At 42.5% G+C, this 934,653-nt stretch overlaps 8 protein-coding genes, 3 non-coding genes and 5 pseudogenes across 21 annotated transcripts; 7 read left to right on the top strand and 9 right to left on the bottom strand.

Annotated features, from left to right (window-relative positions):
- Positions 1-31,682: 31,682 nt before the first annotated feature.
- On the top strand, positions 31,683-60,849 carry FAM47E (family with sequence similarity 47 member E). Its single transcript, XM_065914628.1, has 8 exons — positions 31,683-31,802; positions 36,551-36,902; positions 38,750-38,889; positions 43,626-43,776; positions 47,223-47,423; positions 52,722-52,877; positions 58,144-58,221; positions 60,655-60,849. Exons 1-8 carry the CDS (start codon positions 31,729-31,731, stop codon positions 60,718-60,720), a joined length of 1,218 nt encoding a protein of 405 aa, XP_065770700.1. The 5' UTR covers positions 31,683-31,728; the 3' UTR covers positions 60,721-60,849.
- Positions 60,850-65,075: 4,226 nt separating this feature from the next.
- On the top strand, positions 65,076-65,677 carry LOC136152731 (small ribosomal subunit protein uS12-like; annotated as a pseudogene).
- Positions 65,678-79,648: 13,971 nt separating this feature from the next.
- Positions 79,649-84,371, top strand: STBD1 (starch binding domain 1). The gene is made up of 2 exons (XM_065914482.1): positions 79,649-79,996; positions 82,528-84,371. Exons 1-2 carry the CDS (start codon positions 79,801-79,803, stop codon positions 83,346-83,348), a joined length of 1,017 nt encoding a protein of 338 aa, XP_065770554.1. The 5' UTR covers positions 79,649-79,800; the 3' UTR covers positions 83,349-84,371.
- A 2,489-nt stretch (positions 84,372-86,860) lies between these two features.
- On the bottom strand, positions 86,861-162,566 carry CCDC158 (coiled-coil domain containing 158). 6 transcript variants are annotated; one of them, XM_065914162.1, is made up of 24 exons: positions 162,458-162,566; positions 156,978-157,020; positions 148,339-148,482; positions 144,252-144,469; positions 139,562-139,671; positions 139,120-139,447; positions 138,688-138,764; positions 137,651-137,761; positions 135,237-135,351; positions 129,222-129,341; positions 128,126-128,323; positions 126,599-127,081; positions 124,488-124,677; positions 122,500-122,652; positions 120,357-120,469; positions 117,212-117,370; positions 115,966-116,058; positions 115,074-115,199; positions 103,391-103,548; positions 100,238-100,297; positions 97,445-97,512; positions 92,729-92,887; positions 89,582-89,689; positions 86,861-87,115 (listed from the first exon to the last, which is right to left on the bottom strand). In XM_065914162.1, exons 3-24 carry the CDS (start codon positions 148,406-148,408, stop codon positions 87,039-87,041), a joined length of 3,294 nt encoding a protein of 1,097 aa, XP_065770234.1. In that variant the 5' UTR covers positions 148,409-148,482; positions 156,978-157,020; positions 162,458-162,566; the 3' UTR covers positions 86,861-87,038. The 6 variants fall into 6 exon arrangements, with proteins under 6 accessions (XP_065770234.1, XP_065770233.1, XP_065770235.1 ...); XM_065914161.1 differs by having other exon boundaries at positions 89,582-89,681; XM_065914163.1 differs by lacking the exons at positions 139,120-139,447; positions 139,562-139,671 and having other exon boundaries at positions 89,582-89,681.
- Positions 121,748-121,841, bottom strand: LOC136153124 (U6 spliceosomal RNA; annotated as a pseudogene).
- A 97,561-nt stretch (positions 162,567-260,127) lies between the features above and the next one.
- On the top strand, positions 260,128-705,656 carry SEPTIN11 (septin 11). 4 transcript variants are annotated; one of them, XM_065914206.1, is made up of 10 exons: positions 260,128-260,131; positions 658,531-658,645; positions 669,111-669,306; positions 677,320-677,506; positions 681,401-681,562; positions 684,032-684,128; positions 685,498-685,666; positions 693,898-694,030; positions 694,972-695,159; positions 698,708-702,688. In XM_065914206.1, exons 3-10 carry the CDS (start codon positions 669,140-669,142, stop codon positions 698,721-698,723), a joined length of 1,119 nt encoding a protein of 372 aa, XP_065770278.1. In that variant the 5' UTR covers positions 260,128-260,131; positions 658,531-658,645; positions 669,111-669,139; the 3' UTR covers positions 698,724-702,688. The 4 variants fall into 4 exon arrangements, with proteins under 4 accessions (XP_065770278.1, XP_065770277.1, XP_065770276.1 ...); XM_065914205.1 differs by lacking the exons at positions 260,128-260,131; positions 698,708-702,688 and adding exons at positions 611,744-611,933; positions 703,967-705,656; XM_065914204.1 differs by lacking the exons at positions 260,128-260,131; positions 698,708-702,688 and adding exons at positions 611,744-611,933; positions 703,327-703,960.
- On the top strand, positions 315,590-488,295 carry SHROOM3 (shroom family member 3). 3 transcript variants are annotated; one of them, XM_065914199.1, is made up of 10 exons: positions 315,590-315,803; positions 430,859-430,990; positions 448,366-448,497; positions 454,910-458,099; positions 464,945-465,018; positions 468,598-469,404; positions 470,657-471,163; positions 473,215-473,365; positions 483,086-483,358; positions 487,301-488,295. In XM_065914199.1, exons 3-10 carry the CDS (start codon positions 448,439-448,441, stop codon positions 487,667-487,669), a joined length of 5,430 nt encoding a protein of 1,809 aa, XP_065770271.1. In that variant the 5' UTR covers positions 315,590-315,803; positions 430,859-430,990; positions 448,366-448,438; the 3' UTR covers positions 487,670-488,295. The 3 variants fall into 3 exon arrangements, with proteins under 3 accessions (XP_065770271.1, XP_065770272.1, XP_065770273.1); XM_065914200.1 differs by lacking the exon at positions 315,590-315,803 and adding an exon at positions 412,921-413,327; XM_065914201.1 differs by lacking the exons at positions 315,590-315,803; positions 430,859-430,990 and adding an exon at positions 431,049-431,189.
- TRNAH-GUG (transfer RNA histidin (anticodon GUG)) lies at positions 338,707-338,779 on the bottom strand. The gene has a single exon. It is a non-coding gene; the product is annotated as a tRNA-His (tRNA).
- LOC136152794 (large ribosomal subunit protein eL37 pseudogene) lies at positions 386,647-386,938 on the bottom strand (annotated as a pseudogene).
- Positions 513,628-513,734, bottom strand: LOC136153101 (U6 spliceosomal RNA). The gene has a single exon (XR_010660341.1). It is a non-coding gene; the product is annotated as a U6 spliceosomal RNA (small nuclear RNA).
- On the top strand, positions 548,140-548,211 carry TRNAA-UGC (transfer RNA alanine (anticodon UGC)). The gene has a single exon. It is a non-coding gene; the product is annotated as a tRNA-Ala (tRNA).
- On the bottom strand, positions 569,517-574,151 carry SOWAHB (sosondowah ankyrin repeat domain family member B). The gene has a single exon (XM_065914202.1). It carries the CDS (start codon positions 573,974-573,976, stop codon positions 571,664-571,666), a length of 2,313 nt encoding a protein of 770 aa, XP_065770274.1. The 5' UTR covers positions 573,977-574,151; the 3' UTR covers positions 569,517-571,663.
- On the bottom strand, positions 678,366-680,525 carry LOC136153052 (small ribosomal subunit protein eS24 pseudogene; annotated as a pseudogene).
- A 4,651-nt stretch (positions 705,657-710,307) lies between the features above and the next one.
- Positions 710,308-746,874, bottom strand: CCNI (cyclin I). The gene is made up of 7 exons (XM_065914207.1): positions 746,337-746,874; positions 739,523-739,679; positions 723,031-723,159; positions 720,108-720,182; positions 719,806-719,946; positions 719,021-719,251; positions 710,308-711,862 (listed from the first exon to the last, which is right to left on the bottom strand). Exons 2-7 carry the CDS (start codon positions 739,634-739,636, stop codon positions 711,419-711,421), a joined length of 1,134 nt encoding a protein of 377 aa, XP_065770279.1. The 5' UTR covers positions 739,637-739,679; positions 746,337-746,874; the 3' UTR covers positions 710,308-711,418.
- Positions 746,875-814,375: 67,501 nt separating this feature from the next.
- CCNG2 (cyclin G2) lies at positions 814,376-823,515 on the top strand. Its single transcript, XM_065914468.1, has 8 exons — positions 814,376-814,514; positions 815,490-815,627; positions 816,407-816,544; positions 817,981-818,231; positions 818,365-818,443; positions 818,526-818,624; positions 820,520-820,725; positions 822,071-823,515. The coding sequence occupies exons 2-8, from the start codon at positions 815,490-815,492 to the stop codon at positions 822,192-822,194; spliced, it is 1,035 nt and encodes a 344-aa protein (XP_065770540.1). The 5' UTR covers positions 814,376-814,514; the 3' UTR covers positions 822,195-823,515.
- A 99,427-nt stretch (positions 823,516-922,942) lies between these two features.
- Positions 922,943-923,487, bottom strand: LOC136153051 (solute carrier family 25 member 16 pseudogene; annotated as a pseudogene).
- Positions 923,488-934,653: the final 11,166 nt, after the last annotated feature.

Raw genomic sequence — 934,653 nt, 5'->3', positions numbered from 1 at the left:
TAAAGCACAATGTAACTAGTGCTTTTACAAGGTGCATGAGATCTGTGCCAGCAAGCACCTCTACCCGGGTGATCTAGCACCCCACGACTAAACTGGTCGTGGGGGATGGGTAAGGGTTTGTCCTGTGAAGGGTGTGTACGAAGGAGGGGGGAAGCTTTTGGAGAAGAAAAGGCTGTGTTAAGATATTGGGGGTGGAAAAAGAATTGTATTGATCAACCATGCTAGAGGTCTCTCCATTATTTCTATAGAAAAAATTGTTTGTATAGACATAATTATTCTAGAGCCAGACATCCTGGAATGTGAAGTCAGGTGGGCCTTAGAAAGCATCACTAGGAACAAAGCTAGTGGAGGTGATGGAATTCCAGTTGAGCTATTTCAAATCCTGAAAGATGATGCTGTGAAAGTGCTTAACTCAATATACCATCAAATTTGGAAAACTCAGCAGTGGCCACAGGACTGGAAAAGGTCAGTTTTCATTCCAATCCCAAAGAAAGGCAATGTCAGAGAATGTTCAAACTACTGCACGATTGCACTCATCTCACACGCTAGTAAAGTAATGCTCAAAATTCTCCAAGCCAGGCTTCAGCAATACATGAACAGTGAACTTCCAGATGTTCAAGCTGGTTTTAGAAAAGGCAGAAGAACAAGAGATCAAATCGCCAACATCCGCTGGATCATCAAAAAAGCAAGAGAGTTCCAGAAAAACATTTATTTCTGCTTTATTGGCTATGCCAAAGCCTTTGAGTGTGTGGATCACAACAAACTGTGGAAAATTCTTCAAGAGCTGGGAATACTAGACCACCTGACCTGCCTCTTGAGAAACCTGTGTGCAGGTCAGGAAACAACAGTTAGAACTGGACACGGAACAACAGACTGGTTCCAAATAGGAAAAGGAGTACATCAAGCCTGTATATTGTCACCCTGCTTATTTAACTTATATGCAGAGTACTTCATGAGAAATGCTGGGCTGGAAGAAGCACAAGCTGGAATCAAGATTGCCGGGAGAAATATCAATAACCTCAGATATGCAGATGACACCACCCTTATGGCAGAAAGTGAAGAGGAACTAAAAACCCTCTTGAGGAGAGTGAAAAGTTTGGCTTAAAGCTCAACATTCAGAAAACTAAGATCATGGCATCTGGTCCCATCACCTCATGGGAAATAGATGGGGAAACAGTGGAAACAGGGACAGACTTTATTTTCTTTGGCTCCAAAATCACTGCAGATGGTGATTGCAGCCATGAAATTAAAAGACGCTTACTCCTTGGAAGGAAAGTTATGACCAAGCTAGATAGCATATTAAAAAGCAGAGGCATTACTTTGCCAACAAAGGTCCGTCTAGTCAAGGCTATTGTTTTTCCAGTGGTCATGTATGGATGTGAGAGTTGGACTGTGAGGAAAGCTGAGCACCAAAAAATTGATGCTTTTGAACTGTGATGTTGGAGAAGACTTTTGAGAGTCCCTTGGATGGCAAGGAGATCCAAGCAGGCCATCCTAAAGGAGATCAGTCCTGGGTGTTCATTGGAAGGACTGATGCTGAAGCTGAAACTCCAGTACTTTGGCCACCTCATGCGAAGAGTTGACTCATTGGAAAAGACCCTGATGCTGGGAGGGCTTTGGGGCAGGAGGAGAAGGGGACAACAGAGGATGAGATGACTGGATGGCATCACCGACTTGATGGACATGAGTTTGAGTAAACTCCAGGAGTTGGTGATGGACAGGGAGGCCTGGTGTGCTGCGATTCATGGAATCACAAAGAGTCAGACACAACTGAGCGACTGAACTGAACTGAACTGAACTGAATTATTCTATAGAATAATTAAGATTTTATAATTAAGAATAAGTTTTTAAAAACTTAAAAAAAAAAATATTGGGGGTGAAAAACCCAAGATTGCTGGAGGAAAGTTGTTTTTGACTCTAGGCACTGGTGTGCAGTGTGGGGTGGGGGTATGGAGGCCCCTTGGGGTCAGACTTTGAGGGACTCTTGTGTCCCGTAGGAGAGTTGGGACTTCATCTGTCCGCATTGGGGTCAGCAAGAAGCTTCAAGCAGGGGGCCCTCATGTTCTCATCTGCTTTGCTCACCAATGTGTTCCAGTCACCCCAGCTAAAGTCCTCACTCAGCAGAGACTCAATAAATATCAGCTGAATGAACATCAACCATACTGCAGGCCTTGACTAGGTGCTCACACACCTATTTAATACCTGCGGCAGCCTGGTGACTCTTTGGCCTGACCCTCCACCCCCACCCCAAGCATCTGGAGGGGAGCACTGCTGTAGAGATTTATGAGGGAACAGGGTCGGGGAGTTGAACCTGGAGTGCAGATGTGGCCTTTGTGAAGGAGAGAGGTGAGGAAGGAAGGTTGAGTTGAAGGAAGCATCTTATGCTACAGTGAAGCAATAAGAAAGTTCAGCAAGGCCTTGGGGGAGTCCTCAAGCCGAGCTGCCCTGTCCCAGGACCCCAGCACCTCCCAGGAATAGGCTTCCTGTATTTAGTCGTGGGCTGGGAGCAGCACTAGGAAATGGTCTCTCTGCACCAAGCTGGGGATGAGAACCAGATGACAGATTTTAGGGCTCGGCAGCTGGGGCCATTGGCCATTTGTGAACGATCTGAGAAGTACATTTTCTTGGCCGCTATGGTAGTATTAGCCCTCTTTTATACACAAGGAAACCACAAGGCTCTAACAAGCCCAACCGGTTGCTGGGTGGTAGAACGAGAATTCTGCCTGAACCAGAATGCAGGCCTGGTGACTTCCAAAGCCCTTCCCTTCTCTGTCCTGTGCATTGCTGCCTCCCAGCTGCCATCAGTGAGAATCTGGGACCTGGGGGTTCAGCTCGGAAACTGCTGACCACTTGGTGAGATGCTATAATGCATTAAAAATGGTGGTAAAAACTTTGATATTCCTTCTGTTGAGTATTCCTGCCTGGAGAATCCCATGGACAGAGGAGCCTAGCAGGCTACAATTGGGTTGGGTTGCAAAGAGTTGCACATGTCTGAAGCAACTTAGGGCAGCACACACAGCCCTATTGAGAGGAGGAGTCTATACCGCTTGCCTTGAACTTGGGCTGGATTTAGGGATGGAAAGCACTAAATCACCATGTCCTGGAACTTCTGAAGATAGATCATAAACACTTGCAGTTTCTGGAAATAGTAACTCTTGGTGCCTGGAGCCATCAGTAAGCCCAGCTACCCTGAGGCCTCCAAGCTGGAGTGAACAGGGGAAAGACCATGGGGTGATGCCCTGCCATCCTCTTGCTGCCCCCAGTCTCCTGCTATCCCCAGCCATTTGAGTCTTGGGCCCCAGGGATATGGAGCAGAGTGGTCCCTGCCTTGCCCTGCACTGCCTGAAATGCAAAATAAACCACTGTTGTTGTTTAAAGTCACCAGGTTTTGACATGTTCCTGGGTTTTAGATAACCGGAGCAGATTGTGAGGGCAGGTCTGAGCCTGGACTCTGGCAATGACAGTGGCCACCCCCGTTCCTAGGTCTACCCATCTATAGCTACCAAAGGTCAGCAGCAGCTGCCCTAGAGAACCAGGCCTGAGTGGGGTCTGGAATGATTCAGCTCCTCCAAAGCTCACGGCCAGGATGTCTGGGTGGTCCCCAGTCATCCTGACACCACCAGCAGCCTTCCCCTACCTCCAGTCCTGGCATGCTAGCGGCCTGTTCTTTCCTCATCTCTGCTTTGGATTCTAGCTATCCACCTGGGCTCTGTCCTATGCCCCAGTTTGCTTCAGGGGCTGTGCCAGCCTAGTAGCCCTCACTTATCCCTTTCCTCAGCAGCCTGAGCCTGTGTGCGTCCTCTCCTGCATTAACTAGAAAAAAGTTTCAGTAACCTGCTTGCTTGAGTATTCGGCACCCCGTGGTCCAAGTTCACGTTGAATCCCCCTCCCATCTTCAGACTAAGACCAGTTTTCTATTTGCAGGTTCCATTAACTAGGCAAATGCCATAGTCACCCACCTTCTCAGCCCTGGGCCACCAACCTCAGGGCACAGCTCCTTCTCATTGTTCACTGAGGTCCCTTCTTGCCTCTTGTCTGGGCCACTAGGGGAGTAACAGAGAGTGGGGATGGAGAGATGGCTCCAGATTTTATAAACACAGCGTCTGAACTAGGGTTTCCAACTCAGTTACTCTCGGTTCACCTTCCCTTTGAGGTGCTCTCACTGGACAAGAGCGTTCCACCTTGTCAGGCGGCCGCTAAGCCTCTTCCCCTTTAAAACTCTGGCCCAAATGGGACAAAAACCTCTTTCTTAGTTCCTCTAAGCACAGCTGACCAGACTAGCATTTTAAAAATGTACTAAACACTAAGAGAGAACAAAAAGGACCTAAATTACAGAAAATATATAAACAGCTTAAAAAAAAAAAACCCTCATATTCCCAGAATAGCCATCTGTGATCCCACAGCAATTTCTTTCCTGTTATAAAGAGCTGAGGACTTCTGAGCTCCTGGCCCGGCTGTCTTTCTGTTCAGTTTCCTCTTCTCCATCCCATGGTAACTACTGATGGAGACTTTGCCCACAGCCTCCCAAATTCTCATATAAGCTTCCAAAGACCCTTGGGAGATCTTCTTCATTTCTGATCTGTAGGATGGATCACCTTCTCTGTTCACTGGTCTCATTAGTTTTTTTTTTTTTCTTTTGAGCTGTTGAATCATCTTCCCCTCCAGATGAGCCGCTATCTCTGCTTACAAGGAGTGGGTGCTGCATGGTACGTACACAGACTATTAAGCTGCTCCCACACTCTGGAGGGTCAGACGGTGGAGGAGGGTTATTACTGCAACTGGTTGAGTAGGGAGACTGATGCTTTGTTAGGGAGATAGTCAGAAATTTTCCCAGAGACCCCTATATACCTAAAATCAGAAGAACAAGAACTTGAGAACAAGCACCCTTGTGAATGAATGATCATTGGTGCCTGCTGCAAATTACACAATCACTCAGGACTCAGAAGGAAAAAGAACTTCCTGCAAAGAGTGTAAGACAGGCTTCAGAACAACAGACTCTTAGTCAGGAAGCATTTAAGGCCCCACCTTAAATTTAAAATATTGTTATTATACTCAAAGAAGGTTAATTATATAGTCAACTGTATATGGCTATGTGAAAAGTGTTGATGTGTTAAATGTAAGCATTTAAATGCACCGCAGTTTTTACAACCTTGTGTGGAAGATAATCTCTAAATGTGACTGTCAGCAACTCTTCCTTTCTTTACAGTTTCCTGCAGCTCCTCCAGTTAAAAGTGGTGTTTATTGCCCTCCCCTTAAATCTGGGCTGGCTTTGCGCCCTGCTCTGACCAGTACAATGGGTGGTGGAACTGATGAGAGTGTCCCTTCCAGGTCTAGGTTGCTCCTTTCTTTACATTTTTGGGTCTGACTGCCATCTGTTTTCTGTTCGTTTTGTGTTTTAATTTATTTGGCTGCACTGGGTCTTAGTTGTCACACACATGGGAACTTCGATCTTTGTTGTGGCATGTGGGATCTTTAGTTGTAGCCTGAGCACTCTTAGCTGCAGCTCATGGGATCTAGTTACTGGACCAGGGATCAAACCAAGGCCCTCTGAATTGGGAGCTCAGAGTCTTAGCCATTGGACCACCAGGGACGTCCCCTAACTGTCATGTTAGAAAGCTCAGATTACACTGCTGGGTGATGAGAAGTCGCTGGTGATGGAGAGAGACTCTGGGGAAGGAGAGAGGATTCACAGTCCATCTAAGCTCCCAGATGCATCTACCACATGTGCCACATGGAACTGAGATGATACACTGTCCCTGTGAGCCCCACCCACATTGCAGAATTGGGATGTGGCCAAATGCATGGCTGTGTATTAAGCAACTACATTATGGGGTGGTTTGTTATGCCATAATGGATAACTGAAACACCCTGTTTTGTTATTTATTAATTATTCTAGGAGCTTGAAAAAGAATGGAAGTGGCCCTAGGCCTTGCTTACTCTGTGACTGGCCCAGCTCCAAGAGGTTTCTAAAACTCTTAGCTTTGTTACTGCAATCTGAAAGTGATCTAGAAAATGTACTGTCACACCCTAGTGATCTGATATTTTTATTTCTAAATGTTTGTGGAGCATCCTTAACCAAGAGCAATGTGGGATCCATAATTAAGAATTTCTGCCTCCTCTCTTTCCCCTCACCAGATCCCAAACTTCTCACATGTACACAACTTCTTTTGAGACAGGTTACAGGCTCGTGATTTAGAGCTTCTTTGTCATTTTTATGCTATCACACTCATAGCAAACCAGGGCAGGCGGAAGCCGGGACGTTGTCTGTGATCTGTTGGCTACCTCCTCCAGCCAAGAAACTGTATGGCTTCCCTGTTATCATCTTTGTGCCCCAAGTGAGGGGAATCTTTTCTAGTTTGTTTGGTTTGGGTTTTGGTTTTATTCTTTTGGGGTTTATGGGAAAATGAGATTCTCCCTCTTCAAATGTTTCTTTTTTCCATGTTTCTTTTCTTTGTTCCTCTAAAGCTGCAGAATATTTGAAACACAACTAGGAAAAGGAAACATTTTTGTCTTATTCCCTTCCCTCCCCTGAAGCCACAAGCAGATTCTCTTCTAACTGAGACTGGGGTGGGGGGTGGGCAGTAAGTGGAAGCAGAGGAGCAAAGGAGGTAAAAAGAAATACTGGGGATAAAATGGTTACCATGGGGCTTCTCTGGTGGCTCAGGGGTAAAGAATCCACCTGCCAACGTAGGAGACGTGGGTTTGATCCCTAATCCGGGATGATTCCCACATGCCGCTGAGCAACTCAGCCCACAGAGCAACTAAGCTCCCATGGGAAAACTATTGAGCCTGTGCTCTGGAGCCCAGAAGCCGCAACTAGAAAGTAGTCCCTGCTTGCCACAACTAGAGAAAAGCCTGTGCAACTATGAAGTCCCAGCACAGCCAAAAGTAAATAAATAACTTTTAAAAAAGAAAATTTATGGATTATTTGGGAAAAAATGATTAACATGTCAACAATTCTATCTGCTGCTTGGACATATACTGAGCACTGTGCTAGATCCTGGACCTATGTTATTTCATTTAATCCTCATAAAGTCCCATGAAGCAGATACTTTATCTCTTTTTTTGAGAATGTGGGAGCTTAGGCAGAGAGAGGTTGACAAAGTGGTCCAAAGTCACATGGCTTGTAAGAAGCAAACTAGTTTTGAAATCTGAATCTATCAGACACTTAAGCTCTTAGCCACATAACCGTGGCTTGGAACTTCTGGCTTCACATTTATTGAGAGCTAAATGGAAACAGTGAAAATTGGTGAAAAAGCTGTGGCAGTACCAACATTCTCAGTCACATGGGCAACCAGGACAGGAAGTGAGATCAGAATTAATTGTTTGAGAGACAGTCCTTCTGCTTGCCTGGACTTGATGGACTAGAATTGCAGGCCAGGAATGAGCTCCAGGTTCCCCTCAACTACAAGTTGGCTAAAAACACAATCCTCAATGCATGCTGTCATGTGAAAAGCATTCTAATCTGATGTCACGAGGTAGTCTGGAGGTAGTTTCCAGAAGCAAATGAGACTTGGGGTGTGTGTTTAGATAGTTCTTCAACTCTTGGTGTGGCAAAGCCAGAATATTGTGAAATATCAGGGCTGTCTGATTCCTGCACATTATGAAATCAGCACTAAGTAAACCACTGATGTGTTGACAGTTACTCCTTAATGATGTATTCCATGGTTAGAAGTTGTTTTAAATGAGAAAGTCAAGTGTACTCAGTATCTGTCTCTGGGTGGGAGTAGGACCGGCTAATGGGCAGTGAAGAGGGGGCTTCATGGGCATCAGGGAGGAAGCGTTTGGCTGGGTACAGATTGTGCTAAAGATAGGGGTGGGGGGGTAGCCTATAGAAAGGATAAGTATAAGAGCTGTTCTTCACCTCTAGCCTAGTGCCCGCAGGACTTCTGGCCACCACCGCACTGATCACATTTCCTGAGTCTCTGACATTATCACTCAGAAGCCTCCTATAAAGGTCCAACTTCAAAGAAGATTGTTAGCTATCAGTTTAGAAACATCTCCAATTCTCTGCGAAAACAGCAAACACTCTCTTTTTAGCCTCAGTGAAGAATGTTTCAGAATATTCATAAGGGATTGCTTCAACTGCATTACAAGCTATCTTGAGCAGCATTGTTTTTCTGCATTTCTAATTAAACCAGAGGAGACAGAGATCTCACCACCATTCTCCAAAAAGTTGAACATAGACCATATGTTGCAGAAACTCCATGCATAGCTATGTACCCAAAAGGATTGAAACTTGGTACTGAAACAAATCTTTGTATGCAAATGTTCATAGCAATACTATGCAGAATTGCCAAGGGTGGAAACAAGCCAAATGTCTATCAGCCAGTAAATGGATAAACAGAAATGTCGGAATGTGTACAATGGACCATCATTCAGGCAAAGCAAGGAATGAAGTGCTGACACATGCAACAACAAGGGTGAATCTTATAAACAGTATGCCAGGTAAAAGTTGACAGACACTAAAGGTCACATATTGTATGATTCCATCTATGTAAAATATCCAGAGTAAGTAAATCCTTAGAGACAGAGAATAGATCAGTGGTTGCCAGGGAAAGGGTAAGAGGGAATAAGGAATGACTGCTTAATGCATAACATGAGGTTTTCTTTGGGGCTGATAAAATGTTTTGGAGCTAGAGATGGTAGTTATACAACAAGGCAATTATACAACTGTCACTGAATTATGCACTTTGAAACGGTTAGTTTTATGGTATTTGGATTTCACTTTAATAAAAGTGCAAATCACAGGAGAATTTTATAAGGTGATGGCAGAGTACAAGCAGGAGATGTTTAGATATGAACTACTACTTCCAAGGACTTTTTTTTTCTTCCTCATATCCCATTTCTGATTTGAGTGATAATCACTCTTGGAATATGATCTTTTGAAAATTCAGTGATGGGTGGGAATTCTAGAAAGGTCTAGCATCTTTTTCTTCAGGGAGAAAACAAAAAGGAGCTCCCTCATTCTCTCAGCAGGGAGATGCACTCAACAGTCTACGTCCCATGGGACTGTGACTTGCTCCAAGCCTTCCTTTCTTCCTCATGGGACTGCATATCTGCATACCCCACAGGTATGTACATCCCAAAGTCCCCAGGTGCAGGATGGAGTTGAGCTCAGTTCAATCATGTCTGAATCTTTGTGACCCTATGGACTATAGCCTGCCAGGCTCCTCTGTCCATGGGGATTCTCTAGGCAAGAATACTGGAGTAGGTTGCCATACTGTCCTGCAGGGGATCTTCCCAATCCAGGGATCAAACCCAGGTCTCCCGCATTGCAAGCAGATTCTTTACCATCTGAGCCACCAGGGAAGCCCAAGAATACTGGAGCGGGTAGCCTATCCCTTCTCCAGGGGATCTTCCCAACCCAGGAATGAATTTGTGGTCTCCTGCATTGCAAGTGGATTCTTTACCGGCTGAGCTACCAGGGAAGCCTGCAGAATGACTGGCATTCCTAACCAATTTGAGTAGAGAACCTGTGCCCTAAACCCGGCCTGCCTGGCACTGAGCAATCCGTTTATTCCCTTACAGGGAATAAAGGTCGCTTTCTCACACTTGCCCTACTGGAAGGGAGATATCCATTGTGGGGAGGGGGTTATATGAGAGAGGGTGGTAGGGAGAAGCTACCCAGCAGCTTTGACCCTGGTGTTGTGAGTTTTCCTTTTCATCAACAAAGCCTACTCTTTAACCTGTGCTGGGTGATACTGTGGAATTAGTTCCAGACTCTTTAACAGTGGGCGACAGCCTGAAGGGATCTACCTGGCATGCTAATATCTATGTGTGAAACCATAAAAAGAAACTGCTCATTTAACAGTGAGACTCCTTGGGAATTCCCTGGAGGCCCAGTGATTAGGATTTGGGGCTTTCACTGCCAGGGCCCAGGTTCAATCCCTGATCAGGGAACTGAGATTCCATAAGCCACTGTGGTACAGGAACAATACCAAACCAAATCAATGAGGGTCCTCAAGACAAGGATGCACTCTCTCAAAACTTTTATTCAACACAGTACTGGAAATTGTAGCCACAGCAATCAGGCAAGGAAAAAAAATAAAAGTTCCCAAATTCTACTGTATATAGAAAACTCTGAAGATGCCACCCAAAAACTACTAAAACTTCACCATTAGTGCAAAGACATGCAACCGATTTTTGTATGTTAATCTTGTATCAGTTGCATGTCTTTACACTAATGGTGAAGTATCACAAAGGGAATGTAAAAAAAATAATACATTTTAAAATTCCATTAAAATACTTAGGAATAAACCTAACCAAGAAGGTAAAAAACTTAAATGCTGAGAACTATAAACCATTAATAAAGGAAATTGGAGATAATTCAAAGAAATGGAAAGATATCCCAAACTCTTAGATTGGAAGAATTAACATTGTTAAAATGGCCATATTATCCAAAGCAATATACAGATTTAATAAAATCCCTATCAAATTACCCATAGGTCTTACCTGTAGCTCAAACAGTAAAGAATCTGCCTGCAATTCAGGAGACCCAGGTTCAATCTCTGGGTCGGGAAGACCCTCTGGAGAAGGTAATGGCAATCCACTCCAGTATTCTTGCCTGGAGAATTCTATGGACAGAGGAGCCTGGTGATCTTACAGTCTGTGGGTTTGCAAAGAGTCAGACACGACTGAGTGACTAACACTACACTACTATCAAATTATCCATGACATTTTTCACCAAACTGGAACAAAATAATCTTAAAATTTATATGAAACCTTAAAGGACCCTGAATTACCAAAGCAATCCTGAGGGAAAAGAACAAAGGAGGAGGCATAATCATCCCAGACTTCAGACTATACTACAAAGCTACAGCAATCAAAACAGCATGGTATCGACACAAAACAGACATGTGGATCAATGGAACAGACTACAGAGCCCAGAAATAAACCCACACACCTGCAGTCAATTAATCTTGGCAAGAATATACAATGGGGAAAAGACAGTCTTTTCAGCAAGTGGTATTGGGAAAGCTGAACAGCTGCATGTAAATCAATGAAGTTAGAATACATCCTTACACCATACACAAACGTAAACTCAAAATGACTTAAAGACATAAATATAAGACATAACATCATAAAATTCCTAGGAGAGAACATAGGCAAAATGTTGTCTGACATAAATTGTACCAATGTTTTTTTTTTTAGGTAAGTCTCCCAAGGCAATAGAAATAAAACCAAAAAATAAAAACAAAAACAAATGGGACCTAATCAAACTCATAAGCTTTTGCACAGCGAAAGAAACCATAAACAAAACAAAAAGACAACCCTCTAAATGGAAGAAAATATTTGCAAATGATGTGAATGACAAGGACTTAATTTCCAAAATATATAAATAGCTAATACAACTCAAAAGCAAAATAAACAAAAAACCCAATCTACAAATGGACAGAAGACCTAAACAGACATTTCTCCAAAGAAGACATACAGATTGTTAAGAAGCACATGAAAAGATGCCTAATTATTAGAGCATCTAATCATTGCTAATTATTAGGGAAATGAAAATCAAAACTACAGTGAAGTACCACCTCACATTGGTTAAAATGGCCATCATCAAAAAGTCTACAAATAACAAGTGTTGGAGAGTATGTAGAGAAAAGGGATGCCTCCTACACTGTTGGTGGGAATGCAAACTGGTGCAGCCACTAAAGAAAACAGTATAGATATTACTCAAAATATTAAAAATAAAACTACTGTGTGATCCAAGATCCACACCTCTGGGTTATAAATGAAAGAACTGAAATCAGGCTCTCAAAGAGGTATCTGAACTCGCATGTCTACTGTAGCACTATTCACAATAGCCAAGACATGAAAACAAGCTAAGAGTCCATTGATGGCTGGATGGATAAGCAAATGTGGTATGCACATATTATTGTCTTTAAAAAGGGACATTTGAGACAACATGGATGAACCTGGAGGGTACTGGGCTACTTGAAATATGCCAGTCACGGAAAGACAAACACGATGTGATACTACTTGTATGAAGAATCTAATATTGTTAAACTTATACAACCAGAAAGTAGAATAGTGGTTACTAGGAGCTGTGGGATGGGAAATAGGGAGGTATTAACACAAGGGTACAAAGTTTCAGCTATGTAAGATAAATAAGTCCTAGATATTTACCATAGAACATAGAGCCTATAGTTAACATTGCTGTACTGTATACTTAAACATTTCTTAAGAGGACAGATATTATGTTATGATACACAGAAAATAAAATAATAAAGAGGGTGGGAGGAAACTTCTGGAGAAGATGGATATGTTTGTGGCACAGATCATACTAATTGTGGGTGTATATTTATCTCCATGCTCATCAAGTTGTATGCATTGAATATGTACAGCTTTTCATAGGTTGATGATACCTCAATAAAGTGGTTTTTAAAAGAGGAATGAGGGTCCTAACCAAATATAATGCCTTCAGGAGACTGAGAAGGCCTAATCCTTTACCTGAAATAAAATCTTAATATTAGATGGTCCAAAATACCACTTTTTAAATTGAGCCTCCAGTCCTTCCAAACAGCATCCAGCTTGTTGACATCAGGGGATATTTCTCTGATCATCTCCTTAGCTTTCCTCTTTCCCCCTGCCCTGCACCCCAGATTTGTCAAGGATGGGCCTCTCAAGTCCTGTGTAAGCACCAGAATCTCGAGGGGGTCAACAGCATAAACCCAGACTTTTCGTGCTAATGTTGAAGGCCTCTCAAATTCTCTATTTACTGTTTCACCAAAAGTTAAATATTACCTGCTATTACATCTATAACAATGCTGATAGCTAAAGCCCTTGCTAAGAAATGACATGTGTCCTGTTAATGGACCATAATTTCTGTAATAAAGGAGAAACAGCAGTGCCCAAAACCTAGATAACTGTTGTCGATGACATAACTATGCTGATGAACGACCTTACAATATCTGTTCCCCTCTAGACATTTCCCCAATTTATCTTAACTAAGAGCTTTATTACAATTGCCCCACTTGCGTGTGTGTAATAGTCATTCAGTTGTCTCTGACTCTTCGTGACCCCATAGACTATAGTCCACCAGGCTCCTCCATCCATGGGATTTCCCAGGCAAGAATAAATACTGGAGTGGTTGCCATTCCCTTATCCAGGGGATCTTCCTGACCCAGGGATCAAACCTGGGTCATTGCAGGTGGATTCTTTATTGCCTTAGCCAAGATTGCCCCCTTAATTAAACTTAAAAACCTTTGCACAGCAAAGGAAACAATAAACAAGATTAAAAGACAACCCTCAGAGTGGGAGAAAATAATTGCAAATGAAACAACTGACAAAGGATTAATCTCCAAAAACCCATGCAGCTCAACACCAGAAAAACAAAGAACCCCATCAAAAAATGAGTGGAAGACCTAAACAGACATTTCTCCAAAGAAGACATACAGATGGCCAACAAACACATGAAAAGATGCTCAACATCACTCATTTTTGTAGAAATGCAAGTCAAAACTACAATGAGGTATCACCTCACACCTGTCAGAATGGCGATCATGAAAAAGTCTACAAACAGTAAATGCTGGGAAGGATGTGGAGAAAAGGGAACATTCTTGCACTGTTGGTGGAAATGTAAATTGATACAGCCACCATGGAGAACAGTATGGAGATTCCTTTAAAAATTAGGAATAGAACTACCATTTGATCCCCAAATCCCACTACTGGGCATATACCCTGAGAAAACCTTAAGTTAAAGAGATGCATATACCCCAATGTTCATTGCAGCACTTTTTTCAATAGTAGGACATGAAAGCAACCTAGACGTTCATCGACAGATGAATGGATACAGATATCATGGTACATGTTTACAGTGGAATATCACTCAGCTATAAAAACGAATGCATTTGAGTCAGTCCTAATGAGGTGGATGAACGTAGAGTCTATTATACATAGTGAAAGTAAGTCAGAAAGAGAAAGACAAATATTGTATACTAGCATACATATGGAATCTAGAAAGATGGTGCTGATAAACCTGTTTGCAGGGCAGCAATGGACACATAGAGGATGGACTTATAGACACAGTGGGGGAAGGAGAAGGAGGGATGAATTTAGAGAATAGCATGGAAACATATACATTATCATATGTAAAAGAGATAGCAAGTGGGAATTGGCTGTGTGACACAGGGAGCTCAACTCAGTGATCTGTGACAACCTAGAGGCATGGGATGGGGTGGGAGGTGGGGGGGATCAGGAGGGCGGGGACATAGGTATACCTATGGCTGATTCATGCTGAGGTATAGCAGAAGCCAACACAATATTGTAAAGCAATTATCCGGAGAAGGAAATGGCAACGCACTCCAGTAGTCTTGCCTGGAGAATCCCATGGACGGAGGAGCCTAGAAGGCTAGGGGTCGCAAAGAGTCGGACACAACTGAGACTTCACTTCAAACCACCTCACCAAGAAAATAAATAAATAAATAAATAAATTATCCTTCAATTTAAAAAAAGAGAAAACCTTAAGAGAGCAATGATAAACTAAATTGAAAAAAAAAAAGATTGCCCCAAAGAATATTGTAAAAAATAATTTTTGTTTGTTTGTTTTAGTTTACCACCTACAGTAATATTAGAAGAGAAAGGAAAGGTTTTTTCTGGATCTTGAGGAAGTAAAAATGTGTAACAGTACCAGATATGATAGACCTCTGGGAATGAGATGGAGGTCTTTGCTGTATGTCCTGAAGTTTTCTCTCCTGGAAATGGAAAGCAAATGTTATGTGGAAGAGGAGATAGGACTCTTCATTGTGTTACACATGTGCCTTACTCTCAACATGGTATAAGAATGGAGAAACCGAGGCACAGAAAGTTTCAACCTTATGATTATTTCTGCAGTGCCCGGGAAAGTTCCTGGAACAAATAAGGTTCTTAGTGTTTGTTGAAAGTTGAATGTCAAACTTTTGACTAAGGTGGGAGGAATCTCGGGGTTCTAGTTTAGTGAAGATGAAAACTTCCTTTGTCTCAGTCATCTCTGTACTTGGTATTATTCATTATTCTAAAACACTCCCTCTGTAGTGGTCCTCATCCAATGTGTTTTCAATAATTAATTATCAATCCTATAGAGAGAGCTTTAGGATGGAATATACCCAAATCAGAACTCTATTTCTTTTCTTTCTTCAAAATACTTTTTAGCCACATCACATGGCATGTGAGATCCTAGCTCCCTGACCAGGGATCAAACCTGTACCTCTTGCATTGGGAGCACGGACCATCAGAGAAGTCCCCCTGGAACTCTGTTTCTGGGTGAACTCTATGAGAGCAAGATTTTATTTATTTCTGCACCCTAGAATGTAGTGAAAGTGAAAGAAACTGAAACCGCTCAGTCGTGTCCGACTCTTTCCGACACCGTGGACTGTAGCCCACCAGGCTCCTCTGTCCATGGGATTCTCCAGGCAAGGGTCCTGGAGTGGACTGGAGTGGGTTGCCATTTCCTTCTCCAGGGGATCTTCCCGACCCAGGGATCGAACCTGGGTGTCCCGCATTGCAGGCAGACATTTTAACCTCTGAGCCACCAGGGAAGAATGTAGTACAGTGGTACATAATGGATGCTAGTAAATACTGCTCAAGAATTTTACTAAAGCTTTCTATTGAGAACTTGTGCATTTGGGTGACATTTTGGAAGGGAGAAAATGGCAGGGGAGAGAAAGTGATTTGGGAAAAGGAGATCTGATTTCAAAACCTCAAATCTATTTATATTGTCTTTTAACAACAGCAGACAACTTGAGCAGTCTTTGTTTTCTATAAAGTAAGCTTACCTCCTATCTTCCCAGGGATCTGTCTTCTCTTCCTTTTGGTAAAGAATTCTGAATTGATTATGACAGGCTGGATGAAATGTGTGTGGGCCACTTTGCCAGAAAAAGTATTACCTACCTAACTGCAGTTGAGGACTCTCCAAACTGGATTTTATTTTCTTAGGTATTGGGGGTCTTGTCCTGAGTGGGTAGATTTGTGATGTGAAGACAAAACACACGGGAAAAGTAAAGATATCATCTTCTTTAGGCTATTGTAAGGGGGGAAATGCTCATTAAGGACAGATTAATGTCTCAAAAAAAAAAGAAGGTCTGGAGTTTTGTAGAGGCAGGTAACAAGAGAGTCCTGACGAAGGGTGATGATAAATCTTATTTCCCATCGGCAGAGTGGTATTTTGAGATTAGCTGGAATGCAGAAAGGCCAGGAGATATCTCAATTGCTTTTTTGGAGCACAGGGCTCAGATAAAGTTCAACAGGGTCAGTAGACACCGAAGGCCATTTATGTTTGAATTCTACTTTCATTACTTAAGGCTCCGTGACCTTAAGTAAATTACTGACCCTCTCTGTGTGCCATCTATAAAATGGAATAATATATAGTACTTACCTGATGGAGATGTTTTAAGAATTAAATGAGATGAAGTATATAAAGTTCCTGGTCCTATATAAGTGTTCAGTAAATGTTATATCACCATTCTGAAGTATTCTATACAGGATAGAAATTAGGTCTACAAAAAAAAAACAAAAAACACACAAATTAGGTTTACAAGGAGGGATAAAACTTGCTGATGCTCTCATCTGAAACTTTATAAAAGTCAAGAGGCTTCACTCAGATAAGACAAATTGTTTATCTGTTTGTTTTGTTTTGGTTTTTTGGGCCATGCCATGCAGTACTGTTGTTGAGTTGCTGAGTTATGTCCAGCTCTTTGTGACCTCAAGGACTGTAGCATGCCAGACTCCTGTGTCCTCCACTATCTGAGTTTGCTCAGATTCACATCTTCTGCCTCCTCTTTCTTCTTTTGCCTTCAGTCTTTCCCAGCATGAAGATCTTTTCCACTGAGTTGGCTCTTCTCATCAGGCAGCCAAGGTATTGGAGCTTTAGCAACAGTCCTTCCAATGAATATTCAGGACTGATTTCCTTTAAGATTGACAGGTTGGATCTCCTAGCAGTCCAAGGGACTCTCAGGAGTCTTCTCCAACTCCACAGTTCAAAAGCAACAATTCTTTGGCGCTCAGACTTCTTTATGGTCCAACTCTCACACCCATACATGATTACGGGAAAAAACATAGCTTTGACTGTACGGTCCTTTGTTGGCAAAGTGATATCTTCTGCTTTTTAATATGCTGTCTAGGTTTGTCATAGCGTTTCTTCTAAGGAGAAAGTGTCTTTTAATTTCATGGCTGCAGTCACGGTCCACTGTGGTTTTGGAGTCCGAGAAAATAAAATCTGTCATTGCTTCTGCTTTTTCCCCTTCTACTTGCCATGAAGTGATGGGATCAGATGCAATGATCACACAGCACACGGGATCCTAATTCGCCTACAGGGGAAGTGTGGAGTCTTAACCACTGGCCTATCAAGATGTCCCAGACAAATTGTTTTTATGCCGCCTTAAAAAGTTAACACACAGAAGTGCTGAATAGGTTACAAGTGAAATAACATAGAAACTTTCTTTTAAAACGTTTAATTATAAAGTCAATTAAACAATAGTCCAAATCTGTGTGTGTGTGTGTGTGTATCTGTGTAAATAGTTTTCACATGGTGAAAATTTCCACTGGAATTTGTTTAAATTGCTATTTAATTAATTATTATTTACAATTATTATTAACAATTACTAAATTATTATTTAAAACCACTGGAAATTGTTTAAGTGATTCCACATCATTGTTTCATTTGGCCTAATGTTAGTCTTTCTTTAGAGTTGTCTTGTGGCTGATTCAAACAGTAAAATTAAATGAAGAACAATTTCATTTTGGGGAAATAGTTTTAAAACATGATTTCAAGCTATTGATCCTTGATAAGCTTAAGGTGGGCATGAGGAGGAGTGAGGTCTCTGCTGTGTGCCAGGGACAGTGGGCGGCAGTCTCCGTAGTTTCCTTCTCTTTTCAGTACTCCTGTGAGGGAGCAAGTCTATCCCAATTTTAAATTTGAAAAAAGGCCAGGGGAATCTCAGATTAAAGAATCTGCCCAAGACTATGAAGCTAGTCACTGGGCACAGCTATGGATCCCCAATGAAGGGCTCAAGAGAGCCCGCCAGCCTCTTGACGGAAAAGAAAGCGGTTTTGATTTTCATGTCACCCTTTGTTACCACGTCCTACTGTTTAATAAGGCTGTCCTGGGGCTCTCCAGATTCACAGATCACTGCAACTCACTGGTTAGTTCTGTTTGAAGTCCCCGTTTCAGAAATCCTCTGAATTACAGCCCTAATATTCACTGGAAGCTTAATTACACGCTAGGCACTGTTTCAGGCAATTAAAAAATATTAATGAATTAAGTTTTGGCTGTGCTGGGTCCCCACTGCTGTGTGTGGGCTTCCCCTAGTTTGGGCGAGCCAGGCTGCTGCTCTCTGGTTGCGGGGCAGGGGCTGCTCCTGTTGCAGAACCGCGGGTCCAGAGCGTGGGCTCAGTCGCCACGTGGCATGTGGGGTCTTCCCGGGCCAGGGATCGAACTTGTGTTCCCCTGCACTGGCAGGTGGAGTTTAACCACTGCACCACCAGCAAAGTCCTCAGGCATTTTATACACAATAACGCCTTTAATCCTCGAAAACACCCAGGGCGGTCAGTGCTGGTACTAGTCTCCTTTTTACAGATGCCGACACTGAGGAATAGCGAGTTTAGGTAACTTTTCCTGAAAATGTACAGCTAGGAAACAGTAGAGGCTGGCACTCGTGTTCAAGCTCTCAGCACGCCTCTATATAAGCTCTGACACAAGACAAAGTGGAATAGTCAGTTTGAATTTTGTACACATATAAAGTGGCAAACGGACAGAAACCTGTCAGGCTGGTTATTCAGGTGAAGTCACTTTCTAGCTTTCACAAGGATTCTAAAGGAAAATAGTGACAGCAAACAGAACTTAGATGATTCACCCCAGTGTAAACACAATTATAAATATTCCTTATTGTCTGTAGCAATCAGATGTGTTGGGACCTTGACCTGACCAAGTCTGGACCTTTGCTCCATTATCTTTATTTCCTGTAATTAGATGATCAAAGGTGAAGTGAAAACATAGAAATTGCTACAGCCTGGTAGAGTCCACATTTAGTTAAAAGTTGGCTTGACCTAGTATGAAGAACATTGAAGGTGTGTATGACTCAGGGTTAACTTTCGTCCTTTAGATGCCTCTCTGGCTCAATCTTGTTTCATATACTGTCAGTATCACAGAAAGTAAAGTCCAGTCATTCTAAGGATAGAAATTACAAAGAGATAAGCAGCAAAGATTTACTATATATATAATGCAATCAATAATATTCAGTATCTTATAATAATCTACAATGGAAAATGATCTGAAAAAAAATATAACTGGACCACTTTGATACACATCTGAAACTAATACAATATTGTAAGTCAACTATAATTCTATAAAAAATTATAATGATAGATACCAATGAAGGTGTGAGAAAAGTCTTTTTTCCCCCCAGCCATTGAATTTACATCAAATACTGGATCAAGCTGAATCAGACCCGATGGAATGCCATGTGCTGATGGACTTGGGCTGGGTAGCCGTCCATATCTGAACCAGTCATAGGTCAAATTCAATTACAGTAGTTCCTAGCAATCTATCTTAATTAAAATTCAATTAAAATAGTTTCTAGCAACCTATCAATCATTAGAGCTGGGTGCAGTCATTCTCTGCAAATGAGTGACTGCTACATAACAGGGAAGGAGTAGTATGTGTGGTGTCCACTAAAAATGCTAAATGCTTGATACTCAATAGAAGGGAGTATCAAGGGAGCTCTATTGGAAGTAAAAGTGGGAAGGAAAGATTCTGTCTCTGGAAATATGTATGGTTAGAGCTGGGATTTCAAAGATAGTGGTAGAGACCAACTACTGAGGGACTTTTAGGTAAAGCGTACCATAAGAACAGGGGCTTCTCAAGTGGCACAGTTGGTAAAGAATTCTCCAGTCAATGCAGGAGACATGAGTTTGATCCCTGGGTCGGGAAGATCCTCTGGAGTAGGAAATGACAACCCACTCCAGTATTCTTGCCTGGAGAATTCCATGGACAGAGTAGCCTGGAGGGCTGCAGTCCATGGGGTCGAAAAAAGTCAGACATGATTGAGCAACTGAGCATGGACTCATGTGCAACATGAACAACATAAGAAAGAGAGAAGGTGGAAGGGAAAAACAGAAAGTAGAACAATGTAATTGGAGGGAGAAGCAGTGGGACGTAAGGGAATGGTGTGAGCAGGCTGGATTTGGAAGGTTTTGACTGTCAACCTGAGAAGCATGAAGGAAGATTATGGCATTATTAGTCTGTGCTTGCCAAGACTGAAGATTTTTCTGTATCCAGGTTGACCTAGCTCAGGCTGAGTGTCTCCAGGTCACCCTGGCTTAGACTGGTGTTTCCAAGCCTGACTCAGCCTTAAGGGACTAGGGACAGAGTTTCCTTTGCTGTCCCATTTTGATCTTGCCTGGGGAATCTGTTTCTACCATTCTACAAATATAAGTGCTATCTTTCTAAGACAGCTGAATACTGCCTTGTTAGCTTTCTAAGAGATCTGGCCAGGGCTGTGGGGAATCTGGCTCCTCATTCCACGTTTATCTTTGGGCTAGCCACTAGCAGAAAGGGAGGGTTCCTAGCTCAGCCTACTGATCACCAGGTGGTGAAGGCATTCAGCAGATGAGGGCAACAATGACGCCATGTGTTGAGTTGTTTCAATTGTGTCTGACTGTGTGTGATTCTATGGACTGTATCTTGCTAGGCTCCTCTATTGATGGAATTCTCCAGGCAAGAATAGTGGAGTGGATTGCCAGGCCCTCCTCTTTAAATGACACCACAAGTGGACATAAAAGAGGCATTTCAGATGAATTAATTGTAGCTTTGGGGGCTAGATTACCAAGACAGTCTAGGAGAAATGTAATGAGAAGGCTAAAAGGAAGGTGTTTACCCATGTCAGGTTCAAAGAAATAAATTTTATAACATAATTTTGACTCCAATAAACAAATAAATGGTAATAAAAGCACATTAAATATCTACCAGGCTGAATGCAGTTTGTTTAATAGGACAAAGTCCTGTGAAATCCTTTATGGAGGCTACACTCTTACTCATGGTTCTCAGGGAAAGTCCCTAATCTGAAAAAGTTAACAGAGCTAACCACCCTCTGCTCACGTCAGCAAGGGAGAAAAGGAAACATTCCCTGGAGTAAACAGTACAAGAATAACGGAAATGGAGGAAGTACATGATTTCAAGCTTAAGTGACTAAGAAATATTTTCCTATGCTTATAATAGAGTAAGGAATGCAACCAATCTGCGGATAAGCCTGGGGAATGTTTCTGAGTCAGTACTCTGAGTGCTGCCTCTGTACCAGGAACTTGGCTACATACTCAATATTTGTCTTAGGCTTCCCTGGTGGCTCAGACGGTAAAGAACCTGCCTGCAATGCAGGAGACCCGGATTCGATCCCTGGCTCGGGAAGATCCCCTAGAGAAGGGAATGACTACCCACTTCAGTATTCTTGCCTGGAGAATCCCCATGGACAGAGAAAACTGTAGGGCTATAGTCCATGGGATCACAAAGAGTAGGACATGACTGAGCGATTAACACAACTTTAATATTTGTCTTGCCCAATAGGATAGTCACCAGCCACATGTGGCTCCTGAGCAATTGAAATGTGGCTGGTTCAAACTGAGACATGCTTAAATTTCAAAGACAGTATGAAAAAAAGAATGTAAACTATCTCATTAGTATTTTTACACTGATTTCCTGTTAAAATAATATTTTGATACACTGGAATAAATAAGATGTGTTATTCAAGTTAATTTTATCTGTTTCTTTTTTTTTACTTTAAAATATGACTGCTAGAAAATTTAGTTACATAACTGGCTTACATTTGTGGCTTGCATTGTATTTCTATTGGAGAGCACAGCTTTAGATCATTTCCATTCTGCATCCCCACAACAGCCTTACAACATAGACTATTACTAGGTCTATTTATTGAAGAAGAAACTGCTGAGGCATAGAAACTGCAAGAGACTTGCCCAGCATGATTAAGTGGTGGAGTTGAGATTCAAACCCGGGTTGGTCTTAGTCAGTATATTAAATTGCCTCTTCAGCTTGCTTTATGAGTCAATAATTTTCTGGGTGTCTCAAGTGGAGAACTCTGGCTTAGGATGTGGTTGCCCCCACTAATTGCTTGCATGAGCTTGAGTGATTATCTTCATCTCTTCATGTCATTAGCCATGAGCCTAATAAATCTAATAAGTCCATAATGCATTATTGTTTTATCTGAATCACTTCTTTGGCTTCACAGTCTATGGAAACAAAGATTCAGTTCAGCTTAACAAACATCTTCTTAGCATGACTATGTGCAATTGTGTAAAAGCCCAAATAAACACCATCAAATATGTTAATTCCTGAGAGGGAGTTAATTATGTTTGGAGTAACACCAGAATGAAGGAGCAAAATACACTTTAACTTTTCCAGTTACTTATTTGCAAAGCAGAAACAAAGACCTAAAGAAAAAGTGTCTGGAGAACAAGAGGCCAAGGAGGCATGGTGGGATGATTTGGGAGATCGGGATTGACCCTACTGTAGAGCTCAGACGACTCTACTCAATGCTCTGTGGTGACCTCAATGGGGAGGAAATCCAGAACGGAGGGGACTGGTGCGTGCAAAATCGCTTTAGTTGCGGCTGACTCTTCGCGACCCCATGGACTGTGGTCCACCCGACTCCTCTGTCCGTGGGATTTCCCAGGCAAAAATACTGGAGTGGGTTGCCTTTTCCACCTCCAAGGAATCTTTCCTTGGAGATCAAACCCAGAGATCAAACCTGCATCTCTGGCATTAGCAGGCAGATTCTTTACCCTTGAGCCACCTGGGAAACCCCAGATTTTAATTATATTGGTGAGATTTCATGTCCTCTGTAAGACACTCCAAATGTTTCTTGTTTCCAATTTTTTAGTGCATATATTGACCATAACCTGAGCCCCATTTGAGAAAGCAGCTCACTCTTCAAGGCCATAGTTGATCCTTAAAAGCATGTCAGAGAGGGACTTCCTTGGTGGTCCAGTGGCTAAGACTCCATGCTCCCAATTCAGGGTGCCTGGGTTTGCTCCCTGGTCAGGGGACTAGATCCCACAAGTAAGTTACAAGTAAGGGTTCATATGCCACAACTAAAAGATCTGGTGTGCTGCGATGAAAATCTTGTGTGCCACAACTTAAGATAAATCACAGCCAAATGAATAAATAAAAAAATTTTAAAAACCAGGAAGGAGAAATTTTTGGTATCATTTATATTTAGCTGTGAGGCTCCAAGTCATAATCTCTGCTCATGCTTGAGTACAACTGACAAAAATTTCAGACCTAGAATTCTCTTCGAGCTGGGCGGAATTTTGACAGCGCCCCCACTTTTTCCAGTACTTGTCACTATCTCCTTGCTTCACCATCTGTCCTGTGTTGTTCTTATTACTGAAGCTGACTTGGCTTTGGAGCAGATTTTGTTTCAGCATTCCACAAGTCACAGTGTGTTCTTAGAAATTATGTCTCAGTGTCACCTAGTAACTATTTCTGGCAACTTCTTTTCAGCTTCAGGTACAGCACATTGGTTAATCTTTAATTCATGGTATTCTATTAGCAACTGGGTGTACAAGGCCCTCTCTTAATCATTCATTCATATACTCCTTTTCTTCTCCATTTTCCACTATTCCTCTGCCGTCTCCATAAGCAATCATTCTTGAGTATTTAAAGTATATCCTGAAAAAAAAAAATAAAGTATATCCTGCTCACTATGTGCGTTCTGTAAAATATCTACTTTGTTTTGTATGCATGCATTTTTTGTACTGACTCTAATTTTTAATTTTTATTTATTTTTAGTTGTACTGGTCTTCATTGCTCTCTCGGGCTTTCTCTAGTCGAGGTGAGCTGTGGCTGCTCTTTATTGCGGTTCACAGGCTTCTCACTGCAGAGGCTTCTCTTGTTGTGAGCACAGGCCCTAGGCACACGGGCTTCAGTCGTTGCAGCTCTCAGCTGATTAGTTGTGGCTCCTGGGCTCGCGTGCTCACGGGTTCAGTAGCTGTGGCACAGGGGCTTTAGCTGCCCTGTGGCATGTAGAATCCTCCCAGACCAGGGATCAAATCCGTGTCCTCTGCATTGGCAGGCAGGTTCTCATCCACTGTACCACCAGGGAGGTCCTGTATGCATACATTTTTAATTTATATAAATCATCTTGTAGTAAAAAAAAAATCTCTCTTTCTTTCTCTACCCAGTAATGCATTGTTTAGAAGTCTAACCATATAGTTGAGTAAAATCTACACTGTTGCATCTGGGACCTAGTTATCCATCCATTTTACCCATCCATATCACAGAAATGGACATGAGTGTTGCCCTCAACTCACTGATACTGCTAATTATGCTGTGACAAATGTCCTCATACATCTTCCCTTATGGGTGAGAATCTCTCTGGATCCCTACAGAATAGTAATACCTGGCTGCAGAAATGCTAGAGTGTAGATAATATATGTATCAGTCTGGGTCCGACCAGGAAAACAGAAGCTACTCTAAGCATGTAGAACCAAGGGACTTTAATGCGAAGAACATGTCACAGAGATGATGAGGTTACTGAGAAATTAGCAAAAGCAGGAAGGCTCCTGCCACATCCAAACTGCAGGAATTACTTGCATAGGAGCCTGAGTTTGAAGGAAGCTGGAATCACATCAGGGCTGCCCAATGGAAGCTGAAAAAGGAGGAAAAATATATATAGATACTGTAACCTCTTGAAGACAGAGGGAAAGAGAAATAGCCGAAATTTCCCCTTCCCCTGTCCCTATCAGCACTGTCTGCTGCATTCCCAAACCCATCCCGCAGCTGTCAGGGCAGAGCAGGGGCAGGTGAGGAACAAATATGCAGAGGGTTGTAAGCACACCATACATTTGATTGGACTAAGCTGTGCTAGACTGCTCTCCGTAATAACTAGTACCAGCTACATCCTCCAGCAGCATGTCCCCAGGTACCATCTGCCCTTTGTGGTCTGCTGCTGTTGATGTTTAGTCACTAAGTTGTGTCTGACTCCTTTGCGGCCCCGTGGACTCTAGCCCGCCAGACTCCTCTGTCCATGGGAATTCCCAGGCAAGAATACTGGAGTGTGTTACCATTTCCTTCTCCACACTCCAAAAAGTAGAGTAGACATCTCTTCCATCTTCCTTTGAATGTGTCTAGCCTATTGTAGATGCCTCAGATATCTCCTTAAATCTAGCATCCTCTTGAAGTTCGGGAGACCCATCCATCCATCCGGCCATGGCTTCTTTTTGACTTTATACTTGAGCCATAGCCTCTTGAGGGCAGCAACCTCAGCTGTTTTATTCGTAAGCTCCTGCTTGTCATTATACTCAATGCCACTGACCAAGTGATAAACATTACTTGTGGTTTAGTCATGCATGTTACTCCTTTTCATTATGATTTGGCTTGCAGACTCAATTGGCGGCAGTTTTCAAGAAACCACTTGTGAAATCGTGGAGGAAAATCTCTAGGGAGACCCTGTGGGTGAAGGAGAGAACCGACAATCAGCCAGCAAACGCAGATGAAGACAGCGATGGTTGTCAAGCGCTGAGTTGGTCGGTCAATGGTCTCTGCTCCGAGCCATGCCTAGTAACCGCTGTGCCCTGACTGCCTCAGCCACTTCCTCGGAGCCACCCCTCCATCCAAAATCAACAACTAAAGGGATATACATGCCCGGCCTGGCCAGGGACTCCAGAACCCTGCTGTTGCAACCTGGCTGCCACTTTCCCGATAGGTTCTTTTGTCTTTCTTTCTTTCCTTTTTTTTTTTTTTGATGTGGACCATTTTTAAAAAGTCTTTACTGAACTTGTCACAATTTTGCTTCTGTTTTACGTGTTGGTTTTTGGCCAGGAGGCATGTGGGATCTCAGCTCCCAGACCAGGGATTGAACCCATAGCCCCTGCCCTGGAAGGCAAAGTCTTAACTGCCAGGGAAGTCCCCTGGTTGGTTCTTGCATTTCCTTTGTGTATGTGTGCATGTGTGCACTGTTATGTCTCTGTGACCCCATGGACTGCAGCCTGCCAGGCTCCTCTGTCCATGGGGATTCTCCAGGCAAGAACACTGGAACGGGCTGCCATGCCCTCCTCCAGGGGATTTCCCGACCCAGGGATCAAACCCCCATCTCTTATGTCTCCTGCATTGGTAGGTGGGTTCTTTACCACAAGTGCCACCTGGGAAGCCTTACTGGTTGTTAAATATTTTAAATACCTTCCCCCCGAAGGAGTATCACAGAAGAAGTGCAGGGGAAAGTCTGCAGAACTGTGTGTTCTATGACTCCCAAGATCCTGGCTTCTATGCATGATGATGGCAGAGAGAATTCTCCAGGATTATATTCCTGATAGAAAACACTCCACCTTTTTTGCTTTTCTAGTCATTTACAGCATACACAATAAAGTGCACACAGCTGCAGTGTACAGCTCATTGAATTTTTAATGTGTGCACCCATGTATCTTCCACCAGATCAAGATACAGAACATTTTCAACCTCCCAGCGGGCTCCCTTCTGTCTCCTTTCCATCAATTACCCCAAATAACCACAATGCCAACATCTATCACTATAACTTAATTCTGCCTGTTATAAAACTTCCCGTAAATGGAAGCATAGAGTACATACTCTTTTGAGTCTGGTTCCTTTTTCTCATTGTGAAAAATGTACTACTTTTATATTTTATTTGGCTATTTCCCCAAATTGTTAAATTGGAGCCTTAGCTCACTAATTTCAACCTTTCTCTTCTTTTACCTGCATTTTTTAGAACAATTTTTTAAAATTGTGGCAAAATACATACAACATAAAATTTACCATTTTAACCATTTTAAACTGTATAATTCAGTGGCATTAATTACATTCATAATGTACAATCATCAAGATTATTTCCAAAATTTTTCCTCACTCCAGACAGAAATTTCATATTCGTTAAGGGATAACTCCCCATTCCTCTTCCCCTTGAGTTCTTGTAACCTCTAACTTAATTCCTGTCTCAGGGAATTTACTTATTCCAGATATTTCATATAAGTGGAGTTATACAATATGTGTCCTTTTGCACTTGGCTTATTTCACATAACATGATGCTTTCAAGGTTCATGCGTGTTGTAGCAGTATCAGAATTTCCTTCTTTTGGGGGCTTTATGGTATCCTAATGCATGTATATATCACATTTTATTTATTCACTTACTTGTTGATGGACACTTGAGATGTTTCTATCTTTCGGTTACTGTGATTAATGGTACTATAAACATTTTACAAATATCTGAGTCCCTGTTTTTAACTCTTTGGGGCATATACCCAGGTGTGGAGATGCTGGGTCATATGGTAAGTCGTGTGGGTGGTGCATGCTCAGTCACTCAGTTGTGTCCCGCTCTTTGTGACCCCATGGACTGTAGCCCATCAGGCTACGTTGTCCATGGAATTTTCTAGGCCAGAACAGTAGATTGCCATTTCCTCCTCCAGGATATTCCTGACCCAGGGATCAAACCAGCATCTCTTGAGCCTCAGGCATTGGCAGGTGGATTCTTTATCACTGCACCACCTGGGAAGCCCATGGTAAGTCTACGTTAGAACTGTCCAACTGTTTTCAAATTGGCTGCATCATTTTACATTCCTAGCTGTAATCAAAAATGTTCCAATTTCTCTACATCATTGCTAATCTATGTAATTTTCTATGCTTTTATAGCCATCCTAGTTGGCAGGAAGTTGTATCTCATTGTAGCTTTGATTTATATTTCACCAATGACTAATGATTTTGAGCATCTTTTAATGTACCTTCTGGCCATTTGTGTATCTTTGGGAAAATATCTATTCATGTCCTTTGCCTATTTTTTAATTTGTCTTTTTGTTATTGAGTGGTAGGAGTTTTTTTAAAAAAAATATTCTGGATGTTATACTCTTATCAGATATATAATTTGCAAATATTTTCTCCCATTCTGTGGATTGTTTTCTCTAATTACCTGCACATGCTGCAATGAAGATCTGGCGAAGCCAAATTAAAAAAAAAGTGAGGATGATGGTTCTTTTTTCTTGCCTTATTGGCAGATAGTGTGATCATTTTATTTCCAAATACCCATTTTTAACTATTTTTTAAAATTTCATTTATTTGTTTATATTTGTATGTATTGTAGTGGCACTGGGTCTTTGCTGCCGTTGCAACGAGTGGGGGCTATTCTCTAGTTGTGGTGCATGGACTTCTCATTGCCATGGCTTCTTGCTGCAGAGCCCAGGCTCTAGGCTTACAAGCCTCAGTAGTTGCAGTGGGCGTGGGGGCTCTCGAGTGTAGACTCAGTAGCTGTGGAGCATGAGCTAAGTTGTTCCACAGCATGTGGCACCTTCCTAAACCAGGGATGGAACCTGTGTCCCTTGCACTGGCAGGAAGATTCTTAACCACTGGACCACCAGGGAAGTCCAGGCAGGATCTTAAGTTGTGGCATGGGGATCTAGTTCTCTGACCAGGGATTGAACTTGGCCCTCCTGCACTGACACCAAGGAGTCCTGACCATTGGACCACCAGGGAAGTCCCCATCCTTTCTCTTAAAAAACATCTACTTGTTAGACTACTATATGTAACACATTTTCACACAATACTACAGACTAAGTAACAATATGACAAACACCAAGTCTGTTTTATTCCCCATTGCATCCCCAGTGCCTAGCATGGCCATAATAGGCAATATTTTTTGAATGATGACCTACCGTGTGCCATGCACAGTACAACAGGCAAGGTGGGCATGACCCTAATCCTCAGTCCTAGGGAGAAATCCTACTTCCTCAAAGTAATAAACATTTGAATATTAAAGGTATTATTAAAGATAAAAACAACTAAGAGGACCCCTTATCATGATTACATTTGTAGCTTTCTGCATTAACTCTTATAACAACCCTGTGAAATGGCTGGGCAAATATTATCATCCGCAGCTCACACCATCTGAGCCACCAGGGAAGCCCAGAGATAATAATCAGTTCAGTTCAGTTCAGTAGCTCAGTCGTGTCTGACTCTTTTCGACCCTATGGACTGCAGCACGCCAGGCTTCCCTGTCCATCACCAACTCCCAGAGCCTACTCAAACTCATGTCCATCGCATTGGTGATGCCATCCAACCATCTCATCCTCTGTTATATAACCCTTCTTCTCCTGCCTTCAATCTTTCCCAGTATCAGGGGCTTTTCCAATGAGTCGGTTCCTCGCATCAGGAGGCCAAAAGTATTGAAGCCTCAGCTTCAGGATCAGTCCTTTCAATAAATATTCAGGACTGATTTCCTTCAGGATGGACTGGTTGGATCTCCTTGCAGTCCAAGGGACTCTCAAGAGTCTTCTCCAACACCCCACTTCAAAAGCATCAGTTCTTTGGTGCTCAGCTTTCTTTATAGTCCAACTCTCACATCCATACATGATTACTGGAAAAACCATAGCTCTGACTAGATGGACCTTTGTTGGCAAAGTAATGTCTCTGCTTTTTAATATGCTGTCTAGGTTGGTCACAACTTTTCTTCCAAGGAGTAAGTGTCTTTTAATTTCATGGCTGCAGTGATTTTGGAGCCAAAGAAAATAAAGTCTGTCCCTGTTTCCACTGTTTCCCCATCTATTATTGATATTTCTCCCAGCAATCTTGATTCCAGCTTGTGCTTCATCCAGCATGGCATTTTGCATGATGTACTCTGCATATAAGTTAAATAAGCAGGGTGACAATATACAGCCTTGATGTACTCCTTTCCTGATTTGGAACCAGTCTGTTGTTCCATGAAGTTCTAACTGTTGCTTCTTGACCTGCATACAGATATCTCAAGAGGCAGGTAAGGTGGTCTGGTATTCCCATCTCGTGAAGAATTTTCCACAGTTTGTTGTGATCCACACACTCAAAGGCTTTGGCATAGTCAATAAAGTAGAAATAGATGCTTTTCTGGAGCTCTCTTGGTTTTTCTATGATCCAGTGGATGTTGGCAGTTTGATCTCTGGTTCCTTTGCCTTTTATAAATCCAGCTTGAACATCTGGAAGTTCACGGTTCATGTACTCTTGATGCCTGACTTTGAGAATTTTGAGCATTACTTTGCTAGCATGTGAGGTGAGTACATTTGTGCAGTAGTTTGAACATTCTCTGACATTGCCTTTCTTTGGGATTGGAATGAAAACTGACCTTTTTCAGTCCTGTGGACACTGCTGAGTTTTCCAGATTTGCTGGCATATTGAGTGCAGCACTTTCACAGCACCATCTTTTAGGATTTGTAATAGCTCAACTGGAATTCCATCACCTCCACTAGCTTTGTTCATAGTGAAGCTTCCTAAGGCCCACTTGACTTCGCATTCCAGGATGTCTGGCTCTAGGTGAGTGATCACACCATCGTGATTATCTGAGTCATGAAGATCTTTTTTGTATAGTTCTTCTGTGCGTTTTTGCCACCTCTTCTTAATATCCTCTGCTCAGTAATTCTCTAGGGATTCCTACTTGCCAGCACTGCATTAAATGCTTTACATTCATCATCTCATTGAATTACCCAAATAACCCTGTAAGTTATTACTTCTTATATCCTCTTATTTTCCCCATTTTCAGGCTAGAAAATCAATGAAGCTAAAACAAATATAAGTAACTGTGCCAGGGAGTGACTGGTGTACGTGTGTGCATAATTTTTTAAAGAACTCATTTAAAAATATTTATTTATTTGGCTGCTCTGGATCTTAGTTGAATCATGTGGGATCTAGTTCCCTGACCAGGGATGCAAACTGGGCCCCCGGTGTTGGATAATTATTAAGCAGCAGAGTCATGGGTTATCTCAAGTGGTGGGACTCCAAGGCATTCCACTGTGCCCAGAAAAGGCAGCTGAACACACATAGCAGGTGAAGAAGCTGAAATGAGAGACAGCCCAGGCACCTTTATTACCATCCAGATATTTAACAGGTGTCCAAACATGATGCTAATTTATTCCGGAGAGCTTGAAGAGAAGACTCACCTTTAAATGACCGCAAAAAGTATCCTACCATAACAGACACAATTTAACTATTGCAATAATTTTGGAAGAGAATGTTTTGCTATTTCCTCTAGAAGCAAGGCTTACTATTTAAATCAGGAACACTCAGAAGTAGCAAGAAAACTTAGCAAACCCAAAATACATCCTCATGCCATCCATTATTTACGAGGGCATCTGCCTACCAGGGCCAATTGGATGGCATTTTCACTGCTTTATGAGTCCAGGCAGAAGCAGCAAGTAACACAAGAGCTGGGAGGGACTCTGGGAACCAGCTGGTGACTAGTTAGTTACCAGTGCGCAGCCCCCGATTTACAGAGGCGGTGAGGCTCACGGATTTCCAGGACCTCCGGAAAAACATTCCGTGCTAAAAGGCCTTCCCACCATTACAAGTCAGTCTATTCCTTTCGCTCTCTTTCCATTCTTTCTTTTGTTCTCTCCCCAGCTGCTTTCTTCTTTTTCTTCAACACATTTTTTGAACCGGTGGTGTGCAAGGAAAGCATGAACACTGACCCCAACAGATTAAATCCCGATAGATTTAATCACAACAGATTTTAAAAAAAACAAACAATTAAACCAAGAGCCTGATTCTTCGCGCTTCCCCAGCCAATGTCCACGCCTCCAGGCGTTGGAGGAGGGGTTGGGGTGGGGGTGGGGGGCGCAGGGACGCCTCGGGGTCGCTCGTTCCCGGGTAGCAGCAGGGGGCGCCTGGGCTGCTCCGCGCCCCGGGCGAGTCTGGGCGGCGCGCAGCCCGGCGGGTCTCTTAGCGACCCGAGCGGCGGGGAACACACACCACCGGAGGCCGGGTGGGCAGCCGAGGCACCATGGCTGATCCCAGGCGGCTGTTCCCGCCGGCGCCGCGGGCCGGGATGCGGGTGGGCAGGAACTGCAGGCCCGGGTAAGCGCGCGCTCGAGCTAGGGCGCATCCCGTGGGTGCCGCGTGGGGGCGCCTGCGCTCCGTGCTTGCTGGGGTGGGGGCGGGGGGTGGCCGATGGCCGCCGAGGACCCGGCTTCCTTCCCTCCTTTAGGTCTCCCGCACCTAAATGATCTTAATAGAACATAACCAGCTCGTGCCACGCTCTTTACTGTCTCCTAGAGGCAGATTCCTAATCTGCAATGCAGGAGACACGGGTTCGATTCCGGGGTCAGGAAGATCCCCTGGAGAAGGAAATGGCAACCCACTCCAGCATTCTTGCCTGGAGAATCCCATGGACGGAGGAGCCTGGCAGGCTTCATCATTTCATGGGGTTGCAGAGAGTCGGACACGACTGAGCGACTAAACCACCACCAGAGGATGTAGATTAGGATACCCTTTCTAGATGGGAGGGCTTCCCTGCTGATTCAGCTAGTAAAGAATCCGCCTGCAATGTGGGAGACCTGGGTTCGATCCCTAGGTCTGGAAGATCCCCTGGAGAAAGGCATGGTAACCCATTCCAGTATTCTTACCTGGAGAATCCCATGGGCAGAGGAGCCTGGCGGGCTGCAGTCCTTGCAGTCGCAAAGAGTTGGGCAAAACTGAACGAGTAACACACCTCCAGATGGGAAACTACTGGCAGAAGAGTCCTCTGCGGAGAACGGTTTAGCCTGCAACCCACTCTTCCCGGGGTTAGCCGCCTGCATCCTACAGCCAGTGTGAGAGGTCTGGATGTTTGAGGGGTCGCACCAGAAGTCTTTCCCCGCCCAGCAGGTGACTGTGGCCAAGCCGAGCTGGTGTTTGGGGGGGTGCCTTAGACCCTGGGGTGGTCAGTTGCCATTGTAAATGGTTGGCAGGAACCCGAGGCTTTTTGCCTTGGCTGGTTCCTTGAGCTGTTGATGAGAACGGAATTCAGCGCTCTTGGAGGCAGCAGCCATGTGGTGGTTAAGTTTCCAAAGTCTACAATCAGCAAGGCTGGAGTTGAAGGCCAGTTTTCCTCTTGTTTGAGTGGTGACCTTAGACAATCAGTTGCTCTTTCTGGGTTCAGTTTTCTTAACTTTAAAATGGGAACAATAAAAGGAATGAGCTTTCTAGGATTGCTAAATGGCAACCCACTCCCGTGTTCTTGCCCAGAGAATGCCATGGGCAGAAGAGCCTCGTAGGCTCCAGTCCATGGGGTTGCAAAGAGTTGGACATGACTGAGCGACTAACACACTAAACTCTGTGAGGATTTAGTGACTTAGCACTTGTAAAACAGTTACTGCCACATTTATGCACTGTATACATGTTAGAGATTATGGACTCCTCTGAGAATCTCTCCCACTGCCAGTTTCAAACTTTTTGTTTTGAAATAACTATAGACTCACAAGAAGTTGCAGATATAATGCAGAGGTTCCATGTACCCTTCCTCCAGATGCTTCCAGTGGTACCATCTTGCATAACCATAGTACATTACCAAAGCAGGAAATCAGCACTGGTGTATGTATGAATTAGATGGTAGCCTTTACTTGAATTTCACCAGTGTTCACGTGTACTTGTGTGTGTGTGTGTGTGTAGTTCAGTAAAATATTGTCATATGTATATATCAAGATACAAAACTCTTTCCTTACCGCAAAGGAGCCACTTCATGCTATGCTTTAGTTTTCACTCATTTTACCACTCACACCACTTGGCAACCACTAATTTGGTCTCCATTTCTAGAATTCTGTTCTTTTGAGGATGTTAGATAAATAGAATAATACTTTTATAAAAGATACAAAACCTTTTGAGATTGGTTCCTTTTCATTAAGCAGAAGCCCTTGACACCCATCCCAGATGTTGTGTGCATCAATCGTTCATTTTTGCTGCTGAGTCATATTTCATGGCACAGATGTTTATACATCGTTTTTCCATTTCCCTGTTGAAGGACATTCAGTTTGTTTCTGGATTTAAGCTACTACGTATAAAGTTGTTATAAATGTTTGTGTACAGATTTTGTTGTGAAGATAAGTTTTCGTTTCTTTAGGATAAATGCCCAATACTCTTTTGCAGTTCTTAAAGATGGAAATATCCGAGTATCATATAGTGACTGTGAAAATAGTAAATGCTTAGAAAAATGTTCTTGCTTTATTTTCTGGGTTAAGCAAAATTTTTCTTGAACTTAACAGAATACAGAGAGGCAAGTTTATCAGCTATGATAGGCAAAGTGAGGTAAGTCCTCCAGCCAGACTGGTTCCTTTATTCACCTCTTTGGAACTTCATTTCCTCATTGAAAAGTGAGGAAGTTAGACTAGATTTCTTTCAAAGTTTGTGCCAGCTCTAATGTTCTATCAAACTTGAGCTAGCTGCCACACTTTCCCCATTTTGAGTTGTATGACTGTGCTTGAGTAAAAATATTGGTCATCGGATTTGATTTTATGATGCATTTGGATGTTTGAATTAGTTGTAAATGTGTGGAAAACAGGACTTCCCTGGTACCTCAGCTGGTAAAGGATCTGCCTGGAATGCAGGAGACCCCGGTTTGATTCCTGGGTCGGGAAGAACTTTGGTACTATAGGGGGTAACTTGCTAATGAGTCTTGCTGAGTGAGTCATCATATCTCAAGGTGAGATAGAATTTCAACATCCCCCATCACTTAGCTATTTAGGAGTGATTTATTACTTGCAAAGAGCAACTTGTAAACTCATATTTTTGTATCCTCTCATCTACATTTTCACAGCAGAGATGGGTTAAACCCTTAAAACACACACATGCATGCACAGCAAACAAGAAGTTTCCAGGACTCACAAGAAAAGAATAAGGATAAAGCTGGAATCTCGTAACATGTTTTGTGCCTATAAAGATGAGCGTGACAAGAAGTAGATTTACTGTAATGGGTCATTATAGATGAAAGGGGCCTGGAGGTGGAAGAGGCTTCAAGGAAAGACACCAATAATATAGAATATCTGACTAGCACCATGTGATGTATTAAGATAATGAGAGACCTGCCATTAAGCTGCTCGAATGCCAAGTCCTGATTTTGGCACTGGCTGGATATATTAGATTATCCAGATCTCATTTTTCTTCCTATTTGTCCATCGATCTCTTCCATCTTAGCTTCCTGCCCTAAAAACTCAGTGCAAATAACTGTCTAATGGGTAAAGAAACAGAGTGAAGCAGATTGCATATAAGGTCGTAGGGAACAGTGGAGACCGTGAATAAGAGACCACAGGACTTGTCTAAAGAAGGCAGCCACTATTCCAATAGGGGCTCCATGGAAAGCTGGACCTAGTGTTCCCGGAGCTCCCGATTTTTGTTCCACATTATTTGCATGAGCTTTCTCGTATATCAGAAGCTCTGATGTATAAACACCTTCCTTGCCTCTCTCCAGAGTCACCCTAACTCTATTAAAATCCCAACTCTCCCCTTTATTAACTGTGGGAACTTTGACAAGTGTTTGTTTTGTTTTTCAACTTCTTTGTGCTTCAGTTTCCCTACCTGGAGTAATGTTAGTACCTACTTCATAGGATTGTTATGAGATGAATTCGTGTAAAGCATTGAGCCCACCACGTGTTATATAGAAAGTTCTCCTTACATGTGAACTCTTATGATTCTTATTAAAGCACAAAGGGGATCAAATGATGGGTTTGTGCGCCTGATACAGCCCGTGAACGGTTAGTTTGCTGCCCTTGACCCCGCTGAGTTGAGAGGAGAAATCAAGGCCCACAATGATTAAATGAAGGGTGAAGTTCATTCAGCTAGTTGGGGGTGCTGTGCTATGCTTAGTCACTCAGTCCTATCTGACTCTTTGTGACCCCATGGACTGTAGCCTGCCAGGCACCTGTATCCTTGGGATTTCCCAGGCAAGAATACTGGAGTGGGTTGCCGTTTCCTCCTCCAGGGGACCTTCCCAACCCAGAAATCAAACCCAGGTCTCCCGCAATGCAGGCGGATTCTTTACCATCTCAGCCACCAGGGAAGCCTAGTTGGGGGTGAGTTGTCACCATTGTCCAGGTTCTTTCTACTGCTCTGTGTCCCTTTAAAGGATAAGACAGGGTCCAGGAGGGGTTATAACTTGTAAGTATCCTTCAGAAAGCGAGGGGAGAGCTGGTGACAGCAGGTGATAATAATGAATTACATTTACACAGAGGAACATGGATAGGCCTTCATGGTATCATGCTTTGTAAACAAGTGACAGAATAAGACCATTTATATACAGTAAGGATACATGGACACACAAAAAAACAATACAGGTCTTATAAGGATGTCTTCACACAGAAGTGAAAAGTGAAAGTGTGTCACTCAGTCATGTCTGATTCTTTGTGACCCCATGGACTATAATCCACCTGGCTCCTCCATGGAATTCTCCAGGCAAGAATACTGGAGTGGGTAGCCATTCCCTTCTCCAGGGGATCTTCCCCACCCAGGGATCGAACTCAGGTCTCTTGCATTGCAGGCAGAGTGTTGACTGTCTCAGCCACCGGAAAAGCCCCTGCAAACAGAAGGGTACATTCCATATCTGTTAGAGTGGTTGTGCCTGTGGAGACAGGGCCGTGAGGATGGAATATGGGAATAACGTCGAATAAAGAAAGAGGAGAGCGGGTCATACAAACCAGTGATGATGTGCCCTGAACCAGGAGTATGGTAACCCCGCCATCTCACGTGACCCTGCCTCCCTCCAGCTCTCCCCTAACCCAGGTAGAGGCCAGCCTCCTCGCGAACTCCTTCTCCCACCCTCACCCCTGTGGTCAGACCACTGCCCTGCTGCCTTGCAGGTACAGAGAGAATCCGCCTTCCAAGTGCTTCATGGAGCTCAAGGGCCGGCTGCCGGGTCCCACCTCCCTGGACAGCCGGCGGTGGAGATTCGTGAGGACGGGACAGGATGACTTCAGGAGAGGCTGCCCGCCTTGTGATGGTCTGACCGCTCTGGGCCCCAGGGAGGGCTTTCTCCCCCAAACTGATCACAGAGCTCCCCAACCTGCCCCTAAGAAGAGGCGCGCAGCCCCGTGTTCCAAGCTCTCACCGGCCCAGCAGGCACGGAAGGCATTCCTGGCAGACACTGAGGCCCAGCTGACCCTGCACCCCTTGGCTCTTTACCCGGACCTGGAAGAAGACATGCCCGCCGAGGTGACCTCCTGTCCCAGGGCTGTGGGTGGGCCTTCAGTGGGGCCTGCAGAATGTTGCTCCTTAGATGCCTGGGGAGTTCCCTCCAAGAGTGAGGGCGATGACTGTCTCCCTGGGGAGAGTTCTGGGGTGTGGAGCAGCCTTTCAGGAAATGCCGATGACAGCACCATACCGCCAAGAAGCCAGCCAACTCTGGCTCAGCAACCCAGAAATGTTTGACTTGTTTACCTCTGAAGCTCTACCAGTCAATTTTGTTTGTGACTCCTTTTGGGGGAGAAAACAGTGGAGGAATTGTTCAGTCTTGCTTCTGTCATTTTAGCCTGGTCTTGGGAGGTGTCCTTAAGAAGTTATTAATGGGTGGGCACCTGAAAAGTCACAGGGAAATTCACCAGATTGCCAGGACCAGCGCTGGGCAGCAGCTGCCGTGTGTCATCAATGTCCTAGGATTCTCTGACTTTCAGCTCCAATCAGCTCCTGTATACTTAGCGTGGGCTTCCCTGGTGGCTCAGTGGTAAAGAATCTGCCTGCAGTGCAGGAGACACAGGAGACACAGGTTCAATCCCTGGGTCAGGAAGATCCCCTGGGGAAGGAAGTGGCAACCCGCCCCGGTATTCTTGCCTGGAGAATCCCATGGACAGAGGAGTCTGGAGGCCTATGGTCTGTAGGGTCGCAAAGAGTCGGATACAACATAGTGACTGAGCATGCACGCATGCATAGTTGCTTTACAATGTTGTCAGTTTCTGCAACACAGCAAAGTGAATCAGCTATATGCCTACATATATCCCCTCTTTTTTGGATTTCCTTCCCATATAGGTCACCACATGGCCCTGAGTAGACTGCCCAGTGCTCTATAGTAGGTTCTCTTTACAACTGGAATTTCTAATCAGTGGTTTGCCCCCCTGGGCTTTCCTTCACTCCCCTCCCATGGACCAGAGCTTCTGAGTCTGTGACAAAGAGATCCTTTGCACGCATCCTTAGAGGGCACAGGGAACTGTGGTTTTTATTCTCATATCTGACCTCCTCAAATAGATGTATTGTCTTCTTCCTGAAGCAGGATCTCTTCTTGTGGTGCTGTGATTGCCACCAGCAACTCTAGATGTCAACTTTACTTTGGAAAACAATACATCTTTGCATAGGAAAATTTCATGACCTAATTTCCCTGGGTCTCATTGGGTCAGCCAGTCACCGTAGGCCTGATTGGCCAGGCCAGGCTGTGGTGTGGAGAGCTGTCAGGCCAGTCTCAGACCACAGGGACAGAGAATGGAGGGAGAGGTGATTTTCCAAAGAAAAGTCTGGATACTGTTACTCATGGGAGGATGAATGGGTGGTGAAAGTGAAAGTGTTAGTTGTTCAGTCCTGTCTGACTCTTTGAGACCCCACAGGCTATAGCCCATCGGGCTCCTCTGTCCATGGGATTTCCCAGGAGAGCATACTGGAGTGGATTGCATTTCCTTCTCCAGGGGATATTCCTGACCCAGGGATCAAACCTGGGTCTCCCGAATTGCAGGCAGATTCTTTGCTCTTTGAGCCACCAGGGAAGTCCTGAATAGATGGTAGGCAGTCATAAACCACAGACACCCTCTAGAGGTACTTTTCTCAGTGAGACACTGGGGTCCAGGTGGGCCCAGAGTCACTGTTCTATCTAGAGGAGATGGAAACTTCAGGAAAAAGGCTGCCCAGCTAATGCCCATGGCAGCACACAGCGCTATGTTTGCACTGGAACTGATGAATGGTATTGACCAACTAGAAAGGCAAAGCGAAGGGATGTGTTGGTCTGTTGTGTTTGAGAATCAGAGAGCCCCCCTTTGCAGTACATCTTTCTTTTCTCCTAAGTTGTTTTCCATTTGTAGCTCTTATTAAAGGTGCTGGAAGTTCTGGATCCTGACAAGAAGCTGGAAGACACATGGGCTTATTGTCAGGGCATCAGGAAAAGAATGAAAAAACCCACAAAACTTTTTAAAAAACATTCGACCCAAGTCTACTTGGGACTGTAAGTATGGTTCCTAGCCTCTTGCTCATTCCTGTCCCCTGATGAAACGTTCTAGTACAAGTCTTCCTCGACTTTAACAGTGGGATTGTCTTGATAAGCCCATAATAAATGAAAAATACCATCAGTCGAAAATGCATGTAATACATCTAACCTACCAAATATCACAGCTTAGCCTGGCCCACCTTAAATATGCTCAGAACACTTACATTAACCTACAATTGGGCAAAATCTAACACAAAGCCTATTATATAATAAAGTATTGACTATCTCACAAAATTTATAGACAGACTACAGTACTGAAGGTGAGGAAAATGTTGGTTGTGTGGGTACAAGGTGGTCGTAAGTGTTTGGGCTGTTGTCCCTCGTGATCAATGGCTGGTGGGGAACTATGGGTCACTGCTGCTGCCCAGCAACACCAGACAGGGTCATCACTGCATATCACCAGCCCAGGAAAAAAAAAAATCCAGATTCAAAGTACATTTTCTTCTGAACGAATATTGCTTTGCACTATCGTGAAGTGGAAAAATTCTAAGACGAACTATCTTTTAAGTCAGTGACTCTCTGTAGTTACTTTCTCAAAGTTTCTCATCTTTAGAATACTTTAGGACTAATTAAGAATCTTTACAATAATTAAGAGAAGGAGAAGTAATTAAGTTCCTGAGAGGGAGGGAAAGGATCCTGGGTCCTGCTCTGAGTAGTGTTTAGTCTGTTGTTGTTTAATTGCTCAGTTGTGTCAGACTCTTTTTGCGGCCCCATGGGCTGTAGCCCACCAGGCTCCTCTGTCCATGCAATTTCCGTGGTCTAGAATACTGGCGTGGGTTGCCGCTTCCTTCTCCAGGGGATCTTCCTGACCCAGGGATCAAACCCCTTCTCCTGCATTGGCAGGCAGATTCCTTGCTACTGAGCCACCAGGGAAGGCTTTATTTCATTGAAAGTGAAAGTGTTAGTTACTTAGTCATGTCCAGCTCTCTGCCACCCCATGGACTATAGCTTGCCAGGCTCCTCTGTCCTTGGAATTCTCCAGGCAAGAATACTGGAGTGGGTAGCCATTCCCTTCTCCAGGGGATCTTCCCAACCCAGGGATTGAACCCAGGTCTCCTGTGTTGCAGGCAGATTCTTTACCATCTGAGCCACCAGGGAAGCCCTTTATTTCGTTAAATGGATGCAAATTATCAGCAATGGAGGGAATTCGGCTGTGTCTACACTACTTTAGGAGAGCTATGGGAAAAGAAAACTGCCGAAAACCTGAATGGTTTTGATTAGCCCACAATGGCTTTTTAAATTATTTATGGTAGAAGCCCTTTTATTCATCGTGATTGAGACCAGTAGTTTGGTGAATAATCAACCAACCAAACAAAAAAAGGTTAAAACAAGAAGCTGTTTAACATTTTCCTTTGAACATATAACTGGAATCTGAGACTTGACAAGTCCAAGCTGAAATCTTAATTTCTTCCCCAAACCTACTCCCCCTTCTGTTTCCTCCAGATCAGTAAGTAGTAACTCCATTCTTTCAGTGACTTTTGAAACAGTGGTTGCAATCTGCCAAAAAAATCCTAATACCTGTGCCTTTGAAATATATCTGGAATCTTGTCTGTTTTTCTACAGTCAGTCTGTTCTGAGGTGCCATCATCTCTTTCCTGGATCATTGGAATGGCTTACTAACTAGTCTCATGGCCTACACCCAGCCACGAACCCATGCCCTGTTTTATTTGTTGCACAGTAGCTAAAGTGATTCTGTAAAACAAAAACCAAAAAACTTAAGTCGTGCAATATCAATCCTGTGCTCAAAATTTTCTAATTACTTACTTATTCAGAGTAAAATCCAAAGTCCTTATCCTTGCCTCCATTATGATCAGGTTCTGGTTATCTCTTAGCCCTCATCCTCTACTATTGTATCCTTTAATCACGCCTCTCCAGTCACAGTAGCCTTTTTGTATTTCTCATATATTCTCAGCTCTGACCTTGGGGCCTTTGCAATGCTGTTCTTATCAGCCTAGTAGCGGCATGTTTTTTATCTACATGGGTTGGTCCCTTTCTTCTTCTGGGACTGCTCAAATATTACTTTAGTAGAGAGGCCTTCTCTGTATAAAGAGCCCCCTGTCATCACTCTCCATCCCTCCTGCCCTGGTTTATTTTTCTTTACAATCACCTGGTACATATTTGTTTGGGGCTTCCCAGGTGGCGCTAGTGGTAAAGAACCCACTTGTCAATGCAGGAGACTTAAGAGACAAGGGATCAGTCCTTGGGTCTGGAAGATCCCCTGGCAACCCACTCCAGTATTCTTGCCTGGAGAATCCCATGGACAGAGGAACCTGGCAGGCTACAGTCCATAGTATTGCAGAGACACGACTGAGGCAATGCAGCGCACACCACGCACACTTACTTTTTTACCTCTTTGCTGTGTCTCCCTATCAATTGTAAGAGCTTCCCTGGTGGTTCAGCTGGTAAAGAATCGTCCTGCAATACGGGAGACCTGGGTTTGATCCCTGGGTTGGGAAGATCCCCTGGAGAAGGGAAAGGCTACCCACTCCAGGAATTCTGGCCTGGAGAATTCCATGGACTGTATAGCTTGTGGGGTCACAAAGAGTCGGACACAACTGAGGACAGGGTCTTAACTTTATTTATTTTTGAAAATATTTTTTCATATTTAACTTTATTTTTGGCTGCACTGGGTCTTCATTTCTTTGCACAGACTTTCTGTAGTTGCAGCAAGTAAGGGCTCCTCCGTGCAGAGCTTTGGTGTCTCTCACTGCAGAACATAGTCTCTGGGTGCTTGGGTCTCAGTAGTTGTGGCTCCTGGGCTCTGGAGCACAAGCTCAATAGTTACGGCACATGGACTTAGTTGTTGCCCAGCATGTGGGATCTTTATGGATTAGGGATCAAGCCCGTGTCCCCTGCACTGGCAGGCAGATTCTTAACCCCTGGACCACCAGGGAAGCCCCGGTTCTTAACTTTATTTACAGCTGAATCCTAATGCCTAGAATAGTACCTGGCACATGAAAGTGAAAGTGTTAGTTGCTCAGCCTGACTCTTTGTGACCCCACGGTCTGTAGCCTGCTAGGCTCCTCTGTCCATGGAATTCTCCAGTCAAGAATTCTGGAGTGTGTTGCCATTTCCTTCTCCAGGGGATCTTTCCAACCCAGGGATCAAACCCCAGTCTCCTGCATTGCAGGCAGATTCTTTACCATCTGAGCCAGCAAGGAAGCCATACTTGTTGCCTAATAAATATTTGTTGAGTGGATGAGTTAATATATGAGTGCTATGAATGAAAGGTACAGGATGCTTTGAATAAAGTATGGGTTCTGGGGACAGACTGTGCGACCTCTATGAGGAAGGGAAGACATGTTAAAACATAAGGGGGTTAGGGGTTGGAGAGAGCATTGCAGTCAGATAGAATAACATGTCCAAAGGCCCTGTGGCTGGCTGAAAGCATGGTGAATTTATGGATCTGAGGAGAGGCCACTATGGCTGGAGCTCAGAGAGTGTGGAAGGGTGGTAATTCCTCCACACTCAGAGAGTGTGGAAGGGTGGAAGAATCTAGAGAGATGGGCAAGGAGCAGGCCATGAAGAGTCTTGAAAGCTGAGTTAAGACTTAGATCTTTATTGGAGAAGTTTTAAAAGAAGCTATTGAACACAAAATCTTGTACCTGAATATCTATAGCAGCATTATTCATTATAGCCAAAAAGTAGTAACAAGTCAAATATCCATCAACCATCTGCTGATGGATAAACAAAAAATGTGGTCTATCTATTCAGTGGAATATTATTCAAGCGTAGAAAGGAATAAACTACTGATACATGCTATAGCATCTATGAAATGAAAACATTATGCTAAGTGAAAGAAGCCAGACAAAAATATTATATATGGTTCCATTCAGATGAAATATACAGAGTAGGCAAATCCACAGAGACAGAAAGTAAATTAGTGGTTTAAGAGCAAAGAGAATGGTAGAGAAGGGATGACAAATAGTGACTGTTAATGACTATGGGGCTTTTCTTTTGGGGTGATGAAGATGTTCCAAAATTAGTGGTGATGGTCATGCAACTTTGTAAATATACAAAAACAACTGCAACTGCATTGTATACATATACTTAGAAATGGTAAATATTATGATGTATGAATTATATCTCAGTTTTTAATAAGAAGCTATTGAAAAGACTTAATCCAGGATGAAATGTAGCTGCATTTGATAAGACTGAATTTATATATTGAAATGACAGTTTTGGCTACAGTGTAGAGAATGGATTAGGAATTGGCAGTTGGGCCTTAAGAAAGATGCAGAGATACAGTTTGTGACAGGCCAGAGAAGGGGACAGAATTAAAATCTAAAAGATTTACTAATAGACTGAATTTTAAGGCTGAAGGAGAGAGAAGCCAGGATGTCTCCAGTTTGTCAAAATTGTCTAAGACTTCAGAAGGTTCCAATCACTATAATTTGCATTTTTACCTGATATAGGTCTTAATAAATAGTACTCATAATTAAAAAAAAAATTAACTTGCAATGATAAAATTCTATATCAACTTTAATTGTTCTGAATAACATGGTATACTTGTCTTTATGATATTGATAATGATAATATGATCTTTGAAAATGTTAACACATAATTTGTATGAACTTGCAAGAGACTGTTAAAAATACATGCAATTATGAATTCCTCCCCAAGATACCATTTGAAATCCACTTGGACTCATGGCATCTTATATTATAATTCTTTGATGATTTCATTATCTTCAGTCCCAAGAAGACTCCTGTGGCACATCCATGCCAATGGCTTTATGAAAAAAGGAAGCCAAGTGAAACAGGTTTGCTCCAAAAGGATGGTCTGCTTCTTCACAAAAACATACGCCAAGGAGTTAGCGACTTCTGCAACTGGGCTGCTGCCTTTGTAAGTTACTGGTAATACTTTCAACCTACTATTTACAATCTGAACTCAAAGTTGCTTTTGTTAAAAAAAAAAAAGCAAAACTGTTTGTTAGTTGCTCAGCATTTTGATAAATCTAAGTCAAGTAGACAAAGTCATAAAGGCATCTTTTGACTCTCCCACCATGTGAAATAAAAATGTTTCTTGTAGGTGAAATTTCTGGAAAGTTTGCAAGCTTGCAGCTAATGTGTAAATGTTTATATGTCATATTGCTGTTGTTTCATGTATTATTTAAAGTGGCCCTTTGTTTTTCCTCAACTTTATTGAGATATAATTGACATATAATATTGTATAAGTTTAAGGTATACAGTGTGATGATTTTATACATGGGTATAGTGCAATGCTGGAGACCCATGTTCAAACCCTGTGTTGGAAAGATCCCCTGGAGAAGGGAATGGCTACCCACTCCAGTATTCTTGCCTGGAAAATCCCATGGACGAGGAGACTGGCAGGCGATAGTCCATGGGGTGGCAAAGAATCAGACACGACTGAGCGACTAACACTGTAACTATAAGAATGTACATACTTACATTCAAGTATGTAATCCAGTATTGTTGACTATAGTCATTATGCTTTACATTAGATTCCCCAGAACTTATTCATCATATAACTGGAGGTTTGTATCCTTCATTCCTTCTTCAACTCGTTTCTCTTGGTTATGTTGTTGTTCAGTTGCTTAGTCATGTCCTACTCTTTGCGACCACATGGCTTGCAGCGCGCCAGGCTTCCCTGTCCTTCACCATCTCCCGGAGCTTGCTCAAACTCATGTCCATTGAGTTGATGATGCCGTCCAACCATCTCATCCTCTGTCATCCCCTTCTCCTCCTGCCTTCAATCTTTTCCAGCATACTCGGGTTTCTCTTCAGATCATATAAATCTTTCTTGGTTATATTTATCTTTAAGTACTTTGGAAGCTATGTTTGACTACAGTCATTACAAAAAGTATTTGACATGAAGAGACTTTTGATTCAGTTATCAAGTTCTTTTCTTGCCTTCTTAGTACCTATTCCTGTCCTTGAGTCCCCTTAGATGTCTAGATTCCTGATGCTGTTTCCTGGATTTAAGACCTTCTAGAATTTTACATCCCCCACCCTCATTTTTTTGAGTGCATTAGTCAGTTTTAGTCAATGTATTACTTAGGACTACTTCTTTGACAAATGATATAATTCAGACTAGATTAAGGGAGAAAAGGGAATCATCCAGAAGTCTTAGGACCTTCAGGCGCAGCTGTATCTGGGTGTTAAAATGTTTTTAGGCCCTCTTCCCATCACTTGGCTGCTCCCCTCTATCTGACGACACTTTTCTGTAGTCTTTCCCTAAGACATGCCAAAGTAGTCACTAAATTTTCAAAACTTAAACCCCACCACTCTAACCTTTATCTCATAGGGGAAACTCCAGGGCTTACATTTACTGGATTAACCTGAGTCACACCTACGCATGAATTATCCACTATGAGTAAGGAGATGGAATATGATTATTGGCTAGTCCAGGTCACATGTCTTACCCTGAGGTCAAAAGATGGGCATGTCCAGCCTTTTGCAACAGATTGACTGAGAGTGGTAGAGGGAGGCTTCCCGGAGGGTGACTGGACTAGGGATGCTGGGCAGGAAAGCACGCTGCCCACTGATGCCCACTCTACCACTGCTTGTCTACAGTCAGGCTGGATGGGATTGCCTGATTTCCAGCTCTTCCACTTCTCCCATTCCTACTGCTGGAGACTATTCCTCTTTCAGCAGGAAATTTAAGGAACCCTAGGATAATAGTTTAGGTGCTCTGGTGACCAGCCTCATCTTCATTCCCTTATGACCAAGGTTGCATCTTTATCTGTCAAACTCCTTTGGTCCCTATCACATCACCTTGTGGTATTTTCTCCATAGCACTTGTTTATACTTTCCTTCCATGTTGTTTATTTTTTTTACCTGATTGATTCTGCTTGCTCTATTTCTGTTTCAATATTATTTCAGCCGAGTTTATACCCCTAACTCTATTTAATGATCCCTCTCTGCAAGTTTCACTTCAACATCAGCTTCAATTGCTAATGACCTCATCCTCTATGTTCCCCAACTTATATATTCCAAAGTGGGATTGTGTTGACTCTGTAGGGGAAGAAAGAATAATTTTCCGTTTACTCTTCTAAGTTCTCTCCCAGATTTCTACAACCAAAGACAGATTAACAACTAAAAAACAGACAGAAACTTATTAACAAGTATACCTCATGTATACATGGAAGATACCCAGGGGAAAATGAGTAACTCTCCTAGGTGGGCTAGAATTCAGGCTCAAACACCATCGTCAGCCAAAGACAAAAAGAGAAAAAAGTGTGGGGAGTCTAACTGGGGAGGTGACCAGGAAAAACAGGAGAACAGGATTATGATTTGTTGTGCAGATTTAAATGAATGCCTTCTCCGTTGATAATATGATTTAGAGTCTGCCTTTTCCTCCTAGAATGGAGATGGAGACACCCATACAAATAGAGATTTTTTTTAAAAAATTAATGTAAATTTCACTTGAAGGGTGACTTCTAACTCTGTTTCTAGATTGTTTCCTGTGTTGTCTGCTGTTGCAGCTCAAAATAACCCTTGGGCCAGAGGCATATTTTGGGATGCTATATTCTACTATCCTTCAAATGTAATCTGTCTTTTAGCCACATCATGATGATCAGCCTACAGATGTTTGCGTGCTGCATGAGTGCTCGATTGTGTCTGACTCTTTGCAACCCATGGGCTGTAGCCCACCAGGCTCCTCTGTCCATGCAATTTTCCAGGCAAGAATTCTGAAGTGAGTTGCCATTTCCTCCTTCAGGGGATCTTCCTGACCCAGGGATTGAACCCAAGTCTTCTGTGGGTCCTGCATTGGCAGGCGGGTTTTTTGTTTTTGTTTTTTTTCTTAATCACTGAGCCACCTAGGAAGCCCCTATGGATGGTTAGGCACTCTAAATGTGCCCATCTGTGCTCCTCCCAGTTTTGGCTGAGGGAAGAGAAGGAGGTTTGTTCTGTGCACAGAACGTGGCTTCAGTAGGAATCCCGAACAGGGCAGCTTTCCTTATAACCTTATAACATCTGTGGGCAGAAACGTTTATAGACGTGTCTGAAAAATACCTCTAGAGATGTCACTCTTATAATGTGTTAGAGATGTTTTTGATCAAACAGACTGAATTTTCCACAGCCCCATTATTTCCCTCAGGACTCCCTGCTTCTCATAGGTCCTAAGTTGTTTCAATGCACTCACAAATCTCTCCAGACCCCGAATCCTTCTTGTCTCCTACAAATGGTGACTGAGCCTTTTCCACCTCTTTTTTTAAACTACCTCTCTCCTCTCTAGTCATGGCCAAACACCTCCTTTAGATTAAAGAAAGAAGCAGGAACATTTCACCGTTTGTCCTTGACTCGTGTCCTGTGGCATTCTTCCAGGGGAGCCTGAACATTGATGAGGAGTTTCTCCTGAGACAGTTTGACATTAACTATCAGAGCAACCCTTGCCATAATGTACTCCACACAATGAGACCCAGCCAGGTTCCTCTGGAGCTAAAGAAAAGGAGTGGGCTAAATAAACTGCAGGAACCACAGTTCTTCCAGAAACTAGACTGTGAGCAGAGACTTCGGAAGCCACAGGTAATTGCAAAAAAGGGGGAAGACTGAGAGTCAAGTAAAATTAAATATTATCAAAATGTTAAATGTTCTTGAATTCTGGTACCTCAGAAGGCACTGACCTTTTTCAGTAAAATTCTTGAAAAATTCATTGACGTTTAATATTTGTTTAAAAATCTAATAAATAAACATTTGTTAAGTGAGTGAATATTTAATACATCTAACGAAGTCAGTTATACAAACAAGGCATGCCTTTTAGCATTATTGGTGATATCTGAAGAGTCATTAGTTCTTTTTATGTGTTTTATGTGTTGAAGCAATCGGTTTGTTTTGTATGTTGAAACTTATGCAGTTTACATGTTAAAATTCCAGTAGTCAGTAGAACTATACATGTATGTTTATACTTTCAAGAGTAAAATGCTGCAGTCAGTGATCGGGGACACTGTTCCAGTCCAAAGAATTCTTGAATTTTTATGGTGGTGTTTTTGACCACAAACCATCATTCTTGACCACATGCTTGCCTGATAATTAACAAATCGCTCAGTTTCCCAGCACCAGTTTCCTGTGAAGACAGAACAAGGAAACAGTAGAAAAAACAGGCTCTGTTCCAAAAGGAAGTACTATGAAACCCTAAAAACTTTTCTATACCATGTGTTAGTGCAGCTATATATATACAAGTCAAATTGTGCCAGTCCAACAACAGATTGCAGCGCCTATGTGGGAGTTGTGGGGTGAGGAGGTTATACAGTTTGTTTCTCTGAAAGTGAAGATAATTATCTCTGTGTTTTATACTAAGTTCAGTTGCTCAGTTATGTCCGACTCTTTGCAAACCTCATGGACTATAGCCCACCAGGCTCCTCTGTCCATGGAATTCTTTAGGCAAGAATACTGGAGTGGGTTGCTATTCCCTACTCCAGGTTTGATACTATTTTCCCAATATTTTTGACATAAAAACTTTGCCATTTAAAATTGGACATAATCAGCTGACCTAGTTTTACACTCATGATGTTTTCCACCCTTGACTCTGTTGCATAAAATTTATGAAAACTGTGCATTCTGTCACTAATATCAGTGCTTTAAATTTTCCATTTTCCACTCCTCTTTCTAAAGTGTAAAGTGTAAAATGATCCTGGACAGGCAAATCATATCCACATGGCTCAGGCACATGGGGCCTGGACCACTGCTGGTTCTGAATCTGGACTGAATGAAATTGCTCAAGTCCCTGGACTTACAAATAATTGCACAAATGCTGCTTTATAAAGCGTGGTGGTTATTGCCAAAATCGAACTTTTGACTGGTAGCTGGAGGATCACTGTGCAAAAGTTCAAATAGATTTCCACATGGTATCTTTTTCCTTCAGCCTGAGGGGCTTCCTTTAATACCTTCCTTTGATATCTCCTCTCTACCTGGGTTTCTCTGGTGCTCGGACAGTAAAGAATTTGCCTGCAATGCAGGGGACCCAGGTTCAATCCCTGCGTCAGGAAGATCCCCTGGAGAAGGGACTGGCATCCCACTCCAGTATTCTTGCCTGGAGAATCCCATGGACAGAGGAGCCTGGCAGGCTACAGTCATGGGGCTGCAAATAGTCACTACAAAGTGACTAACACTTTATACACATGTCACACTCTACCAGTGTAGATCTGCTGGCAACGAATTCTCACAGCTTTTCTAGGTCTGAAGCTATCCTTATTCTGCCTTCATTTTAAAAGGTATTTTTGTGGGTATAGAATTCTAGGTTCAAAAGTTTTTTGTTTGTTTTCAGTACTTTAAAGATGCCTCACTGTCTTCTTGATTGTGTTGTTTAAATCTTATGTCATTCTTATCTTTGTCACTGATTTTGAGTACTGTGATTATTATACACATTGGTATTTATTTCTTCATGTTTTTTATGCTTGGGGTTTACTAAGCCCCTTTGATCTATGAGTTTATAGTTTTCAACTATTGGGGGAAATTTTGGCCATTACATGGTCAAATGTTTTTTCCCTCAACCCCCTCCCAGGACTCCAATCACATGTAAATTAGGTTGCATGAAGTTGTCTCATAGATCACAGCTGCCCTGTTCAGTTTTTATTCTCTTTTCTCTCTGTGTTTCTATCGCTATGTCTTTAAATTCTCTAATTTTTTTCCTGCAAAAGATGGAGGGCAAGAGGAGAAAGGAGTGACAGAGGATTAGATGCTTGGATGGCATCACTGGCTCAACGGACATGAGTTTGAGCAAACTTGGGGAGATTGTGAAGAACAGGGAAGCCTGGTGTGCTGCAGTCCATGGGGTCACAAAGAGTCAGACAGGACGTAATGACTGAAGAGACATCTAGTGGGTAGAGACCAGGAATGCTGCTGAAGCTCTTGCAGTGCATAAGACAACACCCTGGGTCCATCAGTCACTTGTACTCCCTGCAACAGGAGATCCGAGCAACATATTTTCATAGGGTTGGGAGGTGAGAGAACGTGAAACCATCTGAGCATTCCCATATGGTCACAGTTCAGCATGTAGGGTCTCACTGTTTCCCATCAATACTCTGCCTTCACATAAAGAGACTTTGCAAAGCTGTGAATTCAAATGGTATTTAAAAAAATTTTTTTTAATTTGCTTTATGCAGATACAGTTTACCTATAATAAAAGTCATCTGTGTTAAGTGTATCATTCTTCTATACTTAACAATATATGAAATGTCAATAATGCCTAAGTTAAGAGACCTAATTTTAATCTGACAAATGTTTAATGAGCACCGATTGTGTCCTAAGTATTGTTTTAGATGCCAGTCTCAGATGCTTACATTTTAGAAGGTGGGAGGTGAGACAAGCAATCAAGAAAAATATTTAGGACTCGCCTGGTGGCCCAGTGGTTAAGAATCCACCTGCTAGTGCAGAGGACATGGGTTTGATCCTTGATCATGGACCATCCCACATACCGTGGGATAAATAAGGCCATGCATCAAAACTACTGACTCTACACTTTAGAGCTGCAATTACTGAACCCACAAACCTCAACTACTGAAGCCTGAGCATGCCCTAGAGCCTGTTCTCTGAACGAGAGATGCCACTGCAATGAGAAGCCTGCATACCTCTAGTAGAGAGTAAACCCTGCTCGCTGCAATTAGAGAAACCCCACTCAAAGCAACAAAGACCCAGCACAGCCACAAAGAAAACATTTAGCATATCAAGTGGTAATAACTGCTGTTAAGAAAAATGAGTCAGGGAAAGAAGACAAGCAGTATTGTGAGGGGGGTTACAGTTCTTGAACCGGGTGGTCAGGGAAGACACAACTGAATAGATGACCTGAAATAGGTAAGGGGTGAGCCATGTGGGTATCTTGGGGAAAAGCATTGTGGAGAGGGAACAGTGAATGCAAAGGCACTGGGGCAGCAGTGTGACAGGTGCTCTAGAAACAGCAAAGTGGTCAGGAGCCTTGGAATGGAGATCATAATGCTGAATCCAGCTCTGAGAAGGGATTTCCCGCCCGTGTATTTAGTCCCTTCCTGTCTTCTTCAGGCAGGTGTTTCTGGCTTGACTCTAGAATGGCCCACACATTCCACCTCATAGTTTATAGATATGAGTGACCCCAGAGACTCAGTCCATGGAATTCTCCAGGCAAGAATACTGGAGTGGGTACCCATTCCTTCCTCAGGGGATCTCCCTAACCCAGGGATTGAACCTGAGTCTCCTGCATTGCAGGCAGGTTCTTTACCATCTGAGCCATCAGGGAAGCCTGAGAAGGGGGAGGAGCAGGATCTTCGTGTTTCATATCTCTTAGTCCTGTGCAAACATTAGACCTCCTTTCCTGATGAGACAGTGAGTGGGTATTGCATCATAGCCCTGGGCTATGAACTAACAGATGAACTCCTGGTGTTGCCAAAATACTGGCCCTCTGTGCACCAATACCAAAAAGAAATATGGAGACAGGGTTTTGGAGGAAAGAGAGTAGCTTTATATCTTTGCCAAGCAAAGAGGGGACATGGGAGGCAAGTGCCTCAGAAGCCGTGCCCTCCTTCCTGGGGAATAGGGAGAGGTCTTAGAATCAGGACTTGTAGCCAGGGTATGTGATAAGGATGAAAACAGTGAAGGTCTCATATTTTTCTTTCTTCTGCAAAAATTTCAAAAGGGCCACAGCTGGCATCAGGAAACTCAGTAACTGGGTCTGTTCTCCTCCAGAATTATCGACTGGTGACCTTCTTCCTGAAATGAAGAATGCTACAGGGGAGTGTTACAGAGAGTGTGGGGGAGAAAATGCCAGATGCAGGATACAATTCACATAAAGGATACAGTTCACATCAAGTCAGAAAGTGATTAAGGAATTAACTTTGTGAAGGACAAATCTAGTTGCATATTCTACAGATTAGTAACAGTCAAAATTGCAATTGCTTAACTCTTATGGACTTGGTTTGCTGTTTCTATGGCTATTAACTCCTTCCTTTGTTTCTCTTGTTTGTTAGTAGGAAAGAAAAGATTCATTTCTTCTTTTTTTTTTTTTTAACAACATGAAGACTTTATTTCATAACTCTGAAATAGTCAACATTTTACATAACACATGTATTTTTGAGGTATTCACCCATTTTATTGCACAATTCAATGATTTTACATTTAAAGAGTTGTGCAGCTGTCACTGCAATCCTATGTTAGGACATTTCCATCAACCCACAGATCTTTCAAGCTCATTTCCAGGAAATCCTCTTTCCTACAGTCTGCTCCAGCAGATCTACTTTCTTTTCTTTGTATTTATCTGGAAAAGTTTCTCTTTTTGTTGTAACAGAGTCATGGGAGAAGGAAAGACATGACATCTCTTCTCCCACCTCTTTCTCTCTTTCAATTAAAGAGACAAGAGATTGGTGTTGGATAGCATTTGGATCAAAAGTAGTGTACCATTTACAAAACTGAGCACAGAGCTGGACTCATAGGTTAGTAACGTTATTGTTGAAGGTCATTACCCTTCATTGAAATATTTTATTTCTAGCTGTTTTACATAATTCTTTCATTTTTTTCTTCACAATAACCCTATGGGGCAGAAAACTATTATCTCTATTTTACAAATGAAGAATTTGAGTAACTTGTCCATGGACTCATAGCTACTAAGCTGGAGAGGGCGGGGTTTGAGCCCAGGTTTGTCTAAATCGAAGGCCATGCTTACCCTACCGCATTATTTTCTCAGTCGTAAACTTTTCATGTTTGTAAAATCAAAGCCTACTGACACTTCATAAAATGCCTTGGAAAGGAATAAGCATAAATTAAAAATAAATGCTACCACTTTCACAAGTTTAATTTTAGATTTATTGAAATGACAAACCAAACAAACTAATGAAATTGGGAATTATGTTATTTGTACAGAAACCTCATAAACCAAAGTGGGTGAAGATGAGATATGGAGCATGGTATCTGAACCCCAAGTTGTGGAAAAAGCAAAGAGCTGATGAACCTTTGGTTGACCCCAAGGTCTTATGTAAAGCTCAAGATGAGAATTTTGAAAAGGAGCTACAGAAGCAGGTATGTGTGTGTGCTGAGACTTGATCATCTGACCTAGTGCAACTGCCTCCTCATATTGAAGTCAGAGTCTCTGGAGTAATTCAGAGGCTGCTGAAAGTCTTATAACTTGCATATTGAATTTGACAATGAGAAAGCCAAGTCATTTTATAAGGAATATGTAATAAGTAAGACTAGCATCATGGTAGACACGATGTCTCTAACGATGGGGCAACCACTCCTTGTCCTCCTACTCTTCTTGAGTCCATGGATAAATTGGTTGTTCAAAGGGTGGTGTGACTTGGTAGGACCACCTCAGTTGAGAATGGATATAATGTCATGAGTTCTCTTTGAGTGAAAATGTGAGTTTTTTTTTTTTTTAATCAGCAATGAATGAATGTTAAAATTGTGATAAAAAAAACTACTTTTATGCCATGCAGCTGAGTTGCAGGATCTCTCTAAGAGAAAAGGGACAAAGGTTAAGCACTGTTTGATGTTACAAAGCAACAAACACATGCAACAAGGATATGTTCTGGTTTTACTGTAGATAAGCTTTGTGCCTGCCCATCTCTTGTGAGCAAGTACCTAATGGAAGCAGATGCTCCCTATAGTCCTGAAATTTTGGAAATTTTGATGCAATACTTATACAGGACTCTGCTGAGAATATTTGTGATCCTCTTCTCTGGATCAGCAGATTCAAAACTTCTCCCAGATAACATTGTGAAAACATATCAAAAAAGTAAAATGCTATAAAAGTTTGGCTACTCATTCACTCAAAAGTCACTCATCAATTGCCTCCTTTTGCTTGGAAAGCTGAGGCAGAAAGTATTTTATCTTTTCTAGAACTGGGTATGAAATTCTTATTTTCAAATGGGAAACATGACATGAATTTATGAGCCCAAGATGCTTATATATAAGTTTCAAAATAAATAATATTAGGCAGAGTTTCTCATCATACAGTTTTTGGGGCTGCCTATCTAAATTTATGTGGTTTAACACATGACACGCTAGCAAAGTAATGCTCAAAATTCTCCAAGCCAGGCTTTAACAGTTTGTGAACCGAGAACTTCCAGATGTGCAAGCTGATTTAGAAAAGGCAGAGGAACCAGAGATCAAATTGCCAACATCAGCTGGATCACAGAAAAAGCAAGAGATTTCCAGAAAAACATCTACTTCTGCTTTATTGACTACATCAAAGCCTTTGACTGTGTGGATCACAACAAACTGGAAAATTCTTCAAGAGATGGGAATACCAGACCACCTGGCCTTCCTCCTGAGAAATCTGTATGCAGGTCAAGAAGCAATAGTTAGAACTGTATATGGAATGACAGACTGGTTCCAAATCAGGAAAGGAGTAGGTCAGGACTGTATATTGTCATCCTTCTTATTTAACTTATATGCACAGTATATCATGCAAAATGCCAGGCTGGATGAAGCACAAGCTGGAATCAAGATTGCCGGGAGAAATATCAGTAACCTCAGATATGCAGATGACACCACCCTTATGGCAGAAAGCAAAGAAGAACTAAAGAGCCTCTTGATGAAAGTGAAAGAGGAGAGTGAAAAAGTTGACTTAAAGCCCAACATTCAGAAAACTAAGATCATGGCATCTGAGCCCATCACTTCATGGCAAATAGATGGGGAAACAATGGAAACAGTGACAGACTTTATTTTTTGGGCTCCAAAATCACTGCAGATGGTGACTGAAGCCATAAAATTAAAAGATACTTGCTCCTTGGAAGAAAAGCTATAACCAACATAGGCAGTGTTTTACAAAGCAGAGATATTACTTTGCTAACAAAGGTCCATCTAGTCAAAGCTATGGTTTTTCCAGTAGTCATGTACGGATGTGAGACTTGGACTAGAAAGAAAGCTGAGTGCTGAAGAACTGATGCTTTTGACCTGTGGTGTTGGAGAAGACTCTTGAGAGTCCCTTGGACGGCAAGGAGATCCAACCAGTCAATCCTAAAGGAAATCAGTCCTGAACATTCATTGGAAGGACTGATGCTGAAGCTGAAACTCCAATACTTTGGCCTCTTGATGCAAAGAACTGGCTCACTGGAAAAACCCCGATGCTGGGAAAGACTGAAGGCAGGAAGAGAAGGGAACAGCAGAGGGTGAGATGGTTGGATGACATCACTGACTTGATGGACATGAGTTTGAGCAAGTTTCATGAGTTGGTGATGGACAGGGAAGTCTGGCATGCTGCAGTCCATGGGGTTGCGAAGAGTTGGACACGACTGAGCGACTGAACTGACTGACTGAACATATGACATAAAACAGTTCCAGCTCACTTGCAAAAAATAACTGAACATCCTCAATGAGTTAAATATTTAAAAATAAAAAGTTATAAAACTTTTGGTCAAGGTGTCTAGAAGTTCTCTTTTAAGAAACATGTTCTTTTTTTTAAGATTTTTTTGATGTGGACCATTTTTAAAATCTTTATTGAATTTGTTACAATATTGCTTTTGTTTTATGTTTTGGTTTTTTGACCCCAAGGCATGTGGGATCTTAACTTCCTGGCTAGGGATTGAACCCTCACCCCCCTGCATTGAAAGGTGAAGTTTTAACCACTGGACCACCAGGGAAGTCCCAAGAAACATATTCTTAAAGACTTAAATAATTTTACCAAAAGATTTATCTTAATGGTGAAAGCCAGTAAAGACATTTGTCATAACAGTTACAGTCAGCTCATGAAAAAGAAATAATACTTAAATGTTGGGGCTGGTGCACTGGGAAGACCCAGAGGGATCAGGTGGAGAGGGAGGTGGAAGGAGGGATCGGGATGGGGAACACATGTAAATCCATGGCTGATTCATGTCAATGTATGGCAAAAACCACTACAATATTGTAAAGGAATTAGCCTCCAACTAATAAAAATAAATGGAAAAAAAAAAAAGGAAATGTGGTTTATAGAGCTATTACAGTAAAAGACTGCTTATCAGGCAGTTTAGACACAGGAAGGACTCAAAGCAATGGAATTGTTCTGTAATGATTTTTGTAAATCACACTTTTATAATACCTGAAGACTGAATATCTTGTGTACTTTAAGTGATGCCACTTGGCTATATACCTCAGTTCACAAGACACATATGCAGTTGTGTGCTGGTTAGGGGCAGTCACCATGAGGGCATGGCTGTCTTGCTGGAAACACAAGTTTTGACTATTCTTGATTGAATTTATTTGGAGAGTGAAATGGCCTTAAAGAACTGAATTACAATGATAGAAACTTCTACATCAAGATTTTAAATTCAAATAAATTGAACAAAAACCAAATGAATGCATGAATACCCTGAAGACATTGGGATTGCATCAATTTTTTTTTTTTTTTATCATGCCCTTTGGAGTTAATTCTAAAATTTGCAGATATATACTGAGTAGGAAAATACTCCCATTTCTTCCTCTACCACTCTCAATTCTGGTCGGCAAATGTGCTGAGGTTTTTTTTTCCCACACCAAGCAATTTTCTGATTCTCCAACAGCAGCTGGATGTCTTATGATTGTACTCAGTTCTGACACTGCCTACCTGGAGACAGTATCCAATCCCACAGTTTGAAGGCTCAGACCCCAAGACTGCCCCCACTGCAAATGCCAGCCTCAAGTCCAGGTTGTCACCCATGCTTCTGGCTGAGTGGCTATAAATCAAAGTTCCCATGACCCCCTCCTTGGGTTTGATCGTCTGCAAGAACAGCTCACAGAACTCAGGGAAACAGTTTACTTACAATCTAGTAAGATTACCAGTTTATTATAAAGTTCAGTTCAGTTCAGTTCAGTTGCTCAGTCATGTCCGACGTTTTGTGACCCCATGAATCGCAGCACGCCAGGCCTCCCTGTCCATCACCAACACCCGGAGTCTACCCAAACCCATGTCCATCGAGTTGGTGATGCCATCCAGCCATCTCATTCTCTGTCGTCCCCTTCTCCTCCTGCCCCCAATCCTTCCCAGCATTAGGGTCTTTTCCGATGAGTCAACTCTTCGCATGAGGTGGCCAAAGTATTGGAGTTTCAGCTTCAACATCAGTCCTTCCAATGAACACCCAGGACTGATCTCTTTTAGGATGGACTGGTTGAATCCTCTTAAAGAGGTACTTTCAAAAGCAGGCAAATGGAAGAGATGCACAGGGCAAGGTATGTGGGCAGGACTCAGAGCTCCCTTACCTTCCCCAGGTACCTTCACATCCTTACCAACCTGAAAGCTTGCAAATCCCCTTCTTTAGATTTGTACAGAGGCTTCATTATACTGGGCTTCCCTGGTGGCTCAGATGGTAAAGAATCTGCCTCCAATGCAGGAGAGCCAGGTTCAGTCAGCTGAGTTAGGAAGATCCCCTGGAGGAGGGCAAGGCAACCCACTCTAGTATTCTTGCCTGGAGAATTCCATGGACAGAGGAGCCTGTTGAGCTACAGTCCATGAGGTCACAAAGAGTCGAACATGACTGAGCGATTTTAATTGATTACATCACTGGCCGTTCCTGATTAATTCAACTCCAACTCTTCTCCCCTCCCAGGAGGTTGGGGTTGGAGCTGAAAGTGCCAACCCTTTAATCACATGGTTGGTTTCCCTGGCAACCCACCCTCATCTTGTAGCTATCTAGGGGGTTTCCAAAAAGACCTCATTAAGATAAACTCTGACGTGGCTGAAAGGTGCTTGTTAAGGAAAAACACCTCTGTGGCTTTTATTACTTAAGAAATTTCAAGGCTTTTAGGAGCTCTGTGCCAAGAATGGGAAGAAGACCAAATACATATTTCTTATTATAAATCATGGGCTTCCCCGGTGGCTCAGACAGTGAAGAATCCACCTGCAATGCAGAAGACCTGGGTTCAATCCCTGGGTTGGGAAGGTCTCCTGGAGGAGGGCATGGCAACGCACTCCAGTATTCTTGCCTGGAGAATCCTCATGGACAGAGGAGCCTGGTGGGCTACAGTCCATGAGGTCGCAAAGAGTTGGACATGACTGAGTGACTAAGCACAGATTAGCACATTATAAATCACAGCATCACAATTATTAATCTCAAATAGAGTCTAGACATCCTAGGTCAATAATTATCTAATTGATAAAATGTGTTGCTTATCCTTAATACAAGAGTAAGACCAGGGAAAGGAAAGTTGGGTATCTTTTGAAAACCTTTGTAGTCATCAACTTCTGAACATTATTTATACACATATTCCCACGTGAGAAGGAAGTAGCTTAAAATGAGGTGCTTGATAAAGGGCTCAGTGCTTTTAATTAGGACAAGGATGACATTAAGCTTCTGACAACTGACTCTTTTTTAACCTGTGGACCCTCTTTCAGGAGGAGTTACTTGCGGACCTTCATGGAACTGTTGCCTTTAAGGATTTTATTCTGAGCAGGGGCTCTAGGATGCCGAGTGTGAGTAAGGGGTCATTTTGGAGAGACCCGCTTAGGGGCTCACAGTTGCTAATGGGAAAGGGGTCAGTGCCCTGATGAAATTCTTCTTTTCCAGGTGCACAGCAGGGCTCAGCCCTGGAGAAAGGGTGTGCTTACCCCAGACAGGGGCCCACAGATGGCGTTTGTTGTTTTGCCCTTTTCATTCTGCCTGCTGCTTCCCGTTGACTCAGCTTCCTTGGGTTTGGCCTTAATGGGACCAAATGAAAGGGATCTGTGTGCAGGGCGAGAGGCTGCTGCTAAAACACTGAATCCTCCAGGATTCAGTGTGAAGTCTCCCTCACTTCCACTTCTAAGGTCAAGGAGCCGTGCTGGGGTCAGGACCAAGTGAAGCTGGGTATCACAGTAGTACTATCGTGCTATATGTTGGCAGGAGGAGAAGAGGGGGAGATGGTTGGATGGCATCATCGATGCAATGGACATGAGTTTGAGCAAGCTCCGGGAGATGGTGAAGGACAGGGAAGCCTGGTGTGCTGCAGTCCATGGGGCTGCAAAGAGTCAGACACGACTGAGCGACTGGACAACAGTGCAGGATGCAGGAGGATGCAGACTAGGCCAAAAGGTCTCTTCCCGGGCACCCCTGAGGGCCCTTCTGTCTTTTTCTCCCTTTGTGTTGCCCGCTCCGTGAGCCTGGGCAGCTGGCCCTGCTGCCTCCCTTGTGGAGACTCCCCTGGAAGATGACAAGAGTGGGGCAGGAGGCTGGCAGAGCAGACCGTTGAGCAGGAGGGCCGGCAGCCTGGAGCTCTGTCCCCAGGCCAGCCTGTCCCCACGGCAGGCAGCCAGGCCGACCTGGGGCCCGAGTCATGGCTGGTAAGTTCTGAGCGTGTCCAGCATCCTCCGTGTGCACTCGGCCCGAGGAGTCTTTAGGCGGCCGTGCAGCCAAGATGGCAGACTTTCCTGGAACTAGGACACTGGATTTCTTTTTTCCAAGAGTGGTAGAATGAACAAAATCTTACACTGTTTTTGTGGTGGAGAAGGAAATGGCAACCCACTCCAGTATTCTTGCCTGAGAAATGCCATGGACAGAGGAGCCTGGCGGGCTAGTCATGGGGTCGCAAAAGAGTCAGACACCTCTGAGCAACTAAACAACACCACACTGGCAAATAGGTATTTTGATCAAGCTCAGATACAGACTGATTCAGAGTTAAATCAGGCAGTGTGAGGGGAAAGTCTAGCGTGTGACATAGACCAATGGGCTAAAAGACTCTGTTATAGAACTAGGAATGAAATCTGTCCTTTAGCTCTGAGCATCAACTATAGGCCTATTAGATGTAGTAATGTACTCATACACATTTATATATTTATAATAATGGCCTCATTTTCATATGCAGCCTACATAAGTGTATTATATGTATAATATATAAAATATGCTTATATATTTTATGTGATTATATAATTGTATAGATGATTATATAATACATGCAAACTTATACTTAGCTTAAATATAATTATGTGTGTGTATATATATATGCAGATATATTAATATATATTCTTGCCAAGGAGATTGTGTGTTTGTGTGTGTGTATATACATATACATATATATATATTGTAACTGGGTATCTTGATATTATGATGACTCATAGTTTTTCTGAATATTCTTAGTGGCAAGAGATTTGTTTTTTCATTTTGCTTTGTCTCCTATTCATTTAATCCATTCTGTTGATGAACATTTAATTCAATTTTGTGCAAAAAGAAGCATGCCTGAATCACTGGCTACTCTTTTAGCTGCATCAACTGAAGAGAGATGATGCCCCTGGCTACAGTTGAGTCCCATGCGAACACCTGCAAGTCCAAACCCTGGAATATTTTCTCCCTTTCTTATATCTTATATCCTTGATTTTATCAATAACATTTCAACTAAAAGAGAGGAGGAACTCTATTATGGTAAATTATATATATATATATATATATATATATATTTATATATATAGTCCTTTAGTCATTACTTGTTTAACTTTATATGTGAGCTTTATTCTCTTTCACTCCCCTAGTTTCTATGTACACTGTGTATATATATATACACATTTATATATGTTACATGAGCATAGGTACTTACACATTCCAGTATCTGCTTCTGGATTAACTGCTCTGTGCATTACTGACAGCATCATTCCCTCAGCTACACAGAGGTCCAGGCCTTTAATAGCAGAGATGAGCAGTACAAGGCTGTGGTGAGCTGGGCTGAGCTGGATTTAGCCATAAAATGAGTGAATTAATCTAAGCATTTCTGAAGATATGCAACTAGCATGGTCTAGTCATCAACATCAGATGTTGAGTACTATGAGGATACACAGTAGAGTATGAGATTGTGAATTCAGGTATGGTAGTGGTTCTGACCAGACTGTACAATTTTCATTTGCCAATTTTACCTTCTCTGATCTTTTCTCTTTTTTCAGTTCCTTGAGAAGATGTATATGAAGAAGGAATGTAAACGTGAGTGTAACCAGAGTCCTACAAAATAACTCAAGCTTAGAAGAATCTTGGGAAGATGATTAGACAGCTTTCATTTACTTAGCTATTTCTCTCTTGTTAAACGTTAAACAAAATTTATGATGAATGTCCCCTCACAAATGTACAACTTTGACTTGGTTGGCAACATCCATAAAATTTGTAACTAATATTTGTAAACATTTCAGAATGGTCTTCTGCTTCAGATAATCAATATTTTACATATCTTATCAACTATGAGATCAATATTCATATTTGGTGTTCTAACACTTTTGTAGCATTGTCAATATAACATAGTTCTATCAGCTATTTGTAAAAATAAATAAATAAAACCTTTAAAAAGCTGAATTACTTTCTTGCATTTTTCCAGAGTACTATTTTCCCTGCTTTGAATGAATACCTCCTTTACTTTTTCTTTACAATATAATCTTTCATTTTGAATTCAGCTTACTGAGGATTTTTCCCCATTTTTTGGCATGTTAGTCTTGATGATAAATGTGTACCCATAACATAAGGTCATGGATCATAAAGTTTAATGGAAACTCAAGATAACATTTTAAAAATTAAATTTAAAAATTTTTTATTAAAAATGTTAATGCTTATGTTAGGAAAACTAGGAAATATAGACTAGCAAAAATAACATTAAAAAATACAAAGAATTTCTGTAGAGTCTGCAATAACCACTCTTTAGTCATTGGAATGCATCTTTCTAGATCTTTCTCTCTAGATAATTTAATCAAAAGGAGTTTATTAAAGGGATATTGGGGAGTTCCCTGGTGATCTAGTGGTGGTTGACTCCACACTTCCAATACAGGGGGCTTGAGTTCGATCCCTGGTTGGGGGTCTCCTGCAAGTCACGTGGTACAGTCAAAAAAATAAAGATGAAAAAAGATATTTGCAAGTTTTATCAGTTACTGTATGTGTCTTCAAATCCAGAATCTCTGGCTGATGGATGACCTTTCATCCTGTGGGACTGTCATGGTCCCATTTCAATAACCTGTAGCTGTGAATGAGTCTTTGTGTGTCTAGACATGTTACGGTGATGGAGTACATGAGAGAAGCAGTGAAGCCATAGTGTCAGCCCATTGCTGTGAAATGAGTTTCAGTGTCGACTGGGATACCACAGTGGTGAATAAGCATTCAGGAAGGCAGAAGTTTGTTAAGCAGGAAAGCAAGTCCAATTCCAGAATTAGTTGCTATTCTAGTAAGGCCATTTTCCGCAGACTCCCTTGATGTTTCAGCTCATCGTACATTCCCACATCGTAGCCCATGGGAGCCACGAAGGGAGAGCTGCTCAGCCTGCAAGCCCAGAGGAATTGTTGTACTAGGCAAGCTGGGGCAGGATTTGGGCTTTCAGTCCCATAATTCTGACTTTCAAGTGTTGAGTGGAGGAGGTGTTGGGGGTGGTCTGGAGAGAATTCACTTACTTCCCTGGACACATTGTTCTTGGCTTTGTTACATTCAAGCCTAATTTATATCAGGGACTCAAGTTTGGTTTTAATTGCCAGACAACTATTACACAGAAGCTGTAGCTAGATCAACCTTAGTGAATGGAATTCAAGATATTGCATGTGGAGCCTGCATTTCTGCCTCCATTCTTATGACATCTCTGGGCAACATTGGTGCTCCTGGAGAAAGAAGGGGGCTGGCATGCAGAGGCTAGGTTAAACTTTCCCTTAATTATTGAGTGCTTCCTCTATAGTGGAGTCCTTTGGGTACATATTCACAAAGAACCAAATCCCCTCATACTCTGGATCCATTCTGTGCAATCCCCTGTATGCCTCTTCTCCCAAACCTCCTTGTCACCAGCCCCGCATTCATGATCCTTCCAAGTCTCTGGCTTCGAAGCTAAGCCATCAGCTGCTGACCATTAATTGGTGACACATGCTCCTCAGGCCATTTCTCCTTTTAGACAAAGTGGTCAACAGGATGAAATGCTTGCATTTCTGTCTGCTCGAAAAGTCCTCTTCTCAGCTGTTCTTCAGGGCCACCCTTGAGTTGGGCTAGAGTGTCAAGGCAGTCCACTCGTGGCTGCTACCATCATATTGTGGAGGCTGTCTGTTTCGTTACCTGGACTTAAAGAACAACCCCAGGTGAGGCATATAGGCTGAGGAAGATGGCAGTGTGGTAGGAGTGGGCACACCGTGTCTTCAATTTCTGGTCAAACCCAGTCCTAAATAGAAAACTGTCACCTGATTACAAGAAGCAATATAACTTGATAATTAAATCTGTGGGCTTTGGAGCTGGAGAGCCTCGATTCAAACCCAGCTTGCTCCTTATTAACTGTATGACTATGGAGCAAATTGCTTATCCCCTCTCTGCTTCAGTGTTCTCATCTAACGTAGGGATGGTAGCAATAATAACAGTACCATCTCCCAGAATTGGGGTGGGGATTAAAAGGAATGTTAGCAGTAAAGTGCTTAGAGCGGAGCCTGGCACACCACGCGCACGCGCTGCATGTTAGCTGACTTTAAGGCTTAGGGGATCAGATGACCCCCAGTTGACGATGAGCACCAGTCGCTTGGTGACCTAAGGTCTCATGATCAGGCTGGTGTACGAGCCGGTGCCAAGCAACAAGCTGAGATTGGTTCTTCTGAAGGAGAGCGGTTCCATGCCACAGAGCTCACAGCTCAGTTGCAAAGCCCTGGGGCCCGAGCTCTGATTCGCCTTTCTGGCCGTGCCAAAGCTCCATTCAGCGGCTCTCTGTGCCACAGGTGCTTCAGGCATTCTGGCTTTGCTGGATCAGAGGGCAGAGATTTCTGGACCATCTGAAAGCCTGCTCTCACTTCAGGCCACCCTCCAAGCTGGCAGCCTCTCAGATTACTAAAGACATGAGCTGAAACAGCACATCTAAATCTGGCCTCCAAAATCCAAAGAGTAGTGCGTGTAGCACATCATTATATGTTATTTCCAACTCCCAAGTGTAATAGATGTAAATAACCTCAGGAGTTTAGATACTAACAAAGAAGGGGTCAATAGCCGGGAAGCGATGAATTTTTGAGTTTTATTCCATTTGGCTTTAATATAATTTATTTTAATTGTAAGTATATTTAAGCTTTTTAAATTTATTTGTTTTTGACTGTGTTGGGTCTTGGTTGCAGCATCTTTGTTGCATCATGCAGAACTTTCATCTTGGCCCATGAACTCCCTAGTTGTGGCCTCTGACCTTAGTCACTCTGCCCAATGTGGGAATCTTAGTTCCCTGACCAGGGATGGAACCCGAGTCCCTTGCACTGCAAGGTGGATTCTTAACCACTGGACCACCAGGGTAGTCCCCTTAAGTCTTAATAATGGCTGTGTTTAACAACCAGCTCACTAAATTCTTGAAAAGTTAATAATTGGCTTTTGTGAGCTGGGATAAACTGTCTCTAGCACGTTACTGATGGTAGGATTCAAGTCAGTGGCCAGGGGTGGGGGGAGGGTGTTAGGGGTGAAGAATAAAAAGAATTGTCTACCCCAACCTCCTTCTGGGTTATTTCCAAAAAACCATTTTAGGAGTCTTCATGAAACGTGGGAAAAACCTCATCACAGAGGGGAGTAGGGAGAAATTCTCTGACAAGGAAGGCTGCACTCGTTTGGGCCTTTATTGCTGTTCAGTCGTGTCCGACTCTTTGCAACCCCGTGGACTGCAGCACGCCAGGCTTCCCTGTCCTTCACCATCTCCCAGGGTTTGCTCAATGCCGTGTCCACTGGGTCTATCAAGGAGCAAATGACAAAATGGCGTTAGCCGTCTGAGAGATTTACTGGGGTTGGGAGTAGGAGAGCATAGGGAGAGTCTTTAGATTCTGATGCATGTGTGATTCCCCGTGGAAGGAAAGAGGGAAGGAAAAAGAAGACTTGAGTTGGAAGAATTTTGACTCCAGGACAATTCAAGTAAAGGTTTGGCCAGGCCAATGGGGAGACCTCAAGTCAAGGTTGACAAGGGGAGGCATCTCACATTTTGCTAAAACAGGCCTGCCTTGGTAGGTCTGCATGCTCAGTCATTGGCTGGGAGCAGCCCAAGAGAGTAGACCCTGGTGAGAGGGTAAAAGATCCTGAGGGGTAGCAGCTGGGTCCATCAGTCACTTGTACTCCCTGCAACAGGAGATCTGAACAACATATTTTCATAGGGTTGGGAGGTGAGGGAACATGAAGCCATCTGAGCATTCCCATATGGTCACTGTTCAGCATGTAGGGTCTCACTGTTTCCCATCAATACTCTGCCTTCACATAAGAGCAAAGCTGTGAATTTAAATGGTATTTAAAAAATTTTTTTAAATTTGCTTTATGCAGATACAGTTTACAAATAATAAAAGTCATCTGTTAAGTGTATAAATCTTCTATATTTAACAATATATGAAATCATGTGACTACCACCACCACCATCAAAATGCAGAGTATTTCTAACAACATTAAAGGTTCCCTCTCACCCCTTTCCTTCAACCCTGATCTCTGTCTTTCTCTGGCTATTAGTAATTTTTTATTACAAAATGATTTTAGCATCCCAGAATATATAGAGAAATGTGGCTCTTTCGCTCAGGCCCGTGGCACCGGCAGGACGGGCAAGTGTCGCCGTCTTCGTACTGCCAGGAAGCTCCGTAGCCACCAGCGAGACCAGAAGTGGCATAATAAACAGTACAAGGAAGCCCATTTGGGCACAGCCCTGGGGGCCAACTCTTTGGGTGGTGCTTCTCATGCCAAGGGCATTGTGCTGGAAAAAGTAGGAGTTGAAGCCAAACAGCCAAATTCTGCCATCAGGAAATGTATCAGGGTTGAGCTAATCAAGAAAGGCAAAAAAAAATCACTCCTTTGGTACCCGATGATGGTTGTTTGAATTTTATTGAGGGAAATGATGAAGTTCTGATTGCTGGATTTGATCGCAAAGGTCATGCTGTTGGTGGCATTCCTGGAGTCCACTTTAAGGTTGTCAAAGTGGCCAGTGTCTCTCTTTTGGCTTTATACAAAGGCAAGAAGGAAAGACCAAGATCATAAATTCTGATGAGGAAAGCACAACAGTAATCAAGTTTCATATACCAAAAAAAAAGAAATGTAAAAACTTGCTCATAAATCATTGCCTGGCTTCATCAGTCTTAGCAACAAATGACATTTTAATTCAGCAAATTAAAGGATCATTTCTTTTCTTTTTCTCAGTTCATCAGCTCTAAGACATGAGATTTCTAGAGAAAAATCCCAAGGACTCTCTGATTTAGGGGGATTGTGTCTGTTTCAAAAAAGATCCACAAGTTACTTGACACCCTCTCTTCAAAATGCATTGTCTAATTTCTTTTCCCTTGAGTATGGGCTGTACCTAGCCTTTATTTTAAGGACTAGAATGTGGGAGAAGTGATCAATTGTTGCTTCTGAGACTAAATCATAAAAGACACTGTGGCTTTCTTCTTGTTCTCCCTTGAGTCATTTGCTCTAGGAGAAACCAGCTACTATGTTGTGAGGAAAGGCCCACACAGCAAGGAAATGAAGCCTTTTGCAAATAGCCATCTTGGAAGAGGATCCTCCAGCCCCATTAAGCCTTTGGATGAGACTGCAACCCCTTCTGACATCCTGACTGCAACCATCTGAGAGATACTGAGCCAGAATCACCCAGTCAAGAGGTTTCTGAATTTATAACCCATAAAAATGACTCTAATTCATGTTGTTTTAAACCGTTAAACTTAGGGATTATTTGTCATGCAGCAATAGATAACTAGCAGATTTTTGTCCCTGGAAGTAGGATGCTACAACAAGAATGTAAAATGTGGAAGGGAGAAGAATTGAGAAATAGGTTGAAGCTAGAAGAATTTTGAAGAAACCGTTAGCAGAAGCCCCACAGACTTTGGGGAGGTTGTGGGTGAAGACTTACAGGAAAATGAGGCAAATATAACTGGAAATTGGGAGAACTGGTCTCCTTTATCTGCAATGGTGGTTTAATCACCAAGTTGTGTCTGACTCCTTGTGACCACATGGACTGTAGCCCACCAGGCTCCTCTGTCCAAGGGATTTCCCAGGCAAGAATACTGGAGTGGGTTGCCATTTCCTTCTCGAGAGGATCTTCCTGACCCAAGGATCAGACCTGTGTCTCCTGCTTGGCAGGTGGGTTCTCTACCACTGAGCCACCTGGGAAGCCCCTTGTAATGCAATAGCAGGAAGTTTATCCACACTGTCATCTGAAATAACATGAAAAGTAGAATAGCCCCTGATGAACTGGTGATGTAACTAAGGAAATTTTTATACAGAGTGTTGAAGGTATTGCTTGGTCTCTTGATGCTTATAGTAAAATGCAAGTTAAGCCAAAAGGACAGATAAAAACAATCAGGACTTCATGGTTTTGAAAACTCCTGGCCTCTCACATGACAACTGGTCTTTAAGAAGTGATTTGTAGCAAAGATTAAACCTAAAAGGACACATAAAGGACACAGCCAGGAAAACATGGTCTAAAGATAAATCCAAGGATGTTATTGTCAAATCCCTTGTTAAGACCTCATAAAGATCAAAGATGACACTTCAGAGGACATTTAGGCAGGCAAAACTCTACTTAAATTTTTAGCATGCCTCACAGTTTTAATCAAACAATGGAGCATCTAAGAAATTGGTGGGTGTTGTTCTTCAGCAGACTCTCAAGGTTGAGAATGGCTTTTTGTAAAGAGATTTGTGGGTTTGGCTTTTGAATAATGATGTGGATCCAATAAGATTCAAAGGAGACCTGCAAAGTTTTTTGAAGAACTGAATTGGAATAAACACTGCCAGCTTGGACTAAAAGGGGGTTGTGTCTGAAAGGGGATGAGTGTAATTTGCACATGAGAGCAACATACATAATTTGTATCTGAAGGACAGGCTATGCTGGTCTTAGATTCTGTCCACAAGTTATTTGATTTTCTTTCCTGCAAAGGAAATTTGGAGGAGTTTAGCTCTCTTCTTGAAGGTGGGCTGTACTAAGCCGCTTACTTTTGACTGTGTCATCTCAGTAGTTGCAGTATGTGGGCTCACTAGTTGTGGTTTGCAGGCTTAATTGTCTCTCGGCAGGTGGGATCTTAGTTCCCCAACCAGGGACGGAACCCGTGTTCCCTGCATTGGAAGGCGGGTTCTTAACCACCAGAGAAGTCCCTAGCTGCTGATGAATAAAATGTGTCAGAAGTGGCAAAGTGTGATTTCCAAGACGAGATTATAAAAGGCATTGTTCCTCCTCCCTGCCTTCTCTTGCATCACATGTCATAAGGCCGTTTTTCAACCTCAGCTCAACTGATGTTTTGGACATGATTATTTTTGTTGTGAGGGGCTGTTTTTGCATTATAGGATGTTTAGCAGCATCTCTGATCTCTACTTACTCAAAAGTCCCCTAAGTTGAATTGTTTGGTCAAAGTTTATATACATATGTACATACACATACACACACACACTCAGATTTCCTTATTTATTCTGGGTTTTTTTTTTTTTGGTAAGGCTTTGTAAACCCAAATTGCCCTTCAGAAAGTTTGTATCTTTTCCCACTTTCACAAGTTGAATCTGTAGACCTTTTTTTTTTTTTTATTTTAAAGTATTTTTTGCCAGTATTAGTTTTGTCTTTCAGAACTCTTTGCCAATATAATAATCAAAAATTGGTATCTTGTTTTAATTTTTTTTATTATTGGTGAATTTGACCATTTAAGAAACAATTTTGGTCTGTTGTATTTCTTTGTGACTTAGCCCTTTTTTTTTTCCCTGGTGCATGAGCAAAAACATAGGACTTACCTTCTTTTTTGAGCTTTTTATTTTACTGGTGTATAGTCAATTAGCAATGTTGTAATAGTTTCAGGTATACAACAGAGCAACTCCTCCATACATATATATGTATTCATCCTCCCAAACTCTCCTCCCATCAGGGCTGTCACATAACATTGAGCAGACTTCCTTGTGCTGTATCGTAGGAGAACCTGCTTCCTAGGGCAGGCGGTTCTGCATATTTTGATGAGGAGGGCTGGAGAAGCCCCCCTTCCCTCACTACCCCTCCTAGGCAGATGCCCAGTGTACACAATTCTCCCCTTAAAAATTTATTCCTTTATTTTGTTCTCCCTCTAGATTTTAAAATATCAAGCAGATCCACTGTCCGGTATTGGTGATACATTAACTTTCTTTTTGACACATTTTATCAGATACCAATACGTAAACAGTGCCACGGCTGGGTGAGACCAGGAGGCAGTCAAAGAATAATACTGAAAGGAGGAAGAAGGCAAGAAATGGGATAATGGTCACTTCAAACTTTGCCCTAATCATAGTTTTGCTTAGGTATATTTTTTTCTAGGGCTTCCCTGGTGGCCCAGATGGTAAAGAATCCGCCTACAAGGCAGGAGACCTGGGTTCAATCCCTGGGTTGGGAAGATCCCCTGGAGGAGGGCATGGCAACCCATTCCAGTATTTTTGCCTGGAGAATCCCCATGGACAGAGGAACCTGGCAGGTTACAGTCCATGGGATCGCAAAGAGTCAGACACGAGTGAGCAGCTCTCTCTCTCTCTCTCTCACACACACACACACACACATCCTTTTTTAATCTACCTCTCTCTCTCCCAAGAATATAACTGTTAATTCTTTAAAAGTATTTTTTCAGGACATTCATCTCATTTATTTTGGTAATACATTCTTGGTGTTTCAGTGTTCCTGATATTCATTCTTTCAATAAATGTATAGTTTGAGGCCTGACTGTGTAGGACTTTAGGTACTCTGTAGGACTCTTTAGGGAAAAACCTATATATTCCCTGCTCTCATGAGCCTATTCTCTAGTGTGGGAGACACACCATTAACAAGTAATCAAAGCAGATAACATGGCGAGTGATGGATAACAGTGATCAGTGAGATTCCAGAACTGAAAATAATCAACAGCAGTCCTGCTCGGCTGGTGGTGTAGGCATGGCTTGGGAGGGGGAGGCTGAGGAAGATTCTGATCTATATTTACTTTGTTAACAGTTGGCACCTGGTGGGACTGAGCATCTTCCATTCCTTACTACAATTATTTGAATTGTTCCCACTTGGGTGGAGGGTCGGCATGCGTGGCATGGCTTGACATGACTGATTAGAAGTAATAGAGAGTGCCTACTAGCTCTTCCTCTTTTTGTGTTCTGGACCCACTACCCTGCTTTGGGAGCCCCCAGTGAAAGTGAAAATGTTAGTAGCTCAGTGGTGTCTTTGCGAGCCTATGGACTGTAGCCTGCCAGGCTTCTCTTGGGATCCATCTCCTTCGCTAGGGGGTCTTCCCAACCTGGGATCAAACCTGGGTCTCCTGCAATTGTGGGCAGATTGTTTACCCTCTGAGCCGCCTGGGAAGTCCGGGTGCCCCCCCAACACCACACTTAATGGTTTCTGTTTTTCCCTTCCTGTTCGCCTCTCTTCCTCTTTAACCCTTCTGAATTAACCTTACTCCTTCGTCTCTTTGCTGCTTGAAGTGACGTCCACACACCCCAGCACCATTAGCAATTGACAGCTTGTTGCAAAGGCAGAATCCCAGACTTGCTGAATAGGAACCTGCACTTAGCAATACCGCCAGTGCTGTCTCCACTCACTTAGGTTTGAGAAATCCTCGTTCAGAGCTATGCTTCTCGATGGTCTGTGAAGGTCCTTCTCCGGTTATTTACTTATTTATTCCCCTTTATTCCAAAGCCCATTCCTATCCTTTCACCCAACAGAGACACTCCCTTTAATCTGTTTAAGAACTGGCCTTAACAGATGAACAACAAGGTCCTACTATAGCACAGGGAACTCTACTCAATAGCCTATGATAAACCATGGTGGAAAAGAATATGTATAACTGAATATTTTGCTGTACAACAGAAATTAACACAGCATTGTAAATCAACTACACTTCAATAAAATAAAAAAAAGAATTGGCCTTAAAACTACACCTTTAAACCTAAAGAGTGCTATTATAAAAAAAAAGAGTGCTATTATGAGAGCATATATGTATCTTCAATGTACATAAACGTTATTGTACTAGAAACATTATTGCTTCCTACATTTTAGTCACTAATATGTATTTAAGATTTAATTACATTGCCGTATAGATCAAGTTCATTGTCCTAATGACTTCATAGCATCTCATCAGCATCCGCCACATTTTACTTACTATTTGTCCATGATGGGCCGGAGAAGGCAATGGCACCCCGCTCCAGTACTCTTGCCTGGAAAATCCCATGGACAGAGGAGCCTGGTGGGCTGCAGTCCACGAGGTCGCTAAGAGTCGGACACGACTGAGCGACTTCACTTTCACTTTTCACTTTCATGCACTGGAGAAGGAAATGGCAACCCACTCCAGTGTTCTTGCCTGGAGAATCCCAGGGATGGGGGAGCCTGGTGGGCGGCCATCTATGGGGTCGCAAAGAGTCGGACTCGACTGAAGCGACTTAGCAGCAGCAGCAGCCCATGATGGGCAGCTAGGTGGCCTTGAACTTACCCCAAATAACACATGTGTTCCCTTACAGTCTTGTCCAAAGTTTCTCTGGGCCAAACATGCTCAGGAGTGGGATTGCTGGGTCCTGGGGTATACATATACGTAATTTCACAAAACTCTTCTAGATTGTTCTCCAGATTATTTGTCCCTGTTTACTGTAGCCACTGGGCTTCCCTGGTGGCTCAGCTGGTAAAGAATCCGCCTGCAATGTGGGAGAGCTAGGTTTGATCCCTGGGTTGGGAAGATCCCCTGGAGAAGGAAAAGTCTACCCACTCCAGTATTCTGGCCTGGAGAATTCCATGGACTCTATAGTCCATGGGGTCACAAAGAGTTGGACACAACTGAGCATCTTTCCCTTTCACTGTCCCATCAGTAGCATCACATCTCTAATATTTGCCTTTCTGGGGGATGTAAAATGGTATAACATCATTGCTTTAATTTGCATTTATCTGACTACTAATACATTTGAGCATTTTTGTGTCTTTTTGCTGATCATTCATTTATTCAACCAAAAATTACCCTGAGTGCCTATTATGTTCCTGGCACCAGGTAAAAGCATCCCTTGTTGATGTTATACTGGATCTCATGCCTTTTTTTTTTGGATCAGTTTGTATGAGTTCATCATATATATACATATTAATGCCTTGTCAGTTTTAATAACACAAAAACCTGCTCCCCACATGAATCTATCTGCTGTCTTTGTCATAGCATCCTCACTGACCAGATAGCCTTATTTTGATGAGGTCAAGAAATTTTTTGACCTGTTCTATTAAGATCCCCTGGGCTTCTCAGGTGGCACTAGTGGTAAAGAATCTGCCTGCCAATGTAGGAGATATAAGAACCTCAAGTTTGATTCCTGGGTCGGGAAGATCCCCTGGAGAAGAGAGCATGGCTACCCATTCAAGTATTCTTGCCTGGAGAGTCCATGGACAGAAGAGCCTGGAGGGCTACAATCCATTAGGGTTGCAAAAAATTGGACACGATTGAAGCGACTTAGCACTCAGGCACACACATTAAGATCTCCTGGAGAAAGGAAATGGCAATCCACTCCAGTATTCTTGCCTGGAAAATCCCATAGACAGAGGAACCTAGCAGGCTACATTCCATGGGGTTGCAAAAAGTCAGACACAACTGAGCAAGCACGCACACACATTATGCAATATTACAATGACAGTCTCTTGGATTTTGTTCTATTAGTAGTAGGTTTAGCATTTACATTTAGGACTTTATTCCATCTGGAGTATACCATTTTATGTGGTACAAAGTAGTAATCTAGTAGAGAATCCAGTAAAGAAAAACTTTATTTTTCTCTATGTAGTGAACTTGTTCTCCTGACACAGGTTTTCCTTTGCTCTCAGGGTTTCATCATTCAACCTAAGAGATCTCAGCCTTGAGTCTATTCTGGGAACCAAGATGAGTCAGAGGTTTGCAAACAGTTGCATTTAGAAAATGTCCCTGTGAAATCTGAAACTGGGCAACTCCAATGTTGACTGCTTTGCAGAAAGGTTTGACTTGTGGTTAATGTTATGTGGAGTAGCTGGAGCCAGAGGCTTGATTGCAACGGACAGGTGCTGCTGGTGATAATGTTTCTCCAACAAGGTGAGGGCTTGCAGAGAGGACTTACAAACCAAGAGCAAGGCTGAAATTTACCGTAAACGTTGGAATACTACCAGGGGGATTGTCGAGTATCACACATCCAAATTTGCACACTCCTAAAATGTAAGCTTTGAAATTTGGACATGATTTAAAAACATTAGGGGGCAATGGAACTAGAGTTTCAAGCATGAGTCCTGGGAGGTCAAGAACACTGGGTTCAAATCCTGGCTTGGTCGCTTACCAGCTGTTTGACCTTGGGCAGATTATTCCTCTCAGGGATTTAACATGAGATCATCCTTATAAAGCACTTAGCTCAGGGCCAATATGTATTAGGCATTCAATGAACAAAGACAACAGAAATGTCAATTCAGACTCTGCATTCTGGGGAACACAAAGAATAAACAAACTCTGACCCCCAAGTGGAGTATGATCTAACACAGGGATGAGATAAACTACAAAAATAATTATACCATATGAGAAAAGCTAGAAGTTTGCTCTAAGAGCATTACAATATGTAATCAGAGTTCAAAGAAAAGAACAGCATATAAATCTGGGGGCGGGTCTGCGACTAGGATTAGGGGCTGTGGCAAAGTTTCATGGAAGGACTTGGCTTTGGGGAAATGTCTAGACCAATGAGCTCCTGCAAGAGAGTGCCCATGGGGCTAGAGTATAGATTAACGGTAAGAGCAAGGCCTGTTGGGTTGGGTCATGGAGACCTTGAAGGCTGAAATGGGGTTGGATTTAACCTGGTAGACAGAGAAGATGCTCTGATCTGAGCTGTGCATTGAGGATTAAACAGGAGCAGATTGCAACCAGAGGGGAGGGAGGTGCGGGAGGATGGTACTGTCTGGACAGGTTAGGTGGGGTCTGAGTTGGGGAATGGGGACTGGGAGGGACAGGTAGGGAGCAATGCAACAGGCCTGTGATGGAAGAACCCACAGGACTCCCAAGGCAACATTTTCCCCAGCAGCCACTTCCTTCCTACCAGCTCTCCTTCCCTTAAAACTACACCTAGATTTCCTTTCTCTCATTTAGCTGATAGAGAACCTCACTTATGGCCCCCTTTGTATCTCAAAATGTTTCTTTTGTCCCTTCTTTTCTTTTTTCCTGCCTGTTTCCTCCCCTTCTTTCCTCCGAGGCCACCCCTTCTACTGGTGTTCTTGACCCTGCCTTTCCTCCTTCTCATGGAATCTCCGCCAAGGACTTCCTGTCCTTCATCCTCACATCTTCCTCCAGGTCTCCGCTGGCTCACTCCTGTTTACAAATGTGCCAGGTGTCTCTCAGGCTGGAAGAGCTTCCCTTGGGTCTGGTTCTCTTCTCAAGTGATACTTCAATTTCTCGCCTACCCTAAGCCTCCAGGTTTCTCCAGAGAGGGTTCCCTCCAAGTCAATCTTCAGAACCTTCACCACCTTCACCCCTCAGCCTTCCAAAGCAAGCCCCCACCTCCACAAACACTGCAGAGCCACCAAGGACCTCTTTGAGGCCGAATCCAATTGTTTTTTTCTCAGCCCTCTGTCCACGAGGCTCTGCTGAGTGATAACCCCCTTTTCCCCACACCACCTTCCCCCACTGTTCTCTGTACCTGACTTCGCAAACAAAACTCCTGAACCTCTCTTTTCCTAGCTTTCCCATCCCACCCTCTTTTATCCCTGCCCTGTAAATAAGGTACTGGGAGTGAGCCATCTTTTAAAGGAGAAAAAATTTATATAAATATGTATATGTTATCCACCATCTGGAGTCAGGCCCCAGGTAGGATCCTCCTGCTGCGTGCGCTATGGGCCCATAGAACAAGATTGAGAGCTCAGTTCAGAAGCAAAGGAAAATTGTATTCTCTGATCAGGCATGGGGAAGTAAGGGCTTCTGCTCCAGAGCACAGTTCTCCCTGTGGGCAAGGCAGTTTTGTAGGGTCCTGACACTGGGAGCGGAGGGGAGGGGAAGGGATAGAGTTCTCATTAGGCAGGCACAGTGGTGCTGTTTCAGATTGCAGGGCTCACTTGGTGTCTCTGCACCAGCCCTGCCACCATCACGCACAGTGGTTCTGGGCTGTGCATTCTCATCCTGTGTGTCAGATGCAAGCTCTTTGCCTGTGGCTTTCTATAGGTAAGTGAAGCTAGACTAAGCTAGCTCAAGTTAAAGAAGAGGTTAGACTGTATCACCTAGATTCCATCTTCTTTTTCTTAGGGACTCCAGTGGGGGTTTGCTGGTGACAAGTATATTTATTTTATATAAACTTAAATATGTATTTATATATATAAAGGATTCCCTGGTGGTTCAGATGGTAAAGAGTTTGCCTGTAAAGCGGGAGACCTGAGTTCAATCCCTGGGTCAGGAAGATCCCCTGGAGAAAGAAACAGCTATCCACTCCAGTATTCTTGCATGAAAAATCCCAAGGATGGAGGAGCCTGGTGGGGCTACAGTCCATAGGGTCACAAATAGTTGGACACAACTGAGTTAATATATAAATATATATATAAAGTTAAATATATAATATATATAAATAACTTTAAAATGTCCATCTATGTCTATTTATACTCCATGTAATAGGATAATAATCAGTTAGAAAATGGGCACTTCATTATGGCCCCTAAAATATAACATCAAGACATAATTGCAAATAAGTAGCAATATGGAGGCAGCCTTTCAATCTTTCTTGCAATTATGCTGAGGGCTGAAGTTAGGCTCCTTCTTTTGTTTTCCCTCTGGAATATTAATGTCTACCATGATTTAATTGCCACCTCCCTGTGAGGAATTTCCAAAATCTCCAGCTCTGACCCTCTTCTTAAACTATAGACCCCGAGTCCCAATGTTCTGACAGTACCTCAAACTGAGCCTGGCTCAACAGAACTCACCATCTTCCTCCCTCATCCTACTGAATCTGCCATCCTTTTTCCTTTCCATCTTCCTAGGCTTCAAGATCTGTGTAGAAGCAAAGAGCATTATTTTGAAATTGTGTAGTGATAGATACAGTACTGTTAGTGCTGTAAGAATGTTTTTAGAATATGTGGCTGTAGACTTTTAACAAATATGATAGAGAGTGGAATATTTTTTTTTAAAACAGCAACACAGAAATCGATGAGTCAACATTTAAGTTTAGGAAATCCAAATAAATAATATTCTCTAAAAATGCTGCAAGATAAACCTAATACAATTCTTTTTACAATGTAAATGGAATTCTGATAAGTTGGGGAGAATTATGTCTTTCTTCCTTATATTTTTAATAAATGAAATAGTAATTGATGACAACAATCAACCTTGACTAAGAGCCTTCTATGTATCAGAATTGAATAGCAGGCCTTGAAATCTAGGATTTTATAGATCTTCTGGAATTTCATTCATTAGCACATTGATAAAAAAAACTAAGTGATGAGGCAGTAGCTGAAGTTATCGGTGAGAAAAAAAAGAGAAGTATTCAGGGATTTTCATATTATTTGTAAAATCACTCTATTGGCTTGAGTTTATAAAATTTAAAAACAGCCTATGTATGACATGTTTCACTTTGACAAAAGGAGATAAAATAATCCTAAATTATTCTACAAAGTTCTATTAAAAATTTGATCTATAATAGTCTTATAAGAAGCAATTAGTAAGAGTCCACAAAGAGTTCAGTTCAGTTCATTTCAGTTGCTCAGTCGGGTCGGACTCTTTGCGACCCTATGGACTGCAGCACACCAGGCCTCCCTGTCCATCACCAACTCCCGGAGTTTACCCAAACTCATACCCATTGAGTCAATGATGTCATCCAACCATCTCATCTTCAGTCGTCCCCTTCTCCTCCTGCCTTCAATCTTTCCCAGAATCAGGGTCTTTTCCAATGAGTCAGCTCTTCGCATCAGGTGGCCAAAGTATTGGAGTTTCAACTTCAACATCGCTCCTTCCAATGAACACTCCGGACTGATCTCCTTTAGGATGGACTGGTTGGATCTCCTTGCAGTCCAAAGGACTCTCAAAAGTCTTCTCCAACACCACAGTTAGAAAGCATCAATTCTTCGGCACTCAGCTTTCTTTGTAATCCAACTCTCACATCCATACATGACTACTGGAAAAACCATAGCTTTGACTAGATGGACCTTTGTTGACATGTAATGTCTCTGCTTTTTAATATGGTGTCTAGGTTGGTCATAACTTTCCTTCCAAGGAGTGTCTTTTAATTTCATGGCTGCAATCACCATCTGCAGTGATTTTGGAGCCACCCCCAAAACAAAGTCAGCCACTCTTTCCACTGTTTCCCCATCTATTTGCCATGAAATGATGGGACCGGATGCCATGATCTTAGTTTTCTGAATGTTGAGCTTTAAGCCAATTTTTTCACTCTCTTCTTTCACTTTCATCAAGAGGCTCTTTAGTTCTTCTTCACTTTCTGCCATAAGGGTGGTGTCATCTGCATATCTGAGGTTATTGATATTTCTCCTGGCAATCTTGATTCCAGCTTGTGCTTCATCCAGCCCAGCATTTCTCATGATGTACTCTGCATATAAGTTAAATAAGCAGGGTGACAATATACAGCCTTGACGTACTCCTTTCCCGATTTGGAACCAGTCTGTTGTTCCATGTCCAATTCTAACTGTTGCTTCCTGACCTGCATACAGATTTCTCAGTTTTTTCCTGCAGTTTATTGTGATCCACACGGTCAAAGGCTTTGGCATAGTCAATGAAGCAGAAATAGATATTTTTCTGGAACTCTCTTGCCTTTTTGGTGATCCAGCAGATATTGGCAATTTGATCTCTGTTTCCTCTGCCTTTTCTAAAACCAGTTTGAACATCGGGAAGTTCGTGGTTCACGTATTGCTGAAGTTTGGCTTGGAGAATTTGGGGGGAGGGATGGGTGGCACTTACTTTGGAGAGAAGAATTTTGAAGGTATTTTGAAGAAAGAGTCAGACTTTGCTATTTCCTACTTTGAGAGGGGGTAAAAAGGAGAAATGTGGTTGCCATTTACCGAGATGAGGAAGTCAGAGCAAGTGGGTCTGGGGGTGTCAGATTTGAGTGAATTGGGTTTGAGATGTCTACTAGCATAGCATCCAGGGGACTCTCCAGATGGCCCTAGTGGTAAAGAACCCGTCTGCCAGTGCAGGAGGCATAAGAGACACGGGTTCGATCCTGGGTCGGGAATACCCCCTGGAGGAGGGCATGGCTACCCACTCCAGTATTCTTGCCTGGAAAATCCCATGGACAGAGGAGCCTGGTGGGCTACAGTCCATGGGGTGGCAAGGAGTAGGACACAACTGAACGACTTAGCATGCAGCACTAGCGAGGAGCACGGGTTGGTGCGGCCCCCTCCCCACCTTTCCTCTCCCCTCTCGGTTTTGATGGCAGGGGCTGGGAACTGCGAGCGCCAAGGCGCGAGCACCTATAACTACTAGCTGAGTCTTGCTGCCTGTCAGGGGCTGCTATCGGCTTGAGCCTGGGTCGCATTTGTGTGTGTGTGTGTGTGTGTGTGTTTCCATTTATTTTTATTAGTTGGAAGCTAATTACTTTACAATACTGTAGTGGTTTTTGTTATACATTGACATGAATCAGCCATGGATTTACATGTATTCCCCATCCCGATCCCCCCTCCCACCTCCCTCTCCACCTGATCCCTCTGGGTCTTCCCAGTGCACTAGCCTGGAGCACTTGTCTCATGCATCCAACCTGGGCTGGTGATCTGTTTCACCCTTGATAATATACATGTTTTGATGCTGTTCTCTCAAAACATCCCAACCTCGCCTTCTCCCACAGAGTCCAAAAGTCTGTTCTGTACATCTGTGTCTCTTTTTCTGTTTTGCAGATAGGGCCTGGGGCGCATTTGAATGATCTGTTTTATCAGAGCCACGTGTTAGTAATTATTCCAAGGCGGATGTCTGCCGGCTGTGGCTTTGGCAGTTGGGTGTGGACTTGTGCGAAAAGTGAAAGTCGCTCAGTCCTGTCCTGTTCGACTCTTTGCGACCCCACGGACTGTACAGTCTATGGAATTCTCCAGGCCAGAATACTGGAGTGGGTAGCTTTCCCTTCTTCAGGGGATCTTCCCAGCCCAGGCCTTTCGCGTTGCAGGCAGATTCTTTACCAGCTGAGCCGCACTTGTGTAGGCCGAGGAAAAGGCTCACTCTGCAGATACAGACATGGGAACCAATAGCTCGTAGTCAGTGTGTGAAGCCATCAGGTCAGCAGACGTGTGAATTTAGGAAGAAATGTGTATAGCTTAGTTCCGGGATCCGTGTTCTGCATGCATTTGCCTATGCATACATTAAACACCTGGGACACCGACAGCACTTAACAAAGATGGTTGCAATTTTTTTTTTTTTTTTTTAATTAATAAAGCCATCTGTAGAGGCTGGCCTCTGGGCAGCCTCCCGTCCGGCCAGGATAGCGCGCATTTTGTGACAACCACGCACCCTAAAAGAAATCGGGGAAGAAGAAATGACTGGATGCGGTAGAAGTGACGGGCATATATAGATGGGATGGTGTCAGTCCAACCCTTTCCTTTTACAGGTGGGGAGGCGGAGGCTCGGGGAGGTGAAGCGCAGCTAACTGGAGGCGGAATGAGGCTTCCACCGCGCCCGCTGTGCTCCGGGTCTTCCCCACCCCACCCGACCAAGCTGCCTCTCCCATCCTAGTCCCAGCCCGCCTGGTCCGCGACATAATGCAGCCTCTTCCGATTCTAAGTTCCTGGAATCGCCGGCCTCTATGCTGCCGCACTGCTACTGTTTGTGAGGAGATGCCCGGCTCATAGAGCCGGGCTTGACTGCCGCGGGAGCCGGAAGGGAAAGCGGCCGGGCAGGCGCGGGTTTGCGCGCTGCAGCCGCGCGCCCTTGGGTTCTTTGCGCACGCAGGGGGCACTTGGAACTCGGCGCCGGGTGCTCCCAGCCCCGGCAACTGGGGGGCCGAAAGGGAGGGAGAAGGAGGGCGCTCGCGGGTCCGCCGGGCCGGAGCCTGGGCTGCAGCCCCGGGGCGGGGAGCGGGGCGGGGCTGGGAAAGTTGAGTCTTAGCGGCGGAGGGCTGGGCTCCGCGCGGCAGCGCCCGCCACCGCGGGGACCGTAAAAGGTTGGAGCGGGCTGGGGAGGTGTGGCTCTTCCTGCCTGACCTGAGCCCCCGTCTCGGTCGCCGTCGTCTCCCGCAGCCGCGGCCTCTCAGTCATGGGCGCCGTCTGGTCCGCCCTGCTGGTCGGAGGGGGTCTGGCCGGAGCGCTTTTCGTTTGGCTGTTGCGGGACTCAGGAAAGGAGGGGAATGCGGAGCAGAGGAAGGACGCCCCCCCAAGGGAGGCTGAGGCTCCGGGAGGAGATCAGGGCGGTGGCGGCGGCGGACTGAGCCCCGGACCTTCTGCCAAACCAGGTATTCTTCCTCCCTGTGTCTCCTGGGCAGATCTGCCAGGGGGGCTTTGAAGTTCCTCGGGGGAGCGGGAGGGATCCACCTAGAGCTTTCCTAGCAGTCCGTTCCCGGGGACCAGCTCCCTCTAGCCGGAACGCGACCCTCGCCGCGATCGGCATGTCCCCCGGCTGCTGCGCACGCCCCGGGCGGTGTGCTCGCCCCCGCCGAGGCCCTGACGATGCCCAGACGGTTCGTCAAGGGGCGCGCCCCGCCGAGTCGCTGCCCTTGGCGCTTGCCCCTGCTCCTCGGGCGGGGATGGGCTCCTCTGCTCGCTGGCGCTTGGTGCAGTGCAGGCAGCTGCAGCGGCGGCGCCCCTTCCGGGCCTTCGGAAAGGGGTGCTTAGGTTAAGAGATCCTCCCACCCTCCCGCGTCTGTCCGAGCTGGGACACTGTCTCATCTCAGTCCCAATCCCATAGCCTCATATCCTCCTGTCCCTCACCCCAGGGAAGAGCTGCGTTTGGGAACACCGGAGCAATGACCACCCCCTGCTCTCTGGACGCCTCTGTCAGGGAGGCAAAGTTCAGGCTGGAGGCTGGCCATGAAGGCCTCGGCTAAAACCCTGGGGCGGCTCCCTGGCAGCCGATTTCGGAGCAGTCGGCCCTCCCCCATGCTCACCGGAGCAGGGCTCGGTTGTCTAAAACCCCAGGGAAGACGCACAGTTAGTAGCGGCCCCAACTCCGAGGAACAGAATTGACATCTAGGTTTAGACGTCTGCGCTTTAGACCCTGTGTGCTGGGCAAATAAGGGACTCGGCAGAAAAACTTACCTTCCAGCGCCCTCCCTTGGCAAGTTGCCCATCCCTGGATTCCTGCCTGGTGAAAATGACATCTGTAAACTTTATTTTTAGTGGAGTGGTGTTCATGTGTAGCCACTTGATAAATCTGCCTCTGTCTTTCCTGCAGAGAGCTCGTTGGTCCTCTTTTCCCTGAAAGCCAGCCTCCTGTTTCAGGTGGAGAGATTGGGAATCCAAAGTAATTTTTGTTTATGCCTCACTTCCAACCCCACCATTAAAAAGAGACAATTAAACAACATCACCCTCTTCCCACTCCCATCCCCCTCTCAATCCCCTTCTATACTGATTGAACGGCTCTGGAGATCTTGCAGGGAGCTATTTGGACTATCAGTGAGGTGGCCAAGAAGTAAGCTGAGTTTTCTGTTAAAGTGTTCGTCCCTCAGTCATGTCCGACTCTTTGTGACACTATGGACTGGAGCCAGCCAGGCTTCTCTGTCCATGGGATTTCCTAGGCAAGAATACTGGAGTGGGTTGCCATTGCCTTCTCCAGGGGATCTTCCCAACCCAAGGATTGAACCTGGGTCTACCACATTGCTGGAGAAGGCAATGGCACCCCACTCCAGTACCCTTGCCTGGAAAATCCCGTGGATGGAGGAGCCTGGTAGGCTGCAGTCCATGGGGTCTGGAAGAGTCGGACACGACTGAGCGCCTTCACTTTCACTTTTCACTTTGCTGCATTGGAGAAGGAAATGGCCACCCACTCCAGTGTTCTTGCCTGGAGAATCCCAGGGATGGGGGAGCCTGGTGGGCTGCCGTCTATAGGGTCGCACAGAGTCGGACACGACTGAAGTGACTTAGCAGCAGCAGCTACCACATTGCAGGCAGATTCTTCACCTTCTGAGCCACCAGGGAAGTTACTTTAACTAACTAAATAGCCTGTGTTTTGTTGAAGAGGCTCCCAATGCACATGGGGTTGGCAAGGAGATCCAGCCCTGTCCCCCCACCCCACCCCCCTGCCCAGGGATGCACTGCTGTCCTTCATATTCTACCCCACTGACAGCTTCTGCTGGCCTGTCCACACCGTGACCACCAATGCCTGACCCACACACAGTTCCTGGGAGGGAAGTTGCGCTCTTCTGGTTTGCAGGGTAACTGTGTAGCTTTTCGTCACACAGGCTGGACAGCATTTTTTACGATAGGAGCCAAACAACTTGACTTGATTGCATGCCAGGATGGCCTGCACTGTGGAGATCCAGGACCATGACAGGGTTACACATCCGCCTCTACAGCTTGCCATCTTGTTGACACTCTTGCTCTGGCGTCCTGGCGCTCCTGGATATGCCTGTTATTATTGGATGTGCTTTGCTTAGTTGCTCAGTCATGTCTGATTCTTTGTGACCCCAGTGGACTGTAGCCTGCCAGGTTCCTCTGTCCAAGGGATTCTCCAGGCAAGAATACTGGAGTGGGTTGCCATGCCCTCCTCCAGATCTTCCTCACCCAGGGATTGAACCTGGGTCTCCTGCTTTGCAGGCAGATTCTTTTATCTGAGCCACCAGGGAAGCCCCTTATTATTGGATATGTGTGTTCTTAGAGCACAGTGTTAGGAACGCACCAGGTAACTAAGTACTTGATTTTAATAGAGACAAATTTTGTGAACTGCAGATAGATTAGTAGTGGAGTCTTTAATAACTAAACCTATTTCCTCAACCTAACTTATTGAACTGCCCAAACACTATTACATTTTTCCTTTTGTTTTTTTAAGAGCATCTTCAAGAAAGCAATGGATGTTTGGTTTCTGAGACCAAAGGTCCCAGTGACCTGCCCGGAGCAGCATGGAGACAGCAGAGTCCTTCTGGAGAAGCTGGTAACCCTGATAGTTCAAGAGCACATGTTCCCTCTGGCCCGTTTCCAGGCACAGAATCTCTAACTACCTCTGAGACTGGTAACTCTAGAAGTTACTCTGACGTTTCAAGACACGAAAGCCTTGGATCTCCTATGGGAGAACGGGGATTGCAAAAAGGCCCAGAGACACCTTCCAAAGCAGTTCCATGTTTGGCAGAGAAGTTTCCCTCTAGCAACCTGCTCCTGGGCAGAGGGAAAGAAGTGAACCCTGCACAGCTGGACTGTCAGACCCGGGCTGACCACGAGGACTGGGAGATGGTGTCCCGGCACTCATCCTGGGGAGATGCTGGTTTGGGTGACGGTCTTGGGTCTCCAGTGTTAAGCGCTAAGCAGGGAAAGAATTGGGACAGAAGCATGCCGGTGGAAGCAAAAGGTCAGAAAGAGTGTCGTCAGGTTAGTGTCAGGTTCCAGGTCCATTATATCACAAGTGCTGGTGTGCAGTTCATCGCCGTAACGGGAGACCACGAGAGTCTTGGGAGATGGAATGCTTACATCCCGCTCCAGTGTAACAGGGATGGGTTCTGGTCTCGGTCTGTGTCCCTGCCGGCAGACACGGTGGTGGAGTGGAAGTTTGTGGTGGTAGAGAACGGAGAAGTTGCTCGTTGGGAAGAATGCAGCAATAGATTCTTAGAGACTGGTCATGAGGATAAAGTGGTTCACAGGTGGTGGGGGATTCACTGAATCGCTTTGACAAGCAGCCAAGAGGCTATGGGAGAGCATGCAAGGGGCTAAGGTCGTGGAGCACCTTTAAAATAAAGGAAGGGTAACTTCAAATCTAACTCCTCAGACTTGTTTCAAATTTGCTAGTGGCTTTTGTCTAATGTGTAGATAGCGCTTCCAGAGAGCATGGCATTTCCTGTGGCATTGCTGGATGGATTTATGCTGATCCATCATTACTTTAGGGCTTGGTCGCCTTGGGGAGTGGCTTGGCTAAGTGCGCAGTGGTCAGGGAGCACGGAAACCAACTAACTGCGCAGGGTTTAGACTTGAGCCTCTCAGTGATTCTTAGACCAGGGGAGTAAAACAAGCCTTATTCAAAAAGAGCAGATTTCCTACTGGTGCAGCTGGAGAAATGCTCTTACACATTTTATGTTTAAAAATCATTAGCACCATATGGAACTGTCATGAGAAAATATCTGGTCACTAGATGTGATTAGCCAGGATATGAAGTATCACGTTAAGACGTCCCAATTTTTTTTTTTTTTTTTTCGCTTGATTTTACTTGCCATGTATGGTTTGAAAGTAGCAAGTATGTTTTTGTCTTAATGATCAAAGGCCAGTGTAGAAGCACGGGCCTAATCAGAGTCTGTTGCTGGGAGCAGTCCAAGAGGAAAGAGAATAGGAAGGGAGTTATGGTGGATGCTGAGCAAGGTGGCCTGAGTGATACCTCTTAGAGGGCTGGGGGCTACGGCACAGCCCACTGGAGGGTGGGACACCCCATCATCTCCTGGAAGGGCCTTTGGAGGACCATCTTGCCCCACTACTGCTCGTCTCATAGCAGATTTGGACTCACAGATGGATGGTCCCACAGCAATCATTTCACTGTCTTCCCTCTTCATGTCAGTGACGATCTTGGGTAACTAAACTGTAACAGCAGAGTAATACAGAAATATATCTTTGCCCTGGGAAGAAACAACCTTTTAAACTTTGCCATTATAACTGCAAAAAAAAAAAATAAAACCTGAGTTTAGTATCTTTATTAAATGTCTGAATTATTTAAGTCTTAGTACCATAACCGCTTAGATGTAAAATAAAATACTAATATTTTTCTTCACTAATGACACAGAAAAAAAGGCAAACATCAAGAGGCATATAGACTGTTCTCTTCCCTTTAAAGTTTTATAATATTTCTTTTAAAACTTTGGCTTTGTTTGGGAGGATATTATGCATGCCTGTACTTGAAAATACTATGTTAAAACAACTTCTTATTAAGTGTAATATGTATTGGCAAAACAACATTTAATCCTGGATGGTCTTTGCTAAAAAGAGCATAAACTCAACTGAAAATAGTGTTAGAAAGTGCTTCAGTAACTTTTTTGGGGGGCTCAGAATACTTTTGCTTTAATTCACATATATAAATATATATTTTTTTCCTTTTTTTACAAACTTCATAATGGAATTTTATCTTCTTTCCAGTCAGGTCTTCAGAAGACACTGACTTTTACTACACAGAATACCCAAGCATTTCTATTAGGTCAAGTTAAAGGTAGAACAATTTATAGTAAAAACCTGTTGAGAGTTCTGTCACTAGCGATTTTATCATTATCTGATGAAGTAGAAATCTTTCAGTAAAGCCAGTTGATTTAAGGGATACATAGTAATACTAAAGTTTACACTTTTGAAACTCATGTAAAATCAGATGCGCTCAGAGGGAGAAGTGGGAGGACGTCTGTCCTACTCAGCTTGGCACCCCCACTTGCTGGGCGGAGCATCACCTGCGGTCACCGGCCCCACGGCGCCTGCGCCCCGCTCACTCAGCAGCAGTGGGCGCTCGGGGCTGCAGGGCCGCTTTCCCTGCAGATCGGCACCCAGGCCCTGTCCTCGGCTCCTCTGGCCCCAGGACCTCCCTCTCCTCTGGGCCAAGTCCGTGGAAAGGGAGATAAAAGACCCCACGAAAACTCGGGCCAGAAGGTGCCGCATGCGGCTGCGTGTCCCTGGCTTAGTGAGAGCCGGTCAGGTGGCCCCACGTGGACGGGAGCCGGGGGCGGGGGTTTGCTGGGAACAGAGCCGTCCGCAGGGCCGCCTGTACTGGGGAAGGGGGACGCGGGCGGGCTTCTGGGAACTGTCTGTTGTCTCTGACACAATGTAAACATTTCTGTGTCTGTTCTGGTCTCCTTTCATTGGGTTCCCATCGTGTAGTATAATAAATACATTTGGTCTTTGTTCCTGACCATTTCCCGAGAGATGGTGGTGTCTTCTGTCATTCACTCTGAGGCCCCTTGGACCATGCCTGAGTCTCCGCTGGTGAGGTGGCTTAGGTGGGGCCCCTAGACAGCCTCAGGTCAGGGCTGGCCACCAGCAAGACCGAGTGGGATGGCAGGCTTGCCACTCCCAGCCGCACACAGCAGTCTGCAGGCTGGGGACGGGGCTGGAGATGAGGCTCTGAAGACACTCTTGAATGAGGGCACTTAATGAGCTTCTGGGTGGGAGGATCCATCCAGGGGCTGGGAGCCCTGAGGGGCGCGGAGGTGCCTTGGTCTGGGCGCCTGTCGTTGGCCTGCTCCTGAGTTACACCCTTTATAATAAACCATAGTAGTTAAGTAAAGCACTTTCCTGACTTCTGTGATCAGTTCTAGCAAATTACTGAAACTTTAGAGGGGGATGTGGGAACTCCCCAATTTATAACCAGTCAAAAACTACAGGTGGCCCAGGACTTGCGATAAAGTGGGGGCCGTCTTGCGGGTTGTTGTTGGTTAGTCGCTGTGTTCAACTCTTTCGCAACCCCATGGACTGTAGCCCACCAGGGTCCTCTGTCCATGGAATTTCCCAGGCACAAATACTGGAGTGGGTTGCCACTTCTTTCTCCAGGGGATCTTCCTGACCCAGGAATCGAACTCACATTTCCTGCACTGGCAGGCGGATTCTTTATTGCTGGGCCACCTGGGAAGCCCTAGTCTTGAGGGACTGGGCTGTTAAGTCTGTAGAGCTGGACACTAACTCTAGGTAGTTAGTGTCAGAATTGAATTGACTCACAGATGCCCAGTTGGTGTCCACAGAGAACTGGGTATTGGTGTTGGAAAATATTTCACATACAAACCCCACTCATTTATGAAACACTACTTAGGGCAGACTGAATTCATTTGATCTACAGAAGCTACCCACTGGCTGAATAGCGAGCCTTTTTTCTCTTTCCTTCTAGTTATTAATATGCAAAAAGAGAAACTTCTCCAAAAGTTTTGATTACAGGCCCCAGTGTTCTGTTCTGTGATAACACTCACTGATATTGACAGAACACCGAGTTCACGGTCACAGAAGGAATCTGGCCAAGACCTTGGAGTTTGTCCTTCTGTCTGGGCATTATACCCCATCTTTTACTTTCATGTAAAAATAAATTTTTAAGCTAAAAAAAAAGACTATTGCCTTAGCACCTGTAAGATAACAATTAAAAAAAAACACGCAATTATTCTAACACACTGGTATTAGCATGAAATGATACCTGTAAGGTACGTTCACATCTAGCTAGTACTGCTTTAAGTTTTACTAAGAGAGCATTCAAGAATAGTTTATTTCAAAATAGAGCTTACAGGACAGGATAGGATATCTTTTATTAAATTTTCACATAGAAAGAAAAAAGTACACAGGGCATTAATTATAAGTAACACCACAATTAATTGGGCATCATCTCTCTGTAAAGAATAGGCAAGCAATGTATCACTTTAGTAACATTTTTTCCTGGTCTTTCACTTTCTGTATTCTCTTTTCTTGATTTCTGATCATTGAAGACATTGCTGAAAATGTTGATAAAACAAGGTTAGAAAAGCAACATATACTCAGGCTTTAAACACATTCTTCTATTATGTATTTCTTAAAAGGTCAGCTTGCTACCATAGAATAGATACATGCTGAGCTCACAAAGTTCTTAAAAAGTGCAAAGTAGCATATTTTTTAAAAAGACTTAAATTATGAAACAGAGCTGAGAGTAAATCTTTGCTCTTTTAGTTGTTTTCAATGAACATGATAGGGAATTCCCTGATGGTTCAGTGGTTAGGATGTGCGCTTTCACTGCCAAGGGTATGGGTTCAATTCCTGGTCAGGGAAGCAGCACTGTGTGGCCAAATAAATAATTAAATAACATGAAGTTATTGTTACAGAAGTAATACATACTGTTGCTGCTGCTGCGTCACTTCAGTCGTGTCCGACTCTGTGCGATCCCACAGATGGTAGCCCACCAGGCTCCCCCGTCCCTGGGATTCTCCAGGCAAGAACACTGGAGTGGGTTGCCATTTCCTTCTCCAATGCATGAAAGTGAAAGTGAAGTCACTCAGTCATGTCTGACTCTTAGCAACCCCATGGACTGCAGCCTACCAGGCTCCTCCATCCATGGGATTTTTCAGGCAAGAGTACTGGAGTGGTTTACCATTTCCATATCCAAGTAATACATACTAATTGCAGATAATTTGAACACCTCAGAAGGGTACACAGAGAGATAAAAATCATTCTTTGTTTTTATTCCTTCAGTGTATTGAACCTCCTCCTCCCTAGGACATCACTATAAACATTTCAGTGAATATCTTCACAAGTACATACACACACACACAGTTTTCTTCTTTACAAAAAGGAAATGTGGTATAAATCATTCTGCAGCTTGCTTTCATTCACTTAAAATGTCAATATCTTTCCAATTCAGCTCATGTTTTGTTATCACAGCACAGTATTACATCGTGTGGCTGTACCAACATGTTAATAAATAAACTTTTTAAAGTTGCTTCCTTATTTTTGTTTATAAACAATGCTATAGGAAATACTTCTGTAAATAGATTTTTATATGTGCAATTTTTCTTGCAGAATAAATTGCTAGAAGTGGAGTTTCTGAGTCAGAGAATACATGTACTTTAAATGTTGATAAATGTTCCCCACATTCTCTCCAAAATATCTGTTTCATAATTTCCAAGAGACATTTCATCCAGACAACGTACCCAATAAAAAGATTAAGAAAAAATTTTTTAAACAAATATGACATGTTTTCCAATTGGATTATTACATGGGAGGATTAGTCAGATAAAGTCAGAAATATAAGTCAAAATGTGAATAAAAATGGGGCCAATAAGATAATGAATCTTCCTCTAAAAAGTTATGATAAACTTAAATGTTTTTCTTTATGTTTATATACACAGACATCTGGAGTTATCAAAAAGAATTTGTTGATTTAGTAAAAATTTAACTTTTAATACATTAAAAATGTGGATTTTGGAGTCAGAAATTGCAGAGATCAATTCCCAGCTCCCCTACTCATTGTGTGACTGAGAACTTACTGACTGACTGTGATCTTCAGCTTCCTCATTACCAAATGACAAGATATCAGCACGCACCTCCCAGTGTTGTGAAGCTCACAAGCAAGACACTGCATACAGGGCCTGGCACACAGCTGATAATTGCTCAATAAATGCTAATAACAACTATTATTAATAATAAGTTTATATTTGTTTTTAAATGATTTATTTTTTGAAAGTTAATATCTTCCATCTGGCAAGATTATATTATCTTCTAGAGATGGAAAGATGAAATAAGAATAACATGTATACTCCAAAATTAATTTCTCTCTGACAAAGTCTCCTGAATTCATGGATTTATATCAGGAAATCATAAAACATGATAGCCTCCTGAATTCATGGGAACATCCACTTAGAATTCACATCCCCAAAGTTGTCTATCATCTGCAGAATACAACAATTTCTTGTTCAAATAGTTCTAGTTTATGTAGACATACATAAGTTCATGTTTAGACATAGTTTATCTTTTTATTTAGTGATTCATTGGGTGGCAGTATGCCCATAGTAATTTAAATCTTCTATAAGGCTAAATTCTATTGTTGTTTTCTGGCTATTAACTGCCACCTTATGCTGGCTACTGTCATACAAATGTTCATCTACAGACCTGAAAGGACAAGAAAGACAGTCTATGGGAAAGTGTCATGTGAACTCAGCCACTCAGAACATGTGTCCTGCCGAAGGCTGGTCAGCAATATTATCACCCCTATTAGATGAAAGAAGAAAGAGGGGTTAAAGCGACCTGCCCAAGGTCACACTGTTAATCCAGGCATTAGTCATGGTGAAGACTCTTATATTCTGACTGAGGTTTCTGAATTGCCTGTTGTGTATCCTTTTCAGTGGATCTACAGATAAGAGGCTTAACCTTCAAGGAAATCTGAGTGTTCTTTTGAGCTAGGATGATCTCTCCAAAAGTATGCACTGTACCTTGGTTCTTCATCTGTAAATCTTCTACCAGAGTTTGCAAGCTTTCCAGTCTTGTTTGGAGCTTCCTGCATGTCTTTCCGGTTGTTTCTATTGGCTGAGACTGTGAAGCTATTAGAAAATTGCTTAGATGTGATATTAAAAGTCTATTTGATATTTCATTTTAGAAATCTTCCACTTATGGATTAAACAACCTTTCTTTTAAAATAATGGAAGCTTTAAACCACTATTTTAAAATAAAGAAATATTGTATCCAAATATTGCAATACCAGCTTATATGATTTTGTTTCAAACCAATCTGATTTACTAGTTTGTAACCACACAGCATTAAGTGGGATGAGTGGGAAGAACACTTCAAGTTTAATGATACGTCCTACATTTTAAATGACAGCTTTTCATTCCAAACCTGTGTAGTTCCAGTAACTTAGTGTTTGGAAGACTGAGATTTAATACTGGCGCTGGAAACATTTTTGAATGTGTGAGGCCAAGTGCCCATTTCAGCTGTCACCTGAATGGGGACAGTATTATATTGCAAGAGCAGTATGGAGGCTGACACGGCCACAAGGAACCTAGAATAAATGTGGCAGCAGCAACTGAGGAGGTGCTAGAAGCCTGTGAATTATTCTCTCAAATAAGTACACTATGCTTTGTCAACCTCCAAAAAATACTGGCTGTCAATCACAAGATTGTAATTTCCAGCTTAGTCGCTGACTTGTTGTATAATCTTGAAAATATTTTGATACCTCATTTTCCTACCAAGAAAACACCCTTTTACTTTTTAAAGATGATTTTAAAGGCAACCATCTAGGAATTATTTTTGTTCAAGAGAATAAAAAATAATTTCTCATTGAGAGATTTTTAACGTAAATATAATGTAAAACATGTTTGACAAATATCTGACAACAGGGAACAAAAAAGAAAATGCCATGCTATTGAAAGTCAAAGTGAAAGTTGCTCAGTCGTGTCTGACTCTTTGCGAGCCCATGGACTATACAGTCCATGGAATTCTCTAGGCCAGAATACTGGAGTGGGTAGCCATTCCCTTCTTCAGGGAATCTTCCATTATGTAGCCACAAACTAATAATGAGGTGACCAGCAGCACTGTTCTACTCCTGCAATAATCACTGTTGTCATCACGATGTAAACGGGCTTCCCTGGTGGCTCAGAGGGTAAAGAATCCGCCTGTAATGCGAGAGACCTGGGTTCGACCCCTGGGTTGGGAAGATCCCCTGGAGGAGGGCATGGCTACTCACTCCAGTATTCTCGCCTGGAGAAACCCATGGACAGGGGAGCCTGGCGGGCTACAATCTGTGCTGTGTTGAGCTTACTCGCTCAGCTGCGTCCGACTCTTTGGGACCCCATGATGGACTGTAGCCCGCCAGGCTCCCCGGACCATGGGGTTCTCCAGGCAAGAATACTGGAGTGGGCTGCCATGCCCTTCTCCAGGTTGCAGTCTATGGGGTTGCAGACAGCTGGACAAGACTGACCAACTAAGCACAGCACATTTTTTTTTAAAAATTAAAGAACTTAGGAGTGTAAGAGACGAAGGAGGAGCCAAACGCAGAAAAAAATGACAAAAAAGAAAGTGCGCTAAAAGCTATGACTAAGTCCTGATTTTTTTTTTTTTTAGGATCTAAAAATATGTTAGGCATAGAATTTCAAAAGACCAGGAACTGACTTAACAATGATGCAACAACTTGGCTAATTTACCTCTTATCAAAGAGAATGATACCAGAGAGCACTGACGTCACATATGATGAAAAACATTTCAAGCGCAATCCAGCATTTATATATATTTAATGTCCACTTTCATTTTTTCAGGCTTATTCTAAAGCAAATCATTTTTTTTCACCTGTCTTTACTAATAATAAATGAACTCAAAATTTAAAAAATGAGGACATTTTGGTAAGTCTGTATAACAGATACTTGCACTTACAGAGACAGAAAACAGATATAATTTGAAGCACAAGCTGGAATCAAGATTGCCGGAAGAAATATCAATAACCTCAGATATGCAGACGACACCACCCTTATGGCAGAAAGTGAAGAAGAACTAAAGAGCCTCTTGATGAAAGTGAAAGAGGAGAGTGAAAAAGTTGGCTTAAAGCTCAACATTTAGAAAACTAAGATCATGGCATCCAGTCCCATCACTTCATGGCAAATAGATGGGGAAACAGTGGAAACAATGGCAGACTGTATTTTTCTGGGCTCCAAAATCACTGCAGATGGTGATTGCAGTTATGAAATTAAAAGACGCTTACTCCTTGGAAGGAAAGTTATGACCAACCTAGAAATCATATTAAAAAGCAGAGACATTACTTTGTCAACAAAGGTCCATCTATGGTTTTTCCAGTGGTCATGTATGGATGTGAGAGCTGGACTATAAAGAAAGCTGAGTGCTGAAGAATTGATGCTTTTGAACCATGGTGGAGAAGACTCATGAGAGTCCCTTGGACTGCAAGGAGATCCAACCAGTCCATCCTAAAGGAGATCAGTCCTGGGTGTTCATTGGAAGGACTGATGTTGAAGCTGAAACTCCAATACTTTGGCCACCTGATGCAAAGAGCTGACTCATTGGAAAAGACCCTGATGCTGGGAAAGATTGAGGGCAGGAGAAGAAGGGGACGACAGAGGATGAGATGGTTGGATGGCATCACCGATTTGATGGACATGAGTTTGGGTGAACTCCGGGAGTTGGTGATGGACAGGGAGGCCTGGTGTGCTGCAGTTCATGGGGTCACAAAGAGTCAGACATGACTGAGCAACTGAACTGAACTGAAATAAGAAAAGTCATTCATCTCAGCATTTACAAGAAGACCCAAAATCTTATAATAAAACAGAGAAAAAGATCATTATTTATGTCAGAGAAAGAGATAATATTTACCTATAATATCTATGTTTATATACTAAGGTGTGCATTAATAATTATTCTATTTAACTAAGACAAATAAATAAATAAATAAGACCCACTTAAACACACACCCACCACATAGCACCAATTGGAGTGTACGTATAAGAACACCATGTGAAACTTTATTAAATCCAATTATGAAAAAAAATTAAAAAATAAATCCAATTATGGAAAAGAACTTTTAAATCACCAGAGTAGGAAAACAATTAATCTCATCAGTGATATCAGGTCATTCTTACCTTTAACAGAATCAGGTGAATGAACAGGTTTGGTAGATCTATATTGTGGTGAGGAACCTATGGAATCCTCAACCGAACTAGTTAGGAGTGAGTGAACTGGAGGCTTCTTAGGAGAAGAATGCAATGAACGGGAAGCTGAATTTTTCACAGATGGACTTCCTAAAATTTTATAAGAACAAAAGTAAAAGGACAGAATTATTTAAAAATAGTATGCTACACCTCTCAAAAAATCAAACTCTCATGTGTTCTGGTAAAACCCAAGACTTTGAATTGGAACTGAAATGGGGTACATCCTAGGAATAAGGAACTGAGCCTGCCCTTGTGGGTCCTGAGGTCTATTTTCAAATTATCTTAATTCCTGATTGGATTAAATTGATCTGGGATTGCTGGTATGGTTGAGTACCAGAGGCAAGCATGAATTTTCTCTGGAAGAAGGCAATCTTATTCTAAGTCTGAAACAGTTTTTCGTATATGTTTGTATATGTTTGTCATACAATAAAAATAACCAAGCATATGAGAAGACCCCCTTCGTGGATCACAGCCTTGTTGTAGCAAAGGGGCTTGTCTAACTCAGTGAAGCTGTGAGCCAAGCCATGCAAGCCACCCAAGATGGATGGGTCATAGTGAGAGTTCTGACAAACATGGTCCACTGGAGGAGGAAATGGCAAACCACTCCAGTATTCTTGCCATGAGAACCTCGTGAACAGTATGAAAAGACAAAAAGATAAGACACCAGAAGATGAACCCCTCAGGTTTGAAGGTGTCCAATATGCTACTGGGGATGAGAAGAGGGCAATTACTAATAGCTCCAGAAAGAATGAAGTGGCTGGGCCAAAGTGGAAATGATGCTCAGTTGCAGATGTGTCTGGTGATGGAAGTATAGTCTGATGCTATAGAGAACAATATCTCAAAGGAACCTGGAGTGTCAGGTCCATGAATCAAGGTAAATTGAACATGGTGAAGCAGGGGATGTCAAGAGTGAACACTGACATTTTAGGAATCAGTGAACTAAAATGGACTGGAATGGGCAAATTTAACTCAGATGACCAATGTATCTACTACTGTGGGCAACAATCCCTTAGGAGAAATGGAGTAGCCCTCATAGTCAACAAAAGAGTCCGAAATGCAGTACTTGAGTGTAATCTTAAAAATGACAGAATGAGCTTGGATCGTCTCCAAGGCAAACCATTCAACGTCACAGTAATCCAAGTCTATACCCCAACCACTGATGCCGAAGAAGCTGAAGTTGACCAGTTTTATGAAGACTTACAAGACCTTCCAGAACTAACCCCCAAAAAAGATGTCCTTTTCATCATAGGAGATTAGAATGCAAAAGTGGGATGTCAAGAGATACCTGGAGTAACAGGCAAATTTGGCCTTGGAGTACAAAATGAAGCAGGGCAAAGGCTAACAGAGTTTGGACAAGAGAACACACTGCTCATAGCAAACACCTTCTTCCAACAACACAAGAGAAGACTCTACATATGGACATCACCAGATGGTCAATACCAAAATCAGATTGATTATATTCTTTGCAGACAAAGATGGAGAAGCTCTATATAGTCAGCAAAAACAAGACCTGGAGCTGACTGTGGTTCAGACCATGAGCTCCTTATTGCAAAATTCAGGCTTAAACTGAAGAAAATAGGGGCAACCACTTGTCTATTCAGGTATGACCTAAATCAAATCTCTTATGATTTTGTCCCTTACAGTGGACTTGATGAACAGACTCAAGGGATTAGATCTGGTAGACAGAGTGCCTGAAAAACGATGGACAGGGGTTTGTAATACTGTATAGGAGGCAGTGACCAAAATCATCCCCCCGAAAAGAAGAAATGCAAGAAGGCAAAGTAGTTGTCTGAGGAGGCTTTACAAAGAGCTGAGGAAAGAAGAGAAACAAAGAGCAAGGGAGAAAGGGAAAGATGTATCAACTGAATGCAGCATTCCAGAGAATAGCAAGGAGAGATAAGAAGGCCTTCCTCAGTGAACAATGCAAAGAAGTAGAAAAAAATAATAGAATGGGAAAGACTAGAGATCACGTCAAGAAAATCAGAGAGATCAGAGGAACATTTCATGCAAGGATGGGCACGATAAAGGACAGAAACATAAGAACTTAACAAAAGCAGAAGATATTAAGAAGAGGTGGAAAGAATACACAGAAGAACTATATAAAAAAGGTCTTAATGACCTGAATAATCACGATGGTGTTGTCACTCACCTAGAGCCAGACATCCTGGAGTGTGAAGTCAAGTGGGCCTTAGGAAGCATTACTGCAAACAATGATAGTGGAGGTGATAGAATTCCAACTGAGCTATTTCAAATCCTAAAAGATGATGCTGTAAAAGTGCTATACTCAATATGTCAGCAAGTTTGAAAAACTCAGCAGTGGCCACAGGACTGGAAAAGGTCAGTGTTTTCATTCCAATCCCAAAGAAGGGCAGTGTCAAAGAATATTCAAAGTATCATACAATTGCACTCACTCCGCATGCTAGTAAGGTTATGCTCAAAATCCTTCAAGCTAAGCTTCAGCAGTATGTGAACTGAGAACTTCTTGATGTACAAGCTGGGTTTAGAAAAGGCAGAAGAATCAGAGATCAAATTGTCAACATTTGTTCAATCACAGAAAAAACAAGAGAATTCCATAAAAACATTTACTTCTGCTTCACTGACTACACTAAAGCCTTTGACTGTGTGGATCATAATAAACTGTAGAAAATTCTTAAAGAGATGGGAATACCAGAACACCTTACCTTTCTCCTGAGAAACCTGTATGCAGGTAAAGAAGCAACAACAGTTAGAACTGGACATGGAACAACTTTCCTTAAAATTAGGAAAGGACTATGACAAGCTGTATGTTGCCAATGTGCTTATTTAACTTATATGCAGAGTACATAGTATGAAACACCACGCTGGATGAAGCACAAACTGGAATCAAAATATCTGGGAGAAATATCAACCACCTCAGCTACGCAGATGATACCACTCAAGTGGCAGAAAGAGAAAAGAAACTAAAGAGCCTCCTGATGAGGGTGAAAGAGGAGAGAGAAAAAGTTGGCTTAAAACTCAACATCCAGAAAACCAAGATCACAGCATTCAGTCCCAGCACTTCTTGGCAAATATAAGGGGGAAAAGTGGAAACAGTGACAGATTTTATTTTCTTGGGCTCCAAAATCACTGCAGATAGTGACTGCAGCCATGAAATTAAAAGACATTTACTCTTTGGAAGGAAAGCTATGATAAACCTAGTCAGCATATTAAAAAGCAGAGACATCACTTTGCCGACAAATGTCTGTATAGTCAAAGCTATGGTTTTTCCCCCAGTAGTCATGTACTGATGTAAGAGTTGGACCATAAAGAAGAATGAGTGCTGAATAATTGATGCTTTCAAATTGTGGTATAGGGAAGACTCTATAGAGTCCCTTGAACAGCAAGGAGATCAAACCAGTCAATCCCAAAGGAAATCAACTCTGATTCACTGGAAGGATTGATGCTGAAGTTGAAGCTCCAATACTTTGGCCACCTGATTCGAAGAGCTGACTCACTGGAAAAGACCCTGATGCTGGGAATGTTGAGGACAGGAGAAGTGAGCAGCAGGGGATGAGATGGCTGGATAGCATCACTGACTCTATTGACATGAATTTGAGCAAAGTCTGGTAGATGGTGAAGGACAGGCAAGCCTGGTGTGCTGCAGTCCATGAAGTTGCAAAGAGTCAGACACAAATTAGTGACTGAACAACAACAACATGAGGAGTCAAAATGACACGGCGGAAAACCAAGAGGAAAAAAAATACAGATAACAGGCACAGACCTGCAAGGTCTGGATGATGGAGGCACAGACTACCACAGATTCAACAGCATTTACTCCAAACCACAAATTCTTCTTATATAAAGAAAATCATACCAAGGTGTATCAGTTAAAAACTACCAGAAAATAAAACAAACCCAAACCCAAAGACAAAAAACAATCTTAAAGCTTCCAGGAGGGCAAAATGACAGGTTACATTGAAATGAGGGATAATTAAATTTAGAGCTAACTTCTTAGTGGAGACACTGGAAGCCAGAAAACATTTATAGTAAACTTTTGCTGAATAACCTTCATTTTCAGTTTTGTTCCTTTCTATTTGTTTTCTTCCATAGGAGGGCTGATTATGTGTCTGCTGGTTTGCCTTTGCCTTCCAAATGCAACCTATTCTTCACCACTATCTTCTACATTTCTTAAGTGTTAAAAATTCCTCTTCTGCAATTTTCTCTAGGGGTTTGAATCCCTGAGTATGATTTCAGCCCTTCCTATCCTAATTTTTATTTTTTTCCATTTCTAGTTTGAGTTGTGCCATTTTGCTTTTCAATAGATTCTGCTATCTTTCAGTTTCTTCCTTTATCTTGTTTTACAGGGCACATTTTGTCTTTGGAAAGTGTATGGAGAACAATCTGTCTCATATCTCTTTCAGCAATTATTTACTGAATATTTTTACTGAGTAATTTACTGAATTATTTACGGGCCTGCTATGTCCCAGGAAGATTCTGGGTACTGAGGTATATCCCAACCACTAAAGACATCTGCCCTTGTGCAGATCTGTCTAGCAGGAGGTGACACCCAATCAAAACATAATTAGTAAGTTACACAGTATACAAAATGAGGGGACTAGCAGTGAGTGAAAGGGAAGCCACTATAGGGTTTAAGCAGGCCCCATTTCTGGGCTTTCATGAAAAACTCACCTGCAGATGGGAACACAAAGCAACCAGGTGGATCTTCCAACTCTCCTACGTGTAATGTGACTGGCTCTCTGGAAACATAAGAATTGTCATGCAAAAACATTCCATTTCTAAACTCAGTGCTAAGATTCATCAACAAGCTGTATAGAATAGACTTCTGGACGCTATGGGATAAGGCGAGGGTGGGATGATCTGAGAGAACAGTACTGAAACATGTATATTACCAAGTGTGAAACAGATTGCCAGTCCGCGTTTGATGCATGAGACAAGTGCTCAGGGCTGGTGCACTGGGATGACCCAGAGGGATGGGATGGGGAGGGAGGTGGGTTCAGGGTGGGGAACACATACAAATCCATGGTGATTCATATCAATGTATGGCAAAAACCACTATAATACTGTAAAGTAATTAGCCTCCAACTAATATAAATAAATAAAAAAGATAATAATAAAAAAACAAGAACAAGCTGGTGAAGGCAACAGTCATGGCTTAATGTATAAATCCAAGATGGCAGCCATGACCCTAAACTGCAGAAGTCCTAAAGTACTCTATGAGGGAGAACCAGAGTTACGTCATCCTTATGTATTCAGAGCCCATGAACATTCTGCAGAATGAAAATATAATAACATATAATCTTAGATGCAAAATTCTTTTTTGTAATAATAGCTATAAAACCCAGTATTTCTCCCATGGATTCTAAGAGATGCACTCTTAATGATTCGTTTAAAATTTAAAAACCAAGGAAAAAAATAACCTCCCTTAGCAATAATAAGTGTCACTTTACAAAACTATCAGACCTATTTAAATCAGTAAGTTGAACTAAACCACATAGTTCTCTGTGGGTTGGATACCAGTCTGAAAATATTACGACAGCAGTTCTCAAAGTGGTGCCCTTGAAAAGGGGGTTTGTGTGGTCAACACTAATTTTATTAGAATACTAAGATATTATTTTCTTTTTAACTCTTAGTCTCTCATAGTATACAGTGGAGTTTCCCAGAGGCTCCATGATATCTGATATCATACCAGAAAAATGCAGAGGCAGGTATGAGAATACAGCTACCTTTTATTAAGCCATGCATTAACTGTAAAATGATGTCTTCTTAATGATTTGTTTGAAAAGTTATTTTTCATAATAAACTATTATAGTAACATGTAATATACTTACTTTGCTTAAGTATCAAAATGTTTTAATTTTTTAATGCTTAAAATTTATTTTCCAGTACTAAAAATAGAAATGACCTATGTAAACAAAAGCTCTTTGGAATCCTCAGTGATATCTGTGACTGCAAAGGGGTCCTGAGACCAAAAAGTTTGAGAATATTAGGAGGAAAGCCTTGGAAAAGGTCATGGCTGTGTTGTGTAGTCTTCAATATCATGGTAAGGAGTCTGTTCTTGCTGCAGTAGGCAATGAGGAGCCTTTGAAGGTTTGGGGGCTGAGAATATAGTCCGAGGTGTGCTTTAGGCAGAACAATTTGAAACTGATGCACAGAAGTGATTGGAACTTACAAGAGACTAGACATTTAAAACATCCACACTGAACACTGTAGAGACTACCACAAAGGTACATGAGTGGTAAAATGGCTTTAAAAGCAGTGTGGTGGGATGAATAATGACTGTCAAATATATCTGTCCAAATGCCAACAGCCTATGAATGTTACCTTACATGGCACTAGAGACTGCAGGTGTGATTACATCAAGGGTCTTGAGATGGGGAGACTGTCCTGGAGTAGGTGGAGATACACCTACATTATCTAAATGGCATCACAAATCTCTTTACAGGAGGAAGGCAGGGGGAGATTTCACACAGAAGAGAGAGGGTGATGTGACCATCCCAGCAGAAGACTTGAGGATGCCATGCCAGAGGCTATGAAGACAGAGAAAGGAGCCACAAGGCAAAGAGTGCAAAGAGTGAAGCGCTAGAAGCCCAGAAGCTCTAAAAGAGAAGGGGAGGGGAATGCATTAAACCCAAGGGCTTCTAAAAGGAGTGTAACCTTGCCAACATCCTGATTGTCCAGGTACCCAGAAGCAGAACACAGGAGTGGTTACAAGCCTGAGCTCAGAAGCAGGCTAGAACTGAGTTCAACTCTGGTTCCTTTACTTACAAGCTGTATGACCTTGGTAAATTGCTGGGCAAGCTGAGTCTTCATTTCTAACCTATATATGGGGATAATAATGCCTATATCATAGATTTGATTAGACAGACTAAATAAGTCAAAAACACCCAGATAATAGATGGCTGCAGATATTATTAATATGGATCAGTGAGTGTAATGTTACACACCCGGGTTAGAAGACAATCAAAACTTGTTTCTTTTAGGTTAAGAGAAAGCTGTATTTATAAAGTTTCAAGTTCACTGAATACTGACCAAACAGTAGGGACAGTAAGAAAGTATCTGCTTTAATTCATTCACGAACAAATATTTACTGAAAAGCGGGCAAAATGCTTGGTGCTAAAGATACAGTAATGAACAGGCCTTTCTTTGCCTAACTGGAATTTAAACACTAGAATTCATTTTCATATTCTATGATATAAAGAGGACTCTAATATCTCTATTCTTTCATAAGCAGTAAAAACAGAAAGATAAAAGTTTTTCCTGGCAGTCAGTAAATAGACCCTACAACTATAAGCAACTTGAGGACAGGGCCCATGTGTGTCTCACCCGCTGTTACATCCCATGGGCCTAGCACAGAACTTGGCACATCACAGGCAGTGAACGATATTCGAATGAATGAATGAATGAAAAATAGTAGTAAAGGGGACATTTGGAAAGTCAGGGGCTGGTCAGATGGTTTCTTACCTGCTAAAAGTTTCACTTGATTTGCTGCCTTCAGTGGATTCCCTTAATGAGTTGTTGCTTCTGTTGGCAGAGGGTGGGAGAAGTTAAAGACTATGTGATGTTATTTTAACTTAGTGATCAAACCAAATTGTTCCTCTGAATACTGCTTTTAGACAGATGCAGATTCAAAAGAGTGAGATTGGGGTGCTGGCTCTTCCCAGTGGAGAGAATGTATGCAGAGAAGCTTGAAGACAGAAGGACAGGGACCCTTCTGGGAATCAGGAGTAGTCCATCTTGGTCAGAGCTCAGGACAGGAGGAAAGCAGGCTGGCGACCAGCTATGGAGATGCTTCCGTGTCAGTCTGAGAACCATGTGTTGAATGCAGCAGATGCTGGGAGCTATGAAGACCTGCAGGCCATGCTTCTGTGACTGAGTAACAAACTAATATTAGCTTTTCTCCTTTTTGGCTAAAGACAGTTCTCAGAAGTTGTTTTTGTTTAGGGGTTATGGATGTAATCTCTCCTTTTAATGGTTTTTTAATGCTCTTTTTAATGGTTTCATTTAAACATTCAGCTATTAGATTATTGATAAAAATAGGACTGTTTTCAGTTAAGGTTCTTATAACCCTATACTGAGGCTGTTGCAACTTCCTTTGAGACCACCTTCTCCTCAAGTTGTGTAAGCTATTGTAACTGTAGGAAAAGTATTCCATTTTTGGAATGGCATACCACAGAAGTATCTTCATCTGGGTAAACAGCAGCCAAAAAAAAAAAAAAAAAAAGCCTATTAAGTTGACTTCTAGAAAGTAAGGTACTTTAGTATATTTCACTGAAATCCTTTTTTGTTTCAGTTAAACACTATTAAGGATTTCCATCAATTCCCATCTAAACTATCCAGACTTTCCAAATTATCCGGTCACATGACAATTCTTAGGCAATTAAAAAGATTCAGAATCTCAGATTCCTCTTACCTATGGCATATCTCTAATCTCAGGCTTGATTCAGTAATGCAATCTCTTACTCTATCATCTCTGTATAGATAAATGTAACTCTCAGTTAATTATACAAAGAATAATTTCCAGATTCCAGATTCTATTTTTAGAATAATCAACTGCTCATATGTATTTAACTCTTCTTTAATGCACAAGAGTAGATTTTAGTTCTCCAAGCAATTGCAAAGGGCTACCCATGGAGTTTGTCAACCTAGAAATGCTTTTGTTCCTGAACCTGTAAAAACTTTAGGCTGAGTTTAGGCTTTGGTGACAAGGTCATTTGTAAAATTATAGCAAATTAACATAAATTCTCTAAAGGCAGGGTCCAAATATATTCATGTTCAACAGAGTCCAATATAGTCAAGCACCTCAGTAGCGGTTGAAGTGATGGAATTTGATCAGGGAAGTCATGGTAATCTTGTACAATGATTAGTTTCGGAAGCCAGGGGCTCTAATGTTTACTTTGTTTACTTCCGAATTTGTCTCTTTGTCTCATAGGAGGCGGCAACTCAATCTACATCAATGTAATCATTGGTCAAATGAGCTTAATAAATACTGCCCTAGCTTAGAAAGCATATTACAGAGTTACGAGAAAAACCAAAGTGCTCTGTTATCCATAATAGCCAAGACATGGCAACAACTTAACTGTCCTTTGACAGGCAAATGGATAAAGAAGATGTGGTACATACATACAGTGGAATACTACTCAGCCATCAAAAGAACAAAATAATGCCATCTGCAGCAACATGGATGCGACCAGAGATGATGATACTAAGTGAAACAAGTCAGAAAGAGAAAGACAAATACCACATGATATCACCTGTATTTATAATCTAAACTATGACACAGATTAACCTATCTATGAAACAGAAACAGAATGACGGACACAGAGAACAGACCAAGGGAGGTTGCCAAGGGAGAAGGAGGGTGGAAAAGGGAAGGAGTGTGAGCTTGGGGTTAGTAGACGTATGTGTTTATATATAAAATACATAAACAATAAGGCCCTACTGTATAGCATAGAGAACTATATTCAATATCCCATGATAAACCATAATGGAAAAGAATAATTAAAAAGGAATGTACATGTATCTATAAGTGAATCACTTTGCTATACAGCAGAAATTAAAACAACATTGTAAATCAACTATACTTCAATTTAAAAATTGAAAAAAATAAGTAAAATGCATGAGAACATTTTTTGAAAAGTACTCTGCAGATATAAGTGTTCTTGGATGGAGTGACAAGGAGATGTTTCTGACGTGATTCAGAGAATGCAATGCTATGTTAGGTAACCTGACAATCACTAATATTTTACTACTACTATTAACAAGTATTATTAATAAAACAGACAAGTCCAATTAATATTTTGCTACCTCAGGTTAATAAACACTATCTGAATATCTTAAAGAAACTGGAGATTGTTTACATATAAGTATTATGTCAGAGAGTATGATTTTGAGATATCTGCTATATAACCAGAAAACAAATGTTACAAAAGTGGGTTGTTATAATACCAACAACATATTATTAATGCTGTAATGCTAATAATATATACAGTGTGCTAAAATGCTCTAAGTTAATTTAATAATAGCACACATTAAAATTTTAAAACACTATTTGATTTCTGTAAGTACATGAAGGCAGTGGCTGGTAGACTGGTTGAATCACTTTTTGGATCTGACTTTATATTAATTTAAGTCACTAGCACGGATGCCTAGAGAGCCAAAGTTTTCCAATTAGTTTATATTTGAAGAGTACGCAGTTCTCAGGGTTTGAGTTTTGGCTCCACCATATGTGGCTGTAGGTAAGTCAACCTTTTGGAACTTGTGTTTTTCTTATTTTCAAAATGGGATAAATAAATCCTGCTCTGTCTTGCCTCAAACAGTTGCTCTGATAATCAAGTAAGATGATGGATGTGAAATTTGCTGGGAACTATAAATTACTGTGTGAATGTAACTTTGGGCCACACTTTGCCCTGACTAATCTCTGAATAGAACAAATAATACTTTCTCTCGATATCAAGTAGTTGCACTTCTGCTAACTCCTCCACTTTCACATCATTTCTCCTGGCAGTGTCCAGATAGCCCTCAGAGTTAACGTGCCCTCAGCCTCCCATGAGGACACCGGGCCGGCCCACCACCGCCGAGGGAGACTGCCCCACCCCGAAGCGCACTCGGTCTTACACGGCCACGAAGGAGACCCCCAGCGACGGCGCCCTCCCGTCTTCCTCGCTCTTGCCCAGAGGCACGGCTGGCTCCTCGTTGATCACACTTCTCAACTCCTGGAGAAGCTGCTTCAAGTCCCTCGTTGGATCTTCCTTTGCGTTAGGTTTCATAGAGTGCTGAATCAAAACAATTTACAAGACAAGGACACTTCGTTTTTTTCAGATTTGAATGCCATTTCCTATTATAAAATTAATTCAACTGGTAAACAAATTATGGAGGAGAAAAAGAGGAAATGAAAAACCTGCAATCTTACTACTCAGAGATAAATCAGTAATATCCAATCAACACAGTGCTATATCTAATTCATAAATGCATATACCTATTTATGGGCTTCCCAGGTGGTGCTAGTGGTAAAGAACCTGCCTGCCAACGCAGGAGACTTGAGAGCTGCAGGTTCAATTCCTGAGTCAGGAAGATCCCCTGGAGGAGGGCACCGCAACCCACTTCAGTATTCTCGCCTGGAGAATCCCATGGACAGAGGAGCCTGGCAGGCTCATAGGGTCACAGAGAGTCAGGCATGACTGAAGTGACTTAGCATGCATGTGCATACCTATTTATACATACTTATACATAAACTAAACTATACAACATTAACTATACACACCTATTTAAAAGTCTTTTCTTTTACAATTAGCAGGGACATCTTACCAAGAAATTACCATAAATATTTTTCAACATAATTAAGATTTATATAATTTTCACACAACAGTAGAATACAAATTCTATTCAAGTTCCCATACACTATCAACTAGGAGACGCTAGAACATATCCAGGGGCATAAAACAAGGTGGAACAATTTCATGGTCTAAAGGTATTGAAACTATAGAGTCTGTTCTCTTATCACTGTGGAATTATGGTTAGAAATCAGTATCAAAAGGTATTTGAAAATAACCCACATATTTTCAAGTGCAATGTGACATTTACCAAGAGAGATCTTCGGTTTAGCCAAGAGAGACCTTTTGATTTAGATCTTTAATAAAGCCATTGATTGAGCCTTTATTACTCTCAATAAAGTTAGAGGGCTGAAAAAACACAGATGGTGATTACAGAGAAGAAAGCACTTGAAGGAGAAATTAATTTCAAAGATATTTTAAGAACCCTGTGCATGTGGAAATTAAATGTCCACTTTTAAATAATGGGTGTATCTAAGAAGCTGTAATAAGGAATATTAGAAAATATTTGTAACAGAAAAAAGATGAAAAGAGAATTTACCAGAATTTGTTGCATATAGCTGAAGCTACTCAATGCAACTCCTTTTTCTTTTTTACTAACATAGTGAAATCATTAAAAAAATTTTTTTAACTTTAACAATATGGTATGGAAATCTTACCATGCCATTAAATATTTATAACTATATCCAGGGTAAAATAATTTCAATAATTTGTTAAGGGATGAACTAATTTTATAAAACTATAGAATTGCAGAAGTAAGGAACCCTCTAGCAATGAGTGAATCTAGCCCCCGCCCCGCACCACTTTACTGATGAGGAAAGAGACATTCAGTATTTTCAAACTATGTTAGTTGGGGAATAATATTAAAATATTTTTCAGGTAGCTAGTGTTCCTCAATGAGTATTTATAATATAAAAAGAAGCACAGATGTTCTCAATAGGCACAAAAAGAGAGGAAACCTAATAATAATCACCTGCCAGACATACTGGTTGTTGACGGATAAACACTGCAAAATTTTTGTTCTTTAGGCTTTACTTTTCTAAGGTCCATGCCAATCAAGTGTTGATGCTACTGGTATAAACCTCACACTGTGCTTTCCTTCCTATTCCCACTGATAAACCACATAAAATATCCAGTTGAAGATGTCAAGAATTGTAACTAACTGAATGTGTGGTAAGTATGATTTTACCAGTATACTGATGGTCATCTTACCAAGAAATTACCATAAATACAGAGTTTCATAAATTAAGATTCCATTAAACTATTAAATTTTATTTCATTGATTTAAAATATACAAAGATGCGAACCATTTTTTTGTGTGTGAACCATTTTTAATAGCTTTTATTTTTTAAAAGAGAAGTTTTAGGTTCACAGCAAAAATGAGTAGACAGTACAGAGATTTCCCATATACCGCACGTGCTGATCTAGTTTCTTAATCATGAAAAAAAGCATTTGTTGCTAAGCAGATCCAGTTTCACCAAACACAAGCTTTGTTCTTGTCCTCGCCCTGGTGGACCTCATATCTGATGTGGAATAAAACTTCAGAAGACTTATCCTATTGCAATATTCAGTCACTTCAGTTCTAACCTTGAAATCTCAATATAACACCTGGACCTTTTTATCTTCTGCCCGCTAGGAAGTTTACTTAATAAGCTTTGTTATTAAAAAATTTTAAGCCCATGACACTTATAAATTATCAATGTAATAACCTACAAACAAATTCATAAAGTTTATTTCATTATAACAAGGGAAATACTTCTTTCAGTCTCCATTTCCTAATCTGTAAAAATGGGGAAAATAACTCTTACTTTATAAGGATAGCATAAGGAATGAGAAGTACTTAATGTATGCAAAGTAAGTATTTAAAAAAGGCTAGTTTCCACCTCCTTCTCCCCTTAGTAAAAACACATGAAGTACCTTATACGCTTCACAGTTACAGATTCAGAGTAACCAGAAAGGTTAATGTGACAATGTATATAGTGTGCTACTAGCAGGGCAGAATCATGAAGCTGTCATCAGAGTCAGCTGTGCAGTCTAGCTAGGAAGCTCCCCTTGATATACTGACAAACTGACTCTAAAGTGTATATGGGAAGGCAAAAACCTCAGAATAGGAAAGACAACAGTGAAGGTGAACAAAGTTGGGGAACTGACATATCCCAAGTTCAAGATTTACTGTAATAAGGCAGTGCAGTACTGGTAAAAGAATAGACAAATAGACTGATGGGACAGAATAAAATAAAGATCCCAGGAACAGTCCCATACAAATATAGTCAACTGGTTTTCAACAAAGGAGCAAAGGTATTTCAGTAGAGAAAAGGCAGTATTTTCAACAAATGGTACTGGAACAACTGGCCATTCACACGCATTAAAAAAATGAATCTAGATGCAGACTTTATATCTTTCACAAAAATTAACTCAAAGTGAATCATGGACCTAAATGTAAAATTCCAGACTATAAAATAGAGGATAATACAGGAGAAAATTTAGATGATTTTGGGATTCATGATGACTTTTTAGATACAAATCAGAAGTATGATCCCTGAAAGAAAAGCATCAGTTAAAAAAAAAAAAAAAAGAAAGAAAGAAAAGCATCAGTAAGTTGGACTTCTTAACCTTAAAAATTTTTCCTTGCAAAAGATAGTTAAAAAAAAAAGGAAACAAAAATCACAGACTGGCAGAAAATCTTTTCAAAACACGTAAGTGACAAAAGACTGGTAGCTAAAATATACCTCCAAAAAGAACCTCTTAAAAACTCAACAGTAAGAAAAAATTTTAAACACCCATTAAAAAACAGGCAAACGTTTGGAACAGGCATGTCACTATAAAAATATGTAGAAGGCAAATAAGCATAAAAAAATATGCTCAACATCATATTTCATTAAGGAATTTCAAATTAAAACTATAAGATATGATACTACACTCCAATTAGAATGGCTAAAATCCAAACACTGACACCACCAAATGTTGACAGGGATGGGGAGCAACAGGAACTCTCATTCACCGTTGGTAAGACTGCAAAACGGTATAGCCACTTTGAAAGACAGTTTGGTAGTTTCTTACAAAGTTAACATGCTCATACTATAAAATCCAGCAACCATGCTCTGTAGCATTAACCTAACAGAGTTGAAAACTTATGTCTATGCAAAACCTGCACACAGATGTTTATAACAGGTTTATTCATAACTTGCCAAAACTTGGAAGTAATCAAGATATCTTTCAATAAATGACTGGATAAACTGTGGTACATCCATACTATGAAATATTATTCAGTAAAAAAAAGAAATTTAACTATTAAAGGATGAAAAGATATGAAAAATCTTGCAAGCATATTGCTAAGTGAAAGCAGCAAATCTGAAGAGACTATAACTAGATGACTCTGGTTATATGACATTCTGGAAAAGATAAAAATACGAAGACAGAAAGATCACTAGTTGCCAGGGGTTCAGGGGAAGGGAGCAACAGATGAAAAGGTGAAGCACAGGGCATTTTTTGAGCAGTTAAACTATTCTGTATAGTAATGTAATGGTGGATATATATCATCATACATACATCAAAATGCACAAAATGTACAATATGAGGTGCACATGATGTTCAGTAGTGTCTGACTCTTTGTGCTCCTTTGCATAGCCTGCCAGGCTCCTCTGTCCATAGCATTTTTCAGGCAAGAATACTGGCGTGGATAGCCATTTCCTACTCCAGGGGATCTTCCCGACCCAGCAATCAAACTCAAGTCTCCTGTGTCACCTGCATTGCAGGCAGGTTCTTTACCCACTGAGCCCTCAGGGAAGCCCCACAGTATGAGTGATCCCCAGTGAGAATTACAGACTTTAGTTAATAACAATGTATTGATATTGATTTAACAATTATAACAAATGTACCACATGAATGCAACATGCTGGTAATAGAGGAAGCTGAGGGGAGAGAGGACAGCAAAGAGAATCTATGGGAGCTCTCTACATTTTCTGCTCAATTTTCTGTATGGCTAAAATCATTCTTAAAAAAAGTCTATTAATTTTAAAACAAAAAGAAATCGTGAACTTTGAAAGTAAAAATGACAACATAAAGTCATATCAATTTATATGTTTATCAGTAAAGTGTGATAGAAGAGTGGCCATTATACCATACCCTTCCCATCACCATTTGACCATTCTATACACAAAATTGCTTGTTTTAGCTTTAATATGTAATAATTATTAACTGATTATAAATGAGCTTGAACATTTTTCATGTTTATGGACCATGTGCATTTCTTATATGAATTTTATATACATGTCTTTTCTATACTTTACTTTTAGAATATATGTTAACTTTATCCAGGTATATAAAAACTCTTTATATTTTATATTAACCCTTTGTTTACTAGAAATATTTTTCTAGTTTGTGATTTCATTTTAGTTTATGATGGCTTCTGATTTAAGTTTAATTTACTCAAAATAGTCAATTATTCCTTTTCATGTCTGTAAACCTTATAATACTTTCACTTGTAATACTTTTCATTAAAAAGCTTATTTTTAACACTATTGTTTGATTCATATGGAACAAATTTTGATTTATAACATGAACAAAATACACTTAAAAATTAGAAAATAGCTAGGAGAGGAATGATTTAAAAACATTCTTTACATATGACTGGCTGGTTATGTATGGCTGGTTATGGCTATCTTGTCTGGCTGGTAAAGAAACAGCTACATACAAGTTCTTCATGAGGTTACTGGAACCCATCAAAGAATCTTGCTTTCCCTCACTTCAATCCTTTGACCCTTAGGATATACATTAAGGCTATTTCTAGGGGACATACATTTTCAGGTTAAAACTTATACAAGCTTTTTGACTTCAAGGGATGAATATGAGCTTATACTGTCATTGTTAAACTTAAGGTTTATTTTGTGATTTGGTTAGCCTCCTATTACATTTTGACTTTGAAATTGTCTTATGTCAGACTTGTTTCCAAAGTAACTTGCAAATTATATCTCAAATGCACTTCCATCTTCTCCAAATACTATTCTCTCCAATGGCCTTGAGCCCATTATAGGCAAACATGAGTTATAACTTAAGTAATGTCTAGGAGAGTGTGTGCTTCTCAACACCTTCTATCTCCACTCTCCAAAGATAGAAGATAAATGAAAAAGCTAAAAATAAAAGCTTGATCTCATTCAGTTTGAATTAGACTATTCTATTTTAAGAATGCCTGACCAAATCCAACTCCTATAATACTTATATTCCTGTCAGAAGATTGTAATAAAAATGGAATATGAATATACTATTTAGAATATAAATATATTATTTATATTGTATATTAAAAATGGGTGAATAGGAAACCAAAGTTATATAAAGTCTTACTGAAAATCTTGCTCACATCATGGATACTTCAGTGACAAAGATCAAGCGCAGGTAGCACAAACTACAGTGCATGTGTGTGGAATCTGATATAGAAATAAAATAAATGATATTATCCTAGAATTATTCTATTTTAAATGCTAAAATAATCTTTATCTACAACTTTAATCTAGAATGCTTCTGTGTCAGGCTACCAATTATGTGTGTGTATCTGTGTATGTATGTATATACATACGAATACACACACACATGTTCTTGGTTTCTGAGCTTAGATCAATCAGATAATAAAATGTTTCCAATTCTACCATTTTCTCTTCTATTATTAATAACACTAGGACAATCAATTGGATAATTTTTAATGTCTTTGGACCTCTGAAAGGGTATAATCTTCAGTCACAAGGACCTAATGAAATACACAATTAGTTCAGGTAGAGTATTTATTTATAGCATCATCTATTTATTTTTTTATAAATAGCATTCAACAGTGTGGTGTACATAATCAGTACAGCAAACTAATTAAGAAGACAAATTCTAGACTCAGGCCATCTTGGTTAAGTTTTGACACAGCTGTGTTTTTGGTGTGAACTCTGTATAACTCATTTAGCTTCTCCAAGCCTTAGTTTCTTTCTTTGAAAAATTGTTATAATAACAGCACTTACCTCATGTGGGTAGTTGTGAGGAATAAATTATATAATCTATAGAAAGAATATCATATACTGCCTGGTGTTCAATAAATAATGACTACTATTAGATTCATGGAACAGGAAGACTAAAATGAAATAAAGGGGCAATACAGAACAATTCATGAAGTGATATTCTACTTTTGTTCTACTTTTAAACATTAGACTTGGCATTTATTCCATTTATTTCAGTATCACTAAAATGACACTAAAGAAATTAACAAGGATAAAGAGGAAAAGAGATAATACTAGATGAGTAATGATGATAAAATTTGGGGAGATGAAAAGCAAATGGGTAATTCACAGCTAGTTTAGTGCAGCAAAGAAGCTAAAACATTAAGGACCTGCACAGAAGTAGCCAAGAAACAGTGACCTGCTCTGGATCAGAGTACACCAGCAAGAAAGATTCAAGCAATGGAGGCCTCATTCATTTCTGAAGGTCAGGGCAAGGCACAGGGCAGCAAAAATGGGAGCACTGGCTAAAAGCTTATGGCAGAAGCTGCGAGAATACCAGATGTTCTCCCCATGCTGGGTAATAATTCATTCTTTTCCTCTAAATAAAATTAGAGGCTTAATCACTGGGTGAGGCTGGACCAAAGGAGTTTAAACTCTAAGAGGACACTTGGCATGGCAGAAGTCAGGCTGCAGACTGAAAATATAAGCAAATAACGTCAGGTTGCATGGATACACACGGACCCCAGGCTCCCTGGCCCACTCCCCTCTTCAGAACACCAGCAGACAGATCTATATCAACAGGTCAGCAGTAAGAGATTCACTCTGTACTGGGATTGACAGGACCAAGAAAAAAGTAAGACAGTCTTTGGGGCCCTCAGTTAAAAAGTAGTGCCTAACCATCTGCTAGTTGACAAAGCCTGTGAACCTTACCAAGGGCTTTTAATTAGTTTTTTAGGGCCTCATCTTAAATGTGAGTGGATGGCTAGTGATGAGCAGACAGCGAAGGAAAAAGCTCCAACATGAAAGACAGACATCAAAACAAACAGAAAAAAATAAACTTGAAGAATCAGCAATAATTCAGGTAACAGAAGAGATTACTGAAAGACCGAAGTTAACAGCTTTAAATGGAAACGAAAAAGTACTGCTGCATCCACTAAAGCACATAAAACTATATAAAGAGCAGATTTAAAAAACAAAAAGTCTCCTGGAAATTAAAAAAAAATGATATTCAGAAAAAAAAATTCAATAGGTATTTGGAAGACGGAGTTAAGGAATCTTCCCAAAAGTTGGGAATAAAATACGAGGAGATAGAAATTGAAAGTCAAAATTAAAGAAGACTGGAGACTAAATCCAGGAGGCCTAATAGGTGACTTAACAGAAATTCCAGAAAGAACTGTAAAAATGGAGGGAGAAAAGTGATCAAATAAATAATACAAGAAAACTGCTGAGAGGAAAGAACGTAAGAATGCCTATACAGTGAAGGGAAAAAGATCCTCAGCAGATCACCCTGAAATGAATACTAGGGATAAAGAAACGGCTCCAAAGGCTTTGAGAAACAAACAGGTCACATACACAGGCCCTGGAATCAAAACAGCACAATAGCAGCCGCATTTTGTGTATCAATCAAATATAAATGAAGATCAAAGGTATTTTCAGACATGCAAGGTTTTAAAGCAACGAATGAAATGCACCCTTTCACAGGAAGCTACTGCATTATACAATCTCCGCCAAATGCTGGTGAGGCTGTGGAACAAGAAGAACTCTCACTTGCTGCTGGTGGGAGTGTAAAATGGTACAACCACCCTGGAAGACAGTTTGGTAATTTCTTACAAAACTAAACAGATTCTTACCATATGACCCAGCAGTCATGCTATCTACATTTGCCCAAGTAAGTGAGTAAGTGTTAGTCGCCCAGTTGTGCCCGACTCTTTGTGACCCCATGGACTGCAGCCCACTAGGCTCTTCTGTCCATGAGATTTCCCAGGCAAGAATACTGGAGTGGGTAGCCATTTCCTTCTCCAGAGGATCTTCCCGACCCAGGGATCGAACCCAGGTTTCCTGCACTGCAGGCAGATTCTTTACCGACCGAGCTACACACTAGTCTGTATTTGCCCAACGAAGTTTAAAACATATCTACACAAAAAACTGCACATGGATGTTGACAGCAGTTCTATTAATAATGATCAAACCTTGGAAGCAACCACAGTATCCTCCAGCAGATGAACACATAAACTGTGGTACAATGAATTACCATTCCATGCTAAAAATAAATGACTATCAAGCCATGAAGAGACATGGAGAAAGCTTAAATGCATATTGCTTAAGTTAAAGAAGCCAACATCTGAAAAGATAACATATGGTATGATTCCAACTCATAGGCATTCTGGAAATGGTAAAACTAGGAGATAATAAAAGATCAGTGGTTTCCAGGGGTGGAAGGAGGGTAAGGATCAATAGGCAGAGCATAGAGAATTTTAGGATAGGAAAGTGAAAATACTGTGTATGATTTAATAATAATGGATATGTATCAGTAATGACACATTTATAAACACTGGTACAAATCCATAGCATGTACCACACCAAGAACAAACCCTAAGGTAAGCCATGAACTTGGGGTGATTATGATGTGTCTATGTAGGTTCATCCTTGATAACACATGTATCATTACAGAGAGTGATGCTGATAAAGCGGAGGCTGTGCATGTGTGAGGGCAAGAGGTATACGGGCAATCTCTGTATCCTCCTTTCAAATTTGGTGTGAATCTAAAACTGCTCTAAAAAATAAAGTCTTGAAAAAAAGGAAGCAAAAAGACCAGACAAAAATATGGCTAGAAATCAAGAGAAACAATGGTTACAATTCCACAGGGGATTCAAACAATGGAGCTATAACACAGCAATTAAAAAAGTAACATTATCTAATAGTACAAGTTTCAGAAGGAAACAAGAGAACGGGGCAGAAAAACATAATCAAAAATATAAAAGATACAAATTTCCCCAAATCAATGAAAGATATCAATCCATACATCCAGGGAGATCAGTGACCCACAGGAGATATAAAGAATACAGGTAGGCATATCACAGTCAAACTGCTTAAACCAAAATCTTCACAGTGGTCAGAGAAAAAAATTACCTTCAAAAAAGCAACAGTAAGAGTAGAAACTGACTTGTCAGTAGAAACAATGAAAACCTGTACCCAATATTTTATCAGTACAATGAATTCATTCATCCATTAGACAAATATGTACTGAATGTCTACCACATGCTAGATACTTTTCTAGGTACTCAGAACACATCAGTGAACAGAACAAAAAATGTATATTACATTTAATATGTAATAACATTTTAAGGGAAGAAATTAATTGTATAAAACAGGCTTAACAACTTATTCAGAAAATATACTTCATTATTGCTGTTAGAATTAAACTCAAGTTTTTAATTTAATAGACTCATGACTACTACTTTTTCAGTGATGGATGAGATTCTTTATAATCAAGTATAGTCTATGTATTAAAGAGCCTAGCTTACTAGGCTGGCTTTTAGGTAATGAAAAGTCATGAAATTTTAGAGCTGATCTTCTAGAAAACCCTAGACACGATCCATAGTCCAGACTCCTCATTAGAGATGAAAAGGCACAGTATTATTTAACTCAATTTCCAAGGTCACACAAAGAAGTTAGAGACACATCTTAAGTCCCAGTGACTCCTGGTCAAATATGCTTTGTTGCTGTTCTTTCTTTGTTGTTTAGTTCATGGAGAGAAGGATTTAATTTAATTTTTATTAGTGTAACATGCATATAGCTTTAAAAGTAAAATGATTTATGACACTTAAACAGCAGCAATTTTATTCCCTTCCTCTGCCCACCTCCAATTTCCAGTCTCCAGAGAGAACCATGTTTAACTTCTAACATTAATAATACTGGGCTTCCCTTATAGCTCAGTTGGTAAAGAATCTGCTTGCAATGCAGGAGACCCAGGTTTGAATCCTGGGTTGGGAAGATCCCCTGGAAAAGGAAATGGCAACCCACTCCAGTACTCTTGCCTGGAGAGTCCTATGGACAGAGGAGCCTGGCGGGCTATAGTCCACGGGGTCACAAGAGGTGGACTCGACTTAGTGACTAAACCGCCAACCACCACCACCATTAATAATATTCTTTTGTTTGATAGAATGTTATTGTGTGACAGCTTATCAGTCATATACCTTGTGTATGTGAAAGGAGTCCATTTCAGCTTGTTCACTCTGAAGTGCATGTTTTATATTCAATGCCCAGGCAGAATAACTGGTAGGCTACCAGTGACCTTGTTGCTATACACACAATAGGACTATTAATTAATGAAACAGATTTTCATGAGTAATTTAGGAAATATGTCTCATTTCTTTAGAGTTGGAGTTGAATACTGGTTGCAAGGGATTAATGGTACAATAAATACATATAACTTCAGAGAAGAGAAAATCTGAATTTTATACTGCGCATATTTTTTCCTAAGCGTTAATAGTACAAACGGTTAAACTAAAAACTTTTGAAACTCTCTAATATTTTAACTAAAGAGAATAACAATTTTAACATTAATAAAATCTTTATGATTATAAATAAGTCCACATATAGGTCATGAAGAGACAATAAACAGCAAATTATTTTCACCTTAGTAGAGTACAATACAAATAATTTGCCTTTGACATTTGAAGTGATGCTTATTTTAGCCATCTCAACATTGGCTTTGTAGACTGAATACTTATAATAGAAAAAAATCACACACAGGTTACTACTTTAATAATTACTGTTTACATTAATATCACTGAGTATTTCATGTTTTGTTTTTTCCCAGAGAAAACATCAAACAAGAAAGAAAAATCTTTTTGTTCACCTGGTCTGTATACATTTAAATTCTAAAAACTGAAAATGTCACAATTATAGGTTTTTTTAAAAATGAAATTCTTCTCAACTTAAAATTGTTTACATATTATGCCATTTGCATCACAAACTATAAGGCAAGTGACTCACATGAGACAGGAAGCTGGCTGTAGACTGGGAAGACGGAGCATTGGAGTGAGCACGCGCAGCAGATGACGGCGGCAGAAGGCGCGGTTTCACAGCAGGATTTGAGGTGTATCCAGGGCCCTGCAGTTCCTGGAAGATGGTATACATGTGAGCAAAATAACTGTCAACCTACAGCTGGAATTGTGAAATCAAAATGTATTTTTGCAAATAAATTTCAGTCTTTCATGTTGAACCCCTACAAAGTTTGAAGCCAAAGTATTAAGTAAGATGCATGTTATTCTTTGGGGACTAATCTTGAGCTTCGCAAGAGGCCTTCACACTCGTGAATGATGTAAGCATTCCAGGTGGGAAATGGCATCTCCAATCAAGGTCTACTACAATTGGTTTAAACTCTGCCAAACACTCCACACCAGCTCTGACATACTACTGAGAAGGTTCCTCTCCAACTACGGGAAGGTATCCAGTATTGCGACCTTGAAGTATGTCTGCAATTTTAAAATATATTCAAAACACAAATATATTCCAGTGGAAAATGTATTATTTTTAAAGCACACCTGATTTGTCATGCAAATTACCTCATTTGTGCTATTCTCCAAACAAGCCAAAATGTCTGACCTCCTCCTGTATGCAAACCTCTGGCTCCCCAAGATAAGTACTTCTGTGTTTCCCTCACTCAATATAAACCTAACATAAAGCATGATGCTTCAACGTGTTACTATATAGGAAAAGGATAGGGAGAGTAGGTACAATGTAAAGATTTTATAATTGCTAATATCAGATAATGTTAAAAGTACACTTGAAAGCATCTAAGATACATGAAGAAAACTTAAAAGTATATCAAACCAAGGCTTAAGTTTTGCTTAAATTACTATTTAATGAAAACAAAAGACCTTACTTTTACATCCAACGTGTGTTGAAGTTTTAGGCGCACAGATTCTTGTTCCTGACGCTGTATTATATCTTGACATTCTGCAAACTGCAAAGATGCCTACAATCAAGCAACCACATGTGGTTTATCCTCCATTCTTTGTGCGATTTTATTTTATTAATGTATATGTGCAGAGTCGCCATCTCTTCAAGGAAACTTCCCCCCATTCCTAGCATAGTGTATTACATTTATCTATTTACTTATCTGTCTTATTCATAAAACTGAGAGTTATTGGAGGTCATGTCTTTGTAGCCCCAACATCTATATGGCGTTTAGTAGGTGAAAGTGAAAGTGAAGTTGCTCAGTCGTGTCCGACTCATTGCAACCCCATGGACCCTACCAGGCTTCTCTGTCCATGGGATTTTCCAGACAAGTGCGCTGGAGTGGGTTACCATTTCCTTCTCCAGGGGATCTTCCTGTCCCAGGGATCGAACCCAGGTCTCACACACTGTAGGCAGACACTTTACCCTCTGAGCCAGCAGGGAAGCCCGCAAAAGAATGAATGAACTAAGGATGAAATGAGCAAAAAGTTGTAGCAATGGTAAAAATATTTGCATAAAGATAACCACAACCGAAATTCGTTGAGCTCATATATCATGTTCTAAGACCTAAGTTTGCATAGGTGGGAACACAGACCATGCTCTGTCACCACGGAGGCTCTGATGTCTCAAGAAGCAAGGACTGAAAATACAAGAGTATTTTTAGATTTCCAGAGTTTTCAGGTGACACAAAGAGAGATTACTCCTCTACGATATATAGCAAGGACAAATGTAGTGTCATCACTGATCTTCTCAGTCATTTAGCTGCATTCTCTACCTGCACTTTCTGAACTCCACAAAGTGCCACACACTAGCATTACTTCGTCTTTTTATTGATATTATTAACAGACTGTATTCTACCAAGTATTGAAGTCCTTCTTTGAAGGTAAATTAGACTGTTAGTATTATAAATTATTCAGGCCACAAAGGATACCAGAAGCATCTCACATCTTGTATCTTACTGCTCTTATGTTCATATTAGCCAAAAAAAAGAGATAATTTTGTCAAAAGTATGCATCATGACTTGTTCTTAAAGCTCAGCCTTCTCTACAGGATATAATTCTTCCTTGTGTGAGGTGACTGGGACACAATCCAATTTGACAGATTTGGTGTCGATCCACATGGAGCTTTCCTTTTTAGCTGTTAATTACTATATATATTTAGTTAATAACCACCTTATCAAGAGCAACTTCCATATTAGCAACCTTTTCTTTCAATCGGCGCTCCTGAGATCGCAGGACTTCTAGTTCTCCGGCCATCTTGTTTTTCTCTGTTGCAACAGTACTCAATTCCTGGCTTAATTTTGTCTTCTCTTCTTTTAGAAAATGCTTTTCCTACAATTATACAGGAGCAAATATCAGAAGTGATACAGTGAGGTAGATGCTAAAGCACACACACATCATTTCTCTTATCCTAGATTTGTTCTTTTATTCTTCCATTATTTGCCTATTTAGAACTTAAGGCAAGAGTGGAGAAAAAAGTGGGAAAGAACAAAGACACAGGAAATAAGTTCATGTGATGAGTGTGCATGCGTTAAGTCATGTCTGACTCTTTGTGACCCCATGGACTGTAGCCCGCCAGGCTCCTCTGACCATGGAATTTTCCCAAGCAAGAATACTGGAGTGGGTTGCCATCTCCTTCTCCAGGATCTTCCTGACCCAGGGATCGAGTCCGCGTATCTGGTGTCTCCTACACTGCAGGCAAATTCTTTACCACTAAGCTACCAGGGAAGACCGGTGAGAGGTATAACAAATGTATGTGCATATTTGTCAGTATTTAGTCTCATTCTAAAAAAGCATTTCAGCATTTTGGGGAGGGGAAAGCAACTGCTTTAGCTGCCCTCATTGTCTACGTAGGCTGTTTACCTTCTCCTTGGCATTATGGTCAGTTCTATTGTAATTCTTCTTCTGAAAGTGCAAGTCTGTTCCAAAGTGGTTGATGTATCAGGGAATATTTGAGCACAACACAGATTTCACATTTACTAATGCATGGTTTCCTCTGTGAAAAATACTAGATCAGTGCAGAAAACAGCACCCAGCTAAGGAGAGTCGCAAACATACACACTCTTCAAACAATTAGCTCCCTCGGTTTACCTTGTATTATGAGCCACATCCTATGTCACAGAAAGACCTACCTTCTACCCCTTCTTAACAACTATCACACTGCAATTCTTCAATGCACACGTTCAGAAGCAAACTTCAGGTCATTTTTAAGATAAAGGGCCATTCTAATAGTAGTATTCATGTGTCTCTTAAACATTTAACGTGTAAAACTGTGCTACCATTTTCATCAGGTCCCTACTTTTCTTTTGTCACTGATGAAGTCCGCCAGTGTCGAGCTCCTACTCCCACCACTCCCACAAGTCCCGTGGTGGTTTCTGTTGCACAATTTTGCATAGAGTGATTTTAGGGACACAGTTGTCACATTAGAGTGGAACTGAATATGCTCTGCTTATAGTCACTCTGTCTCTACCACGAGTATCTTCTTGCAGTTAAAATACTAGCTCTTGGACTGCTACATGTAAGAAAATGAAATCAGAACACTTTAACAGCACACATGAAAATACACGCAGAATGGGTTAAGGAGCTAAATGTAAGACCGGACACTATAAAACATCCGAAGAACACTCCGACCTAAATTACCGCAATATCCTTTTCCATCTATCTCCCAGAGTAATGGAAATTAAAACAAATTAAAACTCCAAAGGAATTAAATGAATGGGACCTAATTAAACCCAAAAGTTTTTGCACAGCAAAGGAAATCATAAACAAAATGAAAAAACAACCCACAGAATGGAAGAAAATATTTGCAAATGATGCAATTGACAAAAGATTAGTCTCAAAAATTTACAAATAGGTCATGTGGCTTAATATCATAAAAACAAACAATCCAATCAAAAAAAGGGCAGAAGTCCTAAACAGACTTTTCCCCAGAGAGGACATATAGGTGGCAAGAGGGACATGAAAAGATGTTCAACATCGCTAATAGAGAAATGCAAATCAAAACTATGATGATGTAACACCTCACACCAGTCAGAATGACAATCATCCAAAAATCCACAAACAATGAATGCCTTAGAAGGTGTGGAAAAAGGGAACCCACCTACACTCTTGGTGGGAGTGTAAACTGGTAATTGCCACTATGGAAAACAATATGAAGGTTCCTTAAATAACTAAAATTAGAGCTATCACATGATTCAGCAATCCCACTCCTGGGCATATATGCAGAGAAAACCATGGTTTGAAAGGATACATGCAACTCAGTGTTCACTGCAGCACTGATTTACAATAGCCAAGATATGGAAGTAATCTAAACATCCATCAACAGATGGATGGATAAAGAAGATGTGATATATATATATATGTGATGGAATATTACTCAGCCATTAAAAAGAATGAAATAATGCCATTTGCAACAACATGGATGGACCTGGAGATAATCATACTAAGTGAAGTAAGTCAGAGAAAAACACATGTTGTATGATATCACCTATATGTGGATTATAAAAAAATAATACAAATGAAATTATTTACAAAACAAAAACAGACGCACAGACTTAGAGAACGAATTTATGGTTGCTGGTGGGAAGGGTTGGGGGGAGGGACAGATTGGAAATTTGAGATTGAATATACATACAACTTTCTTTTTTGTTTCTTTCTAAATTAATTTATTTTGGAGCAGAGTTGCTTGACAATGCTGTGTAGTCTCTGCTGTATGGCAAGGTGAATCAGCCGTATGTACACACATCCCCTCTTTCTCAGACTCCTTCCCATTCAGGCCGCCACAGAGCGCTGTCGAGTTCCCTGTGCTCTATAGTAGGTTCTCACTAGTTACCGATTTCACGCAGGGCATCAAAGTGCAGATACGTCAATCCCAACCTTCCAATTCTTCCCACCCCCACCCTCCCCCTTGGAATCCATATGTTCTCACTGATATAGTTAAAACAGACAACCAACCAAGACCTACTGTATAGCACAGTGAATGCTGCTCAGTATTATGTAATAATCTACATGGAAAAAGAATTTGAAAAAGAATAGATGCATGTAAAAAATAACAAAAGAAGACCAAGGGAGAAAATAATAAAAGAAAATAAAATTCATTCCAGAGTAGTTATTAAAAAACAAAACAGAAAACCAAAAAACTAGCTCTTTCAAGGCCCTGCTCAGATGTTCCTTCGGGAACCTGCTCCTCACTCTCTGTTAGGAAGAGCCGCCTGCCTTGTCCCCACTGAACTCTGCATCTCTGCGTGTCTTCCTCTGTGCTGTCGCTCACCAATGAGTGAACACACCGGCCTCCCCCTCTCCAAGGACAGGGGCTCACCTTGTTTGCATTTGTCATTGCCTCTTCCAAAAATTGTATCTTGCTCTGAAGGGCATCTATCTGACCTCTTTTAGCTGTAATTTGTTTTTGCATCCCCATTGCCACTTTCATAGCTGAAAAAAAACAAAAGGAACTAAACTGTGTCTTAGTTTTTAAAGTTCCTAAATTTTGAGAGGTGACTATAATTTGATGTTCAAACACTATGAAAAGGTGATAAGATTCCTCTAAGGCACCTGGACCGTTTCAAGAAACTGTTCACAAAAGATGTCTTCAGATTTCACAGTATTGGGATGTAACAATTTTCAGCAATTACTCAGAACTTTTGAGCTGAGAAACATATGTAAATGATGATGTTCTGTGATTCCTTGCTAGAATTAACGTCAATGGCTATCATAATTTGCCATATCTCCAATGGTAATAAATAGTACTGACCAAATGCATACTTACACATGTAGGAAATATATACACAATATATATACTATATATTATATAGTCATATAATGAAAAATGTAAATAGTATTTTTATTAAAGTAACTTTCTAGAAACTCATATATAAAACACCACACAAGACATCTACTATTATTGACCTTTTAAAAGATCACAGTGATAACACAAACCATTCCATTTCCATTGTCATGGGTACTGCCATGTACTCAGAAGTCACTATTGTTTCAAAAGTCAAACTGGCCATACAAGCATATATGTGATTATTTTACTGAAACCGGTGATAGGATGAGAATATTTTAGACAGGAGGCAAGGCACTGAATACTTAAGACATGGCAGGCCACTGGAAAGGTAAGTAAAGCTCACCATTGCTTGGAAATTCAAAGTCTGAGACCCTATGCTGTTTCTTCGAACCAGCTGAGAAAAGAGGTTTGAAAATGCTACTGCTTTTGAGTTAGGTCCAGCTTAGAAGTTAAAAAGAAAAAGAAAATGTGGCATTCTTTAAAAACAAATTATTAGAGGATGAAAGGTCCGACTTCTTGCTAACAAGATACAGTTCCTGTAGATAAACTGTCCAGACCAGGGTTAATACAGGCACAGTTGACTGGTTTGTTAATAGAGCAAAAGTCTGGTATCATTTGCTCACCACTCTAAAGAGTTCTGGTCTGATTAAGTGCATCATGCTTGGCCTTCAAAGGTAATTTTCTTAATAAATTCTTTATTTTAAGATGATCCTAATTCGAGAGTGAATACAGGGTTACCTAGTTAATTTAACAACTGTAATGGAACTGGCGGAGCTGTGGAGAGGCCTGGAGCACAGAGGCGGAGACTGTCTAGCGAATGGGGAGGAGGGAACAGACCCCAGATGGGCCTCTGGAGTGAGCTCTCCACGCCCACCATTTTCTTCATGCTTGCCAGCAAAGACAGAGCTGAATCTCTGAGGACCACAAAATGTGCACACTTCAGGAATTTGGGCAAGGGCCATGGTAATCTTTTCAGTATCATTCCAATTTTGGTACATGTGCTGTTGAAGTGAGCACAAACATAAATCTTTTGACATGAAAAAACATTGAGAAATAGAAAGTGTAGTCTTTAGTTAAAGCATTATTCTTATATTCAGCTGATACAGCCATACTAACAATGTAGGAATATGAAACAGCAACTAACCTTCCCTCTGAATTAATATGGGCAGCAAGGTGAAAAGGGAACAGATGTAAAGTGGCGAGAAGGGACGCCTCATCCTAGCAGTTCAATCCCCAGGGCTCCCTCCCATCTTCAACTCAGAGGAGGAGTCAGGAATGGACATATAGCCATAGGCACACAGTTTATGAACATAATGAACATGTGAAAAATAGGCTGATGAATGAAAATTATTGGTGATCTGTATTTATATCAACATTTCCTCAAAAACAATTAATTGGCACTTATGGACACTGAGGTTTGCTAGAAATTATTGAAATAGCTAAAGAAAAAGAAAGATTCAGATGCTTAAGGAATAAATTAAGCAAATGTCAATTTCCCTCAAAAACACTGGGAATTGTAACTGCTATATAACAACCATCAGTGATATCTACTGTTGTATGTCTCTCACACCATGCTTCATTGTGAAGAAGTGGAAGGCAATGAATCCAGTTTGTTTTTTATTAAATCTATACCAAGGGAATTAAAAACAAAAGGAAAAGATCTCCTGAAGCATACCATGACCATCAGATCCTTCCATTGACTTTAAAGTATTTCTTGTTTGCTCCAGCTCAGACTGTGCAGATTTTAATTGCATTTTCAGTTTATTTGTAGTAGTTTCCATTTCTTCACTTTTGTTTCGAAAGTTCCTTTTTAAGACTTCATAGTCCTCTGTACAATATGATAAGCAATAATAGTTGGTTAATTTTTTTCTACTCCATTGTTATAAAGCTTATTTTATTTATAATTAATGATCACAGAATTTTGGAGCTGAAAGAGACCCCACTTAGTTACATCATCAGTTGTTAGAGAAATGAGATGTACACACACGTTTTCAGGGATCTAACTCTTTTTAATCTGCTCGGGTGGGTTGTCCCCTTTTACTTTTATTATTCATTGATTTTCTTCCAGTCGGTGTAATTGGCTCACATCTATTCCCTCTTAAACCTTCTTGGATAATCATACCCACCACAACAGATTTAGCCACCATTTGGAGGCAGATGAATCTCCATGACTTGGTAAGTAACCTGATGCTGCCCTGTGTTTTACCTGATTTTTTTATCTCCAGCAACTATCAAAATGCCTGGCATTCATCATTCATACACAAGAATACACACACACACATTCAACTATCCATTTATTTACATTTGTCTATTTATATACGATAGATAGATTTACTTATAAAGGGAACAAGCAGAGCCAAGACCTCTCTGCTGAGATCTCACCCCATCTCTCCAGACACTTCCACGTGGATGCCCTGATGCCCCCAGACCAATGGTCTCACACTGACTGCCTCACCCTCCTGCCTGTAAGTTAACCCCTCTTGATTTCGTTCTCTCAGATGTTATCACTGTTCTCCCGATACTACAAATTTAAAACCAGAAGCACACACACAACCCCTCTGATCATTTACTGTTGATTCAATCTCTAAAAACTTCCGTAATTCTTCCCTATCCTCTCATTCTCATTATACTGCCTCAGTTCAAGTTCTCATCACCTTTCCCTGGAACGACTGCAAAATTCTCCTCAGCTGACTGGCCTCTGTTCCTTTAGGCGCGCCTTCCTCCTCTTACCTGCTGACTCTGTCCTTCTAAAATGTAAATTTGGCGAGAAGAATCTCTTACTCGGTACCTCTGCCGGCTCCACACTGTCTGGCTCTGCCTGCCCACTCTGCCTCATTTCTTAGCCCTTGTTCCTCTGTACTTCTACTCCCGGAAGTGTTTCTGAGGCCGCACTGTGTTACTTCATGCCTTCCTGCGTTTGCCCGTTATGTTCTCTCCGCCTGGATTGCCTTCTGCCTTCTTTTCACCTGCCAGATTCCTATTCTTCCATCGAACCCAGATGTCACCCGCGACAGGAGGCCGATTCCCCCCCTTTCCCGCATCTGTACCCACCACCCAGCCGCTGTGCTTCACCCACCGCACGTGACGCGGTCTACACGGGTCTGGCTTCCAACCAACGAGGAGCCTCACTGCTGTTCCCAGGGCCTGTCTCGGCATCTGGCGTAGTCAATGCTTGGGAATCACTGACATATTCACGTGCGTGTGTGTGTGTATGCGTGTGACATAGATAATGCCTGTACCGTACTAACAGTGAACTGAGGGTGTTTTCATCTTAAAATTTACAGCCTTGGATTTTTCCCTCCCAAGAAACTTGCATAAATCTGTTTACACGTGTGGCTTCATTATCACACCCCTCATCAAGCTATCCGACTCAGAGGACTCAAGGCTTCCACGTCTCTCACTCTCCCCTTGGAAACGCAGTACAGAACTTCATGGACACTGAGGGCTGACTGAAGTTAATGGTTAATGAGCGCACGCTCTGGGAGCACTTCATGGAGAAGGGTCAGGGTTTCAGGTGATGAGATGTGTGCACAGGGACAGAATAACTATCCATGTTTGTGGCACTGGATGAGGGTCCGTTCTATCACAACAGTCCGAGTATCCTCGTGGAACGCCACTGACAGCACTCCTGTTTTCGGCAGAGTCTGGACTGGAATAACGTACCTGTAAGGCTGTTTAACTCATTCCTACTAGCTTTCACCTCACTTAGTAAATGGTCTCTCTCTTGCTTGATGTCCTTCACTGCACGGAGCCGCTCAGAGCCTGCGTTCACCAGCTTCACCTTTTCCAATTCCAGGTCACTCACTCTGGCTTCAAGCTCCCGTATCTTTGCATCTTTTTTATCTTTCAGAATCTAAATGTAGGCATAAATACAAAGGACAGAGCAAGAAATAAAAAATAAAATATAAAGCAGCAATAAGAAGTGAAAACAAAAGGAGTATTTTACCTTTCTTTTAACCACAGATATCAACTCCCAGTATCACTGGCTATAGCCCTTCATTATTCCTATTCTATATATTCATTCATTCAAAACAAAAAAAAAACAACCCCGTACTGGGCACCTAACTGTGCCAGACTCCATGCACACGCTGGGGCCAGCGTGCCCGCAGTCCTGGGCGAGCGCCCACTGAAGCTTTACTCCCATGGCACCTCCCCCGGCAGGCGCCCCCTGCCCCAGGAGGAAACAGACCAGGTCCTTGTCCTCATGGGGCTTTGACGTTCTCGTGAGAGGAGACAGCAACAGACACTGAAGAGCCAGGTGACAATAATGTCAGAAAAAGGACTGAAAAGGTGAGAGGGTGGAGAATGAAGACAGGGAGGAGGCTGCCACTGGAGCTCAGGCGGTGTGGGGGAGAGAGCCTGACCGCTGCCCGGATGAAAGCTTCTAGTCCGGGTGGCTCTTGGATGTTCTGAAAACTTGGGTTTGGGGAGGGGTCCCACCAGTCTAACCGGCTCTGTCTAAAAACTGTTCTTCAAGGGAAACAATTTACGCTGAACCCTTGCTTTCCTTTCAGAAGGCTGTATTCCCCTCCCCGGTAAGGAGAGCCTACACGATCAACTCCCAGTATAAAGCCTGCCCGCTGAGCCTCGGATGGACTCCCTGGTTGCAGCATCTGACACGTGCTGTCACAGCTTATCTCTGGTGGGGTCAAGCAGGTCCTGCCTGCCTGCAGGAGAAGCAGCCTGTGCCTGGTTTCCTTTGGCTGAATTCTCCCCTTTGCTGACTTTTAGATCCTTTCTCTGTCATAAATCATCATAAGGGAGAAAACACTGTTTTTTTGTGTCTATGTGAGATGACAGATGTTAACTTATTGTGGCAATCATTGCACAATATGTGTAAATTAAGCCGTTATGCTGTAAACCTTAAATCCATACAGCATTGTATGTCTATTATATTTCAACAAAACTGAAAGAAAAAATAAATTATATGTGATTTGTTTCCTACTAGTTACTATGGCAGATAAAAGTAATATAAAGCTTGAGAAACTGAATTTTTAAAAATTCATTCAATAGTTTTAAATTCTGATAAATATTTACTGAGCACCTTCTGGGTACAGGGCACAAAGTCAGGGGCAGGGGTACAAAGATGAAGATGTGTGCCCTGCTTGAAGAAGTCGTCAGTCTTACAGGGAAGAGGAGAAATTGCTATTTACACACACACACACGCACGCACACGGGTGCAATATAGAATGTGACCCAGGCTGTAACAGGTGCAAATGTAGTACGATAAGGTTCAGGAGGAGAGTGGAATGGGGAAGGGAACTAATATTGTCTAAACGTCTTCCACAGACCAGGAACCAAGCTAAATCCTTGATATATACTTTCTCATTTAAGCCTCAAATAACCCAACAAGATTCGGGGTGCTTTGTTTTGCATTTTGGTTTACAGACATAGAAGCCAACATTCAGCAAACAGTCTAGTGTTTTACAGTTTACTGAGTGGTGAGATGGGGTTCAAATTTAGGTCTGTCTGAAGGGGGACAAAATGCTTTCTCAAACTACAGGATCAGGACAGACTTCATAAAAAAGCTGGATTTTCTGATGTTTCTCTTTTGTATGAGCACTTCTGAACCATTTGGGGACCACTCCTTGTGGAATTTAAGAAAAGTGTGGAAACTTTCTCACAAAAGCACACACACACACTGACAAAAACACTTGCAAACAATTTTGGAGTGTCATAACTATCTTTACAGAACCTACTTCTGATCAGTTAGGTCAGACTTACGGGAGAAAAGAGACATTTCAGAAGCAAAACCACCAAAACACGCTACAGACCTTAACTTCCTGTAGCTCCAGCCTCCGATCGTTGATCTCCTTCTCCAGCTGAGCTTTCTCCACTTGCATGGCGCCGGCCGTCCGCCCGTGCTGGCCCACCAGCTGTGTCATGTTCTCAATCTGCTGTCGCAGGATCTCGATCACCTTGTCCTTCTCTGCCATCTGCAGCCTGAGGGCCTCGCACTCCGTCTGCACGTTTCGGAGGTGATCCCCTTCATTCTTCAGGTGCTGCAGTTCCTGCAACTTCAAATCCACCCGGGAGCGCAGCTTCGTGATCTCCGCATTGGTGGCCTCGATGGCTCGCTCCTTCTCCTGGAGGGAAGCTGTCAGGTCCGACACGGTCCTCTCTGAGCTCTCCAGCGTCATCTTCTTGGCTGTCAACTCTTCTACCACTTTGCGGAGCATCTCTTTGGTGGATTCAAGCTGAGCAGTCAAGGAGGACACTTTTTCTAGACTTTCATTCTTTCCCTGAATGGCTGCCATCTGATTGTTAAAGAAGAATTTCATGGATTTAGGCAGACAGCGAGAGGTCTCAAGAGATCTGACAAATTAGCTCAAGAAGGTGAAATCATGAATATGACAGTACCTCCCGTTGTTCTGCTCTCAGAACTTCATACAGACAGTAGACTAACTTGTGTTAATTAGATCAAGGTGGAGAGGCTTAATAAAATAACAATTTTCATCCAGAATGGTGGTGTAGGGTGGGGATGAGCTTGGTTAGTGTCCTCTGAGGATGTTTTCCACACCAATTTATATTAAGATGACACTGGGAACAGTGGGAAGTGGGGTAACAGCGAAGTCAGCTATCCTTTCTGCTTCCCTCCTCCTTAATTCCACCTTTGAGGGGAAAGTGAATCATGGCTTTTATCCAATGTACATTCACATTCTCTGGTCCCTGTCTGGAATAGAGTAAGATTCTAACTGGGCTTCCCTGCTGGCTCAGACAGTACAGAATCTGCCTGCAACACAGTAGACCCTGGTTCGATTCCTGGGTTGGGAAGACCCCCTGGAAAATGGATAGGTGACCCACTCTAGTACTCTTTGGCTTCCCTGGTGGTTCAGATGGTAAAGAATCTGCCCACAATGCAGCAGACTGCATTAGTTGTTCAGTTGTGTCTGACTCTTTGCATCCCCACGAACTGTCGCCCACGAGGCTCCACTGTCCATGGGGATTTTCCAGGCAAGAATACTGGAGTGGGTAGCCTTTCCCTTCTCCAGGGGACCTTCCCAACCCAGGGATCGAACTCAGGTCGCCCACATTGCAGGCGGATTCTTTACCATCTGGGCCACCAAGGAAGCCCAGATCTCCCTATGGTCTGAAGCTTTTCTATTATTAGGAATTATTAGGTTGCCAATTTCTAGGTGAAATGAAAAGGCAACGGGATGGGAGTTTCATTACTCAACAATGGACAAAAGCGAGATGAAGTTGAACATCTGAAATTTAACGGGAGGTCAGAACCATAAACACCCGGTTCACGTCTCTTGCTCTCAGAGCCCACAGCTCTGCCCGGGGGCGCCCCGCCTCACCTGCCGCTCCATCTGGCCCTGGCACTCGCTCTTCATGGCCTTGAGCAAGGCCTCCAGGCGCTGCACCTCCATGTTCCTGTCGTCCAGCTCCCGCCGCAGGTGGTCGATGGTGATGCTGTTGCCCGTGTCCCGGTCCCACAGCCTCTTGTTCTGCTCCTTCTCCAGACTCAGCTCCTTCTCTCGCTTATGTAGGTCGGCCTGCAAGAAGGGACGTCAGCCTTGCCCCTCGTGTTGCCTATTTGTTTTCAAACTCTTTTTTTCCTTACATCATCTTTGGAGTTTCTATGTGATTTGACCACACTTTGATCTTGGAATTGGATTCTTTGTTAATGATTTTAGATAAAGAACAATGATTTCCCAGAAAACTAACATTTTGTTTACTTATAATTTCTAGCATTACAAGTAACTTCCAATGGACTAGACCCCAGATTAGATGTGAGGATGCTGGGAAACATGCAACAGGAGGGCGAGGAGTGAGGATTATCCCGCAGTTTAGTCAGCTCTCCCTTGAGCGTGTCAAGCCCCGGTTAGCCTGTGAAGGACAGTCCGGCAGCTGAGGGCCCTGCGGCCTGAGGTAAGGTGTGGCGGGGAGAGGATCCTGTTCTACAGGAACCCTAACAAACATCGCATGAGGGGTACCAAGATCGCCTCTCCTAAATTTCTCAGCCTGCAGTACCCCAATGGAGGGCAGAAGCTGCTTCACGACCATCGGAATCCTCTTCTCTTCCTAAAGAAAATTGTTTTTACCTAAATTTGCATTTAACTTTTCTTTATACATGATTTGTATGTGTTGTGAATGTTGTTTGGCTCTGAAATGAACACTCAACCCTACTTCAGTTTAGCAGAACACAGAACCTAACGGAGAGACTACGGCTGTTCAAAGATCACCTTCGCCCAGCGAGTGAGCCCTAACAGTTGTTCTTAACGTGTACAATGTTATATTTCACACGGAAAACCTGAGTAGTGTCCAGCGTGCTGTGCTGTGTGTAAATGTACAGATGTGCTGTAAAATTTGGAATTTGAAACTAGTTTTGTGAAATACTGTGGGAAAATGTCCCAGAATTAATCTCACTCATATTTCAGAGCACCTTCTTACCAAGAGCTTTTGAAGCTGGTCGTCCAGATTTCCAGATTCCTGACTGAACTGATCACGTTCCGTCCGTGCTTCCGTCAGCTCTGAGTTTGCAAGAACTAACTGCTTCTCCAGCTCTTCTATCTACAAGGAGAGCATAAATCAATCTGACTACGTCAATGAGTAATATAAAACAAATATAGTCTTTGGAAAACAAACAATATTATTTGGGGCAATGGTATCATTTGGGGGGCAAAAATAAGAGTTCATTTTGTGATATATTTTGCAAAGTTTTCTAAACTTAAAATCTATGTGGAATTCAGCCAGACAAATTGACCAAAATGAAATGCTTGGTACTGTGAGATTTAGCCATTGTCTGTGACATGTCACTCTCATTATCACACTATTAAAAATCTATCTTCTGTGAAAATGTGTTCTATAATTTTGTATTTAAGGAAGCTTTATGTGGCATAAACAACATTCTATAAAGCCCACGCAAATTAACTATATTATACTTAGAAGTGCTATTTTATTTCAAAACATCAGTTTCAAAAATAAAGGCATTGACTATAAAAGAATGAATGGTAATAAGTTTATAGTTATTGTCACTGTTAGTCACCCTATTCTGAAAGGATACACAAATTTATATAAATATATATAATACAATCCTCATTTTTTCTAACTATCAAATGGGATAAGAATACTAATTTTAAAGAACTGTATAGATGTAGTTCTCTCTTACAGACAGGCAGCTATCAGATCTGTGTGACCATGCATTTCTATGACATATGCCAGAAGGGCCATCGCTGTAAACAGCACCTCTACTGCTCTTAACCTGGGGCTGCAGGCTACAAGGTTAAGATCTCAGACAATGGAGATTCTGAGTTCATATTTGAGCACAGCTACATAAACTCATTACTTAGACACAGATAATAAAATAATGAAAAACTACTGATAGTGTTATATAGTGATACCTGATCTTTAATGTGATACCTACAGTAACATTTCATCACCACTTTCCAGTAATAACAAATCTTTCATGTCTGCATAAATGCTACATATTCCTTCTTACTTCTAAGGCATCTACTGAATAGGCTTCCAAATCCACAGTCAAGAACAAAACTTACTGACTGGTTTGGATGGAACTGTGATTAAATCTTCTTAGAGAACATACAAGCAAGTATGTATACAAGTATACATTTTGTGATACTCTTTTAAGTTGGCCTAAGTTCATTTAAGATCTTCATTTATTAATTCAGCACATATATATTAATTATATTACATATAAACATGTATATGCAACTATCTCTGACAAATGGTAAGGATGAATACATAGATGGGTATGTATACATATATATGTCTTTATTTACATACATACATATATGACCTAAGAGCATACTAATATAGGACTATCAAATAGCTTCACATTTACCAACAGAGTAGTATCAAAACCTACAGGAATTTGAATATAAATTTTAATATTTACATTGGATATATTTCAAAACTGACTTTGTAATTGATTCCATGTTTTATACAAAAAAGTATTTCACAGGAATTAGATAAAACATTAGGTGACTGATAGAAATGAGCTCATAGATTCTAACAATCCTATAAAAAAGTGCTTTCACTCTTGTGTTCCTTACAATTTATCCTCAGGGACACAAGCAGCTTCCTAAGACAAATGAGGACTATCAGCTGAAGCAATCTCTTCAGCTCTACTATTATTAGGAAAGACTAACTCAGCGCACATAGTAAAGACATTAAGAATACTGAGGGAAAAAAACATCAACTCTTACTTTGGTTAGACAAATGTGATCAGAAAGGCAATATGATCTGGCTGAGAGTCAAACAGCCTGGTTCTGAACCAGCTTCTGTCACATAAGCTCTCTGAGTCTGTAATCTTGAGTCTAAATTATACATGTATAATTTGAAAAAAGTATTCTAGATGATCTTTCAAATTCCTTTCACTTCTGCTTCTAATATTTTTTCACATAAGATCAGTATTAATAAAGCTGAAATTCTATATTTTCAAAGGAACCGTATTGGAGTTCTAAATTTAACAAGAATGCTTTCAATTTTAAAAGTTACTCATATGACTAAAACAAATATTTTAGACTCCTGGTCTGGTGTAAAACCATTTCTATCTTTGAGCAAAGTAATTGTGTGGTTTAACAGCTTAAATTAAGACTTGCTATTTTATGTCTGTTTTCACTTTTTAAGAAATTCTGGATAACCATTTAATGTTAAATTCTATGAGACCAAATTTTACAAAGAAAAAAATAAAAAAGAAAAAGAATCAACTTGTATCTTTCCATCTAAGTGTCACAGGGTTCCTCCAGACCCCTGCAGGAACGTTAGTTTTGTAGTTGTCAGTACTGACTCAACTGCTATAGCTCTGCTTTTACCTTTCACTTTTTAAAAGTAAAAATATTTATATTAATTAATCAATCAAAAAGATAAATGGAGAGTGAAAGGGAAAACCATTGAAGTAGCAGCTGAGCTGATACAAACAGCTGTAAAAAAACACTATGAAGAAAAGCCTTTTAAAATGTCCAGAATAAATACTGACATCTGAGATGTATTAGTTTTTTTCTTTTTTGTTTCTTTTTAAATAGCAGCACTGGTTTTCCCTTTCACCATCTATGAATCTACTTTTTGTTTTGGATCACTGGACAAATAAGTACTGGGATCTCATTATAATCGTACAGTGATTTCAGATATCACCAATTGTGCCAAATTGTTATCTTGTTTTCTGTGCTCAAAAATACACAGTTCTGCGATAATAAGAAATGCTGCCGGTCAGCATGGAGGTGCATTGGCAGAACTATGCAGAGATTTGCATAGAATCTCCCTGCACAGGGTACAGCTCCAGCCAGTGCTACTACAACTTTACTTTTTGAGTAAGAAATTCAGCCCCAAATACTTTCAAAGTAGGAAAAGTAAACTTAGAATCAAGATTGTGAGATATTTTTGTTATCAAAAAGCGAAAGTTAAGAGTAAAGCCAAATCTACAGAGCCAATAGTGACAGCTTCTACTGGTCCAAATTCGTAAAGGGGTATTCTGGAGGTTCTCCTAAAATGGAAAGAGAAGAATAGAAAAAATATTACAGTAAAACACTTTTGTATGTCTGAAAGCTATGTCTACAGTCTTCTTTGAAACATCACTTTTCATCAGTATGAAAACACTTTTGCTTATCTGAAGAGACACTTGTCTGGCTAAACAAGTTTTCTCTATACTTATGCATTCTAGTTGGGAAAGTTTTGTTCAGATCTGTCATGTAATCAATTTCTAAAAATAATAAATATTTTTTCTGAAGGAATCTAACCTTCAGGAGAAAATACTAATACTGCCTGCCTCTCATAAAATATGTTGATGTATAATATCAACATACTCTTAAATAATAATTATAAGTCTCTCTTCCCACAAATCTCACTTCTAATCATAGCTGTATTTTTTCCTTATTGTTATTTGGACAGTATATATTGTATATATTAAATGTGTACTGCAGTAGTGGAAAAATAAAATTTTAAGATTTTATTTATTCAATTTTAAGATTTTAAGGTTTTAGTAGGCTTTAGCAATGTCAAGGTAAATGAAAATAAAAGAAATTCAACAAAAGAATCCGTGTTTTTTTTAAGTTTTATATTCAATTTATCACAACAAAAACACTTCATAACAATAGAATTTTCATGAACACAAAATAAAATACTTTTGTTAATATGTTTCATCTTCTTTGCTTAGTTACACCATGTATTTTTTTTTTTACACCATGTATTTTTAATGCTTTTCAGATCAGAGTACATTAAAATCTGTATTTACATGGCAGGATAATCATCTCTCAGTGTTCCCCGACTAAAGGGAGTTACTATACAGGTCCTCGGTAACCATCAACTAGGTGCCAATTCGATTAGGCTCAATACACTTTACTAAAAAGTCTCAGTGATCTGGATTAAAATTAAACTAATATGTCCCCCTTTTTTCCAATAATGTTGACTGTTTAAGACTGTAAAAATTCTTCATGATCAATTGTTTACATTACAGCAAGGTAAGACAATGATTTTAGTATTACATTTCTATCTACGTGACCTCAAAACCCTCATATAAAAGGTTTTCGGTCATTTATCTGGGGCTAATGCTTCTACAGTGCTAAAGAGATAGGTGTTTATAAAAACAAAAACTATTTTTGTCCTGTCAAGATGTCAGTATTTGTTAAAATTTCCTACCATGCCCAAATTTAGGTTGATCAGCACGGTGTTATACATCGGACAACATGCAGATTAGCAAACAACTGCGTGACAGCCTACGAAGAGGCTGTCTCCAAGCAACATTACAAACGCAAAGCTATATTAATCTCAGATTATGTAAGACAGACAGGTGAGGCAAGTCTTAGTATCTAATATTTTGTGGCTTTTCAAAGGGTTTGTCAATAAACAATGAAAATCAAATCTTTTCAGAATGGGTTGAGTATGATGAATATCAGTCATTGTTTAGGCTTGATCTGCCCAGAATGGGGTGGATATTCCTGCTATCCATCTTCAGGGAAAAGTTCATCCTGAACTAGAACACAAAAGGCAGGCCTCAGAGAAGCAGGAAAGAACAAATATTTCTCTCTGGGCTTTTGTTTCTTGGGTTTAGCCTTTAAGAAGTCCGAGGCTACTAAAGGCTACTTCTAGGTGGCAGTGGCTAAAATGACCCTGACACAAGAATCAAGGCCACGAGCTGAGGAAGAGATTTTCGAGAGCAGTGCTGTTCACACTGCAACCCACCAGGAAAACATGAAATCAACTTAGTGGGCGTCAAATCAGTATCTGAAGAGCAGAAAAAGAGCCAGTGTCGTTAAGTATTATTTTGTGAAGCGTACTTCGATTGTATCTGTGTGTACTAAATCATACGGTAAACTAGATTTCTTGGTGTCGGTAGTGATCAAAAATGTTTGAAAGCCCCTGTAGAGGATGCAAATCTCAAAACTGAGATTATACAGTTTCATGTTACTCTTTATTGTTTAGACCTTTATAGTAAGATCATGTCTAAAATTTCTATCTTTCTTTTAGCTACGAAACAACTAACTAAAATCAAAGTCTTGAACTAGAGAACCGAGGAGAAAGAGCCCCCTCCTGTGACCAGCACAGGGGTGACAATGATAATGAAAGGAGGGGTTGCCCAAAGGCAGGAAATATCTGGAAGAATTAGTGCTGCAATTTTTCAACTGCCTCTTCCCATAAGGAGCTTTTTTCCTTGTACTATTACCCTGTAGAACTAGCTTATGTTATAAAGAAAATCTGTCAGCTTTCTTATACTCTATTTTTTCCCTATCAACTAAGGAGTAAAAAAATTGGCTACAAGTGGTTAGACCTGCAGGTTCTCTTATAGGTAGGTTGAGTATCTAAAGAATTTATCTTCCAAACTAGGGCATTTTGGAGATAAAAGGTGGTATTCACAAAACAGGATACTATTTTGTGTTCTTGAAATCAACAAAAACCTAAGCTCCAAAAGAATGGTTGATAATGAAAACAGTTTCTTTTTAGCTATGGAAACTGAGAGAATAGAATACTGTAGTAAATATTAATTAATGGCTAGTTTTAATAGGAACTGTGTGATAAGAGATGAAGATTTAGCTTGCTAATTATTTATTATTCAGACTAATCTTGAAGTGAATTCAGTTTGTAAGCCTCACAATGATTAATAAGGAGGAGTTGAAGTAAGACAGGAAATAGCCTCAAGTATTCAGTGGGAGGGGAAGATCAGCTCCAAGTACCTGCCAAGTACTTGCAAAAGCTACACCTACAATTTAAATGATGTTATCCTTTAACTTTTTAGAAACTTGCTTGAAGTATGCAGGAAATTTTTTTAAGAATGAATTGATTTGACCAAACACTGTTTATAATTTAACATGTAGATATTTAGCACCTATCTTATAAACTGCTTTTAATTTTAAATGATTGCTTTGATTCCTCATTTTCAAATAAACCATTAAAAATTATCTAACTGATTATGTGTATAATAGTCTCTGGAAGCAGAACAGCAAAATTTAAACTCACCTTGTCTTCATACATCCTTTTGGCTTCCCTTAATTCAGAACGTAGTTGAGAAACAGTAGATTCCAGGTCACTGAGTTGGCGCATATACATTGAATTTTGGTTTCTTGCTTGCTCTCTAAGAAGGGTTTAAAGAGGGAATAAGAGCAAATAAGATCTAAGGCAGAAGGAAAAGAGCATGACAGAGGATGAGATGGTTGGATGGCATCACTGATTCAATGAACATGAACGTGGGTAAACTCTGGGAGATGGTGAGGGACAGGGAGGCCTGGTGTGCTACAGTCCACAGCGTCACAAAGAATTGGACATGACTTGGCAACTGAACAGCAAGAAGGGCAAATAGCAAACGAAGAGTAAGTGTGATACCTAAGGGCGCTCTAGCTTTTAGGTACTTCCACTAATTATTTAATACAGCCACTAGCCTTTTATCTTTCAAATTGGTTACTAAAGGTTTAAGTTAAAAAATGTTAACTGGGGACCTAATGAAACTTAAAAGCTTTTGCACAACAAAGGAAACTATAAGTAAGGTGAAAAGACAGCCCTCAGATTGGGAGAAAATAATAGCAAACGAAGCAACAGACAAAGGATTAATCTCAAAAATATACAAGCAACTCCTGCAGCTCAATTCCAGAAAAATAAATGACCCAATCAAAAAATGGGCCAAAGAACTAAACAGACATTTCTCCAAAGAAGACATACAGATGGCTAACAAACACATGAAAAGATGCTCAACATCACTCATTATTAGAGAAATGCAAATCAAAACCACAATGAGGTACTATTACACCCCAGTCAGGATGGCTGCTATCCAAAAGTCTACAAGCAATAAATGCTGGAGAGGGTGTAGAGAAAAGGGAACCCTCTTACACTGTGGGTGGGAATGCAAACTAGTACAGCCACTATGGAAAACAGTGTGGAGATTTCTTAAAAAACTGGAAATAGAACTGTCATATGACCCAGTAATACCACTCTTGGGCATACACACTGAGGAAACCAGATCTGAAAGAGACACGTGAACCCCAATGTTCATCGCAGCACTGTTTATAATAGCCAGGACATGGAAGCAACCTAGATGCCCATCAGCAGACGAATGGATAAGGAAGCTGTGGTACATATACACCATGGACTATTGCTCAGCCATTAAAAAGAATTCATTTGAATCAGTTCTAATGAGATGGATGAAACTGGAGCCTGTTATACAGACTGAAGTAAGTCAGAAAGATAAAGATCATTACAGCATACTAACACATATATATGGAATTTAGAAAGATGGTAGTGATAACCCTATATGCAAAACAGAAAAAGAGACATAGATGTACAGAACAGACTTTTGGACTCTGTGGGAGAAGGCGAGGGTGGGATGTTTCGAGAGAACAGCATGTATATTATCTATGGTGAAACAGATCACTGGCCCAGGTGGGATGCATGAGACAGGTGCTCGGGCCAGGTGCACTGGGAGGACCCAGGGAAATCAGGTGCGGGGGGAGGTGGGAGGGGGGATCGGGATGGGGAATACATGTAACTCCATGGCTGATTCATGTCAATGTATGACAAAACCCACTGCAATGTTGCGAAGTAATTAGCCTCCAACTAATAAAAATAATTGAAAAAAAAATAATAAAATAGAACTGTATAAAAAAAACCAAAAAACAAAAATGTTAACTGTTAAACATAGATGATGCATACACAGGACTTCATTTTACCATTTTCTCTCTGTATGACTGAAAATATCCATATAAAAAGTTTCAACATGGGAATGCAAACTATAAAATTATTTGTATGTTGCTAGTCAGTCAGTGAGTCATGTCTGACTCCCTGCAAACCCACTGACCTATAATTTATATATATTTACACACATGTGCATGCTCAGTCACTCAGTCATGTCTGACTCTTTGTGACCCCATAGACTATAGCCCTCTGGGACCCTCTGTCCATGAGATTTTCCAGGCAAGAATACTGGAATGGCTTGCCATTTCCTCCTCCAGTGGTTCTTCCTGACCCAGGGATCGAACCCACGTTTCCTGTGCCTCCTGCATTGGCAGGTGGATTCTTTACTACTGAGCCACCTGGGAAGCCCATCTACTACTGAGCCACCTGGGAAGCCTATCTACACACACACACACACACACACACACACACACATAGTGTGTGTGTTGTTTTATCCAATCAGTTGAAATGTAGACAAAAATTAAAACATCCAAACCCAAAGAGGCCCAAATACTTGCCATAATACTTCTGATATGGTTATAAAGTATTATCCATATGTTAAATAATCTTTTCTGTTCACTTGAATGTTAAAAAGTTTCACTTTCTTGTGAACTATTAAGCATTTTAAAAAAAGATCTTGGAGCAAAAATCAATAAAAAATAAAATGAAGATAAATAGCTATCAACTTCAAACCACCAGGACACACATACTGAATGATTTCCAATTGACTCTGGATACTGTTGGCTTGGCTCCGAGCACTGCTAGCTTTCTCGGTGAGTCCTGTTATTTCAGCTTCATGTTCACTTATTAACTGTTCAATCCTATAGAAAGAATGTGATGATCGTTATTTGATACAGATTTTGCCTGATAATGAATTATTCTAAAAATTAATGGTTTTCAACTCTCTCACATTTGGTATTTTGTTTTAGCTTTGTCTATATTATTCTTTTTATGACAAGTATCTAGCTCTGGGAGTTGGTGATGGACAGGGAGGCCTCGTGTGCTGCAGTCCACGGTGTCGCAAGGAGTCAGACATGACTGAGCAACTGAACTGAACTGATGACAAGTGTTTAAGTTAGATACAGAATCCTTTATCCAAATCCTTTGGGAGCCAGTCAGGCTTTGGAATTCAGAATTTTAAAAAAATGTTATCATGGTAAGAAAGAATAGTACTAAGTATCATGTGACGTCCCCAGAGAGATCTATGGAAGCTCTGTCTCAGAAGCCAGACATCACTAATGAAACGGTAGGTTTTTAAATATTCACAGTAAATCATGAAGACTATAAAAAGCTTTACATTAGTTCAGATTAGGTTTTGTCAACAAAACTGACACAGTACCTAACCTTGACCAAACTGTAGTCAGGTACCTCTTGGCACTTAGAGGCCTAGGCTTAGTGAGAATTTTGCTAAGTCAGTTTAGTGAGACCCTCCCAGCCCACGCCTCCTCCTAGTAATTTTCCACCCACTGACCCCCTCACCCTGCTTCTTGGCTATGAGTCCCCATTTGCCCATGTTGGACTGGGAGTTGAACCTCACCACTAATTCAAACACCTTTTGCAACAGTCTTGAATGACACCTTCCCTACTTTTCAAATAAGTGTCAGAATAAATTTTTCATTAACATGAGTTTGTTACAAATCTATGGGAAAAAAAAAATCTGTGTTTTAGAGCTTTTTAGATATTGGAATTGCTGATGAGAGATTGTAGACTTGTGCTATGATCTTCTATACCTCAGCCAGAAACTTACCTATCTTGATGTTGCTGAAGAAGTAGTTCCATTTTATTCTGTGATTCAGATTTCAGTGCTTCAAGCTGATCCTCTACCTGGTTATAAAAAAGAAATATTGACTGAGGAACTGGTAAATCTAAAGCTTGGAAAATATAGAGATTTTCTAACTAAAGGAATGCTTTAGAAAGATGCAAATAGAAGCAATACTAAAATCAGATACACTCTATCACTGTACTTTATTAAATCTTTTACAATGGTTATACTCATGAAACTATACTGACAAGTTAGCTCCCTTTATTAGGAAAGATCACTGTGGAAGTAACTTCCGCTATTTTAAAGAACAAAAATGAGAACTTGGCTTACTTTGAAGAGTTTTAAAAAATTATATGCCTTATACTATTGTCTTAATGAATTTTAATATAAAATTGACATAGTGTTCTCACCACTTACTGGAAATATCCTCCCTTTAAGATAAGAAATCTCTGTGTCTAATTCTCTTAGGATTTTACTAATAGCTGAGGCCATGCTTCGGGAGTGGATGGTAGACATGCTGTCATGTTCAAATACTTTCTTGCCTGAGGCTTCTTCAAAGTCAACTAGGACTGATCGGATTTCTTGAAGCACTCCCTCATGACTAAGCATCATCTTTCTTAGCTGCTCTATCTGTGTGCTGCTATCTTTCAGCATATCGTCCTTAAGGCATTTGGCAGCTTCAAGTTCATGAACTGTATTTTGAAGCTGATTTCGTAAATCCTCCTGGGACTGACTCTCCCTTCGTCTATGAAATAAATGAAAGAAAAGAAATAATATTGATAAAACTCAGATTCACACAAGTGATTTTACTCTAGAAAAAGTAAAACTTTAAAATAATTTCAGGTAACGAAGCCCCAACCTGATGTCAGCCATGGCATCTCTCTCCATCTGCATCTCTTGAAGTTTTGTTTGCAAATCAATGACTGATTGTCTTAAGTAAAACTTCTGTTTCTCATGCAATTCATTGCTCTGGAAAAAAAAGTGTCCTACAAATTAGTCTTCATCAGAGGAACATATTTCCTTATAGCTAGTAATTTCCAAAAATCTATATACCAATCATTTACTTTTTAAAAAAAATTGTGTGTCTTTTTAAAGAAATTACTAATATTTATTTGGCTGCATTGAGTCTTAGTTGTGGCACATGGGCTCTTCACGGTGGTGCGTGAATTTCTCTCCAGAGCAGAGGCCTCAGTAGTTGCAGCTTGCCAGCTTAGTTGCCCCAAAGCATGTGGGATCTTAGTTCTCTGACCAAGGATCAAACCCACGTGCCCTGCACAAAAAGGCGGATTCCTAACCACTGGATCACCAGGAAGCCCCTCAATTGTTTGTTCTTATGTGTACGTCCTTCCCCCTTCACCACTGTCTGGGGCCTAATTAATCATTTCTAACACAGATTTTTGGAATACCTCTGTCAATCCACTTACTTGATAACCAAAACATCATTTCTAGAACAAATCTGACTTATAGCTCAAGAAAGAGATAGGAATAAACTCTATTCCTGAGGATAGAAGTGGTTGAAATTGCGTATACAGAAAAGTCAACCTCCACCTCCAACTGACTTAAAAAACTTGGCAGCAGACAAGTACCCATTCAAAAATCAAGGTGTTTACTACAGAGAAATTCACAAAGATCTCTAAAATCAGGCACTGAGAGGTCTCCCAGAGAAACAGTTGACACCCCACCTAATTATCCCAAAGTAAAGCCATCAAGTTCTGCCCATAGACAGATTGTCAGCAGTTTTTTTTTTTTCTCTACTGTTCATTCTTGAGTATGAACGAAAATCCAGAAACCACTGAACACTTGAAGGAAGATTACAAAATAAAAGAGAGTGTAAGATGAAACAAATGAGAAAATGCCCATAAAAAAAGATCCAAAGAAACAAAAAGTGATAATCCAACAGTGGAAGGACATTTCCAAAAACTTGTATTAGACAGAAATTTGAAAGACATTTTTGCTATAAAGTAAGAATAAGTGAAAGTGAAGTCGCTCAGTCGTGTCTGACTCTTTGCGACCCCGTGGACTTGTAACCCACCAGGCTCCTCCGTCCATGGGATTCTCCAGGCAAGAATACTGGAGTGGGTTGCCGTTTCCTTCTCCAGGGGATCTTCCCGACCCAGGGCTCGAACCCAGGTCTCCCGCGTTGCAGGCACACAGGCAGACACTTTAACCTCTGAGCCACCAGGGAAGATAGGACTATGTCAAATAAGTGATCAGAGGAGAAGAAACGGTTCCTGGAAATTAAAAATATGGCTGCAAACTAAAAGGTTGCAATAGAAATGTTGGAAGTCAAGAAACACCCCTTTAAGTAGAAAAAGTAGATAAAATTTTTGAAAGAAAAAGAGATTTAGAGGTTCAACCCAGACAACAGGAGCTTCAGAGAGAGAGAACTGAGAACAGAGAGAAAGAAACTGTCAAAGGAAAAAACAAACTGAATCCCTCAAAGCCAGGAAATTAAAGACGCGTGATCCTCGGGAGAGAAGCTACGACCAACACAGACAGCATGCTAAAAAGCAGAGACATTACTTTGCCAACAAAGGTCCATCTACTCAAGGCCATGGTTTTTCCAGTGGTCAAGTATGGATGTGAGAGTTGGACTGTAAAGAAGGCTGAGCGCCGAAGAATTGACGCTTTTGAACTGCGGTGTTGAAGAAGACTCTTGAGAGTCCCATGGACTGTGAGGAGATCCAACCAGTCCATCCTGAAGGAAGTCAGTCCTGGGTATTCATTGGAAGGACTGATGCTGAAGCTCAAACTCCAATACTTTGGCCACCTGATACAAAGAATTGGCTCTTGGAAAAGACCCTGATGCTGGGAAGAACTGAAGGCAGGAAGAGAAGGGGATGACAGAGGATGAGATGGTTGGATGGCATCACCAACTTGATGGACATGATTTTTTAGCAAGCTCTGGGAGTTGGTGATGGATAGGGAAGCCTGGTTGCTGCAGTCCATGGGGATGCAAACAGTTGGACATGACTGAGTGACTGAACTGAACTGAAAGGCACAAATCTACACACCAAAAGGGCCCACTGAGTCCCTTTTGGGACTAGCACAGTGAATTAAAAAAACAAAAATCCACACCTATTTACGTTGTAGTGGAATTTCATATATAAAGTTTCCAAAGTTTCCAAAGATGAACCTCAACTAAGTAAAAAATATCATCTACAAATGAACAACAATCAGAAAGACATCTTCTCAGTCTCTGCAAGGGCACACAATATTTTCAACGGATTGAAAGAAAATAACTTTCAACTATATCCAGCTTAAGTCATTTTTAGAATCAAAAAAATTCATACAATGTATGTCCCATAGACTTTTTCTTAAAGTTTCTAAAGATTTTGTGTTCTGACTAAATGAAGAAATAAATCAAGAAAGAAGAAAAAAGAAAATAATAAATCCTGGAAATCATGGCTCCAACCAGGAAAGCAGTGATAATAATCTCAAGAAAATATTTTTTTAACTTTTTTTATAGTTATACAACAGACCTAAGAAAAAAACTCATCTAGACTAGACAAAAGAACTAAAGAGTCCTGGGTTAAAGGAAGGTATGATAGAAAACCCATATGATAATTTTTTTAATAAGGATATGATAAAGGTAAATAGTATAAAGGAAAAAGAAAGGCAATTGGGAACCACAGGAAAAACAAAAACTACACAGCAGAGGAAATATAAAAGGTCACGACCTGATTCTGCAGTTCACAATGCTTATATAGTCACTATAAGGTGAGACCCTCTATCTTTTTCTCTAACAGTCCAGGTGAAAGGCTAGAGTAGTCTGAACTTTGGAATGAAACAGTGGAAATGAAAACATACTTGAGAAATAAATATGAGGTGCACTGGGCGGACTTGGGAGTGAAGTGCATGTCAGGGAAAACGCAGAGCTACCAAGAACGAATCAGGCTTTTGCCCTCCGCAGCTGCGTAAATGGAGCACCACCCACAGCTAGAAGAAGGGTTTGGGGAATCAGAGATGTCACTGGAGTGGTGAGCTTATGGAGCCTGAGAAACCTTTCGAGTAGAAATGTCCAGGAGGAACACAGGGACACTAACTGGGTGTGGCGACCAGTTAAGAGGTCTGACCAGATGTGCAAACTGAACAGGCACTGACATATACATGGCAACAGAAGCCATGGGAATCACTCTACATGGGAATCACTGTTACAATCTATGGGGGGTTTTGCTGGAATAAGAAAACTGAAAAAGAATGAGCTGGAGGGAAGTTAGCAGAGTGTGCTTCCAAGAGACCTAACAGAAAAGAGTGCTTCAAGGTGAAAAGAACTGTCATGTGCAGCAGATGTTGTAGAAGAGGCAAGTAAGATAAAGAATGTAAGGCACTGATTAGATTTAGCATCAGTGCTTACTCTACTGTGGCATATCTTGTTACTATCATTTTCTATTTTAAATACCTCAGTCATAAGACTGTAAACATGCACATAAAAAGGAGGACATCTTTTCCATCTCTATATATCCAGTACCTAGTATAATATCTGTTACATGGGAGGTTTGTGATAAATATTATGTCTCCAAATAACCCTGTTATTTACTTACTGATTCAACTATTAACAATTTACTGGGAGCCAGTCAAGTGTCACACACTCTGCCAGAGGACAGATGTGGAAAATTAATTAAGGCATTATTTGTATTCCTCATTGGTATTTCTGTGCTTCACCTATCTATCTATCATCAATCCATCTCTATTAGTGTACCTATCATAAAGTATTCTCATTGTTTGTTTATATGCCCCCTCCCTTCGAGACTATGAACTTATGAGTCCTATCTTATTCATCTTTGCATCCTCTGTACATAACACAGTGATACCTCTTTTTCAGCACTTAATAAACTTGCAGAGTTCTTAAGTGTTTACACAGTCTGATGAGATAGAACAATGCACTGGTGAATACAATAAAAAGCACTAACAGTACAACAGACATCTGCACAAGGAGCAGTAACTGTACAGAGGAGAACATGCCTACTGTGTCTAGAGGAAAGATTTCAGAGAAAAATGCTTGAGCTGAGTCTTAACTGAGAGTAAGAACTGCCAGGTAGACAGGTAGAGAAGGGGGAATGATCTGGGCAAAAGCATGAGGGTCTAGAATTGTATAATACATCTAGGGAAGAGCATGTAGCTTGATACTGCTAGAATGGAGAATATATATAAAGAGCAGGTAGCAGAAGAGGCTAAAATGCACAGGGAAAAGTTGGATTACAAAGGCGTCTGTGCAAGTTTGACTCTAAGCTATAGACTGCCCAGATCCAACATGCAGTTGTAAAGCTGACTAAATCCAGCTTGATTCTACATAAGGTCCACTTGAAGTTTTTATGGATTAATTTCTAAACACTATTTAGCTATCACGTATACACACACATCTAAAATCCGATCCTCTACCACTGCTTTGAAAAGAAAAACCTGCTTTCATGATAGCAGCCCAGCAGGCTTGAACCAATTATTAATTATAATTATAGCTGAATGTCATTAAGCATAACACATTGAGCTATTCAAGTTTCACTAAGATTACACCAAGAGCACAGCAAAAGAATCAATTTGCAACTCACTTCATTTAGTCTTCTCTGCAAATCTTTGACTTGATGTGAATATTCTTCCAAAACACGCTCAATGTGTTCCTTTCCAGGGTAAGGAATGACTTTTCTATGAGAATCAAGTTCCACTTCATATTTAGGGAAAAAAGGAATTTGTGTTATAGTCCCAGTTGAAGATGTGTTTTCAATTATTGTCCCACGAATAGATGACATAAAAAATGGACTTGAAGAACCTAAATATTAAAGAATTAACCAACCAGTTAATTAACTGAATAAATAATTTTGTGGTGAACAATTATCCCGGGTGATGTCCTTATTGAACCCTGAAGGAGCTCAAGGTCTCATGGGGAAAAGAGACAAGTGATAGTCGCTCTGAGAGAGGAGGGCGCAAGGTACAAAGGAGGAGGAAAGGAAGGAGGGGGCAGTTTTACTTGCTAGTGATCAAGTGATACTTGTGTTGAATGAGCCCTGAAACAGCCATGACTATGAAGTAACGAGCCTGTATTGTAACTCAGTATGTATGAAGTAACTAGTGTGTGTGGTAACTAGTCTGTAGAGTAACTCTTTGGTACTATATCTGAATTCGAGTTTTCAGTATGAACTTAAAAAAAAAAAATCTAATTCCAAGTTTTAAGACACTGAACACTCCCAAACACAGTGTCACTTCAGTAGCAATAGGCACATGAGATCCTGGTGTGTGATTACTATTTCCTACTAAAAGGAACCAGGGCTCCTTAGCAAATGGCTGATTCCAGGTCTGGTGGAACAGGAAAAGTACAGTGTGAGTTACAATTAAGAACCACTATCTTCAGCAGGCAGAAAAAAGTATTGTAGGAATAACAGAGTGAGAGTGCTAGAAGATAGCAGGCTGGATTCCAGAATCCCAAATGTTCTTGGCAATAAGATCCAAGATAGGAAAGTGAGTAGCTGTTAGCAGTTCAGTCACTCAATCATGACCAACTCTTTGAGACCACAAGAACTGCAGCACACCAGGCTTCCCTGTCCATCACCAGCTCCCGGAATTTGCTCAAAATCATGTCCATCAAGTCGATAACACCATTAACCTTCTCATCCTCTGTTGTCCCCTTCGCCTCCTGCCTTCAATCTTTCCCAGCATCAGGGTCTTTTCCAAGAAGTCAGTTCTTCCATTCAGGTGGCCAAAGTATTGGAGTTTCAGCTTCAGCATCACTCTTTCCAATGAATATTAAGGATTGATTTCCTTTAGGATGGACTGGGTGGATCTCCTTGCAGTCCAAGGGACTCTCAACAGTCTTCTCCAATACCACAGTTCAAAAGCATCAATTCTTTGGTGCTGAGTCTTATGGTCCAATTCTCACGTCCATACAGGACCACTGGAAAAACCATAGCCTTGACCAGACAGACATTTCTTGACAAAGTAATGTCTCTGCTTTGTAATATGCTGTCTAGGTTGGTCATAGCTTTTCTTCCAAGGAGCAAGCGTCTTTTAATTTTCATGGCTGCAGTCACCATTGGCAGTGATTTCAGAGCCCCCCAAAATAAAGTCTCTCACTGTTTCCATTGTTTCCCCATCTATTGGCCATGAAGTGATGGGACCAGATGCCATGATTTTAGTTTTTTGAATATTGAGTTTTAAGCCAGCCTTTTCACTCTCCTCTTTCACTTTCATCAAGAGGCTCTTAGTTCCTCTTTGCTTTCTGCCATAAGGGTTGTGTCATCTGCATATCTGAGGTTATTGATACTTCTCCCGGCAATCTTGACTCCAGCGTGTGCTTCATCCAGGCTGGCACTTTGCATGACGTACTCTGCACAAAAGCTAAATAAGCAAGGTGACAATATACAGCCTTGACATACCCCCTTCCCAATTTAGAACCAGTCCATTGTTCCATGTCTGGTTCTAACTGCTGCTTCTTGACCTGCATACAGATTTCTCAGGAGGCAGGTAAGGTGGTCTGGTATTCGCATCTCTTTAAGAACTTTCCACAGTTTTCTGTGATCCATACAGTCAATGGCTTTGGTATAGTTAATAAAGCAGAAATAGATGTTTTTCTGGAATTCTCTTGCTTTTTTGATGATCCAGCAGAAGTTGGCAATTTGATTTCTGGTTCCTCTGCCTTTTCTAAATCCAGTTTGAACATCTGGAAGTTCTTGGTTCCCATACTGTTGAAGCCTGGCTTGGAGAATTTTGAGCATTACTTTGCTACCATGTGAGATGAGTGCAATTGTATGGTAATTTGAGCATTCTTTGGCTTTGCCTTTCTTTGGGATTTCAATGAAAACTGACCTTTTTCAGTCTGTGGCCACTGCTGAATTTTCCAAACTTGCTGACATACTGAGCGCAGCACTTTCACAGCATCATCTTTTAGGATCTGAAATAGTTCAGCTGGAATTCCTTCACCTCCACTAGCTTTGTTGGTAGTGATGCTTCCTAAGGCCCACTTGACTTCTCATTCCAGGATGCCTGACTCTAGGTGAGTGATCACAGCATCGTGATTATCTGGGTCATTAAGATCTTTTTTTGTATAGTTCTTTTGTGTATTCTTGCCAACTCTACTTAATATCTTCTTCTTCTGTTAGGTCCACATCACTTCTGTCCTTTATCGTGCCCATCTTTGCATGAAATGTTCCCTTGGTATCTCTAAATTCCTGAAGAGATCTCTAGTCTTTTCCATTCTATTGTTTTCCTGTATTTCTTTGCATTGATCACTGAGGAAGGCTTTCTTATCTCTGGATGTCTTTGGAACTCAGCATTCAAATGGGTATACCTTTCCTTTTCTTCTTTGCCTTCTGCTGTACAGATCAGAATGATTGAGTAACTAGAGTACAGAGGCCATGCATCTGAGACCTTAGATGGATCATCCATGAGGACAATGATGCTGCAGGATGATGGTGTGCCTGGGGCAGGATGGCAGTCCATGAGCTAAGCCCCCATGCCCCCACTGGCTGAGGGATATCATGCGGGTGGGGAGGTGAGCAACGGGAATGAGCAGGGTGGATGGGTCTAGTACGATGGAGGTGCCAACAGCATGAGCATCCTAAGAAGCAGAATTTTTATGGAATAAGTGTGTGAAGACAAAAGTCTGTAAGCAGACGAGTGGAACAACAGACCTGTGATTCAGAATGAACTCTGGCTGCATTCTTTCAGATGAGAGAGACGAGAAGGGAAAGCAGGCAGGGTTGAGCAGTCACTGCCTGACCGCCACAGAGCCGCTTCCCTGCCGTGTGCTGGGGAGACCATCCTTCCAACGCCCCGTTCCCAGCGCGTTTCCTGGGAGGTTCACGATGGAAGGTGCTGGCGAAAGACCAGAAGGGCGAGGCGGGGAGAAACTGAGGGACTCTCCCCTCTCCTGCCTCAGACGGGCTTCTGGCAGTGAGTGGTGGGTCCGTCTCCAGCAGGCAGCCCCGTCCGTGGTCCCAGCTCCTGCTTCTACCCACGCCTTCTAACAGCTCCTACGCTCAGGGTCCTTCTGGCCCAGAGGCTGGTAGCAGCTTCCTGCTATGGTTGAGCTCTGTGTTCTCTCATCTCCCGAGAACCTTCTCGGCTCTTCCAACACCTGTCTTATAAATTCCCTGTGTTAAGTGCCACCTATTTATTCCACCAGTTTCTGTCTTCCTGTCTGCTATCTGCTGACTGACATAATTCTCATCAGAGTCGATGGGAGGCCTGAACTAGAACAGTAGCCGTGGGAATGGGGAGGTAAAATGCATTCCAAAGACATGTCTGAAACTACAGAAAGCAGGATGTTGTACTTGATTGGATGTGGTGGGGAGAGATGTAAGGGAAAAGCAGTCAAAATGATGCAGAATTGGGGCCTGGGGCAGACCAAGGAAGAGAAGGCATTTAGAGAAACGGCATGTGCGGAAGTGCCTCAACATGGAAACAGTCTTCAAACCAGAAAATAATGTAAACACGTGCTAAAATATAGACATGCTATTTTTAAAAGATTAAACAACTTCTTCCTTATAAAGCAGAATTATAAATAATCTGGTAAACATTCATGAACAAGGTCTGTGACCTGCACAGTTAAACTAAAACATACTAAAAAACAGTGGCTTGAATGAATATTATGAAGGCTGCTTAGTTCTAAGTTTCTCCCATTTTTGTTTCATAAAAAACACATACCTGCATTGGATGGGATGCCACTGCTTGACAAAAGATGTTCATTTTTGGGTTCACAAGGTTTTTGTTCCATGTTAAATATTTGCTACCTCTTCTTAGAGATCTTGAAATATGAATGCTTCCCTATTTAGTTCTTTTAGTTCTTATCTATAAAAGACAGGGATTTAGTCTTTATTAATAAGGTACTATGTGAAAAAAGTTCAGAGAGGAGGAAATGACTATATTCACATTTGAAATTTAATAACAGGTTTTCACCAGGAAAATATTTACACAAAAATATTTTATTATTACATCAAATTAATAAGTGAACAGAATCTTATTGTAAAACTTGCTGATTTTAATGGCCAAGTGGTTTATTAAAGATAACCCGAAAATAAGAAACACTTTTAATTACTATATTATTAGCACTCTAATCTGGGGCAGACTTTTTTCTCTTCTTATGTCTCTCTCATAAGTTACATTGTCAAATAATGAAAGAAGGCACTTTCTCAGAAAGAAGTCACAAATTATGAAGAAAATTCAAATTAGAAATCATTAATAAAAGGTAATGGAGGAGGGCATGGCAACCCACTCCAGTATTCTTTCCTGGAAAACCCCATGGACAGAGGAGCCTGGTGGGCTACAGTCCAGGGGGTCACAAACAGCTGGACACAACCGAGTGACTGAGCACAATAAATGGTAAAAACTTCCTGGATGTCAGACAGTGCTCATAATTTTAGATCAGGCCAAGAGGGGACTTTGGGGTTTGAAGAATACTGATAGAGGCCTGATTCCAAATCTCCTTATCCTCTGAATATCCATAAAATCAACAACAGAAAAAACCCAAATAGAAGCACATGGGCTCCAAGCCCTCAGCATTCCCAGAAGACAGAGAACGCCACAGCCTTCAAATTATCTGTTAGCAGAGGGAAATTTTTTTCCAAAAGTGCTCCCATACTCTACGGACCAGCACTATAGGCCTGTGGGTGCGGACAGCAGGAGAGGAGAGGAGAGGCTGAAAAGGAGCAGAGGGCCCAGAGGAAGCACAGGGCCGCCCCCAGAAGGCGAGCAGGAAGAGCCAGGTCACTGAAGGCTGGAACACGACAGTCTCCAGCTGCGCAGTTAGGGCTTGAAAGTGGGTGGGCACCAGGAGCATCTGCCTCAGAGAAGAGTGTTTCTGAGGGAGACTCAGGGTATTTCCGGGGGAGATCTGGTCTCCCCTGGAGACATCGCAGGAAAGGGAAGACGGAAATGAGGCAGGAAATGTTAGGAACCAGCAAAAGCAAAAAGAAGCAAGATACGCCAGTGCTCCTTCTACCCTTCCCACCTAATAATCCCCTACCATCCATACAAGAGAATGCCCGGAAGACAGCTCTCTCAGACCAACAGTCCTGTCCACGAAACAAACAGAAATAGTTAAAAATAGATCACATCCATAATCCATACAAAACCTCCACAAAATATCAGAAAATGTGGATAAAATCTTTTCTGCTCATAAAAAGTCCTCCAAACCCTCCCCAACAACAAACATGAACTCAAAGAAAGCTGTAACACAACACTCCAAACTGAACTAAATATTCTCAAACAAGCATTTGGGAATAATGAAAAGTCACCCTTGAGTAAGAATCATAAAATGTAAGAACATAAGAGGACAAGAAACAAAGAAAACAAGCAAGGCATCAGGAAGAAATGAAATGAGAGTTGCCTGAGGTAAGGAAAGAGAAGAAAAACAGAATTATATCAGAAATGAAGACCAAATTAGAAAGACCAGAGAATAAACTGCAATGTAAACTTAATAAAGGCACTGAAGGAAAACAGGAAAACAACCAAGAGGATGAGAATGGAGATAAAGAAGAAAAGGGGGTTGGAGAAGAAGTGAAAGAAATGGAAGACAGGCAAAGGAGGTTGAATATAATTGGTGTCCCTGAAGGAAAAAAGTCCCAAAAATGAAATAGAACTGTTATTTAAAACTGTAATCCAAGGAAGCTTCCTAGAAATAAACGAAGACCCAAATCTATACATTTTTCATACTAAGGAAAATCAGCCAAGAATGATTAACTTTGAAACACATCCTATTAAAACAACATTAAGATGTTAAAGATTATGAAAAAAATCCTTAGGGCCTTCAGGCAAAAAAGATGAAGTAATTTATAAAGGCAAAAAGATTAGAATGGCATCAGATTATTCAAAAACAACATACAGAGCAAGGCAACAGAAGAGAAGCATTTTCAAGGAATATAAGGAAAGAGAAAGTACAAACCAAGCCTATTATATCCAGCCAAGATCAAAAGACACAGAAGCATGGAACAGCAGTTTTGAATGTGCCAGAACACTGTAAGTAAGTGCCCCTTCTGAGGAATCTACCAGAGGGAGTGAAGCTTCATCCAACCAATAATGACCAGCAAACGTGGCAACATGCTAACAGCTGGTGTAAATCTTTGGTTTTTCCAGAGGTTTTAAATTTTTCAAAATAAAATTTGGGAAAAGGGAGGGCTATGTTTTAAAAAAAGATGACTGGGAACACTTTTTGTGAACATTTTAAATATTCAATTGTAGAGTTGAGACCAAAACATGAGAAGGTTAATGGCACTGAAAAATAATATATAAATATTATATGTGTGACAATAGAGAACAGATACAACTAAAGATGGGAAGAGAGAGTAAAAGGGAAATAGAGGGCCACTGGTTGTAAAAGATACCATTTAAAATTGACAAAAAGCAAAAGGTTAAATAAGAAAAAAAGTTGGAGGAGTTATGGGTGTAGTATAGAAAGCATTAAGGCAAAGGTAACAACTAGAATAAAAATAAAAATCTTAAATGCCAAAAGAATTTAAAAAAAAAAGAACACCAAATAAACACATTAATATAATACACACAGTAATTATACCACAAGTAATAATGTAATAACAATGAGACAGAATTTAGACCAACACAACAGTCATGTCAGTAAATCTGAAAGGACTTGACTATTCAAAGAAATTTCAAATTAGCTCTTAAAAAAATTCAACTCTGTGCTGTACATAAGAGGACACTAAAAAGCACTGACTTGAAAAAAAAAACAACAAAACATTTCACATAAAGTGACACCATGATCTGCTAGGCAAATGAATGCAATAAGAAAGCATGGGGGACCATGCTATCCAAAGCAATCTGCAGACTTAATGTGATCCCTATTAAAATTACCTGTGGCATTTTTCACAGAACTAGGACAAATAATTTCAAATGTATATAGAACCATAAAAGACCCAGAATTTCCAAAGCAATCCTGAGGAAAATAAAACAAAGCAGGAGGCATACCCCTCCCAGACTTCAGACAATATTACAAAGCTACAGTAGTCAAAACAGCATGGTATTGGCTGCCCACCCCCCACCCCACCCCCGCCACAGACATATGGATGAATGGGACAGAATAGAGAGCCCAGAAATAAGCCCACTCACCTATGGTCAATTAATCTTTGACAAAGAAGACAAGAATATAAAACTGGAAAAAGTCTCTTCAGCAAGTGGTGCTGAAAAAGTTGGACAACTGCATGTAAATCAATGAAGTTAGAACACATCCTCATACTATACACAAAAGTAAACTCAAAATGACTTAAAGACTTAAATATAAGACATGACACCATAAAACTCCTAGAAGAGAACATATACCAAATGTTTTCTAATAAAAGTCATATCAATGTTTTCTTAGGTTAATCTCCCAAAGCAACAGAAATAAAAGCAAAAATAAACAAATGGGCCCTAATCAAACTTATAAGCTTTTGCACAGCAAATGAAACTATAAACAGAATGAAAAGACAACCTACAGACTGGGAGAAAATATTTGAAAATGATGAGGCTGATATAGGATTAATTTTCAAAATATACAAAGAGCTCATACAACTCAATAACAAAAAAGCAAACAACCCAAAAGATGGGCAGAAGACCTAAATAGACATTTCTCCAAAGAAGACATACAGATGGCCAACAGCATATGAAAAGATGCTTATCACTAATTATTAGAGATTTACAAATAAAAACTACAACGAGGTACCACCACACACCCATCAGAATAGCCATCAATAAAAAGTCTACAAATAAGAAATGCTGGAGAGGATGCAAAGAAAAGGGAACCCTTTTACACTGTTGTTGGGAATATATATTGGTACAGCCATTATAAAAAGCAGTATGAAGGCTCCTCAAAAAATTAGAGTAGCCATATGATCCAGCAATCCCATTCCTGGGCATATATCCAGACAAAACTAATTCAAAAAGATGTGTGCACCCCTGTGTTCATAGCAGCATTATTTACAATAGCCAAGACATGGAAACCTAAATGTCCACTGAAGATGAATGGATAAAGAATGTGTGTGTGTGTGTGTGTGTGTGTGTGTGTGTGTGTGTGTGTATACACACACCACAATTTAATACCACTTGCAGCAACATGAATGGACCTAGAGATTATCACAGTAAGCAAAGGCAGTCAGAAAGAAAAAGACAAATACCATATGATATCACTTATATGTGGAATCTAAAATATGACACAAATGAGTCTGTATCAATGAAACAGAAACAGACTCACAGGAATAGAGAACAGACTCACGTTGGCCGGGGGAAGAGCACTGGGAGGGAAGGATTGGGAGTTTGGGGTTAGCAGATGCACGCTATTATATATTCAGTGGATAAACAATAAGGCCCTATTGTATAGCACAAGGAACTATACTCAATATCCTATATAAGCTATAATAGAAAGAATATGAATATATAGACGTATGATTTTGCTGCACAGCAGAAATTAACACAACACTGTGAATCAAACATACATCAGTAAATTTTTTTTAAAAAAAGCATGGGTTAAAATCCTGATAACCAGGCCAAACTGTCTTCAAGCCAAAGGGTATTAAATAAGACAAAGGGCACTTAAGTTAAAAGCTTCATTCCACAATAACAATATAATACCTCTGATTCTGCTGCTGCTGCTAAGTCACTTTAGTCGTGTCCGACTCTATGTGACCCCATAGACAGCAGCCCACCAGGCTCCTCCGTCCCTGGGATTCTCCAGGCAAGAACACTGGAGTGGGTTGCCACTGCCTTCTCCAATGCACGAAAGTGAAAAGTGAAAGTGAAATCGCTCAGTCCTGTCCGACTCTTAGCGACCCCATGGACTGCAGCCCATGAGGCTCCTCTGTCCAAGGAGTTCTTCAGGCAAAAGTACTGGAGTGGGGTGCCACTGCCTTCTCCGCCTCTGACTCTATATACCATTTAACACAGCAATCATTTAGATAAAACATAAATTACAGGAAATGGAATAAGAACTAGAAACAGTAATAATGAGAGGCTTTAACATGTCACTCAGCATGAGAGAGCTCAAGCAGCCAAAAATAAGTAAGGATATAAAAGATTTAGAAATAATCACTAAGGTAGACTTTGTAGATATACATTGAACACTATATTTTAATAACAGAGAATACACCTTCCTCTCAAGTACACATAGAACATTCACAAAACTCAATCATACTCTAGGACACAAATAATAGATTAGCAGCTTCCATAAACAGAAATGACAAACATCCTCCTCTGGTCACAATGCAACATGAGAAAGTAAAAGTAAAACCCCAAAAGCAAAAAAGCCTTTCCACTTAAAAATTAAAAGGCTTTGTATTAATAACTTTTGTGTGAAAAGAGAAATATAAACAGAAATTTTAAAATTTCTAAAACAATGACAATCAAAGCACTACATATCAGAATCTGAGATATATTAAAGCTATGCAAAAAAGAAAATTCCCAGCCTTAAACACCTATTTTAATTTTTTAAAAAAGCATGAAAATAAGTGAATTAGATTTGTAACACAAAAAGATTTCTAATACAAAAAGGGAGGGGGGAATATAACAAAAGCACACGGTAGGACATAATAAAGACAAAAGCTACTGCTGCTGCTAAGTCGCTTCAGTCATGTCCAACTCTGTGCGACCCCATAGATGGCAGCCCACCAGGCTCCCCGTCCCTGGGATTCTCCAGGCAAGAACACTGGAGTGGGTTGCCATTTCCTTTTCCAATGCATGAAAATGAAAAGTGAAAGTGAAGTCGCTCAGTCGTGTCCGACTCTTCGAAACCCCATGGACTGAAGCCTTACCAGGCTCCTCCGTCCATGGGATTTTCCAGACAAGAGTGGGTTGCCACTGCCTTCTCCGAAAGACAAAGGCAGAAATTAAGAAAACAGAAAAACAATAGATCACATTAATGAATCAGAATCCTAATTCTTTAAAAAATAGATGTAGGTAAGAACTATCAAAATGATGGAAAGAGGAATATTACACAGAACACACTGTTCATCATTTTTACAATGCAAGCATTGTATTAAAAGTTAGTTTTAAAAGCTTCTGAGCTAAAAAGAATTCTTGCTGTTGAACAGATTTCGTTTTTATTACACTCACAGTTTTGCCTTTTAGATTACTGAGGTGCCATCTGTCAAAACAATGATTAAATTCTACCTTAATATGTTTGTACTATCATTTTTAGGAAATAAGTGGCAGGTAGGGAAACATTCCATAAAGAATTATAACAAATGGAATGTTACTCAAGATTGCTAGGCAATTTAAATGTTCTAAATAGAAGAAATTGCTATTTGGGGGGGGGAGAAAAAACCCTCTCATTTAAACAAGTTTTATCATGAATATTTGCTGTTTAACTTAGCTTACACACTAAAATGATATATCTGGTGATTCTTCAGGATGGTAAAAGTAAGAAAATGTAAATTATTGAGTAATGTTATTATCATAAATTAGAGATAGATCCAAAGCATGAAGGAATGAGTAGGGCAGGTGGAATCAAAGCCCAGCATTAGGAGAACATACACTAATCCACTCTGCTTGAAAGCAGATGCTGGGCTATCAAGAAAGAAACAGAACCTACAAGCAAGATAAGCAGAACGGGTAAGTCTATTTGCCAGTGCTGCTAGTTATTTTATGTATATACTTGAGAGTAATGAAATGTCTTTTAAAACTTATTTGTAATCTAGATTTTCACTGTTTTAGACGGACCAAATCATTAAACTGGTCAAATCATTCAGTATTTATTTTCATTGCATTGTAAGAATTGTAACCTTATTCCTATTTTCAGGCATAAAACTTCTTAAATTACTAAGGATTTCTGGAAAAAGAAAAAAATTTTTTTGTCTCAGTAAGTCATGAAACTGTGAAAATGCTGTACTTTGTTGATTTGCGGATCAAAACATGAACTTACACGTGTTTGATTTAAACCTCTGAGAAAAGCACACAGATGAGATCTTGGCCTCTTCTAGTATGCCCAAGATTTATTGAGAACAATTCTGCCTGGTTTAAAATTATGAACAAGTTCACACTGAAAGATGACTAAATTTCTGACAAGTAATAGCTAGGTAAGGATTCTACTCTTGTTATTTAATTGGAATGTTGCAGAAAAGGCCTTAGAAACTACAGACCACAAAAAGTGGACTTTTGGAGGAAAATAAGGTTATAGGCTTTAGTTTTTGTTACACAGTTGAGCCAAGGGACTTAAAACTATCTCCTGGGTTTTCACCTCTTCTCCTTGGCTCCCCAAAGCTGTGGTGACTGTACACCTATGCCTTCCCTAATGTGACCGCGCTCACCTTGATTTCTTTCTGTATGGCTATGCTGGGTATCCTGTGACTATGATAGAATGTGACTGCCTCCACAGTAAGCTGATCCAGAATCCATGATCTATTTTGATCTGGAAAGATTACTTACAATGTGGGCTTCCCCGATGGCTCAGTTGGTAAAGAATCCACCTGCAATGCAGGAGACCCCGGTTTGATTCCTGGGTCGGGAAGATCCTCTGGAGAAGGGACAGGCTACTCACTCCAGTATTCTGGCCTGGAGAATTCCATGGACTGTATAGTCAGACTTACTATCCTGTTGCCTCAATCTATAGGAAACTAGCATGGGGGCTGCCGTCTATGGGGTCGCACAGAGTCGGACACGACTGACGCGACTTAGCAGCAGCGCTACATACTGGAATAGTAAACCAAGAATAACAATACTGTTTTTGAAATTTAAGCAGTATATACCAGCTCACTTTCCCATAATAAATGGCTATATCTTTCTGTTTATTTAGAAAGAAGGTATGTTTCATATATGTCCTCTAACAGAAAAGAAAGTGGGTTCAGGATACACTGAATAAACTCAGGGAACATTATAATGTAATACAGAATTAAGCTACGTAAGATTCTACATCACCAGTACATGAGACCATTTTGGAAGGAGGCAGCCCAGAAGAAAAACAGAACTTAGAATTGTAATTCTGCCCTTTGTCACCTTGAAAGCATAAGCAAATCTATTCACATCTCTGAGCCTCAATTTCCACCATTACTAAATGAGGTTACGGGTGTGTCTTCTAAATTTTTTTAAGGAGTGGAAGCCTTTCGTTGAATCTTCAGACACCCGACTACACACACCCTCCTCTCTGCCCTCCAAATACCTTTATGGAATACAGAAGGCTCTACTGATCAAAGTTTGAAAACCACAGAGATAAACCCATTATAACTTTATTATCTTAGATATTCTAGCCTAGGCATTGATCAAGTTTAAGACCTCAAGGTCTAAAATTAGTTGCAGATATAATAAATTAGTGTTATCAGTTTTATTTCGTCACAATTCTTAAGTATAACCCATAGTAAAACAAGAAATACCTTTAAATCTGGATATTCTTATTTTCACTTAACCTATCAACACCTGAAAAACAGAAAATATTTTAAAATCTGCTTATTAATATATACAGTACTTCATTATCTAAAATTTATTATTTTCAAAAAGTTCAACTTGCAAGTTCGTTTTCATCACTTAAGATCTTGACAACACTTAAAATATGTACATACAATAGCTACAACAAAAGTTCGAATTCTTCTTCCTTTGGGTTTATCTTGTACATGAAAGTATTGACATTTTAAATTTACACCACTTAAAATGGCACCTGCGGCCCTTATCTACACTAAGTTTACACACAGAACGTGGTCAACCATATGCTCCCTATTTTGCTGGACTCAGTTGCTCAGTCGTGTCCAACTCTTTCATCCCAGGGACTGTAGCCCGCCGGGCTCTGTCCATGGGATTCTCCGGGCAAGAGTACTGGAGTGGGTTGCCATGTCCTCTTCCAGGGGATCTTCCCACCCCAGGGATGGAACCCAGGTCTCCAGCATTGCAGGTGGATTCTTTACCATCTGAGCCATCAGGGAAGCCCATGCTCTCTATTAGTCCAACGCTAATCTTGTTGTATATATCAACATTCCAGACCCAACCTTTCTCCGGGTACCTCCAAACTAACTTAAATAGATCCCCTGAATGTCTTCTGACCATGTAAACTGCTTTTCACTGCTTGGAGATGCTTTGACCAGGTAACAGCTCTTGTGCTTGGTTAGAAAAGTTACTGAGTAGAGGAAATTCTATCTATAAATTAGCAATAGGTCTATAAATCTTAAGCAATGGAGCTGAGAAAAACAACTAGGAATTTTGGAATATCTCAGTGGCATCTAAGTGAGCAGCTGCCTTTCTGGAAAAATGAATGACAACACAAATATCAAATCATAATGTAATAACCAGTGTTATATATCATTTAACCTCAATTGAAAAAAACGATGGTGTTCCATGTGCAGAATGAGGACTAATGAACAGAAGTAAAGGGAGCTCAGAGTGGAGAGGGACATTCTAAAAACTGAAGCACCTTCAATATATACACAGTGGACCTCCTTGTGAGGTGTTCAAGCTGAAAGTGGGTGAGCATTTGTTGGGATGACAACTGCCACTAGCCTTCCTCTCGTGGCAGAGTGTTGAACTAAAAGAATTGTAAAATCTTCTCCAATCTGGACATTCTATGATTTCATATGGAGAAACTTCAGCAAAAAGATGACCCCAAATACAATGACTTCTCACAGGCGATTCCAGTCAGCAAAGCCAGACAGGGATAATTCCACTGCTTCCAGAAAATTTCATGCTTTGTTGTTAAAAAAAATTGAGGGGGCTCTAGATTCATCTTTATCCCAAATCTGGTCTCTTTGCATTCCTACCTAACCTATTTCCTAGGATGTTCTCAGATAGTGATACCATAAAGCCAGCTTTCCAAGTCAGACATTTCAGTGTCTTCATCCGTTATTCATTTATTCAGACTCCACCTTCTGTTGAGTAATACCTTTTAACTCAGTGAAGGAGACTTAAATGTGGTCATAAGTTATAAGGAAGGAATCCTGGCTTTGCAGCTTAGTTATTTTTAGTCCTACTGTATTCTTTCAAGCTTTAACCAACTCTTACTAGACCTGCTACAAAATCTCTCACAATGATCCTTCTAAGTTTCAGTTTCTTACAATCTTACTTTAACATCAGAGCTATTCTGCCACAACTTGCTCAAAAACGACAGCTTAAACTAAGACTAGCCCTCAAAGCCCTTTACGATCTGGCCTAACCAACCTCTCAGCCTCATCGCCTTCATCTTCACTCCCCTGACACACACACTGTGTCCATTCAAAGCTGTGTCCTGAGCATGTCCTGCTCTTTCAGGACCCTCCTTTATTTACACTCTTTTTTTCCTCCTTTCTTCCCTGAAAACCCGTCTCCAGTTTAGATTTCAGGGAAGTAGAGAAAGATTCAAAACCATGTAGCTGATAGCAATATACACTGATCCAGCCTTAAAATCAACGTTCTAATAATAAGGGAAAGAACACTACCCAATGCCTCTGAAAGATATAATTTGATGTGGGGAACTGTATTTGGAGGACATGCTTTCCTCACTCTTCCCACATCAAAAGTAGTAAAATTTAATTAAATCACCCATGCATATAAAACACTTAGCACAGGGCATGGTACACAGTAAGCCTCTGGTAATTATTAATTGCTGTTGGTAGCATTTTGATGGTTTACAGTGTATTGCCACTATGAATAGTGCCTCTGTAAATACTAGAGAGAGAGCTTTTGTAAGATCATGACCAATCAAGTTTCTGCCCTTGTGGATCTTATATTCTAACGGAGAAAGACATTAACAAAATGAATCAAAAATATAGTTTTGGAGAGTGGTCAAGTGCAATGATGAAAATAACATAGAGTAGTAACACAGAGTTGAGGAGTTGAGGCTCCTTAGTAGTCAGGGAAGGACTTCCTGAAATGACATGTGAGCTGAATGACAAAAAAGTCAGCTCTGCAGAGGACTGGGGAAGATCCTAAGAGGAAGTACCACACGAAAAGGTCTGGAGATAAGAAAGACTACGTGTTCACTGCCTGCCAGGGAGGAGGCTAGTGGAGCATGCACATAGCCTGGGGAGAAGGGGAGGTCTGCTTGTAGACAGCCGGCTGTGTACTGTGTCCAAAGAAACACTGTGCTTTTTAGGAGTTCCTTTCCTAAACTATCTTGAGAAGTTGCTGGTGAGGCTGGCTGGTTGTAGAATTCACGGGACCTTGAAAAAGCTACACTAAGGACTTGGAGGTTTATTCTAATTGCAAGGGAAAGCCATGGAGCATTTTAACCAGAGGTAGATAATCTTCCAGCGGCTGGGTGGGAAATAGGCTGAGTAGAAACAGCGGTCAGTTTTGAAGCCACTGGAGTAGTCCCTGCAGAGGAATTAAACCTTAACTCAAAAGTAGGCCGGTGATCAAAAGCAGATTGGTGCTGGGGCTGGGAATGGAGACTGACTACGAATGGGTACAAGTGATCTTTTTTGGGTGATAGAAATGTTCTAAAACTGAATCATGGTGACTTAATAAAAATCATTGGATTTTATACTTAACATTGATGAATTTTATGGTAAGCAAATTAAACCTCAAAAAAGCAGTTCAAAAATAAAGCAGACTGGCTACTCTTTGTACATTTCTGTAATGCTTTGTGGAGTAAGAACAGGGATGCAAATTAGCTGCTTGGGATCCAGAAGTCAATCAATTAAATCTGAACACTTTTTTTTCCCCTGCATCCTAATCCTAAATATTGCTAAGTGTCTTAATTTCAAGATAAATAGATATTGCTTTTAACTTCCTTATGGAAGCACTTTAGCATTGCCTCTTTTCTCCTGGATTGAACCCAGAACTCAATTTCCAGGTGTCTGCAACTCTCATTTGATATACGCATGATAGATATCCAACATCATCTTAACTAAGGACCAAACCTAAGTCATTTTGTACCTATATTCTCTTAACCAGAGCAAATGTAGTGATATATTAAAAGAAACACAAAGAAAGCTCAAAGAAAATTGCTTTAGTGCTAGACCATCTCTTCCTAACGCAACTTATTTTCCCTTCTCACCAAATTCTCTGTTTAAATCTTTTCCTTAGGATGTACAGGGTTCAGGAAATACTCAATGGTCTCCACTACAACACCTGCCACTGCCCCAGCTGGAAAGCTTTAAAATATTCATCAATACAGGCCTGATTCTATGTGACTTATAAGCATAACTGTATGTATTAGTTTCATATAATCACCATAACAAGTTACCAAAAGCTTGGTGGTTTAAAACCATAGCCATTTATTCTTTCACAGATATGGTGCCAGAAGTTCAAAAGCAGTCTCACAGGGCTGAAATCCCAATACTGGCAGGGCTATGCTCCCTTCAAAGGCTCAAAGAAAGAATCCATTTCTTGCCTCCACCAGCCTCTGGTAGTTGCTGGCATTCCTTGGCTTGTGGCCACATCACTCTAATCTGTGTTCACAATGCAGTCTCCTCTTCCCTGTCTAATCTCCTCTGCCTCTCTCAAGGATTCTATTGTTTGCATTTAGGATCCACTCAGATAACCTTTCTAGTTCAAGATCCTTGACTTAATTATATATGCAGGGACCTTCTTGGCTTATCACATTTATGGTTCCAGGGATTGGGACCTGATATTTTTGGGTGGCCCTTATTTAGACTACTATACCAAATCATCTGAGGGCTTCTAGTGTGGGAACAGGTGGTTTGCAGAGGCCCTATTTAGTGATGTGAATATGAATGTGAATGGCCCTAATATACTAAATAGACAACACTGAGTCCTCCTGTAAACCACAATGGTAAGGAGTCTGCATATACAAAATAAATTGTCAATGTCTGCCCTCAATTCAGGAGTATAAAAATGTCTCCAGGGCATAAAAACCATTTTACCCACAAGACAAATAAAGATAACTGTATAAATCTAAAAACAATAGAGGTGGGAGGACCAGGCATCTCCCTCACTCCGCCACCTCCACCCCATGACTTTACACAGAGAAACACTCCTGCCCCGCTGCGTTCCAGGACAGTGAAGGTGCTGAGCCTTCCTTTCCTGAATGGGCAGCTGCGGAGGAAGCAAGAAATGGATGCCAGTCAAAAGACCCTGAGAAATAGCCAACTTCACTTTTCTTCTACTTTCCCTTGCTCTTAAAGTACACCAAGATGCATGAACACCACAGGGCTCTTCAGGTCTATTATTATAGCCTTCTACTTTTCTGGCTATTCCATTCATTCTATTAATTTTTGAGAGCTTGATGCTGAAACTCCGACCAAAAATCGTAATTTATCCACTTAAAAATAATTATAATATACAGTGGAACTATATATTAATTTTGTTCTGTATTGTCCACATCTCCTGTAAATATGTAATCATACTTTCACAATTTAAAAAAGAAAAAAATAAAGATGTATGAACTCAACCTGGAACAACAGCCTCAGTGGGGACTGGGAGCAGAGTTTTGTGGGAAGGTGGACTCATCTGAGAACTCACTGTTTCTGATAGATAATGATAATGATACAGAACCAGACTCCCACTTAACAGACAGGGTTAGCGGAGAGGGCCCTTGAACAGCATTTAATACAATCTTATTTGGATTAGACTGTCCAAGGTTACACATTACTCATTATGTCTCTGTCTTCCCTATTCCTCCCCCTGTCTGCGAGAGAAGCTGGGTAGGAACAGGAGTTAGCAGTAATGTTGGAACAACAGGATCCTATTGTTTCCACCGAAAGGAGTACTATAGTCCTACAGTTCAGCCACCGTCCCCGGAAGTCTTGTGATTCCTGAAAACAACGGCAGTCCCTCCTGGTAAAGAAGCAATTTATTGGGCATCCATCATGTGCAAAACAAACGCAAAGATCTGGAAGGTTCCAGAAAGGAAGATGCGCAGCCTCGGGTCCTCTGGCGAACGACCCACCTCCTCACCCGGTCCCCCCGGTCGCGCCCGCCCTTGTACCTGCTACCAACGCCTCATCCTAAGAGACCGGCCCCATCCCCGCGGGGGCGCCGGCGGGCGCGGCGGCCGCACCTGCGTCGACTGGGCGGCGGCGGCGGCGGCGGCGGCGGCGCGGGACCGAGCCCCGCCCACCCGTGCGCCAGCTCCCAGTGCGCTCGGGCCCGCGCCCTGCCTGCTCCAAGCGAGCCTCGGGGGCAACCGTTGGGCACCTCGCCCGAGAGTGGGGCGAGGGCGCGGGGATGCTGAACTAACCATGTGGGGACCGCCTCCGGCCCCAGACTCCGCCCCTAGACGCCGTCGCCCGGGCAACCGAGCGCCATTTCCGCCCTCCCCTCCGCCCTCCCACCTCGCCCGCCCAGCGTCTCCATCCTAGGAGCCCTGACCGAGGGGGCTGCTTGGCATCAAATCCTGCCAGCCCTACTCCACAAGCGACCCCGATTGGGGCTTCCAGTTTATACTCTCTGCCACTCACGGCCATTCTCTTTATCTGCGGCCTCCTAACCGGTATCCACGTCCTGCTCTTGTCCTCCATCACCCGAACGCCCCAGGCTATTCTCCAAGTTGCTCCGCAGAGGATCTTCCCCAATTCTTTACCGACCCGCATAAATCCTGTCTGTATTCACAATCGAAGAATCTAGCCAACATTGGCGTTGCTAGTCAGGCCTCCCGGCCCGCCTTCTAACAGTGGCCCCTCCCACCCCACCCTACCTCTCAATTCCCCTTTGTCTATCTGCCTTGGCTTATCCTGATCCTCTGTCCGGAATGTTTTGCAAGGTTCAGAAGTGTCCTCGGAATAGCTGACCCTGTCGCCTCCGGAGAGTTTTCTTCCGCTGTGATTCAGTTGCTGTCTGTCGTCATCTCTGCAATATAGAACTTATCATATACTGTGATTACACACTTAGACCTCTCCGGACTGCCTAAATTAGTGCTCGGATGGAAGAAATCCAGAAAGGGCCTGAGTGTGATGGATGCCACCTGTCAGCGTTAATGCTATTAGCAGTGGCACTGTAAGGACACCTCCGGCGAATAACTTTTTATGTGTGAGTTGATTGGAGATATTAATAAATCCTACATTGCATAATGTAGTTTTAAATTTTCATAAAATTAGTATTAAATACCACTAAAGATCGCCTCTTATTGTACCTATAATACAAATTTATTGACCTGGACAATCTTGCCTATAGAATCAAGTATTTTAATAGGGAATGAGAGTATTAAATGGAAGGATGAGTGGTTTAAGTTTTGTGGCTAGACAGCAATGTTTAATTCTTTGGTTCTAAACTTTTATTCTGTTAAAGCACAACTGTGTTCTTAGGGCAAGAAAATGTTTAATTACCTAATATGTGATTTCCGTTGATGTCGCATGTCCCAAGAAATTTCCTTTTTTTATTCTTTTTGAAGTTGTTAACTGAAATATGTTAATTAGAACACTATAAAACTATTTAAACCCACGTATATGTGTGAACACTATAATTTTATTATAAAATTCTTTTCATTTGAAGTGTCTTGCAGTTTTACTTCATGGTATGTTTCTGATAATTTAAAAGAGATTCTTAGCTTTTAGAATAAAAAATGTAGAGATAAAGAAAGGGGTCTAGAGTTCCTGTACCATTCATCCAGTCATTTGAACATGTATTCATAGAGACCTGACATGCAACATGCAAAGGTGTTGAAAATACAGCCATGAACCAAAAAAACTCCTGTCCTCATGGAGTTTACACTCTTGTAGAAGATGAGCAATGAGCAGAGAGACAAGTTCAAATATCTCAGATGGGGGTAAGTGTAGATGAGGTAGGGTATGGAGGTTAGAGAGAGTAGGTACCATTTCATGTGTGGTCTGAGAAGGCCTCATTGATAAAGTTGGAGAAGGCAATGGCAACCCATTCCAGTACTCTTGCCTGGAAAATCCAATGGACGGAGGAGCCTGGTAGGCTACAGTCCATGGGGTCACGAAGAGTCGGACACGACTGAGTGACTTCACTTTCACTTTTCACTTTCATGCATTGGAGAAGGAAATGGCAACCCACTCCAGTGTTCTTGCCTGGAGAATCCCAGGGACGGGGGAGCCTGATGGGCTGCCGTCTATGGGATCACACAGAGTCGGACACGACGGAAGGGACTTAGCAGCAGCAGCAGCATTGATAAAGTGACGCTGAGCAGAGGTCTGGAGGACTGGAGGGAGGAGCCACGTTGTAGAACAGAGCTTCCCAAGGATGTGCTTGGTGTACTGAAGAATAAGACACAGCAGTGTATGTAAAACAAATATGTGCCAATAAAAAAATAATAACAATTGAAAAAAATTCAGCCAAAAGGCCAGATTGGCCTGAGCATATTGCCTTTTCTTCTCTGTGCTGTTTCTGTCATTGAGGTCAACCACCATTGTCCCTAATGTCTTTGAAGATGGCTCTGGTTTTTCCAAAATAAACTTATGAACTTTATCAAAACTATCTATTGTTTAAGATCTTAATACTGCGGGTTCTACTGAACTATATTCTTATTAAAATTCTTTACTTCTCATAAGTTTATGGATATATTTCTACCAGATTTAGAGTTATAACTTACCACAATAATTCCTATAACAGTTATAATTTTAGACCAGGTATCTAATGTTTAGTATATGTGATCAGGTATTATTATTTGGTTCTTTATGCATTTGACAATTTCTATGACATCCACCCACAACCATGCACAGCATGGTGAAGGGATGAACTGATCAATTGCAGCATCATATTGTACAACGTTTCTTTACCTGTTACAAGTACTTAAAAAAAAAAACTTTTTACTGTGGTAAAATACATTAACATAAAAGTTACCATTTTAACCCTTTTAAGTGTTTAGTTCAGTTAAATTCACATTGTTTATGTGACCATCTCTACCATTTATCTCTAGAACATTTCCCCAAACTGAACTCTGTACTCATTAAATTCTAATTCTCCATTCACCCTCCCTCCAGCCCCTGGCAACCACTATTCTACTTTCTGCCTCTACCAATTTGACTCTTCTAAGAACTCATATGAGTGGAATAATATAGCGTTTGTCCCACCGTGACTGGCTTATTTCACTTAGTATAATGTCCTCAAGTTTCATCCATGTATGTATCAAAATTGCCGTCCTTTTAAAGACTGAACTAATGTTCCACTATTATGTGAGATATATATATATATATAAAATACATAAAATAATAATAGTATAAAACCTCACATTTTGTTTATCCATTCATTCATTGGTGGGAATTCTTGTATTTTTAAAATTTTATTTTATCTTATTTATTATTTTTTTACAGTGCCAGGCAGAATGTGGGGTCTTAGTTTTCTAATCAGGGATTAAACCCATGCCCCCTGCTGTGGAATCTTAATCACCAGTGGACCACCAGGGAAGTCCCTTGAGTTTTTTTTTTTAAGCTGATCTTATTGAGGTATAATTTCTGTTCATTAAACTGCATTTATTTAAAGTGTACCATTTGATGTGGTTTCAAAGATACACATTCAACCCTTGAGCAATAAGGGTTTGATCTACTTGTATGCAAGTCTACTTACACTCAGATTTTTTTTTCAATAAATAAATTCTAAAGTACTACAAAGTCTGCAGTTGATTGACTCCTCGACACAAAATTGGGGGAACAGAGGGCTGACCATAAAGTCAAGTGTTTTGATTTTTGACTGCAAGGGTCAGGGGGAGGGGATTCTATGCCCCTAAATTTCATGTTATTCAAGGACCAGCTGTATACCTGTGAAACTACAGCTTTGATCAAGACATGGCATTTTCATCATTCCTGAAAGATGTGAACTGATTGTGCTCTGACACTTTTGTGACAGCCCTCAGGATGGTGAGTGAAGCTGATGCTGTAAACCACAAATTCAGCATCCATGGCCCCTCTCTCCTTTCTCAGGGAGCCCCACTTTTGAGTATTCACATTCTATAGAGCTAGGACACTGCTTCAGGGGCAGTTCTAGCAGGTGCATCTTGATGATTTTTAACTAATCTTCGGGCTTCCAGTCCTCTTCCAGTCCTCGTTTCAAGTGACTGTCTTCAGGTGAGGCTTCTTGGCATTTCAGGGTGAGGGAAGGTCGGCTTGGAAGTTTTCCTCACCCTTCAGAAAGAGGCACATGAAGAGAATTTTTTGGGTTTTTTTGCCTCTGAAAGGTTGCCTAGAGAGACTGTGCAAAGTTTAAAATAAGGTTGATTTTCGTCTATTTGGGATGGTTCTGAAACGTTCTAAGAAAATCTAAATAATCTTCCAAAGGTACAATTTAGCAACTGTGTACACTTCCTTTGATGACTATTGAGTAAGCCAGAAGAGCCACTAGATGTCACTCTGAGTTTTTTATTTTCAGAGACAACCCAGTGACTTTTCAACCTTTGAAATACTAAATTTAAAGGCATTCAAAACACCCAATAAGTTAAAAATCACATTTAAAATGCTAAAACAAAAGAGAAAGACACACAGGTTGCTATGAAAAAATCAAGGAGTGAATATTTTGAAAAGAACATATTTTTCCTGAAGTAATGCTAACAAATAGAGTGATGCATGATTTCTAAGAAATAGGAACGATGATTAGGCAAGTGACATTTAAAAGCACATTTGGAATAGGTGCTCCAGAAGGACAGGAGAGTCAACGTGATTGAACTGTTTTTTTCTCTGGGGCCATATTCACAGTAACAGCAAGATGAACAATTACAACATTGGGAATCTTTCATACAGAGATAAAAAGTTGTGAGGTATGTGGAATCTATTTATTACAAAGGAAGAACTTGATAAGAAAGCAAAAGTAATTCTACTTTAGAGGCACAAAGAAGGAGGGAAGAAGTAGAAAAAGAGAAAACAACATTCAAGGCTACCTCTGTGAGACAGCAGAGTGTGTGTGTGTGTCTGTGTGTGTGTTCAGTCGTGTCCAGCTCTTTGTGACCCATGGATTGTAACTAGCCAAGCTCCCCTGTCCATGGAACTTTCCAGGCAAGAATACTGTAGGGGGTTGTCATTTCCTACTCTAGAGGATCTTCCGCCCCAGGAATTGAACTCACAAATCTTGAGTCTCCTGCGTTGGCAGGAGGATTTTTACTGCTGCGCCACCTGGGAAGCCCCCCACGAGACAGCACTAAGCTTCCCTAAACCTTTTCCTAAACTAGGAAAAGCCATGAAGGGTTTCATTGTGTTTACTTGAAACTCTCAGTTGCAAGTAACAGAAACCCAACTCCAGCTATTTAAGGAAAAAGTACACATGTGTTTATAGGCTCACCAAACTGGTAAAAATGGGATAGCTTCAGGTATGGCTGTACCTGGTTGAGGCCAGCAATTCTCAAAATGTAGTCTGGGTATCCTGGGAAGTCTTGAGACCCTTTTGGGTCTGCAAGGTCAAAGACATTCTTATTCATGGTTCCTTCTACTGTCAGCACCTTGAGACAATAGGGTTGTTTTTCTCTGTCTAGAGAGGGGAGAGGGTCCAATTTCATTCTCGAATTAAAGTTTGGGTCCAAGTCACATGCCCTAACAGAAGTTATCCTTATGAATTAGCAGTGCTGGCCACATAAACAATTTTCCTTTAGCCATAAATTGTGCAAAAGACCTACCTTAAACTGAGAGTCCATTCCTAAGGGTCTGACGATTTAAATTTTATGCCCACTTATGCTTTCAAACTGTAGTGCTGGAGAGGACTCTTGAGAGTCCCTTGGACAGCAAAGAGATCAAACCAGTCAATCCTAAAGGAAATCAGTCCTGAATATTCATTAGAAGGACTGATGCTGAAGCTGAAACTCCAATACTTTGGCCACCTGATGTGAAGAGTAGACTTACTGGAAAAGACTCTGTTGCTGGGAAAGATTGAGGGCAGGAGGAAAAGGGGGTGACAGAGGATGAGATGGTTGGATGGCAACACTGACTCAACGGATGTGAGTTTGAGCAAACTCTGGGGTATAGTGAAGGGCAGGGAACTCTGTCCATGAGGTCACAAAGAGCCGGACATGACTTAGTGACTGAGCAACAAGAAGACTGCTTGCAGGATGACTCCAGTTGGATTATTTAGGCTTCTTATGGCCTCTATGTACTCACCTTTAAAACAAAGATACTTTCTTTGATTGTGAGCAAAGGAAGAAGGGGGAAAAAGTTTTTCTAATCCTGATCTGTCAGTTGCTACACTGTGTCCAACAATTTCTATATGGTTTATTTTTCAAATTATTTATTAATTTTCATTAAATATTTATGTCAAATACTTTTGGTGATTATATAAAATAGAGGTTTCATCTGTCCACAAGCCCTGAGTTCTTTCTTCACTGCTTAACGTGTTCTTACTTTCTTTCCATTTTGTTTTTGGTTTTATTACTTTTAATATTAAACATTGATTCTCTGAAATCCCATGTTTTACAAAATGAATCAGGAGCAAGATTGTAAATGCCACACACAAAAAAATACTTTTCAGAAAGAAACTTCATTTACCTTGGTTTTTATTTAAACATCCTCTCTCTGTATACATATATGTTTTAAAAATGGAGTGAAAGAAAAGCCAAGATTTCACCTTCTATTCTTTATTTATAAATTAAGTTGTAAAAGGAAGCCCCAATAAAAATTGCATAAATTACTCTTAAGAATCAAACAATGTTTACCATTTACTTTCATTTTGTACACCTTTTGTTTTCACTAAAATACTATCATTACGTTAAAATGAGATTTTACTTTATTTTGTCTTTGAGCCCTATAGGTGAAGTTACTACTGAAAAGCAAATAACATTTGTCATGTGTTGTTGTACGTTAAACATCATAGAGACTTCTTTGCATATTATATCTGCTTCTTTATTATATTAACTTTTCATTAGCTATAGGTACAAACACCAAAATTAAATTGATATCAAAACATCAGTGTCCAACAGAATTCACATCACATACTTTTAAACAAAAAAAATTTTTAGCAAAATATCCCTTAGAAATATTTCTAAGTTGTTCCAGCTTAATAGCTGGGGCTTCTGGCTAAAAGATACAGTTATCTTGCACTATTTAAGTTTTTAATATAAAGTTTTGATGTCAAATTTTATATAACATTATTACAAAATTCCATTGCCAGCCTGAAATCCGAACAACATTCTACCTTGCGTGCTTATTACTTGCCAGACACTAAGTATTTCTTTTCATTTAAAGAGTGGATAACAAAGAGCCTTGGAGTAGATAACGATTACAATATAGAAGAAAGCCTGCGACCTGTTTGTACTGAATCAAACAAGGAGAAATTTGATTGGAGAGTCCTATTTCAAGATGAGAGGCCAGTTATAAATTTTACTTGGCGTTTTCTTCTAATGAACAAAATAAAGCCCTTGTGCTACCACCTTGACACATACTTAAATGTTTACCAAAAAGTTCTGCAAACTTGGCCGCAGGGCAGAATTGCCCAGAGATTTTTTTTTTTTTTTTTTTTAATGTCAATGCCTGTGTCTCACTCCCAGGGATTCTGCTTTAATTCACCTTTATCAAGGTGGGATTAGTCCATCAACTATTTTACTACGTGCTAATTAACCATGAGTACCGTACTTTTAACTGTCTACGGTTTATCAAGAGAAAGACTGTTGTGATTGGTCTGGTCTTTGTGGGAGCTGAATTCCGCAGGGCAGCGCTTACAGTGCAGAAAGGTTGCGGTCGCTCTGTTTGCCTTAATCCATTTTCCTCTCACTTCCTTACTCTTTTCTCTTAGAAAAGGCAAGTACAGCCTTGGAGGCAGTGGTGGCTGCTCATCACTGAAAATACCAAAGAAAGGACTGAGCTGCCTCCTGGATATTTTTCCCAGGGAAGGTTAATTCACCGTGCTTTTTTCCATTTTTCTCTACATCCTGGAAAAACTTTTTTTTTTTCCCCCAAGAAACAGATTGAACTTATTGCTGAAAAACATAGACAAATACGTTTCAGCACAGCTCATCTGTTTGGAACAAGTTAGAAACTTCTGAAGCTAGCAGAAGCATAGTGAGTGCTTTCTTTCTTTTTAAAGCTACTTCTGGGAAGATGGGAGGCTATTGTAATGGTAAATTTCACTCAGAGTAAGAAAGGGTTGATAATCAATCAAAATTGAGGTATGCAGTTGACTTTTTGCAATTTTCTTACTATATTGTAAGACGACTTTAAGTTTCTCTGTATAATCTGCTGGAAAAATTTTGGCGTGGGTGTGTGTGAAATAGAGGCAGTCTGGAGAGTGACAGTGAAAGAAGCTGGTTTCTTTTTTTTTTAACGAAGTGGAGAGATATACACCCCTCCCGGGCTTTAGTGAGAACCGGGAATTCCAGGAGAAGAGTTGCATTCAGAAACGTTGAAGTGAAAATCCTCCTGGCTCAGCATCTTGGAGTTAAGCTCACAAGAACCTTTTACATCTGAAAGAATTAGTTTCTGAAAACATCTTTTTTTTGGCCAGTGTGGATTGCAAAGGATGGCATAATGCTAAACACCATTCTCCTGAAACTGCTTCAGGCGTTTAAAATTTAACTCGAGGCACCATGTGTTTGCCATGATGAGAACTACGGAGAACTTCGATGAGACCAGGGCCACACTAACCCCTAACAGGACCTCCAGGGGACGGTACGTTTATCTGGAAGCGTTCCTGCAGGGAGGAGCTCCCTGGGGTTTTACTTTGAAAGGTGGTTTGGAGCACGGAGAACCATTAATCATCTCTAAGGTATGTTGCTTTTCCAATATTTTTTTCTTTAATCAAACTGCTTTTGCAACTTTTGTCAGATCTCTCAAAAACACAGATAATGCTGAAGATTGTCTGTCAGTTGCTTAATTTGCTGTTTCATACCCTTCTGATTATATCTGGAAATATTTTGCATAGCTTGGTGTTTGAAAGAAAAATGTGTCTGGCGCCTTTATTCTGTGAAATTCCAGGGGAAAATGTGCTTGTCTAATGGGTAATCTCTTTTTGTGAATGAAATAGTGTAAAACCAGCTGCCACATGATCTTTTCTGTTGTGAATCAGATTAAAGGTTAACCCCCTAGTTAAGGTGGTGGCATGGTATATATTTATACATGTGCATCTTTATTTTACATGTAACAAAGCAAACTCCAGGAGACAGTGAAGGACAGGGAAGCCTGGCATGCTGCAGTCCATAGAGTCACAGAGTTGGATACAGCTGAGCAACTGGACAACAACAACGAATTGAACAATTTAACATATATCTCTACGGCTAGAGATATACCTGCTCTTTCTCCTTTCGAGTAAAAGTGTTGTATCTAGCATTCCAAAAGATTTTAGAATTTGTTTGAAATTCTGGATCGTTGATTGCATAAAAATTATTTTTCTTGCACACTTAGAATTATAGACTAAATCAGCTTCCAGGATAGCAATTCAAAGGCAAAACAGCATTTCTGCCTCTTCTATTTATTTATGATTTAAGCCCATTTTTAAACTTTAGTCATCCTGGAACAGGCCTCAATTCTTCATTTATGTTTGGTGTGGCAAGGTATACTCATTGAATGAATCCTTTTAATGCATTAGGTTTAGTGCTTCTGCTTTTCTCTACAACTGCAGAGATTAAGAAAGATTACAGAGGATGCTTTACAGAATTTTGTTGGTTTCTGCCAAACATTTCCTTCAATTAAAACATAAATGAAAAAAGAAAAATAACAGAAATTTATTTTACAATTTCAGAATATTAACAGTCTAAAACAGCAGAATATAAGTGCTTTACATATCAAAGCATTACTGAAGAAATATTTCCAATTGAGGGGAAATTTCTTTTTAGTTTAAGGGTGGAAAAGAGACAAATATGCATTTTGCCTGAACTCTGATACCTATTAAGGTTTGTTTTCCTATCTCAGCAAAATAGGTGTTTTGAGAGAGACTAAAATGATTTTTGCTTCCCTAGTTCCTCAGCGGTAAAGAATCTGGAGCCGTGGGTTTGATCCCTAGGTCGGGAAAAGGAGAAGGAAATGGCAACCCACTCCAGTATTCTTGCCTGGGAAATGCCATGGACAGAGGAGCCTGGCAGGCTGCAGTCCATGGGGTCACAAAAGTTGATCAGACACAACTGATCAACTAAACAACAGCAACAAAACAATTCTTACTGTGGGTGAGCCAGTGGAATTGGCTTCCGGCAGTCAGCCGAGAGTGTGCAAAATAGCACAGTAAGCTGTGTGACTTTTCCTTGTCTTTCCTAAGAAAACAAAAGATAGGTGTACATATATGTGTATCAGGAAGGCTTACAGCTATAAGTGGAAACCGGATTGATAGTGACCTAAATAAATTGTGATTAGTTTTTTTCATCTTATAATAAGTCTAGAGTTAGGTTGTCCAGACAAGGAGAAGCTCAATAATGTCATCAAGAACTTCACTTAGCTCTCCACTCTGCCTTCCTCAGTGTTGGCTTTTATCATTAAAGTTGCAAAATGGATGCCACACTTCCAGCATTGCATCTCCATTCTGGGCAGACTTGTGGCTTTTGGTTTGGAAAGGGTCACCCTCCCTATCAAACTTGTGGTTACATCTCATTGATCAGAACTGTGCCACTTTCCTGTCCTTAGACCAATTACTGGCCAAGGGGAATGAAACTACTATTACTAGTTTAGACCAATCAGAATTTCTCTCCTGAGTTCTGCAGTGGAAACCTACTCTTCCTGATGTCAAAGGATCTCCACCCACTAGTTGAACAAATCGAGGTTCTGTTTTCAGGAAGAGGGAGGTAACAGGTGCTGGGTAGACGGCTGAGAATGTCTGCCACGGACATAAATGTCATCTCTGCATTTCAAAACTCTGATTCACACTAAATTTTCCTGATCTTTAACGATAAGATATTATGTATGGGACTGCCCTCGTGGTCCAGTGGCTCAAACTCAACACTCGCAATGCAGGGCGCCAGGTTCAATCCCTGGTCAGGATACTAGATCCCACATGCCTCAAGGAAGTTTGAAGATCCTGTGTGCTATGACCTGGCTCAGCCAAACAAACAATCATATAAAAAGTGTTAAAGAAAGGGAATAAAGGTCAAGCTGATAGAAGCTGACTTGAACCTTAAAAAAGAAAAGATATTATTTATCTGTTCCCTAGAATATGGTTAGCTGTTAGGTCTAATCCTACCACTAACGAGCCACTTTGGTAAGGCTTCATTTCATCTGCAAAATGGGAATAAACAATTATCTCCCTTATCGCTATGTGCGGAGATTAAACGGGATGCAAGCACTTAGAACAGTTAGCATAGGGGTTCATACACAGGAAAATCTCAAAAAAACCTTAGCAAGATTATGACTATTGCTTTTCATTACTGTAAGAGACATTGTGTTAGGATACAAATTTATCTGCTGTATAAAGATCTGAAATAACAATAGCTTAAGCAATATAGAAATTGATGTCTCTTTCACATGACAATGTGAGCTTAAGCTAAACTGAAAGATGGTCCTTTCCACTGTCTTACTTCCATCCCTGGGGTGATGGCCCATCTGCTGGTCCAAGGTGACTTGCCACAGAATCTGCTTTCCAGTCAACAAGAAGTGGAAAAGGAGTAAAGAGAAGACAGTCTCCTTCCTTTTCAGGGGTAGAGTCTGGTGCAATCTACTCTGTCCAGCATGGTAGCCAAGAGCCACATGTGGCTTTTTCCAGTTTAATGAAAAGGAACTAAAATGAAATGGGGCTTCCCAGGTGGCTCAGTGGTAAAGGATCTGCCTGCCAGTGCAAGAGACACAGGAGATGTGGGTTAGATTGCTGGGTCATGAAGAATCTTTGGAGAAAGAAATGGCAACCCACTCCAGTATTTTAGACTGGGAAATCCCATAGACAGAAGAGTCTGGCAGGCTGCAGTCTATGGGGTAGCAAAGAATCGGACATGACTGAACACACATACCTAAAATGAAATGCAGTTTTAAATTCTGTTTCTCATATACACTAGCCAGATTTCAAGGGCCACATTGCTTCAAAGCTCTTGAATCTCTCTCTTTATCCTGTCTGTCTGGCAGACTCATATTCATCCAAACTTCATTTTTTCTTCTCTCTCAAGTTTTCCTGACTTCATTAAGCTGGGTTAGGTGGTCTCTCTTCTGTACTCCTGTACCATACATTTATTACAACAAATCATACTTTAAAAAAATTTATGTTGACTGTCTTCTCAGAAGTTTAAAAGCCTGTTGAGAGCCTTTTCCATCTCTACCACATCTAACTCAGAGCCTGGGTACACAAATATTTGCTGAGTAAATGAAAAGGCTATGTCTTATTCATCTTGCATTTCCAAGACGTGGCTGGCGCTGGCACAGAGTAGGTGTTCGAAAACTTTTACTGAATGACTAATCAAAAACAAAACAGCAAGGAGAAGGGTGAGCAGGGTGAGCAGGGAGGCAGAGTTCCATGTGGTGAGGATACTAGGCACATCTCTGGAGATGGAATGTCAGTTTCCCATTGTTGTTCAGCCACTCAGTTGTGTCCGATTCTTTGTGACCCTGTGAACTGTAGCCTGCCAGGCTCCTTTGTCCATGGAATTCTCCAGGCAAGAATACTGGAGTGGGCTGCCATGCCCTCCTCCAGGGGATCTTCCCAACATAGGGATTGAACTTGAGTCTCCTGCATTGGTAGGCGGATTCTTTACCACTGTACCACCCAAGGAAATCAAGGGAAGGGACAGTACACGTTAAGTCTTTGATATGAAAGACACGTATACTTATACGAAACAATTATAAGCTGCACCGTATGACAATATAATGAATGAAGTATCATTTTTCTTTAGGTACAAATGAGACGGAAGGATGAATGGGGGAAGAGGAGCTACAAAAGGGTGGCAATAAAAGAAATCATTTCCAAATTGCTTTCTTTGGGATTTAAGGTCCTTGAAAAGGAAAGGTGGAGTTGAGGAAAGAGCCTCTGTAATCTGCGAACTTCAAAAAGAAAGGGTAGCTTAAAAAAAAAAAGGACTGTATGTAGAAGCTCAGGTAATTCAATAGTTCAGGAAGTTGGCAGCTTGATTTTATTATGACTCACGCAGTATTGTGGCTGAGAATGGTTCCACCTGCTGTGGGGATGCACCTGCCCCTAGGATTCATCAATCAAGTAACAACTAGACAACAACAAACAACAACCAGTAACAATCACCAGTAAATGCTCGCACTTACTGGGTGCCCACTAGGTGCCAAGGTCTATTCCAAGAGATCCACATGTGTTAACTCATTTAATTTTCACAACTCCATGAGGAAGGTGATATTATGAAGCTAGTTTAATACATGAGGACTGAGACCCAGAATTTGAGCAGCTTTCTGAAGCTCTCATGACTGGTAGAAAGTGCTAGAGTTGGAATTTGAATCCAGACAACCTGATTCTCCAGGGTCCTCTGCTATTCAGTCACCATGGATACCAAATATTAATATTTGGCTCTGTAGATTCTAGAGCTATGATCTGGGTAAAATACAGGATTAATCTCTTTATTGTATATGTTTTTAAATTTATTAAAGGAAAACAAACTGAAAAAATCTTAGTCGTAGAGCTTCCCTGGTGGCTTAGTGTTAAAGAATCCACTTGCCAATGCAGGAGACACGGAGTCCATCCTGATCCGGGAAGGTCCCACATGCCATGGAGCCACTAAGCCCATGTGCCGCGACCTTTGGGACTGTGCTCTAGAACCAATATGTCACAACTACTGAAGCACATGTGCTTCTCAACAAGGGAAGCCCCTGCAATGAGTAGCCTCCACTCACCACAACTAGAGAAAAGTCCACAAAGCAATGAAGACCCAGTATAGCCAAAAATAAATAAATAAAATTTTATATATAATGTTAGTCATATAAAAGTCCCCTAAAAATAGGTATGGGCTTTCCTGGTAGCTCAGTTGGTAAAGAATCTGCCTGCAATGCAAGAAACCCTGACTCGATTCCTGGGTCAGGAAGTTCCCTTGGAGAAGGGATAGGCTACTCCGATATTCTTGGGCTTCCCTGGTGGCTCAGATGGTAAAGAATTTGCCTGCAATGCGGGAGACCCGGGTTCAATCCCTGGGTTGGGAAGATCCCCTAAAGGAGGGCATGGCAACCCACTCCAGTGTTCGTGCCTGGGGAATCCCCATGGACAGAGGAGCCTGGCGGGCTGCAGTCCATGGGATCACAAAGAGTCGGTCATGACTGAACAACTAAACACAAAATAGGTGTAGGAACTCCTGTAAGTAGTTTCAGACCCCTAAATGGAGGGGTCACTTGCCATTTCTTAGAAAGTATTGTTGGGGTGTCTTCACCTAGAGAGAGAGATTTTTTTGGGTGTGCACTGCTCCTGCTGCTGACAAGGGCTCAGTGGTTTCTGACTCTTTGCAACCCCCTGGACTGTACTACAAAGGATTAAAACCTCCAATGTACTTCATGTGCTTACATGGCCTAAGATTGTCTAAGAAGACGAAAACATATATGCCAACCAAAAGGAACTGTGAGCACACCAGTTCAGCCTTGGGGAAGAAAAGGAGGGGGAGGGAAGCTTATTTTAGTTTTGTGGGGAAATCCTAGAGAAAACACACCCTGACTTCAATGGATCCTTGAGTTCTCTGGAGGGCTGGGGACTGAAACGGATTGTGTGTGTGCTAAGTCACTGCAGTCGTGTCTGACTCTGTGTGACCCGCCAGACTGTAGCCCGCCAGGCTCCTCTGTCCACTGGATTCTCTAGGCAAGAATACTGGAGTGGGTTGCCACGCTCTGCTTCAGGGGTCCTTCCCAACCCAGTGATGGAAACTGGTCTCTCACATCTCCTGCATTGACAGTCAGGCTCTTTGCCACTAGCGCCACCTGGGAAGCCCCTGAAACAGATTATCCTGAAGGCAACTAGACTATCCTTCGACAAACACAGGAAAGCTGTCACCAGCAGAGAGCTCCTTGAAGCAGTCAAGCAGAGGTCCTCTCAGAAGAGCTTGTGGATAAATGAAGTGTTTCTGAATGGTCCTGTTGTGGGAAATGATTGCACTTGTTCAAAAAAATTGGATGCTTCAAAGGGCTGGGCTGGAGGACAGAGTATCTAAAGCTGCCACAGGCAGGAGTCTGGTGCTAAACACCTGTTATCTGGGTCCTCTGTTTTTAGCCTCTGATGTCACTTGTAGAAAACAAATAAAGGAAAGACATTTTTTTCGTGTGTGTTAAAAAAATCCTGGGCCTCAGGATTGAAGGTCGGCCATTGTCTCTTTTGTCACTGATACGAGGAGCAATCATTCCTGATTCCTACCCCTGAGAGGTGTCTTTGCTCTGACTGGACTCTCTTATGTGCCAGCCACAGGTAGACCTTCAAAAAATGGCCCTGTTACTCTACCAGGCCAGCAGCTGTCATGAGTGACAGAACTAGTGGATCCCATCAACATGTGCCCATTGCCAACCCCCTTTACTCTAAGTGTATCCCTTGATCAGAGGGGATGTGATGTAGGATCCTATTGAGGGGATCAAACACTTGTAAGCCCCCAAATATCAATGCTGACTGCAGGCTTATGGTTAGGAATATGTGTCCGTTCCAGTCCAGAGGAACAGCTGCCCCTTCCAGAGTAAAAAGGTCCAATGTCATCAACTAGCCGCCAAGTAGGTCATTGGTTTCTATGAGGGATGTTGAAACAGGTAAGTTCAGCACTTGTCTCTGTTGCTGGCCAGTTGAACCTCTGGCAGCACTGATAGCTAAATCAGCCTTGGTGAGGGTGGGGCCCCAGCTACTGGGTCCATACACAACCTCCATCCCTGCCACTTGCCCCCTGTGTTCACGAGCCCTGTGTGCCAATGCCAAGGTGGACTATGACACAGACTTCAACTGGCTGTTGGTTCCGTCTTCCACACCATTACCCCTCCCTCTCTGAAATTGCTTCTACCACCTGCACCGCCATCATTCTCTTCCTCTCAATCTAAGTCATAGCCTTCCCCTACCAAGGCTTGGCTCGCTATCCCAGCTCAGCCCCATCTTTCCATTCTTGATGTATAAGGGAGTGTGTTTGCTAGGTGACATCAGAGGTTAACCTCAAACACATGTCCCCTGGCTTCCTGGTGTCTGACACTACTCAGATATTAAAATGGATTCTTTCACTGGATTTTTCTAGCCTCAGTGATAAGAACTCATCCCTGAGTCCTCTTCATAATTCCTCCTCTGAAGACAATCATCTGAAACACCCTAATCAACCAGCCATTTTGAGATAAATGAACTGCCTCACTGCATTGTGAGAAGCCTTGGAAATAGAAACAGTCCATAGGCTGGGAAATGCTTCACTGGGAACATACTTAAATTGTCTGGAAGAACATGTTGAGATTTCCTCATTGCTGGTTTTTCTATATCCATCATTCCACACTGAGCACTCCACCACCTTCTAGCTTCCTTAGTGATCCTCAGTTTCAACACACCAACACCAGCCAGACAGTCTCTCTTGGTCCATTTCTTCTGCATTAAAATAAGAATTATCTTATGAGTTTATGAGCCCTGGTTTCTGAATTCAATGTGAAATTGTCTTCTAGGCAGTTTCCCCAGGACCTTGGGCTGGTTGATTTAGTTCATCCCAAAATCGCCTTTTCCATCTTTTTCCAAGAACCAAGCTTGATTAGCTTGTTAATGACCTTTTAAAATAGCCGGTGTTTTCTGAGTTTCCTTCCCTACTGTTCTTGCTCTTTCCTTTAACACCCTTTACCCTTCACAAGAGGGTAGCCTCATCTCTCTGCTGTCCTGAAACCAGCTTGTCTGGTCCCTCATTGTTCCATCCCCCTCTGTCCTGAATTTGTATCAAGTCTTCCTCTTATGTCCCCAGCACCTTTATTCATGCCATCTTCTAGTACAAGTTGTTTGCATTTGGCCAATAAATTGTAATCACTTTAAAGTCAAAAGAGTTTTACTCAGGCTGTACATCTTGTTTCTTCTAGTAAAATACTTCCCATTTCACATGCAACAATTGCTCTGTAAATGTTGAATGTCTTATAGGATGTTAGAGCTGTAAAGAATCTCAGCAATCACCTTATTCAACTTCCTTATTATACAGAGAGAAAACTGAGATGCAATAAAGTTAATCTATTTGCCAAGATGGTTTCTGCCATAGCAAACAAACTGTGTGTGTGTTTCTGGTTAGGCTGCTCACTTCTGGAAACTAAGGACATTTCTTTCCTTTTCTTTCCTCCTTCTTTCTTTCTCTAATCCACAGTGTTTAAACTATGCATAGCCATGATGAAAATGAAAATAATGAAGAAGATAAATGAATATTAAAAAGGATCTTCTTTAAAGTCTTTGTTGGAGGCGGGAGGGGGAATCGGGATGGGGAACACATGTAAATCCATGGCTGATTCATGTCAATGTATGGAAAAAACCACTACAATATTGTAAAGTAATTAACCTCCAATGAATAAAAATAAATGGAAAAATTAAAAAAAAAGAAACCAAAGGAATAAAAAACAAAGAATAATGACAACAAAATAAATAAATAAATAAAGTCTTTGTTAGAAAGATGTCAAGGGCAATGTGTAAACATGCTACTAGGAAATGCTGCTTTAAAGTATAAGATAAATTGGTTGAGTTTGACTTTCAATTTAATGATGTCTTGCACATATGTAATGTTTGGTTCAATGTCTGTTGAATTGACTGGGAGAAAAAGGGGAAATTTGTATTTTTGATTTAATCATTTATAAACCATCTAAACTGCTTAAGGTGTTATGTGTTGTTAGACAAAGACCAAATTTGTGATCCTATCAATGTTGTTGGAAATAACTTCTCTTCAAGTAGTACGCTGAAGTGGTGTGACAGATGGCTCTTGGCATCTATGAGAACTTTGCTTTCCTTTAAAACTATAACTTCCCAAGGCACTGCCTCCTATGCTAGGAACACAATTTAAGAAATACTTGTCTGTCTCAGTAAATCAACATTATGATTGGAAACACATAATGAGAGACTTTCTACCAGTCTTTGAAAAAGCAAAACCCCAAAGGACATTCTGGATCTTAGCTAACCCACGGACAGATTTTTCCACTTCTCTCTTGAGGTACTTCCAAACATCGAGCATCTTGACCTAAAGAGCTGCAGAGTCACTGTTCTCCCTCCCCGTTCCTCCCATCCATCTCCCATGCTCTGACATCCTGGGCCCTTAGCAACAAAAGGAAGTGAGGCAAAGACGCTCTGCTAAATCTGAGCGCTGTTTCTCCCCCCCTTCTAATGATTAGCCCCGCAAGAGAGAACTTGCGTATCTCCATCTGTAGAACGGAAGTGACAGTTCCTTCCTGCCTTCAGAGGAGGCTTTTCTAACTTCACAGACAAATGTGAAGAACTCTCTGTCCTGGGCATCTGAGCTTGAATTTCCTCTTACGTCATGTACTTTTTTTTCATTCCTCAGCCATTCATGCATTTATTCATTATATCCTTCTCGAACTTGAACTGCATTTTACCTTAGAGATTTATGAGCTCTAACTAAAGTCTTTATTTTTCAATGCTCTTTGATATATCTGTGTTACTTTAGGATTAAAACTTCTATGTTATCTTTTTTCTTTTCATTTTAATCAAGACTGTCCAGTATAGCAAAATACACATCCCAGACACTATAGGGCTTGGAGTGAACATAAGCAAATTTCATTTCATTTCATTCATAGTCTTAACTGGCTGTGTCACTGTGGCAAGTAACATAGTTTTCCTAAACCTGTGTCCTCATCTTTAAAAATGGAAATTCTCACCTAATGGAATTTTTATAAGAGTTCAAAAGATTAAACTATACAACAGTGCTTTGAAATGACAAAACACATCCAAAGTTTAGTTATGATGTGATATTATGGACTGGTGGGAGACTAGTAGATACCAAAGTTAGCAACTCATATAACAAAGATGATACTTGACTGACTTTCTGTGTCATGGCCTAAATGTATAATGGTTGATAGTTTCTACCTGAACAGATAATTCCCTGTCCCTGGGGAGCTTATAGTCTAGTAGAAATAGACTAGTGGGAAGCATGTTTATACATGATAATTTCAGAATTGGTAAGTGTTATTACAAAAAAAAAAAAGAGTTCCAGAATGGTAGTATCTGTTGGGTAGAGAGGTATGGGGAGAAAGGTTTACTTTAAATAAGGTAATTAGAGAAGTGTTTTCTGATAAGATGACTTCTGAGTTAAGACTGGTGGATGAGATACAAGAAATCAGATGTAAAAGAGGTTTGTAAGTTAGGTTGAGGAAGAAAAGTCTTGGAATGTTTCAGAAGCGTGAAGAAAGGCATTTGAGGAGTAGAATAGGTATCTTATTCTGTTTGGATTGTTATAACAGAATGTCATAGACTGGGTGACTTACAAACAGAAATTTATTTCTCACAGTTCTGGAGGCTGGGACGTCCAAGATCAAGGCACTGGCAGATTCAGCATCTGGGGAGGGCCCACTACCTCGTCCGTAGATGGCATCTTCCTACTGTGTCCTCATATGGTAGAAAGGGCAAGGGAACTCTCTGAGGTCTCCTTTATAATGGCACAAACTCCATTCATGAGGGCTCTACCCTCATGACCTAATCACCACCCAAAGGACCCACCTCTAAATACCATCACACTGGGGGACTAGGTTTCAACATATGAATTTTGGAAGGGACACAGATTCAGTATATAGTAGTAGGCAAGAGAGAGTAGTATGACATCAAAATGCAAAGGAGGCAAGGGTTAGATCATAGAGGACCTTGTAAGTTATAGAAAGGATCTTGGACAGAATTTAAATGTAAGGTGTGAAGGGAGGGTATATCACACCATGATTCTTTCTCTACTTATGGTGGGATGGGCCAATTGCATTTGATTAAACTCCAGGTGATTTTTTTGTGCCAACTCCTTTTTTCCCTTTCATTTGTTTATTTTTGGCTGCACTGGGTCTTGGTTGCTTTGCACAAGCTTTCTCTAGCTGTGGCAAGCTGGGGCTACTCTTTGTTGTGTTACTCCAGCTTCGCATCGTGGTAGCTTCTCCTGCTGTGGAGTCCAGGCTGTAGGTGAGAGGAGAGAGATGCAAGCAGAGGTCAGACTGATGGAGGGCACAAGCCAAGGAGTGCAGGTGACCTTGAGAAGCTGGAAAAAAGCAAGGAAGCAACTCTCCTCTGGAGCTTCTAAAAAGAACACAACTGCTGAACGCTTACTTTAGTCCAGTAAAACCCATTTGAGCTCGGGACCTCCTGTGCTATTAGATGATACATTTCTGTTGTTTGAAGCCACCAATTCTGGGGTACTTTGTTACAAGCAGCAATAAGAAACTAATACAATATGTCATCTAGCCCACTGTTCTTTTCAGAAATGTATAGGATAGAAACATCACACTGAAAGGGAGAGTGAGGGAAAAGAGGCCCCAAAGGGTGAAAACTGGTGGAGGAAAGATAACGGTTTGACTCCAGGCGTGTCGGTGAAAACACCTACATTTGAATCACGATCAGTTTTGGGTTTCAAACTGGTAGAGTGCTGATTTTCTGGGAGGTTTTAAGTTCATGCCACTGCAACTTGGTAAAGAGACCTGGTTATAAGATCAGCAGCACAACAGATGGTCTTTCATGGAGGAGTGTCCCCCAGGGGGCCTTAACCCTCACCTGTTCTTGGCTCCTGGAAACCTGGCTTAGACAGATCCTAAACTCTAAAGATCTCAACATTTTAAGAAGATCTCAAAACACAAGCTAGTTAAGTGAAATAAGCATTCTTCAGGTTAGTTGGACTAAGTGCCTAGCACTTCGGTTATTGAATTATATCCTGAGTTACATGTTTGCTGGAAGGTAAGAAGAAAGATTGAACTTCTACAACGAATGGACTTACTCTTTTCCTTTGAGAAGTTAAATTTTTTATGAAGAAAGTTGTACGGGTATAATTTAATTTTTTATCATCTTGTGTGCTGTCCTCTAAGAAGTTAACATTTTTCAGGGTTTGTTTCATGGAACTGGGAAATGAGCTATTGGAATTCAGACCTGGGATCTTACTAGATACTTGAAAGAAATATACATATTGAGTGTATAAAATCTTAAAAGAGTAGGAGAGTGAGTGAACTTTTGGGAATGAGAAAGCAGAAAATAACTGACACTTTCTTCTTACTCCTTGATTTTTTTTTTTTTCATGTTTTCACTTTGGAGTAATTACTGATGAGCAGCAGGTCAGAAAAAGGCAACCATTGACCTTAGTATAAGCAGCAGTCACGTTAAAAAGGGTTAGCCTCAATCTTCAAAACACATTCATCGTTCCATAGTGGTGGTCTTGGCTCAAAACTAGCAAGCATTGGTTCTCTCGAAAGAATTGCTATCACAGCTTCCCCTATATATGAAAGTCAATGAATTAGACATTTAGGAAGAAACCATTTGTATGGGCCAAAATACATTGCAGATTTCAAAACTCAAGCACTATCAAATGCTCCAGCTACCTTTCATTTCTGGGAGAGAAAAGCAAAGCAAAGGAGGGAGGGCCACCAAAAAAGGAAATGGAACTATAATAACAATATTTCTATTTACTTGGTTCCCGCTGTGGGTCAGGCTCTATGTTAGGTTCTGTCATTTATTATTGATAATAAAAGGAGATTTGTTTTTACATGTGAGGAAAGAGGTTTTCCACAGATGATGGTGCTAGGATTAAAGCCAAGTTATTATCATGTATTCACTAACACGGTATTTATTGAGTGCCTAAAATGTGACACGATCAAGGAAACCACAGCAAGCAAGGTCCCTGCTCCCCAAGAGGGAATGTGTTTTCTGGTTCCTTTCATGTCACTTGCAGCTGACCCAGGTGCCACCACTCACATTCCCTCAAGCCTTTCACTGCCCCGCACAAAGGCTGGACTTCCCTCTGTTGAAGCTACAAGGTGGCTCAGATGGTAAAGAATCTGTCTGCCATGTGGGAGACCTGGTTCAATCCCTGGGTCAGGAAGATCCCCTGGAGAAGGGAATGGCTGCCACTTCAGTATTTTTGCCTGGAGAATTCCATGAACAGAGGAGCCTGGCAGGCTACAGTCCACGGGGTTGCAATGAGTCGGACACGACCAAGCGACTAACACTTTCCTACTGTCAGCATCTTGATTTCTTTGCCTGTGGACTTTCTTTTGCCTCCTCCTTTGGTTAATGACTCTGGGAGCAACTCTCAACCCATGACTGAGTGAAGATGAACAGCTCAGCTTTTTCATCCCTTGAATGAGGTAAGAGGGAGGTGATGTTTCCACTGGAGTTGCCCCTGGTGATGGCTGGCTTGAAAATGGGACTGCTTTCCTTCTCTTATCTCTTTTGCCCACTTTCGCTCTGAGCTTTCTTTACTTCCCAGAGAAACTCTTTGCTTTTGAATTCTTTTTTTTTTTCCTTTTGAATTCTTTTGTTTTCAATTTTATTTTTTGTTTATTTTTGTTTCTTGGCCATGTCGCATGACATATAGGATCTTAGTTCCCCCACCAGGGATCGAACCTGTGCCCCCTGCATTGGAAGAATCTTAACCACTGGACCACTGGACCACCAGGGAAGCCCCTCATTTGAATTCTTGTCTCAGAGTCTGCTACTGGGGAAACCTAAACTAAAATAACCACTGTTTAGGGAATGCTTACTAATGTAAAAGCCAGAACTTAAAATCTAATGTAAATCTCTTTCCACTCTGCTCTGGAATTCAAGCAGGAGGAATCTCATACTTCCTTAGACCTAAGATTTTCTTGGGTGCTAAGGAAAGGAGAAATTCATTCCTAGATGGGTTGTTTTGCAAGTCTCCCTTTATCTTCTGCCCACTCCCTCATGGGCCTGCCTTTCTCATTTTTCTCCATTGAATGGGTTGGTGAGCCTCACTGTTTTCATCCTGGCTTCTATTTTCTGTATCAATCAAGCCGCAAGAGACTTTCCCCTCCCCTCTGAGAGGAGGATTCAGTCTGTCTTTTGTTCCATAGGTCCTTTTATTCTTCAGGTTCTATAGGTGAGTGGTTAAAGAAAACGTGGTTCCTTGAGCAGAACAGACAGAGAAAATTAGATCTGATTTTTGTCTCTGAGCATAGTTTCTTTTCTAGAATGTTAGTTATGTTGCTTCTTTTCTTTCTCAATTCATTCTATACACACAGCACAAGAAGCAGGTGAACAACATACTATTTTTCAGTCCAGAATATTTCACAGTATAATCTGTCAGTGGTATGAAGTTTGGCACCTAAACAAGCAATAAAATATAATTTCCAACCCACCCCAACCCCAAAATAACAGAATAACTTTTCAACACTGAAATGTCGTTTGCTGGTGTAACTTGTACCACTGCCAAATTCAGTACCAGAAGCTGCTTTTCTTTTGGAGCTGTTTCTCCACCATATGAATATTCTTTGACTCCCTAGGTTGTCCATTCCCAATTTCCTTGTTTTTTGCTTGAGTTCACTGGAGACTGACAAACAGTAGCTTCATGTGACAGCCATTAATCTGCCTTAAACCTCAACTTACTCTTGAATGGATAGAATAATGAATGCATTTTATGTCATATAATTCATGTTGTCAGCTATATGAAATTGGCAGCTCAAGATCAACTAAATATGCTTCCAGTCTTCTCTGTGTTCCTATTTGAATATAATAATGCAAAAGGCGTTGTTACTTCCTTCAGCTAAAGTACTTTTATAGTAGTCTGAACTCTGAGTAAGAGAGCAATAAATACATCGTCTATCAAAAAAGAGAGAGAGAGAGAAGGTAAGGAAGATAAAAATTTCCTTCTTTGTAGTCAAGGAAATTAACAAGCATTTTAAAAAGTTGTGTTTGTGTGTGCGTGCATGTGCATGTGTGCACACAGGGAGGGCCTTTTCATCATAATGAAGGAGGTCTTGGCAAGTCAGTGTTCATTTTAACCCCATGGCATTGATTGCTGAGCACATGCATGCCCACTCTAGCTCCAGGGAGACTGTGGAATAGAGAATAGATTTAGAAAGTAGTACAGAAGAAAATCAACTCCCAACCTTCCATCTCTCATGCAGGGGAAAAGATGCATTCTTCTTAGAATTCCTTGGTTTGTCCTGTTTACGCTGTCATTTCATAGAGGTTAAAAATATACCTTTTCATTTATTGCTGGTAGGAATGTAAAATGGTTCAGTCACTTTGGAAAAACAGATGGCAGGTTCTTAAAATGTTAAACATGGAGTTACTGTATCACCCAACAATTAGATGTCTAAGTATTGGGTTGGCCAAAAAGTTTGTTTGAGTTTTCCCGTAAGCTGTTATGGAAAAACCCAAACTTCTTGGCCAACCCAGTATATACCCAGGAGAAATGAAAACATAAGTCAGTACAAAGACATACTCAGGGACTTCCCATTCTACAGCTGAAAAGATTCCACATGTCGCAACTAAGACCTGGCATGCAAATAAATAAAAATAAAAAATATATTTTTGAAAAAAGACATACTCAGATGTTCATAGCTGCATTGTTTGCAACAGCTGTTAAGTGGAAAAAATCCAAATGCCCATGAATTGGATAAGCAAAATGTGGTATAGCTATATGATAAAATACTATTTAGCAGTAAAAAGGGACTGAATATTGATACATGCTACAATTGGATTAACCTCAGAAATATTAGGCTCAGTTAAAGAAGCCAGGCACAATAAAACACATACTATATAATTCCATTTATGTGAGATGTCCAGAAGAGGGAGATCTATAGAGACAGAAAGGAGATTAATGATTGCCTAAGCCTAGGGATGGAGATGGAGAGTAACTATAAATGGTATAAAGTTTCTTTTTGAGGTGATTAGCTGTTCTGAAAGTAGATGGCAGTGATGAGTGTACAACTTTGCATTAAAAATCATTGAATTGTAAAGAAAAAAAAACACTTCTATTCTGGTTATAGAAAGGAAAAGAAATAAAAAAGAGAAAGAGAATAAAGAAGAATCACAAAATAGACATTACCATGTTGAGCACTCAGTATTGATCTGATTAACAAATGAAGCTCTAATGAAAACACTGCATTGCCCAAATTATTTAGGGAGTCAGGACAATCTAAAAAGTTGTTCTTGAGACAGCTTAGTAAACGAGACCTAATGTGGCATGTTCAGAGAACCTAGGCCGTGGATTCTCGGATCTTCTCCAAAGGAAGAGTGCCCTTCTTTGTAGTCAGATATCAGGATCTTAAATCTCTAATTCATTGGTTCACCACGGAAAATAAAAATATATGTTTATAAAAAGGCTTGCACAGGAATGTCTGTAGCAGTTGTATTCATAATAGCTCCAAACTGTGACAATAGGAAATGGGTAAAGAAATATGGCACATCCACACAATGGGATTCCCTCAACGATAAAAAGCAATAAACTACGGGTATGTGCAACATAAATCAAGTACAGAAATATTGTGCTGAACGAAAGAAGGTAGAGAACAGGGGAGTGCATACTGAATTATTCCATGTTCAGGAATATTTAGAACAGGCAAAACTCAATGGTTGGGGGCTGACTGAAGCCCAAAGCACCTCTCTGGGTGATTGAAACATTTATATCTTAATAGTAGTATGGATTATTTGTAGGTATTTGCCAAAACTCATCAAATTGGATCCTGAAGATCTGTGCATTTTATTATCATATGAATTATACCTTAAAGTGAGATACATTGAAGTATGAGGCAGGAACAAAGTGACTGGGCGATGACACCATGGAACAAAATAGAAAATTCAGAAATGGGTTCACTACATAAAAAAAAGAATTAGCATATGATGAAAGAGAAACTTTAAATCAGCAGGAGCAAGAACAGAGGGAAGGATTATTTAATAATAATACTCTGACCAGGAAAGATAACTGGCGCCACTTCATTTGTAACACCAAAATAAAACCTGGTGAGTTAAAAATCTACATGCAAAGTAATGAAATAAGTTTCTCCACATCCTTGCCAAGACTTGCTACTTTTCTTCTTCTTCTTCTCTCCTCCTTTTAAAAAACAGCTCACCTAACTGATGTGAAGTTGTGTCTCATTGTGAATTTGATTGCCTTCCTTAATGATTTGTGATGTTGAATAGCTTTTCATGAGCTTGTTAGCCATCTATATATCTTCTTTGGAGGAATGTCTGTTCAACTTCTTTGCCCATTTTTAAATTAGGTTGTTTTGCTGTTGTTCTTCTATAGTTCTTTATGGACTATACAGTTCATGGAATTCTCCAGGCCAGAATACTGGAATGGGTAGCCTTTCCCTTCTCCAGGGGATCTTCCCAACCCAGGGATTGAACCCAGGTCTCCCACATTGCAGGCAGATTCTTTACCAGCTGAGTCATCAGGGAAGCCCAAGAATACTGAAGTGGGTAGCCTATCCTTCTCCAGCGAATCTTCCCAACCCAGGAATCGAACCAGGGTCTCCTGCATTGCAGGCGGATTCTTTACAAGCTGAGCTACCAGGGAAGACCTTATATATCTTTCTGAATACTAATCCCTTATCAGCTGTATGATTTGCAAATATTTTCTCCCATTCTGTGAATTGCCTTTTCACTAAGTTGATAGTGCCCTTTGATGAACAAAAGCTTTAAATTTTGATGAAGCACACAATTTTTTCTTTTGTTTTCTACACTTCAGGTGTTCTAAGAAATCACGACCAAAGTTAATGTCATGAAGCTTTTCCTTTGTATCTTCTTTTAAGAGTTTTATAGTTTTAGCTCTTATGTTTATTTGATTCATTTTGAGTTAACTTTCGCGTGTAGTGTAAAGGCCCAACATCATTATTTTGCATGTGAATATTCAGTTTTTCCAATACTATATCTTGAAAAGACTGTCTTTTGAATATTGAATGGTCTTAGACCCTTGCAAAAAATCATTTGACTATATTTGTAAGTCTATTTCTAGGCTGTTTATTCTATTCCACTGGTCTATATGTTTGTCTGTATGCCAGGACAACACTATTTTGATTACTATAGTTTTTTAATAAGTTTTGAAATCTAGAAATATGTGACCTATAATTTTGTTCTTTTTTTGAAAGAAAGAAAAAAAAAGATTTTTTGGCTATTTGGGATCCCCTGAGATTCCATATAAATTTTAAGTCAAACTTTTCTGCAAAAATTTCATTGGATTTTGATAGATTGATACATTGAATCATTGATACATTCAATCTCTTCAGGTAGTATTGACATTTTAACAAGACTAAGTCTTTCAATAGACAAACATGGGCTGTTTTTCTATTTATTTATGTCTTTGTTAATCTTTCAGTAATGTTTTACAGTTTTCAGTATAAAGTCTTTAGCCTCCTTGGTTAAGTTTATTCCTAAAGAAGTTTTCTTTTTGATGTTGTTGTAACTGGAATTGTTTTCTTAATTTCCTTTTTAGGTTGTTCATTGTTAGGTTTAGAAACACAGCTAATTTTTGTATGTTAATTTTGTATCTTGTAGTTTTGATGAATTTGTTTTTTAATTCTGTGTGTGTGAGATAGAGAGAGAGAGAGAAGGGTTTTCTACATCTAAGGTCAGGTCAAATAGAGCTAATTTTGTGTCTTTGTTTCCAGTTTGGATGTTTTTTATTCCTTTTCCTTGCCTACTTGCTCAGGCTAAAGCTTCCAATATTATGCTGAGCAGAGGCAGTGAAAATTGGCTTCTTTTTAAAAACTTTTTATTTATTTAGGGTGTGCTAGCTCTTTGTTGTGGTGTGTGGGCTTCTCGTGGTGGTGTCTCTTGTTGCAGAGCTTGGGCTCTAGGCATGCAGACTTCAGTAGTTGTGGCACATGGGCTTAGCTGCCCTGTGGCATGCGGGATCTTCCTGACCAGGGATGGAACCCATGTCCCCTGCGTTGGCAGGAGATTCTTAACCACCAGTCCACCAGGGAAGTCCCGAAAGTGGGTGTCTTTGTCTTATTCCTGATCTTAGTGAAAAAGCTTTCAGGCTTTTACTATTGAGTGTGACATTAGTTATGAGTTTTTCAAATATGGCCTTTATTATGTCATATTTTAAAATAAAATATAGATAAATATTTATATAATTTGGAGGAAGGAAAGCATGATAGAAAAGGCAAATACTATAAGGGGAAGAAAAGATAATGCATTTGATTTGAAAATATTTATATGGCAAAAGCTCCATAAACTAAAATGACATGATAAATGATATGATACGGGTAGGATTCTTAATATAAAAGAAATATTACATATAAATAAGGGAAAAAATCCATACAAAAGCTAAACTAGTAAGGGACATGAACATGCAATTCCTAAGAAAAGAACAACAGAGAGTTGTGGCATATTTAGGAAAGACATTTATTCTCCTTAGCATTTAAAAAAATAAAAATTTTAATGAGATAGAATTTTTGAAAATTGAAGTATAGTTGATTCACAATATTATATTAGTTTCAGGCATACAAAATAGTAATTCAGTATTTTTATAGATCATACAAAGTTATCATAATATGTTGACTATATTCTCTGTGCTACACATTACAAACTTATAATTTATTTTATACCTAGTAGTTTGCATAGACTGTCTTCACCATTTTGCTCCCTTCCCCCACCTTTCTGTTAACCACTAGTTTGTCCTCTGCATCTGTGAGTTTGTTTCTATTTTCTTGTATTTGTTAATTTGTTTTACTTTTTAGATTCCACATAAATGTGAAAGTATACAGTATGTGTCTTTTTCTGTCTGACTTATTTCACTAAGAACTTTTTTTTTTAACCTCTAATTCTGAAGAAAGATGAGAGAGAATGGTAATTTCACACATATCCATGGGAATACAAATTGGTTCAGACCATCTGAGACATGGGGGAAGCCCTTTCAGGAGAGCACCAAGGGCTAACTCTGAAAAATGTGCATCCTTAGCAGTTATATAACTCTGGGTTTATCCTAAAGACAAAATCATCCAAGATGTACATACAAGGATGTTCACTGATATATTATGTAAGAGAGCAAAAAAAGAGGACTAATCTAAATGTCTAACAACTGTGGGGCCACTAGAAATGATGATTCAGATGTAGTGTGTACACCCACCCACCCACACACGCAAATGGTCATCCCTCAGTATTTACGGAAGAACTGGTTCCAACATGTTTTCTTGGAATCTTTGGAAGTTCAAGTCCCTTATATTTACATATAACCTAAGCACACCCTCTTGTATACTTTAAATTATCTCTATATTAATCGTAATACCTAATACAATGTACGTGAGGTGTGAATAGTTATGTGTACTGTGTGTTAAGTTGCTTCAGTCGTGTCTGACTCTGTGCAACCCCATGGACTGTAGCCTGCCAAGCCTCTCTGTCCATGGGATTCTCCAGGCTAGACTACTGGAGCAGGTGGCCATGCCCTCCTCCAGGCGATCTTCCCGGTCCAGGGATCGAACCTGCGTCTCTGATGTCTCCTGCATTGGCAGGCGAGTTCTTTACCACCAGTGCCACCTGGGAAGCCCTGTGAATAGTTATAAGTACAATGTAAATGCGATTTGGATAGTTGCCAGCGTGCAGCAAATTCAAGTTTTGCTTTTTGGAACTTTCTGGAATCTGTTTTTCAAATATTCTTGATCCATGATTGGTTGAACCTGCATATATGAAAGGCTAACTCTACCTGTAACTCTACGGATCTAAACATGGAAAGATATATATATGTGCTGAGTGAGAAGCAATTGCTAAATAATACACCGAGTACTACCTGAGTTTTATTTATTTGTTTTTGACAAAATTTGGGAGGCTATTTATACAGAAGTATTAAAAATGGTTGTGTCTAGATAATAGTATTTTAAGTGATTTACATTTTCCTCTTTTTTCATTTCTCTAGATTTCTATGATAAACATGTAGTCTTGATGTAGTAATGGTTTTTGTTACTTAAAATGATGACTTTTTACTATGGTAAAATATGCAACACATAACATTTACCATTGTAACCATTTCTCAAGTGTATAATTCAGGGGCGTTAAGTGCATTCATATTGTTCTGCAACCATCACCATTGTCCATCCTCAGAACTTTTCATCTTCCCAAACTGAAATTATACTCATTAAGCAATAACTTCCCATTACCACCACCCTGTCAGTGCAGGAGCATTCTATATTCAATCATATTTATCTCTCTCTCCTCTTCCCAACTACACATATGCTTAAACACAAAAACAATTTTATGAAATAAATCTCCCATCACACACACTTCTGAAGTGCATTTTAGCCTCCCTTGTCTTTTTCATTTTTTAAAAATTGGGAACATTTTAACGATGCATGAAGGACAGTGTTGCAAGTGAATGCTCTTGAATTTCTTTGGAAGAAACTGTAGACGAAAAAAATATAAGTGAATTTTACCTGCCAGAACTCTGTGCTCTCTGTTTGGAAAGGGCCTCTGGGTACTTTCAAAAACTATTCAAACTGGTTTTAGGCCCAGCTCTCCTTGGAAAGCTGAGATAAACTCAAGAGCAGGAATCTATTAATAGGTCAACAGCAGGAGAAGGGGGGCATGGAGGAGTCTGGGGCAGCTGCGTCTCATTTGGGACTTTAAAATTGGCTTTTCTTTTATTCTTTTATAGAATCTAGGAAGATAAGGGATGTTTTCTCCTGCACATTTGATTATTATAACAGGGCAAGATCTCTTTGAACATAACCAGTAAAGAAAAGAAGCCTCCGAACTGGGTAAAATAGTAACATAATCTCTGGTTTGTAGTTTGAATCCTATTAATGTTAATGGTGTAGAACTGTACAGTGAGAATGCTCTGGGAGTTTTTAAAGCTCGATTTTTCAAAGGCTGCATTCCTCATTAGACCTTCCCCATTAAAGCATGCTTGAATGATGCTACACAGCCGAATAGTTGGGATTTTTTTCCACTCTTGTCATAGTCTGAAGACAAAGGATTCTTCCGCTTGCCCAAGTTCCTGCGAGCCTAGGTTGAGCGGCTGTGACAGTGGGCAGCAGGGAGCTTTTTATGCAGGCTTGGGATTGCCGTCAGGCCTCATTCACTGGGCGGGATCAAGCTGGAGCAGTGGATGGAAGAAAAAAATCAATGGGGGAAATCTCACGCAGCCAGATACGGCGCCATGATCCACTTTTCCCTTTCACTGCTGCTGAGTCATGCTGCCGTGAAGCCATGGCACAGAAAACTGTGAAATCTCCTCCTAACTGCATTGTGTCGAGACAGTTCAACAAATGCTAGCGTTAGGGTCTCAGCTTTCTTGGCTACTTCTCTGAGTGGCATTAAGAGCGGTGGAAAGGAGCTGGGGGCCCTGGAGCTGGTACCCACGGCTCCTCCTCATGGTCTCACAGCCTAGCTTGTCCTCAATGTCTCCTGGCCTCAATTTCCTTATCTGTACAGCATGGATAAAATACTTACTCCTTCTAATTCACAAGGTTTCTGTGAGGACCAAAGAGGATTAACTCCTACGTTTGTTATCATATGGAGGCATACTTCTTATTCATTACCACTGGAATTTTTATACTTGAGTTAGAAGTTGTGTGTATAACTCTTCCGGATTATGTGTACGTGAATTTCAGCCATTACCAAAAGTTTTTTAATATTACCCAAGGATAAGGGTTGTGTGTGTATCTGTGTGTGCTCAGTTGTGTCTGACTCTTTGTGACCCCATGGACCATGACCTGCCAGGCTCCTCTGTCCATGGAATTTTCCAGGCAAGAATACTGGAGTGGGTTGCCATTTCCTTCTCCAGGAGATTTTCCCAACTGAGGGACTGAAACCACATCTCTTGTGTCTACAGCATGGCAGACGGACTTTTTTTTACTATTAACACCACCTAGGAATCCCCAGGAAAGTGTTAAGGGCTATATAAATTTAAAAGTGACTTTAGGTATAAGATATAAAATGTAAATATCATTACTATTAACTAGTTAATTGGAATAGAGTTTGGGGGAAGGAAGGAGAAAGAGGGGGTCAAATAAAAACCCCTCCTTCACAACAAAACAAAACAAAGCAGAAATCATCAAAAGAAGGAAAGACAGTGGGGAGTAAGGAGTAAAAACACAGATGCCCTAAGGCACCAAATGAACACACAGGAAAGACACTGGTCACCCTTGTCTTGTGACCTTCTGTCTCTTACTATTGAAGGTTTTAAAAACCATATTACATCTTTACACCGTAAGCTGCATATTGGTTTGCTAGGGCTGCCATAACAAAATACCACACACAGACTGGATGGCTTGAACAACTGAGTTTTTTCTTCCAGTTCTGGAGGCAAGAAGCCTAATATCAAGGTGGTGGCAGGTTTGGATTCCTTTGAGGCCCCCCACCTTCCCTGGTTTGCAGATGGTGGTCTTCACACTGCGCCCTCGGGTGGTCTTCTATGTGTGTATGTGTGTGTGTGTGCATATCCCCAGAGTCTCTTTCTGTGTCCAAATTTCCTCTCCTTATAAGACATCAGTCATATTGTACTGGGGGCTTCCTCGGTGGCCCAATGGTAAAGAATCTGTCTGCAATGCAGGAGACACAAGTTTGATCCTTGGATTGGGAAAATCCCCTGAGGAGGACATGGCAACCCACTCCAATATTCTTACCTAGAGAATCTCATGGACAGAGGAGCCTGGTGGGCTATAGTCCATGGGGTCTTAAAGAGTCAGATATGACCGAAATGACTGAGCATGCACACACACAAGCATGCATATTGGATTAAGTGAAAGTGAAAGTGAAGTCGCTCAGTCGTGTCCTACTCTTTGCGACCCCTTGGAGTGTAGCCTACCAGGTTCCTCTGTCCATGGGATTTTCCAGGCAAGAATACTGGAGTGGGTTGCCATTCCCTTCTCCAATCCAATATTGGATTAGGACCCATTCTAACAACCTCGTTTTAACTTAATCACTTCTTTAAAGATTCTATGTCCAAATACGGTCATACTCTGAAGTACTAGGAGTTAAGAGCTTCACTATGAATGGGGATCAGTACAACTCAGCCCACAACATGCTTTTTGTGTCATAGACAATAAGAAATTAGTCAAAGGACCAGAATTTACTTCAGAATCATAGAAGGGGGCCAAAGGGAGTTGTGAAACCAGTGGCAAAATTTGTTTGAATATCTCTTGTAATACTTGTATCAATCATACGAAAGATATCTGACATTTATGGAGAAACTCAGACTTCTGTGGATAAATAATTGTTTGGTTTAAGCATTTGGTCCATAATTTTTGATTTGGGAAGTGGGATTTGGAGTTGTGTCAGATAGGAAAATAGAATCTACACTGGTTATGTCAGCAGAGGAAATTTAATAAAGCGAAAACCTTAAGAGATTTACTACTCTCTGCTCCTGAGAAGCAATTTAACATGGGATCACTCATGAGGGAGTCATATATGATGTTCACAGGATGTTCTGTGGGATGTCAAGATGGTCAAGACTTCTGGGGACCATGGCAGAGATGATGTGGCACAGAGCAGAAGGGTTGACATTGCCTTGAGGCAAGACAGTGAATGTACACTCTTGTCCCTCTTAGTAGAAAGCATTAGTAGAAAGCACGAGACTTGTGATCCTTGATAATTGTTTAAAGAGAAAAAATTAGATCAAGAACTGTGTACCAGATTGCCAGATACTTGTGTTAATTTGCTCAAGTGAAGTTACCATGTCAGGAACAGCAATGACAATCAGCATTACCTGATAGAGTTTAAAATAACCTATAAGCATTATCCAACGTGAGTATGTCTTCTGCATAAGCCAAACAGGAAAGTTAAATGGAAATGTTAGGAATTGCCACACCTGCTTCTTTTAAGTCTCTGGTGTTGGCATTAATCTTGGCAGTCCTCCTAGGAATGTGGTATTGCTTTTGGTTCACTGTCAGGAATGGTGTGGAAGGAATTCCTAGAGCTTCCACTTGGCCTTACTACAGCATTTCCCCACATTTCAGTGTGGAGACGAGATCAGTTTCCAAGTGTGTTTGCAGCAATTATACACTCAAGATCTAAGGAAATAACCATTTCCTTACAGGGAGGTCCCGCAAGGTAGACTTGAACTCAAACCTCAAGTACCACCTGACTACTTTAGGCCTTCTCTTTGAATACTGATCTCCAGTGGTGTTTTGGATCTTCAGGAATTAGCATCCATTCAGAACTAGTATCTAGACCATTTCAAAGATCTGTAGATTCTTTAATTTCCCTTGATAAAAGGTCAAGACTTTACTTAAATCTTATTAGCAGAGTTGATCCACGTCACTTGCTTATCCAAACTAGTATGTGTATATGTACTAGCTGATGCCCGTTGTTTGATGCCTGCTATGACAGTTGATCTCTGCTCTGGGGGCTCCCCATCAGACCTTCTCAGAACTGCACTGCAGGCTGAAGCTCCTCCTACTCAGCCACCTTCCCTCCCTATCTCCTTTCACAGGGGTCAGACCTGTACTGTGGTCAGAAGCCTCTCCCCTCCTACTCCTGATCCTTCTCCCCTTTATCTTCCATAGATGTTTCTCCCAATATGTGTCTATCACGCCTTGTTCCACTTTGACATCTGTTTCTCAGAGGATCTGAGCTGACACAGAAATCAACTAATCATGCAAAATAGCCTGAAGTCAATTGAATATTAGATTGCTGACAAGTATAAGACTCCTGGACTTCGGTGAGCATAATTCTAATTTTTCCTAATAACTGAAAAAATTTTTAAATAGTTAAATATGTCATATATTAAAAAGCCTGAATAGAGTTGGTTTCTTTCTTCTAGAAAAAAATCTATTCCTTAGGTGAGAAAATGTTGCTTTTGGAAATAAATTTTTAAGTGGATCCAGGGAAGAGATTGAATTCAGGGAAGAGATTGGGAGCAGAAACTGGAAATCTGGGTAGCATTTTCATTTCTGTCTGTCTCTGCTGTGTGTTATGCTTTCTATTTTATATCAAAAAGTGTTAACCTAAGATCTAACTTGTCAAAAATGAAAAATGTGGGATTCATGTGGTACTCTCAACAGGCTCCTTGAAAAACATTTTTTCCTTCTGCCAAAGATCAGCGAAAGTTGAATTGGGCATTGTTTGCCCTCTGTCACCCCCATATTCAGGTCAGACTCTTGTCTGACCTAAGTGAGGCGGTGATGGACAGGTCTGTAGAGGGTATTATCACAGCCTAATCAGATAAACTGAAAGCAAAATTGTTTTTCTCTTCTCCCGTGGCATCTGCTCCTTCATGCTCTTCCCCTTTCATGGTCTGGCCTAACTTGCTCTGTGAATTTTCAAGGCATGGTACAATTGATGGTTAGGAATGAGACAGAGATTTTGGTCACAGCAGCAGTTCTGGGAATCAACTGTCCTCCGCCTTGTAGATGGACTTCCTCAGCAACAGAGCAGCCTAAGCACCATGGAACCTGAAATATTTTTTCACCTAATGCATGAAAGCGGGCCCTGTTGTTTCCTGGATGCATCAGGCTTTCAGCTGATGAGAATGACACGTTTAATCTTGTGCTGTGCTAAGTCGCTTCAAATGTGTCTGACTCTGGGACCCCATGGACTGTAGCCTGCCAGGCTCCCCGTCCATGGGATTCTCCAGGCAAGAATGCCGGAGTGGGTTGCCATTCCCTCCTCTAGGGGATCGTCCCCACCCAGGGATCAACCCTGCGTCTCTTACGTCTCCTGCATTGGCAGGTGGGTTCTTTACCACTAGGGCCACCTGGGAAAGATCTAAAACATTGATTTTGTGATAGTAACAATAAGTCCAAGTCTAGAATCAGCAGAAGCCTTGAAAAAAATAATTAAACTTAATAAAATGAACAGCAGCAACCAAAACTAAGTCCTAAAGGCACTGAAAGAATCTCTTTTTGTTTGCTTGCTTGCTTAATTGTGTATTTTAATAATAATAATAATAATAATAGACAAGTAAGAAATGCCTGTGTTTGGGGCTGTAGAGGCAATGACAACATAGGCTTAAAGGAAAGTAAAATACTGTTAAAACAGTATTTTGCTTCTCTGCTGGGGAGTAATAGAAGGAAATAATTGTTTGTTGCAGTTGTACTTTGTGCCAACCTTTGTGCTAAATTGTACACACACACACACACACACACACACACACACTCAGTCACTCAGTTCTTTCCAACTCTTTGTGACCCTACAGTCTGTAGCCCACCAGGCTCCTCTGTCCATGGCATTCTCTAGGCAAGAATACTGGAGTGGGGTGCAGCTTCCTACTCCAGGGGATCTTCCTGACCCAGGGATTGAACCCTCATCTCTTGCATCTCCTGCATTGGCAGGTGAATTCTTAACCACTAGCACCACCTGGGAAACCCATATATATTTATTAATATTTTGGCCAGCTAAGATTATTTATTTATATTTTTTGATTGAAATATAGCTGCCATACAATATTATATGTTATAGGTGTATAGTATAGTGATTCACAATTTTAAAGGTTGCATTCCATGTATAGTTATTATAAAATAATGGCTAAATTCCCCATGTTGTACAATATATCTTTGTAGCTTATTTCATACTTACCAATTTGGAGGAGCCTGGCGGGCTATAGTCCATGGAGTCACAAAGAGCTGGACACAACGGAAGCGACTAAGAACACATGTATGCACAGTTTGTACATCTTATTTCCCTGCCCCTATATTGCCCCTCCCCTCCTCCCTCTCCCCACTAGTAACCATAGTTTGTTCTGTATATCTATGAGTCTGCTTCTTTTTTGTTGTATTCACTAGTTTGTTGTATTTTTTAGATTCCACATATAAATGATATCACACAGTATTTGTCTTTTTCTATCTGACTTATTTCACTTAACATAGTGCCTTCTAAGTCTATCTGTGCTCCTGCAAATGGCAAAATTTTTATTTTTTTATAGCAGAATAGTATTCCCTTGTGTATATAAACCAAATCTTCTTTATCCATCCATCTGTTGATGAACACTTAAGTTGCTTCCATATCTTGGCAATTTAATACTGATATGAATATTGATAAATAACTTAACCTTCTATCTGAAGGAACCAGACAAAGAAGAGCAACAGTTAGTAAAGAAATCATAAAAATCAGAGCAGAAATAGAGACTAAAAAAAGAATTTAAAAGATCAATGAAAATAAAAGCTGGTTCTTTGAGAAGATAAATAAAATTTATAAAAATTTAGCTGAACTCATCAAGAAAAAAGGGAAAGGGTCCAAATCAATAAAATAAAAAATGAAAAAGGAAACGTTATGACCAACATCACAGAAATACAAAGGATCATAAGAGATTACTATGAACAACTATATGCCAATAAAACAGACAACCTAGAGGAAGTGGATAAATTTTTAAAAAGAGGTACTCTCCCAAGAATCAGGAAGAAATAGAAAATATGAACAGACCAATTACCAGTAATGAAATTTTGAATCAGTAATTTTAAAAGTCCTAAGCCATTATAGGAGATGTAGATTCAATCCCTGGGTTGGGAAGATCCCTTGGAGAGGGAAATGGCAACTCATTCCAGGATTCTTGCCTGGGAAACCCCATGGACAGACGAGCCTGGAGGGCTACAGTCCAAGGGGGCACAAAAGAGTCAGACAAAACTTGGCGACTGAACAATGAACAAAACAATAAACAAATAAACAAACAATAAACAAAAGACAAAGACAAGATGGCTTTGTAGGTGACTTCTAGCAAACATTTAGTGAAGAGTTAACACCTATCCTTCTCAAACTATTTTTTTAAAAAAATCACAGAGGAAGGAACACTTCTCAGCTCATTCCGTGAGACCAACATCACCAGCTAAGTTTCATCTGGTAAAATTCTTAAAAGATCTTATTTAAACTTCACTCTTCATTGGCACACATAGATTTAAAAACAAAAATTATAACTTACTTGTAATTAGTATTTAATGTGAACCTAAACCTAATGCTCAGTATTAGCTCATCTTTACAACACATCTATGCAGTAGCTCCTATCATTAACCCCAGTTTCCAGTGGAGGAAAGAGATTTAGATTAAGTGATTTGACCCCAGACTCCAAGCTACCTATTGTACTGGGTATCTCTGTCTCCTTCATAGGGTTTCCATGAGAATCAAGTGAGTTTCTGTCTGTGAAAGCGCTTTGAAATCCACAAAGCACCAGATACTTAAAAGCCAGTTTTCAAGAAATAGAAAATCTTATTCTCTCTACGGAACAATCCTTTTAATACAATACTTAGAAAGCAAGTTACTGTCCAAACTAAAATAAAATTAACCATGGTTTAGAGGAACACTTTTGGATGGCAAAGTAAGTGTTAAGAAAAACACAAGGGTAAAAAGAAAAAATTGACATACAATCAAGATAAGTTGTAGTTTAAAAAGTGGCCTTTTGAAGAAGTGAGAATTTTTTTGCAGAGCTAAACAATGTGATTGTATTGCCACATTGTATAGAACAGTCTCTAACAGGTCTGACTGGGCCATAAGAAGTAACAGCATGGTCTAATATATTGCTCCCACCTTCAGCTGCTATTGAAGCTCTTAGAAAATGTATCCCTGCTTATCAAGCGTGGCTGAAAATGCCAAGAAGCCTTTTGCTAAAGGATGTGTTCTCTAGACCCCGACTGATTTCATTATTTTGTTAGAGCACTGCCGCCAAGCCACCCATGGGTAATTTAGCAAGCCACATTTCAAGCCAAATTTAATTCATCTAATAACATGTTCACTTTTGTGTGCCGAAAATGAGACAAATTTACCCTGTGATCAGGTGACCACCAATCAGGAATGCCATAAACAGAAAGTGGTGATGTTAATAGAGAGTTCTTCGGTCAAGTCTTGGTTGTCCACCTATGAAAAGCTGTTCTAAAAATTTGCCAAGGCTGTCAAGGTCCTATGTTGACAGGCAACATGTCTAAAAAGGCTGTGTCTGGGCCTTTTTAGGGGCTTCCCAGGTGGCACAGTGGTAAAGAATCAGCTTGCCAGTGCAAGAGATGCAAGAGATCTGGGTTCGATCCCTGGGTAAGGAAGATTCTCTGAAGCAGGAAATGGCAACCCACTCCCAGTATTCTTGCCTGGGAAATCCCTTGGACAGAGCAGCCTGGTGGGCTACAATCCATGGAGTTGCAAGGAAGAAGTGAAAGAGTGTGTGTGTGTGTGTGTGTGTGTGTGTGTGTGTGTGTCTGTGTCTGTGTCTGTGTGTGTGTGTGTGTGTGTGCTACTTTGTTATGGAACATCACTTATCTTTAAACCAAAAAAAGAATGGGTAAATATCTTGATCAAAAAAGCACGTCTGAATGACTCTTAATCTACTATGGGTATATTTTTTAAATCGCACAGCTCTCAAGTTGCCTTAAGATAGCTATCTCTTATAAGTACTAGCTCCTTCTCTCTTTATGGCCACATGCTTTCCCTTGAGTAGCAAATCTAAAAGCGGGGATTATTGGAATGTTATCCAAAGTTGGGGGCTTCCCTGGTGGCTCAGGTGGTAAAGCATTTGCCTGCAATGCAGGAGACCTGGGTTTGATCCTTGGGTAGGGAAGATCCCCAAGAGAAGGGAATGGCAACCCACTCCAGTATCCTTGCCTGGAGAATTCCATGGACAGAGGAGCCTGGTGGAGTACAGTCCATGTGGTCGCAAAGAGTCGGACATGACAGAGCAACGAACATTTTCACTTTTCACCCATAATGCCTGATATCCCAGTCACAAAGTGACATGTGAATGGGTCCAAGATCACAATAGGAAAGTGTGTTAAAATATACACCATTTATCAAACATTTCCTGTTCCAAGGAGCTGTAAATTGGAGAGAAAATCTGAGGAAGACATCAGGAATTCAGGGAGCATCTTTTTTCCTATCAGATTTAGGGCAATTCTCAGGTACCTTGGGAATCAGAATTACTTGGGAAGGATTGAGAGTTGTACCATGTAGGCTCTGAAGTCAGATTGCCTTGCTTTGCTTTCTTTCTCTGCTGTTTGATAGCTATGTGACCTGGGGCAGGTTACTTAGTCATTGTAAGACCTGGTGCTCCTGTGGGTAAAAATGAAAGAATGGGGAGTGAAAGATAGGAAGGGGCACAGGGAGAGAGAAGAATACACATCTCATTTAAGGGTGTTGCTTGGCATGGCTTCAGGCATATGGTAAGCCTACAATAATTATCTGTTGTTGTTCAGTCCCTTAGTCATGGCTGACTCTCTGCGACCCATTGACTGCAGCATGCCAGGCTTCCCTGTCCTTCACCATCTCCTAGAGTTTGCTCCAACTCATTTCCACTGAGTCAGTGATGCCATCCAACCCACTCATCCTCTGTCATCCCGGTCTCCTGCCTTCAGTCCTTCCCAGAATCAGTTTCTTTTCCAATGAGTCGACTCTTCGCATCAGGTGGCCAAAATATTGGAGCTTTACCTTCAGCATCAGTCCTTCCAATGAATATGCAGGGTTGATTTCCGTTAAAATCGACTGGTTTGATCCCCTTGCAGTCCAAAGGACTCTCAAGAGTCTTCTCCAACACCACAGTTGGAAAGCATCAATTCTTCCTTGCTCAGCCTTCTTTATGGTCCAATTCTTACATCCATACACAGCTACTGGAAAAACCATAGCTTTGACTGTACGAACCTTTGCTGGCAAAGTAATGTCTCTGCTTTTTCATACGCTGCGTAGAGGCTTAGTCTTCCCTAGTGACTCAGACGGTAAAGAGTCTGCCTGCAATTCGGGGGACCTGGGTTCAGTCCCCAGATTGGGAAGATCCCCTAGAGAAGGGAATGGCAACCAACTCCAGTATTCTTGCCTGGAAAATCCCATGCACGAGGGAGCCTGGAGGGCCCCAATCCATGGGATCGCAAAGGTTGGACACGACTGAGCAACTAACACACTCATGTTCATTAGGTTGGTCCTAACTTTCCTTCCATGGAGCAAGCATCTTTTAATTTCCTGGCTGCAGTCACCATCTGCAGTGATTTTGGAGCCTAAGAAAATAAAGTCTGTCACTGTTTCCATTGTTTCCCCATCTGTTTGCCATGAAGTGATGGGACCAGGTGCCATGATCTTAGTTTTTTTAATGTTGAGTTTTAAGCCAGCTTTTTCACTCTTCTCTTTCACTTTCATCAAGAGGCTCTTTAGTTTCTCTTCGCTTTCTACCATAAGGGTGGTGTCATCTTCATATCTGAGGTTATTGATATTTCTCCTGGCAATCTTGATTCCAGCTTGTGCTTCATCCAACCTGGCATTTCTCATGATGTACTCTGTATATATGTTAAATAAGCAGGGTGACAATATACAGCCTTGAGGTACTCTTTTCCTAATTTTGAACCAGCCCATTGTTCCACCTCTGGTTCTAACTGTTGCTTCTTGACCTGCATACAGGTTTTGAAGGAGGGAGGAGGTAAGGTGGTCTGGTATTCCCATCTCTTTAAGAATTTTCCACACCTGCTTGTGATCTACACAAAGGCTTTAGTTTAGTCAATGAAGCAGAAGTAAATGTTTTTCTGGAATTCTCTTGCTTTTTCTATGATCCAGCAGATGTTGGCAATTTGATTTCTGGTTCCTCTGCCTTTTCCAAATCTAGCTTGAACATTAACTATCTTATTTTATTATTTTGTATGTGCTGAGTCTTTGTTGTGGCACGTGGGCCTAGTTGCGGCAAGCAGGGGCTGCTCACTTGTGTTGTGAGGGCTTCTCTTGTTGCTGAGCGTGGGCTCCAGACTTTCAGCTGCCACACAAGGGCTCAGTAGTTGTGGCACTCAGGCTCTGTTGCCCCACAGCATGTGGGATCTTCCTGGACAAGGATCGAACCTGTGCCTCCTGAATTGGCAGGCAGATTCTCAACCACTGGATCACCGGGGAAGTCTCAGCCATTTTATATTTGATATTATTATTTTCCTTTCTCTACCTAGAGCCAGCCATTAATTGATCAAAATGTATCATGTACCTAAAATGAATTGGGGGCAAAACAAACAAAAGACAAAAAACAGATTGAGAAACAAAGCTTTGTGCAATAATTTAAATCTCTTCATTGATCAAAACTTTATAGGAGATGCTATTAGATAGTAAGTTAACTGACTTTCCATATTTTGCCAACTTACGCAACAACACTTGCTGTCAGGCACTATAATAAGTTCTGTTTGAAAGCAAAGATGAATCTGATTTGGGAGTTGCCTTCAAGAACCATAGTCTTGCCACAGTCTTAGCAGTGGGAAGCAGTGATGGGGCACTCGGAGGCCTTCTGGGGGCTGGCAGTATTCTGCTTCTTGACCTGGGGATGGTTCTATAATAATTAAACTACACATTTATGTTTAACTTTTTGGTGTACCTGTTAAATTCACAATAAAAAGGAATCCCTAAGAATGGTATGTAAATTGTATCGCAGTAGAAAAAGATTATGAGATATTCCTGACCTTGGATTAGAGGGTGCTGTCTTAGATGGGCACCCAAAGCACAAGTGAGCAAAAGGAAAACATAGATAAATTCATTTAACCAAAATTTAAAACTTTTGCTTTCACAAGAAAGTATCAAGAATCTGAAAAGACAACCCAAAGAGTGGGAGAAGTATTTTCAAATCATGCATCTGATAAGGGTCTAGTATCTAGAATATGTAGAAAACTATTATATCTGTCAAGTGTACCTCAATAAAGCTGAAATTAAAAGATGAAAGAAGAAAAAAAAAGAGCTATTAATTCCCAACAATGGGGGCTTCCCAGGTGGCCCAGTGGTTAAGAATCCATCTGTCAATGCAGGGGACACAGATTTGATCCCTGGTCTGGGAACTAAGATCCCACACACTGCAGGACATCTATGCCTGCGAGCCCAGTGTGCCACAATGAAGACCCAGTGCAACCAGGGGGTTAAAAAACAACCAACCAACCAAAACCTCAATAATGAAAAGGGACAAATAACCCCATTAAAATGGAGCAAAAATCTGGGCTTCCCTGGTGGCTCAATGGTAAAGAATCTGCCTGCCAGTGCAGAAGACATGAGCTTGATTCCTGGTCCAGGTAGATCCCACATGAGAAGCCTGCACACCAAAACTAAAGAAAAGCCCATGCAGCAACAAAGATCCAGCACAGCCAAAAATGACAAAATAGATATTTTTTTTAAAAAAATGAGCAAAATGTTTAAAGACATTTCTCCAAGAAAAATATATAAATGGACAGTAAGCATATGAAAAGATGCTTAACACCAATAATTATCAGATAAATGCGAATCAAATCCCCAAAGGTACCATTTCATACCCACCAGCACGGCCATAAAGAAAAAGGCAGACAATAACAAGTGCTGACAAGGATGTGAAGAAACTGAAACAGTCATACATTGTTGATGGGATTGTAAAATGATGTAGCTACTTTGGAAAATAATTGGGTATAGTGCCTCAAAAACAGAATTACCACATGACCCAAAGCTGGCTTAAAACATAACATTCAAAAAACTAAGATCAACTATCTGGTCCTACCACTTCATGGCAAATAGATGGGGAAACAATGAAAACAGTGACAGACTTTATTTTCTTGGGCTCCAAATATTGTGGACTGTGACTGCAGCCATGAAATTAAAAGATGCTTGCTCCTTGGAAAAAAAACTATGACAAACCTAGACATCATGTTAAAAAGAAGAGAAATTATTTTGCCGACAAAGATCTGTTTAGTCAAAACTCTAGGTTTTCCAGTGGTCATGTACAGATGTGAGAGTTGGACCATAGGTAAGGTTGAGTGCTGAAGAGTTGATGCTTTTGAACTGTGGTATTGGAGAAGACTCTTGAGAGTCCCTTGAACTGCAAGGATATGAAACTCCTAAGGGAAATCAACCCTGAATGTTCATTGGAAGGACTGATGCTGAAGCTGAAGCTTCAATACTTAGGCCACCTCATGCAAAGAGCTGACTCATTGGAAAAGATCCCAGATGCTGGGAAAGATTGAAGGCAGGAGGAGAAGGGGACAACAAAGAATGAGAAGGTTAAATAGCATCACTGACTCAATGGACTTGAGTCTGAGCAAACTCCGGGAGGTGGTTAAGGACAGGGAAGCCTGGTGTGCTGAAGTCCATGGGATCACAGAGTTGGACACAATGGAGCAACTGAACAGCAACAACAATAGGTATTTACACAAGAGGAATATAAACCTAAATCTACACAAGAACTTGTGCATGAAATTTTATAGCTGCATGTTCAAAATAGCCAAAAAGTAGGGGAAAAAACTCAACTGTTCAACTGATGGATAAACAGAATATGATATGTTTATATAATTATTATTCAATCATATAAAAGAATGAAGCACTGATATCAGCTACAACGTGGCTGAATGTTGAAAATATGAGGCTGAATGAATGAAACTGATCACAAAAGATCACACTTTGTATGATTTCATTTATATGGAAGGTCCAGGTTAGAGACAGAAAGCAGGTTAGTGGTTGCTGGGGATGAGGGAAGAAAGGGACTGAGGAGTGATTTCTGATGAGTACAGGATTTCTTTGGGGGATGATAAAAAATGTTATGAAATTAGTGGTAATAGTAACAATATAAAGCATTATTGATATATACATATATAAAATATAAAGCATGACTTTCTTCCCATAAGAAAGAAGTGATAAATAGAAGACGAAAGCAAGATTTTTGTCATGTTCTCTAATACACAGCCCTAATATGGAGAACAGGAAAGGGGAAATAGTCTATTAATCTGGGTCTCAGCATGACATTTGCTTTATGATAATTTAGTGAGAGTTGTTGAGAATTGTGAAAGATCCGAGAATTTACCCTACTAACAAGCTATCCTAATAGGTATGAGGCTTCCCTTGCAGCTTGTTGGTAAAGAATCTGCCTACAATGCAGGAGACCCCGATTCAATTCCTGGGTTGGGGAGATCCCCTGGAGAAGGAAATGGCAACCCACTCCAGTATTCCTGCCTGGAGAATCCCATGGACTGTAGCCTGCCAGGCTCCTCTGTCCATGAGGTTGCTAGAATTGGACTCGACTTAGCAACTAAACCACAAGGACATAAGACTCCTGGGTCAAAGACAAAGGACTTTTTTACTCTGCATTTTACCCTAGTCAATTGTGAAAGAGTTAACAATTTATAGAATTTTTAAAAATATAATCAAATTAGTGTTTGCAAACTCTAAGAAATGTATTGCAACATAAAATATTAAATGCAGAAGGTGTATAAAATCTGTTTACCGTATAACTTTTTGAGTATATGCTTACTGGATGTTTTAGAAGCTTATAAAGTAAATATTAGCTTTTCAGATTAAAAACCACAACCTGAAATAGAATGTGAAGGGATCCTCAGCAAATCACTTGAACTTATACATAGCACTTAACTTTCCCAATGAAGTTTTTCAGGACAGATTCAGTAAAGTATGTTAATTGCAAATTCATTGTTCACCCCAGACTTCTTTAATCTAACAATGCATGGTGGGGAAAAATTTATAATAAATGAGAAATCATTCAGTAGTGAATTTTCCTTGTGTTTTCTACAATATTCCCTGGGATCCATGTGGTTTAATCAACACAAAAAAGCACTGGTCTTTAAAAAAACAAAATCTTCATTCTACAAATCACGTGAAACAATCTTGCTTGTATTACAATTATATTTTGTTTCACTTAAACCTGTTGAACTGCATGGGCATACAAAACAATCTTAGAGCCCCTATGCTAGCAGAGTGAGGCAGTATGTTGAGCACCAGCATATGGAGGAAAATGAGACTTTGGTGGGGACTCTGGGATTTGAATCTGAAGGCAGCAGTTTCTTAGAGTATTTTGGAAAACTTGGTTTTGAAGGAGTCAGTTACCAATTAGGTTAGTAGTTACCTAATTAGATGTGTTTCATACACAAGGAGAGATGATCTCTTTAGTCTTGTCCTAGACTCCCAAAGCCATTTCCTTCAGTTACAGGACCTCCAACACGCATGGGAGGTCTGGTCTAGGATCTGTTTCCTATAGTTTTCTAAATGCTGATCCATCCATTATTAAAGAGACTTGCCTCTGAGCATCAGATTACTGCATTTCTTGTAAAACAGCTTAGTGGCAACAAAATCCATTTCATCTCTAGACATTAGGTTGTTTTTTTTTCCTTTTTAACTGAGCCCTTCTATTTTGTTTTGTTTCTGGGTTAAAGATGAGCTGCAAATAAGTCCATGGAACTTTTGGTTATCAACTTTACTAACTTTCAAAAGATCTAACTATATAATCCTTTGTCCTGTCTCAGATATTTGCTGTGTGTAATTTTTGTTTCGTTTTACTGAGATGTCTTTCTTTTTTTTAAGCAGAAATAGCAGAAGATTAAGAGTTAGGATAAGTAGCCTCATCTTTCATCTCTTAATCCCCCATGTATAACCTATTCCATCAAGGTAATGCTTCTGGGAACATGCTGTGAGTTTCTTTGGCGTGACTGCTGATGAGCTGGGGTAGATTTGACTATAGTTTCTGAGTCTGGAGTTCCTGTGTGTTTGGAAAAGTAAGGACAAAAGAGAATGTTCATAAAATATATCTTAACTAGTTTATGTGGCTGAAGAGACTGGGAGTGTCACCTCCTAAACTAAATAAGATTTGGTTTAACTTGGTATGTGGAAAGATGAAAGGACAGCTCCCTTAGGAAATTCAGACTTGATGCAAGACTGTGCATCACTTGACCTTTTTCTGCCTTTGCCTTGAATTGTCTGGAGGCTCAAAACTATTCTTAATGCTCACTTATAGTGACTGTATGAAGTTTTAAAATCATTGCCATGATCTTTTCTTTCAACTTTATCATATCTTCCTACTTTAACATGTATGTGTAAATAGTTGGTATAATTGATACATAAATGAGTGCTTGTGTAGTGTGCTATGTGTGATTAGTCGCTCAGTCGTGTCTCTTTGTGATCCCGTGCTCCTCCAGGCTCCTCTGTCCATGGAATTGTCCAGGCAAGAATACTGGAGTGGGTTGCCGTGCCCTCCTCCAGGGGATCTTCCCAACTCAGGGATCAAACCTGGGTCTCTCACATTGCAGGCAGATTCTTTACCATCTGAGCCACCAGGGAAGCCCGAGTGTGTGTGTGTGTGTGTGTGTGTGTGTGTGTATAAAACATATATATGCACACATACTTTTTTCTTTCTTATGAAGTCATCTATAGCTGTTTTTAGAAAGAAGTGAGAAATGAAAGCATGGCAAAGAATACATGAGGTGTGAGGGATGATTCTTTTTCTGTCCATGACCTTTAGTTAGCATGTTCTTTTACATCAAGGGAACACTGAACTCATTATGAACAGGGCACATAGAAAGATGAAACAAATGGAAAGCAAACAAACAAACCAACAAAAAAAGAAAAAAACAAACCCCAGCTCTTGGGAGAGTTGATTACGGTTGCACAGGAGCAAGCAGCCCTTCAACTTTCCTTTGTATTACCAAAGGTTTTACTCAATTTGCAAAAATGTGGTTGAGCTGTAGTGATCTGGAGACTCAGCATCTGTTAGCAGAAAGTAAGGGGGCCATGATTACAACTGAAGTTTCAGAGCCTGGGCGATGGGCCTGACATTTGAGAAAACAGGCAGGGCTAGTCCTTTGGTCTCCCTCCCTTACCACCCCCACCCCCATGTCCCCCACTAGGACCCAAGTTCTCATCTGCTCCACCAGGCCTGTCATGTCCAGAAAGTACTCAAATCCTTGATCCCTTCTCTATATTCTGGCTAAAATCTAACCATCCAGTGTCCTGTTCCCTCAGGTCTGTTAGGAGAGAGAATCTAATGTGATAAATGAATTCACAGTAAATATTGGATAACAGAAGAACTCTCAGATCACATAGGAAACCCACTGGGGTTGCCTTTCCATATTGTTTCAATGTCCTGTGTGTTCTCTGGATTTTGGAGTTATGTTGAACTAGCAGTCAACCATCTCTTGCTCCCCTGACCTTGTATCCTTCTCTTTTCCCTGCAAATATGGGGATTTTTTTTGTTTTTGTTTTTTCCATTGAAAAGTATGATTTAAGCTCTCTTTGAGAGACTGCCCTGGTGGTCCAGTGGCTGAGGTTCTGCACTCTGCAAACTCAGGGGGCCCGAGTTTGATCCCTGGCCATGACTATCACCTGGCAGGGCCAAATAAATAAATAAATATTTTAAAAAAAAACCTTCCTTTGACTTGAGTTGGTAAGATGGAATCGAAAGTAGATGAACTTCTAGATGAATATTTTGTTCCTAAAAATAAGTAGAAAAACTTATAGGCCATTTCTCTGAGAGTCATTATACGTTGGGAACATTTCATTTCATAAATGAATATTCAGAGATAGAACCACTCACTCATGGTGTTTTCATGGAGCTATCCATTATGAATGGGAAGGGATGTCCATTCATCTCTGTATAGAAGCTTTGGTATTTTAGCTTAAAAGAGAATATAGTAGTGAGCATTTGCGACATCCTGGCAGTGTGGATTCCAGGAAGTGGGATTAACTTTGGACAGGTAATCCCTTTGTATCAGACTCTTCAGGGCAGTATCTTTATTGAGTGTCAGCTTGGCTGTCACGCATGTTTTGCTCTGCAGTTCCTGAATTATGCATCACCTTTTTGTCCTTTCCCAACCATTTGAAAGTCAAGAGTGGAGATAATAATGTGGTCAGGGGCTCCATGTGCATTTATTGCTCATGTGGGGTAATAGTAAGCAATGGGATGCTTCACGATTCTTTATGCCTTATATGTCTGAGATGGATCATAATAATTTAATGACTGTAAAATCTAAATAGAATAGGGACTTCCCCGGGGGTCCAGTAGTTAAGACTCTGCTTCCACTGCAGGGGGGCATGTGTTTGATCCCTGATCAGGAAACTAAGATCACACATGCCTCGTGGTCAGAGAATAAAATAAAACAAACAAAAGAAACTAAATAGAACAAATGGTTTGGGGAAATTAGTCCTACATAGTCAAATGATTCATTTGCATAGGTTCTAACAGAGCAACAGTTGGGCCATATCCATTTTTTCTGCTTTCCTACCCCTTAAACAAACACAAGTGGAATTTTCTGGATGTGACTAGTTACTTCCCACACTCAGTGACTTACAGAAGAAAATATGTATGCACTGCCATTTGCTTAAAGGTCAGCAGCTTCCATCTCTGTGGGTTATGGTAGAAGTGAGCACACAGGTGTTTGCTCAGTAAGTGTAAGTATTTGCAATGCTAACTATATCTACTGCAGAAGCACATCAAGTTGCATATTTAATTGGAAATTCAAAAAAGCCAGAGCAGGCTGCAGCTAGTATATTTTGAAAAGGATATTTAAAATATGCAGAAAAAGATTATTTGCCTATAAATGAGATTGACAGTTCATAACCACATGTTGGGACCTCTCTCGTAAACATTTGAATGAGATGGGATCAAGATGGGGGTGGGGGGTGTCGGGGGTGGAGTCTGATCATGGAACTAAGATCCTCATGAGTGCTGGCGATGCCTGTTAAGAATAAACCATTATCGCCTGGCTGATCAACCACTATCTGTATCCCAATCTATTGGCACGTATTCAATAATTCTTGTAAAGTGGAAAAAGGAAAAAGAATTGCTTCTGTGGTGGTGCTGGGGTGGCAGGGGGAGATCCAGGGGAATAAAAGCACATGCTAGTGTCTTAGTGGTAGCTAGGACCACTGTATATGGCCATGCAGAGTTTGCTCTGCATGACTCCTGGGGTCACAATTCATGTAGATTCCAAAATGAATGACATCCCCCCCCAGCCTCTCCCTTTTGTAGTGCAATACCTCAGCCCTAGTGGTAATCATTCATTTGGCAATTTGGAAATATTTCCAGAATAGCGCTTGTGAAGGACAAAGGTCTACTGTGTATGCTATATACTGTGTATGTAGTTAATATATACTTCACTATTAACCCTGTCACTTGTATTTAGTAATAAATATCTATTTGGTTAAAAAAAAAAAAAGAAAAATGAGAGAAAAGCAGCTTTAAAAGAGCAGCCTTAAAAAAAAAAGGGTAGTGGCAAATGAATTTATTTATGGAACAGAAATAGAGTCACAGACAGAGAAAACAAACTTATAGTCATGAGAGGGGAAAAGCAAGCAGGGATAAGCTGGGAGATTGATATAACACTGCTATATATAAAATAGGTAAGTAACAAGGACCTAGGACTTCCCTGGTGGTCCAGCTGTTAAGAATCTGCCTCCCAGTTCAGGGGACAAGGGTTCCATCCCTGCTCCGGGAGGGTCCCCCGTGCTGCAGGACAGCTAAGCCTGTGTGCCTCAACTACTGAGCCTGTGCGCTAGAGGCCAGGAGCCACGACTGCTGAAGCCCATGCATCCTAGCGCCTGTGCACCACAACAAAAGGAGCCCCCAGAATGAGGGACCTGCACACGACAGCTAGAGAAAGACCACAAGCAGCAAAAAAAAAAAAAAAAAAAAAAGACCCTGCACAGCCATAAATAAATAGATAAAAGTCAACTGGGAAACTTGTTTTAATTTTTAAAAAGGACCTAATGTATAGCACATGGAACTCTACTCAATACTCTGTAATGACTTATATGGGAAAAGAATCTAAAAAAGAGTGGATATATTTATATGTAACTCTTATGGCAGAAATTGAAGAGGAATTAAAGAGCCTGTTGATGAAACTGAAAGAGGAGAGTGAAAAAGTTGGCTTAAAACTCAACATTCAGAAAACTAAGATCAAGGCATCAGGTCCCATCACTTCATGGCAAATAGATGGGGAAACAATGGAAACAGTGAAAGACTTTATTTTCTTGGGCTCCAAAATCACTGCAGATGGTGACTGCAGCCATGAAATTAAAAGACGCTCCTTGGAAAAAAAGCTATGACAAACCTAGACAGTATATTAAAAAGCAGAGACAAAAAAAAAAAAAAAGCAGAGACAATACTTTGCCAACAAAGGTCTGTTTAGTCAAAGCTATAGTTTTTCCAGTAGTCATGTATGGATGTGAAATTTGGACCATAAAAAAGGCTGAGCATCGAAGAACTGATGCTTTTGAACTGTGGTGTTGGAGAAGACTCTTGAGAGTCCCTTGGACTTCAAGGCGATCCAACCAGTCAATCCCAGAGGAAATCAGTCCTGAATATTCATTGGAAGGACTGATGCTGAAGCTGACGCTTCAGTACTTTGGCCACTTGATGCGAAGAGATGATTCATTAGAAAAGACCCTGATGCTGGGAAAGATTGAAGGCCGGAGGAGAAGGGGACAACAGAGGACAACGGATGGCTGGATAGCATCATCGACTCAATGGACATGAGTTTGAGCAAACTTCCAAGAAATGGTGAAGGACAGGGAAGCCTGGCACGCTGCAGTCCATGGGGTCGCAAAGAGTCAGACATGACTGAGCAACTGAAAAACTATTTACATATAAAACTGATTTAACTTGCTGTGCAGCTGAAACTAACACAACATTGTGAATCAGTTATACGTCAATAAACAAATTTTTTTAAATGAACAGATTTACTGAAATATAATTTTCATATCACAAAATTCACCCCTTTAATTTATTCATGCAGTAGTACAACCATCACCATAATCAATTTTAAAACATTTCATTAATCTCTCCCCCAAATCCTATACCCATGATCCGTTACTTCCTTTTCTGGAGTTCTGCTTATGACTTTCCCTGTTCCCTTCTTCTCCTAGCAACCACTAATCTACCTTCTATCCTTATAAATTTGCTTATTCTGTAAATTTCACTTAAAGAGAATCGTACATAGTTTGGCCTTTTGTGATTGGCTTCTTTCACTTAGCAAGATGTTTTCAAGGTTCATCCATGTTTTAGCATGTATGGCTACTTCATTTCTTTTTACTGTTAAATTATATTCTGTTGTATGGATATGCCACATTTCATTTATCCATTCATCAGTTCATGGATATCTAAGTTATCTCCACTTTTTGGCTATGTTTGTGTGGACATATATTTTCAGTTCTCTTGGATATGCACCCTAGGAGTAGAGTTGCTGGGGAGAAAGGTAGGTTTTTGTTTAGAAACCTCTCCATTATTAAGTGTTATATTAAAGCCATCGTATTAATTATATGTCTTTTTATTGAAGCATAGTTGATTTACAATGTGTTTCTTCCTGTTGTACAGCAAAGTAACTCAGTTATACTTATGTATTTTTTCCACTATGCTTTATTATAGGATATTGAATATAGTTCCCTGTACTATACATTAATACCTTCCAGTTTATTCATCCTATATATAGTAGCCTGTGGCTGTTTTTTTTTTTTTTTTTTTAATTTTTTATTTTTTTTTTAGCCTGTGGCTGTTAATCCCAAAGTCCCAATCCCTTGCCGGTCCCTTGCCCCCTTTTGCAATCACAAGTCTATTCTCTATGGCTGTGAGTCTATTTTTGTTTCCCAGGTAAGTTCATTTGGGTCATATTTTAGATTTCACATATAAGTGATATATTATATGGTAGTTGTCTTTCTCTTTTTGTCTCACTTCATTTAGTAAGATAATCCCTAGATCCATTCGTGCTGTTTGTGAATATGTGTGTACACATACGTGTAAGTATATACACACACATATATGTATGCATACACACACGGGCTTCCCAGGTGGCGCTAGTGGCGTGTGTCCACCACATCTTCTTGAACCATTCACCTCCCAGTGGGTTTAGGTTGTTTCCATGTCTTGGCTATTGTCGGTAGTGCTGCTATGAACACAGGGACAGGGTTGCATGTGCCTTTTGAATTATAATTTTGTTCAGATATGCCCAGGAGTAGATATATGTAATTTTGTTCAGATATATGCCCAGTTACCACATGCTGGATCAGGTGGTAACCCTGTTTAGTTTTTAGAGGAACCTCCATACTGTTTTCCATACTGGCCACACCAGTTTACACTCCCACCAACAGTGTAGGAGCATCAGTGGCAGTACTTCTTGGTCCCACATCAGCCTTCCAGTCCCCACACCCATACATGCTGTGAACCATAGAAAAGTGAATGCACTAAATGTTTGGTCTCTTCGAATAGGTCATACCTACATTGAATTCATTCTGATTTATTATTTTGCTACTGCACTTGGAACACAGAATGAATACTGATTCATTAAGAACTGGATCTATAGACTGGAAACAGAGGTTCCCTGTTTCCACTGGTCAACTCTCAAAGGATAGCTGGAGCTAATTTCAGATTATTCTAGGGTCTGCGCTTTCTTAGTTCTTTGCCATCCTTCTTTCTTTTGGTCTTTTTGCTTTTCATTAGTGCCGCTTACTAAACTAAGAGACCTGAGACACAGATAACTGAGCCAAAGTATTTTTATAGTCTTTAGGTGAAAAGAACTTTTAATAGGTTTGTCCTCATGTATTTTATGTGCCTTGTAAATTGCGTTCTTTATCCTGAAACTATGAAGACGTTACAGTCTGCTTCTTTCAACCTATTCTTAGTTTCTGGTATTGGGCTGTCAGACTTATTATTAAAGATGGTAAAAAGAACTTATAGTGAAGGAAGCAAATTGCTTAAGTGTATAAATGATAGTATTTACCTTTTAAGTGGTCACTAAGTGATAAAAAGTACCACTAGAATGACTTTTTAAAATAAATTATATTTTCATCATAATAGTAAATTTATACATAAGTGTTCCAGTTATGACTTTGATAAGTGAACATTACCTTAGGATTGAGATCTTTGGATTAATGAGAAGTCTGGTTTTTATTGAGCCAAAGCTATTTGAACTGTGCAGACTTGAATGGTTTTCTTAATGGCATGCATGTATATTTGAGTAGGAGGTTATAAAGAGTAGGCAGAGAGAGAAATGCTGCTTGACTCTTAAGGAGAACATTGTTTCATTGGAGAGAAAGAAAATATGGACTCCATTTAAGCAAAGCAGTTTGCATTTCTGTTGTCCAGCCTTCTGAAGAACCTGATAAACATTAGCCCCACTATATCCAGCATTCCCTATTTTTCTTCTGGGACTCTTTTCTACAGAATGAAATTGGTTGATTCATAGGCTGGCCTGAGGTTTTGAATAGAGTGCTTTGGGGGAATGTTTAGGAAGTGTTCCAGCAAGCCATCAAGACTGTTGACAGGTGGCCAAGCCAAGGGAAAGAGTAATAACAACAGCTCACACTTACGGAGCTCTTAATCATGTGTCAGGCAGTGCCCCAAGCACATTACATATATTAACTCACGTGATTCTCACAGCAATCCTATGAGCCCAGTTGGTTTTCATCCTCAGTGTAGATGAAGGACTCAGGCACAAATAAGTTAAAGAATTCCCCAAGGTCACGCAACCATGGTTTGAACCCAGGCAGTCTAGTTCCGGGGTCAGTGTCCTTAACCACTAAGTGTTCCTGCCTGGAGAAACAGAGAAACTCGCCTGCCTCTGGAGGCAAGACCAAAGGCAGGGACTCGGGTGCCTGCCGGCACGTTGCCACTAATGAGCTTAGTGAACGGAGCCATTCTCCTGGCCTTCCACTGCTTCCATCATTTCAGAGGGCAAAAGCAGCATTCATTGTGTGGAATTCTTTTAGTGGCCAGAATGTATCAGCAGGCCATAGGTCCAACTTATCTTTAAAGATATACCTTTAAAAAACAACAACAACAGGGAATGAGACTGCCATGTTGCTATTGTATGCAATATTGTCTTTTTTTATGGCTCTTAGGGCAAAAGAGGTCAAATTAAGAGGAGTTGAGGGGGATGGGATAAATTGGGAGATTGACGCTGTGTGTAAAATACATAACTAATGAGAACCTACTGTGTAGCTCAGGGAACTCGAGTTGATGCTCTGTGGGGACTTAGATGGGAAGGAAATCCAAAAAAGAGGGGAGGTATGTGTATGTATAGCTGATGCACTTTGCTGTCCAGTTGAAACAAATACAGCATAGTAAAGCAACTATACTCCAATAAAAATTTAAAAAACAAAAAGGGGACCTCCCGGGTGGCTCTGTGGTAAAGAGTCCACCTGTTAATGTAGGAGACATGGGTTCGATCCCTGGTCCGGGAAGATCCCACATGCTACAGAGCAACCAAGCCCACGCGCCACAACTATGGAGCCTGTGCTCTGGAGCCCTGGAATCACAACTACTGAGGGCAACGTGGAAACTACTGAAGCCCGCGTGCCCTGGAGCCCGGGATCTGCAGCAAGAGAAGCCACTACAGTGAGATGCCTGCAAACGGCAATGAAGACTCAGCACAGCCAAAAATAAACAAGCAAAGTTTTTTAAAAAATAAGTAAAAAACAGAAAAACAAAACAAAACAAAAGGAGTTGAAATGTAAAGATGAAAATACTAAGTCACGAGACCGTCACAAAGAGAAGAGTGTAATTTGTGTGTCCATTTAATCCCTGCTGTGACTTTTAATCTCTGATGCTTAAAATGCATGGAAACTAACTGTGGCCTAATAAAATAAAGATCCACTGTGTCTTTTCATTTCAGTTTTTCAAAGTTGCATACATATTGGATAAAGATAAATACATACTGTTAACAGCTTCTGGTGGAAGCAGAAACTGCTTGGAAAGAATAAATCAAGACATGAGCCAGGGTTTATGGCCTCAGAGCAAATGAAGTTTTTCTTGAGGACAAATTGAAGTTTAGGGATTTTATTTTATTTGGTGGTAGTTTAGTCACTAAGTCGTGTCTGACTCTTGCGACCCTTTGGACAGTAGCCCACCAGGCTCCTCTGTCTATGGGATTTTCCAGGCAAGAATACTGGAGTGGGTTGCCATTTCCTTCTCCAGGGAGAAGGAAATTATTTTTTAAATTTATTTACTTATTTGGCTGTATCAGGTCCTAGTTGTGGCACGTGGAATCTGGAGCTCAAGGGCTCAGTAGTTGTGGCCTTCAGGCCCGGTTGCTCCATATCATATGGGATTTTTGTTCCCCGACTAGGGATTGAACACACGTTCCCTGCTCTGCAATGTGGATTCTTAACCACTGGACCACCAGGGAAGTCCCAGTTTAGGGATCTTAGCAGAAGCTTTCTTGAAGAATGAGCTCAGCCCAGAATGGTGCTAACCTTGGTACTTTCCTTAGTCAAGTAGAGAAAGACAAAGAATCTGTTTATAAAATGACTGTTGAGTGGTGGATTAGAGGTACATCCAGCCAATGGAAGGGTTGGACTTTATTTCAGCAATTGAAATTGACTCATTGTGGGCAGCCACCGTGTATGTATTACCCGCCCATTCATCCTAACTCAGAGTAGAGTGCCTGCTACTCAGTAACAACAACAACAAAAAGAGCAAAAATAATAGCTACCATTGCTTGACACTTACCGTGTATGCTGTGTGTTATTATCACCTTCGTTTTATAAATGAAGAAACAGAAACTTAGAGAGCTGTCAATAGCCAAATCTCACACAAGTCATTTAACTGCAGAGTCAGTTTTCCTAACCACCGCAACTGATTGTGGCTGACCTTAATGATTAGGCTAAATGTTTTGGAATATCTTCTGTGGTTAATAGGGACTCCTTGAAAGTTTTCTGAACAAGGAACTTAGTTTTTTAAATGTGGTATGTAGGATGAGGGCAGAATAGTCTTGTAGCTTTTGCACTTTAGTCTTACTGGGAGAATCCCAGGGACAGAGGAGCCTGGTGGGCTGCCATCTATGGGGTCGCACAGAGTTGGACACGACTGAAGCGACTTAGCAGCAGCAGCTTGCTGTGAAGTGATAAGCGTCTGAGTCAATATGCTGTATTAGAACCAAAAGGAGGAAAGAGACACAAGACTCTGTGAAGGGATGGATGATCCTTAAGACATGGAGACTGATTGCTTGTGGGAATTAGGGAAAGGAAGGAACCCCAAAGAATCAGTGTTCTCCAGATCAGTGACAGAAAGATTGCTGGTGCCATGAATAAATATATAGAACTCAGGAGATGAAGCAGTTTGCAAAGACCTTTAGGACTATGGTGATGTTTTGGGCCGGCAGTGATGGCAGGACATGAGTGTGCAATGTATACCAGTTTTTCCTTGATGATGTCAGAGCCTTCATCTCCCTACCTAAAAGCTAAAAATTCTGGATTCTTGTTTTCCTAGACTCCCTTGCATGTGACCCAGCTTTGGTCACAGGACACAAGTGGATACCTGCTGGGGGTTTTGAAGAAAGATTTTTCTCTTTGATGATAAAAAAAAATCTAGTAAGGAAAATCTCTTTCTGTTTTGGATTTCAAACACGAGGCTATCTTCCAGGGAGCTGCTGCAGTCATCTTGTAGTCTTGAGGCACAGGTGGAGAAAATAGGTGGAAAGGTGACCCCGAGCCCCAACACTGGGGAGCTCCTGAAACAACACTAGGACCATCCATCTCTTGGCTTATCATGTGGGAAAAAACAAAAACATTGTTCAAGCCTCTTTTAAATGGGTGTTTTGTTATTGATAGCCAAGCATCTGAACTGATACAGACTTTATGCAGGTCCTGAATGACCTTGGGATCCAATCTTGGCTGTACTTTCTCTTTTGGACATTAATTTTCGGAAAACACCATATGGGGAGTGAACATCAGAATTGTCCACTGAAGCCTTTAAAACTATGGGTGTTTCTAAAAAGGAGAATGTACTTTAGATCTCATTTCTGAAAAATGAGGGCTTTTTAATGAAAAGGTCTCTAAAGATCAAACAGCCTGGCCTAGATCTTGGACCCAATTTGCTGCTAGGTGAGAATCCCTGTTAGGTTTCAGCATTAAAATGTGCTTCTTAAATGACAACAGGGCTCCTGAGTAAATAGAAGCATTCCCTCAGCCCCTAGATACACACTGGGCACAGGAAGCATTTTCTTCTTTCAGAGCTGCTGCTCTTTTCATTCGGTTCTCCCACCTTCCTTGCGCTGGCTGGTGTCTGCTGGCAGGCAGGCATGTTCAGCCCAGTGATGGATGTGCTGAAGAGACTCAGCCTGTTTTGTGGAGCTTTTGAATTGACCAAGTGTGCATTCGGAAGGTCTGGGTGGCGGACTGATTGAAAAGTAATTGATTGCAGACTTTCAAAGTAAGATTCAAAAGGTACATTATAAAGTTAGATTTCACAAAGGCCTAACCCTTTCTTTATTATGCTCTTCTTAATACTCATTTTATTTGTTTCAACTTTACAAAATTATTTTAGAATTTAGTATCCACTTCACCATTTAGCCCCTGAAGCTTTGTGTGTTATATATAAAGTTTATCAAAAGAAAATTCTTGTCAGAGAGGAAGGAGGGAGAAAAACAGGCCACATGGATTCTCTTCTTGATTCTGCCTCCCATGAGGGAATCTTGTTTAATGTTTCCAAGCTCCCATATTTGTCAATGAAAATATTGGGTTGGCCAAAAAGTTCGTTCGAGTTTTATGGTACGAACATTTTGGCCAACCCAGTATTTGATTAAATCTTGTATAAGATCCTGTCCACAGGAGCTTAGGGTCTCTACTATTTAGGTCACATTCTATGTAAGAATTTTGCTAAAAGTACTTCCCAGGTGGTGCTAGTGGTAAAGAATTCGCCTGCCAGTGCGGGAGACGTAAGAGATGCAAGTTTGATCCCTGGGCTGGGAAGATCCCCTGGAGAAGGAAATGGCAATCCACTCCAGTATTATTGCCTGGAAAACCCCATAGACAGAGGAACCTGGTGGGCTACAGTCCATAGGGTTGCAAAGAGTTGGACATACCTGAAGCAACTTAGCAAGCATAATATCAATAAAATTTGGTTCTGATGGTGGGATTCTGGGTGGCAATGCCAGATAAAATACAAGGCACTTAAATTTGAATTACAGGTAAACAAGAATTTTATTTCATTTTTTTAGTATAAGTACGTCCCAACTATTACTTGGGACATACTTCCGCTAAAAAATACATCGATTATCTTATTTGACATTCAAATTTAACTGGGAATCGTATTTGGATTGTCTAAATCTGGCAACCCGAACTCTGCAAAAGTCACTGATGGTAATGACATCAGCCTAAATTACTCAGGAGAGGATAAAGAAAGAGCTCCAGAAGAGTTTTGTAGGTTTGATAGATCTGCTGTCCTGGCCAGGGACTGAGTGAGTTCAGCCAAAGGGGAGGGGAGTGAAAAGACTGAGGCATATATGTCCTCCTTCTCCTGGTTCTTCATTTGACCTTGAACATCTCTGCAACCTTCTTTCTCTTTTTCACCTTTAATTGGTTTTCACGAAAATAAAACTATTAACTTTTTTGTTACAGGCTATAGTCATGTCATCCTTTTTATGGTCCTTGTTCTGAATTTTTGAAATGTGTGGGTGGACCTTGGTTTATTTTTCTCATTCTCTGTGCTCACTGCCCCCTCCCTAATTAAATTGATTTCTGCTGGTGTGTGGCCCGGATTGCTTTTTTTCCTCCCTTGTGGACTAGCTCTTTCTCAATAGAAAAATGATTGCCAAATTTCTCAAGCCCAGTTCTAAATTTTGAGGCCTTTTTGAATTTTATTCATATTCATCTTTCAGTTTTCTGTACACCCTTTACCCACATGACGTGTCTCTTAACAACAGATCGAGGAAGAGGATTGCAACTGGGGTGGTTTTTTTTTTTTGTTTGGTTTTGACAGATGGATGATCAGTCACTCTTTACTGAAACACAGCACCCTTGCCAGGGGAAGTCCAAGGACATCTCTGGAACAGGGGAAGACCCCACCCCCTCCCTACACATGTATACTCAGGCACATGTGAGACAGGGTCCCTCTGAGTGTCTGCAGCAGGCCTGCTGATCTACATAGGAACCTTCCAGGTACATCTCAGCGCAGTAACACGACTCCAGTCACGGTGGGGCCCGGGCCATAGGCAGCACTGCCCCTTTCCACACGTGGCTGTGCCTAGCCCCAGCTGAGGGCCTTCAGCCCCTCCTGAAGCGCAGCAGGGAGACTTGGATGGGAGACGTAAGCACTGCACTTGGGTTTTGATCCTGTGTGTGGCTGGCTGCCTGTAGAGCTGCGGAGGCATAATCACCATTGTACACTGCCAGTGTGTTCCCGTTTGTCAAGCAAGGTCACGTAACACCTCTGGGTCGGGTAACCATGCTTTCCCATGAAGGGAGAGGACCGCTGAGCTGGAGAAATGGAGGAGCCTTCTCCTAGATGGTAAGCATTTCAGGACCCTGATGTTAAAAGTAGCAAGAGAATGATTAGGGAAAAGAACATACTGAGACTGCCACACACGTGGTGTTAGAAGTGGCTGGGGTGGGAGTCTCACGACGAGGGGATGTCCGTCTCCATGGCACATGGGGAGCAGCCACAAACCCTGGCTTCTTGGTTATTTATCCCGAGGACAGATGCGGGAGGGGCCCTGAGGGGTGCCCTCTGTGTGGTGACCTCAGCGGTCCTCGAGTCCCAAAATGCCAGACAGGGAATTAGGCAAATGGAGGTCATGGGTCAAGTCCACTTTTTTCTTATTAACTTTTTGTCTTATTTTGGAATATAGCTGATGAATAATGTTGTGATAGTTTCAGGTGCATAACAAAGGGACTCAGTCATACATAAACGTGTATCCATTCTACCCCAAACTCTCCTCCCATCCAGGCTGCAGCAGAACATTGAACAGAATTCCCTGTGCTATACAGTAAGTCCTTGTTCATTACCCATTTTAAATAGAGCAAAGTGTACATGTCCGTCCCAAAGTTTGTAACTATCTGAAGAAGCTGCTGAAGTTTGTCATCTGTGCAATCTGATTGATGAAAGGCTCTTCTTTTAAAAAACAAAACAACAAACTCTTACCTACCTACCTGACTGAAATACCTATTATTAGAACCACCCTATACCCATAGGTTGTTCAGTCGTGTCCGACTCTTTGAGACCCCATGGACTGTAGCCCACCAGGCTCCTCCATCCATGGGATTCTCCAGGCAAGAATACTGGAGTGGGTTGCCATTTCCTTCTTCAGGGGATCTTTCCGACCCAGGGATCAAACTCAGGTCTCCTGCATTGCAGGCAGACGCTTTAACCTCTGAGCCACCAGGGAAGCCCCATTAGAACCACAAATGAGTCTAAAACCTTTGTTCAGGACAGCTTTCTTCTGTGTACTAGACACCAGGGATCCTGAGAAGAATGGATGGCCCCCACTGTCTGGGAGCTTATCGAATGAGTAAGCTGATGGTTAAGCTCGAGTTTGACCATGTAATGAGTGCTATGGTGACAATTCACCTGGGTTAGACCTGTGTTGAGGGGTGGGTGACACAGGAATTCAGCAACAAGAAGAAGACAGTAGATGTAGGTAAGGTGTGGGCTTGGATGCTGGAGGAGCTGTGGTGGGTCCTATGCCTAGGTCCCCTTGACTGGACTGGTGTTCCCCTACCCTGGGCTGCTGGGAGCCTCAGCTGTCAGGCTCCCTGCTGTAGTCTTCCAGGATAAATTGCCTTCTGCTGAAAGGAGCAGAAAATGCCCAGGAGTGGCATTTTCAGCCTGAAGAATCAGGCTGAGCATAGAGGTCAGAGTGAACCACATCTTAGCTTCTGTGCCATCCTGCCTCCCTCACTCCCCTACAGGTTTCTCCCCAAAACAAGTCTCAATAAGTCACTTGCACTTGAATTCATCTCTGGCTCTGTATCTAGGAAAAACCCATCTGCTGGGGGAGAAGCAGGAAGTTGATGTGGTTCTGGCATTGTGGGTTTTTCTTTTCTGAGATGTGGGAGACACAGTAGACAAGGTGGTTGAGAAGATTGGTGAATGTTGATGGTGGGCGTGTAGGGCTCACATGAGGAATAGGAGCAGCATTGATTGTCAGCTTAGGTGAGAGACCATATTTCTGCGGCACCATCTATATTGTGGTACCACTGTCTTCAGCACTCAGCAGCCGAGATACAAAACCAGAAGCCCATGGCGCACAGCTGTAGTGCTGATAGATGGAGACCACAGGAAGATAGTGAACCAGGGGTGATAAGAAAGGACTTGATAGCAGGAAGGAACTAGTAGTTTGGGAGAAAATGGAGGCGTCAATGGGCCAAAGATATTGTTAAGATTGAGGAATATGTGTGATGAGCAACATAGGGAACATGTGGCAAGAGTAGGAGGCAAGGAGGGTGTGTTCAGAGTTTGGAATGCAAGAATTTAAGGTTTAAGGGTTAGAGCATTTCAACGTAACAATAGGACAACAAGTCTAGATCTGCCATGGGCACAAGTGTCTGAATCATGTGGATTCCTGGTAAAGAGATCAAAGCACTGCGACGTTAGGGAGTTGGACGAGCCATCCTCAGGGATGTTGTCAGCAATGAGGTGTGGTAGAGACCCCAGAGATCCACAATGTTCTTACCTGCCCCATGGCCCAGAAATACCATCGCTTCTTGTACTTGAGCCTTTGTGTAGTAAGGGTCCTTAATAAAGGCACTGGACGAACACTGGCCAGTGAAGGGAACACTGGAGTGTTGGAGGCACAGGAATTCCTAGTGAGACCCTTTCTCTTGGTGGTTTATAACCCAAACCACTTGTCAACAGCTTGAATAATTCCCATCTTTCGGTGTTCATGGTGTCCCACCTCTTCTTGGACTAATTGGCCTTGCTGTTAAATCTCTCAGTTGGGAAAACTCCACTCTTACTTCATTTCTCTCTTTTTCTCTATGTATTTTCACTTGCTATTCTTATCTAATTATCTTGTTGACCCAGACATTCAAGAATAGAGAACACCACGATACCTGAGAAGAAGTTGTAGTGGAAAGGATTCACGCCTCATTCAGTGAATTTTCACTTGTCCTTTGGATATCTCTAAACTGTCTCTTTTTGTTCTTCCCAGACTGTTTCAGAATCCCTCGCCATGATAGACTCTCAGATTCACCTTATTCCCCTTCATGACTCTTATCACAGTTGTAGCTAAACAAACAAACAAAAAAAAATGAAGTAATTCATTGCTTAAGGTCTATGTCGCTTGATGGAATGTAACCTCTCTAAGGACAAGGGCCATCTCTGTGTCCCTAGCTCCTGGCACAGCACCATACATAAAGAATGTACTCAATAAGTGTTCATAGAGAAAATAAACAAATATATGATGAGGTGACTGTTAGAAAAGCTCCAATTCTTTTCTTAGATCTGTTCCTACTTACTCCATGATCTTTAACAAGTCATTTCAGCTTTCTGAGCAAAATATGTTTTGACTCATTTTAGCACTCTTTGATTTCTGATTTCACAGCCTACCAGTCAAAAACCTTAACAACTTTTAACCCCTTAACACTATGTTTGGGCTAACTAAAACTTCTCCTGGAACTTCTCAAAGTAGCTTACTTGTAGAGAAACTGTTTTTCTTTTGTGTTTCAGTAAGTTATTGCTAAGTAACAAATAAGTCCCACGTTCAGTGGCTTAAACAGTAATTTATTATTTCAAAATAAGTAGGAAGAAAGGTAAGAGTAAAGACCAGAGTTTAAAAAACACAAACAATGAAATAGACATAGAAAGACCAGGAGATAAGGCAGTGCATGATGCAGATGTTTGAGGAAAGAACATTCAAGGCAGAAATACTGTTAGTTCCAGGGTCCCCTAGTAGGACATGCCGGAAGATCAGGAAAGAGGCCCTGAGTAGGTGGTGCAGAGTAGGCAAGGAGGATGGAGGTGGACAGCCAGACCACGTTGGAACCCCTGGCCAACTCAAGGACTTGGACTTTGCCTCTGAGTGAGATGAGGAACCTCTCAGGGATTTTGAACAAAGTAGTATGATTTGCAGTCTTCAGTTTTCTCCTCTGGTTTGAATTCTACTTTGTTCTCTTGACTCTGGTCATGCAGATGTGTCCCTGGGTCATGAGACATAACAATCTAATTTTACATGATCAGAGATAGGCTGTTTCTTTGGGCAGGTTCTTATTTAACATTTGTACATTGAGTTAGTGGGCTTCCCTGGTGGCTAAGTAGTAAAGAATACACCTGCCAATGCAGCAGATGCAGGTTCAATCCCTGGGTCCAGAAGATCCCCTGGAGAAGAAAATAGCAATCCACTCTAGTATTCTTGCCTGGAGAATCCCATGGACAGAGGAGCCTGGCAGGCTACAGTCCATGGGGTCACAAAAGAGTCAGATACAACTTACCAACTAAACAACAACAGATTGTGTTTGCACTTTCAGTTCCCAGGGAGTTCACACAGATAGGGGTGACTACTTTGTACTAATGGCAATTTCCAGCTGTGTGCCTACATTGTTTTTTGATGTTGTTGAAGGTTCAGATGGATAGATAGCTCAAGGAATATGGATAGATATATGTGGAAATGGATGGATTGGTGAATGGAGGGATAGGTGGATGGATGGATAGACAGACAGATATATAGAAGAGAGGAAGAGGAAGAAGGAGAAAACTTCCTTGTTTAGACAGCACTCAAGGAGGACTGGTGAACTTTTTCTTTCTTTGTGAATTACAAACACCGAGTTCGGAAATTGCATGGTTGAATTATTGTTCCCTTAATTTCACCTCCTTAATAATCAAATATATTCTAATTTAGCCAAATAGTAATTAGATTTCTGCTTATCTCCTGGAAGCAGAGGGAACATTAGAGAGATTTGGTGCTGGGATGCAAGTGGATAAGAGGCATATTTGCTGAATTATGAGAGTAGCTAACAAAACTGAACTTTGCCCTTTCGGTATGGGAATGCTCAATAATGCCTGGATCTTTTCTTTTGTGTTCTGGTTTTATGCAAACACAAATTACACTCTTGTTGACTTCACTGTAACCCATGAAACTGAAGAAGGGGAAATCTGAGTCCCATAGAAAGCAGTTTCACCAAACCTACATCATGCATTTGTGCAATGGAAACTGAGAACACCTGTATTTACTAACCAATTTTATGAAGAAAGAAATGTCTCCAGCAGTAATCAGCACTGGCACATGATATGAACAGACAAAGCTACTTCTTTAAAATCATACATTTTAAGGACTTCTCTGACAGTCCAGTGGTTAAGACTCTACTTTTCCAATGCAGGGGGCACAGGTTCAATCCCTGGTCAGGGAACTAAGGTCCTGCAGGCTGCGAGTCATGGCCAAAATAAATAAATAAAATCGTACATTTTAGAACTGGAAGAAATCTGAGAAAGCATCCAAGCCTCCCTCTTTGTACAAATGAACAAAGTAAAGTCAAAAAATGCCTGCTCACCGCTGACATCAGTCTGTACTAATTGCAGGAAGCCACGTGGCATCATAGAAACAGCACAGTCGCTGCAGAGGTTTCTGCAGAAATCAGAGCTTGACCACTTACTAGCTGCTGTGGCCTTGGGCAAATTATCTTTGAGACTTTCTTCCCTCATCTATCCCTACTTCGTGGGCTGGTTATAAGAATTACATGACATAATATATAAAGCTCTGGCACAGAGTAGGTGCTCAGGAAATAGTAGTTATGATCTGCATATTTTGTAGGAATCAGTGTAGAGATCTTATACATATTTCATTAGATTTATTTCTAGGTGCTTGATTTGCTATAACAAATCATATTATTAAAAATTACTCTCTGTAGCTTATATATATGTATCTATATATTATACACATAATTGATTTTTGTATATTGACTCTTTAGCTAGTGATCTTGTAAATTCAACAAGGCATATGCTCTTTATAAGGGCTTCCCAGGGCCAGTGGTAAAGAACCCGCCTGCCAATGCAGGAGACTAAAAGATGAGGGTTCAAACCCTGGGTTGGGAAGATCCTCTGGAGGAGGGCATGGTAACCCACTCCAGTATTCTTGCCTGTAGAATCCCATGGACAGAGCAGCCTGGCAGGCTACAGTCCACATGGTCACAAAGAGTCGGACACAGCTGAGCAACAGAGCACACACATATTTATAGAAGAATTTTTGTACATATCTCGTATTAGTTTAAGGAAGTACCTTTCTATTTCTAATTTCCTGAAATTTTCTTCGAAACCAAGAGAGTGCTGACCTTTACCAAATGCTTTTTCTGCATCTCTGAAGACATTCACTTCTGTTCTGACTCAGCTTAGAACCCAGTACTAAAAGTCTGCTCCCTGGATTTGGCTCTATCCTACATTCAAAATAGAAACTGGTGAACAAGAACTTGTACCAGGAGAGTGGAAGTATATGCAGAAAGGAGGAGATGAACAAGAGGAATCTTGATGCTCTGTAACAAAATATTGTGTACAGTAGCAAACTGGTTTAAGTAAGATAGAGCACGACCTCAAATTTTTTAAAGGCAGAGGACAAATTTTATATATATACATAGATAGTTGTATTTATTTACTTTTGGCTGTGCTGGGTCTTCGTTGCGGCACGGGCTTTTCTCTGGTTGCGGCAAGCCAGGGGCTGCTCTCTAGTTGTGGTACTCAGGCTTCTCACTGTGGTGGTTTCTTTTTGTTGTAGAGCGCATGGGTTCTTCAGTAGTTGCAGCTCCCAAGCTCTAGAGCTCAGGTTCGGTAGTTGGGATTCACAGGCTTAGCTGCTCTCCAGCATGTGGGATCTTCTGGAATCAGTGATCAAACCCACTGATTTTGTCTTCACTTTTGGCAGGTGGGTTCTTTACAAGGGAAACCTTAGACCTCAACTTTCAAAATTCCTTTTGATAACATGAAAAAGAAACCTCACCTTTGTATTATAGAAACAATAGGCAATTTTCCAAGTATAAAGTTTGATTGACTGTATTTTTTTTTTCAAATTTTATACCCAATAATCCCCATACCCAGTCTGATCCATTCTCCCTTGAAGAGTACTCTTTCTCACCACTCTCTTCCTGTTGAAAATCATTAAAATAGCATTCATAATGCATCACTGCATAGGGGTGTGCCAGTCAGCTGATTATGCAGTCTATCCTCAGTATGTTCTGAGTGCCCTGGATGGTTGGGGTAGGGAGAACTGTATGAAGGCTCTATTAGCAATGAGATTTTATCACTGAAAGGTACAGAACTGGTCAATTCTACCCCAGGGTACCCTGTATAAGAGGGGTCCCCAACCTCTGGGATCTAATGCCTGATGATCTGAGGTGGAGCTGATGAATTAGCAGAATAAAGGGCACAATGAATGTAATGTGCTTGAATCATCCGGAAACCATCCTCTCACCTGGGTCGGTGGAAAAAATTGTCTTCCATGAACCGTCCCTGGTGCCAAAGAGGTTGGGGACCGCTGCTGTAGAATACACACTTATGGACTTCCGGTTTTACTAACACCCAAACAGTTTGATACTATAAAATGCTTTGTTCTTTGAGCACTGAAGTTGAGTTGAAATCAGCCCTAGTGCCCTCTTCTGGACATGAGAGTGTAATAGTCTTGTTCCATTAATCTAAGGTGACCCTGATGGTACAAAGACCTTTTAAGTTGTGAAGCAAGGCAATACGTCGCCATTTACAAGCTCTATGACCTTAAGATTCCTTAGTTGATAAATGGCAATGTAAATACTGCCACCTTATTAAGGTTATCGAGCACATTCAGTCAGTTCAGTTCAGTCACTGTTGTGTCCAACTCTTTGTGACCCCAAGGACTGCAGCACGCCAGGCTTCCCTGTCCATCACCAACTCCCGGAGCTTGTTCAAACTCATGTCCATCGAGTCGGTGATGTCATCCAACCATCTCACCTTCTGTCATCCCCTTCTCGTCCTGCCTTCAATCTTTCCCAGCATCAGGGTCTTTTCTAAGGTGTCAGTTCTTCTCATGAGGTGTTGAAAATATTGGAGCTTCAGCTTCAGCACCAGTCCTTCCAATAAATATTCAGGACTGACTTCCTTTAGGATTGACTGATTGGATCTCCTTGCAGTCCAAGGGACTCTCAAAAGTCTTCTCCAACACCACAGTTCGAAAGCATCAGTTCTTCAGCCCTCAGCCTTCTTTATGGTCAAACTCTTACATCCATATATGACTAATGGAAAAACCATAGCTTTGACTAGATGAACCTTTGTTGGCAAAGTAATGTCTCTGCTTTTTAATATGCTGTCTAGGTTGTTCATAGCTTTTCTTCCAAGGAGCAAGAGGGATCGAACCCACCTCCCATGTCTCCTGCGTTGGCAGGCAGGTTCCTTTCCTCTGCAGCCACCTTAGGGAATATGATGATTTAGTTTTCTCAAGGTACTGCCATACTATCCATTTTCTCTGTGTGCATATGGTACTCTTCTCCATTTATGATCCCATTTATGTAAAAATAATTCAATCACATATTTGTATATTTTGCCTTCTCCACAATAAACTAAAGGACAGACCTGAAACCATGAGGATACCCTGAGGGTGTGTTAATGCTCCCACTGGCAGGCCCAGCCTCTAGAGTTTCTGATTCAGTTGGGTAGGTGCTGCCTGAGAATTAGCATTTTTAACTTGTGTGTGAAGAATCTGCCTGCAGCGCAGGAGACTCGGGTTCAGTCCCTGGGTTGGGAAGATTACCTGGAGAAGGATTCTTGCCTGGAGATTCCCAAGGACAGAGGAGCCTGGTGGGCTGCAGTCCATGGGGTCGCAAAGAGTCAGACACAGCTGTGCAACTAACACATACACTCAACATGTGTGCGTGTGAGGGGGAAGCTGCTGATCTGGGGACCTCGGGATGGGAGAGCAAAAGGAAGACCATAGGATGCAGACAAGCAAAGGTCGTGAGTAAACAGGCCCTTAGGGGGGGAATCTCTCCTAGTCTGAACTTCTCTTGTGAAGTGAAGCTTGTGGGGTGACATCAAGGTGATGGATAATGATAAAGAGTTGAAAGCATACATTTTGTACTGTACAGATCTGAATTTGAATTTGCTCTCTGCCAGGTGTGGCTGTGTGACTGGGTGAGTTTCTTAACCACTGTAAGCCTCAGTTTCCTTAAGTGTAAGATGGGGATAAAATGGTTGTGGCTTCATAGGGTGACTGGAAGGCTTGAGATCATAGGCACAGGGCTTCACTCAGCTCCTGACCCACAGTGAGTGTCCTTTCAATGTTACCTCTTATTACGGCTTAGGTGGCCCTGTCACACGTGACTGCAGTCCCTTGGGGATGTTTTTATAGATGAGACATGCAGGTCTGGACACACTGGTTTTTGCAGCCATGTACACCGATGGTCTGAGTTGTTGAGGACTTGATCTGAATGCATATGCTCTGAGTGTAATCATTCAGAGATGTGGGGTGGCAAAAGGGAAGGAGCCAGGGGTTCTTGTTTCAATCTGAGTCTTACCTCAGACTGAATTTATCTCAGCTTCCTTATCTCTGAATTGAAGGGAGTCAGATTAGAAGATTTCTATGGGCTTCCCACGTGGCACTAGTGGTAGAGAACCGGCCTGCGGATGCAGGAGTCACGAGACACGTGGGTCTGATCCCTGGGTCGGGAAGGTCTCCTGGAGGAGGGCTTGGCAACCCACTCCAGTATTCCTGCCTGGAGAATCCCACGGACAGAGGAGCCTGGTGGGCTACATACGGCCCACAGGGTCACAAGGAGTTGGACACGACTGAAGCAGCTTAGCACTCATCCACACAAGGTCTCTTCTTGCTAGAAAACGCTGGTTTCTCATTGCCAAGGTGACTCCATGAAGATTAGACTTTCTTCTCTTAAACACCAGGTGGCAGCAGAAGACAAGAGTCTTGGCTGCTCTTTGCTACCCCAGGTAGGAAGTGCTAATATCCCTCAATTCACACCGTGTTACAAGATAAAGGAGGCAGACGGCTTACGACTACCCCTGCTTCTAGCGGTTTCTAAGAAGCCAAGGTTTAATATCCCTAGAATGATGCTTATGCCACTATAATCAGGATTTTCCTATTTTTCCAACATGTACACCAAAGGTACAAACTCACCCCTCAGCACTGGCCCCCTACCCACTATCCACATAGACACAGTTACGCACACACACACACACACACACACACACCCCACCCCTCCCCAGGGCTTTATCTATCATGGCTGCAGCTTCTCAGAGGAATACTTGCCAAGTTCTTGCCTGTGATAAGCTGAGGGCTTCACGGCAGAAAGGCAGCTGTGTGCTTTACAGAAACTTTTCTTCTGGGGTCTGAGAGGACTTGAGGTCTGGGGGGCCTGGCAGTGCTCACCTAGGAAAATACACTTCAAATAAAACATCTTTTATTATCATTCTGTACCAGTGGGTCCTATTTACGAACGGTGGAAGGAGAGACAGATCTGGAGCTTGGGATACTAATCCTTGGTTGGCTGCTGGCCTCCAGCCAGGCGGGCTGGGGAGGGGTGGGAAGGAGACAGGAGGTAGACCATGGAGTGAGATATGCAACCCAGTTGCAGAAGCAGGATAAGAGATCTGTCTTCAGAATCTAGATAAGGCTCCTCCCGGGACCCCTGGGGGCAGAGGCCAAGGACCTGCTTCAGGTGCAGGTTGGATGAACTTTAACAGAGGAATTTCACCCTTAGGCCTAGGGGGGTAGTGTGAGGTCTAAATAGGAAGATCAACGTTCTCTAAGGACCTGGAGGACGTCCCGACAGAGGCGGTCTAAGTGGGGCAGGTGGACATAGAATGAAGGGCTAAAAAGTTAGGGTCAAGGGACTTCCCTGGTGGTCCAGTGGCTAAGACTCCACTCCCAATGCAGTGGGGCCTGGGTTCAATCCCTGGTCAGGAAACTAGATCCCACATGCCACAACTAAAGATCCTGCATGCCACGACAAAGATCTAAGACCTTGTGTGTTGCTGCTAGGATCTGGCTCGGCCAAATAAATAAATTTAAAAAACAAAAATTAAAAAATAGAAAGATATGGTCAAGCTAAAGTGTTGGCACGTGGTACTAGAAAGAAGTGGACACGTAAATACCAGGGTGAAGCTGTTCAGTGGTTTAAGCATATGCCATATGCTTTGAGCAACTGGAAGCTGTGCTTACCCTCCCCTCTGGCATCCAGTTCGTTTCCTGAGATGCGCTCTACACGTCGGTGAGGAGTGACTGAAGTGGGGTTGGCCGTGAACTTGCACAGATGCTTGGGGTGCTCCAGCTCCTCCTGGGGAGGGCGTCTCCAGACGAGAGAAAGGAAGGCAGGCCTTGAACTGAGTTTTGATTTTTCAGAGAAAATCCTTTTCCTTCTTTCCTATGCTACCTGCTAAGTGGTAGGAACAGAATAAAGAAGGAAAACAGCAGCTTTTTGGAAACTGGTAGATTTGGAATGTGGGCTATTTTCTCAAAACTCCCTTGTTTTCCATCTTCACATGCTGGCTCTAATGGTCATTCCCTTTGCAGGGTGCTTGGGGATCAAGGGACAAAGAGGGAAAATGCTTAACCTTGGAATTTGGTGGCCCTTGGGGGAGCCTCTATCCAGATTACCTCTAAAATAAGTGGAAATGGGGACGGGAAAGAAACTCTACTGTGGCCTAATGGACTGGGTCCAGGGAGGCTGCCTTGAATGCTGGGTCTCATGTTTCTCTTACAAGTGGGTGAGGCATTTCAGGGAGGGAGAATTAGCAGAAAATTCAGTAAAGATCTATCACAGACCTGAATTGTTACTCACTGGGGAGAAATTTATGGAGGGGCTAGGGTGAGAAATAGTTGATATTTGGCTAAAATGGAGAGAAGAGAGAAGGGGTGTTGATCATGATTGACTTCACTGGCACTTCCTTAAAAGTATCCAAACAGTAACATCAGTGTGAACAAGTCCTATAAAATGTACTGATGCTTTGCAAAGTGTCACCTTCCCCAGTCCAGCCTGGTGCTAAGTTACCTTAACCATGCTGAGCCCCCAGCTGCCATCTGGGGAGCTGGAGCAGGTGGGTTGATTTGGTGTCAGAAGCTCATCCTGGACTTCCGTAGATCTCAGAGAACCCTCTGTGGGACTGTTGCACTGTTGGGTCTTTCATGATTCCTTACTAGATGTTTTCATGTGTGCTGTAGCCGTGAAAGGAGAGAACCCCAGCTAAACACAAGAGAAAGCTGTGCTGGAGGGCTGTGGGAGAAGGGGAAGCTGGTTGCTATTCCAATTCCAACATTTGAGGGACAGACAATATTTCTATTTCATTGATCACATTTACAGGTGGTTACTTCAAAAGGAACTAAAGAGCCTCTTGATGAGGGTGAAAGAGGAGAGTGAAAAAGCTGGCTTAAAACTCAACGTTCAAAAAACTAAGATAATGGCATCCAGTCCCATCACTTCATGGCAAATAGATGGGGAAAAAGTAGAAGCAGTAACAGATTCTCTTTTATTGGGCTCCAAAATCACTGCAGATGCTGACTGCATCTGTAAAATTAAAAGACGCTTGCTCCTTGGAAGGAAAACTATGACAAACCTAGACAGCATATTAAAAAGCAGAGACATCACTTTGCCAACAAAGGTCCATAGAGTCAAATCTATGATTTTTCCATGAGTCATGTACAGATATGATAACTGGACCATAAAGAAGGCTGAGCGCCAAAGAATTGATGCTTTCGAACTGTGGTGCTGGAAAAGATTCTTGAGAGTCCCCTGGACTGCAAGGAGATCCAACCAGTCAATCCTAAAGGAAGTCAACCCTGAATATTCATTGGAAGGACTGATGCTGAAGCTGAATCTCCAATACTTTAGCCACCTGATATGAAGTCAACTCATTGGAAAAGACCCTGATGCTGGGTAAGATTGAAGGCAAAAGAAGAGGGTGGCAGAGGATGAGACGGTTAGATAGCATCACCAACTCAATCAATGGGCATGAATTTGAGCAACTCCAGGAGACAGTGAAGGACAAGGAAACCTGGCATATCCATGGGATGGCAAAGAGTCAGACATGACTTAGCAACTGAACAACAGTAACTTCAGGGGGGAAAAGAGCTGGGTAATTGCTGAAGTAAAGCCTTTAAAAGAAAATGACTTCATTGTCTTTAGCAAACATCCAGAGACAAATCTCTGACCTTACCTGGTAGGCCCTGAAAAAGTGCTGAGGATTAGGGGGAAATTTTGGAAGACTTGGGGACTTTGCTTTTTCTTATCTGGGTCAGACATTGATCTTTGAAAAATGGTCCACTACTGTATGGTCATTAACTGATTATTTCCAAAGGTCTGCTGCTGCAGCTCCTGGAGCCAGAGAGAATCCTTGAGTGGACTGAGGACCAATGACCTACATTAAAAGTCAATCAAAAGCAAGAAGCAACTTAACTGACTTTTAAAAAAATTTCTGAAAGCTGTTCACTGACTAAGTATTTAAGGGGGAAATATAAAGCATAGTGGCTTTCCCAGGTGGTGCTAACAGTAAAGAACCCGCCTGCCAATGCAGAAGACATGAGACTCAGGTTTGATTCCTGAGTTGGGAAAATCCTCTGGAGAAGGAAATGACAACCCATTCCAGTATTCTTGCCTAGAGAATTCCATGGACAGAGGAGCCAGGAGGTTCAGGGTTGCAGTCCATAGGGTGGCAAAGAGTCAGGCACGGCTGAAGCAACTCAGCACACACACATGCATGAAGCATAATAGCATTTTGCAGCCACTGTGTGAAACTGTTTGGAAGTTCCTCAGAAAGTTAATAGAGTTACCCGGAGACTAGGAATTCCACTTTTGGAAATAATGCCTAAGAGAAATGAAGACATATATCTACACAAATGTTTGTATGAATGTTTATAGTAGCATTACTCATAATTCCCCAAAAGTGGGGAGGGAAATTCATTTGCCTCTTAGCTGTTGATGGATAACCTAAGGTTGCACGGACATACAATGGAATGTTAATCAGCCATAAAAAAGAATGAAGTATTGATACATGCCACAACACAGATGAACCTTAAATACATTATTCTAATTGAAAGAAGCCGAACACCCAAGGTCACATATTGTATGATTCCATTTATATAAAATGTTCAGTAGAGACAAATCCAAAGAGATAGAAAGATTAGTATTTGTCAAGGGGTGGGTGTATGGGGAGTGAACAATAGTGGATATTGGGTCTCTTTTGGGGGTGATGAAAATGTTCTGAAATTAGATAGTGATGATGATGGCATCCAATGAAAGTATACTGAATTGTGCAATTAAAAAGGGTGAATTTTTGGTACTTAAAATGTTATGGTATGTAAACTACATCACAATAAAATATGAAGCGTGAAATTTTATTCAGGAAACCTTTAATAAATAACCCAATTACAATTAAAATAAAGCATAAGAAAAGAAAGAAAAGAAAACACTAGGCAAAAGAAAGAAAATGAGAACCAATCTTTTCTCTCACTCATTCTCTCTTAATCTCTAGCCTGGTCAAATACAATAGCTTTGTAATAAATTTTCTAGTCTCGAATCGTGCTCCTCTAAAATCCATCCTTCCTTTAATGAAACTGCTATTTCTAAAGTCTACATCATGCTATGTCCTTGCCCAATTGCTTCCCTGTGTTGAGAGTAGATGAAGCTATAAGCCAAGATGTTTAGGGATGAAGGACTTTGCAAGGCCATCAGATTTTTGCTTTACCTGAGCCCAAACCTGGGCATTGGAAGAGATCTCTGAACTGAATGGCCTGGGCCAACTGACAGTATTGGGTAACAGTGCTTTGATCACTCTAGATGAAAAAAAAGGAGTATGATTTTTTAAAAAAGAAAACCTGAACCATCAGCTAATAGACAGGACTTTGAGCAAATTCCGGGAGATGGTGACGGACAGGGAAGTCTAGCGTCCTTAGGGTTGCAAAGAGTCGGACACGACTTAGCGACTGAACAACAGCAATAGACATTATGAAGTAAGCACATCACAGAAATAAAGAGCCCCACTGCACATTCCCAGTGGCAGTCCCTGGGGAAAGTCCGTTGATAAATGCATTTGAGTTTGATCTTTAGTCCTGGTTCTCTGAGTTTCCGGCCCTGGTCCTTTCATGAATTACATCTGCTATCTCCAATGCCAGTCCCAGCCCCACAAATGAAAGGGAAGTCTATGAAACAAAGTTTTCCAGGGAGGCTAGGAACGTCCTCTGAGCTTTTATTTCCGGCCAAACTGTCATCATATCCAGAATTCAATGATGGGTTATTGATGTTCTCACTGGAGGAAATTCTCTGCCCCCCACACCCTCATGAGACTTCTATTCATTTCATTATCATTGTAACTGTCCTCAGGGGAGGGATGAATTGGGAGGTTGAGATTGAGGTATATACACTATTGATACTATGTATAAATTAGATAACTAGTGACAACCTACTGTGTAGCACAGAGAACTCTTGTGTGCTGTGTGTGTGTTAGTCACTCAGTCATGTCTGACTCTTTGCGACCCTATGGATTATAGCCCGCCAGGTTCCTTTGTCCTTGGGATTCTTCAGGCAAGAAGACTGGAGTGGGTTGCCATGCCTTCCTTCAGAGGACCTTCCAGACCCAGGGATCAGACCTGCAATTCCTGCATTGCAGGTGGATTCTTTACCCCTGAGCCATTGGCGAAGCCCAGATATATCTATACGATAACTGATTCACTTTGCTGTAGAGTAGAAACCAAAACAACATTGTAATGCAACTAAACTCCAATAAGAATTAATTTTTAAAAATGCATACAACTGTCTTTAAACAGGTTTCCTGGTGAGTCCTCACCCCCAATCTTACAAAGGGATTAGATACTTCGTATCCAAAGGACCATTGCAACTGTATCAATAAGGTTTCTTCTAAGTGTCAACCAATGCTTCCCTGTTATGAAAGGAGTCTGAGCTTCCATGAGTGAAAAATTACCACAGGTGTAGGTAGAGAAGAGTTTGTGTGTTTGCCTATTCTGTACCACACCCTTATTGTCTAGGGACTGGCACATCACCCCAGTTTACTCACAGTGGGCATTGAACAGGTGTAGGCAAATTACCTGGACTATTAAAGACAGGATGTCCAGAGAGGACTCCTCCCTCCCCTCCCCCAGCTCCATCAGGAAAACTGCATCCCAAGTACAGAACATCCCTAACCCCCACATGCCTGGCTGACTGTTCCCAACTCTACTAGTCTAAGCCCTGACTGGGTGGCTTCTAGAACTCCTCTCTGGCTAAACTTGTCATTGTTTCAGATGATGCACTAGATAAGAAGATAAGACTTAGAACTCTGATTCATGCAAATGAAATTGAAAGCGTTTCTCTTGGTCGAGTTGCTTGATTTACTAGAGAATTTTTAGGGTTTATTTTTAGACATTACAGCTGCAACAGATCCCAGGATGTTGGAAATTTCTTCAACATTTTGGGATCTGTTCTGCTGATTCCCAGTTTCATGGAGGCTGATGTTTGCTAGCAGAGGGTGGGAATGATCAGGGGTTTTCAGAGTAGGACCCTGGGTCATCACTTGTCACCATGTGACCTTGAACCCCTGGTGGAACTAAGACCTCCTAGCCCAACCTGCCTATAAAAGGAATTGGCTTGAATGATCCACTGCACTATGTGTAGGAAGGGGGATGTGAAGGCCTTTTTCCTTCCAAAGTAAATGCTGTGAATTGTTGATAGTAAAGTTTTTTAATTCAGGTTTTCATTTCTGAGATCCAGAAGGACAACTTTGAAAATGATTTACTTAAGTTACAAGGAAATATCTACTTCAATAATTCTCAGAAATTGCAAGATGGCTATTTTGCTATTGTGTGTACACGTGTTCCTACTGAAGAGTGACAGCTAGACTCTTAGGAATCATATCAAATATCAAATTATCTCCATTTCTGATAGATAGGAGAAAAAGAATCAATGAACCTGTTAGAAGTAAATTTGCGAGAGGCTCAAACTCAAGAATCCTTTGGGTGCTGAGTCCCTTGAGGGCAGGGGCTGCGTGTATTCATGCAGATGGTCTCCTCCACCCCACATGAGCATCTACACAGAACAGGCACCCGGGAAACGTTTGCTGTTGTTAAATGAGAGCCTTTTTCTGAAGACTTTGAAAGACAGAGGCAAAGGCAGAGTGCATTTTCATTAACGCTCAGGGTGTCTTTCATTTTTCTCTTCCTGCTTTCCTTCCTTCTGTGGATTAAATAATCTAAATAATTTGAAAGGACTTGAAACAATGCTTCATATTTGGCAGGTCTCTAATGGATCCTGCCTGAAAGTGAACGTATTTCTGAACCTGTAGTGACAAGTATGAGACCAGGCATCCAAGCCTCTTTCTGCGGACTCTCTAGAGAACATTGAGATCAGTGCAGAGCAAGAAATCAAAATCCTGAGGGCTGTTTTGAAATACTTTAATTGAAAGTGATATAAACCCAATTAAGCAAAATGAAGATTTTATTGGGTCATCACAGGGAGGGCAGGGGCTTGGTTCAGTTCAGTTCAGTCACTCAGTCACGTCCGACTCTTTGTGGCCCCACGGACTGTAGTATGCCAGGCCTCCCTGTCCATCGCTATTTCCTGGAGCTTGTTCAAACTCATATCCATTGAGTCGGTGATGCCATCCAACCATCTCATCCTCTGTCGTCCCCTTCTCCTCCTGCCTTCAGTCCTTCCCAGCATCAGAGTCTTTTCTGATGAGTCAACTCTTCAGATCAGGTGGCCAAAGTATAGGAGTTTCAGCTTCAGCATCAGTTCCTTCAATGGATATCTAGGACTGATTTCCTTTAGGATGGACTTGTTGGATCTCCTTGCAGTCCAAGGAACTCTCAAGAATCTTCTCCAACACCAGTTCAAAAGAATCAATTCTTTGGTACTCAGCTTTCTTTATGATCCAACTCTCACATCCCTACATGACTATTGGAAAAACCATAGCTTTGACTATATGGACCTTTGTTGGCAAAGTAATGTCTCTGCTTTTTATGCTGTCTAGTTCATCATAACTTCTCTTCCAAGGAGCAAGAGTCTTTTAATTTCATGACTGAGGTCACCATTTGCACTGATTTTGGAGCCCAAGAAAATAAAATCTGTCACTGTTTCCCTGTCTATTTGTCATGAAGTGATGGGACCAGATGCCATGATCTTAGTTTTTTGAATGTTGAGTTTTAAGCCAGCTTTTTCACTTTCCTCTTTCACTTTCATCAAGAGGCTCTTCACTTCCTCTTCACTTTCTGCCATAAGGGTGGTTTCATCTGCATATTTGAGGTTACTGATATTTCTCCCAGCAATCTTGATTCCAGTTTGTTCTTCATCCAGTCCAGCATTTCACATGATGTATTCTGCATATAAGTTAAAGAAGCAGGGTGACAATATGCAGGGGCATGGTGGACTGGAACCAGCACAGGAATGGAGCCAGGAATGCTCTCTTCATCTCTCAACACTGCTTCTCTCTGCTTGTTTATCTTCCTAAAACCCATAGGCTGAGAACTCATCTCTGGTTCAGTTCAGTTCAGTTCAGTCACTCAGTCTGTTGTTCCATGTCCAGTTCTAACTGTTGCTTCCTGGCCTGCATACAGGTTTCTCAAGAGGCAGGTCAGGTGGTCTGGTATTCCCATCTCTTTCAGAATTTTCTGCAGTTTATTGTGATCCACACAGTCAAAGGCTTTGGCACAGTCTATAAAGCAGAAATAGATGTTTTTCTGTAACTCTCTTGCTTTTTTGATGATCCAGTGAGTGTTGGCAATTTGATCTCTGGTTCTTCTACCTTTTCTAAAACCAGCTTGAACATCTGGATGTTCTCGGTTCACGTATTGCTGAAGCCTGGCTTGGAGAATTTTGAGCATTACTTTACTAGTGTGTGAGATTATTGCAATTGCAGAAATCCCACGGCAGGCTTCTGACTGGACTGACTTAAATCATGTGCTGCTTGGGTGGCCAGGGAGGCACTGTGACTGGGGCACCCTAGAATCACTGACTGCAGTGGGGGAGGGGCGACACCCCTCAAAGCAGGGATGCCTTGGAACTTCTCTGGTGGTTCAGTGGCTAAGACTTCACACTCCCAGTGCAGGGGGCCAGGGTTCAATCCCTGGTCAGGGAACTAGATCCCACATGCCCCAACTAAGACCCAGCACAGTCAGGTAAATGAATAATTTTTTTTTTTTTTTTTTTTTTTTAGAAAGGGATGCCTTTCCTGGAAGAAAGGAGGGTGTTGGATAACAGTCAGGTTCGTTTCTAGGGGCCAGAGAGTAGATGGAAAGAGAATGACTGCTGACTAATAAGCCCTGGCTTGCTCTTAAATGTTCAGAGGAATGTGCTTACCTTTAGCAACTGCTGTGCACTTGGATGAGTAGAAAAAAGGCAAAGAAAAAAGGAGCAATATCAATGTTGCAACAAATTCAGCTTGACATTCCATTCACTGTTTATACATCCTAACGTGAGCGCGCGTGGGTGACATGAATCTCGTTGACCTCATCTCCCCACAGAACAGATATCTCTTCCCCCTAAGTGTACTGTTTAAGTACGTGTGTTTTTCATAGAACTTGGCACTTGAATTCAAGTCTTTTATTTAGTGCTTAGTCAGAAAAGCAGAGCCCACTTCCAGCACAGCTTACAAAGAGGCAGTTGCTCAGGTGGTGTATCCCTAGATTTCTCAGCACAATTGTGTCTGTATGTGACTTTTGCCACATATACAGACAGATTTTAGAAATTAAACTCCTATAAGATAGGGTACTTATGTTTTTGTAGGTGCATCTGAATGTATTATTCAGTTGAAATTTCTTTACTGAAACTCTTTCCCATTTGTATGAGTATCTGGTAGAAATGGGAAGAATGACTAGTTAATAGATTTGGGAGATGTCAGGTGTGACATTATTGCTACATAGGAAGTTTATTTTTAAATATTTACTTATTTATTTGACTGTGCTGGGTCTTAGTTGTGGCATGTGGGTTCTGGCTCTTGGACCAGGGATTGAACCCAGACCCCCTGCATTGAGAGCTCAGAGTCTTAGCCCCTGGACCACCAGGGAGGTCTCTGAGACAGTTTTTAATTTGTGTAGAGCTTCTTATATTTTACTCATTCTTTAAAATTCTGCTTGACGCTTTAATGGTATACTTAAGGATAGACCACAAGCCTAGGTTCTTTTGGATCATCTCATTCAGTCTTCCAGTTAATTCTTAAACCCTGAAGGACCATCTGGGGTAGGATTGAATACCCCAGTAACCTAGGATACCTCTCAGATAGAGCAAGCCTCTGATCTTCAGACAACTGTAACCAGTAAAACGATGTTCCCTGTGTATTGAGCCTGATTCTGAACTCCCGTAACTTAAACCCTTTGATGTAGTGTATGTGCTCCCAGAGCCATATGGAAATCATCTCATCCCTCTTCCTCTTGGCAGCATTTCAAGCCTTTGAAGAGACCAGTCTTGCCCCTACATGTCTCCTTTATATTGTCCCCTGCTTTCTTCTCACCAGTTGTTTCTGAAGATGATGGTGATAATAATGATGGCACTAGAAATAATAATCAACATTTTTTTGTTTATATATATTATATGCCAGATGTCATTTTAAGCAGCTTATATATATTAACTCATATAAATCTTATAACAACCCTATGAAGTGAGCAGTATCCCCACTTTATAGATGAGCCACTGAGAGGTTAAATAATGTGCCCAGAGTTTGCTAGTAAGTAACAAAGCCTGACTTTGAACCAGGTGGTTTGGCCGCTGAGACTCCCGGCCTGACACCATTGTGAGAGGAGACGCCTCTGACATGATCCAGGCTGGCCGCAGTCTCCGCTAGAAGGATGTCTAGTAGTGGATACAGTGCTACAGATGCTGTCTATGGACTGTCTCCTACTCAGTAAATTTCTATTAACGCCACCCAAGTGTCCATGAGCCATATGCGGTACCTTGTAAACAATGAAGCGCAGGGGAGTTCATCAACTCTTTTTACCGGTGTGGATATGCTGTGCCTCATCCAGTGTGTGATGTTGACTCAGGCTAAGCCAATTAGAAAAATTACTACAGATTTCCCTCTGGTATCTGGGCACCTGGAACTAGGAGCCACAAACAATAGGAGAGCGTTCTCATTGTATGTGAGGCTTGACCACTTCTGATAAAGCAGCCAGGGTCCATCACTCTGGGATCTGGGGTAGCTTCCTGTAGCTGCCGTTCAACTCAGATGAGTTGGCGTCACGTGGCTTCATTAGTATTTAGTTCTTTAACAAGAGCCTTTTATTTTTTAAATCGTTCCTGATCTAATCTCTGACATTCCCTTTAGGATTTGATTAAAGTTGAGAATCTTTGTAAAAATAGTGACTCATGATTAAATACAATGAACAGAAACTGACTTATAGCAGTAAGCCCTGGAAGTTTAAGCAAGGCTGAGTATGTATTGAAAGATAAACATACAATTTTTAGAGTTAAGATTGTATAATGTTGCTATGACAAACATATTAACTAACTCTGGAAACTGGCCTGAATTGCTGGGACCTACTTAAAATAACTTCGAAGTAAATAATGTTGCTCAAGTTGTAAGACATCATTTGCTTTATTTTTGAGTGTCTCATACAGCGTCCTGAGAGCTATGCTCCAAGGCTCCTAAGCTCACAGCTGAGCTCTAGATAAACCAATACCACTCCACCTGCACAACAGGTTGCATGTTCTTGTGTAGAGCACAACATTGTGGAAGTGGGGACGGCAAAGTCACTGCACCCTGGGGATGACCACAATTAATAAAAGGTGATACAGATGGTTGATAGGAAATTGTATATTTTGTTAAACCTTCAAATTTTTTAGTTTCAGTACAGACCACTGTAACTCACAAGTCTCATTCATTCCTTCAGTTAACAGCTAAGGGCTCACAGGCCTATTGATAACTTTCAGGAATCCAATAAGTCACAATCCTCCACTTTAACCAAGTGTCAGAGTGATAGTGGACATTGGTCACCAAATCAAATGTCACGATATACCTCCTGACGTGATGCGTGAGGAAGGACACAGTATTACCCTGTCAGTTCCTGTCAAACTTGTTTAACCTGAATCTAATCATGGGGAAATAGTCAGACAAATCCAGATACGCTGGTGATATATGAAACTGACCTGGACACTCTAAAAATATCAATATCAAGAAAAGAAGGAAGAAAAAACCAGGGAACTCTTGCAGGGTCAAGAGATTACAGAAATGTGATAATTAAATGCAATGACTGAAACCTGATTGAGTCCTGAATTTAAAAAAAAGCTTTAAATGTCATTGTTAGGAAGTTTGGGGAGTTTGAATATCTACTCTATGTCATATTATTACATATTATATTACATATACTCTATGGGCTTCCCAGGTGGCTCAATGGTAAAGAATCCTCCTACAATGCAGGAGATGCAGGTTTGACCCCTGAGATCGGAAGATTCCCTGGAGAAGAAAATGGCTACCCACTCCTGTATTCTTGCCTGGGAAATTTCATGGACAGAGTAGCCTGGCAGGTTACAGTCAATGGGGTTGGACTTTGCAAGTAAATAACAATGTACTCTATAATTTATTGTATTAATGTTACATTTTTGGAGTGGTGTTGGAGAAGACTCTTGAGAGTCCTTTGGACTGCAAGGAGATCCAACCAGTCCATCCTAAAGGAGATCAGTCCTGGGTGTTCATTGGAAGGACCGATGCTGAAGCTGAAACTCCAATACTTTGGCCACCTCATGCAAAGAGCTGGTTCATTTGAAAAGACCCTGATGCTGGGAGGGATTGGGGGCAGGAGGGGAAGGGGATGACAGAGGATGAGATGGCTGAATGGCATCACTGACTCGATGGACATGAGTTTGAGTAAACTCTGGGAGTTAGTGATGGACAGGGAGGCCTGGCGTGCTGCAATTCATGGGGTCACAAAGAGATGGACAAGACTGAGCGACTGAACTGAACTGAACTGAATGGTAATTTATATAAAAATGTCTTTTTTCTTAGGAGACACATAGTATTAAAGTTTTATTATTCAGTGGCTAAGGACTGCAGCATGTCTGGCTCCTCTGTCCTTCACTGTTTCCCAGAGTTTGCTCAAATTCATGTCCATTGAGTCAGTGATGCTATCTATTAAGAGACAAATGTCATGATGCCTAAAGCGTTGAAATGTTTCATTAAAAAGATTTTGTATGTCTGTTAATAGGTATGTTAATATCTATTTTATATTTTCTATTGTACATTGATTTTATATTTTATATTAATAGTTATATTAATAGCAATAGTATGTGTGTGTATATATACATATGGTTGTGCTAGTGGTAAAGAACCTACCTGCCAATGCAGGAGATGTGGGTTCGATTCACGGGTCAGGAAGGTCCCTTGGAGGAGGAAATGGCAACCCACACCAGTATTGCCTAGAAAATTCCATGGACAAAGGAGCCTGGCAGGCTACAGTCCATGGAGTCACAAAGAGTCAAACATGACTTTGCGACTAAACAACAAGGGAAGCAAAACCATACTGTCAGGAAACAGAGCGATGGTTGCCAGGAAGGAGGGGTTGATTACAAAGGGCACAGAGTAATTCTGGGGAGAGAGGAAACTGCTCTAAAACTTGCTTGTAATGCTAAGTATACAACTGCATGTGTTTGTCAAAACTTATAGAACTGTACACCGAGAAGGCTAAATTTACTGTGTGTGTAAACTACTCTCTTATTTAAAACAGACAACAAGCATAGAAATCTTGGAAAACAGACATTACCTCCAAATTTAGTAATAACAACAGCAATAACAGTGAAGTTGGTCAAGATAACTACACATGGTGCTGACTCAGCCGGGACACCTTGAAAAGGGTTTCCGTGGGAAGTGCCACCCAAGAGAACAGAGCTTGAAGGCCAGTGTAGGAGTCAGCCGCAGAGCTAAGGGTGCACTTGGGGAACCGCCAGTGGGTCAGAAGGGTTGGAGCAGGGGGCATGTGTGTGAAGATGGTGGGAGTGGAGCCAGGAGAGAGGCAGCAAGCCCAACCTCGAGAGAGCTGTTTTTCACCTGGAAGGCCAGGAGGAACCTAGGCAATTTTCAGCAAGTATAACCAGATCAAGGCTAGGAGTGTGGAGAAGCCTGGGTACAAACCAGCTGGGAGACTGGTGGAACGAGCCAGATAACAAACAAGGGGCGTCAGAGCAGGGGAGGGTGTTGGGGAAGCTATGAGAGCTAGAACCTGAATGGCCTGGCTGCTGAGCCGATGGAGGTTACAGAAAAGGAAGGAACGGGGAGGAAGAGGGAGCCCAGGGTGACTGGCTGGTTGGTGCCACTCTTCCCTGCAGGACATACAGGAGACAGAGAAGGAAGGACAGACAGAGGGTGGTGGAGAGGATAAAGCTCTGCTCAGTTTGGACGTGCTGAACTTGAAGGGCCAGAGGGAGGCCTTGTTGAAGCATCTGAAGCCCAGGAAACAGGCCTGGCCTGGTGACTCACGGGCATCCTGGTCTTAAGTGAAATCACAGATTTTGAGATTTCCCAGTTAGAGTGAAGAGACAAGTAGAAGGCAGAGTGCAGAACCTGAGAAGCAGGGCAAAAGAAAGCAGGAAGCCGGCCAAAGAAACCAAAGAGAAGGGGATGGAGAGGTGGGAGGAAGGCTGGGCGCCAGTCCCAGGGGAAGGTGTGTGTGCAGAGGAGTGACCGCGACGTGAGGCTGCACGCAGGGCCTAAGGGCAACGACGGACACGGGTCCCTTCCATCCTGCACCTGGGAAGGCCCAGCAGTCTCAGGAAGGCCCGGGTCAGAGGGCCAAGGACCAGGCGTGTAACTAAAGAGGAGGAAGCATAGAGCCAAATAGGGAAGAATATTGGAGCCTGTGTGTAAGTGGAGAAGAAGCCAGCAGAGAGGTCAGGCTGAAGACAGCAGAGAGCAGACGTCCCATGGACTCGAACCTGGGGCACAGGTGGCGGAAGCCACCATTTTCACTGAGACGGAGAGGTCGGAGGAGAGGCATGGGCCCCAGGAGCTCCTGGGCAGAGGAAGACGGAGGCCAGCCCCAATCAGAACCCCGGAGACCATGACTGGAGCAGACAAGAGGGAGGAGAGGGGGGGAGGTTACTGAACGGAGGTGAAAGCAGAGCTATACACCTCGGAATTTGGAGCCAAATGATGAGCAAATACAATATGAAAGTGAAAAGTCAAAGTGAAATGTGGTCTTGGAGCAGGAGATGACGGCCTCCATGTTATTAACTCAGGGATCAACGTTCTCCCTTAATTAATGAAACATGAGTTCTCCTCCCTTGTCCCTCAGGTACCCAGGTTGGGGGTTTAGGTGCCTGAGGTCTCAGCGTTATGGTTGCTTCAGTAGATTTGTGACCAGGATTTCCAGAGAACCATTTCCAGGAATTTCACTGATATGACAGAAACCCCTGAGAGTTTGTTTGTTTGCTTATGAAAGGGTGGAAGCGTTTCCCTCGCTATATCCCATTAATTGTGAGATATCCAGGTGTTAGGGTGAGCCGCAAAGAGCTGCCTGCTCTCAAATTTATGAGATGTGTTGACTCAGAAACGGAGCTGTCCAAAGGCAGACATGACTAGATGCAGGGCTCAAACAATTTCCTCAGAAATGGATTTCTTTCTCCATTTCTCACTGGCGTTTCCCTGGCTGCAGTGCCATCGACAGCCCCCTCATGATGTGGTTTCCAGACCTCCAACTTTCCAGATCTGAGTCCAGTGCAAAGAGCAACCATCTCCACCCCAGCGCCAGGATAAGTCCAGACTGGCCTGGCTCAGGGGAGCCCGCAGGCCCAGGTCACAAGTTTTCATGGGAACTTCCTGGGCTGGGAGTGGCCAAAAGGGAAATGTGGGCACGGTGAACAGGAGACCGTTGGTGAATGGATGTTGGGGAACCCAAACCACAGAATTCACAGCATCTGCCACATTTGCCACCAGAAATCGCAGTAGGGTTTTAAAAAATATATTTTAAAAAAATTGTAGATTCACAGGAAGTTACTGAAAATGGTACAAAGAGATCCATTGAACTCTTCCCCCAATTGCCCCAAACTACATAATTATAGCACGTTATCAAATCTGGGAATTTAACATTGGTACAAATGCATCAGTATAAATCCATCACATTTTACCACATATATAAAATCTGTAATCACCAGTGCAGTCAAGATACAGGGCTGTTTCATAACCACAAAGATCCCCCTCATTCTATCATATCACTCTTCTCACCCCAACCCCGGCAACCACTCACGTTTTCCATTGCTAATTCTGTCATCTTGAGAATGTTGTATACAAGTCATTCCCTTTTGTTGCTGAGTGGTATTTTATGGTATGGATTGTTGACCTAGCAGAAATAGACTGCCAGATATTTCTTCAGCAAAGATAGGCTTATTTGGTATAAGCAAAAAAATTGCATGTCCACGTCTGCAACCACGGTGAGCCCCATGCAAGTCTCCAGGCGAGGGGAGAACACTTTCACTGAAGAAGAGGAAGTTGGGAAGGCTACAGTAAACAGGGAGTGCCTGGCTTTTCACTGACAGAGTTTTTGCCAGGAAAGAAAGGAGTTTTCCTTCTTTCTTTTGGGCCCAGTTATTGTCCCAGGCATGAGAGCTCCCCCTTTTGGACTCTAATTGAGATTTCTGTTTCTGAAATTTTTTACAGGATGTACTTCTCAGGTGGTGCTAGTGGTAAAGAACCCACCTGTCAAGAGATGCGGGTTCGATCTCTGGGTGGGGAAGACCCCCTGAAGAAGGGCATGGCAAACAACTCTGGTATTCTTGCCTGGAGAATCCCATGGACAGATCAGCCTGGCAGGCTATGGTCCCTAGGGTCGCAAAGAGTCAAACATGACTGAAGTGACTTAGCGGGTAGCACCACAGTTTATATAACCCTCAGCTACTGAGGGGTATTTTGGCTGTTTCCAGTTATGGGCTATTTTTTTAAGTTTTTATTGCAGTATAATTAACTTACAAAATTGTGTTTAATCTTTGCTGTATAGAAAAGTGACTCAGCTATACCTATATATTCCTTTTCATACTCTTTCCCACTATGATTTATCATAGTATACTGAATATAATTCCCTGTGCTATAAGTAGTCCAGTTATGGGCTATTACAAATAAAACTGCCATGAACAACTGTGTGTACAGGTTATAATGTGGACATAGTTATCATTACCTTGGGATAGATGCCCAGGAGTGTAATTGCTGGGTCATGTGGTAAGTGCATGCTCAGTTTTAAAAGAAACTACCAGACTATTTTCCAGCATTGCTGAAGCATTTTAGATTCACCCCACTAGCAATGTGTGTATATTTCTCCATATCTTCACCTGCATTTGGCATTAATACTATTTTTTATTTTAGTTAGTTATATAACAGAGTCTCACTGTGGTCTCAATTTGCATTTCCCTAATGGCTAGCAATGTTGAACACCTTATCATGTACATATTTACCATCACATATCATCTTCTTCTGAGTGTCTCTTCACGTTTTTTGTTCATTTTCTAATTGGATCTTTTTTTTTTTTTAATGTAGGGTTTTGAGAGTTTTCTCAGTACACTTTTTCAAGGTTCTTAAATATCATTTTTCCAAGCACAGAGCCTATTCTAATTTAACTCTAACCAGCAGGGTGTTGACTCTAAACATCTTTCCTTCAACACAGATACTATGATCCAACCTTCTATTATTCAACAGGGGCATTTTCCCCAAAACACTTGTGAAAATACTCTCGAGCATCTGCTCTTTCTGCAGCTTTACTCCAGTGCTGCCTCCATAGCAAGCAGCCCTGGCTTTAGCCTCAGACATCCTCCTGACCTCATTGTCAGCTTTGTGATCTGAAACCAAGTCTGGACAACTGTACCTTTTTTCCAGGACCCACATGCCTCTTAGTTGTTGTTGTTCAGTTGTTCAGTTGTGTCTGACTCTTTGCAATCTCATAAACTCCAGCATGACAGGCTTCCCTGTTCTTCACCAACTCCTAGAGCTTGCTCAAACTCATGTCCATTGAATCGGTGATGCCATCTAACCATCTTATCCTCTGTCACCCCATTCTCCTCCTGCCTTTAATCTTTCCCAGCTTCAGGGTCTTTTCTAATGAGTCAGCTCTTTGCAGCAGGTAGTCAAAGTACCAGCATCAGTCCCTCCAATAAATATTCAGGACTGATTTCCTTTAGGATGGATCTCCTTGCAGTCCAAGGGACTCTCAACAGTCTTCCCCAGCACCACAGTTCCAAAGCATCAGTTCTTCAGTGCTCAGTCTTCTTTATGGTCCAGCTCTCACATCCATACTGGAAGAACCATAGCTTTGACTATACGGACATTTGTTGGCAATGCAATGTCTCTGCTTTTTAATATGCCGTCTAGGTTTGTCATAGCTTTTCTTCCAAGGAGCAAACATCTTTTAATATCATGGCTGCAGTCACTATCTACAGTGATTTGGTGACCTCTAGATGCAAAAATAAAGAAATGTTAGGAAATCAATCAATCAATAAATGCTGGTAGGTTCCTGTGCATTACTACTCTGTGCACTAGACAGTTTGGGATTTATCTGCTATCCCGAAAAGCAAAGAATAACAGTAAAGTGCAGAAACTTAAAAATCTGACATCCTAAAGACAGCAGCCCCCTTTGAAGATTGTCAGTTTGCAGCCACAGAAAGGAAATGGAAGAATGTATACTACTGTGTGAAACAAGCTGGAAAGAAAAAGACAAATATCGTAAGATGTCACTTATATGTGGAATCTAAAACATGACACAAATGAACTTACTTATAAAACTTTAAGAAACATATTACCAAACAGACTCACAGACATAGAAAACAAATTTTTGGCTACCAAAGGGGGAATGAGGGTACGGAAATTATTAGGAGTTTGGGATTAGAAAACTATATATAAATAATTGTATTACATATTGCATGCTATATTAAAAACAATATTACATACTGTATTATAAACAATGATAAACAAACAACAGGGTCTACTGTATGGCACAGGGAACTATATTCAATATCATGTAATAAACCATAGTGGGAAAGAATACGAGAAATAATATATATTATATATAATTGAATCATTTTGCTGTACACTTTAACACAGCATAGTAAATCAGATATATTTTCAATTTAAAAAAATCTGGGACTTTCCTGACAGTCCAGTGGTTAAGACCCCTGCCTTCCAATGCAGGGGGCACAGGTTCCATTCGTAGTTGGGAAACCAAGGTCCCACGTGCTGTGAGGTGCGGCCAGAATTTTTTTTTCAATAGAGAAGAAGAAGAATGTGGGAGAGAAGGCCTTGGGGAGGAAGTCTTGGGCATACCACACAGGACGATGGCCTCCCCTGACGTACTTGGGGCCTCTGGCAGGTTTTTTTTAACTGCCACCTTGTAAAGTCAATGTTTGCACTTTGATAAGCGTCCCGTCCAGTGGCTTGTTCTAAGCTCTGGCCTGGGAGGTGCCTGGAAGAGCCTAGGCGTGGTATGTGAGAGGGAAAGGGGTGAGTGAGATATAATAATCCTGTAGCCGCCAGCCCTGATATTCCTGAGGATCAAACAGCGCTCATTGTGCCCTGCTTGCATCACCTGGTCATGAGTTGGCGCTGGAATTTGTGGAATGGATTATTCTCTAGGAGTTACCCAATACCTCTGAACAATAGGTGCTCACATTCTTACTTTTACATAAGAGCTAATAAGGAACTTCCATGCACATGATCAGAAGCAGAAAGCTGGTGCCTGACTGTCAGCTGGCCTGCCCTCCTCCTCTCTCTTTGTTTCTCCTTCTTCTCCCCCTCCCCATTCTGCCTTCTCCACCCCTTACCCCACCCTTCTTCCTCTTCTCCTGTCTTTAAGAAAGAAAAGAAGAGGGAGGAAGGGTAAGTAAGACAGATCCACTGTGCAGAGGTTCCTGGGAGAATGATGCCACAGGTTGAAGGGAAGATGAATACGGGAAATCAAGGGATACCCTGGGGTTTTCAAGGGCTTCGCTGGTGTCTCAGACAGTAAAGAATCTGCTTGCAACGCAGGAGACCCAGGTTCTATCCCTGGGTCAGGAAGATCCCCTGGAGTAGGAAATGGCTACCCACTCCAGTACTCTTGCCTGGAGAATTCCATGGACAGAGGAGCCTGGTGGGCTACAGTTCATGGGGTCGCAAAGAGTCGGACAGGACAGAGCGGCTGATACAAATACACACACTCACAAACACACACACTGTGGTTTTCACTTCATAGAATTTGCGTGTATTCCTTTGTTGTTTTTTCTCATTGAATATGCTTCTAAACAAAAGACATGAAAGTATGAGGTAATTGTTGCGAGGCCCTGCTTTACTCACACGTTCAGATTTAGGAGCTGAGAAAGTCCCCCCTCCAACTGCCAACATTTCAGGGTTCTTTGGTTGCATGAGATCCAAAGCCCAACTCAAACCATGTCAAACAAAAAAACAGGTGATTGACTCAGCACTGGAAGGTCGGAAGCAATGGGCTCAGAGTTGATTTGATTTAGTAACTTGTCAGACAGCTTTTCCTTTTTAAAAAATAACTTTATGTATTTCTTTATTTTTGGCTGTGCTGGGTCTTCATTGCTCGCAGGCTTTTTTCTCTGGTTGCGGCACGGTGAGCAGGGACGACTGTCTAGTTCAGTACACAGGCTCCTCATTGCAGTGGCTTTTCTTGCTGTGGAGCGTGGGCTCTAGGGCCTGTGGGCTTTAGCAGTTGTGGCCTGTAGGCTCAGTAGCTGTGACTCCCATGCTCTAGATCAGGGGCTCAGTAGTTGTGGCTCAGGTGTTTGGTTACTCTGAAGCATGTGGGATCTGCCTGGATCAGGGATTGAACCCTGTGTCCTGCATCGGCAGGTGGATCCTTTAGCACTGAGCCACCAGAGAAGGCCCAGGCATCTTTTCTTTACCTGCTATGGTGTCAATTTCAAACAGCCAGCTCCCTGTTTCAATGTCCATCTGCAGAGAGAGGAGGCCAGTCCCCACCACTGGCTGATAGCCCGTAACCAACCCTCAGACTTGGGAAACATCAAGGGCTGGCTAGCTGGAGCTTGGCTTTCCTGACCCGGTCCCTGCATCGTGGAGGTGGCCTCATTCGGAAATGTTGTCACCATGGCTGCTTGAAGGAAGAACGAAGTGGATGCTGGGGTGGCCACTGTGATGCCCACCACTACATCTCCCGACACAGGTTCCTCTGATTCCTGTCCTGAGGATGAAAACTCCTTTAAGAGAACATTGAGGCTCTCAATCTGAAATTTGAGATAAAATCAAAATAGTAACAGTGAATTTACATTAAAACGTATCGAGAGAGAAAATTTTTACTAACACAAATGTCAGTGAGCTAAGAAGTCATTTTATTTCTCTATACTTGAATTAACTCATGAGCCCTAATTTCTACTTGGTAATAGAAATCAAAATTTTTTCTAATTAAAGATAATTCAATTATTTTTTACTTAAATCCTGATCCTTTTTTTAAAATTGTTATTTTCTGGAAAGTACAGGTTAGAATTTTTTTAATTTATTTATTTTTAATTGGAGGATAATTGCTTTACAATATTGTGTTAGTTTCTGCCATACATTAACATGAATCAGTCGTAGGTACACATATATCCCCTCCCTCTTAAACCTCCCTCCCACCTCCCAGCCCAGTTGCTTCAGCTTCAGCATCAGTCCCTCCAGATCCTATGAAGTGCAGCGCCCCAGGCTTCCCTGTCCTTCACCATCTCCCGGAGCTTGCTCAAACTCATTTCTATTGAGTCAGTAATACCATCCAACCATCTCATCCTCTGAGATGCCCCCTTCTCATCTGCCTTCAATTTTTCTCAGCATCAGGGTCTTTTCCAATGAGTCAGCTCTTCACATCAGGTGGCCAAAAGATTGGAGATTCAGCTTCAGCCTCCGTCCTTCCAATGAACATTCAGGGTTGATATCCTTTGGGATTGATTAATTTGATCTCCTTGCAATCCAAGGGATTCTCAAGAGTCTTCTTCAGCTGATGTCTGTGGTCTACCCCTGTCCTGAGGCTTCCCAGTCCATCCATCATGAGACTATAAGCCAGCCCACTGGGTTTTTCTCTGCCAAACTCTTGCCTCACCTCAGGGAAGGGAAAACAGAAACAACATGCTGCTCTGACGCTGCAGGAAATGTGGAGTGGGACATACAGAGTCTGTCTCAGAGGGTCTCTCTGGCTAGACCTGCCCTGTGCTCACTGACACTCTGGTGTACCCCTGCATGCCGGCACAGGACAGTCTGTGAGAAGGTTTCCTTTCAGGATTCTCCAAGGGGCATGGAGGGACAAGTCTTCCTGCTCCCGGATCCGCAGTTCTTCTGAGGGTTTCTTCCCCTTCTATCCCGAGGGTTGAACTTTGCATCAGCCATCCTGACCAATGACTTACTCTTTTGCTCTTTTTCTTGTTTTTCTTCCAGTCCAGCAAAAGCAAAACTTTTTTTTTTTTTTCAATCGCCTCTCTGTTGAGTTTGGACGAAGGGGGAAAGTTTACATAATTTTCATTCTTTTAAATCTCTTGGTTATGGCATAAACCTTACTATTCAGTAGTTTTGATCTAGGTCTGGACGTTGACTACCGTCATCTGATTTGTAACCATTTGCTCAACTTTAATATTGAAATAAAACTTTCTCACAAATGAAACAGGACGATATACTCAAATGAATTTCTTACTGATTTTGTTCTTGGAAACATGTTTGGCACAATTTCTCTCTTACTGGGGCTCCTGGTCCAATTCTTTTGAGTTGAGTGACGATATATTGAGATCAAAGATTCTCTTTTTTCTTCAGAGATTCACATTTCTTTTCTTTTTTATTATTTATTTATTTATTTTTCTTTTATTTGTTTTTGGCTGTGCTGGGTATTTCTTGCTGTGTTTGGGCTTTTCTCTAGTTGCAGTGAGTGAGGGCTACTTTCTAGTTGCGGTACACAGGCTTCTCGTTTCAGTGATTTCTCTTGCTGTGGAGCACAGGCTCTTGGGCACATGAGCTTCAGTAGCTGTGACTCTTGAACTCTATAACTTGAGTTTGGTAGTTGTAGCGCACAGATTTAGTTGCTCTATAGCATGTGGAATTCTCCTGGATCAGGGATCAAACCTATGTCCCCTATATTGGCAGACAGATTCTTAACCACTGGATGACCAGGGAAGTCCCCTTATTTTTAACATTGGAAAAAAAAAAAAAACAAAAGGTCTTGTCTGAAAAAGCTCCTGCTTACAAAACAAATGGGAAGGCATCTAGTAGTAAATGAGAATTGTTTCAGCTGCCAGTAATGGGCTGGTTTTCTAAGGCACAGATTAAAGAGGTGTTGGGTTCAGTTCAGTTCAGTTCAGTTCAGTCGCTCAGTCTTCAGTCGCTCAGTCGTGTCTGAGTGTTGGGTTAACACTGGGTAAAATAGTTTTAATAGGTAATATTGCAACTTTGTGTCCATTCCCCTTTTTTTCCCTGGGAAATCTGCTTCATAATAGTTCTAGGCTCCTGGAACAAACCCTGGATCAGCGGTGGTGATGGGCAGCTCACAGCCACAGCTTACTCTCCATCCTCCATGGTCTTATTAATAGATGTACACTTCTTGCTTCCATCATTGCCTAACTGAGTAATACCACTGAAATGGGAGGAGTTGTTGTGGGATTGAAACTTGTGTATTGTTCTGTTATCCTTAATATATTTGCTTTTCCTTGTTTCTCAGTTGACATTGAACCTGACATTCTAGGTGAATAAGCGATAAGCACCCACAAGATGAATCCTAGAAGCTGAAGAAAATACAATCTACTGGGATAACCCAATAAAGTGAGGGTGTGTCCAATGTTCCAGCACTGGCATTGTAGAGGAACTGAGCTATATTCACTCTTAAGATAAAGACAAATATAATTCATCTTTGGAGATACTTGTGAGAATTTGAAATACCGTACATATGTTATGATACAGTGCAGTATAAGATGGTGATTAGGAGCCCAGTTTTTGTTGTCACAGCTTGTGGTTTGAAACTCAGCTCAGTCACTTTCTTACCCTAGGCAAGATACTTAACTCTGTTCAACTCAAGCTCTCCTTCCAGTGCACCACGAATAGTGTACATGTGGGACTTCTCAGGTGGTCCAGTGGTTAAGAATCCACTGTGCAATGCAGAAGACGCGGGTTCAATCCCTGGTAAGGGAACTAAGATCCTACATGCCACAGAGCAACTAAGCCAGGTGCCTCAACTGAGCCTGCATGCTCGGAGCCCACTCACCACAATTAGAGAGCCTGAGCACGGCAAGGAAACATCCTGCATGACACAATGAAGATCCCATATGCTGCAACCGAGACCCAATGCAGCCAAATAAATAAACATTAAAAAAAATTAGTGTACATGTGTGCCAAGAGATTGGTCCTCTCAGCCCTGGAGGAGATGCTGTGATGCAAAAAAGCTTGGAAACACCACCATACTCTGAGCTTCCACATCTGTTCATCATAACCGTATTATCCTCATGGGGTCAGTTTAAGGATTAAATGTAGGTAATCTCCACCACCACCACCCCAAAGTGTTCAGTAGAGAACTCAGTAAGCGACCACCAAATGTCAGCATGCCCTAGCCACATGGTCCTCTCCAGCCATCCAATTTAGCCAGCATTTGAAAAACGTCTGAAAGGTAATTACTTCCCACTCCATTGCACAGAAAGAATCCTGAAAGCCATTTTCAAAGCTGTCAAAGAAATCATTCCTTTCTAGGAAGGTCAGTGTTGATGGCCACTGGAACCAAACACTGCTCTCTCTGCCAACTTGATCTTGAAGGCTTCCTTCTTTTACAGTAAGTAGCTAGAAAGTATAAACACTTCAACCTCCAGGTCCATTGGGAATAAAATAATTTCCTCAAATATGAGAGCCTCCTGCAGTTGATTTTCCATACACAGGAAGCATTAGGGCCCAACTTTATCTTTCTTCATATCACTGATCTTGATGGCTGTTTTATTTTGTTTTGTTGTTTTGTGTATGTGTTAGTCACTCTGTTGTGTCTGACTCTTTGCGACCCCATGGACTTTAGCTCACCGGGCTCTTCTGTCCATGGAATTCTCCAGGCCAGAATACTGGAGTAGGTAGCCATTCCCTTCTCCAGGGAATCTTCCCAACCCAGGGATCGAACCCTAGTCTCCTGCACTGCATGTGGATTCTTTACTATCTGAACCAGAATTTCTGACCTAGGTGGTGCTTTAGGGGTTATTACATCTCCTTCATTTTTCTTTACTTGTCTCTACTCTGACCCATTATGCATTGATTTTTACAGATTAAACACTCATAAAATATTTCTTGCATTTCCAAGCTGTTAGGGGTGGGGCACAACCCCCATCGGAGCTCTCAGGTTCAAATATATATGCTTACTCTGATCATAACACTTAGCATGTAGCAGATGAATTGTCAGTTTAGCTGTTTCCCCCCAACTGAGAATTCCATGCTGTATAGGGTGTCTCACTTTTGCAGCCCTGTCTTCCTGGGACCTGGCACAATGACTGATGCAAAGCAGACACTCGACAAGTCTTTATTGTTGTCATTGTCAATTGAAACACAAAGATGAAAAAAAAAACCACAAAGATGTAGCCCAAGCCAGGTGGATTTAGTCTTGTCTGGAGACACAGTAAGTTGGCCGAAGAATGGTGTCCTCACGGAGCCTAAACCGTGACAGGACACCCAAGGGCAACTTATCACCGTTACCCAGCAGTGCTGGGGTGGTCAGCATTTTCAACCTGCAGCTTCTCACCATGGTCACAAAAGAAAGGCAATCTCTGATGGGTGCTCTGCCCATTGCCCTCAGTCATCATGGCCCTAAGGCCAGTCCTGGTCCCTCCCCAAGGAGGCTGACCCCTGCGGGTTTCACGTCTCAGTCTCCTCAATCAGCTGGCTTGTAGGAGGGTGTGGACAATGGATGATACCAGTACACGTAGAAGGAAGTTAATATTTTCTTTGGATGTTGCCAGCCATAGGAAGGTGTGTTGCTAATCGATTTGGCCTTAAACTGAGTCTAAATTCCCCATAACTATTATTGGACTTTGTGGCAAAGTCCAAATATTTCACATTTGTCCTTTGTAAAATGGATGCAACACTCAATGACCTCTCAAGATTTTTATTTGCATTAAATTGATTATCTTAAGACTAATTAGCACCTGGAAAATGTTTCCAGCTGGAATTTATCATTATACTGATGGCAATTGATAAGACTTAGGGGACTGCTCCATAGTATCCTGACTGCCGTTTAATCTCTAAACTTCAACTGTAGGACGTAGAAACCAGAATGGATAAGACATTTTAAATTAGCCTTTCTATTGAGCTGATTTACTGTTTATAGGAAACCAGCCTACAAGAGAAACTAGCCTCTTGCTGCTGGTTCATGGTCATTTAATGAGTAACTCATCACTGTTAAATAAGGAGGGAGAGGTTGACCAGGAGGCTTGGTGCAAATAATTCTGTGCAAGTCTCTTAGTTGTCACTGCTCTCCCACATTCATCTCCCTCCTCACAGTGCAGGTTTTGAGTGATTGAAGTTAGTTTGAGCAAGGATTCCAGACAGGAAAAAGCAAATACTTAAGTCAGAGGTCAGGGGAGAAGAATAAGCCCAGGGGAGGAAGAAATGCCAAGCTGATAATTGAAAGATAATGAATGTGGGGGTGGGTTATGGCAGCATAACTACGGGGGAGCCAGACACCCCGAGCTTCCTCAGGCATCTGCAGGAGGCCCAGGGTTACCACTCATCTTCAAAGGCCTATGGAGCATGGATTTTTAAATATTTGGGCCACCCGGCATGGACTTTTAGAAATGGTGTTATTGAGTAAAGCCATTAGCAAATTACTTTCCTTCCATTTCCTTCATTGACAGGACCTTTTATTTATGCCTCCTTAGCAGCAACTGGAAGGAGTAAATTTGTGGCCAGAGTCCTCATGCAGTGAACCACTTGATGGAATTTTTATCATGCAAAAGTGATCCTAGACGATTAGCTGAGAAGTTGCCAGGAATCTCTGGAATCTAATTAACCCACAGTTGAGCACACAGAAGTTTCATTTTAGGGTAGAGTCAAGGTGAAGAATTTGTGAAAATAAGCCATATTGATTTCCTTACTATTGCAAATATTTGAATTCCATAATGGGCATCCATTCCCAACTTGTTCTCAACTAAATAGGAAGCTGGATATCTGTGATGTCGTGGGCCATGGAAAGGTTTTGAGGTTGGATTTTTGGTTGGATACCAAGTCCCATTATTGACCAGAGATTTGCGAGGGTTCTGACTTTATCCCTCTGTGTCTCTGTTAGTTCATCTGTAAAATGGATATGTAACCTTCTTCATCTTGCAGGTTGTAAATATTAAGTCAATTAATAACTAAGAAGACCTTGGCCTTTAGGAGAACTTCCTCAAAGTTTCAATATCCAGTTTCTGTTCTCTTCTCTTTCCTATTTCAACTTCTTGCTGCCCCAGAAATTTTCTGATTTGGATCAGCCTTTGCTAAGCTTCTGAAAAACACAGGAGACCTGAAGGAGGGGAGGGAGTAAATCGTATGGCTGCCTGGGGGAAGGTGTTCCAAACAAAAATCCATCAAGTGCAAAGACCATGTAGTAGATGTGTCCTTGGACAGTTCAGGGTATCTCAGCAGAGCCAGGGTGGCTGAAGTAGAGTAACCCCAAGGGAGAGTTACAGGAGAAAGGACAAGGAGATAGAGAGGGGCAGATTGTGTGATTGTGCAGGGCCTTGAAGGCCTTTAAGAGGACTTGAGCTTTTACTCTATGTGGGCTGAGAAGGCATTAAATGGTTCTAAGCCAAACAGTGATGTGTTTGACTTAGTTTTAAAGTGACCTCTCTGGCTGCTATGCTGAAAATAACATTATGGGACACCATATATTAAATTATTGCATTATGCACATTAAATTTACATATAAGTCAATAATACCTTCATAAAGCTGGGAAAAATTAAAATTAGGAAGAAAGAAAATACATTATGTCATAGGGATGTGGAATGAGTAGATGGGGCACAAAGGCAAAAGCAGGAGCACCAGTTAGGATTCCACTAAATATCCAGATAGGAGATGGTGAAATGTCAGAGCTGGTCAGGAGCAGAGTCACTGGCAAGAAGTGATGAAATTGGGAACATATTTTTGAGGTAGTAATTTAGGCTTTGCTGATAGAGGCAATGTGTAATGTGAGAGAGACTTCTTAAGGTTCTTGGTTTGAGAAATTGGAAGACAGTGCTGCTATTTGCCATAAAAGAGCTGGTTCAGGGGAACACCGAGAGTTTAATTTTAGATTTATAAAATTTGAGGTGCTAAATTAATATCTAACAGCAGGAAATTAAACATGTGATCCTGAAGTTCAAGCTATAGAGAGAAAAGTGAATATCCTACATCTTCCTCTAGAAATGCTGGAGGAAGATGTACGATTAGAAGGTTTGCTTTTTTTTTTAAGATGGGAGGAATAATAGAAACTTTTTCAATAATGAAAATAATCCAATTGAGTGGGAAAATGTGATCATGGCTGAGAGGGAACAGTTGCTGGAATAGAGTACATGAGTAGGTAATAAAGGATGAGATTTGGGGTACAAAAGGGCCTATCACTATCGCCAGTCCAGCCCTAGTAACAGAAACGATAATAAAGTAAATAGAGAAGTCCATGTGGTGGCAAAATTTGGGGGCATTGTCTTCTGATTGCATCTCTTTTCTTGGTGAAATAGGAAGCAAAGTCAGTGTGAAGATGGTGGCGCAGGGTTGAAGTTGCCAAAGCTACGAAATTAACGAGGGAAGAAGAGGAAAGGGTGACTTTGGCGATTGACAGGTGAATGGATTGAGCATTGCCAAGTAACATTAAGGGCTGACTTGAGGTTGAAGGTCATGGATTTAAAATGAGACCATCTTCTTGCATCGGTGCAAATTAAAGTGTGACATTGATAGAGAGCTTGATTCAACCAAGCCTGGGGTTTTGCTAGAGGAGTATGAGAACAAAAGAGAAGAGCAAAAAAGCTGAGAGTTTATATAAATAACTGACTATATAAATGGTCCATGGACATTAAGATGGATAAGAAAGGAAGTGAGCACTTCTTTGAAATGGGAGGGAGGCAGTGAAAGCACCATAGGAAAAATGAATGGGATTAAAAAAAGAAAATGTTGGAGTTAGAGTATTAGAACAAACAAGATAAAAAGAGAGAAGAGGGAATGCAAATCGAAATGACAATGAGGTATCGTTTCATACCCAACAGGAAGCCTGTAATAGCTGAGAGAGACACTAACAAGTATTGAGGCGGATTGTAGAGAAACTGGAATTCTCACTCACAGGTGATGGGATTTTAAAATGGTAGTAGACAATAGGCTGTCTGGTAGTTTCTCAAAATGTCAACATGTGATGTTACCAGGCTGTGCTGTGCTCAGCCGCTCCAGTCCTATCTGACTCTTTGTGACCTATGGACTGTAGCCTGCCAGGCCCCTCTGTCAATGGAATTTTCCAGGCAAGAATACTGGAGTGGGTTGCCATGCCCTCCTCCATATTTCCGGCATCTCCTGCATTGCAGGCAAGTTCTTTACCCACTGAGCCACCTGGGAATCCCTAAAGTTACCATGTGACCCAGCAATTCCACTCCTAGGCAGAGACCCAAGAGAAAGGAAAGCTTTCATCACATAAAAAGTTTATACCCAATGTCCATCAACTAATAAGTGGGTAAACACGAACATATCCGTATAATAAAGCATTATTTGGCAATAAAAGAGAATAAAATTCTGGTACTTCATTCTGCCACAATTTAGATAAAACTTGAAAACTCGCTAATGGAAAGAAACAAGGCACAAGAGGCCATGTATTATATGATATGAAATACTCAAAATAGTTAAATATTTACATGGAGATGCCTAGACTGGGAGCAATGGGAGAACTGAGGGGGCATGAAGGCTAATAGGTGTGGTTTATTTTGTGGGAGTAGTGATTAAAATATTCTAAAGTTGACGGTGGTAATGTTTGAACAACTCTATGAATACATTAAAACCATTGAACCGATCACTTGAAAAGGCTGAATCTTATAGTATATGAGTGATGTCTCAATAAAACTGTTCCAAAAAAAGAAAGAATTGAGGAGGTGGTCAGAGAGTGGGGTGCTTGGAATTGGGTTATGGAGGGTTTGCAGATAGGCAATGACACAGTTAGGGACTAAGCAAGTATCCACGATGGCTTGGAAGAGGGAGTAAGGAGACAAAGAATCATCTGAAGTTGCAAGCATCATGTGTGCTGGCAGGAGTGATGTTGGTGAGAGGCTGACAGTGAGCCAGGGGCTAAAGATCTAGGGGATGATGAGGAGGGACCTGAGGTTTGCAGATAACTGCAATAAGGCAGCATCCTAGCAGGTGGGAATCTGGTAGCAGGCAGTTCAAAGCTGGAGTTGGCTAGGGTAGGGTTAGAAAGGCTGTTCTGAAGTTTGAGTATTTTGTGAAAAACAAAATATCCTATTTTCTTTTTTTTTTTTTTAACATGTACATGCATAAACTTAGTTCTCCCAACCATCCTATGAAGGGTAGTATTAACCTTATCTCACAGACAGAGAGACAGGCCCAGAGAGGTCAAATAACTTGTTGCATCTTAGAGTGTGGCATGCGGGATCTTAGCTCCTGAACCAGGGACTGAACCCATGTCTCCTGCCCTAGAAGCACAGAGTCCTAATTGCTGGACCGCCAGGGAATTCTCTGTACTCATCTTTCATTCATTTCTTTCACTCAAGAAACAAAAATTTATATTTCTTCTGCACCATTATCCATTCATCTTTCCATCTCTGCGGATGCAGCCGAGCATAGTAGACTGACCCCTGGGAGGGCAGCAGTGTTCCAGCTGCTGTTCGGTGGTCCCCCTTCGAGGATTTTCCCTAGAGTCTGTTGTTCACTAGTCAAGTAGAGGGCTATAGTGATCAGCATGTCATGCTCCTTAATCACTGATGTCACATTGGCCTGCTCTGTTGTTTAGCTATAGGAACACAACAAGTGGCTTTATTTATTTTTTTTGAAAGGGTGGGAGTGCTGCCTGTTTTATAGTTGAGTGGGTGAATGTTTAATGGGTTTTGGCTTTGGGCAGATCTGGGTTTGAACTTGGGCTCTGCTATTTAAAACGTTGTGACCTTGGGCAGCTTATTTTAACTTCTGGGACTTAGTTTTGTGGTTAGCAAAATATCTACCTCATAAATATTGGTGAGCATTAAATATTATACAGGTCAAGTTCCTAACAGATAGTAGGCAGACCAAAGATGTTCTTTTCCTTCTTTCTGTTTTTCCTTCTTTTGCCTTTATGCTAATGCTGATGCTTCTGTTTTATTTCTAGCTTTTAGCAGTTCTGGTGTCTGGCTTCTAATCAGAAGCTTTCTTTTAGGGATGGTTAAAATTATTGCGCCAACTTCCAGATCAGCATAGAGTCACTCTAATAGTTCAGAGTACCGTGTCTCAGATGTTTTATAAACTTTTTCTGATCTTAACCTTTAAAATATGCCTGTGAGGCATATAAAAGAGGTATTTGTGTTCCTAGTATCTTGGAAGAGAATATAAGGTATGGAGAGAAACTAAGAATAACTGGGTATTTTCTAAATGGCGCTTTTCTAAATGGCATTTTTCTAAACATTTACTTAATCCTGACAACCATCCTGTGACGGGTATTATCAACATTATCTCGCAGACGGGGAGACAGGCACAGAGGTCAAATAACTTGTTGAAGGTCACATAGCTTCTAAGCATGGAGGCAGAATTTGAACCTGGGCAGTCTGGTTCCAGAGCTTAACCTCTATATGGCTCTGGTAGGAGATAAGTAAATTAGTCATTGTTCAGAACGCCTGGGTGAAGAAATCCTTTGGCTGGTTCCTGCTCAGGTATCTCTCTGCCCTCAGAATGTCATGCAGCTTGAAAATGTTTGTAACTCACAACAATGACTAGTAGAATATTATTATTATCAGTATCTTGTACTAGAGGTGAGCCTGTATGATTTTTATTACTCAGGGTCCTTCTAGATCAGCCACTCCTGAGAATTCTTTTACAGAGACAGAGAAGTCAATTCCTCTAAGATAACAGCAGTAAGAATAGCCACTCTGGTCATACTACATTTCTGCTTGTTGCAAGCTAAAGGTTTCTTAATATCATAAATCTAAAACCTAGGAGAAACTTTGAAAAACTTTGGGAAACAAAGTTCATGAGGTTAAATTAAAGGTTTTAAATACTTATTTAAATGTTTTAAATAGATTAAATACTGTTTTTTGATGCTGGGAAAGATTGAAGGCAAGAGGAGAAGGGGGCGATAGAGGATGAGATGGTTGGATGGCATCACCAACTCAATGGACATAAGTTAGAGCAAACTCGGGAGATAGTGAAGGACAGGGAAGCCTGACGGGCTTCAATTCATGGGGTTGCAAAGGGTCAGACATGACTTAGCGACTGAATAACAACTGTTTTTCTGGTTCAGGTGGATTCTTCTTTATATGTTTCTTTTTCTCTACATGTTTATTTCCATGTAATAAACATATATACATGGACATACACATGAAACATACAAGCTTTATCTGGATATCTGACCTAAGATTGAATCATGGAGCCTAAGATCCCCATGAAGCTCATCCTAAAACAGTAGAGCTAAGGCATTTTTACTAAGTGCTACAGGTTTGATAGCTATGGCATTTTTTAAGGCATGGATTCTCAAACATTCGAATCATCTAGACATTAGTCATTTTTCTTCTTGCTGCCACAGATTCTAGTTTTTTTTAAAAAATTAATATATTTATTTGGCTGTATGAGGTCTCGGTTGTGACACATGGGATATTTCGTTGCAGTGACTCAGTAGTTGTGGCTCTCGGGCTTAGCTACCCCACAGCATGTAGGATCTTAGTTCCCTGACCAAGGATTGAATGGGTGTCCTCTGCATTGGAAGATAGATCTTTTTTTTTTTTTTGGAAGGTGGATTCTTAACCACAGGACTACCAGGGAAGTCCTCTGATTCTAGTTTTTGATCACTAAAATTTCTCCCCGAGCCAGGAGTAGGGGAAAAAAGATGAAACTAAAGCTTGATCATTTTAGTATGTCAGAAAGTTTGATATAAACTTGACAAAGGAATAGTTGGAAATTGTTATCTAAAATGAGACAGGGGGTTTCTCTGGTGGTCTGGTGGTTAAGACTCCAAGTTTCCACTGTAGGGGGCGCCAGTTCAATCCCTGGTCAGGGAACTAAGAACCTACATGTCACATGGTGCCCCCTCCAAAACTAAATGGAAAAAGAAAAAAGAAAGCAAAAGTAAAATGAGATAAAGCTTGTATGCTTCATATGTATGTCCATGTATATACATTTATTGCTCTTTGATTCTTATTCCTGTCATATTGATGATAAGAAGTGATCTTACTCTGTATATTTGTGAAATATTAAGACATGAAATACACATGTGATTTGTAGATATTACTTATTTTCCAAAGATCCAAGCTCCTCATTGGTGTGGTTAATGTGAAAAGTTCTCCTCTCATTTGTAAAGTGGTTTATATAAACATTCTCTGTATATGTGCATTTTCATATATATTCTATACATGTGTGTATATTATATACAATATAGTATATTTCCATGAATAAATACAGCAGAATCAGTCTAATGAATGAAAACACTGTAGGTTGAAGAGAAACAAATGGGGCAATTTAAAAGAATCTTTCTTAGGGACATGGAATAACCATGCTAAGATTCCTGATACTATTTGAGAAATCAAGTAAAATATAAATAAATGCCTTGACGTTTAAGAAAGAACTTGCCCGAGTCTTTGATCTGAGTGGAGCAGAAACGGGGACTGAGGTCCAATTAGCCTTGGCCTCTTGTTCGCTGGACAGGCCCAGCGCCTCCGCTCTTGGAAGCTCCTTGGAGTTCACTGGGGTGTACATGACGCAGAACGACTGAAGGGGCTCAGAGGCTTCACTGAGGGGGAAACAGACCGAGTGCACTTTCTGAGAAGGCCCGGATTCACGCGTAGACACACAACCAGTCCCTTCAGGAACGAGTTTTGCTCTGGTTACAGCCCAGGGGTTCCCGGGGCTTCTCCATGCATTCAAGGGACTCTGAGAAAGCAGTGTGGGGCGAGAACTACCTCACAAGTCTCTTTCTAAGGCGTGAGAGCTAGCTTAGTTCAAACACCAGAAGCTCAAAGGACTCCGCTTGGAGGGCAGCAGTCCCTCGTCTATCGATTGTGATTGTGGTGCTTCCTTTTGTTTCACTGTCCTGAACCGGGGGAGGGCGAAGGAAGGACGGGGAGAGGCAGGAGGCCAGGCCTCTGTGACGTGGCTCATCCTACTGCACGCAATAAGCAGGGGAGGGCTGAGTGTGCATAACCCCTTGACCTACCTCCCCGTAAACGATGATGATGATGATAAAGGCTAACGTTTATGGATCCCTTTTCATTCATTATCATAATTTACTTTTGGTCTCTCAGTCGTTCCTAGGGGTAGGGGCTATCATCATTACCTTCCCTATCTTTCCAGAAAGTAAACTGATATTTAGAGGAAAGGAATAATTCGCCTGCCATCACACAGCTAGTTAGTGGTTCTGATAGGCAGAACAATGCCCCTTTCCAAAGCTGTCTACATCTTAAACCAGGGGATATGTTCCATGGCAAAGGGGGATTAAGATCACAGGTGGTGGGACTTTCCTGGTGATCCAGTGGTTAAGAATCCACCTGCCAAGGCAGGGCACACAGGTTCGATCCCTGGTGCAGGAGCATCCCACATGCCACAGAGCAGCTAAGCCCGTGAGCCACAGCTATTGAGCCTGTGCTCGAAGGCCAAGAACCCTGCAACTCCTAAAGCCTGTGCGCCTAGAGCCGCCGCAGTGAGAAGCCTGTGCACCACAGCTAGAGAGTAGCCCCGCTCATTGTAACTAGAGAAAGTCCAAGTGCAGCAACGAAGACCCAGCACAGACAAATAAAAAAAGAGTGCAAGTGGCCTTAAGGTTACTATTCAGCTGAACTTGAGTCTGGGGAGATTCTCCTAGGTTATCTGGGTGCGTGCATGCTTGCTAAGTCGCCTCAGTCGTGTCCGATTCTTTGCAACCGTATGGACTGCAGCCGACCAGGCTTCTCTGTCCATGGGATTCTCCAGGCAAGAATACCGGAGTGTGTTGCCATCTCCTCCCAGGTCTCCTGCATTGCAGGCGGATTCTTTACCGCTGAGCCACCTGGGAAGCCCCAGGTCATCTGGGTAGGCCCAGCGTATTCACAAGGGTTCTCATCAATGAAAGGGGGAGGCAGCAGAATCAGTGTCAGAGCGAGACAGCATGGGAAAGACTCAACTGGCTTTGGAAAATGGAGGGGAGGCCAAGAGCCACGAGGCAGCCTTTAGACGCTAGAAAAGGCAAGAAAATGATTTTCCCTAGAGGTCCCCACCCCTTGAAAGAACACAGTTATGACAACACCTTGGTGTTAGCGCAGTGAGACTCATTTTAGACTTCTGACCTCCACAATTGCAAGTTAATGATCCTTGAGTGGTTCAGGTGGCTTCAGTGAAGCTTGACTTCTACCCTAACTTAGAAATCAGTTCTTTCCGCCCAGTGAGCAGTAAATCAAGAGTTGTGGGCACATCTAAGGTTTCAGGGGCTGCATCTCATTCGGATGCTTCATAAGGTGTCACTGGGTAACTTCCTGCCCTAAGACCCTTCTCTGAAATAAAAGCTTCCCTCCAAAGAAAAGACTGTCTCCTATTTCACTTATAAATCAAGTTGACTCCTGTTCTTTGACTTTAAGTAAATAACTTCTCTCCTCCTCCCAGCAAATGTCTTCCCCTTGGTTTCTGCAGTTGTAATTATATTCTTGTGGTGGAAACAATCAGAAAAGTATTAAACTTATTAAATAGAACGTCAAAACCCTGTAATTTGGGAAGCACTTTTATGGAGCCCTTGCTGTGTGTAAGGACACTTCATTGTGTTAGTTCGTGTGATCCTCACACCAACTCTGTGTGGTTTGTCTTCTTGTTTCCATTTTGAGGCTAAAGAGATGATGCATATTTTGCCTAAGAATGTCCATTACCAGGAGGTAAGATTCTTACCCATGTGGTCTACCTCTCGAGCCCCCAGTTCTTACACACCCTGCTTCTACCTTCCTTCCATCCAAGCGATGAACCTTAGAAAATAAATGATATACCTTGTATTTAGGAAATAACAAAACACAGGGACTTCCCTGGTGGTCCAGAGGCCAAGATTCTGCACTCCCAATGCAAGGGGCCTGGGTTTGATCCCTGGTCAGGGAACTATATCCCACATGCTGCAACTAAAGGTCAAAGATCCCATATGCCATCACTAAGACCTGGAACAGCCAAATAAATTTTTTAAAAAAGAAACAGAAAATAACAGAAGAAAGTGATTATATAATTTTAAGTAGTAGCTGTTGTATCTGTGGGTGCTCCGTTGTGCCCGACTCTTTGAGACCTCATGAACTGTAGCCCTCTAGTCTTTTCCCTCCGTGGGATTTCCCAGGCAAGAATACTGGAGTGGGTTGCCCTTTCCCTCTCCATGGAATCTTCCCAACCCAGGGGTCAAACCTGCAGTTCCTGCACTGGCAGGCAGACTGTTTAACCACAAATCTACCTGGGAAGCTGTTGTATTCCAATTTAAAATAAAACTGGAATTTTCCTTATTGGTCATCTTTAAGTGGAAATAGATGACCAACAGGTCATGCTATGGACAAGAAGCTCATCCAGGGCCCCACAGATAAAAAAGGCCAGAGTCTGGATTAGGGCACAGGATTCCTGACTCTTGGGCTTCCCAATGGCGCAGTGGTAAAGAATCCACTTGCCAATGCAGGAGACACAAGAGACTCAGGATCAATCCCTAGGTCGGGAAGATTCCCGGGAGTGGGAAACGGGTACCCAGCTCCATTATTCTTGCCTGGGGAATCCCATGGACAGAGGAGCCTGGCGGGCTACAGTCCATAGGGTTACAAAAGAGTCTGACACAACTGAGTGAGCACATTCCTGACTCTTAACCCAGGGTTCTTTCTTCTACTACCATACATGTCATTTTATAACTGGAAAAATGAGTTTTCAGCAGTATAAACCTAATGATTTGGGGTTAGATGAGAAGCAGGTGATGAGAAAGGGAAGCATCATACCTGTACTCTCATGTCACTCAGGGCAACTCAGGGGGATGTTTCTCTGTTTTAAGTTCCGAGGTTAGTTCTGGGGTCCAAGAAGTGCTTGCTCATTTCATAGGAGCTCAGAGCCCCATACAGTTCCTGGGAGGAACTTTTAAAATTTCACTTTATCTGATTGTCCCTACTTTACGTACAATCTAAAACCGAGAATGCCCACTAAGTTGCAATGGTAATTCTAAGTGAATGAAAAGCAGTACCCCAACAGCTTTGTCTGAAAGATCCTTACAATATTTCTTTACTTATTTGTTAATCTTTCTGTAGTTTGTTCTTCCTTCGATACAATTTCTCCACTTATGGAGAGTTTATTGCTTCTCAAATCAATCTCACAAAACAGTAAACAATTGCATGTCTTACTGGATTGACTGAGTTATTGAAGTCCCCCGTTCTCCCCAAACACCTTCTTTGGCATCATCCAGGAATGAAAGTAGTCAGGAGAGGAAAAGAAATCACTCAAGAATTCAGATATTAGAATGCAGGTTAAATTCAATTGTGGTAGATATCTACTAGAAGAGTTCGATTTTAATTAAAACCCCAGATAGAATTGTAAATGGACACCATTACATATTCAGCTGCACTTGGCCAGGCCATCTCCCTGCATCAGGGCACTGCAATGCCAACTCTTTCTCCTGTGGAAGCTGTGAACCTGTGAACTCATATCATAGCTCCAGAGTTCTTAGCATCCTGTAAGAGAACAGTCAGGACACAGGAGTGTGGGGTGTCATTTTCTTGGGCACGTGAAGGATCAGGCAGACAAATGAAAGAGTGTTAGCTTGGGGATAGAGACCTGGGGGATTCTCCTGGCAGCAGGCTGGTGAGTATGGGCTCTGAACTTCAGCTCCAGCTCCACTGTGTAACTGATTCTGCAACCCTGAGCAGGTCATCTGACCCCTCTGAGTCTTTCCTTTTTGCATTTATCGCAAAAGGAGATCATAGTATCTTACAGAATCTTTGTGACTTTTTGGATGATGCAATAAAGTTACCGAAACACAGAAGACATAACAGTTGATAGCAATGCTCATATAATAAATACCATGCACCCCATGCAGTCCTGAGCACTGGGGACACGGCAGTGAACAAAACAGACCCAAGTCCCTGCCCCCATGCAGCCGACATGGGGGAGACAGATGATTAACAAGATACAGAAGTAAAAAGTATAGTGAGTTGGATCAGGACCGAAGTGCTTGAAGAAAAAAAACGAAAGATTGGAAGGAAGAGAAAAGGCTGAAATTCCTCCAGAAGCTGAATTAATGTAAAGTCCTGGAGAAGGTGAGAGGACGAGTGAGGGATGACTCGAGGGAAAAGCATTCCAGGCTGAGAGAACAATAGATACAAGGGCCTGCCTGAGCCAGAGCTTGCCCCACAAACCCCACCTGCCTCAGGGGGCTTCAGGCTGGAGTTGAGTAAGCAGGGAGGAGAACAGCAGGAGGTGGAGAGGCGAGGAGGCCAAACCCAGCAGGGGCCACGGTGCACTGAGAGAACTCTGGTTTCTGCTCCGAGTGTGGAGACCGAGGGTCTTACAGAGGAGAGTGACCTGATCTAATTGAAGTTGCAAGAGGATCACCAGGTGGCTGCCCATGATGTGCTTCTGATCCTAGTGATGCTGCAGCCGATGCTGCTGTGAAGACCTAAGACGGGGAACAGGACTGGGGGACGGAGCAGAGGGTCGAGGTATTTGAACACAGGAGCAATCCCCAGATGGCAGCCTCATGCTTGTGCATTTGGACTGGGCTGCAGGGGTTAGAGTCTTGGAGAGGGGAAAGGAAGGGCCGGACTTTTCTTTTTTAATTAATTCATTTTTGGCTGGGCTGGGTCTCCGTGGCTACATGGGCTTCTGTCTAGTGGTGGCAGGCAGGGGCTACTCTCTCATGTCAGTGCACAGGCTTCTTTCCCATCGCAGTGGCTTCTCTTGTGGAGCACGGGCTCTAGGGCCCATGGACTCGGTAGTTGTGGCATACGGGCTTAGTTGCTCCAGGGTGTGTGGGATTCCAGCTCCCTGACCAAGGATCAAACCTGCGTCTCCTACATTAGCAGGCTAATCCTTTTCATTACTATCTGTTTATTTTCTCTCTCTATTTTTTTCAACTGTGCTGAGCCTTCGTTGCCGAACAGGCTTTTTTCTAGTTGCAACAAGCAGGGGCTACTCTTTAGGTGTGGTGTGCTGGCTTCTCATTGCGGTGGCTTCTCTAGTTGAAGAGCACAGGCTCGAGGGTGTGAGGGCTTCAGTAGTTTCCGTTCCCTGGCTCTAGAGCACAGGCTCAGTAGTTGTGGCACGTGGGCCTAGATGCATGTGGGATCTTCTCGAATCAGGGATCAAACCCGTATCTCCTGCACTGGCAGGTGGATTCTTTACCACTACATCGCCAGGGAAGCCCTGGAAAGCGAATTCTTTACCACGGGAAGTCCCCAGGTCTGACTTCTTGCTCCTCTGCAACCCACATCCAGTTGCTGACACTGATACACAACTCTCCCCTTTACCTATATTTTGCCTGTATCATGCTTTGAACGTATGAATGTATCACCTGGTATTGCATTTATTTAAAATCAGCTTCTCCAGATGTGCTCAACAAAGGCTTATTAATCACTTACTATGGTTGGTGCTATGTGCCAAGTGTTAAGTTGCATCAGTCATATCCAACTCTTTGCAACCTGACGGACTGCAGCCCACCAGGCTCCTCTGTCCATGGGATTCTCTAGGCAAGAATACTGGAATGTGTTGCCATGCCGTCCTCCAGGAGGTCTTCTTGACCCAGGGATCAAACACAAGTCTCTTTTGTCTCTTGCATTGGCAGGCAGATTCTTTACCTCTAACGCCACCTGGGAAGCCCTGATTGGCACTATGTCAGGTGCTAAATGTATTGAAATATAAAAGACTATAAATGTTTAAAAAACCAACTCCTTATATGGTCACAGGAGGAAAATTAGTTTAATCCCAAAGGTGTGGATGCATTTAGAATTTGAGAAGGAAAGAAGCCTACTAATTTTCCAGATGTATAATCACCTTCTCTCCTTGTTAGCTTTGGGATTTCCCACCCAGTTGCACAAGGTACATTATCTGAAGTCATTTAACTTGTTGACCATCACATTCTTGGAATAAGTAAAGTCCCTGCAGGTGAAATTAAACAAACAACGCCAGTGACCTCTTTAGCTGCTCCAGTATTGGTCCAAGGGTTTAAAATAATAAGCTTCATTTTTCACTGAGTCTTGCTGACAGACAGTATCAGCAGGGCATGAGGTTAGAAGTATAATCCTCTTTGATGAATAGTTCAAGAGAATTATTGTTAAACCTTTTGAAAATATAACCTTTTTTTAAAAGTCATAATAATGATTTTAGATAAACAGTATGACAACAAGGTTCTACTGTATAGCACAGGGAACTATATTCAATATCCTGCAATAAACCATAATGGATAAGAATATAAAAAAAGAATGTATATATGTATGTAACTGAGTCATTTTGCTGTACTGCATAGATCGGCATTACATTCTTTAATAATATGTTATTAACCACTATACTTTAATAGTAATTAAAAAAAGAGGCCAGGCTGTCCACCAATGTCAGATGACAATGATCCTCCCTTGAACTAGTTGCCACATCCTGAAAAAAAATTATGGAGAGAAGTTTTGAATAGGACAGTTTTTAATTAAAATGCACAAAAAGTGATAAAATTGACTGACTTTTCCCAAAAGTTAGTATTTGACATAGAAATTGAACTCTATAAAAATAAGGTTTTGTTTTTTACATACCTGAAAAAAACTGTGAATAATTGATATAAATGTAAGATTTATGCATTTAGTCAGCATCAGTAGATGAGAAATCACTTATGCTGTTAGTGCATCAGAAAACACATCTCAGTATCTCAATTTCTCATTTGTGATAATAAATGGAGACAATCATATTGATTAAGGTAACTCACAGTCTTGTCTTAGCCATCAGGCTTACTACCTGAGTGACCAACAGGTAGAATATCCACTGACACAGATGCTACCAGATAGGAAGGTGGCAGAAGAACCAACAGCAGAGGAGGAAGAAGGGAACGTGGGGGTCCCAGGTAATCCACAAATTGATATGGCAGCCCTTAAAGTGGTTAGTCAAAGGTGTTAGATGTGGGGTCTACATTTGGTGCCCAGCTGGCTCACTTCCAGCCTCACTTGGACCGACTGGGACTTGATTTTTTTGGAAATAGAACCCCTGGGTGAATCCTTGCATCACGCAGAACTTCCTGAACTCCACTGACTCACTGCAAACTGCCTGACCTTCCAGGGAGAGTTGTGTACGTGGATGAATTGAAGCACCCAAAGAACAGAAAGAACTCAGCCTTGTTTGGATACATGCAGTTTGGATCACTGTATATTCTCTTAGGGGGCTTTTCTGGTGGTTCAGCAGTAAAGAATCTGCCTGCAATGCAGGAGGCCTGGGTTTGATGCCTGGGTCGGGAAGATCCCCTGGAGAAGCAAATGGCAACCCACTCCAGTATTCTTGCCTGGGAAATCCCCATGGACAGAGGAGCCTGGTGGGCTACAGCCCATGGGGTCACAAGACACGACTTAGTGACTAAACCACCACTACCATCATGTTCTTTGAACTGTCTCCGTGAAGATGTAAGGCTTTTAATGCAAATATATGAAATATATTAAAAACTGGATGGGCCTAGAGCTTGTCATATAGAGTGAAGTAAGTCAGAGAAAAACAGATATCATATATGAATGCATATAATGTGGAATATAGAAAAGTGGTACAGATAAAGCTATTTGCAGGACAGACATAGAGACACAGATGTAGAGATCAGACATGTGGACCTGGGGTGGGGGGAAGAGGAGGGTGGGAAGAATTGAGAGATTAGGACTGATATATGTACACCGCCATGTGTAAAATAGATAACGAGTGGGAACCTGCTCTATAGCACAGGGAACTCAGCCCAGTGCTCTGTGATGACCTAGAGGGTGGGAGGAGGGTGAGGTGGGAGGCAGGCTCAGGAGGGAGCGGGTGGACATATGTATACATATCGCTGATTCACTTCCTTGTACAGCAGAAACTAACACAATATTGTAAAGCAATTATACTTCGATTAACAAAAGAAAAGAATATGCTTAAAATGTAAACTCCAGGAAAGGAGAACATAAAGTATGCGTCTTTCCTTAACTTTTCCCCAGGTCTAGAACAGTGCCTGACACTTGGTACATGCTCAAAAAATATCTGTGAACAGAAGAGTTTCTGGCTTCCAGGAGTTTAAAACCCAGAAGAGGGGAGAGAGCATGGTCAGAATTACCTATGACAAAGGCAGTGCTGCGGCTTGGCTCCAGGCAGGCAGAAATGGTGTGGAGGAGAAAGAGAGAGATTCTATCTGGGTTGATAAGGCAGTTTCATGATGGAGGAGGGGTATTTGAAGGAAAAATGAGGAAGAGGAAAAAAGAAACTGAAAATATAGGGTAAAGGCTTAGGCAAAAGATTAGTGATAGAGGAAAGGTCTAAAAGTCATCTCCAGTGAGAAAATCTGAAGAGAGCATGAATCAATCAGAGAGTTTGGAGAGATTTGAGAATCAAAGCAGTTCTGTTCAGTTCAGTTCCGTCACTCAGTCGTGTCCGACTCTTTGCGACCCCATCAATTGCAGCATGCCAGGCCTCCCTGTCCATCACAAACTCCCGGAGTTTGCTCAAACTCATGCCCATCAAGTCGGTGATGCCATCCAGCCAACTAATCCTCTGTCGTCCCCTTCTCCTCCTGCCCCAAAGCCCTCCCAGCATCAGGGTCTTTTCCAAAGAGTCAACTCTTCGCATGAGGTGGCCGAAGTATTGGAGTTTCAGCTTCAACATCAGTCGTTCCAATGAACACTCAGGACTGATCTCCTTTAGGATGGACTGGTTGGATCTCCTTGCAGTCCAAGGGACTCTCAAGAGTCTTCTCCAACACCAGAGTTTGAAAGCATCAATTTTTTGGCGCTCAGCTTTCTTCACAGTCCAACTCTCACATCCATACGTGACCACTGGAAAAACCATAGCCTTGATCAGATGGACCTTTGTTGGCAAAGTAATGTCTCTGCTCTTAAGTATGCTATCTAGGTTGGTCATAACTTTCCTTCCAAGGAGTAAGCGTCTTGTAATTTCATGACTGCAGTCACCACCTGCAGTGATTTTGGAGCCCCCCAAAATAAAGTCTGACACTGTTTCCACTGTCTCCCCATCTATTTCCCATGAGGTGATGGGACCAGATGCCATGATCTTAGTTTCCTGAATGTTGAGCTTTAAGCCAACTTTTTCACTCTTATCTTTCACGTTCATCAAGAGGCTTTTTTAGTTCCTCTTCACTTTCTGCCATAAGGGTGGTGTCATCTGCATATCTGAGATTATTGATATTTCTCCTGGCAATCTTGATTCCAGCTTGTGCTTCTTCCAGTCCAGGGTTTCTCCTGATATACTCTGTATGTAAGTTAAATAAGCAGGGTGACAATATACAGCCTTGATGTACTCCTTTTCCTATTTGGAACCAGTCTGCTGTTCCATGTCCAGTTGTCACTGTTGCTTCCTGACCTGCATACAGGTTTCTTTCTTTTTTTTTTTTTAATTTTTTGTATTAGTTGGAGGCTAATTACTTCACAATATTTCAGTGGGTTTTGTCATACATTGACACGAATCAGCCATAGAGTTACACATATTCCCCATCCCGATCCCCCCTCCCACCTCCCTCTCCACCCGACTCCTCTGGGTCTTCCCAGTGCACCAGGCCCGAGCACTTGTCTCATGCATCCCACCTGGGCTGGTGATCTGTTTCACCATAGATAATATACATGCTGTTCTTTCGAAACATCCCACCCTCACGTTCTCCCACAGAGTTTAAAAGTCTGTTCAGTACTTCTGTGTCTCTTTTTCTATTTTGCATATAGGGTTATCGATACCATCTTTCTAAATTCCATATATATGTGTTAGTATGCTGTAATGTTCTTTATCTTTCTGGCTTACTTCACTCTGTATAATGGGCTCCAGTTTCATCCACCTCATTAGAACTGATTCAAATGAATTCTTTTTAATGGCTGAGTAATATTCTATGGTGTATATGTACCACAGCTTCCTTATCCATTCGTCTGCTGATGGGCATCTAGGTTGCTTCCATGTCCTGGCTATTATAAACAGTGCTGCGATGAACATTGGGGTGCACGTGTCTCTTTCAGATCTGGTTTCCTCAGTGCCATCCAGGTTTCTTAAGAGGCAGGTCAGGTGGTCTGGTCTTCCCATCTCTTTCAGAATTTTCCACAGTTTATTGTGATCCACACAGTCGAAGGCTTTGGCATAGTCAATAAAGCAGAAATAGATGTTTTTCTGGAACTCTCTTGCTTTTTTGATGATCCAGCAAATATTGGCAATTTGATCTCTGGTTCCTCTGCCTTTTCTAAAACCAGCTTGAACATCTGGATGTTCTCGGTTCATGCATTGATGAAGCCTGGCTTAGAGAATTTTGAGCATTACTTTACCAGCGTGTGAGAGGAGTGCAATTGTGCAGTAGTTTGAGCATTCTTTGGGATTGCCTTTCTTAGGGATTGGAATGAAAACTGACCTTTTCCAGTCCTGTGGCCACTTCTGAGTTTTCCAAATTTGCTGGCATACTGAGTGCAACAACTAATGGTTGGTAAATAAAGTGAAAGTGAAAGCGTTAATCCTTCAGTCACGTCCAACTCTTTGCAACCACTGTAGCCTGCCAGGCTCTTCTGTGCATGAGATTTCCCAGGCAAGAAAACTGGAGTGGGTTGCCTTTCCTTCTCTAGGGGATCTTCTCAAACCAGGCATTGAACTGGCGTCTCTTATGTCTTCTGTATTGCAGATGGATTCTGTTATCATTTGAGCCACCTGAGAAGCCATACCATTCCAAAAAATCATCCCCAGCTTTGTTCAGTTTTATACATAATTATCTTTACTGACTTTTTTAAAGTAAGCAAAATTCTATAAAGCAATTATCCTTCAATTAAAAAGCAAATTTTTTTTTTAAAAAGTAAGCACTTTAAGCCTCAAAGCTCTGTTCAAAGTCAAGAGATTATGAGAAACCCTGTAAATACAAAGGGTTGTAGAAATAGTTTATCAGAACAGTGAACAACAATGAAACTCTTTGGGTCATTCTTTCTGGTAATGTTTACTTTCACGTTAACTCAGTCATGAGAAAAACATGATATAAACTGTACAAACGAGCTTTTCTTGACTTCTTTTTTAATATAAGAAATTGGTTATTCATAGGCCTCATTCCATTGTCACCTTATTGAAAATATTGGCAAATAGTAGAGCAGCAGAGAAGGGATTAAATTCTACAAACTGGGGCTTAAATAGGACTGTTGTGTCTGTGGTGTTCATCATCGTCTCCTCAGCTTTTAGTTTCAAACCTGGCACACAGTGGATGCTCAGTGAATCTTGGCTGAATGAACGAACCAGCACGAGGTGGTCCTATGTGCAAACCTCTGGGGAGGCATCCTGGGCCAAGTAAAGATGGAGTCAGTTCCTCTCTTCAGAGTTCACAGCCCAAGCTGGGGATGGGGAGGGACTGTGGACAGGGAACAGGCACAGACTTAAATAGCTGTGCCGAGACAGTGTGATAACCACCAGCATTTGTTCAAGAAGTATAACAATAATAAACTATCTCTTTAGTAAATTATCTATCTAGTTTATTATTGCTGTAATGTCATTTCACAGTTTATGTAATATTTTATTCATTTGGTTCTCCCACAATGGGGCGGATGCTTCTTAAAGGACAGATTGTAGGTGCACGGGAGTGGGGGGATATTTATGAGAGATCAGAAAAGGCTTAGAGGAGATGGGGTTTGAACTTGGCCTCAAAGGATGGATAGTCAATAGACTTCAAATTTATTGAATACATACTCTGTGAACCCCTGGGTGGGGAAGATCCCCTGGAGCAGGGCATGGCAACCCACTCCAGTATTCTTGCCTGGCGAATTCCATGGACCCAAGAATCTGATGGGCTACCGACCATGGAGATGCAAAGAGTCAGACACGACCGAGAGACTAACACACACATGCTATGTGCCAAGCCCTTTTCTTGATGAACTCACTTGATCCTCATGACAGACTCTGTGGTAAATGCTATCATCTTACAGAAGAGGAAACAGAAGCTCCGTAAGGTTAAATAAGCTGCTCAAAGGCACGCAGCTGGGAAGCCTCAGAGCCAGACTACCAGGCTCCAGAGCCTCAGCTCTTCACCATGAGGGAATACTGCAGTTATTATAGGTGACCATGGTGCTGTGGGGAGTGGGGAGTGATCCAGGTAGAGGGTGACCGAGCCGCTGGGGTATGGCTTGAGGTTAGCGTGTGCCAAGAATGTTTGGGGGAAAGTGAATGTACAAGAGGCTGGCAGGGAAGTTTAGTGGGATGAAAAGCGTAGAAAGGCAGGGGGGAGGACCAACAAGAAAGGACGGCTAAATGAATTGTACCAAGATGTTACAGTAGAATCTGGTATAAAAGGAAGTAATTTCATGATATATATGACTCTTGAAAACAATGGCTACTACTTATAAAATCTTACCGTAATCCAGGAACTGGAACCGTGTTCACCAATTCAGGTGGCTTATCTCATTCATCCTTCCTGCAGTGCTGCTATTGCTGTCTCCTGTTTAAGATGGGAGTCTGAAGACTCGAGAGAATATATTACTTCCTCTTACCTAAGTTACCTGTTTGATGCCTCAAACTCTTAACCACCTGAGCTTAATGCCTCTCTGTTAAAAGCCAAAAGATGGCCAAGCATGATGTATATATAGCATGATGTCATTTTTGTGAAAAGAAGAAATATATATACACACACACATAAATGCATATATATATATATATACAGGTCTTCATTGACTTACCATGAGGTTACATCCCAATACCCTCATTGTAAGTTGACAATATTATTACGTCGAAAATACATTTGATACATCTAACCTACTGAACTTAGCTTAGCCCACTGTAAACATGCTCAGAACACTTAACATTAGCCTACAGTTGGGTAAATCATCTAAAATGAAGACTGTTTAATAATAGTGCTGAATATTTCATGTAATTTACTGACTGCTATACTGGAAAGTGAAAGCAGGATGGTAGTAAGGACACAGAATGGTTTTAAGTCTATCAGTCTTTATCCTAGTGACTGCTTAGCTGACTGCAAGCTGTGGCTGCTGCTACTGCCTAGCATCATGAGAGAGTATGCTGCTAGCCCAGGGAAAGCTCAAAATGGGAAGTACAGTTTCTACTGAATAAGTATCGCTTTCACACCACTGTAAAGTAGAAAAATTGTAAACTGAACCACGTTAAGTCAGGGGCCATCTGTATATGACATTCGTAAGCTAAACTATAAATAGTAGTTGCCTTTAATTTTTAAAAAATAATAAATATTTATTAATATATATTTGTACTTTTGGCTGTGCTGGGTCTTTGCTGCTCTGAGAGGGCTTTCTCTAGTTATGGTAAGCAGGAGCTAGTCTTCTTGGCCTGCTCGGGCTTCTCACTGCAGTAGCTTCTCTTGTTGCAGAGCAGAGGATCTAGGGTGCTCAGCTTGCTTTCGGTAGCTGCAGCACATGGCTGAGTAGTTGTGACTCACAGGCTCCAGAGCACAGCCTCATTCGTTTTGGCACAGGGCTTAGCTGCCTCTTGGCATGTGGAATCTTCCTGGACCAGGGATCGAACTGGTGTCTCTTGAATTGCAAGGCAGATTTTTAACCATTGGACCACCAGGGAAGCCCTGACAGTGGTTACCTTTAGAGAGTAAAATGGAATGAGCCAGGGTATGACTTACTTTTCCCTTTACATACTTTCTGTGTTATTTTTATCCTTCATAATAAATTAATGAATATAGTGATTTAATAATAAATTAATGAACACTATTAAAAATAAAGTATTAATTTTAGCATACATTATGCTAAAACAAAAGTTAGCAAGGATGCAATTTACAAAATTTTTATAGGAATTTGGATTATTTTATATATATTAAGGCCTACTGAAGGTTTTTGAACATGTGGGCAATTCTGGAGAGTAATCATTGAAAAAAGAATGCTATATGGGTCAGGCTTGTTTACTTGTTTTTATTTTATTTTTGTCCCTTTTAATTCCATTTTGTCATTACTGACATGCCATAGGATCAAGCATTATTTCTGCTCTGTTGGTTTCCAAAGCACTTTGTCAATTTTTTAAAAAAAGCTGCCTATCATTTATTTTATTTTTTAATTTGTGGCTGTGTGGGGTCTTTATTGCTGTGTGGGCTTTTCTCCAGTTGCAGGGATCAGGCCCTACTCTCTAGTTGTGGTCTGTGGGCTTCTCACTGGGGTGTCTTCTTCTGTTGTGGAGCACCAGCTCTAGGGTGTGTGGGCTTCACAGTGGCAACTCACAAGCTTAGCTGCTGTAAGGTATGTGGAATCTTCCTGGACCTGGGATCAAACCTGTGTCTTCATTGGCAGGCAGATTCTTAACCTCCGGACCACCAGGGAAGACCACTTCATCAACTTCTAACATCAGTTACTTGTTTATTCTGTTTAGTGTATGCTTTCTGCCTCTACCTTAAGCACCAGAAGAGAAAGAGTTTCTGTACGTTTTGCCCACTGTTATAGCCTTAGCTCCTGGAACAACTTCTGGCATAAAGCAAGTGTTGAATCACTTTGTTGAATGAATTAGGATTTTTAGTAGACTTTATTTATTTAATAAAAAATGCTTCCCTGGTGGCTTAGACGGTAAGGAGTCTCTATGCAATGCTGGGTTTGATCCTTGGATTGGGAAGATCCCCTGGAGAAGGGAATGGCAACCCACTCCAGTATTCTTGCTTGGAGAATTCCATGGATGGAGTAGCCTGGCAGGCTACAGTCTATGCGGTCTCAAAGAGAGTCAAACACGACTGATTGGCTAACACTACCCTTGTTAACTCAGTTGCTGCAGTGAGGTAGTTTTCTGTTTGGGCTTCCCTAGTGGCTCAGCTGGTAAAGAATCTGCCTGCAATGTGGGAGACCTGGGTTCCATCCCTGGGTTGGGAAGATCTCCTGGAGAAGGGAAGAGCTACCCACTCCTGTATTCTGGCCTGGAGAATTTCATCAGTTTTAAAATTCACAGCAAAGTTGAGCAGAAAGTAGAGAGAGCTTCCATGTACCCCCACTCCTTGATTGCTTGCATAGCCTCTCCCATTGCCAATCTCCTTGCCACAGTGGTGCATGTGTTATGACTGATGAACCTCCAATGACATATCCTTATCACCCAAAGTCCATAGCTGATGTTAGGGTATACTCTTGATGTTGTACAGTCTATGTTATAATGTCATGTATCCAACCTTATAGTATCACAGAATAATTTCACGGTTCTAAACATCCAATGTGCTCTGTCTATTCTGCCCATCTATCTAACTACTGATCTTTCTATTGTTTCCATAATTTTGTCTTTTCCAGAATGTCATAGAGTTGGAATCATCCCATATGTAACCTTTTAATATTGGCTTCTTTCACTTATTAACATGCATTGACAGTTCTTCCATGCCTTTTCATGACTGGTGAGTTCATTTCTTTTTAGTGCTAAATAATATTCCATTGTCTGGATGTACCACTGCTTATTTACCCAGTGAGTTACAATTTTGTGTGTGTGCACGAAGTCACTTCAGTCGTGTCCGACTCTTTGTGACCCCATGGACCGTAGCCCTCCAGGCTCCTCTGTTCATGGGATTCTCCAGGCAAGAATACTGGAGTGGGTTGCCACTTCCTCCTCCAGGGGATCTTCCCCGCCCAGGAGTTGAAACTGTGTCTCTTACATCTCTTGCATTGGCAGGCAGGTTCTTTACCACTAGCCCCACCTGGGAAGCCCCCAAATAGCAGAGGAGGACGTATAATTTTAGACAAAAAAAAAAAAAAAAAGAGGAATGAAGAAGGCAACTTCTAAAGCAATAAAACAGTTGCTCTGAGGTACTTGGAGGGGGTGCTGAAGATGGAGGTCGTTGAGTGACTTTTGGATGGAAATCGAGTTCTTTCAGCCATTCAGCCTCTGTTTCTGAGTGTCCTCTGTGGCTGGCTGGGTGCTGGGGGCTGGAAGGTGTGGAGATAAGAAATCATCCCTGCCTTGTGGATGCTGGGAGTGGGCGTGGCCGCAGGCAGTGGGCGGGCTCTGGGGAAACTGGCTGCTCACCTGTGGATCCTCCTCTCTTCGAGCAGATCAAAGAAGGGGGCAAAGCGGACCTGGTGAGCTCCAGACTGCGGGCCGGGGACGAGGTGGTGAACATCAACGAGGTGGCACTGAGCAGCTCCCGGAGGGAGGCCGTTTCCTTGGTGAAAGGATCCTACAAGACCCTGCGGCTGGTGGTGCGCAGGTAGGCAGGACGGGTGGGCGCCAGGTTCCTCCTGCGCCTCCCCCTCCCGTAAATAGCTTGTTCTTTAAACCTCGCCATGTGGATTTTATGGTACCCCACTCCCCACCCCCATCCCCACGTAACTTTCCTTGTTTCTTGCCCATCTTGTGGCCTGTGAAGACATTTTAAATATGCCTGTCTTGTGAAACCCTAGTTTTCCCAGCAGGTGTTGGCTTGGCAGAGTTCACTGTACTTTCCACATTTCTGGGCTTGATGGAAAGTGACCCTGATCCCCAATGTGGTCAGAGCTCTATGAGGTGTTTGCCTCCCTGTGGGACCAGAGACAGCCTCAGGCTTGGAGACTTGGAGCGCATTCCACTTACCTGACCTACCCCCGGGGTAGGGGATGTCAAAACAAGTGAATTCCTGCTATGGTTTGGGTTGTTTTGTTTCTCTGGTTGTGATAGTGATGTTTCCTTTGTTGGAAACGGTTTGCCTTGTGATTAGTTTATGATGCCTTAAAATTAGCTTCCTAGTTCCAGGAGAACACCTCTTGGTGGAGGGAATTACCTGTGGAAGGAAGTTAAAACATTTTTTGCAATCATTATGACAAACCAAGCATTGCTGGAGATGTTTTACATTAACATGTATAACTATGTTCATTTAGTCTGCGCAGAATCTGGTGAGATAGCTATCATTATCCTCATTGTATAGGCAAGATGGTTAAGCAGGTCCCTGAAGGTTGTGGAGCTGATAAGTGGATGAGCCACAGAGGAGTCTAGATGCTGCTGGTCCCACTTCACCAGGCCACTTGAGCCTTATTACCCTGACCTACTAAGTGCTGGGCTTACACATTTAGGTATTTCTTCATTTGGGTATTTCTTCATTAATCAGGTTTTGGCTACCTCACATGGCAACTAAATGTTATAATATTTGAGGATGTTTAAGTTGGCTGGAACTTCAGGAGTCATTAATCAAGCCATGCCACTTTTCAGATGTCTACAGTAAGCTGGTCTCATCAGGCCTCATATAGTCTCTTAAGTCAAAGGTCTACAGTCTCTGGGCTTCTGAACAGTCAGTAGAGGCATAAGACTAGAAAGAAAGTGAAAGTCGCTCAGTCGTGTCCGACCCGACCCTTTGCGACACCATGGACTATACAGTCCGTGGAATTCTCTAGGCCAGAATACTGGAGTGGGTAGCCTTTCCTTTCTCCAGGGGATCTTCCCAACCCAGGGATCAAACCCAGGTTTCCTGCAATGCAGGTGGATTCTCTACCTGCTGAGTCACAAGGGAAGCCCAAGAATACTGGAGTGGGTAGCCTACCCCTTCTCCAGCGGATCTTCCCGACCCAGGAATCAAACCAGGGTCTCCTGCATTGCAGGTGGATTCTTTACCAACTAAGCTATGAGGGAAGCCCAGATTAGAAATGAAGTGCACAGTAAATGTAATGCACTTGAATCATCCCCAAACCATTTCTCCATCCCTGGTCCATGGAAAAATTGTCTTTTACGAAATTCGTCCCTAGTGCCAGGAAGGTTGGGGACCACTGTCCTAGAGTTCCATTCACTCCTGCATTCATTTATTCCTTTAAGTTCACTGTCTGAGGCTGTGCTGAGGAGAAAAACTGCTCCTCCCAACCACAAAAAAATAACAGCTGTGGGTGTGGTCCCACCGTGTCCCCAGGCTCAAGTGCCTCTCCGCAGTGTGCCGGGCTGGGTCTGGTTTCTCTTCAGGACCTTCTAACTAGATCTTGCTTCTCTGGTGGCCAGTGATGCAGAGTGGCTCAAAGCATAGGCGCCAGAGTCAGATTGGGCCTGGGTTCAAATTCTAGGGCTGTCATCTTCTACCCATGTGATCTTGGGAAATTACTTAGCCTGACTGAAGATGCCAAAGAATGCCCAAGCTACCGCACAATTGCACTCATCTCACACGCTAGTAAAGTAATGCTCAAAATTCTCCAGGCCAGGCTTCAGCAATATGTGAAACGTGAACTTCTAGATGTTCAAGCTGGTTTTAGAAAAGGCAGAGGAACCAGAGATCAAATTGCCAACATCCACTGGATCATCGAAAAAGCAAGAGAGTTCCAGAAAAACATCTATTTCTGCTTTATCGACTATGCCAAAGCCTTCAACTGTGTGGATCACAGTAAACGTGTAAAATTCTGAAAGAGATGGGAATACCAGACCACCTGACCTGCCTCTTGAGAAACCTATATGCAGGTCAGGAAGCAACAGTTAGAACTGGACATGGAACAACAGACTGGTTCCAAATAGGAAAAGGAGCACATCAAGGCTGTATATTGTCACCCTGCTTATTTAACTTATATGCAGAGTACATCATGAGAAACGCTGGGCTGGAAGAAGCACAATCTGGAATCAAGATTGTCAGGAGAAATGTCAATAACCTCAGATATGCAGATGACACCACCCTTATGGCAGAAAGTGAAGAGGAACTAAAGAGCCTCTTGATGAAAGTGAAAGAGGAGAGTGAAAAGTTGGCTTAAAGCTCAACATTCAGGAAACTAAGATCATGGCATCTGGTCCCACTTCATGGGAAATAGATGGGGAAACAGTGGCTGACTATTTTTTGGACTCCAAAATCACTGCAGATGGTGATTGCAGCCATGAAATTAAAAGATGCTTACTCCTTGGAAGGAAAGTTATGACCAACCTAGACAGCATATTAAAAAGCAGAGACATTACTTTGTCCACAAAGGTCTGTCTAGTCAAGGCTATGGTTTTTCCAGTGACCATGTATGGATGTGAGAGTTGGACTATAAAGAAAGCTGAGCGCCGAAGAATTGATGCTTTTGAACTATGGTGTTGGAGAAGACTCTTGAGAGTCCCTTGGATTGCAAGGAGATTCAACCAGTCCATCCTAAAGGAGATCAGTCCTGGGTGTTCACTGGAAGGACTGATGCTGAAGCTGAAACTCCAGTACTTTGGCCATCTCATGTGAAGAGCTGACTCATGTGAAAAGACCCTGATGCTGGGAGGGATTGGGGGCAGGAGGAGAAGGGGACAGGAGAGGATGAGATGGTTGGATGGCATCACCGACTCGATGGACATGAGTTTGAGTAAACTCCGGGAGTTGGTGATGGACAGGGGGGCCTGGAGTGCTGCGATTCATGGAGTCGCAAAGAGTCGGACACGACTGAGCGACTGAGCTGAACTGAACTAATTGAAGATTCAGTTTCCTTATTTTTAAATCGGGATTAAAATACCTACTTTACAAGGTGATTAGAGCGACATAATGAAATACTCTACATGGTTACTCTTGGTAACAACAGATGTTGCTGCTATTATTTTTATTATTTTTGGCCAACTCTAGGCATTATTTGTGGGACAGTATTTGAGCAAAGCAAGCATTCATCCTGAACACGGTGACTGATTTCTCAAATAGATGGGTAAGGAAGGCTCAGGACCATTAGACCTATTCCATGTATCCTGAAGAATATTGAACGCTTTGAACTCACTTTGATATTGGAACCCAAAGCCAGGTTGAGAGCTCTAGCATGCATCTGTTGAGGATTGATGGCGGAATTCACACTCAGAATGTTTTGACGGGACTCTGGTTATCCATTAGCTTCTGAAGAGGGCTGCCTTGTTTCCCACTATGAACAGTGGTCATTCTGGCTTCCAGTTATGCCTTCTAGTTGATGGTGACATGAGGTTTGAATTATTTTGTCTAGCAGAACAGGCAACAGAGAGTCCTGGGATTGAAATCTGGCTTTGTTGTTTGTAAATTGTATGACCTCAGGTTCTCTTTTATAAAGCAATAATAGGAAATAATAATTCCTGCCTCACAAGGGAATTGTGAAGATTTAATGTAGAAAGTCTAAGTACATAGAAAATGTGCACTGTTTGCTCATTATTATTCTGAATTGGGTTAGAGGCAGACAGCAATATGGAGTATCGTCCTATTACCGAACATGCTGGTTGCCTGGTTATCAAGAAGCCCCCACCCTCACCCTCTCGTGGAATTTAGGAATGTTAATTCACATCATCAGAAGACATACACCAGAATGTCAACACATTAGCTTATTTTGAAGAAGGCAACTCTAAGTGGAATAACTATCCCAAGGTGACCGAGAATCAGTATACTTTATCCCCACAGGAAAACGAAATAGGAAGTCTGACCATAACTAGGTCAGGAGGTTTCGTGCTGATCTCAGAGTGAAGAGTGGGTCTGAGGTGCCAGAATTTGCTGGCCTCCCCGCTGTTGGTCAGGTGGCCCATCTTTCCACGAGGAATGCATCTGCCAGGCGGGCCAGATGCCCGTGCTGTTGAATCAGGGCCCTTTCCCCTCTGGACCGCAGGGAAGCATTCTGCCAAAGCGCTCCTCTCCCATCTCGTGACTTCTCTGCCCTCCTCTCCGAATCCCCTTTCTGATTGACACATTCTTTCTTTAGATATGTTAATGGGATCGATAAAGTTACTAAAGAGTCCCTGCACTCTGTGCTTTTGCTGTGGGAAACATTTTGTCTCTAAGATCCCCTTTGAATATGTCTTATCTCATCTATTATGTGTTGGTTTTTAAAGTTGAACTCTCCGAAAGAAGGTAGTCTTTACTCCTCATACATCTTTACCAACTGAGCTCCCAGGGAAGCACATATTTAGAGATGGGGATTTATGAATGTGCTCTGGTAGATGTGGATGGACATTCCGCCCCTACATTGCAGAGAACTGGGTAGACGCCTTATACTCCGGATTAATCTGGCTTTGTATAATAGTAGAGCTGTTGCTTTCTTGAGGTCTTACCTTTATATCTTGGCACATGTCATGTCCAGAAATGTCATTTCATTTCCTTTCACTTGATTCTGACAGAGAATCACTTGTGATATTTCATTTACTTGTGTCTGACTCTTTGTGGTCCCATGGACTGTAGCCTACCAGGCTCCTCTGTCCATGGAATTCTCCAGGCAAGAATACTGGAGTGGGTTGCTATTTCCTTCTCCAGGGGATCCTCCCAACCCAGGGATCAAATCCAGGCCTTTCACATTGCAGACAGATTCTTTACCATTTAAGCTACCCAGGAAGCCCATTTTATTGATTAGCTTTCCTTTTTTTCCTAAGTGATCTTTGTATTTTTGAAAAAAGATCTATGTGGCTTCCAGAAAACGTGATCAGGGAATCTGTTTCCTGGAGAAATCATTTGTGTAGTGAAAATGTATATATATCAGCATTTCCATCTGTACCTGCCTCCTTTTCTCTTAAAGTTAGTTTTGGGTGGACAAGGGCAACACCTCAGGTTGGCAGGCTTCCTCATCCATCATAAATATGTCAAGAATGCAGATCAGGGTAGTGGTGTTTATATAAGTTTTGAGAGTGTTTTACCCAGTGACTAAAAACAATCAAAAGTAAAACCACCTTCTTAAAAGGCTACAGTGACGAGAGAAATGCAGAGTTTCAAGTGAGTTGTGGGTCAGTGGCCTTAGGAGATCTGCTGACCCATAAAGAAGGCAGGGTTTAGTCCTCTGGGAGGAGGGAGGGAAGGGGTGACATGGATGGTCTAGGACAGAGAATGTGTCTGCTGCTGAATACAGAGGTCTGCAGCTAGTGGTGGATAAATGGAGAAGAAATGATGCAATGTGAAGTGAGCCAAAGAAAAGACCTTCAAAAAGGAAAACAAACATCTCCTAGTTGAAGGGAAACTGAAGAAGGAAGGACAGTACAAAGGATGTAAATTAGGAAAGCAGACAGGTACACAAATAAGAGTCAGTACTCAAGACCCTCTCTAAAATCATCGGAGACTTTATTTGGCAGATAGGTGTGAAGCATGTCCTATGGCCACTAACGTTTAGAATGAATGGAAGGCAAAGACAGAGGAAAGGGTCTTCTGGCTTCATTTAAACCCCTGGGGTGATTCAAGGTTCTTTCAGTACAGGGAGTACTCACTGCTGTTTGCAAATACCCTACATTTTAAAATAAAAAAATCAGAGGCTACATTTCCCTTTCAGGACAAACTGTTAGGGTTAACAGCTGGGGATGCATTTAATCTCATGTTTTCACCCTGAGTTGGAACTCTGATTCCTGTCCTGAATCAGATCCTCAGAAAGGCCTTGTAACCAGTGGATTTGTAACCTCAGTAGAATGTCCCCCAACCCCCATTTTTCTTGGTAAATCCAACCCCCCAAACTTCTGCATTAAGGTGCTAACTTTGCCAAATATTATCCTACTCCTAAATTTGGTATCCATGGTTGGTTTGGCAAAGAAAAGCTTTGGGGATATTTTTCCTGGCAAATGTTTTGTAATTTTTTTGCAAGGCTCATGTAAGCCATTGGGAAGTAGAATGTATCCTTTCTAGGAGAAAGGACATGTGAGATGGTGATGCGGGCTTGATGCTGCCTGGAAACCAAGTCATTTAATTTATTTGATTCTCACCTCAAAGAATTGTAGTGAGAATTAAGTGAGAAATATGTCCGTTCACTATATAGTGTAGGTGATCGAAGAACGAGCACTTGAAAAGAAATTGCGTATTTGTGAAATATATTGCCTCTTTTTTATATATTTTTTTGCTGCCTCCCAATGTCTTTTTAAAAATTATTATTAAACTTTTTATTTTGTATTGGAGTATGGCTGATTAGCAATGTGATGACAGTGCAGGTGGACAGCAGAGAGACTCAGCCTTACATATACATGTATCCATTCTCCTACAAGCTCCTCATCTATCCAGGCTGCCACATAACGTTGAGCAGAGTTCCCTGTGCTATACAGTAGGTCCTTGTTGGTTACCCATTTTAAATACAGCGGAGTGTACTGGTCCATCCCAAAGTCCCTAACTTTCCCCTCTCCCCGTTCTTCCCTCCTGGCAACCATAACTTCATCTTCTAGGTTTGCGAGTCTGTTTCTGTTTTGCAATTAACTGCCTGTTACAAGAAGCCCATTTTCCTGTCTAGAACATAGCACACAATTAGAGGTTCCATTGAATGGGAAGGATGTGTGGGGAAGTGACCTTTCTGGGCATAGGAGGCAGCATGTATGATTCGATACAGTAGACAGAGGGTGGAGAAAAGTGAGTCCCTTTTCAAATGAAATCTCACTCCTGAATCTTCCCGCTATCCTTGCAAATTTGGAATAGCTTCTCCCCTCCCCATTCACTTAGTCTATGAGCTTATATTACTTTACCAACAAAGGCCCATCTAGTCAAAGCTATGGTTTTTCCAGTAGTCATGTACGGATGTGAGAGTTGGACTATAAAGAAAGCTGAGCGCTGAAAAATTGATGCTTTTGGACTGTGGTGTCGGAGAAGACTCTTGAGAGTCTCTTGGACTGCAAAGAGATCCAACCAGTCCATCCTAAAGGAAATCAGTCCTGAATATTCATTGGAAGGACTGATGCTGAAGCTGAAACTCCAATACTCTGGCCACCTGATGCAAAGAGCTGACACCTTAGAAAAGACCTTGATGCTGGGAAAGATTGAAGGTGGGAGGAGAAGGGGCCGATAGAGGATGAGATGGTTGGATGGCATCACCGACTCAATGGACATGAGCTTGATTAAGCTCTGGGAGTTGGTGATGGACAGGGAAACCTGGAGTGCTGCAGTCCATGGGGTCGCCAAGAGTCAGACACGACTGAGTGACTGAAGTGAACTGAATTGATGAGCTTACATGTTAGAAGGGAACTTTTTTTTTTGGCTTCGCCATGTGGCCTGTGGGATCTCAGTTCCCTGACCAGGGATTGAACCTGGGCCAGGGAACTGCTGGGACTGTTGAGTTTTTATTTGACTGAATATATATGTTTGAGGAGAAGAAGGAGTAGTAAAAGAAGATCACATTTTACGGAAAAGTGAGATTGAGGAGAAAGGAGGGTGACTTTGTTACACAAACAATAGTCATTTGTCTAAAATACAAGGACTCCCAGGCTTCGTGACTTGCCCTGTGTTTGGACTCAGATTCCTGTCCTGAATTGAATCATCAGAATTAGCAGGGGCCAGAGTGAAAATCTGGGTCTTGTCCCTTTCAGCCCAGAGCGTTGCCTGGAGGTAGACATGATGGAATTGCATCCAAAGATGTGTAAGGACTTGCCCAGGCCACATGCAAGTAGCCTAAAGGAGCATGGAGGTCTCTGAGAAGTAGATTTTGGAAATTTTGGCATCTCAAGCAGTGAGCTAGTGCTTTTCACCCGGCTGCCTTTTCCCTTAGAAATATTTGTGATGCTTAAAAAATAGGCAGTGGGACTTCCCTGGTGGTCCAGTAGTTAAGGCTCCTCCTTGCCAATGCAAGGCCACAGGTTTGATCCCTGGTCAGGGCATTAAGATGCCATTTGGCACCACCAAAAGATAAAAAGTAAAATAAAAGCCTTTGAAGATTAAAAAAAAAAAGTTTCAAATTAAAAAAAAAAAAAGGCAAAAAAACAAACCCAGAAAAACCAAATAAACTGATTTTTAACTCATCTAGGAAAAACTAGATTCCCCACTGACCTTGAACTTCCTGGGGAGTTCAGAGGAAATGCATCTCACTGCCCTGTGCACCCTGCTGGTGGGAGGCTCTCCATTAACCTCTGGAAATAAAATTATTTGTTGCCTTACAGCTGCTGCCTCCATCTGAACAAAAATGGTGATGAGATTAAGTTCACCACCACCCTCGGCCCATGCTTCCCAGAGCAGACCATCCCACATTTCTGAGGGTTAGCAGCATAATTCTTTTTATAAACGGGCGGATGACTTAATCGGAATGGAATGGGATGGGTGGCTCCCACACCTGCTACCTCCGTGTCAGGTTTCCATGACCTTTTTATGTCTGGATTGAGCTGTGAGACTGTAACTCGCCAAGGATTTGCAAGTCAGTGATCTTGTAAGAAGAATCTGGTAATGAGCACCATGCTTTAAAGGTTCCAATAACTATTCATTAAAATTAGTTCCAATAACTATTCATTAAAAAAGGAATTTTTGCAAATCAGTTCCTTTTCCAACTCATGGTTACATTTTATTTAAAAAGAAAAAGAAACACTTTCTTCCATACTATCACTATCCCCTCCCCATGTTCTGCACACATTTTTGCCACCTACCTGCCCCCACGCCTGCCTTACTCTTTTCGCTTTAAAAAGTGGCTATATTCTTGAAGCATCTTAGTCTTACTTTGCTTAACCACCTAACATCTTTTTGAAATTAAACAATTTAAAGAAATTGTTCAAAAAAAAAAAAGAAATTGTTCATTACGAGCTTTGAAAAGCAAATTGAAAAGTAAATCCTTATTTTTTAAAGCAACAGTTTGAAGAGAGGGTGGAAAGTTTTCCAGAGCATGAAAAACATCTGTTGTGTGTTTTTCTTCTTATATATTAGCTGTCTTTAAACCAGCCTGTGCCACCTCAAGCTGCCAGTTCTCAGATATGAAATGACAAACAGCTTGGGAAGAGAAGTCCATGTCATGGGGATTCCAATCGCAGCTCTGCTGTATACTAGTCATGGTACCGTGAGCTCAGATCAATCCCTCTGAGATTAAGTTTCTTTCTTTTTTTAAATTAATTAATTAATTTATTTTTGGCTGCCCTGGCTTCTCATTGTGGTGGTTTCTCTTGTTGCAGAGCAGTCTCTAGGCACATGGGCTTCAGTAATTGTGGCTCCCAGGCTCTGAAGCACAGGCTCAGTAGTTATGGCAAACAGGCTTAGTTGGTCTGGGTAAGGCGGGGTCTTCCAGGGACGACCCACATCGGCAGGTGGATCCTCAACCAGTGGACCACCTCAGAAATCCCTGACTGCGTTTCCCTGTGTGTGTCAGTCGTTCAGTTGTGTCCAACTGTTTTCGACCCCGTGGACTGTAGCTCGCCAGGCTCCTCTGTCCATGGAATGCTCCAGGAGTGGGTTGCCATTCTCTTCTCCAGGGGATCTTCCCAAACCAGGGATCAAACCTGGGTCTCCTGCATTGCAGGCAGATTCTTTACTGTCTGAGCCATCAGGGAAGCCTTTTCTTGTGATTGTCCTATTTAATGCACTAATTTGGCTTGTTTGTGTAAATGAGGGCATAGGGATTTTAAGTTTCTGATTATACCCTTTTTGCTCAGAGGAAATGTAGTTTGAAAGACAGTACCAACTAGGCCCAAGTTCAGAGTGAGAATTCAAAGAAAAAGACCACATTCTCTGGAGAACTTGAGTAGGAGTCGTTCTGATTCTGAAACACATCAGAGCTCCTTGGTGGGAGGCTGAATACAGAAGAGGACCCTCAGACTGCAGAAGGGAGCTCTGAGACAAGTGTCTTTCATCTCCTGGTGTATGAAATTTAAAAATGGCTAGGTTATATGGACACATGTATGTAGCACAGGCTGAGTCATTTGAAAAGGTAGTGTTCTTGAGCATAAGATGTGGCCTTTGGGGAAAATCATGATGTCAAAAAGATAAATCTCAGGTGGACAGGCAGGTTTGAGGACAAATAGAAAAGGAACAATAATCCTTTTTTAAAAATTAATTGATTGACTTATTTATTTACTTATTTTTTTGGCCACAGTGGGTCTTCTTTGCTGTGAGCAGGCTTTCCCTAGTTGTGGCGAGCGGGACTATTCTCTAGTTGCGATGTGTGGGTTCCTCACTGTGGTGGCATCTCTTGTTTTGGCACACAGGCTTAGTTGCCCCAAGGCTTGTTGGATCTTCCCGGACCCAGGGATCAAACCTGTGTCCCCTGCCTTGGCAGGCAAATTCTTTACCAGCGGGCCACCAGGGATGTCCAGGAACAATACTCCTTTGATAGACAGTTGCAAAACTGTTCCTAAAGCTCCAGGCACTCGGTGACAGCAGATATGGCCTCTTATTCTCACCTGGACCCAGAAGCCACATGAGAAAGATTTTTGTCCCTTGTGCCTGTATTAGTTGCTCAGTCGTGTCCAGCTCTTTGCAACCCCATGAACGCCTCTGTCCATGGGATTTCCCAGGCGAGAATACTGGAGTGGGTTGCCGTTCCCTCCTCCCTTGTAAGTTCCAAGAATTGTCTCTCGGGGTATAAAAGGGGGCCCATGCTGTGCGCTGTGGCTGAGTCTTCTGTCGGGGTGGGGGATTGCAAGAACAAGTGTCCCCTAAGGACATCGCCGGGCAGTAGGGACAGCTCTGAGCTTCTTATATGCACCTCCAGCCTCCCTGCCTCTCCAACCCTTGCGATGACCCTCTCGCTCCGCTGCCCGCTCCCATACTTTGCTTATCCTTTTGCTCTTCTACTCTCTGCGCTTTTCACTCGGGCGAGGGCTGCAGATACCTGGGACAGGAGCACAAACCCCAAACTGCAGTAGGGTTTGCATCCCCTCAGAGGACCCAGGACTAGTCTTCCCCAGAGGGGGAGTCAGGAGAACTGAGAACTGTGGTAACTTACCCTCTAAGCATTTTTTCCACTTGAGCCAGTGGTTGAGAGGATGGGAAGGAGGCAGCTGCAGTGGCCTCCGACCCCCAGAAACTTTTCCAGGAGGCCTGGCATCATGGGAATTCGCTCAGTATGCTTTGAGGAGGTATTTCAATCCTGCTGGGACCAGACTCAGAGCAGTTTTTGGCTTGCCTGGAGTCTTAGGTTTGAATGTCACTGTCTAGAAGTCTAGTATTTGATTTCCTAAGCAGTTGTTCCTTCCCGTGGAAAATTCATGTAACACATTATTAGGTTTCCTAAGAGGTATGCAACAAGACTCCCTTACTGTAATAAGAAAAGGGACATTTTTCCTGTGGCACATAATGATAACTGCTATTTTTATTCATTGGGTTACATATGCTCACCGGCTATGCACTGAACACTAACCATGTACAAAGGAATGCAGTATTGTTTCCTATGAAGGAGGTTTGATGATAAAAGACCACGTTTCATTCCTGGGATAACATGGTCTTACTTCTGACAAATGTATTCCAAGCAGGAGTCACCGCTCCATGCCCAACCGATAACGACTGGCACTCAAATATCTGTCTGAGCCTTTGTAAAGGGTATGAAGTCTCAGGCTGAGATCACACAAAAGTTATGGCGGAAATCCTTTCTCCCAGTTCTAAATGTGGGCACATTAGTTAGCACAAATCAGTTTGGATGATGCTGGTTTAGAATATGAGCCAATTTGTAGTTCTGCATCCTTGCATCAGAATGGCTTAAAGTTGGGACTTCCCTGGTGGTCCAGTAGTTAAGAGTCTGTGCTTCTAATGGAGGGGGCATGAGTTCAACCCCTGGTCAGGGAAGTAAGATCCCATAGGATGGGAAGCATGACCTAAAAGCAAAACAAACAAAAAAATGGCTTAAATAGTCCATCTCACACTTGACTACTTATTAAAATTACCTAAGGAGTTAATAGCAAATGAACTGATGCCTGGCTCCCCCAAAGATTCCAATTTAATTGATAAGAGAGTGTAGCCTGGTGTTGGACATTTTCATAGCTGCCCTCGTGATTCTAAAGGGCAGTAAACTTTGAGAACCACTGGTTTAAGCTGTAAGTGAAAGTGATAAAGAGAAACAATGAGTAGCTAGAAACTGAGAGGGGGAAGAAAGATACGCAGATATGAGGGGGTCATGAGAATAGCAGCAGGAGGAGAATCAAGAAGGCAAATCAAGGGATTCTCTGGGGTCCAGTGGTTAAGAATCTGCCTTCCAGTGCAGGGGATTCAAGTTCAATCCCTGGTCAGGGAGTTAAGATTCCACATGCTTCACAGAGCAACTAAGCCCATGTGCTACAGCTAAAGAGAAGCCCACATGCCACAACTAAGACCCAGCACAGCCAAATAATAACGCTGGAGGTAAAACATAACAAGAGTGATTTCCAAAAAAAAAGGGGGGGGGAAAGGTAAATCAAGAAAGGCAACAAGTAGAGCAGAGCCTCGAGAATGGGGGCAGCAAAAGGGGGCGACAGAGGATGAGATGGTTGGATGGCATCAACGACTCAATGGATGGAAGTTGGAGCAAACTCCAGGGGATGGTGAAGGACAGGAAAGCCTGGTGTGCTGCAGTCCACGGGTCACAAAGAGTCGGACATGACTTAGCGACTGAATAACAACACGGTGCAAACACAGAGCCCCTGCTGAGGTCTCCGGACCTCCCGGGACCCAGAGAGGCCTGCGGGACACTGGCTGCTCCAGCAGTGGCTTTTGCCGTCCCATTTCTATGACATCTGTTTCTCATGACTGCTGTATGGAGTGCCACTTCTTAAAAAGCTCATCAAGTGACACGTGGGCCTGGGCAGGGGCACAACTGTCTGGCCCTCCTGGGAACACCTGTGACCCAAGCTGTTATCACGTGCCCTTGCCCCCGGAGCTCATCTTTACTGGCAGGTGTTGGGGCCGCTGTTTTGAGCGGGTGGTACCACAGCCATCACACTGCTGTTGCTGTGTTCACTCTACATGCCATTTCTGAATGGTGCCCCCGTGAAACCAACCGTGAAAGAAAGATGGCTTGATGCCATCGAACTTCCTCAATCTAATGAGATGTACAGTGTGAAGACAACATCTAGAGGTCCCTAGAGATGGTGCTCTGTGATGACCTGGAGGTGTGGGATGGAGGTGGGGTAGGAGGGAGGCTAAAGAGAGAATATATGTATACATATAGCTGATTTGTTTGCAAGAATACACAGAAGAACTGTACAAAACAGATCTTCACGACCCAGATAATCACAATGGTGTGATCACTCACCTAGAGCCAGACATCCTGGAATGTGAAGTCAACTGGGCCTTAGAAAGCATCACTATGAACAAAGCTAGTGGATGTGATGGAGTTCCAGTTGAGCTATTTCAAATCCTGAAAGATGATGCAGTGAAAGTGCTGCACTCAATATGCCAGGAAATTTGGAAAACTCAGAAATGGCCACAGGACTGGAAAAGTCAGTTTTCATTCCAATCCCTAAGAAAGGCAATCCCAAAGAATGCTCAAACTACCGCACAATTGCACTCATCTCACACGCTAGTAAGGTAATGCTCAAAATTCTCCAAGTCAGGCTTCAGCAATACGTGAACTGAGAACTTCCAGATGTCCAAGCTGGTTTTAGAAAAGGCAGAGGAACCAGAGATCAAATTGCCAATATCCACTGGATCATCGACAAAGCAAGAGAGTTCCAGAAAAACATCTATTTCTGCTTTATTGACTATGCCAAAGCCTTTGACCATGTGGATCACAATAAACTGTGGAAAATTCTGAAGGAGATGGGAATATCAGACCACCTGACCTGCCTCTTGAGAAACCTGTATGCAGGTCAGGAAGCAACAGTTAGAACTGGACATGGAACAACAGACTGGTTCCAAATAGGAAAAGAAGTATGTCAAGGCTGTATATTGTCACCCTGCTTATTTAACTTATATGCAGAGTACATCATGAGAAACGCTGGGCTGGATGAAGCACAAGCTGGAATCAAGATTGCTGGGAGAAATATCAATAACCTCAGATATGCAGATGACACCACCCTTATGGCAGAAAGTGAAGAGGAACTAAAAAGCCTCTTGATGAAAATGAAAGAGGAGAGTGAAAAAGTTGACTTAAAACTCAACATTCAGAAAACTAACATCATGGCATCTGATTCCATCACCTCATGGGAAATAGATGGGGAGACAGTGGAAACAGTGTCAGACTTTATTTTTGGGGGCTCCAAAATCACTGCAGATGGTGATTGCAGCCATGAAATTAAAAGACGCTTACTCCTTGGAAGGAAAGTTATGACCAACCTAGACAGCATATTAAAAAGCAGAGACATTGCTTTGCCAACAAAGGTCCATCTGGTCAAGGCTATGGTTTTTCCAGTGGTCATGTATGGATGTGAGAGTTGGACTGTGAAGAAAGCTGAGTGCTGAAAACTTGATGCTTTTGAACTGTAGTGTTGGAGAAGACTCTTGAGAGTCCCTTGGATTGCAAGGAGATCCAACCAGTCCATCCTAAAGGAGATCAGTCCTGAATATTCATTAGAAGCTGAAGCTGAAACTCCAATACTTTGGCCACCTCATGCGAAGAGTTGATTCATTGGAAAAGACCCTGATGCTGGGAGGGGTTGTGGGCAGGAGGAGAAGGGGACGACAGAGGATGAGATGGCTGGATGGCATCACCGCTCGATGGGCATGAGTTTGAGTAAACTCCAGGAGTTGGTGATGGACAGGGAGGCCTGGCCTGCTGCAATTCGTGGGGTCGCAAAGAGTCGGACACGACTGAGCGACTGAACTGAACTGAACTGAACTGAACGGCTGATTTGTTTAGTTGTACAGCAGAACTAACACAACATTGTAAAGCAATTATACTCCAATAATAAAATTTTTAAAAAAGAAAAGAAGCCCTCAGTGAAGCGAGCACTTGAGCTTGTTTTATTTATTTCATCCATCCCTGTTTTTAAAAATCACACTGGTCTTAGCACCAGTCCCCCATTTCTTGGGACCCAGGGATAGAGAAATGGTTTCTGGAAAGACTTGTTAAAAGCTAGTCATCACCACACATGTCCTTAATGGTACATCCGAGCTTTGAGGGTCCTGACAGTTTTGTCCTATTCGGGATAATTCCACTGTTAGAATATTGTTAGGTCCTGTGCATATGTGCTCAGTCGATTCGGTCATGTCCAACTCTGCGGACTGTAGCCCACCAGGCTCCGCTGTCCATGGGATTCTCCAGGCAAGAATATTGGAGTGGGTTGCCATGCCCTCCTCCAGTGGGTCTTCCCAACTCAGGGATCAAACCGACGTGTCTTATGTCCCCTGCATTGGCAGGCAAGTTCTTTACCACTCACGCCACCTGGGAAGCCCAAATGCTAGGGAATTAAATAATGTTATGCCTTATTTAATTCTAACTGCTTCAAGATCACATGTGGCCTAGTAAGGTCCTGGCAAGAGGTTTAAAGTATTGGTTTAGAAACACTAAAAACCCCACGCAGGTGCTTAGCTTTCGAACCCCTGGATCTGTCTGGCTAGACATGACCCCTAAGGTTCTTTCTTCTATAAGGCTTCCCTGGTGGCTCAGATGTTAAAGAACCTGCCTGCAATGCAAGAGACCCAGGTTCTATCCCTGGATCGGGAAGATCCCTTGGAGAAGGGAATGGCTACCCACTCCAATATTCTTGCCTGGAGAATCCCCATGGACAGAGGCTACAGTCCATAGGGTTGCAAAGAGTTGGACACGACTGAGCCACCTGTCATCTCACGGTTCTGTTAAACCTCTGGCATCCTAGCATGTGGCAGTTTTGAGGAGCCTAGTGTGTCCTTGGTAAAAGGCTGTCAGACCAGCCTCACTCTGCTTCTGCTTCTGTCACTAACATTTTTTGTTCTGTGGCCCACTGATCTAGAACCCACCATCACTCTATCCACTTGCTGCCAGATTGTCTGTATAGTTCATCCGTGCATTTGAAAGATGCCATTTCTCCACTCCCCCCTCATTCTGCTGTCAAACTCCTGTCTGATGCTGTGTTGGCTTAGCAAGCAGGATGTGTGAAATTATCCCTGGATGGTTGCTTGATCAGTGTATTTATGGTTTATAGGGGAGGGTTGCTACATTCTTTTTGTGAAGACTGTGACTCTGGCCTTTTAAAAAATAATTTATTTTTGATTGTAGGATAATTACCTTACAATATTGTGATGGTTTCTGCCATATATCAACATGAATCTGCCACAGGTATACATATGTCCCCTCCCTCTTCTACCCCCCTCCCACCTCCCTCACCTCCCACCCCCCTAGGTTGTCACAGAGCACCTGGGTTCCCTGCGTCATATACCAAACTCCCACTGGCCATCTATTTTGAAAGGATTTTTTCAATCTTTCCTTAAAGGTGTCTCTTGGGAATCAGCCTTTGGTATTTATTGATCATAAATGAACGAGGTTGACAAATCCTTTGACACGGAAAATCCTCTTTTGTGGAGCTGTCCCTGGAGTGAGATGTTTTTGTAACCTTCCGTTCTTCACACTCATGACTTTAAAGGAGCAAAAGATGAAAGAGAATCATTGTTTTTCACTAGCAGCTGAGTATTATTTACATTAAAAAAAATAAGTTAAAAAAAATTTTTTTTAATCAATTTTACCCTTTGACTTATTCCCTTGCTTCCTTCAGGTATTTGCTCAAATGTCAAGCTTGGCCCTGTATAGTCAGTTAAAAAATTGCAGCAGCAGCCCCCAAAATTATATTAAATTATTAAAAAAGGGGACTTACCTGGTATTCCAGTGGTTAAGGCTGGCACTTCTACTGCAGCAGGTATGGGTTCAATCCCTGGTCGGGGAACTAAGATCCTGCATGCTGCATAGCACAGCCAAAAAAAGCCCAAAACCAAACTGCAGCTTTCTTCCTACATGCCTACAACCCTTTTTATTTTCACTTATGAGACATAGACTCCTAAAGTTATTCATTCCGTTTCCTCTCATTGGATGCTAAACTCCTCAATGGCAGAGATTTTGTTCCGTGTGGCGTCCCCGGTGCCTGGAATGGTCCTTGGCACATGATACATGCTCTGTGAATGTTTCTGGAGGAAAATATACCCAATGAAAGCAAAAATGTTCCCAGCAGCAGCTGTGCGGCCCAGGGGATGTGAGCACAGCCTCTGAGCCAGGTTGCCAGACTTTGAATCCCAGCTTTAGCATTTGCTGGTCGAGCGCCTTAACCTCTGACACAGTTTTATTATCAGTAAAGTGGATGTAACAGCAGTCTCTCCCTCACTGGTGTCGTAAGCTGCTATATAAAGATTGACTGTCTTGGATCTTGTCACTGGAGAGGGTGTGCACTCTCTCGCAACTGAGGGTTTCTTTTTTTCTTTTTTCGAAGCATGCTGGATCTTAGTTCCCAGACCAGGGATCAAACCTGTGCCCACTGCAATGGAAGGGCAGAGCCTTAATCCCTGGACTGCCAGGGGAACCCCCAGCGGAGGTTTTTAAAGCTGGTTAGCTGCAAGCTTGCCAGCCGCGAACCACCTTTACCGTCACATGGTGACTCCCTATCTGGGTGTCAGGGTGACTCAGAGGGAGCCCGAAACAAGGGTGCAGATGGATTCCTCATGACTCTGTTTGAGCCTCGGATTCAGACCGATCCAGTCAGCTGCTGCTGTTGCTCTTCAGTCGCTTCAGTCGTGTCTGACTCTGCAACCCCACGGACTGTACCCGCCAGGCTCCTCTGTCCATAGCATTTTCCAGGCAAGGATACTGGAGTGGTTGCCATTTCCCTGTCCAGGGGATCTTCCCCTCCCAGAGACTGAACTGGCGTCTCCTGCTTGGCAGGTGGATTCTTTACCACTGAGCCACCTGGGAAGCCCTGATCCAGTCAGATCCTAGTCTTATTCGGTTGTGTGACCCAATAAACGTCTATGCTTAAAGAAGGGGCTTCCCAGATGGCACTAGTAAAGAACTCTGCCAATGCAGGAGACATAAGAGATGCCGCTTCGATCCCTGGGTCAGGAAGCTCCTCTGGAAAAGGGCCTGGCAACCCACTCCAGTATTCTTGCTTTGAGAATCTCATGGACAGAGGAGCCTGGTGGGCTATGGTCCATAGCGTCACAAAGAGTTGGACACAACTGAATCAACTTAGCACGTACACATGCATGCTTAAATCGAGAAAAAAGAAAAGAAAAGAGTTCACTGCAGTGGGCAGGCTGAGCTCCTTCTTGCTGCCATCCCTGTTCCCTTATGGTCAAGAGTCTCATCACCAAACTGACCACACCTTTCACCAAAGAAGGATCCTGTTTGAAGGCTTTCTCCCCTCTGTAAAATGAGATTGAGTGCACCCCCGACTCCGTGCTTCTCTGGGTGAGGTAGCTCTCCAGCCCTCCCGTGGGGGTTAGGTCCTGGGAGCCCGGCTTTGGGGATGCTTCCTATGGCAGGGCTCGCCTGTTACTATGTCCCCAGTGAAGCCTCAACAGAGTCAGGGGCTCTGCTGTCACTTGTCACTCCGAGGCGGGGACTCCTTTTTCAGTCCCCTCTTCCACGGCAGTGCTATGCAATTGTTATGGGCACTGGCTTCCAATTGAACAGGACTTGGTCAGCAGCCTGCCCCTTACTGGGAGGGCTGGGCCCATTGCCTTCACCTCCCGATTTCCTTTTGTTTCCTCTGGGAAGTGACAATGATCATCGTTGCTTTGTATGAAGGCTGGGATGATAAAGACCACACGTGTGACAAAAAACCTGGGCGCTGGGCTGGCCACGCCTCCCTTCATTCAGGTGTGAGCTGGCGGGCCAGTGGTTGAGAGGAGGTATTTGCATCCTTCACTAAGAGAAGTGCTTTCTTCCTAACCCAGTTTCCCTGTCCCAGAATCCAGAAAATGTGGCGAGAGAGCATGATTCAGGGAGCAGGGATGGGCTTATGTTTCCAGGCAGTGAAAGTCAAACCCAAACTGGACTTAAATCAGATTTGTCAGAAGAAAGCAAGGGGAAAAGGTGACCTGTTGCTGACTGTAGATGGAAGAGAATTTTACGATGGTGGGGATCAGAGGTCACTGACAAAGCCCCTCTCCTGACCACCCCCCCGAGGGATCTTTCTGGAGAAACTGCTGCCTGCTTTATGGAACTTGAGGCACCCAGAAATGGAAGTGAGTGTGAAAATCACTCAGTTGTGTCTGACTCTTTACAACCCCATGGTCCATCCCAGGAATTCTCCAGGCAAGAATACTGGCGTGGGTTGCCATTCCCTTCTCCAGGGGATCTTCCTGACCCAGGGATTGAACCAGGGTCTCCTGTATTGCAGGTGGATTCTTTACCACCTAAATCCCAGGACTAGAGACACAGAATTAGAAAGAGAAGCCAAGCTTCCTGACACAAGTCAGCCGTGTCAAGGCCCCTGTGCCAACTCCAAGGCCAGGCTCTTCTTTTCCTTCATCTTATGGCTTTTCCTTCCTCAGCGCCAGGAACTGATAATCTGGTGTGTTCCTGTTTTATGTGATGATTCTCTCCTCTCACTCTTCATCATCTTTCATGTGTCATGTCATCTTCCTGTAACAGTTCCTCAATGTGTGAAACACATTTAAACAACTTGCATCAAAATCAGCTGTGGTTCCTATTTAACATGCAAATGCCCGTACCCCCCAGATCAGATTGTCTGGGGCAGGGGGAGAGCCTGTTTTTGTAGCAGACTGGCCAAGTGATCCTATCCTCCACTGAAGCATGCAGCCTGCACTGCTAGGAGACGCACCGCAGCCTTCCTCTGGCTGTGAAGTCATTCCTGTGGCTCTTTTTTTGTCTCTTTGGCCCACATTGAACCTCAGATGATGGGATCAGTGTCAATTTGAGCGATTCCATGGTTATTCCTCAAGATGAAAGACTAGCTCCATGCCTCTTCTTGGCCATGGTATGTAACTGAAATTCAGAATTCAGATTTTCAACCTTACGTAGAGACTGGAGATGATTTTTGTCTTCTCGGAGCTCTTTCACAAACATTTTTGAACTGAATCCCAGCGCACAGTAATGTTCAAAAATAGCAATAGTGTTCGGTCTGCGTTCTGTCCAAGGGCATGATGGCTTGCAGCAGTTTCTAAAAATAGGTCTTCCTGGTCCAGGTCACTAAGCAGGAATGGCCTCTGCGTCACTCTGTTTACACAATTTCCCATGTGACTCCTTCATAACAACAATGCGGACTGGATGAGGCCTGGGGGCCCTCGGGGGTCTGTGGGAACTCTGGGTGACTGCACCATCCCCATGAGTGTGTTTGGATTCGGGGCCCTTTCAACCTTTGCTTCGTTACTCCTCATCCCCTTTCCATCACTGTCTCAAAGTCAGGGGCAGAGGTCAGAAACTCCAAGTCATTCCACAAGATCCTAACAAACAGAAAAGTAAGCTCATGTTCAGGAATGTAAGACCCACAGTGTTTTCCTTTGTTTAATCTGTCTTTCATTTTTCCTCTCTGCACACTTGTGAGTTTACAAGACATCATAGAGTTGCAAATGAAACTTCCAGATCTTTCAGTAGAGTGTTCAGAAAAGGCTTGTCTTTGATTTTCTTTTGGAACAGTCTTGCAATAGTGAGAGGTCTGCTTTTTTTGTGTAATAGTTCCTGGCACCCCTATCCTTTCCCCTAAATGCAGATGACATGAGTGGTGTTAGAATGAAAATTTCTTGGAGTTAACATTTTAAAATTAAGGACATGGGTTAAAAGTATGGGGACATTGAATATACATGAGGTGACTGAACTGGCCCACGGAGCCTTCACATTTGTAAGATTCTTAGTAAGTTCTGAAGAAGTGGGTTAATTTGTGTCAAATGCAAAATGTTATCTCTAGGAATCAATTATGATTTACTAGTTAGCCTGCCATCTCTAAAGAAATAATTCTTACAAGTTCTCACCTGTTAGCTTTGGATGTTCTAAGCCAGGGGTCCCCAACCTCCAGGATCTAATGCCTGATGATCTGAGGTGGAGCTGGTGTAATAATAATAGAAATGAAATGCACAATAAACGTAATGTGCTTGAAATAGGTATTCACTTCAGCTCAGTTCAGTTGCTCAGTAGTGTCCAACTCTTTGCGACCCCACAAACTGCAGCACACTAGGCCTCCCTGTCCATCACCAACTCCCAGAGTTTATCCAAACTCATGTCCTTTGAGTCAGTGATGCCATCTAAACCATCTCATCCTCTGTCATCCCCTTCTCCTCCTGCCTTCAATCTTTCCCAGCATCAGGGTCTTTTCAAATGAGTCAGCTCTTCGCATCAGGTGGCCAAATATTGGAGTTTCAGCTTCAGCATCAGTCCTTCTAATAAATATTCAGGACTGATTTCCTTTAGGATGGACTGGTTGGATCTCCTTGCAGTCCAAGGGACTTTCAAGAGTCTTCTCCAATACCACAGTTCAAAAACATCAATTCTTTGGTTCTCAGCTTTCTTTATGGTCCAACTCTCACATCCATACATGACTACTGGAAAAACCATAGCTTTGACTAGACGGACCTTTGTCAGCAAAGTAATATGTCTGCTTTTTAATATGCTGTCTAGGTTGGTCATAGCTTTTCTTCCAAGGAGCAAGTGTCTTTTGATTTCATGGCTGCAGTCACCATTTGAAGGGATTTTGAAGCCCAAGAAAATAAAATCTGTCACTGTTTCCATTGTTTGCCCATCTATTTGAAATGAAATGATGGGACTGGATGCCATGATCTTAGTTTTTCAAATTTTTAAGCCAGCCTTTTCACTCTTCTCTTCCACTTTCATCAAGAGACTCTTTAGTTCCTCTTTGCTTTCTGCCATAAGGGTGGTGTCATCTTCGTATCTGAGATTATTGATATTCTCTTGGCAATCTTGATTCCAGCTTGTGCTTCATCCACCCAGCATTTCTCATGATGTACTCTGCATATAAGTTAAATAAGCAGGGTGACAATATACAGCCTTGACGTACTCCTTTCCCAATTTGGAACCAGAAGCACAAGCTGGAATTAAGATTTCCGGGAGAAATATCAATAACCTCAGATATGCAGATGACACCACCCTTATGGTAGAAAGTGAAGAAGAATTAAAGAGCCTCTTGATGAAAGTGAAAGAGGAGAGTGAAAAAGTTGGCTTAAAGCTCAACATTCAGAAAACTAAGATCATGGCATCCAGTCCCATCACTTCATGGGAAATAGATGGGGAAACAGTGGAAACAGTGGCTGGCTTTATTTCTTTGGGCTCCAAAATCACTGTAGATGGTGATTGCAGCCATGAAATTAAAAGACGCTTACTCCTTGGAAGGAAAGTTATGACCAACCTAGACAGCATATTGAAAAGCAGAGACATTACTTTGTCCACAAAGGTCTGTCTAGTCAAGGCTATGGTTTTTCCAGTGATCATGTATGGATGTGAGAGTTGGACTATAAAGAAAGCTGAGTGCCGAAGAATTGATGTTTTTGAACTATGGTGTTGGAGAAGACTCTTGAGAGTCCCTTGGACTGCAAGGAGATCTAACCAGTCCATCCTAAAGGAAATCAGTCCTGAATATTTATTAGAAGGACTGATGCTGAAGCTGAAACTCCAATATTTTGGCCACCTGATGCGAAGAGCTGACTCATTTGAAAAGACCCTGATGCTGGAAAAGATTGAGGGCAGGAGGAAAAAGGGACAACAGAGGATGAGCTGGTTGGATGGCATCACCGACTCAAAGGACATGGGTTTGAGTAAACTCCGGCAGTTGGTGATGGACAGGGAGACCTGGCGTGCTGTGGTTCATGGGGTCTCAAAGAGTCGGACACGACTGAGTGACTTAACTGAACTGAACTGTTTTCCATAGTAGCTGCACCAATTTACATTTCTACCAACAGTGTACAAGGGTTGCCTTTTATTCTGACAAAACTGAATCTGATGTTCCTCACAATCTCACACTTGCTGGTCAGCAAGGAAACAAAACAGTAAATTTTAGTCCTAGTCAAGTTAAAAGTTGTCCTGATCCAATCATTTGAATAGTCAGTCCATTGAGGTACTGTGCAGGCTTTAACATAAAATGCTCCTTCTCTTAGATGTCATCCTCTGTCTTCACTGCCCAACTGTTTCACCGAAATACTGTCTAGGGCTTTGGCAGTGGCAAGTACGGATCTTTGGACACACCGTCGCCTGGCCGCTAGGCTCTGTCTGCAGTCTCCCCTGTCACTACTGAATTTCACGGCAGAATTCTGCAGCTGGTGGATCCACGGTCCGTGTTGGCCTGGGCAATGCCCCTGGAGAGCCCTGGCAACCTCCCACTGGCATAGTCAGTCTTACTTCCATTAGCTTCAAACACCTTGGCATCTGCCAAGTCCTCCATCACAACATCCCCTAGCCCAGGGGTCCACCCCGGCTTCATCTCACTCACTTCACCCATCATAGCTGCCTCATTCCAAGTCTTCTGGAATGGCATCCAACATCCATCTAAATTGAGCTGAGCCAGGCCCTCTTTACAGTGACCTTCTCCTGGAGTCTCTAGTGGAGCAACAGAGCCAAGATTCCTTCACACCCTGGACATTCCCCTCTCATTCTTCGCATGAATGCCCGGTTCTCCTTGAGACCAGAGACATGAAACCTGAACTTGGTTCTGATGGTATGACTTATCTCTCCCACATTCCCACAATGCCCTAGAATGGCAAGTGTGGACTTTCTTGCTATTTCTTACTCTGCTCTATGCTTCCTTTCTTCTGTAACTCCAAGTCTCCTGTCTAAGGCAGGAAAATGCTTATTCAAAAAGATACATGTACCCAATTTTGTAGCAACACTGTTTATAGTAGCCATGACATGGAGGCAGCCCAGTGCCCGTCAGCAGATGAATGGATTAAGGTAATGTGACACTATGCTTTGTACTATGGGAAGTCTTTGGTGACTGGAATCCTTCAGGCTCAACCCTGGGTGGATTACTGTGGTTCTCAAAAGTGTGGTCACTAGCCAGGACCTGCAATGAAATGCAAAATCTGGGGCCCTCCTCCAAAATGCTGGGGTTTTAACCTAGTAACTGATAGTTTATCAAGCTTTCCAGGTGGTTCGATGTACCCTAAAGAACCACAGCTTCAAGATTTCAGCAAATTATCTCATTCCCTCTCTTACAGTTTCCAAACCTAAAGGCCTATTCAACAGACCAAATGTACACACACGTGTGTGCTATGTCGCTTCATTTGTGTCCGACTCTTTGCGACCCTATGGACTGTGGAATGAAATTCGGACATACTACAACACTGAGGAATCTTGAGCATGTTGCACTAGGTGAAATAAGCCAGTCACAAAAAGACAGATACTGTGTGATCCCATGTGTGTGAGGTACCTGGAGTAGTCCAGTTCAGAGATACGAAAAGTAGAATGGTGGTTGCCGGGGCCTGGGGGAGGGAGAGGGGGAGTTATTGTTTTATGGGTACAGAGTTTCGGTTTTGTAAGGTAAGAGGAGTTCTGGACACCGGTGCCGGTGACGGTTGCATAGCAACATGATTGCACTTAAAACCACTGAACTGTACAGAGTTAAAAATGGCTTAAGTTCTTAAGTAACAGGTACTGATGCCTAACTCAACTGGTTATCCGTGGAACGTAATCCTCGATGTTAGAGTTCAGATCTCAATCTGGAAACAGATGTTCCTTGTAAATTTGGGTATTTTTACCAGATGTTAGTGGAGTTTCTGAACCACCTGAAGTAGATGAAGAGACTGATCCAATCAATCTGACTCTGGAGTTTAAATAGGATAGTCAGTCTCACTGTGGCTATTGAGGTAAAAGATTATATATATATTATTTATATATATTATTATATATATTATAATAATTATATATATATATATGTAGTGTTGGGAATTTTTGCAAATAATATTCTATATGAGAAGTACTGATAAGCCATCAGCTTTTCCCCATTTGCTGAGAAGATGAGCCACTGGGAGAGCTTTGTCTAGAGGTTTGAATCGATAGCCTCCTAACTCCCTTTATTGTTGCTACTCTTCCAGTCATTTGGCACCAGGTGAATGAACCCATCCTCTCTAGAGGTGGCAACTCGAGGGTGGTATTGGCAGACAGTGGAGCTTTAATCCCCCTTTCCACCTCCCAATAATATGCGTCAATTGTCCACCCAATAAAGTAATATTCCTTGCTACAAACAATTGATGTTTTCTCAATCTTGTTAATGGAGAAGGCAATGGCAACCCACTCCAGTACTCTTGCCTGGAAAACCCCATGGACAGAGGAGCCTGGTAGGCTGCAGTCCATGAGGTCACTAACAGTTGGACACGACTGAGCGACTTCACTTTCACTTTTCACTTTCATGCGCTGGAGAAGGAAATGGCAATCCACTCCAGTGTTCTTGCCTGGAGAATCCCAGGGACGGGGGAGCCTGGTAGGCTGCCATCTATGGGGTCGCACAGAGTCGGACATGACTGAAGTGACTTAGCAGCAGCAGCAATCTTGTTAAGGATGTATGAAAGGATCTTTAGAAAATGGCTCTGGTGTAAGTGAAAACATCGAATTTACTATGCAGAACGCAGCTTCAAGACAAGTTCCCTGAAACCTCTACACAATCCGTTTGCCACCAGGGAGCCCCCCCCTGTAGCAAATTCTGTAGCTTCAACTGTTCTAATCCCATTTCCACGCTGCACAAATTTCTAAGGAGAGAGAAGAAATCCAAATCCAAACATCCAAATATCCCTCCTGTCTCAGAACTATATTCATACATGACAGTGTTCTCATAAGCCCAGGAAATTAGTTTAGGTAAATAAAGATAGATAAAGTGAAAGTGAAGTCGCTCAGTCATGTCCAACTCTTTGCTACCCCATGGACTGTAGCCTGCCAGGTTCCTCTGTCCATGGGATTCTCCAGGCAAGAATACTGGAGCGGGTTGTCATGCCCTCCTCCAGGGGATCTTTCTGCTACAGGAATCAAGCCCATATCTCCTGTGGCTCCTGCCTTGCAGGCAGATTCTTTTAACATTAAATTGTTTTAAAAATCAAAGAACCTAGATACTTAATGTCAGCCTTCAAAGCACTACCACCAGTCCATATAATGCGAAGCATGAACTCCTAGTCAGATACTAAATTCAGTAAGTTTCATTTTGCTCCTGATTAAGAACTGAAATTTATCACATTCTTGTGGAAGAATTAAGAAGTCTTCCCTGGTGACTCAGTGGTAAAGAATCTGCTTGCTGATGCAGGAGACTTGGGTTTGATCTCAGGGCTGGGAAGATCCTCTGGAGAACAAAATGGCATCCCATTCCAGTATTCTTGCCTGGAGAATTTCATGGACAGAGGAGCCTGGTGGGCTACAGTCCATGGGACCGAAAGGGTTGGACATGACTTAGCGATTAAACAACAAGAAAGCACGTTGCTTGCTAATTTTTATGAGGAGGCCATGTGGTCCAGTGGAAAGGTACCCAAGTAGACCGCACACTGTGCTGACTGCCTGCCTGCATGTCTCCTGTCACATTTTGTTTTTCTTTTTTCCAGGAGGGTGGGTTTGCCAGCCCCAGTGCGATTCAAACTGCCTCTTGAGACTGTAGGCAAGATGGAGGGTTAGGAAAGAGAAAGGAAGAATGTTCCCTACACTGTCTGTTTAAATTATGATTTGAAGCAGGTTTTATTATACCAAATTATCATCAGGCTAATTGCTTGACAGCCTCTCTCATTACTGCTGGCTGGCGCCATTCAACTGATATACTCGGCTGATATGTGGCTGGGGGCAGTATGGCATAGTCTCCCTAGGGAGGGATCTGGCAGCTGGAAAAATACCCCAAACTCCTCGACATTTTGCGTGCCATCCACATCCCACTTCTAAGTCACAACAGATCTAGTGTAGACAGTAGTGTTTAAGAGAATGTTCCTTGAAATCAGGCTGCCCAGGTTCAAACCTTGTTATTACTTCTTGCTTGTTTTGTGATCCTGGGCAAGTTTTTAATCTCTTGGTGCCTCAGATTCTTCACCTATGAAGTGGATATAAAAATAGTACCTCCCTAGTAGGGTTGTTGGAAGAGGTAAAATATGTCAAGTACCTAGTATTCTCCCTGATATAAAGTAAGCACCCTGCTAAGAAACTGTTGATAAATATGTATATGTCTGTATTGTTGCCTGTTACTCATTGTTTTTATTTTAGCTGTGTAATTTTCCTAGAGATTTAAATGAGTCATTATGCATGCGGGCTCAGTTGTGTCTGATTCTTGGCGACCCCGTAGACTGCCAGGGTCCTCTGTCCATGGGATTTCCCAGGCAAGAATACGGAAGTGGGTTGCCATTTGCTTCTCCAGGGGATCTTCCCAACCCAGGGATCAAACCTGTGTCTCCTGCACTGGCAGGCGGATTCTTTACCACTGAGCCACCTGGGAAGCCCATAGTGAGTCTTTAAGGATACCATAATTTGGATTTAGAGGATGAACTTATGGTTACCTCGGGGAAAGGATGCAAGGAAGGGATAGTCAGGGAGTTTGGGATGGGCATGTACACACTGATATATTTAAAATGGAAAACCAACAAGGACTTACTATATAGTAAAGGGAACTCTGCTCAATATTATATGCCAGTCTGGATGGGAGGGGAATTTGGGGGAGCATGGATCCATGTATACATATGGCTGAGTTCCTTTACTGTTCGTGTGAAGCTATTGTTAATTGGCTATACCCCAATATAAAATAAAAAGTAAAAAAAAATAAAAAGAAAGAATACTGTAATTTGTGTTCAGCATGCTCTTTCTCCAGAATTTTCTTTTTATCCTCGAGGATAAAATGTGAACTCAAATGTAATTCCTCTGCCTGTTATTCTTAGCACTAAATGGTAGCTTGGGAGTCCCCATTGAGGATATTGGAACTTTGAAGGGATGACCAAACCCAATACCTTTATTTACTACCTTCTGATCACGAACAGTCTTGTGATGAAATAACTTGGTTTCCCCCAAAGAATTAGAGAATGTGAAGAGAGGGGAAAGACTAAGAGTGCTAGGGTAACTTCAGGCCTGTTGGTCTCTGTGATCAGAGGCAGCACAATAGGAAGGAGAGAGATTTAAATGCAAGAAAGGTGACTCTCATCAGTCATGTTAGCAATGAGAAAATATCATGCTTTCTGATTTCTGTATCATAGATGATTTGTGTCCTGCAATTATTGCACAGGAAAGATATTTCGTTATAACACTTTGGACTTAACTGACATCTTTTATGACACTCAGGGGCCTATGGGCATTACTCATCAACCTTGATGTCAACATTGGGGTTGAAAAATGTTCACTTAAACACAAAGTGAGCATGGCTCAGCTGCTCTGTGTCCACTTCCCTCTGCGTGTCCTTCAGGATCTGACTCCTTTAGACACACTTGGAGTTTTCTCCACCAAATACAATTTCCCGTGAAATTGAAGGAAAATGGACTAGAAGAAAGAAGTTGAGCTTATTAAGTTTCTCCCTAGGCTCACTGCCCAGTTTCCTTTCAGCTTGGAATCTCTATGTGGGAATTTGCAGAATTGGACTAAACTATTTCTGAACCCACATGTTTGTTCACTTTTCTCGCCTTAGCTGTGATATATTGTATAATGCCTGTTCTTTCTGATGACACAGTGTGATTTCTAAAAGTGAGATGTATAGGGTACAATTTAACCTGAATCACTTACATGATTTTACAAAGTTTATTTATTTAGCAACTAATACATGACCAGTCATTGTTCTAGGTGCTTGGGACTCAGCCATGGTCAGACATACCTCTGTCCTCTGGAGTTGACATCCTTGTGAGCAGAGAAAAGGAATAGTGAACATTGCTGCTGCTGCTAAGTCACTTCAGGCGTGTCTGACTCAGTGCGACCTCATAGATGGCAGCCCAACGGGCTCCGCCGTCCCTAGGATTCTTCAGGCAAGAACACTGGAGTGGGTTGCCATTTCCTTCTCCAATGCGTGAAAGTGAAAAGTGAAAGTGAAGTTGCTCAGTCATGTCCGACTCTTAGTGACCTCATGGACTGCAGCCTACCAGGCTCCTCCGTCCATGGGGTTTTCCAGGCAAGAGTACTGGAGTGGGTTGCCATTGTCTTCTCCGATAGTGAACATTATACATATGTAGATTATGCAGTATGTTAGGTGGTGAGTGCTCTGTGGAAAGAAAACAGACCAGGGGACAAGGGGCTGTTTCCATTTCTTCCATTCATAAAATTCTTTCAATTCCTTCTGGGAATATTGAGGATAAATTTTGCGGCGGTGGGGGGTAGATTATGGAAAATGCCTTTATTATTTATTTCATATTATCTTTCATTGAAGTATAGTTCATTTACAATGTTGTGTTACTTTCTGCCGTATAGCATAATAATTCCATTATACATTTGTATACATTCTTTTTCATTATGGTTTATCACAGGCTATTGAGGACAAACATTCAATTTTAAAAATCATACTCTGTGAAAGAACTTTGAGCCTCTGGGCTGTGCCATAAAAGTATAGGCAACTAAGTGCCCTACAGGCATCAGGTCTGACCTAGCAGATGAGTCTACCTTGCAACTGCTGGGGAACAGTGTAACTGTTATGCACAGATGCAGACACAAAGAAACTGAAAATAAGAAAACTACATTTTCTTCATTATTTAGTGAGGCTTTCTCTTCATAGACCCCCCATCTCTAACCACGAACAAGTACGCTACAAGGACATGTGCAAATCATTAGGGACAAATACCGTGGCAGTCTGGTGTTCTGAAATCAAGGCCATCTATTAAATATCTCGGTCTGCAGTTTATCAACAGAGTGACAGAAAACCCTCCTGCCTGTGGGTGTTTAAAAGGTAATCAGCAGGATGTACCTGAGGAGATGAGCTATTAGCTCTTAGAGAAAAGGAGAAAGAAAAACCCATATTTCTTCAAAAACTCATCTACTATATTCCTTTCTTCCTCCTCACCACAGATATTAGTACTGGGAAGAAACTTAGCGATGTTCTGGGTTAGTGAAGACTAGAGCCCAGAGATGATAAATGACTTGTTCAGAGTCACTTAGCAGGTCAGTGGCAGAGTCAAAAGAAAGCCAAGCTCCCCCGCCTCCCGGTTCAGTACTGTGGGTTCTATAGCTCCGCCTTCAGGTTGGATCATCAATACTTCTTCAGTATGGATTGCCTAGCCCTCCCTCTACCGCTGATTGCTAAAGAAGATAGGAGGGGACAAATGAGAAGTCTAAGGTGTCGGTATTAAAAGTCATTTACTCCTTGGAAGGAAAGTTATGACCAACCTAGATAGCATGTTAAAAAGCAGAGACATTACTTTGCCAACAATGGTCCGTCTAGTCAAGGCTATAGTTTTTCCAGAGGTCATGTATGGATGTGAGAGTTGGACTAAAAAGAAAGCTGAGCACTGAAGAATTGATGCTTTTGAACTGTGGTGTTGGAGAAGACTCTTGAGAGTCCCTTGGACTGCAAGGAGATCCAACCAGTTCATCCTAAAGGAGATCAGTCCGGGGTGTTCGTTGGAAGGACTGATGTTGAAGCTGAAACTCCAGTACTTTGGCAACCTGATGCGAAGAGCTGACTCATTGGAAAAGACCCTGATGCTGGGAGGGATTGGGGACAGGAGGAAAAGGGGACGACAGAGGATGAGATGGCTGGGTGGCATCACTGACTCAATGGGCATGAATTTGGGTAAACTCCGGGAGTAGGTGATGGACAGGGAGGCCTGGCATGCTGCAGTCTATGGGGTCGCAAAGAGTCAGACACGACTGTGGGGCTGGACTGAACTGAACTGAACTGAAGTTTGATGAAAGTGTTTCAGATTCCCTAGTAATCTGAAGTAGAGGGAGCAGGAAATAGAAGATGGGACTGAGAGTAAGAGCTGGGGGAGCAGCATGGCATGGAAAGTCTCTCTTCCAAACTGGGGTGGTGGGGGGCTGCTGCACATTCCAGCGTGAAGGACTTCCTCTTTGCCTTGAATCCCCACTCCAGTGCTTGTTGTGAGGTGTTCAATGCATTACTTAGCCTCCCTTGCCTCATCTGTAAAACTGTAACAATAATCATAGTGTTACATTATAGAATTGCAGTGATTAGAGAATACAACATAGCACCTATTGCCCCATAATTAACTACTAGTTATATAGTATTTGACTACAGTTCAGCTACAGGTTGAATCACATGAAATTGCTGTCATAGTCTACCAAAAATTGTCAAATACTAACAGTTTTGTATGGTTCAGTCTAATACTACATAGGTATTCATTCTCTGTAAATATAACAATGGTTCCCTTATCCATCTCATAATTTGTGAACGGACAGTTGATTTGATTGCTTGAGTACGATCTTTCCTCTTTACTTGCCTGCTGTTTTTAGTTTCTGTAAAGAACTACGTAAAGATATCGTCTCTCCTAATGTAACGTATCACCCAAGAGGACATATGCAATGATGTAGTTCCTGGAGCCACTAATCTGTTGAGTATATTGTCACAGGCAGCTTGAATGGGAGTAGATTTGAAGTGAGCTTAGGTTGTGTAGAACTAGACTAAAAAATGACTGGTGAAATGAAGAGGGGGTGGACCCCTGGCTCCTTTAAGCCAGTGGGAATGTTCCACTGGTGGAGGGAATGGCATTCCCACACTCGATGGTTGGTTGTGATAAACACGTGTCGGGCAGAACCATTTGTCTTGTGCACTGGAAAGACCAGCGCCTGGCTGGTAGTAGCCAGGTTGTTACATTGGACACATTCAAAATGAATTTTGTGGCCTGGCTGCCCTTGAACTCTGGTTTGGTGAGAGTAGCTGTGATAGGAGGACACACAGCTTAGTTGTGGTGTCTGGGGAGGCTGTGGGGTCGAGGAGGAAAACATGAACCTGGGATAAGGATTTTGCCTTCCTGGGGAGGAGGGGAAGTGTGGAAGGAAGTGACAGTTAGAGAGTTTGGGATGGACATGTACACCCTGCTATATTTAAGATGGATAGCCAACAAAGACCTACTGTCCAGCACAGGGAACTCTGCTCCCTGTGATGTGGCAGCCTGTTATGTGAGAGGTGAGTCTGAGGGAGAATGGATACATGCATATGTATGGCTGAGTCCCTTTGCTGTCCGCCTGAGACTATCACAACACTGTTAATCGGCTATAGTCCAAAATAAAATTAAAGTTTTTAAAGAAAATAAAAAGAATTTTGCCTTCTGCAAAGGAAAGAAGGCTACTTTTAAAGGGATGCATCCAGGGTGCAAGATCTAGAGGAGCTTTCTCTCCTGAAAGAGGGTTCTCTGTCCCACTCCCACCTCTGTTCCCATCTCACACCGGCCTCAATCCTGTTTCCTTAGATTTCATATAGTAGGAGTAGAAATAGCTCTGGAATTCAAGTGAAGCATTCTGGAGGGACAGTCCTGCTAATTAATACAGAACAATCTCTAAATAAAGTTAGTCTCACCTTCGAAATCTACTGACATCCTCAAGGATGCTTCAGACTTTCTTGGTGTCTGGAGTGGAGATGACTACTGTATTTATAATGCCCCTGTGATGTCAGAATGGTGTGCGTGTGCGTGTGCATGTGCATGTGTGCTCCCTTTCCTTCTTTATTTCCACATCTAAAAAAATGATCTGTAAGTCTTCCATTTTATTTATTTATTTTTTATATAATTTATTTGGCTGCTCTGGGTCTTAGTTGCAGTATGTGGGATCTAGTTCCCTGGCCAGGGATCAAACCTGGGCCCCCTGCATTGGGAGCACAGAGACCCAGCCTCGGGACCACCAGAGAAGTCCCTGGAAGTCTTTTAAAGTTTCTGGAACAAGGAGGTTTACGGATTACACGTGGATCCATGGTTTTGTTTTTTCCCACCACGGCGGCCCTAAACTAATGAAAATGCATCTGCATAACCAGGAAAGCAGACACACTTGGAGTCGTTCTCTTTCTGCGTGCCCTATCCCTTCTCTCTCTCTTTGTGTCTATGGCTACTGTGAAGCTGACCCCTACAGTCTGGGGCAAATACCGAAACTTGAATCAAGCACTGATTCTCCATACAGCTGCAAAGGCCTGCTGCTCCAGAGGCTCAGATGACCTGTTTAAGTGAAATTCTTTTTGCCAAGATTGCAAAGGTGAGCCACCTGGCGCTCCAGTGTACTGCATTTACTGTTGTTGTTTTGTTTTTTTATGAGAACGGCCTTTTGTAAATTTTTGTGTCTGCTAGGGTTGAACAGTATTGAACGTGATCCTCCGAAACAATGACGATAGAAAGACAGTCCTTTCTGTTGAGTCTCCTTCCGCTCCTCCTAGTTTCTGTGAGAAACTGTTGCTTGCAAAAACCATAGCTAATTAAAAATTGAACTTATTCAGCTGCACAGAAACCCGAGTGGGGGCCGGCAAGGGGCGGGAGGAAGAGCAGACAGGGGCGCCCTGTGAGTGACGCCCCCAGCGTCATTCATTCCATCGTCCTTCGCTTCCATTTACCGTCTTCACATCGTGGTTTTGTGAGACCCTAGAGCGGCCTTTGGGGACCCGCAGGAGAGGGCTTACCGTTGCCACGAGCTCTGCTTGCAACAGCGAGCCAGCTTCTGCAGAGCGCGGGGCCCCGGAGTGCGCGGGGCCGGCGTGCCCGCGGCCACTGCAGAAACCGGTTCTGGTCTCCGGCCGCGTGTCCTTCCCCTTGCATCAGGGTGCCCGCCGCTGTCAGGCAGGCCGGCCGGCGATTGGCTGGGAGGAGGGCAGTAATCCGAACTGCCTTTTGTACTTGGCTAATCAGGGCAGCCGCCTGATTGCAGGTTCCCAGCGGAGGTGCCTGGGTGGTGTCTGACACCTGTGTCTTAGCTCTCGCCTTCCCGGGGCTGCTTCCCCGGGATTTTTTCCGGGCCGGATTCCTGTCTCTGTGTCACCTCCCCCCGGCCCCTGAGCCCCGTCGGGCCGCCAGCTTGGCCCCTTGTCATGCTGGACGAAGATGTCCAACAGATAATCAAGGACAGTGGAAATGCCGGCTTAGACTTCCTTACGGTAAGTCCCTTTTAAACCAGGTATTTCTCGGCCGAATTTCTCCGTATAGTTCGACAGAAATGCTTGTATCAGGCAGGTAAACTAAAGAAGGTCTGGGGAGTTGTTTTAGTTTAGGCTTTTATGATGAAACTTGTAAGTAACTGGAGTGTCAGATGTGCTGGCAAAATGATACCAAGGCAGAAATAAAGATGTACATGGTGGGGGGCAGGTACTGGACAAACCATTGTCATCCTTGCAGGCAGCTGGCACCTCACTGCGCACCTCTTCCTATTTGATGAGGAGCTCCAGTGATGATAGAATAAAGGAACTTTTCATCAAGGCCAACAAATGTATATGTTTGTGCCATAGGCTCCTCCCAACTGTGCAACCCAGGAGCTACCATCTAATTCTCATTCCCACTTCTTTTTAAAGTTGTCTTTAACTTTTCCCCTCTTGTGATAGGAAAGCAGTTTTTCTTTTTAAGGCTTGCTCAGCACAGAGGAGTTAGTGACTTTCACTCCAGCATGGGGTTTAATTGGACTGCTTGGCTCACTTCCCCTCACCTTTATTTTCCAGAGAAAGTCAGATTCTAGACGGAAGTCACAGTGAGATGCTTTGGAATATTAAGCCATGATTCTGATTAAGCTTAAGCTCTTCTATGACTTCATTTTATGTACTTTTAAGTTGATCGACAGATACTTCGGGGCCATCCTGTCTTCCTCTTGGATTGGTGTCAGCATACTTTTATTGTAGGGTTTAGTAATCCAAGGTTGGTAAAATGACTAGTGGTGTGGGCAAATGCTTACACTCTTGCCTGCTTGTTGTGATAAAGAAGAAAATTTTTATTTTTTTGAAATGAAAACTTTCTGTATATGGGTAAAGATCCATTTATAAATCCAAAGAGGTTCTGAGGAAGATGTTCCCCATTTCTAAATGATTCCATTTAACCAGTAAGCAGGAATAGAACAGACAGAGGTGGTGAAAAGCAGGCAATAAACATTCAGAAACCATATACTCAAGATCTATGTTAATCATCCTGAAATATGTTTTTTTCTTTCATTATTTATAGGCAGTCGGAAGTCTCCATCTTTCTCAGCTGTTAGCTAACTATTCTTTATAAAGACATTTTCCTGTAATAAGATCAACGTATTTTAATACTAAATATAAATACTAAAAATGCCTGCTCTGATGAATAGAAGCATCAGAAATGACATTGCCCATGGGCTGAAATGTGATCATCATGCACGTCTACAGAAATCATTTAAAATATAATGTATGTGCCCCATAGTGCAGATGGTTGATGATGATTGAAAAATTAGATCAGTTGGTAGGTAGATATTAAGTGAATTATAAATATTGAGGGAATTAAAGGACAAGTAAATGTTGGAAAGCTAAATAAATACTGAATATTTAGCATTGAGTTCAAGTTCAAAATGTTACCTTCACCTATGAATTACAGTCTAGAGAATGTATAAATCAAAGTTGGTTTCCTGGTTTAAGGATAAGTCATTGCCGTATAGGGAGGGATAAATGCCATCTCAACCCTAATCACTATCTTAAAAAAAAAAATTTTCACTGTCCTTAATAACCTCAGAATCCTAAAAGAGACCGAAAGGAAGAGAGAGCTAGTTTCAAAACCTCTATCTAATTAAAAAGGAAGTAAGTTTACAAAAACCGCACATTTCATATTGAGTGTAGAAAACCCTGTACCTATCTACAGAGTATAAGGGAACCCCTGAATGTGCAATTTAACACAATGGTTAATAGCTAATACACACACACACACACACACACACACACACACACACATTTCATCCCAAGAACAGCATTGTTAACGTTAGATCGGGACAGGGGATTAAGTATCTTATATTTATCTTTTATCCCCAGTGTCTCCTTTCTGGAGGGGTGGAATGACTGCCAGGCTCCCTCGTCCACGGGGGCCGTGGGGATGGACCCCTCTAGTGTTCTGGAGAACACACAATGAGGCACAATAGTGTTGCCCGCCAGACACACTGCGTGTTCCCCTGTGGCTCTGCTCAAGAATGGGTCAGCTATGCAAATGAAGCCGTCCACGTCAGACCCTGCCCTCCCCTCCCCTCCCTCTCCTCCTCTCCTCCCCCAAAAGAGTCCCAGATTCCAGCCTTTGCCCCAGACTTTTCTGACTGGGGGGTGAGGATGAAGGGCGCTGTGAGCTCAGAAGCTGAACAACTGGGCCAGACTTCCCTTTGCCGGATGGGCTTCCACAGCCCTAGACAAATGGGAAAAGTCCTCATCTCCACCCCACTATAGATGGCTTCATGAACACGTCCCTGGTTAATAGGAAAGAGGTGCACTTCCTGTTAGGCTGAGCTTCTAAAAGGCATGTTTTGTTTTGCGTTTTTAAATTTCTCCCAGCAATCCTAACATTCACAATTTGGAGATGAGAGGGAAGCTTTAAGTCAGAACAGATGGGTGATTTTAGAAGATGGGAACATAAGCAGTCTCAAGTCGTTTCTCTCCTAGTTGCACAGGTTGGATTTAAAAATGAATGTCAGATGATGGTGGCGGTGCGGTGTTTGTGGCCTGTGATCTGATATCATGGGGAGAATCGCTCTTTTTTTTTTTTTTTTTTTTTTGAGAATCGCTCTTAACGAACGTCTGTGAACTGAAACTGGTAGGATGGCTCTGATGTCCCGTCAGGTGATCCAGTGACCCTGGCGTCAGACACTTCGGTTGGACTCTGCTTGTACACTCCAGACCTGGTTTTGTGGCGATAACTCAGGAGATGGAATTTAAATGAGCCCCACCCTGAAAAGCTGTGACTGTTGAGAATCACTTGTTTTTTTCCAAGTCCCAAAGCTCCTGAGTGACCCATGCAGGTACTGGCAGACCTTTTCCACCAAAACCTGTGGTCAGTAATCCAGACCAGCCCTCCAGGTGGGGGCGGCCCCTGCGATTAGACCCCGAAGTGCTGTCTCTAAGTTCCTTCCTTATCTTCTTCCCTGGCAGCACTGGAGGTTGGTCCTATGATATTTATTCACTGATATTTATGCAGTGATTTCACAGTTGTTTATTAATTGGGTTCATCAGTTCCTCTCTCTGATGCATGTAGGTCAATATTATTATCCCAGTTTGGAAGAACGAGAAAAGTGATGACGTGGAATGGTTTGTCCAGTAGCACCGAGAAGTGTGAACATAAAATCTGCCCCACCTTGCTTTTCTCCCTTCCTTTCTGTCGAAGGAGAAATCAGGAATGCTTAAGCCTCTTCCTCAGCAACTCTGGGTACTAAGAAGGCTTCAGTTCAAAACTCTGCTGCTCTCAACTGGACCACTGTAATGGGGAGGGATCAGAGGCTTCCCAACAATGAACTGAATTGGATGTGGGAGTGAGGTGCGTGTGCATGTGTGTGTGTGTGCGTGCACATATGTTTGAATGTCTGCATACCCATGTGCGCCCACCTGCTTACCTGAAGGACTCAAAACCCCCAGGGGTGTATTAGTAAAGTTTGTCCGAAGCCTCCGCTGACGGCAATGTCTGTACTCTGGCCTTTTCCTAGAGAGGCCTGATCATTCATTATTTATAACAAATCTCAGCCCAGGCCCAGTGGCCAGGGAGGTCGGCCCAGGAGCTGCGGGTGAGCTAGTCTGAAGGCGGCTGGCCTGCATTTGCCTCCGAAAGTATTTCAGGAATGTTAATGGTATGCCTGAGTGGAGGGCTTCAGAGCCCGGAGCTGGGGCTGAGAACTGCTCTGTGGCCATCTGTTGAGGCCCAGAAGTCTCATAGCAACAGCTTCTCAAGAATGGTGCCCCCCCTTTTCCTTTTAATTAAAATTAACTAACACAAAACCCCAAAACCAGCTCCACTGCTCAGAAAGACAGTCTGAATTCTTTCTACAGAGTGATGAGCTTTTAAGGAAGAAAAACCCCCACATTCTTAATTCCTGTTCTTTAAATGAGCAATTTGTACTTGGTTTGAGGTCTTAATTTTTTTCTCTCCCCTGGGGTGGAATTCTCTTTTGGAAAAGGGTAGAGGTGAAAACAAGCTTTCAAAGTTGTGGCGAAATCATTGGCAAAACTCTGGTTAAGGAAAAAAAAAAAGTGGTCAGACTTTTGAGATTTTCCTGGTATTTGTTGCTCTTAGTGATCCTGTCAGCAGCTGCATTTTTTTCCCTCTGTAATAATGTAAGCTTTATAAAACTGGATGTTTAGTGAGTGAAATGAACTTTAGACAAAGACCCTACTTTTACTGTGAAGATATAGGGGCTTCACTATGAGTGTCTAAAATCTGTGTAAGAGTAGACTTTGGAAAAAGAGAGAGAGGAAAGTAATATATATAGCTTTTCGTTTTCCAGTCGGTGGGCTCTCAGTTAGCCATTTATAGTCACTGAGTTCCTTCCTCAGGATAGAAGCGCCTGTAAAATGTGAAATACCTGAAGCCTAACCAGCAGCTGTGAGTGCAGGGGTGGGCGTTCTAGATGGAGACGAAAGAATTCTATTCCATTCTAAATTCCCCCCTGTACTGGGCTATTTTAGGAAGGTGCACAACCTGTTACAGCATAGTTCCTCATCTGCAAATTGGATTTCTGCATTATTAGGAAGGTTAAATATAATCACATGAAAGGAACTCGGGAAATGATCCCCGAATGAATGGCATCTATAATAGGCTGCCATTCTTGCTATTGGACAACTCCGGGAAAATGGTTTCGTGAGGATGACTATATATATATACATTTTCAAATCTTTGTATATTTAAGCATTTACAGTTTCTTTTCCTGATTTTTATGGGAGCATACTTGCTTTACAATATTCTGTTAGTCTCTGCTGTACAGCAAAGTGAATCAGCTATATGTATACATGTGTCCCATCTTTTTGAATTTCTTTCCCACTGAGGTCACTACAGAGCACTGAGCATTCTATGTGCTCTACAGTAGGTTCTCATTCATTATCTGTTGTATCCATACTATCAGTAGCGTACGTATGTCAATCCCATTCTCCCAATTCATTCCACCCTATCCCTTTTCCCTTTGGTGGCCGTATTTTCTTGACATCTGTGTCTCTATTTCTGCTTTGCAAATAAGATCATCTGTATCATTTTTCTATATTCCACATATATGTCTTAAGTATTTATATTTTCATTTAAAAACCTGAAGAGGATATGAATATATATATCCTCAAATCTTGTCCAATAAAATGTTTCTGTAGAGTCAAAAAGTATTCTGACAAGTGATTTTTCCTACACATATATAGAATCATGAATATAGTACATATGTGGAATACTTCTTTACATTTTTGAATGCTAGTATTGTTTGTGAGTATTATGCAGATCTAACATATTGCCCCTGATGGTCAAAAATAGTGTGACCAGCTCTTGGGGAAAGGATGTATACTCTGAGTTTAACTTGGTCTTTCTATGAAAAGCATGACCCCTTACCCTTTCTGTATTGTATAAAATTTAACCAGTAAGTATTTATGCAGTGTCTACCGCGTGCCAGCCGTGTTCCACATGCTGGGGGTTTAGGGTTGTGAACAAAAGTAGACAAAAATCCTTGCATACATTCTGGTCTAAATAGACAAACCCCTAAATAACTAGGTTATAAAATAACTGCCATGGAAAAACCTAAAGCAGGGAACATAAGCAGAGGAGATATCGTCATTTTCTGAAGGGTGGTGATAGAAGGCCTACCCTTCTCTGTGATGAAGTGAAGTGATGAAGTGATGAAGGAAGTGATGAAGGAAGATGAAGTAAGACATGAAGGAGGTGAGAACCTAGGCCTTGGGAAGGAAGTGATGAAGGAAGACGAAGTAAGACATGAAGGAGGTGAGAACCTAAGCCTTGGGATGAGCTGGGGAAGAAGATAGAACCCGAGAGAACAGCAAGTGCAAAGGCCCGGGGGCAGTATAAATGGCTTGTAAAAGGAACAACCAGATGAGTGCAGTGGGGGCAAAGGTCAGGGCCCTCTGTACCACCACAAGGCATTTGACTTTTTCTCTGAGTGAACCCTAAGAGGACTTACTTCACAGAGCTGTCGCAGGGTTTAAATGAAATAATTTGTTTGAAGCCTTAAGTCCCTACCATGTAAAAATTCTTCTATAATTGTTAGCCATTGTTTCTTTGTTTATTATTACCACCACCTAGGATTTAAAGATAGGATCATGTGAGCATACAGAAGAGAGTGTTGTTCTGATTAAAGCTGATCGTCATTATGAGAATTAAATTCCCACACTCAGCCGCTTAGCTGTTCAATTTTATCACCTAAGGGGGTCCCAATTCTATATTTTCAAACATATGAGGGCTTACTTTTTAAAAACTAGCCTGTTTAAACTATAGCAATGTCTCTCTTAGGAAAGCACTGAGTTCATCCTCCCTAGGGACTGGTGTCTTTGGATCCATTTGGTTTAAGTTTCAGCCACAAAAATCCTGTTGAATCCCACTAAATTCACATGCTGTCTCAATGTACTCATGTTTGAGTTTTGATATGGATCCCTCCTTCAGGCCACAGGATCCCACGTGGGGAGGAACTTAGTGCAGGTGTAATTAAAACAAGGAATCCATGTCTTTTCCTTCTCCCCTGAGCCCAGAAGCAAGACTGGTTTTCCTGGCTGCTTTGAGAACCCTCTTTCAAAATTATCTTCTTGGACACACCTCTGTGTCTCCTCCTTTGAACTTTTGAAGAATTTTGGTAGGAACTCAGGTCAAGGAGTGCCTCGCTCAGAAACTAGAAGAGAGGGAATCTTCTTCTCCAAGCATTTGAAGGCCATCATTTAGAATCAGGGTTATCTTATCCTCGCTCCAGAATCAGGAAAAGTGGTTTTGGGGACAATAAAAGGAAATTCTTGATGGTAACTAGAGATGACGGGTAAAGAAAGAGGCTAAAAATGTATACTCTCCGTGGTGGGAACACTCCAGTGGAGGCTCGGTAACCACGGGGCAGAGGGGTTCTCAAGCATTTGGAGGGCAGCTTGGTTTCTTAAGTTCTCTTCCAAATTTGTGATTCTGCTTTCTTTCAAGATATGCTTATTGAAAACAATTCTGCAGGGAGAGTCACTGTAAATTTTCTTTAACTGAATTCTTAAATTAAGGATTCTGAGAGCAAGAAACAGATGATTGTGGAACGTCTGTTCGACTTAGGGGTCAGATGGGTCATCCTCCTGCAGTGGTGACCCTGGTCCTGCAGTGGTGACGTTGGTCCGAGTGCCTGAAGCCCCTATTCTCCCAACATGGACAGTCCTGTGCTCCCGTTTTACAGATTCTAATATCAGGGTGTTGTCATATCACTGCTGCTTGATGCAGAGTTGCTTAGTCATGATCAGTGGGTAGGAGAGACTATAGCTCGCTTTTCCTTTTGAACAAATGCTTTTATGAATTTATGTTTTAAATAACTGATAAACATGCACTCCTAAAAAGCCTACGGACAAAGCTACAGTTTAATCCCTATTTATCAAGTTATTAAATAATTGTGATACCAGTTCAGGAACTATTCAAGGTCATATGGTGAGAGAGCAGTTGAGAGAGAGAGTTTGAACCCAGGCAGTCGGCCAGCAGGATCTGTGCCCTTAAATCCTATTTGAATGTGCCCCAAAACTGCTTTATCTAGTCCTATGAACCTTTTTCATTTGTGGTTGCACTCCTGTTGATTTAGAGGGAAAAAAATGATCTGGCATATCATTACACTTTATTGCCCTCTATGAGGGCAGAGAACAAAAACTATTGATACCTGTGCCTAGAATAGTGCCCGGGGCATGGCGGATACTCAAATATTTGTTGAATAAGTGAGGGAGTGAGGGTGTGACTTGAATAAATAGTAGTAGGGCCATAGAAATGCCTTCTTAATCTCACAGAGGCACAGAGATGTATGTGAATGCAAAATGCCACTTAATGCAAAAACTTTGAAAAGTTACAAACCAGATAAAATTAGAGGTGAGGATATAATGAGGCAGTGTCGACAGCTTCATCTTTTGTTAAGTCTCATTAATATTTTAATTAATAAGTCCTATCACACTAGAAACAGTGCCCCTAAAAGACCTCAAACTAATATTGGCCACATAACAATTAGGGAAGGAGCAAACCAGAAAACCGTGAACCCCACCAAGTCAGGATTTTTAGAGTGGGGATTTGGACACTGAATATCTTACACTTAACCCTTAGGGGGCTTCCCTGCTGGCTCAGTCTGTAAAGAACCTTCCTGCCAATGCAGGAGATGTGGGTTCAGTCCATGAGTTGGGAAGATACCCTGGAGAAAGAAGTAGCAACCCACTCCAGGATTCTTGCCTGGGAAATCCCATGGACAGAGGAGCCTGGCAAGCTAAAGTCCATGGTGTCTCAAGACTCGGACACAGCTTAGGAACTAAACCACCACCACCATTTAACATATAACAGTGCATTTAACAAATGGACCCTGAGACTCTCAGAGTTAGTAAGGGCCAGAGAAAAGAAGCCCCAGTTTGGCCAATGCTGGTCCCTGGGGGAATAGTTGGGTGCAGTGAAGGTAAACCCACTCAGACCAGCTCAAATAAAAAGATGTTTTTTTGGAAAGGTAGCAGTGAAGCTTGAGGAATCCAATTGCAGCAAACCAAGAGCACTTCCAAGTTTAATGTGATGATTAAGTCTGGAGGAGTCGAAAGTGTCAGTGATTTTCCCACCTTGGCATTGCTGGGTTTGTGATGTTGGACAAATTCCTCAATGTTTCTGGCCCTTGTTTACCTCTCTGGAAAGTAGAGAATAATTAAAGTATCTATTGATATTTTGTTGGGTTGTTGCATAGATTGAATGAAGTAATACATATAAAGCACTTACAACACTGCCTGACACATGGTAAGATGTGAGACCACCAGCCTTTATTATGATTCAGCAAGTAGGCAGCTTTTTGACTCGGTGGACATGAGTTTAAGTAAACTCTAGGAGTTGGTGATGGACAGGGAGGCCTGGTGTGCTCCACTCCATGGGGTTGCAGAGTTGGACATGCTGAGTGGCTGAACTGATATGGGATGAAGTAAAACTGAAGTTCTCTGCTCCATGCTTACTTTCTGCATCCATATTCACCCTCCTAGCACACACACACAAACACACTGACACACGCAGATGCAAACACACTGAAGAAGAGTCCTATTTAGTGTAGAGGAAAGTATATATATGAAAAAGGGAAAGAGAAAAACATTGAAATGGAGACAGACAGACAGATAGACACACACAGAGATATACACATATCCAAAATAGATGAACATGAGGGAGAACCTGAAAATATTTACAATCCCTGGGACTGTCTCCCTCCTTGACCTGCCCGAGAAATTCCCATTTTCGCTTAAATTTATCTGTAGGTTCAGTGTCACTTGTATCATTTGCAGTGACAACCACCAAGTCCAGCAAGCATTTCCCCCAACTTCTGGCTGTCTGTCCTCCCGTATCCGCTCATGTGTGGTGCTCGCTCACCACGCAGCCGGGGATCCTCCACCCGTGTCCTCCAGCTCTCGAGTTTTCATCACCTTCCTAACTCAGGCCCTGGGCCCTGACTCCATCTTCCACGGCCAACCACGTTGAATGGCTATGGCAACCCACTCCAGTATTCTTGCCTGGAAAATCCCATGGATGGAGAAGCCTGGTAGGCTACAGTCCATGGGGTGCAAAGACTCGGACACAACTGAGTGACTTCACTTTCATGGGCAAGGAAGAGCGGGTCCGGCCTCACACCTGCAGCAGAGACTTGATCAGGGCCGTGCTCCCCTAGAGGAGTTGTGAGCAGGAAAATAATAACACCTCGGAGTAAAACTGTGTGGTATCTGCCCAGTCCTTCTTAAAATGGCTCGCACCCTATTGAAAAGTACGTTTTCCACATATAGCTAGATTTCAGGTATACAAGGGAGGGCTTTTTTGACAGACATTTTAAGTCTCCAGGCTCTGATTCCTGTGGCCTGGCTTGAATAGAGAAGAGAATTCTGGACTTGTGTCAGGAAGGGATACGTGAGGGGTTTGAGGAGGGTGTGAGCAGGAGAACTGAGCGGAGTCATGCATGAAGTCAGCGTGGCCATGAGGGACAGGCCAAAGGGGAGCGCCATACAGGACCCATGGAGAAGATCCCAAGAAAGGCGGAAATACAAGAATCTGAGCCTGTGGTTCAGTGAGCATGGCTATTTTTTGGCCATATCATGTGGCACGTGGGATTCCTTTGTTTTTTGGGTGTTTTTTTTTGCCCCCACCCCCCGCCGTCACATGGGATTCTAATTCCCTGACCAAGGATAGAACCTACACCGCCTGCAGTGGAAACTCGGAGTCCCAACTGCTGGACTACCAGGGAAGTCCCTCCTTATTTAATTTTTAGTATTTCTTTTCACTCATTTTTATTACAAAAACATCCAAACACTAGAGAAAGTAGAAGGTACCACAAATTCCAATTCCCCTACCCTCCGGCACACCCACCCACCATCCAGCTGGTTGGCTCTTGTTAAGTCTGGGAGTGAAGTGGAGGGAAAATTGCTCCGTCGTGCCCGACTTTTTGTGACCCTATGGACTGTAGCCCTCCAGGCTCCTCTGTCCTTGGGGTTTTCCAGGCAAGAATATTGAAGTGGGTTGCTGTTCCCTTATCCAGGGGATCTTCCCAACCCAGGAATTGAACCCAGGTCTCTTGCATTGCTGGCAGATTCTTTACCATCTGAGCCACCAGAGGAGCCCAAAGTCGGGGAAGTGGATATGATAATGATGGTGGAGAATTCAGTAAAAGACACAATAGTGAAAGACAGATGTATTAGTTTACTCCACAGAGGGGACAGGAAGTTGAAATCTAAGATTCTTCTTAATCATGGGGTTAATGAAATGATTGCTAAATGAGTTCTGGCTTCTGGTTATTTGAGTAGGGATTATGTAATTTGAGGAAGCAGGACCCCCCTATAGCCTAATCTCCAAATTGCTGAGGGTCTTACTTGGTGACAAGACTAAGAAAACAAGAGGCATTGTTCATTTGACATTTGGCAGCTCTTGGTCTGCAGTCTCCCAGGCACTGTGCTAGGCTTTCTAGGCACCGAAATCTGAAAGATAGGGTCCTGGCTTCACAGAATGCAGCGTCTACGGGAGGATATGGATAGGAAAGTCTATCACAGGCACACTAGGATAAAGTTATCCTGGTAGCATAGGATAGGTGAATGCTTCTTGGAAAAGGATAATTGTCTTGATTATCAGAATGGCAAACAGGAGGTAGGTAGAGAGATTTAGTAGGTAAAGGTGTTCTAAACAAAGGAAACCAAGAGGTGTTTGAAGAGACCCTTATGTCAAGGCTGCACTTGTGACCCATGAAAGGGATGGGCAGAGATGGGGTGGGAGCAAGGCTGAAATCCCACCTGGGCTTTGCTCCCTGACAAAGCTGCACCCCCTGGAGTTGGCAGGGACTTTGTCTAATTCACACAAGGTGCCTCGTGGGTTGTCTGGATGTATTTGCTGTCTTTTGACTGAAGGACATACGCGAGAATCCTCATAAGTTTTAACAGGACCCTGAAGGTGATGGGAAGCTAATGAGGAATTTAAAAGGCAGATCAGAAAAAATAAAAATAAAAAAATAAATAAAAGGCAGATCAGGGGAAATGAAACAATGTCATTTGCAGCAACATGGATGGACCTAGAGATGATCATAGTGAAGTTAGCAGAAAGATAAATATCGTGTGATGTCACTTATGTGTGGAATCTAAGACAATGATGCAAATGAACTTATATACAAAACGGAAACAGACTGGCAGACCTAAAAAGCAAATTGATGCTTACCGAAGGAAATAAGGCAGGGGGAGGGAATTTGGGATTAGCAGATACAAACTGCTATATATAAAATAGATAAACAACAAGGACTGACTATATAGTACAGGGAACTATATTCAATATCTTGTAATAATCCACATTGGAAAAGAATATGAAAAAGAATATATATATGTGTGTATATAACTGAAAATAAGTATCATTTTTCTATATACCTGAAATATTGTAAGTCAACTATGTTTTAATTTTTAAAAAATGGTAGATTGGGGCAAAATCAGATTTGTGTTTGGGAGGGACCATTCTGGCTACATTTTGGAGAGTAGTTTTGAAGATGGCAAGTCTAGAGGAGTAGAAATTAGTGGGTGAGGACTGGTCCAGATGAGAAATAGTGAAGGTCTGCACCAAGGCTATGGCAAGTAGAGGGGAGGAAGTGGCGGGATGGGCATCTAGAAGGTAGAACAGGTAGGTCTGGTGGCAGGCTGGCTCTCTGGATGACGGAGGAGGAGATGGTCAGAATCACTCCTATCTTTTTAACTTCAACAGCTCAGCGGAAGTTTCCGGCTTCCCAGCAAAGACTGATAAACTCAAGAACTTTGACACAGTGTGTAGTAAGGTGTTAACTGTTGAGTAACCATAAAAAGTTCCTTATAGGAGCCTATAGTTAAAGATTAAAAAGAGGGCTTTAAGAGTTGCTTTTGTGATTGAGGGAGAACATACTGGTCTTGAGCTGGGTCCCTTCAGAGAATGATCAGCTGGTATCAGAGGAAATGGTTCCTTCCATTTCAAGTACAACACAGCCTCCTGCAGTGGATGTTCAGTCTTTACAAGATAACAATGCCCAGCTGCAGACAGCTAGTTCATCACTTTTATTCTTTCGAGGGGCTTCCCTGGTGGCTCAGATGGAGAAGAATCTGCCTGCAGTGCAGGAGACCTGAGCTCAATCCCTGGGTTGGGAGGATGTCCTGGAGAAGGGAATGGCTACCCACTCCAGTATTCTTGCCTGGAGAATCCCATGGACAGAGGAGCCTGGTGGGCTACAGACCATGGGGTCGCAAAGAGTCGAACATGACTAAGCACACACACATTCTTTCTAAAGTAAATGATATAAACCTAGAGTATCTCGAACCCTTTCCCCATTCTTTTTATTTTTTTGTTTGTTTTTTAATATTTGTTTATTTATTTGGCTGCCCAGGTCTTAGTTATAGCATGTGGGATCTTTAGTTGTGTCATGCAAACACTTAATGATGGCATAGGACCTAGTGTCTTGACCAGGGATTGAACCCAGACCCCATGCATTGGGAACCAAGAGTCTTAGCCACCCCCTAGATCACCAGGCAAGTCCCTCCCCGTTCTTTTGGAGGAAGTATTTTTTGTTCTGTTCCTAAGAGTGGATGGGCAAGCAGGGGTCTTTCTGTCTCCCTGGGTTTGTCACCATGGGATAATAGCTCAGGCTTTGGAGTTGAATGGTCCTAAGTTTGAATACCAAGTCAATATTTTCTATCACACTGGGCAGGATACTTACCTTTATGAATCTCATCTGTAAAATGGGGAAAATATGACTCAACTCATAGAGCTGTTGTGAGGGTTAAGTGGTAATGAACATAAAGCCTGGCAGGCAGCATGCTGGTCACCAGTGGTGGTAGAAGTGGCCGTTGTTGCTGCTGTCATCCTTGTTGTTAATGCCAGGGTTCAGACATTAAGAAAAGATACGATTTGCTTTTACAGACTTTGATTATTCCTTGGGCTGGCATTTGTTAGGTGGTGAATATATGCAACATTGCCTTCCTGATATTGGCCGAAGGAGAGGAAGGTGCGTGCTACGTGAATCAGAAGGAATGGTCCCAGACACCCCTGCTGCTTCCTGAGGTGTCTTGGGAGATGAGGGTGACCACGCTGGGGATAGAGAAGCATACCATTAGTCTATAGGAACCACTGGAAAGAAGGCCAAACACTGTGGTACTCTTGGTTTTCACATGACTGAGATGTTTTTCTAGGATACAATCAACCAGTGAAGCTACCTTTGATATTTTACATTTATTAAATCAATGAAGAATATTTCCTACTAAGCATGTGGTTTTCTCATCCAGTTGCACCCAAAGAAGGTATGCTTCATTTTCCTTATCAAGAAACGGTCTTGATAAGATAGTGATTGTAACTCTGGTCATTGCTCGGGAATGTTTCTGATGGTTGTGCCAGTTTTCATTGCCCATAGGTGTGATATTTTTATAAATGCCTGTATGCTATGCTTTCACAAGTTAAAAATGTTTTATGCTGCCCTGTAACTGAAAACAAACAGCTAGTGTGCATCTATCTCTCATCTGTAAAAAGGGGAGTGGTGAGAATTCAGGAGTTAACATTGTTACCGTGCCTGGGATGAAAAATACACATTTAGGTGTGAGCTCTTATTGGGCTTCCCTTGTGGCTCAGCTGGTTAAGAATCCACCTGCAATGCAGGAGACCTGGATTCAATCCATGGGTTGGGAAGATCTCCTGGAGAAGGGAAAGGCTACCCACTCCAGTATTCTGGCCTCGGAATTCCATGGACTGTATAGTCCATGGGGTCACAAAGAGTCGGACATGACTGAGCGACTTTCACTTCACTTCACTTATTGTTCTTGGGCCTTTCCTGGTGGCGCTAGTGGTAAAGAACCCGGCTGCCAATGCAGGAGACTAAAAGATGCCGCTTCAATCCCTGGGTGGGGAAGATCCCCTGGAGGAGGGCATGGCAACCCACTCCAGTATTCTTGCCTGGAGAATCCCACAGACAGAGGAGCCTGGCGGGCTACAGTCCTTGGGGTCACAAAGAGTCGGACACGACTTAGGCAACTTAACACACCCACACATTATTCTCCTTGATTGTCACTGAATCCCTGTGAAGTAACCATGAGAATCAGAGACTAGGAAAAGTGGAAAGTCTGTCTTTTGTACTTCTCTGAAATCTATTATGCCTTTGAAAAAGAAAGGAAAAAGCTTTTTTAAAAACTACTTTTGTTTATTACTTTATTTATTAAATTTATTCCTTCTCTTTTTGGCCACGCAGCATGTGGGACTCTAGTTCCCTGGCCAGGGATTAAACCCACACCCCCTGAAGTGGAAGTGCAGAGTCTTAACCACTGGACCTCCGGGGAAGTCCAAGAGAAGTTTTTAAAATGTTTAAAATGAACCGTCCATAATTTGTTTGCTATGACAGAGAAGGAAGAGAATTCAGTGATAGTCACAAATTTAGCAGTTCTCACCTGGAGGCGGTTGCATGCCCGCCCCACCAACCCCACCCCCAGCAGCACCCAATCTGGACCTTTAACAAAGTCTGGAGGTAGTTTTGGTTGTCACGGTGGGGAGGCTGTGCTGCTGGCTCTGGTGGAGACAGGTCAGGTCCTACAGTGCCCAGAACAGCCCACAACACAGAACTGTCTGGCCTACATGACACAAGTTGAGAAATCCTGAGTTAAATAATGCTGTTAGGAATATCAGGTGGTTATTATCTAATACTGGACTGTCTCTTTCAGCGAGAAATTTGCCTTCCATTTGCTTTCTGAGAACTGAAATTGTTTTCCTCTGCCTATATAGGGAAACAACCCCTAATCCTTTTAATAGGTTTAGTCTGGGCTGTCTTTTTTCTGCACAACTCTCAAATCATCAGGCACCTCGGTCCAAAAAATCATCAGGCTAGTGGCTTGGAAGATTGTGGGTGGAAAAAAAGCAACAACTGGATTTGACTATGTGTTCATTTTTCAACTAGTGAGGTTTAACCCTCTGTGGACACACAGCTGTTCTGTGGTGATAAAGGAAGGAGTCAAAGAGGGAGGCTGGGTGAAAAAGTGCCGTTACGTTTCAACACTCTTCTTCAAGGAGAGGGAAGGTTGGCATCTCCAACTCTTGCCAAGTGTGGAGCCACCCAGGCGTAATCATAGAGCTGTCCTTTAGTTCCTTCTTTTTCTTTTTTTTTTTTTTTGCTTTTGTTCCTTCTTGTCTGTTTTCTTTGATTATCTTAATTTCACAAACTATTTTATCTATTTCGTGATAGTTTTGTTTCTTTTCGGTTGAGCTCAGTCTTTGCTGCCCTGTGGGCTTTTTTCTAGTAGCAGCAAGTGGGGGCTACTCTCTAGTTGCTATATCCAGGCTTCTCGTTGCAGTGGCTTGAGAGGGCTCTAGGGCGCCCTGAACCCCAGGGCTCAAAGGTGAGAGGGCTTCAGTAGTTGCAGCTTCCGGGCTCTAGAACACTGACTCAGTAGCTGTGGCTCACGGGCTTAGTTGCTCCTCGACACATGCGATCTTCCCAGATCAAGGATCGAACCTGTGTTTCCTGAATTGGCAGGTAAATTCCTTACCACTGAACCACCAGGGAAGCCCATTATTTCACACACTATTGATTGAGTACTTTCCAACTCAACTCCTAAGTGCTGCTCATGATACAAAAAGTCCTCAGTGAGTCTAAGAGTAACTCAAAGAAAATTAAAAAGTGCTCTAGGAATCATATCCTCTCAAAAAGAAAAGGTTGGACAAAGGGCTTTCCCTGCCATATTTTATTCATTTCTAAATTGCAAGATATAAAGTTAATCCACATTTTGCTATGCATTTAACTATGTTTATTGAAGGCTATAAAATTATATAAATTCATGATAAATGACTGCCACAGCCCTGTGTCAGCTTTCCTGCTTTTGTTCTCTGTCAAAAATTTTTGCTTTGTCTTTGAAAGATTACCTACTAGTATGTAGGCTTCCTAGTGGCAGTAAATTGGTAAATAGTAAGCAGAAGTAAATTTAATTATAATAAATAAGCTCAACCAATGATACAAAATGGTTTTTAAGTTGAATCCCTCTTGGTCAGGCTGCAGGAAAGCAAATTACTTTTCATGGTGATGAATGTTAGCACATTTTCAGTTATGTCAGTGGAACTCATTGTGCAAGTGTGATATGCGTTTGGAGAGAAGACTCTTAGAAAAGATTTTTATTTATTTACTTATTTGACTGGGTATTAGTCGTGGCATGTGGGATCTAATTCCCCAAGCAGGGGTCCAACCCAGGCTCCCTGCATTGGGAGCTCTGAGTCTTTACCCACTGGACCACCAGGGGTGTCCCTGGAGAGGACTCTTGAGCCAGACTGGCTGGATTCAGATCCTGGCTCTGTCACTGGCTCTGTGTGATTCTCCAACTTTGGACAGATCACTTCTCTTCCAGCACCTCAGTTTCCTTATCTTCACAATGAGGATGATAGTTTTTTCCTCAGAGGGTGATTGTGAGGATTAAATGTGCCAATGCATGTCACTAGCACAAAGTAAGTGCTTGATAAATGGTAGGGTGGTTTTTTTTTTCTGACCTTTTTGTATTGGCATGTAGCCGATTGAGACTAATGGATTGGAGCCACTGCAGCGTGCGTAAATCTAATGTGGTGGGCAAGTGCCTAATCTTGATCACCTCATGTTCCTTGAGACAGTCATCTTTTAAAGACACATATTTTGTAATTATCAGGACAGAGCTTTACTGATGTATCACCGAATCCTCTGGCTTTCTATGCAGTATGACCATGTAATGCTGGAATAAGATCAGCAAATTGGATTCCCAGGCCTCTGATGCATCCTGATCTTCAGGCAACATGGGACACATATTAGAATTTGAGTTTCCAGTTGCCTTGAAAGAGGATGCTTTCAACAATTTTAGCTGGTGTAATACTTGCAGATGGCAGTGCTCTAAGGGGTGTTGATATCAAATATATTCTGGCTCTATTTGTGCCAAGTTCCTGACATGTTATATTTATTGTCCCTAAAGCAGGATAGGATCAAAATGCTGTACATAAACAGGTGAAGATGAGTTCACAGTTTTGGTGGATCTTTTTTTTTTTTTTTTTGCTTCATAAATTTTATTACCAGTGTGCGACAGATTCCTTCCCTCCCCAAAATGAATCATGTGCTTCCTCGGAGAGATCTGGGAGAGTCTCCCACCATCCCCAGGAAAGAAGTGAGAAAGGCAGGTGCTGGGGACAGGGAAGGCTCCATAGTTCCTCAGCCTACTTTTCCTTTCCTTCTCAACAGAGGACTTTGGTTTTTCCATTTATTGCCTAGAAACATATCTCATTTGCCCTCCTATGTAAAGGCACATGATTGCCTTAGAGCCTGACTATGTCATTTTGGTACATACTTCCTTATTAGTGAAATATCTACATTGCCTGTGAGCTATTCCAGTGAACAGAGGCACTTGATCAAAATGACCTCTCAAAAGTCTAAATTTTCTTCTTAAAATGTTAAAATAAGAATGATTCATCTAAGGAATGCCTTGGACATATTAGTAGTCATTATTTTTCAAGGATTAATGTTAGTAATTGTTGGACAGTCTCTGAAACATTAAATCATAACTACCTAAAAGTAATAGTGGGAAGGGAGATGAATAGAATGTAGAAACACTAAAATTGTAAGTTTTATAAGACAGAAGTGATATTATATTCAAAATAAAAGATCTGAGAATTCTGTTCTATTTGCTCTAGATTGAATTTCAAATTAATGACTAAACACTTGAAGCTGTAAAGATATGGATTTACTCATCTATAAATTAAAAATATGAACTAGTTGACGTCTCAGGTACATTTTGTCTCTAAAAATGTCAAAATCAATGTAATGTGGCTTTGGAGTTGAATTCCCCAAGCGCAAAGTATATACACATTTGATTCAGTGTTCAACAAAGCTTTGCCAATAAACATTAAACTGATTTTGATTTAAGTACCCTCTTCTGCAACTGAAACATGGGCTGTAAAAGTCATGTCCCCATGGTGATAAGAGCATCAGTATGAGGGAATGTGTGAAAGGATTGCTGTAGGAAGCTGGCATGGCTCTGTTTCATGCTGATTTCAGTAGTGTGGGTGCTGCCGTGGAGGTGATGGTCTGTGTGGCATTATCAGAGTAAACCTTAATTAAAAGCATGAATGGAGCAATGGAGAGCCGAGATTTACCCAGAAAGCAACAATGTGTCAGTGACATTCAGCTCAGAAAAGGGGTTTTTGAAGCCCCATTTTATTGCCTGATGGTGGGAGAGAATAATTCTCCTTATCCAGTATTCTTGGGCTTCCTTTGTGACTCAGCTGTTAAAGAATCCGCCTGCAATGCAGGAAACCTGGGTTCATTCCCTGGGTTAGGAAGATCCCCTGGAGAAGGGAAAGGCTGCCCACTTCAGTATTCTGGCCTGGAGGATACTATCCATGGAGTTGCAAAGAGTTGGACACGACCGAGCGACTTTCACTTTATAGAAATTCTAAGAAGACTTTGAAAAATAATGAACACCATAAATTAGATTTGAATTTGATCAGAATCATAGCCTCAAATTCTGTATCTCATTAACTATGAGGCTACCCTGGCGACTCAGCGGTAAAGAATCCACCTGCCAATGCAGGAGACCTGGGTTCGATTCCCTGGGTTGGGAAGATCCCCTGGAGGAGAAAAGGTCAACCCACGCTAGTATTCTTGCCGGGAAAATTCCCTGGGCAGAGGAGCCTGCTGGGCTGCAGTCCATGGGGTCTCAAAAAGTCAGACACGCCTGAGCAAATGAGTAGAGCATCCCATTAAACTATTAGTTTACGTTGACAGAAAGCAAGTACGTGTAACCCATCTCTCTAACTTGGTTAAGCAGAAATGATAACAATCTGATTTAAGATATAAGTAGCAAAAGGAAGAAATAATCAGGAAATGGTCAAACAGAACTGCCCATGTGGCTGAGGCATTGTGCAACTCAGCCAAGTAACACCAGTGAAAAAGTCTAATGGAATTACTGAAGAAGGGAACAATGTATTTTTAGTGGCATAAATCCCAGAGCATAGAAAAAATAAGGAAAGCAGGTAGGCTTTTAAATAAATGGGAAATCCTTGTTTTCTGAAGAGTATCTTTAAAGTCTTTGCTGTGCTTAGTCACATAGTTGTGTCCAACTCTTTGCCACCCCATGGACTGTAGCCCGCTAAGCTCCTTTGCCCTTGGAATTCTCCTGGCAAGAGTACTGGAGTGGGTTGCCATTTCCTCTTCCAGGGGATCTTCCTGACCCAGTGATGGAACCTCAGTCTCCCACATTGCAGGCAGATTCTTTACCATCTGAGCCACCAGGGAAGCCCGTCTTTAAAGACATTCAGTGGAAATTCTAATAGCTCCAGTTAAATTTCTTTCTAATAAATAACAGTTTAGATGCAGACTCATTCTTTATCATTTCAGGCTTCCAAGAATTTGTCAAAAGGACGATACTATATATTTTAAATAAGCAAGTAATTTAAAAATTAAATTTATTCATTTTGGCCTGTGCTGGGTCTTTGTTGCTACACCCAGGCTTTCTCCAGTTGCAGTGATCAGGGGCTACTCTCTAGTTGCAGTGAGAGGATTTCTCATTGTGGCAGCTTCTCTTGTTTTGGAGCACAGGCTCTTGGACTCGAGGACTTCAATAGTTGTGGTGCATGGACTTAGTTGCTCTGCATGTGGAATCTTCCTGGACCAGGGATCAAACCCATGTCACCTGCAGGCAGATTGGCAGGCGGAGTCTTAACCACTGGACCACCAAGGAAGTCCCAAATATTTTTAAGCATCATGCTTTCTACTGACTGCTGCTTACCAGTGTGGTGCAAGATAACTGCTCTGAATCTTCTTATCTGTAAAATGGGGGTAAAAACTTTGCCTGCAGAGTTACCCACATTATTAATTAAATATGTATGCATTAAATTAAATACATAGTATTGGACTGGGTAGCTGGCAAGAGTCTGATAAATCCAGGAAGTGGTTTTGGAATGTTAATCTCTACCCAGAGTCTGACAGACTCTGACACAGTGTGAGTATATTTTACCAAATCAGTTTATTGAGTCTCAATATCAGAAACTGCAAGAATTGGGGAAACACTCTTTGTGTATGTGCGTTTTGAAATCTACTCATAAATATAAAAATATCTTGGGGGAAACAAAGGACACCACTCAGATATAAATAATTTCTCTTCATTTCCTCCAAGTTTTCTTGACTAAAAAACATCAGTTGCAACATCTCATCATAATCTTATCCATTTCTGTCTTACGGAATTAAAACTTGATATAAGACATGTTTTGTAGTTTCTCTGAGTCTAGGAGATGAACAGGCTAAACTGGAAATAAACAAAGCCGGGAATCTTGAGCAAGAAAGCAGAGACCTATTCACTCCCACTGCCTGAAGAATTTATGACCTGTAAGTTGTCCTCTAATGAGCGCAGAATGAGAGCATTGCATCTTCTCTTAATTAGTTTGACAGATATTCATTTAAATTTGAAAAGATTCTCAGGCTTGGGATAGCAAAGGAAGGTTCTGAATTCCTTTTGCATCTTAATTCTGTTTTTGTTGCGGTGGCTCTGGGGAATGTCAACATCTGAAGACGAATAAGGCCCCCATCTTCATCTGAGGATCCCCACATTTTCCCTTTAGAAATGCCTGCGAACCACCACACTTTTGCTTTGCAGCTGTGGAGTCTAACACAAAGCACCAAGTTTTGCAAGAATTTGTTGGGCTTGGTGTCTATGAGGGGTGGATTTTTTTTTTCTCTCATGCTTAATAAGGGATAGAATCTCAAGGCTGGCCTTAAATAACCAGCTTTACATCAGAATAGGTCACTGGTCTGGGTGTAAGTAATGACATGAAGTACACACCAAAGTTGATTAATTCACTAAACTATGAATTGTTTTTACTCTCAATACGTACAGTTGTCATGGATATAAGGTTGCCACCAACCCTTGGTTATCCATGGAAGTGAGTAATCAGGAGTCCATATATTCCCTCTCTCTATCTATTATTTATTAATATAGATATTTCCTTTTATATATATGAATAAATACACATATTATACATGTATATACTCCCTTTTGGGCCTCCCTGATGGCTCAGATGGTAAAGAATCCTCCTGCAATGCAGGAGACCAGGGTTCAATCCCTAAGTCGGGAAGATCCCCTGGAGAAGGGAAGGGCAACACACTCCAGTATTCTTGCCTGGAGAACCCCATGGACAGAGGAGACTGGTGGGCTACATACAATCCGTGGGGTTGCTAAAAGTTGGACATGACTGAGTGAATAACCCTTAAACTTATATGGCCTTTTAAGCAATAGTAATGTGAACCTTTATCAGAGGTGTCTCTCTTTATCACACTTTATCTCTGGCTGCTCAGTAAGTAGTGTCCAGTCAAAGAGGTCTCGGGGACAGAAACCCACCACCCTAGCAGACCTGGCCAGGCACTCGGGTGCCTCTTCCTCCTACACACAAAGAAAGGCCCCTCTGGGCTAGTGGTGATCCTGGCTGAAGGCTGCAATCAGGGAACTGTCTAAACACAGACAGCTTTGGGAGGAAGGCACAACACTTGCCTAATCTACCAAAGCCAAACATCTGGCTCTTGAGCGAGTTCATTCATCAGGTCTGTCTGGTCTAGCCATACTAGACCCCCGTGTCCCACCCCCATCTCCCACCGCTACCATTTTCCTCCTGGCTGTAAAACAGATTCCTTTTGCTTTATCAATTCATCTTAATGAAACCTGAACATAACATCCAAGGAAAGGTGTCCAGAAATTTAGTCCTGACTTAAGCAAAGAGAGAGAGAGCTTGCAAAGCATCACCTGTCCCCCCAAGTCCATTGTCCTGGTCATTAGCGTGTATTCTCTGGTGAACCTGATTTGACTTACTGTGGCAGAGATGGGTGCAGCATGATGCTAGGTCGGGAGGACTGGGTGATGGCTCCTGTTTTCCCACTTGTTAGAATAACCCTGAGCAAGTTTTACCTCTTTGAGTATCCATTTCATCTTCTGTAAAACAAAAATGATGATGTGATATTTAGGTAAGGTTGTGAAGTGCTTAACAATATTGCCTTGGAGCAGTAACTCCCAAAGTGTAGGCCCCTGGATTGTCAGTGTTACCGGGGAACTTGTTAGAGATGCAGGTTCTCAGATCTCAAATAAAAACTCAGGGATGTGAGAGAAAATATTTATAAATTATGTATCTGATAAGGGGTTAATATCCAGAATATATCATATATGGATATACCTCATATATATATATGATATATGAATATACATCATATGGACATATGTGGCTATTAACCAGAATATATATATATATATATATAAAACTCCCAGAACTCAACAGCATGTCTGACTCTTTGCGACCCTATGGACTCTAGCCCACCAGGCTCCTCTGTCCGTGGGATTCTCCAGGCAAGAATACTGGAGTGGGTTGCCATTTCCCTCTCAAGGGGATCTTCCTGACCCAGGGATCGAACCTGGGTTTCCTGCATCACAGGCAGATGCTTTACCCTCTGAGCCACCAGGGAAGCCATATATGTTATATGGATATACATCATATGGACATATGTGGATATTAACCAGAATACACACACACACACACACACACACACACACACACACACACATGTATATATATAAAACTCCCAGAGCTCAACAACAAAAGAATATGATTTTTTTTAAAGAACAAAAGACTTGAAAAAACTTCTCCAAAGATGAAATCCAAATGGTCAGTAAACACATGAAAATATGCTCAACATCACTAATTTGTTGCTGCTGCTGCTAAGTCGCTTCAGTCGTGTTGGACTCTGTGCGACCCCAGGGAAATGCAAATCAAAGCCACAATGAGATACCACCTCACACCCATTAGGATGGCTGCTATCAAAAAAAGCAAAACAAGAGGACCCTGTGCACTGTTGGTGAAACTGTAAAATGGTACAGCTGCTAAGGAAAACAGTATGGCAGCTCCTTTAAAAAGTAAATACAGGATTATCACGTTGCTGTTGTTCAGTCGCTGAGTTGTGTCCTGCTCTTTGTGACCTGGTGGACTGAGGCATGCACGCCAGGTTTTGCACATATTTTAAAAAAAAAGGTAGGACTGTGATCCTGGGGACACTAATGGACAGAACCAAATTCTAGAAACGGTGTATATGGGCTTGTAAGGCCCTGAGAGCCTGGGGAAATGATTCCTTGGCTCACTAAGGCTGAGCACGCCCACCAGAAATGAAATGACTGTCCTCCATCCAGCACTCAGAAAACTAACAACACATCAAGCTTTTGTTTTTTTATATGTGCAAAGCCAGATAGTGTTGTAAACTCTTCCTTTCCTTGCAAGTATCCTCATCAGGATTGGAATAAATGGCAGGAACAGTGTTAGCAGGCAAGTGAGTCTTTATGTCCATCTATGACTTTCTAACGCTTAACTAAATAGGCTGAGTCTAGAATGTTCATATACCTACACCATTCAAGAGTCTGACGTTAACAACAAAAGAGACAGCATTAATTCTTTTTTTTTTTTCAGTGGTTTGTACTGAGCTGTGAACATCTTACTAGCCTTGAGTTTAGATTCTCAAACTTGTTTCAGGCAACTTTTGCCACCTGGTACCCATTTGGCTTTATTTTTATTTATCTTTTAGAGGGCAGAGGGCAAAGGGCTTTGAAGAATCCCCCAGAGAAGGAAGGAGAAGGATTTTCTGCAAGGAAAATTGATGGTGCGTTGTTTTCTTTCACACAGGGCACTGAGGGTATAATCTCAATGCTACACTTGACCATCATCTGTCAAACCAAAGCAAATAAGCCAGTGCAGTCTTTCGTTATTGTAAAATGGGGACAGAAAATAGCTGCCATATGGTGGTTGTCTAGCCAAAGAAAACCACCCTCACTTCAGACAATGTTTATTTTTCTGCTCTCATTGAGTAATGGACCATCAAGGTATGAGTTAGGTTACAGCGTTTTGTGGAAAGGTTGTTTTTGTGTAGCAATTCCTCAGGTATTTACTTTCGGTAATTTTGGCTTTCTGAAGAGGTGACAGTGAGTTCTGAGGGTTTTTCTGCTTTGAAGATGAGGAAATTGAAGTATCAAAAAACAGAGAATGAGACTGGTTAGTATTATATGTATTAATGTGAAATTTGGAGATTAAACATCCTTATTTGCAGAAATAACTGCACCCCCTATTTTCATATATTTCTCAAATAGCCATATATCTTGATACACTCTAACAGTGACTCTTGTTTTGTACATGTGTTTTTTTCCAGAGGGATCCACCCCCACTCCAACCCATCTTTGATGTTACCATGTTATCCTCTGTAACCTGGGGTTTTATTTTAAAATGCTCTTGGTAGGGACTTCCCTGGTGGTCCAGTGACTAAGACTCAGCACAACCAAATAAATTAATTAACTTTTAATTAATTTAATTAACCCCTATTAGGGTTCCCCTGGTGGCTCAGATGGTAAAGAGTCTGCCTGCAATGCTGGAGACCTGGGTTTAATCCCTGGGTCAGGAAGATCCCCTGGAGAAGGAAATGTCAATCCACTCGGTATTCTTGCCTGGAAAATTCCATATATTAAAAAATAAAATGCTCTTGGGGTCCCTGCAGAGGGATCCAGGTCTACTCCTCTCCAAGCCACATCTCAAGATGACCTCCCTCTTTGTTGACTGAGAGAGCCAGGTTGTACGGTGAGTTAGGGAGGCTGTGAGCCACTTCTCATGAGCAGACAAGCCTACTCCAAACCTAGCTGAGGTGGGGCTAAAATTCTGTTGACTGGTGATGTGAGGTGTTGCTCCCCACCAGGTTCAGTAGCTGTTGTTCAGATCAAACAGGTAGCTCTTGCTAAGAGGTTTCACCACCTCAACCAGTTTGTCCTCCACCATGGATGGAGATGGGAGAAGGACTTGCCTGAGGGTGAGTTTTTCCCCATTAAAAAAATCATGGTTGGGACTTCCCAGATGGTCCAGTGGTTAAGAATCGTGCTCCCAATTCAGAGAGCTCAGGTTCCATCTTTACGCTGGGAATTAAGATCCCACCTGCTGGACAGCCAAAAAAAAAAAAAAAAAAAGCCTTAACCCAAAGAAGACAGAACATAGTAATAAAGATAAAAATAAAACAAAAATGTGAAAAAGAAATCATGGTAAAGTATCCTGACATAGACTGAATATGTGCCCCTCCAAAATTAATATTTTGAAATCTAATCCTCAATGTGATGGTATTAGGAGGTGGGGCCTTTGGAGGTGAGAAGGTCATGAGAGTGAAGCCCTCAAGAATGGGATTAGTGCCCTTATAAAAGAAACCCCAGAGAGTTCTCTCAGCCCTTCTGCCGTGTGAGATTACAGCCATCTGTGATACAGGAAGTGAGTTCCCATCAGACACAGAATCCACTGGTGCCTTCATCTTGGACTTCCTGACCTCCAGGCTGTGAGAAATAAATTTCTCTTGTTTATAAACCATCAAATCTATGGTATTTGGTTATAGCAGTCCAAACAGGCTGAGATATATAGAGAACATAAAATTGGTCATTTGAACCATTTTTAAGAGAACAATTTATTGTTGCTAAGCATGTTTACATTGCTGTGCAGCCACTGCTATCTGTATCCAGAAATTCAAGGTGATTTTTGAAGTCCTTCCTGGCCTCAACTCCCTAATTCCAATTAACTTTGTTGCCTCTCTCTCTCTCTCTCTGAGTCTGTTTCTGTCCTGATTATTTTACTTGGAGAGTGGGAAGGATTTATTTTTTAACACTACATGATGAATTGGTTTCAGAGGAATTCAAACGATCTTGTTGTTTGGATTATTTCTTATCGGGAATGCTAGTTTTTTTCCTAAGAATGATGGCAGAGGTGAAGGGGCAAAAGGGAAGGACCTCTTCTGTGAGTCAATTTAGCAAAAGAGAGAAGAAGTGAGGTAACATTAAATCATCCCTGGAAATATATTGTGAGCGCTAAAAGGGCATGTTGGCCTTTCCAAAGGACCGAGACCCCCAGTTTTTGCCTAGGAGACCTGGCTCTGCGTAGGGCAACCTGCTTCGTGTTTTTCTGTTTGCTTTCCATTGATAAGCACTGCTTAAGGTCATAATGCCCTTCGGTTCCCATTAAGCTGGGTGGAGAGCAGTTCTTTAATGTTTACTTAGCGGGCACGGCATACCAGGAACTCTACAGCAGATATACAAACGTGCCCGGCCTCTTGCTCCACCTGAAGAAGGAGGATTTCCTTCCAGTGTCTCTGCTGCTCCCACCTTCTGGAGTTTCAAGAGAATACCCGAAGGAATGATTACTTTCTTTACCCAGTGTCTATAGATACTCGGCCGTGAAAATGTGTTTGTACAATACAGGCTGAACCAGACACATGTTAAATAAGATACATCCTCTTCCTGGAATATTTTTGGAACAATTTAATTGCATTTTGCCCAAGAGCAACTTCTGTGTGTGTGTTGTATACTCAGTTGCTCAGTCGTGTCCAACTGTTTGCTACCCCATGGACTGTAGTCCACCAGGCTCCTCCGTCCACGGGATTCTCCAGGCAAGAATACTGGAGTGGGTTGCCATTTCCTTCTCCAGGGGATCTTCCCGACCCAGGAATCAAACCCAGGTCTCCTGCATTGCAGCCAGATGCAGGCAGACGCTTTAACTTCTGAGCCACCAGGGAAGCCATGGACTATATTATAGCCCACCAGGCTCTGCTGTCCATGGGATTTCTCGGGCAAGAATACTGGAGTGGGTTGCCATTTCCTTCTCCAGGGGATCTTCCCAACCCAGGGATCAAATCTGCCTCTAGCATCTCTTGCACTGGCATGCAGATTCTCTGCCGTGCACCACCTGGGAATAGCCTCTAACGGGTTTGGAGTCAGGCTTTAAAATGTCTTCTTTTTGCTTTAGTGGGCTTCACATTTTATACCAGTTGCTGTTATTATTAAATTTTCTATACTGAAAAATAATTCAGTGTGGTAAGGTCATTTATTTCATGCAAGATTTAGTCCCTTGTCACAAAGACTCTGAAAAGTACAAAGTTATAAATTTAGGTTCTTCTTAAAACAAACATTGTTGGATAACTGACCAAGTTTGAGCCTATTGCATGTAATATCAATCATCCTAGCATCTAGTGAGGTGTGTAAACTAAGTCAGTGGGCTTCTAAGTTGTAGGAAAGAAAAAGGAAAAACACACACCCAGAGGGAAAACTGCCAGCATGTGGGGTTGGAGGGGACTCCCACACACTACCCCAGCCCCCACCCCACCACGGCATACAATGCAAGACATTCCTACAGGACAGAGGCTTATCCAGCCTCTCGTTGCATAGTTTAAGGGTCAGGGAAGTCAGTACTTGACAAGTCAACTCATTCCTTCTTGTGTGGCTCTCATTGTGAGAAAGTTGAATCTCCAAGTCCTCAACTTTCTAGCCTGAATAACCACTGACCATCCTCTTTGCCAAGGAAAGGAGTTATTTAATGCTGTTTTATGCTTTATGAACACTTGTGCATATCTCACATAAAGCGTTTACCACCAGCTGTTATTATTTCAGCTGTTATTATTTCATAATTATTATTATTATTTCAGTGACCTTGCAAGTTCTCATGCAGCAATAATACATGAGAAATGTTTTCTCTGTTTCACTAATGTCTCCTTCTAAAAAGCCCTTAGAAGGTCCAGGGAACATACTGCAGATGGGCAAGCTGGCATGGAAGTTAGAATAATCAGCTAGGACTTGGATGGAAGTCACCATTCAAACCTGAACTTCATCTTCAACTTCCTCTTGTTATGATGGCGAGGAAGAGAGGGCCACACCGAGGTTCAGGGAAAGGCCATATCTGAGAGAAGTGCTGGAGGAGATGGTCATTCAGTCACAGCTGTCATTGGTCATGCTGTGTCCTACTCCATACATTGAGGAAGTGGGATCAAGAACAACATGATAGTACTTTTGCTCAGCAAGCCACTGAATTATATAATCTTGGAGGTGGAAGGCCAACCTCAGTATTTTACTGATAGGAAAGCAGGTTTGATAGTCTTTGACAGAATATCTACCAGGCTTGCAAACTTAAATGGCTCTAGAACCAAACAGGGAAGAAACACAAATGAATGAAGTGGGCCAGTACAAAATGTAAAGTGCCCTTTTCCTGAGAACACAGTGGGAAATGGTGAGGATCAGGGCAAGTATGCACTCTCTAGGGGGAGTAGTGGGTGCTCAACTCTGACGGCTTATTATTATGAAGGAATGCAGACCCAGTGTTGCCAGAAATCTGGATTTTTATGTGAAAGATCCCAAATGATGATTAAGTGTTCAAACTGAAAGCACCGTGTATACTAACACAGTGGAGGCCAACTGAAACTTGCCGCAAGCCAAGTTCTGTTTGCAGATGCTGGTCCGGGGTTTAGGAAGCTCATGGGTGGGTTGTGTCCTGAGCTGGGGGCCTTCAGAAGTGGGGTTGTGAGTGGATCCAGATGGTTTTTCTGCAGTTGACCCCTGCCAATCCCTCCCCTTCTCCAGAAAAGATTGAGTTCATCTCTGTGTCATCCCTAGAGGGATGCCTGTTGGCCCTGAGATGAACTGACCTCATCAGGGTGCTCAAGAGAAAACTGGCTGAGAAAGGGAACAAAGTGGGGAATGAGCGTTCCATTAAGGGAGAAAAGATCGAGACCACAGGAAGGTCAAGCACATTTGAAGACATGTCTAAACTCTTCTGTTTCCTAAAAAAATTTCCTTTACTTAGTGCATATTGCAAGTACAACTTTCAACCAAAAGTGTAGTTAATGAATTTAAAATCTATGCTGTCCAGTCTTCTAGGACACAGGTATAGGTCAGTTACCTGTAATTTCAACTGATATGTGCTCTTCAGGGCTTCAGATGAGAAAGGTAATCAACAGGAATGCTGGGGAAGTTCAGTCCTGCTTTGAAACAAATGATTTATGCCAAGTGATGCTGAAACGCAGTGTGTTTTCATTTAAGAGGACCCACTAGAGGAATGCGGCTTTGGGGCCTCTCCTCGTTTATCATGGTGTTTACAAATCCTGCTTGAAGTTGAAAATAAATCATCATCCTGCTGCTTCGAGGCTGTTTTACAGCTAAGAATTTTAGAGGGGATTGAGCACGAACCCATTGGTGGCGCCATGTGAAGGAGCGAAGGGAAGGGACCACGGGGAGGCACCCTGGCATGGAGGATCCTTGACCAAGGAAAGGTGTTCATGGTCAAACCTTCTTCTTCCAATCATTATGCAGTCAATTGAAAGATATTGGATAGATATAGCCTGAACTAAGTTGAATCCGTAAAATGCAGGATTTGCTGGGATTTGAAGTTTTGATCAGGCAGTAGATTCAAAGAACTGTCTGGTCCCTCAGTCTCAAATATCTGTGAGATGTGAGTAGTGAGAATTCCCTGGCGATCCAGTGGTTAGGACTCAGGACTTTCACTGCTGGGACCTGGTTTCCATTCCCTGGTTGGGGAACTGAGATCCCATGAGCCACATGATGTGGCTTGGAATAAAAACTAGTAGAAGATAATAAAATGTGAATGGTTGCATCAAGTGAGAAAGATAAAGCCTTCACTTTGTGAACCTCATGCTAATCTAACGCTCCAACTTCATCACAGCTGGGCATATTTATCTTAAAATAGACAAAACTCAAAGGGGTGGTTCCTCCCTTTAATACATCAAGGATTACTGTGCAAAAGCAGGATTAGACTTCAGAGGGCAGAATAAGGACCCATGGACAGGAGCTACAGGGAGGTGGATATCAGGTTTGACCTTAAGAAGACTTTTCCAATAATTAGAGTTGTTTGAAAATAGAAGAGGCCTTGAGTCAGGGTTAAACAGCGGCTTGGTGGCTTGTTCTAAAAGGAACCTGGGCATCCCATGGGGCTGTGAGAGTTTATGAGTCTAATATTCTGGCTTGGAATTCTGAAAGGATCAACCCTCCTGCATTTCCTGCTTCCTGGATCATAAATCCTGTTTTAAAAAACAATCATCTGCTTTCTTTGCCTACCAATTCAGTTCAGTTCGGTTCAGTAACCCAGTCATGTCCAGCTCTTTGCAACCCTATGGACTGCAGCACTCCAGGTATCCCTGTCCATCACCAACTCCCAGAGCTTGCTCAAACTCATGTCCATCTAGTTGGTATGCCATCCAACCATTTCATTCTCTGTTGTCCCCTTCTCCTCCCACCTTCAATTTTTCCCAGCATCAGGGTCTTTTCCAACGAGTCAGTTCTTCGCATCAGGTGGCCAAAGTATAGAGCTTCAGCTTCAGCATCAGTCCTTCCAATGAATATTCAGGACTGATTTTCTTTAGGATGGACTGGTTGGATCTCCTTGCAGTCCAAAGGGCTCTCAAAAGTCTTCTCCAACACCACAGTTCAAAAGCATCAATTCTTTGGTGCTCAGCTTTCTTTATAGTCCAACTCTCACATTCATACATGACTACTGGAAAAACCACAGCTTTGACTAGACAGACCTTTGTTGGCAAAGTAATGTTTTTGCTTTTTAATATGCTGTCTAGGTTCATCATAGCTTTTCTTCCAAGGAGTAAGTGTCTTTTAATTTCTTGGCTGCCGTCACCATCTGTAGTCACCAATTGCCTACCAACTGGATTTCCCTAATGCAGAAATTGGGGCTTCCCAGGTGGTGCTAGTGGTAAAGAACCCACCTGCCAATGCAAGAGATATAAGAGACATAAGAGGCTCAATCTCTGGATCAGGAAGATCCCCTAGAGGATGGCAAGGCAACCCACTCCAGTATTCTTGCCTGGAGAATCCCATGGACATAGGAGTCTGGTGGGCTAGAGCCCATAGGATCATAAAGAGTCAGACACGACTGAGGTGACTTTGCATGCACGCAATGCAGAAATTAACCTACAACCCATAGTAAAGTTAAATAGGTAATAGAAACAATATGAACTGGTAGGAAATCTCAGGAAGTAAAAGCTAGGTGAATGTGTTTTTAAAAATCACCTTCACAGTTGAATCAGAGCAGTTTTTGTTTTATCTAAATAAATACAACTAGTGGGTAAGGGCACAGATGCTGCAGCCAGTTGACGGTGTTTGAGACCTAGCTCTGCTTTGTACTAGACCTTGACCAAAATGCCTCAGTGTCATCATCTGTGAAGGGAAGGGAAGGCTAGTGCCCACCTCATAGAATTTATGGAATGAGTAAGAGGGCATACGAGACATCGAGAACTGAGCAGAACACAGTGTGAGGTTCACAATGGATGAGCTGGTTTACAGAGCTGACCTAGTGGAGCGAATTTTACTATTTTTCCCTAAATAATTTGTTTGCTTCAAATAATAGCCCATGTTGGTGTTTTTATGATATTTAACTATTTTAACTGAATGTTTTTCTGTCCAAGTTGGTGACATTGCGAGGATGCTTTGTCAGAATAATACATTGATAAAAGGATTAAAGAAAATTCTTGCTATCTAAGGAAATTTACCTTTGACCATAGTCAGATTTTTCAGACTTCATCCTTACAGACCTGTGCTAATATGTTTGACTACCTCACTGCATTACAGAAATGGAATTTAACCATCTGGGGTCTTTTGTTTGCTTTATCAAAGAGTTTAGTTCTCTAAGGTATAATAGCTGGAAAAGGGAAAGGTTACCCACTCCAGTATTCCAGCCTGGAGAATTCTGTGAACTGTATAGTCCATGGGGTCACAAAGAGCTAGACATGACTGAGCAACTAATAGGCTACTCAGGAGGGGGATCTGGGGCTTTTTCATTTGGATATAGATGATGACTTTGCTCTTGAGCTGGTGTAAGGCTCTACTTGTGAAAATGTCCAGTAAGCAATTGGGACAAAGCCGGAGAAAGAGTCTGAAGCAATGTATATAGATTTGGGAATTATCTACAGAAAGGTGATCATTACAGATGAGAATGATGAGATCCTACAGAAGGGAGCAGAAGCAGTGGAGAGAGGAGAGCCGTGTACCTTGGGATTTGGAGGCCACAAGGAGAAGTAATGAGAACAAGCTGTTTTGGAAGGCAAGGGAGAAAGTTGAAGGGGCGGAAGTGGTTAGCAGTGCCCACATTTGAAGGCGGTGGGGGACTCTGAGGAGAGGCAGCTGGGTTTGTCACTTGACAGAGAGCAGTTTGAGCAACATGAACTCCAAAGCCTGCCTGCAGGGGGTTAATAGATGCAAGCGGAGAAGGAGGCAGGACTGAAAGGACAGAAGACTCTTTGGAGATGCTCAGCATCAGAAGCAGTGAGAAGGTGGGAGTGTGGGGTCACCAGGCTAAGGAACCACATAACTCTCTGTCCTTCATCATAACCTGGAGGCACGTCCCCATCTTTAATGAATCTTTGAAATCATTCAGCAGTTACTTCTGTCCCACAACAGATGATTAAATGAAGGATCACTCTTCCCTGGGTCAATCCTCAGCCCTCTTAGCTAAGATTCTGCCAGCACATAACACCTTATCTGCACCATTATGTGGTGTGAAGGGATTAGGGTGACCCCAAGGAGAATCCTTAAGCATTCAGCCCTTGAAAGGGAATGCAAATTACCAGGTAGTCTCTTTTGATGGAGAAAGCCCAGAAAAGTAAAGGTGATGTCAGTGGGATTTTGGTGACTTTCTCCTTTGGTTTTTGGGCTTCCCTGGTGGCTCAGCGGTAAAGAATTCACCTGCTAGTCCAGGAGATGCATGTTCAATCCCCGGGTCGGGAAAACCCAGCAGGAAATGGCAACCCACTCCAGTATGGACAGAGAAGCGTGGCAGGCTAGAGTCTATGGGGTCACAAAAACAGTCAGCGACTAAACAATTCAATTTTGCATCTCCAAGAGCCTCCTATTGCCATGCTTGTTTGTTTTAAGCCTCCTGTCAATCAAGGGCAGGGTCTTAGCACCCCGGGAGAGCCTCACACTTGGCCTACATCTGTCACCAGTAAGTTAGGAGCTGCAGATGCCAGTTCACGTGAGCTGTTGCAGGCAAGATACCTGAGGATGTCTGACTGATGCTCCCGAAATCTCAGTTCAGAGTTCAACTTACTTATACTGAATGAGACAAACCACCAACAATAGAAAGAAGGATCTCTAATAAGAAGCATTTTGCACACTTTCCTAATCCCCCAAACTACCACCTTTGCGCCAAAGCTGACGGGATGTTGAGTCTTGGGGGTTGTTTATTTATTTGTAGGGTCGTTTGAGTGAAACTTTATTTTCTTCCCCCTGTTATTTCTTTTTCCTTCCACCCTAGATGGGATACAGGTTTCAGATGCCTAAAGAATATAGTTTCAGTATTTTGTTTAGATCTAATTTAGATCTTCTTACATTCTTTGTATCCTATTTGGTTAGGGACATTTAGATGAGTAGACTAATGAGTTTTCATGGGGGTACTCCGGTACTTAATGTCAAAATTATCCATGGTTTTTCCTGGACCTTTCTTCTTTAGGAATTTGTCATTTAAAGGGTAGTTACATCACTATGAACTCAGCTAGTACAATAACGCTTTGCAAGACTGTTGTTCCTGTACTCACTCCCACCCTCTTTTCCTGAAGTTGATTCTTACTTGAATGCCAACAAAATGGCAGGCTCTCAGCAAGGGAACATTCTTGATTCCTGAGACGAGGAATGAAGCCAAGCACTTGTACATTTGTTTTCAGATGAACTGGTTCTTATGTTGTAAATATTTAACCATTCACCGTAGTCCTCCTACCAAAGTTTCCGTTAGGTGTTCAGCTAATTCCCTTTCCCACAAGCAGATAAAGCTTCTCTAGCTCTCCAGAACCCTAAGCAAATAGAAATTATATTCCAGAGTGTTTGCAAAGGAACCAAAAGATGGGACCTGGAAGGCATATTTTTCCCTTGGTGGAGGCAAGGAAGCTGTGGAGAATTGAGTCTGCCAGCAAAGAATGCATGTGCTGGTGAATCTTATTGATGGCTCTGAATATTTTTATAATTCCCTGTGCTGTCTTTGGTCTTCCTAGGTGGTGCAGTGGTAAAGATTACGCCTGCCAATGCAGGAGACGCAAGAGACTGGGGTTCAATCCATGGGTCAGGAAGATCCCCTGGAGGAGGAAATGGCAACCCACTCCAGTATCCTTGCCTGGGAAATCCCATGGACAGAGGAGCCTGGCAGGCCACGGTCCATGGGGTCCCCGAGTGAGATATGACTTAGCAACTGAGCAAATGCTATCTTTGCTTAAATTGTGGGTAATGATGGCTAAAAGCAGAGGAGTTTTCCCTTCTTAGTTTATGGTTTTGAGAATCAGAGTCAGATGGAGGGCCTTCAGCTATTAAAGCTACTGAAGAGGGCCAGGTGATCTTATCTCTCTAATGAAAATGACTCACCTCTGTGGTGTCTGGGTTCCTGAATACCCGTTTCTCACTGGCATTTGCTGTCTGAAAGAAACCTGGGGAATGCATTAGGCAGAGGGTTTTGATTTACAGTTTGCCTTTGTTTACTCTCTTAGTGCTCTATTTGTTTATTTTAGCAGAAAGTGCCATATAAGATGTATTTTCTGCTTTTAACTTCTTTAATGACTCAAGTTTGTGATACTTGGTCTTCAAGAAATATATTTTGGTTACTTCTCTACTTTCTCTTTCCTCTTCCTTCCTTCCTTTTCTACAGCACGTATCTCCAGCTTTCCCACGTTTGCAGACAGCAAGGCAAGAAGTCAACCCGAGTCTGAATGTCTAAGCTTATCACTGAGTACACCATCCTTCAGAATGTCTGATGGTACTTGGACCACAAATGACTGTTAAGGTCAAAGACCATAAGCATGAGTCAAACTGGAAACATTACCTTGCAGAGCCAGTCTGTCTGTCTGGTCACTTAGCAGTTTATAAAGCTTAACTCCTCGCTACAGAGCTTATTGGGGAGGGAGGGGGAAGGAAAGCGTTGGGGTCCTTCCTGCTTAGAATTCCTCATATACGATGTAGTCCAAATGATGACCTGGACCTTTTCAAGGACTTAGCAAGAACATTTTACATTTTCTCATCCAACGGACACAAATGTTTCTTTTAAGAACGGTGATATTTAAAAAATTATCCAGTTGAACATTTTAAAAATAAAGACCTTTTTTTTCCTGTAACTGACAAACAAGACACAGAACTGTGGTCTTTTAAATTATGCTTTAAAATCTTTTTTTTTTCTCTTTTTTTGCATTCTTTCCTATCTCGCTTCAGATTTGCATGAAACAGAAAGTGTTTTTCGGCCCTGTGAGCTGGGAGTGTGAAACTGAGAGAACACCCCTGGAATTTGAAATAAGAGAACTTTGGGGGTGGGGATGGGCGGGAAGGGAGCATATAATTTCCCTGGATGCTCAGATGTACTTTCTCTAAAGAGTCTGCATTTTCTTTCTAGGGTGGAGAAAGCTTAGGTCCAGTTCTGAGAGGAACTCTTATTTAGTTTTGTTTTGCTTTTCATTCCCAGACTGCTAATATTTGTAATTCATGTACATGGAGTTCCAAGGTAGCTAATTTCTGTTTTCCCTAATCAAATATTTTAAAAATACACATTTATGTAGGAGGGAAATGGATATTCTAAAAGAGTTACCTGGTAGTTTTAATACATAAATAAAAGTATTATAAAACCTTCACTTATCCCTTTCACGTCTCATGAGACTGCCAGAAGGATAAGCCATTGCAGACAGTGCTCTGCATTCGAGGTCTCAGCGGGCTTCTGCCCTCTCGTCCAGGCCCGCCCATCTGTGATGTGTTTCCGAGGGTCCCCGAGAGAGGCTTTCTTCTGGATGCTGTGCCAGCCCTTGGTCTTGTGGCTTTGACACTGAAGCGCTGTTGTCTGCAAAAGAAAGGATATTACAGCCCCAGGGTTCACTCGGCTGCCCGCTTTGTTGCCATAACTTCATTCTTGGGAAGTTTCTGGGTTTCCCAGGAGATTAAGCATGAGCCACGTTCGCTCCAGCCTGAGTAACTTCGGGAAAGCCTTGAGTCTGTTTTGTTGTTCAGGTTTCCAAGAGTGGATGTGGGGCATGAGAATTCCCAGCAGGGGCCATTACCACTCCCTGTTAAAATGTGGTGTCCTGGGTCCCTTCTCTGGCACATTTTTCTAGAGGGTGTTTCTTAAGTTGGCCTGGGCTTGAAGAAGCTAGACAGAAATGTGAACCAAGTGTTTGACATGAATCAGTGTGTTAAAAAGCACATCTGAACTAATATGGAATAAAGTATATTTGTTGCATGTCTCAGAACTGCCTCACATCCTTTCTGGATTTAATAATAATATTGAATGTTGGAAAGATTGTTTAAATTAAAGCCAGGTAAGAGTTGGTATATTTGCAAAAAAAAAAAAAATGTTGAACTAGTCTGTAAGGGATTTGTTTTCTGAGTTAAAAGCAATAATAGTATAGGATTATAATTTCTCCCATTATAATATTGTCTCCACATTAGCCTCGGTACAGTGATATTACATAACTCATCATTGTTGGAAGTGGAAAGGTTCTCTTGACCAAAGCTGATATGGAAACCTTGCTCAATAATTCAGGCATTCTTGCATTGTGTAGGGAGAGCAGAAATATTTTCATGTCACCTTTCTAGTTCATTCAGTGACTCTGGGATACAGTTCCTGTATTAAATGAGATGATAAGCCAAATCCTTGCCTTCCCAGGAAGCCACAATAATTTGCAGACTCTAGTGGTGGTAAGGTTACAGGTTCAGTAAGTTCACCCCACAGTAAGTTCTCATTTGTTGTTGTTGTTCAATCACCCAGTCATGTCCTAGTCTTTGCGACCCCATAGACTGCAGCACACCTGGCCTCCTGGAGTTTGCCCTAGTTCATGTTCATTGCAGTGGCGATGCCGTCCAGTCATCTCATCCTCTTTTCCTTTGGTCCTCCATCTTTCCCAGCATCAAGGACTTTTCCAATGAGTCATCTGTTCACCTCAGATGACCAAAATACTGAAGCTTCAGCTTCAGTGAATATTCAGGGTTGATCTCCCTTAAGATTGACTGGTTTGATCTCTTTGCTGTCCAAGGGACTTTCAGGAGTCTTCTCCAGCACCGTAGTTTGAAGGCATCAGTTTTTTGGCATTCTGCCTTTTTATGGTCCAGCTCTCACAAGTGCTATCAAACATATGGTTTAAAATTTCCATGAAAAACTGTAGGCCTTAAATTATTTGTTTTCTTTTTTTTTTTTTTTTTAGGTGTTACTCAATACCTGAAGAAATTATTTGTTTTCAAAAAAACAAAGCCCAAATAACCTTCGATAGCTTGCCACTTGGTTATTCAGCCATGCCAAAATGAAATACATGAGAGTATTCTTCTTTGGGGGACCTGAGACAGATCTTCCCATTATCAACAATGATAACCTCTCTCCCTTTCCTTCTGGGTATCCCTCTCTTGAATAACTTATTCCACATTGCCTTTGGGATAAAAGTCAAGATTTACACACGGTATGCAAGGCTTTCTTCTCCAGCCTTGTACCTGACCAGCTGCTTCTTTCCAGCTTCACATCCCAATCCACTTCCAGTGTGTGAGCATACATGCTTCCTCTCTCCTCCTACATTGGCACAGGTTACTTCTCTAGAGGGTTTGTGCTTCCCTTTCTAAAGTGGGTGAGAATCCTCATCCTTGTTTAACCTACAACCAACCACATGATATTGTAAACTTAGGCCTGCTGCAGTCCATGGTGTTATGAAGAATCAGACATGACTTAGCAGCTGAACAGCAGCAAAAAGACTTTAAGCAAATTGGGAGCAAGGACTGTGTTCGTTTTGTTCACCTTTTCCCCTCAGAGCCTAGCACAGTGCTTGGACAGAGTTCAGTTCAGTTCAGTTCAGTTGCTCAGTCGTGTCCAACTCTTTGCAACCCCATGAATCACAGCACACCAGGCCTCCCTGTCCATCACCAACTCCCGGAGTTTACTCAAACTCATGCCCATTGAGTCGGTGATGCCATCCAGCCATCATCCTCTGTCGTCCCCTTCTCCTCCTGCCCCCAATCCCTCCCAGCATCAGGGTCTTTTCCAAAGAGTCAACTCTTCGCATGAGCTAGCCAAAGTACTGGAGTTTCAGCTTCGGTATCAGTCCTTCCAGTGAACACCCAGGACTGATCTCCTTTGGGATGGACTGGGTGGATCTCCTTGCGGTCCAAGGGACTCTCAAGAGTCTTCTCCAACACCACAGTTCAAAAGCATCAATTTTTTGGTGCTCAGCTTTCTTCACAGTCCAACTCTCACATCCATACATGACCACTGGACAGAGTAGGTGTCACTAAATCTTTGTTGAAGGCTCAATTGAGTCTGGGTGTCACTCAGATTGCTTTACCTGCAGAAAAATCCCTTGATCTTTCATTGTACTAAGTTTACTTGTTTGGCTACATTGGGTCATAGGTGCAGTGGGTAGGCCCTCTAGTGGGTAGGCACATGGGTTCAGTTGCTCCGAGGCATGTGGAATCTTCCCAGACTGGGGATCGAACCCACGTCCCCTGTCTTGCAAGGTGGGTTGTTAACCACTGGGCCACCAGGGAAGTCCAGCCTTCCATTTTGTTCATGAAGGAGGTGGAGCAGAGGGGCAGAGTGTACTCAGGGGTGTTTCATAACTGTGCAGGAGTCAACTTCTTATAGTTTGAGGGCAGGGAAGGCATTATGTAGATTTCAGACTAAAGCATAAGAGAGTTGTGATGAGGAAGTAGTAGGGCCAACAGTAGCCCCCAGTAGGGCTAATCCTCAGTCAGGTAACCCACAACACTAGGAAATCCAAAGAAAGAAAAATCACTCCCTCCAAGTGAACAGTGCTTCCAGTGGTAAAAATGATCATGGGATTTTCCATCTCTAGGTTGAGATTGTTTTAAATTTGCCTCTTTAGTGACTGGATCATCTGTTCCCTTAAAAGTAATCCAACTTGTCTGAACACTAATTGTTGGTATTGAAGTTTGAGTTCCACACATGTTCCTTGTTGCTTCATTTCCACTAAAAAGGTGACTATAAACTGTTCTTCCTTAAACTAGTCCTTCTTAAATGTACATACCCACTGCCTGTTTTAAACACTGCAAGATACCCTGGAGAAGGAAATGGCAATCCACTCCAGTACTCTTGCCTAGAAAATTCCATGGCTGGAGGAGCCTGGTGGGTCACAGTCCATGGGGTCTCAAAGAGTCAGACCCGACTGAGCAACTTCACTTTTACTCACCTCCAAGTTGCACTTGGAGACATAAAAATATCTGATAACAGTGTTTGCAGTTAAGAAATGGCAATTAAGAAATTGTTGGAAAAAAAGAAAAAGAAACTGTTGGAATTTAGAGATATAACTTCAGTTTAAGTTAGGTAGAATTATAACATAACTTCCACTTATGCTGAGTTGATGTCAGACTCTGCTTCATCTCTGATCATCTCAGCAACTGTGATAGGGAGATAGTACTGGTCCCTCTTTACAGATGAAGGGGGTGAAACACCTAGATTCCAAGATTACATGGTACATGACAGGTCTGAGGTTTGAAATTTGGTTGGTCTGCGCCAAAGCCCCTGTTCTCACTATATACTTTTCCTTTATAATAAGAACTTCATTTTTTTCCCAGGCATTGTAAGCTTGCCCTTATCATTGCAGAATACTATCTTTTGTATGTGCTGTGGCCACCATCAGCCTAGTCTCATCATTTCTTGAATTCGTAATCACAGTCTGCACAGAACTTTGGGATTTTAATTCAGACTGTTGGGAGTCTGTCTAAAAAGCTCAAATGATGAGTTATTTCCAAGCTGATGAGTCTGTGATTGTGTTTCTCAGAACTCTATAGACCTCTCACAGTCATAGTCCATGTCTGCCCGTGTTATACTGTTTGTTATTGTTAGGCTCACATCATTTTGGGAATTGCTGGCTTGGCTTTTTCTTTAGCGTTTTTCTCAGACTTCTTCTGGCTTCCTGACCAGTCCCAGGAGGTAAATCAAGAGCTCCTGCAGAGCAGCCTGCGGAGGAGGGGTTTATGTAAAGCTTAAAAACAGTCTAAAACCTGGGGCCTGAGTCAGACCCTCCAGAATAAGAATCAACACAATAGCCATGTCTTCAGGGACTTGTAGATGAATTAGTTAGTTCTAATATGTTAAGAAACCTAAGTTTTAGGTCTTAAAGTCATGCCAATGAGATGTCCTCTGGGCAGAGGTTCCTTCCAGTGTAGGGTTCTCTATTGTTTGTATTCTGTAGATGATGGTGGTAGTAACAAGGATTTAGGATGAATACCTAAATTATTTGGATTGGTTGTTGAATTCCAGCGGGTCATTATATAGAATTTGCAAAGTGCTTTTACACTTAGAGATCATTCATTCATTTAACAGATATTTATAGAGTACCCACCGGCACTCTATAGTGAAAGGGAAAGGCAGGCGTTTCCCTCTGTATGGGAAATAAGATAGGTAAGGTATTTGTTTTCATAGACCTTACATTCTCATGGGATCACGTAGATAATTGACAAGTTAACAAATAAGTGGAGAAGATAATTCCAGAGAGTAATTTGTGCTGTGAAAAAAATAGAGCAGGGTCATGCGATAGAGATTGGTGGGCTCCGTGAGGTACGAGGGTCAGAGAAGGTCAGGTGAATTTTGAACTAAACCCTAAATAAGATGAAGGAACCTGCCATGTGGAGGTGTGGGGCATTCCAGGCAGGGGGAGAATTCAAGAGCAAGGGCTGTGATGCTGCGGCTGCTGCTAAGTCGCTTCATCGTGTCTGACTCTGTGCGACCCCATAGACGGCAGCCCACCAGGCTCCCCATCCCTGGGATTCTCCAGGCAAGAACACTGGAGTGGGTTGCCATTTCCTTCTCCAATGCATGAAAGTGAAAAGTGAAAGTGAAGTTTCTCAGTCTCATCTGACTCTTAGCGACACCATGGACTGCAGCCCACCAGGCTCCTCCGCCCATGGGGTTTTCCAGGCAAGAGTACTGGAGTGGGGTGCCAGTGCCTTCTCCAAAGGGCCGTGAGATGGGAACAATCTTAGATTGTTGAAGGAATGAAAGGCCAGCATGGCTGAAGCATCGTGAACAATGTAGGCTAGGGCCACATGGTGAAGGGCCTCCTAGGGTCCAGGAAGGAATTGAATTGTGGTGCAAGTGTAGCAGGAGGCCGTTGGAGGATTTTATGCAGGGCAACAATATTATCAAATTGATTTCTTTGAGAGACTTCCCTGGAGGCCAGTGGATGAGACTCCACCTGCCAGCGCAGGGGACGTGGGTTCTATCCCTGGTCTGGGAAGATTCCACAGGCCTTGGAGCCACTGAGCCCATGTGCCACAACTAAAGCATTGCCCCCACTAACTGCTTTTACATTCAGGAATCATTCATTCATTCTACAGATATTTATAGAGTACCCCCCACCAGCCAGGCATTTCCTCTGTGTGGGAAATGCAGTGGTAAATAAGATAGGTAAGGTATTTCTAGAGAAAACCCACATGTAGCAACGAAGACTCAGCACAGTCAAAAATAAACAAATAAATAAATATAGCAGTGTATTAGGGCTTTCTTAGTGGCTTGGATGGTACAGAATCTACCTGCAATGAGGGAGATGGAGATTCAGTCCCTGGGTCAGGAAGGTGCCCTGGAGAAGGGCATGGCAACCCACTCCATTATTCTCGCCTGGAGAGTCAGTGGAGCCTGGTGGGCTACAGTCCCTGGGGTCACAGAGTCAGACACGACTAACGCGACTTAGCATGCACGCATGCATGCAGCAGTTTGGTGTTGTTTAGTTGCCCAGTCATGTCTGACTTTCTGCAATCCCATGAGCTGTAGCCCACCAGGCTCCTCTGTCCATGGGATTTCCCAGGCAAGAATACTGGAGTGGGTTGCCATTTCCTTCTCAAGGGGTTCTTCCCGACCCAGAGATCAAACTGCATCTTCTACATTGGCAGGAAGAGTCTTTACTGCTGAGTCCCCAGAGAAGCCCATAGCAGTGTGTACATGTCAGGAAACATTTTTTAATTGATTCCTTTCAAATAACACTGAGATTCCTTTCTGAGGATTAGACTGTGTAAGGGCACGTGTAGGCACAGGGAGACCAATGAGGACGCTGTTATACTAATCTAAGGATGTGGTAGTAGCTTGCTCTAGGAGGGTAGCCATGGAGATGGCTGAAGTGTTGAGTTTGGAGACAGATTTCTGAGATAGCATCACCTAACCTGCGGAGGGGCTTCCCTGGTGGCTCAGCGGTAAAAGAATCTGCCTGCAATGCAGGAGCCACAGGAGATGCAAGTTCAATCCCAGGGTCGGGAAGATCCCCTGGAGGAGGGCATGGCAACCCACTCCAGTATTCTTGCCTGGAGAATCCCATGGACAGAGGAGTTTGGTAAGCTACAAGAGTTGGACACAACTGAAGTGACTTAGCATGCACACACACACGCAACCTACTGAGAGACTGAATGAAAGGTTAAAAGAAGGAATTAAGATGGAGAAAAGTGGAAAGCAGCAGGTTTGGAGGATAGGGGTGGGGTGCCAGGGAATAGCAGAAGCAAGAGTTCTATTTCAAACATATTTTTAAACATATTTATTTATTTGGCTGTCCGGGGTCTTAGTTGTGGCACTCAAGGTGTTTTAGTTGTGGCATGTGAACTCTTAGTTGCAACATATGGGATCTAGTTCCCTGACCAGGTATTGAACCTGGGCCTCCTGCATTGGGAGTGTGGAGTCTTAGCCACTGGACCCCCAGGGAAGTCCTCTCAAACATAGAGTTTTTGATAAGCCAATCAGATATCTGGGTAGATAGTAGTCTATAAGAACTTGGAGTCCAGGGGAGAGGTCAGAGCTGGGAAGAGAAAGTTGAGAGTCATCCACATATAAAAAGTATTTATGTAAAGTCACAGGACCTGATTCACTCATCAGAGAAATTGTAACTAGAGAAAAGATGTGAAGACCAAACCCCGAGGCACAGCAAGCTTGAGAGGAGGAAGGCTCAGAAACGGCAAGTGAGAAGCAACTGTCAGTGAGTTGGAGGGAGGCAAAACTCAGTAGGGTGTGGTGGTGTGGAAGTCGAGAAAGGACAATCATGTGTGTTGAATGCTGCTTGCAAGGGATCTCATGAGAAGATCACAAAGCACTGACCTCGGCAAACAGAGAATGATGTGACCGTGACAAGAGCAGTGGCAAAGGAGTGCTGAGGATGAAAGCTGGACCGCAGTGGGCTGTAGAGAGAACAGGAGATGATACAGCGATAAGTGTATTCACATGGATGGTTTCTTTATTTTTTTTGGAACTTCTATCCCTGAGTTGGGAAGATCACCCAGAGAAAGGCATTGCAACCCACTCCAGTATTTTTGCCTGGAGAATCCAGTGGACAGAGGAGTCTGGAGGGTTATGGTCCATAGGGTCGCCAAGAGTTGGACATGACTGAAGCGACTTAGCACACACGCACACAACATTTATTGAAAATTTGCCACATTTTAATAAAGCTTTTATTTTATAATAAAGCTTTTAACTGGTTTATAGCCAGTTAACAATGTTGTGATAGTTTCAGGTGAACTCTGAAGGGACTCAGCCATATATACACATGTATCCATTCTCCCTCAAACTCCCTTTCCATCTCGGCTGCCACATAACATTGAGCAGAGTTCCCTGTGTTATATATACAGTAGGTCCTTGTTGGTTATCCATTTTAAATACAGCAGTGTGTACATGTCCATCCAAAGCTTTCTAACTATCCCTTCCCTCTGTCCTTCCCTCCGGCAACCATAAATTTGATCTCTGTGTCTTTCTGTTTTGAAAGTAAGTTCATTTTGCATCATTTGGTTTTAGATTCTACATATAACAGACGTCATATGATATTTCTCCTTCTCTGTCTGACTTACTTCACTCAGTATAACATGGATGGTTTCTATGACCATTTTAGCTGGGGATTTTGGCATGAGGCAGGACCATTACTAAGATTGCTAGAAAGTCTCCCAGTCTCAGGTTTAAGAATGGTGAATCAAAACTAATATACATTCCTAGGAAGTTTGACCTGCAATGTCTACTTGGGGGGATTAAGCTTTCATGGAGTCACCCTGATATTATCCGTGCTACTCCTAATTATCTTCGGGCTTTCCTGGTGGCTCAGCTGGTAAAGAATCCACCTGCATTGTGGGAGACGTGGGTTCGATCCCTGGGTTGGGAAGATCCCCCGGAGAGGGGAAAGGCTACCCACTCCAGTATTCTGGCCTGGAGGATTCCATCGACTATACAGCCCATGGGGTTGCAAAGAGTTGGACACAACTGAGCAACTTTCCCTTTCACTAGTTTCTTGGCTCTGTTTCCTGTAGCAGAACCAAGTAGAACATGAGGCAATAATAATGAAAAACCAGCATTTACAGAGCATTTAGTGTGCTGCTTGAGTTTCTCAGGTGGGACATTGGTTAAGAATTCACCTGCAATACAGGAGATGCAGGAGATCCAGGTTGGATCCCTGGGTCAGGAAGATCCCCTGGAAGAGGAAATGACAACCCACCCCAGTATTCTTGCCTGGAAAAGTCCAAGGACAGAGAAGCCTGGCAGGCTATAGTCCATGGGGTCTCTTAAGAGTTGGACACAACTGAGTGACTGAACACACACACACACACACACACACACACACACACACGGAACACATGGAATGTGGTTTTAGAGCTGTAATATAACAACTCACTGAATCCTTACCTCACAAATTAGGGACTATCATAACCGCTTTCAATAAGGTCACACTGCATTCTTTAAAATCCAGATAACTAACTTATCATTGAAATCTTGCAACACAGTTTGTACTTAAGTTGGGAAATGCTTGTATTTCAGCAGAATTTCAAATTTTATAGCTCTCTTTTTCACCCAAATAACAAAAATTATATTTACATGGTAGTTTGGGTTTGGAACTCAGGCAGTCTGAAAGCTCCAGAAACCAGCTCTTCAACATCCTTTATCACAAGGCATGTGGAAAGGAGATTCCAGAAAAGAAAAGCAGATGACATTTGATAAAACCAGTGCTGGTACAAAAGTGCACAGAAGTTATAATGCATAAAACGTGGGCAAGAAATAAAAGAGTATGCTACTGCTCAAGTTAATGAATAGTCAAGGGTTTGAAAATGTCACAAAAAGAATCTTAAAGGAAGCATGAGCTATCCACTCTACTTTGGTTTTAGCGTGTGCATGTATGTGTGTGTTAACATAGTTTAGTAGATCTCTATCAAATTTACATCAACATCATTATTTCCTGCTTATATAATAACACACAGTTGTGGGTATTTTTAACTCAGAAAATAATAAAGTTGGCTTTTGATGAACAAGTGAACACTTATATATATGAAATATGGTTGGAGGTTATCTTTAATCATTTTGGAATTTGAGATTGCTTTCTCTTTTTGAAACACTGCAGAGGAGGAGCTTAGAATTTAATAAATTATAAACCTAATGAAGCTTCTAACTCCTCTAGCCAGTCATTAGCTGCCAGGAAATGATCGTTGTTACTTAATTATAAGATGAAACTAAACATTGAGAAATATTGAAAGTGATCTGATTGGCTTATAGTCCAAGAACTAATTCCACAGGTATGCCTTCTACATATCAATTAAAGCTGCATCACCCATGATAAAATGCTGCGTGCCTGTTGGCTGTGTTCTATGTTGTCATTTTCAGATTAAAACAACAACAATTCCAGTCTTGGGCACTTCCAATGACTGCTAGGCTGTTCTAATTTAGAGGATAAGGACTACTCCTGTGAGCTTATTACTCCTCATATTTTCACTTTGACCACACCTAAAATAAGAGTCTGTCTGGAAGGTAATAAAAGCAACCAATCCATCAATCATCGCATTTACTAGCTGTCAGGTCAAAAAATACCAAAAGCTTTCCAAAAGGAAAGTGTAGATGTACAACGTTTAATTTTGACTCTGAAGGGCAAGTTCATTTGTTGTTTAAAAAATACTCTGACCATTAGGAACCCAAGGGGAATCAAGTTAGTAAGTATTTAATGGACATCCTGTGTAGTTATTTTCACAGAAAGTCTAGGTAGAGACTCAAAAGCAGGCTTTTATTTCATCCCTGAAATTACTGCTAATTTAAAGTCACTTTTCCTAATCTGCCTAGCAATCCCATTTACCTATAATTTCCCTAGAATTATAGTGTTTGTATTCACTCCTGAATGGGAAAAAAGATAGTTCTATATAATATACAGTTTTATTTAAGTAACCAGTAGTTTTCACAAGAAAGAAGATAGAACAGTGCTTTTCTGAATGGGCTTCCCTTGTGGCTCAGCTGGTAAAGAATCTGCCTGCAATGCGGGAGACCTGGGTTTGATCCCTGGGTTGGGAAGGTCCCCTGGAGAAGGGAAAGGCTACCCACTCCTGTGTTCTGGCCTGGAGAATTCCATGGACTGAAGAGTCCATGGGGTCGCAAAGAGTCAGACATGACTGAGCAACTTTCACTTCATCCTGTGTCATGGAAAAATGTCCCTGGAAGGGTTGAACCCTGCACTTGCACATGCACATGATAAAGAAGGCCTCGCTGTTTTGCATGTTTGTCTAAGTCTATTGAAAACATTAAGTTTGAGGTCTCGGCCTCACCATGGTAATGTAATCAGGAATGGGACCTTGGTAGCAAAAATGAGGACAACAGAAGTATCATTATGTTTAGGGGAAGGAAACATCTGAAGAAAGAGAGACTGCTCTGAAGAACTCAGGCTCCTTCTCTCTCTCTTTTTAAAAATAATTCTTTTTTTTTATTTTTTAAATTTTGGTTTTGGGCCTTTCGTTCTCTAGTGGTGAGGAGTAGGAGCTCCTCTCTAGTTGCAGTGCATGGACTTTGCATTGCTGTGGCTTCTCTTGTTGTGGAGCATAGGCTCCAGGTGCACGGGCTTCAGTAGTTGTGGTGCATGGGCTTAGTTACCCCGAGGCATATGGACTCTATCTGGACCAGGGATCGAACTTGTGTACCCTGTGTTGGCAGGCAGATTCTTATCCTCTGGGCCACCAGGAAAGTCCTCCTTCTCTCTTTTTCTTGTGGTAAATTCAGTGTTTCCTTTCTCCTTGTGGCCTCTACAGAGGTTGATGTTAGTTTAAGAAGAAGCATAGGGCTTTAGAAGCTGATGTAACCTCACAGTCACTCACTCCACTGGCCAATGAGAGATTTGATAAAGGAGAAACAACTATGAAGGTAGAAAGTCTGCCCCAAATGATGAACCTGTGTTTTCCAGGATGATTCCAAACTTTAGAGGTTGTGGGAAGTTCTTGATTAGAAGTGAGACAAAACCCTTTCAATTGTGCCAGGGAGACACCCTCATTACGGAGCCTGGAGATCATGAATCAAAGCCAGGGACCGGAGGAACCTTGCTAAATCAGTGTGTGTTGTTGAGCCTTGAAAGGAGTATGCAAGGTTCTGGGTTCAGTGCCTCTTCTAATGCCTTTCCCCTCCCAGGTCTCCAGGTCAGGTCTGGCAGGATTTAATGACTCTGAATCTCTGCAATGAGTGGCATCTGGATAGCCCAGGGGAGCTAGGCAACACCCCCAGACCGCACTGGGATTGGAGGTTGGGTGGAGTGACTGGGACCTGGACACCTAAGAGGTTGTCTTCCTGGGAACGTCAGAGAAAGCTTTTGCCAAGCCTGTTAGGTGAGTCAACGAGAGACTTCAAGCTCTACTTTTCTCGATCCTAGTTTTTTTTTTTTTAAGACCTAGTTTTGTTTTTTTTTTTAAATAGTACTGAGTGTATAGAAACTTCAGAAATGAATTGTCTGATATCGCATGTTCTATTTACTCCTAAAAAGAGAGATTGGTTGGATGGCTGGGCCACTAGTTATATTTAGTGCTTGGATTGCTTTTATACTGTGGGCAAAAGTGTTAAAGAAATTAAAAATCCTTTTAGTCAAAATATTCTTTCAAGGGATCAAGTTAAAGGTTAATTGTCTATCATGCAATGGGACCAGGGCAGGTAGGTTCAATACTTTAAATACCATGAGTCATCCATGAAGACCATCCTATTTCATTTTCTTGAGTCTTCATCTGCAAAAGTTCAAAATTACCTTGAGGAAATAAGGTTACATGACTGAAATTTTTTTTTTAAGGAAATTTAAAAAGGTAGAAATGAAATGATCCCTGCAAATCTTCTTCCCTGCAGTCTGATTGTAGGAATGAGTCCCCATGAATCAGATCAAGACAGATGATGTATTTACTACTTCTGAAGACTTTACAGCTTTTGCCAATCCCCAAAGTGACCTAACCTCTTGAGGAGGGAGGGGTATTAGGTCATGAGTAACACAGACAACCCAGAACTCTATGAACTTAGGAACGCTTGTCTCGGTAGAAACTGGAATGGGGTTTAGGGGAAGAGAGTGAATAAGAATAAGGCAGTACCCTTGAAGCAGGGCTTCCCAGGTGGCTCAGTGGTAAAGTATCCGCCTACCAATGCAGGAGATGTGGGTTCAATCCTTGATCCGAGAAGATCACCTGGAGAAGGAAATGGCAACCCACTCCAGTATTCTTGCCTGAAAAACCCCCATGCACAGAGGAGCCTGGTGGGTTACAGTCTTTGGGAATTCAAAGAGTTGGGACACAACAGCTAAACAACAACAACCCTTGAAGCAGCCAGAAGCCAGATTTTTGAGGGAGGGGGTCTCAGAAACGTCCTTAACTTGGGTCTCAAAGAACTGCTCCCACCTTTGGCAGGAGGTTCTGGTTGTAGGGAGACATTCTAAGTAGAAGCCCATAGCCCTGTACTGAGTACCTGATCAATCCACATATAACTTCCCGGTCCCGGCTCTGGAGGGGTTTACATTTTGTTGAAAAGCCCCTGGAATCACCACGCCCCCCGAGGAAATGAATATTTCTTTTAGATGTGCTTGGGGTCTCTGGTTTGTTTCCCACCTGTTGGCCATCTCCCCTCGTCCAGATCTCCTCCTTTCTTGCCCGCAGCACAGCCTGTTACTGCAAATGGGAGCCGAGGCAAGGCGGAGGGGAGGTGCTTCTGCGTGGGGGAGTGCTGTTGTTTTTAGAACCAGTGCCAGCTGAGTGGATGGTGAGTAAGAGCCTCTTCCTCTTCCCTCTGGGCTGTCCTCCTCTCCCATCCCAATCTTGTTGCTGGCCTGTTTCGGATATGGTGCTAAGCAAGGGCGGCTGCCTGGCTCTGATGTTCCCCAGGCTTGGGACCCAAAACTCGAGAAGGCGGCAAAATCCGTAAGTGAGAGCAGTCCTCGGCCTCTGTTTCCTGTTAGCCAACTTTCCTCCATGAGGGCTTCTGGGAGAGGTGGCGAATATGAAGGCAGTAATACAACAGAAAGTACTCTTACTTCTTCCATTAGGTAAATCAAAAGTATTGCGTGGCACACAAAACCAACATGGATGTTGAATGCATCTTCCAGCAATGTGGGGGATGATTTTAGGTTAAATGGCCTTTCCTCTGGAAGAATTCTGTTTCTGAAAATTTTCTTTTCTTTTTTTTTAAATAGAAATAGCTGCTTGTTCCTTCTTATGCTTAAACATTGCAATAGAGGAACAACTACGGTTATCCATACTCTACGGGACATTGATTTTTGCCAATTGTTATTCCACTTATGAGAGCAGTATTTGTTTTAAATTTTAGCTGCTCTTTTGTGTACATCACTAACATATTTGTCTGCTGCCAGATTATTACAATCAGATAGAAAAGGGAGTTTTCTTTTAGAGGGACTTCCACATTTCATGATCAAAGAATTTGTTTTGTATACTCTGCAGGGGAAACAAAATAATTCATTGGTGTCTTTGTATGTGTGTGTGTGGTTTTTGTCTTTCTTTTTGTGGTAGCTGTAATCTGCCCAGATTCTGCATCTTTAAGCATCATGGGGGATTTCTCATTTTGTAACATGAGTTCTTTTCAAACTTGTAGTTTAATTGAATCCAGCTCTGAGTGACACTTTAGAAAATGTTCTCCCACCTCAGAAGTGCTTCTCCAGACCAGGTGCTGTTCTTGTTCACCTACTGGTGGTGTTTGATTAGCAGCCAGCTAACCCGGGTGTTCCGATTTGTGCCAAGTCCATTCTATATATGGGAGTCTGTGCTTGAGAAGACGAGTTATGCTTGTTATCCGGACGTCTTCCTTAGAAGTCACGTGCCAAAAATCACAGAAGCAGAAAAGCCAGAAACAATGTGAGACTTGGTATTGATGAACCATAAAATCAGAATTTCACCTCATGATATTGCTTTGTTCTTGGGTACATCATCCCTTCCAGCTATGAGCTCACCAACCCTTGCTAGATCCCTGGGCCAGTTGGCCTCATCACCATTCTACAGGCGGAGAATGGGAGATGCAGCCAGACAAGCCAGACTGCCCTCAAGCCAGGTGATCTAGCTAGAATCAGGAGCTAACTCCCTTGACTTCTCTCCAGCCCCCTGCTGTCTGAGACAATCGGGCTTAGAAGGGAGAGCTAGAGGCGAAGTTGAAACCACCAGTGTAGCCTGAAAGCAATCAGTATTTGAATTATCATTCAGAAGCCTGGAGAAAGAGACAGTGGAATCATAAATGGAGATTAGGAGAAGACAGTAGGGAAGAACATTAAAAATGAGGCAATTTGGGATCTAAATTCAAGAATGTAGGGGATATGCTGGAAGATCCTTTTTATGCTGGCTATGATGCCTCTGTTAACTGTGGGCTGATAACATGCTGCATACAGAAAGTACAGAATGTTCTCCAGTAGGAAATGGTAATCAAAGTAAAGCTTATGCATATTCTTAAATCATTAATTCCATAAATATTTCTTGAGTATCTTCCTTGAACCAGGAGGACTTATGTTATTCATCCTTATAGCTTCACCGCCAATCCCTTGGTAGATAAGAAGAATGAATGGATTGATGGTTAGGCAGACACACATTGTCAAGGAAATTCTATTCTGAGGATTTCCTGTCTTCTTCATTCTCTTCCTCCCTTGGGACTGCCCAGATAATCCAACAGAGGCTCTTGCCTTGCCCCTCCCAGAACCACCCACTCACAGGAAAGAGAATTCCCTTAATGAAGGCAAGTAAACATTGGTCTGAGTGCTCATAGGGAGTAAGGCCTTGATGTACTTTTACCCGGATTGAATCTGGGCAAATCATGTCAGGAAGAAGGTCACACCCTAACCGACTCAGTAGAATAATATTTGCATGTGTAGGTTTCACTTCAGCAAACCCCACAGGTGTATAATCTCTGGCTTAGACAGTCGAACAAATTTGCCTTCATGGCCTCCAGACTTCTACCACCCTTCATCCACCATCTCTCTTGAGCTTGCCGCCTAGGATCCCAGCGCGTCTCAGACCTACATAGCCAGGATCTAGAAAAGGCATACCAAGCACCATTATTTATTGAATGCCCTCAATGCATTGCCCTCAGACCAAATGCAGAATTAGATTACTGTACTTGACCAGTTGGTTCACATTTTAAAGAAACAAATAGGCAGACAGAGGTCAACTGAGTAGCAGGGAAGATGGAAATATACTCCAGGGAGAGGCTGGTACCAGAGAGGAGAAACCAGTCAGAGCCTGTCATTTTGGGACCTTAAGTAGGACAGGATCTTCATGCATTTCAGATCCAGCTCTGCGCTTTTGATCAGAGGAAGGACAAATTTGGTTGGGAGAGAGAAAGAGAAGCCACACACTGCAAGCCCTTAATGTTGATTCATTCTTTGGTGGTCGTCTCTGGCTTTGGGAATGGCGACCCATTCCAGTATTCTTTCCTGGAAAATTCCATGGACAGAGAAGCTTGGTGGGCTGCAGCCCACGGGGTTGCAGAGAGTCGGACATGACGGAGCAGCTAACACTACTACTCCAGTCTTTGGGCCCCCATTGTACCTTGCATGTGCCTCTGACAAAGCACGTGGCCTCTCATGGCCAAGTGATCATTTGTTTACTTTTTATCTTCCCTAACAGAACATGGGCTCAGTGAGGACAGGGACTTTTTGTTCTTCATCTCTCAGTTCCCAAAGTCTGATCCATAAACGCTTGTTGAATTTACATATGATACCTGCCTCATTGACTGTAATTGAGTTTCCAGTGAGAACGTGGACCAGGATGTCAGATGCCTAGGACTTCAAGATAGAGGTAACCGTGGATGTGAGAGGCCAGCTTTCTTGAATCTAGTATTATTGGCTGGAATCTTGAGCTGAGGTGGTTAAGAGGTGAAGGAGTGAACAATGGCCTGTGGCAAAGGCTCAGAATCAGGGGTGCTCTTATGGTTCTCTGGGAACAGTGTGGCTGAAGCAGAGGGTTTGTGTTAGAATGCTGTGTCACAGATAAGAAAGGTACGATGTGAGGTGGAGAGATAAATTAGGAATTTGGAATTAACACTTGGAATTTGGATACACACTAACATCTACAAAATAGGTAAACAGCAAGGATCAACTGTATAACACAGGAAATTATACCCATATCTTATAATGACCTATAATGTAAAAGAATCTGAAAAAGAAAAGAAATAAATATATATGTGTAAGGTAGGATGAAGCCAGTGTATGAAGGAACAGATGAAGGTGTTTGACATTTAAGCTTTTAACAGTGGGAAGCTACTGAAGCCATTTAAGCCAAACCGTAAGAGATAGCAGGAAAGCTCAAAAGAGCTGAATCCATCTGTTCCAGGAAAGACATGTTGGGGTAAGAAGCCTACATAGGAAGATAACAGCAAGATTCTATGAATTAAGTGATAAAATCCCAGTCTTACAGAGGCACCACTGGGGATGAGTATCAGGATTCTGGGAGGTTTGCTCTTCTGCTCGAGATAAAGGTATCATTGTAATCCATAATTTTCTCTAAATGAGGAAGAAAATAATGACAGCCAAACTCTTTATTTAGTGCTTCCTAGCGCATCTCAATTCATACCTACAGTACCGCATTGAGATACTACAGTTGGCCCATTTCACAGGTCAAGTTACTGAGGCACAGTGATTAAGGAACTTGCCCAAGGTCATATGCTTACTAAGAAGAGAGCCAGGATTCAAACGAGGATAGAAGGCAGCACAGCTCACAGTGTTAACCACAAATACCTACTTAACAGGCTCAGGGGTGGACTCATGGTATGATGAAAGGTTCTAAAATGCATGTGTGTTGTCATTTTGAAAGAATAGAGAAGCATTTCCTGTACTTGTTTATCTCATTATAATTACCTGTTCCAGTGTAAGGTGATCAGTGTACTGTACAATATAAAATCTGTAATAGGATAGTATGCCTTTTCTTTTTAAACATTGATTTTCCTAATTTAAAAATACATAATGTTCTTTATAAACAGATATAGCAGATAACAGATAAAGAGTGAATGTCCCATGTAATCCTGAATTGCTCCCCAAATCATCATCCATTGTTGGGTGGAAATTCCTCCAGTTCTTCTCTTGTATAGAAGCTGATGAGTTACCATTATGTATGTTAATACTAATCCTTTTTTCCAATAGATGATCACACTGTTTTCTAACATGCATTTTCATTTAATAATTTTGGACACCTCTCCATGTCAGAAAATACAGTTTCATCTTATTTTCCTTTAAAAGTTGTATAGGATTCACTTTCCCTCTCAGCATGCCCCAGTCTGGGTTCATGTTATTTTCCAATCAGCAGAGCCACAGGTCTGATGTGACCTAGATTCTTAGCTCAATGCCGCTATTGTTCTTTGTGTCTTGGACAGGACTCAAGGAGAGGCAAGTTCAGGAGGGACTCAGTTTTCTGTTTCTGTGAACGTAACAGGAGCTATCATTTATCTAGGACTCAGGGAGAGTGAGCCACTATTCCTAGTCCCATTTTATAGATGAGGAAGCTGAGGCCTGGAGAGGCTAAGCAATTTACTTGCTCAAGATTAGAAACCAGAAAGTCAGAACTTGAACCCTGGCTCTTTAAGTGTATTTTAGCAACACACCATCTCTTTATCTCTTTTACAGGTCTTTTACCTAAATGGATTAATATGAAGTGGCCTCTGTAGCCTCATGTGGAGGTCTATTGTGGAGTAAGAGTTAGTTTATGATGCACTTCACAAATACCTGTGAGGTGGTGGCTCAGATGGTAAAGCATGTACCTGCAATACAGAAGGCCTGGGTTTGATCCCTGGGTTGGGAATATCCCCTGGAGATGGGAAATGACTACCCCACTCCAGTATTCTTGCCTGGAGAATCCCATGGACAGAGGAGCCTGGCAGGCCACAGCCCATGGGGTTGCAGAAGGTGGGACACGACTGAATGACTAACACTTCACAAATGCCAGCACGAAGAGGGAGTTGTTGAAGAAACACCTCCCTCCCTGCTGTTTCTCTCTTCATCCCCTCCCTGTAGGTCACTAGGTGGTCTGGGTTTGACCCACTGCCTCTCAACAGTCAGATGATGCTTCTCAGGGCTCAAGCCTCATTTAGTTGCTGATGGAGGCCCCGAGGGAAGAGCTGCTGAATGCTCTTCCGAGGAGTGGAGGAACCTTCTCCACATCCCAGCTGAGTGACATGATGGCTGCATAAAGCCTGCATCCCTCTTCCCAACAGAACCCACCCAGACATTTCAGAAGAGCCAATTGAAGTAGATGAGTGTAGATAAACAGTCTCGGTGGAGCATCCTTAAGAGGACTTTGTTGATTTGCTTTGTCTTGTCTAAGTCAAGTACGGGCTTCCCAGGTTGCGCTAGTGATAAAGAACCCACCTACCAATGCAGGAGACATAAGAGATGGGAGTTCAGTCCCTGGGTAGGGAAGATCCCCTGGAGTAGGACATGGCAACCCACTCCAGTATTCTTGCCTGGAGATTCCAAGGGACAGAGGAGCCTGGTGGGCTATGATCCATAGAGTTGCACAGAGTCGGACTTGACTGAAGCAACTTAGCACCCACGCACATATCAAGTAGACTGGTTTAACAGACAATCTATTTTAATGGAATAAAATAACTCTTCAGCTTTGTGGTAGGAAAGACTACACAGGATAAATCCTACATCCTGGATCCCTGAAACCGTTAGTATTTGAATTATTTGGCTGTACCTAATTTTGTTGCATCAAGTAATCTTCCCCAAGGCAGGCGTTTTCATAGCACTTGAGGGTTAGAAGGAAACTGAAAATTCAGGTGGTTCAGTTTCTTGTCTCATGCATTTTACAACAGCTCACTAGAGTGGTATGCCAGCCTCTACTTGAACACCATCTGGGAAAGTGAACCCCTAAGTACCAAAGCACATGATTTTATTTTTGGGCCACTTCAAATTACAGTGGTATTCTTCTTTATATGAATTCTATCATAACTTCAGTCCTTTCATCCTTCTTGAACCAAATAGAAGATATTGAATGGTTTTTCCATTTCACCATCTTCTGACCTTTTGAGGACAGTTAATATTTTTCTGCCAAATCTTTTCTAGGTTAGTTAGTTTTTAATTCCTTCCCCTGTTACTTCCATGTCATGATCTAGAGATCTGGGCTCTTAAGGTCTCTCTTCCTCAATTGCGTTCCAAAATGTCCATGTCAGTCTCTTTTGTGGGTGAATGTAACAGAACACAGTGCTTCCGCGAAAACTAGATGAAGACGGTTTTTTATCTTGTTCTTGATGGTCTCCTTCTATTAGGTTCATTCAACTTAGAATTTCACCCAACTCTTCAAAAGAAGGGGAAACTAAGGAACTTTATCCTGAAAAGTTTGTTTTAAAAAAAATCACTTTTTCAATTTATTTTTTTTAATAATATAGAAAAAAGAAACCTGTGGACCTAGATTTTTAGATGTATTGTAGGTATATTGTGTATTGTATCATCCTTCTAATGTACTACTTTTCCATAATATGTACCAATGATCCTTCTGTAAGGTAGAAATTGTGTGGAAATAATAATGCTTAACTTTTCATAAGTGTCTGAGTAATGACTCCTGAGGTACCAAATATTGAGGCTTCTTAAGAGTGTCTTGATAGTTAAAGAGATGAAATATTGTAGGGTATTTCTTTACGTCGGTGAGTCTTTGAAGTGGAAGCCTAGCCCCTTAAAGACTAGGATTTTTTTCAGCAGCTCTCCCCCTCCCTTCCTTACTTCTGCCCTGATGGAGTCAAGTTTCTGAATTCTTTCAGATCCTTGAAAGGTTTACTGCCTCCTCCTCCACTGCAGGATTTAGGTACCCACTCTAGATCCAGATTAGCTTTTGTAACACTAGAAGAAAGTAAAGTAATCAGGGAGGCTTCCCTCAAAAACTTTCTTTGATGGTAAACTGTGTCCATGTATATGTAAGGTTTGATTACACTTTAGACTTTGGAGAAATTACTGCTAGAATATACAAGACAACATGTGGTAGGGAGTCCCTGAAGGTGGAGAGTACATCAGATGCCCTTTTATTAGGAGAATATATCAGGCGTCCTTGTATCATTTTCTAAAAAGTGTATGATTGGAGTGTCTGTATAGGGGAGTGTCACTGAAAGTTATTACATATAAGGAAACCACTGTCCAAATTAACACTGCCCCTTCGCCACTGGCTAAACTAAAAAAGGAGAACAAAATCTTAAAGACAAATGAATTTTAAATGAAGGCAAAAAAATAAATAAATAAATAAAGGCCAATTAATTGTAGCAGGGAATGTGCTGAAATGAGAGTGGGTATATGTAATTATGTGGAAGATTACATTGAAAATGTTTAGGAGGTAATCACATGCCACCTAGACATTTGCTGGAGGGTGAATCCACCCTCTGCAACCATCCCTTTCTGATCTCAGAGACCCTCATTGACTCTGTAAAATGTATGATATGGCTTCCTTTCCTTGAAACGGTGACCTTTTCCAGGCCAATTAAAAGGTGCTGCTTTGAGGACATTGGAATCCAAGCTCAAAGGGATAAAAGGAAATTGAAACTTCTATTAAGATGAGCTAATGATGCCTGGAGCAGTTGGGATTAAAAAAGAACAAAGTCAATTTTAAAAAGATCCCCAAATCAAAGAGCTGCTTCTCTCATCAAATACCAAGAGAAAGCAAAATTATTTTTAATGAAAACTAGGGCAATGGAAATCAGCCTTTTGCCCAGATCCTGGGGCTTCAATCAAAACCAGTGAGAAGTTTTGAGAAAAATCCTTTGAACTTCTTGGGAAAAATGTATTACATAAATATAAGATAATATCATGAAAGATAAACTAACTTTTCTTGCAAATTAGATAAAATGATCCATAAATATATTAAAAAAAAAAAAAGTAGTGTACATATAAGATTAATTGACAATTGATTCCTCATCTGACATAAAATAAATCCTGAGTTAAAAGTGAGCATTTTAAAAAATTTAAATATAATAGACATATAACACTATATTAGTTTTAGGTGTACAACATAATGATTTGATATATGTATATTTTATGAAATGATCACAATAAGTTTAGCTGACATTCATCACCACACATTGATATAATTCTTTTCTTGTGATGAGAACTTTTAAGTTTAATTTTTCTCTTAGCAACTTTCCAATACACAATACAGTATTGTTAACTATGTCACTATGCAGCATATCACATCTCCAGCACTTAATTATTTTATATTTTAAATTTTGTACCTTTTGACTACTTTCACCCATTTTGCTCATCCCAGATCCCCTATTCCCTGTGTATAGCAATCACCAATTTGTTCTCTGTATCTATGAGGTTTCTTTTTTTAAGATTTCACATATACATGAGATTATATAATTATATAGTATTTGTTTTTCTCTGTCTTACTTCTTTCGTTTGGCATAATTCCCTCAAAGTTCATCCATGTTGTCACAAAAGGCAGGTTTTCCTTCTTTTTTTCTGGCTGAGTGATATTCCATTGTGTGTATGTGCACAACTTCTTAATCCATTCATCCTAGATTGTTTTCCTCCTTTTACTCTTGTAAATAATGCTACAATGAACATGGAAATGCAGGTATCTTTTCAAATTGGTGCCTTCATCTCTTTCAGATAAACACCTAGAATTGCTGCATCCTATGGTAGCTCTATTTAAAATTTTTAAGGGACCCCCACACTGTTACTCTAACAGGTGTGAAGAGATCTCACTGTGGTTCTGATTTGTACTTTCCTGATAATTAGTGATACTGAGCACTGCTTCATGTACCATTGGCAATCTGTATGTCTTTAGAAAAATGTCTGTTCAGTTTCTCTGCCCATGTTAAAAAAAATATTTATTTATGTATTTGGCTGGGCTGGGTCTTAGTTGCTACATGCAGGATCCTCCATCTTCACTGTGGCATGTGGGATCTTTAGCTGTGGCATGTGGGAACTTCTACGCTGACCAGAGATCAAACCTGGGCCCCCTACATTGGAAGCATGGAAACTTAGCCACTGGACAACCAGGGAAGACCCTCTGCCCATTTTTTAACTGGATTGTTTGGGACTTTTACTATTGAGTTGTATGATTTCTTCATATATTTTGGATATTAACCACTTATCCGATATCTGATTTGCAAATATTTTCTCCCATTTCATAGGCTGTCATTTAATTTTGTTGGTGGCTTCCTTTGCTGCATAGATTTTTAGTGTGATGTAGTTCTGCTTGTTTTTTTCTGCTTTGGGTGTCAAATCTAAAAATCATTGCCAAGACTGATGTGAAGGAGCTTACCCCTATGTTTTCTTCTCAGAGTTTTATGATTTCAGGTCTTATGTTCAAGTCTTTAGTCCATTTTGAGTTGATTTTTGTGTACCGTGTAAGATAACTGGCCCAGTTTTATTCTTTTGCATGTGCCTGTCCAGTTTTCTCAATATCATTTATGGAAGAGATTTTCCTTTTGCATTGTATATTCATGGCTCTTTGTCACAAATTAATTGACCATATATGTGTGGGTTTATTTCTGAGCTTTCTATTTTGTTCCTTTGTGTGTCTGTTTTTATGGCAATATCATGCTGTTTTGATTATAGTTTATGCTATGGTAATAGCTTTGTAGTATAGTTTAAAATCATGAAGTGTGATGCCTCCAGCTTGTCCTTCTCAAGATTGCTTTGTCTATTTGGGATCTTTTGTGGTTCCATACAATTTTAGGATTATTTGTTCTATTTCTATGAAAAATACCAATTGAATTTTGATAGGGATTGCATTGAATCTATCAGTGGCTTTAGGTAATATGGACATTTTACAATGTTAATTTTATTAATTTTTCTAGTACATGAGTACAGAATATCTTACAATTTATTTATGTCTTCTATAATTTCTTTCATCAGTGACTATACAGTTTTCAGTGTATGTGTCTTTCACCTCCTTGGTTAAATTTATTGCTAGATACTTTATTCTTCTTGATGCAACTGTAAGTGGGATTATTTTCTTAATTTCTAAAATCTAGTATTTTGATGACTTCTGATGTACACAATAATAGTCATTAGGTGATTGCTGTGGATGGTAATTATTGCAACCCTGGTAGGTTGTTCACTTCTTAATACAGTTCATAATAACCATCTGTATTAGTCTGCTCAGTCTGCCGTAACAGAATACCATAGCCTGCATGGCTTGAACAATAGAATCTTATTTTCTCACAGTTATGGAAGCTGAAAAGTCCAAGATCAAGATCAAGGTTTCAGCAAGTCTTGGCTTCTTGTGAGAGCTTTCTTCCTGGTTTGTAGATGGCCACCTTCTGTATCTCCACGTGGCCTTTCCTGGGTACATGCAAAAGTGTAGCAGAAAGAGAAAGGAGAAATGAGCTCTTTGGTTCTCTTGTTATTTTTGTTGTTGTTATTCAGTGACTAAGTCACATCCGACTCTTTGTGACCCCATGGACTGCAGTGCGACAGATTTCCCTGTGTCTTCCCTCGGTGTCTCTTATAAGGACACTAATCCTTTTAAATTAGGGCCTCAGCCTTATGACCTTGTTTAACCTTACTTTCTCAGAGACTGTTATCTCCAAGTACAACCATATTGGGGTTAGGGTTTCAACATGAATTTGGCAAGGGACACAAACATTCAGTCTTTGACATCACATAATAAGTAAGGAAATGGCAACCCACTCCAGTATTCGTGCCTGGAGAATCCCATGGACAGAGGAGCCTGGCAGGCTACAGTCTGTGGGGTCGCAAGAGTCATGTGTGACTTAGTGATGAAACTACTATTACTAATAAGTAAGCGGTTAGGGAACTGTTGAGCTGGAAAAGGCTTCCCACCACACTTGCACATCAGTGGGTAATACCTTTGCCACTTTGAGGATAGTTGGATGGGTAGCTCACAAGCCATCCAGAAACCTATCAGCAGGCTGGTGCTGCATTTTCTGTTTAAATTTTAAATGAGCTAATTGTCCAAGCTAAGGAATACCACATCCTCAGCTTAACCAACAGAAGCCTCTTCATTGCACATTTACTTGAACTCCCTTAAGGTAATGTTTAATGGTACTGTAGCCAAGGGGAAATTTTCCACCACACCACATCATTTTAGGATGTTGGTTATCTATCCAGCAAATCAGGTCCTTGGCAAGGGAAACTTTGCAGAGTCCAGATTCACCTCCCCTGAACTTGTACCGGGGTATGATTTTAATGGTGGAGAAAACCATCATTTCAGAATTTAAAGGGTTTTCAAGAATAAAGCGAGCCATTCCTGCTTATATTAGGACTCAAAGCTACTTTATTGGAAGTTAGGGTTTCACCATGTGATTTGTGTTGGCAGAAGGGGATGCCTCATCTCAGCTTGGAAATTCTAGGCTGAGTTGAGTGTTAAATTTAATTACCAAAAAGATGGACCCCGTTGCTTCTATGCCAGTGTGTATTAAGGCAAACATATCCAGCATTGGGAGTCAGTTTTAGCAGTTTAATAATTTGAATAGATAAAGAAAAAAGGGGAGTTGGTAAGACAAGAAAAATGGCTCGTCTCAAAAGCAAAAAGACATCTGGACTGATAAGAGGACAGCTGAAAGAGGAGCTGAAGATAACCATGAGAAACTGGTCATAAATTTACCTCAGGGTTCGGACAGGGGGTCATGCAGCTGAATTGTAAGCAGGGGTCACTCTGGTGAATTGAGAACTTACATCCTGGTTTTGCTACCTCTAGGCAGCCTCCTTCAACGTGCACCTCATCTCCAAACTCTCAGTAGTGAAATGCACGTGGATGAAAAGAATTGCCCAAGATGAATAAGTAATTCTAGTATATGTGTCATTGATGGGATGCCGTACCCTGAGAAGTGGGTCATCCTGTGTCCCATGTCACAGGCTACTGCCTCACCTGTGCTGTGTCAGATGGCTAATAAAAAAACTCACCCGACAGCTTAAAGTTTTCATTGTTGCAGTTCCCTTGCAATCCCAGGGAGGCCAGGCCTTATTGGAGAGCATGTTCAAGTTATGAGTTCATGCAAGATGTGAAATACTTTTGAGTGTGTGTGTATTTCAACAACACCATAGCTGGTGAACTAACAGATTTACCCACATGGTCCAGGCATTCTAGCTGGTTGTTCAGGGTTGCAGGCCTGGAGCAGGTGGGTTGTGTATGTGTGTGTTAGGAGAGAGAGGGCCTTGTGTCATATTCCACTGGACTTTGCCTTATGTAAAGTGTGTTTGTAAAAGTAGAGTGGAACTCCCTCAGGTCTGATGCTGTGAAGTGAGTGAATATCACGCAGAACTGCTCAATAAACTAAAAATGGCATACTGTCCAATTATATGATGCATGTATGTCATGATTATCATTCCTGCCACTTGTGCCTGCATCAGGAATCCTGTATTGAGATCTTCCACGTTCCAGATCCTGTTCTAGATCAGGATTTTTCGATTTTGGCTCTTATCAATATTAACAATTGGGGCTGGATAATTCTCCATTGTGGGTTGTGTGGTAGGGCTGTCCTAGGCACTGTTAGGCAGCATCCGTGGCCTCTATCCACTGGATGCTAGAAGCACATTCCCTCTCCCCGCCACCCCCTGCCCCCCGCCCCCATCCTTGTGATAGCCTGAAGGTTTCCAGGCACTGAAAAATGTCCCCCTGGGAGCAAAATTACCCCTAGTTGAGACCCAGTGTCTCAGACATAGGGCATATTTGAGATGGGGCATGGTGTACACAAAAAGCATGACCTGGCGTCACGCTGTTGTTTTCACTCCTGCATTCACTTTGTTTCCTGAGCCCTGGCTGTGTGCCAGGAACAGTGCCAGGTGATGGGGATAGAAGGGCGAAGAAGACATGCTTTTTGTCCTTATGGAGAAGAGTCTAGTAAGGGAGAAATACTAATAAATAAATAAATTGCCAAACAGATGCAGTGAAATAGACACGTACAGGAGCTGCAAACACGTGATAATGGTCAGGGGAAAGAGCCCCTGATCCAGCTTGGGAGGTATGCTAAGAAAGCAGAAGCATCAGAGAAGGCTTTCCTGAGTTGCCTAAACTGAGCTGAGTCTTAAAAGAGGAACAGAGGTGTAATTCAGTGTTGCAACACTGAAGCATAAACAAGATACAGAGATGAAAAGCAGCCTAGAGAGTGTGTGTGTATTGGGCAGGGGATGCTAAATCCGGGGTAGACAGACAGGAAACCTTGTTTGCCAGTCTAAGAGCTTCTGCTTTTTGCTGGGCCTTCCTGGTGGCTCAGATGCTAACGAGTCTGCTTGCAATGCAGGAAACCCAGGTTTGATCCTTGGGTCAGGAAGATCCCTTGAGGAAGGGAATGGCAACTTACTCCAGTATTCTTGCCTGGAAAATTTCATGGTCAGAAAGGTGGAGAGCCATTGATGGGCTGTTAGTGAGGCAGTAGCATGCTTTTGTTTAAACTGATTGCTGTGGTCAATATGCAGAGAATGGATTTAAGGGGCACACGAGTGAAAGCAGGGAGACCAATTTAGAACACCAAGGGATAATGAGGGCTGGAACTAGGGCCATGGAAGGAGGGGATGGGTCTGATAAATCTTCCAGAGATAAGATCGCATGACTTGGTGACTCTTCAGGTGTGAGAGTAGAGAAAGAGGGAGCAAGTCGGGATGACTGCCAGTCACATTTGTTCTAAGGTGCCACTCTCAGGGTCTAGCGTGTAGAAAATAACCGAGTGAAGGTAACCATTGTCATATGCTATCGTATCAACAGCTTCTTATCTCCATTTTGCAGATGAGAAAATTGAAACCCAGAGGAGGAAAGTGGTTAACCCCAAGTCACACAGCTCGTGACCTGAGCTCTGTTTGGCTGTCTTAACTTCTGCCTTGTCCTGCTGTGTGGCTTTGGCTAAGTGTGGGTTAAACTGGTGAAAATGGCTTTAGTCAGAAAGAAGTGAACTCTGTTACCATTGGTTTTTATGCTTAGTGGGTGCTTAAGTGAAGTCGCTCAGTCGTGTCTGACTCTTTGCAACCCCATGAACTGTAGCCTAATAGGCTTCTCTGTCCATGGGATTTTCCAGGCAAGAATACTGGAGTGGGTTGCCATTTCCTTCTCCAGGTAGTGGGTGCTTAGTACTAACTAAATAGAGGAGTGACTGATGTCATTGAAAATTAAACCAATGTCTGTGTATCACTTTCGTGCTTTCCAAATTGTTTAAGGGAAAAAGAAACAGCCTACTGGGTATTACATGCAAGTGGCACCCACCTAAGTGCAGCTTTAATCTCAGATTCCTGGCACCTACAAGTGAAGTCTTGGGGCCCATAGTCCATTGTCAGTCTCTTCAGACTCATGGCCAGGGACATGAGTATAACTCATACTTGTTAAATGATTTGATAGTTTATATATATAATAAATTTATAATTATAAATGTGTAATCATTAAATATATAAATTAAATCACTAAATACACTTGATCTTAGCCAAAAGACCGAGAAGCGATAAATCACTAAATATATAATAGTATAATATAGTGTGTGTATACACACACACACACACACACACATATATATATATATATATTCTGGGTCAATAAGAGGATCTCCCATCATTTCTATCTGAAAATATTAAATGTGCCCAAGACCAAGAATGACTATTGGCCAGGAAATGGGGGTGATTGTTACTGGGCTAAATATTGAGTGGTATGTCTTTAAGATAAACACAAAGAAATTCCCGTGTCACTTCTCTCCAGGATTGCTCCCTTAACCTTTCCTTCTCCAAATCTAGACTTCAAGACTCCTAGAAGAACCAAGACACAAGTATAGGATTAGTTGCCCAATTTACTTATATTTTAAGAAAGTGTCCCTAAAGGCCAGTTAAGCCTGTCTGACAGCAGTGACAGGTCTCATCATCAGAAAACCCAAGAATGATTATAGCCTATGACCTGTGACAGCTCTAAAGACATTAAGAACTGCCAGGAAATGCCACTGGGATTTCTGTCTCGGGTCATTGGAAAACAAGGGGCTTTCATTATACGGGTTGAGGATTCCTTCCAAAATATTTATGCCAGGCCATTGATATGATGAGATGTCTCACTCTAAGTATCAGCATATGTATTTTAAAAATAATTTTGCGCATTGTTTAATTGTGAAAGGCAGTCATGTGGAATGGAAGAAACCCAATATTTGAAGTCCAAGGACTTGGTTTGATTCATTTTTTCAGCTTTTCCCCTGATAGGTAGATGACAGATACATTCATCCAAAGGCCCTACTCTGTTCAAAGCTATTTGCCTTAACTTGAATGTTTCGCCTTAACCCAAATGTACCTGCTCATTGCTAGCTCTAAAAATTAAAAGTGGAATAATAATTACCATCTCTTTTGGCATTCTGACCCCAATTTCTGTATGTGCGTGTGTGTGTGGTAGGGATTTCTCCACCCCAAGAAGCAATTCCTTGTCACCAGCAGGAAGTCTGAGAATTCAACTCAGTTCTGACACTACACAGAGATGGCATCAGATTTTGTAGGTTAAGGGTTCATTCCCACACAAACACACACACTTCAGAACTAGATGCAGCCCAGGTTGTTACCTGTGCTTCTGACCTATACACTACAAATTGGAGGTTGTAGTGATGGCTTCCCACTCAGAATGACAGTCACAAGTCCAGGCTGTTACCTGTGTGTTAGCCTCTCAGACATGTTCGACTCTGCGACCCCAAGGACTGTAGCCTGCCAGGCTCCTCTGTCCCTGGGATTTTCCAGCAAGAATACTGGAAAGGGTTGCCATTCCCTTCCCCAGGGGATCTTCCCAACCCAGGAGTTCAACCGGGGTCTCCTGCATTGCCCCCAGACCCCTCTTTGGGTTCAGTGAATTTGCTAGAGTGGCTCACAGAACTCAGAAAAACATTTCACTTGTTAGATTACTGGTTTATTGTCAAAGACTGTAACTCAGGACAGCCGGATGGAAGAAACACACAGGGCGAGCTACAGGGAGAGGGTTTGTGCTTCCATCCTCTCTCCAGGCGCTCCACCCTCCCCAAGGCCCATGTGTTCCCCAGCCTGGAAACTCTCTGAAACCTCCCCGCCCCCCACCCCCCCCACACACATACACACGTATCCTTTTTTATGGAAGCTTTATTGCATAGGCCCAATTGACTAAACCACTGGCCATTGGTGATTGAAGTCAACCTCCAGGCCCTCTGGGTCTAGGCGTGGGACTGAAAGTTACAACCCGCTCATCACAAGGTTGTCTGCATTGGCAACCAGACCTCGTTAACCTAATAAGAGACACCTGTAAGCTCCTATCACTTAGGAAATTCCAAGAGTTTAGGAGCTGTGAGCCAGGAACTGCAAGTGAAGATCTGAATGATCGAATATATGTATAAATCACAACATCTGACCATCCACTTAAAGTACTTTCCCTTTGGTTCAAGGTGCTCTCTGCTCTGTTAAAGTAACCAAGCAGTGAGTGCACTGCTGTTTGCTGTCCCTCGTCCCATCAGGGTTGAGATTCTGTTTCCATGGTGCAACAGTGACATCCATTGGCCTATTGCACTAATTATAGAGGAAGCCTGTTTCTCAGCTCTGTAACTATTGGGTTTCCTGATACACGCAAACACAGAGAACAGACTGTCGCCAAGCCTGACCAGTAAGTCAAGACAGAGTCACACCTGGTCCCCTGCAGACTGTACTGGTTTCAGGACCCTTTCCAAGGACTTGTGGTCACATGGGGCAGTCCTGGAATTGGTCCTATTTTTGTAGAGTTCAGTACATTCGTGGGGTTGTTGGGAAACCATTGGTTTGCGATTCAGATATCTCCCTTCACCTCTGAACCTTTTCTACATGAAGTGAAGCTGATAACCTGTTTTGCAGTGACCAAGGGCTTTTCCGCACTCTTGATAATCTATCCCCACAGTCACACAGCAGTTGTAAAAATTAGGAGAGTGCACATTACATGTGCTTGGCACTCACCAGACTGTGAAGGAGGGGAGCTGGCCACCCAAATGCCAGGTGTTCAAACCCCAAGCGTTGGTGATTTGTGTTCCCTGCCCTAATTGGAATTCACCAGGTTTTTCAGAAACTCTTGCCTCATTTCTGAAAGAACATTGGGTGGGGGGAGGGTCTAAAGATAGAAAAGCCAAGGAAAGGTTATGTGGCTGGATTTGAGATTGAGCCATGAATGTGTGTCTTCATGTAGAAAAAGAAAAACCGGGGCTGTTTTTTCATCTCCATAGAGAATATAACAGGAAATAGCAAGACTAAAAATACTTCCATCAACTATGTGTCAGATACTCTGTTAGGTATTAAGAATAAAGGATAAAGAAGACAAACCACTGCATTCACCCAAAGACCTCATTTTCAAGTGAGGGACACAAGCTGGGAACAATGAATTCTAACTGTGTGGTAAGAGTTTAGTAAGCGTTCCTGCAGCAACCCCTTCTAAACCGTGTGTGTGTGTGTGTGTGTGTGTGTGTGTGTGTGCACGCACGCGTGTGTGCACACATACATGCACACATAAATGGTAGGATCCAAGTAATGGCCAATGTTGGCACCTTTGGATGGAAAAATGAGTGAATATTCTCAGCTCCACTCAAAGCCAAAATATCAAATACTGTTTAGTATCAAAATCAATCAGGTTGCAAAACTGATGAGTCAGATACCTAACACTTACATAAAAGAACAAAACCTGTGGATTCAGCGTCACTTTGCATCATTTCCTGGTAAAACTTTTTTAAGAAATAATTAGGGCATTGTAACAGTGTGTGCATTCTCAGTCGCTTTAGTCATTTTTTACTCTTTGCGACCCTCTGGGCTGTAGCCCACCAGGCTCCTCTGTCCATGGAATTCCCCAGGCAAGAATACTGGAGTGGGTTGCCATGCCCTCCTCCAGGGGATTTTCCTGACCCCAGGATTGAACCCATACCTCTTGGGTCTCCTGCATTGGCAGGCAGATTCTTTACCAGTAACGCCACCTGGGAAGTCCTGGTAGCCAAACCCATTATTGACTCACCAGTAAAGTTTTTCCAAATCATTGTTATGATTAAACAAACGAAAGACTCACCTAAGAAAGAATATCATCGAGATTCCATTCTTCCTTCTCTAGTTGACTACCTGAACGTTTGATTCCAGTGCCTGCTCTTACTAACTGGTCTCATTTTAACTCTCGTTGTAAATTCTCAAGGCCCATCCTTTAGCTCACCTCTCCTCTCCCTAGCACAGCTTCCCCATGTGACCTTATTGACTTCCCCTCTGGAGAGGGCTGAGTACCAATCACTTCCCACATACCCATGGAACTTGTTAAGGACAGAGTCCAACAGATCGAAGACACCTTGGCAATCAAGTGGCTCTACTACTTTACACTCCCTCCTCCACACACACACACACACACACACATATGCATACACACACACCACTGTATAACCATTAGAGCCCCTTAGAAAAAATGCAGCCCACATTTTAAAACACAGTTTCTCATGTTGATCATTTTGGTTTAAACCCATGTCAGTCAAACTGAGAAAATTTTAGCCTACAATTGTTGGCTCTGTTTAAAGTCCCTTCCCAAGTACCAAAGTGTAAGCCTGCAGAATCCAGTGACATTTCTATGAGCTTTGAGAAGCCTCTCCACCAACTTAGAAAAGATGAGTTTACACGGATACAGAGAACAAACTAGCAGTTACCGGTGAGGACGGGGGAGGGAGGAAGGGCCGTATAGAAGTAGGGGATTAAGAAGTAGAAACAATTAAGTATAAAATAAGCTGTATGGATATATTGTACAACATGGGGAATATAGCCAATATTTTATAATAACTATAAGAGGATGGCCTTTAAACCTTGTTCCCTTGTTACTTATACAGTATTATATTGATACATCAACTCCACTTCAATAAAAAGAAGGCCTGTAGCAGCCCATCACAATGTATTGTGTGTTCCCCAGTGTGTTAACACTAAAGAGACCAGGAATGCAGGTGTGCATCTATATCCCCGGAGGCCTTTGAGGTCAGTGTGCTGGGTGTCACATGGAGGCCACCCCTGTGGGTTGCTGACCCGTGACTGTCAGATCTGAGAGCCTGAAGCTCCATCTCCCTCTTACGGGAGTCTCAGGGCTCTTCCCACTTGTCCCTTAGCCCTCAGCTCCCTTCAAAGGCCTTCCTGCTTGGGTCACTGCAGCCCCATTGGCATCTTTGCTGTTCGTGTATGTTTAGTCGCTCAGTCGTGTCCAGCTCTTTGCAACCCCTACAGACTGCAGCCCGCCAGGCTCCTCTGGTCCATGCAGATTCTCCAGGCAAGAATACTGGGGTGTGTTGCCATGTTGTCCTCCAGGGGATCTTCCCAACCAGGGATTGAACCAACGTCTCCTGCATTGCGAGTGGATTCTTTACCATCTGAGCGACCAGGGAAGCCCATTTTAGCATTTTGGACCTGGGCATAAAATAAACTTATAGTAGGTTTTTACAGGACAATTTGAGTCTCTGGAGTGGTTTCAGGTCCTCAGGAGACCTGGTGTGCTGTGGTCTGTGGGGTCACAAAGAGTTGGACACGATTGAGCAACTGAACTGAACTGAACTGAAGATAGTCCTCACTGCCCAACAGTTTTTCATCCAGCTGCTCAGAGGGCCATATGCCCTCACCTCTGGATTAATTCTTCCCCCCTGTGCTTTTAAATGGATACACCTAGTGTTAGTTGCTCAGTCATGTCCAACTCTTTGCTACCCCATGGACTGTAGCCCTCCAGGTTCCTCTGTTCATGGGATTCTCCAGGCAAGAATGCTGGAGCCGGTAGCCATTCCCTCCTCCAGCGGAACCTGGGTCTCAGGCATTACAGGCAGATTCTTTACCATCTGATCCACCAATTAACACCTTAGTAATAACCAGTCTGTAACACTACAGGTTTGAATTTTTTAAAATTTATTTTTCAATATATTTTTATTGAGATATCATTTACAAGCTGAAAGGTATGCTTCAGTGTTACAGTTCCATTTTCAGAGTCCTGATAAATGTATATACCTATGTAGTCTACGCCTCTGTTAAGACAGACCATTTTCATCACCCCCATAAACTCCAGGCCCCATCCCAGTCCATCCCCCACCCCCAAGCATCCAGTATTCTGATTTATTTCACCAGAGATTAGATTTGCCTCTTCTAAAGCTTACACATGAAATAACACAGTATGTACTCTTCTGTACGGTATTTTTTTTGCTCAACATAATGTTTTTAAACTTCATCCATGGTGTTGTCTGTGTTCATTGTTTATCCATCCTCCTGTTGATGGACATTTGGGCTGTATCCAGTGTGGGGTTATTATGAATAAAGCTACTGTGGATACTAGTGTTCAAGCCCTTTTGTAGCCATATGTTCTCATCCTCTTAGATGAGATGCTGGATCATAGGGTAGATGTATGTTTGCCTAATAAGAAACTTTCATACTATTTTCCAAAGTCGTGGCATCATCCTACAATACAGTTCCAGTAGCTTCACAACCTTCTTGACATTTGTTGCTGGCAACACATGTGTTAGTTTTCTATTGCTGTGTAATAAATTACTGCAAACATGGCGTCTTAGAGCAGCACGAATATATTGCCTCATAGTTCTACAGGTCAGGAGTCCTGTATGACTCAGTTGAGTTCTATGCTGATGGTCTTAAGGTTGAAATGAAGTATCACCCCGGCTGGGTTCTTATCTGGAGGCTCTTGGAAAAATCCACTTTCAGACTCATTCAGATGGTTGGTTCAATTCAGTTCCTGGGTTTCCTCCCTGGCTGTCATTTAGAGCAGTTCTCTGCTCCTAGGGTGTGCCTGCTCAGTCGCTCAGCTGGGTCTGACTTTTTACAACTCCATGGACTGTAGCTTTCCAGTCTCCTCTGTCCAATGAATCATCCAGGCAAGAATACTGGAGTAGGTTGCCATTTCCTACTCTAGGAGATCTTCCTGACCCAGGGATCGAACTCATATCTCCTTCATCTCCTACATTGGCAGGCAGATTCTTCACCACGGAGCCAGCTGGGTAACCCATCTGCACCTAGGGGCAGCCTATATCTTTTTCTCACATGGGCCCCTTCTATCTTCAAGCTTGCAAAACACATCGATTTCTCACTCCCTTCCCTACCCTTCCATGCCCCTTGTTTAAATCTCTCTGTCTTCCTTACTGCTTTAAGAAGACTCATCTGATTGGGTCAGACTCTCCTGAATAATCTCTGTATCTTAAAGTCATTCAACTTGGAAACATAATTGCATCTGCATACTCTCTTCCCAGTACTATCTAAATTAATGCTTGATCGAGTAACCAGGAAGCAGAAATCTTGGGACCATCTTTAGAATTCTGCCTATCACAGCAGTCCATGATGAAATTTTAAAACCAGCATCACTTTTAATTATCCAGTTGCTTTTAGAAGAAAAAAAACAAAAACAGAACATCTATTGCCGGACTAATCGTGGAAATCCTTTAAGATGAACTAAATGCTGTAACAGCCGCTAGCTTGGGTTTAGGTGTTGTTCCTTCACAGAATCCATGCCTGAATCTGCGGTATACAATTTTTAGGTGCCTCATTCAACCAGTCCCTGTGGTATTTCACCCTTTAGCTTTAGCACTCCACTTATACTTTCTCTTTTGCTCGGCAGGGTGGCCACACTTGCCACAGGTTGACTTCTTAAGGTGGTAGGCTTTAGAGCCACAGCGGCGGCAGTGTGTGCATGTTATTCTGATGCTTTCCAAGCAATGATGTTCCATTTGTCATCTTGCTTCTGCCTCTGAGAACAAAGAGCTATCCAGTTGCTTTTAAAGCCAGAGATTTCAAAAATATTTTCCTGTTAATGAATTGTATTTACTGTGGCTTCAAGAATTGTCCCTTGCCACTTGTGTTCTATGCATTTATAAAACTCCCTGCATTTGAAAACATCTAAGTGCTTCTACATTGAGTTCTGATACCCATCCAACATGATAAAGTTCTGTAGCTGGCAACAATAAGACTGGAATACTTAGACACAGGTTAAAGTGATTTAACCAAGTTGATTTTTGTCATTTCCTAGGGCCTCATAGCTGGTTGCAGAATTGAGAATTAATAGTTTAATTTTGGTAACTAGAATAATGGATCTTAGGGATGAAAAGTCCCAAGAACTTTATAGTCAAACTGAAGATCAGAGAAATTGATTCAGAGAGTTGTTTATTTAGAAATGAGCCCAGAGCTATGTCCCTAGGTTCCTGGGTAGAACTCTGTTAACTGTCCTGCAGTGGATAGTTACCCTTGCTTCTCGAGGGGTATTTTCTCCTGAAAAAGGACTTTGAGGTTTGTTGATTTAGTTCAGTTCAGTTCAGTCGCTCAGTCGTGTCCGACTATTTGTGACCCCATGAACTGCAGCACGCCAGGCCTCCCTGTCCATCACCAAATCCCGGAGTCTACCCAAACTCATGTCCATTGAGTCAGTGATGCCATCTAACCATTTCATCCTCTGTCGCCCCCTTCTCCTCCTGCCTTCAATCTTTCCCAACATCAGGGTCTTTTCAAATGAGTCAGCTCTTCACAGCAGGTGGCCAATTTAAGTCACTGTATAAATCTCTGACGGGCTTCCCAGGTGGCGCCCGTGGGAAAAGAACCCAGGCGGGTAAGAACCCGCCTGCCAATGCAGGAGACATAAAAGATTCAGGTTTGATCCCTGGGTGGGGAAGATCCCTGGAGGAGGGCATGGCAACTCACTTCAGTATTCTCCAGTATAGGGCTGCAGAGAATCAGACATGACTGAAGCGACTTAACACGCACACACGCATCAATCTCTGAAATTCTAGAAAGTATTTATTGAAATAATGCATTATTTCAATAAATTTGCATTGCATGCATGTGTGCTCAGTTGTGTCTGACTCTTTGCAACTTCATGGACTGTAGCCTGCCAGGTTTCTCTGTCCATGGGATTCTCCAGGCAAGAATACTGGAGTGGGTTGCTATACCCTTCTCCAGGGGATCTTCCTGACCCAGGGATTGAACACAGGTCTCCTTCATTGTATGCAGATTCTTTATTGTCTGAGTCACTGGGGAAGCCCTAAATTTGCATTAGCATATTAATATATAGTATTAGTTCCAAATCAAAACTTTTCAACTAGCTAAATCCATTCCAGGAAAGGTTATCTTCAGTTGGCTTGAAACTAATTGAAAGAGCGAACAGGCCAGTGAAATTGGCCTGTTCAGATGCTTCTGTTCAGATGCTAGGATCTTAGGAGTTCTTGAGTCTGTGCTTGAAATCTTTTTGGACTTGGGGACTCTGGCATTTCTTCCAACAGAGAATGAAAGAGTTGTGTACCTGACTTCCATGACACTCTCATAAGACATCTCACAATTTTCAAGGTGAATTCCAGATGAACTGATGGCAGAGTCACATGGCTTCCAAGTCAAGACTAGAACCTGGTCACCCTATGGCTTTACACCAAAAGCAAAGCAGCCCAGACTCTCCTGAAGCTATGTTTTATTTGGCCCACAGAATGGTGATGTTTTTTTACTTGAATTCATTTTCAATGTTGAAAACTGGAAATTTTCATGTGAAAAATCCAGATGTCCTTTATTTTTTTTAGATTGGAGCTCAAGGAACAGTGAGCCCACTTTCTGCAAGGCCCTTGAGACAGGGCATGAGCCTTCTAGGCACTCCAATCCCCCAGGTTCAGTTTAGTCCATTTGCCTTCTTGGTTCTGTTGGAACCAGAGTCATGACACCTGTTTCACCCAAGCTGCCATTTTAAGACACCTTGTCAGACTGTTCAAACAATTTCTTACCTGGGTTACACGTACCAAATATGTCTAGCACTTGTTTCCTAGCAGTTGAAAATAATGAACCAGATTTTGAAATAGGTGAGCTACTTCCTGGCATTAATTCTGGCCATTTAAAAGTGTTTTCTCTGTAAGCCCTTCGTTACCATGTGGGATGCTCAGCATACACATAATTTCAAAAATTACTCTTTTCCTAATGGGTTTGCTTAGTCATCAGGAAATTTTGACTTCTTAAGTAAATGAAACATTTGGTATTTGTGAAGTCAAAGAATTTATTTAGGATAGCCACCTTGTCATCTGAAGAACTTATGTTATGGACTGAATTGTGGCTCCATCCTCCTACCCCCCAAATTCATATATTGAAGTCCCAACCCCCAGTATCTCAGAATGTGACTATATTTGGCAATAGGGCCTTTAAATATATACTTAAGTTAAAATGAGACCGTTAAGGTGAGTCTCAATCCAACCTGACTCCTGTCCTTATAAGAAGAAATTTGGACATGCAAAGAAGCACCAAGAGATATACACAGAGGAAAGACCACGCGAGGAAGCAATGAAAAGGTGGCCTCCTGCAAGCTAAGGAGAGAGGCCTCAGGAGAAAATAAACCTGTTGACATCTTATTCTTGAACCTCTAGCGCCCAGAACTGAGAATATTCATTTCTGTTGCTTAAGACAAGTATTTTGTTACAGCAACCCTAGCTAACTAATAGAGCTTCCTAAGTTGTATTTCTTGAAAGGGACCTCTGTTTCACCTTATGAAATGTATGCAATACATTGTTGATTGATAATTCCTCTTGAGTTTATGTAGCTAGAAGCCCAAGTTGACTAATGACTGTGATTCCTTAGCTGCACATAAGAATCATCTGTGGAGCTTTTAAAATTAGCTATGGGAAATGTCAACTCACTCCAGTACTCTTGCCTGGAAAATCCCATGGATGGAAGAGCCTGGTAGGCTACAGTCCGTGGGGTCACAAAGAGTCGGTCATGACTGAACGACTTCACCTTACCTTACCTTATGGGATCATCGCCCCAAATTCTGACTTGTTGGTTTGGGGTTGGTCCTGGCCCTCTGGTTTTATAAGCCTCCCAAGAGTTTTGCAGGTACAGCCTAGAGTGAGAATTAACTGATTGAGGGGGAATGATCCCCCTCCTAAAGAAAGGCTTGGGTTTCTGCAGTTCTCCCTTGGGAGTCCGTCCCTGACCATGTCATCCAGAGGTAGGCAGGAGAGATTTACTGCCTGTATAACAGGACCTCTGAGGGCTTTGAGTGAAAATGAGCCTCTGCCCACGGGCCTCATATTAGAGTTGTTGTTGCTTAGTCATGTCCGACTCTTTGAGACCCCATGGACTGCAGCATGCCATGCTGCTCTGACCTTCATCATCTCCTGGTGCTTGCTTAAACTCATGTCCATTGAGTTGGTGATGCCATCCAACCATCTCATCCTCTGCCACCCCCCTTTTACCTTCAGTCTTTTCCAGGATCAGGGTCTTTTTCAGTGAGCTGACTCTTCACATCAGAACCCCCAAATCTGCAAGTGGCCACAGCTCTGCCTATGAGGCACTTAATCCACGTGTGTGGCCTGGCTAGAGTACAGGTTTTGGTGGTGTTTTTTTTTTTTAATCTCTTATCTCCCTGCCACTGATACCCTGTGTTTAATTTCTTGTCCCACCTCCCATTCCAGTGGAGGGTGGGGCATTCTGGAAGGTGTTCCAGGAAGTTGTGGCTTTCCCTCTGTACCCTGGGTGTAGAGCTTGGAATCAGAAGGAACAGCCATTGCAGGGAGCATGTTCCCAAGGCCTAGGCCCACGTAGTTTTCCTTCCAGCAATGGTGAGATTGACTCCTTTCCTGGCATGCTGGACTGTTCTGTGGATTTTGCTGCTTTTTGCCACATCTCTTAAATTAGAATGGTGTTTTCTGACGTTCGTGGCTGTCTAAGTGTGCTGATTTTAATAACTTACTTCCTAGCAATTCTCAGCGCTCTCTCACGAGCTAGGTAGAATGAAAACATTGCCCCATTCTGTAATTTTCCAAGAGCTGCATGCTCTGTTTGTGTGCGGAGAACAGTGGTGTTTCTAAGAGTAAAATACAAGTTAGTGCAACTAGTACTGTGTTTACCCTTTCCTTCAAAACCTCTCCCTGCAGTTTGCTGGTGTGTGTCTAATCTCTCTCTCTGCCATCAGGTGTGACATCCTGACCCCATGTCACAACTTCATTCCCTGATAAGTGCTATCTTGGTAAATTGAACTGTCTCATTGCAGACCGGTCTGACTTGATGAACCACAGAAAACTAAGCACATTATGAAGTGCCCAGTGAACTTATCACAAAAGCAAAGACAACTGGGTCACTCTCAGGACCCCAACATTTCCCAAGTGACTCAGTGGTAAAGAATTCACCTGCCAATGCAGGAGACGCAGGAGGACATGGGTTTGATCCCTGGGTTGGGAGGATCCCCTGGAGAAGGAAATGGCAACCTGCTCCAGTATTCTTGCCTGAGAAATCCCATGGACAGAAGAGCCTGGTGGGCTACAGTCCATGGGGTCACGAAGAGTCAGACACAACTGAGCCCCAGATCCCATATATTATCGGAAAAATTTTATAAGGAACTTGAGCCTCAAGTTTTGATTGATTCAAGGTGGTATCATCAAAATCTCAAAAAAGGAAAAATGAACAGCTTGCTGAGTTGTAGGTCTAGAGTTTAAGAAGAGTCCAGTGAAACTCAGTATCTCTTAAAGTTTTGGCCTCACCCAGTGCAAGTGGTATTTGTAATTATGATCTTAACCTGATCACATGAGCACCTATGATTCAAGTGATGATGCACTGTTACAGCTTTCCTGAGTTAAAGTATTGAAAAGGGACTTGAACTCAGAATGGGACTTGAACTCAGAATGGGAATTGAACCCTCTGTCTTTTAACTGAGATCACAAACCTGGTCTCAGGGCTTAATAAATCTCAGGTTCTTGATGTCTCATTGAAGAAAGAATACAGTGAGAGGGAGACAAGGGGATCGATAAAAAGTGGATTAATTTAGAAACACTCCAGACAGAGGGTGGGTCATCTTAGAAGGTAAGAGTGGCACCAGGGTATGGGGTTTTCAGTTTTTATAGGAGTGGGTCATTTCACAGGCTAATGAGTGGGAGGAGTATTCCAGCTCTTTGGGGGAGGGGGTGGAGATTTCCAGGAATTGGGCCACTTCTCACTTGTTCACTTTACTGTTGGCCTTGGAACTGTCATGGCGCCTGGGGGTGTTGATGTGTTACAATGAGCTCATACTGAGGCTCAAGGTCTAGCGGGAGTCAACTCATCTGCCGTCTTGGACCTAGCTGATTCTAACCAGTTTGTGTTGTTTTTCCTCAGTCTATGTCATTCTTTTTTGCTTGTTTGTTTGGCTGTGATGAGTCTTCATTGATGCACACAGGCTTTCTCTAGCTGTGGTGGGCAGGGTCTACTCTCTAGTTGAGGTATGCAGGCTGCAGGCTTCTCATTGCAGTGACTTCTCTCATTTCAGAGCATGGGCTCTAGAGCACTCCGGCTTCAGTAGTTACAGCTCTTGGGCCCTAGAGCACAGGCTCAGTAATTGTGGGTTTAGTTGCTCCTCGGCATGTGGGATCTTTCCAGAGTGGGGATCAAACCCATGTCTCCTGCAATGGCAGACAGATTTCTTACCACTGAACCACCACGAAAGCCAGGGCTATGTTATTCTTTTGAAGGCTATGCCCTGCCCACTTCCCGCCTGATTCAGTATGGCAAAGATTTTCCAACTCTTATATCTTGGAATTTTTTGAAAGTAAATGCCAAGCAAGCAGGGACTGGAAGAGATACGTATACACCCACATTTGTAGGGCTATTATTTACAGTAGCCAAAGGTAGAAGCCACTCAAGCAAGTGTCTATCAACAGATGAATGGGTAAGTTAAATGTGGTATGTATGCATAACTTAACATTATGCTTGGTGAAGTAAGTCAGACACAAATAGAACAAATACTTTATGATTCTACTTCCATGGGATCACAAAGAGTTGGACACAACTGAACGAATAACACTTTGACTTTTCACTTTCCATTTATATGCAGTACCAAGGTACCTTCCCCATTTCAGTGAATTATGTCATCATCCAACTAGTTGCTTAAGCTTGAAATCAGGGCATCTTCCTTGAGCTCTTGATTTTTCTTACCACCTGCTACATTTAATCCAAACTAACAGAGCCTCTGTCTGTCCACTCAAAGACTCGTATACAGATGCTCATAGCAGAACTTCAGACACATTATGGTAAGAGAAAGAAACCAGGCATAAGAATTTACATACTGTATGATTCTATTTATTTGAAATATTTAGAAAAGGGCAAATCTATAGAGACAAACAACAGATCAGGAGTTGCCTGACGTTGGGGGTGAGAGCAGGCATTAGGCATAAGGGAACTTTCTGAGATGATGAAGATACCCTAAAACTGGATTATGGCAATGGTTGCAAGAATCTGTGGATTCTCTAAAAATCCCTGATTTATACACTTTTCAAAAAGTTAGCCAGGAAAACCTGACTGGCTACAGTCCATGGGATCACAAAGAGCTGGACACGTCTTAACAACTGAACAACAACAACAATAAAGTTAGCATCTTATTTGGAAAGTAACTTAGATATTTTGTATTGAGTCAAATAGATTTATTATGGGCAGGATGCAAAGAAACATGGCTGCTTATATGAGGAAAGAGATTTTAAAGAAGGGTCCACACAAAATTAACAAGGCCCATCCACTCCACTTCCTAACTGTTCCCCCCACTGACCCTTCTCTTTAATCCTCTCAGGCATTACATCTTAAATGTTTTGATCAGACTCTTCTTACTGTAAATCATTCTGTTACTTCAAGTTAGGAACAAAAAAAGGAAAAGAAAATGTCCTGTTTATCCCCTTCCCCAGCCTGTATTGATAGGAACAGCAAGCTCAAACTGTGTGGGAAATTTCCTGCCTTAAGATTTATTTACTCGCTAAAGAAAAGCTACTTTTATTTCATTATTTTTTTAAGCATACATGGGTTTTAATTTGGTGAGAAAATATCCTTGCCATTAAGAAGATTCTGCCTCATTACCTCTTATAAAAAAGCCCTCCTCCCCAAATTTGCAGAACTAAAGGAAGCATAAATTAAAACAACATTGTTGTTTGTCGCTTTGATCAACAAACACCCATCTCCAAAAGAAAAAAACTGCAAACCAAGCCAGATTCAAAAACAGTCCGTTCCCAAAGTCAAAGCAGTCAATATAAACAGCTTAGTCTCCCAACTGGATAAGAAAGAGGAAAAAAATGGGGGAGGGGGGATGGTGCTGGGGGATAGGAATAAGAATTGAGAAGGGAAGAAATTTTGATTCCTTACTTTTCCTATTGGCCTGTCTGTCCTTAATTGTTAGCTCTATGAGTTTCCATCAGACTTTTGTCCAGAAATTGAGTAGTAAGGACTTGATTCTAAAACAAAGTCTGATGGAGACTGGGCTTCCCAGGTGGTGCTAGTGATAAAGAACCCCCCTGCCAATGCAAGAGACATAAGAGATGTAGGTTTGATCCCTGGGTCAGGAAGATCCCGTGGAGTGGGAAATGGCAACCAACTCCAGTATCCTTGCCTGGAAAATCCCATGGACAGAGGAGCCTGGTGGGCTACAGTCCATGGAGTAGCAAAGAAACATGACTGAAGCAACTTAGCATGTTGAGTAAAGACTTAATGTCATCTGTTCTTTGGAACTCAAAAGCTTCTTTGCCATCCCCTATTACACATAATGTAATTTTTAAACTATCCTATTGACCAGTGGTTCAAAAAGAGATATTCTCCAAAGACAGAGGAAGATCTCTGTTTCTGCAAATGCCTGTGTATTTCTCTTCCCCCTCCCGCTTTTATCCACATAAAGAGAAAGAATATTTGTGTATAACCATGAGGCTTCCCTGATAGCTCAGTTGGTAAAGAATCCACCTGCAATGCAGGAGACCTGGCTTCGCTCCCTGGGTTGGGAAGATCCCCTGGAGAATGGAAAGACTACTCACTCCAGTATTCTGACCTGGAGAATTCCATGGGGTCCATGGTGTCACAAAGACATGAGTGAGCAACTTTCACTCACCAGGCAACTTGCTAAGAGAAAAAAAGGGGGATAAGACAGCCAAAGGAGCTGTAATTTATTTTCCTCTTTGCGATATATTTGGTTGTCTTCTTTTTCCTTTTTGTTCTTTTTTTTTTTTTTTAAGGTTTCAAAGATTTTTAATTGTGGTTAAAAAAAAATGACATCAAATTTACCATCTTGGGACTTCCCTGGTGGTCCAGTGACTGACTCTTCACGCCTAGTGCAGGGGGCCTGGGTTCGATCCCTGGTTGGGGAACTAGATCCCACATGCGGCAACTAAGAGTTTGCATGCTGCAACTAAGACCTGGTATAGCCAAATAAGTGAATAAATAAAAATAAATATTTTAAAAAAAATGTATCACCTTAGCCATTATGTACAGTTCAGTAGTTACATATATTCATATTATTGTGCAGCAATTCTCCAGAATATCATCTTGCAAAACTGGAACTCTGTACCCATGAAGGGACAACTCCCATCTCTCCCTTTTACTATTGTTTTTCCTGCTTCCCTGGTTCCTCAGTGGTAAAGAATCCGCCTGTAATGCAGGAGATGTGAGTTTGATCCCCAAGTCAGGAAGATCCCCTAGAGAAGGAAATGGTGAAGCACTCCAGTATTCTTGCCTGGAGAATTCCATGGACAGAGGAGCCTGGCAGGCTACGGTACATGTGGTCCCAAGAGTTAGACACAATTTAGCGACTAAACCACCACCACCACCACTGTTATTTTTAAATTGGAATTGAAAAGATGGAGCCTTCTGGTTCTGTACAATGTCTGCATTACCTGGTATGTTGGGAAGTCAAAATTTTCAAGTGTTTCTTGGGTAATGTGAAAGATAGCTGTTTTCCGTGAACAGTCATCCCTTGTTTACACTTCTCTAGGTTGCTCATCTTTTCTTCTCTCCTACACATTCTGAGACAGGTGGCTGATTGTTAGTCTCTCAGGCAGGTTGCCATTTCCTTTTCCAGGGGATCTTCCTGACCCAAGGATCGAAACTGCGTCTCTTGCATCTCCTGCACTGGCAGCAGATTCTGTATCAACTGGGCCACCAGGGAAGCCCTGGTGAGGGAGAAAGCAAATCCTGTTCTTGAACCCTTAGCAGGCTGGCCTTTCTGACTCTCCCCCTAACATGGGGATCAAGGGTGCGAGTTGTCCTCTAATCACGAAGAACCTTCCTCCTTATCAGGAGCACCCGTAAATTTCCAGAAGCCATGTCCTCCTGCCCTTCCCATCCTCCCCTTTCCCTCCACTCTCTAGCAACTGTGACTCGCTGGTTTCTGGTCTCACGCTTCATGCCAGCTGCCAGGGTCCCCATTTGGGTTGGCTCCAGTTTTCTGAAGCCTGGCAGTTAGTTAATAAGAAAGCCAGGATGTAAATCACGGCTCGGACAGTTTCCTGTGGGGGAGCTTTTAAGTTCCCATCAGATCTTTTCATTCATTCCAGCTCATGAAGAGGAGACCGATGTTCTCTTCAGACACAAATGTGAATATAGACCAGAGATAAACAAGGCGGGGTGCTGGCAGGGAGCTGGAGGGAAGCTTAAAGACAAGATGCTTAGCACTGGCTTTCATTCTTTTGCCTAAAACTCATCCATTTAATGAACTGATAGAGGGAGTGTTCTCACTTGATAATTAGTAATATGAAATTTCCACTGGTATTTTTTAAAAAACAAGTTTTAAAGCACTGTTTGTTTTGTCAGTTCGCTAGAGTTCCAAAACTCTGATGGAACATTTATTGAGGATTTATTCTCTACATGAGGCTTCCCTGGTTGCTCAGTGTAAAGAAGCTACCTGTAATGCAGGAGATGCAGGAAACTCCAGTTTGAGCCCTGCATTGGGAAGATCCCGGAGGGGAGCAATGGTTACCCCCTCCAGTGTTCTTGCCTGAAGAATCCCGTGGACAGAGGAGCCTGGTGGGCTACAGTCATAGAGTTGCAAAGAGTCACACAAGACTGGACTGAAGTGATTGAGCATACACACATGCATTCTCTACCATGCCCTGCAACAGACATGAGTAAGAAGGCTGTGGTCCCTGCCTTCTAGAATCTTACTGTCCATCTAATTGTCAAAACCCTGGAGTATATTACACTAGAGAAGGCTGTTACAGGCTAAAAAACAGAGTCAGGCAACCCTTGAGTTCTGTCGGGGATGTGATAAGGTAAGTGAAGCACTCAGCAGAGAGACCATAGTGTTTGTTAAGTGAAAAAGATTATTAATATCAATAATAGCATCATCCAGATAGATACTAGCTCCAGGAGTAGATATAATACAGAGCATACACGTATTAAAACAAATAATGCTTCCAAGCTGTGCATAAGTTCCAAAATTTTAGTCCATAAATTCCAAGAGTTGGGGGGAAGGCTAAACAGTTTGGGGAAAGGTTTTAAGAGACTAGGACTTAACATAAACAAAGAGAACATAAACAACATGGACTCATAAAACAAGGTGATGGGCATGGGTGTAATGACTTGGAAGCATTAATTCACCCAATACCAGCATGTGCCATGCACCTTGGGCATCTGAGATGAAGGAGTTATAATCCCTTTCCTAACACACCTAATCTAGGGGGGAGATTTTTATTTAATGGCACCCGTGGCTCTGTTCAAGGTAAAATGTGATAAGAGCTATAGAAGATGATTCAATGCTGTATTTTTGAACATTCAGAGGAGGGAGAAATTGCTTTTGGTTAAGAATAAGAGAAGTTTCATTGAGTAAAGAATATATTTTGCAGGTCCTGAGAGGTTGGCAAGAATTTCCTTAATAGAAATTGGGGTTGAAGAAGGAATCTCCACCCAGACAATGAAAAATGTGAGTCAAGTGCTAAGGAGGGAAACCAAGGCATGCTTGCAAGATGGTAATTACTGGACTCATTGACAAAAAAGTCTGTGAGTCAGTATGGATGGAATCAAGCAAAGTGAAATGTCCTTCATTTGGGAAAAAGCACAATTTTTAAGGGGAAAATATAGTAATTTTCCATTTACCCAAGAGGAAGAAGAACATTCTGGAGTGATCTGAGGTTTTCCTCATATTCCACTAGACATATAGGCAAAAAGTATTTTTAAGTAGCTTTCTTTATCTTGGTGCTCTGAATGGAACTAAAGTCTCTACCTACAGAGGATAAATGTGCCCATTTTCCTTCATCCTCTACGATAGTGGTCCCCAGCCCTTTTGGCACCAGGGACTGGTTTTGCGGAAGACAGTTTTTCCATAGATGGGATGGGAGTGGAGGGAATGGTTTCGGGATGATTCAAGTGCACTACATTTATTATGTACTTTATTTCGATCATTATGACATCAGCTCCACCTCAGATCATCAGGTATTAGATCCCAGAGGTTGGTGACCCCTGCTCTAGGAAATAGCAAAATCTCGTCTTCTGATGAAAGTGGCTTAGCCTGCATTCTCTTGGTCATGCAGGATGGTGTGAAAACAAGGCCTAGGTTTCAGAGTCAGGCAACTGTTTCAACTCTTCATTTCTGCCCCTTCTACACTTTGACCTTAGCAAGTTACGTAAAATCTGAGCTTCCTTTTCTCTTCTGTAAAACAGGACTAGAAAGAGCTACCCTGAGGTATCATTGTAAAAGTTAGAAATAAGGTATATAAATCCCGAGGTAGGAGTAAAACTAATCCTGGGCACAAAATAGATGGTGACTGTTGCTATTACTCATAGGCTACGCTCAGCTCTTTCTGGTCTACCACGAAGAAATGGCAGCCAGGAGCCTGCAAGGACCTGCCCAGGACTCTGCTATCTTATTGCCTTTGGTCAATCAACCACCCTCTGGACACCTCCCACAGCTGCTGATTACAAGAACTTTAAAAATAAATTTTCTCCCCCATCTTATCTTCGGGTTCCTAGGCAGGAGTACTAAAGTATGCTGAATAATGCTGACATCCGGCTTGGAGTAGAACAGTTTCCTGAACACCTGCTGGGAGAAAGTTGTGCTTAAAAGCAAATGAAAGCAGAGAAAATTCTTCCTCTTGCTGGAATCTACATGTGAAAGTATAAAATAAAACTGTGTGACTTGAGGCAAATGAAAAAGAGCCTAGAAAATGAACTATTAATCGTGGTGCTTGGTGACTAGAATCTTTTTTTAAAAGCACATTGTTTGTAGCTTTTTTGAAAAATAAGGGGAGACAAATTGGCTTCAGTCAACAGTTAAGATGAAACTGCCAAAAAGTAAACAGAAGCTACATTTCTTTGTTTTTATTTGGAGAGCTAGAGACCCTAATACTTCAAGAACAATGAAGCTGCCAACTAGCTAGTGGAAAACTTTTGTTTTCAAAAATAATTTTACAAATGAAGATAAGGTAATTAAAAAAAAAAAAACCTAAGGGATTTAACTCCCTTTAAAAAAATATGTAGACATTAAATACCATGCTGCCTAAATTTTATTAACAGTAAATCATCAAAGAACGTCACTTACATTTTAAAAATTCCAGTTGGTTTTACCCTAACAGCCTTTCTTATTTTTATCTCTTGAAGTTATATTTCTGTAGCACCTTGGGTTGTTCTTAAAGCAGTGTCTGGCAATGTTGATATCATTTAAATATTTAAAATACTTATGTATATTTAGGGCTTTCCTTGTGGCTCAGCTGGTAAAGAATCTGCCTGCAATGTGGGAGACCTGGGTTCGAGCCCTGGGTGGGAAGATCCCCTGGAGAAGGGAAAGGCTACCCACTCCAGCATTCTGGCCTGGAGAATTCCATGGACTGTGTAGTCCACGGGGTCGCAAAGAGTTGGACACGACTGAGCAACCTCCACTTTCACGACTTCCTATAATACAAACTTAGGAAGGAAACCTAGTCAGTAGAATAGATGTCTTGATGCTAATGAATAAGATATCCTTTTTGAGAGGCCTAAAATTCTGATATGATAGAAAGACCAAATCAATTAAAAGAGTAAGTAATTTGGTTTTGTTGATGTTTTGTATCATCATGAAGAAATAATTGTTGGTGTCTTTGATGAATTCTCTTGGTCAGGGGAGGAGTTTTTTTACAATAAATAGGTCAGAGTTTGTAAGCAGTGGAATATCATGGTGCCTTTAGACATTAAGACACATTTCCTTGGGGGGAGAGGTGGGAGGGGGGTTCAGGATGGGGAACACATGTAAATCCATGGCTGATTCATGTCAATGTACGGCAAAAACCACTACAATACTGTAAAGTAATTAGCCTCCAACTAATAAAAATAATTGGGGTGAAAAAGAAAGACATATTTCTTTTTTTTTTTTTTAAGATTTATTTGTCTTATTTGATGGGGGAGGCTGTGCTGGGTCTTCATTGCTACAAGCAGGCTTTCTCTAGTTGCGGTGAGCAGGGGCTACTGTTCGTTGCATGCTCCGGCTTCTCATTGCAGTGAATTCCCTTGTTGCGGAGCACAGGCTGTAGGCCCACAGGCTTCAGCAATTGCAGTGCAGGGGCTCAGTAGTCATGACTTGAGGTCTCTAGAGCACTGGCCCAGTAGTTGCGGCTCACGGGCTTAGTTGTGCTGAGGCACGTGGGATCTTCCTGGACTAGGGATCGAACCAGGTGGCCTCTGCCATTGCAAGGCAGATTCTTGACCACTGGACCACCAGGGAAGCTCCAAGTCACATTTCTAGAAACCATTTGTTCAATATGTATGCCGGTTTATCACAGCATCACCTATCTTTGTTTCCCATTGTGCTTTGTACTTGTATATTACATATGATTAGATTCAGATACTCAACTAGACCATAAAACGCCCCTCCTATGGCCCCCTAGGCATGCAGCTGTTTTCATCCCAAGTCTACTCTGCCCAGTCTTTCTTCCTTTTCCTCTCTCATCTCCTGCACTGTCTCAGTGGCAATTTCCCCCACCCAACCACCATGCAGGCACTCAGACAAGAAAGCAGTTCTTGTTAAAATATAAGGTGCAGACCAATGGCAGAAATTGCACTGCATTCCATCCCTAAATTGATTACGCCTCCCTTTCTTCATACCTTTCCCCAGTCCTTATTTATCGTCATCTATATCTTCATTAACTTATCAATATTTTTCTAGAAAGAAAAAAAAATGGTTTACAGCTTTCATCAAAACATTTTGGGTTACGTCCCAGAAAAGATTTCAATCCTCAGTTCTTAGGCTTCTTAGGCACCATCAGTGCAGACACTCAGCTCCTTTGATAGAAAACAATGTTCACGCTTGTGCACAGGCCCAGGTTAAGCTGAGAATGCTGGCTGGCTCAGCCCTGATTGCCCTTGTCCACTTCACCTCCCCAGTGTCCTGGTGACAAGGACGTGCTGGTATTTGAAAGTACTCCAGCTGAACCCATGCTCTTAAGGACCCATCACTTCTGGAGTTTTAACTTTCAGGGTTCTGGGCTGACAGTTCTCATTGTCACCTAGATCACATGTCTTTTTTTTTTTTTTGCCCTTCACATTCCAAGCACACTTCACTTTCTTCCGGAAGGTTGCTGCCGCTGATAGGAGGTGGCAGCTGTTCACAGTTCACGTCAATCCTGGTCAGAGCTTTGGGACTTAAAAGGGAAAACCCTTTTGCCAGCACGACTATAGTCACTTTTAAGCTAGTGAGATTTCATTGTTTGAATTGTGCTTGACCTGCACGTTTTACAAGTGAATTTACAAAGTGGCTTTTCTCCCATGAAATGTGGACCAAAATTGAAATGAATATCCAGAGTTGAAGATTTTACCATCATTCTCTGATATGGTCATCATTATCCTCTATGCAATTAACTGTGATTATAAGTACAGCCTAACATTGAATATTCATTGGAAAGGCTGATGCTGAAGCTGAAGCTGTAACACTTTGGCCACCTGATGCAAAGAGCCAACTCAGTGGAAAAGACCCTGTGCTGGGAAAGATTGAAGGCAGGAGGAGAAGGGGACAAGAGAAGATGAGATGGTTGGATACCATCACCCATGCAATGGACCTGAGTTGGAGCAAATTCCAGGAGATGGTGAAAGACAGGGAAGCCTGGCGTGCTGCAGTGCATGGGGTCACAAAGAGTTGGGCATGACTTAGCGACTGAACTGAACTGACTGAACATTGAATAGGCACGTACTTTATGCCAGGCATTGTTCTAAGTGTATCATATACAGTTTTACATCTAAAAGTCCAGCAAACCTATGATGCAGGTTCAGTTTTTAGCTCTCATTTTACAGAAGAGAACATTGCTTCAGTGGAGCTGGTAATGATCAGCCTGAGGTCACATAGTAGGTGCTATGGCCAGGATTCAAATCTGAGTTCTCCTCCCAGAAACTGCACTATTAACCATGACGCAACACTGGACCCACAGGAGTGGGAGTCCACCCTAGTGGTAAAAATCAATGAGCCCATCACCTCCCATTGAGTTCATCCTTCACATGCCACCAGCATGACTTCTTGAAGGTGCAGATCCAGTCATGACACTAGTGGAAAGTGTTTCTCACTGCCTACAAGGTAAAGTCTAAATCCTGAAAGAGATCCAAAAGCCTTCCCTGCTACCATCTGCCTCTGTAGCTACGCTGTTTGCCACTTGCCCATTCCTGCCATGTTTCTTCCGGTTCCCCAATTGGTCTGTGCTATTTGATACTTCGGGACCTTCAAACGTGTTCCATCCTGACCTTTTCCTCCTCTCTTCCTACCCACGTGAGCTCGTGCACATCCTACAGAACCTGTCTCAAACAGCTTCTCTACATCCTTCCCGTACATAAATCTCCTCTCCTCTGTTTGCTGCCAGCACAATCATCTATTTAGTGAGATAAAAAGAGCTACCACTTTTGAGCTCTTGTGTGCTAGGCAAGAGGACAGGGCTGAGCATTTTGCATGGTTAGTGGTTACAAATCTTGAGCCAAAAACACAATTATGGGAGAAATGTATCTGTTTCTTTAAAAAAAAGAAAAAGACTATAATTTCTGTTTTGAGACCTCATTCAGCAAGGAGACACAGGTAATGTCAGTCAATCCATCTTTTCCAGCTCCTAAGGTTGTAGCTGACTTGTGAGGTGCTTAGGCAAAGTCCAGGTGTGTGTGTGTGTGTGTGTGTGTGTGTGTGTTGTAGGGAAGTCGGATGAAGTTGTCCCTTTGGTCTGCATGTCACCATCTCCCCATGCTGGTATAGTTGGGGTAGTGGTGTCTACAGCCTCTTCAGATCCATCAGGCACGTTTACCAGAAACCTTCTGCCTCTCCTGGACCACTCTGGGTTGGGAGGATTGGTGAAAGCCTGAGCCTCTCTCCTGCCCAGCTGTACTGCACAGACATTTCTTTGATTCCTCCTCTGTGCTGAGTTCCCAGCAACTCTTGGACTGAGCCAATTCTCCAGGTTCTTGCTTGGGATCGGAACCCCCATAGTTTCTGTTCTCAAATCATTTAGCCTATCTGGAGTTTCCATCTTGCGTCATGTAGGATTTAGACTGGCTCCAGCTTCTAGTTCTCCTTCACTTTTCTTCTGACTCTCCTTGCCCTTCTATTCATTCTAGAAAGCTGTAATGTCTTTTGGAGAAAGTATTCTTTCTGAGTATTCTTTCAGATCTTAAGCCTGGATTCTTTTATGATAAAAAAATTCTGCTGAGTCATCCCTTCCTTGGTCAGTAAGTGACACTAACTGGGAGGAAACAGGACTATGAGGAAATCCATTGGAGGGAATAAGAACCATTAATATCTCATGGTTACTCCTGCCTCCCAGAGACACACACTGAATGATTAGTTCATATAATCTTTGCAAAAACCAATGGGAGGTGTAATTATTCTTACTTTAGAGAGGAAAAACTAAGGCTTAGTGAGATCAACTAACCTTGTACACTGCTAGCAAGCTCTTGAATCCAATTCATGCTCTTGACCATAAGACCTAAGTATCCTTACCATGTGGTACTGAAATAATTTCTTTAGATATCTGAGTTTCCCAGTACATTGAACTCCTTGAAGTCAGGGCTAGGACCTCATCCATCCTGATACGCTCATACCCTGCAGTTAGCAGGTGCACTTAGTAAGTGGTATTTGAACTGGAATGGATGAAGGAGAGAGAAGGAAAGGGCAGAGGAGGAGAGGAAAAGGTAAATGGGAAAATTCCCTTATCTAAGCTCTTCTGTGAGTTTAGAAAGTTCTGAGAATCCCACACAACTTTTAAAGGAAACAAAATGAAACTGTATTTTCTGACATGGAGTTATTGTTTGTTCAGTTGCTCAGTCATGTCCAACCCATGGACTGCAGCATGTCAGGCCTCCCTGTCCTTCACCATCTCCCAGAGTTTCCTCAAGTCATGTCCATTGAGTCGGTGATGCCATCCACCCATCTCATCCTCTGTCGTCCCCTTCTCCTCCTACCCTCAGTCTTTCCCAGCATCAGGGTCTTTTCTAACAAGTCGGTTCTTTGCATCAGGTGGCCAAAGTATTGGAGTGTCAGTTTCAGCATCAGTCCTTCCAGTGAATATTTAGGGTTGATCTCCTTTAGGATTAACTGGTTTGATCTCCTTGCAGTCCAAGGGGCTCTCAAGAGTCTTCTCCAACACCACAGTTCAAAAGCATCAATTCTTTGGCACTCAGCTTTCTTTATAGTCCAACTGTCACATCCATACATGACTACTGAAAAACCATGGCTTTGACTATATGGACCTTTGTTGGCAAAGTAATGTCTCTGCTTTTTAATATGCTGTCTAGATTGGTCATAGTTTTTTTTCCAAGGAGCAAGCGTCTTTTAATTTCATGACTACAGTCACCATCTGCAGTGATTTTGGAGCCCAAGAAAATAAAGTCTGTCTCTGTTCCCATTGTTTCCCCATCTATTTACCATGAAGTGATGGGACTGGAAGTCATGATCTTAGTTTTTTGAATGTTGAGTTTTAAGTCAACTTTTTCACTCTCCTCTTTCACCTTCATTATGAGAGGTGTCTGAAATTATTAAATGAAAATGCATGTTAGAAAACAGTGTGATCATCTATTGGAAAAAATATGTTAATACTAACATACATAATGATAACATGTCACCATCCATAAAAGAGAAGAGCTGGAGGAATTTCCACCCAACAGTGGATAATGATTTGGGGAGCAATTTAGGATTACATGGGACATTCACTCTGTTATTTCTGTAATACTTGAATGTTTATAAAGAATATTATCCATTTTTTAAATTAGGAAAATCAATGTTTAAAAAGAAAAAGCATGTTATCCTATTAACAGATTTTTTTTTTTTAATATTATTTTATTAGTTGGAGGCCAATCACTTCACAACATTTCAGTGGGTTTTGTCATACATTGACATGAATCAGCCATATAGTTACACGTATTCCCCATCCCGATCCCCCCTCCTACCTCCCTCTCCACCCGACTCCTCAGGGTCCTCCCAGTGCACCAGGCCCGAGCACTTGACTCATGCATCCCACCTGGGCTGGTGGTCTGTTTCACCATAGATAATATACATGCTGTTCTTTCAAAACATCCCACCCTCACGTTCTCCCCCAGAGTTCAAAAGTCTGTTCTGTACTTCTGTGTCTCTTTTTCTGTTTTGTATATAGGGTTATCGCTACCATCTATCTAAATTCCGTATATATGTGTTAGTATACTGTAATGTTCTTTATCTTTCTGGCTTACTTCACTCTGTATAATGGGCTCCAGTTTCATCCATCTCATTAGAACTGATTCAAATGAATTCTTTTTAATGGCTGAATAATATTCCATGGTGTATATGTACCACAGCTTCCTTATCCATTCATCTGCTGATGGGCATCTGGGTTGCTTCCATGTCCTGGCTATTATAAACAGTGCTGCGATGAACATTGGCGTGCACGTGTCTCTTTCAGATCTGGATTCCTCAGTGTGTATGCCCAGAAGTGGTATTGCTGGGTCATATGTTCTATTTCCAGTTTTTTAAGAAATCTCCACACTGTTTTCCATAGTGGCTGTACTAGTTTGCATTCCCACCAACAGTGTAAGAGGGTTCCCTTTTCTCCACACCCTCTCCAGCATTTATTGCTTCTAGACTTTTGGATAGCAGCCATCCTGACTGGCGTGTAATGGTACCTCATTGTGGTTTTGATTTGCATTTCTCTGATAATGAGTGATGTGGAGCATCTTTTCATGTGTTTGTTAGCCATCTGTATGTCTTCTTTGGAGAAATGTCTGTTTAGTTCTTTGGCCCATTTTTTGATTGGGTCGTTTATTTTTCTGGAATTGAGCTTCAGGAGTTGCTTGTATATTTTTGAGATTAATCCTTTGTCTGTTTCCTCATTTGTTATTATTTTCTCCCAATCTGAGGGCTGTCTTTTCACCTTACTTATAGTTTCCTTTGTTGTGCAAAAGCTTTTAAGTTTCATTAGGTCCCATTTGTTTATTTTTGCTTTTATTTCCAATATTCTGGGAGGTGGGTCATAGAAGATCTTGCTGTGATTTATGTCGGAGAGTGTTTTGCCTATGTTCTCCTCTAGGAGTTTTATAGTTTCTGGTCTTACATTTAGATCTTTAATCCATTTTGAGTTTATTTTTGTGTATGGTGTTAGGAAGTGTTCTAGTTTCATTCTTTTACAAGTGGTTGACCAGTTTTCCCAGCACCACTTGTTAAAGAGATTGTCTTTTTTCCATTGTATATCCTTGCCTCCTTTGTCAAAGATGAGGTGTCCATAGGTTCGTGGATTTATCTCTGGGCTTTCTATTCTGTTCCATTGATCTATATTTCTGTCTTTGTGCCAGTACCATACTGTCTTGATGACTGTGGCTTTGTAGTAGAGTCTGAAGTCAGGCAGGTTGATTCCTCCAGTTCCATTCTTCTTTCTCAAGATTACTTTGGCTATTCGAGGTTTTTTGTATTTCCATACAAATTGTGAAATTATTTGTTCCAGTTCTGTGAAAAATACCGTTGGTAGCTTGATAGGGATTGCATTGAATCTATAGATTGCTTTGGGTAGAATAGCCATTTTGACAATATTGATTCTTCCAATCCATGAACACGGTATGTTTCTCCATCTGTTTGTGTCCTCTTTGATTTCTTTCATCAGTGTTTTATAGTTTTCTATGTATAGGTCTTTTGTTTCTTTAGGTAGATATACTCCTAAGTATTTTATTCTTTTTGTTGCAATGGTGACTATTAACAGATTTTACATTGTACTCTATACTGATCACCTTACACTGGAGCAGGTAATTATAATGAAATAAACAAATACAGGAAATGCTTGTCTATTCTTTCAAAATGACAATACACATCTTGCATCAGGCCGTGAATCCACCCATGAGCCTGTTAAGTAGGTATTTGTGGTTAACACTTCGAGTTGAGCTGTCTTCCATCTTGGTTTGAATCCTAGCTCTCTGTCTTAGTACCCACACGACCCTGGGCAAGTTCCTTAATCACTGTGCCTTTTCTGTGTCACTCCATATAGGTCTACCTCTTTCCTTTTAAATGCTGCACGATATGCTTCACAATTAATTTAACCACTTTCTACACGTACATTTAGGTTGCTTCCCGTCTCCAGGATGTGTTTCTAATCTTTCAACCTAGACTTTCCAGAAAGAATGCTGTCAATCCTTGTCTCCAGTGTCACTTGCGGCTGCTGACCTGTTGCTTAATCAGTGAACCAACCTCCCCTGGTAACATTGAAAATGGCCTTTATCTCTTATTTTTCCATGAGACAAAAACTCGCTGTCTTCCTTCACCGACAAAAACTGTCCTTCTGCTAGTTCTGTTCTTCATTTTGCTTCTGTTTAGACCTACACATATTTGATAGTGGATGCTAGATAGACCTAGATTTGATAGTGGATCCCACATCTGACCCACAAAACCATGCATACTGCTGGTGAGTGCTGAATGTATGCTTAGTTGCTCAGTCCAGTCCAACTCTCTGCAACCCCATGGTCTGCAGCCTGCCAGGCTCTTCTGTCCATGGGATTTTCCAGGCAAGAGTACTGGAGTGGGTTGCCATTTCCTTCTCCAGGGGCTCTTCCCGACCCAGAGATTGAACCCATGTCTCCTGCATTGCAGGTGGATTCTTTACCGTCTGAGCTACCAGGGATGCTGTGCGGACATGCATTTGCAGTGTTGCAGATAGTAACTGAACTTTGGCCTACCTAGTCCTTCCCTATTTTCCTCGGGTTCTGACCTTTGCAAGATTCTAAATAGCTTTCTTGGTAATAACTAGGTTGCATAAAGGTCTTTACTTGGGGTCTTGGTCCTGAGGCTACAAAGAACAGCAGGAAACACAGAGGTGCCCTTGTCAGTATGAATCAGCTGCTAGCAGCAGAAGATGCCTTCAACAAAGAAAGAGAGTGAGGAGATTGTCAGCTCTGAGAACTTCCAGGCTTACTGGGCTATTTATGAGAAAGGTCTCTGTGATAGAGGGTAACTAACTCTGAGAAGATGAAAGCATATAGGGTTTCCCCCTTTCCTGTTCCAATCATCACTTCATGAAATAAAGTCTTTCCCAGGTTTAAAACAGTCTTAAATGTATTTCCTTACTTTCAATATCCATTTTAACATTTTATTCAGTAGGATGGTTGTTTACTTGTTTTTCACATTTTTCTGTGAGTGGTTCAAAAAAATAAAAATATTTGTCAAAGTGAATATTACATTAGAAGTTATGAAAAATTCACCTTAAACCCAAATAAATAGCCATTTGAGAAGGGAGTACCTATATGTACTTCCTAATATTTTCTCTCTGAATCAATCAAGAGTATTCTTTCTTGATTGTGTTTATACTGACCATTAAACAATCCCTAGAACTGATTTTCAATATTCAACAGATTTTGACAGTAGTTCTAAGTTGTCAACATCCAAAAGAAGAGCACAGATGAATCAGGGAATTTATTGTATAGCTATGCAAGAGCTTGTAGTTGCTGTTACTACTATTATTTAGCAAAGATTCTTATGTTTCAAATACTTATATTCTTCATATGAAAACTTTATTGACTTGGAATAATGGAAAAAGGCCAAACTGAATTGTTAAGAAGTAATGGTTGGCTCAGGTGGTAAAGAATCTGCCGACAATGTGGGACACCTGGATTCAGTTCCTGGGTTGGGAAAATCCCCTAAGGAAGGACATGGCAACCCACTCCAGTATCTTTGCCTGGGAAATCCCATGGATAGAGGAGCCTGGCGGGTTATAGTCCATGGGATCACAGAGTTGGACATGACTGAGTGACTAACCCCACCGCCATCTGAATAGTTGACTATTTCTAAGTGACATTTAATAAAGTGCAATATATATTAAAAACTTATTATCGTAATATTGAAAAGAAGCTAAATTTGTGAAATAAGTTCAAAATCCAAATCACATATAAGATTTCTATACGTCGTTTCTTTAAAGATATAACTAAATGTATTAGGCTAATTAAAATTTAAAAATTCAAAGCATAACTGCTGAGATTGGAATTTAGAGACATATGGCAGTAATCCTAACTAAGACAGTTAGGATTAAGCTTTTTGTTTGAAAAAGACACTCATTCTCACAGGTTTCTCCTTAGTAACAAGACCTGATAATCGTAGTGGAAAAACAAACTTTTAAATGTGTATACAGAATGAATCAGACCATTCGAATTATGTCAGGTCCTTAATCAGTATAGATTAATATAATGTGATTTTAAATATTTTTAGGTTATCATCTGCTAAGTCACTTAAGTCATGTCCGACTCTGTGCAACCCCATAGACGGCAGCCCACCAGGTCCCCCTGTCCCTGAGATTCTCCAGGCAAGAACACTGGAGTGGGTTGCCATTTCCTTCTCCAATGCTTAATCGTGTCCGACTCTTAGCGACCCCATGGATCGCAGCCTACAGGCTCCTCCATCCATGGAATTTTCCAGGCAAGAGTACTGGAGTGGGGTGCTATAGGTTATCATATTTAACTCAAATTGAAATTTGGGTTTGCAGGTTAAACTAATTAAGAGAAGTGGGAAGGGACTTCCCTGGTGATCCATTGGTTAAGATTTTGCTTTCTAATGCAGGGGATGAGGGGTCAATCCCTGGTTGGGGAGCTAAGATCCCACATACTTCTGGCCAAAAAACCAAAACATAAAACAGAAGAAATATTGGAACAAATTCAATAAAGACTTTAAAAATGGTCCACATCAAATATATATAGATAGATAGATAGATACATTTTTTTTTTTTTTTTTAAAGAGAGAGTTGGGAAGAAAAGGAATTGGTGAAGGCTTGGGGAGGAAAGGGCAAAAATGTGCCTCTTACCAAGTGTAAATCATATGGTACATAAATTATGTCATAATGTGTGTGTGTGTGTATGCTGAGTCGCTCAGTCGTGTCTGACTCTTTGCAGCCCCATGGACTGTAGCCTGCAAGGTTCCTCTGCCCATGCAGTTTTCCAGGCAAGAATACTGGAGTAGAATTTCTTACTCCAGGGGATCTTCTTGACCCAGGGATTGAACCCTCATCTCTTGCGTCTCGCCTCCTGCATTGGCAGGCAGATTCTTTACCACTAGCACCACCTGGGAAGTCTTATATCATAATAAAGATGTTTAAAAGAATCATAAGTTTAAACAAAAGAAAAACTATGCAAACAGCAGGTTGCTGATTGGCCAAGCAAACCCTTTCTCTAAGATTAGGTTGTGTATTTTTCGTATTTGTTACCCCCTCATAAAACATTTTAGCATTTTTAAAGCTTTATTTCTTGATCAGTATATCTTTTCACTAGAAGAAATAAAATGCTCTAGATTCTAGTGTGATGTACTATTTCTGGGAGTGATCTTGATGTAGGAACGAAAAGGCAGCATGACTTGACAGAAACCATCTTGGCATTTATCCAAATATACACCTGATATGTGTAACTATTTCACGGTCATTTATCATTTATGCTTTGGGAGGCAGGGGGGGCCATTTTGAAGGGGAACTGAAGGACCAGGTGAGGGAACTTACTCCTAGCTCATACAGAGAGCAGTCTGCCTAATTTTCTATTGCTGTGTAAATTTTTTCATTTCCAATCTCACCTTTGATCCCAGGAGACAATTTGTTTTCCTTTTATCTACAAGTATCTGGCAATACATCTAAATTATAGGTAGAAGTTAAAAAGTGTTTTTCCAGAATCTGTGGTACAGCGGAAGCCCAGGACTTCCTGTCATAGTGATGGATTTCACTGGTGTCATGCAGTCTACGTGGGAGGTAAAAGCTGGATCTAAAGTGTTTCTAAAACATTTTCTTTAAATTGCAGTCCAGGTGATTTACAATGTTGTGTTAGTTTCCAGTGTGCAACCAAAGTGATTCAAATATGTATACAGCCTTTCCATTATAGGTTATTACAAGATATTGAATATAGTTCCCTATGCTTTTCAGCAGGACCTTGTTGTTTATTTTATATATAGTAGTTTGTATCTGCTAATCCCGAACTCCTAACTTATCCCTTCCCCACTTCCCCCTTTGGTAACCATGCGTTTATTTTCAGTGGCCAAAGTGTGTTTTGAATCACCAATTTAAAGTGATGTTTCACACAGGAGTAGAGGAATCTGGTCCAGCCTTACAAGATTTCACCTGACCCTGAGCACTTAGAAAAGAAGGCAGAGGAGCAGCAGGGGAGGAGGGCTTATCTCTTCTGCCTACAGAGCTCCTGGCTGTGTTTCCTCAGCTAATAGGTCTTACTTCCTCGACATGGCATGGCGGCAGCAGCAAAGTGCTTTCTGAGCAGTAAGGACTGACCACCTTGTTTAAAGCTTAAGTTCTGAGCATCATCTGCTTCTACCTAAGAGTAGATCCCCACAGAACATTAGGACACAGAACAGGCAACATTAGCATCCCTGCTTCTAACACCTAGCAACAGTGTGGGTGGGTACCCCTCGGGCTGTGGGGCAGGTGTATATATATTTGTACATGCCTGTGATATCATGATGCAAACAAAATGCAACTTCAAGGGGGGGGTAATACCTTGGGGGAGGGGGAAGCCTGTCCATGAAGATATCGATAAAGAGGTTTATTTAGTAGTTTTTGTAGCCCCTAACGCTTCTGTATTGTGCCAGGATATTATAAAAAGCACAGCCAAGTAAAGGCAAATAATATTAACTCTATGGGAACTGAGGTTTCTAGTTCCTACCTAATTAGACATTCTCTTTTCTGTGTCTATATGTGTATTTATCATCCTAAATATAGAACCTGATATATATAAAATAATATATAAAAACTACTATATAAATAAAAACTACTACATATAAAATAAAATTTTAACAGGCATGCTGCTTGAGTGAGAAAAAGCCAATTTCAAACCTTACTGTTAATCTCTGGAGATGCATGCGAAAGCCATTAGGAAACATACTTTTTACAGAAAAAAAAATTTTTTTTCCACCTCTATTGAAAGAGTCTGGAGGAGCCTTTAAAGAAAGATGAAACTGAAAATAGCACCATACCCTCCTTAAGAATAGTGAAGGAGTACCTCTATCTCAATGCAAAATAAATGCAGGTGTGTATACTGCCTAAGACCACAAAGGTTGCAAAGCTGAATCCAGAATTTCCTTTCAGATTACAGTCATAACCTGTTAATAATCACCTGCTCCTCATCTAGAGATGATGCTCAGGAAACAAAAGAACTGGGAAGGGAGGTTTGAACAGCATTAACGATCAGAAACAACTTGAATCTCTCCAGTTGATTTATACTGGAAAAGGACCCACGGAGGAAAAGGATGGCTATTTTCCTTGTAATGCGAGCTTTGTGTTTTTTTTTTTAAAGAAGTGAACTTTTTACCTTGTTCATTCATGCTTCATTTGATCAATTACTAACTTATATAGCCCCTGAAAAGCGAGCGCGGGCTTTTTGAAGTGGATATTTTGTTCTGGGATTCCCCCCTTCATTTCAAAATGGGGCGGGGAGGTGGAGTTAAGACACCTTTCTGACTGTGAACCGATCAAGCAGCGCCCGAGTGTGTGAGTCGGCCCCCTGAATACCACGAGGACCCGAGGACGCGGACTGCGGGCGGACGGCGAGCGGAGCCCGGCTCTTGCAGCCGGGAATCCTTTTTCAAACCTTCGGGAGCCAGCGCTGCCATTGAAATGCAAATCCCGTCCTGAGCGGCCGGGCCAATCGGCGAGGCTTCCTGTGCGATTACCTGGTGGCGAGCGCGCAGCGAGCGCGGCCCCTCCGGCTCGGCCCCGGCGGCCCGGTAGGCGTGGTGGTCGGGCGCCCCCGCACCCTCCGGGCCCGGCGCCCCGCTTCACCCGCAGCAGCCCCGCGCCCCGGGCTCGCCGCTGTAGCCGGGGCGCAGGGCGCGGCCGAGCCTCCCATTGTTAAGCGCGGCCCGGCCCCGCCGGCGATGCCCCGCGCCGCCTCCTCCGAGCGGCGGCGAGGTTTGAACTTGGCGTCGGCCCCGAGCCCCGCGCGGCCCCGGGGAGCGACCGCGGCCCGGCAAGCGGCGATGGTGAGTGTGGGGCTCGGGTCCGCTTTCCCCGGGCGGGGCGGAGGGAGGGCGGGTACCCCGCCGTCTGCTCTCTAAAGGGTGTCTATTTCGGTCCCCGCCGCGACTCTGGAGAACCCTCCCTGCACGGATGAGTCCTCGGGCGGGCTTTCTCTGCCGGCGGCCGGGCTGATGTGGGGTAGGTGGCGCCCTTCGAGGGTCCTCCTGACACTCCTGGACCTTGGCCTTTTTTTTTTTTTTAAATAATTTTATTAGGGAGGCAGAAACTGCTACTCCGAGAGGAAAAGAATTGCAGATTATTGACAGCATGAAAACTTTTCAGGAGAAATGATCTGTGAAACATTTTAATTTTGATAAATTGCTTCTTACGAGGGCTCCTGCTGAGTTTAGAACGACTGGCCTTTCTTGGTTTTACTGGATTTGCTTCTGTAGGAAAGATCCCAAGAGTGCTTTTGAGGCGCATGCCTGCCCCTCCCCCCTTCCACTTGTTCCAGCTCTTAACGCAGTTTCTTTTTAAAGGTGTGTTCCACTGTCAAGGTGCAGGAATTAAATCATAAAAATGAAATGATACCTGACACACGCTTTGCTGTGAGCTGCCAGAGAGAGAAAAGGGCTTTGCTGAGGGGTGGGGGAGAGGTAATGAAATTTCAATACATCCAGCATCCGGTGGGGGAGGTGTGACCGGCTTTTTCTTCTCTCTGATGTATTTTGGCATTACTTTTTTTTTTTTAATCGTGTTATTGTTGTGGTGCACTTTTGTGCATGGAGGCTTTTGGAGAGGAAGGGAATAGAAGCCCACGTGTATATAATCTCCATGTGAGATTGCTCTGAGATGTCAGGGTGAGGCAAGAAATCTTAGCACAGGGGCTTCTAATAGTTCTGTGCGTCTCCTATTTCTAACTACTTAATATTTTAAGGCTAGTTATATTATCATTTCCAGCTAAAAGCACATTGGTCAGACATATGCCTAATCTTGCCTCAAATAATCTCACCGGAAGTTGGTTTACATTTTAATTAATTTCGATGGTTAATTTTTGTCTTTAAAAAATTGTTGTGTTAATTACAAAAGTGTTTGATGATCATGGCAGAAAAGGTGGCATATACAGAAGTAAACTGTCCTTAACAATAACATTTACGTTCTATTGGTCAGGGCCTAGTTTTTTCATGGAAGCCTAGTTATTTGAAAACTTTGCAGCTGTATTGGGGTTTTTAAAATTGCTAACAAACCTGGTTTAGGAATTTAGGAATTGACAAGGAAATAAATTTATACTTTAAAATCTGTTATAACCAACAATAACTTATTCACATGGTTCATGGGATGGAATTTATTGTGGCAGTTTCTCTTGAATCAACTTCCCACATCTGCTCCAGACAAATGGTTTCTGTTTGTATAGCCTGTTTTGTAAATACATCTCTACCATGAAGGCAAAGTGCCCAAACACATACGCCTTTCCAGTGGTGGTAACTAGGTTCATAGAGTTAATATTTTTATTGGTTTCTGCATCAGAACTTCCTTGCTGTACTCTTGATAAAACCCTGGAGAAGGTTACCAAGGGATGTTGTAGAGAATTTACTTCCCTGGAGATTTTAAGAATAGGATAAACATCCATCTGCCTAGGATGGCTTTGGTGCAATACTGTTTGGATAAAGACAGGCGAGGTCACTTCTCAGAGCCCCCAAATTGAGAAATTCTAAACAAATTTCAGTCCTCAGCAACCTGAAATCAAGGGAAATAAAGATTGCCTCAGAAGCACCTGAGCCCAGGATGTGGCAAAGCCCTGTTTTGATTTATGTTAAAAAAAAAAAAAAAAGATTCTCCTTTGGTTAACAGGATTTTAAATTTACCCCCAGGACTTGCCAGTCCTTTTCTGTTGATGGATAGAAAATCAACAATGATTTATTTATTTTCTAAGACGTTCTAGGTTGACTATAGCACAAGTTCCGTAATTTCAAGTAAATGAGCAGATTCATGGAAATTAAAAGTTCTGCCTCCCGAGACTTAGAAGGTAAATAATCTGTGTGCAGTGCAGAAGACCTGGGTTGGGAAGATCCCCTGGAGAAGGGAATGGCTACCCACTCCAGTACTCTTGCCTGGAGCATCCCATGGACAGAGGAGCCTGGTGAGCTATATATAGTACATGGGGTCACAAAGAGTTGGACACAACTGAGCAACTGACCCTTTCACATCTTATGTGTTAAGTCTGGTTACATTTTTACATCAGCGTTTTACTTTCTCCCCCAAATGTTTTCTTGACTTTCCATTTCCAATGTAGAAACCGTGTGGTACTTTCCCCAAAACCAAGTATTCCTATGTGTAACTTGTGTTGGAGGCCGTCCTCCTGAGGGCCTGCTCTGCCAGTAGAATCCTCCGCCCTCCGGTTTGACAGAAGTATCCTGTAATCCTAACCACCATGTGACCTCAATTGCAGTGACACCTGCCTCCGTTTCCATGGGCACTTGATCAGGAATAGCCATCCCTCGCCCTCCCTGCAGGATCACTGGGAGGGATTTACTTTCTAGGAAAGGTCATGTCAAAAAAAAAAAGTGGGGGGCAAGTCAGGAGTCTCCTGGCTGGCTGGTTTTTTACCCCCACCTCACAACCCTTCGGCTTGTCCTACTTCTCCCTGCACGCCAAGCATGTTTTCTTACGCTTTGGTAACACCCAGAGAAGGAATAGGAGTATGAACAATGATCGTTCATTTGTTCGACAAACATTTGCTATGCGGGAGGCCCAGCAACTGCAGATTGGTCCTCTGTCCTCAAGGAATTTGTCATATAAGAGAAGAAATCAAACATGTCAATAAGCTAGTGCCATTCTGAGGGAATAGAGTCCAGGGGTTAAGAACTTGTTTGTTATAAAGTTAAACATACATCAGCCTTATGACTCAGCGTATCCACGCCCAGCTATTTACCCAAACTGATGAAAACAGATGCCCACAGAGAGGCTTGTACTGGGTGGCTATGGCGACATCATTCATAATGGCCAACAACTGAGAACAACCCTGTGTCCACCAACCAGAAAACAGATAAAGTGTGGTACAGCCACACCAAGGGAATACCACTCAGCAATCAAAGGGGGTGAACTTGTGATAAACACAAGAACCAGGGTGAATCTCAACCATTATGTTAAACTGAAAGGAGGCTGACACAAAAGGATAAGCAGTTCTATTTATGACGTTCTAGAACAGGCAAAACTAATCTATGACCATGGATGTTAGTGGTTACTTGTGGGTGGGGATCGAGAGAGTTTGACTGGGAAGAGGTGACTTTTGGAGCCATGGAAATGTTGTATGTCTTGATTTGAATGATTGTTACACAGTTATCAAACTCCATTGATCTGAGCATTTGAGACATGTATTTTATTGTATTTGAAGCATTAGCTCAATTAGAGGCAGGGCTTAGTTCCTGGAGATAGACAAGAGTATATATCTCATCTCTGCCTCTAGGTGTATGTTACTTTGGGCAAGTTATTAAATGCATCTGAACCCGGAAGCATTGGACAGTAATAAAATACCTCCTTCATAAGGTTGTTTTAAGAATTGTTAGATAATCAAAGTATTTAGCTTAGTTAAGAACTCAGTAAGTGTCCCCTCATAATTTGTTTGGGAAAGACAATGTAAATTTTGCCAAGTCCAACAGAAGCATTTTGTTGTTAGAATGATTTAATTCATTCACTAAGCATTTACCAAACATTTACTGAGAACATATTAACCCCTGGGAATTCAGTGATGAATAATAAAACATTTTACACCCAAAGGTTCATAGCTGCCCTGATTGTGTGAATGTGTGCCCATTTCTCATGGACTTTTTTTTCTTTTTTTTTTTTCAGAGCAGAGGCACTCTCTAGGGTGGTTTTGTTAGTTTAAAAAAAAGTTCGGGGACTTCCCTGCTGGTCCCGTGGCTAAGACTCTGCACTCCCAATGCTGGGGGCCTGGGTTCAATCCCTGGTCAGGGAACTAGATCCCACAGGCTGCAATTAAGACCCAGTGTAACCAAATAAATAATTAAAAAAAAATTTTTTTTTAACTAGTTTAAAAAAGTCTCTTGCTTAAGGTGGAGATTTAAAATTCTGTGGTTTTTTTTTTTTTTTTTTTTAATGCTGTTTTCTTAGACACCAGAACTTCTTCTTATCCTTACTACAAATCACAACAAAATGGTCTTCTGTAAAGGCAGTATAGAATTGTGGAAGGGTCTTAGGCTATGAAAACAGAGCAGCCTGGGTTTGAATCTGAGCTCTGGCGCATGCGTGCTCACTTGCTTCAGTCGTGTCCGTATCTTTGTGACACTGTGGACTGCAGCCCTCCAGGCTCCTCTGTCCGTGGACTTCTCCAGGCGAGATTACTGGAGTGGAGTGGGTGGCCGTGCCCTCCTCGAGGGGATCTTCCCAACCCAGGGATCAAACCCGCATCTCTTAAGCCTACCTGCGTTGGCAGGCAGATTCTCACCACTAGTGTCACCTGGAAGCCCACATCTGAGCTTTACTGCCTAGTAATTTAGGGTAAGTCCTTAAATTCTTTAAGCCTGAGTTTCCATATCTGCAAAATGGTGATAAAAGAAGTGTTAATATATATTATCAGATTAGGCTGTTTTAAGGATTAAAATACAAAAATAACTATCCTGGCACCTAGTGGGTATTAATATCTAATGTGTATCGAGTCCTTATATCTTCTTCATACTTGTATGAGGTGTAGGCACTCTTATTGAGCCCTTTAAAGGTGAGAAAACTCCAAAACCACAGGAGAGATGAACTAGCTTGCTGAGGGCATGGAGGTGCCAGGGTTGGAACCCCACAGATCTTGCCTCTCGACTGCGGAGGTTGTTAATAGATGTCAATTACTTTTCCCTTCTTGTTGTTGCTGTTGTTCAGTTGCTAAGTCATGTCCATCTCTTTGCAACCGCATGGGCTATAGCACGCCAGGCTTCTCTGTCCTTCACTATCTCCCAGAATTTGCCTTTCCCTTTTAGGTGAAATTATTTTTAAGATTGAATTACTGCAGGTAGAAAGTGACACCAATAAGTGGTGCTTAGGCTACAATGTTGGGCGGTGGGCAGGTGAGCACCGGTGATGGAGTGTGGGTGTATCTTAAATACTTGATGTGTCTACTTTCTACCTTGTGGAGGGGGACTCGCAGGAGACACGCTTGTGAATATGGTCAGGGTCTTTCCCCAGCCCCTCAAAAGTGTTCCTGTCAGCGGCCCTCTCTGACTTGTAAACAAAGAATGTGGATTTGGTTGAGATTTTGTAGAGCCCTAGTAGGAGCTGACATAGATGCAGTATCATCTTGGTCTCTACCAGCAAGGCAAGGTGAGAAATGTACATCCTTGTTGTAATCTATTATGTATATATATATATATATATATATATACTAGTGTGTATCTGTTAGAATATTGTTGTTCGACCCCGTAGACTGCAGCACGCCAGGCTTCCCTGTCCTTCACTATCTCCCAGAGCTTGCTCAAACTCATGTCCTTTGAGTCAGTGATGCCATCCAACCATCTCATCCTCTGTTGCCCCCATCTCCTCCTGTCCTCAATCCTTCCCAACATCAGGGTCTTTTCCAGTGAGTTGGTTCTTTGCATCAGGTGGCTAAAGCATTGGAGCTTTAGCTCCAATATATATGTTAGAATATGTATGTGACTGAATCTCTTTGATGTACACCTAAATTTAATACATTATAAGTCAGCTATATTTTTTAAAAATTAAGAGGAACATTAAACTGTTGCCCCAGGATATTTTATATTCCCCATTTTCGTGGCATTTCCTCAACTGCCAGATTCTGGAGAACTCTGAGCTAGAAGTTTATAAAAGAAAAAATCCCAAGTGGTAGATTGAGAACCCTACTGAGTTAATGAAGACATATGAAGTCACATTGGCCAATTAAAATAATATGTGGGTGCCTTGAGGGGAAGGTAGTCAAACAAGTATACGGACATGATTCCCTACGTAGATATGAGCCTTTTTCACGGAATTCCCAGCCCCGCCCCCCGCACCAGAGTACAGGTTTTTATGCAAGATGCTCTCTTAACGTTCTCAGCATCCATGGCTGTCTTCTGTAGTGTAGCTTGTCAGCCAACCTCTGGACCAGTTTCTCATCCACCCAGGTCTGTGTAAAACCCACCAGGGAAGCCCCTCAGCAAGCAGAGTGGGTGCTGCTGGGGCCACAGGCTGAAGCCAGGGGGCATGGAGGAGCCCCTTTACCAAGCGCTGCTTGTATTTAAAGGAACGTCACCGTGTACCAGTTTTGTCCACCCAAGTGAGCCATGTTATCTCAGGGCAAAAGTCCTGGTGGATGAAACTTTGGGGGCATCACTCTGAAGGGAAGAAATCTGGAGGGAAGCCCTGCAGCTCTCTGGTTGTCTCCGAGCCCTGGAGGCTGCTTGGCTCTATTCAGGTTCCACTAGTCTCTTACTCTGATCCACAGTAACTGTGCTGGGCTAAAGCTAGGAGACTTGCAGGACCGTCACTCGAAGGTCCCCCTCTGCTGCTTCCCCATCGCCTCCAGCCTCTTTCACTCAACTTAAGCCCTTTGTGTTGGTTCCCATGGTTACCTCTTCACCACCAGCAGCTGGAATTCAGTAGTGAGAGGAGGCCGCCTCCCCACTGAGCCAGGTCTGGCTGGGGCGGAGGCCGCTGATCCGCCCCTGGTTCGTGGCACGGGGTCACAGTCCAGTACCTTCTCTTTGTCGTGGATTCTGTACTTTTCCCAGGCTTGGCGTGCTGGCATTCTAGTGGGAGGGGAGACGAGGGGTGATGTGCGGCTCACAGGTTATTTCCTGCTCTCAGCTGGCCCGGGGTGGACCTGCCAAGCCCCTGCCCGCTGCCACCACCTTCTGTGTGCTGGTGCCCAGGCGAGGGGGTCGGACCTACTGTGCTCATTTGGAAGATGGCCACTCACTTTCCCACCTGCTTTTGTTTTAGCTTTTGTGCCCGGCACCATCTGTTTATGCCTGGTGGATGTTAACAAGACCAGGCTCTGGTCTGGAAGGAATTGGCGTCCACAGCAGGTTTTCCTCCAGCTTGGAGGACCAGCCAGGCTCAGGAAACCTGGGGATCATGGGCAGCCCCAAGGTTCAAGAGGCGAGCACAGCCAGCTCAGAGTTTGTCTTGAAGCTTCAAATCAGGTGCTGTTGGAGGCCTAGATTCCTACTCAGAGTTCCATTGGCCCCAGAAACAGGAACTGTAACTGCAGGTGGAAATTAAGCAGCCCTGATGGTGAAGGTGAGAAGTTACCTATAGAAGCCACCACAGACCGTGGCTCCTGAGGATGCCAGTACTGGAAGAATAGTCATGCTTTTCCTGGAATCAGGCAGCTCTATTCTAGAGTCCGCTCCACCTACAGGTATCTGAGCCCCTAGGTGATGTTCAGATCAAGGTTAAGGGCATGCTTCCGAGCCCTATAATGTGTGGAGTCTTGGCTTTACCACTGTCTTTGTGATCTTGCTGTTGCTGCTGCTAAGTCGCTTCAGTCGTGTCCGACTCTGTGCGACCCCACAGACGGCAGCCCACCAGGCTCCCCTATCCCTGAGATTCTCCAGGCAAGAACACTGGAGTAGGTTGCCATTTCCTTCTCCAATGAGTGAAAGTGAAAGTGAAGTCGCTCAGTCGTGTCCGACTCTTTGCGACCCCATGGGCCACAGCCTACCAGGCTCATCTGTCCATGGGATTTTCCAGGCAAGAGTACTGGAGTGGGGTGCCATTCTCCGTGTGATCTTGAGCAGTTTACTTAAATTACCCATTCCTCAGTTTCCCTTTTCTATGAAAGAGGGAGAATAATAATAGACTTATTATGAGGATTGACTTTGTTGTGCAAAGTACTTTGTAAAGCCCCACACAGGTGCTGGGCTTCCCCGGTGGCACCGTGGTACAGAACCCATCTGCCAGTGCCAGAGCACATGAGACGTGGGTTTGATCCCTGGGTTGGGAAGGTCCCCTGGAATCGGAAATGGCAACCAGCTCCAATATTCGCACCTGGAAAATTCCATGGACAGAGGGCCACAGTCCATGGGGTCACAAAGGGTCGGACACAACTGAAGCTTAGCACACATGCACACAGAGTTGCCAATTTATAATATTTTTAAATGATGTTCTGAGAGTGCCATGCTAAGTTGAAGACAGATTATTGTCAGTCTTTAGTTTACATGTGTCTGTGGGTCCAGAATTACCTGGAGACGATAGGGTAGTGTTGGGGTGAGTGGGGACACCCAGGATTATAAAAAAGAAAAAGAGAACCCTGGATTGTATTACTTTAACCCTATAGTAACCAAGGGCTTCCCAGGTGGCACTAGTGGTAAAGAACCAGCTTTCTAGTATAGGAGACATAAGAGGCACAGGTTTGATCCCTGGGTCAGGAAAATCCCCTGAAGAAGGGCATGGCAACCCACTCCAGTATTCTTGCCTGGAGAATTCCACGGATAGAGGAACCTAGAGGGCTACAGTGCATAGGATTTCAAAGAGTCAGACAGACTGAAGCAACTTAGCACATTTCACATAGTTACCGAAGGAAAGGAAAAATGATGGGGACAAGTAGAAACTTAGCCAGTGGAAACATAGTTACAAACACCTTGAAAAGATATATTATAAACCACAGACCATTACTTTTCCACAAGTTGACTGCAGTTTGGGTACCTTGCCTTCCATTTAAAATGTACTTCCAAAGAATATAAAGCAACAGCTGGGGCAAAGCTTGGGAGACAGAATCCCACTTTGGGTGAGGTTGGAAACATTTAGGTTTGAGATTTGGAGGGATGTAAATAGCATGGAATGTCTGTTATCTACCCCAAAAAGCAGAACGAATCTTGGATATTGTGGTCACAAATGCAGTTAGCATGAGCTTAAAAAAAGTGCATGTGAGCTTCTTTCTAAGACCCGGTAATCCTCTTGGGCAAAGTAAGGATTAGGCCTCCCCAACAAACAAGGGGGTGAGTTCCATTTTGCTAAGATCCTTCAGCTGTTACCAAATTTAGCCAGGGACCTATTTTCTTGCCATGAATGACCACCTCCATTTACATTTTGCATGACCATCCCTCTTCTCCAGGCAGGTCTAGGATAGGAGCAACTTATTTGCATGTAGATGGAAGAGAGAAGGGCTTCCTTGATGGTTCAGTGGTAAAGAATCTGCCTGCTAATGCAGAAGACCTGGGTTCGATCCCTGGGTCAGGAAGATCCCCTGGAGGAAGAAATGGCAACCCACTCCAGTTGCCTGGAGAATCCCATGGACAGAGGAGCCTAGTGGGCTACAGTCCATGGGGTCACAGAATTGGACATGACTGAGCGACTGCGCCTGCATGGGAGAAGGAAACCCCACCTCCCACAGACTGCAGTCCCTTCCCTTCCAGAGCCAGGGTCTGTCACCCACTCCCACTTGCAGGAGGATAGGGGGTCTCACTCCCTAGAGCCTGAGGTGAGAGGACTCCAGAGGCTAAAAAGACCTGGACCCAACCTCATCGTGTTTTGAAAATAGCCATGCAGACACATTCACTGAGTCCCATCCCTGCTCAGTGCCTGAAGCTCCCTCTGCTGAAATGAGGCTTGTAGAAGAATCCTCAGGCTGATGCTGTCAGCCTTGATGCTCCAGAAACCATTTCTTTCACACTGGTTGCTGGGCCTTCTGCCCCAGTCTGTTCCTAAGTAGCCCAGGTAATGCCTTTCATTTCCTGTTCTTATATGCGAGAACTGTGACTTTAAACATTTATATCTCTCACCAAATGCTTTGGACATTTGCAGTTGCCCTCTTTAAGGAATGAAAGAGCCAATCGTTACACCCGCATCCTATCACACACCTCTTGGGTACCTTCCTACTCATCTCTCTCATGTAGGCCACTTGGATCATATGATAATAGCTCCCTTCTTGTGGTGGTTATCACGTGCCAGGCTTACCAGATCCCACAGCTGTGTCACCGGGCAGATAATACTCTCCCCTTTTTACAATGAGGTCCTAGGGCTCAGATGGAATAGTGGCATGAAGTCTTTCCTTTGCCCAAACTTGCTCCTAGGGTAGTACATCAACTGTCATTTCCTGACAAAGATTTTCCTTTAAAAATATAGAGAAATTAGACTGAGATTCATTCTAGTGAGGAAAAAAAATTAAGGCTGACTTTACTTTTTCTGATAACTATAATCATAAATGCTAATTGTAAGCAATCTGCAAGATACAGAAAAAGAGAAGAAAAATATCACCCTTAATTCTATCACCCAGTAGTAACATTTTGGTACTTTTTCTGATCTTTTGTCTTCATTCATAGCTTTCTATCATATATGAATGGCAAAAGGGTCATGTGGCAGAAATGGTCATGTGGATTGGCATGTGGCTGATGCCTAAGAAAAAAGCATGCACAGTGTTGAGACCCTCAGGCATTGCATGAGGAGTGGTGTGGTCTCCGGCCAGACTACTTTGTACTTGTCTCATTTCTTTTTGCTTTCTTTATCTATATGAGGATCATTGCTGTCTCAAATGATAAGATTAATAACCTAATAAAGCACAGTATCTGGTACACACCATGTGTCCAAGAAATGTAAATCTCCTTTCCATTGGTAGGAAGGAAACACTGCCAGACACCATTCTAAGAGTGTGTTACACATATTCATTCAAGCCTCACAACTACCCTCTGATATGGGTATTACAATATTTATAGGGGAGGAAACTTGAGGCGCAAGAGGCTGAGTGACCTGCCCAAAGTCAGACACCTGCTAGGTGACAGCCAGAATAGGAACCCAAGCAGCTGGCTGCAGAATCCACTTTGTTCATATAGGTTATGCAGCCTGCCACTTACTGTGTTGATTTAAGGTCACACTCTTGAGTGTTTGTGGCTGGGGCAATATGCTCCAGTGGTAAAGATGTCACCAGTTTAATATAAGCGAGGGCCCTTGGTTTCCTTATGCACTTGCCCTGAACTGGTCATAGGGCCCTGGAGGTGGTAGCATTGCAGTCCAAAGTAAATATGGAGCAGATTAAGTATTTAATAGGTAGGTTAAAAGATGTGGCTAATCATTTGGCTTTTTCCCCTACCCACCCTTTTCCAGTCTTCGTGCAAGTTTGGCATTGAGGGTCACTGGCTTAAGATCTGGAGATAGTTAGGCTTATGGTTTCAGAAAGGGTCAGAAATATGCTGAATGTTGGTGTTGTAAGTTGTACACTTGTTCCATTTGGGAGGTTTCAGGGGAAATCAAGTGAGAAAAAGCATCAACAGGAGGTACAGGTAGACACAGGGCCGAGACCTACAAAATACCTCTATGCTCGGCTGAAGGGTTATGCGTGGCCTCCTGTATTAACCACACTGCCAAACCAAGGTGGGTGAACAGAAAGGAGAGGTTTCTTTGAGGACAAGTAAGGGGCATGCCTGGAGCGTCCCTGGTAGCTCAGCTGGTAAAGAATCCACCTGCAGTGCAGGAGAGCCCAGTTCAATTCCTGGGTCAGGAAGATGCCCTGGAGAAGGGATAGGCTACCCACTCCAGTATTCTTGGGCTTCCTGGTGGCTCAGATGGCAGAGAATCTGCCTACAACGCAGGAGACCCAGGTTCAGTCCCTGGATGAAGAAGATGCCCTGGAGGAAAGCATGGCAACCCACTCCAGTATTCTGGCCTGGGGAATCCCACGGACAGAGGAGCCTGGTGGGCTACACGGGGTGGCAAAGAGTCAGACATGGCTGGGTGACTAAGCAGAGCACAGCAAAGGGCCGCTTACAGTGGAACTCATTGAATAGGATGCAGGCCTGAGGGAGGACAGAGTGGGCTTCTTAGATGGTAAGTGATAATTTAAAAAGCAAGTGAAGTGGAAGTCTCTCAGTCGTGTCTGACTCTGCGACCCCATGGACTGGGCAGTCCATGGAATTCTCCAGGCCAGAATACTGGAGTGGGTAGCCTTTCCCTTCTCCAGGAGATCTTCCCAACCCAGGGATTGAACCCAGGTCTCCAGCACTGCATGCGGATTCTTTACCACCTGAGCCACAAGGGAAGCCCCAAGAAGGGGAAAAATGAAGGGACAGTGACCCAAAGGTTCCATCTAAATACATAGGAACCAAAAGATCAGTAATAGGAACAAGGGGCTTTTCAAGAGAGGGCAGTTCATTGAGAACATCTGTGACACCTTTGATAGATGCCCAGTCATCAACCAACAAAGAACAGCTGCGTTAGGCCAAGAGCAGAAATCTGAGTCAGCGGGCATGGGTTCTTAACATCTTTCTCCACACACTGAAGGGGCGGAGAATCCAGACCCTCTCTGCCTCCCAGAGACTGAAGGGAAGCAAGGGGCTGGGGAACCTGAGGTTCTGATACGAGGAGAGGCCTGGAAACAGGATGCAGAGAGAATGACATGCAGCTTCCTGCATGATGGACCTGGAGCAGCAGAAAGAGAACATAGAGACCCAGGCCCCCACAAATGCAACTTCACAGAGCAAATTATGAAAATGAATACATGCAAGCACCCCGCCTAAATCTAAAGGAATTTCTCCAGGGAACTCTGAGGACAACTTAGCCCTGTATAAATGCACTTCTGTCTAATCTCAAAAAGCATTCTGACGGCTTCGAAACATAAGGCAGCAAGATGGTGCTGAGCTGTGCCAACTGTTGGGCGAAGGGCGTGGTCAGTGATCCCCCAGTACTGTTCCTGTCTACTCCATGAAAGCCAGCTGCTGTGACAGGGTCCAACAGTTAGAGACAAATTCTACTTTATAAAGGAATCAACTCACAACCTTACATGCTGTTGTTGTTTAGCAGCTCAGATGAGTCTGACTCTTTGTGACCCCATGGGCTGTAGCCCGCCATGCTCCTCTGTCCATGGCAATCTCCAGGCAAGAATACTGGAGTGGGTTGCATGCCCTCCTCCAGGGGAATCTTCCCGTCCCAGGGATCGAACCCACATGTCCTGCATTGGGAGGCGAATTCTTTACTACTGAGCCACCAGGGAGGCCCTCACCACTTTATATAGAAAGTGGCCAAAAGAGGTCCCCACCTTTCCCAAAATGTCTAAACAATTTAATGCCTTTAAAAGTTGAAGGGCATAGAGCTCCATTTTGGATGCATCACACAATTCTTCCTTTTACAGTCAACTGTGATTGCTTCTATAAATCTGCATTGTCTGCCTATCATGAGCCACTCACTGAGGCCCTGGGTATGTAGTGGTTTAAAAGCACAAAACTGAAGAAAAGCCAGCCGTGGACCCTGAATTGGCTGCACTTTCTGTCCAGTGCAATCCGTGTGCAAATAAACATTTACCTGCGGCCCCAGGTGCAATGACGGGAAAGACCAGGTGCTGGGCAGAGACTGCATGAGGCAGATCGGTCTCTGAGGCCGTGTGCTCCCTGGACCAAAAGGCTGAGGACGAGCTGGCCAAGCAGAGAATCAGGAGGACGACTATTCCAGGCGAAGAGAACCGCATGTGTGGAGTGGAGAGCTTGGCAGGCTCGGGGCGCTCAGGACAGGCCAGCGAGGACTGGGCAAGCGAGAGGGGAGATGTTAAAGAGCAGGCAGGAACCAGGTCACTCAGGCCTCACAGTCAAGCTAAGGAACTTGGATTTTCTCCAGAGTGCATGCGGAAGCTACACAAGTTTTATTATTAGAGATGACATAATCCACTTAATTTTCTTCTTAAAGGTGGCACTGGCCCCTGGGTTGGAGGGGGACTGGAGTGGAGGTGGCTGGCGAGGAAGCTTCCCCAGGCAAAACAAGCAAAAGAACAAAACTGCTGATTGTCAGACCTGAGCTCTTCCTAAGGCTGTAACAGCCCACACGGAGGAGATTGGAGCCCCCTCTGCCCATCCTCATGGAAATGTAGAAATCAGGAGCTAAAGGGATCTGGAGAGACCCTCCCCAGACACCTCCCCTTGGTGTTCAAGAGAGCTACAGGAACAGGGCAATCTGGAACTGCTTCTTCAGTATTGGCTGAAGCTCAGTTCAGAAAGCAGCTAAGGACTCTATTAAAATACCAAATAGTAGAGCAGTTAGTGCATATTCATACATTATGAACTGTGTTGTTTTTCAGTAGCTAAGTCATGTTTGACTCTTTGTGACCCCATTGACTGCATCACAGCAGGCTTCCTTGTCCTTCATCATCTCCCATAGTTCACTCAAACTCTTTGAGTCCACTGAGTCGGTGATGCCATCCAACCATCTCATCCTCTGTCGTCCCCTTCTCCTCCTGCCCTCAGTCTTTCCCAGCATCAGGGTCTTGTCTCATGAGTAGGCTTTTCTCATCAGGTGGCAAAGTATTGGAGCTTCAGCTTCAGTCCTTCTTCAGAGTTGATTTCCTTTAGGACTGACTAGTTTGATCTCCTTGCTGTCCAGGGAACTCTCAAGAGTCTCCTCCAGCACTGCAGTTTGGAAGCATCAATTCTTTGGCACTCAGCCTTCTTTATGATCCAAGTCTCACATTCATGCATGAACAGTGGGGGCTGGGAATATGAATGTACTTATCATAGGAAGTAGAAATACGTAGGTGGTTGGCCTGGATTTCTTGCTTCTTATCTGGCAGAGAAAGATGACACTGGACTAGTGCATCACAATCATTTTGTTTTAGCCCCTGATAAATCTTTCAAGTCAGCTCTGATTTCTGTTTCCTTGTTCATAGTTTGTGGTACTCAGACCGGACAGTAGTAAGAAACATTAAAAACAACCCTCAAAAACATCTCACCAGTTTGGCCAGCAAGATTCACTATGGAATTTCTTTTCACTAGAGCATGTGAGTTTAAAAGTTGTTTATTTGTTGCCCCGATTATTCCAGAAAGAGTTTAAGGCAGAGAAGGTGTGTTCTGGGTGCTGGTCATCCTTCCTGCCTTCCTTTCAGCCTTGCTTCCTCCTTGGTGTCGAGCATCCAGGCGGCCCACATGGGAGCCTCGTAGCCGGCCCACCCAGGGTGGGGGGAGGTGAAGATTGGCAGGGAGGCTGTGCTGTGACTTAGCCTGGGTGCCACCGTCAGCAACATGCAACCCAGGTTTTCCAGCCCTCACACCTGGTTATTAACCTCAGCCTGGTCCCCCAGAGGTCATTGCTGGGGTGCTGATCTCTGCTAGGGGTGAAAAGAATCCTGCGTGAAAAATCCTTAAAAGAATGAAACAGCCTCCTATTCTTGCTTCCATCTCTTTCCTGTTTGCCTCCTCTTCCTTCCAGCCCTTCACTCCAGACAGCCTGCACCTTGGACCTTCCATCCCTTGGTGCTTCCCAGGGAGGGGTTGGGGCTAAGGAGAGAGAAAAGGGCTCAGCCATTGTGCAGAGAGGGGCAGAGCCAGCAACTGTGGTTTCGGCCCAAAAATGAGGAAGTTATTCAATGCCACAAAGGTTTTGTGAAAGCTTAGGCCTGGTGTTCCTTGTTTTCTCCCACGGACAGCAGCAGGGTCTAGAGGAGAGCCGGAAAGGCAAGCTTGCTGTCCAAATGGATTCTACCAATGGGTGACTGTGGATGTGCTGTGTTATCTTTACGTTCATGGATTTGATAAGATGCCTTTGAGTCTACTTTCCACCTCAGCTTAAACCAGATGGCCACTGGGGCAGAAGGAGCCTTGTCTGGAGTTAGCACGTCAGAGCTTTTTCTTGTGGCTTAGGGCTGTAGGAGAAATCCTAATTAGAGACCACATGATGAATTCTGCAAAAGGCTCTGACGTGCTAACTCCGGACAAGGCTCTTTTTGCTGTTACTTCCAGCATAAATTAGGTCTTTTAGTTGTGTCTATTTTACATAAAGATCTTGGCTGAAAGGAGCTCTAAAATGAAGGTTGAAGAGAATAATGAAAATGATTCATTAATTAAGCAGATACCCCATGTGTAGGCAGTATGCTGGACAGTTAACAGACATTACCTAGGAGCTTGATAGCAACTCCGCAGGATATATATAATTATAGGCGCTGATTTGCTGAGTGCTGAATAAGTGAAAGTTGAGTTGCTCAGTCGTGTCCGACTCTTTGCAACCCCATGGGCTGTAGCCTACCACGCTCCTCCGTCCATGGGACTTTCCAGTGCTGAGTAGGTGCAGACATTATTCTCTGTGCTTTACCTGAATTGGGCTTCCCTGGTGGCTCAGATGGTAAAGAATCTGCCTGCAATGTGGGAGACCCAGGTTTGATCCTGGGTCGGGAAGATTCCCCGGAGAAGGGCATGGCAGCCCACTCCAGGATTCTTGTCTGGAGAATTCCATGGATGGAGGCTGCAGCCCATGGGGTTGCAAAGAGTCCGACACGACTGAGCAACTAACACAGCACTTCTCAACGACGCTATGAAAGCCTTTGTTCCTTTGCACCTGTTTCAGAGATGCAAGAACAGAGGCAAGAGGGGACACGGTCACAGAGTTTGCTCAGTGGCTGGGGCCAGGACTTGACTCAGAATCCAGGGCCAGGCTCCTCCTGCACTGTGGGTTCTGCCTTATTCTCAGGTCCCCCATGAGGAGCCCGAGGCTCACCATTTACTTGCCCGACGTCATTCGGCTCACAAGTGACAGAACCTCAACCAGGGCTTCAGACTTCCAGTCTAGGGGAATATTGAATGTATTCCAAGTCAGGCGTCCTCAAATCGTTGAGAAAAGTAAGGTAACAAAGGAGGCGATTACACTTAGATAAAACTAAAGACAAAAGCTTAGAAGTGGAAGCTCCCTGCTGACTGCCTGATCATCTCCCTCCCTGCCCTGAAATACAAAGAAATCAATACCATGCCTAATCCCACCACTTCTCACCCAAGGCCTGTGTAGAAGAGAAACCGCAGGTATTTTCACCTTCTTCAGATTCCTGCTTATAGGAAGTGGTGTGGGGCTCTCAAAGAGACATGAAAGCATATCACTGGTACCCAGCGTGGCAAACCTGCCTCAGAGCCTGATGCAGGGAACAGACTCTGATCAAGAGGAGACCTTGAAGGTGCAGTCAGGGTGTTTGGAAATTAAGAAGCCAAGACTCTCCACAGGAGAGGAAGTGCATCTGTTCCCATGGGGAACGCACTGGCCACTCGGGGCTTAACATTTTTCTCTGGCTCCCTGGGTGTGTGGAGGAAAAGCGTTAGGGAGATGGTGTTAGGGACTGGGGGCGGGAGGGTGGATTTAAATGGACACACAAAAGGCTTGCCTTCAGCGCAGTGGAATCTAAACCATCTGAAATAGCTCGGGCTCCAGCGTTGGCTTGTGCAAACTGAGCCAGGGCTGGTGCTCTGGGAGTTGCTCTCCTTCCAGCTACCCTGAGTCGGGAGGCAGCAGAAACTTGTCTCAGGAAACCACCTCCTTTAGTGAGTTCAAGTTTTTCACTTATTCCCTAACAGATCCTAAATTATAGGTGGGTTCTTCTTCATAATGGTCAATGCTCTTTCTCCCCGCTTGGTTGGAAAAATCTAGAATTCTGAGATGGGAAATACACCTTATTGCTTATTATAGAAACACAGATAGGAGAGGGTGACAACCCCCACCAGTACAGAGCGCCTGGGTGGGTGCAGGCTTAGACTTCTGGGCTCAGCTGCGCTGCTCTAAGCCAGCTCCACGGTGAATTCTCATATCTTATCCATGTTGGATTCATTCATCCACCCTGCCTGTGAACACCACCACACTCAACTTCTTGTTTTCCTCTTTTCGCCAGAGATGCATGTGCAGACCCAGGCCCTGCAGACACTGGCACCTGTGACTCCTTCGGCCCAGAGCACCTCACCTCTGACCCCCAGCACAGGAAAGTGGCATGGTCAGGAGGGGTTAAACCTCGGCTGAAGCATAGGTAAGAGGCACAGAGGACGTTGTTGAGTGGTCTGCAAGAGGGACTTGGCTGCAGAAAGGGGATGAGAGCCGAGGCTGGTCACGAATACAGACGAGCGAGAGAGGTGAGGAGGTCAGGCGGAAGCTCGGAATTCAGAAGGATAGCCATCCTGATGACAGTTTCCAAACTAGGTTCTGAAGAAGCATCGGGTTCCTGGCAGGTAATCTGAGGGGTCCCTCAAATCATTTGATCCAAATATCTTTTTAAAAAATACATTCACAGCCATTTTTAAAACTGTAATTAAAAACACTCAAAGAGATGTACCAATGTCCTACACTTTGGAAATGACTCGTGTGTTACACTGTACAACAAGATGGATTCGTCTTTGAGCTGATACTCATTGAAAATTTCTCATCTCTAGTTGAGAAATGTCCTGAGATTACAAAGTTGGCCTAATGAAAGCTTACAACTACTTATCTGAGCCTCCTGTGTGCTAGGGCTTTGCGTACCTCATTAGAGTCTCACTCCAGTGCTGTGAGGTTTGCACTAGTGTAAAGGCATCTAGTTAGGAGGTGGTGGGTTCAAATTCAGACAGTTTGAGCTCACAGTCACTCCACTCAGCAATCAGCATAACAGCCTACTTCATAGGACAGTTGTGGGGATTCAATGAGATGAGGTATTCAAAGCACTTAGCACAGAGCCTGCTCATGGGGAATGAGATATAAATGTTAGGAAGTAAATATTAGGTGCTGGTATATTGATGATGTGGTTCTCATTCGTATCATCCTTTTCATCACTGTCATGTAAGTCTGTGTGCCAGCATGAAAGGCAGTATAATATAGTAAGATGGGGTCCATGGAATCAGTCTACCTAGAATTCACATCTTAATTCTGCCATTTAGTATATAATGCAGGGGCAAGAAGGATGGGGTGGGATGGATTGGGAGATTGGGCTTCCCAGGTGTGGTGCCTAGGGGTAAAGAACCTGCCTGTCAATGAAGGAGACATAAGAGACGTGGGTTCAGTACCTGGGTTGGGAAGATCCCCTGGAGGAGGGCATGGCAACCCACTCCAGTATTCTTGCCTGGAGAATCCCCATTGACAGAGGAGCCTGGTAGGCTACAGTCCATAGGGTCACAAAGAATCAGACACAACTGAAGTGACTTTGCACGCACGCACACATGTATAAAATAGATAACTATTGGGAACCTACATGAGGAACTATAGTCAGTGCTCTCTGGTGACCTAAATGGGAAGGAAATCCGAAAAAGAGGGGATATACATATGTATCTAGCTGACAGACGATGAGATGGCTGGATGGCATCACCGACTCGATGGACATGGGTTTGGGTAGACTCCGGGAGTTGGTGATGGACAGGGGGGCCTGGCGTGCTGCGATTCATGGGGTCGCAAAGAGTCAGACAGGACTGAGCAACTGAACTGAACAATGATTCACTTTGCTGTACAACAGAAACTAACAATTATAAAGCAACCATAAGCAATAAAAAAATACATCTGTATATAATATAACTGCAGACAAGTTCTTTAAGCTCTGTGTCCAATATGTAAAGTGTGTTTAATAACTCATCTTTGCCATTCAGTTGCTGAGAGGATTGAAAGCACATAGAACATTTAGAGTGGTACCCAGCCCATCATAAGCTCTCAGTATGTCAGTGATCATTGTTGTCAGTTATCCTGATTTCAGTTTGGGGGTGGTTCTTTCATGTAGACATGTGAGCTTGGATTATAGATAAACATAAATTTAGATTTATTCAGTGACCCATTTTATGAATATGCAACTATACATAAAATATATTTTATGTAATCAAACAACATTTGTGTCTGATGTCTACATTAGGATTCTTTGTAAGGTTTCACTTGAAAGAAAGATTCAAAAGCAGTTGGAACATACCAGATGAGGACAGGCTGAGATGTGCAGAGGCCTCCATCTATGAGAGAAGCTGCTGGTGTAAGGTTACCCCAGGGACAGCCCAAAGAAACAGCAGCCCCGAGGTTCTCTGTCTTCCCTTCAGCCTCCTAGGATCTTCAGAATGTAGAGGATCAGAGCCTTTTATTTCACGAGACTCCACGAGCTGTGTAGGTTAATGTAGCATCAGTGCCAAAGGGCTTCAGGCCAGAAAGTCGTAGTTAGGAAGTTAGTGTAGTGGCCTGAGCAGATGATGATCAAGATTTGAACTTAGCAAGAGGTGATGGGACAGGAGATGAGACAGATTTGAGATGAATTTAGGAGACCTATCAAGAACAGGTGAGGGTGGGAGAAGATATTAGAGTGTGACTCCTAAGTTTCTGCCACAAGGCACTTGCGGGTAATTGTGGGGCCCATTCACCAGGTAGATGAAGGCAGGTAGAAGTGAGATTAACTGGGGGCTGAGCAGGTGAACAGTGGAATCATACAGACCTGGGTTTGAGTTTGAAACAGTTGAAGTGTTTCATAAAACAATGAAAAATTTTATGAAAAAATTTTTCATAAAAAAATCCCCTTAACAGCTGGATAAAACAGACAAACCTAAATGTATATCTAGATGGTATCCTAACCATGCAGAGATTGTGCTTATAACCATGAAGGGATAGCTTTGAAATAAGCTGGGGTTGCCTTCATCATGTTCATGGTTAAAACTGGCTCATGATGCTGGGTTTCTATGAAGGGAGATTGTAAGGGAGCAGCTAGACTTTTTCCTTTTGAAAAAGCCATGCCTGCTTATATCCTATTGGCCGGAATTTTTATTCTACTGTCCTCTAAGGATTTTACATGTGTGTATCTTATCTCCACAGGTATATCGTAAGCCCCTACAATAGTCCACCCATAATTCTTTCCTATGCTCTTAGATTTCTGCAGCCCAGGTTTTACTGATGTAGGACTGAACTTGAAAATTGGTCTGGTTCTCATCCAGTTTATTCAGATCTCAAATCCTGCCTGTTTTGCTTCTTACTTTTTATTTTGAAATAATTTTAGACTCTCAGAAAAGCTGTGAAACTAGTACAGAGGTTTTCTATCCATCCATTACCCAGCTTTCTGTAATGTTAATATCTTTTAAAACCACAGTGTAAATATCAAAACTAAGGACTTAGTGTTGGTGTAGTACTTCTAACTACAGACTATAACCCTTGATAGACTTTAGTCAGATACCACCCCTCTACCGGTACCCCCAATATCCTTTTTCCATTCCAGGATCCTGCACTGTGTTTAATTGTCATGCTCCCTTTCTTCTCTAGTCCATCATACTTCCTCAGTCTTTCCTCATCTTTTATGACCGTGACACTTTTTGAAGAGTATGGGCCAGTTATTTTGTCCAATATTTCGGTTTGTCTGGTATCATCTCATGGTTGGATAGAGGTTAAGCATTTTTGGCAAGAATACCACAGAAACGATGTGTCCTTTTTAGTGGGTCATTTCCAGTGTTATGTGGTATCAATATGTGTTATTACTGGTGATGTTAATCTTGATTACCTGGTTAAAGGTGAGGTCTCCAGGTTTCTTCACTGTAAAGTTATTGTTAGTCTCCTTGCAATTGACACACATCTTGGGTAGGGGAGAGGTAGTTTTGAGGCTCTGCAAAACATCATTTCTCCTCAGACTGTCTCCCACTGATTTTTAGCATCTGTAGATGGATATTGCCTGTGACAATTATTACTGTAATGTTCTAAAGATGAGTCTGTTTCCCTCATTTCTTCTGCATTTATTAATTAGATGTCTTCTGTAAGAAAGAGCTCTCTCTTTCCTCTGTTTATTTATTCAACTATCTGTATAAGTAAGAACTCCTTCATATTACTTTATTCTGTGGGTTATTTATTTTATTGGTCAAATTGTTCCAGCTTCGGCCATTAAGAGTTCTTTCAAGTTGGCTGTGGTCTGTTGTTCAGTCACTCCGTTGTGTCTGACTCTTTGTGACCCCGGGGACTGCAGCACGCCGGGCTTCCCTGTCCTTCACTATCTCCCAGAGTTTGCTCAAATTCATGTCCATTGAGTCAGTGATGCTATCTAACCATCTCACCCTCTGCCACCCGCTTCTCTTCCTGCCCTCAATCTTTCCCAGCATCAGGGCCTTTTCCAGTGAGTTGGCTCTTCACATCAAGTGGCCAGAGTATTGGAGCTTCAGCTTCAGCATCAGTCCTTCCAATGAATATTCAGGGTTGATTCCTTTTAGGATGGACTGGTTTGATCTCCTTGCTAAGTCCTGTTTTGAAACAGGGGAAGGGTGAAATGCTGATGTCTTTAGAGAGAGCAGAAATGATGTGTTTATTATCTTAGGAGTCTACAGGTTTTGAGGTGGAAGGTTAGTAGTGGGCAGTGAGCAAGTCTAATTCATGACAGGCCGTGGAAGCCTACACCAATTTGGAAATTGAAGAGGGCTGGGATCATGTCATGAGCCAGTTCCAAGTTCAGGGGGTCATGGATATATATAGCTCCTTTTTCATGGAGAAAATAGAAAGGATTTTCTTGCTTATTTATAAGAAAAAGAACAAAAAGAAAAACTCCCTCCTCCCAGGTATGTATAGGGACCCGCTAAATCATCAAGTTAAAAAAGAGGTGAAGCTCTTAGTGGTCCAGGGCTTAATATTCTCACAGATCCAGTCCTATTCTTTTCCTGGTTGGATCCTGAATTCTCTTGTCCAACCTGTCAATAGGAATCCTATGATCTAACTTATCTTGGCAGAACTTCTACCTAAATTCTATCAAGCCTCAGGCTAGAGTTAGTCCAGTGAGTTAGTTCAAAAGACAAAATGTTCCAGCTTAAAACTCAAGATTTTCCAAGCCAGTGCTTTCTCCATAAACGTCTTGTCCCCTCCTCACCCTCCACCACCAGTCACCATCATCATTGTAATGACCGTCTCATCTAATTAGTAAGCGCTTACCAGACATGGTGATATGTGCTCTGTTGAGATGAATGGGCCATAGAAACTCAGGCTTTGACTCTCTATTCCGTCTCATTTGGGCAGCAAGTTTAGCTCAGCTGGTAGTTTACACTTCCATTGGCAGTGAGTTCTGTCCCCAACAGGGTGTCTCAGGAAACCTCAGTGGATGTTTGGTATAGGACCTCCTTCAGTAGTCTCCCAAACTGTGGGAAGCTTAAAGCCATTAACACGCATTTGTGCAGACAGTGGCATTTTTGGATGTGGAGGAGGGCTCGGGTTCAGCAAAGAAGATCAATTAAAAAGGAAACTTCTGAGTACAGTGTGATGCATTTTATCAGCAAATGGTTTTCCTTCCTCCTCTCCTCCTCCTGCCCACAGGATAGAATTCTGGCATTCCTGACCTGTGTGCTGCTGTCTGAGATGCTGGTTCTTCTCAGAAGTTACTAAGGGTCAGTTTCTCTTCTTCCCTCTTAGAGAGCAGGAATTGAGTTTTAATTGGCAATTTACAGAGGTGGCTGGAAATGAGTCCCTCCCACTTGCATGAAGCTTAGTGAGTTCTAGGTGGTTCAGGCTGTCTGATGGGAGATGCTGGTATCATTGAGGAGCCTTGGCAGCCCCAGAAGAAGCAGAAAGAGCAGTAGCAGAGTGCAATGGCTTTTTATCCCACTCCTGAGTATGATGTCCAGTTGGCCAGAGGGTTGTTATCTAGGATGTTTCTCTTTGCCACAAGGTAAGCCCACGGTTATGTTAGAGTGAGATTTAGAATCTTGCATTGCAGGATTCTCAGCTGACAAGCCTTTCACGGGTGTCTATTTGATGTTGCTATATTGTATTAAGTTTAAGCCCATTTCTCTAAATTGTCGTGTAAGTTCTCATTACTTGAGCACCTCTGATTATTCTGTGTACTATCAATAGTCCTGTGTGGGAATTTTCAGTCATTCTCTCTCCGACATGTACAGTCAACTGTATTTCTTATGGTGTATGCATTTAGAGTGACTTTTATCTTTTTCAAGTTAGCAATTGCTTTGTGTTGTGTAACTTCGTGGTTTTGCTTCCCCATTTCCCCAGGGAATTTCAGAGTAGTAATTTCTGTTTCTCACAAGGAATGGCTACTTATCTATGTACTTGTAACAAGTTCTCTATTCTCTTTGCCAACATTTGTATAAAGAAAAGGAACCTGCAACTGTAGTCTCAGTTTTAAAGGAAAGGTGTAGTCTTCTCTGAGTTTGCATGAAAGAAGTGTTTATTGAGATTGCTGAGTGTACCTTATTGACGTCCATCACAATGGAAGGCTTAAATATTTGACTATCTTTTCCTTTACTCACAATAATTCAAATTCAGCTTGTGTCCTTATACAATCTTTGATTTGAAAATTTTATTCAGAGCTGTGCCAGGGCTTGCCTCAGGGATGCCTCTACTTAAAATATGATATGGCAAAGAACAGGTGGCTGCACCAGTTGTGGTCTTGTGGTGGATCTCAGTGTGACTTGAATATTTATTTATTTTTATCATTGTACCATGTAAAAGGTAAAAAGGAAAATGAACTGCTTAGATTATAAAGCACGTATATCGAGAGAAGGATCCAGGGCTGGTTTTTCTAGTTTTATTTGGCATTCTTTCACTTAAAGGTGAATAAGAGAGAGCATTCTTCCAAGTTTTATTATTTTCTCCCCAGAGTGTCAGGTTATGTGTGAATGGTGGTAGCAATTAAATTCCTCCTTGCTGTAAAATTTATCATGGAAATGTTAGCAAGTAGGAACTGAGGGGCTGGAGCAAGTGTTCATAAAGTTTTCAGCCTCTTTGCCTTAAAACTTTCATTATTCTTTTCATTCTAGTTTCAATAATATTTGAAAATTTTAATGAACATTCTTTTCTGGTATGATTTTTAAAATATAGATCCTTCTTTTGATCATTGATTAAGGTTCTTATCTAAAATTAATGCTTTCTACCCTTTTGTTTGTTTTATTGTTGCCTTTAATTCCTCATTTGTGTCCTCTTCCTCTAAAGAAAGAGAAACTGGCATAGAGAAGAGAAAAACAATACAATGCATAATACTTACTCCAAAAGAGAATCATGTCTTTAGTGTTGGAGATTTGCAGAGCATTTATTTCTTTTATTTTTTTAATTGAATGGTGTTTAGAAAAAATCACTACCAAAAGATAAGGCTTCTACCTCACACCAAAAACCCTTTCTTTCCTTGTTTTGGCAAATGAAATTTAATTCATACTTTAGCACTGTATAAAAATTAACTAGCTTGCTTTTGAAATATCTTGGTTGGTATTTGATGTAAAGGTTACCCTTTCTACATACTCTGGCACAAAGAAGTAATAGGGAAGAAAAAATTTAACTTGTAGTGTCTGATATCTGAAGAAATCAGTAAAAACCAGTCCCTCCTTCCTTCCTCCAGCAAAAAAATGTCTAATTCCAAATTGAGAGTTGAGAAGAAGGAACTGTTGTTAATTAGAGCTTATGCTTATCTATTTACTCTATGCTCTTATATTGTAGTTGAATTTGAAAGTCAAAGAAAAACAAAGACGAATGCTATTACAGAACAAAGATCCTGTTGGTGTCAACCTCTGCCATCACTTATAGGCAGACTGTGAAGTGTGGGAAGGAGAGTTGACTGTTCTGATTTCTCTGTAGATGTCAGAGTTGAGGGGAGGAAAAAAGAAAGAGGGCATAGTGAGAAAAGACATTTCAGCATTATCACCCATTGGTGACTAAGTGAAAAACACCCACCCACCCCTGTGGCTAGTCCCTCTTTTTTATGGTAATAGTTTTGTGTGGTCATCAATAAAATTTAAGCTTAAAAATGTTTCAAAATGAAGGGTGAGGAGGAAATAAACTAGTAGTGAAAGGATGTTGGAACAGGTGTGGAAGAATGGGGTAAAGCTTCTTACAAGAAAAGATTTGGCTTTTACTTTTTATGCCAATTTTAGATGTTAGACTTCACTCTTACTTGTGATTCAGTTGCCAAAGCCAAAAGTCCCCAGGGCATATTATCAGGATGTGACATTTAAAAAGAACTTCTCTTTCCAGAAAGGACTGTGTGTTGCTATGGGGTTATATTACCTAACGCATACCTTTCTACCCACTGAGCCACTTTTTAAAGACACAAAGGTTAGGCAATTATGAAAGCCTTGGAAATGTTTGCTTGTTAGATTTTTCTGTGAATCCAAAAAATCTGAGGAGCCCAGTAGTCACAGAAACTAGAGGTGAGGGATGCTGAAAAGGGCTAAAGGATATCTCAAAAGCAATGCCTTTGCCAAAGAACAGTTACCACCTTTTTCTTCTTCTTCTTTTTTTTTTTTTTTTTTTTTAACATTTTGGAAGATGATGGGTTTTGTGTTTGAGGTACATCATTTTCCCATAAACTGGAAATGCCTGAAAAGGCATTTTTGTTCAAATACAAATAATCTATTCTTCTATACTAAAGAAGATATAATCTCCTCTAAGAATCACTTGCACAGTGACATTTAATTATTCATGTTGTTTGTCTTCATGTTGTTTTCTGCTTTAAAGCAGAAAAGGGGCAATTTAGCAATAACTACCCGATTGCAGTGGCTCAGTGGTAAAGACTCCACGTGCCAATGCAGGAGCTGCAGGAGACACAGGTTCAATCCCTGGGGCCGAAAGATCCACTGACGTAGGAAATGTCAGCCCACCCCAGTATTCTTGCCTGGAGAATCCCATGGGCAGAGGGGTCTGGTGGGCTACAGCCTATAGGGTCACAAAGAGTCAGCATGACTGAGCAACGAAAAAGCCGCAGCAGCAGAACACCACATAACTTCCCTATTGTGAAGGGAGTGAAAGAGATCTGTTTCTATTTGTTTGTATTTGCATAACAAATCACAGGAAAAGACAGATAAGAAATTAACCATAGAGATTAGCTGGAGAGAGGAGAGAAATGGGTGGAGAGGGCTTGGAGGAAGAGTAAGCCTTCACAGGTATCCTACATCATAGAGTACAAAGGTTAGGTGAGAAAATATGACAAATACCCAGAATGATACTTGGCACTCAGTAGGCACTGAAGTATTTTTTGAGTGGATGAGTAATACTCTGATGCTGTTTAATATTTTTTCTCCCATTCAAGGCTCCGCCTCCAATAGGATTATAAACTCCTTGAGGCCATCTGTGACCTCCCTGAGGTACAGTTGTCCTACATCAAGCTGGTGGTGGTGTTCAGTTGCTCAGTCATGTCCAACTCTTTGCGACCCCAAAGAAGGGTCTGCAGCACGCCAGGCTTCCCTGTCCTTCATTGTCTCCCAGAGTTTGCTCAAATTCATGTCCACTGAGTTGGCGATGCCATCCAACCATCTCATCTTCTGTCGCCCTCTTCGCCTGTCCTCAATCTCTCCCAGCATCAGGGTTATTTTCCAGTGAGTCAGCTCTTCACATCAGGTGGCCAAAGTTTTGGAGCTTCAGCATCAGTCCTTGCAATGAATATTCAGGGTTCCTTTCCTTTAGGATTGACTGGTTTGGTCTCCTCGCAGTCCAAGGGACTCTCAAGAGTCTTCCCTAGCACCACAGTTTGAAAGCATCATTCTTTGGCACTCAGCCTTCTTTATGGTCCAGTTCTTACATCCGTACATGACTACTGGAAAAACCATAGCTTTGACTAGACAGACCTTTGTCAGCAAAGTGATGTCTCTGCTTTTGAATACACTGTCTAGGTTGGTCATAACTTTTCTCCCAAGGAACAATCGTCTTTTAATCTCATGGCTGTAGTCGCATCTGCAGTGATTTTGGAGCCCAAGAAAATAAAATATGCCACTGTATCCATTGTTTCCCCATCTATTTGCCATGAAGTGATGGGACCAGATTCCATGATCTTAGTTTTTTGAATGTTAAGTTTCAAGCCACCTTTTTCACTCTCCTCTTTCACCTAGATCAGGAGACTCTTTAGTTCCTCTTTACTTTCTGCCATCTGTGTATCTGAGGTTATTGATATTTCTCCCAGCGATCTTGATTCCAGCTTGTGCTTCATCCAGGCTGGCATTTTGCCTGATGTACTCTACATATAAGTTAAATAAGCAGAAGTAGGGTGACAGTATACAGCCTTGATGTACTCCTTTCCCAGTTTGGAACCAGTCTATTGTTTTATGTCTGGTTCTAACTATTGCTTCTTGACCAGCATACAGGTTTCTCTGGAGGCAGGTTAGGTGGTCTGGTATTCCCATCTCTTTAACAATTTTTGAGTTTGTTGTGATCCACACAGTCAAAGACTTTAGTACAGTCAGTGAAGCAGAAGTAGATGTTTTTTCTGGAATTCTCTTTGCTTTTTCTATGGTTCAGTGGATGTTGGCAATTTGATCTTTGGTTCTTCTGCTTTTTCTAAATCCAGCTTGTACATCTGGAAGTTCTCGGTTCACATACTGTTGAAGCCTGACTTGAAGGATTTTGAGCATTACCTCGCTAGCATATGAAATGAGGGAAACTGTGCAGTAGTTAGAACATTCTTTGGCATTGCCCTTCTTCAGGATTTTAATGAAAACTGACCTTTTCCAGTCCTGTGGCCACTGCTGAGTTTTTTAAATTTGCTGGCATATAGAGTGCAGCACTTTAACAGCATCATCTTTTAGGATTTGAATAGCTCAGCTGGAATTCCATAATCTCAACTAGCTTTGTTCATAGTAATGCTTCCTAAGGCCCACTTGACTTCACACTCCAGAATGACCACACCATCATCGTAATCTGGGTCATTAAACCCTTTTTTTGAGTAGTTCTTCTATGTATCCTTGCCACCTCTTCTTAATCTCTTCTGCTTCTGTTACATCATTGCTGTTTCTGTCCTTTATTGTGCCCATCTTTGCATGAAATGTTCTGTTGGTATCTCTTATTTTCTTGAAGAGATCTCTAGTCTTTCCCATTCTGTTGTTTTCTTCTATTTCTTTGCATTGTTCACTTAAGAAGGCTTTCTTATCTCTCCTTGCTGTTCTTTGGAATTCTGCATTCAGTTGGGTATTTCTTTCCTTTTCTCCTTTGCCTTTCACTTCTTCTTTTCTCAGCTATTGTAAGCCCTCCTCAGACAACCTCTTTGCCTTCTTGCATTTCTTTTTCTTTGGGATAGTTTTGGTCACTGCCTCCTGTATAGTGTTACAAATCTCCATCCATAGTTCTTCAGGCACTCTATCAGATCTAATCCTTTGAATCTGTTTGTCACTTCCACTGTATAATCGTAAGGGATTTGATTTAGGTCATACCTGAATGGCCTAGTGGTTTCCCTACTTTCTTCAATTTAAGTCTGAATTAAATTGAACGAAAACCACAATCACAGCAAGGTAGAAGGCACATGGTAGGAGATGAGTGAATACCGCTCAAAAGACATGAACTAATTTATTGTAAATTTCTCCAGAACATGCTTTGCATTCAAATCTCTCTGTGTGTTAGGACAAAATCATCTAAGAAGGACATAATGTCACTTGCCTGGTTCCAGTTTCATCAGCCTACCCATCCCACGCAATGAAGCTTCCTTGTTTGTGGTTAGGAATGCAACACAAGGGCTTTGTTTGAATTACACCCACACACAAAACAGTTTGCTCAATTTTAAAATTAAATGGTCCTCTGACTCTTATTGATATGCTCATGACGTAATGTGCTTTAGGAAAATATTTCCTTATCTTCTTTAAGATCAAAGTGATCCTAAAAGGTAAAGCATGCTGTGCTCTTTAGGAATGCTTATTAAATTACTTGCATCATTGAAAAGGTCAATAAACAGCTGTTTGACTTTTTTGGTTATCTCCAGGTACAGCGAATTTTATTTTAAGAAATGAGTTTTTAATACTTGGCTTTTTAATAGGCTACACATGTACATGGTATACAATTCAAAAGTTACAAAAGGAAATACCTGAAAAATAAATGTCTCTCCCCAGAAGCAGTCATTGATTGGTTCTAGTTTCTCAAGAATTCGTCCAGAAATATTCTTTACATTAATAAACAGAAGTATGCTTCCCGCATGTTCAGCAGCATACTGTATGCATAGTTTTGTGTCTTAATTTTGTCCTTTTACCATACATTTTGGAGATAATTTCCAAGTCAACATGTATAGAACTGCTCACTTCTTTTCATGGCTACATGCATATTCCATTGTTTGGAGGTACCACACTGACCTAACTGGTCTGCTGTTGATGAGCATTTAGGTTGTGTTTCAGTCTTTTGATGAATGTGTTAATTAAAAATCATCTTGCTGAATGTTACCAAATTGCTCTTTATTCAGACTCTGAATGTTGGTGGGCTGTATTTGGTCATCTTTTTCATTGTTCTCTTTCCTCATGTCATCTCTAAATTGCATATTTTGGAAGACTACTGTAAAACAAAGATCTCTCTCTGAAACCTCCAAACATGTGTTCTGCATCCAAATGAAAGGGCTGTGTTTTTCAGGACTTATTGATTTGTTTGTTTCACAAGCATCCTGTTCTTAATGTGTTACAACTGTGATGAAATCTATGCACCCTCCCCCCACACACTTCCACCCCTGAAAGGGAAGGTCGCTCAGTCCTGTCCCAACTCTTTGTGACCTCAGGGACTATACAGTCCATGGCGTTCTCCAGGCAAGAATACTAGAATGGGTAGCCTTCCCCTTCTCCAGGGGATCTTCACTACCCAGGGATTGAATCCAGGTCTCTTGCACTGCAGGTGGGTTCTTTACCAGCTGAGCCTCAAGGGAAACTCCCACCCCTAATCCAAGGCAAACAGTCAACCTCTGCAGTCTACTCTGGAGAAGCACCTTCCCAAGTTGAGTGTCCTGTCTTGGCATTGCAGGTCTTGGGCACTTTATCTTTGCTGTAAGAATTATTTCTTTATAGTTTATTCTTTATAAGAGAAATACTTCATTTCGTCCCCCCACCAGAATGTAAGCTTAAGAGCAGAGAACATATCTTAGTTATTCAATCTTTTCAATGTAGTTAGTTTCAACACTTCAGTCCTCACCTGTCATGCCTCTTGATCCCCACCCACCACATCGAGCCTCTCACTGGTCCCTCTAGAGGACAATAGGTGTAACGTTAAGTCCTTTCAGCTGTCCTCCCACCCTCTTTCATATGAGCACCTCCACCTTACCTCCTCCTTTCTCGTCCCAGTGGATCTGCCTTCTCTTCCACATGAAGTCATGCCTTTCATGTGCTCTGGAATGCTGTCCTTTCCTATTTCCTCATGAGTCTTAAGGAGTGGCAGCCTCACTTCAGCTGCACATGCATCCATTCCCTGTCTCATATAGACTTGCTCCTACTTCTCATCATTTAAAATAAAACAGCAAGAACAAATCCTTTTCACTCCCCAGCCCCCTCTAGCCTTCTAAGCTGTTCTCTTCAGTGGCATCTGACCCTTTGTAACTCATGGACTGTAGCCTGCCAGGGTCCTCTATCCATGGGATTCTCCAGGCAAGAATCCTGGAGTAAGTAGCCATTCCCTTCTCCGGGGGATCTTCCCGACCATGGATCGAACCCATGTCTCTTGCAATGACCCTGAGCCACTAAGGAAGCCCCAGCCTTCTAGCTACCACTCTCTTTATCTCCTTTAGAGCCAAGTTCTTGAAAGAATTATCTCCCCTTGCTATCTCCATTTTCTCTCTCACTCACCTGTTCAGTTCAGTTCAGTCACTCAGTCATGTCTGACTCTGCGACCCCATGAATTGCAGCACGCCAGGCCTCCCTGTCCACCACCAACTCCCGGAGTTTACTCAAACTCATGTCCATCAAGTTGGTGATGCCATCCAGCCATCTCATCCTCTGTCAGCCCCTTCTCCTGCCCCCAGTCCCTCCCAGCATCAGGGTCTTTTCCAATGAGTCAGCTCTTCGCATGAGGTGGCCACAGTATTGGAGTTTCAGCTTCAGCATTAGTCCTTCCAGTGAACACCCAGGACTGATCTCCTTTAGGATGGACTGGTTGAATCTCCTTGCAGTCCAAGGGACTCTCAAGAGTCTTCTCCAACACCATGGTTCAAAAGCACCAATTCTTCAGCACTCAGCTTTCTTCACAGTCCAACTCTCACATCCATACGTGACCACTGGAAAAACCATACCCTTGACTAGACAGACCTTTGTTGGCAAAGTAAATGTCTCTGCTTTTTAATATGCTATCTAGGTTGGTCATAACTTTCCTTCCAAGGAGTAAGCGTCTTGTAATTTCATGGCTGCAATCACCATCTGCACTGATTTTGGAGCCCCAAAAAATAAAGTCAGCCACTGTTTCCACTGTCTCCCCATCTATTTCCCATGAGGTGATGGAATCAGATGCCATGATCTTAGTTTTCTGAATGTTGAGCTTTAAGCCAACTTTTTCACTCTCCTCTTTCACTTTCATCAAGAGGCTCTTTAGTTCCTCTTCACTTTCTGCCATAAGGGTGGGTGGTGTCATCTGCATATCTGAGGTTATTGATATTTCTCCCAGCAATCTTGATTCCAGCTTGTGCTTCTTCCAGCCCAGCGTTTCTCATGATGTACTCTGCACATAAGTTAAATAAGCAGGGTGACAATATACAGGCTTGATGAACTCCTTTTCCTATTTGGAACCAGTCTGTTGTTCCATGTCCAGTTCTCAATGTTGCTTCCTGACCTGCATACAGGTTTCTCAAGAGGCAGGTCAGGTGGTCTGGTATCCCCATCTCTTTCAGAATTTTCCACAGTTTATTGTGATCCACACAGTCAAAGGCTTTGGCATAATCAATAGAGCAGAAATATATGTTTTTCTGGAACTCCCTTGCTTTTTTGATGATCCAACGGATGTTGGCAATTTGATCTGTGGTTCCTCTGCCTTTTCTGAAACCACCTTGAACATCTGGAAGTTCACGGGGCTTCCCTGGTGGCTCAGAGCATAAAGCATCTGCCTGCAATGCAGGAGACCCGGGTTTGATCTTTGGGTCAGGAAGATCTGCAGAAGGAAATGGTAGCTCACTCCAGTACTCTTCCCTGGAAAATCCCGTGGATGAAGAAGCCTGATAGGCTACAGTTCATGGTGTCGCAAAGAGTTGGACACGACTGAGCAACTTCACTTTCACTCACCTCTTACCTGATCCTGATCAGGCCTCTTCCCTGTCATTCCATCGCAGAGACTTATCAGCCATCAAATCAAGTGCATGTGCAGGTGCGGCATCAGACTAACCTCTCTGTAGCAGCTGGAATGGTTGGCAGTTCCTTGTCCTTGTTTTCTCCCTACCCTCTCCCTGGAGGATTCTGTGAAACTCCCATGCCCTCCTGGTTTTCCTCCTGCTCCTCTGGAAGCCTTTTGATAGCCCCCTCCAGCCCCCTTCCACTCCAAAATTGGGGCAGTTCTCGGAGGCCTGTCTTTAAAGGACTTCCTTTCAGTCTCCTAGGCGCTCTGCCCAAGCACCTTATCTTTTCTCAAAGGCCATGTGTTTCGTGACTCCTCAATTTCTACCTTTAGCCCAGACACCAGTCCTGTAGCTGCCACTGCCTCGTGTCCCCCACTGCAGCCCCACTGTGTCTCCCTCCTTCCTCACTCTGCTCCCACCCCTCACCGCACAGTTCTTTACATAGGTGAGTAATATTACCATTCTAGATCAGGCTGCAAACATAAAGGCCATCCTTCCTCCTGGACTACTCTCTTCTGTGCCAGCCACATCCAAGTACTCACTAGGCTGGGCGTTAGATCTGTTGTCTGTTTAAGTTCACCGCTCCCGCCTTAGTGCTGGGTCTTTGTTCTTACCTTGGCCAGTCCAGCAGCCTCCAGTCTTTTCTCTCTCTCAGATTTGTTTTCGTTATTGGCAGTATCATCCTGAAACTCAAATTTGAACATGGCCCTCTTTGGCCCAGGTTCTTCAGTGGCCTCCAATTCCATAGGATACTGTCTGTTGCCTTCAGTGAGGCTGGTTAAGATCTGGATCCTCCTACATCTTCATCTGCTGCCTTCCCCTCACTCATCATCTCGTCTCCACTTACGTAAGCTGTTTATACCACGTTCTTCTGTATTTTCATGCATCTATGCTGTTTCTTCTACCTGGATGTGCTTCCCTTCCGTTTCCCATCCCCTTCCATCTGGAGAAATCTTTCATGACTTAGTTAAATGTGAAACCCCCAGTGACTCCCTCTTTGGAGTTTACCGAGCACCTTACACACATCTCTACTATGGACCCCATCTCGGTGTTTTACAGTGGTCTGCTTGGCCCTCTCTTCTACCACTGTGAACTATTTGGGTCTAATGATACTTTGTATCCCAAGTGCCAGCATAATGGCTGCCATGTAGAAAGTGTCTATGGATGCCCCTTGAATAAAAGCGAAGGAAATTGAAAAGACGTCTGGACAGCTTACATTGAAAACAGCAGCCCCCAACCTTTTTGGCACCAGGGACCAGTTTTGTGGAAGACAGTTTTTCCCCAAATAACTGGGGCTAGGGGATGGTTTCAGGATGGTTCCAGCATATTACATTTATTGTGTGCTTTATTTCTGTGACTATCCCATTGTGATTTATAGTGAAATAATTACACAGCTCACCATAATGCAGAATCAGGCTGTAATGCAAGCAGTGGGGAGCCGCTGTAAACACGGGTGAAGCTTTGCTTGTTCACACGCCACTCACCACTTGCCATGTGGCCTGGCTCCTAACAGGTCACGAACCAGTAACCAGTCCATGGCTCAGGGGCTTGGGACCCCTGATTTAAGAGAGCCTTACTGTTGTCTTTAAAAGCATAAAGAGAAATTTTTTTTTTCACTTAATCTAGATGAGGCCGCTCCATTGATCTTCATTGTTCTCTGCACAGCCTCCTTTCCTGCTTCAGAATCTGATTCAGAACTTTCAGCAAGGTGTCTGCTCCTTCCTGAAGGAGGTGTACCAGCTGATATTAAGCCTGGGCAGCTCCATGCTACTTCAGGGCACCTCCTCTCTTCTCTCCATTGAGATTTCAGTCTAGAAATTCCTGAAGTCAGTGGTAAACATTATCTCACTTTTTTTGCCAAAAATAAAGTTCAGCTACTCTCTGACTCAGAACTTGTACAATAGTGTAATCCTCCCTACCAAATTCAACCTTCAGCCTTGCAGTCTGAAGAACACCCACTTTTTCCCTTCAGCTTTGTCAGTTCTGTGTGTATTTAGGGCATATTTTGGCTATTGTGAGTAATGCTGCTATGAACATGGGAGTACAGATACCCCTTTAAAATCCTGATTTCTGTTTCTTTGGATAAATACCCAGTCGTGGGATTGCTGGATCCTATCATAGCTCTATTTCAAATTTTTTTAAGGAAACGCCATACCGTTTTCCATAGCGGCTGCACCAGTTTGCACTCTTAACAGTGCACGAGGGTTTATGCAGGAATTAAAGCTTTAAGTTTGCCATATTTGTATGTAACTGAAATCATGTCAAAATGAAAAGGAAAATAAAATAATAAAGCAGAAAACAAAACAATGGTTAGTAAGAGAAATGAACAGTAAGATCTGTTTTCCAGTATTTACCCGACTGTGTTCCATCTCTGAGATACAGCAGTCTCTGCTTCCACGTCCATAAATCTCGCTGGTGCAGAGATCAGCGGAGACTGCTCCTAACGCAGGGGTCCCCATGCTGTGTCTCCCCAGACGCACTGAACCTGCAGGCCGGCCCCACTCTTGGCACTCGACCAAACTTGGGGAGAACCAACCCGATGCCAGCATGATGCAGATATCTCAGGGTGCGATTGGCACGCCTTGGCCCCAGAGCTACCATTCCAGGTAAGTGAGCACAGCTGAGACCTGGGGGCTGGGGGTGGGGGTTGCTTTCAAATGCGCTGTTCCCAGAAAGGATTGTTTTCTTTCACTCACCCCAAGTATTAAGTCTCTCTACCCACTATCCGCATCCTCTTAAAAGCCCTGACGCGCATATGAGTCATCACTTCCTGGGCTAGACTGGCGTGGAGGGAGGCCAGGGTTATTTTGGACACTGACTAGCCATTTGAGATATTTATGGGGTTTATTGATCCTCAGTCAGACATTTCTCAATTACACACTATAGCAGAAAATTTGACGGCTCCTTCCCTTGATGCTTCACATCCTTTCTTTTAGTCAAATGTGTATCTATTTTTTATCTGAATGGTTTTATTCAGTATTTGAACTTCCCACTTGGTTTTCCTCTCTCTGTTAAAGCCAGTTATCCAACTTAGTTCCAGTCAAAGCAGTTAACATACTGAGGACTGCTCACTGTGTTCATCATCTCATGCGGTCCTTCGTATGCACCCTTGAAACAGACACAGTCTTCCTGACTCCATTTGATAGAACAGGACATCGAAGCCGGAGAGATGGGTTTGTCCAGGCTCAAACATCTGCTCAGTACCTGAGTCATGAATCAGATCCAAGCCAGGTTTCACAAAGCCATTGCCTGTAACCTCCTATACTTCCTCTATACTAGCTATACGAGTCATCTTTCCTCTTATCACTCCAACAGTCAAGGTCCAGTCAGGAAAAAGCGGAGCCATCACGAGGGATGCAGGAGAAGGGATTTATTACAGTAATCAGACCAGACACAATTGAAGGGGACTGAGGAGAAGGGAACCAAGCTCGACCCACCCCCCACCCCCCAAGACATATTAAAGAATGAAGTCAGGACACCCTGCATTTACTACAGACTTGGAGCCATGCAAATTGGAGTCCATCTCCTGATGCCAGGGAGGCAGGCCCAGTTGCTTACCACCTTTTGGAAGTACTTGGACATAGGTTATAGTAGGGAGGCAGGAGGGCTTCCCAGGTGGTGTCAGTGGTAAAGAATCCGCCTGCCAATGCAAGACACACAGGACACGCGGATTCAGTTCCTGGGTCGGGAAGATGCCCTGCAGAAGGAAATGGCAACCCACTCCAGTATTCTTGCCTGGGAATTCCATGGACAGGGAGTTCGGCAGGCTGCAGTCCATGGGGTCATAAAGAGTCAGACACAGCTGAGAGGCCAGGTACACAGTGCTGGTCAGTCTCAGGGAGGGGAGGATGTTGCTGGAAGGATCACTTAACAAACAGATGGTGGCCACGCTTTTGGCGAGGCCAAGACTCAGAACCCCCACGACCCACGTCTGCTCAGATCAAGGGCCAAATAAATCCTGGAGCTCGGACTGGTGGACATGGCCTGTTAGGATACTTTTTGGTCACCCTCCTTGTTACAGACACTCCTTTCCCTTGCCCACAGCCCTCCTTGTAACCCTGAAAAAATTTCACCATCTGAGCCGTGCAGGCACAGTGCTTTGGCTCTGTGGGCATGGCCGTGTTACAGGCTTTTAGAAGGTTAGATGTGGGGGCCCAACAGTGTGAAGGGACACCAGATGGTGAGGTACTTGGGCTTATAAATCAGACCTCGGTTTCAATCTCAATTTCATTACCTACTGCATAAGCTTGAGCAAAGCACTTAACCTCTTTGGTCTTGGTTTCTTTGTCTGTAAAATGAAATTAATAATATATATCTCATTGGATCATAGTGAGGATTAAACAAAGTAACATATGTAAGACACTTAGCGTAGTTCCTGGAACATAGTGAGCACTCAGTAATTATGAAAAGTAATTATAATAATTAAGACTGAAAACTTGTCAGAGACACAGTGAAACATAATAATGAACTAGGTTAATGGCATGAACCAGTACACATTTATAAAATGCAGGAGTGTATTAACAGGGTACCCCTCCTAACCACTAACCTTTGTTGATGTTCAGTTGCTAAGTTCTGTCCCACTGTTTGCGACTGCATGTCAGACCGCATATCGGAGTCTGCCAAGCTCCTCTGTCCATGGAATTCTCCAGGCAAGCATTCTGGAGTGAGTAGCCATTCCCTTCTCCAAGGGATCTTCCCAACCCAAGGATCAAACCCAGGTCTCCTGCATTGCAGGCGATTATTTACCACTGAGCCAGCAGGGAAGCCCATTAACCTTAGCAGGCCCTTAAATCTGAAGTCATACTGTGACCTAAATACACGCTGGGCTGAAGGCAGAAATAAGACAACTGCGATTGGCGCCTAGAATCACTGCCCACAGTAACTATGCTGAGCTCCCAGAGGCCCCAGGAGAGTGGCAGTGTTGACATCAGAGGTGCAATATTCTACAGGCTCTGCTTTTCCACCTGCTGTTTCTTCCTCATCCCAACCTCCAGAGGGGTTTAGGCAGGTAGAGCTTGCACTGTACCTGCCACTCTGCCCTCTAACGCAACCTGCGGAGCAGCCTCCCCTGACACAATGACTATCAACACAAAAGATCTGGGTGGGGTACAGGAGGAGAAAGGAAAGCTTGGGTTACCCCAAAATGACACATACATTTGGGTTTTCTTCTCCCCCAGCTCACAGCATCCTGTGGTCTGTTCATTCCATGCCTCGGGTCTGCAGCTCTGAGTTCTGCTTATAGGGGCTGCCCTTTGGCAGGTGTAGGTGGAGAAGCTCTGCTGGTACATTTCTGAGGGGCACAGTGGCATCTAGCGGTCTGGTGGGCAGCGTCCCTGTGCCACCCTTCACGCAGCCTCAGTCCTCAATATGTGGATCTGTTTCTCATTAAGAAGCAGGAAAAGGAGAGGAAGCTCAAGGGATGGGGAGGGGCAGGACTGAGGAGAGAGGGAGAGAGACGTTCAGAGAGACAGAAGATACGTAATTTTCACTGCCTGCAAACTGGCTCAGATCTGGAATTTCACTGAACCTGTGTTCCAGCTGCTTTCTCTCAGATCCTTGTCACTGTCTTTCTGCTGTCCTACAGAAATCTCACCATGGTCCTAAAGTATTAGAACTTATGAAGTACATAAGAAACCTCCAAAACATTCTGTAGTCTAGTCCCCTCTCAAGAGGCTGAAATAACACCATCAGAATACTAAAGAACCAGTACATGCTCATTGATTCATTCCTCTAATAAATATTTATGGAATACCTACTGTGTCTCAGATAATTTTTAGTTATTGAGAGTAGAAGACTGACCAAGACATCAAAAAGTAGTATTTATTGTTTCCCCAGGTGTGTTCCATGGAATAATAATCCATTAGATGCTCCTTGGGGAAAACTTTCTAGGGTCATGTAAGTTTAGAAATCACTGCTTGGGACTTCCCTGGTGGTCCAGGGGTAAAGACTTCACCTGCCAGTGTGGGAGTGTGGGTTTAACCCCTGGTCAGAGAACTAATATCCCACATGCCTTGTGGCCAAAAAATCAAACTACAAAACAGAAACAGTACTGTAACAAATTCAATAAAGACTTTAAAAGTGGTTCACGTTTTTTAAAAAAATTTAAAAAAGCACTGCTTAGTATGTTTGCCTTGAAGAATATCACATGAACAAATTTATTAAGGACTCAGAAGTCTTAAATTACAATTATTTGCCTTATCTAGCCCAGTATTTTCCAGACATATTTTATCGTCTGAGAAATTATTAATGTTCTGGGAGTACACTTTAGGAAACGTTTTCATATATTTGTTTTGTGCTCTTTGTTGTGTTTTAAGTATTTGGAAAATACTTCTAAGCAGAAGTGATGTAATGTCAGGTAAGTGCTATGAAGATAATAAAGCAGAGTAGCAAGAAATAAGGAGAGAAGAGGTACTTTTAAGATAGTGAGTGACAAGAAGTCTTCTCTGATGCAGTCATGAATAAAGGAAGGGAGTGAGCCAGGTGAAGACCTTTCCTTACGGTGGGAACAGTGAGTACAGAGGCCATGAGACCCTGATGTGGGAACATATCTCATGGGTTTGAGATGCCATCAGCGGCCACTATGCCACAGTGCAGTGAGCAAGGGGGAGAGCGATGGAAAATGAGGGTAGAGAAGTCGTCAGACCACAGTGAGAACTCTGACATGCTCGACGCCCTCATCTTGAGAGTAAGGATGTCTCTCTGTGGGCTGGAACTGCTGCGGGATTGAATACCTGCATGTCAGGTTCTTGTCGGCCATCTGCAAGAGTGCCGTCTTGGAAGCAGGAATGGCAGGGGTAATCAGAATGACTGCTTTTAGAATGTGGTAGAAGAACTTGTTCCTAGAGGGTGATGTCAGGGCACTCCATGGCATGACATTGGTCACTGGGTCTTAGTCCCCAGTCAGCTCGGAAGTGAGAATTTGGGGAGACAGAGCTACTCCCTGAGTAGCAGTGAAGAGTAAGAATGGTCCTCATGGGATGCATTCCCTCTGAGGATTAGTGGGTTAAGTGTCCTTTGGCTGCAAGACGGAACCCACTCTACCCTGGCTCTGCTTGGCTCGAGATATGTTTACCAGTGAGTTGATATTTCTAGATCCATCTGTATTTTGCAACGGCATTTCCTCCCATTCATTAGTGTTTCAGTTAACCCATCAGTTTATTCACTTTGATTTTTTTTTTCACATGTTCCTACGTTAGATCTGGATTATCCTTTTAATGAAAGACGGCTAAAATTCTTAGCAGCGGGGAGGAGGGTTAAGTAGTGTCTACCACCTGCATGGAGTTGGTGAGCAAAAACAGCCCTTGTGGGATCGACTGCTTCCGTGTCCCCTCGAAGTATTAACTCTGAGTCTTCTGTTAGAGGAGATAAACGGGAGCATAAGTGGGTCATAGGGGATTATCCTCAGTCACGTCATGTGCATTTCCAGCACATCCTCTTCATTTGGGGGTGGGGGAGTAAATGCTGGCAGTGACATATGCCATGACATGGAGTGCCAGGACTGGCTTCCCTAATCAACCCTTCCTTCCTCCTTGAATTTATACCTGTCCCTGCCAAAGCAAAATGTTCCATTCAGTAAGTTTACTTGCCCTGATAGAGAAATATTATTCTGGGGCGGGGGGATTGCTGAAAATGTAGTCTTCTTTTCCTTGAATTCTGCTCCAGTTTTGACTCAGAATATGATCCTTCTAGTCTCTTCCCGTATACTCTGGAGACAGTCCAGCAAAGCATTATCACCTATTCAGCCATACACCATATTTACTTACACGAGATCTAGAAATATAATAATAGGCTCCATGGGTTTTAATAGTGTTTAAATGCCTATTCATTTAAAAATGAAAAGCCTCAGGCAAGAACTCTTCTTTCTTCTTTATTCTTTTTGTGACCCTGTGGACTCTAGTCCACCACGCTTCTCTGTCCATGGGATTTTCCAGGCAAGAATCCTGGAGTGGGTTGCCATTTCCTCCTCCAGGGAATCTTCCTGACCCAAGGATCGAACCTGTGTCTCCTGCATTGCAGGCAGATTCTTTACCGCTGAGCCATCAGGGAAGCCCTCTTTAGAGAATAGTGAATCACAAATGTTTGAACTAATGAGACTGCTGTTTGATTTTTGAGCTACTTATTCCTTCCTATATTTCTATTCTCTCTGGCCCACCATGCTGGGTGAAGTATATTTGGGGGTTATAATTAAAGTTAGCTATGAGTAATTCTGTTTTATGGCAACTCTTTGGAGGAGCTAGTGAAGGAGAAAGTCTTCCTGTCCAGTATGAGGCTTTGCCCAGACTCTGGGAAGTCCTCCAAGGGTGATGGTCTCCCAGCACCTGAGCATCTCCCGTGATTAAGACTTCTTATCCAGCCTGCCTCTCCTCTCTCATCCGCTTTTTCTAGCTCTCAATTTCTCTCAGTATTTCTCATTCAGTCTTGTGTTTGGCTTTCTTACCACAAACAAATTGTCTCTTGTACAGTGGAAATTCCAGGAAGATTGCCAGGGAGTAGCCCTTCAACTCCATAAAAAGGAAAGATTAACTAAAACCATGGACATGTGCACAGCCCCGCTCACCCATCCGCGTGCCTGGTCTCTTACTAAGCTTTCCCCTTCTTCCCACAGACGCTCCAAGAGATACAAAAGTCAGTCTCTGTCCCTCTAACTCATCTCGCCCAGGCTTTCCTCGCCCACCTCTCTCATTTTTGGGGCACGTGCAGAATGTCACTTCCAGCACGGAGCACAGCGCATCATCGTGTTGCCTGAGCCCTAAGGCCCACATGGCGTCCTCCTGCTCCCCACTTCTCCCCTGGCGAGCCTGGGTGATTAATTAGAGACACATAGGTTACGGTGTTGGGCAGTTAGTCCTAGTGACGACACATAGGGAGGCCGAGCAAGGCCCAAATATGGCCCTTTCACCCACCCTTCCAGAAACCAAACATCTTGCACAACAGTCCATTTATAAGCTAGTCCTGTGCCTGGAAGCCTCCTGAACAATCAGGGCTCACCGCTGACTGCCCTGCCTCCCTTTCTTCCAGCTCCTCCACCAGTGACCTCTCTGGCTATGACCACGCGTGTCTGAGGCAGAGCCCGGACCGGTGCAGCTCCCAGGGGAGCATGGAGAGCCTGGAGCCCGGCAGGGGATACCCACCCTGCCACCTTCTCTCCCCGGCCAAGTCCACCAGCAGCATTGACCAGCTCAGCCACCTCCACAGCAAGAGAGACTCGGCTTACAGCTCCTTCTCCACCAGTTCCAGCATCCTCGAGTATCCACCCCCTGGCGTCTCTGGCCGGGAGCATTCGGGCTCCATGGACACCACTTCTGCTCGAGGTGGCCTCCTAGAAGGGATGAGGCAGGCAGATATTCGCTATGTTAAGACGGTCTATGACCCCCGGAGGGGGGTCTCCGCAGAGTATGAGGTGAACTCTTCAGGCCTGCTTCTCCAAGGTAGGGAGACTCGAGCCTCGGCTGATGGTCAGGGCTACGATAAATTCCATAATGTTCCTCGAGGCAAAGGCGCGCCCCCCTCTTCCTGGAGCCAGCAGTGCTCCGGTTCCTTAGACACCGCTGTGGACAACTTGCCTCCTAGAGTGGGTGCGCCCCTGCCCCCAGCTCGAAGTGACAGTTATGCAGCCTTCCGGCAGCGAGAGCGGCCCAGCTCCTGGTCTAGCCTAGATCAGAAACGGTTCTGCCGGCCTCCGGCAAACTCGGCAGGCACCCTGAAATCTCCCTTCATGGAGGAACAGCTGCATACTGTGCTAGAGAAGAGCCCAGAAAGCAGCCCTCCAGTGAAGCCCAAGCACAGTTACACCCAGAAGGCCCAGCCCGGCCAACCTCTGCTGCCAACTGGCATCTACCCGGTACCTTCCCTGGAGCCACACTTCGCCCAGGTGCCCCGGCCTTCTGTGAGTGGAAATGGTACCCTCTACCCTGCCCTGGCCAAGGAGGGTGGGTACACACCTCCTCAGGGAGCGTGCGACAGAATGGTTGCCCTTGATGAGAATGGGAACCAGAACGGATCTAGCAGGCCTGGCTTCGCCTTCTGCCAGCCCCTAGAACGGGAGTCAGTGTCCCTAGTAGAGAGGAAACCTGAAACTTCAGCCAAATGTGTCGCCTATAAAGTCCATTTTCCCTCAGTGCCTGAGAATGAGGAGGAGACCTCCCAGAAGAGACTTCTGGAAGGCCACAGCCCACATCCTAGTGAGAGAAAGAGCACCCAGGGCAACAAATATTCTAATTACCACAGCCTCCAATCCCCTCAGGTTCAGGCATGGCAAGTGGGTGAAGACAAGAGATCCTTCCTGCCCTCAGAGCCTTGGGAGGGGGATTCCCATGAAGACCACAATGCCAACCTCTGGGGGAGGTTCCACAGAGGCAGCCTGGGCCAGAGTGTGCCAGGCAGCTTCAGCAAGACTGCAGCTGCCTTCTCCTCCCTCCAGAACATTCCTGAGAGTCTAAGAAGGCAAAGCAGCCTGGATCTCGGAGGGGCAGCCCAGGAAGTCTATCTGGAAGGCTCATCCGCCTGCGCAATCGATACCAAGGGAGAAGAGTCTGGAAGGACTCCTGTTGCTGATCACAAGAGCCAGTTGGACAGGTCGGTGTCCTATCCAAGGCCCGAGGGGAGAACCTTGGCCTCTTTGCACAGTTCAGACGCAACGTATGAAGAGCCGCCCTCCCCATCCCCACAGGAGACCTCCAGTCTGGGCCGGAGGAGGCTGAGTTCCAGCAGCACCTCGGCTCTGCAGGGCTTTCAGTACGGGAAGCCGCACTGCTCCGTGCTGGAGAAGGTTTCCAAGATCGAGCAGCGAGAGCAGGCTGGCCAGCGGCCCCCGAGTGCCGGCGGCTCTACCTACGGCTATAACTACAGGCCCCACAGGACACTCCCAGCCTCCAGTACTTTGGGGAATGACTCGGAGGAGACTAAAGGCCGTATACATTTTTCCGAACCCACTGAACCCCTAGGCAATGGAGAGCAGCACTTCAAAAACGGGGAGCCAAAGTCAGAAGAGGTTTCCTGGCAGCCGTGTGGTCAACAGCCGAGGCGGGCTGCGGAGGGTGGCCGGGGTGCCCCACTCCGGGGCGGGGAGCCCCCGAGGCGGGACGCCCGTCTGCTCCGCAGCCAGAGCACCTTCCAGCTCTTCAGCGAGGCCGAGAAGGAGGCCATGTGGTCGGACGACAGGCCCCGCACACCCGAGTCGCCCGCGCAGGACGCCCCCTTCAGCCGCGCCTACCGCAACAGCATCAAGGACGCGCAGTCCCGCGTCCTGGGGGCCACGTCCTTCCGACGCCGGGACCTCGAGCCCGGGACGCCCGTGGTCTCCAGGCCCTGGCGCCTGCGACCCGCCTCGGCCCACGTGGGGCTGCGCAGCCCGGAGGCGCCGATTTCCGCCTCCCCGCACACCCCGCGCGAGCGTCACAGCGTGACCCCGGCCGAGGGGGACCCGGCCCGGCTCGCGCCCCCCGCCGCCCGGAGGGGCCCGCGCCGGCATCTGACCCCCGAGCAGAAGAAGCGCTCATACTCGGAGCCCGAGAAGATGCACGAGGTGGGGGTCTCGGAGGAACCCGAACCCGAGCCCCCTGGGCCGCCGAGGAAGGGGCCGCATTTTGTGGAGGGCTCGGTGACCGACCGGCGCCGCATCTTCGAGCGAGACGGCAGAGCCTGCTCGACCCTCAGCCTGTCGGGGCCCGAGCTGAAGCAGTTCCAGCAGAGCGCGCTGGCCGACTACATTCAGCGCAAGACGGGCAAGCGGCCCGCGGGCGCCGGCTGCGGCCTGCAGGAGCCGGGGCGGCTACTGGAGCGCGCCCAGAGCACCTACCTCCTGCCCGAGGGCCCGGGCCTCGCCGCGGCTTCCAGCCTCTGCTCGCTCCGGGAGCCCAGCCTGCCGCCCCGCAGGGAGACCGCCCTTCTGCCAGCCACTGCGGTGGGGAGTGCTGGGGAGACCCAGCGGGCCTCCCGAGATCGCAGCAGCTCCTTTGCGGGCGGCCGCCACCTTGGGGAAAGGCACCGCGGGGACCCAGCGCCGAGGGAACTGCCGGGTGGAGCTAACAGTGGATCAGAGGGCCCCCAGAGACTGAACGGGGCCCCAGGGGAGCCCTCCCCGTGGGGGGCCACGGCTGGGAGGGCCGCAAAGTCCATGTCGGCCGAGGACCTGCTGGAGCGCTCGGATGTCCAGACGGCCCCTGTCCACATGAGGTCACGGTCATCTCCCACCGCAGACAAGCGCCAGGTACGTGCAGCCCGCGGATCCTAGCACTACCGCTTCCTTCCGCCAGGCCTTAGTGCGACTCCTCTAACCCCTCCTTCCCCCTTTGTTCTCCTTTAGCATGCAAGAGAGTAGCATTTGTTTTCATAAGGGGATGTCTTTCCCAGTGCCCCTATCTGATCTGGGGTCCTTACAGAAATAGAGATATTCATAGGTATCTATATAGTGTCTTAGGTAGAAACATATCTATCAATATAGATATCTATATATGTGTGTCTATAGATATATATACACACACACATAGTAGGCCTCATTTCTGATTTTGTACTGGAATGGAAAATATTCGGGAAAATTCCAGAAAGTTCCAAAAAGGAACACTTGAATTTGCCAACACACCAGCAACTACTTGCATAGTATTTGCATTATAAGTAGGTTATATGCAAATATTATGCCATTTTACATAGCATCAGGCAGATTTTGGTATCCGTCCCAGGGGATCCTGTAGCCGCAGGGAGTCAAAGGTGACAGCACAGCACTGAAAGACAACTGTATATAATATATATTCACACATATGTTTATATAGGATGTGCATGTTATGTTTGTTCAGTTGCTCAATTGTGTCCGACTCTTTGTGACCCCATGGACTACAGTATGTATGTGTAAAAATTACATTTTAGTGTCATCCTCTTCTCAGTGTAAGAATTAGATTAGGAAAAGTTGGGGATTATCTTTTTATCTTTCATGTTTTTTGTTTTGCTTTTTTTTTTTTCTTTTAAGTTCGTGTGATAGAAGCTGTGTCTTAGCATTTTAAAGAGTTTTATTTTCGTACCCTCTTTGTTTCTGTCGGACTTTTGCGTTAGCAAAATAGGTATTATTATTGACTTTGATCATGGTTATTGAGTTCCAGGCCCTCAACTAAGAATGCTTTTACATTTAGGTGTGGATACATGCACAGTCTTGTCCGACTCTTTGCAACCCCATGAACTGTAGCCCACCAGGGTCCTCAGTCCATGGGATTTTCCAGACAAAAATACTGGAGTGGGTTGCCATTTCTTTCTCCAGGGTGTCTTCCCGACCCAGGAATTGAACTCACATCTCTGGCACCTCCTGCACTGGCAGGCAGATTCTTCACCACTAGCACCACTTGGGAAGCCCCACTTTAACATTTATTATCTCATTAATCCTCAAAATAATCCTGTATAGTAGAATATATTATCCATGTGCTGTGCTGTGCTTACTTGCTCAGCCATGTCCAACTCTCTGCAACCCTATGGACTGTAGCTCACCAGGCTCCTCTGTTCGTGGGACTTCTCCAGGCAAGAACACTGCAGTGGGTTGTCATGCCCTCCTCCAGGGGATCTCCCCAGCCCAGGGATCAAACCCATTGTAGGAGGATTCTTTACCGTCTGAGCCACCAGGGAAGCCCATATTATCCATATCAAATTTGTATCTCTGTCTCTTTCTTTATACTATCTTAGCGAGATAGGAGAATGTCAGACTTTCAGGTTCTCACATTAAAGGATTTTTCTCATAAAGGCTCCAAACTGTGGATAGATCATGAGGAACTTTCCCCTGGAAATTTTAGGAGAGCTGGGGATAAAGTCCAAGCACTCTGACGCCCAGGACTCTATTAGTTGCCCTAGTTCATACCCTGTCTTCAAGCTCTGCTGGCATGGCAGCTCATTGGCCTACCTCGTGATTCCCTTCCTAGATCAGAAGATACGAGGAAGTCACATGTATGTTAGCACACGGGGAGAACACCCCTCCACTGACCCTTCAGAGAGCCTCTCTTCTCCAGCAGAGAGTGCAGTGAATCAGCAAGCATTTGTAGAGCCTGTGTTTTATGAACAGGACTGCATTATAGGTTTGAAGGAAACATAAAGAAAATAAAGGTCATGCCTTTCTGGGGTTTACAATTGAGCAAAGACTATGTACTTATATACAGAAAACACAAATGGTGAGTGCTTTGGGGAGTGATCATAAATAACATGCTATGGGAGGGACACCGATTAGTTCTAATTGAGGGGATCGGAGAGAGCATCTCCTGAAAGAGAAGGGATTTGAACCAGGCGGTAAAGAACGGGCAAGGTGTTGACAAAGGGTTGCAGGTTGTGTGCAGAGGCATTATAGGTTGGAGGAAACAGCTTCACAGTTAGCCATCGCTGCCTGAGAGATCTGTTTGCTGCACTGCTTCTGAAACACACATACACACAGACTTCTGAGGGAAAATACCACTCCCGTCCAGACACTCTCTCTTGAGAAATATTTTCTCCCCAATATAAACCACCACCCCCCCCACACACAGAATCTATAGAAGCAATCCTCCATAAGCCTCCAATAGCTGTTTTTCTCCCCTTGGAATGTTGAGCAGAGCTAATTTCCAGTGCTTATCCCACCTCTAAAAACACATTAACAATCCATATATGTGGGTCCTCTCTGCTGGTCCAGTGAGTGGTTAAGACTCCATGCTTCCGCTGCAGGGGGCACGGTTTTGATCCCTGGTCCGGGAACTAAGAAAAAAACATAGTCCATTTATGTAGCATGCCATTTCAGCTAGTTTGATGGGCTTCAGAGGCTCACTACATAGCAGAGCAAGCATTTTCATTTCTCTCCCCATGTTCTAAAGGAAATAGAAATGTTTAGCTGAAAACCAGATCATCTTCTAGTGTTTATTCCCCACTATATGTCATCATTCTCTCCTGGGAAAGTGGTTGGATGGTTCCAAATGTTATTTTGCCTTCCCTTCCAAATATTTCTCAAACCTGATAAACTGGGAAATAGAGCTCAAACATAGGCCATATAGAAAAATGATCCCAATTAAATCCCAATTCTTGGGTATTATTTGAAAAGCTTTCTAGAAAGACAGCATAAATACATGACATTATTTATGTTCTCTTAAATATAGTGACTGCTGTGTTTAGAAAGTGAGGGAATGAAATATTTCAATGTGAAATACGGCTGCTTTGCTCCTACAGATTCTGAACATAGTTTATCACCCCCCAGATGGCAGCTACGCCAAGACTTTGTTCTCAGCTTCCTCCTGCATTCCCTTGCTCAGCAGCCTCACCGTGCCTGCCCTGAGACCTGTTCCCTGGCAAGATCTGCCCCTTACATCTTCATATATCCATTGTCTGCCTTGGTTGCAGAACTAATTAAAAACAAAACTAGTCTCCACATAATTATTGTGGTTATTATTTCAAGATACTATTATTTATTTGAATAAAGTCCAGGAACTTTTACCATTATCATTAAGCTTTGGTGAAGGTGTTAAATAAGGATTTTTCTCATCTCAGCTTTAGAGAACTCTGAGAATTTAAATGACCCTGTAGAAAGTAAACCATCTATCTGCCTGAGTTAAACCAAAAATATGGAGTCTATTTCTGGTGCCAGCTCAGTCAATGGCCTCCCAAACAACCACTGCTTGCTCCTGCCAGCCAGATGCTAATAGCACAGGGTTTTGCAAGCTTTGGACCAGGATTCAGCTCCATTTCAAAGGTCTATTAGTTTCTGCTTCCAAAACAAGGTCAGCACAGAAATTGATTTCTCTGTTTATAAAACTTGGTCATTCTTGGGTCTGAAATGATGGCTGCAGAAGGCTGCCACCACTTGTAGCCCAAGACCGGCTCAGACACTCAGCCTTCCCTTAGCCAGCAGTGGTTGTCTCTGAACAAACCGCCTCTTGTTCCTTCTCCTTTAATACCTCTTAATTTGAAAAGTATAATTGCAGAACAAGTGAATATTAGTGATGGAGCTGAAGTACCCATCAAATTCTTGGCTGCTTTCTGTTTTCTAAGACACTTTAGAAAACTTAACTGATTTAAATTAGGTAGGCCCTGCAAAGCAGCTGGAAAAAATTCAAACATTTTTGCCTTGAAGATGGAAATTTATACCCATTCAATGCATAGATCTAAAATATAGTGGAAGCTATAAAAAGAAATCTTTTGGAGAAATGAGATTTCTGGTGGGGTATTTTTTTTTTCTCCCAGATGTTGAGGTAGAGTCTTCTCTGGTTCTCACTGTGTTTTCAAAGATCTTCATTTCTCGTATGTGGCACATTGACCATGTGAATATGTGACAAACATTTCATTGCTGAGGAAATTTGCATGGAACCCCAAAATGTCGGATTATAGTCTCGATTCTGTAGGATACAGCTTGCCAACCATTTTTAGTACTTCTCAACAAGCACCCATTCAAGCTTGGGGATTAATAACAATCACTTTCCACAGAATGTAAAGTTGCAAATAGCTACTATTAATTAAATATACACTGTGTGCTAGTCACTGTGTTTTATAAGCATAAAATTAATCCTACATCTATGCAAAGGAGGAGATACTATTGTTATTTCCATATTACAGATGAGGAAACGAAGGCATAGAAAAACTGAGAAATTTGCCCTACCTGGTAGAAGTGAGGTTTTGACTCCAGAGATTTTAAGTCACTATACTGTGCTGTCTCCTGGTATAAAAAAACACTGAGAGATGAGAGTTAACGCCTTATATCTGAAAACTCTAGTCAGTGAATTGATTTCATTTTAACATTTATCAGTTACTGCTACTTAAACAATATTTTTTAAAATTTCTAATTCATTTTGGTAGATACTTGAAGTTGAATGAGTGTTGGTATTACTCAGTATTTCCCCCATAGCCACTGCTTTTTCCTAAATTGTCACAGTAGTTTATACTGCTTACCAGTTTACAGAAAATCAAGTCATCTTTGACAGTGCATACATGCCCAATCACAGCAAATATGTGCAGCAGGAATGAATCCTCCTTGGGTTTTCTGCTGGGTTGGGAAGGGAATTTCCCTTCAGTCCAAATGGTGTTTCCTTTGACAGGAGATGTAGAAATTTCTCTCAGTGGTCTATTACTGGCTCTCAGTTCCTTTATTTTATGCATATCCTCATAAATATCAAGCACATACTGTAATTTAAAGGAAGTAATAGAATGGAAGTATATATTTGAACATTACTAGCTTTGAGGGGACCTAGAGGCTTTTCCACTTAACAATTGGTGAAGCTGAATATTCTTGTCAGCGAGGGAGTGGAGTGGAGAAAGACTTTATTTTTTTTATTTTTTTGAGAAAGACTTTAAAAGAGACCATAAGGGTTTTGTTTTGTTTTCTTTCATTGAACAATGTGTACATGTTTTTTTCTATACTGGAGTATAGTTGATTAACAATGTTGTGTTGATTTCACATGTGTAGCAAGGTGATTTGTCTTAGACCTATTCTTTTTCAAGTTCTCTTTCTATTTATTTCCCTGGATTTCCCTGATAGCTCAGCTGCTAAAGAATCCACCTACAATGCAGGAGACCTGGGTTCGATCCCTGGGTTGGGAAGATCCCCCAGAGAAGAGAACAACTACCCACTCCAGTATTCTTGCCTGCAGAATTCTGTGGACAGAGAAGTCTGTCAGGCTACAGTCCGTGAGGTCGAGAAGAGTCAGACACGACTGAGCAGCTTTCACTTCACTTCCCATTTAGGTTATTACAGAATATTGAGCAGAATTTCCTGTGCTTTGCAGTAGGTCCTTGCTTGTTATATGGCCTGTAAGGTTTTGTGAAGAGTAGGAATTCCCATTCCCTCTAGTGATACTTGAGCAAATCAGAGACACATGGAATTCTTTTTTCTCAAAGCATTGATGTCTTATTGCATCCAACTCAGCCACCACTCAACTTAATTCTAAAGATCACCCTGAGGCTTTGAGGAAATCAAGGTTAGAATCCCAGCTCCTTACTTAATTGTCGGTACTACACTCACCCTCTCTGAGCTGCAGTTTCTGCCCCGCTCCCCATTGTTATAGATTAAATTACAGAAGAAATGTCAGGTGCCTGACATGACTCCAGGCACGTCACTTGAGGATCATAAGGAACTTGGCAGAGTGTCCAGCACATAGTAAATGCCCGGTAAGGGGAAGCTGTGGTTATTAATAATATTCAGGCTTGTTTCTTCTTTGGGCCTGTTCCCACCCAGCTCTGGCTCTTCTTGCTTATTATTACCTCTACCACTGATTGGGGGAAGGGGCAGGAAAGAAAGAGAAAGGGGATGAAAAGCAATTAGCCCTTTGGACAGAATAAAGGGGGAAATGCTGAAATTAAATTTATTTAATTATTAATTTATTACCTGTGGATTTAATTTTCTTGTTTTCTATCTGACTCCTGTTATAAATAATTGAGAGTTTTATGAAGAGCAACATCATGGTCTTCATCAGGAACCTGTACATAGGAACTGATTTTACACTATCAAAAACTGACCTATAACCCACCAGAAACCAGTATATACCCGTATTAAAAACAGAAACAAATAAGGACTACCTTTGAAGTGTCCCCAGAGTTACTGATATGACGTGTGGATGAGATGTTTTTCCCAGAAAGAATGTATATCAACCTGATTACAAGTCAGATTCCTATCTGATTCTTGGGATTTTGCTAAATTTAAGAAACTCTCCTTTTCTTGTCATCTCCCATATTTCCCTGTTGCTATTTTGAAAGCTTTGCCCTTTGAATTAATTTTCATCTTTATACTTCAAGTATAGCAGTTGTTTCTGAACTCTGAAGGTAATTGTCATCAGACTTCTCTTGTTTAGAAAATGTCTTGGTTAAGAGAGGCACCCAATGAGACAGACTGAGGTTCTACCGCTTGTGACCTTGGAAAAGTTAACGTCTTGGGCCTATGTCCTCATCAGTGCAGTGGGGTTCACAGTACCTCCTGAGGCTTTGAGGATAAACTGGGTTAGTATGTAACAATGCTGCCATGAGCCTGACAATAAAGAGTGGACCACCAATAAATGTTCCATCTCCTTTATACCTCCGCCCCCTTGGTAAATTGTAACACCCGTTTGTTGGTAATAACCTGTGCCTCTCTGTTTTAAGGATGTGCTTTTGGGGGAAAAGAGTGACTTTGGTCTCATGAAGGATCCGTGTTACTTGGCTGGCCCAGGTTCCAGGTATGTGTCTATAGTTATGATGCTCTCTGCCTCATGAATGCTGCTGGAGTTAAATGCTTCTGTTCGTCTCTGCTAGAAATTGAATTAAGATGTTATGATGTTTCATGGTATCTCATGCCGCCTTTTCGGTTTGTCTAGGCTATGGGAATCTTCTTTATCTACAGATGACTTTGTCTAAGAATGGTACTATTCAGAATAGGTTTTGAACATGTGCTGTTGAGGCAGTGGGTGACTTCTCGTATGTTCACATCAGAATGGTTGATGGTTGTGCTCTTCTCCAGCATATCCTCTGACTTTCTCAAGTGGGTCCTCTCTGGTGTGGCTGATCTCTTCTGGCTGTGAGCCTCAGGATCAGGTCTCTGAATAAAGCACCAGGGGAAGCATGACCATTCATGAACAGCTTCACATAACAAGACAAATCATTATTGTAGGCACTTAGAAGACAGCAAGAAAGTCTTTTTTTTTTTTAATTGCCTTCAAAATCATTTCCCCTTGAAAAAATATAGTGGGTAATTTTTAGAAGTAGGATCTTTGAACTATTCACTTGGAGCTTAATGAGTAGGAATTTCCAAAGAGTTTCCTCTGAAGCAGGTGTCTGTATATAATTTTAATGCAGTATTGTAGGACTATCTGCTGTAATCTGTTATAACTAATGGTAATATATTTAATCTCTCATGGTTTTTTTAGGCCAGTTCTTTAATATTTATTTTGCTTCACTCAGTCGTTGCTTCTCTTTTTCTGTATTCATCTTCTCAATAATTCAGCCTAGTGACTGCAGCATGGTCAGGAAGTGGGTATTAAGTTACCTCCTTCACTGCCAAGGGCAGCCTTGTATAGTTGCTTTTGCTCCTGTAGCTCTTTCCAAAGTGAAGCAAGGAGTCAAGGTGAGGCTAAGGGCGTTAGTTAGTTTGGGTGCATTGATTCAACGCTAGAAAGAAGAGGTTAACTAGAACTAGAGCTCTGCCAAAAGAACACTGTTCTGAAATCTAAGGTGAAACTAAAGTCAACCACAAAAAAATCAAATTGCCTGATTACACAAAGGACTTGAGTAGACATTCCTCCAAATAACCAACAGGCACATGGAAAGCTACTGCACATCACTAATCCACAGAGAAATGCAAGTCGAAAGCACACTCATTAGGATGGCTACAATAAAAAAAAACAAAAGAACAGGTGTTGGTGAGGATGTGGAGGCCTTGGAACCCCTGTGCACTGTTGGTAGGATTATAAAATGATGTAACTGCTGCAGGAAACAGTATGGAGGTTCCTCAAAAAATTAAAAATCTATCGTGACCAAGCAATCCCACCTCTGAGTATAAATCCAAAGAATTGAAAGCAGTGTTTTGAAGGGAGATTTTTATACCCATGTTGTAGCAACACTATTCATGATAGCAAAGAGGGGGAAGCAACTCAGTTGTCCACAGGTGGTTGAGTGGATAAACAAAATGAGGTGTGTGCATACACTGAGATATTGTTCAGCCTTTAAAAGGAAGGAAATGCTGTCACAGACTGCAACATGGATGAACTTTGACGACGTTATGCTAAGCCAGTTAAACCAGTCAGAAATACTTGATGGTTCCATTTGTATGAGGTATCTAAAGTAGTCAAATTTGTAGAAAAATAGAATGGCAGTTACAAGGGCTGGAGGAGTGGGGAAAAGAGTTGTTGCTTACTAGTTACCTAGCTTCAGATTCGCAAGATGAAAATGTTCTAGAGCTGTTTTGCAACAATATAGATATACCTAACTGAACATTTTTAAATGAATTTAAAGTAGTAAATTTTATGTTATAGGATTTTTTTAACCATATTTTTTTAAATGCTATGAGGAAGAAAATCAGACTAATCAAACTTCACTCATGAATACTATGATTCCTGAATACATATCAGTAGATGCTTGTCTCACACTCGATTATAAAAGAGACTGAAACAAAATCTTTATGACACTAGTCTTTATTCTTGGAAAACAATCACCAGGAAGACATATTCTCAATCAAACTAAGCATTTAACTAAACTACTATCTTCAAAAATATACAGTATAAGTGTAGTTTCTATAAACTAAGAAGATTAAGCATAAACTAAAAACATTATATCAAAGTTTATTTCGGCTGAATCTTTAAAAGATACACATTATTTTATTGTGTGTTTTAGTAATGTCTCCCCTTTTTTAAAAGGCAATATGTATTTACAACATGAATTAGTCCTTAAAACATCAGATTCCAGTTATTCCATGTCCTATTAGAGGATGCTAAGTTCAAAAATAATCCATGGCCTACGATCTAAATAGCAGCGGGCAAAAGAGACATTGTTTGTTCAACAGACATTTATTGAGAGGGTACTTTGTGCCAAGATTGTGGGGGGAGGGTCCCAAAATGAATAAGACATGGGAGTAGAGAACACCCTCAGCCAATCTCCCACCCCTGGGTTTCTGGTGTACCCATTTGGGAACCCGCCAAGGACGACAGAATGGCCACTCTTGGATATTGAGAGGTTCCTGATAAAGAAGCTGCCTATAAATGAAAAGATCTGTAGTGGGAGGGAGACTTTGCGTCTGAGTGGAAGATGGATACCTTACTACGTTTTATATTAAAGAGAAATTAACGGCAGGAGAAGAGCTAGTTGGGTTCTTTGCAGTCTTTTCCTTCTTTATGCTGCTTTAACCCTCACCTGGCCTTAGACGATTTTGTGGCCAGGACTGTGCTGACTGCCTGAGCCCGAGCCACAGCCCCCTCAGGACGCGGGTCTGTGGAATGAAGAGTGCCATCTGCTCTCCAGATTCACTTGCACACTAGGCGGCGGGCTACAGATGTGGGATTTACGAGCTATGGATGTTTGCTGGAGACTTTTCAATCCTCACATTAACTCTTGCATGGCAGGCAGGCAGCGCTGCAGACGTGTTTTCTTTGTTTTGTTTTCCTTTTCTTCCTTTCAAACACAATAACAAAAGTACTGGGAATTGTTGGGTTTTTCCTTGGAGCCCAGAAGACAGCTGTTTATACCACCGTGCACGCTGTTTGCTCATTACGGTCTGTCTCTTTCTCCAGAGGAAACTGCTTATTAGCTCCTTAGGTGAGACACTCCTTTTCTTTCTTTCTTTCCATTTGGAGAAATGAGAACACTGGGAATCCAAGAGAAAGTTGTTTCAGCAGCCCATGCAAATACTTTCCAAACAGACCACCCCTGTGGGGGCTCAGTGGCAAGAGAATGAGGGAGTATTCTTTCCCTGAGAAGTCAGGACCTGGTTCCCAAACTTGGTCTAAAAGGAGCAGAAGAAATGTCCTGAAGCCTGTCCTCAAATGCTGCCTTGCATGGAGGAAGGGGGATGAGAGAGAATTAATAAAAAGAAATGCCCTGTGACCCCAGGCTTGCCCTGTGACATTTTCCTGCAGGAGTTTATGGCTGTCCCGCCGTTGCATTTAAACTTTTAGGTTCTTTGTCTGAGCAGCCAGGGGGAAGCAGTGTGCAGTTTCTCCAGGGTCCTTCTCCCCATCAGAGGCTTTTCCCATCTGTGGAATGCACCTTGGGCTCAGCGTTTGCCCCTTTTCATCAGCGCTAACCCACATTACTGTATCCTGCTCTAGGCCATTCAGCTGTTCCAGCCGTGAAGAGATGCCAGTGCTCAGACACCATCCCAGCCCTCACTGGGGGGATTCGGGCTGCAAAGCAGGTAGTGGTGGTACCTCTGTGCCCAACGGGGGTCCAGGGCCGCTGGACCCTCCGAGACAGGCCAGCAGAACGCCTTGCCCTCCGCCACTGTCCTCGGAAGCTCACCGGCATCTTCCAGACACCAGGGCTGCACCTCTGAGCTCGGTCCTGCCTGCCCCTGGCCCTTCGAGCTATTGCTCACAGGCCGCAGCCCAGCCCTCCACACCAGCCGGGACCCCCAGAAGCGGCGGCGGCCACAGCCCGGCCCAGCCTCCCAGCCCTGAGCGTGGGATGGAAGAGCGCGCAGGGATGCGGGCCTCCCCGCCCTGGATGAAGTGGGCCTCTACGGTCAGAGAGGAGAGCCTCCCCGAGGACCCCCCGAAGCACTATCCCAAGCCACGGGATGCCCCCAGCTCGAGCAGCACTTCCGACCCGGATACGCCTCTTGGGGCCCCAGGCATGCCGGGCAGGCTTTCCCTCCGGATCTCTGAGTCGGCCTTGCTGGCTTCCCCGCCACCTCGCGAGGACTGCGAGGACGACGAGGTGTTTGTGAGGGACCCACGCCCCACCACCACTTCCAGCCCCCGCTTCGATGACCTGCTGCCGCCCCCACCGCCGCCGCCCCCGCCGCTAACAACCAGCCAGGCGTCCCCGGCCCAGGGCCTGGACCACTTCCCTCCGCCTCCCCCCGAAGCTGTGTGCCCGGCCCAGTGGGAGGAGGGCTACCTGGAGCCCTGTGCCAGGTGAGATCGCAGCCCTCTGCCAGGGGAGAAGGGTCTGCCACCCTGCTAAGATTTCCATGCTGCCAGCTGCCCTGAGCTGCCTCTGCTGGCCCCTGGAGAGCCATGTCAGTTTCACGAGATGACAGAGCTGTTTCATCTGTTGACCTTGGTAGTCCTTATGCAGGGCTTCCGCAATGGCCCTGCGGTGAGGAATCCACCCACAGTGCAGGAGATACAGGAGATGCGGGTTCCATCCCTGGGTGGGGAAGATTCCCTGGAGGAGGAAACGGCAACCCACTCCAGTATTCTTGCCTGAAAAATTCCATGGACAGAGGAGCCTGGCGGGCTACAGCCCACAGGGTTGCAGAGTCGGACATAACAAAGCGCAGCAACAAGTCATTATGCTAGCAGTCCTTCAGCGCTGAGGAGTGAGACTAGTGGAAATGGAAGCCAGAACCCTAGAGGCCAGGTTTACTTCTGTGGGCGTGGCAGGCTCAGAGAGTCCAAACAAACAGCATCCCTCTTCCCTGCTGAGAGTTCTGAATCAGTTAAGAAATAAGACAGAAGGAAAAGGCATACAGGAGACAAAAATAATCACTCTTATTACTGAGAGAGCTGATCCTGGAGAGTATGGCTTCTGTCTGAGTATAAGTGAGGCTCCTGACACTGAACCTCAAATTAAAAAGGGTTGCCCACCTAGTCCCAGGCTGTGCTAGACGCACATACACGCAGTGAGCATGCCAGAGCGAGTCTAGCGGCAGCCTTACTCTAAAAAAGGAGGCTGTGGATGGGCTGTGGGCAGCTTCTCTTTGCAGAGTCACTCTGTACCCATAGGGAGGAATGAAGAAGAAGGCTGAGGGTCAGTAATGTTTAGGGAAAACCTCTTCTTGGACGCCAGAAGAATGGGGAAGGAGCATTTCCCAACACATAACTCCCTAGGACAACACTGAAATACATCATCACCCTTGTGTTAACTTCCTCTAAACACCACTATAATCCTCTGTTCACTTTTCATAAAGCTCTGGAATCTGAGAGCAGCATTTACCGAAACTGAACTGTTCAATCAGTTAATAAGTCACATCCCCCTTAAAAGGCACACATCCCCCTTAAAAGCCTCTCTGTGGCCCTTTTGAGCCCTGCTGTTTGTGGGGATGACAGCCTCAGAGTCTCCTGACTCTGTGGGAAGCTGCACCCCTGTGCCAATCTCTCTCTGTCTTCTTTCACCCTCTGCTGACTCTTCCCTCACCCCCTCTCTTTTTAATATCCCTGGCAGCTCCAGCAAATTTGCCAAGGTGATAGTTGCCAAGGAAAGGTCCATGCCTGGTGCAGCCCTTCTGGTTGATAATCAGCTGCTGGGTTCCAAATCGCAAACTTCAGGCAAGAGTTTCGAGGCCAAGGAGACCAACCCACCCTCCACCACGGGTGCTCTGCCCCAGCCTGCGGGGTCCCTAAGCAAGCAGCCAAGCCCAGACCAGACACCTCCCACACAGACCCACAGCCTCACCCACGAGCCAGCCAGTGCGACTGCAGGTTTAGAAAAGCATGTCAGTTCTGGTCCTCAGAAGACCTCAGAAGACATCAGAACAGAGACGCTGGCCAAGGAAATTATCCACCAAGACAAATCTCTGGCAGACATTTTGGACCCAGACTCCAGAATGAAGACAACTATGGACCTGATGGAAGGTTTGTTTCCTCGAGATGTCAGTTTGCTGAAGGAGAACAGCATAAAGAGGAAGGCCGTGCAGAAAACCCTCAGCTTCCCAGGATGTGAGGCCAAGAGGTAGGTCCTTGGCCATGTCCCCAGATAGACTTCAAATTAAAGTGCTTCCGTGGGGGCGATGATCCGGTGAGGGGGCCGTGAGCAGTTTGTCTTCTTCCTTCTTTTGATTTCTCCTGGGTTCCTGCAGTATTTTCTTTCATGTTTGATTTCCTTGAAGCTACTATGGGAGAGATTTAGAGTGTTGTTGTTTTTTTTTTTATTACAAGTTTCCAATGAAAACTATATGAATCAACAGGCTGGAACTCCACAGTTGGTGGCTTCAAGACCACCAACAAATCAGAGGGCATTTCATCTAAATTTGGGCTTGCATTTTAGAAATTTCCAACTGATCCTAACGAAGTTACAGGAACACTGTGTTTTGAGTTGTGGGGGAGGGGAGAAAGGGAAGAACTATGTGGTGTTTCCAGGCTGTCCAATTTGTTATCGGAGGCTCTGATCGCCTTATCCAAGCCCTCAAAAGAAACCTTGTCCAGCCTCTCCTCTTTCAGTCTCTTACAGAGACTAACAGGAGGTAAGTTATCCAGGGCCATGTGCTTATTAGCAAACACTCCTTAAGCACCCACAATGTGCAGGGCAGTCCACTGGGTCCCCCGTGGACCCACAGATGAATTTTTATGGATGTGCCAGTCGGTTCACCATGGGTGGTTATCTTCCAACCACTCGCGATAGGAAGACCAGAGTAGTCGACACATACATTCTTAGAAAAGCATTTCCTGGCATTATCCCTGAGAACGAAAATTGAGAAGTGAAATCCTCACGTGGCTCTGGCAGCATGGAGAGCTTCCTCGGAGATTTCAGGAGGATGACTTGCACCATCTTCTGGTTAGAGTGAGCATCGTCCTGTCATGTGTGAGACCAGATAGCCACTGGGGGCCTCGGGTGATTGGATAAGACGCTCAAGAAGCCCATTTGTAAGGCAGTGAATATGTGGGGAGGCAGGGCATATCAGAAGACCTTTTTACCATGTTTTTTTTTTTTCCCACCTCCCCACTAACTGGAATGATGTAACTATATTTTTTAGAGGAATAACCTCACCAATTGGGAAATCAGTGAAAACAGCCTTCTAGTGGTTCTGAATTCCATAGTAAAATGATGGTTTAGATGTTAAATGGTGTCACAGGATTATGTCCTAGAAAACTACATCATGCCCACAGAGTCCTTTATTCAGTGAGTAGGGTCTTAGCTACTGACTCCCTGGAAAAGACCCTGATGCTGGGAAAGATTGAAGGTGGGAGGAGAAGGGGACAACAGACAATAAGATGGTTGGATGGCATATGAGTTTGAGCAAGCTCCAGGAGTTGGTGATGGACAGGGAAGCCTGGCATGCTGCAGTCCATGGGGTTGCAAAGAGTCAAACACGACTGAGCGACTGAACTGAACTGAGCATCTTGCCTATAGAGTGTGAGGGAGAGCTTGATTGTAGTAAAACGAAGACCATAGTTATCAGGTCCACAGCTTCTAGATTATCCTCCATCCTTGAAAACCCCCCTGCTGTTTTAACCAGTGAGTAGGTTTTACATTTTGTATGCGTTCATTGTTGACCAGCAAGCTCCAGGTTTTTCAGGCTTACCTGGAGCCTCAAGTGTTCATGAAAAAGGAAAACTGGTAAATGTCCAAGCAACAATTGTAGTAGGCATCAGAAACACTATGGAAACTAAAGAGGAGTAGGAAATAATTAACCTGAAAACTGAGGTTGGTGCAGCACCTTGAAAACACTGTCACATTGACCAAGCCTTGGCTCCCCATTGTCTGTCTGTGAAACAGGAAGTCAGTGTCATTCTGATATTTATCACAAGAGGAGAACCATGCAGAAAGGTTAAATGTCCACAGTCCACTCCCCATCGTAATACTGCCCTTGGTGGTTTTCCATCCCAAACACTCTGGCTTCAAGAGCCCCACACATAGTAATCAGTCAATCATAAATATTTATTAGGTCATCTTAACCCCTGGGAAGATATTACATAGAATTTTTTTTACACGTTTCAAAATGGACAGACGTATGGTGAAAGGAAGCTGCATGTGGCTGTACCCTTTTGTTCTCTCTGACCCAGGAGTGATGACAAGGAAGCGGTGGGCATGTTGGTCAACTGTCCTGCCTACTACAGCGTGTCTGCTCCCAAGGCCGAGCTTCTAAACAAAATCAAGGCTATGCCAGAAGAGGTGAATGAGGAAGAGGAGCAGGCAGACATCAACGAAAAGAAGGTAAAGAAAGAATGGGGGCCTTTGCTCTGCTCCCCCAGAAAGAGAGTTCTTGCAGGCTTACTGGTGCCTTATAGCAGCGGCGGGTGGGGGCCGGGGGAAGGCCTGTAACATCACCAACCTCCCTGAGCCATCAGAGATTCTCCACTTGCAAGGCCCTTGGAGCTGTTGCCTCACAGCTGTCCTGTCTTTGTCCGTTTTACAAATGGCAAAAGTGAAGGGTTAGAGGGATTAAGGTGGATTTCCTACAAGTCACAGAGCTGGGACTAGAACCCAGGTCGCGTGCTTCCTGGTTCAACACAGGGACCCTGAAACTCAGCAGTTGACCAACCAATGCCAATGGTCTGTGTCATTTTCTTTTCGTGTTTCATGGTCAAAAGGAAAACTAGGAAGTCTAGAAACTTTTAAGGAAAAAGAGACTGATTGTCAAAAGATACTTCAAGAAAAGGAAGTGTTGCTCTTTAGATCCACTCCCCTGTACCGCAGGGAAAAGCTTGAAAGCACAGTGTTGGAATTGAGTTGTTAGCATCTGCTGCTCCTACAGAAATTTTAAATGTAAAGCCCTTTCAGAATGACCGTGATACTGCTGTCTTCCCACACGCCCTGGAGATCTCAGCCCAGCTGTGCCCGGCAGCTTTGCCCACAGCCCCAGAGGGGCTGCCTACCTCTGTGCTTATAGCTCTTCATACATCTCAGGCCGGTCCGCTGAAAAGGGCTCTCTGTTAAAAAACCTCACCTCGTGCTGAGCCAGGAATGTAAGTGCTTCTCAATGGTGCCGGTTCCAGGAAACCTCACGTGATTCTGTCTCATTTATTCCATAGTATGTGTCCTAAGCCCTCTTGTTTATGTGTTGGAACGAGACCAGAGGATATAGACCGTGGGAGCAAGGAGCAATGGGGCAGGAGGATTTAGGGGTTTTAGAAACACCTCGGCCAGTGACATCCTCTCTTCTGCAGACTCGCAGCGCATGGCTAACGTGCTGACATGAGGCAGCTGCTGTGGTAACAGAGGTTCTCCCAGCCCAAGGCCTCCCACGTCCACGCCTGCTTCATAGCATGTCTCCTGGCCCCCATTCAATGGGATTGGAGGGAGAAACCACCTTGCTATAGTCTGTCTATATTTATCCCAAAGAGGGGGCTATGTAAACACCCTTATAAATACTAAGTTGCCATAACATCTTTAACCGAATACCTTACAGTTGTTTTGTTTTTTGTGTGTAGACATACCCTGCCTTTTGTTGCTTTTTCCTCTCCATCTTATTTTTTTCACTGCTTTTTCATCACTTTATCATCACCCTCTCTAAGGATTATGTGACAAGAAGTATTTTTAGACTGAGAACTGAAGGAATAGGGGATTAATCCTCACAGGAAATGACGTTAGGTACTATTTGTCGAGCAAGTCTGAGTCCCAGATGAGGGCTGTGGTTTTTTTACTTAGTGCTTTATTACCTTTATTTACACAAAACTGCTCTGATACCTGTATTGTCGCATTTTAGGCTGAATTAATCAGAGTCAGTCAGGAGAGGAAGAGAAAGGGGCATTCCAGACAAAGGGTATATATAGCCTAGGAGAAGAGGCGGAGGTGTGAAAAGCATTGGGAGCGAGTGTGTATTGAAGGGCGATACTTCAAGTATCAAGGAGGCTTGATATTGGGGATGTAAAATAGTCTTGTGATTAAATCAGAATTTACCAAATTTAGAGGATAACAAAGAAAGGCCGTGAATGGCAGGAAGGAGGTGAAACGGGGATGATTCATGGGGGCAGGAGGTCATGGAGGTCACATGGGGCTTTGTCTGAAATGCTAAAGTTTGGATTTTATCATGCGGCAGTGGAGAACCTTATGAGATTGTTTTAATGAACTACAGGTTTATTAATGTGTGATAGAATGTCTGTGTCACTCGCATTTATATATCTGGTCTGGAAACAGGAAATATGTAGGCTTTAATAGATGTTGTTGAAGGCATTTATTAATAGATGCAGCATGAAGTTGAAATACAGTTCTCTTCCTGATACAATAACAAGCTTTTCTAAGGATGGTTTTAAAAACATGATGCTTGGTCAAGATGGTTTCAAGGCCAAGTATAGCCTTCCACCAACTTCTGCAAAGCAATAATGTTTAAAGTCAGTAATAACTGAAGATGTATTTCTCGGCATGGAACTCACTAAGAGTCGATGGAAACTAAGGTCCTGATTTATTAATATTTTTAAAACTTAAAATTAGCATTTCCAATCCATTCTCCTTTAACATACTTTTATTTATATAGCCTAGATGATGAATTATAATATTGCTCAGACAGTAAAGAATCTGCCTGCAGTGCAGGAGACCTGGGTTCGATTCCTGGGTCGGGAAGATCCCTTGGAGAAAGAACTGGCAACCCACTCCGGTATTCTTGTCTGGGAAATCCCATGGACAGAGGAGCCCAGCAGGCTACAGTTCATGGGGTCAGACAGAACTTGGAGACTAACACGCTTTATATAAGTATTACTTAAAATATAAAACACTCACTGTAAACTTCTGACAGACATAAAATCTAAAGACAGTTTAATACTTTCAGCTGTTTGGCTAAACTCTGCCGTATCTATTAGACAAAGATCTGCTTAACCAGATCCCATGATTCTCTGTTCTGAAGGCTAGAAGACTTTGGCTTAGAGACTTGGTGGAATATTTCAAAAAGAATCTATTGTTCCTTAGAACTGGCTTTCCCCAGGAGACCACTAGTGACCCAGATGACTCTCAACTGCCTGTTTCTGTTGCTCTTGCTTCATTCTTGAAGTTCCAAGCTTCCTTCTGGTCTATCTGCCTTTCAGCCTGAAAAACTTCCTTTGGTGTTTCTGTTTTTAGGCATTTTTCTGCTGATGACAAATTCTTTTAGTTTTCCTTCATCTAGGAATGTCCACATTCTACTGTCATTTCTAAAGAATTTTTACTGGATATGGAATTCTGGGTTGATTATTCTTTTCTTTTAGCCCAAAATGTTGTCCCATTTCTTCTTGCTTCCCTTGTTTCTGAAGAGAAATGCACAGCCATTGAATACTTGTTCCTTCTATATGCAACGTTGTGTTGTTTTTGTCTGTTTTCAAGTTTTTCTTTCTTTGATTTTTCAGCAGTTTGGTTATCATGTGCCTGGGCCTGATTTTTTTTCATTTATCCTGTTGGGGTTTACTAAGCTTCTTAATTCTATAAATTTATGTCTGTCACTAAATTCAGGATGTTATTAGCCAGTATGTCTTCATTTTTTTTTTTTTTTAATGTGCTAATCTTTTCCTTTTCTCCTTTTGGGACTCCAGTGACTCAAATATTAGACCTTTTGATATGGCCCTGCAAGTCTGAAACTATTTGTTCATGTTTTTAATGTTTTCTGTCAGTTTGTTCAAATTGGATTATTTCTATTGATCTGTCTTCAGTTTCACTGACTTTCCTGCATTCTGCCAGTGATTTTTTTTTTTAATTTCAAATATTACAACTTTTTAAAAAAATTTTTTTATTATAGCTTTCAGTTGTAAAATTTCTGTTCAGTTACTGTCTTGTAGTGTCTGGCTGTTCATTTCAGGAGTGTTTATTTCTACCACGGAGTATAGTTACAAAAGTTATTTTAAAGGCTTCAATAGTCCCAACCTTTGTTTATGTCAGGGTTAGCACCTGTTGGTGGTCTTCCCCTGAGAGCTGCTCACATTTTACTGGTTCTTTTCATATGGGGTAATATGGTATCTGAACATTTTGAGTATTATGAGACTGGGTTCTATGAAAATGCTCTGGAGAATGTGGATTCTTTGTTTTGTTTTAGCAAGCAGTCAGCCGAGTGAGGTTCAGGCTGCAAGTTCCGTCCCACCCTGGGTATCGTCCCAGACTCAGTCTGGTTTTCAGGACCTCTGCTGTCTCCTGCATGTCTGTCCCCCACGGGCACCTTTCAGGGCCGAGCTGGCTGCTCGGGTGAGTTCTACTGTCACACTTCAGTCCTGAAAGCCTCCACCGTGCTGCTTTGGGTCTGCCCTACACATGCAGCTTCTGGGTGAGCCAGGACCCAGGCAGTTCAGACACGGAGGTGTGGGGGTCTCCCTTCCCTGCTCTCTCCTGCCCAGTATCCCCACGCCTCCTCCCACCCCCTCCAGCCTCTGGCTCCAAGAGCCCCTTTACCTGGACCTCTGCTAGAAATAGACAAGTTCTCGTGATGTCACAGCAGCCTGCATGGCCGTACTGTCTGCATGGGACTCCCCTCAATGAGAGAAAGAAATAGTGGGGAGACCCCCTCACCGTTTCGGTCCATGGGTCATTTTCCCAGTTCTTTAGACAGAAAGAAGGGTTTTTCTCTTGCAGTTTTAAGTGCTCACGCCATGTGACTGTACAAGGAGAGTCAGCTCAGGGAACAGGGCTGGGAAAGGGGGGAGAAAATGAGAAGGAAGGGGAAGAACAGGATTTCTGCCACAAGCTTTATCCCACAGAAGGCGGGGCTTCTTTCAGCATTCTTGCTCCCCTACCATCTTTGCAGTTGAGTGTTGAGGCTATTCCCAGGGCAGAGCTAGAACATAAAAAGGGGGAGAAACGGGAAGCTCACCCCGACCTGGGTCATCCTCCAGGCTTGCTCCCTCCCCAGCGAGCTGCCAGGGAACCTTGCAGAGCGCTCTGCGGGGTCAGGGTGGTAGCTGTTAGAATGGAGGAGGGGGCCTGACATGGGCTTCTGACATCTGCCACCATCAGCCCCCTCCCGGGGTTTATCATCAGGGAGAGAGATGCGGCGGATTTGCATCCAGGAAAGTCTCTCTCGCAGCTACGTGCGGACTCAGAGAGTAGGAAGAAAGGGTAGTTGAAGGGTTACAGCCGCCCAGGAACGTGATGATACGGGTCAGAGAGGGAGGTGCAGTAGGAGCAGTGAGAGAAGCCGATGGATTTTAGTTTTCAAAAGAGGAAGTAAAAGGGACAGCCTGGTAGCAGATTACACATGGAGCATGGACGAGAGGAAAGAGGGCTGACTCCGGAGTTCCTGGCTGAGGTGACTTGTAACAGAAATGGGAAAACGGGAGGGAGGAAGAAGAACTGCGTTGAATTTTGAGGAATTTAATCATGTTTCTTCTTGTATGTCAGGGATTCCTGTTACCTCAGAACCAAGAGATCAAACTAGGTAAATGTGAGAGCTTTCTGGTCACAAGCCTTCCTGAGAGAAAACGAGAACCACTCTTGACAGAGAACGTGCTCGAGAATATCTGCCTTGGCAGTGGGTCCCCCGACCTTTCCGCTTTGTCAGGCCACACAACATGGGATGGAGGCTTGCTCAGCAGAAACTGCCCCCGACTTCTCTCTCGAGTGAAATGCAGCTAAAGAGAACAGCCTGTGCTGCTGCTTGGATCCTCGAGTTGAATGTCTTTAGTCCCACTTTTTACCAGCAGGAGCCTGAATTTCTCTCTGTCCTCAAACCCTGGCCATGAGGCTGTATTAGTCGCTCAGTCATGTCCGACTCTCTGCTATCCCAAGAACTGTAGCGCTCCAGGCTCCTCTGTCCATGGACTTCTCCAGGCGGGGATACTAGAGTGGGTAGCCATGCCCTCCTCCAGGGGATCTTCTCAACTGAGGGATCGAACCCAGGTCTCCCACATGGGCAGATGGATTCTTACCACTGAACCACCTGGGAAGCCCTAAGGGTCCTGAATTACTCTGTTTAGATGAAGACAGGCCATTGGTCGAGGCTGACTGTATGTGGTGACATTACTGGCAACCCTGTCAGCACAAGTCTGCTGAGCAGAAGGCAAAACAGTCTTGGAGGTGGGGAGTGGTTGGCTATATTCCCCTAGGGTCATCTACCCAAGTGACTGACTGGTACGTGTTCTTCAAGGGGCTGCCTAATCTTAACCATAGCACAAAAGAGGAACAACTTGAATGTGTAACATATTTTCCAAAGTGCTTGCTTCATCTTACCTGAGCCTCACAACTTTCCTCTGAGCTGTTTTAACGTAGCAACAAAAAGCCAGAATCCTGCAGCTGGGTGACCTGGGTCTAAGTCCAGAGCTGCCTCTTTCTGTCTGCCTGAACTTGGGCAAATGACCTAACCGCTATCCACCTCACTTTCCTCATCAGTAAAAGGGGGATAACAGCACCCATCTCACTGGGTTGTTGTGAGTAGTGGTTGAAAATAGGAAAACGCCTAAATGGTGTCTGGCATAGAGAAAGAGCTCTGTAATGAAACAGAATGATTATTTTCAGGCAGACGTCAGGATGCCCGTGCTGTGGATGAGAAAAACAGATACAAAAAGTCGAGTGACTGGCCTGAGAATGAATTTCTGTCATAGCCAGATCTCCTGACTCCTGGTCCAGTGTCTGAGTTGGCGCTGGAACCGTGAGGAGATGGACAGGGCCCAGCAGGATTTCAGCCTGCAGATGGCAAGGTGGGAGGGAGGGACTGTTAAACTGTGTTTCCAGCGAGAACCCTTATAAATAGCAGCTCAGGTGGGTGAGTTAACAGTTTATGCCAGATGAGAAGTGGTTAAATGTCGATGACTTTGCAAATTAATTAGCTCCTGAGAGACTAGTAAGTTATTTTTAAAAAATCAAAACACCTCTCCCCTCTCTACCCATTGAATTCCACGGGTATAAGTTGGTAGGTTTTTTTGAAAAGATCTGCCTGGCAGAGAAATGGCTATTGATTGCAGCCAACTTTCCCTTGCTACCTTCAGTTATTCAGATTCCTCTTTAACTACATTTTAAAATCTAAATCTTTGCATGTTAAGGGCTTGGTAAAATGAAAAATTCAAATACCATCCAAATGTGCAACCTTTGGGTCAGGAGTGATTGGTGTGACTGCTCAGTGATGCTGGTATTAGCTGATCTGGCTGGGCTCTGACGGATCACATTACAGCCCCACCAATAGTTTTCAGAAACCAAAATGCAAAATGTAAATGGTTCTTCCTGCAGAAGCCTCCCTGCATCGCTTCTAGGCATTTTCTTCTCGTTCTGTCCATCCTTATCTCATGAAGCCCAGAGTTCATGTCAGCTCCTGTACAGGCAGACCTATGATTCTTCTGCCAGCGTTGATGTCTTTGAAGAACAAAACAGCAAGCGCCAAGCACTGCCCCTGCGGTCCGAAGAGTGTGCAGACAACAGCTGCCTGCCTAAGCCCTGCGAGCAGGCGCCAAGCATTGCCCCCACCGTCCCAGGAGTGTGCACGGGCCATGCATCTGCACAGCGCATATCGAGGGGACAGTGGCCGGCACATGCTGGGAAAAGAGCCAGCCAGCGCCCAAACTAAAAGCAGCCCCTTGGTTCTGGGAAAGATGGCAGGGTAGAAGGACCTGAGCTCTCCTCCTCTCACGAAAACACCAAAATCACAACTAACTGCTGAGCAACCAATGACCAAAAAGACTGGAATCCACCAGAAAAGATATTTTACATTCAAAGACAGAGAAGAAGCCTTAGTAAGACAGAAGCAGGGGACACTTTCACGACATAATCAAACCCCATACCTGCCAGGTGGGCGACCCACAAACTGGAAAATAGTGATATCATAGACATTCTCCTGCAAGAGCAAGAGTCCTGAGCCCCACATCAGGCTGTCCAGCCTGAGGGTCTGGTATCCAGAGGAAGAACCCCCAGTGGGGCTTGAGTTCAGGAGTTCCACAGGGCTGGGGGAAACAGAGATTCCACTCTTGGAGGGCACGCACAAGGTTTCATGCACAACTGGGACACACCATGAAGAAGTAATGCCATAGGAGCCTGAACTGGACCTACCTACGAGTCCTGGAATGTCTCCTGGAGAAGCAGGGGTCAGCTGTGGTTCACTGGGGAGCAAGGATACTGGTGGCAGAGGCCCCAGAGACTATTGATCAGTGTGAACTCTCCTGGACGTCTGCCATTGTGGTATCATGACCTGGTCCCACCCAGCAGCCTCCAGACTAGTGCTGGAACACTCAGGCCCAACAACCCACAGGAACACAGCCCCACCCATCAGCAGACAGGCTGAGCTCACAGCAACCTCTGGACACACCCCTTGATATAGCCCTGCCCACCAGAGGGGCAGGGCCCAGCTCCATCTACCAGTGGGCAGACACCAGTCCCTCCCACCAAGAAGCCTGCACAAGTCCCAGGACCAGCCTCACCCACCAGGGAGCAAACACTAGCAGCAAGAGGAGCTATGATCCTGCAGCCTGAGAAGTGGAGACCACAAACACAGAAAGTTAGACAAAATGAGACAACAGAGAAATATGTTCCAGATGAAGGAACAAGATAAAAGCCCACAACTAAATGAAGTAGAGAGAAGCAGCCTATCTGGAAAAGAATTTAGAGTACTGATAGCAAAGATAATCCAAGATCTCTCAAAAAAGAATAGAGGCGCAGATCAAGAGGATACCAGAGAATGTTTAACAGAGTAGAAGATTTAAAGAACAAATAAACAGAGATGAACAATACAGCAACTGGAATGAAAAGTATGCTTGAAGGAGTCAGTTATTCTGTTGTCAAAGCAGAAGAATGGATATAAGTGAGCTGGAAGACAAAATGGTAGAAATTGCTGCCATGAAACAGAATAAAGAGAACAGAAATGAGGACAGAAGCTGACAGATATGGAAAACAAATGTATGGTTACCAAAGGGGAAACGTGGGGGGGGAGGATAAATCAGGAACTTGGGATTAACATATACACACTACTAAAAAGTAGGTATCTAACAAGGATTTACTGTATAGCATAGGGAACACTACTCACTATTCTGTGAAAACCTATATGAGAAAAGAATCTAAAAAATGAATATGTTTAGCTGAAACACTTTGCCGTACACCTGAAACATAACATTGTAAATCAACTATACTGCAATAAAATTAAAGCTAAGAAACCAAAGGCAGGGTCTGCAGAGGAAAGACTGAGTGGGCTCTATACTGACCCTGGTGGCTATTCAGCCTTCTTTGACCCATCCTTGCCCACTGAACCCCGCTCACTTAGTGACTGCCCTTTAGTATTGCTGACCTTTTACCTTTCATTCAAGCCAGAACTTGGACATTTCAAGGACATTGTGAACCCTACTTAAATTGAAGGAGCCTGAGAAAATTAGGGAGCCAAGCTCAGTAGCATCTCAGAAGAAGAGTTCTCCCTTCTCTTCACCACTCACCCCCAACATCTGAGGACAGACTTAATGGTTAATGCTCATTTGCCGATTAAAACTCAGCACACTCCATTGTCCCAATTTCCTCACCTAGTGCGCCGCATAGATGAGGGAGTATCTCCTACAAGACCGCTGGGAAGGCTCAGTGAGATAATCTGTAGACTTCCTCACCATGTCTGGCTCATAGTAATTGCTCTGCAAGTGGTATCTGTGATTAATACTCAACTCAGCTCTGTAATCTTAGGCAAATCCCTAGTTCCTTTGAGTCTCGGCTACTCTATTTGTTGAAGAAGAACATATACCTTGCCTGCCTGAGGTATTGTTGTGAGGGTCAAATGAGAACATGTCTTGGAAAGACTTTTAAAAGTGAGCCATGATCAAACCAGTTGGGAAGGCATTGTTGCGCACAGCACGACGTGACTGGACAACATTCCAAGGCGACGTGTGATCGTGCGTAGCCTGTGAGGACTGAATAGGTTCTGAGACAGGAAAGGAGACTGTGGTCTAAGGTTGGGGGCAGTTCATACAGACCAGGGGAGGGCCTTCAGCTGAGCGTCAAAAAAAAAAGACAGGGAGGATGTGACTCGAAGTGAATCTTATCACCTCTGACCACTCGGCTGGCTAACTTTCTCCTCTCTCATGACAGGCGGAGCTGATTGGAAGCCTCACCCACAAGCTCGAGACCCTCCAGGAAGCCAAGGGGAGCCTGCTGATGGACATCAAGCTCAATAACGCCCTGGGGGAGGAGGTGGAGGCCTGGATCAGTGAGCTCTGCAAGCCCAACGAGATCGACAAGTACAAGATGTTCATCGGGGACTTGGACAAGGTGGTGAACCTGCTCCTGTCACTCTCAGGGCGCCTGGCCCGCGTGGAGAACGTGCTCAGCGGCCTCGGTGAAGACGCCAGCAACGAGGAAAGGGTAGGCGGCCTAGCAGTTCCCTTCAAGTCTCCTTCCTACCTCCCCCGAGTCCCATGTACACAGAGAAGTACGGTGAGACAGGAGCCCTTCTAGAGAAGACCACCATCTCTCGGGGGCAGGGAGGGGGGTCTGGCTTACAGATGAGCAGGGCACAGAGGGGAAGGCAGCTTCCACGCCACGATGTCATGTCATGACACCTCAGCCTCAGGGATACTTACTAGGAAGTACAAACGTGGGTGCCAGAGTTTCCTTCCTCCCTTTGTGTCCCAGAAGAAGGCAAAAGGCAGAATGAGGATGGACATTAAAAACAGAGAGGAATGACAGAGCTGTTGGGGACGAGGAGAGGGCCCAGGAACGTGAGCCCGGGCTCCAGGGAAGCTGCAGGTGAGGGGCCAGGGACACCGAGGGAGGACGTACCCGCTGTCATCACCACACCCCTCCCTGGAAGAACGGGACCACAGCGGTGCTGACGTGACACAGAATCCCAGGGCGCCCTCTGGGTCGGGCACTGTGGGCTTAGACGCTGTAGACACAGCCTCTGAGTTCTCCCTGGAGGCCAGTAAGCGACGCAGCCAGGAAAGGAGTCCTGCTGTGGTCCGCAGCTGTTATCCACCTCCTTGAACTTCACTGCAGAGCTACAGAGCACTCTTCCCCTGCTCATCGGTACAGCAGATATTTCCTGTGTGTCTGGCGTGGGCCACCTTCTGGTGGAGGCACTTGGGATACTCTGAATAAAGCAATCAGATCCCTGCCTGCATGGGAGTCACTTACCAAGGAGGTCAGACAGAGCTGCAACATCACGTCAACACCGGCTGACCAGCACTCCAGCCAGTAAGAGGCAGCTCTCTTGCTTCCTGGCTCCTGGAAATTAGGGATTTCCCAATCGTTTCTCTAAATGTACTGCCTTAAAAGGAAAGGTATGTCTTGGCAGATAGATTTTTGAAAGATTAGGAGAGATCTAGATGGTAAGCATTTAGGAATAGGACTCTGAGCACCCAGGACCCCCATCCCCCACCCCGACCAATGCCCTCCTGTGTATATGTGCCGGGCCTTTGTTCCCTCCAGACAGTTTCCATAGAAATTAACTGTCCTTGCCTCAAAAGTGTCCCTCCTGCCTTCCTTTCATCCAGCTAGCAGTGAACAAGAACCTGTCAACTACCAGCTGCTCTGGTGCTGGGGCTGACACTGGCTAAAAGCAGGCCCCCCCTGAAGGCACTCAGCAGACACTGGGGGGACCAGTGTAGAGGCAGCGATTGTGTCTAGTATGCGGCTGCACAGGGGTAAACTCAGGGCCACGAGAGCACTGCTCGTGTGGTTCTGGGGTCAGGGGGGACTTCACACGAGTGCCGCTCGAGTGGCGTCCAGAGGGCTTTCTTAACGCCAGGCGGACTGATGGGAAAAGCTCCACCATTTAGAAGGAATGTCATAGACAGAGCCCAGGCAGACCATGGCGTGTTTAGGAACTGAGTTACATGTGGTTGGTGTGTCTAGAGCATAGGGTGAGTGATTCCTTGACTACTTGTTTTTAAGGGAGACCAAGAAGGGCTTCCCAGGTGGCGCTAGTGGTAAAGAACCTGCCTGCCAACTCAAGAGACATAAGATACATGGGTTCAGTCCCTGGGTCAGGAAGATCCCCTGGAGGAGGGCACAGCAACCCACTCCAGTATTCTTGCCTGGGGAATTCCAGGGACAGAGGAGCCTGGTAGGCTCACGGTCCATAGGGTCGCAAGAGTCGGACACGACCTAGCACACAGGCAAGAAGGGATAATGAAGCTGCTCTGTCCCCATGGGGCTAGCATCAGTGGGGAAGCCATTACCACCTCTGGACCCAGAGCAGCAGAAGGAAGGGGCCCTTATCAGAACTGCAGCCATAGCTCTGGAAGACAGGTTGCAGCCGCCGCCACCTGAAAGGAGAGAGCCAGGAATACAGGCCTCCGTGTCTGCTTTCTCCCACCTCCCAGGCTCCGGCCGTGGCTGCCCCTGGCCGAACCCAGCACCCAGCAGGGTTCAGCTTCACTAGACATTGAGTCAGGCTGGGGAGAGTGGGTCTGGAGGGGTAGTAGAATCCAGTGCAGAAAATCACCACCAAGACCTATGGGTCAGTACTGTAGAGTTTACCCTAGAGAGCCCTGAACTCATTTCATTACATGATCGGCCTAGGGAGTGGGTAGAAGAATGCTACCATGGGGAGACTTCTAGAAAGATGGGTTTAGGCTGTTAATTTAGACCATTGTCTTGGGGATAAAGAACAGGGAGTGAGTTAGAGCGTAAGTTTGAATCAGCAAGGCGTGTTAGATGAGGGGAAGGACAGAGCAGAAGGTAATTCCAAGTTTCCTCTTTGGTCACCTGGCTGGATGCCACAGGTCTGTGAGATATGGACACTGGAGATACCTAGAGGAAGATGAGCTGTTCCAGAACTGAGCTCAACTTAACACTTAATGCCGTCTATACTCTTAAGTACACATAAGTGCTTGCTCACTTGCAGAATACATCAGGATTAGTTATTGTTGTTCAGTCACTAAGTCAGGTCTGACTATGCAACCCCAGGGACTGCAGCGTGCTAGGCTCCTCTGTCCACTGTCTCCCAGAGTTTGCTCGAATTCACGTCTGTTGAGTTGATGATGCTATCTAACCATCTCATCCTCTGTTGCCTTCTCCTTTTGCGTTCAGTCCTTCCCAGCATCAGGGTCTTTTCTAGTGAGTCAGCTCTTTGAATCAGGTGGCCAAAGTATTATAGCTTCAGCATCAGTCCTTCCAATGAATATTCAGGACTGATTTCCTTTAGGATTGACTGGCTTGATCTCCTTGCAGTCCAAGGGACTCTCAAGAGTCTTCTACAACACCACGTTCAAAAGCATCAATTCTTCAGCACTCAGCCTTTTTTATGGTTCAGCACTCATACCCAAACAATACTACTGGAAAAACCATAACTTTGACTTCTTTGATAATTGGCATTTCTTCCCCCTTCAGTTTTTTAATTATGGTAAACTACATAAAGGACTTCCCAGGTGACGCAGTGCTTAAAAAAAAAAAATCCACCTGTCAATGCAAGAGACACGAGAGACACGAGTTCGATCCCTGGGTTGGGACGATCCCAACCTGGATTCCTGGAGAAGGAAATGGCAGTCCACTCCAGTATTCTTGCCTGGAAAATTCCATGGACAGGGGACCCTGGGGGGCTTCAGTCCACGGGGTCACAAAGAGTCAGACACAACTGAACCCACAGTACATAGGTTTCCCTGGTGGCTCAGTGGGAAAGAATCCACCAGCCAATGCAGGGGAGGAGGGTTCAGCCCCTGGGATGAGAAGATCCCCTGTAGGAGGAAGTAGCAACCCACTCCAATAGTCCTGCCTGGAGAATCCGTGGACAGAGGAGCCTGGGTTGCTACCTCCCCACGGGCTCGCAAGAGTTGGACACGACTTAGCAACTAAACCATCACCACATGTAAAATTTGCTGTCTTAACCATTTTTAGCTGTACAGTTCAGTAGTGTTAGTGTATTTACACTGCGGTGCAACAGATCTCCAGAACTTTTTTCATCTCGCAAAACTCTGTACCCATTGAAACAAGTCCTCCACTCTCCCCTCCCACCAGGCTCTGGCGATCACCATCCTACTTCGCGTGCCGTTAGGACTTTGACTACTCTAAGGACCCCCTACAAGTGCAATCCTGATTGTCCTTTTAAGACTAGGAGCCTAAAGTAAAGCCATTACCCCCACCAGTTGAATGCAATGCCTCTTGGGTTAAAGCTGGACCATACATAAGCACCGTAAGGGTAATAAGCTGATTTTCAAAACACTTGCGCCTCCCTACTTTAGAGTGACAGTTGAAATAGCATCTTAGATATTGTCCCGTCCTATAAAAAAATATCTCTGCAGGCACTTGGCTCTCTTTCCCCCCCCACACTGGCCCTCTGCTGACCCACTCATCTCGCCCTGGCAGAGCTCACTCAATGAGAAGAGGAAGGTCCTGTCTGCTCAGCACGAGGACGCCCGGGAGCTCAAGGAGAACGTGGATCGGAGGGAGCGTGTGGTGCTGGATATCCTGGCCAATTACCTCTCTGAGGAGCAGCTCCAGGATTACCGGCATTTCGTGAAAATGAAGTCGACACTCCTCATCGAGCAGCGGGAGCTGGACGACAAGATCAAGCTGGGCCAGGAGCAGGTCAGGTGCCTGCTGGAGAGCCTGCCCTCGGACTTCGTGCCCAAGGCGGGGGCCCTGGCTCTGCCCCCAGGCCTCACCGGCGATGTGACTGCCGTGGGGGGCTGGACTGGCCGCGGTGGTTTCCCAGCGGTGACCTCCCCACTTTAACCTCCTCTCCAGCACCCACCCCAAAGACTACCCCTTCTCTCAACACTATTTAATCTGAAAAATGTTTCAGTACAAGCCGCCCGTTAAGCTCTGTGGGTTATTGGGTTGTTTTTTTTTTTTTTTTTTCTGGATAAAAGCAAAAATTCCATCCAGGAAAAAGCCTGTACTTCTCCTTCTCGCCCTTCATGATTGATCTCCCGAGGGCTTGAATGCCACTGGGAGGTGACCCCCTTTCTATCGTTACTTCGTAGTAGAAAGAAAATTAATGGAACTGTGAGCACAGATCGGAGGGTGTCTGATTGATCGTCTAGTTTTTCACAGGCCGAGGCAACACGGATCCGTGGGAGTCACCCTCAGGACCGCATCCACAGTGGCCTTCCCAGCCTGTGGGCAGTGCTTCCTGATGACAAGTACGCGTACTTATCAGTGAAGGGCCTGCGACGTACCACCTTAAAGAGAAACACACACGGGAGGAAACTGTCCAACCTTGAACACTGTTATTTATATTTTTTAAAATGAAAAAGATCATTGTGTGCTAACCACTTACTTGATTCTGTTCTGTGGTGGATATAGACAGTTATGTTTGAGCTTTGTATTTTGTGAGAACCTTAATGAAATGAAGAATTCCAAAGACAGTCACCTTGAATGTGGAGACTTTTTTTCTTAAACTCCTGACATGTGAATTGAGCTTCAGCGCTTGTTTTAAATTGAGTATGGGGAAGGCCCAGCCATCACTGCTGCCAGCTCACCACTTTACCCCTGCAACAAGCAGAACACCACACTCCTTACTCCTTCCCAGGAAGGCTTTATGCACCATGGTCATCACGTCCTTTCCTAGTGCTTCTTGTCATTATCACTGGGGCAGAGAGAAAGCTAAATCCCAGTGATGAGGACAACTCTCCAACCTGTTAACAAGGAGATTAGAACCCAAGTCAATTCAAAACTGAGTTCATGCTGTCCTGCTATGAGATTTGAGCTAAATCCAGCTTATTTAGTGAGAGATATTAGCAGGCTGTCTTAATCATGCTTTTCACAAAAGTTTCTTCTCCTGAAATGTCAAACTCATCAACCACACTTATGAAAACTCCCCTCCTCAACCTCTGAAGACTGATTTTGCACTGTTCTGCTTCAATAGCAACATCTGAGAGGACACTCGAGAGCCCAAGCTGTAAGTTTCTTAAGATAGACTGGATGGGGGACAGGGGTGATGGACCAGTGACCAGGTTGTGTCTTCAGCTGCTGCAGATGGCAACAGCCATCCCCAGATGAGCTTTCATGGTGAATCCTCAGCGGGGCCACCTGTGCTGATCTGGGCTACAGGTATGATAGTAGCCAGTCTGAGAGAACTGGGAGGATAAAATTCATAGAATATCTTGGTACAGTTTAATTATTGAAAGTTTTCTGGTTAAGCATTTCAAAATTGTTTAGTTTCGGTCCCTGATACAGATGTATTTTGATGAACTTAAGATCAATGGGCCACCCACAGATTTCTTGTGAACCATGACAAAATCACTGCTACATTCTTTGGGGGTTTTACACTGTCAGACTGCATTACAAGACTGTTCCTTGGTTTCCCGGGAATGTTTTCAAAAGCTTCTCTTGCATCTCAAGGCTCCAGACTCCCAGGAAATTAGTAGAACCGGGGACAGCATGCAACAGCCACACTGTGTGGTCATTTTGAAGTAAAAAACAGTGCCTCTTACGGACCTTTCACCAGAATTAGGCCAACACAGGAGCCTGAGAGCAACTCCAGCTGGTAGTTAACCAAGCAGTGTGCCTCGCTGACCCTTGGTGGTGTCTTGAGGTCAAAACAGGTTAAAGGTAACCAGCAAATGTCTCCGGCAGCTACTAGTGAAATTCCCCAGGGGATTCGGGGCGGGGGAGGGGGGGGTCCCAACTCCCATCACTTTTTTAAATTCCCGAGTTCATTATTTATTATTTTTGGTTGTGCTAGGTCCTCACCGCTGGCACAGGCTTTTCTCTAGTTTCAGCAATCCGGGGCCACTCCCCAGTTGCAGCATGCAGCCTTCTCGCAGCGGCGGCTTCTCGTTGTGGAGCACGGGTCCTAGGGCGTGAGGGCTTCAGTAGTTGTGGGTCTAGGGCTCTAGAGCACAGGCTCAGTAGTTGGGGTACACAGGCCCGGCTGCACTTTGGCATGCGAGATCCTCCGGGACCAGTGATCAAACCTATGTCTCCCCCACGCGCAGGTGGCTTCCCTATCACTGAGCCACCAGGGAAGTCCCCGACACTCTTCTAAATTCTCCTTAAGCATTTGGGAACATCGTACACATTCAGTCTTTTTCATCACTTCTCTAACTGATACATGTCAAAGGAAGTGACCCCCCCAAGAAGAGCAGCAGGTGATGCTTCAAGGCGCGCCAAGCACCCGAAAGTGATGACACTCTGTGGTATCCCTTCTTTTGCTCCACTGAAATGTTCTGTGATGTGACAGGAGTGAGGAACCGAGTGTGACTATGAAATTAACTTGCAAGTGGATGTGATATTTTTAACAGGACTTGACCTCTGTGTTCTGATGAGAAGGAATCTCTAACACAGGCTTCATTATTAACTTTAACTAGAAAATCAGCCTATTCTTTATCCCTTTCCTACTTCACATTCTTTCCCCACTATTAAAAAACAATCCTCTACAGTAGAAGCCACATTTTCCCTCCAAAGAGTATCCTCAGCCAAAATCATGAGCACAGCAACCATGAGCAAGTTGCTGGTCAAGATCTCAGGGCACAAATGACATCATCAGGAATGTTTGTTCAGTCAATAATTGTCCCTGTGGATGCAGTCCTTTCAGAGAGAGCAAATCTCATGAGAATCAAGAATCAGTAAGGATGGCCTTGCTGCTTATAACTCAAGAAGCCTTCAAAGTTCCAAGGAAGGACAACACTGGGAGGCCTCCGATGTCCTGGGCCCTTGGAGAAGTGCCTGGGCTTGTTGCTACATGTCATCTGACTCAGCCTTTTCTCATGCTGTTTTGCTTCTTGTGGCTGCTTAACCCCAAAGAATGCAGGGAGGGTCCGTAGTGAAAGTGTCTGGAGTTCCTCCCAGAGGCACTGTCGAAACCAAATATTTTTTTTTCTTTTGCTCCAGGGGATCATTTTAGGTTTTGTTTTGCGCAACTGGTTTTCAGGCTTGAACACTAGCCAGTTTGGGTCAGCTCCCAAGAGTCTATTCACGTGAGGAATGAGGGCTTAACTGAGGTTCGTTGGGGCATATAAAGCAGAAACCAGTCTGGGACATCCCAGTCTTCCTATTACTCCATTATTACTGTCTGATCCAGAGTCACTTCTGAGTTTAAAAGGTAGATCACAGTCATTCCTAATATGAGTTCTACCTTATTTGGGATTTTCCCTGGTGGCTCAGTGGTGAGGAATCTGCCTGTAATGCAGGAGCTGCAGGAGACGCGGGTTCGATCCTTGGGTTGGAAAGATTCCCTGGAGGAGGGCATGACAACCCATTCAAGTATTCTTGCCTGGAGAATCCCATGGACAGAGGAACCTGGCAGGCTACAGTCTATGGGGTCTCAGAGAGTCAGACATGACTGAAGCGACTTAGCACACATACAGCTTATTCAGGCATGTTTTATTAAGATATTGGGCTGTTTTTCTGGAGACCTTGAAAAATGCTGGCTTTTAATTTTTCACTCAAGTGTTAGTCATTCAGTTCAGTCGCTCAGTCATGTCCAACTCTGCGACCCTGTGAACTGCAACACGCCAGGCCTCCCTGTCTATCACCAACTCCCGGAGTTTACACAAACCCATGTCCATTGAGTCAGTGATGCCATCCAACCTTCTCATCCTCTGTCATCCCCTTCTACTCCCACCATCAATCTTTCCCAGCATCAGAGTCTTTTCAAAGGAGTCAGCTCTTCGCATCAGGTGGCCAAAGTACTGGAGTTTCAGCTTCAACATCAGTCCTTCCAATGAACACCCAGGACTGATCTCCTTTAGGATGGACTGGTTGGATCTCCTTGCAGTCCAAGGGACTCTCAAGAGTCTTCTCCAGCACCACATTCAGTCATGTCCAACACTTTGTGACCCCATGGAATATAGCCTGCCAGGCTCCTGTCCATGGAATTCTCCAGTCAAGAATACTGGAGTAGGTTGCCACGCCCTTCTCCAGGGGACCTTCCTGACCCAGGGATCGAACCTGGGTCACCTAAGTGACAGGCAGATTCTTTACCATCTGAGCCACCAGGGAAGCTTTTTATTCTTTTTTTATTTTTATTTTTTTTAGCTTTATTCTTAACATGATTCCAAACTTTTCCCTTTAACTTTCCATGATATTATTGGCTTTAATCTGTTGGATTGGAATTATTTTCCTTTCTTGAAACAAATGAGTTTTATTCACCTTACTGCTGGGAGGAAAAAGGAAGAACTTCAGCCATAAATAACTTTTCCATCTCCAGCCAGACATGGCCAGGCGAATCAAACATGAAGGGGCCTTTCTACACAGAAACAGGTTATTGGGGACGGGGTATTCTTACTGCCTGAACTCTGGGACGAAGCATAGAGTAAAACGATAAAGGCCATTTTAGTGTCAGGGACACACGAACTGTGTTCCAGTTTATTCTTATTTCTAAATTAAACTTCACTTTTCTTAAGGGAGCTCACTCAGGCACTAAGTCACGGTTTCTCAAAGTACAGTCAGCATCTTCATCAGAATAAGGGGTACTTGATAAAAAGGCCAGTTACTGGGACACAGTAGTAGTCTGGGAACCTGCCCCTGAACAAGTTCCCCAGTTTATTCTAAGGTATTCTAACATCCAAGAGCCTCTTACACCTGTCATTTAGGATCACAATTAGACTGGCATAAATACGTGTCATAAAAATCCCAGAAATTCTATGGCTGATTCATATCAATGTATGACAAAACCCACTGAAAAATAAAAAAATAAATTAAAAAAAAAAAAAAAATCCCAGAAATTCAAAGCCCTGTCACATTTACTCTCATGAATTACATTATTATGAGTTAATATTGTCCCCATGATTATATCATCCTCAGGATTGTGATGTAGGGTTTTTTTTCCCCCTACTCACTCTCCCCTCGATTTGTTTTAAACAGTCTAAGAGCTTCCTAAGTGGTTCAGTGGTAAAGAATCCGTCTGCCAATGCAGGAGATGCTGGTTTGATCCCAGGGTCAGAAAGATCCCCTGGAGTAGGAAATGGCAACCCACTCCAGTTTTCTTGTGCAGGGAAATCCCGTGCACAGAGGAGCCTGGCGGGCTACAGTCCATGGGGTCACAAAGAGTCGGACACGGCTAAGCACACACACACATGCAAGCTCTTTATTCAGGCTTAAGTGCACGAATTATTTTTCCGCTGAAGGAATCAGCGTATCACACGACGTCACTAATCTGAAGTACTGCCATGATACCTGTGCATGCATGCTCAGTCACTTCAGCCATGTCTCTCTGCAACAATGGACTACAGTCCGCCAGGCTCCTCTGTCTGTGGGATTTTCCAGGCAAGGATACTGGAGTGGGTTGCCATGCCCTCCTCCCAGGGATCATGCTGACCCAAGGATTGAACCCAGGCCTCCTGCATTGCAGGCAGATTGTACCATCTGAGCCATCGTCCCAAGCACATACATGATACCTATACTAACCTGAAATTATGACTGCCATTTCAATGGGGACCACACTCAGATTTCTATTGCTTTACCACTAGTTTCATGCTATCTATGAGTTAGAATTTCTCTTGACTTGAATCTGACAGTCAAGCTAATGAAACAAAACCATGTTCATGACTTCCCTGGTGGTTCAGATGGTAAAGCGTCTGCCTACAATGCAGGAGACCTGGGTTCAATCCCTGGGTTGGGAAGATCTCCTGAAGAAGGAAATGGCAACCCACTCCAGTACTCTTACCTGGAAAATCCCATGGATGGAGGAACCTGATGGGCTACAGTCCATGGTGTTGCAAAGAGTCAGACACGACTGAGCGATTTCACTTTCACTTTCATGTTCATTTCCTTTGAGAAGTAAAAGATGCCATCACCTGATTTCAAAAGCCTAAAATCAAAAGTAGGTAAGAAAAAGTTGTGAATGAAGAAACCAGTTCCCTTATCCCTATGTCATTCTAAAAATTATTCTCAAATCTTCTGCACGTAGAAAAGTAGCCGCATTTCTTGCTAAAACCTCAGTATTGCTATTGCTTTACCTGTGGAAGTTTAAGAAATTACTGAATTCTGATAAACAAGTGTCTATTGAATGTAACAAAATTCTGTAAAATACCCTTGAGCTAAGGAGGAGTACCCAAGGAAAGATAAACTTGGAAAGCCCCGCCACCTCCCTCACAAAGGCCGGGATTCAGAGCTCCTTGGAGAGCTCAGTCCACTGATAATCAGAGAAGTCCGCTGGTTTTCCCAGAACAGAGGCCGGTCTGCAGTCCCTGGGCAGGCAGGAGGCAGCCCGCAGCTTAGCTACGCACCAGGGAGTGGGTGTCTACAGAGGGGATGGCCGCTCAGCGGCCTGCGAGTCAGGTTACCTGCACAGGGTCTGGGGGTGGGTGCTGGCAGAATGCCTCTGGGACATGGACGCAAGCAGAAATCCTTCAGGGGGTGTAGTTTCTAGTCTACAGTGCTGAGACTGAGGCGACCCATGGATGGGGCAGAACTCCATCAAATATCCACACACCCACGCCTGCACCAGGCAGCCCGGACGGCAGGGTAGTCCTCTCCTGCCCTCCAGCGCCCTCTACTGAGAAAGCCCAGCATCACACTCACCGTGAAGGTGATTAAAGTGACCGCCCACTGTCTGAGAGCAAAGGGTGACAGTGAGGCTAAGAGGCAATAAACTGATAACTGGTAAGTGGTACAGATTTATTCTTCTAGGTTATTCCCCTAACATTATCTTCTGGTATCATATAAATTTTGTAGTTGTTGTTTCTGTAAGAACTATTCTTCTGATGATAAAAAAACATCAATGGACCATTTCTATCTTTTGAAGAAAGTATCAAAAGGAAAGCAGTTTATCGTTTACTTTCTTTAAATGTGTGACACATTCATATTCTTCAGAACACCTAAAGTGATAGAATGAGGCCTGTTTAAGAGCATGTGGAAGTTCTGTCATGAAGAACGCCCTGTGGATTAAGTTTAGAAGATCTCCCAAATCCTCACATTGCACAGAGACTGTGGTGTGCATGTCTTGTTTCTTGGAGAACTAGTTTATGTTTTGGGCACCTCCCCAGTGGCTCAGCTGGTAAAGAACCCACCTGCTAACGCAGAAGACACGAGACGTGGGTTCGATTTCAGGGTTGGAAGATCCCCTGGAGGAGGAAATGGCAACCCACTCCAGTATGCTTGGCTGGAGAATTCCATGGACAGAGGAGCCTGGCGGGCTACAGTCCATGGGGTCATAAAGAGTCAGACACGACTGAACATGCATGCACAGAAGTTCTGTCACTGCCTCTGCACACCTCTGTGGGTCTCTCCATCTGCTGACGTGTCTCCACATGGATACCTTTCTTTCTCTCTGTATTTGTCCACCTCACTCTACAGTTGTCATCTCTCTGCTCTTTCATTTCCCAAGTGATTCCAATTTTCTTTTTTTTGGAGGGGGGGGGTGGGTAACTTAGGATAGTGTGAATGAGTTAAGAGCTAGAAGGGAAGATGACCTAAGTGTAAAGCTAAGGATGAGTTTATTTCTTCCAGTTTAGGAAAAAATTTTCACTGCATTCAAGCTCATACAAAAAAGAGAGACAGGTACAGGATGACTTTACATGACTGTAATATGTATAAGAGTGAAATGAGAGCTGTTTCCCTCCTCTCATGAGAACAGAATATAGGAATTGGCTTTATTTTTCAGTAGTAGGCACTGAGGGGATAGGAAGGAACAACCCAACAAAGAGGACTCATAGGCACTGGACTGAGAAAAGAACATTCATCTTCTTCCCTGACAATTAAAAAAATAAAATATAGGTCTACCTGGTATGAAATGATTTGGAAGCAGGTTTATTAAAAGGCAAGAAGATCCTCCTACTAATAAAATAAAATTAAAAAAAAAAAAGGCAAGAAGATGGTCTGACATCCCTTCCAGGGTTAGGATTCTGTGCAGGTAGGTGGGCAGAAAGTAAATTTCAGCTTAGGATGTCAGTAGACGTTCCCCAAATTTACTCAAAAGCTTAATGATGACTTTAATAATCAACTCAGATTATTAGGCTGGTGCAGAAGTAATTGGGGTTTTGCATTGTTGAAATTTGCCATTTGACATTGGAATACATTCTTAAATAAGTGTGATTATGTTATACATCATTTTAATGTACATTTCTCACTCTACTTTTTTTAATTAATGACTTACTATTTGCTGTTTATTTTATATATATTTTAGACTATGGAAATGTATGGATGTGAGAGTACTCATGTACAGATGTGAGAGCTGGACCATAAAGAAGGTTGACCTCTGAAGAACTGATGCTTTTGAACTATGGTGTTAGAGAAGACTCTTGAGAGTCCCTTGGTCTACAAGGAGATCAAATCAGTCAATCCTAAAGGAAAAACCCTGAATATTCATTGAAAGCACTGATGCTGAAGCTCCAATACTCTGGCCATCTGATGTGAAGAGCTGAGTCACTGGAAAAGACCTTGATGCCGGGAAAGATTGAGGGCAGGAGGAGAAGTGAGTGACAGAGGATGAGGTGGTTGGATGGCATCACCAACTCAATGGACATGAGTTTGAGCAAACTCCAGGAGATGGTGAAAGACAGGGAAACCTGGCGTGCTGCAGTGCATGGGGTCACAAAGAGTCGGACACAACTGAGGGAACAACAATGGAAATGTTAGACAAAAAGGAAATTCAAGCCATTTTCTTATTCAGGTCCAAAATGGGTCTTAAAGCAGTGGAAACCACTTGCAACATCAACAAAGCGTTTGGCCCAAGAACTGTTAACAAATGTACAGTGCAGTAAGAAGTTTTGCAGAGGAAACGAGAGCCTTGAAAACGAGGAGCACAGAGGCTGGCCATCTGAAGTTGTTAATGACCAGCTGAGAGCCATCATCAAAGCTGATCCTCTTACAGTTATAAAAGAAACTGCCCAAGAACTCAGTGTCAACCATTCTGTGGTCGTTCGGCATTTGAAGCACATTGGAAAGGTGAAAAAGCTTGATAAGTGGGTGTCTCATGAGCTGACTGCAAATAAAAAAAAAATCGTGATTTTGAACTGTCACCTTCTCTTATTCTATGCAACAACAATGAACTATTTCTCAATAGGATTGTGATGTGTGACAAAAAAATGGATTTCATACCACAGCCGGTGATGACCAGCTCAGTGGTTGCACTGAGAAGAAGCTTAAAGCCCTTTCCAAAGCTAAACTTGCACCAAAAAAGATCATGGTCACTGTTTGGTGGTCTGCTGCCAGTCTGATCCACTACAGGTTTCTGAATCCCAATGAAACCATTACATCTGGGAAGTATACTCAGCAAATTGATGAGATGCACCAAAAACTGCAGTACCTGCAGCCAGCATTGGTCAATAGAAGAGACTCGATTATTCTCCATGACAGCGCTTGACTGCACATCATACAACCAAAGCTTCAAAAGTTGAACGAATTGGGCTACAAAGTTTGGCCTCATCAGCCATATTCACCTGATCGCTTGCCAACCAACCATCACTTCTTCAAGCATCTCGACAACTTTTTGCAGGGAAAACACTTCCACAACCAGCAGGAAGCTGAAAATGCTTTCCAAGAGTTCATCAAATCCCGAAGCACAGATTTTTATGCTATAGGAATAAACCAACTTATTTCTCATTGGAAAAAATGTGTGATTGTAATAGTTCCTATTTTGCTTAATAAAGATGTGTGTGAGCCTAATTATAATGCTTTAAAATTCATGGCCTGAATTTGTACCAACATAATAATACTATATCACTAGACATGTTTTGATATTATTGTTTAATATTCTGAGGAAACTTTCCTCAAATTAAGGAATAATGACTTTAACCCATGTTTGAAACCCTGAATAGAAACATTCTTTACAGTAAGGATGCAGATCCTTCACATCTTCCATTTTTTCCCGGACCTGTTCTACAAATCTTACCAAAGACTTCTTGGTTTTGAACAGTAAAACTTGAAGGTGATATATTAACAGAGTTGAGCAACAAATTGTAAGGCCTCCTTGCAAATGTCAGTTAAAAGCTAACTAAAGAATAATGTGCTTAGGAATAAGTAACTAAGGAAATAATTTCAAGATGTGGTTAAATGATGTGCCTCCACAGGTAGCTAAGAGAAAAGCATCTTTGAGAAGCATAGCAGGAAGTGTGCATGTGGGCCATTATTCTGGAAACATGCTTTGGCATGGCAGAGAAGGTACATCACGTGCCTGCTAACAAAGGCAGAACCACAGCTCTTCAGATCGAATTGATCAGAAATCAGTGGGAGGGGAACTTCCCTGGTGGCCCAGTGGCTAAGATTTCCTGCTCCCAGTGCAGGGCGCCCAGGTTCGATCCCTGGTTAGAGAACTAGATCCCACATGCCGCAACTAAAGATCCTGCATGCTGCAGCAAAGATCCAAGATCCCCCCCAACTAAGACCTGGCATGGCAAAATCAATACATATTTTTTAAAAAATCATTGGGAGGTGGCTAACGAAAGGACTTCTGTCCATCATGCGCAAATACAAATATGCATAACACATGAAAATCAATCAGCAATAAAAAGATGACTCAGTTTAAAGAGCTTGGCAAAGGTTAGCTTGGGGGAGAATGGATACATGGATACATATGGCTGAGTCCCTTTGCTACCTACCTGAAACCATCACAACATTGTTAATCGGCTATACCCCAATATAAAGTAAAAAGTTTGGCAGTGTTTCCCTGGTGGCTCGGTGGTAAAGAATCCGCCTGCTGTTGCAGGAGACACAGGTTAGATCCCTGGTCCAGGAGTATCCCATATGCCAGAGTAACTAAGCCTACGCACCACCACTACTGAGCTAGCACTCCAGAGCCCAGGAGCCACAACCACTCAAGCCCACATGCCCTGGAGCCTGCTCCACAATGAGAGAGGCCACCTCAGTGAGAAGCCCACACACCGCAACTAGAGAAAGCCTGAGTGCCGCAATGAAGACCCAGAATAGCAAAAATAACTAAATAAAAGAAATCTCCAAAAAAAAGTTTGGCAAAAGAAGTAATGAGACATTTCAAAAAAGAAGATATATGAATGGCCAATAAGCACCCAGAAAGGTGATGGACATCTTCAAATTCTCAGAGAAACAGACATTTAAAACACAATGAGATTCCATTGCCCACTTACTAAAATGACTAAGATCAGGTCAGTGTGTGGGGTAAATGGCATTCTTACACATTCTTTTCCCACTTTAGAGAACCGTTTGGTAGTTCTTTACAAAAAAAAAAAAATATATATATATATATATATATGCATTTACCCCATGATCTAGCAGTTCCACTTTTAGGTAGTTACTCTAGAGAAATTAAAGTATATCTCCACAAAAAAGATGTTTATAGCAGCTTGAATCACAATAGTCAAAAAACTGAAAACAATTCAAACCTCTATCAACAGGTAAACAGATAACCAAACTGCAGTATATTAATACAATGGAATACTACCAATCCATTTCTTTAAAAAAAAAAAAATGGTACATGTAACCATGTGGATGAAAAACATTAAGCAAAAGAAATTATACAGGAAGTATATACTGTTTGATTCCATTCATATCAAACTCAGGCAAAACTACCAAGAACAGGCATAACTAACATGTAATGGTAGAAATGATGAAGTGATTGCCTGGGGATGAAGAGAAGTTGATGTATTTAAACTGAACAAAGAGATTGAAGATGACAGATACATTCTGTATACTGCTTGAGTTGTGGTTATATTGGTATATGAAATTGTCAAAACTCATCCAACTAAACATTTAAGATTTATGCATAATACTGATTGTTAATTATACCTCAGTTTAAAAAACAGTGATGAGAAAAAGTGAGAAACTATGACAAATCAGTTATTTGATACTGACTAAATAGGTAACTGAGCTTCCCTGGGTGGCTCGGTGGTAAAGAATCCTCCTGCCAATGCAGCAGATGTGGGTTCCATCCGGGTCCAGGAAGATCCCCTGGAGGAGGAAATGGCAAACCACTTCAGTATTCTTGCCTGGGAAATCCCTTGGACAGAGGAGCCTGGCAGGCTATATAGTCCATGGGGTCACAAAGAGTCTGACACAACAGCGAATGAGAACAAAATAGGTAGCTGGTTTTTATCCTTCATACAATTACTGGAGATCATAATGATAGAAACTCCCAGGGATTATTTTTTATTATGGCAAGGGTGTAGCTCAAGCTGCTGTAACAAAATAGATTTTTAAAAATTGAGTCTAGTTCAAAACAGCAACATAGGAGTCTCCTGAATTTACCTCCTCCCTCTGAATCTACAGCTACACATAGAACAATTCCCTCTGGAAAAAAATTAAAAAAAAAAAAAACTAGTTGAGCAACTCTTAGACACACACACGTTGAAAGAGGCTAGAGAGGTTGAAACACAATCTCACCAAACCCCACCCTGGGTGTAGTTGACAACAGCTGGGGGTGGGGGACTCCTAACTCCTAACTTCTCTATGAAGAGTAAAGGGTTAGGATTACACACTTTCTGCCCCAACTTTTATGGCCCCTCAAGGTATCTACCTCTGAAAGTCAACAGGGCTTCCTGTCCCTAAGACTCATCGGGCTATCGTGAAGGAAGAACAGTGTTTAAGGCGCTTGTACAGACTTACTAGCTATCTTACCCAGGGCACAGCACAGAGACAGCAGACAGAAAAGCCCCGTCTTTCTATGAAAGAGGCCTATTTGCAGATCTTAAAAGCTATAGCTTGAGGGTCAGGCTTCTAATCCAACACATGTGGGGGCTACCGCCATCCTCTCCAGAGACCAGGGAGGCCAGTGGGAACCATTCCATGCTCTTCATCTACCCTGCCCCCGGCTGCCAGTGTCTCCATGAAAAGGATGTTGTCCACACACCTGGCATCCTGCCTTTCATGGCAGCTGCCCAGAGGACACATCCCACGGTGGCTCTGGTGCCCAGCAGGGTGTCTGTTCCTGGATTCAATAGGATAGTCGTAAACAAGGAACACGTCTTAACGGCTACCACCCTAGGGCTCAGTGCAAAGGGAAGAGGCAGAAATGTCCATCTCCTAGTCTTCCCCCAAAAGAGGGACTTTTGCATACCTTAAAACAAGATGAAAAGACAACCCTCAGAATGGGAGAAAATAATTGCAAACAAAAAAACTGACAAAGGATTAACATCCAAAATATATAAGTAGCTCATACAGCACGATATCAAAAAAACAAATAGCTCTATTAAAAAAATAGGCAGAAGACCTAAACAGACGTTTCTCCAAAGACACACAGATGGCCAATAAACACATGAAAAGATGCTCAACATCACTAATTACTAGAGAAATGCAAATCAGAACTACAGTGAGGTATCACCTCACATCAGTCATCAAAAAATCCACAAGCAATAAATGTTGGAGAGGGTGTGGAGAAAAGGGAACCCTCCTACACTATTGATGTGAATGTAAACCGATACTGACATTATGGAGAACAGTTACGGAGAGTCCTTAAAAAACTAGGAATAAATCTACCATATGACCCAGCACTCCCACCACTGGGCATATACTCTGAGAAAGCCACAATTCTAAAAGACACATGTACCTTGATGTTCATTGCAGCACTATTTACAATAGCCAGGACATGGAAGCAACCTAGATGTCCATTTACAGATGAATGGATGAAAATGATGTGGTATACACACACACACATATAATGGAATAATCATCAGTCATAAAAAAGAACAAATTTGAAACAGTTCTAGTGAGGCGAATGAACCTAGAGACTGTCATACAGAGTGAAGTCAGAAAGAGGAAAACATATATCATATATTAAGGCATTTATACGGACTCGAGAAAAATGGTATTGATGAACCTATTTGCAGGGAAGGAATGGAGACAGATGTAGAGAACGGACTTGTGGACACAGTGGGGGAGGGAGAGGATGGGACTAATGCAGGAAGTAGCATCGACATATATACACAATCACGTGTAAAATGGATAGCCGGTGAGAGGTTACCATGTACCACAGAGAGCCCAGCCCGACACTCGGTGATGAGGGTGGGATGGGGGGAGGGGAGGGAGGCTCAAGAGGGAGGAGATTATGACTGATTGGAGTTGTTGTATGGCAGAAACTAACACAACATGATGAAGCAATCCTCCAATTAAAACCAGGATATAGGGATCTTACACATTCTCTTTTACTCTCTTTTTTTATCATAGTGATACTGCTTATCAGAAGAAGCATGTCATTTCTAAAAATGTGGGGTCAAGGAAACACAGTCTTCTGTGGTGTGACCAGAATGAAATAAGAACTGTAGAATGTCAAACAAAAATATTTAATGAGGTAGATTAATGGATTTAGGGAAACAGATAAATGGACAGAGTATGATAAAGCAAGTATATATTAATATTAATGGTAAAATCTAGTTGATGAGTAAGGGATCATTATAAAAGTCTTTCAACTTTGCTGTGTATTTGGAAAACCTCTATAATAAATGTTTGGAGGCAACTCAGTGAATATACTCTTAAGACTGGTGCATTTTATTGTATTCAAATTTTACATCAAAAGAAAAAGCAAATACTGAATTCTGGTTGATAATAAGTATGTTGAAGGATATAGGGGATGTCTGCAATTTTCTTTGAAACTGTCAAAAACTAAAATAGACAAATGGATGGGTGGAGAGAGAGATAGCATGGATAGATTAGTGATAAAACAAGAAGAGTAAAATGTTAGTGGTAGAATCCAGGTAGTGGGTCTATGTGTGTTCATTGTACAATTCTTTTTGTTTTATGTCTAAAGTGTTCTGAAATAAATTGTCACAGAGGAGGGGTGGGGAAGTCAGTGAGGGCAAAGGCCCTGTATTACTAAAACTTAAATTAAAAATGGATACTGGAGACAGTTAACAGCGTTCTTCAGTGGTTAATGTTTACTTGCTAACTGAGGTGGCCTATTCCCTTCCATCCCACCTTTCCTGGGAGTTATATGCCACTCTAGAGAGTCACTCCTTTGACTGAAATTCGACCCTTCTTGAAATTCAAATAGCTTGATTGTTCCTTTCTGTCTCCTTTGACTTTGTTTCCTTCACTCCCCCTACCCCTAAGTTGTGTCCACCTCTTTGCAACCCCATGGACTGTACCCACCAGACTCCTCTGTTCATGGAATTCTCTAGAATAGTGGAGTGGGTAGCCATTCCCCTCTCCAGGAGATCTTCCTGAGCCAGGGATCGAACTCGGGTCTCCCACACTGCAGGCAGATTCTTTACTATCTGAGCCACCAGGGAAGCCCCCCTACCCCTAAAGCTCAGTGTTATTCTGTTTTTTCCTAAATGATTGAATTTATTCCATGGCACCCACTACCACCATATAATTGGCTCCCAAACCCAACACTGACCTCAGCCTTAAAGCTCCATCTGCACTTGCTCAGCTGATTCACATTTAGATACTGGGCTTATACCACTGCCCCCTCAAAGCAAAACTATCTTTCAAACCAAAACTATCTTCCTTCCTAAACCCATTTCACTTCCTGTCTCTGTTTTCTATTATTAGCACTACCTTTCTTCCCAGGGCACAGATTTACCTCATTCACTCACTCATTCATTCATTTATTCAGCAAATAGTTTTTAAAGTTGACTTTGAAATGCTTTTGCTAGAAGGTGTTGAACAAGACAGACATGATCCCTGCTCTTATGAGACTTGTTTATTACCATCTAGCTAGTTGTCCCTTCTCTCTTCTTCCCCTTCCAAGTTTAATGAATAGATGAGTAATATTCATTTTTATCTTGATGACTTCTAGGCCCATTCCCCTCTCCCAGCATCACTTTGAGCTGTGCCAGGGTTCCAGGGAATTTAAGCAAAGGCCATAGAGGGAGGGGAGAACACCATCAATGAATTGCTACCCAGGATAACACTGGGACTCCATGCATCACTCTTGTTTGCAGGGCCCCTTCAGGTCTAGTGGTTTGATGCCCCCATACCCTGCTTAGGGTATTCAGTTCTTTCCTGAGGCAGCCTCTGTTCCCAGTTTATACATCCCAGTTTACCTGGGCCAGGTCAGTTTTGATTCATGCTTATTGTGAAAGTGAAAAGTTGCTCAGTCATGTCTGATTCTTTGCAACTGTAGCCCTCCAGGCACCTCTGTCCATGGGAATCTGCAGGCAAGAATACTGGAGTATGGCTTCTCCCTTCTCAAGGGGATGTTCCCAACCCAAGGATCAAACCTGGGTCTTCGGCATTGCAGGCAGATTCTTTACAGTCTGAACCACCAGGGAGGCCTTATGCTTATCACCCTGGTACCCCCATCACTGTCAAATGTGTCCTAATTGGATCAATAAGTTAGAAGCAGGTGATTACTTTCTCCTAAACCAGACACAGTCATTTCTCATCTGAGTACTTACCTACTTCTTAGCGTGAACCAGCAGGCCAGCAGAGTCACTCTGTTTCTTGAATCTCTATAAATAATCCAAGGGATTAGGAAGTAATACTCCCTCTCTGCTCTTTTAGGGGTGGCTTTCTGTTCTAGGGCATTTCCTGCTCCTAAGAGTCTGAACTTTTTGACATAAAAGCCAAAACAAGGAACTTTCCTGGTGGTCCAGTGATTACGAATCTGCCTGCCAATGCTGTGGGATATAGCTTCCATTCCTGGTCTGGGAACTAAGATCCCACATGCCCTGGAGGAACTAAGCCCGAGCCACAACTGCGGAGCCTGTGAGCCTTGAGCCCATGCTCCAGACTCCACAACAAGAGAAGCCCCTGCAGAGAGAAACCTGAACACCGCAACTAGAGAGCAGCCCCCCACGTGCCACAATTAGAGAAAGCAGCAACAAAAACCCAGCACAACCAAAAATAAGTTAAAAGAAAAATTTTAAAGCCAAAAAGAGTTACCGCCTCCTCCAACTTTCCCCAATCAGCCGTATACACTGCCTTGGATGGAGGCAGGCAGGGAGGGAGAACATAGAGAAAGGTAAAAAACTTGACTTCTGATCTCAAAATATCTTAGCGTTAGAGCTCAGCTTTTTGTGTATATGTGCTTTATCTCCTCTGTGCTTCCCTGGTGGCTCAGATGGTAAAAAATCTGCCTGTAATACAGGAGACTGGGATTCGATCCCTGGGTTGGGAATATCCCCTGGAGAAGGGAATGGCTACCCACTCCAGTATTCTTGCCTGGGAAATCCCACAGACACAGGAATCTGGAAGGCTACAGTCCATAGGGTCACAAAGAATCTGACACAACTGAGTGATTAACAATTTATCTTCTCTAGTGACTAAAAGCTTGTCGGAGACAAAGATCTGTCTTATTTCTTTCCTTACCAGTACTTCTTCCTCCCCATTCCCATATAGTTGTCAAGGCCTTGAAATTTTTCGAACAATCAACAAAAAATAAAGAATTTTGCAGTGAAAACAATATGCTCCCTACCAGGATTCTACTAACATTTTACTATTCTTGTTCTATCACTAATCTACCCATTCCATCTATCCACGTATCTATCTTGCAGGGCAGACTCATTAAATGCTTGTTGAAAATTAAATGCTATTTGCACCTTAGTATGAATGAATTGAGGAGGACATGGCAACCCACTCCAGTATTCTTGCCTGGAGAATCCCATAAACAGAAGAGCCTAGCGGGCTACAATTCATAGGGTCACAAAGGGTCAGACATGACTGAAGAGACTTAGCACACACACATGCATGAATGAGTTACAGTTCTGCTTTCACGTACAGTTCAGTCTCTCAGTCATGTCCAACTCTCAGTCATGCGACCACATGGACTGCAGCACGCCAGGCTTCCCTTCTATCACCAGCTCCCGGAGCTTGCTCACACTCATGTCCATGGAGTCAGTGATGCCATCCAACCATCTCATCCTCCGCCATTCCCTTCTACAGATCTAGACAAAGAGGAAGAAAGCAGTTCGGTATCTAAGAGATTAGAAAAGTCTATTGGGGAAATGTAAACAACTGTGGGCAAAAACAAACTCCATTCAGTTCTTATTTGTCCAGCTGAATTTGGCCTCACCTCTTTGTTTCACCCAGAATATCATTCTGTACAAAGATCCTAGAACTTAGTTTTCCCCTTTTTATTCACTGGCTGCTTCTCTGTTCTATAAACAAGAGTCCCTTGGTTAATAAGGATCCAACTTTCAATGCTGGGGATGCCTAATTGATCCATGGTGGGGGAACAAAGATCCCCTATGCCTTGTAGCAATTAAGTCCACGTGCTACAACTAGAGAGAAGCCCAAGAAACTAAAACCCAATGCAGCCAAAAATAAAATAAATAAATATATATTTTTAAAGGGTACCTGAGCCACCTGCTTCAGAATTCAGTCAGGCAGGCAACTGGCCCAACTCTCCTGGAGCCAGGAATGCAAAACATAAGGGAGAATTTTAGGGGTCCTACTCTCAACTGCTGGAAGAGCAGAAATGTGAGCATAAAAGCAAAGATCCTTCATCCTAAGAAAAACTCAAGCACTCCCCAATCTCTGAAGGCTTTCCACTTTCCCTAGTAAATCAATCTCTCATTTCAAAATTTATTTCTCATCTATTTACAGAACTAGACTTAACACACAGGTTTTGTAGCCAGACAACCTATATTCAAACCCAGGTTAACTACGTGCCCTTGTGCAAGCTACTCTATCACTCCATGCCTTAGTTTGATCATCTGTAAAATGGGGCTAACATGCAATTATGCTGAGGGTCAGATGACTTCATATATATGTGAATATATATGAACATATATATATAAGGTATATACACACACTTATATATACACACGTTACATATATACCGTACATATGTACATTATATATCTCATAGGCACTTAGTCAGTGGACGCTCCCATTCTAGTTCCCAGCAGTTATTCTAGATGGCAGTAAGAGAGCAATGAGAAAAACATAGCTGTCCCCCTGCCCTCCTTCAGGTGCCTGGCCTTCCTAAATAATCATCTTTAGACAAATGACCGTGGCAACACTGATTTACACTCCTGTGCGCTAACCGCCCTCTGTGACAAGGTCTAAAAGATCTCCCCCTACTCCTGGCGTAATTCTCTTCCCACCGCCCATCTCCTCCCAGGCCCGCGGGCCCTGGGATGCCGAGACCCCACGTTCTTACCTTTGGGTCCCGGGGCCGTAGCGCGGCGTTGGCAGCGGGCAGCCCCCGGGCCCTCGGGACAGTCTCCGGGACCGGGACCGCAGGAGCGAGGCTGGGGGGCGACCCTGGCCTCCCCTCCGCGGGCCGCAGTCTCCCGGCGGCGTCCGCTCCAGTAGCCCGTGGTCCGCTCCCGCCCGGACCCCTTCCCCTCTCTCCTCGGCTGCTCTCCCGCATCCGAAAGATGAAAAGCCGCTCCTCAAGGTCCCCAACCTCGTTTTCTTCTTCTAACTAGCCCGCATTTCCTCCGGGCTGCTTGGACGCGGTCGCCAGCGCCGGCTCCATCTAACCCCCCTGTGACCTCCCCACCCCAGGCTGGGCAGCTCTCCGGGCGTGGGCATTATCTCAAAGGGGAAACAGCCGTGTTTCCTTTTAACAAGGGCCGTCTGAGGTTAGTGGGGCGGCTGTCCTTCGAGGAGGAGGGAATAGAATGAGGAAACCCCGCAACGGCCTGCGTGCGGGGTCGCGGGGCGCGGGGAGGATGGAGCCTGGCGGGGACCAGCCACCTCGGCGCTGAACCCACAGACTCCCCTGGCGACTCCGGAGAAGGCTGTGAAACAGAGGGCGAAAAATCTTCCTGGAGACCAAGGGTGCGCCTACGACGGAGACTCCGTCATCTTTCCCTTGGCTTCTAAGTGGGGACGACCACGTCAGGCGAATTTCGACCCCCCACCCTGGTTCATCCGGGATAGTACTGTGCGCAGGAACGATCACTCTCTGCTTCTGTGCGTTAGATGAATGCAGGGCACTAAAGTCTTCTCAGAGGGTGAAAGAGGCCTAAATTACTTCAGTGCGTGCTCTGAACCTATTTTTGAAATGAAGACATGCCAAAACAGTTACAAGAATTTGAATGGTGGTGTATTTTAAAGATCCTTTAATAAACCAATGCTCTTGACATGCATGCACAAATACAATGACCCCATGTGGGTACTCATCTGGAGATGAGGCCCAAAGGCCCTATGTGAGGCCCTTGATGTCCAGGAGGCCAGCAACAAATGGTGTTTCTGCTCCTTGCCCACCCCAAGATGGGCTCTGTGCTTGCAAAAGCCCAGGAATGGGAGAGGAAGTAGCCTGCGGGGGTGGGTGAGGGGGATTAAACCTGTGCCAGGCGTGAAGTGCCCGTGCTGAGTCATTTTCCGCTCTGCAACCCCATGGACTGTAACCCACCAGGCTCGTCTGTCCATGGAATCTTCCAGACAAGAATACTGAAGTGAGTTGCCATTTGCTTCTCCAGGAGATTTTCCCAGCCCAGGGATGGAACTCATGTTTCCTGTGTCTCCTGCGTTGGCAGGTGGATTCTTTACCCAAGGGCTAAAGAAACTTTCCTTGAAACCATGTTCCTTTGGGGACCCACACTGAGTACTTCACCTTCTTCATGCCTCATCACCCATCTGTAAGCTGAAAAGTGTTGAAAAAGGCTGTAAAGAGAACAAAGATAAAAAGACTTCTAAAGAAGAAAGTCACCAGTGAGTGGGAGTGGAAAGCAGGAACCACATTACAAGATGCCCCCCTGAAGAGGCTTCCTTACTGCCCCGCTCTCTCTCTCCCTTCCTTCCAGCCTTCCTGAGCTGGAATCAAAAGGCAAAGAACAGCATTCATCCCAAACAAGTAGTTTAGGTTTTCATGTTTGGTATTTATTGACAGCTTGGAATGCCATGCCTCATCCACGTTTCCATGTGGCCTCTCGTAATGCATAAACGGAAAAAAAAAAAAAAAAAAAAGGATGCTGCTGGTCGAATATACTTGTCAGGGAGCAAATCCCAGCGTTCTGCTTTCTGCCTATATTGGGGGGGTGGGTGGGGGAACACCCTCAAGACCATATGTCCATTCACTAACAAGAGCCTTGTCAGCTTATAATCAATGAAATTAGTCAGGTGGTGCAAGTCAGAAACTGTTTTGAAATATTAAGTCTGTGACGCTTTATTTTTAGATTTCTGATTGCCACTGCTCAGCCTCTCCACACCTGCTACTAGAAAAGAAAGAAAAAGAGGCATTCTCTCTGCACGTCTATTCTCCCGCCCTCCCCACTGTGAATCACGTGTGGAAGAAACCATCACGGTTACGGTTACACATTGTTTGGCTCTCTAACCTTCAGCTGTGTCGCCGGGCGACCCAGTTGCCGGTCATTTAACCTGCCTGGATGGATGAGCTCGTTAGCGGGCCGCCCCAGGGGCTTTTTCTATTGGCGGGTCTCCCAGACGCCAGTCCTCTTCCTCCGTCCAGCAGCCTTCACCGGCCGAGATTAACAGGCCCTCGGTGTCCCGCGGAGCGAGTCCTCCAGTTGTACATCCTTCCCTCTGCTGAAGGAGAACTCGAATGGGCGGTGGGAGCAGTCATTCCGAGCATCCTGCTGACCTAGCGCTTTTCACAAAGGCCACCCTTTCTCCCAAACACCACCAGCTCTCCAGAACCCTCCCCCGTTCTGGGGAGGGAGGGTGAAACTCCCTGCAATTCTTGTTCCTTGCTTTGCCAAGGGGCTGCTTCCCCTCGCGGATCAAGGCACCTACCAGGAATCCCTGAATTCTTCTCCTAGTTCCCCTGACCGCGAAGCTGGGTATCGCTTCCAGGGATCTCAGAGCTACCAGAGCTGCCTGCCTGGGGTGAGGGGAGAAGGAAGCGACAGGGCTCTTCTCCTAAAACAAGGCAACTCAGGCTCCCCCTGGGCATCCCTCTAGGGCAGGCACCCTGGGAGGTCCTTTCAAGTGAAAAAAATAAAATAAAATAATTAATAAGCCCCTGGGTTTTTCTCTGCCCTGGTCTCCTTTCTAAGAAAGGCACACACACATATACACACGCAAATTTGAATTAAAGTCCAGATTTCCTGTTGTGGACCCAGAGACCATGGAACTCCTCCTGTTTCTCCTAGGTCTGATCTTAGTATGTCCACCCCATCTCTCACTTTATTTTTTTCCGTATTGTTTCCCCAAGCAAATGTCTTCTGCCTCTTTACCCAAAGGCTTCTTGGTCTTTTTTTCTTTCTTTCTTTCTTTCTTTTTTTTTTTTTTGGTCACTCCTGGACCTAATTCTAACTTTGGCACTATCTCCACCAGCTTCAGACAGGAGCCGCCTGTAAAGAAACCGCCCCCCCCCCCCCCCAGGGTCAACACTGAATAAAATAGAGCAACATTTTCTGAATTCTTCTAACCACTAGAGTCTTGCAGGGATCAAGAGCACCCCAGGAGAAAAACACCAATACAGTATTCTAACGCATATATGTGGAATTTAGAAAGATGGTAACGATAACCCTATATGCAAGACAGAAGAAGAGACACAGATGTATAGAACAGACTTTTGGACTCTATGAGAGAAGGCGAGGGTGGGATGATCTGAGAGAACAGCATCGAAACATGTATATTATCAAGTGTGAAACAGATCGCCAGTCCAGTGGGATGCATGAGACAATTGCTCTGGGCTGGTGCACTGGGAAGACCCAAAGGGATGGGATGGGGAGGGAGGTGGGAGGGGGTCCAGGATGGGGAACACATGTAAATCCATGGCTGATTCATGTCAATGTATGGCAAAAACCACTACAATATTGTAAAGTAATTAGCTCCAACTAATAAAAATAATTGGGAAAAAAAATAAAATAAAAAATAAAAAAGCACCCCAGAACTCTATTTGTTGAAACTCCCAGAATATTTTTTTAAAATTGATAAATGCCAAATAGCTACAAATTGTAGAATATTTTTAATGTTTACATTAAATTACAGACTCACAAAACAATATAATTGAGTTGCTTTCAGAAGCCATCCTCAAAAAAAAAAAAAAAAAAAAAAAGAAGCCATCCTCAGAAGTCTAAATGTAAGACTCATTGTGAATTTGTCAAAATCCAGTCCAAACCTTTGATATCCATTTCCCTTCAGAGAAACTTCTGGCCCAATTATCATCACTCTTCTTATCTAGCTTTCAACCAGCCACTAATGAGGTGGAGCAGAAGAGTCAAGGGTATTTGATTCCCTCCAGCTATCAAGCCCAGCCCCCAGGCCAGGGCAGTCTGAGACAGCTCCCGACCACCACCCCCCACACACACACACACACACTTCACTCCTCCCCAAAAGATGCTTAGAGTGGGAAACTGTTGATTCTTGCCTATAGGTGATCACCACTGATGACTAGGGCTTCCCTGCTGGCTCAGAAGGTAAAGTGTCTGCCTACAAAGTGGGGAGACCTGGGTTCGATCCCTGGGACAGAAAGATCCCCTGGAGAAGAAAATGGCAACTCACTCCAGTACGCTTGCCTGGAAAATCCCATGGACGGAGAAGCCTGGTAGTCTACAGTCCATGGGGTCTCAAAGAGTCGAACACGACAGCAACTTCACTTTCACTGATGACTAGATAATAGCTGCTAAGGACATTCTTTTCAAACCAAGGAAGGTTTTCCAATATCACACACTAGGGTATTCCTTAATCAACCTAATTGCTTTTAGCCCTTTTTTAATGAATTAATGAAAGTGTTTTAAAATAGGCATCATTTGAAAAAACAGCAGAATATTGGTAATTATTGAATGATCGACAATCAGTTTGCCAGTCTCTAGTTTTGTGTATGTATGATTTTCTATAACAAAAATAAAATAAAAACATGTAACTCTTCTTGAATCTATATTTACTCTCAATATTAGCATTTAGAACAAATTATTTTGAATTTTTTTTTATAAGTTGAGAAACAACTTTTTACTCCATCCTATTTCCTGTCTTTTATTTAAGTGTCTTTCGGCTGTGTGTTTTTGTTTGCTTTTTTGGTCTGAAATATAAGGTCTAATTTATTATTAATTTATGATTTTTACATTAGAACTATTATTGTTTTAAAGCATTTGACCTTACTGAAAAACTTTTATTAAAACTTATTAAGGTACAAACTTTTGGTTATAAAACAAGTGATGGGAAGCGATGTACAGTATGGGGACTACAGTTAATAATATCGTATTGCATATTTAAAAGTTGCTAAGAGAGTATATCTTAAAAGTCCTTATCACAAGAAAAAAATTATTTTGTAACTGTGTGGAGACAGATGTTACCTAGACTTATTGTGATCATTTCACGATGAATACAAGTGTCAAATTATCATGTTGTACTCGCGTGTGTGCTCAGTTTTGCCTGACTCTGTGACCCCAAGCCTGCCAGGCTCTTCTGTTCCTAGGGTTTCCCTGGCAAGAATACTGGAGTGGGTTGCCATTTCCTCCTCCGTGGGATCTTCCGGACCCAGGGATCAAGTTTGCTTCTCTTACATCTGCATTGCAGGCAGATTCTTTTATCATTGAGTCAAAACAAAAACAAAACAAAAACCTATAGAATGGGAGAAAATATTTTCAAACGATGCCACCAAAAAACGATTAAGTTCCAAAATATACAAAAGTTCACACAGCTCGATATCAAAAAAACAAAAACCCAATAAAAAATTGGGCAGAAACTTTAAATACACATTTCTCCAAAGAAGACATACAGATGGCCAACAGTCACACGAAAAGATGCTCAACATCGTTAATTATTAGAGAAGTGCAAATCAAAACTACAGTGAGGCATCACCTTATACTTGTCAGAATGGCCATCATCAAAAACTCCACAAACAAATGCTGGAGAGAGTGGAGAAAAGGAACCCTCCTTCTCTGTTGGTAGGAATGTAAATTGGTGCAGCTACTATGGAGAACACTATGGAAGTTCCTTAAAAAACTGAAAATACAACTACCGTATGATCCAGCAACCTCACTCTTGGATATATATCTGGAGAAAACTGTAATTTGAAAAGACATATGCAGCCCAATGTTCATAGCATCTCTATTTACAATACCCAAGACATGGAAGCAACCTAAATGTCCATCTACAGTTAAATGGATAAAGAAGATATATATGTGTGTGTGTATGAATAATACTCAGCTATAAAAAATGAAATAATACCATTTGCAGCAACATGGATGAACCTGGAGATTTCATGCTGCTGCTACTGCTGCTGCTGCTAAGTCGCTTCAGTCGTGTCCGACTCTGTGCGACCCCATAGACGGCAGCCCACCAGGCTCCCCCATCCCTGGGATTCTCCAGGCAAGAACACTGGAGTGGGTTGCTATTTCCTTCTCCAACGCATGAAAGTGAAAAGTGAAAGTGAAGTCACTCAGTCATGTCCGACTCCTAGTGACCCCATGGACTGCAGCCCACCAGGCTCCTCCATCCATGGGATTTTCCAGGCAACAGAACTGGAGTGGGGTGCCTTTGCCTTTTCCAAGATTTCATACTAGGTGAAGTAAATCAGACGAGAAAGATACATACCATATGATATCACTCATATGAATATAAAAAAATGGCACAAATACATTTATTTACAAAGCAGAAATAGACTCAGACATAGAAAACAAAGTTATGATTACTAAAGGGGGTGGGGGGAGGGATAAATTAGGAATTTGGGATTAATATGTACACACTACTATGTATAAAATGGGGCTTCCCTAGTGGCTAGAGAAGAATAAAATCAACAAGGACCTCCTGTATAGCACAGGAAACTATAGTCAATATCTTGTAATAATCTATAATGGAAAAGAATCTAAAAAAGAATATATGTATATCTATAAAAGAATATATACATATATATTCAACTGAATCACTCTGCTGTACGTACACCTGACACTAACACAACATTGTAAATCAAATATCTTTCAAGGAAAATTTTTTTAGTTAAAAAAAAGTTCAAGCTTTAGTAAGTCCAGGATGGGGCGCAAGATTCTGCATTTTTTAAATTTTTTTTTTGCCACAAGGTGTGTTTTATTTTAAAAAATATGGAATGCTTCATGAATTTGCGTGTCATCCTTGCGCAGGGGCCATGCTAATCTTCTCTATATCGTTCCAATTTTTGTATATGTGCTGCCGAAGCGAGCACAAGATTCTGCATTTTAACAGGAACCTTAGATAATTTTGATGGAGGTGGTCCAAAGAGCTCACTATAAGAAATACTATTCAGAGGATGCCCAATATACTTTGGAGGCAAACATACCTGAGTTTCAGTTTTACTCTGCCTTGTACTAGTTGGCAAATTTGCGGCAGGCTACATAATATGTCTGGAGAAGGAAATGGCAACCCATTCCGGTATTCTTGCCTGGGAAATCCCATGGACAGAGGAGCCTGGCAATTGCAGAGAGTCAGACACGACTTAGAGAGTGAAGGGCAACGAGAAACAGTAACATAGGGTCTACATATATACTCCCTAACGTCCCCAGTGAGGTCTTTGGTCTTCACACACATATTAATAATATACATGATTACAGGAATCTGCCTGCAACGCAGGAGACCTGGTTTTGATTCCTGGATCAGGAAGAACCCCTGGAGAAGGAAACGGCAACCCACTCCAGTATTCTTGTTTGGAGAATCCCATGGACAGAGGAGTCTGGCAGACTACAGTCCATGGGGTTGCAAGAGTTGGACATGACTTAGCAACTAAACCATCACCACCACATAATATGTCTAAATGCCAACTTTCTCACCTATAAAATGGGAATAATAAAGATGCTTGCTTCCTAAAGTAGCTGTGAGTATTAAATGAGATACTTAGCACAGTGTCTGGAATATTAGAAAATATATTAGCTCAAAATATGTTAGTTGCTATTGTTATTTTGCTTAAAAAGTTAACCCTGGCAGCTCTGTAGTAGGCAAAAGGAATTTGGAGAAGTGACGGAAGACAAATATTCCTAAAATGTCAGGCATACTGTTAGGTGTGAAGCACCAATGACACATAAAACTTGAACATAACCCTCAAATACAATCAAAGTGTGCTAATAAGATTTATTAGGGCCACTCGGTATAGTTGTACAGGTTGTGCACTGCACCATGATGCCACACCTAAAGGGGTACTATGTCCATTTTAGATATCACACATTTACATATTTACTACAATGATTTTTTTTTAAAGCAGATAACAGTGAAGTGTCTTGTTCCAATAAAATGAATATACTATAACAATTTTCCAACAGATGGAAATAAAGTGTCTTGAGAAACTGAATGGTAGCTTGTTACAGTAACAGCTCCAGTGAATCATGTTTACTGGTATCTTCAGTCTTGTGTGGTTCTCTGAGCTTGGCTTTAGCCACTGGGATATCAACAAATGTGACATGAGCAAAGCTTGCAGAACTCCCAGTTATCAGAGCCAGCATCTCTGGTTTTCTAGGACTTTTTCTATTTAAAATATATATAGCTTGTGGCATGTGGGATCTTCATTCTTCATTGTAGCACACAGGATCTTTAGTTGCCATATTCAAACTCTTGGTTGTGACACATGGGACCTAGTTCCCTGAGTAGGGCTAGAACCTGAGCCCCATGCATTGGGAGCATGGAGTCTCAGTCACCCGATCATGAGGGAAGTCCCTAGGACTTTTCCTCATCATCAAAATATGGTTGCAGATCCATAACAGCTATAGGAATCACATCTTCATTCAAAGCAGGAAGGAGCGGTATAGACAATGCCAACTAGAGCTTCTTTTATTAGAAAAGAAAAAAAAAAAAAACTTTTCCAACAACGTTTGGGCAGACTTTCCTTTGTAGCTCATTGACCAGGTCTGTGTCATGTGGCCATCCTGAGCTGCAAGGGAGTCTGGAGAGTGAAATACTTAGCTTTTCCAGGCTCTGTAGTAGCATATGGCAAGCAGACAGGAGTCTGGGAGAGGTGGTTGGGTTGGCTAAACAGCAAAGCCTGCTATAGAACTTAATCATAGATCCCATTTCCCTATTAATATCACAGAGACATGCAACGTGGAGACATGAAGACATTAATTAACTTCCAAGTATACATGAAAATTGCTAAAGTTGGTTATTCATTTTTGAGGCCAGGATCAATTCACTTCTATCAAACATTCATAGCAGTGCCTCTCCAAAGAGGTAAGAAAGCTTCTTGTAAATCAAAGTTACCCCTGTTAGGAAAATAAAAGCCTGAGTTATGTACAACCAACTCCTGAGCCAGTGAATGTCAAAGTTTATGGACTCAGACTCATTAGTAAGAATTTTACTTTATATCATAATCCGGAATACATGTATCCACATAGATTTCATAAGACAAATCCTTATTATATATTTTCTATTATATTTCTTGTTGTTCAGTTGCTCAGTTGTGTCTGACTCTTTGTGACCCCATGGACTGCAGCACACCAGGCCTCCTTGTCCCTCACCGTCTCCCAGAATTTGCTCAAACTCATGTCCATTGAGTCAGTGATGTCATCCAACCATCTCATCCTTTGTCATCCCCTTCTCCTCTTGCCTTCAATCTTTCCCAGCATCAGGGTCTTTTCTAAGGAGTCAGCTTTTCGAATCAGGTGGCCAAAATATTGGAGCTTCAGCTTCAGCATGAATTCTTCCAATGAATATTCAGGATTGATTTCCTGAATAGGAAAGAGGATGGACTAGTTTGATCCCTTGTGCAGTCCAAGGTACTCTCAAGAGTCTTCTCTACACCACAGTTCAAAAGAATCAATTCATCAGCATTCAGCCTTCTTTATGGTCCAACTTTCACATCCATACCTGACTACTGGAAAAATCATAGCTTTTGGATCTTTGGATGGATGGATCTTTAGATGCATCTTTGTTGGCAAAGTAATGTCTCTGCTTTTTAATATGCTTTCTAGGTTGGTCATGGGGCTTCCCTGATAGTTCAGTTGGTAAAGGATCTACCTATAATGCAGGAGACCTCGATTTGATCCCTGGAGAAGGGAAAGGCTGCCCACTCCAGTATTCTGTCCTAGAGAATTCCATGGACCGTATAGTCCATGGGGTTGCAAGAGTCTGACATGACTGAGTGACTTTCACTTTCACTTTCAGGTTGGTCATAGCTTTTCTTCCAAGGAGCAAGCATCTTTTAATAGTAGTTTAAAAAGTACTATCAGAAACAGAGGCCAGGGACATTTTTCTAGGTAAAGGGAATAGAGATACAAAAGCCCTGAGTTTGGAGCTCTCAGAACCTAGGAAGGCCAGCAGGGCTGGAGCCCGTTGGGTGGGAAATGAGGTGTCAAAGATCAGCAGGGACCTGTCATGAAGCCTGCAGGCCAAGGCAGGAGCTTTGGGATTTACTTTTATTCTGATGGAAGATCCAGTGGTTTCAAGCAGGGAAGTGACATGACATAATCTATTTTCAAAAATAGTTTCTCCTGACCTCATGTACAGACCAAGGATGATTCCAGGATGACCTAATTTTCTCTAAATTTAAAACAAGCTTGGAATGACTTTAAGATCCTCCAGAGGATCTTTCTCACCCCAGATTCATTCCAGCAAACTCCTTCCATGGTTCTTTCCCTTATGCACCAGCTTCTACCCTCTGCTGGGCTCCTCTGGAGACCAGAGTCTTGCAGAAAAGACTGAAGGTTTAGACTTCACCTTCTATCGAGATCAGTACCTTTATTGTCCTCCCATCCCTAAATACCCACATGTTTGCTCACCACACTGCCTTGGTGACTGGAGTCCTGCCCATCCAGGGATTTGTTTAATTTTCTGATTTGCAGTGTTGACACTTGGAAGGTCGTCTCTCCCTTTTGGCAAGGAGCTCCTTGCAGCCTGGAAGCACGTCTCCTCTCCCGGCGGGGGTCTCCACATCTGCCGGGACAGCGGGAGCACCTTCTGTTGGGAGCCGCCACCACTGGGCTAAGTCCTGTGTCACACAGGCTGCAGAGGAGGCTGGGAGGGGGTTGTGTAACAGGAGACAGGAGACAGGCAGATTTCCCAGGGTCTGGGCCTCCTTCTTGGCCAGTCCCCAGGAGATGAGTTCCAGCTGCTTTTCTTTCCTTAATCTTCCTCCTCTCCCCATCCCCCTTTCCGGCTGGGTTCCCAAGCCCTCCCACCTCTGGCCAGCCCCCAAGTCATACAAGATTTGGGGTAGAAAGCCTGCAAGTCAAAAGGGAGGCATCCAGGGAGTGGGCAGCTGAAAGGCAGAGGAGGATCCACTTCTCTTCTCGAGACCTGGTCCACTGCTCTGGCGTCTCTTGTCCGGATAAAGACCACAGGATGCCGCAAACATAGCAAATGTGCTTTCCATTTGTCCATTAACCCCCTCACCTCCCTCTGGCCCCAAGTCGGTGAAGAACATCCAAGCAGGTTTCTTTTATGTACTTGTGGTTTCCAAAATAGGAGTTTCCAAGGCCTGGAAGTAAAGTTACTTTTAGGAAAGAGATAGAGGGAGGCAGAGGAAGAAGAAGGAAAGAAGAGTTTGCTTTGAAAAGTGGAGAGCTGAGTGAGTCGGTAAATGGTAACAATTAAGAGCAGAAGTCCAGGTTCACATCCAACCTGGTTGACAATCCTGTCTTTGCCACGTGTTCATTGTGTGAAACAGGGTTGGCTATTTTCACCTTGCTGAGCCTCTGTTTCCTTATCTGCAAAATGGACATGTTAGTACCTACTTTCAAGACTGAGAACTAAATGGGGATTCTATTATTTAATATTTATGTATTTGGCTATGCCGGGCCTTAGTTGCAATATGTGTAATCTTTAGTTGTGGCAGGCTGGATCTGCAGCATGTGGGATCTAGTTCTCTGATCAGGGATTGAACCTGGGCCCCCTGCATTGGGAATGAGGAGTCTTAGCCACTGGACCACCAGGAAAGTCCCTAAACAGGGATTCTTAATGCAATTATTATCTACCCTGGTAGGAACTTGATGAGTGGCAGGTTTACTATAGCTAATATTAAAAAGAGCATTGGAATAGGAGCTGCCAGTTACTTTTGCTGGAAAGACCAGGAGAATAACTGTTGAGGAGTTTCAGAAACATGAGCTGTAAATTTAATATTGTATATATTTTAAAATCATGTTTGGTATCTTCCCATGGACTCTGTATCTCATCAGTCATGATCTTTACAGGTGTTCTGATAAGCAGATATGTTTATCCCCATTTCACAGATGAAGAAACTGAGGCCCAGGAGGTGATGATGCAATAACGAATGTAAAAGTACCTTGGGTTTCCCAGGTGGCACCAGTGGTAAAGAATCTGCCTGCCAATGCAGGAGACGCAAGAGGCGCGGTTTTGATCTCGGGGTCAGGAGGATTCCTGGGTCAGGAGTAGGAAATGGCAACCCAGTCCAGTATTCTTGCCTGGAAAATTCCACGGACAGAAGAGCCTGGCAGGCTACAATCCATGGAGTCACAGAGTTGGACAGGACTGAGCCATTGAACACACACAAAAGTACCTGGTATATTGCAACATAGGACACAAAAGCAAGATTGTTTCTTGTCACACAGACTGACTAGCAGTGAGACAGTATCCAAAACCCAAATGTTCTATCTTCAGCAATATCTATACTGGGTCTCAAAAGAGGAAGGACAGCTGGCCTAACGTGTGAAGAGAAACTGAGCCAAGTTTAGGCAGATGGAGGAAGGTCTCAGGTATGAGCTTGATGATTTATATGGTTGAATCTTCAAGCCTGCAAGGACCTTGAGAAAGCAGGGCCAGGCTGGGAAGATCAAGGCCAATCACTGTTCCCAGAAGTAATGTCAGGAGTTTGCAGCCACAGTGATAATAGATGTAAAATGGGAGGTACGCATAATCTAAAAACAAAGCAAATTAAATAATAGAAATACCTCCCCAATGAAAATCCTTTTGAAGGCTAGTCAAGCTTAGAACAAAGAAACCATTCACAATGAGATAAAATTAGGGGGTTGCGTTTTATAATGTGGAAAAACTAAAGGGTCTTATTTTTGCTTTTAAGCCCTGAAAATCACGGCTTGGCTTTCAATCAGCAAGCCCACAGAACTAGTGCTGGATCCCAATCAGTGATTTTGTTAATGAGAACCAAGAGAAGCAAACTGAGTGTGGGTTACTTGCTGAAAATAAACATAAATCAGAAATCAGACTTGTACTGGAAGATGCCAAAAGTATTCAAGCTGCACATCTGGTCCTATATTCTCTTTGGAAGACTTCTGAACATTACTTTTTTTCCTCTCTCTCTCTTTTCTTTTTTTTTAATCTCAATCTGTTCTTCTAATGGATCCTTCTGAGTCTTCTTTGTATAAAATTAAAACTGCTATTTCCTTTAGGATAACTGGCTCCTTGGATATCTTGCAAGCCTCTTAAACTAGGCATGTCCAAAAACAGAAAACAGACGTCTTTGTTTCCCCTAAGACATTCGACCCACTGTAACCACCTCTCAGCAGCAGCCTTCTCATCCACCGTGTCACCCAAACCAGAAACCTGGTGTCTGCCTCGAGTGCTCTTTCTCCGAATGCTGCTCTTCCGGTCGGCGACCACTAAGCTCTTGCAAATCTCTTCCCTCCATCTCTCAACCCCACATCTGATGCAGGCTCCCATCTTCTCCCACCTGCATTGCTAAGTGACAGCCGTAAAGGTTTCAAGCCTCAGCCCCTATGCCTAGACTCTTTGCCTAGGTCCCAGTACAGACCTCAGCAACCCACACACTGGCTGCAGGGTCCCTACAGCACTGAGCAGTAACCAGCTACCCTACCAGGCTAACCCCCCTAGCAGTCCCCAGAGGCCACCGCTGAGGGCCGAGGAAAAGGAAAGCTTCCAGACTAGCCAGGGAAAAGGAGCTGAAGAGACAAAGATATCAGTGGACTCAGTAGATGAGCAGATGGAGTTGCTAGAGTCATGTGGCCTACTTGCAACGTTGTCGCTGTTTAGCTGCTCAGTCATTGTTCCAGCTCTTTGGGACCCTATGGACTGTAGCCTGCCATGGAATTCTCCAGGCAAGAATACTAGAGTGGGTAGCCATTTCCTTCTCCGGGGGATCTTCCCAACCCACGGGTCGAACCACGTCTCCTGCGTAGTCAAGTAGGTTCATTACCGCTGTGCCTTCTTAGCTATTACAGCTATTTTTTAAGGGTACTATTTCTAGTAGGTGGCTCAGATGGTAAAGTGTCTGCTTACAATGCAGGAGACCCGGGTTCAATCCCTGGGTCAGGAAGACCTCCTGGAGAAGAAAATGGCAACCCACTCCAGTATTCTTCCCTGGAAAATCCCATGGATGGAGGAGCCTCGTGGGCTACAATCCATGGCATCGCAAAGAGTCGGACACAACTGAGTGACTTCACGTTAAGGGTGCAGTTCAGCGGCCTTAATGCAGTCACATACCTGTGCACCAGCACCACCGTCCATCCCCAGAACATTTCAATCTTCCCAAACTGAAACCACATGCCTGTTAAGCATTAGTTCCCCATTCTCTCTCCCCCAGCCCCTAGCAACCAATTCTACTCTGTCTCTATGAATCTGAATACTCTTATGTACCTCACAGAAGTGGAATCTTGTGTGTCCTCTTCTTCTGACCTCATTTCACCAAGAATAATGCCTTCCAGATTCATCCATGTATCAGAATGTCCTCCCTTTTTAAGGTTGAATAGTATTTCATTGTATTTATATACCACATTTTATTTGTTTTTATTTATTTGGCTGCTTTGGGTCTTAGTTGTAGCATGTGGCATCTTTCCTTGCAGTGCAAGGGCTCTAGTTGCAGAGCTCGGGCTTAGTTGTTCCTTGGCTTGTGGGACTTAGCTCCCCAACCAGGGATGGAACCTGTGCGCCCTGCATTGCAAGGTGGATTCTTAACCACCAGATGACCAGCAAAGTCCCTGTGTATACCACATTTTGTGTATCCATTCATCCATCAGTGGACACTTGGGTTGTTTATACACTTTGGCTATTGTGAGTAATGCTGCTATGAATGTGGGTGTACAGATTACCTGTTCAAGTCTGTGCTTTCAATTCTTTTGGGGTATATACTCAGAAATACAATTGCTGACTCACGAGGTTTAATTGTCTTTTAACTTATCTCCCCACAAAGACTGTCAACTCTTAAGAGACAAAGACTGGTTCTTGATACAAATATTTGTTGAATAACTGATCATTAACCCAAGTGAAAAGGATTTTGTAAGAGACCAAAGTTACAAAGGATGGGAAGGGCAGGAGGGGTTGGGACCTTCAAAAGGTTCAGATCCTGGTGAAATTTACAAACCTTTGACCAAGATCTTAAACAGATTAGAAGATGGGTGGGAGCTGCCTGGGAGGCCTTATCACTTGTGGCTAAGCTCCATAAGCAGGTCTTGGAGCCAGACCACCAGCCCCTTGCTCTACACCCAGAGGGAGAAAAGAGCATAGACACAGTTTCCAAAAGTGTTTCTTGGCCTGGTGTATCTTTCATCATCTTCTTTTAGACATAGGTTGGAAGCCACAGGACTAACAACGTTATTAGTCTGTATACTAGCAGAAAAATAAATAAATAAATAAATAAAAATTAAAAAACATTGTTTCCCAGGCACCTTTTAGGAAAGAAGCTAACTATATAAACTGAATCATTCTAGCTCCGTTGAGTAAACAGTGATATGAATAAAATATTATTCCTAAAACTCAAAAGAAATGTTAATAAATGAGTGCAATTCTTTTAGCTTTCCTCTATACCTGATTTTCCCCTGGGAAAATAAATGTAATTTTTTTTTTTTTTTTTGCGAGCCTATTGTTAAAGGCCACCCTGTAACTATTTGTTTGCTAATGTATTCATTATTTATTCAGAAAATGTAATTACTCATGCTTTCATTCAACAACTCTTGTCAGTATTTCAGTAGTCATTCATTCTTTCAACAGCCCTTGTTAATATTTCAATAGTTATTCTTTCATTCAGCAACTCTTGTTAGTATTAAGAAAAAGTTAAAAAAAGAAAACCAAAAACACTTACTCCTTTGCGCATCATGCTAGACACTTGAGGAATAAAAATGCAGCAAGCTCAGCCCCTGACAGTCCAGAGGAAGGTTTGTTGAGAAGGGGAAAATAATAAACAAGAAGGAACCAGAGCTTATCATGCACAGGCGGCTGAGACTTTCTGGCCAAGAACAGCTCAAATACGGGGCAGAGTTTACATATGTAAATGTAAAGTCTCCATTAAAATACACTAAGTAGCTGCAAATGGGGAGGAAAAAAGGAGGGCCAGTGGGCTGGGCTAGAGGAACAGGCCTCCTCAAACTCACCTTCAAAATGCCCATCTCATTTGTGAAAATTCTCCGCATTTTAACATCTCTGTCTTCCAGGGTCTCCCCTCCAGGACGCCTGCTTCTACCTCCTCCTCCACAATACTAAACCACTTAGTATTTTGATCCTATAGCATAAAGTTAGGTGTGCAGGGGAAGGGTTGATTAAATAACTTCGAAAATCCCCAAAAGTTTAATGATCTAAAATTCACAAGAGGGAATTCCCTGGCAGTCCAGTGGCTGGGACCCTGTGCTTTTGATGCGGGGGCCCAGGTTCAATCCCTGATCAAGAAACTAAGTTCTGGCAGCATAGCCGAAAGTAAATAAATAAATAAAATTCACAAGAATAATTATCATTTATCTGAGCACTTACTAACATGCCAGGTATTTTACATTCATTGTCTCATTTGACTCTTACAATGACTGTAAGAGATACATACTTTTTTAACGTCCATTATATAAAGAAATGGAGCTGTGGGGACTTTCCTGGTGGTCCAGTGGCTAAGACTCTGAGCTCCCAGTGCAAAGGGCTTGAGTTCAATCCCTGGTCAGAGAACTAGATCCTACATGCCACAGGTAAGACCCAGCACAGCCAAATAAATCAATACCTTAAAAAAAAAAAAAAAATGGACCCATGGAGAGTTCAATATCATGGCCGAGTTTACAAAGAAATGGCAAAACCCAGGACAGTCAGACTATAAAGCCCATATTCTAGGTGCTTAAGAGTTAAGTAAGATCTCCGGTGGCCTTGGCCTCCAAAGGCTTGGAACGGGGCTTGCGTTCCCAGCCAGAGATTGAGGCCAAGTCACAGCGGTGAGAGCACCAGATGCTAGCCCCTAGATGCTAGATGCTAGCATTGACCAGTGGTCAGTGGTCCTTTGGTTTTGCAGAAGAGAATTCCCACAAAGACGGAAAGAAGTGAAGCTAGTGAAATATTTATTAGAAGGGAAAAGAGTACAGTCCGTGTGGACAGACACACGGGCAGACTCAGGGAGAGAAAGAGCCACTGAGTCGCGCCCTCATGGCTGTTTGAATCACTTTTATGGGGTATTTCTTCTGGGTTTCCTTTGGCCAATCACTGTGATTTGCCTGGTTCACAGTCCACAGTTGATAGATCTCAAGATCCTCCTGTGTGTGCTCACACATCTCTTAGCCAAGATGGATTTTACTGAAAAGGCATCTGGGTAGAAAATCCCTTGACAATACTCCCCTTTGGCCTGCAAGGAGCCTTTTCTGGTTATGTGTGGTCAGAGAAGTCTCCAGGCTTCAGGGAGAATAGGTGGTCTGGGCATGGCCCAGTCTCCTCCCTTAATTGTCCTGTTTTGTCTTGACAGTTCATGAATCTGTAATTGCTTTACCCTGTCGGGGGTGGCATCTGCCTCCTGTCTCAAGTACAGATGGGACTCCGTCTCCCTGTCTTCCACCTCTGTCTCATAGCATTGGCAGCCCCTATGCCACATTTATCTGTCCTCCTTGTTATATAGCCATTTATATAAATATCTTTTCAAATTATGAGTTCCTTAGGAGTGGGAACATGACCATCTTTGTAACACTCTCTTCTCAGAACACGGGAACTGGCACACAGGTGCTCAGATGATATCAGTCACCAGAAACTTTACAACGGTAAGAACACTTCATTCTCACCAAGTATGCATGAAGATCTTGTACCTTTCTCCTGCCCTGTTGTATTGTTATTGGAGACTATGTCTCTGAACATAGCATTAGCTCTTTTTCATATTTACTGAGCATTTCTTGAAAGCCAAATACTCTGCTACATCCTTTAGAGGATACTGTCCTTCTGGAACCTATAGGTTATAAGACAAGACAGACACATAAGCAACTGTTAGTTAATCACTCAGTTGTGTCTGACTATGCGATCCCATGGACTATAGTCCACCAGTCTCCTCTGTCCATGGAATTCTCCAGGTAAGAATACTGGAGTGGGTTGCCATTCCCTTCTTCGGGGGATCTTCCTGACCCAGGGATTGAAACTGGGTCTCCTGCTTTACAGGCAGATTTTTTACCCTCTGAGCCCCCAGGGAAGCTCATAAACAAGTGAGATCACTGTAAAGCAGATTGTGATAGGCAGTAAGCCAGAGATATAAAACATTTCATTGAATTTGATGCCCTTGATTAGAAGGTGCATACTTATTTTAGATATTACTAAGAGAGAAAGATTGCTGCTAATTACCCTACACACAGCCTTGATGTGAAGACGAACCCTTATTTCAGAGATGTTAGAATGTCTTTGAAATATGCCTCTTGGGTGAAGTAGTGCTGATACAAGTGACAATGTGGATGAATCTTGAAAACACTATTCTAATTAAAAGAAGTCAGTTCCAAAACACCACATGCAGTATGATTCTATTTATATTAAATGTCCTGATAGGCAACTCTATAGAGACAGAAAGTAGACCATGGTTGCTTAGGGCTGGAGAAGATTTGGGAAGGGTTTAGGGAGTGGATTGGTGAGTGACAGTTAAAGTGTGAAATGGAGGTGGGTGATGAAAATACTCAAGAATTGATGGTGGAGTTGGTGGCACAATTCTGTGACTATGCTAAAAACAATTGAACTGTATGCTTTAAGTGGATGGTATGTGAATTATATCTCAATAGCTGTATCAAGAAAGCTATAGCTCAAAATAACACAATAGAAGGGCAGAGGTTTTGGGGAGAGAATAAGTCAGATGGGAAGGGACCAAGGAAAACTTTTAGGCATGGGCATTAATTAACTTAGAATATAGTCAAGGAACTTTCCTGGTGGTCCAGTGGCTAAGAGTCCAAACTCCAAATGCAGGGGACCAGGGTTCGATCCCTGGGCAGGGAACTAAATCCCCCATGCTCCAACTAAAACCTGGTGCAACTACATAAATAGATATTTTTTTAAAAAGAAAAGAAAATAATAGAAATTGTGCCATGCAGAAATAGAAGATGGAGTGGGGGAAGGTGATCCAGGCAGAGGTAAGAGCTTAAGCAAAGTCCAGGAAGCCAGGGTCCTGGATAAAAGTTCAAGTATTAGCTGAAGGAAGGGAGGGTGGACTGGAGGAAAGGCTTGCAGGCAGACTGGCCCTCATGTGGGAAGGCATCAAACGTTGGGCTACAGGCTGTGGTTTTTTGTTCAGTTTGTAAGGAGACGTCTTAAAATTTTCCCAAGTGCCAGTCTTTAAGATTTTGGCAACCCCGTATCTAAGGAAGATGTACTATTAAGGCTTTTCTTCCAGCCACAGGGCATGGTTTCTGACCTGACAGGCAGTAAAATCCCCTTTGGAATTTGGAGCCATATGACAAAAAGGTTAGAAAGGCAAAGGGCATTGCCACCGGAAGCGTGGTGTTTAAACAGATGCTGGGAAGAAGGGAGGTCTGTGGCAGGGAGCCATGAAATTCCAAAGGTCACTGCAGCAGAGCCAGGAAACTGAAAGTAAGAAGCCATCCGTGTACTAGGCGTCGCACAAGAGGAATTAGAATCGCACTTCTCTTCCAAAGAGAGTGAAAACTGAGAACTGAATGAAATGAGGAGGAGGAAGTGTGCAGAGTTACCGGAAAGAAAACAGTGAGCATCTCAAGTCCAGGAGACAGTGCATTGAGGCAGGGGCTCCTGGGCTCAAATATTGTTGTCGGGGAGCCAAGCCTGAATTTGCCTTCCCTGAGCTAAGTGGCAAGAACCTGGGGCCAGGGAGGACACCGGGGTATAGAGGAAGCCCAGGCCAGAGTTTGAAAGGCACTCTCGTCGGGTGATTCCCCTGCAGGTAGGAAGCAGTCCTGGGTGCCCCCTTCCTGCCCCTCTTCCTGGGAAGGGGACTCCAGGCAGCTCTCCTAATTTAGCCCAACTCTGAAGAGGAAGGAAAAGGAGTGAGGAGAGGAGTGTGCAGAGGTGGGAGGACTGCAGAAGGTGGAGCAGCAGGGAAACCACGTGGGAAAGCATTATTTTGCACTAATAGGCAGAGAAAAAAATGGAGAGGCTCACGGGGGTTTGTCTGCCCTTTAGCTCCATCTCTTCCGCTTCCGGGAGAGCTTTGGAAGGGAGCTAGTCACTCAATTTAAATAATATAAACAGCACAGTCCAAAATTTTTTTTTTTTTTTCTGGCCACACTGGGCAGCTTGTGGGATCTTAGTTTGCTGACCAGTGATCCAACCCAGCCAGTGAACATGCCAAATGCTAACCACTGGATTGCCAGGGAATTCCCCACCGTCCGCTCTTATTCTAACCCCAAATGCTGACACAGTTCCCGAGATGGACAGAAGGGGAGCAGGAACTCAGAAAAGCTGCTATAGAGGGCCACGGGTGTGCCCAGACCTCCTTCTTCAGGGGAAACAGCCTTTGATTTAGGACAATCATGCTCAAGCTAACCAGTGCAGAGTGGGGTGGCAGGCAAAAATAATAGCTAAGGGCAAAGTGTGCTAAATAGAAGTGTGTTTTTTACCTGGAATGTAAACCTACCTACTACTAGGAGGCCGTGGAATTGCAGCTTGTGCCTGTTGGGACTCTCTGCCTGCAGAGGTTAAGTGCTGACAGAGGTCGCGCAGTCCGGGTTTTTTCAAGCAAAATCTGAAATCCTTTCCTCTTGGTCTGTACCCACACCCCCAGGAAGAACCACTTGGCCAGTCCTGTAGATCAGATAAGGCTCTTGTTTTCTTCCTTAAGGTCGAGAGAGGCCTGTACCCTGCCCTCTTCCTGGATCCAACTCAGCTGCCCTCTTCAGCCCAGAGGTTGTGACACCCGAGCTCTGGTTCCAGCCAAAGCCATAAATGTGGGGCAGGGCAGGGCAGAGAAATCAGTCTGGGAGGGCTGTAGACTTTTTGTTTGCTTGTTTTGGCTTTACCTGGCCTTGGTTGCAGCACAAAGGCTTTCTCTAGTTGTGGTGCTTGGGCTTAGTTGCACTAAGGCATGTGGGATCTTAGTTCCCCAACCAGGCATAGAACCCAAGTCCCCTGCGTCAGAGGTGGATTCTTAATGACTGCATCATCAGGGAAGTCCCAGGGCTACGGGCTTTAAACTGTAACTGGAAGTGGATATTTCTGTCAAAACCGTGTTAATCACTCAGTCGGGTCCAACTCTTTGCGACCCTATGGACTGTGGCCCGCCAGGCTCCTCTGTCCATGGAATTCTCTAGGAAAGAAAACTGGAGTGGGTTGCCATTTCCTTCTCCAGGGGATCTTCCCGATTCAGGCATCAAAATGGTAGGTACGGCTGAACGTGGGCTTGGAGGATGTCCTGAAATTCACATGAGCTCAGCCCCAGATATAAAACATCCCAACCTGCTCCCTCAGAGACTTCAAGTACTTCCGGCAGATCTACACCTGTTGTGGATGAGGCAATCACAGCCTCTAGTTCAAATTGCAATATTCAACAAGTAACTTTGGGATGATAACTTCCCCGTGAAATAGTGCCCAGGGGGAAAATGCATTTATCCCATCAAAATTAAAGCTGCACAATGATTTGAGATCTCACTGCAAGCAAATACATTGCCTTTCTGGTTTTATACATCAGGCTCCCTAAGCATGATTAATTTGAGCTTTCCTCTTGTGCTTCGAGGACAAAAATTTCTGGCTCAGGAAACTGATGGTCAGTTCTCAAAGGATGTTGAGATCATCCTGTGAGTCCTCTTTGCCCCAGGTGTTCTAGCGTCTGTAATTTATTCTAAAGCATTTAAGTGTTTACAGGGCTTCCCAAGTGGCCCTAGTGGTTAAAACCAAAAAAACCCAAAAACCCACCTGCCAATGCAGGAGATGTGGATTTGATCCCTGGGTCAGGAAGATCACCTGGAGGAGGGCATGCCAACCCACTCCAGTGTTCTTGCCTGGGGAATTCCCAAGGACAGAGGGGCCTCTTGAGCTACAGTCCATAAGTCTGCAGAGTCGGACACGATGAAAGTGACTTAGCACCCATGCAAGCATTTACAACGTGATATTACATGTGTGTTTCTTAAGCCAAAATCCTTGGACTAACCAAGAAAGTGCAGTGAAGCGGCAGGCAGCTGGCATTTCATCAAAGTGCCCTTCTCTAGAGCCAGTCTCTGCGTTATCGTACTTCAATCAACAACCAATTTTCCAAAAGTTATACTCAGTGTCAGAAATGGATTTTTATTAGGAAGGTAGTGACTTTCTTTTTTTTTTTTTTTTTTGGCCATACCATGTGGCATGCAGGATCTTAGTTCCCCAATCAGGGATGGAACGTGTGTACCCTGCAGTGGAAGCATGGAGTCTTAACCATTGGGCCATCAGGAAAGTCCCAGTAATGATATTTTAATGCACATAACTGATGTTAGAAATGGTTTTTCAGTAGTGAAATTAAAGGAATTCTAAGTAGATAGAGTGGCTAGAAAATAATAAAAGTAATCCCTATCCTTCCACGAATAAAGTATAGAAATCTGGCGAGGCCTGCGCCCAGATCTTTACTGAGGGTATCTGAGGCTAACCATTTCCATGATGAGCCACTGATTTGTGAGAATTTCTGATTGTCTGATGCCCATTAGAAGCCATGGATGCCTTCCTGGAACAAACCTTTCACGTGCAACTAGTGGAAACACCAAGGGCTGAGATCTTGGACTTAAACTCCGAGAACGTTTAGATGAACTGTTGTGTGTGTTGACTAGCAAATATTTATCTAATTATGTCAGTGTATGTGGCAGGACTTGGTCTGAAACTTGCTTTCATTATAACCTTGTAGTGAAATACGGGTAAGTAGCCAATCTTTAAAAAAAATTTTTTATTTATTTGGTTGTACCTGGTCTTAGTTGCGGCAGGCAGGATCTTTAGTTATAGCAGGAGAACTCTTAGTTGCAGCATATGGGATCTAGCTCCCTAATCAAGGATGGAACCTGGGCCCCAGGAATTAGGAGTGTGGCATCCTAACCACTGGATCGCCAGGGAAGTCCCAGAAGTAGCCAGCTTTTACCCTCCTCAAAACTTCTTTGGGGGCTACCACTCTCTCTCAACAAGAACAAGTTTGCTGACCAAAGTGTCTCATTTCAGATCTCGCCACCATGCTCCAATTCCCACTCCATACCCTGACAGAAACACCCCAGGCCTTTCATATTGCAAGTTAATGGCTGAGGCCTAGAAAGTCCCTTAGCAAACACTGGTTAACACATTTGATGGGTAAATAAATGACTAGATGATTTAAGTGAATGAATGGATAGAATTGGAAAGCTGTAGAATGGTCATTTCGGTTACTGAGGCCCTACTCTCCAGTTTCCTTCCTAAAACTTTCCCCTCCTAATCGACTTCCCACCATTATAAACTAGTGAATATGACCCTTTGTGTTAGATCATCTTAAATCTCCTAGGATATAAATTCTTTCAAGGCAGAATTACATATTTCTATGTTATGTAGAAGACCCGACATGCATTTTAATATTCTATTGGAGAATATTTCTGAATATTTCTGTAATATTATATACAGTTGTCCCTGATATGAATAATTGCTTCCAGGGCTTCCTTAGATACCAAAATCTACAGATGCTTAAGTTTCTGATATAAAATAGTGTAGTATTTGCATGTAACACATATCCTCCTGTGTACTTTAGATCATCCCTAGATTATTTATAATACCTAATACAATGTGAATGTTATATAAATAGTTGTAAATACAATGTAAATATTATGTGAATAGTTTCCAACTCACAGAAATTTAAGTTTCAGTTTTTGGAACTTTCTGGAACTTTTTTTCAAGTTGTTCTCCCACCCCAACTCCCCAAACCATGTGGCATGCAGGATCTTAGCTCCCTGACCAGAAATCAAACTTGTGTCTCCTGCAGTAGAAGCACAGAGTTTTAACCACTGGACCTCCAGCGAGGTCCCTTTTCCAAGTATTTTTGATCTGCTATGAGTTTTGAAGAAGACTGACTATATCAGTATATTTCTATAGTATTCTGTAAAAATGGGGAAACAGTGGTAACAGTGTCAAACTTTATTTTGGGGGGCTCCAAAATCATTGCAGATGGTGACTGAAGCCATGAAATTAAAAGATGCTTACTCCTTGGAAGGAAAGTTATGACCAACCTAGACAGCATATTAAAAAGCAGAGACATTATTTTGTCAACAAAGGTCCGTCTAGTCAAGGGTATGGTTTTCCCAGTGGTCATGTATGAATGTGAGAGTTGGACTGTGAAGAAAGCTGAGTGCCGAAGAATTGATGCTTTTGAACTATGGTGTTGGAGAAGACTCTTGAGAGTCCCTTGGACAACAAGGAGATCCAACCAGTCCATCCTAAAGGAAATCAGTCCTGGGTGTTCATTGGAAGAACTGATGTTATAGCTGAAACTCCGATACTTTGGCCACCTCATGCGAAGAGCTGACTCATTGGGAAAGACCCTGATGCTGGGAAAGATTGAGGGCAGAAGGAAAAGGGGACGACAGAGGATGAGATGGTTGGATGGCATCACCGACTCAATGGACATGGGTTTGGGGGGACTCCGGGAGTTGGTGATGAACAGGGAGGCCTGGCGTGCAGTGGTTCATGGGGTCACAAAGAGTCAGACACGACTGAGCGACTGAAGTTTTAAGTTTAGTCGCTCAGTTGTGTCCGACTCTTTGTGACCCCATGGACTCTAGCCTACCAAGCTCCTCCATTCACGGGATTTTCCAGGCAAGAATACTGGAGCGGGTTGCCATTTCCTTCTCCAGAGGATCTTCCTGACCCAGGGATCGAACCCGGATCTCCCACATTGTAGGCAGACGCTTTACTGTCTGAGCCACCAGGAAAATCCTAAACTGAACTGTAAAAATGAAGGTGCCAAACAGGATGTGTTTCATGAGGATTAACTGTTGATGATGTAAACCTAATAATGATAATAATAAAAATAGCTGATAATACTAAGTATCTACTCAACACCAGGCTATCTAAATGCTTTGTTAAGTGCCAGGTCATTATTTCACACAATATCCCCATAAATTAGCATTATTATTTCCGTTTGACCATTAAAAATTCCTTAAAGTTATATTACTTGCCCAAGGTCACATGGCTCGTAAATTCCAGGGCCTGTGTAACCCCACGCCAGTGCCCTGGTCATTATGACTGTGGAATCTCTGGCCATGGGATGTTCACGAGGTCAGCAGGTTCAGACTCTAGACTGACTGCTATACTCTGCCTTAAGGAGTTAGTCCCTGCCCCAGTTCTCTGAGGATTTAAAGTGCCTGCCTATTTCTCTCCCTTCCCTGGAAAAGTTCAGCAGGCTTCTCATGAAGAGCGACATTCACAGACCCGCAAGGACAACTGTCTGCGTGATCCCTTTGTTTTTTTAAAAGTCGCTCGGTCATGTCCGACTCTGCGACCCCATAGACTGTATAGTCCATGGAATTCTCCAGGTCAGAATACTGGAGTGGGTAGCCTTTCCCTTCTCCAGGGGATCTTCCCAACCCAGGGATTGAACCCAGGTCACCCACATTGCAGGCGGATTCTTTACCAGCTGAGCCATCAACAATTTGGGGATCCCTCAGGACCCCAAGGATCAAAGAGAAGTCCTGTTATCTTCTCGGAGAAGACCCAGCCTTACTGCAAAGACTAAGGTCTTTTATTTTTTCCCTCCTGGATTGCCGGGAACTGATTTGGAAAGCCAACAATGCCATGCTTTCTGAAGGGCGTTACATAGGAAACAGATGTTGAAATTCAGCTTGGGTTCATGCTCCTTTGCAGCGGATAATTCCTTGGCTCACCTCTCTGCCTGAGGCACTGCCACCAGCTGATGGCTGGTGGAGACTGAGTCCCCACAGAGCAAAGGAGGGGGGCCACAGCCTGCTGAGCAGGGCAGCGAGGAGACCACCTCAGGCAGCAGGCAGAGGCTCTCAGGAGCAGCCGGCCTCGGCCATCGGCGTGTCGTTGGCTGCCAGTCCTGCTGGCGGACAGCCCCGGGCCTCTCGCCAGGGCTTCCAGCATGATGGATGGGGGCAGGCTGGCAGGCCCACTGCACAGCCGTGACCTGAGATTGTGCACGGCCTGGCTCAGACTCTGGGGCTCATCGGAAGCAGGAAATTGGATGGGCAAAACGTTTCCAGTATTTCAGAACTGGGATGAGAAGCTCTCTTCCTAATTGATTGGAAACTGTAGAAGATAAGCTGTATTTCCTTCCATCTGCCAGCTGACCCAGGAAGCCCTCCAGTTTCCAACAGCCACTTTTAGCTGCACTTTGACTGCTGAACACACATCTCTTTCCCCACACAGCATAAGGTCAACGCTTTCGCTTTTAAGAATTATGTGGGGAAGGGAGTGATGTCAGGGGCTAGGGGGATCATGGCAAAGGGGACTATGTTATATCAGGATTTGTTTCTTTGCTTTTCTTTTTCTTTTTGAAGTTGATTGATTTCCTATGTTGAGCTTAGACTGCCAATAGACTTTTGAACTCCATATATGAATTTTCTAGCTGTATTCATTAACAGTCCATTTTATTGACCAAAAAAAGCTCTAGCACTACCCCCAAATCTCCAATTCTCACTCAAACCATCAGAACCAGTTATAAGTCTCAGTCCAGAAAAGCCATTTAAGATTTAAGAAACGATCACAGCTAATACTTACATAGTGCTATGCACAGAACTTTACAAAATAACTCATTTAACCTTTACAAAAAACTTATTATCCTGATTTTACAGAGGAAGAAACCGAGGCAAAGAAAAATTAAGGGATTTGCCCAAATTCACGCAGCTGATAAGTGGAAGAGTAGAGTTGCGAATCCTTGTAATCAGACTCTAAAATATCCCATTTCTTGTTATGTTTCAGTTTTTTGCATTTTATTTTATTTTTAGTCTCACTGGGGTATAGTTGTTTTACAACGTTGTTAGTTTCTGATTTACAACGAACGGAATCAGCTATCTATACCTATATCCCCTCTTTATTGGATTTCCTTTCCATTTAGGTCACCACAGAGCATTGAGGAAAGTTCCCTGTGCTACACAGTAGGTTCTCATTATCTGTTTTATACATAGAAATGTGTATATATCAATCCCAATCTTCAAATTCATCCCACTCCACTTCTCCCCCTTGGTGTCCATGTTTGTTCTCTACGCCTGTGTCTCTATGCTTTGTGAATAGTTTCATCTGTACCATATTTCTAGATTCCATATATAGGCATTAATATATATGATATTTGTTTTTCTCTTTCTGACTTACTTCACTCTGTATAGCAGTCTCTATATTTATATTTTAAAGAACTTCTCAATTTCATCTTAATTGTCAAATGTGCTGGCCTAAGTGCTCTAAGTCTGAAGTGAAATCCCCTCCTCCATTTTTGATACTGGTAACTTGTGTTCTCTCCTTAGTCCAGCTAGAGGTTTATCAACTGTATTGATCCTTAAAAGAAACCAACATTTGTCTCACTTGATTTTTCTATTTTTGCCCAATTTTCATTTCCTTGATCTCTGCTCTTTTTATTTCCTATCTTCTAACTTAACTTTGAGTTTAATTTGATCTTCTTTGTTGCTTTCTTAAGTGGAATTCTTAGATATTGATTTTAGAATTTTTCTTTGGCTCTAATATAAGCATTTAACAGTATGAGTTTTCTTCTAAGCACTGCTTTAAATGAATCCCACAAATTCTAATATTTTGTACTTTCATCATCATTCAACTCGAGATATTTCCTAGCTTCTTTTATAATTTCTTCTTTGGCCCATGGGTTGCTTAGAAATGTATTCTTTAATTTCCAAATATTTGGAAATTTTACAAGTATACTTTTCTCATTTAATTACATTACCATTAAAAATATACTCATTTTTAAATTACTGAGACATTTTACAACCTAGCATATGGTCTCAGTGAGTATTCTATGTGTACTTAAAAAGAATATGTATTCTGCCACCATTGGGTATAGCATTTCATCTATGCCAATTAAGTCATCTTGATAGTGTTTTCAAATCAATTATATATGCTTACCCATTGTTTATCTACTTATTTTATCAATTGTATCGAGAGGAGTATTAGAATCTCTAAATAGAGTTGTGGATTTGTCTGTTTCTTCTTTGAATCCTATCAGTTTTCACCTCACGCATTTTTTTTTTTTTTTCTTTCTTTTTGGCCTGGGCAGTGTGTCATGCAGGATCTTAGTTCCCCTACCAGGAATGGAACCCAGGCCCCTGATTTGGGAGCGTGAAGTCTTACCCACTGGACTACCACTGCTATGTGCCAAGTCGCTTCATTCCTGTCCGAATCTTTGCGACCCTACGGTCTATAGCCTGCCAGGATCCTCTGTCCATGGGATTGCCCAGGCAAGAAAACTGGAATGGGTTCCCGTGCCCTCCTCCGGGTGATCCTCCCAACCCAGGGATCGAACCCAAGTCTCTTATGTCTCCTGCATTAGCAGGCGGGTTCTTCACCACTAGCACCGCCTGGGAACCCCAGGACTATCAGGTAAGTCCCTAATTCACGTATTTTGAAGCTCTTATTGCTAAGTGAATAAACATTTAGAACTGTTATGTCTTTGTAATGAAATCACCATTTCATCATTATAAAATGTCCCTCTGTCATTGATAAGGGTCCCTGTCCTAAAGTTCAAATATAGCCCTTAATATAGCCTTATTTTGATTAATATTTTGCAAGATATATTTTACTTCATTCTTTTATTTTGAAACTCTGTCCTTATATTTAGAGGGTGTTTCTTTTAGACAACCTATGTGAATCTTGTCCCCTTCCAGTATAACAATTTCTGCTTTTAGTTGATATATATGATTAATATATATGTTATATATATATATATATATAGTTTTTTTTTTAAAAATACTCTTTAAAAAAAACCATACTCTTATTTATTTATTTTTGGCTGTATTGGGTCTTTGTTGCTACAAGGGCTTTTCTCTGCCTGTGGTGAGTGGGGCTACTTCATAGTTGTGGTGTGAGGACTTCTCATTCTGATGGTTCTCTAGGGCACGTGGGCTTCAGTGGTTGTGGCTCCCAGGCTCTAGAACACAGGCTCAATAGTTGTGGTGCATGGGCTTATTTGCTCAGCAAGATGTGGGATCTTCCCAGGTCAGGGATTGAACCTGTGTCTCCTACATAAGCAGGCAGATTCTTTACCACTGAGCAAACAGAGAAGCCCCTTAGTCCATTTGTATTTAATGCAAATGTTGATGATGTTGCATTTTTTAAAAGAACTATCTTGCTATTTGTTTTCTGATAGTCCCATCTCTTCTTTGTTCTTTTTTATTCATGTTTCCTGCCTTCTTTTATTTTTTATTTTTTTTCCTGCCTTCTTTTAAACTGAGTGTTTTTAATATGTCCTTTAATCTTCTCTTTTAGTTTGTACACCTTTTAAAAATTTTATAATGGTTGCTGTAGTGTTTGCAGTCTGCATCTTTACCTTATCGCAGTTTACCATCAAATAAAATTGAACTGCTGCATAAAGTTATTGATCCCAAATATATTGATATTACTTTTGCTTTAAATACTCAATTATTTTTAAAGAAAAATTTAATGAAAAAATTTACCCACATATTTACGATTTTCAGTGACCGTCATTCCTTTGTGCAGAGCTGGTATTTTTTCCTTATACACTAAAGAACTTCCTTTTCTATCTCTTGTATTATAGGTAATAATTATTTTCTAATAATTAGCTTTTTATTTTAATCATTAGCTATTATAATGCAAGCAAGAATTACTATTAATTAGTTTTTATTTGTCTAGAAACATCTTTGTTTCATCTGCATTTTTAAAAGTTATGTTCATTGCATACTAGAGTTCTCAGATAATTTTTTCTCTTTTTCTATGCCTCTCTGTGTCTTTTGGCTTACATTATTTTTGATATAAAGTCAGTGGAAAATCTTATCTTTGTTCCCCTGAATGTAATGTGTCTTTCTTTCTCTGGCTGCTTTTAATACAGGTACTTTACCATTGGTTTTCAGAATATTGATTAAAATATATCAAGATATGGTTCTTTGTACCTATTTATTCTGTTTGGAGTTTGCGGACCTTATTGTGTCTCTTGGCAAGTATATATTTTTACAATCAAATCTGGAATTCCAGTTATTATTTCTTTAAATATCTCTCCCATACTCAATTTACACATGTTAGATTGCTTGATGTTGATCCACAGGTCACTGGAGTTCTGTTTCTGTATGTATGTTAGTATGCACATATGTATTTTCTTTCTCCTTTTCTTTCTGAGTTTTAGTTTGAACTTTTTGGGGAGCCTATATCTTCAAGTCCTTTTTGTTCTTCTGTCCTGTGCAATCATCTGCTAAGCCCATCTAGTGAGTTACGCATCTCTGATTTTTAGGTCTAGAAGTTACATTTGTTTCTTTCATTATAATTTTCCATGTTTCTCATTGTGTTTCTCAAGCTTCCTAGGTGGCTCAGTGGTAAAGAATCCGCCTGCCAATGCAGGAGATGCAAATTTGATCCCTGGATGGGGAAGATTCCCTGGAGAAGAGAATGGTAACCACGCCAGTATTTTTGCCTGGAAAATTCCACGGGGTCGCAAAGAGTCAGACATGACTAAACACTCAGACACACTCACTCATTGTGTTCGTTGAGCTTTTCTTTAGATCCTTAAACATATTTACAATAGCTGTCTTTAAGTCCTTGTCTGCTAATTTCATCATTTCTGTCATTTATGTATCTGTTTCGACTGACTTGTTTTTCCTGGCGAAGGATCATATTTTCATGTTTTCCCACATATCTGGTAATCTTTTTACCAGATTCTGGATTTTGTGTCATGTTGTTGAGTGTCTGATTTTTGCTGCTTTCCCTTAGAAAGTGCTGAGCTTTATTCTTGGAGGCAGTTAATTTTGTTGGGGATCAGCTTGGTCTTTTTGAGGTTTATCTTCAAGCTCTTCTTAGGAGGATCTAAAGTCCCCTTCGTTTTAGGACCACTCTAGCCTTGCTCCTAAGGTGTGGCATATCTGGAGTCTACTGAGTTCCAACCAATTGGAATTAGAATGTCTCTCAATGCTCTTCAAGCTTCAGTTATTGCTTATTTTGCAAGTTCTTGGTAATTTTTATTTCTCTGGTAGTTATTCTATGTGCCCAGCTTATGGAGTCTCACCTTACACGTGTACAGCCTAATATTTGGGCAAAGGCTTAAGGGGATCCTATGAATACTTATGGGCTTCTCTGGTGGTTCAGCAATAAAGAATCCACCTGCCAATGCAGGAGACTCGAGTTCCATCCCTGAGTCAGGAAGATCCCTTGGAAGAGGGCATAGCAACCCACTCCAGTGTTCTTGGCTGGAGAATCCCATGGACAGAGGAGGATGGCAGGCTACAGTCCACAGGGTCACAAAGAGTTGGACATGACTTAGGAACTAAACGAGAACAACAAATGAATATACTTAAAAATTCCTTTTTTTCTAAAGCTTTTTTTGCTCTGCGAACTTGCCCTCCAAATTCCTGTTGCCTCAACCTGCACAACTCTGATCTGTTTATATATCTGTCTCCTCATCTCAGTGAGGCTGCTATGTTCTGCTTGCAACTTTTCTCTCTGTACTATTGTCCAGAAAGCCTGGGAAATAAGAGGGCTCACCAAATGTGTTTTATTTTTCTCAGGAATCAGAGTTCTGAGTGCCTATTGTTCAATGTCTGCGGACAGTTGTTTTACACATTTTGTCCAGTTTTCTAGTTATTTACTGCAGGGAGGCTAACCAATACCAGTTATGCTATCATGACCACAGCAGAAGTCAAACAGGTTTTATTAAAATAACATTTACCAAGCCTCACTTTATTAGATATCACATAAAAGCTTTATCTGCATTGTTTTATATAATCTTCATATAAACCCCGTAAAGTAGGCAACTTTTTTCCTTATTACAGACAGAAAACTGAGGCTTAGGAAGTCAAAGAAACTTGCCCCAGTTTATGTAGCCAGTAAGTTATGAAACAGCACTCAGAAACCTGTCGGACTCTCTGCTCCTCTTCTTTTAAAAGGCTCTCCTCCCTTCTAATATTTTTTTTTTGTATAAAAAAGTATTACATGCTTTTTAAATAGATGTTTCAAAATCTAAAGAAATGTGAGAGAAAAAAATCTGCAGGTCCTGTATTTGCACCATCCATTGACAGTCACTGTTAACATTATATATATATATTTACAATATGTAAAATGAACAGAAAGGTTAATTTGTTTTACAAAACTAAAATCCTATCAATCCTACTATATCTCAATACATGCTGCTTGATAATTTGTCTTTTCCATTCAATAATACCTTATAAGCATTTTCTATTAGATGTAAGGGTTTCCCAGGTGTCACTAGTGGTAAAGAATCTGCCTGCCAATGCAGGAGATATAAGAGATGCAGGTTTGATCCCTGGGTTGGGAAGATCCCCTGGAGGAGGAAATTAGATGTAAACATTCTTTGAGAGCAAGAATTCTTAGTTTCTATTATCACAAATTTCCATCATACCCCCAAGGAATACAGAATACCATAGTTAATCCTCCTGTACACATAACTCTCACTTAATTTTAAAATGAACATTTTTCAACCTTTGAATATAATTTTTAATGGCTCATATTCTAATACATTAGATTAGCATTTTTAATTTAACCGATTCTGTTGTTGAACCTTGTGTTGTTTCTCACTATTGTAAATAACACTGTAAAGATCTTTCTGAGTAAGTCTTGGCACAAATATAAGATTATTTCCTCAGGATAAATTCCTGAAAATAAAATTACTTGATTAAAGAGGATAAATATTTTAAGGCTTTTGAAACATGTTCGCAAAATGCATATTAGAAAGTTTGTGTTAATTTACCTTACTTCCTCCCAATAACAGTTTCTGAGTTATAACAGTTCAGAACACCACGTTCTCAAGTAACTAAGCATTAATCTTTATACAAGGGGCTCCCCAGGTGGCACAGTGGTAAAGAACCCACCTGCCAAGGCAGGAGACACGGGTTCGATCCCTGGGTCGGGAAGACCCCCTGGAAAAGGAAATGGCAACCCACTCCAGTATTCTTGGCTGGAGAATCCCATGGACAGAGGAACCTGGCGGGTTACAGTCCATGGGGTCACAAATAGATACAACTGAGCAACTGAGCATGCACACATGAATTTTAAACATGCATTTGCCTACTGGAAGGTTGATTGACACACAGCCATTCTCTCTGTACAGTCACCATCCCCCACCCTTCAGTTAGCTACAGAGCGACTGGCTCTCATCAGATTTACTTGGAGCTGAACATCAAAATAAGACTAGAGAACAGCACCATTCTTTGTTCTACATATTTCTCCTAAAGAAAGTACACCCTACTTATCCCACACCTGTGGTCCTGCTGCCTAGAACTTGTACCCACTTAGAAAGGCAAGAATCCCTTATTTTGGCAGCAATGGAGGACAGCTGATGAGACACAGATCCTGGCAAAAGTGGCACCAGCCGCCTGTCTGATACTAGACCAAAGCTAACACTGTGCCCAGATTTGCATGTGCCTTCCTGTTCTCTCGGCTTGTATCCAGACTACAAAAAAGGTCTCCACAAGCTGACTCCAACACAGCTTACAAGCATGCTTCAGTGGGCAAAGAGAAGCTCAGGACACAAGGGTGGCTTATGAGAGAGAAACTTTCTGCGTGAACCGAGAGCTCTTCAAATCATTTCACCCTCTCCTCTCTGTCCTTGGCAGTCAAGCAGAAGACCTGAAAAGATGCCAGGATAGTCCCAGCACTAGAAACTGGCTTTGGACAATAAAGAGACATGAAAAGCTACAGAAACTAGTCTAAAACCTGTAGCTAGAGCACGTGGATTTCAACACAGAAACTTACATTCTCATTAGAGAGTAAGCTTCCCAAGGACTGAATGTTGTCTTTTTGGTTCACAGATTTATCCCAGAGGTAAGAAAAAATGTTTGACACAATGTAGGCACTCAATAATTATTTGTTGAATGGATTCATTAAATGAGAAGAAAGTATTGGGGAAACTATATTTAACAATCATGTATTAAGGACTTAATAGATGTGCTTAATATATATTGACACAGGAAGAAGGCTGGGCATAACCTTTAAAAGAATGACAGCCATTGAGGGCATGACATAAACTGGTTAGAACTAACTAGGTCCAAGATGGCAGACAAGCCAACTTCCACTAGACCGCGAGCCTCAGTATGAGCTCATCGTAACATATTAGCTAAATCATACCCTCAGGTGCCTTCACAGTTCAGAGGTTGATGATTAAAGGTCAAAAAAGGGACAGAGACCCAATTCCAGGAAATCTCCGCCCCTTCCCCAAATTCAGGGCTCTCCTGGTGGCTCACAGGGTAAAGTGTCTGCCTGCAATGAGGGAGGCCTGGGTTTGATCCCTGGGTCAGGAAGATCCTCTGAGAAGGAAATGGCAACCCACTCCAGTATTCTTGCCTGGAAAATCCCATGGACAGAGGAGCCTGGTAGGCTACAGTCCATGGGGTTGCAAAGAGTCATACACAACTGAGCGACTTCACTTTCACGCCCCCAAATAGTTGGAATAAACCTCCTACTCATTAGCTTGTGAAATTGCCCAGTCCACAAAAACAAACCAGCCCATATTTCGGGCTTCCCAGGTATGCTGGTGGTAAAGAACCCGCCTGCCACTGCAGGTTAAACATAAGACACGCCAGTTCTTTCCCTGGGTCGGGAAGATCCCCTGGAGAAGGGAATGGCAATCCACTCCAGTATTCTTGCCTGGAGAATCCCGTGGACACAGGAGCCTGGAGGGCTACAGTCCACAGGGTCTCACAGAGTTGGACACGACTGAGGTGACTGAGCCCGACAAGGCAGTATTTCAGGTCCACTCTCACTTTCTGAGACGGTGCACACCTCTGTCTGTGGAGCGTGTATCTCCTCGAATAAACACATGCTTTCACTCTGCGTCGGCTCGCTGTGGAATTCCTTCCTGCATGAAGCCAAGGACCCTCACTTGGCAGCCATCCCAGGAACTCACCTGAGACCTGGGCCGTGACCGTTCTCTTGCTGTCTACTTTTCCTGCAACATCACTGAGTTAGGAGATAACCAGAGAGACTCAAGGAAGGGTTAAAACCAAACTTGCCCTCTGAAGAAGCTGACACACACGCAATAAAACCCTGGGTCCTCAGGAATGGTGCAGACAGCAAGGATTCTTGGGGTTCGGAGGAGGGAGAAATACTTATATCTTAAGTGACAAGGGAAGGCCATAGGACGGAGGTCAATTTGGGGCCAGGTCTTGAAGGCTAGTATATTAGTTCTTTAGGGCTGCTGTAACAAAGTGCCACAAGCTGGGAGACGTGAAAGAACAGAAATTTCTCTCACTGTTCTGGAGTCTGGAAGTCTGAAGGAGAATCCTTCCATGCCCCTGCCTAGTACTGGTGGCTCCACGGCAGTGGCAGCCAACTCTCATCTCTGTCCCCGTCTTTGCATGTCCTTCTTTTCTTTCCTGTGTTCTGTGCTAAGTAGATTTAGTCGTGTCCAACTCTTTTGTGACCCCATGAACCATAGCCCACCAGGCTCTTCAGTCCATGGGATTCTCCAGGCAAGAAGACTGGAGTGGGTGGCCTTGCCCTCCTCCTGGGGATCTTCCCAACCTAGGGATTGAACTGGCATCTCTTACGTCTCCTGCATTAGCAGGCAGGTCCTTTACCATTAGAGCCACTGGGGAAACTCTCTTCCCTATGTTCAGTTCAGGTCAGTCACTCAGTTGTGTCTGACTCTGTGTCCCCATGGACTGCAGCACACCAGGCTTCCCTGTTCATCAGCAACTCCCAGAGCTTGCTCAAACTCACGTCCATTGAGTTGGTGATGCCATCCAACCATCTCATCCTCTGTCGTCCCCTTCTCCTTCTGTCTTCAATCTTTCCCAGCATCAGGGTCTTTTCTCATGAATCAGTTCTTCACATCAGGTGGTGAAATTATTGGAGCTTCAGCATCAGTCCTTCCAAAGAATATTCAGGACTGATTTCTTTTAGGATTGACTGGTTTGATCTCCTCACTGTCCAAGGAACTCTCAAGAGACTTTTCCAATATGACAGTTCAAAAACATCAATTCTTCAGTGCTCAACTTTCTTTTTGGTCTAACTCTCACATCCACACATGACTACTACTATAGCTTTGACTAGATGGACCTTCCCAGCATTATTGTGTCCTTTTCTGTCTTTTCTAAGGACTTTGGATTTAGGGCCCACCCTAATCCAGTATGTTACCATTTTAAGCCTTATCTCAATTACATCTGCAAAAGACCCCATTTCCAAATAAGGTCACGTCCCAACCTGCATTTTTGAGTGATACTATCCAACCCACTACAAATGAGTAGAATGCTAGTAACAAGGACTTCCCTGGCAGTCCAGTGGTTAAGGCTCTGTGTTTCCAATGCAGGGAGTATGGGTTCAATCCCTGGTCAGGGAACCAGGTTCCTGCAAGCTTCATGGTGAAACCATGTACCTCAGATTGGGGACTCAAACCCAGCCAAAACCCTACTTGGGATTTGAACCCACGTGTCTGGGATGCAAACCCAGTCAAAATGCACGGTACCTGATTTCAGGACCTAACGAAGCTCAGATTCTTGATGTCTCATCACAGAAAGAATTCAGTGAGAGACAAAGTGATAGGTATGAAGTAGATTTATTCAGATTCAGAGAGAAGCACACTCCATAGACAGAGTGTGGGCCATCACGGAGGGCGAGTGTGCCATGAAATGTGGTGCAGTTAGTTTTTATAGGCTGGGTAATTTCATATCCTCAGTGATCAATGCAAAGAAATAGAGAAAAACAATAGAATGGGAAAGACTAGAGATTTCTTCAAGAAAATCAGAGATACCAAGGAAATTTTCATGTAAAGATGGGCACAATCAAGGACATAAATGGTATGGACCTAACAAAAGCAGAAAATATTAAGAAGAGGTGGCAAGAATACACAGAAGAACTATACAAAAAAGATCTTCATGACCCAGATAACCATGATGATGTGATCATTCACCTAGAGCCAGACATCCTGGAGTGTGAAGTCAAGTGGGCCTTAGGAAGCATCACTACAAACAAAGCTAGTGGAGGTGATTGAATTCCAGTTGAGCTATTTCAAATCCTAAAAGATGATGCTGAGAAAGTATTGCACTCAATATGCCAGAAAATTTGGAAAACTCAGCAGTGGCCACAGGCCTGGAAAAGGTCAGTTTTCACTCCAATCCCTAAGAAAGGCAATGCCAAGGAATGTTCAAACTACCACACAATTGCACTCATCTCACACACTAGCAAAGTAATGCTCAAAATTCTCCAAGCCAGACTTCAACAGTATGTGAACTGTGAACTTCCAGATGTTCAAGCTGGATTTAGAAAATGTAGAGGAACCAGAGATCAAATTGCCAACATCCGTTAGATCATCAATAAAGCAAGAGAGTTCCTGAAAAACATCTATTTCTGCTTTATTGACTATACCAAATCCTTTGGCTCCGTGGATCACAGCAAACTGTAGGAAGTTCTTCAAGAGATGGGAATACCAGACCACCTTTCCTGCCTCCTGAGAAACCTGTATGCAGGTCAAGAAGCAACAGTTAGAACTGGACATGGAACCATAGACTGGTTCCAAATCAGGAAAGTAGTACGTCAAGGCTGTATATTGTCACCCTACTTATTTAACTTCTATGCAGGGTACATTGTGAGAAACGCTGGGCTGGATGAAGCACGAGCTGAAATCAAGATTGCTGGGAGAAATACAAATAACCTCAGATATGCAGATGACACCACCCTTATGGCAGAAAGCAAAGAGGAATTGAAGAGCCTCTTGATGAAAGTGAAAAAGGAGAGTGGAAAAGCTGGCTTGAAACTTAACATTCAAAAAACTAGGATCATGGCATCTGGTCCCATCACTTCATATCAAATAGATGGAGAAACAATGGAAACAGTGAGAAACTTTATTTTGGGGGGCTCCAAAATCACTGCAGATGGTTGACTGCAGTCATGAAATTTAAAAGATGCTTGCTCCTTGGATGAAAAGCTATGACCAACCTAGACAGCATATTAAAAAGCAGAGATATTACTTTGCCAATAAAGGTTCATCTAGTCAAAGCTATGGTTTTTCTAGTAGACATGTAAGGATGTGAGAATTGCACTATAAAGAAAACTGAACACTGAAGAATTGATGATTTTGAACTGTGGTGTTGGAGAAGATTCTTGAAAGTCCCTTGGACTGTGAGAAGATCCAACTAGTCCATCCTAAGGGAAATCAGTTCTGAATATTCACTGGAAGTACTGATGTTGGAGCCGAAATTCCAATTCTCTGGCCTCCCAATGCAAAGAACTGACTCATTTGAAAAAGACCCTGATGCTGGGAAAGAGTGAAGGCAGGAAGAGAAGGAGATGACAGAGGATGAGATGGTTGGATGGCATCGTCGATTCAATGGACATGAGCTTGACTAAGCAAAGAGTCAGACACAACTGAGCAACTGAACTGAACTGAGCTGAATTTCATACGCTAATGAGTGAGAGGATTCGGTTCAGTTCAGTTGCTCAGTCGTGTCTGACTCTGTGACCCCATAGACTGCAGCACAACAGGCTTCCCTGTCCATCACCAACTCCTGGCGCTTACTCAAACTCATGTCCATTGAATCGGTGATGCCATCCAACCATCTCATCCTGTCATCCCCTTCTCCTCCTGCCTTCAATCATTCCCAGCATCAGGGTCTTTTCAAATGAGTCAGCTCTTCACATCAGGTGGCCAGAGGATTGTAGTTTCAACTTCAGGATCTGTGGGAGGATTATTCCAACTATTTTTGGAAAGGGGTGGAGATTTCCAGGTTTTGGGCCACCACCCACTCCTTGAACTTTTGACTGTCCCTTGGAACTGTCATGGCACCTCTGGTTGTGTCATTTCACTTGCTGATTGAGGATCAAGGTCTAGTCTTGTCTGCCATCTTTGTCCCACTTGATTCTAACTGGTTTATGCTGTGTCCTTGGGCTATGTCATTCTTTCAAAAGCTGTGCCTTGCCCCTTTCCCTCCTGTTACAATGGTGTGGCCAGAAACAAAAAGTATTGACGAAACTATTCCTCCCAAATGCAAAGTGAGTTTAAGAACAGGTTTCCCCAAAACCAATATTTAGCCAAAGACTGAAAACTTTCTGAAGTTAGATTATAGAGCAACCCTGATGAGTACACAGGAAAACAGAAAACTTCAAATTGAAGGATTCCCAATAGACATGTAATCTCCTGCGCTGAACTTCTGAAAACTTAAAACAATTTAAAATGCACATGGAATGCATAAAATTGTAATTGAGCAAGATTCTATGGAGTCTTCCTGAAACAGACTCTCCCAACCTCCTTGTCCTCTGCCTGCCCTGTAGAAAAACTGTAGCCTTGTAGGCCTTCCCTGAGTTCCACAAAGTGAGTTTAATCAGAGGAAAGAGAAAACGCAGCAAGGGAAACAGTCAAGCAAGACAAAATAATAACAGTTCAGCCATTAAACAAAGTCAAGGAACTTCAGTTCCTCCTCGAGGGCTATACATGATATTCTGAGTCACATCCTTTGAGCTGTTTTGCAAATACTGAAACCCCAACCAGATGGAAGAAGTTAACTGTCTGCTGCCCACAAGGACGAAGACCCCAGACTGGTTGGAACCAGAAGGTTGATGATGTTGACTCCCACAATTACCTCACCGCCAGTCAGAAGCATGTCCTTGAGCTGACACTACCCTCCTCCCTTATCTAGTTTTTTAAAACCTTTCCCTGCAAGCCTTGGGGAGTTCAGAGTCTTTTAAGCACTAACCGTCCTTGACTCCTTGCTTCAAAGTGAAAGTGTTAGTCACTCCGCTGTGTCCAACTCTTCGTGACCCCATGAACTTGTAGGCTACTCTGTCCATGGAATTTTCCAGGCAAGAATACCAGAGCAGGTTTCCATTTGCTGTTCCAGGGTATCTTCCCGACCCAGGGATCAAACCCAGGTCTCCTGCATTGCAGGCAGATTCTTTACCATCTGAGCCACCAGGGAAGCCAGGACTCCTTGCTTGGTGCCCTGCAATAAATGCTTCACTTTCCTTCACGACAGGGGCTTCCCTGGGTTAGATTCCTGATTTCTTAACTTACTTGATCTGTAATTCAGAGACTGTTGCTGCCTTTCTCCAGGGCTGTTTTCCCCCATCAGTAATTTAGGGACAATAATTATCCCTAGGATAAAACTGTCTTCTGGGATTGTGCAAAAAAAAAAAAAAAACCCTCAATTTTCCTCCTGTGTGTCTCGCTTACTCTCACACTATTGCCACGCTCAGAACATTTTTTTAAGAAATATGTCTTTCCTTTAACTCACAATAATCTATTTTGCTTTTAATTGATTAATTTTTGGTTGCGCTGGGTCTTGCTGTGAGCAGGCTTTCTCTAGCTTCAGTGAGCTATTCTTTGAGGAGCTTGGGCTTCTCATTGCAGTGGCTTCTCTTTTTGTGGAGCACAGGCTCTAGACTCACGGGCTTCAGGAGTTGTGCACAGATTTTAGTTGCTGCCTCCACCCCCACCCCCACTGGCCCTGGGATGTGGAATCTTCCCGAACCAGGGATGGAACCTGTGTCCCCTGCACTGGAAGGCAGATTCTTATCCACTCTACCAATGGGGAAGTCCCTCAAAACTTCTGATACCAAAAAAAAAAAAAAAAACTTCTGATACCAGATGAGTGGCTGTTTTTTCCCGCACCAAATAATTCTCTGTGACACCAGCTCCATGTCTTACAACCTAACTCAGTTCTGATACTCTGCCTGGAGATACTATCAGCTCCTAGGTGAAGGGCTCAGTCCTACAAGACTGTCCAACCCCACTTCAGATGATAATCACAAGTCCAGGTTGTTTCCTGTGCTTCTGACCGATGAGCTATACACGACTCCCTCCCCACTCAGGATCAGTTCATTTGCTACAGCAGCTCAGAGAACTCAAGAAAACAGTTCACTCCCTGTTGACCAGTGGATTGTAAAAAGATATGGTAAAGGCTAAGCAGATGAACATCCAGATGGAAGGAATGTGTAGGGCCAGATATGTGGGGGCTTCCCTGCCCTCTCTGGGAGTGCCCTCCCCCGGTACCACCATGTATTCACCAACGTAGAAGTTTCTCAGAACCCGGTCCTTTGGGGATTTTTGTGGCGGTTTCATCACGTAGGCATGATTGGTCATCAACCCATTTCCAGCCCTCTTCCTTCTCTAGAGAATGGGGGATGTGGCTGAAAATTCCAAGCTTCTGATCCAGTCTTGATCTTTCTGGTGACCAGGCCCCAAGCAGGAGCCCACCCAGGGGCACCTGACTAGAACAAAAGACAGGCCTGTTACCCAGGAAATTCCAAGGGATTTAGGGACCAGGTTTAAACAAAAGATGCTCCTCCCAGTGCTCTTATCACTTAGCAAATGTCAGTGGTTTTAGGCGCTCTGAGCCAGGAACCACAGAGACCAAATATACATGTTTTCTAACATCTCACAGGTTGAAATAAAGATGAAAAGAAACAATGAATGTAGAGTGCTCTGTTTAGGACCTGGCATGTAGATGGTGGGGGATGTAGCTCAGTGGCAGAGCACGTGCTTTGCATGTACGAGGCCCCAGGTTCAATCCCCGGCATCTCCACATTTTGGGACTTCCCTCGTTACTCAGCTGGTAAAGAATCTACCTGCAGTGCAGGATACCTGGGTTCGATCCCTGGGTTGGGAAGATCCCCTGGAGAAGGGAAAGGCTGCCCACTCTAGTTTTCTGGGCTGGAATATTCCACAGTCCATGGGGATGCAAAGAGTTGGACACTTCTGAGCATCTTTCACTTCAAAGCTTCCTTTGTAGCTTAGTCGGTAAAGCATCTGCATGCAATGCGGGAGACTTGAGTTCAGTTCCTGGGCCAGGAAGCTCCCCTGGAGAAGGAAATGGCAACCCACTCCAGTATTCTTGGCAGGAGAATTCCATGTACAGAAGAGCCTACCACAGGCTATAGTTCATGGATCCGCAAGAGTTGGACATGACTATCTTTCTTTCTTTCTGGCATGTAAAAACTGCTCTATAAATGTCAACTCATTACTTTAAGATGCTGTTAGCAGTGGAGAATGAATTTGGTGAGGGGATGGAAAGAGTTATGAAGCTAAAGGCTAAGGTTAAGAATCAAGGAAGAAACTTTATGTTTAAGAAGGAAAAATAATTAATGCTTTTCCAAGGCCTGGCCTGTATTCACTGCAATAGTTACAGCAGCAATTCATAGAATATAGTCGGGACATCTGAATCCCCCAAACCTTTTGAGGGAGTCATTGCGGCCTTTAATCACTCTTATTTGTCACTCGCATTCCTTGGCATTTCCTAGAGGCTTACACACATATGATGTCACACCTGACGAACACAGAAGCAGATATGAGAAATCCAGCTGTCTTTTATTAAGCCAGACATTAACAATACTCGCCAAAAATGTAAAACAATGACAGTTCTATTGCTTAATTTTTTTGAAAAATATTTATGTCAACACTGTTGTTGTTAAGTCGTTAAGTCATGTCCGACTCTTTGAGACCCCAAGGACTATAGCACAAAAGGCTTCCCTGTCCTTCACTATGTCCAGGAGTTTGCTCAAAGTCGTTTCCATTGAGTGGATGATGCTTTCTAATTATCTCGCCCTCTGCCGCCCCTCTATCCTGTTGCCTTCAATCTTTGCCACTGTCAGGGTCTTTTCCAATGAGTCAGCTCTTTGCCAAAGTATTGGAGCTTCAGCTCCAGCATCAGTCCTTGCAATGAATATTCAGGGTTCATTTCCTTTAGGATTGACTGATTTGTCCTCCTTGCAGTCCAAGGGACTCTCAAGAGTCTTCTCCAGCCCCACATTTTGAAAGCATCAATTCTTCGGCACTCAACATACACATTAATTACTGTTAATTTAAAATGAATAAATAAATTAAAATGTTAAAGATTTCTGCTTTAATTTCAGGTACAGTAAATATCAATAAATATAACCCACAAAAAACTCTTAAATTCTCATTTTTTAATAGTGTGAAGGGTCCTAAAACCAAAAGGTTGGTCTAGAGGAGCACATGACATGTCATGGGGCCAAATAGTTGGGCATTGTAGCAGGTAATCACTGGATTGAAGTGGCCTCTACTTTTATATTCAGAGCTTATTTCATCATTGGCAAGACTTTTAGGAATTTTATGGGGATAGCTGCATGGAACCAGAGTTTCCATAATGTATCCATTTCCTTTGCTTCTGAGCAACTCTTCCCATTAGGGCAGAGTTCCATTAGTTGTAAAAGTCATGGATCCACTCAGGACAGTGCAAGCAAAAGGAACATGAAGTCCACCACTGAGAATTCAGCCTGCGATCTCTACTTGTGCTCTCAGTTTCCAGCATAAACTCCCCTTATTCCACATCCTTTCTTACTTCCTTCATCTTAGAATTGCCAATTTCATTTGCAATAAACTGAAAACCCCTCAAACCTTTGCTTAGATTACACCTTTGCTCTTTTCTTTTCTTAAATATTTATATATTTACCCAACTCCACTGGGTCTTAGTTGCAACATGAGAGACCTTTAGTTGAGGCATGCGGGATCTAATTCCCTGACCAGGGATTGAACCCCACCCCACTGCATTTGGTGTCTTAGCCACTGGACCACCAGGTAAGTCCTACTTTTGCTCTTTGTTGTCCTTGTTATGTTCCAGAACTCCTGAGGTTTCTTTCCAAGGTATAAATGGTCATATTTTATACCATGTGACCCCATCCTAACTGGCCACAGCAGACTGAACTGGAATAGGATATTTAATCCAAAGGTAGCCATTCATGGCTTATCTGTGATGTGTGTTCTCTGCTAGTCTGATGATAGCTTCCCTGTCCTTTTTTTTTTTAAATCATCTAGGAACTTGCTCAAATTTTTTCTTAAAAAAAAAAAAAAAATACAAGGAGCTGATTTAAAAGACCAATTCCCAGGCCTCTCTGTCTTGGAGATATTTGAATGGGGCTTGTAAATGAGTCTGTATAATAAGTTTCCAGGTGTGTCTTCTCAGTGAAAAGTGAATGTGTTAATCACTCAGTCACATCTGTCTCTGTGACCCTATGGACGGTAGCCCACCAGGGTCCTCTGTCCATACTATTCTCCAGGCAGGAATATGGAGTGGACTGCCATTCCCTTCTCTAGGGGATCTTCCCTACCCAGGGACTGAACCCCGGTCTCCAGTATCGCAGGCATATTCTTTACCGCTGATCCACCAGAGCAGTGTAGAAAGTGGATGCCTGTTTTACAAAGCCATTGGAACATCCGAGATATGGAAAAAGACAGAGATTTCCCATCTTCATGACCACACCAGCTCCTTGGATCCACCTTGGATCTGGTCTGGAGCCCAGGAATCACGATTTTATGCCCCCTAGGTGTCTGATGTGAACACTCAACTTTGAGAGCAGCCAAGAATGAGATAGTTTCAGCAGATTATTTTGGTTCTGCAATTCCCTACCATGAAAGACCGAATTTTTAAGTTTTATTTTAATTATTTATTTTTGGCTGTGCTAGGTCTTTGTTGCTTCGAGGGCTTTCTCTCACCGCAGCAAGCAGGGGCTACTCTCTGTTGGCGGTGCTCCGGCTTCTCGTGGTGGCGTCTCTTGCTGTGGCTCCCCAGCTCTAGAGCACAGGTTTAGAAGTTGTGGCATATAGGCTTGGTTGCTCCACTGCAAGTAGGACCTTCCCTGACCAGGAATCAAACCCTGTCTCTTCCATTGGTAGGTGGGTTTTTTACCACTGAACCACCAGGGAAGCCCTGCATTTTATTTTATTTTTAATGAAAGGTCATATTGGAGTGGATACAGTTTTGGAACAGACCACTGTCTCTGCTATGGGGGAAGGTCGAGCAAGATGAGGGGTCCAGGGAAACCTAAGGATGGCTCTGCGATATTTAGGGCCTGAGGCTGGAGTAGGGGCGGGGCAGGAGGGGCCTAGACAGAGAAGCTCCATTCCTTCCTTTCCTCCGGCCAGTTGCTCTGTCCAAACTCCACCAAACACCAGCCCCGAACCTGACACTGATCATGTGCCTGACAATTAGAACCGGTTGGAACAGTTATGCAACGTTGTAAATGCTTTTGTAAACTGCAGCACAGACTACCTTGGTGAAGACAGCAAATTACACCCTGGATCTTCCCATCCCTGGAATCTGAAGAGTAGCAGCGCACAGGCCACCCAGAGGGAAATCAGGAAGTCAGCTCTCAGAGAGGTACTTATCTTTACTATCAGACGATCCTATCAGTTATTTTCCAAGAAGGTCCAATTACACTTCTTCTTTCTGGAAAGAACTTAATCACTTGTACCAGCTTGATTTGGGCACAGGTATTCTGTTTCTCCTACTAGAAAAGTGTTCTCTGGTCACCTCTCAAAATTCACAATGAACCTCTCTCTACCTCAGGCTCCTAAAGGCAAGCTTTATTTTTCTCAGTAGGAATCTATCCCCATCTATCAAACTACTGTTGTTTAGTCACTAAGTCATGTCTGACTCTTTGCATAACCCCAGGCTCCTCTCTCCGTGGGATTTCCCAGGCAAGAATACCGGAGTGGGTTGCCATTTCCTTATATATTGGCTTATTTACATTATTTTCTGCTTTCCTTCACGAGAGTTTAGGTTCTACATGAGGGCATAGTTTTGGTCTGTTTTGTTCTGGCCTAAAACAGTACCTGGTTCTCAGTAGACTTTTATTAAGTATTTGTTGGGGGGATGAATACTAGGGTTTTGTTCCTCTCCAGGTTGGGGATGGGAGGATAGGATGGCTGAAGCTTTGCTGAACCAATGGACAGGAGGGAGTGGTGGCTTCTAGGGTCCAGGATTATGCAAGGAATTTATTTAAGAGCTATCTGGCAAAGACACAGTCAGAATGGGAGTTTAATGTAGAGGAGATTCAAGGTCCTCGACCTGGGCAAACACAAAACCCTAAGACCAAAGGGGCTGGCGGACAGGAGCTAAGGATGGGACCACAGAGCCCAGAGGTAGGACATAAGGTCCATGGGTGAGCAGAGGGAAACAGGGAGACAGGTGCCTCAGCAGGGGTACACCTGAACAAATTCTGCTTCCTGCCAATTTCCCCTCGTAAGTGAAAGTCTATCAGTTGTGGTCTGACTCTTTGTGACCCATGGACTGTAGCCCACCAGGCTCCTCTGTCCATGGGATTCTCCAGGCAAGAATACTGGAGTGGGTTGCCATTTCCTCTCCAGGGGATCTTACCAACCCAGGGATCAAACCCAGGTCTCCCGCATTGCAGGCGGATTCTTTACCGTCTGAGCCACCAAGGAAACCCCTTGTAAGAGTAGGGCTTTAAAAATGGAATTTGGGTTGCTTTTTTTTTATTGGCTGTGGCGGGTATTTGACGCTGCACATTGGCTTTCTCTGGTTGTGGTGAGCGCGGACTACACTCTAGTTGCAGGCTGCGGGCTTCTCACTGCGGTGCTCTGTCTTGTTGCAGAGTGCAGGCTCTAGGTGTGAAGTCTCAGTACTTGTGGCACACAGGGCTTACTTGCACCAAGGCCTGTGGGATCTTCCCAGACTAGGGATCGAACTGGTGTTCCTTGCATTGCAAAGCAGATTCTAAACCACTGCACCACCAGGGAAGCCACCAGATTTTTGCTTTTATGTTGAGGAGTAGCAATTTATTATTGGCATTATATCAATTAGTAGAGAAACTTCTTTTTTTTTTTTTTTTTTTTTTTAGTAGAGAAACTTCTAAGTAAGGGTAAACTGCTAACAGTGTATCATATGTTTCCGCTAACGATCCCTGACAAATTCACAAGTGTTGTGAGACCAAGTTTCAATCTGAGTAATTTTTAAAATATATTTCACTTTTTATTTTGAAACAATTTCAAACTTACAGAGAAGTTGCAAATAAAAGAATTTCTGTATATCAGATTCCCCAAATGCTAACATTTACCATGTTTGCTTTACCGTTCTTTCCTACACTTGTTCCTTAACCATTTGCAATTGAGTTGTAGGTATAATGTTCCTTTGACTCTAAAGATTTCTGTATATACTTCCTAAAAACAAGGACATTTGGGGACTTCCCTGGTGGTCCATGAGTTAAGAATCTATATTCCCATGCAGGGGACTGGGTTCAATCCCTATCTAGAGAACTAAAGTCCCACAAACCATGTGGTGCAACCAAAATATTAAAAATAAAAATAAGAACTTTTTAAAAATATATATATAACCACAGGACAATGATTAAAATCAAGTAATTAACTTTGATTCATTGTTGTTCAGCCTCATGTCCAACTCCTTGTGACCCCATGGACTGTAGCACATCAGGCTCCCCTGTCCTTCACTATCTCCCAGAGTTTGCTCAGATTCATGTCCACTGAGTGTGTGATGCTATCTAACTGTATCATCCTCTGCCACTCCCTTCTCCTTTTGCCTTCAGTCTTTTCCAGCATCACAGTCTTCCAATGAGTCAGTTCTTCGCATCAGGTGGCCAAAGGACAAACCATGCTATATTCTAATCTACAGACCTTGTTCAATTGTTGCCCATCCCCTAATGTCCTTTTGACAAGCATCTTGCAGAAATGGACCTGCACTGTAACCTGCTCAACACAAACACCACCCAGGAATCCAGAAAGACTGGCAGTGAATTCTCCTTCCATACCAAGGGGTCTGCATGGTGGACTTCTGTGGCTGCCAAAGGTAGTCTTCCTGTGACCAGACAAGAAAGCAAGAGTGTCCCAGAGGTCCAACCTGAACAAGGCTGGACTATGGACCACTTTGTCAGTAACCCTACCTCTAGACCTCGTGCTGGGCCAGAAACATAAACCCCTATACATCTAAGCCATCGTAAGCCCCATCAAGAGTTTTGTTATTTATGGCCACAACATTCCTAACTGACGTAATCCTCTAAAAGTGGAAACACCAGATTTTTATACCTATGCATGCACACACAGAAACACATTCAAACTGCTCTTAAAAGAAATGTAATGAATGAATTATGTCATTTGTGAGTGCACCTGTTTCCCCTCGGCATTTCTAATATATTTTATCACTTCAGTTTAGTTGGATGACTGTAATAGGCATAACATCTTTCTTTACAACAAATCTCACAGGATCACAGGATTTTAGTTAGAGGAACCCTGATTATCCCATCTAAACCCCTTCACAGTATGTAAAATTTTAAGAAATGTGTTTATAAGTAACAGAAGTTGTCACAAAAGGGTGATGTAACAGCAAGGAGAATAAGCAGGTCAACTCGGGTAAAAAGGATTTCAGTTATATTGGGACTTCCCTGACATTCCAGTGGATAAGGCTCCATTCTTCCAATGCAAGGGCGCAGGTTTGATCCCACGTCTAGAAACTGAAGATCCCACATGCTGTGCAGTGAGGACAAAGATTCTTTTAAAAAAAGTGTTTAAAAATATATTTACATTGATAAAGTTTTATTATGCATTATATTAGTATACTGTGGTGGAGAGAATCAGATTCTTCGATAGCAGACTCAACCAATTTTATTGCCAGCTCTGCTGCTTGCTAAGGCTATAACTCTGAGCTAACAATTTGTCCTTTCTTTGTCTTAATGTCTTCAACCATAAAGTGGGAATGATATAAGAGCAATTGGCAGCAAGATCCTCTATGAGCCACCTCCCAGAATATTGGAAATAAAAGCAAAAATAAACAAACGGGACCTAATTAAACTTAAAAGCTTTTGCACAACAAAGGAAACTATAAGCAAGGTGAAAAGACAGCCCTCAGACTGGGAGAAAAAAATAGCAAATGAAGAAACAGACAAATGGTTAATCTCAAAAATATACAAGCAATTCCTGCAGCTCAATTCCAGAAAAATAAATGACCCAATCAAAAAATGGGCCAAAGATCTAAACAGACATTTCTCCAAGGAAGACATACAGATGGCTAACAAACACATGAAAAGATGCTCAACATCACTCATTATCAGAGAAATGCAAATCAAAACCACAATGAGGTACCATTACACGCCAGTCAGGATGGCTGCTATCCAAAAGTCTACAAGCAATAAATGCTGGAGAGGGTGTGGAGAAAAGGGAACCCTCTTACACTGTAGGTGGGAATGCAAACTAGTACAGCCACTATGGAGAACAGTGTGGAGATTCCTTAAAAAACTGGAAATAGAACTGCCATATGACCCAGCAATCCCACTCCTGGGCATACACACCGAGGAAACCAGATCTGAAAGAGACACACGCACCCCAATGTTCATCGCAGCACTGTTTATAATAGCCAGGACATGGAAGCAACCTAGATGCCCATCAGCAGACGAATGGATAAGGAAGCTGTGGTACATATACACCATGGAATATTACTCAGCCATTAAAAAGAATTCATTTGAATTAGTTCTAATGAGATGGATGAAACTGGAGCCCATTATACAGAGTGAAGTAAGCCAGAAAGATAAACACCAATACAGTATACTAATGCATATATATGGAATTTAGAAAGATGGTAACGATAACCCTATATGCAAGACAGAAAAAGAGACACAGATGTATAGAACAGACTTTTGGACTCTATGGGAGAAGGCGAGGGTGGGATGATCTGAGAGAACAGCATTGAAACATGTATATTATCAAGTGTGAGACAGATCGCCAGTCCAGGTTGGATGCATGAGACAAGTGCTCAGGGCTGGTGCACTGGGAAGACCCAGAAGGATGGGATGGGGAGGGAGGTGGGAGAGGGGTTCAGGATGGGGAACACATGTAAATCCATGGCTGGTTCATGTCAATGTATGGCAAAACCCACTACAATATTGTAAAGTAATTGTAAAGTAATAAAAATAATTGGGGGAAAAAAAAAAAAAAGAGCGATTGGTAGCCTCCTAAAGTTGTCATGAGAATTAAATGAATTAAGATGTGTATACATTTAGAACATGCTAGCTATTATTTTTTATTGTTATTAGTGTGATATGCTAAGCCATATGCATTGCTTAGGTCATAGAAATGAATATTAATTGTTATCCTGGCATTTATTGGCCTTGCTTGGAGGATCCACTGCAAGAGCTAATGAACTTTGGGTTCTGTCTTCCACTGGGTCTGAGGAGGCCTCAACCTCCCTACCTTTCCATTGTTGGGAGGAGACTAGACCTCAGATCTTTGTATATGAGAACTGTTGAACCTGCAACTACTACAAAGGGAAGGCAGTTTATTTGGGGATGTTTTACTCCTGTTACCATGGAAATTGAATACTGTTCCAACCTTCGTCCACATCCTCCAGTCTGAGTCACTACTGCTTAACAGACTTTTAAAGACATCAATAAATACCCTCAGAAGCATTTAAAAGTCTTAAACCAGGGCTCGAGGCTTTCTGCATCATCCCTCTTGTAATCTACACAGATTTTTCCTCTAGGACTTGTGAAATGTTGCAGCTCTACATTAATAAACAGAATGTCTATGCCTTTATCCACACCTTGAAAGGGAAGGGCCTGTGATCCAACCACCAGTGTCCAGCTGAGGTGTTCATATCAGAAGCCAACAGAAATGCATTCTCAGTTATTCAAGGGCCCAGAAGATCTACCACCTTTATATCATTTCTGTAAAAACTACTCTAAGGCACATTCAGCAAACAGAGGAATAAAGTAAACTTAATAATGAAAAAATTGTGGCATAAAAAGCACCAGAGATGAACATTGGGACCAGTGAATTAAGGCCAAACAAGTGTCACACGAGGTCAAAAAGTAACTGTGCAATTATTATCTGGGCTATTTGGGCAATGATGCACACTTTATGGATTGAAAGGAAGAAAGTAATAGTGATACGTAGTAACTTAGTAGCTATAGACTTCCAGGAAAATTTCCTAATCCACTTTGTAAATCTCATCAGCAATTGACAATAAACTAAGTAGTCAAGAATCGTTTGTTTTTGGTTGTGCCGTGTGGTATGTGGGACCTTAGTCTCTGATCAGGGATCGAGCCCACATCACCTTCATTGGAAGTATGGAGTCTTAGCAATTGGACCACCAGGAAAGTCCCAGTAATCAAGAATTTAAAGAAGTCAAATCAGTTTCTTACTTACATTTACTAAGCTGAAACTAATAGTCCTTCAATTGTAAATAAAATGTTACTTCTATCTTAATGACTTTGGGTCAGATTGCCCATCTTTCCCCACTGTTTCTAAAAATAACACATATGATGGAGAATAAATTGTATCAAAAGAACTCTGTCAATCCTACTCCCTAACCTTTGGGGATACCAAATGACATAGTGGAAATAGCAGGTCATTCAGGCCAGGTAATCAGTACTGAGTCTACAAGTTGTTAGATGTGTGCATGCTAAGTCGTTACAGTCTTGTCCAACTCTTTTCAACCCTATGGACTGTAACCTGTCGGGCTCCTCTGTCCATGGAATTCTCCAGGCAAGAATACTGGAGTGGGTTGCCATGCCTTCCTCAGACAAATCACTTTGCTTCTCTTTGCTTCAGCAATTCTTGACTTATTCTTCATTCTTCCCAGGTGGCACTAGTGGTAAAGAATCTCTCTGCCAATGCAGGAGACACAAGAGATGCAGTTTCAATCCCTGGGTCGGGAAGATCCCCTGAGAAGGAAATGGCAACCCACTCCAATATTCTTGCCTGGGAAATCCTATGGCCAGAGGAGGCTGGCGGGCTACTACACATGCACATTCCTCATTCTGCTGCACATTCTACTACACATTCCTCATTCTGCTGCAAAGGGAGACAAAGGAGCTTTCCTGATTCCTTATAGTCTAGACTCTAAAGTGAGAGAGACAACTCTCAATAATCAATACTATCTAAGGCGATACATTGTTTGAACAATCAAAAACAATGAGAGGACTCACACACCAGGAAAGGTTGAAGAAGTGGGATTGACATGGGATAGGATGTAGAGAACTTGAATCCTCGCTAACAAGGGACACAGCAATTACACTCATGTGTTTGTGGTTTTCTGTAGCTTCGTCAGTGGACTGATGTGTATGTGTATAATTTGATCTTTATGATATTCTGGGGAATTATTTCCTTCATCTTTTTCCAAATGGAGAAATAGAGGTTCAGAGAAATTAAGTGATTTCCTCAAAAATAAATGGCAAGTTAGAAGTGGAGAGGCAGTGACAATAGGGGGGATGGTGGGGGGAAGGACCTCTGAAAAGTTGCTCTCCCATAAAAGGAGCACGAACACCGGCAATTACAGAATTCTGGAACCTGGCCAAAGGGGAGTATGTATTCATAAAAAAATGGCTGAATGTCAGTAAACACAGTGAACTTTGTGGAATTTTAACTTGCCTCGTTCCTTCCCCTTTTCCCCAGCTCTACGATAGCCTTGAAAACAAATGGCACCACATTCACAGTGAAAACCAGCATCTTGGCAGCCACTGGAAAAGGGAGGAAGGGGGTTGGAACGCCCCAGAAAACCTTTCCCGGGGAATTGTCGTTATTTGACATGTCAGGCAGTTCCCTGGAACACTCTAAGGACTTGTCTTTATTTGATCTGACTCAGAACAGCTTTTTCCACAGGAACACTTGTCAACAACAGTCAACAGCAGCTATTTAACATCACAGCTGCCTCAGGTAGTGACAACAGTTGAGACAAACAAGAAATTGACCCCCAAAATTAGAAAGAAAAGCTAGGGAATGAGATATCCACGGGAAGCTTTGAAAAGGTCCAACATATTTCTAGAAACCTAGAAGGATTCAAATGATAGGGTTGGGCTTGTGCTTCAGGAAAAGACCTAAATAAATTGAAAGACATCTTATGTTCATAGATTGGAAATTTTAATATTATTAAGATGGCAATATTCTCCAAATCGATCGATAATGCAATCCTATTGAAATCCCAAGTGCCTTTTTTTTTTTTTTCCTTTTTTTTTTTTTAAGGTTTTATTTTTTTGCTTTTATTTTCTTTTTGGCTTTGAAGAATCTTTAAAGGTGCGAGTGGGCTTTCTCTAGTCACAGCGAGTGGCAGCTACTCTCCAGTTTCGGTGCTTGGGCTTCTCATTCCGGGGGTTTCTCTTTGTCGTGGAGCACTAGGCTGCAAGTTGCGTGGGCTTCAGTAGTTGCAGCTCATGGACTCTGGAGCACTGGATCTGTAGTTGTCCACAGGCTTGGGCGCCTTGTTGATTGTACGATCTTCCCGGAGCATGGATTGGACCCTTGTCTCCTGCACTGGCAGGTGGATTCTTAACCACTGGACCACCAGGGAAGTCCCCCCACCCCACGTGCCTTTTGTTTTCTTTGCAGAAATTTACAAACTTCCTAAAATTCATATGGAAATTCCAGGGACCCAGAATAGCCAAAACATTCTTGCAAAAGAACAAAGTTAGAATCACACTGTCTAATTTTGGAAGTTATTGTAACGCTCTAGTAATCTATTCAGTGAGGTATTAGTGTAAAGATAGATGTATAGATCAGTGGAACGGAAGCTCGAATCTAGAAATCAATTATTACATTTCTGGTCAGCTGATTTCCACAAGGGCGCCAACACAATTCAGTGGAGAAAAGAATAGTCTTTTACATAAACGGTACGGGGACAACTGAATATTCGTGTGCAAAAGAATGAAGTTGGAACCCTGTTTACGTTAGTCAGGATTCTTCAGAGAAAAAGAACCAATAGGATATACGCAGATGTATAGAAAGAGATTCATTATGAAGGACTGGTTCACAAGATTATGGAGGCCAAGCTGGAGGATAGCTGGAGGCCTAGGGAAGCCAGTGCTGCAGTTCTAGTCCAAACCTAAAGGACTAAAAACCAGGAAAGCTAATGTTGTAAGAATCCAAAGATCTGAGAGCTGCAGTGGCTGATAGTATAAGTCCAATCTGACTTCAAAGGTCCAAGAACTAAGAGTGCCAATGTCCAAGGGCATGAAAATACGGACATGCCTGCTTGAACAGAAGAGTAAATTTGCCCTTCCCTTTTTTTGTGGTTTTATTCAGGGCCTCGGTGGATTGAAACATGCTCATCTGCTTTGGTGAGGGAGATCTTCTTTCCTCAGTGTATCGATTGAAATATTAATCTCTTCTGGATAAACCCTGATATTTCCACCCAGATAGGTTGTACTAGCCATCTAGGCATCCCTTAGCCCAGTCAAGTTGACACATAAAATTCACCATCATGTCATATACAAAAGTTAACTCAATATCAGTCAAAGAACCTAAATGTAAGATCTCAACTATAAAACTCTTAGAAGAAAACATAGGAGTAAACCTTCATGAGCAATGGCTTCTTTTTTCTCCTGGCCATGCCATGAGGCTTGTGGGACATTAATTCCCTGACAAGGGATTGAACCCAGGTCCCCAGTAATGGAAGGGTGGAGTTCTAATCACTGGACTTCCAGAGAATTCCTAGCAATGGTTTCTTAAATACAATATTAAAAGTTTAGCAACCAAAGAAAAAATAAATTGCACTTTGTCTAAACTTAGAATATTTTTGTTTCAGATGATATTATTAAGAAATGAAAGATAACAACAGAATGGGAAAAAATATTTGGAACTTATATATCTGATAAGAAACTACTACCTAGAATATACCCTATAGACTGTAGCCTGCCAGGTTCCTCTGTCCATGGGATTCTTCAGGCAAGAATACTGGTGTGGGTTGCCATGTCCTCCTCCAAGATATCTTCCCAGCCCAGGGATCGAACCCAAGTCTCTTGTGTCTGCCTGCATTAGCAGGCAGGTTCTTTATAATTCTCCACACTTCTAATTATCATACAGTGCCTGAGGAATGTAAAGCAAAGTTCTTCAAACTTCAGTGAGCATAGTAATCACCAGAGCTTTTGGGTTGAGAGAGATTTCCCAGACCAGGCCCCAAAGATTGGCCTTTGTTAAATCTGGTGTGGAGTTCAGGCATCCATCATTTTTATCTAACAAGCAAAGTAATGATGCAGATGAGCCACAGACCACGTGTGAGAAGACCTGCTTTCCATCATCTTCCAAGGTCTTGACCTATTTCTAATTCAGATGTGGCCAGCTGTAATGAGCTCTACTATGAGAGATGGATTCTGCAAAATTCACCAAACTGTAATTTGGGGACATCAATGACCCCAAACTGGATGGTTATTTTTTTAAATTAATTAATTTTTTTATTTTTGACTGAGTTGGGTCTTCATTCAGCACTGGGCATTCATGACTTCGTTATGTCATGCAGGACACTTCATTGTGGCCAAGGGGCCTTCTCTAACTGTGGCACAAGGGCTTCCGGAGGGAGTGCATGGTCTCAGTAGTTGCAATGGGCAGACTTTGTTGCCCTGCAGCATGTGGAATCCTAGTTGATCAAGGTTAATCAATGATATAACCCTCATCCCCTGCATTGGAAGCACGGAGTTTTAGTCACTGGACCACCAGGAACGTGTCCAAATTGGAAGTTTTACAGAGCATGTCACCTTAGTCTGCTGTCCCTTGGACTGCAAGGAGATCCAACCAGTCCATCCTAAAAGAAATCAGTCCTGAATATTCAATGGAAGGACTGATGGTGAAGCTGAAACTCCAATACTTTGGCCACCTGATGTGAAGAACCGACTCACTGGAAAAGATCCTGATGCTGGGAAAGATTGAAGGCAGGAGGAGAAGGGGATGACAGAGGATGAGATGGTTGCACGGCATCACTGACTCAATGAACATGAGTTTGGGTGGCCTCGGGGAGTTGGTGATGGACAGTAAGGCCTGGCGTTCTGCAGTCCATGGGGTCTCAAAGAGTCGGACACGACTGAGCTACTGAACTGAACTTAATTGAGGGAAAAACAGAGAAAATGCCTATGTTTTCAATTCAGACAAATGTCTTGTATCTTGTCATCTTGTGATAATGATACAATAGGTGAGCAGTTACTTATCATTTCTAAACTGGCTCCTTTGATAAATTTAACATTAAAAAAAAAAAACAAGCTAAAGAACTACTTTAAACCCTCTTTCCTAATTCTGAGAAACTTTGCTATTCAGTCACTGTTTAGAGTTAGACTTTGGATAAACAATGATAACATCTCATCCCCACTTCAGTGTAATTTTATCATCTTAAAACTTGGACAGTGCAGTGAGATTCTGGCTGTCTGGCAGGGACTCCTCTCTCCCAGAGATGCCCTAGAGGTGAGAAAGAGGGACATCCAAATATTCCATGTGATCACAATCCCAGCCCTGGCCAAGTACATGTCTGACTGCTTAGAGTCGGTGATGAAAGGAAAAGGAAATCTGTGCTGGAAGCTCTCACCTAATTCTAAAGGGAATTTCACTGCATTTGTAGCCAGCCCGGAGTTCTACTTCTCCAGCAGACGTGTAATTCAAGTGCAATGATTGGTCAAGTGTTAGACCCACAAAAAAGAGCTTGTAAGGGAAAAAAAAGGCTTCAACAAAATCTGTTTACTGCAGTTAACTGTTAAATCTCTTAACTGCTCTTTGTTGCTTTTTTTTTTTTTTTTTTTGGCTGCACTGGGTCTTAATTGTGGGATCTTTTTAAAATTTTTATTTGAGGTATGTGGGATCTTTAGTTGCAGCATGTGGAATCTAGTTCCTTGACAAGGATGGAACCCAGGCCCCCTGCATTGGGGGCATGGAGTCTTAGCTACTGGACCACTGGTGAAAGTCTCATCTTTTTTGCTGTTCTTGATACTTTTTTTTTTAACCACAAGCTAAAGTATTGGTCCGTGCATGCAGGTCCACCTCTTCCCAGTCCCAGACAGTACCTCTACAAAGTTGGTAGTGTAGGGGGTTGTTAGGGAGGAGGTGGTGGGCAACAAACTATAGGGAATGCCAGGTCCTTTGAAAACTGATACCAGAGGGGACAGAGGCTCAAGATACCTTTTTAAAACTCAAATGGCTTCTGGGATATACCTGTTGGATGGCACTTGCACCTTTATTTATCTGGCCAGGAGACAGTCAGCCTCTGGCTATCCTTGGTCAGATCTGTCCCCTTCCCAGTTGTGGAGAACCCAGATTCCGCCTAGTAACAGGCCATTTGAGATTCCCATTGGTGGGGACCAATTTTATTTAATAAAAATAATAACAACACCCCCCCCCCCCCATTACACTGCAAGATTAACTAGTGGTGAACATCTAGGATAGATGTGGTTCCAAAGAAGGGATAATCAGTTATATTTTTAAATTTATGGTTTGAAATAAATTAAACAGAGAAAAGCTGCAAGAACTGTATAAAGAACTGTTTACCCTTTACTCCTGTTCCATGTTAAGGTTTTACCATCTTTGCTCTGTACTTTCTTTTCTTTTTTTATTGATTAATAAGCTTTTTAAGAATAGCTTTAGATTTATAGGAAAATTCAGCAGATAGCACATAGAGTTAAAATATCCCCCAACATAGTTTTCCATATTACATAGGTATAGTACATTTATTACAATTAATGAACCAACATTGATTTATTATCTGCAGTCTATAGTTTATTCAGATTTCCTTAGCTTTTACTTCCTTGCTCATGTCACTTTAATTTGACTCAATCCCTTTGAAGTACAAAGTGGTAAATGTAAATGTAAGCTATTAAATTGCACCTGGGAAAATAGCCAAGAAATGAAAGGACCTCACAATTATTTTCAAAAAGATATATCAGTACTATTATAGTGAGAAATGATCCGCATGTCAAAAAGTAGAGAAATAGCTAAGCAAACTGTTATATATTAACGTGATATACCTCCTGGTCATTAAAAATGTAAGCTAGGGAAATTGCTTTAATATATGGAGTATGCTGTTAATGAGGACAGTGGAAGATAAAATATGCATGCTAGTTAGCATTAGTCAGTTAAAAGTAAATTAAAAGTAATTGATGGGATTGAAAATGATTAGAATTTACTACTCCCTAAAGTATATCTTTTGTAACTATGTTTGAATTTTTTTTTATTATTATTAATAGAAAATAAAACTAGGAGCAAATTTCATCTTCAGGAAATTCTTTAAGTAAAAGATGCATACAATCAGGAAAAAAAAGCTTTTTGGATAACTATATTCCCTTCCCCATTCTTATGTTGAATGATAAAGTCATTCTAAAATATTCTCCCTAGTTATCAAAACAAACAAAAAACCCAGACCAGTGATACTGGTAGATCTCGCCCACTTTAGGTAATGATCAAGCATAGTATTGATAAATGTTCTTCAGTCATATCTGGCTCACACCTGTCTTATGTCCCCACCACCCCACAAGCAAACAGAACAATCACAGGTTTCAGATGGGTGGTAACAGGAGTACCCTCTTGTTTTCCTGCCATGAACAGGAGCAGGCAACCAGTTTCCTGGAGAGGGGACCTCCTGCCTGAAAAACAAAACCATTGCTTCAAGTCAAATGAATGCAAAGAATGATTTTTAAAATAATTAAAAACCTAATACTTTGAGTATCTAGTCCTATATGGAAAAGGAAATGACTGAAGCAAAATCTGTTCTACAGATGAATTCTGAACTGTCCCAGTTTCAGTCATTTAAAGAGCTAAACTTTGACCTTGAACTCAGTATAAAATACCCAATTCAAATGGAAAAATAATAACATATTAAGCAATAAAATAGGCTGGAAGTTGTTATGCACAGTATAGCTTCATTTTTGTTATATATTCTGGAAGAATACACACCAAAATATCACCAGTGATTATCCTAAGGTAGTAAAATTAGGTAAGTTTTGGTTTTCTTGTTCTCTTTATCTGTGTTATCTGATTTTTTTTTACAATAAACATGTATCATTTATATGATTTTAAAATTTTTTAATCTATTTTTGAAATAGATGTAAAATTTATCAAACTCAACCTTTCATCAACTGACTTTAGTTCTGTATATTTAAATGCAAAGATAATTGATATTTATAGTAATAATCACAAAGCATTATGGATCTTGTATGGCTTTTTGAAACCATAAATTACTTTGTGTTCGGTTTTAGTGTTGAGTGTATTTAATTGTAGTTCAATTTCCTTAAACTATTAATTATGTGAAGTACATGTGAGAAATTCTTATGAAATAGAATAATTTATTATTCAAAGCAATCCATTTCCCATACCTACCAGATAATGGGAGTATTGTGGTACCTTGCCACATCACAAAATGTAACAATGTTTATGTAAACTTCCTATTGTGGTTTAGTTTTGTTTTTCAAGGAACACCAAACAGTTCATTACTGCAAATCCAATTTCCATCATAAGCCAGTATCTGGATGCTGTGGCTTTAAATTTATAAAGGATAGGATTTTCTCTTCTTAACTCATAGAAAATAAAGACATAAGGAATTTTGAACCTGAGGAAGTATCTCCAAAGTGGAATTTGAGTCAGATGCTTACCACAATAAAGAGAAAACGTTAACTCTGGTAGAATAAAAACAGTCCAGTGCCCATGATCCGAGATTGCCAGGTGATACTAGCCCACCTGTCCTTTCACTCTGCTTTTCCAAGTGGTCTTAAAGAAGCTTTTAGCAGGAAAACACCTGGACCCAAGAGACCACAGAACGTGTAAGGTGACACACACATAAGGGACATAGAGCTATGGTGAGGTGGCACCTAATACATCGTCGGTTTGTGTCCTGTGTTTAGAGAACTAATCCTTTTCTCAAAGGGTCACAGATCGCTCCTAGGATTAGTTTTCATGGTCACTTGGTCAGCTGCTTCATGCAGATGCCTTCCTTTATTAAGAATCTTGGATATATCTCAAACAAAAACAATAAATCTTATGGTGTGAGAATATAAACTGAATTGGTTTTATTTAAATAAATAAAGTTCTGTAAGAGTAACAGTTATGGCTTCAGAAAGTGTGATGGCATTAAAATACCTATTAATAGCTGCTAGATTTGGGAATATTCACTCTTCCCTGGTAGCTCAGGGTAAAAACTCCACCTGCAGTGCAGGAGATCCCGGTTCGATTCCTGGGATGGGAAGATCTTCTGGAAAAGGGACAGACTACCCACTCCAGTATTCTGGCCTGGAGAATTTCATGGACTGTATAGAGTGTTGCAAAGAATGAGACAGTGAGTGACTTTCATTGTCTCTTCATTCTTTTCAAAAGGAGAAATAGAATACAGGGAAGAATTAGACCCTCTAAAAACAGAATTCTGGCTTTGATGCCAACATGTAACTTCAAAAATATCTTTCTCCTTATTTGTCCTATCATTTTCTTGTTTGAGGCATAATTTACATACAGTAATGCCTTAAAAAAAAGTCTTAAAAGTAGAAAAGAGGAGGCCAACTTGGGAGCTAGGAATCAAGAAGTGCTAAAGAGGAAGAATATTTCAATACGTCAATAATTTTTAATTCAAATCAGTGAGACTTCATCTTGACCAAGTTAGTGGAATTTTGGTAAAGTTTACTGCATGGTTGTATTTAGATATTTCAGATTTCTTGAGTGATGGTAGCTTTACATAAACACACACTTGACTCCCCATAAGCCTCACCCCTTCAGACCTCTGCCTGGGTTTCTATTCCAGACTAAACCAGAGCTGCTAATTTGACTGGTGCTAATAATAGTTTACATGACTTCAATTAAAACCTAATTTTGTTTAATGACATACCATAATAGCTCATGATTGTTACACACAAGAGATAGTTGGATGGTCTTTTTCATTTGAAATGAGACATAAAAGCTCTTTTTGTATCTGAAACAAGGAAAAGTGTTTGATTTTATCAGTAAATCTTATTCTTGTAGCACCTTTTTAATCAACTAGAGAATTCTTTGTCTTTAGCATAGATGGAAAATTTAAGTGAACTGTATATTTTGAATGGTGTTTAAAATAATAATAGCTAACATTTATTGAGGATTTACCATGTACCAGACATTTTCTAAAGACTTTGTGTTCATTCACTTGATCTTTAAATAATTAAAGAATCTTATAAATGAGAAAACCAAGAAGTTGAAGGTTGTCCAAGCCAGAACAGGAACCCAGGCACCCTAGCTCATTGCTACGACCCTAAATACTACACAATCTACCCTTCCATCACACATTTTTAATTGTTTGTTTGATGTCAGCAAACACAAGCACACACACTAATACTTCGGTGCTCTAACAGCCTATACAGAGACTGAATTTATGCTCTTCGGTCAGTGCCAACTTGAACCTAGACCATCATCACGGTAATGAAGAGGTCTAACCACTGAACTAGGGCACTGAGATGAGAGGAAATGGAGAGATCCTTTTGGAGCCTACCTAATTTTTTCTGATTTTAATCAACTAAGGCAGCCCCTCCAACTAAAATTTTCTTTCCTCATCTTAGCCATTCAAACTCATTCACCTCATCCAGCTGATGGAGTCAACAATCCTGTTTCCAATATGGAACTAAGACACGACAATAGCTTAACTGATCTCTGCTTCTAGTTTGTCTCCCCGGCTGCAGCAAGAGGAATCTTTTTTTTTTTTAACCCCAGTCTATACGTGTCTGCATTAAACTGTCAGTGGCTCCTCATTCCCTGGGTCAGTAGTTCTGAAACACATATAGGAATTTATTGTGGTAATTGTTGTACAACTCTGTGAACATACTCAGAACCACTGAACTGTGTACTTTAATTAGGTGAATTGTATGGTATGTGAACTATTAAATATAGATCAAAGTTGTTACTTTAAAAATGTATTAAGAAAATCAAATCCTCTGGAAGTCATGGCATGCTGTGTGGAACATCCTGAAATGTTGAACCAAAAGCAGTTTTGCTAGCAGAAGATAACAGTATAGTAGATATTACACATAAAATTCACCACTTGACAATTTTATCTACAGAAAAGCAGTGGCTGAGCTAAGATTATCACCAGTTTCTAATGTTTGCCTCTAATAATAAATTTTTATTTGCTAAATTATTTTATTGCCTACCCCTATTTGCCAGCAAAGCGGCGTTAACATCAAAGGCAAGGAAAATCTGAAAGGGAAACTTCAAAATTGAGTATATTCTATACAGTACTTCAATTTATGTCTCTACTTATTTGCTTTCAAATTAAGACATAGGAAAGTGTCCATACTTGGAATTACACTAAGGTTTTTTGGAGATTGGACAATCCTTGGCTTTCTGGAAAATGCCTATTTTTCTTTTTCTCTTTAATAGGTTTTTTTTATTTTTAAAGAGTTATTTACTTATTTGGCTGCTCCAGGTCTTAGTTGTGGCATGTGGGATCTCTAGTTGTGGCATGTGGAGTCTAGTTCCCAACCAGGGATCTAACCTGGGCCCCCTGCATTGGGAACATGGGAGTCTCAGCCGCTGAACTACCAGGGAATTCCCTAAAATGACTATTTGTCTTGACATATAAAATCGGGGAAGCCTGATGGCTCAGTGAATAAAGAATCTGCCTGCAATGCAGGAGACCTGGGTTCAATCCCTGGGTTGGGAAAATCCCCTGGAGGAGGAAATGGCAACCCACCCTAGTATTCATGCCTCAAAAAATTCCATGGACAGAGATGAGTCTGGTGGGCTGCAGTCCAAAGGGTCACAGGCTGGGACACGACTGAGCAACTAAATGCACATACACACACATCATAAAAGATCTTTTTCATCTTGACCTTAAATTCCCTTTCCATCCTCACCTCAGTCCACAGCAGCTCAGGCTGCCACACAGCAGATGCCACATACCTCCCCAGTCATGAGCAGCTAAGGGTCCCCCAAATACATCCCTAAGCATTGCCTTCACGGAGGCGTCGACCTCTGAGCTGTCCTCTGAAACACACAATGTCTCCAGGAAAGGAGCAAAAGAAATTCTAAGCTGAACGAATTCAGCACCAGGACAGAAACTTTGAGGGTAAGGGCATTCGCACTCCGATAGCTGTGGTGAGGCGTCAGTGTGGGGTGGTGGAAGGGAGAGGCTGGCAGGAGATTGGCCCGGGCAGTCCTCCTAGTCTGTGCTTTAAGACATGAGCAAAACAGTGACTCCATCAGGTTTGTGCTTTACTCTGCTCTCAAAACCCTCTCTGCCCCACCCTCTCCCCAAATACATGTTAACCATGTCAGAAAGTTGATCAGAGTCAGAGGTGTGATATGTGGACAGAGGGACCTGATGGATCCTCACAAGAATGAACCTGGAAAAAAAAAAAGAATGAACCTGGGACTGTGTTCTAACCATTGAGCAATCAGTCAATGCTGTGCTATGAAATCACACGTGGCAGCCAGTCAAGAATGTGGTAGAACCAACACAGCTGGTTTCTGTGGAAAGCCAAGATCATTCACCTAAAGATGCCTGGCCTTCCAGCAGCCCGCTCTGATTTTCTTAGCCCAAAGGACTCCCTCCTCAGAAATTCTCTGGAGCACTTAATTTTGTACCTACGAAACTTTGAAAAAAAAATTTCTTCTTGCATTGCAGTGGTTTTGTCCTCATTGCTGGTAGCATCTTATTGTTTTTCCCTTTGTCTCATTTCAAAAGCTTATACCTAATATAATGCAACTTTAAAAGATACTTTGGGAGAAAAGTATGGTATTAATCAATCAGCAAATATTCTTGTTAGATTTTTAAGTTCAAGAGGGGAGAAGTCCTGTCCCATTCATCTTTATAAATCCCACAGCACTAAGGAAAACATGCTTGCTGAATAAATTGACATTGTAATAACAACATGGTAAAATAAAAACATTTCCTTGACTTTTAAAAGAAGTTGACATTTTTGTGATTTTTCTGCCCTTGGAGATCACCAGGTATTCACATAAATGTTTATCTTTTATTTTTTAAAATTTCATTTCCCCTAACCATACACCTACCATCTGCGCCTATAGCTTTCTTGATTTGATTTGCTAAAGTTTCATCCCTAGTATAGGCCTTTTTGGAGAAAAGCAATCCTTAGATTTATTTATTCTGCCTGTTTTTGTTTGTTTTCTAATAGAGCAGAAAGATATTTATTTCAGCAAAATTATAAAGTAAAACTGCAAAGAAACAAAAATATTTGACATTCACTGAGACACAATTTTGTAAAGAAGAAAGTTAACAGTAATCAGCGTAAGAACAATAAACTACAAATATCTGTTGACATTTTAATGGGGGGGGCCAGAAGAAACAAAAAAATACGTTAAAAATACAACAACATTGCCACAGCACATAAAAATATCTCCATAAAAAATTAACTATTTCGATTTGGACACTTAATCTTGCAGCACTCTTTGAATTGACATTCTGAAATCTTGATGTCCTACTGCAGTTTATTAACTAGCCATTCTCTTATTCCATGGATTCACAGAGATCAGTCTCATCACAAATAAAAAGAGCACTTTCCATTAGAGACACAGCAGTAACTCAAGGCTAATATTTAATCTTAATTGGCAACGAGTTTAGTACAAATAAAATTATATTTAGCAGCTTAGAGAATTCCTGGTGGGGATGCCTTCACCTCACAACCCTTATTGCATCCCCAGAACAAAATCATTTCTCTTTTCATGAGTATGAATATTGGCCATTCAGACCCACTAAAAACTAATGCTAATTCTGCCATTTGTCACAGAAGGAATTTCCATAAAAGATGGTTTCAGTCACTATGCAAATGAGCCATACAGTTTTTACATTTGGAAAGTTCCCCTTAGCTTTGATTTTTTTTTTTAAAGCAGGGCCTGAATGTCAGTCCCAAATGGATCTTACGCAGCTGCTTCTCTGAAAAGATTAATGAATCTTTTCTTGCACTGGCCACCAAAGGTTGCATTCAAAGGAAAACCTGAGGATGGGGTAGATGAATCTCTTAGTGCAATTTCTACTTTCCAGTAGTAATTTTACTGCACCAATCTAAATGCAAAAAAAAAAAAAAAGAGAGAGAGAGGAAAAAAGATGAGCCATCTGATTTCAAACCTGGTGCTTTTCCTCAGCCAAGATTTATTCTCCAAATGAATGGAAGCCAGAGAGCTCCTAGCCAGAGAGAGGATTTTGTTTGAGCCTTCTCAGTTCCTTGAATTGCCTCTCTTCTTGTTAGACATCTGTTCCCTCTCTAGTCAAGGCCTGGGGTAGCTGCTTGGGAGAATGGCGTGGCCACCTGTGCTCAGGTGGCAAAGGAAGGGAAAGAACGCCCAGGTTTAGGCACCTGACTCTTGTCTACATTCACCGTTAGAAAGCTTGGATGACCTCGAAGGCCCAGGATGCGCTGACACAGAATCCACGGAGGTAAACAAGCAGGCCATCTCACTTGACCTCTCAACCAGCTCCTTGGCAATTTCCCCTCTCTCCCTGGATTCTCTCACTGACTAGCTCAAGGATGGGGGTGTGGAGGCCATGCTGGAGACAGGGGCTCCCCTCAGTCACTGTCCTCTTCTCTTTCCCTCAGATTGGGGCATTTCTCATACTGGTTGGCCAGCTTCCACTTGGCGTGCTGACTTTTGAGGAGTGCAGCTAAGGAAGTCTTTCGGGTGACATGTCGAGATACTTCCCGGCTCTTGGCCTTCCTGGTGGGGGAAGAGCTAGGAACCAACGAATAGGCGGGGAAAATGGGCTTGCCCCGCGGGGCTTCCAGTAGCTGCCATATTTCCCCAGAGGTATTACCGGTCAGATACTGCCAAGGCTTCTTCCCACTGCTGTCTCGGACGTTTACACGAGATGCCAGCCTTTGCACAAGCAATTTGATGATCCCCTGGTGGCCGTGAATGGCCGCAAGGTGCAGCGGGGTGTACCCACAGCTGGACTTCACATTCACATCAAGAGCAACCCCTGCTTTCTGTGCGCCTGAGACCAAGTCCTGAAGGGCCCCGAGGGCACCGTGCTTGGCTATCCAGTGCAGGGCAGTGTACCCGGTCAAGAAGTCTTTGTGCAAAGCCAGCTGGGGGTCCTCCCAGAACAAACTCAACACCCGAATCCAAGAGCCACTGGCCAGCTTCACGATCCATTCATGCTCCCTGGCATCGAGGGGGACGAGGGATGACTTGTGCTCGGAAGATCTGTGGGGGACCAAGGCTGTGGGCCTGTCTCCTCCAGGGGCCCACCAGCTGCGTGGATGATCCCGCTCGGAGGTGGCAGCCTTAACGTTTGCACGTGCTAGTGTCAGTGCGGCATCCACCCTTGGGCTGGACATGCCTCCCACTCTGGAGGGTTTCCTGGACCGCGGTGGGCGGCGGCTCCTTTTCAGCAAGTCCTCCTCAAGGCACTCTTCATCAGAGGAGGACAATTTGGCTCTCCCCGCCCTAGAGCTTCTCCTTAGGGATCTCCTTAGTTTGGGAGCTGGCCAGGATAAAGGTTGGGGGTCGCCTGCAGGACCATCAGCTCCTGTGGAGATCGGCTGAGAGATGTGAGCATCTCCATTCCTGAGGCCTTGGGGGCTCCTGGTGGGCCTGGCCCCCTTTGGAGAAGGGGCCCCAGCTGAATTCCTGAGCCTTCTCCCATCTGGGGCTCCCAGGGCCAGACGCAGCCCGTCTTCGGAACCTCCAGGGGACTCTTTGGGGCCGCTGCTGCTCTCCTCACTGCCGTGGCTCTCCTGTTCCACGAAGTCCTCCAAATCCTGGAGGGACAGCTGACATCGAATGCTACGAAAGACTGCCAGCGGAGAATCCCCGGACCAGGCTTCCGAAACAGTGGGAGCGACAAGAGGAGGGGGGTCCAGGGGCGCTGACTCAGATTCCTGGCCCCAGGAGCCCTGCTCCGAGGGCAGCCGAGCGAAGTCGTCTGGCAGCACCGACCAGGCTCGGACGGGGCCGTGGTCCCGGGCCTCGGGTACCTGGGGGTGTCTGGCTACCCACTCGCGAGTGCGCTGCTGCTGCTGCTGCAGAGTGGAGTAGAGCACGGGGCCCGGGGTCACCGGCGCGGGCGGATCTCCTGGGGGACTGGGGCTGGACAAGACAGCGGGCGCTGCAGCAGCCTCGACGGTGGCAGGAGGCGAGCGGGACGCGGCAGGCCCTGGCGGGGGCTCCGCGGACGCACCTTCCCGCTGCGGCCTGGGAGCCCCGCGGTCGTCCTGGGCCGGCTTCTCCGCGGCGCTGGCGCTGGCGGGGTCGGGGAGCCCCCCCAGGCCGTTCTGGAGGCATTCCCAGCAGCAGCGGCCCTGCGTCTCCGCCGCCGCGCACCTGGCTCGGTCCTGAGCAGCCGCCGCCACCGCGGCCGCGGGCACTGGCGCCCGATGTCCGGAGCGGCCCCTCGGCCTGCCGCCTCCCCGCGCCGCCTCCCGGGCGCCGCCCGCGGGGAGTCCATTGCAACCTGCGTCGGCGACCGGGGCTGCGGCACCTGCTGGCGCCTCTTCGCGCCGGATCCGCCTCCCCGGCTGCGGTTGCGGCGGCTGCTCCCCTCGGCGCGCGGGGAGCGGGGAGCGGGGCGCAGCTCCCCCTGCAGGGGCGGCGGCCGCGGCCGGGTCGCGGGGTCGCCGCAGCCCCTCCTCCTCCCCGACAAGGTCCCGGTACCTCCTCTTGAGCACCACGAACTTGGTGCCGTCGGGGTCCTGGCGCACTGCGGCGACCGAGTTGACGAAACCCTTGAAAAGCTCGCGGCGGCGCTGCTGCTGGCCGGGGGGCGCGTCGGGGTCGCGGAGGAAGCTCTTGAAGTGGCTCAGCAAGGCGGCGTTGGTCACCCGGCCCCCGGCCTGGCACAGGAAGTCCAGGAGCGCTTCCTGGCTCAGCTCCCGGGCCATTGCGGCCCCGCCGTCCCCCGGCCCCGAGGTGTCTGCGTCTCGCCCTCCCGGCGCTCTCCCGCGCCGGCGGAAACCCCGGCCTGGCGTGTGTCACCTGCGCCCAGAGTGGCGCCACCCGCCTCCATCAGCCGCGGCCTGCGGGCAGACCCCGAACGTGCCGAGAGGCTGGCGGGCTGCCCCCGGCCACAGGCCCCGCGCGCCGCCCAGGTGGGAGAAGGCGGCTCCCCGGATCGGCCCTGCGCGCCGCGACTCCCCGCGGCGAAAGTTCCCGGGATCGGCCGGAGCCGGCTTCACCTGCGCCCTGGCAACGCCTCCTCCCCGGCTCTGGGGGAAGGGCCCGGCCCGCCTCCTCCTGTCCCTCCGCCCTGTGAGGTCTCTCCCACCCCTGCCACCCATCCCCGATGAGTCAGGCGGGTCCGAACCGGGAAGAAAGCGCCATAGGTGAGGTGGCCGGAGAGCCGGCGCCGGCCACGAAGCGCGCGGCCGGTCGCGCAGCCGCTCCCGGCCCGGGGCATGGAAGGCAGGTAGGCGACCCGCCGCTCCTCTGGGTTTCGGCCACGTAGGAAACGAAAACAATAGGAGAGCTGTTCTCGCCCGCTCCTTTCTCAGCGTAAGTCCCGGCTGAAGTCGCTGGGTGGGGAAAAAGGTGCAAATTAACCAGCGTCTTGCGGTCTCTTCAAACACACCTTACTTAATGCCGTAGGCTGGTAATTTCAGATACCCGAAGGCAGCATCATCGAGGTGCGGGGGGTGGGGTGCGGGACAAATTTCGCATCCAAAGCAAGCCCATCTGGATCTCGGGATAACCCCCGGGGCGACTCCTCCGGACGCTGGTTCCTAGGGGTCCCAATACGCCCAGGTCTGTAGTGAAAAGAGAAATCACTCTGAAGGTTACAGGTTGGTTACAGGAAGAAGGCCTATTTCCTTCCTAGTAATCTCACGCAAAGCTGCTGAAAAAATCAAATTTGATGTGTGAATTTGCTCTTATTTACTCCAAAATTTATGAACAGAAGAGATTTGTACATTCTCTTTTGTGTTGGCTTAAGTGGTGAAGTTGGTTCCCTCCAAATGTCACATTTCCTCCGGGCATTCAGAATGCGAAAGCAGTACAGGCTGGCTGGATTCGACCAAGTTGTTCCCAGCTTTCAGCTTGACTGTCATTCTCCACTGAGGGGCTGTAAACTGCCTAATTCCACATGCACTTGTAGACTGCCTGTGTGCCTTTGTGGTGGTTAAATCGTGTCCAACTCTTTGCGACCCATGGACTGTAGCCGGCCAGGCTCCTCTGTCCATGGGATTCTCCAGGCAAGAATACTGGAGTGGGTAGCCATTCCCTTCTCCAGGGGATCTTCCCAACCCAGGCATCAAACCCAGGTCTACCACATTGCAGGCAGATTCTTTACCAGCTGAGCCACAAGGGAATCCCAAGTATACTGGAGAGGGTAGCCTATCCCTCTCCAGCGGATCTTCCCAACTCAGGAATCGAAGTGGGGTCTCCTGCATTGCAGGCGGATTCTTTACCAACTAAGCTATCAGGGAAGCCCAGATATTCAAGCCTTTAGAATAGTTATTAGAAAAAAGGTTTTGTTTTAAACTTTAGCTTCTTTTCTTTTTTTTTTTTCCTGATGGAGTTGATGGACCTGCCAGGTGTATCCACACCTGGGACAGGAGGGAAGCCAAACGGAAAAGTCAGATGGGCACTGAAGAGTGGCAAGTGGAAAGAATCCCCCTTTAGTACTTTTTGAAACTGGATAGGGTACTTGTGGCAAGAGAGGGTGATGACATAGAGACTTGAACTTGAAGCACTTAGGCTAGAAAGAAAGGAAGGGGTCATCAAAGTCATGGTTGTTGAAATCAGATTATCTTTAGTTGAGGGTGGAATTAGGTCTGGAGGAGTAGAAAATGGGGGAAAGGAAGAAAAACCCCATTATTTAGCTTTCTGGGTGCCCAGGCGGTTTAGTGTCCAGACTTTCTCTCCTCGCTCTTTTCTTTTTTAAAATACTTACTTATTTATTTGGCTGTGCCAGTTCTTAGTCGTGGCACACAAACTCTTGGTTGGGGCATGTGGGATCTAGTCCCCTTACCAGGGATGGAACCCAGGCGCTCTGCATTGGGAGCACGGAGTCCTAGCCCCTGGACCACCAGGGAAGTCCTCCTTCTCTCCTTTTTCTCTCTTGTCCCAGGTTAAGGTGATAGTCTGTAAGAATGCTCTTCACCACATCTCAGGGAACATTTTTATGCTTCCCTCATATACAGTTCGTTATTTCCAGAAATATTTATGGGGCGTTATGTTGGGCTTCCCTAGTGGCTCAGAGGCCTTCTCTGGAGGCTCACACTGTAAAGAATCTGCCTGCAAAACAGAAGACCCAGGTTCGATCTCTGGGTCAGGAAGATCCCCCGGAGAAGGGCGTGGCGACCCACTCCAGTATTCTTGCCTGGAGAATCCCTTAGACAGAGGAGCCTGGCGTGGTCAGTCCATGGGGTCGCACAGACTGGACACAGACGAGCAACTAACACTTTATGTTGCCCTGGCACTGCTGGAAATGAGTATAAAGAAGAACATGTACTTGAGAGCTAATGATTTATGGAAGCAACAGTAAGAGAAGAGGCTTAAACCTGTGTGTTAAGTAACTTAACAAAGACATGCATCTGATGCTGGAGAAACTGAGAGTACGTAAAGAAAGAACCCAGGCTTAGCTTGCAGGGGATTGGGGACAGTTTTCCAACAAGAGGCAACTTGGAGTAGAAGAGGTGAGGAAGAGGCAGAGGAAACACGGGCGCAAAAGCACCAAGATCTGGCTCAGCAGAGTCTATTTGGGGAACTAACTGCAAATAGATATACTTTTAAGGAAGAGGATGTGTGAAGATGTGCTGGAAACAAAACTTGCAAAAGTAGGAGAGAGTCAGATGATGAGGGGCCTAGGAAGTGGAGGTGGGGTGAGGAGGGGAAACTTTGAAGAATTTGGGGGAGGGTAGTGACCCAACCAGATTTGATGTTTAGAAAGATCGTCCTGGAGATAAGTGCTGGTTTGGAATACTGACCCATATTAATGAGTAAAAATGGCACATTGCAGAGCAATAATGTATTTAATCAAATCTCAGACACCATTGACTATATGGTACAGTTTGATTTCAGAGATGTTAAAATATAAGGGGAAAAAATGTGCCTCTTAAAGTAGAAGAGGGACTTCCCTGGTGGCCCACTGGTTAAGAATCTGCACCTCCACTGCAGGGGACGTGGATTTGATCCCTGCTTGGGGAACTAAGATCCCACATGCTGCACAGTATAGCCAAAAATAGAAAGAAAAACCTATAAAAGCTTTAGATAAAAAAGAAAAAAGTTGAAGTAGAAGAAATGCAAGTGTATTTGATTTGAGGACTAGATCAGGGTAACTTTAACCTTTTCTTTACAGCCTTATAAGCGGTTGGCTATTTTACAATAAGAGTATACTCCTTTTTAGTTTGAAAAAGACACTGAAGGAAAAAAAGACAAACGAATAACAATGACAAAGGGGAAAAAGTAATATCAAATCTTTAGGCTGGAGGAGGGAGATGGAGGCCAGCAGGAAGAACAGTCTGAAAATGACTGAGATAATCCAGAAAAGGGAGCCAAAAGGTCTACGTTCAACAGTGTCAGAGAAAGAGACAAATGGATGGATTGGAGAGATGGGACCAAGTCAATAGGATCTGGAGCCAGAGGAGTCAGAGGTGAGGAACAAGCTGGCTTCTTTCACGTATCTGGTCAACTCGATGGATGGATGTGTTAAGCATATACACAAACAGTAAATGTAGAACAAAAAGTCAGTTTTGGAAACAAGAAAGATGCTTGAGACTTCAACTTGAGACTTACTAAGTTTGAAATGGCTACGGGCCTTAAAAACAGGAATGTCTAAAAGGCAGTTGGCCATATAGATTGAAGGCTCCAAGAATGTAAGTCATTAGTGTATATAAGCCATCACTTAAGCCACAGGTGATGATAAAATTGCTTAGAAAGAGATATGCCAGCAGTGGGATGGGAAGGGGTGAGGGTGAAAAAGGGAAATAAACCTGTTGGGGGACTTAGAAGGAGCAGTTAAAGGGGGCGGGGAACACCACTGAGTGGTATCAAGGAAGCACAGAACTAGAAGGGGGAGCAGGCTTCTAGAGTTGATGCCAAGTTAGATAAGAGGTGAAATGTGACCATAGCCTGTTAGGTCACTGGGGCCAGGTCTGGAGCAGTTTCAGGAGAATGGTGAGGACAGACCTCAGGTTATGGAGGGGTGTGGAGTGATTAGGGGGGAGAAAGATTTGACCCTGAAAAAGGGAGGAGAAAGAGAATTCTAGATATGGAGGCTATCAGATCTTGTAACCTAAGATTTGTTTTTGGTAGTTGTTAGAAGAGATATGATCGTGTCTCCATGCTGAGGGAAAAAAGCCAAGAAAGGATAAGTTGAAAGACCTAGAGGAGAGGGTAAATAATTGATGAAACAGGATGTGGGGGTGGGGCTGGAGTCCAGAGTTCAGATGGAGAGATTCCCTGGGAGAGGATAGGGAGCCACTCTTCTCCACTGAGAACAGAAAGGAGAAAAATGGCTATTGCATCAATTAGGGGGCTAAGAGATTGGGAGGAGGTATTTGAGGACATCTTGGTGGGGGTGAAAAGTAGGCACAAGGCAGTAAGTGTATATGGAGCTAGAAGTTTAGGTTACTGTAAGTAGGACATCAAATATTCTTAGGTCTTGAGGCTTAAGGCTTTCAAATTAAAATGATTTAGACGTGATGACAAGATTAAGAGCCTGACCATATGTAGTGGAAGTGAGAGGCTTTGGAGGAGATCCATCACAGCACTGTGACTTGGGGTGTTGAATGAGGATAGTGAAGTCATCTAGGAGCGAGAGAATGCCATGGAATCACTTACGTAAATCTTTAGTACTACAGTATGAGTAACACAAATGGCATTTTGCCAGGAGCAATCGCTCTGCTAACAGCGTAGTATAGTGACTCACGAACACGTGTCACATTCCAGATTATTCTCCTTTATTTGATCCTCAGAACAAGTATGGGAAGTGTGTAGGACAGAGATCATTGTCTTGCAGGAAGTAGCTCTCCTTGCTATTAATATATATGTATGTTTTGCAGGATGTATACTGATGGGCTTGTTCTTTGCCTTCTGTCCAAAGTTCTACTGTGGCTATAGAGTGGAAATCTCCACCCAGGAGGGTAGAACTGCCCAGTGTCAACTCTCCAGGTAGGCGGACAGCTCACCAGGTAAAACTGGAGCTAAGGTGCACCACAAAAGGCAGGAGAGACAGCCAGGGTGCTAGCCCACCCTCCCCCTTTCTCTCTCTCCTCCTTCTCCCCGTCCTGCTTCTCCTCTCTCTTCTCCTCCCCACCGCCCCCACCCTTTCTCCTCCTTCTCCTCTGTCTCACTCAGATTTGGACTTCCACAAAGCCTGGGTACTCCCCAGGGTGCTCTGAAATAGCCAGGGGAAAGCATTTTTATGCCGGACGACAAGCTGAGGTCAAGGGCACTAACTTACAAGTCAGATGATCTAATGATACAGGGCTCGCTGCATTTGTTTCCCTTCTCCTGTCCTGAGCCTTTAGTCATTAATTTATTTGTCAGTATTTATCAAGGGCCCACCATGTGTGCACATTTCTGGGGCTGAAATGTGATGATAAACCAGACAGACAGGTTCTCTTTTAGGAAACCTAGATCCAGTAGGGAAAAGACAGAAGATAAACATAAAAATAAGTAAGAAAATGTCAGTGATCAGGTACAAGAGCCAAGTGAGAAGATATTGACTGGAGAGCTATTCTGGCCAGGATGGACAAGGAAGGTTTCTCTTTGAAGATATCAATCAATGGAGACCTCAGTGATGAGGAGACAGGTGAAGGTGGAGGAGAGGGGAGCAGGACGGGAAAGCATTTCAGACAGAGGGACTAACTAATATTATGTCAGAAATGAGTGTGATGTGGGACTTCCCAGATGGCCCAGTGGTTAAGAGTTCGCTTCCAAAGCAGGGGATGTGGATTCGATCTCTAATCAGAGGCCTAAGATCCCACATGCTGCTGAGTGTGACCAAAAGATTTTAAAAATCAAACAAGAACTGAATGTGATATTATAGAAAGCTAGCAAAATGCCTTGAATTCCATATAAATTAGCATGATGTATTTATAAATTAATTGCACAATAAACTTCTATGACAACTTTTTCTATTTAGTATATACTCTTGATCGGTCCTGGGTGTTCATTGGAGGGACTGATGTTGAAGCTGAAACTCCAATACTTTGGCCACCTGATGCGGAGAGCTGACTCATTTGAAAAGACCCTGATGCTGGGAAAGATTGAGGGCAGGAGGAGACGGGGACGACAGAGGATGAGATGGTTAGATGGCATCACCAACTCAATGGACTTGGATTTGGGTGGACTCTGGGAGTTGGTGATGGACAGAGAGGCCTGGCGTGCTGCGGTTCATGGGGTCTCAAAGAGTCGGACACGACTGAGCAACTGAACTGAACTGAACTGATACACTCTTGATCATCTTATCAGAATTTTCAGAATGAAAAGATAATTCTTTTTCTTTTCTTATTTACTCTTTATGATTGATAGTTTGGATGCTTGAAGCATATCACTTCACACACAAAAATGCTGGTTGTTTGTAGAACTGCTATAAATTTTTGTCATATGAGCACAAGAATTCTGTGAGCACATTCATCTCACAAAGCTCTTCTTTGAAATTTATTTTATTGATGTATAGTTGATTTATAATGTGTTAATTTCTGCAGTACAAGCAAGTGACAGTTATATACATATATATATTCTTTTTCATATTCTTTTCCATTATGGTTTATCACAGGATATTGAATATATAGTTTCCTGTGCTGTACAATAGGACCTTGTTGTTTATCCATTCTATATATAATAGTTTGCATTTGCTAATCCCAAATTCCCCATCCATCCCTTCCCCACCATCCCCCCAGCAACCACAAGTCTCTTCTCTGTGTCTTATTTCACAAAATTCTTATCAAAAAAGAAAAAAAAAGTGTTTATAATTGTTTATTCTTTATTATCAAGTACATTCCTAACCAGGAAATGTTTTTTTTTTTTTTTTTAAATTGGGGAGAGTTGCCCAAGCATACACTGTTTTAAAAAATATTTATCTGTTTGGCTGTGTTGGGATCTTCGTTGCATCATGCAGGATCTTTTGTTGCAGCATGCGGATTCCCTAGTTGTGGTGTGCAGGCTCCAGAGTGCTCGGGCTCAGTTGTTCTGTGGCATGTGGGATCTTAGTTCTCAGACCAGGGATCAAACCCACATCCCCTGCACTGAAAGCAGATTCTTAACCACTGGTCCAACAGAAAAATCCCACCAAGCATTCAGTATATTCCCCAAGCTTTATTGAGGTATAACTGACAAATTAAAAATTACATATATATTTTAAATTAAAAGATGCTTGCTCCTTGGAAGAAAAGCTATGAAAAACCTAGACAGCATATTAAAAAGCAGAGACATTACTTTGCCAACAAAGGTCCGAATAGTCAAAGCTATGGTTTTTCTAGTAATCTTGTATGAATGTGAGAGTTGGGCCATAAAGAAGGCTGAGCACCAAAGAATTGATGCTTTCCAACTGTGGTGCTGGAGAAGACTCTTGAGAGTCCCTTGGACCGCAAGGAGATCAAACCAGTCAATCCTAAAGGAAATTGGTCCTAAATATTCATTGGAAGGACTGATACTGAAGATGAAGCTCCAGTACTTTGACCACCTGATGTGAAGAGCTGACTCACTGGAAAAGACCCTGATGTTGGGAAAGATTGAAGGCGGGAGGAGAAGGGTACGACAGAGGATGAGAGGGTTGGATGGCATCACCGACTCAATGGACATGAGTTTGAGCAAGCTCCAGGAGAAGGTAAAGGACAGGAAAGCCTCGTGTACTTCAGTCCATGGAGTCTCAAAGAGTTGGACACGACTGAGCAACTGAACAACAACAAATTTGAGGAACAGAGAGAAAACCAGAGGCTAAGCTAGAGCACAGTGAGAGAGCAAAGTGTGAGATGAGAAGTCTTAGCCATGAGCAGGGTCTGGGTCTTGCAGGGCCTAGTGGGTTTGGGGTTTTAGTTTAAGTGTGATGGGAGACTCTTGGGGGTTTATAATCAAGAGAGCTGCATGTAATTTATGTGTAATAAAACATCTGGCTGCTGTGTTAAGGGTAAATTATCGGGGATGCAAAGTAGAAACAGAAAATTGGGAGACAGTTGCAGAGGGCCAGGCAAGAGATGGTGGTATCTTGGAATGGCAAGGTATTGGGTGCAGAGAAGGATTGAGATATGGAAAATATTCTGGAGATAGAGCCTAGAGAATGTGCTGGTGGGTTGAATATAAATTCACCAAGATTGGGACTATCAGGGTAAAATCTGATTTGGGGACAGGAAGTCAAGCATTCCCTTTTGGAAAGGTTAAGTTTGGGATGAACATTAGCCACCTAAGGAATGATCTACAATAGGCAGTTATTCAAGGATGGGGTCAGAGCTGGAGATATAAATTTAAGAGTCTTGGGCATTGAAATGGTGTTTAAAAGTTATGGGATTATTTGAATTTTTCTATGGAGGAAGCCTGGGCTTCCCCAGGTGGCTCAGATGGTAATGAACCTGTCTGCAAAGCAGGCAGCCTGGGTTCAGTCCCTGGATCGGGAAGATCCCAGGAGAAGGGAATGGCAAACCACTCCAGCATTTTTGCCTGGAGAATCCCATGGACAGAGGAGCCTGGTGGGCTACAGTCCATGGGGGTCACAAAGAGTTGAACACGATGGAACGACTAACACACATACACACACACACGGAGGGAGCCTAGAAAGAAAAGAAAAGAGATCTATAACTAGCCCCAGCATTAGAGATCTAATCTTTAGTATCTTGCTTAAATATCTGCCCCATCTCAGCCATACTATGGCAATGGGAGGAACTGTAAAATCCTCGTTTGTCCTGCTAAGGCCAGTCTGCTGTGGTGGCTGTAATTTACCTTAGGGTGAGACACCCCAAGAGTAAGCTTAATTTCAGGGTCTGGAGGAAGGTCCACTGAACCCTCCCTGATTGGAAAGTCTACCTCCATTGCCAACTTGACAACATACAGGCTAAAAGTTTGTTAATGGAGTCAGCAGATTTTCCATGTATATTCTGATTTTCTGGGTATAGGAAAATCAAGTTTCAGAGCTCAGTGTCTTGTGGAACTCGTGCTCACATCAAGTTGACATCAAATCTAGCATTTTGCACCAGAGGCATAATCTTTCCTCAACTCTCTGGGGTACTTGACCCAGTTGACTATTTTCTCCCTTTGAAATCTCTGTCTCGGCTTCTACGATCTTTACTCTTTCCTGGTTCTTCTCTTACCTCCCAGACCCAACTCTGAGTCTCCCTCGTACTCTTCTTTTCATTTTTTCTTTCCATGTTCTTTGCTTGTTCTTTGCTCTGGGTTCTGCCTGAAGGATGTTGTCTATATTCCCAGACTCACTTACCACCTACTTTCTTAAGATTCCCAAATCTGTCAGTGAGGCTCACCTAGAAAAGGCACAGACTTTCAAGTAGCTACTGTAGTCTTGACTCTGCCTTAATTTTTAAATTTTATTTATTTATTTATGTATGGTCACATGCAGCAAATGGGATCTTAGTTCCCCAACCAGGGGTCAAACCTGTAGCCTCTACAGTGGGAGCAGAGTCTTAACCACTAGACCACCAGGGAAGTCCCATGTAACTATCTCTAAATTGGCCAGTGTACAAACTTTTTGGGCCTCCCTTTCTTCATGAGGAAATTAGAACAGATAATTCTGACATTCTTTCCAGTGCTCACATTCTGACTCTAAATTGGTGTTTCTTCTCATGATCTCAGGAGTAATAATGATATTCATTGCATGCTCTGTGCCAGACGTGGAGTCAAATACTTCACACCTATGAATATATTTATTTCTCCCAACAGATTTCTACGAGGTAGGAGCTAGTAGTATCCTTATTTTATAGTGGAGGGCTTCAAGATCCAAATAATGTAACTTCCTACTATTTTGTCAGCAGTAAGTGGCAGAGCCAGGCTTCAGACCCTGAAAGTTTGAGTAGAGCCAGCATCATTTAGGCCCTGGTCTCTTCTTACTGTTTCCCTTCAAAGACCCTGATCCCTGATCTGCTCTCTCATCTTAGCCCCACATCCCCCCTGCCTCCTGGGGACCTTTACTCCTTCTGTTGCCCCCCTCCCTTGCATCTTCATCCTCTTCCTCTCTTCATCCCCAAGGGCTGCTTTCCTTCTGAAAACAAAGCAAGACATGAGCACCTTGCTCTGAACCGCCCGCCTTTGGTCACCGTCTTAGCGCACCCTCATCATTCCTACAGATGTCACCTCCTCCCAGAGGTGACCATGACCTCCTTCCTGACCATATGGATAAATCAGCTTTCACTTCCAGGCACTTCTGTTTTAGGGAAAGTGTGGTTTGAGATGCCCATTAGATGTTTAAGTAGAGATGGCAAGTGGGCAATTGGATATACAGTTCTGGCACTTGACTTGCACAGCACCCAATACTCTGCTATTAACAATATCTTTGTATTTGTTCATTTTCATATGGTCCCCTCAACAAGAACACGGGTTCTGTGAGAGCTAGGACTGTGTTCACCGCTGATAAAGAATTAGTTGTGGAGAGGACTCAGACTAGCAAGATCTGTTCATTTCCTGGGGCTGCTGGAATGCATATCACAAACTAGGGTGTGGGTGTCATGAAATAACAGGTTTATTCTGTCACAGCTCAGGGGCTGAGACATTGGAAATCGAGGTGCTGGCAGGGCCACCCTCCCTCCGGAGACTCTAGGAGAGAATCCTCCTTTCCCTCTTCCAGCTCCTGGTTGTTGTTCAGGCCCTCAGTTGTGTCCGACTCTGAGACCCCATGTACTCCAGCATGCCAGGCTTTCCTGTCCTCCACCATCTCCAAAAGTTTGCTCAAACTCATGTCCATTGAATTGACGATGCCACCCAATCATCTCATCTTCTGTCACTCCTTTCTCCCCCTGCCCTCAATCTTTCCCAGCATCAGGGTCTTTTCTAATGAGTCAGCTCTTCACATCAGGTGGCCAAAGTATTGGAGCTTCATCTTCAGCATCAGTCCTTCCAATGAATATTCAGAGTTGATTTCCTTTAGGGTTGGCCAGTTTGATCTCCTTGCAGTTCAAGGGACTCTCAAGAGTCTTCTCCAGCACCACAATTGGTAACTACCTGCATTCCTTGGCCTGTGGCCACCTCACTCCCATCTCTGGTTCCATCTTTACCTGGTCTTTCTTCTCTGTGCCTCTCCTCTTCCGTCTCTTACAAGATTTGGATTTAGGATTTAGGGCCCACTCAGATAATCCAGGATGATCTGATCATAAGAACCTGAATTTACTTACATTTGCAAATCCTTACCTTTTTACAAATAAAGTGACAGTCACAGGCCCCAGAGATTTGGACATATATTTTGGGCAGCCACTATTCAACCCACTACACAAGGGAACAGGAGGATGTTCAGGAAGGTCTTTGTTATCCTGGTTAGCTTAAATTCCCCTCAAGATTCGGCACAGTGGTTGCACAGTCAAGGGGGCCATACCACCAGCCCTAGTATATGCCTCTCCTATAATAATAATTGTTATTGTATATTTAGCACCATTTTAAGGGTTTTATGTGTATCAACTCACTTAACTCTTGCCACACCCCTATGAGATCATCCCTATTCCTATCCTGATTTTACTGAAAGCTAATGGTCTGTTTTGGGCTTCCCTGGTCTGGCTCAGACGGTAAAGAATCTGCCTGCAGTGTGGGGGTCCTGGGTTCAGTCCCTGGATTGGGAAGGTCCCCTGGAGAAGGGAATAGCAACCCACTCCAGTATTCTTGCCTGGAGAATTCCATGCACAGCGGAGCCTGGCAGGCTACAGTCCATGGGGTTATAAAGAGTTGGACACACTGAGCAACTAAGTGCCTAATGGTCTGTTTTAGTGTCTCTCTTCCCCAGTAGACCCCTGCCTCCTGCCAAGGCAACAACCAAGACTTATTATCTCTCTGTCCCTAGCATATACCATGGTATATCCAGGCTCTCTATGAAGGTTGGTGGGTTGGACAAATGACTGAGCAAGAGATGCACTGGTACTAGACTGGGCAGGGTTTTGACTATCAGATTGAGACATTTGGAGTTGGGAAATTCCCTGGCCCTTCAGTGGTTAGGACTCGACACTTTCATTGCTGTAGCCTGGTTCAGTCCCTGGTCAGGCAATTAAAGATCCCACAAGCCATGCAGGGGGCCAAAAAAAAAAAAAAAAAGACATTTGGATTTCATCTTTTAGATCACAGGTGGCCAACAATTTTAAAGCTAAGAAGTGATAGGATGGATCCCTCTTTCAAATATATCCTCCTCTTGGGAAAAATCTTATCAAATGTTATTTTAATTATCACCTCCAAATCACCAGCTCCCCTGGGCTTTCCTCCTAAACTCTCGTCTCTCACTGCCTGCTTCTTGCTGGGTCTCTCCAGGCTCAAATTCAGCATGTCCAGACCAGCCGTCATCATCCTTCCCCCAAACTCACTCCTCCTGTGTTATTGAGCTCACAAGCATCCAAACTAGACAATCTGAATTAATCCCAAACACTTTCCTCATCCCCTGACTCTATTCCAATTAGTCATCAAGTGCTGTCAACTCCATCTCCTGAACTTTATCTCATATCCATTCCCTTGGCCCCTGCCAGAGTTCAGGTTCTTGTATCTTTCACCTGAACCATTGCATTAGCCTCCTTACCAGTCTCCTGGCCTCTACTCTTCTCTCTCCAAAGCCAGCCCATTCTCCACCCTGCTGCTCACTTTATAAGCCTAAAAACCAGATCTGATCATTCACTTCCTTGCTAAAATGATAAATAAATAAACAAAGCTCCAAAACAACTCTGCAGTGGTTCTTAATTGCTTCTGAGATCAAGATCTTCAAGACCTGACTACAAAGATCTACTCTTTTTTTCCCTTTTGCTTTCGTGTGTTTTGAATGTCTACTGTGTGTCTGGTACTGTGCTCATTGCATTCATGTACTGGTGAGGGAGATGCCCCACAAGCTACAGAAGGACACAGCTGTTTTCGCTTGGCTGACCTCATGTCATGGGCAGTAAGGGAAGTACCCTAAGGAACATTCTACAACTGGAAGATGCAGAGAGTGGCATCCTTGCTGTTTGCTTTCAGGTTATACTGTTGCTTTATTGCTATTTTCATGCCTCTGGAGTAGCCTTACAGATGATATTTATCCAGTTTCAAATTAATCTTAACCAAGAAGGAAAATAATTTTAAATAATTCTCACTGGGCCTTCTCTGGTGGTCCAGTGGCTAAGACACCACAATCTCAGTGCAGGGGGCCTGGATTTGATCTTTGGTCGGGCGGGAAACTAGATCCTGCTTACCACAACTAAAGAGCCTGCAAGCCACAACTAAGATCCAGTGCAGCCAAATAAGTAAAAATAATAGTAATTCTCACAAAGAAACTATGAATTAAAGACAATACTAAACTTTAAGCCAAGAAAATAATACAGTAAGCCCAAGGGACTGGGGCTACATCTAATGTGAGCCTTCAGCAATGTTAGACTTAAGACAATAAACTCCTAACCACATATGACAAAAATTGGCCCTCAAAATTTAAATTATGGTAAAGAACCTTTGAAATAGAGATTTACAGTCTCCATCTTTAATGACAGGCTCCTGCTTAAGCATATATTGGAGTTTGAAGTTTTAGTTGATAATACCATTATGATTAGCCATATCTTTTTATGTGTGTGGGTGTGCAAAGGATAAATAGAATCTGATGTGACTCTAATTTTTGTGTTTATGGAAGGAATGGCTCATAAAAATTCCCAAGTAGAGTATCATGCTTTTACTAGTTCTCACAACCTTTCCTAGTATCTCTCTCTCCTGGAAAAAACAAAGCACCCAGAGAAGTACAAATAAATCACTCAGTTTCTTATTGTTAAACATTGCAAAGTTAGAAAACAAATTAATGAGCTTTTAGTTCTCACTCTTTTTAGACTACTTAATTTTACCATGTTCATGATTGTGTGGGTGCTCAGTCATGTTCAACTCTTTGCAATCCCATGGACTGCAGCCTGACAGGCTCCTCTGTCCATGGAATTTTCCTGGCAAGAATATTGGAGTGAGTTGCCAGTGCCTACTCCAGGGTATCTTCCTGACCCAGGGATCAAATGCTTGTCTCTTGCGTCTCCTGCATTGACAGGCAGATTCTTTACCGCTTGAGCCACCTAAGAAGCCCATGTTTGTAATTAGCAGTATCTTCATAATTGTTTATTTTTTCCTTAGAAGTTCTATTCACATTTGTTTTTACATGTTCCCTGCTGGGCTCAGATGGTAAAGAGTCTGCCTGCAATGCACGAGACTTGGGTTCAATCCCTGGGTTGGGAAGATCCCCTGGAGAAGGAAATGGCAACCCACTCTAGTATTCTTGCCTGGAAAATCCCATGGATGGAAAAGCCTGGCAGACTATAGTCCATGGGGTCTCAAAGAGTTGTACATGACTGAGTGACTTCACTTTCTTTCTTTTCTTTACAGTGTCATTAGTATGGTTGTACGTGCATATAACTTTAAATAAATAAATTGTCCTGAGTTACTTGTCACTCCCTAATCCTGTTCCATTTCTCCTACAGCTTTGTGCTTTTTTTGTTTTTAAACTTTTTTTCTCCATGTGTTTTCTCTCTTCTCCATTTGGCAGAATTCTAAGGATTATTCAAGCCTTCCCCAATATCGAAAGGCACAGATAATCACTTTTCCCTCTCTCCTTTTAGAGCATACTTTCAGGGTCCACCTCCCTTGGTTCCACTTGTCTTGTGTCTCCCCTACCAGATTGTGAGTTTCTAGACAGTAAGGATCATTCTCACTCATCATTTTATCCCCAGTGTCCCACAGCTGCAAGTAGGGGGTATTGCAAGTGTTAACTGAATTTAATCCTCTCACAAAATTCCGTGTCCTAAATTTCAAACTGATCTGAGAGATATAGAAATATATGAGACAGTTATGAGATATAAAGAAATAGAGTGCTACAAATTTCAAGCAAGAGGCTTAATTTCACATACAGCATTTTATAAGAATGATTCTCAAGGTATGGTATGTAGATCCTCTTGACAGACTGTAAATTTAACAAATGCACAATCTTCATTCATTATACGTGAGGGATGTGTAATTCCACAGATTTTCATTTTCACATACAACTAACGGCTGCTTAGTAATCTACTAAATGACTTATTAAAATTTGATATTTATAAACTGCAATTGTCACATATTGAAAGAGTGCTAAAGATTCTAATTTAGCATTCTACTCAAAAGTCTGGCAGTCACAAAAATGCTTGGCAAATGCACACTTGCAGATAGTTGGATTTCCCCCCAAATTCAAAAGGCCTATTTCTTATCATGCATGGTTACTCTTATATTGAGATAGCTGAGGTTCTGATTATAGTTTCTCCTGCTTATTAATTATATATTGCTGTTATTTGTGTTTTATCATCATCAGTGTATTCTGAGAATCATTCATTTGTTGGTTTCTCAGTGAGATAGTTTCAGACATGGGCTCTGGAGGTTGTGTCTTCCATGTAAAATGTATGATGAACTTGGGCAAGGTTTAATTTTTCTGAGCCTCAGTTTTTCCATCTCAAAATGTGGCTTGTAGGTTGAAGTGCTTATCTCATTGGTTTGACATGAGGAGACATTAAGTTAATTCTGTAAAGTGTTTTCACAGAATGGTACTTGGTACACGGAGAAAGTGCCTGGCATGTAGAACACAGTTCTATTAGGTAAGCTTTGGTTCAGCTAAGAATGACAGAAAACAGTGACTTATTAAGATAGAAGTATATTTCTTCCCATATAACCGCACTCAGCCCAGAGTGTGTATGACAATCTCTGATCATCCTTTTCTTCTCATCTTGTTCCACAGTTTCTTAAAATGGGATTTCCATTCCATAGTCTGATGGCTGTTCCAGTACCAGCCATCATATCTGCATCCCAGCTTGCAGGAAGGAAGAGTGGCAAAGAGAGGGCATAATTCTTTTTTGTAAGGACTCTTCTTGTCTGCCACACACATCACTTCCATTTCCATGTCATTGACCAGAGCTTGATCACGTGGCCACATCTAGTTACAAAGGCAGGCTGGCAAATAAAATTTTATTTTGAGTAGGCATGGTCCCAACTAAGAAAAGGACAAGTTTGTTATTACAGAACTGAGGTGATCAATTGGAACATTATTGGCCTTTGGGCAGGACAACTCTTTATTGAGTGAGGCTATTCTGTGTGTTTCAGGGGATTTATGCTTCCAGGCCCCAGATGCCACCGAAATGTCAGAGGCATCCTCCCAGTCATTGTATCAACCCAATGCTCCCACACAGTAAGAGTTCCCCTTACAGGATAGCACTATTTTTATTTATTTAGTTTTTTCATTTATTTTTATTAGTTGGAGGCTAATTACTTTACAATATTGTAGTGGTTTTTGTCATACACTGACATGAATCAGCCATGGATTTACATGTATTCCCCATCCTGATCCCCTCTCCCACCTCCCTCTCTACCCGATCCCTCTGGGTCTTCCCAGTGCACCAGGCCCGAGCACTTGTCTCATGCATCCAGCCTGGGCTGGTGATCTGTTTCACCCTAGATAATATACATGTTTCGATGCTGTTCTCTTGAAACATCCCACCCTCGCCTTCTCCCCCAGAGTCCAAAAGTCTGTTCTGTACATCTGTGTCTCTTTTTCTGTTTTGCATATAGGGTTATCATTACCATCTTTCTAAGTTCCATATATACGTGTTAGTATACTGTAATGGCCTTTATCTTTCTGGCTTACTTCACTCTGTATAATGGGCTCCAGTTTCATCCATTTCATTAGGACTGATTCAAATGAATTCTTTTTAACGGCTGAGTAATATTCCATGGTGTATATGTACCACAGCTTCCTTATCCATTCGTCTGATGATGGGCATCTAGGTTGCTTCCATGTCCTGGCTATTATAAACAGTGCTGCGATGAACATTGGGGTGCACGTGTCTCTTTCAGATCTGGTTTCCTCAGTGTGTGTGCCCAGAAGTGGGATTGCTGGGTCATATGGCAGTTCTATTTCCAGTTTTTTCAGAAATCTCCACACTGTTCTCCATAGTGGCTGTACTAGTTTGCATTCCCACCTACAGTGTAAGAGGGTTCCCTTTTCTCCACACCCTCTCCAGCGTTTATTGCTTGTAGACTTTTGGATAGCAGCCACAGGATAGTGCTATTTTTACATCTTAGGTTTCTGTGCAGGCATTAAAAAAGAAAAAGTATTTATTTATTTGTTTGTGCTGGGTCTTAATTGCAGCATGTGGGATCTAGTTCTCTGACCAGGGATTGAATGTGGGCCCCCTGCATTGGGAGCAGAGAGTCTTAGTCACTGGACCACCGGGGAAGTCCTTGTGCAGGCCTTCTATATAGCAGTATACCCCTTTCCAGGGAAACACTCCTTTCCATGGCCATAAGCTGGATAACCATAGTTTTACATGACCCTTTTCTAACAACAGAGATGAGAAAACAGGTCAGCATCTGACCCAGGCCAGGCCAAATAAAATCTCTTCCCAGGTTTTAAAAAATTGGACCTAGGGCAAGAGTTTTAATTTCTTCCTGGGTGGAGGGAGATACAAGATCTAGTGTCCTTCGTACACCACTGGTGGGGATGTAAAATGGTGCTCCTGTTACAATCTCGTATCTCTTCAAAAGACTGAATATGGAAATACCATATGACACAGCAACTCTATTCCTGGATATATATCCAAGAGAAATGAAAACACTTTTCACATAAAAGCTTATATGTGAAAGTTCATAGCAGCATTATTCACAGTAGTCAAAAAGTAGAAACAGCCTACATCCATCAACTGATCAATGGATAAATAAAATGTGGTATATCTATACAATGGAATATTATTTGGCAATAAAAAGGAATGGATTACTGATAATGTGCTACAAGTTGGATGAACGTTGAGAGTATTGTGCTAAGTGAAAGAAGCCAATCACAGCCAGGTACTGTATGGTTCCATTTATATGTCATGGGCAGTGTGGGCAAATCCGTAGAGACAGAAAGTAGATTACTGGTGGTTGGGGGGAGCAGAGAATGAGGAGTGACTGCTAATGGTATGGGGAGATTGAGTCCAACCACATGACCAATGATTTAATCAATAATGCCTCTGTAATAAAACCTTGATAGAAACTCTAAGGAGATTCAGAGAGTTTCCTGATTGGTGAGTATATCAATGTACCAAGAGCCTGGCACAAGTTTCTCAGGCTTCCTTCATCCCAGACCTTGCCTTATGTGTCTCTTCCATTTGGCTATTTCTGAGTTGTATCCTTTATAATAAAATAATAATTCTAAGTATAGTGCTTTCCTAAGTTATGAAACTTAAGTTAAGCTATGAGTCACTTGATCCAATTGTCAAACTTGCAGAGGGGTCATAGAAGCACCCAAATTAGTAGTTGAGCTGGCCCGTAAGTGCAGATGACCCCCTGAATTTATAGCTGGAGTCTGAAGTGGGGGCAGTCTTTGGGGACTGAGCCCTTAATCTGTGGTGTCTGTGTAGAGTCAGATTTGAATGGAATTGTTGGACATGCATTTGGTGTTGAAGATTTGCTGGACAGCTCTGGGGAAGGTAGCATTTGTTGAACGGGACATTATCTATGAAGTCTGAGAACACTGCAGAACAGTACTTAGTACAGAATCTTGACTACAGACAGAAAGTAGCAACTGTGTTACTTTGAGGCACTTCTCAAAGTGAGAGATAAAACTGTTAACATTTTTAGAGTTGAATTGTACTTTCCAATACAAATGTTTACTAAGTGTACTTTTCAAAAGACACTTTCTCTTCTTACCAACCTTTTCACAGATAATGAAGCCTGTCTCTCCAAAATGACTTAGGGATATGTCTGTCTGAAGGTGAAAAGAAGAAATTAGAGGCTCTCTTTTAGCCATATGATTATGTATTACATATTTCCATCAGGGGAAAAATCTCCCTGGGTCTTGAAACAAAGATGCTGCTGCTCTCCAAATATGTATGAATGTAACATATTATATTTCTTTAAATATTTTTACTACACTGATTCTTTTGAAAAAAGAATCCTCTCCTGTTGCGTCTTCTTGTTTTGTTCCCTCTTCTCCTACATAGGAAGAAGGACATTCCTGGAAATTCACATATAAGATGGTAGAAATACTCAAGACTGTACAGGGGCATCCCCGATGGTGCTAGTGGTAAAGAACCTGCCTGCCATAGGGATAAGAGAGATGACATAAGAGAGATGACATAAGAGACATGGGTTCAATTCCTGGGTCGGGAAGATCCCCTGGAGGAGGAAATGGCAACCCATTCCAATAGTCTTGCCTGGAGAATCCCATGGACAGAAGAGCCTGGCAGGCTACAGTCCATAGGGTCACAAAGAGTCGGACACGAGTGAAGTGACTGAGCGCACATGCATACAGGGACAGGAAAAAGTCCACTATGGAAAAATGACATCACTCCAATAAGGTAAGAATGAAGGACGTTCTGCACATCTGTGTCTCTTTTTCTGTTTTGCATATAGGGTTATCATTACCATCTTTCTAAATTCCATATATATGTGTTAGTATGCTGTAATGGTCTTTATCTTTCTGGCTTACTTCACTCTGTATAATGGGCTCCAATTTCATCCATCTCATTAGAACTGATTCAAATGAATTATTTTTAATGGCTGAGTAATATTCCATAGTGTATATGTACCACAGCTTCCTTATCCATTCGTCTGCTGATGGGCATCTAGGTTGCTTCCATGCCCTGGCTATTATAAACAGTGCTGTGATGAACATTGGGGTGCACGTGTCTTTCTTTTGGACTCTGTGGGAGAAGGCGAGGGTGGGATGTTCTGAGAGAACAGCATTGAAACAAGTATACTATCAAGGGTGAAACAGATCACCAGCCCAGGTTGGATGCATGAGACAAGTGCTCGGGCCTGGTGCACTGGGAAGACCCAGAGGGATAGGGTAGAGAGGGAGGTGGGAGGGGGGATCAGGATGGGGAATACATGTAAATCCATGGCTAATTCATGTCAGTGTATGACAAAAACCACTACAATATTGTAAAGTAATCAGCCTCCAACTAATAAAAATAAATGAAAAAAAATGCAAAAAAAAAAAAAAAAGAATGAAGGATGTTACATCCTGCTCTTTGTGGCACTGGGTCAGGGAAAAGAAGGAGGAAACCTCAAAACAATTCATGTTGCAGAGCATAGACTAAATACTTATAAAATGAATAAAAATAATATGAGGATTTTTAAAAACTGCAAAAATAATAAAGAAAATAACTAGTCAGTGTGTGTGGATTCCTTATGGGGAATCGTATTGTGTGACTTCATGTTAAATCAGAATCCCCACATATGGCATTAATTTTCAAGCTAAAATTTTAATAAAAGATTTGTTTTCCCCTAGATACAAGCAATGTGTCTAATTATAGTGTAACTTTAGATAAGAATTACTGTGCTTCCTTTTTTAAAAAAATAGTTAATTTTTGGCTGCACTGGGTCTTCAGTGCTGCCTGCAGGCTTTCTCTCGTTGTGATGAGCAGGGGCTACTCTCTGGTTGCAGTACGCAGGCCTCTCTTTGCGGTGGCTTCTTTTGTTGTGGAGCATGAGCTCCAGGGCACACGGGCCCAGTAGTTCTGGCACATGGGCTTCGTTGCTCCATGGCATGCAATCTTCCCAGACCAGGGATTGAACTCGTGTCCCCTGCGTTGGCAAGTGGACTCTTAACCACTGGACCACCAGGGAAATCCCACTGTGTTCCTTTCAATTAGTTCATCAAATGATAAAGATGGTCTAATGACATTTTTCCCCCCATTTTAAACGACTGCCATTACAGTCTTATGATGGGTCTTTATAGATTGCTTTTGCACTAGAGAAAACATCTTAGATTACTTTCCTCATATTTTAAAACTACAGAAGTCCTTGTTCATAGCACCTGAGGAAATGGTGAACGTGCATAAAATTATGCAGGCGATTTTTAGTTTGCTAAATGAATAACACTTTAGTTCGTACAAAGTGGCTCCTAGAGACGATAACAAGTTGTTCATTTATTTTTAATTGCTAATTTAATTTCAGCCATAACACTTTTATTTGGGAAATGACTTCCTAGGAGAAAGTATGAGGCGGCAAGAAGAGGAATAATCAAATGTGGAATAATTTTTAAGGTTCCATTAGACACAGGGCTCTTGATACTACTTAGAAGAAATGAGGCCATTTGGTAATTTTAACTTTCAAATGTATATTAGATTTGAAATAAAAGTAGATATGTATCTTTTAATTTTCTTAATGAGTTAAATATATTTACAGAGCAGGGCTGTGCACTGTTGTGGAAGGAGGAGTGAATGGCAGTCTGGAGTTGATCCTACTCTGAAACCATCCAGCTCTATAATCTCAGACTTAGAGGCTAATAAGCCTTCCTGACTCCTGAGTTCTCATCCTGGGCAATGGACTCAAAAATGTATAATGTATTTCTTAGCTCCAAATTTCTGGGATTAACTCCAAAATCTCCAGAGTGTACCTACAACATGAAGGTGATTCAGCAAGAGCAACAAGTATGGGATTGTAGTCACACTGAATGGATCCCCAGTTCTGCTGCTCACTTGCAATGTAACTTTGGGCAGGTAACCTTCCTGAATTCCAGTTTATTTCACTTTAAAACCAGGTTAGGGACTTCCCTGGCAGTCCAGTGGTTAAGACCCCACCTTTCAATGCAGGGGATGGGAATTCGATCCCTGATCAGGTAACTTAGGTCTCACATGCCAAGGGAAGTAGCCAAAAACTTAAAAACAAAAACATAACATGAAACCAGGCTTGCAGCACTACAGCAGACACTGCTGAGGCCATGCTCCAGAGCCCTTCAGCTCAGCGCAGCTGGAGGGGCAATGCTCACACCAGTCAGCTGCCCACTTCTGCCTGCCTCTGTTTCCTTCCCTGCCCTCGGGCTTCCTCTGGAGCACAGGGTCTTGCAAAGCCCAGAAGCACCAGGGATATTTCTACACCACTCCTGAAATGTAGCGGGAGTTATTTCAAAGCACTGAAGGCAGAGGGAGGTGGCTAAAGATGAGGGGTTTTCCCAAGTCCCTGCAAAATTCATCAGCATCACTACTTGGAATATATTCTAAGGAAATAACTAAAGGAGTAGTGAAAGATCTATGTGCTAGATTTTTGACCACAGGCTTATTTATAAAAATGAAATATAGGTATAATCTAGATATCAATGGGTAGTTGTGCTCGTCAAAATGTAATGAAGGCTTGTATGCATTCATGTGGAAAGCTGTTCTGATATACTTTTAAGTGAAAAGGTGACTATAAAACAAAATACCCCTTTTGTTTTTACAAATATATATTTATCTATATAAAATGGCAACCCACTCCAGTATTCTTGCCTGGAGAGAAGCTTGGCAGGCTACAGTTCATGGGATCGCAAGAGTTGGACATGGCTTAGCACTATATTTATCTATATATGTAAATATTTGTAGAAAAAAATCTAGAAGTGAATATACAGAAATACTGACAATGGCTATCGGAATGGTAGGATTGTGAGTGATCCTTGTTTTTGTATTTTTCAGAAATTTCCAAATTTTTTGCAGAGGTCATAGTACCTCTGCAATCAGAAATAATCAAGGGACTATTAAAAAAGTAATGTTCTTGGATCTTCAACAATATAAAAATGTTAAGTAGAAAAAAAAAGATAAAGTACTATTTTTAGCATCATCTTTTTTATATGAAGATATTCACTGTTTTGATGCAACTAGAGATTATCATAATAAATGAAGTAAGTCAGAAAGAGAAAGACAAATACATGATACCACTTATATGTGGAATCTAAAATATGGCACAATGAACCTATTTGCAAAACAGAAACAGACTCTTAGACATAGAGAACAGACTTGCTGTCACCAAGGGGAGGGGGAGGGAGAGGGATGTACTGGGAGTTTGGTGTTGGTAGACACAAACTATTTCATACAGAAGGATAAACAACAAGGTCCTAGTGTATAGCATAAGGAACTATATTCCATATCCTGTGATAAACCATAATGGAAAGAGTACAAAAAAAGAATGTCTGTATGTGTATAACTGAGTCGCTTTCAATCAAGTCAGTTCAGTCACTCAGTCGTGTCTGACTCTTTGCAACCCCATGGACTGCAGCACTCCAGGCTTCCCTGTCCATCACCAACTCCTGGAGCTTACTCAAACTCACGTACATTGAGTGGGTGATGCCATCCAACCCTCTCATCCTCTGTCGTCCCCTTCTCCTCCCACCTTTAATCTTTCCCAGCATCAGGGTCTTTTCCAATGAGTCAGTTCTTTGCATCAGATGGCCAAAGTATTGGAGTTTCGGCTTCAGCATCAGTCCTTCCAATGAATATTCAGGACTGATTTCCTTTAGGATGGACTAGTTGGATCTCTTGCAGTCCAAGGGACTCTCAAGAGTCTTCTCCAACAACACAGTTCAAAAGCATCAATTCTTTGGTGCTCAGCTTTCTTTATAGTCCAGCTCTCACATCCATATGTGACTACTGGAAAAATCATAGCTTTGACTAGATGGATCTTTGTTGGCAAGCAATGAGTTGCTCTGCTGCATGGCAAAGACTGGCATAACATTGTAAATCAACTATACTTCAATTTTTTAAAAAATTCACTGTTTTAGGAGAAAACATAACAGCGTATTAATGTGCTTTTCTCTGAGAGGTTAGATTATTAAAGATTCTTATAAATAAATTGTATGTATACACATATGTAATTTATCTAAACAAAAATTAAAAGTTAAAAAAAATGTTTTCAATCGAAACACAAATATAAACTTTGTCATTGCATAGAACCAGAGAAGAATTGGTTACACATTTAAATTCAGTCACATTCTGGTTAATCTGTTTTATCTGATAGGCAAGGCTGATGATAATAAGGATCAGAGAAAAACAAAGGTGATCAGAGAAAAACAGAGGTGATCAGACTCAGTTTTGGATTAACCCTAAAAAGAATTGATGGACTTAGCTTCTTTTTCCTCCTCAGTCCTCTCCATGAGGGTCAGCCTAATTCTTGTCCAATCACTCTTCCAGTTCCCTTAATAATGATAACAATTATTAATATAATTTGCTACTGAAACTAGAATATCAATTGGGCATGCATAATAGCCATGCCGAAACTTTGTAATAAGGGTGTTAATCCTTTTACTTTTAAAAGTTACTTTATTGGATGTATATGTAAGTACCTGTTCACTTAAGGTCTACCATATGTATAGCCTTATAAGAAAACTGAAAAATTACAAAACAATTAAACACTAATTTAATGGTGACAAAGCAATGTGAAGTCGTTCTGGGGTTGTATGTCAGGGGCAGGATGACATAGAAACCAGTGCTTGGAAAGAAAAAAAGAAACCAGTGCTTGGGCTTGAAAGTCAGCCTGCCTTGGCTTCCCATCAGTGTCTACCAAATTCTTATGAAATGTGTGACTTTGACATATCTATAGACCCTACCAGCATCAGTTTTCTCATCTGTGAAATGGAGACAATTACAGCTACATCAGCCACCAAGATAGTCCCTACAATTCTTGCCTCTTGGTAACCCCTGTGTGGTCACCCCCTATATTGAATAGAGATAACTTGATAACAAATGGGATGTTGCAGAGTGTGTGTGTGTGACTTTCCTAACTGTCTACCTCGTAACTTCCACTTGGCTCATTTCTCTGTTTTGGATACTTATTTGGGGAAAGTCAGCTACCATGTTACAAGGATATTCAGTCAGCCCTATGGCGACATCTACGTGGGAAAGAACTGCATCATTTCACCAACAACCAGTGCCAACTTGCCAGGCATCTGAGTGAGCTGCCTTGGGAGCAGCCTTTTTGCCCTTGCCAAGGCTTCAGATGACTGCAGCCCCAACCAACAGCACCATGACTGTAATGTCATAAGAGACCCTGAGGCAAAACCACCCAGATAGGCTGCTTCTGACTTCCTGAGCTGCAGAGACTGTGAGATAATCAGTGTTTATTGTTTTAAGTCACTACATTTTGGGTAATTTTTTATGCAGCAATAGCTAGCCAATACTCCATGTCATGATATATTAGTATCTTTTTGTTTCTTTTACTTTCTGCTTCACCATCAGACCATTGACAGGGCAGGGTCTGGGGACCAGCATCTTTGGAAAGGAAAAAGGATGCTGTGAGCTATAGATACATGTGCCGATTTGTCTATTAGCGGGGATAGGGCATTCGTGGGCTTCACTTGTAACTCAGCTGGTAAAGAATCTGCCTGCAATGCGGGAGACCTGGATTCGGGTTGGGAAGATCCTCTGGAGAAGGGAACGGCTACCCACTCCAGTATTCTGGCCTGGAGAATTCCATGGACTGTATGGTCCATAGGGTAGAAGAGTCAGACACAACTGAGTGACTTCCACTTTCACTTTTTCAGGGCACTCCTGCTGGGAAGATTTGGTTTTCTCTGTCAGTAGAAAGCATGGAATAGCAGCTAGAGGGAATGACAGGAACTAGAAAATTAAAAAAAAAAAAGTAGACAGTATGAATGTGTATTGATCTGGTCTTTTGCTATCAATTCTCTGTTATATAGGGGTAGAAATGATGAAAATAGCCAGCAACTAGGGAAAGCCTAAGGGGAAGTTGATTAATGGCCAAGCTTATTCAGAGTATTGGCATGGGAGTCTGATGAGCCTAGTAATGTGTGTAACTTAATGTGTAATTTCTTCTAAGTGAACACTGTGTTTAGTGATTTATACTGTAAAATTGCCAATATTTGTCCATCTTGATCTACAAAAATGTCAGTTTCATATAGTCCAACCTGTATTAACTCTGTGAAGTGTAAATCCATATCTTCCTTGTAGAGGAGTTGGGATGGTTGACCTCATTGAGGAGAAAGAAGCAAATCTCTTAAGGGGATTTTAAGATTAAAGGGCACTCGAATGCTCTCCATTTCTCAATGCCTGGAACACAGTAAAGTCTTACAATCTTTTAAAATAGATGTACATGCACATGATTTAAAAAGGAAAGGATAGAAAGTATATAGAAGGGAAACAGTCTCCATCTCCATCAATTGTTTTCAGCTACAAGTAGCAAAAATTTGACACTTGACCAAAACTGGCTTAAATGACAGGGAAATGTATTAGTTCATTTATCAAAGAAATGCGAGATAGGCTTCAAGAGATAGTTGCGTTAGCAGCTTAACAGTGTATCATCAAGGACCAGATTTTTCCTGTCTTTCTACTTTGCTCTCTAGTTCATGGGCTTCAGCCTGAGGCTGATTTCTTGCATAGTTGTAAAATAGAAACAGTTGGCTTCATTCTCCCTTGTTTGTGTCCAGCAGAAGAGAAAAGCTGATGAAAACTGAAAGCGATTGTCGCTCAGTCATGTCCAGCTCTTTGCAACCCATGGACTGTAGCCAGCCAGGCTCCTCTGTCTGTGGAATTCTCCAGGTTAGAACACTGGATTAGGTTGCCATTCCCTTCTCCAGGGGATCTTCCTGACCCAGGAATCAAACCCGGGTCTCCTGCATTAGCAGGCAGATCCTTGGCTGTCTGAACCACCAGGGAAGCCTCATGTTAATCTCTCCTAAGAGTGAAAAAGCATAATCCAGAAGCTTGCAGAAATACTATCCTCTCATTTCACCAGACAAAATTGGGTCACATATAACAAGTTACTGTCAAGAAAATGGAACCATATTTATATCAATCAGAGATATCCCTGGAGAAAAAGTCAGTTTTCCAAATGCATTTGGGTAAATTGTATATGATTGAGGCACCCACAATGTTTATTAACTTGGCCCACACCTGCCCCATATGCCCTTTCACAGAAGCAAACACTATTAGCAATTTCCTGTGCATCCTTCCTTCTGAAGACATGCACATTTGCGTTAGGAGCCTTTCTTTTTCTATCCTCCTTTTAACAGAAATGTCTTATAGTGAATAACTTCTTCCCATAGTACATGACTGATAAACGTTTAATTAAGAGATGGTAAGACTATTTTGTAAGTCAGATGGTTTTAATCATAATTATCCACTTTGCTTATTTGCCTTTTGTACTCCACTAGCATTAAAGTCTTTTTTGTTTGTTTGTTTTGTTTTAAGTTTTGTTCAATTCTGTTAGGCTAAAGGGGAACAATATGGCTCAGTGGGTAAAGAATCTGCCTGCAATGCAGGAAACACAGGAGATGCAGGTTCAATCCCTGGGTCAGCAAGGTTCCCTGGAGAAGGAAATAGCAACCCACTCTAGTGTTCTTGCCTGAAAAATCCCAAGGACAGAGGGGCCTGGCAGGCTACAAAGGATTGCAAAGAGTTGGACAAGGCTGAGCGACTAAGCACACACAGAGAAAAACAAACAGAAATCCATGCAAAGGGGCATGAAGGAGGGGTTTTGTCTGGATGGGGATCAGAGTATTAAAAGGGATCAGCAGACCCTGGGTGTGATATGATAGTGGCAGCAGGAAGGAAGGGAATCTCAAGGGTCAAGTGAAATAACATAACAAAACAATAGTGAGGCATGTTGAGTGCATGTATGGAGGTGATCCAAGTTGTGATAAACATACCCTCAAGTAACCACCACGTTAGGTTTGCCTGTCTCTTCATATCTGAAGATGCTCCTTCAAATGCTAAACCTTATGTTTCTTAGTGTTTCAGTAATGCTGGTGATTCTCTTAGACTTGGTAAGTAAAATTCCAAAGAGCTGCATGAAGAATGATGTGAGTTTTAAGGTGGGGATGGAGTCTCTGCCACTTCCTAATGTCACAATGATAAATGTACATTAGGCAATTTTCTTAAAGTCTCTGTGCTTCATTATCTTCATCTGTAAAATAGAGCAGTTATCAGAGGGCTGTTGTGATGACTTGGGCTTCTCCGATATTCTCAGCGGGTAAAGAATGTGTCTGCAATGCAGGAGACACAGGGGGCACAGGTTCAATCCTTGGGTGGGGAAGATCCCCTAGAGGAGGAAAAGGGCAACCCACTCAAGGGTTCCTGTCTGAGAAACTCCATGGACAGAGGAACCCGGCAGGCTACTGGGCAAGGTGTCACAGAGAGCGGGACATGACTGAGTGACTAAGCACGTTGTGATGACTAAATGAAATATGCATGCAAAATACCTTGCCTGATGCCTAACAGAGCAGATATTCAGTAAATCTAAACAGACATTTGGTGGTATGTAATTACTTCTAGAGAAAGAGACCTACTCTTATAGTTTTTGATATAACAATAGCTACCTTGGTACAGTAACCTTAAAAATAAATTTTATTATGTATAATTGATAGACAATAATACATGTCCATTTTAAGTACAGAGATCAGTGAACTGTGACAAATTAATTCACTCATGTAATCACCACCGCAGCCACAATAAAGGACACTTTGGGGACGTCTCTGGTGGTCCAGTGGTTAAGAATCCACCTGCCAATGCAGGGGACGTGGGTTTGATCCCTGCTCGGGAAGATCTCACATGCCACGGAGCAACTAAGCCTGTGGGCTACTACTGAGCCCGTGCTCTAGAACAAGAGAAGCCGCGATGAGACGTCCTCCCACTGCAGCGAAGAGTAGCCCGCTCTAGCTGCAACTCTTGCAATGAAGACCCAGTGCAGCCAAAAATAAATTAATTAATTTAAAAAAAGATCCAGGATGGGGAACACATGTAAATCCATGGCTGATTCATGTCAATGTATGGCAAAAACCACTACAAAATTGTAAAGTAATTAGCCTCCAACTAATAAATGAAAAAATAAATAAATAAAATAAAAAAAGATTCATCAGTTTGGCTCTAAGAAGAGAATTGAAACATATTTTATCATCTCAAAAATTCCTTTTGTGCCCTTTCAAGTTAATCCACCCTACCTGAGACCCCAGGCCACCACTATTTTGTTTTCTGTAAGTACAGTTTGGGTTTTTTAGAATTTTATATAAACGGAATCATATTGTATGCACTTTTTTTTCTGTGTCTGGCTCGTTTCATTCGGCATAATGCTTTTGAGACCTATCCACATTTTGCATTATCTGTGGATTATTTTATTGTTGCTGGGCTGTGCCAAGTCACTTCAGTCATGTCCGACTCTTTGGGACCCAATGGACTGTAGCCTGCCAGGCTCCCCTGTCCGTGGGATTCTCCAGGCAAGAATACTGGATTGGGTTGCCATGCCCTCTTCCAGGGGATCTTCTTGACCCAGGAATCAAACCCATGTCTCCTGCGGCTCCCGCATATAGGTGGATTCTTTACCACTGAGCCACTGGAGAAGCCCCTATTTTATTGCTGAGTAGTATCCAATTGTACAGATAGCCCACAATTTATTTACCGATTAAACTGTTGAGGGACTCTTGGATTGTTTCCATTTCAGGGCTACTATGAATAAAGCTGCTATGAATATTCTTTTTGTGGGTACAAGTTCTTGTCTCTCTTGTAAATACCTCTGAATGAAATTATTGAATCATATGACTTATTATTTAATGTTTGTAAGAAATTGCCAAGTTGTTTCCCAAAGTAGTTGTATATTTTACATTCTCATTAATAATACATCAGAGATTGTTACTCCACATCCTCCCTAACGATTGGTATTGCCAATTTTTTTTAACTTTCACCATTCAAGGAGGTGGAATATAATTGTGGTTTAGTTTGGATTTCCCTAAAGACTAAAGATGTTGAGTATCATTTCATGTGCATTTGGCCAAACATATTTTATGATGTCATGTGGCTGAACTACACTGACTCCATTCTGTAAACTGCAGTCAACTGCATCTTAGGAGTACTCCTACCCTCTACCCTTCCCACATGACTGAACTTTAGCCTATTCATAAGCAATGCCCTCAAGTCAGATAAATTAACAAAAGGAAATGAAAGCAATCCAATAGATATTGATAGATGAGGAATCAGGATATTGATCGATGATTGAAATAAGTAGAGAAAATTTTACTTCATTCAAAAGGAAGGAGTTGACAAGAAGGGAAATGACAGTGCAGAGGAATCCCATGAGTTAGAGAGTTATTCAGCTGGTGGAAATTGATGATGGTAGAATGATGGATAGCAAACAGGTTGAGACAAAAGGTGAAAATGTAGAAGTGATATTGCTGCTCAAATATACAGGTATGTATGTATGAATCTGTTCCAATCCAGTGTCAATATCTAATGGTCAAAAGGACTTCAACTATGTAAATTTTTTAGGCTCACAAAAAAGGAATAATAACTGATATTACAATATATGACTACAGGAAGAAAGGAATTATCTGAGAATTAGAGATGCCAGAACTATGGGAACTGACCCAGCTCTGGGGCTGGCTGCCAAAGAGAGTGACCAGCAGGCCAAGTCATCATACTCCAGGGAGCAGATCATTTCACAGGATGGTCCTTAATAAGATCAGATTTTAAAAAGGAGCATGTATTAAACAGTAGCACAAGCCTACAAGGATTAATACTTGCAGACTTAATTTTGCTTTTAAAAAGAAAATCAAGAATTTTTCAAAAATTGTTTCTTGCTTTTTAAGTAATACTTGTCATAAGAGGGTGAAAAGGAAGAATAAAGTCACCTATTGATGCTGATGATATAATGCTATCAGATGACACAGAAAAGTAAAAGCTACCCAAATTTAATTTCATTTTCTCTCTCAAAGAGAATAATTTTAAATGAAAAATGTAGTATTAACGTGATTAAAAGGTTACTGAAATCCAGTGTGGTAAGTGAGCAACCAACTGCTTTCTTTAAGTGAGTTACACTTTTGAGGCCTCAGTGAATTATCCATGAAAGATTTTGCATAAGTGATTGTAGATTAGTGTCAGTCAGCTTTGGAAAACCAGAGAAAAATAAGAAATGCCAAGGACTGAAGAAGGGCAAATATTGTCCTGATTTTCAAATAGTAAAAAGGCAACAGGAGCAGGGCAGAGTTTGAGTTACTGGTAAATTTAACATTGCCTAGAATGAATGTTTAACCAATTGTTTTAACAACAGGGAAAGAAATTGAGCTTATGAATAACAATATCAATTTTTTTTTCTTGTTTCCTTATGTATCTACTAAAGTCTCCATGGGAAAAAAAAATTACAGCAGATGTTTCAAATAAAAAATAAAGAAAGAAAGAAAAACCTCTTAAATAAAGGGTAGAACTGTAAACACTTCCTCGTCTAGTATAATCACCAAATCAGCAGCATCAGCATTACCTGGGAGAGTGACAGACCCAAAGAGTATCAGGTCCCACACCAGACCTACTGAGTTTAGAATCTGCATTTTAATAGGATCTCCAAGTGATTCATATGTACTAAAATTTGAGAAGCACTGAAGTCAAACAAATAAGGGATGGCAAGGCACCCAAAGACTAATAAAATTAAGAAATCATCATCACCCTTAGGACTGAAGGAAAACAAAGGGAGGAAATTGTGAGACTGGAGCTGGTGAATCTGTTTAAAAAAAAAAATTGAATTGTTTACTTTAAATGAGTAACTTGTATGATATGTGCATGTACAGATGTGAGAGTTGGACCATAAAAAAGCCTGAGTGTTGTGGTGCTGGAGAGGACTCTTGAGAGTCCCTTAGACAGTAAGATCAAATCAGTCAATCCCAAAGGAAATCAACCTTGAATATTTATTGGAAGGACTGATGCTGAAGCTGAAGCTCCAATACTTTGGCCACCTGATGGGAGGAACTGACTCATTGGAAAAGACCCTGATTCTGGGAAAGATTGAAGGCGGGAGGAGAAGGGGACAGCAGAAGGTGAGGTGGTTGGATGGCATCACTGACTCGATGGACATGAGCTTGAGCAAACTCTGGGAGATGGTGGAAGACAGAAGAGCCTGGCGTGCTGCAGTCCATGTGGCCACAAACAGTCAGACACGACTTAGCGACTGAACAACAAGATGGCATGTGAATTGTATTTTGATAAAACTGTTGGAAAAAAAAAACAAAAGATACATGTAAAACCTGTATTCTGAAATCAAAATATTAAAAAAAGCAAGCAGGGGGAATAAATATCATGTTCATGGATTGAAAGATTCGATAGTGTTAAGATGTTAATTCTCTTAAGTGATTCTATAGATTTAGTGCAATCCGAAATAAATCCCATCATGATTTTTTGGTATGACTTTACAAGATTATAAAATGTATATAGAGAGGCAAACAATTTAGATTAGCTAAAGTGATTTAGAAAGAGAATAAAGTTGGAGAGTTCATATTTCCTCATTTCAAGACTTATTAGAAAGCTACAGAAACCAAGGCAGCATAGTGTTGGCAGAAGGACAGATAACATTGACCAATAGACAGAATAGAAATTAGTCTAGACAAGCATATATATGCTTAGTCAATTTTTGACTAAGGTACAAAGGCAATTCAGTGGAGAAAGGATAATCTTTCCAATATGTGAAGCTGGAAAAATTGCATATGTGAGAAAATAAGCTTTCATCCATATCTCACACCATATACAAAAATTAACTCAAAACCGTGCATAGACTTAAATGTAAAGACGAAAACTACAGACTTCTAGAAAAAAACAAAGATTTGACAGATTTCTTAAACACCAAGAGCACAATCCATAAAAGAAAAAAAACCAGTTATACTCCATCAAATAAAATTTTCTGCTCTATTAAGAAAATGAAATGACACACCTTAGAAATATGTGTAAAACATACAGCAAGCATAAGAATAAAAAATAAAGTAACTCAGTTTAATAAGAAACAGCAAAAATCCCCACATAACCCAAGGAGGTATGAAAGAAAAAGTGTTAGTCACTCAGTCATGTCTGACTCTTTGCGACCCCATGGGCTGGAACCCACCAGGCTCCTCCATCCATGGAATTCTGCAGGCAAGAATACTGGAGTGGGTTGCCCTGCCCTTCTCCAGGGGATCTTCCCAACCCAGGGATTAAACCATGGTCTCCCACACTGTCGGCAGTTTCTTTACTGTCCAAGAAGGTACATGCATGGCAAATAAGCAAATGGAAAGACTGTCAACACCATCATTCACTGGAGAAATGCAAATAAAAAGAACATTGAGGTACCACTGAAAAATAACTAGAATGACTAAAAATTTAAAAACTGAATATACTTACTGCTGATACAGAACAGAACAACTGGAACCTTACATGTCACCATGATACATTTTAGAACATTTTTATCATTTCAAAAAGAAATCCCATATCCCTTAGTTATTACTTAGTTATGGCTTCTCTACCACTTCAGTCCTGAGTAACTGTTAATTTACATCTGTCTGTATTTGTGGTGGTGTTCAGTCCCTCAGTCATGTCCAACTCATTGTGACCCCATGGACTGCAGCACGCCAGGCTTCCCTGTCCTTCACTATCTCCTGGAGTTTGCTCAAACTCATGTCCACTGAGTTGATGATGCCATCCAACTGTCACCCCTTGTCCTCCTGCTCTCAATCATTCCCAGCATCAGGAAATCTTTTCTAAATCCTTAGCATGGCAATAATGGTCTTTTGTAACCCCTAGCCTCATCTCTATTCCAATGCAATTCAAAATTTATTGAATGTATCAGACTTTATGTGTGCAGGCTTTCCAGGTAGTGCTAGTGGTAAAGAATCCGCCTGCCAATGCAGGAGATGTAAGGGACGCGGTTTGATCTCTGGGTCAGGGAGATCCCCTGGAGAAGGAATAGTCTCATCTCTACTCCAATATAGCCCAATGTTTACTGAATATATCAGACTTCATGTAACACAAATAAGCACTCTTGCCTTGAGACACTCATACTCCAGTAAAAGATGTGTATTAGTATGATCATCTTTCATTTAATAATGTCTTATAATAATAGCTAGGGTGACCATAAGTCCTGGTTTTTGCGTATTGTCCTAGTGTAGTTACTAATGGTACCAATGCTGTTTTTCAGTCTCAAAAGTTTTTAGAAAGTTTGAACAATAGCAAGAATACTGGAGTGAATTGCCATCCCTTCTCCAGGTTACCCTAGAAAAACTTAGTCACTGTGAGCTTCAGAAGTAGCCAGCTTGCAGTCATCCCATAGCAAGGGAGCCTAGGGGAATAAGGAACCAGACTCCTCTGCTGTATTGCTGTTGCTCCCCATTGCCCAAACTCAGCTAACTGAACCTAAGGGAAAGAAAGCCCTTTACGTTCAGACTCTCTTGGGGGCAGGAACATGGATATCCTGTATCAGGACTCACTGTTACTAACTTATTTTGCAATAGGAAAAAAATGAGATGAAGAAAGGCTACATGCTCAATGTGACAAAGCTGGTAAGTGATAATACGGAGTGCTGTGTGCTCCCCACTCTACCAGGCTCCCTCCTACGAACTAGCAAATGCCAAAGTACCTATCCTTGCCACAGCATCATTACCCCTGAAGCCACTAAATCTTTGCTCATTCTCATCCCTTGTTTGGAATGTCTTCCTTGCCCTCTCCCCTCCACCTCTTTGGTGAAGCCTTTCCTGTTCTGACAGGCAGAGTGAATGGCTCCTTCTACTGTGCTTTGAAATCCCATAATTAGTGTATCTTTTCTAGGATTTGACCTATTTATTAGAGTTCTTCAACATCTGTCTCTCAGCAGACTGTGTATTGGTTAAGAGTCAGAGAGGCATCCTATTAAAAAATAGTTTTTTAGTTGCTAGCACAGTGCTGGGCAGAATTAAAAAGGTAATCTTAGCCCTTAGCAACTCTACTAGGGAGGAACAATCACTAAACAGGTTTTAAAGATGAGAAAATTGAAGCGCTGAAATGTTAAGTAATTTGCCCAAGGTCACACAGATGTCAAGCAGTAAAGCCAGGATTTTGGATCTAGGTAGTCAGCTTGTAGTTGTTGTTATGCTTGGTTGCCCAGTCATGTCTGACTCTTTGCAACTGCATGGACTATAACCCACCAGGCTCCTCTGTCCATGGAATTCTCCAGGCAAGAATACTGGAGTGGGTTGCCATTCCCTTCTCCAGGGAATCCTCGACCCAGGGATCAAACCTGGGTCTCCTGCACTCCAGGCAGATTCTTTACCATCTGAGCCACCAGGGAAGCCCAGTCTGATTGTAGAATGATACATAAATAACTTCATAATAAGAAATGAAATTCTGAAACAGCATTCCTTGGTTGAAAGGACTTAAGTTGTACATTTATTAAATATATTTATGCCTACCTGCCAAAAAAACAAGGAGGGGGGCAGTTTAAGGCACTGCCCTCATCAGTGAAAAAATTCAGGCAGAAACTCGGTTAACTGATGATTTTATCCTGAAAGAGTTTCCTCAAACAGATGAAACTTTGGAATAAACGACTTTGAGCTTTAGTGAGGAGCATAAAATAACCTACTAACAAAGTCAGGGAGTTCACATAATCAGTTGTTTTCAATATAGGTGAAAGAAGGTGAAGTCCCTCAGTTGTGTCCGACTCTTTGTGACCCCATGGACTGTAGCCTACCAGGCTCCTAGGTCCAGGGATTTTCCAGGCAAGAATACTGGAGTGGGTTGCTATTTCCTTCTCCAGGGGATTTTCCCAACCCAGGGATCAAACCCGGGTCTTCTGCATTGTAGCAGACGCCTTACCATCTGAGCTACCTTTGGCCCCTTTCAATATAAGCATTTGCAAAAAAAATAAGTCAATAAAATTAAAAACAATTAGTAAAGCCCTGCAGTCTGGTTTGGTCAATATAACACAAAATGGAGAGCTGGTTTGCAGCTGCCCTTATGGGGTTGACAGCTCCTGGAGCATCTTTTCATCGGGTTCACCTACCTGAGACCTCTGGTCCAGGGCAGTGTTGCTCTTAAATCCTTGCTCCAGGAGAAGGAACCGAATGTCCATATACCACAGAGAGCTGTGGATCAAGTATTTCTTCCCCCTCCCTTTGCACAGCACCCATGTACCTGGTAATCCTAACTCAGTACATAGGGTGCCTCACGTCTGCTTGACATAAAGCAGTGGTCTTGTCTTCCAAAGATCTGAAGCCTAGGGGAAGACACTGGTCAGAAATGAAGAGGTTAGTGCTCTGAGGGTCTGGGCTACAGACTGAGGAGCTGCTCATCTTTCTTTCATCGAGTGTGTGTTCAGTCCTGTCCAACTCTCTGCAACCCCACCTTCGCTCGCCAGCCAGGCTCCTCTGTCCAGTGGGATTTTCCAGCAAGAATACTGGAGTGGATTGCTATTTCTCCCTCCAGGGGATCTTCTCCACCCCGGGATGGAACACGGGCTCCTGAATTGGCAGGCGGGTTCTTCATCACTTGAACCACCTGGGAAGACCTTTCACTGAGAGCTCTTTCATCGTATTCTCATTCCCGGCCGTCCCATCGGCACCCTGCGGGTGGACTTCACCCCGGGTTGCCTCTAGCCCCTCGACCCCTCCCGGGGCGAACCAGTGTCTGTCTCGCAGCAGCGGGACGCCCACTCAACACTTGGGCAAAGGTGGCGCAGCGAGTTTGAATCCTGCACCGTTGGGGGCAGAGACAGCTGGAGCGGCAGACCCAAGGCCGCGAGAAACCCGGGTAGTTGAAGTCTCAGCTCAGACTCTGAGGCGCCCCAGTCTGAAGAGGCGGTTTGTCTTTTCACCTAATTCAATAGGCCCAGGATTTCCCCAAGGGCGCAATCCCGTGGGCTGATCACAGACAGCCCTTCATCGCCTCACCACACCTTCCCCGCGCTGGGACCCAGCGGCTTCCCTCTCCCCGACCGGTCGGCTATCCTCGATCACCGTGTCGTCAGGGCCCCCCCGCCACCGCGACCCCACATCCACAGCACTCCAAACACACCTCGCCGCCCAGCCCTGGCCGAGGCGCCGCGCCACCCCGCGTGCAGCGGGACTCGGTCGTTCTTCCCGCGGCACAGACACGCAGCAATGCCTCAACACCTCCCGGAAAAGCCCTTCCCCACCGCAAAGCAGCCTCCAGTCCCACGCGCTCAGAGTCGCACCCGCTCCAGGGTCACCCGCCTGGCGCCGCCGCCGCCCTGCGCGCCCGCCTCCGGGTCGTGGGGTCGGGTCTCCAGCGATCAAAAAAGGCCGGCCGCGCTGTCACTTGTGTCCAGCTCTCCGGTTACACCCGGGGGAGGCCTCGGCCCCCACGCTCTAGGGGCGGTCAGCAGCTGCTTTCGTTCTCCGGCTGCGGAGCCCTTGTCTTCCTCTCTGGCAGGCGGTGGTTAGCGGTGCACGGCTGCAACTCCTCCGGCCTCTTCCTCTCCGGTGGGGTCGCCTATCCGGCCGCACGCGACAGTGACAGCTTCCAGCTGCCTGCCTTAGAGTCTCTCCCTTGGAGAGAAGAATTGTGGAGGGGCAACTCTCCCCTCGCGGGGGTCTGCCCAGCCCCACCTCGGTCGCCCGCCGCTCTCCCTAGTGACCCGCTCCCCTTTCAAGCCGGGTCCTCCGAGGGGAGCGTGCTTGCCCGGGGCTCGGCGAGATGCTGTCCGCGTGGACCTGTGTCGCCCCAGGAGCCTGTCTCCCCCTCCGCAGCCCCTCCAGCCACCAGCTTGGGGAAGCGCGTGGCGGGACCCAGGGCTGGGACCTCTGCGCCCAGGCTTTTACTCGGACTCCAGCACGTGGTGGAACGGGGGGTGGCGGCCAGCGCACAGGCTTGGGGGGCGCTCCCGGAGGCACCGGAGCGGGTCCTTTCGGAGCCGATCGCTCCTTTCGGGGAGGGCGAGCCCGGCGGCCGGGGCTGGCTGACCCGGGCTGGAGACCCGCCCACCATCCTCCCTCCCACCGCCTCAGCCGGGGCGCGCCGGCTCACACCCCTTCCTGGGGAAGCAAATGGTCCCTTCCAGGCGGGTGGCCATGTTGCTCTAATAAAGCGGGAGGGGCGGCGGCGTGGGGGCAGTAGATGCTGCTGGTGGCGCGCGGGATCCGGGCGCAAGCAGAGCGCAGCCGCGAGGGAGGCGCGGGGGTGGCGAGCCGGAGCCGGAGCCCGAGCCCGAGCAGCAGCCGCTAGTGTTGGCGGAGAGCACCCGGGCGCAGCCAGAGCCGCCGCCGCCGCCGCGATGGCCGTGGCCGTGGGGAGACCATCCGTGAGTGCTGGGGCCTCGCTTTCCTCGTCCGCCTCTCCTCCGGCGCTGGTGGGGGTGGGGGGTTCCCGCTGGGCGGGAGGGTATCGGCGGGGACCCCGGGGGCCGGGGCGGGGGCGCGGGACGGCTGCGGCGGTGGCTCTGGGTGTGTGCATGAATTTGGGCGCGCGTCTGGGGCGAAGGGGAGGGCGAGGAGCCGGGAGGCTCGGCTACTACGTGATGCACCAGTGGATCACCCCGGTTCTGGGGATGTGGGAGAAAAAGGACCCCTTTCCTGTTTTAGTTTTTTATTTTTTAACAGGGTCGTTTTGGCCACGGTGTTTCTCGGCTGCCTCCCTCTCCCCGCGCACACCTTTTCTCTCGTGGCGGTGGAGAAGGGCGCCGGGTGCGGGGCTTTCCTCCCGGCTCCCCCGCGCCGAGGGGCGACCAGGGCGTGGGAATTGTTAGTCCAAGCGCCGTGTCTTAGGGTGGCAGAAGCCGGCTCAAAAATAAAGGAGAGGGATTTCCGTGGTGGCTTCCCCAGTGCCTTGAGAGATTCCGGACACCCTCCGGCACCCACGCCGGTAACCGGGCCCTGCCCAGGATGTGGACAAAAGCCCTAGACACACACACAAAGTTTTCAAAGGGCCCCCTTGTCCGGGTGGGTGGAAGTCTTAAAGCGCTCTGCGGTTGGAAGGCCGGAGGCGGGGGCGCGGGAAGAGGAAGGGATGGCGGGTGCGTGGAGGATCGGGGGCCCCGGGACTGGGGCGAGGGAGGGAGGGGGATGCTCAGGCCGCGGGCTAGCGGGCGGGCGGGGGTGCAGGGCTCAGTGGGCGACTCCGGAGCCGGCCTGGACGGCAGCGGGACTTCAAGGGCGCGGCTTCAGCCGGGCTCCGCATCCCGGGTGAAGGGCGAAGGGAAGGGGCGGCGGCGGCCTTTTCCTTTTTTTTTTTTTTTTTAACTGAAAGGAGCATAGCCGGGTGGGGAAGGCGGAGTCCTTTTTCTTTCTCTTTCCCCCTTTCTTTGTCGCTCTTCAAAGTCCATTTTCGTCCCACGGGCTTTGTGGGCTCTCTCAGAGGCTCTTCCCGCTCCGTCACCGCCCGTTCCTTTCCTCTTCACCTGCTCACCGCTGTGGAGCTGCAGGTGGTGGCTGCAGAGGGTTTGTAGGTGTAGACCCAAGTCTCCGGGAGATCCTGGAAGCTCTGAAAACCCAGAAGTGCAAAACGCAAGACTGTGCTCTCAGACCCCCCCCTGCCCCCCTATTCTTCGGTTCTTCTTGCAACTCCTCCCCCAGATACCCTCTCTTTTTGCACCCCTTCCTCTTCATTTAGCGGAGCCCCTCTCCGGGTTCTAACCCGGTTTGGTGGTTCAGCTGCCAGAGCTGTTTTCAAAGGCATTCTCCACCGTCGGAACATGTGCGGTGGTCATATTGAAGCGTAACTGTGGGTCTTATAGGCATTTTAAACTCTAATATTTAATGACATACTCTTCAGAATTCAGGCCTCCTCTCGATAATTAGTGGTCATAGATTGTTGTTACTGAGGGAATTTGCAAAGTCTCTGGACTGATCCCTTTATTTTGCTGGTGAGAAAATTGAGGTCCAGAGAGGTCAAGTTCATCTGGTTAAATTACCACCCCCATCCGCCTACTCTACCCCCTTCCCCAACACACACACACACACACTCACTCACTCTGACTCTCTCTCTCTCATTTCCAGAGCAGTGATTCCGATAACTAAAATAACAAGATAATTGGACGGTGGCTAGGAATGCAAATATTCTGTGTGTGTAGGGGGAGGATGCCTTTCAGTGACACCTATTGCTGGTGCATTCTTGGGGCAAGGGGGAGGTGGAAGAAATAATTTGCGGCACATTTTCTATAAATTAGTTAGTTCATATGTGTCAGCTAAATAGGAACAGTGTGTGGATTTAAGACTCAGTTGTGTGGCCGTAATCATATCCAACACCAGGTCTGCCAACCAGATGTGAACTTAATCCCTCAGAATTCTTGTGTTAAGACCTTGCTCATTCAAAAACAGAGGTGACTTTACAAAGTATATGTGCACAGGGGAGGTGACTGCTTTCTCTGCACATTCCCTGTTGTCACTAGAATTAAGATTAAATTACTTACAGTTTGAAAACAGAAGACTTTTTTTGGATCAAGTTGTGGTAGGGGTGATCAGGAGTTGAGTACAAAGTTACAAAGTCTTTTCAGGCAGCTTGCAAGGAATTGTTGGTTTCACTTTGTTCATTTGGTTACTGTCTTAGTGTAGTATTTACACTTAGGTCTTCAGAACAACCCCAGTGAACTCAAAAGATTCTCCTAACCCAGTCCCAAGGCCTCTATACAGAGTCCTTGATGGTAGAATTTGCTGCTTCCTCCTTTTCCCTTATCTAGTCTGTGATTTGAACAGAAGAAGGGAAGGGTGTATTGAGAAAAAAAGAATTACTTAGAAGTTGATTGTGGATAGAATGTCCCTAGTTAGTCCTTTAGAATTAGTTTTTTTTTTTTTTTTTTAGTTGTTTAGGAAACCATGAACACATCTCCTTTTCCTACAGACCGCCTCTCTCATTCAGATTGAAGAAAAGTTCAGTCAAAATAAGTTGCCCTCAACTTGAGACTGACATTCTTGGACTTGAACATCTTAATCTGATATCCTAGGTAAATACGACATTTTACTGAGCAAAAATCTTTACATGTCAGAGGTAATATTTTCTGTCTTCTGAAGTGGTTGTATTCAGTTATAACCATTTTAATTTCAAGGCTAAACTGAGACGGCTCAAGTGGATTTGTTGTTGGCTGGGCGACAGGAGCTTCAGTCTGGTGCGATTCTGTTTATTTCCATTTTGGTCTCGACCCCTAACTGCGCCATTTTCCCAAGAATGGTTTTTGTATTTGGCTCTCAGAGGCCCCTGAGGCACATCTGCTGTTTCCAGAGTGTGACTGGTGATTAGCAAGAGCATTTCTTCCCTAGGGATGTGTCCACATTTTGGATGAGTTAGTATTTTGGCATCCAAGTCCCAGGGCAGCTATTAACTTTATTTTAATCAGAGCATGGTAATTCACTCTACCTGGGAACAGGCTTTAAGCAGCTGATCCTCTCAGGGAGTGGTGTTCATCAAGTTATAGGGTCTGGGGGTTTAGAGGGGTTTTAGAGTTCATTTGGTTCAGCCTCCTCCGCAATGCAGAAATATTTTCTGTGTTATGCCTAATAGAAGTGTTTAAACTTTTCCAGTGGTGGAGAGTCTTCTGTGATATCAAGAAACTTTTTCAAGAAACACGTTTAATTATTGTTTATTCACTGTACCCAAAGGAATAGAAAATCACATTTGTTCATTAGCTCATTTAACACTGTTAGACACCTCCTCTGTGCCAGTACTTTATGCTAGGTGCTCGGGATGCAATAGTGGACTACCGAGAAATTCCTTCTTACCTGGAGCTTTTATTTTCTGAAAGATTTAGTGTTTGTGTGTATTACAGAAACAAACTTCAACAGAGTATGTAAGCCATTTAGGGAGAAAGGAAATTACGAGCCTATTGCTGAGTGAATAGCTATGATGCAGGTGAAGGATCTTATCTGTTTGAGGGTTATTATCTGTTTGAGGGTTTTTATAGGCAGTTCCTAAGATATGGTCTGGCTTCAGCTGGAGGGTGAGGACTGGCAGTGAAAAGTTATTTTCCCATGTAGTAAAATTGCCATTTTTATGACTTGAGGATGTGGCCCCTACCTAGAAGTCTCTGGTTGTTGGACCTGGAGAAGGAATAAATCTTTTGAAAGCTGTGGATTATTTTTCTATCTTTTAAAATATCTTTAGAAATGATGTCTCTACATCACAATGAAAAACGACCCAAGTAATTGATTAAAAGACCAAAGCTACTTATAATTCCATTGTCCTTATATAACAGTACTTAGAGTGTTATTTTCATCCACTTTTGAGGTTTATACCAGCAAGCATAACCCGTACCATATAAATTGTTACTAAGAAACCAGACTGTTGAATTGGGAGATTGGGATCAACATACATACACTGTGGCAAAGAATCTACCTGCAGTGCAGGAGACATGTTTTCGATCCCTGGGTCGGGAAGATCCCTTGGAGAAAGGAATGGCAGCCCACTCCAGTATTCTTGCCTGGGAAATCCCATGGACAGAGGAGCCTGGCAGGCTACAGCGCATGGGGTCACAAAAGAGTCAGACGTGACTGAGCAACTAAACCACAACAACAATAAAATAGATAACTAATGTGAACCTACTGTATAGCATTCTATTCAGTGCTCTGTGGTGACATAAATGGAAAGGAAATTCAAAAAAGAGGGGATATATGTAGAAAATAAATAAACCAAACTATGTGCCTGGGAAGACCCTGTGTGACTAATTGGACATTCATATAATGAAGGAAACAGATGCTTAGTGCTTTCACAGGGGCCACCATATGTCTGTGTCCAGACAAAAGAATGAATGATTCGGATGGCCTGCTTTGATTAATTTCCAGAAGACTCAGTGTCTGCTACCACTCATTGATGATGCCACAACTGATAACGATGCTCGGGTTTTGACTCCTTGTGGAGCCAGCTATGGTTTTCTGTGCCTTTCTTTCTCTTCGTAGGGTCTGCACTTGGTTGGGGGAGGAGCAGGGTAGGGACCGCTCTTGGATTTTATCATTTTGGGGGGCCTGTTTTTCATAGCCTTAGTTAGACTGTCTCACCCGGGGTCAGCCAAGCTGAACCATTCATTATTGAAGCAAAGACCCAGTAGATCTAAAGTTTTTATCCTTTTTCCCAAGGAGAACTACTTTGCAATATAATTGATACCCCCTCTGTTTGGGGTTTGTTAGTCTTAATCCAGATTGACAGAAAACTCCCTTCCAACTAAACAATACCTCTTCTACCCACTCAGGCCTCTTGGCAGCCCATCAGTGCAGATGCTGTTGAATAGAGAAACATAACTGGCGCTAAGGTGAAACAGACAGGTTTCTAAAAAGAATGCTAGTGCTCTAAGAAGCAAATTTGCATTATCTCAGGCCTGGCCGGAGGTAGAAATCAGGTCTGTTGCCTGATACGACCAGGCAGCAGAGCTACCTCTTCCGGATCCATGCCAGTGAGAGAGAGTGAGCATGTCACTCAGGTCAAAGGATGCAGGAGGTTGAGTTGTGTGGATGTACTTTGCTGGACTAGGATGGCAGGACAGGGTGCGATGTATTGATGGAGGGCGCCAGGCTGCGCTGGACAAGTAGGAATGACTCCACGCTCCAAAAGGGCATCTTTGGGGTCTGACAAGGGGCAGCTTCATCTCTGCCTTTTTTAAAAAAAATTATTATGTTAAGATTGTTGTGAAAACAGACATAAAATGTGTCTACTTTTGGTGACTAACATTCCTTTGGAAAGAATTTACGAATTTTTTTTACTTTCTAACCTTTTTTTTTCTTTTTTCTTTTGGTCATAGAAGTAGAATCACTGTAATATAGATAGGTTAAAAATGGAAAAATAAAACCACTCTCAACACCCCAATGCATCAGTAGTCATGCTTGGCTTTGTCTGGCTTCATCTTGGCTAATCCATCTGCTTTATCAGATACTTCATGTGCAGTTTCTTTGTGCAGGTGCTGAGGTTATGATGTGGGTACTTGAGATGCTGTTCCTGCTGCTCTCATCAAATTTCTCTAAAGGATGAGCAAGCACTAGGATTTAGCAAGGAGAGTGAGGTGGGGAAAAGTGTTTCGAGCCAAGGGAACAGCGTGTGCAAAGCTCTGAGGTTGAGGCAGAGCCTCCGAAGGAAATCCAGTGTAGCAGGGACATCAGAATTCAAGATGGGGGATTGATAGACAGATAGGAGGCTGGGGAGGTGATGGAAAGAGACCACATCACTTTTGTGGTGCATTCTTCGGGACATGGGTATTGACTGCACAGCATTTTCAGTATTTTCGATGCTGTCCACCCGCCCTGCAACTTACAATATCCCAGATTCTTGCACTTGGTTGATAGAAGACACTGAAAATCTTCAGAGCACTGATTCTTCAGGTTTCAGGGAAGGTTCGGGGGAGTTGATTCCTTTCATCGCCAAATCTAGCCCTTAAAGAACAGAGGAAGAATGGGAAGGGCAGGGAGAGGAGGAGGGATCCAGTAACAATATCACCAGGTCTTCCTCTGTCTAGTTATCTGTATTGAGCTCTTCCTCAAAAGGTAGAATTAAAGTCTTAGACACTGAAACAGCTGAGTCCTAAAGGGTGGGGTGGGGAGAATGCCAGGACTCCTCCCACCTCAGACTGTGTGTTGTCCATAAAGAAAATTAAAAACCCATTGGATCCTGTGAAGACAGGAGGAACGTCTTAAAAGCCAGGGTCCTCCTAAGACTTAATCCTTTTTCATTCATCTCCCTTTGTGTACCGTTTTCATGCCAGTATAAACTTCATGAATCTCATTAAGGGTGCCCATTAAATCTACTCAGACCTGCTGTTGCAAGGAAAAGGCTTGACTCACAACTTCTCTGTACAGGAAACCTGTGTAGCATCTTGACTTTCTAAGTGTTTTCTGTTTAAATTACTGTCAAGACAGTTCTCTCTTAAACCTCACAGTTCCTAAGAAGTAATGTAGGCAGGGAAACTGAGGCACAAAGAAGTCATCACTCACCTGATTTGGTACAACCAGTTAGTGAGAGAACTTGGCTTTGGAACCCATGGCTCTTAACCAGCATGCATACGGACCTACTATTCATGTTGGTCAGGGAGACTCAATTCTGTTGAGGTAACAAACTGCTCCCAAGATCTGGTGGCTTACCCAGCAGAGGTTTGTTTTCTCACGCAGAGTCCCTGTCTGTTCCTTCCTCTGAGATCTGCTCCATGCTGAACTGACCTTTGGACCTAGTTGAGGGAGTGTCCTGTCCTGTCCTCTGAACATTGCCAGTCTGGTACCAGAGGAGAAAGAGGCAGGCTGAACCCTGAACTGACTTCCCAGGCTCTTGGATGAGTCACTTCCAATGTGAACCTCACTGGCCAAAATAAATGGTCATTTCTAAATTCAACAGGATGGAGGTGGATAGTTTTCTGCAGAGAGGGGCTCTGCTGGTCACGTGGCCAGGCTGGATGGGATGGGGGAAGTCAGCCCTCCCCTAGGGAGGGCCAGTGGTGGTGTTCAATAGCGAGATTTCACCATACCTGGTGGCTCAGACAGTGAAGAATCTACCTGCAGTGTAGGAAACAGGGTTTGATCCCTGGGTTGGGAAGATCCCCTGGAGAAGGAAATGGCAACCCACTCCAGTATTCTTGCCTGGAGAATTCCATGGATGGAGGAGCCTGGTGGGCTACAGTCCATGGGGTCGCAAAGAGTCAGACACGACTGAATGACTAACACATTCCCCTTCCCAGTCAGGGCGTCTTCTGGAGAGCCACGTGTCCTTATTTTGTAAAATTGCCTCCCTGTCGGTAGTGATTTCTCGTGGTCTGTTTGATTTCTGTGATTCCGGCTGGATTTTGTAAACTGAAGAGAGAGGGAGAAAGTATTCAGCCGGGACGAACTGAAGGCTGAGAGTGTGACTGTTCCTGTTCTTAGTGAACTTCCAAGTAGCACCATCACCAGATAAGGGATGGGCGGTGACCTTCTCAAAGATCTTCTGTCTTGCTCTCTGGGAGCTGGTTTTGAGGCCACTAGGACTTCCAGCTGCTTGATAGGCTGATTTCCCTTAGGACGCGTCCAAATCAGTCTTTTTTTCCCCCCAGGCCTGTCTGTTCCTAAACGCAGATACATCTATGACCCCCTTCTTCTTTGTGTTGTTTTCTCTCTACTGAGAGATACTAGTATAGTTGTGTCCCTCGGTGTCCATGGGGACTGGTTCCAGGATCCCCGTGGACCCCCAAATATGCGGATGCTCAAGCCCCTCACATAGAATGGCCTAGTGTAGTCTGCGCTCTGTATCTAGATTCACCCAGCCGCTCATGTGGTCCCTGCAGACTACTTGGATGGAGGACCGTATGCAGCGTTTTGGTTAAGAATGCGGGCTCTAGAGCCAGACTGCTGGAGGAGTTCTTGGGTATCTGCTCTGCCATTTGACCTCCTTTATGACCTTAGACAGGCCACCTCTCAGTCCTCATATGTAAAATAATTATAGTGCCTGCTCAGCCATGTCTGACTCTTTGTGATCCCACGGTGGAAGTCCACTAGGCTCCTCTGTCCGTGGGATTTTCCGAGCAAGAATACTGGAGTGCTTTGCCATTGCCTTCTCCAGGGGATCTTCCGGACCAAGGGATCAAACCAGTGTTTCCTGCATCGGCAGGCAGATCCTTTACCACCGAGCTGCCTGGGAAACCCCCAAATAATTACAGTATCTTGCTCAAAGATTTACAGGATTAAATGAGTTAGTCCACCTGGTGCTTTCACTGATGTCGTCCTCTTTAATTCCAGCTGTGCTGTGCTGAACTCAGGCAGGCATAGACCTCATCTCTACAGCTTTCTTCCCCAAGTTTTTCTGCTGTAGCCGCTTGGGTTCTGCTTAGCTATTCTGACCTATATGCAAATCCGGATATCCAAGGTTGTTACCATTCCCTGGGCCCACCTTTGACTGCTGGGGATGGAAGCTGGTAGAGAAGTACTTCTGTCTTTTGTTACTAAGTTGGGCAATTCTGAAACACAATAGATAGGGCTCCTCAGAGAGTCCAGTGGGCCCCAGCCCACAGGGATGACTGGCTCCATCCTTTAGGATGGTTTTCCTCTTTCTCTGTTAAACTGTTCCAGGTCCCCACTCCTGTTCCTTGGGATCACTTTTCAAAATAGCTGCGTGTACACATGCTGTTGTCTCAGGTTTCTGCCTTTTGGGGAAAACTGGGTGAAAATACCTTGTTTTCTGGTTTGTGTCTCTTTTTTTGCGTTATGCAGATGAGGGAGCTTGCATGTTACTTTTGTAACATAATAAAGCACTCTGGACGTCAAAAAAAAAAAAGGTTCACAATGAACTGATCTTTTATCAGATTTTTACTATTTACTAGAGGTCAGACTTCAAACTTCTGTAAAAACTGGTCTTAGGAAAACAGGCCTCTCTGTCACCTAAACTTTTCTGTGATTTTCCTCCCTAGATCCTTGGAATGGAATTCTCATACTCCCCAGTTTGCAGGTGCTTTTTCTGAGTGCATGGAGCCTAGTTTGTGCTGTAACTTGTTTATCATGCTGATTTCAAGTCAGTGACATATTTTGTTACCCAGAAACTAGATACAGAGTGTATGAGGGAAGATGTGTGTGTCTGTGTGTTTTCTTGTGATGTCCTTTTTTTAATTTAAATATGTTTAGAAAGTTAAAAAAATTTTTTTTAATTGGATAATTGCTTTAAAATATTGTGTTGATTTCTGCCATCCATCAACATGAATCAGCCACAGGGATACCTAATATGTCCCTTGTGATTCTCCCTCCCACCTCCCACCCCATCCCACCCTTCTAGGTTGTCAGCACTGGGTTGAACTCCCAGTGTCACATAGCAAATTCCCACTTGCTATCTAGTTCACAATATTACCCAGCTACGAAAAGTGCTTTTGATATATACCTCGGCTGTGAACTTGGGCCAAAGCTTAAAACTTTCTGAAAAAGAGAAATTTGGGAGCTTACACTATCCATAAAGATTGGAAAAATGAGGTAGCAATTCTTGAAAGAGTTTTTCGTTAACTAATGTTGGGCGATTTTAAGGGCCCAGATTAATTTATGTATCTACCCGGGAGTTCTTAGGATAATTGTTCAAATCATCCTAGCTCTTTGTAGAAGTTTAGCTCAGGGGTGGTTTCTGATGTGAAAGAGATATTTGGAAACAGAAGCCAAATGGATTCATTCTCCAAATCTCACCAAACTTGTCACCTTTGCTCCTACCCTGAGATTTGATTTGACTTTCTGTGTGGGTGGACAATCAGACTATGCCACCACCGCTGGAATGGTTTGATTGTTTACCTGTTAGGTACTTCTTTGTTTTTAAAGACTTCCAATCCTTAGTCAACCTTTGAATCACTTCTCCCCTGGGGGATATTGGTTGGTCCTGAAGCACAGTTTTATCTCTTGGCCTGCTGAAGAAGTCTTTTAGTTGCTGGTAATCAAATTTTCCTGATTCAGAAAACAGAATGCTAAAGTATTTTATGAACTTAAGGCAGAATATGAAATTAAGATCAGCCATTGAAATGACTGATAATTAATTTGTTGTCACTAGCTGCTGTTCCAAAATTGGCTTTTATAGCTAAAGAGACCTTAGTCTAAATTGGATTTTATAACCCAGTGAGAGCGAGAGAGATGAGAATTCTCAGGGACTTTCTATAACAAACATTTATGTAGGCATATTGCGGAGTTAGGGATACTGCTAAATGTTACTTCTTCTTTCTTAAAGACTTTGTTTTCTAATTCCTCAAAGGTCTTTCCTGTTTCCCTGTTTCATTAAGTCAATAGACACTGAACCGGAGCCAGCACCATGCATGGGTGAAGATGTCAAAACCTTATTCCTTCTCATTCTCCCATTAAACCAAGCCAGAACCAAAAATCTTTTTTGGCAAATGGAGCTCCCTGTCAGATTCAAAATCTTGAAAGGAATTCCCTGGTGGCCCAGTGGTTAGGACTTGGGTGCTCTCAACAGCCGTGGCTCTGGGTTCAATCCCTGGTTGGGGAACTAAGATCTGACTTGCTACACGGCATAGCCCAAAATTAAAAGGTAAAGAAATAAAAATAAAGATGTACTCAGTCTGTCTGGGAAGAAGAAATTACCTCATTAGATATAGATGAAAGCTTGGCTCATAGTCAGTCGTCAACCTGGATTTTTGCATTCATTCCCCCCACTTACCTTAGGTAATCTTCCATCAGCAATTTGATTTAATTTTTAATCCCAACCATGAGAAAATTAAGTGTTTTTTAAAAAAAGTAAAAAGTTGTTTTTCTATTCTAAAATAAAGGTAGTGGGAGGAGAAACTTAATAAATTGGAAGCTGAAATGTGTGATTTCTCCTTTTTTCAAACTAAAACTGGAATCATTTTTCAGTTTTGTTGGTTTTTCTTGGTCTTTTCAAAATACATGTATATTTCAAAATATACATTTGAAATGTTGCTAATTTGCACATTGGCTTTGCCATTAAACTCAACTGCACAGACAGCAGTGATGTCCTAGTTGAAGTTGTGCAGTTGCATACATTTTTCCTGTGATAAGATTTCAATGGGTAAAAGGTGATTTTTGAAATAACATTGTGAGGTAGTTTGATTAGATATTATTCTTGATCCAAGCCCATCAGCCCCTATTTTGACGGATCAGAACTCAGACTTGATGCTCTTAAGGCCAAGTCTTCTGACTATTGGTTATACCTCTTTTTACCAAATAGAGGTTTCAGATACCACCCTAGGCTGCAGACCAGAGCAGTCAGGTAGAACTTTCTATGACAGTGGAAATGTTCTCCTACTACATTGATCAGTTATGGTAACTGCTAGCCACAGGTTGCTGTTTAACATTTGAAATATGGCTGGTGCAACTATAGAATTAAATTTTTTGTCTGGTTTAATTCATTTGCTTTAAATAGCTACATGTGGCTAGTGGCTATTGCACTGAATAGGGAACCTTTAGGAGTATAGTCTAGAGATATTTACAACCTGATGTCTGTCTCAATTTTTAGAAAACTTTTTGTTGAGGAAACTATCATACACAGAGTAGGGATGGAAGTGTTCATTGTAATGTTCTCTCATCACCCAGACCAGTCTTAGTTCATCTAGTTCCCCTTTTCTCTTCCCCACCCATCAGTCCCCCAAGCTATTTTGAAGTAAATTCCAGGCATACTACAATCTCATTTTGTTTTTAAAACTAGGAAGGTGATCTGGGGAAGTAGGGGAATGGTATCAGAGAGGTACTCAGGGATCTTCAAATGTATCTATGATTAAAAAAAAAAAAAGACGTGAAGTATATGGATGGGAAAAGCTATGGTTTGATGAAGCTAGGTAATGAGTATACAGATGTTTTGTACGTTTTGTATGCTTGAAACATTTCATCACTATCATATTCAGAAAAAGCCAAGCTCGAGCCCAGAGATTGAACAGTCACTGTATTGTACCAGGACTTGTTTACCTGTGCTTACTGTGAACTTTGGGTTTCCCTGGTGGCTCAGATGGTAAAGTGTCTGCCCCGCAATGCGGGAGACCGGGTTTGATCCCTGGATTGGGAAGATCCCCTGGAGGAGGAAATGGCAACCCACTCCAATATTCTTGCCTGGAGAATCCCATGGACAGAGGACCCTGATAGGCTACAGTCCATGGGGTCACAAAGAGTTGGACACACGACTGAGCGACTTCACTTTCACTTTCGCTGTGAACTTTGAGTTCATGGGTAATTTAAACAAACATTATTCACATACGGTATTTATCATTGAGCTTAATTGAATGCCAACAGTGCTATAGAATCATAGAATCTATGACTCTAAAGGTGGAAAGGAAGGTGAGGATCTTTTTCTTTAGCCCAGTCTTCTCCCATCACTTGGTTCCAGAGAGTGGTAGCTTGATGGGAGCTCACATTGAGTCCAGAGCTCTCTGTCACACTTGCCAGATGGACTGATTTGCTTGCAGGACTAAGTCACTCCTTGTGTTGTTCAGTTGCTAAGTCATGTCAGATTCTTCTTGACCTCATGGGCTGCGGCACACGAGGCGTCCCTGTCCTTCACTGTCTCCTGGAGTTTGTTCAAATTCATGTCTGTTGAGTCAGTGATGCTGTCTAAGCATCTCATTCTCTGCTGCCCTCTTCTCCTTTTGCCTTCAATCTTTCCCAGCATCAGGGTCTTTTCCAGTGAGTCAGCTCTCCACCTCGGGTGGCCAAAGTATTAGAGCTTCAGCATCAGTCCTTCCAATGAATATTCAGGGTTGATTTCCTTTAGGATTGACTGGTTTGATCTCCTTGTCCACGGGACTCTCAAGCGTCTTCTTCCGCTCCACAGTTCAAAAGGCCCTTAGCCTTCTTTATGGTCCAACTCTCACACGTAACTACTGGAAAAACTATTGCTTTGATTAAACAGACCTCTATCATGCCTACCTACTTTTCAGAATGGCAGATTCTTATGATCTCTGTTAGAGCAGATACATTATTTCTCAGTCTGCTTGCAGTTTTGCTGATATCCTTGTTGGAGGGAAACGTTTCTATAAGAGTATGAAGAAGTCATTTATGAAAATCGTATCTTTGGGGCTGAAAATCGATGCCTGTTACTGGTGGAGATCATTACAGGAAATGCCTGTTTGTTTTTTATGTTTCTGTTTATAAAAGAAACCCTTGTAGCAAGCACATTTTGGCCATATGGACACACTGAAGGAAATAATGCTGGCATCAGTGATACTTAAAAGTGCATTTTTCCTTCACAACATAAAGCAAGAATTGTTGCTCTGCTTTTGTAGTTCAATTTAGGGGCTAATAATGATTTTCTTCCTTAGGATAGAGTGCAGCATATGTACATTCTAAATTTGGAATCCTATACTTATGATCTCAGGATTCAAGGGGAATGAATTTGTGATGGTAAAAGGATCTCATATCATCAGAAATGCTCCCAGGCCTTGGCTCAGCTGTCCTTTGATGGAGAAAGATAATATGCTTTAGAAGAAGAGCTATTAAAGATGTTAGCAACATTCTGAACAACTGCAAGCCCGGAGTTGCAACAGGATGCTGCTGTTCCTTTTCCGTGTCTCTGGGTTTGTCCTTTGTGTTCCCTTGGTCTTTTGTTAACCACATTCCTGGGAGGGAGGGAAGAGCTTTGTCTGATCTCATCATCTATATCTCTAGTCCAGTTAGTTTTTATCTCATGGTTTGTGGAGACAGTGACTAGCTGGTTAATACCCTACATATAAATGTTGCCAGAAGTCAAGATTTAAGCCATTTTGCACATAATACTCCCATGAAATGAGCCTCCTTATCTCCACTTGACAAGAGATACTTGAATCCATGGTAGGGCAAGATTTAGGGAAATGTTTTGTCAAATCAGTTGCTCTGTCCTTTTCATGCAGGATAGAGACAAACTGTTAAGGCTTTTAAAATGACTGTGACCTGATTAGGAGAATATAGCAACTATTTTCAGTAAAGAGGACATAAGATTAGCAAGAGTAGCAGGTTCTTTTATTTTTTTTTTCATGTATTGTTAAGTTTATAGATTTTGAAAAGCTCTTATATTAGACCTAAATGTATCTAGCAATAACATGCCTTGAAAAAGAAAATGAATTCATACAATCTAGATCTCAAGCATTCTTATACTTAATTACCATTAGAAAAATGTCAAACTGAATGTAACCATAACACTATTAAGAAATAGAAGTTTACCTTACATGTTCTCTTTAAAATAGTTATGAGCCATGGTTTACTGTGGTTTACTAGCAATCTAGCAGCCTTTAAAGTGTTAGTCACTCAGTTGTGTCCGGCTCTTTGCGACCCCATAGACTGTAGCCTGCTAGGCTCCTCTGTCCATGGGATTTCCCAGGCAAGAATAGTGGAGTGGGTAGCCATTCCCTTCTCTAGGGATCTTCCTGACCCAGAGTTCGAACCTGAGTCTCCTGCATTGCAGGCAGATTCTTTGCCATCTGAGCCACCAGGCCTCAATTTTGTTCTGGAGTGAATTATTTATGGCATGGTGAGATAGTAAGGGAGAGATGCATCAAACCATCTTTGACCATGGTAAGCTTCATTGTTTGGTTCATTTATTTGAGAGAAAAAAAGTACCAAAAGGGACAACACTCTGATTCTTCAATTAAATTACTATAAATGCCCAAGCGTGTGCCACCTCTTGATTTTAGCTGTTGAAATGAGAGTGTCAGAGGTGTCATAGTTTTCAATTTTTCTAGAGAAGGACATTTAAGACTTTGAGGTGAAATTTTCCCATCTGAAAATGCTGGCAACTGAATCAAATATTTTAAAATACTGTGTGGGCCACATACACATGTTCATGGGCTGTGCCTGCCAATTTGCAGTCTGATTTCCATTGGAAATAATTCATTTATTTTTCTTGTATTTGAATAAAGAAATCATTCAAGTTTTAAAATTTTGTTTTGGTATGTCTTTTAGAATGCTTTAACATTTAAGCAATTAAAGCACTTTGTGTGGGAAATATGCTGGTTTTTAAAACAGAAGCAGTTCCTTGAATTCTGATATGAAAATGTCTGCATAGTTTGAAGGCAGCAGCAAAACTTGTAGATTGTTTCCTTCATAGGATCTCTCCAGACAGATTTGATCCATTTGGGAGAAATAGAACCAGAGTTGTGTGGTGTGACCAGGATCCACGGCGGAGGGAATGGGAGGCCTTCTTGAAAGTGCGGTGTCCGATGCATAATACTCTGCGAAAATACTTGCTATACATGGTGAATAGGGTTGGATTTTTTCTTTTTTTCATTTTGGTTGAGGTCCAGTGACAGTTAATGGCTGTTCCTTACAGGCTGTGAAATAATTTATGAGCTTGGCAGTAGGATGATGTAAAACGCAAGTGGATATAGGTAGAATAAAGTCTGTTACCAGATTGCAAGAAATTGTTAGTGCTAGAGCCAGGAGGGACTTTAGAGGTCACCTCATCAAGGCCTGCCTTTGAGATGGGAAGTCGAGTTCTGGGGAGTTCAGCTGAGACTGAAGTTTCTCATTTACCCTTCCCCGCCCAGCAGGAAGCCAGCACTCCCCCTTCTTTTCTCTTCTTCCTGCCTGGAGGAAAATGTATCTTCTAGGACTTATTTGTGACATTCAGAGTCTTGGAAAACAAGCAAATAAACAAAAGCAGATGCTTGGCGAACAGAATACTTAGAAAACAACTTATGAGGCTTCTGATTGTCAGAAATTTCTGTGATGGTTTTTTTGAGTTTTGATTCCCTTCTTTCCAAAAGACTGCTTTTCCCCAATGGTTGTGTGTATTGAGTTACTCAGTCGTGTCTTACTCTTTGCGACCTCATGGACTGTAGCCCACCAGGCTTCTCTGTCCATGGAATTTTCCAGGCAAGAATACTGGCATGGGTTGCCATTTCCTGCTCCAGGGGATCTTCCTGATCCAGGGATTGAAGCTGAGTCTCTTGCGTCTTCTGCATTGACAGGCTGAATCTTTCCCACTGCACCACGTGGGAAGCCCAGTGGTTATAAGAAGCAAAAATCTAGTTAGATCATCAACAGAAAAATGTGGCAAGACTTCCCTGGTGGCGGCGGTGGCTAAGAATCCTCCTGCCAGTGCAGGGGAAAGACGGGTTCCATCCCTGATCTGGAAAGACCTCACATGCTGAGAAGCAACCAAAGCCTGTGCGCCGCAACTCCCGAGCCTGTGCTCTCAAGCCTGTGTGACGCGACTCCTGAATCCTGTGGGCCCTAGGGTCCGCGCCCGCAACAAGAGAAGCCACCCTTTGCCGCAGATAGAGAAAGCCCATACAAAGCAACAAGAGCCAGTGCAACCAGAAAGAAAGAAAATTGAAGAAAAATGTGGCAGTTAATTACCTTTAATTGTGTCCAATTTCCTGCTGGTGGGTTCAGCCACATGAACTAGTTGATTTCAGCTGTTTCTGAACTAGGAAAATGCTAGTTTCCTGTGAGTGGAGATAGTAACTTGACTAAAGGGTAATTAAGTACAGTTGACCCTTGAGCAACACGGGTTTGAACTGCACAGGTCCACTTAGAAGTGGATATTTTTCAGTAGTAAACACTGCAGCACTAGACATCTGTAGTTGGTTGAATCCAAGGATGCAGAGAAACCACTGGTATGGAGGGCTGGCTATAAATTATATGAGGATTAACCCCTGGGTTGTTCAAGGGCCAGCTTATACTGAGCTATCTTCCCAGTCTTCTAAAACCATCCTTAGCATTTTCCATGGTCAGTGACCATTCACCCCTTCTCGGTTTATCCGGCTCAAGCACTGTTCTGCTGGGACAGTTTTACTGAGAGATGTGGGTTGAAAGCTCCCCTTGCACATGTGGAATAGTCTTCCTTCCACATGTTATGTTTGGCTTGAAAAGTCTCACTTGCCTTGAAGAAAAGACTGTCCAGCTGAAGTCAGATGCTACGTTTGTCTAAGTTTTCAGGCCAGCAGAAGCCAGTTGAAATGGAAGTCTTGATCCACAGCAGTATAGTTTGATAGGCAGTCATAGTAATGCTACAATTTGTATTGAGGATTCGAAACTTTTGAAAACATTGCTCTGTTATTGTAATTTAATTCTAACTCCGATTTGGCCATGGTAGTGGTGATGGGGGGTGTGGTGAGTGGGCTCACAGAAAGCAGTGTTCTAAACTTTAGATTTTTTCTTCTAGTTTTCTAAGTCGAATCCACTGAATATTGCCGTTGTCAAACCAACTTCTGTAAAAGAAGTGGCATCTTGGCATTTTGCAGATTCTGAAAATAAGTATAAAATGAGACATTTAAGCTTAACTCTGAAATTTTTACTTCAGAGATGTTGTGATCTTAATAACAGCTCAGACCTCTGACAAAATAGAATAAATTTTTTGACTTCAGGCATCAAGGGAATTGAAAATGTATACTCCTTTTTCTTAAGAAATTTTAAAAAAGAAATCCACCCTAGATCCAGGCAATAGGAGAAAGCCAAACTCTACCAAATTCGTGGCTCATAAAGGTCAGCATGCCCTGCAGCTGCATAAATATGAGAGCCACCACAAAGAGCAACTTGGAAACGGGATTTTTCTGTACTCCTCTGAACCAGAGGATTAGTTCGAAATGCACTTCTGACATCTCAGCTCATTTTTGACTCTTAAAGTCCACGCTTTTACCCAGTTCTTAACTCATGTCATATTACTCGTATATGAGCTGTAGAACTAAGGGGTCCTTTTATTGGTATAGGGCTTCCCTGGTGGCTCAGATGGTAAGGAGTCTGTCTATAATGCAGAAGACCTGGGTTCAGTCCCTGGGTCTGGAAGATTCCCTGGGGAAGGGAATGGCTCCCCGCCCCACTCCCGCCGACTATTCTTGCCTAGAGAATTCTATGGACAGAGGAGTTTGGCAGGCTACAGTCCATGGGGTTGCAAAGAGTCAGACAAAACTAAGCGACTAACTCTTTTTTTTTTTCTTTTATTGGTATAAAAGGTTTTCCAAAGGGAAAAGGTATGAAAGAGGCTGAATCTCTTTCTTTATCTCTGCAGAACTGCTCTCGCCACTCTGTTCTTTTCGGGGTGCAGGGTTTGCTCCCCTAGTCCCTGTGAGGCTGCTGGTGGGTCCTAGGTGCATCTCCATGCCAACTTGGTCTTTGCACATCACGGGAATGCCTTTCCCTGGCTCTTCCACTCTCTGCACCTTCTCATCCTGCAGGACTCTCCAGGCCTCTTAACTTTCCCCTTGTCCAGGCAGCATTGGGAGGACTCATTTCTCATTTATCTTGGGGTCCTGTAATAAGCGGACACCTAGTTGTACCATGACAATTTTCATGTCCTCTTCATTTTTGTATCTTAAATACAGTAGAGAATAGTGCCCGGCACAAAAGAGATCCTCAGTAAGCACTTCAAAATAATTCAGCCATAACAGGCCTATAATAAATTCAGCCGTAACAGACTTAGGTTTCTGCTTAATGTAGAAGGACTAGAAGGACTTAATCAGTAAAAATTACTGTGGCAGAACATCCTAAAAGGAGGTGATGGAACAAAGAATTTAACGATCCACTCAATTTTTCTCAGGAATTCTCAGTCATCATTATTTAATGGTTGAGCTCCTGACAGTAGGGAGCTGCGGAGGGCTGGGAAGTGAACACAGCTGCAGCGGGCTGAAGATTTTAATTTTCCCTTCACCTGTTTCTTGTCTCCGTTCAGTTTTTCACCCCTGGGTTGCTCAGGCCATACCAGTTGGGATTGACAGAGCGTAATATAATTTATTCCTGCCCATCAGAAAATCCTGCAGAGTGACTGGGTGAGGCAGCCTCCGTCAGCGGTACAGCTGGTTCTCTTCGGGATTGCATTCAGGGCCTTCCTCTGGGCGTGTTTTTCCTAATTATTGAAATTATATGTATACAGTGATCCCTGAAGCGCTTCTGTGTGGAAATTGGTGGGCTGCTTTTAGTCTTTTCATGTTCATTACTTATTACCTTCCAGAGAGCTGCCAGTGTGGTTGGTGAAAGTTCTAGAAATAATAGCATGAAGTGGTTATTCACGGTTGTCTTTATCCTGTGGAACAGAGACTACAGGGTTCATTGGGGCAATAAATCCCTACCCTTTTAAAATTTGTGTATGAAATCTCTATGTGTTTCTTATATAAACATCCTTAAGTGTCTAGTGTAGTTGACATTGAACTGATAGGGGAAAACATTTTGAATATTGTTTACAATGGAATTGCTTACAGTGGGCAAGACTGTACCAGACGCTTCCTATTGATGCATTGAACTCCCCCCTCACCAGAATCTTATATACTGACCTTTCCCCACTAACTTCTTCGGGGCTTCTCTGGTGGTTCACTGTAGAAGCCAGGCTCCCCATCACAAGCCTATGCTGCTGCTGCTAAGTTGATTCAGTCGTGTCCGACCAGGCTCCTCTGTCCGTGGGATTTTCCAGGTAAGAGTACTAGAGTTGGGTTGCCATTGTCTTCTCCACACAAGCCTGTGATGTACACACTATCCATATTTTTCAATGAAAGGCAAAGAGACCTAGAAGTCGTCTGCCCCAAAGTCATTCAGCTCAGAAGTGGAGGAGCTGGAATTTTTATTCCCGACTGACTTGCAGTTGCAGCCAGTGCTTACAATACTCTTCCATGCTGTTTTACTTTTTGTATCAATTACAGAGAGTTTTTTTCCTGAGTCTATCATTTGTTGACTAAAAAGATACACAATGTGAGAGTTGCAAGTTAAGTTTTCTTTGTGGCAAAATGAGAACTGTAGCCTGGGAGACAGCACCTCAGACAGCTCTGAGAGACTGCTCCAAAGAGGTAGCGTTGTTGTTATTCGGTTGCTAAGTCGTGTCCGGCTCTTTGCAATCCCGTAGACTGTAGCCCAGGCTCCTCTTTCCATGGGATTATCATAGCAGGAATACTGGAGTGGGTTGCCATCTCCTTCTCCAAGAAACCTTCCTGACCCAGGGATCGAACTCACATCTGCTGCAGTGGCAGGCGGATTTTTTTTTCCCACTGAACCACCAGAGAAGCCCCAAAGAAGTAGTGGGGAAAGGCCAATATATAAGATTTTGGTGAGGGAGGAGTTCAATGTAATCAAGCACTTTATAAAGGTTTCCTGCTAGTCACAAGGAGCTGATGTCACCATGAAGGGATTTAGTGCTTTTCTAGATCTGGAAGAGATGCAAGGATTTGGATCATGAAATCAGTTCCTGAAAATATCTAAAGACCCAGTTTCCCTGGCGCACAGCGTCTCACTTTGCACCCTGAGTTCCCTTCGGGGGGTGTTGATGGGTTGCCAGCTGCAGCAGCGCAGGGTTCAATCCCTGCAGAGGCAGATGGCAAATGCCCTTCTGGTTCAGTTGCTGTCAAATGCTCTTGGCAAGTGCCAGTTGATAGTTGACACATATAAGATGAGTGTGTGCCTGCTTGCTAAGTCACTCCAGTCATGTCCTACTCTGTGTGACCCCATGGACTGTAACCCACCAGGCTCCTCTGTCCATGGGATTCTCCAGCTAAGGATACTGGAGTGGGTTGCCATGCCCTCCTCCGGGGGATCTTTCCGACGGGATCGAACCCACATCTCTTACATTTCCCGCATTGGCAGGTGGGTTCTTTACCACTCGCATCACCTGGGAAGCCCATTAAAAATGGAACCATTGACTTCATGTAGACCTGCCCAAGATATATGTGGGTGAAAGGTAACACTAATTACTTTCAAAATTTAAATCACTTTATGCATTCTTCTGGAACAAAATATTGAAGCATTTGTTTCCCCTAAATACTATTGAGTTATGATTTTTAAATGTTGGCTGAATGCAGTGCAACACTTAGGAATATGCCAAAACTTTTATGAGATTTTTAGAGGGGTAGTATTTACTTGGGAAAAAGGAAAACGTCTGAAAATGGACAACTTCAGGGCTATTCAGTGGTACACTGTTTATCTTAAAGGAAGATGGGGGGACTTCCCTGATAGTCCAATGATTAAGACTTCTCCTTCCAAAGCACAGGATGCAGGCTTGATCCCTGGTCAGGGAGTTAAAATCCCACATGCCTTGTGGCCAAAAAAACCAAAACATAAAAAAACAGAAGCAAAATTGTAACAAAGTCAATAAAGACTTTAAAAATGGTTCACATTAAAAAAAAAAAAAATGAGAATGAGCCAGTGAGGGTCCGGGTGTGAAATGCCAAGTGGTCGTCACAGTGCCTTTTTTCTGTCCAGCTTCATGCAACCCTGTAAAAAATGGGCCTTTTAAAATATGGGGACATACTTACTTTTCTAAAGTAATTCTTAATAAAGATGGCCAGTGCTGCCAAAAGATACAACAGCAAACTCTAATATTTAACTACCTTGGTTGTAGTGATGTTGAACCTCTTTTCGTGTGGCCATGGGGCATTTGTTTTCATTTCTCTGTGAATGAACTCTTCACCTCCTTGCCTTCCCCTCCTCTGCCCCCTACTTGGGCTATTTCTCTCTGTCCTGTTGACATTCATCCTTTTTATATGTGGAAATAATCTTCTCTCAGGCTGCCTTGTGTCTTTACTTTTCTTTCTGGTGTCTAGTATATAGAAGCTTCAATTGCACCATCTTCTTTCTGGTTTGTATTTGAGTGTCTTGTTTGGGAAATCTTGAGCTCCCTTTTCACTGAAGTTCATTTAATTATGTTTAACAACTGTTTTGTCTTTTGCTCAGTAATTTAAAGGGGACAAGAATGTAGCAACTGTGGAGCAACAGAGCCCATTCATCCAGTGGGAGATGTCCTGAACTAATAAATTAGAAACAACTCAAAGAGGAGACAGAAAGGGAAGAGCTTGGAACCTAAGATGTGACAAGGAACTCAAGATCCAGGCCTTTTAGAGGGGCACAGGCACTTAATGCTCTGTGATTTGAAGAAACTTTGATGAGACAGTTAACACCTAACTTGTCATTAGCAGTTCAGTACACGCTGGACTAGATGGAGGACAAGCAAGGGAGGCCTTGAGTTAGTGATGGGGTCTCTTGAGTTAGAAACATGTTGTTTGAGGGGGAAGAGATCCCATTTTAACGTTCATTTCACTTGGGTTATTTCCAGCTGTATCGATCTAAGTATTTTATTGAAAATAATGAGTAATAATGTTGAACACTCACTGTACATAGCAGGCACTGTGCCTAAGCACTTTATATGCATTATCTTGTTTCGTCGATAAACTCTTGAGCAGGCGGTGTACTATTTTCTGAATGAGGAAACAGGCTCAAGAAGGATAAATAACCTGCCCAAAGTAAGTAAGTAAATGGGACCAGGATTTGAATTCAGTGTTTTCTGACCTCAGGACCATCTAGATGTGATTGTTACACATTTTTAATAATAAAGTACTTGTGAAGATGATGCATGATGAGTCCTTGACGTTGATGACCGTGGCTGTTCTGCTGTGAAATTGGGCTCTATCAAGCATCTGCTGGCAGGGCTGGCGTTTGTTGTTCTCAGTGGGAGTGAGAAGTTTCTGAAGGGCTTTTCCACTGGAAACCCTTAAAAAAAAAACCACTTCCCTTCTGCCGGCCCTGCTTTTTTATGCAGGCTTTGGTACCTTCTGCAAAGGTGGTGTGTGTGTGTGTGTCTATGTGCTAAGTCACTTCAGTTGTGTCTCTTTGCAACCCCATAGACTGTAGCCTACCAGGCTCCTCTGTCCATGGGATTCTCCAGGCAAGAAACCCAAGGAGTGGGTTGCCACTTCCTTTTCCAGGGTTCTTTCCTGACCCAGGGATCAAACCTGCATCTCTTATGTCTCCCTGTATAGACAGGCAGGTTCTGTACTGCTAGTGCCACTGACATCAATAAAGGGTCTGCAAGGTGACGAATGGGTTATTCTCTCCTTCCAAGCCCTGGCTTGGCTCTCCAGCAGCCCTTTACTCAAAGAGGCCACAGGTAAACTACATTCTGCTGTGGTGCAAGAGGACTGGATGGACCTTGTCGGTGTGTGTATTTTTTTTTTTTTTAAGATTTTTTGGCTGTGCTGGGTCTTCCTTGCTGCATGTGGGCTTTCTCTAGTTGTGGTGCATGGGCTTTTCATCATAATGGTGTCTCTTGTTAGGTGCCTGGGTTCTAGAGCGAGGACTCAGTAGTCGTGGCTCATGGGCTCAGTTGCTCCACAGCCTGTGGGATCTTCCCCGGCCAGAGATCGAACCCGGGTCCCCTGCACTGGCAGGAGTATTCTTAACCACTAGACCACCGGGGAAGCCCTGCGTATGTGTTAACACACGACCCCCACACACGTGAGGAGGGACTCAGCATAGCCATCCCCCCAGGGCTCCTCATCAACAGTCCACTCCCCACCTCGGCATGTATTTCATCAGGCTGACCCAAACATATTGTTTTACTTTGTTTATATTTTAATTAAAAACAATTTTTTTTGTCCACACCACACAGCATGCGGGGCCTAGTTCCCTGACCAGGGGTTGAACCCAAGCCTCCTGTAGTGGATGCATGGAGTCTTAACCACTGGACCCCCCAGGGGAGTCCCATAACCTTCTACTTTAGTGAAAACGTACATATAGCAAGCAAACAGGAAACTACAATCTGTTTATATGGAACTAGTGTTGAGGTGAATCACTGATATAGTTCCCTACTGTTAAAGCAGGTTAAAAATCCAGGTTTTGTTGCTTATTTCCTATGAGACCTTGACCAGGTTTCTTTGTATCCTTATGACTTAAAGTCCACCTCTGTAAAATGAGGATAATATCATCTAACTTACCGGGTTCTGAGGATGTAAACTTTAATGCGTGGAAAGCATTGAGAATAGTGCCTGGTGGGCAGATGGTACCTTATGAATGTTCGCTGTTTTATAGATTTAAAGCAATAAGTCACTATTTCCAGGGCGGTGGTCCTGTTACTATGTCATTGTGCCTCAGGGAAATCTTACATTCTTATCTCTGAGAGTTTCGGTGAATTGATACCGCTTTTACTTCCCCTTGTAGATGAAGACATCTCTGCGGTCTCTAGAAAAACAGAAAAGTTTATTTGAGCCCCAGGAAGACAGCTGCTGGCTTTACGGTCATGTTTTCTCAACATGGCCATGTCCCTTTGATCACCCAGATGCAGTCCCCCATTTAAGCCTCAAGAATAGGTTCTCCCCCTTCTAGAATTGGCAGTGTGTTCATAAGTTATTAGGACTTCCTGGTGGCTCAGATGGTAAAGAGTCTGCCTACAGTGTGGGAGGCCCAGGTTCAATCCCTGGGTCGGGAAGATCTCCTGGAGAAGGAAATGGTAACCCACTCCAGTACTCTTGCCTGGAAAATCCCATGGACGGAGAAGCCTGGTAGGCTACAGGCCATGGGGTCGCAAAGAGTTGGACACGACTGAGTGACTTCACTTTCAGTTTTCATAAGTTATTACCCTAGCAGCTGAAATCAGGATTAAAGCATCCTGGCTGTCCTTCTGGACTCTCCCGCCCTCCTCTTGTTGAACTTGCCCCTTAGCTGTGGTAGTTACAGCCTGTTGACAGTTCGGTGACCCATGTTGAGCACTGACTCTCTGCCAAGCCCTGTCCTAGATCCTGTGGAGGGCATACTGAACACCACTGCAGGTTTTTGTGGCTTGGGTTTTCAGAGAGCGTTCAAGCAGGAATGACTTTGAAAGAAATCGTCTCATCCAGCTCTTTCAGTGTACAGAGAAGGGAGCCAAGACCCAGGAGGGTCAGTGACCTGCTTACAGCCCAGAGACTCAGAACAGGAGCCAAATCCTGACTTCTGTTCATCCTACAAACCCAGGGACAGCAGAACCAGAGGTGTTCTAGATAGGTAGGTTGTAGGCAAATTCTTTGGTGGTTTCCCATGACCCAGCAGAGGAAAGCCCAAATCCCTTTCCAGTTGCTGATCTCATGTTTGGGACCCTGGTCACTGACTATGGTGGAAAAAACCTTAACAGTTTTGGAGCTACAGATGCAATGAATCCAGTTTAACTTGAGTCTTCAATGCAGTTGAATATTTATGGTGAGTCACCCTTTTAAAAAAAAAAAAAAAGTCCTTGGGAAAGACTTACATAATACAGCTACATAACACAGCTCGAGTTACCGTGGGTGCTGCACGCGTGCACACCTCCAGCCTGTGGACTGGAGAATAACTAATGCCTCACAGACGACACAGGACACGCTCTGAAAGCTCTCGGCCATCGCAAGTGCATACTGTGACAGTGGCAGTTTGGGAACTCTTTTTTTTTTTTTTTTTTATTAGTTGCATACTTTATGTCAAAGCAGAGTGCTTCCCATAGCCATTACTGTGGGGCTTTGTTGCAACTTCAATCCACTAATATACTTAGTTTTTTACATGCTAAAAAGTTACTTACTAATTCATTTTATGTGACAATAATTGTATTGCCCATTGACATAAATAATGGTTTTGTGAAATGTAAATTTTTCAAGCCAGTCAGTGAGATGAGATGCATTGTTTTACACTTTTGTAATTCTTTTTAATGTTGACTTAATAGAAGACAGCTGGGTCTTCAGGCCTGCTTTTCATTTACTCTGATGCAATATATTGTTTTGGTTGAAGTACATGAAGAAGTTCTAGCTTCACAGATATGTGGTTGAAAAGAAGGAACTTGTATACCCTTAAAAGTTTCCTGGAAAGCCACCAGAAAGTCTCTGACCACACTTGGAGAACTACTTAACTTTTTTAAAATTTAATTTTTATTGGAATATAGTTGCTTTACACTGTTCTGTTAGTTTCCACTGTCCAGCAAAGTGAATCAGTCATGCATACACATACATCCGCTTCCTTTTGGACTTTCTTCATATTCAGGTCACTCCAGAGCATTAGGTAAAGTTCCCTGCGCTATAGGGTATGTTCTCTTTAGGTATCTGTTTTATACATAGTATCAGTAACTTGTGTGTGGGTCAATCTCAGCCTCCCAATTCCTCCCACTCCACTTTAAAGTAACTCTCCCTGCCCTGTATGCTCATTCATTTCCCTCTAGGGAGGAGTGTTGAATTTCCTGATAGGTGGTTTGGAGAAGAAAGTGGGCGCTTTTCTTATGGTTAAAGTTAGGACTCTCCCCGTGCGCTGATAGTGATGTATAAAGTAACGCTATTAAAACAACGGCAACTAGAAGCAAATGATTTAACGCCAATTCAAGGTAAGTGTTTGCCTGTAGTGGTGGGCATTAGGGAGAGGAATACTATCTCATGTGGGGGATCCTGGGGCTTCAAAGCTTTCCATAGTGTTCTGTCTCTTCGGCTGGGCTTTAGATGTGTTGGTGTGTGTTCTATTATCTTTACATGATAAGGATATTTTATAGACACAATTTAAAGAGAGCTCTGGTTTCTAGCAGTTGGGGAAACAATGAAACTTTTTTCCCTCATTCAGTCTCTTCTGCTTTTTTGGCTTGGCCTGTTTGAATCCTTCCAGTCTAAAAAACACCAGTTTGGATACATGAGTTGTAACTCTATTCATCGCAGTTACTTTTCACTTCCTATGCTTGTGTTCACCTAAGGGCCAAGACTTGTGATTCCCTCACTGTTGTAAGAATCAGGAAAATTGGAAACTCTCAGGCTCAAAGGTGGGGGCCAGAGTTGTGAGAGCTCTTGGTGTGGGAATGGTCTGGTGGCGGTGGCCCCCACGGCCTTCTCTGTCATGTTGATCTTGGCCCACAAGGGCTGGATGGTTGTTTTGCTTTCTGCTAGATAATAGACTGGTTTTGTGGTCTCAGAAACTAAAGTTGTGCTTCTTGGACAGGGTAACACTCTGTTTGACTTGGACTTGGATCCATTCCTCTGTCTGTTGTGTCTTCTCCTTTGGCTTTATGTTGTTTACTTCTGTTTTGATGACTGATTGCTTCTAGTTGGGTTTTATTTTGGAGCCTGATATCTACTGTCTGTGGGTGCTGGCATCCTTTTCTTCTCTTTCCCCATTGTGAGTGATAGAAGCCCATGATTTAAGAACTAGAGAGTTGCATGCACCCTTCCCCAGCAGCCCCTGTCCCCTCATCTGTGTTACAGAAGATGAAACCAAAGCAGAGAGAAATGGTACTTGCTGTCATTTAAAGTGGCTCCTAGCTCACGTATGGTTGCAAACCCTGATAGATTTTTGGTGTAATGGCTAAAGTAGCTTCTTATGTGTGGGTGCTTACTTGTTTTAAGGTCGGTTAAGTCCAGCTTCATGATATAATGTGGAATGAGGTGGAGAGAAGAGTATAGTATTGTAAGTAAAGAAAGCATATTTGGTGGGACAGAAATTTAGACCATAAGATAAAGCTTAAGAGGAAGTAACTAACAACTTTTATTGGAGGGGGAGAAAATGGTATTAAATAATATGTGCCTTTGAATTTATTAACATTTGATTTTAGAATGCTTTGCCATTTGTTGCACTTGCAGAAATATTATTGTCTAAATATATGACATTTAAGTATGGTTTCCTTGGGTCTGTTATTAGTATTAACTAATACTATATTAGTAATAACCTCATGGATTGTTAGAAAATCAAAAAGCAGGTGTCTTGTGTTGATACCATCGTGGCTGGTGGTTTGAACATGTGTTCCAAATTGTGAGCTGCATACAAGTGGGTGTCAAGGAATGTGGGTGCAATTAAAATGTCTTCAGAATGGGGAGTTGAAGTAAATCTTAAGTGGAATTGCCAATGAATGGCTAGCTCAGGGTAGGCTTTAGAATCGCTTGTTTCCCTGAGTAAAATTATCACTGGTTTTAAAAGTTTTATTTTTTAATATAAGCTCAGAGGAAGTGGATAATGGCGTTCCATCGATAAATCAGGAGATAATCGTTTTCTGTCTCGTCTAATCTGAAATCCCCTGGGCGATGAGCCTTCCCCTCTGGACAGGGTGAGGGAATGAATCTGGAAATGTTCTTTCATCCCCAAAGGGGCATCTTTTTTTAGCATAGTGAGGTTGATGTCTTGCCAGTTCTTTGCACATGGTGGTAGGGGCCCAGAAAATACTCTCTGTGCCCTGCTCCTGAAAGCTTCGTGGCAGTCCAGCCATATGTGTGTGCGCTCCTCAGTGCTCTCTGAGAAGCTAAGGAGGAAGTGATGGGAGTTTATCCGACACGTGAGCCATGTGCTTTTAATCCGTCAGGACTGCTGACTGCATCCTGTCTTTCTTCTCTGCCTCCAGTGCATCTTCTTTGCATCTTCTGTGTGAGCTTCGGTTGCTTTTTCTTTGCAGCTGGCTTTTGTAGCATCCCCAGAGAAAACAAAGAAGGGAGGCTGGATAATCTTTGCTGCTTTTCGGGCGAGCAAGAGAGTGATGGCTGTAGGCTGTTTAACTTTAACTTACAATCTTCCCATTGGATGTGTTCCTTCTGTGTGAGAAATACAAGAGTGTGCTCAACAGCTGGGGGTGGAAAGGCATTTCTTCTCAGATCCTCTCTCCCCTTGCTGCCTGCTTCCCCAACCCCCGAGTCTCCCCATCACTTTCTCTCTCTGCTCCACCGGGTGGGTTCAGGCACAGGTGTTGTGGTGGGCCTGCCTCCCCGGCTTTTACTGCTCTCAGGAGATGGTAGCATAATGTGCTCATGTGAGGCTATGGATGTCCCCCAGTGGCCAACACACACGTACCATTCTGTAGTTTGTAAAAGGTTGACCAGAAGTCGCTTTTGTTGGCTCTCAGGCCTTGCTAATGCAGTGGTGAGGGCTTTGGAAGCAGCCTGCCTGGCTTTAAACCATCACTTACTTGCTGTGTGTCCCTCAGCAGCTACATCTCTGAGCATCAGTTGCCTCAACTATAAGATGGGAATAATATCAGAGACGATGATGAGAGATCAGTGAGATCAATGTAAAGTGCCCAGGATGGTGCCTGACTCACACATATATATTTACCTGTGTGTATATGTGTTTATATGTTGTTGTTTAGTCACTCAGTTGTGTCTGACTCTTTTGCGACCCCATGGACTGTAGCCCACCAGGCTCCTGTGTCTATGGGGTTCTCCAGGCAAGAATACTGGAGTGGGTAGCCATTTCCTCCTCCAGGGGATCTTCCCAACCTAGGGATCAAACCCACATCTCCTGCATTGGCAGGATGGTTCTTTACTGTTGAGCTACCAGGGAAGCCCATATATATGTATATAAATAAATATGTATATTTCCTGAGACCAAGTGCCCTATACTGTTTAGCTTCATGCACAATGAGTGGCTTCCTAGTGCTGAAAGTGACAGTCAGTCAGTCATGTCTGACTCGTTGCGACCCATGGACTATACAGTCCATGGAATTCTCCAGGCCATAATACTGGTGTGGGTAGCCTCTCCCTTCTCCAGGGCGTCTTCCCAACCCAGGGATCAAACCCATGTCTCCCGCATTGCAGGCAGATTCTTTACTGGCTGAGCCACAAGGAAATACTGGAGTGGGTAGTCTGTTTCTTCTCCAGTGGAATCTTCTTGACCCAGGAATCAAATCAGAGTCTCCTGCATTGCAGGCAGATTCTTTACCAACTGAGCCATCAGGGAAGCCTTCAAAGTGCTGGGAAGGGATCAAACTGACGCATGTGGTCAGAGTGTTAATGTCTATCTTTTGTAATTACCAAGGGCCATCTTCAACCTCACTCCCTCCATCACACATACCAAGGAGCATACAAGCTCCATACATCATACATTTCAAGGAGCTTGAAATGATGCTCCTTCCTGCATGGCAGTTATTTTGGTTGGGAAAGACAGGGGAAGACTGTTAACTCTGTGAGATCTGATTCTCTGCATTTGTTCATCCTAAAACACAGACCAAGCTAAGGGTGACATAATGGTAAGTGAAGTTCAAAGTAAGACACATAAGATGGGGTTCCTGTCCTCAGGAAATTTGCATTCTTCCGGGGGCCTGGACTAGTGGAAAACTAAGTATAGTGCTAGGTACAGGATGACCCAGATACCGTGACTGTGTGTAGAATAGAGAGCAGTGGTGTCTAATTCACGGAACAGGGAAGGCTTAATGAAGTAGGTGGCATTTTGCCTGGGGCTTTAAGGATGAGTAGGATTTGACAGGTGGAACTGAGGATGAGACATTCTCTGTGCAGAGTTGGATGTACTTTGAGAAGAGTCAGCTGTCCAGTTTAAAGTCTAGGTAGGTGGTGGTGGACTTGGAATCTGGAAAAACTTGTCTGAATGCTGCCTCTGCTTTTCAACTGAGCTGTGGTTTCCTCATCTATAAAACGGAGCCAATAGTATCTACCTCAGAGTTATGAGGATTAAATAAATGGGAAGATGTTTTAAAGGTCCAGGTGTGGTGTGTGGCACAGAACTGCTCAGGAAATTATTACGTAAATGACGGTTGCAGTGGAAAAGAGAAGGGAAAAGTTAGAGGACAGGCTCCTCTGTCCATGGAATTCTCCAGACAAGAGTACTGGAGTGGGTTGCTAATTCCTTCTCCAGGCGGTCTTCCCAACCCAGGGATTGAATCTGGGTCTCATACATTGCAGGCAGATTATTTAGTGTTCAAACCACCAGGCTGTAGTGGAAGGAGGATGGTATTGAAAAGCTTGAAGGGCAGTCCAGATATGGAGCCTTGGTGTATCTCATTCATTTCTGCTGAGCTGTACTTAGTGTGGTGGTCTTTGTGTACGAGTTTGGTGATTGAGTTTTGGTTGATTGATCAAAGGAAATGTTAGAACTTTCTTGTAGTTCTCTGGCTAAAAAAGTGGTAGAGCCCGTTTCTGCTTTTCCTACTCTGGATTTTTAACCTTCACTATTCAGGTATTCTGGGCTTCCCTGGTGGCTCAGTGGTAAAGAATCCGCCTGCCAACGCAGGAGACTCAGGTTCCAACCCTGGGTCGGGAAGATCCCCTGGAGAAGGGAATGGCAACCCACTCCAGTATTCTTGCCTGGAGGATTCCATGGACAGAGGAGCCTGGTGGGCTACAGTCCATGGGGTCGCAAAAGAGTTGGACACAACTTGGCGACTAAACAACAAAGATTCAGGTATTCCAGGCAGCTTTGAATTCATACTTTTTTTTAAAAGATATCAATCAACTTTTCCATGTTGATCCCAGAATAGGAGATGAAAGAGGAGGTGCATTTATTAGTACTCTAATCTTCTTGAGGATTAAACCTTCGTTCACGCCACTGTCCAGATAGAGCTGGTTTTACAGTGTATATTTCTTGAGTATTTGGGCATGCTAGCAGCCAGATGACTTGGGGCTGTCACACTGCCTTCTGAATTATTAATATTTGGGCTAAAGAGTAGGTAGGAAGTTGGACTGAGAAGGAATCCTGGGGTAGAGCTCTCAGGCCTCATTTCCTTATATTTGTGGTTGCAGCTGCCGCACTGCACAAAACCCACTCCTGGTAATAACCAACCTAAGTATGTACAGTCGGTGCAATTGTGGCCAAAGGGGTTTAACTCTGTGTAGCCATGATTACAGTAAGATATATGGTCTGACCCTCTCTATGTGGGAGGGATTTGAGGCTTGGATCTTTCTCAACTCCAGAGGGCCAAAGTTGCTCTTCTTGTTTTTGCCAGTGTAATTATCACTTATTTTCCCTGCCTGCCTTTCATTTTCACTATGTGAATAATAATTATTCTAATGAACCGCTAAGGTTCTGGGAGAGGTTAATGCCAGTGACTTGGATCAGTGCCGAAGACTTTTGCTAATTCTGTCCTTTCACCCCGGGTCTCATTGAACTTTCTCAGTTTCTTCTTCCTACAGAACATATGAATTACAGCAAGGATCTCTTGCCAAGCTACAGTCTTTCAAGTTTCGATTTCAACTTAATGCTTCCCTGTAATCATGCTATCAAAGACTGTCAGAAACATGTTCCCATTCACAGATCCCACGGCTCTTCATTTGTTAACCTAGGAGCATTGAACTGGGGCTGGACCCCATCTCAGTGATGAATTTGGGTTGCCGACCCAACCCCCTTTGGGCTTTGTGGGAACAACATCGAGGAAACGTAACCTTCGCTGTTGCGTATATTTTATCATCTAGTTTTGAAAGCTGATGGGAATTTGTAACAGATTGTTGGATGCAGCAGAGGTTTCCCAGTATCTGACTTGGGTTCTTGTTGATTCTTCAGAAATAATGTGATGATGATGATAATGAAAATGGCTCTTTAAGAGACTGTGGAGGGGTGGAGGGGACTGTGGGAACATTTTTCTGGGACGGCCTGTGAAAAGAAGGTTTGTTTTGCATTAGCTGATCAGGACAAGAAAGCCAGCCTCTAAAGCCATCCAATAAGAGGAACCTTTTGAGAGTAGAGGATAATTGTAATGTAGCCTCTTGGGTCTGCTTTCCTAAGTGCAGCAATAGGTGTGGGGAAAAAAAAACCCTGCACCAGCTTTCTCTTAGAGCTAAGCGGACTCTTCTATGATGTATGTCTTCTAGAAGGCAGAAGATTGTCTGTTCTGCTGGTGGGAGTATTTATTTATTTTAGGGATTAATTGGTTCTATTTTTTGAGAAAGAGAACAGGGTAGGAAGAAATAAGAAAGCTTTAGTTTGATTAGGATGGCAGAAATTGTGGCCATAGTTAAAGGAGTCTATTACGTTTTCTGCAAGATACACCTTTTTTTTTTTTTTTAATGTTCTGAAGGATGTTTGCATCAAATAGCTTACCACTGGAAGATTGCCCAGGCTGGTAATCTGGGTTAAAACCTTGGCTAGCAGGCAGTACTGTATCCAAGATCCCTTGGGCCGCTGCTCTCGTGGGAAGATCTATTCAAAGTGCGCTGGGTGGTAGGGAACAGAAAAATCTTTCTTGCTCTCATGATGTGATCGTCTAGTGTTTGTTCCTCCTCCCTCGGAACTGGGACACCCAGTGACAGATCCTGGACATGTGTATAGTTATGTGTTGCTTAGATGTGTGTTTGTAATGCTTCACTTTAAGGGTTATTTCCAATAGACTAAAATGTGAGCCAGATTTATTTAAAGTCTTATATCCTCTACACTGAATTATTCTATGCCTTTTCCAATTCATTGATTTCCAGGCCCATGGGACCTCTTTCTTCTCCTGCTGCCTCCCCTGACAGACTCCACTTCTTTCTCTCCTCCCATCCGCATTCCTTCTCTGCAGCTCAGCTCAGTTCAGTTCAGTTGCTCAGTCATGTCCGACTCTTTGCAACCCCATGGACTGTACCACACCAGGCTTCCCTGTCCATCACCAACTCCCAGAGCTTGCTCAAACTCCCAGCATCAGGATCTTTTCCAATAAGTCAGTTCTTTGTATCAGGTGGCCAGAGTATTGGAGCTTCAGCTTCAGCATCAGTCCTTCCAATGAATATTCAGGACTGACTTCCTTTAGGATGGACTGATTGGATCTCCTTGCAGTCCAGGGGACTCTCAAGAGTCTTCTCCAACACCACAATTCAAAAGCATCAGTTCTTTGGCACTCAGCTTTCTTTATAGTCCAGTCTCACATGCATACATGACTACTGTTAAAATCACAGCTTTGACTATCTCTGCAACTCACCAAATCTATTTCATCTTATCACGAACTAGATGAGGTCTGACCCCTCTAAGATAAGCCTTACTTTCTTGCCATGGTCCATGTTGCTCTCCATTGGCTCACCCTGCTAACCTTTGTACTGTATTTCATCATCAAACAGGTCACAGTCATCTTCTGTTTTGTCTAAATGACTTTTCTCCCGCATAATGCTTAAGTTCCTTAAAAAACTTTTGCATTTCCTAGAATTCTTGTGATGTTGCAGCCCCCCTAAATGTTTGCAGAGTTTGCTTTTGTTGTTGGGGAAGACTTCCTCCAAAGGCAGAGTGACTCTCCAGCTAGCTCGTTGTTAGCTGCCTTATCACTTTTGCTGTAAAAGAGGGTGGAAATGCCTTGGTAACCTGATAGAGATCTAGTTTACTATGACTGTTTTTTTTTTTTTTTAAACTAATTTCTGTGTTTTTTCTCCCTGGAGACTTGGTTGTGTTTTCAGTTAGGGAAGTGCTAACATTCACTATTTTATTCTATCTTAAAATGACACAGGAGAACATAGGAACACATTAGTGCACAGAGGGTTGGCACAATCTTAAGGTGGCCCATGATCCAAGTCCTCGGGTTTCCATGCCCTGTATACCTCCAGAATTTGGGGGTATGAGGGGGTAGTCACTCCTTTGATGAGCTAATGTTATGGCACAGTTGACTCAAGATACGAAGGTTATCCTGGGGGGGATCTGACTCAAGCATTCCCTTAAAAGGGACTGGACTCTTTCTGAAAAAAGAGATTTGAAATATGAGAGGGACACGAGGGGCTTTCTGTTGCTGCCTTGGAAGACAGGTGGCCATATGGCTAGTGACTGTGGATGACTTAGAGCTGAGCACAACCCCAGCTGACACTCAGCAAGGAGAGATACCCCTCACTTCTACAGCTGCAAGGAATTGAATTCTCCCAACCTGAATGAAATTGGAAGTGGAATTCCATACCCCCCAGCCGCCCCTCCCCCCCAAGCTTCTCAGCCTGGCCAGTGTGTTGATTTCAGTGATACCCCCTCAGGGGATCCAGCCACGCCGTACCCAGACTTCCGACTTACAGCACCGAGAGCTGATGAATAGGTGTTGTTCCCAGCCACCGGGTTTATGGTCATTTGTTGCATGGCAATAAGAAACTAAGATATACCCTAGGTGTATGCAGACAACCTCTCTTCCATCCTGATCACATTTCAGCCAGTGCTGAGATTAAGATGTTACATTTACCTTAGGAAGGCTTGAGGTTTTTGGCCAGAATTTTTTAGTAATATTTGCAGAGTGATATCAGATGTTAATTTGTATGTTTATTTCCTAAGAACATCTTTACTGCTCTTGGGTCATTTTTGGTACAGTCTATCAATTTTCAGGGCCTGGAAATGAATCCTTTCCCTCAAGAATGTTCCAGACTTTCCCAGTGGCTCAACGGTAAAGAGTCTGCATGCAGTGCAGGAGATGCAGGTTTGATCCCTGGGTCAGGAAGATCCCCTGGAGGAGGGCATGGCAACCCACTCCAGCATTCTTCCCTGGAGAATCCCATGGACAGAAGAGCCTGGTGGGCTACAGGGTCCATAGGGTCACAACGAGTTGGACACAACTGAAGTGACTTAGCAGGCATGCAAAGATGTTCCAGATCAGCCTGGCTGAGTGAATGAAGATGCTTTGGGAGGAGATCCTTGGTGCTTTTATGACTGCCATAGAACAGGCTTGGGTGGTTTTTTTCTTTCTCAGAGACTGCCATTACGTGGTCCTTAACAGTCACTGAAAGACCCTTCCATTTATCAGAAAGGGACAGAAATAAATGGTGTCTTTCAAAAAGGAAGTGGCTAATTGATATCCGGTGATAGAAATGGTGGCAAAGGGAAGGAAGTGTCCCATCCATGTTTCATTTTTTGCTGATGAATACATTCAGTGAAGTATGCGAACCGTGCCACATGATTTCTCAGACAGGAAGGATGGAGGAATTGATGTATGAATACGAGGAGGAGAACTGTACATATGGAGTTGAGAACGAAACTTCCAAGTGATCTGGGCCCTTAAATAGCTTAGACCTCCTGTGCATCACTGTTTTGAGAAAGCTTATCTGGAAGATCTAGCATATTGTAAAGGCAGGACATGCCTGAGTGCTCATTCGCTTCAGTCATGTCTGACTCTGCAACCCCATGAACTGTAGCCCGCCGGGCTCCTCTGTCCATGGGATTCTCCAGGCAAGAATACTGGAGTGGGTTGCTGTACCCTCCTCCAGGGGATCTTCCCGACCCAGGGATCGAACCCCTGTCTCTTACATCTCCTCCATTGGGAGGTGGACTCTTTAGCCCTAGTGCTACCTGGGAAGTGAAAAAGGCAGGGCAGAAGGCCCCCAAAAGTACCACACAGCTGTGTAAATTTGCATGGTTTTCTCCCCTGCAAGGTAGGTGACGTGTTGGGAGAGGGTGGTGGGTTCTTTGGGATCCCACTGGAAAGCTGAGGGTTTGGAGATGGTTAGTGACTCTCCTCCAGGGTTTTTTCTTTAGCTTTCCTTGGTGTTGGCTGAGCGAAGGGCTTCTCTTTATCTTGGGGCGAGAGTGGAGACAGAGTGGTGTGAGGGAGCAGCTGTAGCATGTGTTTCTAATCAGATCGTGCCTTTCTGAGTATTCTGGCCTTGTCACATTGCTCTCCCCACCTCCCCCCCAGCACTGCTGAATTTGTGCGAGTCCCTGGAATGCACATGTGGGCCCCTTCATTCCCAAACAGGAGACTTTCTGCTGATCAGCACTTTGTAACATTAGGCTCTTACAGGCATTAGTCACTTGGACTCAAATAGAAAGATCGGTCTTTGGAAACTTCAGCAAACGTCTTTTGCTGTTGTCATTAATTCTTGGCATCCAGTTAGGTTTAGCCTTTCAGAATTTACGCGGGCTTCTAGAAGAGACACGTCGTAAGAAAAAAAAAGTACTGCCCCTTCTTACAATTTGGGGATGGTCACACTTGGTAGTTCTGGCTGCAAGGCTGTTTTACTAATAAGCCAGCCCCCCACCCCCTCCTGCTGCCCTTCCCCCCACCTCCCCAGGACCCAGGGCTGTGGGCAGCAGCTGGGGGCTTTGTTGACTTCACATATCCATTTCTGGGGTCTGCTTTCAAGCAGTGTATGTCCCAGTTGTTAAGGTGAGAGATCTGATATCTAATGGGACAAAAGTGAGACCGTTCATCACAGAGAAAGCAGCGAGATGTTGGAGGAAGTGTGGGCAGGGACTGTTGTCTTTGAGAGGAGGATGTAGAGAAGACAGAGAGGAACAGAGGCCTGGGTGGAGGAAGACGAGGGCTGTGTGTCCTCAGGCTTTGCTCAGCAGTCGTGTGCATTCTAAGCCTCATGGAGGGTGGTGGGGTGGGCCAGGCGGTGGGTGTTCCTGCCCCTCTGCCCCTCCACCTGGACCCGTGTGTTGCACTGGACCTGCCTCCTCATCTAAGAAAGAGGAGGTCGGAAAATACAATTTCCGCGAGACATCACACTGGATACAAATCTGGGTGAGGTCTAACAGGGGTGATGTTAGGAAAAAAGGGCTATCTGAGTCCTGGATTTCCAGGCTCAGAAATAGAAATAAGCTGGTAGAATGGATGCACTCTTGTCAGTGAAGAGTGCTGGGTGTGAGAGGTTCAGCCAAAAAAGGGCGATGGGTGGTTATTACATCTAGACGCAGAGGAGAAAATCCAACCTGACACTGACAGCTTCCCGAAGTCTTCACTGTTTGATTCGGAGGACAGTGGAGGGTTTAAGACGATTAAAAGTAGACTTTTTCTTCTGCAAGGGGGTGGAGGCCTATACATTTATGTAGGTTTTAATAATATGCACACGAATTGATGTTATCCTAGAGGCCTCTAATTACCTTGGAGTAGATGAGGTTGCCAAGAAAATGAGAGGAAGGACAGATGTGAATTGAGAATGGGGGGTAAGGTACATTCCACTTTTGATGTTGGCTTTGAAGTACCTGGACTGTGGATGCCCAGGAAGGAGGCAGGGCTGCAGGCTGTGACTAGGGAGTTGTTAGCCTCTGGTTGGTCACTAACATCGTGGGCAGGGATGAGATCATCCAAGAAAAGTGTGTCAAAAGAGCTGAGGATAGAGAATTATGTTAATTAATTCTTGCAACAGCTTGGTGAGCTAGTTTATTTTCGACTTGACAGAATTGGCATAGCCACTATGGAGAACAGTGTGGAGGTTCCTTAAGAAGCTAAAAATAGACGTACCATATGATCCTGCAGTCCAACTCCTGGGCATATATCTGGATAAAAGCATAGTTCAGAAAGATGCATGCTCCACAGTGTTCCTGGCAGCACTGTTTACAATAGCCAGGGCATGGAAGCAACCTAAGTGTCCGTCAGCAGAGGAATGGATGAGGAAGATGTGGCATATGTATGCAATAGAATATTATTCAGCCATAACAAGGAAGGAAATAATGCCCTTTGCAACACCATGGGTAGACCTAGAGATTGTCATACTGAGTGAAGTAAGTGAAGATATATGACAGAGAAAGACATAATATCACGTGTGTGGGATCTGAAGAAGTGAGACAAAGGAGCTCATTTGCAAAACAGAAATAGACTCAGGACATAGAGAACAAACGGACGGTTACCAGAGGGCCAGGAGGGATAAATGAGAAGCTTGGGATTAGTAGATACACACTACTGCGTGTAGAATTAGCAACAAGGACCTATTGTGTAGCGCAGGGAGTGGTTTAGTTTCTGAGCTGTGTCCACCTCTTTTGTGCTTCCATGGACTGTAGCCCGCCAGGCTCCTCTGTCCTTGGAACTTCCCTGGCAAGAAATACTGGAGAGAGTTGAAGCCATTTCCTTCATTATGCTCAATGTCTTATAGTAATCCCTCATGGAAAAGAATCCGGAAAAGAATATATATATGTCTGTGTGTGCGTGTTTGTGTATGTGTATAATTGGAGCGACTGCGCTGTATACCTTTAGCTAACACAACATTGTGAGTTAGCTATATTTCAGTTTTTTTAAAAATTGGCAAAACTGAAGCTGAGAAGTTAAATGACTTACCCCAGGTCACCCAGATAAACAATGGAGAGTTGCCCCAAGCCTCCCGACTTCATGTATCAAGTACCTTCTACTGTCTTATTCTGATTTTTTTTTGCTTACTCTTCGTTGCTTTCTATGTGACTTGGTTCTGTTATTAGAAAAAATAAATACTCATATTTTTTCTTACCGCCCACCTATTAGCTGCAATAAAATTGTAGTCTTAGCCCCTTTGAAAAAATTTTTATTATTGTTACTAACATTTCCTGATTTTTAAAATCTTACTAATGTTTATTTTCTGCTATAAAAATGTGAGGGTTTTTAAAAATAATAATTCTAATATTACAGAAACATAGCAGTAAAATTTCCCTATAATCCTGAAATCCTCAAAGAAAACCCTTCCACTGCATTAGTTTTGTAAGGATTTGGAAAAGCAAAATTTGTCCTTCCGCTGGGAGTCTTTTGGAGACAGTTGCTTAGAGACTGTACTTGATATTGGGGCAGTTACTCAATATTAATCAAGATCTTTTCTGGTTATTTGTTTTCTTTCAAGGGTGGGTCCTGGGTTGGTAGTTGGAGCTGACGTCCCTGGCTCTGTGACTTGGGTACTGGCCCCTGGATGCCTTTTTTCTCAGTAACAACTTCTTGCTGGATGCACTCAAGTTCTTTCCTCATATGGTTTTCCTCTCAACAGTCCGCTCTTCTTCCTGGCTGTCTCTTCTGCTGCTAGTGTGAGACAATTTCCTTGGGGGCTTTCTTGGCTCTGGTTTTGGGATTTTATAGTATAGATGACAAGCGGAGTAGCAAATGTTGTCCAAGTCATCCTTAAAGAACGCGATCCCCGTTGGTAATGAGATGCTTCAGATGTTTTATATTATTTCATATTATGGAAGTGACCCTAGCCATGCCTAGCCCTCAAAACAGCCCAGCGCAGGCTTCATAGTTGTGGTTTGGGTTGATACTTTGCATTCCAGTGTTTTCCTTTTTTGCATGAGAACTAAGGGCGTTTCCCATCTTCCCACTAACTTTCCTGTCTTTACAAGAGAATATGAAACCAGTTGAATGCTCTCTAGAATGTATTTAGATAAATGTATGTATTTACAAAAATAAACAGTCAGGCACTTGGGTAGAACCTACTTCTTGGGCAGTTTGTGAGGCCAGGATTTCTCCAAATACTGGGAGGTGGCTGGTGCTCAGTCAAGATTTTTTTTTTTTTTTTAATAATTTTATTTATTATTTTTTAAATTTTTGGCTGTACTGGGTCTTCATTGCTGCATGGGCTTTTCTCTGGTTGCAGAGAGCAGTAATGCATGGGTTTCTCATTGTGCTGGCTTCTCTTGTTGCAGAGCACGAGAAGCTCCAGGCGAGTGGGCTTCAGTAGTTGCAGCATCTGGCCTCTAGAGCGCAGGCTCAATAGCTGTGACACAGGGCTTGGTTGCTCCACGGTATGTGGGATCTTCCCAGACCAGGGATCGAACCCATGTCCACTACATTGGCAGGCAGATTCTTTACCACTGAGCCACCAAGGAAGCCCTGACTGTTTCCAGCTGGGTGGGATCTATACTAAAACAGAGCCCGGGAAAAAAAAAAAGACTCTAATATAATATGTACCTCTCCTCTGAGTGAGCATCTTCTTTATGGGAAAAGACAGAGTAAAGGGAGTATGCCCCATGGTTCCATCTCAGCTCTATTTAAAATTGGACATTCATTTTCTTAAGACTCGAGTCTTCATTGTTTCTATCTCCTCCCATCAAGCAATGCTGGGCAAAATGACTCTTTGTATTCTTCTGAATACATAAGACTTGCAAGTCAACTGACCTTAGGAGTTGTCTACTAAATTAATATTGAAAAGTACTGCAGACCAGATACATGTTTTTATATCCTAGAAGCTGGTGGATTCACTGGATGGATAGCTAGTTAATCATGTGAGTTGGAAGGTTGCATTGCTTCCTGTAGTTTCAGTAGCTTATGAGTATACATTTGTGACTGTTTTTGATTTTTAATAGCCGAGCTGCAAAGCTCGGGATCTTATTTCCCTGAGCAGGGATCGAACCTGTGCCCCCAGCATTGGAAGTGCACAGTCTTAACCACTGGACCACAGGGAAGTCCCTGTGACTATTTGATTAACACTGCTGTCTGTCCCATGTGTTCCATGAGTTACCAGTGCTCTGTTTTCTCACCGTCATCACCTTAGCATTTATTGCAGTATCTAGCACGTGCTAGTATTCAATAAATATTTGTTGCATGAATGAAAACATGAAAAAAAGATTTGCTTCTCTTCATGAAGACAGATGATTAACTTACATAGAAGACTTTTCTGTGTTTTGTCTTGAGGCTATAAATCTACTTTTCGAAAAATTTCTGGGAGACTGCAGATACAACTGAAGAAAAAGGTAGTTTTTAAGCAGGACAGTTATAGGGAGTGGGTCCATAGTTAAGCAAGCGAAAATGAAAAATATATGTGGAAAACACTGGGATACACACACAGATTTCTGTTATGTTTGGAGTTAACCAGAGTAACTGACAGAAACTCCCTTTTTAAAGGGTCATGTAAAACTTGAGCCATCTTAGATCTGACAAGGGAAGATATACTACCAAGAAGTTTTTGCCCTGTGTTGGCCTTTCCTCAGGCAAAAGGACAGATTTAGATTTATGCATCTCTGATTTCCAAACTCAAGAAATCTTAGAATTAGCAAACCAAAGGCATTGTTTAGAGGCCATTTGATTAAATCTCATTTTACAGATTGACTTGGATCACTATAATTCATTCTCCATAAAATGAGGCTTTGCGAAGAATGTAATTTCCAGCTGTCTAATACATAATAAAGTTTTATCTCTTAAATTAAAAAAAATAGGCAGAATCTTTCTAAACTTCAATTGTAATTTCTGTCTTTAAAGGCAAAAAAAACCCCCAAAACATAAAAACCCTGAAAATGAAGTCTAATTGTTTTCAACAAACATGAAAACAGATACAACATATCACCTTGGTAACATGCTCACCTACTCCCACTGGCTGATTAAGATCAGCAGATGTAGACTACCTGCTAACCACATCTATGGAAGCCTTTGGTTTTAAAAGGCACCCAGTAACTTTGGGTTAACCCTTCAGTTTGAATATGGTGAATAGAATCCATCTGGGCACAGCCAGTTTGTTAATTTCAAGAGGCTGTGGGCTGGGCTAAAATAGAAAGAAGAGTGAAGCTGAGGAATCCTTAATGGTTTCCAGCCCTGGAGGAGGTTGATGCTTGCAAACAGGAATGGAATTCTGTGGCTTTTCCCGCAGATTTGTAAATGAGCATCCTATTTAGGGTGGGTTTTCTTCATGCTAGAGTCCCATTCTTTCTTCCACGTTCTTGTATCCCCCTCTTTGTTCATCCTTAGTGATTCTTCCTCCCTGGGTAGTCCGAGGGCTTTGCCCATCTGCTGAGTCTCCCAGCATGAAGTGTGACGTGAACGTTGCTAAGTCGTCTCTGACTCTTTGGGGGCCCAGCAGCGATAGGAGAGCTCCTCTTTGTCCCACCTAATTTGGGGAAAGGAAACCCAGGTTTCCTGAAGACCTATTAAATGCTGGCACTCCCATATGTACCATTCCCTTAGTTGCTTCCAGCCACCTTGCCAAGTGGACCATTTTTACTGATGGAGGAACGGGGACTAAAACGGGTAGGGATTCAAACCCATGGCTATCTGACTCCAAGCTTTGTGCCATCCAATTTTTGACTAAGCAAGATTTGGAAATGTGGAACATATTTTAAAGCAGCTCTCAGAATGTAGGTGTTGGTGCACATTCTTATGTAATTTGTTTTATAATTATTTCCATAATGAAGTCAGCTAGACATCTTCTGCAAAACTTGTTGACTGTAATCTTCAAGAGTACCCACATTCCTAATAAAGTAACCCTTTGGGCAGAAGATAGTGTTTATGTGGCAGGCTTCTGCAAGCTGGACTTTTATTTTCCTGGTAGGTTTGGAGAACTCCAGCCTTCCTGAAAGATATCCCCTGAATTTCCCTTGCCAAAAGCTCCCACTCCTCCTTTGTCATCCCACACTATTTCTCTCTCTCATCCTTAAGACTACTTGTGTCCTATCTCTGCTGCTACACAGTAAGCCTCTGAAGGGCAGGAAGAGCATTTGTCAATGAATAACAAAAGTTATGTATTTCTGTCCCCTTAGTGCTTTGAGCAGTGTTTTTTTTTTTTTTTTTTTTTTTTGAAACACTGTGAAGAGATCTGGGAAGAGAAAAAAATGAGGTTGTCATGTTAAAGACTGGTTATTTTACACTATAGAATTTAGTCATAACTCACTTCAGGATGGATTGGGCCTAGAAATCATCCAAGTTCAGCCCCTCCCTGGGTAGATTAGCAAATGGAGGACTGAATCAATTAAGGTCTTATAGTTACTTGCTTGGTGGCTCCAAGTTGGCACTTGCATCTCAAAAATGGTCCAAAATAAGCCTTTTATTATTGGCTTCATGTGCCGTAGATGCAAAAATCAAAGTCTCAGCATTGCCAGGACCCATGAAAATACACTTAAGAGCTACTTTGCCAATTCTAATTTTCAACTTCCACCTCTTATGGTTGCCAGAGAATTATTTTAGAGAACTTTTTTTTCTTTCTAGTTTAATGTATTGGCTTTCAATAGTGGCTAAAATCATTGTATTGTCTACCTAGGAACTACCTAGGAACAACAGTGACTCTGGAATCTGACCTCCTGGGTCCACATTTCAGCTTCTCACCTTATTGACTGTATGACCTTGGGCAAATTACTAAACTCTGTGGGACTCTGTTTTCTCATCTGGCAGTTGAGATTGAGTAACAGTAGTTAACTACCTCATAGAACTGTTAAATTCTCTAGTTCATTCATGTTTAAAGCTTTTCTGGAACCTTGATCAATAAATGCTAGCCATTATATGGTGGTAGAATGCCAGATAGCTCGAACCACCTTTATCCAGGCATCATTTTTACTTTTATTGATAAAGGGAGTGTTTACTGAAATTCATCTTGAGATTTCATAGTCAAGACAAGGGTGTGTGTTAGTCACTCAGTCACGTCTGACTCTTTTTGATCCCATGGACTGTAGCCCACCAGGCTCCTGTATCCATGGAATTCTCCAGGCAAGAATACTGGAGTGGGTAGCCATTCCCTTCCCCAAGGGATCTTCCTGACCCAGGGATCAAACCTAGGTCTCCTGCATTGCAGGCAGATTCTTTACCGATTGAGCCACCAGGGAAGCCCAGTAAAGACAAGATTGGAAATAAAATTTCTATGGGATCTGGAAGGTTGGGATGTGTTGGAGGCTATAAGATCCTCCCAGATAGAGGAAATATCATAATATGAATAAAGTCTGATGAGGAGAAACCGGGGGCTCTCCCAGGAACTGTAAGTAATTCTATTTAACTGCTGTGGAAGGTCCTCCTCTGGGAAGAGTGGGAGATTTGACAGGAATAGAGATTTGATATCAGCCTACAGAAGCTCCTGAGAAGGCAGAGTAAGAAGTTTGGATTGAGGGCCTTTGAGTACCAAGATCCCTTTGGCAGCCAAGTAGAGTGAGGGAGGGAGGATTAGAGGGAGTGGGATCTGGTTGGAAGGCTGCTGAATTAGTGAGAATAAATACAAGGAGGGCGCAGCATTAATAACACTTTGAAATGAATGAGACGTGTGGGTCTCAAGCACAAATTAGTGCCATTAAGAGAAGTAGGAAACCCTGGAGCAGGAGTGGGTTTGCAATCAAGGAAGATGATTTCAAGTTCGGTGAACAATTTAAGGTATAAGTAGGACAACCTGGGAGAACTGGCCCTGGGTTAGAAATTCAGAACTAGAATGCAGACAGAGCTCAGTACCAGAGAGAAAATTCTGAGAGTCGTTGCTAACATATGATAGCAGTAAAGACAGGAGAATATCTGAGGTTCCCCGCGATCATATCTAGACTCGAGTCCCACACACATTCTTTGGGTCGAGACAGCTAAGGCATAAGGCTACAGGCATGATACTGTGAGGTGCAGAGTGCAGGAATTCATTTCACCTGCTCTGTGTGAGTTAAATAGACTCCCCTCACATATCCTGCAGTGATTTTAGTGTGAAAGCCTGTTCGTGAACCAAAGGAGGAGCCTCCCATTTCCCACTGCCCCATCACCCACCGCTGGGCAACAGCCCTCAGGATTCCTTTAATGCTGGGCAGTCCTCTAATGGACTTTTGAAGTGGCATTATAAAATTTACATATTTTATATGACAAAGAAGACAGAGATGTTGAAGACATAAATTCTTCAAAGTAAAAAAAAAATCTTAAGACCAAACTCTTTTATAACCTTTCATTTCGTATGTGGTTTTCAGTGGGTATAAAAATACTCAGTGGGTGTGTGGGTGGTTTCTCGTGTTTTGGAAATGGTGAGAATATGAGCTGCTGAGGACTGGGTTCTGGGATGAGAGCTATAATTACTAACTCTGATTCTTTCCCCGGATTGGCTCCTGGGTGAATATCTGAATCTAAAAACCCAACAACCGTCCAGAATCCAGAGCAATAAACCCCTTTCCTCCCCCACCCCAGAAATTAAGAGAATTATTGTGGCAGAAAAGGAGAGGGGCTTCGGGCGGTAGCTCTTCCTCGCCTGTTCTCCTTTCCTGCTGAAGGCCGGGCGCGTCGGGAGAGAGGCCGGTGTGATGGTGTCTCCTCGCCGGCTACCGGCAGCCTCTGCACAGCTGTGGTGGAAAGAGTGCTAAATATAACCCAGACTCATTTCACATCTCCTCCTTCAGTCTTGGCGGATGTGGTAAACACCCTAAAAATACCTGCTGCCTGAACCTCTGAGGTATCTGAAGAGGAAAGGGCAGGTGGTAGCCCTGGGGCCTCGAGGCGGTGCTGGGAGGCCTGGCCAGCCCCGGAGCCGCTGCCACCGGGGGCCGCTCCCCAAGCTGTTGGGTGCGCTATCGGCCAGGCCGTCCTGCTCAAGGATAAGAGCCCACTCTTGAGTCTCATGTTCACTGTTGGCAGGTCTCAAGGAGGCTATTCATAGCCTCGGCATCTGTTCTCTGCACCAGTGACCTCAAACCTGCAGCTGCCGCCATGGTATTCAGGGGGAGTGGTGGTGTTTTCCAACCTTACTTCACAGAATCAGAATTTTAGCGCTAGCAAGGCCCTCAGACATCATTTTGTCCATAAAGACATTGCACTAAAATCCCAACATTTAGGGAGTCACGTTTCTCCGTCTCTTTAGTAATTGAAGTGATTTGGAAATGGAGTTTCAGCCTTTGAGTATTCAAAGACATCACTCTTATTATTATCTAACACATATAGGAGGATAACGAAGGCCCGTCTTTTAAAAACTATGAACCAGTTGATTCTGTGCAAGGCTTTTGCTTCTTTATTTAAAAATGGAACTCTGAGGTTCATTTTCTTACCTCCAATTCAGTATCTTGAGGATAAAACTCATTGGCAACGTAGCCAGACACCAGGAAGACTTTTAATAACTAGTTTCTGGAATCCCATACTGTAACTGTGGTTCTTATTTGAAGGGCCATAGGTAGCCTCTGTTTTCCTGGGAAGAAAGGGTTTTACAAATGATCTCCAATGTCTACAGAATGCATTCAGCATTGTGGAAGAAGTTAGCACCATATAATAATACAGCCTAAGTCATCCAGCTTTTAAAATAAGATAACTACCCTAGCCCCATTCTCTTTCAGTAGACTCTTGAGCAGGCGTGGGGACTGCAGAGCCTGTTGGAGAGAGCAAGAAGGCCCCACAAAGCCTGTCCAGTTCATGCTAGAGAAGGAACCAAGCCCTGTGTTGCACCATTTTCAATAAGTTCAATATGGTGGTTACAGAATTTCTGCATAGTAACGGGAATGCATCCTCCACTTCTGTGTCTAGAAGAGAGTCCTTAATTTTTTCCCTCTGGGTTGAAAAGTTTTCTTGAGTGCTTGAGGCTGTCAAAAGGGCTGGAGTTTTAGTGTCACTGAGAGCATGTCGGTATCAGCCACCTCTGGAAAGCGTATTTCCCCTGAAGTGGTGCACCAGTAACCATACTTGAGCTGCCTGGGAGGGAGATGGTGTACTTTGGGAGTCGGTGTGATTTTGTGGAAGGAGCCTGGCTCTAGAGTTGGTCGCTTCAGTTGTGTAGAAGCCAGGGAGGGGGTGGATGCAGAGGGGTCGCCGTTTTCCCCGTGTTCCCAGAAGAGAGGACGGGAGAGGGAGGGGGACCCAGGTGATGTCGTCATGGGTTCTCCAACGTTTCCCCTCTGCCATTCCAGAATGAAGAGCTTCGAAACTTATCCCTTTCTGGCCATGTTGGATTTGACAGTCTCCCCGACCAGCTGGTCAACAAATCGACTTCTCAAGGATTCTGTTTCAACATCCTGTGTGTTGGTAAGTGACTCATCGCTTGCTGCTGAGCAACGAGTCTGACTCTTGGGTGTCGGCAGGTGACTGTCAGAGGGGCATGTTTCGGGAAATAAGGGGAATGATATTTTTACTCTCTCATTATCTGTAAGGCAAGACAATAATATCTCCATTCCATGTATGTCGCACAGTTCTTAGGTTGGCCAAGAAGTTCATCCTGAACAAACTTTTTGGCCAACCCAAAGATAAAGACATATTTAGATAAAATGCTTTGTAAGTTTTGTGGTGTTACTCAAATTATCATCTTTATTTATGTCACATAGGCAATGATCAGTTTAATATTGCTGTTGAATCACTTATTTTAATTTTTTTCATAGAGGAGGGACTTAGACCCTAACTAGACAATGAGTACTCAATCATGTCCAACTTTTTACACCCCCATGGACTGTAACCCACTTGGCTCCTCTGTCCATGGAATTTTCCAGGCAAGAATACTGGAGTGGATTGTCATTTTCTTCTCCAGGAGATCTTCCCGACCCAGAGACTGAATGCACATCTCTTGTGTCTCCTGCATTGGCAGGCAGATTCTTTACCACTGAGCCTCCTGGGAAGCCCATAACTAGACTGTAGGAAGTTGAAAGAAGGAACTGAGATACACAGACACAGGAAGATCATTCAAAAGCATTTAAAAAATTTGTTTCCAGGGTTTCTGAATATGGTGCAGTAGTAATCTCCATTGAAATCTTTAAAAAGATATGCTTCTGCCTACAGCAAGTAAAATCTGCAGTTACTTTAACCACTTTGATAAACTGAGAATACTTGAAAATTTTGCTTTTAGAGTAAAAGACAATCTTAAATCCTATTTTATACTTGAAATAAATTCTCCACCTGAATTATTGAATTAACCTTTAGTCTTTCAATTGGAATCTGAAATTGATCTCCGTTTATTCCTGGTAGATAAATGGGAAAAGGCCAAAGGGATCTGACTTACGTGTTTGCATCTCCAGTATGTTTTATTCATAGCCTTTAAATGTGATGTATTGGCCTATGCTCTGGTCTCGGTATCTTTCTTCTTTAGCCGTATCTTTTTTAAACCAAGAGGAAGAAGGTAGGAAAGAAGGTGGAGAAAAAGAGGAGAATAGAAACAGGACTCTCCTGTAGTTTGGAAGCAGACGTGTCCCTGAAATAGATCATGGCCTTTCCTTCAGCCTCCCTGTCACTCTTGATGGAGGACCAGACTGTCCAGCAGTGAAGTGGCTCAGACTACACTGTTTCATGGCTGTTGTCCTCTGGGCATAAACTTCAAGACAAACTAAAAAGAATTCTGCCCGTAGCCAATATATATTCTGTATGTCTTCTCCCTATAAGCTTGGCAGAATATACCTGACTTACTTCTCTTGCCTAAGTAAAATGAAGCGAATTTAGCAGAGAAAGGTGTAGTGTTCAATGGAAGTCAGTTGTTGAGAGGAAGGGGTAGATATTTTCCTTTCTGAAAATCTTTGAGAGGAGCATGTTGAATGTGGCATCTGCATGGGCATTGAAAGCCACCCGCCAACCTGCCCACCAGCCAGCTCGCTGTGTGGCGTTCTGTCTCCAGCACCGGAGGGGAACACGAGCAGAGCCGCCAGCTCTCCTTTTTTCTGTTTTCCCCACATTAAAATTCAGCAGGGGACCCCCTGGAATGGCAGCTTGCTCTACAGAGTGGCATAAATGAGTTGTCTTTTCTCTTCTGCTAAATGCTCATTGCTGAGCAGAGCGATTCTTCATTAGCATAGTGATTTGTTGGCAATTTGTTGATTTTTCTATTGAAAAGTATGCTAAATTGTAGGCCAATTACTATTCTGGCTTCTCTTGTCTGTCTCCCCCAGCCCTGCCTTCAAAATCAGTTTCCAGCGGAACCAGACTGGGGGGATCTGGTTTGACCTGGGGTGTGGTGTGCAAGTGGTAGCTCATTGGCTCACCATTGTGTTACTAGTGCAGTTAATGATACTTGTTGGAATTCCGCACAGGTGACATCCATGCTGTGCTGTTGCCTTTGGAAAGCAGCTGGTATTCTGATTCTCCTGGGTGGGTGATGATTCCTGAGACTCTTAGGTGTTTACTCTGGTTCCATTCTTGGTTGTTGTTTAGTCACTAAGTTGTGTCAGACTCTTTTTGAGACCCCTTGGACTCCATTCTTAACCACGTTTATTTATTTATTTATTTTTATTATTTTTTTTCTTAACCACGTTTAAAATTAGTTTTTCATTTACTTAATATTATGAGTGCTAAATTGCTTCAGTCGTGTCTGACTCTTTGAGACCCCATGGACTGTAGCCTGCCAGGCTTCTCTGTCCATGGGATTCTCCAGGCAAGAATACTGGAGTGGGTTGCCATGTCCTCCTCCAGAGGATCTTCCCAACCCAGGAATCGAACCCACATCTTTTATGTCTTCTGCATTGACAGGCGGGTTCTTTACCACTAGCACCATCTTGGAAGTCCATTATAATGCATGTGTGTGTGTTAGTCACTCAGTTGTGTCCAACTCTATGAGACTCCTTGGACTGTAGCCCACCAGGCTTCTCTGTCCATGGGATTCTCCAGGCAAAAATACTGGAGTGGGTTACCATGCCCTCCTCCAGGAGATCTTCCCCACCAGGGATTGAACCTGGGCCTCCTGCATTGCAGGTGGACTCTTTACCATCTGAGCCACAAGGGATGCCCTAATATAATGCATATTTCTAGTTAAAAATTTATAAAATATCCCTACTTTTCCCCTCCCACCCTCATTTTCATTCCACGGAGATAAAACTGTAGAATCCTTCTAGAAACTTTCTATACTTGGAAGTTATTTTCAGAGGCTGAAAACAACACCAGTTATTATTTTACAGCTTTTTCATTAGTTAATATTTAAAAATTAATTTTTATTGGAGTATAGTTACTTTACAATGTTATTAGTTTCTACTGTACCCCAAAGTGAATCAGCCACAGGTATACACGTATCCAGTTTTTCTTGGAGTTCCTTCCCATTTAGGTCACCACAGAGCGTTGAGCATGTCAGTTTTGTTGAAGGCCAACATGTGTCTCGCAGGGCTGAAATCAAGGCCTCTTCAAGGCGGTTCTCCTTTCTGGAACTCAAGGGGTGAAGACACTTCCTTTTTTCCCTTCTGCTAGAGGCTGCCCACATTCCTTGACGCTTGGACCCTTTCCTCCATCCTCAAAGCCAGCAGTGTTGCGCCTCTCTCTGACTGGTCTTGGATTAGGAAATTTTCCACAGAGAATTTCAGAAATCTAGTTCAAACTGAGTTAAGGCTCTTCCTCAACCCCAGAACACACTGCAAAGGTCCTATACCGAGTTGCGTAATTAAGAACAGCCTGGTCTAGGAATTCAAAGAGCATTTCCAGGGCTCCATCTCCGGTTTCCAATCCTGCTCGCTTCTGCGCGGCTTTTACTGTGTTTGGGCTTTTTCGTCACTGAGGTGGTGTGGCTGCCAGCTGTGTCGCCAGCTCAGCAACCCCAGAGGGAAGAAGAAGCCATCCCTGACACGGCTGCTTCAGTAGTCACGGGATTGTCTGGTCCACCAGGCCTGAGTCATCCACCCACCCGGGGTGGGAGATGGGGCTTATCTACCCTGCACCACACGAGGGTCCCCTAGGAGGGGAGACGTGGGCAGAAGGGAGTCTCAGCGCGGGAGAGACACTGGGCAGATGTAAACAGGTCTCTCGTGATTGTATAAGCGCTGTTTTGCTTTGGTTTTATACAAATGAGATCATGCCGTTCTGTTTTTCGCATTTTCCTTTTTTTTACTTCATGGTAAGTCCTTCCCCTCCTTCTCTGCCCGTATATCTAGCAATCCAGGTTCTTTGGCACAGCACTTTGGAGCCCTTTGGTTGGAACGAGCATTAGTTCTTTGCGAAACAGGGGGTGTCAGCATTAAGTTAAATGTACTTATCCTCAGAGGATAAGACACATCAAATCCCTTCAGACATACTTTACAGCAAAATATCTGTAGAAGAAAACAGTTCTCAGTGTCAATTAATGCTCCATTTTTAAAGTAAGAGTCTACGAAAAGCATTCTAGTTGATCCAAATGTTTTGACAGCCACTTAGAGAAGTGGGTGTCGTATTTAACTTGAGTATCCATGCTAGTTTCTCTTCTCCTTGTCTTCCTACTGTGCATTTATGTGTTTTACATGGCCTGTGCACCCATGGTGTTTAGAGCATCATTATTTTGGGTGAAAGATATGGAAGGAAATTAAAGACTGAAAAAAAAAAAAGAGTTATGATCCTAGTGAGGAAGCTGATGTTTTTCTTAAAGGTCTTAGAATGGTAAGTTTGTTTTGTGGCAGAGCCTACAGGTTGCAAGGAGAGAGGAAACAAACCAGGACAGAAATTAATCCTGGTGTGCACTTGGTTTAGTTTTAGAGGCACTGAATTAAATTCTGTTAGAGCCTATCTTCTCTCAGTCCTGGAGAGAAATGTAATGGAGAGCAGGAGAGTAGTGTTCACTTAACTGGGAAGAGAATTTTTTTTTTTTTTCCTGCACTAGCTCTTCGTGGGTTTCTCTAGTTGTGGAGAGTGGGGGCTGCTCATTGTGGTGGCTTCTTTAGTTGTGGAGCACAGCCTCTAGGGTGTGTGGGCTCAGTAGTTGCTGCAAATGCGCTTCGTGGACTCTTCCTGACCAAGGATCAAACCCATGTCCCCTGCATTGGCCGGCAGATTCTCAACCACCGAAGTCTGGAAGAGAATTCTTGATGCTAAATCGGGTATCAGACAGCCAAGGGTTCATAGTTCCCTTACCCTCCATCTTGCCTGTAACACACCAGTTCATCCCTCAAGCTATACTTCAGTTTCCATAAAGTCTTTGTTTCTTAAAATTTTTATTTTGTATTGGGGTATAGCCAATTAACCATTGTGGTAGGTGAACAGCAAAGGGACTCAGCGGTACATATACCTGTATCCATTCTCGTCCAACACCCCTCCCATCTAGGCTGGCAGGTAACATTGAGTAGAGCTCCATGTGCCATACAAAGGGTACAGCCTTGCTGGTTATCTGTTTTGAATATAGCAGTGTGTACATGACCTTCCCAAACTCCCTAACTACCCCTTCCCCCCACCCTCCCGCAACCATAGGTTGGTTTTCTAAGACTGTGAGTCTCTTTCTGATTTGTAACTAAGTTCATTTGTATCATTTCTTTTTAGATTCCACATATAAGGGATGTCATACACTATTTCTCCTCTGTCTGACTTCACCCAGTATGACACTGTGTGTGTCCATCCATGCTGCTGCAAATGGCGTTATTAAATAAACTTTGCTTTCTTATCCACACTACATTTCTAAATTAGTATCCAGCCTTTTTTCACAATTCAAGATTTATTGATCGTTGTCATTCTGTTTCCAGAATGACACCAGCTCTGTGACAAGCTACACCATTGATCCTGCTGTTTGTGGTTCTTTGTGCATCCACACAGAGGGATAAAATACTGAGACATCCCGGCTTTTGAAGAGCAACCACTTCAATAGTAGGGTCAAAATAAATTAATAACACATTTTGAGAGTAGAATTTTTTTAAAAAATTTCACTGATCGTTTTGAGGGAATGGCAGAAGAGAAATAGCAAGCTGACGAGTTTAAGATCATTTTAGCTAAGGCAACAGGGTCATCATTAGCTGTGGAATTTTGCAATCAGATCTTAAACATTTTTATCCCAGCTTGCTTTTCCAGGAAAGGCTGTAAGTGGTGTAAGGGTGGAGTGAATAAATAAATGAATAAAGATAAAATTAACCCCCGAAAACAAAGTGAAGGTTGGAGTCAGAGCTCAAAGCCGTCAGATCTGCCTGTAGCAGTTGATTCTCTCAGGAACCTCTTAGCCAGTGTGGTCAGAGCTTGGGGGTCCTATTCAGTCAATGGTTATTTGTTCAACACATATTTTGTGCCAAACACAAGTTAAACGTTTAATGAGGACAGACTTATAGGAACTATAAAGTAAAAACAAAAGAGTTGCTCAGATGAAACACAGTTTACCTGGAAAAAAATCTCTTGTAAATTTTCAGAAAAGACATATGTGGCTGTCCCTCCATTTAAACCTGGGTTCCTGAGCTTCCCCCACTTGGGGATCATTGAGCCATGTGATGCTGAGGGTCACATGCAGGTCTTCCAAGTCCCTGGTGGTATTAGCCAAAGCGTGCTTCATCAAACGGGATTCTATGAGGAGTTAAAATAACACAACATAACTCTCTGATTATCTGGCTCCATCCAAGAATAAAACCTCGACTGTTTAGAGGAGACAGACAGACCTTCATTCACAGCTATTTGAGTAGGTATAATAATAATTATCCAAGTAGCCAGTTTTGGCAGTCAGAGTAAAAATGCTGCATCACTGATCAACTATTTGCTCAGTTTACAATTAATTACCTTCTAATTAATAATACATTGCTCTGTGCTCTTTTTGTTTTCCTTCATTTTCTTTTTAAACAGTGTCCAGTTTAGAGCTTTTAAACAGTGTCCAGCTTAGAGCTTGATTGGAGAAGGAAATGGCAACCCACTCCAGTGTTCTTGCCTGGAGAATCCCAGGGATGGGGGAGCCTGGTGGGCTGCCGTCTATGGGGTCGCGCAGAGTCAGACATGACTGAAGCGACTTAGCAGCAGCAGCAGCAGCTTAGAGCTTGAGATTTATGTAAGCCTGAGAACACAAGGGAAGAGGCGGACCTGCTTTCCACTGTGCCTTGGGTGTCCAGCTCCCCAGCACTGGCAGGAGCAGGAGAATCAGAAGCTCCAGACAGACCTTCAAGAGTAAATCTCTCATCACTCTAACAACTGTTTGGGCAGGTGAACTTATCCCAGAATAAACAACAGACTCAGAAAAATCTACCAAAGTGGCAAGTCTCCAGTATAAGTGATCACTGTGACCACTTTTCAGTTACTTTTTATGGGAGCCAGGGGTTCTGAGATGTTGCAGAGTTGCTGTTAGTCATTAATTGTCTGGAAATATTGTTGCAGTTGTTGGGTTTGAGTTGGAACCTATGCCAAGTAGGCTTTCCCTTAGCTCAATTCAAAAGAAGCCTTTTTGGTCTTGTGTGTCCTCAAAAGTATAGAAAATGCCTTCTTTTCTGAGGCTGGAGATTGACCTCAGCAACGAATGCATTGAAAAGCTCTCCTAGTTCTCTAGAATTCCTTTTATTCCCCAAACTGTCATTTCTTTGTGAAATACTTTTGGTGAATTGCACCGCTGCTAGGGTAGCAGTGTCTAATTAGGGCTCTTAAAAGCACAGAGCATAGAAATGGAAAGCTAAGCACTCTGAAATTTAGAGGAACAGTGGTTTTTCCAACCCGCTGGTTAACCCTGTGCTGTAAGTAGGGCCGGGAATGCTAATTGTTCATAATGTCCACCTTAATGCAAATAATAATTAAAATTATGTTGCCTTAAAAAAAAAGGCATCATATTCTTGATTCACATATGCTTAACTAATTCTCAACTTAGTAAATGGTAATTTCAGTGCTCTCCAGGTAACCTAGAATTCTTGCCCTGTAAATTGTAGTCTTTATTGCTGTTCTGAGGGAAAGAGATGGAAGTAAGATGGGTCACTTTTCCACTGTCAGAACCTTGACCTTATAGAGGAAATTTTATAAAGTAGCTCTGCTGTTCTTCCTTGGTCTTTACTCTGGGCTTCCCTTGTGGCTCTCAGATGGTTAAGAAAATATCCGCAATGCAGGAGACCTGGATTCAATCCCTGGGTGGGGAAGATTCCCTGGAGAAGGGAAAGGCTACCCACTCCAGTAAATTCTGAAAAGAAGTTTGCTGTATTGAGAAAGATACTCATGTACTTAACTTAAAATGACTGGCCTACCTTCAATACTGAATTGCTGTCCAGATTGTCTGTATCTTATGAGTGAAAACCCTGTTTTGTTTCTGTATCCATTACTTAGTAACTTTATTTTGCTCAAGAGTTATTTTGTTAAGTTACCAGTCATGGGTATGAGCTTGTTGAGCATTAGGAAACAGAGCCTACTTTTGATTATTTTTATTGATGGGTCTTTTTGGTTAGAATATTAAGGAAAGTAAGGAAGATAGGAAAGTCTCAACTGCTACACAGCCAGACTGCATGGAGATTCTGAACAACATTCAGGATATTACAGATATTCAAGAAGTTTCAGTTGCTATTGTTATTTACCATTTTATCCCCAGCACCTATGTTTGTTACATAGTAAATACAGAAGTATTATAAATGAATGAATTTCAGATACTAACGTCTACTGTATCTGTCTGCCCTCTTTCTCCTGTATGCCTGGCTAATGGTCTGTCAACAACATGTCTTCTGTTTATTTATAGCCTCGTGGCATCTGCTTATTCACTTCTCTCAGTATATCTTTTCTTTCTCGTGCCATCATGCTGTGTGCAGATTCAAAGTCCCAAAGAGACAAGTGTGATTAGATACACAGATCACTGTTCAATATGGAGCATTCTCACAGCATAATAATTGCATGTCCATGGGTGCAGCTCTGGGGGTGCCCCAGGGGGCAGCAGGGGGGTAGCACTGGTCCAGTTATCTGTGGTCATCAGCAAGGTCCAAGGAATAAACTATGGTCTTGCTTATGAGAGGAAAGTGGTTATGGCAGACATGTAAATACCATTCCCATAACAGTAAATCAGAGTCTGCTTGGTATTCAGTCATGTTCCAGATCAGATTCTAAGCTATGGGAGTGCACCATATCCAGTCAGTTCACTGTGGTATTCCCAACACTTGGCGCAAAGCTGGAAAAGATACTGGCTGAATGAAGACGGATGAAGGAGGAAGTTCTTTGATCTTAGGTGTATCAGGTCCAATGGGTAAAGCTGAAGAGTCGGGCAAATTCTTGACCAACTTTTATCCTACGCATGAATCATGGTAGTCAGTGGCAAACCACAGAAGGCTTCTAATTAGAGAAAGCTCAGTTACAGAGAGATTCCGTTCTGCTTCATTTTTGTACTATGTTGGAAAGCAATGAGTGATACAGAACTTCTAATTAGTAAGTGGATTTTGTCTTTTCAATGGGAAAGTTGCCCTAAGGCTGCCAATCCCAGAGCTCTTTTTTTCTCCCATGGAATTGTCACCATCCTAAAAGGCATTACAGTAACCCTTCAGAAGAGAGATATTGTCCCTAGGAACATCATGGGATTGAGATTTGTTGAAAGGGCTACAGTATACTGGTATGTTTAAATTGAGCTGAAAATCTAATTGGGGAAATTTTCCAAATTTTGTTTTTAAAAATGCATTCCTGTAGATAATGTTTCTTGGTTTCTACCATCACACACTCAACCACGGTCACAGAAGTGGATGGGTTCTTTGCCAACTATTTTTGACTCAAGAATTAGTATTAAGAGAAAGTTTTTCTTGGTTTTATTTTAAAGATCAGGTTAAAGTTCTCCATGGCTCTACATTTGGGTCTTGCCATTTGATTGCTTTCGTATAATACCTGCCACTCTGATTTGCATATATTAGAGGCTCAGTGAGCCCTGATGACCTGAACTATAATGCGAACCAGTAAGGCCATCTTTGCAGGTCATTTAGCATCATTCAATTTCATTGTCACAAACATCAGCCTGAATAGCAGGACATCTGACAAATGCTTGCCATCTACTGAATAGGGAAATGCAAACGGAGATAATATAAAGGATTCTCACAGATTCATAGCCATACCTGAAAATATCAGGCAGTCAGTTTTATCTGTAACAGTGTCAAAATTGGTTGAATGTAGGTGTTAGAACCACACAAACCCGAGATAGAAACCTGGCTTTGCCATTTAACGGTATGACTTTAGACAAGTTACTTAAACCTTATCTAAGCTTTAATGCCTCATCTGTAAAAGGGAGGAAGCAGTAGCACTTATTCCACAGGAATTAGTACTAGGGTTTAATGAGATAGTACATCGGAAGCTCTTGTCATAAGTCCTGGTACAAAGTAAGTGCTCAGCAATTGTAGCTGGGTTTGTTATTTTTGTTGTTATTTGTTAAGAGTGTTGTTTTGAAAAAATGTAATTCTTTCCCACAACATTAGATGGTATCAAATATGTCAATATAAATGCAATCAGTCTCTTACATTTTCCTAGTAACAGAAACTCAGCAATATAGATTTTTTTTAAAAGTACTATATTGATAGTTTTACATGCCAACATTTAGGTTAGGAAGAGCTACAGTTTATGTCTTTGAAATGACCACAAACTGACCACAGGCAAGCTTTTTACATTCTGTTTCTCTATTCAGAGGTAAAAAAGAGCGTTTTGATCTATAAGTTCAAGATCTTCTCTGCTGAGTGGTTTTTGAAATCCATTAAGCCTTTTCTAGGGAGGTATTCCATAGATCATACATGGAAAGAGTTATTTTTTTGCGGCGGGATATCTGGTGAGACTGACTTTTCAAAAATTTTTACTAACATAATGATTTAAAAAAAAAAAAGAAAAAAACACTCCTGATGATGTCAACTGATGTCTCAGACGCATTGACATCTTCTTTGATTTCTTTCTTGTGGTCATGCAGGTGAGACAGGCATCGGCAAATCCACATTAATGGACACTTTATTCAACACCAAATTTGAAAGTGACCCAGCGACTCACAATGAACCAGGTGTCCGGTTAAAAGCCAGAAGTTATGAGCTTCAGGAAAGCAATGTGCGGCTGAAGTTAACCATCGTTGACACTGTGGGATTTGGAGATCAGATCAATAAAGATGACAGGTACATCTTGGGATTTTGTGGGGATGTAAATGAATGAGGAGGTAACAAGACTCATTCTGGGTAAATGCAAAGACTAAATGTTTGCTCGTTGTGGGGCTTTGACTCCTGTCACCTACAAGATAAGACATTCTTGTCCTCTGATAAATTTTCTTAGAATGTTCTTGAGGTCAGAATCAACTGATGTAATTGATTCCAGCTAGTGTGAGCAGAAAAGGGATTTGGTAGAAGGAATAAGCTAGCATATAACATTTTTCCGGAAAAGTCATGGAACCAGGTTTGGGGGCTTTCCCACCTGGAAAAGCAACCTAGAGAAACATCTAGGGTTGATGGAACTCCTGCCACAAATTACCTTATATATTTGGTACCTGTGATGCTGGGGACAGGTCTCTAGAACTTCCACTGAATATGTCCCTGTTAACCGAATGCCTTCATCACTACTTGCAAGAAGAACCCCTTTCCCTGCGTGTGGCCTCTGCCTTGGGTGACATGTCCCCTGCCTCCAGATCTTGTATGGCTGCAGCTGCTTGGCAGGAAGTAGACCACATCTGAACACTAGCTGCAAGAGGGTCTGGGAAATGTGGTTTCTGGTTTGGTTTTTTGGTTGTTGATGTTGTTGCTTTAACTCTGCCAAGAAAACAAAACAAAAACCAGGCATTAAAAAGTAAGAGTTTGGAGTGAGCATCTGCCCTGCTCTCCTAGGGCTTCCCAGGTGTCACTAGTGGTAAAGACCTGCCTGCCAATGCAGGAGGTAAAAGAGACACGGTTTCGGTCCCTGGGTTGGGAAGATCCCCTAGAGGAGGAAGTGGCAACCCACTCCAGTATTCTTGCCTGGAGAATCCCATAGACAGAGGAGCCTGGTGGGCTACAGTCCATAGGGTTGCAAAGAGTCGGACACAACTGAAATGACTTAGCATGCATGCACACACTCATGCTCTCCTAGTCACGGAGACAGATTGCGATATTTGACTTAATCCCCAAATTCCTACAGATCTGAGTGAAAACTTGGAGTCAATAATGGTTTTGCCAAAGAAACTAGAGCCCAGGATTTAGTAGACTCAGGTTGTGGTCTGAATTCTGCCAATAACCAGCTATGGGTCCTTGGCAGTTTATCTCACTCTAAGAGAATGACACTAGATACTCTCAGGTCTCTTCCAGTGGGATCTGCATACAGTCTCTTTTCAGGTGGGGGGTCTAAAGAAGGGTGCTGTGATTGGCTGAGCCTGGAGGAGGGGTGTGGTAATCTTAGGGGGTAATCCTGTATTTTGATGGTCTTGGCAACCAGGGGTATCCGCTCCTAAAACCCAAAGTGAAGAAAGCATGTTTGTGAAAGCTCAATGGGAAATATCGTAGTTGATTTCCAGCCGGCACAGGATCTTAATATTGATTCTAGAGCCGTGGTGTGAGCACTGTGGCTCCTTTGTTCTTTGTCCGGGTCTTCCTGTAGGCTGCTCACAGTTGGGTGGCCTGCTGGGTGCAGAATGGCCACATTGAGTCTGAATAATGAGTGTGGTTTCAGCGGAGCCTAGTGAAGAATTCAGATCATTCTCTATCCAGCGAGGGTTTGTTAAGCTAACCAGATAATGTGTATATAACAAACTACTTTGTCAGTGTAGAAAACAGACATGTTTAACCTCCTTAAGAAATAAAACATCTTTTTTTTTTTCTTCAAAATTTTGACCCTATAGTTTGGATGTAGACAGAAGCTATTAGTTATAAGTCAGTCTTGCTGGGCTTAGTCATTCAGTCGTGTCCGACTCTTTGTGACCCCATGAACTGCATGCAGCCCACCAGGCTCCTCTGTCTATAGGGATTCTCCAGGCAAGAATACTGGAGTGGGTTGCCATGCCCTCTTCCAGGGTATCTTCCCAACCCAGGGATTGAACCCACCTCTCCTGCATTGTGGGAAGATTCTTTACCATCTGAACCACCAGGGAAGCCCAAGAATACTGGAGTGGGTAGCCTATCGCTTCTCCATGGGATCTTCCCAACTCAGGAATCAACCTAGGGTCTCCTGAATTGCAGGCAGATTCTTTACCAGCTGAGCCACCAGCGAAGCCTTTAAGTCCATCTTATGTATTCATTAGTTGACATCAAGTTGACCTAATTATAAACTAATACTGTGAAGTTTTATTTTTATAAAATAGACCTACTCAATTGATAAAGCCAAGACGTTCAACTCTTTTCTCTGAGTCCTTATTTGTCCTTATTTGAGGGAAGAGTTTTTTTTAAATCTTCCTGATGTGCACCCATGCATTCATCTCAAGATCACTCATCTTCTTCACTAATCTTTGAATCCCTTATGATTATTTTAAATATTTATGTTCATTCTCTAAAAAAAGTTTGAGAAAGTTAAACTGTCCCAGGCCCAAAGATAATTCTAGAAGGAGGCTACCAGAGACATTTTTGTGCAGTGACAACTTAATGGGAAGAAGACAACCAGAACATTAAGTTACAGTCTGTTTGCTTAGGGCTCAGACACTTCATTTGTATCATACCAGGTTTTGTTTATTTGTTTGCTTCATTTTCCTCTGGACTGTGTATGGTATATGTGTGTGTTTTCTAAAGAGGAATTTTAACCATTTTTAAAAAATCTAGAGTTGTGTATTGTCTAGATACATTTTAACTGTCTCTGATATAAAAATGTACCCATAGTAATGACAGAGAAATATTTAATGCTTGCTCTAGCTGAGCACTGAACTCTAGTTTATCTATAGAGCAGTTTATATGCTCTTCAGTAAACATTGGCCTGGAATAACAGAAGCAATTGTTAGACATAGTAAGAAAGATTTTATTTTGCCTCTGTCAAAATGGACTATCTGTACATTGTGTTGAGTGGGGAACAGCTAAGCACAGCCCCTGCAGCTGAGCAGTTGCTCTTGATTTATGACTTCAATTCCAAGGAATGATGGAGAGGTTCTTGTCTGAATGCTCTGTGTGATGCTCAGTAAGCGAAAACCCTGATGACAAGCAGAAGAGCACAAGTGCATTGTGGGAGCTGGGAAGCAAGCCGGGGGCTCCTGGTCCTCGTGTGGTCAGGAGGACCCATCCAAACAAGGCGGGTATCCGTCTCTGACCTGTGCAGGTTTCTCCCTGTGATTGCGGAATGCCAGGCGTGTGCGCCGCCTGATGGGCAGGCAGCGGCCGGACTTTTTCAGGATGCCTTCTGGCGGGAATGAGAACCATCCTCCTGCATTTTGCTGCTAAGATTCCTTGAGCTATTCCCGCTCCGTCATCCCCCCAACACTGCCACTACATTTTTTACTTCTCCTTTAAGTGGTGACTCCCACCCTTCTGGTGGGTTTTCACTCGCCAGCCCTGAGCAGCAGGTGGCCAGTACGAGGCTGAAGCACACATTTGCAGCTGGAGGCCTCTTTAAGAAAATTTCTGACTCATTTGGGTCAAATAATAGTTTCCAAGGAGACTTAGAAGAGAGGAAGTGTGATATTAACCTAACCTAGATACCAAATATTTTTTTTTTTCTTCTGAAATTTCTTGACAGCTGTTGCATAACCTCTTTGAGTGGCATTTAGAACTCTGTGCTCCAGAAGGATTGTTGACACTGTTGACTATAAACCCAAATGCCTGCTGTTTAAAAAAAAAAAAAAGGTCATTCGGATAAGGTCTGCTTCCATCAAAAAATTGGAAGTGGGATATGCATTTTTGTATCAGTATGTAAACATATGCGAAGGGATGTGTTATTTCTCCAAACCCATGATTATTTTTACTACTTTGAGGATTAGGCAAGCTTTTCTGCCATCGATGCAAGACTTCAAGAATGTCCCAGTTTGTTTATGTAGGCTTTGGACATGTCAGCATTCCTGCATCACTATCTGCCTTGGACCAGGCTAACTAGAAGGAGGCAGGAAGAGAGGTCTGGTAAGGTTTCCTGTTTTGTTTAATAGCATGATTAACTCTTCGTGGTCTAAGGACATCCTTGTTCTACTGTCTCTGCTATTCAGTGAGGAAGGAAAGAGGTCTAAAGGAGAAGGGAACTCGCAATCTGCTCTAGTGCTGGAAATAAAAGAGTTCGTTTGCTGCGTATTTAGGAGATGGGAGATAGAATGTCAGTAGCGTGTTACAAACTACAATGATGATAGCACAAAAAGCAGGGCTCGTTGCAGTCCACTGAGAGACTCCTCAAACTCTCCAAATCTTTATCAGAGTTATAAAATGGTGATGGAGTGGGTCTGTTTGATCTTTAAATTCTGTCTTAGTTACACTTTCTGGTCGAGGTAGTTGAAAGATAAGGAAAGTTAGCTTTGGCTAGTAGATAGCAGGAGAGAGAAAAATATATGGTAGGTATCTGTTTATGTGTTCACATGTAAAATGGAGAGTCAGCCCCTGAACAATGGCATAGGCTATTTTGCAAGCATGGTCAGTGGGTACCTTGGGTGGCTAGAAAACGTTGTATAAAATATTTTTTCCCATCACTTTTAGGGTCAACCACTGTAAGTTTTTTTTTTTTTTTAAATGGCTGGATATTTATGGGAGAAAAAAAAGTGGAGGATAAAAAGGGATCTCCCCATGCCTTAAAAGGAAATTATGTGAAAACGGACGACTTGATTTGGTTTACCTGCCCCCTTTCCTCTGCTTGATATGGCTACAATCCAAAGAAGTTTGAATTGGCGAAACCAGATTATAAATAGGTATCTTCGCTATAAGAATGGAAACTGACAAAAGGCAAAAATAAGGATGCAATTTCCTTATTTTTATGACTTTGAGTGTAGATAACACGTGGACAGGAGATGGAGCGAGGGCAGGGTTTATTTGAAGGATGTGAAGGGAGAACAGAGCCACTAGGCTGACTTACTATATGCATCAAGAGAGGCTGTTTCATCAACACAATGAAATCTGGAACACAGGGAATAGTGATTTTGGTCAATAGTTTTCCTGAAATATGTTCATTTGTTTATAATGCTATAGAGGCTAGAACAGATGGGATCTTGTGCTTGGCTGTGTGTGGAAGGTGGGCTCTGTGTGGGCAGTCTCTGGGTTGAACCTAGGATTCTGATTTGGCCAGTGGTGTGGATGGAGCTGCCATCTGCTGAGCTAAGGAATACGGGCTAGTAAGGGTCTGGGGACAAGATGAAGTGTGATTTTGGGCACATTAGCTAGAAGAGCAACTGGAAATATCTGGTAAGCAGTTGGATGGAGTGGTCTGAAACTTAGGTAAGAGATCTGGCTAAGTGAAACACAAGAGGAAATGTGATTTTCCAAGGAAACCACATACAGGGAAAAAAGGTGATTGAAAAGATTGGCCCAAACTCCTAAACAGGGGAAGGCGGCAGGAAGCCGCCTTCATTAGAGGAGAACAAGAGATGGCTTTGGAGATGCTGAATCTAGGGCAGAAAGCATTCTTCAGTGGAAAAGAAGAAGTGCTATGCCTCCCATAATTTTGGAGGAACAGAATCAAAACCAAAGGCAAAAAGGAAATTACTAGAAAGAAGAAGCATTCTTGGACCACTGTTGGGGGAGGTGCTAGGAAGCTGCAAATCAGGAACTGGGGGACAGGAAGGAGCAACTGCCATGAGCTGCTTTCCTCCCTTCCGGGCTCAGAGGGTGCTGGGGAGGTCGCTGGTTCCCTAAGCACTTGCCTCAGTGTCAGGGGACCCGAAGGTCTGGCCCTGGACCCACAGGGCATGAGTGGCCTCGTTGGAGTGGCCTGGGCCACCGCCCTCCAGGGCATGCGTCCGTGGTAGAAGAGTTACCGTGGATCTGGGTCAGTACACATTTCCTTTTTCTTTTTTTCCCTGTCTTTTGAAAACTGAGGCTTGCTTTTCTCTTATTTGTGGTTTATTAATTTACTGTGAAATAGTTATATCTCACACTTTTATGTGCTAGTTTTTTGCATATACTAGCTCACTTATTTGTCACATTAGCTCTGATATAGGTGATATTTTTTTTATTTTTTTATTTTTTTTTATTTTAATTTTTTTAAAAAGCATTTTATTGATTGATTGATTTATCTGGCTGTGCTGGGTCTTCACTGGGCACGCAGGATCTTTAGTTGCAGTATGCAAACTCTTAGTTGCAGCATGTGGGATTCAGTTCCCTGACCAGGGGTCAAACCCGGGCCCCCTGCATTGGGAGCTCAGAGGCTTGGCCACTGGACTACCAGGGAAGTCCCCTATAGGTGATATTTTTATCCTTGATGTTACCTGTGAGGAAATTGAAACACAGGGAGGTTTAGGAACTTGTCCAAAGCAAGTTAGAAAGTTGTGGATTTGGAGTTTGATCTTAGTTGGTCTGACTTGAGTCCCTGCTTCTAACCACCATTTTACATAACTATCCAATGATTATGAATATTGTTATGTAATACTTGCTTATATTTAAAAATTTTTTTATTTATGTATTTGGTTTTTTTTTGGCTACAATGGGTCTTTGTTGCTGTACGCGAGTTTTCTCTAGTTGCTGCAGGTGGGGACTCCTCTCGTTGTGTGTGGGCGTCTCATGCGGTAGCTTCTCTTATTGCCGAGCGCAGACTCTAGGGCATGCGGGTTTCAGTAGTTTGGTTATGGGCTTAGTTGGTCCATGGCATGTGGGATCTTCCCAGACCTGAGATCGAACCAGTGTCCCTTGCATTGTACTGGTTCTTAACCACTGAACCACCAGAGAAGCCCTACCTGCCTATATTTTAAAATTGGAACATGTAGAAGAATCTTATTAGTTGTTCACCCTTTCTATTGGAATTCATTGGGATTTCTATTATCTTTAGGATTTTTTAGGCACAGTCTACTTTTTCTTTAAACTTCTAGAGGCTTTGCTCAGATTGAATCAATGGATTATAGTAAATCACCAAAGGAAAATAGAGGAAAAACTTTTTTCTGTTTTCAGTTTTGGTCATAAAATTTTTTTTTTTCTTTTAGGACATCTGCTGTCATCCTCATTATAAAATATTTATAGTTCCCTTTCAGGAATTTCAGTTTAATTTATGGGCCTGCAGGTTGAGTGTTGAGAGGTTTTTCTTTTTCTTTTTTTTTCATTTATTTTTATTAGTTGGAGGCTATTTATTTTTCTTAAAGCTTAAATCATTCCTCAGCAAGGTAGTAGTCTGGGGAAGGATTAACCCATTTTATTCCTATTCTACATTGCTGCTGACACTAGCTTCTGAGCAGTCCCTCTGGAGACCTGGAAGAGTTCGTGGCTTTTCCGTAGTGACCTAATGAACTACTTCATCCCTGGAGAACATGTGGTTTATTGAATATATGTCCCGCAGATGCTATTAATGATAGTGTTTGTGGTCAATTGAGAGAGTCATGCATAATTATTCAAAACAGATTTGAATTATGATTTGGTGAGAAGAGAGTTTACCTTCAAATCATGAAATTGAGAGTTGGAAGGACTCTTGATCCTAATAGACCAGGCACTTCCGTTTATAGATGAGGTCACGGCAAGCGCAGGGCTTTTTGAGAGCACAGAGTGGCTATCCCTCAGCCCTGCAGGACTGTGCAGAGGAACGGGGAGAGGCTGCCAGCTGGAGATCGTGCCACCTCCTAAAATCACAGAGGAGTTTCCCTCTGGGCACCAATGCCAGTCAGTTGGGAGAGCCTGTCAAAGTCACTTTTTGGGGACAGATTTTGAGGCTCATTTTGGCCCAGCAGGGAAGAATACCACAGTCTCTTAGCAGTATCTTCACGGGCGCCATGGGGGCAGTGACAATGTGTCCTACATATCTCTAATCACTGTTTTAAAGGATGAATGTTAGCCAGGAGATTAATAGGAAGAAGACCATTTCAGGTGGGGATCTAGCATGAGCAGAGGCCTGGAGGCAGGCAAGAGCTTGCCACGCGGGGCAGAAAGCATGAACTAGGAAGGAGAAGGATGGGAGGGCTGGGGCGATGTTTAGGGGCCACATGGCCAAAGGCCTGGGCTGCCAAGGTAAGGAGCTTGGGCTTTAGCTCTTAGGGAACAGGGAACCACCAAGGGCTTTCCTGGAGGATTGTCCGAAGAGGTTTGAGACTAGCAACATGCTGATTTAAAAATGTGTTTTAATGACCGTCTTCTGCATTCTAGCTATAAGCCAATCGTGGAATATATCGATGCCCAGTTTGAGGCCTACTTGCAAGAAGAACTGAAGATCAAACGTTCTCTCTTCAACTACCATGACACCAGGATCCATGCATGCCTCTACTTCATCGCCCCCACTGGCCATTCGCTCAAATCCCTGGACCTGGTCACCATGAAGAAGCTGGACAGTAAGGTACTCACTGCTGCTCTGGGTGCCGTCCACTCTCCCCTAAGATCACCTTTATCCAGAGGCCCCGGGGGATCTTTGCTTTTGGTGTAATTTGGTATTTTATTTTAAAGACTATTTTTTACAGTAGTTTTGTGTGTGCTTAGTCACTGAGTCATGTCCAACTCTTGGCGACCCCACTGACTATGGCCCACCAGGCTTCTCTGTCCATGAGGATTCTCCAGGCAGGAGTACCGGAGTGGGTTGCCATGTCCTTTTCCAGGGGATCTTCCCAACCCAAGGATCAAACCCAGGTCTCCCACATTGCAGGCAGATTTTTTACCATCCGAGCCATCAGGGAAGCCGTTTTAGGTTCACAGCAAAATTAAGAGCAAGGTGCAGATATTTTCCATAGATTCCCTGCTCTGCACATGCATAGCCCCCTATTACCAATATCCCCCCCCAAGATGGTGCATTTGTTATTAATACAATCAAAAAACCTACATTGACACATCCTGGTCACCCCAAGTCGATAGTTTATACAAGAGTTCACTCTTGATATTGTACATTCTGTGGGCTTGGACACATTTATAATGACATGTAATTATCACTAGAGTATCAAATAGAGTAGTTTCACTGCCCTAGAAGTCTCCACCTGTTCATCCCCACCTCTCCTTCCTCACCCTGTATTTCTTTTCACTGGCTTACAGAACCATAAGGTTTAACAGTATGAAAAAAAATGTTTCAAAACCTCTGGATATTAGGACAAAGCAAAATTATGTAACTTATTACGAAGTATCTTTGGTGGTTTTTTTTTTTTTTCATGTAAGAGATCTTCATTTATTTTCTCTTTCATGAAAAATCTGTACAATCACCGCAGATACAGTCATTGCAGAATCTTGACTCCTTCTGTCGTCCAGTCTCCAGCTTGCTTTTTGCCAGTGCCAACACTGGCCTTTGCAGTCCCCCTGACTTCTTCACTCTGTTCTTGTGTTCCTTGCACTGTTTTCTTGAGGTCTTGTTCTTCTCATATAGGCCATGTCTTGCAAGCCTGTGTTTGGGCTCATTCTTCTTCGCATAATCCAAGGAATGGTAAACCATGCCAAAGCCAGTTGTCTTACCATCACCAAAATGGGTTCTGAATCCAAATACAAAGATGACATTTGGTCTTGGACATTTTGGCCAGTTTTTCCTGAATTTCTGTCTTAGGGACTGTTGTCTTTCCAGGGTGAAGGACATCATTTCCGCTGAAGTAGCTGGTTGGTCGTGAACTTACTGGTCTGGATAGTTGCTGTGTCATTCGTGATGACAGCTGATCTTCAAGCAGCCAGGGAGGAAAAGAGCTCTTCAGTTCTTAAATTAGCACTGGTGTGTGCTCTGTTGAGGGTTGGGGAATCGTATAGAGGAGACACCTTAAAGGGTCATAGGAAGGGTTAAATTTAGGGAGATTGAACAATAATTCATGATTTATGTTTTTAAAGAAACTTGCTTTAAACCTCTCTTTGAAGGGTTTATATAGGCTTGACTTTAACTTAAAGTTTAAACATTTTTTTTAAAAACTGTTACTTTTTTATCTTTTTGATAAGGTTGGTCTAACTTCTTAGATTTTAAAACAGATCTGTACCCTGTGTTCAAAAGAAGTAGTGTCTCAGATTGTGTTTGACCCCTGATCTTTGCACATGTATAACCTCTGTCCTTCACAACATTTGAGAGAAGGGGCTGCTAAGTTTGACTGCATTTGATGACGTACTTGACGACTAATTTGATTTTCCATTTTGAAATAAGTAGGAAGACAATACATTGTGAAATAAAGAAGCAGCAAATGGCAATAAGAACAACCACAGAATTCCACTCTAGTGTTTCCACTTAGATTCTAACCTGCTTTTGAGATCAGTAACAAGTCTTAGTATCTTTACGGGGCTTTGTTGGGTGTTATTTTCTGTCCCAACAGCTCTGTTTAAAGGATGCTTTCTCCCCGGAGGGACATAATAGAGACTGCTGAGAAGATCCGCCTGTCCCCAAGGCCTCTGCCTGAACCAGCCCACAGGAGGCCCGCATGCTGACACCACGCCAGGCTCCCCAGGCCCCAGCCTGCACAGGCACACTGCTTTACACAAACATATTCTACCAGCCAGAAAGGACTCCTGCAGGTGGAGTATGCTTGGGAGAGTGAAGAGAAACCTTCCCTCTTCTCATCTCAGCTGCAGTGAGCCATTGAGGGTGCGGGGTCCTGGGCAGGGGGACCCTGCTCCCTGCACTGTCAGGCCCTTGAAAGCAGGGCTGGGAGGCAGGCAGAGGGAGGTGGCTTCCTCACTGCGGCAGAGCTTGTAGACCCCATCAGGGTGATATCCAACAATAGGATTATGCTTCCTAGAGTTGATTTCAAAGGGGAAAGGAAAGGCAAATGCAGCTAATAAAAACAAAACCATCACTATAAAGCAGATTCAACTGCTTTCAAAGAACTACTGTTATTGTGGAGATAGAATGCTGGAGAGAATTTGAAAATGATTTTGCCAAAGGTTTGTTGGTACAAGTCAAGTAAAGAATTAAGGCAAACATATGATAATTTCAGAAAAGATTTCCAAGCACCTGCCTCTGAAGAAGAGATTTTAAATCTAAATTTGCTTGGTTCTTCTGTCTACTCTCATCAAATTGGCAAGGAAAGTATGGACCTCTGCCATTTTGTGCATGTTGATTAACTGAATACCAAATGTGCACAAAAGTTAGCCAATATGAAAAACAGGGGAATTTGTTGCCCAGGTCCTGATTCAGACATTCACTAATCCTCAGTGATGTCTGCCTCGGCCTGCAACTTGCTGGAGGAAGCCCACGCTTGATAAGGTGAGGAGTGGGTTGAGGAATAGGGAAGAATAGGTTTTTTCCATCAGTGGGTCATCTCATTCTGGTTTATTTTTGATTTGGCTCTTGGGATAAAAGGAGAAGCAAAGGAATGCGGACATGACCCGGAAAACCGCTCAGAAGTTTCTCTTTTCTCTGGCTGGGACCACTTTCTGTTCCCTTTCCAGCTGACCTGGGTGAAGCACATGGTCTTCAGTATCAGATGTCAATAGCATCTTATTGAAACCTTTGTACTGAGCAGGGAGTGGAAGGAAGTTATTTTTTTAAAATGTGCCTTATGGACAGTGCTGGGGCAAGCTGGGAGAAGAGTGGCCCACCTTGGGCTTTAGCGCTTGAGCTGGAGGGCCCTCAGTCCTCGTCCTGGGCTTTCTGCCATTGTTGTCAAATCCTGAGTTCTCTGTATCCGATCCTCTGAAAGTGAGTTTTGTCTTTGGTACTAGGTCTCATTCTGGCACAGAGTAATGTGATAGAAGCTGGTTCTTGAGAGAATTAGTTAATGTGATTTTGAAAAATTTAAAAGTAGGTGAAACCATTTTTGTTTTGGTTAATGTTTAGGCTCCCTGCTCCTAGCAGTTTTAAGGTCATCAGAAGAAAGAAAGGATGCTATCCTTATAGAGCTGCATGTTCTACTATTCTAACTACTGAAAACCTTGGTGTTGGACTGTTAGAAACTTGCAAAAATCAAGCTTCTAAAGGAGCTGGGAGGAGTCCCAGAGGAGTGGCTGGTTACTGAAAGAACAGGCTTCTTTGTTATCGTTCTTTGTCATAGAGTAACACTTCCTTTTACACCGTAAGGAAGAATGAGGTGGCACAGAAGAGGAAATTACAAGGATGCTATCTTTCAGTGCCAGATGGGAGGAAGTAAAGTGTTCAGAGATGGAATTAAAAGATTATCGCATATCTTCTGAATTTTGCATCTAGGTAGAAAGTGCAATTTTTAATATCATCTCTATTTTCTAAGTGAAGTCGTACAATTTCCATTTCTATGTTTTCTATATTTTATTCATTTGTCTGTTTTTCTTCTGTTGGAATTAAATAAAAATGGCTGTGTTTGGTTTACAGGTGAACATCATTCCAATAATTGCAAAAGCTGACACCATTGCCAAGAATGAATTGCACAAATTCAAGAGTAAGATCATGAGTGAACTAGTCAGCAATGGAGTCCAGATCTATCAGTTCCCTACAGATGAAGAAACGGTGGCAGAGATTAATGCAACGATGAGTGTAAGTCCTCACGTAAGGACCATCAAGTGATGATGGTGCAGTGGTTTTTAGTATTCACAGAATTGTGTGACTATCGCCATAATCAATTTTAGAACATTTTCATCACCCCAGAAAGAAACTGTGTACCTTTCAGATGTCAGCCTTCTAACCATCCCAGCCATCCGTAGGGGCTTCTCAGGTGGCGCTAGTGGTAAAGAACCTGTCTGCCAATGCAGGAGACGCAAGAGATGCAGGTTCGATCCCTGGGTTGGAAAGATCCCCTAGAGGAGGGCATGGCAACCCACTCCAGTATTCTTGCCTGGAGAATCCCATGGACAGAGAAGCCTGCCGGGCTATAGTCCATAATGTTGCAAAGAGGTGGACAAGACTGATGTGACTTAGCACACACACACATACAGACATTGACAACCACCAGTCTATACCTCCCTGTCCCTATAGATTTGCCTGTTGTGGACATTTTATACAAAGAAAGTCATACTGAAGCTTATCTAGAGAACTAAATAATTTGGTAAAAGCCATCTAGTGAATAGTAACACTGAGATCTCAACCTAACCGAAATTTCAACCAGATTTGTGCTGTTTGCCATCACAGTTAGGAGATGAGAGTAATTCCTCAGAACTGCTTCTTCCTCCGTCTGTTCAGCATATCACTTCTAGATAGGGCTGTTATCACTTAGGGAGGAACATCTCCCTCCAGTCATCCCCACCATGACCAGGACTTTGGAAGGGAATATAATATTTTCCTTCTCTGGAAAATTGTTGCCTTTAGCACTGAAGGATCTCATTCCTGCAGAGGTTAGTCAGCTCTGCTCCACCCGGGTCTGGTCACCCTGAGTTGTGTGGGCCCCTCTGGCTGTCATGCTTCTGTGGCCAGAATAGTAAAGGGTCTGGAATCCTTGGAAGAAATCCAAGAGAGATGCTTCCTAGGAAACGGCCATGAGAGCGTGTGAAGGAAAGGTTATCCTAGGGGATAGGGGCAGCTTCTGTCCATCAGCGCCAATGGAGCAGGTGGTTCCTAGGTCGTGACATCATAGTGTGGGCTGCAAGGGTCCTGCTGCCCTCAACTCAAGGGAACACTCTGCAGTTCCAAACGCTGGGGAAGAAGATGTGCTTTCTTCCCTTCCTCCACAGTGTGAAATCAACTAGAAAATATAAGTACCATGAGCTCCAGAGAGAGTAGCACGTGAGCAGCCTGGGCCAAGGGTTCTGCCAAGCTCTCTGTGGGAGAGGATTCAGCTTTAAAAGCATCATCTTTCTCAGTTTATCTGTAGCAGAAGGACCCTGCATCAGGGAGTAGTAAATCAGTAAATAGTTGCTGATTAATTATTTATCAGCAATCAATCACAGAGCAGCCATTTAAAATGTTACTCTTACCTGCTAATAGGAAAAAGAATCACTGTTTTCTCCCCAGAATGTAGCCATAGTTACCAAATAAATCAACGTGGCACAGAGCATGGTACAGCCAGGTGTCTTACATAGCATCTCTGCTCAAGGTAAGTCTGGGTGCAAGGCCTGAGCCAGTCATTTTCTCACTTGAGTTTTGTGCAGTGATCAACTGTCAAAAGCAATGCTGTTCAATAGAAATATAGAATGAGCCACACAAGGAATTTAAAATTTTCCAATAGCCACATTTTAGTAAAAAGATAAATTTAAGAACTTATTTAACCTAGTATATCAAAAATATCATTTGTGTGTGTGTATTTTGTTTTATTTAATTTTCGTCTTTTTTTGCCTGCACTGCGAGTCTTGCAGGATCTTAGTTTCCTGACCAGGGATTGAACCCAGGCCATGGCAATGAAACCTCAGAGTCCTAACCACAGGACCACCAGGGAATTCCCCAATGTACATTTTACAGTTACATACATCGCAACTTGGACACCTACCTAACTGACTCCTCACATACGTCAAAGTTTTTCAATATGAAATAAGTACAAAAAAGATAATTTTCCTTCATGTTTATGTCCACATTGACATAACTGCTTCTTCCTCTTTTTTTTTTTAAGAAGATTTGAATTTGATGCCAAGTGAAGTGCAGTCCTACCAAAACCATAAAGTTGTAATTAAGGGAAAACTGTTTCACACTGCTTCCTTTTAAGTGGAAATGAATTAAAAGTAAATAAAATTAAAAATGTCTTCATCTTACCAGCCGCCTGTCAAGTGCTCTGTAACCACATGGATCAGCGGCTGCTGTCAGGAACTGGAGGTCCCTGACTTACCATGTATATAATTGTAAAGACTCCAGCCTCCCTGGAGTCTCACCCACGTCAGAGCCTCGGTAGCTGGTTGCAGGGGCGTCGGATCCATGACACCTGCCTCCACTGAGCTGTCAGCCCCCTCCCTCCTCTGCCTTCATTCTGCCTTTTCTCTCGCCCCAAGGAGACGCCTGCGGGAGGAGCGGGCGTGTGGAGGCAGCGGGGGCCCATCTTCGCCGCCTGGGGAGGGTAACCGCTCTGTCCTCTGTTGCTGGCAGGTCCACCTCCCTTTTGCAGTAGTCGGCAGCACCGAAGAGGTGAAGATCGGCAACAAGATGGCAAAGGCCAGGCAGTACCCCTGGGGTGTGGTGCAGGGTATGTACATGGGCATCATGGGGAAGGCGCTCCTCAGCTGTCACCCCCAGAGTGACCATGCGGGGACTCGACATGAGAGGGTGGAAGGGGGCCGCTGGCAGTCCTGGAGGAAAGAAAGAAATGGGGAGGCCGGAACGCAACAGAGAGAAGTGTCTGCAGAGCCTTTGTGCCCATGAGGCAGCCATCAGGAATGCTGGGTGGTGTGGGGAATTTGCTATAAATTCCTGAGCAAAGAGAGTTCTTCCCTGGGAGTCTGAACCAGTTTCATCAGCCAAGTATCAGAAGGCTGCAAAAAGTTTCTCGCAGACAAGATGATACTTGTTTCTCCATTATCTCCTGAGAAATTGTCTTCTAATGAAATGTTTTCTCAGTCAGTATCTGAGAGTTATGGGAATAAGTGACCTGTAGCTGGCACTCGGGGACATGACCACAGTTGCTAACCTGAAGACGTTTTTTCCTGTGTCACTTTGTTGGGCAAGGTGTCTGATTCTGCTCCTTGCCCTTGTGTGTTGTGAAGGAGGTTATCCAGTGCTATGGATTATGTCAGTGGCTGCGCAAAGAAAGTCCCTTCAGCAGTTTAAGATTTATCAGTCCTCTTGTTCTGAATAAAGGCAGTAAATCTATGAGAACTGAGAAAGCACAGTACCTTTGAAGACTTATAGGAAAATTCTAGTGTTTATGAATCTTCCTAAATTCTCTGCAATAAGAAGACGTTCTTGATATTGGTGATGCAAAAGGAGAAGGGGGTGGCAGAGGATGAGATGGTTAGATGGCATCACTGACTCAATGGACATGAATCTGAGCAAAATCCAGGAGATGGTAAAGGACAGGAGAGCCTGGTGGGCTGTAGTCCACATGACTACACTAAGTCACATGACTCAGTGACCGAACAACAGCAACAAGTTGTTGGTAAAATTAAAGGAACTGGTACGTAAAAGCTGCCTTGTATAGGTCCCGACAGCATGGAGGAGTAGAAATCACCAGATATGACAAGGTCTGGATGTTCACTCTGCTCCATCTGTCTGGGAGGTCAGTCTGCTCATCAGAAGCACGCTCTGCATCTGGGGGGCAGGAGTCACATAGTCTGCTTGGCAGAACTGTTACAGAGTCGAGACAGTGTTTGCAGAGCTCCTCCCAGGGTGCCTTGCCCTCAGCAGTCATCACCCTCGTCATCAGGCACAGTCATCACCGGTGTCAGAAATCCTGTCTGTGTTAGGGGTGGAAGGAGGATCCAGTAGAGGATCCTCGGATGACCTTGAGACCTCAGAGGTTTCAGTAGCCATGGTAACAACATCTTAGAAGCATCACTTTGGGTCTTGATGACATGGCTGCTGAGAACCCTCCCTGCCTTCTTCCCCATCTCTCGCAGTGGAGAATGAAAACCACTGTGACTTTGTGAAACTCCGAGAGATGCTGATCCGTGTGAACATGGAAGATTTACGAGAGCAGACACATACCCGCCATTATGAGCTGTATCGGCGCTGTAAGCTCGAGGAGATGGGCTTCAAGGACACCGACCCGGACAGCAAGCCCTTCAGGTACGTGGGCTCCTAGCAGTCAGCTGCCCCGGCAGCAGTCTCACAGAAACACTCACTGGATTGAGATACCCACATGCGGGGGGTGGGCAGGTGAGGGCAGATTAGTAGCATGTATTGCCAGGCATTGCGATAACCACTTGCACCATCTCAAGTAACTGATGCACCTGGTGTCATTACTGCATCCTCATTTTACAGACGAGGAAGCGAAGGCCCCGAGAGTGTCCGCAACCTGCCCAAGTTGAAAGTGATGGGCATGAGTTTTGAACCCTGTTATACTCACACAAGCATAGAACCTGGTCCAGGCCTTTATAAAGGTGTTGCTGTTCGTTTTGGCCAGCCAGATTTAAGGTTGAACCTTGCCAGCAGTCCTGTTTTGGAAGCGCTCTTAGATTTCAGTGAATCCATACAATTCTAAGGACACGAGTGAGCAGGAAAGGGAATAACTTACAGAACGTTTGTTGTGTATTTCCCCACACCGTTGATGGATGGAGGTGAAGAGGCACAATGTGAAGTGTGGAGCTTAACGTAGAGTTTTGTTGCTGTCGTTCAGTCGCTAAGTCGTGTCTGACTTTGCATCCCCGTGGGCTTCTGCATCCCAGGCTTGGTGTGCTAGAGAATTAGTGGCTCAGCAAAGGCCAGGCCCGGTCAGAACCCAGTGGTGGGGAAGGGTCAGCCAGGCAGAGAGGGTGGGGCTGCTGGGCTAGATTTGCCACCTCCTGGTACAGGAGAGAATCACTTTTCCATACTAAACTCATATGATTTCTTTTTAAATTTGTATTTATTTACTGACTTATGACTCTACTGGGTCTTTGTTCCCGCACACCAGCTTTCTCTAGTTGCATTGAGCGGGGTCTGCTCTCAAGTTGCAGTTCACGGGCTTCTCATTTCGGTGACTTCTCTTGTTTTGGAGCACGGGCTCTAGGCTCACGGGCTTCAGCAGTTGGGCCACTCCGGTTCAGTAGTTGCCTGAACAGGTTCAGGACCTGTTGGCCTGAGACATGTGGGATCATCCCAGACCAGGGATTGAACCCGCGTCCCCTGAACTGGCAGGCAGACTCCCAGCCATTGGACCACCAGAGAAGTCCCTCTTGTAGTTTCTTAAAGGGGACTTGAGTTGAGGTGATACGAGGTGTCTGCTCTGTGGCTTACCAATTGGGGGCCATAGTTCCTTGGCAAAGACTGTTTTCCTTTGCTTTGTTGGCTGACCGGTAACTCACACTTGGATGTCTAGGAGCCGGCTGGCCACACATCTGCCTCCCACAGTGTGCCCGAGGCCGCCTGCGTGCAGTGTGGGCAGACTCTGTCCCTGGGATCTGAGCTGCCTTTCGGATGGGAGGAGGTTATTTTCTTGGAATCGCTTTAGAGATAGTTTTGTGAGATCTGGGCTGGTTTCCTGGGACAGAGCTCCTGTGTATCCTGCGAGAGTGAATGGAGACCCCAGACAAAGGACTTCTAACTGAGATGTTCACTTTTAGCCAGGTTTGCACCATTTAGTCCTGCCCTGGGGGCTTGTGAAACTGACCCTCTTCAGCCACATGAATGTGCTTTCTGAGGCAGTATAGAGGATCCCTTTTTGTGTATACAGGTTCAGCTGATAGAAAAGTGAAGTCACTCAGTCATGTCCGACTCTGCGACCCCATGGACTGTAGCCTACCATGCTCCTCTGTCCATGGGATTTTCCAGGCAAGAATACTGGAGTAGGCTGCCTTTATAGAAACTTGACCCTAAAATAGCCTCAGCAAGTCAAGCCTGCTCTGCTTAATAAGCTGGAGGAAAATGGTAGTTGATAGTGGCAGAGGCCATCTTTATTTTTTCATAGATTTTTTTTCTCTGCTCATCCCTCCCCTCTGCAGGGGGGGGGGGGGGATGTCTATGTCTATGTCATCCCCATAGACATGGAACAGAAGGAACCGCAGAACAACGGGACCCATGTGCCTCCACCCTCATTCAAACCTGGGCAGCGTTGAAGGGTGAGGGGGCATCAGTCTGGGTTCAGGTCTTGGTCCTGCTACCACCAGACTTCTTAACTTGTCTGGGCCTCAGGTTCTTTATCTGTAAAATGAGGAGTTGGGCTGGATCAGGGCACAGTAAGATCTAGTAGGAGTACTTTTTCCAGAATGTGCCACCCAGGAAATAAATGTGGTAGGTTCTATGAACCGTGTAGTCACTGTCTAATCATTCATTTCCACCGTTTTAGGATGAAAGCAGCCAGCGACCCTAACTAAAAGAACACGTGTGGTTGCGTGGCTGTAACAAAGATACTCACATCCTAAAAGTGGAGGGTTATGTTTTAATGTGTGGTGGGACTTTTTAAGACTTCAAGCCCAGGAGACAGCATCTCAGGTAACCCTGAAAGAACTGCTCTGAGGAGACCAGGGAAGGATCCATCAGCTTATATGGAAGTTTTGCCACAAAGGGCAGGTAGTCTGAACTGATCATTGTTAATTAAAGAAAACCAGATAACCCAAGTGAAGGAATTTAGTGCTTCTCTGTGTATGGGAAGATGCAAGAGCCTGGACTCACTGAAGCCGTCCCTCTCATTTGCATTTTGGCCGTCCCAGGCCAGTACCCTGTGTTTTTCACATCCGGAGCTCCCTTGGGGCTCACAGCGGGGAGTGGCTGCAGTCTGATGGCTGCTGGATCGCAGGTATTCTTCCTGAGTTCCCTCAGGGCGCACCAGCTCACCTTGAAAGACTAATCGCTGATGACTGTGACATCGTTGTTTTCTAATATGGCAGGAAATATTCCATTTCTCAGCTGTGTTCCAATAAAACTGTAGTTAGAAAAACAGGAGGGGCCAGATTTCCCCCTCAGGCTCTAATTTGGCAGCCCCTAGACTACTAGATCATCACTTGGAGCCAGTGAGCTGCTTGCAGAAGTTAGACTGCATGTGACTATTTCCTAAATATGTTAGAGGTAGTTTACGTCCCCAAATGTTAAGCGTTCAGCACAGCTGTGTTCTTTTTAACTCTGGAATTTGGAGTCTGTAACTCAGGCCCCTGGATGGTGAGGGTTTCCTGCTGCTGCCCCTGTCTCTGCATTTGAACAACAGTTTCTCCTGCAAGGCCAGGGTAGTGCCCGCCACGAGGAGCATTGTGGGTGGGTCCAGCTGGCTTTGCCTGGCCTGGCAGAGCTGGGTCCAGCCCACTGCACCGGCCTCTCGATCCGGTGATGGAGGTTCCTTGAGATTTGGAGAGAACATGCTTTATTCACACATCTCCCCCTCCCCATTTGGTTCCATTTCTACTGGCCTGAGGGTTCCTTTTTGAGGACAAAAAAGCAGGAAATATATAATACTGGGTTGGCCAAAACATTTGGGTTTTATGTAAGATGGTATAGAAATCCCAATGAACTTTTTGGCCAACCCAATATATCTGTATCACCAAGGCCTTTACTCTTTCCCCTGTATAAGAAAATAAAAAATAGAAACAGATCTTCTAAAAATAAACACCTTCTACCACCGCGGTTCCTGGGAACCCTGGAAGCAGTTTCTCCTCTTAGAGACCCACTCACTCAACCTCAGGTGGCCCTCTTGGTACAGGGAAGATCCTTGGAATGCAAAAGTCAACTCTGAAATCACAAGTCTTGGCAGGTTGTAAGGTGAAAGGAACTTGGTTTTCCTCTCCTTGGAAACCACCACTTTACGAAGTGCCCAGTCTCTCTCCTGGAGGAGTTTCCAGCCTCCTGAGCACTTCCTGTGGGCCTGACCCTGAGGGTCCACTGCGTGAACAGTGACACAGTTAAGAAGAAGCAAAAGCCACAGTTAATTTGAGGGATTTCCTGGAATTTCACCATCGAAGTCATCACGCCTGGATGCTCATAAAAGACATTTTTTCCCTGTGCATTTAGGGTGAGGGTGGAGGAGTATCAGTGAAGGGCTCCAGGCTTTTGTGTTCTTGAAGTAGAGGATTCCTTTCCGGGTGTGCAGTGAAGGCCATCCTTCCCTCTGGGCGCCACTTCTGTTTGTACCACGTGTTCATAAAACAGAGGTCTGTAAAGCCGAGGCTCATGAGTGCCGGCTCCCCTGAGTATTACACCAAACCAGGAGCCAGGGGAGCACAGGGCCAGGCCACATCTGAGCCTTGGAAGTGAGTCCCAGGCACAGAAGCCAAGTCTCTGCCCGGCACTGTCCTTCAACCTGCCCGCATTCAGAGTTGTGTGTCTTTTGTCTTGTGGCAGAATCTTTCTGTCACTATGCATTCACATCTCCAGGTGTCAACCTGCTTTTTCTTTTTTAAAAAAATGTTTATTTTGGCTGCACCGGGTCTTAGTTCCAGCATGTAGGATCTAGTTCCCTGACCAGGGATCGAACCTGGGCCCCCTGCATTGGGAGCTTGGAGACTGCCAGGGAGGTCCCTTCCTGCTTGTTCTGGTGCGCATCTTTTCCACGCTGCCCTGCAGCCTTGGAGCACATGCTTCTCTCCAGCCAGAGCACCCGTGCCTTCCCAGGACTCGGGTCCCCCATACCTGGGCCCCTTTCTGGCTGGCATTTGGGGAGGAAGTGGGGGCGGGATGTTGCACAGAAGAGGGGATGGGTCCTGTCCCTGCCGCTCGTCTCCTGGGACGCCACTGCCCTCTTCCCAGCACTCCTTGCACACCTCCAAACGCCACCTTCTCCTTCCCTCTACCTGTCAGGTCATATATAGTGCTCTTTACTGCCCTTCTCTCGAGGTCACACAGTTTTCAGTCCCCGGAGACTTACTTGTTTTTAGGAGCACCAAGGCCTCGCTTCTCCGGCCATGGGGGGTGAGCTCCCACCCTAGCTAGGTGGCCGAGGTGCACGCCCCAGCTCTTGTCATTTCTTCATTGTGTGACGTGCACAGTTTACTAAGCTCCTCTGTGTCTGAGTTTCTCCGTCTATGAAATGGGTGGTGATAGTAATACCCGCTTCACTGTGTGGTTAGGATGACACATTTTCGTGTGTAATTTCCTCCACTAACCCGGTGACGTGTGGGCCTCCAGCCTGCCCTCCCCTGCTGGTCCACGAGGCGTGGCAGGGTGAGAGCCGTGCTGCGTGACTTTGCTGAGTGAAGGATGGGCTGGAGTGTCAGCGCTTGTTCTCCTCTGCCTTGACCTCTGTGGGCAGAGCCATCTTCTACCCAGAGCTGCTGAGAGAAAATGAGAAAAGCCTGTGTTTCAAGCTGGCTTAAAGCCTCATGAAAATATTGTTCACTTCTCCCCTTGGAAAAGGGTATTAGTAAGTACAATTACAAAGGAAGTTAGACGAGCTAAAAATTGCAAAATCCCCGTAGGTATCTGAGTGGATGCTATAGGGCCAGTTCCTTCTAGACTGGGGGTCACTGGCTGGAGGCATTGGGGAGGGTGTCCAGTGTCTCTCAGTCACACATGGATTTCTGCAGGTGCCTGGGGAGTGTCATCTGTGGATGCACGTCTAAGAAATTTACTGCATTGGACTCCTTGGAGTAGGGTTTCTCTTTCAACATGTTGCTTGTCATTTCCAGTGTCAGAGCTCCAGAGCCGCTTCCCATCCCCAGATGCAGCCATCTCATAAGCAGCTGGTGTTCAGATCGTCTGGCTGTAGTAGCATCATTCTATCCTTTCTCTGGGATACGTGTTTTCCAACTTGGGGCTGCAAACTTCACTATGAAATATGTTCTGCGTCATGGTTCAATATACACATTTCATGAAACAATATCTACTCTTCATGTTTGCACTGCATTCTGTTTTTTTCTGTCCTAGTCTCTAAACCTTTTCTTTTAACAGATGGGTTAAGACTCTCGACTGGGTCATGACTCAGTTTGAAAATGGATCTCCTGAAACGGGAGCCCAGGCTAGGCTGTGTCTGGGACTGGCGAAGGCAGAGTCATTCTGAGAGTTCTCAGAATTCCGAGTAGTGTTACCCAAAGGAGATTCGCCTTGTGGGTCACTTAACAAAACTCTCCATGATTAAACAGATTTGGGGGGCTCTAAGTTAATCAGCTTAAACAGGTTTTTGTTTTGTTTTTAAACTAAAGGCCTTTTCAGAGCGCTTAAGACAAGCTGTGGTTGGCAGACTAGTTACTGTCCAGTCACCTGGAACCAGTTAAGAAGTACAGAGATCGCTTTGCCTTCGCTGGACATCCTGAGCCAACATCTCCAGGAGTGGAGTTTAGAAAAGTCCAATAAAACCTGCCCAGGCAATGCTGACATGCTGCAGGGCTTGGGAGCCCCTGCACTCTGGGGCTCTCCTAAAGAGAGGTCAAGGTCACACAATGCACTTTCCTTTTGTTCTTTCAACCTGGGATCCCTTCTTTTGAAGATTTCTTGAAATTAGTGGTCTCTGGAACACATTTTGGGTCATGTTTCTTGGTAGTGTTTCTGTAATATTGGCTTGGCCAATAAGTTCATTTGGATTTTTTTCTAACATCTTAACAGAAGAACCCAAATGAAACTTTGGCGAACCCAATGGGTGTTCCACTGCTTGTTAGGAAAGGGAGACGTATTCATTATCTTAAAATCAACAAACACTGGGTTCCCTCCCAAAATTTAATAGCAGGGACAAGTCATCCTCTGCCTTTGGCAATTCTTACCCCAAGTAATGGTGTTGAGTTTATTGGAAGCTAGCAAAGAAAATAAAATTTTAAGATTATTTTGTACCTTTATTATCCATTCATTTCTCTTATCTGTGGCTGTATAGCTTAAATGTCAAGTCCAAATATTGCTGTTAATGTTGGCTACGCTTACTTTTTTGTTCTAAGATAATGTGAAAGCCAAATGTATCTCCAGAAACTTGAAACTGGTAATTGTCCTTTACTGGGTAGTGTTGATATTCTTGAAGGCGGGAGAACTTATTTTTCAGCAGCCAGTAAAAGCACTGATTATAGAAATAGAAACAATCCTAATTAAGACATTTGTAAGTATGTTGCTGTTTTCCCCCCTCCCACCCTTCACCTGTATGTCCTTTTTCTCCTTTGACATGGACAAGTGTGGATGCTGGGGTGGCTCTGCATGGAGCCTGGGGTCATCCACAGGTGCTTTTCATTTTGGAACCAGCTCTATGGATGAAATTGGTCCCTGGGTAAAGGTGGACAGTTCTGTAGACTTGTGTTACTATAACAACTCTTGTTCTAGGGCTAGTTCAAGGGAGAGCTAGAAATAATAATTTACCCACAAATGTTTCTCTGTTTGTGTGGGTGTCTGTCTTTCTAGGTTGTGTCACCAACGGTGCTTTTTCTGTAAATATATTTGTTCTGATTTGGAGGTGAAACTGAGTCCATGGCATTTGCTTTAAAATATCGGGCCCTAAGTTCTGTAGACAGTCAGGAGGTGGATGAGGTTTAAAATAAAAGTAAAACTCCTCCCTGCTCTATTTACAATTCATAATATCACTTGAAGAGTAGTAATTTTCTATAATATCTTTAAACATAGTCTTGTCTCTTTAAATGGTTCACTGAGTCTGTTTTCTGAACTGGGGGTTGGAAGGAGCTGAGTGGGGGAGATGACATTTATCCAGCACTAATGTTATGTCAGATGCTTTCCTCGGCCTGCCCACATTCACCTCCCATAATCGTATCCCCGGAAGGCATTGTATGCACATTTATGTAGAGAACATTGAGCCAAGAGGCTGTGCCTTTGCTCAGATGGGTCAGTAAACTGCTGTGAACCCCAGATCAGCCGATGGCTCTGTCGGCTCTAGTGCCCATGCGTGTCTCTTCCCACACCCCCTCCACCTTCTAAAATTCTGATCATGTCTTCACTGACCGCCTGGTACTGATCTAGGAGACACTGGCCCGCCCAGGCTGCCCCTGTGAGTATGCACAGCAGACGGCTTGGTCAGTAAGAGACATCCCATTAGTGCTAGGGGCTTCCCTGGTGCCTCACTGGTAAAGAATCCGCCTTCCAATGTGTAAGAGACTCGGGTTTGATCCCTGAGTGGGGAAGATCCCCTGGAGAAGGAGAAGGCAACCCGCTCCAGTATTCTTACCTGGGAAGTCCCATGGAGAGAGGAGCCTGGCGGGCTACATGCAGTCCACGGGGTCACAAAAGGATAGTGACTAAACAACATCAACGTTAGTGCTATATGCTTACGGCCACATCTCTGGTTCCTATATGCTTGTCTTTCTCATCCTCACATAATTAAAAAAAAAGATGGTGCCATTTTATGTGTCCCTGAACCTGGTAAGTGGCAGCCTTATCTGTCTTGAGGAAGCAGTTGGGTAGAAATTGTCTGAACTGAAATTTCTTATCATGCAACTTCACAACACTGTCCTTGGTTTGTGACTTTTGAATAGTCTTCAGGAGACATATGAAGCAAAAAGGAATGAATTTCTGGGAGAACTTCAGAAGAAAGAAGAGGAGATGAGACAGATGTTTGTCATGAGGGTGAAGGAGAAAGAAGCTGAACTTAAAGAGGCGGAGAAAGAGGTGAGCCGTCTGTCCTGTGTCCAGGAGAGACACAGAGGAAATAAGCACTTGATGCATGTATTGTATCAGAGGAGTGGCCTATCAGCTTGGTATGAAGAGTAGGACAGCCAGTCTCATCCCTGTTTCACAGATGGTAACGCTGAGTGTCCTAAAGATTAAGGGGTTTATTCAGTCACTTACCTATTTAGTAGCAAAGCCAAGACTAAAGCTAGATCTTAGATCTCTAGGCCTGATCCCAAAGCCCTTGTGGTTCCACCCAGGCCAGGGTAACTGCTTCCTAGATTTCTTTTTTATTTCTTTAAAAAAATTTTTTTAAGCAGTATTTATTGATTATATTAGTTTTATTTTGAGAAGTATCTTAAAACACAAATTAGAGCTTTTGGTCTATCACTGTTGATATGGAAGTTCTTTCTAATAATTAAGCAAACACACTAAATCATTACCACTTTAAAATAGTTTAAGCATACAAAATCTGCCTAAAACTTTGTCAAGGTTCAGAAATTTCTCCACATACTCTTCCTATTTGAATAGTATGTATACATCTATCTGTAGTCATTATGTCAGTCTCTAAGTAAATATATATTACCTATTTTGAAAAGGATGAGAAGTAATGAACTACTCTTAACATCAGGTGAGTTTCTTACTAGGAGCATGGATGATTTTAATTTTCTTCTTTATGCTTTTTACAATGAATATGTATTTTATTATCTGAAAAACTGCACAGAGATTTCCCTTCGTCCTAAAGGATCCAAGTCTCAATAGAACACAGGGCTCCACAGGATGCTTTTCACACCTCTGCCTGGCTCAGCCCTAGATGGTACCCTCTGGGATCTGGACCACAGGCAGCATCACGTGTGTGTTTCTGAATAGATGCAAGCAGCCTTAGACCAGCAAGCATCCCAGCCCCTCCCTCAAGCTTGTTCTCTTCCTCTCCTTTCCAGCTCCACGAGAAATTCGACCTCCTCAAGCGGACGCATCAAGAAGAGAAGAAGAAAGTGGAAGATAAGAAGAAGGAGCTGGAGGAGGAGGTGAACAATTTCCAGAAGAAGAAGGCAGCCGCCCAGTTGCTCCAGTCCCAGGCCCAACAGTCTGGGGCCCAGCAAACCAAGAAAGACAAGGATAAGAAAAAGTAAGCGGGTGTCACCCCCACGCAGCGGGGCTCTCTAACAGTTTATTCCTCTTGCATGTCTCTACTTTCCCCATTTGCAGACTGGAAACTGGTCTGTTACCAGAAAGATAAAAGCAAGTATTTTCTCTACAATGCAGGGGAGACGATAAAGGTTTTTAACGTATTTCTAAAGGGTACTCAAATGCTCATGTCTAAAACTTGACCACACGATCAAGCAATCAGGACTGGAGTCACCTGTCGTCTCCAGTAGCATCTTCTGCACCCACACTAGGACTCTCGAGAAGACAGTGTATTTCTCTTCACTACTCTCTGGAGACAATCCTGGCTCTTGATGAAAGAGCATCCTAAAATTATGATTGTCAGAATTATTTTTCTATTCTCTCTTGTAAGGCCTGAGAAGCCAGTTATTGACAGTCTTGTTCCCAAAATGAAAGATTCAGAAGAACTGCCAGTGGCCACTAGTTTTCCTCTGAACAGGATGATGAATTGTTTTATTGTGAAAATGAAATCAAAATGCCCATCCCATTAAGACACTTCCACCAGCTCTCAAGACATACCTGTATCCACACACACAAAGAAGAATTTTTTTTAATATAGCCATGATTTAATGTGCCGAGGGGTCAGACTCTGCTCCTGAGTTGTCACTCCCTATGATATTCCAACAGCAGTGGCCTGAAGCCAGTGGGAGATTGGGGCCTGCCTTGAAATTCTCCTGTGTTTTGGAGCATTATGGCAAATCACCTGAAAGACTCGAGGGTGCCATTTTATGACAATTATTGTCGGTCTGACAGTAAGCACAGTGGTCAGTAAGTTACCTTAGAAGAGAACCTTAGTGGCGGCTGGGTAGGGAGCCCATGAGTACCACCCTCCTTTGTTTAACATGCGGCCCTCTGAGGGCAGCAAGGAGACAACTCAGCGTGTTTCAGGATTCCTGCTCTCCACACTCAGATGCTAAGGTGCCAGGGGAGAGGCTGACAACTAAGTAAACACTCAAAACACTAGAGCAGGCAGAAAATTAGGTTCTTAGATGTAATACGGCAGACAGGCTGGAGCCTGCGTGGTCATCGAGTCTGATCGGTGGACAGTGAGCAAGGTAGTGAGGTGTTCACTTCATCTCGGTCGTGCAGACTTGCCCGCCCAAGGAATATTGTTACGTTGCCTGTGGTAGAAACCAACATGCACTGTTCCAGTGACGTGCAGAGAGAGTTTGCAGTTCTCCTCTGCAGACCTTGACTTTCCACGCTCTGAGCCAGCAAGCAACGTGTGAAGGGAGCAGGGAGCAAGCAGATGTTCTAAGCAATAGAAGGTAGTCGGTGTAGGTGAGCTGTGGCATTGAATGGGGTTGGTACAGACCCAAGCGATGGAAGGACTCCAGGGGCTGAAAATTGAGTCATGCTGGATTAATTCTGAGCCTGACAGCTGCCTAGATTATAATCCAGTTGAAGAACGTGCTTTGTAGTAGCTCTACAGTTGGGGGCAGTGTCGGTCACCAATGGTGATGATCCCCATGCAGAGTCAGAGATTAGTGATTCCTTTAGGGAAGACACAATGAAAGCCGTTTGGCATCATACCCTTGTTGATCCAAACCAACCCAGGATAAAAATAGGGTGTGTGTGTGTGTGCACGCGCGCGCGTGTGTGTGTGTATACACATCTATAGGCATGAATGAAATAGAAAAAAGCTGCTGACTCATGGTTTAGGTAACCCAAAGTCAAGTTTTCTTACCCTGAAGCACAAAGTGCATAAAGGTACACATTTTAGGACTAAAAATGTTTATAAAAGACCAGCATCGTTCCAAGGATATCTCACTTATACTGGATGTGCCTTTAAGCAATAAATATTCCAAGAGCTGATCAGCATCGTGCCTCCATGTTCATTAACGTGGAGGAGTGTATTAACAGACTTCTCCGTGTAAGGAGGTTTTTCTTATCCTTTAGAACGTTTTAGGTTATTTTCTTCCCAGCCTTGGGCCTTAGCCATGTATAATGCTTTTCAAGTTTATGTGAAGTGTGTGTGAATTCTATTTTAGCCTTATTTATACATTCTCAGTTGTTATTAATGGAGTTAGACTTAATTTGGTGCGCAAGAGTCACCATATTTTGTGCCTGACAACAGCACGAACTTTTTGGTAACTTCTTCTAGGCGCTTAAGCTTTTCCCACTTTCCCATTTGAACAGTGAAAGCAATTGCCAGTTGGAGGCTGGAAGGGTAAAAGTGGGGGGGGGGAAATCACTTCTCTTACTGCCAGTGGAGAGTGTTAGAGAGGACCACAGACAGACAGTGACCAGGGTAACGAGGACAGTACTTTGAAAATACATGGGAGGCTCTTTCCTCCTTGTGTAGCTAGAGGAGGTGCTGGAGTCGCCATACGTGCCGCATGGGAGCTGTTTGAGGGAGAAAATTTAAAAAGAGATGCGTGTTTATTCACCTGCTGTGCTTCCACCTCAGAGCTTAACTAAGTTTTTCTAATAGTTTGAAATTCTTTTTTTTTTTTTTTCTATTCTAATGACACGCTCCCTCTTTAACGTAGGTAAGGCTTTGTACTTCCTCCTTGACCTGTAGTGGCATGAGATCATGTAACATGTCCTAAGATTTCAGACAAGGTAGAACTAACCCTGGTACTGCCATTAACTGGACCCCACCTCCTGCCATCTCTGGCCACCAAGTCACTTTCCCTGCTCGCGGCTGCACCTCAGTGGTGGGAGTGGCCGAGGGTAAGTTATTCCGTAGACAGTGTTCATCTTTTCTGAAAACTTTGCCAGCCGGCAGTTTTGGGGGTTTAAAGACGCATCCATTCCAAAAAGAAAGTTTTAAAATCTCATTTTAAAACTATACCTGGCATCTGATAATGACAGTTGACACAATCATCCACTCATTTTTTTTTTTCTTTTTTAAAACATATTTTGATTCTTGCTAAGGAATGAAGTTGCATGTTTTGGATTTGCCTAAAATTAGACGTGTGGATCTTGAACTTGGCATTGCTTTATACCCAAGAGGGGGAAGGCTCCTGGCATTGCTGTAGCTGTAACCATATAATGATTGTCCTTTTTTTTTCCCTCCCAAGTAGATCGATAGCATGTCCTCCATCCACTATATTCCAACTACAAAATTATTTGTTCAAAGACGTTTATTGTATATTTATTTATTCTCTGACTCTAGCAGCTCAGAAATGGAATTTTCAGATCCTATTCAGTACTGCTATGATGCCCAAATCTAATAGATCATGGTTTTGTGTTATTTGAGAAAATGAAAAATCAAACCGCAAATCTTTCCAGTAGAACATGTAATGGTTTCAAGAAGTCACTTGTGAATTCCGAATGACCTGCAAATGGAAACTAACCATGTGTTCTTTAATTCAGTATTAAAATTTTGCTTTTGCTTGTCATGTAGTATATAGCTTACTCAAATTTTTGGTTTTAATTTCTGTCGATTCCATAATCATTGCATGAGCATTCACCATCACCGAATGCTGGTGCTGGCGCTCCTAATTTTCCTTCTTTTAATTTATTATTATTTCTAACTTTTTTGTTTTGTTTTTTAACTTGCAGTGCAAGCTTCACATAAAGCCTGGCAAGCCAAGGATGGTCCGCATTCACCTGCTTTTGCAGTAATATTGTATCTCTGCCATCTGTGTTCTTTTATTTTGTTTTATTTTTATTTTTCCCCCCTCCCCAGACACCATATAACTATTAACTCATTTTGCTGAATGTTGTTGGGTGGTGGAAAATGAGAGAACAAGGGAGTCACAGCAAAAGCTATGTGCAGTGAGACTTTGTTTCTGGAAACGCAAATGACTTGCCGTTTATGCCTGTTCAGAGTGGCGGCAGCAAGCATGCCTGTCCTGTGACTCGTGTGTTGCTTGGGATCAAGGGAAGGAGGCTAAATTCCTCCATGTACGTCTGACAGGAAACTTCTCACCACCTCAGCAGCTGAACTGTAAACCTGAGTAGCCCTGACAACTTGCTTTTCTTGATTATTCATCTCCATGATGGAAAGGCTCTGAACCCCTTCTGATTCTTTTCCTCACCTGCCCCAAACCAAGGTAGCTTTGTATGTAGGCAGAACGGTGGGTGGTAAGCTTTACCTGACTTTTACCCTTGCATGGATTTTGTTTTTTATTACTATAATAACATTATTTGGCCTGGATTGTGGGTCTGTTCAGACTGGTTTGTCTCCTCTTATGGCTTTAAAAACATGTCTGAACCCCTATCTTAAGTCCTAGCCAAGTTGGAGAGTAATAAGAAAACTGATTATATTTACTTGTGTCAGGGCAGCCTTGGCCCTCTCACAGATAGCCCTCTCCAGGGCTGATCATACAACGTTCTTAGTAGAAGAGTCTTCTTCTAAGATTAATGGGCTTTCTGCAACCTGTTTGCTACTAACAATACCCCATCTTTTCATAAACACACCTAAATCTGCTCTCAGTAGGCTGAGGGCGAAAGCCTAATGAATGACTCCAGGATATCAGTGCTTCGAAATAACATTTTTCAATAATTCCAAGGAGAAATTTTCCAGAAATATTTAAAATAGAACATTTGTTATAAACTGTATCATCTTGCAGCACAAGTTTGAGGAGACTGTCATTTTAAGATAGAAATGGGAAGGGACATAACACAAACCCATGAGTCAAGAAAGCAGAAATCCAACTTCACATCCCAATGTCCTTGCATATTTTGATATGTGGCCAAAAGAGGGATGAAGGAATAGGACATCTGGTCTTTCAAATTCAGTTGTCTTGAAGGAATGGCCTCACCAAGACTCGCTCAACCTGCCCTCTTCGTTTAAGACCTATCGCCCCATCAACAAGAATTAGGAATTAGTCACATTTCAGGACATAGACTACATATGCCAGATTTATACGGAAAGGAGGATACCTAATTTCTTTTCTATACTTTTCCTTCTTGAGGCTTATCCTTTCAGTTTCTTAGTTATCCCCCCTCCCCCCAGAGAAACAAAACATTCCCAGCTTCTCTCTGACTCCATAGTCTCCAGCTTCTTACTTGAAAGAATAACATTTCTTATGAATCTGACCCTTCACCCCTGCGTTTTCCTTTTGGCCCTCCCTAGTCATCCATTAGATGGGCTTCCCGAGTGGTTCAGATGATAAAGGATCCACCTGTGATGCAGGAGACCCAAGTTCAATCCCTGGGTCAGGAAGATCCCCTGGAGAAGGGTCTTCATTAAGTCATGTGTTAAGTCATACATTCAGTAAATAGAACACACACACTTAAAAAAAAAAAGTCAGTCTCTAGTTGATTCCAGTAAAATTTTCAACCTTCTCTTTATCCTCAATGACACTCTTATGGGAAAGAAGGAATGGGCTTCCATGAACTGATTTGATTTAGACTTAATTAGGCAATGCAAGGAATCAGTTTTCATGGATGCTCAGACTAATCTGGGATAGCAACCAGAAGCAGCAATAGAGGTATAAAGACATGCTTTAGAAGCTCCTGGATCAGTGTTTTTGCTTTTGTTTTTGAATGATTCTAGCCTGAAGCTAGCTGTGCCGCAGCCAAACGTTAGGTGGCATGCTGATTCTAACCGTGGGCTGAATTTGCTCAGACGCTGTGCCCCAGACAGAAGCTTGAATACTAGTGCTGTATGCTTGTTCCAGCCATTGCTTGTGTGCGCATTTTTGTGCCTTGTAACAGGAAATACACTTCTAAATCCTAAGAATGCGTCCCTTGAAAATAACCATTTTACATGCATCGCTAAAGCCTTTTTAAAGTGAGCCCAACCGTGAAAGGCATCCAGCTGACTTTTTGATTCCAAGATTGTTGATTGATTTTTTTTCCCCATTAAATTTTTCACAGAAAAACAAATCATGGAGAGTCAGGGAATAAAAAGTCAAAAGAAACATATAAAAGCTCTTTTTTTTTTTTAAACTGCGTTGCTTCTGAACTTTTTTCTGTCCCTGCTCCCTGGCCCTGTTTGGTTTGTTATTGCTGCCCTCTCTTCTTTCTGTATCTGTGCCTTTTTTCACAGTAGTCCTTGGCTCTGCACGGAGTAAATGATACCCTCAAATCTAATTGGATATGCTTTCGCCTCTGCATGTAAGTACAGTAGTAAGAAACCTTTGAGATCTTTTTGGCTTTTTAATTAGAGAAACAAATGGGATAGGTGGAATTCTTTTTTTTTTTTTTTTCCTGGATGGGGGTAGGGAGGTATTGGTTTGAGTAGCCTTTGTTTTCTTTTTTTTAAAGAAAGAAAACTATATTTTAAATGGCTCACATTTATCACTTTTTCACAAGAAACACAGAGATTTGACTTTTCCTTGGTGTCAGTGTGGAAGTCATAAATTATTAATCCCAGTCTGTGTTCTACATAGCATTGTGGGTTCACTGGATATTACAGAAGGTCCTTGGTTCTTTTTTGTTGTTGTTTTTGGTTGTGCCATGTGATCTGCAGGACTTCAGTTCCCTGAGCAGGGATTGAACCTGAGTCCTCAGCAGTGACAGCGTGAAGTTTTAGCCACTGGACCCCCAGGGAAGTCCCAGGGAAGTCCTTGGTTCTGACTGTGTAGGTAAAGCTACAATGAGAAACTACCACCTTCCACTAGAGAAAAACAAGAGAAGGTTTTTCTTCATGTTACACTGCCTTTATGACGGCTTAGTTTTTTGGTGATCCTGGTTTAATGATCTTTCCCTTGTGCTAACTACTACCAGAGATCACCTCTTTTTTTCTTTTTTTTGCCAAGACAGCTCTTGCTGGCCCTTCCCCAGATCTTTTGTTCAACCATTATGACCATGCTTTTGCTTCTTCTGGACTTTAGATACCTGTAACAGTTTTAAGAAGGATGTGATGGAAAAGCACTTATGGGGATTTATGGGCAGTTGAGAGACTACCTTTTCCCAGCTTCGGCTCTTTATTAATTGGTGAAGGTTTTGTCCAGAAAGGACGCCTCAACCAGGGAACATTAAACGTCACGCCGGGCACAGCTTACTCATCTTCCTTACCTGTTTTGTGATCTCACCAGCAATAACACTTCATATCTTGCGCACCTCAAACAAATAGACTTGGTTTCCTCACTTTCTTGACATATCCATCAGTGTTTCATAATACAGACTGTTGAATCAGGTTTCCAGCTGTTACCGACTCATGTCATACCGTCTCTGTGTGGTCCTCCCAAAACTGTGCATTGAGATCCCTTGCTTTGCCATTCGCAAGTGTCTGAAGTTGTCAAGTCTCAACTTCCGGAAGGCTTGGTTCCATTGACAGGATACAAATGTGCCGACTCTTTAGGGGGAAATGATGACGTACAAAGTCTAGATTGTATGTAGGTATGAAGGGAATTTTTAAAATAAATGGAAGATTAAGCTGTGAACAGCATTAGAACTTTGTCTATTCCTTAATTTTAAAATATGCTGATATGCCTTAAACTGTAGTTGTAGATCATTGTCATTTTGCTGTTGGAAAATAACCAATGTGTTTTTAAAACTGTTGTGTAATCTCCTTTCCGTGTTAATGCAGAATTGTCATATATGTAAACTGCATGTTAGACACTTGTCTTTTTTAAAAAACTAAAACAATTGTATTGGTGTGAAGCATATCATTTTTTTCAAGTATGAAAAGTAATCCCGTAGCAAACTTGCTCGGTCATTTGGTGTCTGTGGAGGTAGGAGAGTGGTGGACAGGTAATCTATGCATATATCACTAGTGCCAAGAACATAAAGTGGGGGAAAATATATTTTTACCCAAACGCTGTGTGCCCTTTTGTGAGTTCTTTTTAGTCACTGTTGGATATACAAATGTACACATGTTTATAATACTGGATAAAAGAAATAGGGATGAAAGAGCCTCATGCTTCCCTGCTTTGTCTGGACTTCAGATGCTACCGTCTGGGCAGCACAGCTCCTCCAAGACGCTTGCCACGTGGTGTTCTGTACTTCATGCACCGTCTCTGCCACCCTGTGTCCCCCATTCCCATCCCCTTCTGCCCCGATTAGCACCCCACTGCCCCAGCCGAGGCAGCCTCCGCTTCCTCGGCCTCTGGTGCCAGTTCTGCTGTTGCTGTTCCCCACCTCAGCTGATCATCCCTTTACTGACACACCACCGTTCTTTCAGTCTGTTGTAGAGAAGCTCTTTTTTTAAAAAAAAAAAAAAAAAAAAAAAAAGCCTTTTTAAGAATCAACTTTGAATCTGAACCTTTCTTTTTTCTCTTCTGTAGCTTCTTCTTTATGTAACCATCCTGTTGACAAGCCCTACTCTCTCCTAATGGACATAGAGTATTAGAAGAGCAGGAGCTGTCTGTTCACACGTGTTGGGGAAGAGTTACCTCATTTCCACCATCGCCTCCTATTCTTTTAAAGTCTGGGTCAAATATTGCACTGCTGTTTGTATTTGTCAATGTCTGTTTACAGACCACTGCCCGTAGTGGTTACTAAAATGACTTCTCATCACCAAAAACAGTAATAATAATACTCCTTAAAAGTGAAACAGAGAACTCGGGCCAAAACCCAAAGTAGCCATGTGTTGGGATCTTGCTTAGCTGTCATGTTCTTGAAGCTGCTGACCCAAGAATTCACGGACTGAAGACAGCCTGGACCCTAGTCTGAGGGTCCACAAACTTGATCTCATGTAAACTCCAGACCTCTGTCCCATGAGCGACCTTCCGAACAGTCCCATCAGGACCCTCAACCATCCATCAGGTCATAAGATTGGGGCAACAATTTTCCTTCCTCTTGGTAGCTTGATGGGTTGTTTTGAAGTTTGGGGTATTTTTCTAAACATTTGATATTGCATGAACAAAGATGGCTGCAAGTTTTAAATTTGGAGTGTTCTATTGATACAATATTTTTATTTTTCAGCTGACCGTCTGCCTCTTGAGAGAGAGAAGTGGGCATCCTTCCTTTAAATTCAGGAACCATTGTTGTTTTATTTGACTTTTTCTGTTACCTGCATCCTATATATAAGTTTTTGGGGTTTGGGATTCTGTTTTGGGGGAAAAAAATTTTTTTTTCCTACTTAGCCAGTTTGTTTTTATGTATTGATTATTCAGACTTAGTTTTGGTATCAAAATTATGCCAATTTAAAGCTCAAGGGGAAAGTTAAGTGATATTTAAGCCACAGAATTGTGTTTAAGATGCTCTCCTCATCTCAAATACAGCAACAAATCCCAGTGCTGTCACTGGGATTTTGACCTGCAAGTCTTAATCATGTTTAAAATGTGCCAGTGTTGGGTAGGTGACTTTTCTGCCTCTGGGACTCAATTTATATTTAAAGGTACGTTAAAATAACTTTCTGGCCCATCCTTGCCTTTTTATTTATTGTGAAGCTCTTCTCTACCACGTGTCCAGAGTTTTTGTGTCCTGGACCATGGAAACAAACCCCCAATTACATATCCCGTACCAGACAACAGGAGCGTTGTTAACAATGGTTCTCATCCACGCCTGCCAGCTAGCCAGGTGGCTTTCTCCATTGTTTGCCAAAAGAGAAAAAAAAAAAAAAATTGCTGAAAACTGTTTAAAGTACACCCACATGTAAACACACACTTCTGGCTGTTGAGTCAGTGATTTCTCACGCTGACTCATTTGTGATGGGCTGGATTCAGGGCTAGGTTATTTTGTTAGCAGTCACCTCTTAGGGGCAATTCTTGTAGTCGAGGTGCCATTTCCAAATTCATTTCTATTCTAAAGCATGAACATGCAATTTTCTACCTTTTCATTTCTTGTCAATAGTTTTTGCTTCCATCATTTTTCAGCCCCATAGCAGATGGATATTGGTTGCATGAGTTGTATTTGGTAAAGATCCTTAAGAGAGTTCCCCCCCTTTATTTAAGAATGATAAACGTATGCTTTGGTTGAAAGGTGAAATGATGAAGCAACAGTGCCTGCCTCTTGAATCATTTGATTCTTGGAAAGAGGTCATTTAGTCCAATTGGATAATACTGGCGAGAGGCTTCCTTTACTTAGACACTGTTATTAAATGCAATAAAATCAAGTTCATCTGAGCCATTAAATAGTTAAAATATGAGTCGAGATTCAGCCCCTCCATATTAGACTATAATCTGCAAGGATAGACATCTGCTAAGATGTGATCAGTGGTTTGACGGATGGATGGGTGGGTATCAACTCCTTAACTGATGCTACAGTATGACATATTATCAGTCTTGTAAGTTGAACAGACATCCTATTGTGTGAAACCACTGATTTCTAAGCACAATAACTGGATTTATTTTTAAGCTCCTTTAAATATTTTAATATCAACTTTACCCTGTCACTCATTTTTAAAACAAATTTTGCATCAGATTGTAAAGACATTTTTTGAGCAATATTTAAAACTCAAATTAGGCAGTATTTTTGTCCTTAAGTAGAGAAATGTGTAATCTATTTATGCTGTTCCCCTTTTAGTCCTCAGGCTAGAGGAGTGTAATGGTGACACCGTAGTGGGAGGGGTGAGGGAACTGGCTGTTCCATCCAGGTTGGTTTCTGCTCAGTTATCTAGGAAGAGTGGATAACGGACAGTGCAGGTCAAGCACACAGCTAACCTCCCTTTTACTTCAGGTGGCTCTTTTTCTCAAGTGTTGATAAAACTGGTAGGTTCTCAAGTTCTCTTGGCTGACCAACTAAGAGAGATGAAAAATAAACATTATTCGCTTTTCCTAAGCTAGATTGTTGAAAAGCAAGAATTGAACCAGCTGAACCTATTTTGGTTAACAGGCTTTTTATTTTTCATAGTCATTTTTTTTTTTCTTTTCATAATCTTTAAAAAAAACAAAACACCTCACTTCAGATACAGACTCTGCCTTATTGCCGAAAGTGTATCCTAGATGGTCTCTTTAGAGATTGGCACAGCACGTGTATAAAGGAGAAACCTGATATTCTGAATTAGTATGCACTGAGCTAAGTCAGATAAAATTAGGTCATCAAGCCAATAGGCTCGACTGTACTTTTCCCCATCAACTGTACCTAAACTTGCTTCTTAGTTATTTTGACTTTTCTGCTTATCATTGTCCCGTATGGGTAAACAGTTCTGGACATCTGAAAACTAAGTACATAATTTTCACTGTACTTAAAAGGACAGTTCTACGCAAAACCTTTGCTTTGCAGATGACTGCCATCTTTCCGCCTGGAAGGCAGTGTTGGCAGGATGGCTCACTTAGACCCTTGTACTGGAATCCTTAAGACCATGGTGTTTGGTCCTTGTGATTGACACCATGCAGCTTTCAGATCAGTCTCCAGCCAACAAGCGGCAGCCTCAGGGCTGAATGTGTTAACATGAAAAGACTAATTGCAAGCCTGGGTATCTGCTCACCTCCTTTCCCAACCTTCCTGTTCTGACAGGTAGCTGTAAATAAATGAGATCTTTTGGGTTATTAGTGGAACATCATGGGAGGTACAGATGAGGATTTCATGTCTGCCTCAAATCAGTTATTTGCAGTACTGTAAATTGAAATGGCCTATCAGTCCACTACGGGAACTTTATTGGCACCAAAGAAAAGCTTTTTTCTTGGCAAATTATGGCACCAAGAGGCATGAAGGTTGGTTCCTGTCCAAAAAAAATTTTTGTGTGTGTGTATGGCAGGGGGAGGATGCAGAATAGCATTCTACAAACTCTGCTTAACCACGCCCTCTCTGCCACAGGGCTTTTAGAACTCTGAAGAGGTGCAGCTCCAGCTCTCCTTGCCCTTTCTTATATCCATCCGTTTCCCCCACCCTTCCCTCTCCCCAAATACTTTTACACTACACTAGGCTAACATTAGGCACTGGCTGTGTAGCCACACGCTATGAATTGCATGTATTACCTCATACAGCACACTTTGGGAGTAAGAGGCAAGCCCCTTCTGGGCTAAACTGGAGAGAGAGTATTCTGAAAAGCAAAACCCACTCCTGCTTGCTTTTCAGTAGTTTTTTAAGTTCACTGGCCTACTGTTGCATAACAAGGTCCAAAGTTTTGACATTTGATCTGCCATGAAACTCGTACTGTGAGTTGAGAGAAATGGAGAGGTTCAGCCTCCTGGAAACTGAAAAACCTAGTTATGTGCTGTCTTTAAACTTCTCCATCTGGTAGATGCTCTTGGTTACCTCTTACGACAGCTTTTCAATGATCCAGAGATGGCACAGGGAGAGGTATGTCTCTTGACTACACATGGGTCTTACACAAACCACTGCAGAAGGTCCCTGACTTAATATGGTTTGACTTCGTGATGGTGTGAGTGATACACATTAAGAAGAAACTGTCGTTCTGGATTTGGATCTTGTCTTAGGCTAGCCATATGCAGTATGGATACTCATTTTGCTGGGCAGTAGCAGCAAGCTGCAGCTCCTAGTCAGCCACACACTCATGAGACAAAACTGATAGACTTATATAACCATTGTTTTCCACTTAAGCGGAGGATTCAACAAATTCCATAGCATATCTGATTCTTGTGTTATAGAACAGGCTTTGTGTTAAGTGGATTCAGCCCAACTGGAGGTTAATGTTAACTGTAGTGAGCACTTCAGGTGGACTAGGTTCGTAAGTTATGGTGTTTAATAGATTAAGTGCACAAAATGCATTTTCAATTTAAGGATATTATATTTTCAACTTATGAGTTTATCAAGATGTAACTCTGTTGTAAATAGAGGAAGGTCTGTAAACTTATTAATACGGTGAGTGTAAGCTCTCACTTTAACTCCTTGTTCCTAGCTTTACCACGTAAGCCTATGCTTCCATCTTCTGTCCTATGATCGGTCAAATCCAACTGAAAATGAAAGCAGCAAGCTTTTGGGACTTGGCTGTTTTCAAGTATCCCCAGTCGTTATTTCTAGGTTGCAGGCCCAAACAACTTTACCGAATATTAGGATCTTTAATTTGTAGAATTTTGTTGTTGTTGAGACATCTTAGCCACATGTAAGTCCCAACATGGCAGATCTTGGTAATTTCCGATCAGTCCCACATGCACAGGCCTCCCATGGCTTAAGTGATGTGAACTTACAACTGCACATGATGCTGACGTTTAGCAACAAGAGGTGAGGGCTTAAACTGCTCATTCCCTCACAGTCAGCCCAGTTTCTCCCTGAAACTTAGAGGAGATGTTTTCCTAAAAGCACCATCTAGTGGCCAAAGCTCAAAATACTAATAGGCTTAGGAGACATTCTCCTGTTAAAGCGTTTATAGACTAATTTCAATTTGAGTCTTTAGAAGTTACATTTAGATAAAACTTCCTATCGCAAAGATTTATATTGGATATGTCAGAAGCTGAACCTTGTTAAAAATTCTTGGCCACGTGGCGTTGGACAGCTTTCTAATCCTCAACCTGCTGTGTCCCAGGATGGTCGTAAAGACAATGGCCAGTTATCTCCCTTTCCAGTTGAAAACATACAACCTACCTTAAGGCTCCCCATGATGATGGCTGAGCATCAGTGGCTTTAGTCACATTGTGTTTTGTTCTGGGCAGTAATGCTCAAGGACAACTTACTTTCTTGTTTCAAGGATTCCAAATGAGTAAAACCCAGGTAGGTAGAGAATAGGGAGCACACACACATACACATATGTATTGGTTCTAACAACATAGGAGAAAAGAAAGAATACTTCGGGGGCAGACACCAATGTCTTAGCTCTCTCGACAATAGGAATGTAGGCTCAGATTCTCATCAGCTTGGCCAAGCAAGAAGCTACATTACAGTTGCTTTCAGAGCCAAAGGTACAGGGGTCAGGGACATTTCTGACAAATCAGAATTAGAATTAGTCTTTTTAACTGGCATTTGAGAGTACTCTCCTTTCCTAGTCCTCCCCTCCACACTAAGACATCATCTGTAGGAAAAAAAAAAAAAACCCAGTTCTTCACAGATAACCAACACCACCAATCCTGCAAAAGAGAATGAAGTAAATACCTGGCTTCTCCCAATATGAGCTTCAAGAGCTAGAGCATGCATGTTCACTTCTGTTGGAGGATGAGAGAGTAACTTATTAGAATTAAACTGATTTACCCCATCACGTTTATTCCCTTGCTGTTGCAGATCCTTCATGGAATAACGAGTTTTCTAACCACCAAGAGGTACCAGGCAATTGTGATCCCTAAAGCTCAAGTTTCCAAATATTGGAAGAGAATTGTGTGATGCCAAAATTTAAGTATTGTGGACAGGCTAGTGACAATAGTTTCCGGTAAAACAGGATCTAATTTAACAGTAGGAATCCTTAGTGAGAAGTTCCTCACTGTTCAAGCATGTTTTGCTTTTTTCTGCCTTAATCCACAAGTTCAGGTCCCAGAGAACCAAAGTTCTGCAAGAAGTCGCGGTAGTTAAGGTCTCCGGGATGGTGTCAGGGACATAAAACTGAAAGCGTGTGTGCTCAGGAGGGTCTGGTCTCCCAAGTACTATTGTTTAATTGATACATGGGTTAAATAAGCTTTGAGGCACGAGACCTGGCAGCCTGACCATTGCAATTCAGTTTCCCATAAAAACAATACCTTTCTCCAAACTGATTTACTATCAGTTTTTGATTAGAAAGCCTCAAGATCAAAAAATTAAAATGTTTCTAACTTCTGTACAATCTGTAGCAACTGGATCACGAAATATTCTTGATTCTAGACTCAATATTATCCGTAGATTTCTACGTAACAAAAATATTTATTTAAGTGGAGGAGGGGAGGGAGGGATTAAATGCCATTTATTTTAATGATGAACATGTGCAGTTGTAGACGTCTTGAAGCTCCCACAACTGAGGTGAATTAAGGAATAGAGCCAGATGAATACTAGGAAAAGTGGGTTGTTTTTTTTTTAATGTCTATTTGCAAAGTCAGCCTCATGCTATCTTCACTCTCTCTACTTCAATGTCAGGAGACATTTCCCCCTTGATTGGACTGTAGCAGGTAGCCAACCCTACCACAAGAATTTAAGTCAAATGCAGACTGGAGAATACTTGTGCTCTGCTAAACCAGAGCAAAATCAGTGGGTTAAAAAAAGACAGGTTATCTAGACATGGGAAATGCCTGCCCTCACAGTTCCTTAAGCTATGAAAGGTCACAGTTTGGAAGGTCACAGTCCACCAGGTAGAAAATGTTAGAAAGGAAAAATTATGTCAAACCCTAAACTCAGTCACATTTAAATCCCCCCTTTTTGTTTTCTGCAAGCGTATTAGTATTTTTATCATCTTCTGTAGTTGAAATAGCAGTGCTAAACCATCAAGAATTTGTACCTCTTCACAAGCAGGAAAAAAAGATAAAAAGGTTAAGGACAACGTTTATTGCTACCAGTGGCTTTTATCATCAGTACATGGTTCTGACTGCAATACCTTCTTTAGACTGCACAGGGAGCTCAGAATCCAGAAGTCATTAAGAGAAATACAGGTAGGCTGGGGAGGCAGGGGGTTAACTGATCAAGAAAAATCCTAATAATGCCTTAACATAAAACTAGGGCACTGAATTCAGTTAATACATGTTACAGATCCCAATCACAGAGCTGCCCCAAAATCTAGAGTCTCTCCTGCTGATTATAAATGAGTGAACTGAGCAGTTTAAAAAACCTAACTTTAGTTGTTACATGCTTCTTTGGTGAGCACCTGGATATAGTCTTTACCACAAATTTTTACACAAATGTCAAAAATGCTTTCAACAAACCTAAGAGTGTCTTAATCACATGCCACTTTAAGCTTCAAAGATAAACAAAAACTGAAAATAATTTTATTTCCAAACTCTAGAAATTGAAAGGAGACAAAAATCAACAATGGTAACAGGAGTCCTTTTTACCACCTGATTCATATGGGGCAATTTTGAACTACCTTTTCCAGATTAATTTAAATTTGAATCATGGATTAAACATGGCTGTCACATTGAAATAATTTGTTCACTAAATTGCTAAAAATAAATTTTGAGGGTTTCCTCATCAGTGAAGTCAGGCTATAGATCAACATGCATAAAATTCATTTAGTATTCAAAGAAGCAAGCAAAAAGCTAGAGGAAAATTAAATCAGGATTCTGGGACAAGGTTTGCTAGCTAGGAATTTTGGAATTAAAAAAACACCACTGAACGTGAGTTTCTGACACAAGGCAACCTACACATTACAGTTTAGCAGAGAAAAGGGGAGAACTGACAAATACCACAAAGGAATTTTTTACTTAAAATTTTTTTGATCTTAATTTTAGACTTTTTTTTGGTCTTTTAAGTGCTTAAATATTGTTGAATTATAATTAGTCATACAAATCAACTGGGTTTTTTTCTCTGGCTCGTTTCAAATCAGCCTGAAAAGATATATACCTTACATAGCCTATCCCGGTTTTCCATGCTCCCCTCCCCAGAGTCGTCTACCTTAGCGTTTGCACTTGAAGCTAACCCTTGCTGCTACATGACAGAAACAGGCTGCAGAGGTGGACAAGGAGAAGCCTGTCCCTCTTGCCGTGATACATCAGTGCCACACACAGAACCCACACTTTCTGAGGCGTTCTCTTCATTATAGAGCCGTTTGATCCCATCGTAGAAGTCGTCCACTTCCATTTCCTCCACTTTGCGTTTAGCAGAGGCATACTTGCACCCATTGGCAGCTGGGAGATGGTGGCAGAAGGCTGCTGGACCTCTGACTGGCACTTCTGGTTTGCTGTTGTCCTTGGAGAAGTCTGGGCCTGGGACAGAGGAGGGGTGTAATCTGAACACTCCTCTGTCACAGGTCACCAGGGTGTGCTTGAGGGGACGGTAGACATAAACGGAATTTAGAGGCAGGGAAGACTGCAGAGTAGAAAGGTGATGTGCCACAAGCTCCCGACAGTGGATCAGCTGGGAGCTATCCATCTGAGCCAGGGGAGGAAAAAAAATAATCAATGGAGGTGGCTCTGTCATTTCTGCTAGCCACTTTTTCTCCTCATGCCCTCTGTCCCCCAAGGCTTCTCTCCTCACATCTTTTACCTCCAACTCATCTAATTCCTCCAGCCTAACCCATCGTTTTTAGAATTTGTGTCCAGATCTGTATTTACAATATAAACCACTTTGGAACTTGAATTCTGTGTTTGCAATTATATGCTGGACAGCTTCATGAAAGCAGAAATTACTCTTTTTTTCACTGAGATATATCCAACATCTGCTTTTTGTTCAGGCTATCTCCCCTGTCCAGAAGGCCTTTCACCTCACCCTCTTTGCCTCCTCCAACCGCTTTAGTGAAGACCAACATACAGATAATATATTTATATATATACTCCCTCTTACATATATTATAAAGATACATATTACATATGTGTGTGTATATACACAGACAGACACACACATACATATACTCCCTTTGGGCTCTAACAGTGAACAATCTGCCTGCAATGCAGAAGACCCGGGTTCAATCTCTGGGTCAAGAAGATTCCCTGGAGAAGGAAATGGCAACCTACTCCAGTATTCTTGCCTGGAGAATCCCACGGGCAGAGGAGCCTGGTGGGCTACAGTTCATGGGGTCACAAAGAGTCAGACACAATTAAGTGACTAACACATTCAGTGTATAGATAAACAAAATCCATTAAGAATTTAGAGAAGCTGCCAGAGGCAAGAAAAAATTTAAATAAGGGATGGCTGTCTGGCTTAAGAATTTTGAACAACTTTCTTTTTTTTAAACAGAGTTAATGAGAACCTTTGACAAGCTGTATTTCTGTAGCAAACAGCAGGCTTGACAGCACTAGCAGAAAACATTTTTGCTAAGATTTTTTTTTAATGAGGAAGTTTCACTAACTCCTTCTTATCCTTCAGGATAATTCAGGTATCAATCCTTTTTGAAGCCACCCCTGATTTCCCTTATCCCTCCCAAACCCCAAATCCCAGGATCATCTGTTTTTGTATCAGTCTGTTATCATACTTACCACACTATATTAGAATAGTCTATTTAACCATTTATGCTTTTCTACTACAGACTACAAGATCCCAAGATCCCACTGTATCATATCCATTTTTATTTCTTAAGTTTCTAGCACCAATGAATGTACATGGAAGGCCTTCAAAATCTTGTGATAAAGAGTCTCATTCTGCCTTACTTTCCCTACAATTATAGCTTTAGTCAAAATTCTTATACAGCATATATTTCTCCCTATTTAAATTAATTCCTCAGCACCCCAAGTGCCTACCAGAAATGATCTAACTTCTTTAGTTTGGTATTAAGAAGGCTCTCCACAATCTGACCCAACCTTCTTTTCGTCTTGTGTGAGCTTTGTGCTCAGTCATGTCCGACTGTTTGCAACTCCATGGGCTGTAGCCCCCAGGCTCCTGTCCACGGAACTTTTCAGGCAAGAATACTGGAGTGGGTTGCCATTTTCTTTCCCAGGGGATCTTCCTGACTCAGGGATGGAACCTGAGTCTCCTGCATCGGCAGGCACATTCTTTACCCCTGCGCCACCTGGGAAGCCTCTCCAGCCTTACTCCCTCCTGACGTACCCCAATTTGCGCTCTGTATTCCTGCCAAACAAACGTGCTCTCGACTCCGCACAAACCTTGCCCTTTCTTATTCTACCCCTGCTCGTCCTCACACTGAAACTGTATCATGTATTCCTGCCAGGTCTGGCTCACTGCCTTCACCTCCAGAAGTCTATCTTGACTAACTACCAGTGATCACTTTCCAGGCTTATGTATTCTATAGGTATCGTTGGACATTTCTCAACCAATTCTTATTCATACCTAAAAAAAACCCTGTAGCACACAGTATGACTTTGCAAAACCACAGAGAAAATAAAGGAAAATAACATGCTCTGCAAGAACATATTTGGTGTCACAACTATTTTTATCTCTAAATATACTCCTTGCTGGAACTTCCCCTGCAGTCCAGTGTTAAGACTCCACCTTCCCACGCAGGGGGTGACAGTTCAATCCCTGGTTGGGGAACTAAGGTCGTCCCACATGCCACAGGGTGGTGTGGCCAGAAATTTTAAAATAATCATAAAATGCATTAAAATAAACTCATTACTTGTTACCCAGCAAAGTATCCCAAGATGAAAGGCTAGTGTTAGTCATCATATACAAATGTAACAATGTCTGAAATTACCAGAAACTATATATGAAAATGACCATTTTTCATATCTATTTTGTTCACCAATTTTTCCCCTAGTTTGAAAGGCTAACACCCTAACAGGCAAGATATTAACTAGTATTCAAATTTCTTTTCCTCTCTTAAAAGAAAAAAGATTATAACTGTAGGCTATGGCTTATCACGTCCCGGGGATGTGAAATGAGCTAAGCCATGCTGAAAACAGCGGAATGGGACTTCCCTGGTGGTCCAGTGGGTAAAAAGACTCTGTGCTCCCAATGCAGGAGGCCTGGGTTCGATTCCTGGTGAAGGAATTAGATCCCACATGCCGCAAATAAGACCTAGTGCAGCCAGATTAAAAACAAAAACAAAGACAGTGGAACAAAGCACACAGGAAAAGGATGGGGCTTCCGAGTTCTTTAAGGCACCTGGCACTCTAGGCCAGGACCCCACTTCCTCAAAGAGCCTACAAGAGAGGTAACAGAGAAAAAGGAATTCGGACATGCAAAGAAGACTACAGTGTAAAAAAAAATTACTTCTAAAAAGTAAGTACCCAGTTTATTGTGTTGTTCTTCAACAACTGAATGACACTTAATGGCCTAGAAAAGTAAAAATATCACAAATATTCTAATGCCTTAGTCACCAAGCATAGTACCACAGAAGCAGCCTGAAAAAAAACATGTTTTTCAAGTAAAAAGACTGTGTCACTAAAAACTTTCTCTGTGGAAGTAGTAAGTAAATAGGGAGTTATATTTAGTGAGAACTGGCAGAAAATGGAGCTAGAAAGACACTGAAGGTTTTGCAAACTAATACCACCTAATGAAGCTTTGCAGGTGGTGCAGTGGTAAAGAATCTGCCCGCCAATGCCAATGCAAGAGGCAGGTTTGATCCCGGGGTCGGGAAGATCCCTTGCAGTAGGAAATGGCAACCAACTTCAGTACTGCCTGTAAGTTCCATGGACAGAGGAGCCTGGCCGGCTATATCCATGGGATCAGAAAGCACTGGACACGACTGAGCATGCACGCACACACAGACCAGCTAATGATGGTCCACCCAAGTTAATCCTCTGTCCAAAGTAACGCATCAACATAAATTCCTTCTACTGCAACCTGAGTTTGTTCTAAGAAAATAAAATAATATGGCCCTTGCTGAGATACAGTGGAGGAAACAAAATAAGCATATATACTGGAATTACTGCAACGTTAGACACCAGACAAGTTCTCTGTCATAGAATGATTTAAAATGAACATGTTCTATTTGCAGAGTGTCAAGAGAACATTTATTGTTGTTTTTCAAGAGGACCATCTCCCCCAATTCAAATATGGTAACTATTTTAAAGTATACCTTGCTAGAAAAACAAACAGAACTGTAATTCATCTCACCCAGGAGGTAAGGCAATAGCCTCGGACGTTTACAGAGTAGACATCTGAACAGGTTACGATGGGAAAAGGGGGATCGGAATAGCATGATGTAACTGATTCAGATGGACCCATTAGGTTCAGCGGATAACATAAAGCCTTGTAAATACCTAGTGCCATAAGGAGTCAGACTCGAGGCACCTTCAAGAAGGACTAGAAGACCCTGGTGGGGAGGGTCTGCTTCCTGAACTCCACACTCTTACACTGCACCACAGAGGTAAACGTATACTTTGACTAGGGACCTTGGTTAGGGACAGGAAGACCACCATGCTATCTGGGGAGATTTAACATCCTGAGATAAAAGGCAGACTGCATCAATCAGAAAGAGAAGAACACGAGTACAGCCACAGAAGCAGAGCAATGAGGAGAATAAGAAGAAAGGGTTAGCCAGCTCAGAATGATGACCAATAGGTAGCGCAAGAGAGAAAAGGGGTGGTGATGGAGGCAGTAGCGGGGGCGAGGGGACCAAGAGACAGGAGAAAGCTTGCCTTTCAAGCCAGGAAACACTCCCTGTACTTTGTCTGAAGTCCAGAGGGGACATAGGCAGAGCTGGTGACAATGGGCCCCCTCACAGCATGGATGCCTGTGATGGACCAACAGCAGTCCTCTCAAACCACGACACTGGGAAACACGTCAGAAGTAATTCTGGCACCATCTTACCAATCTGATGCAAGAACTTCTTATACAACAACCAGAAATCCAGGAGGAGTACCTGATATTACTATGGCTTTGTCACAGGTCTAATTACAAAGATACTAGACTTGGTGTTCCTATGTGAACAGAGGTGAACTTAGCAAAGATAACTGAGTCTTAAAGAATAAAGAGCCACTCATATTTGGGCCTGAAGAAGGCAATGGGTGCCCACTCCAGTATTCTTGCCTGGAGAATCCCATGGAGAGAGGAGCCTGGCAGGCTACAGTCCATGGGGTCGCAAAGAGCTGGAGACAAGTGAGCAACTAAGCACAGACTTGGGCCACTAGGATCTCAGAGAACTGCTGAGACCAGGTCTCAAACTCTCTGAAGTTCTGTGATCTGACGTGTGTTAACTGTCTTCCTCATTATAACTTGACTACTACATGGAGCAGAGACTTTTTTTGGAATCACTGTAGCCCCAATGTCTTGACCATAGATTTCTCAATAAATGTAACATAACTATATACATATATGAGAGGCTGGAACAGTCGTTTTCAAACTATGTCCAAACAGCTTATGAAAGGGAAGAGCCCATGTTGAATAGGACTGCACCTGATAGGCTTCTGCCCCAAACACATATTACAAAGTAATAGTCTACTACTTAGGATTTTGGGATTGTGTGTATACAAGATTTGGGGGGAGGGGATTGAGGAAGAGTTCTATTTCTAAAGAAAACTCTGAAAACCGCTGGACTGCAATCTTCAAGATTTTTATGGTATGGATAAAGCACTGGGGTTTTTCCAGTTTTCTTTACTACTAAGTTCTGTGTGTCTCTGAGAAAGACCCAAGTTCTTTGGGCTGCAGCTATAAAATAAAGGAGTTGAATGATCTGATTTTTAAGAAGGTTCCTTCAAATTCCAAGCTTGTAATAATACCTGGGGAGAACAGTTTGGTGAACACTTTCTTTCAGCACCAGAAAGCTTATAATAAATAAGCAGATTCTCTACTGTTCTTCAATAGAAAACAAGCCATCAAAGTTACAGAATATACATGCTATTTACAATATTCTTATTATTTACAGTTCAAAGCTTGTCCTTTCTCAGTGCTAGTAACTCTTCACATAGCAAATCTTCTCTGCACTAACTTAGAAACAGCACAGAGACAGTCATGGAGGCATTTAGAGATATGTCCTTCATTCCAGTAAACATGGAAAATGTAGGAGTTTCTCTTAATGTCCCTTCCCCACTTCCACAGTCTAATGTAAATGATTAACATTCAACTTCCTATCCCAACACTCAAGGGAGGCAGAGTAAGTGCTCTGTGTCACACTATTCACTTAAGTGGTAGTTTTTGATGTTAGTTTTTAAAAATTCTCACTAAATAGCAACTATCTCCCAGGGTTTATTTTCACTGTAGCATTATTTCAATAGAAAAAAACATTTCTCAATTATTTCAATCTAACATATGCAAGTAAAAGAGGGTATCTCCTTGTAAGGAGAAATAGCCTGTATTACATTAACATCATGTGTCCAGGGAAGGAGAACAAGCTGAGCTATGCTAAAACAGAATAAAACACATAGTTGATATATTGCTCTGACCACCATCATCATTCTTTTTATGAAAAGACAGCCCTTCTCTGCTCACAAACGAAAGCATGAAATTCTCAGAGCTGAGAGGCTGCCCTGAAATATCTTTTCTATGTCTGCTAACTTTTTTTTTGTCTGTTTAGCTTTTATGGCTTTTATATATCAACTACAACTGTCTTACAAAATACCAAATTCAAATATTATTCTCATTTTTCTTTTATAGAATTCTTTAATAAGTTTTATCAGCTCAAAGATTGCAGCTGTTTGCTGAAGCTGGTTTTATATTACATAATGTTTTTAAGCTCAGAATTTAGCAGCCTCTTCTCTAAATAAAATTTAATAAATCAAAAAAAGTATTGCCAAATGAGAATAAACAGGGATATATAAAAGGGAAACTATGCTCATAAGTCTTATTATGGACTCAGTTGGCTAAGGGGTATGGTTTGCAGCAGATCTAAACTCGTAGGTTCCATTTAGTGACATGAACAGAACCAGTAAGGATCCTCTCCAATAGTTGCTAACAAAGTAACCATTACTAACTTTTCATTTGAATTTCAAATTTTCATTTGAATGATAATTTTCTCCGCTAAATTTTTAGTTTTTATATAGATAGTTGATAAAATTTTAACTAAGCTCAAACATTTTATATCAATTTGCAGATAAAGCTACTCACCAACCTTAGGCAACTACTTCAGAAAGTCCTAGAACTTCAGGAATATACTTTCTATTTGCCAAATACTTCCTTCTCTAGCCAACAATAAATTATCTGCTTGTCTAAAAAGCAACTTCTTGCAGTTTATGTTTTTGCCTTATCTTTTTTAAAAAGCGAGTAAACTACAGAAGTATTGTAATGGAACCTAAGAGGCAGGAAGGCTCTTCACACAAAACCAGTGGGGACTGTGTTAGCAAGAATCTTGGTAACCTTTTAAGATTAAGATTTTCAGCAACCTAGAAGGTTAGATGGTTAGAGCATCACCGGCTCAATGGACATGAATTCTGAGCAAACTCCGGGAGATAGTGAAGGACAGGAAAGCCTGGTGCTGCAATCCATGGGGTCACAAAGAAGCTGGACATGACTTAGTGACTAAACAACAACAACCTAGAGTGAGGGGTGAAAACAATCAAGAAAATACTGTCTAGGCTTTAAAAAAGAAAAAAAGACATCTAACCCATACATTTATAAAGTGTGTAATAATACTTTGTCTGCCCTTAAAAATGAGCTGCCATTACAAGATTAAAATATCTCTCAGTTTTGTAACTATCTGCTAACCCTGCTTTCCTGGTAAGAGAAAAATGAATGCCATTTCATCAGACTGACACCTACCTGTGCTTTCTGAAGCAGCTCAATTGTAAGAGGAAGCCAATCAGGAATGAGTTTCTCCATTTCCAGACTAACCATCGCCAGGGCAAGCATGGATCCTTTGAACTGCAGAAGTTGGCTACAGGCCATACAGTGAAGTAACTGCTTGGTAAGGAATGCCAAATGTTGAGATGGGCTCAGACTGGGCAAACTAAAAAGTAACTGAGGCCTAGTTGACACTGCAATGGCATGGAACTACAAAAAAATAAAAAATAAAAATTAAAATCACAAGATCATCATTCTAGTTACTTAAATGTCTAGATAAGCTATGTACAGAAGTTCATGTAACCTACTCAGGTATTACTCAATTTCTAAGCTTGCAATTTTAGCTTCAGTGATTTGATATATATCTTAATTTCTAATTTTTTCTTGGCTAATTGCAGTAATTTTCCTTTTCCTAAAACAACAACAAAAAAGGACTTCCCTGCTGGCTCAGGGGTAAAGCATCTGCCTGCCAGTGCAGGAGACATGGGTTTGATCTCTGATCTGGGAAGACCCCACATGCTGTGGAGCACCTAGGCCCGTGCGCCAGAACTACTGAGCCGGCACTCCGCAGCCCGGGAGCTGCAACGACTGAGCCCACGTGCTCCACAGCCCCTGCTCCCCGAAACTAGAGAAAAGCCGGGGCAGCCACAAAGACTCAGTGCAGCTCCCCGCCCCCACCAAGAGAGTGGGCAATCTACTGTTCCAGTTACTAAAATAGGACTATATACTCAAGTAGGAAACGGAAAGACTTCAGGTGAATTTACAATGTGAAGAAAATCCAATGGTGTGGCAGTGTGAAGATCCCAATTCAACTTATCCAGAATAATTCTCTCCATCCGCAGAATTTCAGATGAAGAACAGCCACAGAAACTGTCTCTTGCCAACACCTTCAGTACTGGGATTCTCTATACAAAGCAAAAGAGAAGGAGGCAGGGAGGGCAGAACAGAAAAAAATAAACTCATTTTTTCAGTTTTTGTTTTGGTAAACAGAAAACAAGCTAATAAACAGCTAATAAACAGATAAAACTTTCAACAAAGAGACACGAATAATCTTGAAAATAGTTACCTCGTCTTCCTCAACAGTCTTGGCAGCCAGGAAAAAACAGCTGATTGCAATACAACTCAGGTATTTTGGGTGGGCCTAAAACGGGGAAGAGAGAAAAAGCAACTTCAGTGATTTGTCAAAAAGTTAAGATTTTTTGAAACTAGATATGCAGATGAGGCAAGTATGCACACAACCCTGTGGAATTCAAATTAATCTGGATCTCATTCACTGCTTTCTAGGATCAGAGATAACTTATAACCCCAGCCGTATTACATACTCTACGGAAATACTAAGATCATTTCTTTGTAAATTCAACCAATGCTGGTTAGCCAAAGCTAATTTCTATCCATCAGAGGTGAGCTTGATTTTAGAAGACTTTTTTTTTTACTTATAAAATTCTCCCAATTAAGAATATATTTGTGTTTTTTTTTTTTTTAAATATTTGTGTATTTTTAAAGCTGGCTTTATTCTCTTTATCTGTCGTATCAGTTAAGATTAACATAAGAGGTGTTAGGGGAATTAAGAAAGGAATATTAAATGAAGGCTATGAATATATTTTACATATTTTACAAAATGACAACATGCTAGCAAATTAAATTTTCTAATTAAATGTTCACCAAAAAAATTATATATTCAAATTCCATGGTAAGAATGAAAGGCTCCTAAATATATACAGAATCAATCAAGGTGGGGAAAAATCTTTCTTGAATTTGACACCCTTAGGAGGGCTCAAGTTTGCCTGTTTTCCTTATCTATAATAACTTTCTACCCTACTGGCAGAGTAAGAGTTTGCCAATCCAGTTTTAAATAATCAGGACAGGGATTTCCCTGGAGGTCCAGTGATTAGGATTTGGCGCCTTCACTGCTGTGTCCTGGGTTCAATCCCTGGTTGGGGTACTAAGATCCCACAGCTGTATGGTGTGGCCAAATGAATAATCATGATAGTTTAGCCTTGATTAATTATTTAATAATAGGCCAGCCAACAACCAATGCCTCAGGATAAGTGGCACACAGTCTAGGAATCTTCCATTCCTCTTCCTGTATAAGAATAAAGTGTTACTTGCTCAGTTATGTCCGACTCTTTGCACCCCATGAACTGTAGTCCACCAGGATCCTCTGTCCATGGAATTCTCCAGGGAAGAATAATACTAGAGTGGGTTGCCATTCCCTTCTCTATGGGATCTTCCCAACCTGGGCTAGAACTCAGGTCTCCTGCGTTGCAGGCAGATTCTTTATCGTTTGAACCACCAAGGAAGCCCGTATGAGAAATAAAAGCCAGTTCAATTCTATCAATATTTTAAAGTAATTATTAATATTAATCAGAATATTATGGTTTAGAAAACCTTGCCATAAATGTTATATTTTGCTTTACAGATGAGGAAATAGTCTCAGAGGTTAACAGAGATACCAACAAGTGATCCAGAAAGTGAAGTCACATCTTGTGGCTCTGACAGTTTTTCAGGTTCTCTTATTTCTCCATGTGTAACAACATACCAACCCCAAATCCTTGAGGAAATCAGAGTTCATTACAGACAGTCCAACAGTTAGCAACTCTGGGAAGGCAATGAAACCCCCAAATCAAGGGCACCAATAATAAATTTAGTACTACAAAGAAACCCAACAGCAAATATGTGGGGTTTTTTTTGGTTAAACAAACAGTAATTTTCAATCCTAGATGTACATCAGAATCATCTACGTAGTTGCTTTATTTAAATAAAGACATCCAGATTTCACCTACTAGAGATTCAGATTTAGTAGGTCTGGGACAGGGCCCAAGGTCTGTGCTTTTAAAGAAGTTCATAGCACCTTTTTCTGCACAGCTGGACTTGGGGCTCCATTCTTGTTGCAATCCTTTTAAGGTCTGCTTTAAGCACCTTTAAACTATGAAATACATTTTAGATGAACTGTTTCAATATAGATTAGCCATCTCTAAGGAAGCATCTGATGCTAGTAACATCAGGACCCAAGGTATCTTTCTCTGTGAAAGGGAACTTAGCTAGAGTAGGGGAACAGGGAGAAGAGAGGAGGACTTGATGCTGAAATAACTATTGGCATCTCAGAGTTAACCCAGACTTCAGGCGATTAGGATCATCATAATTTAAGTCTCTCAAAAATAGAAGTCTGAAACATAAAAAAGTAACTGAGTGGTCAACCAAATTCTTCCACTCCATAATTCTTTGGCTTCTATTTGTTATACCAAAAAACAAAAAATACAGTACCCTCAGCACTGAACACATAGTTCCTGCAACATATATATTCCTAGGGATACAAACAATAACTGAATTGCTTTTCTTGTTTCATGTCTTGCTATTGAATAAATGCTGACTTTCTGCTTTAAGTCTGCTAAGGGCCTACCATGACCGATTTCACATCACATAACCAATGATATATTATACCAATAGGGATAACATAAAACTTATCTGTAATGCTGCCACTGAACAAAAATACTCCAAAGATATGTATAACAGTTCAGTTTTCATCTTGTTATACTCCAAATGTATACAGCTAAGTACTTATATGCTGTTCAGAAAACTACAAGAAAGATATTCAATAATTAAGTAGTGACAGAAAAGTATACAATAGGCTTATACTTTTCTAGTCTGATTCACTATTCACAACTAGTATTCAACGTGTTAAAAAAGATGACTAAACTCTCTACCAATGCTATATGGTTTGCATTAAAAGAAAGAGATCAAAAATTTCACTGGTTAAGTGTAAGCTACGAATACTTACAGCCAAGAGAATTACAGAATATAATCAGAAACACTGCTGAAGACTTAAAGCAATAACAGAAGACATCATGTCTTGTTGCAGATATATATGTTATCTTTAAGAAGCTTTTCCACTCCTTTCCACCTTGAAGAATGTTCTACTATTTGTCCCTGGTGCAGCATATAAACCATTAAAACAGAAGTTGTATGTAAGTATATTCTAGAATATTTACCTTTACAGTAGCTAAGAACCTGTCCAAAAGACTGCTAGCCAGAGCAAATGTTTCTGGGTAAAGGTTGAATTGGTACTTGAGTTTGGCCAACCACTGAATCACTTCATCTCTCTGGGATGGAGAAACATTCTATAAGGGAACAATGAAAAAATATTTTTATCATCAAGATATATTTGCAATTCTCACTTATAAAAGGTTAGCAAATGCTATGGAATATGTGTTTACATGTTAGAAAATGTTTTTAAGTTTATTCAAAATCTAACAAACGAGATAAAGGAAGACAAAACCTTATGTATTAGTTGCTGTGCTGTGTTTAGTGGCTCAGTCGTGTCTGACTCTTTGGGACCCCGTGGACTGTAGCCAGCTAGGCGCCTCTGTCCATGGGATTCTCCAGGCAAGAATACTGGAGTGGGTTGCCATTTCCTTCTCCAGGGGATCTTCCCAACCCAGGTCTCCTGCATTGCAGGTGGATTCTGTACCGTCTGAGCCACCAGTGAAGCTAGGTAGATGCTAGATACTTCTCCAGTAGAACAACCCAAATATCTCCAGACATTTCCAAGTGTCGCCTGGTGAGCAAAACTGGCCCCAGTTAAGAACCCCACCCTGATATAACACAGTAATAAATATTTCAACCAGCAAAAAAAAGCTATCACCCAAAAGTTGATACCCGAGACAGCTCACTTCAAATTGCTTTACAAATATACCCTTCTGCTACTTTGGTAAACAAATAACTGAGTCATTCACGCAGTTTTTAAGGTAAATGAAGCATTGCTCTTTTTTAATGTGAAATCAAAGAATTAAAAATGTTCCACGTACTTCTTTTCTCAATTTATCACTTAGGTCATTCCAGTATAACTACAGAAAATATAAAATTCGTATAACCTGGCTATGGAGTACAAAGTTGACTTAGTTATTGTCAGAGTCATAACTAAGCAAACATCTTTATTGATCTTCAGCTTTTCAAAAGCAAACAATATGTAAAGGAGGGGAAGAGTGAAATGGTTCCTCACAAAATGAAGAAAATGTTTGTAAATCATATATCTAATTAGGTACTTATATCTAGAACATGCAAAGACTCCTTACAGTTTAATAGACAGAAACCAAATGTTAAAATGAGCAAAGGGTCTAAACAGATATTTCTCCAAAGAAAATATGCAGTTCGCCAATGAGCACTTGAAAAGATGCTCAACATTATTACGTATCAGGGAAATGCAAATCAAAATTAAAAGGTAGTATCTCCTCTCACCCACGAAAATGACTACAATCAAAAAAAATTAATAACAACAAATTCTGGCAAGGATATGGAGAAATTAGAACTCTCATTCATTCACCTGGTAGGAATGAAAGATGGTACGGTTACTTCAGAAAACAATCTAGCAGCTCCTCAGAAGTTTAAACACAGAATTATCATATGACCCAGCAATTCCACTCCTAGGTATATACCAAAATGAATTTCAAACAAGTATTCAAACAAGTATTTGTACACTATTGTTTACAGCAGTAACTATTCACAATAGTTAAGAAGCAGAAACAACCCAAATGCCCATCAACTGATGAATGGATATAAATAAAGTGTGATATATCATACAATGAAATGTTATTCATCAAGAAAAAAGAATAAAGTGCTGGGATTTTCCTGGTAGTCCAGTAGCTAAGACTTTGAGCTCTCAATGCAAGAGCCCAAGTTCAATTCCTGGTCAGGGAACTAGATCCCACATGCTGGAACTAAGATCTCACATGCTCCAACTAAGACCTGGAGCAGTCAAATTAAATAAATAAATGTTTTAAAACAGAATGAAGTACAGACATGCCATAATATGGAAGACTCTTGAAAATAATGTGTCAACTGAAAGAAGACAGTCCCAACAGACCATATATTATATGATTATGTTTATATGTAATGCCCAGAGTACACAAGTCTATAGAGATGAGCAAAATAAAGGACAGAAACGGTATGAACCTAACAGAAGCAGAAGATATTAAGAAGACATGGCAAGAATACACAGAACTATACAAAAAAGATCTTCATGACCCAGATAACCATGATGGTGTGATCACTCACCTAGAGTGAGGCATCTTGGGGTGAAAAGTCAAGTGGGCCTTAGGAAGCATCACTATGAACAAAGCTAGTGGAGGTGATGGAAATCCAGCTGAGCCATTTCAAATCCTAAATGATGATGTTGTGAAAGTGCTGCACTCAATATGCCAGCAAATTTGGAAATCTCAGCAGTGGCCACAGGACTGGAAAAAGTCAGTTTTCACTCCAATCCCAAAGGCAATGCCAAAGAATGTTCAAACTACTGCACAATTGCACTCATTTCACATGCTATCAAAGTAATGCTCAAAATTCTCCAGGCTAGGCTTCAACAGTATGTGAACTGAGAACTTCCAGATGTTCAAGCTGGATGCAGAAAAGGCAGAGGAACCAGAGATCAAATTGCCAACATCCACTGGATCATAGAAAAAGCAAGAGAATTCCAGATCACCTAACTTCTGCTTAATTGAATATGCCAAAGCCTTTGACTGTGTGGATCACAACAAACTGTGGAAAATTCTGAGATGGGAATACCAGACCACCTTATACGCTTCCTGGGAAACCTGTATGCAGGTTAAGAAGCAACACTTAGAACCGGACATGGAACAACTGTTCCAAAGTGGGAAAGGAGAATGTCAAGGCTACTGTCAGTCACCCTGTTTATTTAACTTATATGCAGAGTACATCATGCGAAATGCCAGGCTGGATAAAGCACAAGTTGGAATCAAAATTGCCAGAAGTATCAATAACCTCAGATATGTAGAAGACACCACCCTAATGGCAGAAAGCAAAAAGGAAGTGAAGAGTCTCTTGATGAAAGTGAAAGAGAGTGAAAAAGTTGGCTTAAAACTCAATATTCAACAAAGATTATGGTATCCGGATTCATCACTTCATGGCAAATAGATGGGGAAACAATGAAAACAGTGACAGACTGATCTTCTTGGGCTGCAGAATCACTGCAGATGGTGACTATGAAATTAAAAGACGCTTGCTCCCTTGAGGAAAAACTATGAGAAACCAAGACAGCTTATTAAAATGCAGAGACATTGCTTTGCCAACAAAGGTCCATATAGTCAAAGCTAAGGTTTTTCCAGTGGTCATATATGGATGTAAGAGTATGACCATAAAGAAGGCTGAGCACCTAAGAATTGATTCTTTTGAACTTGGTGTACTAGTTACAGCATTTAATATCAATATCCAATACTCTCTTATTTATTAAATAAAATTTTCACAATGTCATCACATCACAAATCCATATAATCAAGGTTTTAAAGTTTAGGTAACACTGTTACAAACTAACAGTAATTTTGGAATTAAGTTTTCTCAATTCCTGAGAATAACAAAATTTAGTATGAATAAGAGAATTTCTTTCTAAGGCAGCAAACAGACATTAAACTATCTTAAATGGGCCATGATAGCAGATTGATAGTCCATTAAAGACAAAACTAAATTGAACAGGAATAAATGAAAGATATCAGGGACAAAAGATGAATACACATTTAAAGATGATGAAAGGATACTGAAGGGGAAATTAATCTGAATTTCTCATTAGAGATTACTACACAAACACTGATTATTATCATTTTAATCTTCCTACATATTATTTTTAAGTTCTGGGTATTAGGCTTTATTTTTAAAAGGTACATACTTTAAAGCAGTATTTATTTACTCTCCAGTTTTGTAGGAACCATAAAAAACAAAACAAACCTAGTAGTACTTAATTTACTAATAAACAGAACAGATATATGTAAGGACTACTGTCAGGTAAACACAAAAAAGTACAGAAATGCCTCCGTGATTAGAGGAAAAGACCATTTTCAGTAAGTGAGGGTTCCAGACAAGTAAAGGTTTAACTTGAGCACTGCAGGATTCACCATCATAACCATTTTGGATGGAAATCTCTTTAAAAATGTATTATTTATCTCATTCCTCAGAAAGTATAGAGACCACAGCTTAAACCTTTTTCCCGATCACTCAGAATCAACTTTATGAAATTAATTCCTCTATCACATAGAGATGCATTAAGAGTTATTAAAGTATGAAAGGTTGTACATCTCGACAATGGATCTCCTCAAATAGGTATTTCAGCTAGAATTTCTTCTCTCCTTCCTCTTGGTTTTCTTTAGTGTTGCAAGGAACAGTGCCAGGTGCTCCTTATAACCTCTGACATTGCACTGGCCAGTTTCCTTTATTACAATTCCTCTTTCTGTAAATTTTCAGCTTTGGTCCAAAAAGTAAAGTATTTCTTTGTGGCCAAACCAACTAATCACACATACATAATTTTTATATTTAGCTCTAAACTCAGTTATCACTGGTATTTATGATGGTTAACTGCCATATAGATTTGCCTCCTGGTCAATTCCTTTTGTTATACAAAGACTGACTCTAGAATACTACACAAGAAACACTGATGACAAAATGAGACAAAGATGGTTTACAACATTTTATATTAATATCTCACCACCAAACTGGTGTTAAGACTATGAACAATAATTTGAAAACATCTGATACTCAAGACATTTAACCGAGTTCATATTAATGAACATTAAGTGTGGATCATACAACAGGCCATGGGAATACAATGAAGAATGAAAATCTCCCTGTTTAAAGCAAAGCCTCATGATGAGGCAAACAATCAGAAATCATTAATAAAATAACGGTAACATGAGGGCAGAGGTATGCGCAGGGTGCGGGGAGAACGCTGGAAGGGCGCCTGGCCCAGTGTGGGAGGAGGACACAGGGCTCTGAGCAAAGCCAGCAACTACCTTGTATCGTTAAGAGTGAGGGCAGGGGGTGATCACTCGCAAAGCAAGGAGAAGAAGTATTTTAAACCTGTGAACTTTACCCTGAAGGACAGGACTGATGTCAACCTGCAGTCAACTAATGTCAACAGGACTAATGTCAACACAATAACCTAGTGTTAAGCTCCTCAGATTTGCAAATAAAAAGCAAGGTGAACGGAAAAGACTGCTAGAACAGATACTCTGACGACGAGTCATACAATTCAATGAATCGAAAAGAAACCTAAGGTTGCTCATAGGACTGAAGCTGTGGGCGTGAAATGCTTGGGGTAAATGGGGTAACAGGAAAATAACTTTCCAACTTGACAGAGGAACCTGGAGTTACGTTATTAAAGCCAGGATATTAAAGCCAGTAGTTGGATCCTCACTCTCACAGGAGCCTGAAAAAGTCAACAAAATACTATCTGGATCTCTGGCTTCTTCTAGAGGTAGGAGGAAGTAGACACAGCCCTACAGCTAGTTCCTGGGTACTGGTTTTAAAATATTCCATCTTCCACAGAGCCGTGAGGTGTTACTTTTAAGAGCTGGACCAGGAGCCCCTAAAGGTCCCAGGGAACCAACTGAAGCAGCCACAAAACTTTTAGATGGAGATAATTAAACATTCAAGAGAAATTAAATTTCTACAAAGGGGAGCTTTTATCTAAAAATGCAAAGGAAAAAAAGCAATGTTAATTAAGCCATCTGAACAATTCAATGACAATGAAATAAATTAATATAAGGAGAGGCAGATGGTGATACAATCTGATGAAAGTGGATAGGCTTTTAGGGAAGTGAAAGAACAATGATCTAGAGGAGCAATAAGAAGCAAAAACAGCATTAATTCAATACCTTCAGGTCAGAGATACAAGGGGGAAAAGATCCCTAAATAACCGATTAACATTACATAATGTGACTATTTGTATTTGACATTAAACAAATACACAGACATGTAACTGTAAGAAGTCTCACAGAAGACAAACATAATGTGCTATAAGGAGAGGTACAACACAGGGGAACACAGCTAGCGATTTACATATTACAACTAAGTGATTTAACTTGGATGAAACGCATAGAATGCAAACGGCAGTTAAATGTTAGTTTTATCCTTTCCTTCCTCTAAAAATACCTAGTGCTTTCTAATGCCAGAGGAAACAAATTTACAAAACATTACTTATAAATAGTTCTTTCAAACCAATTATAATGCAAATAATTATGAAAGAAAATATGACACTCTTTGGACTTTAACATACTTTGTATTAAAATATTTGAGAATGGAGCCAAGAAAGCATTCTTGCATGGCTAGTATTATCATTACTAGCCAAAACTAACAGAAACCAAAAAAAACCCACAGAAGATAAGTCTGCAAAGACTCACTCTTAAATGAAGTGATACTGATTCTAAGATCATTTTTTTCAACTCAATTCAAACATATACTGAACAATAATATTACTGGAATAGCTTTAAAAAATTAAGTTCTGTGCAATAAGTAATAACATTCAGGAGGGAGGAAAGGAGAAAGGAAGGAAAGAGGCCTGCCTACCTCAGACATTATTTCCTGATCAAGAGATGAGTTTTCTCTTGTATGGATTGCTCAAATAGGATTAAGAGAATTCAGTATGGTGATTGAACAACTAATCCCAAAGAGAATTTATAATGGTTTGATTCAACATAGTAAAAAACACAGAGCTTTCTGCTATTCTGATTATTAAAATATAAATTCTGTCTAGCTTTACACTCTAAAAGGTTCACCATTACCTAAAAGATGAAGCATAATCCCCCAGGCAGGGGACACAAATCCCTCTCTGACCTACCTCTCCAGCCTCACTCACCTTCCATCACTTTCTGCCTTAAAATGCATAAGAGCAGTATTTCTACCTATGGTTTCTTCCTTGCTCCTGTAATGCTATTTTATATCACTGCTCCCTCTGGTTGAAACACACTTCTCGCTCTTTTGCTTGCTTTTTTATTTATCCTTTAAGAGCTTTTCAACCATCACTCCCTACCAGACACTTTTCCTGATTACTCAGATTGGGCTAAGTACTCTCCTGTGTTCCCACATCATCTCCTGTCACAACTGTTCAATACCTTTTAAAAAACTACCTTACAGCTTCTGGCTATGACTGAGCAGGTAGCAGCAAACCTACACTCTAGCTGAGAACAGCTGGAAAAGCCACTAACAATGGCAGACAGGCATCAGAACTGCTAGGACAGCCCGGCCTTGAGGAGCCATGGTTCCAGACAGGCAGTAACAATTAGAGGTGAGTCACCACTCTGCACAGCTTTCCCTCTCAGGCACCTGCCCATCTTCTGAGTGTGGCAAGAGGTGTAAAGTGTGAGCAAATAAACCAACAGAGTTTTTGGGAGTCTTACAAGGCAAGAGTCAAAATTTCGTGACTTGAAGAGTCAAGAACCTAGCGGGAAGTGGGAGGGTCAGAGATCTGCATGTGACACTCAGCTGATTTTCCTCTTAATTAATTTTCTGAATAAAATTCTGAAGTTGGGAAGGACAAGGATCTAAGTGGTTAAGCAGAAAGTCTCTGAAAAGTAAGAATGAGCTCAGGGAAAAGTGTAGCACCCTTCAGAAATAAGGGTACTAGTAAACACTCCAAGCTCTCAGCAGGAATCCTTGGCTACTCTCTAGGAGTTGGGGACAACCAGAAATAGATGAAGCCATACTCAACAGCAACCCAGGCTCCCATTAGCACAGTCCTTCAATGGATTCAAGCTTCTTCAGTTTGTCCACCACTGGGAAGACTGAACCCTCCTGCAGAAAAATAACATCTAGAGCCTCTACAATTTCTCATGATGTTCAGCAACCAATCAAAAATAACCAGGCATGACAATAAAAAGGACCAAGTAATAAAAAACAAGAGAGAGAAAAGGGGGAACAACAAAAAGATCTTGGTCTTTGCGTTATCAGAAAAGGACCTGATACACAAACAGAAAGGAAGGAAGACAGACGAGAAGATGAAAATGTTCACTAAAGAAATGAAATCTATAAAAAATAAATGAAAATGTTCACTAAAGAAATGAAATCTATAAAAAATCCCAAAGGGAAATTTTAGAACTGAGACATGTAACAACTCAAATTAAGAACCTAATATGAAATCTAACAACAAACTCAGCAAGAGTAGACAGTGATGCTTTATAGTGCTAAATGAATTAAAAATGAGAACATTTCTCTTGAGATAAAGCATCTATATCTCAAGATAAAGAACAGAAAACTATACAAAGAAAGTAGACAGAAATAATGGAAAAAGAGCAAAACTTAAAAAAAAAAAAAAAAAAGAATGTACAATAGGGAAAAAGCAACAGAATTGAAAGACTGACAGACCTCTAGAAAGAGTGATCAAGAAAAACTACACGCCAGCTAAGAAATAAAAAAGGGAACACCACTACGGACCCTTTCAATGTCAAAGAGAGAATACTTTGAGTAACTTTATACAAATAATTTGAAACTTTAGATGAAATGAATTCCTTAAAAAACACAACTCACCAAAACTGAGACAACATTTAAATGAAGACCTGACTAGCCTCATACTTACCAAAGATATTAATTAGTAAATACTTTACCCATAAATAAATCTCTAGGCCCCAGTGGCTTTGAAGTGAAACCATCCAACATTTAAGAAAGAAATAGTATCAATTTAAACAAATGGAGAGCACTGGGGGGAAAAAGCAGGAATAATTCCCAACTCATTTTACAAAGCCAGCATAACTTTATCATGAAAATCTAACAAAGGCATTACAAACCAATCTTACACATGACCTTAGATGCAAGACTCCTAGTCAAAATGTTAATAAAATCCAATGATGTACAAAAACTCAACACTTATTCATGAAAAAAATTCCAAGCAAACTAAGGCAGAGAAAGGAATTTCTTAATCTGATAAAGATTCAAAAATATATAGCAACTATTAGAGTTAACGGTAAAATATTGAAAGCTCTCTCCTCAAACGGAGACTTCAGCAGTATTCTGGAAACCCTAGCTAATTCTGAAAAATAGGAAAAAAACAAAGTTGTAAGGGCTGGAAAGAACGAAATAAAACCATGATTATTCATATTTGACATGACCAGAGTATAATACACAGAAAATGCTAAAGACTCTGCAAACTACTAAGTTAATTTTATGGTCTCTACAAAAATCTACCAGCATATAGAAGCAAGCACATAAAAAATTTAAAATGATACCATTTGTAATAGCCTCAACAAGTCTCAAATACCCAGGGATAAATCTACATTATCAAACATTATTAAAAGAAACTGAAGACCATCTTTAAAGAAAAATAGAGAAACACTCCATGTTCATGGATTAGAAGACTCATAAACATGTTCACTCTTCCCCAAATCAATCTACAGATTCAGTAAAACCAACACCCCACAATCTTTTTGTTTTCTGAAAACTGACAACTGTATTAAAAGTATTGTTACATACAGAAGAGCAAGGGGCTTAAAGCAGCCAAGACAACTGTTAAGAAAAAAAGAAAGAGAACAAAGTATACGCCACCAAAGACATTATTATGCTATAACAACTGAAGCAGCATGATATTTAAGAGAAGTGAGCAGATCAATGAAGAGAGGCAAGAAACTGACCCACAAGTGTATTTACTCATATACAGCAGTCACATCCTTAGTAACAAAAATACATTATGGGGCAGTGGCACAAACAGTATTTCTAATCAATAGTACTGGTTTTCTAAATGGAGAAAAATTATTCTTGACTCCTACTTCACATCATATCACAAAGGGAAAAAAAATTTTATTACTTCGGGTGAGGCAAACATTTCTTTAAAAGGACTAGGCAAAAAGGGAAAAATTTCTGACATTTGGCCATTAAAAATTAAGATATTCTATTTATCAAAAGTCAACATATACAGAGCTGAAGATATGTATAATACACAGAGCCTGCAAAACAAAAAACTTCTAACAATTTAAAAAGGAAGTCAACAGAACCCAGGTGAAAGATGTGAACAGACATTTCACCAAAAAAGATAGTCAATGGCCAATTAGCACATGAAAAGCTGAATTTCATTAGCTACCCAGGAAATGCAAATTAAAACCCAATGTGATACTGTAACACACTCACCAGAATAGCTAAAATGAAAAAGACAGACAATATCAAGGTTCACAAGGATGCAGAGCAACCTGGGACTTTCATACTCTGCTATAAGGGTAAAAAGAAAAAAAAATTGGGTGTAAAAGTGGTGTAACACCTTGGGTAAGTCATACAATTGGTGGTATCTGCTAAACCTGAGAACACACATATTCTAGGTTCTAGCAATTCCACCTCTAAGAATATACCCAACAGCAATGTACAAGTATGTTCACCAAAAGACATACACAAAAACGACTCTAATGACCATCAATAGCAGAATGGATAAATGAATCCCTATGATGGGATCTTATAACAAAAAAATAAAATAAATAATAATACTGAGCAAAGAAGCCCAGAACATATTTTATTATTCCATACATAAATATAATTCAAAACAAAGAAAAACTAATCTCTGATAACAGGATAGTGTTTCTTTGTGGGGAAAAGATAGATGATGGTAAATATAAGACACAAGAAGAGCTTCTGAAGGTGCTGGTAATGTGGTTAGTGTCATTTTGTGAAAATTTATGAGTTGTACACTCTATGATCTATATATACTTAAAGAAACTGTTTACTTAAGGAAAAGAAAACCACCGAGAACTCCCCGCAAATTATGTGACTCCTTTTATTGAGCTACTTGCTTTATTGTGTTGGTCTGGAAACAAGACCTCACTATCTCCAAGGTATGCCTACATGTTACTAATGCTAATTTCACCTATTTATTTTTACTTTTCTTTGTAAATTTAAAAATACAAGTGCAGCTCATTGTATTTTTATTGGACTGTACTGGTCTAGATTATTGACAGTTCAGTGAAATATTTACCTTATACATTTTGTATTGTCTCCTTTGTAAGGTGCTGTTCTGTCTGCTTACTTATCACTTTATGTAGTCTCATTATTAAAAAAAAATTTAAAACAAAACAAAACAAAAAAAAAAAAAAGGAAAAGAAAAAAACCAACCTGGGGCAAAACAGATATATTTATTTACCAAATCTACAGATAGTACAAAAATGACAAAGTTAATATATTAGAGCCAGACATCCTGGAATGTGAAGTCAAGTGGGCCTTAGGAAGCATCAATGTGAACAAAGCTAGTGGAGGTGATGGAATTCCAGTTGAGCTATTTCAAATCCTAAAAGATGATGCTGTGAAAGTGCTGCACTCAATATGCCAGCAAATTTGCAGAACTCATCAGTGGCCACAGGACTGGAAAAGGTCAATTTTCATTCCAATCCCTAAGAAAGGCAATGCTAAAGAATGCTCAAACTACCGCACAATTGCACTCATCTCACACGCTAGCAAAGTAATGCTCAAAATTCTCCAAGGCAGGATACAACAATACGTGAACCGTGAACTTCCAGATACTCAAGCTGGTTTTAGAAAAGGCAGAGGAACCAGAGATCAAATTGCCAACATCTGCTGGATCATCGAAAAAGCAGGAGTTCCAGAAAAACATCTATTTCTGCTTTATTGACTATGCCAAAGCCTCTGACTGTTATTGTGGATCACAATAAACTGTGGAAAATTCTGAAAGAGATGGAATACCAAACCACCTGACCTGCCTCTTGAGAAACCTGTATGCAGGTCAGGAAGCAACAGTTAGAACTGAACATGGAACAACAGACTGGTTCCAAATAGGAAAAGGAGTATGTCAAGGCTGTTCATTGTCACTATGCTTATTTAACCTATATGCAGAGTACATCATGAGAAATGCTGGGCTGGAAGAAGCACAAGCTGAAATCAAGATTGCTGGGAGAAATATAAAAAACCTCAGATTTGCAGATGGCACCATCCTTATGGCAAAAAATGAAGAACTAAAGGGCCTCTTGATGAAAGTCAAAGTGGAGAGTGAAAAAGTTGGGTAAAGCTCAACATTCAGAAAACAAAGATCATGGCATCTGGTCCCATCACTTCATGACAAATAGATGGAGAAATAGCGGAAACAGTGGCAGACTTTATTTCTTTGGGCTCCAAAATCACTGCAGATGGTGACTGTAGCCTTGAAATTAAAAGATGCTTACTCCTTGAAAGAAAAATTATAACCAACCTAGACAGTATATTAAAAAGCAGGGACATTACTTTGCCAACAAAAGTCCATCTAGTCAAGGCTATGGTTTTTCTAGTAGTCATGTATGGTTGTAAGAGTGGGACTATAAAGAAAGCTGAGCACCAAAGAATTGATGCTTTTGAACTGTGGTTTTGGAGAAGACTCTTGAGACTCCCTTGGACTGCAAGGAGATCTAACCAGTCCATCCTAAAGGAAATCAGTCCTGAATATTCATTGGAAGGTCTGATGTTGAAGCTGAAACTCCAATACTTTGGCCACCTGATGTGAAGAGCAGGCTCATTTGAAAAAACCCTGATGCTGGGAAAGATTGAAGGCAGGAGAAGGGGACAACAGAGGATGAGACGATTGGATGGCATCACTGACTCGATGGACATGGGTTTGTGTGGAGTCCCGGGAGTTGGTGATGGGCAGGGAGGCCTGGTGTGCTACAGTTCATGGGGTTGCAAAGAGTCAGACACGACTGAGCAATTGAACTGAACTAAACTGAATATATTAGATGATGATGTTGTTTAGTCACTAAGTCATGTCTGACTCTTTGTGACCCCAAGAACTGTAGCCCACCAGGCTCCTCTGTCCATGAGATTTCCCAGGCAAGAATACTGGAGTGGGTTGCCATTTCCTTCTTCAGGAATCCAACCTGCATCTCCTGCATTGCAGGTGGATTCTTTACTGCTGAGCCACCAGAAAAGCTCCAATACATTAGGTAATAATTTTAAAGCTAGAAAAATGGGCCAGCATCAATTTATCAACAGATAAACATCAACAATTTAAAACTTGGTAAGAATAAATATGAAACAGTGCACCTAAGTCAAAAACTTAAAAAGTACATCTAGGAGAAGGGAAATTCTGCTTAAAAGCAGAGAAACAGAACAGAAAGGTTTTAAAAACAAGTTCAGTATAATAAGCCAACAACAAGACATTGCTGCCAAAAAAAAAGGTTTTTTTAAATTTAGGGCTATATTAATGAAGTTATCAAGCCAAGATAAAGTGAGGTGATAGTTTCTCTCTACTGCTCACTAATGAACACAACTCAAATGTCATGATCTAAGAAACATGGTGAAGAGTGTATCAGAGGGAAAAAAGTAGGTGGTAAAAAGGGGAAACCTTGCCAAGTGAAAAATTGTTCAAGAACAAAGGATATATAATTGGAAGAGAGGACTTTTAGAGCTTAACAGGATTCTAAGTAGACAATACAGAACAAACTTATTCTGTACTGCTTCAGTGTACAGAATTAGAACCAACAGGGAGCCAATAGAAAGCAGCAGTTTTCAGGTTCAATTCAGGAAAAAATCTCCAGTAACTGGTAGAGCTTTTCTACGGTGGAATGGACAAAGTAGAGGATCACTTATCAGAGAGGTCAAAACTTTTTTTATTGTGTGATTAGACCAAATCAGTATTTCCCAGACCTAACACATATTACTAAAGTGAAGTTAAAGTCGCTCAGTTGTGTCCAACTCTTTGTAACCCCACGGACTACAAAGTCCATGGAATTCTCCAGGCCAGAAAACTGGAGTGGGCAGCCTTTCCCTTCTCCAGGGGATCGTCCCAGCCTAGGGATTGAACCCAGCTCTCCCACATTGCAGGCGGATTCTTTACCAGCTGAGTCACAAGGGAAGCCCAAGAATACTGGAGTGGGTAGCCTATCCCTTCTCCAGTAGATCTTCCCTACCCAGGAATCAAACTGGGGTCTCCTGCATTGCAGGTGGACTCTTTACCAACTGAACTATAACAAAATTATGATGTTTTTTAAAATACAAATTCCCATAGTTGCCACCACAAGCCCAGTAGGTCTGGGAGAGGAATCGGCAAGACACCTCCTTGTGATTCTCATACACCTAGGAGCCCAGTGGTTCAAGATCCTACATTTGGAAACACAAAATTAGATGGCCTTTAAGTTTAAAGATCCTTAGATATTCAAAATTCTCATGAAAATCATCTTTATATAAACAGCTTGAGGCAGATTTATCTTTGTATATATACAAAAAAAGTACATCTGAAAGTACATGTCACTTTAACCAGTCTTCAATTTTTTTCCCCTGAATTTATAACAAAATTGTTGTGTACTTGAAAAATACTATTAATATATAAAAGAACTTCTCTAGCCTGAATGATTAAAAAATGATAATAAACATGCATTTAACAAACATTTACTGTGAGCCAACTATATGCCAGTAAACTAAAGTCAAATCATCAGGAAATTATAATATTGTGTGCTATCATACGTGAAAAACAGAGTACTGTAGAAGCAAACTGAAGGGAAGTGACAGACGTATAATATTCTTGCATGACCACTCTGTCCTAAACTGCAAGACAGGAGATGAAAGTTTTAAGAAAATGACCTTGTAGTAGTAGTGTTAAGGTGAAAGTAGAGGTGGGGAGAAGAAAACTAGAGGAGAAAAAGTTAAAAATACTTTATTTTTCCACTTTAACCAGCACCAAAAAAAAAGAAAAAAGGCCCTAAAATAAAAAAGTTGGTTTAGAGACAAGACTATTTTTCTTATGCAAAGAGTGAAAAAGGAGGAAAATCACAGTTACAAGAAATTGTGAAAAGGGACGTAGAAAAACCGGTCCCTGAGAATTGAAGAAGAAAATAAAAGAATTAGAACAGATAAGTGTCCTTGAGGTTCTTCTGTCAAGCGGCTCAAGCCCCTATAGCTTTTCATTCCCATCTCTATCTTATTTCCTAACACCATCAGACCAAGCCCACACACATTTTACAAGAACTAAGTAAGGCTTCTAGGATTCCTTGGTAGCTCAGATGGTGAAGAATATGCCTGCAAGGCTGGAGACCCAGGTTCAATTTCTAGATTGGGAAGATCCCCCTGAGAAGGGAATGGCTACCTACTCCGGTATTCTTGCCTAGAGAATTCTGTGGACTGAGGGGCCTGGTGGGCTATAGTCCATGAAGTCACAAAGAGTCAGACATGACTGAGTAACACTAATTAGGGCTTCTACATGGCATTACCAAAGGCAAAACCTTAAACAGATCCGTCTTAGAAGTTCTGATACTGTCCTGTTCTCTGGAATTATGCCTTAATAATATCTGTTAAAATATCTATAAAAATAGGTCAGATTAAGTGATAATATAGCAATATGCCATAATCCTGATAGAAATCACCTTCAAAGACCATGTTATAAAAGTTTATCATGCATGTTGGTTGCATGCTGTCTTGAGATAATAGGGGAAAAAAATGGTTCTAAAAGCAGATGTAATAAAGCTTTGACACTTATTAGAATGTCAGAACATAAGAGAAGAAATTTCTAGTTGTATCCCCAAAGCTAGAATAGTGCTCAGAATATCATACTTAACATTTACTGATTGACTGAATCACACAAGCATACAAAAATTAAAAGTATAATGGGAAGGAAAATGCCTCAGGTTCAAAATTATAACTTTACTACTTACTGGCTGAAATCCTGAGCAATTTAGGGCTACTGTCTTTTTCAAAGGATCAAGAGTGTGTGATCTTATGGACTATACAAGGGAGGCCCTCAAAGGATTAAGTGAGATATTAAATGTATTTGATAGCACACACAAATGCTCCTAGTATAAAAGGCTTTCAATCAGATTAACTAATTTTCCAATTCCCTAAATGACAATTAAGTAACACTAAAAGCAAAACATATATATTTCTTCAGCTTGTGGGCAAGAAGATAAAAGTAGGCTGCAATTAGAAAAAGCACACAGACATCAATAACCTATGGTGTGGTGGTTTAGAGCTAAGTCATGTCCGACCTGTGACTCCATGGACTGCAGCCCCGTAGGCTATTCTGTCCATGGAATTCTCCAGGCAAGAATACCGGAGTGGGTAGCCATTTCCTATTCCAGGGGATCTTCCCAACCCAGGGATCGAACCTGAGTCTCCTCCACTGCAGGGGGGATTCTTCACTGTTAAGCTACCAGGGAAGCTTAGATATTGTCATTTGCTTACACATACTGAAAATTTATTAGCCATTATTCTTTATCCCAAGCACAGAGCTAGGTACTAGGGATAAACGATATAAAGACATGTTATACCAGTAAATTCTGGGGAGTAGACATATTCACAGCTATTTGTTAAAAAAATAAGAACTCTAATTATACGAAATTTCTAAGAGAAAAGGCATATAGCCAACAGTAATTAAGAGGTAAGCTGCTGATTATCTCCCTAGAAGCTTTCAACATTGACACAACCTTAGTAGGTTATGTAATTCTTTACTAATATTTATGAAAGATCAAGTTTTTGATCACTAAAGATAAGGATGTGATTATGTTCGGCCTCTATGGTGAGCTATGGATCTAGAAATAAAGAAGGCTTCCTACTCTAAGTATTGTGTTACAAGGAAAGGGAAGGGACATACTTATCTTCCTAAAGGTGTAACCCAGACAAAACAAAAAAGCAAACAGTTCATTTTTTCTCATATAAAGAATGTCTTTAATGGTACATATTTCTCCAATGCAGTGTCAAGATACTGTTACATATGATAGTGGTAATAAAAGCCACCTATCTAAGAGTGAAGAGAGAAATCTTTACCTGATTTGTAGGTATTTTCGGCACATTCACTTTCCACATCTGGGCTTCCCTAGAGATTGCCTTTTCCAACAGGAAAGACAATCTCTGGTTTTCCAAAGGCCCTGGAAACTTCATGATATCCTATGGATCTGCCTGCCACCCAGCTTGATGTAGCTACCTATAAAAGCAAATATAAAACAATGTTCTATATTTAATTACACATATATAGTAAGTATAGCATTGTATAAATATGTTGGTACTTATTAAGCAATTCATAAAATAAAAATGTTATGAGGCAATATAGGATTTTACAGCTCTTTAAAATACCATATATTAAAATGTTTACAATAATCATTAGTTATCTGAAACATTCTCCCTTTAAATCTGAAATTCAGTTATAAAGAGACAAAAACATGACCATATAATTGACAGAATCTTTGGACTTTGATCAAAACATCAATGTGTCAAAACTAAGTCATAGGCTTTTTAAACTAGACATTTTTAGAAGTAGTTGTCCCAAATATTCCTGTTTAAAACCTAATCAGATAAGGGCTAAGCAGTCTCTTCATTAAAAAAAAAAAAAAAAAAAATACCATTTCCACTTAGTATGAAACTATCCCCTTAAGTATGAAACCATCTTGAACTCTGCTTCCCAGTATAGTGTCCACTAGCTACACATATCTATTAAAATCAGAACTGAGTAAAGTTAAAATATAATTCCATAGTCACACTAGCCATATTTCAAGTACTAAACTGCTACATGTGACTAGTGAATATTGCACTAACAGTACAGAAAAGGAACATTTCTATCAAGGCAGTAACTTCTACTTGACAATGCTGATACTTGACAAATACTTGACAAAACTTCTACTTGACAATACCTGACAATGTTCAACAGTAAGGTAACTGGTGCTAGTGGTAAAGAATCCACCTGCCAATGCAGGAGACATAGAGATGTGGGTTTGATTCGTGACTTGGGAAGATCCCCTGGAGGAGGAAATGGCAACCCACTCCAGTATTCTTGCCTGGAATCCCATGGATGGAGGGACCTGGCAGGCCCCAGTCCACAGGGTTGCAAAGAGTCAGTCACAGCTGAAGTGACTTAGGATGCAAGATAACTGGCACTCTAAAATGAGCAAGTCTAAAAAGCAAAGTCTAGATCAGTACAAAGCATCTGAGAGTCTGAGAGATGTTTCTACATTAAAGTTAAAAAAAAAAAGGAAACCAGAGATTTAACTGTGTGTAGAAAACTGGAGATACTGTGGAAGGATGTGAAAAAACATAATTAGATTTGATGACAGTTAAGTGCCAAAGAATTGATGCTTTTGAATTGTGGTGCTAGAGAAGACTCTTTTTTTTTTTGAGAAGAATCTTGAGAGTGCCCTGGACAGCAAAGAGATCAAACCAGTCAATCCTAAAGGAAATCAACTCTGAACATTCATTGGAAGGACTGATACTAAAGCTCCAATACTCTGGCCACCTAATGTGAAGAGCAACTCACTGAAAGAGACCCTGATGCTGGGAAAGACTGAGGCCAGGAGAAGGGGGCGGGGACAACAAAGGATGAAATGGTTGCATGGCATCACCAACTCAATGGACTTGTATGTGCACGCATGCTCAGATTCTGCAACACTATGGACTGTAGTCAGCCAGGTTCCTCTGACCATGAGATTCTCCAGGCAAGAATTCTGGAGTGGGTTGCCCTTTCCTATTCCAAGGGATCTTTCTGAACCAGGGATAGACCTGCATCTCTGGAGTCTCCTGCTGGCAGACAGATTTTTTGAGCAAACTCCAGCAGATGGTGAAGGACACGGAAGACTGGCATGCTGCAGTCCATGGGACTGCAAAAAGTCAGACACAACTTAGTGACTGAACAACAACAAAGCAAATAAAAAGGTTATTAAATTCAGAAAGAGATTATGCAAGAAAGTAAATATAAGAAAATATAATAATATAAGAAAAGCTATGAAAACCTGGACAGCATATTAAAAAGCAGAGACATTACTTTGCCAACAAAGGTCCGTATAGTCAAAGCTATGGTTTTTCCAGTGGTTATATATGGATGTGAGAGATGGACCATAAAGAAAGCTGAGAGTCGAAGAATTGATGCTTTTGAACTGTGGTGCTGGAGAAGACTCTTGAGAGTCCCATGGACTGCAAGGAGATCCAACCAGTCAATCCTAAAAGAAATCAGTTCTGAATAGTCATTGGAAGGACTATGTTGAAGCTGAAGCTCAATACTTTGGCCACCTGATACAAAGAGCTGCCTCATTAGAAAAGACCCTGATGCTGGGAAAGATTAAAGGCAGGAGCAGAAGAGGACTAAAGAGGATGAGATGGTTGGATGGCATCAATGACTCAATGGACATGAGTTTGACCAAGCCCCAGAAATTGGTGATCGACAGGGAAGCATGGTGTGCTACAGTACATGGGGTCGTAAAGTCGGACACAACTGAGCAACTGAACTGAAATATATTAATATACCACAATATTTACAAAGCAATAATAATGAAAATACTGAATCGAGATTTCAACACAAACACTGCAATAAAACTACTCTGGTGGGATGAGGGGAGTTAGGAGGCAGAATGAGAGCCTCGTCTTTATATTTCAGAAGAAAACATAAATATCTAAAGCTCAAACATCAAAAATAGCAGTAGTTATCTGAAAGTATGATTTTTAAATAACAAGAGAAAAAGCTAAGAGTGGTTAACCTCTAGGGAATGAGAAAACCTCTAGGGAATGAGAAGAGCAGAGTGTGGGGAAGTCAAGCAGCAGGGGAATGCTATTTTTCATTGAAGACCTCGAATAAGTATTCCATTTTATTAACCATGTACCTGTATTACCTATCTGCTTCAGATCCCAGGGATTCTTTAAAAAAAATGTTTTAATGTCTAGTTTTAACACACTAGACAAAAAGAAAGTAGAAAAGTTCCCACTGTTTTATAAAAATTAAAATTAGAAAAAACAAAATATACAAGCCTAATCTTCAATTTCTGTGTTCCCTCTGCCCCAACTCTAGCTAATATCCTCTTTCCTATGAATCACCCCACATATTTCATTGACTTACTGCTTAACCTACTGCAAACTACCTCCAGTTAACAGGACAGTGATTTTTTTCTTTTTGCCTCTTTAAACTTCTGGGTTTTTGCAAATTTTCTATATCAAGCATGAAGTGCTTTTTATATTAAGAAACAAGTTAAATAACTTAAGAGAGTGGAAAACAGAAACTATCCTGAAAGGTCCATCTAAAAGGTAAGTTCTTCCAAGAACTATCTTCCTTATAAATTCTTTTGCACTCATATCTACCAATATCATTTTTTTGTAACCCACAGGGCCCACAGCAGTGTCCTGATGAAACAGAGATACAATCAAAGACTCACTTCAACCCTTGGGGCCAAAACCAAAAAACTATAACCAAAACAAACCCAAGTCTGATCTCTTTCAAAGAGCAAGGCTTCAAATGTTTGAAAGCTCTTAGCATGCTCATCAGTTTATCTTCTGCAGAAACGAAAGACTATTGAAGAGCGCCTCATGTGACATGATTTTTGCTCTTCAAAATTAGTACCAATTATTAATGCCCCCTAAGATCATGAGCTACTTTTTTTTAAAGAGGCTACTGAATTACCAAGACAAAATTTATGCTCAGCTAAAACTCTAAGACTTTCTAAAGTACACTCTTAGGCAAACTTCTCTACCTCCCTGCCTCATCATGCGTGGGCTTTTGGTGCCTTTTTTGGGGGTGGGGAAAGACGTTACATCCTTGTTCAGGACCTTATATGCATTCTTTCTTTAAACAAAGTCATCTTGTTAAATTCCATTTACTGTTATATTCTGCTGAGATGTTCTGAGATTCCAATTTTGTTGCCGTGGTACTTCACACAAATTCTCCACAATCTGAAATAAACAGCCTTACAATAACTTCATTTAAAGTAAACATAAATATCTAGCTCAGAAACAAGAGTGTAAACTAGATAATCACCTGTCAAGAGGTATTTAGAAAAAATACCTATACTGGATGCAGACTGAACTCCTTAGGTTCTAAGACTTCTTCTAAACCTAATTTTAATCAGTAATTGATTAACTCTTGTCAAAACTTATTTCATTCCTTTAGCTACTCTCACGAGGGTGGCTCACCAGGATCTGTCAGCTTTCTAAAATTACTAAGACAAACTAAAAGAAAACCCCATGCCTAAATGGCATCACTGGTGAATTCTACCAAACATTTACAGAAACATTAAGACAAATTCTTTACAAACTCTTCCAAAAAATAAAGAGGAGGAGTCCTCCTCAACTCATTTTATGAGGACAGTTATGATCCTGCTACCAAAATCAAAGACTACAGTAGGGAAACTGTAGACCAATATATATCTCTTTTAAATACAGATGCAGAATTTGTCAACAAAATACTAGCAACCTGTATCTGAAAACATAAAAAGGGGATGATACACCACAACCAAGCGGGATTTAGCCCAGGAATGTAAAGTTGGTTTAACATTCAGAAATCAATGTAACACACCACGAAGTGAAGTGAAGTGTAAGTCGCTCAGTCGTGTCCAACTCTTTGCAAACCCATGGACTATACAGTTCATGGAATTCTCCAGGCCAGAATACTGGAGTGGGCAGCCTTCCCTTCTCCAGGGGATCTTCCCAACTCAGGGATTGAACCCAGGTCTCCTGCATTGAAGGCGGATTCTTTACCAGCTGAGCCACAAGGGAAGCCCTACACCGTATCAAGAGAAAAAACAAACAAAAAAAACCACAATAGGGAAACATAACAAAGATCTCACATTTCCTTAAACTTCAAAAAAAATGGGGTATAAATAATACAAGAATGGAGGACATCTGTGGGGATGTTCCAGATTTTCCAAGCTACAGAAAAGTGAAACTGCAGTATCTGATCTGGCTATTGCAGATCAGATATAAACTCAATATCTGGATCCTGTAGAGAGAGGATCACTTTTGGGTCTACTAACATAATGAGAATTCCGACAGGTATGACAAAAGTAAAAGTATCAATGTTAAGGTTACTAAAGTGGATAACTTTACTGTGATAACTGATTATCTGTAGGATGGTCTCTCCTATTAACCTTGATGGCAAACACTCTCCAGAGTTCAGCACTGTGCTAAATAAATAATAATAGTTTACACGTGTCAAGTGCTTAGCTAAAAAACATTACGTGTTTATTACTTGGCCAGGTATTGTTCAAAATATTGCCATATTAACTCCTCAAACTCAAAGAACGGTATTTTTTGGTGGTGGGGGTTTAGTCACCAAGTCAGGTCCAACTCTTGCAACCCCACGGGCTGTAGCCTGCCTAGCTCCTCTATCCACAGGATTTTCTGGGCAAGAATACCAGAGAGGGTTGCCATTTCCTTCTCCAGGGGATGTTCCGGACCCAGGGATCAAACCCAGATCTCCTGCACTGCAGGCAGATCCTTTAAGGACTAAGCTACCAGGGAAGCATATTATTAAGTTTGTATTCTTATTAAGCCTCTTTTAAAGACAAAGAAACATGCACAGAAAGGTGAATACTTTTCATCTTTGACTGTAGCATACAATCAGAATAAAGCATGTACACACGTTAAGCTTCCAATCTTAACCAAGAAACATTTGAGAGTTCCATTCTAAACTAGTATGTCACACTGCCATGAAAACTCATTTAACTGCAAACCATCCAAGTGCACCTTCCCAAAACACGCTGATTCTACTAGTCTGCTCTTCATCAGTATTAAGAAACTTCTAGTTCAGAAGCTTGGCATTTCTGATGTGTCTGGTCCCAGACTAGCAAATCTGAATCCTGTCAATTCTTCCTTATTTGTCTGTTCCCTTCTCCTTTGTCTGCCTCAAATGACCTGGAAAAGCTAGAAGCTGATAACACTACTTTAATTTTTTCCAAGATACAGACTGTATAGCACAGTCAGACTGCCTGGGTTGGAATTCTGGCCACCGTGTCCTGGCTGTCATTTAGCAGGAGAAATGAATTTTATGGAGCCTCAGTTTCCCTCATCTGTAAAATGTTTCTGAATCACCTACCCCTGTGAAGATTCAGTTAAGTTGCAAACCATTTAGAACCATGCCTGTCCAATAATAAGCCTCAACAAGTGTTACTATTAACATCATAATGTCACACTGCTGTTGTTCAAACGCTGAGTGGCTCCCACCGACAAACTAAAAGTTGAATACTTTGACATTCAAAGTTCTCCAGTCTGATGCCATCCTACCTCCGGAAAGATACCTTTCCACTACTTTGCTACCTAATTCGCAACTCCTACCCAAAAGATCTGCAGTGGAATCATTAGCTCGGCAGAGGGCCTTCCGCCCTCTTCAAAATTTTCGGTCTTCTTATCTGCCCTTAGGGTGCAAACTCTAAGCTCAGCTTCTTCGGCAAATCTCCCCACCCACCCAAAACCCCGGGTAACGTTTCTCCCCCTCGCCTTCCCGCAGGTCCTCCCCATCATCTGCTCCGCCCCCCTGCCCCGTCCCCAGCACCTCCCGCTTTGCAAAGCGAACTATCTTCCTCCGGCTCCCTCGGGGGCGTTGAGGTCTAGGGTTGGGGGTGTGTCCCGTTCTTTGTGTATCCCCCGGGCTCGAGGAGCCTAGAACACGCACTAGGAAGCGAGTTGCTTCAGCTACAAAAAAAGTTACGCGCTGACGGAAAAAACTGGCCCGAAAAGGAACCCAGCGGAGCTGTTTCCAAACTGGGCAGGTGCCGAGTTGTCGGTGAGGGGGGTGGGGTGGGGGGTAACCCGCAGGTTTCCCCGACGGGTCGCGCGGCACTGGAGGGGGTCGCGCGCGGGTGGCGGGGACCGTCCCCCCATCCCCGCCCCTCACCTTCTCCTCCTCGTCTTCCTCCTCCTCCTCCTCCCCGGCAGAACTGTAGACCTCAAGGTGATGACGAGGGGTCATCCGGTGGCCCGTTACCACCTCATTTTCCTCTGCGCGCGGCGGCGAGACGCGCGGGACCAGGACCGGGCCGACTGAGGAGGGAGAAGAGGGGGAAGCGGGCCGGAGGGCGCGGGCGCTGGCGCTCGAGCGGGACGCACGGCTGCAGCCGGTGGGTTGGTCAGCGAATTAGTTCCATGACGCCCCCGGACCTGAGGCCGCCGCCGCCGGTCCCGCTCCTCCAACCGCCGCTGCTTGTGCCCGAGTGGGGAGGGGGTTCCCTCTCGCCATAGGGCGGCGGGGGCCGGGGAGAGGCGGGGGGTGAGACCGGCTCTGCCCCTGCCCAGGGGAAGCGCCTCCGAGGGGAAATGGTGAAAGGGGGGGAAGGGGGAAAAAATGAAAAGAAAAAAAAAAGGAAGGGGAAAGGGGGGAGAAAAATAAGAAAAAAGCGAGACAGAGGCGATGCCGCGTCCGCTCGCGGGGAAGGCTGGGGAGGGAGGGGAGGAGAGAAAGAAGTGCCGGCTTCCTTGGCTCCGCCCTCGCGGACCGATTCCTAGATTCGCTCACTCCCTGTAAACAACCCTGGTCTGTTTTCTCATCCTCCCACTTTTTCCTCTGCGTCCAACGGACGTACTCAGAAGTTCGGAAAAAAGCTGGGCTGTTGGAAACGGGCCGGGAAAGTCTGGCATTGGGGTAGGAGAGGGGCAAGGAAAGCTAAAGGTGCGTGGACTCGTTTCCGTGGAGCAGCGGAAGGGTTTTGCATCGACGGCACGGTGACGTAAGCGCCTCCTCGGCTCTCTGGAAAAGGCGTGCGGAGGCAGGAGAGTGCGCTGCGCATGCGCCCGGGGGAAAGAAAAGCAAGGCTGAGCGCTCTGCTAGGGGGTGGGGTTTTATCTGGATGCTCTCCTGGCCAAACCTAGGGCTACCTGGTTTTATCCAGCCCGTCTTTGTCTCTAGGGCTTGTAAAAGGATCTTTTGGGAAAAAGCCGGCGATCTGCTGTGTAAAAGTCTTGCATTCTTTGTTGCCCTCGCAAAAAGTTCTGTGTTCTCATCGTTGACATAAAAATAGAATTGCAGGGGTTTTTTGCTGCCACGTCGTGGGTGAAGGGAGATTCTAAAGTGTATTAGAGATCGGGGAAATTGCGGGGAGCATATTCTTAAGCACCTTTTCTTTTAAAGCAGTAAATTACATTGCTGGCAGCCAGGAACCTACTTGGTTAGGCGCCAAGGAAATTCTGTACTCTTAACCAACGCATCTGAGTATTTCAGAGTAGGTTAGCTACCATGTCTGTTAATGAGTGTGTGATAACATATAAGTGTGTTTTATTTGGGGTTTCTTTACAGACTTTGGTAATTTTTTGCTTATGTTTTTAAATTGTAGTTATAAAAAGAATAGTAGAATTACAGAAAATTTTGAAAGAGGAAAAACCCCCTCAAACTGTTTACAGAAGTAGTCATATTTGTGTTTTCCATTTCTGTTTTTTATATGCCTATTTTTAACAATCAAATTTGTTTTGAGCTTATCAGCCAGCTAGGTGCTAATAAGCTCTAGCAAACTGGAAGTAACTGAGACAAATAGCTTCTACCTTCGTGGAGTTTACTCTCGAAACACAGAGGGAAACCGTGGAGCTAATTATCTTTAACTAAAATCACCCAGTAGGTTGATTTGTTTACTTGTACGTTGCATTCCCTTTGTAGAATATAAAGTCTAGGATGGCTGGGGTCTTGCATGTTTTATTTTACCCGGTATTCCTGCACGTAAAAGGCTCTCAATACTTGATTACTGACCGAATAAACTATACAAAATATTAAGATGGAAAATTGCAGGCTGCTATGGAAACACCTAATCCTAGACTAGTTAGGGATATCAGAGAAGGTTTCTGTGAGGAAGAGACATTTAAGATGATACTTGAAACCACTGGTCATCTAAGTGGGGAAAGTGTGATACAAGCAGAGGAAACAAATGCAAAGACTCTGGATCTCAGATATTAAAAAACTCTAAAAGCAGTGTGGCTGGTCTTCAGACAATTGAGGGGGAGAGCTCTGAGGTCAGAGGCAGAGGGCAGGTCCCTATGACAGAACAGGGAAGGGAAACCCTGTAAGGATTTTTAGAGGGTCGTACTTTGCTTTTTTTTTTTTTAACCCCAGACTTCCCAGGTGGTGCTATTGGTATAGAACCCCCCTGCCAATGCAGGAGACATAAGAGACAGGTTCAATCCCTGGATTGGGAAGATCCCCTGGAGGAGGGCATGGCAACCCACTCCAATATTCTTGCCTGGAGAATCCCTATGGACAGAGGAGCCTGGCTGGCTATAGTCCTTAGGGTCGCAGAGTCTGACACAACTGAAGCGGCTTAGCACACATGCATCCTTTTTCTTGCATGGTCTGTATGGCTGCATGGTCTTCCTTCTACACAGGCAACATTTATTTTGCATAATACCATTCTTTGTTGGACAGTGAAATTGCTTATGATTTTTAGTACTGTAAGAATAATACCAATTCCATTCCCAGGTATGTAGTCAAAAGAAATGTAAACATGTCCATGCAGAAACTTGTATGTAAATGTTCATAAGGGCATTATTCATAATGACCGAAAAGGGAGACCACACCGACAATACACACAACTGCTGAATGCGTGGTCAAATGTCTATACAATGAAATGACACTTGGCCATAAGGAGATACTGATACATGGTGTAACGTGGATGACCGTTGTGAACAATGTGCAGTCTTGTGTGGCTGGCTGCTTTTACTTAGCATAATGATTCTATTTATATGAAATGTTCAGAATAGGCAAATCTATAGACAAGAGTAGATTGTGCAGCTGCTAAGTGGCTTCAGTCATGTCCGACTCGTTGTGACCCTCTGGACCATGGCTGACCAGGATCCTCTGTCCATCCTGTGTCCTCCAGGCACAAATACTGGAGTGGGCTGCCATGTCCTCCTCCAGGGTATCTTCCTGACCTAGGGATCAAACTCATGTCTTACCTCTCCTGCACTAGCAGGCGGATTCTTTGCCACTAGTGCCACCTGGGAAGCCTCAGAAAGTAGATTCGTGGTTGCTTAAGATTAAGAATGGAGATGTGATTGGGAAATGATAAGTAAAAGTTTTGGGGTTTCTTTTTGATGAAAATATTTTACAGTTGATTGGGGTGATGGTTGCAAACTCTTAAGTTACTAAAAGCTATTGAATGGTGCACATTAAATGGGTGAATTATCTGAGATGTGAATTATATATCAAGAAAGCTGTTACCAAAAAAATGAAGCGAAAGAACAAAAAGAACAATTAACATCTTCAAGTATAACCTTTTCTGGGTTATTTGCATTTTTATGGCTTTTGATGAATACCAGTTTGCCAAAGTGCTTGGCAGAAGAGTTGACTCAATTAAAACGTAACCTGGAGTATTTAAGAGCTCTCACTTCATTACATACTTAGCCTTTGTGAAGCTTAGTTTTAATAAAACTGTCTTATTGTCTGTGAGATTGCCAGTGACAGTTTAATCTAAATACTATAAATATAGTTAAAAGTAATTAATTGGTAAGTAAGGAACTTGTTCCAGTTGTTCTAACAAAAAATATAGACATTCTTTTTCTTCATTATGCATTCACAAGAATTTACATTTAATCACCATCACTTTTTTTATTAATAACTAATATCATTTTAAAAAATGAATTGCAGTTATAACAAATGAAAAGTCTTCGAAATTCTGTGAGAAAATAAGGCATATAAAGAAAACTTTAATACTTTAATACTACTGTATTGATAGGGAATTCTTTTTTTTTTCATTTGAAAAATTTTAGGAATATTTTATCCCAAATAATGAACTACCTTTCTGCACATGGTGTGTGTGTGTGTGCTCAGTCGCATCCAGCTCTTTGCGACCCCACGGATTGTAGCCCACCAGGCTCCTCGTCCATGAGATTTTCCAGGCAAGAATACTGGAGTGGGTTCCATTTCCTTCTCTAGGGGATCTTCCCCACCCAATATCAAGAATCTGCATTAGCAGGCAGATTCTTTACCATTGAGCCACCTGGGAAGCTTCTGCATGTTAAGTACTAATAAATAAAATATATTGATTACTCACTATGTACCAGACATTGCACTGAGCACTTTTATTGCATTCTCTCGTGTTTATTCCTACAGCACTCCTCTACCATAGGTATTTTTGTCATCCCCATTTTTCAGAAGATAAGTAAAGTGAAAAACAACAACAATAATAAAATAAGAGGTAAAGTAAATCCTCAATACGGGTCACACAGCTTGGAGAGGCACAGCCAGGATTCCAGCTTGTCTGACTCCCGAGTCTGAAGTGTTTTTAGTTACCACTCTTTACTGCCTCCCCTACGGGTATTTCTGGCTTGCGTGGAAGTCTGAACAAAAATATTCACCCTCTGGTTATTTTGGCTTGCATTTAATCTTAGAACAAATATTCAAAAGTTTTTAGTGAGTAGTTCATATTTGTGTTTCTAGAGAGTTGAGTTCTGCTTGAAAACAGGTTATTAACATTTTCTTACATTTGTTTTATTTCATGACTAAAATATGGGATCTTGAAATAGAAACGTGCCTTGCTTCCAATGCAGAGTGACAGAGTAAGGAGGAAGCTGAGAAGCAGGGTGCTCTCGAAATAAAAGCTCTGTTCTGAAACGCAGTATAGTGTGAAGTGAGACCCCTCCAGAACTCTAGGACAACTTGGCGGGAATCAAGTTGAGGAGCAAAGTCGTTTGCTATCTATAATCGTTCAAGAAAAATGATTAGAAACAGGCTGCTTACCTTTTTGTGAATATAGAAGATAAGGCTTTGTTTAATCTTTAAAGAGAAATTTCTAGTCTCCTTTGTCTTAAATGAAATTTTAGGGTATTGTTTTCAGCAGACAATTTATGAAGGTACTATCCTATAAGAGAAACACCAAAAGAACAAAAGGAGTGATTTATTGTCCTTATAATCACTTACCTTTAGCAGTTAGCTTCAAGATCCTTTTTACTGCCTCCCAATTACTTGTTTTCTTTAATCTCTACAGAGACAATTTAAGAGGAGTAAACCTGTCAAATAGACATTAAGAGAAAAGGAGTCCACATTCACCAAATAATATAAAAGACCACCTACTCACTATTATTTAATTGAAATGTAGTTAATTTACAATGTTGTGTTAGTTTCAGGTACACAGCAACGTGATTTGGTTTTACATATGTATATATATTCTTTTCCAAATTCTCTTCCATTATAGGTGATTACAAAATATTGAATATAGTTCCCTATGCTATGCAGTAGGTCCTTGTGGTTTATTTATACCTCCTACTTACTATTAACTGGGGAGAAAGTGCTCAGAGAAAACAAGTAAGTCAAAAGTTCTAAAATAGGAAGCCGCAAGCTGCTTTCCAGTCTTTGACCAGCTCTGAATAAAACCTTGCTTTAGGTTTCTTGGTATGTAGGTTATTGAGAAAGCCTTCACCAGCAGGGACCATTGGTTGCATGCTTTCTTAAAAGGAACCCCAGAAGCCGTTGTTTGAAATTTGTAAATCAAGAAGACTTCAGTAGAAACATTCTTTCCTTGTTGTTCTTGGGAAGAAAATACACCATTAAAATAACACCATTTTACTCTCACAAACTGTTTTGAATCCTGAGCCACCAAAAAATATTTTTGTGTATCTTATGTAATCAAACTACCAATACAGATGATTTCTTCTGAAGCATTTGTGTGGGAGGTGTGGAGAGATAGGTAAACATCTTCCAAAGTGTATTTTTGGTTTCATCACAACATATATTTACTATAATCCTTATTTCTTCTCACTGAAGGAAAAGAATTATATTTGGGAAATAAATTTAAATTATCCACAATCATGGTTTCCAAGACTTCTTTCTCACATACATCAACTTCTTTTAGACAGTGATTTAGTAAATATTTGAGACCCAGTTGAATATTGGGCTAGAAACTGGATGAGATTCAGAGAGGCATATGTGGTCCTGTTTGTAAGAAACTTGTATTCATTCATTTCTTAATTCAATATTTATTAGCTGTGTGATCATGAGCAAGTTAACCAGCTTCTCTATAACTTCACCTCAGTTTCGTCAACTGTAAAATGGGATAATAATAGAATATCTCCTAGGTTTGTATGAGGACTAAATGGGATAATGTTTACCATAGGCTTAGATCAGCATAGGACATATAGAAAACACTAATTGTTAGCTTAACTTTTCTAACCCTTTATGTGCCAGGATTGAGTTTGGTTATTTGTTCCCGAATGGCTTACCCTCCATGAGCTCCCTGCCTTGTACAAGGCAAGAAACAGAGAGGAGAAATTCTTTATGTTGGTCAGGAAAGGCTTTTATAGACTTAAATGTGGCATTAATTACTTGCTGTTGATCAAATTACCTTGAAACTTAGCTGTGTAAAACAGCAAGTATGTAGTATCTCACACCATTTCTGAGGCTCAAGAAAAGCCAGTTCCTTAGCTGGATGGTTATGATTTAGGATCTCTCAGAAGGCTGCAATGAAGTTGTTGACAGGAGCTGACGTCATCATGGGACTGGATAATCTGCTTGCAAGTTCAGTGCTGGCTGTCGGCAGGAGGCTTCGGGCATTGCCCCTGGACCTTCCCGTAGGCCTGCCGTAGTGACCACAGGCACCTGTGACTGCTCCCTCACCGGTGGTGAGAGAGAGACGCAGTGAGACCGAGATGGAAACTGCAGTCATTTTATAACTTAATCTGGGACCTGTTCTACTGTCACTTCTGCCATATTCTGTTTGCTAGAAGCAAATCAATAGGGACCTCCCTGATGGTCCAGTGGTTAGGAATCCGCATTGCAATGCAGGAGACGTGGGTTTGATCCCTGACGGAGAACTAAACTCCCACATGCTTGGGAGTAACTAAGCCCTTGCATCACTGAACCTTTGCGCCACAGCTAGAGAATCCATGTGCCACAAGGATAGATCTCACATGATGCAACATGCAACTAAGACCCAACACAGCCAACTAAATAAATAAATTCTAAAAAGAAAAAAAAAAAAAAAAAAAGAAGTAGCAGCAACTCAATAAATCCAGCCTGTAGTAAAGAGCAGGGGAGTTAAACTTGAAGGGAGGAGTATCAAGGAATCTATGAGCATAGTTTTAAAACCACTGCAGGTATGGAAGGAAAAGTAACCATTTTGCTCCCTACACAGAAACACATTTATAAAGGCCAGGGAGCAGCAGAAACAAAGGAGTAGAGAGATACTAAGTTTCATGACATGTAATCTGGCCATAGCTAAAGAATTGAGGGGGCTGTTTTTATCCCTATTTTTATAATGAGAAAATGAGTTTAGAGAGGTAAAGTAACTTTCCCAGTTTACACTATGCAGTTAGTAAATGGCAGAGCCAGATCTTAAATCCATATAATTCCGATTACAGAGTCTACAGTCTTATCACTAACTATATTGGGCTGGGTTCTTCAGAGATACAGAACCAAGAGCTGCGTCTGTGTCTCTTTTTCTATGTGTATGGAGGGATTTTGAGAGAGATTTATTTTAAGAAATTGGCTCATGACTGTAGAGGCTTGGTAAGTCCAAAATTTGCAGAGGAATACTGCAACTCTCTGGAAGAGCTGCAGTTCAGGTCCAAATGTAGTCTGCTAGCTGAATTCCGTCTTGCTCAGCCTTTGTTATATTGAGACGTTTAACTGGTTGGATAAGGCCTGCCCACATTATGGAGGGTAACCTGCTTTATCCAAAGTCCACCAACTTAGTTGTTAAATCTCATCCCAAAACAAACAAAATCTTCATAGAAACTTCCAAAATAATCATTGACCAAGTATCTGGGTACCATGGCTGACCCAAGATGACACATGAAATCAACACATGAAATTATACTACCCTCTACAAAGATGACAACTTGGGGTCCAGATCACAAATGGCCCTGAATGTCATACTAAGCAGTTTGTTGGACTTAGGAAAATTAACCAAACCTACATGTCTGTTGACAGAGGCATGGGTAAGATGATGTGGTACATATATAAAATGGAATATCACTCATCCATTAAAAAGAATGAAATAATGCCATTTGTCGCAACGTGGATGGATCTAGAGATTGTCATACTCTAGTGAAGTAAGTTGGAGGAGGAGAAATACTGTTTGACATCCCTTATATTTGGCATCTAAAAGGAAATAATACAAATGAACTTATTTACAAAACAGAAACAGACGGCAGACTTAAAGAACTTATGGTTGCCAGGGGCAACAGATGGAGGAAGGGGTAGTTAGAGAGTTTGGGATCGCTGTGTACACACTGCTGCATTTAAAGAGGATAACCAACAAGGTCCTACTGTATAGCACAGGGAACTGTGCTCAATGTCATGTGACATCCTGGATAGGAGGGGAGTTTGGGGGAGAATGGATACATGTATGTGTATGGCTGAGTCCCTTTGCTATCCACCTGAAACTATCACAACATTGTTAATTTGTTTTACTTCTATATAAAATAAGAAGGTAAAAAAGAAAATTAAAAAGTTAAAAAAGATGAACTGATAGCTGTCTGTGAGCAGTATAACCTTGAACGAGTGATACTGGATGGGGTATTCCTGTGAAATAACTGTAATTCATTTAGGAAATGTATGTTGGAATATTTGCCTGTCATGCTTGATCTTCAATCATGTTTTGACAAGTGACAAACATGGTTTTTATTAGCATTATATTTTTTCCTTTCAGTGTTTTCCTTTTTCAGTCCATATGTTTTTAGTAATTCAGTTCAGTTGCTCAGTTGCTTCTGACTCTTTCTGACCCATGGACTGCTGCATGTCAGGCTTCCCTGTCTATCACCAACTTCCGGAGTTTGCTCAAACTCATGTCCACCGAGTCAGTGATACTATCCAACCATCTCATCCTCTGTCATCCCCTTCTCCTCCCGCCCTCAATCTGCCTTTCACATATTTTGAAATGACTTTCATTTGAGAAGTGTTTTTCTCCCCTGTTTGGACCTTTCTCTCTTTTCTTCCCTTTGACGCCTTATTTCAAGGTTTCCTTTTTAAAATTTTTTTTAAATTAATTTATTTATTTTGGGCTGTGATATGTCTTTGTCACTGCACAGGCTTTTCTCTAGTTGCAGCAAGCAGGGGCCACTCTCTAGCTGCGGTGCATGGGCTTCTCTTGTTGTGGAGCATGGGCTCTAGGGTGTATGAGCTTCAGTAGTTGTGGTGCATGAACTCAGTAGTTGTGGTTCACAGGCTCTAGAGTGCAAGCTCAACAGTTGTGGCACATGGACTCAGCCGTTCCTCAGCATGTGGGATCCTCCCGGACCAGGGATCAAACCCACATCTCCAGCATGGGTGGGCGGATTCCCCAAAACTGAGCCACAAGGGAAGCTATCAGTGTTTCCTTTTAGTCATACCTCCTACCAGAGTGAAATGTGAAATCCGGAAAGAAGACAAAAATGAGGGTGAGAAACCAGTTTGTAGACCAGCTGGACTTGGTGATTCCAAAGGTATAAATATTGTTCAAGTGTCATTTCTCTGCTGATGATGCATAAGAAAAACTGTTTCAATCTTGCTGCTGGAGATATTTCTCTTTGTAACTAACACAGAGCAAGAAACTTTTTGTGGAGCCTCAGAATTTAAAAGTGCAGTGGTCCCAACTTATCCTTTTGACCTACTCCAGGCTGAGTCCCCACTGAGGACATTATACAGATAAGGAGTGGGCTGGGGAGTGTTATGAAGCATCTGAAAGTGGTATGGAGTGTCAATCTGTGGATACAGCCTACCAGGAGAGAAGAATGCTTCGCTTCAGTCGTATCTGACTCTGTGTGACCCTACAGACTGTAGCCTGACAGGCTCCTCTGTCCATGGGATTCCTCGGGCAAGAATACTGGAGTGGGTAGCCACGGCCTCCTCCAGGGGATCTTCCTGACCCAGGGATCAAACCCACATCTCTTGCGTCACCTGCATTAGCAGGCGGGTTCTTTACCACTACTGCCACCTGTGAGAGAGCAAAATCTAGAACACCCATAGAGCAAAGGGTGCAACAAGTTGGCAAGGAAGGCAGAACCAGATTTGCAAAATATATAGGAGCTGAGCCCTGCTGGTAAAACGTAAAGCAAGGTAAGAGAGATTGGGAGCTAAAGTTCGGACTCTAGATAATAGCCCATTTTCAGCTTTCCTTCTTAAGAACTGCAGGCTATAATTTGTGAGCTTCAAAACACCCAGGGGGGTGGATAACGCCACTAGGTGGTTTGGTGAGTTCTAGCTGATGAGCAGATTTTGTGTGAGTGAAGAAGACATCAACACCATTCCGAGGAGAAGCTAGTTTCCTAAAAAAGGAAAATTCAATGCATCAGTGCTTCTCTGTGTTCCTTCTCTTTCTCCTCTATCTCCTGTTGCTATACTGATCATCCTACAAACTCAGTCAAGTGTGAATTCCATCTTCAGAGAAGGGTTTCTTTAATAGCATGATAGACCAAATAAAGGTTTTACCAAAATCAGTTTCTTTCATTTTCTTTTATATCAACACAAATATGTCAATGATAGAGAGGAGATTTTGATAGTTTATGTAATCGTTCTATTTTTAATAAAGTTATACTTAAACCATCTTGGAAAAATATTGAAAGTTTTCTTACTTTGCCCTGAAAGATTGCCAGTGGAGGTATATTTCTAAATTCTCTAAGTACTCCATTCCAAAGGAATGATCCCCTTTTAGTTATGTTCCTTTGCATATTGCAGAAAGTTATTTTTAATATATTGCTCATTTGAACCACGATAATGGAAACTAAGATCCAAAGTGAAAGTGAAAGTGTTAAGTTACGCAGTTGTGTTCAACTCTTTGGACCCAATGGACTGTAGCCCGCTAGGCTCCTCTGTCCATGGGGTTCTCCGGGCAAGATAATGGAGTGCATTGCCATTTCCTTCTCTAGGGGATCTTCCCAACCCAGGGATCGAACCCAGGTCTCCCAAAGATCTAAGCATACAAGGTACTCTTTGCATCAACCCAGCTAGTTTTGACCTAAATCTTAGAAAATGATCAGCTCATTTTGACATAAATCATATAACACCTGCATTTTAGAGTTAAAAATTACATACCCAAAATTCACTACTCTATAAGATAATTTCCATTCTTGAATCCAAAATGTCTTCTGAATGTTTAAGAATGATGTTGGGTAAGGAGGAAAAATAATGCTGGAGAAATATTGTGAGAGAAATCAAGCTTTATGCTAAAGAAACTGCAGTTTTCTTTGGACTTTACCTTCCTCCCACAATATCAGAACTCTTCCATCAAGACTTTCAGAGAGGCCCACTGATCAATTTTTATAAGTCCATTGTAACTTGGCCTCCTGACCACTATCAGGAATTTACAGTGTACATACAAATCGGTAATGAATATTAAAAGATTTATTTGAATGCCAAGTCAGTTTTTTTTTTTTTTCTACTCAGAGAATTGTTGAATATAGAACAGGCTTCCTTTGACAGCTACTCCCACATGCATTATAATATATGCACCATATTCTCTAATGTAGAAAGTTACAGCTAAGGTCATAGAAATGGAATCTTGTCCAAATGAAAAAAAACAAGCCCATGTTACTAATAACATTGTTTTTATATTTATACATCTTGTTTGTATCAGTATCTTGTTACCTGACTTTAAAATATGTTACTGCTTTAGTTTTAAAACTGTTCAAAAGCCAAGGGATTGTTCACCAAGTTCTCATTAGTCACCAAATTAAAATTGAATTTATAAAATGATGTTAGGGAGTACTGTTGATTTTTATAAGTTGAAAGGAAAGTTGAAAGTTAAAGTTGCTCACTCTTGTCTGACTCTTTGTGACCCCATGGACTATAGAGTCCTTGGAATTCTCCAGGCCAGAATACTGGAGTGGGTGGCCTTTCCCTTCTCCAGGGGATCTTCCCAACCCAGGGATCAAACCCAGGTCTCCCCCATTGCAGGCAGATTCTTTACCAACTGAGTCACAATAAGTTAGGTATACATTAAACAGAGGAAGTGAGACAAAAATGTAATCCCCCATGCTAACAATACCAGGATCCTTTATCATAATACTAAAATTATGCCTAATATTAAGAGTTAAAGTGCACACATGGTCATTCGCTTCAGTCGTGTCTGACTCTTTGTGACCCCATGGACTGTAGCCCACCAGTCTCCTCTGTCCATGGGATTCTCCAGGCAAGAACACTGGAGTGGGTTGCCATGCCCTCCTCCAGGGGATCTTCCCTGCTCAGGGATGGAATCCTTCTCCTTGCGTCTCCTGCTTTGCTGCTGGATTCTTTACCACTGAGCCTCCGGCAGAGCCTTAAATTAGTACAAAAACCAACAATAGGAAAGGTTCTCAAAAGATTGGGTAGAGTGTCTACTCAATACTCTATTTTTTCTATTGAGTAAATGTATACATTTATTATAAACATGTAATGTAAAAGTCTATGTTTTACATTTAAAACTTCAGTAAAAACAAACATTCAGTAAAGTACACTGCAGTTGGTGTATATCCTTATCTTCCACAGCAGCTTGGGGGGGTAAATGTAATGACAACAGGAATTTCTGGCTTTGAGCTCCCCCTATATAATTGCAGGCACCCCAATTCCTCCGGCACTCCAAATTCTTCTTTTCTCTTGGCAGGTCCTAGAGGAGTTCACTTGATCTCTTTGACAGTCTTTAAAAGAATCCCATCTCTTTGTTATCTGCTTGGTCTCTTTGGCTCAACTGCCCTGCAGGCTCTCTTCAGATGTGTACTGACCTTGGCACAACACTTTGGGGGTCCCTGTCTCAGAGTTTGAACTTACAATCGTCCCTTCTCAGTGGCTGACTGATGTTGGATCAGGTCCCTTGTGGTCAGCGTCTACGTTGGTCTAGGTGAAGGGGGTGTGAAGTGAAGAAGGGGCCCTCTTTTTGCTGGTGTTCTAGTCCTTTCGTTACTGTGGTCACCTGATGCAAAGAGCTGACTCATTGGGAAAGATCCTGATGCTGGGAAAGATTGAGGGCAGGAGGAAAAGGGGGCAACAGAGGATGAGATGGTTGGATGGCATCATTGACTCAATGGACATGAGTTTGAGCAAGCTTTGGGAGATAGTGAAGGACAGGGAAGCCTGGTGTGCAGCAGTCCATGGGGTGAGTGAGACCTCACAGAGCAACTGAACAACAACAACAAAGTAGTTTTTTTGTCAAGTCTCTTTTCTAAATTAGATCCTCAGAGGAGCTCCTTGGAAGAATTATTTCCTGGGGTGAAGTATCCTGGCCAGAGCAACACCACTCCATGTTGTATTTGCTAGTAAGTCGATGAAATGATGTCATTTCAGTAGAGGCTCTGTTTCTTCTTCTGAGACTAGGCATTTTAAAAAGTGAATTTTAAGTAGCTTTCAAATTCTTTGAGACTCAGCATGCTGTCATTTCTCAAAGGCACAATTGAAACACAATATGGCATGGTGTAGACCATTGCTGGTTTCAGCTGATTTTGCCAGCCACATTTACTAATAAAACTCTGGAGTTATGGGGAATTCTATTTGACTCAATAAACAAATAGCCAAATATTTACTGAGCATCAGCTATCTACAAGGCCTTGTTGTTTAGTGGCTAAGTTGTGTCCAACTCTGTGACCCCATGGACTGTGTTCCACCAGGCTCCTCTGTCCATGGGATTTCCCAGGCAAGAATACTGGAGAGGGTTGCCATTTCTTTCTCCAGGAGATCTTCCTGACCCAGGGATCGAAACCACATCTCCTGCATTGCAGGCGGATTCTTTACCATTGAGCCACCAGAGAAGCCCTTCTACAAGGCCTTGGGCTACATATCAAGCTGACCACAAAGCCAGGGGATAATGTTACAAAAACAAGTATGTGCCTTTCGGGAAATATGCAGTGATCATGATTTTAAGGGAAAGTTGGAAACAACTATACAAATATTTTGTGCAACAAAACTAGAAATTTCTCTATACCTCTGGAATGAAATTATCCAGGAAGTCATAGAGCTCTTAATTCAGAAGGCATTTTTCATCTGGCCCAGTGTTGGACTGGGCTTGTATTTACTGTTCTTCAGAATTGGAGGTAGACCAGATGGAAAGGAAGCAAATGGCCCCAAACTCATAGGCAAGTCTACCATTTAACAGTGGCTTGGTGTGAATTTTTTCTAAGTAAAGCAAAAGCTTCCTGTTGCTTTTCTAATAGGACCTTGGCCTCTCGTCTTTACTAGGTTATACATTTTTGGAGATCCCAAATTATTTCTTCCCTGAGGGAAAAATCAAAACATTATCATAAAAGAAAATTATCAGCATCAGGAAACTATGTAACTTGTCAACTATTTTGTGCTTTTATTCTCCTTATTTAGTCTTCTTGTTTTATTTTTCCGTGTGGGATCTTAGTTCCCCAACCAGGGATTGAACTGGGTTGAACTGCCTTCTGCACTGGGAATTCAGTCTTAAACACTGGACCGCCAGGGAAGTCCCTTATTTAGTCATATTGAACTGACTTAAAATTGTACCTCTTATCACACTTTCAGAAATATTAGGACATACTTAGAGTTCCCACTTTCCTAAGGACTCTTAAATACTCTGTTATTCTAAGATCCTACGGAGGGCTTAGTGCATCTGTCTCACCTCCCAGACCTCTGTCTACTGCCCTTGTGTAGGTTCCCTGTAGAGTGGGATGTCAATCATCGCTCTAGAAATATTCTGTGCTTGTCTCATGGGTTTATGTCAGGTGCCAATATATATGGAGAGAATTATCTGAAGGCCTGTATAATGATGGTCTTGTTTAGGACAGTGGTTAGGCTGTTGAAACAACATACTCAAAAATACAAACACCAGAGGCCCTATCATATAGAACCTTGTCCATCTTGTTGCTTTCCCATTGTTTGGGAATTAGCTTCATTTTTGTGCTTGAGAATTAGCTAGCTCACAATCACATACTGAAGCCATCCCATTTGGAGGGGAAAGAGTGAAGAAGCACCTAGCCCAGAAGTTGCATACATTACTTCTGCTTACATTCTATTTCCTATGCAGTCTTTAGGTATGTTTGGATCCAGCTTAAACTGTTATCAGTAGTAAGGGAGATAAAGGATATTGAGAAGATGATTAGCAAACTCTGCCCCACATTAATATGATCTAGATCTATTAAAAATTGTTTTTTAAAAAGCAACAGCTGTATTTCCCTGGTGTTCCAGTGGTTAAGAATCCACCTACCAATGCAGGGGGACACGCATATGACCCCTGGTCCGAGAAGATCCCACATAACTGAGAGCAGCTGACCCCGTTCATTGCGACAACTACTGAGCATGTATCTAGAGCCCAAGAGCTACAACAAGAGAAGCCTCCACAATGAGAATCCCACACACTGAAACTAGAGAGTAGCCCCTGCTCGCCACAACTAGAGAAAGCCTGAGGGCAGCAACGAAGACCCAGCACAGCCCAAAATAAAATTTAAAATATAAACACATAAAAAAAAAAAAGCTAGCAGTTGGCATTTTGGCGGATGCATAACGTCCATCCTAGTTCCCCTGATATTCTTACTAGTATTTGGAGTGGGGTAGGGGTGCAGGTAGGAAGAAAAAAGTAAAGCAAAACTTTTTGATCTGATCTCAGTCCAAGATGCAGTAGTCATAGCTATTCTATTGTTGTTGTTCAGTTGCCAAGCCGTGTCTGACTCTTTGCAACCCAGTGGACTGCAGCAAGCCAGGTTTCCTTGTCCCTTGCCATCTCCCAGAGTTTGCCCAAGTTCATGTCTATTGAATCAATGATGCCATCCAACCGTCTCATCCTCTGTCACCCCTTCTCCTACTGCCTTCCATCTTTCCCAGCATCAGGGTCTTTTCCATTGAGTCAGCTGTTTGCATCAGATGACCAAAGTATTGGAGCTCCAGTTTTAGCATCAGTCCTCCCAAAGAGTATTCAGGGTTGGTTTCCTTTAAAATTAACTGGTTTGATCTCCTTGAAGTTCAAGGGACTCTCAAGAGTCTTCTCCAGCACCAGAATTCGAAAACATTAATTCTTTAGCACTCTGCCTTCTTTATGGTCCAGTTCTCACATCCATACATGACTACTGGAAAGACCATAACCTTGACTATATGGACCACATACTGTCTAGGTTTGTCATAGCTTTCCTACTGAGAAGCAATCATCTTCAAATTTCATGGCTGCAGTCACCATCTGAAGTGATTTTAGGGCCCAAGAAAAGGAAATCTGTCATTGCTTCCCTCTTTTCCCCTTCTATTTGCCATGAAATGATGGGACCAGATGACATGATCTTAGTTTTTTTAATACTGAGTTTTAACCAAGCTGATTTCCCTGCAAAAAAGTGTAACCTCTGTACTGTCACAAAGAGCCAGATTATGACTCTTTAGCCACTATACCTTGAATGTACATTAACACTATAACATATTCAAGATATAACCAATATAAGTAAGACTCTGATGCTGAATGTGCCCCTTTGCTAATGTAGCTAAAATCTCCACACTTTTGAATGTCTTTCACTTTAATTTTGTAGGTAGGGCGCCTTCCGGTTCGGGGTCCTCATTATTCTAGCTTCATGCCCTGTTGACCCTCAGCGTCCTGCTTCTTTGATGCTCAGCAGGGTGAGCTTCAGCACGGGGCTTGCATCGCACAGGAAGCCTGCAGACATTAGCACATTCCACAGGATGCCGCTTCCTTCCTTAACTGCTCTGAAAACGGAGGCTGCTAAGTACACCATTGTCTCCATGAGGGATCTCTGCTGATGGGAACAGAAATTCCCTCAACTCAGCATTTTAAGTAGAGGTGGAAAGGCTGTTTATTGAAGGATACCTATACTTTGAAGAATACAGAGTCCTGCTTCACAGGAATGAGAAAGTCATCCAATAGCTTCTGGGATCAGATGGTCTCTCCACCTTGGTCTCTCAAGTCCAAATTTGGGCTGAACAGTTAGTCCTGGGATGATCAGAGTTAAACATCTGGTTAGTCACAGAATATCATCTGACCAAATACCAAATTGGTACCAGGGGATGATCCCTCAAAGGAATTAGGTCAGCTGCTCCCCTGACCAAATAATTGCTGCCTATTGCTTTCATGCATTCATGTTCAAGAATTGGCAGCTGTAGATGCTTGTAAATTGGTATCAGCTTCTGGACATGTGGTACATTTAAACCCTGGCTTATTTCTTATTTTGGACACTGCTCTTTCATATCTCCTTTTGAAATCTCTCATGTTTTCCATCGTGTTCTCTTAAATTACCCATAGATATCATTTAGAAACACAAGAGTATATATTACAAATTTACCCTACAGCGGGAGTAGATTGAGGTTTCTGTGTGTTTGAAATCTATACAGTTTTAGAAGCACTTTTGAAGCAAAATAAGAATATAAATGTATTATCAAAATTAGGTATGAAATTAATTCTCTATTTCAAATGACCAAAGGAACACAACAGAAATCTTTTAAATGAATGGTGCTTATGTTTCATTGGGCATAAAATGCAGTATTTTTATTAAAATACAAATTTCTAGACAAGGATGCCCACTGTCACTACTTTTATTCAACATGGTACTGGAAATCCTAACCAGAGCAATGTTCATTGCAACAATGTTCACAATAGCCAGGTATGGAAACAAGAATCTAAACAACAGATAATGGATAAAGAAAATGTGATACTCACACACACACACACACACACACACGTAGGAACACTATTCAGCCTTTTTAAAAAAGAAGGAAATCCTTCATTTTCTGACAGCATGAATGAACCTGAAGGGAATTATGCTAAGTGATACAAGCCATGTGTGTGCGTGCTCAGTCATGTCCGACTCTTTGCGACCCCATGGACTGTAGCCTGCCAGGCTCCTCTGTCCACGGAATTCTCCAGGCAAGAACACTGGAGTGGGTTGCCATTTCCTCCTCCAGGGGATCTTCCGAACTCAGGGATCAAACCTGCATCCCCTGCATTGGCAGGTGGGGTCTTTACCACTGGAGCCACCTGGGAGACCCCTGTGAGGTAACAGATGTGTTAATTAACTTGAGTGTAGGAATCTTTTCACAATTAAAGTAAAATCAAATCACATTATGCACTTTTAATATGTTGCAATTTTATTTGTCAATCATACCTCAATTAAGTTAGAACCCCCCCCCACACACACACACACATAAAAAAGATGTTGTAAGAGTGCTACTTACCACACTGAGAGAGAAAAAAAAAGAAAGCAAATTCCTGGGTTCACTCCTGACCAACTAAATCAGAATTTCTGGGGTAAGGTTCTAAACCTACATGTTAGCACCTGCATCCTCTGGTAGTCAAGGCCACATTTTGAAATGAACCAAGTGACTATTGTAGTGAATTAATAAGATTTTAATGATATATTTTTGTGTGTGCATTTACGGGGAATTTCAGTTATTCTTACTGTATGAAAGAAAGACTACAAATTTTGTATACAAGGTTTAACAGAAATTTGTCATTAACTAATATTTTAATTTAGCTATTTTGTAACCAGAAAGAATAAACCAATGTAAAGAAGGAAAACCAGAAGCTGACAAAGATAATAATGAATATCATATTTCACAGGATATTTACATTATTTGAAGGAGAAAATGCCCCAAGGATGTCGTTTTTCCATATCATAAAATAAGAGTAAACATATGAATACTAAATGTAACTTTTAAAAACTGAGACTCAGTTTAAAAAAATTCCAGTACTGTGATGATTGTACTTTATCACATATGTGTTTCACAAATTTTTATGTATATGTATAATACATGCACACACACAGCAATTTAATAATAGTATAAATAAGTTTTACTTAGTCTTATGAGTTAAGAACAATTTTGTGAGTGATTAATGGTCTTATCACATTAACTAATTGCTAATTAACTGATTGCTAACATGCATTAAGCTCAAAACATAAATATCTGAAGAAATCACCTACATATTTATTTGTGACAGAAAAGTATCAGTTAATGGAGTTTACTGAATTACAGAACTAATTTGACAGTGTTAACTATAGTACTCAAGCACAGTCTCTGTAGAATTCATATTTACAATTAAAACATTCTCGTGTTAAGGGGGAAAAAAAAGCCTGACTTTGTAGCTTCAGGGAAATCCTTTTGAGTAAATTTAGGGGACTTCCAGACATAGCAAAAATGAGATGGGGAACCATCATATTGTCACTTTCTAATAATTGGAATTCAAATTCTTGGGACATAGCTGCATATTCTCTTCTCCTGAAGACTGGTTCCTCCTGAGGATTCAGGTCTTCCTGGGCCAGGAAAATAAAGGGAAGAACCATCACCTCGGAGTTGGAAATCCAAAATCAGATTCTAAGTGTTTGGGGAGAAAAGTCAGTCAAGGAAGTTTGCAATGTTCTCTAGAACGGAGCTTTCTTGGGACATGAATCATGTTTATTTTCGACAGAAAACTTTCTAGCTCCAAATGGAAAAAAAGAAGAAAAAAAAAATCTTACTTTAAAAAATGTTTCTTTCTGCCAGAATGTTAGGAAACCACTGAGCCATCTAAGCCCTGAGGCTCGTTAGCAGAGTGCAGCTTCTTAATCTGCTCTCAGAGCCTCCCTGGCCCTGGGCCAGGCCCGGGTTTTCAGACCTACCATTGTGCTAGGAACAAAGGCACGTCTGGAGCGTAGCCTGCCTTCTCCAGGGAGTCCGTCTACCTCCTCCAGGTAAGTCAGGCTGTCGCAGGAGAATCCTTGGGACAGAAAGCATATTGTGCCCCCTGAATGCAGCCCTGTTGCAGGCCGGCTTTAGAGCCCGTCATTAGACAATGCCATAGCTCTCCGCTCCCTGGAAAGGAGCCTGCGTGAGTTTGAAAGCTGTGATGTGATTTACAGCCTTATTCATTTCAGTTGCAAACTGACCACATAGAGAATGCTCTGTCTAAGCGATGAATAAACCTGAACGACACTGAGGAGGTTCGTGTGTGTTTGCACACTTGCACTTTGCCATAGTGTTCTCAAGTTCAGCTCCAGGCTCTCAGACAAAAACTTCCAACTGTTTACTGAGCCTGTTCAGACAGTACCCATATATCTGCCACAGTCACTTTAAAACTTGGTTTCCAATAAAGTTTGAGGCCCTGTATCTAGAACACTCTGACCTGTCTTCTAAGACATAGAAACCCAAGAACAGGGACTTTCCTGATGGTCCAGTGGCTAAGACTGCTTCCACTGGAGGGGGCTCAGCTTCCATATCTAGTTGAGGAACTAAGACATGCCTCTCAGCCAAAAAAAAGGAACTGAAGCCGCCCTTGGCGACCTTCGTACAGAGAAGGGTTTCTCAGTCTGAACGCTATGGATGTTTTGGGCTAATTCTTTTTATTTATTTATTTTTTGGCCTGACCAGTGATTGAACCCGTGCCCTCAGCAGTGAAAGTGCAGAGTCTTAACCACTGATCTGCCAGGGAATTCCCTATTTATCTATTTTTTATTGTCATCTACTTCGATCTTGCAATTTTTCTTTCTTTTTTTAATTTTTATTTTATATTGTAGTATAATTGATTTATAGTATTGTGTTAGCTTCAGGTGGACAACAAAGTGATTTGGTTACACATATACATATAGCCAAGTTTTTTCATGACTCCGTAATAACCTATAGGCTAAGTAATTCTTTGTGAAAGACTTGTCTCCTGCACTGAAGGAAGTTTAGCAGTATCTAGTTTCCTCGAGGCCTCAAGCATGCTAAATGCCACCGCCCAGGCAAGCAGTCAACAATAGTTTTGTTCCCACCTTCAACAGTTAGAGCCCACATCTGGCCTCTTCCCTTCAGTGAAAGGCTTTGAACCCCTTTCCCCTTTAGAAGCTCTGACCAATCATCGCCAGCTTCCATCCTGAGCTCTCAGCAGGCCAGAGGCTTCAACTCACTCCTTTGTATTTCTGCCTTTGATTATGTTCTGTGAGCTACTCCCTATCTTTCTCATGAATTCATTTTACACTGTCAATTTTTCCTTCAGTTCAGCAAATAGCAACCCTCTCTTCAGCTGCTCAGACCAGTAACTTGGGTGTCATCGCTGATTCTTTTTTTCTCACATCCTGTGTCACTCAGAGTCCTGGCAGAATGCAATTAGCAAACTAAAAGGTGTTGTTTAGTTGCTCAGTCACATCCAACTCTTTGTGACCTCGTGGACTATAGACCACCAGGCTCCTCTGTCCATGGGATTCTCCAGGGAAGAATACCAGAGCAGGTTGCTATTTCCTCTTCCAGGGAATCTTCCTGACCCAGGAATCAAACCCACATCTCCTGCATCTCCAGCACTGCAGATGGATTCTTTACAACTAAGCCACCTGGGAAGTCCTCGTGGTCAGGTTAGGGGAAAGTAATAAGGAATGATGAAGCACCCAAAAGGGGATCCCCGCGGGAAGCCATCGCTACCCGCAGCTGGAACAGAGCAGGGGTGGGCAGGGTTTACCGGAACCAGCAAGGGCTGTGGTGTCACAGGCCACTAAAAGGGCAGTGCTGCCACGCTGCAGCCTGGCAGGGCGGGTGTCAGCCAAGTAAACATTTCTGTCTTGTTCTCCCGCCCTCCAATTCACTTCATTGTCTGAACCCAACCAAAGGAGGATAGGAGAATCAAAGTGTGTGGTCCACGGAGGTCAGATCACCCATGCCCAGGAGGGAGCAGCAGGTGGATCTGAAGGAACAGTCAGACTCCCCGTGTGCCCTCATCAGTGAGTCTGTCAGCTTCGCTGGAAATAACATCCAGAATCCAGCTCTCACGCTCTTCCTCCCTCATTCCTTCCTGATCCAAGCCACTGTTTCTCACCTGGACAACTGGATTAGCTTCTATCCGTTTCCCCAGCCTTATATTTGTATTTACTTACTTTTTAAAGATTTTTTTTTTTTTTTTGATGCAGACCATATTTTAAAAAGACTTCATTGAATTCATTACAGTACTGCTCATAGTTTTATGTTTTGTTTTTTTGGCCACAATTCATGTGAGATTTTGGCTCCCTGTCCAGGGATTGAACCCACACCCTCTGCTTTGGAAGGTGAAATCTTAGCCGCTGGACCACCAGAAAAGTCCCAGCCCCAGCTTTGTTCTTTTACAACATTTATGACCCCCTAAAATATTATGTATGATTTATTTGCTTACTGTCTCTCTCCATTAGAATGTAAATTCCATGAAATCACAATCTTTTTAAGTGCTATGAAACTCTATACATTATAGGCAGTCAATAAACATTTAATTAATCAATACTTAAGTTGATCTGATTTGGTTTCTGTTTAATATTATTTCCAAAGAACTTTAGATGGTTTCAGGGTACAATGTAATCTGATTTTGTTTAAAAAATTTTTTTGTGCATATAAAAAAGAACGGGTTTATGTTCAAAAATTTTAGAAGTGATTAGAGAGTGGGATTTGGGGTAATTTTCATTTTCTTTTTTGATTTTAATACTTCTGAAATTTTCTACAATGACTACATGTGATCCTTGTAATAAGATAAAAACAACTACCTAAAAAAAAACAACTACCTTTATTTCATTTTATTTTTAAATTAAAAAATTATTTTATTGAAGTATATTTGATTTACAAGGTTGTGTTGATTTCTGCTATAAGTACCTTTATTTTAAAGTATTGACTAGCATCAATCTGATCTTCTAGAGAAGCTTGGCAGTTCTTTTTTTTTTTTTTTAATTTTATTTTATTAGTTGGAGGCCAATTACTTCACAATCTTTTTTCATCTCTTGGCTCCCCATCTCTTTTCTGACAGTGTTGTTGTGTATGTGTGGTGTTTGTCGTTCAGTTGTGTCTGACTCTTTGCAACTCCATTCTAACAGTGGCATTGCCAAACCTTCTCCACTCTTTTTAAAGTCTCACTGGATCCTTTTCCCACCATCTTTACCCTCCTCTGTGCCATAGGAAGGGCTTCCCAGGTGGCGCTAGTGGTAAAGAACCCACCTGCCAATGCAGGAGACGTCAGAGACTTGGGTTTGATCCCTGGGTTGGGAAGATCCCCTGGAGGAGGGCATGGCAACCCATCCCAGTACTCTTGCCTGGAGAATCCCATGGACAGAGGAGCCTGTACGGCTACAGTCCATAGGATCGCAAAGAGTCAGACACACTGAAGCGACTTAGCATGTACGCAAAGCACGTGCCATAAGAAGCTGTCCCATGAGATTGCAACAACCTGGCTCCCTGGTCCCCTAGAGTCCAGTTAGGTTTCAAACTTTACTTGAAATCTACAGGGCACAAGGAAATGAGGTCAGATCATTTATACCCCCAGCCGCCTCCTTACCAGCCCTGCGGGTTGGCTATGTCCCTTTCCCTAAAGACCCACAGCTCCTGCAGGGGGTCCTCTCCCAACAGCTTTCTCTGGGTAAGTGCTCTCTCCTCTCTCTTCTCCAGGCCTGGGAAAGGTAATAGTTCTCCCACCCACTAGTCCTGGGCGAACGTGCCATCCTTTGTTTTTCCTCATCCTTGCTCACAGCTCTACAGAAAGAAAGAAAATGAAAGTCGCTCAGTCATGTCCTACTCTTTGCAAACTCATGGGCTATAGAGTACATGGAATTCTCCAGGCCAGAATACTGGAGTGGGTAGCCTTTCCCTTCTCCAGGGGATCTTCCCAACCCAGGGATCCAACCCAGGTCTCCCACATTGCAGGTGGATTCTTTACCAGCTGAGTCACAGAACAAATAACTTTTAGGTTGTTTCTACATTTAAAAACTGTTTGCAAACAACCTCAAGTTTAGAGAAAAGTTGAAAGAACAGAACAAATAACTTTTCTCCCCCCTGAATCATTTGAGAATAAGTTGTCAACATGATGCTTAATCATCTTGTCTCTCTAAATGCCTTAGTGTGCATAATATCCACAAACAAGGACATTTTCCTTAATACAACCACCAAAATTAAGAAAGTAATGTTGATCCACTACTACCATCTAATCCTCAGACCTTATTCATGGTTCACTAGCTCTTCCAATAATTTTTTTATAGTAAAAGATTTAGTTCAGAATAAATCCTTATGCTTAGGTGTCAGGCCTCTTTAGTTTCCTTCAATCCGGGACAGTTCCTCACCTTTCCCTTGATTTTCATTTCCTTGATCCTTTTGAAGATTACAAGTTAGTTGTTTTATAAAACGCCCCTCCATGTGAGTATGTTGGATCTTTCCTCACAATTGGATTCAATCATGCATCTTTGGTAGGTGTTTTTCAGAAGCAATGCTGTATTTCTCTCATTGCACCCTATCAGATACATGATTTCAATTTGCCCCATCACTGGTGATATTAACTTTGATAACTTTATGAAGGTGATGTCTGCCAGGCTTTTCCAGTGCACAGGTACTTTTCTTCCCCCTTATAAATAATAAATATTTTGTAGGGAGATACTTAGAGACTATTTAAAGAGTCATTCCTTTTCAAAGAGTCAATTCATCCAATTGTTTATATCACTTGAATAAGTATGGACTGTTCTTTAGAAATGTTCCCATTACTCTCTAAACCCACTCTTACTTTTTCTGGCAGAGATACTCCAGTCTTATTGTACATTCCCTGCCCCAGCACTGGACTCATCTATTTCTCTCAAGAACCTTGGTTCCTTTTATAGGAAAAGAATATTTAGAAACCAACATCTAGTCACTAGTGGGCTCCTTTCTATGGGGTGACACTGTTCCTAGACCCTCATAACAGACATATGTACGTATACATACATGTGTTTATATCTGTGTTTATTTTTAGGTTTTGTACCTATTTTTATGTGAGAGCCAACAGTTGACACCAATATCCCCAATTCTAAGCCAATATCTCATTCTTATGTTCTCCCTGCATATAGTGTAATAATTGTAACTTGTTTCTCTAGAAGTGAGAAACCTGGCTTCCTTATCCTGAGTATACTTCCTTATTTGATCAATCCCCTACATGCAGCTGTTTTCCCTAATAGTCACCATGCTCTCACCCGTGTAAATGCCCTCCTCCCCTTGATTGGGCTATGACACCCTGCTCTAGGCTCGCTCCCTCCCTCCCACGGAGGCTCTCCTCTCACTGCTGGGGCTCTTGCGTTCTGAGCTGAGTCACTGCCCTGCAGAGACCCTTTTCTCCAGTGGTCGTCTGCCATTCCACACGGGCTACCGTGACTCTTCCCCCACTCACCCACAGGGACGCCTACCTTGCGTAGCCTCGATCTAATGGGTTTGGGGTTGAATTGCTCAAGAAGTGAACAACTGAATGGGAGGGAGAAAGATATGGAGAGGGGAAGAGAAAGAGAAGCGCATTCCTTTTCTTAAAAATATGTATATTATCAATAGCATTCCCTTTTTGTACATGAATTCTTATCATTAAATTATTTTCTAGATTTCCAGAAATGAAATGATTGGGTCAACTTATTGACCATAGGTCAGCTTATTGGTCACCTTATTGGTCATAAGCTAAATAACTTGTCTTAAGTTTCACATCTGCCAGCAGTACATGGCAGTGTCTATCTTATCCTAGATAGTTTTGGGTATTATATCTAATTTTAAAAGAATTTTTTGTTAACTTTATCGGTGAAAATAATGTATGGTTTTATTTTCTGTTTCTGTGCTAGTGAGGTTGAACATTTTTCCATTTGTTTGTTTAATCGTTTTTAGCTTCTCTATCATAAATTATCATTTTCTTGTCCATTTGCATTCTGGTATAACTGGCTTCCTCTGACCACCTCCACAAATGCCAACCAGTTTCTGCTCAGGTAAATACGAACTAAGGATTATATTACTCTAAAAAACATAAAATTAGAAAAATAAATGCCTGTTATAAAGCTATTCAAATGTATGGTGTACTTTTTTCTTTTTCTTTTGGATGGCATAGGGGATCTTAGTTCCCTGATTAGGGATTGAACCCATGTCTCCTGCAGTGGAAGCACAAAGTCTTAACCACTGGACCTCCAGGGAAGTCTCCATGTATAGTGTACTTTTAAAAAACTAATTGTTATTTGCAGATCATTTTTATCTTTTTTACTCTCTAGTAGGTTTGAAAGATTTATCTAATTCTCCTCTCAATTTTTTTCACTTCATATCATTTGACACTATGATAGTAATGCTCTATTACTAACTGAATTTTTCATCATGTATCTCTTTTATCTCATATTGTTTTTTCATCTTAAAGTCTAATGTTTTGGGGGGGTGGTATTTGCATGCTATAACATTTTCAGCATTTTATTGTCAATCTTTTAGAATCCTTATGTTTTAGGTGTGTCTCCTGCTGTGAGTCAGGATCCTGGCAGGAAATAGGCAGTGCACTCAAAACGCTAATTGAAGACAATTTAATGAAGAAATTCTTTACAGAGGTGTGGACAGCATTAAGGGAACCAATAAAACATGATGAAATACCCAGGCACTAGAAACAGGGAAAAGCATTCATACCCTAGGCACAAAAAGGTCAAAGAAAGGGAACAGTAATAGTGGAAGCCAATATAAACTGTTACTGGGAGAGGGGGCACCTACGGGATCAGTGGTCTTAAGTAGAGATTATACAACCACTGAGAGACACTGGCCTGGCAGGGAGGGAAACTAGGGGAATGGATACCCTACTTCTTTCTTCTCCTGACCTGTAATCTATTACCACTATCTGCTGCTGGCCAAACCCAACCAGAAGTTAGATGGCAAAAGATTTCCAGGGATGCAGAGCATAGAGCTGAGCCCAGAGCCAGGCAGAGTTGAGTTGAGAAGAGCCAGCAAACATGTAAACAGCTCGTAGCTGGATTTTGTTGCTGGTATGTAGTCTGATGGGTTGTGTTTTTTTCTTTTAAATGCAGCATTTAGCCCATTTACTTATATTTGTAGAGATTACCAGGGTGATTTTGTTCTAAGATGGTATTTTAGATAATGTCTCACATTATTTACATTTTTTTCCTCCTGTCTTGACTATTTTTTGAATACTTGAGTGATTTTTCTTATTTTATTCATTCCATTTCTATTATTTTAGTAGTGACTTTAGAAAGTTATCATGTATTGGATTGGACAAAACGTTTGTTCAGGCTTGTCCCACAAGATATTACATAGAAGCCCAAATGAACTTTTTGGCCAACCCAATAACATCTTGCTTCCCTGGTGGCTCAGTGGTAGGAAATCCCGTGGACAGAGGAGCTGGGAGGGCTACAGTTCATGGGATTACAAAGAGTTGGACATGACTTAGCAACTAAACAACAATAGCAATAGTTATCTTTAACTCCCTTCTAAGCAAGAGGAGGATCTTTGAAATGTTTGCTCAATTACCCGCTCCTGATTTATGTTGGATATTTTTGTCTTATATGTAAATATATTTATATGTGATATGAATATATGTTTATAATATATAGTCAATATTTACCAAAAGTTATCTACTTTCTTTGCTCACCATTTATCCTTGCATTTTAGTCTTTCCATTTCAACTCACTTTTCTTCTTTCAATCTTTTGGAACATCCTCTGTTGAGATTTATTGGTGATAAACTCTTTCTGCATATTCTTGTTTTTGCAAATGTCTTTGTTTCATCATCATTATTGAATGATATTTTTGCCAGGTTTACAGTTTTAGGATGACATCTTTGAAGACATTATTCTACTGCCTTAGGGCTTTCATATATTGCTGAGAAGTGTGATGTTAGTGTAATTGTTACTCCCTGGAAGGAGAGACTTTTAAATATTTTCTTTGTTTCTGGATTGCCACACTATGATATATCTAGGCCTGGATTTCCCCTTATATATCTGGCTTGGGATTCATGGATAATTCTAAAACTGTCAGCTGGTATCTTTTTTATTGGTTCACATCCTTCTGGATGGTGAATTTTAGGTTCCAAAGATAGCAGTCACAATATCTCCCATTCCACATGCTTTTCTTACAAGATGACTTTGACATTCCTCCCATGGAGAAACGAAGTCATTGTTCTTTCTCCTTGAATCTGGGAAGATCTGTAATGTCCATGGAAGTGATTCCATGTGATTTCCAAGGCTGGGAGATAAAAGGCAGAACAATTTAACCCTACTTGTCTACAGATGTGTTACACTCTGAAGCAGCCGCCATGCTGTGAGAAAGTCCATGTAGCTAATGGAAAGATCATATCTAGGTAATTTCACCAAGAGAATTCTCAGCTGAAGTCCTAGCCAACAACTTGTATCAACCACCAGAACTTCAGATAAACTAGCTTACATGTAATTACAGTTCTAGCCGTGGAGTCACCTCTTGGTCTTCAAGGCTTCTCTGATAGCCACCAGATACGTTGGGGGCAGAAGTAAATTGTCCCTGTTGTGCTTTTTCCAAATTCTTAACCTGGAGACTCTGTGAGTACAATAATCCTGCTGGTGTATAATACCAAGTTGGGAGGAACATGGATTTTATCCAGCAGTCAATAACAGAACACATCTGCCAGACACCTTGGGGTGAGACCAAGCTCAGACTAGTTTAAATTCTAGGGTTTATGGGTTTAAGGGCAACAGAAGAAGTATAAATACAGGCTACAGACCTGCTTGAGGCTGGTTTGTAACTGTGTATGATTAGAAGGAATAATTTTCCCTCTACTCAATGCCATGGTTTAAGTGTGACAGCTCTCCCTGTGATCCCATGATTTGGCGGTATGAGTAGGGGACAGGCTTATTTCCAGTTCACCTTACATTGGGTGTTTATCCCTTCGGTTTAGGGGTGCTTTAATTAGACTCCTCACTTTGGGTAGGTTTTATTCTCCTCTTCTTTGCTCCCTGAAAATTACAGAAAAATAAAAACTTAAGGTGCTTAAAGTCACCAGGTTTTGACAAGTGACCTCAAAGTGAAACCAGTTTCACTGTTTTATTTACCGAATTTCTCACTTCAGTTTGGGTTTTGGCCTGTGTGTGTATATGTATAATTTTTAACCTCTCAGTTCTTTGATGCATTTAAAAAGATGATTTGCATAGGATAAATGGAATTTTTGGTGTTTTTCAACAGATGGCTTGGACAGGACCCTGTCATGGGCTGAACTTTGGTACCTCCTAAAATGTATATGTTGAAGTCCTATCCTCCAGTACCTCATATGTGACTGTATTCAAAGACAAGATTTAAAATCACCTATTTAAAGACAGATGATCAAGTTAAAATGAGGATGTTACGGTGGGCTGTAATCAAATATGACTTGTGTTCTTTTAAGAAGAGGAAATTAGGACACAGACAAGTGCAGAGGCAAAATGATATGAAGACAGAGAGAAGAAGGCAGTCTACAAGTCAAGGAGCGAGACCTCAAGGGAAACCAACGCTGTCAACACTTGGATCCTGGACTTCTAGCCTCCAAAACTTTGAGAAAATAATTTTCTGTTCATTAGGCCACTCAATCTGAGGTACTCAAGCAAATTAATAAAGGAAACCCCCACTGCATTTGGGCTTCCCTAGCTGGTAAAGAATCCTTCTGCAATGCAGGAGACCCCAGTTTGATTCCCAGGTTGGGAAGATCCACTGGAGAAGGGATAGGTTACCCACTCAAGTATTCTTGGGCTTCCCTGATGGCTCAGCTGGTAAAGAATCCACCTGCAATGTGGGAGAGTTGGGTTCGATCCCTGGGTGGAGAAGATCCCTTGGATAAGGGAAAGGCTACCCAGTCCAGTATTCTGGCCTGAGAATTCCATGCACTGTATAGCCCATGGGGTCGTGAAGAGTCAACATGACTGAGCCACTTTCACTTTCCACTGCATTCACTCATTTGATTAATTAAGGGATAGGTTATTCAATTTATATTTCTTGCAACTTCTGTTTTTTTCTAACCTCTCTTTCTGTCTCCCTTTTTAGAATGTGTAATTTCTCTTTATTCTTTTTTATTTTGGCCTTGCCACATGGCATGTGGGATCTTAGTTCCCTCACTGGGGATTGGACCTATATCCTCTGCACTGGAAACACAGATTCTTAACCACTGGACCACCAGAGAAGCCCCTGCTGTCTCCTTTTTGACCATTTCATGGTTTTTCAACACTCACAGGAGTGGAACATAGAGGCAATAAAACCCCTGTTCTTCTGCTGTACCTCCTAGTTAACATCCCATGTTATTAGTGTGATAATGGAGGGGAGGAAACTTTAGGCTAAGTCCAGTTTTTGCATAACTCTATGTATTATTCTGTATGACCCTAAATATTTTAATAATACAGCCTCTTGTTTTGTTGGTTATAAATGATACTACATACATCAATGTTCAACCTATAATACATTGTACATTGTCCAAGACCCATGAAGGTTTCAAGCTACTCAAATAGCATCAACAACTTAAAATTGCAACAGAGGAATCATCAGGATGGTTATAGTCAATACTTATATCATTAAGATATTTGAAATTTAAAAAAAACCACCCATTAGTCCATCTAATGGAGAAGGAAATAGCAACCCACTCCGGTATTCTTGCTTGGAGAATCCTGTGGACAGAGGAGCCTGGTGGGCTGCTCGCCATGGGGTCGCACAGAGTTGGACACGACTGAAGCGACTTAGCATGCATGCATGCATTGGAGAAGGAAATGGCAACCCACTCCAGTATTCTTGCCTGGAGAATCCCAGGGACAGAGGAGCCTGGTGGGCTGCCGTCTATGGGTTGCAAAGAGTCAGACACAACTGAAGCAACTTAGCAGCAGCAGCAGTCCATCTAATTTTTGGAATTTTAGTTCCAAAAATGAAAACTTAGAAAACTTAAAGGAATTACTATTTGTTACTCCAATTAGTTAAAAATTTACAACATAGGCAATGAATCAATTTCCCTCAATGGAAATCTTAGGAAGAATTTTCTAAAAATTTCAGATCATGTTTGGAGACAATTAGATGTAACATAGAAAGAGATGGGGAATCAAAAACAATACTTATTTTATCAAAGTAACTCAGAATTGGGTCTAAGTACTGAGTGAGTCACAGTTTCTGTTCTTTCAGACCAATTTAACTTCAGTATAATTATTCAGGCTTAATGAAAGTGTCCTCACAATACATGAAAAGAGTGTGACGATATGTGTACACATTTGATTGGGGAGTTTGGGAACTCTGAGGGCCTCTAATAATGAGTGAATCCTAAAATGAGGCTTTAAAAAATAATAACAAACTCAAGTTCTTATACTGAGTGACCTAGGGCATTTCCTTATTAAATCAGAGCCTTACAAAATTTCAGAAAAGAGGTGGGATGAAAATATATTTCTATAATGAAAATAAAATCAAGTTTCCTAGAAAAAGTGACGTATCCAATTCTGTTTTAAAAGCCTAGGAAGGGGAAATGTTAAAATTTGGAAGTAGGGTGTGAGTCGTTCAAGTCATGGCCGACTCTTTGTGACCCCATGGACTGTAGCCCGCCAGGCTCCCTTGTCCATGGAATTTTCCAGGCAAGAATACTGGAGTGGGTGGCCATTCTCTTCTCTAGGGGATATTCCTAACGTAGGAACTGAACCCAGGTCTCCTGCACTGCAGGCGGATTTTTTTACCATCTGAACCAAAATCATAGGAAGGAGAAATGTTAAAATTTGGAAGTAGGGAAGGAGCCCAAACTCCTGCTCAGGAGGCTAAGAAAAGGGAGGGCCTGGAGTTAGAAGAAGGGGTGTTCTAGAGAAATCTATGAAGGGCAAGGCATAGTCCAGGGAAGGGAAAAAATGTGGCCACTGCCCAGAGTCTCATGAGAACAGGCCTCCTGGAAGCCTTCTAGGTCTCCATTTAGGAGAGTGGGATGACTTGAAGAAGAGAGGCTGGCAGAGCTGTGATTGTTTTACCCCACCCCAACAGCATGAAATGATCTTGATTAGCTTCCATTTCTAGACCAACCTGCTAATAATCCTCATGCTATTTCATAGGCCTTTAATCCCCCAAACATTCTTCCTGAGTGTTGATGTGTGAAATCCCCTCAAAGGGTCAAATGGCCATGGCCCCACACTGAGAGATAAAAGGCTTACGGGGAACATTCACCATATTCCTACCCATGTGTGAACAGTTGATCACTGAGGAAAATCAGTGACTGATGACAGAGGTTTTCCTGGTTTAGGAAAGTGTAGGTGGCAGAGGAAGTCAAGGAGTGGGCTGAGAGAACTCAGGATTCTCTTTTCTATCTGGGCCTCTTTCTCTTCAATATTTGGTGACAAATAGAAGTTTCTGTGAAGGCATTTTGTATGGTGATTTTTTAAAATTTATTTTTAATTGGAGGATAATTGCTCTACAACGTTGTGTTGGTTTCTGCTATACAGCAACGTGAACCAGCTATGAAGTGAAAGAGGCTCAGTCATGTCTGACTCTTTGCAACTCTGTGGACTGCAGCCAGCCTGGCTCTTCTCTCCATGGAATTCTCCAGGCAAGAAAACTGAAGTGGGTTGCCATTCCCTTCTCTGGCGGATCTTCCTGACCCAGGGATTGAACCTGGGTCTCCTGCATTGCAGGCAGATGCTTTAACATCTGAGCCACCAGGGAAGCTATATCTATATCTATACACACATACATATATCCTCCCTCTTGAACCTCCCTCACCCATCCCTCCCGTCTAAGTCATCACAGAGCACGGGGTGAGGGCACTGTGTTATACAACAACTTCCCACTAGCTAGCTATTTTACACGTGGTAGTGTATATGTTTCAACTGTGAAGGTATTTTTATGTGGCAGACTTGATGGGAGTGTCTAAGCCCCATGGTGCTACCAAGGTTATGATGCTGAATTTATGAAACTGATTTCATTATTGTCTTATTCAGTTCCTGGTGTCACCGACAGCTTGAATAAAGAAGTTCATTTTCCTAGAGAACAGGGAACTGGTGTTTCAATGGATGCATGCAAACCAGCTTCTCTGATTTCTTATGATTTATTCAGAAGAGTGGTCATCCCACATTTTTTATGTCAGCAGCACTTAGTTAATAGGTGCTATCTTATTTTACATTCTCTTTCTACAAAGCACTTCAGGCTACTTGCAAGAAATACACTTCATAACACAAACCATCCCATTTTGCTGAAAGAGTTTTGGGTCTTGTTGCTTATCATTGTGAGGGGGAAAAAAAGTCAGGTTTTTCCACCCAGAGTGAGTTGGCATTCTATGTCATCAATCTGCCCAGTGGAGCTGACCCAGGCTGAACATCTTCAATCAGCAACCACCAGCATTTGTGACTGAAATCATATCACTGCAGGAATTCACTGTTTACGCTGCCTCACTGAGTCATTTTTTTAACGGACACTTGGTAACCCAAATAAATCTTTCTATAAATGTGAGAGACATTTTTGAGGGATGGTGGCGGTCTTCCAAATTCCTCACCACAAAGCTTTCTTCTCAACGCTGCCCCAAACCTTTTTTTCCTAGGTTTTTTATTTTTTTAAATGACACGAGAAGTACATTCTTATTATTAAAAACAATATAGAGGGACTTCCCCAGCGCTCCCAGTGCAGGGGGCCTGGGATTGATCCCTGGTCAGGGAACTGGATCCCACATGCCACAGTTAAGACCTAGTGCAGCCAAATAAATAAATAAATATTTTTAAAAAGACAATACAGAAGTATATTCAAGTTCACCTTCTGTGGATATTTTTTAATGCCTCCTTTTCCAGAAGAGAGGCCCTTTCTTTGTGGCTCTGGAAAGTGGTGAGGAGAGCAGGGATGGCTCTGAGCCCTTCCTCACACCTCTTTCTGCATCCTTACCGGTAATAGTCAGGAGAAGCTATGTTCTGTCGCAGCAATAAACAGCCCCTCAAACCTCACCCAGCTCACATGTGCTCAATCTACTACAGGTTCAGCAGCTTTTTCGGGCAGCTTCCTTCCAAGTGATGACTTGCAAATCCAGGTGGCTTTCAACTTACAGGTACTCCACCTGGAACACAAGACTTTCAGACACTAAAGCAGGGGATGAGTGAACTCACACATGCTCTCAAGTGTTGGGAGCTGGATATGACACATATCACTTCCATTTCCCGTTCATTGGCCATACCTTGTGCATGGCCACAAATGAACTTTGAGGGAGGCTAGGAAGATTTCCTGTGTGCCCAGGAACGAGAGGAAAAATATCTATGATGCCACTGCTAAATTTCTACATATTCCCTCTCTCCTTGATGTTTTTTCAAACCTAGAGCCCTGACACTAAGCCATGGTGATCTCAAATGTCCTACTTGTTTGTTTGGTATCTCTATACCCATTTCTCAGCAGTAAGCTCTCTGGGGCAAATTAGAGGCTAAGAAAGGAGAAGATTTGGATAGTGAATGTGATATAAGGAAGGAATGAAATCTCTTGAGTGGTAAGATCCCCATCCATGAGAAGGGACTAACCAACAGAAATCAACTTTCCTCTCCCCAAACCTATTTACCATCCAGCCCTACCATGGTACGGTAGACAGATTAATAGAATTCTCCATCCAATTCTCCCACTGTATAATAAGGGGGTTGTGCAGTTTTCTCCTGTAAGCATCAATTTCTAGAGAGAAGTATCTGATTTCTACTTAGCCCTTGAGAAGAGAATAGATAATAATGTAGGAGAATTTTTGAAATACTAAAGATTTATCTGTAGAGGTCTATGAACTTTCCGTTTATTTATGTCTAAAGTATCCTATGCCTCTTTATTCTGCCTCCCCACCCCAGGTTCCCTCCTGCTTTGCACAGTTAGCTGTGTTCACAGTGAACACACACACACACACAGAGTCAGCTTCAGAAATCCTCTCCCCAAATCAGTTTCCAAAGTTCCTCTTTTTGTCCCCCCAAGTCCAACTTTCCTCAGCTCTGGTTGAGCCAGATGATTATCCATGAAGTAAATGACAGGTATAATTTGTGGTTATAAAAGCCTAGCCTTCATTAATTCATATTTTAATCTAGATGTCATCTGTGAGCAAACAACTTAATTAGGCTATTAATTCCATTAGAGTGTTTGGATTTATATATCCTCCGCAATAAGATTTTTGTACTTTCCTCGTTGGTCTTTATTCTCTAGTTTTCAATGATTTAATACCCTTAGTTACAGTTTCAATACCATGATTTTTGGCAATCTATTTCCATTCCTTTGAAAAGTTTGGACTTTCTTGACCATGAGCCAGATCTCTACTCAGTGGGTGTGCATTGTTAGATGACTGCAGACAGGGAGAAAATAGTTACCAGATAATTTCTCCACATCTATGAGAATGTTGGTTGAAATCTAAAGGAGAGTTAAAGAAGAATTTGAAGAGGTGCAACAGCTTCTATATTAAGGGAGTGATATCCCTTTGGTAGTAACCTCATCAGATTCCACTCCTCGGGTCCCTCTTTGCCCACTTCTATACATCTGGGCTTCCTAGGTGGCTCAGCGGTAAAGAATCTACCTGCAATGCAAGGGACATAGGTTCAGTCTCTGGGTTGGGAAGATCCCCTGGAGGAGGAAATTGCAACCCATTCCAGTATTCTTGCCTGGAAAATTCCATGGACAGAAGAGCCTGATGGGCTACAGTCCATGGGGGTCGCAAAGAGTCAGACACAACTGAGTGACTTTCATACATCTGTAGCTACCAAATGAGGTCCTTTAGCACACGTGCATTAAGGTGAATGAGCCAAGACAAGCTAGCTGTTATTTAGTCACTAAGTCGTGTCTGAATCTTTTGAGACCCCATGAACTGTAGCCCGCCAGGCTCTTCCCGTCCATGGGACTTCCCAGGCAAGAATACTAGAGTGGGTTGCTATTTCCTTCTCCAGGGGATCTTCCTGACCCAGAGATCGAATCCACGTCTCCTGCGTTGGCAGGTGGATTCTCTACCGCTGAACCCTTAGCTCTTTTCTTCCCACGGCAGAGCATGCAAGTCCAGCATCTCAGGATTCTAAGACTCCAGGTATCTCTTCTCTAAACATCACAACTTCCAGATTTCCATCTCCAGGAAGGTGCTTTAGAGATTTCTCATTCACAATGTGTAACATTAGAGGTTTTAACCTAAACAGAGAAGACAGACAGACAGAAGCAGCTAAACGGCAGTAAGACAGACTGTGTAGGTCTCCTTTCCCCAAATGGGAAGCTTTGAGAGATTCAGTGACTTCTTTAAGGCATCCAGTAAGAGGTGAGGCTAGATCTCCGGGTTCTCAAGCTACTCTTTCGACCACAAGACCACACTTCCTTCCGCTCCCATTGATCTGCAGAGGAGACTGGCCGATGTAAGCAGCCAGGGTAGTGAGTGACAAGGGCACGAAGGAAAACACAGTGTACTTTGCAGGAGTACAAAAGCAAATCTGAATTTAGATGGCTCTTTTGAGAAGTCACGATGTAAATTCAATAGGCGGCTCTCCATGTAATTTAAGTGAAGGAAACAGCTTATTAAAAACCTACCATATGCTAGGCACTGATAAGTGCCAGGCATACAAAGAATGCACGAAATGAAGTTCCTATCATCACGCGTTAACGATCAGCAGAGAACAAAGAACAGCCGTGTGTGGTATGCACTGCAGCCCAGCCCGGACACCCTTCACAGCCTCGAGGGCTCATCCCTGTGACTTTCTCCAGAGTCTTGACCTTGGCCAAGTGGAGCCACTTCACTGGAGTATCCCAGTCCAAGAATATCCAGGACCGACTCACTTCCTCTCTTTCATCTTCCTTCCCAGACTCGACCTAGGAAGATATCCTCACTCAGCTCTTTCCCATTCTGCTTCTTCCCGCCTCCAGCTTTTTTTAAAGAACATATTCACTCAGTAAAGTACATGTACTAGAACCCCTTTCTCAGGCTCTTCACCTATAAAACCCAATCTTAAACATGGGTGTTTCTTTAGGTTACAGAGTAACCTCCTAGATGCATTGCCTAGCATAGGATTAGTGATATTATGTAGGTCTGCGGTGGTACAGTGGTAAAGAATCCTGCCAATGCAGGAGTCGTAAGAGATGCTGGCTTGATCTCTGGGTTAGGAAGATCCTCCGGAGGAGGAAACAGCAACTCACTCCAGTATTCTTGCCTGGAAAATTCCATGGACAGGGGAGTCTGGTGGGCTACAGTCCACGGGGTTGCAAAAAGTCGGACACAACAGTACACAGCACAACCTGGATAAGTTTGTACAAACTCAAAAGACCCCAGCATTTTCTACTATCTATAGGACATCGAGTATGCTACCCCACCTTCTCTTCATTTTTCTTCTAAAGACTGAACAATCTGGTTTTTCAATGTGACCTTTCAGTGACTACCTTTTGGCAGTTAAGAGATATTCTATGGGGAATGGACTGACAGAACAGAACATAAATATGTATGTAGCTACATGAATGATATGTGTTTTAGCATTTTCAGCACAATTGTGGCATCATTAAAAGCCATTTCTGTAAAAAAAAAAAAATGTTTCCCTTGCTCATTATAGAATAGAATAGTGCAATAAAAACTCTCAAGGGGGACAGTGTTGATCTTACTGTTGAGGCAATCATCCTGAGCAAACCTCCAATTAGACGTTTGGTAGGAGATTCAGCCATTGCATTCCTTATCCATGCATTTCAACAAATGAACTGTGATGACATGATAAGGAACAACATCAATGCCACCCTTATTAAAATTAAACATATTTTTCTTATAATACCAGCTTTTATGGTGAGGGTAGTTCCTGCTGTCCGTTTTCCTAACCCTCCTCACAGATTGCTTCCTCTAAACAACTACATTTTCCTTTTCCAGTTTGCTAAGTAGCTAAAGCATGAATGTTCTGCCACCAACACCTTAAATATTAATAAATGAGGTTGGGTTATTAGAGACAAGATTAAAATATTGGAGCCATCTCCAAAACGTGCCTTCCCTCCCACTCTGCCCAAGAGATGGTTGCTTATTTAGACAAAGACAGGGCAGTGTTAAAAAATTATTCACGATAGGCAGGCAGATTTCATTCCGGGGAGGCTAACTCAGTGACGTTCTGACCCAACTCCCACTCCAATAAGGACAAGTGGGGATTTATAGCCAAGCAGGAGGATGGGGGTTAGTGGATGGAAAATTACTAGGAGAAATCATCAGAGTTAAGTAGAATCATGTGAGAAGTGTTGACAGAATTCTTGTTAAAGGCAGGACAGAGTGATAAAATTTGAAGGGTGGGGAATTTTCACGAAACTGATTCAGCAGGATTCTTGCTCAGATGGACTCTACAAGGATAGAGGGTAAAGTCCCAGGCCTGGGCTTAATTGTCACAATAATATATCCATAGAAATTACTATTACCTTCATTTTTTAGGTGAGGAAACTGAGGCACAGAGAACTCAAGCAAATTTCCCCAAATCTCCCAACTATTGTCTGAAGGAGTTAAACGTAGGAAGTCTGGTTACTGAGTCCATTGTCTAACCATCAAGACCCACTGCCTTTTTGTATGTGAGAGAAGAATTAAGGCGTAAGATCTGGACATTGGTTTTATAGCTGACAGAGTGAGCTGGAAGGACTGGTAGAATAATTTATAATCTCATCTTGCTGGTTACTGTACCATCATTACAGGCAGAATTTTAGACTAAGTAGGTCAATTTCTAAGATGATCTGCAGCCCCTTAAATGAAGAGAGCTGAAAGTGGTGGGTAGTACTTAATTTTTAATTGAAAATATTTTAGCAGTAGGGTAATACTTATTAAAATGCAGATGAACACTAATGTTTCCTTTAAAAAACTCGGCTCTTACTGGACATTTGTATATTTGCATTTTAAGAGGACAGGAACTGCAAATTTTAGAAACCGCTCATCTTTGAAAACTCTCTTAAGGGCTCATTAAAAACTGATTTTTTTTTTCTTTCATTCTTTAGGGCATTAGAAGATGTTGCACAAATGCAGCCTCATTAGGATTTTGTGTTTAGTGTCTCTGGTTTACAGTGGCATTTATTATACAAAAAGCACAGTATTATGGTCATAATCTGAAAGCCCAGAGACAGCGGCCACAAAGGAGGTCTGGAAAACAAGATTACCAGCTTGGAGAGGAAACAGAAGGCAATATCAAGCCCCACAGTAGAGGAGAAATGGGTTGTTTTGTAAGTAGTATGTCCAGTGATGGACCTTCTTTCTTAATGTATCTTTTTTCTTAAATTAGTCCAAGGTCGTTGCTACCATCAGAACCTCTCCTCTAAAGTAAGAAATTATGTTTCTTACATTTATATCTGTGTGTTTATTACATTTCTTTTCTTTGGGATGGTTAACCATTAAAGCTCTAACACAGGTAACTCTTGCAGCTACTATAATGGAGCAAAAGTTTATAATATAGAACAGATAGATTTTGCTTAAGTGAAAGGAAAAAATAAAGAGCAGGTCTGGGATGTAGGGTATTGTGTAGGGGACGATCTACCCATGTTGAGTGATGAAGTGGCTGAGATGATAAGGCACATGGTAGGAGGAAATCTGCAAAGGGAGAGATTTCTCAAAACACATTTGACTTTGCTGAAGATCAGCAGCCTTTTTTTTTTTTTTTCTGATGGTAGTGGATCTCAAATGTCCTTTTCCAAGGACATCATGAGATGCAGCCATATCCTTTTGGAATCATTTAATAGCTGTTTTGTTTTAATGTGGTGGAGATAAATGGTTAACCCTTTGTAGTGGTCATTCTTTGGAATCAGTCAACTAACAATAAGCACCCACCCTCCACCCAACTGCCCCGTGCTGATGATCCACAGTGTTAAGACCAGACCAAGCACCCCCAACCCCCATTCTACTCTACCATCATTTTCATTTCATAGATGGTGCTTCCTTCACTCAGCCTTTCAGCTGCAGTTCACTGTACCAATGATGATTATTTGACCCAGTCGGGATCAATCAGAGCACTTTCCCTACGAATATAGAATTGAGGTGAGTGAGGAGTAAAGGGAAGAAATAGAGGGAGGAGAAGATCGAGTCAATCTCCCTGTGAGGTAGTGGTGACCTGCAAACTCAGGAGCTGGGGGTAGACTTCCTGCCAGACAGACTGGGCAACAAAGAAAGCCAGGATGCAGAAAGAGAACAATGCGACGGCTACGACAGAGAGAAACAGCCACAGAAGAAAGCCAGGCATGGCTCTTCTGAGACTGAGCATCCCATTGTGTTCCTGAGTCCCCTCTGCAGTGTTATAATGTAGTCTCCTTGTTTGCTTAATTTAATTCACCTGGATTTTTTAAAGTATAATCAAAACGAATCTCAAGTAGATACACCTTTTTCTCTTATCATCTTAATGCTCTGTAGTCTGTTTTCTCATTTTGAACCAGGAGGAAAAAACAACAAATTCTTTTGGCTTGTGGCCTCCGTATGTTATGGCTGGTGGAATATGAAAATCACATCAACTTTGCTAATTCCCAACTCACCTGATGTGTGGGCGTGTTGTTGGTACTTTTGCTTAAGTCAAGAAATATGGTTTAAAACTGAGATAATAATGTGAAAGCATCTAGAATGATGTCTTCCCAGTAGTTAGGAGGTAATTAGGTTCCACTGGATACAAGGAACAGAGTCAAGTTATTATTATTTTAAACAGTGAGTTTTTGGAAGGATATTAATAGAAGGAATCTCAGCTAAGAGCTGAGGCCTGGCTTGGCAACTCTAAGAACTGGATTTTCTAGTTAGCCACTCAGTAGCAGAAATTTGTTGACCTAACACTATTAGGGTGACTGTTCCTCTTTGTATTTACTGCTTCTGTTGACCTACTTGCTCATGGACTATTTAGCCCCCTTCTCCCTCCTTCGTTGTTTCTCTTCATTCATTTTGTCTCCTTTCTTGTAGCTTCAGCTTATTTTATAACTTTTGAATGTCTGTGACCTTTTTTGTTTTTAATTTAGTGGTAATTTTATTTGTCTTTCCAGCTTGACCTGAATTTCAGATTTTTGCTTGTTTTTCTTTTTGGTTTTGCCTTTTAATTTTTTTTTGTTTGTTTTTTTTTTGGCTTTACCGTGCACCTCCGAGGATCTTACTTGCCCCACCAGGAATAGAACCCTGTGCCCCTTGCAGTGGAAGTAGGGCGTCATAACCACAGGTAGACTGCCAGGGAAGTCCACCTGTGACCTTTTATAGCCCTGACTACTGGAAGGACCGATGCTGAAGCTGAAACTCCAATACTTCGGCCACCTCATGAGAAGAACTGACTCATTGGAAAAGACCCTGATGCTGGGAATGATTGAAGGCGGGAGGAGAAGGGGACAACAGAGGATGAGATGGTTGGATGGCATCACTGACTCAATGGACATGAGTTTGAGTAAACTCCAGGAGTTGGTGATGGACAGGGAGGCCTGGCATGCTGCAGTCTATGGGGTTGCAAAGAGTCGGACACGACTGAGCGACAGAACTGAACTGAACCATTTCTTATCTGGGTGGTTTTTTTTTCCCCACTTACACCTGGCTGATTGTTCTTCTTTTTTTCCCTTCTACATTGTGGAAAGGACTCTGATTTAGCTAGTTAATCTGGGTTTCAGAGGAGCTTTTATATTACTGTCTTCATTGCACCTTGGTTTTTATGACTCTATTTTAGGTGTCCGAAGTCCAAGATGGATGGTAATAGAGACGACAGTATTAATGGAAGAGGCACAAGGGCTCATGGTATGTCATGGCAGCCCAGAGCTGTCTCCTTGGGAGAGACTGTGGACAGAATTCACTTGATTAATACAGCTCTCAATAAGCCTTTTCTTTCCAGCATAATGTCCTGGGGAGATACCTTTTCTAGAAATGTTCTTTCATATTGGTATGGGGGGCTTATATATATGCAAGAAGACTTGTGATTTTTTTCATTGTTTTGTGCAACACTTCTTGAAGTGTAGTCAGTGGACTATCAGGAGATCTTCAGATCCTGTCTGGAGTCTGTGGGGTCAAAATTACTTTTATTATAGTGCTAGGATGGTACAATCTTATAGTCTTGTGGCTGACATTTGTACCAGTAGTGGAAAGCAATGGTGGTTGAAATTGCTGGCATCTCAGTGTGACTCAAGGCAGTGGTCACAGATTGTACTAGAGGTGGTTGCTTTCTTACTGTCATGCACACACAGTGAAAGTCAAACCCCCTCCCCCCACCCCACCCCCACACAAAGCCAGTTTCCTTTAAGAATGTCCTTGATGGAGCAATAAAATAATGTATACTATTAAATCTTGACACTTGGTTATATATTTATTCTATGTTTAAAAAATGGGAATTGGAGAAGGAAATGGCAACCCACTCCAGTGTTCTTGCCTGGAGAATCCCAGGGATGGGGAGCCTGGTGGGCTGCCGTCTATGAGGTCGCACAGAGTCGGACACGACTGAAGTGACTTAGCAGCGGTAGCAGTGGCTATATAACATCCTGCTGAAGACTAGCAAGGGGGTACTCTTTCTGCCCCCTTCTAATGCCTGTGTCAGAAGCTTTCTCTGTCTCCTTTATATTTTAATAAAACTTTATCATACACACACACAAAAGATGGGAAAGATGCATGAAGCATTTCTGTTGTACACAGAAGAGTAGACTAGTTGTCTTGAGTAAAAGCACTTGTGTGATTGTTTGAGACTGAAGCTGCTTTTCTTATGGGACATCATTTTCACTTGGGAAAAAAATGATAGAAAAACTATGGTTATTCACACTCGGGCACTTGGCAGACATTTCATTACAGATACATGAAATGAACCTGTCACTTCACGAAAAACAGCTGACAGTGTTTATTGCCAATGAGAAAAATGGGAGTGAAAATTAGAATCTGAGGAAACTTGTAGCCTGATAGTCTTCCAACCCTTAAAGACTTTACTAATGAGATTGGTGGTGATATGAGTGAATAGAACTTTTGTTTTTATATAATGAACTATGTTACCATTTTGAAGATCTGCCTAACTCAGTGAAGCAATCCTTTCCAAATGACCAATGTTTTGTGCTCAATAAAAGATCCACTCAAAATGCAAGCTAGACCAGTGGATTTTATCGTGATTGAGTTTAAAAGCTCATTTTGCGGTTTCAGATTCCACATTATAACTAAACTTTAGAAAACAGCCACTCATTGAGTTTTAGTGTAACGTCATTGAAAAATATTGACAGCTATCTAAAAGGTTTATTAAAATGTGTGTATTCCTCTCTTTTCTAATAACATATCTGTGTTGGGTCAGATTTTCTTCATATACTTAAAATAACATATGATAATGGAATGATTATTTGAGGAGGTATGAGAAGTCTTTGAGGAACCCAGGCATTAAGAAAACTGCCAAAAGGTAAAACAACACCTCCTTTTTTGCACAAATAGTTTTTTGTTTTGTAAAAATGCTTTCTAAAAATGGCATTTAGGCTAATAAGTAGTAGGATTATTATTGCTATTTTTGATAGAATTTACAAGTGAAACTTTAAAGAATATTTCAGTTCTAATTTCTAATGCCGTAAGTATTTATCAATATAATCCACATAAACTAAAGTTCTTCAAGGTCCTCAGAGAGATTTGAGTGTGAAGCAGTGGTGTGCAGGCTGGCTGGCACTGGCTCCCGGCAGCCAAGGGAGCTCTTGTCAACTCTGTGTTCAATAGCATCATATTGATGACTTAAAATTGGACACAGGGAACGTATTTATAAACAGAAATCAGCAAATACGTAGAGATTAAAAAAATGTTTATTAAACAGTACCTGCTGACTAGTGCCATTGTCAGTACATTACTCTGTAAAGAACTCCTGAGATCAAAAAATGGGAGAGTCAGTGGTCTAGTGGCTACCCCTCTCTCTCTCTCCTCTGTCATCTTACCACAGGAAGCTTCTTGAATTATTCTTTCTCTCATTCAATAAATAATCACAGACTGTCTCTATTTTCTAGACAATATGTTGGGAAAGAGAGAGGTCAAGATGAGTCGCAAGTTCTCCGTTTAGCTGGGATATTAGAAATCAATCACAAAATTCTGTGATGTTGTTGTTAATAAAGTTAGTAAAATGGGAAAAAAGTTTCCAACCTGGAGTGGAGGATGGGAGCAAGTGAAGGAATCCTGGGAAGGTGTCTATGTCGGTCAGTATCCTGTCAGGAGATAGAAACTGCACCAACATTTAACACCAGGAATTGTTAACCAGGTACAGAGTTGCTAGCGAGGTAACAGAAAAGGCGAAAGGAAATTGTTAAACTGTTAGGGAAGCGCAACTGTGGGAGATAGTTACTAGGTTGGTGAAATAAAGAGAAGAGGTTGGAACTATTAAAACTTAGAAAATTGGGTGGGGGCCCATGAAGCTGAAATTGAGATATTCGGAGCTTGGGGCCTGCTCAGTTGATGCCAGTGTCTCTGAGTTTGGAACAGGAGCCCTTTAGGCTGGGAGCCAGATCTCTGAGAAGGAGGTACCTGCTGACTAGTGCCATTGTCTCTAAAGTGGGACAACCTGAGGATGGTTTTACCAGTACAGGGAAAACAGCCAGCTGAGTTAAGCTGCTGCTATGGAGGAAAAAGAATTATGCTCCTATGGTAAAGAAATGATGCTAGAGCACAGTTCACAGGCACAGAAAGCAGACAGAAAACACATGCAGCAAGTCAGTTCATTATCCTCCAGCCTTGCAGTGTCCTTCTAGAGCAGCCGAAGAGTGGCGCCTAACAGGAAGCCAGCTGCAAAGCACAAATGTGATTTGGGGAGTTCCTGTTCCAGCATCATTAAGCAGAGTATAGAAGCATGCACTTGCAGCTATGTTATAATGGCTTAGTAACTGACACTCTGTGCTTCCTGGCCAGTCGGCATCCATAATGACCCAACCACACATATACATCTTCTGTATTTCCAGCCAACAAGATTCTATATTTCCACGAAAAAGAGCTCTATGTTTTCACCCAACAAGATTCAATTCCTTTATATAAATGAAGACATGTTTTCCTTCTTGCTCATAATTATTGAAACGACTTCTGGGAATCAGTCACACCACCCACCTCGGGACCGTGTCAGACTCACCCATTGCCTTGCCTGAATAGTCTTTTGTGGTTGTTTAGTGTTGCTAGATCGTGTCTGACTCTTCCTACTCCATGGACTGTAGCCCCCCAGGCTCCTCTGTCCATGGGATTTCCCAGGCAAGAGTACTGAAGTGGGTTGTCATTTCCTTCTCCAAAGGATCTTCCTGACCAGGAATTGAACCCACATCTCTTGCATTGGCAGGCAGATTCTTTACCACTGAGCTCCCAGGGAAGCCTGAATATTCTTCTACGAAAGACTAAATTGAAAAGCTAACCTCCAGCAAAACTTGTGTAAAGTAATAAGAGGGAGAAGAAAAGAGAATAAAATCACCTGTCTTTAACTGTATACATACACAAACACAATTCACAATAAGCAAGGAAGAGAATCTACAAAGCTGCCACAGTCTTTGCTTCTATAACTGGTCGTAAGGCCATAATTGATATTTATTATTTCTCTCTTCCTTCCTAGTTTTCATTTGTCCTCAGGTGGGACCTCAGCTGATAAGGATTCTTTGCTTGGGAGTGTAATCTAAACTTTTAATACTGATGCATCTGACTGTTCAGCGGTCCTGACTTTACAGCCGTAGTTTTCCATTGTATTTCATTATTGTACATGCAAGCATTAAGAGGCTCCTCAGAGAACCCCTTGGGTTCAACATGTATCCCTCCCAGCCCCCAGTGTTTGGCACCAACTCAATTTTTCCTCGGTAACCTGCCTCAGTCATTTCAGTAGTGTAAACTGCACAGCCAGTGGTACAAAAAGCCCTGAAGGGTCAGATGTCAGCCTCAGCTTCTCATTCAATGGAGCCACTGTTGTAAATCCTGGCAAAAATATTCTGCCCTTTGGCACCAAAACCTCCACATCGACAGAACTGAAAATTGCAAGAATGGAGACAAAACCTCTGTAAGTGGTCATTAAGTGTAATATTGAGGGGATCCATTTACTTCTCCTCCTTGATTCTAAAGCCATTATTTCGGTTTCAGAAGAGGGGGATAGCACCTGGTTGTGGATTCAAAGAGCATTTTCATCTTGTAAGCTAGAACCCCATCCCTCACCTGGCATTGTGAGTCCAGGAGGCTACTCTACTCTTCTACCCAGCTGACTGCTTCTGGGTGATGGCCTGTATGCTGAGTGGTGAATCGCCTGCTGCACCTCTTTGGCTGTGGAATGAGTACTTTGACCAGAGTGATGCTGTGTGGTAGCTGACTCATCCCCTGGACTATGGAGCTTTATTGAGGACTCAGTGTTGGTCTTAGGCCTTCTCCGAAAGCTCAGTGGGTAAAGAATCTGACTGCAATGCAGGAGACACAGGTTTGATCCCTAGATTAGGAGGATCCCCTGGAGGAGGGCATGGCAACCCACTCCAGTATTCTAGCCTGGGAAATCCCATGGACAGAGGAGCCTGGTGGGCTACAGTCCATGGGGTTGCAAAGAGTCAGACACGACTTAGTGACTAAACAGTGACAATGTAGTTGCTTTACAATGTAGTGTTAGTTTCTGCTTTACAACAGTATGAATCAGCTATATGTATACATGTATCCCCTCCCTCTTGAGTCTCCCTCTCATCCCCCCATCCTGTCTCTCTAAGTCATCACAGAGCTCCAAGCTGAGCTCCCTGTACTATTCAGCAGCTTCCCATTAGCTATCTGTTTTACACATGGTAGCATATATATGCTGATGCTACTCTCTCAGTTCTTACCACCCTTTTCTTCTCCCTCTGTGTCCGCAAGTTCATTATTTATGTCTGCACCCCTGTTCCTGCCCTGCAAATAGGTTCATCAGTACCATTTTTGTAGATTCCATATGTGTTAATATGCAATATTTGTATTTCTCCTTCTGACCTACTTCATTCTGTATGACAGACTCTCAGTTCATCTACCTCATTACAACTGATCCAATTTCATTCCTTTTTACGGCCGAATGATATTCCATTGTATATATGTACCACAACATTTTTATCCATTCATCTCTCAAAGACCATCAAGGTTGCTTCCATGTCCTGGCTATTTTTTTCCCCTCAGTTATTTTTAATAGTTGGAGGCTAATTATTTTACAATATTGTAGTGGTTTTTGTCATACATTGACATGAATCAGCCATGGATTTACACATGTTCCCCATCCTGATCCCCCTTCCCACCTCCCTCCCCATCCCACCCCTCTGGGTCATCCCAGTGCACCAGACCTTGTCTCATGCATCCAACCTGGACTGGTGATCTGTTTCACCCTTGATAATATACATGTTTCAATGCTGTTCTCTCAGGTCATCCCACCCTCGCCTTCTCCCACAGATTCCAAAAGTCTGTTCTGTACATCTGTGTTTCTTTTTCTGTCTTGCATATAGGGTTATTGTTACCATCTTTCTAAATTCCATATATATGCGTTAGTATACTGTATTGGTCTTTATCTTTCTGGCTTACTTCACTCTGTATAATGGGCTCCAGTTTCATCCACCTCATTAGAACTGATTCAAATGAATTCTTTTTCATCATGTCCTGGCTATTATAATGTTCTATACCATTTGAACATTACAAATCCTGAAAGATGATGCTGTGAAAGTGCTGCACTCAATATGCCAGCAAATTTGGAAAGCTCAGCAGTGGCCACAGGACTGGAAAAGGTCAGTTTTCATTCCAATTCCAAAGAAAGGCAATGCCAAAGAAAGTTCAAACTACCACACAACTGCACTCATTTCACATGCTAACAAGGTAATGCTCAAAATCCTTCAATGTAGGCTTCAACAGTATGTGAACCAAGAACTTCCAGATGTACAAACTGGATTTAGAAAAGGCAGAGGAACCAGAGGTCAAATTGCCAACATCCATTGGATCATAGAAAGAGCTAGAGAATCCCAGAAAAAAAAAAAAATCTACTTCTGCTTCATTGACTACACAAAAGCCTTTGACTGTGTGGATCACAACAAACTGTGGAAAATTCTTAAAGAGATGGGAACACCAGACCACCTTACCTGCCTCTTGAGAAATCTGTTTGCAGGTTAAAAAGCAACTGTTAGAACTGGACATGGAACAATGGAGTGGTTCCAAATTGGGAAAGGAGTACGTCAAGGCTGTATATTGTCACCCTGCTTATTTAACTTAAATGCAAAATACATCATGGGACATGCCGGATGAAGCACAAGCTGGAATCAAAATTGCCAGGAGAAATATCAATAACCTCAGATATGCATAAGACACCACCTTAATGGCAGAAAGCAAAGAGGAATTAAAAAGCCTCTTGATGAAGGTAAAAGAGGAGAGTGAAAAAGCTGGCTTAAAATGCAACATTCAAAAAACGATCATGGCATCTGGTTCCATTACTTCATGGCAAATAGATGGGAAAACAGTAGAAACAGTGACAGACTTTATTTTCTTGGGCTCCAAAATCACTGTGGACAGTGACTGCAGCCATAAAATTAAAAGACACTTGCTCCTTGGGAGAAAAGCTGTGACCAACCTAGACAGCATATTAAAAAGCAGAGACATTACTTTGCCAACAAAGGTCCATCTAGTCAAGGCTATGGTTTTTCCAGTAGTCATGTACGGATGTGAGAGTTGGCCTATAAAGAAAGCTGAGCCAAAGAATTGATGCTTTTGAACTGTGGTGTTGGAGAAGGCTCTTGAGAGTCCCTTGGACAAGGAGATCAAATCAATTAATCAATCCTGAAGGAGATGAATCCTAGATATTCATTGGAAGGACTAATGCTGAAGCTGAAGCTCCAATACTTTGGCCACCTGATGCAAAGAGCTGACTCATTAGTAAAGACCCTGATGCTGGGAAAGATTGAGAGCAGGAGGAGAAGGGAATGACAGAGGATGAGATGGTTGGATGGCATCACTGACTCAATGGACATAAGTTTGAGCAAACTCTGGGAAACGGTGAAGGACAGGGAAGCCTGGTGCGCTACTATCCACATGGTCACAACATACCATTTGACTCATAGGAATCTCACATAGGTCCCTGAATTTCCCGAGGTTTCATCCATTCTTTGGTTCCCACCCCTGTTTTTTGTTAAACTGTTGCTGGTAGTGCTCAGCTCTGAGGTCCCATCAGATATGAGGTTTTGCTTTGGTTTACAGTCCTAGTAAAGACAGGAATTTCCAGGGCCTTTCACTTGACCTGGGCTTGCCTGGTAACTCAGACAGTAAATAACCCGCCTACAATGCAGGAGGCCCAGGTTTGTTTCCTGGGTTGGGATGATCCCCTGGAGAAGGGCATGGCAACCCACTCCCGTATTCTTGGCTGGAGACTCCCATGGGCAGACGAACCAGGCGGGCTACACAGTCCATGGGGCTGTAGAGTCAGAGTCTAAGCGACTAGCACTTTTCACTTGACCTGTTTTTACCATGACAGTCCTCAATGGGCAGAGATTCGATGAGACTACTGTAGAGTATATAGCAGAGTTATCTCACCTGAGTTAGGAAAGAGCTGGGTTATGTATCTACCCACTCAGTCATTGGTTGAGGGCTATTCTCACATACAGGCAGAGTTGACTTTGGAGGCCAGAGAAAATGATCAGGACACCTGCAGTGTATGCTACAGTGTATGCTTTTTCAGATTTTTTTCCCTTAGAGGTTATTACAAAATATCAAGTATAGTTCCCCCTGTTATACACTAAGTCCTTGTTGGTTATCTACTTTATATATAGCAGTGCTGCAACAAAGTTATTTGAATGGAAGTTTCTGAGTTCTGCTTCCAAAGTGTTGAGAAGATAATGATATTCAGTAGACTGTTGACTTAGTGAGTCTGAAATTCACAAAGAAGATCTAGCCCCACCTCTGTACCCCTATGGGCCTGTGCTCATCTCTGTCAGAGTATTTACTATGTTTCATTTGAGTGACATATTTATGTACTTGCCTTTGGACCAACCTGTAAAGCTCTGTGTCTTTTTTTCTTTTCTTCTTTTTTCATTGTGGTTGGCACACAGCAGTTGATCATCAAGTGTTTATTGGGCCACAGTGAATGTTTTTCTCCTTATTAATGTTTTTGTGCTTTTTTTTAAAAAAGCTATCAGGCATGGTGAGAGCTGACATCTAACTCACAGAGGAGCCCCTATATTTTGTATACTGGCCCCATGCCTGCTGCTGCTGCTGCTAAGTTGCTTCAGTCGTGTCCGACTCTGTGCAACCCCATAGACGGCAGCCCATCAGGCTCCCCCGTCCCTGGGATTCTCCTAGCACATCCCAAATAAGCTCCCTGTGGGCCGGAGGGAAAACCTTCTTTCCTCTCAAAATTGGACAAGTCAGAATTTATAATTAATTTATAGTGTGCATCATGCATGCTCATTCACTCAGTCATGTCCTACTCTTTGCCACCCCACGGTCTGTAGCCTGCTAGGCTCCTCTGTTCATGGAATTCTCCAGGCAAGAATATTGGAGAGGGTTGCTATTTCCTACTCCTGGGGATCTTCCAAACCCAGAACTTGAGCCCTTGTCTCCAGAGTCTCCTGCATTGGCAGGCAGACTGTTTACCACTGAGCCACCTGGGAAGCCCATAATGTTCATGTTAATATTGTATTTCCTCTATTAGGATATGGTGTAATGTAAATGCATTTATTTGATCATCTTCCACCCCTAAGGAATGCTAAGTCATTTATTGAAACCACATACAATTCCTAAAACTTACAAATTGGCTGATAGCATTCGTACAGAATTTATATTGTTTCCTGAGAACAATAACAAAAAAGCAATTATCAGCAGCATATGAATCTGACTGATTTTTTTCAAGTAAGAAACGATCACCAAGAACCCACGAATGAAAGGAAATACGTTTGGTCTGAAATACAATGCGTGTGTATAGTTTAGAGTCATTGGAACCCAGTGATCGAGTTCCCTCGGTCACATTAACAAATAAACAGGTGTTTGATTCCTAGCACTTGTGCAACTGGTTGGGATAAGATCAGAAGTCGCCATGATTCAGTGGCTTCTGGGAACGCTCAGTGCTACTGTATACCTAGGGAGGAAGAACATGATAACTGCTTGGCTTACATTTCTCTTGTTCTATGTGTCACATGCTGCTGCTGCTAAGTCACTTCAGTTGTGTCTGACTCTGTGCGACCCCATAGACCCACCACAGACCCCACCATAGCTTAGCAGGCTCCTCCTGGGATTCTCCAGGCAAAAATGTTATATTTTTCAGTTGTGTATTGCTTTAGGTTTTCGTTTTGTTTTGTTTAATGGAACCACATAAAGGGCTAGCATCTTTTGGAGCCAGAATTGTCCCATACAGTTGTCTGGCTTCCCTGGCATGTTGCTCCTCTGTATTGGGGTCATAAATAAATATCTTGGAAATGTCTGACCTCTAGGGCAGTGAGTAAAGTGAATTAAGCCCGTGAAAAGCAGCACATGGCTCTTTTCCATGGTGACCCACTTTGTTCATCTTTGTTCAGAAAAACAAGGCAACTGGGTGGAGACAGTCAAAGCTATTTGGTTGTAGAAATGAGTGATAAGGAAAGATGGCATACAGATTTGCAAGGACAGGCCACATGAAAACAAAAGCAAAGAGAAAGAAATAGGTCATAATTGAAGTATCCTTTTATGAAATAAACAAGCAATATTACTTCTTATCCAAACATTTTATAAGTGTAATATTTGTCACATTACACTGATGCTGATTCTTGGGCTTTGCGACAATATTCTTGGCATGTGAAATTTGTTTACACAGTTCATGTCCACGTTGGATCACCCAACTGCCTAATAAAGACAAAGGTTAGTTTTCAGATTGACCAGTTAGCTCTATAGAGAGAAAAGATCTCTTTCTCTACAGTAGCTTGTGAGATATCAAATTCAGTTCTATTTAAAAAAAAAAATTCAGGTCTCTCCCAAGCAGAGGTCTTTGATCTTATGGCTAGTTATAATTATTGGGAGAACAACTCAAAGCAAATTTTCTCCTGAAATGGGTAACAAAATAAGTAACAATAAGAAATAATAGTTAGCCTTACTGAGCCCTTTGCCACATCCACTGTGCTTAAACTATTGTCTCACTTAATTCTCACCAAACTGCCATTTTCAGATGGGGAAACAGGCTTTAAAAAGTTAAGTTGCTTGCCATATAAGTCACTCAGATATTAAACAATAAAGCTGGAATTTGAACCCCTCCACAAAAATAATAATTTATATTTGTTTAGCATTTTATGGTTCGTTGTTGTTCAGTCATGTCTGACTCTTTGCAACCCCATGGACTGCAGCACGCCAGGCTTTCCTGTTCTTCACTGTCTCTTGGAGTTTGCTCAAATTCATGTCCATCGAGTTGGTGAGGCCATCCAACTATCTCATCCTCTGTCCATTTTATGGTTTACCAATGGCTAGTGGAGGTGATGGAATTCCAGCTGAGCTATTTCAAATCCTAAAAGATGATGCTTTTAAAGTGCTGCACTCAATGTGCCTGCAAATTTGGAAAACTCAGCAGTGGCCATAGGACTGGAAAAGGTCAGTTTTCATTCCAATGCCAAAGAATGTTCAAACTACTGCACAATTGCACTCATTTCACATGCTAGCAAAGTAATACTCAAAATCCTTCAATGTAGGCTTCAATAGTACGTGAACCAAGAGCTTCCAGATGTACAAGCTGGATTTATAAAAGGCAGAGGAATGAGACATTAAATCGCCAACATCCACTGGATCATAGAAAAACCAAGAGAACTCCAGAAAAAAATCTACTTCTTTCTCATTGACTACACTAAAGCTTTTGACTGTGCAGATCACAACAAACTGGAAAATTCTTAAGGAGATGGGAACACCAGACCACCTTACCTGCCTCCTGAGAAATCTATATGCAGGTCAAGAAGCAACAGTTAGAACCTGACATGGAACAATGGACTGGTTCCAAATTGGGAAAGTACATCAAGGCTGTATATCATCACTGTGCTTATTTAACTTATATGCAGAGTACATCATGCCACATGCTGGGCTGGATGATGCACAAGCTGGAATCAAGATTTCCAGGAAAAATATCAATAACCTCAGATATGCAGATGACACCACCCTTATGGCAGAAAGTGAAGAGGAACTAAAGAGCCTCTTGATGAAGGTGAAAGAGGAGAGTGAAAAAGCTGGCTTAAAACTCAACATTCAAAAAACAAAGATCATGGCATCCAGTCCCACCACTTCGTGGCAAATAGATGGGGAAAGAATGGAAACATGACAGACTGATTTTCTTGGGCTCCATAATCACTGTGGATGATGACTGCAGCCATGAAATTAAAAGACACTTGCTCCTTTGGAGAAAAGTAATGACAAACCTAGGCAGCATTTTTAAAAAGCAGAGACATTACTTTGCCTACAAAGGTCCTCATAGTCAAAGCTATGGTTTTTTCCAGTAGTCATGTATGGACGTGAGAGCTGAACAATAAAAATGGCTGAGCACCAAAGAATTGATGCTTTAGAACTATGGTGCTGGAGAAGACTCTTGAGAGACCCTTGGACAGCAAGGAAATCAAACCAGTCAAAGCTAAAGGAAATCAACCCTGAATATTCATTGAAAGGACTGATGCTGAAGTTGCCAATACTTTGACCACCTCCAACAGTCGACTAATTGGAAAAGATCCTGATGCTGGGAAGATTGAAGGCAGGAGGAGAAGGGGATGACAGAGGATGAGATGGTTGGATGGCATCACTAACTCAATGGACATGAGTTTGAGCAACTCTGGGAGATGGTGAAGAACAGGGAAGCCTGGCATGCTGCAGTCCATGGGATTGCAAAGAGTCAGACACAACTGAGTGACTGAATGATGATGACAAAAGGCAATTTATGAGCTTCCCAGGTGACCTAGTGGTAAAGAATCTCCCTGCCACAAGAAGGCCTGGCATGCTGCAGTCCATGGGGTTGCAAAGAGCTGGACTGAGCCACTGAGCAACAACAACAGTGCAGGAGATGCAGGTTCGATCCCTGGGTCAGGAGGATCCCCTGGAGGAGGAAATGGCAAACCACTCCAGTACCTTGCCGGGGAAATCCCATGGACAGAGTAGCCTGGCTTAGAGTCAGACACGACTTAGCGACTAAACAGCAACAACATTCACTATCTCAGTTCCGTGAGATAGTTAGGTGTTAGTATCCTATTTTACAAATGTGGGAGTGGAGATTTTGAGCAGTCACTCAGTGAGTAGTATCAGGAACACGATTCAAAGCTGAGTCTGCTGATTTCAGATTGCAGGGTCTTTCCACTCTTGAACAGCTGTCAGGCATGTGTATATTTATAGTGAAGTTAAAGTCTGTTCAGTACAAAATGCAATGTGGATTTCATAATTATCCAGATTATTCAGGCCCTACAGGGTCCAGACACTTCATTTTTGCTTAATGAAATTAAAAACATGAAGTGTTACTTATGAAAATAAACATATATAATACTATAAACATTCGAGCCAATGGAACACCTCAGGTGTGAAACGAGAAAGCTTATATTCTCTACTGCTTATTTTATTATGTGTCCTAACTGATGGAACGCAACTTCTATGCAATTGAGTTATTTGAAAAGAATTGTTTTTCTAATAATTCTTAATGTTATTACATAATAAATGTTTGTCGTGCCCTTTTTAATGTATTATCATGTAGCAACTGTTTATACTTTGGATAAAAGTTATGTACTTGAACTGTAAGAAATGACTTCTTGGAACTTCCCTGATGGTGCAGTGGTTAAAACTCCACACTTCCAGGTTTAATTTCTCCTTGGAGAACTAAGATCCCACATGCCTCTTGGTACAGCCAAAAAAAAAAAAAAAAAAAAGATCTTATTTCATTCCTTTTCTGGAACTGTGCTCTAAATTTTTATATTTTGATTTTGAAATATGTTGAAATTATACTAGTACACAATTTTTACCTTTAAAAACCTCAGTTTATCTTGAAATTGATCGCCTTGACAAATGAATAAAAGTATATATATGTGTGTACGTGTATATATACACACATATATAAAAGCAAAACTGGTTTGAGATTTCCCTGGTGGCTCTGTGGTAGGACTCTTGTGCTTCCACTGCCATGGCCAAGGTTCAATCCCTGGTAGGGGAATTAAGATCCTGCAAGCTGCATAGCGTGGCCAAAACAAAACAAAACTGGTTTAAAAATAAAAGCTCAACATTTGAAAAAAAAATTTTCTGGGGATGGTAGGAGGATGAAAATCTGTTATAGACAGGGAAGAAGTAAATTTAGAGTTTAACGTAGCTCACCAAATCCTTATTTCTGTTGGATAGGTGTATATTTAAGCTCACTTTAAAGTATGTGTTTTTAATTGGTTTTCTACACAAATTGACAGTTAAGAATCTCTAATCAGTGGTTCCAAATGATAAACTTCTGAAATGGATTACTGTGTTCAAATGACAGTGTTTTAAAACCCATTTTATTCACAGATGCAAATATCAAAGGTGGTACACACACTCATATACACATGTACCAACACATGCCTACACACAGTGCACATAAGTGTGTGTGTGTGCAAGGTAGAAAAATTTCAGAATTCTCTCTTTTTAGAAGAGATACTATTTCCTTGCTCCCATGTTTTGTGTTACTAAACAAGCATTTATGTATTTTTGTGTTTCTCTGTGTGCATATGTCTGAATATATGTTTATATATGTATGCTACTGCTGCTGACAAATGCTCAGTCATGTCTGACTCTTTGCAATTTCATGGGCTGTAGCCCGCCAGGCTCCTTTGTCCATGGAATTTTTCCAAGCAAGAATACTGGAGTGGGTTGTCATTTCCTACTCCTTACATATGTCTATATTAATCTAAAAATAAAAGCAAAGCTTTCTCCTATACATGAAAATAGCAACTGTATGTTTAAGTATAGTTGTCTTTAACTTGATAAAATATATTCTCCACAATCAAGAAACCAGAGAACTTTTACTGAGCATCTTTTCTGTACTTGGCTTTATGTAAAGAGGAGGATACAAAGGTATAAGTTACTCTGATCCTTGTTTTTAAGTTTTATGAAAATAATTAACACATGTTGGTGAAACTGTGTTATAGCAGAAACTCACAAAAGAATAGCTGGAAACTGATGCTACTCAACTCAGTCCAGTTGAAGATGCACATATCTTGGGACCCAGAACTTTCATCTCCAGCTATCTTTTATGGGCAGACTCTTAGATGTGTGCATAAGGAGATGGAAGGGAAACATGAATTGCAGCAATTTTTATAAAAGTGATATACTGGAAAGATTTCTAAAGTCCATTCACAGTAGGAACAGATAAATAGAGTGTGGTATAAAAGGATGGAATATTTTATAGCAAGAACAATTTCTAAGGCTACAGGCAAACATGGATGAAGGTCAAAACATAATGTGGAGTAGGAGAGGGTAGCAAAAACTCACAGCACCTTTTATTTCAGGCAGGTTCCCACTCAGGTCCTCTCCCAAGCTAACAAGCAACATTATAAACCTTAATGTTAAGGGGGAAAAAGAGTCACAGAAAAATATATTCCATGTGATTCCACTTATATAAAGTTCAAACACTAAGCAATATATTATTGGGGGATCCATGTAAAGTAATCTATTTTTATTTATTTATTTTTTGGCTGTACCCTGAAGCTTGTGGGATCAGTTTCCTGACCAGAGATCAAACCTGCACCCTCTGCACTGGAAGGGGAAGTTTTAACTTCTGGACCACTAGGAATGTCCCAGTAATCTCTTTTTAAAAGTAAGGGAATGATTAACTGGAAATGTTCCTAGGGCTACTTTTAGGGAGAGATAGTGGGGATATGGTCCGAGCAAGGTGTCCAGAGGGTTCAAGATACAGATTTTATTTTATTAATTAGCTTGGATGGTGGATATACAACCCCTTGTTTCATCAATGGGCTTTAAAGTAAGCACACACTATACATATACACTCTCTTGTATATTTCACGATATAATTAAAATATCTATCAGAAAAGAGACCAGAAGATATTACATCACCATAATAATGTTGTATTAGAATGTTTGGTTATATGTAATTGTTTCCCTTTTCCACATTTTCTGTAACATGTTTTAATTACTTTATAATTTAAATATATTAAATCTAATAAAATATATTAAGTAATCCACTTATAGGAAAATGGCAATATTCCAATTTAGCCAAAATCGGTCACAAAATATAACATGAAGTGCTTTTAGTTAGGATAATGAATTTCACAAATATCTGAGAAATGCCCATGTTAAAAGTACATTCTGAAGATGGAAGTTCTAGCAACATGTAGTTTTGAGTGGCTCAGATGCTGCTCATCTGTTCTCAGAGCAGAATTCCTTTTAAAAAATGAATAGAACATTCTAAGTTGAAGGGAGAAGACACAGTCACACAGTAGAAACAATTTTTCTAGAAGCAGCCAAGAATCTCCTCCTCTGAACAGACTTATCTAATCGCCCTTCCCCGACTGAGATAACTATTCTCTCCCTATCTTGCTGCTATGCTTTCTGCACACTTATATGGTTGCACAGATCACATTGTAATGTCGTTTGCCAATCAGGCTGTCCCTGCCTTGGGCTCTGAGTGCCCTGTGGGCAGCTTCCAGCCACAGTCACTTTGCATCTCCAGTTTCCACCACTGTGCCTCAACGGAGTAGGTGCCTAGATAATGTTTATGAAAATAAACAAAAGAAACAACAAAATTTTTGGTCTGCCTTTATAAAACACATGGCTATGGAAATCCGAATATTTAGGAGGCTAATCTTTGTGCAGAATGAGTCAACACATTTCTAAAATGTTTAAATAGAAGCTCTAGAGATAATATTATTATGTCCATCATAAAAACTTACAAACATTGCACAACACTATAAACAGAAGTAAATTGGTAGCTTCTGGGTATTGTGTTTGCTCCACCCATCCCCATCTCCACCCTCCTCCCAGCACAGGCCCTAAAGCTCAAGCCTGCTATTTTTAGCAGGCAGTGATCACAGGGGCTTGACTTCCATCTAGGAGGATGGTTTGCAGGTGAGAACATAAGAGAAGAACCAGCCGTGATAGGGCAAAATATTTGCTGGTTATAATCTTCAGTTATAAAGACACACAAAAAATGCTTCCATGTTATAACTCGGAAAACAACTCAAACAACTGCAAAACAGCCCCTAGCAGGACCCATAGGAACACAACAGCAATTTCCCTCTGACCCCTAGACATTTGCAAACTACTCATATGACATACTCATGTGACGTTCAAAAGTCTTGACATCTTCCCATAATATCTAAAGGAAGGCAGAAAAGTAAGAACTTTTCATTCTTCTCTTACCGGCTTTCTTGGGATTTGAGTGGTAAAACCATCCTGAAACACTTGGCCTGCTTTGTTAGGAATATGTTAATTCAAAACTCCAAGGCAAGGGCAGTTAATCCTGGTAGGTCTGGTCTCTATCTAGATAGGTAGATTTGTTTGGTAGAGAGAAATTAAGTTTCTCAAAAATATATTCACTTGCTCTAAAAGAAAAAACACAGACACACACACACAAAAGCATGCAGGTGTATAGTTCATTGATTAAACATCCTAATAAAACATTCAAATCCAGGGCTACCCTGATGGTCAAGGATTAAGAATCTGCCTTGCAATGCAGGGGTCACTGGTTTGATACCTGGTTTGGAAGATCCTCCATGCCAGGGGCAACAAAGCCCATGTGCCACAAATACTAAACCTGTGTTCTGGAGCCGATGAGGCAACTACTGAGTCCAGGTACTGCCAACTACTGAAGCCCGTGTACCCTGGAGTCCATATTCCACAAGAGAACCCAGGCACCACAGCTAGAGAGGAACCCCACTCGCCACAACTAGAGAAAGCGTAAGCACACAACAATCAAAATAAATAAAAAATCCAAATCCAAATTGCCTTGGTTTAGGTTTACCTAAACTACTGACACAACCATTTTGTGTGAATTTAATAGAAAGTATAGGCAAATGGATCAAGCTTATGTCCAATTTGCAGTTTTATTCTCCTTCTTCCTGCATACCAGAATCACTATGTAAAGCAGTGGTTAAGAATGTGGGTCCTAGAGTCAGACTGTCTGCTATTGACTATTGACTCCACTGCTGTCTGACTGTGGGGACGAGCTATTTAAACTCTCTGGATTTCTATGTCTGCATCTCTGTGTGTTGTGGGCATTACAATTACCTCATTTTGTGTAAATCACTCAGCACAGTGCTAGACAGCTAATTATTGATTACCAAGTGTAGGTTTATTGTGAAGCTAGTGACATGTAGTTTTGGGCTCCTCACTTGCCCATACTCTTTCTGAGATCTCAGGAGGGGCCCTAACAGAGTGTTCACATATGCATTTTTTTGAGTTTGCCAAAAGTAAGACATTTTAACTGCAGTCAAGGCTGATGCTTCTCTCCAGGTCAAATTTCCCTATACCACTTTTCCTTGTGTTTGGAAGTGCTTGGGGTCCACCAGTATTTTGGGGATCTGGCTAAGGGGAAGTTGAATTTGGAACATACCACTTTTATTGAAAGTTAGAAACACATTTTGGAATATTCCAATAAAACAACTGAGAAATTACAAACCTCTAATTTGGATGTAAAAGAAAGATGCCTTCTTTTGTCATCTGTATTTTTATTTAAGATCTAAGATAAAATTCTGATTAAAAAATTAATGAGAAATGAAATAAAAGTGATAGAAATATATGATAAAACAACAGAATGTGCTTGCACATCAAGGCACTAATTTGAACAGATTTTTTTCCCCAGATCATTCTAAAGGTGGTCCTTCCCTAAAAAGAAGAGAGGACTTTCTAATAAAATTAATAGATGGTCTCTTGGATTGGTTGCTAGTCTCACTAATGAAGGGGAAGGAATCATAATATATTTTGAAGGATACTGAAATCTCATGTTGTTTTGATATACTGATGTTGACAAAGATAACATAAAACTCAAAATATGCTCCTGCAATAAGGAAACAGATAAGTTAATCATGAGTGTGGCCAGCCTTCACTGATGACCTGAACTTTTACAGCTTAAACATGAAAAAATTTTGATAAAAATTTTCTCAAATCAGATATCAGTTCTAAAATATCATATATCAGTTCAGTTCAGTTCAGTTCAGTGGCTGAGTTGTGTCCGACTCTTTGTGACCTCATGTTCTGCAGCACGCCAGGCTTCCCTGTCCATCACCAACTTCTGGAGCTTGCTCAAACTCATGTCCATCGAGTCAGTGATGTCACCCAACCAGCTCATCCTCTGTCGTCCCCTTTTCCTTCTGCCTTCAATCTTTCCCAGCATCAGGGTCTTTTCCAGTGAGTTAGTTCTTCCCATCAGGTGGCCAAAGTATTGATATCATCTTTCAGTGTCATATCAGGATGAAAAGGCAAAAAGATATGTCACTGAAAGATGATATCAATAATGGGCTGTAAACCTGAAAGAAATACGTTAATATATCAATGACTGTGGCTCAGAGGTTAAAGCGTCTGCCTGCGATGCGGGAGACCTGTGTTCGATCCCTGAGTTGGGAAGATCTCCTGGAGAAGGAAGTGGCAACCCACTCCAGTATTCTTGCCTGGAGAATCCCACGGAGGGAGGAGCCTGGTGGGCTACAGTCCATGGGGTCCCAAAGCATCGGACACAACTGAGCGACTTCACTTTCTTTCACCTTCACTTTCATGCTAGGGAAAAGACTAAAATTTGTTTTCTCCATAGAAAAGTATATTACAATATTCTTATGAAGATGTGATCAGAGAATTTGCAGCCAAAAATATTGACCAAATGTTTTATAGCCATAGGTCAGGCAATTTATTAATACAAATTATCATGGAATTTCCTCAATCTTTGATGTTTGTGAATGTGGAAGATTTTACTTTTCACTGACTATCTCCACAGTATCTCCCATCTCAGAAGCTCTTCTCACCATGTGATCAACATGCCTCTCATTAAGATGTGGTGTCTGTGTTCTTTCCCCTTGAAACTTGAACATGAGCAGACTTGTGGCTGTGGCTGAAGGAATGCTGATTAAGGCAAAATAATCCTCCCTGTCCAAGATGTCCATGTCTTCTTCCCCAGAATCTGTGAACCTGTCATGTTACATGGCAAGGTGGGAGGGGGGTGGAATTAAGATGGAATTTGGTGTGTGTGTGTTAATTGCTCAGTCATGTCCGACTCTTTGCAACCCACAGACTGTAGCCCTACAGGCTCCTCTGTCCATGGAATTCTCCAGGCAAGAATACTGGAGTGAGTTGCCATTCTCTTCTCCAGGGGATCTTTCTGACCCAGGAACTGAACCCACGCCTCCTGCATTACAGGCAGATTCTTTACCATCTGAGCCACCAGGGAAGCCCAAGATGGAATTGCAAATGGAATTAAGGTTGCCAATCAGGTGACTTTGAGATGGAGAGAGTATCCTAGTATATCCAGGTGAGCCCAATGTAATTAAAAAAGTCTTTATAAGTGTAAAAGGAAGGCAGGAAAGTCAGAATTGAGAAAGATCTGAAGAGACTATGATGTGGGCTTTGAAGATGAAGGATGGGGCCATAAGCCAAGGAATGCAGTGGTCTCTAGAAGCTGGAAGAGGCAGGGAAATATATTTTCCATGGAGCCTCTAACAGGAATACAGCCCTGTCCACACCTTGATTTTAGCTCAGTGAAACGGGTTTCAAACTTGTGAGCTCTGGAGCTATAAAATAGTAAATATGTTGTCTTAAGCTGCTACATCTGTGATAACTTGTCCCAGTAGCAATGTGAAAGGTGTATAGAAACTATGTGATTGACAGGTCTCGTTCATAAAAGGAGATACAGGGTTCACCTGGTTTTCTCTGAGCCTTGTCACCAAGGCATGAGGAAGTAGAGAGGCTATGTGGAGAGGCCATATAAGTAGGAGTTTTAGCCACCAGCCTTAGCTGAGTTCACAGCCCACAATGAGTATCAACTGGAGATACATTAAGTAGTGAGCCACAAGGAGACTCCAGCCCCAGACACCATCTGAACGTAACTTCATGAAAGACCCTGAACAGGGACTGCGAGCTGAGCTCAGCCAACCCCAGAACTATGACAGGTGATGGTACATCTATTGTTGCTGGTTAAGCCATTAAGTGTTGAGTGATTCGTTACACAGCAGCAGATAACTGGAACATGAGTCTATGTCAGCTTTTGAAAACGTACAGTTTTTCTGGATTTGTCTCATTTAAAGTAAATATTCACTTTCATATCTAATTTGCATTTCTAAATTCTTCTCTTTTTCCGACAGAGACCCCCCTCTACATTGTACATCAATCCTTATCCCCCATCATCACACACACACACAAAAATCTAGTTCCATTCTTGCATGCAGCCATAATTTCTTGTTCAGAATTCTGTTGAAAAAACATAATATATGCAATTAAACAGACCTGAGAATCTTTAAATAAAGCAATCTTTCTTTTTAGAAGTTAAATAAAAACCTTCATTTTGAAGACACTTAAAAAATGTTAACAAAAGCAAAATTTAAGCTTATATTACTTATTCATATCATTCTAAATGTCAACTGCTTCTTCATTTGGGATCAACATAAGGGATAATTACTTTCACAGAAAATAAAGATTTCCTTTAGAAATAAGATGATATTTTCAACAGATGTCTCTGAAATGATTCTTTGCTGTGTCAAATTCCCATAGCTCTGTGATGTCAAGAAAAGACAGGAGGTATCTGATTTAGGTTATAGTTCTTGGGACAATTCATAAAAGAGGAATGTGTTATGTAAATAATAATGTACAATGTCCTAGAGTGCAGCCTGGGCTACTTCAAATATATTTGCTTTGGGACAGACCCACCATTTTGAGATAATCAGCTCTGATTTCAGGAATTGCTGTGTTCTCAGCTGCACCTGCTCTTAGCTAGTCTTTCTACAACTTGTCAGGGCTACCCCATTTGTCCCAGGTGACTTTCAACATAACAGAAGGTGCTCTGGATACTAAAGACAAGAGTCAGCCACACAGGCAAGTGAGCTGTGAGTTCTCTGGTTTCAGATAGTTTGCACCACTCACTTGCAAGCTAGCAGAGCTGGCAGGGGCTAACCTAGTGGTCTGGAAAAAGCCTTGTCATTCAGAGGGTTTCTACAATGTTGATAGTGGTGGTGGTTTAGTGATTTAGTTGCCTAGTTGTGTCCAACTCTTGTGATCCCATTGAAGGTAGCCCGCCAGGCTCCTCTGTCCATGGGATTTTCCAAGCAAGAATACTGGACTGCTTTGCCATTTCCTTCTCTAAGGGATCTTCCCGACCCAGGGATCAAACCAGGGTTTCCTGCACTGCAGGCAGATTCTTTACCAACAGAGACACTGGGAAAGTCCCTACAGTGTTGATAAATCCCCCAGTTCCAAAGCTGAGCACATTGTGAGTGTGCTAAGTTGCTTCGGTTGTATCTGACTCTTTGAGACCTTATGGACTGTGGCCTGCCAGGCTCCTCTGTCGACGGTATTCTTCAGGAAAGAATACTTGAGTGGGTTGCCATGCCCTCCTCCGGGAGCTCTTCATGACCCAGGGGTCGAACCCATGTCTCTTATGTCTCCTGCATTGGCAGGCAGGTTTTTTTTTTTTTTTTTTTTTTTACCACCAGTGCCACCTGGGAAGGCTGAGCTAATCAACATGAGTGAATAAATATCCCTAACCCTTACATAGCTAAGCAAACACTCCCTCGGAAAGATGCAACATATTTCTATTTTTAAAACACAACTGCAACAAAACACTATGGGATAAATAGAATGTTGGATTTGCTAATTTCAGATTTGAAGTCTTGTCCATGAGAAAGTCAGAAAACAGAATATATGAGCCCTTCACTGATTTAGTCTCTGATTGCTTGGGAAAAAAAAGAACTGTCTGCCTATACATTGTCTCATTCTTTCCAATTTAGATTCAAAAATGAAGTTTTGGTTAAACGATGGCACCCTGAGTTAGGTTAGGCTTTTCCAATGCCTCTGTCTCTGACAAGCATTTCTGTTTCCTTTATAGGTTCTGCTAAAACGGTTAATCTAAGCATTGGAAATTTGGAACTGCAAACCACCCTCAAGGACAGAAAACAGCCTAGGCAGGGAGTTAGACATAGTGAGTGGAGGGCAAGAAGTGGGGTCTTTTGTCAGCATTCCCATCCTGATCCTGAGTTTCTTTCCCTTGTAGGGCTGCTTTCTACCTGATTCTTTTCATGAGGTTAGGGATGGTCACTTTGCTTTCTTCCTGAAGTCACAGCATTGGGAAAGTCCCACGTATGATGGTAGTCCCCCTTTTGACACTCTGGACAAATCAAATTATTCAAAGCGTTCGAGGTACTATCTCCAGTGAATAGGCGAGTTGGGTTTCAAATCAGGCATTCCAATCACTTGCTAGAGCATCTGCCCTACACCTTAGACACACCAGGGCATATTCTCGGACTATGTTTTATTTATCTGTTTTTGTATCTCTCCCTAGTAACATGTTTGGCATCTAGTGTGTAGTCATTCAATGTCTGTTATAAAAGTAGGATGTATTATCTAAAACTTCTCATTTCTGAGAAGAAAGATGATATCTAGTTCTGTGGGAATTTTGATGTCTTACAAAGCTCAGGGAAGTTGAGTTTAAAGCATTTGGGGAAGTCAGGGCAGCAGCTGCTTGGGAATGTTCTATTTTCTTTTCAAGGTGGAAGCTTAAATGTGGGTAGGTTTGAAGAACACTCCTCAGGAGTCAAGGATTTGCTGAAGGGAGGCATTGTTTCTCCGTGGCTGTTGCTGCTGTTTACTTCCTGCTCTGTGCCCATCTTCTCTTTTGACAGTTTCAGATGTCACTGAGGATGACCGATTCCCTGTCAGGCCTTCATGGGGGCAGAGTATCACCCAACTCAACTGCACCCCCATCACTATCCTGTAGACCACATAGCCTATAATGAGACACATCCCCACTATACCCTTCTTGAGGACTGCTGGATTTCTGATTCCCCTATTTTGCATTCATGCATCCTAAAGGAGCTCAGTCCTGGGTGTTCATTGGATGGAAGGACTGATGCTGAAGCTGAAACTCCAGTACTTCGGCCACCTCATGCGAAGAGTTGACTCATTGGAAAAGACCCTGATGCTGGGAGGGATTGGGGGCAGGAGGAGAAGGGGATGACAGAGGATGAGATGGTTGGATGGCATCACTGATTCGATGGACATGGGTTTGAGTAGACTCCGGGAGTTGGTGATGGACAGGGAGGCCTGGCGTGCTGCGATTCATGGGGTTGCAAAAAGAGTCGGACATGACTGAGCGACTGAACTGAACTGAACTGAACTGATTTTGCATTCACACACAATGTAGATAAACTGCCCTCAAGAAAGCTTAGGAAAAGACTGAAAGGCAACTGATAGATAAAGGCTGATTAACCTAGAGGAGAATGTCTTTAATACCTAAGATCTAAAGCTGCAGTAAAGTAACTCAATGTGGTGAGGACAAATAGAGCCTGGAGAAAGGCTGTCATTAAGAAAATTAAAAAAAATTCACAAACATCTAAAAAAATCAGCAGAGTAAAAAGAGAAGACTTGCATCATTTTCTATTCCAGAAGATAATCATTGTTAAAAAGAGGTCCCCCCCCCCCCCAAATATTGTATATTAACACATACATATGGAATCTAGAAAGATGGTACTGGTGAACCCATTTGCAGGGCAGCAGTGGAGATGCAGACACAGAGAACAGATCTGTGGACCCTTGTGGTGGGAGGGGGGGGGCAGGAGGAGAGGGTGGCCCCAATGGAGTGAGTGACATGGAAACATAAACATGACGACATGTAAAATAGACAGCCAGTGGGAATTGTCTGTGTGACTCAGGGAACTCAGACTGGGGCTCTGTGACAAGCTAGAGGGTTGGGATGGGGTGGGAGGTGGGAGGAAGGTTCAAGAAAGAGGGGGGCGTATGTATACCTATGACTGATTCATATTGATGTATGGCAGAAACCCACAAAATATTATAAAGCAATTATCCTTTCATTAAAAATAAATTTTTTTAAAAAGGTTTTTTTTTTAAAGGAAGATTCAATACTGGACCAATTATTTTTTAATGATTGCTTTCCTTTATCTTAAAAAGATAAGTGGACTCCATATCAGACAACTGGATCAGTCTTTTCTATACTTAACAGGGCCTCTAAAGAGCAGGAAATTCAACACCATTTACAAAGCTTTCTGGAGAGAACTGCTTATCATTCAAGAAGCTACCTGTTAGAAGACACATAAAACCACAATTATAAATAGTATACACTTTGTATACTATTTCTATACATTTTGTAAACCTTTGTAACAGTGATGTAGGCAAAGGCCAATATCTCTATCTCTTCCTTTTTGTCTTATATCTTCTCTATTATTTAAAAAATCTCCTACCACATAGAAGATTTACATTTCCTGCTTCATATCACTTATTCTATAGTTTATGTTCCTCTTCTACCTTTGCCCTTCTACTTGAAGAAAAGTTCCCAATCTCCATCATGTTCAAAGAGATCATACTCTCCTTTTTCATGGTGAATGTTTTCCATCCAGCTCTTTTCTCTCTCTGAACTCTGTTCACTGAGTCTCTTTGTACACTGTAAAACAAGCTATCATGTATATATGTGTAATTCTAATCTTAGTTCTATTTTCCGTGTTAGTTACATGAACTCTTGTGTTTTTCAGCAAAGATTTCCAGCAAGAAGTTTATACCAGACAAAAGTAGTAGTTTTCACGTCTCATAGATCTAACACACATTGAATAAAATTTTGGAAACTGCTAATCACAAGCAGTCTCTTAATGTAATTGTTTTAATTTTCCAAAACCGTGAACCAAGTCACAACTCTGAAATAGCAGGATTAGTTTTCGGAGCTGGCCTCCCTGCAGCTGCTCTGCGCTGCAGACACGTATGTCTAGTCCTAGTTTATATGCAAAGGGATCTATTTCTAAAATTCCTCAGCTGCTCTGGAAAAAAAGAGCAAGCTGTTGTGAAATCTATGTCACATGCCTTCCCATGTTTTACAAGTAACCAAACAATTCACAGAAAACATACAGAAGGGCAGAAAAATCACTTCCTAGGGGCTAGTTGATTATTATTTAGAGTAGAACAAGAGAACGTGCTATTTACTGATTTGCCTGTTGAGCAGACGGCCAGGGAGGAAGAAAGAGAAGGTAAAGAAAGTAACTATAAATGTTGGAGGTGAGCCTCTTAACATCTCTCAGAGATACTTCGTGTGAAAGATTCTCCCGCCTAAGGCAGTCTTTGCTTTGCTTTCTGCCCCACCTTAAGAGAAGTGTCTCCTCTTAATAGCAAGTCTAATTATAATGGACAATAAATGATAATTTACAGGTGACCAAGGACCAAGAAGCCTCTCTTGAGTCTTCATTAAAACAACAGTACAACCTCAGGAGGTGTGCTATTATTAGACGATTGCCTGCCACCATCAATGTGCACAGGTAACTTTTTAAGTCCCTTCACTGAATATTTATTTTTATTACAGGAAAATTTCAAGGTACACATAAGTAGAAAGACTAGTATAACAAACCCTCTTGTATCCACTCCCCAGTTTCAACAACTCTTTTTGCCAATCCTGTTTTACGTATCTTTTCCATTTTTTTTTCTTTTGGTAGGAAAACTTTAAATCAAAGATGATAGCATTTTACTAGTAAATATTACTAGTAAATAATGAAAAATTTTACAATAATTTGATCCAAAATGGACCGGCAGAACAAAATAATAAAGGAACGGAGAAAAATCTCCTATGGTGGAAGACGTTATCACAAAGGTTAGCTGTTTCAGCTCTATGGGCAGGTGAGAGCCCAACGTGAGATTCTCTGGAGACCGGAGCAGGCGAGGGACTTGAGGGAAATGCTGGAAGGAATGCGCAGACCCGCGGGTAGGTCAGTAATTCCTCCGAAGTGGTCCACTCAGGCATGCGCAATCCAGACCTCAGAGTTGCTAAGGCCCCCAAGGCAGAGAGAGGCGCAAGATCCGGTAACAACCAATCAGAGAGCCCAAGGGCTAATCAGTTAGCCAATCGAAACTCGAGATTGAATCGGAGCTTCAGCATTCTGCTCGCCCACCAACATCCAATCAGGGAACTGGCTACTTTGGGCGGACTTTTCAAAACAGCGAAAACAAAACAAATCGGGGACCTTTAAAAGGTGCGATGCGGCCAGAACCTATCTCCTTCCGCCCCTCGCTCCTAACACTCCTTCTCTTTCCTCTTTGGGCTCAATCGACGAATAAAGTCGGTGCCCAGATTCCGTCTTCCGCCCTGGAACCGAGAGGGAGGATTGGTTCAGCAAAGCAACAGCGAGTCGAGGAAGCCACACAGCTGACTGGAGACAGATGCTTCGGGGCGGAACTCTTTTTCCATGTCTGCTGCGGCAGCGGCGGATCCCTCCGCGGGGAGTCACGTGCCCCGCCCCCTTGGGGGCGTCGGAAACTCAAAACAAAAACAAGGGGTTTGCTTCTGCGTCCGCAGCGGCGACGGCGGCGGCGGCGGCAGCGGCGGTGGAGCCCGCAGTCTGCCTGGGCTAGAGGGTCCGGCGCAGCGCCCCAGCAGGAGGGTGGGCGCGCGGGCAGCGGGATGAAGCCGGGGCTGTGAGGCCAAAGTGCCGGTGGCGGGGGGTGGGAAGGGTCGGATGCCGGTCCGGGGGCACCGCTGAGGCGGCAGGTCTCTGAGCTCGGAGACTGGTCCGGACGCCCCCGCCGCGCCCAGTCCCCTCCGACCGTGACGCCGCGGGCCGGTGGAGGCGCGGCTCCAGCACGGTAAGTGGGCCCAGCCGGGATTGCAGTTTCTTTGTTCTTGGTCGGGGTTGCGGGGACTGATGTCTGTGCCCATCCCTCAGCCTGGGGGGCCGTTCCGGTCCTGCCCTCAGCCCTGGGGCAGTGGGCAGCCGGGGGCGGAGAGATGCTGATGGGATGCGTGGAGTGTCGAGGAGCCTGGAGGCAGTTCTTAGGTGCCTCCCTCCCCCCTTATTTTGTCAGAGGGGGGCTCTTTGGGGTGAATCTTGGATTGACAGCTCTTGGTCTCCGCACAGTTGTGGAATCGGGGATGGACGGGTGTTGTCTGGGCACGGGACAGGCTGGATTTTCTGCCCCCCCGGACCCCGATCGGCTGGGCCGCGCCACCCCAGCGCTTTCTGAAACCGAGGTCTCCGGCATTCCGGTTTTGTTCCGAGGAGGCGCAGTCGATGCGGATGGGAAAGGCTTGGGGGCTGGACTCCTGCGAGAGGGGCTTCTGGAGCCGGGCTCCGCGGGAGGGGCGGGGCCCGGGAGTCTCCTCCCTCCGGTTCTTTGTTCAGTCGCGAGACTTTCTTTCCCCATCCCCCCGCATTGTGCAAAGCCCTTACCCCGGGGATCCGCTGCTCTCGGAGCCCCAGGTGCGTTCCGCTGGGCAGAAGCCCCTGGACCCACGACTTCAGGTGGGGCGGACCGTCCGGACACGCAGCCCCGGCGACAGTTTCCTGCTTGTGAAACTGCAGCGAGGCCGGGGCTGGCCGGCCTGACCCAGCGCTGGCCGGCGGACGTGCCCGCGGCCCCTCCCCCTTGCACACCTCCCCGGCCGCGGGGGAGGATTCCGCCGGGTTCGGCTGGACGTGACTGGTCCCCTCACCCGCTCTCCGCCGGGGGCTGGGGCGCCCCTCGCCGGAGGTATTAACCCCTGCTCCTTTGTGCTCTCCCTCGCTCACCCCTGCCACCCCCAGGATACACTGAACTGTGTGTGTGGTGTCTTTGCTGCAGATGAAGGATTTAGGGGCAGAGTACTTGGCCGGTCGCGAAGGTGTCCAGCTCTTCGGGTTGTTGAACCTCTACCTGGAGCAGGAACAGAGATTCCAACCTCGAGAAAAAGGGCTGAGCTTGATCGAGGCCACCCCGGAGGTAAGTTCCCAGGAAAGATATCTTTTTTTTTTTTCCCCCCCAGGAAAGATATCTTGCGGCAGCCGCTGACGGGGCTTGGGAGGACTTTAAAAATACATGTGTGTGTGTATATACACACATACACACAGACACATTTATTTTTTAATTTTAGTTGAGTCTGGACTAAAGACTGCAAAATTTCTTAAGACCAAAATTGATCTTCCTAGAGTATTAAGATAAATCTTAATACAGGGTCGTTGGTTTTGTTTCTTAGCAAGAATGAGAGCGATACTAACTCTAGGGAAGTGTGGCGTCAGAAGTGACACTCCCAGTTTGCAGCTTCTGAGTGGGAGAGTCCGTGGAAATTGAGCAGGTCATTTATGGAAATACCCTCTGCCTATGCAATACTTCTGTATTGTAGGCTCTTAAGTGGTTTTTTTTTTTTTTTTTTTTTTAGTAAAACAAGGAACCTTCTATGTGTCCATTACAAGGGAATTGGATATTTGTTGTAACCCTCTGGAAGTCCGGCAGCAGTTTGCTTTATATTGAGTTGTTGAATGTTTCTGATGATGTATATATGTTTTTTTGTGTGATGTGCCCAATTATGTGATGTACATTTTAAAAAATTGGTGCTGTATACACATTTTTTATTTGAAAAACTGCAGCGCTTTGGTTCAGTGATAGCACTCTGTCCCCCATATTCTTGATTAAGTGAAACAATTACCTTCTTTGAGTCTGTATGTATTATCCATTCTAGTTCTAAGACAGGCATAAACTTTGGCTTTTGGTTTTTATTGCAGACAGATAACACTTTGTGTCCAAGATTGAGAAATGCCAAAGTCGAAGATTTGAGGAGTTTAACCAACTTTTTTGGATCTTGCACTGAAACTTTTGTCTTGGCTGTCAATATTTTGGACAGATTCTTGGCTCTTATGAAGGTATTTAATCATTTTTGTAAACACAACTTCATTTTTTAATACCCGGTGCCCAGCACAATGCCTAGCATAAAGGATTCAATAGCTATTTGGTAAATGAATGTATTTGTTATTATACATAAGCATTTTTAATAATCAGAGTTGTGATCTTTAGTTCAGATTAAGAGACTGCAAAAGTCAGTGTATTGTTGTATCTTAAGTTAGGTTTTGCTGTATCTTCTACATACCTTCTCTTTGAAGACGTGACCCAATGAAGACTCCTTTTTTTGGGTGTTCTGTATATACACAGCTCTCAAAATAAGGTTTTCATATTTTCATTTCCCAGTATGTTTCTGTTAAGCCTAGGTATTTTTAAACGCCTGAAATGGGGCACATAGACGTATAGCAGTATGTTAAAGGTGACTGAGTACCTTCCCCATGAGAAACCTTTTCAAAGCAGGGAGCCACAGTCTTATTGACAGTTACCAGCAACTCATACAATTTCACTTATTTGTGGAGTCTAAAATATGACACAAATGAACCTATCTATGAAACAGAAACAGAATTAAGGACAAAGAGAATAGACTGGAGGTGTCCAGAGGGGTGGGAGAGAGTTGGATTGGGAGTTTGGAATTAGCAGATGCAAACTGGTATATATAAAATGGATAAGTAGCAAGACCCTACTATGTAGCACAGGGAACTATATATCCTGTGATAAACCAAAATGGAAAATAATATGAAAAAGAATGTATATTCATATATATGTGTATATATTGACAGTTACTTTGCTGAACAGCAGTAATATATATAACATTGTAATTCAACTACAGTTAAAAATAAATTTAAAAAAACACTGATCAGTAACTGTTAGAAAAATGTTATTCTTCTGCCAGTAGGATTCCTGTCAGCTGCTGGGTCAGTTTTCAGGGCACTGAAGAGAAAAGGGCAGCCATCTGTCCGTGGCAGGTTTTACATCTGCTGCACTCCGCACGTCTGATGCAGTAGCTCTCTTGGGGCAAATTTGCATTAAGGCATAGGATGATTCTTAAATAGATAAGAAGATAAAAAGATGAATGTGTTACTTTTATATCCAAAGAAGTATATTTTCTTGGTGTTACGCTTAATTTATTTTGGGGGAGATTGTACTATTATAAGTTAGAAATACAGTGTATTTAAAAACAGCTTTTGAATTTGCATTTTTTTTTTTTTAGCCACGTTTAAATGCTCAAAATGTTTTTTTCTGTTTTTTAAAGGGAGGTTAAGACAGCTTAAAATGTAAAAATGGTTAGGTATAATTGTATGTAAGGGTAAATACAAGGAAGCAGTTTGATCATGTTCTATCTTAAGAGTAGGGGCTCATTACAGTATTTTAATGAGTATACTCAATACAGAATTTTCGTCTGCTTTGCGAAGTTAAAGTGACAATTGTTGGAAGAAACCTTTTGTTCCTTGTTTTTCAGGTGAAACCTAAGCATTTGTCTTGCATTGGAGTCTGTTGTTTTTTGCTGGCTGCTAGAATAGTTGAAGAAGAATGCAATATTCCATCTATTCATGATGTGATCCGGATTAGCCAATGTAAATGTACTGCTTCTGACATAAAGCGGATGGAAAAAATAATATCAGAAAAATTGCACTATGAATTCGAAGCTACTACTGCCTTAAACTTTTTGCACTTATACCATACTATCGTACTTTGTCATACTTCAGAAAGGTCAGTGGAACTAAAAATGAAAATTTTGTACTTTAGCATTGCTATAAGTAACAGTAAAGAATTAGTATGCCAGTGAATATTTTTATACCTTCCAGTTTAATAAACATTTTATTCTTTCTTTTTCATTGTATAGGAAAGAAATACTGAGCCTTGATAAATTAGAAGCTCAGCTGAAAGCTTGCTGCTGCCGACTTACCTTTTCAAAAGCAAAAGTAAGTCAATTTCTTGCTTATATATATATCTCAGTTTCTATTTTGAATTAAAAAAAATTTCTTTTTCTTTTTTTTCTTGTAGCCATCCATACTAGCTTTGTGCCTTCTCAATTTGGAAGTAGAAACTTTGAAATCCATTGAGTTGTTGGAAATTCTCCTGCTTGTTAAAAAACATTCCAAGGTAAATATCTTCAGAACATATTCTTTAGAGCAAATTTCTTCCTGGTGGTTTATTTTTTCTGTGATGACTTAATGATCATTAACACTTTATTGGGCTCTTAACTTTTATTCATTTTTTCCTTGTATCTTAAATGTTGATGTTCTTCTCCAAATGCAGTTTCAACTCAATATGGTATTAAGCTGGAAGGGAATCTGATCACTTAGCCTAGCCTCTTTCTGTATTCAGACATTCCTTCCCTAGTCTTCTCGCCAGTTGGTAGTACAGTGGTCTGTATTGCCCTGCATACATTGTTCTAAAATGCATACTAAGAAGTCAACTCAGTAAGTATACCAACAGCATCCCAGTACATCTGTAGGACTGAGACATTGTCCCATTAGTAGCATTACCAAAATAACATCAGCTGTGTTTTTGCTTTTAAACTCCTTTGTCAAGCCAGCCTGATAATGTTTTTCAATCATAAAGAGATGTAAACCAAACAATCACAGTCGTTTTTCTTAAACTGGTAGTCTGGCTGGAGAAGTATGGAACTGAACACAAGGCAGGGTCTGTGTCTCTAAACAGAGATGTATTTGAAAGTTTGGTTAGCAGAGAAGTAGGCTAGACCATGTGAGGCATGATGACTGGGAGCCTGGCTGTACCAAAAAGTATGTTAGACGCTGAAAGTTTGGGCAGCCAAGGTGTATGGCCAGGAGGTTGGTGGACTGGAAGTGCTTGGGAATCCGGTCAGGGTAGGTTTGTAGATAGAATGTCTAAGTGCTAGTCACAAGCAGGAATAAGGGCATCTAACTCTAGTTTTTAGAGGCCAAGCATGGAAATGAGGCAAGGAGTCATGGATGACCAAGATGTGGGCCTAATGGAGAGAATATTGGTACCATTGAGGGAAATTTCAGAGAAGTTAATGTCAAAGAAGTATGATTTTAGGTACTGTATACCTGCCCAATAGGTAGGTGTCTAGCAGATTCTTGCCAATATAAATTATAGTTGGAGATTGAGATTAGGAATTTCTCATGAGGAATAATAGTTGAAACCTAAGAGTCCCTTGCTTAGGGGACAGTTAAAGCTCTGAATTTTCGGTGTTGGCAGTTTCCCTGTTAGGATCCAAGTGAAGGAATGTGGAAGACACAAGTACAAGCATTCAGGTGGGAAAGAGGTTTTCAAGAAGGAAGTGGTCAAGAGTATGGAATTTTGGTGAGAGGCCCAGAGTAATGAGAATCGAAGGAGCTTAGTTGGCATGTAGGAGCTGATGTCGGCAGAATGAGAGGTAGGAGCCAGGTTGCAAGGGGATTAAGATGTGGCTGGATTCGGTGGAAACGGAAGCCAAGATGACACAAAATCCTCATCCGTTTGTGATCAGATACATGCGGTGTGAAGCATTTTAACAGCTGACTTCCAGCTTTTGTTTCAGTGCCGAATTAATTTAGGTCTAAACCTCTTACGGTATTGTTATTTGGAAACAGTCTTCGGTGAAAATTGATTCCTTGAAATAAATTGGGGCACTCCCCAGTGGCGGAGGAACTGTGCCCGTCTGGGGAAATTCCTCTTCTGTTGTATTTCCAACTTCTCCTTTCACATATATCTGGTGTTTTAATATAAATGCATGTGTTTATAGGCAGTGTGTTTTCTTAACATAGGCAGAATCCTCTGGAAATATTTTATACCTGTGCTGTTCCTCACCTGAAGCAGTGGTTATCAAATTTTGACTGCATATAAGAATCATCTGGGGAGCTTTAAAAAAATCTTGGATGACACCCCTGTACCAATTAAGTAAAAGTATCTGGGGGCGGGGTGGGAGCCAGGCACAGTATTTTTTAAGAATCATAGAATAAGTCCAAGGTATAGCAAGGTTTGGGAACCACTGTCATAACCTCTTCACTTAAGTTTTTTTTTTTTTTCAGGTGAATGACTCCGAGTTTGTTTACTGGAGGGAGTTAGTTTCTAAATGCCTAGCCGAATATTCTTCTCCTGAATGTTGCAAACCAGATCTTAAGAAGCTGGTTTGGATCGTTTCAAGGCGCACAGCCCAGAACCTCCACAACAGTTATTACAGTGTTCCTGAGCTGCCGACAATACCGGAGGGGGGCTGTTTTGATGAAAGTGAAAGGTAAGCAGGTTCCTTGACTAATTCGACTTGCCCAGACTAAGACTGATTTTTGTATATCAGACCCCCCCCCCCCCAATGGCATCATTTCTTTGGGTGAGAAAATTAACCAAAAGTAGTTTTATTAAAATAGGTAATAGGTGGGAAGTGTACCCCCCCAACTTTTTTCTTTATGAAAAAAACAACAAACCAGCATCCTATACATCATTACCTCCCCAGGGCTTGTAACTGGAAGCATGTACCTTTTGGCCATCGTCACCACCCCCTCCCCTCACCCCTGGCAACCACCCATCTGTCCTCTGCATCTGTGAGTTCTGTTTTTTGTTTTTAGATTCTACATACAGGTGACATCATACTGTATTTGTTGTTCTCTGACTTATTTCATTCCTCCCTTATTAAAAACTGTTTTTTTCCCATCTCCCTTGCTCTTTGAAATTCAGTTTATTTAAGTTGTTTAAAACAAGCAAATAGCATTCTGGGCTTTTTAACATTAATATGAATTCCTAAAATGGTACTGTGGGAAGAGGCTGTGGGTTAAATGACTGGAAACTAAAGGGAACTGCCATTACTGATGGAGCTGAGTTCTGAGGATATTTTTAGTTTTGTCAGATGCCTTTGTCTTATTCAGAGTTTATTTTTGTTCCTAAAGTGAGCTTAATTTTATTAAATTTGACCGTTTTACGCTGTAGGAAGAAAAGACCAAAAATACCATTTTAATAGTTTGTTGGTCTCTTGGTTTGATATTTGAGAAGATCAGTGATGCGATTATTGATTCAAGAAAGACATGTGATAGGACTTTGTCATTAGTCTGTGTTTATTGGATTTAAGGGCTTCACTGGTGGCTCAGATGGTAGAGAATCTGCCTGCAGTAAAGGAGACCTGGATTTGATCCCTGGGTTCAGAAGATCCCCTGAAGAAGGGAATGGCTACCCACTCCAGTGTTCTTGCCTGGAGAATTCCATGGACAGAGGAGCCTGGAAGGCTACATTTCATGGGGTTGCAGAGAGTCAGACACAACTGAGCAACTTAATACTTTAACTTCACTTTTCATTGGATTTTAAATACTTTTAAAATACTTTAGAATTCTAGTTAGTATTGCTTGGTACAAGAATATTAGTTTGGCAAGAGGTAATTAGTTTAAACCCCTTAAGCGAATCTATTTTCGAAGGAGATTACAATAGACTTCCCTTTAGGAAGGGCTTCTAAGTTATATTTTGTCTCTGTAGAGTTTAAATTTTGAATGTAAAAATCCTGAGACTAGAACTGCTTGCTCAGCCATTTAATTTTGCCTATGTGACATTTGAGTGTGTTTAAATAACAGGACCCTCTTCTCTGTTCTGCCTTTCAGTGAGGACTCTTGTGAAGACATGAGTTGTGGAGAAGAGAGCCTCAGCAGCTCCCCTCACCGGGATCAAGAGTGCACATTCTTCTTCAGCTTCAAAGTGGCGCAGACACTGTGCTTCCCGTCTTAGAAATCTCATTGTCCTGGACCCGAGTTCTAAGTGTGTGTACAGGTTTCAAAGCAATAAAGGGAGTAGGTCGTTTCCTGGTCCACCCCCATCCAGGCAGGAATTGCATCGACTCTGGAATACCTACCTTGTGTTTATTATTCAGATCAGATCTGGCCTATTTTCATACTTAATCCTAAGCCATCAAATGGGTTAGTGCCTCTTAAACAATTAACAATACTTTAGACATTGGCACTTTATTTTTCTCATTGATCTTTAGCTACTTGGGGGAGGAGGGAAGGTGCTGATACCTTCAATTTACTGCTTTTCAAGATGATTTTTAAAAGATGAGTAGTGTAGCGTCCACTTTTTATAAAGCTTTCAGGTGTCTTTATGGAAACAGATTGGGAGTGTGAAAGTGCCGCCTTAGCAGGTACGATGGCTGATCCTTTAATGATTTATCTTAGGTCTCTCCCTCCCCCCCATTCTCAGAGCAGAGAATATACTCTTAAATGTCAAACACCTTTTCGGTTGTTTTTGTCTTTTAAATGATCAATGTACTATCTGATGCAGACTTTAGAAATTTAGTAGGAGTTAGAATATTGACTTTTCTGTGATTTTAGTGTGTAGTATCTTCATTTCTTTGAGGTTTCTGCCAAAGCAGAAATAAGCAGCAGAGTAGAGTAGTTGGATAGTTGCATTCCTAATGCTTAAGTATTGTCAGACTATAGTATTATTTTAATGTTTTTAAAGCACTCCATAGATGTGCTAGTTTTGCATGTACTTGTATGAAAGCAGTGCAGCAGATTGAACAGAACTAGGTAACTATGGAATGGATAAATGTTGATCTAGTAGCACATTTTATCTCATTTTCTTCTATTAGAGAAGTCTGCATGATTATGTTTTATTTCATTTGTAATTCACATTTCAAAAATAATGGTATTGTATATGGGTGCCAAGAATATGAACTGTAAAAAAGAAACCTAAGTGTTTGTAGAATTATAGTTTTAAGCATATTTGTGTGGTGGTACAGCCATAAGAAAAGGGATTTATAAACTCTGTACACGAGATTTTGTACAGAGAACTTTTTTAAACTTTATAAACTGTATATGAAAGTGTAAATCTTTAAAAATGTACATAAAATACTGTATTTTTTTACCGTGTGTGTGTGATAGTCTAGTCATTGCATGTAAATATAATTTATTGTGTATCTTGTATTTTAACTCATATAGTGATGACTTACTTTTTATTGGTAAGTCAACATCCATTGGATTTCTTTTGAAGTGAATCTTTTTGAAGTAATAGATTACAACTCAAAATAAAAATATTAACAAATGCTACTGCTTGTTTGCAGTCACATTTTAATTTTTACCTCTCTGGTGAAAAAGTGCTTGCTGTTTTTCAGTGAGGAGGCTAGGGCTGAGCCTGGAGTGCCTACAGGACCCTTTCCCTTGGTTACTAGAAGTCCCTCCGGTAGTGTTTCCTCACTGCAGTTTGGCCCTGAGCCTTGGAGATACTGAAAGTGAATCTTGTCATTGGAGAGTTGACCTCTCTGGGGTGAACTCATATTAAATGAAAGAGTGACATATTAACCTGAATGCCTATTAGTTTATAGTGAAAGCCAACAGGTATCAAGTAGACCAGAATGCTCAGGTTGGCAGGTTAGTACAGTCTTTCTGCAGACAAGCCAGATTGTCTTCAGAAGGTCACTTGGTGAATATGCACACAGGGGTGTCAACTCTGACCTAGGCAGTCTCTGGCTCTTCTGATCTCTTTTTCCAAGCTTTAGGCTTGATAAACAAGTAGTAGGTTGTTTTTTTTTTTTGCATGGTGTCCCCATCTAGTTTGGTATTTGTAGACTTTTGTTTTCTTTAGTCAGTTAGAAAATGAGGTATACTGAATATGGTCATCTTGTAATACCTCTTCTCCCCTGCAGACAGGGGAATGGTTTCCTACCCTCCTGGCGGAGAATCTCTGTAACCCTCAACCTCTTACCAAGTAATTTTGGCAAGTAGTAAACAATACATTCTGCTTTGAGATTTTTTTAAGTCTTTATTGACTTGCAGTGCTGCTTCTGTAAAATGTTTTGGTTTTTTGACCCCTTGTTTCCTCTGGCCTCCTGCATGGAGGCCACCATTTATCATTTATACTGTGTATCTACTCTCTCCACTTTTCTTCCTCTAGCTTGGTTCAGACCCATACTCTTAACAGCAGGAACACTACCATATCTTATTGATCTCTCAGACTCAAGGCATTCTTCTGATCCCCTCGCTTCGCTGCCTAGATATCCTTTTAAAATATGCAAATCTCATTCAAATATGCAAATCTGTCCTGAAAAGCTACCTCTCAATTAGGGTAAAGTCCATGTTGTGACATACAAGTCTCTTCTTAATCAGAACATCGCATCTCTCTGGTCTTTTTTTTTTTCCCCTTGCCATTTCCTAGAGCTACAAAATGCGTATTAAAAAAAGTAACAGGCAGCTGTGTGGGAGATGGAGTGAAGCAGGTAGAGAGCACTCAGGAGTCCTGCAGAAATCCAAGAAGGGATGAAGGCGATGTGGGGATGAAGAATCAAGGTGGGACTTGAGAGGCACTGTCCTTTGTAGGCATTATCAAGTATACTCACAGACAAGGACAAGAGCGTGATTAAGCCCTTCTTGGGCCATTCATCAAGGTGGCTTCCCATAATAGGAATAAGAATCAAGTCTCCTGACCCATTCACAGCAGAGGTGACGAAAAGGCTGCCATTTTGGTCTCATCCTTGCCCCTTGACTTGGCAAGAGATTCAGCCTTTCAGGTCTCGATTCTGTCATTTCCCGGGATGTGGTGCCCATAGCTCCCTGCTTCCGGCAGTGAACTGTGCTGAACTGTGGCTCCCACTGATCCTGTGGTCGCCACCCATCTGACCCTTGGGAAGTGAGACTGGACAAATAGCATGTTTCATCCACCTGTTACACTCAAGGGTTAATACTCAGGTTAAGTACAGAGGCATTGGTTCCAGAATACTCACAACAATTTAAACCATTTTCTTGGTCTAGGATCTGCCATTTTCCTTCAGTTTCTTTCACTGGGCTTCCCCAGTAAAGAATCTGCCTGCAATGCAAGAGACCCAGGTTCAATCCTTGGGTCAGGAAGATCCCCTGGAGGAGGGCATGACAACCCACTGCAATATACTTGCTTGGACAATCCCATGGACAGAGGCGCTTGGCGGGCTATGGTTCACAGGGTTGCAAAGAGTTGGACCCAACAGACTCGACTGAGCATGTACATGCACACTGGATTCTAAATAATATGATGTTCTCCCCTGCCTCCCACTTGCCCTTGCATGTGTGACAAGTGTCAGTTTATTTAAGCAACCCACTTATCAGATTCTTATATGGCCAAGTCATGTGTTTTGCATTTGTCCCTTTTGAACTGAGTTTTTCTAATTATTTGTACCAGAAACAGTCCACAGATTTACTGACTTTGTGATTAGCAAATCAGATGTGGGGTAGATAGCTTCCCAATAGCCAGTGAGTCTTCTTATCCCTGTGCAGACATGGTTCTCTTCCCATCAATGCTGGAGTCCGTTCCCCTTGAACTTCAGCCAACCTTGTGCCTGGCTTTGCCTTTACTAATGTGCAGTAGAAGTTCAGTGCATGTGCAAGCCTAGGCTTCAAGAGCTTCCCTTTTATCTCTCTTGGAAGCCAGCCACCAAGCTGCAAAGAAGCAGGTTGGGTTACTGAAGGTCAGAGCTCATGCGGAGAGAGGCTCTTGGCAATGAGAGGCCATCTTGAAATGTTTCAGCTCAGCAGCTTGTGTGAGCATCTTCAGCTAAGTCACAGGAAGTGGAGGAACCACCCAGCTGATCTCAATTAACCCACAGACTCATTACTTTAGGCCACTAGGTTTTGTGGTGGTTTCTTACACAGCAGTAGATAACCGCGACAGGTTGCTTGTTATTTAGAGACAAACGGTGGTTATCTCTGGTGGTAAGATTACAGGTGACTTTTTTTTCCCCCCTACTTATGCTTATGTGTAGTCATGTATGGATGTGAAAGTTAGACCATGAAGAAGTGAGTGCTGAAGAACTGATGCTTTTGAACTGTGATGTTGGAGAAGACTCTTGAGAGTCCCTTGTACTGAAAGGAGATCAAACCAGCCAATCCTAAAGGAAATCAGTCCTGAATATTCATTGGAAGGACTGATGCTGAAGCTGAAACTGCAATACTTTGGCCACCTGATGCGAAGAATTGACTCATTGGAAAAGACCCTGATGCTGGGAAAGATCGAAGGCAGGAGGAGAAGGGGACAACAGTGGATGAGATGGTTGGATGGCATCACTGACTCAATGGACATGAGTTTGAGCAAGCTCCAGGAGCTGGTGATGGACAGGGAAGCCTGGTGTGCTGCAGTCCATGAGGTCACAAAGAGTCAGACATGACTGAGCAACTGAACTGAACTGATGCTTATGTGTGGTGTCTATTTTTTTCCTTCAAATTTGAGTTATTAGTGTATTGACAGAATAAAGAATGAACTTTAAGAAACACACCGATTATACTCTTTCTTTGATTAAAATCCTTGTTGGTTTCCCATTGCTCTTGAGCATCAAGCTCAGATTCCCTGGCACAGCTTCCAAGACCCTACTTGATTTGGTCTCTTCTCAGCCTCATCGCTTATGGCATTCACATCCACACACTTTTCAGCCTGGTTGTGCTTCAGTTCCTCCCATTCACCGTGCTTTCACTCCCTCTTGTGACTTCTTGCACATTCCTTCATCTGTCTGGAATATCTTTCCTGTCTTCCTCATCTGAAAAACTCCTACTTATCACCTTAGGAGTTGCTTTGTCCTCTCATTCACCACCAGCTATATGAATACCTCTTATGTGTCAGGCAACACATTAAGGGCTTGATATTACAAAATCAAACACAACGTGCAAAGTCCCTACCCTCGTGTAACTTACATTCTAGTCCAGAACCAAATAATATACAGCAAATAATACTTTAGAAGGATCTGATGATGTGTTTTCTTTCAAGAAATCTTTCTGGAACTTACTTCCCTCTCCTTGCCAGTGCAACATATTTCTATAAAACTCTCTATTTTTCTTATCCTAGTGGTTACTACCTTGTTTGTCTGCTTATCTTACCTGTCAGCCCTGGGAAGGCAGAGAATGCTTGTCTTTCTTGTCATTGTTGAAGCTTCAGCACCCAGTATAGTATTTGGGCCAAACTCCTCCTGCTGTTGCTGTTAGTGGTAAAAAATAATTTCACTGTTCAGTTAATATGTTCTAGGCACCTTCCATGAATTATTTAGTCCTTCCCACGATGCTACTAGACAAGTGCTGTTTTAGTCCTACTTTTTCATGTGAAGAAACTAACAATTAAAGAAGTACTTTGACACAGATCTGGTGAGGAGCAGGTCTGTAATTCAAACCACATCTGTCTGCCAAACTGTGTTAAACTACTACCTCAGTGTTGATGGTACTCATTAAACAGTTCTGGAATGAAAGAAATAATAAAAAATAAAAATTCCTATAAAGGAAATCCCACTCATAATACCAGTAAAGTAAACCACAGTATTCTCCTGTTGTTCAATTTTTAAGTGCTCTCACCCATATAAAGGAAAAGTGGCTAAAAATTTAGAATTAAAATGTCTTTAATCACCCTGGAGTTAAAATGTCTTTAATCATATGGGGTAACATAAAGTTCAAGGCTGTATAGTAGCAGAAAAAAAGAGGTCTCATCAAAATCTGGAAACTTATTTGAACTCAGGTTTGTGTGCCCTTCCCCACCCTTGTACATCAAGTTCCTCTTACACTTAGGTTATACTTTATCATGATCTTGCATTCCAAGGCCCAGGAGTCATTCAGTGTTAAGGGGGGGTGGAACTTTGTAACAATAGAGGGCTGTCTTGTTAAAGGTTTGCTTGCCCTTTGCCTGTTTTACCATTATCCAACATAGCAACCACCTGCTACTTACTTTCTACTGTTCTAGGATTTTTTCCCCCAAGAATTACTTCATGTGTCCAGTTTATCCTTTTGCCTAAATCCGAAACTTCTTGTAGACCTTTATATCCTTCAAGGTGTCTAGCATAATGCTGGGTAAGAGCACGTATCAATTGATTTAATATTAATTGTGGCTGTCCAAATGAATATTATTGGAAAAGTTACCTTGTCCATAATAATTTATAAACGGTATATAGTTGAATACCTGTGCATGGAAATGGGAAATATTTTCATGTGTTTACCTTCAGTGCCAGACTCCAGTATGCATAACATTAAAGCCAAGACATGGATGTGTAAAAGAATTTAATGTTCAAACCGTTATCACTGATGCTTTCACATCATTTATTAATAAAATCATATATTGTCTAAAAAAAAATAGCACGTATCAACGTTTTTCTACATGTACCACATCTGACAGTGTCTTCCATTCCTGATCACAGTGATTCATAGTTGACAAAGGTGAACTTCCATGCAGGCAAGACTGAAGTCACGTTCTCTTCCAGCTTAGGATTTCACACCATTATTAGGGCATTTGGAGGGCTACTTCCACTGCTATCAGTAAGTATACCTCAGTCAAGAGTAAGTGGTACTGAACAGGAACATGGGCTCCCAGCAGACTATCAGGGTTTGATCCTTGTTGGACCACTCACTGTCTGAGCTGATTGAGTGTTAGCTAAATTGTTTGCACCTCAGTTTCTCCATCTAGATAAATGGGTTGATGATGGATGGACAGACACAGAAATGTACTGGATCAAACCCGGGTCTCCTGCATTGCAGGCAGTTTCTTTACTATCTGAGTCCCCAGGGAAGTCCCTATTAAAGTGTTTGTTCCTGTTTTTTCAGCTGAATAAAGCGGTTGATAATGGACGGACAGACACAAAAATGTACTGCCTTGATGCCCTACCTGCTGTGAGGGCTTTTGGCACATAGCCTTCAACTGACGGCCCCTTTGAGACTACTGACCCAGACAGCAAGCTTACCCAAAGTCATACCCTCCCAGGAGAACCTGCATCTGATGACTGATTGAGGTGGGAGGACCTATTGAGTTGGTCAAAAAGTTCGTTTGGGTTTTTCCGTAGAATGTTATAGGAAAATCCAAACAAACTTTTCGGCTAATCCAATGTAAAGATTTGGTCACTTTGGTTCAACAACTCAGCTGGATCATTCTATTCCCAGAGCTGCACATGGGGTAGCTGAGGCTGCTATCGGGCAGCTGGTTTGGTGCTGGTGCTAAGTCGCTTCAGTCGTGTCTGACTCTCTGCGACCATATGGACTGTAGCCCACCAGGCTCCTCTGTCCATGGGATTCTTCAGGCAAGAACACTGGAGTGGGATGTCATGCCCTCTGCCAGGGGATTTTCCTGACTCAGGGATTGAACCTGGGTCCCTGGCACTGCAGGCAGACTCTTTACTGTTTGAGCCACTGTGTTGCAGCTCAATTGCTTTCCCGAAGCTTGCTTCTTCCTTCCCTTCTCTGCCGTAGGTGTTGATCACAGCACTGTTTCTTAATGAATATCCTGCACCCTAAACTTCCTCTCAGAGTCTGCTTCCCAGATATCACTGCCTACAATATTGCCTTGTGGGGTTCCTGTGTGGGTTGAATGACATGATGATACATGTTAAAAAATTTGGAACAGTGCCTGATATGTACCTATGTAAACACTGGTTATAGAAATAATCACCCCACTACTGTCCCTATCCTCTTATTTCCCTGCTGAGATAAGACTCAATTGTTTATCCAACTATTACTGAGCTTCTATGATGTGTTAAGTTTTGTTCTAAGCACTGAGGATGCAAAAGAGAATCAAACCACAGTCCGTACCATTGAGAAGCTCAGCCCCTAAAGGGAGAAGCAGACCTCAGTTACCAGGCAATGTGAGAAACACAGTCATTGAAATATGTACACGGCATGGGGTTAGTATCCTGGCGTCATCTCTGCATGGGTTCTCTAGTCGTCTGGTTGGAACTAAAAGATCATTTGCCTTGATTTCAGTCATTCCAGGGAGGCCCTGATAATCCATCCTCCTTTCAGGCCCCCTCACATCCCTGTTTCCTGCTAGCTCATTCTGTCATTTCTACCTTTGGAAAGTCTTTCCTTTAGCTAAAGATTTTGAGTGGTTAAAATGCAAGTATCTCCAACAGGGTTTTCACCTTAATGGGATTCAGAAACTACGGTGTAAGTCAGGATTTGAGCAACTATTTACTGTGAGTATAGTTTTGGACAAGCCACGTGTGATTATTTTGGGACCTCAGGAAGTAGATACTGAGATGAAGTCAGAAGGGCAGGGGAAAAGACCTAAACAGACGTTTCTCCAAAGAAGACATTCAGATGGCTAACAAACACATGAAAAGGTGCTCAATATTGCTCATTATTAGAGAAATGCAAGTCAAAACTACAATGAGATATCACCTCACATGGGTGAGAATGGACATCATCAAAAAGCCTACAAACAATAAGTGCTGGAGAGGGTGTGGAGAAAAGGGAACACTCTTGCACTATTGGTGGGAATGTAAATTGATACAGCCACTATGGAAGACGGTATGACGATTCCTTAAAAAACTAGGAATAAAACCACCATATGACCCAGCAATCCCACTCCTAGGCATACACCCTGAGGAAACCAAAATTGAAAAAGACACATGTATCCCTTTGTTCATTGCAGCACTGTTTATGATAGCTAGAACATGGAAGCAACCTAGATGTCCATCAACAGATGAATGGATAAAGAAATTGTGGTACATATACACAATGGAGTATTACTCAGCCATAAAAAGGAACATATTTGAGTCACTTCTGATGAGGTGGATGAAACTAGAACCTATTATACAGAGTGAAATGAGTCAGAAAGAGAAAGATAAATATTATATTCTAACACATATATACAGAATCTAGAAGAATGGTACTGAAGAACTTATTTACAGAGCAACAATGGAGAAACAGACATAGAGACTAGACTTATGGACATGGGGAGAGGGGAGGAGAGGGTGAGATGTAAGGAAAGAGTAACATGGAAACTTACATTACCATATGTAAAATAGAGAGCCAACGGGAATTTGCTGTGTGGCTCAGGAAACTCAAACAGGAGCTCTGTATCAGCTTAGAGGGGTGGGATGGGGCGGGAGATGGGAGGGAGCTTCAAAAGGGAGGGGATATATGTATACCTATGGCTGATTCATGTTGAGGTTTGACAGAAAACAACAAAATTCTATAAACCAATTATCCTTCAATAAAAAAATTTTTTTAAAGTGCAATAAATATGTTGGGGGATGTGAATGAGAAATGGGGAGGAAGAAGCGCTGGGCAGGGAGAGCCTGGAACTGGCAAATCTGACAAGCCTTAGCCAACCTGGGCTTTGGGAACCCAGGTTACCCATTAGAAGAGCCCCATGTTGAGTGGGAACGGCCAGGTCTAGCACCCTCAGTGCTCAGTCACCGACAGGATTATTCAAGAAGGGTGTGGCTCCAGCTCGAATGCTGAGGGGTGTCCTGAAGGGGCTGCAGCTGGAGGCTGTCCTTGCTTCGGAAAGTGTGGTTTCTTTCTAGAAGGCAGATCTGTGGGTGCATCTCCAAGGGGCCTCACCACATAACTTCTCTGAGAACTAGTTTTTTCATCTGCAAAGAAGAGACACTTAGAAATGTAAGAACTCTTGGCAAGAACACTCCGTTTAAATCCCACACTAAGAAACTTGGCCAAAGTTTAGCTAGCTTCTCAAAGCCCGAGGCCACATTCCTGGGACAACCGCGCTGCCTTTTGAGCTCCTCTGGGGAAGATCCCCTGGAGAAGGAAATGGCAACCCTCGCCAGCATTCTTGCCTGGAGAATCCCATGGGCGAGGAGCCTGGCAGGCTATAACTCCATAGGGTTGCAAAGAGTTGCACACGACTGGAGCGATGTGGCACGCTTGCATGCTGGAGAGAAAGCTCTCTACAGAATCTTCTGTTTGTTCTAGCTGACACCTGACCTCCCTTTCCTTCTTTTTATTAAAAAGGTTTAGAATTATGAATCCTATTTCTGTCGGTTTGAGATGTGTACCTCCCACAGCTCAGGAGGGTCTTTCTAAAGGAACCAAGAGCCATTACACTGATGCATAGCCATCAGGAAGGACTGGGGCTCTGTCTCCCAGTCTCTTTTGGGGTGGTGGGGGTGGGTAGAATCCTAACTTCCATAGTCGCCAGATAGCAGACACATTGCCCAAATGCACACTCACCAACACTTTGAATTTTCTCATTGAGCCTCCACTCCCTTCCCCTCCCTTCATCTTCTCTCTCCCTTTAAAATCTCCCCTTGCCTCTGGCCCAAGTGGATGGCACCCAGCTCTTTCTCCTTCCAGAGTCTGTTTTCACCATTTTCACTTATGTCCAGCTTTGCTTATCATTGACAATACTAAGACTTGCCTTTCCTACCTCCCAGGGCTGTGAGAACTGAAGAAGCTAACGGAGGGAAAAAAAGTATTTGCAAACTGCAGAGCTCTTTACAAGTGCAAGTTGCCAGTTTGAAGGCATTGAATGTATTTTCCTGAGAGGTTTTGAAAAATACATCAAAATATTTTTTCTGTTTGTATATCTCCTCCCTAAAAATGTAAACCACATATAGATGTAAACAATATAGAGAAAGTGGATAATGCCTACAATACTACACCTCAGAGAAACTGCTGTCAACAGAATGGCATTTATAATTTCATTCTTTTTAGGCAAGGATAAATACATAACCTTTTTTTTTTCATAGGTGGGCTCCTACTTTATATACTCTTCTACAACACACTTTACTCACCTAGCAATATATTGAGGCATATACCAGCATCAATTAATAAGGATCTACTTACGTTTAATAACTATGGAGTATTTCATTTTATGCTTGTGTGGTAATTTGCTTAAAGTCCTCTTCGAGTGAACAATTACATTGTTTCCAAGTTTTCAGTGGTTTTAAAAAGTGTTTATTTATTTGTTTGGCTGAACCTGGTTTTACTTGTGGCATGCGGGATCCTTCATTTTGGTATGCGAACTCTTAGTTGGGGCTTGTAGGAGCTAGATCACTGACCAGGGATCAAACCAGGCCCCCCTGCATTGGGAGCATGGAGTCTTAGTCCCTGGACCACCAGGAAAGTCCCGTGTTTATTATTTTTAATCAAAACAGCAGTAAACTTTCTTGAACATACATTTCTGCTTACCCATCTAGTCATTTATTTGGGATACCTTTCTAGAAGTGAAATTACTGGGTTTATTCCAAAGGAATACATATTTAAAATTTATACATTGTTGACCTGCTCTCCTGAAAAGTTATATGGGTTTCCACTTCCATTCATAATGCTCACGAGTAACAGTTTCTTTACCTTCGTGCTGGAGGATTTTGATGAGGGTGGAGGTAGGATTGACTTAGAAAAAGTGAATGGGATCATTAGATTCCTATAGAACCCAGAGAAAGGTGTCACCGAAATGGATAGCAGGGGCAGAGACACCAAAATCTGGGCTCAGAAAGAAGCCTGCTGCCTGCCTTCCATTGGGTCCCAGGTCCCAGCTTGCCCTCCGTTGGGCATCACGCTTGCTAAGTCACCAGAACACTGAAGGTCTTTCCATAGCATGCGGCAGGCAAACAGCTGCAGCTGCTCCCCCTGAGCCTGGGCAGGCAAAAACCTCCCTGTGCAGTGCTGCAGAAAGCCCTGCCTGCAGCTACACCCGCCTGGCCCGAGCTCTCATCCCATCTTGCACATTAAAGAGGAGCAAGGTTGATGTGTCCCGCAAAGGAAAGGCGATCAAAGGCTAGACGAGCTGCCAAGTCTCAGAAGGGGTGCTGTGCCTGAACTTGGGGCCTGCTCCAGCAGCAGACATTTATCTTGGTTGCTCCGGGGAAGACGTTCATGCTTTTTCGCTTGGGGTGGAACAACTGGGCAAGGAAGGAGGTGAGGGATAACAGGCAGTCCCATTGTACCTGGCTCCATGCCTCTGTTGTACAGGTTACCAGGGTTCTCCCCGTTCCTTTTTTTCTGTTTCCCCTTCTTCTTCTTTTTTAATGGAAGAGAAGGAAAGAATGGCTTCATTTCTTTGCCAAGCAAAGGGGGGAATACAGTATTGGGTTTCCTTGGTGGCTCAGATGGTAAAGAATCTGCTCGCAATGCAAGAGATATGGGTTTGACTTCTGGGTTGGGAAGATTCCCTAGAGAAAGGAGTGGCTACCCACTCTAGTATCCTTGTCTGGAGAATCCCAAGGACAGAGGAGCCTGGCAGGCTACAGTCCATGGGGTCCCAAAGAGTTGGACACAACTGAGCGAATGAATGCATAACTTTTATGAGGGGGAAAAACAAACAACTCTAAAGGTTATCCATTATGAGTCCTTTCTCATGCCACAAATATCTTCATGATATATGTTGCCTGCCAGCTGTTGTCACAGGGGGTTGTACTGTCCACAGAGCATCAGAGAGCTAGCCCCTCTTCCCTTCGCATCTTACATCAAGCAGCTTTAGAACACAACAGTGCAGCTGCCTAACAGCTGCCAACTGGGCTTAGGGCAGGAGCCCTGTTTGAGACACCATGACATCGTTCTTTTTTCCTTTTAAAGAATAGGGTGGAGATTTCCCATGCCAGTTATTAAGGTTTCCTACAGAGCTAGAGTCTTTTTTAGAAGTCTTTCACTTATTTCTTAATTTAATTTTTGGTTGCACTGGATTTTCTTTTTTTTTTTTAATTTAATTTAATTTTTTTTATTAGTTGGAGACTAATTACTTCACAACATTTCAGGGTTACACTGGATTTTCGTTGCTGCATGGACTTTCTCTAGTTGTGGCGAGTGGGGGCTACTCTCCAGTTGCAGTGTGAAGGCTTCTCCTTGCAGTGGTTTCTTTTGTTGTGGGGAACAGGCTCTGGGTCCACGGACTTCAGTAGCTGTGTCGTGCGGGCTTTGCAGCTCCGTGGCATGTGGACTCTTTCCAGACCAGGGATCGAACCCAAGTCCTCTGCATTGGCAAGTGGATTCTTAGTCACTATACCACCAGGAAAGTCCTGACATAGTTCTTTAATGTTATTTTATCAACTGTAGAAGCTAGAGAGGGCCCCAAATGCTAAAGAGGGAAGCTGGCTGGACTTCATAGCAGAGGTCATGGTGACAACACTTTCATGGGGTTACCAGAGTTCAAGGTCAGGACCTCAGCTCTGCAGGCCCAGAGTTAGAGTCTAACACATGGAGTAGGACAGCCTCTAGTGAAAGGAAGCAGGGGTACCAACTAATTAATTTGTCTTAGATGGTTTCCCTTGGACCTAGGATGTTAATGCCTGCCATCCAAAGCATGCCCTTCTCGCTACCAGAATACGTAGGAAGCTGACTATAATCAGAAAATCCATGCTTGGAGAGCATGATTTGAGAACAAACACTGGGGAGGTTCTGAGCATCAGTCTCATCCAGGGCTGATGAAATTTGGTCCATCAGCCTCTCCCTAAGCAGCAGTCTCCAGTTAACCTAATGGGACTTAGTTGTTTTTGTTGTAGGTTTGTTTCTACTTATTCCCTTTAGTCACTGATTTCTATTGCTACTATAGAGAGCTAATATCATCCATTACATTTTGATTTGACTATATTACAGAAGACTGTAATTCTCCTATAGAGACTTTATATCTTTTCTTGAAGTCTTGAGGACCCCGTATGCAATCATTTCAAAACCTATACTGCCACTCAGAAGTGCTTTAGGACCAAGTCTCAGGAGTTTTCTGGTATTATTTTTCCAGTTGACTTTATAGCACACTCATAGAATTGTAATTTGAAATATAGTTCAGAATTTTCATATACATCCAGCTTTTTTTTTTCTTTTTTTAGTGCTAAATGTAGAAGGCACAAAGATAGACATGCATATTGGTTTTCTTCTTTTACTGATAGCAAAGGCAGAGAAAACAAAGAATTTAGGAAGAGGGAAAAACACAGGACTAAAAAGGATGTAAAAATTCTTGTGGAGAGAGAAAGAAGGGGGAAGCTGCAGATGAGAAAGGACTGAAAAAAAGAGGGACCTCCCTGGAAGTCCAATGGTTAAGATTTTGCCTTCCAATGCTGGGGGCGTTGGTTCAGTCCTTGGTCTGAGAGCTAAGATCTCACATACTCCAGCCAAAAAACCAAAACATAAAACAGAAGAAATGTTGTAACAAATTCAATAAAGGCTTTTTAAAAAAGATGAAAGAAAGAGGATTAAAATATGGAAGGAGAGGAATTTGCTGTGGGAGCCAGCAAGCCCAGGCAGGTTCAGCGGGGACTAGCTGTTGGAAAGAACCTGGAATGGGAATAAGGAATCTTGGGTTTTAGCCCCAGACTGTTGACAGCTGTCTGACCTAACCTATTTACTTTATTGCTCTGGAGTTCACTTTCCTGCTTATAAAATGAGAGGATGGGGCTCTGTAACTTCCTGAGGTCCAGTGAAGCTTTGTCATCCTCATTCTAAAGTCAAGAAGAAAATGCTAGAGAAACTCAAGACTTTCATCTTCTGGGAAAGAGTTTCTTAAATCCTAGGCTGGAAGATTATCATTACTTCTGGTTGTCATCTTTTTGAAAGGCCACCTCCGGTCTGTGATCCAGTCGAGTCTGTTTTAAGCTCTGGGTCACACCCAGTGCAGTTTATCTTGATCTCTGTTAACTTTCACTTAGAGAGACAGAACTGATACATGATTGCATAAACATCTCTGGTGGGAAACGGAATGATAAGCATTCATAAATGGGGTGAAACCATTCAGCACAGATACCATCTGAAACCAGGACCCTGATAAAGACCTTAACAGAGATGTCCTTGGGGCTGTGCTGCAGGTGGGCACGTGTAGAAGTAGGCACCATCTGGGCAGCTGCATTATTTTTCAAGCCCGGGTGAGAGAAAGGCCATCTCAGGCAGGTAGCTCTGAGCAGTGGGGATATGAGGGTGGTGCCAGATATTGGCGAGCAGCGTAGACCAGCAGAAAATAAGCCACATCCATATTTAATATCCATCATGTGTGGAGAGGCTAGGCTGGTCTGAAAAATCTCTGATGTTATGTCTTGTGGAGCCTGGAAAGCTTAAAATATTTATGTTGTAGCAAAGCTCTGATGAGCGATTCACTCTTCCCTTGGCTTGAACCTCATATCTTTCTATTTTTTTCCCTAGCTTTGCTTAACTTAGAAACAGTTTCCAGAAGCTTCTTGGGAGAGTGCCTGTGTCTTCTGCATTGTTATATGGCCAGCACCTACAAGAGTGCTTGTCACATAGTAGCTGCTAAAGAAATGAAAGTCAAATAAATCAACAGATGAAGCTATCTGAAGGGTTCTCCGAGGAAATCACACTCTAGAACTGATGTTATTTTAAAGGTCTACATAAGAAGCAAAAGGGAGTGGCAGTGATGTACCTTCAGAACTCTGAAAATGGAAATTGAAATCCACACATAATGGAAGAGAGCTGACACTGGGAGGGGAGAATTCTCCTTAAAGCAGAACAAAGTAAGCTAACAAATGATTAACAAAGAAAATAAGGTCTTCCGGTGCCAAGGTGGAGAAAACAGGGCTTGGCTACAGCATTCTGTGTTGCAATCAACATGGCTAAGGAAGCATGGGCCAACAGAACAGGAATGATTTGAGTGGAAACTGAAGGCGGGAGTCAGAGAATCAGAGACCAGCTGTTGGCAGTATTCACCAGGGGAGGCTGGGGGCGTGGACATCCTTTCTGAGAAAAGAAAGAGCACTCACATTAGCAATGTCTTCACAGTGAAAATGGATTAGTCAGAGTAGCCTTGCTCTGATCCTGTATTCTCTTAGCACAAATATTGTTTGATTTCCATGGAGATTTCCTTACAGGGAACAAAAATGCTGACACGGCCCTTTGCTGTCAGCTCAGCTCCTCCAGGCAGTTCAGCTCCTGAGATGGAGTTAGCAGTATAGAAGGTGGATTGGGTGGTAATGGTCATGAAAGGTAGGGCAGAATGTGGGGGAAGCAGGATTGGGCAGGAAGAGCTTCAGACTGTGATGAGCGTCTGAACAAGTCTCTACCAACTCAACAGGCCGCTCTGGGACAGAGATCAGAGGAGTGCTGTGTTGGGCAGACCTGGCTGGACCCCGGTAATCCCAGCTTGTACAGTATTGGCTGGGGGCTACCCGGCGAGAACCTGGCTTCGACTCAAATGTGTGATAGGCTCAGAAGGCACTGCAGCTCGAAGCTGCTGGTCAACTGCCTGCCTTGAAGCTGGATAGCAAACTTCCTTGAAGGGAGATGGGTGTGGCACACCATCACAGCTGCCACACTCTCCAAAGCCATGCCCAAACCTCTTACTCCATGCCAACTCTCATTACAGAACAGTTGCTAGAATGTGGATGGATCTGGAGACTGTAATACTAAGTGAAGTCTAAGTTGGAGTGGGTGCTAAGCTGCTTCAGTCATGTCTGACTCTTTGCGACCCTATAGATTGTAGCCCACCAGGCTCCTCTGTCCATGGGGTTCTCCAGGCAAGAATACTGGAGTGGGTTGCTATGTCCTTCTCCAGGGGATCTTCCCAACCCAGGGATCAAACCAGTGTCTCTTACGTCTCCTGCATTGGCAGGCAGGTTCTTTACTACTGGTACCACCTGAGAAGCTCATAAGTCACAAAGAGAAAGACAAATATCATATTATATTGCTTATACACAGAATCTAAAAAAAAAGCAATACAAATGAACTCATTTACAAAACAGAAATAGACTTACAGGCCTAGAGAAAGAATTTGTGGTTACCAGGGGGGAAGGATGGGGTAGACAGATAAATTGGGAGTTTGGAATTGACACGTACACAGTACTGTATTTAAAATAGATAACTAACAAGGTATAGGACAGGGAACTTTGCTCAATACTCTAATGACCTAAATGGGAAAAGAATTTGAGATACATGTGTATGTATATGTACAGTTGAGTCACTCTGCTGTACATCTGAAATTAACACAACATTGTCAATCAACTACATTCCAGTACAAAATAAAAATTAAAAAAAGAAAAGAGGGACTTCCCTGGTGGTGCAGTGAATAAGAACCCACCTGCCAATGCAGGGGATACGGGTTTGATCCCTGGCCCAGGAAGATTTCACAAGCCGCGGAGCAGCTAAGTTTGCGAACCCTGGCTAATGAGCCCCTGTGTTGCCACTGCTGAAGCCCTGGTGTCTAAAGCTTGTGCTCTGCAACAAGAAAAGCCTCCGCAATGAGAAGTCTGCCCATGGCAACCAGGAGTAGAAAAAGCGACTAGAAAAAGCCCATGCAAAGCCAATGAAGACCTAACACAGCCAAACATAAATAAATAATATTATATGTATACATATAAAGAACAGTGGCTAGAGCATTACATGCTTGCTTTCCCAGCCTCCTTGACAATGGCAGTGACCATGCGACCCTATTCTGGCCAACGGGGCTTCAGGGAAGTTAACTGGGCAAAAAGGTAAAGCCTTATGAAAAGGAAGCACTTCCCCTTCTCCCCCAATCAGCTATCTGTTTTCAGATTTTACATGCAGTATTGATATCTGGGGTAGCAGCAATCTTATAATCATGAGGCCATAAGTAAACATGCTAAAGGGTATAGCTCTTCAATGACACTGATGAGACTGGTCTCTCTTCTTGTTGATTAAACAATAATGTACTTATGGTTTAATCCATTTTATTTTTCCTGTTACTTGCAGCTGATTGATACACTTGTTGCCCGGTTCCCGTAACTTACAGCATACATGTATATATTCCCATTTAAATTAGTAAGTTGGCATTCTGCTTTACATATCCATTTCTTATTCTCTTGCGTAGAGTGAGCCAGTCTTTACAAAATCAATATCCACTGAGTGCACTGAGAAAATGGCTCTGAGGCCTGAAAAGCTGAAGACTGCACCTGGGGACGGGCGACGATCTGTATCCACTCGGTGTCTTTCCTGAGCTTGTGCTTTCCAATCTTAGCAAATGTATTTATTCAGGCCCCAGGGTAAACTAATGCTCTGTGTCCCAGTCAGCTACAATTTTAAAAACACTAAAAGCCTGAAACCTGTAACCTATTTGGAATCAACTGGGCTTTTCTGCACTCATCTCACACGCTAGTAAAATAATGTTCAAAATTCTCCAAGCCAGGATACAATAATACATGAACCGTGAACTTGCAGATGTTCAAGCTGGATTTAGAAAAGGCAGAGGAACCAGAGATCAAATTGCCAACATCCACTGGATCATCAAAAAAACAAGAGAGTTCCAGAAAAACATCTATTTCTGCTTTATTGACTATGCCAAAATCTTTGACTCTGCGGATCACAAAAAAGTGTGGAAAATTCTGAAAGAGATGGGAATATCAGACCACCTGACCTGCCTCTTCAGAAATCTATATGCAGGTCAGGAAGCAACAGTTAGAACTGGACATGGAACAACAGGCTGGATCCAAATAGGAAAAGGAGTACATAAAGTCTGTATATTGTCACAGTGCTTATTTAACTTATATGCAGAGTACATCATGAGAAATGCTGGACTGGATGAAGCACAAGCTGGAATCAAGATTGCTGGAAGAAATATCAATAACCTCAGATATGCAGATGACACCACCTTTATGGCAGAAAGTGAAGAAGAACTAAAGAGCCTCTTGATGAAGGTGAAAGAGGAGAGTGAAATAGTTGACTTAAAACTCAGCATTCAGAAAACAAAGATCATGGCATCTGGTCTCATCACTTCATGGCAAATAGATGGAGAAACAGTGGAAACAGTGGCAAGCTTTATTTTGGGGGGCTCCAAAATCACTGCAGATGGTGACTGCAGCCATGAAATAAAAAGACGCTTACTCCTTGGAAGAAAAGTTATGACCAACCAAAGACAGCATATTAAAAAGCAGAGACATTACTTTGCCAACAAAGGTCCATCTAGTCCAGGCTATGGTTTTTCCAGTAGTCATGTATGGATCTGAGAGTTGGACTATAAAGAAAGCTGAGAGCCAAAGAATTGATGCTTTTGAACTGTGGTGTTGGAAAAGACTCTTGAGAGTCACTTGGACTGCAAGGAGATCCAACCAGTCCATCCTAAAGGAAATCAGTCCTTAATATTCATTGGAAGAACTGATGTTAAAGCTGAAACTCCAATACTTCGGCAACCTGGTTCGAAGAACTGACTCACTTGAAAAGACCCTGATGCTGGGAAAGATTGAAGGCGAGAGGAGAAGGGGTCCACAGAGGATGAGATGGCTGGATGGCATCACCTACTCGATGGATGTGAGTTTGAGTAAACTCCGGGAGTTGGTGACGGACAGGGAGGCCTAGCATGCTGCAGTCCATGGGGTCGCAAAGAGTCGGACACGACTGAGCGACTGAACTGAACTAAACTGATGTGAGGCTTTTCTGCAGTGAAGACATGAAGCAGAGCCTATACTTTTAAGGTCCATCTTTAGGTTTGATTAATTATAGTATGTGGGGGAATAATAGAATGCTACGGAATGCACATTATGAAGGCTGATGGGCACTGTCTTGGAAGATAAGCAGTGAGTGTAATTTGTGTGTGTGTGTGTGTGTGGAAGACAAGCATTGTATTAGCCTTCTTTTATCAATGTATCAGCACCCATGAGCAAATTCATTCATTGTCACATTGGAAGACAGGGTCTTGGGAAAAGGATACAGAATAGTTAAATTTTCACCATGAAGAAAGCATAGGGCAGGAATAGGGTTTGGAGACCTCCATGTTACTGGACTGTGGCAGGAGGTGTTCTGGGTATCAGTGCCTTAGCGTGAGGACCTGGGATGCCCGAGACATCTGAGGGTGCTATTTAGGAGCAAAAAGAGACGGTTTTGATGTTCTCATCTGTACCAGTCAGTGTTCTCAGGGAAACAGATGACACATTCCAATTAGGATAATTCAAAGAGGGTTTAATAAAAGGATTATTTCAAAGGTAAAGATAGGATGTGGGGAAAGCATAAGGGACAGTGCAATGAGCTGGAGCCAGAAATAGCAAGCTGTAACTAAATTAGGCCCAGAGAGATGAAGGAGGATATGGTTTCTAGCAACCAAAGGAGAGACTTGTGTAGAAAAAGATGATTTGAGAGAGACTCTGTGCCTTTGCTTGCTGTAGGAGCCAGGGCACTAGAATGTTCTGACCTCATGCTCTGCCCTCCCTCTAAGTTCTGTGAGGCTCCCCATTGCCCCGGCCAGAAGCTGAGAGTACATAGGAGAGCCTCACTAATACAGTCTGTCAACTCAACTTCCTGGGTAGAAAGCACTATGGCAAAGAGCTGAGAGTAGGTCTGAAGGATAAAGAGAAGATATCCTGTCCTTTCCTTTATCTCCTTACAGATGTGGCACTGAACATCTCTAGGACCAAGTCAAGGAAGAGAAAGATAAAGAAACCACACCTGGATCATCTGAAGATGGTATAACTTGTTCCTCCATAATTGAGAGATTTCTGAAACCACATCAGTAGAAACTTCAGACTTTCACACTAGGTTCAGATTCACCAGGCTCGCTGGGGAGGCACTGAGGGGGTTTTTTTTGGAAATGTACTTTTGGCTGATATGAAAGGAAGAACTCTCCTTTCAACTAGTTAACTTGTTATTTCATCCAAGAAAGAATGTAATGCAAAAATAAATGGAAATGAATTAGTGTTGAAGAAAAGGATAGTGGGGGAAAGGAAGCTTTCCAAGCCCTCAGCTGATGACTCACTGCTCCAATCGATCTTTGCCACATGGGGGCAGGCACTTCCGGCTCTGAGGGAGTCTGGGAAAACAAGTGTTTCTACCTAAGCACGTGGAGGCTCTGCTCCAAGGCAGGTTTTTGGTAGAAGACAGGAGAGTGGATATTGGACAGGCAACTAGTAATATCTACTATGTGACTGAAAACTAAACCTCATAGATGTGAAGGAATTTACCCCCAAATTCAAAGCTAATAAATGATGGAGCTGGGATTCAGATTTTGCACCTTTTGACTTCAAAGCAAATGCATTTTTCCCGCAGGACTATATTGAGTAGTAATGGTAGCTTGGTGCTGGCCTCTTAACTTAACACATGCCTGCTCAGCCACTCGGTTGTGTCTGACTCTTTGCAACTCCACGAACTATAGCCCGCCAGGCTCCTCTGTCCACGGGATTTTCCAGGCAAGAATGCTGGTGGGTTGCCAGCCATCCTCCAGGGGAATCTTCTTGATGCAGGGGTTGAAACCGTGTCTCCTGCATCTCCTGCCCTGCAGGCAGAGCCTTTACCACTGAGCCATCTGGGAAGCTCTCTTACCTTAACATGTAGCGATGAAATAACTGGTCTATTTGATACTTAGTAGATACTGGTACTTGGTAAAGGACTGACATTTATTCTGTAGGTAACGATGGCTTTGGGCAAATGGAGAAGAAAAAACAGGGTATTTTTAGTGAAGGAATTAATCTCATCTAGAGTCAGAAACACTGGATATTGGTTCTAGTTTTGCCAGTAACTTGAACTTTCTGACTCTTTAGTATGATTTTCTTTTTATTATCTATACAATGGAAATAATCCACATAATCAGAACGCAGATGATGTAAAATGTAAGGACAGTGTTAACAAATGCTTTAATATCCATGAATAAGGTGTTGCAAGGAAAAGCTTAAGACATGTTAAATCAGCGTTTTTGACCATGGTTCCCATCAAGAACATTCCAGATAAAGGCAGAATATCACTTCTATTGGAGGAAGTAAGAGTGGGATTAAACACTACCAAAATCTAAGAATGCAGAGAAATGACTGTTAGGAACATGAATCATAGAGAACAATAAGGCTTCCTCTTTTCTGTTTCTCAAAGAATCTGTCTGTCTTCAACTCCTGGACATGAGGGGCACCTGCAGAGAGGATCAAGTGCTGAGATAGGCGGTCACTGAAATCCTTGAAGGAGACCTTTTCTAACATATGGATCCTGAGGAAGCTCTGTGGGATTCCAAAACTGCTTCTCTTAGTCTCCTCTCAGAGAGAAAATGTGAAAAAGACAACTGCTACTGTGGTTTGCAAGACGCGAGGGACTGGGCTAAAAATCAAGGGAGACTTGTGGTAACAGATCCATAGGATTTCAGAACTGGTAGCAACTCAGCTTCAAAAACCACCTTGATGCGCAGGTTGTCATATCAAAAGGTATAAATGCTATTCAAATGCTTAAACATGTACTCAGGGTTGCTGTTGAGAGGATCGAGAAATACAGATTGCTTGAGTCTGAATTTGGAATTCGAACTCTGCACTTCCATCTTTCTGATCTATTTCATCCTCTGTGAAGCGGAGTCATAACAGAAATTTTCTTTGGTTACTTTGATTAAACAAGTTAACCCTTGGCACAGAGTACCTACTCCATAAATTCTAACCCTTAGATTAGTATGTGTCTATAAACTATAAGAGTTATGTAGCCACAGTTTCTATATTCAGGGAAGCCTAAGTCTTCTCCAGTGCCCACCTCTGCCTGTCCACGACAGAGACATAATGCAAGGAGGTGGGCTGGTAGAGGGAGACACCTAGAAGTTGGAGTCAGATAGATCAGGAGGCAAGTCCTGCTGTCTCCTCTAACACTATGCCCTTCATTCAGCCAATTTACTTCTCTGAACCCCAGTTCCTTCTCTGTTTGATTAAGAAAAGTGTCTTCTTGGACCCTTGTCTGTGGAAGCCCAATACCAGTCTTTATGGAGATACATTCAATCCATTCATTAACTTTCACAAGAACTCCACTCACACTGAGGTCATTGTCATGTTTTTAATTCTTACTGTGGGTCAAAATGGTCATAGGAAGAGATCACATGGAGTTCCCACCATTTCCCTTGGAAAACGCCATTAGATTTCTCTCTTCTCCCAATTCTTTCTTTCCTCTTTGTCCTCAGCCACTGTCTTCCTCTTTTTCCTTCTTTATTTTTTTTAGGTGTGTGCTTTTTAAAAAATAATTAATTAATTAATCATTTATATTTGGGTGTCCTGGGTCTCTGTTGATGAGTGCAGGCTTTCTCTAGTTGTGACGGGGGGTGGGTGGGGTGGTGGGAGCTACTCTCTAATTGTGGCGTATGGGCTCTAGAGTGAGGGCTCAGTAGTTGTGTCATATGGAATTAGTTGTGTCATACTTGCCCCAGGCACATGGAATCTTCCTGGGCTAGGGGTCAAACCAGTGTCCCCTGCATTGGCAAGCAGATTCTTGACCACTGGACCACCAGGGAAATTCCCTCTCTTCTTCTTAAACTTGCTCCCAAATGCATTCAATCCCACTACCTTTCCCTTTCCCTCCTTTATTTTCCAGAGAAAGGTGTAGCTCCTGCAGGAAACCTGGGTGTCAGTCTTTTGATGTATTTATCACAACTGGCTTATCAAAGTATTTCTCCTTAGAGCCAATTCTCTTATCAGCTTAAAGAAGATATGGTTTTCTCTGATCAGCCAGAGACTCTTCCGTTGAAGAGAAGCAGTGTTGGGTAGTTTCCATTTGCACTTCCAGGTCTCTTCCCCCCTCTTCATCCCCTGCTCTGTGTCCTGAGAGGTTGACCGTGATGATTATACCATTGGATCCTTTGCCTTCTGGCTTCTGATTGGTTTGGCTAGTGAGAGGAAGCAGCAGGTGATTGGAGGATGGGAGGAAAGTGAGTTGAGGTTATTTATTCCCTCAGCTTCCATCATACCAGGTCAATATGTATTGAATGTATCCACATCTCCCTTCAGCTGGTCCTCTGCTTCAGTGACTCCCTCTGGGTTCTGGGAACCACTTTCTTTATCTTTTTACCTTCTGGCCTATAGGTGGTCCCAGTGCCTAACATAGGGATGCTTCATTTGTTTTTTTTTTTTTTTTTTTAATGGATTTCCTTTACCTTGTCTACACATTTACAAATAGTCCCTTTGTTGCAGGGAAGAGTCAATTCTGACTCTCTGTTGGAACTCCCTCTTTGATTTGCTTTTTGTTGCTTTTGTTATTACAATCATACATAATGGCCTGCCTCAGAGAATCCTGCCCTTCTGCCTGACTATTAAACTTTATTGTTCAATTGATCAGTTGTGTCCGACTGTTTGTGATCCCATGGACTGCAACATGCCAGGCTTCTCTGTCCTTTGCCAACTCCTGCAATTGCTCAAACTCATGTCCATTGAGTCAGTGATGCCATCCAACCATCTTTTCCTCTGTCATCCCTTTCTCCTCCTGCCGTCAATCTTTCCCATCATCAGGGTCTTTTCTAATGAGTTAACTCTTTGTGCAAGGTGGCCAAAGTATTGGAGCTTCAGCTTTAGCATCATTCCTTCCAATGAATAGTCAGGACTGATTTCCTTTAGGATTGACTGGTTCAATCTCCTTGCAGTCCAAGCAACTCTCAAGAGTCTTCTCCAACACCACAGTTCAAAAGCATCAATTCTTCAGTGCTCAGCCTTCTTCATGGTCCAACTCTCACATCTGTACATGACTACTAGAAAAACCATAGCTTTGACTATACAGACCTTTGTCAGCAAAGTAATGTCTCTACTTTTTAATATGCTGTCTAGGTTGGTCATAGCTTTTCTTCCAAGGAACAAGTGTCTTTTAATTTCATGGCTGCAGTCACCATCTACAGTGATTTTGAAGCCCAGAAAAATAAAGTCAGCCACTGTTTCCCCATCTATTTGCCATGAAGTGATGGGACTGGATGCCATGATCTTAGTTTTCTGAATGTTGAGTTTTAAGCCAGCTTTTTCACTCTCCTCTTTCACCTTCATCAAGAGGCTCTTTAGTTCCTCTTCACTTTCTGCCATAAGGGTGGCATCATCTGCATATCTGAGGTTATTAATATTTCTCCCGGCAATCTTGATTCCAGCTTGTGCTTCATCCAGCCTGGCATTTCCCATGATGTACTCTGCATATAAGTTAAATAAGCAGGGTGACAATATACAGCCTTGATATACTCCTTTTCCTATTTTGAACCAGTCCATTGTTCCATGTCCAGTTCTAACTGTTACTTCTTGACCTGCATACAGGTCATGACTGTTAAACTAAAGTGCCTTTGTTCAGGCCCCTGTCAACCTGTGGATGGCAGGAAGGAAGAAATTAACACATTCCCTGCCTGAGGTCTGCCATTCTAGGAGATGTTTGCAAGATTAATGGCCTCACCTTCCCCCATCTCTAATCTATAAAAGAACCTGGCATCCAGACCCCAATAAGATGGTTATTTTGTGACATTAGTCTGCCATCTTCTCAGTCAGTTGGTTCTCCAAATAAAGTTGTATAGCTTGCCTCAACACCTCTTCCCTTCACTGTGCTGTTGTGTGGTAAGCAGAGCGAGATTGGACTTGGTAACTCCTTCATTTAAATCTCAATTATATCGTTTGAGTGTACCATTTGTTCCTAGATACAGCAAACTAGTCATTTGTTCCTCCTTTCATTCCTTCAAAAATCATAATTGAGTAACCATTTCTGGCCAGAAATTATTCCAGGGACTGGGGCACAAAAGAGAATAAGACATTCTAATTTTTATGAACTCAGTCCTGGAAGGAACAGACAAGTGAGAAGATGGTGACAGTGAAGTTCTGATAAGAGGTGCAGGAGCATTTCTGTTCTGAGAGTACATGAGGAGGTTCCTGAATCACTTTGGGAAGGCTAGCAAAGAACTGCTTCCTGAAGGAGACAAAAAATATGTTGATCCTTAAAAGGAGAGTGGGAATTAGCCAGGTGTCTGGCAAAGGTGATAAAGAGAGCAGGATGTACTAGAAGAAACAGCATTGGAAAAATGCTAGAAGGAGGACTGACTGAAGGGGGCCAGTGTTCAGATGGTGCTTGAATGAGTGATTTAAGACTGGATCAGTCAATATAATAACTTGTCTTTTTTTTGCCTTTGGAATAAATTGTCTTGATCCCAAACATTATGGGAGCCAAAGAAGGATTTTTGTTTTAGAAAGATTTCTATGGATGCAATGTGGAGTGGGACTGTGGAAGCAGTGAAGACAGTTGGGAGGGTAAAAGATTAAGTGAGAAGTAAGGGCTTAAGCTGGGGCTTCCCAGGAGGCACAAGTGGTAAAAAATCCACCTGCCAATGCAGGACATAGAGACATAGGTTCAATCCCTGGGTTGGGAAGATCCCCTGAAGGAGGGCACGGCAATCCACTCCAGTATGCTTGCCTGGAGAATCCCATGGACAGAGGAGCCTGGCAAGCTACAAGCCATAGGGTCATCACTTGCAGCTGCTTTCCAGTTTTAAAAGGGGATATAGAAATATAGGCATGGGAAGGTACTGGAAAGTTTTCCATCTGTTTATATTCCAAATTAGGTTTGTACATTTTGAGGTTCAATTAATGTTGTAAAAGATAAAATAAATACTACGGTATAACTGTATATGTAACAACACCAGTCCTATTCAAATACAAACATATCTTGCAGATAATGTGGGTTCAGTTCCAGATGATCAAAATAAAGTATCTCAATAAATAGTTATGTATTTTTTTTTGGTTTCCCAGTGCATATAAAAGCTATGTTTACAGTACACTGTAGTCTATTAAGTGTGTTTTTAAAAAAAAAAAAAAAACAATGTACATACATCAACTTAAAAATACTATATTGCTAACAATTGCAAATCATTATCTGAGCCTTAATCTTTTTGCAGATAGTAACATCAAAGACTGGGGCTTCCCAGGTGGTGCTAGTGGTAAAGAACCTGCCTGCCAATGCAAGAGACTTAAAAGATGCAGGTTTGATCCCTGTGTCAGGGAGAGTCCGTGGAGGAAGGAGAATCCCATGGACAGAGGAGCCTGGTGGGCTACAGACCACAGGAGTGAAAAGGGTTGGACACGATTGAAGTGACTTAGCATGGCATACAATGTCAAAGATCACTGAGCACAGATCACCATAACAACTTCCACAGTAATAAAAAAGGCTGAAGAATTGAGAGAATTATCCAAATATGACACAGAGATAGAGTGTGGCATGCTGTTGGAAAAAATAGTGCCAATAGACTTACTTAATGCAGGGCTGTCACAAACCTTCCCTTTGTAAAAAATGAAAATGGCATAAAATGAGGTATGCCTGTGATGAGTCAGAGAGCAACAAATCCAGTCTTCCAAAGGGCAGACCACCAACACAGAATCCTTCCTGCTGCGCTGGTGTGGATGGTAGCTGCTTTCCACCACCTGTTTCCCTGGCTGCTTTTGTTCTCCAAAGAATAAGTCTAGGATCCAGGCAGGCATCAGAACACAGTGAGATGGCAGTTGGTTCTGGTGAATAAGCTATTGGAATTTGTCCAGGTCAGAATACGAGTTAAGAAACCTGAAATTGGGGGACTTGCCTGGTGGTCTAGTGGCTGACTCTGTCCTCCCAATGCAGGAGGGCTGGGTTCGATCCCTGGTCAGGCAACGAGATCTCACATGCCACAACAAAGTGGTCAGATGTCACAGCAAAGACCTAGCACAGCCAAATAAATAAATATAAAAAGAAAAGAAAATTGGAATTGTTCTCTGCAGAAACCCTACTTCCTTTTTTGGTAGGAGGTAAGGGGGTGGGGAAAGGAGAATGAGACAGGAAAGGAAAAGGGTGGCTAGGATTAGGATTCTGGAGCAATTTGCTTTGATTGAAAAATAATAGAATTGAAGTAAAGCTGTTGAAATAACAATTAGAGTGCTTTCCCAGCATCTCTTCCCTCTGTGTCTTTGACCTTAAAGAGAGCTCCCATGGCAGGAAAAGTATTTTGTCTGTCTTCTCTTGTGGGTCATGGATCTCTCACTAGAAAAAAGAAAGGGTCACATGATGTTAATAGCTCTGCCACCCCCTACAGCCCTTCAACCCTGAATATTCTTTGAAAGGACTGACGTTGAAGCTGAAGCTCCAACACTCTGGCCACCTGATGGGAAGAAGTGACTCATTGGAAAAGACCCTGATGCTGGGAAAGATTGAGAGCAGGAGAAGGGGATGACAGAGGACGAGATGGTTGGATGGCATCACTGACACAATGGACATGAGTTTGAGCAAATTCTGGGAGATAGTGAATGATAGGGAGGCCGGGCGTGCTGCAGTCCATGGGGTCACAAAGAGTCGGACACAACTTAGCCACGGAACACCAATAGCAGCCCTTCAAACTCACTTTCTTAACAACCTCAATTGGTTCATTTAATGCTTAAGAGCAGGACCTTGGAATTTGAAAAACCTGGGTTTAAATCTTGGTTCTGCTTCTCGCTAGTTGTGTAACTTGGGGAAAGTTGCTTGATCTCTCTAAACCTGAGTTTTCTCATTCACAAATTAGAACATCAATATTTAGCTCATGGGGATCAAGCCAGGCTAAGTGAACCAAAGAATGCAGATGACCTTGCTCAGAGTAGGGACTCAGAGGATGGTAACTTTTAATATTTGAATAGTAAATCAGAGATGGGGTGGTCAAATTAGGAGCCTAAGCTGGATCTCTGTCTGTATAGTTGTCATTCACTTAGGCTTCGGAGCAGTGGCAGTCTTCAAGAATGTTGCCTCAGGCTTGGGCTGGCTTTAGCCTCGAAGAATGATGATTAATTCTGGAATGTTGGCTGGCTTCTCTGCAGTGAGGATTGTCATGTGTCCAGGTTTGAACTGGAATATCTGGTATTTGAGATTTGTGTCCAGGAGATCAGCTGAGAAAACACTGGGACAAGCATGGAGGGGGAGGCTTCTCCAAAAGCTTTACTTTTGTTATGTTGTGACATAACTTTCAGGAGAATGCTCTCACTCACTGATGTTTGGGCCTGCAGAGGCAACGGTTACTATTCCATGTGGCTCTTGGGCATGAATTTGCTATCATTGCCAGTTCATGCTTGTATTATTTATACATTTGCAATGTAGGGCTGGCCATTTCTCTTTTATAAAGGTATCTCTATTTTCGCATCTCCAAGCACACCATGTCTCCTTTCTTCTTTCTCCCTGCCTTAAAAAAATTTGCTTCTTAAAAAAGTGTTTTACTGAAGTAGAGTTGATTTATACTTTTATATTAGCTTCAGGTGTATTCTTCTTCCTTTCTGATAACAGAAGAGGCAATGCAATGTGCTAGCTAAGAGCAGATACTCTAGAGCCAGACTGCTTGGGTTTGAATTGAGCTCCACCGTAGAGAATCTGCCTGCAATGCAGGAGCTGCAGGAGACGCAGGTTTGATCTCCTGGTTGGGAAGATCCCCTGGAGAAGGCCATGACAACCCACTCCAGTATTCTTGCCTGGAGAATCCCATGGGCAGAGGCGCCTGACAGGCTACATTCCACAGGGTTGCAAAGAGTTGGAAAATGACCGAAGTGACTGATCTCTCACACATGCACTTATAGGTTGTGTCATTTCGGGCCAATGAGTCACCCACCTGCGGCTCACATTTCTCATGTGGAATGTAAGGACCCATACTAGGATTGTTGTGAGGATTAAATGAGCCAGTAAATGTTGCACATAGAGGAAGTGGGGTGGGAGTAAGTGCTGTATGTGTTTGCACGGTGATCTCTTCTAGACGCTTTTCATTCATATTGCTAATCCACCCTCACAACAGTCTTACAAGTAAGCACTATATTTATCACTGTTTCACAGATGAGGAGGAAACAGAAGCTTAGAGAGGTTAGCAAATGTGAGATCACAGAGCAAGTAAGCAATAGAATTCAGAATGAAACACAGGTTTGTCTGCTATCTCCCAAGTCCACGTTCTTAACCATGACTTACCCTGTCCCTCATAGTAGAGATTGTGAGATTGTATTTTGTTGTTTTTAGGGGTTTTGGGGGGGGCATGCAGTAAAGCATGTGGACTGTTAGTTTCACTAGCAGGAATTGAATCTGGGGCTCTGGTATTGGAAGTGCAGAGTCTTAACCACTGGACAGCCAGGTAAGTCCCTAGGTGTTGTATAGTTAGTTTATTAAATATCTATTTATTTGTTATTTGGCTGGGTCTTAGTTGCAGCAGGCAAACTCCTGGCTGCAGCATGAGGGATCTAGTTTCCCTACCAGGCATGGAACCTGGGCCCCCTGCATTGAGAGCATGGAGTCTCAGCCACTGGACCACACGGGAAGTCCCTAGGTGTTTTTTTAAAAACACATTCTTCTCAAGTGTGTTTGGTAATTTGGTTGCTGCTGTACCATGGGAGAGGATCTCCTTTCTCCTGACTATAGATATATGAAAACTCAAGATGAAAGTGAATGACTGAAAATAGTAACTTCCCAGAAAGCACTGGTAGCAATCACAGGAAAAGTAGGCAATTTGTAAGTAGTTGTCTATTGACCTATTGCCTTCCTTGATTCTGGCTGACCTCTCACCTCTAGTCTTATCCCCCTTGCATGCATGCTCTGTGCAGCTTTGTGAGTTATCTAGGTAAATATGTTGCTTGTCAAACTTTTGCTCTCTATCACCCTAAACAGGGAAAAATGCCTCAGGGAAGGTTGGGGAGAGGCACAGTTTACAGCAGTTTGCTTTAAGCTTAAGATTTCTTTGAAGGCTCACATTTTATCTTAAAAGTTCATGCAGTTTCACAATATATTTCCCTTTCTTCTTGTTATTTTTCTTTTAAATAAATGTTTTATTTAGGAATAGTTCTAGATTTATCAAAAAGTTTCAAGGATAGTAAAGAGTTCCATGGGGGCTTCTCTGGTGGTTCAGACAGTAAGGAATATACCTGCAATGCAGGAGACCTGGGTTCAATCTCTGGGTTGGGAAGATTCCCTGGTGAAGGAAATAGCAACCCACTCCAGTATTCTTGCCTGGAGAATCCTCATGGGCAGAGGAGGCTGGCAGCCTACAGTCCATGGACTCACAAAGAGTCTGACAAGACTGAGTGAATAAGCACTTAAGAGTTCCAAACACCCCTCACCCAGTTTTCCCTAATATTAACATCTTATATTGGGTTGGCCAGAAAGTTTGGGTTTTTACATAACATAACATCTTAGGGAAAAATCCAAACAAGGTTTTTGGCTACTCCAAAATAACCATGCTAACCTGGGTCATTTGGTTAAGGTGGTGTTTGCCAGATTTCTCACTGTTAAATTATTTTCCCATTTCCCTACCCTGCTCTTTGGAATTGAGTCATTACGTCCAGCCCACACTCAAGGGGAGGGGAGTTAAACTCTAGCTTCTGGATGAGGGTGTATGAACATACATTATTTAAAATTCTTCTGCAAAGAAGATGTGTTTCTTCTCCTTTATTTGTTAATCAAATCATTTACTTATGTTGGTTTGTATCGCTATTTTCTTAACCTAAAGCAACGCTTTTTACCCCCAAATCTACAAGTGGAGCTGATTTTCCAGAAACATGTGTATCCTGAAGATTCTCATGGCACACTGGCACTCCTGTGGCACGCTGGCACCCCCTGGCATGCTGCTTGAGAAGCACAGACAAAACCAAAGCCCCACTAGACCACTACTTCACTTTCTTTGACTCACGTGTGTGTGTATGTGTGTGTGTGTGTTCAGTCGCTCAGTTGTGTCTGACTTTTTGCAACCCCATGGACTGTAGCTGGCCAGGCTCGTCTGTCCATGGGATTTCCCAGGCAATACTACTGGACTGGTTTGCCATTTACTCTCCAGGATATCTTCCCCACCCACAGATGGAACCTGAGTCTCCTGTGTCTGCTGCATTGCCGGCAGATTCTTTACCCTTGAGCCACTGGGGAATGTGCTATTCACTCAGCTATGTCTAGCTCTATGTGATCCTGTGAACTGGAGCCACCAGGCTCCTTTGTCTATGGAATCCTCCAGGCAAGAATACTGGAGTGTGTTGCCATTTACTTCTGCAGGGGATCTTCCCCACCCAGGGTTTGAACCCAGATCTCCTGCATTGCAGGCAGATTCTTTACCATCTCAGCTACCACTGGGGAAGCCCCTCTTAATAATACTTGCAAATGAAAGAGTAAATGAATGATACACACAGGTGAGCTATAAAAATCACGAGGGTTGCCTGTAGGTAAGGAAATTTGACTAAAACCTGTGTCTGACCAATTAACTATTCATATTACTTCTTTTGAAATTCCTCCAGACACACTAAACATCTTCCATATTAAGACTTAGTACTAAATGGGGGGGAAAAAGACTTAGTACTAAATAGGAAGATGATTCAGCCACATATTTTTTTATTCAGCCATATATTAATTGTGATTCTAATTTCCTTAAACTGTGTCTTTAACAACTGTGTCTTTTACAACAAATTGGCTTGCCAAGCAGGAGACTCGGGTTTGATCTCTGGGTTGGAAGGTTTCCTGGAGAAGGAAAAGGCAATCCGTTCCAGTATTTCTGCTTGGGAAATCCCATGGACAGAGGAATCTGATGGTCTGCCGTCCATGGGATCACGAAGAACTGATTTGACTTAGTGACGAAACCACCATCATGCTTTACAACGTGGTTAAAGAAAAACAAAGGGGGTGGGGGGAGGAGTGAGCAGTGCCTCTAAAATGCGAAGCCTAAACAACAGAAGCTTCTGCACCCAGGCCTCCGGAGGCTTATTTTCACCTGCGAGAAGTCAGGGACCAATTGTCCAACTGAAGATACCTCCGAGCATTCTAATTGGTCCGCACGCGAGAAGCAGGCGGGGCTTTGGGTATAAAAAAGAGGAAGGCCGACAGTGCTGGCCCTCCGTTGTTCTACTGCTACTGCGTGTGGTCTGAGGCTGGTGGGGAAGTATAGTCTAAAATTTTACAGACTGCTGCGTCCTAAGAAGTTCTCTTCTGATAGGATGAGGGAAGTGGTGGGCGGAGAGAACCAAAAGTTTTTGCTCTCAAGGGAAATTTTGGTTAGCTTAGTTGAGAAGTGAAGGTTGAATAAATAAAGAGGCGGGAGCAAGCGGATTGAGGAACTCGAAAGAAGGGAAGCCTGTCTTGTGCAGATAGAAAAATGCCTCTTAAGAGTTTATTGCAACTTCCTAAACTCGCTTTCTCAGGTTTGTCTCTTCCTCAAGATGTAGGTAGAGGAGAAACTTATCTGGTTCAGTTCAGTTGCTCAGTCGTGTCCGACTCTTTGCGACCACATGGACTGCGGCATGCCAGGCTTCCATGTCCATCACCAACTCCCTGAGCTTACTCAAACCATGCCATCCAACCATCTCATTCTCTGTCGTCTCCTTCTTCTCCCACCTTCAATCTTTCCCACCATCAGGGTCTTTTCCCATGAGTCAGTTCTTTGCTTCAGGTGGCCAAAGTATTGGAGCTTCAGCTTCAGTATCAGTCCTTCCAATGAATATTCGGGACTGATTTCCTTTAGGATGGACTGGTTGGATCTCCTTGCAGTCCAAGGGACTCTGCAGAGTCTCCTCCAACACCACAGTTCAAAAAGCATCAATTTGGCGCTCAGCTTTCTTTATAGTCCAACTCTCACATCCATACATGACCACTGGAAAAACCCTAACTTTGACTAGATGGACCTTTGTCAGCAAAGTAATGTCTCTGCTTTTTAAAATGTTGTCTAGTTTGGTCATAACTTTTCTTCCAAGGAGCAGGCGTCTTTTAATTTCATGGCTGCAGTCACCATCAGCAGTGATTTTGGAGCTCCCCCAAATATAGTCTGTCCCTTGTTTCCATTGTTTCCCCATCTGTTTGACATGAAGTGATGGGACCGGATGCCATGATCTTTGTTTTCTGAATGTTGAGCTTTAAGCCAACTTTTTCACTCTCCTCTTTCATTTTCTTTTTTTTTTTTTTAATTTTATTTTATTAGTTGGGGGCCAATTACTTCACAACATTTCAGTGGGTTTTGTCATACATTGACACGAATCAGCCATAGAGCTACACGTATTCCCCATCCCGATCCCCCCTCCCACCTCCCTCTCCACCCGACTCCTCTGGGTCCTCCCAGTGCACCAGGCCTGAGCACTCGTCTCATGCATCTCACCTGGGCTAGTGATCTGTTTCACCATAGATAATATACATGCTGTTCTTTTGAAACATCCCACCCTCACCTTCTCCCACAGAGTTCAAAAGTCTGTTCTGTACTTCTGTGTCTCTTTTTGTTTCACATATAGGGTTATCATTACCATCTTTCTAAATTCCATATATATGTGTTAGTATGCTGTAATGTTCTTTATCTTTCTGGCTTACTTCACTCTGTATAATGGGCTCCAGTTTCGTCCATCTCATTAGAACTGATTCAAATGCATTCTTTTTAACGGCCGAGTAATATTCCATGGTGTATATGTACCACAGCTTCCTCTTTCATTTTCATCAAGAGGCTCTTTAGTTCTTCTTCACTTTCTGCCATAAGGGTCGTGTTATCTGCATATCTAAGGTTATCGATATTTCTCTCAGCAATCTTGATTCCAGCTTGTGCTTCTTCCAGCCCAGCATTTTTCATGATGTACTCTGCGTATGAGTTAAATAAGCAGGATGACAGTACACAGCCTTGCCGTACACCTTTCCCAATTTGGAACCAGTCTGTTGTTCCATGTCCAGTTCTAACTGGACCTGCATACAGATTTCTCAAGAGGCAGGTCAGGTGGTCTGGTATTCCCATCTCTTTCAGAATTTTCCACAGTTTGTTGTGATCCACACAGTTAAAGGCTTTGGCATAGTCAATAAAGCAGAAGCAGATGGTTTTCTGGAACTGTTGCTTTTTTCGATGATCCAGCAGATGTTGGCAATTTGATCTCTGGTTCCTCTGCCTTTTCTAAAACCAGCTTGATTATCTGGAAGTTCACAGTTCACGTATTGTTGTATCCTGGCTTGGAGAATTTTGAGCATTACTTTGCTAGTGTGTGAGATGAGTGCAATTGTGGGGTAGTTTGAACATTCTTGGGCTTTGCCTTTCTTTGGGAATGGAATGGAAACTGACCTTCTCTAGTCCTGTAGCCACTGCTGAGTTTTCCAAATTTTCTGGCATATTGAGCGCAGCACTTTACCAGCCTCATCTTTTAGGATTTGAAATAGCTCAACTGGAATTCCATCACCTCCACTAGCTTTGTTTGTAGTGATGCTTCCTAAGGCCCCCTTGACACTGCATTCCGGGATGTCTGGCTCTAGGTGAGTGATCACACCATTATGGTTATCCGGGTCATGAAGATTTTTTTGTATAGTTTTGTGTTTCTTGCCACCTCTTCTTAATATCCTACTTCTGTGAGGTCCATACCATTTCTGTCCTTTATCATGCCTATCTTTGCATGAAATGTTCCCTTGGTATCTCTGATTTTCTTGAAGAGATCTCTAGTCTTTCTCATTCTGTTGTTTTCCTCTATTTCTTTGCATGATCACTGAGGAAGGCTTTCTTATCTCTCCTTGCTATTCGTTGGAACTCTGCATTCAAATGGGTATGTCTTTTCTCCTTTGCCTTTCTTGTCTTTTCTTTCCTCAGCTATTTGTAAGACCTCCTTGGACAACCATTTTGCCTTTTTGCATTTTTTTTTTCCTGGAGATGGTCTTGATCACTGCCTCCTGTACATTGTCATGAACCTCCATCCATAGTTCTTTAGGGACTCCATCAGATCTAATCCCTTGAATCTATTTGTCACTTCCACTGTATAACCATAAGGGATTTGATTTAGGTCATACCTGAATGGTCTAGTGGTTTTCCCTACTTTCTTCAATTTAAGTCTGAATTTGGTGATAAGGAAATCTCTAGTTACTAAAGAGATCTCTAAAGGGAGTTAGCTCTTGGAGTAGCTTAAGATAGGATCTTGAATTTTGACATTTCTTATGTGCAAATCTTTCTGAGAAGTCACCTGTTTCTTATTATTTAATCTCTCGCATAACAGATACCTCAGGAAAATCACATTTCCACCTAGGCGACTGCAGCTATACAAGGCTTCTTTCAATGAAGGACAGGTTTAGAGCCTCTGTACTTAAAACTCACTAACACTGATTTCTTCATGAAGTTTCTAAATGCTTTTCATCTGCCCTTTCATTTGAAGTCCCAAAATCTCTGTTGGAGAGAAACTCCTGGTTACAGTAACCAGAAACTGAGGAAAAACTTGCTTCTCTCCTCCCAGCTCCAGAAATTGAGTTAGCTTGGGTGAAAGCCTCAGGAGGAAAGTGTGATTATCATCTTTGAATTAGACTTCTTTGAGGAAGGGAAATGTCCTTTTTTATTAGTAAAGGATAGAACTAAAGTGAAATTCAAGCATGGTGTGAATTCCTCTTACCGGGGAGTTAGTAGTCACCACATTCCTTTTGAAAGCAATCATCTGATCTGAAGAAAATAAAAAACCTGAGTGCTGACACTTTCCACCTGGATGTGGAGGAGGTTGGGGGTGGATGTATCACTTCACGTTGGGCTTTTCAGTGTCAAATATTCTCACCTGAAAGCACTCGTCTCCTAGGTGACTGGTCATGGGGAGGCTTTTGCAGTTGGTAGTGAGGAAATCTCATCTGGTTAGATGGTGACCTAGATCACTGAGGCTTGTGAGTCTTCCTTGAGCTTATCAAGATGAATATCATGGGGGGAAAGGGCATCTTTGTGACAGACACATCAAGAGCATTCTGTGTTCATTATCTTGACTGACTTCACAACTGCTACATAGCAAATTCCACTGAAGCTTCTGTATGTCAACTACATGCATTTATTTCTGCTAAAAATCACGCTATACCTGAATACCTAGGTCTACTGCCTTAAGAAAAATGTGGAAAAGTGGAGAATAAGTCTGAAAGGAAAGACATAAACCTTTGTCTTCCTCACCAGTAGGGGCTTATCTTGTTTTCATGGTACTCATGAAGGAAGCAAGGTTCAAGGAGAAAAACTTTTGGCTTCATGTAGATAACCTTGCTCAGGAAATGTGTATTTCTGGCCCAGCAGTCTGCTTGACATATAGTTTGAAAGAAGAGACCTGGAATCTTGAGGATCCCAGCCTTTTCAAGCAACACTGTTGTAGTTAAAATGGGAATTAAGGAGTTTGAAGGGGGTTAGACATGTGGGGGCCTCCCAGAAGATTAAGCTGGGGGACAGGTGTACTCTTTCTCTGTGGCTGCCTAACACTGAAAACCAATTTTATGACTACTCATCTTAGAGAGCTCTCATCTGTAATTATCCATTTATAGTTGAAATTCTCTGATTCTGAATTCAAAAGCTGGTATACCAGTGACTTAATTCTGTGAACCAAGGATCTGGTTAAATCTAAGTGTGAATTTTAAGGTATTAAATACATGGTGTGTAAGCTTTGTCTATCAGTTCCCTCCTTTTCTATAAACTTTATCAACCACTCTAAAAACCAAGGGCAATGGAAACAAAGTCAAGCTATATACACAAGTGTCCGTCAGATCTAGAAAATACCTCCCTCACTGGATTATGGGCAAAGAAAATACTGACCTCTAATAGAAAGCCAACAGTGGAGGTACTCAGAAGTTTGTCTTTCCCACCTTAGACATGCAGGGCAGCGCCATTGTCGTTCACTTGTTTAATCAGCTAGTCAATTAAAGGACTCCACTGCAGCTGAGTCCTGTGAAACTGGTGTCTCTATATAGGTGGTGTTACTGCATAGGCTTCTGGTCAGTCATGTGGCTCTAGATATCAAACTATGGTGTGATGGATTAGGAGGAGGCAACTGTAACTGTAGCCACAACTGGGGAGTGGAGAGAAGAAGTTGAGCAACATCACATCAATTGTAAACTTTTACAACAAGACACAGGATTTACAACAAGACAAGGATTTCACTCTGCCCATGGGAATTTGGCCATGCCTTAGGCTACTTCTGTGTGGCTGTCTCTCTGAGCTTTGGCCTGATGTGCATTTTGCCTGCTTTCTGGCCACTGTGCTCAGTCCAGCCTGAACTTCTGCTTATGTCTCCTCTTAAAATTTATCTGGCATTCAGCTTTTATAAACTCAAACCCTGACTAACCCTTGTGTGTGTACGTGCTAAGTCACTTCAGTGAGTCCGACTCCTTTGCAACCTTGTGGACCGTAGCCCACCAGGCCCCTCTGTCCATGGGATTCTCTAGGCAAGAATACTGGAGTGGATTGCCATTCCCTTCTCCAGGCGATTTTCCCGACCCAGAGATTGAACCCATATCTCTTGTGTCTCCTGCATTGGCAGGCAGATTCTTTACCACTAGTGCCATCTTGGAAGGCCTTAATCAAAAATTCCTCAGTTCTGCCAAGGCCACTTTGAGTTCAACTCATTCTTTGGGTTTCTTAGCATTCACTGTTCACCTAGAGCTGGTCAACACTGACACCAAAGCCCAGTGGCTACCTTCCCAGCAGGTTGGATGTAGCCATGTATCATTTCTTAGCACCAGATCTTTCTCAAACTGTCTCTGTGCTGTACTTAGCTGCTCTGACTGTGTCTGATTCTTTGCAACCCCATGGACTGTAGCACTCCAGGCTCCTCTGTCCATGGGTTTCTCCAGGCAAGAATATTGGAGTGGGTTGCCATGCCCTTCTTCAAGGGATCATCCCAACTCAGGGATTGAACCCAGGTCTCTTGCATTGCAGACAGACTCTTTACTATCTGAGTCACCAGGGAAGCCCAAGAATACTGGAGTGGGTAACCTATCCCTTCTCCAGGGAATCTTCCTGACCTAAGGAATTGAACTGGGGTCTCCTGCATTGCAGGCAGATTCCTTACCAGCTGAGTTCCCAGGGAAACTCAAACTGTCTAGTTGAACACTATCTTTATCTTAATTATATTAAGTCACTCAGACAAGTGTTAAGTATTGAAAAGGAGATAGTAAGAAAATAGTCAAAGGTGAGAGAATTTAGTGACAGAAATTGGAATCAGGTGAACTGTGACTTTAGAAGCTGTTATTTTCTTTAGAGGGATTTCTTAAGGACAGCTGTCTGTGATCAAGACACTCTTCCTATAAACCTACATGTAGGAGGCTAATACTTGATGATGTAATTGAAGCCAATGGCTTTAAACTTTGAGAATCCTGATAACATAACAAAATAGAAGCCCACTGTAGGAGTAGCAGGGGATAATACATGCAGAAATCTTCCACTAGCCTACTGTCGTAACTGGCCCAGAGAATGCCCACGATGCTGGGGAGAATGATACTTCTGAAAGTGCCTAAACATGATACTTGTTGAAAGATGCTTGCCTACTTGAGTGCTTAAAAATCATTCCTATTAAGGGAAACACCTCAAGCTGGTAAGTGTGGTCACTGCGTTCACTTCTCCAAATTCTCAGGCTGCTCCTAGGGAAACTCCTTATCTAGGCATAATCTTCTTTCTTCCTGTATCAAACTGAGAACCGAGTCACCCTCTGGGTCTTATGGCTCCCATGATGTCTATTTCTTGGTACATCAAAAGTCTGAGGTCTTAAATGGCACGGGGGTACAGTTGGAGAAAACGCTTTCACAAAGGAGCTTGAGCCTTAGATACAACTCTGAGTTCTTTGATCCATGAAGCAGTTTGCTTACTATTCCCAGGGATGTGATTCTGTTTCACAGGAATAGCTGGTATCTTCTTCTGCAGGAATCCATTAGAAGCCTGAGGTGAGAGAGGTCAAGTGACTTCCCCTTTCCCCAGCTCACACACTAGGTCGTGAGACCCGCTGACTGGAGCCGGTGATTGGCTGGCAGTGCGCGAGAGTGTTAAGTCGCTTCAGTCGTGTCTGACCCTGGGCGACTCTGCCGGATTCCTCAATCCGTGGGATTCTCCAGACAGGAATACTGCAGTGGGTTGTCAGGCCCTCCTCCAGGGGATCTTCCCAACCTAGGGATCAAACCCGCATCTCTTACAACTGGCAGGGGTGTTCTTTACCACTAGCACCACCTGGGAAGCAGTCTTGTGTTATCCCGAAGGTTATGTGTTTTCTGTTGATTAACTCTGGACGCTTTTCATTGAGTGTGCTTTCATTTGGTCTAATTGGGAGCAGTACATGTTGGAATTAATTGGTTTTCTGGAAGGAACTCACAATAGAGGCCTCCCTTCCAATTTCACCATATACACATCACTTTTGGATGAAGATCAGCCTTTGGTATTGTTGGTGATTCATGTGCCATGAGCTCTTCCATTCCACATTATTGTACAGTATCCACTTTTCATCGCCTGTCATTTGTCTTAAAAATGAAATTCTTTTTTTAAAATAGAGAATTGCATATAGAAATATGGTTGAGAATGTTTTTTTCCGCTTAACTTCTGAGGAACCCAAACATCAAAGCAATTAACATAACCACGCTGATGCAAATGATTTTCAATGTTTGATGTGGATATTATGTCATTTATCTCCTGCGTGGTATAACATTGATTGTTTTTAGGTAATGTCTCAGTTTGATCGCTATCAACTTCAACTGGCCTGAGTGTGGAACATTGTCCAGTGAGAAATCTCCAGCATTAAACTTCACAAACCACGTTTGACACAGTTGGTCAGTCACAGCACCTTTTCCATACACTGCCCAAGTCTTTTTTGGGGTTTCAGTTGTGTCTTTACCCTTCTTAAGTAATAAAACTTTTTTAAAATTCCATATTAAATATTAAAATGGCTACACAAGAATTTACCAGTTTTGATAAGTTTTTAAAAATACAAGCTGATATGACAGCCATCACAATACAATCTAACAAAATTGTTTTGAATGAAGTTAAAGACAACTGCTACTAGAGCTATTGTAACAGTAAAAATGGAACAAACTTTTTGGTCAACCCAATATGTGTAAAATAGATAACTAATGGAAAGCCTACTGTAAACACAGGAAGTTCAGTGCTCTGTGTGTGCGCATGCTTAGTCACGCCCGACCCTTTCAGACCCCAAGGGCTGTAGCCCGCCAGGCTCCTCTGTCATTGGAATTTTCCAGGCAAGAAACTGGAGTGGGTTGTCATTTCCTACTCCAGGGGATATTCCTGACCCAGGGATCGAACCAGCGTCACTTGTGTCTCCTGCATTGGCAGGCAGATTCCTTACCACTCTCACCTGGGAAGCCCACCCAGTGATCTGTGATGACCTAAAAAAGGAGGAAATCCAAAAAACAGGGTGTGTATGTAAACATATAACTGATTGACTTGGCTGTTCAGCAGAAACTGCCACGACATTGTAAAGCAACTACTCCAATAAAAATTAACAGAAAAGTGAAGTTTAATATTAACTCAGTAGATGCCTTTCAACATATAAAATAATGGGCCTTTATTTTGGTACTAAGTTTTTGAAGTTTGGTATGTGTTATAAATTTATAACACATCAAATCTAGCACCATCTTAAGTGCTCAATGGCTAGGGTCTAGTCATGCTGGACTAGTTAAAAGATAACCTTGGGTCCTGCTGTTTAACCTCATTTGCCATCTGTTTTGCAGAGTCAGATACAACTTAGCAACTGAGCTTGCATTTAGAGATACACTAGTCTAAAATGACTTAGGTAGAATGGCAGTTTGAATATTGTCACTTGAGTGCAAACCCTTTAACAAGAGTTCCCAGGAACCAGAATATTGGAATCACGTAAACTGTTTACTTGGACTTTGTAAGAATGACTGCCTTTGTGTTTAACACCAGCCTACACCCTCAATATGTCTTCCACACCCCAAGAAGTCACTTTATTTGAGTATTGCTGGCAGACTTTGTCCTGGAATCTTCTACATTATATGGACCCAACGCACACACTTCACAGCCTTATTTTAGTAACTCCTGACTATCCTATGGGTAGGATACTGGGAATACAAGTACCTCTTACCTTTGAAATCTTTGACTATTTTCCAACTTGAGTTGGTGGTACTGTATTTTTTGCTGTACTGGGTCTTGGTTGCTGTTGGTGGGTTTTCTCTAGTTGCAGTGCACTCACCTCTCATCGCAGTGGCTTCTCTTGTTGCAGAGCATAGACTCTAGGGCACGTGGGCTTCAGCAATTGTGTGCACGGGCCCAGTTGCCCCATGGTATGTGGAATCTTCCCGGGCCAGGGTTCGAACCGGTGTCCCCTGTAGGTGGATTCTTAACCACCGGACCACCAGGGAAGTCCTTTTTATTTATATGTGGGTTGGTGGTAATCTATAGATCAGGTACTTGCATGCTAAGTCCCGTCAGTTGTGTCTGACTCTCTGTGAGCCCGTGGACTATAGCCAGTGAGGCTCTGTCCATGGGATTCTTTAGGCAAGAATACTGAAGTGGGTTGGCGTTTCCTCCTCCAGGGAATCTTCCTGACCCAGGGATCGAAACTGTATCTCTTAAGTCTCCCGCATTGGCAGGTAGGTTCTCTACAACTGGCGCCATCTGGGAAGCCCATAGATCAAGTACTTAGGCACTTGACATCTACCTTCAGGGCTTCACCCTCCACCCCTCTTCAAAACACAGGCTAGAGTCTCCTCATAGTGGCGGGACCATGTGGCTTACTACTGTGCTACATTCAAACTGGGCTTGGAGTGTGCTTTTCAGGGATGGCCTGTGTCAAGGAGACTTCTTATAAACCAACAGGGTTATAGACCTTCTTAGGTGACCGGAGATGATGTGCCTGTATAAGGACCAGTGTAAATGGATATCTAACTCAACTAAGTTTCCTTTGGGGGGTGGGGGACGAACGTCTTCTGCTTGCAACACAGCTCCTTACTCAAAACTTCTTTTAAGTTAAACTTATCCAGCCTGGACTGGAATTTAGCACAGCTGGCCTGGCTTCCCCCCAGGTATTTATATATATATTTACTGGCAACATCTATCTTTGGAGCAGGAAGGTGGAGAAGACAGAAGGTGTCTGTTCCTCACATCTACATCAAGAAGATATGGTGAGGGTGAAGGGCATGAGAAACTGGGGGTATCCTCAGGTGGTGATGAGGTACAGATTTTTAAGTCTAGACCTTGTACATATCTGCAGGCAAGCAGTCCACACCTTGTCACGCCTTCTGTGCCAAATGCCCAGCCACCCTCCAGATGCAATAAATCCTTAGGTCTAATGATCATGAGGCCAATTGCAAAGTCATGTGGAGGCAATCAGCTTCCCTTATGATTTAACATAACTAGATGGGAGCATCACTCTTATAAAACTCATGAATGATTGGGAGTTAAATACTTGAATAACTATGGTTTATCACTTGGTGTTACTACTACAATATCACTGATCTGGTTACTAAACCTTGAGCATTATCCTTAGTTAATCAGATCTTAACCTTGTAAGAGGTGTCTTAATCCCATTACATATCTGAGGAAGCCAGGATCCCATGACCTTACCAAGTGATGTTAACTCCTCTTTACCTGGAAGCTCAGGTGCTTATTTCTCCTCACTCTGCTGCCTCTATATGATGCTAGATTGATCCTCGTGTGACTGATTGTAAAGCTAGTGAAGAATAGTAAAGCTAGTGAAGCTAGTAAAGCTAGTTTCAACAGTCACTATGCGTGGTTTTTTCTGGCTCAGTTTTTAAAACTATGTACAATCCTAAAAGCACCTTCCAAATGAACTCAACATTGCTTGTATAATGACTGGGCCAAGTTGTGACTAGGAGCCAACTGACCAGCCAAACTAGTAGCAAGAGCTGTTTGTGGGTCATCAGTGGTTAGGCGATTAGAGAGGCAACCAAGAGTTAGTTCCTGGCAACTGAAAGTTACTACCACCTGTCAAGTTACCTTAACCTCTGAGAAGTTACTGTTCTTATAGGCAGCACTTCGTTCTTTCAAAAATTTAGAAATTCAAATTTCATAGAATAACAGTGGTCCCTTCAACTCAGTCTTAAGACACACTTCTGATGTTTTTCCTAAGCAAAACTTTGGCCATGACTTTCGCAGTTTAAAAAATATATAATTGGTCTAAAATGAGTCTGCAAATGCCAATTGTGTTTTGGAGCTCATTTAACTGATTACTCAAAGATGAAATCAAAGACTGGCTAGAACCTTGTGATGGAATGGAAGGCAGTTCTTACACGTCATCCTATATAATGGCTCTCGCCTATTGAAAATACCTAAGTGTAAATACCTCAGTGTAAATACCTAAGCCCCAGCAATACACAAAGGGCACAGGCTTTAAGATAACTGGGCAAACTAGTATCTGACTTGCCTCAACACTTAGCAGGCTGAAAGAAACAATCTGCTGTGGTCCTAGCTGTCAAATACCTGGCTTGTCACCTCAAGTCAGGCAATGCAAACAGATGAAGTTCAGTCAATATTTTGCTTCATCCAAAAATATATAAGGTCTAGGTAAACGGGTAACGACCCTGTCTGATTTTAAGCTTCTTCAAAGAGATACTGAAAATCATGATTCACTGGGCTTTTTCTTAGTTTACAAACCTGAAAGCTGGTTTGTTTATAATTGCGTACTAAATTAATTGCCTGAATGTTTGTAACCTGGTTGGTAGCTAGTATGTCCAGCCAATGGTTCTGCAGGGACACTTAAAACCTTGGGTGAACAGATTCACCTGTTGAGAGAGTTTGGACGATCCATAAAGTGCTAACTGTTGGGTTCTTTCTCATTCTGCATCCCCATTGTTGGAGTCAGGTGTGTTTTAGAATGTTGAAGTTTTCTGTACCTCACTGGGGTGGGGAAGGTTTATCAGATTAATAGATGACAAAACTCCCAGATGAACTTAAAGTAGGATAACTGAAACAGTGCCATTTACATCCCAATCTACTCAATGTTAATATTCGAGGAACACGTGGGAGCCTCTTCCGGCTGAGGAAACCATGTTTATCTTCAGGGCACTTCATGGTGAATTTTCCCACTGATTGCATCTTCTGCTCACACTCCTCCTAGGTTTCACATAAGTGGCAGTTACCCTTCTTTAGCAGTCGACTCCAAGCAGAGATCCTAAACACCTTGTCTCATGGTTACAGGGCCCTTCTTGTTTGGGCTCTCTATAGCATTTTCCTGGTTCCAGTTTCATGTTCATACCAGTTACACACTTGCCTAATCTTATCACCTTTTCTTTCACCTCCATTGACCTCTTGTGTTCACTTTCTATTTTTTGCTTTACCTCTTGCCTTAAACTCTAGTGGGAAGAATTCCCTGGTGGTCCAGTGGTTAGGACTCTGCAGTTTCACTGCTGAGGGTGCAGGTTCAATAAGATCCTCAAGCTGTGTGGCATGGCAGAAAGACTAGTGAATATTGATATTTCTGGTTCCCCATTTTCCTCCTGTTGTAAATACTTAATCTATAAACATGTTCATTGCTCAAATACATGGGACCGTGGTGGTTACACGAGCAGTAGATCAGAGTCATGACTAACTATAAAATTTGTGAATATGGACAACAATATTCAGCAGTACCTGAGCCTTTATACCACTGTTCTGAATACTTTATACACTGGCTGATTTTAGGAACTCCTAAAGAGTGGTTATTTACGCTTCATAAGTTAAAAAAAAAAAGGAGGCCTAGAGTTTGTCACTTTCTCAATCTCTCCACATAGGAAGTGTCTTTATGTACACAATTAAATTGCCCTTACAGTGACTTGCTATCATGGGCCTGGAGAACAAACCTTTTATCTAATACTGAATTTTATAGTTAAGGGTTAGGTATCACAAATATCAGACTGAATCTCAGCCCCAGACTACACATAGTCAGGTAGCTGTCATGCCTGTCCTAGTCACTAGTAGCTAGTTGTCTTAAGGGAACAATAGTCACTTCTTGTATCACAATATCCTGTCTGCTTACACGGCTTCTGTGTACACTGACTCAAATGTCAACTGTGGGTGACGTGTGGTTTCTATCATTATGTGAACACAAATTTGGTGTGGCCAGATGACTGGTTAAATGTCATGAGCTTAGTCATGTACATGTTTGTGTCAGACTAAATGACCAGATAGATATAAAAAGGTAGACTAGATCTGTCATAACTTGGAACATACCTTGCTGTCTTTCCCTTGCATTTTTCCCCCCCTTGCATTTTTTTTTTTTTTTTTGGTGGTTTAACTCCACCTAAGATCTCTGGTCTGTTTCAATAAACCAGTTAAGGTCTGATGTTTGTCATATATGATTAACAAATGCATGTATATTTAATTCTCCTTAACAGTAAGATTTATATTCATTTTACAGAATACCTGATTCAGTGAAGCAAGCAGTAGCTGTCACCTGATGTACTGAAACTGATGTAGAAATCTTACTCTGAGGTATTACAACAGTTTCTACTTCCGACTTATCTGAGAAAACGTTGAAGTACTGGCCCACTGCCAGATAAATGAATCTTAACCACTCAGTTTCAGACAGTTACAGACTTTAACAGGTGATGCTCTGAGGTCAATTGCCCAGTCTCCCTCATAAGAGGTACTGGAATTTGAACCTCAAATGTCGTTCCAAAGTCAAGTACTTAGTTTCATTGAATGAAGAGATCCTGGGATGGTTATCAAAACACCTCATTCAGCCTGACTCAACCTTACTACCGAAAGCTTCTACTCAATTTCCTTGTGAATAGGTGACTAATACTTTGCACTTTGTTTTCCCCAATAAGTAATCCAGTTGTTTCACTTAATGATCTTCTCTCCAGCTCGCTCAATTCTACCCACTTCATTCCCACTAAGATGGTTGTCTCCATATGATCTCCAGTCTGTTGACCCCTTTATTTCCATATTCTAGCTGCTTTCTTAATTTTCTTGTTAGCTTGTCTTTTCTCCCACGTAACAGTTTTGTGACTCTATTTTAGTCCTTTCTGATAAACCTCAACCCTGTGTGAATCAAGGTGTCTACTTTGTCCTAATACAGGAAGAGTAGAGTTGGGCTGAATTTATAAAGACCAAGGTATTTTTGTGCCTCTGAACTCATCACTGACTTTAGGTTCTCTGCCAGATGTCACAGAGGGGAGGAAGAGAAGCCAGAAAAACAGTTGTTGGGCAATCTTGAGCTTAGATTTCTCTTAAACCCAAATGTCAAGTAACTTTTGCTTTGTTCTTTTAATAGCTTTCCATTGCCTTCAAAGATTAAAGATGATGGTAAGTGTGCATTATTAGCTACAAATCAATGTGGCATGAGCTGACATTTTGCATTTTGTTTTCACTTACTCTCATCAATTCTTATAAAACTCAGCACCCTAAGTAGCTGCCATGTTCTAAGATGGGCTCCATGCACTGACTTCCTTCTCTGGATCAGTTTCTTTGAGAGAAGTCTCATGACTGTGTCCCTGTCAGCAGGGACACTAAGAGAGAGGGCCTTTGGGATGATGGGACTCATAATGTGAGAAACTCTCCAAAGTGGTTGCAGAGACCTCAGGCCTCTGAATAAGAGGTTCCGCAGCTATGAACCTCTTGTCCTAAGAGGGCTTTGGATTCCCCTGGTGATGACGATTCTGTGCTCGCAGTGAAGGAGGCCTGGGTTGGAACCCTGGTCAGGCAACTAAGAACCTTTGAATTGCATCAAAGACCTGGTGCAGCAAAAAAAAAAAAAAAAAAAAAAAAAGGCTTGGGTAACTTTCTAATCAGCTCAGCAGACAGCCATCGCTTACCAGTTCTCCATTTCAGTTTTCTAGAGGACAAGGATCTTCTGGTCAACTCCAGTTAAAAATGTTTCCCTGCATTTAATCATTGTGGTAGAGCATTCCCTCTTTAAAATGAGAGTATCCACACTTCAGAATCCACCTACCAGTTCAGGAGACACAGGAGACAAGAACTGACTCCCTGGGTCAAGAAGGTTCCCTGGAGGAGGAAATGGCAATCCACTTCAGTATTCTGGGTTACAGTCCATGGGGTCATAAAGAGTCAGACATGACTGAGCACGCACGCAAACCCACACTCTCAGCCTGGGTTTCAGGCAAATTTACAAAAGCAGTTGAGGTTTCATAGCTTAGTCAAGCTTTCCTTTTCTATGGTTATTAAGTGCCCCCTGTTGGAGGATGTGTTTAAAGCTCTAATTGGTGGTGGTACCCTGTCTTGCTTAACTAGCAAGAGCCTGAGTCCTTGAACAGAAGCCAAATTTCCAAAAACAATGGGGCTGCATTATACAGAGTGAAGTAAGCCAGAAAGATAAAGAACATTACAGTATACTAACACATATATACGGAATTTAGATAGATGGTGGCGATAACCCTATATGCAAAACAGAAAAAGAGACACAGAAGTACAGAACAGACTTTTGAACTCTGTGGGAGAAGGGGAGGGTGGGATGTTTTGAAAGAACAGCATGTATATTATCTATGGTGAAACGGACCACCAGCCCAGGTGGGATACATGAGTCAGGTGCTCGGGCCTGGTGGGCTGGGAGGACCCTGAGGAGTCGGGTGGGGAGGGAGGTGGGAGGGGGGATCGGGATGGGGAATACGTGTAACTATATGGCTGATTCATGTCAATGTATGACAAAACCCACTGAAATGTTGTAAAGTGATTGGCCTCCAACTAATAAAATAATTAAAAAAAAACAATGGGGCTGAAGGTTATGCTCCATTATCTCCCTGTGGTCTTGGAGAGGTATTTGCCACAGTCTTCTCTGCTTGTGGGCCTTTCTGAATCTTCGTCTCTTACCCTAGGGTGATGCATTTAGAGTTGATATTGATACTTACCAGCAGCATCCTTCCATATCTTCCACCCAAGGCTAGTTGCTTTGTTCTCATCTGCTGAAATTACCTGAGGATAGGTCGAGCTGGAAATTTTGGGCTGGTTGTGGCCCAGTACACACTGGCTTCTGGTTGGTCTTGAATAAACCCTTTCTCCCCAATAACTTTCCTATTTTGAATTGGAAATTTAAAAACCTGGGCCTAATGGGCTGGCAGGAGTAAAATGGTTAATTTTCTAGACAGTGATTTTGTCATGAGTTACAAGGTTGGCATGTCCCAGATGAGTGTCTCAAGACTACCTGGTGTAGGACTGGTTTGCTCCTAATCCATCATGGGCCAACACCTCAAATAGAGTAAAAGGAATGAAATTAGGTCATTTGTAGAGACATCAATGGACCTAGAGACAGTCGTACAGAGTGAAAAGTAAGTCAAACAAATATCATATATTAACACATGTGGAATCTTAATTTGGTATAGAGAATTTTACTTACAAAGCAGAAGCAAAGACACAGACATAGAGAACAAACCTATGGATATGAAGGAGGAAGAAGAGGGTGGGATGAACTGGGAAATTGGGGTGGACATATATACACTATTGATACTATATGTAAAATAACTGAGAATCTACTGTGGAGTACAGGTAAATTTACTTAAAGCTCTAAAAATGGTAGTGATCTAAAAAATGGGAACAAAATAAAAGAGGGATATATGTATTTGTTGTTGTTCAGTCACTAAGTCATGTCCGATTCTTTGCAACCCCATGGACTGTGGCACACCAGGCTCCTCTGTATTCATTATCCCCTGGAGTTTCTTCAGATTCATGTCCACTGAGTCAGTGATGCTATCTAACCATCTCATCTTCTGACTTGGAACACATGCAAGCCTTTTTTTTTTTTTTTTTTTTTGTAGCAACCTTTAAAAGGAACTTGATGGGTGACGGCAGGTTCCAGGTGAAATGGATTTAACTAATGATTCGTTTTGCCTGTAGCTCTCACTGGAGGCGATTGGAATCAAGATGAAGCTGCCCATGGCTGAAGGCCCAGTGCTCTTGAGGAATGAGGGAGCTGTATAGTGTACCTAGCAACATAACTCAATATCCTGTGGCTCACTAGGTAGGAAGCACTGCTCAAGGTGCTCTACTGATTGGAGAAGATCTCTATGAACATGGAGAGAACTTGCTAGAAAAGTTCAGACTACGTTCTGCACGCTGGAGAAGTTTGGAGGTCAGTCATTCTTAAACACGAGTACTTACTGCTAGTGGTTGGAGGTGGGGCATTGGCAGGAAAGGTGACCTGTTTGGCTTTGTTTCCCGAGCATCTTCACAGATAAAATCTTAGCTCTAACTCAGGATCTAGTGTCAGTCCTATTTTCTTTTTTTTTCTGGTGTAACAGGCCAGTAATGGTCACTTAGCCTTAAGTGAGATTTGTTATTTGTCCTCTGCTGAATGCTGTCAAATGTTAGTGACTGATCCTCTCATTTCTGCCATTTTCTGGAAGTTCTCTTGGCTGCCCTGGGTCTTCCTTGCTGTTTGCAGGCTTTCTAACTGCGGTGAGCAGGCTTCTGACTGCAATGGCTTCACCGTGGGTAAGGTCAGTGTTGCTTTTCCAGGACCCACTGAGTTGTGCGTCTGGAGTGCCTTAAAGCCATCCCGTGAACTGGCCAGTGGGCTTGGGCATGTGAGTTGGGAGACTGTCTGGGAGAAAATGTGGCTCTCAGGGTGGCTTTGCTGTGTCTCTGTGAAGTAGAATTCTTTTTCTCTTTGAAATATGGGGGAGTCCTTATCTAGTTTCTCACCTCCATGACTCCTCTGTCTTATCCAAGGGAAGAAGAGAAACTGGCTTAATGAGATGGAGAACAGCTCACAGGACATACGTAGCTGAACCCTCCTCTTTCGTTTTCAGAGTAGTGCCCTCTCCAGTTTGTGTGGGAAAAGCTCACCAACTCCAGCTGATGGCAGAAGCTTCCCTCAGCCTGGTTCAGGGGCACCGCTTCTCCCAAGCTGGGTTCTGATTCAGGTCACCAACGGAGTCTGACTCATGGTCCAGTTTCCAGTTGTTTCAGAACCAACTGGCAAAAAGGGAGGCAAAGGGCACATCAAACTCTGAGCTGGCATCTGAATTGCTGTCGTGTCATGACCTGTCTGCCTACTAGGATCTGACTCAAATCCTCTTGGAGAACAGACTTAACTGCTGGGTCTGGCCTGTTCAGAAGGTCTTAGGGTGTTGAACAGCTTCCTATGCCAGTGTGTGGGTTGAAGATGGTGTTTACAGCCCATGCTATATTCAGTTCTCAACTCTTCTGTCAGAAGAAATTCACAACAGCAGAGTCTACATGAGGGGTTGTTTAGAGGAAACACTCTTGAACTAAGGTCTTGCAGACTTGGGTTTCTGCTATAAGGGAGAATGTAAGATTGGTGGATTGAGGGCAATAATGAAGTACTTGGAAGAATACTTCTGCTGTGGCCAAGTCTAGGCAGGAGGGATCACAGTGGCAAGATATCTGAGATACTGTTGGAAAGACTGCCCTATTGTGGAAGAAGCAGGAAGGGCTGAGGGTCAAGAGGGACCTCCACCATTTCTTCACACCTTGCACAATCAGGCGCTTTGTCTCCTCCTGTTCACCCATATTCTGATCTCACCCAAAGGTGTTTTGTCTTCAGGTCCAATTAGTCACAGTTATAGTCTGAATGGGACTTCCCTGGTGGCTCAGATGGTAAAGCATCTGCTTGCAATGCGGGAGACCTGGGTCCAATCCCTGGCTTGGGAAGATCCCCTGGAGAAAGACATGGCAACCCACTCCAGTACTCTTGCCTGGAAAATTCCATGGACAGAGGAGTCTTGTAGGCTACAGTCCATGGGGTCTCAAAGAGTCGGACACGACCGAGCAGCTTCACTTTTTCATAGTCTGAATGTGTCAGGGAGGCCTCATGGCAGCTCCAACAGGGAGCTTGGTGCAGATTCAACAGGCCAATACAATTTGTACCAATGCATAGTAGATGTGTACCCAATTTAAAATCACTTTGGTCATGACACATCTGACCAGACATGACATACCTGACCAGACAATGCCCAAGAACTTGATGGATAATCTAGGCCCTTGGATTTTTGTGGCATTCACAGCCCACCCACATGATTCCAAATGCTATATAAGCTCTGGTGCCCACTGTTCTAAATCCATAAGAGGATCAGAGGTTAGTAGCACATCATCAATATAATGGAGCAGTTTCACTGAAATTGGCTGCTTCCATTTCATTAAGTCTTCTGCAACCAGCCTGTGACATATAGTTGGGCTATGCAAGTACCCTTGGGGGAAGTATCTGGAACGTCCACTGGTGTCCCTCCCAAGTGAATGCAAATTGATCTTCGCTCTCATCAGCTTTAGCTATAGAGAAAAAGACATCAGCTAAGTCTACCATGTAGTGATAAGTGCTCAGTGCTGTGGTCAATAGGTCCATCAGGTTATCAGGTCATGTTACAGCAGCATGCATAGGTGACACCACCTTATTATGTTCTCTACAGTCTACAGTCATTTACCACGAACCATCAACCTTCCAAACAGGTCACACAGCAGGGTTAAATGGACCATAAGCGGGCCATACAATGCCCACTTTCACCAGCTCAGCAATGATGGTCCTATTTCTTCAGGACCACTTGGTAATGATACTGATCCTCTGAGTGCCAGCAGTAACTGGGGGGGATGTTTTGCATATCCCCTCACAATGACCTTTACCACACACAGAGACAAAATTCCCCCACAGCGGCTTGCAGCGTTAGGCCTTGTAAAACATCTATCCCCCACAGTATGTTCTGGGATAGGGGATACGAACACAGTATACAACCACACAGGGAGTCATCCAATTTCCAAAGGCAAGGTCATAGCCTTTACCTTAACTGTTTGGTTACTGTAGCCATCACTTTGTGTAGGACTGGGAAACTCTGCTGGCTTGCCATAAATAAGGCTGCATACGGCAATGGTGTCAACCAGAGACATTACTCTGTACATTAGCCGATGACCAGTGACTTGCAAGCTGTACATGGGGCCTCTGGTTGCCGCTCTGGCTCTTTGGGCAGGTACCTTTGCCTGATCCCTACTCAGAGTGGAAAAGGGCATCTGAAGGAACATTCTTGGGTGTCATGTAATCTTCTGACTGAACCGCCTGTGTCTCTTGCTATGGGTGCTTCCCACTTTGGTACGCTGCTGCTCCTGTCTCTGGGAGCATAACATTGGGCTGTTTATCAATTTTATTTGTCAACTCCAATGCCAGCAAACAGGCCCACATTTGCATTTGCGTCACCCGGATGGACCCAGATGGGGCCATTACCAGCTCGGCCCCTCTTCGGGGTCTTCACACTTCTAATGCCCTTGGTCTGCCACTGTCCTACTTCTCCTAAGCTTGCCACGATTGAGGTCACCTCGTAGATGGGGCGGCCCACATAAGGCATAAGAATAGTGGTAAGGACCTGAAAGAGGTAGACGGGCATTGTTGAAAATGGCATCTCAGTGCTGCCTATGAAACGCTCATCATCTGGGCCTCGACTATTTAGGTTAAATATAGACTGTTTCACGCCCAGCTCTCTCACAACTTGGGTTAACTTGGAAAAGTTACGCCACTTACTCAGTGTCTGGGAGTTCTCCTGCATTTGTCCCCAGAATACAGATGGCAGTGTAATCCATTCCACCAAGGTATGTGTGTGATTAGGTGGCCCCTGCATGAGTTGCCTAATGTTCTGTAATGTTTGTCTCAATGAGGGGTGAGTGATTATAAATGCCAACTGTTCTACCTCATCTCTGGAACAAACAATACCATCCACTCTTCTGTCCCAGAGTCACAACAGCCAAACTGCTAGGGGTCCTCCTTGCTTCTGCCAAAATTTCTTACCCAAGCCTGGGTACTTGGTCAATATGTTATGTACTCAGTCACTTTGGGGGCCCCTTGGGGATGCCCACCCTGGGTCAAAGGCTGTTCATGTTTCACCTTCTGCTGCACGACTGTCTTCAAAAAGCAGGATCCCACAGTCTCATAGCATTCATTGTTACCACTCCTTATTACCTCATTGTCTGAGGCACTGGGTTCATCCAGGTCACACATCTCTTGCTCCAGAGTATGTATATGATATTCTAGTTCTTCCTCCTGTCTCTGTAATTCACACACTTGCACAGCATCATGGAGGACACTATCCATATCAGCCTCCAGGGCAGTCAGGGAAGTCCACCCCAGGGTGTCAGCAGTATGTGCCAGTTTGTCTGGCAAATGGGAACTCACTGCCTGTAATGCCTTTTCAAGGCTATCTGGTGACCCCTCCACCACCTCCCAGTCTTCCACTGGGGCCACCAGGTACCACATACAATGTGGTGGCCACTGACTTCCTCCATCCAACCACTGGAGCCTCAGGCTCCTCTATCTGCCAGGAATCTTGTCAGTTACATGAATTGTCTGGCTGATTGCTGAACTCAGGGGAGGCAAGGTGCAAGTGGGGAAGCTGGAAGGAAATACAAGGAGTCATAGGAACTGCAGACAAGCTTTATCCTCTAGTGCCTGATGAAGCTGCCAGGGATGTTTCAGGTGGTACTTATATTGGTATACATGACCAAAAGTAGCAATTTGCCAAGCCATTACATCATGATGTGTGTGTGCATTGCTATAGAATATCTCAGCTGTTACATAACCATGTGAAGTCCTTGTTTACAGGCAGTGAGGCATGAGCGAGAGATGACATGGGGCAAGAGAGCCTGACCATCACCATCTGAGTCAACCACTATTTCTCTACAGAGGAGCAGGCTGGGAAGACCTTCACATTTCATTGTAACACCTGAGAAAGAAGAAGGACACGGTGTGAGACAGCAGCACAGCTCTGCAGTAGAGTCTCAGCCATTCCAAGAGGGAGATGGGTGCAGGGATGGCCAGGAGAGGAAACTTGGGTTGGGTGGAAATGGTGAGGCCCCACTACTGACCTGTGCTCAGTCTTTGGCTAATTGCTCCCCAGGAAGAATAACCCAGGCTTGATTTGCTACAGCAGATCCTGAAGCATTGCAGCTGCCTCCAATGTTCACAGCAGGTTCTGCCTTGAGGGGAGGAGTTGAGTGGCATGTTCCCTTAACTCTAGAAGTTCATCCTTTGTGCTGTACACATACACTTCTCCATACTCATCTGGGAAGAAATTCCATGGTATGTGGGCCCCTCTTCCTGAGAGGAGTGTGACAGATGGGGTGATGAGTGGGCAGAACTCATCAGAGCATAACAGCTTCACTGTTGGAACTACTCTCTAGGGTGACTGGTACTTACCTCCTCCTCCACTGGCCATGCTCATTCCTCCCCTTCAGTTATCACCCCTACAGGTCATGGTGGTAAAGACTGAATCCCTCATGCCTGCAGGATCTGTTGTAATAGAAATAATTCTCTTCTCAGGCCAGGGTTTCCATATTTATCTACTCAGTTACAACTTGGCCGAGGGTATACAGAGAAATGTCCAGTTAGATCACTTAAGTTAAATAGACATTATTGCTTGTCATCACTGTAATAGCAGCCTTACATCCTCTTGATCAAAGTTAATGGCTCTTGTTGCCAAAATGGTGACTCTTTGTAGGCTGGTTCCTGAGAACAAAGGTACCCAGATAGCAGGTTATAGCTTGTATTTCAGTGAATCCCATCCTGGGTCTCTTGTTAAGACTACATGACTTTTGTGATCAATGATCTATAACCCTGCAGTTCCAGGAGCTGGAGGGATGAGAATTGAAGTCCCCCAGTGGGTCACTGGGAATGATAGTAGGTTGGGTACTCCCTGGTTCTAGGACCCATTTAGTTTTCTTCTTGGAGACAATGCACCATTTAGGCCTCTGACTTAGTGTCTGCACTGCTTCCTGGAGGAAGCACACACATCTATGTCACATCTATAGCACCACATCTATGCAGAGACTTGCTTTGAAGGTGGTAGACTTTGCTTTTGTGCTTTATTCTAGTAGGATGTATTAACACTGAGGCCAGCAGCCTCTGAATGGTTCAATATGCGAAGTGACCGGTGGATCTCAGGAACTATCCCACGCTGTCTTTGCTTTGAATTGGTTCCTCTGGTTGTTAGCTGCGACATATGCAGTTCTTTGATTCCATAAACACCCAGTTGGGGTGCTGATGGAGCCTTTCTGGCTGAAAGGTAGACTCTTGCCTGGAACAGATATTTATTACTGTGAGAGGCAACTTCTGGTCCTCTCTACATTGAAAGGTACTCAATGAAGTTGACTTGCCACAGAGTGGCATTTTGGTACTCTAGGGATAAAGGAGTGCTGACAATCTAGGGTCTTAGTACTGATGTCTATTGCTGGCAGGTTGGACAGCCATAGGCAGTAGTGAGCCTGGCTCTAGGAAGAGAAAGTGTGTAATCTTGGGTCCATGTTCAGAGTGTGTCTCTGCTGCTGTGACCACTTCATTCATGCATATGGTTCAACTGAAAGGCTGGCCAATGTTAGGTAGTAGCTACTGTATCTTTTTGGTTATTTAGGACCTGTGGGACTTTTCTGGTGGTATTAAACATGAGATAAAAATATCTTCATTTTTCATGCTCTTTCCCATACCAATCAATCCATATTCCTCTACCAATACCCCCTTGTCTCTGATCTTTCACTCTTCCTTCTAAGCTGGTAACCAGGCTGGCAGGCCACTGCCCATGTGTTTATGTACATTCTTACCTCAGCCCCTTCATATGAAATAGGCCAAAACAAACAAACAAAAAGGCCAAAAAAAAAAAAAAAAAAAAGAAAGAAAGAAAGAAATAGACCAAATGCACTGCTAGAAACCTTAGCATTTGGGAGCCAGGACTAATACTTAGCTGAACTTGTTGAAGTTGTCTAGTCATTCTCCAGTATTGATTTAGTTTATTCATGGGCCAGAGGGTAGAAGTGAACTGAGATATAAAGGCCACAAACACTTTTGCTTGATCCCTGAGCATAGCTCTAATTTTGGCTATTTGTTGTCTAGTCACCAAGTCTTGTCTGACTCTTTGTGACTCCATGGACTATAGCACACCAGGCTCCCCATCTCTCAACATCTCCTGGAGTTTGCCCAAGTTCATGTCCATTGAGTTGGAGATGCCATCCAGCCATCTCATCCTCTGTCATCCCCTTCTCCTCCTGCCTTCAATCTTTCCCAGCATCAGGGTCTTTTCCAATGAGTTGGCTGTTTGCATCAGGTGGCCCAAGTATTGTAGCTTCAACATCAGTCCTTCCAATGAATATTCAGTGTTGATGTCATTTAGGATTGACTGGTTTGATTTCCTTCGTTTCCAATAGACTCTCAAGAGTCTTCTCCAGGACCATAGTTTGAAAACATCAATTCTCTGGTAGTCTGCCTTCTTTATGGTCCAGCTCTCATATCCATACATGAGTACTAGAAAGACCATAGCCTTTATTATATGGACCTTTGTCGGCAAAGTGATGTCTTTGCTTTTTAAAATACTGCCTAGTTTTGCATAGCTTTCCTGCCAAAAAGCAAGTGTCTTCTAATTTCAAGGCTGCAGTCACCATCTGCAGTGATTTTTAGAGCCTAAGAAGAGGAAATCTGTTACTGCTTCCACCTTTTCCCCATCTATTTGCCATGAAGTGATGGGACTGCTTGCCATGATCTTAGTTTTTTGAATATTGAGTTTTAAGCCAGGTTTTCACCCTACTCTTTCACCTTCAACAAGAACTTCTTTAATTTATCTTTGCTTTCTGCCATTAGAGTAGTAGTATCTGCATATCTGAGGTTGTTTATTTCTCCCAGAAATCTTGATTCCAGCTGGTGATTCATCCAGATTGGCATTTCCAAAGATGTACTCTGCATATAAGTTAAATAAGCAGGGTGACAATAAACAGTCTTGTCATACTCCTTTCCCAATTTGGAACCAGTCAGTTGTCTCACGTAAGGTACTAACTGTTGCTTCTTGACCCGCATACAGGTTTCTCGGGAGACAAGTAAGGTGGTCTGGTATTCCCATCTCTTTAAGAATTTTCCAGTTTGTTATGATCCACAGAGTCAAAGGAAGTACCAGGAAGTGATACTCCAGGTAATCATAGAGCCGGTCATACTCACGGTTTGCAGAGCGCAGTCTTCGTAGATCTGGCAGTGTTAGGTTCAGATGTTTGTCCATTTAAATGTGATGTGATCACATTCATTCTGGGAAGAGGGTGCAGCTGATGGACTCACTTAGCAACTTCAACACATTTTCAGTTCTCAGCATCTTCGCAACTTTCTTCTGCCAGGTATCAAAGAAAATGGCTCATGCTTTCTATTGCAACATTATTGTGGACAAAATGAAATGTGCCCATAGATGGTTCTGAGATGCAAATGGACCAGGTGGTTGGCAGCATCATCTGCTTAGATGGAACTGCTCTGGAGTACATGGAAGTTTGTGAGAGGCAAGTGCTGTGTATGAAAGACTTAGAGAAAGCCAAAGTTAGGAGTGTGTGCTAGTTTGGGTTTTCTAGAAGCAGACCCTAGAGGGAGAATTCATGAAAGGTCAGGACACATGATGAGGTAAAACCCCATAAAGTGGTGAAGTAAGATGGGCAAGAGGAGAGAGAATGTTGTGTGACATCAAGTAGAGTCCCATAGATAGTAAACAGGCATAAAGCAGAGGACCTCTGAAGACAGTACTGGTCATACCTCAGTTATTCCAATCAAGGGAAAGAACAAAAGTATTGATACCATCTTACTTGTACCTTTGAACTAAAGCTTGTCACTGGGGTGACAGAAATCCCCAGGCCCTTGGGTCTTCTTTAGACAACCCATTTCTCCCATCCCCTCACAACAAAGACACAAGTCCTGGCTGTTGGCATTCAAATCACCAGGTGCTGTTATGGTTGAATTTGGGATGAGGTATGGAAGGGAGGATGGGCTGAGTGCTGGCAGCTTCTGAAAGCATTTCTCTGAAGCCTGAAGCTAGAAAGGGAAACTCCTAGTCTGTTCATTCTCTACAGGACTAAATAAAGAAGTAGAGCTCCCAAACTAGAAGTGCCATGAGTGTTATGAATTTTAAATGAGATGAAATGTCGTTTAGTTTGGACTCCTCAGAAAAAGATCTTGAAAGATTTGCACAGAAGTAATTATGGAAGTATTCCCAGGAGAAATCATCAAAGGAACGGGAGGCAAGATAGGGGTTGGAATGTAAGCCAAGGACAGCTGATCTCAGGAAAAATCCTGTTCTCCGTGTTATCCACCTGGATCCCACGGGGGAGCACTAGACTACAAGTTACATCAGTTGTGAGTTGGACCTTCCAAGTCATATTTCTGACAGTGGTTAGTTTATATGCCCTTAATTTGGAGACTGGAAAGTATAAACCCTCAGGGACAGCTGGATCTTGGGGTGTATAGGCAAGGTAGGTGCAATAATCTAAGGCTAGTGCTCAGGAAAAAGCATGGGGGCTGGCCTTGGAAGTCACATGAGAGGCAGAGCTGAGGGGATACAGAAAAATGATGGATAGGAACTTGAGAGATGGGCGTGACCTTAACATGGTTCCCTTATAAGCCTGTGGTTAGAGGAGGAAAAGACTAGTAAGTGGGAGGTGAGATTCCTTTGCCTCTGCTCCTTCACACGATACCTTGCTACATGCCTGTCTTAGAAACCAGAGCTCTCATGGTGCACAGGCTTGCCTTTAGGCTTCATCATAAGCAGTTCTTTCCAGGTAGACTCCTGAAGTCCCTTGCTCTGGTCTGAAGAGAACTAATTCAGCATCTTCTTGAATGCTCTAAAATCAGTTGCAGGCTGAGAATCTTCCAGAGAATCTAGTGTCAGGGCCACTGACACTAGAATGTGGAAGCTGAGGCGGGTCATCATGAGGGAGAGGGAGACAGCAGACCAATATGGCCGCACTTCCTGTTGAACAGCGCCCATCCTGGCACTGCTTCCTGGTGGGGACAAGAGTCTCAATGCTGGCCTCTCACCTGTCATTTCTGTTCTGAGGAGTCTAAGGAAGGGCTTGTTAAAGCAGCATTCTAAACCTTGTACTTTTTTGGGGCGGGGGGGCATACCGAGCAGCCTAGGGGATCTTAGTTCCCTGATCAGGGATCGAACCCACACCCCGTGTGGTGGAAGCATCATTGTCTTAGTCACTGAACCGCCAGGGAAGTCCCTAAGCCTTGCATGTTAATGGTAGTTTGTGGACTTATTTGTGAAAGTCAGTTCTTTGTTCTACAAAACCTTTGGGTGACACTTTCTTTAAATCTCTGTACTATCTTCTGACTTAGTGTTGCTATTGAAGTTAAGTGACTTTGCTTTGTGGCTGAAGTGCCCAGAGGATTTTGTTCTGCTTTGAAATGCAGTACTCCCATATGTTGCCATTATGAGTAAGTTTTCTTGAGATTTTTTTTTTTTTTTCCAACTGAGGATTGGTGTCATGGTGGTTTTGTCTAAGTGGTTTGAGGTCATACCACGCAGGGGAATAAAATGGGAGACCATGTAAAAATTTGTGCTTTTTCTTCTGTTTTAACTTTTGTATGCCTTGCAGTGATAGGTTGATATACCAGATTAAAGGAATTACCGTAAGACTTTGGTAATGTGGTAGTGAGGTGTGGAGAAGTGGCTCAGAGTCACATGACTAGGTATCAGAGTTTTGATAAGCCCATGTCTTGGGACTACGCTCTTCACACGTGTGTCAGTGGTTTTTCTCCCCTGTAGGTGGGACATGATGGCTTGAGTGGGTTGGAGTTGGGTATTTTCCTTCTGGGTCAGTAAGGTAAGGCTCTGATGTTCTAGTTTCCCTGAGGGCAGGTCTTGTTAAGAACAGTGTGCTCTGGAATATTTTAAATGGATCTTCAAAACTGTCTCCCTGCCAGAAACAGGAAGGGGGCTTGTCTAAGTTCCTAACTCTGGGGACCCAGTAGATCTCTGGGTAGTAACCTCATGATACCATGGGACTTCCCATAGCTAGGTCCCCCTGTTTTTAATTCTCAGACTGGGTGCATTAAACTTCCAGAAACTGGTCAACACAAGTTTAGATTATCCTCCCCACTGTGGTTTCCCCTTAACTCTCCTCTTACAACCTGGGATTCCCTGATTAGCTGTTGTCTCCTCAGTCTAGGGGGCTGCAGTTTTCTGTCTTCCCTTCTTGTATGAATCCCAGTAGAACAGGGTATTCTTTTGTTTGTTTAGATTTCCATCTTGTTAGGATAGAGTTGATGACTAAGCACATACCCGTAGAAATGGAAAGTGGAATCTCTTCCACCATTTTGAATACCACTTGCTTGCCCTTTACAACCAGAACAGTCAGATCTGCATCCACTGAAGAAGTTAAACCTTGCTATAGAAGGAATGTAAGGATGAAAAATGCTGTCTATTAAAACATCTGATTTTAAATGTCAGAAGCTAATCTGGGCAGAACACTGTCTCTTATGACATAGGACTAAATGTTCCTGTTCTCTCTGGGGACCCGAGAAGACTAGATTTGGGGAGGAAAACCCAAGGAGCTCTGTTTTGAAGGTGTGTCTACTCTGTCTGTAAAATCTGTGGCAGTACTGGTGAGCTGAAGCGTGTTAGAGCATTTCATATCACACCGTGATGGTGCAGGTTTGGGACGTGACTGCCTAGTGGTCAGTGGACAACAGGGCCCAAGGCCTCTGTGCAGCTCTAGGCTCTGCCTTGACCAAGTACAGAGATTCCCTGGTACTAACAAAGCAGTGGGGGGCTGGAGTTGTCCTTGGCTATGAGCAGGATCTGTTTTATGGTTCTCTTCACTTCTGCCTGAGCTGTTGCCACTTACCAGCCCTTGAATGTAGTCCACACATTTGTTTCTACTATTCTACTACTAGGGCTCTTGGTATGGACATGGATCCACAGACACTAGAGCAGGACATGAAATGCATTTGTTGGCATCTCGATAACTTTGATCTCATCTTCTCAATGCTTTAGAATCACCCCCATCATCTACATATTTCTTTATCTCTAGATGTGAGCTACTAGAAAGGTCAGCATGGGTTGTATTTGGTATAAGGCAGAGACTTAGTGAGAATTTAGGACCACAGTCTCTATCAGAGCCAGGTATCTAAAGTTGTAGGTTTGAGGGATGTATAAGGGACTTGTTTCTAGGGTCTTGAGCTAAGGTTAGGGAAACACTGGTGATATCCTGTGAGCGAAATCCTAGGAGAAAATGGATGGGCAAAACCTCAGTGAAGGCAACTCCTATGAAGGAGGAAAGGAGCCTCAGAAGGCAGCAGAGCTCTCATCATGCAAGGAAGGAGGGAAGTTAGGTGGGGATAAAACCTCAGACTTAATGAAGTTGTACAACAGGTTTGGGTAGGCTGATAGGGAATCTTTCAAAGTGGCCTGAGAGAGGGGTCCTGTGTCTTGTAGAGATGGGCTTGCCTTAGTTTCCCTATCACAGGGCATGAACTGGATCCATCAATTTACCCTGCCCAGTGTAGGAGATCTGAGTGTTCTCCAGAGTTGTTCCCTCTTTCTACTACGGGGACCCTTTCAGTGTGGACACGAATCTAAGATAGGGGAGCATGACATGAAGTGCAAGAAGCCTAGAAAATGGGCTGGAGATACTTGGGTCCCCAAAAGAGGGTATAAAAACCACTTATGTCTGAGGCAGGGTATGTATGAGTCCTGCAGTTGCTATCTCTAGATTCCATGGAGAGAAGGTAATCAGCTGGTTCAATGGTTCTTGGTCCCCACTGCATATGGAACTGACAAACGTTGCCAATGGCCTATCTGCCTGAGTTCATTGTGTCATGGATTTCAACTCACAAGTCTTTAAAACCTTGCCAAACGGAAACTTACTCTATACGCGATACAAGTGCCGTTTTGCCCTGGAGGTATTATTGCAGAATCAGTTGGTGGTCATTTAGCAGGGCTGGTGTCAAGTAGGAGAGCATCTCCAGTAACTACTGGAGTATATTAATGCTCACAATTTCCTTAGCTGTCTAAGAAGTTGTCTTCGGTATAATACCTTCACCCCAAATCATTTCAGAAATAGTTCATAAAGCTGGATATAGTGTTTCTGAGTAGGCATATAAACACCAAATGGCTAGCTAGCATTTGTTGTTGTTGTTATTCCCTTGCCCTTAATACTTGACAGTTCTTAAGGAATAACAACTAATGTCAGACCTGGAATTCTCAGAGTAAAAACTCAACAAAAAGCAGTTGTGAACTTAGAGGGCTAGTTATCCTATTCTGGATTTGAGTCTTAAAGGAGATGTGTCAGATCCTTCCTCAGCATCTATTTCCACCTTTTCAGACACACATACCCTTGCTTTTCTTTTAGGAAATGATTTCCCTAGTTTCCCTCTAACCTTGGTCATTCTGAGGCATAGGTCTGTCTTCAGCTTATTCCATTTTCCTACCCATAAACCCATGATTATAGTGACTAGTTCAGAAATGCGCATGCTATCTATTCACTAATTATAAACCCAAGGAAATACTGCTGACAATGAACAACTCACTTTCAAGAGGAACATTCGGAAGAAATACATCAAAGATAACAAGGCAGAATATTTGTTATCACTAAGGAGAAAATTCAAACCTCCCAGAAATTGGAGCTACTTAAACCAGTCTTACGTGGAGACAACTCAATTTAGACTTTTCAATTCGTGCCAATGTATTCCCATCTTAAGACAATTGGCTTGGGCTTTGTCACTTGCTACCAAAAACATCCTAACAGTTACAGTCCAGTAGAATATCCCTGAGATGTGGGTATCAGAATAAGCCAGTTTTTCATCACTTGCAATGTCAAAGCCAACTGGCTTATTAATATATTTTGGTAGTTAGGTAGTAGCATAATACTAAAGGCTTTCAGACTATGTATTAGTAGTTCAAAATGGATTGGGGAGCATAAGAGAAGAGAGGATTCATAGATGGAGGCGGAAAAGCTAAGCTAAGGCCAATACGAAAGGAAATGATCCTATAGCCAAAGGACTGTCCTTTCTATTATTGTCTTGACCTGTGTATTTGCCACTTTTTATAAAAATGATACTTTCAAAGAGTGCCATGAATGATACAATTCAAAAATTAGGAAGTTACCTCTAGTTCTGGTAGTATTTCTGTCTAGAAGTTTTCAAAGAAGGAAAAAGCTTGAAATGGAAACATTGGACAAAAATGAAGGATTAGCTGAGTGATATCACAGCTAATAACACTGGTCCTTGTGCTAGCGCTGGAGGTATACAGTTGCCTAGGGCCCCATCAGCCTGGATCCAGTGAGCTTCCAATCCGAGGGAGTAGATCCGAGTCCTGGCTTCCCTGGTCAGTCTGAGTTCCTCTAAACGCTTTTTTTGGTACTCAGTGATTAGCTTCTTGAAGCTGGATGTGGACACTGAAGGGGATGGCCATAAGCAGATAATTGCACCCAGGAAAGTCATGATGTTGAAGCTGAAACTCCAATACTTTGGCCACCTGATGCAAAGAGCTGACTCATTTGAAAAGACCCTGATGCTGGGAAAGATTGAGGGCAGGAGGAGAAGGGGACAACAGAGGATGAGATGGCTGGATCGCATCACCGACTCAGTGGACATGAGTTTGGGTAAATTCCGGGAGTTGGAGATGGTTAGGGAGGCCTGGTGTGCTGTGGTCCATGGGGTCACAGAGTTGGACATGACTGAGTGACTAAACTGAACTGAACTGAAAGTGATGAGTTGATCCAGGTCAATGGCAGAGAGAAATGGCGTATGATAGAATGAGCAGACTAGAACAGAAGAATCCAAGATAATTGGTCATGAACAAATGTGAGTGGTAACGTGGCCAATAGCACAATATTAGGATTGGAAGGGGTAGAGGCTAACTTTTGCAAAGGAGGACCCACATACCTCAGATAGCACATCAGTATGGGATAAAGTTAATACCCACAGTGTCAAGGTAAATTGGGAGCTGTACCTGGCCTCCTCTTCTGCCTTAGATAGATGATCATCTTCACTCTAAATGAAATAGCCTTGTAGACAACTACAGGGATATAGAAACTCATCGTCACAGCTGAACATATTGAACAGATCTAGTCTTTCATTGAGATCCCAAACTTCTATCCTGTTTTTGTTATCTGAGGAGTAGGTGTCAAAATGAGATTCATTAAGGACAATTTTCAGAAAAAAATAAACTGAGGAGAATGAGTTGGAGGATTCTAGGAGAGACATTAGAACAATGCAGGTGTGAGCTTATGAAGGAAAGAAGGAAGAAACGGTGGAGAGTGCCTTGGCAGCTAAGAGACCAGAAATGACACCTCAGGAGACCCAGGTCTCCCAAGGATGGGCCTTCCCCAGGCGCCTGCTAAACTTAGTCATTGGTTAGAAACAGGTGTGGTCTTTAATAGCCACCTTGGTGCTCACAGATCCACTTCTCTAGCCACTTCTCACAGGCAGGTCCACAGAACAGCCCATCATGGTTCCCAAGGCCTCCCTTGCAGAGGATGTGACCAGGATGAGATACAGCTCCCCTTGGGAGGTTTGATCTTGGATCCAAACTGATATTTGTCTTCTCCTTTCTCCAGTCTGAACTCTCTTCACCCCTGTCTATCACCTCGTCTGAAGTCTGTCGTGACCAGAGCAAGCATCATAAGGGGTTCGAATCCTTGCTATGCACACCCTTTTAAGTCCAGGCTACTGAATGTGTCAAGTATGATGGGGCAAGAAGTGTAAGGACAGCCCAAGTGGATCACAGCTTTAGTATCTCATTGAGATCCCAAACTTGTGTGTTTCCACACACATTCTTCCCTTTTCCTGTCATATAAAAGAAGCCCAGTCTCCTCTTGCTGCTCATAATTGGTTATTCCTAATTTCCCGAGAGATGAGCTTTCTAAGGCTGGGTAGATTTCTAGAAGAGGTATAAGCAGACTTGTGTGGTCTTGGAAGAAATACAGCATACCTGCCTATCTAGTCTCTTGAATTAGTGTGCTGTAAACCATCTTGAGAACTTCTAGGTCCCTGGAAGAATCCTAGATCACAGGCTGGCCGATGAGCCTAGATGGAGGAGCCTGGGCTCATTCATCTACAATGGACACCTGGATATACATGGGGGTACTGCCACTAAGCCACATATGTCAGATGATGGCATGGCAAATTACTGATGTTACTGATGTGGTGTAAAACAATTTTTTTTAAGTCCTTTGTACCTACATTTCAAACGGAACTTGTACGTAGTGGGCTGTTAAAGACTTGGCCTTGGTTAAGATAAGTACTTACTTGGTAGAAGATCCTCTGATCCTAGGTAGTAATGCTGCCTTTCATTGTCTTTGGAGGAAGCAGAAGTCACCTATGCATTCAGATCCCTAAGAGATGCTCCGTATTTGTATCTGATTTTACATGAAAGTATCAGTTTTCCCTATGCTATCACTCAGAAATCAACTTTACCTTCAAAGGACCATGAGTGTAGCTTGTACTCTATATGAAGGAAAAAGTGTTAGTTGCTCAGTTGTGGCCGACTGTTTGTGACCCCACGGACTATATTCCACCAGAGTCCTCTGTCCATGGAATTCTCCAGGCAAGAATAATTGAATGGGTAGTTATTCCCTTCTCCAGGGAATCTTCCTGACCCAGAGATCGAACTTGGTTTTCCAGCGTTGTAGGCAGATTCTTTACCATCTGAGCCACCAGGAAAGCCCCTGTGAAGGCAAGGCCACACCTAAAAGCCAGAGAGCATTTCTCTTGACCCCTTCACTTGGCTCCCCTGACCAGAGGATCAATATATAATGCTCATCTTCCTCAGTGAGGAAAATGACTTAAGAATCTAAAAACGAGGTTTCTGGGTTCAAGCTGCTATTAATTTACTGGAAGATATTCTATGCCTCATGAGATGTGGGCGGACCTGAGTTCCTCTCCCATCCTAGCTGGCAGAGCAGACTGGGGAATCCCGGGAGGCCCCGAGGTCAAGTGTGGAATTAACATCCTAGGACTGAGTTCAGCATTTTGGCCAGGAGATGGCGGCACCGGATCACAGCGGAGCCGTGTTCCCTGAGCAGCCGTGAGCTGGAAGTCTCAGCCGGGCAGCTTCCTGGAGGGTTTGCGGGGTGTGGTCGACTGTGATGGCCCTAAGGCAGTGGTCCCCAGTCTTTTTGGCACCAGGGCCCAGTTTCGTGAAAGACAATTTTTTCCATTGATGGAGGGGAAGGCAGGGGGTGGTTTGGGGATGATTCAAGCACATTGTATTTATTGCACACTTTATTTCTATTATTACACCAGCTCCGCCTCAGATCATCAGGCATTAGATCCCAGAGGCTGGGAATCCTCAACCCTAAAGGATATCCTGGTTATATAACCATGGATGGAGGTAGTTTTGGAGGGGGAAAAATGAAGCATAAGCTAAAAGGAAACTGACTCTCAAGGTGCTAATGCAAAGCTGAAGTTCTTTAACAGAAAGAGCACCTCAGTGTGGGCATAGACTTTGAAGCCTAGAGCAGAGCCAAGGATTTGAGGAGGAGGAGTGAGCTTTTAGGTAACAATGGGATGCCCCTAGAGGGGTGGCTATAGTGTCACAGAAGCGGAGGATGTCACATTTTCGAAAGCACCCATGCTTGGGAAGCCTGATTCCTTTTTCATAAACCAACTCATTTACCTTTTCCTCTTTTTAAAAACATTTTTATTTATTTTAATTGGAGGCTAATTACTTTATAATACTGTAGTGGCTTTTGCCATACATCAACACAAATCAGCCACAGGGGTACACGTGTGCCCCATCCCGAACCCCCTTCCCACCTCCTTCCCCATCCCATCCCTCAGGGCTGTCCCAGTGCACCGGCTCTGAGCGCCCTGCCTCATGCATCAAACCTGGACTGGTGATCTATTTCACATATGGTAATAGACATGTTTCAATGCTATTCTCTCAAATCATCCCACCCTCGCCTTCTCCCACAGAATCCAAAGCTCTTTCATCACTCAACTTTTCTTCTTAAACATAGAAAAAAAATGTGGCATCAGAAGGAATTCAGTGTGTGGCTAAATGTCTTTTATACGTCTACCTTTCAAATATTTACTGCATATTAGCTCTTCCACAGACATGGGAGTTTTCTCATCCTCTAGATCTCATTCAGTTCCCTCATGTGGGGAAGACTGTGGATAAAGCACAGCAAATGAAGCCATGGGAGGATGAGCTGGGGGCCGTGATGGGAGACAGAAGACTGCCGCTCAACACCACCCAGTGTCGCGCTCGTATACAGCTGAACTCACTGGGGGCCCACCCCCCCATCCCAGGCTCCTTCAGGGACACTTGGTTTGCATAGCGACTCTTCGTTAGAATGGAATGCCAATCATTAAAACAAAACGTCCATGGTGAGTTCAGATTCTTAGCAGTATCTCTGTTGAAGAGAGAACTCTTTGATGAAGGGATGTCTCTATTCATTCAGAAGAAATTTTTCAGTTCTTTCCAAGAGGGTGGAAAATTAAAAATGCTAGTACAGTGCTCTATATGAGTTAGAGTAGTTTTTATACTGTAAAATCCTATTTTTTTTTTTTTAACAGCTTAGGAGGTTAGAATCTAAATGTTACGAAATCTGGAAGTGAGAGGTAAATATCTTAAGTTAATTGAGTTCGAGTGTTCGTCTAGGTGTACAACCCAGTTCTGACTTGTTGAGAATGGTTTTATAGACACCATGAGGTTTACATGGGCAGAAAGCGCATCTACGTTACTTCAGGTCTCATGGAAGAGAGAGGTTTAGAGTTTCAGTTACTGAGTGATCTAGTGGGAGGAATGTGGTGATCTGGACACTCAACTCCTGCTACTCACACTGGCTGTGCTGGGTCCTCACTGGCGCTGGATCCAGGGAGCGTCAGCATGTATATGGCGCATTAGAGTTGCCCCACAGTGGCCTGGAATGGCTGTTGTTTGGCCTCTGCCGTCAGGAATTGGATGTGGGCTGTCAGGGGGAGGGCACATCCTTGGGGTGAAGCAAACCCTGAGGGAGCTGAGACCTGGAGGCAGCTGCCATCCAGCTCAGCAGCTGGAACAAAGACCCCTTCTCTGAAGAAGATCCAGGGGTGCATTTCTAAGTCCTCCATATCTAGTGACTCTGTGGACAGGAGCATCCTCCACGGTCTCTGGCCTGCTCTTCACAGGGGTGTGCTCAGCTCAGGTGTCCCCCCAAGAGCCCCCGCCTTTCCTCCAGAGCCCCCACCATGGAATTGGAGTGCTCATTACTGGATGCTGGCAGGGCAGAAAGGAGCTACGTGGGAACTAGAGTCAGTCCTATTCCCAGTAGGACTTGGGGTCTCACAGAGGAGCAGGTTGCCAGCAACTGCGAACTTAAACCACTTCATGTTAGGAAATCAAGAAACTACTGCAGAAGAAATACATCTGTAGGATTCCAACTTGGGGGACCATTTTAGAGAACACTTCAGCAGTGGTCTGCGTTCCTCTCAAATGTCACTTCTGGAGCTTGTACAAGATCAACATGCTCTTTTTAGAGCCAGAAAGTCAGGACTAACATGGAAGATGTTTTTTCTCTGCCTTTGGCCAAAGCTAGGTTCAGGCTCTATTATAGAACCATCTGCCTTAAGCTCTCTCATATTCTTGACAGAGCTGTGACCTCCTTTAGTTGGTTCCACTTCTCCTTTCCCTGCCAGACACAAGAGCTGATTTTTTTGCAGGCAGTTGCTGTGGGAACTTAGTCGAGGCCCTGCAGGGAAACCTCGTGTGATTGTGGGGCTCCTTGCAGCCGGGTATTTCAGTACCTGGAGTATTTCTATCTCCAGGCAGTGTGTACACTGCCCTTCCAAGAACTGGTCAAGTATCCCTCAGGTTTCTCTCGCCCTCCTGGTTCTCCCTGTGGTTTCTAGTACAAGTGCAGTGGCTGCATGCGTCTGTGCTAAGTCGCTTCATTTGTGTCAGACTCTATGGACTGTAGCCCCTCCAGGCTCCTCTGTCCATGGGATTGTCCAGGCAAGAATACTGGAGTGGGTGGCCATGCCCTCTTCCAGGGGATCTTCCACACCCAGAGATTGAAACTTCGTCTCTTACATCTACTGCATTGACAGGTGGGTTCTTAACCACTACCACCACCTAGAAAGTCCAACAAGTGCAGAGACTCCCAGTATTCGCCTGTGTGTCTCTCTGACCTCGGGGGCAGCCGTTTGCCCTGGACCTTCCCCTCTTGTGAGCATCCAGGAAGGACTGTCTTGTTCTTTTCATTCTCAGTGTCTTACTGGTTGTTCGGACTGAGTGGCCACCTCCAGCATCCATGCATGTGGCCCTGGAATGTGGTGGTCTCTTTTTCCACCATCCTCAATATACTACCTGCTTATGGTCCATGATCAAAAGTCTGAGATCCGTGTTCCTCAGCAGAAAAAAACCCTGAAATAAAAGAAATGTGAAGAACCAAAGAAGGAATAGTTGGCTGATAGTTTGCCTGCAACAAGGACTCATGAAATGCCCCTCTGTGTTATTTGGGGTGATGGATAGTAGACAGGTCAAAGAGATGACTTTCTTTGAAAATATTTGTACATATCAGACAGGGTTTTTCCCAGAATAGCTTCTGTTACAACATGGTAGGACCATGTGCCTCTCATTCTTTCTGGGCAGGGACTGAGTCAAAGACCAGCTTTTGTGGGAGATGTAAAGGCGCCCTGCTCTGAAGGTACAGCCATGCTGGGTGTAACATGTGATGACCTTATAGGACATGAGGCAGCTCATTCCCTGAAGGAGGTTAGGGAACCTTGGACAGCAACACCATGTGATGGGTACATGCGAGTTGTGACCCTAACTCACAGTCAGGGAGAAGTCCTCCTTTCTGTTTGTGGTGGACAAGAGGCTCTGAGGCCTGAGTGCAAGTCAAGGCTCTGCCCTCAGGGATTCGGAGGAGATTCTTTGGGACCAGTGCAGGTTGGGAGAACAGAGGAAGCAACCTTGGCTGTGAGCTCTATCTGTTTCAAATGATCTTTACTACTGTCTGAGATATTCTATATGCCAGGCTTTGTCTGTGCCCTTATGTCTGTTACTGGGATCTTCTTGAGCTGGACTTGGATCTGCAGACATTGGAATTGACGCATGGAACTTAAGTCTTCTCCTAGACCACCACTGAGTTCCCAAAAGATAGCTGAAAACCTTAGTTCTGAGGGAGGGTTTGAAACTTCAAATTGCCTCCATCCCATGGGGTCAAGCTGTTTTAATGGTGCTAGCTGTGATTGGAACTGAGAAATTTTTTGTTACCTTTATGCCTGAGTTCCTTGTCTCATCGGTTTCAACTCAAGTCTTTTCTGAAATTGGTCAAGTGGCTGAATGTCACTGTTCTGCCTTAGATGTATTGCAGATTTCATTACTGGGTCATCTTTGGGGCCATATGAATGAGAGAACCTATAGTAACTACTGTAGTTTATCTACAGTTTCCTTAGGAGGTATTGCTGCAGTATGATAACCCCATCCAAAGTCATCTTAGAAATTGATCACAAAACTGAACCTCATGTCTTTGAGTAGTTAAACCAACACCAAAAGGTAGTTAAGATTTTTTTGTCTCCTTGACCTTGATCATGGAGGTTAAGAGGTCTCAAAGGATGATAGTTAATGTCAAAGCTAGACCTGGGATTTTCAGAGTGGGATCTCCTCAGGGAGAGATAGCAGGTGTGAACTCAGAAGGCTAGCCATCCTACTGTGAGCTAGTTTTAGAGAGGAGACATGCTAGATCCTTCTTCCACATTTATTCCCACATTGTCAGTCATACACCCCCTGACTTTGTTTTAGGAAACCATCTGTTCCCTGGTTTCCTTCCAGTCCCAGTGCGTCTCAGTCAAGGGTCTGCCTGGCTTCAACTCTTAGAGAGTCCTGCTTCCCTCTTATACATGATGTCCACAGTGATTAACTCAGGGAGGGATATGCTGTCTAATCAGCCCCTACAACCCAGAGAGATTGCTCGAAAGGTGCGCTTTGTTTTTTGAGAAGGTCTTTTGGAAAATATATTTGAAGATGAAGGCTAGAGCATTTGCTGTTTCCCAGAAGGTGGGAGCTGCAGTCCTGTGTGGGTCCCCCAGGCTGACACTGAGGAGTGAATGTGAAAAACCAGTGAGAGCTGAGGAGTGATGAAGAAAGAAAGTTGTCTGGTTCTCGGAAAAACTGATGTCTTGATTCAGCCTCAGTGGACAAAATGCCTAGACTTTTCATCTTGCAAGCCAGTGTATTCCTGTCTCAAAGAAATTATAGTTGGGGTTTTCTATCACTTGCAAGCAAAATAATCCTAAGTGACAGGGTTCAGTGGACCATCACAAAGATGTTGGTATTAGAATAAACTGGATTCTTCCATTGTTTACAATATGAAAGCCGACTTGCAACTTAAGAGACTTGGGATATGTAGTAGAAATGTATGTTAAAGGCTTTCCAGAGTAAGTGCACGATGGGGCAGGGGGAGAATGAAAAGGCCCCCAAGTGGGGGCTGGCAAGTCTTGTCCAAGGCCAGTGTTAAAAAGCCTATATTCATAAGGCTATCCTAAGGAAATGGCAACCCACTCCAGTTTCTTGCCAGGAAAATCCCATGGAAGGAGGAGCCTGGTGGGCTATAGTCCAAGGGGTCGCAAAGAGTCAGACATGACTGAGCTACTTCACTTCACTTCACTTATAACTGAGTTTACAAATAATGGTACTATTTTTACAAAGACAGTGTGTCTTGAATAATACAAGTCTAGAAAACTTGGGAAGCCATCCCTGATTCTGGGACTTCTGTCTAGACATGACGAAACTTGAGGCAAAGAAGAAAAAATCTTAAAATAGAAAGTGAGTTGCCATGTCCTCCTCCAGAGGATCTTCCTGACCAACCCAGGGATTGAACTCGCATGTCTCAAGTCTCTTGCATTGGCAGGAGGGTTCTTTACCACTAGCACCACCTTGGAAGCCCCCAAATAGAAACAACAGATGCCAAATAGAGGATGAGCTGAGTGATGTCATGGTTACTAACACCAGGGTTTGTGCTAGCTGTGTTCTTATAGAGTTGCCTAGCTATCAGTCAGTCTGGATCCAGTGAGCCTCCATCTAAAGGAACAGCTCTGGTCAGGTCTCCCTGGTCAGGCTGGGTTCCTCTAGCCACTTAAATTTCAGATGTCCACACTCTGCCTCTTTTTGAGGCACAACGAGGATGTTGATGGCTGTCGCATGTTGACAACTATATCTGGGGTGGCTGCAAGTTAATGTGGGTCAAGAGGAAAACGAAGTGGCACCTGGTGAAAACTGAAGACAAGAACAGAGTAACCCAAAAGGATCGAACCCAAGAACAGTGAGGTGGAAACTTGGCCAATCGTTCCCCTGTCTCCTAATCCTTATCCTTGAGGAACTTTGGGAAAGGAGTATCCTTATCTCAGGCATCCCACCAATACAGGATAAATGACTATCCAGAGTGATGAGATTATTCAGGAGTTACACCCATACCTCCCTGCCCTAGGTGGTCACCATCCCAGTGACTGGGTATCTTCAAGTACAATATATTCAGATACAGCTTTGTCTTGTATATGCTGCTTAAGATTTCAGTGAGGTCTGAAGAATTCTACTGTGGGTTTGCATTCTCTGAGAGGCAAATGCCAAGATGGGATGAGAAATTTTTTTGTATTGAGAAACAGGTTTGCAGTGGAAATTTAAAGGGAACTGGAATATCTGTAGGTGCCATAACCATAATGCTGGTCTAACACTGTGAAGGTAAGGAGGAAGGGATGTTGGATAGGAAGTCAGCTAGACTGTGCTGCAATACTGAGTGCCTTGGCATGATCAGTGGCAACTGAGAGACCAGAAATGACCCCTCAGGAGACGCTGGTATCCACGGGATGGACCTTTCCCAGGTCCCTGCTGCACTCAGTCATTGGTTGGAAACAGCCCATGGGTGTATGGCTCCAATGGTCATCAGAGGCCCCCTTGTGCTCACAGATCCACTTCACCAGGTCCGCAGAGTAGCCCATCATGATTCCCAAGGCCTCCCTTTCAGAGGATGTGACTGGGGTGAAATAGAGCTCCCCTTGGGGAGCTTGATCTTGGGTCACAACTGATACTCCTCTCTTTTCCCCTCAAAACTCTCTGATGAAGAGAGTTGTGTCTCTCACTCCATCTGAAGATGGGTGTGGTGTGACCCTAAATATCATCTGTAGGGTGTGAACCGTCACCAGTAGACCCTTGTCAAGCATGAATAGCTGACTGTATCTGAGCTACAGCGACACAAGGAAAGGAAGTCTGAGGAGATGGCCAAGTGGATCACTCTTGTTCAATACACATTACTCACTGCTCCCATCATGTAAATGTAGCCCAGCCTCTTGATCAGTCAGTTTTGCCAGTGACAATGACTCATGAAATGCCCCTTCATGTTGTTTGGAGTGAGGGGTAGTAGACTGGTCAAGGTGTTACCTCCTAATTACTAGACCCTAAAGGTCTTTCTAGTAGGGATACAAAAGCATATAGATGCTCTTTAATGTAAAGACTGCTTCCTAAAGGACAATCCTAAACTTACAACTTAGGTTAACTAAGTTAGTGCATCTACCAAGCTTTCTGAAGTTTTTTCAATTTTCTACTTAAAGGATAGTTTCTTCTGAGTGCTATGTTTTGTGATAGGGCCGTGAACTCCATGATCAGGGGCCCATTCTGTACCTTCTTTTTTCTGAAGTGATAACTGGTAAGGTGTATTCTTTAATGGGGTACATGCCTGTGGCTAGGGCATTGCAGAAGCTCCCAGAGAATGGTACTGCTTGAGGCTCTACTGGCAGGAAATACGAACTCACACCAAGATTAGGAATCCATTCATGGGTGGCTTCATATATGGCTTTTCTATAATGGAAAGGCCTCCATGTAGCTGAGGTAGTTAGCTTGCTACCAAGTTACAAGTTGGCAGTCTTTACAAATCCTGCCACATTGAGAGCTCAAACATTGCCTACGAGTTTGACTTTCAGAGGGAATGGCAGAATGTCACGCTCTATGTTGTTTGGTGCTAAAGTTCCCCCATGTCTGCAATCATGACCACTGCATTCGTTTGCCCATTGAAGGCTTGCTGATGTCAACAGGCAGACATTTTCTCTATCTGGTCATATCATGCCTCTTCTGTGATGGGTACTTTGTAGTGGATATGAAAATCCACATACTTTGTATGTCCACGTGCCCTTTCCTACATCTTGTTTAATCTTCTGGTCCTTGTCCACCTAGACCTTGACTAGATGGCTGGGTCTTTGCCCACTGCCCAGAAATCAGTATATATTCACCATATCTTTTATATGAAACTGGTTTATAGAGCAACAGCTGGAACTGTGGCTGAACTACTCTCCCTTAAGTAGGAAGACCCAGCGATATATTGTAGTGTGGATCAAAGATGCTTTGGTATTACAGTTAGTATTCACCCACCAAATGTAACATAATTGTCTTCGCCAAACCACTATTAGTGATGCTAACATAGGTTTCTCTTTTTTCAGGTTAAAAAAAAAAAAAGGAACTTACCTTTCAACTTTTGCCAACAGAAAACCATGATCTGGCCCTTAGATATTGTACTTAGTATCTAGATATCTCTTTGTATACCACCCCTCCTCATCTGACTTATGTGACTAAATGGGTCGAAACAGGTTAGAGCATGTGAACTGGTCTTCTGAGTAGAAGTCTTGGGGAGTATAGACTCGCTGAAGCTTCTGACTCCCTATGACATTTCCATTGGATAAATTCCTCAGATTTCTGAGTTCCTTTCTCTTCCCGGTTGGAAGTGCAGGTGAGGGGATCAGATAAACCCCAGGGGTGATCTGTAGCTTATTTAAAACAAGGTTTGCACTTCTGAATCCCTTTGGCTTACAGGCTTCTTGGTGCTGAAGAGATAACATGGATTGGCTGGGAGATGACTGTTGTTTCTTAGGCCACTTGGTTGAAGAAGGATAATGGTTCTTTCTGGGAGCATGTTAAAGAGGAGGGCACAGGGCCTGGTTTTGCTGTGTAGGCAGCCAGCATCCAGACAGGGACCACAGTGTCAACTGCAAATTGGCACTTGCCAAGAGCACTTGCCAGTGACTGAACAACAAGGGCATTTGCCTCTGTGGAGACTGAACCCCCTTGCTGCTGCAGCTGTTGACCTTCAACACCCCTTGGGGGAGTTCAGGGTGGAGAGTGAGGCACTCTGTGTTCCAGGGGATCTGGTGGGATGGGTCTTTAGATGGATATTTTCAGGAACTGACTTCATGATCCCAGTCTTTGCACTGGCAGACAGAATGAAAACCACAGTCACAGAAAACTAATCAAACTGATCACATGGATTACAGCCTTGTCTGTAATCCATGAGCCATGCCATGTAGGGCCTCCCAAGACAGACTGGTCATGGTAGAGAGTTCTGACAAAACATGGTCCATCGGAGAATGAAATGGTGAACCACTTCAGTATTCTTGCCTTGAGAATCCCATGAACAGTTCAGTTTAGTTCAGTCACTCAGTACAGTTTAGTTCAGTCATTCAGGCATGTCTGACTCTTTGCAACCCCATGAACTGTGGCATGCCAGGCCTCCCTGTCCATCACCAACTCCTGGAGCTTACCCAAACTCATGTCCATCGAGTTGGTGATGCCATCCAACCATCTCATCCTCTGTCATTCCCTTCTCCTCCTGCCTTCAATCTTTCCCAGCATCAGGGTCTTTTCAAATGAGTCAGCTCTTCGCATCAAGTGGCCAAAATATTTGAGTTTTGGCTTCAACATCAGTCCTTCCAATGAATATTCAGGACTGATTTCCTTTAGCATGGACTGGTTACATCTCCTTGCAGTCCAAAGGACTGTCAAGAGTCTTCTCTAACACAGTTCAAAAGCATCAATTCTTCAGCGCTCAGCTTTCTTTATAGTCTGATTCTCACATCCATACATGGCTACTAGAAAAACCATAGCTTTGACTAGATGAACCTTTGTTGGCAAAGTAATGTCTCTGCTTTTTAATATGCTGTCTAGGTTGGTCATAACTTTTCTTCCAAGGGGTAAGCGTCTTTTAAATTCATGACTGCACTCACCATCAGCAGTGATTTTGGAGCCCCCCAAAATAAAGTCTGCCACTCTTTCCCCATCTATTTGCCATGAAGTGATGGGGCCAGATGCCATGATCTTAGTTTTCTGAATGTTGAGCTTTAAGCCAACTTTTCCATTCTCCTCTTTCACTTTCATTAAGAGGCTCTTTAGTTCTTCTTCACTTTCTGCCATAAGTGTGGTGTCATCTGCATATCTGAGGTTATTAATATTTCTCCCAGCAAACTTGATTCCAGCTTGTGCTTCATCCAGTCCACCATTTCTCATGATGTACTCTGGATGTAAGTTAGATAAGCAGGGTGACAATATACAGGCTTGAAGTACTCCTTTTCCTATTTGGAACCAGTCTGTTGTTTCATGTCCAGTTCTAACTGTTGCTTCCTGACCTCCATACAGTACGAAACAGCAAAAAGATAGGACACTGAAAGATGAACTCCCCAGGTCAGTAGGTGCCCAATATGCTACTGGAGAACAGTGGGGAAATAATTACAGAAAGAATGAAGAGATGGAGCCAAAGCAAAAACAACACCCATTCATTGTGGATGTGACTGGTGATAGAAGTGAAGTCTGATGCTGTAAAGAACAATTTGCATAGGAACCTGGAATGTTAGGTCCATGAATCAAGGTAAACTGGAAGTTGTCTAACAGGAGATGGCAAGAGTGAACATCAACATTTTAGGAATCAGTGAACTAAAATGAACTGGAATGGGTGAATTTAACTCAGATGACCATTATATTTACTACTGTGGGCAAGAATCCCTTAGAAGAAATGGAGTAACCATCACAGTCAACAAAAGAGTCCAAAGTGCAGTACTTGGGTGTAATCTCAAAAATGACAGAATGATCTCTGTCTGTTTCCAAGGCAAACCATTCAATATCACAGTAATCCAAGCCTATGTCCCAACCAGTAATGCTGAAGAAGCTGAAGTTGAATGGTTTTATGAAGATCTACAAGACCTTCTAGAACTAACACCCAAAAAAGATGTCCTTTTCATTATAGGGGACTGGAATGCTAAAGTAGGAAGTCAAGAGATGCCAGAATAACTGGCAAGTTTGGCCTTGGAGTACAAAATTAAGCAGGGCAAAGGTTAATAGAACTTTGTCAAGAGAACAAACACCATTTCCCAACAACCAAAGAGATGACTCTACACATGGACATCACCAGATGGTCAATACCAACATCATATTCTTTGCCACCAAAGATGGAAAAGCTCTGTATAATCAGTATAAGTAAGACCTGGAGCTGACTGTGACTCAGACCATGTGCTTCTTATTGCAAAATTCAGGCTTAAATTGAAGAAAGTAGGGAAAACCACTAGACCATTCAGGTATGACCTAAATGAAATTCCTCATGATTATACAATGGAGGTGACAAATAGATTCAAGGGATTGGAGTTGGTAGAGTGCCTGAAGAACTATGGACAGAAATTTGTAATACTGTACAGGAGGCTGTGACCAAAATCATCCCAAAGAAGAAAAAATACAAGGAAGTAAAGTGGTTGTTTGAGGAAACTTTACAAACAGCTGAGGAAAGAAGAGAAGCAGGCAAGGGAGAAAAGGGATGCTATACCTGACTGAATGCAGAGTTCCAGAGAATAGCAAGGAGGGAGAAGAAGGCCTTCTTAAATGAAGAATGCAAAAAAATAGAGGAAAACAGTAGAATGGGAAAGACTAGAGATCTCTTCAAGAAAATTGGGGATATCAAGGGAACATTCCATGCAAGAATGGACATGATAAAGGACAGAAACAGTAAGGACCTAACAGAAGCAGAAAAGATTAAGAAGAGAAGCAGGGCTCACATAGGGGCCACAGCAGAACATTAGCAGCATCCACAGAAGGGATGGCCCACTGAATAGGAGGTGTAATCAGCAGAATTTGGTGGTGGTGTAGCCACTGTGGGAAAACTCATTGATTGAACTCTTGGGTTTCCTAGCAGGGAATATTGGGGAGTGATGGTTTTCTCTACCAAGAGAAGATCTGAAAAGGAGATCTGATCTCTGTGCAGAGACAACTATTTTCAAAAGTAGAAGCACTTGATGGAGACTCCTGTAGGGAGAATGATCCACTGTACAGTGAATGAGCTGTAAACTGAACTGCTCTTGGTTACTTAGCAGATACTAGATTCTTACACTTGGGGAAGCCACTCCAACCCCTCAAGAGCACTAGGTCCTCATCTTTGCTGGACGTGTTTTCTGAGAAAGCTGTTTTACTACCACAGCAGTGTAGTGTCTGTTATGATTGTGGAAGCTTTGAGTGTCCTTGTGTTTTTCTCTGAAAGACTGTACCTGATCTCTATTATATCTGGGTGAGCATTTGAAGGAATTTGAGTGGAATGTTGAAAACGTAGGTGCACTTTCCAGTTCCTTAATAACTTCTCATGTATTCCTATTACCAGGGCATTTAAGAATTCCTGCAAGCAAGCCAGTACTCTGCATCATTCTCTAATCTTTTCTGTCCTTCAATTTGAAATGAGACTATTCTGCTTACAAGGAAATTGAGTACTTTTTAAGTGCTTAATAGGTACTTAAAAATGACCTATGCCAGGCCTTAGACGTTTTACCTTAAACATTTTATTTGTAATATTTTTTAATATTAGGACTATTAGACATGAGTATATCACATTTCTCTCAATTCACTTGCTTTGGTCTATTTAGCTGTCTACCTTCTTGTATTTTTTTTCACTTTGCTTATCCTGTGTAGGATTGAAACCGTGTAGTTTTCCCCCATTCTTTCTGCAGACAACCCAACTCTCTCATCTAGAAGAAACCCTCTTTCTTTCCTTCTAGATATTCTATGCATACACTTCAATTTCCACAAAGTAGAACCAAACTACAAATAGTATTTTGTGTGTAAGTCTGAGGAGAGTTTCACTTTGCTAAAATGAAAAAGTAGGCAGGGCTGCATTCTTTTGGGAGGTTTTAGATGGGAGATTAATCCATTTTCTTGATTTGTCCAGCTACAAAGGCGTTGAGTTCCTTGGCTCCAGGCCCCGTCTGTTTTTAACACCAGCGATGGCTGGTCTAGATTCTTAATTCCATTACTCTGATTCATCTGCCTCCCTCTTCCGGTTTTAGGACTGACTGTACCTTCCAGCTGGGATAATGTAGTGTAATCTCCCTGTTCTGTGCTCTGCTGATGAACAACCTCAATTCTACCTGCAGTCTTAATTCTCTCTTTCCATGTCTCCTAATCTGTTCATGGCTTTGGGGAGTTAGGATGTAGACCTCTTGGGGGGCCATTCTTCCACAGAAGGGAATGGGAATCAGTCTCTACCTGGAAAGAACAGGTGCTCATGAAGGAGTCACTGAAGTTCACTAGCTATGCAGACACCTCCTGTGGGATACATGCTGGGTACTCCCACTGCAGTAGAGATCAAATCCAAAGCTTGTTTCCTATGGAGACTGAAAGGACAGATCTGTGTACCAGAGAGTCTGTGGCTACTCTTGGAAGAAGGACATGATCCTTCTTAGATCTTCCTTTGACCTGTGAGATTTTCTTGATTTCCTTATATTTCCTACCTCTTCAAAGGTCTGGTTGTAATTTGAAGTGCTATTAGATCTGTTGTGAGAGTTGGACGGTGAAGAAAGCCGAGCACTAAAAAATTGATGCTTTTGAACTATGGTGCTGGAGAAGACTCTTGAGAGTCCCTTGAACTGCAAGGAGATCCAACCAGTCCATCCTGAAAGAGATCAGTCCTGGGTGTTCATTGGAAGGACTGATGTTGAAGCTGAAACTCCAATACTTTGGCCACCTCATGCTAAGAGTTGACTCGTTGGAAAAGACCCTGATGCTGGGAGGGATTGGGGGCAGGAGGAGAAGGGGATGACAGAGGATGAGATGGCTGAATGGCATCACCGACTCGATGGGCATGAGTTTGGGTAAACTCCGGGAGTTTGTGATGAACAGAGAGGCCTGGTGTGCTATGATTCATGGGGTCGCAGAGAGTCGGACACGACTGGGGGACTGAACTGAACTGAATTGACTAGATCTGTTACTTTCCATTCTTGTATCTGGATACAGAACATTCGGACTTAAGGACGGGTGCTGGAATTTTTCCTCTGTAGCCTGACCGTCTTCTTAGCTTTGTATAACTAAGCATTCATGTTGTGCTGGTTTCTGAGTGATTTTTCTGCTTACATTGGTTTGATCTCTTTGATCTTCAGGGTTCCAATTGCCCTTCTCTCCTAAATGAACATATGAGACTGATTACTTGGATGCTGCAACAGGCAAGAAGCAGATAGGCCAGGCTTAGCATGCTTATGATTCTTCTACTAGGCTAGTAAAAACACAGCATCCTTGATTTCTAAATGGCCAAATGCCCTCTACCTTTGAGCCCCAGATAAATATATCAATTACTTGAATTACATTTGGGTTAAAGCCTTTTAAAATTACAATCAATCAATTCAGATTCACTTCTGCTTAGTTAGGTTTCCTAAAAAGCAACCAGGAGAGACGAGTATTTGGGTGCAAGTCAATTCCTGGAAGGGGATGCCAGGAGACCCAGATTTACGGAAGTGAATCAGGGAAGGCAGGTCAACTGCTACACACACATGAGTGGAATGTCCACTGGGGATCACTTGGGCCACCTCTGCTGGGACAATTCTGAGGAATGATCTAGGCAGACTCTGAAAGGGAAGGCCACCTGCTTCTACTCACTGACCGAGGGTTCTTGCTGGGGCACTTACTAAAAGACTCTTGGCCTGCCCTGCACAACATTGACCTGTGGCAGAACAGACACGCAGGAAAAACTGGCATGTGGATGTGTCTGTAGGTATCCTCTGGGTGGGCTGAGCGATTCAGCAGGAGGAGTGAGTGTCAGCTCAGTCTACTTGGTTCACTTTTGGAACTACTCTTCTATTTGGAACCACTTGTGCCCCATAGTGAATACATTTCTCTTCTCTTGACTGGCCACTGTCTTGAAGAATCAACCTGTACAAGGAAATTGACAATAAGGTGATTAGTGTGAGAAGCCATTTTTCCCATAGCTGCCATGATGAGTTCCTAGACTGCAATAGATACTCATCTCCCTCTTTAACTACACATTTTATATGTGTAACTACACATCTTTATCCTCTGCCAGTACCTCTGCTTATCCATATCAGAACACAGATATTACATATCCACAGAGCATCCAAGCACTTGGCTACTTTGTCTAATCACATGATGGTTCTTGCGTAAGCGTACTTGTGACCAGTCTCACTAACAGAGCCACTCAACCCCAACAAGTCTATACCCGGTTCCCCTTTGTGGAGCAGAAGCTGGTTTCTTCATGATGTTCAGGGTCAGTGATCTCTGCCTTATTTACTGCTCCTTTGGTCTACTCACCTCCTGGCCTGAGGTCCATAGCCTGACCACTTGTGGCTTTAGGTCTCTGGATCCTATTCTGTCCCTCCTGGTGGAAATCTTCCTCTTTGGGGGGTCAGAACCACTAACCCTGCAGGGCCTAAAGTTGTGGGGACAGGAAGGACCTCCTCTCCTAGTGGTTCACAGGGTAAAATGGTGAGAAAACCTGTCCTATGTCTATCTTTTGTTCCAGAGAGTTATAGTACTATATCCATAACCCAAATACCAAATAATATAATATAATTTGGTTATGGTATTGCAGATACTGAATCATATCCCCAGTGGACATGAGGCTAAACTGCTAAGATCCTGGAAAACAGTCAGGCGAAGACAGGAAATATAGTGTTGAACTGTGCTGAGCCTAGGTGACCCTGTTCAACCTGAGGCTGAGTATCTCTGAAAGGTCCCTCCCAGCTAGTCCAGGGCTTGTTTTATCTGCACTGTCTGCTCAGGAAGCCACTCCTCTTAAGGCTTTGTAACTTCAGGAGGTGGTTCTCCAGGTCATCACAGGGATGGGCATATATCTGTGGTATGCAGACTCAAGGTATGTAGATTCAACAGGGTCAGGTTCAGATATTTATGTAAATGAACTGTGACCTCATCCATTCTGTGGGGATGGTACAGCTAACTGACTGACTCAGCAACTACGGGATGTCTTCATTATTTTCTTCTTCTGGGGACTAGGGAAAGTGGTTCATTCTGTGGTTTCCACTGAATACAAGTGTAACTGTAGTATTAATGAGTTGGATACCATCTGTAGTCTAAATATTGGCATCTCAGAGTCATTTTGGAGATTGTTCTGTAGTATATTCCAAAGGAAGTGCTTGCTGGAACAGGATTCTGGGTGCATGTGATAGCTTTTGATCTTATTCTTGAAAGTCATTTCTGTTTTTCTTGTAATAATGAAGTCATTTTCTTGATAGAATTTAAGATTTCAACACTGCCTCCTATCTTAGTGTTGCTGTAGAATTAAGAATGATTTGGTTTTGTTGCTGAAGTTCTCAGGATTTTGATCTACTTCGAAGTCCAGTGTGCCCACGTGTTGCCCATTATGAGTAGATTTTTCTCTGGAAATCTTGTTCTGAGGAATGCCCATATGGTGTAAACCATGCCTTGCAGGGGATTGACAGATGAAAAGGGGGGTATAATAGATATAATATAAAAGATAATGTGTTTTTCTTCTACCATTTTGTCTTTTGCTATACCTTGCAATTTTTGTGTGTGTGATAGCAAGACATGGTGTATTGGGTAAAAGTACTATGAGTAGAGCTTTGATTAGTCGGGTAACATATGGGAGGAGAAGTATTCCCTTATCATAGGATGAGGTCTAACGGTTTCAGTTTCTGTGCTTTGGAACTATGACCTTCACAAGAGTTAATCAGTAGTTTTTCTCCCTCTGAGGGTGGACCAAGCTGCTTGAGTGAGCGGGAATTGGGTATTTCCCTTCTGGGTCACATAAATTCTCATGTGAAGGTGAGAATCTGGTGTACTAGTTCCCTGAGGGTAGGTCTTATTAACAGAATGCACTGACCTTTCTAAATGGCTTTTTCTCCTTTCCCTGCCAGACACAAGAGCAGATTGTACTCAGATGTGGGAACCCAGCTGAGGTTCTGTGGAGGAGAGTGAAAGTGAAAATTGCTCAGTTGTGTCTGACTTTTTGCAACCCCATGGACTCGTCCATGGAAATCTCGTGATATTCTCAAGGCCTCCGATGGCTGGGTCCCACTGGAGTCTTAAATCTCAAGTGTGTCTGCACTGAACTTTCAGAAATTGATCAAGTATAGTTCAGGTTTTCCTCCCCCTGCTGGTTCTCCCTGGGTTTTTCCCTTGAGTCCCTGCTCATGTAAGCAGGAGCTCCCTCCATTTACCTCTCTCTCCAATCTAGGGGGCTGAAGTTTGCCCTGGACCTTCCTCTCTTGTGAGCATCCAGGAAGGATTGTCTATTTTTTCCTTTTCAGTCTCAGTTATTTACTGGTTGTTAGGACTGAGTGGCCACCGCTGACATCCACGCATGTGGCACTGGAATGTGGCAATCTCATCTGCCACCATTATGAATACTACCTGCTTGTGCACCAAGACCTAAAGTCTGAGATCTGTGGTCCTTAGCAGAAATTAAACCTTGGCAGAGAAGATATGTGAAGAATGAAAGAGGCAAGAGTTAGTTGTGTTTTTTAAATACTTGATTTAACATATCAGAAGCTATTCTGGGAAGCGCACAGTCGGTTATGACATGATGGGACTAAATGCTTTTTTTTCTTTCTGGTCTGGAGCTGAGAAGAATATCAGATTTCCTGGGAGACATCAAGGCCCTCTGAAGGCACAGTCACATAGGGTGTAACATGTGATGACCTCACAGGACTTGAGGCAGCTCATTCCCTGAAGAAGGTCGGAGAACCTTGGGCAGCATCTCTATGTGATGGGTGCACGTGGGACATGACCCTGCCTTGTGGTCAGGGAGAAGTCCTCCTTCCTGTTCCTGGTGGGCAAGCGGGTCAGAGGCCTGAGTGCAAGTCTAGGCTCTGCCCTCAGTGTTCACAGGAGATTCCTAGGGACCCAGTGCAGGGTGGGAGAACAGAGGAAGTGAACTTGGCTGTATCTGTCTCAAAGTTCCCTTTACATGTGCCTGAACTATTAATATTTCCCAGTTCTCATCTGGCTCTTATGTCTATTACAGGGGCCCTCTTGGTATGGACATGGATCTGTAGACACTGGAATAGGGCATGAAGTGTAAGAAGTTTAGGGCTGTGTTGCTAACTGCTGAGTTCCCCCAAGAGGTTTGGAAACCTTCTTACTCTGAGGGAAGGTTTGAATCTTCACGTTTTCCTCTGGCCCAGGGGATCAGGAGTTAACAACTCGTTTAATAGTTCCTGATCCAGCTGAAGTTGAAATTGAGACATGTTCCCTATTAGTTCTATGCCTCAGCTCCTTGTGTGATAGGTTTAAACTCGGTAAGTCTTCTGTAAAACTGCTCAAGTGGCTGGATATGTAGTTGAGAAACTTATTGAAAATGCAATGTAAGCACTGTTCTGCCTTAGATGTTTTGCAGATTTTGTTACTGGGTCACCTTTGGGGCCATGTGAATGAGAAAACTCAGAGTAACTATTGTAGTTTATCTACAATTTCCTTAGGAGGTGTTGCTGAACTATGTTGCCCCCATCTCATGTTAACTTAGAAATAGATCATAAAGCTGAACTTCATGTCTTTGAGTAGGTAAACCAATACCAAATGGTAGTTAAGACTTTGTCTCCTTGCCCTTGATCATGGAGGCTAACTAACAGGTCTCAAAGGATGATGCATGCATGCATCCTAAGTCACTTCAGTTGTGCCTGATTCTTTGCGACCCCAGGGACTGCAGCTCGCCAGGCTTCTCTGTCCATGGGATTCTCTAGGCAAGAATACTGAAGTGGGTTGCCACGCCCTCCTCTGGGGACTGTTCCTGACCTAGGGATCAAACTTGTGCCTCCTGCATTGGCAGGTGGGTTCTTTACCACTAGGGCCACCTGGGAAGGCCTTAGGATAAGAGTTAAAGTTAGACCTGGGATTTTCAGAGTGGGGTCACCTCAAGGAGATAGGAGGTGTGAACTCAGAGGCCAGCCATCCTACTGAGCTTGTGTTTTAGAGAAGAGACTTGTCAGATCCTTCCTCCATGTTTATTCCCACATTTTTAGCCACATATACCCCTGACTTTCTTTTAGGAAATCATCTGGTCTAAGTTGTGAGTTGGTTGTCAATCTAGTCTCCGTCTGTCTTGGTCATGGGTCTGACTAGCTTCAGCTCATTGGAGTGTCCGCTTTCCCTCCCATAGATGATGTCCACAATAACTAGCCCAGGGAGGGATATGCTGTCTAATCAGCCCCTATTATCCAAGGAAAGATTGCTGGAAAGGTCCACTTTGTTTTTTGAGAAGGACTTTCAGAAAATATATTTGAATGATAATGAAGGCTAGAGCATTTGCCGTTAGAAAGGGAGCGGTTCCTGGAAAGTGGGAGTCTGGGGTCTTATGTGGGTCCCCGTATGGACCCTGAGGAGTGAATGTGAAAACCACTGAGAGCTGCGGAGAGATGAGGAAAGAAAGCTGTCTGGTTCTTGGAAAAACTGATGTCTTGATTCAGCCTTAGTGGACAAAACACCTAGATTTTTCATTTTGTAAGCCAGCGTATTCCTGACTCAAAGAAGTTATAGTTGGGGTTTTCTAGCGCTTGCAAGCAAAACAATCCTAAGTGATAGAGCTTAGTGGACCGTCACAAAGATGTGGGTATTAGAGTAAACTGGATTCCTTCATTGTTTGCAGTATTAAAACCAATTTGCAACTTAAACTTGGGGATTTAAGTGGTAGAAATGTGTTTTAAAGGCTTTTCAGACTAAGTCACAATGGGTCAGGGGAGAAAGAAAAAAACCCCCCATAGAGGCTGGAAACTCTATTCTAAGGCCAATATAAAAAGTTGTATATCCATATGGCTATTCTGCTTACAGTTGAGTTTACCAACATAGGTACCATTTTTGAGACTGTTGGTCCTTTAATGGACTGGAACCTGGTGGTCCGGATAAGAAAGTAAGAGAGAGAAAGAGGCTGATATCCCCTGGTTTACACTGTTCTCAGGGCTCGCGCTGCCGCACGTAGGCACCAGGCGCCCTCTCGAGTGGGTGAAGGCGCAGTGCGCCTTCTTGAGAGGGTCTTAGAAGCCCGGGCAAGAAAGTGAGCTCAGCGGAAACTTTGGAATATTTGGAAACTTTTTTTTTTTTTTTTTTTTTTTTGTGGTGATAAACAAGCCTGTAGTGGAAATTTAGGGGGAACCAGAGTATCTGTTGAAGCCATCAATTACAAAGCAGGTCTAACCCTATGAAGGAAAGAGGGAATAAATGTTGGATAGGACATGAGCTAGACTGTGTTGCAATACTAAGTGCCTTGGTGTCATCAATGGCAACTAAGAGACCAGAAATGACCCCACAGGAGACCCAGGTCTCCCAGGGATGGACCTTCCCCAGGGCCCCTGCTGCACTCAGTCATTGGTTGGAAACCATGGGGGTGTGCCTCTAATGGTCACCAGGGGCCCCTTTGTGCTCACAGATCCACTTCTCTACCAGGTCCATAGAGCAGCCCATCATGCTTCCCAAGGCCTCCCTTTCAGAGGGTGTGAGTGGGGTGAAAGATAGCTCTCTTTGGGGGGCTTGATCTTGGGTCACAACTGATACCTGTCTTCTCCCTTCTGCCCTCAAAATTCTCTTTACTCTTGGCTATCATCTCATCTGAAGATTGGTGTGGTGTGACCCTATCATCAGTGGGGTCTGAACCCTCACTAGTAGATCCTCATCAAGCCCGAGCTGCTGACCGTACCTGAGTTACAGTGAAGTAAGGGAAGGAAGTCTGAGGAGACGGTCAAGAGGGTCACCTGGGCTTAATATACATTATTCCCTGCTCCCATCATGTAAGAGTAGCCCAGCTCCTTGGTGATCGGTCAGTTATGCCTGTAACAATTCTGACTCATGAAATGACATGGTCTGTCTCTTGGAGAGATGGAGAGTAGTACAGGTCAAGCTCCTAACTCTCAATTCTGGGAGCCAAAATGCCTTCCTACTATGTTCATCCTATATGGGATTGTCTGTGCTTCCTGGACTTAGGGGACTCTTTCCTTTCCCTGATTAGGGAAATTTTCAGCTATTATGTCTTCATATATTTTCTCAGGCTCTCTCTTTCTTTCTTCTCCTTCTGGGACCTGTTTCATGCAAACATTAGTGCCCTTGATATTGTCCCTGAGGTCTCTTAAACTGTCCTCATTTCTTTTCATTTTTTTTTCTGTTGTAGTGATTTCCATGACTCTATCTGTTCTTTTTTAATTTATTCTACCATTGATTCCTTCTAGTGTGTATTTCATTTCAGTTATTGTATTCTTAAATCAGTTATTCTTTGTATTTTCTGACTCTTGGCTTAAAACTTCTAGCTTCTCACTCTGTGCACTCAATCTCCTGAGTTCTTTGTCTTTATTAATATGAGCTCTTTGGGAGTAGATGCCTATCTTCATGTCACTTAGTTCTTCTGGGATTTTATCTTGTTTCTTGTCTGGAACATATTCCTCCGCTGTTTGATATCTCGTTGGCTTAGGGTGCTGGGATCTACAGCATCACTGATGGGTCCTTGATGAGCACTGCAGAGACTCTGAGGCTGCAGCACTGTCGGAGCTCTAAGGGAACTTCCATGTCTGGCAGCCAGGGACCAGAGTAGATAGCACTCATTGCAGAGCCAGTGCTTGGTACATTCTTGGTTGCTGGGGCCCGCAACCCCAATGTGCCCATGTAGTGACAAGGTGCCAGCTGCAAGCCTTTAAACCTCTGTCTTACAACCAACCCATAGTGATGGGGCAGCAAGGGCTTGGGACCAGCTCTGGGCTCACCAGCAGCTGCAGGGCCCCTGGCTGTCAGCCTTCCCCAGGTCACACCTACTGCGGTGGAGGCAGGTGACATGTGTTGGGCTGGGGATGTGCAGGTGACAGCGGGAGGGCCTTGCCACAGGAGGGCGTGGTGGTGCCAGCCAGGTACAGAAGGCCCACGGGCAGCTTCAGGGGGCTTTGGCTCCCATGCACTCACCTGTGGCTGCACACGCCCTGAATCAGGGCACGCATGCAGCTGTGGAGGCTTATTACAGGCGTCAGGGTGGTGGCATTCAGGAGTACAGCTGGAGGGCTCGCCCTGAGTGTGGGCATGGCAGTGGGGGCCGTCCTGGGGGGGATTCAGGTTGGTTTCTTTCATTTACACACAGCCCACCTGATGCAAATAGCTGGCTCACTGGAAAAGACCCTGATGCTGGGCAAGATTGAAGGCAGGAGGAGAAGGGGATGATGGAGGATGAGATAGTTGGATGGCATCACCGACTCAATGGACATGAGTTTGAGCAAACTCCGGAAATAGTGAAGGAGAGGGAAGTCTGCCATGCTATAGTCCACGGGGTGGCAGAGTGGGACACGACTGAGGGACTTAACAACAACAACAAGCCCGAGCCTACTGCTGGTCTCCGGTGATGGCAGGGAGGAACTCAGGCAGCTGGCGTTTTACACTTGTGTGGCTGCAGAGACCTTGGGTGTCTGCTGGCGTGGGTCCCAGCCTCGCCGAGGGGAGCAAGGAGGGACTCGGGTGGCTGCATCAGCCAACAAAACTTCTTGTGGGGTAGAATCTGCAGGGGCTGTAAAGGCTCCTGGCTGTCAGCTTCTTCAGTGGTGAAGTCAGCTGCGTTTGTCTGCAGAGCAGGTCACTGAGAACACCATTGCTCCTGCTGCACGACTGCTTTTGATAGCACCTGCTGCCTTTGTTCCTACCATCTCTACATCTCAGCTCTGCCAGTCTCTGGGTGGGGTGGGATGAAGCGGGACATTCGTGCAGTGCCCCAAAGGCTGCAGAAACTGATGGTTCACCCTGCTTTCCTTTTCCAGCAAGGGAAACTCTAGTTGAAGACTTAGCACTTCATGCTGGGCAACACCAGCCTAAGGGATGGATTGATGGAAGCATCCTTCTTTTTGTGTAGTTACCACTGAGGTTTCTGTTCTATTGTATTACTAAAAACTCCTAAGTGGGCCCAGAGCTCTCCTAGAGCTGTCTGTTCGGGGATAGCTGCCTAATGGTTGGTCTCTGTTGGGGAGACAGAGTGGAGTTTCCTATATTGTCATTTTGGTGATGTCTCTCAAGATTTAGTATGGCTTAAAGTGAAACTGTGGAAAATTCTGAAGGAAATGGGAATACCAGACCACCTGACCTGCCTCTTGAGAAACCTGTATGCAGGTCAGGAAGCAACAGTGAGAACTGGACATGGAACAACAGACTGGGTCCAAATAGGAAAAGGAGTACGTCAAAGCTGTATATTGTCACCCTGCTTATTTAACTTATATGCAGAGTACATCATGAGAAACGCTGGACTGGAAGAAGCACAAGCTGGAATCAAGATTGTCAGGAGAAATATCAATAACCCCAGATATGCAGATGACACCACACTTATGGCAGAAAGTGAAGAGGAAGTAAAAAGCCTCTTGATGAAAGTGAAAGAGGAGAGTGAAAAAGTTGGCTTAAAGCTTAACATTCAGAAAACTAAGATCATGGCATCTGGTCCCATCACCTCAAGGGAAATAGATGGGGAGACAGTGGAAACAGTGTCAGACTTTATTTTGGGTGGCTCCAAAATCACTGCAGATGGTGATTGCAGCCATGAAATTAAAAGATGCTTACTTCTTGGAAGGAAAGTTATGACGAACCTAGATAGCATATTAAAAAGTAGAGACATTACTTTGCCAACAAAGGTCCGTCTGGTCAAGGCTATGGTTTTTCCAGTGGTCTTGTATGGATGTGAGAGTCGGACTGTGAAGACAGCTGAGTGCCGAAGAAATGATGCTTTTGAACTATGGTGTTGGAGAAGACTCTTGAGAGTCCCTTGGACTGCAAGGAGATCCAACCAGTCCATCCTGAAGGAGACCAGTCCTGGGTGTTCATTGGAAGGACTGATGCTGAGGCTGAAACTCCAATCCTTTGGCCACCTCATGCGAAGAGTTGATTCACTGGAAAAGACCCTGATGCTGGGAGGGATTGGGGGCAGGAGGAGAAGGGGATGACAGAGGATGAGAAGGCTGGATGGCATCACTGACTCGATGGGCATGAGTTTGAGTAAACTCTGGGAATTTGTGATGGACAGGGAGGCCTGGCGTGCTGCGATTCATGGGGTTGCAAAGAGTCGGTCACAACTGAGCGACTGAACTGAACTGAACTGAAAGTGACGTACAGCTGATCCTTTGAACAACACAAGTTTGAACTGTGCAGGTCCACTCACATGCAGATTTCTTTCACTAAATACATACTACAGCACTGAATACAGGCATACAGTCCTACATGATCACCAGTTAGTTGCATCTGCAGATGCAGAACTGCAGTGAACAGGGCCAATTGTAGAGTTAGATGTGCATTTTTGACTGGGTAGAACGTGACTGCTCCTAATCCCTATGTTGCTCAAGTGCGAAATTGACAAGGGGTGGGCCATGCTGGTCTTTCGGAGTGTCAGCTTGGCCAGGCTATAGTCCCCAGTTATTCAGTTAAACACTGGATATTTCTGTGAAGCTTTTTATAGGATAGGGCTTCACAGGTGGCACTAGTGGTAAAGAGTCTGCCTGACAATCAGGAGACGCAGGAGACAAGGGTTCAATCCCTGGGTCTAGAGGATCCCCTGGAGAAGGGAATGGCCACCCACTCTAGTATTCTGACTTGGGAAACCCCCATGGACAAAGGAGCCTGGCAGGCTACTGTCTATGGGGTTGCAAAGAGTCAGACATCGCTGAGCATAAGCAACAACAAGCAAGTGATTTTATAGAGTAATTAAGTTCCACAGTCAGTTGTCTGTAGGTCAGGTAGATTGTTTTAGATAATCTTATGGGCCTGATTCAACCAGTTTAAATGATCGGAAGGTTAAGGCATTTCTCAAGATGTCTGTGGACAGAGTTTAGACAGATTTTGGATCTGCCTTACTACCACTGTATAACTCATTTCCTTGCAATCAATATCTTAATATATATCTCCTACTGGCTGTTTTTCTGGTTGAACCATAATGAACATATCCTCTTGTTTAAGTACATAAAATCCAAGATTAAAGTTTTTTTCAATAAGAGTAATTCCAACCACACAGGGGGAGAGTGAAAAGGATTTCTATAACCTTACAGGTCTGAACCTTTGGCCCCTGATGTGCTTTCCAGGTGGTGCTAGTGGTAAAGAACCTGCTTGCCAATGCAGGAGACACAAGAGATGTGGGTTTGATCCCTGGGTCAGGAAGATCCCCTGGAGGAGGGCATGGCAACCCACTCCAGTATTTTTGCCTGGAGAATCCCATGGACAGAGGAGACTGGTGGGCTACAGTCCACGGGGTCACAACGAGTAGGACTCAACTGAAGCCGCTTGGCGTGCACCCACGTCCCATGATCAATCCTCTTGTGCCATCTTGTGGTGATACTTGAACATTTACAATGATGACTGCTCAAGGAATACTCGTGAAAATCCTTAAGCAATTCTGCTGAGTTACCATCTCATAGGGAATGATGCCAGGATTACAATCAGGTGATATACATTTCTCTATTTTGCCAGTAATGGGAGCTGAGTACCTAAACACACAATGTGTTACCTTCCTATCTGAAAGCAACATACTTAAAATGTGAACATCTGTGGCAACAGTCAGAATGAATATTTTTATATCAAAAGTTTAGAATTAGAAAAGCAACACTTTCTTTGTAGAAAAGCTTAATGCATTTCTCTCTTGAGGTTCAAAGTCCCTCCTTTCTCACTATCCACCTCCCCATCCCACTCAACAGGTGTTCGGTTGTCAAAAAGTCACCTAAGGTCATGGTTCAGGTGACTGAGCAAATGCAAAATGAACATAAAGGATTTGAGAAGCATAAGAATTAACTTGCAAAAGTTTAATTATAATGTACAGTTTTAATGTAATCTCCTTTTATACTTCATATATCATGATCATTCTTCAATGAAGATTGGCTTATTCCTTAATGTATTGTGTAGTTATGTGTGGTAAGTATGAACTACATAATACTCAGTATTGTGTAGTATGAATGAACCATCATTTCATCTTCTCCTTGATAGACAACTAGCTCAGAAGGTCTTAATGTCATTCTTAAACCTTAGCCATGATGATTGTTGCCCAGACTTTATGAATTTTGCTGCAGAAAGTTGTTGGTCAGAGGGTAATAACATTAAGATGGTAAAAGAGAAATTTAATGGGAGGAGGGTAGAGAATGACAAGTCACCACCAGACTCCTTAGAGCTATCTTGATTCTCAGGAGCTGCTATATGTGTGGATTTTAAGGCAGATAATTGAACTGGGAGGATGAAATTTTCTCAGTGGCGCCTCTCTGACTGCTGTTTGGAACCACATTTCAACACTGCTGGTGATCTTAAGAGCCCTCATTTCAGTGTACTAGTTCACTACCCTAAACTAAGAAGATTCAACTCAAATTCTTTGCAATAGGAGGGCCATGTAAATAAATGCTGTAAGATGAATATGCTATAAAAGCAAAATAAGAAATGGCTAAACCTTTTAGATGTATACTATTTGCCATGTACATAAACACAACTAATCTTCATGCTGACCCAATAAATTAGGTGCTATCATCTCATTCTGGAAAAGGCAAGCATCACCCCCTCTAGGAAACTTCTCAATGTTGACCTTGCCCTTCGTGGTACCTGCGTACTCCTTTGAGGCACGAATGGGCCGTGAAATTGGTCAAATTGTTTGCCAGTGGTTAATAAGGTCATGAGAGAGGAAGAAAGTGGGAACCTTTAGTTCTACTGAAAGGTAGGTTGCCAGATAAGATCCTTCTCTAGGGGATCTTCCCGACCCAGGGATCAAACCTCCTGCACTGCTGGCAGATTCTTTACTGACGGAGCCACCAGAGAAGCCTCATATAATACAGGATGCCCTAATAAACTTGTGCTTCATGTTAACAATGCATAACTTTATAAGTGTATATACTAAATTGATACAGGTCTGAATATGGGTAGATTTACACAGAGTTTCCTCTCTCTCTGTGGGCCCATGCAGAACAGCAATCACTGGATGAGGACTAACACAAGGGATGCAAACTCGCAGACATGTCCAGGTCTGGAGTCCAGTGGCAGGCCTCAGGAGAGATGAGTGTGGCCAACTGGAAAACAATGCATACTGAGATTGGGAGAGACAGAGATGCTAAAAAGTCTTCAACTGAATTTGGGTGGAATGCCAATAGCATCTTCTGGATAGAGTCCAAGAATCATCCGGAAGATGTGACAGGTAAGAATAAACTTAAAGTGAGACTCAAATAGATGTGAGAAGTGTACAAGGTGGTCACAACTTAGGGGGAAACCTGTAACAGGGTCAATAGACTAGCTCTAACCCTCACTGCTGCACATGGTCCCGAGGTCATACATAATTTTCATCATTTTTCTTCCATTACCACACATTCTAGATTACCTGCCCCTTTGGCTAGTATTTTGCTGGATTAGACCACTTGCCCGGTGGCCTAGACATTTACCCTGAGTTTCTGATTACCAGAAGGGGCTATTGCCCTATGGATATACGTGATCCCAGGATATATATGATCCCATGTCACTACTTCTACTATCAGCTCTGACTTTCAAACACAATCAGATATTGCAGGAGAAGGAAGTTCTCAGCAATGCTGGTTTCCCATGTATCCACACATTCCTGATGGCCTTAGTGACGCAGTACTTAAGTGTGAAGTGTTAGTTCTTACTAGGGAAGAGTGGGCCACCTCTGGGTACTTAAGAGTTCAGGGGGTCTGCAGAACCAACCCCCTTAAGGGATTCTGGATGGGGAAATGTGGATAGTATTTTTTCAAACAGGGCCCTGACTTGAGCATAGCAGACCTGCCTTACGTGAAAGTTGCTCAGTCATGTCCAACTCTTTGCAACCCCATGGTCTATATAGTCCATGGAATTCTCCAGAATGCTGGAGTGGGTAGTCTTTCCCTTCTCCAGAGGATCTTCCCAACCCATGAATCAAACCAGGATCTCCTGTATTATAGGTATAGACCAACTAAACTCTCAGGGAGCCACTATTCTGGCCTGGAGAATTCCATGGATTGTATAGTCCATGGGGTTGCAAAGAGACCTGCCTTGGCTGAGCATTAAAATGTTGTTCATTGAATAAGAGGTTAGCTATGGATTTGTCACATATGGCCTTTATTATGCTGTGGTATGTTCCTTATATACTCAAGTTTTGAGTGGTTTTTAATCTTGAAAGGATGTTAAATTCTGAAATGCTTTTCCTGAATCTATTGAGAGGAACATATGATTTTCATCTCTCACTTATTAATGTGCTATATTACATTTATTGATTTACTTATGTTGAACCATCCTTGCATCCCAGGGGTAAATCCTACTTGGTTATGGTGAACAATCTGCTTAATGTGCTCTTGAATTTGGTCTGCAAATATTTTCTTTAGAATTTCTGCATCTATATTCATCAGGCATGGTTTCCTTGTATGCCTTTATGTGGCTTTGGTATCAGGGTAATGCTAGCCTCTTAAAATGAGTTTTCATTTTTAGAAAATTTTATTTTTTCCAAAAAGTTTGGAAGGATTGGCATTAATTCTTTATTTATTTATTTTTGGCATTAATTCTTTAAATGTTTGGTAGAAATCATCTGTGAAGCGATCAGTCCTGTGCTTTCCTGTGTTTATTATTGATTCAGTCTCCTTTTTATTGGTTTGTTCATATTTTCCATTTCTTATTTAGTTTTGGTCAGTTGTTTAAGTGTGTTAAGAACTTATCCAGCTTTTCTAGGTTCAGTTCAGTTCAGTTGCTCAGTCGTGTCTGGCTCTTTGCAACCCCAGGGACTACAGCATGCCAGGCTTTCCTGTCCTTCACCAACTCCTGGAGCTTGCTCAAACTCATGTTCATCCAGTCCGTGATGCCTGGATAAGAGCCAACCATCTTATCCTCTGTTGTCCCCTTCTCCTCCTGCCTTCAATCTTTCCCAGCATAGGGTCTTTTCCAATGAGTCAGTTATTCGCATCAAAACATCCAAAGTCTTGGAGTTTCAACTTCAGCATCAGTCCTTCTAATGAATAGTCAGGACTGATTTCCTTAAAGATTGACTGGTTTGATCTCCTTGCAGTTCAAAGGACTCAGGTCCCTTAATTTTCTAGGTTATCCACAGTTTTTTGGCATATTTTTGCTTATAGTAGTTGCTCATGATCCTCTATATTTCTGTAGTATTGGTTGTAATATCTCCCATTTCTGATCATATTTGAACCTTCCTTTTTCTCTTGGACAAGGTAAAGGTTTGTTTTGTTTCTTTTTGAAAAACCAGTTCTTATTTCATTGATAATTTCTATTTTGGTCTCTATTTATTCTCATCCTGATCTTTATTTTCTTCTCAATTTGGGCTTTGATTTTTTTTTTTTCCAGTTCATTGAGTAATAAATTGAGACGTTTTTCTTAATGTAAGCATTTTTCAATATAAACTCCCCTACTTGAACATGCATGTTTCCATTTTCATACATTTCAAGATTTTCTTAACTTCTTGTTTCTTTGACATATTGGTTGTTCAGGGCTGTTTTAATTTTTACATGTTTGAATTTTCCCATTTCCCTGTTGATTTCTAGTCATGCCATTGTGAACAGGAAAGATACCTGGTGTCATTTCAATCTTTTAAAATTTTCTGGGACTTGTTTTGTGACTTACCACATGTTGAAAGTGAGGTATTGAAGTCCCTTACTATTATTGTATGTTGTCTATTTCTTCCTCCATATCTGTTGTCTTTCAGTCGCTAAGTCATGTCTTTGTGATCCCATGGGCTACAGCACGCCAGGATTTTCTATCCTCTATTGTGGAGTTTGCTCAAATTCATGTCCATTGAGTTGGTGATGCTATCTAATCATCTCATCTTCTGCTGCCCTCTTCCCCTTTTGTCCTCAATCTTTCCCAGCGTCAAGGTCTTTTCCAGTGAGTAGGCTCTTTGCATCAGGCGGCCAAAGTATTGTAGCTTCAGCTTCAGTATCTACTAGTGTGTGCTTAATGTATTTATGGAGAAGGCACTGGTGGCCCACTCCAGTGCCCTTGCCTGGAAAATCCCATGGATGGAGGAGCCTGGTAGCTGCAGTTCATGGGATTGCTAAGAGTCAGACATGACTGAGCGACTTCACTTTCACTTTTCACTTCCACGCATTGGAGAAGGAAATGGCAACCCACTCCAGTGTTCTTGCCTGGAGAATCCCAGGGGTGGGGGAGCCTGGTGGGCTGATGTCTATGGGGTCACACAGAGTTGGACACGACTGATGTAACTTAGCAGCAGCAGCAATGTATTTATGTTCTCTGAAGTTGAGTGCATATGTATTTATGGTTATTACAGCCTCCTGATGGGTTGACCCTTTTATAATTACACAATGGCCTTCTTTGTTACATTTGGACTTAAAGTTCGTTTTGTTAGATATAAGAATAACCCTCCTCTTCCAGTTTCCACTTGCATGAAATCACTTTGAGCCTACATATGTCCTTGAAGCTGAAGAGTCTCTTGTAGGCAGCTTGTATTTGGGTCTAGTTTTTCTTTTTTTAGTTATTATTTCATCCAGTAACCTTGTGCCTTTTGATTGGAGAATAATCTATTACATCTAATGTAATTATTGGCAGGTCAGGACTTCCTGTTGCCATGTTGTTAACTGTTCTCTGTGATTTAGTTTTTCATTTGTTCGTTTATTGCTCTTTTGCTATCTTCCTTTTGAACTGATTATCTGCCATAGTGGTATGCTTTGGTATTCTTCTCTTTATCTTGTGTATGTCTACTATAGGTTTGTGTCTATCTACTACAGGTTTTTTGTTTGTGGTTACTCTGTGACTTCCTCGAAATATTTTATAGATATAATAGTCTATTTTATGCTGACAGCAACTTAACTTTGATTGCATATGAAAACTCTACCCTTTTACTTCCCCCAAACACATTCTGTTTTTAATTTCACAAATCACATCTTTTTTATATTGCATATTTTTTATTAAGACTTATGTAGCTAGAGCTATTCATTTATTTGTCCTGCGACCATTTTGAGTAAAATTTATTTTTAATATCCTATGTATTCTATAACAGACATAGAATGTTAAATTTTATTTTAAAAATTTGCAGTCCTTTAATTAGTAGCCTGAGATTCTTATTTTATACATTTAAATTATCAAGATTTGATAACAGTATTTGGATACATTGTAACCCAGAAATGAAAATATACAAAATAGTTCTAGGAACACATGTATTTTTATCTATAGATTCACTTATAAATCATACAAAGATACATATTTATTTATTATTTTATTTTTAAAATTTATTTATTTTACTTTACAATATTGTATTGGTTTTGCCATACATTGACTTGAATCCTCCATGGGTGTACATGTGTTCCCATCCTGAACCCCCCTCTCCCTTCCCTCCCCATCCCATCCCTCAGGGTCATCCCAGTGCACCAGCCCCGAGCATCCTGTCTCATGCATCGAACCTGGACTGGCGATTCGTGTCACATATAATAATACACATGTTTCAATGCCATTCTCCCATATCATCCCACCCTCACCCTCTCCCACAGAGTCCAAAAGACTGTTCAATACATCTGCATCTCTTCTGCTGTCTCGCATATAGGGTTATTGTTACGAGTCTGCAAATGAAACCAGTTCATCTAGTTTCTTACCAAGGTATGACAAAAATATTTTATGCAAAAAATAAAAATTGAAGCAGAAATAGACTTTCAACTTATGATTTTTAACATTAGCAAACTATAAATTGCTATTTTTGAAGCCTAAATCATAACTGTCTTCCCTTGCATTTTTGTCATGCTTATAATAAAACATAAAAAGAACTCAATGCAATAAATAGAATTATTACATTTTAAACCATTTTAATTCAAAGCACAGCAATTCAAATCATGGTTTACATTTCTGTGTGTGTTTGTGTCGCTCAGTCATGTCCGTCTCTTTGCTACTCCATGGACTGTAGCCTGCCAGGCTTCTCTGTCCATAGGATTCTCCAGGCAAGAATACTGGAGTGGGTTGCATTTCTACTTCAGTTTATATTGCACTAAAATTATTTCACAAGGAAGAACTATTTGATGTATCATGACATAATACCTTAGAGACATTCTTTGATGTTCATATCTATATTAGTGGGCATTTCACAGTCCACTTAGATGATCTGGTGTATACCAAAATATTTAATGAAAACAAATCTATAACTAACCTATTTCAAGAGCAAAGATACTCAGTATTTTTATTGCCTTTGGGAAATACATTGACTTTTAAAAAATACTTTTAAATCACTCATAGAAACTGGAAATAACATTTGCACAATACCTGAGAATTCTTATTGTTGAGTCTGTGTGGGTTACTTGTTCAGTCATGTCCAACTCTTTGTGACCCCATGAACTGTAGCCTGCCAGGCTCCTCTGTCCGTGGGACTTTCCAGGCAAGAATACTGGAGCGGGTAGACATTTCCTTCTCCAGGGGATCGTCCCAACCCAGGGATCAAACCTGGGTCCCCTGCATTGCAGACAGATTCTTTACCATCTGAGCCACCATGTTAAGTCTCTCTGCACGGCTACTTTTTCAATACAACTTTTATTAAGAAAACGAAGAGAAAATGTCCTTTTATCGAGTAGAGCAGAATTACATAAGAGCAATATTAAGATTAATACTTCAATGTTGGCTTCTAAACTATGCTTTATATAAGTCAAATTTCCAATCTCTTCATTCTGCTGCGATATAACCAAGCCCGTCTATGATAAGAACCAACGTCAGTCTTTGAACATCATGATTCAAAGCTTGGAATAGCATGATAAAGAAAAAGGTAACTTTTTAAAAAAAAATTCTAGTCGATTTACAATATTGTACTAGTTTTGGGTGTACAGCAAAATGATTCAGATATATGGAAAAACTGAATATATATATAAAGACTTTACATATTTCACTTTACTTTTCATTTTAGCTTAGGACAAGACACTGAATACAGTTCCCTATGTTATACAGTAAATCCTTGTTACTTATGTATTTTGTATGCTCTGGTTTGAATCTGATAATTTATCCCTTCTTCCCTTTCCCCTTTGGTAACCATAGTTTCCTTTCTATCTGAGTCTGTTTCTGTATTGTATGTGGACTCATTTGTATCACTTTTAGATTCCACATGTAAGGATATAATATTTGTCTTTCTCTGACTTACTTCACTTAGCATGATAATCTGTCCATGTTGCTCCAATGTTTCATTCTTTTTTATGTCTAAGTAATAATTCCATGTGTATATATTTAATAAGTGTGTGTTCAGTCATGTTCAACTCCTTTTTTTTAAAATTTAATTTTATTTTTTTTAATTTTTTTTTATTAGTTGGAGGCTAATTACTTCACAACATTTCAGTGGGTTTTGTCATACATTGACATGAATCAGCCATGTTCAACTCCTTGTGACCGCTTGGACTGTGGCCCACCAGGCTCTTCTCTCCATGGAATTTTCCAGGCAAGAATACTGGAGTGAGTTGCCATGCCCTCCTCCAGGGAATCTTCTGACCCAGGGATGGAATTCACATCTCTTACATCTCCTGCATTGGCAGGCAGATTCTTTACCATCATGCCACTTGAGAAATCCATAATAATTCCACTGTGTGTATATATACACATACACATATGTATGTGTATGTACATAACACATCTTAAGCCAGTCATTTGTTGATGGGCACTTGGTATATTTCCATGTCTTGGCTGTTGTAAACAGTGCTGAACATTGGGGTTTATGTATCTTTTAACTGTCTTTTCTGGATATATATCCAGGTGTGAGATTGCTGGATCATATAGTAGTAGCTCTGTTTCCATATTTTAACAAACCTTAATGGTAACCTCTGAATCCCGTTTTAAATTAACCCTACTTCCAAATAATATTTTTAAATGATATCAATTAACCTTATTGATTAGCCAGCGTCAGCTTACAATTTTTCCCCCCAATATTCCAAGGTATAACTTTCAGCATCAGAAAGCATAGTGTAGGCACTTTTGATTTATGATGAATAAAAAAAACCAAGTGCTAAAATACCAGTGGTTTTCTGTGACAGTAATGTTCTTCTCACAAATTAAGATTTCATTTTTCTCTCAAAGAGTTTAAGAAATCATAACTTTTTTTAGTTGAGGTGAAAAAACTGCTTCATTAGTTCATGTATTGTAAAAGCCACTGCTTGAGGAACACAGTGGGTATAATTAAGAGAGAAACCATGATCCCTTTGAATTTCATGGTGTCCATAGACATACTTTATAGTCACGTTCCTGGTAAGGCACTTTTCAAATTCTGAAAGAGCAGTTCCTAAGTACAATTACCAAAGAATTACAACAAATGGGTGGAATACTATGACACTGTGTTATTATTCCAGGAACACCACTGCAATGTAAGTTTGTGAATTTTCAAAACAAAGACGTTAGGATACAGTAAGTCCCCTACAAATGAACGAGTTCCATTCTGAGTGCACATTTGTAAGTCCAATTTGTTTGTAAGTCCAATAAAGCCTTGGTACCCAACTAATATATTTGGCTATATAGTAGTATTGTATTATGATAGTTTTATAAAACGTTGCAAACAAATTCACTTAAAAACACAAAAATAAAATATTTTTAATCTTATAGTACAGTACTTACCAGCTGTATCACCGCTGTTTTTATGCTTGCTTCTAGACATCCTGTGCTTGAAATAAAGATACTGTGCTACTGTACTCTCTACAGCGCTATATAGTGAAGTAGACACGATCACAACCACTTGTAGAAGATGCACATAGGTGACAATGTACGCCAGACACAGGGACTAACTAACAAGTTTGGACATGTGAACACACACTCACATCCTTGAAAGTTTGCAAATTGAAGGTCTGTATGTAGGGGACTTACTGTTATCAGAAGTTCTGCCAAGAATGTAGGGAGCACAGGAAAGGTACCAGAAGGAAAAAAGCAAGCAAGCAACCAAACACATGCCTATGGAATCATTCCCAATACAGCAGGTATCAGGCCTCTGTGAAGTGCATGGTAACCACTTTCCTTTGCACAAACTGCTTTGAAAGCATGACTAACTCCTGTATAAGTATGTTCCTCTTTCACTTGGAGTGTTCGGTGTATTCTAACCATGTGAATAGTGTAAGTACAGATAACTGCGGTTAAACCTGCCACAGATCCAGCCATTAATCTGTGTACAGACCACAAACTCAGCTTTGTAGTAGTAAATGTTCCATCATGCTCAAATGAGATAAACTGGATTGCACCATAGGGAAATATTCAGATCATCATTGCAATAATCCCTTTATATTAATACAGTCCAAGGTATCCATCCTTTGGCAAATAGCATGCAATGCAGAAAATACTTCCAAATGTTTTCAGCGTTGACTGTGAGCTTGTAATGAAACTTTTACTTGATCCAAATGGGCAACTGTTTTGGCACAGCATCTTGCAACACCTCCAGCCAGAAAGAAGCAAAACCAGAAGTCCTGGCCTGCAGTGGGCCCTTCAGTGCCAGCTGCCGAGGTGGGTTAGCCAAAAGCAGGGCTGCCTTGGGAGCTTTGGTCAAATTACAACCCAAGGGCATTAGCCATGGCCAGAATGGGCAGTGACAGGGCCCTGACTGACTGGAAGGTAGGGCAGTGAGTGAAAGTCACCCAGTCGTGTTGTACTCTTTGCGATCCCTTGGACTATACAGTCCATGGAATTCTGCAGGCCAGAATGCCGGGGTGGGTAACGTTTCCCTTCTCCAGTAGATCTTCCCAACCCAGGGATAGAACCCAGGTCTCCCACATTGCAGGTAGATTCTTTACCAGCTGAGCCACAAGGGTCTTTAACTGCCATATTAGAGTTAAGTGGTTATAGTATTAAAAGTGTTCTGAATTTGACTATATACTTAGCATTAGCAGTGTGATGTGTGTGTGTGTATTTATTTTTGTACTGGGCCTTTGTTGTACTAGACCTACTATACTAGATCTTGTTGCTTTTCTCTAGTTGTGATGAATGGGGGCTACTCTCTAGTCGTGATACGTGGACTTCTCTTGTTGTGGAGCATGGGCTTTAGGGTGCACAGGTGCAGGAGTTGCAGATCCTGAGCTCTAGGGTGTGTGGGCTCAATAGTTGTGGTGAATGGGCTTAGTTGCTCCATGGCACGTGGGATTTTCCCAGATCAGGGATGGAGTCCATGCTTCCTGCACTGGCAGGTGGATTCTTTACCACTGAGCATCCAGGGAAGCCTCTACGCGTGTGATGAATACTTTCATAGGCTTACATTAGAAGTTAGCATCCTTTCACATTAATGTGAAAAACACCTTTCAGCATTTCTTGTAAGGCAGGTATAGTGGTGATGGATTCCCTCAGCTGTTGGTTGTTATGAAAAGCTTTATCTACCCTTCATTTCTGAAGGATAATGTTGCTGGGTAAACTTTTCTTGGTTGGCAGTTGCTACGTGACCATGCTGGTGCTTTATCTTGCACTTCCCAGGTTTTGGAACTGTGAAAAATATCCGTTTATAAGCCATCCAGTTTGTGGTATTTTGTTATGGCATCTTGAATGGACTGTATCAATTAAAATAGAATTGTTTATTGAAATTATTTTTCTCTTAAAGTGCTTTCTTCCTCCTTCATAGAGACTTTGGTCTTGATGATAGTACCCCTAAGCACTTTACATATATATGTACCTCTTTATATACAGATATTTTTCAAGGTGATCAAAAAGATCATAATTGCATATGTTCAATATTTTTCCTATGAAACAGCACATGGACAGGTTTCTAAGTCAGTACATTCAGTTATACTTCAGTATTCTCTAAATGCTATATAAAACTGGGTAGTATGGACAATGTGATTTAAAAAAAAAACAACACTTTTCCATGTAATGAAAATCTTGGTTGTGCCCAATTCATTGCTCTTGTAAGCCTGTTCACTGGAAAAGTTACAAAACTATTTAAGGATATGTGTGTGTGTGTGTGTGTGTGTGTGTGTGAAAGATTGCTAGCAGTGCAATACAATCCTTTCAGTTCAAGGAACTGAGAGATACAGAGGGCAAGAAATTTATCTAAGGCCAGATTTAAACCATGTCTGACGCCAGTGATCATAAAATTTCCATGAAACACTGCCAGCCTTTCAGCTTATATACTTAATAAGGAAGAAAGGACTCTTATTAATGTGATTGATAGATTTCTTGAGTAATTTTTGAAATCCAAGGCAGTAACTGTCATGTATTTTCATCTTGTCACTCTTTTGCTAAGTATGGTTCTTAAATGTCAGGGACGTTTTCGTTGGGAGGATGAACGTTACAAGTTTTTTTTGGAATAGAAAATTGAGGCCCTGGGTCTTCAGATTCTTTTCTTCTCTCCTCTCTTCCTTTCCCCCTTTTCTTTTCCTTCTTTTCATGGTTATTTATCCAAGGCTGCCCACAGGCATAAGCTGACTAGTACTTTAGCCTATGTAATGGGGATACAAAAGAACTCTGAACAATGGGAGCGACAACAAGGAAGTTAATACTCCACTGTAGGGATAAGGTTAAATGGATAGCTTGGCCATAAGAGAAGGTGAAGAGTCTTTTCTGCTTGGAGATGGACATAGTTGGTAATGCTTGAGTTGAAAATTAAAGGATGAGTAGACATTTTTCAAGTAGGGAGGGCATGCTAATCATAGGGAACAGCATGTAAGCGCTTGGTGTTCTGAAAATAATTGGTACAATCAGACAAATGTCTATTTTCTATCCTGGGATTGGCAGGAGTTGCAGTGGGAAGTAAGAAAAACCAAATCACAGAAGGCCTGTCCCCTGAAAAAACTCAGTCTCTCTTGCCTCCAATCTTGTCTCACATTGCAGTAATCATCTAGATGAGAGATGAGGGCCTAAACTGTGGGATGAGACAGGATAGATTTGAGAGATTTAAAGATTGTATCAATGCCAGCTGAAACTCAGCCAGGGTCCTAGTTCTGTTGAGCCTCAAACTAATTGGGAGATAAAGTTAGCCAAGAGATGGGAAAATTGGTAGTTAGCCAATTTCTTGTCTGATTCAAGATTTCCTGAGTTACTTGATATATCCATGTCCAAGGCACTTTTTCAGGGACAATAGAAGGCATTTCAGTGTACTAATAACTTGGGATTCTAAATTTCTTTTCAGGACAGTGTGAGAGTAATCAAAACTTATAAAACAATCCTGAAGTAATGGGTTAAACATAGAGTTCAAAGCCTGAATCCTGGTCAATCCTAATGTAAAATGTTGCTAGGACTTGAGTCTTGGTACAATGTATTTCCACTGCAAAGGCCAACAATAAATGATGTCTGTCTTGCTTTGTACTGTATCACAGTAATTGAGATGTTTATGTTTCAAAGGAGAATAACATAGAGGAACATTAATACTATCCCCATTCCTAAAATTCTCCCCTACCTTCTTTTTCTAACTTCACCAGTGTGATAGTTTGGACTGTCCACACCAGCAAATTCCTGACTAATCAACTTCAAAAGTCTAAATGAATGATGTTCCATTTAAAAGCAAAAAGGCCCACTGGCCCTTGTAAACAGAAAATAAACTTAATTCCATGAGCTATTTAATACCTTCTTATTTTCAGGAGCAGAAGGATCAGGCTGAGAAAATGTGAAAATAGGGGCAGAGCTGAAAGCTCCCCACAAGAGTCAATTGAAGACAAAGGCATTAGTGCTAGGACCTCATGTGGCTGGCAATTCCACAATCAGTATATCTGGAACAAACAACACCAAGAAATAAGGCACTGGAGAATTTTGACACTTTCATTAGTGGATGCAGCAAAGCAAGGTCAAAGTTGCATTTGATTAACTGAGCCCAGTCATGTGCCCATGCCTGGTTGCCAAGATGACAAGGAAAAGTTGAGCATACCTTTGGACTTCTAGATTTGCAGCAGGAGGTAAGCAATGTTAGACACCAAGGCTCACTTAGGACCCAATAAGGAAGGGTTCATGCTGGGTATAATCTGTTGCTACCCTAATGATGTATTAAAAACTTAGTGACTTAAAATGGCCATTTATTATGATCACAAGACAATGGGTCCACTGGCTGGTTCTGCTGGGTTTAGCTTGGCAGTTCACTTGGTCCTGGCTAGACTTACTCTGGTTGACTGGCTTGTGCTGGCTAGTCAATAATGATTTCAGCTGGGGTTATTGGCTCTCTTCTATGTATTTCATCTTCCAACCAGATTCCCTGGGCAAGTTCTCATGGCAATTGCATGGGTCTAATACCCAGGCTTGGACTTGGCACATTGTCAGTTCTACCACACTCAACTGGCCAAGGTCCAGATTCAAGGGATGGGGAAATTATGGTTCCTCCCATGAAGAGGTAGACTCTAAGATGAATTCTAAAAACAGCCTCAATTCTCCACCTCTCCTGTATCTATTATTTTACTTTTAGATTGAAAGACAAAATATCTTGCCTACCATTTCACCAAGTCACCTAGCTTCTTTTCTATTCTGATACTATTCTGATACATGTATGCATGGGTCCTTTTTCACACAAATGGTTATATTTTCACACAACTTTGTACTTGGTTATTTGCATTTTATGCAACTTGAAGTATATCCCATATTCATAGATGTATACATCTGTAGATGTATACATTAATTCCTAAAAGTAGGATTACTGAGTCAAAGCATATATGCATTTAAAAAATTTGATAGTGATAAGCTGCCCTCCATAAAAAACAGCACTTTTATGCACTTTCCCACCTAGAAATCTATGCAGTTGCCTTTCCAATTCCTTGCCAAAATGCCAATCATCAAACCATTTTATATTACAAATATGATTTTTAAAAAGGTATTTCAGTAAATTTTAAAATTTCAAATGTACAGAAAAGTTGCAATGACAGTAAAGTACTGCCATATCCCTTTCATTAAGATTTCCCAATTATTAATGTATTTGCTGTGTAAGCAACTCTGTATGAATATCTATTGCCATTACTTGTTTTCTGAGCCACTTGAAAGCAAGTTGCTAACATGATGCACCTTCACCTCTAAATCTAGACTACAAAGACTCTCCCTTACTTATGAATGGTTGCATTGTGGCTTTAAATTAGGATGTCAACACTGATAGAAAATACTATTCAGAAGTGATGCTGTGTTCTCAGTTTATGACATTGACCCACCCACGACTGTTTATGTTAACTCTGATCACCTGCTCAAGTTGGTGTCTGGTGAATTTACATGGGGAGAAGCCTGCCATTTCCTGTTTAGCCATTGAGAATATTTTGTGGGAAGATTTAAATTTTTTTTTTAATGTGAATCAGTTTCAAAATCTTTATTCAATTTGTTACAATATTGCTTCTGTTTTATGTTTTGACTTTTGGCTGAGAAGCATGTGGCATCTTTGCTCCCAAACCAGGGATCAAGCCCACACCCCCTGCATTGAAGGGCAAAGTCTTAACCATTGAACCACCAGGGAAGTCCTTTGTGGTAAGTTTTCTTACCACAAAGAAATGGGATCCTGGCCCAATTTCAAATATCTACCCACCAGCCTTAGCATCAGTTGATAATTCCCACTTGAATCAATCAGCATTGTAATGGCTGCCAAATAGTTTGGTATTTTCTGCATTTCTTTTACATTAATTAGTTGATATTCAACTGTAAGGGCAGGCATTTCCTTCTCTCTAATGTGTTTATATTAGTATGTACTTATATAATTCAATGGATTGCAGTCCATTACTGTCCTTATTTTTAAAATTTAAATGAAGTATAGTTGATTTATAATATTTTTGCTTATCTATCATATATATATATGTGTGTGTGTGTATACATACATATAGATAATAGTTTGTATCTGTTAATCCCATGCACTTAATATTTCCCTCCCCACTTCCTTCTCTTTTTTGGTAATCACAAGTTTGTTTTCTATATCTGTAAGTCTGTTTTGCATATACATACGAATTTTTAAGATTTCACATGTAAGTGGGATTAGACAGTTTTTGTCCTTCTAATGACTTATTTCACTAAGCATAATAGTCTCTAGGTTCATCCATGCTACTGCAAGTGGTGGTATTTCAATTTTTATGGCTAAGTGATATTTTATTGCATATATACCACATCTTCTTAATCTATTCAGATATTGATGGGCATTTGGATTGCTTCTCTGTCTTGGCTATTGTATACAGCACTGCCATTGGGGTGCATGTATCTTTTCAAATTAGCACTTGTATTTTTTCAGATACAGACCCAAGAGTGGAATTGCTGGATCATATGGTTGTTACAGTTTTAGCTTTTTAAGGAATCTCCATACTGTTTTTCATTGTAGCTGCACTAATTTACATTCCCATGAACAGGGCAAGATGGTTTCCTTTCTCCACATTCTCACCAACATTTGTTGTTTCTGGACTTTTTGATGATAGCTGTTTTGACAGTTAAGAGGTAATACCTCCTTGTGGTTTTGACTTGCGTTTTTCCAATAGTGATATTGAACATCTTTTTCTGTGCCTGTTAGCTATCTGTATGTCTTCTGAAGAGACATTTCTCAAAAGGTCTCTGTCCATTTTTAAAAATTGCAGTTTTTGTTGTTGTTGTTGTTATTGAGCTGTATGAGCTGTTTGTCTATTATTTAGTTTGTGCAAAAGCTTTTAAGTTTAATTAGGTCTCATTGGTATATTTTTGCTTTTATCTCTTTTGCCTTAGACTGATTCAAGTAAATATTGTTAATGATTTATGTCAGAGTGTTCCATCTATTTTCCCCCAGGAGTTTTATGGCATTGAGTCTTTAAAACCATTTTGAGTGTATTTTCACAGAATTAGGACAAATAAATTTAAAATTTGTTTGGAATACAAAAGACCCCAAATAGGCAAAAGAATCTTGAAGAAGAACAACAGAGCTAGAAGTAGCAAGCTCCCTAATGTCAGGCTCCATTACCAAGCTATGGTCATCAAAACAGTATGGTACTGGAAAGAAACAGACACATAGATCTGTGGAACAGAAGAGAGGCTAGAAATAAATCCACACACTTATGGTTACTTTACCTATAAAAGAATGCAAGAATATACAGTGGGGAAAAGACAGTTTCTTAACTAAATATTCAGGAGAAAACTAGGCAGCTACATGTAAAAGAATGAAATTAGAACATTTTCTCACACCATATACAAAGATATTCCAAACAAGTTAAAGATCTAAGTATAAGACTGGAAATCATAAAACTCATGAAGAAAACATAGGTAGGCATTTGTTGTTCAGTCACTTTGTCGTGTCCAACTTTTTGGGACCCCATGCACTGTAGCATTCCAGGCTTCCCTGTTCTTCACCGTCTTGTGGAGCTTGCTGAAACTTGTGTCCATTGAGTTGGTGATACCATCCAACCATCTCATCCTCTGTCATCCCCTTCTCCTCCTGCCTTCAGTCTTTTCCAGCATCAGGGTTTTTTCCAATGAGTCAGCTCTTCTCATCAGGTGGCCAAAGAATTGGAACTTCAGCTTCAGTCCTTCCAATGAATATTCAGGACCAATTTCCCTTAACATTGACTGGTTTGATCTTGCTGTCCAAGGGACTCTGAAGAGTCTTCTCCAACACCACAGTTCGAAAGCATCAATTCTTCAGTGTTCAGCCTTCTTTATGATCCAACTCTCACATCCGTGTATGACTACTGGAAAAACTATAGCTTTGACAATATGGACCTTTGTTGGTAAAGTAATGTCTCTACTTTTTAATACGCTGTCTAGGTTTTTGACATAAATTGTAGTAATATCTTTTTTTGGATCTTTCTCCAAAGGCAGAGAAAACAAAAATAAAAAAACAAATTTGACCTAATTATACTTAAAAGCTTTTACACAGCAAAGGAAACCATTAACAAAATGAAAAGACAACGAATGGACTAGGAGAGAATATTATCAAATGATATTACTGGTAAGGGGTTAATATCCAAAATATATAAAAAGCTCATATAATTCAATTTCAAAAAAGCAAACAACACAGTTTAAAATGGGCAAAACACCTGGACAAACATTTTTCCAAAGAAGGCACACAGATGACCAATGGATACATGAAAAGATGCTCAACATTGTTAATTATCAGAGAAATGCAAACCAAAGCCACATGAGGTATTATTTCACATCTGTCAGAATGGCTATCATGAAAAAGACCACAAAAGACAAACATTGGCAAGGATGTGGATAAATGGGATCCCTTGTACACTGTCTAGACAACATATGAAAAAGCAGAGACATTACTTTGCTGACTAAGGTCCACCTAGTCAAAGCTATGGTTTTTCTAGTAGTCATGTATGGATGTGAGAGTTGGACTATAAAGAAAGCTGAGTGCTGAAAAATTGATGCTTTCAAACTCTGGTGTTGGAGAAGACTCTTGAGAGTCCCTTGGACTGCAAGGAGATCCAACCAGTCCATCCTAAAGGAAATCAGTCCTGAATATTCATTGGAAGAACTGATGCTGAAGCTGAAACTCCAATATTTTGGCTGCCTGATGTGAAGAACTGACTCATTGGAACAGACCCTGATGTTGGTAAAGATTGAAGGCAGGAGGAGAAGGGAATGACAGAGGATGAGATGGTTGGATGGCATCACCGACTCAATGGACATGAGTTTGAGTAAACTCCGGGAGCTGGTGATGGACAGGGAAACCTCACATTCTGCTGTCCGTGGGGTCTCAAAGAGCTGGACACGACTGAGCTACTGAACTGAACTGAACTGTACACTGTTGGTGGGAATGTAAATTGGTGTAGCCACTGTGGAAAATAGCATGGGGTTTCCTCAAAAATGAAAAATAGAACTACCATCTGACCCAATAATTCCACTTCTGGGTACATATCCAAAGAAAATGAAAACACTTATTCAAAAAGATACACACACACATATATATACACATGCATACACATATACATACACAATGGAATACTACTCATCCAAAAAAAATAAAAATTTGTAACTTACAACAACATGGGTGGATCCGGAGGGTATTATGTTTAGTGAAATAAGTCAGACAGAGAAAGACAAATACCATATGTTATCACTTACAGGTGGAATCTTCAACCAACCAACCAAAGACCTGAGTTCATGGAAACAGAGCAAATTGGTGGTTGCCAGAGTGGAGGTGAGAGTGAGTGAAATGGGTGAAGGGGGTCAAGAGGTACACATTTCCAGTTCTAGTTAGTAAGTCATGGAGATGTAATTTATAGCATGATGACTACAGTTAATAATACTGTATTCCTTGTTTGAAAGTAGCTAGCAAAGTGGATCTTGAAGGTTCTCATTACAAGAAAAGAATTCTTTGTACCAATGTATAGTGACAGATGTTAGCTGGACTATTGTGGTGATCATTTTGCAATATACACAAACATCGAATCGTTGCCTTGTACACCTGAAACTAATTATAATGTTATTTCAATTGTATCTAAAAAGAAAATCCATGGTGTGGCTTTTGGAGTCATAGCTGGAAGCTTGCCCTAGAATCTGTGTCAAATGATTTATAAAACTGATGAGAGAAAACTCTTCAGTCCCTGCCTACTTTTCAAGCAGGAGTAGGCTCAATTGTCTGTGCCTCACTCTGAGTGGATACACATGGTTATTGGACTGAGATGCAACTTTCACTACAGCAACATTTTAGAGTTTCAAAAGTGAAAAGGAAAAGAAAGTGTTTCTTTCATCACTAATACTGATGACCATGTAGGAGTTTGAAGGAGGGACCTATGAATAGAACCACTCTTCTTCACCTGAGTTCAGAACAGATTGGGTCATAGGAGGATTGATGTAGAGATTACTTTTTTTTTTTAATCTTTTTTTTAGCTGATAAAGTTGTTGAGAGAAATGCAGTTTAGCTTTTTGGTCAAAAAGACTTGTGAATATTGCACCCAAAGTTAAATTTACCCACTCAGTGTAGGCTAAGCTGGATTCTGGCAGGTTTCCCTAACAAGGTCCAGCCCCTGAAAAGCTTATGGTATAGAGAAGCAGAACAGATGAGAACACATACCTTTCTTAGAGACAGACAGACCAGAGAGAGAGGTGCTAAGGCATCTCCCACATCCTTCCTCTACACTCCTCTATCACCAGTGCACAATCTCCATCCTCCCAGTTTTCAGATGGAGGAACTTCCATGTTGGGTGAGTGTTCCCTCCACCTTCCAATGTGTATGTCTCATTGGAGACATACCTTGCCTCAGTCATCTCGTCCATCTAATATTTCTTTCTTTTCAAGAGTTCTTAGGCTTTCCCCCCTTCTGGTGTATCTTTCTGGAAATGAAAACAATAGCCTAACATATTTCAGTGTTATAAAAATAAGTTAATTTTCAACCTTGATCAATGATAGGTGGATGGCGTCCTATGTCACCCAGATACCTGCTTCAGGAGTGAAGTTCTTTTCACCCACTACTGAGAATGTTCAGCTGTCAGTCTTGAAGTCTTGCCTGAAGAGAGGCACTTTGTCTGACAGCACAGTCTCCCTAGAACAGTCCACATTCAATGACCAATTATCCTACTCATTAATGCTTCTGCCCCTTTGATCCAACTCAGAACCACAGCAAGGGATCCTCTCAGCTTCAGAGATTCCTGAGAACTCTGGTGAGGCCTTTCAAAACTATGAGAGTGAAAAGTTAAAAAAAAAAAAAAGAAAGTGAAAAGTGAAAGTGTTAGTCACTCAGCCATGTCTGACTCTTTTGTGACCCCAGAGACTAGCCCTGCCAGGCTCCTCTCTCCTGGATTCTCCAGGCAAGAACACTGGAGTGGATAGCCATTCCCTTCTCCAGGGGATCTTCCCAACCCAGGAATCACACTCAGATCTCCTATATTGCAGGCAGATTCTTTACTGTCTGAGACATCAGGGAAGCTATGTAACCAAGGGCAGTTCAAATTCCCTTTATGCTGAATCCTTCTTTCTATCCAGCCCTTCCCATGTGTTTAGTTTAAGAGCAACCTTTAATAAACTTCCTGTATACTGTTATTTGTATCATAACAATAGCATATTATGTCCCTGGGGACCCAGATGTTGCAAGTTGGGTCCCTAGGAATGATCCAAGAAAGTCAGTGCTAAGAAACATTGTCACCAGCCAGCTGGCCATGAGGACCCTGTGAGATGAACACTGTCCCCCAATTCATGTTCATTCAGAACCTCAGGAAGTGATCTTATTTGGAAACAGTATTTGCAGGTATAATTTTAGTTAAGGGTTGAGATGAGATTATGGTAGATTAGGGTGGGCTCTAAATCCAATGTCAAAGAGGACACAGAGAAGGCCATTCCACCTGAAGATAGAATCAGAGAATGGAGTGATGCTACCACAAGACAAGAACATCTGGAGCCATCAGAAGCTCAAAGAGGCAAGGAAGGATTCTTCCAAGGAGCCTTCAGAGGGAACATAGCCCTTCTGACACACTGCTTTTGAATACATCTAGCCTCCATAATTATGACAAAATAAAATTTCTGTTGTTTTAAGCCACCCAGTTTGCAGTTACAGCAGTTCTAAAAACTAGTATAGACTCCATCACTGATGATAGGCAGTGATAACTCCTGGTACAAGGTTGAATCACTCAAAGGTTGAAATTGTTAAAAAGTTCACTGATGGTGAAGTGGAAGGAAATGAACTAATGGGTGCACTGGATCAGGCATTTGAGAAGTATGGGGAAATACTAACCACATATTGCTAAACATAATTAGTATTTTGGGAAAATAACCAAAAGTTGAGTGTTTAATCCATAATTAGATACTATAAAGAAGTCTTCTGGTTTTCACACTCAGCTTTT

Source organism: Muntiacus reevesi, chromosome 22 (assembly GCF_963930625.1).
Source record: "Muntiacus reevesi chromosome 22, mMunRee1.1, whole genome shotgun sequence".
In the NCBI taxonomy this organism is placed as follows: Eukaryota; Metazoa; Chordata; class Mammalia; order Artiodactyla; family Cervidae; genus Muntiacus; species Muntiacus reevesi.
The sequence above is the reverse complement of the archived record's forward strand: the minus strand, read 5'-3'. Positions and strand labels throughout refer to the sequence as shown.

Coding starts and splice junctions, on each gene's coding strand:
- FAM47E (XM_065914628.1), top strand. CDS start 31,729: ATGGCTGATCCCAGGCGGCTGTTCCCGCCGGCGCCGCGGGCCGGGATG. Junction 52,878..58,143: donor AAAAGGAGCTACAGAAGCAG/GTATGTGTGTGT, acceptor ACCCTCTTTCAG/GAGGAGTTACTTGCGGACCT. Junction 58,222..60,654: donor GGGGCTCTAGGATGCCGAGT/GTGAGTAAGGGG, acceptor CTCTTTTTTCAG/TTCCTTGAGAAGATGTATAT.
- STBD1 (XM_065914482.1), top strand. CDS start 79,801: ATGGGCGCCGTCTGGTCCGCCCTGCTGGTCGGAGGGGGTCTGGCCGGA. Junction 79,997..82,527: donor CGGACCTTCTGCCAAACCAG/GTATTCTTCCTC, acceptor TGTTTTTTTAAG/AGCATCTTCAAGAAAGCAAT.
- CCDC158 (XM_065914161.1), bottom strand. CDS start 148,408: ATGGAACAAAAACCTTGTGAACCCAAAAATGAACATCTTTTGTCAAGC. Junction 144,470..148,338: donor TGGCATCCCATCCAATGCAG/GTATGTGTTTTT, acceptor TTTAATATTTAG/GTTCTTCAAGTCCATTTTTT. Junction 138,765..139,119: donor TTAAAGGGAGGATATTTCCA/GTAAGTGGTGAG, acceptor TTTTATAACCAG/GTAGAGGATCAGCTTGAAGC.
- SHROOM3 (XM_065914199.1), top strand. CDS start 448,439: ATGATGCAGATATCTCAGGGTGCGATTGGCACGCCTTGGCCCCAGAGC. Junction 465,019..468,597: donor TTGGCTGGCCCAGGTTCCAG/GTATGTGTCTAT, acceptor ATCCTGCTCTAG/GCCATTCAGCTGTTCCAGCC. Junction 473,366..483,085: donor CAGACATCAACGAAAAGAAG/GTAAAGAAAGAA, acceptor CTCTCATGACAG/GCGGAGCTGATTGGAAGCCT.
- SOWAHB (XM_065914202.1), bottom strand. CDS start 573,976: ATGGCCCGGGAGCTGAGCCAGGAAGCGCTCCTGGACTTCCTGTGCCAG.
- SEPTIN11 (XM_065914204.1), top strand. CDS start 611,907: ATGGCCGTGGCCGTGGGGAGACCATCC. Junction 669,307..677,319: donor CAGATCAATAAAGATGACAG/GTACATCTTGGG, acceptor TCTGCATTCTAG/CTATAAGCCAATCGTGGAAT. Junction 684,129..685,497: donor CCCCTGGGGTGTGGTGCAGG/GTATGTACATGG, acceptor CATCTCTCGCAG/TGGAGAATGAAAACCACTGT.
- CCNI (XM_065914207.1), bottom strand. CDS start 739,636: ATGAAGTTTCCAGGGCCTTTGGAAAACCAGAGATTGTCTTTCCTGTTG. Junction 723,160..739,522: donor CGAAAATACCTACAAATCAG/GTAAAGATTTCT, acceptor GTTCCCTTATAG/AATGTTTCTCCATCCCAGAG. Junction 719,947..720,107: donor AGACTGTTGAGGAAGACGAG/GTAACTATTTTC, acceptor TGCTTTGTATAG/AGAATCCCAGTACTGAAGGT.
- CCNG2 (XM_065914468.1), top strand. CDS start 815,490: ATGAAGGATTTAGGGGCAGAGTACTTGGCCGGTCGCGAAGGTGTCCAG. Junction 815,628..816,406: donor TGATCGAGGCCACCCCGGAG/GTAAGTTCCCAG, acceptor TTTTTATTGCAG/ACAGATAACACTTTGTGTCC. Junction 816,545..817,980: donor GATTCTTGGCTCTTATGAAG/GTATTTAATCAT, acceptor CTTGTTTTTCAG/GTGAAACCTAAGCATTTGTC.